Here is a 1,153,433-nt window from a genome sequence, read left to right on the forward strand (position 1 = left end):
ACGACGAGAGAGGGTGTTGCCGGAGACTATGGGACTTGACTATAGTTATTGCTATGGCCTGGGGAGGTCGGGCCTGGAACTGGATGTTAAATGCACTGTTTGCACTGTAATTGTTGTCGTACATGGGAGCCTTTCAGGGCTGGTCCATTCACCCCCGTTTAGTATTTCTTAGTTAAGTGGCCGCTAGGGCGACTTTACCCTACTGGGCTCTGTGTGTAACAGCCGGAACTAGATGTGGGGGGGCCTGAGTTCCCGGGATGGAGCTGGGCAACAGTTGGGGAGGGAGTTGGGGGGGAGGGGATGGGCAGGGGAAATGGGGGGTGTGGGGGCAGTTGGGGTGTATATAGTGTTGGGAGGTTTGAACGGGATCGCGAGCCCTGAGGGAAGATTTTGGATGAGACTTCTGGATAGCATGAACGAGCAGGGATGGTCGGGGGGGAGAGTGCAAGATATCAGTACATCATGGGGGAGCTAAAATTGTTGACATGGAACGTCAGGGGCCTCAATAGCTATCTTAAATGGAACAAAGTTATGTTGTACTTGAGGCGACAAAAGATAGACGTCGCATTACTGCAAGAGACGCATTTGACCCGAGACAAATTAGAGCTGGTGAAGAAAAAGTGGGGCGGAACGGTGGTAGGATCCGCGTACTCAGCTTATGCTAGAGGCGTGCTGATCTGGGTGGCGCCGCATGTCCCGTTTCAACTGCAGCAGGAACGTGTGGATACTGAGGGGCGTCTGGCTATGGTGAGAGGGGTAGTCGAGAACAGAGAGATGTGTGTAGTGAACACGTATGCCCCGAACCAGGGCACGGCAGAGTACTTCCGGACCATGAGTACCAACTTGAGTTGGTGTGTGGGGAGTGCGGTGTTCTGGGGAGGGGATTTTAACTGTGTGTTGGACCCGGGGATGGACAGATCCGACGATAAGGTGATTAGGCCCGCCCCGGCAGCCCGGGTGCTGCGGACGCTGCTGCGGGTCTTTGAGCTCGATGACGTGTGGAGGACCAAGCACCCCAATGAGAGACAGTACTCGCATTACTCGGCCCCGCAGCGGTTGCACACTAGGCTAGACTATATTTTTGCCACGTCGGACGTCTTGGGGGATGTGTCTAGTGCGGAATATAGAGCGAGGGTCCTCTCGGACCACTCACCTATGGTGGTGGGATGGCAATATGGCCGCCCCAGAGCGCGGATCCCGACGTGGCGCCTGCGCGCAGAGGCGCTTAAAGACCAGGCTTTTAGGGAAGACATGCGGGAGGAAATAGTTAGCTATTTCGATACCAACACTGGCAGCGTTGACTCGGCGGGAACTCTGTGGGAGGCCTTTAAGGTTGTGGTACGAGGGGTGGCGATTGCTAAATCGAAAGGTTTGCAGAATGGGGCCCTGGTCGATTTACAGAAGGCGGAGAGAGAGCTGGAAAAGGTGCTGAAGAGCGAGCATATAGATAACGAACTGGTGCTTAAACTGCAGCAGCAGTGTACAGAACATTGGGGGAGGCTCTGTAATCTAAATTACAAAAAGTATATTGAAAGGCAACATGCGGGAGGAGATAAAACGGGTCGTCTTTTGGCATGGTTATATAAAAGAGAAACCCCGAGGCCCCCGATTAGGACAATAACTAGAGAGGATGGGGAGCAGATAAATACCCAGGAGGGTGTCAATGAGGAATTCGTAAATTACTATAAAGCATTGTATGGGGATCCGGGTGGCGGCGACCGGGAGGAAATGTTGGAGACCCTGCAAGATATCGGGCTGCCCAGGATAAGCACGGAGGAAAGAGAGGAACTAGATGCCCCAATAACACTAGGGGAGTTGGAGGCGGTCGTCCGGCAGCTACCCACTAGCAAGACCCCAGGAACGGACGGCCTGCCCAGTGAATTTTATAAAACTTTTGGAGCGGAAGTACTCCCCCCGATGCTTGATATGCTTAATGAGGCGTTCGAGAAGGGGAGGTTGCCGGAATCGCTTAGGGAAGCGATTATTATACCGCTCCCTAAGCCTAATAAACCCGGGCATAGTTGTGGGTCGTACAGACCAATATCTATGCTGAATCAGGACAGCAAAATACTAACGGCTGTCCTGGCCAACAGACTGCGGAGGGTGATAGGCAAACTGGTACACCCGGACCAAACGGGATATGTCCCGGGGAGAAACATTGCCCAAAACCATAGACGACTCCACCGGGTGATTGAAATGGGATCTAACAGTGATGGGGAAATGGCGATAGTGTCGTTGGACGCTGTTAAAGCCTTCGACTCGGTTAATTGGAAGTGGCTGCTGGCGGCCCTGAGAGAATACGGACTGGGACCAGGATATATTAGATGGGCGGAGCTGCTGTACAGCGCTCCGCTGGCTAGAGTTCGGACGGGCATGATTATATCCGAGAGATGGCAGCTTAGTAGAGGCACTAGACAGGGGTGTCCTTGGTCCCCGATGTTGTATATCTTGGCCCTGGAGCCTCTGGCACTGTACTTGCGGCAGCAGTATGATATCGTGGGCATTGAGGTGGGGGGAGAAAACCATCTGATATCCCTGTATGCGGATGACTTGTTATTGTACTTGAGTCAGCCGGAGGAGAATTTACAATATATCCTGGACGTGATGGGGAGATATGCGAGGTTGTCGGGCATAGCGGTCAACCCCCAGAAATCGTACATTTTCCCGTTGGGCTGCTATAGGGGTGTTCCCACGGAGCGGCTGCCGGTGCTCCAGGTGCCCTGGTCAGTCAATACATTCCGTTACCTGGGAATAGATATCTACCACACGGTGGAGGAAGAATACAAGCGCAACACAGAGATGGCTGTTGAGAAGATACGCGCATGTATGAGCTTTTGGCAGAAGTTGCCCCTGGCGATGATGGGGCGTGGGGCGATGATCAAGATGGTAGTTCTGCCTAGGCTGCTACATTACTTTAGCAACATCCCATACATGATCCCTAAGGGTTTCTTCACTAAAATAAATGGGGTTTGCAGAGAGTTTCTGTGGCATGGTACTCGTAACAGAGTAGCGCTCTGGAAGTTACAGAACTTTCATGAAAAGGGGGGAGTCAAACTCCCAAACTTTGAGGCGTATTACATATCGAGCCAACTACAGTTTGTGTCTAAATGGCTGTCCGACGAAGAGACCCCAGAACTCAGACTATTCGGGCAAGATTGTGCCCCATTTTTCTTAAAGGAGGTCATTTGGTTGCCCGAGGCTGTCACGAGAAGGTACCCGGCGATGGTGAAGCTGGGGTGGAAGGTGTGGAGACGGGCATGTATAATGATGGGTGACCCACTTCCGTGTTCTCCGCAAATTCCACTGGTTGCCCTGGCGGGGGTGGATGGACAGCTGAGGGAGATTATTAGGACCTACTGGGAATCGGTGGGGTTGGTGACATTGGGTGATGTGTGGCAGGAGGGTGCTATTAAGGGGTTTGTGGAACTTAGCGAGGAGATTGGATTGCACGAAGGCCAATATGTTACATACCATAGATTGGGGAAGAAAATTCGGGAACTGTGGCCTGAGAATATCATGGCAGACGAATAGGAGGTTACGATGGCGGGGATATATGATACAACGGAAGGGGGACATGAAATTTCTAGGCTGTATGAGATGGTGATGTCGAAAGTTGGGAAGGAACTGACATGCCTACGATTGGAATGGGAGAGTGAGGTGGGGATCGAAATGGGAGATGGGATGTGGGAACGGGCTTTGGGGTACCACAGGAAAGTGTCTCGAAATGCCAGACTGCAGCAAATACAACTGTACGTCACGCACAGAGCGTACATGACCCCTCTGAGGATATCCAAATTTCGGAATGCAGGCAGACAGGCGTGCCCCAAATGCAACGACGAAAATGCGGACATGACGCATATGTTTTGGGCGTGCCCAGTGATTGAGGGGTTCTGGAGGGAGGCGGCGCGCAAGCTGAGAGAGAGAGGGGTCACGTTTGCCATAGACACCGCCTGGGCATGCCTTCTGGGTGGGTTTCCCAGACCTCGGCAGCAGAAACATGTAAGCAAACTGAAAGACTTAGCGTATGTGCTGGCCAAACGACGAATAGCCATGGGCTGGAAAAAATGTAGCAAGCCACGGGTTGAGGTGTGGTGGAATGACCTACAGAAATGGGCGGAGGCTGAGACAGCGGTGTGGCAAGAGGCGAGTTGTATGTCTTGGGAGGAGGAACTGGGCTCTTTGATGGCATGGAAGACATTGATATCCTGCATATTCGGGACAGGGGTTTCGGGAGATCCAGATGATGACGATGCTCGCTCATGTGCAACAGAAGCGGAACAAGACATGGAAATTGGCTCGCGAGGGGGGAGGGATCAGGGGAGTAGTGCGCACTAATGGTTAAATGTTTATTGGAATATTGTTTATTGCACTGCTGTTTGGTTTGTATCGTTGTTTGTGTTGAAAAATCAATAAAAATCTAATTAAAAAAAAAAAAATAAGGGGAGTGAGGGTTGCAGGGGTGTCCCCGCATGCTTTACATGATTGTGGCGCAAAAAACCACAGCATTTTTGCCACGATATTTTGTATTCACTGCCATTTTTGAAACGATTTTAAGACATGGAACCGTTTCACCTAGTGCCATTGTATGACTAGGAAGTGCCATAATCTACACTGATACTCCTCTCACATGTCAGATACTTGCATGAAATATTCAGTTACTCATACCTATTTGGCAGGGACAGACTGGGGCATAACATTGTCTTGGGCACCAATGAAAAAGTGGCCCGCCGTTGCAAATGGCAATTAATTCCTTTTGTGACAGACTGAGTAGTATCCAAGGGGAAGGTTTTTGATCAAATGTGATGCACATTGTGCATTTTAAAGAATATGTATTCAGTAACACTGGTCAAAACTACTAGCCGCACAGTGAAGTAACATCAAACTAGCCCACATGGTCCAAAAAGGTGTCCCACTTTGACCAAAAAACGGACTCACACTAGTATTTTGCCTTTTTGGTTCGGGCATTACTCTATTGTCCTGTAGGCCAGTCCGAGCCTGCTATTTGATCAGGTAGACTCCACTTATCCAAAACACACACACGTGTGTGTCTGATCAGCTGCATCATTGTCAGAGCGGTCTAGTTAAGTGGCAGGCTCTTCTGTGTGGTGGAGTGCATCATTTCTCTGCATTGGATCCAGAATGTGGAACTCTCTGAGGCTGCATTGTGCTCTCTGTAGAATGCAGCGGCCATGCTCCGGGTCATTGACAGGCACAGACTGCTAAAATGGCCATCATATTGATGCCGTGTGTCTGACACCAACAATGACCACCACACTTGGCAAGATTACTTAGGAGGAATCGCGCACAGTGATGCACTGAACTTCACAAAACAAAAAATAAAGCTGAGATTCAGAAATCTAAAAGCAAAGCCACGTTGAAATGGACCAATAAGCGCTGTGATTTGGTCAAACTGTTGATTGGTAGTTCAACATCCGTAGTGTAGACAGACATGCAATGGGTGTGTGCGAAAGGCTAGCCGGGAGAATAACTCGGGGGCAAAGGAGCAGCACGGGTTTCATACCCAGTCCCGGTCCTAAGCATAGAGGCTAGAGTTCGCCATGAAGCGTCATAACAAGAAACCAGTCCAATTTCTTTTTAAAACATCTCTCCAGCCACAACTTTTTGGGTTAAAACTGAATATTTCAAATGTAAAACGGTGCTTAAAGTTGTAAAGATTCCAATTCTGAAACTTTAAAGCAACATTTTGTTTAATCAGTGATCATTGCTAGACAGTTGCAGAGGTGAAATGTCCTGTATAGATAAACTGGAGGCTTTCCGTCCAATAAAATGGGTTTGTTCTTCATATTTCTTTTTTTTGGGGGGGGGGTGGATTCTCGCAAAGCTCACAGTCATTTCCAACCCATAGGTTGGTCATCAGTATGATTTCAGTTCAAAGATGGGGCATTGTACCCCCTTCTCATACTAAGTACACATTATGTGAAACTTGGATGGAATTGCAGTCGTTGTATAACAACTCCCTGGCTGGTTTCATAATTGACTTGTGGCAGAGGTGCTGTAAAGCAATTGGCGTACGTGGGCCCCAGCTGAGGAGTGCAGTGATCGCCTACTGCGCACCCCGATCCCTGACAATGATGCGTTCCCCGAATCACTGACAGAGTGGCAAACCTCAGCAATGATTTTTCATTGTGAGTTTTTTTTAGAACATTAGTTATATGTTTTTGTCTTTGATCCCTGACACAGTCAAGGGATCAACAGATGGCCATCCACAAATTCCATTGTCCTTTTATTCTGTGTCACCACAACAGGGATTAGGTTGTAACAATCTATGTCCCACCGGGTGGGACTTAGATTGTTTCAGGTCCACAATAGCGCTGAGTTATTGACGCTTATGATTTCCATATGTTTCCCTAACGGGTTATGTTGTGCATTTGAAGATAATTATGCATTGAAGACCATTTTGAGTTTTGATTTCACCATTTGTCTTTGTTTACATTGTTGAATTTTACTATATGCAAGTCTTCACAAATTTGTTTTGTTTCTTCTTGTTTTTTCTTAATACAAACAGCGTATATTCAGAGCCCCAGATGTATGTGAGTTTCTTTTTCTTTTCTGGATAATTCTCATGGGCTATTCACTTAGGGATTCAGTCCACTAGTACCATTGTGAATGGTTCCCCAATATAATTCATATGTGTTGTTTCATTCAGTGGCAACTATTGGTGTGAATGATGTATCCTGCCTCCTGCGGGATCTGCCCAGGGCCAGTAATCACAAGGAGCAGGAACCAGGCTGACCCAGGTAAGTGGAAATAGAAACATGCTTTATTCACTTCTTGGGTTCCATAGAATAGGTGGTAAGTAGGAGAGATGGTAATAGGCTTCCACCCTGGTTCCCTGCCCAACTCCAAGTCCCCAACTGTAACCTGTAGAACCTCCAGGTGCCCCAACACTCCATGCTCCACAGGAACATTCCACAAGCTTCATCACACACATACGCACTAACATAACATCCAAGATACCACAGTGAACTTTCAGAGTAGCAGTTCTACCTCCTTTTTGGTTTTGTATTTCTATGCCTGAGTCTGCTACTCGGCACCATGGGCATACCAAAGCCCTCAGTATATAGGGTTTAGAATTACACCCATCAGTGGAATGGTCTTTAAGGCCATGGCCCTCAGACCTTGCTTCTCTCTCCCAAGTGCAGGCCCGATAGCCTGGTATAAAAACAGTCCATTTTTTTCAGTGTCCTGCACTCGTTCTTTGGCTTTGGTTGTGTCCTTCTTGGCTGTTGCTCTAGTGATGAGAGAAAAATTGGGCGGAACCCTCTTTTTTGTGAAGGGGGCCTGACTCCTGAGGGTAGGTATACTAGAAAAAGAGGAAATGGAGTCAAAAGGCTACCCTGACCCAAGACGGGAAAGGAGGTCAAAACATTTGCAGCGAAGCTAGGTAATGGCTAGCTTATTAAGACAAACACCATTAAAGACGGCGAGAGTATCAAGAAAAAACAAGTTTATTTAACACTAACACGATAAACATATTTTCAGAAAACGAGACATTTTCAAAAAGGGTGCTATTGCATTCAGGATGTGCAACCGTGAGCACATAAATATCTGCTATTTCGTGGGTTAGTAGGCAGAGTGAAAACTTAGTACATGTATTGCTTGGAATCACAATACGATCGTTTTGTCGACACAAAGACTGGTGTTTCTGGTTCGGTGTATTCATTGGTGTTGTTGCAGTGGCTGTACCAGGTGGAGCCACGCTGCTTGCATGTACCGAACGGTCTTCAGGACTTATACGTTGTGGTTGGAGTCATGATGGTGAAGTGTGTCCATCTAAATATTGTGAGAGAGGACTGGGTTAGTCTGGGGGCGGTGTTGTCAAAGATTTGTATGATTTTCAAGAAAAAGAATGCTGCAAATAAAAGGACCTACCGTGGTCGGATAATTATACGTCTGGGTTGAGGTCCAAATTAATTGGCAGGCATCTGCGGTAACGTCAGATGTCAGGAGCTGTAAGTGAACGATTAAATGAAAAAAAGGGTGATTACCCTATTGGGCAACGAATGTTTGCAAATGCCTATAAAGTGATTCGGTGCCGTAGAGAGAACCGCCTGTGTTGAGTACAAGTGGTCATGCACAGTTTTAGTATAAAGGATTGGCGGTGCTTCCAGTGCTGGTTGGGTTGAAATACCTCACTGCTGATGTGGGGAGCCTAGTAACGGCGTGTGGAACATGGATGCAGGTCAAGTTGGTTTAGCGTACGTCTGAAAACCTGGGCTTAGAACCTAGGGGGTTGAGTTTCGGAGGGCATGGCGGAATGAACATGCGTGGATGCGTGGCTGAAGAGGTGACTCGAAAGTGGCGCGCACAGGTACCTGGTGATAGTCGACTGTGGAGCTGTGTTGCCTCCTGCGCTCGGTCCAGTTGTTCTGTGGGTAATGAGCTGTGCTCCTCCGGAAAACGATAGTGCACCTGCGCGATGGCGAGTCGTGTTTTAAAGGCTGCAATGCGCATGTCGCCGGGGTGTTGGGTGTACAGGCGCATGAGTCGGTGATTAGTGTACAGGCGCATGAGTCGGTGTGGACGTCAGTCCAGGGTGGGTATTGTACGAGGGTTGTCCAGGCACTGAAATGAGCATGTGGATTACAATTTAATGCTTTATAAAGATACTGCGCTGGTTAGCATCCGACAAGTAAAACATTTGCTATTGTCGTGAAGGAAACATTTGGATGTCGAAGCATTGGCAGAAAGTTTCGCAAAAGATTACGGCTAGCAGTTTGGATAGCACACCAGTACATATAGTGCAATTTGACTGTTTATACATATGGTTTTCAAAATGAACAAATTTAACAATTGTAGGAAAACCATCGATTATGGCATTTTGTATAGATGTCAAAAGATGTGACAGGATTGGCAGAAGGTTATTTTGCAAAGGATATCGGCTTGCAGTATGGATGGCACACCGGTACATTTCGTGCAATTTGACTATTTATACATATAGTTTTCAAAAATGAACAAAATTGACAATTGTGAGAATAACATCAATTGTGGCATATTTTCGAACTGAACAATAGAATGGACATATTCATACAGACATGAGCATTTTGTTACCAAGTACACTTTGGTGGACGGCTAAAAACCCAAAGAAGCTTCGTGGCTGATTTTTGGTGGTAAGGATCGCTTTATTTGTTGAAAAAGAGATTCCATTCTATTGAAATGTTTAAACCCTGTTTTACAGAGTCTAGACGGTAAATCCATTTCTGTTCTAGTTTGCGCAAGGCCAGGTCCCTGTCACCTCCGCGAAAGGGGTTCCCCACTGTTTGCAAAACTGTCCAGAAGATGTCATTATGGGTGTGATTTTTGGCTTTGAAATGTGCCACTAGGGGTTTGTCGTCTACTTGGTTGCGCACACAAGAACGATGTTCGCATATGCGTTGTCTAATCTCTCTTTTCGATTTGCCAACGTAGATGAGGTTGCAGGGGCATTTGATTATGTAAACAGACCATTTGGTTTTACAATTCGAGAAAGAATTTAGGGTCCATTGTTGGCCCTTCAGGTCAATTGTTTTGAGGTTGTCTGTCAGGGAACATACCGAACAATTTCCACATTTGAAGTGTCCTTTTGCTGGCGGAAGGTGCCAGAGAGTGGTTTGTTGGTTTCTTGGGGTCTCAACTTCCGAATACGTGTGAACAAGGTGATCTTTGAGATTGCTGCTTCGTTTGAATGCGAATCTTGGTTTCTCTGGATTGAAAGTGTCGGTTTGGAGTATATCCCAATGTTTAAGGATCACCTTTCTGATGGTGTTGCTTAGTGGCATAAAGGTGGTTACGCAAGTCATCTTGGTCGCCAGTTGGTCTCTTTTGGTTGGTGTAAGACATGATTCTCGGTTTGTGTTTTTTACACGCTTACGGGCTTGTCTGACGATATGTTTTGGATAGCCTCTTTCTTGTAATCGGGTAGCTAGTTCTTTACTCTTTGATATGTACTCGCTCATTGTGGAGCAATTTCTTCTTATGCGCAGGAATTGGCCATATGGAAGATTGATCTTGAGGCCTGAGGGGTGGAAACTGGAGTAGTCCAAAAGTGTGTTCTTTGATGTGGGTTTTCGGTACAAAGTTGTGCTTAAAGTCTTGTCTGGGTTTTTGTACATTTCTAGATCCAGAAATGGTATTTTGTTCTTGTCGTGATCCATGGTGAATTTTATACAGTGGTTGCATGAGTTAAGCCATTGTAGGAAAAGGAGGAGGTCGTCTTCCGTTCCTTGCCATATCATAAATACATCGTCTATGTATCGTAGCCAACATTTGATCGACTGTTTGAAAATGTTCTGTTCGTTGTAGATGGAGTCCTTCTCAAAAGCGTCCATAAAGAGATTGGCTACATCGGGGGCAAAGGTGGCCCCCATACTGGTTCCATGGCATTGTTGATAAAAAGTCTGTTTGTAGACGAAGTGATTCTCCATGAGGGCTATTCTTGTAACTTCAAGAAGAAATGCTGTGGGTGGTTCTACTTTTGGTCTTTTATCTAGGTATGTCTTGAGGACTTGCAAACACTCCATTTGTGGGATGCTTGTGTACAATGATTCCACGTCTAGAGTAACTAGTAGGTCTTCAGGTTCTACTCGTATGGTGTCCAACTTTCTAATCATCGCCGTGGTGTCCTGGATGTAGGAGGGCATCTTGCAGATAAATGGTCTTAGGAAGTAGTCGATGTAGATGGACAGAGGTTCTAGCACTGAGCCTATACCGGCTACGATGGGTCTGCCAGGAGGTGTTTGTTGGTTTTTGTGGATTTTCGGAAGCAAGTATATAGCTGGGATGACCGGGTGTTGGTTGACTAAGAATAGTTTCTCGTCGTCATCTATCCAGCCTTCATCATGTGCATGGTTCATGAGACTTGTTATTTCTGACAATATCCTGGACGTTGGATTGATGGTAAGCTGTTTGTAGAACGATGTGTTTGAAAGTTGTCTGGTGACTTCTGTATCGTATAGGGTGTTGCTCCACCGTACTATACCTCCGCCTTTGTCGGCTGGTTTGATTACAAAGGTCTTGTTATTTTCTAAAGCCTTGAGTGCTAATCTTTCAGGAGATGAAAGATTATTTTTGAAAAAAGTTTTCTGATCGAAATTTTTTTGTACTTCAGAGAGAATGCGATTCTCAAAAGATAGTATTTCAGGACATATCATTGATGATGAAGGGGTAAAGGTCGATGTGGGTCTTAGTCCTGTCGTTCCGCGACTTTCTTTTTCCGGGCTGTCCCTGAAGAAATACCGCAACCGGATGGTGCGAAAGAATTTTCGTAGTTCGACTTCCGTGTTGAAGATGTTGGCAGTGGTACTTGGGATGAAACTGAGACCTTTGCTTAGTACATCTATCTCGCTTGAAGATAGAATGTGTTCACTAAGGTTAAAGATAGGGATCACCATGTTTGCTGAGGTCGTGGGATCCACTGTCGTGTTCTCATGGGGTGCTGGCCTTGGTGTCGTGACCTGCCGCGTTGTCACCTCCCTTGAAAACTTGAGGCCTGTTGTGGATTTGTCGATCCGCTGGTACTAGAATCTGAGTCACTGCTGTTAGAACTGGTAGAAAAGGTTACAAATGTTTTCTTTTGTTGTCTCCGTGGGTTTTGTCTTGATGCGTTTGAGTTAAGCTGGTTGTAGAAGCCGGGGACCAAATAAGGATATGTCTTCTCTTCTTTATAGTTTTTGATGTCGTTTTGCAGTTTCCACAGCTTTTTGTCAATTGTGAATTTTTGAAATTTCTTAATTTCTTCTTCGATATTTTCCAGATGGCTTTTTATGTCTGGTATTATAGAGTCCTTTTTTATTTGGTCCTCAAGGGTTTTTAATTCCAGTTGTTGCGTCTTGGTCTCTTCTTCCGCAGTCTCTATTACTAAAATGACCCAATCTCGTGAACATTTGTTACCAACGCCACTGAATTTGGTCATGAATCTCGGGTTGTCTAAGAAGACACGGGGTATATTTTTTACTTGTAAACCTTCTGGTATAATGCCAGCTTTGAGATATTCTAGCATCAGTTGGCCGTGCGATTCTGTACGGATAAGTTTCTTCTTTTTTTGGAATAGGATGTCTAAGTCATCGAGTGCCGGATCTTTGGCTGGTGTGTCTGGGGTATTTTTAACCCCTAGTAACGACGGGGTGTCTAAAAGTTTTTTGTACAAATCATCGGAGAAACTTACTATATTTACGTTCTCCATTTAGTGTTAATCAAATTAATGATGCCCAACAACCAGGGGGTTGTCCTAAGGGATGAGAGAAAAATTGGGCGGAACCCTCTTTTTTGTGAAGGGGGCCTGACTCCTGAGGGTGGGTATACTAGAAAAAGAGGAAATGGAGTCAAAAGGCTACCCTGACCCAAGACGGGAAAGGAGGTCACAACATTTGCAGCGAAGCTAGGTAATGGCTAGCTTATTAAGACAAACACCATTAAAGACGGCGAGAGTATCAAGAAAAAACAAGTTTATTTAACACTAACACGATAAACATATTTTCAGAAAACGAGACATATTTTCAAAAAGGGTGCTATTGCATTCAGGATGTGCAACCGTGAGCACATAAATATCTGCTATTTCGTGGGTTAGTAGGCAGAGTGAAAACTTAGTACATGTATTGCTTGGAATCACAATACAATCGTTTTGTCGACACAAAGACTGGTGTTTCTGGTTCGGTGTATTCATTGGTGTTGTTGCAGTGGCTGTACCAGGTGGAGCCGCGCTGCTTGGATGTACCGAACGGTCTTCAGGACTTATACGTTGTGGTTGGAGTCATGATGGTGAAGTGTGTCCATCTAAATATTGTGAGAGAGGACTGGGTTAGTCTGGGGGCGGTGTTGTCAAAGATTTGTATGATTTTCAAGAAAAAGAATGCTGCAAATAAAAGGACCTACCGTGGTCGGATAATTATACGTCTGGGTTGAGGTCCAAATTAATTGGCAGGCATCTGCGGTAACGTCAGATGTCAGGAGCTGTAAGTGAACAATTAAATGAAAAAAAGGGTGATTACCCTATTGGGCAACGAATGTTCGCAAATGCCTATAAAGTGATTCGGTGCCGTAGAGAGAACCGCCTGTGTTGAGTACAAGTGGTCATGCACAGTTTTAGTATAAAGGATTGGCGGTGCTTCCAGTGCTGGTTGGGTTGAAATACCTCACTGCTGATGTGGGGAGCCTAGTAACGGCGTGTGGAACATGGATGCAGGTCAAGTTGGTTTAGCGTACGTCTGAAAACCTGGGCTTAGAACCTAGGGGGTTGAGTTTCGGAGGGCATGGCGGAATGAACATGCGTGGCTGAAGAGGTGACTCGAAAGTGGCGCGCACAGGTACCTGGTGATAGTCAACTGTGGAGCTGTGTTGCCTCCTGCGCTCGGTCCAGTTGTTCTGCGGGTAATGAGCTGTGCTCCTCCGGAAAACGATAGTGCGCCTGCGCGATGGCGAGTCGTGTTTTAAAGGCTGCAATGCGCATGTCGCCGGGGTGTTGGGTGTACAGGCGCATGAGTCGGTGATTAGTGTACAGGCGCATGAGTCGGTGTGGACGTCAGTCCAGGGTGGGTATTATACGAGGGTTGTCCAGGCACTGAAATGAGCATGTGGATTACAATTTAATGCTTTATAAAGATACTGCGCTGGTTAGCATCCGACAAGTAAAACATTTGCTATTGTCGTGAAGGAAACATTTGGATGTCGAAGGATTGGCAGAAAGTTTCGCAAAAGATTACGGCTAGCAGTTTGGATAGCACACCAGTACATATAGTGCAATTTGACTGTTTATACATATGGTTTTCAAAATGAACAAATTTAACAATTGTAGGAAAACCATCGATTATGGCATTTTGTATAGATGTCAAAAGATGTGACAGGATTGGCAGAAGGTTATTTTGCAAAGGATATCGGCTTGCAGTATGGATGGCACACCGGTACATTTCGTGCAATTTGACTATTTATACATATAGTCTTCAAAAATGAACAAAATTGACAATTGTGAGAATAACATCAATTGTGGCATATTTTCGAACTGAACAATAGAATGGACATATTCATACAGACATGAGCATTTTGTTACCAAGTACACTTTGGTGGACGGCTAAAAACCCAAAGAAGCTTCGTGGCTGATTTTTGGTGGTAAGGATCGCTTTTATTTGTTGAAAAAGAGATTCCATTCTATTGAAATGTTTAAACCCTGTTTTACAGAGTCTAGACGGTAAATCCATTTCTGTTCTAGTTTGCGCAAGGCCAGGTCCCTGTCACCTCCGCGAAAGGGGTTCCCCACTGTTTGCAAAACTGTCCAGAAGATGTCATTATGGGTGTGATTTTTGGCTTTGAAATGTGCCACTAGGGGTTTGTCGTCTACTTGGTTGCGCACACAAAAACGATGTTCGCATATGCGTTGTCTAATCTCTCCTTTCGATTTGCCAACGTAGATAAGGTTGCAGGGGCATTTGATTATGTAAACAGACCATTTGGTTTTACAATTCGAGAAAGAATTTAGGGTCCATTGTTGGCCCTTCAGGTCAATTGTTTTGAGGTTGTCTGTCAGGGAACATACCGAACAATTTCCACATTTGAAGTGTCCTTTTGCTGGCGGAAGGTGCCAGAGAGTGTAATTGTAAAACCAAATGGTCTGTTTACATAATCAAATGCCCCTGCAACCTCATCTACGTTGGCAAATCGAATCTCTTTTTCAACAAATAAAAGCGATCCTTACCACCAAAAATCAGCCACGAAGCTTCTTTGGGTTTTTAGCCGTCCACCAAAGTGTACTTGGTAACAAAATGCTCATGTCTGTATGAATATGTCCATTCTATTGTTCAGTTCGAAAATATGCCACAATTGATGTTATTCTCACAATTGTCAATTTTGTTCATTTTTGAAAACTATATGTATAAATAGTCAAATTGCACGAAATGTACCGGTGTGCCATCCATACTGCAAGCCGATATCCTTTGCAAAATAACCTTCTGCCAATCCTGTCACATCTTTTGACATCTATACAAAATGCCATAATCGATGGTTTTCCTACAATTGTTAAATTTGTTCATTTTGAAAACCATATGTATAAACAGTCAAATTGCACTATATGTACTGGTGTGCTATCCAAACTGCTAGCTGTAATCTTTTGCGAAACTTTCTGCCAATCCTTCGACATCCAAATGTTTCCTTCACGACAATAGCAAATGTTTTACTTGTCGGATGCTAACCAGCGCAGTATCTTTATAAAGCATTAAATTGTAATCCACATGCTCATTTCAGTGCCTGGACAACCCTCGTACAATACCCACCCTGGACTGACGTCCACACCGACTCATGCGCCTGTACACTAATCACTGACTCATGCGCCTGTACACCCAACACCCCGGCGACATGCGCATTGCAGCCTTTAAAACACGACTCGCCATCGCGCAGGCGCACTATCGTTTTCCGGAGGAGCACAGCTCATTACCCACAGAACAACTGGACCGAGCGCAGGAGGCAACACAGCTCCACAGTCGACTATCACCAGGTACCTGTGCGCGCCACTTTCGAGTCACCTCTTCAGCCACGCATGTTCATTCCGCCATGCCCTCCGAAACTCAACCCCCTAGGTTCTAAGCCCAGGTTTTCAGACGTACGCTAAACCAACTTGACCTGCATCCATGTTCCACACGCCGTTACTAAGCTCCCCACATCAGCAGTGAGGTATTTCAACCCAACCAGCACTGGAAGCACCGCTAATCCTTTATACTAAAACTGTGCATGACCACTTGTACTCAACACAGGCGGTTCTCTCTACGGCACCGAATCACTTTATAGGCATTTGCAAACATTCGTTGCCCAATAGGGTAATCACCCTTTTTTTCATTTAATTGTTCACTTACAGCTCCTGACATCTGACGTTACCGCAGATGCCTGCCAATTAATTTGGACCTCAACCCAGACGTATAATTATCCGACCACGGTAGGTCCTTTTATTTGCAGCATTCTTTTTCTTGAAAATCATACAAATCTTTGACAACACCGCCCCCAGACTAACCCAGTCCTCTCTCACAATATTTAGATGGACACACTTCACCATCATGACTCCAACCACAACGTATAAGTCCTGAAGACCGTTCGGTACATGCAAGCAGCGTGGCTCCACCTGGTATAGCCACTGCAACAACACCAATGAATACACCGAACCAGAAACACCAGTCTTTGTGTCGACAAAACGATCGTATTGTGATTCCAAGCAATACATGTACTAAGTTTTCACTCTGCCTACTAACCCACGAAATAGCAGATATTTATGTGCTCACGGTTGCACATCCTGAATGCAATAGCACCCTTTTTGAAAATATGTCTCGTTTTCTGAAAATATGTTTATCGTGTTAGTGTTAAATAAACTTGTTTTTTCTTGATACTCTCGCCGTCTTTAATGGTGTTTGTCTTAATAAGCTAGCCATTACCTAGCTTCGCTGCAAATGTTGTGACCTCCTTTCCCGTCTTGGGTCAGGGTAGCCTTTTGACTCTGTTGCTCTAGTGATACAGGATGAAGCCTTGATCCACCTGCACTCGACTACCAGGTATCACACTTTATGATAGGTCAAGCACCAGGCAAACACACAGCTGCTTAGGCCCTGTTCCCCTCCTGCTGCAAGCTCTCTTTGCTGCATCTCAAGGTGTTAGGCCTCTCCACCAAGAATGATCTTTCTCGGGAGCACGTCTCTCTCTCTTTTGTGTCTGCATCTCCTCTGCTTTCTCTCCTCCACTTATTTTCCCCTCCTCCTTTTGCTCTACTTCTCCCCTTCTCCTTCTCTTTTCTGATATCACTTCCACCTGTTCTTCCATCCTCTGACCTCTCTTCTTCCTCTTCCTGTCTCCCTGTTTTTCTCATCTTCTCCTCATCTCCCCCTCTCACCACCTCCTTGATGCTCCACCACATTCTGACTTTCTTCTTCTCCACCACTCACTCTCTTCTATCCACATCCTCACTTCATCCCCACTTTCTGTTGCGCCTCCCCTCCTGAAGTGTATTGGAGTGGAGACCACTATCTGTCCATGGATTGTGCTCGTTCACTCCTCCCTCCCTGACACTCGGGACACACCTCAAGGCTACCCCCAACAGTGGGCCCATGAACGCCTCACTCCCATTTTATGACACAAACGTTTTCCCCACTATACTCATACTTTACAGGCGGCACTGGGGTTTGCAGGGTAAGTAGGCCTCCCGCACACATGAGGCTAGTGATGTAGTGAGGGTATGTGGGGTCCCTTATATACCTTCTCTGTGGTCTCCATCACAGAGCGGGTGGCGGTCCCATCCCGAGGGCTTACCCCTAGTCTAATCCATTACTCTCATGCATACAACTTCATCACATAACTCTCCTATTCTGTGGCCGATCCACAAATGAGAAATGTGGGAGTGCTAAAGGTTACTCCCAAGAACCTTTTGTGGAGTTGTGTCTATTGATAATGATTTGTTATGTATATAGTGCTTTCTTCAAAGCGCTTTACATAGAACATTGTTACATCCCCCAAATAAAATTGGTGCTCATTTATCAATCTGGGAACAAACAATGAAAGGCTGAGTTGGCCTTGTCGGGATTTTAACCTGAAACCTGCAATTTACAAACAAATCACAGCAATGAGCACTGAACCCACTGAGCTACCTTAATAGCTATGTCCTATGGCCATTACGATGTATTCTGCCCCAGAACCAACCAATCAGTTAGGCTCTCCCTGACAGATGTTTGGAATAGTTTGGGCTAATGGATACTGGAACGAAAGGTAGGCCTTTTTTGGTCCATCATGGGAAGGTAGGTCTGTTCCTATAATTATCTTCTCTAGCAGGCCAGACATTGCTCTGGCTTCTACAGAAACCTGTTATCTTTCCACTTCCAGGTCTTTCCATGCCTTTGGGTTGGCTTCTGATCTCTGTGGGTACCGATTAGGGGAACAGCTCAGTTGGTTTGGAGCTATACCGATAGCACCAGATCGGCCTGAAAGGCCATGTGACAGCTTTGGGAGTCCAATATGGCCACTTAGGTCTAGTAGGATGAAGTAATGCTCACCTCCAGCTCCATGAAAAAACATCTCAAGCCATTTGTTTGGATGTCCCATTGTGTGATTCTACCATTTCTCTTGATTGAAGTGTTACCAATTTGGGTAGCAGTAGCAGATGTCCTGGGATGGTTCTTTTGGTTCTCTGTGAATATGCAGGGATTATTTCCCATCGTCCCCAGGTGTAACATTTCACTATGGGCCTCTTCATGCCCACTGATCAAGGTCATTGACCCTGCTCTTTAAAGCTACCACTTTTTTGTGGGGTTACTTCCTCGGAGCTGACCAATATTCAATGTGTCTGTGTGCACATGCCTGAGGAGCACATGAATGGCTATGGTTAATGCACATAGTGTGTCCGTTCAGCACAATGCCCTCCAAAAACAGTTGAAACAGCATTTACAAGAAGATGACAACTTCCTACAGGAATTTTGCAGTTATCAAGTAGCAAAACAACACTGTAAGCAAAAATAGTTAATCAGGAAATACAATAAATTCCTGTAGTTGAACAATTCTAAAAGACATGTGTGCACAGTAGAGTGAGAAGAGAAGAGGTATGTTATAATTTAAGTTCAAGATATTAAGGCAAACTTCCAAGTTTGGCAAGGAATCTTGGTCTGTCCATGCGTGAAAAGAAAAGCCTGCTTGGTTGCCATGAAAAGTTCCCGTAGGTTTATTTCAGCAGACTAAGGAGGTGTCTTTCAGCAGGGGAATTCCAGAGAAAGCTAAAACAAAAATGTAATTCAAGTGCAGATTGGAAATGCACATCACATTACTGGCTGAGAAGTAAATGCAGCATTTTCACTGACACCGCCACCCATCAAAAGGTGGTTCACTATGGTAATTCAAACTCACTTTTCAGCAGGAAAATGAACAGCAGATAATTCAAAGTGTATTTTATTAATCATTGAAAGAAACAGCAGTTTACTTTTAGCGAAAACGCAAAGTGGACCTGTTTGTCAAGGAATCAAGGCAGATGTTAGAAAATGCAATATGTGAGTTCATTTCAGCCAAGCACAAATGGTGGGGCTCTGTGCAAAATTCACCAAGAACTCCCCCACTGAAAGCCTGGCTGGCATCCCAACTGTTTACACGTGCATTAAAATGTGTCCTGCTAAGAGGTGTTGAAAACAGACTTTCCCTAGACCTACTGTGTCTGAGGGCAGTTCTGAGCAGGCAAAATGCTTGAAATGGCGCATGACCAATGTAGGGGGGAGGTGTGAACACAGTGACTATAATTAAGGCTGAATTCTGGACATTAAAATATAGGAAAATTAAAACTCTTCAGATAAAAAGACAGAATGGCAGTTGTTTGTATTGAGGGATCTCTGTGTAGCAAATGCATCCCCCCAATTACAATCTGCACCCTACTCCTCAAACAACAAAGAGACAAATAAAAACACTGGCCCAGAAAGACAAATGGTGCTGGAGAGAAGAGGCCTCCAATGTGCATATCCCAAAGATTTGCCCTTAATTTAAAAGGACTATTATAACTTCTGCCTTTTTTTAGCAGCCACAGGTCGCACTGATTACATGTACGTTTCATTTTTTAGATAGTTTCTCGGCATTATGGTGATATAAATTTCATCCACTTGTGACTCATAGAGCTGTAATGGCCATCTAAAATGGTTTTCTGCTGATCTGAAAATGTCTTAAATTGGAGAGTTGGCCAACTGGCGTAGGGTAAAATTAGGTATGTTGCGGAATAAATTGCATGTTCCTAATGATTATGCTTTTTGTAAAATGGAATTAAATTGCAACATGTGCAGACCCCACTGTTGTTTATTAAATTCCCCCCGGTTAGCTGAGTCAGTGTAGTGAAAATGGGAATCCCGCACCCTCCCTTGGGGCCAGCCCTTGGTGCTATAATCACTCCTAATCGCCTTCCCACACAAGTAAGTTTATACGAAGCACAATGAACTCAGTCTGGAAGAAACCCAATCACACAGAATATATGATGCTTGCATTTATTTCTACAATGTCTAATGAGAACTAAGCAGCAATTTACAATAATATGGGAATAAAAGTGCAAGCTGAATAATGCCAATTATCAGTCACAGATGAATATGCAATTATTTATCTTACGTTCCTAGAAAAATGTAGATGATCAGGTCAGATCACACCCGGGACCCTCGCCGCTACAGGTGCCCGGCGCTCCTCGAGAGAGGAGGGGAGGACTGGCCAAGGCCCCCACAGTCCTACACCAAAGCGGGGATGTGATGCTAGGAGTCTTGGCCCAGATAGTGCACAGCTGGTCGCCCAGGCGCTGTTCCTCTTCGTTCGCGCGTTTCACCAAACAGCCCAGGATGAGTCCCTCCCTTACTGGCCCAGGTATACTTCTCTTATTAGGGGCTACACGTCAATCACTATTATATACCAGCTCTTCGAGAAGCTTCTGGGCTCATCCTTCCGGGCAGTAAAAATGTTTTTGCCTGGAAAGTTACAAGACTGGAAACAGCCAATCTTGGCTCCCAGGCTTCGTGCACGTTGTTTTGGGAAAGGTCTGGCATTTCTGCATTATCAGTGCACCTGACTCGCAGAGCGAAGATGAGCAAAGCCGTGCAAAGCTGTGCCTGGCTTCCAAGGGCTGCGTAGAGCTTCTCGCAAAAGGCTAGATGTTTATGTCTTCATGAAGGGCCTTCGCAGTTAACCCCTTACAAGCATGTGGGCTCACCCAGTTCGAGAGGCCTGGCTGATTTCAGCATTTTCCTCCACGCTTCAAATAAGCTCTAATACACTTAAGATAGCTCAGTAGGTTAGTGCAAGTACAGGATACTGCAAGCGCCTAGAAGCTTATCACGACATTCCACCCCTTTCGAAGTGAGGCCTGAAAATGCTGACTCAGTTCCATGATTTAGAAGCATGTTCGGTGTGATGTAGGCCGATTAAGCGTTTTTCTAGCGCAGTCATTTTAGTATAAAGGAAAGAAATTCTGCGCAAGAGCCCAATGAAAATGATAAGAATGAATATTAGGGAAATCAGCAGCCACAGCAATGGATGCAGCATTATATTAAGCAGCTTAGTGGAGGAGGGAGACCATCCAGTGAATACATCCCACCAGTGGTGAGTAGTAACTGATTGGAGATGGTCAGCAGTTTTGATTAATTGGTTCCTGTCTATTATCAGCTTGCACTCTGCAGAGATAACTGAGGTAGCTAGCGTCTGGAAATCTTTCCAAGCAGTTTGGGCAAATTGTCTAATAGCTTGAAGCCGGGCAGTAATCACTGCATAGGGTAGAGTCCAGTTAAGCAAATGCGTGAGCTCGGCATGCAAAGTAGTGTGAGACCACTGGGTTAATGAATATAAGGTGTGAGTAACAATGTCTAAGATAGTCACAACCTGATCTACGCAAAATACTTGAGGATTCCCAAATAACCTGTAATTGTTAATAAGCAAGGAATGATTAGTAACTTTGCAAGCTTTATGCTGATCTATTTGGAAAATGTCAGTCCCATTAATGTGGTATTGCATCCAGGTGCACTCCCCTGCTACGGGATGCATGCATGGGTCAGGAATTCTCCCCGTTTGGGACACACCCATCCCTGATCCCAGGGCATGCAGGTGTGACTGTGGATGGTGTGGTTTTGGCTGTCTAACCATTCCCCTCGTATTTGCAGCACCCACCAAGAACTATTGATTTTCATAGGCAGTACTATAAAAGGACACCATATTTCTAAAGCATAACCGGTTCTACTAACTTGCATTAAAGCATGGCATGTGTTATTCATGCAATCAAAAGCAAGCGGTTTAATCCATATGTTTGCTGGTAACTGTAGCTCTGTGTGCCAGTGGGTTGACGATAGTCGCCCCCATTCGGAGCGGAAAGCCAACTCCTGCTGATTTAGCAAAGTTTGCCATAAAATGCATCGCATGTCTTTAGCAGTCTTGTTGACCTGTACTATGGCAGAAAAAATGTCTTCATAGCTAAAAGTCTGCCATCTCCAGTGGTTGCCAATACTTGTAGCAGTGTTGCGCAGGCTAGGGCTTATCAATGGGCCCCACTGGGCCAGGTGTTTTATTGCGGCGCTGGCATCAGAACCCAGAGTGGCTAACTTATTATGCACAGTTTCTATGTCAAAAGCATTTAAAGCTCCTGTCCCCACCCCTGCTGCCCCCACAATCAATGAATCTAACCCCCTAGCTACGCGCAATTTGGTAATGGGTCATAGAAATTGACTCCATTTGTAGCAGCTTGGTAGTACTAAGGAAACATTGCCTCGTGATGAATCTATGTCTAAGTGCACCTCTGTAATGATAGACGCGTGCATCACGTGTCTGCAGTTTAGGTGTTGTCTAACTACTGGAAAATCTAGCATGTTTACAGTTTCTACTTTGTGCGACTTGAAGAAAACCATTCTCCAAGTGGGATGCCTGCCATATACAATATCAGTTTTAGATACAAACACCATACTACCATCCGGCAGTGGCTGTTTCAACGTACAATTGTATGAAATGCATTTGGTCAAGTTATAGTCCAAAAAAACCTGCCGACTATGCCAAATGTAGTGAAAAGGGGAATCCCGCACCCTCCCTTGGGGCCAGCCCTTGGTGCTATAATCACTCCTAATCACCTTCCCACTCAAGTAAGTTTATACGAAGCACAATGAACTCAGTCTGGAAGAAACCCAATCACACAGAATATATGATGCTTGCATTTATTTCTACAATGTCTAATGAGAACTAAGCAGCAATTTACAATAATATGGGAATAAAAGTGCAAGCTGAATAATGCCAATTATCAGTCACAGATGAATATGCAATTATTTATTTTACGCTCCTTGAAAAATGTAGATGATCATGTCAGATCACACCCGGGACCCTCGCCGCTACAGGTGCCCGGCACTCCTCGAGACAGGAGGGGAGGACTGGCCAAGGCCCCCACAGTCCTACACCAAAGCGGGATGTGATGCTAGGAGTCTCGGCCCAGATAGTGCACAGCTGGTCGCCCAGGCGCTGTTCCTCTTCATGCGTGTGTTTCACCAAACAGCCCAGGATGAGTCCCTCCCTTACTGGCCCAGGTATAGTTCTCTTATTAGGGGCTACAAGTCAATCACTATGACGTACCAGCTCTTCGAGAAGCTTCTGGGCTCATCCTTCCAGGCAGTAAACATGTTTTCGCCTGGAAAGTTACAAGACTGGAAACAGCCAGTCTTGGCTCCCAGGCTTCGTGCACTTTGTTTTGGGAAAGGTCTGGCATTTCTGCATTATCAGTGCACCTGACTCGCAGAGCGAAGACGAGCAAAGCCGTGCAAAGCTGTGTCTGGCTCCCAAGGGCTGAGTAGAGCTTCTTGCAAAAGGCTAGATGTTTATTTCTTCGTGAAGGACCTTCACAGTTAACCCCTTACAAGCATGTGGGCTCACCCAGTTCGAGAGGCCTGGCTGATTTCAGCATTTTCCTTCACGCTTCGAATTAGCTCTAATATACTTAAGATAGCTCAGTAGGTTAGTGCAAGTGCAGGTTACTGCAAGCGCCTAGAAGCTTATCCTGACAGTCAGAAAGTATATAGTTCATGGGCATGGGAGTTCCTAGTAAAATTATGAAGTTTTGCTACATAACTAGTTTTTGCCAAAAATTTGACATGCAAACAAAGGGGATTGCAAGTCGGAATTGCCATGCGTCTGCTCCAGACTCCTACAGCAATCCTTACAGAGGGGCATGAGTTGTGAGGAGAGGGAAGGCTAACTGACCAATCCTATTTGAGAGATCTCTTGCAGGGAACTCCCCAAGATTGTAAACTTGATGGTGTCATCACTGCTATGTTAAATGGATGCACTAGGAGGAAGGGAGAGAACTGCTGAAATTTACCATCAGGAATTGCTGCTGAAAATTATCACCTGTCAGCTGCCAGGAAACATCAAAAGGAGACTTTGCAGAGATTGCATCTGGGTGGAGCGGTCTATTGCTAGGGAGGCCTAAAAAAGCTGACTGGCCTCTATTGTGAAGAGCTGGGGAGCATCCTTGAGAGTGAAGTGACCAGACCCCTGTCTTGTTCTTCCAGAGGGTCCTGACATGCAGCTGGCTTTCTTGAACTTTAAACAGAGGTTTTCTATGTATGTAGAATTGAACTCTTAGCTACCAAAAGGTGGGGGTGTGGGGATATGCTGGCCTTAAATCATTTCCCTTTATAGCAGGTGTGCGGGACGGGGGCGGAGAATGGACAAAACTGTGGATCCTTAGCCTATTTAACTAAAAAAAAAATATTAGTTTAATGAATTCCACTTCGCAGAATACCACAGGGTGATTTTTGTTAAAATTCGAACTTAACAAAGCTCATTCACGGTGTGCATCGAAAACTATAGACTGTAATTTAATTGGGTAATCTTTCTGTGCTCATTCCCCAACACAGGTCTCTCAGTGTCGGGGGGTCTGAAACCCCATATTCTCAAATAATCCCATTATTTACTGTCCAACCTCCCCAACACAGACCTTTCAGTGGGGGGTAAGGGAGGCGGGGTTCCGAAAACAACTAAATCACCCTATGTTTATTTTAAAGAAAATGGTGTGGGTGAAATCATAATTGCCATGTGCACTGCACATTTGTAAATCTAAACTGCTAGCCTTTTAAGCGTGCAGGGAAAATAGAAATTGCACAGCAGTGAATATGTACCTTTTTAGTTTATTGATCAATTTAATTATTTCTTGAAGTGAAATTTATGGAAAGTAAAGAATTGTGATTTGTGTTCTTTTCAACTCCCTTGTGTGATGCATTCATGTTGAGACGTGTATTGTGCTGTGCCACAGATAAAGTGGTGTTTGCCATTTTAGGTTGATTTTCTTAACATTTAATTCAAATAAATATAAATATATTTCCTGTACACCGGTCTGGTTCTTGGCTCATTGGTAACTGAGGACGAGGGATCCAAGAGGTATTAGATCAATCAGAGATAGGGCTGAATAAAATAACTAACATTGAACTGTTTTTTGTGTGATACCTAGATTGGGGAGGGAAGGAACTCCCTGTGTTGAGGGTGCCTCTCAATAAACCATTACACAGGTCATAGGACAAAACATTGTTAGCGAGAATTTAACAAGCCATCAAGCATCAGGTAGCCCGGCGTAGTGGCATTGGTCACCTTGTAGGTGACGTGTGCGGCTTTAAATCACATCCTAGTTGAGGCGCCAGTTTAATTAGTGCAAGGCAGCAGTGATGCGGTCAAAGAGTTCATAATTGCAGGATTTACCTGGGTTCAATAATCTCCTATAGAGTAGGACGCAGTATACACTCATTGCACTGAAGAGATGCAAGCCTCTCTGCAACACAACAATCACCATTCCCATCAGTCATCATAAAACTCAGAAGGTCATGCTCTGACAGGAGCAATCCAGATTCACAAGAACTGCAAAATGTTTCATTTGGCATGCATGACAATCGCAGTAAAGTTGCCAACCTTGTACATATTTACACGAAGGCCATTGTTTTCCTTTAAGGTGTGTTTGTGACTTAAGGAGTAAGTAAATAAAAAACGGTGATAATGACCGTGAGGACAATGCGCCATACATAGACATCAAATCTTTGTAGAAATAGTTTATTTATGTAAATGTACTATGACTAGGCATGCTCAAACGCTTAGGCCTCCAACAAGGGGTTCTTCGTGTAGGTGGAGTACATTTGCCAAACCCCTGCCCAGCCCACTGACCCAAAGCACCCGCATGGCCCCTTCAATCCCCCTTCCCTTCCTCTACTTACTTGAATTCTCTCTGGAGGATGAGCGCCTTGCATCCTCAGCCTACTTTGTTTTAGAAAATCATGTGGTTTGCATTCATAACCGACTCTTTGAATGGAAAGGTATTTTTCTATTGTTAGTCCAAGTGGCCCCACTTGCATAAAGTTCAGCTCAAGCAGTCCTGCTTTCACACAACCTTACTATTTCTTGCATGGCAGGGCCTGTCCATGCTGCAATTAGGAAAACATTTGTTGACTATTTTTAGCCCGAGGCCCTGCCACACTGGAAGCAGAACACGTGTGTTTTCCTATTTCTAGCACAACTGCACTGGTAGCATTTTCCAGGGCAGCAGAGCAGGTTTTAGGGCCATCCGAAGTCAGTTTGGCCCATCCCACAAGCCTTATCTTGGATGAACAGCAATCCTTTCTGGACGAAGTTCCCAAGAATGTTGAATTCGTTTGCTCATGGATAGTGATGATGAAAGTGACCACGGGCTTTATCGGTTGAATTGAAGAACTAATGTTCCAAAATCATACTCTAAATGTTAACTTTGCATTGCACATGCAAACCTTACATTGAGCAATAAAACCGTACAACTTTGCTACACACCTAAAAGGCTTTTTTTTTAATGATGCACTATGAACAGAAATGAGGGGATATGGGAGAGGTACTTAAACCGAACAGAAGTCGCTGGGATTAACAGTGGATTAGCTAATTTCAAGAAGAAATTATACATATAAATAAACAAGATTATATTCATAGTTCTATAATTGTAGTTCTCTTGCAACAAGAAACATTCTATTTTATAAAGAAAAAAATATTAGACAACATGTTCATGTTCTACGCAATAGGTACTTAGGCTAAACTGAAAAACGGTGAATTAATAGTGAATTAGCCCATTTCAGGAAGAAATTACACATATAAATAAACAAGATTAAATTCAAATAATTCACTTTGAACAACAAAAATTCCATTTTAGAAAAAAATACAGAAGTTACTACATTTTCCCTACAATGGGCCTGATTCCTGGAATTTTTTTCCACTGTTCAAAGTGACTTTGCACTGCTGAAAAGTGATTTCGCACTGCTGACACAAACCCCGATTCATGGAACTGTGCAAAGTGTATTTTTCAGGCAAAGTCAGTGCAAACTCATTTCTGCAGTACAAAAATAACGTTGCACTGACTTTGCACGGCACATATACACTTTGCACAGTTCCATGAATCAGGGTTTGTGTCGGCAGTGCAAAGTCACTTTGAACCGTGCAAAAAAAATCCATAAATCGGGCCCATGTCTTTTTTAATAAAAATAATTATCAAAAAACTAATTAGACATGACAAAAACAATTCACTAATTCCCAACTCAAGTCTTTTAAAATCGTTATTATTTCATGGCTCTTAATAGGAAAGACACACCAGTTTTCCACTGATATATTTTACGATTTTCTACGTCTTCATGGCAGTGCGTAATACTCCGAACATAGCTGGGGAATCAAAGCTTATTGCACACAATGACGCTGCAGTCACACGAAGGGCTTCATTAAAATGTGACATTGATGGAAAACCCTCCCACTGTAATGGATGGGTCATATATCCCAGACTGGCAGTTTGTTGGCACTTGCACAGATGTTGGAACAGTTCCTGTTTTTAAACCTCTTTGTAGTGCATTCTTTGTCCACAGTGGAAAAGACCAGCTCTAGTGCAACACAAACGGCCATGGTAAAGTGCTCCTCTCTGCGTGCAGGTCCTTGATCCGCTTCTTGGGTGTTCAGCAGACTTTGCAGTAACACACCTTGGACATCCAGGGGTTAGGCTGCAGGTCGTCTAGTGAAATATAAAGACAAAATAACTTGGTTAGTTCAAATCTGTTGTGTAGGCTTTCCTTCCCTTTACTTGGTATCACTAGATGGTAAACATAGTTCATGTGTTACAAATAGTGTGCTTTGCTAACTCGTCCCATTAACTCTTGCAGTTCCTCTTCTTGACACAGTCCTCCACCTCCCAGACAGAAATCCACCCCTAAAAACTGGGGGGTCCTCTGTGCTGTTTTCCATACTCTGGTAGTGGGATTACAGACTGCCTACCTCTGCTTGCCCACTTCTTTTTTTTTGTTTTTGTTAATGACAGGCAGGTTTCATGTTGGGGACTAGGCAGATCCCAGTTTCAGCTGTAAAAGTGGAGCGAGGACAGGAGTGGACTGGTCTATTGGGAACTCTGGGGATTTCCCGGTGGGCCTTTGCACCCTGGGCCTCTTTTGTGTGGCATTTCCAAATGTTCTCATAGGAAAAGGGTTGTGCTTGCTGAAAATGTGTAACATGGGGCCACTTTGCATATGATTTCCAGGGCCTCTTTTGGTTCCCAGTAATTATTTCCAAGGTCTCTTTTGGTTCTCGGTCCACCTCTGGGCGAGGAAGAGCACAGAGAAGCTGCCCCCCACAAAGGCCATGCTGTTGGGGGCCTGTAGAATTCTGATAGACATGGTTAAGGACTATCCCCCTTGCATCCCTGCTCAGTGTCCCACAGTTTCAGACACACCTTGTAGAGTGGTCCCAGGGGGGGCACTATTGTGGACCCAGTTATGATGCATACCAAGGGACTGTGATGAGGGATGCATTTTCCAACGGGTCATGCTGCAGTGGAGCTGCGCATGAGAAGAGTATGGGTGCAAGAGGTGTGCCGTTGTCGATCTGCTGCTATGGTGCATGCGCAATCACAAGGGACCGTGCTAGCAGGCGTGTAGGTGAAACCGTAGCCCCTAAGTCACAGCACTCCTCCTGCATGGAACGAGGGGACGCGCGGGTGTGAACATGTGAAATAAACAGCACCTTCATGTTGCAGGCCCTGCAGAGTTTGTATGGCTTCCCAAAAATATGCCTTTATGGATGATCACATTATAAAACCTGCAGTGTATCCCCATCATGTTCTGCAGCGTTCTCCAATAATGTGAATAGAAAGAGAAATTGGCGTTGGGCACCCCCCACTCAAGAAAATAAAGGTGTGTGCCACCCCGACCTAGGCTGTCTGATGCATGTACCTAGCTATGGAGGGGGATTATGGTTGGATTAGGCCTGGGGTTTGATCCTTGCAATGAAGCAATGCAAACATGCATAGGGAAAGGGGGCTCAACATCTTATCCTGCTCTAGTTCTCCCTTTCCTCCAAGATCCAGGCATAAGGGGCACCTTCGTATTTTGTTGGGGGGGGCTTATATAGCACAGGTGTTCACTACTAGGGCATCGTGGTGCTGAAAGAGTTGACTGGCATTTCGTTTTTCAAGCACATAGCTCAGCTGCAACATCCTTGATCTGCATCGCCCTATGGGTGTTACCAATTTCACTTTGGATGAGCTTACCGACTCTGAAGAGTAATTTGTATCTGCAAGGAGTTTATCAAGGATGGCAGGTGCATGAGTGAAACAACAATTATGGTTTTTACCAACTTCACGTCACTGAAGCCTTGGGTGATAACCAGATTCAGAGAGACGTTTTTATGGAAGGGCAAAAGGGGCACTTGCCCAGGGACCTCACCTTGGAGAGGGCCCCCACAAGACTAGCTGATCTGAAGAAGTAAGATTCCATTGTTCAACATTCTTAAATAGCACACGTCAGGATATTTTATGAGGTGCTGCTGAGACTCTAAACCCATTTCCTTTCTGTTTCGGCAAGTGCATTCTGCCTTGATCAATTCATCATGTTTTGCTTTCTGTGTTCACTGTGGTAAACATAGTTTGTGTGTTCCCTATGGCACAACTCTGTAGCATTCTTTCCTTCCTGTGGGAATTATGTTGATCATGTGCAATAGGCAATGGTGAAATGCATATTGATAAATCGAGTGCCACAATGGTTCAGAGGTTAGCTCAGTGTGTGAAGCACCCATTGCAGAGATATGTGTTCATATGCAAAATTAGAATATCACATTCCAGCAAGGCTGGCTGAGCCTTTCCTATGTCAAAAGTTTATAAACCTGCCTGAATATCTACTTGGTTTTGCAGAACAACATCTACTATTATCAGCAATGCACCTGTACCAGATAGGAGTCGCTATAAAAACTAACATATCACCCGTATGGTGAAGGTTTAGAAATTGGTTTGTTCAGATGGGGTGTTTAAAACCTACGCAATCGCCTCCAACGATGGCATAAACTATTAGTCCAAGATGTGAATAAGCATACAAATTCAAGACTATGGAACAACAGCGTTCATGTTTCTATCCTGGATTTGCCAGAAGACGATACAGTGATCCTGGTCAAATCATATATCTCATGTTACTGTTCTGTCTTCTGTGAGGTTTGCCTTCTTGCATGCTGCTGGTATCGTTTAGCCCATTACTTGATCTTTCTTCTTATGTGGGCCATTTGGGTGGAAGGGTTGGTAGACAGAAGAGAGCGGACCATATGTTGCACGACTCAGTCAAAGGTTTATGTGCACGTTTATAAATGAAAATGTCACAATCCATTGTTTTGGAAGTATTTAAAGCATTGAAATACAAAAGACAAACCCAGATTAAATTTGTTAAATCACATCGATTGGTATGCTGGTTCTTATATACTTCCCTTGATGATGGAGAGAATGAAGCAAGAATCATTCCCATTTTGCATAACACCCTTCTGAAATATTTTGTTTAAAAATGGTCATGTTTGGTAATGTGATTTGTGTACTTTCCAAGTACGTTTTGTTTATGAAATGATATTGTTTTAGTTCATGGTAAGGTCTGGAAAATAAAATGTTCAAATGCAGAAATTTCAGAGTTGGCACAAATACCAGCTTTACCCCTTAACCAATGTGTGATCCTGGGCATCTCATTTAATCTTGTATTGCCTAAGCTATCAATATTGCCAGTCCCTTGAACTGGGTTGCCCAGCCCTTTAAGATGAGTAGCAATACCCTTGAGATGGATGGGGATCCAGAATTTATTCAAACATCAATAATCAAGACGACTCAGGTAATTTTGCAAAAGGATGTCCTTTTAATATCAGGTATCTAAAACAGGGAGTACAACGGACATCATCATTCGCTCGATCCTCTTACTCAACTTATTTTTAGTACAAAACTGAGGTTTTATCATGCAAAATCGTCATCATTGACGTGCTGACCTTTGTCATTAACAACGTCATCCTACGTGGCAAACTAAAAAATGTGTTGGAGGGAGTGATAGGCTCTAAGTGAATATCTAAGTATAAGTTCCATATCAGTATAGAACCGTGAAGGAGAGTGATAGGGTACTTAACATCAGGTGGGGCAACTCAGCCTTCCACTTAAAATGGCCACTATGAACGTCACTAAATGCACAACACTCCATTGGCTACAAAAACTATAGGACCCTTAATTACATGGTCCTCTACAATTGGCTTCTAACCCTCGTCAGTACTTTTCCACCTACATCTAGCAGCATGCAGACTGAACATCCAGGTGCTGGTGGGCTTGTTTTCACACTAGCTTCCCACCAATGAACGTATCAATCCATCATCATCTCAATGGTCAATTAGTGCTTTGAAGTTTGGCCTTGAGTTTGTACTGTGCTCTGAGAAATTTAAGAAGTGCGGGCACATCCTGCCGTTGTGCGTTGGTGTGACCACCTCAATCGGCCAACTTCCTTCTTCCATGTGACTGGACACCATGAAATTGAGCCTTTTCATGTATTTAATATTACTTTCTAATACTCCTCTGACATCGTTTGTTTTGCTCAAGCCTTCTGAATAGGAGTCTCTGTTCTTTCACACGATTTGTATCCAATGTCAGCCAATTTCAGTTCTGATAAGACCTTGGGCCTCATTACATGATAGGCAGTAAGGGATTACCGGCACCGGTAAGGGCACCGGTGCCGGTAATCCCTTACTGCCCTACTACGAGGTCCCTTAGCGGGTCCCTTCCTTAATGCCAGGTCTGACCTGGGGTAAAGGACGGGACCTGTTAAGGGACTTCAGAGCTAATAACGGTACCGCCAATTGCGATACCGTTATTAGCTACTTCCCCATTCCCATTGAGCCCTATGGGGGCTCAAATGGGAATGGAGAATGGTTCCGGGAATGGGGACATACCGGGTCCTCCAAGGTTGAAATGACCCGTAAATCCTTATTCCGGGAACACGGACCCAGAATGCGGCAAGGGGGTAGCCATGGCACTAATAGCACCATGGCTACCGCCTACCGTGTAATGAGGCCCCTTGTCTTCTTGGCTCATCCAACTCCTTCTGCTGGGATTCACTTGTTATTCAATTAACTTTTTTTAACTGCAACACCCTGAAGTGAGGCCTTCTTGTTAACATTCAGCACTGCTTATAATGCATAGTGGAAACATCTTTTAATCGTCCATATGCATCTATATATATATATCAAAGACAAAGAAAAATAAAAGCTGATTACAGCTTTTTAGGCAGCACTCTCCACAATGGTAAAATCAACCAGATGCAAACGTAGGAACTCCATCAAACGTCCTTTATTTTGCAAAACATGGTGGACAGGTAGCTCAGGAGAGAACAAACAATATAGATATTGATGCTTGCCACAATTCATTTACTATAAAGCTTGAGGCTAGCTTTTAAGATTACTTTGCTGCTTGTGTTTCTGTTGCATCTGTACACGTTTAAACTAGCTTAATATCTTCATATGTTTCTGTGGCATAAGCTTCTTCACCTTGATCCCAAGATGTCACTTATCCTTGGTACTGTCTTGATGCCTTATAGAATATCTGCATTTTCTGGTCTCTGCATCTCTTCTGTGTGCGTCATCTCTTTATGTGTGACGTCTCCATTCATCTTTGCCCTTCATCTTCTCTGCTTCTTCAGGAATCTCATTTAAATGGCCATCATATTGTCTTGTATGCAGGTACGGTTTTCTCAATGGGTACCTTGCCTCCCAGATCTTCTTAGGTATAGGTACTCTCACTGGTGCTGCACAGAGTCCACGATCTGCTCTTTGTTTGTTCAACTGTTCCGTGTATGTCTCATACTCTGGTTTCCACTCTATAGGTAATAGAGGCGGGACAGTTAGAGTAGGGGTACTTGGCTCCTCTACACCCTAAACCTTTCAAAATTGTCAGCCCTTGCGAGTGATTTGATTCTCATGGTTTGATCTTCATAAAAGCCTTATTCATGGTTTCAGTGTGTTAATAGTGAGCATATTTATATTGCAGAGCACAGGCATTTGTTCCTTTGATATCTAATGGCAACACTATTTGAAAACCATATCCCACTTCCAGTCTCAGTCTGTCTGGATAAAGACACCTTCCTGGTAGCTTCTAATTTGCCTCCACTATCCATGCCATGGTATGTGTAGTGGTATCCTTCCTTCCAATTGGTGGTCTCTATCCATTCATGAGCACTTTTGCATTCTGTGAGGAGGCTAATGTGAGTTGTCTGTCCATTATGGGTTACATGTACCATTTAAATATGGTCCTGCATTAATACTACATCTACCTTCCTGGATGTCATTAATAAAAAGTATCCTGTATGTACTAGAACATTAACCCCTTTGTAGACTGCTAATGTTGGTCTTCAAATGCTACTTGTTTATCATTCTGATTAGAGCAAAAATGAAGAGGGCAAGGGGAGTTAAAGGGAGTAAACGTGCTTATTATTCTGCGAGACAGCATATCAACCTATAGGTTGTGAGCACGATGGGCGGGGGGCAAAACCTGTATTCTTGATCCCTTAATTCATTTGGTTTGGTGGAGGGGGGCCCCAAAGATGTCTGTGCCCAGAGCCCCAAAAGTGCTTAAAATGGCCCTTCCCTCACTGCGGCACCCACTTTGACTCCTGTGGTTCTAGATTCTGAAGTGCTTGCAGCAGGCTATCCTGTCCATGCTGAAGAATCACAGGAAGAAGGGGAAAGCATATCTCCCAGGATGCAGCTGAGAATCAGGAAGATGCAGTTTTATCAGGATAATATATAAACCAGGGGGAACAGATGCACCTAAATTTTGAGAGTATGTTTTATATGTATATCTTTTATGGGCAAAGCAAAGTAATACTTCAGTTATTAGTATTCATGTGTCTCTCATATTATTGGTATTCATACCTTGGTCAGATCACAACACCATTATCTTTACCACCAGCACCAAAATTCACAACCATCCTGCCCTAGCATTAATGACACCCTCTAGAAGTTCTAAGGACATGAACAAAGATAACATACTACCTCTCCTCAAACCGTTTTTAGACTCAAAGCATCTTGACAAAGACCCTTCACCTCTGATCTGCCAGGACAACAAAATCATGTCAGAAGTTATATATAAATGTGCTCCCTTAAAAAGAAAAAAAGTGCAAAGCTCAGCACACATCAACCCGTGGTTCACCTCTGAACTCAGAACAATGGAAGCCTCAAAAAAGGTCTGCAGAAAACCGCTGGCGCAAGTCACCAACTATAGCAAACAAAAACCTCTTTCAGGCAGCAGCTAACCTATACAAAAAAGAAATTATTCTAGCCAAAAGTGAGGTCTAAAATAAGCGAAAATCCAATGCTCAATCCAACACTAGAGAACTATTCACAATTCTTCGTTAATTAGAATCTCCAGCACCTACCCCAGATCATACCCCCAAAGATGAACAATGATGCTCCCATATTCAAAATTTGGATTTGCATATTTGTATTTATTTTGTTTATTTAGCGCTTTACTCCAAAACGCTGTACATTTTAACAACTGGACACATATAACATTAGAACAGTAAAAGCAATTTACATTTATGAATCAACCCAATAAAACAGTAAGTAGAGCAATTAAACTGAGATGGAAGAGGGAGAGTAGAGCAATTAAAGAGAGGGAAGAGGGAGGGGTGAGGAGGGGACGGAGGAGGGAAAACAGAAGGGGGGTATGAGGGCGAGAATGGGGTCGGTGGGGGGAAGGGGAGGGAGAGGATCATGGGGAAGAGACAAAGGAAGGAGGGGGAGCAAGAAGCGGGTAGGGTTTCATAGCCGGGGATGGAGAAGGAGAGATTTCAGGGAAGTGCGGAAGGAGCAGAAGGTAGGTATAAAGCGGATTGAGAGAGGTAAGGAGCGGAAATGGGAGGGGGCACAAAGGGGACAAAAATGCCCTAGCAGATAAAATAACCTCACTTCAAAGAAAAATAGAACATCTAAACTAAGCCTTTTGCAAACAGAATCAACTTCACCAACCTCAGCCTCATCTTCAGCAAGCAACACATTTTCATGTTCACCTCTTTCCATTACTGATACTATTAACATCATCAAGAGCTTAAGACCATCCCGATGCAAAGGTGACACTTGCCCAGCAACTTTGATAAAAGAATGTCCAGCAGAATTTGCACCCTTTATCACTAGCCTCATCAACAGCTCATTTGCCTCTAATACAGTACTGAGTGACTCAAAAACAGCGTGGGTTCTACCCCTATTCAAATAAACAACACTAGACCCTAATATTCGCACCAACTTCCGTCCTATCACTATTGTACTTTTTTACTAGAAATACTGGATCGTGCAGCCTACCTGCAGATTCAGAAACACTTGGAAGATAATACTCTTCTAGGTCTAAGACAATCAGGTTTCAGACCAGGTCACGGCACAGAGACTGCCCTGCAAGACCTGAAAACGCAGATGGATCAATACAAAGCAAAGGGAACTGTGCATCCTCCTTCTTTTAGATCTGTCTACTGCCTTCGATTTAGTCAATCATGACATTCTCTGCCAACACCTCATGGTGCCTCTCATTTCTCAACTGACTCCATCAAATGGATCAAGTCATTCCTCACCAATCGAACCATGAGGGTCTTCTCCGACAATTCGGCAGCCGCTCCAGTCCCTGTGACCTGTGGTGTACCACAAGGCTTCTGTGTGTCTCCTACTCTGTACAATTCCTTCACTAAGCTCCTGTTTGACAAACTAGACAATATTGGTATCATGTATACAAACTACGCAGATGATACGCAAATACACATACCCATGACCGGATGTTATGTACAAAAACATAAACAAGATCTACGTGGCCATACAAGCTTGGACGGCGCTTAATAAATTGTGTATTAATGATGGCAAGACTGAGCTCATCCTCAATGGCAATAAATCTAAACTCAGCAACCTCCCTGAAACTTACAAATCCTTCAACATCGACGGCAACATCATAACAGTCACCAATGAAATAAAAACTTTGGGGGTTTACATCGATTCCTCCCTCACCCCGAATAGACAGGTAAATGCTGTTGTATCTTCTGCAGCCTACACAGCCAAATTGATTAGAGCCAGTAGACCATTTCTCTCCACTGATAACTCTTTCACTCTTGCCAGAGCATTGCTATTATCTAGAATCAACTACTGCAATTCTGTATTTGCAGCAACAAGTTTAAGTAATATCAAAAAAATACAGGTTTTTCAAAATAACGCCATCAGAGCGACCCTAAACATTCCTAGACACTAACACATCTCTACCATCAGGAAGAAGATCCACTGGCTCCCAGTCCAGGATAAAATTATCTTCAAAATCCTAATGCTTACTCACACATGCATTGCGAATAAGGCACCCTCCTACCTCAGCACGCTCATCCGTAAAGTCCAATCTAACAGACCTACTCGCTCCCAGTACACCAATCTCCTCGCTATCCCCAAGTACAGAAGACTGAAAGCAGGAGGAGCCAGTTTCCCTACTATAGCCCCTAAATTGTGGAACGCCCTCCCCATTCACCTCAGAAATGACACCTCTTTTTGGTCTTTTAGAAAAAACCTAAAAACCCTACTTTTCAGATCAGACCCCTTTCAAGAAACTCTGATCCAACATTTGCAACTGTAATACTTGTGTACCTAAACTGTATTCTCTTGGGAATGCATTAAAATGTCATTATGCAACTATGACGCTAAGATCTAATTACCTGTATACATCTTCTTAAGTTTGTACCAGCGCCTAGCTGCCTTTGGGCTTTGAGCGCTTTATAAATGAATAAATAAATAAATAAATAAACAAATATAGTTTCAGTTATTTTATAAGTAGAATCGAACATTTTACATAAGGAAGCTACTCATCAAATCAACCATTTCTTTCTTTTCAGCTCTGGTGTTTTTGTGATAGCAGTATTTGTTATGGATGTTTACTAGTTATCTTTTATCAGGATTTTTTTGCTGTGCATGGACTTGAATATTTTAAGTAGGACTCTGCATTCTACTAATTATCCAAGTCAAGATTACTATTGGAACTCGTGTACACTACCCATGTTTTAACAACTGCATTTATTATATGTAAAGGATGCTCATTTTTATGCTATGTACTATGCACGTTATGGCATTCTTTTTGTAAACGTGTCATAAACATATTAAACTGGAAAGTGAGGCCTGGAACATATGCACTTACAGTTGGAGTTTACAAAAGCGGCTTCTCCTCCCAAAAGTAAGGTTCTTGGACAATTCAAAGACATTTCCACATCTAACTGCCCATTTCACATGGAAGGATATGGAACAAAACATATTTCCCTAAGAATCTTATGTTGGTGGAATTTGCAATTTGGTTGCAGAGAGCAGTTAAGTGATGACAAATGTGTAGGCGGGTCCCTGTCGCCAGGTTTTTGGCATTTACATGACAGAGTGCAAAAGTGCAGGCCTAAAGGTGACGTACACGTCATGCCAGGCAGCATTTACTTTTAATTATGAGTGCTGCTTGCCCTCGCAATTACAATTAAGCCCTTCACAAAATGCTTGTAGCATGGCAGGCAGTATGTACAAAGGATCCCTATAGGGTCTGTCTGCTACAATGGACCCCAATGGGGTCCATCTGCTTCATGCTGGTACATAAAGCTGACAGACCCCGTAGGGATCCCCAGCATTTGCACTGGCATGAAAATCCATGCCGGTGCAATTGCTGGAGCATTTGTATAGCAGAGAGGAAGGGAAGCGCAGGAAACGCAAGTTGCGTTCCTCCTCTCAAATGATTGAAAATGAGCCGTAACATGAATGAATGGCGTAAAAGCATTATGCACGGCATTTACACCATGCATTTACACTAAATGCTCATAGAAGATGAGCTTTCAAGGATCTCTTCAAACTATTTTGATGCATTAATTTTAATACCGAAAACCCTGGCATAGTTAAGTGTGATGGGCCACTGGTGAAGCTGTTTGGGCAGAGTAACTTCAGCCCAGACGAAGCCACTCCAGTAATCTCAGTAAATAAAAAGTTCAGTAATGCCTGGAAGATGACATGTTTGGCAAGCAGCACTCCGACAGGGAAGCAGGAGGAACCTTCTGGAACTTGTCCTCCCTCACTGCAGTCTGGTTCGTAGGACCCTTTAGGAAAGCGCATATCAGAAGATTGGCATTGTGCTTTTGTATTACATGTTTAGTGCCCCCAGCGCTCTTGCCTCTGTCTTTCCCTCCCCAGCATCCATTCCCTTGTTAACCTGTTCCCTCCCTGATTGAAGGCTGCACCGTTGCGCTTGAGCCAACCTTCCCTGTCGTGTCCCACACTCGCCATTCTGGCATCGTGCAGGTGAGGGAAGCCCATTTCAGACCCTCCTGGGCCTCGTAGTGTAATTGGCATTGTGCTTTGTGTTACACTTTTTTAGGCTCCAGCGCTGTTGCTTCTGCCTTTCCTCCCTTCCCCTCCCCAGCATCCATTCCCTTGTTAACCTGTTCCCTCCCACCCTCCTCCCCTGATTGGAGGCTGCACCATTGCACCTGAGCCTACCTTCCCTGCCGTGTCCCACACTCGCCATTCTGGCGTCGTGCAGGTGAGGGAAGCCCATTTCAGACCGGCCTGGGCCTCGTAGCGTAATTGGCATTGTGCTTTTGTATTACATATTTAGTGCTCCCAGCGCTGTTGCCTCTGCCTTTCCCTCCCCAGCATCCATTCCCTTGTTAACCTGTTCCCTCCCGCCAAGCATCCATTCCCTTGTTAACCTGTTTCCTCCCTGATTGGAGGCTGCACCGTTGCGCTTGAGCCTACCTGAGTGCGGGGGAATGGCTGAGTGCGGGGGGAATGGCTGAGTGCGGGGGGAATGGCTGAGTGCGGGGGGAATGGCTGAGTGCGGGGGGAATGGCTGAGTGCGGGGGGAATGGCTGAGTGCGGGGAACGTACATAATATGCATTGATATGCGGGAACATTCGAATGAACATATATCATACCACACCTCACGCCTACTCTCCTCTTTACACCATCACTCAAATAGAACACAGGGATACTATGACACCATTCGGTATAACTGTTCTCATATCAACATCTCCCGCTCACTCCCCATCACTCTAAGTAACCACCGCTGGTTTAACACCCCCAGCCAGGCGTTTCTCCTCAGGCCTAACGCAGCCACTCTCGAGCTGGATTAATCTGCCAGAGCGTACACATTCTCCTGACCTCTCAACCACCACACCTACCGCTAAGAAGCAGCTACCACAATAACCCCGCACCAGCTGCACACATACTCTGTGCGCACACGCACCTTTTGTCTCTCTTCACCCTCTCTACTGACTCGAACCTCGGTTCCCAAGGGCGTTCATCCTACCAGCGCCTTCAGACCATACCAATGGTATATAAGGCACTATATAAATGCAAAATACAATACAATACAATACAAGAAGCAGTAGGCCCATTCATGGTTAACCCCAAAGCACTCTTAGCACAAGAAATGTGGCAGATAAATGATGCCCGCATTATAAGCACCTCCTAAATCCAGACTATGAGGGCATAAGTGTTGGGAGTTTCACGAACGGAGAGGCATGATTTAGGCACACGCGAAATCTAACTGGCACGCAGAGCTCCAGTCCTGCCCATGGACTGCAGAGAAAAGCACTACTGTGTGAAGTGGGTGAAATGTTCGAGGGAGCGTGGGTGTATCGATGCATGTGACCCACATTATATTCCTTTAATAATTGTGCTGCTACAGGTCATGCTCTGTTCGCATCCCCTTCCCAGGGGCAACACTGCATGAGTCGGGGGGAGAGGGACGGGGGAGGGGACAGGACATAATACTTAATAAATCGTATCGTTACTGCGACAATAATATGTCACCTGGTACGAAACTGCGCCTTTCTACAGTAAAAAAATGCCGAACCACATTACTGCAACTAAGGGAAGCGGGGTTGCAGGGTTGTCCCCTGCTTCTCTTAGTCGTGGTAATGGGGGTCAGGGGTTGCGGGGGTGTCTCCTGCTTCCGTTAAATAGAGAGTGTGGAGCAAGAATGTTTTAAGAAGAAAAAAAGGGACCCTGTGATGTCAGCGCTGACCCACATAAGTGGGTGAGAACTGACGCTGCAGGGATCGAGGGAAGTTGGTGGCACACTTCTGTGTGTACCGCCGTTAAGGTTAGTGGCCCGGGGAGAGCGGGGTATGGGGATGCAGGCCACTGTGATCTGATCACAGCGAAGCGCCCTAATGGTCGTCAACATTTTCCTCAGTGGAATCATGGCCGGCGCAGTGATGACGTAGATTCATAGTTAATCGTGGTTATCTGATGATTTTGAAAACCCCACTGCTCCTCTGTGCATATAGAAAGGGCTTGCATTGCAGCATGGATGAACCACCTGGCAGTGCTTGTTATTTCTCTTCTAGGCAAAGCTGGAATGATGATAGGCTTTAAAAATCAAGCGCCCACTGCAATCTTTAAAAGCGCTTCGTTGATGCTGTCTTGTATGTTTAGTCCCTCCTTAGCAATGCTTTTGAAGGCCGGAGATTAGCCTGGACCCTCACAGGGTGGGTGTGCTGGAGCAGGCACAGATAAACAGCATTAGAAGATGGCCTCCCCTGAACTTGGTAATGTCTGCCAACAAGAGCACAAAATGGATATAATATTTTAAAGCATTTTCTCAATCAAACATGATCCGAGTTTTGATCAATTTGATTGGACTACCTGAAAATGTTATGCTGCAATGGTAAAATGCATTATCTTTCAAAGTCCCATAAAACTCTTCATCAGATGCTGGTGGCAATATTAGTAAAGAGGTGTGATGAGCTCGGGCTCTCCCTCAACACTGGGAAAAACAAATCCATGGTGGTCAGATCTAGGTTCGCCAAACAACAATGTATTCTGGCCAGTGTTGAGGGAAACGCACTCGAGCAAATGAAATGTTATGATTATTTGAGGGTCAGATTTAATGAAAATGTGTTTTGGTCCTCCCAGGTTAATAAAGCATGCACCAATGTGTCTAAATATAGTGGCGGGATACTGAGTTTTCATGTTCATGGTGGCAGAAGAGCCACATATCTTGCACCTGAATTGTACAGGAAGCAGGCCACAAGGTCTGCTTCCTATGGGGCAGACATCTGGGGCCATGTGAGCATGTCTAACCTGACCATTGCAGAGAACGTGTTTGTGACGAAATTGTATTTCTTGTCCTGAGGGACTTCAAAGGGCCTCATTAGTATGGAGGTTTTCTTGTCAATATCACCAATGAGATAACGATTACACCAGTGGTTTATTGCCTTAGCCTGTGCTCCATCCCGGGGTTAGCAATGTTTTGTGATGCTGTTGTTCATTTGCTTAACTTATCTGGAGGAAATAGCATCCCATGGGCCATTCATGTGAAGAAAACTCTACCTGTTTTAAATGAGCAAGAGCACTGGGGCCACCATGCACTCATTAATAAAGTTGTGCTAACCAGGGCCAAGAAATCCATAATTTTCCCCAAAAGCGAAAATATGATTGGTGCTTTTTACAAATTGAGGCAGGCAGACAAATACCTTGAGAGGAAGTTTGTATTTGGCTTCGCTGCATACTTAGATTACATTGAACAACCATATGCGTGAGCCTTATACTTTGACTTCCATCTAGGAACATTGAGGATAGCATCTTACACAAAATCTTGGAGCTGTGATAGAACAGACTTATGCCCTTTGTGTAATATGGAGACAGAGACTGCCTGACATTTTCTATTTCTTTGTACGCGTCTTAGGAGCTTGAGGGGTCTCCACATAAAGCTCAACCTAAGGGAGGCTGGCGTAACAACTGCTAGCGACGCATTGAGCTATCTGACTTCCACACAAGATCTGGATGTTGTTACATTAGTGGCCAAGTTCATCCATCAGGCATGGTGCAAAAGGCCTAAGAACTGAATAGCATTACAGCACATGACAGATTTATTACATCTACTGTCTTAATGAAATCGCAAACGTATTCAGGGCTGGGTTCACATAGTTTCCCTGCCGAAGAAATTGTTTTTTAAATTATGCTGCGGGGCTGCGAGTTATCTCTGCTTGTGTTGCCATCATTTTGTTTCAGTTTTTATAATGTCTCTCCCGTTTGTAAGGGGCTGCGAGTAATTCTAAATGGTGCTATAAAATATGTTGTGCCTGTTGTAGTAATATGATATTTTTATCTTGATTTTTAAATCAGTGAATGTTTAGTCTTTTATTGATTTCTTTGGCTTATAACATTTTACTAATTTTATTAATATGATATAATATCTGTCAGAATGGACAGAGTGTTCACACAAAGCGTTTGGACATCATGATTCCACAAACCCATGTGCATGGAGTCTTGAAAGTGTGACCCAGGAAGTATTCATTTATTGGATACTTGGAACGCGCCTTTACAACAAATGGTGTTTCAAGGTGCCACAAGACATAAAAAAGGGCTGAGGGGACAAGGGAGAAAGATAACAATAACGGTCCTACTAGGACATTCGGATCGTGCAAGTGCAGAAACGAGAAGTGCGAGGGAGGGGGTTAAGTGCTGATCTGCGCAAAATGCAAAGGGCATAAAGTGGAAATAGGAAGTGTAGGGTAAAGAGAAGAGAGAGCAAGTGAAGGGGAGGGTGCAGACGGGGAAGAGGGCAACAGGGGCTAGGAGGGTACTAGGGGGAGGTCAGGAGGACACTATGGGAAGGCCAGGAGGGCAAGTGCCAGGGATTGCATGGGGGGCCGGGGTGAGGGTCCACATGCCAAGTGCGAGGAGTGTGGTGGATTGAGCGGGGGGGGGCTGGTGCCCTGTATAACTCAGAGGGAAGCAGGCAGCCAGTCACTGAGGCAGAAAGGGGTGCTAGCAGCGGAGGGGGAGAGGGAAGGAAGAAGAGAAAAGGAGGGCCGTGAGGAGTTTCCAGAACTTGATCATGGTAATGCAGAGAAATCATGAATGCAATATTTTAAAACACATCATTTAAAAGTAGAATGTGTTCTTTCATGCTATCCTCACGGGCTTGCATATGATGTGACCGATACAAGACTGCTCTCAGTATTTAAAAAGTGCAATGTCCAATGTTATCTCAGTGTGCCTCATGCTCGATAATGGCCGCCAATCACTTTAAGTTAGTCAGCCAATGTTGCTGTTTTGGTGTTCTGAAAGCCTGTAGGAGTTTTAAACAACAGCCATCCACAGCTAGGCACAATGTTAGCCATAATGTGGCATACATCCTGCATCTATGTTCAGACCTGTGTTTATGTTGAGTATCTTCAAATCTTTGAGCTGCCATGGTTTTCCTGTTGTCGTATTCGAGAGACCACCTTTAATACTGTCACTGGCTCATCATCAGGTGGGTGCTCTTTCTGTGAGAAATGGTGACCCACTGGTTTTTCTTTCCTGTGGTTGAAGACGGTGTATTCATGTAGTTTCATTCTTTCATACAGTGTCTGGATGTCTAACCTACATACTTTCCTTGCTTGTGTTTCTTGCTTTGTATGAGGTACACAACATTGGACAATTTACTGATGTGTGTCACTTGTATCAGGACCGTTTGGTTGCGTGAGGTTGCAATGACAGACTTGGTGCAGATCTGTTAGCCTGTTTACATCCAGCATTGCACAGTCCTATTCTTTATTTGTTCTTGATCTGGTAAATATGCACTTCTGGGCTGGGCAATGCTAGGTTTTTTAATTGTTTGAATAGTATTAAGGGGCTTCTTGGCTCTTTGATCCTGCCGAATATTGACTGTAGGTCCTCAACAATTCTGTGCAGTTATGTTAGTCCTTGATGGTAAATCACAAGGGTATCCATTCAGTAGTTTTGCTGCCCCTGCATTGTAGCACATTTTCTTTTTTTTTTTAAATCTCTTTTTATTGATTTTTTCAACAAACATAACAATCCCCAAAGTCCCCCCCCCCGCCCTTCCTCGGTGCTGCCTTGGTTTTTCCGATGTTCCCTGTCACCTCGTAGAGTCTCTTTGGGGTCATTCCAGTTCCAGAAGCCTGAGGCATTGTGGGCGCCATCCAATTCTAAAATCGTCTCCTAGAAAGGTGAGAACCTCACCCCACTCGCTCGCAAAGTTCTGTATTGCATTGTTCATTGCATATGTAGCCCATTCCATTGCGACCAACTCCCACACTTTACGCAACCAGTCCTGGAATGTCGGTATGTTTGAACTCTTCCATCTCTGGGCAATAAGTGTCATTCCAGCTAAGATGAGCATTACCCGCGCTCTTTCCCTCCCCTTAGGTTCACCTATCATTTCTTTTGGCCGCAAGCCCAGTAAGGACCATTCCGGGGGCATGCTTCCCCATGACCCGAACGCCTGCTCAATCGCTTGACTGATGACTGTCCAGAATGGGACTATTTTTGGATACCTCCACCAAACATGTTCCGCTGTGCCCTCTTGCCCGCAGCCTCTCCAGCATATTCCCGTTGTCTCAGGGTAAACCCTGAGCAGGCGTGCTGGAGTGTAATGCCACTCAAACAGTATTTTATATCAGGTTTCCCGGAGTTGTGAGGCTCTCGCTACTTTAGGGATTTTTCTCCAAAGTTTCTCCCATTCCCTCTTCTCTATCGCCCTGCCCAAGATACGTTCCCATCTTTCCATATATGCACACTGTGGCCTCAAAGTAGCTTTGTCCAGAATCTTGTAAAGCTGGGAGATTAGGCCTTTCGAGCCATCATTGGTCATTAGGAATTTCTCGAACGGGGTTGGAGATCTAGTGGCCGCCTCCCTGTTTGCAGGGTGTAGAAGCCAGTGGCGTAGCTGGGAATATCTCAATCTTTCCCCCTCCCTTTTGCAATCTAAAAAGGTGCTGCTTTCACCCCCTATGAACATATCTCGCATTCTGCGGCAATCCCCTTCTTGCCATCTCCTGAATGCCCCTTCTCAAGCCCGGGGGTGAACTCTTTATTATTGAATATTGGTGTAAAGGGGGATGGATAGGTTGTAATTTCCTTATGCTTGACTAGCCTGTCCCAATTGTCCGCAACTAGTTTTGTGATGGAGCTCTCATACATATGCCTTGGGCGATGTTGTTTAGGTAACCACAGAACCTCCCCCAATTCATGCTTTGTTACCGCCCTATCCATTTTGACCCAATGTTTTCCTTCCCCCTCCCGAAGCCATTCCCTGATCACCCTTAACTGTGTCGCCTCATAGTATTGGCGTAAATTGGGTAGGGCTAATCCCCCTTCATTCCTCGGGGCCATGAGTTGCTGACTTCTCACCCTTGCTCTTTTCCCCTCCCATATAAATTTGTTTGTAATAGCTTGGAGCACCCTAAAGAAGCTGTCCGGAACAGCTTGGGGGATAGCCTGGAATAAGTAGAGTAACCTCGGCAAAGTAACCATTTTTATTGCCGCCATCCTCCCGAGCCAGGACACTCGCAGGTTCCTCCATTTGTTAAGATCCTTTTTAATTTTTTCCATGAGAGGGGGGTAGTTGGCCATGTACCACCCTGAAAGAGTCGGGGTAATTCTAACCCCCCCAAGTATGTAATCCCCCCGGACGCCATGCGAAAGGTGTTGTCTATTTTAGTTCTTCCCTCCCATCTTTCCCCAGGGACAGATCCATCAATTTGGACTTGTTCATATTTATGAGTAGCCCAGATGCGTTTCCAAATTCCTCTAGTAATAGCCTACCTTGTCTGCTAGATTCTAAAGGGTTAGTTAGGGCAAGCATCATGTCGTCCAAGAAGGCCGCCACCTTATGCTGTCTACCCCCAAATGGGATACCCTGTATTCCTTCCGACTCCTGGATAGCTTGTAGCAGGGTTTCTAGGTATAGCGCATAGAGCAAGAGCGATAGGGGAAACCCCTGTTTTGTACCCCTCTGAAGCTGGAATGATCTCGAGGTTGTGCCATTAACCACCACCCGTGCCCGCAGACCCTCGTATTTTGCCTTAACCATCTCTAGATAAGTACCCCCTAGGCCCATCCTTTCAATAGTTTTGAAGAGAAAGGACCACTCCACCCGGTCGAACGCTTTTTCAGCGTCTAGAGATAGAAGTGCTGCCGGGGTGTGGGTTTTTTCCGCCTTTTCCACTAAATGTGCCACCCTCCTTATATTATCTGCTGTCTGCCTTCCCTTTATAAATCCCGCTTGTTCTTGGTGTATCAGGTCTGGAAGGAGCCCCTCAAGCCTATTGGCTAATATTTTAGTGTAAATCTTAGCGTCCACATTAATGAGTGCTATTGGCCTATACAAGGATCTTTCGAGAGGATCCTTACCTGGTTTCAAGATGAGGGAGATTTTGGCCTCTTTCATGGAAGATGTTATTTGCTCACTGTCTTTAAAGGAGTTGAAAAGGTAAGTCAATTGGGGCACCAGCACCCCGGCAAAGGTCTTTTAAAAAGAAGCCAAGAGCCCATCAGGGCCGGGTGCTTTGCCTGCTGGCAAGTTCCTAATCACCCCCCTCACTTCCTCCTCTGATATCTCTTGATGTAGACCCATCCAGGCATCCCCATCAATAGTATTTAAGCTTACCTTTTCCAGGAGGTTCTCCTGGGCCTGGGCACTAAGGTTCTGGGAAGTGTAGAGTCTCATAAAATTTAGCCATGGTTTCTTGGATGTCTTCTGTTCGTGTAAGTCTGTCCCCTGAATCTGAGTTTAAGGCTGTGATTGTGTTCCTTGAGGTCGCCCCCCGAAGCAGGCATGCAATAGAATGTTTGCCTGACCAGGAGTAGCGCCCCTTCCGCTTTTTTTGTGCATAAGATCCCAAGTTGGCCTACCGCCCCTCTGTATTCCCTCTGGTTTTGCCTCTTGGGCTTCTCGGCTACCTTGTTTCTTGCCCCCTCTACCTCTACCTCCAGTTGGGTCTCCAGGCCCTGGAGCTGGTTATCCATTTGTGCTTTGGCTGCTATCAGTTCCCCCCTCATAGTGGCTTTAAATGCATCCCACCTCGTGTCTTCTCCCGTGTCCCCCCTTTTATTATTAGCAAATAACTCTCTCATCTTGCCCTCCATCTCCTCCCTTATAATGGGATCCCTCAGCAAGTGCTCCAGGTACTTCCAACCTCACATCCCCCTTTGCTTCCCTCCCAAATCTAGCTGCATTGATAATATTTTGTGATCTGCTATTCCCACGGGGCCAACCTCTATCTCCTTGACTTTTCCCACCGGGGCGGCTGAGACCCAGATATAATCAATTCTGGACTGTGTCCCGTGAAATTCGGAGAGAAAGGTGTAGCCCTCCCGCCCGACCTCCTGGTCCCTCCCGATCTGTCTTTGGCCTTATCCGAGGCTATGTTTAGATCACCCATTATGATTATCTGTCCCCTTGCCCACACTCCTATTTTCCCTAGAATGCCACAGAGGAAGGAATCTTGCCCTAAATTAGGCGAGTAGCTGACCCCTATTGTATATGTCTCCTCTGCGATTTTACCCCTAACCATTATGAATCTGCCCTCTTTGTCCCTAAGGGTGTCCTCCACCCAGAAGTCAACTGCGCTCCTCAGGGCCAACGCCACCCCCCTGCCTTTGTGAGGCCCGATGCCTGGAATATTTGGTGGAACCCCCTCAGCTTAAGTTAGCCCTGATCCTTACGGAGCAAATGTGTTTCCTGCAACCCCAGAAAGTCTGGTTTTCCCCGGTTCGTGAATTGCTCCAGCTTTTTTTCTTTTCAGCAGGGAGTTGAGGCCCCTGACGTTATGGGTTACCCATTTGAACCATTATACCTCTCCAGCTCCTGCTGAATGTGCCCCCCCAGCTCTTTACCTCGATCCGTTCTCGCCTGTCCAAATTTCCGGGAATGTTTGCTGCATCTGTCTCGCCCCTTGGACCGCACCTGAGGAAACCCCCTCCCCCCCGACCCCTGTCCCCCACCCTCCACCCTTCCCCTGATGGCCTTAACACCAGGTCTTCCCGTCTCCCCCTTCCTCTTCTCAGGCCTTCTTGCCCTTATCGATCCCATGATGTTTGCCGGTGCGCCTCCTCTCCTCCTCAGAACTATGAAACAGCTGTTTTGTCCACCACCCCTTATAATTAACCGTTTCCCGGGTCAGTTCTCCTTGACCTCGGCTCTCCCCTCCACCGTTGGCTCCACCTCCCCTCCTCTCCCAGAAAGCCTCCGTAATGCTGATTTCCTCCTTTTTCTCTCACCCACAACTTACCATTCCCACGGTCTGAGTCTCATCCCCCCTCCCCTCTCGGGTGATATGCCTAGGCCTGTCACCCCCCAATCTCGATCCGGCTCCTGATCCAATTCGATTTGCAGTAAGTCTGCTCCTTCCTGCATCGTAGTTATATGCTTCTGCTAGCCAACCCACTCAAACAAGAGGCCGAAAGGGAAAGTCCACTTATACTTGATTCCTTTTTCCTTGAGTTTTGAGGTCAACGGGCTCCATTGTCGCTGCTTCATAGGGTACTGCCAGCAAGGTCTTGATATAGTTCTATACGCTGACCATTAAATACAAGTGTCTCTTTTTGTCATGCTGCCCTGAGAACTGCTTCTTTCTGGGCGTATCTTGAGAATGAGGCCAGCACATCTCGCGGTCTGGCTTTCGGGTTCTTATTAAGGTATCCCACTCTGTGGACCCTGTCAAGCTCTATCTTGTCAGGGGAAGACTCCACCAGTAGCTCAGCGTAGATTCCCTGGACAGTCTCCTTCAGGTCCCGATCCGGTACCGACTCCGGCAAAAGCTTCAGTCTAATATTGATCCTTCGAAACCTGTTTTCCATGTCTTCCATTCTGATTTCCAGGTTACGCGTTGCCGTGTCCAGCCTCTCAATTGCTTCACTATTCTCCATCGATTCCCTGCCCACCTCTTGTAGGCCTTTTTCGATTATGTCCATCCTCTCCCCCAGCTGACCTACTTTCTGCTTGATTTCTGCCATTGCCTGGTTGATGTCTGATCTCATTAATTGGAATTGGTGCTGGAATGTTCTTCCCAATGAAGCATGAAGGGAGAGCATCTCTCCTCGCATGTCCTGGCGTGATATTTGTGTGGCCCCATCTGTGCTCTCTGGGAGGTGTTCCTGACTCCCCTGCGTGGCCCTGCTCTCGTCTGCCGTGTCTTTGTTCACCCACAAAAATACAAGGGGGCCTGATATGTCCGCCTGTGGCACACCACCTTTGCTTGCCTTGCTTTTGTTCTTGGTCGCCATAGTTATAGGATGTAGACCAATATGGATGATATCTGAGCTCTGTCTTGACCGTCTGATCAAATCCGGGGTCAACTCAGAAGCTTGTTGCCTACCCTAGTTCAATTTGCCGTATTGAGCTGAGCTCTGGATGTGGCCCGGGAGGGCAGCCGATGCTCCCGCTCACTCTGATCGTGTGCCCCCGTTCCGAGCCTGCTCTTATTAGGGAAGGGTGGTGCCGGTCTCCCCGCCGGGTCCAACAGCGGGAGCGAGGGCCGTTAGACACACAGGGGGCAGCGGGGCGTGGCCCGCATGAGATACTCCCACGGTCTATGGCTGTCGGAAAACTGCCCCCCGCTGCTCCCCCGCGCCTGCTCCCCGCTGGCCTCCACTCCTCACCTCAGGCCCTCTGCAGGCCGATGCCTCCACAGTTCCGGCCAGTCGAGAGCTCTCCGCCGCACCACACCTCTTTTTCTTATCGGAGGCCCATTCACCCCCAACGCAAACGGAGCCCAGACCACTGCTCTCCGTGGTTGCGGCGGCGGCTGCTGGAGGCCCCTCAATGCCGGGCCCCATTTGGTTATGTTCCTCTTATAGATCCGGACCCCTGACGCCGCGCCCGAGCCGGCTGCTGGGGGGCCCCCCGTTGAGGCAGCCCACCGATCCTCCCTTCTCTCCCAGCCGGCACCGTCTGGGCACGCACCACTGGGGTCTGATCCGAATGCGAGGCGGTGGAGGGAGCCCAGAACTCAGCTAGCCGCACAGCCGCTCTTGGGGGGCTGATCTTCTCCTTCAGTTGCTGGGGGGGACCAGAGCATAGTAGTGTTCCCACACTGCCTCAGCACACCTTCTTCGACTGGACAGACGGCGGGCAGCCCGTCCCGACTCCCCTCCCCCACGGGTCTCTGGTGTTAGCAGGGCCTTGTGTCTCATTTTCTTTTCTCCCCCTGGACGCCGGATCATCTACGAATGCCCACTAGAGTCACGGGCAGCAGCTCTTTGTTTTCATGTGCTCATCTGCCTGGGGGGTTGGTGGAACCGCCTAAACCAGGAGAAGAGCTCCGGAGCGCCGTCGACACCCGTCTATTCGGTGTCGGCGGCCATCTTGGAATCTGTAGATAATTTTGTTTAGTATTTCCAATGAACAACTTGACAGTAATTGCTAATGATGAGTGACCCTTTTTAAGTATAGCAACTTTGATTGTCCCTTGTCTTCCTATTGGAACATAGACATTGGTAGTCAATGTCCTGGGTGTTTATAATAGATATTTTTGTGTAACTTGGATGGTAAGTTTTCTTGTGCAGCTTTGTGTTGCTGTCGGTGGTTTTCTTGTATGCAGCTGTTTCTAGGTAGCCACTCCTTCCAGACCGGAACAAACAGTGGTATCCAGGAGGTTTATGTTACTCTGGCAATTTTCCATGGGGACCTTAAATAGGTGGTGGTATTCATTTCGTGATTTATGGAATTGTTTAAGAGAACTTGGAACTTATCTCCAAATCAAGGCATTGTCATGGATGAATTGCAGGCATGTAAGCAGTTTCTGGGATCTCTGCTGTAAGAACTCCTGCTCACAGTCTTCCTTGAACAGGTTTGAATACTGAGCTGCTATTGCTGTGTCCATATACAAACCTGTTGTTTTTTTGTAGGAAGTCCCTTCCATTACAGCAAAAATTGTTGTCTGCGAGTATGAAACAAATGAAATCTGTGATGCCCTGATTGGGGCATCTAGCTTGCTCATTGCATTTTGCAAGAATCAGTGGCATGTAGCAAATCCATATTTATGTGGAATGTTTGAATAAAGAAAGGGGACCCCCAATGTGGCCAGGAGTGCATTCAGTGGTACACATTCTACCTTTTGATACATCGTGAGCAAACATGTTGGGTTCTGAAAAAAGCTGTCTCGTAACATTAAAGGGTGTTTTATAATGATTTAATATATCTAGATACAGCATTGGTTAATGTATTACTCCATACATGATCGGGTGGTCCAGGCCTTCTGACTTGAGGATCTTTGGGGGATATAGATATAGAATTGGATTGTTTGTTACCAGATGTTGGAGGTGTTCATCAATATTGCTTGGCATAGTTGTGATGATTAGTTCCATGGTTATTTATACTCCATGGTGGAGTTATAATTCAGTTTCTGGTAATACTGGATGTTATTATTGTATGTTTGCCTCTGTTTTGTATTTCTGTGAATACATGACCACAATAGTGCCAGGCTTTTCTGCTGGTTTTGGTATGATTTCCTGGGTGGTTTGGGCTGTTCTTATTGCTCTTACATCTTGGGAGCTAAAGTTCTCTTTGGTGATCTGTTGCTTGTTGACTATGTCAGATCTTGCACCTTTTCAGAGACAATCGATGTAAGTTACAAGCTTTATACTATGGCCATAGCGAGGTTCTCAGTTGGAACGTTCCTCTGTGCCATCATTATCTTGGGCTGCACTTGTTCTGCCTATCCAAACATTCTTTGAGATGTACGAGACATATGTAGTCTTCAGTTTCGCTGCAAAGTGGAAAAACAATCAAAATGTCTAAAAATAGGAAAATACTCTGGAAAACATTTTGGAAAATGGGGGTACAAAAAAAATAGGAGGTTCTTTCTTATTGGACTTCGCTATGCTTTTCAGCCTGCCCTCTCACTGATCACATGAAACTGGATTTACTGTGCAAATGAGAAGTCATGTGCATCTATTGAACACTTTTCCTAGACTATTGTAACTCTCTGTATTTATCTCAACCTAAGAGCCTAATACAGCGGATTCAACGTCTGCTAAATATGACAGCTAGGGTTGCTACTGGCTCCCCTTATGGGGCACATACATCCCATGTGCTACGTTCCCTGCACTGGTTGCTGGTTGCCCAGCGCATTGTTTTTAAAGCTCTTTGCCTGGTACACTGTGCCCTTCATGCCCAAGGTGCTGAATATCTCTGTGATATGTTTTCCTGCTACCTTCCAACGGGGTTCCTGCGTTCTGCTACTGCTGGCTTCCTCGTTGTTCCCCTAGTTTGACGCTCCCGTAGTGGTAGGCGCACTTTCTCTGTTGCTGCGGCTCGGTTTTAGAATAGCCTACCGTTGTTTTTGAAAAACTCTGTGAATCACCTTATCTTTAGAAAGGCACTGAAAACGTATCTGTTTTAGGTTTTTGACTGTCGGTGATGTTATTCTCTCTCCTTTTTCTGCACCATGATGCCCTCAGGTGAACGAGCGCTTAACAAGTGTACCTAACATGACATAACATAACCTGATAAATTAGCTCATTAGGACACAAAACATGTCACAACAGTTTTAATGCACCATGATATTTTGTAACAAAAGAACCTGCCTACACGTCTTTCAACTCAGCAGGGTATTTTTCAAGGCTATTGGTTTAAGTGATTGCTGACGATTACATGGCATAGTGCATTTTAATTCTGATATATTGCCTCATATATGAGTGTACTGTAGAGTGCATCCGTTTTGTGATCCGATTATATATTCACTGTTGGGTATAATCATGGGATTGCATTAAAGATCTCTTAGTAATATCAATTCAAGTCACAATATAGACTTTGTACTGGCAGTCATGAAACCTCAATTACTTCATCATGTTATGTTATGTTATGTTATGTTATGTTATGTTATGTTATGTTATGTTATGTTATGTTATGTTACCTCCATTTGTAAAGCGCACCATAACCAGGAAGGCATCATGGTGCTAGAGGCAAGAAGGGCCAGAACGGAAGAACAGATAAGGAGGCTGAGAACAAAAATGTTTTCAGATGGTGTCGAAAAAGCAGATGATTATCAGTAGCGCGAAGAGAGCGTGGAAGCTTATTCCATAAAAATCACTGCAGCCACGGAAAAGGCGTGGCAACAGATCCTAGCTCGGTGAAACCTAGGAACCTGAATCAAGAAATCAGAGGTGCACCAAAGGGCTCTAACAGGAAATCAATGACAGACGTTCTGCAGAAACTCAGCCCCATGGCCATAAAGTGTTGGTGTACAATAAAGAGGGACTTGAACTGGATACGACGATTGACCGGGAGCCAGAATGGGCACATGTGGTCACAAATAGAAACATCTGTAACAATTCTGGCAGCAGTGTTCTGCAATATCGGAAAAAATGGTTAAGTAAGCATGGGGGTTGGGACAGGTAGAGAGAGTTGCAATAATCACATTTTCCAAAAACAGAGGCAGCCACCACAGGTGCAGAAAAGGAAGAATCTTTGGTCAGATTTTAAGCTTGAAGTTACCCCCTTGGCAGACGAAAAGGGTGGCTGAGAGCTTGACACCAAGGTCCTTAACAAAGGCAGTATGTTAAGGTAAAGGACTGAGAGGGTAGGGCCAGTGCTTGGCCGTACAGACCAAGATCAAAGGAGCAGCACCCATGATTGGAACCTCAGTCTTGTCGCCATTCAATCTAAGCCAATTCAGAGTCATCCAGTCACCAACAGCAATCAGGCAATTCCTAAAATTGATTGGCGGAGGCCTCGAGAGATGCAAATCAATAGGCACCACCTGCATAGATGTAACATTGTAGGGTAATCCTCACGTTGGGTTCTAAGGGGATAGGGCTGTGTAGAATGTTTCCCCACTATTTCGAAAGCACATTTCCTCGAGAGCTAAAGATGGCCTGCATCACAAAGCTGATGGCTTCTCAATTAACCACGATTTTCAAAGTTGTCCTCTAGGAATAGGAAATGGGTGACCTCGTTCCAGATCACATTGCTGGAGTATCCATCAGCATAGGATTCTAGAGTGGCTCCAGCTTCTTTTTTGTCTTTTAATTGTGAACACTTGAAGATTGTGTCATCTAGAGTTGTGGCTGCAAGCAGCTGAGAGAATGTCTTAAGATAAATAGGAGGGTAAAGGGCACTGTGATAGCCAAGGGAGTGAAAGGCAACTCAAGAACATCTTGAAGTTCTACACTTACTTTATTTGTATAACAGACAGGGATTAGGTTTGACTGTAGCCCCACCAGTGACAGTGGAATAAGCAGTATAGCCATCAACAAAGGTTGTATCTTTCTTTAGCACTATAGTTCTCAGTCCTTCCCCATCTGTCCTGGGACACATCTTCCATCTGGTGGTTCAAAACACTCATACAAGGTTCTAGGGTTTTATAGTGTCTCAAACACTCCTATGTTGGGTTGGAGAGACGGGGCTGGGGAGGTGGAGTGTGTGTGTGTGTGTGTGTGTGTGTGTGTCTAACATACGTGAGTAAGGACTTGTTTATTCAAGGCTCTGCCCAAGAGACGGGGCAGATTGTGGCAAAATGAAAATAAACACCAATTCTGCACAAGCCCACTACTCCCAATGATCAAAGCTAATGACTATTCAGAGCTGCAACCGATAGTATGAAGCAGTGCTTAAAGTGGGCCGGGCCCCGGCAGTCTCCAAAAAGTGGGACTGAGCCGGGGCCCTGCCGGGGCCCCGTCCTACTGCAACATTGGCGGGATGCATTATCCCGTCGCGGCCGCAGCCGCGATGGGAGATGCGCCTGCAATGAAGTTAGGCAAGCTGATAGAAGTGGCAGCCAGCCACAGCGACGCTGTGACTGGCTGCCACTTCCGTCAGTCATAGTAACTGCATCTGGTGACCCCTCGCGCGAGAGGTCACCAGAGGCAGTTACTGTCCCTTTGTTTCCCCAGGTCGCCGAGGCGTCTTTAACCCTCGGCGAACCTGGGGATTCCTCAACATATTTCGAGGTTTATAAAAGATGGCTTTGAAAGTACACATTTCAAGCCATCTTTTATAAAGCTTTGCCGCCGACAATTTTGTCCGTAGTCAAAGCTTTATAAAAGACAGCTTGAATTGTGTAGTTTCAAAGCCATCGTTTATAAACCCGAAATGTTTAAAAAAGATGGCCTGAAAACTAGGCAAATCGTAGGGTATACACACAAATATATATAAATGTTATATATTCGTGTGCGTACCTTACTATGGTTTGTGTACTTTGCAAGCCATCTTTTATAAACGTAGAAATATGTTACATATCTCTATGTTTAGAAAAGATGGCTTGCATAGTACACAAACCATAGTAAGGTACTCACACAAATATATAACATTTATATATATTTGTGTGTATACGCTACGATTTGCGTACTTTTTAGGCCACGCCCCTCACACAAGCCACGCCCCCAAATGAGGGCCCCCCCTCGATATCTTACCCCACTTAAAGCCCTGGTATGCAGCCAGGCTGAAGGTTGGTTTGAAGTCCCTATATTTATGTGGCCCAGTGAGAGAGGAAGGTGCAGGAGGAAGTCGTGGGGAGAGAAGTGCTGGTGCTGGAGGAGGTGTGGAAAGATCTAAAGGTACAGAAGTTGGAAGGGAGGAAGCAAGAAGTGAAGAAGCTGGAGGAAGTTTATAAGGATCTGAAGACCACAGAGCTTGAAGAGGAAAGACGTGAAGCAACAGGAGTGGTGGAAATCCCTGGGGTTTTAGAAGGGGAAGGAAGCTTAAAGGTGCAGATGGAGGAGGAGGAAGACAAGTTGAAAAAAGAAGGGAAGAGGCAAGAGGAGTAGGAGTTGGGATGAGGTAAGAGGGGGAGTGGGTGTTGGAGGTGCAGAAAGAATGAGAAGGCCAAAAGAGACCGAGGGATATAAGGAATTGAGGTGGAAGGAGAGGAAAAAGAGGTCAATCACGGAGGAGGAGGAACAATGATAAGGAGTGAAGAAGGGGGCCTTACAGTCTGGGGAGAAAAGTTGGAGGAAGAAAGGAGTGAGGAAAGAAAGCGGGTTGAGGATCCCTTGGAGGTGCATGGCCCGAGGCAGACAAAGACAATATCCAACTACTGGTTGTTTCAGGGTAGTGGGAGAACGTACACGTGCATTGCAGGATGGGAATGAGGCCAGCCCAAATATAACTTGAGGTGAAAAACCTTGAGGTAAAGACTGATCACCAGACACAAGTGGGCTGGGGTAATTCAGTGAGAAGGACACTAAGACAGGCTTGGAGCACATGATCAGAACCCAGGCCAGATTCTGAACATAACGCCTAGTGTAGCAAGTGACTAACCACTTATCTCATCTCGCTTCTAGGAAATGTTGTGGGCACTATTGCGTGGCCTAGAACCCTGGACACTGGAAGAGAGCATTGAGGCAGGACTTAGATTTTACCTGGGAAACCAAACAAAAACAACGTCAATATCTCTGTGCCCCATGGCTCATCCAATATTGTGCCTTCCGAACCTAATGGAATCATCTAGGGAGCACACAGCTTCCGCCACACAGTGGCATGGATGTGATAACCTCTTTATTTTGCATAATTACATATATCCATGCTAGGTCAGCATTGAGTAAAAGCGTGAACATGATAACTATAAGATGCAGGTATCCCGAATGCCCATTGTCATTCTGGGTCTCAAGGGAAAACTCTCCCAAATGTCAGTGCTTCTTTGGTTTTCATGGAAAATGGGGAAGAGTGGGAATGGAAGGGGTTGGGTGGAGATCATGATGACATTCCTCAGCACCAGCCTAATCTCATGAACTGGATCGGCAAGAGTGGCCCAGAACAGAATCTCCAAGTGTGCAAGGACAGTGCTGTGCGTCAATTGCATCATTCAGTTTCTGCCGCTCTCCTGCCTCCATGTTTCCTACGATGGTTGTTGCTGTGCACCATCCTTTGTCACACATGATCAGTGGATTTGGAGTATGTCAGATATGTCAAGGACATCTGACATGATACAGGTGTGCCACATCATGTGCTCTCACCTTATGTCTTTCAAGAGTACCACCTTGTTGGTACTTGACCCTGGAAGCACTCTAGAAGACCACAAAATGTATTTAATATGTTTATAGGCAGTTTCTACCAGGCTGCACACGATCTAATAGTAGCCTCCCAGTTCCAGGAGCGGAGGGATAATGAGGGACTAGAAACTATCCAGATGTGCCCAAGACTAGCACTGTCTGAAAGAGGTGTCTCGTCATATAAGCATGTATTTCCAGGATGCACCACATGATGAAGCATTGGGGTGGGAGGAGCCTGTGGAAGAACAGTAGCCACTGAAGAGCATTGACACCTGGCTTAGGCATCCGACCAGGCCAAAGATCTGCAACCTTTGGCTCTTCAGATGTTTCAGACTACAACTCCCATCAGCCCTATCCATGATATTCAAAGGTACGGGATAATGGGAGTAGTAGTGAAACACATCTGGAGAACCACAGCTTGCAGTCCCCTGCACTAGAACTTTTGTCTCTACAAATGTCATAGGACACTCTTGTGTTTAGGAACACTGGTGCTGTGCACAATGTGAGCTTTCCAGGCCAAACATTGTGGGGTCTGCATGGGAACAAACGCAACCACAGACAAGTGTTGCCCTTGTTGGGCCTCATCAACGAAGAGCAGCTCGAGTCCCGAGGTAATCATGTCAGGACACCCACTGGCTTTTAGGAAGCCTCACTAGAAACACCAAACCAGCAAGTGCTGGGTAATGCATGTGATGCCTGTTGTAAAGCATAACATACACATAAGAACCCTCACACTTAGCTCTTTGCACTAACCTGTAGCCTGTCACAGGCTTGCTTTCCAGACTCCCCAGCTGGCCAACAAGGCTCGTCTGGGCACAGGTGTGTTCTACTTTCGGAACATGTTCTACACTAAGTCCTCCGCCAGGTTAATTTGCTTTGCCTTTTAGGACTCATTTCAACGTATGTGAATGAGGGGTGGGGGGGTCATGCATTTTCCGTTGTATAACCAGCTTTACAGAACAGCTCTACAGTCACGTGTGCCGCAAGTTATACTCACCCTGCAAAGTGCTAGATTTCAGGCGCCAGATAGCATCAATGAAGGCGGATATTCTATAGATATCCCAGATTTATGTTTTTCATTGGAAAATATGATTTAACAAAACAGACCACCTTTCAGATTATGGCACCATCGGTTATTGTTGGAGAATCCCTGTATATGTTGGCTTGAGGTGTGGTGCCGGGAACTGCCAATCTGCCATTTTGCAAGACAGCAACCCATCTGAGAATCGTTCATGATCTGTACACTGTGAAGCCTGACGCTTGACGGACAAAATATTGCAGACCAAAGCGTGATGTGCAGTATGTGGGGCTTTCAGTTACGCAGCCTGCAGAGTATGAAAGACGCTGGATCAGGGTTGCAGCAGGAGAGGGAGGGAATGGCGACAGCAGGGTCACAAACTGCAGACGAGGGTGCGGAGAGCCCCCCATAAGGACTGGGAGCGGGGACTGGGAATAAAAGGCCGACCTTGCGGAAGCGGCCTTCACGGGTTGGTTTCTGCAACGTCAGTCTCTTGTTCACAGTATTTAGACTCCAATCCCTGAGAAGAGGGTGTATGCTTGATACTTCGGAGATCACGTGGCACGCTAAGGTGGTACCCATAAACAGAGTTGGCAGTTGACTCCTCCATAGTTGAGGGTGATAAGGGGCTGAGTCCAAACGTAATGGGACCCCGTCTACCAAGACAGGCTCTATCACAAGAGAATGTTGGGCAGGACAGAGTGGGCCATTTTCTTTCTTGGCCTATTGACGGTCTCCATGAGAAACAAGATGGATCCAACTTCTATCCTTGGTATAGTAGAGCCAAAGAGGATCTGTGTGTCGAGAATTCTTGATGGGTCCAAGCAAGATACTCTCAAAGTCAATATTGAATGAATCTGCTGCTTAAACAAAGGAGAGATGCTTGAAACTAATGTACCTGGTTCACTCTCTTTGAAGCTCTACAATAGTACTTTTCTAATGTGAAGAGGGACATTGAGAAAGCACGTGTGCATAACGCTCATCCCCCTCAACTCTACCCTTTGATGAGGATCGAGACCACAGAGTAATGAATGCCCACAAGGTATCACCCAACCACTTCTTGTTGGTCCTCACTAAAATAGAAAGAAGAAATGTGGCATGATTGGTAAAGGTGTGGGCGAATTTACTATGTTCTACTATTGGCTATTTGGTTTCTGTGGATGTGATTTAGCAATCACTTCCCCTACATACATATGTCCAAAATATAGGGTCAGCGCAACAGCATTTTGGCTCAGATGGTCAAAGGCCAGGGGCCAGATTATCAAAGCTTTGCACTTGTGCAAAAAATCTGAGCAAATCAATTTAGGGCCAATGTTGCTGCTTAGATAATGCAGAATGGAGCAAACAGGTTTCGGCCCAATCGATATTATCTAAACATGTTTTCATCAGGGCAGATTTATAGTAGGGCGTTTCATTTGCTCTGCTGTGTAAGATGAAAAGAAATGCAGTTAATGCCTTTTGTTGTATTTCAGCCAGATTGTTTAATAAAGTCAGATTCATTCTTGCACTAGTGCAAACATATTTAGTGAATATGAATCGTGACAAAACCTGTGTCGTCCATGTTGTATTACCAAGGCATTTGCTCACTTTTGAGCACAGGTGCAAATGTTGGATAATCTGGCCCCTACAAGTACACACATCACACAATCGATACATAACGCACACGTGTCCGACTAATGCAAAGCACTGCACGCCTAGTGATTGCTGGAGTGTTTGAACTCTGTCCAAACACACATCATGCTTCATTGAGTGCCATTTGTGCGTTTTCGGTGTTACCGACACAAAAAGGGAACCGTGCTACTAAATTGTGTGTTTGTCTTTAAGCAAAAAGGGCACCGGCTGAGGTAATGTCACTAACCTGTCTGTCTGTCAGAAGTGTCTTCATTTCTTATCTCAGAATTTCATCCGCCCAAGAGGTCATAAATAATGCATGCTCTGTGTTGTGTGTCCCTGAGCTGAGCAGAGCTGGGCGGCTGACAGCTGTGTCAGTACAAGCACCACACATCTGACACGACAAGCGACTAATAAGCTTCTTGGACTCTATAGCGAAAGACAACAATGCCATGGACGTGTATTGGTGGGGGGGGGGGTTGGCACGAAAATCAGAAACACAATGTAAGTGTTCCTTTCTCTTCGACTAAGTGTTGGCTATGAGCTTATTTCCGACCCATAACCTCCGGTCATTTTCCGGGGACTGGCCGGCCGCCATTATTCCTCACACTCGCCTGCCCATTTACGCCTGTCTGCGGATCAATACGAGCAATTCTCGGAGAAGTGCGATGTCTCCATGGCAACCCAGCCACAAATTCTCAGTGGAAGTCAGTGAGACCTGGAGAGAACCCTCCAGAGGTTTTTTTCCAGACTTAGGAGGCGAGATGTTTTTAAATGCGCAAATGCGCCAGCGGACACAGAAAATCCCGAGCAAATCTTTGTTTACATCTGAGTTAACGGCACAAGTGCACACATCTTATTTGAATCTCCAGCCACTACAATGATTGGCCATTTTGTCGTCTTATTAAAGTACTTGATTGCGCATAGTTTTCATCCTTTGAATTTTATGTATATGGCGTAGCATACTGCAATCACCACAGTTCATCTTAATTTAAAATACAACTAATAAATTAGCTTCATGAGGGGAGCAGGGGGCGACAGCATTAACTGAAGCGGCGTTAACATCAGTTGACTTCATGGCGCTTTGACGCAGAGCTGCCCATAAGGACAGAATACACCGCTTTGCGCCTCTTCTACACGGAAAATTCCATTCCACGCGCACGGCAGCGGTTCCTTCCCCGCGGAATTTGCGGCAGCCTGACGAGGATAGCGGGGAAATAGAATCCTGGAGCCACGGGTCCGATCGGGGTTCTTAAAGCGACTTCGGGGACCTGACATGGATTTCTGACTGTACCCTTTCACTGAAAATTAAATCTCAGCTGCGCTCCTGGGGGACGGGCCTGGCGACTCTCTGCAGCTGCCCCCTGTCAGCGCAGGCGGCACGCTTTGGAAACCTCTTAACTAAGCTGACAGGCCGCAGAGAGGCTCCTGCCAGAATATGATCCACGGATCAGCAGGCAGGGGCTGGGGGTGGGGGTGGGGCGTGGGCCCGGGAAGCAGATAAAGCAGCGGGGCGGCTGATGGCAACTTGGGAACATATGTTTAACTCTTTCGCCGGTGAGTGACAATCCAGGCAGCATCCCTCACACCTCGATTTATTTTATTATTTGTTAGCACCAAGCTGGATGCAAGGAGAAGCGGGGCGCTTAACAGAGCGGATGATGACAGGTGCAAACACACATGTCAACATTCCCAAAAGCAAAACCCGGGGAATGAAGTCCCTGATGCCCCGCCCTCTTCCCCAAGAGCCCACCCACAACTCGACCACTTTAAAAACAAACAAAAAACGGCGGTGACACGAACATGCAAACAAAAGAAAAAGGGAAGTTTTTTTGTGAACGGGTGTCACTCTCTTCACATCAGTGCAGGAGATGATGCTCACTGGGCCCCGCCCCCTTCAGATCCTTAGTTTCCGCCCACGCCTCAATGTCATTGGCCACAAACACGTGTTTATAGACTATAACATCGAGGTGTGGGTGGATTTCCTTGGATTAGGGGGAAACCCCTCCGGGGCTCCACGCTCTTCTGCGGAAACCCAGAGAACAGCGTAAAAACGCAGAGTCTCCGGGGTAAACCCAGTGACTAGGCAGGTATGGGTACACCGCGAACTGGGGGTGCTTTTTAGAGGTCCTGATGTTTGGGATCTGGGTGAGACCAAGTTTACAGGAACCCGTGTAAAAGGTGGGAACAACCGCCTGCCTTTTCGATCATATCAGCCCGATGGTGATGCAGTTGTATTGCATGCAGAGCCGGCCATAGCAGCGGCAGCTGCCCCTGTGCCGGATCACGGAGGTAATCACTTCAATAGGGTGCCGATGCGAGAGCATCAGCGTACAATTCTCATGAAAACCGCCCCGCTCCCACGCCAGAGGAAGGGGGCTTCTAACCTGTGTTTGAATAATTTGAAAAGTGTATGCGTCAACATTCTTGCGGAATCAGAACGTCTGGAGGAAACTCTGACCCAAAACCATATGGAGGTTAAAGAGCTTATTGAGAGAATAGACTGAATTTGTACCATCACAGAAATGAGGAAATCAAGGGTCTACGCCTCTCTTACACCCACAGACAAACCTAGATTCACGAGAACGACCTATTTGACAAAATTCCCCGACACATCAATAAGAGCAGATTTTCTGAGATTCTGCTTAAATTTGCTCCCAACTCTGGAAATTCAGAATATTAGAGGTGCTGGTATGACAACAAATCTGGCTTGTCAAAGATGCGATGAGAATGAGATCCAAACCCTGAGACACTGATGGTTGAGTGCCTTAGGACCATCGAGATGAGAATACAAAGGTCGGCGAGTTTTGTCCCCCACGATTGGTGGATTGAGACGGATTGTTTCTGGAATAGACTGGCATCAGGACATGAGGTCTTTCTTACTGCGGAAGTGGTAAAATTACTGCGAGACAGGAAGTTGATGAGATTGTTTGTATGATTAACTATCCTTAAAAGTTTGAATATTTGGTTTTATTCATTTTTATACTTGTTAACAATGTTAGTTTCCTGCCTCATTTTACTGTTAGTGGAATTTCTTTTTTTGTGTAAAAAGTCAAATTTGAACGTGAATTGTTTTGAATATATCACAATAAATAAAAATAAAAAAGCAGGGAGGCAATCACTTCAATAGGACGCTGATGCGAAAGAGTCAACACCCTATTGTTATGAAATGGGCCGAGCTTCCGTATGTTTATAGACTCACGTGTTTGTAGACTCGCGCGTTGTTGTTTGTAGACTATAAAATCAAGATGTGGGCGGATTTCATTGGATTGCGGGACACCCCGTGGACTCCACGCTTTTCCCCGGAGACCCGGAGAAGAGTATAAAAAGGCAGAGTCTTCGGGGTAAACCCAGAGACTAAGCAGGTATGGGTGCACTGCAAACTGGGGATGCTGTTTATAGATTCTAATGTTTGGGATCCGGGTGAGAACAAGTTTACAGAAACCTGTCTAAAAGGTTGGAACAACAGCCTGCCTTTTCGATCATATCAGCCCGATGGTGGTGCAGTTGTATTGCATGCTGAGGCGGCCATAGCAGCGGCAGAACCCGAAGAGTGAAACAAATTTTGCACCAAAATTCTTTTAACTCTCTGCCCCCGAGCCGGTTCGTGGAGGTAATCACTTCAATAGGGTGCCGATGGAAAAGCATCAGCGCACTATTCTCATGAAATCCGCCCGCTCCCATGCCGGAGGAAGGATGCTTCTAACCCGTGTTTGAATAATTTGAAAAGTGTATGTGTCAACATCCTTGGGAATAAGAATGTCTGGAGGAAACTCTGATCCAAAACCGTATGGAGGCCAAAGAGCTTATTAAGAGAAGAGACTGGATTCGTACCATCACAGAGATCAAGAAATCAAGGATCGATGCCTCTCTTACAATCAAAGACAAACCTAGATTCACAAGACCGACCTATTTCACAAAATTCCCCGACACATCAATAAGAGCAGATTTTGTGAGATTCCGCTTAAACTTGCTCCCAACTCTGGAAATTCAGAATAATACAGATGCTGGTATGTCGACAAATGCGACTTGTCAAAGATGCGATAAGAATGAGATCCAAACCCTGAGACACTTAATGGTTAATTGCCCTAGGACCATCGAGATGAGAATACAAAGGTTGGCGAGATTTGTCCTCCACAATTGGTGGATTGAGACGGATTGTTTCTGGAATAGACTGGTATCAGGACATGAGGTCTTTCTTACTGTGTAAGTGGTAAAATTACAGTGAGACTGGAAGTTGATGAGATCGTTTGTATGATTAACTATCCTTAAAAGTTTGAATATTTGGTTTTATTTGTTTTTTTACTTATTGTTAGTTTCCTGCCTCATTTTACTGTTCATGGAATTTCTTTTTTTGTGTGAAAAGCCAAATTTGAAAATGAATTGTTTTGACTATATAACAATAAATAAAAATAAAAAAGCAGGGAGGCAATCACTTCATTAGGACGCTGATGCAAAAGTGTCAACACCCTATTGTTATGAAATGGGCCGAGCTTCTGCATGTTTGTAGACTTGCGCGTTTGTAGACTCACGCGTTGTAGAACGTGTGTTTGTAGACTATATCATCGAGGTGTGGACGGATTTCGTTGGATTGCGGGAAACTCCGGGGACTCCACGCTCTTCCCCGGAGACCCAGAGAAGAGTATAAAAACACAGATTCTCAGGGGTAAACCCAGAGACTAAGCAGTTATGGGTGCACCGCAAACTGGGGATCCTGTTTATAGATCCTGATGTTTGGAATCTGGGTGAGACCAAGTTTAAAGGAACCCGTCTAAAAGGCGGTAAAAAAAACTTGCCTTTTTGATCATATCAGCCCGATGGTGGTGCAGTTGTATAGCATGCTGAGCCGCCATAGCAGCGGCAGCACACGGGCAGTGAAACAAATTTGGCACCAACACTTTTTTAACTCTCTGCCCCCGAGCCGGATCAGGGAGGTAATCACTTCAATAGGATGCCGATGCGAAAGCATCAACGTACAATTCTCATGAAAACCGCCATGCTTCCACGCCACAGGAAGGGTGCTTCTAACCTGTGTTTAAATAATTTGAAAAATGTATGTGTCAACATCCTTGCGGAATCAGAATGTCTGGAGGAAACTCTGTTCCAAAACCATATGGAGGCTAAAGAGCTTATTAAGAGAATGGACTGGATTCGTACAATCACAGAGATCAAGAATTCAAGGATCTATGCCTCTCTCACACCCACAGACAAACCTAGATTCACGAGACCGACCTATTTGACAAAATTCCCCCAACACATCAATAAGAGGAGATTTTGTGAGATTCCGCTTAAATTTGCTACCAACTCTGGAAATTCAGAATATTACAGATGCTGGTATGACAACAAATCCAACTTGTCAAAGATGCGATGAGAATGAGATCCAAACCCTGAGACACTTGATAGTTGATTGCCTAAGGACCATCGAGATGAGAATACAAAGGTTGGCGAGATGTGTCCCCCACAATTGCTGGATTGAAACGGATTGTTTCTGGAATAGACTGGAATCAAGACTTGAGGTCTTTCTTACTGTGGAAGTGGTAAAATTACTGTGAGACTGGAAGTTGATGAGATCGTTTGTATGATTATCCTTAAAAAAATGAATATTTGGTTTTATTCGTTTTTATACTTGTTAACTATGTTATTTTCCTGCCTCATTTTACTGTTCGTGGAATTTGTTTTTTTGTGTGAAAAGTCAAATTTGAACATGAATTGTTTTGACTATATAACAATAAATATAAAACCTGGGAGGCAATCACTTCAATAGGACGCTGATGCGAAAGTGTCAACACCCTATTGTTATGAAATGGGCCGAGCTTCTGCATGTTTGTAGGCTCGCATGTTTGTAGACTCACGTGTTGTAGAACGTGTGTTTGTAGACTATAACATCGAGGTGTGGGCGGATTTTGTTGGATTGTGGGAAACTCCGGGGACTCCACGCTCTTCCCCAGAGACCCGGAGAAGAGTATGAAAACACAGAGGCTCAGGGGTAAACCCAGAGACTAAGCAGGTATGGGTGCACCGCAAACTGGGGATGCTATTTATAGATCCTGATGTTTGGGATCTGGGTGAGACCAAGTTTAAAGAAACTTGTCTAAAAGGATGGAACAACAGCCTGCCTTTTCGATCATATCAGCCCGATGGTGGTGCAGTTGTATAGCATGCTGAGCCGCCATAGCAGTGGCAGCACCCGGGCAGTGAAACAAACTTGGCGGCAACATTTTTTTAACTCTCTGCCCCAAGCCGGATCAGGGAGGTAATCACTTCAATAGGGTGCCGATGCGAAAGAATCAGCGTACAATTCTCATGAAAACCGCCATGCTTCCACGCCACAGGAAGGGTGCTTCTAACCTGTGTTTAAATAATTTGAAAAGTGTATGTGTCAACATCCTTGCGGAATCAGAATGTCTGGAGGAAACTCTGAACCAAAACCGTATGGAGGCTAAAGAGCTTATTAAGAGAATGGACTGGATTCGTACAATCACAGAGATCTAGAATTCAAGGATCTATGCCTCTCTTACACCCACAGACAAACCTAAATTCACGAGACCGACCTATTTGACAAAATTCCCCCGACACATCAATAAGAGCGGATTTTGTGAGATTCTGCTTAAATTTGCTACCAACTCTGTAAATTCAGAATATTACAGATGCTGGTATGACAACAAATCCGACTTGTCAAAGATGCGATGAGAATGAGATTCAAACCCTGAGACACTTGATCGTTGATTGCCCTAGGACCATTGAGATGAGAATACAAAGCTTGGCGAGATTTGTCCCCCACAATTGGTGGACTGAGACGGATTGTTTCTGGAATAGACTGGCATCAGGACATGAGGTCTTTCTTACTGTGGAAGTGGTAAAATTACTGTGAGACTGGAAGTTGATGAGATCGTTTGTATGATTAACTATCCTTAAAAGTTAGAATATTTGGTTTTATTAGTTTTTATACTTGTAAACTATGTTAGTTTCCTGCCTCATTTTACTATTCGTGGATTTTCTTATTTTTGTGTGAAAAGTCAAATTTTAACGTGAATTATTTTGACTATATCACAATAGATAAAAATAAAAAAGCAGGGAGGCAATCACTTCAATAGGACGCTGATGAGAAAGTGTCAACACCCTATTGTTATGAAATGGGCCGAGCTTCCACGTGTTTGTAGACACGCGTGTTTGTAGACTCCTGCGTTGAAGAACGCATGTTTGCGGACTATAACATAGAGGTGTGGCCAGATTTTGTTGGATTGCGGGAAACCCGGGGACTCCACGCTCTTCCCCGGAGACCCAGAGAAGAGTGTAAAAATGCAGAGTCTCCAGGGTAAACCCAGAGACTAAGCAGGTATGGGTGCACCGCAAACTGGGGATGTTGTTTATAGATCCTGATGTTTGGGATCTGGGTGAGACCAAGTTTACAGAAACCAGTCTAAAAGGCGGGAACAACAGCCTGCCTTTTCGATCATATCATCCCGATGGTGGTGCAGTTGTATTGCATGCAGAGCCAGCCATAGCAGCGGCAGCACCCAGGCAGTGAAACAAATTTGGCACCAACATTTTTTTAACTCTCTGCCCCCGAGTCGGATCAGGGAGGTAATCACTTCAATAGGGTGCTGATGCAATTGCATCAGCGCACTAATCTCATGAAAACCGCCCCGCTCCCACGCTGGTGGAAGGGGGCTTCTAACCTGTGTTTGAATAATTTGAAAAGTGTATGCGTCAACATCCTTGCGGAATCAGAATGTCTGGAGGAAACTCTGATCCAAAACCATATGGAGGCTAGAGAGCTTATTAAGAGAATGGACTGGATTTGTACCATCACAGAGATCAAGAAATCAAGGATTATGTCTCTCTTACACCCACAGACAAACAGAGATTCACAAGACCGATCTATTTGACAAAATTCCCCGACACATCAATAAGAGCAGATTTTATGAGATTCTGCTTAAATTTGCTCCCAACTCTGGAAATTCAGAATATTAGAGATGCTGGTATGACAACAAATCCGACTTGTCAAAGATGCGATGAGAATGAGATCCAAACCCTGAGACACTTGATGGTTGATTGCCCTAGGACCATTGAGATGAGAATACAAAGCTTGGCGAGATTTGTCCCCCAAAATTGGTGGATTGAGACAGATTGTTTTTGGAATAGACTGGCATCAGGACATGAGGTCTTTCTTACTGTGGAAGTGGTAAAATTACTGCGAGACTGGAAGTTGATGAGATCGTTTGTATGATTAACTATTCTTAAAAGTTTGAATATTTGTTTTTATTCGTTTTTATACTTGTTAACTATGTTAGTTTCCTGCCTCATTTTACTGTTCGTGGAATTTCTTTTTTTGTGTGAACAGTCAAATTTGAACGTGAATTGTTTTGACTATATCACAATAAATTAAAATAAAAAAGCAGGGAGGCAATCACTTCAATAGGACGCTGATGAGAAAGTGTCAACACCCTATTGTTATGAAATGGGCCGAGCTTCCTTGTGTTTGTAGACTCGCGTGTTTGTAGACTCGTGCGTTGAAGAACGCGTGTTTGCGAACTATAACATCGAGGTGTGGGCAGATTTTGTTGGATTTCGGGAAACCCGGGGACTCCACGCTCTTCCGCAGAGACCCAGAGAAGAGTATAAAAATGCAGAGTCTCCAGGGTAAACCCAGAGACTAAGCAGGTGTGGGTGCACCGCAAACTGGGGATGTTGTTTATAGATCCTGATGTTTGGGATCTGGGTGAGACCAAGTTTCCAGAAGCCAGTATAAAAGGCGCGAACAACAGCCTGCCTTTTCGATCATATCAGCCCGATGGTGGAGCAGTTGTATTGCATGCAGAGCCGGCCATAGCAGCGGCAGCACCCGGGCAGTGAAACAAATTTGGCACCAACATTTTTTTAACTCTCTGCCCCCGAGTCGGATCAGGAAATTAATCACTTCAATAGGGTGCTGATGCGAAAGCATCAGCGCACTAATCTCATGAAAACCGCCCCGCTCCCACGCTGGAGGAAGGGTGCTTCTAACCTGTGTTTGAATAATTTGAAAAGTGTATGTGTCAACATCCTTGCGGAATCAGAATGTCTGGAGGAAACTCTGACCCAAAACTCTATGGAGGCTAAAGAGCTTATTAAGAGAATGGACTGGATTTGTACCATCACAGAGATGAAGAAATCAAGGATCTATGCCTCTCTTACACCCACAGACAAACAGAGATTCACAAGACCGATCTATTTGACAAAATTGCCCGACACATCAATAAGAGCAGATTTTATGAGATTCTGCTTAAATTTGCTCCCAATTCTGGAAATTCAGAATATTAGAGATGCTGGTATGACAACAAATCCGACTTGTCAAAGATGCGATGAGAATGAGATCCAAACCCTGAGACACTTGATGGTTGATTGCCCTAGGACCATTGAGATGAGAATACAAAGCTTGGCGAGATTTGTACCCCACAATTGGTGGATTGAGACGGATTGTTTCTGGAATAGACTGGCATCAGGACATGAGGTCTTTCTTACTGTGGAAGTGGTAAAATTACTGTGAGACTGGAAGTTGATGAGATCGTTTGTATGATTAACTATCCTTAAAAGTTTGAATATTTGGTTTTATTTGTTTTTTTACTTATTGTTAGTTTCCTGCCTCATTTTACTGTTCATGGAATTTCTTTTTTTGTGTGAAAAGCCAAATTTGAAAATGAATTGTTTTGACTATATAACAATAAATAAAAATAAAAAAGCAGGGAGGCAATCACTTCAATAGGACGCTGGAGCAGTGGCAGCACCCGGGCAGTGAAACAAATTTGGCACCAACATTTTTTTAACTCTCTGCCCCCGAGTCGGATCAGGGAGGTAATCACTTCAATAGGGTGCTGATGCGAAAGCATCAGCACACTAATCTCATGAAAACCGGCCCTCTCCCACACCGGAGGAAGGGTGCTTCTAACCCGTGTTTGAATAATTTAAAAAGTGTTTGTGTCAACATCCTTGGGAATAAGAATGTCTGGAGGAAACTCTGATCCAAAACCGTATGGAGGCCAAAGAGCTTATTAAGAGAATGGACTGGATTCGTACCATCACAGAGATCAAGAAATCAAGGATCGATGCCTCTCTTACAATCAAAGACAAACCTAGATTCACAAGACCGACCTATTTCACAAAATTCCCCGACACATCAATAAGAGCAGATTTTGTGAGATTCCGCTTAAACTTGCTCCCAACTCTGGAAATTCAGAATAATACAGATGCTGGTATGTCGACAAATGCGACTTGTCAAAGATGCGATGAGAATGAGATCCAAACCCTGAGACACTTAATGGTTAATTGCCCTAGGACCATCGAGATGAGAATACAAAGGTTGGCGAGATTTGTCCTCCACAATTGGTGGATTGAGACGGATTGTTTCTGGAATAGACTGGTATCAGGACATGAGGTCTTTCTTACTGTGGAAGTGGTAAAATTACTGTGAGACTGGAAGTTGATGAGATCGTTTGTATGATTAACTATCCTTAAAAGTTTGAATATTTGGTTTTATTTGTTTTTTTACTTATTGTTAGTTTCCTGCCTCATTTTACTGTTCATGGAATTTCTTTTTTTGTGTGAAAAGCCAAATTTGAAAATGAATTGTTTTGACTATATAACAATAAATAAAAATAAAAAAGCAGGGAGGCAATCACTTCAATAGGACGCTGATGCAAAAGTGTCAACACCCTATTGTTATGAAATGGGCCGAGCTTCTGCATGTTTGTAGACTCGCGCGTTTGTAGACTCACGCGTTGTAGAACGTGTGTTTGTAGACTATAACATCGAGGTGTGGACGGATTTCGTTGGATTGCGGGAAACTCCGGGGACTCCACGCTCTTCCCCGGAGACCCAGAGAAGAGTATAAAAACACAGATTCTCAGGGGTAAACCCAGAGACTAAGCAGTTATGGGTGCACCGCAAACTGGGGATCCTGTTTATAGATCCTGATGTTTGGAATCTGGGTGAGACCAAGTTTAAAGGAACCTGTCTAAAAGGCGGTAAAAAAAACTTGCCTTTTTGATCATATCTGCCCGATGGTGGTGCAGTTGTATAGCATGCTGAGCCGCCATAGCAGCGGCAGCACACGGGCAGTGAAACAAATTTGGCACCAACACTTTTTTAACTCTCTGCCCCCGAGCCGGATCAGGGAGGTAATCACTTCAATAGGATGCCGATGCGAAAGCATCAACGTACAATTCTCATGAAAACCGCCATGCTTCCATGCCACAGGAAGGGTGCTTCTAACCTGTGTTTAAATAATTTGAAAAATGTATGTGTCAACATCCTTGCGGAATCAGAATGTCTGGAGGAAACTCTGTTCCAAAACCATATGGAGGCTAAAGAGCTTATTAAGAGAATGGACTGGATTCGTACAATCACAGAGATCAAGAATTCAAGGATCTATGCCTCTCTCACACCCACAGACAAACCTAGATTCACGAGACCGACCTATTTGACAAAATTCCCCCAACACATCAATAAGAGGAGATTTTGTGAGATTCCGCTTAAATTTGCTACCAACTCTGGAAATTCAGAATATTACAGATGTTGGTATGACAACAAATCCGACTTGTCAAAGATGCGATGAGAATGAGATCCAAACCCTGAGACACTTGATAGTTGATTGCCTAAGGACCATCGAGATGAGAATACAAAGGTTGGCGAGATTTGTCCCCCACAATTGGTGGATTGAGACGGATTGTTTCTGGAATAGACTGGCATCAGGACATGATGTCTTTCTTACTGTGGAAGTGGCAAAATTACTGTGAGACTGGAAGTTGATGAGATCGTTTGTATGATTAACTATCCTTAAAAGTTTTAATATTTGGCTTTATTCGTTTTTGTACTTGTTAACTATGTTAGTTTCCTGCCTCATTTTACTGTTCGTGGAATTTCTTTTTTTTGTGTGAAAAGTCAAATTTGAACGTGAATTGTTTTGACTATATCACAATAAATAAAAATAAAAAAGCAGGGAGGCAATCACTTCAATAGGACGCTGATGCGAAAGTGTCACCACCCTATTGTTATGAAATGGGACGAGCTTCCGCATGTTTGTAGACGCACATGTTTGTAGACTCGCGCGTTGTAGAATTTGTGTTTGAAGACTATTACATCGAGATGTGTGCGGATTTCGTTGGATTGCGGGAAACCCCAGGGACCCCACGCTCTTCCCCGGAGACCCAGAAAAGAGAATAAAAACACAGAGACTCAGGGGTAAACCCAGAGACTAAGCAGGTATGGGTGCACCGCAAACTGGGGATGCTGTTTATAGATCCTGATGTTTGGGATCTGGGTGAGACCAAGTTTACAGAAAACTGTCTAAAAGGCAGGAACAAGAGCCTGCCTTTTTGATCATATCAGCCCGATGGTGGTGAAGTTGTATTGCATGCAGAGCCGGCCATAGCAGTGGCAGCACCCGGGCAGTGAAACAAATTTGGCACCAACATTTTTTTAACTCTCTGCCCCCGAGTCGGATCAGGGAGGTAATCACTTCAATAGGGTGCTGATGCGGAAGCATCAGCACACTAATCTCATGAAAACCGCCCCTCTCCCACACCGGAGGAAGGGTGCTTCTAACCTGTGTTTGAATAATTTGAAAAGTGTATGCGTCAACATCCTTGCGGAATCAGAATGTCTGGAGGAAACTCTGATCCAAAACTGTATGGAGGCTAAAGAGCCTATTAAGAGAATGGACTGGATTTGTACCATCACAGAGATCAAGAAATCAAGGATTATGTCTCTCTTACACCCACAGACAAACAGAGATTCACAAGACCGATCTATTTGACAAAATTCCCCGACACATCAATAAGAGCAGATTTGATGAGATTCTGCTTAAATTTGCTCCCAACTCTGGAAATTCAGAATATTAGAGATGCTGGTATGACAACAAATCCGACTTGTCAAAGATGCGATGAGAATGAGATCCAAACCCTGAGACACTTGATGGTTGATTGTCCTAGGACCATTGAGATGAGAATACAAAGCTTGGCGAGATTTGTCCCCCAAAATTGGTGGATTGAGACAGATTGTTTCTGGAATAGACTGGCATCAGGACATGAGGTCTTTCTTACTGTGGAAGTGGTAAAATTACTGCGAGACTGGAAGTTGATGAGATCGTTTGTATGATTAACTATTCTTAAAAGTTTGAATATTTGGTTTTATTCGTTTTTATACTTGTTAACTATGTTAGTTTCCTGCCTCATTTTACTGTTCGTGGAATTTCTTTTTTTGTGTGAATAGTCAAATTTGAACGTGAATTGTTTGACTATATCACAATAAATTAAAATAAAAAAGCAGGGAGGCAATCACTTCAATAGGACGCTGATGAGAAAGTGTCAACACCCTATTGTTATGAAATGGGCCGAGCTTCCTTGTGTTTGTAGACTCGCGTGTTTGTAGACTCGTGCGTTGAAGAACGCGTGTTTGCGAACTATAACATCGAGGTGTGGGCAGATTTCATTGGATTTCGGGAAACCCGGGGACTCCACGCTCTTCCCCAGAGACCCAGAGAAGAGTATAAAAATGCAGAGTCTCCAGGGTAAACCCAGAGACTAAGCAGGTGTGGGTGCACCGCAAACTACGGATGTTGTTTATAGATCCTGATGTTTGGGATCTGGGTGAGACCAAGTTAACAGAAGCCAGTATAAAAGGCGGGAACAACAGCCTGCCTTTTTGATCATATCAGCCCTATGGTGGAGCAGTTGTATTGCATGCAGAGCCGGCCATAGCAGCGGCAGCACCCGGGCAGTGAAACAAATTTGGCACCAACATTTTTTTAACTCTCTGCCCCCGAGTCGGATCAGGAAGGTAATCACTTCAATAGGGTGCTGATGCGAAAGCATCAGCGCACTAATCTCATGAAAACCGCCCCGCTCCCACGCTGGTGGAAGGGTGCTTCTAACCTGTGTTTGAATAATTTGAAAAGTGTATGCGTCAACATCCTTGCGGAATCAGAATGTCTGGAGGAAACTCTGATCCAAAACTCTATGGAGGCTAAAAAGCTTATTAAGAGAATGGACTGGATTTGTACCATCACAGAGATGAAGAAATCAAGGATCTATGCCTCTCTTACACCCACAGACAAACAGAGATTCACAAGACCGATCTATTTGACAAAATTGCCCGACACATCAATAAGAGCAGATTTTATGAGATTCTGCTTGAATTTGCTCCCAACTCTGGAAATTCAGAATATTAGAGATGCTGGTATGACAACAAATCCGACTTGTCAAAGATGCGATGAGAATGAGATCCAAACCCTGAGACACTTGATGGTTGATTGCCCTAGGACCATTGAGATGAGAATACAAAGCTTGGCGAGATTTGTCCCCCACAATTGGTGGATTGAGACGGATTGTTTCTGGAATAGACTGGCATCAGGACATGAGGTCTTTCTTACTGTGGAAGTGGCAAAATTACTGTGAGACTGGAAGTTGATGAGATCGTTTGTATGATTAACTATCCTTAAAAGTTTTAATATTTGGCTTTATTCGTTTTTGTACTTGTTAACTATGTTAGTTTCCTGCCTCATTTTACTGTTCGTGGAATTTCTTTTTTTTGTGTGAAAAGTCAAATTTGAACGTGAATTGTTTTGACTATATCACAATAAATAAAAATAAAAAAGCAGGTAGGCAATCACTTCAATAGGACGCTGATGCAAAAGTGTCACCACCCTATTGATAAGAAATGGGATGAGCTTCCGCATGTTTGTAGACGCACATGTTTGTAGACTCGCGCGTTGTAGAATTTGTGTTTGAAGACTATTACATCGAGATGTGGGCGGATTTCGTTGGATTGCGGGAAACCCCAGGGACCCCACGCTCTTCCCCGGAGACCCAGAAAAGAGAATAAAAACACAGAGTCTCAGGGGTAAACCCAGAGACTAAGCAGGTATGGGTGCACCGCAAACTGGGGATGCTGTTTATAGATCCTGATGTTTGGGATCTGGGTGAGACCAAGTTTACAGAAAACTGTCTAAAAGGCGGGAACAAGAGCCTGCCTTTTTGATCATATCAGCCCGATGGTGGTGAAGTTGTATTGCATGCAGAGCCGGCCATAGCAGTGGCAGCACCCGGGCAGTGAAACAAATTTGGCACCAACATTTTTTTAACTCTCTGCCCCCGAGTCGGATCAGGGAGGTAATCACTTCAATAGGGTGCTGATGCAAAAGCATCAGCACACTAATCTCATGAAAACCGCCCCTCTCCCACACCGGAGGAAGGGTGCTTCTAACCTGTGTTTGAATAATTTGAAAAGTGTATGCGTCAACATCCTTGCGGAATCAGAATGTCTGGAGGAAACTCTGATCCAAAACTGTATGGAGGCTAAAGAGCCTATTAAGAGAATGGACTGGATTTGTACCATCACAGAGATCAAGAAATCAAGGATCTATGCCTCTCTTACACCCACAGACAACACTAGATTCACAAGACCGATCTATTTGACAAAATTCCCCGACACATCAATAAGAGGACATTTTGTGAGATTCCGCTTAAATTTGCTCCCAACTCTGGAAATTCAGAATATTAGAAATGCTGGTATCACAACAAATCCGACTTGTCAAAGATGCAATGAGAATGAGATCCAAACCCTGAGACACTTGATGGTTGATTGTCCTAGGACCATTGAGATGAGAATACAAAGCTTGGCGAGATTTGTCCCCCAAAATTGGTGGATTGAGACAGATTGTTTCTGGAATAGACTGGCATCAGGACATGAGGTCTTTCTTACTGTGGAAGTGGTAAAATTACTGCGAGACTGGAAGTTGATGAGATCGTTTGTATGATTAACTATTCTTAAAAGTTTTAATATTTGGCTTTATTCGTTTTTGTACTTGTTAACTATGTTAGTTTCCTGCCTCATTTTACTGTTCGTGGAATTTCTTTTTTTGTGTGAATAGTCAAATTTGAACGTGAATTGTTTTGACTATATCACAATTAATAAAAAATAAAAAAGCAGGGAGGCAATTACTTAAATAGGACGCTGATGCGAAAGTGTCAACACCCTATTATTATGAAATGGGCCGAGCTTCCGCATGTTTGTAGACTCGCGTGTTTGTAGACTTGCACATTGTAGAACGTGTGTTTGAAGACTATAACATCGAGGTGTGGGCGGATTTTGTTGGATTGCGGGAAACCCCGGGGACTCCACTCTCTTCCCCGGAGACCCGGAGAAGAGTATAAAAACACAGAGTCTCAGGGGTAAACCCAGAGACTAAGCAGGTATGGGTGCACCGCAAACTGGGGATGCTTTTTATAGATCCTGATGTTTGGGATCTAGGTGAGACCAAGTTTACGGAACCTGTCTAAAAGGCGGGAACAACAGCCTGCCTTTTCGATCATATCAGCCCGATGGTGGTGAAGTTGTATTGCATGCAGAGGCAGTCATAGCAGGAGCAGCACCCAGGCAGTGAAACAAATTTGTCGCCAACATTTTTTTAACTCTCTGCCCCAGAGCTGGATAAGGAGGTAATCACTTCAATAGGGTGCCGATGCGAAAGCATCAGCGCATTATTCTCATGAAAACCGATCCGCTCCCACACCGGAGGAAGGGTGCTTCTAACCTGTGTCTAAATAATTTGAAAAGTATATGTGTCAACATCCTTGTGGAATCAGAATGTCTGGAGGAAACTCTGATCCAAAACCATATGGAGGCTAGAGAGCTTATTAAGAGAAAGGACTGGATTCGTACCATCACAGAGATCAAGAAATCAAGGATCTATGCCTCTCTTACACCCACAGACAAACCTAGATTCACGAGACCGACCTATTTGACAAAATTCCCCAACACATCAATAAAAGCAGATTTTCTGAGATTCCACTTAAATTTGCTCCCAACTCTGGAAATTCAGAATATTATAGATGCTGGTATGACAACAAATCTGACTTGTCAAAGATGCTATGAGAATGAGATCCAAACCCTGAGACACTTGATGTTTGATTGCCCTAGGAACATCGAGATGAGAATACAAAGGTTGGCGAGATTTGTCCCCCACAATTGGTGGATTGAGACGGATTGTTTCTGGAATAGACTGGCATCAGGGCATGAGGTCTTTCTTACTGTGGAAGTGGTAAAATTACTGTGATTTGGAAGTTGATGAGATCGTTTGTATGATCAACTATTCTTAAAAGTTTGAATATTTGATTTTATTTGTTTTTATACTTGTTAACTATGTTAGTTTCCTGCCCCATTTTACTGTTCGTGGAATTTCTTTTTTGTGTGAAAAGTCAAATTTGAACATCAATTGTTTTGACTATGTCACAATAAATAAAAATAGAAAAGCCGGGAGGCAATCACTACAATAGGACGCTGATGAGAAAGTGTCAACACCCTATTGTTATGAAATGGGCCGAACTTCTTGTGTTTGTAGACTTGTGTGTTTGTAGATTTGAGTATTTGTAGAACGTGTGTTTGCAGACTATAACATTGAGGTGTGGGCAGATTTCGTTGGATTGCGGGAAACCCTGGGGACTCCTACTCTTCCCCGGAGACCCGGAGAAGAGTATAAAAACGCAGAGTCTCTAGGGTAAACCCAGAGACTAAGCAGGTATGGGTGCACCGCAAACTGGGGATGCTGTTTATAGATCCTGATGTTTGGTATCGGGTGAGACCAGGTTTACAGAAACCTGTCTAAAAGGCGGGAACAGCAGCCTGCCTTTTCGATCATATCAGCCCGATGGTGGCACAGTTGTATTGCATGCAGAGCCGGCCATAGCAGTGGCAGCACCCGGGCAGTGAAACAAACTTGGCGGCAACATTTTTTTAACTCTCTGCCCCCGAGCCGGATCAGGGAGGTATTCACTTCAATAGGGTGCCGATGCCAAAGCATGCCAAAGCATGCCAAAGCATCAGCACACTATTCTCATGAAAACCGCCCGCTCTCACGCCGGAGGAAGGGCGCTTCTAAACTGTGTTTAAATAATTTGAAAAGTGTATGTGTCTACATCCTTGCGGAATCAGAATGTCTAGAGGAAACTCTGATCCAAAACCGTATGGTGGCTAAAGAGCTTATTAAGAGAATGGACTGGATTCGTACCATCTATGCCTCTCTTACACCCACAGACAAACCTAGATTCACGAGACCAACCCATTTGACAAAATTCCCTGACACATCAATAAGAGAAGATTTTCTGAGATTCCGCTTAAATTTGCTCCCAACTCGGGAAATTCAGAATATTAGAGATGCTGGTATGGCAACAAATCCGACTTGTCAAAGATGCGATGAGAATGAGATCCAAACCCTGAGACACTTGATGGTTGATTGCCCTAGGACCATTGAGATGAGAATACAAAGCTTGGCGAGATTTGTCCCCCACAATTGGTGGACTGAGACGGATTGTTTCTGGAATAGACTGGCTTCAGTACATGAAGTCTTTCTTACTGTAGATGTGGTAAAATTACTGTGAGACTGGAAGTTGATGAGATCGTTTGTATGATTAACTATCCTTAAAAGTTTGAATTTTTGGTTTCATTCGTTTTTATACTTGTTAAATATGTTAGTTTCCTGCCTCATTTTACTGTTCATGTAATTTCTTTTTTTGTGTGAAAAGTCAAATTTGAACGTGAATTATTTTGACTATATAACAATAAATAAAAATAAAAAAAGCAGGGAGGCAATCACTTCAATAGGATGCTGATGCGAAAGTTTCAACACCCTATTGTTATGAAATTGGCCGAGCTTCTGCATGTTTGTAGACTCGCGTGTTTGTAGACTCGCGCGTTCTAGAACGTGTGTTTGTAGACTATAACATCGAGGAGTGTGTGAATTGCGTTGGATTGTGGGAAACACCGGGGACTCCAGGCTCTTCCCCAGAGACCCGGAGAAGAGAATAAAAACGGAGAGTCTCCGGGGTAAACCCAGAGACTAAGCAGGTTTGGGTGCACCGCAAACTAGGGATGCTGTTTATAGATCCTGAAGTTTGGGATCTATTATTGATAATTTGAAAAGTGTATGTGTCGACATCCTTGTGGAATCAGAATGTCTGGAGGAAACTCTGATCCAAAACCATATGGAGGCTAGAGAGCTTATTAAGAGAATGGACTGGATTCGTACCATCACAGAGATCAAGAAATCAAGGATCTATGCCTCTCTTACACCCACAGACAAACCTAGATTCACGAGACCGACCTATTTGACAAAATTCCCCGACACATCAATAAGAGCAGATTTTCTGAGATTCCGCTTAAATTTGCTCCGAACTCTGGAAATTCAGAATATCAGAGATGCTGGTATGACAATAATTCTTACTTGCCAAAGTTGCGATGAGAATGAGATCCAAACCCTGAGACACTTGATGGTTGATTGCCCTAGGACCATCGAGATGAGAATACATAGGTTGCCGAGATTTGTCCCCCACAATTGGTGGATTGAGACGGATTGTTCCTGGAATAGAATGGCAATCACGACATGAGGTCTTTCTTTCTGTGGAAGTGGTAAAATTACTGCGAGACTCGAAGTTGATGAGATCGTTTGTATGATTAACTATTCTTAAAAGTTTGAATATTTGTTTTTATTTGTTTTTATACTTGTTAACTATGTTAGTTTTGTGCCTCATTTTACTGTTCGTGGAATTTCTTTTTTTGTGTGAAAAGTCAAATTTGAACGTGAATTGTTTTGACTATATCACAATAAATAAAAATAAATAAGCAGGGAGGCAATCACTTCAATAGGACGCTGATGCGAAAGCGTCAATACGCTATTGTTATGAAATGGGCCGAGCTTCCTCGATGGAAAACCTGGTTGCAGCGCAAGAGCAGTGTACATTTTATTTCAATAGGGTGCCTGCTCAGCCTTCTCCCACCACGGCAGCTTGGGGGAGACCTTGAAAGACTCCCTCGAGCTGGCACAGCAAGAGGCTAATGGCGTCCAGGGCAGTCATCTAGGAATGGAATGGGACTAAAGTGATTTGCTCAGAATCAAGCAAAATGGTCTTGGCCCGCAACCATAATTAAACCCCAGGGCCCTTATGAAGAGATTGCTGTGCAGGGATGGTGTACTTTTGGCACCTGTGTTAAAAAATGTCAGCAGTGTGAATTCTATTATTTATACAGGTCCGGCTGAAGATGTGTGGGGGCCCATTTCAACATGATGATTGGGTGCCCCCTGCTTAGAGCGAAAACAGTCTAAGGCACCCCTGGGGTTCATACATCACAATGGCAACAAAGATAAGGTTAATAGCCAGCAATACTCATGAGACAGCCAGCTAGCAGGGAGCTTTAACACTAAATGCCCACTGAAAAGCTCTAAACCTTTCTTTGTCAGCAAGTGGCTGATGTGGAGGAACCAGTGTTATAAAGGCAATGAGGTGATAACACTTCTCTATATCCTGACGGAAGTGACGGCTTGAAGGTTTCGAGGGAACACCGCTAGTAATGTGAACACTGCAAAGCGCTCATTTTAAGCCCCATGACAAAAATAGAGAAAGGAATATATTGCTGTGTTACAAGACTGCTGACTGGCAACATGGGGGCAGTTGCTGGCGGGTCCCCTGATGCTCAAGGCCCCTTTCATTTGAAATGGTTGAAAGACCCTGACACCGTCCCTATATATGTAATTGGTGCCCTGCCTTTACCGCACTGCCATTAGCAGCGTGGGTATTAACCATAATGAATTTGCAGTGCTGGCACTTATTGATTTTATTTTTATTTATTGTGAATTTGTTAGGTGCTTATACACCAAGTAAATTGTCTTTAAAAACACCCACAGGTCAACAGGGAGGGAACAAGGGATTGAAACAGTAATACACAGGAAGAGAAGACAGACCCACCAGGGCTTGTGAGCATTCAGAGCATGCAAGTGCAGATAGAGTAGAGGGGAAGAGGGAGAGGGGGTAATTTCTGGAGTGCCTGTGTTCTTGGGTGATCAGTGTATGTAAGTGCCCAGTGTAGGAAGTGGTAGGGAGCTTTCAGCTGCAATAAATAGGTATGTGCAGGTCTACAGTGGCGTAGGCCAGTGGGCACCAAGGCAAGTGCTGTGGGCGGGCACAGGCTGAAAGCGATTAGGTGTGGGAAGCCAGGGCCCCGAAGGACACATAAGGGCCCTGGTCACCAATCTCAGCAACTGTGGGATTAGCAGAGGAGGGAAGAAGGGAAGGAAGAGGAGAACAGGGCAGTCTTGAGGACCTTCCAGAATTTGAGGAGATATGGCACAAGACAAAGAGGGAGAGGGATACTGTTCCATAAGAGAGAGCCAGCTAAGGAAAGATCTCGGCCACAGGCTCTCATTTCAGCAAAATGCTTGACACACAGAGAGGTGATGTCAGAGGAACGTAGAGATCTAGGGTGGGGTATTTAATAAGAACAAGTTGCAGATAGCGTGGTCCTCGGCCCCAGACAACCTTATGGATGATGCAGAGGGATTTGAAATTGATCTTTGAAGCAACCGGGAGCCAGTGAAGAGTTTTTAGGGCAGGAGAGATGCGGTCTCTGGGCTTGAGGCCAAGGATGAGAATCGCTGCCCTATTCTGGATTTGCTTGTCGGGGTCGTAGGGAGGAAGAATATAGATTCAAGGGAATGCTATTGCAGTAGTCTAGCCTAGAGAGAGCCAAAGCTCCAGTGACATTGAGCTCCTGGGATAAAAGTGAGAATTACTTTGAGAAGGAAGAGTTGAAAGTGGGACTTATTGGCAATGTCCTGAATGTGAGGGAGGATGGAGAGAGAGGAGTCATAAATGACTGCAAGGTTGCTGGCTTCAGATGAAGCAGAAGAGGGTGAGACCATAGAGGATGGCCAGAACGAGGGCAAGAAAGAGGGAGCAGGGGTCCCAATAAGAGGGATATTAGTCTTGCTGGCATTGAGACAGAGATCGTTGGAAGTGCAGCAGGAACGGATGGCAGATAGGCAGTCTGGGATGATGGAAGAGGTAAGAGGGTTATCTGGAAGTTTGAAGAAGAGTTGTGTGTCATCTGCGTAGCACTGGAAGTTAGGGGAGAAGGTGGAGATGAGGAGTGCCAGTGGGGCGAGGTAAGGGTTAAAGAGCCAGAGGGAGAGGTTGGAGCCCTGGGGGACAACACAGGTGGAAAAAGAGGCTTGGGAGGAGAAGGTGCCCATTATAACATTGGATGGACGGTCACTTAGTAAGGAGGACCTTGCTTTTAATAGCTGCGGTTCCAGGCAAAGAAGGAAGCAGAAAAGTGAACAGCGGGGGAGGGGGATGCGTCTGACCAGAATTGCGAAGTCTCTGGATTGATCACAGATACTCTGGGTTTTTACACTCTTCTCTGGATTCCCAGGGTAGAGTGTTGAGTATCTCGTTTTTATTTTACAAATGGAGGCTGGTCTGCATGGGACACAGCAGCAGGGGCTAAAAGGGGGGACCATCAGTAGAACGAGGAGGATGGTGGAAGGCTAGGGCGATGAAGGGGGTGTCCTCTTTTAATGTAGGGAACCCAGCAAGGCAGGAACCCCAAAGGAAACATAGTGCAGTAAAGACCCGGGCATGGAACCATATAACTATCTTAGGATGTCTGTCCATTGGGAACTGAGCATGAGCACATCCATCATTATCCTGACACCAGGGTAAAATAATTGTGACTACAATATATACTCAAAGTCATCATTAGAAACAAACAATGTGCTATTTTAAAAGGAGCCAGTTTACAATGTTAGTAGTACAATTATAAATATATATTATTACACGGCCACGGTAGTGGCCCTGTAGTTATGGTTAAGTTGCTAAACCCATAGGAACAGCACTTTTTGGGCGGCTTATAACTTTGCCCCCCCTAAACAAATCCACACCAAACTTTGCAAAGAAAGTATATGGCTCACTCTGAATTGCTTTGCAAAGATTGTTGCAGTTTCGTCCAGGGGGGCAAAGTTATAGGGGGGTCCCAAAATTTCTTTTTTTTCCCATAGACTGAATGGGGAAAAAACGCCTACAGCCCAAACCGCTGGATGGATTTTCACCAAATTTTCAGCAGGAGCAGCAGCTTGGTCCCCTACGCGTGCTTTAGTAAATTTGGTGAAAATCCATTGAGTAGTTATTTTTAAAACAACCAAAAAAAAGTCACAAAAAATTAGTGATATCTATGTCCGGTCCGTGCACACACTTCCCTGTTCACTCCGCGGACCGGACACTGATTGGTTAATCGCCTTGTGCCATGTCTGCGGACATGCAACGTGTTTGCTGAATGGATGGTGAAGAGCGTGAAGTGCGTCAGATTTTTGGAAACGCCCACCATTTTGGATTCGTGGACAGCAGCCGGTGTCCACGGACATCGAAGTAAAAACATAGTAAAAAACACAACATTGCAGTTGTCAAACTTATCAAATAATCTCTGGGGAGGTGAGGGGTGATGAGGATGGGATGGGATATGGCTGCAAGAAGCAAAAAAACAGGTGTTTTTTGCCACAAAAGTCCGCTAACAGTTCGAATGTTCGCAAGCAGTCCTGAAAAGTTAGCGGACACCTCAGCATTACAGGGTTGGTGAAATGCAGTTCTTGGATGGCTTATAACTTTGGCACCTCTTAATGGAACTGTATGAGATTTTGCATGTATATTACTGACCTGATTCTGAGTGGGAATACAAAGTCTGGTGGGATTCTGTCATGAGAGGGCAAAATTAGAGGGGGTGTCCCAAAATAATGTAAAGGCTTATAAATGAGGTGTCATTTGACGAATCTACACTTAATTTTTGAAACCGATATTACTTTTAGATATGAATGTTTTTGCGAAGTTTGGTGGGATTTTGTGAAGAGGAGGCAAAATTAGAGGGGAGTGTCCCAAAATAATCTAAAGGCTTATAAATTAGGTGCCATTTCATGAATCTACACTTCATTTGGCAAACTGATAATAGATCTAGATATACATGTTTTTACAAAGTTTGGTGGGATTCTGCCAAGAGGTAGCAAAATTAGAGGGGGGGTCCCAAAATATTGTAAAGGCTTATAAATGTGGTGTCATTTGACAAATCTACACAAAGGTTTGCAAAAACATTATAGATCTAGATAATGGTGTTTTCATAAAGTCTGAATGGATTTTATCAACTGGGGGCTAGGTTATATGACAATTGTGATGACCCTTGCCCAAAACCCCCTCTGGCAAACCCATTGGCCAGGTGGAGTCAGGACTCAGGCCTCTAGTGCCTGGCATCCTCTTCAAAAGCCCTCATGGGGCCAGTCCTGGCGCCTATGGTGCCATGCTCATACACCATGAAAAACAATGTGCTTGGGAACTACTTTATTGTATTGTCAGCCAACATTGAGGCATCCACATAGCTTGGTTCATAAGAACCAAGCTATGCGGTCTAGTGTTTTGGCTGTGGTAGCCTAGGGACTACTTTACCTGGACTATTTTGTTGGGGCTATTTAAACCACAACCCGAGCAAGACAACACAATTTGCGTTACTTTGCAGCTTGCAATGTGACGCTCACTGTGTCCAGCTATTCCCTCGAACCTCAGAGAAGCAGAACCTGCAAAGAGAAAAAAGGAACATCATTAGCAGCAGCATCTTACCTGCAGTCTTCATCCTTAAACACTTGCAGCTACTGAGAACAGCTTCCTCGAATCTGCACGCCTCCCGGACAGAACGACCTGAAAGAGGAAGATAGAGGGAACATTAAAGAAAGCAGTCGAGACATTTACAAATTATGAAATGCTCAAAAGGCTTACCTGGCTGGTTGCCTCTCGGCTGGCACCAGTCCGGACATTCCACTCGCACTGAAGAACACCGCGCCCTACAAGGAAGGAAAACACAGGTTAGCAAAGGCAAGACTTTGCAGTGCTGTGCATAGCGCTTACATACCGCATCATAGCACTCTTAATGCACCATCATTTACAAGTGGGGCTCAACCAAGCCAGTTCGCCGTGCTGAAGCTCCGCATACCTAAGGGAGAAAAGAGACATTTTAAACAAAGAAAGGCATGCAGGATAGCAACAAAACTAAAGAACAGCAATAAGACAAACCTGAACAATACCAAACGGGGGTGAAGTGAAGTAACTGGACCGCACTCGCCCATGAAAGACAACGCGCCCCTACAAAGAAGGCAGGACGGAGAGCACGCCTAATTCTACCACAAGGGGAGGAGAGAGCACCAGAGGGACTGAAATCATACGGGGGTGGAGGGAGGATATTTACCCCAGTCGGTCAGTCTTGAACACAGTCTTCCTGTATTTCCAGGCAGAACCTTCCCCGCAGACCACATCAGGGCAAAGCTGAGAGGCATACCAGCGAGTAACCCGGCTGGGTGGCATCCTTGTGTATACCAGGTGAGCGTAACAGAACGCAAAGACTATCATAACAAATCCACCTAGGCGCCATGGAGACATCAGAAATGGACCAATTGGCCCAATTACTAGGAGAGCTTCGTGCTGAGGTTCATTCTGCCCAACAAGAGACTAATGCCCTCTGGAGAGACCTAATAGTGACCAAAGAACGCAATGAAGAGATTAGCAGGCAATACTTGCAATCACAGGCAGGACAGACGCCTCTACCTGGAAGCAATCCAATGATGAAAAACTCTGCCATACCACCCACTCCAGTACAGATCACGTTACCTGTAACAGTACCCCTGGCACCACCAGAAAGGTTCTCAGTCGACCCACGGAAGTATGCAGCATTCATCAATCAGTGCCGCCTTCATTTTCTTTGTAGGCCTGGAGCATTTCCAAACGACCAAGCTCTGGTAGCTTTTGTTTTATCATACCTGAGTGGTAGTGCAGCAGATTGGTTGGTGCCGTTGGTAACCCATGTCAATCCACTTTTACATGACATTGGGGGGTTCCAGAGAGAAATGGAAAAACTTTTTGCTCGCCATAACCAGGAACAAGCAGTAGATAATGAACTCTTGTCCCTCTTACAGGGGAATCAGGACTTGTTAACCTACATTGCTACCTTCAACAGACTGGTTGCCGAAGCTAGGTGGCCAGAAAACACAAGAACCACGTTATTCCATCGAGGCCTACGAGGAGTATTAAAGGACTTCTTAGCCCAGGTGGTTGATCCACCCAGAGACTATGAAGAATTCATAAATCTGGTCGTGCAGCTAGACCACCGGTTGCAGGACCGAAAGGCAGACCGGTCTAAGATGTACCCTTGGACGTGTATGTTCGACCAAGGGAAAACACACCCCGTGTACCTGAAAATGCTGTAGAGCCCATGCAGTTTGGAGGGATATGGCCTCCATTAACAAAACAAGAGCGTGACAAAAGAAGACAACAACAGCTTTGTTTGTATTGTGGGAAACCAGGAAATTTCCTGAAGGACTGTCCAGTAAAACACCCAAGAAGAACAGTCGGGCCACAGAGAAGGATGAAGCTAAGGAATCATAAAACTACCAAGCTCGACAAACATAGAGGTCAGTTTGTCGAGTGAGAAGAAAGAGTTGCTGACCGCGCACTTTGCAATACCAGTGATCTTAATTAACCACCAACAGTCGTCAAGAATGCATGCCGTTGAAGCATACATCGATAGAGGAGCAGTTGGAAATTATATTGATCAAGAACTGGCAGCAGAGATGGGGCTTCCTTTGTGTTCTAAGCCAACTATGGACAAGGTAACCACCGTGGATGGGACAGAAATCGCTTCCGGACCAGTAACCCAGTGCACAGCCAGGGTAACCTTGCTGTGCCAGGATGGACATCGGGAGTCTATTTCATTCAATCTCATCAAGGCACCTCAGTTCAGGCTAATACTAGGGATTGCAACCCTGGGAGCAACTAATACTTTGCCAAGTGAATACCATGATTTCCAAGATGTTTTCCGAAAGGACCAAGCCAATACATTGCTGCTGCACAGGCCCTATGACTGTCAGATCGACCTCGTTCCTGGTGCACAAATCCCTTGCGGCAGGATCTAAGCTCTCACAGAACCAGAAAACCTTCATATGAAATCCTATTTAGACCAGTACCTTGCAAACGGATTTATCTGTCCTTCGAAGTCCCCCACAGCCAGTCCTTTGTTCTTCGTACCGAAAAAGGAAGGAAACTTGAGAACCTGTTTTGACTACCGCGCATTGAACCAGATCACTGTGAAGAACCGCTACCCCTTGCCACTTATCCCTGAGATGCTAGACCAAGTTAAAGATGCCCAGATTTATACCAAATTGGACCTTCGAGGAGCGTACCACATGGTCCGAGTCAGAAAAGGAGATGAATGGAAAACCGCCTTCCGTACTATGTATGGCTTTTTTGAATATCAAGTCATGCCCTTCGGGTTATGCAACGCTCCTGCGGCATTCCAATATTTCATGAATGACGTCTTAAGGGAGTTAATAATTGATGTGTGCGCCTTAGTGTATATAGACGACATCTTAGTATACTCAGCCTCGGAACAAGATCATGTCAGGCACGTTTGTTCAGTCCTCACCAAGCTCCGTCAACATTGGTTGTTTGCAAAGCTTGAAAAATGCTTTTTTCATGTCACCGAAGTAGAATTTCTTGGTTTTATTCTTACTCCAGGAGGCATCAGAATGGACGTGCACAAGGTAGATGCCATTCTGAAATGGCCTTCATCGACGTCTCTGAAAGGGGTACAAAGCATGCTGGGCTTTGCAAACTTCTACCGCCGGTTCATCCCAGACTTCTCTCAGGTTGTGCACCCAATCACAGTACTATTAAGAAAAAACAATAAAAAGTTTGCTTGGACCGAAGAAGCAGAAGAAACCTTTCAGGAACTTAAACAAAGGTTTACCTCCACTCCAATCCTGCGACATCCTCGTCCAGACCTCCCTTATGTCGTTGAAACTGATGCGTCCAGTCTCGCAATGGTGGCTGTCCTTGCACAGAGAGACCCAGAAACAGGCCAGCTACATCCTGTGGCCTTCTGGTCGAAAAAGTTCTCACCTCCAGAGATTAATTATTCCATCACGGACAAGGAACTCCTGGCTTTCAAATCCACCTTTAAAGCCTGGAGGCACTACCTTCTGGGGGCCAGACACACCATTACAGTCATCACAGACCACAGAAACGTGCAATATCTCAAAACAGCCAAGGCCAAGTCCTCGCGCCAATTACGGGGGGCCCTTTTCTTCACCGAATATGATTATGTAATCACATTTCAACCAGGAGTCAGAAACGGAAAGGCGGATGCCTTATCTCGCATGGGCATAGATGAAATAGTATGTACAACTCTAGACCCAGTACCTATTATACCTGACGACAAACTCTTGGGTATCACGACAACCTTACCACAAGCAGAACTACGAAAAGAAATCCAACGGACAATGAATCCTGATGCCTACCTCGCATGGCAAACTCAAGGAGAACAATATACCATCAAGGACCATCCACCCTTTTTTTGGGATCGCCTATATGTACCCAAGAAGGAATTACAACAGCATATTATTTCAAATTATCACGATTCAATGATCGAAGGGCATTCTGGGATCGGCAAAACCCTAGCTAAGGTGAAAGAGAACTTTTGGTGGCCTACCTGGCGTAAGGACATCATTCAGTATATTCAGTCCTGCAGTGTATGCGCACAAAATAAATCACAGAAACAAAAACCATCTGGTCTGCTACAACCATTGGACATTCCTCCAGTTCCATGGCACACTCTTTCCCTTGACTTCATCACTGATCTACCTCCAAGCCAAGGGTTCAACACCATCCTTGTAGTTGTGGACTTATTCTCAAAGATGGCCCATTTTATTCCTTTCAAAGGCCTCCCAGACGCAAAAGTGTTCCTGGAGGGCGTGGTTAAGCTACGTGGCTTCCCTTCGGTTCTGGTCTCTGATCGAGGCAGCCAGTTTGTTTCAAACTTCTGGAAAAAATGTTGTGCAATGGTGCAGATGGACATTCGGCTATGTACCAGCAACCATCCCCAAACGGACGGTCAGACCGAGAGAACCAATCGAGCAATATTTACGGTGCATGCTGCACCACGAACAAAGGAATTGGAAAGACCTACTATGGATAGCTGAATATGCATATAACAATTCTTTGCATTCAAGCACAGGACAAACGTCCTTCTATACCCTTTATGGCAGACATCCACGTACCTCTGAACTAGACCTTCCAGCCAGCTTGGAAATGCCAGCGGTAAAGACTCTACACACAACCATTACTCAGGCTTTCAAAAGGGCAAAGGAACACCTTATTCATGCCAAAGAAAAACAAAAGAGATTCGCCGACCAACACCGGAAAAAGGCCCCTGATTATTAAGTAGGAGACAAAGTTTGGTTAGCCGCTAAATTCGTACCCATCAAGGGAATCCGGACCTTTCATCCCAGATTCTTAGCACCCTATACCATTAAGGCAATTATCAACCCAGCAGCCATGAAACTGGATTTACCCCTAAACTACACATCCACCCGGTATTCCATGTGTCCCTCCTGAAACCAATGCAACCCGGCACACGGATTGGGACACCACCAAAGCCCATACTTGTTGACGGAGAACTAGAATTCGAAGTAAAAGATATCTCGGACTCTAAATACTCTAGGACCAAGCTATATTATCTCGTCGATTGGAAAGGATTTGGACCATAAGATAGATCTTGGGAGCCCAGTGAGAATATCCACGTACCACATCTAATCAGGAAATTCCATCGGAACCTCCCAACCAAACCTGGGCAAGACAGAAGGAACACCATGGGAGGGGCCTTAGGGGGGAGTGCTGTCACGACCCTCGCCCAAAACCCCCTCTGGCAAACCCATTGGCCAGGTGGAGTCAGGACTCGGGCCTCTGGAGCCTGGCATCCTCTTCAAAAGCCCTTATGTAGGCAGTCCTGGCGCCTATGGTGCCAGGCTCATACACCATGAAAAACAATGTGCTTGGGAACTACTTTATTGTATTGTCAGCCAACATGGAGGCATCCACATAGCTTGGTTCCTAAGAACAGTTTCAACTTGGTTCCTAAAAACCAAGCTATGCAGTCTAGTGTTTTGGGTGTGGTAGCCTAGGGACTACTTTACCTGGACTATTTTATTGGGGCTATTTAAACCACACCCGAGCAAGACAACATGCTTCGCGTTACTTTGCAGCTTGCAACGTGACGCTCACTGTGTCCAGCTATTCCCCCGAACCTCGGAGAAGCAGAACCTGCAAGGAGACAAAAGGAACATCATTAGCAGCAGCATCTTACCTGCAGTCTTCATCTTTAGACACTCACAGCTACTGAGAACATCTTCCTCAAATCTGCACGCCTCCCGGACAGAACGACCTGAAAGAGGAAGATAGAGGCAACATTAAAGAAAGCAGTAGAGACATTTACAAATTACGAACTGCTCAAAAGGCTTACCTGGCTGGTCGCCTCTCGGCTGGCACCACTCCGGACATTTCACTCGCACTGAAGAACACCGCGAACTACAAGGAAGGAAAACACAGGTTAGCAAATGCAAGACTTTGCAGCGCTGCGCATATCGCTTACTTACCACATCATAGCGCTCTTAATGCGCCATCATTTACCAGCGGGGCTCAACCAAGCCAGTTCGCCGTGCTGAAGCTCCGCATACCTAGGGGAGAAAAAAGAGACATTTTAAACAAAGAAAGGCATGCAGGATAGCAACAAAACTAAAGAACAGCAATAAGACCTACCTGAACAATATCAAACGGGCCGGCGTCAGTGAAGTAACTGGACCGCACTCGCCCATGAAAGACAACGCGCCCTTGCAAAGAAGGCAGGATGGAGAGCACGCCTAATTCTACCACAAGGTGAGAAGAGGGCGCCAGAGGGACTGAAATCATACGGTGTGGTGGGAGGATACTTACCCCAGTCAGTCTGTCTTGAACACAGTCCTCCTGTATTTTCAGGCAGAACCTTCCCCGCAGACCACATCAGGGCAAAGCTGAGAAGCATACCAGCAAGTAACCCGGCTGGGTGGCATCCCTGTGGATACCAGGTGAGCGTAACAAGATTGTATGTGCATACATTTGACAATTTTGAAAAAATAAAACATGGGTGGATCTCCACAAACTTGCATAAGGAGCATTGGCAAGGACCTACAAGCATGGTTTGTAAATGTGCCATTGTTTTATTATTTGACAAGTGTCATAATGTAGCTACAAAAATAGCGGTATACCTTTAGTGACTGAGAGGTAGCCTGAGGCCATGGGCAGTGGCCAGATTGTCCGGGACATGGAAAAAGGTCATGATCCAGAAAATCTGGCTACTGGCCATGACCACAAGGTACACAACATAGGATTAATATGACCATATGCTGGCGCGCAGCATGATGCCGTGTCCGAGAACCCGTCCGCACTTCACAATAAGATGCATGCTTCACGGATAGTTCGGAACTGCATTTTCTACTGATCTAGGAACTTTCAACTTCAAAATTGCCCTTGCACAGCTCCAACACCTATTCCTACTTATCCATTAACAATCTAGTACACAGTACATCATATTAGCAAAACTGCTATTTATCTTAAAATGGAATCAGCTAATGCCATCCCTCCTCCCCAAGGGACACCACCACTGCTGTAATCAAGGAGCATGAGAAACACTGCCCCCTACCTTAGAAATAACACGCGCAACATTTTTCCCTGTCCACTTGCCCCTACATATTAGTGTTTGGTGCCTCTTTCGTCATTTCCCTCCCCACGTTTCGTTCTAAGCTCTCCTGCCAAAAAAAACAAATGCAACCAAAGACAATGAAAAAAATGTTCCTTTAGGAACCACCTTTCACAGTTAAAAAATAGAACTAAAAAAAAAACATTTAGACTCCATCTACTTTATATTTCTCAGTAAAGTACATAGACTCAATACGATTTTCCAACATTTCCATTTGCATTTTGTGTTATGCTAATGGCAATATTGTGGCATTTATCCTCCGTTCCAGGGATGGAACGGTGGATACTGGCCTGGCAAATTATCAACCCAAGCGAAGCGATGGTGGATAGAGAGGTCTCTGGACCATTATCCCCCATTCGAGCCCCTGTAATGTGGGATGAAGGCCATTAGCACCCTAGGTTCCCAGGGTGCTGTATTTTTCTTCCTACACCGGGACGCCCCTGTGTAGGAAGGAAAATCCTTTTCCAAGATGTCCAACATGGAAAGGGAAGGCGGGGTTCCATACAGGGCCCCTCTTCGCTTTTCATGGCAGCCTGCAGAAGGCAAAAAGAGATCTATCCCAATTTCAAATAAGTTTACCATAATGCCAATCCCAGGTGGACATGGCCACTTTAACCCCATTTTTTGTCCCTCGTGGTCATGGTCGGTAGCCAGATTGTCCGGATCATGACCTTATTCCATGACCCGGACAATCTGGCCACGGCCCATGGCCACAGGCTACACCTCAGTCACCAAAGGTATATCACTATTTTTTGTACCTACATTATGACACTTGTCAAATAATAAAACACTGGAACATTTGCAAAACCATGCTTGTAGATCCTTGCCAATGCTCCTTACGCAAGTTTGCAGGAAAGCCACCCATGTTTTATTTTTTCAAAAGTGTCAAATGATGCACATACAATCGTCATATAACCTAGCCCCCACTTGATAAAATCCATTCAAACTTTACGAAAACATTTATATCTAGATCTATCATGTTTTGCAAACCTTTGTATAGATTTGTCAAATGGCACCGAATTTATAAGCCTTTACAATATTTTGGGACCCCCCTCTAATTCTGCCCCCTCTTGACAAAATCCCAACCGAACTTCGCAAAAACATTTGTATCTAGATCTATTATCAGTTTGCCAAATTAAGTGTTGATTCGTCAAATGGTACCTCATTTATAAGCCTTTACATTGTTTTGGAACCATCCCTCAAATTTTGTCCCCTCTTGACAAAATCCCACCAAACTTCAGAAAAACATTTATATCTATTTGTATTATCAATTTGCCAAATTAAGTGTATATTCATCAAATGGCACCTCATTCATAAGCCTTTACATTATTTTGGGACCCCCCTCTAATTTTGCCCGCTCATGACCGAATCCCACCAAACTTTGCATTCCCGCTCAGAATCGGCTCAGAAATATCCATGCCAAATTTCATGCAGTTCCATTAAGTGGCGCCAAAGTTATAAGCCATCCAAGAACTGCATTTGAGCAACCCTGTAATGCTGAGGTGACCGCAAACTTTTCAGGACTGTTCGCGAACATCCAGGCTGTTCGCGGACTTTTGCAGTAAAAACAACCCATTTTTCTGCTTCTTGCAGCCACATTCCATCCCATCCTCATCACCTCTCATAACCCCAGAGATTATTTAATAAGTTTGACAAGTGCAATGTTGTGTTTTTTAATATGTTTTTACCGCGATGTCCACGGACACCGGCCAATGTCCCAAGATGGCGGGCATTTCCAAAAATCTGACGCACCTCACGCTTCACGCCAACCAATCAGTGAACAGGTTGGGTGTTCGCGGACATGATGCAAGTAAATTAGCCAATCGGTGTCCTGTCCACGGAGCAAATAGGGAAGTGTGTCCGCGGAGCAGACATAGATATCAAACATTTTTTTGCTTTACGTTTTGGTCATTTAAAAAATAAACTACTGAACAGATTTACACCAAATTAACAAAAGCATGCTTTCGGGACTAAGCCGCCACTCCTGCTGCAAATTTGGTGAAAATCCGTCCAGCGGTTTGGGCTGTAGGCGTGAGCAAAGTTTTTTCCCATTATGTCTGGGAAAAAAAAAATTTGGGATCCCCCTGTAACATTGCCCCCCTTGGACCAAACCTCCCCAAACTTTTCAATAAAATTCAGAGTGGGCAATATACTTTTTTTGCAATGTTTGGTGAGGATTCGCCCAGGGGGAGTGAAGTTATGAGCCACCCAAAATGTGCTCTCCCTATGGGATTAGCAACTTAACCATAACTACACGGCCACATATATATTCAGTAAAAAAACTTTGTTAAAGGGACGTTATGGTTAAGTTGCGCTACTAAAAACATATGAAATTCAATGACAAAACTTTGTTAAAGGGACGTTATGGTTCCAAGTAAAACCGAAAAACCCCTGAAATTCACCAGTTATGGTAAGCTAAGCAACCATAACTCTCGCCACCAACGTGCACTGCTAATACTAACACGCACAACATCAAAGATGACATCACAAATGTCATTGATGACATCACTGATGATATCACATGTCTGGCTCACTCTTTTTTCCTTTACTGACACATCTAGGCCACATGGTTTTCTTCAGTAACAGTCAGTAACTAAAAATTGTAAATGTAATATATTTGTAGACTTATCCTTCAAGTATGTTCTTACAGTAATTCTCTTAGGGTCCACTCATATCATATGAAACATATACATCATATAAACATAGACAGCAATCCTTTCTGTGCATGAAAATAATCAGTAGAGTTATCAGCACTTTCTGATAGTTCTGTTGTTTTTTTATTACTATACTATACTTTCCCTGTATATGTTCATATTTGTAGACATTGTACTCACACTACTTTCCTTAGGGTCCAGTCACATCATGTGATACATATACATAGGGTAAATAGCAGCTTTGCAACAGAGCAATCATTTATTAGCATAAAGATAATCAGTTAGGTTATGAATTGTTTCTGCTACTACTTCTGCTTTTTTGCTTACTTCACTTTCCCTGTATATACACATATTTGTATGCGTTATTGTGTCTTTGTGTTTTGTCTTTAATAATGCAATTATGTAATACGTGGGTTTTATTAGCTACTTATTACATATTTCACAGTACACAAAACTCTAATAAGAAAACATTTATCATTTCATTATTCAACATATCAACATTATGAATATTATATCTTCATATTCTATGCTGCACACAATGCCTAGGTTTCTGCATGAGTAGCTTAGTATACTCGATAGAAATTCATAATAGAATGCTATTTATATCAATGCATTGCTTAATGCACTAATTAGCTCATGATATTTATTCCAATGATCCTTGACACATTTTTTCTCACCATTATAATAAGAAGGCCTTATACAGACATTTCATGAAAAGTAAATTCATATGTGATATCATCAGTGATGTCATCAATGACATTTGTGATGTCATCTTTGATGTCCTGGGTGTTAGTCTTAGCAGTGCACGGTGGTGGCGCGAGTTATGGTTGCCTAGCTTACCATAACTGGCGAATTTGAGGGGTTTTTCTGTTTTACTTGGAACCATAACGTCCCTTTAACAAAGTTTTTTCATTGAATTTCATAGGTTTTTAATAGTGCAACTTAACCATAACGTCCCTTTAACAATGTTGTTTTACAGAATTTCATAGGTTTTTAGTACCGCAACTTAACAATAATAACTCTGACTTTATGTACAAGTAACATAGAACATACTGAACCCCCTCTACTGAATTTGATGTCCGCGAACTCTTTTAATGTCCGCGGACAGATGCGGACAACAGCACCCCTACCCAAAAAGTCTGGGGGGTATGTTTAATTGTTATATTATAACATATGAACATTTTACAAATTCACAAACTAGCACACATACGTATTGTATGTAGTTATAAATAAGAATTGTAACCCATATATATAACACACTAACCATTCATTTAAATACAATGGCCCTCATTACAACACCGGCAGTAACCAATGGCGCTATTAGCACCATGGTTGCTGCGGTATTGTAACTAGTCCGCCAATGGTAAATGGGGAAATACCGACCCATTCCAAGGTTGGTGGGGCGGTAATTCCCCATTTACCATTGGCCCTTCCCCATTCCCATTTTTGCCCCATAGGGCTCAATGGGACTGGGGAAGGCGGTAATTATGGTACCGCAAATTGCGGTACCGTAATTACCTCGGAAGTCCCTTTGCGGGTCCCTACTTTAACGGCTGGTCCAGACCAGCCGTTAAGGTCAGGAGCCGCAAAGGGACCTCTGTAATCAGGCGTTAAGGGTTTAATGGCGCCGACACCTTTTAGGGCACCGTTAAACCCTTAACGCCAGGGTCGTAATGACCCCCAATATGTTCTAAAATAGAATATACCAAAAGAAGAAAGATAGTCTTCCAACATGATTACCTCACAGAAACTCCACAACTAAGAGCAACAGCAGATCTACAAACCACTCAGAACACACCTTACCAGAAGGTAGTAAGTGTACTGCATTTTACTCATATATTTGTAAACTTTCTGTATTTGTTACAAAAAAAATGATATTATGTTTTTTTTTCTCACAGAAATGTCTAGTACTCTGGAGTGGCTAGAGGAGCATTTCCCACGTGAGGAAATGTCAGAAGATAGTGAACCTAATGGTAGACACTTTACTATATAAACCAATTAATAAATATTATTTTATATACATTTAACATATATATTTTCTTTGTACAGACCATACAAAAATTGAAAATACTAAAGAAAAAGCAGTATTGGATAAGACTCTTCAGCACATAGAAGAAAAAATGGACCTACTCTTGGCAAATACGAAATGGGGGTGTCCTGAGGACACTATACCTGCCCTTATTGTTCGTAGACAGGTTGAAACTGTTCTAAGAACACATCAAGTGTCCTTGGATGTTCGTAAATAAACAAAATGGGGTTGTCCTGAAGATGCTATGCCTGTCCGTATTGTTCGCAGGCAAGTTGAAACTGTTATAAGAACACAGGCTGTGTCCTGAAATGTTCATAAATAAACTAAATGGGGGTGTCCTGAGGACACTATACCTGTCCGTACTGTTCGTAGGCAGGTTGAAACTGTTCTAAGAACACATCAAGTGTCCTGGGATGTTTGTAAATAAACAAAATGGGGGTGTCCTGAGGATGCTATGCCTGTCCGTATTGTTCGCAGGCAAGTTGAAACTGTTCTAAGAACAAACGCCTGCAGTAACTGTTCTTTTCACTTGTGACGCACTTTTAATCAGTTCAGGATCTGAACAGTGTCCGTAGAACACCAACGCGCATGCGCAAAACAGTTTCAGTGCATTTGGTGTCCTGCGGACACCCGCTCCCTTCACAAACTTGTTTGCGAACCTATCATGTGACCGTAGCCCACAATGAGCTTATGTTCTGATTGAGAACACTGTTCATGCCCCTGAACAATTTAAAACTATATTTTCAAGTAATCTACAATATTTTTCAATAAGAACTCACCATAGAACAAGTCCCACATAGTAATCCTGAGTTTCTACATACGTTTTGTGACTTTTTGAACCCTTTTTCTGTTCGATCTGTCTGAGGACAGCCGCGCATGTCTGCAAACCGTGCACATGCACCCCTATAAAAGACCACGCCCTAGCCTAGAGCTCATTCTCATTGTGTTTCTGGCTATCCTACAGAACACAGCAAATTTTGCTGCCAATTTGCAGATTTTCATCTCCAAGCTGATGGCTTCCATGGCTCCACTCCTGCCACCTGGTGCTGCATCTGCCTCAGCACCACCCCCACCCCCTCCACCACCTCCCCAAGGGCCTGAAGAGGGGAACAGGAGTGAGGATTCACAGGAGGATGAAGAGGATGATGAGAATGAGGTAGTGGAAGTCCCTACTACCAGCACTCGGCGTGAGTCTTGGGTGTGGCGGTTATTTACCATTCGTGATAATGGTCCTAAGGCGTATGCGAACCAAGTCACCTGCAACGAGTGCAAAATGGTACTCAGTCGCGGGAGGCATGGTTCATACAGCTTTGGGACAACTACCATGAAGTGACACCTAAAGTCATTCCACACTGAGGCCATTCACAAGGTTGTACCTTGCGAGGAGCGTAGCAGGTTGACTTCCTCTACTTCATCCTCCGTTTCCGATCCTGTCACCACAAGGAACACTCCTGTGGGACAGCATATTCCTCAAGCTACCTCACAGGCCATACGCAATACTGATAACCCTTACCTTTCGAGGGTCACAGTTGTGTGTATGTACTGCGACGCAGTACTGTGCAGGGGGAGAGACTTCATAGTGCTTTTGAGGCTATCGTCTCAGAGCACGTGAAGATCTGCTCACTACCCAAGTAAAACCCACTCTACATCTTCCTCTCTCAGCTCGCCCGTTCTTATCCCTGTGGTTGGTGTCCCCCCCGCCCTCCTTTCCCCTCCTCTTCTAGTGTGTCTTGTATAAAAAAAAAAAAAATATATAAAACAACAAAAATAAAAAAGGCTCTTTTCAGAGGCGTCTTTCACAGTTAAAAAATAGAAGTGAAAATAAATGAAGCAGGGTCCTGTGTATTTTTTAGATGTCTGCGGACAGTCCGCGGACATCTAAAATTTTGGGGTGCTGCCCTATCATAACCATTGCAGTTTTATCTGGGAGGAAGTGGTGGCTCTGAAAAGAGCCTTTTGGTGGTGTTTGTTTGTGTTTGAAAAATGTGAAATGCTCAACACCTACTACAAAATGGATGCTGTAATTCCAAAAAAGGTTGCAATGCATTTTGTACATTTCTCAGAAAAATCTGATTGCCAGCATAAGTAAGATGGACTCCATCTCTGCGAAAAATGTATGTACTACGAAACATAACATTTTCATTGTGAAAAGAGGACATGCAAAAATCTCTTAGAAAGGCACAAACAGCCTTATTGACATTGCGCCTTGCTTTCTCCATTTATGGACCAAATGAAGAAGAATGAAGCCACATTTCTCTCTGCGCAATCCATGAAAGAATTACTTGAGAATTTGGAAACATGTCCATGACCTTCCCAAGTCCTTCTTTCATTGCAAATTGCAAAGAAATTCCAGACACATGTCCTAAACTGTTCCCTCCACAATACATTACAATTATGTCTGGATGTTGCTCTGTCTCCAAAGTAGCACAGAGAGGTAGCAAGTCCAACCACTTCATTCCACATACTCCATGCCAGTGCACTTCCACATGTGGGAATCCAAGATCTACAGCTACTCCACAGCTTTCTGCATGCACCTTCAACCAATGTATCCACGAGTCTCCCAAAACCCAAACAATCTCTTTTCTGAAACACACAGCCATAGCTATCTGTTCTTCTCTCAGCAAAAAGAGTATCTGAGAAACTCTCTCCTGGCACAACACACCCACTAAACTTTCCTGACTAACCCCTTTCTCTGCTCATTCTCATTTGCATGGCTCCCCAACCCAAAATCCCCAGATGTAAAACCCGATGTCCGCGGACTACCGCCATGTCCACGGACATATCGTAACATGGACAGTCCTTCTACCATTTCCATTTTACTTTCTGTGCCATCCTCATTGGATATACCTAAGAAGTCACATGAACATCCACCAATCACATCCAAGACCTCTACATCTAACTGCATCATCACAGATCAGCACTTCAAATGTACTGTTAATCTCTCTGAGTACAAGTGTCATATCATTGGAAAGCACCTTCTACCAGAAATACTGTACAAGTCTCCAAGATTTCTACTTGCAGCTACATGCATATCCATATGCATAAACACAAACTACAGGTATGCATATTTTCTGTATAGTACATTTACAATTCGTATAGATTCATATAAACAGGTTAACTGACTTTTAGCTTGTATAATCTATAAAAATGAATTCACTGTCATTCTTTCCATCTCCTAAAATCAACTCTCACTTCCAAACCTATTTGCTATTTAATTTCTTTATACACACATATTTTCAAAGCATGTTGAACTAACATATTTAAAGTTCAATATGAAGAGTTAACATACTCAAACAAAATTGCATGCACACAGTATGTTCAAATATCAAACAACAATACTTATACAAAAACATAAACATTTATTTACTTATATTTATATACTGCGCAAACAGCCCATGGCATTGAGGCGCTGTTACTTACAAGAGCTTAGTTACAGAAATAGTGGTATTCAGTGGTACATTATGAATTCCACAAGGCATACAAATGATATTTTGGTTGGTACAGTTAGTCATTACAATACAGTTATGCATTAAGAACATATGATCTGTATTTAACTGGTGCGACACATCTTATGTGAATAAGATAGGTTTCATGATTTTGAGGAAGGCGCTGAGGGTCAATGTCAATTAAAAAAATCAATGCCTGAATTAAAAACAGTGCTATATACAAACAAAATTACTAATTTGTTTCCTTTACAATTGCAGTGAAGGCCATTCTCCTGAAAAGAAGCAGCCAAATTTGAAGTACAAAGAACAACTAAGAAGAAACCTGCTCATTTCAGAAAAAAAGTAAGTTGAATACCACCATATTAGTTGTACTATTATTCAAACACACTGTACGGTTAATTCATGCTATTTCTGTGCCTAAGAATAGAGATTGTGCACCATTCTGTCTACAAATCCCCATTTCTTAAACAGATTTACAGGCAGAATGGCGCACAATTTCATATTTTTCGACACACAAACGACCCAACTCAGCCCCTAGAATTTTGATATTATAGAACAAACAATTGTTTCAATTGTATACCATTAGATTTACTATATCTACTTCTCCACACCACTAGCTTACTTTCTACTGTCATTTGAACCCCAGTTTAGTGGCACATAAATTCAAGAATACCCATCCCAACTAGATGTAGTTGCCCAATGCACAATCACACACAATTACATACATCTTTATCATCTTACTCAGACACTCATGCACACAGCACACATACATTAAGAACACCCCAACCCATACCTTCTTTATTTTTTTCAATAGACCCTAAAGAATGCCTACCAAAAATCACGTCAATAGAAAGCAACGGAGAAGCAGAGCAAATGAAAATAGAAGTGTCCAAAACAAGCATCCATCTCTAGCAGAATTTGTAAAAAAAAGTTAAAACAAAACAGCTAATACAGTCATTTAGCGAAACAAAACAAGCTTCAACTACAGAAACTTAGCCTCCTCTATCAAAATGTAAAACAAACTACAAAACAATTAACAAATAATCAGCTACCACTACAGATAAAACTGCTCCTATAAATTTTGATATAGTGCAGAGTCCTTCAAAATCTTATAAAAACAGGAGAGAAATCAGGCTCAACCCTTAAAACCTTTTGTAGGAAATTAATTTTCGAAGTGTTGATAGACAGTGCAATCCTTCTCAAAAGAAAGTTATTTATTTTAGTGTTAAACAAAATGAAACCACTAACAAAACTAATGACTAAATTACAAAAAAAGACTTCTCAATAAACAAAATGTCAACAGAAATAACTTCTTAAGTATCTGTGGAGTTGAATGGAGTCACACTACGAGCACAGAACCATACTTTAATGAAGAAGCATACAAACAAAAGCAAACAAATACAATTGCCATACATAGCAGTGGACGAGGTTATGAAAAAGTTAATAATACCATTATGGAACAAGAAATACTGCTTACAAAAATATCCCCAGAAAACTTAGAATTACCTCTCCATTCAACTGAATCAGAATGTCTAGTATACAAATGGCCATGCACGTCAATGTGTAACATTCCCAAAAAACGTGTCAAGTCTTTACGCCAATTCCTCAATCAATATGTGAAAGGCAAAAACAAAATCAAAATTAAACTACTGCAAAATATGGATACCTGTCCAGTGTGCAAGTACACAGGACTACAAGGACATTCATTGGCCTGCATTTCAGGACCTACTTGCAAAACCACCTTCCATTATATCAACATGATATCAACACATCATTCAACTATAAGACATCTAGTCTATAAACTGTACTATGCTAAAAGTCCTGATTTAGCACTAGCCAATTTAAATAACATTCTTCTACATGGTACAGCAAAAGACCTACTTGAAGAAATCGACTATATCCAGAAAAAAATACTTTGGAAGTGAAAGCCACTTACAGAATGAAATAGCTTTAAAGCAAATTAGCAACAATTCTATGCATGGCAACCTTCTACTACACACATACAAAAAAGAAATACTAAAATTTAAAAGTACATCTGCTGAAATACCAAACAATGTGTGTGTATGTTGCCATAGAACTTTTTATAAAAGTAACACAACAACTGTAGACCTAACATACAAAATAGAAGACAATGAAGATTCTAAATGGTTTGAATTAGCTCTCTACCTTATAGCAGAAAACAAATACGAAATAACTGACCCCTTAATACTTTGCAGTTACTGCACTACAAAACTTGACAACAACCAAACTCCTTCACGGGCTATCAAAAATAATTTGGAATTATTTCCACCACCAAAACCCCTACAATAACTCAATTTATATGAGAGCACCATAATTCAAACAGTGCACCCATCTCAAGCAATAATACGTCTTCAACCAAAAACAGCAAAATTACCTTCCTCTGAATTAGTGAAAGGTATTCGGAGAAAATTAGTGTATTTACCATTAGATCTAAAAGAAAATGTGCACACTCTAGGAGTGCAACGTCCAATGGAGCAATCTTTAATTATCTTACTAAATGGTGTCCCTACAAAATACAAAACAAATTGGCAACAACTGGTAGATTTACATAAAGTTAGACAAACCTTGCAATATCTAAAAGACAATAATGAATACTACAAAGAAATTAATATTTAAGAAAACTTGAAGGATACAACTGAAATAATTCAAGAGACACAAGAAGCTGGTCAATTTGAGCTCCTAGATCCTGCTACAATATGCAATACTTTAGACCATTATACAATTCACCCATTACACTCTAATGACACCGTAGAAGATGCACTAGAAACATAACAAATGCGTCAAACAAAAGGATCACCAATCAGCATATGGGAAAAAAGTATAGAAGCACGTGCTTTTCCTCTACTCTTTCCTACTGGCAAAGGAGGAAGGTACGATGATAGACCTATTCAAATAACAGCATCAGAATACCGCTCATTACGGATGTATTCTGAGGATCCCAGATTTAGACAAAATGTGGAATACATATTCCACCTACTCTTTGAAAGTGAACTAGCAACTTTATGTTACGGAGTTGCACACACATTAAAATCAGGATCCCACTTTCAAAATATGTCAGCTACACAATTATTACAAAAAGTGCTACAAAAAGATGAGGTTTTACAATCAAATATTACAAATCTATTAGCAAATATGCGTGGTACTAAAGAGTACTGTTTTCAACGTCATGGAGATATACGTTGTATGATAAGAAACCTTGGCCCACCCACTTGGTTTGTTAAATTAAGTTGTGTAGAATATGCATGGGAAGATTTACATGATTTCCTACACATATCAAACAAAAACAAAACAAACATAGATATACTAACACCTGGAGAACTTTGTTCTCTAGATCCTATTAATGTTTCAAGACATTTTCACCATCGCGTCATTGCTATGCTACACTTTATTTGTAATAAAACTGCTCCTACCCTCGGAGAAGTGCAACACTTCTTTTGGAGAAAAGAATACCAAGCCAGAGGAGCACCGCATATCCACATGCTTTTTTAGATTAAACATGCTCCTAAATTTGGTCAAGACGGTGATGCCACTGTTTTACAGTTTATTGAAAAATATGTCACTTGTGAAATTCCATCAGAAGGAACAAATAGTGATCTTCATGCACACATTTTACAATTCAAAGACACAAATGTGGCAAATATTGTCGTCGCAAATACAAAAACAAAAGGAAATACTACACCAAATGCAGCTTTGGTTTCTCTAGACCGGTTACAAAAACAGGTCAAATTAACAACTTCATGTCTTCAGTTAAACATAGTGTTAAAAGTAAATCACCTATAAATACATATTACATAAAAAGAACAGAAGAACAAAAATATATCAATGATGACAATGCAATCATTGCCCACTTATGGAATGCAAACATAGATGTGCAGTACATTGCAGACAATTCCACTGCAGTTGCAGGATATGTTACATCATACTTAACAAAAGCAGAAAAAACAGAGCTCAAAGACCTCTGGAATGACATTGGAATGACTGTCATCAGACAAAACACTGTCTCAGAAATTATACAGCTTGGGCATAAAAATGCTCTCCCATAGAGAATGTGGCTCCTATGAAGCAGCAGATCATTTAACTAGTACTGCTTTGTATGGAAAATCTGAAAATATAGTATGGCTAAGTCTTGGTACTGCTAAATCTAGGAAAAGAGTTCTAAAATCATACTAAGATATAGAAACAAAAGCCAAACATGATCCCAACAGCCAAGACATTTTAAAAAACAATTTACTAGACACATACTACACAAACAGAAGTAACACTTTGGAAACCATGTGTCTATACCACATAGCCCAAAACGTCACATACAAAAATAATATAAAACCCGATGAAATAAAAAGGTAAATACAGAGTGACAAATTTTGAAGGCAGCTTAGTAAAACTCACCAAACAAAATTTAATTAATCATATCAAATTGTCATTAAAGACTCCTCAACATAAAGAACTATATTACATGTCCCTGCTACAACTCTTTAAACCATGGAGAAAAGAAGAAATACTAGATAACTATGACTCATATGAAGATGCTTTCATAGCAAATGAAAGCACTATAACTGATGTAAACTTTACACAGTACAAAACAATGTTGCACAATGAACAGCAACACGAAGAAGAACTCCAGGCCCAACTAGATAAGGACACTCCTGACAGTAGTCAACCTTCTGTAACAGGAACCCAAGAACCACTGGGAGAGCCACTAATAACAAATGAGGCAGAATTAGCTATGACAGAACTAGAAAACACCATGTGTCAGTATGAAGATAAAGAAGACTTAACTATACTACCATTGAAACTAAACAATGAACAACATAGCATTTTTCAAGAAGCAACAAAAGAAATTGCCCATGATATACAACATGAAAACAAAGAATGCACCTGTCAAAATTACAAACCTATACTACTGTATGTCAGTGAAGTCGGTGAAGCTGGTTCTGGCAAAACACTCTTAATCAAAATCATCAGTAAGTTCCTTCAGCAATTGACAAACAACAAACTGTCAGCTGTTGTCAATGCCCCCACAGGTTTAGCTGTCTACAACATAGGCAGTGTCACTTTACACCAATTACTACTCCTGCCAGTAGAACACCAAAACAAATTAGACTATTACAAACTTTCTACAGAAGCTGCAATGAAACTACGCAGAGTATTAAAACAAATGAAAATGCTACTAATAGATGAAGTGAGCATGGTCTCCAACCTAATGTTGGCTTTGATTCACCTCAAATTACAAGAAGTACTTAAAACAAACTATGGAGAGCTCTTTGCAGGAAAACACATTATTGTTTTCGGAGACCTTCTCCAATTGACACCAGTGAAAGGTGAGCCTATTTTTAAAACGTTAGGACACAAACTCTCCTGTAAAACTGTTGGCGGCATAGGAAATGTCAACTTTTGGCAACATTTCCAATACAGAGAATTAACAGAAAACATGCGGCAATCTGCAGATCTCACTTATGCCAACATCTTAAAAAGTACTAGAGTTGGTATACTATCTTAAGAAGGACAAACAATATTGAAAACCCGGCACATTCATGCACTTTATGGCGATAATGCATGTGCTACAGATGTTATGGAACAATTAGCCCATAAAAATGTCAATTGTATGGCCTTAATGCCAACTCTTGCAAGCTGTTTCAAATTCAATGAAACAATGTTAAAAAACGAAATGCAACCAATATTGGAAATTAGCGCTACAGACAAACTAGACGTACATGGTATGACACTACCCATGTGTGAACAAGCCACAACAAGACTAAATAGTTTAGAAAATTCAGTCTCCAACACAGCTGGATTGGAAAAAATATTAAAATTATCCTTAAATTGCAGAGTAATGCTTAAACGTAACCTTGACGTGGACCAAGGACTAGTTAATGGACTGGATACAGTTGTTGGCTTTCAAACATACCCACGTGACAACAACATTCAGTTTGTCAATATTCTCTTTGACAAACTTTCAGAAGTAAAAAGGATAGGACGCTCAACAGCTCGATTCCTTCTCTTCAAAGACATGTATGTACTCAGAGAACAATTTTCTCTAACTCTTGCATATGCAGTCACCATTCATAAATCTCAAGGTCTTACCCTAGACAAAGCATTAATAGACATTGGTAACACAGTCTTTAAAGAAGGCATGAGCTACGTAGCACTATCACGCTTACGTATACTTGACGGTCTATTTCTAATCAACTATGATGCATGTAAAGTAAACGCTGATATTCCTTGCATTTTAAAATACAATAGACTTTGTTCACTAAACACCCCCATCTAAAAACATATCCTGTTCCACAAAAAGTTAAATGTTGTAAAAGAAAACTAAATCAAACAGAAATACAACAGGATATCACTGCAAATCTCCAAAGAGAGTAAAAGAAACTAATACTTCATCAAGTACCACAAGTAAAAAAGAACCAATTAGGGAAAGTAAACCAGGTACTTTGTCAAAGAAGGAAGACAAACTCAAAAAAATCACTCAGATACAGAATTACCTGGTCCATTTAAACTCTCAAATATAATTGGTGTAAGTTGCTACGCAAATGTAGCAATGAATATTCTATTTCAATTACCACCAATTGTTGACAACATATACTTACACAGTACAGACCAATTGTGTTTGCAAATGTTAGTATTTCATAGAAATGCAACAAACAATCCTAATAACACGTATAGTGTTTATGGAATAAGACAACAATTGGACTACTGTGCTGGAATGGTGAAATTCACTATAAACTCTCAGGAAGATCCACGAGAATTTCTAATGTACTTACTACAAGTACTGGAAAACAAAAACATACCTGTAAATGAAATCTTCCAGATTTCATACATGTGGAAACATACATGCACTCTCTGCAACAATGTGACACAAGAACAAATCCCCAATGAACGCTTCATATATATATCGATACCTAATTGTGAATCCATTCCATTTCAGCAACCTGTACAAAATGCAAACCATGGTAGATTATGTTCTACCTGCAAATCGGATAATCGCTCCATCTTACTAATACAAACACATCTTACTAATACAAACACATGGTAAATATGTAATACTAATGCTTTTACTTTACAATGCAGATGGTACCAAACACAACTGCAGGCTGACTGGATTCACACATGGTCAAGTATCACTTGGTAAAAAAACCTTCACAACAATAGGTATAATCTACCATGCAGGAGCCAAAACCAATTCAGGTCACTACACTGCATATATAAAAAAGAATTGTGGATGGTTTGAATGTAATGATAGTACCATTACTCTAAAACAGAGATTACCAGCAAATCTTACAAACGCTTATTTAATCTTCTTAAAACCAAAATGTATTAACTAAACTATACTTAAACCTTAACTAAACATCTATTAAAAAACTATAAACTGTTACAATATGCCAACAGGTATCTAACTGCCCCAAGATTCTACAACAACTAAACAGATAAATGAATACTACTAAAATAAATAAAAAAATAGATAGTTCGAATACGCCAACTGCCCCAAGATTTTAAAATAACCAAACAGATAAATCAATACCACTTCACTATAAAAAAAAAAACTATATACAGTTAGAATATGCCAAATGGTATCTAACTGCCCCAAGATTATACAACAATTAAACAGATACATGAATACCACTAAATTATATCAAAAAATAGACAGCTAGAATACACCAACTGGTATTTAACTGCCCCAAAATTTTACAATATCCAAACAGATAAATCAATACCACTTCATTATAACAAAACATAGACAGTTACAATATGTCAACAGGTATCTAACTGCTCAAAAAATCTGCAACAAGCCAATACTTAGAGCATTAGCCAGAAACAACAAGTGAACACTGAAAACAAACAAACAAATAGACTGTAGCATAACAAAAGAGTTTTTTTTTAATCCAACATGGATTTTCTTTTCTCCCACAGACCCATTGATTTTAGCAACAAACACAGAAACTGAGCAAATTGCACAGTACACTGGTTTGTAATCTACTAAATATGAGGTTCAAAAAAAGAAATGTTGATTATTCAATGTTATAAGTCATTACAAAATACCAATACTAACATGATACTTTCTTTTATCACAGAAATGAACAAGAAATACATGTACTCCAGTTACTAAACCAAACAGTAAGTATATTATAATAAGTACGACCATCGCAGCAAATCACACCCATATTGACTTATAACTTCGGTGCTTATAAATTTGGTCTTGTCCATGCACCCAAGACTATAGGCCCTGCCCAAAACCACCACAGCATATCACACCCATAGTGGCTTACAACTTTGTTGCTTATAAATTTGTTCTTGATTCCCAAAGTTATAAGTCACTATGGGTGAAATATGCTGCGGTGGTTGTGGCCAGGGCATAGAGTCTTGGGTGCATATGGCCATGCTCCCAAGGCTCTATGCCCTGGCCACAACCACCGCAGCATATCACACCCATAGAGTCAAAATGTTGACTATCCCATATGGGCACTTTTAATGTCCGCGGACATGATGAGTGTTGATTCAACTTGCCAGCGAACAGTACGGACAGCGTCCTCAGGACACTCCCATTTCGTTTATTTACGAACATTTCAGGACACCGCAAATGTTCTTAGGACAGTTTCAGCTTGATTGCGAACAATACGGACAGATGTACCGTCCTCAGAACACTCCCATTTTGTTTATTGACGAACATCCCAGGATACTTCATGTGTTCTTAGAACAGTTTCAACTTGCTTGCGAACATCCCAGGACACTACATTGTTGGAATTGAAATGATATTATGCCTCCTATCGCAGTATTTGAATGTGTATTGGCCTACGCCAAGTTGTCTAAAAATATCATGTAAATAGATGCCGCGGCAAGGTCTTGACCTTAACGAAGAGGTCTTGACCTTAACGAAGAAATTGTCTAAGTCGCCATCTTGGATTTAGCCGCCATTTTAGGTTCTCTTGTAATGTGGAAGTCACCCTGAACATCAAAATGGAGGCCGAATGACATTCTGAGTGAGATTCTGGCCGTTGTGACCTCCGCATACATGAATAAGTAATATGCCTGCAGGCCACTTGTCGGGGTCGCAAACTAAGACTTTGTACTATCCCTGACCTATGTGTAAATGAACAACTGCATCAGCAGAACTGATCAAAATGCATTCATTATGGGATTGACCTGGCAATGAACCGTAGGCCTGGTCCCAAGAATGGTTAACCCGCGAGGGGGTTGGCCAAGGCTGGATAAAGAATATAAAAGCCCAAGTATTCCAATGTACGGTCTCTCTACTAATGCATCGAACCTTCGTTGAAGTTCGTTACGTTACTCTGAGAGCCGAATAGCTATTCGTTTGTCAATTGACTTTCTGGTAACTGTTGTAGCTTTTAAATAAAGCACTTGTATATCCTTTGTAACCTGTGTTGGTGTGTTTCCTTTGGGCTTCCCAGCCTCATATCAATTTTTATGTTTTCACAGTTGGCGCCCGAATAGGGACCCTCAAGATTGATGCCGGATCATTGAAGGATGACGCAGACTATCGAACCGGGATCGGACGGTGTGATTCTGCGGGCCCGACCGAACGAGACGCGATACCTCGGCAGCGCTGCACAACCCGATCCTTGGACGATAGTCGTGTGGTCTGACACGGCATCTTGACGAGGGTCCATTTTTGAGGCGGGCAGATTTGTCGAAACCACCAAACACAAGGTAAAATTCGTTAGGTAAGTTCTTTGATAAACCGTACGGTCCTCCTTAGGTTTGTTCAGGTGCAGTCGTGACCCGGCTCTTAATTTAACCCTGACAATTTGAATTTGGTGTATTGTATCTGCAGACACAATTATTGACCAGGTAACACCAATTTTTTGTGAAATGCCTGGGAAATTGTCTAGCTGCTTTAGGGCTCTGTTCCACAGCGATCGACAATCTTTGGAATTTAGCCGCCCGGCACCACAGCCGGCATGTACTATGTACTGTAAGTATGGCATTGGTAGTATAGTATTTAATGATATTTGGCACAGACAGACCAGACATGCCTCCGGATTTCAGTGGCCAATCAACGGCAGTTTTGAGATCCCCCGTATTGAATACCTAGAATCAGTCTTGCTAAAAAAGAAGGCTAGACCTGCAGCCTTTGATGTTTTACAGAATTGGAAAAAAAGAAGCGTTACAGCAGCTTAAAAGTAGGGACAAACATGCACGCCGTCATAAAACAAACGCCGAAAAAGTGTTGTTGTATGATAAAGAAAAACATTCAGAATCAGTTAAAAATATGGATAGGGCTTTTTCACTTGGAATCCAGAAAATTTACCCCTTTAAAGATTTTCATGTTTCCGAAGAATTTATTGAGAAATTGTTAAACGAACGCAGGCCTGGTGCCTCTGCGCCACCTCCGTATGTTCCTATTTTGGGTGCTCTGCCCATTCCTGCTGTTGTTCCTGTTGTTATTCCTGTTCCCCCTGTACAACCTATCGTTCCTAGTCCTCTAGTTGTTGTTCCTCCACCTATCGCTCCGCCCCTTCCTTCTGCACCGATAGTTGCACCTTTCTTAAATTTACCTGCACCTCCGCTCTCGAGTGGCCCCGTATTGACTGAAGTTGATCCAGGTGCAGGTTCAAAGATCGTCACTCGTAATACTGTTTCTGCAGATAAGAAACAGGAATTGTTTGCATGGGCTAAACACTGTATGGAGAAAGGTGATCAAGTTAATGTTTTTTCCACATGATCTAATTTGAATAATTTTCCCGAGAAAAATGTTTTTATCGAAGGTTTGGGGACTCAGTTATGTGTGATGTGGGGTAGATTACAAAATTCGGATCTTCCACAAGGAGTGAGAGATCTGAATGCTTTGGCACTTTCGAGGGACAAAGAGGAGAAAGTATATGGGCATGTTGAAAAATTGTTTGAGTATAGGAAAGACTTTGAAAAGTCACGAGATGAGGATGACGAAGATGATAGTATGCATGTACAGAAACGGTTCCTTCCGTGTCGTAAATCGGCACCTGAGGAAGTACGAATTTGTACCAAAGATGCGATCCGATGGATCTCGGATTCATCGATTCCACCAGATGAAGTATATGACACATATAGTCAGTATACAGTAGAAATGCAAAGAAAGGTAATTCAGGTAATGGTACAGTACCTGCAAGAAGAATGTGTAAGAAGGAAGGTTAGTTGCCCCATAGAATTGTTGGGGATTTGTAAAAGGGCTTTCTCGCCCGACACTCTTTTGGCTGCCTTAGCGCTCGACCTGGCTCTGTTTCTTAGTAAGCGGCCGGAGGTACCTATATCTCAGTTGCCTATGAGAGAGGTTCCTCCGACCTTTGTCCCAAAAGTTGAGAACCCCGCCGACGCTGGGACTGGTGGCCCCACTGTGGATATCCCTGCACATTATGTATCACAATTCGTTCACGTCCCATTTTCACGACAGGAAGTGAACACTATTAGACAATCAGTTCCCGATATCAGGAAAAACCTGACGGGTTTTACAAAGAAATAGAGTCTGTCTTGCAGTCCTCTGTGTTCACCTTGAGTGATATTGACTTGCTATTTCCTGTACTCCTACCCGTAGATGTATGGAAACAGGTTCGGACAGTAGACGATGTGCCAGGGTTGGGAGATACGTGGGCTAATATGATTAGGATTGATGGGGAAAGATCAGCAGGTGAGAAACCACCACAGGTAATACTTACTTTGCCTGATAGAATTGTCGCGAAATTAAAAACTATAATTCCAGAGAAAAGAATCATTTGGGACAAGCTTACGGCCTGTGTTCAAGGAAAAACTGAAGGCGCCACCGAATTCTTTAACCGATTCGAGCAGGTATTTTCTGACTTCAGTGGACAGGATTTGGGTACAGAGTCTGGGAAAAGGTTGTTTGTGGACAAATTTGTACGTGGATTGTTGCCTGACATCCAGTCACAGATTATGTCCTCTGAGAGTACTTGGCAGGCAAAATCTCAATCTGAGGTTTTGCACATGGCTCAGGATTATGAGAACTGTGTTAATAATGAGAAGGACAAAATTGAAAAGAGGAAAGGAGATTTGAAAACCAAAGTATTATTACAACAAATTGTTAGAAACCCCAGAGGAGGCACGACACAGACCAGAGGTCAGTACGTCTTAAAAGGAAATGCTCCTTTGGGTCCTGTGAATATTAATCAATGTGCTTATTGCTGCCAGGAAGGTCATTGGCGAGCACAGTGCCCCGTCCTTCGACAAAGGTCAAACAGTGCGTTTGGGAATATGGGTAGACGACCTAGGGGCTGCCCTGGAGCAGGGGGCCCTGATAGAGGTCAGTTTTTACAAGATCCTCAGCAACCTTTTTCACGGGAAAATCAGACCTCGAGTGTGGACTTGAGGAACATATTTGATCACCCTTCTGCTGCCTACCTTTCTGAAGAGCTTCCTTCTGACGAGGCTCTATTTCATTAGGATTGCCCGAAGCAGGGTTTGGAACCTTCATCTATTCCCGTTAATCAGAAAGGCCCCTACGTTGAATTATTAGTAGGGAATAGGAAACACCAGTTTTTGATAGACACTGGAGCACAAAAGTGCTCCATTGATCATTCCCGGGTTCCAAACATTCCACTGTCAGGGCAAACAAATGTTTCCGTAGGGTTTTCTGGTATACCAATTGTCTGTCTGGTTTCTTCACCGGAGTCTGTTTCTTTGGGTCCCTTTACGGACCATTGCCCTTTTCTTCTCACTTCAAACTGTGGAGAGAATTTGCTGGGGTTGAATTTGTTAAAGAAATTGAACGCAGTAATTCATTGTTCTTCTGATGGAGTACGGCTGATGGTTTCACCACAGCAACTTCCTAATTCTCAGTTCCTGATTCGACCTTTACCTCCTGAGTTTAGCATTGTCCCAGAATGTTTATGGGCGATTGACGACAATGATGTCGGGGTATTAAAGATTGAGCCCTTTAAAATAGTTTTGAAACATGGAGTGAAACTACCACGCATTCCACAGTATAAAATATCAGTTGAGGGCGAGCGTGCTTTGAAATGCATTGTCTCTGATTTTGTGCATCGTGGGGTGATCGAGGAGATTACAGGTAGTCTGTGTAACAGTCCGATCTTGCCTGTATATAAGAAAGGCGACAATGCAATTCCATACCGGTTCATAATTGATCTTCGTGCTATTAACAGAGTTGTTGCCCCACAATTTCCAATTGTGCCTGACGTGACGACGATATTGACAATGATCCCTGCTACGGCTATGCACTTCAGCATTGTGGATTTAAAAAACGCTTTCTTTAGCATTCCTATACATAAGGAAAGTAGATATTTGTTTGCGTTCACCTTGGGGGGACGCTCATTTACATTTACCAGGGCACCTCAAGGGTATACTGAAAGTCCAAGCATTTATAGTAGAGCTTTGAAAGAGCAGCTCGACACCCTTGAATTGCCACCTACTTGTACGCTGCTTCAATATGTTGATGATTTGCTTTTGGCTGCAGACTCTGAGAGTGCTTGTAAAGAAGGCACTGTACTGTTGCTTGTTCATTTAGCTAAAAATGGTCATAAAGCTTCGCTCAAAAAATGTCAATATTGTTGTCAGGAGGTCGCCTACTTAGGCTACCTCCTGTCAAAGGAGGGGAGAAGATTGACACCTGAAAGAATAAAACACATTTCTGGCATGCCTGTTCCAAATACACAGAAGGAAGTCAGAGCCTTAATAGGTATGGCTTCTTACTGTAGGTTGTGGATCCCAAACTTTTCGCTAGTGATAAAACCGATGTTGGCTTTGACGAAGAAGGGCATTTCTCTGCCACTGCCATGGAAATGGGAACATCAACGATCATTTGAGCTTCTCAAAACCGCGTTCTGCTCTGCACCGGTTCTGGGTACTCCAAATTATGACAAGGCCTTTGTGTTGTTTGTGCATGAATGTGATGGATGTGCTTTGGCTGTGTTAACACAGGAACACGGAGGGAAGAATAGGCCGTGCGGCTACTACTCCGCCGCCCTTGATCCTGTCGCATGCGCTTTGCCATGATGTTTGCGAGCTGTCGCTGCTGCTGCCGTGTCTGTAAAACAGAGTGAGGGAATGGTCCTAGGCCATGATTTGATTTTGATGGAACCTCACTCTGTAGATATCCTATTGAATAAAACCCAAACGCAACACCTCACCTCTGCGCGGTTAACAAGGTATGAATTAATTCTGTTTGCCCCTCACATTAAAATTAAGAGGTGTTGTGTTCTTAAGCCGGCTGAACTCTTACCTTTCCCGCAAAACACTGTTTGCGGTGACAAAGAATTACATGACAGCCTGTATACCACTGAACAAGAAACGAAGGGCAGGATAGATTTTATAGATACTCCTTTGGACAATGCAGAAGGGGAGCTGTTTTGTGATGGCCCCTGCTTCAAACTTTCAGATGGTACATCTACAGCTGCTTATGCAGTTACTACAATGAGTAAAGTTGTTGAAACTAAGAGAATTTCGCATAACTCCGCGCAGGCCGCAGAGATTATAGCATTGACCCGAGCTTGTGAACTCTCCCAAGGGCGTATAGTAAATATATATACTGATAGCCAGTACGCCTTTGGGGTGGCTCACAACTTTGGAAGGCTCTGGTCGAAAAGAGGGTTCCTGACCTCTCATGGGACCAAGATCCAGCATGGCCCCTTGATAGTACAATTACTCTCGGCACTCTGACTCCCTAAACAGTTAGCGATCATGAAATGTGCAGCACATCGTAAGGTCATAGATGATGTGGGGAAAGGGAACGCTTTTGCGGACCTGATAGCTAGACAAACGGCCACAGACCTTAGCACGGACATGTATGCTTTGAGGGAAATAAGAGATGCTTATATAATGGATGAAGGTATTGGGTCTGTGCGAGATATTCAAACTGATGCCACAGTAGAAGAATCTAAAAGGTGGGCTGAAGGAATGGGGAAACTAGATGATGATGGGTGTTGGGTGGATACATCTGAAGGAAAATGGTTGCTCCCTGAATCATACGTACTGGCAATGGTTACGAATGCACATGTCCTACACATGTGTGTGCTCAGCAGATCATGAAAATGTTAGAACAAGTTTGGGTGAATAACAAGATTCCGGAGACTGCCAGATATCATGTCCGAAATTGTATGATCTGCTTACAGCACAATGTGGGCAAGGGGACAGTAACTCCAAGGGGAAGCTTTGGGCCCCCTTCTGTTCCCTTCGAGGTCATTCACTTTGATTTTATTGATATGGAACGGTGTAACAATTTGAAATATGTTCTTGTAATTATTTGTGCCTTCAGTAAATGGGTCGAGGCTTTCCCCGTTAAAGATGCTACCGCCATGACCACTGCAAAGATTATGGTAAAAGAATTCTTTCCTCGATTTGGGCTCCCAAGGGTAATTTGGTCGGATAATGGTCCTCATTTTGTTGCAGCAGTAATTTTGCAGATATGCACAGCCTTACATATTGAGAAACTATTTCACTCAGCTAGACATCCTCAAAGTTCTGGGTTGGTGGAAAGACACAATGGTATCTTAAAGAATAAGCTTGCGAAAACATGTGCCGATACCAAACTGAAGTGGCCAGATGCCTTACCTATTGTATTATTGGCTAGTTGGTCAAACTAAGACTGGGCTTTCTCCATTTGAGGTAGTGATGGGGAGACCTGCTAACATTTGGGGTCTCCCAAAACCTAAAGCCCTGAGAGAGGTGGAAAATGTATTGCTTGTAGACTACTGTAACCAGTTAACTAAAAACCTGTATTTCATTTATCACCAGGTGCACTCAGCTTTACCTGTATGGTTCACGGGCCCAGGACACGATATACAGCCTGGAAGTTGGGTCCTAGTGAAGGCCTACGAAAGGTCTTCCTGTCTCGCGCCTCGCTGGCGGGGACCCTACCAGGTGCTGTTGGTCACCCGGACAGCAGTGCGGGTGGCTGGAAAGAAGCACTGGATCCACTCGACGCATGTCAAGAAACTTCCTCACCCGACGCCACATGTTACAGAAGAAGCAGAACCCCTTGCTGATGCTACAGTCTCTGATCCTGGAGTAGCAAACAGCGCTGTGAGTGTGTCAGAGAATTTCTCTGAGCCCGAGGAGCTTGGGGAACAGTCCATTTCGTCTCCGCACTCTCTTGAAAAATCACTTCCGGAAAATACTGTTTCAAGCTCTGCGACTTCCGTCGCCTCCGACACGTCGCTTCCCTCAGGAAGTGACGACACTTTATTTTCGGACCAGACAATCTTGGGTACCACCAGGTACAACCTTCGACGAAGAAAATAGAACTACGGCACGGGTTTTTTCATGCATCTGGAAAAGGGAAGTGATTGGAAGTTTTCTTTTGTATAAGAAAGTTTCGGTTGAACAAAAGGGATTCTGCTGGCTAGGGTTGGGAAGGACTAAGAAATTGCGCGACCGTAGCATCGCCAGCAACGAACATTGGGGTTGTCGATTGAGGAACTACAATGCCTGCCACCTCCACTGCTGTTCCCCGCACTGGACTTGTGAATAAGGGGGTGACCAACTAGGACAATGAACAATGCGCCTGGGCCCCGAAAACGTACTGCTGTGTTTTGATAATGATAATTATTATTTTTGCAACTACTGCTGTAGGACTTTGGTACTTTGAAGAAATCTATCCTCTAAAACCTCTACTACCGACCGAGATCATACCAACTGCTTTGACTCCCTCTGTACACCTTCACACTCTGTCCCCTAGAGACTCCCAACATAGACAAAAGTATCATAATAACACTCTAACGATAGTAATGAATGCAACTCATGCCATTTTTAATAAGAGTAATTGTTGGATTTGTACTCATTTACCGCAACATGGGAACAAGGGACTGGGATGGTATATTCATCCTTTACCTTTAACGACTGCTTGCTATGCCTCTCTTAGAGCACTATTCTTTGGCCGCTGGAATGCTAGCATCTCAGGGACCTTTGATGGAACTAATCTGAATGATTTTGAGAAACGTGAATTAACTCCCCTGGGATGCTCGCTTTTCGCAAATAGAAGTAAACCCAATGTTGCTTCTATTAGGCCGTCTGATAAATTATCTCTTCCTTTTCAAACTCTAATTTCCTTTAAAATGGCTCCGATAGGCAATAAGGACGCCGTACCTCCTTCTTACTCTATAAATCATAGCCCTGACTCGGTCCCCTTTTGTGTACAAAGAAATGGCACTTGGCCAATGGGAGATTTTGAAGGATGTAAGAACATTGTAAATTTGACTGGAGAAAACAGACCTCTGTATGTAGGGGGGCCTGTTTATTTTGTTTGTGGTAGTTTAGCATTTCCCTGGTTGCCCAAGGATTGGCAGGGAACCTGTTATTTAGGAATACTGTTACCCGGGGTATTTAAAGCTAGTACATTGGAGGTTTCCAAGGCTCGCCCACGGCGGGACAAGAATGGAGATACCCCTAGGCAAGTATTGGGAGATATAGTGAAATCAGTTGTGCCCTTTTGGGGACAAATAACAAACTCTGAGAACATTAGGGGATTAGCAAGGGTACTAGAGAGAACGATCAACCGGACCACGGACATACTCTACAATATGACCTTAGAACAAAAAGCAATAAGATTGGTAGCACTCCAAAATCGGATGGCATTAGATGTCATTCTGGCAGAACGAGGTGGAGTATGCAAATTAGTGGGGTCCGCTTGCTGTGTTTTCGTACCAGATTTCTCGCCGACAATTTTTAAAGCAATACAGAACTTGCATACTCTTAGTTCTGAAGTACATATCCCTGTAGGAGATTGGAATCTTAGCACCTGGTTCTGGGATTCTTTACGATCGTGGGGTTGGAAGGTGCTTTCTGTTATTCTAGTTATTTTGGGGATCCTGCTATTCCTTTGTTGCTGTTTTCAATGTCTTCCGAGTATATGTGGAATGCTAGGGGGATGTTGTGCCCAAGCAGTGAGCACAATAGGGCGTAGAATATATGCCCCAGATACAGCATCTAAAGAGTTTGTGTTACAAGATGTTTTGATGAACGACCTAATGGCTATAGATATTACAGACAATGATTCGGGATGTATGGATGACAACGCATGGAGTTATTTGCAAAAGAATTAGAAATGATATTAGCACTTGGCATAGGCCAAAAGGAGGGTCTGTTGGAATTGAAATTATATTATGCCTCCTATCGCAGTATTTGAATGTGTATTGGCCTACGCCAAGTTGTCTAAAAATATCATGTAAATAGACTCCGCGGCAAGGTCTTGACCTTAACGAAGAAATTGTGTAAGTCGCCATCTTGGATTTAGCCACCATTTTAGGTTCTCTTGTAATGTGGCAGTCACCCTGAACATCAAAATGGAGGCCGAATGACATTCTGATTGAGATTCTGGCCGTTGTGACCTCCGCACACATGAATAAGTAATAAGCCTGCAGGCCACTTGTCAGGGTCGCGAACTAAGACTTTGTCCTATCCCTGACCTATGTGTAAATGAACAACTGTATCAGTGGAACTGATCAAAATGCATACATTATGGGATTGACCTGGCAAGGAACCCTAGGCCTGGTCCCAAGAATGGTTAACCCGCAAGGGGGTTGGCCAGGGCTGGATAAAGAATATAAAAGCCCAAGTATTCCAATGTACGGTCTCTCTACTAATGCATCGAACCTTCGTTGAAGTTTGTTACGTTACTCTGAGAGCCGAATAGCTATTCGTTTGCAAATTGACTTTTTGGTAACTGTTGTAGCTTTTAAATAAAGCACTTGTATATCCTTTGTAACCTGTGTTGGTGTGTTTCCTTTGGGCTTCCCAGCCTCATATCAATTTTTATGTTTTCACAACATGTGTTCTTAGAACAGTTTCAACTTGCTTGCAAATAGTACGAACAGTCATACCGTCCTCAGGACACGCCCATTTTGTTTATTGACGAACATCCACCGTCCTCATACAACCCCCATTTTGTTTATTGAAGAACATCCCAGGACACATGATGTATTCTTAGAACAGTTTCAACTTGCCTGCAAACGAAACAAACAGACATACCGTCTTAAGAACAACCCATTTTATTTATTTACGAACATCCTAGGACACATCATCTGTTATTAGAACAATTTCAACTTGCCAGCGAACAATACGGACCACGTCTTCTGGACACTCCCATTTCCTTTATTTACGAACATTTCAGGACACCGCGAGTGTTCTTAGAACAGTTTCAGCTTGCTTGCGAACAATACGGACAAATGTAGCGTCCTCAGAACACTCCCATTTTGTTTATTGACGAACATCCCAGGACACTTCATGTGTTCTTAGAACAGTTTCAACTTGATTGCGAACAGTACGAACAGTCATACCGTCCTCAGGACACTCCCATTTTGTTTATTGACGAACATCCACCGTCCTCAGGACACTCCCATTTTGTTTATTGACGAACATCCCAGGACACATGATGTATTCTTAGAACAGTTTCAACTTGCCTGCGAACGAAACGAACAGACATACCGTCCTCAGGACACCCCCATTTTCTTTATTTACCATCATCCTAGGACACATCATCTGTTATTAGAACAATTTCAACTTGCCAGCGAACCGAACAGACATACCGTCCTCAGAACACTCCCATTTTGTTTATTGACGAACATCCCAGGACACTCCATGTGTTCTTAGAACAGTTTCAACTTGATTGTGAACAGTACGAACAGTCATACCGTCCTCAGGACACTCCCATTTTGTTTATTGACGAACATCCACCGTCCTCAGGACACTCCCATTTTGTTTATTGACGAACATCCCAGGACACATGATGTATTCTTAGAACAGTTTCAACTTGCCTGCGAACGAAACGAACAGACATACCGTCCTCAGGACACCCCCATTTTCTTTATTTACCATCATCCTAGGACACATCATCTGTTATTAGAACAATTTCAACTTGCCAGCGAACCGAACAGACATACCGTCCTCAGAACACTCCCATTTTGTTTATTGACGAACATCCCAGAACACTTCATGTGTTCTTAGAGCAGTTTCAGCTTGCTTGCGAACAGTACAGACAGTCATACCGTCCTCAGGACACCCCCATTTTCTTTATTAACGAACATCCCGGGACACTTTGTGTGTTCTTAGAACAGTTTCAACTTGCTTGCGATCAGTACGGACAGACGTACCGTCCTCAAGACACACCCATTTTGTTTATTTTCAAACATATCGGTACACCGCGTGTGTTCTTAGAACAGTTTCAACTTGCCTATGAATCATACGTACGGACGTACTGTCCTCAGAATACCCCCATTTCATTTATTTAGAACATTTCAGGATATCTTTGTTGTCCGCGGACAAATCGAACACAACAAGGAGATCTACCACCTAAATAAATACAACATTTAACCCATCTCTTACTCCCCCACCCTCCCCAAACAGTCTTACACACCAACACACTCTACTAAATAGCATTTCTCCACCAAGTTTCACCGCGCTGTCCGCAGACATCTGCAAATTCAAGATGTCGGGTGTTCCCGAAAATCTGACGTGCTTCACGCTCTTTGCCGTCCAATCAGCGAACACGTTGCATGTCCGTGGACATGACGCAAGCCAGTTGGCCAAACAGGACACTGTCCACGCAGCGAACAGGGAAATGTGTCCGTGGACCAAACATAGATATCACTAATTTTTTTTAACCTATTTTTTGCTCATTTTATAAAGAACTACTGGATGGATTTTCACCAAATTTGCAAAAGCACGCTTTGGGACCAAGCCGCTGTAGGCATGAGCAAAGTTTTTTCCCCATTCAGTCTATGGGAAAAAAATAAGTTTGGGACCCCCCTTATAACTTATAACTTTGGCCCCCTGGACCAAACCTCACCAAACTTTGCAAAAAAATCAGAATGACCCGTATACTTTTTTTGAAAAGTTTGGTGAGGATTCGTCCAGGGAGAGCGAAGTTATAAGCCACCCAAAAAGGGCTCTTCCTATGGAAACAGCATCTTAACCATAACTACCGTGGCTGTGTAATATATATATTTTTTTTTATAACTGATTTTGCAACAAAAAAAACCTCCTTCCAAGGTATCTGTTTTCTTCTAGTCTTACTGCTGCCAGCAAATGAGCACCTGACTACACATATCTCACTAACATTGAGAGGAGAGAGATGGAGAGAGCACTTGGTTGGCGAATGATTTGCTGGGTGTACCTGGCACATGGCAATTATATTTTGGTGATTTATATAGCACTTTATACTAGATTCTTCTAGTATCTAAGCACTGTTGGAATATGCGTCACCCATACAGCCATCTAAGGTACTCAATTTATTGAACCTCGGGAGGTTGAAGGGCTAGTCGACCCAACCAAGTTATCAAACCTTGACACATAGCATCATCCAAGATGACCCAGTCAATGCATTATTGCACGGGTGATAAAACTGTACTGCACCAGCTCAGAGTTTCTGTAATACGAGTCCATGTTCGAAGGCGCTAAGGTTAGCCCAGTGTTTACTCACAGTAGCATAACTTTGCTAATAGATTGAATCTGCTTAGGGCTTTGTATCATGGGGGTTATATTTAAAAGCCCACCCTTAAGGTTTGGGGTGCACAGAAGAGGCATTGTACAGCCAATGGAAGTTGTGCCTTGTAAAAGATCCGCCACATCCCCCAGTGACATCACCACAGTGTAAATCCATTTAACAGCTGCATCACTTTGGGCTGCCTTCAAAAAAAGAATAAACCTATACAAGGGTCTGAGATGGTCAATTGCTTTATTTCATAGGAACTAAATTTGAACTACTGACGATTTTTTCTTTCTTTTAATACCCCTTTCATTGCCACTCCAATACTGGCCGCATGTCCTGAGGTCAGCTGTTCAGTATGTACATACAAAAAAAAATAACTGCTCCTACAACTATTATAAGGAAGCAGTCGTGCCAGCTTTCCTTTTGGACGAAGAAGCACATCATTTGTGTTCTCTGGGTGTTCAAGCAGAGGGATTGCTGGCCTCCACTTTCCAACACTGAACTTCCTCTTACTTCGCCCCCACCCTCTCACTTCTTGGCCTGCACAACGGATACGGCCTTCAAAAACTCTATCCACTCCTTTAATTTGCACTAAAGACCCACCTCCTCAACCAAGAAGAAGTACCCTCTACTTACTCCTGCTTTACTCCCCCTACTTACAAGCCTGTACCTAGGTCCATTCTTTATACTTTCCTGTATGCATTTAGTTCCCTCAGACTACTGTCTGTCAGGTATCTTGCCTGACCCCAGTTTCTGTTCCCTGTATTCTGGATAATCTACTGGTCAGTTCCTCACTTCCTTTTCCGGCTAATTAACTCATCCTGACTCAGGATTGCCTCGATGAGTGTAGTTTTCTTTTGTTACTGTTTCTTAGTGAATTCTCTCAAATCCTCAATAAATACAAACAGCACAGTCAGTTTTATTGTATTCTACTCGAGTTTTGAAAAGGCTCTCACCTGGACTCTCGATATCGTCAATGACGTGTCCATCCGGCAGGTCCTCCGTCTCCTGACGGTGTGCAGCCTTGAAGCTGCTGTCCTCCTTGATCTCAATGATCGGAGCTTTTAAGAAAAAAATGGGAAAGAAAAATAAATCTCAGATCTATTCACAAGCATGTCTTATATAATTGCATATAACCATATAGTTAAATCCAAAGTGTTATTGGCACTGTAGGTTCGGTGTCACCAAGGTGTTTTTATGCGATAAATAACTAGACAAACCTTTTAGGAATTGTAATGCAATATAATGCTGCATAATGTAAATTATAAAGATATATCATAAGTCAGATGGTTACCCTAAGCCATACAAGGTTCTAGGTCACTAGCCAAGTACTTTATGCCAGAACACAACTCAAAATTGGCTCGTAATATTCTTAAAATGTACTGGTTGAGGGTACACTATGCACATCTATTGGTCTTTGCCGATACTTTGTTAGCCAAATGGCAAATTTGCCGATTTTCGTTTTTACCTCTTTTTTAACACAGAAATCATTGGAGACCCCCACAACCCCCATTCACTCCCTGCCCACCCTGTATATATATATATATATATATATATATATATATATATATATATATATATATATATATATATATATATATATATATCTTACCTATACTTACCATCTGTGGTAGAAAAAAAGGAGATACAAATTGTGGTGAAAATACATTTGGGAAGGTTGCAATTTGTCATAAGTGAGGAAGACCCACTATCCTATATCATAGCTCTGTTTTAAGTGAAACTCTTTTTGAAAACGTTAAATACATGTCTTGAACTTAGGAAAATGTTGTAGTTCTCAGAGTTGACGATGGGCCTTGGATGGAAGCGGCATCTCTCATTAACTGCGTTTCCAATCAGCAAGTGTTCACAGAAATCACAACTTCAGGGTTACAATATACTTTTTCAGCTGTGATGATACGACTAAACGATTATAATATAACATACATGCCAACATGGCCCATTCCAATCTGTAGGTGCTTATACAGTCCTGCTTGTTTACTTTTAATTCTGGGACTTGTAGTTCACCTTTTCCCATTATAAAACCTGGACAACAAGTCGCAGAATGCAAAGAGAGAACTAGCACTGGATAAGTACCTACAGATTGGAATGGGTAATGTTGGCAAATATGCATTGCAATGTCACAACCAGAGCAGTATACGTACACATAAAAATAATAAAATATACCATGTATGTATATTATGTTAAATATTAAATTAAACACTAACGTTTAGGATTTGAATAACAATACTTTAGCTGAGCATTTACAAAAGAAATTCAACAAATTGAAACACACAATGGGATTTATCGCAGAAAGTCCTTGCCAGGATCTCCTGAGACCCTGTGCACCATTTATTAGGCGTTTTATTATTATTATTTACTCATGCCATAACATTTTACCAACCTTTGATTATATTGGTGCTTGGCAGGGAATCCCATATGAAAGTAGGCTTTGTCGCTTATGTGGCTAGGGGATCGATACCTGTTGACACCCATTACTGGAATACTGTGCTTTGAAGGAACACTATTGTGGGGGCTATCACAATGTAGTTGCCCACTCAGGTCGACTAGATTCAGATCAATTCGGGAGTACAATATAGTCTGCACAGTCAATGTTAATTAGCGTGGCAGCCGCATATGTATAGAAGGAGATCTTGTTGAAACTCAATGTGCAATGCTTTCAAGGGTATCATTATATTTTGGACTAACGATACTTTTTTTTATCTTTGTGATTCGATGTTATCATCATGATTATGTGTGAATGTTAACTTGTGTCTTGTTAACGTACCCAAAAACGTGCATTGATATATATATATATATATATATATATGCTAGTGGAATTAACGGTATGCAGCTGTATGTCATGTATATGTGTATTACATACAGGTTTATTAATCCATGAAATACATGTGTATCAAATACTGTTACAACTGTCAGTTGGGGATAGTGTGCCTTTATGAATATGCTGCAGTTTAGCATGTGCAGCTTTTCAAGAGTGCATTTGTTTACCTTGTTGCCATCTATTTGTCCAGTATCAGAACAATATGTTATTGTGTTGCCTGGAAAACGTAGAACCACCGAGGGTTCCAAGACAGTGGACCTCGTCACAGGTCCGGCGATAACCCTACCGCTGCTACCGGTGGGTTGCCGCCGTACCCGTAAAAAATGACTTATGCCTGACTTCCAAGTCCGGTGGCCGGGAAGTCAGACGCTGGTAATTTCATTAGTCCCCATTCTCATACAGTCCAATAGGATTGTATGGTAATGGGGACACGGGAGCACCAGCACCATTGCTAATGGTGCCGGTCCTCCCCTGACAACTATGCGGGCGGGTGCCATCCTGCCCGGCAGAGTTGTAGTGTGCCGGTCAGGAAACAATGGTGTCGGGAATTTTACAAGCACCGTTGTTTACAGACCAACACACTTATAATGAGGTCCAGTGTGTATATAAGGCTTTGTGATTGTTAAGGTCAGCAGTTGCAGGTCAGCAGTTGCAATCTGGACAGGATGCAAATAAATACTTATTCCTTCAAACTTGGTTGGACTCCTGTGGATCCTTCATGACTTCACTGTAATATTGCAATATTGAAATTGTGATTTTTTTTTAATCCTGTGTATTATTAAACGTCGTTTTATAGTGCAAAGGGTTAAATGGTAAAGCCAGATGCAGTCACATTTAAAAAAAAATAATAATAATTTGCTCCATCAAAGGTTATTGATAAGCATGCACATATGTACATAATGAGGAGATATGCCCAGAGGTGGCTCAGGCCCTTAACTTGGGCAGCGGGCCGTTACCTACAGGGTGGGCCCAGCCACCGAGGGGCATATCGCCATAAGCACCCGTGTAGGTGACTACACAGGTGCTAACTGGTGTCATCAACAGTGAAGATGGACTGCCTGGCTGAAGGCACTCTGTGGTGCCATGCAGTGAAATAAAAAGGTAAGTTTTTCTTTTTTTCAAAGTTAAAAAAAAGAAAAAAAACAAGTGATCTACATAGGTACTAATGGGAAGAGGGAGTGGGGAACAGGCAAGGGAAGCGACCGAAGCTTATGAAAGTGCCCTGAACGCAGGCTTTCCTTTGTGAATACACCCCACGTTCATAGCATTTTCATTGACATGAGTTGCCTCCCACGGTGGCAATTTGAATTATTTGGAATAACTATGTTTAGGGGGAGTATCCTCTTTTATTGTTTTTTTCAGCACCCGTTTTTGACTTGTGCAGTGCTGTACAGTGCATATTTTGATTTTATTATGCAAAAGTTCTTTGAAGGTGAACTCCTCACTTCCTCTACTTTGCATTTCCCGGCCTGTATCAACCCCGATTTGTGTGAGGGATGTGGGTCATGCATCATGAAAGGACTTGTCACAAGATTGGGGTGTAGCTTGAGGGGGCGGTGGGACAGCTGGATGTTTGCGTGCAATGTCACTCTGCCCGTGGTGGCAACAATCTTTGCACCCACTCTTGGCAACATGCACCTGGCCACCCTCTGTCCTCCGGGTCCAGGTACATGCTCACCCTGCCAACCTCCTGCACTGCCTCCGGGCCACCCCTCGCCCTGAGGGTCTCTATCTGCACCCCTACAGTCCCCCATCCCCTTTTTCTTCCTGCACTTATTAGACCTACCCTGTCTGCTGTGTTAAACCAAACACTTGCCAATTGCTGGCTGCATTGCCACTGTTTGTTGCCTTTATTATTTATTTATTAGTTTTGATTTATCTGTTTCTCCTTTGGTCTGCACTTTCCACTTTTCCCCCTTCCATGCACTTTTCCCCTCACCCTCTCCCATGCACTTGCACGTTCTCAATGTCAATGGGCCTAGTAAGATAGTTGTTTTGTTCTCCCCTGTTCACCTCCCTTGCCTTGTGGCGCTCTGAAACACTTGTGTACGAGCGCTATAGAAATACAATATCAATATCAAGTTCACTCAGTTTGTCAGTTTAATACTGAGCGGTTCTCAGTGATCTGACGCCTCTGTTCCTGCCTGAGAACTATGTTGCCCTTAACCTGAAAAGTCAGCTGCTTTGGTTGCAACAATAGAAACTATCGACAATAAGATAAAAATTATTTGTTCTTCCATGATCAAGTATGCAACATTCCTACAGTGTATATTCATTGAGCTACTCTCACATTCGAACAAGTGAAAATACTAAATGGGATTGCCAGTGATTGTCTATTGATTGCGCATGGTAGGAGGATGGGTTACAAATGTTCTGTGGGTTTCACTGTGAATAGGTTTCTGAAATTATATATTTCACATAAACCGTGCTTATTTCTTCCTTCTACTGGATGTTTAATAGGGATCCTTTAGCTATTACATTTTTCTTAAAAGTCCTGAAATATATATCCCTTAAGCAAGCCACTCGTAAGATCTGCTAGTATTGTTCTGACTGATGTGTCAGTGCCATCAGACAGAGGTTTAAACTTATGATATAAAGATCAACACTAGTAAAATCAAAACAAATTTCTACATGTCGTTGTTGACATGCTGTCCTCTCATACATATCACTATTAAAAATGCATATGTCTGCCATCTCTTTGTTTTGTGTACAACCACTGCAACACAGGCACAAAACGGAGCTGATGTGACAACATATATTAGCACATGGATATCGTTATTGACCTCCTCTCAGCCAATCAGATTGCTTACAGTGCAGTCAATAACTACTGGTAGTGACTGCATGCTGAACAGTCTGTCTTCAGAAGTAGACAGGGAAACAACAATGCAATTTTCCGGCAAGACTTTGTTTCAACAAGACAATTCCTCTTTCTGAGGACGGTTTTTTGTTACAACATGCTACTTAACATACGAAGGAGAAAGATAAAAGGGAAATAATTGAACTTTCTTATAGAGAAACTGTTTACTTTTTCTTGGAACCTAATGCATGTGCATGTTTAAACCTGTTTCAGTTCAATCAAGTTCCAATTAAAATGTTTAACTTATGAAGACAACTATCTTTTTCAAATACTACAAAGTGAAACCACATTTAATTTACCAACTTGGTTTGTGCATTTACTTTACTCACTCTTAAGACATCATCTTTACTTTCATCACTGAAACTCCAAAACGTGTTTTGTTACTACCACCATGTGTTAATAGCCTTATAGATCGCAGGAGAGGTCATTATAACTTGGGATAATTACCCTGCCCCCAACCTGTGGCCCTCGACTTCGCCTCGGGCCTTAACTTTGTGGCAGGCGATTCCCCTGCCATAAATACTCCTCCCGCAGTTTACACAGCTATAATATTCAATTACAAATGAAAAGCTGCTTATGAAAGACATACTGAAGACAGGAAAAACAATAAAGAAATTATCTAAAAAATGAGAAAAGATTAAAAACAAGCTTTAGCTGACTTAGCCAGAATCCACAATGTTTTCATTAAACCAGCAGATAAAAAGGGTGTCATAGTTATGATGGAAAACCGATAGGATGAAATGAAAATATTGAGACATCAAGCAGTTAAAAATGGATAATCTATCAATGAACATCTTGAAGAGGTAAAACAACAAGTAGAATTTACTTTACAGGAAAAATGAATATGCAAGAAAAAAGCTAATATTTAGTCAAAACAATACAGGTAATCCAATTTTTCAACTTTACTCCCAAATGCATAAAGTGTAAGGGGACAACAGGTAGACTGATTGTTCATGGTACAAACAGCAGTTTGAATGAAACTTTATAGGTGTCAAGTGTATCAATAAATTGCTGTTCCAACAATTGGGGTCCAGTGGCATTTAAAGTTGGACATTTAAAAGTTAACAGTTTATAGATGGGGGCCTTTGAATATACAGGGGTACTTAAGTAGCTGGGCTAGTCAGCAAGCAAACATTCAGATCTTTCCAGCAATATTAGAAAAAAGGAATTCAAGTCAGATCTCCTAATTTATGTGTATGAAAATAGCCTACAAACTATCACAAACCATCAGAAAGAAAGCCATGTTTAACTTATGACTGTAATCACCACCAGTCACTATGGAGTAACTTAACATGTAGGGCCTCATTACACGGTAGGCGGTAAGGGTTTACCGGTACCGGTATTTTACCGGTACCGGTAAATCCTTACCGCCTTACTACGAGGTCCCTTTGCGGGTTAGGGAATTTAACGCCCTATGGGGCAAAAATGGGAATGGGGAAGGGCAATGGTGGAAGGGGGAATTACCGCCCTGCCAACCTTGGAATGGGGCGGTAATTCCCCTTTCCACCAAGGCGGTGCCGGTATTTTACCGGCATGAACCATGGCGCTAATAGCGCCATGGTTCTCCGCCTACCGTGTAATGAGGCCCATAGTCCGCCACTGAAGGTATACCAGAACTGATCTCAAATTAATGCCTTTGAAGATCAGAGTATGGCCTTGCCGGATAAAGTTCACCAAAAAGGAAGTACAAAAAATAGTACAAAAGCAAAAGGAGAGCAGCAGTTAACATAGAATACCTTCTGGAGAAACAGTCAAGAACTCAAGAGCAAGGTTCTAACAGTGCATGTGTCACTACATGCATGAACTTATCCTAGATAATTTGGAAGATGCTCAAAGGAAATTGGCATGTACTGGAAGAAAAATTTGAGGATCAAATTTTTGCTTTCAAAGGAAGTGCACACATAATGTAAAGAATATTGAAAATTATATTCATAATCAAAAAGATTGAACAGACAGCCAAACTAAATTAGTAAAATGAATGTCCCAAAACCGCAGCAATATTTACTGTGTGGCCAATGTTCTAACTGACATCAAACTCAAACAAAAAAGGAAACTGATTTAGGAGAATCGAAATTCTGGTTGCAAAGACACTTTACAAATGGCAATACCAAAATGGTTATGTATTTTATTGACTGGCCATACAGTCTAAATTATGTTGCAGAGACCGAGAGATAGATTAGGAAGGGGTTTACAGAACAATATAGACCTGTAAATAATAAAATGTAAATAAACCAGTAGTATAACACTTGTGCATAAAGGATATACGATGGGCAGTATCAGCAAGATTAAAGTAATTGATAACAATGGGTAATGGCTGTTCAACTGGAGTTTAGCAAAAGTGAGTCATTAGAGACATATGTGAAATGAATGAGTACACAGAATGGATGTCCTGAAGTCAAAACTAAGAACCATGGAAATTGTCAGCCATATTCAGGTTTAATGATCATGGAACGTGTCAATTTTAGCTATTTACTATAGTGGGGTCACATTTGAAGACAGCTAAAGACAGTGGGGTTCATTGCGAGTTTGGGGGTAGCCATGGTGCTATTAGCGCCATGGCTGCCTCCAAACTCGTGTCCGGGTTCTTTGAATGGGGACTTACCCGGTCATTCCAACCTTGGAGGACCCAGTATGCCCCCAATCAAAATACCCATCCCCATTCCCATTCGAGCCCACATAGGGCTGAATGGGAATGGGGAGGGAGCTAATAATGGGCCCGTTAATAATGGACCCGTTATTAGCTCCTTGGTCCCCTTGCGGGACCCGCAAAGGACGTCGGGTCTGACCAGACGTTCTGAGCGGGTCCCGCCGGGGAACCACGTATTGCGGCGGTAAGGGGTTAACGGCACCGGCATCCTTACTGGTGCCATTAACCCCTTACCGCCGTGCTCGTAATGACCCCCAGTTTCTACGTATGCAATCTATTTCTGGGCCACACTTTCTAGTATGGACAAACACCTAGATAAGGCAGATGTTTTCTCCATGTGATAGTACATATATAGAAGTGGGAGGAACAATTTCCATCACGTGGCACACATCATAAATGAGACTTTTGCTCTTGAGCACTTGCCCTCACTTGCAGCCATTTAAGTGCTTCATGTAAAGTTAAATGAAAAGAATAAAACAGGAGGAATGACCAATTTGGGTGTTCTACCAGACTTCTAAATTATAGCATATAAATTCAAGTATGTTTGCATAAGATAACATATTTCCAGAAATTGAGGACTTGCATCTATTAGTGTATGGGTCTTTGCTAAGTAAAGATGGCAACAGACTGTAGAAAAATAAAGGAAGGGCCAGCTTACAATTTGAATTTGGTATATGAAGTTGTACGCCGTGCTTAGGTGGCTGCCCCTAGTTGACAGGATAAACACAAACAGCAGGCAATAACATGGGCACAAAAGTAGATAGGTAGCGGCATTCAAGTGGCCTCCACTGTACATATGGGCACAATTATTTACACAATGGTGCCAGAGAAGCACAGAACAATGTGACCATAATAAAAGTATAGTTTATTTATTTATTTTATTTATAACATTTGTTACAAGCCCAGACCCTTAGGTATCGCGGCGTGGTTACAGAGCAAAAAGTTCACATGTTACACACAATTATTAAAAAATTGCACAATGCAGGCATTCAAAACATGATTATATTCAGTTACACAATGATGGTTAGTACAGGTTGAATAAAGCATATTTACAACCACTCAATGCAGTTATTCTTTCTACTATTTAAAGAGCCATGTTTTGAGTGTTTTTTAAATCCAGAGAAGGAGCCTTCTTCTTTGAGGCTATTGGGGAGGGAGTTCCAATGTTTAGGGGCTAAATATTGGAAGCTGCTGCCCCCTGCTTTAGTATTCTTGTAGCGGGGTGTCTCTAGAGGTCAGAGAATGTTGGACCTTAGTGTTCTAGTAAATATTTGAATTTTTTTTTAAATAGCTTTGTTTATATACTTAGGCGCAGTGTCCTGTTGGCATTTGTAGGTGATGAACAGTGTTTTAAAAATAATTCTTTCTGCAACAGGTAGCCAGTGGGGATCTTTCATGATCTTAGATATATGGTCTGATTTCCTGATGCCTAGAGCTGCTCTTAGGGCTTTATTTTGTATAAATTGCAGTTTTTTCTAAATTGGATTTTGATGTACCTAATAATAGGACATTACAATAGTCAAGCCGCGAAAGAAGCAGCGATCTAGCCAGAGTAACGCAGTTAGCAGGGGTGAGGAACTGTCTGCTTAACAAAATTAGTTTAGATGTGTATACTGTGGTGGAGGAGAGGCTACTGATGTGTTTAGTCATGGACAGATTAGCATCCAAGTAAACTCCTAGGGTTTTTACTTGTTTCAAGACTGGTATGGTGGTGCCGTCAATGTTGATGGATGCATAGTCATGGTGGAGGGTACTAATGTTAGATTGGGAGCCCACAATCAGAATTTCAGTCTTCTCATCATTGAGACAAAGGCTATTTAGAGCCATCCAGTTTTGGATAATGGCATAGATTTTGTTGATGAGTAAGGTGTCATGGGTGTAGTTACCTGAGAGAGGGAAGAGGATCTGGGTGCCATCTGCAAAATTGGTGTATATGACACCCATATCATCTAAGCTGGGAATAGGAGCTTTGTAGAGTGTGGGTGAAAGTCAGGAGCCTTGTGGCACTCCAATGGGGATGGGGTCAGCTGCTTCCTTGCCTATAGTGACTCTAGAGGTTCGGTCAGCTAGGAAGGATTTAATCCACTTAGTTGCGTCCGTGGAGAAGTTAAAGTCATTAGCTAGTGTAGCACAGAGTTTATCATGATCCACTAAATTGAACGCAGCAGAGAGGTCTAATAGCAGAAGGATACAGAGTTTGCCTGAGTCTCTAATGGCATCCATTTGGATTTTGAGGTCCAGTAGAGCCGTTTCAGTGCTGTGGTTTGGCCTAAACCCAGATTGTCTTGAGCCAAGAAGTTGGTTGTTTTCTAGGTGGGCTTGTACTTGATTGTAGGCTATTTTATCAATGATTTTGAGTAGAAAGGGACTGTCGTTATTGGCTGGTAATTTGTCGGTACAGTCGGGTCTAGAGAAGGCTTTTTTAGCAACGCGGTGACCCAGGCTTCTTTGATGCTGGCTGGGACCAGGTTGGCTTTGAATGAGGCCTTCACAAAGTTAGTAATAATGGGTGGGAGTGTGTGGCCGCATGATTTAACTATTTTGAGCTGGGACGGAGTCTCCTTTGCAATTGGAAGCTTTAAGTTTGGAGATGGTATCACAGACTAGCTCTTGGGAGACTGGAGTGAAGGCGAATAGTGGGCTGGTATTAGTAATGGTGTTAACAGAGTGTTTGACATTGGTGGGTTTGCTTGCTAGCAATTCTTTTTTGGTAGTAATTTTGGTTTGTAACAATTTGATTTTGGTTGCTTGAGCATTTTGTATGGCGTTGCACCATTCTTTGCTTGGTATAATGGGGTTGGTAATGGGGATAGGGTTTTCCACTTCTCTCAAGATGGAAAATAGCTCTTTGGAGTAAGAGGCTGCGTTGTTGATTTGCGTATTGTAGGCATTCACTTTGGTTGAAATTATTGCCTTTTGTTAGACAAAAGGAAGGCATTTTTTGATTCTGGTGAGGGATTTTTCCTAAAGGCAGGTACCAAGGCATGTTTCTTTCTTCTAAGATCAACCAAGTCGTCATTAAACCAGAAGCATGACCGTTTATCGGTATGTTTCATTTTGGTGGTTAGGGGTGCTACTGCGTTAATAGTAGAGGTAAGACAGTTTTTGTAAGTGTCCGCTACGAAACATGGGTTATCGCTGGTGATTGACGGAGAGTCTAAGGCTTTGCTCAGTATAGGGCTAATGTTTTCTGGTGTTAGTTTACAAAGATTTCTAGCTTCATAAGTGTGAGTAGATTTTTGTTCAGTGGGGAGGGGTTACTCAGTAATAATAGTAAACTGGATGTTAAAATGATCTGTCCAGCTGAGTGGAGCTATAGAATCAATAACAATATTGGAGTTATGCGTAAGGATCCAATCTAGGGTTCTGCCCTTCATGTGAGTGGGGGTGTTAATATGTAGTGTGAAGCTCATGTCCTTGAGAGCTGAATGAAGGGTTTCTGCTTTGATATCACGGCTGTCATTGAATCCTAGATTTATGTCTCCAAGGATGATGCATTTGGTATTGGGTTTAATAAATGGGGCGAGCAAGAGAGGGATGTCTGTTTCAGGATGGCTATTTGAGTTCGGTGCTCTGTAGATGACAATGAGGTTAATAGTGGTTTTGTCATTGATGGCTAGTTTAGTTAAGAGTAATTCGTAGCCATCAACACTTTCAATGGGGCATGGTCTCAAATGGAGGTTAGTCTTAGCTATGATAGCAACTCTGCCTCCCAGGGATTGAGTCCTATCTGCTCTGAGAATGGTGTATTCGGCTGGGATAGCAAGTGACAGAAGAGGGCCTGAGGCTTGGTGCAACCAGGATTCGGTAATGACAAGGATATCTAGATGGGAATCTAGTATAAGATCATGAATTTCAGTTGCGTGTGCTCCTAGGGAGCGGGCATTGATGAGTGCCCCTTTGAGGTTGGCAATGGGTTTTTGTTTAGGGACAGTTGTTTCAATGATCATAGATCAATAAGTACTCAGTATGACTTGTGGCTATAGGTGAGCTAAACAATATGAGTGAACATGCACCCGCTTATTTTGGCCCTTACGTGATAGACACAGAGCATCATCAACAAACAGTAAAATGATTATGAAACAAACATAAAAATACAAGTGGATGTAACTTCATACAGAAGATTATGAGAAGGATAGTTTTCATAGCTATACACCAGGGTCTGCAACCTGTGGCTCTCTAGATGTCTTGGACTACGACTTTCATGATTCCTTATCATTGACTATGCTGGCTAGTGTTAAAGTGAGTGTAGTCCAAAACATCTGGAAGAATACATTTTAATGAGACTAAATAGTCGTTTTCATGTTTATTTCCAGCAGATGGAACTGTAATGCAGACAGGTAATATAGAAATGGAAAATAACTGTAAAGACTATCCAGCAACAGAAGGGGCCTGATCACGACTTTGGCTGTAACGCCGGCGGTATTACCGCTGGTGGTATTAGCCCTACCGCCGAACTCCCCGGCGCTAATAGCGCCGGATCACGAGTTCGGCGGTAATGTAATTCCCCATTTCCCATTGAGCCCATTCGGGAATGCCCCATTCCCCATTGGGCTCAATGGGGAAAATTTGCGCTCTTACCGCCGGCGGATTTCCCGCCGGTGGTAATAGCGTGAATTTTCAGCAGATTTCCCCACAGCTCAGAGCTAGGGTGAAATCTACCGAAGTCCTGATTTGGCAGACCCTTAAATCCGGCGGTATTAGCGCAACCGCCGGATTTAAGGGCTACCGCCAAAGTCGTGATGAGGCCCAAGGTCATGACAGAATAGACACTGTAAAAAATGGAATATTGATGCCTGTTTACATCCTTTTCACACCCGTCATATGTGTTGGCATCATAATTTATTCTGATATGTTAGAGGAGCATTCAGGATTTAAACAATGGATCTCTGCTTGAAAATGTTCCTCTACTGCATGTAAAATACATAACTATTTTCTGAGCTGAATAGTACTGAAGTAATTAAAATCCACATGTCGCTCCTTTTGTTTCTGTCACTCGGAAGTGATGATAGAAAAAAAAAGAGTTGTGTGGCCATAAACGTCAGTAATTAGAAGATAAAAATAACAAGAAGAATGTTCCTGATTAACTAATAGTAAAAACATGTTGATGGGTTGGTGGTGTAGAGAAAACCATTGTCCTACATTTGGTTGCATGCCATATGTAGAGATGTGCTAAAGAAAGTGGGGGCTACAGACAAGTGTAGGTGCACTGAGGCTAATGCAGTGGTGATTTGGCCCAAGGCTGCAACCCTGGGAACACTGTATTGCCTTCACGTCATGGCTTACAACCTATTGTAACAGGTAACCACTGAGGAAATCCATAGTTGAACGGTGCAGATGATATTCTGACTGATGATAATTTCCCACCAGTCAGAGTGGACACTGGGTGCAAGGTGGTGGTCTTCATTACCTGTCTTACTTTTCATGCTGGGCTTGCAGGTGATCGTCTCTCTTAACTATTTACAAGGCAGTAAATGACATGTCCTCAACAGATCTGCTGTCTTTCATGCCACACTTTCAATGCTGTTGATACCTTCATTTTGTGATAGCTGTAGAACACTCTCCTACCTTCATTTTGTGATAGCTGTAGAACACTCTCCTACCTTCATTTTGTGATAGCTGTAGAACACTCTCCTTAAATTTCGAAAGAAGGTGGAACCCCAAGCCATTCAAAACGTGCCCGTATAGAGATCGGACAAGATCCATGTCCAACGTGCACTAGTACATGAGGCCACAGCCACACATTCCATGACTCCCAAGTCCTATGTCTTTTTTGGAAAGTCCCCATCAAATCATTAATGAGTTTTGCAAAGTTTTTAAATCATGTGACAATGTGACCTATTGGGTCATTTGGAAAGGGTGTACAGTAGTGAAATGCTGGAATGTCTTTGACCAGGTTGTGCAATGATGGTTTAGAACAGTTTTCACAGCGTGTTGTTGTGTTAATGGACATAACATGGCTTGGCTCTAAGAGTCTGAAAAAGCGAGACAAGCACATCTTTGGTTAAGTAGAAAGTGTTAGGATTATCCATACTTCAAACACTGCCAGCACAAGTCCTGTTATCCTCCTTCGCCTGATAGAAAACATGCCAGAACTGGCCTCTATGATCTAAAAGGTCTCATAATTATATACAACAATTTCCTCTACAAAAGTGGCAGAAGCATCCTGGTTCAGGCCTGGATCAAAAAAAGTGACACATTCATAAGGGTGAAACGTGCAGCGCCCAAAAGGTATGCTCCCTTTCCTCCTTTGGTAATGTGGTCCAAGGGGAGGCTATACCTTCAGGTAGCAACCCAAACAACTTTAGTATAATGGCTCCAAAATAAAAGATGGATCAATCAAGATTATATAAAAATAGAGTTTTAATTAAGGTATATATATATATATATATCAACTAACTAGAAAACAAGGTGTTCAGCCAATCCAATTGGGCAACAATGCCAATGTGCAATGTTCTTTGAAGGAAAAGGTAGAGGTTCAAAAGGCACTATGGACCCAAACGTGGACCACAAGGACAGGGCCTCTTCACAGTCCTTTTACTCTTTTCTTTAGGGGCTTGACAGTGGCTTCTCATCGCTTTAGCTACTGTCAAGTTGAGGTCAAGACATTTCAAGTCGATACAATGCCACTGGTGGTCAGGGTCTTGTCTGTTCGATGGTGCAGGCTCATGAAGGGTCAAGTCAGCTTTTGAGATGGTGAGATTACATCTTGCAATGGTTCGGCAGTCTGCTGGCTCAAGTCAGCATTCGCGATCGGGAGTTTGATGGCTTTAAACAGGTTAAGTCAGTGCTGGAATCTGTTTCTCACATGAATGTCAAGCCTGAGGTTGGGCTGCTTAAGATGATTTGTGACAATGGGTCGAGTAAATGAAGTATGCATAGGGTGCCAAAAGCAGCACTGCAGTTCCTGTATTGGCCTGAATGCATTAAGTGTGGTTGATTCAGCTTAAAGCAATGTTGAGGCAGTGAAATAGAATTGTAGCTGCTTCAGGTAACTGGGAGTCCCAATCCAGTGGGTCCAGGACAAGGTGGGTCCTTCTGTTCTTCACTTCCACACCAAGGAGCTTGGCTTGCACATAAAGGGGGTAGTTCACCTCCAGTGCACAGGGTCATGGTTCCAGTGCAGCCAGCAGTTGAGGCCTTGATCCAACAGCAGTCACCGCCACCGTTGACTCTGGATGGTTAGGGGACAGATCTCCTCTGCCTTTTATGCCTTCCATTTTCACCTCGAATGGCAGATGACTTTGAAATGGACCATCCTCCCAACAGAGGTCCAAAAATGTATCCTTTGTGTCTTGATGGTCCAAAGATGAATCGAAGAAGGGATGGGACACCTCTTTCTTGGGAAGTCAAAATGTCACTGGGGAATGGACAAAGGCAAGTCTACCTTAAGGGAGTCAGTACCTATTGCTCTAACAAGTGACCCTTGCTTTCTTGCATTTCATGTACCCGAGGGTGTTACCCTTTCTCCCAGGATTTCAAAGGAGAGACGCATCATGCTTGTTGTCTCACAGGGTTGACACTTGTATGATATCAAATTGGTGTGGCTTTAATAATTGTGTGCAGTCACTACACCATAACCAGGCATGGCCTATTCATGAAGAATAGCATGTCACCAGGCTGATAAAGCAATAATAAATACAATTCAATCAGGGGTGCAGACATGTCATGCACCACTGAAGAGTATGTGCTGCTGTTGTCAGTGGGCTGGTGCAAAAAGGACACATGTATGCCCTATGCTTTTGGCATGGATCTTTTTGAAAGGGAGATAAAATTAGCAGACTCCCCTTTCATCATTTTGTTATTGAATACAAATAAAAACAAAGCCAGGGCTTTCACCCCTCCTCACATCTTTGGGTGTGGATTTTCCTATATAGGTTACCCTTAGGCGTGTAGATGTATGGGTGTATGCATTAATTGGATGTGTGAATATGTTGGTAAGTATTCAGATAAGTGTGCATTGATGATGGTTGTACTGTTTTGGGTGTGTATGCAGAAGGATCTGTGTAGGTAGTTGTATGTGGGAGTGGTTAGCATGCATATCTGTCACAGTGTTCAGTGCACAAGCATCCCTCCCCTAAACATTTGCGCCACCACCGGAATCTCTGACACAGCTACACAACCCACTGGACCCACTGGACCAGACACTCAAAGGCACAAGATGCATTTTGGGCTCTAAACTGGACTTCCTAATCTGTCACTTGTTGCCTACATCACCACAGACGCATCCCCTGCACTGTGAGGTACTCTCCTCTCTTACCAATTCTCCAAAATCTGTCAGGGCTTAATATGCAATATGCTTTGTTCAACATTTGGGAGAGAAATCAGTACATGGTCTTAGAATTATATTCCTTAGTCACACAACCGTGTCAAAGAGTTACAGCTACTCTAGTTGGAGGCTTATAAAATACATATTAAGAGTCTCCGGATAGCAGAATATGTCTACCTGTGATTTCTAATAACTGATGAATTTGTGATTTATGGGGTGATGATGAAGGTCAGAGGTGTGACACCATTTTAGCGTGCCAGCTGTGTATCCCTGAAGAATTTCCAAATATAGTTTCATTGAGAGAGCAGAATGAAACATGTAGGATGGGTTGTGAGTAGAGTATGTGTGATTGAAAGAAATGATGATGTTTTGTGGATGTGAGGAAGAGAATTGGCCAATGGGCAAGTGCTAATTAAGTGTATGAACCGTTTTTGTTGCAGACATGTTTATAACTAAAAGGTACTGTGTGACACGTTATCTGTAATAAAATTGAACACGAAAACAAAAATAAAATAATATTTAATAAGTAAATTGTTTACGATTGATACATTTTTTGTGATTTGAGATGGCGTCATCTGCGAGAGTTACGACTTAGGGCTTTTGAGTAATTGGGCCTCATTACGAGGTTGGAGGTAGCCATGGCGCTATTAGCGCCATGGCTGCCTCCAAAACTCTTTCGACTCCGGCCTGGTGAATGGAGCAATGACCGGTCCATTCCAAGGTCGGCGGGACCAGTAATTCCCCATTCACCAGAGCCATTCCCCATTCCCATTTGAGCCCACATAGGTACCGCTATTAGCTCTGGAGTCCCTTTGCGGGTCCCGTCCTCAACGCCTGGTAAACCCAGGCGTTAAGGGAGGACCCGCAAAGGGAACTCGTAGTAGGGCGGTAAGGGATTACTTGCACCGGTGCCCTTACCGGTGCTGGTAATACCTTACTGCCCACCTTGTAATGAGGCCCATTGTGTCTTGTGTGAGGGGTATCCCTTTTTGTCCTGTCCCTAAAGTCTCTTTATGAGTACTTGTTTTGCCTCACCATTGAATACAATGGGCAAGGCTGATGGAAGATGCTGTCCAAAATGTCTGAAGAGACAAAGATTGAAGATCCCTGACTTAAAGCAAAACACCTCCAAACACTGACGAGGTGTCTGTCTCCGCTATACTAACCAAAAGTGATCCTTTCTAAGCAATATTTTATTAAGGATTCATTTTTTTTAAATACATTTAGTGCTTCTTCATCTATTTTGCCTGCAACCATAAATTACATATATTAACATAATATAAAAAACAAGAATCTTGAAAGACAACTTAAGGTAATGTGCAAACCTAACAAATCGGGAACTGGACAACAATGTTTAGAGAGGCAATCACACTTGAGCCTCTAAATTTCACTTTTTACTATCGGATTTGTGTAAATGAATGTTTGTCATTTTTACCTTTAATCATTCATTCCTAAATCACTCTTGCCCTATCGAAATAAAACGAATCTTACCCTTAAATGTGGTGTTTGTCCCTTGTATCAGGTGATGTGCCACCTATCTAAGAAATTGGATAGAGAATAACCTTATCCTCCACAATTCTACATAAGTGTGTAACCAAACAGTGAAACATTGCCTTGTGAAAAAGAACTTGCAAAAAAAAAAAAACAATGGGCCTCATTACGACCCTGGCGCTGGCGGAATGAAAGGGGCCGGTATGGGACCGGCCCCCTTCATTCCGTCAGGGCTGATCATGTGGTTCCCTTTGAGGGACCCGGATTAGACGTCTGGTAAAACCAGACGTCTTTTCCGGGTCCCGCGAGGGGAAGAGGGAGTTAACAACAGGACACTTGTAATGTGCCCGTTGTTACCTCCCTCCCCATTCCCATTGAGCCCTATGGGGGCTCAAATGGGAATGGGGAATGGTTCCTGCAAGGAGGACTTACCGGGTCCTCCTATGTCGGAATCACCCGGTAAGTCCCCATTGCAGGAACCCGGTAATGGAGCCCGGTTTGGAGGCAGCCATGGTGCTAATAGCACCATGGCTACCTCCAAACTCGTAATGAAGCCCAATATATTAAAATTCTAATTAGAGAGACAAGAAGTAAATTATATTTTGTATTCTCCCTTCCTCTGTTTCCCCAAAACAAGAAAGTAAAAATAATTTCTTGAAACAACGCTTTTGAAAAACGAATTCCATTACATTATCTCTGATACTATGAGCTATCCCAATTCTATTATTGCGTGGACCAGTTTCAGCGACATCGAGTAGTCAGGTCGTCCTTCTTCAGGATTGGCTACAACCATAATTATAGGAGCATTTTGCATCCTAATAAAGGGTCTATGTTGCCAATACTGCTTTAAAGTGACATTTTTTGTTTATGAGCGTCGTTTGTTGTTTTTTCGTTTTTTCTATATTTCTTTATTTTGTGTCCAACTCTACAGGGAAACACAAAGAGAAAAAGAAAATCTCAAATATTACACAATTAACTATTATGTGGTTCAGAACTGTGTTTCAAAAATATACGCTAGAAATGGGGGCACAAAACTTACCCTACTCCCATGATCTCTCGCTCTGGACTATGCTTGCTAGGTCTGGTAGTGACTGTAGTCCAAAACATCTAGGGAGACAAATCTTGCCAACCACTGCATTAAGAGCTCTTTTGCATGCTGAAGTGTAGGCTGGCCTGGCGTTTTTGCAATATGTGGTACACATTTTGCACTGTTCACTCTCCTGGCCTGTTCAATTGAAGCTCCAGAAATGGAAAATCATGGTACACAGTCCCTTTATATGATTTTTATTTTTCGTTTCTGGAGTGCAAGGCTTGCATGTGGGTTAATTTGCATACCCACAATGCCTTTCATGTGTGGCTCTGACCTGGAGGTGAACTTCCAGTGATGGTTGCTGGGTGGCGCTGTAGCATGTGTCACTTGGCTCAAATGGCTTATTCTACTTTCGCTTTTCGTGTTAGAATGCATTTTCTATCTTTTTTCCGTCATATATTCTTTTATGAGTCATGGCAATTCGAAATAAAAACAGTATTGATTGCCCGACGACCTGTCGCTTCGCACAGTTCCCTTACACAGTGTCACAGGTGACTTGCAAAACCAAGTACAGCATGCACCGCTTTGCTCTAATTACGTGTAATAGCCGCATTAACGCCTCTGAACGACTGCATGTTTCACTAGAATACCTGCAGTAAAACATGGTAGCGTGTAGGTGCACCCATTTATTTTGTGTGCCGAGCCGCATGGTTTCACCGAGAGGTGGGGGCTTCGGGATGCCATGAGTGATTGCCCACACATTGAAGATGTTCAGTCCCAAGGCTCACTGGGGACGCCCCGAGAAGTTGCTTCCTAGTGGCAGTGACCTGTGATTGGCAGAAGACTTTGCTCTTTTCAGTCTGCCCGCTACTAGCCCATGGACGTGGCTCAAGGCTGACACAGGGATTGACTGGTTCACACTAATTTACTTCTCACAGATCCCATTTATCTCCCAGCAGATCCCTCGGCAGCAGCCCATAATGGGGTATCCTAAGATGTCCGCCCGCGTGAGCTTTTCAAGCAGTGGAGCCCGCTTGCTCTGAGTCCAGAATACAGCTCACGGATGGAGGAGTGGGTGCAATCAAAAACTATCAAGGGACACAGCTGGAACTTGCTAGCTTGCTTGACTGGCTGCTTGAGTGGCTAAGTATAAGCTAGGCTTGTTTTTCTGCTGGCAGCTGTTGGAGCGTCATCCACAAAATAGTAATACAACACACAAGTATTGTCTGCATCTGCAGTTAAAATGAGAGTAAACATTGGAAGTGCGTGCTAATTTAGGAGTTCTAACAAAACCGTGTGGTTGATGCAGCCTTTGAGAATGCAAGAAATTAAAATGGTCCTCTCTCAATAGTGGGTAAAGGTCAGTAAAATGATTCTTTGTGCATGACACAGTGGAGTGTGTTTCTCATTTAAGAGCCGCTCAAGTGCACCCAAATAAGACAAAGGGCCTCATTATATGTCTGGTGGTATCCCGCCAGTAAATCCAGTGTGATACCACCAGATGGTAATAACATTGCCGGTGCCCAATCTGCTAGAATTACCGGCAGAGTACAGGTGCCAGCAAGGTTAGGTAAATCCCCATTCCATCGAATCCCATAGCACTCATGGGGGATTGTCAGTATTACCAGCAGCGCTTGTGCCGGTGCCGGTAATACTGGCAGTTTTTTGCCAGTGGGGTTCCTGACTTGCCTTCAGCTCTTGGCTGGAGATAAATCATGCCACTTCACTGGCAATCCTGTAGTTTGACAGTCCGGAAAACGGGTGAGTAAACGGAATCACTGGCACGTTCATTCCGGACTGGCAAACTTGTAATGAGGGCCATTTATTTTCCCACTAATGACACCTTCTATTAATAAAAAGAACAAGAGACCAGGATGCTTCTGTAAAGTCCTTTGTATCCTATTCCTTATGCCTCTATGTGATGTAATAATAATAAATGTTAATAGCCAATTTAATGGAATTCAATTTATACATCTCTTGAGGATGAAAAGATGAGTTTTCCCCCTCAAGGAATCGAATCTGTCTGCTGGTTCCACACAAATCTCTGAGGTGAGTACTCAACTGTTTTTGTTCAAACATGTAGGCGGGGAAGCTAGAGTGTTCACAGTTAGAGGTGAGCCACAGCAGAGCCCTGGGCCTGGTCTGGATATAAGAATTAAACACAAGCCTGTAAAAGACCAATTTCTGACATCCTGCATTACCACCTGCTCACAGAAAACACAAATGACCTACCCAACACACATGCTGCCTCCCCCACCCACAACACAGACCATTAACTGGTATTCTGTGCCCCCTTCCAACCCAACACCAAACCCATACTTGCAGGGTAATTCATAGAATCCAGCGCACAAGTAGCGCACGCGGCTGGCGCACAGCGTGCGCCTGCGATAGTCTGCGCCAGGCACGTGCGCTAAAACTGATTTCCGCGCACAGCGTATTCATGGATTTCATGCTCCCAAACCAGCCGTGGCGCAGAGAATCGCAGCGAGCCTGCAGCAGCGCCAGTAACGCCCCCAAGAACGCCCTCGCGCAAGGAAAAGCCATCAAAATCGCTAAATCATCGCTAAGGGCTGCGCTAACCCTGGACCACTTCACAGGGCAGGCAAACAAGGAAAGCAAAGCGGGCAATCTTCAAATCAGGAGTACGCGGGAAGTACTACACGCGACTAGGCAGGGAACGTGAATTACAGGGGTACGCGGGAATTATCACACGCGAACAGCCAGGGAACGCGTATTACAGGGGTACGCGTGAAGTAGAACACGCGATAGGCCAGGGAACGTGTATTACAGGGGTACGCGTGAAGTAGAACACGCGATAGGCCAGGGAACGTGTATTACAGGGGTATGCAGGAATCATCACACGCGAACAGCCAGGGTGCGTGTATTACAGGGGTAGCGGGAAGTTCAACACGCGATTGGCCAGGGTACGTGTATTACAGGGGTACGCGTGAAGTAGAACACGCGATAGGCCAGGGAACGTGTGTTACAGGGGTACGCGGGAATTATCACACGCGAACAGCCAGGGTGCGTGTATTACAGGGGTAGCGGGAAGTTCAACAAGCGATTGGCCAGGGAACGTGTATTACAGGGGTACGCGTGAAGTAGAACACGCGATAGGCCAGGGAACGTGTATCACAGGGGTACGCGGGAATTATCACACGCGAACAGCCAGGGTGCGTGTATTACAGGGGTAGCGGGAAGTTCAACACGCGATTGGCCAGGGTACGTGTATCACAGGGGTGCGTGGGAATTATCACACGCGAATAGGCTGGGTGGGCCCTCACAGGTGTACCCTGTACACCCTCCACGGCCCCTGCAGGCAGCCCACAAAACAGGGGACTACCCTGCACACCTGATCATGTCCCCCTGCACCCCCATCCACCAGGGGCACCCTCCACCAGGCCCCCACCCATGTCTCCCACCACCCCCACCCCCCAGCAGTGCAGGGGCACCTGCCATCAGGCCCCCACCCATGTCTCCCACCACCCCCACCCCCCATCCACCAGGGGCACCCTCCACCAGGCCCCCACCCATGTCTCCCACCACCCCCACCCACCAGCACTGTGGGGCACGTGGCCAGCAGGCAGTCAGGCAGCAGCAGATGGCAGGTGGGAGCGTGCTCAGGGCTCTGGGGGACTGTAATTTGGCCTCCTGGCCAGGAGCGTGGTCTTTCGTGTTTGAACGCGTGGACAGCCTGATAGGGAGTGATTTTGCACGTGAAAACCCCACACTCAGCGAATCGCGCGAAAACCCGTCACCAGCATATGTGCGTCTATAGTTACCTGCACGTGCAGTGTCAAAGCGTGTGATTGGTGAAAATGGATCTACACGCAGGAGTGACAAAGCGTGTGATTGGTGAAAATGGATCTACACGCAGGAGTGACAAAGCGTGTGATTGGTGAAAAGTGAGCTACACGCAGGAGTGTCAAAGCATGTGATTGGTGAAAAAGGATCCACACGCAGAAGTGACAAAGCGTGTGATTGGTGAACATGGGCCAAGCACGTACACGCCGTAAGTGACGCTGTACGTGTGGGCCTGTATATAAGGTAGTGTTGAACACCATTTCCTTGTACGTGCTTTTCGTGGAGAGCGAGTGGGTGAATTCTGTACTTCTTGCCGTTTCACATGCGATTTACTTCACGGCGTTTCCAGTTCGTACTCCCTGTTACCTCTGACAGCTTTTTCTCTTTTTCCTCTTGTACTGGTTTACCTGGGCCTGTTCCCTCAAACAGTGTCCCCTTCTACTGTTGTCCTGTCTCCTCAGACAGCGTACACATCTTCTTTTGGCGGGGGTGTTGCCAACCAAACGCGCTCATTTTTCACGCTCTTTTACCTGGCAGACGGTGAGTCACGCACGTATCTAACTTCTGTGCTTGCCCCGTGTGTAGCCTACCCCTTCAGAGGTCATTCTAGGCTGCGTGTGACACGCATACGTTCATTGTGTTACTGGATGCCACAGCGTAGTGCAGGGTTTTCCATCAGCACACGTGGTCTAGGAGGGGTATTGTGCACGTTCCTTAACTTTTCTGGGGTGCCTGTGCGTTGCGTGACCCGTCATCTTTCCCCAGGGGTGTCATATAGCCTTGCCACTGCACTAGGGTACGAATACCATCTGGTACCCAACCCCTTTGACACCCAATTGCCCAGGACAATTGTGCACACCGACTCCCATACGCACAATAACATCAGTGCCATGGTTGGGAGGCGTGCAAGCCGTAAGGGTGGCAAAGGTGGCCGAGCCACACGTGGTGGCCGTGGAGGATCCACTAGGGGACGTGGTTGTGACTTGCAGGGTGCCCCTGTCCCCCCCAGTCTGGAGGACCAGTGAGGGACACCCATGCTCCCCCCCCCCCCAGTTGAGGGTCATGTGGCTGATACCAACCCTGATCAGCCCTTGTTGGACCAGCCCATTGTGGCAGCAGACCTGTCCGAGGGTGATCCCATCGCTGACATCCAGGTCAGCAGGTCCACTGCACGTGCACCGGTGCACATTGGTGTCATCAGGGCACGCGCATCTATGCCAGATAGGTCATCTGCTGGCCCCCGTAGCCAGGGTGTGGCTCCATCCACCCCACCTCTCATACACCCTGCCAAGACTGTGTCGGTCCTAGTTCATGCACCTCAGATCAGGCCTGACCCCATCCCACTACCCCCAATGCCTGCACCTACTCCCATGCTGAGTGTGCAATCCCACACACCCAGTACTGAGTCCACCACGGCTCCTGCCCCTAGTGTCCACAGCGGCGTAGGACACTCTGGATCCCCACCCCCTTCCAAGCGCAAGAGGAAGAGTGCACGTCCGGCACAGGCTGATTCCCCAGGCACGGCTGCACAGTCCGGCCCATCAAGGAAGCCAAGCTTCACAGACGCCGAACTGAATGCACTTGTTCAGTATGTGTCAGATCATGATAGGGAAATGGTCATCGTTGCAGGGTCCAAGACCACACATGCCAGACGCCAGGCACACTGGCAGACCATTGCTGACAGAATAAGTGCCCTTGGAGTAGTGAGGCGCACAGCTAGTGATTGCCAGAAGCGCTGGAATGACCTTAAGCGCAGGGCAAAGGATAAGCTGGCCTCAAGTCATGCCGCAACCTTGGTGACTGGAGGTGGGTCCCCAGCACAGGAAATAGAACTCACACCACACGAGTCCGTAGCTGGATCCTACGTCACCGAGGGACAACTCCAAGGTGTGGGAGATCTCCCTGATTACAAGGCATCATCCTGGGAGTGCACATGCATGTGTGTATTATCCATGTGCATGGTGTGTGTGTGAAGCATTCATGTTGGGTGCCTGTCAAGGGGGTGTGTGGCAGAGTAGATAGTGGCACCCATGTGCCTCATCCAGTATGTTCAGTGCAACACCATCTGCCCACAGCACTATCCCAACTGGCAACAGTGCACATATGGCCCTACACCATGGAAGTTGACCTTGAATTGTCATTTTGTCACTACATTGTTGCTCATACTCCCCTGTCTATTCATCTGATGTCTTACATACCATTCCTATACTTTCCCCCAGCCAATCAAGTTACATCTTCATATGCCTGACATGCAATGATACCACATGCTAATGCGTCCTCTGTATATAAATGCCAACCAACATGCTGTCATACTGTGGATGTTGCCTTGACATCCACCTCCTACCTGTGTGCTTTGGTGCCGTCTGGTTTCGAGCCCCATTCCCTCACACTCCATGCTGCTCTTCATGGTCTATCTTCCCTGACTTCTACAGTTCAGACCATCGTGCCCTACTCACGACACCTGCTTGCTAACAGTCAAATGAGGGCACCCTGCCCTCCAATGCGACCCACCCTATTGCTGACAAGTGCATCTGAGCCTACTCAAAGCCAACTCTCACTGACATCTGCTCATACATGCCTTTGCCTGTCCCATAGACCCTTCACATGGTCCCTGTCCTCTCTCCTTGCTCCTCTTCCACCATCAATGGTGGGACCCGTTGGGGTGTACTCCTGGCCTCCTTCCAATCCTCAGAGGCCACAATTGATGTGCATGGTAATGGGAGCATCTCAGTCCAAGGCCCTTAGGCCAACCTCATTCTCCTTGAGAAATGCTAGCCACATCTCATCAACTTCCTTTCCTCTCCTGCTGTCCCCCCTCCTCTCTCCTCATCAATCCTGCACTGCCTCCCTGCACCCTCCCATGATCCTTCTCCGCCTCCCACTCCAACTCCTACACATGCTGCACCTCTGATCTCTAGCACTCCCCGTAAGTCCTCCAAGGCTGTCAACCTCCTCCACAATTACACTCCTTTCACTGCGGCTGCATCAGGCATTCCTCCGATATCTGTCACTTACATGAGGTTATGCACCTTGACATCCTTGGTCTCATGGAAACATGTCTGACGGCCAGCTCTGTCTGCATCCTTCACACACTCCTACCTGATGTTCAGGAGACCCTCTCCTTGGCCCGCCACTACTGTGCAGGGGGGGTGTGCCCTTGGCTTCCCTGAGGGTATTCCTGCCACTGTCACTCCTACTTAGACCTACTCCACTCAGGAATGGCTTGTGTGACGTCTCTCTCTACCACACCTTGACATTCACAAACTGTGCGTACTGTGTCTGGGAAAACTGGTCAAATGTACTACTTCCTTTCTGAGTGTCCTCACCTCTCCTCCTCACTCATGTCCCCAGACACAGAAATCCTCTTCCTTGTTGCTGTACGCATCCACCTGCATGCTTGTTGACCCCCCCACGTGACCTTTCTGTGACCTCAGCAACTCCCTCTCACCCTCTAGACTCCCGTCTGTCCCTACTCATTCTGCAGGGCACACTCTTGATGCTCTGATCTCATCTGACTTTCCCCTCTCCGTCCATCTCTGCACTCCTCTCTCCTGGAGTGATCACATTCTCCTCTCCTCCCAGCTCACCCTCACCACACCACAGGCAAAGCCACCCTCACCACTGTCACACACCTTCTTGGTATTCCAACCCATGAAGTGTGTGTCAGTCGAGGCTCATGCTGCCAAAATCTCCCCCCCATCCAGCTCCCCCTTAGGCTCACTCCCATCCTGACAGGGCCCACTCCATGCTCCACTCTATGTCAGGTACACTGGATGTCTTTGCCACGGTCATGACCACCTGTCTGAAGCCCCATGCCAATGCAGAGTCCTGGCATGACTCGGATCTTGTGAACCCAGACCACAGGTGCCGGGTGGCAGAGAGGGAATGTCCTGCATCATGCTCATCCTCTGGCAAACTGGCCTGCCACATGCTCCAAAGGCAATAGCGCCTCACCCTTTTCACCAAGATGAGATCCCCAATCCAAGGGCACATATCTGCGGCATGTGACAACTCTGCAGGACACATAGAAATCTGCAAGGACCTTGCCGAGCCAGATGCAGTGTGTACCTCCCCTGTCCCCTCCGAGCCCACAGCACTGCATGATTGTCTCTGTACCCCTATAGGCCACCCCCCCAGCACTTGTCTGTGCCTAACACCATCTGCCCTTGACGTTAAGTCCTACTTACCTTGTACAGCACTTCCAGCCGCCACTTCCCCTTGCACTTCATTGTGCCACCCACCCCTGCACTTGCGTGACATGAATGACACCAGCACCAGTAGGATTGTTGACTGGCATCCCCTACTGCCCCACCACCCCTCAGTGCTCCGCTGTACCTTCATACATTTCTTGACCGGTGCTCCACGAATGCTATATGATTCCTTTACAGGTGATGGGGAGGTGGAATCTCATTGTTAACTGCATTTTGTTGATGTAGACAAGGCACTGTGCATCGTGGCCAATTTGGACTAGCAGATCCATGTACAACATGTCAACTTATTGATGTGATGATGCAATGTCAGGGCCAGAGTGGTAGAAATCCAAAAAAGTTGCCCTCCTCTCCCTCTTCACTTGGTGGCTATGTCACATGCCATGTGTGTGATGGCATGTGCCTTTGACATGGCAATCACCGGCCAATGTGTGATGGCAGTGCTAGGCAGCATGGTGAGCAGGCGTTGCTCTCCAATCTGTACATTGTATGCCCTGAGCCTCCCCTACAGACCCAGTGATGGTGAATGCATAGGAGGTCTCCCAGTCATGTGGGACATGTGTCGTAGAACTACTGCCTCTGTTGTTCATCAGCCCTTGTTGCATGCCATGGTGCTAATGCCTGTTTCCATTTTTCTCTTTCATGTCTTTGCAGGGGACGAAGCACTTGTTGATGCTGGGGATGTGGTGGTTGAGCCGTCCCAGGAGGGCAACCCGGGCCGACCTTCCACAAGTGAGGGACGTGGTGTGTTTGTGGGTGAAAACCCACAAGTGCTGCAGGTCGTGCTGTCGAGGGGTGTCTCTGGGGGTTCCTCCCCCGAGCAGTATTAAGGTGTAGACTCGGAGGATGACACCTATGTGCAGTCGCAGGTGAGTGTTCTTGGGAGAGAATCTCCTCTGTCCGACCCACCTGCAGCCGGGCCATTGCCCTCAATGGGGATGTCAGTGTCGGCAGCTCAGCCTCCGGTGGTTACGGATGCAGGGCCACACCACACAATCTCTGATCCTGTTCCTGGGGCTGCAGATCAGAGAGGGAATGCAGTCCTGCAGCCTGAGGCCTTGCCGGCACAGCAAGGCGCAGTCCGCCTTGCCCCAGGCAGGTGTGGTGCCCGTCAACGTGGTGGCCGTATGCCACCTGGCAATACCGCTTGGGAGCAATCCATCTACGGTATGGCCAACCAACAGGCAGCATCATCCGAGATGATTGCACAGGCCATGGATAGGGTGGCCACTTCCATTGTCCCCCCAGAAAGGCTGATGGAGCGACTGGAGCAGGCTACAGAGTCCATCTGCCAGGCACACAGGGAGGATATGTTGGCGTCCAACAAGGACAGGCGGGCGGCACTGGCGACTCTGCGGGAATCACTTTCCATGGAGTCCCAGCGCCACAGGGAAGGCCTGAGGGAAGAATTCCATCACCTCAGGTCGACCCTGTTAGAGCTTGAGGCTTCATCCCATAGAAGGACAGAGGAGCAGCTGGAGCGTCTGACACGGACGCTCTCGGCCGAGATGCAGGCAACTCGTGCGGAGGTCAGGTCATCCCGGGAGTTACTGCATGGGGACCTCCGCATGATTATAACCCAGAACCAGAACTACCAGACCCGCCTGCTTGCAGCCATGGAGGAGCAAACTCGTGCTTTGCGTGGGCTGCCTCCCATTGTCACACCATCTTCTGAGGCAGCTCCCCCACCTCCTGAGTCAGCTGCAGGGTCTGGCCAGAGCGATAGCGACTCATCTCCCACAACAGAGTAGCCGTGTGGGCCACGAGCCTATGGGGTGTTTTAGTTTCCCATGATCCACACAGGTGGATTGTGGCGTGCATCCTGTCCTCGGACCTCATAGGTGGCCCCCCCCCCCCGCCGGCCCTTTCATGGCCATTTTTTCTCAATTTTCTTTTTTCTTTTCCAAGAGTGTTGCCTTGTGTGGGTACCTGGGCATACACTGTATTGTGGCTGGGCACATGCAGGCTTGTCCTGAGTTTGGTTCAGATGCTTGGGTAGCAGACATCCACACCCCTCCTGCTTCCGTTTCCATGGGCTTGCAAAGGGTGTGCCCAAGTGACAGCAAATTACACGGTGACATTGGACTCCCATGAGCTGTTGGCCAGTCCATAGTCAATACTGTGTAGACATTCGTAGTGTACATTGTTGTTGCACCTAACTATGCATGATGGTTTGATATGTGCCTCTACTTACATATGTTGCTCATGTTTTGCAGGTATTTCACACAGTTCTTCACACGGGCATACTCTCTGGAGTCAGACTACATGTCGGTAGATGTGCACTGACACTTTTGCGTGGCGCCATCACTGTACATCTGGACGGTGAGGACATACCAGCAGAATCAGGTAATGAGACTACCATTGATTACATGCATTGTGTCTTGTTTGGGTGGGCTTCAGGGTGGGTTGGTGTGTAATTTGATTGAAATTACTCTTACACAGGTGTGTAGTAGTGGCTCCAGCACGGTTAGCTGTTCAAGTGCGGCTATGTTCCATTTGGGGCACTGCTATTTGTGACACCGGTGTCATGTTGTGATGGCTAGTTTGTTTGCTCTCACATACCATGACATGGTGTCCTCAGTGGCGGGACTGTGAAGGGAATGGGTGACATGGCAATGTTGTCATGTAGTGAATCGCCTGTGGCAATGCATATTTGATCGATGGAGTTGTGTCTTCTCGTTGTGATGCATTGCTGGTGTATGTGTAGGTAGGGGTGCACACATAGTGACACTTCCATATTAACAATCTCAGGCTGATGTGTATCTGACAGTTTATTGTCAAGTAATTTTGTGACATTGTCAGGTAGTGTCATCATTGATTGTCAGATGGTATGTGCCAGAGCAGTTTGCACTAGCCAGCACTGTGATTCCTAGGTGAAGAAGTTGGCCACCAGTTGCGTACGGGCTGCCACCCCCCGTGCCCTTTCCCCTCCCATGCGCAGCGGGCGTGCATGTGGTTGTGGATGTGGGGGCACCACCATGTCCACGGGCAGGCCCCGGCGTGTTGCAACGTTGTGCAGGATACATGCTGCCACTATGATCCTGCACACTATTCGGGGAGCATATAACAGCTGCCCGCCAGAACGGTCAAGGGAGCGAAAGCGTGACTTCAGCACTCCGAATGTGCGCTCCACTATGCCCCGTGTTGCAATGTGGGCTGTGTTGTACCTTACCTCGGGTGGCGTGGTGGGGTTCCGGATTGGGGTCATCATGTGGGGGCTGATAGGGTAGGCACTGTCCCCTGCGGAGGTGGTGATGGGTATCATTAGTGGTGTTGTGTCATGACCCAGTATCTGACATGCATGCATGTGCAGTGGCATTCATGCTCACCAAGCAGCCATGTATCTCCATGCTGGCCAGCCTCCAGGTCCCGGCATAGTGTAGACATTCTGTAGATGAAGCTGTCGTGGGTGGACCCGGGATAGTTGGCATATACTGATGTGATTATTCCCTTGGCATTGCATACAACTTGCACGTTGATGGAATGCCAGTGCTTGCGGTTTCTATAGATGTGCTCTGTTGCCCTGGGTGGACGTAGAGCCACATGTGTGCAGTCAATTGCACCAAGCACTTTGGGGAATTGAGCCACACCATAGAATTCCTGGATGCACGTCCGCCTTTCTGCATGAGTCCTGGGGAGATATATGTGCCTGCGGACTGATGGCCGTGCAGTGATGATGTTCAAGACCTGGTGTAGGCAGCGTGACTGCGTGGCCTGTGACACACCACCCACTATGGCACTTGTCCGCTGAAAGGATCCAGTGGCCAAGAAGTGCAGTACATTCAGGACCTTCTGCAGGGGGCTGAGTGCTTGGGAGCACAGGGTGGGTGATGTGAGGTCATCCTCCCACTCACTGACCAGGTCCAGTATGATGTGTGCTGGAAACCTGTACCTCCCATACACCTGGTCATCAGGCATCCCGAATAGGCTGGTTCTGGGTGTGAATATTCTGGCCCTGACTCTCCTCCTCCTCCTCCTTTGGTAGCCCACTGCCACTGCTGCTAGGAACGGTATGTTCATCCTGGCATCTGGCTTGTTTATTGATAAGTGCGCAAATTAATGCCTTGCGCGTGTTCTAGGCGAGCGTGTGACCCTCGCACCCCTGGAATCTAGTTCCCACTCCAATAGCGTGTGGAAATTCCCACGCAGCAGGCATACAGGTGCGCTGACGTACTTGCGTGTGTAAGTGCCCGCGCACCCCTGTAATACACGTACATAGGCCAATGGCGTGTACGCGCACTTTTGGCCAATTACACGCGATGACACTCTGACGTGCAGTATTTCCACGTGTGCTCCGTCATCACGTGCTGAGTGGGGAACGCCCGTGCGGATCACGTCAGACGCGCTTACGCGGTGAGGGACTCTGGTCCAATAGAATCGCGTATGCGTGCTGATGCACTTACGCGCTAAGGCCCTTTCCTCGGATTTCACGCTGACGTGCAGGAATTTCACGTGCCAAATCACTCCGTATCAAGCTGGCCACCTGAAAACACACGGAACACCACGCTCCTGCCCAGAAGGCCGAGTTACTGCCCCCCCAGTGCCCTGAGCAGCCTCCCACGTGCTATCTGCTGCTGCCTGCCTGCCTGCCTGCTGCCACCGTGCCCTGCCATTTGGTGCCTGCACATCAGCCATCTGCAGGGGTCCAGTTGCTGTGTCCACCCCTGCTGGAACTGAAGACTCCCGACTGGGATTACATCGCTCCACAGCCCAGCCCCAGGACCCAGTTGCCCACCCACACCTGCCTCTGGGGTTGCCATGTCGGGCACTTCGACATCTGGCACCAGTGGCAACCCCAGGCCAGAGGGGCAGAGGGGCACCAGCTTCACTGCCACCGAAGTTGGTGTCCTGGTGGAGCATGTCCTGGGGCAGTATGATGCCCTCTTTGGATCGTCCCGCGCCAGCAAGGAAGGACGGGAGAGGATCTGGGCCGACTGTGTGGTTGCCATCAACGCGGAGGGGGTGGCAACCCGCAACGTCCAGAAGATCAAGAAGCGCTGGGAGGACTTGAGGTCCAGGACCCTTGTGAAGGCCCGGCGCCTCGTGGAGGGGGGCCGGGGCCGCATGAGTTCCATCCAGAAGAGGGTCCTGGAACGCGTACGCCCAGCGCTCCACGCCCAGGTCCTTGAGAGGGAGGCCCGTCTGGAGTTGAGCGGTAAGTGTGCAAGCATTACTGTGTGAGACAGGGCATGTTGCGGTGTGCTGGTTCTATGATACTTGCCTGTATGTGTGCCATGGGCCATGTATGCATGTATGTGTGCAGGGACATCATGGTAATGCATGTGCGACCAGTGATGTGTGACCCACATGGTTGTTGCATGTGTTGAAATGTGGCATGGGGAGCCCTATGCAGATTTAGGACATGAGAGCATGCCAGTCTCTGTACCTGGACATGGATGGGGGTGAAGGATGGGTGCTGATGCCAGGTACATATATGGTAGCCATGTCTGTGTGCCTGACCTGCGTGTCTGTGACTTGTGCATGCCATGGATGCATGACACATGTGTGTGACAATGCACAGATTCTGTGACGCACCCAACTAACCCTTGTTTCGCCTGTGTTCGTTGTGTTTGGGGCCAGATGGATGTGACTGAGGTGAAGTGTGTGCATGTGATATGCATGAGCCATGATGCATGTGAGTCACATATCATTGAATGTTTCAAGAGTCAATTGGACATGCATGGAAATGTGCATGGCATGCACCATGCCTGTTACTGTGTGTGTTTTGCCTGGACTGACCCATGTGTTGTGGAGGGACATGATGGAAGTGTACTTTGACAGGGGTGCTCATCTGCTATTGCTTCCTGTCTAGGGGACCATTTTACAGTAGCCTGATGCTTGTGTCCTTTGTCTCCCTCTACGCAGCGGCTAGTGAAGAAGAGGGCGGAGACGGCGCTGTGGAGCAAGGCGGCGGGGATGCCCCCACAGCTGCAGCGGAAGGGGTGGGTGAGCCCCCACAGGGGCCTGCTACGGCGGGAGACGGTGAGGAGCCATCCAGGTTGGTGGTTTGCACAGAGGAGGAGGAGGCCGACACTGGTGCACATATGGGGCCTGGTGGGAGCATCCCTGCTGGTGCAAGTGGTGCAGTCCAGGGCCAGGGGCAGGAGGCAGCACAGGTCACCGTGGAGGTGCCTGTGCATGTCGCTGTCCCTGACCCTGTGAGTGCACCACCATGCACCAGCAGGGATGCCCCGTCCCAGGCCCGTCCGCAGGTAGTGGGGATGTCCATGTCAACTGACTCCCCTCCACCTGCGGCCGTGGGAACCCCTGGCCGCGTGGAGCAGGTCCTGATTGGGGTCGCGATGCGCACGGCTGTGATTCGTGATGACGTGCGTGCTTCCCGGGAGGAGCACGCACGTCATCACGAAGTGCACCGTGCCGACGTGGCCCAATTGGGATCGGCCATGTTCGGGGGGTTCCTGCATGTGTTGGCCAATCTGACGGCCCTCTCCTCCTCTGTGCAGGCTATCCAACGGTCGTTCTCCTTGCCGTCTTCCGGGCCAGATGCCACCATGGCCCCCTGTGGACCTGCCCCGACCAATGCAGCCAGCTCGGTGGGGATCCCATCCCTGCCACAGTTGGGAGTCGGAGGTCCAGCAGGGGTGGACGACACAGCAAGTGGACCCCAGCAGATGGAAGATGTGCCGGCATCATCGGGCAGGGCACGTGCACGACGGCGTCGGTGGTTACCATCAGCCTGGATGCCGTCGTGCTGGCAGAGGCAGTGGCGTCGGAGGCAGCAGCGGGCTCGACGTGGGAGGCATCATGGCTCAGGGCCATCAAGATCAGAGGGGCAGGCATCGGCCGGAGGGCAGGGCAACCCTGGCATGGCGGTGTGTTCCGTGTGGGAGGAGTTTGGCCAGCGGATAGGTGCGGAGCGGCAGCGGGCGGAAGAGGAGCGGCTCGCCATGGCCAGGGCGGAGATCTCCATGCATCGGGCATTGAGGCGGGCTGAGTGCCTCGAGGAGGCTCGCAGGGATTTTGGTGAGCACATGGGGTTGTCCCTGCGAGACCTCGGGGCCAGGACAGAGTCCCGCCTCCAGGACATTGACATGGAGTTCGAGGATGCCCTGGCCAGCATCACCAAGTGAGCCGCAGGACTAGCCCGCTGCCTTTGTATATAGTTTTTTAGTTAGTTAGTGCTAGGTTTCCTTTATTTATTTTTATTATTTTGGACCGCTCGGACTATGGCCACTTTTTTGTACATATTTATTTTATTAGTTAGTATTAGGTTTCATTTGTGCTGTTGGGCTCATGGACCCTGGAACATTCCTGTATATATTGTTATATTTTGGGAGATACATTTTTTAATTTTTTTATTGTTTACACCATGACGTAATGGTTTTTCTTTGATTTCCTACTACATGGTTTTGCTTTGGACAAATTATATTGATTTTTTAATCCTTTGTTTTTTGGTTTATCATTTTTGTTCTCGGACATGGACCTTTTATTTACTTTGCCACATAGTTGTATGTTTTATTGGTTTACTTGATTTGTGTTTTTAATACATTTTTATGTTATCTTACACTTGTGTTATTTTCTCTTTGGTTTCTTACATGTCATGATATGGGTTTTGACATTCACTTGCACCCATTGTGTATGTGTGTGTGACAGACATGTGTTCTTTTGCATACTTACCTTTGGGGTTGTGTCATGTGATTGCATTCACTATGTGGGTGCATGCAATCCTTGCCTGGGTGTTTGTGCTGGGTATGCTGGCCATTACTGCCATGATTGTGTATCGTCAGGACCTGGGGCCAGGGGGACATGGGTGGGGGCCTGCTGGCAGGTTCCCCACAGTGCTGGGGGTGGTGGGAGACATGGGTGGGGGCCTGGTGGAGGGTGTCCCTGCACTGCTGGGGGGTGGGGGTGGTGGGAGACATGAGTGTGGGCCTGGTGGAGGCTGCCCCTGCACTGCTGGGGGGTGGGGGTGGTGGGAGACATGAGTGGGGGCCTGGTGGAGGGTGCCCCTGCACTGCTGGGGGGTGGGGGTGGTGGGTGACATGAGTGGGGGCCTGGTGGAGGGTGCCCCTGGATGGTGGGGGGTGGGGGTGGTGGGAGACATGAGTGGGGGCCTGGTGGAGGGTGCCCCTGGTGGCGGGGGGGTGGGGGTGGTGGGAGACATGGGTTGGACATGGGTGGGGGCCTGCTGGCAGGTTCCCCACAGTGCTGGGGGTGGGGGTGGTGGGAGACATGGGTTGGACATGGGTGGGGGCCTGCTGGCAGGTTCCCCACAGTGCTGGGGGGTGGGGGTGGGGGGTGACATGAGTGGGGGCCTGGTGGAGGGTGCCCCTGGTGACTGGGGGGGTGGGGGTGGTGGGAGACATGAGTGTGGGCCTGGTGGAGGCTGCCCCTGCACTGCTGGGGGGTGGGGGTGGTGGGTGACATGAGTGGGGGCCTGGTGGAGGGTGCCCCTGGATGGTGGGGGGTGGGGGTGGTGGGAGACATGAGTGGGGGCCTGGTGGAGGGTGCCCCTGGATGGTGGGGGGTGGGGGTGGTGGGAGACATGAGTGGGGGCCTGGTGGAGGGTGCCCCTGGTGGCGGGGGGGTGGGGGTGGTGGGAGGCATGGGTGGGGGCCTGGTGGAGCCTGCCCCTGCACTGCTGGGGGGTGGGGGTGGTGGGAGACATGAGTGGGGGCCTGGTGGAGGGTGCCCCTGGATGGTGGGGGGTGGGGGTGGTGGGAGACATGGTTGGGGGCCTGGTGGAGGGTGCCCCTGGTGACTGGGGGGGTGGGGGTGGTGGGAGACATGAGTGGGGGCCTGGTGGAGGGTGCCCCTGGTGACTGGGGGGGGTGGGGGTGGTGGGAGACATGAGTGTGGGCCTGGTGGAGGCTGCCCCTGCACTGCTGGGGGGTGGGGGTGGTGGGAGACATGAGTGGGGGCCTGGTGGAGGGTGCCCCTGGTGGCGGGGGGTGGGGGTGGTGGGAGGCATGGGTGGGGGCCTGGTGGAGCCTGCCCCTGCACTGCTGGGGGGTGGGGGTGGTGGGAGACATGAGTGGGGGCCTGGTGGAGGGTGCCCCTGGTGACTGGGGGGGTGGGGGTGGTGGGAGACATGAGTGGGGGCCTGGTGGAGGGTGCCCCTGGTGACTGGGGGGGTGGGGGTGGTGGGTGACATGAGTGGGGGCCTGGTGGAGGGTGCCCCTGGATGGTGGGGGGTGGGGGTGGTGGGAGACATGAGTGGGGGCCTGGTGGAGGGTGCCCCTGGTGGCGGGGGGGTGGGGGTGGTGGGAGGCATGGGTGGGGGCCTGGTGGAGCCTGCCCCTGCACTGCTGGGGGGTGGGGGTGGTGGGAGACATGAGTGGGGGCCTGGTGGAGGGTGCCCCTGGATGGTGGGGGGTGGGGGTGGTGGGAGACATGGTTGGGGGCCTGGTGGAGGGTGCCCCTGGTGACTGGGGGGGTGGGGGTGGTGGGAGGCATGGGTGGGGGCCTGGTGGAGCCTGCCCCTGCACTGCTGGGGGGTGGGGGTGGTGGGAGACATGAGTGGGGGCCTGGTGGAGGGTGCCCCTGGATGGTGGGGGTGGTGGGAGACATGGTTGGGGGCCTGGTGGAGGGTGCCCCTGGTGACTGGGGGGGTGGGGGTGGTGGGAGACATGAGTGTGGGCCTGGTGGAGGGTGCCCCTGCACTGCTGGGGGGTGGGGGTGGTGGGAGACATGAGTGGGGGCCTGGTGGAGGGTGCCCCTGGTGGCGGGGGGGTGGGGGTGGTGGGAGACATGAGTGGGGGCCTGGTGGAGGGTACCCCTGGTGACTGGGGGGGTGGGGGTGGTGGGAGACATGAGCAGGTGTGCAGGGTAGTCCCCTGTTTTGTGGGCTGCCTGCAGGGGCCGTCGAGGGTGACAGGACCCACCCAGCCTAATCGCGTGTGTAACTTCGCACGCACCCCTGTAATACACGTACCAAGCCAAATCGCGTGTGATAATTCCCGCGCACCCCTGAAATACACGCGCCCAGCCTATTCGCGTGTGGGAATTCCCGCGCACCCCTGAAATACACGCGCACAGGCTATTCGCGTGTGGAACTTCCCGCGCACCCCTGAAATACACGCGCCCAGGCTATTCGCGTGTGGAACTTCCCGCGCACCCCTGAAATACACGCGCCCAGGCTATTCGCGTGTGGAACTTCCCGCGCACCCCTGAAATACACGCGCCCAGGCTATTCGCGTGTGGAACTTCCCGCGCACCCCTGAAATACACGCGCCCAGGCTATTCGCGTGTGGAACTTCCCGCGCACCCCTGAAATACACGCGCCCAGGCTATTCGCGTGTGGAACTTCCCGCGCACCCCTGAAATACACGCGCCCAGGCTATTCGCGTGTGGAACTTCCCGCGCACCCCTGAAATACACGCGGCCAGGCTATTCGCGTGTGGAACTTCCCGCGCACCCCTGAAATACACGTACCCTGCTGTAATCGCGTGTAGGACTTCCCGCGCACCCCTGGAATTCTCGTAGCCTAGCTTTTCGCGTGTGAAACTTCCCGCGCACCCCTGTAAATGACGTACCCTGGCTTTTCGCGTGTGGAACTTCACATGCACCCCTGGTATCGACGTGGCCAGGGCAATCGCGTGTGGGACTTCCCCGCACCCCGGGATACACTACCCAGGGCAATCGCGCGAGTGACTTCTCGCGCAACCCGTTGTACACACACGCGCGAATTTTTGAACAGTGGGTGTCCGTGTAAATGGCGTACACCTTTGCACATCATTAGTCCTTTGGGGTCACGGTATGGCCCATTGCTGTATGTGGGTGGTATTTGTTGCCGCAGGTTTTGGCGCACTTTCGTTGAGTGCGTCGGGACGCTACCGCCTGCTTACTTGTGGCGTACGTTTTTGGGCCTGTGCGCTGGTTTGATCGAGCGCTGTTTTGCCATGTTCGAATCCATGAATACGTGTTGCCGGAGAGCGTGTGGGCGTTCCGCGCACTTGCCTCCTGTACTTCCCCGTGCCGCCCACATTCTTCCCCATTCCGAGTGTTGTGCCCCATTTTATTCCCCATTCCGAGTGTCCCGCCCTGTGTTCCGCCTACTTTAGAGCTGTGCGCTGCGCTCGGAGTGATAGCGCAGTGGCCGTGGCGCACGCCGTTGGTTGACCTGTGCGCCGGCGTGCGCCGCGCACTTTTTCAGCGCACGTCCTATGCTTTTCTTACGCACGGACTTCCATGAATCGACGTGCGCTGGTTTCACTGCGCTTTTCGCTATTTTTCGGCGCAGCGCACGTATAGGCCCCTCTGCGCCGGTATTTTCGGCGCACATCAATTTTGGCTAAAATAAAAGATTAAGATTGCATAATTTGCCCAGGATCAACACTCTTTAGGAAGCGAGTCTGGAATGTGTGCCCAGACACCATAGTAGACTGATCTTGTAAGCTCCAGCTGATACAAATAAATGTTCATGTATGGCTTTAAAGAACCACACTCTCACACGGTTTTGCAGAGATGATAAATCACATTATAAACCAACCTGAGCAAAATATAAATCCTTATGTCGAGCAAAATTAATCTGAATGTGTCTTTCTCCCCATTCCAAATCGATGACTAAATGTACCAGAATGTGAAGTGGTGTTAACCTAAAATGTCTCCTTGGGGTTTGCAACTGTATTTTGAAAACAGACACACAGCAACTAAAAACAAAACTGTGTGATTAAGTCACAAGCTTGTACCCATAATTTGACACAGACATGCAGCTTATTATGCATACTTTGAAGAATGTGTGGGGTTCCACATAAAACAATTATTTTTGCTGATCAATCAAACATGAGAATGACAGTATATAATTGTGGTTTGTTATTTAACTCTGTCTTGAAAGATGTGGGGGAGGCATGCAGGTACACATCTGGCCATCCTGGTCCTATCACAGAATGCTCACACTTTAACTGCGTACCTCTGACAAAGATGTGTCCCCTACTCACCCCTGTGTCTCCATGCAAATAGGTTCCCATTTAAATGCACTACAAATAAAAATGACATGAGTTAAATTTGGGGGCTGGGGGGAGTGCCTGGTCAAAGTACTCTCTGGAATCCTCCAAAAACGGAAAATTAGAACTGATTGGCACCTGCCCCAGGACAAGCAGCTATATTTACTTTTCCTGGGACAAACTGGTGGGGATTTTTTCAGGATTTCTGGATTGTAAACATGAAACTAGAATTGAGACTGTTACTTGACCGAGACCTCACCGGCTCGCCCAACTCTATATGCAAGAAGCCTTGAACAAATGTACCTTCAAAGCCTAGTATATGAAAACGTAAATTGGTTGTTGAACCTGCTCAAAGTTCTAAGAAAGCAAGACATAGTTCCAGGGGATCTTATCACTGCTGCAAACCAATAAACATTTAAGTACCAGCCCGTAATACCTTGATATAAAGCCATGTCATAGTCAGTTTGCATTATCTCTCAGACAAAGCCAAAGAAAGGAAATTATTCCTTCAATGCCACTAAATTGAAGCACGCCACGAGGCAAAACCAAAAATATTAAATTATTATATTTGACAGAAACTGTATTGTGCAGGATCCAAAGCAAATTTAGTACTTACAAGGTTTAAGACCTGGCCGTAGCGTGACTTGATGAAAAAGTAGGATTAAAGCGCTGGTAGGAACCTTGACGTGATCACGTTATCTTCCTGCTGTCCAAAGCCTCACAAAGCGGTTGGGATCATCTTCTGATGAGCTCCAACTCACAGACATTTAAGCAGAACCCCAATCCAATTAGATACCAGCAAGCAGCCTACTGAGTAAATCCACCTTCTTTTTTAAATGAAAAAACGGCGTCGTTGTACATTACACAGTTCCATAATCTCAATTTAAACCCAAAGAACTCTCGTTTCCTATCACACCTTGCCAGGCCTAAGTGGTTTACTTCGGTGTGTCTGATGTTGGATCATTATCATTTAATATGGCATGTGTAATCCGTAATTCCAAAGATTTTTGCTGTTGTTATTTATTTATTTGAATATTTGGCATGGATTAAGACTCCCTCTAACAACACTCTTAATTTAGCGAGTAGCTGAAAAACTGAATGGCAAACTATCGGAGTGCATTATTTCAAGCATTTAGGATATTTTTTCAGCGAATGAAGTTGAATTAAAAAAATCCACTGTTTTCTTTTATACTTTTTTAATAAAGAACCTTGTGCCTGTAGTAATAGCACAATGTTAATAATCAAAATAAAATGAAGGAAGCGATCGAGTGACATGTTTTGGGCGGGCGCTCACAAATGAGACTAACTAAATAAGCATTAAAACAAAATGTACATTTGCTAAAACACACTGAGACACAATTGTGTCAGCAAGGGCTGCCAGAAATATATGCATTTGTGTGACTTGCACGCTCTGATAAAAATGAGAAATGCAGAAATAAGCAAAACATGCTTTACTCTATAAGAATGCACAGCTACATTTCATTAGCTGAACATGAATTGAACATCTTTTGTGTTCTTTCATGTCGATAACTGGGATGAGTCATACAGGCATCATCTAATTTTGCCTTAATAGTCAGGGGAGGGGTCATTATCACATGATATTGCCCGATTCCAAATTATAATTTTGTGAAAGGAAATTATCCCAAGCGAAAATAACTCCTTTACATGCGAAAAGGGCTACAAGACCTTTGTGGGAAAATAAAATGTTGCATGCAATGCTGTATGTTAGACTGCTGCAGATTGTGGAGTGCATTTAAAGGGTCCAAACAGAAGTCCCTTTCACGTGAATGGCAGGATTTTAAACACTGAAATAAAAAAAAACAGCCTGGCCTTTGTTTTTGTTTTTCAATTACAATTAAAACGAGCCATGAGAAAAGGGGCTTACCTGTCATTGCCTATGGATAAGCAGCATTTCAATTTACAAAAGGAGGAATCAAAGATCCATGTGACATGGAAAACAGGATTTGTAAACATTGAAAACAAAAACGGCCTGCACATGTGTGTGCAAATAAAAATGGTTTGAAAAAAAAGTTTAAAAAAATCACTGTTCACAGAAAATGTCAGGAAAACAAAACACGATGGTTGGGTTGACAAAGAGCAATGTGTAATACGTTTCACCCACAAAACTACAGTGACATTTGAAGAGCCACTTTGTCTTCATGAAAAAAATGCCAGCCCAACGCAAACCCTTTTGCTGGCTGGGGGCAAAACTTCACAAGGACATCTCCTACTTCCAGCCAGGAAGTCACATCTCCCATCTAATGATCAACCGCAATCGAAATGTCCTGCTAAAAGCGTTGAAATTTAGTGTTCTCCAGACCTGCTAGCTCTGAAAGCATGGACTTCAAGAAAGGTCACCCTTGGCTGGAACACAACTACTTAGTGTAAAAATGGGGGCACCCACTTCAACGAGCAAGCTTCAAACACAAAGGCAACTGATAAAAAGGTACAGGCTGACCCAGCGAAAACAAATGGCCGGAAGCAGGAGCAGGACCATTTGTCCCACATGAATAGTAACACTTTATTTAAAAGGACTATTATCATTTAGGCCACTATAAGGACGGATGGATTTCATCTATGTATCATTTTCATGTAATTTCCAGGTGATTTGGGGGATATAAAATGTATGTTCCTGTGACTCTGGGAATTGTAAGGGCCAGTTAAACTAGATTTCTGGCTGATCTGAACATGTTCCAAATGTGAGAGTTGGTGAGTGGGTGGAAATTGAAATTAGGGATATGCTTAATAACTTGCATATTCATAACGGTTGCGTTTTTTATGGAAACGTCAGAAAGGTGCCACATGGCCCTGCTACATGATACAGATTTGGTGGTTGGCTTATCTAATTCCCCATGATTAGCGGAAACAGGAAATATGTTTAGTCTGGCAGTTGCTAATAAAATGTGTGATACATAAGTTTTTGCCAAAAAGTTGATAGGAGAACAAAGGATGATGACAAATGGGAATTGCCATTTGTTGCTCCAGACCCCTAAACCAATCCTGACTTGGAGGCTGGGTTTGGGAGGAGAGAGAAGGGTAACTGCCCAATCCTAGTGGCAGGGATTAGTGAAGGGTAATTCCCCAAGACTGTCAAATTGGTGGTGTCATTGCTGCTATTTAAGGGGCACTCCACAGGGACAGGAGATGTAGAAACAGGAGAAAGACAGTAGGGCAAAGAGAAGAGACATGACACCAGGAAGGCTGCTGAAACCTATCATCTGACAGCTGTAAGGAGACACCAGAGGAGATTGCTGAGAGTGCATCTGGGTGGAGCTGCCTATCTAGGAAGGCCTCAAAGCTGACTGGGTCCTATGGTGGAGAGCGGGAGGCCATCTTCTTTGAGAGTGGAGTGACCAGACCCCTGCCCTATCCTTCCAGAGTGTCCTGAGATGCAGATGACTTTCCTGAATCTTAAATAGTGGCTGATAATGTAAGTAGATTTAAGTAGAATGGAGCCCTGGGAAACCAAAAATGTGGAGGGAGTCTGCTTGCCGTGAATTCTTTCCCTTTATAGTGGGTGGGGAGAGGGGGAACTGTGTAGATCCTTAGTCTATGTAACCAAACATATTAATGTAATTAATTCCCCATTTGGCAGACCTCTTTGGGTGAATTTTGTTAAAACTTGAAATTGACAAAGCTCACTTCCCAGTGTGAGCTAAAGACTATAGCCTATAACTTAATTGGAATCCTTGTTGTCCAGCTGACCCCGATTTCTTTATGGAAGACGGCTGCCTTTGTTCTCAAATCAGTCCAACCTTTTTATCCTGCTTCCCCAACACAGACACAGTAAGGGGGGGGTCAAAAATCCAAAATTCACCAAAGCATTCCAAATGTTTCTGTCTGACTTCCCAACATAGAGCAAAACAAGGGGGTTCTGAAAAACAAAGTGATAAATCATCCTGTGTTTATTTTAAACTAAAAGTGTGGGCGGAATTATAATTGCCATGTGTATTTTTGGCATAGGTATTTTTACCAATCTTGAAATCCTACTGCTACCCATTTAAGCCTGCAGGTAATTCAAAATCACACAACATTACATAAGTGCCTTTATTATTGATCAGTGTAATTATTTCGTGAAGTGAAATTTGCAGAATGTAAGAATTGTGATTGTGTTTTTTTTAACTCACTTTTGTGATTTATTTATGCTGCGAGACGTTGATTGTTTTGTGCCACATATATGGTATTTTGACATTTTCGTGCTAATTTCAATTACTGTTATTTTAAAAAAAGACCAATATATTTCCTGTACACCGTCCAGGTTCTTGGCTCATTGTTAGCTCAGGCGAGAGGGATCCAAGGGGCATGATATGTGTCCGAGAAAGGGTTACAAAAAAAGAATCTGTTAAATTGTTTGTTGCATAACCACTTGAGTGGGGAGGGAAGGAACTCCCTGTGTTGAGGGTGGCTTATCAATAAACTGTTACAAAGTGGGGGCTCGGGGCAGGATTTAGCTTCCTATTTCTGACCCATGACAAGTACATTGTGACAGTCTATTCATTTTGATGCAATTGCATTAAGGTGCAGGGAAAGTCATCTTTGTTTTGTTCAAGTGCCGCTGGGACTTGACTCCTGGGTTCCAGGGAGGTGTATAGATACAACTTTAAGAGTGTGTAAGAATTGATTTGAGTGAGAAAATCAAGCAGGAACAGGGCGATGTTGCCCCTGAATAAAGCAAGTTTTATTACAGCGCAAAATGCCAATTGTGAAAATGAGTACTGAACAAATTGGGAAAGCCAGGGAGCATCTACTAACTAAATTATTTCTCAAAGGAGAATGGGTTGAGGACTATGCAGGAAACTGGCAAACCAGAATTGTGCGGGAGGTTACCCCAGAAAGCAATTATATTTGGCTTGAAGCCAGAATATTGCACAAAGTACTTGAAGCATTTTATATGACCACAATTGCTTGTGATGAACAGACCAAAATGGCTCAGCTAACTGCTCAGTTACATTTTCATTTGCTGTTAGAAGATAAGATTATTGGCAATATAGTGAGGCTAGTAGGATGAATCAGAGACCTGTCACAGGCCCGGGATCTTGATCAACAACTGAAAGCAGAGTTAAAAACACTTCAGCAAGAGAGTGCAGAGCGTGAAACCCAGTTTTTTTGCACTGAAAAATTAGCAAAAAGAGTGCGTAGAAAATCTGACCGCAGTGCAACACAAGCTAAATGACCATTCTGCTCTTAATAGAGACTGGACATTATCACATTCCAATCAGAAATAAAACAATTGAAAACTGAAAATAATCAATTAAATATCAAAAGGGTTGATTCCCAAAATGACTGATCAGATACATCAACAGGTAAGTACGCTGAAACAACAGAGGATGCAGATGGCTCAGGAAAAAGACCTCTTGAATCAGTATAATAGCGTCCTATTGTAGCGGATAAATCAGTTGGAAATGGAGGTAGAAAAGGAACAGACAGGTTCTCAGGAACTGACCAGAATTAGAGAAGAAAGGAATGAGTTAGTAGAGAGAGTGAGGCAAATAGAAGCTGAACTATTATAGGCAGAAGAATGTAGGGATGAATAAGAGAAAGAGATGAGTCACCGGAAGGAAAAGCACCTTGAATATTCACAAAGCTTACAAAGCTCTCAGAGGGAGAATAATCACTTCAGCAGGAGGTACAGCAAACAAAGGATCAGTTGGTAGCTCAGAGCAGGGTGCATGAGATTAATCAGGCATTAGTGTCAGAATTAAAAAGGCAGCTCTCTAACTACCAACAGCAAACAAATAAAGATAAGTGTGAGAGCCTCATCAAGGAAATCAAAAATTATAAACAGCACCTCAGGAACCCTGACCAATGCCCACTGATCAAGGTGAGGCACCCTTCCCACCAGGGGCCTCATGGCAGTCATTTACAAACTCTTGTGCACAAATGGGAACCAACCTCATGCATTCCACCTATCAAGAACAGGTGACATGAGGCAGTTAGACCTACCCAGGCCTAGCCCAACTGATCAAGAAGGCCAGTCCCTGTCTGATACTGGTGAGTATTCATCTCTTCCACACAGAAGGGAAAGTGGCCGGACCATTGAGTCCTGGGAAGAAAGGAATAATACGGTAAGTACTTCAGACCATGAAAACTCTTATGAGGAGAGAGTCAGGGAGTTAGATTGGCTGAAGATGAGACTACAAAGAGACCACCTAGCCCACCTTCGCTGAAGGAGAAAAGCCAGACCCTCAGCCTCGGAAGGGCATTCTAAAAACCTCTGTATATTGAGGGGAAAGGATTGAATTCTCCAGAATCCCTGGTAGACGGGATGAGGAAACTGGGTTCTATCCTGAGCCTAAAAGGAACTCCAGGGAGAGTGACCCTAAGATTTCACTTTGGTCCAGGCAAGAAAAGTCCAGACCCCATGGGTCTGTGAGATATTCCCAGTCTCATAGAGACAGGGAATTCCTAGAATACAGGGAATGAAGTATCACTAGCAGCTTTGAGTCAGAAGGTGAATGGACTCAGGTGCAGAGGACGAAAAAGACAACGAAGCAGAGCAAGAGTTTTGTGAAAGACCAAATAAGACAAATCAAGGCCATAAAGAGTTCCTGACCCCATACCACAAGAATGCCAAGTATTCAGTATGAGCACCTGGAACTTTATGAGCAGATGATGGCATCATTCCAGATCAGGAATGATCTGAATTGTATAGCATTTGCTAAATGGACGTTCTCACCTGAGTACTCAGTTTCTTTGCAGGACTGGAGGACCAGGATCATCATAAATGGTCCACTTATAAAGCGGCCAAACTGGAATAAAATGTCCACCCATAGAAACCCACTGAGGCCCATAAGGCTGCATATAACTTGCGGTGTGGGAAGATCAGACGCTAGGGAGGTTGTGCAGGAGTTGAAGAGGACATTTGCTCAGACCTCCCGGCACGTGAACAGTAATAGCAGGGAGTTCATAACTACATATTTCCATGCTCTACCCAATTACATAATGACTCAGTTGGTGCGTGACTTCCACAAGCATAGGAACCTGGATTGGGTGATTGAACAGGCCACCAGGATTTATGAGGTCCAAAAGCCTGCTGAGAGTACAAATGCTGTCAAAATCCCGAAACCATTTAACATCCCTGCTGCTTTGAAGGTGGTGCAGGTAGAAACAACCCCTCCATTGGATATGGAGAGAGGGGGGCCTAAAAGTAACCCTCCTGCCAACAAGCAAAATGGAAAGCAGAAGGGACCCCACAATCCGGCCCAATCAAATGGTAGTCAGGTGGGGGCCCAGAACAATGATCCCTCTGACCCTGCCACCTATATAAGTCCTAGGTATAAGGGTACTAAACCAATTCTGGGGTATGCATACACTCCTTCAGCCCAAGGGGGGGACTAATCAGGTAAGTACTGCCCCAAAAAACTTCCCTCCAAACTTCCTTCAGGAAAGAAGTATCACTCCTCCTCCCAATCTGAACTTTTTTCCCAGATATTACCCAAACCAGAACTTTCGAAACAACCTTCCTCTCTCTCCCTGGTTCCAGGACAATAGATCCCTGAACCTGGGAGAAGGGAGAGTCAGGATGGAACAATATGGGGGGAATTACGAGTACTGAGCTACTCTAGCTGAAGGAACAGTCACCCCTTTCAGGAGCAGCAGAGGTCTGACTGAAGACCTCCCTACCACCCAGACAAGGTCTTGCAAATGGAGCGCCAGGTCCAGCAACTAGCCAATGATCTGGGGTGCATGCAGAGGCCTCAGTCCAACTCCCAACCTAATCTTGCTTCCCAGAATTCCCCAACACCAAGGTCTGATGCCACGGGGGGGAATTGACAGGAGGAAACGTTTGCCAAACTTCAGGTTCCAGCGGAGGGGGTCCGGGTGGAGGGGAAATGGCAAGCCCTTGAGGAAGCATCCATTCTCACCCAAACAGAACCCCTAAAAACTTCTCAGCCTGAAAGAGTCTCTTCTACCCCGAAAGGTTAGAACCCAAAGAGCAAAGGGTAAGTAGGAGAGGCCAAAGAAGAACCCACTTTATGGAGGAACTCAGCATTATCCCCTTTGAAAGAGAAAAATCTCTGGAGGATGCAGAACTTCTCTTTCAATAATGGGGGAATCCCTCCCAAAGAAAAATGGACCCCAAATGACCCTGAGTGGGACAGGGTAAGTATGGAGACCGGCCCCAAACCAGAAACTATTCAACCAAACATGTGAGCCACACAGAAGTGAACCAGAGGGGGTGTCCTTTCTCCAAACAGGTTCTGAGAACTGTTACTAGGTAACAGGGGACAGGCAAGGAGACCGGGAAAAGGAGGATTCCCCAAAGACACTCATGGCGAGTTGTAACATTTTTTTTCTTTTTTTTACTGAATCCCGAACTACGACACAGAAAATTGCCCAAGATCACACTGTGTCAGAGTTCAATATTAAGAAAATTACCACCGGCTGTCAAATAGCTCACACTTTCTTTGTACCTTGGAGGAGAAAGAAGGCTGATTGTATGAACCGGTTAAGGTGCAAGGTCAATGTGAATTATCAGCTCTGGTGGATACTGGATCCCAAGCCATCCTCCTGTCAAAAAGGGCCTTTGACCAACTAAACTCAGGACGGGGGAGGTCCACCAAATTCCACTGACACCACTTCTCGGACAACTCTAGTATTCGACAGGAATGATTTTTCCTTTGAAGGGACTGCAGATCTGGACATAGAAATTGGAAGGCACTGGCTGAAATATCCGGTGATTATTGTAACTCCAGAGGGGACACCTTGTTTACTGGGGAACGATCTCCTGAGGAGGTTATCTCTAATTGACTGTGTAAACAAGGTCCTATGGACTCCGACTAACCGTGCCATCAAATTAAAAATGAGTACCAATTATGTAAGCCTGAATGGTACCTGTCACATAATTGATCAACGCTCTAAGAATGTAGAATTCAATTAAAAAAATAACCAAGTCCCAGACATCACTGTCATCTCTGTTGAACAACCTGGTGATGGGAACCCTTCTCCATTCTTGAAAATCAACCTTCATCCCAGTTTTAAGTGTCAATACTCACTGGAAGGGAACACCCTAAAATTCTACAACAGTCCAAAATCAGAAGAAACCTTGAGTCCCATGAAACCATACAAGGAAGAATCTGCTTAAATTCTGACAGACATTTAGAAGAAGGGTGAGCAGTTGTGTTTCCCCATTCAGTTAAATAGGGAGGGGGGGCCAGTGCTCACCAGCATATGCCTGAATAATGGAAGGAGCTTCATCAGGGAAGAATTATTCAGGAAACTCCCAAAAGATCAGAACATTCCCCCATTTAAATTGATTGACAAATGGGAAGTAGGTCTGGAAACCCCAAATTCCAAACATCTCCTGCCTAGCAGGTGTATGCTAAAAATGTCAATTGGCAACAGAATCATAGACCATAATTGTTGTGTTTTGAGAGATGTCCCTTCCACCTTTTATCTGGGAAGTGACATTGTCAACTGATTCACATTCAATTTGGACCTTATTAATAATACAGCCTGGTCCCAACTGGGGAGTAACTCCATGGGCTTTGACGACATTGAAAAAGCATTCCGGTCACCTCAATTGCTGCCTTATGCGGTTTAAGTTCATGTGAGAGAAGAGGTTACCATCCCAGGACAGGTGCAGCAATTTACTCTTCCCCTCAAAATTAAGCGAGGACAGAACCTCAAACATTTCCCCACCCAACTAGACGATACCGCTGAAATTGCCAAGCCCACTGTCTTTCCAGGTTTCAAGCAGATGGTTGAGGAAAGGATCATTCTTGCTGATGCCAGTGAGACCGAGGAGAAAAGACTTGTCTCTTTAATAAATTCTAATCCTACGCTCGACACTGTATACAACACTTACTGATCCTCCTAACCCCCAGCGTTGAACCCTTGTACATCATTGGCAAATGTTTGTATTATCCATGCTTCAACCAGGTCTACCGTGCATATTTGCAATTCTGTAAATATCCCTGTAACTAGTCCTAAGTAGCTCCACCATGTAACCAATTATCTTGTAAGCCTTCTTTTTGTTGTTTCTATTGTGTAACCATCAAGACAGTAAGTATGCTTGTCACCAATGCCGTGATACCCCGGGTTTGGGTGTGTAATCAAATGCAATGAATAAATAAAATAAAAAGCTAAAGCAGAGTAAGAAGAAGGGTATGATTGTGGGGTTGGTTCCCACAAGCTTTTAAATCTATTATTTAGGCTGGCTGCGTAGCCATCAAAGGGTGGTAGAACCCCCACCCACTCCAATTCACAGAATAAGAAGTTGGTGTGATGCAATTCACGCTCAGCCAAATGGTCCAATAGTGTTCAAGTGCTGGTTGCTAATAATTGTCCTTAAAATGCATTAACAAAGTCCATTCAAAGTTGTGCTGATTGCTTTTAATCTTATGTTCAGCCAACACATGTTTCAATGCTAGGTCGTTCTCAAGGCTGTACGGTTATTGACATATTCCATGTATAATATCAAGAACATGTGTTGGTCATTCAAGAAGATCAAAATAAAGAAAAAATGTGAAAAAAAATATATATGAAAAGAAATATTTTTTGTACCATTAAATTAGTGAACAAAATAGGACTTTGAATCAGAATGAAAAGGAAAACAAAATGTAACATACCAATATGGGCCATCGATGGGGCATAGAAGAGAATTGCACAGATAAACATATATCAACATGAATAATATAATAAAGATACTTCCATATTGCACACAAAATAAAATCCAAATTGAGTAGGTGTTGTCTTGATGAAAAGTTGTTGCCAGTTATTGGTAAATGTACACATTTACTGATTGGGAGCAGTAGTGTGTTGTACCCTATAGCCCATGCCCAGTGATTTGGATTAATGAAAGCCATTGTAAAGTATTGAAATTGCAACATACCCCCAGAAGTGCCGTTCAGTGATTGCTTAATCACAGTGGAGGTGTTACGTAACATGAATTTCTTACCCAATATCGGTATTTCAGAACCTATTAAGGAAATGTTGAATAACGTTATGTGGTGAGTCTTGCTGAGAAGTGAATTAATTGCTGATCCCCTTAGTATTGAACTTACCCAAAATGCAGAAATGTTGCGAGAGTCATTGGTCAGGTTAACCTTGCTGGGTCATGTTGCTACATCCGTGTCCCAGATGAATATCCTAGTGAAATATGGAAAGAATTCATGTCTTGCCGCTATTGTCCATGTTATCCGTGAAGATCGCGATAATACAAAATTGCATCCGTTTGCCCATTATAAAGTAGAACCTAAGTATCTGTCTGCTGGCCTCCCTTGCCCACTTAGCAAATAGCAGAATGGAGTCACTGGGTTAGATCCCTGGCACTGCGCATCTGGTAGCAGGCCAGCACCCCTCATGGATTGTGTTTATGCTATTCTTACACGCCCCACGCTTCCATGCATGCATGTGATGTAACGCTGTCGTTTAGTCAAGAGGTATGTCGTAAAAGGGTGACATAGTCTCTCTGGTGTACATGGTAACCGTTGAACAGAGAGGACATGCATCCTTCCTTGTGAACACAATTATCCACTGTGTGGCTGAGATCGAGATTAATCTCATGTACAATAAAAGCGTCTGAGTGCCTTTCACCTGTGCACATTATAATGTGAATAAAAGATTTATAAAGCCCAGATGTTCAGGCCGTCGCATTGGCTAGTATAAGTGGAAACCATGCTCAATGTTCATTTACTGATAAAGTAAATTGTTCAACAGAATGTTATGAATGTTGCTGTGGCTAGATGGGAATGACCAGTGTGATCACTACCATTACCCCTCAGATGTCCATATTAATTGATATACTGTGGAAGTGTGCTTGCCGTGCAAAGTTACTAATTAACATAATGGGCTGAGAGGATCATGAATCTTTAGGATAGTAGAGGCCACTGGATGGCTGTTGGAATTGCCATTTAGATAAAGGATTTATGGAGCCCAGATGCTCGACCTTTTTCAGTCTTGCCGAAGACCATGCACATTGTTGCATGTAATGATGTAGTAATGTTGGCAATGTAACTGGAGCCGTGGTCTAGTGAAATGTAGATTGGTGTTCCAGAAAATGGGAGAAAGGGTGAATCGTGAGATTCCTGGTAATTACAAGTGTTGGGTGTGTAAGTGGGCATAAGGTTGGTCAGCCAAATTGATGACAGTGGCAGTGGTTTATGGCTGCCACACACTAAGTGTCCCTCTTCCTCATGTATACAGGACATTGTTGCCATTGCAGAATTATTTTACAAAAAAACATTCATCTCATGTTCAGAATTAAGTCCCAGTTTAACACATCTCAGAAGGCATATGCATTTTGCTTTCCATTTTTCTCAATTTAAGTGTGAGATCACCCCCTCTTTTGCCACACTGTGCCTGCATAAGATCAATGAATCTGAGTTCATTCCGGTTTACCATCTCATGGCATGCCCGCCAGTGCGCTGCCAATGGTAGCCAGGACAATAGACTATGTGTTAAACTGGGACTTCATTCTGAACATAAGATGAATGTGTTTTTGTAAAATAATTCTGTGATGGCAACAATGTCCTGGATTCTGTCAATTCTGTCTATGTAAGACTTTCCTGTGGAGGTCAGATATGGGCAAAACCAGAAGAGTCCCCTAGCACAAGGGTTGGCAGACTTGCATGATTGTGCATAAGAAAACTGTCTCAAGGATGAAAGTCTAATGACCATCAACAACATGGAGGTGTACTTACTTTCCCCACACAAGGTCTATGAAGAAGACACATTTCAGGGGATACCCACAGTTTATGTGGATAGGTGCTCAAACCATGTTGATAGCAACGGGGAAAAAGAACTGGTGGCTGGCATTTGGAATGCCTGGGTGAATTATACCCCGGAATCCTCTGCTAGTTATAAAATAGGACCCCAAATTAGTCAGGTTGCAGAGTTGATGGCTGTTTATCAAGCCATCCTCACTGCTGTGCACCACCAACTGAACGAACTGGTCACAATCACTGACTCTGATTATGTCAGGAATGGGCATGTGGAGCACCTGATTAACTGGAAGAATTGAGGCATACTTTGTGCCAATGACAAACACCTAAAGCATGCCAATCTGATCCAGTTAATTAACGATCTGGTGACTTCCAATGAGATGACCATCTATTGGAAGAAGACAAGAGGTCATAAGAAGATATAGGGGCCAGATAAGACTGGGAATGACCTGACTGTCAAGCTGGCTAAAACCAGAGCTCTGCAGGGGGATTTCATACAAACGGAATCCCTGCTGAGTAAAATTCAAATGGCAGCTGTCACCAGGTCACAAACTCAGACTAAAAGCAAACTCACAGCCCAGTGGAGTAAAGATACCCCAGATGCAGATTTGATCACTGAACAGAAAGAGGACCCGATCATTGGGAAATGTTATCAACACATTGAAGACCCCAGAAGATTTCCTCTAACAGAGTCGGATTATGCAAATAAAGAGGATTTCTGGGTGTTGATGAAGTTTTCCGAGACGTTCCGTTGTTGGTAAGGAGAGCCCTACCTGGCTGTGACCAGTGGGTGATACCTACCTCATTCCGAAGCCTGATGTTGAACCATTTTCAACGCATGATGGGGCACTGCCGTTCATATGGGGTTTCATACGACATTGGACATTTTGTGCAAGGTTGCCTACTGGCCGCACATGGGCCAGGACCTCAACACTTACCTAAAGGGGTGTCTTGTGTGTGCTCAATTCCAACCCAGATCACTCACACACACAGCTCCCCTACAAAAAAGGGGAATGACACTGCCTTGGTCAGATTTGCAAGTCGATTTTAGCGTGCCAGTGATTCGCTCCTCTATTGATAGTGATATTCTATTTGTATCATGCTTGTGCACAAATGTTTCAGAGCACGACGAAGCAAGGGATGGGAACAAGGGAGAACAAAACAGCGATCTTACTAGGCCCAGTGCATGGGAGAGGGAAAGGGGAAAGTGCATGGGGGGTGGAAAGTGCTGAGCAAAGGAATAAAAATAAATAAATAATAAAAAGCAACAAACAGTGGAAGTGCAGCCGGAAAGTGGCAAGTGCTAGGTTTAAGGCAACAGACAGGGTCTGTCTGATAAGTGCAGAGAAAAAGTGGGAGGGGGTGTAGGCTTACAGATACAGACCCAGTGCAAGGGATTGCCATGAGGGAGTGCAGGTGGGTGACAGGGTGAGCAGGTAACCTGTGCACAAAAGTCAGAGGGTAACCAGGTGCATGATGCTGAGAGAGAACAGATCCGCAGGGGAAAGGAGGAGTGAAGGCATAAGCAAAGAGGAAGCTCTTGAGGTGCTTCCGGAACTGGAGATGGGTCTCTTTAAGTTTCAGAGTGGCAGGGAGGCTGTTCCAGAGGGAGGCCACAGCCGAAGACAGATCTAACCCTCAACACGTTTCTTTGAAAAAAAACGGACCCTGAGTTAGAGGTGGAGGAGCAAAGAGCTCGAGAGGGAAGGCCTTTACGGAGGGACAGCTGAAGGTATTTTGGACCCAGGCCCCAGAATGCCTTGTGGACAATGCAAAGGATCTTCAATTTGAACCTTTACAATTGTAGCTAGTGGATAGATTTCAGGGCAGGAGAGATATGATCCCAGGGCTTGAGGCCAAGGACAAGTCTCACAGTCCTGTTCTGGATAAGTTGCAAAGGGCAGAGAGTAGAAGCACGTATATTTAGAAAGAGACTGGTGCAATAATCCAACCTAGAGAGAGCCAGTGAGCTTCTGGGGGAAGGGCAGGAAAGGCAGAATACCTCTGAAGAGGTGCAGTAGGAGGTTTGACTTTTTAGAGACATCAGAGATGTGGGAAGAGAAGGAAAGTGTGGAGTGAAAGATGACCCTGAGGTTCTTAGCCTCACATGTGGGGGTAGCAGGAGGGCCAATGGAGGCCAGCCAGAGAGTGACAGGAAAGGGGAGTGAAGGTGTGCCGATTAGGAGGATCTCTGTCTTGCTGGCATTCAGGCAGAGATCGTTGGTGGCACACCAATCCTGAATGGCAGATAGGCAATCAGAGATGGGAGATGGAGAAGAAGTGGCCGAGAGAAGCCTTAAAATTAGTTGAGTGCCATCAGCATAGCAATGAAATTTGGAGCAGAAAATGGCCATGCAGTGGGCGAGAGTTGCCAGGTATTGGTTGAAAAGCCAGGGTGAGAGGGTAGACCCCTGGGGTAGACCGCAGGTAGAAAAGGAGATAGATGAAAGGAAGAACCCAAGTTGGACCTGGGAGGGTTGATCAGAGAGGAAAGGTCAGCCAGGCCAAAGCCTGATCGGTGATACCCAGGTTATCATGGAGATGGTTGAGCAGGATGTTATGATTGACCGTTTTGGAAGCAGTAGAGAGATCAAGTGGGATGAGGACAGAGGGGATGTTAGAGCCAAGGTTGGAGAGCAGATCTTCACGATGTTCAGGAGAGCAGTTTCCGTGCTTCTGGCAGCTCTAAAGCCAGACTGGTGGTCATGGAGACAGCCAACAGAATTGGTGTGAAGGTTAAGCTGCATTATGGCCAGCTTTTCCAGGAGTTTGCCCAGAAAAGGAGTGATGGAGATTGGGCGATAGTTGGCCAGGCAAGAAGGGTGAGAGGTGGGTTTCTTGAAAAGAGGGTGCACATGATAGTGCTTCAGAGCAGAGGGTAAGTCTCCTGAGGTGAAGGAGAGGTGGCAGAAATCAGCCAGGGCAGGACCGAGGGTATCAATGTGGTCTTTGAAGGTTTTGGAAGTACTGGGAGGAATCTGTTTTGACAAGACTTTGATGGATCGGATCTTACCACGAGGCCGGTAGATAGTATCCACGGTAAGAGAGTGGCTCGGAGAGAGAGAAAGCCTGCAGACAAGGCATTCGGAAGGGGAGTATGTCTGCGTGGGAATGATAGAGGCAGGAATCCACTCAGGAAAAATCAGGCTTCTCCCCCTCCGGTCCGGGTGGATCTGGGTGTGGAGAGAATCATGTAGCCATCAGTGAGGAGAGTGTCAAAGCTTGTGACAGAGCTGGCCCTGAACCATGTCTCAGTAAGACAGAGGACATTGAGGTCAAGTTCTTCCAGGAGCCGGCAGAGGTCAGAGGAGTGTTTGACAGCAAAGCAAGAGTTAAGAATGGCAGGATGAAGAAGGTTGCTAGCCTTAAAATCTTTCCGGGGAGGGGTAAAAATCAGAGGTATGCCCTGCGGAGGTAAAGCAGAAGAGGAGGGAAGAGGGCAAGGTAGCAAAGGGGGGGAGGCAGCAGGAGATGAAAGGACATTGATGAGGCGAGGGAAGTGCCTATCAAAGAGGAGGAGATTGGCCTGAGGGCCTTGGACCATGACGGTGCCATTAAGGTAGACATTAATGATGACTTTAGAGGAGTTGAAAGGAGCATGAAAGCTTCCAAGTGGGTGTCACTATTAATGGGAGAGGAGGAGAGAGGACAGAGATCATATGAAGAGTCCATAGTAGAGTTCCCTAGAGGACACAAGTAAATGTTGACTGTGACATTCTTGTTCACAAAGTGGGTAGAATGTCTTCCAGGCCTGAATTGTAAGGCAGAGACAGCTGCTGCACTAATGATCAAACACATCGTCTCTCATTTCGGGCTTCCCGCAAAGGATTCAGTCGGACCGAGGAAGCCATTTTACTGGTGAGGTGATGGCAAAGATGTGGGAGATTCTAGGGGTAAAAAGAAAACGCCACATTGCCTAGCGCCTAGCCTCAAGTGGGGGATAGAGAGATACAAAAATACAATTGTGAGTATCTTAAAGAAGTTTATGGCAGTCTCTGGAACCAGTTGGGACATCCAATTGCCACTTGTCATGATGGCTATTAGGTCTACACCATCTTCTGCAACAAAGATGTCTCCATTTGAGCACATGACCGGATGAAACATGGTGTTACAACAGCATCTGCTCTATAGGACTCAGGAGCAGATATTGATAAATACGTCCACTACTCACAAGTACATTGAAAATGTAAGGAAGCACCTCCAGCATGCTTTTGCTTATGCTCAGCGCAACTTAGAAAAATCAGCTGAAGGAATGCAGACCTACTATGATCTAAAGACCACCAAGAAAGCGTATTAAGTAGGTGACAAGGTTTACCTGCACATTTTTTAAAGGTATCAGGCCAATGAGCAGAAATTCCTCCCTTGGAGTGGTACCTTTGAAATTGTAGATAAAATATCACCTGTTGCTTACAAGATCCGCATCCCAAAAGGAGAAAAGACAGAAGAAAAACGGGTCCACATCAATCAGTTGAAAAGCTGTCATCCCAGGTATGCTTTACGACTGATTGACGAGCCAAAGGAAAGTCGAACAGAGGAACCATATGAAGAATGAAAAGGAAGGATGAAAAATCAGGTAGATTTACTTGGTGTTATGGTACAAATGAAGAAAATAAATCAAATGCATTTTGTGAAATGGAAATGTCATGTTATAACTGTATGTTGTTATTGTAAATTCTATGGAAATCTTCCTGGGGAGAAATGTGTGTAAAAGGTACTGAAACTCTTTTTCTATCTTTTATTAGTGAACTAACCTCCTTAACTTCCAGCCTGAAGGTGAGAGTGGGGTCCAGTGATAACCCCAGGGGCCTGGAAAGGAAGGAAGGTGGTGCTGTGCCGCGCCCTCCAACCCAAAGATGCAAGGGGAGGCTGGTGTGCCAACTCCCAAATAAGGAAGAAAATGGGCTGCCATGCCATACCCCCCTACCCAGAGATGGAAGGGGAGACTGGCGTCCCCACTCCCTGATGAAGGAAATTGCGCCTACTGAAACCCCAGCCTGCCCTTCTCTTCCCCAACAAAGAGCCACGGAGGAATGGGGGCAGAGGGTGGGCATGTGGGGTGCATTTAAAGATCCCAAACAGAAGTCCCCTTTACATGAATGGCAGAATTGATTTTAACCACTGAAACAAAAAAAACAGCCTGGCCTTTGTTTTCCTTTTTCAAGTAAATTTAAAGAGCCATATGGAGAGGGGCCTACCTGTCATTACCAATGGATAAGCAACATTTTAATTTACAAAAGGAGTAATCAAAGATCCCTGTCATATGGAAAACAGGATTTTTAAACATTTAAAACAAAAGCGGCCTGCACATGTGTGTGCAAATAAAAACAGTTTGAAAAAAGTAAAAGTGAAAAAAACATCACTGCTCACAGAAGATGTGAGGAAAACAAAACATGATGGGTGGGTTGATAAAGAGCAGTTTATATATTGTGTTTCACCCACAAATCTCCAGTAACATTTGATGAGCCACTTTGTCTTCATGAAATAAAATGTCTGGCCAAGGCAGATCCTTTTTCTGGCCGTGGGCAAAACGTCACAAGGACATCTCCCACTTCCAGCCAGGATGTCACATCTCCCATTTTATGAGGAACCAGAATAAAAATGTCCTGCTAAAAGCATCGAAATTCAGTGTTCTGAAGACCTGCTGGCTCTAAAAGCATGGACTTCAAGAAAAGTTGGATGGAGCGCGACTAATATGTGCGAAGATGGGGGCACCCACTTCAAAGAGTAAGCTTCCAACACAAAGGAGACAAAACTGTGGGCACTTGCTGACCCATTGAAAACAAATGGCCGGAAGCAGAAGCAGGACCATTTGTCCCACATGAAGATTCACAATTTATTTAAAGGACTATTATCATTTAGGCCTTTTTCTCAGCCATCATAAGGTGGATAGATTTCATCTATGTACCATTTTTATGTAATTTCCAGGTGATTTTCGGGATATAAAATTCATCTTATTGTGACTCTGGGAACTGTAATGGCTAGTTAAACTAGGTTTCTAGGTTTCTGGCTGATCTGAACATGTTCCAAATGTGAGAATATAGAAGTGTGGCATTCGGGGTCTAGAGTATAAATGGGCCTATGACTTTGTGGAAGATGAGGTGGCTTTATAGTAGTATAAGCATGCAGGTGCGGCCAATAGCTTGGTCAGCTTTTCACTGTACAAAATGTAAAAATGACATGTCTTTGGAAGGGTATAAATCAGGGTGTGCACAGGCAAGGCTGCTTAAAATCAGAGATGGTCATCAACTAATGTATATATGGTAAATGAGAAGGATGAATAGGTTATCGGGTAAATGACATTTTTGAGGTGTATTATGCTTCACATTGTAGAGGCAGTGCTGATGAAGATCTTTGACGAGCTGTTGAATAGTTGTATTTTGAAAGAAATATACACTATGACATACATCATTGCAAATGAAGGGGACTAAATAAGAAATTATGCCCACTATTGAAGGCACTCTCAGGGTAAGGAGCCTGGTCTTGGTGACCTTAGCAATGCAAGCAAATACCAGCTTGCCATCTTTGTAATGAGTTCAAGAAATCATGGCTGGGTGCACTTTTTCCTTCCTTCTCCCAGTACGTCCTTAATAACTGTTTAGCCAAAACAAGCAGTGTCGTTATGAGGAGTGGATCCTATCAACTACTTTCACTTTTGAATTGAGAAACCAAAATGTTGGCAAAGCTCACAGAAAATAGGTGAAAAAGGTTCGTGCCTGACCTGCTTCATACGGGCGTGGCATGGCTCTTCATTGTAAGGAAATAGCACAAAATGTGTGTTGTGTGATGTGGGGAATAGATCCCCTAGATAACCTAACATACCTTGGCCAGGAGGCAGAAGCTCGCCACATTGAACTGCAAAGTGGTGCTCTGCCTTTAAGGGACCATAATGCTGTAAGCAATACCCTGGTGCCACAATAAGCCCTGTTGCTCATGACATTATCGGGTAGGTATACATGTAACTTGGGAAAATCCCAACAAGTCCCCAGAGAGATGAGAGTTAAAGAAAAGGGGCTGTTTTTGGGAGCATGAGTATTAGAACGATGCAGTGATTGTGTTGATCAAGAAATGTTTCCCTGAGCTCTCAGGAGTTCTTTTCCTAGACAGGAAGTGCAGGTGGGAGAGCAATTGAAATATTGCAGCTCACATTGCTTCACAAACTTGATCCTCTCCATTCATGCATGAGCGTTTGCATCAAAATGGCAGCAGGCCCACTTAAAGAATTAAGCTGTGGACCTGTGCATATGTGAAGCACGGCCAGAAATATGGTAAGTTGGGCATGACCTAAGTAAAAATAACCAATCATAATTCTGAAAAGAACAGCACATGGTTAGAGGAGGGAGGTCACCCATATGGGTTTATGCCCCTATATAAAGCCCGCAGGCTTGGAGAGTGGTGAGCAAATTTGCAGATGGGGCGAGATTGAACAGGAATGCATTACAGAAGAGAGCTGGGGGTGTATGATTGGATGGAGGAGACTAGAACAAGTTGGATAGGAGGGAGGATAAAGGACAGTTGAGCGAGAATGAGCGCAGCAGGTGGAATTGAGTGAAGAAGAGGGCAGGCTATCAGGAAAGTTGAATAGGAGGTTAGAGAAAGCCGGGACTTTGAGAAGGAGAAGAAATTGCAGAGTGAACAGAAGTACATCAGAGGGAAGTGTGGAAGAAAGTAGAGAAGACAAGAAGGAGGTAGAGAATACATCCAAGGAAGAGGAAGAAGCATTCTAAAGCAGAGGGATGTGAGTGGACAGGTGGAATTACAAGCATGTGTGTGGTTAGGCATCAAGGAAGTGGGAAGGAGAAAGGCGATAGAAGAGAGAGGGAATGAGAAGGAATGAATTGGCAAGAAAGTAGAGATTCCCTTAGGTCTGAGGCCTCCTTAGGTATGAGTCTTTATAGCTCATTGAAGCGGTAGATGAGGAAAGGTGGTAGAGGAACGACAACCAGAATCAGTAGACAGGGACATGGAAAAAGAGTAGGAGATCAGTGTGTAGGAAAGTCCTGGTTCCTCCCTCCACTGCAATAGCTCTGAGGATTGTTCCACAACTCCATGCCCCATGTTTTGCTATCAACGAGGCCTCCCAGTTAAAAAGGAGGATGTGAGGATGTGGAGATGTGAAGGACCACATCATACAAGTGATGAAAGCCAAGAAAGAAGTGAGGGAACACTCAAACGCCCAGATCTATGAGTGTGAAAGATGTGATGCAACCTCACTGGGAGGGCCTGCAGAGAGGCACTTTCGAACCCATAGATTTGTGTTCTGAGATGAAGAAAGACAACCTTTTAATGGGTAGCTTTTCTACCCTTTTTATTCGGCCCTATTATGTTAACCATCTCAATAAGTCATTAAAGCCTACATTCTGTGTCGATTTTTCTTTGATCCTACTCTGCCTTGTGGAAAAGGCAGTCAGAGTGGGATGAGTGGGACCAAACCAGGAAGTCCCACCAACCCTAAAACCCATGTATGAATATATGGGATTTATAAAGCATAATCCTAGCTGGGAAGGAATGGACCACTGTTAAAAAGTGCTGAGGGTTCTGCAGATAGACAAACTACCCAAGGGCGTAATTTCACCAAAATGCCAGTGGTAGCGAAAGTGACATCACATGAACCGTGACCTCTGATGACATCACAAGACGTCATGTCACTGGACCACACCCCCAAGTGACATCATGGGAAGTGATGGCACATGACCTTTCACCCCTTGACAAAACAGGAAGTGGCATCACATAGCATTGATCCTCAGTAAACTAAGAAAAATATGATTATATCACTGTAATATGATGTACATTTCATACAAGAATGGATCAGCATATGTAGCATTAATATCAGTGTGTATAGACCCCTATTACCAAATTACTTTGAATGTAAGCAGACATCCAACACAAAAACATAAACTATTTTACATCACTCTAGCTAAACTATAAACAGACAGAGCATTTCGAAGAGGCCTAAACCCCAAAGCACTGACATCTAGTGCCTGTTGAGTGTCGGGACACAGCCTGTAAACAGCAACTGGCCAGCACAAGTGCAACCAGAAAAACAATGGGCTGGAGGGTTGCCCAGAGCTGGGCCAGTGTATGAATGATTTCAAAACTTCCAGCCATCACCTTTCTCTTTTGCTTATTTGGTAAGTAACCCACAGTTTTATTATGTCAGATGGGAGACAAAGGGGAAGGATGTGTTGCAGGTCACAGTAATTGCAGTTTTTTTTATTTTTTATTTTAAAATGTAGACAGAGGGACAGCTCTATGACATCACCCCTAGAAAAGGCCCATTTTATTATTTTCTTTGGTCCATTATATCCTGCTTAATGTCACCCTTCTCCATCTTTTAAGCACTTGAACAAGAACAGAACCCATGTTGTACTGCATCCTCTTGTTTCAGAGCAAGTGTATTGCCCCTCAGATATCCTTCCAAATATATATTTATTTTGATTGAGGAAGCAACAGGTGATTTATTTCAAAAAATGAGGGCAACCTCATGTAAATTAATTATCTCACCTTGCGTCTATCTAGAGTGTGCCTGTGGTGCCAGTCTGGGAGAACTGGGTCAGGTCACACAGTGCCCAAGCGGGATTGGTGCCAGAAGCCACTAAGGCAGAACCCTCTCATCACAGGCCCAGTGGCTCACTGGATGTGCAAAGCAGACAATGAGAAACACTGACGAGATTTGTGTTCATGCTGTGCTGTCACCGAGTACTGCAGGCTGCTCTTACCCATTCCCATCTAGCTAGACCTAGCCCTCATACACTTCCTGTTGCTACAGTAATGGGTATGAGCTGCACAGAAAGGCCTGCCTCTGAACCCAACCATTCAGGCATGCTTCACTAATGGACTGCCAGTCTGTTAGTGATGGCAGTGTCATGGTGGTTTTTCCTGCATCCCTGTTATTTCTCCAGCTAATGCAATCTAGATTCCAGATGAAAAAAATCTGTGGCACATTTAGCTGCATTTACAACGCCCTTTTCAGGTGCAACACAGACTGCCGCCTTGTCCAGTGGCCGAGGGGTCACAAGGACAGGTCTAAGGGTAGTAGAGAGGGAGGCAGGGGTAGCACCCCCAAATGACGTCCCTGAAACTACCGTTAGAGCTATCCCAGGATGGTGCAATTTTGATATGTAAAGAGTGGATTTTGAGCTGAGCCTTTGTTTACACAGGTGTACGTGTGCAGCTCCCTAATGGTACCTATAGATGCATAGCAGCCAAGTGCAGCCTGTGGTGGTCAAAGTGGTGTTGTTTAACCAACGGAACCTCATGATACTGGTTGATTCAGCCCCATGTTTCCTCTTTTGTGGACCTCCCTTCACAACCATATTATTGTTTGCATCGAAACCAATCAAGTTGCCAAAACATCTTTTCCACTCATCCACACCCATTTACCTAGATTACTGGATAATCATTTTCCCATAGTGCTCTTTATAGCTGGTGTTATTTAAGTCTCTTGATCTGTTACTGTAATGCTGTGGAGGTTTCTACTGTGGTGGCATGCAGGATACCACTGAGATGCAAATTAAATGTAACAGTCATTGAACTGGGATCCCATAACCCAGGATGTCTGCAAAATCGTATTCAATACTAAGATAGAGAAGGTCAGTGGGGGGTGGTTACTGAAAGGTGGGGGGGATTTATTACTCCTACCCCTTTCTAGTACAAGGCCCGAAATTAGAACCAACTGACCCACTTCCACTTTTACCGATTCTGCCTTGGCCCGCAGAAATTACCCGTCCCAACAATCTACCTTCGATTACCTGCCGGAGGTGTGCTAGGTGGGACACTCCCTTCTGGTGCTATGCTAGGAGACCACCCCTTCTTCTTTGGCTGCAGTAATGGGGCTGCTACAGCATTTGTGCAAAACGAAATCTCAAGTCCTGATTCCCACTGGCGTGCTGCCTGCAATGCATGAACCCCATTGCTAAGCAGTACAATCAAATAATTCAACGAAATGCATTGCTTTCAGTCGGCACAGATCGAACGGCATTAAAAGAGGGTCCACATGTTTGCAACTAATTTACCCAACCCTATTGCATGTTGTGACTCTGAATTTGGCAGTGCTCATCCAGTAATCAAGTAACCAATCACGGGGGGGGGGGATAAACATTTCTTGTAGCAATTGTACAACATACTGTTCTTCTGGGTTGCATCCTACTTGGGATATAAGACACATACATGCAAACATTTACGATGCAGACAGGTGTAGAAACAGGTGTCTGCTCTTTAAAAAGCCAGCACAATACTTAAGCAATAATACCTCACTTCGAGGGCTGTTACCAGATGGTAATGGCCCCCGGCCCACCTGCTAATGGCACATGGAGAGTGGCATTATGGAGCGCTATAGCCCACAACAATAAGGCTTTTTGTTTGGCAGGTGACCACCACCCAAGTTAATGTTCAAGGGCTGAAGATAGGGCCTTTAATTATTAGAGCTTGCACAAGTGGGGGTGGGGGGTGGTTCCTGTGATGCACGTGTCCAGGTTTCCTTGCCCAGTGTATACACATCGCAATGGGGATTTTGGAATTCAGCCTTTTCTAGGCGGTTAGGGCCTCTATTCCACGTGTGTTTTCTGATTGGCTACAGAAGTGGAGACAGTGAGAAGAAGAAAGGAAAAATCCGGTGCAGCAGCTGATATGTTTGCTCAAAACCTGGGCAGAATCTATGACTCCAGTCCCGAGTTCTCAGTAAATTGGGTGCTTGCACCTGCCCTCTAGCCTGCCTACCTGGTCTTCACACCCACAGAAGGTGTGTTCTGCTGCATTACTGCTCCACCTGCCCCGCCAAGCCGACTGCCCCACTTACCTCTCCGCAAACACCTCACTCAAGCGCGGTGGCATGCTAAGGCCGGTCATGGAAATGAAAGAGAGCCTCTGCATGTCTCCCCAGATTGCAATTTCGTAGTGGCTTTGACAGATTTTTTTTTTTTTAAATTATAAAACAATGTGAAAACACTACCCGTAGCCCAATGTTTTAGACAAAATAATTGCTCTTTGCACCTCGGTAACCGAACACGGGGTTCTAAATGCAATAATATTTTATTTTATTTATTTACATTTGTAAAGCGCTTACACAGCCGGGGGCATCGAGGCGCTGTTACAAAAAATGTTTTCGTCTTATTTGCATATTTATAACAGTCTTAAATACCAAGAGTTTTCTAAGCACGGACCCCGGGATCCAACCTGTGTTGCTTTGTGTTGCCTTGCTTCTAAGGCGAGCACGTTGCCACTGAGCTATCCTCCCAGGACAATCCTCCATGTCATGTCATGATATGATATGGCATTTATAACGCACCTATACGCATGAGCTGTGCCGGAGTTAATGGCCTAGTGTCCTTATTAAAAGGATCTCAATGTGCTGGGGCCTTATAATTCTGGCCCTGGGCCATTACTGTGCAGTTGATCCCATGGAAGGGGTATTGTTTTGTTTTGTATAGTGCAGACCTAGATGTGATATGGCATAGCACTGTGCAAGAAAGCTATACAGTACTATGTACAGTGTTAGGAACACAGGTAAAAGGAAAGCATATGAAGGGCACGAAAAGTAGGGACGTGAGGGAGGTGACACAGAGTGTTACAGGCCAGGAGCTCAATATATATGGAAGGAAGGCCAACTGGCTCGTCTTGGTCATGTGCCGCCAATGTGCTCACCTAGAAGCTACATTTCTGTGAGTTTCCAACAATCTGAACTTCCAAAATGCATGGGTAAATCCCGGGTCTTTATCAGAAATTCCCACCCTTGCCACCTTTTGCCGGAGATATATTGCAAAAGATCAATTCTGACAGACAGACATACCCCATTTGCCATGTAATAGCGAAGTGAAAGATTGTAAGCCTCCATATGTCAGGCTAGAGATGTTTAGAACGAAAGTTAATTGCTGAAATGTTAAATGTCGCTTACATGTCCTAAAGGTGTATTGTAATGCATACCACACCCTCAAATGTGTAACTTGGTCATGACTAATTAATTCTCTCATGGATTCGCAACAACGTGATTACTGCTATTCCTATCTTATAGGGCGGCCATTTTAGGATTGCCAGCCATTGTTCGATATATGCTTCATTCGAGACAAAGCTTTCGCGAACTGGTTAAAATAAAGAAACACTGCAGTTATATTATGTGTTTGCGGGGCCGGCTTTGCCTCCGCTGTGGAAACCCCGCCAGGAAGAGCACAGCCTCTTGTGACCCAGCTGATAAAAGGTCAGAATGCAGTGCTGAATAATAAATGAGACCCGGTGACCTCGTGACCCAAATCTGGCAGGGTCAGTGCCAGGCCTTCCACCAGATGCCGAAGGCGCGTATACACAAGACAGCTCAACTAATGAGAGCCCGTGACGAGCGCGCTCAGAAACTGCGGGCTTAGGTGTTATGTACAGTAGTATATGCAGGCCTCCGGTTTATGTGCTTACCCTGCATAACGCAACCTTGTTTTGGAACCTTTCATTCATATTACTTTCAATACAAATTGCTCATTTAAAACGTTTCTTTTTAATCAACATTTCAACTAACTTTTACAATTCTTACATATTGCATTAGTTCATAAAATACTGTCATCGTTTGCGCCTAGCATGCTGTGTATAGCTTGCTTTTTTTTTCGGAATGCAGCGTCACATCTAGGCAGTGTGTTTGCTTTTCAGTGCTAGAACGCCATTCTTGTTGAGCTTCCCTTACTGAAATATGTTAATGTGAACAGCTGATGCACAAAGGCCAGTGCAGGCAGTCCACACGCAGAAGCTTCTTTGCAATTCAAGTCAGGGTGAAATATATGACAGAGCAGGGCGTGGATGTGTGCGCCCCTGCCACAAGCCCTATCTGCCTGCTGACCCTTCGCCTCCTCATGGGTGACCCCTTTTCTCCCGCAGCTGACCCATTTCCGCCTCTTACTCAGCTGAATGCAATGACAGACACCCTCTGCACGCGCACTGCGTGGCAGCCAACGTCACTCGTTAATGCGGCGTGTACCAGCGGGAATAGGGGAAGGGGCTCTATATAAGAGAACGAGGCATATTTGTCAGATTCGTTCTACAAAGTGGGGGTGGAGGGGTCGGGTTATGGGCTGGTTCGACGCGCATGTCAAATGGCACATTAGCGAGGCGCATCAATGTTATGTGTGAGGGAGGACGAACTACTCAAAAAATAGTCAGATGAACATCACAGGCTCAATTCCTTAAAAAAAGGCGGGGGGACTTTGACATACGAAATTGGAATCGACATCAAAGGAAGTGAACGAATGCTAAAGTTTGAAATATACAAATGCCATTCAACTTGTCTTTCCCCATTGAAGGCGGTGCACATGCGGGGCGAATACGCATTTGCCAAGAATACAGATGTTCCTATAACATTGCTGGCTACCAAGGGTCTGTAGCAACTCAAGTCCTGTATATAGCAGAACGTCAAAAGGAGACATTTTACAGCTTTGTGATCAGAGATTCCTGTCGACTTGTGGCTAAGTGCCAGGCCTCACAGCCTCAAATCCCTGCCCTGTTTACTTTTTACAAGTCGAGGCAGCCAATTATATATATTTATTTTAATTCCTTTAAAAAAACCACAGGTGGGGCGGCATGTGCTCCAAGCAGAAAAAGCGGTCGAACGCCGTCCACTCGAGTGTTCCCTCGACTTTAGCTCTGTTTCGTTATTAAGTTAAAAACGACGAAAAGTTTATTAACAAAAAAAAAAAAAGAGGGCCTCCGCTTATGTTTCCCGTTCTGAGAAACGCTAGTAGCTCCTCCACCTTACATATTTAGACATGAATTTTCAAGGGACTATGGGCCTCATTACGACTTTGGCGGTAGCCATGCCGCTATTGGGTCCGGGTTCCCTGAATGGGGAATTACTGGGCCATTCCGAGTTCGGAGGATCCGGTAATTCGTCCCTCCAGGAACCCGGGCCCAGACCTTCCCCATTCCCATTTGAGCCCGCATAGGGCTGAATGGGAATGGGAGAGGGAGCAAACAACGGGCCGATTACGAGCGGCCCGTTGCATGCACCCTCTTCCTCTCGCGGGACCCGGTAAGGACGCCTGGTTTGACCAGGCGTTCCTTACCGGGTCCCGTGAGGGGAGCTTGTAATGAGGCGGAACGGGTTTAACGGGTCCGCCTCCTTTAGCACAGCCCGTTAACCCGCTCCGCCTCAGTTGTAATGAGGCCCTATGTCTCGGCAGGATAGCTCAGGGAAGCAAGACGACACAGAGCAAAACAGGTTCGATCCCCGGGTCCGCGCTTAGAAACCCCTGGGTATTAAGCGCCTTATAATTAACAAATTACAATTTTTTTTTAAAAAGGGGACAACTGCTTACCTCGAAATATATTGAACCACACAAGTGTGGTGGGGGATACAGGCTCGTCGCGTCTAGGACAGGACTTCAGAGCTCTGAAGCAACTGTTGAAAGAGTGGAGGCCCTGGCAATTGGAAGGTCACAGCTCCGGTGTGTTAGACAAATGATTACACTGGTCCATGTTGAAAGATGACCGACACCGCGGGCCCTTTCTCATAAGCCAGCAGAGCAAACGTGCACACACAGCCTTGTACTATGAATTCCAGCCTTTTGTTTCAGCAGCCTATTGAATGTGGTGTGGGGGGAGCTGAGAGGGGTTGCACGTGTCCCTTACCAAGCACATCTCTGCTTTTTTGGCATATCTACTGTTGGTAAACAGCTGGAACGTGCCCTAATGGCTGTGTGTTAAATAGTGAACTATTTTTTTTTCTAACTTCTTTTTATTGCAAAGTTTGGAATATATAACAACATATAACAATATAAACCACTACATATGAAGCATCATACTGGGAGTCAGTATTAATTAAGTATTGGGAGGGCCCCCAATGGTGCGCCTCACCGTTCCTTTGAACTGGAACGAGTTTCCCTTAGTTTGTTCCTCTCCCCCTCCCTCCCTGCCAAAATTTAACCAATAACCTATTAACATAAAAAACCAACAACATTGAAGTGACGTCGACAGACACAGCATAACAATTTGATGTCTCTCTACTTCATACTATATGCATTCCATCTGAAAGAGGACTATCATTGAAGTGCTCCCAACAATCATGGAGGTGACACTTTGCAGCTGTTACAATCAAGACCACTCTTTTCAGAAGGATCTTAATCCATGGCCCCGACCAGTGCTGCTTGATTTCTTTTTCGGGTTTTAGGATGGGGGTGCGGGCCTGGCTAGCACAATGAACTATATTCCCATAGTGAGAATCGGATTAACTATTTCACCCTGTGGTGGGCTGGCCGACAGGCAACTCTGGAGATGTCCTGGTGGGCAGGGGTGTTGTTAGGTCTGGAAAAGATCAAGGGCTAAGCTAATGTCGGGACTGGCGGGAATCAGGGCTAGCTATAGCTTTTTGGATGTAGCCCCCGAGCTTCTATACAGGGCTACAACCAAAAGACCCAGGGCTATTTATTTTATTTATTTATTTACATTTTTAAAGTGCTCACACAGCTCACGGGCATCGAGGTGCTGTTACAGGAATTGTTTGTTTTTTTAGCTACATAATTGTTTTTCTTTTTTGTCATAGTTGCGTATTTATAACGCGCTTAAACACCAAGAGGTTTCTAAGCGCGGACCCGGTGATTGAAACTGTGTTGCTTCGTGTCGTCTTGCCTCCAAGGTGTGCATGTTGCCGCTGAGCTATCCTCCCGGGCTATAGCCTCCTCAGCCCCCCCTAGCAACGCCCCTGCTGGTGGGCCTCTTGGGCGAGTACGCTAGTTTTCTGCTTCTCTAACCCTCTATCCAATTCACCCTGCCCCCTTCCTTCCATATCTCTTCACCTCCACATCACATTATTGTGTTCAAACTACATTTTAATTCTTAAATAGAGAGAAATAGGCATTAATATTCACTATTTACATGCTTTTCCCCAAAATGTTCTTGTGGTAGTCCCCCAAATACTCCTTAGAGGGGTTGGGTTTGCCCACATGACGTAAAATGGGCCACTTTGAAAAACATTTCCAGTGCTACTTTTAGTTCCCGGACCAGCCCTGATGGATCCTCATTCTCATGAACCAAGACAACAGATTTGAACGATTCCCTCAATTTGTGGAGTTTATGATCCTCCTATTTAAGGAGGAATACATTTTTAAATATTTGAATTTGCCAATCCCTTGCTTTCTGCCATACCCCCAGATTGGTACCTTTAGTCCACTTTCTTCTGTGCGGTTTATCATCTTGTTTGCATTTTCATCCTCTAAGCCTTCCCTCTACCACATACCAGAAGACACCCCCGTCCACGCCATTTGCATAATCCATCCCTCCATCGCATGAGAGATGAGAGATGAAGTCCTGTGCTTCCAACCCAGTGGATAAGACCCCCCTGACCTCATACACATCTCATGTGTTTTATCCCTACATAATCTCACGCAGACCAAAGGATTTTTTCCTTAAATCACAGTCGCATAGATTGTCTCACACTTCCTTCATTTATGCATCACGTCAGTTAAATTCAGATCTGTTCCTCCCACCTTCCCGCACAGGTTCCTGGCAATGTGAGCTATTGAAATGCAACCTGTATGTAAAAGGCCAGTCATGGGAATGCAGGGGTGAAGGTTGTTTTACCTTGACTACATGTAATTCAGTGTGCAAGTGTTCTGCAGGTAAAGTATAGCAGAGCCCTCAACTGTTGACATTGCCCTCGAAGTTGACAGCCTATTTATAATACCCATTATTCTTCTGACACTGCAACCCATAGAATACAACTTAGTCCCACATAAAATTCAGTCCAGCTGTCACATAGTCACTGACATAGCAGTCATCTCTGCACCTGAACACAATACTTTGTATGATTTTTATGATGTTTTAAACCAGTCATCTCTTCTAGTAATTGAATTGTCACCTAATTCTAATTACTACCCACATGCAAAGTTATGCTAATTTATTCCCATGTTTGCACAGACTTCGGTCTTCCGAAGAGCCTCGGGTTACTTGCCTTGATAACAAATGATGTATTATGAATGCACATATAATAAAAATTATATAATGACAAACCATAAGGAATTTTCTTTTTATATTTTTTTGGGGGGGTCCCCCAAACGCCTGTTTCCCACCCCAACTGTTTCCCACCCTAACTGTTTCCCCACATGATTTACCCCTTTAGCCCACCCGCACATGCATTGTCATTATGTTTTTCGTTATATAATTTTCATTATATATTCATTCTGTATAACATCTTTGTTATAAAGAGTCTATACCCATACCTTTTGTCCTCTTTTATCCTACTCGTCTTCCTTCCCTGACTCTGGCCCTTGCTCCTCCCTTATATCAACATATGTTTTCCCGATCCTATCTACTAAACCCCAAATCCACCATTGTTTGCTGCCACTAAACCACCACAGCAGCATAATGTGTTTACTGTAGTCGCTTTTATTCATTATGATGATATTGCAGCCTCCCCCCCCCGAACCAATCCTCCGGAACTTTGCAAAAAAGTATATGCCCCGTCAAATTGATCCTGCAAAGTTTGGTGAGGTTTCTTCAAATGTGGGCAAAGTTATAGGGGAGTCCCAAAATGTGTGGGATTTTCCCATAAACACAATGAAAAAGACATTTTTATCACATCTACAGCCCAAAATGCTGGACAGATTTTCACAAAATTTGTGGCAGGAGTAGCGGCTTTGTCCTGAAAGCGGGTTTTTTGAAATTTGCTGTAATTCGTCCAGTCGTTTTTTTTTAAAATGACCAAAAAGTAGGTCAAACTAAATAAGTGATATCTGGGTATGGTCCGCGGACTGACTTCCCTGTTCAGACCATGTATGGGCCCCCGAGTGGTTGAGGGGCCAATGTGAGGTCCGCGGACATCGGACGCACCCTCTGATTGGTTAATAAAAAATGTGAGGTACATCATATTTTTGTGAAACGCCCGCCATGTTGGATTCATGGACATTGTCCTTTGTCCGCGAACATCGCGGTAAAAAAATATTAAAAAACACAACATTGCCCTTGTCAAACTAATGAAACAATCTCTGGCGAAATGAGGGGTGATGAGGATGGGACGGGACATGGCCTTAAAAAGCAAAACAACTGGTGTTTTTCTTCTCCGATGTCCGCGAACAGTCCGGGGCAGTCCTGTGATGTTCGCAAACATATTAGATGTTTGGGGGCATATATGCTTATTTGTGTGTTGGTGAGAAGCAGTTTTTGGATGGCTTGTAACTTTGGCACCAGTCAATGAAACTACACGACATTTAGGAATTTCATTCTAGACCTGATTCTGAATGGGTTCGAAAAGTGTGGTGCTGTTTTGTCAAGAGAGAACAAAATTAGACGGGCGTCCCAAAACATTGTAAAGGCTTACAAATGGGGTGCCATTTGATGAATCTGCACACAAGTTTGCCTAAAGATTTTAGATCTAGATATAAATGTTTTTGCAAATATTGATGGGATTTTGTCAAGAGGGGGCTAAATTAGAGGGGGGTCTCAGCATTTTAGTTGGCTTATAACTTTGTTGCTGTTTGACGACTCTGAATAAAAGTTTCCAGAAAGATTAGAGACCCAACCTTGAATGTTTGTGCAAAGTCTGAATGGATTTTGCCAAGTGGGGGCTAAGTTATATGACTATTATATGTACGTACATTTTGATACTTTTGAAACAATAAAACATGGGCGGTTTTCCAGCAAACTTGTGTCAGGTCCTGAAAGCATGGTGTTGTAAATGTGTCTGTGTTTTATTTTTTGACAAGTGTCAGAATATTCGTACAAAAAATAGTGATATACCTTTGGTGACTGATGTTATAGCCTGTGGCCATGGGCAGACTACGAGGGACGACCAATGGGGATAAAGTGGCCATGTCCAACAGGGACCGGCTATGTGGTAAAGTTTTTCGAAATTGGGACAGGTTTGAAAGGGAAAAAAATGTGCTTGTGGTAATATGATGATAGGGTTCTCTCTTCGCCTTCTGCAGGCTGCCATAGAAAGGGAAGTGGGGCTTTTTAGGTACCCCGGGTTACCGCTTTGTCAACCCGGGTGGTAATGGACTTCATCATCCCTCATTGCAGAGGCTGGAACGGCGGATAATGGTCCAAAGCCTTTGCTATCCGCCCTTGCTTTGCTTGGGCCGATAACTTAGGCTGGCGTGCTGTTATCCCCCATTCCAGAGTCTGGAACGGGGGATGAACGTCACATTATTTCCATTAGCATAACACAAAATGCTAATGGAAATGTTGCAAAATCCTATTGAGTCTGTATACTTTACTGAGAAATGTAAAATAGATGGAGTCTATAAAATAGATTTTTAGTTCTATTTTTTAACTGGGGAAGGTGGTTCCTAAAGGAACCTGTTTTTGTTGTGTTTTCATTTTTTTTTTTTTTTTTGCAGGGGAGGTTAGAACGTATGGTGGCCATGGAAATGAGGAAAGAGGCACCAAGCACTAATATGGAGGGGCAGGTGGACAGGGGAAGATGTTGCGCATGTGTTGCATCTAAGGTAGGGTGCAGTGTTTCTCATGCTCCTTGATTACAGCTTCAAAAGCACTTCAAAAGTGTTCCCCCCTGTAGAGTGGTGTGTTGCAGTATATACAGAGAACTGTTGTCTTCCGAATGATATTGGTCAACAGCCTCTTTTATTGCTTGCAAGGTAGCTGGTAGGATTTTGTGTCCCCCACAAGTAGGCTGTGTGGTTAGAGTATTGGTTGAGGAAGATGAGGTGGAGGAAGACACCCTACTACTTGCTAAGAAAGGAACAGCCTTTCTGAGAGCATTGCAGTGGTTGGATTGGGTGTGGCGGCGCATCGAAGTGGTCCAGTAGGAGTACTGTTCAGGGTACAATGTCCTTTCATCACCTGCAATTTCATCCTCTGACATTTTAACGTGCCTATTACAATGAATATGCTCAACAAATATTTAGGGTATGTGGGAAAGGAAAGATAAGGGTTTTGGGAGGTAGCAAATAGCTAAAAATAAGTTTGGGAATGAGGTTTGGGGGGTTAACCCCCCAAAAAACAAAAGAAAACTAAAACAAGCATTTTCGATAGAATGTACACGTTAAAATGCCAGGGGATGAAATTGCAAGCGATGAAATGACATAGAACCCTGTCCAGACAGTCGGCGACTGAGTACAACGTTGCACTCAGTGCATTTCACTTTGGCAGCTTTAGCACATTCCCAACAGTGGTAAAGAACTGCCAGACCATGATTCTCACTTGGTGCTAGAGTTAGACTCTTCCTCTAGCTCATCTTCTTGGTCCTCTTCTTTCTCTTTGGAAGTTCTGTGCTTTTTGTGTTGTCTAGGTCCTCCACCTGGTGGTTGTGGTGGAGGGATGACAATAGCTGATGCCATTTTTAAGATAAATAGAATTTTTGCTAATATTCCTCCAAGTATGTGATGTTTACTAGATTGTTAATGGATAATGAGTAAGCATAGGCGCAAGGGCAACATTTTGAGCTTGATATGCGATGTTATCAGTGATGTCACCAATGGCATTTGTGATGTCATCTTTGATGTCCTCGGTGTTAGTCTTAGCAGTGCATGGCAGTGGCGCGAATTATGGTTGCTTAGTTTACCATAACTGGCGAATTTCTGAGGATTTTCAGTTTGACTTGTAACCATAACGTCCCTTTAACAACGTTTTTTAAATTTTATATATATATATATATATATATACATATTGCCAAAGCCACAAAACAGTGCACAAGCACTTCACAAATACACCTACCACCTCATTCTCAATAAAAGGATCAGCTGCATCCAAAAACGTTGGCAGAGAGTACTTTGAGAAAGGATCCCCAAGCAGGGAAAAACAATAAAAGCAAACAATAACGCGTTTCGCCGCGGATACATTGCGTGATCACATACAAAAAACAGACACCTTTGCAGTAAAAATCTATCGGCCATCTTGACACGAGTGGCACATATGCACTAGTTTAAACTTATCAGACCATCGGAAGTTAAGGACAACACTCTGTTATCCGCTGCTTTAATGCACATAAAACGAACATCATGCATTTAATACCATCTGTCAATTCAGTAACAATATAATGAAGCATATATGCTCCGCCGGCAGCTGCAAAGTGAGCTTGCACACCCTGCACCATCATTGACTGATTTAAAAGAGCCAACGTCTTGCAGATAGGCCTTGCCCATTTCCTATAATCACCCATTTTATGGCCACTTCAGTGGACCGCTATTGTTCTTCTACAGGATACAGTTACAATTAAAGGGTCAATCTAAAAGACACAAATTATAAGCAGAGGTGTGTGAAATTCAAATAAGTCTGCCAAAAGTGGGGAAACAATTCATATATTGCCAGTTTGTGAAATTGCAAAAGCTAATTTGTGGGCTTAAATGTGGAAAACACAAGTTCAGAGTTTTTAAGTTAGTTTGCTGAGAAATTGTCCAGTAAACTTTCAATTGCATTTTTTTAAATGATAAAATAAGTGAAACATGAATATGAGGAGTTTGCATTTAGTTTGCAGCAAATATCTATAGCAAATGTTAATTTGCATATTTTCTTTCAACACATTTCATTGCATTTTGGTGGATCTTAAAACGTGTGAAACCTATTTTTATGATATATTGTTTTCCGGCGTTCTTGTGATGGAATATCTTTTGATATAGCTTGAAAAATCTACACATGCTCAACAAGGTTGTAGGAAAAGCGATTTTAAATTTTGCAAAAAGCCAAATCATCAGCTACCGTACCTTTTTTTTTTTAACGTAAAGTGTACTTTAACAGTGCGCAGGCAACACTTTATAGAGCAGCGTTGCAACATATTCAAGAAAAATCAAGAGAATTCCCTGACGGAGTATTCCTTAATAATGTACGCAATGCATTTTAAGTGGCAAAGGCATTGCTCAGAAGTGTTGCACATTGAAATCCGGCCCAATGTTAAATAGACAGTTTAGGAGCCCATGCCACATTTATCACAGCTCTGCAGACAAGTTATTGAGCTGTCTGAGAAAAACAGAGCCAAACAGGAAAGCTTTCAGCAGAAAGCAGTGGTTGAGGATCCTTGATTGATAGAGTTGGATGATGCAAAGCTGTCTGATGGCCTCTCTGAAAAATAAAGCGAGGGAACTCAAGGTCTTTCACGACGAACTCTGACCACAGACGAACAGCTACTTCATTAGGGCGCAGGTTGAGGTCGCACCTTAGTAGCCCGTGTCCTGCCACTGGCCCATGCACACTGTTACCTCTAGCAGCAGCCCGCTGTCTTGAATGTGTCCGCCATCTTCCTAGTGTTTTACAAGGTTAGCGGAAAGGACATCATACATGCCTACTACAATCCTTTTACTTGCCCATTTGCAATTGCTGAGTATTAGGGTTGGGTTCATGAAAAAGCAAATATAGGCGGCTGCTTAAACCATACAGCATAAGGATGTCCTCTTCGTTGGCAACAGATTGACCACGCAAGCTGGAAATGTGGCCCCTTTGCAACTGAGGGAGTGCCGGAAGAATGAGACGACAAAAATCCTTGCACCTACCCTGAACTCCAAAAAATTGACCATCAACTTTAAGTTAAGCATTATAAAATCTAATATGTTTCACCTAGTGTGGCTTGTTTTTCTATTACTACTGGCTTTCAATGCTGGGGGTCTTGTTCCCCTAAATTATATGTCCCTTCTCGTCATCAGTGCCATGATTCAGCGCCTAGAGTTACCACACTTGCGGGGGTCACAGGTGACCACCAGAATTACGATCTATTGTGTTATTGATCTATCACCTTTGGTGCCAGCCCCCACTTGCACCCATGGCCATGCTCATCCCTATGGCCATTCCCACCCATGTCCTGCCCCTCCCCACCCAAAACACCTCCTTTTGGGAACTCTTTGAGCACACTTTAATCAAGTCTTACCATCACACTTTGTGCTGAAAGTGCATGCCAGTGGCTTTTCAAAGCAGTCTGAGAATTAATGACCTAATTGGAGCTGTAAATAAGCTACCAGTGACCTAAAAATGTCGTATCCCGGTCTGTTTTCAGTCACTCGATTTATATGCAATTTATAAAACATAATTATTTATTTATAATGTGCTGGAAAAGAGCCTTTAGGGATGGAAGCGCAGACAAAAACATACAACAGATAACACAAAAGGGGATAATCATCGAGAGTGAGTTATTTGAAAGAAACAATTAATTCAAACCAAAAGATCTTAGATCTGCATAAAAGGACACAGATAACTATTAATTAAAACTAATTAAGCACAATTCTTAAATTAGAAGTAAATGATGCAGGTTATTGCATAGGCTCAGAAATGAAGGAAAGCTGCTCTGACCACATCATGTAACAATACAGTCAGTGTTGATACCAGTGCACCATTATTTAATATATATCCTTCGCAAAAATCAAAAATCCCATCCGCTTATGCAACCAGGACCAACTTCAGAGTTAAACCAAAACAAATCCTTGTTCCTGGGCACCTCTCTAGTATTCCACTGACTCCAGATTTTCAACATTGTTGATGATAATGTTCCCACAGTCCATAGCCAGATCACTTTGGGAGACATCCGATATTACAGGCATTCTCGATTTCATGATGGGAATATCCCTACCATGAGAAGCCATAACCATTCTTGGCGAAGGATTGGCCTGCTTTCTAGTCTTATGTGGGGGTACACAGACCCCCCTCGCCACTTCTACAAGAGTAGAGCCCACGTCATGGGACTTGCTATTGGACTAAGATGCTTTGATCTCATTTGCTGAGTTTTCCTCACTAGTACTCATAGACATATAGGTTTGACATGCTGTATCCATCCCATTGACCTCTGGCTCTCTCAAATCACATTGACAAGCTTTATCACTCTTGTGTGAGAAAATCTCGTTAAAGGAATCCACCCAGTGGCCAAAATCCTGCCAAGTTTCACATTGATCCAAATCATAGATGATCTTGTCTTTAATATGATGCCAGTTTACACTTCCACTAGGCTCCTTATTTTCAGGACGTAACTCCGTCATAGTCTCAACAATCACAACGTCCTTGCTTTTAGGCAGGGAATGTAACACCTCCCTCAAGGCCGATGGAATTTGGGCAGAGTTACCCTTTTTACTCAGATGAGAGAGTTCATCAAATAAACCAACAAGATCCTTCCTGAGTGTCCGTCACTGAATAGTTTTGGCTTGTGTATAAGTATTAGGCATTTGCAAAGCACCGCTATTATAGGCATAGTACTCACACCATTAAGCAGCTGCTAGCATTGATGGCAAATTAATGCTGCTATGGCAGTGCCTGGAAAATGAACTCATATTAAGATGAGGCATTGAAATATTTGTCCATTCTGTCAAAAAATGTTGTTGATTCCTCAGTGCTGGATATTCATATTGCTATACAGAAATCTTTAGAGAACAATTAATAGAGAAAGATTGAGCAAACTAAACTGTATGGATGAGATGACATCATGGTTGTTTGTATGAATGTGACAATGCATTCGTAGCGCTGATGCTTATAGAGGCAGTTTAAGGAGGCGAACGTCGCACACAACACCATATTAAGAGCATATGTTTAGTTGTGGACTATTTAGGTTACATTGATATGTCACTTGATTATGTCTGTTATAAGGTGCAAAATAAATATGAATGGATTGAGTAAAGTTTGAAGTCCATGTGGTGTCGATTCAAATTTACACAAAAGTCATAACGATGGATGTTTAGCAAAGAGACCATAATTACATTTTTGTTTTGGATGCATCTGTAAGGGAATTTTAGTATCTTTATGCTGGTGTTCACCCAATTTCCATTGGGTTTTCGCAGGTGTCTATTATTTTTGCTATTTAATTTTCCTGTAACAGCCATAAAAGAAGGTAAGTTAGTCAATATCCTAATCTATTTTTCGCTATAGCTTTAGGGCTGCATTTGAAAGTAGCTGATGGTAAAAACTACTCAAGAAGACCTTTCCACGTGGGATTGATCGCAGAGGGCTTTCCCAAGGCAGAGAGAGGTTAACTCAGAGGGACTTTGGGAGCAGGTGGACAGATTGAAAGGAAGATCCTATCTAGCGGTTTTGCCAGAGTTTGCTTGATGTGTCTACCTAACATGGGCCTTTGAAAGACAAACCAGCTGTGAGTACAATAATCCCAGAGCATTCGAACAATTACCAGAAGAATTAATCACATTCCAGATTACAATTCAATATATTTAGGGGGAACCCTGTTTACAAGCTATGTCACTGAAAGGGGACTATATTACAAGGAATATGTGCTTGATAACTATAATTTAAACCTTGGGTTGTATCACCATAATAAGGATTTTCTCCTGCAATTTGGGAATCTCTGGAGGCCTCAGTCATCTTCAATGGAAATGTGGATTGACGAGCCTTTGTGATGATTGTCTGCGTTAGTCGAATAAGTAATTAAAATATATTTCTTAATGGAAATATTAAACTATGGTTTTGAAGGGGTAGACATGATTCCTAGTAGACGTGATTCATAGTGAGGGAGTTAGGAGTTACTCTCCCTGCATACAAAAACGAAATTGAATTCTTGAACCCACGAATTTAACTAAAATGAAATTATGCAGCCAGTATAACACCACACATCTTTCCGAAGCTAGAAACCAATAGCGTGGCACACGTAACACCCAACATTTCAGATTTCCAATTATCGTAGTAGAAAAGAACAAAAGCTGCTCAAATATTTTTCTCTGATGCCAACACTTGTTGATGGTTTCAGAGAAGACAAAGGGCCTCATTACGACCCTGGCGGTAAGTGAAAAACGATGGCGGTAAATGATTACCGCCATTGTTTTCCGCCAGATCCGATCCTGACCCGTGACCGTTAACTACGATGCCATTAGCGGCATCGTAGTTAACGCTGCCGCTAACTGCTCCAAAGACGCGCGCACGCAACCTCCCACACCGTAATTACCGGCATGGCGGAAAGGCACGCAAATGCCGACCCAAGCGGACATGCACCTAACGCCATTACCCAGCCCGTTAAGTTCCTTACCACCATGGCGCTAATTACGCCATCGCGAACCAACCGTAAATGCCCATGTAAAGTGAATCCAGCTGCCACAGGTGCACAGGAACAGCACAGGTGGAGGCAATACAGACTCAGGAAGTACAAAAAGAGCACACCCCACCCCTTCCCACACCCAGGCACACTCCACAATGATACCAATAGGACTAGCAATGTTGGGGCTGGAGGACCTGATAGCAATGCAAGTGCTACTACAACAACAACAACAACAACAACAACAACAATAACAACAACAACAACAGGCAGCACAGAGGAGACGCAGGAGGAGAAGGAGGGCAAGGCAGGGCCAGCAAGCCCCACCAGCACAGCCAGTGCCACCACGCAGGCAGCCCCCAATCCCACGCATCAGAGCCAGTCCATTCAACCTCACTGCTGAGCAGATCCACACCCTGTACCGTTTGGACCGGGACACCATCACTGCCATAGTAGACATGACACACAACAACATCGTCAGCATGATAGAAACACCAACCGCCATCCCACCCCTACTGAAGGTAGTGTCTGTACTCCACTTCCTGGCCACAGGCACCTACCAGCACACAGTGGGGAACTTGCATGGCATTTCACAACAATTATTCTCACATACGCTTATCCAAGTGCTCGATGCCCTCCTCAAGCACACAGACGACCACATCTCATTACCATGGACTGCCCAGGAAATTGCAAACACCAAAGTGGGTTTCCATGCACTAGCCGGCATACCTGGTTGCATTGGTGCCATCGACTGCACCCATGTTGAATTGGTGGTTCCACGTGCCATGGAGGTACCGTACCGCAACCAGAAACAATTCCACTCAATCAACGTGCAAATGGTCTGTGACTCCAACAAGATCATCACACATTGTTGTGCCAGATTCCCTGGAGCAACCCATGATTCAATGGTCCTGAGGAACTCCACAATACCACGCTACATGGAGCAACATGCAGGCCCACGATCCTGGCTACTCGGTGAGTCTAATGTCATGACCATGGGAATGTGAAGTGGGTAGGTGAACGACGTACCAATGCATACTCCACCTGGCTGAAAGGGGGGGGGGGTGATGCATACTCCACCTGGCTGAAAGGGGAGGGGGATGATGCATACTCGGGAATGATGCATACTCCACCTGGTTGAAAGGGGGGGAGTGATGCATATTCCACCTGCCTGTGAGTAGCAGAGACAACTGAGCCAGATCATACCCTAAAGCAATCCAAACTACACCCAACACCAGTAAACCCACTACCTGATGTATGTAGCCCTTCCATGTGAATGAGGTTGTGTCCCAACCATGATACAACCATCTGCAAGTGCATTGTACCAATTCAGACCAATTGACTTCTACGAAATGCACCTACATGCACATCAACAAACACCATCAACCGAAAGGCCTGTCCCCCATAACTGCGCACGAAGGAGGCACATGACGGACAGAAACATCAACACACCATTACACAGACAGCAGGGTGCCCAAAATGTCCCTATCAACATCAGTATTGCTCACTGGGGTCATGATGAGGCCGACAGCAATGTTGCAATGATGTGAGCATTGACATCACAGGACACGTGCCAGGCCCCCAAAACAAACGGCATGAACGAACACAGTGGATGGGCACTCACAAGGCACTCGAGCCCTCTGCATACATTGGTTGATGGCATGCAAAACAGGCCATGAGAGCCATGAGCATATACGGGTCGCATAGTGTGAATCAAATAGTGCATTTAGAAGTGGTTCAAAGTAATATTTGGATGCAAGCCATGGTGGCACATCATGTTCTGAATTAGACGTCATGACTGACACATGCATTCTCGCCCACATACAGGTGATGCAGGCTATCCCCTGAAGAGGTGGCTCCTTACAGCAGTCCGGAACCCACAGAACCAGCACGAGGAGGACTTCAACCGTGCACATACACATACCCGTGTGGTCATTGAGCAGGCATTCGGCCTATTGAAGGCACGGTTTCGCTGCCTCAGCAGGTCTGGTGGTGCACTCCTGTACCGCCATGAGAAGGTGGCAAAGATGGTCATGGCATGTGTCATGCTACACAATATGTGCGTCAGACGAAATGTGCCCCTGCCCCCTGACGCAGAAATGCAATCACCTGATGATGAGGATGAGGAGGGTGCGGATGGGGCCCAACCTCATGGAGGAGGCGATGCACAGGAGGTGCGTGAAATGCGTCAAGATATCATCAACCAATGCTTCTAGCACACACGGCTGGTGTGTATCACATGGAGATGGCACTTCGGGCACTGTGTGTCTCTGGGACATGCACACTGTGGACTGTACACCAATAAAGCACACATATGCAATAAAAATGTCCATACATGTGATTTGGGAAAAAGGAAAATGTGTATTTCAATTGTAAATTGTCGTGCAACACCCCCTCCCCCTGAACACCCCAACACACCCCTTCCCCCCTCCCCCCTGAACACTCCAACACACCCCTCCCCCTCCCCCCTTCCCCTGAACACCCCAACACACCCCCTCCCCCCTGAACACCCCAGCACACACCCTGTGAGTGGCTAAAGATGCCTGTGACAGTGGGCACACGCTATCACATGCCCCCTCTCCCGGCCCCTGGGGCACCCCTGCCCGTGGAGTGCAGGTTCCGTCCTGATCATCGGACAGGGCTGCTCTGGACAGAACTTGCAGTGGAGGATGTCCCTGGCTGCTCACGGGCACACATGTCCTGAAGGGTGTGGGACAGCTCTGTGAGTACACGGCGCATGGCGGCAAGTTCCCCGCAAATGTCCCTTGAGGTGGACTCCATTGCAGCCCTCAGGGTCTCCCTACTGCGCTCTATTTCGGCCCTTAGGGTCTCCGTAGATTGTTCTATGGCTGCCCTAGCCCCCCCACATTCCGCAGCATGCTCATTGAGGAGTGTGGACAGTTGTTGCTGACGTAAAACAATCTCCTCAAGGGAAAGTTCACTCTGCTCGGCCATGCCCATTCCAGATGGTGTGGCGAAGGGGCTGCTCACCTCCTGCAGACTTTCTGCAGGGCATGGGGTGGGAGGCCAGTCCCCTTCTCCTGGATGCCCCTGTGTGGGCTCCTCCTGGGGGCTGCCCCGGTAAAGACAGGGGGAATGAAGCTGCTCAGTGGGGCGTCCTACATCAGGCTCATCGGTGTCAGTGTCTGAGCATGCTGCTATGACAGCAGTTTCCCCTATGCTGCTGCTCCCTGCAGAAACGGTGCCTTCAGTTGCCAAGATTGTGGGGACGTGTGGTGCTGCAGGTGCTGGCATGCTGCCTGCTGGGGTGCCTGTCGGGGGGCCGTCCTGTGTGCTGGCAGATGATTCTGCCTGCTGCAATGTCTTCCTCACTGCAGCTGAGGTGGATGGTCTATGCATGGTGGTCCTGGCTCTCTTGGCTGCTTTTGAGGCAGGGGTGTCCTCATCCTCGTGGTTGGATTCGGAGCCTGTGGTGGGGCAAATTAGGGATAGCGTTATTGATGGGTCTGCGGACATTGGAATGGCAATGATTCACCAGATTTTGGTTACTAGATGTAGCACATTTGAGGCAGGGGCATGCAGGTTGTCTCCTTTCTGTGTGGATGATGGATGGAGGTATGTGGGTGTCTGCAGTTAGGGTGTGCATGCTACATGTGTACAGGGTGGAGGTCGCATGTGGCTGTGGGCAGTGTCCAGCTGATGTGTTGCATTTACACTCTAGGGCAACATTGTGCTACACATTAATGGACGTCAGTGACTATTTTTTTTTTTAAAACATTTTATTGGCATTTGTAAAAGTGCGAAACAAACAACAAACAGTGACTTAACAACCAACTTAAAACAAATTAACTAATTAACTACTTAACTTCCACAGCCTTCATAGAGCAATGTATCGTCCGTGGTGGGGAGCGGAGGGGGGGCGTCGGTGTGCAGCAAGTCCGTGGTCGTGGGGGGCTGGGTATGGTGTTGGCCATTCTTGGAAACCAGTCACAGGCGGTATTCTGTTAGGAGCGAAAATTCAGGGGGGTTTGTGGTCGGAGGCAAATTGAATGTCACGCACCAGGGCCTTCCATGAGTCCAGAGCTTCATTGGAGTCGTCATCGTTCGAGCGGATACCATCCTGCCAGGCCCTAGTCTCCGCCTCCGTCCACTTTTCCAGGTCTTTGAGCCAACGTCCGTGTCTAGGGCCCCTTGGGGATTTCCATGCCATCGCTACGGACCTCTTCGCAAGGATGCAAGCAAGGTCCATTAGTTTGACCTGATGCTTGTGTTTGCTGGGTCTGGGATGGGCTCCCAGCAGGCATTCCTTTGGGTTCCACTCGTATCTTGTGAGCCCCGCCTCAGTGCATGTGCGTTCCACCATGGACCAGAAGTACGCAGTTTTGGTGCAGGTCCAAAACATATGGATCAAGTCCACCTTGTCGTTACCGCACCAGGGGCAGTGCGGAAGTGCACGATTGTTGAAGGTGGCAACTCTTAGCGGAGTCATGTATGTCCGGTATAGGACATTTAACTGGACTTGTTTAAATCTGGTATTCCTCGACCCCTCCTTGGGGTATAGAAGTATTCGCTCCCAATCGCCGTCGGTGAGCGGGACCCCCAGGTCGGATTCCCATTTTTGTCTCAGGGGCGCGCTTTTTGGGTTGGGTCTGTCGTTCAGCTTGGCGTATAAGCGGGAGACCGGTCTCCAGCCATCTGCTAGGTCGTACATCTCCTGAAGAAGGGGGTCCGGTGGGGGTTCCTCCGGCCAGACGGGCCATTGTGCCTTTGCCGTTCGCTTGAGGCGGTGGTACCACAAGAACTGGGCATTTGAAATGCCTTCATTGGCTTGTAGGGATTCGAGTTCTCTGAACATACCGTCTTCGAACAGATCCCCCCATGTGTAGATTCCAGCTCTCTCCCATTGTCTCGCTGTCGCTAAGTCTGCGTGGGTCTTGCACACGTCAGCCAGGATGGGGGCACTGGGATTGTAGGGGTGCTCCAGGTGTCGGAGAAAGCCGGTTCTAGCCCACACCTGCCGGCCCAAGGTGACAATCATGGGGACTCCTGAAGCTTGTTTCATCGGGTTTCAAAGCGTCTCCCTGGGGAACAGCCTGGAAGTCGGGTTACGGAGGAGCTTCGTTTCCGACGAAAGTTCATCAGAAAGCCATTTCGTTGTGTGACTGAGCTGTGCGGCCAGAAAGTACCTTTGTAGATCCGGTAGTTGTATCCCACCTTCTTTGTGCGGGAGCGTGAGTGTGGGGAGGGAGATCTTGTGTCTGGAGGACCCCCATATGAAGTCCTTGATGAGAGAGTCCAATTTTTTGAAGAAAGGCGGCCTGATGTAAAAGCATACGTTCGTGAAGTGGTACAAGAGGCGGGGGAGAATTATCATTTTGACTATTGCGGCTCTGCCCATTACCGCCAGTGGTAGCTTCGACCAAAAGTTCATGGATTTGCGAAGGGTCATAACAGCTTTTTCTGTGTTATGGTCATGTGTGAGAGCTGGGGTATGGCACACGTCAATTCCCAGGTATTTAAAGTGCTCTAGTTGCCATCGTATCCCGACGTCTGGGAGGTCTGACTCAGCCAGGCCCCTAAGTCTCGCCAGCGGAAACGCACAAGACTTCAGTTTGCTGAATGTTATTCCGGAGTATCGGGAGTAGTTGTCGAGGATATCGAGCGCGACGTGTGCGTTGAGCCGGGGGTTATTCAAGTACAGGAGGACATTGTCCGCATACATGGATATTATGGCATAGTCCCTGCCCAGCCCGATGCCCGCGTCAAAATGTTGTGCCCTGAAGTAGGCAGCCACTGGCTCCAGGCCCAGTATATATAACATTGGGGATAGTGGGCATCCTTGTCGGGTGCCGCGCTGTATCGGCCAGGCCTGAGACATCGTCGTTCCAGTCTTCACCCTCGCTGTCGGGGTGTTGTACAGTACCTCGATCCACCTCACGAAGCTCGCTCCAAAGCCGAATTCCTTTAGTACTTCAATCAACCACTCCCAAAAGATGGAATCAAAAGCCTTTATGGCGTCCAGAGAGAGTATAGCGAGGTCTTCATCTCGGTCGTGGGTCTCCGCCATGATATGTTGGAGCCTCCTCAGGTTCGCAGTGGTGTTGCGACCTGGCACAAAACCATTCTGTCTAAGAAACAACAGGGAAAGCTTGTATAGCTAAGGTGCTTGGTGCACCATATTCATCCTTAAACCATTAACAAAATAACGTCTGGTAACACAACAAAAGCGGTTTTATAGGAAGGTAGGTTTTCAAAATGCATCAAAAGATTGCAAAACAAATGAGTTAATTAGAGTGCTCACACTCAACATACATGAAAAAAGGGGGGGAAGGGGGAGGACCACCCGACTCGGCGTACCTAACCCTAAGGAAGAACACCCTGAACCTAGCGGGGGTGCCTATCCCTGGGTGGCGTGTGGTGTATCGCCTACTAAAAAGATATAGAGGAGAGTACTGTCCCTCAACCTTCTATACTGATGACAATGTCTGGAAACAGACACGGGTCGTCCAAGACAAAAAGGGGCATGTAAAACAGTGGTAGACTCCAGAGGGTTAGGCAGCGTGCAGCAAGACAGTGAATTGGGTCTTGAGGCTGCTTGATCTTGAGCGTGGATCCAACCTGTAAATCAGGTCAACTACTTATATTCCATCCAGAGTGTGCAACTTTAATGATACCCGTAGGTCACTGTGGTTGGGGTATGTAAGAGTACTGGTGGAGTGACCACTGGTGGAACAATAAAAAGGTCCAGCCGGAGTGCTGGGGGGCTAGAGAAGGCTCTTATAAAAATGTGTGGCTCACTCAGTGGTAAAGAGTGTGCTACAGTAGGTAGTAATTAGAGGATTGTGTCTCTTAAGTAAATGTATAAGAGATCAAGCGTGGGTCATGAGAGCCCTCATGACCGAAAGGGGTCGACCGGTTTCAATGGCGTAGGTGGTTCAGGCCATCTTCTTCAGGACCGTGATTTAGAATGCAAACAGGTTTGCCAAGTGTTCAGTAAGTTGCTGAACCGGAATGAAGATACTGATGTCTCCTGGAGGGAGACAAAAGAGGGAGGGGGGAGAGAAAAGTGGAGAGCATTCAATGAAAGGGGTAGGAAAGGGGCACCAGGGAGTTGGTGCCAAATGCTACGGAGTGGTGCTTTTATCATGCCTAGAGTGAAGCGTGTGGGAGCAAGGCCATTGAATGGTCAAAAATTACAGGAGTGGTAGGGTGCCTATGCACCAGTGGTTGAACTAGTCGCCAAAAGGTGGGGGAAAGGGCTAGGGGGTGCCAGACAAGGTCTCTAAAGGTAACTGTAAGGCTGCTGCCAGGGAGTGAGAGGCGCTGGTGTGCACTTATTGGGATACAAGTTGTGCACTACAGGGTGGAGATGGTGAGCCCCTAGCTTATAAGCAAATTGGGTGAAGGGGGGACAACCCGCGCCCAGCTAGGTGCAAGGGGGATTCCTGGGGGGTGGGGAGGCAGGCTGGACATACCTCAAAACCAGCATGTGAGCTGGAATCTAAATGGTAAATCTGGGTTAATCAAATCTCTGAGTTGCAGGTAAAATGCCTGTAGGGAATAAACAAACCATATCAGGTAAAGTCATCAATGCAAGATACATGGCAGGAATACCATGATCAAGGGTCCGTGGTGCCTAAGTGGTCTGTACCTGTGAAGGGGGCAGCTGCTCTCCTCCGTGCTGTCTGGGAGCTGTGTCGGGCTAATGCAGCTCGAGAAGACTGGTTTGTTTGGATAAGGCCAATTGCCTATGAAAACAACGAGCAACGCGCTCGCGCAGGCGTCTGCGTGCCGACGCTGGCTCCCTGTGAGCCTCGAGCGTCGGATGGAGATGAAAAGAGCTCGAGCGCCTCTAGAAACAAGGACTGAGCGCGCTCGAGCACGAAATGTCGGGTGGCAGTGGGATAAGCTCGAGTGCCTCTAGAAACAGAGGCTGAGCGCGCTCAAGCTCAGAAGGGGTTCCGATCCCTGGTGAAAGAGACTAGGTCTGGGGGAGAAAGAGTGCATGGAAGGGGGGAGGGGGGGGGAAGGGGAGGAGGGGAAGGGGGGGGGAAAGGGGAAAGGGAGGAAGAGAAGAGGAAGGTAAGTGAAATGCAAAAAAGTATATATAAATAAATAAAAAATGGGTTTTGTAGTGAAAATGTAAAGATGATTAAATTAAATTCTGATAGTAAATAATAAATTGAATGTGAAAGGAAATGTGAAGATAGATGAAAAATGAGTGTGAACTGGAGTGAACAGACTGACAAGTGGCAATGCGGAGGCAGCATTGAGAAGGGGGTAGTTGGTGGAGTACAAGGGAGATGGAAGGTCCCAATGAACCGTGGTGGAGAAAGGGCATCGGGAGGACCTCGTGCCCGTATTGTGAAGGAGACATGGGCCTCTCTTGGAAAAGTCCAGAGGGTAGCATAATGAACCTGAAACGCACGTGCTAAAAAGCCCGTCTGGTATGTTATCTTCAGGGCAGCACTGCTAGTTCATGCCACTGGATTTGTTCATTCAGACCATCCGAATAGCTGTTGAGTCTATAAATCCACATCTGTTCTTTTTTGAACAGCATGTTGTGGTAGTTGCCACCTCTGCGGGGCGGTGTGACTTTCTCTATGATGGTCCACTTGAACTGGTCTGCTGTGTGTCCTTTGTCCAAGAAATGGGACACCAAAGGTGCAGTAAGTTTGTGCGTTCTTATGCATGATTTGTGTTCGGTCATGCGGGTCCGAACTGGCCTATTTGTCATGCCGATGTATCTCAGGCTGCAGGGGCAAGTTATCATATAGATGACGCCCTTGGTGTTACAATTAGTAAATGTATTCTGTATCCATGGTGTTTTCCAACCAATCTCTATCTGTGTGGTTCTGGAGGTCTGGGCGCACATGGAGCAGTGGCCACAGGGTGCATGACCCTTGGGGGGTTGAGTGTTCCAAAGGGTCCCCTGGGTAGGCTCATCCCTAGAAGTATTCGATATGAGGGTTTTGACAACCTTGTCTCTTATATTACAACGTCTCTTGAGTGCAAAGCGTGGGACCGAGATGGTGGAGGCGCCTGTGTTAAGAATTGGCCAAAGTCTCTTAACTTCCCGTTTGATTTTACTGAGAAGGGGTGAGAAACTGAACACTGCTGTGAAGGTGTCCGACTCACTGGGTTTGGTATGTTGTTGTAAGGTGATGGAGCGTGGAATGTTCCTAGCTCGTTTACAGGTGTCCTTGATAATCCTCCTAGGATAACCTCGCTCAGTGAGTTGCGTCTGAAGTTGTTTGGATTGTCTGGTATAATCCGTAGTCTGTGAGCACAGTCTCCGATAGCGTAAGAACTGTCCGAAGGGGAGATTATCCCTGAGGGCCTTAGGGTGGTAGCTGGAGTAGCAAAGCAAGGCGTTTCTGTCTGTGGCTTTTCTGTAGACGCTCGAAGAGAGGCGCCCGCCTGTAGCTGAGATGGCCAGGTCGAGAAAGTGTGTGTTGGATCTGTGTCTCTCCATGGTGAACTTGAGATGAGGGTTAAGGGAGTTAAGCCAAATGTGGAAAGTCTCTACCTCCTGTTCTGAGCCTCTGAATATCACAAAAATATCATCGATATATCGCCGCCATACTGTTAGATGGGCGAGATATGGATTGGTCGCGGGATGGATGTGTTGGCGTTCGAATGAGTCGACGTATAGATTGGCGAGACTAGGGGCAAAGGTTGCCCCCATCGCGGTACCCGAGGTCTGTTGGTAAAAAGTGTCTTCAAAAAGAAAATAATTCTTGGTCAGTGCTATTTCTGCGAGAGATACGATGAAGCTAGGCGGGACTCCATGTAGATCCATACCTGAGTGTAACATATCGTTAAGCATCTGCAGTGTTTCTTGTTGTGGTATCCGGGTGTAGAGGGATTCTATGTCGATAGTGACTAGCCATTCTGTTTCTGGATCAAATGCGATGTTGTCTAGAAGGGTCAGCATACATGTCGAGTCTTTCACATAACTGGTCATTTTTGGAACCTGGTCTTTGATGAAGAAATCAACATATTGTGAAAGGGGTTCCAAAACAGAGCCTATGCCAGAGACAATAGGACGCCCTGGTGGCGGTGTGAGCCCCTTATGAATCTTGGGGAGAGCGTACATGGCAGGGATCCGAGGGTGCGGGGGGGTCAGAAATGCAGCTTCCCGGGCGCTGATATATCCCTCGGCTTCTGCCTCGTAGATGATAGGTGCTATCAGAGCCTGCAGAGATGGGGTGGGATCTCTGGGTAGAATGCTGTAGCTATTGGGATCGTTAAGTAGAGTGGTGACCATTGTGATGTATTTGGAAGTGTCCATAATGACTATGGCTCCCCCTTTGTCAGCTGGTTTAATCATGATGTCTGGATTCTTAGCTAGGTCTGTCAGGGCGAGTAGTTGAGGTTTTGTGCAGTTGTTATGGATGAATGGAATATTTGATTCAAAAACTGAGATCTTTTTGAGCAATGCCTGTTCGAAAGTAACTGATTCTGCGGTGTTTGCACTATGGGGTGGAAAAAACTGTGATGGAGGGCGTAGGCCCGTCACATCATTGTCTTCATAGGTGTGGTTGGCAAAGTACTGCTTTAATCGTATCTTACGCATCATTTGTGTGACTTCGACCCGGGTTTGGAACGGGTCGTAGCGTGCTGTAGGTATGAAAGATAGTCCCTTTTGTAAGATCTCTTGTTCAGGTCTGGTAAGGATGTGGGTTGATTGGTTCACGATAAGTGAGGGAGGAGTGGTGGTATGACTCCTAGTCCCCGACTGCGTGTGACCACTGTAGGCTGGGGGTGGTTCTGCCAGCGGGCACGGTTCTGGCCTCTCCCGCGTTGTCCTAAAAAAGGGACCGCAGGGGGGGTGCCTTGACTGGCGCTGTTGAAGTGTACTCTCTTGTTCTGCCATTTGTTGTTATTGGAGCTGTTGCTCGAGTTGCTACTCGAGCTGTTCCAGGATCTATTAGAATTGGATCTTTGGAGGTTTTGGAGCCTGAGTTGTGCAGCCTCTCGTCGTGTTTGTTTAGCTTCCTCAGTGAAATATTCCTCTGCTACATAGGGGTAGATTTTCACATGAGTGAAGGCTGCGAGGTCTTTCTTCAATTTGATAATCTTTCTATTCAAGTTGTTGTCTTTAAACTCCTTAAGTGAGGTTTCTAGGAGGATGAGTTTAGCCGAAAAGGTATCTGCAGCAATTTTTGTTTTAAGTGCCTCACTTTTGTCATTCAATTCTTTCAGTAATTGGTCTGTTACTGTTTTGGCAGTGTTGATGATGAGTATGAGCCAGTCTCTGGTACACTTGTTGGCTATGAAGGACCAGTCTTTCCTGAATTTAAGGTTATCTAAAAAAATGCGTGGTTCAATACGTATGATAAGGCCGTTGGGTGCAGCATGCGCCCTCAGATACTCAGTCATAAGAGCACCGTGTAATTCGGTGCGAATGATTTTCTTTCTAAGGATCTCAATATCATTCCATTCATCGTTATTAATAACGTTCTGTGGTGTTAGATCTAGTCCTAGTAGAGATGGATTGGCTAGAATGCCGTCAACTAATTCCTCTGCGAAAGCTAGAAAGTGTCCGTCGGCCATTTGTCAGAGTGAGGGAAGGGTGGGATAGAGAAAGATGGCGGGGGAGAACAACCACTAGATTACTGTGTACAAAATGGCAGGAGGGAGAACGATCCTTCCTCTTGCGTAAATAGATTAAATCTATCCCAGCAACTTGGACAGTTGCACGAAGTCTGTCTAAGAAACAACAGGGAAAGCTTGTATAGCTAAGGTGCTTGGTGCACCATATTCATCCTTAAACCATTAACAAAATAACGTCTGGTAACACAACAAAAGCGGTTTTATAGGAAGGTAGGTTTTCAAAATGCATCAAAAGATTGCAAAACAAATGAGTTAATTAGAGTGTTCACACTCAACATACATGAAAAAAGGGGGGGAAGGGGGAGGACCACCCGACTCGGCGTACCTAACCCTAAGGAAGAACACCCTGAACCTAGCGGGGGTGCCTATCCCTGGGTGGCGTGTGGTGTATCGCCTACTAAAAAGATATAGAGGAGAGTACTGTCCCTCAACCTTCTATACTGATGACAATGTCTGGAAAACAGACACGGGTCGTCCAAGACAAAAAGGGGCATGTAAAACAGTGGTAGACTCCAGAGGGTTAGGCAGCGTGCAGCAAGACAGTGAATTGGGTCTTGAGGCTGCTTGATCTTGAGCGTGGATCCAACCTGTAAATCAGGTCAACTACTTATATTCCATCCAGAGTGTGCAACTTTAATGATACCCGTAGGTCACTGTGGTTGGGGTATGTAAGAGTACTGGTGGAGTGACCACTGGTGGAACAATAAAAAGGTCCAGCCGGAGTGCTGGGGGGCTAGAGAAGGCTCTTATAAAAATGTGTGGCTCACTCAGTGGTAAAGAGTGTGCTACAGTAGGTAGTAATTAGAGGATTGTGTCTCTTAAGTAAATGTATAAGAGATCAAGCGTGGGTCATGAGAGCCCTCATGACCGAAAGGGGTCGACCGGTTTCAATGGCGTAGGTGGTTCAGGCCATCTTCTTCAGGACCGTGATTTAGAATGCAAACAGGTTTGCCAAGTGTTCAGTAAGTTGCTGAACCGGAATGAAGATACTGATGTCTCCTGGAGGGAGACAAAAGAGGGAGGGGGGAGAGAAAAGTGGAGAGCATTCAATGAAAGGGGTAGGAAAGGGGCACCAGGGAGTTGGTGCCAAATGCTACGGAGTGGTGCTTTGATCATGCCTAGAGTGAAGCGTGTGGGAGCAAGGCCATTGAATGGTCAAAAATTACAGGAGTGGTAGGGTGCCTATGCACCAGTGGTTGAACTAGTCGCCAAAAGGTGGGGGAAAGGGGTAGGGGGTGCCAGACAAGGTCTCTAAAAGTAACTGTAAGGCTGCTGCCAGGGAGTGAGAGGCGCTGGTGTGCACTTATTGGGATACAAGTTGTGCACTACAGGGTGGAGATGGTGAGCCCCTAGCTTATAAGCAAATTGGGTGAAGGGGGGACAACCCGCGCCCAGCTAGGTGCAAGGGGGGTTCCTGGGGGGTGGGGAGGCAGGCTGGACATACCTCAAAACCAGCATGTGAGCTGGAATCTAAATGGTAAATCTGGGTTAATCAAATCTCCGAGTTGCAGGTAAAATGCCTGTAGGGAATAAACAAACCATATCAGGTAAAGTCATCAATGCAAGATACATGGCAGGAATACCATGATCAAGGGTCCGTGGTGCCTAAGTGGTCTGTACCTGTGAAGGGGGCAGCTGCTCTCCTCCGTGCTGTCTGGGAGCTGTGTCGGGCTAATGCAGCTCGAGAAGACTGGTTTGTTTGGATAAGGCCAATTGCCTATGAAAACAACGAGCAACGCGCTCGCGCAGGCGTCTGCGTGCCGACGCTGGCTCCCTGTGAGCCTCGAGCGTCGGATGGAGATGAAAAGAGCTCGAGCGCCTCTAGAAACAAGGACTGAGCGCGCTCGAGCACGAAATGTCGGGTGGCAGTGGGATAAGCTCGAGTGCCTCTAGAAACAGAGGCTGAGCGCGCTCAAGCTCAGAAGGGGTTCCGATCCCTGGTGAAAGAGACTAGGTCTGGGGGAGAAAGAGTGCATGGAAGGGGGGAGGGGGGGAAGGGGAAGAGGGGAAGGGGGGGGGGAAGGGGAAAGGGAGGAAGAGAAGAGGAAGGTAAGTGAAATGCAAAAAAGTATATATAAATAAATAAAAAATGGGTTTTGTAGTGAAAATGTAAAGATGATTAAATTAAATTCTGATAGTAAATAATAAATTGAATGTGAAAGGAAATGTGAAGATAGATGAAAAATGAGTGTGAACTGGAGTGAACAGACTGACAAGTGGCAATGCGGAGGCAGCATTGAGAAGGGGGTAGTTGGTGGAGTACAAGGGAGGTGGAAGGTCCCAATGAACCGTGGTGGAGAAAGGGCATCGGGAGGACCTCGTGCCCGTATTGTGAAGGAGACATGGGCCTCTCTTGGAAAAGTCCAGAGGGTAGCATAATGAACCTGAAACGCACGTGCTAAAAAGCCCGTCTGGTATGTTATCTTCAGGGCAGCACTGCTAGTTCATGCCACTGGATTTGTTCATTCAGACCATCCGAATAGCTGTTGAGTCTATAAATCCACATCTGTTCTTTTTTGAACAGCATGTTGTGGTAGTTGCCACCTCTGCGGGGCGGTGTGACTTTCTCTATGATGGTCCACTTGAACTGGTCTGCTGTGTGTCCTTTGTCCAAGAAATGGGACACCAAAGGTGCAGTAAGTTTGTGCGTTCTTATGCATGATTTGTGTTCGGTCATGCGGGTCCGAACTGGCCTATTTGTCATGCCGATGTATCTCAGGCTGCAGGGGCAAGTTATCATATAGATGACGCCCTTGGTGTTACAATTAGTAAATGTATTCTGTATCCATGGTGTTTTCCAACCAATCTCTATCTGTGTGGTTCTGGAGGTCTGGGCGCACATGGAGCAGTGGCCACAGGGTGCATGACCCTTGGGGGGTTGAGTGTTCCAAAGGGTCCCCTGGGTAGGCTCATCCCTAGAAGTATTCGGTATGAGGGTTTTGACAACCTTGTCTCTTATATTACAACGTCTCTTGAGTGCAAAGCGTGGGACCGAGATGGTGGAGGCGCCTGTGTTAAGAATTGGCCAAAGTCTCTTAACTTCCCGTTTGATTTTACTGAGAAGGGGTGAGAAACTGAACACTGCTGTGAAGGTGTCCGACTCACTGGGTTTGGTATGTTGTTGTAAGGTGATGGAGCGTGGAATGTTCCTAGCTCGTTTACAGGTGTCCTTGATAATCCTCCTAGGATAACCTCGCTCAGTGAGTTGCGTCTGAAGTTGTTTGGATTGTCTGGTATAATCCGTAGTCTGTGAGCACAGTCTCCGATAGCGTAAGAACTGTCCGAAGGGGAGATTATCCCTGAGGGCCTTAGGGTGGTAGCTGGAGTAGCAAAGCAAGGCGTTTCTGTCTGTGGCTTTTCTGTAGACGCTCGAAGAGAGGCGCCCGCCTGTAGCTGAGATGGCCAGGTCGAGAAAGTGTGTGTTGGATCTGTGTCTCTCCATGGTGAACTTGAGATGAGGGTTAAGGGAGTTAAGCCAAATGTGGAAAGTCTCTACCTCCTGTTCTGAGCCTCTGAATATCACGAAAATATCATCGATATATCGCCGCCATACTGTTAGATGGGCGAGATATGGATTGGTCGCGGGATGGATGTGTTGGCGTTCGAATGAGTCGACGTATAGATTGGCGAGACTAGGGGCAAAGGTTGCCCCCATCGCGGTACCCGAGGTCTGTTGGTAAAAAGTGTCTTCAAAAAGAAAATAATTCTTGGTCAGTGCTATTTCTGCGAGAGATACGATGAAGCTAGGCGGGACTCCATGTAGATCCATACCTGAGTGTAACATATCGTTAAGCATCTGCAGTGTTTCTTGTTGTGGTATCCGGGTGTAGAGGGATTCTATGTCGATAGTGACTAGCCATTCTGTTTCTGGATCAAATGCGATGTTGTCTAGAAGGGTCAGCATACATGTCGAGTCTTTCACATAACTGGTCATTTTTGGAACCTGGTCTTTGATGAAGAAATCAACATATTGTGAAAGGGGTTCCAAAACAGAGCCTATGCCAGAGACAATAGGACGCCCTGGTGGCGGTGTGAGCCCCTTATGAATCTTGGGGAGAGCGTACATGGCAGGGATCCGAGGGTGCGGGGGGGTCAGAAATGCAGCTTCCCGGGCGCTGATATATCCCTCGGCTTCTGCCTCGTAGATGATAGGTGCTATCAGAGCCTGCAGAGATGGGGTGGGATCTCTGGGTAGAATGCTGTAGCTATTGGGATCGTTAAGTAGAGTGGTGACCATTGTGATGTATTTGGAAGTGTCCATAATGACTATGGCTCCCCCTTTGTCAGCTGGTTTAATCATGATGTCTGGATTCTTAGCTAGGTCTGTCAGGGCGAGTAGTTGAGGTTTTGTGCAGTTGTTATGGATGAATGGAATATTTGATTCAAAAACTGAGATCTTTTTGAGCAATGCCTGTTCGAAAGTAACTGATTCTGCGGTGTTTGCACTATGGGGTGGAAAAAACTGTGATGGAGGGCGTAGGCCCGTCACATCATTGTCTTCATAGGTGTGGTTGGCAAAGTACTGCTTTAATCGTATCTTACGCATCATTTGTGTGACTTCGACCCGGGTTTGGAACGGGTCGTAGCGTGCTGTAGGTATGAAAGATAGTCCCTTTTGTAAGATCTCTTGTTCAGGTCTGGTAAGGATGTGGGTTGATTGGTTCACGATAAGTGAGGGAGGAGTGGTGGTATGACTCCTAGTCCCCGACTGCGTGTGACCACTGTAGGCTGGGGGTGGTTCTGCCAGCGGGCACGGTTCTGGCCTCTCCCGCGTTGTCCTAAAAAAGGGACCGCAGGGGGGGTGCCTTGACTGGCGCTGTTGAAGTGTACTCTCTTGTTCTGCCATTTGTTGTTATTGGAGCTGTTGCTCGAGTTGCTACTCGAGCTGTTCCAGGATCTATTAGAATTGGATCTTTGGAGGTTTTGGAGCCTGAGTTGTGCAGCCTCTCGTCGTGTTTGTTTAGCTTCCTCAGTGAAATATTCCTCTGCTACATAGGGGTAGATTTTCACATGAGTGAAGGCTGCGAGGTCTTTCTTCAATTTGATAATCTTTCTATTCAAGTTGTTTTCTTTAAACTCCTTAAGTGAGGTTTCTAGGAGGATGAGTTTAGCCGAAAAGGTATCTGCAGCAATTTTTGTTTTAAGTGCCTCACTTTTGTCATTCAATTCTTTCAGTAATTGGTCTGTTACTGTTTTGGCAGTGTTGATGATGAGTATGAGCCAGTCTCTGGTACACTTGTTGGCTATGAAGGACCAGTCTTTCCTGAATTTAAGGTTATCTAAAAAAATGCGTGGTTCAATACGTATGATAAGGCCGTTGGGTGCAGCATGCGCCCTCAGATACTCAGTCATAAGAGCACCGTGTAATTCGGTGCGAATGATTTTCTTTCTAAGGATCTCAATATCATTCCATTCATCGTTATTAATAACGTTCTGTGGTGTTAGATCTAGTCCTAGTAGAGATGGATTGGCTAGAATGCCGTCAACTAATTCCTCTGCGAAAGCTAGAAAGTGTCCGTCGGCCATTTGTCAGAGTGAGGGAAGGGTGGGATAGAGAAAGATGGCGGGGGAGAACAACCACTAGATTACTGTGTACAAAATGGCAGGAGGGAGAACGATCCTTCCTCTTGCGTAAATAGATTAAATCTATCCCAGCAACTTGGACAGTTGCACGAAGTCTGTCTAAGAAACAACAGGGAAAACTTGTATAGCTAAGGTGCTTGGTGCACCATATTCATCCTTAAACCATTAACAAAATAACGTCTGGTAACACAACAAAAGCGGTTTTATAGGAAGGTAGGTTTTCAAAATGCATCAAAAGATTGCAAAACAAATGAGTTAATTAGAGTGCTCACACTCAACATACATGAAAAAAGGGGGGGAAGGGGGAGGACCACCCGACTCGGCGTACCTAACCCTAAGGAAGAACACCCTGAACCTAGCGGGGGTGCCTATCCCTGGGTGGCGTGTGGTGTATCGCCTACTAAAAAGATATAGAGGAGAGTACTGTCCCTCAACCTTCTATACTGATGACAATGTCTGGAAACAGACACGGGTCGTCCAAGACAAAAAGGGGCATTTGGCACCAACTCCCTGGTGCCCCTTTCCTACCCCTTTCATTGAATGCTCTCCACTTTTCTCTCCCCCCTCCCTCTTTTGTCTCCCTCCAGGAGACATCAGTATCTTCATTCCGGTTCAGCAACTTACTGAACACTTGGCAAACCTGTTTGCATTCTAAATCACGGTCCTGAAGAAGATGGCCTGAACCACCTACGCCATTGAAACCGGTCGACCCCTTTCGGTCATGAGGGCTCTCATGACCCACGCTTGATCTCTTATACATTTACTTAAGAGACACAATCCTCTAATTACTACCTACTGTAACACACTCTTTACCACTGAGTGAGCCACACATTTTTATAAGAGCCTTCTCTAGCCCCCCAGCACTCCGGCTGGACCTTTTTATTGTTCCACCAGTGGTCACTCCACCAGTACTCTTACATACCCCAACCACAGTGACCTACGGGTATCATTAAAGTTGCACACTCTGGATGGAATATAAGTAGTTGACCTGATTTACAGGTTGGATCCACGCTCAAGATCAAGCAGCCTCAAGACCCAATTCACTGTCTTGCTGCACGCTGCCTAACCCTCTGGAGTCTACCACTGTTTTACATGCCCCTTTTTGTCTTGGACGACCCGTGTCTGTTTCCAGACATTGTCATCAGTATAGAAGGTTGAGGGACAGTACTCTCCTCTATATCTTTTTAGTAGGCGATACACCACACGCCACCCAGGGATAGGCACCCCCGCTAGGTTCAGGGTGTTCTTCCTTAGGGTTAGGTACGCCGAGTCGGGTGGTCCTCCCCCTTCCCCCCCTTTTTTCATGTATGTTGAGTGTGAGCACTCTAATTAACTCATTTGTTTTGCAATCTTTTGATGCATTTTGAAAACCTACAAAACCATTCTGGTCTTCATGGATCAAGGTTCCAATCACCCTTGCCAGCCTCTTAGCTAAAATTGTAGTCAGAATTTTGCAGTCGTAGTTCAGCATGGCAATCGGGCGATATGACTCGCAGTTGTTGGCGGGTTTGTTAGGTTTAAGTATAGGGATAATAATTGTCTCTTTCATGGAGTCAGGTAAGGTCCCAGTTTCAAATGCCTCCATATAGACCCTGTGGAGTGTCGGGGCAAGGGTCGCGGCGTAGGCTTTGTAGAATTCGGGCGGGAGTCCATCGCTCCCGGGGGTTTTACAAGTGGTCAGCGACTGAATCGCATATGCCACGTCCTCAGCGGTGATCTCTGCATCCAATGACTCTCTCTGGGCCTCCGTCAGACTTGGGAGCTCAATCTCGGCCAGTGTGGTCCTGATGTCGTCCACTGGTATTTTGGCGTCATGGGCGTACAACCTGGAGTAGAAGGCCGCAAAACCTTGGTTGATATCTCGTTGCGTCCGATGAGTCGTCCCCCTTTCATCCGTTATTTCGGTTGGGAGGTGTCTTGGAAACTCGCGCCCACACAGCCAGGCAAGCATTCTACCAGGCTTATCCGCTTCTTTGTGAGTTCTGGCTATGTAGGTCGCGTAGTCGAATTTGGACAGTCTGTTCCATGCCAATAGGCACTCCTCCCGGATGTCCTTCAGCTCTGTTTCGGCATCGGGTGCATTATTGAGTTCGGATTCAAGGTGGGTGATCCTGTCTTCCAATTTCTCCAGTTTCAGTTTCAGTTGCTTGCGAATACCTCCGGCACCTGATATAACTTCGCCTCTTGTGACAACCTTCATGGCCTCCCAAAGTGTGCTCCAGCGCGACACTGAACCTGTATTAATGTCGAGATAATCTTCAAGTTTGGTACCCAGTTCTTCCCTGAATGCGTGGTCCGTGAGTGCTGCGGGTGGCATTCTCCATAGCGGGATTGGTGGCCTGGGTCCTCTAGGGGTCCATTGCATGATCAGCGGTGAGTGATCAGATATGATTCTACCTAGGTAAAGTGTGTCGTCCACCTGCTGAGCCAGCGCACGATCAATGAACAGATAGTCTATCCTCGTGTGGACCTTGTGGGGGGTCGAGTAATAGGAGTAGCTCCTCTCGATGCGATGTTGTTCCCTCCAAATATCCACCAGGTCGAGCTGTTCTATTGCCGTGTTCAGCGCGTTAGACGCGAGGTTGTTCGGGGAACGGGGGGGGTCCGACCTGTCCAGAGCGCCGTTCCTGACCGAATTGAAGTCGCCACCCCATATGAAAGCGCTCTCTCTCCTGGGAATGATTTTGGCAGTGAGCATTGCGAGGTGTGAGGGTATTCCTTGTTGCGGGAAATATGAGTTCACCAGGCACACCGGTATGGAATCGATGGTGCCCCATATTATTAGATATCTGCCCTCCTTATCGGCTTCGTGGCCCAACAGGTGGAAGGGGACAGTTGGGCTCACCCATGTGAACACTCCTCTGGCGAATTTGGAATAAGGCGCCCCTTTCCCAGTACCTCCCCACTTATCGGAGAGTTTGGCCGTTGCTTCGTCCGTGAGGTGGGTTTCTTGGAGCATTGCTATTGATATCTTTTTCCTACGCAGATAGGAGTGGATCCGATTCCTCCTCATGTACGTGCCCATGCCCCTCACATTCCACGTCATCACCTTGATTTGGGACGCCATGGAGTTATCGTTTCAGCCTCGTCTTCCACGCCTCCCCCGCCTCCGGGCGGTACATTATCGCCCTCAGGGTCTGGCGACGTCCCGTCCGCCGCCCCCAAGAGCCTCCGGTCCCATTTTTCTGCTTCATTAGTGGTCTGAGGGCTGTGGTATGAACAAAAACAAATAACAAAACTAAAACTGGTGCGCCCAGCAACGACAAAGTCTTGCGGGTGCTCAGGCGCTCTCGTACCGTCTGGACCCATCCGGGTATCGGGCACGAGGAAGGTCGGGCAGGCAACTGGCCTGACCTGTTCTGTTCGTGGGGGGTGGGGCCCTGTGCCCGGCGGGGGCCGAGCGAGGGCCGTTTCATCTTTGCAAACTGTTGAGTGATGTTACCTTCTTCTTAGGTCGAGTGCCCAACGTCCGAGTTGAGTATATGACATCTTCGCATCGGGCGAGGGGGTTCATCAATTCGCGGAAAGTTGAGAGTCATTGTCCGCTGCCAGATTGTTGTCCTCTAGCCACATGGTCGCCGCTGCCGGGGATTCCAAGAAGATCGCCCTGCCCTTGTGGATCACTTTTAGTCTGGAGGGGTAGAGCAACATATATTTTAGGTCTAGTTGTCTGAGCCGAGCCTTGATCGGCACGAATGAATTCCTCTCCCGTTGAACTTTCGGGGTGTAATCAGGGTAGATCGTGATCTTAGAGTCGTTGCGTTCGATAGGGCCCTCCTCTCTGGAGTGTCGGAGGATAATCTCCCTATCTCGGAAGTTCAGAACTTTAGCAATTATAGGGCGAGGGCGCGAGCCCGGCGGGGGTTTCTTCTGCAGCGATCTGTGCGCCCTTTCGATCGAGAATCCCTGCGTCAGCTTTCCTGCGCCCACCTCCTGTTGTATCAGGGATTCCACATAGGCCGTCGGATCCGGGCCCTCGCTTCCCTCCGGTACCCCCAGTATTCGGATGTTGGCGTGTCTGGCTCGGCCCTCGGCCTCTTCGGCCCTGGCTTCAAGTGTGAGTACCTTCCGTTCTAGGTCCGTCACCTTGGCCTTCAGCTCCGTTGTGTCTCCCGACGTCTCTTTAATGGTGGATTCGGCGGAGGTCACCCTTTCCGTCAAGTTGCGGGCGTCCTGGCGCACAAGCTGCAGCTCAGATTTGAACTCCCCAATTCTCATGTCTATGAACGCACGCAGTGATTCAATCGCCTCCAGTACTTGTGCTTGGTTTTCTGGGCAACCAGTTGGTTGCGCTCGGGGGGATTCAGGAGTGGAAGCGCTTGGCTGCAGGGGAGTCTTCGCTTTAGCGGACACGTAGGAGTCCATGGTGCTTGCCTTTGTCTTGTTCCTGGACGCCATTTTGGCGCCACTCGATCGTGTGGAGACAGGCGCCGGGGTTATTTGTCGGAAGCAGGGTGGTCCAGGCTCAAGTTTTCAAGAGGGTGTACAGCGGGATATTTGTCAGGTCGTTCACGCTCATGCCCGGCGCTCTCCCCACCGCCACCGTCGTCTGTTGTCGATGGCCGGTGGTGTGGGTCTGAGCCCCGGTTTGGTTTCCCCGGCCAGGGGGTCTGGTTAGTTCAGCTCAGCAGGGCCGGATAGAGGTAGAGGCTCCTCACCCCCGATGCAGTCGCAGCAGAGGTTGATAGGTCGGTTTGGCTGCAAGTTCTCCTGCGACATTAGTTTCGTAAGATGGCCGCCATCTTGGGTCCCGCCAAGGGGGGGGGGACCGTTATCGGAACGAATCCTTGGGCTCGGGGCCCGGATCCAAGGGAAGACCCCTGCAGCGTGTCCGGGATCGGTTCCACTCTTCTCGGAGCCGATTCTTTCTATCTCAGGTGCGATTTTAAGTAGGCAAAAGGATCTGGAAACGGCGCCTCGGCCGGAGCACGGCGACTCAGCTTCCACTCGCCATGAGCTCCAGGCCACGCCCCTCATGGACGTCAGTGACTATAGCATGTCTTGATTTGGGGCACCTACCTTCATCGCCTGATGTCCGCGCTCCTCTTTCCATCTCTCCTACACCTTCGATGCTTTCCATGCCTATTGTGCTGGCACATATTTCCTCCCACGGTTGGAGTTTTATTGGGGAGTCAGCTCCTCCCCCGGTAGCCTGGGCCAGGTTGCGATTGGCAGAGATGATGCTTCGGACGCGGAGCCTCAAGTCATCCCACCGCTTCCTGCACTGCTGTGGGTTGCGGGGTACGGTCCCCACTGCGCTGACACGCTGTGCCACCATGGCCCATATGGCTTTTTTTTTGTGCAATCGCCGCCCTGGTCATTTCGGTGGAGAACACCACCGCCGCATTGTCCTGGAGTGTCTCCACCAGCATGCTTAGTTCCTCATGGGAGAAGCGTTCCTGGCGCTGCCGATCGCATGCCTTCTAAACGACTTTGGGCATTTTTAGCTAGGTATTTGGGTGGGTGATGGGTTTGGATGGGTCTCAGGGTTATATGTGGTATGGTTGGGGAGGATGGCAATGGATTGGGTTTTTAAAGATGGCCGCCGTGCTCTTTCCCGTTCCGCCGCGATGACGCTACTTCTGCTTCCGCTTATTTCCAGGGACCGCTAATTGCGGTCACCGCTAAGATGGGTGGTGGTAGTGCACCTTGCGCAGCGTACGATGCCGGTATGGGCCGTTTTGGGGTCTTTTACGCCATCGCGTTCTTCACATTACCGCCATGGCGTAATGCTCGTGCGCGATGGGTCGGAATGAGCCGCATTTTACGGCATCCGGCCATGGCGTAAACGTTAATTACGCCTTGGCGGTAATGTTCGGTACTTACCGCCAGGGTCGTAATGAGGCCCAAAGTGAATTGTTTTTTTTCCCAACCCTTTTCTGAAAACTGCTTCACCATTTTGATTTTTAACTCACAAAACAGTTGATTGTAGTATAGGCCAAGTGCACTCTGTTTCTTTTTTAGCCCCTTTTTTGACTTCCCCAGAATTCCATTTTATAGCCCATAAAGGCCTTTTTAGTTGACAAACACAGAGACTCCATACATCAGTACACAGATGACACTGAAGTATATCTTGGAAAATCTGTCGAAAGTGATTTGGTAGCCTGAATGTACGCTCCTTTTTAAAAATGTCACACTAGTAAAACTGAAATTGTATTACTTTCTCAATCCAAGGATTCAACACCCTTTAATAAATAGTGTTGTGTTGCAAAGATTTTCAGAGTCTCTGCTGAATTCTCCCTATTGCTAAATCTAATCAGATTATATGCTAGACTGTCAGCTTTCTTTTATTCTTCATGTTAACATGATTGTGACTCTGAGATCTGTTATACCATTTTTATAATTTTAGACATTTAGTGCAATCACTTGTATTATCAAGTATTGATTTCGGGAACTCCCTTTTTATTTTATTATTTTTTTATTGCATTTATTGACAGCACCCACACCCGTAAGTATCACAGCGCTGATAAATTTAGGAGACAGAGACAACAAAGAAAAAACATATGGTAAATAAGCATGATAGTAACTGCTGCAGAGAGTCAAGTAGGGTCCAGGGGGACCTGGGGGAGTACCCCAATTTCAGGTTAATGGTATTTGTCAAACAGCCAAGTTTTGAGCAGTTTTCTGAAAATTAGGTAGGATGCCTGCTCTTTGATGGGGAGAGGTAGGGCATTTCACAGGGTGGGGGCAATGACCGTGAAGCAAGTGCCCCCTGCTCTTTTTCTCGAGAATCGAGGGATGATTAAAGACAAAGTGGATGAGGAATGTAGGCAGGGGAAATTGGCTCTTTTGGAGATGTGTTGGGTGAGGAAGGAAGGTGCAGTATTGTGGATGCATCTGTGGGTTAGGGAGAGAATCTTGACATCAATGCGTGATTGGCAACCAGTGAGCATCACATCTGGCATGAGAGATGTGGTCCGAGCGCTTGAGGCCCCAGACAGCCTGAGGGCATTGTTTTGGATCAGCTGATGTTTAACCAGATTTTTTGAGGAAATGCTTGCAAGGATGGTGTTGCAGTAGTCCAGTTTACTGCCTTTAATGGCTCTGGGGAGGGTGAGGCAGTTGTCAGTGGATAGGTGTTTTCTGCTGAGGTTGATGATTCTAGTCGTGTAGGCTGCTGAGGAGGCGAGGGCCTTGGCGTGTTTGTGCATGGATAATTCTGCATCTAAGTGAACACCCAGTGTTCTCACATGGCTTGAAACGCTGGTAGGGTTTCCGTCAATGCAGAAGGATGCAAAGGTGGGGTCAAGCCGTTTAAGATGGTACGGGAGCCTACTATGAGGAGCTCAGTTTTGTCATCATTCAGGCAGAGATGGTGTTCTGCCATCCAGGCCTGAATGATGCTGTGGACTTGATTGATGTTTGCGGAATCAGTGGCGTGGTTATCAGCTAGTGTAAGCAGAATTTGGGTGTCTTCTGCAAACTTTGTATAAAGGATCCCATCGTTGTCGAGGTGGTCAAACAGGGGTTTAGTGTACATGTTGGAGAAAGTGGGTGAAATGGAAGAGCCCTGAGGGACACCATAGGGTACAAGTAAGGGGTCGGCAGCTTCCAAGCCTGCGAAGACACATTAGTATCGATCACTGAGAAAGGCTTTGATCCAGCTGGTTGGTTCTCTAGAGAAGTTAAAATTGGTGGTGAGATGTTGGCAGAGAATGTTGTGGTCAACAAGATTGAAGGCTGCAGACAGGTCGAGGAGGAGGAGGATGGCTAGTTCGCCAGCTTCACGGATGCCATTGAGATGGATTTTAAGGTTGAGGAGGGCAATCTCTGTGCTGTGCCTAGGTCTGAAGCTGGATTGGCGGGAGCCCAGTAGGTTGCTGGATTCTATGTAAGCTTGGAGTTGGACGCATGCAGTGCGGTCTAAGATTTTGAATAGGTAAGGAACAGTAGTAATTGCGCGTTAGTTGGTGGGGAGGGCGGGATCAAGGATGGGTTTTTTGATGAGGGGGATGACCTAGGCTTCCTTAATAGAAGCAGGAACAGAGCTCATTTGAAAGGAGGCATTCATGAAATTAGAGATGATGGGTGCCAAGTGCTCAGCACACATTTTGATGATGTGGGTGGGGCAGAGGTCCCCCTTGCAGTTTGAGGGTTTAAGGTGTTGGATGATGTGGAGGAGATCCAAGGGGGAGACAGGGGAGAACTGGAATGGGGGAAGGGTGGGGAGTGGAAGTTCTTGAGGTATGGAGAGGGAGGTGTCTTTGGCAGTAGGCAATGATTTCTTGAGAATAGTTTTGTTTCTTAATTTGGTGGTTTTGTCAGATAGTACTGCTTGAAAAGTAGTGCATCAGGATTTTTTCTTCGGGAAAGTTGGCGATAGGGGGTGCTGGGGCTTCAAGGTTTTTGAAGATTTTAAAGAGATCTTTAGTGTTAGAGCTGGACTCGCTAATTCTAGAATTGTAGATCGATGATTTGGTGGAGATGACAGCAGCTTTGTACATTTTGGCTGCAGTGTGAAAGGCTCCTTTGTGGTCGATGGAGGGGCTTTTTCTCCAGATGTGTTCTAAGGCCCGTTTGTGTTTACGTAGGGAGATAAGTTCTACAGAGAACCAATTGTGTATGCAAGGTTTCTTTTGATGGTAGTTTTGAGAGGTGCGTGAATCAAGTGTGTGAAGTATCAGGGCGTTGCAGGCAGTGAGTATACAGTCAGGGTCATGGTGGGCAGGTAAAGTGGGGAGGAAAGATGAAATGGTAGGTTTGAGCAAAGCAACTCAGTGGTGAGTTTGCAAGTGTGTCTGGAGGTTATGGGGGTGCATGTGGGGTTGTTACAAGCACTGGGGTGCTCCAAAGGTAAGAAGAAGATGATCAGGGAATGGTCAGTCCAGGGAACAGAGACAATGGCTGTGACTGAGATGGGTAAGTCAAGATGTGTGACCCAGTCCAGGGTCCGGCGCTTGATGTGGGTGGGAGAAGTTATGGCTTGTGTAAAGTTCATCTCTCATAGAGAGGTAGCGAGGGCAGTGGCTTTGGTGTCGGTTGGATGGAGACCAAGGTTGAAGTCTCTGTGGTGTAGAAGTTTGGTTTTAGGTTTGATGAGTGGAGTGAGGAGGAGGGAGATGTCTGTGTCTGGGGAGGTATCATGGCCAGGTTGACGATAGAGGAGGATGAGGTTAATGGTAGTTTGGGGATGAGGTTCTAGTTTGGCGAGTAGGAGTTTGTAGCCTGACAGAGTCTCAAGGGGAGAAGATCTGAAGGAAATGGAGGCTTTGGCAATGATGGCGACTCCGCCAACAGGTTGGGTTGTTCTATCGGATCTCAGCAAGGTGTACCCAGGGGAGGATGGCTAGGGAGAGCAAGGGTCCTGCAGCTTCATGTAGCCATGTCTTAGTGATGGCGAGTATGTCAAGGTCATGTTCCAGTAGTAGGTTGAAGATATCTTGTGAGTGCAGGCAGAGGGAGCGTGCATTAATGAGAGCACATAAAAGGATGTTTGGTTGTGAAAGTTGGGGCTTGGTGTGTAGTGGTTTCTGTGGGATGGGTGAGGAATGAGGGGGTGAGTACTGTGTAAGATGTGATGGTGGGGGCTTGTGCGAGCACCTAGGCGTCCAATTCTATTTGGTCGATAGCATGTTGCGTCTGTGACAGTGGGAGTGCATGAGCATAGACGCTCAAGTCTAGGAAGGCCTAGGTAGGGTTAAGTTCTGTGGGTGGCAAGAGGACGTGAGTAGTAGAGCTTGGCAGATGTGGAGTTGGTGAGCAAGGAGCAGCGTGGAGCGGCGTAGTGGATTGTCATGCATGATCTTAAGCTGTTGGGGTCATATATTGGTGTCTTGTGGCATGTGGGAGATGGGAGCAGCAAAGGGCATAGAGGTGGGAGGAAGGTGGTAGGTGTGGGCATGGGGATGATGGTGAAGGTAGATAGGGCGATGGTGTGTAATCTGGGGGCAGCAAAGTTATGCAGGGGAGGTGTGTGCCTGGGAGGTGAGTGTGATTTCCTGCTGGCATAGGCTGGAATTGGTGGTTTCTCTGAAAAGAGTGGGGAGTGCATTCCTAGTGAGTGGAGCTTGTGCTGTGTTATGAGCTGAGTGAATGCTAGGAGCTAATGTGGCTATTTTATGAAAAGGTGGGGGTTGCTGACTGCTGAGCTCTGTGGCTCAATTTTGGAAAAGGGGGACTTGTGAAAGTGCTGCAGGCGAACAGTGCTTTTCAGCGTGGCCGGCCAGCATTGTGAGTGCAGTGGAGGGCTTTGATAGTAGGGGAGGGCATGGTGAGCCACCCGCTCCACTAGAGGAAACAGTGGGGTTAGCAGAGAGCTCCATTGTGGAGCACAAGGTGGAAGAGGAGGGGGCAGTTAGCCTAGCTGGGGCAGATCGATAGAGCAGCAAGAGTGCATGCTCACCGGCACGGCTTTCTGGGGGATGTAGTTCCCCAAGCATGACTGGCATGGTTCAAGTCACATTCATCACCAGAGTACTTGAAAATGCATCGGGACTGGCTGACTTGATATTTTGGCCACCGGGCACAGTAAGTCACTTGATGAAAGTGGTGATAAGCTCACAGCAGGTTTGAGGAGGAAGGGGGAGGGTGGTGGCCGAGGGATTGTAGGGTTGCAGGATATGCGCACATACAATTTAGATGTTGGTACATGCACATTACAAAAGCTGCATTTGGCGCTATTAACAGCTGTCCTAGCATGTTGCTTCGTGTGATCAGAGCTATTTGCAACACGTCTGTCAGCCGGTTCAGAGCTGATTTTTACTGGTGCTCCCAAATCTATTTTGTCACCATTCAAATCGGTCTTCCATGCTGCCGACCGACTATTGTCTGATGCCAGGAAATTTGACCACATTACTTCAATTTGAACTTCTTTGCACTGGCTTCCTTTAAATGCTCAAATTGTATTCAAATTGCTGTGTTTTACAAAGTGATGGATCTTAAAGATCTCTCCTACTGGGGAGACAAGTTGAAAGTCTCAGGTGGTCTGAGAGGTCTTCACAGACATGGCTTATTATGCCCTAAAGTCCCCAAATGTAGATGTGTTTTCGCACCTAAGTGATCTTTATTCAGGTGCTGCTGTTTTTCATTGGAACAGTTGACCTCTTAACCTACGCAAGACCTCAGATTATCTAAAATTTAGAAAACCTTTGAAAGTGCGGTTATAGAATGTGTTATTTTAAAATTATCTTCCCAGTTTTACTTGAGAGAACAACTTGGCTGTTACCACCCAATTACATGTGTTACTTTTACTCTGGTAGATTTTCGTATACTGTTTTACCCTTTGGTTCTAAATTTTCTTTTTTTTTTCTATTATATCTGTTTTGTTTAATTGATTGCACTGTATTTTATCTATATATGTTGCCCTGTTCAGTGCTCAGATGCCCCAGTGCCGTTTTTGTGCTATAAAATGTATTAATAAATATATATATATTTTTTTTTTTTACTTTATTTTGGTTTGGTTAAAATTAGATAACCTTTCAAAACAAACATTCACATAAACAGATCAATAAATGTACAACTATGTAATTTCTTTCTCATTATACATTGATTTGATTAATCAAAGACATCAAGGAGTGAAACAGATTTACGAAATTCTCCACAGGAAGAGATATACTTGCATGGATGTAAGTCAATATTACCTGCAATACCATTCAATTAATTAATTTGCAAAATCTCGAAAAAGCCATAAGATAGAGCAATCCACAATAGGTAACTGTTAGTTCTCATTATTATTGTGCATCATCATACAAGAAAGGTCAGCTGATTGCATTACCGATTCCAAGAACTGCATCGTGGCTATTCTTATTGAGATTTTAGTTGTTGCAAATAATTCACACCATAATTCATTATCAGAGCGAGCTATGTAATGCAAGTGTGTTAATTTCTGTAAGATTGTTTCTCTTTGTTTCTTTAATGAGCCACAAACAATCAATAGATGTTTAAGAGTCTCTTCTATTCCGACAATTTTGCAGAAGCGACAATACGCGACTTCTGATTTTATTATACCTCTCCTTAATAAAATCTGATTCGTTGGCCAGAGATTCATACGAAATCTTAAAATTTGGGTTCGAAGTTTAGATGAAGGACATTTCAGAAGATAGTCAGCTGTCTGTCGAAGTTTTTTATGACCAAATAGAGTTCTGTCGAAATCTTTTAATCCCAGGCATTTTTGTTGTGTGTGTTGCCAATCATATTGATGCAGTTTAAGTTTGGCTCTGTTCGGATTATTTAGCAATAAGTCTATTGAGATGTTTGCCATATTCAGATCATCAAAGACTGCGGTTCTCCATTTTTTCGGAAACAGATGTTCAGAGCGAAGTAAATAATCCGCCAGTGTCGCCAGCACATTTTTTGCCGACAGACCTAAAAGACATTTCCGAAGGAGACTGCACCTTTTCCATACTACTTGTATGTGTAGCGAAAGATTACCTAATTCAAACCGTAACAGGGCATTAGGAGTAGAATTAGGAATAAATATATGTATATATATTCAGGGGCGATTGCCTCTCAGGTAGAAACCTAAACACACCAAATCTCGAAGACAATTAAAGGGTATTTCTAAAATGTTTTAATATGGTTCCAGCAACGGACATCTCTCTTTCTTTCACTCATCTTCCCTGGTCTCCCACTACTTAAGCCCAGACATCCCTAAATCCCAAGGGGGTCACTAGAGATTGGTAATTTCTATTGTTTATGTTCTAGTGGTGCTGGCCTAAAGGCAAGTACCTTATCAATATTGCTTCCTCTGAGATTTTACAGGTGAAACCTAACTTGCCACCCCAAGAAGAAATCTTACCCAGTCTCTACCTCTCATGCTCTTGTACACCTCTCCCTGATGCTCTTCCAATTACTTCCCTTCCTCCTACTTTCTTGCCTCTTCTTCCTCCAACTTCCCTGCTTTCTTTCCCTCTCTCTTCCCCATTCTGTGTCCATCCGATATACTACCATCTACTACTATGCCCAGCTCCCTCTGCTACTTTCCACTCCTCTCTCTACAGCTGTCCACACCACTCTCCTCCCACTACACTTTAACTCCACTACTCACTAATCTCTCCCCATTACTGCCTACTTTCCTCTCTTCCCACTACTCTTCAATCTACATTACTACACTATTTTCTACTGTCCTCCCACTATTCTCTATTCTCCCCACTACTCTCCATCCTCCTCCCCCTACTCTTTACTCTCCTCCCACTACTCTCCACTCCCCTGCCACTTCTCTGCACTCTCCCACCACTATTCTCCAATATGCACTCCTTTCCACCCCTCCTTCCCTCACAGCAACCCTCCTTGCATTCTCAAATGTACTTTCCTCACTCACTCTTACTTGCTTTCTCTACTCCTGCCCTTACCCTGAGGCACTCTCTACACTTACCATCCGCACACTCTCACACCCAGCTACCACTTCCTCTCACCAACTAATAACTCCCCTTGTACACACTATCTTTGATCCCCCCCCTTCGCTTCACCACCCTTTCTTCACCTGGTATTTTGGTCCACCTTCCCCTCCTTTGATCGCACTTGAACAACCCACAGTCCTGTGTCCTTCTTGCCCTATTTGATCCTCATATTCCCACCTCAATTGGTTCTCTGCCTCAGCTGCTTTCCTGTTCTATTCGCAGTCTTGCTTTCCCTCATGGGTCTTGTTACAGATATGAGAAAACATAAAGCTGCCCTTATGCCTTGCCCGTTTTTCAACTCCGTGTACACCGGTGGGTGCCTTGTAATGGCGGCCCACTAAAGACAAAGCTATTTTCAGAGGTTGTATTCTTGGTTGACGGACAATCTGAATTTTCATGCTGTATTGCGGGACATTTCCACTAGATTTCTGTCAAATGTGGAAACTCTTCCAGGTGAGCTATGTGATTGGGACTCTGCCGTAAGGAATCCTACATTATATCTCAGTGGTCCTGCGAGATGAGAGAAAAGACTGGCCAATATTTTGTACTGCAGGTAAGGTGAAAGGAAAAGCCCTCCCTCGACCCACCTATGGGGCCTGACTAGCTCTGGCAAACACCGGATAGGCCCTCTAGCCCAGGTTGAGAGGGGTGTCCATGCTCCCATGACAGAGTCAGGTCCCTGACCCTATCACAAGCTTTAATTTCATACTATAGATGGTGTAAATCAACTTTTAAGAAAATCATTGTCAATGTGTGTCTATTTAGTAGGTTCCATTGTAGCTTCTATAGTCTTTTGGATTTGATAATCTATAGGTATGGATGTTTGTGAAAAATGGAATGAAAACATTAGCGAAACAATAGCAGGAAGATTGCATTTTTCTTTGGTTATAAAAGCTGCCTGTATTTAATGTCCTGATTTATCAAATTTATACAATTAAATATTCAGATTGAAAACACCCCTTTTCTTGTCACAGAATTTGGGGTGAGATTTTCGTGTTTAAAAAAAAATATTAAAAAAATATTAGAGATATTGCTCTATAAAACGAATCACTGGAAAAGTAAATATATTGTATTGATTGAAGCTAATGGAGGGTCTAAGGTGTCATCCAGGCAATGTGAGTCCATTTCATAGATGTATTGGGAGAATTTTGATGCTGAGCATGCATTTCTTTGGGAAGGTTTGTTGAAACACTTTGTTTCTTCCATTATGGATAGCTCAAATAATTACAGGAACAAGTGAAACGGATGGATGGATTTTAAACTTCTTCTGATCCTTCATGGCTGTCATTGGCATGAATAGAGTCATCAATTTTGTGATGACACGGGGGGTGGGCGGCACGCACTATATTCCGCCAGTGGTAACTGTGGCATCCCTGCCTAAGTATGAGTTTCTCTTTATGAGGACTCCTTTCTGAAGTGCCATTTGACTTCATTGGGAACTAGAGGTAACCACAGGCCCTGGAGGATAGCCCAGGAGCAACAGGTTTGTTTTGGAAGCAAGACAACACACAGCAACACAGGTTCAAACCCCGGTCCTGCGCATAGAGAGTGGTCTCCGGTATTAAGCACGTTATAAAAGATTAATTAATTACCGTTGTTGGCAATACCGCTATTGCAAATGGCACCATTGTTTGGACAGGTAATACTGCCATGCACATACACTTACTTTCACAGGTATGGGGTTCCCAAACCCATAACTAGTGGGACAAAAAGATCAAGAGGTAAATCTGTTAACACCTGTTTTTTTAGATCCCCTCAAACCTGTAACGGGGCCCTTAGCCTTTCACCAGTTATCGTAGCAAGTGGACTGTTATCTGAAAAAGCTGCGGATATTGTTGATAGGTGGGAAGTTGGGTGGTGCGGCATGAAGAGCACAGTTTTCCTATCCCACTGATTACTTGATGTAATTGTAAGCAAGGCTAAGTGGACCATGCGCCTTCAATCTTTCCAATCACTTAGGACTGGGCACCGGAGGAGACCATCCATCACGCCTGGCCCGAGACATACTGTGCATCAGCAATCTTGGGCCGACCTAAATGGTAGTAAAAGCTGCGGTGCTGGTCACAATAAGAACCTGTTGCCCACTGAATTACAGGCTTGTGATTAGATTGCTAACATGGCCCAGTTGATGTACAAGAAAGGCGTCCGCGACGGATATTTCCCAGGATGCCTCGAAGATTAATTTATAGCCTTGAAAGGGACACCAATCACAGAGTCAAAAAATGTGTCAAGAGATTTTTCTTGGGAGACAAAAAAAAGGGACGCTGCAGCAGTAACAGCTATTAAATTATTTCTGGCAGTTTTAGATAACAGAATTCAATGAACACGATCTTTTAATGGCTTCTCTTTTGCAGCAGGTTTTATGTTGCCCATCAATTGAAAATACGGGGTGTCAGGAACGCTATGATAAATTTGGTGTAGGACCAACGCGCTCGTAGGTCTTTATAGAGCCTTGATTAAATGTATGAGATCCTCTGCCATGTTGTTAAAAGGCCACGCGCTCTCCACGTGATGGTAGGATATTAAGGCTGCGCAATCAAAATATGATTGCGTGGATTAACTTTTTGATCCCTACCTTTAAGGAGGCCCATCCTGGAGCAATCGAAGATTGACTGTGCGGAGTAAATTAATGAATCGCTAAAACTGATTCAATCGTGCAGGCGTAATTCTCCGAAAAGTAGTCTCTAAAGACTTCCACGCCTGTGGATTTCAATATTAATAATAATTACCAACAACATACAATTTTGTCGAAAGACCTGCACAGGCTTTTCTATTAGATGAGTGAAGCGTGAGTAGTGTGACTTGCTAATATTCCTGCGTCTGACACTGCACGGTACCAAATATTTCCTCTCCTACAGCCTAAAATGAAGGACACACTATCAATATAGTGCGTGCCCCCCCCCGTGTCATCACCTAATGGATGACTCTGTTCATGCCGATGACAGGCAGCGAAAGGGTAAATGTCTGGCGGGGACAGCAAGGACTGTGGGACATTGAAAAATGGCTTCTCAATATGTAATAGGTGGATGCTCCTAAGAAAAGATTCGGCCAGACTGACTAGAGCAGTGGCCTTCAAACTGGGGGGATGGACCCCATGGGGGTTCCCGAAGGATGTCCAGCTGGGACCCAGACGCTTTAAAAAGTGATTAAGATGACTGTTTTTAATATTAAAAAAGCCTCAAGAAGAATGCTTTTAATAGAAAAAGTAAGCAGCAGTATATCTGAAATATTTTAAAGGGCATGCCCCCCCATTCCCCCAGACATCCTTTGGTCCCTCTGGCGGGGCAAGCCCTAGGTGGGGGGGGGCTAGAAACAATAGTTTTACTCAAGGCAGAGCTCAGTATGAAAAAGTTTGAAGACCGCTGGATTAAGTACTGGGGAAAGGGGAGAAGAGGCTCAAGTACGACTACCAATGTTCTGCAGGGTTCCTGATGCAATGGTCTATTACTTCCAAATGGGAGGATCACAAACAGCTACTTGCAAAACCAGAAAGGCGGTGCTTGTACAGACCACGCTGCACCTTCAACAATTTCCACACATGAGTGGACCGGACATGGTTAGAACAGGGGGCAGACCAGTTGTGCAACTAGCTACATTTATAAAATTGTCTAATTCAATTGAAATATGGAAGGCTTTCAGTGGACCAATTCAGGCCCAGCAAAGTAGGTCCTTGCCAGGTCTCAATTTCCAATGTAGACTGTCACTTCTTCCCACTTTCCAGAAGGAGCTGAGACCACTCCTGGTTCCCAGTAGTGCAGTCTTCTCCATAGCCTCCACTCTTGTTTAGCTGTCTCTGCAGCAAGGTAAGATGAAAGTCCTAAGTGGGCTGCCCAAGGGATTACCTATTCCTCTCCACGCAACCAGCTTAACAGAGTATGAGCTTCTGATGGTGTCGCAATCCCAGTCTCTTCCTGATCAGGCCTATAACTTTTTCAGGCTTCCTTGATTTTGCCTGCACTTGGATGAGCATTCTCAAAGACCCGGCGTTAGGAACGTTCAACCTTTGCAATTGGTATGGCCCTGTACACCTTGGGGGAGCCTGGTGACTGCGACAAAGGAGGCTTAATAGCTTTCTTAAGTAGTCATTAAGGGTTGCTGCTTCTCCAGTGGCACTCTTATCTTTGTAATGATGTGTAATGGCCTATACATCTCACTCATGATAATCTGCAGCCGTTCACCCCATACCGCCATTGCTTTATCTAGGACATTGCCATGAAATGAAGGCATAAGGAGTGGCTTATTGTATGCACTTATCCCCCAAGGAATAATTAGTCTTCACAAACAAAACAAAAAGTAGCACCAATTTAAATGTGGATTTGCAAAGACAGACCCCTCCAAAGGGTGGTCAATGATCACAGACATGTTTTAACTTGCTTTCAGCTATTTGTTGTGGGGCACCAAAAATGCCTAGATAGTAATGACGTTAAAGGGACCGGGGTTATTTTATGCAACCTCAGTGATAAAACCAAGGAAATCGCTCATTGCAATTAAGCAATAAGCCCCGAGCTGCAGGAGCATTACCCTGACTTGGTAATGCCCCTGTGGCGAGGGGCTTATTGCTATTATTACTAATAGCATTCTTTTTCTGTTCCAAAATGCTGCAGCATTTCGGAAATAAATTAAATTAAAAAAATCAAAAAAATGTCCACCAGGGAAGGGAAGACAGAGTCCATTTTCCCTTTCCATGGCATCCATCGGGAGCGGACGCGCTGGGGACAGAAGTGTTCCCAGCGTGTTCGCTCCTGAAAAAAGGAGACAGAAAGAAGGTAAGTGGGGTTGGGAGGGCAGGGAGGGGATTGTTTGCAGGGGAGGGGTGAGGAAGAAAGAAAACACTTACCTGAATCCCCGGCAGGGAGGCTGGCAGCCTTTGAGCCGTGTGGAGGCTCGGAGAGGGGATTGCCCCTATTCTAGCCTCCTCATTGGCTGAGGGGCTGCCACGCCCCTGCCGGGAACAAAGGAAAGGAATCCCAGTGAGGGATTCCCGGTTGGGTAAAGCCCCGGCGGGGGCAAACCAGATTGTTTGTTACATTCTGATTGACCCTCGGCGGATACTAATTTGATTTATGATACATATTTTCAGTTATATTCCATGCACCAAAAAGCAGCTTCCCCCAAAAGAAATATTTTATCTGTGTTGCACGGAAATTATTCTCCCCATTCCTTATAATATATTGACTGTGTGATCAGATATGTACCCCAGGTATGCTAAACTGCACTCACTAAAACTGCCTGTGATGCAAAACACGCATTTGGTATTTTTCTACTGCTCTTTTGTATTTGAAAAGCTTGATCTACACCCAATCAATTCTCTTTTGTTGCTAAAGTTTGCAGGCAAGTTTTCCCAGCTCTAGGAAAGCAGGTCCTCAAACAAGATTTTGAAACGGGCTATCACACATCTGGTGGGTCTTCGTCCGCTTATCATTTTGCCATGGGACTTCCCTTTCCAAATCATCCATTTTAACGTTTAGATCTGCTCCTCAGAGATCCCTGATGGAAGTTGAAAGAGGACTCTTCCCCTGCCTTGCAGAGGCGTTGTTCCATATTAGTTAGTACTGCTTTCTGGTCAGGTGACATGTTCTCATTGCTTTGCATTTGGATCACAAACAAATGTACATGCTTAGAAAATTTAGCATCAAGCAGCTTAAGCTGCGCCGCTGTTCTAATAACACTATAGCCAGCAGCAGCAGAGACGTTTTTATGGGAGGGCAAAAGGGGCACTTGCCCAGGGCCCCCACCTTGGAGGGGGCCCCCACAAGGCTGCCTAATCTAAAGTAAGATTCCATTGTTCACCAGATTTAAATAGCACACGCCAGGAGATTTTATGTCATGCTGCTGCAGCGCTAAACCTATTGCCTGTCTGTTTTGACCAGTACATTCTGCCTTGATCAACTAATCATGTAATGCTTTCTGTGTTCACCGTGGAATACATAGTTTGTTTGTTCCATACCGTACAACCTCTATAGCATTCTTTCCTTCCTTTCGGAATTATGTTGAGCATGTGCAATAGCCAAAGTTGAAATCCATATTTCTAAATTGAGTGCCACAATGGTTCAGAGGTTAGCTCAGTGTGTTAAGCAATCAGTGCAGAGATATGAGTTCATATGAAAGATTACAAAAGCACATTCCAGCAAGGCTGGCTGAACCTTTCCTATGTCTGAAGTTTATAAACATACCTGCAAATGAACTTGGTTTTGCAGCATAAGAGCTGCTAGTATCAGCAATGTTTGTGCAGCAGATAGGGGTTGCTATAAAAACTAACATGTCATTCTTATGGTGAAGGTCTAAAAATTGGTTTGTTAAGATTGGGAGTTCTAAAACCTATGCAATCCCCTCCAAAGATGAGCATAAACTATTACTCCAAGAGGTGAATAAGTATCCAAATTCAAGACTGTGGGCCAAAGTGTTCTTGCTTGTATTCTGGCTTTGCTTGCAGATGATACAGTGATCCTGGTCAAATCATATAATGTCTCTTGGACTACTTTGCTGTCTTCTGCGAGGTTTGCCTTCTTGCATGTTGGCAGTATCGTTTAGCTCATTACTTGATAGTTCTTCTTATGTAGGCCATTTGAGTGCAAGGGGTGGTAGATAGGAGAGAGCGGACCAGATGCTCTAGGCCTTGGGCAAGCATATTTTAAGGTTTGCTCATTTGACACAAAAAACGTTTTGCTTTTTGTATAAAAGTCAAAGTTTTTTTTTTTTGCATGTTTATGAATGACAATTTCACAAGCCATTGTTTTGGAAGTGTTTAAAACTTAAAAGTACAAAAGACATACCTAGATTAAATCTGTTAAATCACATGAATTGGTATGCTGGTACTTATATACTTCCTTTGATGATGGAGAGAATGAAGTTTGAATCATTCCCATTTTGGTAACACCCTTCTGTAATATTTTGGTTTAAAACATTTTCAGGTTTGGAAATGTTATTTGTGTACTTTGCAAGTCAGTTTTATAAAATGAGATTGTTTTAGCACATGGTAAGAGCTGGAAAAGAAAGTGTTCAAGTGCAGAAATTGCATAGTTGGTACAAATCCCAGCTTCACCCCTTAAGCAATGTGTGATCCTGGGCATCTCATTTATTATTTTATTGCATAACCTCTCAGAATTGCCAGTCCCTAAACCTTTCAAAATTGCCAGCCCTTCAGAGTGATTTCCTTCTCAGGGTATGATCTTCGTAAAAGCCTCACTCATGGTTTCACTGGCTATAGCGTTGCTTCCACTATAATAGTGAGCATTGATATACTGCACACCACAGGCACTTGTTCCCTTGATCTCTAATGGCAACACTATTTGAAAACCATGTCCCACCTCTAATCTCAGTCTGTCTGGATAGAGCCACCTTTCTGGTAACTTCTAATATACATTTGCTGTCTATGCTATGCTATGTGTAGCTTTCTCCTTCCCTACAATTGGTCTACTCTATCTATGCTTGAGCACTTTTGTATTCTCGAGGCAGCTAGTGTGAGTTATCTGCCTATTCTGGGTTACATGTACCTTTTACATACAGTCCTGCATTAATACTACAGGCTGCATAACTTCCCGGATGCTACTGATAAAAAGTATTCTGATTCTATACTAGAAGAAAAGTAACCTCTTCGTAAATTGCTAATGTTGGCCTTCAAATGCTACTTGTTTATCATTCTGCTTAGAGAAAGAATGAAGAGTGTTAGGGGACTTAAAGGGAGTAAATATGCTTATTTTGAATTCTGCGAGGCAGCATATCAACCTATAGTTTATGATCATGGCGAGGGGGTGGGTGCCACCAGATATTTTAGATCACTTGATTGCTTTGGTTTGGTGGAGGGGGGCCCCAAAGATGTCCATGCCCAGGGCCCAAAAATGCTTAAGATGGCCCTGAGCAGCAGCGGGCCAACCTGCATGTCACACTTCTGACTCCCTCGTTACTGCGCACTCTTTGCTCGGGCCCAGAGGTGGATTCGGACCCAAAAGAGGCCCTGGAAATCATTTTGAAAGTGGACCAATATTACACATTTTCAGCAAGCCTAACCCTTTTTCTAAGGGAACTCGTAAAAATCGGTAACCACACAAAAGGGGCACAGAGTGCAGAGGCCTACCAGGGAATTTCCAGAGTTCTCTATAGGCCAGTCCAGCCCTGCTCGGTCTGCACCACTTCATTTGGGCTTGCAGTGTTGTACAGGCTACTGTAGCCTGCTGCTGCAGGCCACAAGACTCTACTTTTCAGTAGGGGAATGGGGTCTGGGAACCTATTTAGGAGAAAAACATTGCGCAGAATTTCTTTTACTGTTTTTATTCGACACAAAATGGACCCCACTGCGTAAAACACTCACCTACCCTCTCACCCCTCTTTGTATACACCTAACCCAAATCCACCATCTAACTGTTTTGCAGTAAAAAATTGTACAACATGTGGTAAAATGTAATCCGGTCAAATGGTTGGGCGAACAAAGCGAGGAATGCTGGAACATTAGTGCTTGGTTCGTCAGACTCCAAAAATGTGGAAGCTTGACAATATTGGATACATCAATGTCAATGACTGCCCAGCCCTCAAAAGGGCCACTATCGTGCTGTTGACAGTAACAGAATTACAGATGATGCACTCAAACGAGGTATTATAGGATTTCACTGAAAAATGTCACTACACATGTAGAAACACCTTAAAAATTAATTCTAACATTTATATTTTACGAAATTGCATAAAAATGGTTCATGGAAATATCTGTCAGTAAAAAGGTTGCACAGGTATAACATACTGAAAACAAATGTAAAACAAGCATTGGCAATGCCAACAGTTTGGGCTTTCATGTAGACATTGGAATGGCACTTGCGAGGCAGACGTAGTGGTATTAATTACCCATTATTGGTAGCAGAAGCAAAATGGTGTGGCATCTAATAGCAGTGCCTGCCAAAAGCTTAAAACATATGCACAAGACAAAAATGTTGGCTCTGGCAATGCTTGTTTCAAACAGGACGTCGGTGGCTTTTTTTTAACAGGACTTCTGTAAAGGACATGCAGAGTGTTTATAACTTGAGTGGGTGAAGGCAGGCCTGTTAAGACATTTTTATTACACCAGTAGCAAGAACTCCAATTAAGTCATTAACTCTCAAAGACTGGAGGGGGCGCTGCTGAGCAGCCTACAAGATGGCTGCAGCCTGCTGAGCTCTGCTGCCAACCGTCCTTAACGGTGCCCATCGGCCAGTGAAAATTACATTTCCGAACGGCGGATACTGTGAGGCTCGCTTGGTCCGAGTCTGGTGGTTGTGGGCCCTGTAGAACCCGAGTAATGGAAAGTTTTTGTGAGGCCCGTCAGTCACGAGACACAATGTGGCATGGCCGAGAAGGGGAGCACAATGAGAAGCCCGTTGCTGGCTTACGCTAGCTCTGTTGTGGAGCGGTGTCGGCTGCCGCCGGCATCACTGCGGGCTGCAAGGGAGCACCTCAGAGACCATTGCGGTGAGCCAGCCTGATGCAGGTGAAGAGACTCGGCTGGCACACCCGTCTGCACTGAGACACGCAGTGGCCTGGAGTAGGCCCCAAAGCCTACCGGGTGGCTCAGCTGCAACCCCACCTCCTCAGGCACGCACCACCTGGTGGGCTATACCGGTGCATAGGGGGAGCAGGGGAACCCTTTGGAAGACTAAATGGTGGAATTACCACTGGAGGAGAAATTGACAAACTCCTGGCACCCCCCACAGTCCCCATATAATGTTCTGATGTGCATGTTTTTGATCTAAACACCTGAAGGTCCGTGGGTCCGGGAGGGCCTATACATGACAGGTGGGGCTGAGTGTTGACAACTAACCACATTGTGAGGCATGAAGAATACTGCTGGACACGCCCAGCAGTAGTAACTTGTGCTGGAGAATCACCTGAACTGTACCTCATAAACACTGTTCACCCCCACGGGGGTGATACTCCCATGGGCCCTGCACTTCGATGCCTGGGGAGCTACACCACGGAACCTAAAACTGTGCATGGGAACTTGAGCCTTGTAATAACTTGATCAGGCCTTGCACCCCAAACAGACCCTTGGCTGAGGGGGCCCAGACAGCATGCGGCCATCCCCACTTCCAGCCACACCCTGGATATTTGCTAGCTAGTGGGAATCCTGGTTCACATTCACTGCAACCATGACTAAGGGGAGTGGGGCTTGAAAAGGCAGAGCAATATGGATGCCTTCACAAAGCAGGTGAATAGAACCCATCCTGAAGTGGATAGAGAGCCTGAGGTGCTGCAGCCTCCGAATTGCCTGAGGCAGGTCATGGACAGCATGCAGACTGGGTTTGCTGTGGTCAGTGGCAAACTAGACAACATCACTTCTAACATTTCTAAACTTAATGCCAAGATGAAGCAAGAAAGTGTAAAAATGACGGAGGTCGAGGCTCATATTGGGACGGCGGAGAATGACATCCTGGAACTGAAGATCCAGGAGTCCTCAATATCCAAAGACTTCAAGCGAGGCTTGCAATGATATGATGATCTGGAATCGCATTCCAGACAAAATAACATCTGACTAGTTAGTTTATCTGAGGGATTTGCCAAGTGCCCCATGGTGCCAGCTGTGGAAGCCCTGCTCAGGGAACTCCTTGATGACCCTCCATTGTCGTCATCCATGGTAAAAAGAGCCATAGGTCACTAGCAATGAAACCTAAACCTGGAGCTCCACCTAGACCAGTGATTGTATGCCTGCTAAACTATAGGGACCGCAATCTTGTCCAGAGAAAAGGGGCTCCAACGTTATGAATCAGCCAATGTGCACATTTATCCAAACTTTTCCACTGCAGTCAAGATGGAGCACATATCCTTTTTTGGAGTAAAGAAACTGCTGAGGCACAGGTGCGTGCAGTTTGTGATGCTCTTCCCAGATTACGATTCCAGCAGTACGGGGAGGGGGGGGGGGCCCTCTTCACACTTCCAGAAGAGGCAGTGGTGTATATAGAGACAAACATGCCTCTCCCTCACAAAACTACTGGAGGTCTAGTGGAAACGCCCAGAATACCTGTGGCCAATTATGAAGTACCTGGTCCAGTCTCTGGACACAAAAAATGACATGATGTTGCCCTAAGCCCATGGTTTGTTTTTTGATGAGGGCCTGTAAGAGACTGGTTTTCTCCTTCTTTATGTTTACAGGAAGAGAACTGCAGTGTTCGACTAAGTGTTGTTATACTGATGCATAGAGGTGAGTGTTGGTAACGTGAGTTGGCAGAGTGCAGGAACAGCTCCCCCATGCAAAGTTTCTTCATAGTTGGCGAGGCTGAAGGAGTTGGAGAACAAATATTCTATTGCTCCAAACCCAATAGTTCTGGTGGATATACATTCCACGTTAGAGCAGTATCACAGGCACATACTGAGGGGAATTACATATTTCTTGAAGCCCAAGGCCCAAGGCTGCCAGGGGGTATGGTGAAGGGGATCATCCGAGATTGATATGCGCTGAAGGCGGTCCGACCCAAGTAAACAGTATTCTAGATGAAAAGTGGAGAGACAAATACAAAGAACAAGATATCAACAATGTCTTCAAATGTTTTTATGCAGCCCTGTATGGCACCAATTAAAGACTTTATGCAGGTGATGAAGGACCTCACAAGGGGTAAAGCATCTGGCCCAGACGGGCTGACATCTGATTTTTAGATGACGTATGTGCCGCTACTGGCCCCACATCTTTTGCAGGTCTGGGAAGAGTCCTTACAGAATTTCCTCCTCACAGAGTCTCTTTGGGAGACCACTATATTTATACTGTTCAAACCAGGGAAACCTGGTAACGAGTCTGGCTCGTACAGACCCTTGTCTCTAATTAACATGGATACTAAGATATTTACAAACATTATAGCAAATAGGCTCCTTCCCTTGATGCCTGATTTGGTCCAGTCTCACCAGTCAGGCTTCATCCCGGGCAGAACCACCATGCTGAAGAGCCACTGCCTATTTAATGTACTGTCACATCTCTCCCCTAAAAGTTCTGTTGCTGCTGTCCTGGTGGATGCACACAAGGTGTATTATATGGTTTCTTGGGAGTACTTATTTGTAGTTCTGGAGAAATGTGGAAGAAGGCTTCAAATGATTAGCTATATCAAACTCCTTTATACAAGCCTGATGACTAGGGTTCTCGTTAACATGCGCCTTTCTAAACCCCTCCAGTTGGGAAGGGACACCCGCTAGGACTTCCCCCTTTCCCTGATACTGTTCGCATTGGCGATTGAGCCAATGGCTCACATGGTGAGGGAACGGCATAGGAGGTGAGGAATTGAATTGTCTGGGCCTCCTGGCATCATTTCTCTTTAATGGAAACAGTCTAGGTATCCCTAACGGTGTCCGGACATTTCGTCGAAAGACATTTCGTCGAAAGACATTTGGTCGACGGAATTTGGACGAAAACCAAATGGTCGAATTTTTTCTTTATTTTAGATTTTAGATTTTAGTTTCGGGGAAAAAAAGTTTTTTTAGAAAAAAAGGGGATTGGGGAGGGACCCCCCAAAAAAAAAAGAAAAAAAGTGAAAATAAAAAAAAAGAAATTCGACCATTTGTCTTTCGACCAAATGGTTTTGACCAAATGTCCTGTCGACCATTTTCTTTTGACAAAATGTCTGGTAACCATCCCTAACATATGGACACTCCCGTCCCATGCACACCTGTATACACTGAAGCACACTTCAGTCAATATTTACTATATCTTATGTGTTTAAATAGCAAGAAATTGTGTTTGAAGTTTCAACTATTTTCCAAAGTATACACAATTTGATCATGATAGATTTGTGAACATCACATTGGTTTTACTCAATATTGATATGAGAGTTTTAAGAATTCTTCACGTTATTAGTGCAACACAAAATTCTTAACAATTATGGTTACAATGAAATTTTCCATGATAATAGAAACATTAGAAAGTTCTCAATAAAGTTTTCTAAATGAAAAAGGCTGAACGTGTTTCGATAATTCAATCTCTTCTTCAGGAGCAAAAAAGTTTTCAACACATTTTCTACAACAAATCCAAATCAATTTCGTCAGTAGTTACTGACGAAAACGTTCTGGATTTGTTGTAGAAAAAACTATTTGCAAACAAAATTTCTTGTTATTTAGACACATACGGTATATTGACTGAAGTGTTCTTCAGTGTAAACAGTGTATAGAGGTGTGCATGGGAAGGAAGTACCCGTAAGTTTTAAACACCTAGAGTGTTTCCATTAAAGAGAGTGACTTTCGATGCCAGAGTCACATATTTCTCCCGTGCACCCTTAACAGTATAACAATTCCTCTGAGTGATACTTACCTTCTTTCACAAAAATTAGGTGTGCTAAGCCTTATGACAATGCTCTATATCATTCCACTTTATACAGAGGAAGTGCTATTATACACCAGGGAGCCACATACTGATCTGGATCCAATAATGCGAGATATCGTGGAATTTGGAGAATACGCAGGCTTCACAGTTAATTATTCTAAGTCCGTAATGTCCCCACTCACTGATATTACAATAAGGCCACATGGGAGTCGCAATTGAAATGGGTGCAGACAAGATCAAATACCTCGGCATACAGATATTCAGGGAAACATAGTTGCTTCTTCTTGTGAACTACACCTCTGTGAATGCTAAAATATTTTTTTTTGCTTACATACCTTTGTCACTTGCGGGTAAAAAAATGTTGGTTAAAATGATTCTCTTTCCCCAAACTGTTGTATTTATTCACAAATGTACCCTAGGGGCCTGGAAAGATTTTTTTTTTGTTTTCCCCTAGGCTTCACAGATCCCTATCGTCATTCCTTTGCCACGCGGGAGTAGTACGGAAAATACTGACCCAGTTGACATAACTATATGAAAAAGACAGACTTTAAGGGCCCCACTTTGCCTATTATTGGGCCTCATTAATTACAAGTTTGGTGGTAGCCTTGCTGGTAAAACCGCCAAATTTGCGCTTTTGCGTCATTACGGCCCTGCCGGACCATGTAATTGCCCATTCGGGGGTGCCGGGAAAAAAATGCTCCCCATTCCCATTTGAATTCCATAGGGCTCAATGGGAATGGGGAGATCGGATGCAGCGGCACCATTCAGAATGGTGCCGGTGCATCCAACATGCTCTGCTTGCGGGTGCCGGTACGCCCGCCAGGTCAGACCTGCCGGGCAGGAAGGCACCCGCGGGCAGAACTCGTAGTTTGCCGGTCCTGTAACAACGGTACCGGCAAGCTTACTGGTACCGTTGTTACCAGAGCAGCAAACTTATAATGAGGCCCATTGTCTGGCAGCTCAGGCCCAGATTGCGTCTTTTTGTTATGGTGAAGACAACCAGCTTCATCTCAGACTGGAACAACTGGCGGCAGATAAAATCAACATGAAAACGCTACTACTTGACAATACATACACTGACGACTGCCCCGATGACCCAGTCCAATCGACTCTTAGAGCATGGCGATCCATATTTGTTAAAATGGGTGTGGGGAGCAAGGCCATTTTACAAGTGGCTACCACTATGGAGGTTCCCAAACCTACCCCCTACTTGGGACAATTCTCTCTGCACACACTGAGAAAAACTGGGCTCCCGAGCATTGGGGATTTATTCACAGATGGGAGGTTTATTACCTTGCAAACCTGGAATGCTGGTCATAAGTGTGCCACTATGGAAATCTTGCACTATCATAGGGTCGCTGCTTTTAAGTGCTGGGAATGCTTCCCACTGGAACTCCAGGACAGAAAACGACCTCATGTTATACATATCGAACTCCTATGGTAGCCGTAGAGGTCTCTCCTGATTGTATAAGGAAATACTGGGTACATTGGGGGTTATGACATCCAACACGAGGCAACCGTGGGCAGAGAACATGGGTCTGGAGAGCTCAGAGGAACAGTGGGGAAAGCTGAGCTCTCTGACAAAGAGTGTCGAATACAAGGTTCAAATGCCTACAATTCAACATATTGCATAGACTACACTATACAACTGGCACATTTCTGAAGATATATCCAGATAATGATGATAAATAATGTCCTAGGTGTGTGGAGGAGGAAGAGGCAGGTCACCTGCATATGTTGTGTTCTTGTGTTAAGCTGTAGGACTTTCGGTGATACATTTTTCATAAACTGAATAAAATAGTGTGTCACCCATTGGAGAGGACACTCATGAGAGCGATGTTTGGGATCTGGGAAGGGATACAGGAAAGGAGACTCAGCTCCTTCCTAAATATGGGATGCCTCATCATAAGCGGTGTGTACTACAGAAGTGGAAGGATCACAACCCCCCTGGGGCATGACTGGTTAAGAGAACTGGCATGGGCTGAGGACTGTGAAGAACTATTCATCAACACACTACCAGGGGCATCTAAGCCTAGGGACATTTGGGGTGAATGTATAATGTACCTGGCTCAGATGCTGTTGCCTGATGTCTCGTTAGTGGTGTAATTGTCAGACTGTATGATATGCCATTTATGTAAAGACTTCCTCCAAACGGATGCTGAAGCATGGAGACAGATAGCGAATTGCCACACTGTTGTATTATGAAGCGTTCTCCATTTTCTATTCTGAGGGTGTACTTAATTTCTTTGTCCTTGTCTACCAAAAAAAAAAATACACAAATACAAAACCCCCAGAAGACTGCTTTCAACAAACGCTGGCAGGCACTTTGAATGCAAAGCCTGATGGTAAGGCTTAATTAAAGGTAGCTCAAAGAGTTCCCACGAGGAGGTGTTTTGGGCGGGCAGAGGGCCGGAATAGGTGGCAATGGCCATAGGGATTATCATGGCCATGGGCAGGCAATGGATGGGCACATAACCAAACAACACCTACAGACTCTGCGTCACTTCTCATTTGTCATTCCTCCCTATCTGTACTCCAATGCAATAATCTCAGCATATAGCTAATAGCCCAAACTAAACATGGACATTCAAAAATGATGAGAACATATTTTACAATATTTAAATGCTAAAATCAAAGCCATGCACAAGATCACCTAGGAAAGCATTTATTTAGAAAATAAAATAATTTTCTTGAAAAATCTTATCGTGCCTAGTCAAATAAAAAGAGAATATGGAAGTGAAATTAGGTACTTAACATACAGAGTCAATTATAGGATAGATGCACTTATTAACGCTCAAGAAATCATCATGCAGGAAGAGAGGAATCATTTTGCCTTTGGTATAGCATTTGAAAAGAGGGTTTGTTAGAGGATGGAGGACCCAAAGGTGCGAGAGACAGGGGCGCGAGGAAGAGCAAAACAAAGGATGGTTGGTGAGAAACAGGTGAAAGAGGGAGAAACTGAGGAGCTTGCAAGGTGCTGCCCCTAGTGGTACGGGCAGGATAAAGGATGATGAGCAGTGCACAGGTAAGGGAACACAATCACCATTCCAACTGTATTCACAGTGTTTCAGAAGACATTCAATAACCCATATGTCTGCAACTGGATAGAAACCATTTGCCAAGTTGCTTTTGCTCCAGGACATCCTTCTTTCAAGTAAAAAAGCTGAGACAGCAGAGTCAGACGACTGCAGGGGCGGGATATCTCTAGTGTTGCCATGGCACCTTGAGCAGCGCATTCTAGTAAAGCTTCCATCTTATGACTGAGAGGTTTTCTAATGGATCTGGTTGTTCTGTATGGGTTTTGAGACAGTTCAGACGGATTGTGTGTGTGTGTGTATATCCATGGACTGCATTTAAAAATGTAAGGTTACACCCTATAGAAAATACAATCTATAAACGTTGGTAATGCCGATGCTATTCTTAAACACTAAACAGAATATATTATAAAACCAAAAATAATGTAAGCTCAACTTATCCTTTCTTTTATTTTTGTCAATGCCTTCATTTCTTAATAATCCTTTGTGTTTTGTTTGTATATAGCTGTTGAAATCTTGCTTGTACTTTGAAAGAGAACGTTATTTATAGTTTCATGTGAAATGTGGGATGACGATGACAGTAAGGCTGGGCTTCATTGTAAGTATGGCGGTGTATGTAATTATGGCATTAATGCAGCAGTAATTTGGTTACCTGCGCATTACTGCACCACCGTACATGGAGTTTTGCAGTATTGTGGCAGATGTACTGCCAGTTCACAGCTGGAGGTGAATCTGACACCTTTCCAGCAAACATCAGCACATGCCGGCAGAATTACTGCGGTGGAATTACAATCAGTAGTAATTCTAACAAAATCCCATGGACTCCAAAAATGGGATATTAAACCACCCTACTACTACTATTTGTAATCCTTGTGGTAGATCTGCAGGACCAAGTGGCGGTAACGGTAATCCAGTTTGGTGGCAATTCAGTGGCTTTACTGACAAACTCCTGATGCGGCCCAATATGTTGTTAAGAGCTGGTGATATTAATATGTGTGGGTGTGTTGTTTTGCAGAATGTAACCATTCAATACCTCACACTACCGTCACACTACTGGGCATGTTCCCGTTAGGCAGGTGTCTCAATCTAGCTGTTTGTACTGGCTGCTATTTGTATCAAATCTGGGCGTCTTGACCCAGGAATAAAGTACTCAAATATCTATTGGGTTTCCACTTACTGTTGTGCTGTAGCCCTACCTCAGATGCTCCCAGCCCCCTCCAACCCACCCATCTCCGAGCTAGACCCTACCATCACCATGGCTATCAACACATGCTGGAGCTCGACACACCAACAGCCAAGACCATCATCACCCCCTCCCTTTTCCCATACATCAGAACAACACACCCCAGAGTCAATCACACACACATTTCCACTCACTACACACCTCCCTACTCACAGTCATTTTGGAATACACCCTTTCCACCCTACATCCTTCACCCTAGTGCCCTCAATCTTGAACCCACCATACATTCCACAAAACCTTTTCTCCTCAAACCCTATCACTCAAAGCCTACACACACACTAACCCAATGCCACCATCAGGCACCACACACCCTCAACTCTCAGACCAGAGGAGCACTCTGGCAAAACAAGATTCACCCACTCCCTACCCCTTTCTTAACTACCTCTGCTGACCCCTTCTCATTCCCAATCCATCACTCCCGCCCTCCTTTCCAGAAAACTCACAGCCCCCACAACCTCTCAGTGCCCACCCTCCAACTCTCGGACCAGAGGATCCCTTTGGCATGCCCAGAAACACCTGAACCTAAACCTCTCTCAGCAACCTTTGCCCATTCCCTCTCCATATCCCACCTACCCATCCCACCTTCCCTGGTAGAAGGCCTTCTCGCACCCATAGCTTCTCACCACCCAGTGTCCAACTCTCAGACATTACCCCTCCGCCAGCACAACTCTTGCACCTACCTTCGGGAACAAACCCTCTACTTCTTCAGCCCTGCTTCTTTCCCTTTCCCCTACAGCTAGAACCCTAGGGACTGCCTTGCATCACACACCATCGATCTGTTATATGAGGACAGCCCACGTCAGCCCAATCGCCCCCTCTCCTCTTCTTCCCTCCAGCCCCTCACATACAATGCCGACCCGTCCCATGCCCTCGCCAACCCTACCTCTCAGAAATCATGGTGGTGCTGTGACAGCCGAAGCCCATTCCCACCCCTCCTCACACCTGCCCCCACCACCACCTCCATCGCTATATCCTCCTCCCCCTCCCCGTCCACACCTCCCTCGACAAACATGGCCCACCAACCTCCCATCCTCTCCAACACACCGACCACAACCAGAAGACCACCACCTGCCACTCCTTTCCCATCTCACAGCATGGCACATCTTACCTTGTCCAGAACCATCACCACAACCCGCTGCCCTGCAGACCCTCCCACTCTCGCACACACTTCCAGCATCTAAATGTACAAAACACAGAGGTAGAGACCACCCCTCACACTCAACTCTACATGCCTCGCCAGCCCTTCATTGCTCCACCCACCTCATCTTTTCCGAGCTCCTCTATTAAATCGTGTCTTTCACCCATTCATCCCACTTTCAACTTTTCCTCATTTCTTCTCCTTCAACACACATCATCTCCTCTCCGATCCCCCGGAAACCAATCCATAAGAAGCACCAAGCCTGACAATTCCGAATGGCCCAATTCCTCTCACCGCCCCCTTCAAACCTCTGAGCCATTCACTACTATCCCAACTGCCCATCCCATGCCACACCTCTCCTGTTGACCTGCGACCACCCATGCTCTCTTTCTGGCCCAAACCACCCACAGTGTTCCACACAACCCCCAACAGTTTACCTCCCCCTGACCAATTTTGTCAGTCCAGTCACACCGCCTGACCCAATCCACCCTTTCCCTGTCACCATCCCACTGGTTTCATTGACCAACCCAGCCTTACCGACCCCGGACCACTGGAAAAGCACCACCCTCAAAATCTCCCACAAATTCACTGGCCTCCTTTTCAATGCCTGCTCCGTGGCCAAAAACAGACACAGCATCTATGACCTCCTAACCCCAGACAATCCTGGTCTCATCTTCAACATGGACACTTGGTTCTCGGACGACTTCAAACCAATGGCACACAAAGCATTCCCAAATGACTAACCACTCATCACCAACAACAAGCCCTATAGAGGAGGTGGATTAGTCACTCTCCACAAACCACACATCTCTATCACCTTCAATGAAACATAACCCTGCACAGCTAACAGCGAATCTCTTCTAGTCCAACTCTCTCTCCTGCCCATTCTCTTAGACAGCTTCATACTCGTCTACAGGTCCCTCGGATATGACAGACATTTCGACAACAGCCTATGCGACTCAATAGCAGCCACATTAGTTAGTCATCCTGCACTCACCCTATTGTGGCATTTCAACATCTAGTTCGACGTTCCCAATAGCACCATGACTATATGCCTGGTCGACAGTCTAGAGACACTCAACCTTACTCAGTTTATCACAGGACCCACGCACACTGCAGGCCACACCCTCGATGCCATTTCCAGCTCCCTCAACCTCATTTTCACATGCACCCATAAACCCCTCATCTGGACCGACATCTCAGTCGTACCTTTCTCTCTCTTCACACCTTCCCCACCTTCCAAGGCTTCCTACATCCCTATGTCTCAGTTCAAGTGCCGGAACAAGGTCAAGGTACTATCTGGCCTTGCCAAAACCCTGATACATGCCCTCCCCTCACTCCAGATCACAGATAGACTGATACGCATAGATCTTTTTGATTCCTGGCTAAATGACTCACTCCTTCCTTTCACACCCTCCAAGTCCGCTCCCTCCTGCAAAAGACCTAACCCCAAATGGTTCACTCCCCAACTGAAGACTCTCAAAACCCATAACCTCTCCCTCGAGCGCAAATAGCGAGCATCCAGAAGCCTGCAAAGCAAATCAGTGTTTGCCTGCCATCACCGAAATTACAAATCAGAGATCCAAAAGGTCAAATAAACCTATTACAATAAAAGTATCCTGAGCTGCCGTAGCATCAGCAAAGAGCTCCACAGGATCATCACAGAATTCCTGAAACCTTCCTGCGCCACAGCCCGACCGCCTCCGCACAAACACTCTGCAACTCCCTCTCTAAATATTTCCAGAAAACAGCCATAGGCAGGACGGCCACCCTCTATGCCAAATTCTCCAACCTCTCCACCCGCCCAACAACCTTTCTTCAAGGATTAATTCTGCTGCCCTCCAATAACCATTTGTTTTCTGCTTTCAACCCTCGAGTGTATAGTTAATCAAACTACTATCTGACAGCTGACCCTCCGGCTCCCCTCTTGACCCTTGTCCCGCCACACTCCTCATAGAAATCTTCACATCCACTTGTGCAGGAGAGCTGGTGAGGTCCATCCTTAATGACTCTCTCCCATCTTTCAGCTTCACAGAATCTTTCAAAACAGCGCATGTTAAACCTCTTCTTTAAAAAGCATCTCTCAACCCTCTCCTACCTATCAACTACAGGCCCTTTTCCAACACCCGATTCTTGGTAAAGCTCATCGACCGCACTGCATACTCACAGCTCAACTGTTTAGTGGAAACCAACAATCTCCTAGACCCCTCGCAATCGGGTTTCCATCCATGGAACAGAAACCACACTGATCTCTATCTGGGATGACCTAAAAGTCACTGCAGACTCAGAAGGATATGCAGCACTTGTTCTTCTTGACCTCTCTGCAGTTTTGACATTGTTAACCACATGATCCTCCTTGACAGACTGCACTCCCTAGGAATACAAGATTCAGCGCTCAACTGGATCACTTCATTCCTCACTAACAGACAGATAATCACTCATCTTGATTCTTTTCTCTCCAACGCACACCCACTGGAGTACAGCATGGTGCCTGCCTCTCGCCCCTTCTCTTCAACCTTTACATGAACCCTCTGCCCGTGACCATCCGCTCACATAACCTCACCTGCTATAACTATGCTGATGACACACAAATCATCTTGAGAATTCCTAAAATGACCTCTGACCCTCATCTTGACCTAGCAGCACTGCTAGATGATGACCAACGATCTTATGCTGAACCTCGGGGAAAACTGAGATCATGTCTGTGGGAAAACAGCTCTATTCCCCAAACTGACTCCCTGCCACCATCCCTTGGCCCTCCTCCCCCTACCACCACCATTTGCTGCACAATGGACTCGGCCCTAACTCTGTCCCAGCACATCAACAATGCATCCAAATCCTGTCACCTCCACCTTAGGCGTCTGAAATGCATCTTCCCATAACTCACCTACTCCAATAGACTGACTGCAATTATGTCCATTGTCATGTCCGGAGTTGACTATGCAAACTCCTTCTACCTGGTTGCGCTGGTCTACCAACTGAACAAACACCAAAGAGTACACAACATAGTTTCCAGACTACGTCTAGCACTAGAATGAAATGATCATATCTCACTAGCTCTCCGCGCCCAACATTGACTCCCAATTGGACATAGGGCCACCTTCGGAATCCTATGTATTACTCACCGAGTGGTGCGCAAAGCAGGCCCAAAATACCTACAAGAAAAGATTACTCTTTACCTCCCAACCCGCATCCTAAGGTTAAGCACAACCCTCCTCTTAGTGGTCCCTGCCTCCAATTCGGCCAGGATTGGAGGGTCCGCCTACTCAACCCTGGCACCAGCTCTGTGAAACTCACTGCCTCCCCGCATCTGGCACAGCCAAGACTACATGGCTTTCTTGAAGGCACTTACAACAGGGCTCTTCCCCTAAAATCATGGATGGGACCATTCTGATCACTCGGCCCACCAACAAGGCCAAGAAATGGCTTGATAACCCCTTCAACAGGGACATGCAAGAACAACTGTGACATGGGAACTAGCTCCAATGATCAACTGAATGGAAAGCTATGCTCTGTTTGGCACCCTACATGCTTGGCAAATGCCTAGACGATTGCACGCCCCTCCACGGTTGATTGTGCTAGCCTTATCCAGCCTAGAATTAATAATCAGGACTCCTAACCATGGACATAGTAGCACTTATGCCCTACTCTACGACTGAGCCTGTTTGTCCTTTGTCCTTCACCAGATATACACTACACTCTCAGGCCAGGAGATATCCACCTCCAACTATCGGATCCATTGCCCTAGACTTGAAACCCAAATCCTAGTAGCACTTATGTACTTACGTCAAGATGGAGTTGGATCATTGCCCTTCTCTACCAGGTATACACTACGCTCTCAGCCCAAGAAATATCTATCTACAATTATCTGGATCAATTTGCCTAGACTCGTAACCCGAATTCTAACGGCACTTATGTACCTTCACCATGACTACGCTTGATCATTTCCTTCTCCAGGTATTCGCTATGTTATATGTACAGGAGATGTGTATCCTTCCTAATCTTACTTATCTGGAAATGTATTGAGCAGAACTACATACCAAGGGCCTTCTATCTTTGCAAATCTGACTTATTTGGGAATGTAGTGAGCTGAACAACATACTGAGGGCCCTCTAGCACCTATATTGAAACAATAGAACTTAGATATTTGCTAATCTAAAAAATATCTGAGAAAGCACATAGCAGACCTACATACCGAGGGCCTTCTGGCACCTATATTGAAACAATATGATTTGGGCCGATCTAGTTTTCATCGTCCCTCAGAAATGAAATTTTGTCAGAATAGGTGATGCTTAACCTAAAAGGCTGAGGGATTTGATCCTGGTATTCATTTCATGTGGGGCCTAGTATCACCTGTATCCAGATGTTTTATTGGGCTTGCTTTTGTCTCTTGTTATTCACTATGCTTGCTTGAGTGCTTTAGCGCACCAACTCTCGCAAGGGACTTGATGCAGTGTCATTTCACAATTTCAAATCATAATCTAGGATGGGAATAGCCGACCACCTGCTGTAAACAATTACCCGGGACCCAAAAATGTGGATCTAATAAGACTTATGCTCTAACCTTAGTTCCACATTCAAGAGAATACGCTCTAGAAATCAGGCAACGAAACACAGGGATGATCTTAGCCCAATAACCCTGAACCCCAAAGAGAGATATTGTCACCTTGACAGGCACTGGAAGGTCAGCACTAACAGTGTCTCCCTCCAATCTACACAGACACTGAAACACACCAATATGCTAACTCTCGCCTCTGCACCAACAAACAATCGAATGCAGCTATACCCCTTGATTAATTCAGCCTCGCTGCACACATACTCATACACCTCTGTGTACACCCAAACAGTCTTTAGAACATAGCTATACCCCACGAGAATCAGCCTAGCTGCACACATAATCCCATTCACAAGCTCCACCACTGCCAGAATACAGCCACCCAAGTCCAGTTAGCATGGCTGCGCACATCCTACTGATCTCAAACAACCACCTCACCATGCCTAGAACTAGAATGCAGCTACACTCCACGTAATCCACCCCTGCTGCACACATACTGAGTGCACCTAATCACTATTTACTACACTACTTTCTCCACTGACCTGGACTACGGTCCCCGAGGGCTTTCAACCTACTAATGGTAAAAAGGTGCTATACAAATGACCAATAACATAACATAATATTACTTACATGCTAGTGTGTTGATAAATAGGAGTATCAGACATAATGATAATGCACTCCACTACATTACTTAAATGAGAAGATTGAAAGTTTATTAAATCCAAGCTAATGGTATTACCAGATTCATTTAGTGCATATAAATATTATTTCTCAAGCCCAAAACATCAAAAACTGTGCAGATGACAATAATAATACAAATGATACCCAGGACATGGAATAAATATATATAATAAGCATATGAGAGAGTTCTTAATATCCTGTCAGCCAATCAGAATATTAATAATATCCACTAGCATTGACTTCCTTCTGTACATTCTGTTTTCAAACACAAAGAAAGACCCAAAATGCAATTTCCAGGCAAGATTTCTTTCAACAAGACACTTTTGCTCTGGGGGACCTTTATTTGCTGCAACTTCCTATTTAGCACCCCCAAGCGAAAGCTAAAACATGGTCAAATGCTTTCACGTCTTATAGAGAAACTGTTTACTTTTACATGACAACTAATGCATGATCATGTTAACCCCACTCCAGTTTAACCAAGTGCATAACTCCAATGCTTAACTTATGAAGGCAACCTTGTTTTTTTTAAATACTACAAAAAGACCTTTAATTTACAAAAACAATGTTTCTAATTATTTACTCACTATTATTGTGTTTACTTTACCACCAACACTCCAGAACATGTAGAGCTACTATGACTATGTGCTAATAGCCTTATATACCTTGGGAGGGGTTATTATCACTTTTATCTGGATAATTATCTTTCCTCAATGATAAAGACCGCCCCCCTCTGTCTATAAGGCGTTTTTAGGTTTTTCTCCATGGAAATGCCACAGACACACTACTAAGTTAAGTCCACACCAGTGTAATAATCACAGTAGTATAAAAATAAAATATCGTTCCTAGATACAGTAGATATTCAAGTCCTTATTCATGTACAAACTCCATTTACAATGTTACATAAGAGTTATGCTGTTCTTTTGAATTTTTAATAAGTAAGATGTATCCTACAGAGGTTGTTCATTCTTGTCAACTTTGAAACTCTGATTCCAGAAGCATCTCAAGACCTTCCTCTTTGCCTCTGCCTTTGCCCCCCTTACCCCCTGTTGATCTGTTTCTTCTCTTGGCATTGTGCACCTGGCCACCCTCTGTCATCCGGACCCAGGTACCTGCTAACCCTGCCACCCTCCTGCACTGCCTCCAGGCCACATCCTGCACTAGGGTTCTGTATCTGTACCCATACAGTCCCCTCCAACTTTTCTTCTGCACTTATCAGATATACCTTATCTGACCAACTTTCACCTGCCACTTGCTGGTTGCACTACCAGGGTTTTTATCGCCCTTTATTTATGTATGTATGTATGTATGTATGTATGTATGTATGTATGTATGTATGTATTTATTTATTTATTTATTTATTTAATTCAATATTTATTTCAGTTTTTCTCGCCTCGGCTCTGCACTTTCACCCTCCCGCCCCCTTCTATGCACTTTGCCCATTTTTCCCTTCTCCATGCACTTGCGCTTTCTTAGATGTCACTGGGCCTAGTAAGATCGCTGTTGTATTTTTTGTTCCCGCTTGTTCCCCTCCCTTTTTGCCTGGTCAAGCTCTGAAACACTTGTGTACGAGCGCAATATAAATAAAATATCATATCATATCATATCACTGTCTTTCTTGGAGTTTAAAGCAGTGTTTCAAAGGTTGGTGAGCTAGTTAAACATGTATGTGCGGGGAGTAGTAGTCATGTGGACAACATAGTACAGGGCGATCTCCAGAAAATTGTCACACAGCAGCAACATCTCATCACTTCTAGCTCATTTCTTTCATGGCTAAATGGATTTGCTCTCTTGAGAGGGAAAGGGATACGTTTTGATGACCATGAGAACACCTCCCCCTTCCCCCCAGGAATCATTTTTGCCATTAAATCTTTCATTGGATTCTCCAATTTTGGCATGAGTGTCTGGACTTATTTGGCCAGAACAATTGCATGCCAAGTTTGGTCATGGATGAGAACAAAGGCTAAATTCGTTTTTTTTAAATGTTGCTGTGTTGGGTTCAATGAAACCATAGCGAAACCCAGGGGACATATGCTAAATATAACAGTGATGCAATAGCAAAACCATTGTTCAGGTTAGAAGGCACTGTGCAAAGGAAAATGTGAAATCCTGTTCCTCTGTAACCTTTGGCCTTACTCATACAAGTTCAACAGGTGTGGCATAAAAAGTCTCTGAGCAAATCCAAACACGCATGTCAAATTCAGTGAACTTTTATGAAAGCTTTAATGTTGTAAAAAAAGTGCAATAAAGGGTATTTTTTACATTAGGTTCTCTATAAATCATATGAAAATGAGCTTTCTAGACACCTTTTCTGTAAAAAGAACTCTAAATTGTCCACTTGAATTTTCAACATTTTGTAAAACACATTGGGCCCGATTCATGGAATATTTGCCGGGTTCAAAGTGACTTTACACTGCCGGCACAAACCCTGATTCATGGAACCGTGAAAAGTGTATTTTTGCAGTGCAAAGTCCGGGCAAAGTCATTTTTCAGCAGTGTAAAGTCAAAGAAAGGTCTGTCATACTACAGATGGTGTCAATCTGGAAAAATGAATACCCTTCATTTGAATGAGAGACGTAACTTGATGGACGTGGGCCAACCGTTTTATGCACCGGATTATAGAAATATAAACTGCTATGCTTGACCGATGAGCGGCCATTTTAAATGTAGCAAGAATCGCCATTTTGCTTGTTAACCATTGCTCATTGCTTTGTGTCTAGAAACTGCTTTGCAGCTTGCAATTCTTACGGATTCTGCTTACTCTGCTCAACTGTTAACATTGTTGTCTGAATATGAAAGGACAACGTCGCGGGACTGAAGAGTTTGCTGAAACTCCTCATGAGTAGCCCAGAGAGGAATGCCCACGCTCCCTCTCTGTAGCCTTGGGAGGAAGCTGCAGGGCATTTAATCACTTCACAGCTGCCAGCCAGTCTCGTACGATGGTAGAATATGTTAGAATAATACAGTTAAAGGCTTGAATTATGCTTTTCTTGCGGCCCCCCTTCGCAAAACCCTTTAGAACGTGTCGGCTCCCAGGACACGAATAGTACCTCATAGATAGCAAAGCTTGGAATGTGGCTCTTCCCCCGTGTAGAGATTGCTTCCAAAAATAGAACCACTGTGTTCTAAAAGATGCCTCTGCACTTTCTAAATTGCACATTGTTACTAGAATAGACATCGAAAGCATTATAATCGTCATACTTAATACAGAGGGGTGTTGAACATGACTTTGCTGATTGTATGATATGCATTTTGTATATATGTAACTGATGTACGTAATTCGCTCTCTTGTGTCCCTCGAGGTCTAGGAAACTCACGTCGCGGGGCGTGAGATCAGAATTGGCCAATTGATACTATCTTTTGCTTGCAATAAACCCTAGCATTGGGAATTTGAAACCTCGTGTCTGGCGCATCTTTTCGTGTATGGTCATTGCCTTGTTTCCATAGCATGAGGGACCCCTAGGGGCCCCTTTCAATGGAACCTTAACTCACAACACACCATTAATTCACAACTATGAAACCCAAATCACCTGGATCACCCAAGCATATACCAAATTTGCAGAAACAATTGTTTTTTGTTGTTTTTTTTTAAAGCTGTGCATCGAGGCTAGGCACCCCTCTACTGAAAAGTCATCAGTGAATATTCACGTGTCTTTCACTCTAAATTCAGGTGCCCCACTAATATCTGCCGGTGCCCTGCGATCATGAATTATTCAGGAGCCTTCACCAGAATTTTAGTTTTTTTTTTTAAATATGCCCTGAGAGCAGAGGTCAGACCACTGACAGGGTAATGGATCATTTTTACACCTAAAACAAAACTCTCTCCCTCCCCCAGCCAGGCCTATCTATCAAATAGCATACATCATTGGTAAGTCCCTTTCATAATCTCAGGGGGAACACGCAGAAGAAGGACTACCTCATGTTACCAAGTTACATTTGGGCTGGAGCTCCTGAATAATTCAGCAACCCCAGGCACAAATATTCACCAGTGACCTGAGTTTGAGAGCCGGACCTGTGAATAGTCACTGATGCCTTTGCAGGACAGTCACCCAGGCCTATTCACAATAACCACTTCAAATATTAGGAAGCTGGCATTAGTCTTGTAGTTAAATTGCGTCGTTAAATGTATTTATTTATTTGTATTTATTTATTTATACGTTTATAGCAGCACATGTAGCACGAGGGCATATCGGCACTAGTTCCTGTGTCCAAGGGGAGTGTTGATCAGATGAAGAGGTGGGTTTTCCATTTTATTCTGAAGGTCAGGTAAGAAGGTTGTTCCATAGGTTGGCAGCGCAAACTGTGACGCTTGCTCATCCTGCTCTTTTGCGGTTGTATCTCGGGGTCTCCAGGCAACAAATGACCAGAACCTAGAAAAAAACGTGCTTTTCCATGGACAGACACATTTCATTTTCTTCATATGACCCATCATCCTAATGCTTTATTTACACGGATACTTTTCAACATGGCCAATTACAATATGACAACTTTTTGCAATAGCGCAGATTGGATCAGATTTAGAAACCGTTTTTCAATGGGATTGTACCAATGTAAAACACTTTTAAAAATCAAGGCCATTGTCTTTCACTTAACCATCGAATTTTAGCATATTGTGTGTACATGTGAAAACATCGACCTATTTAGCATCTCCCAGTAATGTAAGAGGTGCAGACAATGGTCGACCTTCATGGTGAATCATGACTCATGTTTTCTATAGGGCTATGTCGCTGTCAGCAAGGGATGTCCCAGTACTGTGACTGGCCAATACTTATAAATGAATTAATTGCTTAGAAGGGTCATTCAGTTTGTGTCAGCTTTCATGCTTGAATAACTCACTTTAAGTCTTACGGGTGATAGAGGTTTATTTGGTTCAAAGGTGTTTTACCATGTGCCATTCTGTGATAAATACATTCCAAAAAGTATGTCTCATTTATCATAACTTCATTGGTAATAGTAACCTCTACACATGTTTCTTCGCCGAGGTTTCAGTGGGTCATCAGGAGGTTTTAAACAATCACAATGTAAAGAATCTAAGAGAGGATAAGATAAATATACAAAAAGGAAGTGTGGAATAACATTTAAATGTGAACTTTAAAGATCACTTTTTCTGCCCCTTAATTTGTAGATACACTTATTAATTTCTCCAAATTGGAGTGACTCACCCTTATTGCTTATTTGATGAAGGCATAACTTTCGACTCAGCTGACTGTCTTGCAGACTCTCCTTATAGTAAACCAGTAACACGGTGTGATATCTTTTTGGCAATCATTTCCATATTTTTGGAGTTTATCTGTAAATGTTAGCAATCTCCACGTAAAGGTGTTTTTTTCTCCTATCCAGAACTGTCCCCACATCTTCTAAGACTAGATTTTTTTTAAATATAATTATATTGGTCCTGGAATATTCTTGGGAGGAAGCAGTATTATCAAATCTGAATGCCATTAAATGCTGGGCATTCTGGCTGTCCATAGACCAAGAGCATGTTTCTAAAATGCAATTTTGCTGCTGGTCACAGGGCATGGCATAGGACTATTTTGTTTAATTGAATAATTAAAGTTATCCAGCGATCTTGAAATCTTGAAGCACAGATAATGTAGCAATCATGCCCCAGCAGGGGGTGTCCATGGCCGGGAACAGGCCGCCAGCCTAAGCCTTGGCAGGCCCGAATGAAGCGAAGTACTCGGTGAGTGCTGCCGGCCCTTACCGGCTATGTACGACCTGCTGGGGTGTGATTGCTATTCAAACCTTGGGGTTTGCCCAGTGTGCAACTAGTTTACTTTTTTCCCTCTGGAGATTATTGTGTGACACCAATCTCCCATGAAAAAAAAGCAATACAAAAAAAACAAGATGGCCACCACCATTGATAAAGAGACTATTTCTATGGTGGCTGGGAGCAGGAGGAGCGCTGGAAACATAGCACAAAGCTCCTGTTCCGCAGGTAAGTGGGGAGGTGGGCAAGGGGCAAGGAAGGGGTTTGTTTTGTTTTGAGGGGTCGGGGAGGCAGCAGGAAGAGGCTCCCTGTTGCCTCCCCAAATACAAAAAAAAGATGGTGCCACCTATGAAAGGGCCTCGGGTGGCTGGAAACAGTGGGCAGAAACTGTGTATTGTCGCCTGCTCTTGCAGCCACCTGATTAGCTGAGCGCCCTTCCCCAGGTGCACATATAGTTTTGCTTGTGAACACATGGCTATGCACAGTCATCAGTATTTGACTCATTCTCCCACCTGAAGATAGAATCATGTGAATACAGCGTGATTGTGGGTAACTGCTAGATTACTCCCCTGATGTTATGTGCTATGGAATGGCTGCAGGGCTATGCTTTGGTGCACAGTTATCGCATCTTATGGTTGAATGTACTTCGAAAGCTTGATCGAAAGAGGAAGATAAGTAGAGCCCACTTAACGTGAATAACCGTACCAAAGTAGACTTTGTTTTCAGTCAACATATAGATTTATTGATCGCTATTGTCAACATCAAGCTCTCTCATTGAGCACAATCTAATACTGTGTATCATCAGCCCGCCTGATGTCAAATTGAGTTGAGCTGCAGGGTTTAATGAACACGCTGCAATGCTCCCAAATAGTAGCATACTTAGCGGGCATACGAAGAAGAGATCTGAAAACCCACAGGGCAATCACAATAGCATTTTCTTAAAAGCTAAATATTCAAGGTATATACATATTACTCATGCGCGTGAATATCAACCATGATTATTTTCTTAGTTTTAGGAAATTAACCAAGAAAAGGCTACGCTATTTTACCATATTATTCCCTGCATAAGAGCGTATTGTTTATAATAATCCATGTACATTTAAGCAGAGGAATTTCATTTATAATATATTGCAAATAAATACATAATAATTTTGTAGCACAAAGTTTGGGTGAACCAAAACTTAACATACTTCGAGGTGGTTGTCAGAAGCGACTGTTCCGAGAGGCATGTTGGTTCAGTGCGGCTTGACGGCCTGTAACGTAGTCAGCAACGTAGCTTTGGTCCTTTCCTCGAACTCTGCTAGGCTAAGCTGCATTGGTGCATTGGTTCATTGGAACATTGAAGTGGCATAAGTGGAAGCGAAAAAGGAATCTCGCCGCTGCGTACTGGAGATTGTGAGAGCGACCATGCTGTGAACGGCAGCAAGGTGTGAGTAATTCAGTAATCCAGTAATTTAAGCTTGTGCTCCTGCTTCTGTCGGGGGAGCGAATTAGGTGTCTCCCCCTTCGGTTTCCAGTTCTCGGAGCAGAGTGGCTCCTGGGCGGCAACCGAGCAGCACTTGAGCGGCACCTGATGCAGGGGGTCAAGCGTGGCGTGTGAGTGTGAGCTGTGAGCTCAGGGTGCTGAGCGGCCAATGGTGTAGTGGCGCAATGGCATGTGGCTTGTGGGCCATTGTCTTAGTTGTTTCTAGACCTTGGTGGGGCGGGGCGAAAACTCCTAGTGTGGGGAGCAAGTCCTAGGCACCCACAAGGATTCACATTGGAGACCCCCTGCCCACTGTTTCCTGCGATCAAGATCGCTTATTCCATGTTATCCCATGAAAACACTCTGCAACCAACTCCTGAAGCACCCTCTTCAGATCCTATTTTGGGGAGCTTGGTGCCGGAAGCAGAGGTGGTCTTGCCTTTCATAGGTAACCTTCTCACTGTGGTCAGTCCCGTGTGTGAAGATTCATCACCTTTGGACGGGTGTAAGGGACTGAATGGCGGAGGGAGAAGCACTGTCTCGGCCAAAGCTCCTCAGATAGACCCACCCCCACACACCTCGCCAATGGATTCGAGGGATCTTCAGCCCGAGGATACAGGGGAACTACAGAGGGGAGAGCCAGGCCAGCAAAGTGATGAGGAGGTTGTTGTGACTGCGGACCCCATTCCCTCCTCTGATATATTCACTTTTGGTTCTGCCCCACGCCCTAGGCACCAGTTGCCATACCAATACAAAGTAGATCAGAGGTGGAAACCCCACGGTATTACGTCCACACTTAACCAGCAAAATTTCAGCTATGGTTCGTTACCAATAAAAGACAAGGAAGTCACAAAAGAAAGTTCAACGAGGGCCCTAACAATATACACGGCCCCAATTGTTCATGGCTTCCCCTAGGGGGGCATCGGAGGGCATAACCTTGGCATTTAACCACCCCAGTAGGATTATATATTAAAAGGGGCATCAAGAGTGACAGGGTAACCCCTTTGACATGGACCATATAGCCTTAAGTCAGCAACAAGCCCCCTTTCCCAGCAAATACCAACAAAGGGTTCTACCACTTTCAGACGAAGACCTCTTGATGGACATGGCAGCCACACAGGTGGATGAAAAAGCAAAAACGGAGCCCGCTATTGATGCTAGAATGATATCGGTTTTTGCAATTACAACAGTCCCTTTTATGAAATTGATTGAATCCCAGATGGACCAGCTTTGAGATCAAACAACAGTCATTGCAATGCTACATTCAAAGTTAATCTACATCTAAGGCTTCATTATAGCATTACAAGCCAACTTGGACAAAAACTCGGACCACATCACACACATTTTTAAGAGCCTACTTGATCTTATCATTTTAGAAAATGAAAAAAGGGGAGCGGATAGGCTAAGTTGCTCTAACCTAACCATTGCAGGATCACAGGTAGTCTCCTCACAGAGACAGGACACAGCTCTAATTCCCTCATCAGACACTCTACTTGTCACTACAGAGCCTCCTGCAGTGGGTAACGTTCACCAAACAGAAGACAAATCAACATCCACGGAGGCATTTTTGGACAAGGGAAACAGTCTGGGTGTATCGGGTCCAACACCTAGTACAACAACAGTTCCAACGGAACCTCCTAAAGTCATACAACCTTTGGAGCCGTCAAGACCATTAGTGGTCACAGGGAGTGGAGCTCCAAATCCACCACTCAAAATATTTGCCATGTTTAATAAGCACCATGGGGGCGACCCTAAAAACTCGGAGAAGCACTGGTGGGGAACACAAAGGGTTCCGCCACTTACTCAAAGCTTAGAGCTCCTCTTCCGGGAAACTGTTCTAAAAGAGATAAACCCAGTTCGATCAACACCGAACAAAAAGGCACAACGTCTATCAGCAATTCTGGCTTACCTCGGAACATCTTGAGGCTGGAAAGGCCGGCGGTTTTTAGAAGACAAAGGTCTAACCGCAGCGTCTCCCTGGACTCTGCAAGGATAGAATCTAGTGTGGTGAGCAACGCCAACCTCGATCGTGACACAGTCCATGAGTGTACAGCAAATTCCTTAATGAATTTGGCCACCTATTCAGACTGAGACGATATGGAAGAGTCTGATAGAGAAAACGTTGGACACGAAGCATATAGTAGTCCAGGCAGAAACAAACTGCTGGACACAAGCTGCAAAGCAAGAAAACACGTTGTACCTACAAACTATAAGGAAGGGGCCACACTCAAGAAGGCCACGCAGGGTACCATTTTGGGCCTCCCATGAAAAGTGGCTAACATGGGACAGAACTGGAACTCAAGAGTCCACCAGAACATGTAGGACACGGTTTCGTCCTCAGAGTCTGAAGAGTGTTATACCCCTTCTAAACTTGATCCAGCTTTTTTGACCTTGTAACAAAGAAGGTGCCTCTCAAAACCGACAAAATTGGAAGAGGCAGAGGCTACTTGCCAAGACACGATGCACAGATTCAACTCAGATGGGGCATCAAGAAGATCCGTCTCATGGGCCGACAAAGGTCAAATAGAAAATGGTGATCCAATAAAGAGGAAGTAAATACCCTCTCCAAAACTGGAACGATCAAGCACAAGTTCAGATTATCGCTGAACAGAACACTAGCCCTTAAGGACAATCTTGTAATGAATAGGGCTAATGAAATGAGACTGTTGTCCAGTGTACCATCTTTTGCTCCAGTCACTTCTAAGGACATCGACTTAATCAAATTTCCCATCGAAGCCTGCTTCGACAGCGTCATTCTGCACATAGACTCTTGGAAAACCAAGAGCCTTCTTATGAAAGAGGGGCACAAGTTGCATACCCATGGCTTTGTCTTGAAGGAGCTGGCCACCAAAGCAAAAGTTTGGACTGCACCATACTTGAGGACGAGGGGGAAGAGAAAAATGTTACATCCCATGACCCCTTAGGAGGTCTTCGTCAACTAAGAAAGCAGAACGAAGAGGCCAAAGAAGACTTCACAATCGGTGTGCAGAGTGGAAAGAGATCAGTTCACTTGAAGAAATGTAACAATGCCTCTGTGGTCAGCTGCGAAGATTGGAGTTGGTTGACGAGATCGCTGGCTACAAAATCATAACGCCAGCAGTGCTCCCAGACCCTCAAAAAGAGTTGTTCCTAGTCAGCTGGAACACGAGGGGTTTTTCACATCTATTTGGCAATAGTGCGATCAACATGTCGAAGTACGAATTGTTTTGACTTCAGGAGACCTGGCTCAGAGAATTACTGCTCAGGGAAGGGTACGAAATCGTTATAAATCCAACTGAAGGGGGCCAAAGTAGGTCTGTTAACGGGGATTAAACAATCAAGTGGTTTGGTCTTAATTTTATCTCCAAACCTAAACCCATGGACTTAATTAACTACTATTAAAACAAATAGGGCCTCAAATCCCACAGACCACTAGAAGTTGTTGATATGTTATATATACTGGAGGTCCGGCCAGGGGTTGGTCCAGAACTTCAGAGATTCAATATTAGGGTCCATTGACGATGCAAGGGCGGAATGGGTCAACTTTGACGTCCTCTTGTGTGGGGACATGAATATGGAGTGCTTTAAGGTCGCAAAATACTAACACTACCCCTAAACGCGACTGAAAACGTGAAAAGAAGCATTGAATTTGAAAAACAACTTCCGAAGAGAAACATCCATATGGTAAACGGCAGTGTTGAGGGTGACAAGCCGGCAGTTACAACATGGCAACGGGGGGCCCAAGGCAGTACATTGGGTTACATCTTTGCTACTGAAGTTCTTTTTGGAAATCTTCTATCCTTAACAGTAAAAAATACGGAATTAAGCGACCACAATCTACTAGAGCTCAAAACCAACTACTGGGCACCAGAGGCCTGTTCAACAGTTTACCATCAGCCAGGCATTCACTACGAGGTCACTCCGGCAGGTAATCGTTTAAGAATAAGACCAAGAGACACGCTACCATTAATGAACTCCCTGATGGAGCTGAGTCTGGTGAACTCAAGTGACAGAGGGGGCATTCTTAATTATCCAGAAACACTTCTCGCCTTTAAGGAGAGAGGCCAGTACTCCAAAATACCCACATTTAAAGCCAGGCACACCTTTAAAAGCAACAGAAAAAAAAGCCATCAATAAACAAAGAAGGCTGGTAAAAAAAAAATCAGACACCAGAGAACCTGGCCAAACTAAAAAGACTAAATAGAAGAGGGCCCAAAAGGTGGGGCCCTCACGTCCCCTGCACACTATTTACTGATGCCACATAGGGCCTTCAAATATATAGATATAAATCTATCAATGTATAAATATATAACAGCAGTTTTGTTAGTTGAGCATATAACGATTTATTTGGCAAAGAAGAAAACAAAATAAAATTTGCCAAAAAGCACAATCTGTTATACAAAGTAATTCATGACGTATGACATATTAAAACAAATTGCGATGAAGCAATAAATGATGAAGAGATGATGCTGTCCAATTGTGGGGTGGCCGACGCGTTTCGAGGGTAACCTCTTCTTCATAAGGGCCCAATTGAACTGTTGACAACATTACAAAGAGACAAAAAGTAAAATCTTTTATTTTATTTCCATACCAGTCAAGGACTGACTGACAAGCTGTACATAACTCGAGATGCTAGCGAGATGGTGAAAAGCAGAATACTGGAGATCTAGTATGGTGAAAAGAGTGAACTCTCAGATAAAAGAGAAATACTCTATACTAATAACTAAACCCATAACAAAGGAGATGTATTGTGTGATGTATAAAATCTTTTATCACGCCATTTTCTAGATCCCACCATGTAGGTGGATCTCACACAATACATCTCCTTTGTTATGGGTTTAGTTATTAGTATAGAGTATTTCTCTTTTATCTGAGAGTTCACTCTTTTCACCATACTAGATCTCCAGTATTCTGCTTTTCACCATCTCGTTAGCATCTCGAGTTATGTACAGCTTGTCAGTCAGTCCTTGACTGTTATGGAAATAAAATAAAAGATTTTACTTTTTGTCTCTTTGTAATGTTGTCAACAGTTCAATTGGGCCCTTATGAAGAAGAGGTTACCCTCGAAACGCGTCGGCCACCCCACAATTGGACAGCATCATCTCTTCATCATTTATTGCTTCATCGCAATTTGTTTTAATATGTCATACGTCATGAATTACTTTGTATAACAGATTGTGCTTTTTGGCAAATTTTATTTTGTTTTCTTCTTTGCCAAATAAATCGTTATATGCTCAACTAACAAAACTGCTGTTATATATTTATACATTGATAGATTTATATCTATATATTTGAAGGCCCTATGTGGCATCAGTAAATAGTGTGCAGGGGACGTGAGGGCCCCACCTTTTGGGCCCTCTTCTATTTTCTCTTTTCTGATTTAGGCTTTGTGCCAAGGCCTTGTTTCCTCCCCCGCACCTTAAAATTCTTAAATCAGCTCTGCTGTACGTATAATGACGATTTGAATTTCTATATCAAATGTTACCAGGTGTGCACCACTGTCAGCATTTTTTGTTTCCTCCAAACTAAAAAGACTGACAATCTCTCTTAAAAACTGGTTGCGTCAACACAGGCACTCAGTCTATCAACTTGACAGTGAAAGAATGCTGTACTTATTATCTGAGAAGAACACTGCTGGAGTGTGCAAACTGATGAATGACCTAAATACCCATGAGGATTCAAGAATTGTCAACCCAGTCTCAGCTATGCAGTGGGAGGACCATTTCAGAAAATTGTACGAGATCAGTGCCCCGGGTCCTAATGAGCTCCACATCGCTTCAAGTGCTCCTTCGGAGTTTAAATTTGATAAACAGGACATTCTTGACCTCATAAATAAATCCAATGTGTCAAGGCAGCAGGGCCGGACGGCCTGACCAATGAAATTCTAAGAAAAGATCCAGACAAATGGGCAACTTTTATGGTACAATTGTTCAACACCATCGAGAAGGAAAAAAAGATCCTGTCATATTGGACTCGATCAATTGTCGTTCCGATCTTCAAGAGAGGCGATGGGTCTAATCCTAAAAACTATAAGCCTATCGCCCTTCTCAACGTGGTTGGCAAGATCTCTTTGGCAGTTATCCTGAGGCAGCTAAACGCGTGGAGTCTGGTCTCTAGTCACCAGGACAATTGGCAGGCAGGATTACGTAAGGGGATTGGCACAGCCCTTAACATTTTCATCATCAGTGTGCTGAAATGTATGGTAAAACGGAGAACCATCAAATCCATTTACATCACATCGATTGACCATGAACAGGCCTTTGACTCAGTTGACCGGAGGATTCTTTGGAACAAGCTGAAAGTTGGGGGTTTCATTCTGACTTGAGAGAAGCAATGGGTGATCTACACAATGACACCTCACTGAAAATCAGGCTGGACAGAAGGGGAACGCTGTCCAATGCAACTAAATCTGAGAACGGGCTGAAGCAGGGTTGTCGCCTTTCCCCTGTTGTCTTTAGCCTTTTAATATCAGATATGGAAGAGGCATTTGAGCTATTGAGATGCTTTCCGCCGAGGATTAAAGGGACTGAAGTCGGTCGTCTACTCTTTGCAGATGACCTTCTGCTGTTGGACCAAACCGAAATAGGCCTTCAGAGGCAGTTGGCGGCACTACAAACTTATGTTACAAAAATGCACTTAGGATCAACACAAAGAAATGTAAAGTCTTATTTCTGAGGACAGTTGCAGGACCAGAAAGCACAAAACATTCCACTGGAAGCTGAATGGTGACTTAATCCCTGTGTTTTCATCGATGGTGTACCTGGGGATAACCCTGAACAACAGTTGGAACGACATCTATGGTGTGGCCCAGTTGAGAAGTAAAGCAAAAAACTTGGCCTCTCAGGCATTGATGATCAAACACAAGTACTGCAAATTTTCATGGCTGCCTTTAATTGACTTTTATAAAAATGAAAGTTGCCCCCATTCTAACTTATGCAGGAGAGGCAAACCTTTTCATCAGTCCAAAGGTGTGGCTGTGTCTGGAGGGGACATTTTGGAAGAGAGGAATGCAGTTACCAAATTCACTCCCAATTGTATTCATAAGGAGAGAACTGGGTTTATCATTCTTGTATTCTTTGATGGTGTGGAAATCCCTGTGTCATTATCGGAAATGTCTTGATCTACCTGGGAATTGTGGTTTCACAACGCTTAAAGTGGCAATTGAGGGTAAAGTGGTACCTACTTTAAACATCTGGTGAGGAACGTGCCTTTCCATACTAAAAAACATTGCACAGTGTGAAGAATCACCACTGGTCAATCCGACTGGGGTCAAGACAAAGTTGTTGGACTTGGACTGGATCCTTATGAAGGACAAACTAATGTCCCACTAGACGGCAGTCCAGGGTTCGGAAGAACACTTTAAAAGAGGAACGGTCCCACCATACTTGGAACGGTTTTCATTGCAGGTGGAATGGCAGAACCTTTTGAGATTCGGCTTAAACTTATTCCCTACTAGGGAGATTGTTGAAAGGAGAAAGAAGTCCAGCGAGGACAGGAACCATATGTGCCGTATCTGCAGAAATGGTGTGGAAACCCTGGAGCACTTATTCATGTTCTGTGAACCACTAACAGATACGAGAGCTAGGTTCCTGGAAAAATTCTTTGAAGAATCAGCTACCGGACCACTCAAAGAATGCTGGTCAATCTTAAGGTGGGGGGGAGGCTGTCCTTGACGTTGGCGCTCCTGAACCTGGTGAAGGTGATCTTTGGCATTCTGGAGCAAACAGACATAAAATGACAAAAAAGACAGCCCCCGACTCATCGCACCATGGGGGCTTGTCCCGCTCTGAACTTCGGAATCCTTCAAATCTTTGAACAGTGAAATTGTGTACCATAATAGCAACTGAGAAAATATTTTTTTTTCGTTTTTTTCCTTTAATAATTTGTTCTTTGATGTTTTTTAGTTCATTTTCATGTGCTGTGTTTTGCATCTAAGGTTTTGTTTTAAATCAATTGATGCTAATAAAAAAAAAACTTTGTATTAAATAAAATACTCATGGAATAACATAGATACTCTTTTCTGCTAACTATATATTTTATACAAGATCCCAGCAGTAAGAGAAACAGAACATTCAAATTATTTTTTGCATGAGTATTAGCCATGTTAATAGCTTTGTAAATGTGGAGGCTAATATTTATTAGTAAAACTCACATAGTAAGCACAGGCATACAGTCTGTTTGCAAAATGAAATCTATTTGCTGTTCCAATATTTATTATTGAAGATTTGCTCTTGATCCAAAGGCATCACAATTGTTCTGTGTTTAAAGCCTCATTTGTGTTTTCATTTCTCTGATCTACACCAAATCTGTCAGCGCAGAAATCAAGCAGGCCTCATTTGCATACCCAGGAATCCCTGCTGTTTGGATTAGACACTGTTGCTTTCCTTCTATAAATCGTATTATATGTTCACACGTGATGGATGAAGGGTTCAGTAGAGAGAGTTGATGGACAGAGTTGCACAAAAGTGGTTTTGCTTGAGGGATATATTAACCTTGCAAGCTATGAGGAGCAGGACTGTCCGAAGGGTGATCCAGGGGGTCCTAACCCAAGAAACATTGGGCCTCATTACAATGTTGCCGGTCCGTAAACAAGGGTGCCGGTAAGCTCACCAGCACCCTTGTTTCCGGATCGGCAAACTACAAGTCTGCCTGCCGGAACCTCTGTGCCCGACAGGTCTCATCCTGCCGGGCGCAGCAGCCACGGTAGGCAGACTTGTAACAGGAGCACCAGCACAGCTGCTAACGGTGCCGGTGCTCCCCTGTCCCCTCACCCATAGAGTCTCATAGGACTCTAATGGAATGGGGATTAACAAATGTATCAGAGCCTAACTTCCCGGGCTGCTGGACTTGTAATAGCCTGTGGCACCCGGAAGTCGGGTACCGGTAAATTATTACGGATCTGGCGACAACCCGCTGGTAGCACCACCAGGGTTACCGCCAGACCCCACATGAGGCTCATTGTGTACTTGTGTACTTGTTGACATTATTGCTCTATGTTTAGCTTTAACATTTTTAAATTAAACATTATCGGAGGCATTTTGAAATGTTTCGTAAAACATAATGAAAATGTCACCTAATGTAGGTTCCTGAAGAAAACCTGAGGCCAATAGTCAACAGGATGTAGAGAGGCAGATGTACACATCATTTATAGTGCCCGCCCCCTCACCTCCATCACATTGGAAGAACAACAAGAAGACATTGTGCATGACACCAGGTATCATGCCAATACCGCATTGAAGATATGAGAGACATTATGCGCTCAGACAACCGTATTGAATGTACCCGCGAACTGACGTGGTAGAAGAATGCCTGCAGATACCATTGAGCATCAAAGAGCTATAAGTGAAATCTGACAAGTGTAAAGTGACATCATAAGGAGAAGGTACAAGAACACACTGAAACAATATGAGAACACTTAAAAAATGAAGACTTGACTGAAGTAACAAAGTGAACATTTTGCATATACAAAAAAATCATATATACTGAGAAAATAAGTGAGACGAGATGAAGTAGATATATATATGCAGCAACGTAAGATAGATAAGATATATAGAAGCTTGCTGCAGTAGAAAATATAACACGGGTAAAGCAGCCATGATGGGAAAATGGGCGTTGACTCTATATAAAAAGTAAGCAAGGAGCCGGAAGCAGGGAGACCACGGCTGCACAGCTGACAGGCACTGGAAAACAACTTTTGTGCAACGAACAACAAATATCTGCTTGGCTTTGGATCAAGGATGCCGCTGCAAGAGGCAACTGCAAGGCACAAAAGGCGTCAAAGAGGATAAGGTACATATACAGGACATATTTCTTTTAGATTAAGTAAAGGAGTGAACATGTGCAAGTGCCAAGTATTGAAAAATCAAAGATGCAGAATGCATATGCAAGAATGAGCAACCAAGTCTCCAGAGGTCAAGAGTAATAGCTCCCAATATAATTGAATGAAATACTAAATGAAAGGACAGGGTGGACAAAATTGTGGTCTCCTCACACGTGGTGCAAGACCAGAAAACAAGGCCTATTCATTAAACTCCAGGCAAAGGTAGCAATGTACCTTCCACTCCCTTTAAAGGTCGGAGGAAGAGAACAGTCAGCAAGCTCAACTACAAAGAAGAAGCCTTGGTTTAGGGCCTAACTGATGAGAGATAGTAAGCTAATTAGCCAAGTGGGCAGTTGTCTGACGTTGTTCCCCACACCTGGGTTTCATTTTGCTTACATGCTGCTAACGAGCCAAATGTACAAGGTTTGGAGAGAATGCCAACCAATTATGAGGGTCTATGTAATAATGGACTATACATTATTGAAGAAGCCAATCCACTGCTGTTATTTTGTTATCATCTGTAGTGTATGCAGTTAGAGGTAGTTTAAGGCGTGCCTACCAGATAAGGGCAACCAATTATGTTACTAACACCTAAAGGAAGTATGGGTATATAGATTCCCCTAACCAATCCCTCAATTCAATAGGTTTTTTCTGTTTAACATGTAGGATGATGTCATAGCTGATGTATATTGAGGTATAAAGCTTTTGTGTAACGGAAATGTATTTGCAAGTGTGTGAGCTGCAATTTGTTTGTTCAGCATGTTTCCCTATTTTATTAAGCTGATAATAAAGTAGTATTTTGCAAAGAGAAGGCACATACAGTTTTTTGATAGATCCAAATATTGAAAGAGGGTTAAAGTGGCCAGATTTAGAGGACCCAAAACAAAGAACACCAGAACCAACACCATATTCTGAACATCCACAAGCACTGTCACGCAGTGCATGTATATATCCCCACCTTATGCAGGCCGATTAAAGTAATTGTCCGGACGAAAATGAATGGGCAACACTAGCCCCACTTGGAAGACAGGAAGCGTAGGTGGGTATGATTGTAGATCAAAATGTACACAATTCCCATTATTAGAGAAAGGGGGAGGATGATGTATATTGTGGTCACAAATAGACAAAGATCATTTGAAATGTAAATTGCCTAGTTTGACTGCAGGTGCATAAAAATTGATTTATGAGTTAGAAAGAATGACAGCGTGAATGATGTTAGCACTGGGTGACATAAAAGGCTTACTAGCAGCTACTCTAGGGGAGAGAGTTGATAACATTTGCAGACGAGGAAGATATGCGAGTGTGGCAGCGCAAAACACGACACACAATGGAGCGCCATTTCACAATTTCAGAACAGACATATGGAGGGTCCTGAGAGTACAATATCCTGACACATCAGATATGGGTGCAGTTACGACAAGGAACATGGGTGAAGAGGAAGATCCTGTTGCTCTAATATAAGAGATTCAATAACGTTGGCATCGTGAGACGAGGGAACCATGGGATAAAACAGTAGCATTATTCCATCATATTTTATGTCAGGGATTGCCCGGTTAGTACAAAGGCAAGGGAAGGAACAGGTAGGGATGGAAGCAAAGCCATGGCCAGAAATACAGTTGATTGTTGTACATCATTGTCGATTATTACAAGAGAAGAATAAGAAACAAACTGAGATCAGAAAGCAGAAGGAAGCAAAGTTAGTTCAGAAAAAAATGTCAACATTTACCATAGAAGGACCAGTATTGACACGTGGTGAAGGTGTGGCAACATAAGAGTTACAGCCAGCACAGCCAAGCAATGTAGGGTACTCTATAGATTAAGGTGCTGTGCCTCTTGACTTTTGGCTGTGGATCCCTATCTGTTTTATTTGGAAGCCAGCATCCCCCTACACAATACTGTTGAACTTTTGCATCATGTTGCTCCTCATTCTTCCGTAACACTGCATATACTACATTTCTTTCTCCCCTCCGATTTCCACATTCATCCATTTGCCTCTCCCCTCTGTTATCTTACAAGCAAAAATTAATTCTCTCAACGTTTGCCTGCCTGTTCTCTTTCTTGATGCCTCCCTACTTCTGCTGTTTCTGTCCCCATGAAACCTTAATTTAGCTGCATTTTAACCTGCAAATGCATTGTTCTCAGTTGGATTTTGGTGCTTCTGCTGAAAGTCGAATTTTGGTGTGCCTGTAAACCTGTGCATTGACTTCTGTCTGCTGTACTTTAGCACACACACCCTGTCATGTACTCTGCAGTAAACTGACTCCTTACGCCACCATCCAGTGCTGAATTTTAGTGCCTTGCTTGCAAATTGATTTTTGTTGTGCTTTAAAATCGTTGCTTCCACCATTGTGTGCTGCATGTTAGTTCCTAGCTTGCAAATCGATTTTTGTGTGCTTTTGAAATCTTGTGTCATTTGAAGTACAGTTTCACCTAGTTGTGCTTTTGAGGGACTACCTGGCACCAGCCTAGGACTTTGCTTGTATCACCACCGGCCTCCCTCGACTGCCCGGCCACCTGGTGAGTTTGCTCATGCATTGTGCAGCCTTTCCATCTGTCACTCTTCCCTCCACCTCAATGGCACTCTCTATTTCCCCCATATATTCAAACTGTTACTCCATCACCTATCCCTCCTCTCTCATGAAGTCTGGAAGAAAAAAGCTTTAAAAAGATCTATTGGCCTCTAATACTGGTCTACCTATTGCTGGCACCTGCGTTAGGGCTACTTCCGGAGAGACTATCACTGAAATGCTCTTCTCTCTCCCCTCTCCTGACCTATGGAACTCCCATCTAATCTCTACCCTCTCTCCGTTTTCCTCTTAACCGATTAATGGTGGCACTAGATGGGAAGTACTCTTGACACACTTCTCATCCTCTAGGTGCATCATTAATGTCTATCACAATGACACTGTCATGGCCCGGGGTCCTCAACCCAATCTTTTTCTTCTTGACCAGTGTCTGCTGGCCCTCATCAACTTCCTACCATCTCCTGCTACTCCTCCTTCCTCTCTCTGTGCACCTTCTTCACCACCTCCAATGGGCATATCACCTCCCTGTATCCCTCCTCAGAAAACCTTCAAAGGTGGTGAACAGCTGCGCTTAACCACTCTGAACGCTCAATCTGCTATCAAACATTCTTCTGACATCTGCCTCCTTCTTGAAAACTTTGATCTTGACATACTCTCTCTCACTGAGATGTGGTTCAATGCCAGCTCAACCACTGATTTTGACTCCCTTCTCCCTGACACCTACAAGATATTCAAGCCATGGCCCAACCGACCTGGTAGTGGAGTAACTCTGATCTTCCCCGAGTGGGCCCCCACCTCTCTCATACCCATCCAGTCCTACTCCTACTTTGAAAGTCTTGTCTGCAATCTTGGTGTCTCTCTGACTCTCTCTCTCACCCTTGCCACTATCTTCAGGTCCCCTGGCCATGTGTCTGTCTTCCTTTCAAAATGGGCTGACTTCACCTCTTCTTTTCTGACCTCTACCTCTAAATACCTCCTCCTTGGAGACATCAACATCCACCTGGACTCCACTGTTCCTGCCTTTTCACTCTTCTGGGATCTCTGTACCTCTCTCTCCCTCACTACTCTCCCCTCCAGCCCTACTCACTCTGCCGGACAAACTCTTGATGCCTTCATCCCTGCTGATCTTCCATTCTCCAACCATCTCACTACCTTGATCTCCTGGTCTGACCACTTTCTCCTCTCTTCTCATCTAGGAACTCTTGGCCCCCTGATTGAGCCTCCACCAGCAATGCTAGCCTCCTTTTGGTTAATCTGACTGATGAAACGAGTGTCAGCTGCTGTGTTTGCCTCTACCTTCATCCCTCCTCCGTCCGCTCCTCTTGAATCTCCCACTGACTCTGTCCTTGCCTATCTTCATCTTGCTATCAACACTTATTACATTCTTGCCCCTGTCAAGAGGATCGTTCTGAAACATGCCACCAAGCGTTACAGCTCCCATGACTCTGATCTAGATGCTCTAAAACACAAGTGCAGAATTACTGAACAGAAGTGGCAGAGCTCAAGCTCATCCTCTGACAAACTGGCCTGTCGCCTACTCCAAAGGCAGTACTGTCTCTCTATCCGCTCCAAGAAGATGACCCACATCCAGGCCTGTATCCCTGGTGCCTCTAACAATATGTCTGAACTCTTCAAAATCTGCAAGGAACTAGCAAATCCATCTGCAGTCTCCATCTCGCCTCTTCCTTTTCAGGACCTCTGTATTGCAGTGGCCACCCATTTCACACCTAAAACTCAGGATAGTCTGATCTTTTTCTTTTCTTTCCCTTCCTCCATTCCTCCCCCTGACTCCCTGTCTCCTGTGGCCTCTCTTCCACCCCCACCCACTCTCTCCTACTTCTCACCTATCACAACAAATGAAATCTCTAGAGTAGTCCACTCTGTGAAGGTCTCATCCAAACAGCTGTCGCCTTGTTCCTCTAGAACCATTAAAGACATCTCCTCCCTCGATCCGGTTCTTGCTGACTTTTGCAACCACTCCATAGAATCTGTCTCTTTCCCATCTTCTCTAAAGCACTCCCTTGTGCACCCCCTCCTAAAAAAACCTTCAGTCAACCCTTGTGTCTGGCTATCTACCGCCCTATCTCTACTATACCCTTCCTTGGGAAACTGCTGGAGAAGTTGGCTTTCCCCCGACTGACCCATCACACTGAGCTTGTTGGTTGTTTGCATGACCATCAATCTGGATTCTCAGTATCCAGATGCATGGATACTGTTCTCGTGAACACCCGTGAAGAACTGCTTTCAGATCTTGACTCTAACTCTTCTGCTGTTCTCATTCTCCTTGAACTCTCTTATGCCTTTCACACGGTCAATCATTCCATCCTCATAAAGCGGCTCTAAGATACTCTTGGTATCTCAGACTAGGCACTGAAATGGTTGACCTGCTTCCTCAATGACCACCATTCTGAGGTGCTCCTGGGCTCCATCTCCTTCTTCATCATTCTCTTGCATGTGTTGTACCCCAGGGATCTATCCTCTCACCTTGACTTTTCAATATCTACCTTGTACCTCTTGCTCACCTGATCACTTCCTTCTAACCTCATTCCCAGTGTTATGCAGATGACAACTCCCCTCTTCCTTCTCCTCTTCCTCCTATATCATCCCAGACTGCCTATCTGCTATTCAATCTTGGTGCACCCCCAATGATCTCTGTCTTAATGCAAGTAAGACCGAGATCCTTCCTTTTGCAACACCTGCTCCCCGTTTCCCTCCTGCACTCTGGCCAGTTTTTATGCACTCACCTCCTTCTTCTGAGGCCAGAAACCTTGGGGTCTTATTTGACTCCTCTCTGTCCTTTAATCCTCACATCGTGGGACTTGCCACAAAGGCCTTCTTTCAACTTCACCTTCTTAGAGGCATTCTCCCTTTCCTTGCCTTCCCCCAGAAGCTCAATGTCTCTAGAGCTCTGGTCCTCTACAGGCTAAATTACTGTTATAGCCTCTTCCTCAACCTGCCTCTTTCTTCGCTTTGTCTTCTTCAACTAATCCAGAATAGGGCTGCAAGACTTATCCTTGGACTCAAACCCTGGGACCGTATCTCTCCAGCTCTAAAATATCTCCACTGGCTTCTGGTTGCTGCAAGGATCAAACTCAAGACCTTTCTCTTCGGCTCCTCCTTTCATCTCCCCCTCCTGTGCTACCCATCCCTTCTGTCGCTGAGATTGGGGGCCTGGTCCCTCAAGAGTCCATGATGGTCCTAGTCTTCCCCCAAATTGCCCCCCAGAACCTTCTATCTGCACTGCCCTCTGGGCCCACACCTGGCTGTCAGGTGTTTTGCCTTCGCCTGCACTTACCTGTTGGGCGGTAGACCTTCCTCTTCACCTGGGATATCTCTGCCCATGCACTTACCTGTTGCCTCCCCAACAGGCACCACTGACAATTCCTCCCCTAGGGGACCCTAACAGCACTTACCCCCAGGCCCCCGACCTTTTCTCCTTTTTCTTTTCACTACACTTGCATGCTCAAAATGTCACAAGGCCTAGTAGGACTGCTGTCCCTTCCTATTTATTAATTGTCATTTTTATTATGTGTTCCCTTTTTCCTTTCCCTTGTGTCTTGTGGCGCTTTCAAACACTGTCCTGCTGTATGAGCGCTTTTTAAATATCCAATAAATAAAATAAATAAAGGCGGGTACAATTTTGGGCCGCAAGGTAGAGGGTATGGACCTAGAGGAAGAGGAGGTGGATTTCAAAACCCTCAAGGGGGAGGAGGATTTAATGGAGGACAGCAGCAACAATTCTGGAATTGTGGGATGACAGGACATATGGCCCAAATGAGCAGAAGTAGAGAGGGCATGCAGCAGAACTGGCACGCTCCAAGAGGGAGGATGGGCTATTCTCCACAGTTGAATATAGAACTGCAAGTGTATTATGCCCAAGATCACACACAGAATCAGACACGTGCCCGGCACATACAGCAAACACAACAAGTTCACATTTGCCAGAAGAGCAACCACAGCAAGTGCCTATGTAAACACAACAAGTACAGACCCAGCAGGTACAGACACAACAATCAATGGTGCCACATTGGAATGTGGATATAGGAGCCCCAAAAGCATCCACATCCAAGATAGGGAGTGTGACCGTGGCAGGAGGAAATCCTTTCACTGGTAAAGGATGAATTTGTATCCAGAATAGGAAAGCCGACAGAGTGACCTGATGTGTTCAGTACTATCAGTGACACCAGACTACCCAAGAGGAACCGAGGGTCAGGGTAATGATAGGAGTCAAGACTTTTCTGTTTCTTGTAGCCACTGGAGCAACAAAGGCATATTTGAAACCATTTTCACTTTAGTACAAGAGGGATTATCAGTGCTATCAGAATCCCCATGTAACACGGCTGTATAACCAGTGAAGAAATCAACAGGGGGCTGTGAAGATCTATTCATGATCTCTGTCCCCTAAACAATATAGTCAAAGCAGTTTCCTCTGGTTCCGAATACAGCCACAATATTATGCAATATTCAAGCCACAGCAAAGTATTTTACAATAATAGACTTAAAGAATGCCTATTTCTCAATAACCCTTCATGAGGACTCACGATATTTTACTTCATTTTCATACAGAAGCCAGTGCTGAAAACACATGAGACTGCCTCAGGTGTACTGTGAGTCCCCATTGACCTATAATAGGGTCCTTTAGATGACCCCGGGGTAATGTACAACTAAAGAGTACAATAATTCAATATGTTGATGATATATTGGTGTCCAGTGAGAAAGAAGAAAAGTGCAGAAAAGACTCAGTTCAACTAATGACCATACTAGCAGAGAAAGGATATAAAGTAGACAAAGACAAATTACAATATCACTAGGAAGGATTCCTGTACATAGAACAGCTAATCTCTCAAAAAGGGAGAAAAGTGACACCTGAGAGAGCAGAAACAATCATGAAGACTCTTGAACCAGAGACAGTGAGGGAAATGCAACAATGTATCGGCCTATGTAACTAATGCAGGGAGTGGGTGTTTGATTATAGCACATATATTAGATCACATTTAAAAGGACTCAAGGAAGCACAGGTAGGTAAGAGTAAGATAACATGGACAGATGAGATGACTGAAGGATTTGAAGAACTAAAAATGGTGATCTGTGCAGCCCCTGTGTTAGGAATTCCAGACTATAACGAAGAGTTTTACTTATTCTCACACTCAAATGGAGAAGTAATGACAGCTGTTTACACACAGATGGCATTTGGACATGGACATAAGCATTTAGCACACTATAGTGGGATTTTAGACCCAGTAATGACAGGACATTATCCTTGCGAACCAGCGTTAGCTGCTGCTGCTTTCGCATTTGAAAAAGCTGCAAGTATTACCATGGGGTGCTCAATGACGCTATTTGTTGAGCATTCCTTATTTGCCATTTTAGAGAAGCCCAAATGTACATTGACTACACAAAGAGCATCAGGGAATGAGGTACTTAATTTGAACCCAGCTCTCAAAATTGTTAGATGTAGAGTAGGGAATCCAACAACTTTTATAGCCGAACCAGCGGGTAAGGAGGACCATGTACATGATTGTACGCCTACTGAGTTCTATGACAATATTTCCCCATGTTAGAGAAAATGCTCTGAGAAGAGGGAAAATTCAGTCAGTCAGTCTAAAAAATGTTATTCGGCCATCAGTACATCTTATCACAATATTATACTTAGTAAACATAATTCAACATGTCAAGCAAAAAGAGAAAAAGTGAACAACAAGAGTAAAAGAAAAACAATGTCAATGGACGCACTAATTGGGTAATTCCTTAATTTACAATTGTGGCCCAGGTTAAGATACCACAGGCTCCCTTGACCAGCCACATTAACCCCCACTGAGCCTCATGCCCAGAGGAGTAAAATGTGTGCCAGTTAGGGAACGGTAAATGGAGTAGTAATAGGTAGGCCAACAAATCCTGGGCGGGGATGCAGGCTAATTGAAATCCCACTCTTGGCTGTTTGTTCAACCAACTCGCCCACTTCTTCCCAAGACCATGTTTGCCACTCTCCAATCCCAAAATTCCAGTTTTACAGTGTGATAGGGTTTCTTGCCCTCGTTAGGCACTCTGCAACAGCAGTGCATGGCTTCCGTGAACACAAAAGTGCAACCTCTGATGGTGAGTAACCAGTGCAGGCATTTGTTTGAAAGGGCATCCTTTGGTGCGTTCTTGTTCACCACCAATTTGAGTACCCCATGGAGATATACTGTGGTATTTCTGGGTCCCCCTTGGTCACAGCACTTAAACATACTCCCTCTATGCCGTGGACTGTATGCTCTAATTTCCGCCATCTTGGTATGTTGGATACTCATAGTACTTTAGTTGTAGACCACCCATAATGTAGACATTGCCTTGAGTTGGGGGTGTTACTAAGCCCCCTAGTCTTAACGCTAGGTTCACTGGGGGCATTAACCGGATTAGGACTCATAGCGTTGTGGGCAGTGTTCTCTTCAGGAGTTGGTGGACTCAAACTATCTTGTTCAGTAGAGCATTCCATGGGTAGAATAAGTAGAGCGATGGGCAACTCCCCCAGCAAGCCCCCTCCTCCCCTGCCCTGGGCCTCTATCACAACTGGTAAAATGTTCCTGCTAGCTACCAACTCAACAAGCACTTGATTGCAGTTACACACCCGGGCTGTTCTAACATCCTTGGCAGGTAAGTCGATAATGGTATCTGTGCAATGATTGATTCCATGACTTGGGGGCCCCTAAATAGAGTCAAACGGAGAAAGAAACTAGCCCGCATGACTGACAGGTACTCACTCCAGGCGCTACAGAAGGAGCTAGAGGTGCTTTTTCCCTCAGATGCATCATATATCACTGTGTCTACTGGTACCAAAGAGCATGAAACAGAGGTGGCCGTGGGATGGACAGTATAGGAGCTAAGAAATAATAGAGAGCCAGGAACCGGGCCAGTGGGCTTGGGTGTAAACTTTGATGGTGGGATACAATCGGTGCAGATGGCCCGGGATGACATCATCCATCCCTGGTATTAGCGGCTTTGCCGACCCAGTCCCAAGGTTTTTCAAATCAGGTGGCGGATGCTGAATGGACACTGTAGATTCCAAATTGGAACCCGGGGTGTCACAGTGCTGGGAGATGCCAACTGGTATTGGGGCAAAGGAATCATACACACTGACATTCACATGGGCAAGGCTTTCCTGTTGACAATATCCATGCACACAGGTTTCACTCCAGTGGAGGACATGCTTCCATTAGTGGCTAAGTCTTCCCAGTTTATGACTGTGTGACCTACTCCATGGGCGGCAGGCGAGCCACCCAGGCTGCTGGATGTCATGCCTCATTAGCCGTTGTGTGGTGGAATTCATGCTCCTCCCAGCACTTCTTCACTATACCCCAGAAATGTGTGGATCTCTTCTATCAGAGAGTGAGCCTCCCCCACACTGCTACTGGGATTGTCAGGTGCCCTGGTTTCCCACAGGAACAAGGTCAATGGTGATGACACACTTCCTGCCATGGCTCATTGAGTGAGCCCCCGTCGCTGCTGTCTCCTCACAACTAGCATCTTATGCTGGAACTTTTCTTGAGTGCCGGTCTCAGGGGTAAGCTGCGAGCAAAAGAGGTGTGGGGGAAAATGGGAAGTGGGCGGGGACTACATGTGCAGGCCCCGAGGTTCCCCCGAAGTTGCCAATGTATGAAATTACTGGGCTGATATTCAACCTCCACAATATTCTGCAGGCGTCTCCAACACAGTCCCGGCTTACTTTCACCTTACTCTCACTTCAGGGCTTCAGAGAAGGTCAAGTTCCAAGCTCTGGGTTGGCTTATCTTAGATTTGGCTTTAGGTCCCCTTCTGCACTGAACATCTGTAGCACCAAACACCACTCCCTTGCCCTAATGCAGGCTTCCCCACACTACAGGGAGTCTGGAGCCAGGAAATGTCCAGGGGGCATGGCCAGAGCAAGTAGGGGAGCCAGATTGTATGACAAGACCCCAGAGCAGCACCAAACACTGTGCCCAGCCCCACCACAGGCTTCACTGCTGCAGAGACTCTGGAGCCAGGAAATGTCTGGGGGTGCATGGTCAGAGCAAGTACAAGAACCAGAGAGTATGACAAGCCCACAGAGTGGCACCAAACACTGTGCCCTTGCACCGCCACAGGCTTCACGGGTGCAGGGAATCTGGAGCCAATATATGTCTGGGGCATGGCCAAACCAAGTACGGGAACCAGAGAGTATGACAAGCCCCCAGAATAGGGTCAAACACTGCACCCTTGCCTGGGCTTCACCACTGCAGGGATTATGGAGCCAGGATATGTTTTGGGGCGTGGCCAGAGTAAGTACGGGAACCAGAGAGCATGACAAGCCCACAGAGCAGCACCAAACATTGCGCCTTTGTCCCGGCAAAATTCAATTCATTGACAGTTCTTCAAAAATTGACCAAACAACAGGAAAAAGGAATACGGGAACAGAAGTAGTAAAGCTAAATAAGAGCAGAGGTCGAAGTGGGCGGGAGCGGTCGGGAGCGGTGCTCCTATACTTTTTATTTTTAAGTTTCATCGTTCCTATACTTTTATTTTAAAAAGAAACCGTTCTGGAATGGTTTCATTTTAAAATAAAAGTATAGGATGAAGTTGAAGCTTGCAATTCAGTACCCTGCACAGAACATTCTCATAAAAAGCAAGGGTGTTTGTTTGGGGGTTTAGATTGTGTGTCAGAGCGGGTGTGGTGATGGGGTTTGTGGGGTGTGGGGGAAGGCCAGCAGGGAACATAGTTCCACTACTTCTTCTTGACCACTGAATAAGAGTGGTACATTTGAAGTAGTGGCAAGAGCTAGATTGCCTTCACACTGTTAGCACAGGCTGCAGAATTAGTGGCACTTATCTGCACTCCAGAGGTATGAGGATGGGGAAGTGACGGTGTACTCTGACTCCGCCTATGAACATCAACTGTACCCGCAGGCCTGTCACTCTGTCACCAGTGCAACATGCGTCTCTATTGGATAAACTCATTAAGGCAGTAGAGCACCCATTGGCTATTGCTGTGGTGAAGTGCACATCCCATACTAAGGTAGCACTGAGGCAGCTTCACTACCCCACACACATAACTAGAGAGAATGGAGAATCATAGTTATGGTTTTCCCTCCCCCTGCCAAGGGTAAGATGTGTGCTCCTGGAGGGGAGGCTTTCCTTGGTCACCTGCATTGAACACATTATTTCACTACAGCTCCCATAATTCTTGGAGACTGCATTAGCAATTTAATTGGACTCACCTGAAGTGAAAGGCAACACAGCCTCCCTGAAGAGTGTTGGGACACGAAAGCCCTAGGAGGAGGAGAACAGCAGTACAAATGCAGCATAAGGGATCCAACCCTGTGAATATTTGGAGGAGGAGAACAGCAGTACCAATGAAGCATAAGGGATCTAACCCTGTGAATATGTTTGCAACAATTGGGATCTAACCCTGTGAATATTTTTGGAACAATTGGGATCTAACCCAGTGAATTAGACACTTTGGGATTTAACCCATTTATTCTTTTTCCTTTTTCAGGTAGTATATTGGCCAGGAATTGGAGTGTGCATCTCACCCCTTTTTTTTTTTTTTTTTGTACAACTAGAGAGAATCTTTTGGCCATGATTGCAAAAGACTGGTTCTCACCAAATGTGGTAGAACATATGGCACAGTTTATTGCGAACTGCAGTGTATGCCAGAAGTTCACAGCAGGGCACACTTTGAGAACAGTGAGAGGGGCAATCCCCAGACCTAATGGTCCATTACAGCATCTGTATATAGATTATGTGGATATGTGCAGACATGCAAGGGTTAGAGATATATGTTAATGGTAGGAGTCCCTTTTCCAGATGGATTGAGGCAGGTCCATGTACGCACCCCAATGCCACATGTGCTGCCATGTTTTGTTTCTCATACGTGAGTTGTTTTCTAGATGGGGTGTGTGCGGAGTCCTGTCGTTTGATAATGGGCTGCATTTTGTAAACAAATTGTTCGAACAGTTAACTATTCTAGTAGGCATAAAGCACACATTCTCATCTGCCTATCACCCACAGGTGAGTGACATTTGTGAGAGATTAAATGGGCTTCTTGAAAAAAGAATAACTAAGATCAAGATAACTTTGAAGAAGGGATGGCTACATTGCCTACCCCCTGCATTATTTGCACTTAGGAATCAGCCTGGCTCAGATCACCACCTGACTCCTCATGAGTTGGTGACTGGATGCTGCATGAGAGTACATCTTGACCTTCCCTGTTACTTTGGTGGCCCGCGAGTCCTGCCTACCAGGTCAACTTGTTTTTACATGGCACAAAGGCTGGCATTTCCTTGCCTACATCGCTGGCGGTTGCCCTGGAGATGTTGTATCCCGGTCTCTGGGATACGGTTCCAGTACGTCGCTCATGTGATGAACCAGCTGACCTCTACACGTTTGCGCAGGCCCTGCCAAGCCCACAAAAACACTCCTCTCATTCTGAACATTGTTTCTAATTGAGCGTTACTCTACCAGACAGAATCCTGTTATCAATTCTTTTGACCCGGACTTCCTAGCGACCCATATTTTGTCTATTCCTCGGCTTGTTTCAGACCGGACTCCTTACCAGACTCGGACGGTCCACAGACTCCTTTTGCTCAATGTACTACTATGACACCTGCCTCCTCTGAGCTACGCTTTCGGTCGGCACCAGCTTTACAGTGTGTGTTCATCTCCAATCTCCACCTCCCCGGGGAAAACACTGAACACTGTTTCTGCCATTCCCAAGGGCTTCTGCCTACACACATATTCCTGCACCTGCCATCCTGGCTGGCGCTTGCTACAGTGCACTGAAGAGACCAGGTACGCTCAATCATAACTATTCTGTTTGTGTATTGAACTCCCATCGCATACCTGCCTTTTAGCTTGCCGGGCACCCCAAGACCACAGTGAAATTACAATCAACCCCTCTTCCATTCTCCAGTAACATTGTGTGAACTCTTCAGCATAGAGCCAATTACTCATAAAAAACCAAAACTACAGTAGTGACTTTTTGCTCACCAGAGCTTGTTTGGAACTTTACTTGTGCATTCCAGGACGCTACTGTGCTCTTTGCACCACCCCGACTCTAGCTGCGCTCTGCGTGCGGCCCGGGGAGTTTTCCTATACTAACTTACCTTTTTTAAAATTTTATCCTGTCGTTGTTTTCCTTCCTCATCTCCACAGTGTCTCTTCATTTAAGAAGGGTAAGGGTTTGCTCTCTTTTTGTGTAAATACCAATAACAGGTCCTCCCTTCTTCCTATTAGGGTTTGGTTATCCATTCCACACTGTTGATTAGATACAGACCAGGGTGTTTTCAGGTACACTCACCACCAATAGTAATATTGAACAAGAGAATCATTATTTACTGTACTAACTGGTTCCTTTTTCCTTTTCTGCCTTGGTGTGAGTATCCGCTCTTTTGGGTAATCAACCCCTCTGTCTGTTATCTCAATACAGCAGAGGGCTATATTGCATTAAAGAGATCCTCAAGTTGAGGAGTCCTGGTTTTGGGTACCTCCCCTTTGGGGAGAGTAGCACAGCTTGGACTGAATATATTCCGGAGCAGCTCCCTCTAATCTGCGGATTAGAGGTCCGAGCAAAACTCCCCAGCCTGTTCAGCTTGGCGGTGAGTAACATTCCCACTCAAATAGGAACTGATGCCCACAGTGTAGCAAAATCAGTAGGTGATGAGATGCAAGATTATTTAACAAATGTGACCGCCGCTAGTGTTTCTTTTATTTCTCAACAGATCAAAAATCTGAATGAAGGGTTGAAGAAGATTGAAGAAGACACCAAACAGTTGATCCCAGTGACTTGTTAAAACAGCCTAGTTTGTACCAGACAAGTGTTTGTAAGATGTTTTGTACACACTTAGAATGAACCCTGCTTTGAAGAAACACACCTAGTAGAGGGGATACCTCCCACCACAGTGAAGCTTGAAGGAAGAAGATCCTGGCTGCATCTGAATGAAATAAAGCTGTTGAAAGGAGATACCCTGACCACTCCTGTGCTTATTGACAGTGAAGTAAGAGAAGAAGCTCCACGGATGATGATGAGATCGGCTACCAAGAGCCAAACCAAAGACTTATCGAAATAAAGACACTTTCAATCTTAACAATTCCCAAGTCTAAGGAGAAAGGCCAATTAACTTTTGCAGCAGTTCCAGAACTATTCTTGGATACAAAGAAGAAGAGCACACTACACTTTATGTTGCCTATAACAATAACATTGCACACATTTGTGTATGCTATTTTCACTTACATACTGCAGCCTTACCTAGCTTTAGTAAAATGGCTCGTTGCTATTGTTACATTCTTTGGAAAGCCTTAAACAGTCCTAATATTTTCAGAATCATCAGTGCGAACATTTTGCAATTTTTTTTATAAAAAGTGTGGTCTTAAAAGTGACATAGATTACACGTTGAATTAAAAAGTTATGAGAGAATCACTGGCAGCAAGAATATCACTACGTTTCTCTGGAATACTTCTTGTGACCTCATTTTGTACAATGATTTGTCTTTTCTTTCTTATTAATATGGCATTTCCTCAAATAATGATTAATAATGCAAATGCAGTATCAGTCAATGAGACATCTATTTTTATCCTTAACAAAAGCACAATTCATATTTTCAGTGATCATCAGATGAAAGCTGCAACATGTGTTCTCCCATCACTTATGCCATGAACACAGCCAGAACATTTATTGCAAGAGAAATACCTGTGCATGATGTGAGATGCCTCAGCAATCTATCAGCGTGCACAACAAGAGGAAAATTTGAAGATGGGCAACCCTACGAAAGAGGTCCAGGAAGACATTTCCATATGAAGATGAATACATAAAAATACATCAAATGCAAAAAGATCAAGACTGGAAAAGAAGAATGCTCATGTACTCCATCAGTGGTATGACTGGCGACCAGATAAGTATTGTCGAACATAAGAGATTGGGGTGGGCAGATGCAAGGGAAACGCCAGGAATACCAAGATGCTGAAAGAGAGTTAAGCTATTAGCATATGGATGATTAGCAACCAGTACAGGATGGGAAGACGGAATGCTAGCCTGTAGCGCACATCTATTGATGACAGCACCAGCACAGATAGTGCAAATAATGAATGATGAATGTCTGAAATCATGGGCCAAGTATCTGAAGTTATTAACATGGGTCAAAATGTAGCAGGACCTTCATCCATACTACCAATGAAGCATGCCACAGTATGCTTCAGGAACAGGGCTCTGACTAAAGTTGGAGAAAACAAGGAATGCATGCAGATAATTGATGTACCAGGAATGCATGGAGGAACTGCTATGCTAATGGACCATTATTGGGGCTGCGGATCTAGACCTTATATGCAGATGCCTAAACAATTGTGGTGGAATATGCTCTATAGTGGTCACACATGTTCCTCAATTGGTGATTCCCCAAAGTGATCACCATATCAAATACTTTGCAAAGATGGATGCACACTAAAGAAAGAAAAGGTCTCTTGACCCCCTTCGGCTGAAGAGAGAGAGAACTAGTTCTCAGAAAAATCAAAAGAGGACAATGATGACATTGCGGCTGAGCATAAATTGTTCAATAAAAGGGCAGTGCTGTTTACAGCAATATTCATGCCAGGAATTCAGACTGAAGTGAATGCGAAGTGGTTACAAATAACCAGATGGGAACTGTTTCAAACAATAAACATGACAATCAAAGGATTTAATGTGATTCGAGAAGAATTGAGGCCTACCAGACTCATTACCCTCCAGAACAGGTATCTGTTGGACTTGATTACTGCATTAGAAGGTGGCATGTGTCCCAAGATCGGGCCTTCCTGTTGCACATATAGACCTGCCCATAATGGAAAAAAATGTAACTTTGACAGATGCAATAACTATGTTGGCAAACCTATATATAAAGATGGAGGAAGAAGTAGATGAGACTGAAGGATATGACTGATTCTCGTCCCTGTTTTCTTGAGTTGCAACCTGGCAGGCAAATGCTGGCAAGTTGCTTGGAGCCATACTAGTGCTAGTATTGCTTGGATTCTTGCAAAAATAATCATAGGACAGTGCAAGAAGACAGCGAAGAAAGCTGTGGTGATGAAGATACTGATTAATGTGAATGCTGAGACCAGTGAGCACAATATGACTGAACGTACCACCCATGAGCACCTGAAAGGAAGTTCCCTGGCACCCAGGAATGAACTTTTATTACCCTAAGGATCATAAGAACTATGTAGGATGTTTGGTATTCTGTCAACCGACTTAGGTGTGTTGCCACATGACTTGTGCGGATGAGCACAGAAAGAATGCAGATGACCTGAGGGGGGTTGACGAATATATTGATTCTGAAGAAACCAAAGTGTGGAGAAAAGGTGAAAAAGATTGACAAGGTGGGCGAGGACTCAACCAGAGGGGGGAATCTAGTGAGGCAGATGTACACTTCATCTCTAGTGCCCGCCCCCTCAGCTTCATCATATTGCAATAATAACAGGAAGACTGTCTGCATGACACAGGTATCATCCTAATACCACATCGAAGATATGTGAGACACTCTCTCTGACATGGTAGAAGGATGTATGCATACACCATTGGACATAGAAGAGCTATAAGTGAAATCAGACCAGAATGAAGATGTAATTGAAGATGTAACTGAAATAAGAAGAGAAACATGTATGCAAATACAAAGAAATCATATACACTAAGAAGATAAGTATGAAGTGAATAAGTAGATGTATGTATGTAGTAACCTAGAGTAGATGAGAAATATAGAAGCTTGCTGCAGCACAAAATATAACATGAGTAAAAGGGCCATAATGAAAAGATGAATGGCGACTCTGTATAAATAATAAGCAAGAAGAATTGAAGCGGGAGACCATAACTGTTAAGCTGACAGGTACTGTATGCATAACTCGAAACACACGTAGGCTAATTTGTTATTTGGAATCCATGAACTGAAGGCACAATAAACCACAACAGATAACTTTTAAAAATGGAACTGACTCTGAATCAATTGGCAAATAGCAAAAAGAAGTGGGCACCACTACAGGATATGATCCTTACTCAAATAATGATTCCTGTTAGAAAATTAATTTCTTATGAAATTCCTTGTCCATAAATTGTAAAAGGGAGCCGGCTGAGATGAATATGGAGACACCCAAATTCGAAATCAACTAAAAAAGCAAAAGACCAAGTGGAATACAAGGTCACACAGCCGCTCTCCAGAACACCCAATCTGGGTATATTGGTTATGCAAACTTTCAAAAGCTTAATATATTCCAAAATTCAATGTTCACATATTTGGAAAAAACGATAATAGCCACGAAAATCCATTGATTCTTCAAAAAAGATTTTTATCAACAAGTAGTTTTGTGAAAGAATAATAATCCGTCTCGTGATGTGAAGCGTTGCTAATATTTTCTTAGCGAGGAAGGAAAAGCCACTAGCATCTTATATCAGACTAGAACATTTGCCAATGCATTTCGGATCTACATATCCTTCATCAGGGCAAGTCTGTAATTGTACATGTGTCATTCCATAATATTCCAAAAGATAGTGTGTCAACAATATGCATTCATATTAGTAAGCTGTTCAGCCTATTCTGTAGCGCAGCCTTCAGAATAGGCTGAAATGTAATGAAAGTACCATAAGCTGTAGAAGCAGACAGGTAGAATCCGTGTAGTCAAATCTTTAAAAAAAAAAGGCTTACTGGGAGACCAGCGAGGAGTGGATCTGTTCCTCTCGCTAGCTGGCTTGAAACTGCGATGCACGCATCGGCGGGTTGCCAAGACAACGCTCCTTTAATATTCCACGTGACCGCGGCCCCGAGGGGCACGCGGCCAGGAATAACAAACTGTGTACATGTCTCCGGATGGGAATACAGAGTAAAAAACTAATTGTCAGCCTACCAAGAAGTGAATACGGAATAATGGTGACTAAAAATTCAGATAATGAAATTACTAGCAAACATGGAAACAGAAGAAATACTACAATATAAAGAATGACAGGAGTAAAGAAGAGTAAAGAAAAACGATAGCAAAAGGTTATGAAAGTGAGATGACAAATAATGGAGCGCCCAATACAAGACCGGGCTGCTTAAGATGTTGAACACAGTTAACACATGATTATTGTAACACATGGTTATGGAATTACAATCAGTTATGGAATTACAATCAACATACAATGTGCAGTGTCGTACAGTGACGGCACCAAAGAAAGTAACACTACTGGCACATGTGTTATTCATAGAGTTATTATATGCCTCCCCACTGCTATGGTGGCGTAAACAACGTCACCTTGGGTCCCAGACACATGTCCAGGACACGTAGCGGGGTGGTCTCAGATAGATCCCTTACGCGGAAATTCACAGTATATAGTAGCTAGAAACATGTCCTTAAAATCAAAGAGAATGCAAGATTATAGAAAACAGTGATAATTAATCTCCTCCTTCATTCCATTCGGAACTAAACACCCAAGTTTGTCAATCCAAAATGTCTCCCTTCGATTCAACCGCTGGTTCAGGTCTTCGTGAGGACTGTTTTTAGTAAGTACCTCCAAATCACAAATCTGATTTGAGTCAAATTATGGCCTTTTTTTTTTAAAGATTTGACTACACGGATTCTACCTGTCTGCTTCTACAGCTTATGGTACTTTCATTACATTTCAGCCTATTCTGAAGGCTGCGCTACAGCGCTGACATTTTCCTGGGCAGTTTTCTGCCGTTCACATGACATCAAGCCACCACCTATGCAAGCATTCTACCATTTGCTCAGGTAAATGCTATCCGCACTTCTTGTTACCGCCAATTTTACATGTAACAGCCTTCTTACTGCTGTTTTCTTTTTCTGTTTCATATTATTTGTATCTATCAATTTTGACCTTTTCCACCACAACAATGATTGGTATGTCATTTACTTTACTTATATGAATGCATAATGTTGACACACTACCTTTTGGAATATTATGGAATGACACATGTACAATTACAGACTTGCCCTGATGAAGGATATGTAAATCCGAAATGCATTGGCAAATGTTCTAGTCTGATATAAGATGCTAGTGGCTTTTTCTTCCTCGCTAAGAAAATATTAGCAACGCCTCTGAATCAATTGGCAACACAAATTGATGACTAAGTAGAGGTCACTACAACATTTTAGAGTAGGCACCATTTGAAAACCAAGCAACGAGTGTATGTTCATCCACAGTTGAGAGACTTTAAGGAAGCTTCCCTTTTGTTTGGATTCATTGCGCACCTGACCAAAACACACTACTACCAGTGCAGATTTTGTGGCTTTAAACTTCCCTTATTTCATTTGACTCTTGAATCCAGAGTTCACAGGTTCCTCACTGATTCTTGATTGCTGGGAAACTTGATTCATACATGAACTCTTTATGGTACACATATCCAAATCTGACAAGAATCTGGAAATATTTTCTTTACTGCTCCCTGTGTCCCTGTTCAGAGTGTCGGAAGGTTACAGGTCTCCCGTTTTAAGAGAGCTGCATTGACTTCCCCTACAATCCAGACTACTGTTCCATAATGCCTGCATTTCCTGCAACCACCTCTCACACACCTTCCTATCTAGCTGCAAAACTCTGTAGCTCAAGTGAATCGTGCACCTCCAGAAGTCCGGCCATTGCTCGGCTCAAGATAAAACTGTGACACAAGGAGAACACAGGAAAAAAGCCTTTTCTTGCCGTGCCCCTGTCTACTGGAACACCATCTCAGTGGCATTCCAGACTGTGCCAATGCTCTTGCAGTTCAGGAAGGAACTCAAGACCTTACTCTTCACATAATACGCAGGTGCTACCTAGACCCTTTGCGTCTCCACATTACATTCTCATACACGCAACATCCCATGCCACACATTGCAACTGCCTCATTACCTCATATGTTGCATTCAGTGACATGTAGAGTGCTCTGTTGCTTCCTAGCTAAACGTGGACTGTATAATACACATTCATGAGCGGGGATGGTAACCTACCGTATCATGTGGTGGCCCAGATGGAAGACTGTCCATTTTTCACTGCATTTTCAGACAGTGGAACTGGACCAATAATGGGAGGTACCACACCCCCTTTGCATTGAGTCATCAGCTGAGCAGCCACTCAGCCTTGCGACAGGATGGGCAGCCCTGGGGCTGGACAAACAGGCTTTGTGCTCCCTTACTCAGACTGAAAAGGGATTTCCACATGCCAAGCAGCACCTTCTGCATGCTTGAATAGACAAATCCTGCACAAGCGGATTTGCCCACATATCTCGGGAAGACGTCCTCATTCAGCCACGCACAAACATTAGCAACAGATGTCTTCTTCATCGGTGCAGAACTGGACCGATCAGATGAAGTCTGATGCTCAAAGAACACAAGGATTTCCCTGGTGGCGGATGTCGTGCATGAAACTGCAGAGAAAAAAGGGCTTGCACTTTTTAGCCAGCCACGTAGCAAAATCCATGTATTTGTGTGATCAACATCCCCTTCCTGCTTTCTGCTTCCACTGTATGCCACAAAAACCGATAGCAGAAGAAGCCAGTCCTGGTGGGAACACTTCTGGATTAAGTAGCACATGTTTTGATTGCATGGAAAGGGTCCTGGGCTTCTTTGGGTGCATGTGTGGACACTTTTGCGGGGAGAGAGGCAAAGGCAAATAGAGGAAAGAGATTATCTGGAGAATGTGCAAAATCATGGGATGTTTTGAGGTTACTGTGGATTAGCATGAGGCAAACTTCTATAGGTAATGTTGCACGTGTATGGGGAAACATTATGTTACAATAGTAAAGGGGCATGGAGCCATTGTCTGTGGCAGTGTGAAACGGACATGGAGGCATTTACTGGGGCAATGTGAATATGGTATCAGGAAATGTGAAAGGGACATGGGACAATCTTCTGGGGCATTGTGGTGCTGTATGGGACAAGATTATGTAGAAATGTGAAAGGGACATTTGTTAATGCAGCTAGTAGGTTTTTTGTTACATGCAGTGCTTAATGTGTGGGAATGTTTGCCTGGGCACAGCCCTGGTACTTATTTCTGAGCCCTGGCACTTATTGTCTTAGACTCACTTTTATTATGAAGAGATAGGCAGTGTATCCATTAGCCACAATGAGCAGGTGCAAGCTGTATTGTAAACCCCAAATATGTCTCACTGTAAATATGTCGACACTGTGGGGAGCACCTATGGGTGGTGGCAGCAGTGGTGGGGGGAACTGTCCACCCGCAGTGTCACAGGAGTGCTGGAATATATTTGGGCACTGGCACTTATTTTTTTTATAAATTAAGCACTGGTTAAATGTGCAAGTGAATTATTTTACTGCCCTCACACTTGCTGGGTCAATTCCTGGACACTGTGAGTCAGGTTTGTATTTGTATTTTGAGTTTTACGAAGCACACATCACCCGAGAGATGGCATAAAGAGAACATATTAATAGAACTTCCGGTGATACTGCTACATCTTGAACCTCTTAACTAAAAAGCAATAATTTAGACTCGAGGCGAATGACGAGTAATAGTGCTCTCCAGTGATATGCGGCTAAACACAAAATGATCTTCCTCTGATTCTGGGCTTTTGAATGTGAGCACAATCAGCAGGTTCTTAGAGCCAGCTCTTAAAGATCTTGTTGGATGGTGAGGCTGTTGCCGCTGTAGGAAATCAATTTGGATGGAACCGTGCATTGTATCATGCAGAAGGCAAAGGGCTTCATTACGAGGTCTCCGGTCTGGTAAAAATGCCTGGAAAATTGGCAGTAATACATGCACCAGCATATTTAACGGACCCGGAAAACCCGGGTTTGCCATTGAGGGCTTTGATCTACCGGCAGGCCTGACCTGCCGGTAGATCAGGCCACTACAGACAAAGAAATGCTGGAATCACTGGCAGCGGTATTACCGGTGCCGTTCATTACAGCAATCCCATCCTATGGAGTCCTGAGGGACTGCATGAAATGAGAACCTACTGCCGCCTTCACCGCCCTTAATATCCCAGTAATACCAGCATATCAGGTGGCGGAGACGGTAGGGATAGTTTCCCGGTATCCCACTGGAATTACCAGCGGGATACCGGGAAACTTATATATGATCATTTTCGTTAAAGGTTACATTTAGCCTTGGTCTCACATTCTGAATCCCCTGTTATCAAATCAATTGACTTTTGGACACACCAAGGTTATCACACCTTTCGGAAGATCCCAATCTTTGTATCTCATTCTCTCAGAAACCAGACGTAAAGGTTCAGAGTACTGATTTCTGGATTATAGCGACCGCCCTCTTGCAAAAGTAAGTCCTCTCTTTGGGGAAGACGAATTGGAGCGCAGCTGTCCATCTCTAGAAGTTCTGGGTACCACTTTCTCCTGGCCCAATCTGGAGCAATAAGGATCATGGATTTCCCAAACTTTCTCAACCTCCTGATGACATGAGGAATGACGGTACTGGTGGAAATGCATATAGAAATGGATATTCCCAGTCGACTATGAAAGCGTCCCCTAGAGCTCCTGAGGAAATTCACTGGAGCAGAAGAGGTCACACATCCTGTTGACACTGGATGCAAACAGATCCACCTGAGGGGTTATCCAAGGGCCGAGGATCTATAGAAGGACTCCCTAAGCCAACTCGCTTTTGTAGGAGACAGTGCTGTGCCTGCACAAAATGCCCGCTGCTATATTTTCTTCACCGGCTAAGTAAACTGCCAGCAGGGAGATTCCTTCTCATAGTGCCCAAAGCCAGAGCTGCATTGCTTCTCAACACAGAGGTAGTGACCATAAACCCTGTCTTTTGTTGAGGTAATACATGGGCTCTGTATTTTCCTTCATTATCAGGAAAGTTCCCCCAGTACAGAAGGCAGAATATCTGTCAGCGCTAGTCTGATTGCTCTCAGCTCTGAAATGTTGATGTGAAGTTTGGACTCCGACGGAGACCAGTGATCGCTGATTGAAAGGTCATTCATGTGAACGCCCCACCCTGTTAGGACGGCATCTGTCACAACTGTCATCTGCAGCCATGGCTGCCAAAAAGGTTCTCATTTCATCACGTTCTCCTGACAGGCCCACAACAGGAGATCCTGTGCAATCTTGTTCAGGACCTGAAGCAGGTCTGTCATTTTGCCAGAGAACTGTGACCAATGGGATCTGAGGGCTCACTGAGGGACCTCATTCTGAAACAGCCTTCTGGCACCAGGAAATGCAGGATGCCATGAGGCCGAGCAACCTTAGAAAATCGAAGTCTGGAAGATACTCGGCACTCTGAAACATTTGGATCATCTGTGAAAGATGTTGAGCCCTCAACTCAGGGGGCAAGGCTTTCCCCGAGCATGAATCCAGGACTGCTCCAATAAACTGAAGTTTCTGAGATGGTGTCAAGGGGGACTTCTTGAAAATCAGGGAGAAGCCCAGCCTGCGGAGGAAGTGGCAATTATGACTGAGATGATCATGAGCCTGTTCGAGAGAAGAAGCTCTGATCAGCCAATCATTTATATGGGGGTAGATGTGAATCCCTTCCCCCCTTAGTCTTGTTGCCACCACCTCCATGAGTTTGGTGAAAACCCTCGGGGCAGAGGTGAGCCCGAATGGTAGAACCTTAAACTGATAGACAGAATTGCGATCATCAGGTACTTTCTGTGTTTGGGATAAATTGTCACATGAAAGTTAGCATTCTGATGATCCAATGATGGCAACTAATCTGAAGTTGAAGGGCCTGAAGCATCTTTGAAAGAATAACCACCTTGAACTTGTCCTTCCTAAGGAATTTGTTCAAGCATATCAAGTCCAACATGAGTCGCAGTACTCCATCCTTCTTGGGGGGTTAGACAATAAGGAGAGTACCAATCTTGATTCCTCTCTGCTACAGGTACATACTCTATTGCACCTTTCTCCAACAGTGTGAGAATCTCCTGTAGGAAGAGTGATCCAGATCTTTCAAGGCTTGGCTTCCTGGAGGACAATCTGGGGGTTTTCTTAAGAAAGGGAGGCAGTAGTTGTGGGCTGTAGGAGTAGGGGCTCTGAATATTAACAGCTAGGTTCATCATTTCAGCATTCACATGTTAGCATGGGTGTGAACTGCACCTGGGTCCCAGGGTTTGAAACACATTACTGAACTCAAGAGTGTGAGTCTCAGGCAGAATTAAATAGATGCCAATGCACAGAGCACATGATTGAAATTGAACTTTGCTTCAGGATGATCTTTCAATTAACTGAGCTGCACTAAATATAACACTAACATAAATTAACATACTCATTTAACCCAACCCCAGTTAACATGTAACTGAATCCCTTAATAACATTTAGTAATAGTGCAAATTAGTTCATGATAAAATAAGCTGCATTCAGATTTCGTAAAATGCATTGTTGCTCTGGAAATGGGAATTTAAACGTGCATGCTAAATCTGCGTAGTGTGATAAACAAAAAAAATTGAAGATCCATTCTACTGAAAACAGGGCATTGAATTAGGGCTGGAAGCACAAGAAAGATGTATCTTTTGCTCTCTACCAATGAAATCACATGCCATTTCAGTGGAATGATTTGCTCAAGGGGAGGCATTTTCCTTGAGTGACAAAAGGGTTTGTCAAATAGGGTTTTCAGACAGACTAGCATTCATTCATCGGGCACTGGGAGACGAAGGAGCAGAGGGATGGCTAGGCAGATGGAATTCAGTGCTATCAAGCTGTCTGATGCTGAAGCTGTCCTTATCTGGGTTGACCCTGTGCAAGGCAGGCGGGAAGATTGGGGACGATTTCCATGCCAAAATGAATCAGAAATACCACCAACAAATCTAGGTATATATGAAGTTACTTAAGGGGCTGCTGTTGTGAATGAGACCAGGTTGTCAGTGTTAAGAAGTTCACTTCATTTTAGGTGCTGTCTATTTTTAATGTGCATGTAACCCTGTGTTTATATTTCTCAAAGTCGTATTGTGTTTCTTTAAAGTGTATTCTTTTGCCATATTTCACGAGGCCAAGGACTCTGCACAGATAAAGTGCTGAAAGCTATTACACTGTGAAATACAACGTGGGCATAAGTGTAATTCTGTGTAACTTGCATATTTCTATTTTACGATAATTACATTTATTCTGCATTCAGTTCATTTCATTTGACATGTTTAGGGAGAAAGATATGTGGTAAGAAATGTCTCAAAGTAAAGTAGCCATGTGAGCTGTTTATCTAGAGAGATTGCATGAATGTGCAGTATTTCAATTGCATGCTTTACAATTTTTGAAACTCAGCCAGAAATGATTTGGTTTGGAAAGGGTGTGGTATGGTATTGTACATAAGGTACCACAGGAGGCTATGAGCCATCTATCGAGAGAGTACAAAATCCTGTATTTGGTTTGTTAGTGACCCTGGTAAAAATAATTATTAGACACTATGCTGAAATTAGTCTCACCACTATAAAAATACACCAACAGTTTAACACAGTATATTACTAAGGATTATAAAATACCACTAAATACCACCACAATAAAAAATACCATAAAGCGCTTCTAATCCCAAAATATATCAACAGAGCCGCTGTCTGCAGTTCCCAAGCATCAGAGGTTATGCCCTGCCAACTCTTCAAATGCTGAGTCAGCCTGCCTCCCATCAGAGTCCTGTGAACCAAGGGCTCAAAGGGATTTTGAGGTTGTTGCTGCTGCAGAGTGTTAAGTGACTTCAATTCAGCACTCCAACTAAGTCAATGCCTAGTCTGGGATGCCCAAGTGAAGACCTTATTTATATATTTTTATGACAAGTTCATAGATCTGGATGATAAACCCTTGTATAACGCCCCTCTCTTTGAATCCCCCTGACCTCACTGAGCCAAGAAGTAGGTTTGTTTTGCAAATTAAAAGATTTATTTGACAAATTAAACAATATATATATCACACTTTTATGAATAAATTAATATTTGATAGCACACTTATGAATATGACAGTGATCAACAATGGATAATATTACACTAGCACACTTTTTTCAATCAGTGAGGAGTTATACAGAAAGGATAAGGTAGCTGAGAATGCTTTTATGGTTTCAAGGAAATGCAATGTTGGAAAAGAATGCAGCACAGAAATAAACTGATATGGTTTCAACAAGAGATAATATGATCACTTTTTCCCTTGTGGCAATTCACTCCCCCCCTATTTAATATGAAGAGATGGAAGGCGAGCACACCGTTTTCAGGAAGACAATCACAATACAACACAAATTCTAGTTCCCCCCTAGCAAGCTTGGAGCAACCGGTATGCTTTTAAAACATGCAGAAATACATTTAATGTGATTTACAATGAAGTGAAAATATGCTAAAATGATTTTAATTCCCTATAGTTGATTCAGGGTAGGTGACAGCCACTTTGAATTAGTTCAGGTCAACACTAGCAATGATTCATGAGGGATTATCAGGTTGAAAACGAATTTCAGCAATGGAAGCAAAAGACAGCTTTTTTTGACAGGTGAAGAAGTTTGAGTCAAATTGCAATTCGCAGCACTTTTTCGAAGTGCGTCGAGCGCGATTACGGAAAAACTATAAGGAGTAGAAAGTCGGTTTTGGGCTTTTTGGAAAGCTTAGATTCTTAGCTTTAAGATGGTGGTTCAAAAGATACGGACAATTTAGTGGAGGTAGATTCTCAGAAATAAAGTAAGATTCAAATAACAAATGACACTTTCACAGGTTTGAAATCACAGAATGGACACACGATTTCTATGCAGTTCTAAATAGGTGGAAATGGTTTGAATTAGATCATTTTAAACTAAGAGATTGGTTTTGCATAGCTCTGGCTGGATACTCACTCCTAAATTTTGAAGGAATGGGCCTCGTCACAGATCTGGTCAACAGGTTTAGCTGTGGTTCTCTCTGCTCTGCTGGTCTGGATATCTGGTTCTGGCAAAGGTTCTTGGCACTGCACAGCGGTCTGGTCTGGGTCTCTGGTTCTGGCAAAAGTTCTAGCCAGAAGCAAACAGCACAGCCCGGCTGTTGAATAGTTTGGTTATGTTGCTGGATTCTGAGGCCTCTGAAGGATTCAGCTTGTGGACTAGGCCTTTCTGCTATAAGTTCTGAAGTCTGGATTCTAAGTTCTGGTCTCTGGATCTGTCTGGATTTGAAGTCTGGAGACTCCCGTCAAAGTGCTTCGCGAGAATGTGCAAAGTGAATGTCCCTACCTGGGTCTCAGTGGCTCTTTTTATGTCTTTTGAAAGTGGGTGGGAAGGCTGACTTTCTATGCCCAACCCTCTGAGGATCCTGATAGGCTATAGGATTCTCTGTCGCTTGACTGGGGAACTGAATTGTGAGTCATCCGGCATCCTTTTTATGGCATACAGAAAGAACACTCCCCTTGTCACTTTGCACACAAATCTATTTTTGACTTAAATGCATATTTATCTATGTACAATTTTTCTAATATTATATGTCCAGTTAACATATTTTCGGTAGCGCCAAACCATCCGATCCCTGTCTTTGTAAGATGTTGTGTTCACTTCTGACAGAATTCTGCCCTTTTCATCAAGAACACAACCTCTAAACTTTTCCAAAATTTACACAAATGTGCGCAAGGAATATGGGCATCAGATGATGAAGTGTCAGATTTTTAACATACATACATTTGGAGTAATACCCTATTTTCTGCTACTACCCCCCAGGACATACCACAGAGTCCTAACACCTCTTAAAATGTGCACAGAAAAATCACAGGAATCATGATATTATTGATATAATTTTGACAATTATCTACTATGAATTATCCATCTTTCTAAAATTATGCTCTGGCCCAGAGGGGTGTGGTTTCCCAAAGCACATGGGGGAATTTTTGGTTTGTCCACTTCCTCCAAGCTCAGCTAGCTCCCAGAGGCAGTGCCCCTCCCATTTCCTTCCAAGAGGAAGCCATTTACGACCCCCTGATTTAGAAATTGCTTGGAGCAAAGGGAAGTTCATTGTTCTGTTTCCCTGCTCACAGGTACTCCTCCCCTGATTCAATCAGAGAGGTCTGATCTCCTTTTGGTGGGGGCAGCAGAATGCAGCCAGGCCTGTGAATGCAGTTGCTGGGCAAGTTTCAACTCCTGTCGGTGGTAGTTGCCGGGCATAATTCAATCCCTTTAAGCCAGGATTCAGCCAAATGTCACTTTTGTTCCCATTTTTCTTCATTCAAATCAAACTTACAATTTTGACACATGCAGCTAGAACGCTGATTCTAAGTTCAAAACTATGACATTTAAACAGTTGCAACCTATGTGACACTCCAAAGAAAATCCTTCATTTATTTTAAACATTTCAATTTTATTGGCTTTAAGTCCAATTTCACTAAAGCTGCTGACATCCACAGCTCAGCCAGTTTTGTTATGAACATTATTTTAGGCTCTTCATCTTTCCAGATTTGGTATGCACACAAGACTTCATTCTACCAGACGTCTGCTGGTGTCAGTAAGATTTTTGAATATCTTGCAATGTTTGAAATAGGCATTTTGAGCTTGCATTTCAGAGAAACAAATGTGATTTCAAAGTGCTTTTTGAGCTAACAGGCTCTGCTGTTTTTCCTTTGGCACCACGTTTCACTCATGGTGCTTCTGGCCCATCACGCTCGCACTGGTGGGTGGCAGGTCAGGCGACCATTTTGGTGTGCGCAAAACTGCGCGGTTTTCCTGGATTCTGGCGCAAATGTGGGCTTTTCGGCCATCGTGGATTTTCTAAGCCCATAGCGCCAAATGTTGTAATATAATAATTAAACCGTGGGTCAAGACACCTGACAAGAGGGCAAAGAAGCAGCGGCTGAGAGAGTTTTTCCTCCTTTCCCTCGTGAACCACAGGGAGCCCTTCTCTGAATGCTCTGTACAAACTTGCCTCTTCCTCTTGCAATTGAGGAATAGAAATGAAAAGGCCGCCCTCTCCAACTGTGGGAAGACACTTGTGTCGGTTGAGGATGATATATCTCTGCTCCCAGTGACTTAGCTGCTGCTTTGGACGCCTGTAATTTTTATATACTCTCATCAGCCTTCTCATCAGCCTTGGAGCCAAAAGGTTAGGTGCCATCAAAAGGCATGTCCAAGGGCCTTGCTTGAACATCAGGTGAAACACTTGACTTACCCAGCCAAGAGAATCTCCTGGCAACAGTATCTGCCGCCATTGCTCTACTTACAGAGTCTGCAGAGTGTATCCAGACTGGAGAGACTGGCATATGGCATCTCTGCCATCCTGTTCCAGGTTTAGAAACCCATCTCTCTCCTCTCCTTTGGGGATATGCTCCACGGCCAAGGCTATCATGTACCACAAGGGGTGTGAATATTTAGCTAGAACACAGGTCACATTAATGGCCTTCAGGGCCATAATGCCTGTGTAAAACGTCCTCTTCCCAAAGGCGTCAAACCTTTTATCATCCCTATCCAGAGAGGAAAGTTTGATAGGCTGAAGTTTTACAAGTTGAAGTGGCCACCTGAACCACATAGCATTCATAAGCTTTCAGGAGAAGGGTGTTTCAATGAACAACTTGAATCTATTGAGGAAGGCCTTCATTTCTTGGCCAAATCTGTGTTAACTGCTCGAATTTTGTATTGGATTTTAACCAGTTCTCCAACACCCTGGTACCCAAGGCTGTGTGAAAGGGTAACACAGGCTGCTCACTTAGGGGGCCTCTATCCAGAATGTCTGTAAAATCACCCTTCTCTAGGATTGCCACAGATTTTTCCCAACCTAGGTACTCTGTGACTTTGCGCGTCACAGATCTATATGAAGGGTCTGCATGCCTAGCAGACTCTGAAGTGGCAAAATCCGTTTCTGGGACAGCTTCCAAGCCACTAGCATGCTCCAGAGTGTCCACAAGATTCTGTATCTTGGACTCCTCTGAGATCAACTCATCAGACACATTGGGAGTACCAAACTCCAAACCAAAAGCCACATCTCTGTCTTCCTCCTCCTCTTCTTCCTCAGAAATGGACCCCACGGTTCAAAGAAAATCAGCCTTAGGTAAGGGCTTAAAAGTCTTCAACGAATCAATCGAAGGATTTGAGAACTTCGAGGTTGTCAAGGGCGTCAATGGCTTGAATGGCAACACTGGCTTAGAAAGACCAGGTACCCGCTCTGTTACATCAGTCGAGGATGAAAATTTTGGATTTGACTTGTGTAGGGACAAAGACTTCTTTGACGAATGTCGAGGAGACTTACTGCCGGGGTCTTTGACACATGAATAGTAGTCTCAGAAGACACCCTCTCGGTCTTACCAGATTCAGTGGGGTCTGAAGCCTTCTTGGGCTCTTTCAAAGGGTCAAGTAGAGCAGCATTCTGGAACACAACCAGCATCTGGAGAGGAAACTTGCTGGGAAAGTTAACCCGTTTTTCAGGTGAGAAGTCTGACTACCGTGAACAATTACGTTGTTTCTTCGTCTTTTTGTGTGAAGTGGATAAGGATGAATGGCTATACCTGGATCTCGACTGTTTCGAGTGTTTAGAGCACTTCTTCACAGGGGAAACTTCCCTGGTCTCGTCCGATGACCTCTTTTTGGAAGGGGTAGTTGAAGGAGATTTAGAAAGGTGCCTACCTGTGGTGAGTTTTCCCTTCCTTTCCTTCAAGGCCTTCACTGTCATCGACAGACAGGAACCACAGTTGTCGACTTTATGGTGCATACCTAAGCACCGAAGGCAAATCCGATGTGGCTCTGTAATGGACATTTTAGTGCTAAAATCAGAGCATAGTTTAAAGCCTGTCTTCGTGTGTAGACATCATTGAAAAACTTTGAAATACAATACGCAGTGAGAAAATTGATGAGGTGATGAACCATCTGAAGCGCGCTGAGCATGCGGAAAAATTGAACTACGGCAAAAGGCTCCACGCAAGCTACTTATACCAGCGTTGACGTCACGCCGAGAACAGGACAGAGGGCTTCAAGGGCTATGACTCACCCACGCACGGTGCCCGATACTAAGACAAAAGTTTCCAAAGCTGCCACCAGACTTATGAATATATCAAAGTTGAGGAATATGCAGAAGGACACAATCCATTCAATATCTTATTTATAAGGAAACTTAGCATTGATAAAAATTACACGTTTTGCCAATCATGATGTAGAGTCATTGAAGTACATTTGTATCCAATGTCCTGCTCTGCAAGTTATGAGGCAGCAAATGTTTCTTAACTTTGTTTATGATGAAAGTTGGCTCAATACTGTTGTATTCTGGTATAGGATTTGTAGTGGTCAGAACACAGCAATTTTAATTGTGGTACTGAATTTTTTAATTAAGCTGAAATAAATTGATGAATTTTAATAGATGTGGTAATTCTTCTTAATAGATGTGGAATTGTATCTGTTCCCCCTCATTCCTTCTTTTTAATTCTTCTAATGATGAAATGTTGCACTAATTGCCAGTTCAATAACATGTTTTTTTAAGTTGTCCCATATGCAATATGGCCTAGTCAGCACCTCAAAGAAAGCTCCGGTAGAAACAGTGATCCGTTACTTGCCTGGAAACAAAATGGCATTGTGTCTTGGTGGCTGCAAGGAAAGAGGCTAATTATTGCTTTTTCTATTTTACCCCATCTAGGTCCCTTAAGAACAGAGGGGCTCTGGTATTGAAGATCTCCATGAAGTAGTGAAGACTGCTCTTGAGGCCCCGAACCGACAGGAAGCCACACAGTGGTGTGCACCTATGAGTTGGGTGTACGAGTGTCAGGTTTCCTGCCATCCGGAGGTCTCTGAGGAGTCAAGGCATTGCCCGATGTATCATCACCTCAAAACACTGGGTTGCGAGAGCGAGTGCAGCGCTCAGAGAATCACGTTCCTGTATTGGACACAAGTCAGCAGATGCCGTTCTCCCAGTTAGCCAAGGAAAAACAAGGGCTACTGCCCTTGTACGCACTGGATTCCGCGGACAGCCTGCGCGGGGGTTGCCATGGCAACTGTGGCGTCCATTGCAGTCGCTGATCAACGTTCGACGCTTTGGAGGTGGATCCAGTGGTTACCATGGAAATGCTACACAAGCTTCGGGTTCCAGAGAATGGCGATTCTGATTTTGAATTCTGCAAGAACCTACGAAGTCCTAAGTGCTTTTGTCTCTTGTCTTTGCCCTTGACCCTTTCCTAGTTTCCCGTCTCCTGTTCTGTAATTAAGATTTGCCTTCCTCATCTCTATGACCACGGAACATATAGTACCTCATTGCTTATACCGCCATTGCTCTTGTTTTCTCCATGCATGGTAAACAGACCCAGACTGCTGCTTCGACTTTCAAAACTCTTCCTGATTTAGTACCCGTACATCAACGCATGGTGAACAGACCCAGACTGCTGCTTTGACTTTCAGAACTCTTCCTGATTTTGTCCTCGTACTCCCACGCACGGTAAACAGACCTGGATTGTTGCTTCGACTTACCAGGATTCTTCACGCACCTCACAACAAATCCCTCAAATTGCCCAGAATATCTGTTGCTCCTCTCCTGCACCTGGAACCACCCGATATACACCCAAGTGTGTTGCCCAAAAAACCCAGCGCAGGGACATAATGACTTCCACCCCTGGCGCTCAAACATCGTTAGGCATCCACGTTTGGTCGTGACAGGTGGTCCCTGGGACTAGAGACTGTTGACCACAACCGAGTTAGGCGTCCTCGTGCCGGCGGGATAGTCTTGTTTGCAGACAAGGCACACTGGGTGTGGTATCTGGATTGCACTACGAAAGTTCCATGCTTGGGTAAGAAACTCTCTGTCATCTCTTGTTTGGCTGGTCTACTTGGGGTTTCTTTTTTCGTACTTTCTTGTTATTTCTTAGGATATTCTCCGAGCTAATTAGGAACATTGGACTAGGAGGGGATTGTCTACCAGTAGGATCCTAAGTGTTGCATGGACAGGTTAGCCCACTTTACAGTATTATCCTTTTCTGATCTTCATCTTCCGTTCTGTTATTGATCATCCTTGTATTTGTTACAGTAATTCTGGTGCTGCTGGTCTCCTCATCACCTTACCATCATTTCCTGGGGTGCAGCGGGTTTCCATCTCTCTCAACTATTAGATCTCTCTGCATGGATAGTCCATACAGAGAGTTACATGTAGGGAGAATTATTTGCCTACACTACGAAAGACAAGATCTCTCATCTACACCATAAGAACATATCAGGTATCTGACATGGAGGCATAGGGATAGATTGCAATGATTTTCATTAGAACAGTTAACACGGGTGCTGGTTCAAGAGGTATGGGTGGCTACAAAAGGACCTGCATGGCATCCCACGGAGGAAAAAAATAACAAATAAACATACTGAAGGAAGTGCCTGACCTGGACCAGAGAGGGAGGGACTGGGTATGGCTATGATTAAGTGGAGCAGAACCTTGAATGCCAGTGAGCAGTGACTGTGCAATAACTTTTTCTAGGCTCTGTTTTCTGCAGTAATAATATGCCATTGCCATTTCATCGAATTAAAATGGTCGAAAAAAAAAGGTCGAATTTATTTATTTATTTATTTATTTATTTATATATTTTTTTTAGTTTGGTTGCTTAAAAAATATTTTTTAATAAAGAAAAAGGGGGGTTGGGGGGAACCCCCCTTTTAAAATAAAAAAAATAAAAATAAATAATTTCGACCTTTTTTTTTCGACCATTTTACATCGATCAAATGGTCATTCGACCATTTGGTTTTCGACCAAATGACTGGTAACCACTTACCAAGAGTCTGATAGAAGGGGGTAAGGGGCACCCATACTCTTATTCATTGTTCCTTCAAATTCTCCTGCTACAGAAGGAAATATAATGTGGCATAGTCATTGATGGTCAGGTAGGGGGCTAACTCCCTTGCTGCCATCCTCATGGTGCCACCTACAGCCAGGAGGAATGGTCAAAGGCAAGGTGTGCATTTTGGCTCTGTGTGGTCAAGGGAAGTGGTGTTTAAAGCATACTACGGCTAAGTGAAATGGTTGCACGAGTATTAAGAAGATAAGTAATTGAATGGTATTGAATTGGTGGCTCTGGGGTGAACATATGGTATAAACCTAACGCTGGTAGATATTGGCTGAGTTGATCAGGACTCAGACTACAGGGGTGTTAGGTCTGTAAAACATCTGGGGCTATTCCAATGCCAGGACTGTCGGCACTCGGGGCTAGCTAGTTTTTTGGATGTAGCCCCTGAGCTTCTATCTGGGGCTACAACCAATCCAGAACTACAGCCCCCTCAAGCCACCCCCCCCCCCCTTTGAAACGCCTCTGTCAGAATAGCTCTCTTGGCTGGTTAGGAGATTAATTTTCTTTACTTTAGGGGAAGATGCTCTTATAGAAAGCAGTCAACATTCAGTTATATATTAATACATGTGAGACAACAAAGTGAGTGGAAGTAGACATGAATCGTAATATAAAGCAATTTTTTTTTCTCCAAATAAGCCTGAGAAAGATCAGTAATGTTGGTCTTTCAATATTGTATACTGTATATTAGAGCCATAAACCCGACACATGCAGGACAGTGGTCGAAGGCATTGGAGGAGAGAGCATAGTGGCAGGTAATGCCACTTTGCAGGCTGGATCACTGCAGCAGGAGGTACCATAGAGGCAGACGCTCAATGCACACATGACAATGCCAAGTGTCCTTCAGTAGATGTTGCTTTGTTCCACGTAGGCAATGGATTATTGTTGCCTTGTTCTGCCCCAGAATGCAGTGCAAGGCTACTCCTTGCCGTGGGCGGAAATCGGCAGAAAAGCAAGTAAGATGCCTTGTAGAGAGGACTATTAGGGGGTGACAACACAGATGCGAGGCACTGAGAAGGCAGCGGGAGCCCGTTATTTCGGGGTTCCAGATCATAGACGCTTTCCCCTGGTTTGAAATTCTCCTTCACGCTGAGGGCCTGAGCCCATACTTCTAAATAATGGAGAAAGCTGCGGCTTTTTATCATCACAAGGCCACTGGCACTGGAGAGGTGCCTGCTGCTGCCTCAGGTGAGGCAACGGAGAGCAGGCAGGTGTGTAATGAGGCACTTAAAGTGGTGGTAATGTATTTTAATACATCCTGCCCATTTTCCCTGCGTCCTGTCTGATCTGAAGTTTTGCCCTTCTATTGACACAATATAAATCCCAGAATCTGTGATCCATTTCTTGCCATGCCATTCGTTGGTTGCAACTGGTGTATAAGAACCAGAGATGCTGGGAATAATTTGTCCTCTAGACACGTTCCTATTGTTAGATTATTTTAGTATTTGAATGCTGGTTGACTATAATGTAGTTGGTTTGTTTCATTTAATTAGTACACATCAGGGATGTCATTTCACCCCCCAGGGGTAGCCGAAGTGACATCACACGACCCTTGACTCCTGATGACATCACAGGAAGTGATGTCATTTGACCCCACCCCCAAAGTGATATCGCGGGAAGCGATGGAACACGACCTTTCACCCGTTGACAAAACAGGAAGTGGCATCACATAGCATTGTACACTACGAAAAACATGGTTATGATATCACTATAATGTGATGTACATTTCATACCTGAATGGATCGCCATATGTGTCGTTAAGATCAGTGTGTATAGGCCCATATTACCAAATTACTGTGATTGCAAGCAGACGTCCATGACCAAATGATAATGATGTGTTATTATATAGCACTTACGCTTAAGCGATTTACATAGAAGAAATATACACCCAATATCACCCAACCTGTGTTGGTACCCATTTATCGACCTCAGAAGGATGAAAGGCTGAGTTGAGGTGTTTGAGAACAGACTAAATCAGTGACTCACCCCCTGAAGTGTGCCTGAAATAAACCTTTAATGCGTCTAGCAATTATTGTATAGAATTCCAGAAAGACACATTTTTTGGCATTCCTATTCTTTCTTATTTAGGTTCAGTGCTGAAAGAGTTAGACTTGTGGCCCTCATGTTCTTATTTTTCTTCTTTTTTTAAGGGGCCTGAACAAGAAAGCCAGCCACTCCAGAATGAAAGAGCCAAATGGTGCTGGCCACAGCCCAGGTGCTTTCTTTTTCTAGAGGTCGCCAGGGAGACCTCAGAGGTCGCACTTGGGACCTCTGGTGACCCCCAAATGACGTCCCTGGTACACATATTCAACATTTTGTTTTACTTTGTTAGCATGTGGGTGGGGCATGTGAGTGGAGGCTTGTGCAATTGGGTGGAGTTGGGTGTTGCTATGGGCGGGGCATACATCTCAGGGTATTTGATTTTCAAATGTGGGCAGGCATGAGTGGAGCCTCTCTTGCTTCCACACATAAAGAAGAACAGCTATCAAAGAGTCGCCCAACATATCTTTGGAATACTCGTGACAGGCCAACACCCTTTTGCCAGTCTCCTTGCCCACCATGGCTTTGGCAACAATGTGGCTAGCAACATCTAAAGGCACAAAGTAACAGTATATGGTCAACGGAATGCCAAAATGAAGACATCTTTGGGCTCAATTTCAAAGTGCAAATGTTTTGTTTTACATTCATGTTTTTTGTACTCTCCTGGACAGCCACGTTGCTATTCTGCAACAAATCTTAAGAAGCCAAATACAAAAAGAGAACAAATATTAATACTAATTAAAAAAAAAAAAATGTCCCGCACTAAATCAACAAATCCCTATTGTGGAACTTTGACCAATGCGAAAATGTTTCTGAAATAATTCCTGTCACTGGATTTTAAATGGCGTCTGCGTCGTTCACGCATGTAGTGTGAGAATGAATGCTTTGGGGTGTCCATTTTGTCCCGGCCTCATGGCAGTAACGAATTCAGGTGTCTAAGCGGCTGAACAAAAGAGCTGTCTCACCGCGTACATAACACTGGCTTTCTTTTCCACTCGATGCATCTGTACACACAGATGCCAGCCCCTCGCCGCAGAGCTTTTATATAAAGCGAGGCTAAAGTGTCTCTCCATTTTCTGCATGGCACCTAATCTTGCAGGGCTCTCGGCTGAGGGGTTGTGCCTGACCTTTACTTTGTCTGAAAACAGCGGGAGGCTGGCAAGTAAGAACACCGTTTTAAGATGTAGAGCCATGTCTTGGATGGCTGTCCTGTGGACATCGCAGGAAGCAGATGAATAGGGGATTAAAAGAGAGCCCTTGGAACTGGAAAAAGAACAAAACACATCGGTGGCAGCGACTCTTAGCCACCTGCGTACAGGGCTACAGTTTGCTCCAAATATGGCATGAGCAGAAGTACTCGCTGTTGGCATCTGCTGCTCTTAAACGCTTCACACTCAATGGCAAACTCCTGAATAGGAACACACTTTCAAGTGTAAATGTGCATTTAATCTGTATTCTTCATTGCATCCGACCCCTGGAAAGCCTTCCTGAAAGGTGCATAAAGGTTTTAAAATCCGAGATATTTCAACAAATGCTAGTGTGCGGTCAACGTTAACATATAGGTTTATTTATATGTTTTAAAAAAAACAACATTTTTTGAAGAGTGTTTGGTAGTGAATACTATTCCGAGCTTCTGAAACGTGCCTCATGCATGTGCCCTCAGAGAATTGTATTTCGTGTGACTCATAACAGGGTATAGTTGTCATAGCTGTTAAATGTGTCCCTTAAATGTTAGACCCCTTTTTTGTTACAACTAAAACATACTTTTGGGGGATGGAAAAAAGTAATATTCAATAAAACATGTCCCACACTACCTCTCTGCAACAGAACAGTGTGTGTAATACGAGCTGCACCCATGCATGCATGCTTGGTTGTCAAATGTGTTATAACCTCCTGGAAATCGAATCGTTATTGAGCTCCTCTCAGCCAATCAGAATATTCAGACGGCAGTCAATAACTACTACTATTGGGATCATACTATCATTGCGCCTACAAACATGTGGAATACAAAAATGCAGAACCTTTTGCTCCGCATTACACTGCTAGTATATGTGGGGGGGGTTAAAGTAATATACAAGATAAGGGGAGTATGGGAGGAGCGAGGTCCCCACCCCCGCGTATCCTTGCAGTGAACGTAAAAAGAAATTGAAATTTGCATATTCAAATTTTTTTTCCCGCTGTGATCACATTGATCCCTAGTATTGATTTTGTTCTGAATAATCTATCTTCAAAAGCAGATAGAGAAACAACAATGTAATTTAAAAGGAAGATTACTTTCAGCCAGGCACTTCTACTCAGGGAGGACCTTTTATCCCTGCAACATCCTATTTAAAAAACACAGAGAAAACTAAAGCATGGGAAATCTTTTTACTTTCTTTTAGAGAAATTGTTTATTTTTTCACGACAGCTGATACCTGCTCATATTAAGCCTGTCCTAGTTTAATCAATTTGCAAAATGCTTAGCTTATGAAGACGACCGTGTTATTTAAATAAAAACCACATTAAATTTACAAACTCATTTTGTCTGTTTACTTTCATCACTCTTAAAGCATCCTTTTTTACATCCCCAAAACAACTTCAAAACTTGTATTTCTACTGCCACCAAGTGCTAATAGTGCTACAGACCTTGGGAGGGGTAATTATCTCTTGCGCCAATGACCCTTCCCTATTTCATGGACCTTGGCTTCACCTTGTCATGTCAATAAAATTAATTACTTTTGTGGTGATTTACTTCAAATTTCTTTTTTGATATTTTGTGTGGCCACTTTGTGCCTCCCTTCCCCGCTACTCTTACCCCAATACCCCCAACCCGTCTTTTACCCCTTAACACACAAATAAATAATTTGAAGTCATTGTCACAGAATAATTTCCAGCAAAGTTATTTGCTTCATTAAAACAACGGGAGACAGTGTACAGGACAGTGTACAGGGGTCATAAGAGGTAAAAAGGGGTGAGGGAGGAGGGAATTGCAGAGCCCTCAGAACGAGAATTGTTTGGCTCCTTAGTGTAGGCGGCAAAGTAGGCAGAATTTAAATCTGTAAAGTGCTGTAATCGGCATATCTGTAAAGTGCTGTAATCGGCATGACTCAGAATTCTCTCAGTAGCACCCTAAGTAAGGGCAGAACTAGGCCCTCTGTGTTCTTAGTTTCTGACCACAGTTAGTTTAGGGGCAAACGCCACAGAGTATAGAAATCCTCAACCTACGCTGAGGCCCACGGACATGTAGCGCATAACAAGAATTACAATAAATAAATAACGAAATAAATAAACCCTGTCCAGGTTTTCCATATAAACCTTTTCATATTGAAAGCAGGAGGCTGGACTGGCAGGGGAGGTAAAGAGGGAGGTATGCGATGGAAATGTATTTCTCATCATCTGCTGGACTACAAAGGTGGTATCTGACAAGCTTGTATCCACCTGTTCAGATACTGTTCCACCTGTTAAGATGTTGTTAAAGAGGTGAACTAATTAAAGTAGCATTGTGCAGAAAGTTTCATTTCACTGTAGAGCTATGCATAGGATGCTTTCTGATGATGTATAGTCAATCAGGGTAAACTGCTTTAAATAACTCTAACTAGTGTGCTTGTAATTGGTCATAGCCAATGCCAGGGTCATTTTCACTAGAGTTGCCTTCTGGGTTGAGTAAATAACACACTATAGTGTCCGACAATTATAAAGGTTGAATATAGTTCATACACAATTGCACATTAAAATACATGAAAGAGTAGAATGTAGGAGCAGGGAAGTGCATGTTAAGATGTGCTCCGTTTCATACATTGGAGTGAGTGCCCAAAAACTGGATTTTAATTTGAGTCTATATCTAGCGCTTCACAAGAGTTTTTCCAGCCATAGATGAAGAGTTTGATCATATGTGTCTCGGACGGGTTTAAATCCCGATGAAACTGGCATCCTACTAGAATAGGTTAGGGTAGATAGCAATGTGAGCTAACATATACATTTTACATCGCATTCTGTAGCTGAAAAGCCATTACCAGATATTGGTAAAGTTTATATGGTGAATGTCTTGCATAAGTGAATTAGGTTGCCTATGGTGATGGAAGAAATGGATGCGACGAAGGGACTACATTTACACCAGGCTCTGCAGGGCTTACTTGAGAAGGTCACTTAATAGAGGCAGCGAAAGCAGAGACTGTAGGGCTGTTGAAAAATGTTTCCTACGTCACTGACGCAGCAGCGTCGCATAGCCACATTTTGCACTCTTTGCAGTCTGACGGTTAAGATGGTTCAACAGGCTGTTCGAATTTTGAAATCAAGAGATAGCCTTCTACGATTGCTGTGAATTTATTAGGAAACACAAGGAAAGGACATTTTCTTCTTAACACTTTTAAATGTTCAAAAGCTAGTTTAGCAATGGCTGTGATTTGAGTTCACAAGGACTGGTCTTCACCTGCAGGGATGCCCAGATTTTGTTCTAGGGGATAAGTGGACAAGGGGATAGCAGGGTTATTACCAGCTAAGCGTGGAGGAAATACAGCCGGTTTAACCAGAATGAGGATTCTTGTTTTCTCCAGATTGAGGAGAAGATGGTTCTTTGCAGGCTTGTCGAAGGCAATCAGAGATTATAATCAAAGGTAGGGTCTTATTGGAATTTGTAGGATTAACCGGGTATCATTGACGTTGCTGTTTGTTGAAAGACGAAGGTGGGGATCAGGTATAGAGAACAAAACTGAAGGGTAACGATGAGATGCATTGAGGGACCATAAACAGGCAATTTTTGGAGATGGATTGTGAAAGTAAAATAAGCCATTTGAGTCCAGTCACACATGCCACAGCACCGCCAGGCACCATCACTGTAAATTCACCTCCAGTTCAGAGCCACATGAGCAATGCGTTGTGGGTAGGCAAATTATCCCAAATGCAGCTGGAGTGGAAAGACTTCATTTTTGCGCACTGTAACCACTGTAAAGTGGAGTCCCTGATCCGATGATCCAGCTTTTTAGAATTTTGTAATCTACCAGATGAAAAGCTGTTGAGAGATCAGGCAGGATCAATGCGCTGCACTGTCCTGATCGCCAACAATAGTCAGGTTTTTGCAAACTTATAACAGTACCTACTTGGTGATATGATCAAGTCTGAAATCTATTTGATCTATGGCGGTCAAGCAGTGTGTTATCTATTTAAATGGAAAAGAATAGTAATTGCATGCCCTTCAAGTAGGAATTAGATATGCTGAGAACTGATGGTTTGTAAGAAGAAATATGCTTATGTGTTTGGGAAAAGCACCAGTCACTTTGACTATATTTCATAAGGGTTTCACAATGATAAGCACAAGTATAACAAGACTATACCTGCAGAACATACAAGTCAACAACATAGATTAGACCACTATTGGCAACGACTTCCATGCAAGTGCAATGAATTTAAGCAAGTGTGACACAAAAAATGCAGTTTATCTGCAATACACAATACACTACTAAGTATTATAAAACATTGAATGAGAGTATAGATAACTGTCGTTGCCTTTTATAGCATGACTCAACCCATCTACTTATGAATTCTGTATGTATTAGCTAAGAGCGTCTATGTTCGTCCTGAATTCTCATAAGAAATCATTGCAGGCTCCGCCCACTCCCGCAGCAGACCCAATTCACGTGATTTACACTTTGAAGCCATGCAATCATCTCTTCTGTCCAATGTTTTGATAATGACGTCCTACCTGACATAAGATTTGGAATCTAAAACGACACTGTAGGTGGTATATCTCAATGCACTAAGCAATATGAACAAGAAGATCATTCATAGTTTTACTCATCAGAGGTTTCATGAATGCAGCCCCTTCAATATTGACAATGTTTTAAAAGTAAGTTTCCAAATATTCCTCAAACTATTGTCCAAAATCTGTCATTTAGACAAATTCTCTATAAAAGATTAAATGGGTTTAGTGGTGGACCAATTTTGGAGGATTCTACTTACATGTGGAAAATAACTAGACAGTAAAAATTGGGGGGGGGGGGGGTTTGCCTGGAAATGCACTTGGGTATGTAATCAGTGTGAGTTATTCAGTCCATTTTACTAAAAAGAAAAAGCTATTTTTCAGATATGATTATGAACAAAAAAACGACAAATACGTTTGGATTGACTTAAAGAAAGTTTCCAACATTTTTTCCAATTTAACTTTCTTTTTCTTTTAGAAATGATGATAATTATTACATGTTTAAAAAATGCAGAATGGCCTGACAGTTAGTTTGCACTTAGAAAAATTGGTATTTAAAAGATAAGTTAAAATTATTTAGCAAATCCGGCTTTGGGTTCTTCGTATAACTCAATACCAACGATTTCCAATTATTTTAGGAACAATATTTTAAATATTGCATGGTCATGATGAAATGCGAGTAGACAAAAAGGAGGGTGAGCAGGGCGATACAGAGTAGGAGAGAATAACACCAAGCCAGGAGGTGGTGACGTACAAATGGGGTGGGATGTAGGAGGATGAAAAGCAGAGGAGGCGTAACGAAGAGATGGAGACAGAATTCAAGAAGCAGGAAGAAGATACATGGAACATCAAAGGGGTAGGCGGTGGCAGGATATCTAAAAAGGAGAGAAGAACCAGTGGTGATAGCAATGCAAGTTGAGGAGAGGGGGAAGCAGAGTGAAGCCAAGAACTGAGGGGGCGAGAAGCATAGCATGGTGGGGTGTCTCAGAGGAAAGGAGACAAGCAGCACAGGAGGATGGGAAGGAGGAGCTTCCCGAAAAGAAAAGAGAAAGCAACCCAAGAGGAGGTTATCCACAAGTCAAGGGGCAAGAGGTTTGCAGTGTTGGTGAGCCGCAATTGCTTGGATAGATTATGGAATTGTCTGTGACTAGCAACCAGCCAGATTGAGCCTGAAAACCTCAGGACCACTGCGATAACAGGCCAGAACCAAATAAATCTGACACCCTGGCCATATCCTGGAGTTCCAGGGCACCAGGGCTGGTGGTCTCACACTCACATTCAGAGATGAGTGTCATCCTAATTATTTAAGGTGTCTTAGTTATCACAAATTGGGTCCTACAGAGTAATAAAGATCCAAAGCATTTTACAGTATGTCCATGAGTGTGAAAGCTATTCCTAAGAGATCTTGTGCACTGAAGGCATAATATTGATCTGGGTCTCTCAGCTGCTCTTTACAGTGACAACCAAATATTCAGTACAGGGAGTCATTGTTGTACTAAGAGATCATCAAGCGCGTGCGACTGTGAGCGCTTTGTTAAAGGCTATCTGGCTGATTCAGTTTACCGTGTAAAAGTGATGATGTTTTAGGGTAGTTCTTGTGCCAATTCAGAACTCAGGGCCTGCATGACTTCTGCAAGGTAGAAGCTTATACCACTCACTTTATCTGCAAGCAGGGTACTGTTGAAGATGAGGGAAATAGCAAAGGACAAGAGATAGCTAAATGCATACATCCAAACTGTAGCTAGCTCACCCTAGACATCTGTTCTTAGCCTATAGGACACATGCTTTAACTCCATAGAACTCACTCATTCCCCACATCCTCCCCAGGTTGATAAATTCAGTATCATTAAATTGGATATTAAAAGCACATATTACTATAGAGCTTTGAAGTGGGAGGAATCATGCATGATGCACGACATGAGTGAATATGATGCTATGTATGTGTGCGCCAGAACCAAGAAACATTGTTTACACTGGATGAATAGTTTCAATTAACCATTGAAATCTCTAGACTCACTGCAATCGTTGAAACCAGGAATAAGTCGTCCGTGGTTACGTTACTGCTTCACAGGTGGTTAACAAGGGGGGGTCTGTTCTGACGTGTAACGTTTTAGGGGCGGGACTACTTCCTGATTCTAGTAGGCCCAAGTAATTTCTATTGTGTCCAAGGAAATACAAAAACACTGTAAATGTGAAGATGTACATGAAGTAGTTCAGACAAAAATAGGTATCATATATACAGCTTATAAGTTTATTTTGCTGTTGGGTGCATTTAGTTAATCATGCATCAGTGTTATTAATAAAAGACTGTTTGTACCGAGAGCAAACAAATATGCAAAACAAATTTTTCATAAAGAGATACTTGGTGTGCCGGAGGTTAGAACACAGTCTTAGCCCTATCCTCACACCATTATAATGGCCAAATTAATTGGCAAAAAGCAATAAAACAAAAAGTAGGGTAACCACCACCATTAGTGACAAGTGATTATCGTGTGTTCAGATGCAAGACAACCCAAGACAAAAACATTAAATGGGAGAATTCTTGGTTGTCTGTAGCCAGGCTGGAGGGTGACCTAACACGTGGTCGACGTCTAGATTTAGATCAAAAAGGATTATAGGACCAAGAGGGATATGTGGATATTGGTCCTTAAGACGTTTCGGCTGGTAGCCTTCATCTTGGGCCTGGAATAGGTCTCCCTAGGATAGAGATATGGGGACACTATTAATGTCTGAATCAGGAGTTAAAAACTATTGTTTATTTAAAAACACAATCTGTTCCAAGAATATGGTACTGTTGAAGATGAGGGAAATAGCAAAGGACAAGAGATAGCTAAATGCATACATCCAAACTGTAGCTAGCTCACCCTAGACATCTGTTCTTAGCCTATAGGACACATGCTTTAACTCCATAGAACTCACTCATTCCCCACATCCTCCCCAGGTTGATAAATTCAGTATCATTAAATTGGATATTAAAAGCACATATTACTATAGAGCTTTGAAGTGGGAGGAATCATGCATGATGCACGACATGAGTGAATATGATGCTATGTATGTGTGCGCCAGAACCAAGAAACATTGTTTACACTGGATGAATAGTTTCAATTAACCATTGAAATCTCTAGACTCACTGCAATCGTTGAAACCAGGAATAAGTCGTCCGTGGTTACGTTACTGCTTCACAGGTGAGCGGTGCGGGGTGGTATTTCTGGTAGCAGAGCTGTGCAGTGTCACGTCTATCAACGTACTGTGGCTTTAGAGTGAGAAGCTACCACTGAACCCCTGTCTTCAGCTCACAAATCAAGGGGAGGAAGGATAGCTCAGGGGCAATGTGATTGTCTTGGAAGCAAGACAATGCAGCACAGCAAAGGTTCGAATCCTGATCCCGCATTTAGAAAAATAGCGTGTATGATTTAAACATGGATATAATTTTAAGGGGGGCACATGTGCGTTTGTCCCCCCACACCATTTGTGGCATACCATTTTGTTCCACTCATTTGGAATGGGCCGCTTTCGTTTAGATGTCAAATCCCCCCCAAACCCCAACATTTTCCGCAAAGTTACTCCACTGGGTTTAACAATGAAGCACACCTTGAGCAGAAATCAAGACAGATGGACGTTGTTTCCTCTTTATGAAGAACCGTCTACCTTGGAGAGAAGCTCAGTGCTGGATAAACCAGCCATTAATAATTGCCCTGATAAGAATCACCCCAGACAGTTCACCGCTTTGGTGTTCATTATGCACCATCATGTGTGCTAAATAGAAACTAATAGGGGTACGTTAACAGCTGCTTATGCTCTGTAGTCTCTTGGGTTTTAAGAATGAACCCACGCAGCTCATGTGGGGACCTGCTGCCAGTCATAAATAAAAGCAGCAGGGTAAACAGATTAACCTCCACCTGTGACAGTAAGACCAGCAACAAAGAGGCATTTCTGAAACAGTGTTTTATTGATTTCAATTAAAGAAAATTGGCCAATTTTAGACAGGAGCTAGGTTGGTGATTGTTAGCAGGGCCGGCCTTAGGGCAGGGTTGGCCGGGCGACCGCCCGGGGCGCCAGGCCCCAGAGGGCACCATTTGCCCCATGCCACGCCAGCTCAAGGGAGTCTTTCAAGGGCTCCCGAGAGAAGGCACGGCAGGTGCCCTTTTGCTATTAAATGTGCCCGCGGTGGTGGGACACATTTAATAACAATAGGGTGCTGATGCTCTGCATCAGCACCCTATTTACATGATTACTTCCTCGCTCCGAAGCGGGAGCGAGGCGGTTTGCATTGGAGTAGGGCACTCATGCATTAGTATGAGCGTCCTATTCCAATGATTAGCTCCCTGCGAGGTGCTGGAACAAGGAGGTTGAAAAGAAATGTGGCGCATCCTGCTCCCCCTGCCCCCTGGTGACCAGGGGTGCGTGGGGAACGGGGGGCGGGAGCCAATTCGTCTAGGGCACTGTTGCCACTAAGGCTGGCCTTGAGTGTTAGTAAGTGCTAAGGGTATCTATGTTCGCCCTGAATTCCCATAAGAAATCATCGTAGGCCGCGCCCACTCCCGCTGTTCATTGATATCACGAGGACGTAGAAACAAGCTACGCAACGTCTGGGGTAAGCGATCTGCGTTGCCTGATTGGCTGCCCGCATAAAGAGTGCAGAGAGGCACATTTTGAAGCAGAAGGAAACAAACACACATTGCACGCACACAGGATTTCCATATGTACTGCAGCCCGCTCTCCTTAACTCTAACCTGGTGCAATCCTACCCTTTATAATATTTGGAAACCCGAGTGGCGCCTGCACAATTTGATTTTGTGCAAAAATGCGCAGCAAATTTGATTCCTTCTGCATTACGGAGTTCTTTGGGAAAATAAACATTTGCGAAGATTGAAATAAAGAAGGCTGAAAAATACTCAGCGAGCTTTCTCCACTTACCGCTTGACCACTAATGCCCATCAGCCCCCAGCCTACTAAGGCAGCAGGTACTTCGGATGAAGTTATTAAGAATTATGGACTGGGCAGCTTCGGCCACATGCTAGATTTGGAAACTCTTACCTATTGCTAATTGATTAGTTCTCCATTATGGGAAAAATGTGAGTTTTAAATTGAGTCAGGCAAAAACGCATTTCCTTCAAGCGGGTTTGAACATAATGGCAACTGGGCAAAATAGCGTTCCTCAAGCATAGAGAGTCCGGTAAACCAGAAAGAGCGCTCAGTGCCAGTTATCTTTGCAAAGATGAAATATAAAGAACAGTTTTCCAAAAACCCAGGGTTGTGCAGAAATGCACTGCTCGACATCTCACTGCTCTATGAGGTCATAGCACTTGGTGCTATAAAAGTGGCAAAATAAATAATAAAAATAATACCATGTTTTTTATATAGCGCTTCCTGCCAGATTACACACTCTTGGGCACACTGTGATATATGCGGTTTTATTAGCACATTTAATAGTACCCAATTTATCAACCTCAGAGGGATGGAGGGCTGCACCAGCCCTCTCACGATTCAAACCTGAAAAGTGCAGGCAGTGGCGAGAGCTTAACTCCTGAGCTATTCAATTAAAGCAATGAGCGATCAGATGTCAAGACGGCAACTTTTGCTGGCTTCCTTTTGATAGGGAAAAGTATGAAAAATGACATTGCCAGAGGGAAATGGGCCTCATTACACGTACAGTAGTCCAATAAAATGGTGGTAAAGTGGCAGCATCGCATCACCTCCACTCTAGTACTGAATCAGCACACTGCCATACTAGGGATTCAGTGGTAAGGGGAAAGTTTTACTTCCAGCAAATGGCTGGTGGTAAAACTTCCACCTTACCATCAGAATTTGGCAAATATACACTGTCAATTTACCACTCACGGAAAATCCACCAAAAATTCCAATAGAGTCGAATGGACCCAACAAATGCATATTTACACCACCTTACCACCTCTCATGATCTCATGATAATGCCATGACCCAATAGGGGTAACAGTAAACGAGTTTGGCAGTAATTCCGCAGATGTACTGCCAGATTACGGCCAAACTCGTGGTGAGGCCCATGGGGTTGTAGCTGAGAATACAAGGCAGAATGTATTATGGCCCAAATGATCCATCTTCCCCAAAACCTTGTGCGATTTCTAGTCAACGGCGCTGGTTGGATTCTGTTGCGGTCAGATAGTTTGAATCGCACACCAGTTAGGTGTACATGTGCAACATTCTGCGATTTACAGCACAAACTTTGTGTTTGTGTCATATTTTAAGATGATTTCATTAACAAGTTGGAACACAGGAAACTTCTGAGAAAATGTCGTGAAGGTTAAAACATGTGTTTCAGTCTTTCATTCAGGTAGGATTCTCTGCATAGTCATTTCATAAAAGTGTGGCCTGTACACTGTATGCAGTCATCTATAACGCAGGGATGTGTCTTCCTGTACACCAGCCTAATAAGTTTGCACAGTTCCATTAATACAATGTAAATGGTGAAGTATACAATGTAAATGCGGAAGTAGTGTAATGCATGAAAATGATTTTGTATAGTTGTATGCTGTTCTATATGGGCTGGGTTCAAAATTTCCATTGGAAAATACAGCAATTGACAGTTTAAATAAATAGCTTAGCTGCCATCCTCAGAAAGTGCATATGCTCTATTCGAATTCGCCTATATATCGCCTACCTTCTACAGGAGTAGTCAGAACATGCTGCAACTCCTCTTCTTGTTCCATCTTTGGTGCTGTCTGTGTATCACCTTTCTCAATCTCTACGATGGCCAATGACGGAGCGTCGGTCGAGGTTTTTCTAAAGGTTTCCATATGCCTTCGAACCTCAGCAAACAGTACAGCTTGTGTAGCCTCAATAGCCTGTCGAGACGAAGGTAAGAGGTTATCATGGTGGTCTAGGGTCATGCTTGAAAACCTTGTAGAAATATTGTTCTGGAGCAGGGCTCTACAACATGTTGCTCGCCACATGATTTGGAGTAAGGCTACTGTGATGAATAAACTTCCAGGGCACCAGTGGTCCAGGAATGAATATCGGTTTCTAAACCATCAATCAACCCCACATCTCTAGTACACCAGAAGGGATCCGAACAGATTGTGATACAAGCAAATTATGAAACCTCCTTGTCCAATTTAGGTAATGTGGACGGAACGGCAGGCTTATTTGTGCAAGGTCGTGGATCGTTGGTTAGTTGCAATACAGCGAAAATCCAATTATTACCTACTGATAAAAGGGGCTGTCAAGTCAAGGTTGTATACAAATATCTACTTTATTATTACCACAACAGACAGTTCTAGGACACTACAAAATACAACTGACACTGTAAAGGAACACATAGTACAGATAGTTTCAAGATGGAAAGGGATGCACTCTGGATACTGTTAGCAGGGTAGTTGGTAAAGTAATAAAGTAATCAGTCTTACTGTTCAAGCTAATTAGGTTCCAGCACCAAGGGGGCAAAGGGTCATAACTGTCTCTAGGGGCCTTCGGAGAAGGTCCGGGGGGGTAAACCACAATGTACCCATTGCTGAAGAAGTTCTTGGTGCTCGACAGCGTTGAGGCGGTTCCAAGGTGCTCTGCTGCTCATGAGACAGAGTTTGTGATGGGAGACAGCTGCGGGTATCAGGCGTCAGGCAGTTCGGCAAGCGAGGCTGGACAGCTGGGTGCAGGCTGGCCGGCGCGGTGGCTCAGGGTCAAGAATCTGAAGTGGGAGAATGGAACATTCCCACCAATCCCCTCACGCCCCTGGCCTAGAGGATCGCGGCCCAGACACCCGCCACGAGAGGAGTTTGCCTATCTACCAGACGACCAAATACCCTGGTACAGGAACATACGGATGTGCCCACCAGCCTGCGCACCAGCCTGCCCTGCCCATGCCGACACCTGCGGCATGGATGAACTCGACTGAACCATTCAACAGTAAATAAACACATCGTTAGAGATGCCATGACGACCTAGCCAACAGTCAGCACACCCGTGCAAACATGCACACTGGACACTCCCACACCAATCCACACGAAGAACATATTCAGTGCTATGACGTAGGCAACGGACACACCCACTGACGCGCATCTTTATTATTTTTCACATAGGTTTTTCAAAATGCAGAAACGCAAGACGCACAACGAACTCATCTAAAATGCTTGCTGACGCTTCTCCTAACCCATGCATTGCAATGAGAAATATAACGAAGACATGATGCTGGGGATAAGGCAGTATGATACCATAACCTAAAGCGCCGTGCATCAAACATCCCCACCTATGCACTAGGCCCAAGTAGGCCGCAAGCAAGAGCCTCCATGAACATTGAACGAGCAAGAGTACAATTGATGACCCTGCAGAATGAGCCCGGCGAGAACAGACAGTCAAGGGCACAATGTTGCAAACTCGCATGCCACAAGCCGAAGCCAAGGTCACACCTGCAAACTAAGCCAGACACACAGTGGAAAATGCAATATTAAATGTGCAGAATTCTGCCTCAACCACGGTCTCTCCTCACGTGACAAAGCCGAACCTGACAGGGTGCCAGACCCAGGAGGAAGGAGGCGCCTGGATCCCACGTTTTGAGACACAGGCAGCAACAATGAAGCGACTCAATGGACATCTGCGGCAGTGGGAGTAGTCTGCCCTCCAGCATATGAACAAATCTTCGCATTGTCTGCACATACCCATAGTTATACATTGTTGCAAATGACAGGTGCACCGCGAGCTGGGAACAGCGATGGTCCCAGACTGGGGGGGGGGGGCTCGCGAGTGGACCAATCAGAACATGGGGCACTTATCACTGACGCCATTAACATTAGCCAATCCTCAGGGGTCTTCATGTAACAATTTTCATGTATCTAATTGAAGGGACAACCCAAGTATACCACCTGACTGACCCTCAACCACTAACAGCGCTCTCTATACGTATGCTATACTAACCCTACCACTCGAGGAACCAATCCAGAGTGACGATAGGTTTTTTGCTAACTTTCCCAGGTGACGCAAGTAGCGCGTCATACTGAGGTAAAAAAGGGCCTGCGAGCCCCACGAAGAGAGAGAGAGTCAGGACGGACGCGTACGATCCTTGACCCATCCCTGCCGTTGTTTAATAAACAGCAGAACCACCTTGCTTCTTGCGTGTGCCTCATACTCATTTTTGGGATACGTGGGAGGAGTTGGGGCCTCCCTGTCTGGGGGTCTGCGGACGGCCCAGCCGACCCCGGCAGAATTTCCCCCCGACAAGTTGGAGGCACTGCTGAGATCTGTTTAAGATCTGGTTTTATTTTATTTTTCCGAGTGCCCTCGTTGCGAGGAGGCCCGGCGGCGTGGCCCCCTCTGCCGCTGCCCCCTTTTGAGGACTACAGGACCATCGCGGAACTGCGAGAAGACCGGACAGCGCAATCCGGATATTGGCCTTCGGGAGCCGGTTGAGAAGTATCCCGTCCGCGGTTGGCGAGTGTCCAGACGTGGTCCAGACGAGGGGAGGTGGCGAGCCACTTGGAGGGGTGCACGCAGTCGAGCGGCCCCGCATCAAGAGAACTTGGTGAGTATGCCACGCCCAACAAGCAATGTGAAATTGTGAGGGAGGGGGGAGGAATAGAATACGGGAGGCGGGAGGTGTTACACAGGTGCGCGGCGAAGGTTTGATAAATTAGTGTTGACGGTGAAGTGAATGGTAGCTGGACAAGTGCGAGAGCAGTCCGCTACGTTACGGAAGAGGAGGGGGCGGAGCACGAAAAACATCACGTGCGGCCGCTCGTAGACACTGATTGGCCTAGGTCGCGACCACGTGTAAGGGTGTGTGTGTGCGGTTTCCTACGATTTGATGATTATTGATCAATGAGTAGATGAGGATCCCTATTGATCGAGCAGGAAACTCGATAGATAGATGACGTTTCCCTGTAGGCGGTAGCTAGCTGGTTGCCTAATACGGAAGATAATTGGCTGGTTAAGCCCTCCTGTCGAGGGGCGTATCACACGCGAGGCGACGCAGCATGCGCAGTCCGATTATATTGTTGATTACCTTGTTGCAGGCGTGACAAGAGGACAGCTGTGGGGTTAACGGGGGTAGATTGCAAGCGTATTTTGGCCTTTTAAAAACATGTAAAGAACTTACCAGTAGTTTTGGAAAAGATCGGTGACGTCACCAGTAGGGCTTTCATAGGATATCTCGAACACACGGCATTCTTCGGAGAGTGGTGGGGAAGAGAATAATGGTAAGGGAATGGAGATGGAGATAAACGGTAACGAGTAGATCGGGGCAAGGTGAAAAGGGGGACGTGGCTGCGCACGGAGAATGCCGGCCATGACAAGTGAAGAAAGAGGAGGAAGGGTAAAAGAAAGTGGGACGGCTGTATAAGAATGTCACACGGGGCACGCAGCCGCAGGGGGCTACGTGCGCCTCGGCCGCAGGGGGCAGTAAAGGTGTTCGTAAAGGAAGAAAAGAATATACAAATGCAAATGCTATATTTTACTATTTCTCCTTAGCGGACAATCGCAAGTCCCCAAAATTACGGGGCCAGGTAAAGATCTAAGATTGTATAGCGTACACTGTTAGCAAGATAACCGCTACCAAATAGGGGTAGGATAACGAGTGAAGTGCTACTATGTCACACGGGATAGGATCGGGAGGGTGGGGGAACACCCTCACTACCCCGCTACAGCATATATGTAAAACACTGTCACCCCATAGGGAGAAACTGATCAAATATAGCATAGAATGGACACAGGGGACGGACAACAAAATGACGACAACATGGCCGCCTAATGGCAGTTTCGATCCATATACCCAGCATTCACTATTAACCCATCTGCATAACACATACAAGGGGGAGAAGTTGACACACCAAGTGGAGGTGTTTAACCTATGGAGGATGTTCCAAGGGTCCCGACCAGGACCAAACGGAATGTTCATTATGGGGGAAACAACGGAAGAGAAGAAGATTAAGGAGGAAGGAGAGAATGGGGAAAAAGAGAGTGAAGGAACACGGAACACGGGGAACGGACAAGAGGGAGGAGAAAAGAGTAACAACTCAAACGAAAAGGAAATAAAAAAGGAACAGAGCGACGATATGCCCCTAGCGAAGGTAGTGAAAACGGAGGGAGGGGGGTTATATCCTTTAAGAGAACTAGGAGAAATAGTAAGAGAACAATTAAGGGCGGCTGAGGGGTACTCGAACCCGGCATACAGCCCGCCACCATATACAGCTACAGGTGGCCACACGGGAGGGGAGCGGACTAGTATGACGGTGTCAGCTCATAGGAAGATGCCCGCAGGGGAGGGGAGGACTGGCGAAGAGCAGATCGCGGAAATAGGACATGATGAGTGGGTAGCTGCGCAGGTACTATTAAAATTACGAGGTTCATTAAGAGGAGAAGAGAAGGAGGTAGTAAGGAAAATGGACGAGGATAATACCAGAAAGAGTGAAATGAAAGGGGAAGAGGGGAAAAGAAAGGAGGAAGAGATTTTGGAGGAACGATTAGCAGAATTAAGAGATGAGCAGAATGCACTGATCAAGCAGCTCGAGAGAGAGGAAAGAGAGAGAGCATGGGAAAGGAAAGAAAGTAAGAATGAGTTGGAAAAAATGAGGGAACGAACTGAGGAGCAAAAGAGAGAAGCCGAAAGGGTAAAGGCAGTAGCAGAAAGGGTATCAAGAGCAGCACTGCGTGACAAGAAAAGAGAGGAAGAAGAGAAAGAAAAAGAAATGGAAATATGGAAGAGGAGATTACTATCAGAAACGACAAGGAAATACGAAGAAGGGAGGATGATAGAGGGTATATTAGAGCGGGAAAGAGTGAGATGGGAAAGGAAGAGAGAAGAAGAAAGGATATTGGAAAAGATGAGTAGTGAAGTAATGGAGGAATTGAAAAAGAGAAGAGAGGAAATTGGTAGAAAAATAGCGGAGAAAAATGAAGGGGAAAGAGAAGATAGGAGAGGGGAGAGTGAAGTAAGGAGGTATGTACACAGAGACACAGAAGTAGCAACAACATCAGCACAAAGGGGAGCAATTGGTAAAGAAGAAACGGGAGGAACGTATCTAATAGACTTAAAAACAGTAACGATTAGGGGGAAAAAGACAGATTGGGGGTTGCCGTTCCTGGATTACTTTTGTAGTGAGGAAGAAGAAGGAATGGAGAAGGAAGGAAGAAATAGTGAAAGGGAAAGCCTAGATAAATTATACATCACCCGGACAAATAGAGAATCACCATGGGTCTGCAGGAGAAAGGAAGAACTGGAGGGAAGTGAGGGGGAAGAGCAAGGAACGGCAGGAAGGCAGACACGTGCAGCTACACCCTCATCATCCCGTCCAACATGCTCCACCACCCCACACTCATTACGAGCAACATGCCCACCTAAACTCGCACCCTTCCCCCACGAACTGACACCCTATGCAGGCAGGCTTAGAGACCTCCCTGGACGCAGGCAGGGAGAACGAATACACACGCCCACATTAAATAAAAGAAATGATAAAGGAAGGGGAAGAGATGGAGGAGAAACAGTTACGAGCAGGGGAAATATGGACGCAATTGACGATGTAGAAGACACAGAAGAAGAAGAGGGGTGCACGGACTCGATTTTGTGGAACCCAGGGGGTCAAACAGGACACAACTTAATGCCACTTCTGGAGAGGGGAGGGGTTAGACCACAATACGTCCCTTGGAAGCATGCAGACAAGGAAAATATAAAGTGCAGGCTCCCATCATTAAGTGGAGGTGCGGGAAAATGGATATATGAAATGGAAAAACACACCGCAGGACAGAAACTGGCAGTGGGGGATATAAAGGGCCTTCTAATATCAATATTGGGGGATGCAGCAGATGACATCTGGAAGAGAGCAGGCTTCCCCGGGGTCACAATAGCAAACACATCACACGATGGGGCACCATTCGCAAACTGCAGACATGCATTATGGCAAGCGATGAGGGTACAGTACCCAGACACATCAGACATAGGAGCAATTACCTCGCGCAAGATGCGTGAGAACGAAGATCCTGTTGATTATATCCAGGAAATTCAAGACAAGTGGCGTATGGAAACTAGAGAACAATGGGACAAAACACTAGCAATATTCTATCATATACTAATACAAGGGCTTCCAGAAGCAGTTCAGAAACAACTGAAGAAGGTAGTGGGGATAGAAGCAAAAGCATGGCCAGAAATACAACTGACGATAGTACATCATTGTAGGACATGGCAAGAAAAGATGAAACAAAAGGAAGAGGATAGAAAAGCGGAAGAGGCTAAATTGGTACAGAAAAAACGTACTAAATACACGATGGAAGGTGCACTAATAACTACACCTGCAACAATGATGCAAAACCCCACACAAGTAGTGGCTGCACAAGATCCCTCCCAAATACAATCATCACAGATTGTAGCACAACAGCTGCCACCACCCCAACCATACACGACTAACATGGGAGGAGGATACTCAACGCCAGGAGCTGGATATTATAATTACAACAGGGGAAGGGGAGGAATGATGAGGGGGAGGGGATACGGCTGTAACACACAACAGCAAGGGGGAGGATTCAGAAATGTCTACCCCACCGGGCAACCAGTATATCAGGACAATTCAGGGAGCTTTCCATGGCAGAACAGGGAACCACCGGTATGTTGGATTTGTGGATTACTAGGGCACATGTCACGCACATGTAGAATGAGACCAAGTACACCATCATGGGGAGAACAGGGACAACAAGGGCCTACAAGGGAACAGCAGGACACCCAACAACAGCAGGCACTGCAACCGGGAAATGTGCAGCAACAACTAGTAACACAACAACAGCCACAGACATATTCACTACCACTACAACAGGTAACGATAACACAACAACATCAAGTGCAGCAAGTACAGCAACCTGCCCAAATTCAGGACCATAAAATAACCTCTACCAATACACAACTACAGCAAACACAACTGGGAAGGGTGACGGTCCTGGGACACAACCCTTACACAGGAAGTGGTCAATCATTATACCCTCAATAGGACAGCCCACATACGGCCTTGGTGTGTCCCATCCTGTCGGTAACACCTAATAGTGCGGAGGAACCATGCATAGAGGTAACGATAGGTGACAAAAAATGATCATTCCTTGTTGACACCGGAGCGACCCGGTCTTGCATAAGGGAAGGTAAATTTAAGATGTCAGGTGAGGCCATGAACACCCAAGGATTCTCTGGGGCTAGGGGGTTGGTTCCCTTTACTGATAACATTCCCTTATCAATAGGGGATTATGACATGTCCGTCCCGCTTTTATATTCTAGGGCCTCACCAGTAAACATACTCGGGAGAGACATAATGAGCAGGTTGAATATGACGATCTCCTTTACGGAGGACGGCATAATTTGCTCCACTCCTGGAATAAACATGCTCACTGCATGGCAAATTATGCAAGCATACTGTGGACAGACAGTGATTAGGGCTGAGCCAGTAGATGGCGAACTGTTCCAGTACGGAACAGACATGGCATTCGCATGGATGCCAGGAATAGAAGGAAAGATATGGAGGAGGCCAATGGCCTATTTGTTTAGACCAGAAACACCAGCCAATGAACCAGAAGGAAAGGTGATTTCAGTGAGCATGGAGAGCATTATAGCAACTGCTGATTATATCGCATTACATACCCAAGACAGAGAAGGAAGAGCATGGAGGGCAGTGATAGCCCTATCAAAGGGATGCAGGCTCACCCAAGTGTCAGACGAGGAGCTCATTTCAGAAGAAAAGGAAGAAGGTGAAATGGTATTTATGATGAGTGTAAGAAATATGGCTAAGAGTGACATACAAACAAGTGGCGCAGAAAATTGCAATGGCACTTGAAACACCCCCATCCACCCCAGTTCCCTTCTTTGTGGAGGATATGGCAAAAGTCCCAACATCATTATGGACTACTAGTCCCTATGACGTGGGGTGCATAAAGAGTATAGGGGGAGTAAGAATAAAATTGAAAAAAGGTGCAATACTCCCTAGAGTGAAGAAATACCCACTATCAAAAGAGGGAGATGAGGGCATATATGAAACAATAACGGCCCTTATAAATAATGGCATATTGGTACCATCAGAATCACCATGTAACACAGCTGTATACCCAGTGCGCAAAGCTAAAGGAGGGTCTTGGCGTTTCATCCAGGACCTCAGGCCCTTGAACAACATAGTGGAAGCAGAAGACCCCATAGCAGCAAACCCGGCCACAATATTGTGTGGCATTCCAGCAGAGGCATCACGATTTACAGTGATTGATCTCAAAAATGCCTTTTTCTCAATACCCCTGCATCCAGACTCACAAGATCTAACAAGCTTCACGTACAGAAACACAAAATGGAAACACACCAGGTTGCCACAAGGGTACTGCCAGTCACCCTCAATTTTCAACAAAGTAATACAGATGGACTTGGGAAACATTGAATTGGAAAGCACAGTGTTGCAGTATGTTGATGACATAATAATTTGCAGCACAAGCGAAAACAAATGCAGAGAGGACTCATTGAAGATGCTGACAATATTGACTGAAAAGGGTTACAAGGTAGACAAAGAAAAGTTACTGTACTGTCAGGAACAGGTACTATACATTGGTCAGCTCATATCCCAATACGGAAGAAAGATTGCACCACAAAGAGCACAAGCCATATCAAAAACGCCGTTGCCCCAAACAGTGAGGGAACTGCAGCAGTTCCTGGGGCTGTGCAACTACTGTAGAGCATGGGTATTTGATTACAGCTCATACATAGGACCCCTACTTGAGGCATTAAGAGAAGCTAACAAAGGGGAGAAAAAATTGGGGTGGCCAATGGAAATGAAAGAGGCCTTTGATGAACTGAAAGATGCAATATCAACTGCTCCGGTACTGGCCACCCCGGATTATGAACGACAATTCTTTATATTTTCACATTGCGACTCAGCAGTAATGAAAGCAGTGTTGGCTCAAAAAACAAGCATGGGTTACAAACCAGTAGCATTTTACAGCGGTCACTTGGATCCTGTAATGTTAGGACATTTCCCTTGCGAACAAGGGCTCGCCGCAGCTGCCTTCGCGGTAGAGAAAGCATCATCAATAGCAATGGGGTGCCCAACCACACTATTTGTGGAACATGCACTATTTGCAATATTGAACAAACCACACTAACCACGCAGAGGGCGTCAGGTTATGAGATCATCTTATCTAGATCGGAATTATCAATTGTTAGATGCAGCACAGTTAATCCTGCAAGGTTTATAGCGGAAGTAATTGAGGAAGGAGACTATGCACATGATTGTACACAGACTACCGAAATGTACTAATGTACTAGAAAAGTTGAAGAGGACGCGCTAAATGGAGGAGAGCTCTTGTTCATTGATGGGTCATCAACAATAGACCAAAGTGATGGGATAAGGAGAACTGGGGCAGCAGTGGTAAAAATGACAGAGGAATTGGTGTGTGTGGCGGTGAAATGCATACAATTACCACAACATTACTCTGCTCAAGCAGCAGAATTGGTTGCACTGATCTTGGCATTGAAGGAAAGCTTTGACAAAAGAGTGACTATATATTCTGACAGTGCATATGTCACGTCTACTGTCCACTCAGGATTGTCCAAATGGAGGAGAAGAGGGTTTAGGAGGGCTGACGGCACCCCAGTGCAACATGCTCTTGTATTAGCTGAATTAATTGAAGTAATAAATGACCCCCAAGAATTAGCTTTGGTCAAATGTACCGCCCACACTAATGGAGAAGATCATATCTCAAAAGGAAATGCAGCAGCAGACGCACATGCGAAGTATGCTGCATATTTTGGTGAGATATGGAACCCCCCAGAGTCAGAGAGAGGGAGAGGGAGGGGGATAGCTAAAGAGATGTTGATAAGAGAAAGGTACACCCATCTCCCAGCCACACAGATAATGGAGTTACAAGCGGCTGCACCAATGGCAGAAAAAGAAATATAGGTAAAAAGAGGATGTACAATGTCGCCAACTGACGCACTATGGCGCCAGGGCAACACTGGAAAGATGGTAATGCCATTGGCAATATTGAACACTGCCCTGAGCCAACTCCACCACCCAGCCCACACAGGCAAGGAAGTTATTGCAGCACGAATTAGGGAAGATTGGTTCTGTCCCGAGTTAAATTCCCATGTGACAAATTTTATCAGCAATTGTCTCACATGTCAACAGTTTACGGCCGGTCACACGCTGAAAGTGATAAAAGGTACTATACCCCGGCCAGAGGGACCCTTCCTGCACATCCATATTGACTATGTTGATATGATCAACGTATGTCAAGGAAATAGGTATATGATTGTAGTAGTATGCCCATTCTCCAGGTGGATTGAGGCAGGACCCTGCTCACATCCAGATGCATTTAGAGCAGCTAAATTTCTAGTGAGGGAGGTTTTCCCCAGGTGGGGAGTGTGCGAGGTACTGCGGTCGGATAACGGCCCGCATTTCGCTAATGAAATGTTCCAGCACATCACATCCTTCCTGAACATCAAGCATAAATTTGCATGTGCATATCACCCGCAGGCCAACGGTATATGCGAACGCCTGAATGGCCTACTGAAGGAGGCAATTGCAAAGATACAACAAACAACAAAGAAGAGTTGGTTGTATTGCCTTCCGCTAGCTCTATTTGAGCTGAGGAATAGACCAGGCTCCGACCACCACCTCACTCCTCATGAGGTGGTGACCGGACGTCAAATGCGCCTTCCTCTAACGCCAAAATCAAGGGCATTCACAGACTATGAAAACACTGCAACTGTCCTTGGTGATGAAATGTACCAATATGTGACTTCTTTGAATACTAGTGTAGTGTTTGTGTCTCAACAGCTCGAGCGCACGCGGGGCGGGTCTAAGAGTTATCAACAAGAAGACGAGAACCAAGGATCGGAAAAGGAAAAACTGTGCCAAATTGCTAAAGGTGACCACGTGCTACTTCGCAATTTCAATAGAAAGTGGAACAGCCCACGCTTCACAGGACCCCACCTTGTAGAGGAGGTATCTACGAGAGCAGTAAAGTTGCAGGATAAGCGTGCTTGGAATCACCTACACGACGTAAAGATCTGCAAACTCCAGACCCGCCCTAGCTTCACCGACAGGGCCATTGGAAGAACAGCAACAGCGTCACCCACGGAGGAAGAGACTTCTACCACAGCTGACGACATAAGTGTCTCCATACTGGAGGCACCCCCAGATTCCCCAGAGACAACTACTGAAATAGAAACTGGTAATTCCCATACCGACCACCCCATGGTCACACGATCAAAGAGTAAAGAGACTTCCGCCAGTTGAACCCCAAACCCTCTGCCCATCGACCTCCTACCCACTACAGTAACCACCCAATTGAAGGACATTGTCTTGCACATATACACATGTAAACACTTGAATGTTCTCTTTTTTCTTTCTCGCACATGCAGGTATCGCGTATTATTGTATTGCTAAGAAAACAGATAACTAACAAAGTTCATTGCCCAGGAGTAGATGCTACCCTCAGACGATAACTACCCTGAAGCCCTATCACACCAATTTGTCTATCACATAAAAAGGCCAAAGTACCTAAAAAGAAGGAGGGTACGTGTCTACTACAAAGCATTTATCTTGGCCATAGAACAATCAATGCCCCATCTTCACCAACACTTGCCTGCCCTAAGAGACAGATCGCTTAGATTGGCGTGGGAACAGCTCTTCGCCTGGGCACTGAACGACTACTTGATAGGGAGAGCTTGAAAACAACAACTAACACTAATAACAAGCCTATTGAGAATTTTCAGGCGGGCAACTTTAACGTCGCAAGAATAAGCTGCCGGACTGCAGCAAGGTAAGAGCAAAATGCCGGTGAGACTAGCCTCTGTAATAAAGATGATAGGGATTTTGATGATCACCGGGTTTTTGGCTGCCTCTGTTTGGCAGAAAAGTTATGCTATCAATATTTTGGCTGTACCCAAACCTAATGTACCCCCACCCACGGCTGCAACAGGTGTTACGTCAGGTGGTACTAGCAAGATTCCACATAAGGGAAATAGAGTTAAACGCAGCACATACTCAGATAATAAAGGTATTGATAACTACATAACAGATTCAGCACACGTCTCGAACAACATGTGGTACCAACACATGACCCAAATAGGTAAGCAGACAACAGAAGACAGCTGCTACGTCTGCTCATTGATCCCATACGCCATGAGCTCTTCTCGAACATTTGTTGCCACGGAAATAGATGAAAAGACAGCACGATGTATAATATACCTGGCACTGTTCCAAACGAAAGGGAGATTTCAAGGGACGGTGGTGAAACTGGTGTGGAAAACGCGAGACACATATCCATACGAAAACAACTTCCTCAAGACTTATTTGAGTTACCACAAGAGCAGTTTGCATGCTGAAGCATTCAGATACATGACAAGTGGTCCTGAAAAGGGAGAAACAAAGAAAGTAACACTACAATACCTACCATGTGACTGGTACGCCACTGAAGTTCCTGGTAAACAAGGATGTTGGGAAAGACCACTGGTAACAATAACAGGAAAGGTGTACATGGACAACAAATGGGATATAGGAGTGATTGGCAGCAACATGGTAACAAGAGAAAATATTAAAACTATTGATGAACACAATAACAGATGTTGGACGATTTGGGGCAAGTACGTACCCATGCTGACATGGATGGAGAAGGATGAAGACCCAATAAGCATACTGGCGCTGTCTGCACCTAAGATATGCTACCAACATAGAGGAGAAGTGGACGTGGGATACAACACCAACTGTTCAAGCGTGATGGAGTTACCTGAGGGGGGAGCAGGAACAGCAGTATTAATGGACCATTACTGGGCCTGCGGAAACAAGGCATACCACACACTGCCCCCTCTGTGGAATGGTATATGCACAATGGTACACGTTAATGTACCATCACTAGTGGTGCCCCAGAAACATGTGAACATGGCAAATTTCCCTAAAATGGATGAAGGAAACAAGAGGAAGAAGAGATCTGTAAAACCTCAGAAGGGGTCAGAGAGCGAAAACAACAACAATGTCCTGAATAGAAAGAAGAGACAAGGAGAACCTCTGACAGGAAATTACCTATGGAGAAGGTCGGAAACAGCACTCACTTCAATCCCACCAGAACACAGACTATTCAGCAGAGCAGCAATGTTCTTCTCATCAATAATACACCCGGGACTACAAGCTTACGCAAACGCAAAATGGCTCCAGATAACTCGATGGGAGCTGATGATGACAATTAATTCTACAAGTAAATGGATTCAACGCAATAAAAGAGGAACTGCGAGCAGTGAGGATGGTAGCACTACAGAACAGATATGTATTAGATCTCCTTACAGCAATGGAAGGAGGAGTTTGCACAAAGATAGGACAATCATGCTGCACATTCATACCTGCTAACGATGCTGACAATGGTACACTGACAGAAGCAGTATCACACCTGGCCCAGATGCACTCCAAAATGATGGATGAAAGTAAAGGAGTGAAGAAGGATGACAGCTGGTTTTCAATGTTATGGTCCTGGATGCCATCTTGGCTGTCGGACGGATTGAAGATTATAGTTGGATGCATAATACTGGCTGGAGCTGCACTGATCATAATAGGATTTTGGAAGGCCCGGAAGGCACGCACTACAGACGAAATGATCGAAATGGTTGGTATGCACCCCTTGATGCCGGCAGATGATGGCCAGCACACGGACACAATAATAAAAGAAAGAGAAAAACTGCGCAAACAGATCATCACCAACCACCTGGACCCACCATCTGTGAAGCTCGAAAACCCAAGAAACCCAAGGAGCTACATAGGGAAATGGGTATACTGCACACCTGGAGGAACCTGTGTATATATGTATTGGTCATTTGAAGACCATGTAAACTACTATGGACACTTGGGAGGAGTAACGAAAATATAGAGAGTAAGAGGAGATAAAGAAAAAGATATGTTTGTGGTCGACAAGTCGACCAGAGGGGGGACTGAAGTGGGAGAATGGAACAAAAGACTCCCACCAATCCCCTCACGCCCCTGGCCTAGAGGATCGCGGCCCAGACACCCGCCACGAGAGGAGTTTGCCTATCTACCAGACGACCAAATACCCTGGTACAGGAACATACGGATGTGCCCACCAGCCTGCCCACCAGCCTGCCCTGCCCATGCCGACACCTGCGGCATGGATGAACTCGACTGAACCATTCAACAGTAAATAAACACATCGTTAGAGATGCCATGACGACCTAGCCAACGGTCAGCACACCCGTGCAAACATGCACACTGGACACTCCCACACCAATCCACACGAAGAACATATTCAGTGCTATGATGTAGGCGACGGACACACCCACTGACGCGCATCTTTATTATTTTTCACATAGGTTTTTCAAAATGCAGAAACGCAAGACGCACAACGAACTCATCTAAAATGCTTGCTGACGCTTCTCCTAACCCATGCATTGCAATGAGAAATATAACGAAGACATGATACTGGGGATAAGGCAATATGATACCATAACCTAAAGCGCTGTGCATCAAACATCCCCACCTATGCACTAGGCCCAGGTAGGCCGCAAGCAAGAGCCTCCATGAACATTGAACGAGCAAGAGTACAATTGATGACCCTGCAGAATGAGCCCGGCGAGAACAGACAGTCAAGGGCACAATGTTGCAAACTCGCATGCCACAAGCCGAAGCCAAGGTCACACCTGCAAACTAAGCCAGACACACAGTGGAAAATGCAATATTAAATGTGCAGAATTCTGCCTCAACCACGGTCTCTCCTCATGTGACCAAGCCGAACCTGACAGGGTGCCAGACCCAGGAGGAAGGAGGCGCCTGGATCCCACGTTTTGAGACACAGGCAGCAACAATGAAGCGACTCAATGGACATCTGCGGCGGTGGGAGTAGTCTGCCCTCCAGCATATGAACAAATCTTCGCATTGTCTGCACATACCCATAGTTATACATTGTTGCAAATGACAGGTGCACCGCGAGCTGGGAACAGCGATGGTCCCAGACTGGGGGGGCTCGCGAGTGGACCAATCAGAACATGGGGCACTTATCACTGACGCCATTAACATTAGCCAATCCTCAGGGGTCTTCATGTAACAATTTTCATGTATCTAATTGAAGGGACAACCCAAATATACCACCTGACTGACCCTCAACCAGTAACAGCGCTCTCTATATGTATGCTATACTAACCCTACCACTCGAGGAACCAATCCAGAGTGACGATAGGTTTTTTGCTAACTTTCCCAGGTGACGGAAGTAGCGTGTCATACTAAGGTAAAAAAGGGCCTGCGAGCCCCACGGAGAAAGAGAGAGTCAGAACGGACGCGTACGATCCTTGACCCATCCCTGCCGTTGTTTAATAAACAGCAGAACCACCTTGCTTCTTGCATGTGCCTCATACTCATTTTTGGGATACGCGGGAGGAGTTGGGGCCTCCCTGTCTGGGGGTCCGCGGACGGCCCAGCAGACCCCGGCAGAATTTCTCCCCGACAAATCGTCTCTGTGCTGGTTGGCGAATCTGGATTGCTGGTCGAGGCACCTCAGAGGCTCTGGTGACTGTGGCGTGACAACAATCAGTAGTGCACCCGGATGCGGTTTGAGGGCTCGACTGTCTCGAAAAAGTCCTTAAAAGATGGACACTGGTTGATGTTTGTGTGGCACTCCTCCTAGCTTCTTTGCAGGGTTTGTGCTGTCCTTTCAAGGCAGACCGTCAAAAGCTCAGTTGAGTGTTGGCAGGCAACAGCCTTGTCCTTAGTTCAGATACTCTCTGGCACTTCCCACCTAGGAAGCTTGCTGGCAGAACCTAGCACGGCACACTTTGTGCTGGCTGGTTACCGGTTCTGGAGCTTCTGAATGGGTCCTCTGAGTCTGGTATCTCCCTCTGTTTCTTGGGAGATAAATAGGGGAGGAATCTTGCTTCCCCCTTGGAGCTCCTGGCCTTGCTTCACTGGCGGATGATGTAAAGTACACTGAACCTTCAGCCCGGGTCCAAATGATTCCTTCTTACTTCTTTCGAAGTTGTCGGATGATCGGCTAATTGAGGGGTTCAGCGATCTCTTAAAGCCAAATGGGCCCCCGTGATTGGTGCAGACTAAGCCCACCTTAATGAAGCAATCCTCGGTCCCCACCAACAATATTCTGTTATGCATGAGGTCAGAAACCGAGTGCTCTGCAACAGGACAGGTAAGGGGTGACAACATATACCTAAGTTCCACCCATCTCACTTTCTGTTGTAGATCAAAATGTCTCTGTGGTTAACTAAGCCCTCCGTGACTCATAATTAAAGCACAGGTCTCTCTTGAAGTTTGTGATGGGAGCAGACTTCCTGTCTCCCCCCAAATCCCATCCTTCATCTCTCTTAAAGGGGTCAGCTCTGCAGGGACACCTGTGGTAACTGATGGACCCAGACAGGCCTTTCACTGCCTTTCATACAGAGAGGTGGGAAGTGGCTTCAAGCTGACACATTTCACATCAAAGGGGTGTTAGCCCCGCTTTCCTGTTGTCTTGTTCGGCAACCAAGCCCTTTCAGGCTTGACTCAATTATCTCTTGTTAGTATGCACTGCCACCAGCCGAATTGACACAACAGGAAGGCACATCCATGGAGCCTTTGATATTTTAATTAGGCTGCCCATGGCTGGAGGAAGGTGTGCCTTCCCCCTTCTTGAGGTTCTTTGATGTACCTGTGGCTGTCGCATTCCAGCTGAATATGACAGGGGAAGATGGTGCCTGCAGGCTGTATCATCTCAGAGTACACGTGACTATGCCATTTGTGCGGTCAGCAGATAAAATGTGTGCGGAATGGCCTCACACATTTTTCGGAGGTTGATTTCCCATCATTCATTTTCATTATCAAAAAATGAAAAAAGCCCAGGTGAGCGAACTCTCCCTGTGTGGATGGTCGAATTCCTCACAGCTACCATGTTCCCTCACCATTGACTATTCTGGCTATGGCTGGTTCGAGTTGAAGTCCAAAACATCCAGACAGTCAAAGGCTGCAGACCTGTGTTCGAGAATGGTGAATGATTGTTTATTGTGCTATCCAGACTTTTCTAAATTTATATTTATGCAATAATAAAAACAATGTCCCACTCTAATGTTGTGTTTATCACTCCACAAAGATTAAAAACACCATTTTAACATGTGTCTCCAGCTCAACATAAAATCCTTGTGAGAGCAAGCTACAGACGAAATATACTTACCCATGTAGGGTGGATAGGAAATAAACAATTTAATGCTACTGTCGTGGATAGACTGATGCCATATTTAATGTCAATGTGATGCTATGCTATGACAAACACATGATATCAAGGTGGTAAATGCTATCAACTGTTAGCCATGGACATGCACTCCCATAAGCATCCTCCCACTCACTAACCAGCCCATCATCCATATTAACACCCTACACTATACACACCTGCCATCCAAACGTACACCTACAAAACCAGCACCTCACTCACCAACCCAGCACAACCCAGTTCAACCGACCTGTGTCCAAACCTCCTCCCTCCCCCAGACCATCTGTTCTCACAGGCCAGAGTTCACAAGCAAGAAACCGAGCTAAAGTGGCAACACATAGGTCTCTCCTCTGGCAGGACACACCTCAACGCGCTACCCCAACCCCCTTAAGAACCGGCAGCTCCACTCGCCATGCATCAACACACCAGGCATGTTGCTGCTACGTCTTTTCCACACCAACTCAAACCCTTCCCTCGCTCTTACAGGACCTAGCGCCAAGGAACCACCCAAATAGCAGACTTCACGCTGTACAACACCCAATAACCTAACATTACATTGGACTATAAGATGTATATTTAGCCAGAACACCATTATAACTTTTGAGGAATCCATGAAAAGATCACGCGTGTGGAACACACACGTTTAATATTTTAATCTCACAGCAAATGTCATATCTTTATTATAAAATATCAGACTTTGTCAGCTGAAAATAATATAATGAACACATAGATTGCCAATAGCATTCATATTAGGGAATGTCAAAAGATCTGCCACAAGTAACGTGTGTATCAAATGTTGAAGCCAATTGTTTCAGTAGACATCATGCATGTGCTGGCACTGGGAGACGTGCACCCATGGAATGCAAGCAACAAACAACCCACTGGTTATGGATGTGGCTCTTGTCTCTGCTCCTTGAATGTCACCTACAATATCCCACCAGACACATCATTTCAGCTTATGAGAAAAATCACATTAAAACCATTGATTTTTGATAATTTGTAATGTTTCCATCTTTCCCGACAGAGGCAATTCACAAAAGTATCTAAAATTAATTAAGTACAATAAATTGTTTAATAGCTTGGATAATTGCCTTACTAAGATGAGATTTCAGCCCTTTTCCCCATCAATTGCTCCATTGAGAGTTCATATATGTGGTGTGTATAAAGCAATCACCCCAGCACACGCCTTCTGCTGCAATACCGGCCGATGCCCGTGGGCAGGATCCACCCGTCCTCCACCCTGCAGTGCCAGCTCTCTGTACTTCTGCCCAGAATCAGAGTTGCAACAGTGCATTAATGTTATACCAAACGATTGTATTCGTGGATGAAGCAATTGGCTCTATTTTAATCAATTGTTATTACCGAATCCTGATTGTTTCCATCCCCTTTATTAGATTCCAGTGGCATTTGCTAAACCCCAAGGGACTTTGGTGTTTTGAGTTAAGGGAGGGCGAGTGTCACTGCAGAATTAAAATCACTCCTTTGCAAAAATTAAGCAAACTGTACCCTCTGAATTATGTTCATCACCTACGAGTTATCAATTTGACCAACATCGTCTGACTTTCATTCTGATTTTTTTCTCTTCTGGTTCAGCACCCCCTCTGCAGACGCATGCCTTGTCTCCAGAACCACAATCAGATGCCACTAAGAGTAACCCTACCAAAGGGCACTCATGGGGTGATTACGTGGGCTTGAGGATTCAGGCCATGAATTTCAGAATGTGACTATCTCCAGAAAATGTGAAAAATTAAGTGCAAATTGAATGATCATATTGTGTTTCATCAAATGTCAAAAGGTGTATTTGCCGAACCAAGCTAAATATGACCGTAGCAAGAGTGTTCTCTCAAGAACACCTGAAAGGTAAATGTAACAGCAACATTTTGCATTTGACCTCCAATCATTGATTTCGTTGAAGATGCTTACTTCGAAATAATACAATGGGCGAATATAACGTCATATTTCAGTATTGCAACAGAAAAAGCATACATTAATTCCTACCTGCACTGGCTGGTCTCTCCAACAAGAAAAGAGTTTCCCCATGGCCTGACTCTCAGCATCATTCAAAAATAATGTGTTTTTATCTGAAATAGAGGACAACAAGATAATAGATATTAGACACATTTGAACCTGCTTCATTGCAAATTTTATGTGATGCTGGATTTTGTGTAGCACAAGGAACCACATCTTGCTTCTGAATCTGTTAGTGTGTGAGTTACTTAATAATGTGGGGTTAACCTACACAAAGGGCCAACAACTTCACTGCTACATATGAGAGTTCTCAATAGTATAGGTTTCTAGATATTTTGGGACTACAAGTCCCACAAACCGTAGCCAACATAGTCAATTGTGAGGGATAATGGGAGTCATAGTTCAAGAACCTGTGTAGAATCTCAGGCTGCAGACTCCTGCTATAAATACACCAATTAAGAAATTCGGGAAAGTTTAGTGCTGGAAAAGCAACAAACAAAATTAGGGACCAAGAATTGAAAACCGACTATGCTTTGTAATGTTTCTAAACTATCAGATCCAGTTCTTGAGCTCTAGACACATTCCTAGACTTCTGATAGCTTTATCTTTTACTGCTGTAGGGTATCGCTGAGATGGTATGTGTTATTTGTTTGCAGATAGTAGAGTGTATGATGAACTATTTCTGGACAGTTTTCACAGGATGCGTACATACATGAATCCTCTAAAGGCGAGCATGGCACCAAACAAGACATTATTCGCTGATCCATTTTTTGGCAAGGTGTGCAAATAATAGGAGTTGGTCTTGCACTATAGAAAACAATTGCACTCTATTATTGTTCTAACATGGACATCTTTTCGCTCCAAAAGGTTAAAGACAGAAATATTTATAATTGCACAACCGTGAATACAACTTCAGCAATCAGGGTTCCTTGTATCTTTAAGGACTTGGGATTGAGTGCTGGTTAAGAAGTTCTGAGCTCAGTTCGTAAATACATTCAGGAAGAGGGTTCCATAAGTTTAGAAGTAGAATCGTAGTAGGCCTATAGCTTGGGAGGAGAGAGTCCACAAAGGACAAAGGCAGCAGATCCTATACACCAAACCTGAACCAAATCTTTGCAGTCTAGGCATGTTTCCTTTGACCTCCGAGTTGGCATACATGTTTGCTTCAGTAGGGAGGCATCTCTCAGTTGCAGCATCTCAAAGCCTTTTTGAATTGCTAATTTGCTTCACATCTTCTACCTAGAGCGCCATCACTGTTTCTAAGGCTGATCCCTCTTCTTTTTCCAATGGGAGTGGGGCACTAGCCTTTCCGCGGTACTAGGTACATAATGTATGGATTACTGACACCGCTTGCCATGTTCTCATATTTAGCGAGACATTTATTGTCATAGAACGTTCTCTTATACAAAGTACCCTTCTTAAATTTCTGTCCATGTCAGCAAATTCCCCCTTCTAATTGTATTCTCTGTGATTCCACTTTCTTGCCACAGGTTTCTGACTCCTGCGTTAATTTCAAGGATTTGTCGTATTTCATTATACTTCTTGGTACATTCTCTTGAAATATTTATTTTCAATGGATGCTTAACTCCTCATGGGTTTTAGCTTCAAATCCACAGTAAGACTTGTGTAAGAACATGGAGGCTTGAATAAGACAAGTTTGTCTTTATTATAGATGAAAGGGCCTTCATCCCTGCTCTGTCGCCTGCTTTCAATCACCTCTTGTCGAACCTTCAGGGGCTCTGGCACCGGTTGGAGCGTGCCGCTAATAGCACAGCAGGTACAAGCAGGTTATGGATATTACACACATGCTTTCACCCCACTAACACCCAAAACAAGTGAACACTATTTAAAACTATAGCAAATCCTAATCACTATTACAATTTTGGAAAGCCTTAGGCTTAACTAGAACATAACATAGCCATAGAATGTGCATGGCATCTTCCTATCCTGCCTCTGCATAGATGACACTGCTTCGCTAGATGACCCGCTAACAGCAATCACTGGTTCTTCAGCTGGCTTGCCACCTTCCCAGCTGGAATTGCCTTCAAATGGTGAAGAATGTTAAACCCTGGAAGGTACATGCCACTCATCTTCCCAGAGCCTCCATATACCAGCTGGCTTCTCCTTGGGCTTGGCCATCTCCCTCTTACTTCTTACCACCCCCTTAAAGTTCTACAGACACACCCTGCAACCACAAAGCATTCGCGACTACCTCAACAAACAATGTTTTTGAGATCAGTGAATTTGGACTCACCATTGGTTGGTGTTCTTTCTTTTACTCAAATCCAATCCCCTGGGAACCCCCACAGTCTGACGAGTGGTTATCCCTTGGTCGTGATACCTTTTGTAATTTGTCTGGACTTGTGGACTTGCAGCAACCATTTCCCCACCCCCTGACCAGTTGCCTGAACCTTTCCTAACAAAGTGTTCATCCACCCTGGATTTAATGAAATCAGAATTTTGAGTCAAGATCCCTCCCTCGCATTAAGGGGAAAAGTGAAACTCCTGGACAAATCTGTCCCTGGGTGTCATGGGCACTACCAATTGTCGGTCCTGTAACAACATGTCATCTAGTATAGATAACTGGTGCCTGACTTCCTAATAGGGAGGCTCTCTCTACTCTTTCAGAGACCAGCCAATTCTTTGACTTGAGGGGGTCTGTTTTGAGTTTATGATGTCATTCTTCCATAGTGACATGTCTGTCCTTAAACCAAGTGTGGCACACTTGCCACAATGTCTTCCTCTTCTTCCTTAGACTCTTCACCTTTGAGTGGTAATCTTGACAGAAAATCTGCTAATCTGTTATACATTCCCGAAGAATGCTTTACTGTGAAGTCATATTCCTGTAGCCTAAAACCTAATGTATCAATGCTCAACATCACTGTTGACATTCCCTTGACAGTGAGTACTTACAGAAATGGTCTGTGGTCAGCCCTTATGCAAAATGGCTTTCCAAACACGTATTCCTGGATGTTTCCTCACCCCCACACATACTAGCATCTCTCTCTGTACTGCTGAGTGCCTGCACTCTTCCTTTGACACTGAGCTAGAGGCATGACACATGATCCTGTCTTTGCATTTGCTTTCCTGAGACAACACTTAACCTCCCCCCTTCAAAGTGGCATCCACTACGATGGTGGCTGTTTTCCTTACATCATACCTTCCTAAATGTGGGGCTTGGCTAACCCTTTCCTTTGCACTATTTACGGCTTCTTTCCGTTGATCATCCCGCAAAATGTCCACATTTTTCTTAAGTAAATTATTTATTCAATGGCACAACTGTCAGTGAACTGAAACATGTGTCCATCTTTTGAAACGCTTGCACCTATCTTTGTTTGTTGGACTGGGATCTTCTTTTATGGCTTTCACAGTGTTCACCTTGGGCCTGTACCCTCTCCCACTGATTATGTGACCCAAATATTCAACTTCTGATGTTCTGTATTTACACTTACTAATTTCAATTATCAAACCATTCTCTCTCTGCGGTTTGTCTCTCAGTCTGTCCAAAAGAATATGGCGGCAACAGTCATGTTTCAGTTATCCCTTCCCAAAGAATAGAATGTCATCTTGGTAAACTAATGTTCTTTAAACTCCTTTGAGCAAGGCTCGTTCATTGCCCTCTGGAACACAGCAGCTGCTTATGCTAGGCCAAACGGCATACTTTGAGATTGAAGAACATCAAAACAATATAAATACATTGGGAGGGAACCCCCCTGCAGGAAATAAAATGTTTAGTGAATACATGTGTCTACTGCAATACAGATTAATACATCAAGAAAGGTAGAATTTTTCAAAGATTGTATTAAAACGAAGAGGCTAATTAAAGACAACATACACAATTCACAGGACACAATAGAGAAGTTATACAGAGACATCTGAGGGCTGCCAGCCACTCACAATCAATTGTTGAAATAGAATCAGTTGTTTCTAGTCAAGCATGGTTATGTCATAGAAACATCCTTAAGATTTCTCATTTCATAGTGTACAGTGGAATAGGATGAAATTACTGCATCAAAAAAGTCTGAGTACCAAATGTCCGACTACCGTTTGTTCGCATATGTATATGTGGTGGGGGGTAAAGTTCATAGAAAATGTATAGGCGTAAGGCGGGGGTTCTGTGGGGGTCTTCCCCCCACAAACATATATGCAAACAAATGAAGAAAAAAAATCAGACTTTTGGTACTCTGACTTTTTTCCTTGGTCATTTCACACAGATCTGTGTACAGCAGTATCAATTTTTTAGTAAACATGTGTGACATAATCAACATAATGAAAACACTTTGAATTAAGTGTAATTTAAGGTGATTAAAATAAAAAGCAAACAGGGCGGAACCAAGAATGATATAAAGATAAAGTCTAGAAAAAACATTGACTCAAGCTACTTGAGTTTCGACTTGTTGGGTCTTGGATTGGGGAAACAGCCCAGCCATCCTCAGGATGTAATACATAGTAGGGGCTGCAACTTCTGATCCCAAATAGTAGGACATATTTTGCTAATTTAGCCTCTCTGTAAGGAGTCTATTAGTTTTTAAGAGTGTAACCTCCCAATGGTTCGAATACAAATTCCCATCAGTGGAATTTATTTTTCACGATGAGCAATCCAGAGTTTGGGGTCCCTGACCCAGTTCACAGGGCTTAGTTTAGCGACTGGAGTGGAAAACTGTAACTACCAGATCTTCATGTGTAGATTGCCTTGCGTGTAAACCCGCACCATTTGGGGTTCCTGCAAAATGGATAAACACACAGCGATCTACGCGTGAAGATCTGGTTGTTACAGCATTTTTAACTTTCAGGAGACCTTCTCACAGAGAGGCTCAGTTAGCAAAATATGTCTTGTGAATTGTGTATATTGTCTTTAATTAGCCTATTTGTTATAGTACAATGTTTGAACAACTATACTTCTTGATGTATTAATCTGTATTGCAGTAGAAACATTTAAATCAATTAAATCTGCACATACATGGATCTTGACTTTTTTTTCCACCACTACAATAGGACTCACCTGTTCAGAAGAGTCAGCTGGCTCAATTAGCCCCTTTTTCACCAATGTTACTAGTTCCTTTCCCCCTTCCTCTCTCTGCCCAAGCAGAGTTGTCCTGCCTTTGTCACTGACCAGCACTGATCCTGGCTATGTGACTATGTTATGTGCATAGCTTCTTAGGCAAGCGATTTCCCATTGAATATTTCCTTCTTGTGATGGTTGTATTCTCCTTGTGTGGGTCTGTGTGGGCACTGCTTGATATGTCAAGCCAAGAACTTCCATTCCTTTTTTTGCTATGTATTTCTTGGCTACCAAAACACTAACATTAAAATAAACAAGGGCTTGAAACATACCAAATATTTTGATGCATGATCCCTCTGTGTCATGCCCCGGACCTGGAAGGTATGGCATTGATGGGTTTCTGCACATCGCAGATTGTGATTGCCATTCAGAAGTGTCAGGCGCGGTCTAGCCTTCCACCAAAATGGCCGCCACCACACAGCGTTTCTATAACAATGCGTAGAAGCCTACGTCCTGTGCGTTGTATAGCTCCTTGGTTCCCGCTTGCGTTCTGGTTCCCCTAACCGCTCGCCTTTCCCCCAGCAGCGAGTTTTCGCCTACCTTTTCCGTGGCATTCTCAGTCGCCACTCCTGTTATTTCTCGGCCCCTCTCCGCTTTAGAGATCCGCTGCCCCTTTTTCGGCGTGTCTCTCTCTGCTGCTCACTCCTTATTTTCTGTTACCGGCTCTCGGATCTTTCGCTCCTCTTGCATTCTCAATCTCTTTCATGGCTCACTTCGGGTTTACCGTGATATTCCTCCTCTGACTGTGCTCCTGCATGCTCTGCAGCCATCCTGGCCTTCCAACTGTAGCAGCCTTCTACTCACTCATTCTTTCTTTCAACTTCCTCATTTTCACTTACCTCTCTCATACGTACGGTCAAATCCATCTGGGCTGTTAAAGAACATTGAGGGTTGCAGTGGCACACCTCCGCCTGCCTTTCGGAACATCAACCTTTTCAGAAGTGGAGTCTTCCTCTGGAGCTGTCAGAGTCTATCTGGGGTTTTTGGTGCCGAAGATGCTTTTCCCCTGAATCTGAGGCGAGCTTTCTGGGGTTCCCTTTTGGTAAGGAACTTGTTTCCTGCAAAGGTGGCCTCCAGCGGAGCCCGTCCTTATCTTCACGATAAGAGGGTAAAAGTCAAGAAGAAGACCAAAAAAGTGACTTCCCGAAGGAGAGAGACCTCAGAGACAAGGAACACTTCATCGGAAGAGACAGGTGAGGAGGGGTCATGGGAGAAATCCATAGACCTTGCCAGCCACGACAGTATACAACGCCCACAATCCACTATTGCTTCCCTGGAACAATATCAGGAACTGGTGGCCGCCATTCAAGGGTTAACCGTTCAGATGCAGAATATGCAGGCAGAGAACACTACTTTAAGACAGCAGGTGGCTGTGAGGAGAGAGGAGATCTACCCCCCATGCCATTGTCTTTTGGCAAGTATGACGGAGATCCCAAGTCTTGGAAGGAATTTATGGACGCCTGCTGGGTATATTTCACTTTCAGACCAAAGGCCTTCGAGACTGATAAGGCTTAGGTGGGATTCTTCATTTTCAATATGGTAGGAAACGTGTTGGCCTGGGCCACTACTTTGGCCCAGCATTACTGAATTTTGACCAGTTCTCACAGCAGTTCAAATCAAGATTTGTCCGACCTGAGGGGGTATTTGCATCATACAAAGCCCTGCTCGATGTCAGACAAAGGGGTTCTGATGTTCAGACTTATGTCTCTAAATTTCAGAAGTTGGCTACCTATTCTGGTTGGCCGGACTCGGCACAACAGACCATATTTAGAAGAGGACTTCATGAAGATCTCAAGGATGAGTTGGCACGAGTTTCCCGACCTGGTTCTTTTCAGGAACTTGTAACCCTGACTTTATAGATTTAATTCTGCCTAAATGAGAGACATATGGAGAAGAGATGGCAAAGAGGATACTCTCCCTTGCATGACCTCCCTCCTTCTTCAAAGGAAATAGCCAAGACAGAACAAACCTTCGAAGAACCAATGCAGATCGGGTCGCTAGGGGCCCCTCACTCCAGAAGAAAGAAGGAGGAGACGAGAGTTAGGCCTCTGTATGTATTGTGGGTCCTCTAAACACCTGCTTCGCAACTGTCCGGGGGAGGCCAACGAAAACCCTGTAACCACACCCAAGCAACAGGATTAGCTGACGATTCCAAACTGATGATTTTCCTTGTCCAGCTACAGTTGGCATCCAAGAAGATTGTGGAAGTCTTAGCTATGCTGGATAGTGGAGCTGCAGGAAATGTTGTCAACATCACCTGGGCAAGGGAACATGGAGTACCTGTACTGAACAAACACAGAGCCATCCAGGTGGAGGGTGTAGACGGCTCTCCTCTTACTTCTGGTCCCATTGTGTTGGAAACTGAACCAATACCGGTGCTGATGGGGAAGCACCAAGAGTTGGTTAGTTTCGATGTCATCAGGGCCGCGCACTTTCCCATAATTCTGGGGATACCCTGGCTTATGAGACCCAATCCCGTATTGACTGGCCTCTCAACACATTTATTTTTATTCTGGGTATTGTCAAGAAAATTGCTTCAGACAGTCTTCACAAGAAGAACAGGTGGGTCATGATGCCATGCTTCCATCAACTGTGGTATGAAGTGTTGCAGTAGCCTACCAATCCTTTGCTGGAGTATTTGAGGACAAGGTTCCTCGCCTGTTACCACCGCATAGACCCGAGGATTGCTCAATTTAGTTGCAAGAGGGAGCAGTAGTACCCTTTGAAGAATGTATCCTCTCTCTCTACCTGAAAGGAAGGCTCTCAAGGAATACTTTGAGGAAAACCTTGAAAATTGCCTAATTTGTGAATCCTGATCATCCGGGAGAGCCTCATTATTCTTCATCCCCAAGAGAGGCACCTCAGAACTGAGACCTTGCATTGACTATCGAGGTCTCAATAGGATTACCCTTTGTGATAGTTACCCTATGCCTCTGATCAGGGATATCTTAGAGGTAGTGCAAGGTTTGACCATCTTCACTAAATTACACCTCCGGGCAGCTTACCACCTTCTTAGGATTAAGGAGGGAGATGAATGGAAGACCACTTTTAGGACCGCCCTAGGTCTCTTCGAATACCGGGTGATGCCATTTGGCCTGGTTAATGCACCAGCAGTCTTCCAGAAATATATGGACAAGATATTTTCTGACCTTTTATTTTTGTCTGTGGTCGTCTATCTTGATGACATTCTTATTTTTTCTGATCCCACAGAATATACCTAGGTTGTGAACGAAGTATTGAGACGCCTCCAAGAGAACCAACTTTTTGTGAAGCCTGAAAAATGTCAATTCCATGCAGAATAGTTTTTTTATCTGGGGTTTATTCTGTCTAGTGAAGGTATCCGGATTGACCCAAGTAAGGTTGAAGCGATCTTACGATGGCCCGAACCAAAGAGTGTCAAGGAGGTCCAGAGGTTTCTGGGTCTGGAAAATTTCTATCTCCGATTTATTCCCCAGTTCTCCAAGATTGTTCTTCCGATCACCGCCTTACTAAAGAAAGGAGTCAAGTTTCATATGGATTCTTCAGCCATCCAAGCCTTCCAACATCTAAAGGAATTATTCACATCAGCTCCAATTCTGGTCCAAATGGATCAGTCGCATCCTTTTATATTGGAGACTGACACCTCAGATGGTGCTATAGGGGCTGCCCTTCTCCAAAACACGGAGGACGGTTGGGAACACCTAATCGCCTACTATTCCAGGTCACTGACACCCTGCGAAAGGAACTATTCGGTGTTGGAAAAGGAATTGTTGGCTATTAAAAAATCCTGTGAGGAATGGAGACATTTATTGCAAGGATCAATTGAGCCCTTCATTATCAGAACTGACCATAGAAACCTACGGGTGCTCCAACAAATGGAATGTGCTAACGCCTGCCATGCCAGGGGGCTTATTACTTCTCACAGTTTGATTTCCAGATCACCTACATCCCTGGCTCACAAAACATTTTGGCTGACGCTCTATCCCAAAGCCAGGAGGCTACCTAGGAAATCCACTGTGGAAGGGAGATGCTCTTGGCAAACAAGAGGTTTATTGCCATGGTTTCTGGGTTTTTTCAAGCAGTCCGAGATGGGATCCAGAATGAAGACAGGAGAAACCCCAGTTTGATTCAGAAGGATGGGTTATTGTACCATAAGAAGGCTCTTTTCATCCCCACCGGTGACTTGCGGACGCTGGCACTAACCTGGTGTCATGGGTCACCTCTGGCAGGTCATAAGGGCTTAAAGAACACGGTGGAATTGGTAAAGAGACTCTTCTGGTAGCCAACCCTGTCACAAGATGTACAACGATACGTTTCCTCCTGTCTGGTTTGTGCCATCAGTAAGTCTCTGTCAGGCAAACCTTTGGGACAGTTGCAACAGCCTCCGTTACCCTCACAGCCTTGGGAGCACGTGTCAACTGACTTTAATGTGGACCTTCCCCTGTCGGAAGGTCATCGAGCCATCATGGTTACAGTGGACTCCTTTAGTAAAATGGCTCATTTCACGGCTCTCCCAGGTCTTCCCACTGCTCCAGAAATGGCGACTGTTTTTCTCAGAGAAATAGTTCGACTCCACAGGCTACCCAGAACCGTGCTCTCGGATAGAGGGTCACAATTCACCTCCCGGTTCTGGACTACTTTGTGCAACCAACTGGGGATACAGAGGGCGCTTTCTTCTGGATTTCACCCCCAAAGCAATGGCCAGACAGGATGGTTAAATGCCACCCTAGAACAATACCTCTGATGTTTCTGTAACTGGGAGCAAGACAACTGGTCCTCTCTGTTACCATTGGCAGAATGTTCCTATAATAACACCTAGCACTCTGCCATCAGGATGAGTCCCTTCTTGTGTACTTATGGTGTCCACCCTTCACACATACCGTGGATGAAGAAGGGCTCTTCAGATTCCCCAACAGTAGACAGCCTCTTGGAAATAAATACATCTACCCAGAAGGAAGCTATGAAAGCTCTGGAAGAAAGTCGAAGGAAGAATAAGGAAGGAGCAGATCGTGGCAGAGAGGCCAATCCCGACTGGTCCCCCGGTACCCTGGTCTGGCTCTCAACCAAATTCCTCCCTCGCTGGTTGCGCTTAGGCAAGTTTCCTCCTAGATACTTTAGTCCCTACCCTATCTTGGAGCAGATCAACCCGTTGGCCTACAGATTACGACTTCCATAGAAGATGAAGAGAGTGCATCTAGTGTTCCATACCTCTATGCTGAAACCGTTTGTTCTGTAAGTGATTTCAACCCGGCCCTCCACCTAAGTCAATGCCTAGCGTGTGATGCACAGCTGGAACCCTTAATTATATAATTGTGTCTATAAGTTCTTTTATTTCTGAATGATGTACCCTTATATAACGCCCTTCTCTTTGAATCCCCCCCCCCCCCCGGTGGTCTCACTGAACCAGGAAGCAGGCTGCTTTGCAAAGTTAAAAGATTTATTTTATGAATTTGAACAATATATATATACAACACTATTTAATATGTATACAAGGATCACCAATGGGGTGATGTTACAATCAACAATCTCTTTAATCAGAAGGAGTATGGATAGGAAAATAATGCAGCATAGAATAAGACTTTGTGTGGGTTCAGTCAAATGCAATGTCACTCTTTCCCCTGCACACTACTCAATCCCCCAATATGCAATACAGAGATGGAAGGAGAGAAAACAGGTTTTAAGAATACACACTCAACAAATACAGATTCAATCCCAATTTCCCCCAGCAATCATAGAGAGAGAAACAGGAAGGATTGCAAACAGGGCAAATGCTTTTGAATGTGGCTTTGAATGAATGGGAAAAACACTGAAAAATTGATTTAATTTACTAAATTCGAGTCAGAACTAGTGGGAACCACTTTGTATAGTTTCAGATAAACACTAGCAACGATGATTGAATAACTAGAAGATGAAAAACTGAATTCTGAGGTCGGATGCAAAGGATAGCTGTTTTACACGTGATGAAATTGAGCCAAACGAAAAATTTGCAGCAAACTATTCCGCGCGCGAGAAACATGATTGCGGAATAACTAGAAGGAGTTGAAATGTGGCTTTGGATTTGTTGGAAAGCTGGGGATGTTAGCTTCAATTTGACACTTAAATTTCATTTCTAGCATGCATGGAAGTTATGAAGGTTTTAGTAGAGGTTGGTCTTTCTCAGAAAGAGTCAAGATTTTCAAATGAAAGATGTGCTTTTGAATGTACAACCAAGTTTTCTTTACACTAGGGAGTATATGAAGATACAAGATACCCAATGGTACAGCCACCAGATCAGTGACGTCTCTGTCTGACTTTTGCCCGCCGAGACACTTGTCTTTCTTCAGCAAAAATGTTAGCGCAAAGATGACATTATCACTACCATTATGAAAGGACTATACGGATGAGGGAAAGATTCAAGAAAGACAAAAGAGATTCTACAATGCAGTTCTGGATATGATAGAATGGTTTGGATAGGATTACTTATGGATAAGATACTGGCTATGGACAATTCTATGCTATATATACTCACAACTACTGTTTGGAATAGGCCCATCAGGATCTGGTCAAAGATTTCTGGACTGGAATTCTGCTAGCCCACGGACAGGATTCAAGGTGCTCGGATTCTGCCTCAGCACGGCACTCTGGACACTGCACTGCACTCTAGACTGGATCTGACGGGTTGCTTCTGGGTTGCAGCTATCAGGTTACCGCTCTGCTCTACTGGTTTGGATCTCGGGATTCTATCAAGAGTTCTTGGCGAGAAAGCAGTAACAGCACAGCCCGGCTGTTCTTTTTGCTGTGCCCCTTGGAAGTCTGGGGGTAAAATCAGGCTTCAAGATTGTAAAGGCCAAGCTGAGAAGGGTTCAGCTTTGGAATGGGCCTTCTGCTTTCGGAATTCTGGAGTCTTAGAGATGGGTTTCTCCTGCAGAGCGCTTCGCCAGTAATCAGTTGATGGGTGGATGTGTGTGTGTCTCTAGGTCCTAAAATGTCTCTATTTATGTGTTTCCCTAAGGGGAGGGTAGGCTGAATTATACTAGGCACACCCTCCAGGAATCCTATTGTTTAGGGTCTGTCATCTCTCCTGATTTGAGAAGGAACTCTGGTGCCATGATGATGCTGTATTTTACAATCCAGGGAGTACCTCCCCTTTGTTTCTGTACAGTAAATCTATTTTTCACATAAAGCATATTTACAATATAACCAACTTGCTAATAATACATATTTACATCACAGATTTAGTAGAGCAAGTATCCGTCCGAGTCCCATCTCAGTGAGAGCTTTAGTTCAGATTTGACAGTTTTTTGCGCTTTTTGTTGGGTACTCTGGGGATAGGTTGAGAAAACATGAGAGCCCCTAAAGGTTCAAAATTAATTTAACTCTGTGTGAACTCTGTGCTCAACCCTTCGATGTCACATTTTTAATTTCACAATAAACTGGGCACTGTCTGGAAGGCACAGTGAGAATTGTATAGTGAACTGGGTGGTGTATCCCTGGAAGACAAAGTGAAAATGGCACTAGTGAGCTAGATGCTATATCCCTCAACAGCATGCTGCCTAGAAAGCTTGGCACTATGTCCAATGTAATGCAATGCAAAACTGCATAGTGAGCTGCACACTAATGCAAGGCACATTCTGAGATGCAGAGCAAGTTGTTACTATGTCCCTGGGTTCAGAGTTGTAGACACAGTGTTAAGATTGTAGTCAGTGTGAAATAGGTGCTCTAAACCCGGATGCACAGTGATTGGCAGGCTGGGCACTGTAACCCTGAGACTTATTGCATTTAGGGCACTATACCCTGAAACTGTCAAGGAAAGCAAGAAGCATGCTGGATGCTACAATCCTAAGACTGCCAATGAGTGTAAGAAGTGTGTTGGGCACTGTAATCCTGAAACTGTCAAGGAAAACAAGAAGTGTTGTGGGTGCATTAACGCTGAAAATAAGGGGCAAGGGGCCAGAAACATGCAGGGTACTATATCATGGAAACTAATGGGGCAACTACTGGGGTGCTTGATCCTTGGGCTGAGAGGTGAGCCGGTGCTATTTGATTCCCTAGTTCACTGTTCTTTATGATCATAACACCAAGAGGAGGGAAATCCCTTGGTATTGGTAGGGGGCACTAAGGTCCCATAGGTAGTTCAGGTCAATCTTTCCTGACAATTCTCATTCATTCATTTTATCATTTGTATAGCACCGTTTATCATAATTATGGTCGCAACACACTTGTTGGTTGAATGCCCTCGAAGGGACTGGAGTCCAAATTGATGAGAATTGGGAAGTGCTATTGTGTGTGTGTGCATTTCAGCCACTAAAAGTATGTGAGGATGGCCAAGATCCTATTTGTCACCCATGTGTGAATGGTGTGTGGATGGGTGCAGCAGAGGTAAACTATGAACTAAGCAGTGTGGATTGTGTTTAAGTAGATAGAGAATTATGTGAGAAGCTACAGTTCGAATTTTTATCGTTAAAGGTAGCTTCAATCTTATGGCAGAGGTGTTGTGCAATAGTGTTTGTGTTATATGTGAGTACAGGGTGTGTGGAATGAGCCCACGCCTTACGCCAAATTACGAAGGTGCATTGTGCAAGGGGAGAAATGGGTTAGCTGCACAAACAACGTTTACATCCTGGGATCCGTATATGTACAAACGAACAGTGCTACGCATCACCTAGATTCAAAGGCAGAGCAGGGTCTAAAATGCTTGGCAAGACTAAATGAGAACAGAATAAAGAAAACACTTAAATTTAAAAGGGAAGCGAGGCTTAGAATTTGTGCACATACAATGAGTGATTTATTTTAGAACACACCTTGTGCGATATAAGGCTACCTTACACAATTGGGCTAAAACTGAGAATAAGGCTACACCACACAAATTCTAACAACACAGCTGTAGAAAGAGAACATTCTGTCACTTGTGATATATTTTCTGATGACTACTGGGCTTAAAGAGATTTCTTGAGACTACCCAGTGTTTGGCGCCACCTGCTGTAGATGCCCTGATACATGTTTCCTTTGGTCTTTGCAGACCTATTTTCTCCTAATGCTGTTGACAGAGGGTGACCTCCACTTTGTGCTGTAAAACTATGTTCTACTGGGATAAAGGCAGCACGGCTCTCAGTAAACGTAACATTGTTACTCATACTCAAGCCTGTTGACGTGTGAGTCTGTCCCCTTCAGCCATGTTTTTGATAAGCAGGTGACTATAATTTATGATCCCTGAGGCATCTGATAAGATGGCTGAAAGGGGTACATTTTGTATAGGGCAAGTTAAATTCAAAAGAACATAAACACCTGGAGCCAAACCAACATGACAATCTGGTAAAGTAGTCCAAGGCCTACCCAGAGTCTTAAAATAGACTACCGACGAGTCCAAGGCTTGGGTTTTGGGCTGGGGTAGAATGCAGGTGTGAGCACCTGGTAACGTGAAAACCAACACATCTGAAAGAATGTATCTTATAGGGCCAGTACTTCTGTGGTGGTCAGTATATAGCCCAACACAATAATCTAATCTGGTGGGACTGAGGGCTGTAACCACATTGGTGTTGTCTGAAAGATGCGTGAGTCTAATCACAGAGACACTCAAAAGCACTTGATCAGGCAACACTATAGACCTTTCTGAATAGAGAGGGCCTGAGTCACAGAACGTTTTCCTATGTCATTGCGCCATTATAAAACACTTCCATGAATCATAGTTGTACCCAATAACCAAAAAGCTTCTGAATGGTGATATGCAAGATGCAAGCAGGCTGTTCAAAGGAAACATATAAAGGGCAGTGGAAAGAAAGTGCAAAGGAAAGAAAGTGCAACAGATTTTAAATTTGACAGTTCAATATTCTAGCAGGTTTAACGCTATTGCACCAACATTTTTGTCAAGTGTACCTTCTTCATTTCAGTTGTTTTAGGGAAAATAATTTGCGATATAGACACCTCAAACCAAAATCTCGCACCAAATCTGATCATTATTAGCAACATTTTGTGGTTCGCTTTTGACACTTGACCCCTTTCAGAGATTATGCTCTAAATATTTAAGCCACAGCTCCATTGGATGGAGCGTGTGTATAGGATTCCCATTTCAATGTTCACAGGTCAGTCCGATGTAGACAATAGAGCAATCTGGTTGCACATTTGCAGGTAAGTCCTGCATCCACCACACATCAATTCACTGCTGCTTCTACACATCATTCTATTATGCAAAAACCCTCAAAGTCACATAAGTATCTTCTGCATAGTATATACATATTTCATTCAGCAATGTCTATCTTTTCATGAATGTCATATACTATGACTGATTACATACCATGTGTTATCTCACCAGAAGGGGGCGATGTATTGAAACTGTCCAGATTCTTCCATTTGCTTAGTATCGACTCCAGTTTCTGTTGACTGAATAGACATGATCATGATAAATGAAAAATATGATCAACTATTTAGGTTCTGAAATGCTGGTGAATAAATCTGTTATCTACTGAAGTTGCACAGTTTAAGGAAGTTAGTCTAACATTTTCTGCCATCAACCCAAACATGGAAAGAAACATTTCCTATTGACCCATAATATACACAGACAAATTGGGAATTTATTTAATAACATATGGATTTATTTTTCTTTTGTAAATTATATATGACTTAGTTTCATTTTCAACATTTGAAAGATAGTTTTCCTTCCTGTCTGTGAAGTGGTCGTTGCAAAAGTGGAAGGGGGAGAGAGGAAAAGTGCTTACTGCGTTCTACCTGTGCTTCCACAACACCCCATATCCAACAGTTTACAGAGTTCAGCCAAGAGCCCTAGAGCAAATCCAAGATCTCTTTGTAGGTTGCTTGGTGGATCTCAAGGCATAAACCCACTGGTGGTACTGGACTATGCATTACACAATTAGCACAGTGGAAAACGCTGAGAAATGATCAGGTTAAGGTCCAGACAAAGGTAGATATAAAACTGTAACTGTAAAGCTTAAAGGGTCAGTTACCACCAAATGTTTTTTTTTTATTGGGGGACCTTGGAGCAAGAGGGCTATAAAGTGGATTTAGCATCCAAAGCTAAATACATACTTCGCTGCATAATCAAGGTAAATTTTAATGTTCCATTAAAGTAAATCCCAGGTAAAACGTATTTTAACTTTTAATTTTCTTTTCATTGTACTACTTAGCAGCACCAGCATCACAGGGCAGGCCAGGTCATGAGTGTACCTGTCGAGACAGTGTTAAAGGCAAGATTAAACAGAGGCACACTGATAAATGTTTTTATTGGACGGGCATACATGTTTTCCCTGAATATGCAGAGCAACCAAGCATAGAGAAGGAGCCAGAACCAACAAAGAGGGTCTATGTGGGAGGCAAGGGCGAGGGGGCGGGGAGAGGGTTGGGAGGTCATGGTGTATTATCCCACGAGAACAGAATATTGGGTTAAAATAGAGCATTTTCATCACACAGTTTGCAATGGGTTTTGTAGAGAAATGCATGTAAAAAGCCAGTAAAAGCAAAAGGTCACCAGCATTGGACAGGAGCATTTTCCAATTTCTTTTCATGATCTTTCCCACAATATATGCCAGTATAAAAAACATGTTCATGCTGGCTTTGCCCATATATATCCATTGAGTCTGCACCAACATATGCCAGTATTACCATATAAGAACCTACTCCTTTTGGCTTTTCCGGTACAAAATAGCATGCCACAGTAAAGCAACATGTACAGACTGGATCCACCAATGTGGCCCAATTCCGAGTAGAAACACTAATCATGTGGCCTTCACCCTTGATGCCAATCAACAAATGCCATGCCACAGTGAAAATCTGTCCAGGCTTGACCCATCAATAAGGGCCAGTGCCCCTTAGGAATACTCGTTATGCTGCCTTCACCTTTGGTTCTCAGTAAACAATGCCATATCACAGTAATAAAATGTCCAGACAGGACCCACCAATGTGTTATGTCAGCACTCATTATGCTGCCTTTATGCTGCCTTTACCCAACGCATAGTGATATTTTGGGAGGTGCCCGTTTTTATGCTAATCTTGGTGAGTTGAATAGCCAGGTTTTCAGTCGTTTTCTGAAGCTGATCGCTGTTATTCTTATCTCCTTCAAGTTTAAGTTTCATAGATTGGATATTAGACGGCAGAATGCGGTTCCTCTGAATTTTCTTTTTTTGTAGTGTTTTGCTGCTTGATCTTAGGTTTCTTCCTGGTTCGTAGCTGGTTTGACTTGGAGGAATTCAGTTCCTTGTCCATGTAGAGATTTGTGTGAGCGATGTGGAGGGCTTTAAAGTTCATTAATTGTTTTCACTAGGAACCAGTGTAGGCTTCTCAGGACTGGTGTGCTGTGGTCGCTTGTGTTTAGTCTAAGGAGTATCCTTGCTGCAGTATTTTGGATGCTTTGGAGTTTTTTAGTGAGCAGTTTTGGCATTCCAAGGTAGAATCTGTTTGCGTAGTCAATTCTTCATAAAGCTAAGGGGATGATTGCAAGGGTTCTGTGCGGGAAGGATAGGTAGGGAAGGATCCCTCTAAATAGTTGCAGGAGGTAGGAAAATCTCTTTGCAGATACTTCTAGTTGGGCTCCCATGCCTGGTGGCCAGTTCAGTTGTGTTTCTGTTGCGTTATCCTCTTGGGGGGAGATCAGTATTTCTGTTTTGGTTCAGTTTAGTTTGACATCCAGGCATATATGTCTGTGAGAGATTTGTGGAGGGGGTCGTTTGGGTCTTGGGTTGAGGTTATCTTGAAAATGAGTTGTGTATCATCTGCTTAGTTGTAGGTGGTCAGTTCGTGGGTTCAAATGAGTTTCATTAGGCGGGCATGTATATGTTGAAGAGGAGTGGGGAGAGGATAGAACTTTGTGGTATGCCACAGGAAATGTTTTTGGTGTTAAAAGTAAATGGCAGTAGATAAGCCCTTTCAGTTCGGTTAGTGAGGAAAGATTTTAGCCATTTTAGAGTGGAGTCTTTTACACTGCATTCCTAAAGTCTCTGGATTAGTGTTGTGTGTCTGATTGTGTCAAAGGCGGCTGATATGTCCAGTAGCATGAGAGCCGAATAGGTGCTGTTGTCTGCATTTATTTTTAAGTCATCCCATATCAGTGCTGCTTTGTTCCTCTCAAGGGTTTGAAGCCAACTTGCAAGTGGTTAAATGTTCCTTTGGTTTCTACTTGGTTGAGTAGGATATATGTGGTTCTCCAGTAGTTTTGCTGGGTAGGGTAGATTCGACATATGCCTGTAGTTGGTGGGATGTTCCACACTTTCTGTTTTGTTTTTAGGAGGGGCTTGATGCATGCTGATTTAAAGGTTTTAGGTACTATTCCTGGTTTAGGGATAGGTTCACCAGTAGCCGGAAGTATGATGCAGGGGTTCTGTGGTTGAGGATTTCTTTGAAGGTGCCTGGTGGGCAAGAGTCATTGGGGGATCTGGCAAGGTTGGAGCCTTTTATTAGTGCAGTGGAAGCTTCTTCATCTATGGGTTTGAAGTGTTGCTGCAGTTGGTGGTGTGCTCGGCTTGAATCGGTCGAGTGTTGTCACATTTGATGATGTGCTTGTTGTTGGTGGTTCCTTATTTGTATTTATTTTTGCGTGCCTTGCGTCAATGGTCTGTCTGTTAAATTGTTTCTTTTTTGTTCTTAGGTGGTTAGTGATGTTTTCACATTCAAATATTTTTCTGCTGAGTCAGGAGTCATTCAGTTTAGCTGAGAGATGTTTGGCCTCCATCAATCCTGTTAGGGATTCCAGATCAAGGCTCTTCCAGTTTCTTTTGCTAGTAGCGTGCAGTATTGTGTTTCCAGGCAATATGCATATTGAGCATTTGACGGTGAATGGGATCACTCCATATCATCGGTACCAGTGGGACATTGGTTGAGAGTCTGTCTCTGCAGAAAAGCTCGGTGGGTGGGTCTGTTCACTATTTGCTTGAAGTTGAGTGTTTCCAGAAGGGCACTCAGGGAATTTGAAGTGGTTTTGTTTTCTCTTTCAAACCAGATGTTGAAATTCCCCAGGACAATTATGTTATCATAATAAGTGGAAAGGTTGGCAATGCAGTCAGTGAGATTTGTTGGAAAATTTGGGTTGTAGAATTGCGGTCTGTACATCAGGAAGAACAGTATTTTGGCTTGGTCATTGAACTTGATATTGATTAGGAGGGATTCACAGTATTCTATGTCAGTTGTGGGAGTGGTGTGACGCAGATGTGGTCTTTGTGCACCATGGCGATTCCACCTTCTCTTCGATTCATGGGCGAATATGGCTGGTATGGCTTGGTGAGTGATTGTTTTGCAATTGTCTGATAGCCATGTTTCTGTGAACAAGAGTGTGCCAGTGCCTCCCTTGCTCATGAGGTGTATATTCCTGTTTTGTGTTTTGCCATGGATCTTACGTTGAGTAGTCTGCAGAGTAGTGTGTGTGTGTGTGTGTTTTCCTTGCCTATTCAGGCAGATAGCTGAGGGGCAACGTGCTCACCTTGGAAGCAAGACAGCACAAAGCACCACAGGTTCGATCCCCGGGTCCGCGCTTAGAAACCTCTGGGTAGTAAGCGCATTGTAAATAACTTATCATATCATATCATATATTGTAGATTATCCTTCCTTGCATCTCGGTAGGGGTGGTGTTTGTTGGGTTTTATTTTACTGATGAGGATGAGGCAATTGTTTACTAATATTATGGATTAAGCCTCTCTCTTTTCGTGTAGGAGCTCAATTAAATTGATGGAAGGGTTTCTTTGTTCTGGTTCGTGGTGGTGGTTTCTTTGTTTGCATGTGTGGTCTTTTTTCCACTCTTTGGTTATTTAAGAGGTGTGGATGTTTAGGGATTCAAGTTTGGCTCTGATTATTGTTGCAGTCTTTTCAAAAATGATTTTCAATGTGCTGTGTTCTGTGCGTTGAGATGTGAGGTTTGGCATTCTGTTGGGGTCCAGGTTTGCTTGGGTCCTTGCTTGTGAGTTGTTTGTCTGTTGTTTGTTTTCTGTTGAGGTCGGGTTGTAGGTGGAGAGGTAGCCTGAGATTTACTCTGTTTATGTTCTTGTCTTGGTCTGTATCCTTATTCTGTTTAGTGGTGTTTGCAGTGGATTTTGGGGTGTTGTGAATTCTGGCGGATGGTTTTCTTCCTATTTCTGTTTTCCTTTCATGTTTCTTTGTCTTTCTTAGATCATGGCATGTGGTGGTCTATTGTTCTGGGGTTTGGGTTTGTGTTATGTTCCAGGGGCAGGTGCCCCTCTGGATGACTTCCTTAACTTGGAGTTAATGGTGGGACCATCTGCTGTAGTGTATAGTGGTGTCTGCTTTGTTGTGGCTGTAAGTTCTAGTCTTCATTTCAGAGACAGATTTGGGTTGCAATATATTTTAGTATATTACCGGGGTGGATGCCCTCCTGGGTTTGTTATTTCCTGGTCTCCAGTTAGATTGGAGTGTTTCAACGCTTTCCTGGTTTCCATTAAAATTGGTGTGCCCTGACGTACAGTTGCGTCTGTCTCGCCAGTGATTATTGTGTTGTGCCTTTGTTTTGGGTTTGGTTTTGTAATATGTATATATTTGTATGTGGTAGTTGTATCTCAGTCTTGATATCTCATGGGGCTCGGGGGCCTCCGGTATGTGGGGTTGTTGTGGCTGTATGGGGTTCACAGTGGCAAAAGCCTCACTGTGGTGGTTGTGTATCCTTCTTTGAGTTTCTTTTGTTATGGCTCCGGATCCCCTTGTGTTGATGAGTGACTTAGATTATTATTTTTTTGTTGAATGGTTTGCTCTTCCTTTGTGGGTTCATGTGTAGTTATATGCTTCACAGTGCTGAATCAAAACATCACACAGCATCATTAATTCTTCATTTACTCTCACATTTACACACACACAATAGCATTCATATGGCATTCATTCTTCATTCACTATCCCTTTCACCCACACTACGTATCCACAGAGCATCCATATGTTATCTCATTCCCACGTGCACCCAAACATGCACTCTCTCATTCATGCACCCACTTACAAATACAAACTGTTGCATACATGCACACACAAATGCATTTTGCTATTATTATTATTTATCCTATTAAAGGGATGGTCTAGTAAAAAATGTTATTTAAAAAATAGATAGGCAACATAAAAAAAAAATACTAGCATTCTCTTTTTTAAAACTTCCTATGTAAAATTTTGAGCTATTCAAGCTCAAAATTCGCAAAAGCAAGCACATGGGCGCATCCATTTTGTGAAATGGAGGCCCTCCTGTGCTGGCTTTTGCTTTTGCGGCACTAATGAAGGAAAAGCCAGCCAGCTGTAGTAAACAAAAGCTACCGCTGGGTGGCTTTCCCTTCATTAGTGCTGTAGGCGGAGGACAGGGACCGGAGACCAGAGCAGGAAAGCTGCAGCTGAATCTCGGTAAGTGCTATTTATTTATTTTTTTAAAATAAGCACTAGATGCGGAGGAGCCCGGAAAACTTAGAAATAAAACCGCAGCTTTAAAAACGTATTTATGTTTGCGGTCGCTTTTGAAGCGACCACAAACATAAATACAATGTTATTGTGTTGGAAAATGCTGCCGTTTTTCTTTCCAAGTTTCTCAGGCTGCTCCGGCTCGGTTTTGAAGTGACCGCAAACATAAATACAACGTTTTTAAAGCTGCGGTTTTATTTCTAAGTTTTCCGGGCTCCTCCAGCCCGGAAAACTTAGGAAAAAAAACGCAGCTAGTGCTTATTTAAAAAAAAAAATAAATAGCACTTACCGAGATTCAGCTGCAGCTTTCCTGCTCTGGTCTCCGGTCCCCGTCCTCCCCCTACAGCACTAATGAAGGGAAAGCCACCCAGCAGTAGCTTTTGTTTACTACAGCTGGCTGGCTGGCTTTTCCTTCATTAGTGCCGCAAAAGCCAGCACAGGAGGGCCTCCATTTCACAAAATGGATGCGCCCATGTGCTTGCTTTTGCAAATTTTGAGCTTGAATAGCTCAAAATTTTACATAGGAAGTTTTAAAAAAGAGAATGCTAGTATTTTTTTTTTATGTTGCCTATCTATTTTTTAAATAAACATTTTTACTAGACCATGCCTTTAAGCGCCTCTGGCTCCCATGCAGCATGCAACATGAACCAAGAAGCAGAGAGTCATTCCTGGCTCCTGCATATATGAAGTGGAGCTGGAACGCCCCCATCTCACCAAATCTTCGGCCCCTGGATATGCAGGGAGGTGCAAGAGTGCCCCTTGCATATTCAGCCATGGACTCCCCCACCCTACATGTCTCATTGTGCATGTGTGCTGGGGTACTATAGAAGTGTCAAAGGGAAACCACATTTCCCTTTGACAGTTTAAGCCATCCCAGGAGTGCTCACTAAGCGCCCCTCTGCCATTAAGGATGCGTCGCCAGTGAGAATAAAGAAGAAACGTTACCTTTCTTTGCACATATAACACATTTCAGTGCTCATATCACGCAAGGAGCCAGGTGTAGCTGATATTCTGTGAATTTTCCTCAGAAGCAGGTCAGGCAGAGAAGTGCTTGCTACGAATAATTCTTGAGTGAAGAAAAGCTTCTTGCAGAATGCAACACTGCTGTAGGCAGGGGTGGTGCCAGGTCTGGAAAAGATCCGGGGCTATGCTATTGTCGGGACTGTTGGGACTCTGGGCTTGCTAGACCTTTGGTTGTAGCCCCCGAGCTTCTATCCGGGGATACAACCAAAAGACCCGCGGCTATAGCCCCCTCAGCCGCCCCCCCCTAGCAACGCCTCTGTTCAAAAACATCAGCATCTTCTGATCAGTTCTTAATGGCCGTCTTAAAATGCACCATTTTTTCGAATAGTCACAGATAAATTAAAAGTGACTCAACAGGAGCCATAGATGAAGGACTGCTATTAACAAAAGACATCTCTAACTAGGTTTTTATTTTTTGGAGGTGTCACACCAGACTCACCACCGTAGTCACTGAACGTGCAATGCCAATTTGATGGATTTCCATCTGCGAGGGGAAGCCTCCCACTTTTTTCATATTTTAGAATCTCAAGCTAAACAGAGTCTTCATGAAAGATAGATCTTCCAAACTGTTTTAACTTCTTGACGCTGTCCATGCTTAAAAAGTGTTTTCAGGGCTTTTTGCGCAGGTCGACCTTCTGGCTGACAGAGAGTGCAACTGGATCACTGACATTAATATACTAGACATACATGTACATGTTTTACTGTGCACAAACTAATGATAAATCAGTAGCTTTAAAGTAAGATGGCTGCCTTTCATAAATAGATGCAGCAGGAAACATGATTACTTGGAACACTGGGTAGCAGCATGATAGTTTCTTTCCTTTAAAAGCTCATTGGAATTAGGCAAGTGAGTTAATGTAGTACAATTGTCAATTGGCACAACATATCACATCAGCACAAAAGTTGTTAGTCATAGAAATCATTGTATTAATCCAAACGATTGCTGTTCCCCAAACAATGCCTACGTAGAATAGTGTTTATTAAAAAAATAAGACACCATTGTTATTCTTAAAAAACGACCACTTCACGATTTGGAGGGCTGGTGCTCCCAAATATAAAGTAGGATATTGCTGAAAAATAAATTCCATTGTATAGGCAGAATTTACGGTAAAGCCAATAACATTGTTAACCTTTTGAAGTGCTAAAGTATTGTAGAGGAGCCTCTTTATACCTCTACAGGATACCCCACCCCCTTCTTCCCATATGTTGGAAACATGAGACTGTTCCTGTTTTGACACCAACCGATCAATAAATGTATGGACGCTGAAACGCGAGGTAGATTAAGTCACCATAGAAGCTGGCTATACGTAGTGAATAGCACGCAGGCAAAACTGCCATTACATAGAAGCTGGACATTGGTATCATGAATTTAGTAAGCCAGGACCCATGAAGCAGGAAGGGAAAACTGTGTTGCAGCAAGAATAAGTAGAATTGTGGAGCTGCAAGACGAGGTTGTCTGGCCTGGAGTCAATACTGAAGCAGCCATGGTCAGCTATCTATTCTGGAAATGAGCAAGCATGCAGAGAATGAATCATTCCATGTTAAGGTGCAAAGAAACAACACTAAGGGCCTCATTACGTCCTCTGCGGAATGCATTTAATGGCGCCGGTAAATGCATTCTGCACTATTACGAGGTTCCCTCGTGAGACCCAATGTGGACGTCTGGTTTTACCAGACATCCAGAGCGGGTCCTGTGAGGGGACCAGGGAGCTAATAACAGGCCGGTCGTAATCGGCCCGTTGTTAGCTCCCGCACCCATTCCCATTGAGCCCTATGGGGGCTCAAATGGGAATGGGGAAGGTCCGGGCCCGGGTTCCCTGAAGGAGGAATTACCGGGCCCTCCAAACTCGGAATGGCCCGGTAATTCCCCATTCAGGGAACCCGGACCCGATTTTCGAGGCAGCCATGCCCTTAATAAGGGCATGGCTACCTCCAAAGTCGGAATGAGGCCCCAAGAGTGGCAAGTTTAATTCACTTAGAGCATTTAAAAACCTGCAAAATGGACCAAATCATGGTCTCCTCTCACGTGAGTCAAGGATGAAAATAGAGTTTGAACTTGGAGTCCTAGACACGACAGTGGGTGTCCTAACTCCTGTGCATTCTCAAAGACAAGGATATCTTGCAAGGTCAAGTACAAAAATAGTCTTCATGGCAGAAGACATGGGCATTGAGTGATCCTGGGCTAATTGGGGGGGCAGGTAGTGTCATGCCCCTTCTCTTTGCATCTGGGTTCGGGCTTATGTACTACTGAATTAACCGAATGTTCCAGAGATGGTACAAGCATGCCAACCAATTATATTACTCCATATAACAAAGGATCTTTTAGTTTGAAGACCAATGCGATACTGTGTATATAATGTTTCTGAAGATGACATGTTTTAGAGGTAGGCATATGTTGTCCACCTGATAGTGGGCAGCCAATCACAATCCTAGCTCTTATAAGAAAATATACTTAGATGTTCCCATTAGCCAATCCCGAACCTTGTTGGTTTTTCATTATTACCATGTAGTATGACATTACCTCTGATGTATTTTTGGTATAAAATCTATGTTCTGTGTAAAGATCACTGAGAGACTGAGTGTCTGTCCGTTGATGTTCGTTGTAAACCCCCACTTGATCTCTTCCTTTTTTTCCAACTTTCAGTGTTATGCGGATGACACACAGCTCTCCTTCAAGCTACCCTCAGCTTCTTCTTCCTCCTCGCTCATTCCTGACCGTCTGTCCGCAATTCAGTCGTGGTGTCCAGCTAACAAGCTCTGCCTTAGCGCCACTAAGATAGAGATTGCTCTCACTGGGAACCCTGCTCCTGTTTTCCCATTCTCACTCTGGCCGTCCTCCCTTGGCCCTGCACACTCACCCACCAGTGAGGCAGAAAAGCTGGGGTCATCTTCGATTCCACTCTGTCCTTCTCCTCATACATCTCAGATATATCCAAAAAAATCCCACTACCAGCTGCACCTCCTCCGAGGTATCCTACCTTTTCTCACTTTCCCCCAGAGACTCATTGGGCCTCATTATGAGGTAGGTGGTAAGGGATTACCGCACTGGTAAGGACACCAGTGCTGGTAATCCCTTACCACCCTATTCCAAGGTCCCTTAGCGGGTCCCTTCCTTAACACCTGGTCTGACCAGGTTTTAAGGATGGGACCCGTTAAGGATCTTCAGAGCTAATAACGGTACCGCAAATTGTGGTACCGTTATTAGCTCCATCCCCATTGAGCCCTATGGGGGCTCGAATGGGAATGGGGAATAGTTCCCGGAATGGGGACTTACCGGGTCCTCCAAGGTTGGAATGACCCGGTAAGTCCCTATTTCGGAAACCCGGACCCAGAATACAGTAAGGAGGTAGCCATGGTACTACCTCCTACCTCATAATGAGGCCCATTGTCTCCAGAGCTCTGGTTCTCTCTACACTGGACTACTGTAACTGTCTCTTTCTCCATCTCCCTACTTCTACACTCAGACCTTTACAACTCGTCCACAACAAAACCGCAAGACTTATCCTTGGCCGCATCTCTCCAGCACTGAAATCCCTCCAATGGCTCCCTGTGGCTGCAAGGATCAAGAAAAAGACCCTCTGCATACTTCACAAGGTTTTCTGGGGCCGAGGCCTACACTACTTACAACACATTCTTCCCAAATGCACTCCCTCTAGAGCACTCTGCTCACCCTCCTCCAACTCTCTGTGAGTGAGCCGTTTTTCCAAACAGAGACTTGGGAGTAGATCCTTATCCTCTGCTGGGGCCACCCTCTGGAACAGTCTCCCTGCCTCTCCCCGTCTCAAGCCAGATCTCCTTAAATTCTGGAAACTCTTCAAGACCTTCCTCTTCTCCTTTGCCTTCTCTCTACCTCTATCGTGCTAATCTCTGCTGTCTACCTGCTACCACCTCCTTCTGATCAGCTAGCGGACTGATTGCCTGGCTCACCTCAGAACGTTACAGGTCCCAGGCACCCACACCAGTCCCTGCACTTGCCTCCGGGTCCCAGCATTACTTGCAACACTATGCAATTCCCTATGAGATAACCCTCTGCACTTACCCCGGCCCTCCTGGACCGCGCACAGTTCTGTCGCTCATCACTCACACTTCCTGCCTGGGACTTACATGATCTGAAGGCACCTCACCCAGTAAGTTCAATGTCTGTCTGTTCCTTTGTCTCCCCTTTCCCCAGCCTTGCATTGTGCACCTAAAACACTTGTGTTAGTGGCACATTATAAAGGCACAATAACCTGCTCATAACTCCTCCTATCCTATCTGCTGATCTCGCAATTGCATTATTGGCTTTGTTATGATTGTACCCGCCTCTCATCCCCGCCCGCCCTGCTCCCCCAACTACCTGGTAATGCACTTGAATTAGCAGAAATGTCTTCAGGCCTAACATGCTTATTATTACTGTATAGCATTGTGAAATTTCCAAAGCCCTATGAATGATTGTATCCCATGTTCCCCTCTCGTCTTGGGGCGCTTTGAAGCACTCGTTTGTGCATTTAAGTGCTTTATAAATAAACAATAAAATACAAATAAACAATACAAAAACCTGAAGAACTTATTTGATATCCAGGTGACCCGATAGGAATGAAGATGTGACAGTCACATTTTGGAGTGGGCTTCAAAAAATAGGAATGCTGCCCTAAGTGACTTGATGCTACTGGCGCACAGCGTTTCCTTAACAACACTTCCTCATATAACATATTTTTCAAAGTTTTGAACCAATTTGAACAGGAATAGCAAATGTGCACTTATATTGGGGCTATGAGTATGAATTTATCAGGGGTCTTCTCGGCCACCAATTATATTTAACGTCTACATGGCCATGCTAGCCCATATCGCCAAGACACAAAACACAAGCGTGTTCATCTGTGCAGATGACACCCATTTTCAACGGAAGTCTGGCAAAGCAAATGGTGATCGTCAATGTCAAACTGCTTGACCCAAGTTTAGGAATGGATGCAATCAATTGGCCATGCTTAAATGGCCAAAAAATGGAGATTCTGTTTTTTGTCTTCTGTTTGCATCTCCTTTACTCATTTTCCATTTACCTGGCACCCTCTTCTCGACTAACGTCTGCTGCCAGTCCACAGTGTTCACAACATAAATGATTTCTCCTTTGATTCTCAATTCAATATGGTAACTAAAAATGGCTTTTATCATCGCCTCTGTCGAAAAGGAATCAAACCTAGGAGCCAGCTAGTAAATAAAACTGCATAAGCCCTTGCAGTGATTGCCTCCTGACTAGGCTACTCTGATACTATTGACATTGGTATCCTGGAAAAAGTGACTTCAAGAACTGCAAAGAAAACTCAAGCTGCATGTGTCAAATCTGCCCTGAATAAACTATGTTACCCAAGCTCTGAAAGCCCTTCACCAGCTACATGCATTGTAATGAGCCCAATTCAAAAACATGTGCCTGGTTAATAAATGCCTTAAAGATCATACTCCTGGCTAACAATCCCAAATTATCCTTCCACACAACCACCCAGACACCTGTGCGCAGCAAACATATGCATGTTCTACATCTGACAGAACTGATGCAAAAGAGTTTGCAGAATGTCCAGGGTTCAGCCCTTTGGAATGTTCTACCAACACATCTACAAGCTGAAAAAAACCTCTTCAACTTCTAGAAGGGTGTGAAAACTATCCTTTTCCAATCAGCATATGGTGTCAGCAACTGCACTCAAACGCTGCCACGCCTCAACCTCATCATACTTTACATTCCTGCTTGCTCTCTCCACTCAGTTGTCTCCCAGTCCAATCAAACTAGTTTCTAGTTCTCAGCGGAATAATAAATGAGCAGTGAGTTCCTGTTTGTTCCTTACTCAAAGGCCTTTAACATATGGTCCCAATGAGGACACAGAGTTTCCCCTCTGCCTAAGGGGATGCAAGTACCTCTCTGTGAATATTGGCCCTTGATTATCCATTCCATATAATTTAATTGACTTTGTCAACTTCTCCATGTAACCCCTCAGCCCCATGTTTGGCTCTGTGAGGATGTAACAGGTGAATAAATAAATAAAACATTCCCTGGGAAAATAAATACATGCCGGCTGCTTCTCATTCATGGCCATTACTTTGTAAATGTCTCTCAATTCCTATTTCTTCAGATTTTGCAGAAGGCTCTCAATCCCTAGTGTCTCCAATTTATGAGAAGAATCGCAATCCCTACTTACTTGAATGTCTGAGCGAACTCCCAAACCCTATGTTCTCAGATTCTGAGAACACTCTCAATCCCCATTTTCTAAAATTTATGAGAACACCATCAATACCGATTTTCTCTGATTTTGGACAAGACTGTCAATCCCTATTGCCTGAGATTCACGAGAAGATACTCAATCCCTATTTTCTCAGCTTTATAAGACGACTCTCCATACCTATTTCCACAGATTTACGAGAATATTTCAATCCCTATTTTCTCAGATGTGTGATAATACTCACAATCCCCATTTTCTCTTATTTATGAGGTGGATCTGCATCTATATTTCCTCAGATTTATGAAAAGATTCCCCATCCCTATTTTCTCAGACTTGTGAGAATGCTCTCAATCCCATATTTCTATGATTTATGAGAAGACTCTCCATCCCTATTTTCTCAGATTTTTGAGAATACTCTCAATCCCATTTTTCCATGATTTATGAGAAGACTCTCCATTCCAATTTCCTCAGATTTGCGAGAATGCTCTCAATCCCATTTTTTTATGATTTATGAGAAGGCTCTCAATCCCTATTTTGTTGGATTTACCAGAAGATTCTACGGACACCCTTTATTTATGGACAAAGCTGGTGTAACGTCTGTTACACCCTGAAAAGACAGCTTTCTATGTCTAACATGATGTCATATTGTTGACCAATCTGGCATGAGTCTACTTGATGGGGCAATGGCCAAGAAGAGAACATGTTGAAAACCAAATAAATTAAGCCCCTATTGTGGAATGTTTAAGAATAGCTAATGAAGGATAAAATGTAATCACTCATAGTTTTTCCAGAACACCATTATTTTCTTCTTTGACCACTACCCCATAGTCTTTATTTAACGGCACAGAGAACACAGTTGAGTCCCACTATAAATTTGGTCCAATTTAAACATAGCTCCCCTACCTTTTCCTTCTTGTCCCTTCATGTGCATCTTATCTATCCCTCGAAATGCAAGATAACATAATATAACATAATGTAGAGTACAAATACAAGAAGACAGAGCAAGACAGTAAAGGCATCAAGCCTTTGCATATTGTATAAAAAAGAGGGCTACCTTTTCAAAACCCTTTTCTCCTCGAATTCATTATTCCTCCTCATTTTAAAATGTGTAGCAACATGGATGCTGCACGTGTACTTGGCTATCAAGCTTATCAGGGAACACTTGGCTTATTCAATTTTCCTTCCCTTATTTTTAATATTAGTTGCTGAAATGTGTGCATGAGATTAAAATGTGACAAATATAGTATCAAATATTCATGACAAGTTGACAATCAACACTAACTTTACAGTTATGTAACTCGTGTAAGGGAGCATCAAACATTCAGCAAATGTGTTTTGGAACACATTTATTTTCTTTCACAAGTATATTTGATATGCCTGCTGCTTATATGTCATGAGAAGTATTGACTTGTACGGTTGTTACAATTAAACCTTTAAAAGAGCCTTGCTCACAACCTTTTTTTTTTGTAACGTGTTGTGAATAAATGAAGACTTTTTGACGAGGTATTGGTATTAGCAAATACTGACACCATGGGCCTCATTACGGGTCCGGCAGCAACCGTGCCGGTAAAACCAGCAGGTATCCGCCAGACCTGTAATGTATTACCGGCGTCTGACTTCCCAGTGTCACCGGGCTATTTCAAGTCTGGTGGCCGGGAAGTCAGGCGCCGGTAATTGGGGACACAGGAGCACCGGCACTGTTAAAAATGGTGCTGATGCACCCGTGACAACTCTGTGAGTGGGTGCCGTCCCGCCCGGGAAGGTCTGACCCTGGTGGGCGGAACGGCACCCACTCACAGAGTTGTGCTGTGCCGGTCCAGAAACAATGGTGCTGGTAGGCTTACCAGCACCGTTGTTTCCGGACAGGCACAGTTGTAATGAGGCCCCATGTGCTCCTAGAATGTTTCATAATGTATTCACCTGTTGCCATGTAGGTGTAGGTGCTAGTCTTAGTAAGTGGAAGATAACTACGGATTAGTCTTTTAGCAGAGGATTTAATTTGCGCTGATTCCCAAGACACTATGTTGCTACTAGGCACTTCACTGACAATTTACCATGTGAGATTCAGAAGGCATGGAGGATAATTACACAAGCTGAGGGTCTGTGAGAGTAGTGTGTACATCTCAAGTGTAGATTGAAAAGCAGCAGGCAGCACAGCATGCGATTGAGTAATAGTCTTCACAAACTGTTCACACTTGATTGACCATGCGAATGAAAAACTGTTTCAGTAACAAAACTTTCTTTGCGTTCATTAAGCAACATTAGAACCCTGGGAGGTGCCCGCAGCCAACGAAAATGCTCAGAACTCGAGCTGTATTCACAAAGGAAAGCCCACGTTCCGAGCACTTTCATTAGTGTCGGGCGCTTCCCTCCCCACTCCCCGCTCCCCCTTCCCTACACGGGTGATAATGTTCATTTTTTTTTATTTTGTCAAATTAAAGTAAAACGTACCTTTATCTCGACGCCCTTCTCCGCACAGTGCCTTCAGCCAGGCAGTCCCTTCTTCAATGTTGATAACATCAGTCATCAACATAGACAATGGACTTCCTGGATGAAGGCACTGTGGGTGTCAGGTAGCGAAATAAAGGTATGTTTTTCTTTCTTTTTATAAAATAAAACAAACATTAGCACCCGTGTAGGGATCTACACAAGTACTAATGGCGATATGCCCCGGGTGGCTGGGCCCACACTGTAGGTAACGGCCTGCCACATAACACAAGTTAAGAGCCCTTGCGCTCAGGCTTTGAACTTCGGTAGTATATTTGATATGTCTGCTGCATATATGTCATGAGAAGTATTGACTTGTACGGTTGTCACAATTAAACCTTTAAAAGAGCCCCGCTCACAACAATTTGTTTAGTAACGTGTTGTGAATAAATGAAGGCTATTTGAAGAGGTATTGGTATTAGCAAATAATGACACCATGGTCCTCATTACGGGTCCGGCAGCAACCGTGCCGGTAAAACCAGCAGGTAGCTGTCGGACCCGTAATGAATTACCGGCGTCTGACCTCCCGGTGCCACTGGGCTATTTCAAGTCCTACAGGCCTACAGGGTGGGCCTGCCACTTGGGGGCATATTGCCTCAATAGGACAAAACAAGTGAAAGTGTTTTTTTAATCAACCCATGCAACTTCACGCTAACAAATCCATAAAAGGTATATTTTTAAATTAAGTTATGCTTAGCATATTTTCATGCATTAAATGGACTACAAACTAATCTCACCTGTTTGCTCTGTCAGCCATTTTGGAATTGGAGGGCATTTTGATTGCTCTGTTGACCAGCAAAATTCTGCTCAGCAAGTGAAAAAGTGTGTCTGGCCCACAGGCGGCGTTCCCATTATTTTGTGATACTTTCATCACTTCAGGCTGCCGTTGAACAGTGGTGAGGAACTTGTTGGACAAATCGACCACTTTTTGAGAAAAAAGGTTATTTGGGGCCTGTCCTTGGCCCATATCTAGAGCACTGGTCTTCAACCTTGGCAGCATGAGTGATATATGGTCTTCATTGGATACAAGTCCGAAGGAGGCCGGATACTGAAGTCTTAGCAGTTCTAAGTGTCGAATGCATAGATCATCCAATTCCTCATCCACTCCCCATGGTAGGAAGCATGAGAGCAGTAACTTTGATACATCAGTAATGACGTTAATGTCTATGTCACCCTCTGGGTGACTCCTCTGTTTTTTTGAACTTTTCATTTTTTTATGTCTTTTAATGCTGCTGGCTTCTTCTCCACCCGGAACCCCATTATTCTCCTTTAGCGAGGAATTTGTAGACCCCTGTTTTGCTTGTCCGTCACTTTGATAAAGAGAACCTGCGGTTTTGTTTCGTTTTAAAGTCAGTGTTCTTTTTTCCACCGAACTTTTGAAAGGTTTCAGTGTGTCGTAGCTGTGGTAGGAATTGGCTCCCTTCAGACCAATGTTTTGTGAGGAAAATAAGAGTTCTAGCAATTTTTCAATATCAAACAAAATCACATGGAAACCAACGTTGTTCCATTTCATCTCGACTGGCAAGAAGGTGAAGGGACTTCGGACGCTTTTAGGACCAGGAAACTGAAATAATAAAAGCAAATCGTCATTAGTTAGCAACAATCACGACGTGTTTGCATTTGATATATTTCTCTTTTAATTTAAGCATTTATATTACTGGAAGAAAGTGTAAAGTTTTAGAAATTGTTCAAATTGAGATCCTTGAAACAACATTATTTATACATAAACCGACCACACTGGCATCACCAATTTTGGTTACCAGATGATTACAAATTACTGAGCATACAATGCCATGGTCCTGAACTTTAATTTCACTGTTGGGTGCATTCTGGGATTTGTTTTCTTTGTCCACTTCAATTGACTAGAGTGAACTGTAGAGTAGTTACTCACGTAACAGGGGGTGACCTGGTAATGATTCAAGAAGACACTGTAAAATAGTCAGATACCCAAATCTATCCTGCTTTCCAATCCTCAATATGTGTTTTAAATTGTCATCATCAGTGAAAGATAGTACCATTTTGAAAAGTTATATAACTGCAAACTTGGCCAATAGTGCTTATTATGTACATCAACACATCTCCAAACCTATGTCAATTCATTTCTGAGACCTGTTTGGTGGGGGGTATGTTTGTTAGGTGGATCCATGCGTTGACAGTGGTATATAAAGGCTCAGAATTTCCAATTTATAGATTGATGAGAACAGTGCTTTTGTTTGGAGTCTTTCCCTGTTGAACGTTTTTTCTTGTATGCTCTGTGACAGTTTCTCGGCTTACCTCAGGATCTTGCTTGATGGGTTTTCCTTGCAGTATTTGTATTTTTTTGCCAACGTAAAAATGAGGCCCTAATGAGAGTTGGCATTGACGCCTGGCCTTTACGGATGGATTATGCCTTTTAATGAGGTTTATGAATTTGGGCATACGTCAAGAAAATCTTTATAACTGAATGAGTTCGATTTTCTACTTCTTACACTGATTTATTTCAAGAATCACCAATGCCATAGGCAAGTCTACTAGGTCCCAGAGATATAGTAGCATATGCTGCAGAAAGGCCAGGGAGATTCAATTCTATCTTGAGTCTTCGTGCTACAGCCATGGTTAGAGCCTGCTCTGGTATGATTAAGAGGCACATGTTTTGGGAGATAGTTCTAAAAACACAATCTTCTGCATGGCTTTGAGGGCATGTTGGGAAGTTTGATATTGCTACCTCATTTCATTATATCTGACATTGTTATATTAATGAAGGATTTGGACAAGGCTGTTTTGAGACTGTTCGGTGCTGCTTGTGTGATTGTCACTTTTCAATGTAAGGCATGTCAGCAGATGTTGCAGCATTGTTGGGTTGCACAAAGGACCTGGACTTTCTGGTAAGCCAGTTCACTGAAAATTAGAATATTTCCTAAGTTTCTTGTTTTTTTTAGTTAACGCAATAGGTGTGGCACTGCGCTTTTTCATTTGAACTGCTCTATAATGGATTTGCTTTGTGTTTTGTCAGCCTCGTTGTTCGATCACCATCACCTCTGGTTTTTTTTAGGTTGGTGAAATCTGTACTAAACCATTGTTAAAAATGTTTTCTGTGCTTTCAATATTTAATTTGTCTGTGGGAGTGACTATGTTGACTGTCTTACATATGTTAAAATTAGGTGCTTCTAGCAGCTCATCAGGGTTATGTTGTGGTATCAGTGTTTGTTTCCTCTGTGCTTTATCCTACCAATATGTTTCTTCTGATCATGAGGATCCAAATGCTAGAATTATTTTTTACCACATTTGTTACTGTTTTTGTAACTGCATTTCCTCTTAGTCCCCCACCCGCTCCCCAATGGCATATTGCCCGATCCCAACCACCATATACCCTTCAGAGGTAAAAGAAAAACAGTAATATAAATGTTTGTAAAATAAATGTGACCGGGTGGAGATCAGCAATAACCTGCTAAGGCAATGCTTGGGTTGTTTTTCGCATGGTTACTGTTTCAAAGATGTTCTGAAGCTATTGTGATGTCCGTTGCTGCCATCTGCAATAATGCTCAATTGACCAGTCCTCAAAGGTTTCATTTTTAAACTTGAAACCCATCAGGGGATTTCAGTTTAGAATTATCTGCACATTTTTGAGCTTTGCAATTTTCTTGACTTAGTCTTTTTTCTTTTTTAACTAAGGCACCAGAACACATGCACTGACTCTGGATAGATACTGTACTGGCACCACACGATAGAACAGGTTTGGTGTAGTAAATTCAAAAAATGAAGGCTGTGGACCAAAGATAGAGGTTAAATATGTTCTTTATTAAGTGAGTTATCAGGTGATATGCGACTGTAAACTTGATCTCCAGGTCTACCACCATTTTCGTTCTTTCTCAGTGATTGTATCAGATGTGTCTGCAAGCTTTGTCTTCAATTCAAGCATGCAGAATTCCTCTTCTTAGTCAATTTCATGGTCACTTCATAATATAATTTGACGGGCTGGGCCTTCAAGTTATATTTTGCAGTGATTCCCTGTGCGGTCAATTTCTCAATTGCGTTTGGAATTTTGCCTACAAGTTCTAGCATGCAGTGCATCTCTGTGCAACCAATTTTTCAGTAGTCTCTAGTAACTTCCTCTCCTGTGTCCAGCCAGCAACCTCTCTCTTTTCAGTCATTCGCTCAGTCTGCTTTACCATATTTTCCCTCAGAGGTCTTTCTCACTCTTTACACATTTAGATGTTCAGAAGCCTCCTTCCAACCTTGGTTTCACTTATTTCTTACGTTCCTTCTCCCAATCTGCTCATTCACGCCGACCTCATGTCAGGAACTTCTCTGATGGCTGTGTGGTTCCTGTGTCTGGCATTCTCCCCCGCCGCCTCTTGCTCTTCATTCACCTCTGCAGCATTCCCTTTGCCTGCTGTATTCCCACGTATCTCAGTAAATCCTTGCTTCTGCATACAAGGTCAGTGTCCGGCACTGTTGGCCTTGCTTACACATATCAGACCACATGGAACTCTTCACATGTCTTCCTAATTCTTCTGCATGGCCGCTCAGTCCGGACTGCCTTCTTCAGCTCCACCCAGCCTCTCACAGGCTTTTCCCCAGGGCTCCGACCGGTGTCATATGTCTATGGCCTTTGATGGTTTTGCATTGAACTTTCGGTCACACTGCGCCACAGAGAGTGAACTTCTATTACTGACCTGACTAGTGGAAATAGACATGCTCACAACATATCACCTCATGCTCTGAAACTGGAGTTATTTTAATTTCCTTATTAGGGATTTGAACAGCTAGCCTCAAGGATTGATGGGGATATGCACATTAATTTTGGCAACAACTCCTGATTTTGGCTGGTAAAATCTTTACTTCATGATAAGGTGGGATGGGGAGGGAGAGATATCCTCGTTTGCTTGAAGAGGACAAGTAGGATTTTCTTTTTTTGTTTTGTTTATTGGTTAAAAACAAACCTTATACACAAATTGATTAACCCCAAAAAAGCAATATCAATGGCATTACAATTGAGACCAAAATTACATAAAATTATATTTCGATAGATCATAAACTTAACAAATCGCAGCTCACAAAGATTAAAAACAGAATCTACAAAACATTTTAAGAATCATTGATTAAAGCACAGGCTTTCTTCCATACATAATGCACTGTTACCATGATAACAACTGATTCTGCTCCCAACAGAGTGCTCCAGAACTGGTCACCTTCTCTGTTAAAATCATTGACAATAAAACCGGCAAAGCCTTTTGCGTAAGAAGTAGATATTCCTGGGCATTGGGCCTCATTAGGAGTTTGGTGGTAGCCTTGCTGGTAAAACCGGCAGGCTACCGCCAAACGTCCGAAAATATCCAGCATTCGCAAATGGGCAATTACTGGGCTATTCTGGCCCCTCCAGACACCGTAATTGCCCTTTGACAGGTGCTGGAATCGGAGGATCCCCATTCCCTTTTGAGCCCCAAGGGGCTCAATGGGAATGGGGATGCCTGTAGCACCGACACGGTTCATTACCGTCCTGGTGCTACAGGCAAGCTGTGCTCGCGGGTGCCTTTCATTCCGCCAGGTCAGACATGGCGGAATAAAAGGCACCCGCGAGCACAACTCAGAGTTTGCCGGTCCGGATACAATGGTACCAGTAAGCTTACCAGTAGCATTGTATCCGGACCGACAAACTCATAATGAGGCCCATTGTGTTGAAATATGGCGGGCAGACTCTACGGCCTGATTACAGAGGTGACACATTCTTTTCTCCTTGTGCAATTTATTTCATCTACCTGTATGTTCAAAGAGTGGGTAGGATATTCATACGGAGATAAGTAATGATTCTTTGAATGGGGCCGAGTACAGTTTTCTCATATAGGTACAGGGAACATTTCTACCGAAACCCTGTGTGCTGTATTCAGCACAGAGTATCATAGATGAGAGTCGATCAACATTATTAGAATGATCGAAGGCGCAAACCGCCTTCTTTAAAACAAGGGCCCAGTTAGGAAGGGTTATAAATTAATTTAGGGAGAGATTCAGGTCAGATAGCTGACTATCTGTGTCCATATGGAGTTGTGATAGAAACTTGTTCTTGCAGGACCGTGTGTTTGCAGAGGCTAATTAATGTGAAAGACTGTTGGACGTGTCAGTTGCGTGAAGTATTGTGATGTACATGCTACTTTGCTGCGTAAGCCAATGAGATCTTAATAACTTTAGGCCCAGTTTGCATCGAAGAGCCTGCACTGGTACTGACTGTGGATCCCAAGAATAGATCTCAATATGTTGCCTTCCAGTCTATTCACCCAATGCATCAGATGCCCTGGGATAGCAGCCAGCCAATGGAATATTACTGGTACTATACTTTTCCAATAATGGGCCAGCTGCCCCTTAATACTATTACCACCCTTAAGGTGGATGAATTTTTTAAAAATAAACCATTTCTTCAGTATCTTAAAACGTGTATAATGGTTATAGAATTCCAATGCAGGTGAACTACATATAGGAAATCCCAAATATGTCTATTGGTCTACAACTTCTAAGCCAGTCCCATTCATTTACCAGGCGAACGTCAGAGTGTTAGAGTGTATACCAACTACCAAAATGTTTGTTTTGCAAACGTTAATGGTTAGTTTATTCCTGCATGCAGATATGGCCAGTGCATTAATAGATCGCTGCAGCCCCATTGGTGTACGGTCCAACAGTACTGTGTCTTCAGCATTTTTTATCCAGGGCACTGGGTGTATAGCGAATTTGGGGGGAACATTTCAGACCATTTGAATAGATGGTCCCATATCACTCACATATAAATTATATAGCATGGGTGCTAAAATGTACCCTTTCTTTACTCCGATGTTGACCAATATTTATGGGGTGGTATTTCTTCAGACCACCACAGAATCATCAGCATATAGTAAGATGATCAAATGTTATAATGAATAATCGATGCCCCATTGCCACATTTTATTGCAAAGCAAGGGGCGGGACACAGTATCAAAGGCACGACTAAAATCAATGAAACACAAATAAAGACTATTCTTTGATGACTGTTTGCAAGATGAGAGAACATATTCCAATGCACAGATGTTTCGCATAGTGTAACACCCCTTGTGAAAACCAGTTTGACAAGGTGGCAGTGACCCATATCTGTTGTCCATTATGTACGTGTTTTCAAGAGGATTTCTGCAAAGATCTTTTGGAACCATCAAGCATTGCCAAAAGGTGATAATGTGTCGGATCAATGCGATCACTCCTCTTATGTACACAGATCAGTATGGACTGCCTCCAACTATCTGGAATAGCCCCTTAAATTAAAATTTTATTAAACAGTTTTTCCAGGATCAATGCCCAGAATTCCGGGTTCTTCTTTAACACTGCATTTGACAATGTGTCGGGGCCTGCTGCTCGTGAATTATTCAGGGAGTTCATTATACAAATGATATCATCTTGTTGGAATCATACCAAAAAATCTTTAGTAAATAAGTCATTGGAAACCACAGCCTGGTCCTGATCAGAGGGATAAAAAAAGGTTCTTAATAGTTTTGTGCCATACACTCTCACTAATAGGGTTCAATTCAATACCTATGTTATTGGTGATAAAGCGTCTTGCCATTGCCCAGAACTTTTTCTCGTAATTATTTTTAAGCATCTCCCAAAAGGAAAGCCAATTCACAGACTCTAGAGAAGATCTATGGCTTTTTAGCAATTCTTATATTTAGTAGTGGCAAGTGTTTTAGATCTGTTCTTGTTCAGTCCATCAAGATGACTAGATATGTTATTGGACCTAATTAATTTCTGGAGGTTCTTCCTGGAACAGTGAATCAAAGGATCAAAGCAGTTTGTGTGCTGCCCCTGCGTTTTATGTGCTCTTGTGTGAGTGTGCCGCACTGTAGTCAGCTAGGCCATTCATTTCTGTATATTCCAGTTGTTGGTCCCAAGTCAGCTAATCAATGTACTGCCATTCATATTTATACAGGAGTTAATCTTATTGATGTTCCTCGGGCCCCACGCTGTACGATTGCCCTGGCAATTTATATTGACTTGAGACCGGAATTTGTTTATTCTGTGGGATCTATGTAGTAGAAACAACAGCCTCAGTGCAGCATGATCACTAATGGGAGTAAATGCAGCATCAAAGTTAGTACAGTGTTCCCTCATAGACTTGTTCACAAATACGAAGTCCAAGCAAGAGAAGCAGTTACCATTGGTCCATGTATACAGTATCTACCCTTTGACCCCCTTTCCACAGTTCAAACAGATCATATCAAATCTTATCATGGATAACAGCCAGGAAATGTCTTTACTGCCAACATTACCGAGGCCAACTTCCATTAAACCACAATTGGTCTCACCCATATCCTGTAATTTACAATTAATAAGACTTGGAGCTTTCAGATCATCCGCAATTATCGTTCTCCCACCAGGATATTTTTCACACCAGGTTCACAATTCTTTCTCCATAATGGTTAAGATTTCTTTAGCCTTAGCAGAGCCCAGGGGGGGGAAATCGATGTTAATAATCAACAGATGGAAGTCAGTCAAATCTATGGTAATAGTAGAGCCAATACATACAGAGAAATAATTTCCTTATGAAATGGGGAGACATCATGAAAGGCACCAATTATTAGCCCACCATATGGACGACCAAGGGACCCACGTTGCGCATGTCTAGAAACCATGGTAATTCCATCAATATATACATCATTGACAGCCCATATTTCTTGCAGTATGATTATGTCACTATTTGTAGTAATTGAAGTTCCGGTAGGGTGTTTCATGAATGGGCTATGACCCTGTATATTCCAACAAAGCATCTTCAGCGCCTTTAAAGAATAGAAATTTCAGTAAGAGTCAGCTGTTACTTGTTAAACATAGGGTTTACTCCTTCCTTCCTGGTTCGTCTGAATGGGCAGATCCTTGCAAGATCTTGTGTGTGAGGACAAATTGCTCATTTGCCCATTCAGCTATGCACATCCGATGCCCTTGCCTTCAAGATGTGGTCGTTAGTAACTGGCGGGGAACAGCAAACTGTTAATTTGAATCCCAGAGACTCAATACAAAGCACCCATACAAACCAAAGAGACAATTGCAGGGGGAAGTTAGGTGAATAAGCGCCCAATTGGATGCACCATCATGTTTGCGTAGTTCACCCCCGCAAATGTCTTCGCCCTTGATCGATATTAACCACACAGTTTTCCTCCATAGTTGCAGTATCCTTGATATGTTTAAACAGAGACTGTTACAGGTGGGTTTGGTTTCTTCTAATTTAACTATAGTCCCCAATTCAGACCACTGATGAAAATTAGTCACGAGTTGGGAGGACTTCATGATATTATTTGGTTGCATACAAGTATTTAAGCCATGATTTTGCATATGGGTAGCAGTTTGGTAAGTGAGAACAGGTGGGTTGGACAAAGGAGAGTGATAGAGCCCATCTTGCTCACCATGCCCTGCTACTTTCTTTTTTGGCAAGGGCGGTTAGCACCGGTCACCTGCCGGAATGAACCCACTTGACAAAGATGGAAATAGATCCCTTACCCTGCCTGACCTCCAGGGCAGCTGCTTTGTGCTTAGATGGATGACCCAGGGGCTTAAGGAGGTCAGCCCATTTAAGTGGTGGTTGGGCTTTATTTGTTGGAATCTTCTTTACACATTTCCTCGGCTGCTTGGGGGAGCCTGAGCAATGAGATCTCATTACAAAGTGCTTTGATAGCTTCTTCTTCCGAAGCAGCTGTAATGCATACAGGGTCATTCTGCCCTACATACAACCTCAAAGTATCTGGGATTTCATTATAGTCACCCTCAAATTCCCAGCCAATGTTGGCTGACAATATGCTAGAGGTGGATAAGGATAAACAGTCAATGCCTAGAACCAATTCTGAAGGGGATAGATGAACACAATGTGCAACATCATGTTCCGAACTTTTTGCCAGTATAACATCCACAACTTTTGCGAAAATGTATTTAAACTCCAGCTGTTCAGCTGCAAATTTCATATATAAGCTAGATGGGGCATTCATTTTGGAAGTTAGGGTAGAAGTAGTAGAGCATAACAAATCCCCTTGTTGTGTGGTAGCAGGTTCATCTTCATCGGAAGAATTGATCCCGGTATACGCCCCCTTATTGGTAACCAAGGCTTCAAGATCGGGAGAAGCTGATAAATTAGTTGCAATAAGATTTTCAACTTGGGAAGAAATTTGTCCAAGCAAATTTCTTTGAAGAGTGTGGCAGAGCTTAAGAAGCGAGCCATTATTGTCTATACTAAAAGAATGGCTCGAGTTGCATATATCAATAGCCGAGGCTGTCACAGGCAAGGGCCCCGTCACATGTGCTAAGTCATTAGTTGCAGGATCATAATGAGCCACTGACCAGAGACTTGTGATGTTTGACTGTTAATAAGTGACAGTTTTTTTTTACATCATGTCTTTCACCCCTTTTTTTGAAGGACTCCCCTGATAGTGTCATGGCTCCTTAACGGACTGCGGGAGCGGTTGCGAGGCTTAATGTGAGCGCTACGTAAACAGCACTTTTTTTTCATCACATTTTTCATAACTTGCCGGATGAGGCACAAAGGACCAGGTAGAAATTATGTGCTTACCTTCCAATCAGAAAGAAAAGGGAATCTGTCGCAAAATGAACACAAAGTGTCTGGGTGACAGAGGTGTGTAGCGTAAAATTCATCCGCCGGTCCTAGAAAGCATACTCGGCAAGGTCAGACAACCACAGACCTGCACACCCAAACACAAGAATACTCTGTGTGGAGTGGGGTAGATGAAGGATGGATTGCCTCCTCCCACGCTGGAATCAGTGGAAAGAGAGGACAGACTCCTTTTTTTCAGCAGAAAATTCCGGCAAAGTAGAAAACAAAAGCACAGAGTCACACCGCCACAGGAATACGCTGCACACAAGTAGGATTCGAATGGTACTTGCTTTTTGTCTGTTGCAACGTGGCATCAATGGGGACAAATAAAAAGCCTGTAACACTGAAGCCGTCCCACACAGTTGGTGAAAGAAAAGAAACCAATGAGGTAGGATGTGAAGTCAGGAGGTACACATGAGGAACACATGGTACACTTTATGACCCCCATGTTGTTAATTATGGCCCAATTTCACATCTGCCACTAAGAATCAGAGCGACCCGAAGAAATTGGAACTCAAAGAGGGATAGAACAAAGTACAAAAAGGTATGGTACCATTTTTTACATTGAGGCCATAAGTGAATCTGTGTCATAACATCTATTTGAAACAGACGATTTATTTTCACTTGCAACAATCAATATACTGCTAGGACCATTTTAAGTAAACATTTGCAAATTAGAGTCTGTATGGATCCGCTGTAATAGCGGCCCTTATGTTTTTTCATGGTGGGTGCAATTACTAATCTTGGCCTTGTGATGCGGAAAAGATAGAAGTTTGTTCGCTGTATAGTGAGGTGTAGTGCCCAGGAACTCAGAGTAGGCCTAGGTTTCTGTTCCTAACACATCATAATGAGGCAATATGCCCTGAGACGGTGGGCCGACCCTGTTGGTAAAGGCCCACCGCCCAATTTAAGGGCCCCAGAAACAGGGTCGCCCTGCCACCGAGGGGCAGGGCATATTGCCATTAGCACCTGTGTAGTTCCCAACACGGTTGCTAATGGTGTGGGGGAGGGAAGGGGGAGCTGGCTCCCAGGCGGCTCGGAACGTGGGCTTGCACCATACAATCAGGCCTGCATTCCGAACATCCTGAGTGGTCAGTGCCCCTTGCATGGTGGTAATGCAGCAAATCATTGGAATCCCTTGGAAGCGTTCTAGCACATTTGGGCATATTCCACTTTTTTTTTTGTTTGTTTGTTTTATTTATTTGTATAGTGCTCCGGAACTGTAGGCACTTAAGGATGCGGTTACAGGCATGAGGTATACATTTACATAGTACAACAATTTACATAAGTTACATGGTACAACAATTTACATATAATATAGGCATGGTTGCGGCCTTAGGGAGTTAAAGATGTTAGAAAGTGGGGGTAAATGCTATTCTTTGTTCAGTAACCAGCCAATAACATGTTTCCTAAACATCCGAAAGGACTCAATAGTTTTAATGTTACGTGGTAGGGTGTTCCAAAGTTGGGAGGCAAGCACTGTGAAACTAGCGCCTCCTGCTCTTTTTACGGCAAATCTAGGCACTGACAGGCATAAGGAGTTGGATGATCTGGTGGTTCTGGTGGCGGATTTTAAAGTAAATTTATTAGGGAGATACGGTGGGGCTAGGTGGTTTAAGGACTTGTAAGTGAGGCAAATTGTTTTGAGGTCAATTTTTTGCTGTATGGAAAGCCATTTACACGCTTTTCTGGTTGTGGAAATGTGCTCTCACCTTGGGATGTTGAGTGCTGTGCGTAGAGCATTATTTTGGAGAACCTGGAGTTTTTTGATTTTGGATTGCTTGGCTCCTAGGTATTGCAGTAGTCCAGTTTGGACTGAATGAGGGCTCTGGCAAGAGTGAGGCAGCTGTTGGAGGATAGGAAGGGTCTGCAAGCCCTAATTAGCTTACCCGTATAGGCAGTGGCTGAGGCGGTCGTGTTGATTTGTTTAGTGAGGTTGGTGTTGGCATCAAGGTGGAAGCCTAGGTTTTTCACACTTTTGACAATGGGGATGTATTGCCATCTATGATAATGTTATTGTTGCAAGGACTGAGTTTTGACAGGTTATTGGGAAAGCCGACCAGAAGAAGCTCCATCTTCACATCATTCAGGCAAAGGCCGTGGGTGGCCATTCATGCCTGAATGATGGAGGCTGATAGCCATAACATAATTGGAGCACAATTTGTTTGCCAGTATAAATGAACACTGCAGGTGCAAGAATCAATCAATCACAAATATTTTTTTGAAAGGAATGTAAGAATATACCATTGTCACAGGAGGATAGCTCAGAGGCAACGTGCTGACCTTGGAAGCAATACTGCACAGAGAAACACAGGTTTGATCTCCTGGTCCACACTTAGAAACCTCTGGGTATTAAGCGCATTATGAATAACCTATCATATCTTATATCATATTTATAACAAAAATGTAAATGTTGACCCGATAGCAGAGGTTATTTAGGTTTACATACTTATAAAAGATTCCTATTGCCGCTCATCAGGAACATTTTTGGCTTTCTCATCGGATTAATTGTTTTATTTCACTTTACCAGAGGACACCAACAACCTCCGATCCAAAAAGTGAAAGATAATGAATTTCATTGAGTTACTAGTTAATTACCCGTACCCACAGTCTCATGGGTTTTGTTCAATGTCCCACAACACAAATTTCCAGGAGAATAGCTCACGGGCAAACCACTTGCCCTGGAAGCAAGAAAACACAGAGCACATGGGTTCGAATCCCGGTCCCACGCTTAGAGACTGGCATGAATTGTGGTATAAGAGCCCAATTTGATTTTATATACGCACGTATGCTCTCCTCGTACTTTTCACCCTGTGTTTGCAGCCGATTCTCGGGGGATCCCTCATCTTCTCATTCCCAGCAGCTCCAGGATCATTCTTCAAGCTCCCCTTCCATGCTTTTTAAATTAGATCACATCAACTCTTTTTGAGTTATGCTTCGCCTAATTTAATATAAACCCTCTCTGTCCCAGTGAACTACAAATGACACAATCGCCATTACGCTACATTCAACAAATCAGCCAGAATGGGCCTGAACTTTGCTGGACCGTGTGCGAGGCACGGGCGTCTCATATTTTTCATGTACTTATCCAGTTTCTTCTCCATTACCTTTTCAACCTGTCAGGCTGTACTCCCCACTGAGGGCTGTCACTTGTTGTAGCGCTGGAATGGGCGACCTTATTGAATCACCTTGTACTAACAGCTGCCCATCTGGAAAAAACATGTATATAAAGATGAAAGACATCTGGAACAGGCTGGTGACAGCTGAGGAATGAATGCAAGGCTGACCAGGGCAAGAATTGCAGGAGCTTTTCTGGCTCTGGTGAACAAGGCTCAAACATGTGTATAGATATTCTAATGGTTGCCCCAGACCAGAACCTCACCTTGTTCAATTATCCCATGTAGATAACAATCCGGATACAATATTGCGATTTTAAATGAATTGCTATTATTTAAATGTTGTAATGCATTTGTGAAGGTGAACCTGATACAAATGGCTTTGGATGGATTGCTGGCGTCCTCCCTCAAGTGGCCATAGTCACACTAGGGTACCGCAGCTAAAACAAATAAGCCGTCTGAACCCACACTGTGTTCAGTGCTCTGCTGATCGCGAGCTAGGTCTGCGCTTTAAACAAAAAAACAATAATAGTTTGAAGGCTACATTTTTAGAGTGTTTAAGGAATACAGAGATTGACAAATATCACAGAAAGTGTATTTTTCACCATTAGTCACGCTGTACATTCCTGTCGTAAATGGCGAATTGTTCACAAAAGCAATTATAAGGGTTCCGGTCCTCTGACACATATCCTCATCACTTTAGATTTTGTATAAATGAAGTGACCCGTGTAAGAGACATTTTTGCTGTTTATTGTATGTGTTTGCGAGTGACAGGCCCTAACCTTAAAAGCAAGAATGGTTGGTTCACCGTAATTCCTTGTAGACCCAGTTTATACATATGCTTAGATAGTGGTATAAATCTATTACTCCACCTATAAGCACAGAATGTTCCCCTTTTAAATGAAGGTCTCATCTCTGAAGCGCTGACATGGAGGAGTGATGTCTGTCAAACATAATACATTATCTATAGGTACAAACAGTTTGGCCTCATTCCGAGTCTGACTCAAAATCGGTGGTATCTCAGCCGTGGCAGAATTAGCATTACCGCTGTGTGGATCTGCGGAATTCCCACCAAATTACAACCTGGCGGGGGCGCGCACACACCAATGGCTGTAACATTAATTCCGCCCAGCATAGTTACCGCCGAACAACCTGTGGAACAAAGAAATTCTGCCGAAAATTGACAGGAATGATTGTTACCGCCACAGCGGTCAGCAGAATTTCCACCAGCAGGAAATTCCACCAGCAGAAATTCATCATTGCTATATAAGGAAGCACCGCAGTGGCCATTTTGGAAATCAGAATCCATTGAATATCTCGAGATAGGAGTGCCATCCAGACACCCAACCAAGGACAAACATGTCATCAGAAAAGGGCAATGTAAGGTGCTCGGTATGAGACAGCGGAAGCCTAAATTCATAGAGCAGGAGCTCACGATGTTGGCAGACCAAGTGCTCGCCCACTCCGAGGATCTGTATGGGGCATCGCACAGGAAGACCAGCCAACAGCACATGAACAAAATATGAGCGGAAATACGGGACATGGTGGTGGCCGTAGGCCTCGTCCAAAATGAGGTAGAGGACATGGAAAAGAGGTGGAATTACCCAAAGGCCAGGGTCAGGAGCCTCATCTCCATCCAGCGCCGGAAGACAGCTGCCACTGGAGATGGGTCAGTGGAACCCTTGCGACTGACACCATGGGAGGACATGGTCAGTGGCATCCTGCACATGGTTGGGATCAAGGGCGAGGGAACGGCCGAGTCAGGAGCCAGCAGCCAAGCTGAATCTAGTGAGTACCACAGTGACATATGCTCCTACAAATGGACAACCCTGCAGGCATCCACGAACACCCACACTGCCATGCAAGCAAGCAACATGAACCCCAGCAAGCATGGACCATGTTTGTGAGGCAATAGGCCACAATGAAATGATTCAGTGAGTAAATGATCCCCCTAACGTGATACCCATGCACAGGAAACCCTACGACATGTCCATGCCTATGGATGCAAAACAGTGGATAATTGCGTCAGAGCCACTAGCCCCTCGATTGCCATGCCCCATGTAGATAAACATTGAGGAGTACATATTTGACAACATGGCCACCTGACTCACACACAACCAAATGCACCTCACCCCCCTGACTGCACCAGGTATCGACCTGCCACCAACAGTCCTGATGCACCACTGGACAGGACAGCCTGTAGCCTAAAACATCCCATGGATGCACGACCATTAGTGCCGGCCAAAACACACCTGTCCGGCCAGACACAAAGTAGGCCAGTTAGTGGCCGACACATGATGCCAGCCCTCCCAGTCCCCCAGGAGCCCGAATACACAGTGACAGTGAATGTTGATTATTTCCCATGCATCTCAGCACCAATGTGGTAATGCACATGTCAGTTTGCCTCATCAGGAATGCAAGACACCCAGGAAACCACTGAGGAGGCTGGCCTCTCCATGACACCTACACCAACCGCTGCCAACAAGCAGCCCCGCCAAGGTAATTGCACACAATCACAAACAATCGTTTAGTCAAAAGATAACATTTGAAATCTCAAAGTCCAAGTTAGAAGCAGTTTAAAACGAATGCACACGTGTAAAAACCTTTCAGAATTTCAATTTGCGGCAATCTTTTCCTTGCGCGATATTCACTATAATGGGTGAATCGAAATGACAGGTAGGGTTTCTGATGCTATATTAAAGACTACAAAAAGGAGAATGCCACACAGAAGGTCATTCACAGCCGCTCATAACAGTTCATGTGTGATACTCTAGTTTCCGTTTGGTTTGGGAATTACTTTTCTTAAACAATCAATAAGAAGTTAGGATTTAGGAACACAGATGAGAAAAGAGTCAGCACAAAGATAGTTCTAGTAATACTATGGTTCTGAATTAAACATGGGATGGGTTTGAGATTGGGATCATACAATGCAGATATATTAGGGCCACTTTTCTTCCTATTAATACTCACAAAATAAGTGATTAATTTGGACCGTTAGATCTGATTATGTATTGGATCTGTCAAGGAAGAACAGCACATCAGTCATGGTACTGGATCAGCTATGCCGGTCACTGGATTTGCATGGAATCTGCCCTCCTTGTTTGTGGATATTTCAATCAGCTGCATAGCGAGTTCCTCAGGTAAGCCTTGTGGTGGCAAGCCAGAGAATTTCAGGATACTAGTTCAAAAGGCCTTCTCACACCACAGTGCTTCACTGGGTTGGAAGAATAAGTTTGAGGATTAAGCCTTGCAGAAAGTCAATAGTTCTCTACTGCTTGCAAGAGTCTTGGCATCTGGAACTGGAAGGATGTTAAAGGTGGATTTAGAATGTTGGATCAGAGTGCTTCGCCGGAATCAGGAAAATGAGTGAATCATTGAGTCCATTTGTGTTGTCAGCTGTCTCTATCCTTTAAAATGACATCACATAATGGGTGTATGGGCCGGCTCAACTAAGCCTGCCCCTGTGAGCTGGAATTGGATCAAAACCTCATCTCCGCCTTGCAACTGAGTGATTGGATCAAGGTCGGATGATGTCACATTTTATGGTTTGCTTTACAGTTCTAAGAAACCTCCCTTTAGTTACTAGTACCAAAATTGGATTTCATGCTAAATACATATTTCTACATGGGTCACCTTTACACAAATCACACACAATGATTACATATGTTATGTAGCATCTGCTCATCAAAATCCCAGAGCTGTCTGATCTTGTTTCACCTTTCTACAGAATTTTGTCTTTTTCGTCATTAACACAATTTCCAAATTTCCCGCAAATTCCCACAAATGTGCGCGTTCGACCTGGGGATATGTGTGTACATTTTCACAATTCTAATATTAATACATTTCACATAAAACTACATATATTGCCATTCCTGTCCTGAAAATGTTACACGGTTCTGCCGCCTCTTAAAACGTGCTGCCAAAAATTAGACTAACAGATATGTCCTTGATATATTTTTCACCACTTTGAATCACAAGTTATGAGTCTTTAAAAATTGTTCTTTGTTCATGCTAAACAGCAAATGGTCCTGCCCATTTATCTCTCCCTGCAGTCCCAGAACAGCCCCTTCCCTATGAAGTCCCTTCCACGAGCAGTTTACAACTCCCTTCACACCTCTGTTTCCTGGGCTGAAGCTCTGCAATTTTTCCTTCTCTTTTTTGTAGACAAAGGTCTGGGCTAATCCACAATTAGCATCTCCCAGTGAGTTTCTGCTCAGAGGATCTTCCCTCCTCCTGGGAGAAACCTGCTTTTCCAGTTCTTGTAGCTCAGCCAGGCTAATTTATTCTTAATTAAAATCCAGCAAAACCAAATTTATTGCATCAAATCACATAAATACATTACTTTCTTAGCTTTCAATCTGTGGGATCAAAAACACAACTAAGATCTGTATTCCTTTTAGCATAATCCTTTTTATGTTTGCTGAGCCGGCAGACTTTTAGTTTAATACTTTGCAGTTTCATCAGGGGCTCCCCTGACAGCTGTCAAACACAGGTAGCCCAAGGTACTGCACACATATTTTGACAGGGGCAGTGAGTTTACAGACAATCCGTTTTTTCTGAAGAAATATTTTGCTCTTCACATTAGGACTTGTATGTTCGCGGTGCTTCATAAGATTACATACATTTTAGCGTCGAGCAAGATTTTGGATGTTGAAAAGCGTTGTGTTATAGGCATTTTGGAGTTTTTAGCACCAAAGCAAATGTCATTTGTAGGCACATTTTTGAGTTTCAATTGCCAAGTGCTGCTTCTCCCTCTGTACTCTGTTTGCTGGTCATGCAGCCCACTGGCACATTTTCTGCCGTGTGTTCTCTACCCCACCACATATGCACCATGGGTGGCAGGTTGTGCATCTATCTTTTTGTGTGTTACAGAGCGCTTTTTTTGTAGGTTTTTGGTGCACACAAGAGTTTTGCCGCCATTGTTGCAGTTCCTTGCGCCATAATTATCAGAGTGATGCCGCATAGCACAGCGGAGTGGGTCAATACATCCCACAACACACAGGTGGGGCAGAATGTGGACCACAGCCTGCAATCAGAGAAGGCCACTGCAGGCATGGCATATGACCAGTATGAGTGTGTCTCCCCTGCATCAAGCCAGCTACATTCGCCCGTCTGTTATTTTTCTCCTGAGTCTTCCCGCCTGCACATCCTCTGCCCACTGCACACATCACCATCACATTGTGCATCCCGCCATGCCATACGCTATGAAGGAGAGTCATCTGACGAGCAGGCCAGGAATGCTTGCTGTCGAGGGCAGCATGAGGAACATGTCAGAGGACATTCACCACGGGTAGTGCCTATCCCCACACTCCAGGCCATCTGGGACCCTCTGGACCAGATGGAACAAAGGCAGGCAGATATGCACGCCATCGCGCAGGAACACCTGAGGCATGCTGAGGCCATGCGTGTTTGCATCCAGGCAGTGGTGAGATGGTTGTAGAGGTCCATCAACTGTCTTTGCAGGAGCACAGTGGCTTGCAATGCAAGCCTGTGCCTCACAAGCCAAAGGGTGCGGGAGCTGGCTGAACAAATGTCCTCATCCCATGAGTCCATGGCCAGAGCCATACACCTCAGCATGGACCATCTATGGGGGAGCATGCAGGGGAGCTCATGGCCTGCTACCCCTACTGAGAGGTCATAAGTGAGCTCCCCGCTCACGCGTTCACAACAGCGTGCCTCACATGCTGTTAGGCCTGCAGACAAGGGAATCTGTGTGTATGAACGCAATAGAAATAAAATATCAATATCAATAAGGGGGTGAAGCAGAACAGCTAGTGGGAGTAGTTCTTGGGCTGGGGGAGGGGGGTGGGGATGGGTTTTGGGTCTGGGGGTGGGGGGTCGGAGTTGGTGTTGGGGTTCCCTTGCTGCCAGAAATAAACACACTTGAATCGTGATCAGTTTGAGGGTTTTCATTCAATGCAATTTAGACTTATGCATTCATTGCATGTATGTGCAGCATGTATCTGGAGTCAAAATAAATTGTGTGTCAGCTCCTGGTAGACCATCAGCCCTTACCTTACATCCCCATGTATGGCCTTAGGTGCCCTGTTCACTCCTCTAGCATTTTCCTCATCAGAGCTAGAGTGGTCATTGTCCTCATCTGCAGGCATTTCAACATTACTACTTATGCACATGTTGTGCAGCATGGCGCAGATCACTATGATTGTGCCAACCTTTTCAGGGCAGTACATCAGTGCACCAATTGGGTGATTGAAGCACCTGAACCTTGATTTTAGAAAGCCTCATGTCTGCTCAATGAATTATCTTGTTCTCCTCTGCGCCTCATTATAGCCTATGTCATGTGTTGTAGCAGGGTTTCCCACAGGAGTCATTAGCCATGGCAACTGCGGGTATCCAGCGTCACCTGCAAAACAGGAATGGACTGTGTGAGACATGGCAGTGTTTAGGTCGAGGAACAAGATAATGATACTAACGTTTATCCCCCTATGTGCATGACTCAGTAGTTGGGCACGGTGCTCCTTGAGTGCATCGTGGTTGATGGGCATTGGGATACATGGTTCAATTGCAGTTATTCATGTTGTGGTAGTCTGCAGTCCTGTGGTGCCTAGAACTGCTGTGACATTGGCAATGCACTGGCCAATTATGGTGTTGCAGTATGCCACATAGGTTACATGGCAATGGTTACATGGGCTGTACGCAGCCCTGATTGCATGGTGCTGCCTTGCATGGCTGGATGCCTTGTGTTGTCACATGGTTCAAGTGGATCAGTCAGAGTGCTTGGCCTGTTCTGTGTATTCATAGTGGTGCATCATGGGACGTGTAGCTCATTCACTTTACCACTGCTTATGTACCCAAGGTGTGTGTCAGTGCATTTGGCAGTCAGGTCTGAGTGCTACTTACCTACAAACCAGGTGTGCTGTTCTCTGTGCCTCTCCATGTATGCAGGTCAGCTGCTCTTGGCAGAATTAGTGAGTCATGGTTGGCACCAGGATATCGGGCACAGCAGTGACTGATGGTGAGGTCGGCATTGCAGCTCATCTGCAAATTCATTGAATGGTATTGTTTCCAGTTGCGGTATCCCTGTTCTTTTGCCTGGGGGAGAGGGGACAACCCCACATGGGTGCAATCCAGTGCTGCAGTGGTGTTGGGGAAATGGGGCAATATAGAAACTTGCATTGCAGCATGCACCTGTACGTGGGTGATGGGCATGGAGATGTACATGCATCATTAGGGCATCCAGGACTTGGTCCAGCACCTTGGAGAAGGTGGGCTGTGACATCCCATGCAGTGTTTGAACTGTGTGTTGGAATGCACCTGTGCAACAGAAATGTAGGACTGCCAAAAGCTTCAGCAGGGTGGGGGGGGGCTTCTGTTCTGATGGCAATGGCGCTCTGCAGTTCTGCATGTGTCAGGGTGAGCAGTTTGGTGATGGTCAGGAGGTCCAATCCGTATAAGGTGACTAATTGGTTGTCCGTGAGTGTCCATGTGGATGGGTGGACACGTGGTATGGGTCCCCGCCGCAGCATGCGTCTGCTGTGCCTTTGTTGCACCTGTCTCCTTCCCTGCTGTGCTCCAGCATGCTGCTGTAGCCCGATGTAGAGTAGAAGGTTGCGGAGTCCATAATCTACATCTGCATGTGGTTGTATGTTGCTTGGATGTGTGTTGGGGGTGGCTGTGGGCCGTTTATACTTCACTTGAGTGGATCTGGTGCACCTGGGCCTTGATTTGTGATGCCTGTGTGCAAATTACCTTCAACTTTTTTGTGGAGGTAACTGTGCTGTGTTTTTGGTGGAATTTTGTCCAATTTTGGGCAGTAATTCAGCTGTTTTTGAACTTGTAATGTGGTGGTAATGGATTTTGTTTTTTTGGTGGTAATTCCGTTGTTGGAATTAGGCCCAGCACTGATTCAGCCGATTGTTGGCAGAATTACCATTGGAGGTAATGTTGCTGGTGGAATTACTGCCACATTTTTGGGCAGCCATAATTTGGCATAGTGGTAAAGTTGGTGGTAACGGTGTTACTGCCAATTTTGCCACTTCCCACCATACTTGTTATGAGGCTCTTTGTTTAGTGTTAGGGTGGAAGGAGGTCCACAATGGACTCAAGGAGCGCTACTGAGATATCAAGGTATAATTTAATGTGTCATGCACAGCCGGTGAGGAGCGAAAGTGAAAGAACAATATAGGATGCACCTCCACAAATATAAAAATGACAAGATACATGATAAAAGTAGGGTAGATTCACAAGGCTCAACAAAAGGTGTTCTGGGTCATTATCCTGGAAAGCAAATTGATAAATATCAAAATAAATTAAAAGTCAGGATGGTTTATCTTTCTCTTGGAAAACGATGGCCTTGGGGGTTTCTGGGGTCCTGTCCTCTGGATCCCCATTCTATCAGAAATGTTTCTTTTGACACTCAGGGCCTTGGTGCCGGAGGCCACAGTCCAATATTCACTTTTAGAAGTGGGGTCTTGTTGAAGCGTCACAGTTACTCCTTGGAAAAGTGTTTTGCCAATTGATCCTCTGAGTCAGTGGATGCACCATTACAGTTGACAGTCTATTTCTTCCCTCTCTGTCTTGGGTGGATATTCAGTTCATCATTATCATAGCCAGGCACCAAAATCAATCTGCCATATCTTCATTTTCTCTTCTGAGTCTTTTGCAGCTAGGCTCAAACTTTGGGACACCTGTTGGTCTTTGGGTACCCAAGAAACCCTCAGGAGCAGCAGATGATTCCTCCTTACTGCTTGCAAAGTTTTGTTTAGTGGCATTGGTGGAATTGCTAATTCCAGCAAATTTGGTTTAAGGCTACTGGCCAAGCTGTTGTCTACTGGATTTCGTCTTTTTGTCTTTTTGTCTTTTTGCCTTTGGGAAATTATTTTTTAGTCTCATTGATTAGCTCTGGGCTGTGTCTACTACCTATCATCATCTTTGTATACGTGTTCAGGGTGCATAGCTTTGTGCCCACTAGCCCTTGGCCTCACGTCAACCAAGCGTTCTATATTCTCCTAATCGACTAGACGCTTAACCACTGAAGGCCACTGTGTCCAGTATTCACTCCTAAATCTACTCCTATCTGTATTTGCTCTGGGTTCCCATGGCCTCACTGATCCCCACTACTTTTCTCTGTCTTCATGTTTATACTATATTTCCTCCTTCACTCCTCCTCCTCCTCCTCCTCCTCCTCCTCCTCTTATTTACCACTTGTGTGCCTTCTATCCTTTTCCTGATCTCTCTTTTACCCTTTCCCTTCTGAATAATTGCTTCTTCCAATTGCTCTACTCCTTCCCCCCGCTCTTGACGTTCTTGTGCCTTCTCCTGATTCCTCTGTCTGCACTACTTTGCTCTCTTCAAAACAGGTCCAAACTCCTAGGCTACTTCCCTATTAGGTCCCTTTTTAACCCAGGGCCAGTGTAAATTGAACTTGTTAAGTAATTGATGGTGTGCACTGATGGGAACTATTGCTTGGACCTTATGATTGGTCATTCTCTAATGCCCTTCCTTCAGCCCGGCCTAATGATTTGTGACTGTTAATGGGAGTTGAGCAGTCCGTGGCTACAAGACCAGAGAGCATAAACTCCTAGTCTTCATAATGGATTCAGGTGGCCCTGCCATGGCAGCCACCTGATTGTGAAATGAATCCCAGCTGGCCCATGTGATTTTTTGATCCGTGGAATGCTGGTTCTCAAAGATTCCTAATGTAGCAGCCTGTGGTATTCGTGCATATAAAGAATGTATATATCTGCCAATGAGGAGGCTCATATCTCTGTTGTACTCTTGATCTTCCAACTCTCTTATAACATTCACTTTGTCTCTTAATTAAGATTCCATTTCCATTACAAAGGGTCTTAAATAATGATTTACATATTTAGATAACGGTTCAAATATAGAAGATAGTCTTGAAACTGTAACACGCCATGGTAGATTTATAAAACTTTTATGAATATTAGGTAGAGTATAAAATAATGGTTTTCTAGGCTACTCCTTCGCCAAGAAATATACTTCTTTTCTATGCAGATAAAATTACTAACAAAGAGGTTGTACAAAATAGATATAAATTGATCCTTAGGGTTTTAATGATTAATATTTTTTCAGAATGATTTGTATTTTTTTACACTAAGGTCATTTTTAGGAATGTATATATAAGAATAAAGTAGCAATTATGTTTGAAGAAATTATTGGAATACACCACATCCTTTCCTTGATTTAAGGATCACAAACCAAGCAGGGCATTTATCTATATTTTGAGATTGTATTCCATTTGGTTCAGACTCTGGTTAAAAATTCTCAATAAATAGCATCCTTTACCATAGCAACACATCAATAGTCTTCAGTGGCCTTCAGATATCCAGCCAGGAGATGTCCTCTTTTATTTCGCCAGTGTCGATACTTAGATTTATAATGTAAGATGACCACTTTTGACTGATCTATGAGCAGATAACTTAGATCAAACTTAGCTTCACAAAGACCCCTTAACATTCTTGCCTCTAAAGTGGCCACAACATGTTCGTTTTCAAACTGGCCATCGAGAAGCATTCTTTTAAAAATCTACATGTTAAATCAGTAAACCACAAGCACATGCCTGATATGAATTATCTCTGCTTACCAAGGAAAGCAGGTCAGTCTATCTCCATTTTGGAGAGTTACCTATCGAATTCCTCCAAACTTTATATAAATCTAATGAGTGTATCCTTATACTTTGTAGGAATCCCTATCGAATTTTGTTGAATCTAAAACACGTCCTGCCCTGAAGATGGATTTCCAATAATCCGAAATGCGTTGGCACTGATTACTCAATAGGAGTATCTTTAGAAAAACTTCTGAGCAAAGTGAATGTAAAGGCTCAGAAGCAGTGAAATACAAAGTTGACAACTGTCATGTATATGAATTACTTTATCATGTTATACTGAGATGAAGTGTACTTTACTTTTGTACTTTACCGCACACGGTTTGTTTTAGAGCATTCTTTTAGATCAATTGAAATGCTGTCCTTTGTTTTTGAATTACAAACTGACTTGTATGAACTAAATCTGTGAATTAAACTAGTTCTTTTACACAAATCTAAGGAATTGGTGTGGTGTAAATTAAATCTGATTATCAAATCTACTGGCGATATGATGTAATAACAATCGGGTCTTCCTTACACCTGTTTGTTCTCAGCCGGATTCATTCTTGGTTGAAGACTCACAGCTAGACAGGGCCGAATGTACCCGGTTGACTATTTGAACATTAGATCAAGCCAATCACACCATTCTGAAGACTGGTGAAAACTGAGCCTTGTCGAACAACTATTCCCGCGAGGGAGTCTTTAGTCTCTGCAAGGCAGAATTACTACTTGGAACTAGTTCCCCCGAGGAGTGCAGCACAGGGTTACCGGCCGGCAACGGTCGGTGCATGTTTTATTGACATGCATGTACCAGGTGTGGATGATGAGGATGAAGACGGAGGAGAAGCAGCACCACTGCCAGTATGTGATGCACAAGATGGCTGTGCTATACACCAATCACTGATTGACGAATACTGTCATGATTCCTGCCCCTCATGTCCCCTGCACTCCAAGATGTCAGGCTGGAGCCAGGCCACAATCACCTACATGGCCCTCAAGGGCCTCTCCATCCCTCCAAAGACCCACTTGGAGTCAGACTTGGCGCTTGTGGCACCAGACTCACTCACTCCCATAGGATAACATTGGGGATTGGACATGTAGTGCATTGATGGGGACAAGATGGATGCCCCCACATATTTCGGTTCCCAGAACTGCATGTGCAGTCTAGTCTTTTGGGTGTGGTTCAGCTCAGAGACACCTGGGATACCCAGAGACTATTTAAGCCATGCCCAGGCTGAGAAACATGCTTTGTGTTTTCCGCACCTGCGGCGTGACACTCACCGTGTTCGGATCGGTCTCCAGTAGGCCTGCATCTTTCTTCTGCGCTCAGCTCCTGCAAGAACAAGAACACTGTTAGGAACAGCCTTACCTTGCAGCACTTCTGCCCATCATTCATCGCTTCTTCTGTTCTGCGGGCATCTTCGGCGGTGTCATTCCCATCCCGGCACGCTGCTTCCTAATGAAAAGGGAAAAGAACAGAAAAAGGGCATTAGTAAGCATTCAGCAAATCTTCGCTTATTTTTAAAGACTGTACGAGCTTCAAACGCTTACCTGAATCCCAGCCACTCTGGGGGAACTCTGTCTCCGGAACTTCTCATTCATCTGCAAGAGGGAAAAGACACTCCAGGTTAGCGTGGAAACATCTAGAGGCGCCGCATACCGCGCTTACTCACCGCATTTCTTCTTCATAACCGGCATCCACGCTTAAAACGTCACGGCACCTAAAAGACACAGAAAAAGAACTCAGTTCAATACAAATACGAAAGGATCGCATCGCGCTCTCACTCACCTTCAGCGCTACTCATCTCAGCAGCACATCACCATCCTCGGACGCCGGCCATCATCTAAGGAAGGGAAGGAACGAAGTTAGAGAACTGTTCAAAAGACTCATTATACCTACCTTTTGGACTCTTGCCAGTGAAGTAACTAGGCAGCAACGAACCCGCATAAATCAACGCTCCCCTGCACTGAAAGCAGGACGGAGAGCACACTTTCCAAGAAAACAAGGTGAGCTGTGGATCAAAGGGAAGGGTTGGACCCCGGGGAAGAAGGGGTTCAAGCACACAGAGACAATAGGGAGTTAAACTCTACCAATCCTGTGTTTCAGGCCCAGTCTCCAGTCGAGTACACTCCAGGGAAGAGTTTGAGGTCGTAAGAGGTCAGAACAGGCTGAGTGACGTCCCCGTGGATACCAGGTGAGCGTTACAAAACACAAAGCCTCACATCAAAATCCACCTGGGCGTCATGGAAACGTCACAAACCAATCAGTTAGCCCACATGTTGGGGCAGCTACGTTCCGAAGTACAGGCAGCCAGGCAGGAGACCAACACCCTGAGGAGAGAGATGATAGTAGCCAAAGAGCGCACTGATGATTTAAGCCAGCAACGTCTCCAGTCACAAGCAGGGCATGCACCATTGACGGGAAGCATGCCCTCGATGCCAGCACCATCAGCCAATCCCATTCAGATAACACTTCCGGGGGCAGTTCCCTTGGCCCCGCCCGAATGATTTACGGGGGACCCCAAGAGGTTTGGAACGTTCATGAACCAGTGCCGCCTGCACTTCCTTTGTAGACCAGGGGCCTTTCCGAATGACCAATCACGGGTCGCTTTTGTGCTATCCTACCTGAGTGGTAGCGCTGCGGATTGGTCTGTACCCTTTGTGACCCAAGATGATCCTTTGCTGCATGACTTCAGGGGCTTTCAGCAGGAGATGGAAAAGCTGTTCGCCCGTCGTACTCATGTGCAGGCATTAGACAACGAACTTCTGTCCCTACGCCAAGGGAATCAAGACCTATTAACAGACATAGCCACGTTCAATAGACTCGTAGTTGAAGCAGAATGGCCAGTGGAGAAGAGAACCACATTATTTCATCAGGGGTTGCGGGGGGAGCTGAAGGATGTTCTCGCACAAGTAGTGAACCCCCCAAAAGACTGCTTAGAATTCATTGACCTTGTTGTTCAACTGGATCATAGGTTGCAGGACCGAAGAGCAGATTGAACCAGACCGGACCCTCGCCCTATGTATGTGCATTCAAAGGACAATATTGCCTGCACAACGGAAGGTTCAGGAGAACCAATGCAAATTGGGGGGGGGGTCAGATCCCCTTTGACTAAAGCAGAAAGGGATAAAAGGAGACAGCAGCAGTTATGTCTATACTGTGGAAGGTCAGGTCATTTCCTTAAAGAGTGCCCTGTGAAGGTAGGGGCCACGGACAAGGAAGATACCATCAAGGAATCGGAAATCTCCCCAGCCCGGCAAGTGTAGGGGTCTGCATGTTGAGCGAACAAAGTGAACCACAGACCTCCCATTTTTCACTATCCATGGTCTTGATCAATCACCAACAACCATCTCAGATGCACGCAGTAAGAGCGTACATTGACAGTGGAGCCGTTGGGAATTACATCGACCAGGATCTTGCGGCAAAGATGGGGCTTCCGTTACGCCCTAAATCAACCACCGACACTGTTACCACTGTTGACGGCATGGAAATAGCTTCTGGTCCAGTATCCCAATGCACTGCAGCTTTAACCCTTCTGTGCCAGGTTGGACACCAAGAATCTATCGTTTTTGACATCATTAAGGCACCACAGTTCCGGTTGATTTTGGGAATGCCATGGTTGGTAGCTCACAATCCTCGAATCGATGGGCGAGCAAAAGAATTGGCCTTTCCCGAGACTTGCGCCCACACATGTTATCGCCAAGAGAAACAACCAATAGACACCAGAACCTCCACGCTTGCGACTGTGGCAATCGGCACCCTACCAAGTGAATACCAGGACTTTCAAGATGTCTCTCAGAACGAACAGGCTAATACCCTGCCACTGCATAGACCATACGATTGCCAAATCGACCTGATACCCGGTGCACAAATCCCTTGTGGGCGAATTTACGCACTCACGGAACCAGAAAAGCAGCACCTGAAGGCCTATCTTGACCAATACCTGGCCAACGGGTTCAACCGTCCTTCGAAGTCTCCAGCAGCCAGTCCTCTATTCTTCGTACCGAAAAAGGAGTGGGACTTGAGAACATGCATCGACTATCGCGCACTGAACCAGATTACCGTAAAAAAACGCTACCCCCTGCCACTGATCCCTGAATTGCTTGATCAAGTCAAAGATGCCCAAATCCACACAAAACTAGACCTGAGGGGGGCATATCACCTTGTTCGCGTAAAACAGGGGGACGAATGGAAAACCGCTTTTTGCACCAAATACGGCTTGTACGAATATCAAGTAATGCGCTTTGGCCTTTGCAACGTGCCTGCAGCATTTCAGTACCTCATGAACGATGTCCTACGAGAATTGATTGATGTCTGTGCTCTAGTGTACATCGACGATATTCTAGTATATTCCGCATCAAAGCAGGACCTCGTTAAACACGTCTGATCCGTATTGGAGAAACTCCGTCAACACCAGCTCTACACCAAGCTCGAAAAATGCTCATTCACGTCTCCGAGGTGGAATTCCTGGGCTTTCTTCTCAGCCCGAATGGAATCCAAATGGATGTACACAAGGTGATGCTATCCTGAACTGGCCATCCCCAAATTCATTCAAGGGGGTTCAAAGTATGCTGGGTTTTGCAAACTTCTACCGCCGGTTCATCCCAGGATTTTCGCAAATCGTGCATCCCATCACGTCATTGCTAAGGAAAAGCAACAAAAAGTTCCAGTGGACAATAGAAGCCGAGGAAGCTTTCCAGGAACTCAAAGCAAGATTCACATCTACCCCAATCTTACGCCACCGTCGCCCTGATCTCCCATACCTCGTGGAAACGGACGCCTCAAGCATGGCTATGGGAGCCGTCCTCTCACAAAAGGACCCCGAAACGGGCCAGTTACACCCTGTTGCCTTCTGGTCGTGTAAATTCACACCCCCTGAACTCAATTACGCTATCACAGACAAAGAACTCCTGGCCATTAAGTCAGCCTTTAAGGCATGGCAGCACTACCTCTTGGGCGCCAGACAACCAATCACCGTAATAACTGACCACCGGAACCTCCAGTACCTAAAAATGGCAAAGGCCCAATCCTCACGACAACTACGTTGGGCTCTTTTTTTTGCTGAATGTGACTACGTGATTACATTTCGACCAGGGGTGAAAAACGGGAAGGCCGATGCCCTTTCCCGTATGGGGGTGGAAGAGCAAGGGTATCAGACCCCTGACCCAATAGAAATCATTCCGAGTGACAACCTCCTAGGAATCACAGCAACCATAACTCAGAAAGAATTACATGAAGAAATCCAAAACATGATGAGTCCGGAGCAATTACAAGCGTGGAGTGCACAAGGAGAATATTACATGATAAAAGATCTGTTGCCCTACTTCAAGAATCGTTTATTCTTACCAAACCAAGAACTACGAGAACAAGTCATGTCAGTTATCATGATTCCTTGATCGAGGGCAACCCTGGAATCGCTAAAACCCTAGCCAAGGTAAAACAAAATTATTCGTGGCATACGTGGCGTAAAGACATTATCCAATTTATCCTATCTTGTGGAGTGTGTGCTCAAAACAAGTCATCCAAGCAGAAACCAGCTGGGCTATTACAACCATTGGAAATCCCACCAGCACCCTGGCACACATTGTCCCTCGATTTTATTACTGACTTACCACCCAGTCAAGGGTTTAACACTATTCTTGTGGTCGTGGACCTATTTTCAAAAATGGCACATTTCGTTCCTCTTAAGAAGCTCCCAAATGCTTCCACTCTGGCAAAGGTATTTCTTGAAGGCATCGTAAAGGCTCAATGGGTGTCCTTCAATTTTAGTCTCAAACCGAGGTACTCAATTCGTATCTAACTTCTGGAGAAAATGCTGCTCTATGGCCCAGATCGACATCCGGCTATCCACCAGTCACCATCCCCAAACTGATGGTCAAACTGAGAGGACAAATCAGACGCTCGAGCAGTATCTGCGTTGCATGTTACACCAAGCTGAAGGAAGCTGGTTGGACCTATTATGGATAGCTAAATATGCTTACAATAATTCCCCACACACCAGCACTGGACAGACACCCTTTTATACCATGTATGGTAGGCACCCACGTACTTCTGAGTTGGACATTCCTACAACCCTGGAAATGCCAGCAGTCAAAACCTTGTACACAACCATTTCTCAAACCTTTAAAAGGGCAGCTGAACACCTACTTCAAGCTAAGAATCGCCAAAAGAAGTTTGCTGATCAACACCGAGCAAAGGCGCCCAACTACCAAGTGGGAGACAAAGTCTGGCTGGCGTCTAAACACGTGTCCATTAAAGGAACCCAAACTTTCCATCCAAGATACCTGGGTCCATTCACGTCACCTCCGTAATAAATACTGTGGCGGTCAGACTAGCTTGCCGTCAAACATGCAGATTCATCCTGTGTTCTACGTGTCTCTCCTTAAACCTGTTCAACCTGGGACCCGGGTAGCAACGCCACCGCAGCCAGTAGTAGTCGCCGGGGAGCCAGAATTCGAAGTCAAGGACATCCTGGATTCAAAGTACGTCAGATCCAAATTATACTACTTAGTAGACTGGAAGGGGTATGGTCCACAAGACGGGACATGGGAGCCTTGTGAGTACATCCATGCACCTCGTTTGCTTAGACGATTTCATCAAAACCATCCAAACAAACCAGGACCAAACAGAAGAGCTACCTTGAGCGGGGCCTTGGGGGCGGGGGGAGTGCTGTCATGATTCCTGCTCCTCATGTCCACAGCCCTCCAAGATATCAGGCTGGAGCCAGGCCACGATCACCTACATGGCCCTCAATGGCCTCTCCATCCCTCCAAAGACCCACTTGGAGTCAGACTTGGCGCTTGTGGCATCAGACTCACTCACACCCATAGGATAACATTGGGGATTGGACTTGTAGTGCATTGATGGGGACAAGATGGATGCCCCCACATATTTCGGTTCCCAGAACTGCATGTGCAGTCTAGACTTTTGGGTGTGGTTCAGCCCAGAGACACCTGGGATACCCAGAGACTATTTAAGCCACGCCCAGGCTGAGAAACATGCTTTGTGTTTTCTGCACCTGCAGTGTGACACTCACCGCATTCGGATCAGTCTCCAGTAAGCCGGCATCTTTCTTCTGCGCTCAGCTCCTGCAAGAACAAGAACACTGTTAGGAACAGCCTTACCTTGCAGCGCTTCTGCCCATCATTCATCGCTTCCTCTGTTCTGTGGGCATCTTCGGCGGTGTCATTCCCATCCCGGCATGCCGCTTCCTAAAGAAAAGGGAAAAGAACAGAAAAAAGGCATTAGTAAACATTCAGCAAATCTTCGCTTATTTTTAAAGACTGTACGAGCTTCAAGCGCTTACCTAAATCCTAGCCGCTCTGTGGGAACTCTGTCTCTGGAACTTCTCATCCATCTGCAAGAGGGAAAAGACACTCCAGGTTAGCGTGGAAACATCTACAGGCGCCGCATACCGCCCTTACTCACCGCATTTCTTCTTCATAACCGGCATCCATGCTGAAAACATCGCGGCACCTAAAAGACACAGAAAAAGAACTCAGTTCAATACAAATACAAAAGGGTCGCATCGCGCATCGCGCTATCACTCACCTTCAGCGCTACTCATCTCAGCAGCACAATGCCATCCACGGACGCCGGCCATCATCTAAGGAAGGGAAGGAACAAAGTTAGAGAACTGTTCAAAAGACTCATTATACTTACCTGTCGGACTCTTGCCAGTGAAGTAACTAGGCAGCAACAAGCCCGCATCAATCAACGCGCCCCTGCGCAGAAAGCAGGACGGAGAGCACACTTTCCAAGAAAACAAGGTGAGCTGTGGATCAAAGGGAAGGGTTGGACCCGGGGAAGAAGGGGTTCAAGCACACAGAGACAATAGGGAGTTAAACTCTACCAATCCTGTGTTTCAGGCCCAGTCTCCAGTCGAGTAGACTCCAGGGAAGGGTTTGAGGTCGTAAGAGGTCAGAACAGGCTGAGTGACGTCCCCGTGGATACCAGGTGAGCGTTACAGAACACAACGCCTGACATCAAAATCCACCTGGGCGTCATGGAAACGTCAGAAACCAACCAGTTAGCCCACATGTTGGGGCAGCTACGTTCCGAAGTACAGGCAGCCAGGCAGGAGACCAACACCCTGAGGAGAGAGCTGATAGTAGCCAAAGAACGCACTGATGATTTTAGCCAGCAAAGTCTCCAGTCACAAGCAGGGCATGCACCATTGCAGGGAAGCATGCCCTCGATGCCAGCACCATCAGCCAATCCCATTCAGATAACACTTCCTGGGGCAGTTCCCTTGGCCCCGCCCGAATGATTTACGGGGGACCCCAAGAGGTTTGCAACGTTCATGAACCAGTGCCGCCTGCACTTCCTTTGTAGACCAAGGGCCTTTCCGAATGACCAATCACGGGTCGCTTTTGTGCTATCCTACCTGAGTGGTAGCGCCGCGGACTGGTCTGTACCCTTTGTGGCCCAAGATGATCCTTTGCTGCATGACTTCAGGGGCTTTCAGCAGGAGATGGAAAAGCTGTTCGCCCGTCGTACTCGTGGGCACGCATTAGACAACGAACTTCTGTCCCTACGCCAAGGGAATCAAGACCTATTAACATACATAGCCACGTTCAATAGACCCGTAGTTGAAGCAGAATGGCCAGTGGAGAAGAGAGCCACTTTATTTCATCAGGGGTTGCGAGGGGAGCTGAAGGATGTTCTTGCACAAGTAGTGAACCCCCCAAAAGACTGCTCAGAATTCATTGACCTTGTTGTTCAACTGGATCATAGGTTGGAGGACCAAAGAGCAGATTGAACCAGACCGGACCCTCGCCCTATGTATGTGCATTCAAAGGACAATATTGCCTGCACAACGGAAGGTTCAGGAGAACCAATGCAAATTGGGGGGGGGGTCAGATCCCCCTTGACTGAAGCGGAAAGGGATAAAAGGAAACAGCAGCAGTTATGTCTATACTGTGGAAGGTCAGGTCATTTCCTTAAAGAGTGCCCTGTGAAGCCACTGAGGAGGACGGTAGGGGCCACGGACAAGGAAGATACCATCAAGGAATCGGAAAACTCCACAGCCCGGCAAGTGTAGGGGTCCGCATGTCGAGCGAAGAAAGTGAACTACAGACCTCCCATTTTGCACTATTCGTGGTCTTGATCAATCACCAACAACCATCTCGGATGCACGCAGTAAGAGCGTACATTGACAGTGGAGCCGTTGGGAATTACAACGACCAGGATCTTGTGGCAAAGATGGTGCTTCAGTTACGCCCTAAATCAACCACCGACACTGTTACCACTGTTGGCATGGCATGGAAATAACTTCTGGTCCAGTATCCCAATGCACTGCAGCTTTAACCCTTCTGTGCCAGGTTGGACACCAAGAATCTATCGTTTTTGACATCATTAAGGCACCACATTTCCTGTTGATTTTGGGAATGCCATGGTTGGTAGCTCACAATCCTCGAATCGATGGGGGAGCAAAAGAATTGGCCTTTCCCGAGACTTGCGCCCACACATGTTATCGCCAAGAGAAACAATCAATAGACACCAGAACCTCCACGCTTGCCACTGTGGCAATCGGCACCCTACCAAGTGAATACCAGGACTTTCAAGATGTCTTTCAGAACGAACAGGCTAATACCCTGCCACTGCATAGACCATACGATTGCCAAATCGACCTGATACCCGGCGTACAAATCCCTTGTGGGCGAATTTACGCACTCACGGAACCAGAAAAGCAGCACCTGAAGGCCTATCTTGACCAATACCTGGCCAACGGGTTCATCCGTCACTCTCGAAGTCTCCAGCTGCCAGTCCTCTATTCTTCGTACCAAAAAAGGAGGGGGACTTGAGAACGTGCATCGACTATCGCGCACTGAACCAGATTACCGTAAAAAAATGCTACCCCCTGCCACTGATCCCTGAATTGCTTGATCAAGTCAAAGATGCCCAAATCCACACAAAACTAGACCTTCGGGGGGCATATAACCTTGTTCACGTAAAACAGGGGGATGAATGGAAAACCGCTTTTTGCACCAAATACTGCTTCTAAGAATATCAAGTAATGCCCTTTGGCTTTTGCAACGCGCCTGCAGCATTTCAGTACTTCATGAACGATGTCCTACGGGAATTGATTGATGTCTGTGCTCTAGTGTACATCGACGATATTCTAGTATATTCTGCATCAAAGCAGGACCACGTTAAACACGTCCGATCCGTATTGGAGAAACTCCGTCAACACCAGCTCTACACCAAGCTCGAAAAATGCTCATTCCACGTCTCCGAGGTGGAATTCCTGGGCTTTATTCTCAGCCCGAATGGAATCCAAATGGATGTACACAAGGTAGATGCTATCCTGAACTGGCCATCCCCAAATTCATTCAAGGGGGTTCAAAGTATGCTGGGTTTTGCAAACTTCTACCGCCGGTTCATCCCAGGATTTTCGCAAATCGTGCATCCCATAACGTCATTGCTAAGGAAAAGCAACAAAAAGTTCCAGTGGACAACAGAAGCCTACAAAGCTTTCCAGGAACTCAAAGCAAGATTCACATCTGCCCCAATCTTACGCCACCCTCGCCCTGATCTCCCATACCTGGTGGAAACAGACGCCGCAAGCATGGCTATGGGAGCCGTCCTCTCACAAAAGGACCCCGAAACGGGCCAGTTACACCCTGTTGCCTTCCCATCGCATAAATTCACACCCCCTGAACTCAATTACGCTATCACAGACAAAGAACTCCTGGCCATTAAGTCAGCCTTTAAGGCATGGCGGCACTACCTCTTGGGTGCCAGACACACAATCACCGTAATAACTGACCACCGGAACCTCCAGTACCTAAAAATGGCAAAGGTCCAATCCTCACGACAACTACGTTGGGCTCTTTTTTTGCTGAATGTGACTACGTGATTACATTTCGACCAGGGGTGAAAAACGGGAAGGCCAATGTCCTTTCCCGCATGGGGGTGGAAGAGCAAGGGTATCAGACCCCTGACCCAATAGCAATCATTCCGAGTGACAAGCTCCTAGGAATCACAGCAACCATAACTCAGAAAGAATTACATGAAGAAATCCAAAACCTGATGAGTCTGGAGCAATTACAAGCGTGGAGTGCACAAGGAGAATATTACATGATAAAAGATCTGTTGCCCTACTTCAAGAATCGTTTATTCTTACCAAACCAAGAACTACGAGAACAAGTCATGTCCGGTTATCATGATTCCTTGATCGAGGGCAACCCCGGAATCGCTAAAATCCTAGCCAAGGTAAAACTAAATGATTGGTGGCCTACGTGGCGTAAAGACATTATCCAATTTATCCTATCTTGTGGAGTGTGTGCTCAAAAGAAGTCATCCAAGCAGAAACCGGCTCGGCTATTACAACCATTGGAAATCCCACTAGCACCCTGGCACACATTGTCCCTCGATTTTATTACTAACTTACCACCCAGTCAAGGGTTTAACACTATTCTTGTAGTTGTGGACCTATTTTCAAAAATGGCACATTTCATTCCTCTTAAGGAGCTCCCAAATGCTTCCACTCTGGCAAAGGTATTTCCTGAAGGCATCGTATGGCTCCATGGGTTTCCTTCAGTTTTAGTCTCAGACATAGGTTCTCAATTCGTATCTAACTTCTGGAGAAAATGCTGCTCTATGGCTCAGATCGACATCCGGCTATCCACCAGTCACCATCCCCAAACGGATGGTCAAACTGAGAGGACAAATCAGACGCTCGAGCAGTATCTGCGTTGCATGTTACACCAAGCTGAAGGAAGCTGGTTCGACCTATTATGGATAGCTGAATATGCTTATTATAATTCCCCACACACCAGCACTGGACAGACACCCTTTTATAGCATGTATGGCAGGCACCCACGTACTTCTGAGTTGGACATTCCTACAACCCTGGAAATGCTAGCAGTCAAAACCTTGTACACGACCATTTCTCAAACCTTTAAAAGGGCAGCTGAACACCTACTTCAAGCTAAGAATCACCAAAAGAAGTTTGCTGATCAACACCGAGCAAAGGCCCCCAACTACCAAGTGGGAGACAAAATCTGGCTGGCGTCTAAACATGTGTCCATTAAAGGAACCCAAACTTTCTTTCCAAGATACCTGGGTCCATTCACCGTCACCCCCGTAATAAATCCTGTGGCGGTCAGACTAGCTTGCCGTCAAACATGCAGATTCATCCTGTGTTCCACGTGTCTCTCCTTAAACCTGTTCAACCTGGGACCCGGGTAGCAACGCCACCGCAGCCTGTAGTAGTCGCCGGGGAGCCAGAATTTGAAGTCAAGGACATCCTGGATTCAAAGTACGTCAGATCCAAATTATACTACTTAGTAGACTGGAAGGGGTATGGTCCACAAGACAGGACATGGGAGCTTTGTGAGTACATCCATGCACCTCACTTGCTTTGACGATTTCATCAAAACCATCCAAACAAACCAGGACCAGACAGAAGAGCCACCTTGAGCGGGGCCTTGCGGGGGAGTGCTGTCATGATTCCTGCTCCTCATGTCCCCAGCCCTCCAAGATATCAGGCTGGAGCCAGGCCACGATCACCTACATGGCCCTCAAGGGCCTCTCCATCTCTCCAAAGACCCACTTGGAGTCAGACTTGGCGCTTGTGGCACCAGACTCACTCACTCCCATAGGATAACATTGGGTATTGGACTTGTAGTGCATTGATGGGGACAAGATGGATGCACCCACATATTTCGGTTCCCAGAACTGCATGTGCAGTCTAGTCTTTTGGGTGTGGTTCAGCCCAGAGACACCTGGGATACCCAGAGACTATTTAAGCTACGCCCAGGCTGAGAAACATGCTTTGTGTTTTCTGCACCTGCAGCGTGACACTCACCGTGTTCAGATCAGTCCCCAGTAAGCCTGCATCTTTCTTCTGCTCTCAGCTCCTGCAAGAACAAGAACACCGTTAGGAACAGCCTTACCTTGCAGCGCTTCTGCCCATCATTCATCGCTTCTTCTGTTCTGCGGACATCTTCGGTGGTGTCATTCCCATCCCGGCCTGCCGCTTCCTAAGGAAAAGGGAAAAGAACAGAAAAAAGGCATTAGTAAGCATTCAGCAAATCTTCGCTTATTTTTAAAGACTGTACGAGCTTCAAACGCTTACCTGAATCCCAGCCGCTCTGGGGGAACTCTGTCTCTGGAACTTCTCATCCATCTGCAAGAGGGAAAAGACACTCCAGGTTAGCGTGGAAACATCTACAGGCGCCGCATACCACCCTTACTCACCGCATTTCTTCTTCATAACCGGCATCCATGCTGAAAACGTCATGGCACCTAAAAGACACAGAAAAAGAAATCAGTTCAATACAAATACGAAAGGGTCGCATCGTGCATCGCGCTCTCACTCATCTTCAGCGCTACTCATCTCAGCAGCACAATGCCATCCACGGACGCCGGCCATCATCTAAGGAAGGGAAGGAACGAAGTTAGAGAACTGTTCAAAAGACTCATTATACTTACCTGTCGGACTCTTGGCAGTGAAGTAACTAGACAGCAATGAGCCCACATCAATCAACGCGCCCCTGCGCTGAAAGCAGGATGGAGAGCACACTTTCCAAGAAAACAAGGTGAGCTGTGGATCAAAAGGAAGGGTTGGACCCGGGGAAGAAGGGGTTCAAGCACACAGAGACAATAGGGAGTTAAACTCTACCAATCCTGTGTTTCAGGCCCAGTCTCCAGTCGAGTAGACTCCAGGGAAGGGTTTGAGTTCGTAAGAGGTCAGAACAGGCTGAGTGACGTCCCCGTAGATACCAGGTGAGCGTTACAAATACTTCTGAACCACAGGGACGTTGATGGATATGTGTTAGTGCTACACTGAGCACTGGGTCCATGTGGACATGAACACAGGGTATGTGGGGAGTTGGGCACTGAGCACTGTCATGAATAAAATGGATACACACAAAATGAACAATGTCCAGACATTAAATTATTTTTTACACAACGGGTGTATTAATGTAAACTACAGAAAAGTGCTACCCCCCCAAAAACACAAAAACTCCACATGCCCCCAATGAACTCCCCATTCCCCCAATGAACTCCCCATACCCCCCAATGAACTCCCCATACCCCCAATGAACTCCCCATACCCCTCAATGAACTCCCCATACCCCAATGAACTCCCCATACCCCCAATGAACACCCCCTCATACACCTATACACCACCAACACCATCTCCCCCAATCAAATTGTTGTCCCACACACTGCTTTCTTGGTGTCTCGGGGCAGCATTTCTGACTGCCCCGCACTCTGCCTTGTCAAACGCACAGGGCTCGAGGGTGCAGAGGAAGCGGGTGTGAAGGATGGGGGTGTGGTGGATGGGGTGGATGCCCTAGTGATTGGCCCAGCTGGCACGGGTTGTTGCTGCTGCATGTGCTGCAGTATTGAGGTCAGGACCTGCGTGACAGCCCCCAGACTGTCACGCATCATCACCGCAGAGGCATTTATGGCGGCAGAGTTCCCTGCGATGGCCTGCGCTATCTCTCGCCTTGTGTCCTCTCCCTCTGCCACATTTTGTCAAACAAGTTCCAGCATGGAGTCCTATCTTGCCTCCACCCTTGATAGCCATGCCTCAAGGTCGGTGGGAGCAGCAGAGTTCGAGGGTGGTGCGACAGGGCGTACATTTGCAGGGCTGGCCTTGGGGGTGGTGCTGAGGTCTGAATTGTGGAGTGCAGGATCCACAATGGTTCTGGAGGGTGTGGCCTGAGTGTGGGGTTGGGGGGTGGACAGGGGGCTTGGGGTGTGTGGACATGCCACATGGATTAGGCCTTCCTCGTCCACATACTCCTCCACTCCAATTTCAATGTCGCTCAGTGTGGCTGTGGCTGCTGCCTCACCAACGGAACTTATTTCTTCAGAATGGGTTTCACTGGCCTCCCCTTCCACTGGTGTTTCCAGCACTGTGGTTCCGGTCTCAGGAGTAGCTGTGGGGCACTCATGTGTGGGCATGGCCTGGGCACTCGCCCTGGCTTTTGGTGTGGGCTGCGAGGCTGCCCCAGAGGTGGTTTTGCCTATGGCAGTTGTTTTGGCCTGGGACGTGGATGCCCTTATGGCTGGTTCTCCAATGCCATCTTATCTATCGGTGCCTGGGGGGGTAGAAGAGATGCAGGGCATCAGTGATGGTGTTACATGCAAAATGCATTATATGGTGCTGTAGAGATTTTCATTTATCATGCATTCATATCTTACAGGTGTGTCACACAAGGTAGTTTGAAGGGGGGCATTTTGGCATTTGCTCTCTCACTCCAGGAATGCTGCATGGCAGGTGGCATGCCGTTGTATTGGGGTTTGTGTGATGTATGACATGGGAATCGTCCCTGTGTGTTGGCTGTCTGTTGGTAATGGGATTGGCACTCAGCATGCATTTCAGTGTGGCAGGGTTTGTGCCTCCATCTGGACATGGATATGTTGATGTGTGTGTGTGTTGGGACATGCATTGCATTGCCTAGGCTCTATTCCATATCACTTGTGCTACGTCATGGTTTCCCCTACTGGGGTCTGCAGGGTCACTCCCCTTCATCTCCAGATGTTGCGGCACCCGTCTCCGTCTCACCAAAGCCCATGATAGACTCCATCTGGATGAAAGTACTACAGGTCTCCTCCCAGCGCGTTAGTTTGGTCGGGGAGTGGGCACCCCCGCCTGTGGCCATGGCCTCCCTCCGATTGCTGGCCTGGATGTTGCGGACCCTAAGGCGGAGGTCATCCCACCTTTTCTTGCAGTCTTTGACTGTCCGTGGAGTGGTGCCGACTGCAGATACCTTGCGGGCTACCTCCCCCCATATCTCCTTCTTTCTCTGCTGCACATCCCTTTTGAGGTTGTGGGTGTTTATGTCATCAGCATGGGCAGCAAAGGGTGTCCACCAACATGTTAAGTTCCTCATCGGAAAAACGCTTCTTGCGCAGGCGGGGGTTGGATTTTCTGGTTGCCTTCGACATGTTGATTTGGAAGGCCCTGGTCTCTCCTGTGCAACACTAGTGGTTTGGGAGGATTGCAATGGATTGTGTTTTTAAAGGTGGGCACCGGCGCATTTCCCATTCTGACGTGATGGCGTTACTTCCGGGTGCGGTATTACGAGCCCGGTATTAGCATGATGTTATTACCAGGTCAGTATTAAGGGGTGCCTCCTAGGCGGAGGCGGTATCGGCGGTCCCGTGATGGCGCTATCGGGGGGTTGGAGGGCCTTTAGCGGCTTGTTCGCAACGTCATCATGTGACCGCACCCACGCTGAGCGTATGTCCTAATTTGCAGACACTGTCCAGGTACCCAAACATTTTTAAAGTACTTGTTTGGACAATCCAAAGTATTTTACAGTTACAGTAAAAATGCACCATTGCACATGTCCCAGACAATGACCATGGCGTTCTACATACTTTTTGGAACTTTTTTGAGCCTTTTTGGGATGTTCGATCTATCCGCGGACAGCGCAGCTGTTCACGGAGTGCGCACCTGCACCCCTATAAAAGACCACACCCCAGAGCTCATCCTCATTGTGCTTCTGGCTACCTGACAGAGCATTGTCTATTTAGGCTTTTGCTGCCCTTGCTGCTCTTGCTGCTTTCCATAATCAAACCTGATGGCATCTATGGTTGCTGCTGCTCCAGCTGGTGCTACTTGTACAACAGCACCACCACCACCCCGTCCACCACCACCTCCCCAAGGGCCTGCAGAGGGGACCAGGCGTGATTATGTATAGGAGGAGGATGAAGAGGATGAGGTAGTGGAAGTCCCTACTACCCGCACTCACCGTGAGTCTTGGGTGTGGTGGTTGTTTACCATTCATGGTGGAGGTCCAAAAGCATGTGCGAATAAGGTCACCTGCAACCAGTGCAAAATGGTGCTGAGTCGTGGGAGGCCTGATTCGTACAGCTTTGGTACGACATCCATGAAGCAACACCTAAGGTCATTCCACAATGAGGCTATTCGCAAAGTTGTACCTTGTGATAAATGTAGTAGGTTGAGTTCCTCTAGAACATCCTCTGCATCCGCTCCTGTCATCACAAGAGACACTCCTGTGGGACAGCGCACCCCCCCCCAGCTGCCTCCAGGCCATCCATGATGCTGTTGACCCTTACCTTTCGAATGTCACAATATTGTGCATGTACTGTGACGCAGTACTCTGCAGGGGGGAGAGTCTTTGGAGTAGTTTCGAGACTGCGGTCACGGAGCATGAGAATGTCTGCTACCTACCTAAATAAGCCCACCCTACATCTTCCTCTCTCCACCTGCCCTTTCTTATCCTCATGGTTGATGTCCCTTCCTTACCCTCCATTCCCCTCCTTTCCTTGTGTGTCATGTGAAAAAAACAAAAAAATATATAAAACAAGAAACCCCCCCCAAAAAAGGCTCTTTTCAGAGCCCCCTTTCACAGTTTAAAAATAGAAGTGACAAATAAATAGTGCCGGGCCCTGTGCATTTTTTAGAAGTAATGGACAGTCTGCGAACATTTAAAATTTTGGGGTGCTGCCCTATCAAAACCATTGCACTTTTCTCTGGGAGGAAGTAGTGGCTCTGAAAAGAGCCTTTTGGTGGTGTTTGTTTGTGTTTGAAAAACTTCAAATGGTGAACACCTACTGCAAAATGGATTGCTGTAATTCCAAAAAAGGTTGCAATGCATTTTGTACATTTCTCAGAAGAATCTGATTGCCAGCATAAGTAAGATGGACTCTATCTCTGCGAAAAATGGATGTGTTACGAAACATAATATTTTCATTGTGAAAAGAGGACATGCCAACATCTCTTAAAAAGGCACAAACTGCCTTATTGACATTGCACCTCGCTTTCTCCCTTTGTGGACCAAATGAAGAAGAACATAGCCACATTTGTCTCTGCTCAATACGAGAAAAAATTACTTGAGAATTTGGAAACATGTCCATGACCTTCCCAAGTCCTTCTTTCATTGCAAATTGCAAAGAAAATCCAGGATGTGCAGCTACTCCACAGCATTCTGCATGCACCTCCAACCAATGTATCCTTGAGTCTCCCAAAATACAGATAATCTGATTGCTGAAACACACAGCCATAGCTATCTGTTCTTCTCTCAGGAAAAAGACTTTCTGACAAACTCTCTCCTTACACAACACACCCAGTAAACTTTAGTGACCAATCCCTTGCTCTACTCATTCTCATTTGCATGCCTCTCCACCCTAAAATTCCTGTATGTAATATGCGATGTCCACAGACTACCGCCATGTCTGCGGACATATCAAAAATCTGAGCGTGGTGAATTTAAATTTAAATAGTGTGCCCCATTTCCCCTTTGAGGTTAGCTCTGAAAATATCCTTTTTTTGTTTTTTTTGTAGATGCTTGACAGACACCTGTTATTTTTTTTTCTTACTTTACTCCTAAAATCTTCACATAACCTTCTCTAAAGCAACCCTTTTCCAGAACAGCATGGCATTTCCCATAAAAGATAAAGAAATGCCATCTTCTTTAAAATAAACAGCATTACTGGAATCAACATTCTCATTATTACAGAAGAACAAACTAGCTCTAAGCATGAAAGCACACATGCCTCGGTTCATTGCACACCTAGCAATGTTTTGCTGAGGACAAAAAACATAACTATTCTCCCATATTGCCCTAGGTACTAATCCAGAAAAAATAACTTTGGCATTTGGAAGGATGTTCATTACTGCTTGAACCAAGTGTTCCAAAGCTGCCAACAAAGTAGGGGCACTGATATAGCCCAAATGGAAAGCACCACAGTGTAAAACTACCACATGGGGACTGTTCATCCTGCCCATATCTTCACAAACTTGTACAATTCCCTGTACATTGCAATCAGGCACAGTGCTCCACACCACCTCCACTCCTTTAACATCAAAATTGTTTGCCACTTGCCTGCATTGAGCATACTGCTGTAAACCATGCACAAACATATCTCCAAGCACCAACACCCTGACTTTCTCCACCTCTGCCATCTTCACTACACACAGCCTCTTTCAACACAAATCCACAACCTCAACACCTGATTGGCTAATCCCTACAGTCCCCTTTCCATGCTGGATTTGCTGGAAAACCCCGGATGTGGCACGCCCTGTCCGTGGAGAGCCGCGGTGTCCGCGGAGTGCGTAACTCTTAGACAGTCCTTCTACCCTTTCCACTTCACTCTCTGTGCCATTTCCTCATTGGATACAGCTAAGCAGTCATACAACCATCCCCCAATCACATCCAAGACCTCTACATCTAACTCCATCAGATTTCAGCACTTCAAATGTACTGTTGATCACTCTGAGTACAAGTCTCATATCATTGGAAAGCACCTACTACAAAAACTACTGTACAAGTCTCCAAGATTTCTACTTGCAGCTGCATGCATATCCACATGCATGAATATAAACCACACGTATGCTTATTTTATGCAGAGTACATGTACAACTCTTATAAATGCATTTAAACAGAGTAACTGCCACTTAAACTTTATAACCTATAAAATGAACTTACTATTATTTTTCCCCTTCTGCTATAATCAACTTTCACTCCCAAACCTGTCAACTATCTAAATTCTTTTTTTACACACACAACTATCTAAAACATTATAATATTAAATGTTGGGAGAAATAACAGTATAATTGTAGAAAACCACTTAGTAGTTTATTATAAAATTACACACAGTCAGGATAAGTTCATGTATCTTTATACACTCACACAGATAGACACTATCATTGAAAATCTCCCAGCTGAAATAACACCACTGCCTCTACATCACATCCTTCTGCTTTATTACCCACACCTTCACAAACGCAAACATTCTATGCTTTTCTATACAGTTTCTGCCATTTACCTTATACAAATTGCAAAACAAGTATATCATTATTTCTTCTATCTCCTGACATGCAATAACACAGCCTTAAGAAACCAAGTGAGTTTCATACACTTAGTATTTTACTCATTTGCAAAGCATGTTGAACTAACATATTGTAAGTAAAATATGAAGGCTGCACATAGTCAAAGGAAACTGCATGCACACACTATGTTCAGTTATCAAACAAGAATACTACTACCAAAACATCAAAATCAACGTCTAAATTAACATCAGTGCAATAAACACACAAAATTACTAACTTCTTTCTGTTACAATTGCAGTGAAGACCACTCTCCTGAAAAGCAACAGCATCTGAAGTACAAACAACAACTCAGAAGAAACCTGCTCATTCCAAACAGAAACAGTAAGTACAATACTACCATAATATTCTTACCGTTACTGAAACACACTGTGGGGTTGATTCATGGAATTTGTGCACCAAAAAACAGGGATTTGTGCACCATTCTGCCCACAAATCCCCATTTGTTAAACAGGGATTTGCAGGCAGATTGGCACACCAATCCCCGTTTTTCGGCACACAAGTTCCATAAATCTGACCCTAGAATGTTAGTATTGCAGAACAAAGAACTGTTTTAATTCTAAACCATTAGATTTAGTATTAGTGCTTCTCCTCGCCACTAGCTTACTTTCTACGGTCATCTGAACCCCAGTATAGTAACACACAAATATAAGAATAGCCTTCCCAACTAGTTGTAGCTGCCCATGCACAATCACACATCACCACATACATCCTTACCATCATACTCAGACACTCATGCACACAGCACACATACATTGCAGAACAGCCCAACCCATACCTTCTTTTTTTTCAACAGACCCCATAGAACACCTACCAAAAAGCAAGTCCGTAGAAAGCAACACAGAAGTAGAGCAAATTAAAATAAAAGTGTCCAAAATAAGCAGCCATCTCTAGCAGAATTTGTACAAAAAGTTCAAACAAAAGATCTAATAGACTCATTAAGTAAAACAAAACAAGCTTCCAGTACAAAAACTTTGCCTCCTCTTTCAAAATGTGAAACGAAACAGAAAGTGATTAACAAGAATTCTGCTACCACTACTGCTAACACTTCTCCTATAAATCTTGATGTAGTGGCAAGTAACCATACCAAAAAAAGTATTTTACAAAAAATGTTCTGCCACAGAGTCCTTCAGAATCTTATAAAAACAGGAGAAAAGCCATGCACAACCCTTAAAACCTACCGTAGAAACTTAATCTTAGAAGCTCTCATAGACAGTGCAATCCTTCTCAAAAGGAAGTTAATTATTTTAGTGTTAAACAGAGTGAAACCACTGACAAAATTAACTACTAAATTACAAAAAAGACTTCTCAATAAACGGAATGTCAACAAAAATAACTTCTTAAAAATCTGTGGAGGTGAATGGAGTAACACCACAAGCATAGAACCATATTTCAATGAAGAAGCATACAAACAAAAGCAACCAAACACAATTTCCATACGCTGCTCACAAAAATATCCCCAGAAAACTCAGTATCACCTCTCCATCAGACTGAACCAAAAGGTCCAGTGTACAAATGGCAGTGCACATCAATGTGTAACATTGACAAAACATCTTTCAAATCTTAACGCCAGTTCCTCAATCAATATGTAAAAGGCAAAGACAAATTCAAAATGAAACTTCTACAAAATATGGATACCTGTCCAGTACGCAAACACACAGGATGACAAGGACATTCATTAGCTTGCATTTCAGGACCTAATTGCAAAAGCACATTCCAAACACATCAAAATGATATCAACACATCATTCAACTATAATTCATAAACTGTACTATGCTAAAAGTCCAGCTTTGGCATTAAACAATTTAAATAATCTTCTACATGGTACAGCCAAAGACGTACTCGAAGAAATAGAGCATATCCAGAGAAAATGTTTTGGAAGTGAAAGCCACTTACAAAATGCAATAGCTTTACAACAGACTGGGAACAATTCTACAAATGCCAACCTTCTACTACACACATACAAAAAAGAAAAACAAACATTTAAAAGTACATCCACTGAATTACCAAATCATGTGTGTGTGTTGCCGCAGAACTTTTTATAAAAGTAGCACAAAAAATATATGTTATATCAATAACGGTAAACTCCCTCAATTTTTTGTTCTCGGGGGGCCAGTATCTCAAGACGGGAGGCGTATTACAAGAGTACTATAAGGGAGTGAGAACTGGCTACCCCTCTCTCAGTATTGTCACCTAACGCCTGGTCAACTACAGTATATTATTGAGCAGAATACATCACTTCTCAATTAATGCAATTATTGCACAACACCCAAGAGAACAGAGTGATAGAGAAACAAGGAACCATCTTATATCACAATTACAATACATTCACAAAATGTCATTTATATTAATTTATTCAAAATCGCAAAAAATCACCAATAGTTAAAACAGGTGGAAAAATACAAAGTTTCCAATCTCTGTTACACAGTCTTAACACTATATAAAACACTTCTATAAAAAACAGACAAGAACAAACACAGTCCATTTCATGTGGGGTCTCAAAAAATTAGTCGTGACCACTCTGTTAATTGGAGTGGTTTAGCAGATATTAGACTATCTATTTGGGTTAGTCTATTGTCATGTGTCGACATGTTTCGGCCATCTCTATATAAGAAGAGTTTCTAAAATGGTTGAATGACCAAAGCACTTTCATCAAATTTACGATGACATGGAATATATCCTCCATTCCCTTTCTGGATCTTTTGATTCAAAAGACTGAAAGTGGACATCTGTCAACCACTTTATTCCGTAAACCAACGGACAAAAACACCTTGCTTCAATTCCAAAGCTTCCATCCACTGGCATTACGCGAAAATCTTCCCATTGGTCAGTTCCTCCGAATTAGGAGAAACTGTTCAAATATAGCAGATTTTGAAAGAGAAGGAAAAGATCTGAAAGAGCGATTAAAAAGCAGAGGCTACCCAAAGAAATAAGTCAATACGGCTTATAAACGAGCAAAACACTCTAATAGGAATAGATGTCTTCACCCAGAACCTAAAACACAAGAAGACAAAATGACATGTGTTACGACGTTTAGCCCCATAAGTAACCAGCTGAGACGGACCATTAAAAAGAACTGGCACATTTTAAAGACATCAGATTTTGAACCAGCCAGTCCCCGCTTTGCTTTCAAGCAACAAAGAAATGTGAGAGACCTAGTGGTTCATTCATATCCGAGAAATGAAAAACCATCCACCCAGACCACACTATGGCAGTTGCTACCAGTGGTGGGACACTTTAAATGCGGAAATGTGTCGCCTGTGCCTCTACAAACAACTTAAAAGAAATAGTTCTCAATGGAAAAAACTGGGAGTTTCGCAGTTTTTCTAACTGCGGGTCCTCGTGGTTTATTTATGGTATCAAATGCCCATGTAATTTAATTTATATTGGGAAGACAAAAAGATGCATTAGACAACGCATCTCTGAACACAAGTCATGTTTGAAGAACAAAGTTCCCAATAAACCTTTAGTGGCTCATTATGAGGCTATGAAACACAAGCACACAGAGATGCTGTGGTTTGTTACAAACCATTCCAGCAAATGTAAGAGGAGGCAATAGAGACGAGGTATTAAGCCTGAATGAACAAAAATGTCACACTCTCCGCAAAAGGTGGTTTGTTAACATTGTTTGACAACAAGAAACCAGTCTCAGTTTTCGTGTGAGTCGCGCTACCCCTTTAAGAGGAATAGCTACAGACTCCACGTGATTAGTACAAGTGCGTATTTAAATAGAAATCACGCATCGGTGCAATCGGACTCTCGCGGAAGCCTCGCGATCGCACCAACGTGAGAAGAGATGAGCACTTCCTAATGAGGTAAGCGCTAGTCGGAGTTTTGACCTCTGCCTCTGAACGGTTTCTTATCAATTTGTTAAAAGCCCCGGAGGGTCCTGTGTTTTTTTGTATGCTCCCGCGACCGCGCTGTAATTGACGCAGCATGTGTGTTTGATGTCGGGAGACGGCTTCTTTCTAAACCTGTCAAAAAAACCTGGGAGGAGTTCGTACGTCTGTACTCGTGGGTGGGCTGTAATCAATGCAGCGCTCCACCATGCACACAGGCCGTACTTACCTGATTGTGCCTTCACTCGTGATGCGTAGTGTAAATGCATAAGGAAGGCCATATGCGATACTGAACGACGCTTGAATTTCGTGTTGTGTTGATCTCTTTTCAGGTCTGATATATCTGACGCTTGGTCAGAATATACGGGGACGCCACATTCATGCGGTTTCGCGCCCAAGAAAAGGTGCACATGCGCTGGCATACTTACAATCCACTCATGCTTTGAATAACGGATTAGGCAAGAGCACGTAAGTGCTGCACTTCATTTTTTGAATTTGAATAAAATGCGTTTACCAGCAAAGGTGACCGGTGGATATGTCCCATCCTTGCTCCTTAAAGACCTGATATCCAAAATAAGATATATGAATGAAATAGGATTATACAATGTCCTTAAGACCTATCTGTAGAGGTTGAACAAGGATGACCAAACTAAATAAATAAGTCTCACCTTGTGTAATTAGAATGAAGGAGTCAAGATTTAATTGATTAATACAAAGACCATAAACAGCATGTTCTAAATAGATGTTTGGGCTCTTTATTTTTGCAGAGCCTGTCCAAACCCTAAGCCGGCTTGGCTGAAGTGGTGTTTGCGAAAACACCTGGAAATAGCGATCCGTCTCCACTTAGGGGGACACAACCAAATAGCTCCAGCTCTAGTGCTGCCACGATGTAAGTAAAGGCCTATGTCACCTACAGTATTCTTTGCAAATGATTAGAGTTTGAGTAACCCAATAAATTATGAGTGCATCAATTGTATTATTTGCCTTGTTAAAAAGTAGTAACAAGAAACCAGAGATGTTGTTTTTTGAGAACAGACCATGTTTTATTTTCATTTTTAATATGTAATAAATGACACTTGTTTGTTTTTTTAGATTGTTCTTGTCTGGCAACGGGGATTTTGGAAAGAAGTTGATCTTCTGAAAAGAAATCTGTCTGTCCTGAAGAAGGCCATTATTTGATTGTCTGTAGGGACACTAGGGATAGTGTCTTATATAGAGATGGCCGAAACATGTCGACACATGACAATAGACTAACCCAAATAGATACTCTAATATCTGCTAAACCACTCCAATTAACAGAGTGGTCACAACTAATTTGTTGAACCCCACATGAAATGGACCGTGTTTGTTCTTGTCTGCTTTTTATATAAGTGTTTTATATAAGTGTTACGACTGTGTAACAGAGATTGGAAACTGTGTATTTTTCCACCTGTTTTAACTGTTGGTGATTTTTTGTGATTTTGAATAAATTAATATAAATGACATTTTGTGAATGTATTGTAATTGTGATATAAGATGGTTCCTTGTTTCTCTATCACTCTGTTCTCTTGGGTGTTGTGCAATAATTGCATTAATTGAGAAGTGATGTATTCTGCTCAATAATATACTGTAGTTGACCAGGCGTTAGGTGACAATACTGAGAGAACGGTAGCCATTTCTCACTCCCTTATAGTACTCGCACAAAAAATGTAGACATAACATACAAAATAGAAGACAATGAAGATTCCAAATCGTTTGAATTAGCTCTCTACCTTATAGCAGAAAACAAATACAAAATAAATGACACATTAATACTTTGCAGTTACTGCACTGCAAAACTTGAGGACAATCAAACTCCTTCACGTGCTATCACAAATAACTTAGAATTATTCCCACTACCAACACCCTTGCAACAACTCAATTTATATGAGATCATTATAATTCAAACAGTGCATACATTTCAAGCAATAATATGCCTTCAATCAAAAACAGCAAAATTACCTCCCTCAGAATTAGTGAAAGGCATTTGTGGCAAAGTAGTTTATTTACCATAAGTTCTCAAAGAAAATGTACACACTCTGGGAGTGCAACGTCCAATAGAGCAATCTTTAATTGTCTTAGTAAATGGTGTACCTACAAAAGATAAAGCAAATTGGCAACAACTCATAGACTTACATAAAATTAGACAAGCCTTGTGATGTCTAAAAGACAACAATGAATACTAAAAATAAATGAATATTGAAGAAAACCTAAGGGAAACGACTGAACTAATTCAAGAGTCACCAGAAACTGGTCAATTTGAACTTCAAGATCCTGCTACAGTATCCAATATTTTAGACCATTATACAATTCATCCATTACACTCTAAAGGCACCATAGATGATGTACTAGAAACATACCAAATGCGACAAACCAAAGGATCACCAATAAGCACATGGGAAAAAAGTATAGAAGCATGTGCTTTTCCTCTACTCTTTCCTACTGGGAAAGGAGGAAGGTACGATGATAGACCCGCTCAGATAACAGTATAAGAATACCACTCATTATGAATGTATTCGGAAGATCCCAGATTTAGACAGACTGTGGAATACATATTCCACCTACTCTTTGAAAGTGAACTAGCAACTCTATGCTACGGAAAGAAAAAAGATGAGGTTTTACAATCAAGCATTACAAATCTGTTAGCAAACATGAGTGGTACTAAAGAGTACTTGTTCTGACGTCACGGAGACGTACGTTGTATGATAAGAAACCTTGGTTTGTTACATTAAGTTGTGCAGAATATGCATGGGAAGATTTACATGATTTCCTATGCATATCAAACAAAAACAAAACAAACATAGATATACTAACACCTGGAGAACTTTGCTCTCTAGATCCTGTTAATGTTTCAAGATATTTCCATCATCGCTTCATTGCTATGCTACACTTTATTTGTAATAAAACTGTTCCTCCCCTTGCAGAGGTACAACACTTCTTTTGGAGAAAAGAAGACCAGGCCAGAGGAGCACCACATATCCACATGTTTGTATGGATTAAAGATGCTCCTAAATTTGGTCAAGACAGTGATGTCACTGTTTTACAGTTTATTGAAAAATATGTCACTTGTGAAATTCCATCAGAAGCAACAAATAGTGATCTTCATGCACAAATTTTACAATTTCAAAGACACAAATGTGGCAAATATTGTCGTCACAAATACAAAAACAAAGAGAAATACTACACCAAATGCCAGTTTGGTTTCCCTAGACCAGTTACAGCAACAGGTCAAGTAAACAACTTCATGTCTTCAGTTAGACATAGTAAACATAGATGTGCAGTACATTGCAGACAATTCCACTGCGGTTGCAAGATATGTTACAGCCTACTTAACCAAAGCAGAAAAAACAGAGCTTGAAGACCTCTGGGATGACCTATCATCGGACAAAACAGTGTCTCAGAAATTATACAGTTTAGGCATAAAAATGCTCTCTCATAGAGAATGTGCCTGCTATGAAGCTGCAGATCATTTAAGGAGTAGTAATCGGTGTAAGATCAAAACAAATTAGAATATTACAAACTTTCTACAGAAGCTGCAATGAAAATACGCAGAGTGTTAAAACAACTGAAAATGCTACTAATAGATGAAGTGAGCATGGTCTCCTACCTAATGTTGGCTTTGATTCACCTCAGATTACAAGAAGTACTCAAAACAAACTACGAAGAGCTCGTTGGAGGAAAACACATTATTGTTTTCGGAGATCTTCTTCAATTGACACCAGTTAGAGGTGAACCTATTTTTAAAACCTAAGGACACAAACTCTGCCGTAAAACTGTTGGCAGCATAGGAAATGTCAACCTTTGGCAACATTTCCAATACAGAGAATTAACCGAAAACATGCGCCAGTCTGCAGACCTCACATACACCAACATTTTAAAAAGTATCTGAGTTGGTGTACTACCTCAAGAAGCACAATCAATATGAAAAACCCAGCACATCCATGCACTGTATGGCCATAATTCATTTGCTACTGATGTCATGGAAAAAATAGCACACAAAAATGTCAATTGTATGTCCTTGATGCCAACTCTTGTAAGCTGTTCAAAATAAAATGAAACAATGTTGAAAAAAGAAATGCAACCAATAATTGAAATTTGCTCCACAGACAAACTGGACGTACATGGTGTGACACTACCCATGTGTCAAAAGCCACAACAAGACTAAATACCTTAGAAACACACAGTTGGTTTGGCCAAAATATTAAAATTATCTTTAAACTGTAGAGTAATGCTTTAACGTACCATTGACATGGAGCAAGGATTAGTTAATGGAGCAATTGGTACAGTTGTTGGCTTTCAAACATACCCACGTGACAACAACATTCTGTTTGTCAATATTCTCTTTGACAAACTACCAGAAGTAAAAAGGATAGGACGCTCAACAGCTCGATTCCTTCTTTTCAAAGACATGTATGTACGCAGAGAGCAATTTTCTCTAACTCTAGCATACGCAGTCACATCACAAGGTGTTACCCTAGATAAAGCATTGATAGATATTGGGAACACAGTCTTTATAGAAGGCATGAGCTACGTAGCACTATCACGCTTACATACACTTGACGGTCTATTTCTAATCAACTATGATGCAAGTAAAGTAAACGCTGATATTCCTTGCATTCTAGAATACAATAGACTACGTTCACTGTACACCCCCATCTAAAAACCTATCCTGTTACACAAAAGGAAAGCGTTGTAAAAGAAAACTACTTCAAACAGAAATGCAACAGGATCTCACTGCAAATCCTCCAAAGAGAGTAAAAGAAGCTAATACTTCATCAATCACTACAACCAAAGAATAATCTACTACTCAAAGTAACTCAGTTACTTCTTTAAAGAAGCAACGCACACTCCGAAGAAATGACTTGGACATAGACCTATCTGGTCCATTCAAATGCAAATGTTAGTCCTTCATAGAAATGCAAGAAATGCAAGCAATAATCCTGACAATACATAGTGTTCATGGAATAAGGCAGGAAATGGACTACTGTGCTGGAATGGTGAAATTCACTATAAACTCACAAGAAGATCCACAAGAATTTCTAATGTACTTACTACAAGTACTGGAAAACAAAAACATACCTATAAATGAAATCTTCCAGATTTCATACATGTGGAAATATACATGCACTCTCTGCAACAATGTGGCACAGCAACAAATCCCTAATGAACGCTTTGAGTATGTATCCATACCTAACTGTGAATCCATTCCATTTCAGCAACTCGTACAAAATGCAAACCATGGCAGATTATGTGCTACCTGCAATTCAGATAATCGATCCACCTTACAAATACAAACACATAGTAAATATGTAATACTAATGCTTTTATGTTACAATGCAGATAGTATCAAAAACAACTGCAAGCTGACTGGATTCGCACATGGAAACAGAGAAAGTTCCCAATTAAGGAACTTACGTCCCCTGCACACTTTCAAATATCTGGAAAACCAGACAAACAATTAGTTTGTATTATATGCAATATTTCTGGTAATATCTTAAAAAAGAAACGAAACCTTTTAGCATTTAAGGAGGTGAATTGTTAAAGAAATCAGCATTCAATCAAAGTAGGTCACAAGAACCAAAATTCATGTTTTATTCTTGATGTTGAGATTGTGGAAGGCCCAACGCGTTTCGAGTGGAAGTCCACTCTTCATCAGGGGCAAATCAAAAGATTCTAAGGAAAGATATATTCAAAAAATGTTCATTAAAGTAATGTTTTCCATAGGTATCAATTTTACAAAGCACACTGTTACAACCAACTTTAACATGTACACATAGGCTAATTGAATGAGCATTAAACCTGCTAGAAATCAGGAATACTTAGTTCGTTTACGCCAAAAAGAAAGGGACAAGATATTCAAACTGAACACAATGTTTCTGTTTACAATAAAGGGGAAGTAGTTCAATAACATCAGCTTATTAGTCGGCAGTATTCTACTTAAAATCAATTGGAATGGTCAAAAATGGATAAACAGATTGAATGAATTGAAATAAAGGCAAATTCTAACCTTGTGAGTATTTAAGGGTATCTTCATACGAAGAAAAGGTGGGTCTCATAAGCGGATCCTAAGTGGTCGATGGGCCAGTAATAGTAGGGTGAGGACGACCACCTCATATCTGCAAGAGATGAGAGGGTGGTAGAGACAGGTGAGAGGATGTGGGGAGCAAGAGGTTCCGGAAGACTATATGTACAAAATTCACTTACTACTGATAGCGGTCTGTTAAGGCAGTGGAGAATCATTGTAAACCATTCTATGCAGCTGATCTTAATCAGAAATCCAAACAAAGGTAGTTTTGAAAAGGCTTGGATAGCAGTCATTGGTTGGGAAGGATTTTCAACCGGTATCAAATGATGCTACAGAGCAAGAAAGAAAGAATACAAGAGATTCATAATCTAGCCGAAAATAGTCAAGGACCAAGTCGGGAAAGCAATCTAGACCGGAAATTCGGAATAATGCAGAAATGTCTATTATGCAATGCAATAACTCTTTATAAACTACCTACACTAACATGATATTTTCTTTTAACACAGAAATTGAAAAAGAATATCTGCTCCAGTTACCCAAGTCTTGAAAAAAATATATCCAATCACAAAAAATCAAACAGTAAGTATACCACCGCAGCATAGCACACCCATAGAATCAAACATTTTAACTGTGCTATATGGGCTACTGCATTTTTTATGTCCGTGGACAGCTGCGGTGCCCGCGGACATGACAAACACATCAGGGGCGCCTGCCACCTAAACAAATACAACATTTGACCCATCGCTTACTCCCCCACCCTCCCCAAGCACTCTTACACACCAACACACTCTGCAAAGTTTTATTTTTTCCCCTTTCGTCGCCGCGCTGTCCCCAGATGTCCACGGATCCAAGATGGCGAGTGCATCAAAACAATATGACGCACCTCAAGCTTCATTGCAGCCAATCAGTGAACACGTTGCATGTCCGCAGCCATGACACAAGTCGATTAGCCAATCGGTGTCCTGTCTGCGGAGCGAACAGGGAAATGCGTCTGCAGAGCGGACACAGATATCACTAATTTATTGAGACCTAATTTTTGGTCGCTTTAAAAAAAACAACTGGACGGATTTTCACCAAATGTACAAAAGCATGCTTACTGGACCAAGCCGCTGCTCCTGACGCACATTTGGTGCAAATCCATCCAGTAGTTTGAGCTGTAGGCGTGAGCAAAGTTTTTTCCCCATTCACTCTATGGGAACAAAAGGGAGCCCCCTTATAACTTTGCCCCCCCTGCACCAAAACTCACTAAACTTTGCAAAACAATTCAGAGTGGGCCATATACTTTTTTTTGCAAAGTTTGGTGAGAATAAGACCAGGGGGAGCGAAGTTATAAGCCACCCAAAAAGTGCTCCTCCAATGGGATTAGCAACTTAACCATAACTGCACGGCCACTACCATGGGTCGTGTAATATATATGTTGTGGGTGGAACGCGTAGCGTAAGTAGGAGAATTCTATGGTTATCTCTTGTAATTCGTAAATCCATGCTGGCTTATACATGTATATTTGTATGCAATTGTTGAGTTTTCCCAATAAAGAAATGTTTAGCACGTAAATATCGGACCGAGTGCTCTTTTGAATTAGTACTGGCTTCAGTTGTTTGTTGAGCAATATTAGACAACAGCAGAGTTGATACAAAATGTCTGTAAGATTGAACGGTTTTCCCGCAAACCGATAGAAAGGGCACCCACTGACAGTAGGCTTGAGCACCACACTGTGGGGTAATGGTGGCAATATATATATATTTTATTTATTTATCATTTTTCAAAAATAAAACAATGAAAGAACATAACTAAATGAGAGTGACTCGTCTAGTGAGTGCCATGTGCAATGAACACAATGACATCTTAACAGTCCTTGTGCTGTGATGAATGCGGCCACAGTCATTTCCTCAAATATAATACAAGAAAAGAAGAGAACAAAGAGAAAACTGCAATTTTGCTCGTTAAAATAATCCCTCAAGGGCCTATCTCTCTCTTTGAGATAAGAAAACAGGGAAGGCTCTGTAAAGGGAAGGCCTAAACACTAGGCGTGGTTTGTCGCAGTAGAAGATTATGAATCGGGACCTTGAGTGAACGTACTTATGAAATCGGTTGCCGGCAAGGAAAGTTATTTTTTCTAATGCCAGTATTTACCAGTTCCAAATGCCAGGTGAGGCAGTTGGTATTCTTACTTACAAGTGTGTTCCAACCTTGATATCGAAAACATTCGCAAATGGACTGGCCGCACGCAACAGCAATCACAAGTGCATGAGCGAATAGGGGAATCCAGGTCGTGCACACAAAGGGTTAAACCATGAACGCTGTCCCGCTGCCACCCTAGGAGTAATGTGGCAAGATGTCATTATTTGCCGTTCTGATCTATCATGGCAGATTCGTCGCAAACCTTGTTAAAAACCGAAGAACCTGTCACAGAGCAACGTTTTCACTTAATAACTGAATAAAATGAAGGAACCCCCTGAGTTAACATGGAAAAACCATATCGCAAATAAATTAAATCCATGTGAAATTTCAAATCAACATATATGGATTATTTTTGTCCGTAAATAGCGGCATTGAGATTTTCAAAATCAGCCATGCTGCTTCTATAGGGCCTTGCATGTCGGCACTGCCTAAAGCAGTCACTCCTTAGAACGTTAAAAAACAACACATGAATCCAGTACAAATGTGCGCCATCTTGGAACAGCATCTGGCAGAGAGCCCGTGGCGCAGCTGCTCGCAATAACCTCGGAGGCATCAGCAAGGAGAGCTTTCAAATCAATTTACTTGAGTATAAAGGGACAATGGCAGGGACCAGCACACATGTTGTGGCAACAATTGTGAAGGACATTCCTATTGTCTTTAAATGTCAGTGTCCCCTTCAGAGAAGAAGCATCCACTTATGCAGCAGTCACCTCCCCAAATCAAGCCGTGCTGAGCAAGGCGTAATAAACATGATGGCATGGCTTGAGAGACTGTTACACGGACTCTAAAATGCATTAGAAAAAAGGGGAACCTCGCTTTAAAAAAATGACAATGTTTTCTGCCATTGTGAGAATAAAGTAACCCAACATGAGTATATTATGGCCAGATAGTAACAAAATAATGAATTTTGTTCCACTGGTGCTCCGACACAGGAACAAATTGGTAAAGCAAATACTAATAATAATAATGCTAATAATTATTGTAAAAAACAATGAACATTTGCAATACTACTAATAATATGAATAATAGTAATAATGAATTTTATTATTATTAAAATTGTCATCTTACTATGTCAGATCTTGCGACAGTCGCTATTCTGCACATTAAGTCACTTGTACAGCCTGCCTCAAACGTGTAACACTGTATCATTAAATCAGACCTCATATGTACATTTCAAGAAACACATCCCGGCCTTAAAAAATATATTTTTAGGAGATATTCGTATTTTTTGTAACTGCAACATTTTTGGGAACACTGAGCTTACACACACGCACTGCAGCCATGATAACAAAACAGCCTGCATTGTGGGCAGGGGGTGCAGCCATTTCTGCTCCCCACTAAACTGACCAACCCAATCTAATCCTTTCTTATTCTCTGATGTGTACAGCCCAGGGTTTGTATAGTAACCACATCTCACAATTAGCCTGATTTTGTTAGTTAGCCATATCTCGTATTTAGCCTGATTGCATTAGTTAGCCATATCTCGCATTTAGCCTTATTGTTTTAGTTAGCCATATCTCACCTTTGGCCTGATTGCTTTGGTAAACCATATGTTTGAAGTATTACTGCATCTATTGTTTCAACCCATGTTAGGCCATTCTCCCTCTATCTAGGTTTCCCAAATCTAGGTGTTACTGCATTTACCGTTGTGCATTTACTGTTGTGCCCCATTTTAGGCCTTTCCCCCGCTAACCAGGTGCCCCAAATCTAGGTGTTGCCACATTTACTGTTGTGCATTTACTGCTGTGCCGCATTTTTAGCCCATTCTCCCTCTGTCCAGGTGTCCCATATCTAAGTGTTACTGCATTTACTGTTGAACCCCATTCTATGTCCAGGTTACCCAGATCTGAAGCTTACCGGATTGTTGTTGCACATCCATTCGAGGCCTTCTATCCAGGTGTCCCAAATCTAGGTGTTATTAGATTCAAGATAGACACACTGCAGTCAGCCATATCTGGCATCTAGACCAACTGTGTTTGTGAGCTATACCTGGCATTGCTGCGTCCTCAGTCTGAGCTTCTTTCACCCTTACCAGGCATCCCAAATCTAGGTGCTACCACATTCTCTGTTGCATCCGCAGTCAGGGTCTCTGTCCCGTCTGGGGGTATCCCAAAGTGAGGTACCAACGCTTTTATGGTTTTGACTGCAATCCTGAGATTCTGATTTGGTTAAAACCAAAACACGTCTGATCTCCAAAAGCAGGCAACTCGCCTGCTTTATGGATAAAACTACTGTGGTTGAGGGCAGAATTTGTTTCAAAGAGAGACAACAAAGGACTGCTGTGGATTTTGCCACTTGCAGACACAACAAGGCAGTGAAAGAGGACAGAAAGGGATAGAGATGGATTTCTAGATATCCCTTCCTCCTACCCAAATCTGTCCCTGTGTAACGCTGGTGTAATAAGAAAATAAACTATTCACTTCTAGTTGTTGTTAATAACATTCAGCCTTGTTGAAGTCATGTTCCTCAACCACTCTCTTCCACTATGTGTCTTTATTGGAAGAGACAAATAGCCAGGTTTACACTCAGTAGTGTAGTGGTTGGGTGTGTCCACATCCACTGGGTTATAAAAACTTTAATGACTCCGGGATTGTGTAACAACCACACACATCGAAGTTTAAAAAAGAGAGAAGAAACAAATATAAACACAACGTATAAAAACTCACAAATTGTGTTTTTAAACCAACATAAAGACGATCCTCACTTCAATATGTGTTTCCCTAGATTTCTTCTTACTGCATATGATGAAGTGAGGTAAAAAATTGCTCATATATAGAGAATTGCATTCGTATCTATAGACTGAAGCAATTACTACAGTCTATAGATACGAATGCAATTCTCTATATATGAACTCTATCCCTTTCTGTCCTCTTTCACAGCCTTGTTGTGTCTGCAAGTGGCAAAATCCACAGCAGTCCTTTGTTGTCTCTCTTTAAAACAAATTCTGCCCTCAACCACAGTAGTTTCATCCATAAAGCAGGCGAGTTGCCTGCTTTTGGAGATCAGACGTGTTTTGGTTTTAACCAAATCAGAATCACAGTCGGCATTTGCCCTACATTTTGTGGTATCATGTTCATAGAGTAAGGGCACTTCCCTGTTAACTCACTCTTTCGGCCCCCCCATTTTCTGGAAATTTGACTGCAATCCACCAGGCAAGCTAAGTACTGCTGATGTGATGTGAACCAGTTTGGGCACCCCACAACCCCAGGTAGCTATGGCACAGGTTCCTTTTGAGTAATCACCTCCACCAACCACGGGTTTCGCATAACCTAACTTTCCCACCTAGGACAGTGCCCCAAATTTAGGTTCTCTCTGCACCATCTGCAATGCCCCCATCCCAACACCCAACACTGCTGCACAGGAACCACCAGGTCTTCTCCAACTAAAAGGCTAGATAGCTGCACAACACTCCCTCTCTCCCTTCATCAACCAAAGGACCCCAAAGATAAACAACCCAAAAAATAAAAGAATAAAACCCACATCGGCGACAGAAAGGAAATACCTGCAAACGACTGAACCGCAAGGTTTTACCACCCCTTGATCAACATCCACAACCAAAAGCACCCCAAGATAAACACCAAATGCCAAACCAGAAACTCAAAGGAAATAGCATTAAACAACTGAATCGTGAGATCTAAAACTCCTGGTTCAACAACCACAACCTCACCTCTCACCACCATTGTACCCAGAATCAAGGGACAGCTTACCCAAATGATAATGACACCTAAGGCATGCACCCAAAAAGCACCATCCCCATGCACTCTAAATCCCCTTCCTACCCAAATCTACAAGCTATCAGACCATAAAACCACCTTCCTCAATCACACCCCCTTGTTCATAACCACAGGACACCAAAAACCACAAAGAAGCCAAAGGAACACTGAAACCCAAACAAAACTGTGGAAAGTATTCCCGACAGGCAAGGGTCCCTGCGACCGAAACACAATAACGCAAACTCATTAAACTAGTAGGCTCCCAAGGACCTCAATAGCACGATGCAAGAGAAAACTAGGAGAAAGAATAAATAAAATGGAACTACACATGGCACCACACCAATAAGCATATACACAACAACAGAACACACAACCATAAGCATAACAGAACATAAAACAAACTCCAAGAGAAGGGACAAATCTTTATATCTAACACCATACCTCGCGATGGACCACCAACCAGAACAATTCACAACCACCAACAATGCTAGACTCTCCAGCTAGATGCCAGGATCGCACAGGAAAAGACCAGAAACATCCAGAAGGAACAAAATTGGAAACAACACCCTCACTCCATATATCACCAAAACTCTAGGGCACCTACAGCAACTGCAAGAAGATACAGAAGAGGATCCGGAAGAAGTCAGGAACCCAATACAAAACATAGCAGATCTATTCAATGACAAAACAGCCCCTACTGAGCACACCGCACATCCTGAGAGCAACAAGGAAACTCACCGGCAAGACCACCATAAGACGAAAGCAAGAACACAACAAAGCGCTGTTTAAAAAATACACTGAAATCTAATCAACGCAAGATCAATGTCCAATCATGCTACAGAGATCCATGATCTATTCTACGATGGTGGAATAGACATCTTATTGATCACAGAAACCTGGTTAGATGACATCTACAAAGTCACACTACACAGCTGTCTACCCGACAATGTCAAATTCACACAGATAAACAGAAAAGGAAAGGGAGGAGGAGGACTTGCAATAGCTTACAAAGAACACATTTAAATAAAAAACAGACATCCCGTTGAACATCAGAAACTGTGAATCCCTCGTCCTTCACCTTACAGCTGACTGAAAAACCAACCTCACATTCATTCTCATCTATAAACCACCAACCTATGATGCACCCTTCGTAGACACATTCATAGAAGCCATCACAAACGTAGTCAACAAACACGATCACCTGACAATCATCTGTGACTTCAACATATGATTTGAAGAAGAGAACACAAACTCAAAAATCATGAATCAAGGAACTCGAGACAATGAAACTATGCCAGATGGTTAAAGGACCAATTCACACAGCAGGACACACACTTACCGCAATCTTTGCCAACATAAATCTGATCTCTACTGTGCCCCCAATACAAATGCTATGGAGGGAGCACCTCAACATACCATTTGTGATCCAATTACAAGCTAAAGCACCCAAATATCCCCAAAAGCTCCCTGCGATCTGGAAAAGAATCTGGAATACCAACAAAAGTAGTAACTTAAAGAACAACTGGAATTCTCAAAACCACCAGCTGCAAGCCTGGACAGAACTGACCTAGATAAAAAAAGTAGACCTATCTCCGAAACAATAGACAGCATCTCCCTGGAAAAACCCTTCATCCCTTCACAAAAGAAAGCAATGGCAAGATAGTTCACACCCCACTTCAGAAAAATGAAGAAAGAAAAACCAGAAAATTTAACTGGAATAGAGGAAAAAACGATGACCAGGCAAAACGAATAACCTATCAATAACAAATCAGAGCATACAAAAAGGAAATTCTCAAAGTCAAAAAGAAATACTATGACAACCGAATCACAATAGTCACCAACACCCAAAAAGAATTGTTCAATACTAAATGAGATGAGAAATCCATCTGTATGCAACAACACCCCGGTACCTTCACAAAACTATGCAACAACCTTGCAGACCGTTTCAAAAATATAATTACTGGCATACATCGGATCATACAAAACAGACCAATCAACCAGACTGTGCATCTTACTCCACCGACCCTGGAAGCACAGATCAACCTGCAAAGCTTCACACAAATATCAGTAGAGAGATTCATCAAGTTTGTGAAACTTAGCAATAAAGCAGGCTCCCTAATGGACCCATTCCTGCCGGACATCTATGAATCAATCCTTACACAAGGCACACCATTGGAATGGCACATAAACCTCTTAAATCAATTGCTCTCAACAGGAGAGTATGGTGGACTTTCAAATCAGTGTATATCAAACCACTCCTCAAGTATACTGCGGACGATGTGGAAGACCTCTCTAACTACAGACCAATATCAAATATCCCCTATCCAGCAAAACTGCTAGAAACCTTTGTCTACAAACAAACACTGGAACACATAAAAATACACCAATTCTTGGACCAGGTAGAAGTTGATTTCAGACCTATATCAGAGGGACAGAGACGGCACTTCTCTCTGTCTCGGATGACCTGAAGACCAATGCAGAATCCAACACGAACTCGGCACTGATACTACTTGACCTCCCCGCAGCGTTCAACACAGTCAGCCATAATATCCTCATCAAGAGACTGGAAGAAAAAGGGATCACCGACATGGCGGTGGTCTGGATTAAATTGTTCCAATCTGAAAGAACAGAAACAGCATGGATAATCCATTCAAATCCGCTTTGCGGTAGACCACCTGTGGGATACCACAAGATCCTCCCTAATGCCACTCCTCTTCAACATCTACTTGACTCCACTAACCTGCCTCATCAAAAGGCACAGACCCACCTGCTACAACTATGCAGATTGCACCTAAATCATCTACAGAATCGAAGATGTACAAGAAGAGAACACAATGCTAGTAGACTGTCTGAAAGAACTCTAGGAATGGCTGAATACAAACAGCCTCAAATTCAACCCGGGAAAGAAAGAAATCATGATTATATCCAAAATCCAGGAAATTAACCAATACATTTCATGGACCACAGAACTAGGAACAGCACTCACACCATTAAAAATAGTCAAACACCTTGGAATCCTAATGGAAAACGAGCTAAGTCTAGAATCGCAAGCAAACGCAATAATCAAGAAAAGCTTCTTCCACCTGCACACAATCAAAAATATCATACCATTCCTTTCTTTTATGCACAAAACTCTAGTCATCATCTCCCTCATGTCCAGGATAGACTACGCCAACAGCCTATACCTTGGAATGCCAGATTATTTACTGAAGAATCTGCAACACTTACAGAACGCAGCAGCCAGACTTCTCCTCAAGCTCTCACAAAGGGACCACAACACTCCTGTGCTAAAGATGCTACATTGGCTGCCAGTCAAAAAACTAATAACATTCAAAAGAATTTGTATAATGCACAGAGCAATCCATGGCCAAGGAGCAGAATTCCCCCAAAAGAAAATCACTTTTACCAGCCAACCAGAACACTCATATCCAAGAATGATATCCACCTGGAACTGAAACCATACACAAGGAAAAAACCTGGTGGATCAGAATTCTCTTGCCTAGCTGCAAAAATGTGGAACTTCCTTTGGAGAGAAATTCAAAACATGAAGGACAATCTAAAATTCAGAAATCTCCTAAAAACCTGTCTCTTCAACTCAGAACTGAATGAAAACAAATAAGCAACACCCACACAACTCGGAATGAACACACATATCGCAAGACACAGCACTAGACCATACCATGGCAAATGCAGGGAGGTGGAGAGACCTCCGAGTGCGATGGAGACCCGGGTGCAGCCATTCCCACGGAGAGCTCAAATGGGGGCTAATGAGAGGGATGGGAGTGTCCTAGGTTGAACCACAGGCAGAGGGCATACAAGTTGAAGAGGAAAAAGTGGTGAGCAAAGAGATAAACTACAGGCTTCAGTTGCTCAAGGGCACAGGGAAGAGGTCCCCCCAACATGGGGCCCGAGTGAGGCGATGGTGGCTGCACTCGGGATATGCAATGGGCCAAAACATGGTAGACATCCATTAGTCTGAACAAGGGGGGTTGGAGAAGTTATCACCACTAAATAGCCCTGCAGACCACCCACAACCCATCACAGAATGTAAACAGGAGACCCCCCCTTGCCTAGCACACCTCAATACACAACACTCGCAGGAACACGTCCACAGGTAGCCAAATCAGAGGAGGTACAATGGAGCACCACAACTAACCAACAAACTAAACAAACGCATGCCTCTGCTTACACCTCTCAAACTCTAAACAAAACAAAACTATACCTATATTGCACAACAAACTGCACACACTGCGCTACACTGCAACAACGAAACAAACCACACATAGCCTTACAGAACATCACATGACAACTACCGACTGAGAAATCACACCAATACTCAGGTAACGGTGTAAACCGAAATGAAGATGCCAACAGCACTTCACAGCTCTCTTGAGCATTTACTTACCCTACCCCCTTGCTTTTTAGATCCGCCAAAGTTCCACGCGACCCCTCCGGTAGTGATAGTGCACGGTATAAACATCTTTTAACATAATATAATGATTGATTAGTTACATAGCATTTTCGCACATATTTACATACAGTTATGTATGAGCTCAGATTGTTTAAGAGGATATTTGAAACTAAAACTATTCTCAATATATAGGCTTTTTTCGTAAACAGTTAAAAACCTATCAGTTCACAAGACCCAACTGAAGTAACAGTCCACGTTCCCAATTTCCTGAGATAGAGGCTTGAAGCACAAAAGCCTATAGCAACTTCCTGTGATGAGCAAACTGCACTTCGCATCCTGCCTGCAACAGTCTATGTATGCAAGTCCCATCATCCACTAAGGGTATCTTTGTGCAGAACGAGGGCTCATCTGAAAGCATGAGTAGCTTGCAGCTCAACCCTCCTTGTGTATTTTATGTCATGTGTGGTGAAGTCTGGGGAGCACCACGTTGGTGACTAAGGGGGAAATATGCTGCCCTGAACTAATGGAAGTTGATATCAGGGGTGGTGTGGAGAGGATTGCCTTGTCGCCGACCTTATTTCCCACCGTATTGCAGGTGACAATCGCAGTGTCTCGTTTTAGACCAATCTTCAGGGCCTGGACCACGCCAATGCTACCTTTACAGGAGGGCAGGCCAGCCCTAGGAGCTTTAACTGTTCCGTAACCCTTGGTGAGACCTTGCAGTGCAATACTTGTGCAAAACCCTCAACTGAGAGATCCTGGAGCGCTCCCTGAGCAGACCCAAAACTTCAGCACAGAAAAAGAGAGCTTTACCTTTAAGGGAAATTATTTCTTTTAACTCGACGAGAGTAGGATGTTTTTGAAACCAGAAACAGCTTTACTCAGCACATCAAATGAGCCCGCATACAATGTGGCAAATCGATTGCTTCCTCAGGGAAAACAAAGACAGAAAACATTGCGACTTGCAAGAGATTCTCGTGCCGGGGATACAGTGTTTCTTTTTCCACACACGCTCAACCTGAGCAGAGAAACAAAGTGCTCAGAAAGCTTATTGAATGTGTTACTATCCTTTACTTGCATGCTGGCAACTCTGAAGACCTTTGCATAGCAAGCAAAGCAAGAGAGAGGGGAAAGAGGGAAGATTAGAATATAAAATGGTGGACAGACCATTTACAGGCGATGTGGAAGACCTCTCTAACTACAGACCGATGTCAAACATCCCCAATCCGGCAAAATTGCTAGAAACCTTTGTCTACAAACAAACACTGGAACACATAGAAATGCACCAATTCTTGGACCAGGTAGAAGTTGACTTCATACCTATGAGCGGGACAGAGACGGCACTTCTCTCTGTCTGGGATGACCTGAAGACCAATGCAGATTCCAACACAAACTCGGCACTGATACTACTTGACCTCTTCGCAGCGTTGAACACAGTCAGCCATAATATCCTCATCAAGAGACTCGAATTAAAAGTGATCACCGACATGGCGGTGCTCTGGATTAAATTGTTCAATCTGAAAGTACAGAACAGTATGGATAATCCATTCAAATCCGCTTTGCGGGAGACCACCTTTGGGATACCACAAGGATCCTCCCTAATGCCACTCCTCTTCAACATCTACTTGACTCCACTAATCTGCCTCATCAAAAGGCACAGCCTCACCTGCTACAACTATGTAGATTACACCCAAATCATCAACAAAATCGAAGATGTACAAGAAGAGAACACAATGCTAGTAGATTGTCTGAAATAACTCTAGGAATGGCTGAATACAAACAGCCTCAACCTCAGCCGGGAAAGAAAGAAATCATGATTATATCCAAAATCCAGGAAATCAACCAATACATTTCATGGCCCACAGAACTAGGAACACCACCCACATCATTAAAAATAGTCAAACACCTTGGAATCCTAATGGAAAACGAGCTAAATCTAGAATCTTCAGCAAACGGAATAATCTAGAAAAGCTTCTTCCACCTATCAAAAATATCATACCATTCCTTTCTTTTATGCACAAAACAATAGCCATCATCTTCCTCATGTCCAAGATAGACTACGCCAACAGCCTATACCTTAGAATGCCAGATTATTTACTGAAGAAACTGCAACACTTACAGAACGCAGCAGCCAGACTTCTCCTCAAGCTCTCACAAAGGGACCACAACACTCCTGTGCTAAAGATGCTACATTGGCTGCCAGTCAAAAAACGAATCACATTTAAAACAATGTATATAATGCACGGAGCAATCCACGGCCAAGGAGCAGAATTCCCCCAAAAGAAAATCACATTTACCAGCAAACCAGAACACTCATATCCAACAATGATATCCACCTGGAACTGAAACCATACACAAGGAAAAAAACCTGGTGGATCAGCATTCTCTTGCCTAGCTGCAAAAATGTGGAACTCCCTTTGGAGAGAAATACAAAACATGAAGGACCATCTAAAATTCAGAAATCTCCTAAAAACCTGGCTCTTCAACTCAGAACCGAATGAAAACCAATGAGCAACACCCACACAATTCGGAATGAACACACATATCGCAAGACAGAGCACTAGACCATACCATGACCAATGCAGGGAGGTGAACAGACCTTCGAGTGCGATGGAGACCCGGGTGTACCCATTCCCACGGAGAGCCTAAATGGGGCCTAATGAGAGGGATGGGAGTGTCCTAGGTTGAACCACAGGCAGAGGGCATAATAGTTGAAGAGGAAAAAGTGGTGAGCAAACAGATAAACTACAGGCTTCAGTTGCTCAAGGGCACAGGGAAGAGGTCCCCCCATCATGGGGCCCCAGTGAGGGGATGGTGGCTGCACTCAGGATATGCAAAGGCCAAAGCATTGTAGACATCCATTAGTCTGAACAACCATTAAATAGCCCTGCAGATCATCCACAACCCATCACAGAATGTAGGCAGGACACCCCCCCCCCCCGCCTAGCACACCTCGATACGCAACACTTGCAGGTACATGTCACATGTAGCCAAAGCAGAGGAGGTACGATGGAGCGCCACCACTAATGAACAAACTAAACATACTCATCCCTCTGTTTACACCTCTCAAACTCTAAACAAGACACAACTATACTTATATTGCACAACAAACCGCACACACTTCACTACACTGCAACAACGAAACAAACCACACATAGCCTTGCACAACATCACATGACAACTACCGACCGAGAAATCACACCTACACTCAGGTAACGGTGTAACCCAAACTGAAGATGCCAACAGCACTTCACAGCTCTGTAGAGCTTTTACTTACCCTACCCCCTGCCGCCTTGCTTTTCGGATCCACCAAAGCGTCACGTGACCCCTCCGGTGGTGATAGTGCACGGTATAAACATCTTTTAACATAACATAATGATTTGTTAGTTACATAGCATTTTCGCACATATTTCCATACAGTAATGTATGAATTCTGATTGTAGAAGGGGATATTTGAAGCTAAAACTATTCTCAATAAATAGGCCATTTTCGTAAACAGTTAAAAACCTATCAGTTCACAAGCACCAACTGAAGTACCAGTCCACGTTCCCAATTTCCTGAGATAGAGGCTTGAAGCACAAAAGCCTGTAGCAACTTCCTGTGATGAGCAAACTGCACTTCACATCCTGCATCCAACAGTCTATGTATGCAAGTCCCATCAACCACTAAGGGTATCTTTGTGCAGAACGAGGGCTCAGCTGAAAGCATGAGTACCTTGCAGCCCGGCCCTCCTTGTGTATCTTATGTCATGTGTGGTGAAGTCTGGGGAGCACCACGTTGGTGACTAAGGGGGACATCTGCTGCCCTGAACTAATGGAAGTTGGGATCAGGGGTGGTGTGGAGAGGATTGCCTTGTCGCCGACCTTATTTCCCACCATATTGCAGGTGACAATCGCAGTGTCTCGTTTTAGGCCAATCTTCAGGGCCTGGACCGCGCCAATGCCACCTTTGCAGTAGGGCAGGCCAGCCCTAGGAGCTTTAACTGTTCCGTAACCCTTGGTGAGACCTTGCAGTGTAATACCTGTGCAACACCCTCAACTGAGAGAGCCTGGAGTGCTTCCTGAGCAGACCCAAAACTTCAGCACAAGAAAAGAGAGCTTTACTTTTTAGGGAAATTATTTCTTTTAACTCAACAAGAGTAGAATGTTTTTGAAACCAGAAAAAGCTTTACTCAGCACATCAAATGAGCCTGCATACAATGTGGCAAATCGATTGCTTCCTCAGGGAAAACAAAGACAGAAAACATTGCGACTGCAAGAGATTCTCGTGCTGGGGATACAGTGTTTCTTTTTTCCCCACACGCTCAACCTGAGTAGAGAAACAAAGTGCTCAGAAAGCTTATTGAATGTGTTACTATCCTTTACTTGCATGCTGGCTACTCTGAAGACCTTTGCATAGCAGACAAATCAAGAGAGAGGTGAAAGAGGGAAGATTAGAATTTAAAATGGTGGACAGACCATTTACAGGCGATGTGGAAGACCTCTTTAACTACAGACCGATATCAAACATCCCCTATCCGGCAAAATTGCTAGAAACCTTTGCCTACAAACAAAGACTGGAACACATAGAAATCGCCAATTCTTCGACCAGGTAGAAGTTGACTTCAGACCTGTGAGAGGGACAGAGATGGCACTTCTCTCTGTCTGGGATGACCGGAAGACCAATGCAGATTCCAACACAAACTCGGCACTGATACTACTTGACCTCTCCGCAGCGTTCAACACAGTCAGCCATAATAACCTCATCAAGAGAATGGAAGAAAAAGGGACCCCTACATGGCGGTGCTCTGGATTAAATTGTTCCAATCTGAAAGAACAGAAACAGTATGGAAAAACCATTGAAATCCGCTTTGCGGGAGACCACCTGTGGGATACCACAAGGATCCTCCCTAATGCCACACCTCTTCAACATCTACTTGACTCCACTAATCTGCCTCATCGAAAGGCACAGCCTCACCTGCTACAACTATGCAGATTACACCCAAATCATCTACAAAATCAAAGATGTACAAGAAGAGAAGACAATGCTGGTAGACTGTCTGAAAGAACTCTATAAATGGCTGAATACAAACAGCCTCAAACTCTACCCGGGAAAGACAGAAATCATGATTATATCCAAAATCCAGGAAATCAACCAATACATTTCATGGCCCACAGAACTAGGAACAGCACCCACAGCATTAAAAATAGTCAAACACCTAATGGAAAACGAGCTAAGTCTAGAATCGCAAGCAAACGCAATAATCAAGAAAAGCTTCTTCCACCTACACACAATCAAAAATATCATACCATTCCTTTCTTTTATGCACAAAACTCTAGTCATCATCTCCCTCATGTCCAGGATAGACTACGCCAACAGCCTATACCTTGGAATGCCAGATTATTTACTGAAGAATCTGCAACACTTACAGAACGCAGCAGCCAGACTTCTCCTCAAGCTCTCACAAAGGGACCACAACACTCCTGTGCTAAAGATGCTACATTGGCTGCCAGTCAAAAAACGAATCACATTCAAAACAATGTATATAATGCACAGAGAAATCCATGGCCAAGGAGCAGAATTCCCCCAAAAGAAAATCACATTTACCAGCCAACCAGAACACTCATATCCAAGAATGATATCCACCTGGAACTGAAACCATACACAAGGAAAAAACCTGGTGGATCAGCATTCTCTTGCCTAGCTGCAAAAATGTGGAACTCCCTTTGAAGAGAAATACAAAACATGAAGGACCATCTAAAATTCAGAAATCTGCTAACAACCTGGCTCTTCAAATCAGAACCGAATGAAAACAAATGAGCAACACCCACACAACTCGGAAGAAACACACATATCGCAAGGGAGCACTAGACCATACCATGACAAATGCAGGGAGGTGGAGAGACCTCCGAGTGCGATGGAGACCCAGGTGTACCCATTCCCACGGAGAGCCCCAATGGGGGCTAATGAGAGGGACGGGAGTGTCCTAGATTGAACCACAGACAGAGGGCATACAAGTTGAAGAGGAGAAAGTGGTGAGCAAACCGATAAACTACAGGTTTCAGTTGCTCAAGGGCACAGGGAAGAGGTCCCCCCATCATGGGGCCCCATTGAGGCGATGTTGTCTGCACTCGGGATATGCAATGGGCCAAAGCATTGTAAACATCCATTTGTCTGAACACGGGGGGGTGGAGAAGTTATCACCACTAAATAGCCCTGCAGACCACCCACAACCCATCACAGAATGTAGGCGGGACATCCCCCTGCCTAGCACCCCGCAATAGGCAACACTCGCAGGTACACGTCCACAGGTAGCCAAAGCAGAGGAGGTACGATGGAGCGCCACCACTAACCAACAAACTAAACAAACTCATCCCTCTGCTTATGCCTCTCGAACTATAAACAAAACAGAAATATACCTATATTGCACAACAAACCGCACACACTTCACTACAATGCAACAACGAAACAAACCACACATAGCCTTGCACAACATCACATGACAACTAACGATCGAGAAATCACACTGACACTCAGGTAACGGTGTAAACCGAACTGAAGATGCCAACAGCACTTCAGAGCTCTCTTGACCTTTTCCAGCCCAATCCTACTAACTTACCCTACCCCCTTGCTTTTCAGATCCGCCAAAGCACCACGCGACCCCTCCAGTGATGACAGTGCACGGTATAAACATCTTTTAACATAACATAATGATTTGTTAGTTACATAGCATTTTCGCACATATATACATACACTTATGTATGACCTCAGATTGTAGAAGAGGATATTTGAAGCTAAAACTATTCTCAATATATAGGCCATTTTATAAACAGTTAAAAACCTATCAGTTCAAAAGCCCCAACTGAAGTACCAGTCCACGTTCCCAATTTCCTGAGATAGAGGCTTGAAATCACAAAAGCCTGTAGCAACTTCCTGTGATGAGCAAACTGCAGTTCGCATCCTGCATCCAACAGTCTATGTATGCAAGTCCCATCAACCACTAAGGGTATCTTTGTGCAGAACGAGGGCTCAGCTGAAAGCATGAGTACCTTGCAGCCCGGCCCTCCTTGTGTATCTTATGTCATGTGTGGTGAGGTCTGGGGAGCACCACGTTGGTGACTAAGGGGGACATCTGCTGCCCTGAACTAATGGAAGTTGGTATCAGGGGTGGTGTGGAGAGAATTGCCTTGTCGCCGACCTTATTTCCCACAATATTGCAGGTGACAATCGCAGTGTCTCGTCTTAGGCCAATCTTCAGGGCCTGGACCGTGCCACCGCCACCTTTGCAGTAGGGCAGGCCAGCCCTAGGAGCTTTAACTGTTCCGTAACCCTTGGTCAGACCTTGCAGTGCAATACTTGTGCAAAACCCTCAACTGAGAGATCCTGGAGCGCTCCCTGAGCAGACCCAAAACTTCAGCACAGAAAAAGAGAGCTTTACCTTTAAGGGAAATTATTTCTTTTAACTAGACGAGAGTAGGATGTTTTTGAAACCAGAAACAGCTTTACTCAGCACATCAAATGAGCCTGCATACAATGTGGCAAATCGATTGCTTCCTCAGGGAAAACAAAGACAGAAAACATTGTGACTTGCAAGAGATTCTCGTGCTGGGGATACAGTGTTTCTTTTTCCCCACACACTCAATCTGAGTGGAGAAACAAAGTGCGCAGAGAGCTTATTGACTGTGTTACTATCCTTTACTTGCATGCTGGCAACTCTGAAGACCTTTGCATAGCAGACAAAGCAAGAGAGAGGACAAAGAGGGAAGATTAGAATATAAAATGGTGGACAGACCATTTACAGGCTTGGTGCAGGCTCTTTATCCAAAATCAGTCTCACTTGAACTCAGGGACCACAACCAATCACAGCCCCGACGCCGTTACAAGACGCAGGTGTAGACCATCACAGAACGACCCACCCCCGGGGAGTAAGGAATACAGTGTAAAATGTGGCACAGAGGCTGAAGAGACTAAAGAGTGGCGCAGTGGCAGCAATGGAGGGGGTAGGAGGTGGTGAGAGCATATATAGCCAGGACGAGTTGGTAGTTTCGGAGGGTGAGAGTATAGAGGTGGTGGGAGTTAAGACGTTGTATGAGGTGGTGGTAGCATAGACAGAAGATAGGAGCAGGTGGTGAGAGATAAGGGAGGCACAGAGGGCATTTAATATCTGAAGGAAGACTCTTACACATAGAGGTGGATAGCATCAGGATTCACGAGTAGACATCAAGAGCTGGTGGCAGAATCAGGGTACAGGAAGAGGTGGTAAAACCCTGGAGAAATGACAAGGTGATAACTTCGGAAGTCAGAAATGACACTGCACAGTTCTTCAGGCTGAGATGTGATACAGAGGAGGAGAAAACACAATATAGTGCAGGTGGTGGTATGGGAGAGATTAGATTGGTAACACCACAGGAGAAGGGGATACCCTGGAAGATGCTACACACTGAAGAAGAGGTGTTTTGAGGGTAATAACATCAGGCGGAGAGACCACAGCCGAACAGTCAGCTATATCCCAAGAGGCGGAAGGAAAGATAAGACCATAAGGAGATGATGCAAAGCGAGGGAACCAACTCTTAGCTACTCAGAACAGGCAGGCTCTGGTGAGCAGGCAGGACCAGATGGTAGGTGGAAGAATGGGCTAGGGACAGGGAGCTCATTATGAACTTAGAGAAGTAGGGAGCAATATAGGAGGCCAAGTCAGTCCGCACTCCAGGGACCCCTCTCTAGCTCCCCACATCTACAGACCCTTATCTAGCTCAGACTGAGAATCAGTGTTCAATTCACCCTAAAACCTTCAATGTCAGAAAGGGCTGAGGGAACATTAAACTGCATAAATGTGACTTGCTTCAGCAGCCGGGAAGGCCTAGGATCCCACCAAACTGTTGTTTGAGAAGCATCCTGACGATTGTTTGATTCGGAAAATCTAATTTTCCTTTGAGTTGGCCCATCCTTTAGTAAATCCTGCCCTAGAAAGTAGTGAGCTGCACCAACCCCTGGATGCACTGCTATACTCCTTTCGTTCGCCTTCTAAGACTACTGCCTACTGAAAGACCATCCTACCGACAGTGCTTCGACGCCATGACAAATGGCAGGAGGCGCTATACAAATACAAGATAACATAACATATAATATTTGCATATTTCTCAGCCCCATTTTAACCATGTGACATATGTTACAAAGCAGTTAATACAGTGCCAAATCACTACCCTCGTGTTATCAGACCACTGAGGCTTAACTGGGAGTTATGCCTAAGTGCTTGGCACACTCTTTGCACTTGGATATGCCTTGATCCCCTATAACCATGTGCTTGGAGCAGTGGAATCAACCGCACCAAACCTTGTAGTGCAAGATGCACATTGCATGTAATATGCCCAAAAGGTCATTTCACTTGCAATGCTAATTTTCATCACACGCGTTCCCAGAAAATGCAAAACTCAAAAACAATAGCGGGGTCAGGGGGAGGATGGGAGCAAGGTGGAAAACAGGATGCATAACGGAGCGCCCATAAAGGGGATATCAGAGAAACAAAGAGGGAAACAGTAGTGGAAAAGCAGTGGCAAAACTGCAGGTCGGGAAAAGGTGGCATAGTTGCCAGCATGACCCATTGCAAGCTGTAGGCGCTTATCCAGTCATGTTTTGTTTTTCCTTTGCATTCTGGGACTTGTAGTTCTGCATTTCCCAATATAAAATTCAAACCACAGCTCCAAGAATGCAAAACCAAAACCAGGACTGAATAAGCACCTACAGTTTGGAATGGATCATGTTGTCAACTATGGGGGAGTTTTGTCTCTCACGTACATGGAATGTGTGCATCCTGGTTACAGTACTGAACATGCCAATGCAGAGTACGCAGTGTTCTGAACGAAAAGACGCCCGTCTTCCTTGTGGATTCCTTGTAACTGTCGCGTGGCAGAGAAGGCACGGGGTAGGGCGTCGGTCTGTAACCTGCGCCTCTCCAGATGTTTTGGACTACGACTCACCGTTGACTATGCTGGCTAGGGCTTATGGTCGTTTTAGTCCAAAACATCTGGAGAGCCACTAAACGTTGCAGACCTCTGTCACACGGGAATGTTGCCGCAGAAGGTGGATCTATCGTAGGATATCCCTTTGTGAAAAAGGAATGTGCCTTTGACACTCCATGCGTGCCCGCATTTAGGTTCACTCGGTGATTTGTGGTCCTGAATTTAAAATGGGCGACATTAATGACTACATGTCCCTTACATTAACGTAAAACCCAGCACTGGACTCGCATCTGCAGATTGGAACGGTGCACGTTGCCATGTATGCCTTGCAGGAGTCCCAAAAAAGCATGCATTTAGATATGTACATATTCAGGAAGCTTGGAGCTTCTTGTTCGCTCATGCCTTTAATCGTGTATATTGACCATAAACACCATTTCCAATAGTCAAAACTAATACTAGTTGAACATTTATAAATGATGATGAAAACGCCAACTGTGCCTTTCCTGCGCCCGAAAGGCCAGGTTTCCTCGGGGTGGCTGTCAATCGTGAAAGCTGGCCTGGTGGACAGCAGCTTGGTGATTGGCACTGCAAATTGGAGCCACGCGAGAAAGGCTGCAATACGCAGCTGAGGCCCAGGAAGGTCGTGGGGCGCTGGGTTTACAATAGAGAAAATATTACATAGCTAATGGCGGAGGTAATCATTGGCCACCGCTCCTCTCCTCCAGCAGCAGGGCATCCATTTTCGCCTAAGTGTTGGAGTACCTTTTCGCTTTCTTGCACCACGGCGGGGGCAAAACAACCCACTGCGCGAAGGCCGCTGGCAGGCAATAAATTACTATATTGGACACTTTTTTGTTTTCTTTTGGGATTGACTTTGCTGTGTTTTCCCGCTATCCTTACCAATTAAACTGGGGTCTGATTTAGCGAGCTGGCCGGACGCTGCATCTTGGGTGGCGAGTGGCGCAGGGTCAAAAGGAAAAGGCTGCTTTGGCCCTGACCACTCGCTGCTTCAAGTAATCTCGCGCGAACAGATGGACACACTTTTGGAAGCTTTGTAAATGCTCAGAAAAGAAAAAAAAAGGGCGGGGTGTGTGGGTAACAAACTTGTCTAATGAAACGTAAACCACTGTGACTATAAAAGATAAAATCGCAGAGCACAATGCACGTTCAAAGCTGTTTGTGTTGCTGTGCCTTTCTTATAACAATTCCCCTTCTGCACACACTGGACATTGAAAGTCAACAGGCATGTGCAACAGGATTCACAATAGCAGCACTGGGCAGGAACATCCAGCGTTGAGTGTTGCATGCAAAGTCATTCAAATAAGAAAGCAAAATAAAACTCCTAAAGGTACTGTAGGACTCGAATAGTTGCCAACAACATCCAATCCAAACTGTAGGTGCTTATCCAGTCCTGTTTTTCTCATTGCATTCTGCTTTTCCCATTATAAAATTCAAACTAAAAGTCCCACAGTGCAAAGAAAAACCAGGGCTAGAAAAGCACCTGCAGATTCGAATGGATCATGTTGACAACGATGGACTCATGTTTATATTCCATTATCAATTAATTGTGGGAGCGGGCCGAGCCTACAATGATTACTTATGGGAATCCCGGACTAACATACGTGCCCTTAGCGCTTAAGGGTAATAGGGTTGTAGGAGGAATAGGACATCAGATAAAACCCTTTTCACAAGGATTTCCTCAGTGTAAAGCTAGGAAGCTGTTATGGCCAGTAAAGGTAGAGTTTGAAGCGCACACCACAAACTTCATGTCTCATAGACAGTGCTGGAAATTGGCCAGAATTTGACGAATCTGGGACCCAGCTGAAAATGTCTCTGCTCATCTGGGATACAGGAAAATCTCTTGTCTGAGCTGTCGGTGAACATGTTTGGACTGTTTTAAACAGTGCCAAAGCCGGGAAACAAGGCCACATCGTATCTTGTCAGATGCCTGTGAAATCGCTCATTAGGATTGTACACTCAAGGAAATACTTAAGTACAGCTCAACACTAACCTGCCTCTAACACTAAAACAGGGGTACCCGTTTAGTTGACGTTCTACCGCGATACTGATGGGACATCTGACCATAAAGACAGCTCCATTTTTCACCCACAGCTACAAAGAGTTGGTCTTCAATAAGAGACCAGGTAATTATCAATCTTTCTATTTTTAAACTGCACGAACATAGAGAGGTGTAAGCCTTTCACTTACAGCTATTATTTGAACATCCTTACCAGGTTATAGCTTCGACTCTTGGATAATTGTACCGTCTAGAGCGTGCACCCAACCTTAAAGACAGCTACATTTGGCACGGCCACAGAGAGGTGGTCTTCAATAAGAGACCAGGTAATTATCCGTCCTTCTATCGAAATTGCACAAATATGGAGAGGTGCAAGCAGCTTAATTACAGATATTTTTTTACCATTCTTATTAGGTTTCATTTCGAACTAAAGGACAATCATACCATTTAGATGAATAGAACGGACCATACTTTCCCCTCAGATAGATCCGTCCAATTCAATCAGGTGATTTAAGGGACAATCCTCCACAATGAGTGTCCTTCATTGATGTTGTTGAAACATGACAAATGTATAACTGATGCATAATTGTGTACTCATTCCTTAGATATCAAATAGAAAGTGAAGAAATATTGATCACAAGAGATACTTGCTCCTGAGGAAGAGCTTAGCCTGAAACGCGTTGAGCTCTGAATTTTTTAAAATTATAGTTTGTGTTTTTGTTTATTTGTTGTGGATAAAATAAATATATAAATGCAATATTGAACACTGACTGCCTTGAGAGTTGAAATGTATTGATAATCACCCTGTGATAGAAACACCTGGAATATGGACTACTATAGATTTAGAACTTAACTACTAAATATTTGACTGTTACCAGTACACAAGGTGTACAGGGGATGGGAGTGTCCATTATCTAAGGACACTAGGTCTGTTTGTATTCCAGAGGGCTGTCAGTCTCTCAATCAGGCCCACTAATAAAGGCCTGATACGTCTTCATGGTGGAGATTGATGTGGAAGCTTCTTTCAACATGCACTTACCTGTGTAGCTCTAAAACTTCTTCTATGATGTATGGTGGTGGGTTTTTCAAACGGGTTATTTTCCCAAACAAGAGACTTCTTCCCATGAGCAGTTTCATCCATTGACACTCCTAACCCTCTTTACTGCACCCAAAGTCTTCTTAAAGTCTAATGAAATATTGCATCCAGGTCTAAGGAGAATAAGGCATTGGACTGCTTTTTGATGCCAGTAGGGAGGTAGCAGTATTGGTTGATAGTCTATCTGTATAGCGCCAATACCAAATGTGTTTCAAAGCACTTCCAGGCAAGGGAGGGAGCTTGATTGATAGTTTATCTGTATAGCGCCTATACCAAATCTGTTTCAAAGCACTTCCAGGCAAGGGAGGGAGCAAGCGAAAATACAACATTCTTACAAGGCCTTGAGACATTAAGAATGAGAAATTAACTATTGTACTAGGCCTGACGACATTTCAGATAGTTCTGGGGGGGGGGGGGTATGTTCAGATCAACCAGGTCCTAGAAGATCCAAGTATAATGCAGTAAATAGGATGGTGCTCTGATCCCGTATAGGTAGATTCCATCAGACAAAGTCACCTATTTTTTTTGGCCAAATTTCACCACCAATGTATGTGGGGGGGGGTGGGCTAGAGAAATAATAAAGGTCGACGGTGAGGTTGAGTGGTTGCGGGGGCTCTCCCTCTGCATACATTTGCAGCAAAATGTCATAAAATAAAAAATGGACGAAATCGTCTGCAATAAAAAAACTCGATGGAATCACATAGATCGCTCTGACCCTACTAAGCGCTGATGGCAAGGAGGAGCAGCAACACTAAGAACAGCAGTAAGAACTGTTGCAATGTAAATGTAGGTACAAAAGATGTGTTCACTGCAGCAATAGCAGTACCTTTCAAAGTGGAAGCAGCTGTTCCTGTATGAGATGTAGACAGATGTTGGAAGGTCCATCTACAAGTGACACTGCAGCAACAGAAGTGGTCGCAGTTTGAATAGTTCACACTGTGCGGAGACCAGAGGTACTGATGGATAATGCACTGAGTGCCATGAAAATGCAAAGTGAATGCACGGAGAGCCATGTGCTCCTGCTACCAACTTACAAGAGTAGCTGGAACCTGTAACTAGACAAATAAAGCTATGCACTTTTCTACCATGGTGTCTGGAGCCGTCTGTCCTGATGTCCTTTTCTGGAGAAGTTCCCTTTATAACAACCAGCAGACCCACAAAGCCCCTTCAATGGAAGATTCATCCAGGGAAAAACGATTCAGTTTGTGGCAAATGGGGGTGTTAGTGAGGAAGGGCGGGTATCATGAGTGAACTAGTGTTACTGGGAGGAAATCTGTTATTGAAGTTATTTCCTCATTTCTCTTTCTATCACAAGTCTTCCTTTTCAATATTGTGACTGTTTTAACTCTTTAGTTTACTGTGGATAAGCTCCCTGGTTACTCCAAATTCTTTCATGTGTCCTAGTGATCCTGTCTGTCTTTTACCTTTTAATCGTTCACCTTGGAGCCTCAAATACATCTTCTTTTCGCCAAACCATGTCATCCACCCCATTTTCTCAGTTTTTCTGACCATTCTAAATGCATTCAGCTATCTTGCATTGCTCCTCACTATGTCCTCTACTTTTCTTGAGTACTTTGATGTTTTGTTTCCCTACACTGCTCAACCTCTTCAAAATCACTTGCTTTGGTGCAAGAGACAGTGGCATGGAGGACACTTGACTCCCTACGCTTCACTCTGAAGGCGAGTAACATACTTCGCATATCTTGTCTTCAAGTGCATTTTTTTGGGATTGGAAAGTAAGAACACACGGGTGATCCATTACTGAGTTGGGCGGTGGCTGACGGACATGGATTTGTCCGTTGTCACCAGACTTACGGGCATCTGAGGTGACACAGCTCTCGACACAAGATGGCGGATTGCATTAGAAGTTCCCGTGTGTAAAAGGTGAGTTGCTGCTGAGGAAAAGGTGTTTGGACCACTGACCGGGGAGGTGTGGGGACATGAAGACAGCAGTTGAGGGAGCAACCAGGTAGTGGGGCGTGGTCTGTAGGGAGGGTAGCCATGGCACTGCTGCACAGGTGGGTAAGGGTGCTGGTGATGAACATACTTGCTGGAACTGTGTGCAACAGTCTTCCCTCCACACTGGGCATGAAGACAGAGGCTGTACACTGGACGTAGCTGACCAATCAGAACCTGGCGCATTTCAGGGAACACTCTCTGCGGAGCAATCCATATGAGAGCAGCTTGCTGATGGATCCCACCAGTTATAAGGGGAGTGCAGGCAGGCACTGGGCTGGACTGGACCTTGGAGTCTGATAAGGTGGGGAGAGGGAGGCCTGGCACTGTGGGTTCTGGCAGAAAGGGAATTACTGGCAGAACATTTATAACTCAGGCACAGCCAGCCACAGTCATCAAGAAACAAAGGCGTCTCTGTGGGACTCAACCCACTAACAGAGGGGTATTTGGCGTAAATGGACCAGCTGAAGCCCCGAACGCTGGCACCCTTTGTGAGGTATATGTGACAGAGCTAAGAATCCCTGGATAGGCTGGAGGACAGAAAAGGAAGATGGAGTTCCTGACCACAAGAAAGGTGTTGCGACTGGCAGACGCTTCCTGCCCCTAAATGATGCATTGTGCAACCATCAGAGGCTTGAGAGGATGATAGGATCAGAAGACAAAGAAACCCACTGAATTACTGCCAGTTCCTCCCATTTTTATGAAGCGGAATTTGGCTTGACATTGTATGCCCAATGTGTCTTCGTATCATGAGATCTGAAGGTGGGTTCTCCAGGGAGCACACTACGTCATTGAGTGGAGAGGGCATAAGCCCTTTTTAGCCATGAAGTAAATCTAGTAAGAACTCTGTGGATGTGGACAGCCTCAATGGGGAAGAGTGTTCTTGGCTCTGTCTACCCTCTTCCTGGATGTCATCTGTCCAGTCCTTTCTACACCAGCCTTAGGGACCAGAGTATTAGTCCACAATCTGGTGATTGTGTGGCAAAGGTCTGAGTCGGTTAAAACTCTTGCGCTCGGGACCAGTGCTGGTCATTTGGGGCACTCTCAGCGGATCCGAGATCCGGCACCAGATATGGAGCAGGATCTCGGAATCCGGCTAGAGTCAGCCACCCAAGACCATGAACCGTGCTGGAATAGTTAAAAATAAAAAGAAAAGCACACGCGACGACAGCATTGCCTTTTACAATGGCTTTGGCACTGGTGTGTAATGCACAATGCTCGTTACATGTACAACTGATTCCTTTCATTTGTACATGTAGCGAGCATTGTGAATTACACACCAGTGCCAAAGCCTGCGGTAAAAGCCAATGCTGCCGTTGGAGGTGTTTGTTTTGGGTTTTTTACATATTCCAGCATTGCTGGATGTCCACTATGAGCCCCGCCCCCTTTAGACCGCACCCCCAAACTCCTCCCCCACCCCAGCCCGTGTGTTGTGGGATCCCCCAGCACATATTTTCCATTTCCACCACTGCCCCCCACCAACCCTCATATAAACCCCACAGCCAAAGGAAATTGATTGTTAAAGCACCATGAATGGGGGGGGTTACAAGCAGCAGGGGGACTGACAGTCCCTGCTTGCTCCAGAGGAGACACCCATGCAAGCTGGATGCACTGCAAGCCTTTAAGGAATCGAGCACATTGATTCAACAGTAGATAAATGAGGGATGGATGTTGGGCTGCTCAGACAAGACCTGTGGAAAATATCATTGCTTTTACGTGAGGAAGAATGTGGAATATGACAATGCTATTCTGAGGAGTAGGGGCAAATATGTGAATGACCTTTCCATTAGGCAAAGCACCTTAAAGACAGATGAGAAGAAGCAGAAGACCATTCCAGTTGCTCCTCTTCCCGGAATGTACATAGTGTGAATCAGTGAAAGCTAGCCTCAAAGACATGTTCAAGAAAATAGTGGATCGCAACAAGATTATCACCTTTTTTTCTACATGCAAAGAGCACGCGTGGTGCCTGCCGGCCTCTTCCAGACCCACTCTGTCAGGTATTCTGCATTGTCACAAAACCCTTTTCATTTCTGGGTCCAGGATGCAATCTTTCAAGCAGCCAGGAAGAATGAGGCCATGGAAGTGGCTGGCATCAAAGTCAGAATTTAGCTGGACTATACAAGAATGAGGCAAAAGGAACAGCAATCCGCCAATATGTGCTCATATTTCCTGTAAACATCAGAGGCAGGTGTCTGAAACCTTAGGCTTACCAGATGTTTTGGAGTACAACTCCCAGGAACCCTCACTATTGACTAAGCCTGTTGGGGATGATGGATTTGTACTCTAACCACGTCTGGAGATCCAAAGGTTGCAGACTTCTGATCAAAGGGGTGGTGGATAATAGCTTTTCTGTGAACTGCAGAAGGCCTGGGAATGGACAAATCTATGGAAGATTGGAGGGAACTGTAAGTGGTTTCAACCCAGCACTCCACCTAAGTCAATGCCTGGCGTGAGATGCCCAGGTGGAACCCTTAATTATATATTTTTATGTCTAAAGTTCTTTTATTTCTGAATGATGTACCCTTATATCACGCCCCTCTCTTTGAATCCCCCCGGTCTCACTGAACCAAGAAGTAGGTTGTTTTGGAAAGTGAAAAGATTTATTTTATGAATTGAACAATATATATATATATCACACCTTTATGAATTTGAACAATATCTAGATATCACACTATTCATATTTATACAATGATCAGCGTTGGGGGATATTACAATCAACAATCTCTTTAATCAATAGGAGTATGGATGAAAAGAATAATGTAGCATAGAATAAAACTTTGTGTGGGTTCAATGAAATGCAATGATAGGAAATTATGCAGCACACAAATAATACTGTTATGAATTCAATCAAAGGCAATCTAATCTCTCTTTTCCCCTGATACTACTCAGTCCCCCCTAATATGCAATATAGAGATGGAAGGGGAGAAAACAGGTTTCAGGAATACACTATACAAATGCAATTTCAATCCCAATTCCCCCCAGCAAGCTTAGAGAAAAACAGGAATGATTTTAAACAGGTCAAATGCTTTTGAATGTGGCTTTGAATGAATGGGAAAAATGCTAAAAATTGATTTTAATTCTCTAAATTGGATTCAGAACTAGTGGGAGCCGCTCTGGATGGCTTCAGGTAAACACTAGCAATGATGGCTGGATAACTAGCAGATAGGAAACTGAATTCAGAGGTTGAATGCAAGAAATAGCTATTTTATATGTGATGTAATTGAGCCAAATGCAGAATCGCGGAAAACATTTCTGCACGCGTTAAGTAGTTGGAATGTGATTCTAGGTTTGTTTGAGAGCTGAGGATGTTAGCTTCAATTTGCCACTTAAATTTTGTTCCTAGCATGTACGGTTCAGAAGATATGAAGGTTTTAGTAAAGGTCGATTTTTCTCAAAAAGAGTCAAGATTTCAAATGAAAGATGCGCTTTTGAAGATTAGAACCAAGGATTGGCTTTACACTAAGGGGCTATGAAGATGCGAGATACCAACGGTACAGCCACCAGTCCAGAGGCACCTCGGTCTGATCTTTGCCCGCTGCGACACTTGCCTTTCTTCAGCAACTATATTAGCGCAAAGATGATTTATCACTACAATTATCACAGGACTATATGGATGAGAGAAGGATTCAGGATAGACAAAAGAGATTCTACAATGCAGTTCTGGATATGATAGAATGGGTTGGATTGGATTACTTAAGGATAAGAGATTGGCTATGGACAGTTTTATGCTAGATACTCACAATTATGGTTTTGGAATAGGCCCATCAGGATCTAGTCAAAGGGTTTTGGACTGGAATCTGCTAGCCACCGGACAGGATTCAGGCGCTTGGTTCTGCTCTCAGCAAGGCACTCTGGTCTCTGCACGGCCTCTTGGACCGGATCTGACGGGTTGGTTCTGGGTTACAGCTCTGCTCTACTGATTTGGATCTCTGGGTTCTAGCAAGGGTTCATGGCAAGAAAAAGAAAAACAGCACAGCCCGGCTGTTGAATTTGTTGTGCCCCTTGGAAGGTTGGGGTTAAAATCAGGTTGCAAGATTTAAAGGCCAGCTGAGAAGGGTTCAGCTTTGGGTTTTGGGCCTTCTGCTTTCAGAGTTCTGGAGTCTGGATCTGGGTTCTTCCTGCAGAGCGCTTTGCCAGTAAATCAGTAAATCAGTAGATCAGTTGATGGGTGAATGTGTGTGTGTGTGTCTAGGTCCTCAACAGTCCCTATTTATGTATTTATGTATTTCCCAAGGGGGTGGATAGGCTGATTATACTAAGCCCACCCTCTAGGAAACTGATTGGTCAAAGTATTCCCTCTCTCCTGATTTGAGAAGGAAACCAGAGTGTCATGATGTGTCATGATGATGCTGTGTTTATGGTCCAGGGAAAAACCTCCCCTTTGTTTCTACACAGAAAATATATTTTTCATAAAAAGCATATTTACAATATCACCAACTTGAAAATAATACATATTCACATTCCCAATTTAATAAAGCACTTATCTGTCCAAGTCCCATCGTCTTAAGAGTTTCGGTTCACAATTGACAGTTTTTCACGCTTTTGGTTGGTTACCCAGTGTCAGATTCCACATACATGCGCATAACACCTGGGCACAATCCTGTAAATTTTCATATTCCTAGCATTATCACAATTGCTACATTATCAACATTTTTAGTGGTTCAGTCTCTGTCTCTGAACATCACACAGATTCCAGAGTAGTTTCTACTCGTGAGCCCCATTTTCATTTTAACAACCAGTGGTTGTTTGGCAGTGGTCTCCTGTGTTACCACTGACATAGGCAAAAATGGATTGGCGGCCTATTTTTCAGGTTTTCCTGTGCATTTTCACAGTGATTTTTAGCGCATAGATCTTTTTGGCGGCCATCCTGTTGTTTTTGATGAACACAGCACACAGTGATGTTGCAGGGCATAGACTAGTGGGTTAGAACATCCCACAGAACAGAGCTCCAAATCAGACCAAAAGCAAAAAAAATGTTGAAGCCCACTACAGACCTAATACGAGACAAACGATTAGACAACAGCACATTGAATGGTGCTGCAGGTACTGTGTCACATGGGCATGCGAGAGATCATCCTTAAGAGCAAAAGCAATGCCAACAGACACAGTGGTCACCAGATGTGTCTCTTACCATGGCCTAACACTAGACACTTAGTGGGTTGTCATGATGATTAAACAACATGGAAGGATGCTGCTCAGAGTGACACCAAGGTGTTATTTACTATTTAACTCAAGAACTGGATTAACCAACATGGCCTGCTCTATCACTACCAATCTGGATTTCAACCCAGATGCAACACAAAGACGGCCACAATCCAGGTAATAGATGATGCTCTCCAAATCATGGATAAAGTCCCTCCTTAACCTCTCTTCCATGTTGGACAGTGTTGACCACTTCACACTTACAAGACTACTTGCAGATGGAATGGGGTTCAAATCACAGGCACAGTCTTCAAATGTTTTGCCTCGTACCTCTTGGACAGATACCAAGCAGTCCAGAGGGGAAATCTCAGATCTGGTAGTGAACCAGTCACCCGAGGAGCACCACAATGACGAATATTCCCCTGTGTGATCTTCAGTCTCTGCATGGAAATAATCGGGTTACTTCATAATGACTCTAAAAACTCTAAAACAAATACTCCAATGACAGTTATATCTCAAAGTGAATTATACTTGAGACATTTCATGCCTCAGGAAATGACTTACTGCCATCCCAGCTTGGATGACAAGCACCTACCTGAAACCCGAATCCCACCAAAATGAAATTAATCCTACTAGACCATCCAGCTAAAACGGAGGTCACCAAAGGATGACATGCCCCTTGATGGATGATTCAACCCCCAGTTGGCCAAAAGTGCCAATTACCTGTGTTCATTATTGAACATTTTGCCAACATTTCAACAAAAAGCTCCAATTGTCTGGTTTGAACTAGCACTCCTCCGAAAGATGAATATATTTCTGCAACCTGAATATTTCAGAACCATGGTCCAGGCCCTGGTAATGTTGACTACATCTTCTCCATCGTAAGCGAATACATTGGGTAGCCATCCCAGCAAGGATACTCTTCAAAACTGCATGTATCACATATAAAGCAACTACCGTCCACACAGCCACTACACAGCCAAACACATCACATGCTGAGTTGGTATGTACTGCTCTAGCAATCAGACCTTTGCTTAGCTTGAGACTAAACTCGCACACATAGGGGAAAAGGGGAAACAGGCCTTCTCTTGTTAGACCCCAGCCTACTGGAACACTGCCATCCATATTGCAATCATGACTCCTAAAACACTCCTGCAGTTTAGAATGGCACTTGAGACCCTGCTATTCAGCCAATTCCTAAGGCTCATTTAGGAACAGCTACTTTTAGGTAAATATCACCCATATAGTAGGGGATAGACAACCCACTATAACATGTAACACCCTCTTTCCACTGACCTCTGCTAACCCTTAATTACTTGTACAGTGTTCCATTGCCTCCTGGCTAGATCTATGCACTATACAACAAAACACAAATACAAAATACACTTTCCTTAGGTACACCTGCAAGAATGGCTTCATTTATTAAGATTGCTGCAACAGACGTTTCTTGTTTACAGGAACTGTGGAAGTTGGCTGGAGGTTTGTTGGGAAGTTGTAAGCTACTACTTACCTGTCAGGCCAGGGCCAGGGAATAATAGACTTTATTGATGAGTTTATTAACAAAGTTGATGATATTGAATTATTTTTTTGTGCCCCTGATCCTTAACCAGCACCACCAGGAAATGATGATTCTAAAATACACGCATCTTATTGGCCCTGAAAGCAAATGTCTGTGCCTATCGCAGTATACCATAGCTCATTATGTAAATGGAAAGATTGATATGGATAGCAGTCATGATGAGGAAGTTGCTTCCTCTGCAGGTCTCTGGGATGGAATGGGATAAAAAGTGGTGGAATATCATGATTGCGTGGTAGGTGTTGGTAGAATACTGAAAATGTGCAAGTGCACTCCCCCAAGAGCTGGATTGTTATAAGATATGTGAACACCGAGATTGAGAAATGCTGCAGACTTTTTAAATAATATTTGGTGACTCCAATGATGTAATGAACCTGGATCTATTCCAGACCAAAGGTACTACTTGGCTGCACACCTCAAGCATTGGGTCTTCCTGATTGATAGAACACAATTGGCCGCATTCTGAGTTTGGCGGAGCGGAACAAAGGTGGTGGTAATTTCATTACTGACACTTTTTTGGATGCTAACTTAATAACTGCTGTTTTTACCTCTCTGCCAAATTCTGAGTGTGGTGTTGAAGTGCAGGATTTACCTCCAGCTTCATGCTGGAGGTAGATCCTCCACTTCAATGCCAGAAATTGACAGAATTACCACCCACAGTAATTCTATCAAAATCCTCATGGAATCCTATTGACCGCAAAAATGGGGACTAACACCTCCTTACCACCACTTGTAATACCATGGTAAACCCATGGGAGAAAGAGGAGGTAACGGTAACTGATTTATTGGTGGCAATTCAACCGAACTACCAAGGAATTACCACCAAACTCATAATGAGGCCTAATATATTGTGACTGGTTGGGTTCTCCTTCCATTTCAGGTGCATTCCACGATGTCCAGAGTGGGGTATTTTATTGCCACTAAAAAAGTGCATATGGTTAAATAGATGAGAATTTTCCTCACAGGGATCTCATATCGCTCACCTCTGATGTTACTGGTCCAAGGTAATGAAAACAGCATGCACGGCATGAGGCGAATTAATGGAAACCACACAGAGATCCGGGAAGTGATGGAAACTCTAGAATAGGAAACAGGCAACTACATGGAACTTTATAAACATTCTATGTCTGTCAATGGGTTGCTTAAACAGTAATAATGGGCAATGTTATATCTGGGAACAACACTTACATAATTGGAGGTACATGGCCTCAAAAATAAAAATGATTATGCAAATATGAATATTTTGAAAACTACAGGGCTGAACTATAATCTAGCCTAAGATACTGACAGTCAGGCACATTGAAAAACAATAGGTATAACCTATGAAGCAAAGGACAGTGCATGGTTGGAGAACAGGGATGAAGAAGCCCGCCATTGTAGGGCCATCATGATGCCAGATTGTAACATACTCTTGAATGAAGCCGAAATTGCTGAGGCCTTTGTGATTAGGATAAGAGGATATATCACAAGCAGCAGAGAGAACAGAGTGGGCAACCATGATGATTTTATGGATGGTCAGGTTCCGCAAGTGACAGAAGCTCAGAGGCAAGAGCATGGTGCAATTCCAGTGCCAGGGAGGTCATGATAGCCTAACTGTGCCACCTGAAGGGCTATCAAGCTTGAATTAAGAGAAAGAGAAAGGCTTTCTGCCACTTTTGCATCGACCCATACACCAATAAGTCCACTGATGTTTTCAGTTTGTATAAGGAATTGAATTAACATTCTGCATGGTATACTACTCCTATGGCCTCTCAATCCCTGGCAGATAGTCTGTCCACCTTCTTCAACAATATGCTTGAGCAGATCCAGTCCACATTTGCTGTCCAGGTTAGAGACATGTTCTTTGCACTGCTTCCTGTGGTCACTGGGCTTGCCTCCTGTTTGCCTCCTTCAACCCAGTCTTGCAAACTGACAACCTTTGTCAGTAAAATTAAAGCATCTTCTAAGCAAGTGGATCATTGCCCAGAAGGAACTATCAAAGAAGCAATCGTCACCTTGGCGCCCAAGTTGGCTGTCTTGTGTAACAGCTCCTTCAACGCTGGGAACCTCTGTCAAGAATTACAGTCGACCTGTTTCCTGACTCTTCTCAAAAAGCCTTCTAATGACCCAACAATACTGGCCAACTATGGCCCCATTGCCATTACACCTTACGTTGGCATGGTCCTGGAGGAAATGGCAATCTCCCAACGCTATCTCTTTATTTGGGCTAATGAACTACTGCATGATCCACAATCTCTATTCAGTCCTCCGTGAGGAACAGAGTCTCCCCTCCATTGTATGCATGAAGAGCCCTTCCTTTTCCCTTGATAATAACTACCCAGCTAACCTTCTCCCCCTTGACCTACCCTCTGCCTTTGCCTCTGCCAGCCACGCTACTCTCTTTGAACACCTGGAACACTGCTTTGCTATTAAGGACTCTGCTCTCAGTTGCCTGTCTTTCTTCCCTCATGATAGCATGTTCCAGAACAGGTTAGGCACACACTACATCCAATTGTGGGGCTCGCTCAAGGCTCTATCCTGTCCTCTTGGCTCTTAAATGCCTACCTGTCTCTGCTCACTGACCTGATCTCTCCTTCTCCTGCTCCTTTCAGTCCTATGTTGGTGACATTCAAATCGCCTTCAGAGTGGCGGGGGTTCTCATCCTCACTTCTTAGCCAGAGTATGGCATGCGTCTTTCTCATCCAGGTTTGGATGGCCAACAACAAACTCTGCCTCAAATCCTCAAAGGATAAAATCAACTTCCTGGGTTCTTTTGATGCTCCCACCTACATTTTTCGTGGGCCACATCCTTGGGCCGCCTCCTTTCCTGTTTCCTTCTAGTACGAATGTGGATGTTAACTTTGATAGTATTCTCCAGTTCACCCCACATTTTGCCTCTCCTCAATTTCCCCATACAATGTAGAGGTGGTTAGGGACTTAATTCCAACGAGGCTGGACTACTGCAATCGTCTATATTGTGGCATCTACAAGTCCACACTTTATATGCATCAGGTCATCCAGTACACAGTGGTAGGCTTTCACTTGGCTTCAGTACCAATGACCACTTCACCCATGCCTGAACTCTCCTTTGGCTCCCTGTTGATGGTAGAATCTCCTTCACAGCACTGTGCATCATTAACTGGACCTAATGGGTTCGGCGACCTGGCAGCGGCCAGAGCAAGGCAAGATGTGCAAATACTGCTGCACATTAACTTAAGATCCACTTTTCCCAACTCACTCACTATCGAACACCCTAAGAAAAATAAAATGGAGGGTGAGACATCTGGAAGGGCATGGAAACGGGGGAAACACATGAGTCTATGTTCTAAAGGATGTGTTAAGAGATGGGACCTTACTGCAATTCTGAGAATTACAGGACACATTATTGATACAGGCACCAGATTTTTCATTTACGTACACTTGCAAAACACTGTACAGATGTAATTGCGGGTGGGGATTAACATGCAGGGATGATCATATCTGCAGTCAAATTCGGTAGAGGAGGTGATTTCTAAGAAACCAACCTCAACTTGCTCAAACTATTTGGTGCTTCAGGGCCCAAGTGTTCGATAGATTATGGATTAGGGAGAACTAACATAAGCCCTCTGCCTGTGGAAAACTGGAAGGGGCATTAATAGGACCCATGAATACAGGGATTGCTAGTAAGGTTAAGCTTATTCAGCTCAAAATTCGAGACAAAATGGTTTATTCCAGAGAATTCTTTGGCAGGGTTGGCAGTGCTCGCGGATCACACTTCCTTCGCTAAGAGTGATAGGCTTCTCCTTTCTCCTTTCTTCTCCTATGGCAATGCCCCTACGTACAAACGTATGGGTAGCATATCCACAACGTGATTTACAGTGTTTGCTCAGCCATTGGTGAAGCATCCCAGGTTATTTCTATGTGTAATCTTTGGTGTGCTGATCTTCTCCTGATAGTAGAGTTTGCTTGTGTGCACTGCTTTGGTGTTTGCCGAAAGGGACATTGCTGCTTGGTAGGAGGTGGGCCAAATCTCAAGGGTATCAATCTGGACTAATACATAAAGACTAGGTAGATGTATCTGTCTGGGAAAAGGGTTTAAATATGTAAGGGCTGTTCCCCTAAAAATTGTGAAATTAGAACTTTACGGGATGATTCATGGTGAACCTTGGCCAAACCGGATATTCATGAGAGCAGCAACTCAAGGAAAGCACAGCCAACATAATCGACTTGTTCCAATAAGAGGTAAGGTAACTGGTGAAATGGAAATGCTATTTGACATGGTTTGTGCAGAGCGTTATTCATGGCGTTTGCAATATATGACATTTAATTAACGGAAATTGTGGAATGTTCTTATTGTACAGCTATGTATGTACAAGAAAAACGCAACAAAGTATGTCATTCAAAAATTGTTTTGCATTCTTCTCTATTTTGTGCATCTCAAGCTCCTTTTAATACTTGCTTTTATGTTTTTTCATTGTTCTTTATTATAAAAGCACTGTATTTCAAAATAGTTCTCATACTGTTTGAGTTATTCCCTCTTTATTTTTTATTTAGTCCCTTGGTTTGTATTCTTTCATTCATCCATTCTTTTTTGTTGTGCCTGATTTGTCATTTAACTTTGTCTATATGTTTCTTTGAATTAGTTACTTGTTTATTGATTTTGGTTTACAAATGGTCTTGTTAATTTCCTTTTCATTTACTAATTACATCTTTGCAGTTTTCATGTTATTCAGTTTTTATTTTCGTGCCTCTTCTACCTATTTCCTGCTAATGCATTCTTTTACAGGTCATGTCTGGCTATCCCTTTTCTAAATGCATTGTCACAAGCATTAGAGCAGGAGCGCGTGGATATTCCTTTTCTAAGCCTCTGAATATCTACTATAAGTAATTAACTACGATCTGTAAATGAAAAGTGCAAACACCAAAAACACTACCCATAAACAGGAAGATAATTACCAAGGGTCTGCCTAAGGTGCCAGATTGCTTCTTCAATAAGCAAAAGTAGTCTGATTGCAAAGAGAAGGTGTGCCGTCACGTCGCTTCACCAAGGGCGGTAGATGATTTAGTGACAGCCCTGCATGCAGAAGCAATCAAACACAAAGAGTGTCTGCAGCCAGCCATGGTGTGCACTACAAGTGTTCGACTATGTTCCTAGCATCATCTCTTGGGCTTCAACCGACATCTTGTTGCCAACCTAATAAAGTGAGATGGAGCAACTTGGTTGAGAACACACATATGTAACTGTGGTGGAAGAAAAGATGGCTGTCATCTGAGATGTTTGCTGACTTGAGCTCCAAATCACTTTAACCTCCTCTTCACAAGCTAGAATGTGCACAAACAAAACGAGATGATTTCACTGCAGATGGTAATTTTCTGAAGTAAACATTTGTTGTGAAAGCTGTTAAAGTGTGGTGAACTGCAGTTAGCTTTGGTTAAAGCAATTTAGCAGCACAAAGACAGGATTGAAGGACAGAAGCATTGTATTTAAATTATACTTTGATGTATAACATGCTCCACTGCCATTTGCATGGCCCTGCATTGCTGTGGCATATCCAAGAGAGGGGGTAGGTTAGGCTACTGGGCCAAGAGAGAGAATGCAAGTTCGCTCTGGAGTTGCGTTGATGCATTAAGAATGAATGTGCGATGAGCTCTGTGCGCTAATCTGTTTCTAGGTGTTCTGTGTCGAGTTGCACGAGACATTTGTGTCCCAAGGGGATCTGTGTGTGCCTGTGGTCATTGGATACATTGGCCAGGATTGTGATATGTACATTGGTGTGGAGTTGTAGCATTCTGTTGTTTGACGTCTAAGTTATTCAAATACTGTGTGCAAGGAGCTTAGTTGGTATGCATATTGTGTGTTGGTGCATGACATGTGTGCGTTTTAGTTTGGGGAGCAGTGAGTGGAGAACTCAATGAGTCCTTGGAGCTTCCATCCAGTGCAGTGGTGCTAACATCCTTGTAGTGGTGTACCTGGGATACGGTAAGGAGAAGTCATTATTTACCCTGAAATGGAATGTTGTTCCTAGCAGTGGCTAATGTGCCGCCCTTTGTCCCAAACCATGATGAAGAAAGACGGGGAGACAAACATGAGCAAGCAACAGTGGGTAGCAAGTCAACATTGGTGTGAAATTGCTCCTGGGGGAAATCACCAAAGGAACACTTAGCAGCAGAAATGCAGAATGGCATCTGGAATTAAAGTCACAGTGGGTCAACATTAAAGTGGGACACCCAGGCGCAGAATTTGAGTGGGAGACTGTGGTATGATTGAGCTATGAAATGTATGTCACTCACTTATTGAGGTTGACAAACGTATCTTTATTAATGAATTCATCTTTTATAATGTGCTTAATACCGAGACCAGGGACCAGTCTCTAAGTGTTGTTTTGCTTCCAAAAAAACCTGTTGCTCCTGAGCTGTCATCCCGGCCCTATCAATGGGGTTTATCAAGAAAAGGGTTGGTCAATTACTTATAGGAACTACAGCATTTTCTCGAACTAATAAGGATAGGTCTAAGCAGACAGTGGGCCTCATTACAAGCTTGTCGGTCTGGTAACAACGGTGCCAGTATGCTACTGGCACCGTTGTTACCAGACTGGCAAATTAAGAGTTCTGCTAGTGGGTGCCTTTCCGGCAACCAGGTCTGACCTGGTGGGTGGACCGGCACCCACGAGCAGACCTCGATGGATGCACCGGCACCATTCATGAATGGTGCCGGTGCATCCAGCCTCCCCATTCCCATTGAGTACAGTGGGAATGGGGAGTAATAATTACTGGCACCCGGCAATGGTGTGTACCGGGTCCACCGGGGCTGTAATGCTCCAGTAAGTCCCTATTGCCAGGTGCCGGTAAATTCATGACTCTAGCGATAGACGTGCCGATATTTACCAGCATGGCTACCGCCAGGGTCATGATGACCCGCAGTGTCTCAATATAAAGTGGAGTCTCTTCAAGGTATCCAAAGCCTTCATGGTTTTGTTTTAAAATGATAACATCCTCAACCTAGTCTTACAAGTCCCTGGGCCTCATTCCGAGATTAGAGGCAGCCATGGCGCTAATAGCGCCATGGCTGCCTCAATAACGGTACGGAGTCCGCCCTCATTCAATGGGGACTTACCGGTCTAGTTGGACCTTTGCGGGACCGGTAAGTCCCCATTGAAAATACCATTCCCCATTCCCATCGGAGCCCCCATAGGGCTCAATGGGAATGGGGAAGGTGCAAATAACGGTACGGCAATTTGCGGTACCGTTGTTTGCTCCCAGGACCCGCAAAGGGACCTCGGAATAGGGCGCAAAGGGATTACCGGCACCGGTGTCCTTACCGGTGCTGGTAATCCCTTTGTGCCAGCTTCGGAATGAGGCCCCCTGTCTTTCTTTGAGACATGTTATTCTACAAAGTAATATTCCAAATTCAGTGGCCAACAAAACGTCCCAAATCCTACTCTTAGCATGTGCTTACCCTAGGGGCTATGCTAGGCTATAACACAAATGTCCCAAGTATGACCAAAAAAGATTTCACTAAAACTAATCTTGAAATCCATCCCTGTGCTATTCAAAACAAAATCAAACAATGGTTCCTGGGAAGGCTCTTTAGAAGTTATTCATAGACTGAACTCTCCTTCAGTTTCTCACCTGAGGCTTTTTCCAGATGTTGGGTTTGTCTCAGCATTCACATCAGGTCTCTGCAAGACATTGATTTTCTCAAGGGTCTTTCCTATACCTAGACCTTGGGGTTTCCTGAAACGCATCTCCATACCACATTAGTGTCCTTTTCTGGGAGCTGATATTGCCACTCTCCTGCCTCAAGCCGGTTGTCATTTCCTTTCTACTTTAGAGGTCACGTGTGCACAGCCTTTTCCCCCAAGGTTTTGACGGCTTCTCTCCAATCCTCCTGGCCAGATTTAGTCTAAAAGGTCTCCAGATATGAACAGCATTGAGGTTGGCTTGTCTGATCTGCTTCCAGGTTAGCACTGCCGGCCTTCAGGCCGTAGTCTCTCTTGTGTTCCGCGTTCCAAGAATCTCCCCCTGTACCAACAGAGCATGAGTTGGCAGGTCTGTAAGGAATCTCTCTCCTTTTGAGCTTTCTCAGCCCTTTTTATAGTATCTAGGCTGGGGCTTGGCTTCTAATGTCCTAATTCTTCTCATTACTCTATTATTAGTGAAGGTTCAATATTGGGCTATTGCTTAGTCTCGATTTGACCAACAAGGTTTCAAAGGCATCGGTGGTGCCATATTGGATTTCATTAAAGTCGGGTAAGAGGTTCCATGGCATTCTGCAGTCTCCCTGTCATGCCGAGGACCATTCCATCGTCTGAGCGCTGTAGCATTAAGTGCATGACTCTTCCTTCCTGCGCGATCTCTTTCAGATATAACTTGAACATTCTTTCGCCATGGCTCACAACACTGTGGGCTTGTGTAGGGAGCTCCTCTCGCAGTTATATCTTTGTTGCTTTGATCCCTTTACAGCGGGACCCTTGGCCAGGCTTCCTGAGATGTGTAGTCCGTCCAGCCGTCTCGCCACAATATTTTCTTTCTGACTCTATTAACCCCTCTCTGTGTGACAGAGATCTGGCGGGATCCCTCCTACTCCACGATCAGGGAGGCACATCAGGTAGCAGCTAGGCTAGCCCAGATCGTGATGGCTCACTTCCCCTACATGACAACATGGGAAGGTCAGTCAACGTACCACAGGCATCTGGGAGAAAAAATCACAGCAATGGGAAATTGCAGTAGGCACCTAGACTAACATCACAGTGGGTCAAAATTACTGTAGGACCAATGGGCGTAATTATTCAGTGGGAGATATGGTACCAAGATGAGTGCCACTTTCCTATGGCTATACCACAGCATTTGGAGTTGCCCCTAGCATCTCCCTTGTATGAGAATTCACTTTCTCAAATAAAGTGGGTGCAATAGGTGATGTATGATTCTGCATGCTCTAGATCAATGAGGGAATTGTTCAACATTAGTTTTAAGAACTTGCTGTTGTTGTGCTGCATTGGGAAAGCCATTCAAACCTCTAGGAGAAAGTCCCAAAATGCATCATATATGGAGATACAGTTTGGCTCTCTTGGTATGCACAAGGTCATGCCTTTATAGTGATGCCTACTGGGATTAATTTTGAGTGATGTCCACTGTGGGAGGTGTAACAGTCTTTACAGCTGAATATATGTATGCATCAAGACAGGATGAATATTATTAGAAGTCAAAAGTTGCAATATCTATGGAGAACCTTTCCTACATGTAACCTCATAAATAGGGGTTTGTAATTAAAGCCCCAGGTCCTTGTACTGAATATTTGGCAGAGGGAAACATATTGGGTACTACTTTGTAAAATGTGTGAATATATATATAAGGAAATCCTATAAGTATTTTTGACATGAATTGAATATTCTTTTTTTTTCTTTTATTTACATGTTGGTTTAATTTATAACTTTTGCAAAGTAACAAATAGCACCTTCCTGGAGACCCCTGTCTCAATTTTCAGTTAAAACAGTTTCGTTGGTATCCCCCCAGTCAGCCGTCCACTTCCAGGAAAGAAAGGGGTTCCCCTATGAATTTTACCGCAGCCAGAGACATACCGTTCTTCTCTCCTCTCAGCAACACGGCCCACCACTCATCGGCTGTTATTTCTGTAAGAGGTTCCAGGAAGCGTTCAAAATGTTGTGTCGTAAGCGTGGGTATGGCCTTACATTCAGTGAACAGGTGGAAGAGTTTTCCACCTGACCCAAGTTTTTACAGAGTCTGCAGTCAACTCGAGTTGGATTCGCTCTGGCTGTAGCTGACAGAACTTCGTTGGTTTTGTGTAAGTTCATTCAAAGTCTCATGAGGTCGGCATTGAAGAGAGGGTCCGGGAATGTCTTTATGTATTCAGGGGCGCTACCCCGACTCCTGGGTTTAGTTGATGGGTTATGGAATAGTTTGTACTGGTTTATTTCGTCGGCTGTTGTTATCCAGTCATTTCTCCACAGCTTCTTCTTAACCATCCCAGGGGAGCAACAGAGATCTTCCAGCTATACACCCAGCTCGATCAGTTTAGCTTTACATTTTGCTCCCCATGAGGAAAGAGCATTCCTGTCATCCTTCAGTAGTGCTGTTTTTATGATGGACAAGATTGAGGCCACGTTTGAGTTCATGCATTTGCCAAAGAAGTTCAGATTTTTCCATTCAACTGCAGCTCTTAAGGAACATAGTTCGAACTTGCATCTGATGACTTGTACAGGAACTGGTCTTGGGAAGTCCAGTACCTTTTTCCAAAAGCTCCCTTCTAGGAGAACCCAATGGTTTTTCAGGAACCAAAGCAAAGTTCGCTCCATAGGTTTGAACCTGGACCACATAGGCTTTATACATCTCCAGAAAGGGTCGGAGAGAGTAACGACAATATCTTTGTTTTATTATCCTTGCCTGATTTGCTAGAGCTGTAGCCTTCCCCTTTAGTGTATCCCAGGTGTGTGTTTCTACAGTCCCTAAATATGTGTATCCCTAAATATTTGAAAGATTTCACTGATTCAATCTCTTCTTCCTCCAGGGACCATCGGAACCGTAGTTTCTTTGCAGGGTTGCCCTTCTTTGTTGGGAAGATCTTAGTTTTTCGCAATGTTAATTGTGAGGTCGTTTTCTGTTGCGTAGATACTTATCACCTTTATCTGTCTCTGTAAACCTATTTCAGTTTGGTCTAAAATGACCAAGTCATCTGCACATAATAGGTAAGACACCTTTACCCTGTCTATTGTTGGAGGGAAACATCTAACCCTTTTAATTGATTTGTCCAAGCCGGAGATATAGAGATTGAAAAGGGCTGGAGCCAGGGGACAGCCCTGTTATACTCCTCTCCACGTTGGGACAGCCTCACTTAGCCAACCCTTGATTTAGATACATTTTGATGGTGGTGTTTGAATGGAGGTTCCTTAATTGGACATGTGATCTTCTGGGCATCCCAAAGTGTCTAGTTTGGAACATAGGCACTCTCTGTAAATGCTGTCACATGCTTTTTCAAATCTACAAAGGCTAAGCAAAGCTTGGCTTGTTCAGAAGGGAATTGCCATAACATTTCTGGACTGCCCATGTGGGCGGGACAAAGACCGATATGCAAATTGATATTTCCCATCTGTGAAAGGTACAGTGAGCTAAAGTGTGGCTGCAGACTTTCAAGGGGGTACCTTCCAAAAGAACAGGTCAATGGGCCGTGTTCGTTCTCGCAGAGCGGCGCCTACGGACTACTTTTCCATTGTTTAAGGGACTTAGGTTTAGTCACCCTAAGTTTCCTAGGGTCTTCCAGATGTGGACCCCTTGCTCACTGTGCTCAGAGAGGCACAACTCCACCTCACTGATGAGGCCCAACAAGGCTGAAACACGTATATGGGGTTGCTGTTGGTACACTTGTTCAGAAGGTAATTGCAATACCATTTCGGTTCTGGACTGCCCATGTGGGTGGGACAAAGACTGATATGCAAATGGATATTTCCTATCTGTGACAGGTACAGTGAGCTAAAGTGTGGCTGCAGACTCCCGAGTGGGTAACTTCGCAAAGATCAGGTCAATGGGCCGTGTTCGTTCTCGCAGAGGGGCGCCGATGGACTAGTTTTTCAAAGCTTAACTGTAGACCTGAAGGTTTTGTCCTTCCGTGTCAATAATATGCACATCGGTGTAGTAGTTCCCATGCCTTTGACAAAGCCAGACTGGAAGATGTCGAAATGGCTGGCATTGTCCGTCCCCTTATTTGGTCTCTTTAGGGGGAGGGCTGCATAGATTTTGTCAAGCACATCCAACAGAGCGATAGGCCGGTAGTTGCTCGGGTCCAGTCTGTTGCCACTCCTGAAGATTGGCACTATGTTGGCTGACGTCCATGAGCTTAGGATTTATTGCATCTCCAGCACGTTCTTCAGTATCATCTCTATCATTATGGCCCATTCAACCAGATTTTCTTTCAGTGTTGCATTTGAAAGTCCATCATGCCCCAGTGGTCATGAAGGGTTGGCACGCCGAATTAAATTCAATCTCCATCTGCTTTGGGTGATCTGTTGGTCATATGACCCCATAGCATTCTTTTTGTACTGTTGTTTAAAGTCAGAAGCATTATGATCCTTGTTTAAATTAAGTAATATTATTATTCACATTTGAGTAATTAATACATTTTGTGTTACATATTTTGTACAATATGTAGTTACAGTGTGGCTCATTTGTTTGATAAATGTGCTGTTTATATGAATTGATAAGTTTGTGTTTTGTATCCCGCGGGACTGGTCTGCAAAAGGTCAATAACCTTGGTTTCTCTTTGTCAAGTGTGGCTGTACTAACAACATGAGTGGGACACCAAGGAGCAGAATCGCAATGCAGTTCAGTTGCCTGAACTGCCAACTGTTACTTCTCGAGACATGCAATCACTTGTTCTCACTGGACATTAATGGGAAAATGTAAACTTTTCAGGGTTTAAAGAGTTGAAGTGGGAGTAGCCTTACTTGTATTGTATTGTATTGTATTGTATTGGATATTTATACTGCGCTCTTTCCCCATTTGTATGATCTCAATGCGCTTTGTTTCGGTTGGAACACCCTCAGTGACCATAGTCAGTGTGCTGGAGAGTTCTAAGAGGTTTAGATTACAAGATGCATATGTGCATTTTTGCAAGTCTAGCACTTGGGTGCCTGGCGGGGCTCAACTAAGCAGCCCAGAAAGGGACAAGGCACGTGGGTGGGCCCTGTTGGAAGTTGCAATAGAGCGCTATTGTTGAGAGAGTCGATGTGTGGCCAGCTATCCCAAATTTATTTTGCAGGTAGTCGCTGTATGCTAGTGTCAGAGGTGTTGAGGCACGTCAGGATCACTAGGCGAAATTCTGTGCTAGAACTGAGATTCCTGGAGGGTCAGTAGGGAACAATTTTATCTCTGAGGAAATCTGGTCCTGTGTTGTGGACTGTGCAGGACGATGCACATGACTTTAAAGGTAGTGCGTCGACCATTTGGGAGCCAACGGAGCATTCTTAGGGTAGAGATGATGTGTTCTCTGGTCGGTATGTTAAGGAGCCACGGCGTTTTGTATCCATTGGAGTTTCCTTGGAAGAGATGCTGGGGATCCTCGGTAGAGGCAGTTTGCATAGTCTAGGCGGGACAGGATGATGGAGTTGATGGCCAAAAAATGGTGGGGATAAGTGAGGTAAGGGAAAATACTCCTGAGAATCCATAGATGGAAGAAACAGGTTTTGGATACGGTGGTGTTGTGTTGGGTTAGGGATACGTCTGAGTCCAATGTGCATCCAAGGATTTTTACCACTTTAGAGATTGCCGGTGCCTGTCCTAGTGGGTAGGGTCAGAGGATTGGTTGGGGGAGGAGGGCTGTTTTCCCGCAAACAAGGATATCAGTTTACCAAAGGTTGAGGATGAGGTGGTTGATCACTATCCAGTGGTCAATGTCCGAGAGGCATGGTGGGGAATGGACACAGCTCAATGCCAGTCTTTAAGACAGTGCTTGCTTGTATGCCAATTTGTTAAATGTGGTTATAATTTAGTGAAATGAGTGATTATTCAGGCTCACCAAGTGTTCATAGAAACCCTGCAATTAAAGGGTTGACAAGTATGACATATATTACATACAAATCTTTCACAAACTAGGTGCTCTGGCTGGGCCAGTTCAGCACACCATTTCAACCCACTGGTCACCAGGATCTTCAAAGTAACCAAGGACAATGGTGAATATGTTTGAAGAAATTAGAGGAATGGCAAACAGAAAAAATAGAATTAGTGGAACACTGATCCAGACTGTTCCCGCTCACTTCGATCACTGAGATTAAGGGCATGAATTACAGAAGCATTTTATAATGGCTGAATCCCATTGGAAAACGCTGTGTAAATCAGGCCTTGAGAAATGTTTTCCCCTATCAAAACTAATCAAGTCATGAGTAATATTATTATATAATTATTATTATTTTTATTGATACATTAAGAGGAACATCAATCCATATATTCAAACCCCTAATTGGTCTCACTATTTTATCCTACGATAATTGTATACATCGTACAAGTCCACGTCTGACCACCCAGCCTCCTCTTCCTCACTTACCTAGTCTTGGCTAGATTCACCCTAGTATGTATCGGAATGGAATCCAGATCTCCATCATTGTGTTTCACATTTATAGCAAGCCCCTTTGATTTTGAGGGTCGGAACAGAACATGTGCATGTTTAGATAAATGCGTTCAAAGATATTGCCAAAATGTGGGTGTGGTTTAAAACTAAAATATTCCTCAAAAGCATTGTTCCACAACACTGAACATGGGAGTGGTGGTAAGAGTCAGATTATATAGGGCTGATTTAAACAAATACAGGGAAAATGGGAATTATCAAATGGACAACTTAAGTAAAGTTTTACAGACTTCAGTTAGAGGGATTTAGTAAGGAATGAAGGGTTGTAGGGTTGCTGTGTTGACAGACGATCAGAAAACATTGTTTCCTTGTGATCATCTGAACTAGCTTAGTATTTTGGTTGCAGATTGCTGGAATCTGAATGGTACTTGGCTACTTTGAAGATCTTGTGTGTGTGTAAAGTTGTAATAGGAGCCTTAGTTACAAGTCACTTAGAATATTGCAATGCCCCGGCCGCAACACCTTGTTACATGTTGCAATAGGCTTCTGCCTACCTTCTCCCTTGAAGCGACCACAGTTCAACTACTTTTTTTGTTACACTTCTACCGCTGTTTAATCTTTAATATCTCTAATAGAATGACCTATGAACATGGACTAACAGTCCTACTTTTACTAAAAGCCTTTTTTGAGAAATGGAGAGAAAGTGATATAATGAAAGCTTACTGAGGGCTGTTCAGAAGAGGAAGAATTACCGTGGGCTATACCAATATCATGGCAGCTTATCCCAAATGCCAACACAAACCCACTCCACAGGTTACACGCATTTGGAGTCTCCTTGGAATGAGAGCTTGTAATGAGAAGAGCTAAGCACCTGGTCAAGTGGCACAGCGAGTAGAGCGCTCGCTTTGACATTGTGCAGAGCCTGCTAACGCAGGTTCTAATCCCAGCGGGGCCAAACTCAGCCTTTCATCCTATGGAGGTCAATAAATGAGCACCACACACAGTGGGTAATAGTGCTATATAAATGCCAAATTATTTTTTTTTATTTTTAAGAAGACCTATTCAATTGGAACCAATAGCAGTAATATTGATTATATGATAGTGGAATTACACTCTGGAAAACAAAAATAGATTTTGTTGTGGTGCATAGCAGTGACAGCGATCCATCTCCCATCTCCCCTTACGCTAACCATAAACAGAGATACCTCTGAGGCGCAATATGTAGTAAAATAGAGTAAATAGAAACATTATCTTTATTTATTTATTTTATTTATTGTGTATTTATAATGCACCTATACAGCAATGGTGTTTCAAGGCACCTTAGAAGGACACTCCAAGGTCTAGGTCAAATGTGATATAATCCAAAGGGGGTACCATAACCCACATATACAATGAAATCTTGCCACTACTGGAAATATTTCTATAGGCGAATCAGGTATCTGATGGCAATGTTCTATTAACCATTGGTGCAGTTATAACCAAGACATCTCCCTTAGTAACCAAATCGAGTACATGGGTCACTAGGAGAGATATCAAAAGCTACGCGTGGTATGGCCAGGGATGTACACTGGAGAAATCAAACCTATTAAAGACTACTAAAAATAAAACAACCCTTAACGCTAATGAAGTCCAATCATCTAGGAGATATTTTAAGTATATAATTTCCATCAGGAAAAAAATACCTAATGAAAAGTGGGTGGTCATTACCCATGCAATTAGTAAGGAGTCCATTAAATTCTGCAAACTCACAGCAACAAGAACAGCAAACCAACTAAACTACAAATGTGTAGTATCCCAATACACATGTGGCTTGAACATTTCAAAAATCTGCATAATGAGGTACGAGTATTTGAAGATCTCAACTGGGCGAGTGAGGGTCCCAAATATATGGCCCAAGGTATGCCATTATTATTTACATCAGAAGTATACAAAGCACTCCAGGTGCAGAAGAGCAATGAAGCGCCCAGCCCGACAGACTAACTGTCGACCTCCTCAAAGCAGTACCATTAATCTGGGGTCCAGTTTTACATTGCATATTTAATATAATCAACCAAACACTCAAAAATGCTGCGATAATCTCAGTTTTAAAGAAAGAGATTGAAACAATCCACAGAATTATAGACCTATCTCACCTTTAGATTGTACTTAGAAAGAGTTTCCCATGGTATTATTAGACAACCTGAATGAACGGATTGATGAGACTAGGCCAATTAGTCACCTGCAAGATGGGTTTCCTTCTGCTACTGTTGATCAGGCACTTAGATTAAGTCACCTGGTCTAGGAGTATGTTACCCTATGGCAGAGATATTTGTTTTCTACCTTTAATGACTGCCAAAAGGCCTTTGATAAAATCTCCTAATGTCAGCTATGACAAAGAATGCTTTCACTGGGGATTCCTCGTCCCTTCCTCAATGCACTTATAGCATTCTACATGGATAATAAGGCAGTAGTGAGATAGGGCCTAGATGGTAGACTGGGCTCTTCAAGGTGGAAAACGGCGTACAGCAGGGCTGCATCCTGGCACCCACCCCTTTAAACCTCTATATAAATACGTTGAGTCCCTTCATGCTGTACCAACGAATGGTGCATCGCTGGGATCAAATAAGATACCACTACTAATGTTTGAGCTGAATGCTGCTTTGGTATCAATGAACAACTGAACTTGCTTGCTGCCTTCTGTAAGAGCTATGGCTTTACTATGAACCACTCCAAATTGAAGTACATGTTATTCCAACCCTGTATGAAACCACAATTAAGATTAAATATATTAATCAATGGATCTCCCATTGAACAAGTGAGCTCTGCGATTACCCAGGGTTAAGGTTTGTGGACAATGGTAGTAGGTCACAGCAAGTTGAGAAATCCAGCTAAACCCTGATTAGCTGTAGCAGGCCATGGCCTGGTTTGCCAGGGAATATGACAATGGAGCTGTAAATTCAACATTGGAAGTATACAGACAACAAACCCATCCAGCTGCATTTTACAGGTCCAAATTATGGGGACTTTATAGTACCAAAAAATTGATGCCCACTTAAAATGCTTTTTTAAAGAACATCTTAAGCCTACCGAGAAATACTTCCACTATCTCATTACATGAGGAGTTGGGCCTTAACTACATTGAACTGGAACCTGCTCGTAAACCATTATTATATTGGATCCATATTTGGAACACCCCACTGCTTGAAAAATATAGAGATGCTCTTGAGGATGTCATCCATCAAGAAGCAGGGTAACAATTTACCATGGATAAAACATGTGAGATTGCCTGCACTCAACCTTGGCTACAGTAAATGCTGGACATCAGCAGATCTAACAGGTGCTTCTAGCAGAGGAGCTGTAGTGATGGAATCCAAGTACAAAGAAGTAAAACATTTACTCGATACAGCTTACGGTCATCTCTAATCTAATGATCAATTACTGGGATTGTAAAACAACATTAGGATTCGAAAACTATCTTGATATCTTCAAACTGAACATAGCAGGCACTTCGGGTTATAAATACAATTGTTGTATATTACCCATAGGCACTCACATTTTCTTATGTGATCCGACCCAAATAGACTATTGTCCACATTTTTAAGATCAAAGAGAAACGGAAATGCCTTTATTTGGCATGTTTGGCTTGAAGCCAGGATCAGTGGCGATTTATGTCTTCTCGATTGAAAATATTTGACCTTTTCCTTTTTTAACAACCTTTTTTTGGTCTTTTTTTCTCCAAAATGTGGAGGGAGACCCTCCGCACCTCCTAATATACCCCGACTTTTAACTATTTCCTCACCCCACCCCTTATATATATATTGAATTTAATTTGACTGAATTTCCCCCAAAAAAATTCAGGCAAATTGAAAAGGTCAAATAACGTTCGATCAGGTATGCTAATAACTCAGTGGCCACTTGACCCCCATAGCCTCGGGCTATTCAATCATAACTTGCACCACCAGAATGCACTGCTCATTCTGACATGCACAGAAATATACACTGTAAAATATAACTTTGTTAAGCAGAGACTAGAACTAAATTAAATATTTAACAAAAGGGCATTTTATTGAACAAAGTAGGAATATTATGAAACATTTTCAATCAAAAAAACCTTTGAAATTCAGTTAAAAAAGGTTAAGGGAACGTTATGGCAAACTGATTTGTGCAGAAAGAGGGCTTTTCATAAAGCTGTTTGGTGGTAACATTCTGAGACACTTTCACTTTTAGTGCAAGTGCAAGAAATGTTTAGTTGAAGGGACATAAGCTTGTGCTTTAAAAAAAAACATGCAAATTCAATACAACAGTGTTAAATTGACATTATGGTTCCAGCACAAAACCTAAACATGAAAAGGTGCCAGGTGCTGAAAGCTATGCAAACATTTCTTGCAGTCCACCATACACTACTCATGCCAAGATACATAATGCATGGCATCACAGATGGCGTCATTAATGACGTCACTGATGACCCCACATATGATATTACCATAAATGTTCCACTAAGGATTGTTTTCAGGGTATGGCAAGCACCATATGCAGGGTGACAGGTCCGCCTCCCATGAACTTGGGCACGCTTTCCAAAATGTACATATCCTAACATGTTCTAAGCCTGACCACTCCACTGGGCTTCTCCGACTGGGTAGCTTCCTTCCAGCGCCATGATGCCTTTGGGCGAACGCGCGCTTTACAAATGTTAATAACATAACATAACATAACTAACATAAACTGCCTAATGACGTTTCGTGGAGAATAAAGTGAGCTACTAGCAGATTCTCATAGCTAAATACACCATGGATCCTTGGATCCTGGGAGTAGAGCATGCATCATAGTGTGTCCTCAGGCAGTAGAATTACATACCTAATCCTGGCAGAGCAATGAGTAGGGTTAAAATTGGAAACAATGTGTAACTATAGATCAAGCAGTAGGCATGTGTTTGGATATAGAGGGTATATTTAAAGAATCGATGCATACCACTCGAGTCTGAGGAACAGTTCTGTAACATCTGATAATGAGGAACAACATATGATGACCAGCTCATAAACCTAGGATTAGTGTCAATCATCACATGTAGAAGGCATACATAGGACATAATTGATCTGTGTACCGATTATAGGTACGGTGGATGTGCGCCGTGAGTACAAGCCACATATTAAGGACCCTAACCGACCTCTATTCCTCAAGGTGTAAGGCTTGCATATACAGCACTTTCAGTATATTTTTGCCATGTTCTCCTGCATATCAAGCTTGCTATCACTAAATGTGAAAAGCTTCATAGGCCATAGTCATTTGTGGGTCGAATTTCTTGTGTATACTCTTTGTGTCGTATTCATTGTGCATTCGTAAGTCGTTTATACGTCAAGTAACTTGTGTTTCAAAGCGTCCACAGGGCAGCAGCGAGGGAACCTGGGAGTGAAAGGCAATTATAATAGCAATGAAGAAGGAAAGAGATGGTACTACTACACCTTGTGAGCATTCAGAACGTGCAAGTGCAGTTCATGATGTTGGTTGCGAAGTCATCTGCAATGTCATGTGTGTCAGTATGAGAAGTGTATGTTGGGGGCGCAAGTTATGGTTGAGTTTTGTAGCACTGCTGGTGAATTTCCAAGGTTTTTAGATTTTGCTCTCCAACTGATTTGGCCAAGTCTGAACACTAATGCCAAGTTGAAATGTCATCAACGTGTTCCTGGGATGCAGGTAAGATAGCTCAGCAGGTTGAGCGCTTGCTGCTGTGATCTGAGCGTAATCTGCAGGTCGCAGGTTTGAATCCCGGCAAGGCCAACTCAGCCTTTCATCCTTCCAAAGTCAATAAATGAGTACCAATTTCGGGTTTGGGTGATATTATATGTAAATATGTGCTCTGTAAAGCGCTTTCGATTAAGTTGCTATATAAATAACACATCATTAAAATCATTGAGGATGTTTTCATTGTGATTGACATAGTGGCTGACAAATCTTGATTTTGACACCAATATATCAAAATTGGCCCTTTCAGTTATTGACACACACATAGAGACCTTATTGTGCCAAAAGCTTTTTCATAAATTGGATCAACTATAATCAAGACATTTCTTTTTCCAGCAAACACAAATATTCTGATATTTAAATACACCTACAATGTCCACAAATGGAGTAAACAGAATGAAAATGATACTTGAAAAACTAAAATATACCACAAAACACGCAAGATGGTCAGCAGCAACCAGGGCCAACAGGGCCGGTGTATATTTGCCTTAGGGGAGGAGGCATCTTGTTTTTTTTTAAATACCACAAAATGAAAATAATTCTGCAAAATGAACAGTATTCTGTGAAACGCACAAGATGTTCAACTGGGCTCAAAAGGCGGTAGGGCCGTCGTACATGCACAAGAGGTTTGGCGGGTCAAAATGTAATGGCAAGCACAGTGCAAGAAGACATATGTCATAAAGAACACAAGATGACCTGCCACACTCAATGCACATTTGCCAACTTAAGTCACATACAAGTCATACAATTCTCTCTAGACAAAAATATGTGTGGGGAAAATGTGTTCTTCAAAAGAAAAAATTAAGGTGGGTATCTAAAAATGCAGTCTACAAACAATGGGAATGGCAACATAAAGGGTACATCTATTATTAAACACTAAATCCAAAGTAAAAAAAAAAAAAACATTTCGTATCAGTTTTCGGACCCAGGCAATCAAATTGCATATCAAATTTTGTGAACTGTAATAGACTAGAATAGTACAAAAATGTGCAAACTACCCATCCGGTGTAGCAATGCAATTTTCTCCTAACCTCTCATTCCTGCTCATCTTGACGTGGCATTGCAGCAAATAAACCACTACATTTGTTGTTCTCATTTTGACAATTCTGAACTTGAAATCGAACAAAAGTTACAGAGAAACGCGTTTTTTTTTTCGTTTTCCTATGTATAGTGCAATGTAACCTTAACTATAATGAGGCATCAGCATAATAAATAAATAAATAAATAATAATATGAATTAGAATAAATAATAAATATATAGATAGAAATAAATAGGTATATACAGATTTGGGTATTGATATATAGATACAAACATATATGTGTGTGTGTATGTAGTTATACATAGAGAGAGAGAGAGAGAGTAAGAGGGGGAGAGAGAGAGAGAGAGAGAGAGAGAGAGAGAGAGAGAGCAACTGCTGAAGCTGTCTCCAGTGATTCTGGTCTAGACACCACCCAAAAAAATCTATGTATTAAAGGAAGCATATACTGGGATATACCCACTCAATATAGCCACATGTTTAAAATCTATTAATATTAATATAAGATATATACATCTGAATTACAGTGACATCCCTGCCTTGGTCCACGTTATGTCATTCGTCCTCTTTGGTTTAAATATATGCACTGTGTTTAACAATATATCACACGCAGGAGACCATTTTATTTCATCGTATCCAACTCATTCCAAACGTTGTATCGCAGAAAAGGCATAAAAGTTACTTAATGAGCGTGTCAGTAAAAAGTAAATCACCCTCCGAGCTCTAATTGGGTGCCGGCAATTTAGCGCCGCTTTCATTTGAAAACTCGCCGTAAGAAGCTTTTAAAAATAATATTGAAGCTGCTCCCTATAAACGCCTGATTGTCGTGTATAAATCCGCGGTGAAAGAAAAGAGCAGGTTGCTATGAACAAGAACCGAATATTGATTTTTTTTCTGCGGTGCAGTAAAGCATCTCGGTTCTATTTGGCTTCTGTCAGAGCCACTCTTTAACAGCTGGAGTCAAATTGCACTATTTACAGCAAGGGCTCTTGTCAAGTGGACCATACGCAGTCCAACAATACACTATTCAAATGGCACTTTGCCACACAAATAGCTGAATTGATGAATACCCCGCGCCAACGACTCAGGCCCAGATACAAGTTTCATTTTATCAAGAGGTTTTCACATTCACGCCTTAAGTAAGCTTTCTTTGGAGAACTATTCCAGGGCGTTGCGACGCGGAAAGTAATTAAAATCTGCTTAAATACATCAAGGGAACTTGACAACATTAATATGGATCTTGTGTCAACTGCATTTGTCACACACGGCAGAATGGTGCCCTTCTGTCCCCGGCACGCCTACCGGCACGTGCACTACAATAGCCACATTAAAATGGCCGCCGCACCATGAAATCAATGCGTTCTTCTTTTGTGGCGCGCATTTCTACAATGGCAAAGGTCTGGATACAAAAACACTTTGAAGTTAAGCAGAGCAAGCAGAGTTTTTTTTTTCTTTTCTGCCACACACATTTGAATGTTTGGCACACACTTCTGCATTGTCAATTTGCGTGCATTTATTTATTTATTTATTTACAAAACACACGCTGTGTGGATTTTTTCTTGATGGAGATTGCACAGTGCAAACCAGTCAGCATAATGTCATACACCCATTTTTTAAAATATTTTTTGTGTGAAAATAGGGTATTTTACTGTAACTTAAATTCTTTTGGGGTCCGTGTATATTCAGATGAGAACACACATATAAAAATGCTCTGACTGAAAAATGTCAACATTTATTTAAAAAATATTAATACAAAATTAAAACAAGTGTAATTTTGCGTTGTGTTTTTAATTGGTAAGAAACAAAGTAATATTCGCGCAGACTACTTTAAATCATATTATTGAAGGAACATTGATAGCTACAAAAGTTAAGAATTAGATGGGCATGTTTTAGGTGTTTCTTGTGGGCCTCTTTGAGGAGGTTTTGGTCATCTGGCCCTCAGTTGTTGGTCTATGACAAAGAGATGTTGCTCCCAGTCCTGCAGTCACCGAGCAGAAGGCCCCTTAATTAAAACACTCATCCCAATTGATCCAGAGTGGTGTGTCTGCCAAGAGTCCCAGCAGCTCGGGGCCATGACTTCGTGTCATTTAACTAAATTGTCCTCTAACACCAGAGAGGGGCTCTCCCTCTGTTTCCAGTAACTCTCGCGTGTCCCATCCAAAATGCCGAACATTATAAAGTCCTTCGTTATTGGCACCTGACTGAAGTTTTAAATAGTCTCCAACTCACAGAAAAATTGTTTTATCATAGAGGATGAAAGGCTGAGCACAGTCGCGACATTGAATTTAAAGAATCATTTTTAGGAAGTTGTGGACTGGTCAATTGGCCTACCTTTCTGTTGAGAGAGGAGCGTGGGAGGTGCCCCTGAAACCGTGCAAATGGCAACAGTTCTCAGTATAAATTCTAGTTATCTAACATAATATGACATAACATATCATGGGTTGTTTGTCAGTTTGTCAATTATCTAGGAAGACATAAAGGTTGTTGTTTTAAATTCTGCATTCACTAGCTCAACCATCCTTTTGATGCCAGTTGGCCTATCACAATACTTAACTGGTATTATGTGGTATGACCACTAAACCAGTATGTGCCTTTAAATCAAATGTTGCATGAGTCCAAAATGATCGTTAGCCGTTGTGATGTAAATAAATAAAGACACTACTAGCCACTCGGAAAAATGGAGGCCTCACGCCACAGCCCATCTTAAAGGAAAGACAATTATGCATTTAAGGGGAGAAATTGAATAAAATGTGCAGCCAAATCTAAACAGTCCATTTAGAAATTATATTTGTCAACTTTTAGTAAGAGCTATCATGCACATTTTCTGAACGACCAGCGGTTCGAATTTCATAAAATGCCCTTCCAAAAAAAAAAAAAAAAAACACAGGGCATCTGGGGCAGTCTACTAAATGATACACATTTTTAGTGAAGAAATTATTTAGTACTTTAGGTTTGTAAGCAATATGTCATGTGACTACTACCTTAAGGGATTTGCCTATTGGAGTATACCTCACTCCCCAGGGGCTCACCACAGTGTCAGGATGTCTAGTTGGGCTTCTTTCCAGCGATAGGACGAACGCCAAATGGACAGATTATGGATAGTTTGAGCAGGGAGCGACTGTACGTAAATGATCTACAAGCGCACCCCCCATCTGCCATCGAAGATGCTCGGCAGGTTAAGGTTCCAATCAAACTTTTTATCTAACAGCCGTAAAGAGCTTCAGCCGTAAGTGGGAGGTCAATGGAAGGTCACCGCCAGTCGTAAGGGTAGCCATTCAAGAGCCGCCAATCAAGCACAGACAGTTCGGGTGGAGAATGCAGGCACATCATTATTATTAGGGTATTTATTGAGCGTGGACCTAGCTTCGGGAAGCAACAGAGCGCTTTACAATCATACAAATGAATTACAAAGGCACGTCAGTAGGGGTGGGGACAAGTACGCAGAGTCCGGTCTGATTTTGTGATGCGTCCTCATTGTCGAGTAGTATCCACGCGTATAAGCAGCATCCGTAGTACACAGTAACCTGTTTAGGTAACGTGAAACTGACCACATAGCAGCGTAAATACAATCGGTGTGGCCTGGCCCAAAATATGGGCTGAGAGGGGCACCTGCTCTGCGCCATTTGTGTCTCATTACTGCTTTTAGCCACCTTCTTTGATAGTTTTGAACATGGTACTCATCATGCACTTGAGAATACAACCCATTAAATGGATGCATGTATCTACATCTCAGTTTGCGGACTACCTAAACATAACCAGCTGTTTGGACAAGGTCAAAATAGTCGTAATAAATCCAGGGAATTCAGAATTAAGACTTCCGGTGACATAAAAGCTTCAGCACAAACTTAGGTATAAAAGCAGATGCGCAAATAGAATTATCGCGGGGTGACAATCCAAAATGGGGATATAGTCTATTGATGTGTTCCAGGTGACACCTGACAGACAACGAAAGTGTCGCTAGAGTTTTCAAGAATTTCACTCGGAGTACAGCCCGTACCTGGAAGCTGTCTCGGGAGGATAGCTCAGCGGCAACGTAGTTTTGGAAGCAAGACGACACAGAGCAACACAGGTTGGATCCCCGGTCCGGTGCTTAGAAACCTCTGGTTATTACGCGTGTTATAAATAACCTATCATATCATATAATTTGATATTGAGTATGGCCTCCTTGCATCCAATTTCCACTCTCTGCACGTTCCCCGTGGACCAACATGGCAGGCCTGACGGACTGTATTTAACATACCCAAAATGACGAGGCTTTCTGCAACCTCACCCCACATCAACCCAAAAGTGAAAGGAAAAATAACCCGCCGAGGAAATGCCATGATTGTGATGTAAGAGCAGTTGTTTGTGAACTGCATAACTCTCGGCCATTACTTAACAGCAGGAGGACGCCATATTGAGAAAAGGATATGATCGGTGTTAGCGTTTTATGGAAGCCACACACAGCAAATGAATTACTTCAACGCTCCAGGTTAATGTGCAGCAACCGTGGCAGAAATGCATTGGCCATTATGAGCCTTGAGTTGGAATTCCTCTCTGGTCTAATGCCAGCTATAATGCATACAGGCCTCCGAATGCTTCACCGTATCTCCAGACATTGGGGTGCCATGAGCAACATGTGATTTCTATCTTGTGTAGGTGTCACGCTGGCGTTGTCGCTTTTTCCAGGGGATCCCTGCACATGCTGCAGTTACTACTAGGACGGGGAATTGACTTAAAGGGAACATTTTCAAAACATGTGCTGTGTGTAGGAAGGGAATTCATATTGGAGAAAATCCCAAGTGAGTGGTTGATGAATAATATTGATAGAAAGAGTATTTTTTTATTTTTTATTTTTTTAGAATAAATGTTCTATTCTTACTGTCAGGTTCATGAGAGATTGTTTGATTTTGGCCTGAGTAGCCAAACGCAGCTATCCAGTCTCTTGTTTACATCCCATTTTGCGTGTGGAAAGTGAGCATCTGGGGATGACCCCAAGGACATAGGGTCAAGTCTTGCTGTTTCTTTAATCAAGGCATAATGCATACCCCTGTAAATGATTTCTGGACTTGTGGGTGAGTCTACAATCTTGCACATTACCTAATCTTTTCCACCTTTTTCCTGATAGGTCACACACTCCCACTAGTAATTGGATCCCAGCGTTGGGTGTGGCCTGAGGAAGACCCCTAACCTTTTTACAAAATTTCCTTTCAAATATGCCCTTGTTTTTATGGCTACTATTATTGCCCCAACAAACATATGACCCATTCAATTGCAAACGAAAAGGGACGGTAGGCCCTAGAGCAAGGATCTGCAACCTGTGTGTCTCCCTTGATTATTTGGACTTCTACTCCCATGATCCCACACCATTTACTGGACTGGGTGGGGCCGATGGAAGCTGTAGTCCAAAAGATCTGGAGGGCCAAATGTGGCAGAGCCCTGCCATGGAGTCAAAGAAGTGAGGACACCGCCACATGTGGTTGCAAGGGTGGGTTAGGTAGAAGAGTGCATGCATTGTCAGGACACTCTCTCCCACACCACGCTTTTTCAAGTTTCCTTGCCATGATCTGCAATGCAGGCAGTGTGGCTTCCCCTTCAACACAGTAATTACAGAGGCTGTGCCAGTCGATTCAATCCCTTTGAAATAATCTGTGCACTTTTAATCAAACTGATGCTATAAAAAAGAGAGCGGCGCAGTGAATGTTGTAGGCATTGGAAGCAGCATTTGAGGAAAACTAATTTTAAATGGGTCAACATTACATGGATTTATTAATAATTTGTAAGTCCTTTGATTAATGCAGATGTGATCTAATTACATGTTTCAAGCAATACAAACACGTGGAAGTCTAAATCCACGTTCGTGGCTTGACTCCCTTGGCAAAATCATCCTGTTGTTTGAGGTGTCTCAAAAGGTTTTCTTCCTGATCGTATTGAACCATTTATAGCATGACTTCTGCTATTTGCAAGGCCACTTGGCAATTCCTTTCTAGTTGTTATTGGGTCACTTATAACATGGATTCTGCTGTTTGCAGGGCTCTTTGGCACTTTTCTCCTTGTAGTTATTTGGTCACTTATAGCATGGCTTCTACCGTTTGCAAGGCCTCTTGGCACATTTCTCCTTGTTGTTATTGGGCTATTTTTAGCATGGCTTCCGCCATTTGCAAGGCCTCGTGGCACTTTCCTTGTTGTTGTTATTGGGTAATTTATAACATGGATTCTGCTGTTTGCAGGGCTTCTTGGCACTTTTCTCCTTGTTGTTATTTGGTCACTTATAGCATGGCTTCTACCGTTTGCAAGGCCTCTTGGCACATTTCTCCTTGTTATTTGGTCACTTATAGCATGGCTTTTACCATTTGTAAGGCCTCTTGGCACTATTTTCCTTGTTGTTATTGGGCTATTTTTAGCATGACTTCTGCTATTTGCACGGCTGCTTGGCAATTCCTTCTTGTTGTTATTGGGTCACTTATAACATGGATTATGCTGTTTGCAGGGCTTCTTGGCACTTTTCTCCTTGTTATTTGGTCACGTATAGCATGGCTTCTACCGCTTGCAAGGCCTATTGGTCCTTTTCTCCTTGTTGTTATTGAGCTATTTTTAGCATGGCTTTTACCATTTGCAAGGCCTCTTGGCACTATTATCCTTGTTATTATTGGACGATGTATAGCATATCTTCTACCATTTGCAGGGCCTTTTGCCACTTGTCTCCTTGTTGTTATTTGGCTACTGTAGCATGGCTTCTACCATTTGCAGGGCCTCTTGCCACTTTTCTCCTTGTTGTTATTTGGCCACTATAGCATGGCTTCTACCATTTGCAGGGCCCCTTTCCACGTGTCACCTTGTTGTTATTTGGACACTATCGCATGTCTTCTACCATTTGCAGGGCGTCCTGCCACTTGTCTCCTTGTTGTTCTATAGCATGGCCTCTACCATTTGCAGGGCCTCTTGCCACTTGTCTCCTTGCTGTTATTTGGTCACTATAGAATGGCTTCTACCATTTGCAGGGCCTCTTGCCACTTGTCTCCTTGTTGTTATTTGGCCACTATAGCATGTCTTCTATCATTTGCAGGGCCTCTTGCCACTTGTCTCCTTGTTGTTATTTAGTCACTCATAGTATGGCTTCTAAAATTTGCAGGGCCTCTTGCCACTTTTCTCCTTGTTGTTATTTGGCACTATAGCGTGGCTTCTACCATTTGCAGGGCCCCTTTCCACGTGTCACCTGGCCTCTACCATTTGCAGGGTCTTGCCACTTGTCTCCTTGTTGTTATTTGGCCACTATAGGATGGCTTCTACCATTTGCAGGACCTCTTGCCACCTGTCACCTTTTTGTTATGTGGCCCCTATAGCATGGCTTCTACCATTTGCAGTGCCTCTTGCCACTTGTCTCCTTGTTGTTATTTAGACACATATAGCATGGCTTCTAACATTTGCAGGGCCTCTTGCTACTTTTTTCCTTGGTGTTATTTAGTCACTTATAGCATGGCTTCTACCATTTGCAGGGCCTCTTGCCACTTGTCTCCTTGTTGTTATTTAGTCACTCATAGCATGGCTTCTAACATTTACAGGGCCTCTTGGTACTGTTCTCCTTGTTGTTTTTGGGCCACTTATAACATGGCGCCTAACATTGCTTCTAGTATTTTCAAGGCCTCTTGGCACTTTTGATCCTTTGGGCATTCAGAGAGTAATGGGGTAGTTGGAGGAGAGCATGACTCCTGTTGCTGAAATGTTGGTTTGCAGTAGACCAGAGAAAACATGCACTGTTGTGGGTAAGTAGCTGCATGTTTAGTAAAATGTTTGGTGAAGTGTGCATTGCCTCATACCAGATAGTTCGGCCTCATTAAGAGTTTGGTGGTACCTCAGTGGTAATACCACTGTGATACCACCAAACGGTATTACCATTACCACCACTTGGTCCGGTAGTATTACCACTGGCAGCATTACCACCAGTTTACAAGTGGTGCTTTGCCGGTGTTAGTTCCTGTGGATGGAGGCCATAGGACTCCATGCGGATTTTGACGGTATTACCACAGGCAGTATTACTACTGGTGGTAATACCACAAAAATGGGTGCATTTTGGCAGTAAGGTGGCAGAATATCTGGTCAACTTAGTAAAGGGTACGTGGCCTGGGTGTGTGCGTGTACCTTTGAAAGAGGTTCTGAGTGTAGGCATAAATTCTGTGTCTGGTGGCCGGTTATGGGAAAGGTCTAGGCCGTTGTGATGCCTGGATCGGTTCAGTATACCTCTCAAAGGTATCTCTTCGGTTACAGTGCAACCACTGTGTGTCTGTGGCTTTGCTTTCTCATTGACGGGTTTTGGGTAAGGAGAGCTCTACTACTGGAGGATCCTGGTGACTGCTGTGGGCTCCAAATGGCCTTGATGATGGATCATGGACTGGGACCCCTTGGGGTAAATAAGGAATATGTTGTGGGGCTGCTGGGACGTAGCTTGGAGGTGAGGAGGTACGTAGATTTCAATGCAACAGGCCACAAGGGTCATCCAGAATTCACTTTTAAGTAAGTGGTCAGTTATGGTGCTTTGCTTTGAAAGCAAAACAAAGAGTTGCCACACCCTGGCGGGCAGTCAAACAAGCAGCAACAGTAGGCTAATTCTAGAGAGACGAGCAAGCAGCATAAGTAAGAAGTGAAATGCTTCGATATTCTGGTCAAATAGAAAGCTTGTCCATTAAATACATTCTGCCTGAATGGTGCTCTTAAGCCCCAACAAGAGACTTTCAAAAGAACTCAGGATGTGTGCTGCTTGTTAACAAAATGTGTGGCTGTGGAGCACTAGCATGCCACAGATGCGAGACTTTCACATGTACTCTTGAAGACACTTTCTCTTCAACATGTTAACAACTCTAGACCACAGCATTTACTTTTTAAATCCTTTTTTCACACCTTACCTTTGATCTTTGTGATGGTATTCTGCACAGCAATGCCTGCTCCCACCCAAGAATGATTCCCTTGTAAACCTTTCATTCACCGCTAAGCAAGCCCCACCCACCTGGTGCCGTCCTGCTTGCCGCTCTTCTTCACCACTTAGCAAGCCCAGCGCACCTTGTGCCGTCCTGCTTGCCGCTCTTTTTCACCACTTAGCAAGCCCCGCCCACCTGGTGCCTTCCTGCTTGCCGCTCTTTTTCACCACTTAGCAAGCCCCGCCCACCTGGTGCCTTCCTGCTTGCCGCTCTTTTTCCTACTTAAGGAGCCCTCCAGCCTCTTTTCTCTTGCAGATGGGGAGCCGATGCAAGTGGATCTAGGTCACCTGTCCTAAGCCCCGCCCACCTGGTGCCTTCCTGCCTGCTGCTCTTTTTCACCACTTAGCAAGCCCCGCCCACCTGGTGCCTTCCTGCTTGCCGCTCTTTTTCACCACTTAGCAAGCCCCGCCCACCTGGTGCCTTCCTGCTTGCCGCTCTTTTTCCTACTTAAGGAGCCCTCCAGCCTCTTTTCTCTTGCAGATGGGGAGCCGATGCAAGTGGATCTAGGTCACCTGGCCTAAGCCCCGCCCACCTGGTGCCTTCCTGCCTGCTGCTCTTTTTCACCACTTAGCAAGCCCCGCCCACCTGGTGCCTTCCTGCTTGCCGCTCTTTTTCACCACTTAGCGAGCCCCGCCCACCTGGTGCCTTCCTGCTTGCCGCTCTTTTGCCTTCTTAAGGAGCTCTCCTGCCTCTTTTCCTTTGCAGATGGGGAGCAGGTGCAAGTGGATCTAAGTCACCTGGCCTAAGCACCACTCACCTTCTTAGCCCTTCCTTTGCATCTTGTACTCATGGTGTCCCTGAATCATGCTGTCCCCATCTTCATCTTGTATCCTGCCTTGCAACATTATGTGTTACTACTGACTTCTGCAATTGTATTCGCTCTGCACTCTTGCTTCACCACTCTTTTTGACTGCTTACTCTCTGTTCTCTCCTCCTTTCCCTTCTCCCCTTTCCTATCTCCTCCCCTTACTTTCTTCTATGCACTTACTCTATCGGAATTGTCCCTGGACCTAATATGATAGCAACCTCGTCTGTTTCCTCCACACTCCCATTATTGTTTTTTACCTCCCCACCACCCCTCTAGCACTATCTGAAATGTCGTCAGGCCTAGTATGACAGTCGCTTGTTTTGTTCCTCGCCTCCCTTTCTGCACACCTCTCCCTCACCTTTTGTTTTCTCCGGCTCTAACAGAAATGTCATCAGGCCTAGTACGGTAGCCGCCTGTCTGTTTCCATTTCCTTCCCACTCTCCCCCTCCCTTCCTTATCTATGTCTTAGCTCTTGCACTATCTGAAATGTCACTAGGCCGAGTACGATAGTTAATTTCACATTCTTACTGTTCATGGCCTGTAAGAATGTCATTGTATTTTCCCTTGTTCCCCCTTGAAGTGCTTTGAAACACATTGTGTATAGGCGCTATATAAATAAACTATCATATCATATTATATACTGCAGTACATTTCAATAGGAATTTACTATTCACAGAATTGTTTGTAAAAATGTTGTAAGAGGGAATTCTGATTGTTTGCTATAATTCAAACACTTTTGTCAGATCTTTGCAAGTTTAAGTTTCGTTTAAACTGCCGGAATATAGACCCACAAGATAAGTATGCCACAATGGGTCCGATTTACAAAGCACTTTTCTATAGGATTTTCCCATTGGAAAATGCTTCTGTAAATCCGACTCAATGTGTTTAGAAACAGCCAACATTAACTAACTACACAAGGCAACACGTGGCATTATTAAGTATATATATAAATCGGCCGTTAGAAGGAAACTAATGAACCACACCAACATCATGGCTACAGCCAAATTCAAATGCATGATCCTCTGGTATTACTCTAGGCAGAAAAAGGTACTCAAGCATCATTACTTAAACCTTGCATTCAGTGAACCGCCAATGCTGGCAAAATATAATACAATAAATAATTTAATTCTTTAAACTTCAAATATGGCACTAGGATGGAATGTTTTCTAGACCTCTAAATTCTTTCAGAACTATAATATGGACATCCTCCTTTGTTCAATATATTTAAAACACTCATGAGACCCCGTAAGCAACAATGCAATCATTGGAGCAAGTACAAAATAGCAAACACAATTATGCTCTTCAATTTGTTCCTAAGAAGCCTGTGGATGCAGATCCTTACGAAGTTAGTCTCCCGTTGGTCAGGGCCGGGAGGATAGCTCAGGGGGGATGTGTTTGTCTTGGAAGCAAGATCACGCAGATCAACACAGGTTCAAATTCCAGTGCCGTGATTAGAGAATGGTCTCCGGTAAACTGGCAAGCTATTATGCAAGTCTATGCAAAAAGGACGAGCATACTCGTCCTTGGCACTTAAGAGGTTGAGCATGTTATGTTATAAAAATGAATCAATTGTATTTCATATGACTATAGTTTTCTCTTAGTTTGTCTCTGTTTTTCATCCGTGCACCATCTCAAATCCACATGGGGAATGTGTGTACCACTTCTAAGAAATCCCCTCTCCTTTTCATAATTTGGAAAAGGTTCTCTAAAGGCTTGGCAAAACTCAAACTTCCGAGGGAGGAACAGAATTAATGATTACATCTGTGCAGCAGAAACTCTAACCCGCAAATCAACCAGGGCCCTGGCCTTAGCCCGGTCTTACTCCTTGTACCCTAGGGCTACATTGTCACTATTTGTGTACATATTTTGTTCTGCTCTGAAACCTACCTTTTGTGTGAACTTTTCAGTGTGAGGGAGACTGTATGACATTGTGCCAAGTTTGTGTGAGCTGGTGGTCTTGTAGATTGATGGTTTCTTTGGTGTCTCATGGGAAACAGAGGGCAAAGGTTCCGGCTTATGAAAATGAGAATCCACAGAGGATGTCAAAATTGCTTTTGCCAGCTCCCCACTTTCATGCCGATCGAGAGTACCTAGAAAGAGAAGACATTAGGTAGTGTGTATTAGCAACTTTTTACATATGAGTAATATCTATGTAAATGCAGGGATAGCTAACAATGTTGTATAAATGCAATAAACCTTAAATACCTCTGCCTAACTATTTATTAGACAATAATCCCATCAGTGGTGGGCAGTACTGCGTGGTAAGGGGCTACGGAGTGAGTTAGTAGTTTCTTATGGGTGATGGGCTGTTACCACCTTCAATTAAAGGCAATATTGGTATTAGCAGCAGCAACACACCGAGGTTTGCTAATTGCAACGATTTCATTTTATCAAAAAAATGATTGTATTGCATAAAAGAACAAAAATTCTAAAAAATGACAATTGCCAGTGAAAATAGAAAACGAGCTAAAAGAAAGCCCTTGTTCTATTTTGATAGGTGCGGGTCCAAAAAGATGCCTTGGACAGTAAAAAAGGTAGATGGAGGTGTGTGTGGAACGGGCGCAATATGGAGGCTGAGCGCGGGGCAGGGAAGGGCGGCAGAGGACAGTGAAGGGGTGTGAGTCTGCCATTGAGCTTGTTTCAGTGTGGGAGAATAGACTGCAGGATTTGATCAGCAGATGGTCTGTGTGATTAGCTCTCATACTGAAGATGTCGAGGTGAAGAATATGAGCATAAATTAAATAGTGAAGAACTATGATCATGATTTGGAACAGGGTTACCCGAACATCAAAGTATTCTCCAAGCCAACGTGCAATCTTCTAAGTTAGTGTGCAGCTAGAGCTAACAGTAAAACAGATAGCATAATTCACATTTGTTGAAAAAGCACTTGCATTGTGACCCAAATTATATTACTTTGGCATAAATAAAAGTATTATACCAAATTATTAAAACATTGGGAAGAAGAAAAAACTAAGAAGAGATATTAGGAAAGCAAGGATTCTGGGTGATATCGCAAATCCAATCATAAGGAGACTAAAGCAGGTGTATAGGAACTGAATGAGGGGCTATAGGCATGTATTGTTCCAAAGAGATGCAGAACACATGTTGTCTGCACTCGCTAGTAGAGATTTCTTGCATTTCTGGAAACTAATAAGAGGGAGCCATGTTTAAACTTCTTTGCAGTTACAGCCCATACCGGCCTGCCATTTGGAGACCTTCTTTAGAAATCTGTATGCTGCTCAGCCCCTGGCGGCTACCAATTCTGTGGAGGGCAGATCTACACTTAATATGATACAATCTTGGGAGATGCCGGAGATAGATTCAGAGGGTATGTTGGTAGCCAATAAAAGGGTGAAGTCCTCTAACGCCCCTTGTTCGATCCCCCTCAAATTTAACTTAAAAATCTGCTCCTGAACTACGGTGAGTGGTTCTTTTCCTGCTATTTCAGAAAACCCTCGTTACTCATCAGTTTCCCCAGACATGTAAAGAGGCGATAGTTGTTGTGATCTTCATGACAGCAGATAGGTCAGAACCTAAATTACCACCCAATCTCCCTTGTTGATGCCTCCTACAAGATCTCGTCATGCTTTTTAATGTGGCCCTTGAATGTTGGGCTGAGGACTCTCTGGCAGATTTGATCTAAACCAGTCATTTTTCTGCAAGGGCACATGCACTTCCTTGAATTGCTTATTGATAAAGCGTTTGTCATATCAGGATGTACAGACCAAACGTAGCTTGTACCTAGCCTTCTTGGACATCTCAAATGCTTTTCATTGTGTAGATTGCTCTAGGCTGTGGGAGATGATGAGGGAGTGAGGCTGTCCGGTTCCTTTGGTTAATATTTTGGAACACCCACATTCAGACATTAGACTTAAAATTAGGCTGAATCAAGGGGGATCGTTCTCGGGCTGGATCCATGTTGAGCAGGGCCTATGACAGGGATGAGGGTTAGCCCCATTTCTTTTCAACCTTCAACCTTGATATCCTCGACATGTAGCTGTAGCTGGTATTGTGGTTATCCCCCCGCCCCCTGACTGGGCTCCTTGAAGTTGCATTACCTTTCATATGAAGACGATCTCGTCCTTATGGATTGTATCGCAATGGGCCTTCAAAGGCCGTTAAATACTGTGGCTGATTACTTTGGGGACTTGAGCCTGGACATAATATGCCCAAGTCAAAGATCCTCATCATAGATCGACTTAGGATTCTATCAGGTAGACCTAATTTTGCCTGGTACATAGATATCTTGATGTTCTGCTAAAAGCAAAAAGGTCATTGGGACTGACAAATCAGGCTCTTAAGCTTGAAGCAATTGCAGCAGTTACCCAATCATGGGTATTGGATAGGAAATATGGGCGCTTTTCCCTTCTACCTGTTGTGAAAAGGTACATCCAAATTTTGGTTCCAAAGCTGATCTATGGGGTGGAGGTACGAGAAGAGGGTCTGTCCTGGTCTAGGCTTGAGTCCTTCATTTGGCAGCGAGTGCTGGCACGTCCCATGGGCACTCCAATTGCAGCCGAATGACACATTTTGCAACTTGTTCCGCTGGAGATATTTGTTACTTAGCACAGAATTTTATTAGTGAGAAGTATCTTGTGCCCGCCAGCTTATTCCCTATTTAGGCAGCTGAATGTTCTTTTTAAACAAGGTGATTGCGCTCCCTTGAATGATTGGATGAAAAGTGTGTTATCTATCCTGAAGGAAAATGGTACATTGTTGGAGGATATAGAGTATAGATCATGCAGGATTAAGAAGAAATTATATGGAAATGCTTGGATCGCAAAAAGACAATGCCTTGGAGCTTATCAAATCTGCAAGCACGTCTCCTTGGATATCAAGCCACATAATCACATACAGAAATTTATGGGAAGGCATCTGTCTAAACAATCAGGGAGTTTTGTTTACGTATAAAATAAAATTTGCTGTTAACTAGCGATGTGCTAGGTGAAAGGAACAGACTGCGGAAGGTACAACAGGCGTGTCGTCTGTGTATGAAATTTAAAGAAACGACGAATAATTATTGAATGCCCAGCACTTGGTAAACAGCAGAATGAAATGTTTGATCGATATTTTAAAGCCCAACCACTGTTTACATGTGGAATTTTCTTTTACAGCCCACTGATTAATTGGATTTAACTCTGATGAATTTTGTAAAAAAAATTGTAATTTTTACAATGAGCTTATGTTAATGTAACACAATGGTTGGAATCTGTATATGTGATTTTATTAACGTCTTTTATAGTGTTTTATATATGTATAAATTGCTTGTGTTTTTGCTTTATTGCTGTATGTGTGTAAAGTTTCACTTGTTGAAGCTAGGCCAGACAATAAAGAATTGAATACAAACATATCAGATTGCACAACGTTGGGCAATACTTTGCAGTTGTGTAGCATTTGAAAGGAATGCATTGGAGTACATGTTGGGTGCCTCTTTAGGAACATGAAGGAGTTACCTTTGGATACTCCAGTCTACCTCATTCCTCTTGAGACAGTGAGGCCACCATGGCAAACACACACATTCCAGAATATATTACAACGTCTTGGTTTAATGTTAACTGTTTATTGATCAGTGTGGAAAAGCATGCTTTTAAAAAGAGTTCAGCTGCCCGCCTATAAAAAGATGAAGTATACTAAAATGGGGGTGCCAGCATTAAAGATACAAACAATTATACACATTAGGTATTTTCCTAATACAGAGCAAGTCCATCACTTTACAAATGAAGCCTTAACATCACACTGTGCCACACTGTACCACTACTTCCCAAGAAGACTCACTTTAACACTGGCATGGAAGTGAGCTGAGTAATATTTAAAGCAAGTGGTGTGAAATAAGGGTGTAGTTTGAATTAGGGTCTATTTTGTAGAGTGATAGTTTGAAGAAGGGAAATACTGATTTTGTTCTGACAATTAATACTTTAATGTTGGCATTCCCATCATTTATGCTCCATATTTTATAGGTATTAACCTTGACTATTTTAAGCACATGTTTTCCCACATCTATTTCACATTATTAGTGTGTCAAGCTATTGTGGTGAATTCTATTATGAGCATGTCACATCAATTTTATTCCTGCTAATGTGTTGTTGTTGCACAAGTCCTCCTCATGTATTGAAATGTGCTGGGGTCTTGTAAAGTGCACCTCTGCTATTTTAGCACCTTATTTTGTGTAGCCCTGTAAGAAATGGGGACAGTGATTGTAGTGTTAGTGGGATGGGGAGCAGACGTAAATCTTGTGCCGTTGATGCATGTAGGTTAGATGTATTCGAGTTCTGGGTGCAGGTTATGATTAAGTGGTTTGTGGCAGTGGCATCTGGGTGTATGTTTTATCTGGGGGTTGGGGGGATCAAGATTAATCAGTTCGATGTCAGTGCTGCAAGCCTGGGTTAGGTGTGGAGATGTGAGTGATGGAACTATAGATGTGACCATTTACATTGTTTCTTTAATGTCCTATTTTGTTGGCAGATTGCTGTCATGTGCAAGGGTTGCCTGTCTAAGAAGTGTAAGGTGGTAAGAGTGCTAGAAGTAACGAGGGGAGGCTGGGAGAGGGAATTTGGATTTGTAAGGACTCCAACACAGGAGTTTGAAGTCTACACTGAACCTTTGCAATTCAAATCTGTTATTCCTCCGATTTCTCAATTTTGTCAAGCTGTTGTCCATCGCAATGAAGAGTTCTTACCCAGCCACTTAAGTTCAATGGGGGACGATGGTGTATAATGACAAAATGGCTGCATCCATTACCTGTAGTTCCTTTCCTGAGGGGTTGTCTGAAGACCTATGTGGTGAGAGTAATAGGGAAAGGTCTTGTATGTTTGTACTGGATTGTGAGTTTGTTATTCAGGTAATTCTCTGCCCACCAGGCAAACTTTGTGAAGCCTAAGCTGACTTAAGAATGTTATAGCAGGTTATTAAAATGTTGGCCTGGGACAATCGTAGTTAATTTATAAGAGACATATAGCGAAAATCCATGCCATTCTAGTTTGGGGAGATGGAGCTCAGTTTGATTACTTTAATCCACTAGAAAAGTATGCAAGTTAAAATGACCAGTCAAATACATGTAAGGACCCTGAATTAGATAGACATGAATCATCCAATGGAATTGGAGGGATGGTTCTTGTATTTTCAGAAACTCATAACTGTATGTTCCTATGTGGTGCAAACAAACCAACATGCTCTGTGCTCTAAAACCGAAAGTGAAGCTTTTCTAAATTCAAGCCTATGGATTCTACTGCTACCCAACATTGTTTGTATTTTACCCATGTAATAGACGTTAATGGCACCATATATACATATGAGAATGTGATATTAATGTGAAGGAGGTAGCTTGAATATTAAGGGCTATCTGATGTTAATTTCTCTGTGAAACCTTTTTATGGTAGCAACATTTGTATTGGAGAAAATTAAGTGTTTTTAAGTAGTTTGCTATTCAATTAATACACATTTAAACTATAATATGGAGATCCATACCTACTTTCAGGCCCATGCCTGTCTCGATGCCTATTCATGCTCCATGTCTGGCTATGCTTCTGGGCCCATCCCCACTTTGAAACCCATCCTTTGAATAGTTCCATTCATACTGCAAGGCCAATCTGCAACTCAGTTTTTATCTCTGTGTGGCCCAATATTTTGTATGCCCCCAGCTTGGCACACTGGCATCTTATCCTATTGCTGCTCCTCACTAGTGTCAGAACCATGACAATTGCTGGTACATTAACAATTTTGCTATGCAATTCATTACCACAATATTGCAATTTTTGATCATCACAACAGAGATGCTTTAAACATATTGACATTTGGTCTTGGTTCTATAAAACAATAACACATCCCCTAAATGTGCAGGGATCTACAGTCTTGTGCTTTATGTGGCACAGAACTCCCTTATCATGTACATGTGGGGGATCATTACTATGTATGCCAGAGAAATGAGGGTAGGATGTTTGCCCCAACCCCTGCAAAACAACAAATGGAGTATTTTCAATTTGGAGCCACCAGTACAAAAAAAATGTGGGTGCAAAGTGAGTTTAGTGATATAGTTGCTGATACTAGCAAAACAAAAGAGGTGATGGCTGGAAGGTTTAGAATGAATCTTAACCTGTGGCATCGCTCTGGGCAACCCTCCAGACCATCGTTCTTCATCTGCAAAGCCATTACAAAAGGGGAAAGACCATATGCAAATCAGGCTTGGTCCCACCCCCAAAGGGGTAGTCCAGCCCAAACTGCTAGATCACATCCCTTCTGCACGAGACCACAAGCATCCCCAAACATGTTTCGCCCTTGTTGGGCGTCATCAGTGAGAAGTAGCTTGGGTTTCTAGGCCCAGCAGGCACGGGACCCACGTCTGGGCATACCCATCCCACTCAGGGTGACAATAGCAAAACAAAAGAGGTGATGGCTGGAAGGTTTAGAATGAATCTTAACCTCTGGCATCGCTCTGGGCAACCCTCCAGACCATTGTTCTTCGCCTGCCAAGCCATTACAAAAGGGGAAGACCATATGCAAATCAGGCTTGGTCCCACCCCCAAAGGGGTAGTCCAGCCCGAACTGCTAGGTCACATTCCTTCTGCACGAGACCACCAGAATCCCCAGACATCTTTCAGCCTTGTTGGGCGTTATCAGTGAAGAGTATCTTGGGCTCTAGGCCCGGAAGGCACGGGACCACCTCTGGCATCGCTAACGATGCTAAAAAAACGGGCTAAAATCAGTGGTGTGGAAGGTTGCCCAGAGCAACGCCAGTGGTACAGATTCATTCAAAACCTTCCACCCATTACTTTTGTGGTCACAGTTTGTCTCACTATGTGAGAGAGGGTATGCCCAGACGTGGGTCCCTTGCTCGCTGCGCCATAGTGGACCAAGCTGCACCTCACTGAGGAGGAGCAAAAAGGCCGAAACATGTCTGGGATTGCTTGTGTTTCCGTGCAGAGGGTACCTTGCCTAGCAGTTCAGGCTAGGCTGCTACCATTGGTGGCAGTACCAGACTGATTTGCATATGTCTGGACCCCTTTTGCAATGGCGCAGACGGGCTAAAAAACGGTGGTGTGGAAGGTTGCCCAGAGCTACGCCAGTGGTACAGATTCATTCAAAACCTTCCACCCATCACTTTTGTGGTCACAGTTTGTCTCACTATGTGGGAGAGGGTATGCCCAGACGTGGGTCCCTTGCTCGCTGCACCATAGGGAACCAAGCTGCACCTCACTGAGGAGGCCCAAAAAGGCCAAAACATGTCTGGGGTTGCTTGTGTTTTCGTGCAGAGGGGACCTGGCCTAGCAGTTCGGGCTGGGCTGCTACCATTGGTGGCAGTACCAGACTGATTTGCATATGGCTGGACCCCTTTTGCAATGGCGCAGACGGGCTAAAAAGCGGTGGTGTGGAAGGTTGCCCAGAGCAATGCCAGTGGTACAGATTCATTCAAAACCTTCCACCCATCACTTTTGTGGTCATAGTTGCTGATACAATAGTGAAGATGATCATGTTTTGTGACAGCTTGTTCAAACTAAAGACAAACACTATGATGGGTATGTTTTGAGATTTTTTTTAAGTTGATATTTTTATGACAATTGGGGCCCTTTGGATGTTGCTGTCTGCACATGCTAAATGGACTGAGGGATGCCTCGGTGTTGCCCCGGATGGGCATGTCTTCACAATAAAGTTGCACATAAAAACTAAACTGAAAGGACTTTGTAAAGAACAACAGCTGGTGAATTTGTATTATGTATGCTATGCTACTGAATTTTGTGACTATATTGTTGAACGCACCTGTAAGCGGCACATCTAACTGCCTATCCCAATAGTATGATTGCCAGGCATTAGATGAGGATAAAATGTAACATTAGTTATGCCCTGATCACCCAAGGAGCGTGGATTGGAATCCTGTGCAAATACAGATTCTGTCATTTGTGTGGTAATAATGATCTCAAAACAATTGAGCACTAGTTAACTGATTGTGACAGTCTTCGCACACTACCAGACAGCTTTTTAAATTCATATCGGAGTGGTGCGGCTGGTGACAGCAATCTTTTAATTTGGTCAGATTTTATGAAAGGGTGTGAGTATAACTTAATATTCTATCATGTAAAATTCTATTGGAAATGGGTTGCTATTTTATCCAGTTAATTCTTCTGTTGTGTTAACTTTTTTAGGACACTATTATGAATGATACTAAACCGATGTAATGTGTATTATTATATCCTCTTTTAATTGCTATTTGAACTTATGTGTGTTTTTATTTGAAGGTGTATTCTTGCAAGTTTGCGAATTAGCCCTATTTATGAATCTGATTAGACAGCCTTCTCAAGATGAAGAGTAACCTGTATGAGGAACTGATATGATATCCTGAGTGCTCACATGTTTTGCAATGATGTATTCTTCTAGCTGTGTTTAAGATTTTTGAATTGTGATTTTATTTGTCTTGGGTGTAATTGTATTGTATGTAACTGTACGTTGTATATGCAAAGCCACTCTGCTGTATGTATATGAACACAAATAAACAAATAAACAAATTAATTAAAATGATTAAAGCAAAAACCAAGAGGAGTGTCAATGTATGTCAACTACTGCCCTTAAAGTAAACATGTATTGCAGGGGAGGTTTGTTTTTTTGTTTGTTTATTTGTTTATTGCATTTATAATGCGCACCAGACCCGGGAGTAGCAGGGCGCAGCAAGGATATGCGAAGCTTACAAAAGTTACATAATGTACAGGCCATATATGAATAGACACAATATACATGCAGATAATACAAAATAGAATATACAAGTCAGATTAGTCAAATTACACAGAGAGGCAAAGTTATTTACATCTTAGTATGTAGTGATGTACAAATTTACAATCAATCAGCAGGTCGTACTGAAGTGTCTAAGCTTCCAGGGAGACTAATTCTCAGTCAAATTAAGGTGGGTGAGGAGGTTCTATCTGAAGAAAGAATAGGGTAGGTCAGATATTAACTGATTAGGCAGGGAATTCCAAAGTTTAGCGGCCTTCACAGGGAAGCTATTGCCACCAATCTTAGAGATTTGATTGTGGGTACTACCAATTAGTGTTGATAGTTCTAGAGGGTCTACTGGAAGTTCTTCTCGATATTCTGTCAATTAGGTAGCTCGGTGCAACATTGTGTAGTGCTTTATGCGTCAGGGAGGCAATTTTTAGCTGTATTTTGTTAAGGGTGGATAACCATTTGTGATGTCGTCTGATTGCAGAGATGTGCACTCATTTGTTGATGCCTAGTGCAGCTCTGATGGCATTGTTCTGTAGTATTTGGAGTTTTTGGATAATGGTTTTAATGGCGCTGCTGTATAGGGCATTACAGTAGTCTAGTCTTAAAAGAATTAATGCTCTGGCCAGTATAAGGCAACTGTCATTAGAAAGGAAGGGCATACCTACTCTAATCAGCTTACATGTGTAGGCTATGGTAGAAGCCAGAGAATGTATTTGTTTGTTGAAGGACATCGTTGCGTCAAGGTAGAAACCAAGTGTTTTTACCTCTTTGGAGACAATGGTGTTGTTGCCGTCGATGATGAAGGAGGCATATTCATGACCTAGTTTGGAAATGGAGGGGGAGCCGAGGATTATCAACTCTGTCTTGTCATCATTCAGGCATAGGCCGTGAGTGGCCATCCATGCCTGAATGGTGAGATAGATTCTATTCACCAATGCCAAGTCTTTGCCATGATTCCCAAGAAAGAGGCAGGAGAATCTGAGTGTCATCTGCGTAATTAGTGTAGGTGACACCCAGAAGGTCCAGACCGTCGAACAGTGGCTTGGTGAATATGTTGTAATGAGTGGGGGACACACAGGAGCCCTGAGGGACCCCACACATGATAGGGGTGGGATCCGCAGCTACAGAGGGTGAAAATACTCTACTGGTTCTGTCACTCAAAAATTATTCTATCCATTTAACAGTGCCAATGGAGAAATGGGCTGCTGTGTCAAGGTGCCTACAGAGGACCTTATGATCGACCAAGTCGAAGGCAGCTGAGAGATCAAGTAACAGCAATAATGCGTTTTTTCCCTTGATCCCTCATCTCGTCGATCTGAGTCTTCAGATCTATCAGTGCCATTTCCGTCCCGTGTAGTGGTCGGAATCCTAATTGTCGGACCCCTAGGTGTTTGTGCAGTTCGAGATGTTTTTGGATCTGCAAATATGCAATTTTATCCAGAATTTTGAGTAAAAATGGCACCGTTGTGATAGGGCGATAGTTAGTAGTGATAAGTGGGTCCAAGGTTTGCTTCTTGAGAAGTGGGAGCACCCATGATTGTTTGAGATTAGAAGGGACGGTGCCGGAGGCAGAGGAGGCATTAATCAGTTTGGAGATGAAAGGGGCGAGGTCTCTCGCAACCTCTTTTATGATGTGCGCTGGGCAGATATCTCCTTTACAGTTGGACAGTTTGAGAGAAAGGATAGTTTTTTCTACTTCCAGGATCGTTGTTTTGGTGAAACGGAATGTGATGTTTGGATCAAGGATATTAGCATTTGGTGGAGGGTCGTGATGAGATGGATAAGAAAAGTTCAATGAGTCTTTCTTATTTTTTATTTTGTTTTGGAGAGTGTTAATTTTATTGGTTAGTGCTTGTTGTATCTCTGAGCACCAGTTCTTATCTTTAATGCAGATATCGGGTGGAGAGATAGGGGACTCTAGTTCTTGTAGGATTATGAATAATTCTTTCATGCTAGAGTTGGAATTGGCTAGACGTTCATTATAGGAATTTCTTTTTGCCTGGCAGATTTCTTTTTTATAATGTGATGCAGTGGACGCTAGCTTCTTTTTGGTCTCATGGGATGGGCAGAGGCGCCAGTCAGTTTCACATTTTCTTTTTAGTAGTCACAGGTCCTTTAGTTGTGGAGTGAACCACTTGTTAAGGTGTGATTTCGCTTTACTAGCTCTCAGTTTGAGAGGGGCGACTTTGTCCAAAGTGGAGAACATGATCGTTTTGTATTCTTGCACCAAGGTGCTTGGGTCCAGGTTGTCTGGCAGAGAGTTTATAGTAGGTAGAATATTAGGGATCACATTATCCACTGTTATATTCTTTTTTAGTCTGGTTAGACAGGGTGGCACTACTTGGGGGGCTATGAGTGTCTGTCTGGTGGTGTAAAGTGTTAAGGACACGAGGAAATGGTCGGACCAGGATAGGGGAGAAATAGAGGTGATAGTGGCTATGCAATTGTGGTCGGCTACCCAGTCCAGGGTTCTACCCTTGATATGGGTGAGAGCGTTCACCTTTTGTGTTAGTCCTAATGCATTGATGGAGTTAGCTATTTGCAGGGCTTGTTTGTCCGAAGGGTCATTGAGGCCTAGTTAAAATCACCAAGCAACAATGCTTGGGATGTGGGTTTGAGATTACTAGCAATTAAGTTGTGCAGGTCCTCTTCAAAGGTGCCAATGGGCCCAGATCTAGTAAGAGGGTCGTAAATTTTGGGAAGTCTGCTACGTAATTTAAGATTTCTAATGTCCATAGTACAAGCAATCATAGTAAGTTGTCCTGTGGACTGGTGGTTAGAATAGGCAAGACTACTAGATTTGGGTGCCATGCTGGAAGAGGTAGGAGGGAGTAATTTCTTCTCTTCTAGGATGGTAGCCTTAGGGTAGGCTACTAGACTGATGGCTAGTTGAAGAGTGATAAATGGCATAAGGATATATGGGATACGGTGGCCTGGCATATTAATAGTGAGACGTGGGTCTCAGTAGACAGGTTTGGCTTTTAGCTATATGGGCCTGAGGCCTGAGTATGCGCAATACACAGAGTGTTCTAGGAGAGATCGTAGGCAAAAATCAACTTTAGCTGAGTAGGACTATAACACAATATGCAAGTACACAACATACTCTAGGGCAGAACACATTAGGCAGATTTGACTTTAGCTGAGTGGGCCTGTAACACAATATAGAAGTATACAAAATACTCTATGGCAGAACACAGTAGGCAGAATCGACTTTAGCTGAATGGGTCTATAACACAATATGCAAGTACACAAAATACTCTATGGCAGAACACAGTAGGCAGAATCGACTTTAGCTGAATGGGCCTATAACACAATATGCAAGTACACAAAATACTCTATGGCAGAACACAGTAGGCAGAATCGACTTTAGCTGAATAGGCCTATAACACAGTATACAAGTACACAGAGTGCTCTAGGGCAAAGCGCAATAGGCAGGTTTGACTGTAGCTAGGTGGGTCTGTAACACAAAATGCAGGTACACGAAATACTCTAGGACAAATCACAGTAGGCAGGGTTGACTTTGGTTGAGTGGGCATGAAGCAAAGTATACCATGTGTGCAGAGTGCTTGCAGACCAACCAAATACTGGCAGGGCAGCATCAGCATTAGCTCCAGGATATGAGTTGGGGCAATTCAATGGCGGCTTGGGTGGGCTAACTATGGTCAGCAGTAGTTGTAGGTATATTTCAGCGCAGGTAAAAGCGGATTAATCAAGCGGCACATTGGTGCAAGTGAGCAGTAGAATGCAGGCACAGATAAGGTGGCAAGGAGGTACATAAGTGACAGGATCGGTGATTGAAGTGGGGAGAATATCCAAGTGTATGAGGCAGCAAAGTGGTCAAAATGGCACATTACACGAAGTGAGAAAGACAACAGTTCAGTAGCGTATCAACAAGTGGGCAGAATGGCATGTTAAACATGTTGAATAGGAGAGTAACACAGTATTAGCAAGCGTTCCTTTCGTGTGCAGTGGGGAGGTTGTCTACCCACAGATGGTAGTAACGATACCCAGGATGGTGCATTAGGCATAATAATCATACATGGTGCAGCGCCTAGTGTCAGGATTATAAGGCGAGAGACAGCGTGCCTGCGCCTGCTGTGTTAAGATATGACTTTGTCGCAGAGGACCGCTGTGATTTTGGATCGGGCACCGACAAGATAAAGCAGGAGCACAATGTGAGCAGTAACTGAAGACTCACGTGCAGACGATAGAGTCGATTGACTTCAATTAAATGATAACATATGCTGACAGGGTTGCTGGTGCTTGGATGCATAAGGTGGCAAAGTTAAACAGCAAGTAGGCATAACGGCGGCTTGCCTGGAAGAGGAGTGTTACCTTGGCAATGGTCTGGTGCGAGAGCCAGGAGGGCTGGCAGACGGCAGCCACGGCAAAACAGGCTCAAAACAGGAGCTGGCCTTGTCTCCTGTGGGCCTTGGAGGGAGTGGGCCAGCTTGGCCTGCCGGTGGCCAATGGGGAGGAAGATAGGCACGGTAGCCAATCGGCTGGCAGCAAGTGGCCTGGTTAGGCAAAGGGGGCTGCAGGCATCAGGTTGATCACCTTTGACTTGAAAAATATCTCCTTAAGGTCTCAGAGGAGTTATTTTAGAGTCAAACAGCACAATTGTTTTAAACCACAGGAATCTGAGACCTTTGGCTCTCCAGATGTTTTGGACGACCACTATCATGATCCCTTGCCATTGAATGTGCTGGCTAGGGCTGATGTTAATGTTTAATGTTAAAGGGCACTTGTACCGTGCACTATCACCCTCAGAATGGTCCCCTGACGCTCTGGCAGATCTGAAAGGAGAGTGTGGAGGGGTTTAGTAGGGTATAGCAGGAATAGGTAGAGTGAAAGTTGTGATGTCCTGTTGACAGCTTCAGTTTGGGTTGCACTGTTTGCTGAGCTTTGGTGTGATTTTCGAGTCAGTACAATTCCCATATGCTGCTGTGCAGGGCAATGTGTTGTTTGTTTTGTTGTTGCAGTGTGGTGAAGTTCGTGCGGACTGCTGTGCAGAGATGTGGCTGTGTGTGTTTGTGTTAGAGAGTGTTGGTGGAAATTGAGGTTGTAGTGTTTGGTTATTGGGGATGTTTCTTACTTTGTTGCTTATCATCTCTGTCCGTCCTGTGTGTTGGATATTATGTGGCAGTTTAATCGACAGGCACTGCCTATGGTGGTGCCTTTCCTCTGTAGCTTCCTTGTGGTTTGTGGGCATGAGAGGTTGTGACAGCCTGCCCCACCCCCTGGCTACAGATGATTAAGTTAGTGGATTTGGGTGCCTCCATGGGTTTCTTCTGTGGGATCCCTCCCTACCAGTGGTTGGTGCCCTGAGGCCTCTTGGGTTGCCAGTATTGGTTGATGCTCCCCCGTCTGTGCCTGGGAGGTTCTATGTTCATTTATCCCCAGATTGATTTTTACAGAGTTTTTTTGCTGACATTTTTACACCAAAAAAACTCATTGAATTTCTTTGTTTCATTTGAGGGGGATTGCCCCCCAAACCTCCCCTTCCTTTTATGTATTTTCTATCCTCCCAACACCCCTAACCCTCATATGCCCTTACCCCCCCATATTTTTGTGATTCATTTTTTCAGCTGAAATTCAAAAATCTCAGCAAAAGAAAACAGGCGATGAATGAATGCTGTACCGTCTGGAAGTCCTGTTTCGAGGGTATTGATTGGAGTGGGCTTTTGTAGGGAGAAGTTCTTTCTTCGGCTTTCTCCATGCCTTGTTTTTTCAATGTAAGTCTGTTGGTGTGAGCTCTGTTTTCAGCTGAGTCTTTGTTTGTCCTAGTCGTTCCCTTCTGATTCTGATGTGAAGAGCCAAGTTTTCAGTAGTTTTCTGAATTTCAGGTGATCCTTTGTATTGTGTATGTGTTTAGGGAAGCAATTCCACGTTTTAGCTGCTGGGCGGAAAATTGACAACCCTCCAATTGTTCTTTTATTGTATGGTTTTGATTTTAGGCGAATGTCGTTGCTTGATACGAGTGGTCTTTCTGGAAGGTAGATGCTTATTTTCTTTTGTAGGAATTCTGCTCCTTGCCTGTGGATTGCTCTGTGTGTTATCCACATTGTTTTGAACCTTATTTGTTATTTGATGGGTAGCCAATTTAGCATTTATAGATCTGGGTTGATGCGTTTCCTTCATGGTAGTCTGAGCAGGAGTCTGGCCGCTGTGTTTTGGATGCATTGTAGTTTTTGTAGTAGGTGTTTCGGCATTCCAAGGTATAGGCTGTTGGTGTAGTCTATTCTGGACTGGATGAGGGAGATTATAGTGAGTGGTTTATGGGTGAAGGAAAGGAATAGTAGGATCCCTTTTACTGTGTGCAGGTGGAAGAAACATTTCTTGATTATTGCATTAGTTTGTTGTCCATCAGGACTCCAAGCTTTATTACGGTTGTCAACGGTATCTCTGCTGTTCCTAGTTCTGTCAGCCATGGGATGTAGTGGTTGTTTTCCCCGTTTTGGGCTATAAACATTAATCCTGTTTTGCCTGTGTTGAGTTTGAGACCGTTTGTGTTCATCCGACTGTAGAGTTCTCGTAGACAGTCTTCCAGTGTTGTGTTTTCTTCATGTGTGTCCTGTATTTTGTAGATGATTAGTATGTCATCGGCGTAGTTGTAGCATGTGAAGCTGTGTCTTGATTTGTGTAGTCAGATAGATGCCGAAGAGCAACAGAGATAAGAATGATCCTTGTGGTACTCCAGAGGTGGTTTCCCTTAGAGTGGACATGAAAGGTTTCATCCAGATGGTTTCTTTTCTCTCTGCTATGAATGATTTGATCCAGAGTAGTGCTAGGCTGGTAATTCCTTTTTCTTCCAGTCTCTTGATGAGGATGTCATGGTTGACTGTGTTGAATGCTGAAGAGAGGTGCAGAAGTTATCAGAGCTGAGGTTGTGTCAGAGTCTGCATTTGTCTTTAGATCATCCCAGATTGAGAGGAGTGTGCTTCCATTGCTCTCGTAGGTTAGAAGCCGACTTGTGCCTGGTCCAACAGTTGGTGTTTTTCTATGTGTTATTGTGTTATTCCATAGATGTAGGTTTCAAGTAGTTTTGCTGGATAGGGGGTGTTTCAGATGGGTCTGTAGTTGGAGAGGTCCTCCACGTTGCCTGCTGTGTCCTTGAGGAGTGGTTTGATGTATGCCGATTTCAAAGATCACCTTAGTTTCCCTGTTTAGAATAATAAATTGAAGAGGTTTCTTTAGTATTCCAGAGGTGTGCCTTGTGTGAGGATTGATTTGTATATGTGCGTAGGGTAGGGGTCCATGGGGAAGCCTGCTTTGTTGCTATTTCTTAACAGCTTGATGAATGTCTCTGCTGATATTTGGGGGAAGCTTTGGAGTTTGTTCTGACAATCCTCAGTTGGGAGGGGGGGTTGTGTGTTTTGGTTGACCGGTCTGCTTTGTATGATTTGGTGGATGGCACTGATTTTTTTTAAGTGGTCAAAAAGGTTGTTGCATTGTTTCAGTGAGGGTACCAGTATGTTGTTGCAGCCAAGGGGGTTACTCATTTTGTTTATGATATTGAACAGTTCTTTTTGGGTGTTTGCAGCTTTGGTGATTTGGTTGTCATAGGACCTCATTACGAGTAGGGCGGTTAGGGAAACGGGCACCGTTAAGGAGACTGGTGGCGGTAATCCCTTACCGCCCTACTACAAGTTCCCTTAGCAGGTCCCTCCTTCAACGCCTGGTTTTACCAGATGTTATGGACGGGATCCGCTAAGGGACTTCAGAGCTAATAACGGTACCGCAAATTGCGGTACTGTTATTAGCTACTTCCCCATTCCCATTGAGCCCTATGGGGGTTCAATGGGAATGGGGAATGTTTTTTTCAGCGGGGACTTACCAGTCCCGCAAAGGTCGGACTACACCGGTAAGTCCCCATTGAACGAGACCGGTGCTGGTACCGTTATTGGAGACAGTCATGGCACAAATAGCGCTATGACAACCTCCAATCTCGGAATGAGGCCCATAGTATTTCTTTTTGGCCTTATAGATTTCCTTTTTGTATGAACAGATATGTTATTGAAATTGTGAGTTTTTTGCCTTGTCATATTTTTTCCTCCATTCTAGTTCCAGCTTCTTGCATTTCCTTTTCATGGCGATGAGGAGGGAAGTAAACCATTTTGCCGTTGCTCTCTTGCACGATGGGGTAAAATATTTTTCCTTGAAAATATTGTAGATTGTTCTGGTGACCATTTATGAAGTAGTTCTGTTTTTTTGTCGAGGTCAGCTTCGTTCGGGTTTGTGGTTTTGTCATTGCAAGTTGTTATACTAAGTTGCTAGCTTTGCTGGTCCTCCAGTTTCTTTTCATGATAGTTGGCAGTTTGTTGGGTTGTTTGGCTGTTTTCATTGGTAGCATGATCACGAATGGAATGATGAGGTGATCACTCGAGATAATTTGTATTGGTGGTGCCGTGGAGATGAGGTTTTTGTAGGCGTAGAATGTGTCGAGGGTGTGTCCCGCTGTGTGTGTTGATCCTTTGACTAACTGATGTGGTTCCATTGTCATTGTTTGATGAGAGTTGTACTCCAAAACATCTAGGCAGATAAAGGTTGCAGATACCTGCAATATGACGACCATATGTAGTGGACCTTAATAACATATACATGATTCCAGATGAATGGTGCATAGGCGTGTAATGTAGTCAAAACAAGCATTGAAAATAACACAGGTGGAAGACATTATCATCAATAAGCAAGTATTATTTTAACTTACTAAGTATTTTTTAAAAAAGGTTACAATTCATCTGGTCTGTAAACCAATATGTGTTGTTGAATTTAACCATTAATGCAATTGGTCCTGAAATATAAGTGTTTTACAATGGCGCAATCCCATTAAAAAACGCTTTGTAAATCAGGTGTTTAGTGTTTTTTTTTTGTCTCAAGAGCTCACGATTTTCGCAATATTTAATTCAAACATATGTTGCTAGATTCTGGGAAATACACGTTCACGTGATCAAACCGTGCCATTCTGTCGCCCTGCCGTATGCACACGTGCATCATACATTGCAAGTTACACGTTGTTCTCATGAACAGCGCTGCCACTGACCCCGTGACCCTTCCCCCTGCCCCCTCCAGATAAAACCATGTCACCATTTCTGCGTTTTGCACTAGCAACTAGGAAGTGTCTTGGGAATTCTGGCCATGGCGTCTCAGCCTCAGGCGCTGTGTGGATCCAGCCGGCAAGTGGCTGCGTCAAGACACTAAACTCGCTCGCACTGAACACGAAATGAAGCGCGGTGGCTCTGTTTGTGTGTGTGTTGTTCTGATGGGTGCCCAGTGCTCATAAAGATGCTTAATGAATGTACATGTGTCTACTTTCAGATTAGGGGCGTTCATCGCCAACTGAGCTTTGTGTCAAAGGGGCCTTGGCGCAAGAAATAACCAATTAAAGAAACAGCGAGCACTATGACCTTGGCCTTTACCCCTGAGCGTCTCCCCCTGCCCCCACAGGATTTATCAGCTAGGTCACACTCGCCCCTCTATCTCTAATTCTGACCAATGACCCGCAGAACGTAACGGAGGGGGGAATGGGGGGGGGGGGCAAGGAAGACAGCCCACTGATGGGAGGGTGTAAATCACGCAGATGCATTTGGAAAAATGGTTTGTAATGAAAATGCCTGCTTTTTTTCTGGACTTCTTGGATTCAATGTGAAATAAAATGGGGGTTTTATTATATATCACTGACTCCTCCTATGCACACATACTGGTGACAATTTCACAAACGTGTCCACGATATAAACCCAGACCTCAAATATCTCTGTTTTTATTGGCAGTTCAAATTGTTTGATTTGGCGAAGACTCTAGATATTGTTGCTGAAGAAACCTAATAAAAAAAATAGCTGCCCCAAAATAGAAGTCTTTATATGTAGCTCTAACACGCAAACGGGCAATATAGTATTATATTCCCATGACAAACCCCTGTCGTATGCAAGAGAAATCCTACATTTCAGTCCGCCACTGTTCATGTTATTGTCGCCAAGGTCAGGCTCTGTTAGACCACTCCGGTGGTGACGGGCACAGTATAAATATTATTTAACCTAACATAACACACCCATCTGTTTTGCAATGGCTTCCTGAACTTCATCATTCCAATTTCCAAATTCTTAGTAACATCGTTATTATTTTTTTGCACACACCCCGCCCCCTCCTCGCCCCCCAATGAAAATGGCGCTTTATGTCGCACTTCAAGCCAAACTCTCTAGTCTCAAAGCAAGGGACCAGGTACTGAGCGCATGCTGCTCAGCATTTGGTTTCTAAGACGCACATTTTGCCCCTCAGCTATCTTCCCAACCCTGACTGTGCATGAGCTCTAGTCCACATTAAGAGTATCCCCTCTCCCGCCTCACAAATGAATGGATGGTGGATGGGAGAGAGGCAGGATAAGATGCTGAAACAGGCTGAGGAGGGACTCTGACAGCTGAAAAGTGCTCTATTGCAATCTGTCAAAAATAAGTAGGAATCCCAATGCTGTGGAAAATGTACAAGGGATTTGAAACTCTGGGTTTCGAGTGGGCCGGGGGGGGGGGGTGAGGGGGCAGAGTCGGGGCTTAGCACCAGCAGGGTCCAAAAACTGCACTTCCGCCAGGGCTCTGCCATAGTTCCCCAACCTGATTTACCATGTGAAAAGTAAAAGTCAATGAAAATATCCAAATTGACGATATTGCACTTCTCCAGTAGATGTCAACATCACCCAAGTTTAGAATCACAATATCCGTTTCAGATATTGGGGGTTAACTTATTTGTTTTGCAATACTCTGAAGGAGAAATAGATTAAACATTGATTAATTTATGTAATATATTATATGGAAGTCTTGTCTTTACAATGATTCCTTGATGGCGACAGCTTTATGTCTATATACTGGATCAATTGCCCAATAAAACCTATGAATTAGTTTAGGCAATACCAGAAAAACTCATATGAAAACCGAATAAATATAAGAATACATCTCTTGTTTAGGCACACCAGTGTTCCAAAATAATGTTTGTATAAATATATATGTTTTACTAAAATTATTACAGACATATAATTACACCTACAAAGAATACAAGTCATTAAATTAAAACAATACATGTTGCACACACAGGCAATAACATATCCCAAATGGATGACAAAGTACAAGAGGGAAAAGGAAAAACATATTTAAACAATGCTCATCAAAATGTTACCTAGAACGAACACAAAACATAGCCTCTCTAAACAACATTTTAAGTAAATCTATTGCAATAAAGAAATCAATACACTCAAGTGTAAATAGGAAAATGTATGTGGGTCCATCCCATGCCATCAGCCAGCAGCAATTTGGTGAGAGCAGCACAGGTTAGAACTCATAGATCGTGTTCTACGTCCTTGTCTGATGATGTTATTTAGGTTAATCAGGTAGAAACATAGGGCCACACAATTTGAAAGTAGTTACCAAGGCCCTAGAATCTAACGTTATCGGCCCTGATTTACAAAGCTTTTTTCAATGGGATTGAGCCATTGTAAACAGCTTTTGGGAATCAGACAAGTGTGGAAAGTTCCTCTTGTCTAAAGTGGAAAAAAGACTGCAGCAAATAATCAATAACTATTTTCGAATTCTCTGACTCAAACAAGTGTGGTGCCAACATGGATCAAACATCACTGTTACCAATAATATCTGAAACAATCTTCTAGCATGCTAGAGAATCCTGCCATGTGTGTTAGCCAAGAATGGCATACAATGTTTCAAAGGATTTCCACACCTCTTTCCCATATGACATCCTCCCCAACACCAAGGAAGAGGCATGAACCACTTGCCTGTGGCAAAGCACTCTCTTGAACCTTCACCTGTCCAACGACAGCCAAATACTACACCTGCTCTTTTTTGGGCAGATGCAGTTAGATGTCACCTGACCCTAAATTAGTACCCAGAGCAGTCTACATGTATATAGGTCCAGTCTTATCTAGTGAAAAAATATATTTAAGAATCCCATTTAGGGTCTTGTTTGGGGTCTGTATCTGGAAAGGAGAAACGCATTTGGATAAGGCATTGCCAAAGTTGTGTGCCACGTTTGACTATTTGGAGCTGTTTCATGGACTATTTTGCGTGGAAAATGGGGACTTTGCGTGTCAATTTTTCAGCAAAATCCCCTTTGTCGATTCATTGAATCGGCTTAGCAGGATCTTTCCATGCACTGCGCGAAGTCGATCGCATTGTGTGGGACTGCTCGCAGAGCGTGGGGATGGGCCGTGTGAGGCTATTGCATGCCCACAACTCCACAAAACAAAGTGCATTCAATTATCTGACTATGCAACCTCATATTGGGGAAATGACCATGCCAAGCTCTCGATCTTACCACTACACAAAGGCAGGAGTACAGACAGTTGCGCATAGGAATCACTGCACAAAGGTATGATCGGATGTTCGATTAGGGGTTTCGATCGCACTTAGGGGTGCACGCAAGCAATGTAGCGGCGTGCAGGCAGGATTTACGGGGGTTCACACTCAGTTTGACCTGATAATTACTGAGCTATGGAAAATTGTACACATATTGTCAGGGTGCTGTTAACAGTTATGGGGGACCCCACGCAATATAGCCGGGGTGCTGGCTTGGTTGTGGGGGAACCCACACAGGAGTACCGGGGTGCATGAGGAACGCACACAGGTAACTAGCTATTAGTGGCTAGTTCTGCTTTGCAGGGGTGTGTTGTCAGGGCGTTCCAGCCGTGACTTGTGCATAGGGTTACTTTGCAGAGCGAGCACAAATACTCACGAACTTTGCGGGTTCTATGCACACTTTTCCATAATTCTGGCTCAAAGTATATTCATGGGGCAAAATGTAAAATCTGTGTTTATTTCGTGCATGTCATTTTTACCACATTTCCCCTCACTCTAACTGTTGCTCTTTAAGGTTGGCTGAATGTGACAATGAATGCACACGATAAAGGACACACAATTATACCGCATTGTACCTTCCTTTTATTGAAAGGGAACTGTGGTAAAGGCTGCATTAATTCCTTGCCAACATTTATGGCCAAATTTCGCTGACCTCATAAAGTTGAGTTTGTGGATGTTTTTCTCAGGTTCCAGCTGCACACACAGGCTGCCTGAGGGTGCCAAGAGCAATAAAAAGGTGGTGGGATAGAGAGCGGGCACAGCATAATGAATGAGGGATACTCGTGGCTCGTAGGGGCAAGAGTGGTATGTAGCAAATATCAATAACATTTAGTTTGCTGTCAGCAAGAGTCAGTTATTCATAGTTACAAGGAGGCGGCCCCTTTAAATCTTGCTTCTGAGGCCTCTGTGAGATGACAAGAGCGTGATTTGTGACCACTTGTGCAAAACTGTAGAGTCTTGTTCGTGTCTCTGCTTCAGGCAGAGGTGCCCGAAGCCTCCACACCTCCGGGTCATGACATGTATCATGACATGTATCGGTCTAGCCACCCTAGCATTCGAGTGTGGAAGCAGCTTGACTGATCTGACCTGTAGCTCTGGACCTTGGGTTGTGGGATGGGCCTGTGCTGGTGAGTTAGCCGCTTGTGGTACATTTGGCCACATGACCAATAGCCTTTATAGGTCAATAGTAGACTCTTAGAGTGACTATGTTACAGGGAGAGCCTGCCTCCGTGGCAAACTCATTGGGCCTCATTACCCGGACGGCGGTAAGGGTTAACGGTCACCGTTAATGGTACCGGTTACCGTTAACCCTGACCGCCTTAATACGAGGTCCCTTTGCGGGTTGGAGACTTTAACGCCTGCTTTTTGCAGGCGTTGAAAACCAACCCGCAAAGGGACCAGGGAGCTAATTACGGTACCGCAATTTGCGGTGCCGTAATTAGCACCTTCCCCATTCCCATTATGCCCTATGGGGCAAAAATTAGAATGGGGAAGGGCAATGGGGGAAGGGGGAATTACTGCCTCACCAACCTTAGAATAGGGCGGTAATTCCCCTTTCCTCCAAGGCAGTGCCGGTATTTTACCGGCATGGACCAAGGTGCTAATAGCACCTTGGTCCACCGCCGTCTGTGTAATGAGGCCCATTGACATGATACTACTTGTTCTAGGACCGAAACAATAAAAAAAGAGAGTGCTATGCTAGTGGTCGCCTGTACAGTATAAGTCATACAGCAACTTTAATAGCTGTGCAAAATAATCTGTTGTCCCGCCCATCAACACGTGTCATGCCCATTGAGTGATTTTCCAAGACTGCATGTTTTATGTGAACTTTTCCAGTTTTTACTCTTCAGTTTTTACACCTCCATGATGCCTGGGGCACTGAATATGGCAGTTGCAATAATGCGTTTGTTACTCCTTCATTGCATAGGATGATGAGACAAACTATTTTATTGCACAGCAATGAACGTAACCGGATGCATACACTTGATTAAACAAATGTTTGCCCCATTCCTCAGTAGCCAGTCCTATCTTTTGCAGGGTATAAAAATGATCTAGTTCCAGCTCTGTCCCTTTTCCGCAAGAAAATAAATCTTATCCCTCTTGAAATGGTTTTACACCATTTCTAGGAGCACGAACTTGTGTATATACATTGACCCACAGCAAGGCTCTTTCAAAGGATGCGTCTTTGTTTAACGAATACCATTAAGATGCCCCTTTGTGGAGTGACAGTCTATTAAACCTTCAGACAATGATTTCTCTTTTCCATGCGAATCAGCAAACCACTGGGTTGATTACCTGGGCTCCCACACTTTACTGTCACATATTTCACGTGTCCTTTGCCTGACTGCACATTTGTGAGCTTTGCAATTAATTATCTTCCATTATTAGCGATCATCAATTACCTCAGAAAGTTGCTAAGATGGCGTCTCTGCTGAAGGAGGCAGAATGCAGAGATGGCATCTGAAATTGGGAGGTCGGTACATTTGTATAGAGGATAATGATCAATGTAGATCCTTTTGTTTTATGTGGGGCTAATCACTGGCATGCCAGTCTATAACATGCAGCAGTGTGTGTGCTTTGCATACTGCTTAAACTATGTCACAGCTCCTAGGGTACTAAAACTTCCAATACTCTTATACTTTGATGTTAAATGCATTGGTCCCCGGTGTTTCTTCGCCTTGGGAGGATAGCTTAGGGGCAACGTGCTTGCCTTAGAAGCAAGACGACACGCAGCAACACAGGTTTGAACCCTGGATCCGAGCTTAGAAACCTCTGGGTATTAAGCGTGTTTAAATAACCTATCATATCATAACATTATAAACCTTTCCAACATTAATGTAAGTAAGGCTGACTTTGCCAATTCCATATTTCTCGTCCTTAAGAACATTCGGATTCCAAAATCAATGGAACACGAAAGCCTTCAGTCTAAGGATAATGGCAAAGTTAAAACATCAGGTGTTTGCAAGCACTGTTTTACCCACTGCCTGGAAGAATTACTGCATGTTGTATTTCATATGAATTATGAGAATTATTAGAAATATTCAGAATTTACCTTCAATTCCAAAAGAGGTGTGGGTAAATATTGTATAAAATCCCTTTAATTTCTTAAAATAGTTTTCCTGTACTTATGGGAAGACAAGCACTTCACTCCAATATGGTGAAATACGTTTTTTAATATGACAAAAAGTGGTCACCGGTGATGCCAGATCTCTAATCCCCTTTTCCATGCAATGCCATGTAATGCACCACCAGTGCATGTGATCCATTTATATTTCGAAAATGAGGGTAGAACTAGACAAAGAAATAGTTAGAAAACGAGCATTGGCAAAGCCAACATTTTTTGGCTTTTGTGTAGGCATGGGCTAGGCATTTACCAGGCACTGCCATAATGGTACCACCTGGCCAGAAGATGCCAATAGTTGAAAATGCTGTGGTTACCTGGGGTAATGATAGCAGTGCCTGGCATGCCTTTCTAATGACTACCCACAAGCCAAAAACTAAAGTTGTTGTTAATGCTTGTTCTTAATCGTACTTTACTGCAATACATGGATATAAATCAAGTGGCTGATGGCGCACCAGGTTAAGACGGTTTTATTACACCAGTTTCACATGTACAGCCATTAAGGCACTAATTCTCAGAAGACTACTTAGAAGTAATTCTATCAGGCCAAGTTTGATTTTCCTGCACTATAGATGCAGCTCAAAGAGATCCCAGGAGGATGTGGTACGGATGGAGAAGGGCAGGTAGAGGGTGGGAATGACCATGGCATGGGAAGTCAATAACCAAACAACACCCATAATCTGTGTGTTCCTTGTAACATGTCATCTCCCTCCTCAATGAACTTCAACTAACATGTTTTGGCTTATGGGCGATACTTAATCATAACCTAATGGGCAAAACCAAAAAGGATCTGGATTTTCAGAATGCTACATGCATTGTTTCTCAAAAGATGTATGTTAACGCTTAAGTGATGGATTTTCTTTTCAATGAGGCAGGTTCTTAGAATAAGCGCATGTGGTAATGAAAATTACTGCATTCCACAACTCGATTGAGAGACACAGTGGGGGGGTCATCACGAGTTTGGAAGTAGCCATGGCACTATTAGCGCAATGGCTGCCTGCAAACCCGGGTCCGGTCTCATTGAATGGGGACTTCCCGGGACATTCCGACCTGTGTGGACCCAGTAAATCCCCATTCAGTGAACCATTCCCCATTTGAGCCCCTATAGGGCTCAACGGGAATGGGGATGGCGCTAATAACGGGCCCGCAATTAGCTCCAAGGTCCCTTAACGGGTCCCACAAAGAACAGCTGTCAGACCAGCCGTTCCTGCTGGGACCCGCTAAGGGACCTCGGAATAGGGCGGTAAGGGTTTACCGGCACCAGCATCCTTATCGGTGCCCGTAAACCCTTACCGCCCAACTCGGAATGACCCAGTGACTTTGCTGCCGTCAAATCTTCTTGGTCCCTTTCGGTAATGCCATACCAAAATCCAATACACATGTTGGCAGGCAATATCTGACCAACAAACATAACCTGGTGACCCCCAACATATTTGCTTTCCAGAATGGTTGAAATTGCTTTTCCAATCTCCAAAATTCAAATGTTTCAATAGCAACTCAAATATCTGTGACAAGCTCAAATCTGAACTAGAATTCAGTCTATTTTTGCTAATGTTTGGGGAATATTGCCCTCGTGCAGGGCATTGCCTCTAGCCCCTTGCCTTTCGGAAATCCTTGATGCAAGCGTTGCAACATGTTTGTGTGGCATGCTCAGAATATAAAAACAAATATACTGTAATTAATGTCTCTTTTACAAAATGCTCATAATATTCTTAAGTGGCTTTTTCTATGGGGTTTCATGATTTCCTTACTGCTGTTGCAAGTGGCTCCCATAGCAGAGTGTGGCTTCACACACTGACGTGCTGAGGTTCTTTCCTGAGAAGCCTTGGAAGCCCAGGCACCTTGGTTGGAGCCCTATGCTGCGTGTCTGGTTAGGGCTGTACTGGTTAGGAGAAGATCTTGGTGAGTCCTGGAGGGTCTTCATGTGAGTCCTTCTGCTTAGCAGCATCCTGTAACCACTTGCTTCACTATGGATTGGACTTGATTGACTCCTGAGGAATTGCAAGCACAATCGGATCATCAAGCAGAGCTCAAGGGTTGTCCCCCTGCTCGCTCCCAACTGAAGATGGTAGCCAGGGACTACTTCTCTGGTGTGCTACTGCTGTGGGGTGGAGGATTTTGGGGCCAGAATTGTATTAATCTAAAATATGTTATTACTATTATATGGAATATGTAGCATTCAATCCTTACCTATTATTCGATCTATAGCAGCCAGACCCTGACCGCCGGTTTGATCCGCTTGATTTTTGTTGTGACATTTGTTATTGCCTGGCCTTGTTGGCTTTGTTGGGCTGGGGTTGGAATGGGCCATGTTATGGTTTTGTCTTCTATGCTCATATGAAATAGACCAACCCCCCATTATTTCAATACCCCAAAGGTCTACATTTGCCCTTGACCATTGCCCATTCTCCCAGGTCTGGGGGCTTGACCATCTTGAAATGCCCCAGATGGTGAGATTAAGATTGTAAGTGGGGTTTGGTGGCTAAAGATGATCACATTTCCTAGCAACTAGTTGTTTCTGCTCTTCATCACATAACTCTATAACTGGCTGGTAGAATAGTTTTCTTGCATCAACTTAGTAAAATCATTTCTCAAGCCTATATACTCTTCACCAAGATGGTCCTGTTTTGGACCTTGCTCTAACTAAACAATATCACTATTTAGCTGATTATTTATATCTAGCTTACACCAAGGAATATATTAGAGAGTTGTCCCCACTTAAGGCTCATTGCCCAGATGCTGTCCTCTGTGATCATTTTAAATCAAATATTGATGTTTGGGCTCCTTTGTTGGCCAATGTCTTTTGGGTGGTATTGATAACTAGAGTAATCCCTCCAACTTGGTTACTCTCTTCAATTGCCTTCAGCTTTTAACAAGGTGAACATGTCACCTCTATGGATCACTTCGTTGTCTCAAGGCATTGATGAAGATATTCTCAGTTTATTGATCCAACTTCATACTGGAACTGAGACATTTATCACATATGTGAACTTGGGAGATATAATATGAACATTCTATATAGTTTGGTTTGTTCAGCAAGGCTGTATTATCTCACTTACCCTTTTCAATTTATATCTAGACGTGCTTGATAAAACACTAGTGGCAATAACAGTTGATGTTCGTAAGGATGCTCAGAGATTTATACCATGGCTGGCCTATGTGGACGATGTTGTGTTTTATAGAATGCACTTGGCTTTCTTACAATCACTGCTGTAGGGAGATGGGAATTTGATGAACCACCTGAAAATGACAGTGAACATCCAAAAGTAAAAAATCATACTGTATCAGAGAACAAATTGCTCCTGGGTAAATTGTCAGCCCACATAGAAAATAAAGGATTTGGCATGAAACAAGCTTGTAGAGGTATTTTGGGTTTGCAAAAAATAAATGGGGGTGGTTGTTCTCTACTTCCAGCTATCAGGGCCCATGAAGAAAAGCACTGCAGTTATGCTCACTATGCCAGTGAAGTATGGGCCCTGAATTCAATTTCAGTATTGGATTTGTTCGAGCGTCTCTTCTTAAGGTCCATCCTGGGTGTGAGTATCATAAAATGCAGAACGGCTGTATTGGAAATACAGATAAACCCCCATTCCCTCAGAAGTTATATCTCACCCCAGATCTTTAAAAGCTAAGCATATGGCTAATGTGAGGGCCATTTTAAATCATGAGATTTTAGTGGATATGTTATTAATGGAAAAAGCGAGGTTTTCTAAGTGTCTCTCTGTTGTAAAACATATACTCTGATCATTAGGTTTTTAATAATTATTTACTGGTCATAGTTCAATTGTCTCTAACACTAAGGACTGTCTCACAATGTCTTATGCTGGGTAAATAAAATTGTGCATATCATGCCAATTCAAGACAAGTCACTGTTAGACGTTTGTGTCCACTTTGATATTTAAAGGTTGAGTTATTCACATACTTAGCATTGGTGTCACAACCATTACCTAGTAGGCATATCACCACATTTCATTATGTCAATTACCTTTCGATTCAGTTAAGGCAAAATAATTGTTACTTAAATAGTGCTACTTGGTAGTTTAATTGAAGCTCTGCATTTTATGATTTTATTGAATAAATTCCTTGCACCGGCTTGTCCCCTGTTATGATCAAAACATTTTTCTCAGTGTAGAGTAGCTCTCTTCTACCTAATTCAGCCAAAGGAGTTTGTTGTTTGTTGGTCTTTAGAGCATTATCTGGATTCTACCACGATGATCAGAAGGAAGCATTTTATTTATAACACGTATACCATGTATTTTGATAGTATGTTTTCATTTTTTATTATTCTATGACCAATTATCTTTGCTGACTATATATCAATGTATCTGGATTTGAATAATTACTATCTGTATTTTGCCTGTGATATTTGTTTTATTGAATTGCTTAACAAATGTATTTGAATAAAGAACGTTTGAATGATGGACTTACTGTTTAAAAAATAATAAGCTGAGTTTGTCAGGAAAGAATTGTATGCAAATAACAATAACGGTTAATGTTAACAATAGAAAACTAAGAAGAAAATTAAGTTTACCAGTTTCAATGTCCCAGATATACACTGAGTCATCTTCACACCCTACAATTAACAAGTCTTCAATAGGATGGTACTTAATTGTTCTCACAGGGAAGAGGTGCTTTCTTGCATGCATGAGGCACTTCCGGTCCGGGAGATGTAGGAGAGCCACAGAATGGTCGCTATATATACTGCAAATGCTTAACTATATAGGGAAAAGAAAGCAGCAACAGGTTAGTGATTCAATCAGTATTTACAATAAAATGTAATCTCAGTCACACAACTACATTTGCATAGTAAATGAATCCTTGTTTCAATCCTAAACACATGTTTTTACTGTAATTAGCTTGCTGTTGTCGCATTATGTTGGTATAGTAATAGCCCCGCCTCCGCTCTGACCCCTCCTAGCAGATGGAAACCAGTGAGATGTGTCTGAGCTTCACACTACTGCTATGGGTCACATTGATAGGTTGTTGTGTCTTTTCAGTTCGAGTTGTACTAGCCTGGTCTAACCAATGACAGCCCCCTCTATGATTTGAGGCTGATTTGGGATTGGTCAATAAGGATACTGGAGTTGTCAAGTTGGAAGTATAGTAGAATGTCAAACAGTGAATACACAGGGATTGCAAAAACATAGAATGTCAAACTGGTAGCAGATTGGGATTGCCAACCATGATTATGCTGAAATTCTGCAGGTAAGGTAGTTACTGGAACTGGGCAAAATAGGAGCATACTGCAATCTCAAATTAGGAGTTACTAGGGATTGTAAAATCAAGAGAATTCTTAAATCATGCCGACTGGCTCTTTATTTGAATTGTACAAAAAGATAAATTGGCATTGTGCAATGTTAAACTAGTTGTTCACTAGAATTGATTATAATGTGTTTATTAAAACTGGGACCCAATTGTGTTTTAAGATACGTGTAATTTTTATGTTTTATCATATCATCATGTCATGATGTCATATGATATGCCACGATAGGTCGTGCAATGATATATATCGGGTCTTGTGTTGTATAATATCATAATATGACATGTCAAGGCATTATACGTATAATGTCATGACCTATCATGGCATATCATGACATAAGATAACATGACATGAAATATCAAGACATGGCCTAGCATAACATATGCCATAGCATGATGTAACATAGCATGAGATGCAATATAATTTGAAATCCTGTTCCTCAATTAAATACAAACTTAATTTCGATCAGAAATGACTTAACACGGCACATTTACAGGTGGTGTAAGCATTCTCATAAATGGTGCCTGCACAATAGCACAAAGATTAGAACAAGTTGTAAGTTTGTTTATGAATATGTAAATGAAGTAGGACACGGACCAGGGACAAAACAAATAAAAAACACCTGACTTCACAGGGAAACATTAATTGTGGGGGGAAGAGCTGCAAACTTAAGAGGAGTATTTTGCAAATATACATTTATTTATTATGCAGCACTGAAGGGAGTGGTGCAGTCAGGTAAGAGAATGAGGGGCAGGCACCAGCATTGGCCAATAGGTGAAGTTTAAACCAAGTTTTCAAGAAATCCACAGTATGGATGGCTTTGATTATGATGGGCATTGGGTACCAAATGAGTAGGGAAAGTGGGGAGAAAGAGCAAATGTGGCAAAAAGGGGGTCAGGGACAGTGAAGGTGGGTGCAGAGGAAGAGTGGAAGGAATGAGATGGTGAGTAGACAGCAATGCAGTCAGCTGAGTACTGAGGAGAAAGAGCATTCATAGTTTTGTAGATTGTAGATGGAACTTAAAAAGGGAGAAGCTGTGTATGGAGACCCTTTCAGCATGGTGTCTGTAAATAGAAATGGGAGAGGATTTTGGTCGTTTTTAGAGCAGTGGTCTGCATCTTGTTGCTCTCCAGCTGTGTTAGACCATGACTTCCATTTTTCCTCACCATTAACTATCCTGTCTTGGGATGATGGGAGTGTTAGTTCAAAACATCTAGAGAGCTGAAGGTTGCAGACACCTACTGTAGAGAGGGCAGGCCAGAAAGCCACTGCCTTTGTCTACAGGGAGGAAGGAGAAAAGAAGACGGTCAAGGAATAGGCATTATCAGTACTTGAGTTTGCTGACACGATAGTGGAAATCAGAGATTTCACAGAGTGGTAAGAAATTGATACATTTTCTAAAGGTTGAGAAAGATAATATAAGGAGCAGAGATGGTGGTAGTGATGCATTTCTTGGTTAACGCAAGGATCGGAATGAGGCCCATTGTATTCAGTTATATAAATACATTTTTTGCAGCCTAATTGTAAACTGTAATTATAATGGTTATGAATGCCATATAAGGAGGCAAACAGGGAATGCAACTGCTATAAACAGACAAGTGACTAGTATGGAAACATGTTTTCCCCCGGGAAAATTCCTGGATTTCCTCACTGAACATGCTACAGAAAGAGCTTCTTTCACAATTAGTTAGTAGTTTTGTTCTACTTCCTTCAAGGCCCTAAAAGCAAAAGCTAAAATACTGTCAGCCTGATTGCCTGCTTGCATCAGCACAGCACTGAATCCAGTGCCACTGGAATCAGTCATGACGTAGCTGTCCTTATCTATGTCAAATGATGAGCGAATGGGTGCATTGACAATGGCCTGTTTTATAACATTGAACTCAGATTCACGTTCACTGTTCCAGTTAAAAGTTTGCCCTTTTTTGGATATTTTTTTTATGTTTCTGCATTTGTCAGAACAATTCCTCACAAACCTTCAATAGTATGGAACAAGTCCTAAAAATGCAATACCTCCTGTTTGTTCCTGGGTGGTATGGATTGAACAATGGATGAAAAAAGGCCCTCTGTAGTGAGATACCTTTATCAGTTAAGCAGTGTCACAAGTAGGCAATATGTGAGGTCATAAAAAAACATTTAGACTTCTGCAGGGTGAGTCCTGCATTACCCAGTCTAAGAAGAACAGTGTTTAATTGGTCATCATGATCTTTGGTAGATGCTCCCATGACCAGACTATCATCCTGATAATAAAATACACCAGGGATATCTCCAACAACTTCTTTCATCATTCCTTCAAATAATGTTGCTGCAGATATAAGCCCAAATGGCATTCTCTTAAAGTAAAAATGACCATCTTGAGTAATACAAGTGGTAAGGTTCTGTGTCTGGGTGCAACTTGATTTGGTTGTACGCTGATGCTAGGTCAAGGGTAGAAAACACTTTGGCACCTGCAGTAAGGCTAACTAATTCCCCTATGTTTGGAAGGGAAAACTATCAATCACAACACATTTATTCAATGACCTAAGGTCAATAAATAGGCAAGCACTGCCTTTGGGATTCGGGACCACTACCACGGGGGAACACCACTCTGAGGCCTCCACGGGTTCTATGATGTCCTGCTTTATTAGTCTACATATTTCTTTGGTGGTCACCTTTCTCAATGCAATGGGAACACATCTTACATTGGCAGCTACTGGTGTGGATCCCTTTTTTAATTTAATCTTGTGAAATCAGCCTTTCAAACACTCAACGTCTTATCTAAATACAATGGTAATAACATTCTCCGCTGTGGAAGATATGCTGGAAACACAGCCTGGTACCTTTGGATTCATTGTTAAGCCTATATCCCGTTGCTGATACCACCCCAACAAACACCCATCTTGGTCAGAAACATAAACCTTATTGTGTGAAGGTTTCAGACAAATCCTAGAACATTTTTACTGCCAGGTTTCCCTGTTAATGATTGTATGGTCTGAGCCTGAAACAATGAGCATTTTAACAGGGGTATCATTGATCAAAACTAGTGAGTGAGGCTTACCATCAGTTATGCTTGGAACATCGAGACTGCACACTGACCAACTAATGCCAGAGGATTCTTCCTCAGAGATATGTTCTTCTGATACTTCATTCTCAGTGTTGTTGCTGATTTCTTTAACCACTTTCTTTACAGTATTGTGACAACATTTATTGAAATGACCCTGCCTCTCACACTTGTTGCACTGAGCATTAATAGCTGGACATGGGGATTACTCTCCAAGTGGAAGGAACTGCCACCTCTGAAAAACATTTTTACAGTGGAAGGAAGAGTGAGTTTGGAAGAAGAGGTTTTTTTATCATCGCCTTTTATTACCCCTTTCTTTTTCTTATTGCGTTTCTTTAAATCTTGTATGGATGTGGCACAAATGGTATCCTTTCCTTCTTTAGTTTCCAACTGTTCACTTCCAGTGACAATCTGCTTATCAGCCTTGGAACTGACAGGCAAAGCCAGTGCAGGCTAAGGGCACAGTGTTGTGCGCTGCAGGTGCCTGAGACGCTGCCTGACCATCTTTGGCCTACACATCCGCCACGCTAGCACAACTTCCAGCAACCATTTGCTTATCCTTGGACCGAAGCCCACAGAGGTGAAGCCTGTTCAGGCTAAGGTTGATGTGTTGTGTGCCGCAGGTGCGCGAGAGCTGCCCGACCATCATCGGCCTATGCTTCTGCCATGCAGGCACAACTTCCAATGATGATCCGCTTATCATCCTTGGACCGAAGCCCACACATCCATGCAGGCTAAGTGCACAGAGTTGTGTGCAGCAGGTGGGCAGAATGCTGCATGGCCGAGATTGGCCTACACTTCTGCCACGCAGGTGCAACTTCCAGCAATGATCGGCTTATCATCCTTGGACTGAAGCACACACAGGTGAAGGATTCACAGGCTAAGGGCACGGTGTTGTGCGCACAGGTGCATGAGACGTTGCCCGACCATCATCAGCCTATGCTTCCGAAATGCAGGCAAAGATGTCCGGCAATGATCCGCTTATCATCCTTGAACCGAAACCCACACAGGTGTTGTGCAGAGCAGGTGTTAGGCGCTGTGACATGGCACCTCAAAGACTTCGCAGCCATGAACTCTGAGCTCAGTTCCGACTCCCATCTTGGTCTGAAACTTCTTGCAACCCCCCTTTCTCAGCGACCTTTGTGGTGACCTGCACCTGATTCACCTGTGCCTGTTTGCTGCTAGGCTGCTTGGTAAGTTCTTTTCGTGCACTGTGCAGTTCTCTGTCCCCTCTCTCTCAAGAGTATTTCTCTGCCCCTCCCCCTATGGTGCTCTCCATCTCTCCTATCTATTCTAATTGATACTCTACCTATCCTCCCTCTCTCTCGAAGCCTGGAAGGAAAAAGATTAAGAAGGGTCTGTGGTCTCTAACCCAGGCTTGCCCATTGCCGATAACTATGTCAAGGCTTCCTCCAGGCAGACTATTACTGACATTCTCTTTATTGTTCCCTCTCCAGACCTATGGACTCCCCATTTGCTCTCAGTCCTCTCTCCCTTATCTTCTTCGACCATGAATGTTGGAACCAGATGGGAAGTGCTCTTGGCACACTTCCCATCATCCAGGTCCATCATTAATGTCTACCAGAATGGCACTATTATGGCCCAGGGCTCATAGCCCAACCTCCTCCTTCTCAATAGGTGTTTTCCATCTCTCATTAACTTCCTTACTTCTCCTGCCACTCCTCCATCTGCCACCCCTCTGGCCTCTTCACTTCCATTGATGTGTGCACCTCATCCTTGTACCCTACCTTGGAAGACCTTCAAAGGTGGCAACCAGCTTCACTTAGCTACCCTCAACTCTCACTCTGATGTCAAACACTCCTCTGACATCTGTAACCTTCTTGAAGACTTTGACCTTGACGTTCTTGCTCTCACTGAGATGTGGTTTAATGATAGCTCTGTCACTGCTTTTGACACTCCCCTTCCTGAGGGCTATAGGATCCTCTCCAAGACCAGATCTAGCCGGGCTGGCGGTGGAGTGGCCCTTGTCTTCCCTGAATGGGTTCCTGCTTCTATCATACTACTCAATCTTACTCAATCCTACTTGGAATGCCTTGTCTGCAAGCTTTGCATCTTTCCTACTGTATCACTCACTCTTGTAACCCTCTACAGGTCCCTCTGGCCAGTCTCCCTCTTCCTTTTCATAGTAGGCCGACCTTGCCTCTTCTCTCCTGACCGCTACCTCCAAGCTTCTCCTCCTCAGACACTTTAATATTCATCTTGACTCCTGATGCAGCAACTTTTCTCTTTCGCAACCTCTCTGACTGTAATTACACATGTTCTTTATCTCAATATACTTATACGTTGATCAGGCAAGGAATTAGGAACAGGACTCACCAATGGTTCTGTTCCTCCTTGACTTGAGTGATGAGGAACCACAAGGGGAAAGGCGAATGCAAGAATCCCCCCAAATTCCTTCTCCTCCTCCCTAAAGGCAGTAAAAGCCCGGAAGGGGAGAAGGATCTCAGGGAAACCCTTTGGGGAATAAAACCCTGTTTCTTCTTCAGGTAACCGTCTACTTCGAATGGATTCAATGCAGCGGTTTAGTCTTGGGACTTCTAGTCGAACACAGATGTATAATTAAAGAGGTAAGGAGACAAGGTACGTGATTTGGGTAGAGGTACAGTAGAAAGAAATATAAAGGAAATATATTTAATTACCCGGTTAAACACAGAGGTAAGTTCCGGCATAGAGCGCTGGTGAGATAAGGTCTGGGAAGAATTCCCTGTCGGAGGAATAGTGTGTTAGAACAGTGGAAAGGGATAATTGTATGTGTTTTCTATCTATTGCAATTGTACCTGGAAAAAGGAATATGACTGACGGAGTATTCTGAAATCAGTCTCGAAGATCGAGAGAAGAATCTTGCAATATCTGTTAAGCCGACATGGCGCTGTTGCACCGGATTCTTAACACAGGGAAAACTAGTACCGGCACTCAGCAGAATCTTTCGAGGAATGGACAACAAGTGAAGGAGAGAGCTGGTAGTTTGGGTAGCGGTCGAATTAACCTGAGAATTGAAAACAAAAAGTCACTGTGTTTGTGAAAGAAGTGAAAAGAAACATAGACAGTAAGACACAGCTTTAATTCGTACTCACGGAGCATTGAAAGAGGAGAGCAGCAACGCGTACACACGTTGTGGCGAGTCTCTGATCGGCAGTGAGCTGCTGAGGGGGCGGAGCCTGCCAATACTCCAAAGGCCAGGAAACTAGACTGTTACATTCGGATAACAACACCTTCTTGGAAGGAAAAATTGAAGACACCTGTCTTCAGGACCATCTATGCCAGAAGTACCAACGCCTCCTGATGGGCGTGAAACTGACTCTCTTTCCCTCACCATTCTTCCCTCTGGAAGACCCACTGTGCCGGACACACCTTAGATGTGTTCATCTCAGCAGACATCTCTTTCTCTAACCCCCTCACTCCACCTCTCTCTTGGTCTGACCATGCTCTCCTCTCCTCTCATCCGGAGCTCTTTGGCTCCCCACCTAAGCTTCTGCCCACACTGCCAGTCTCCTCGGTCATTCGACCGATGAAGCCAGTGTCAGTAGCTGCTTTTGCCACCTCTTTCATTCCCACTCCTCTGTGCTATTAACTCTCACACTAACTCAGCCCTTGCTGGCCTCCACCTCTCCATCTCCAACACCCATTACACCCTTGCCCTGCCATGAGGGACTGCCTAAAGCCTGCATCAAAAGGCAGTAGTTGGTATGATTCCAACCTAGCCTGACTGAAATGCAAGTGCAGAGTTGCAGGATGGAAGTGGTTGGCTTCTAGCACATCAACTGACAAACTGGCCTGTCATCTGCTCCAAAGGCAATAACGACTCTCCATCCGCTCCAAGAAGCAGGCTCATATCCAAGCCTGCATCTCTGGGGCCACCAACAACAGGTCTGACCTTTCCAAAATCTGTAAGGAACTTGCCAATCCTACTGCAGTCTCAACGTCTCATCCTTCTCAGGCCCCTGAATGGCTTTGGCCTTCCACTACACAACCAAAACTCAGGACATTCTGTCCTCACTCTCCTCTACCCTCTCCCTCCTCCGTCTGCTCACAGGCCTCCCTTGGCCTCCTCTCTCCTTCCCTACTACTCACCTGCTTCTCACCCATGTCACCAGACAAGGTCACCAAGAAAGCCTGTTCTATGAAAGTCTCATCCAAACAGGTGGTTTCCCTCTCCTGTAGAACTTTCAAGGACAACATTGCCTGCCTCCCTCGCTCCCTCCTTGGCTGTGTTCTGCAATCACTCCTTTGCCACTGGCTTCTTCCCACTACCCCTCAACCACTACGCTGTGCAGCCCCTCCTATAAAAGCCATCTCTGACCTTTCCTATCAGGCTAACTACCACCCTTTCTCCACTACCCCCTTCTTTGGCAAACTCTTGGAGAAGTTGGCCATCTCCCAATTAATCCATCACACTGAATCCATTGGCTTCCTCCACCACACCAGTCTGGCTTTAGAGCAGCCAGAGGCACAGAAACTGCTCCTGAACACCTGTATGGTGTGGTATGGTAATGTTTATTTGTATAGTGTCAATACAGAAGACAAATGTTTCAAAGCACTCAAGGAAGGGAGGAGCAGGGGGGAGAAAAATAACAGCCATTCAGAGCCCTTGAATTTCGGAACCATACAAGTCTACCCAACAGACAAAGTAAGTGCATAAATACATTTAACAGGGTAGATACCAGCAAAGAGGTCTGATGATGATTCTACAGTTTTTCCAAGAGCATAGGGCACACCCATGCAGGAGGGGAGACAGGGGAGAAATGATAGGCGATCTTCAGGTATGGTATGATCAGATCGTGCAATGCACAGCAGGTAAAGGAGTGGGAAGGGTAGATAAGTTTAGGGAGTGACAAGCGTGACTGGTTAGTAAGAGTGCTGGTAAATGCTGGGAGAAGTTGTTCTCATGGGTCATTGACCAATTACAGTAGCAGTGGGGCACGTGCAGGTCCTGAAGCAAGTGCTGGATGACTGGCGAGGGAGCCAGGGACCTTTGAGACTCTGAGGTATGCCCAGCGGCCAGTCGGCATGCTATGTGGAAGGGGAGGTGGAGCGGAGAGAGGGGTTAGCAGGGCAGAGGGAGAGAGAAGGAATAGGAGAAGAGAAATGTCTTGAGGAGTTTCAGTAACTTAAGGGGATCAGGTTCAAGACGGAGGGCGGCAGGGAGGCTGTTCCATAGGGGGGCCCCTACTGAGGATAAAGATCTTCCTCCAAATCTCTGCATAGAGAATGGCTCACTTGCAGAAGGTTGGAGGTAGATGAGCGGAGGTTTCCGGAGGGACAGTATTTGGGAAGGCACTGATGTGGATAGGTGGATCCCAGGCCCCAGAAAGCCTTGTGGACAATGCAGAGGGTCTTAAACTTGATCCTTACAGCCACTGAGAACCAGTGGAGGGATTTCAGTGCTGGAGAGATGCGGACCTAGGGCTTGAGGCCAATGATAAGTCTCACAGTTCTGTTCTGTATGAGTAGCAGAAGTCTCCGAGAAGAGGAGCCTCTGGGGGAAGGTGAGAAAAGGAAGAGTACCTCTGAGGAGGTGCAGCTGGCAGTTGGACTTTTTAGAGATGTCCGAGATGTGAGTGGAGAAAGAGAGGGTGGCGTCAAAGATGACCCCATGTTTTTTTGCCTCGGAGGTGGGTGCGGGCTTAGAGCTGAGGGAGGCCGGCCAGAGTGAGAGTGGGAAAGCGGGAGCAGGTGTCCCTATGCGAATGATCTCTGTTTTGCTGGCATTGAGGCAGAGGTCGTTTTCAGCACACCATGACTGAATTGTGGACAGGCAGTCAGATGAGAGCTATGTAGAGGAGGTGGCTGAGGGTAGCCTGAAGGAGAGTTGTGTGTCATCTGCATAACACTGGAATTTGCAGGGTAAGCTGGCAATCACACGTGCAGGGCAGCCATGTAGACATTAAAGAACCAAGGGGATAGGTTAGAACCCTGGGGGATGCCACAGGTTTAAAGAGTGATAGTAGCGAGAAAGGGCCCAAGTTCTACCTGGGATGGGCGGTCGGAGAGGAAGGTGGCTAATCACGCCAGAGCCTGACCTGTGATTCCAAGGGTGTCACAGAGATGTGCCACCAGGATGTTGTGGCTTACTGTGTCAAAGGCAGAGGAGAGGTCAAGAAGAATGAGGACAGAGGGAGTGTTAGTGTCAAGATTTGAGAGCAGGTTTTCACGGGTGTTCATGAGAGCAGTTTCCATGCCTCTGGATGCTCTAAAGCCAGACTGATGGTCGTGGAGGCAACCAATAGATTCAGAGTGGAGGGTGAGCTGAGAGCTAGCCAGCCTCTCCAGGAGATTGCCCTGGAAAGGGGTGATTGAGATGTGGAAGTAGTTTGTCAGAATGGAGGGGTCGGCCGAGTGATTCCTAAGGAGATGGTGCACAAGGGAGTGCTTGAGAGAAGGTGGGAAAACTCCAGTTGAGAAGGAGAGATTGCAGAGATCAGCCAGGGCTGGAGCGAGAGAGTCAATGTTGTCCTTAATGGTTTTGGAGGGGTAGAGGTCCACCTGTTTGGATGAGGCCTTCATAGTCCAGACTTGTCTGGTAACCTCATCAGGTGTGATGTGACAGATAGAAGAGACTAGAAGTGATGGAGGGGCCAAGGGAGGCTTCAGAGGTGGTGGTATATGATGTGGTGTGAGAGAGGAAAGAATGTTGTGGGTTTTTGTGGTGATATGAGACGCCACAGCCGAGCAGAAGTCCTGGGTGGGTTTGACAGTAGAGGAGGTTGCAGTACGACAGGGCAGTTCCGTGCAGACTTTGAAAAATGTGACCTTGTTGTTTGAAGCCACAGAGATGTGGGCTTGAATAAAGAATTTTTTCTTGGTGCGGATGCAGGGTCGATATTGCCTTTGAAGGAGGCGGCAGGCCAGTTTGTCAGAGGGTCAGCCAGATGCATTCCTTTTCCGCTCAGTGATGACTTGCTCTAAAACCTTGACTCCAACGCTCTCTCTGTTCTTATCCTCCTTAATCTATCCTCTGCCTTTGACATGGTTAACCATGCCACCATCATAAGTCTGCTTCAAGATACCTTGGGCATTACGGACCGGGCACTGGACTGGTTGACCTCTTTCCTTTCTGATCGGCCTTCCCAGGTTCAACTGGGCCCTTTTCTCTCCTAGACCTCTCTTACTTGCAGCATCCCTCAGGGCTCTATCCTCTCGCTGTGGCTTTTCAACATCTGCCTTGCCCTTCACGGTGGCTGCAAGGATCACATACTCGACCCTCGGCATCATCCCACTTCTAAGGCCCCCTGTCTGTGCCCAGAAATCGTTTCACCCATGCCTGCAGTGAAGGGCTGTCTGTGTGCAACATCAAGCATCGAAGCAGGAGGGTCCTTACAAGACCATGAAGCCCCAGAAGCAACGGGTGACTCGCCACAACTACCAACGATTGGCTAAGCCCTATTGGGCATGCTTTTCAACCCACCCGTGCAACTTTGTCATCAGAAATATTGAGTGCCCATCATTTTTTGGCTTTTCTATTCTTGTGACGGAGGGTGTTTTTCCATATCTGCGTGAGACCCCCATGCCATTGGTGATCTAGCTGGGCCACTGTCTTCCTCAGCAATCTTCACCACTTAAAAAAGGCAGTAATTTTTAACACTACATGAGCTTCTGTGATGCAGCTGTGATTGGCTGTCTTGGGATCTTTGTAGGGCAATCCCAGGAGCTTGCAGCTGAAAACTGGCCCCCACCCAAAGCCCACTTCTAAGGCCCCCTGTCTGTGCCTGGAGGGCTTGGAGGGTCCCTCTCCCCCACAGCACCTCACACTCCACCACCTATCAGCCTCATGGAACAGCTGCCCAGCAAGCACCCTGCTACCCCAAAAACCTGTGCCTCTGGATCTTTGCACTCCCACCAAGAATACCTGTGAGTCACGTCCTGGGCATTATTATGCCTTTTCACTAACTCGCACAGCTCTTGAACCTAGGTGTGCCATGCCATTCTGCCTTTCTATGCGTACTACATACCTTTGCCCTAAATGCCTTTATGTGCTTTTAGGTAATTTGAATCCTGGTGTGGTGTTTTTTAACAACTCTTCACCCCCATGTTGCATTGCAGTTTCGTGCCTTTAGGAAATTCAAATCCTGGTATATTTTTAACAACTCTACACCCCCCATTGTTGGTACTCAAGTGTTTCTATTGCATCTGTTTTCTCGATTCTGGCTACTATGCCACCTGGTGAGTTTATATTTGTGCTGTGCACTCTCTCTATCTTCTATCTTATCTCTCTGCCACCCCTATGGCACTCATTCAACAAAATCTGTGTATCCCTGTTGATAGTCTCAAGTGAATCAACTAAACAATTTACTGTCACAGCTCCATTTTTTTTAGGGGTCTATGAATCATCATTCTGATAAAACCCACCCACTTCTTTGTGAAGAAAAAGGAAAATATCTAAATTTTTGATCAATTCAAATAGTGTTTCACTTATCCAAGGTGCAATAAAGACACATATAAACAATTCACTGGAAAACACAGTCCAAATGTGATGATACAGTCAGAATAATGGTAAAGTTCACAAATAATAATGATGAAACCATCTGAAAATATCTAAATCATAAATACTGGTGTTACAAACATATAAGACACACAATATTTTAAAAACATTAGATGAGACAAATAGACATGGCAAGTAAACATTATACATCTAGTCCAACTGACTATGCATTCTAGTAGTGTTGGTGCTGTACAGTCTTGTACTATCAGTGCTGTGCTTGAACTGGCTAAGAGCCGACTATTTCTGCGGTTCCTGGACCAAACACGAGGGTGCCTTGGGTACACCTTTGAGTTCTCAATCTCCTAGTGCTCCGACATATTGGATCATCCTTCAGGGTCTACAAATGCAAGATATCTCTGCCTTGCCAATGTGGAAGTTCCTAACTAATAGAGACTAGGAAATACGGGACCCTTGATCCACTGCTGGTCTCTTTAATCATCATGTTTCGGTGGTCACTAAAACTGTTTTCAGCCGCCTTCTTCAGGGCATCAAATTAGGGACCCTGCCAGGGTTCTGATCTCGAGTTGCGGATCCGGTCATTAGTATGAGTCAGATCAGTTGGGCTTGATGATCATGTGGTGATTGGATTAGAGGTAAGTCCTGTGTAGTTGCCTTATAGTTAGATATTCCTCCAGATTGAAGCTGTGGAAGGTATTCCTGTATGCTGGAAAGCCCCAGTCGGTGGAAAGGTGCTTTCACAAAATGGAACAACCGGCTGTAGGCCGATTAGGTGCCCACGTTGTAGCCTGGATGGATAACTTGTCCTGCCCATGTTCCGCTTGGTTTGTTGTCCCGTGGTTGTCTCTGTAAGCGGTACCTCTTGGTCAGTCCAGCAAACCAAATTGTAATCTGGAATCAGGCAGCTATGACACGAAAATCTGCAAAAGAAATGTGCTGTCTCAGCTCCTCCCCTATGGAACTCACCATCTCCCCTATCTATTCAAACTGCTCTACTAGCACCTATCCTCACTCTCTCATGAAGTCTGGAAGGAAAACGTTTAAAAAAAGACACCCTGACCACTAACCCAGGTCTATCCATTGCAGACACCTACATCAGCACAACTTCCATACAGATTGTTACTGATATCCTCTTTTCTGTCCCCTCTATAGATCTTTGGACTTCTCATCTGATCTCTACTCTCCTCACACACCTTCACCCATTAATGCTGTCACTAGGTGGGAAGTTTTCTTGGCAGGATTATCATCATCCAGGTATATCATGAATGTATATTGCAATGGCACTATCGTGGCTGAGGGTCCTCAACTCAATCTCCTCCTCTTTGACCGGTGCTTGCCATCCCTCATCAACTTCCTTCCCACACCTGCTACCGCTTCTTCCTCTCTCTCTCTGTCTCTCCTCCTCTGACTGGTCTACCACACCCCTGTACCCCTGTACCCCTCACCAGAAAACCTTCAAATGCACTGACCTGCTGCATCTAGCCACAATTAATTTTCGCTCTGCTCTGAAACACTCTGCTGACATCTGCCTCATCCATAAAGACCATGACCTTGATATCCTCGCTCTTACTGAGATGTGGTTCAATGCCAGCTCAGTCACTGTTGTCGACCCCCTTCTCCCTGAAGATCATCTCCACACCCCACCCTAACCATACTGGTGATGGGTTGCCCTGATGTTCTTTGAGTGGGTCCCTTCTTCCCTCATACCCATCCAGCCCTACTCCTCCTTCGAGAGCTTGGTCTGCAAGCTGGTCATCTCTCCTATTTACTCCCTGACCATTTAAACTACCTACAGGCCCCCTGGCTCTATCACTCTGTTCCTCTCAGAATTGGCTGATTTATCCTCCTCTCTCCTCACATCCACCTCTAAACTCTGTCTCCTGGGTGACTTCAACATCCACCTTGACTCCTCATTCACGGCATCCACTCTCTTCTGTGACCTCTGTACCTCACTCTCCCTCTCCATTCTACCTCTGGTCCTACCTAATCGGCTGGACACACTCTTGATGTCTTGATCCACACTGATCTTTTGCTCTCCACCCCACTCACCACCCCACTCTCTTGGTCCTACCACTCCCTTCTCTCCTCTAACCTAGGTCCTCTCTGCCGACCGACCACATGTCCCCCAGCTCTGCCAACCTCATTCACAGACATCCCACTGATGAAACAAGTGTCAGCTGCTGCCTTCGCATCCACCTTCATCCCCCTTCTCCCCACACCGCAGACTCTACCTCTGTCTCCGGTCTCAGCAACCTCCATCCTGCTATCACTTACACTCTCGAAATTCCTGTCCCAGTCATGAGGATCTGCCTGAAATGTGCCACCAAGCAGAACACCTGGTATGACTCTGAACTTGCAGCCCTGAAACGCAAGTGCAGACCTGCGAAATGGAAGTGGCAGACCTCAGGCTCACCCTCCAACAAACTGGCCTGTCGCCTTCTCCAAAGACAATACTGACTTTCCATTAATTCCAGGAAAAGGGCCCACATCAAGGCTCACATCTCTGGTGCATCCAACAACACGGCTGAACTCTTTACAATATGCAAGGAACTGGCCAACCCTTCCGCAGTCTCCACCTCGCCTCTTCTCTCTCAGGCCCTCAGCAATGCATTGGCCACTCACTTCGAGGCAAAAACTCAGGACATCCTGAGCAGTTTCTCCTTCCCCACCCTCCTCCCATCCCCCTATCACCTATGGCCTCCCATCCTCCCCCAGTCTTTTTATCCTCTTTCTCTATCACATCCGATGCGGTCACCAGAGTTGTCTGCTCTATAAAGGTCTCCTCCAAACAGGTCTCCCCCCGTTTGTCCAGAACTATTAAGGAAACTATCGGCTCCCTTGCTGCTACACTTGCTGATTTCTGCAATCACTATCTTACTACTGGGTCTTCCCCTCTTCCCTCAATCACTCTCTTGTGAGCCCCCTCCTGCAAAAATTTTACACTGACCCTTCATGTCCGGCTAACTACTGCCCCATCCCTATCACCCCCTTCCTTGGGAAACTCTTGGAGAAGGTGGTTTTCTCCCAACTGACCCAACATACTGAGCTTGTTGGTTGCCTATACAACCATCAATTTGGATTCCGAGCATCCAGAGGCACAAAAACTACGGTCCTGAACACCCATGAAGAACTGCTCAAATCTCTTGACTCTACAACTCTCCAGCTGTTCTCATTCTACTTGATCTCTCCTCTGCATTTGATACTGTCAACCACTCCATCCTCATAAAATGGCTCCTCCATACCCTAGGTATCTCAGAGTGGGCACTGAACTGGCTGACCTCCTTCCTTACTGACCGTCCCTCTCAGGTTATGCTGGCTCTTTCTCCTCTCCCACAGATATCACCACCTGTGGCGTTCCCCTGGGCTCCAACATTTCTCGCTGGCTCTTTAACATCTATCTTGCTCCGCTTGCACACGTAATTTCCATGTTCTCCACTTATTTCCAGTGTTATGCAGATGACACTCAACTCTTCTTCAAACTTCTCTCTGACCTTCTCCTTACTTCTGCCATCATTACCAACTGCCTACATGCCATCCAGTCCTGGTGTGCCTCCAATGATCTCTGCCTCAACACCAGCAAAACTAAGATCCTTCTCATTGGGACTCCTGTTCCCTCTTTCTTCCCTTCACTGGGCTCTCTCCCTTCTCCTTCATCTGAAGCCAGAAACCTCAGAGTCCTCTTCAACACCTCTTTCCTTCATCCCTCACATCCAGGACCTTGTCAAGAAGGCCCACTTTCAACTCCACCTCCTCAAAGGAATACTTCCTTTCCTCACTGTCCACCAAAAGCTCAATGTCTCTAGAACTCTGATACTCTCTAGGCTGGACTACTGGAACAGCCTCTTCCCTAATATCCCCTCTCCCTTTAGCTTATCCAAAATAGGGCTGCAAGATTTATCGTTGGCCTCAAGATCAGGGACCGCATCTCTCCAGCCCTAAAATCTCTCCACTGGCTCCTAGTTGCTGCAATGCAAGGATCAAATTCAAATCTCTCTGCATAATCCACAAAGCTGTCTGGGGCCGAGGGACACACTATCTACTACTTGCTCCCACCAAATACTCTCCCTCCAGATCTTCACGCTCCTCCAGCGTCAACTCTCTGCGTATCAGGCATGTCTCTAAAGAGCGAGCTGGTGGCCAATCTCTTTCCTCGGCTGGCTCCTTCATCTGGAATAGCCTCTGTCTTCCTCTCCATCTTGAGCTGTATCTCCTCAAATTCTCGAAGCTCCTGAAGACTTTCCTGTTCACCTCCTCCTTCCCCCTCTCCTTCCCTTCCTAAACCTCATGGTCGGTTAGATTGGTGACCAGGGCTTTCATGTATCCGTCTGGGTTCTGGCACTCCCCCATTACCTTCAGCCTCCACCCACTCTCAGCATTTACCTTTGGACCGCAAACTGGCCTGTGCTGTCACAAGTCTGCACTTATTATTACCAGTTGACCACTCTCACCAAGTGATCTCTGCCATGCACTTATCAGCTGCTTGCAACTTAACCCCTAGCACGTTCTCAATGGAGCTTCTAGCTCTTACCCCCATCCCTCGTCCCTTCGCTCTCTCTGCACTTGCACGTTCTGAATGCTCACAGGGCCTAATAGGACTGGCTCTTTCTTTCTCTTCATGGTTATTATATTTGCCTTTCGCTCCATTGTTCCCTCGCCCCTGCCCTTTGGGCACTTTAAAACACAATTTGCTTGATTTAGAAGCATCTTACATATGCATGATGAATGTAATAAATAAATAAAATTTGCAATGCTTTCTGGGACCTGGGACCTCGTAACAGATCTTTGGTCGTCTAGCTCCAACTCTCTGCAGAGCCTCCCTTTAGAATGGCCTCATGCCTCTCTGACTTGAGCCGGATCGCCTTAAGTTCCAGAAGCTTCTCAAGACTTTCCTTTTCTACCACCGCCCCTGCTAATGTCCCCCTGCCACTGCAACTGGTTACCTGGTCCCTTATGAGTTTTAAAGGGGCCAGACCCTTCTCAATCAGTCTTTCCTAACACCCCTATAATCCTTTCCCTAATTAGCCACTCATTCTGGTCCACCCCGTTCTTGCATTATTGGCCCCTACCCCTTGTTCCCCAGCACTTCCCTCCTGGGCTCCCCTTAGCACTTGCCCAGCCCCCTCCCTCGTGCACTTCTTCTCTTCCCCTTTCCCTTATCCCATCCCTCCTGCCGTGATCTTTCCCCTCCGCTTGCACTTCTTTTCACAGCACTTGAACAATCCAAATGTCACAAGGCCAAGTAGGATTTTTATTGATGTTTTTCTCCTCTGCCCCCAACCCTCTCTTTTTGTGTTGTGGCACCTGGAAACCCTTTTTGTTGTATAGGCGCAATACAAATACTCAATAAATAAAATAACTAAAACACAACACATGTTCTACACGTTTGGCAATGTCTAAAAAGTCTTCCTGAGAGGGATCACCTTTTTCCCATATTTCCTCTCTTATTTTGATTTCTTTGACCTTTAACATAAATTGGTCATGAAGACGTTCATTATAAGTGGAACCAAAATGACATGTATTGGCCAATTCTCTAAGGACAGTGATGAAGGCCTCAATGGATTCATCGTTGGAAAGTTCCCTAGTGCTGAAATGTTTATGTTTGTTTAAGTTTAATGCTTATAACACGCCATAGCCCCCAGGCATCAGGGCGCACATGAACCATAAACAACAAAATCCACTAACTATACTAACAGACATATAAGGGGGGAAGAGTAGTGAATTTACTGGCCAAAGGTCTTAACCATAAGTCGAACAGAACTTCTAATGAAATGATATCGTTGGAAAATTATATTGACTTTTTGTTCATAATGTTTGTCCATCTTGTTAAGTATAGATTCATATGCATTAGACAAATCAACACCCTGCCGAGAAGCCTGAACATGGGTGTGGGGATCAGGAAGGCTTTTTAATATCCTTATACCTTCATTTATTATTTATTTGAATTTGTAAAGCACACAACAGCCCATGGGCATCCAGGCGCTGTTGCAAGAAGATGGGCCTCATTCCGAGGTTGGAGGTAGCCATGGCGCTATTAGCCCCATGGCTACCCCCTTACCGCATACCGGGTCCGGGTTCCCTGAATGGGGAATTACCAGGCCATTCCAACCTAGGAGGACCCAGAATTTCCCCATTCAGGGAACCCATCTCCATTCGGATTCGAGCCCCCATAGGGCTCAATGGGAATGGGGACCATGCTAACAACGGGCCCGTTAGTAACGGGCCCGTTGTTAGCATGCTGGTCCTTTAGCGGCTCCCACTAAGAGCACCTTGAAAAACCAGCTGCCCTTGGCGGGATCCGCTAAAGGACCTAGTAATGCGGCGGTAAGGGGTTAACGGCACCGGCACCATTACCGGCACTGTTAACCCCTTACCGCCAACCTCGAAATGAGGCCCGATGTCTTAGTTACAGGCAATAGGCTTGGCAATAGGCTTAGCTCATAGCCCAAGCACTGCATTAGTAAAGCTCTGCGCCTCACAATGTTGATTTTTGGGCCATGTATTGCTGTGATGTAGTCTATAAAATCATCTTTCCAGATTTCCCAGGGAATGGGAGGGTCGCCTGGTGTTGGAAGAAAATGAGGAGGAAGATTGGATATTATGATACCACAAAGAAATTATTATAATGTGGTAAAGGGGGAAAGCATGAGGATGTATCTTCCAGTAACTATTACCACAAGACAGAGGCCAGAAAACCTGGTGAAATGCGGTATGCAGCAAAACCCTATGACAAATATACATATTTCGGTAAAATTAAAGTATGTCTTTAAGTGACACGTGTGGTAAATACACTTGCACATAAACGGAAGTAGTAAGTTTGATTCAAAATAGCAGAGTGTTTGAAATCACTGGGAAAATCAAGCACCAGTCACTTATGTGAGGATTGTAATATGTGGTACCTGCAGCAGAAATTTTAAAATCACCAGTCAAGTCAAGCACTTATGGAAGGATTGCAATATTTAGGACATGCAGTAGCAACCCGTAATAAAAAGTTGGGTTCTTTTCTTAAGACAGGCAGCTCAAACAACAGTTATTTAAAAGTCAGAGATTATAACGTCGAGTTGCAACTACAGTGGTATGCACTGAGGGGACGTCGCACCACTGTGAATAGTGTGGAGCAGTGAAGAGTGGTGTCACGAGCAAACAGATGCAGGGTCCTGCCGCCTGGAAGTGGCGTTTATCCGTGTGCGGAGGGAGTACAACCAGCATTCCAAAGTATGGGACTCTAACTCTGCCTACCAGAAGGAAAAGGAGGCTGGACCTCCATTCGGAACACAACGCTGGATGGCAAGGCTGCTGGTTGTCAAGGTGGAACACCTTGGAGGTGGTACATCTGGCAAAAGTAGAAAACCGTTCGAGACGTTGCCTGTTGGGAGCGTAAGGCGGTGAATGCTCCCTGGTAAGAAGTTAGGTGGCCAAGGTGTAAAGGGTGTCCTTTTCTTAGGAACCGGATGCAACGGATCAACCAAAATGCTGGAAACAAATGATGTCTCGGGGCACCACACAGCTCGAAATAAAGAAGAGGAAGGCGGTCCAGAAGAACAGAAGTAGCCTTATGAGAAGCAGGCGCCCAAGAGCAGGAAGAGCAGCGGCACAAAAAGGAAGAATGCCAGTAGGGCCACCAGGGGTTCAGCTGGTCGCCATTGTGAAGTGAAGAACTCCCAGGACATAATCTTCTTAAATGAAGGCCCTCCTGTCAGTGCATGTGGCTGACAGAAAGGTTTGAGTCCATATGTATACCTTCCTGTGGAACCCTGTGGAGGTTCCATGTCTCCAGGGAGACCTCATAACAAGTTAATTATGATTTGGCAAGAGAATGGCAACAACATATCCAATTCTAAAAGAAAATATGCATCAATAACCTGTTTATATATGCAGTTGCAACAAGAACATACACGTGTTTGTTTATGGAAACTGCACCTCCTGTTTATCTCCTTACATGGCATTGGTAACCAAAACATGTTTACGAATATAGTTTACCATTAGCCTGCAACAAATATATTTATATAACTGAACACAATATGCTTATAAGAAGATAAATGAATATTTTCATGATATGTGATATAAGTGTTTCCTAAAAAAGTAGGATATAACAGTATTATTTTACTTTGCCCCCCCCCAAAAAAGCAAATTCAGTATAAATCTATGTATTGTTTTAAAAATGTGTTATTGATGTCTTATTGATGTAATGATCCCAGGGAAATGCCACCACACCACCCCAGCAAAACCCACTTCCCTGTTACTTCGATTTACCTTCCAGTATTTAATGTATACTTCAGATGAGGGATGCCTCCATGTCCCCTTAACATTATCCCAGCTTTCTCTGGTCCTCCTCAACCGCTCTCCCCATACTGACCCCAGCCAGGAGTCCTTTCTTTTTTCTGCTCCATTTTACATTTTTCTTGACTAATTTTAGTTGGCATTTTTTGCTTTCTTTTTTTTACCTTTGTTATTCCCAGTAAAAGTAATTTTTACCTCTTACTTTTAAGTATTCATGTGTTTGCATAGTAAATCCTACTGAATTCTGTGGCTTCATGGTTGAAGCTTCATGGCTTCCGGTGAAGCACTACATACTCTGATATTGGGGTGGGGATTACTAGTGACAGGTCCCTGGGGATTTTGGTGCAGTGAAAAGTGGCAAAGAGGTTTTATTTAGAGGAGTTATAATTCGACAATTAAGCACTTGGTCTAGTGGAACTTATCAAGGGATCCGTTTGCTGGGGGTGTGGTTGCACTGATCCCATGTGACCATCATCTGGCAAAGGCCGAACACGCAAGAAAGGTGACCAAGGGATCTGCTCCATTCCACCCCTCGGATCCATTATCCACTAGCCCCACAGAATAGCTGGCCCCCTAAGTCACGACCCTGGTGTTTCTCAAAGCCAGACGAGTGATTTTATCAACATATATTGTAATCTATTCCAATCCAATTTTTGTGCCTCGAGTATGTGATTGTGTGTCTGTCTGTGTGGATTATGTGTGTGGGGGGGGAGATTTGGTCACACATATATTCTGAGCATATATCTGTTTGCGCATGTGTGTGTGTGTGTGGGTGTGTGCATGTGTGTGTATGAGAGAGTGTTTGAATGTGCATGCGTAATTAACAGTTATATGTATGTTAGCACACGCTGGATCTTGTATGGAGGTCCAAAATATACATGAATTTCAGAAATGTTATAAAGTTACAATCTCAAGTTTGGATGGATAAGAAAGAACTAGATGCTTTTGTCTATGAAACCCCCAATTAAAATTGACCATTTTTACACATGATATTTTTAAACATGACAGCACCCTTCGATGTTCACCAGACTCTGCAAACGCGTGTTGCTGGCCACATTTGGTGTGCTTAAGTGAAACAGGCCAAAGGTTGCAGAGGGAAATGTTTACACATTTTCCTATGTAAAGTGCCATGCACCTTAACTATTCAGTCTCTAACACACACACGCATACACTATGTGATAAACCTGAGGGTATCCTCACACCTTCTCCACTTGGATCCTCATCCCAATTGGCCAGGGAAAGGCCATTGCTTTTGAATCCTGAGCCTGGGGGTGAAGAAGTGAGGGAGAATCACCTGGGTGAGGGTCCTTGGAGATTGGGGAGAGAATTTCCACAGACGAGACATGGTATCCCCCTTTCCTTATGAAGATAAACGCAACCCTCCCCTGGCCTTTATGGGCTATTGTAACACATCTCCCCACATTTTCCATCATTCAACCCACTAGTGTACTGGGCCAAAGAAGGGGCAACTAAGAGTAGTGAACACCAGTCAGTCATTTCACCACTCTAGTACTGAGACGAGGAAGAGGCCTGCAGAGACTGTAAAGGTCAGGCATGTCCCAACTGCTTTACTAATTGCCAACAGTCAATTCCAATTTGTGACTCACACCTGAAACCTGTTACGCGGTTGCAGGTGTAAAAGAAGGGAGGAAACCAACAGGATAGAGACCAGCAAGGAATCCTGAATGTAAGTAGGCAACTGTGGTGGGTCCTGCAGGAGAGGCAGGATGCCAGCAGATAACCCTTGGGAACTCTAGAGTCCAGGACCAAGCAGGCAGAGAGACAGACACAAGAGGGGGTGCCTTGATGGTCAGAGTTGCACAGCAGCACCTGCAGACACAGAAGAGAGAGAAGCTAAAACACCTGCCAGCGTCCGCGGAGAGAAAGCAGAGATGCTGGGGGCTGGAGACACACAGCAGGAGCAGCAGAGAGAAGCCAAATGCCCGACAGCATCCATATAGTGAAAGCAAAGCTGCCAGCAGGCTTCTGAGAGAAAGTGCAGTGCGAGCAGTGCTCGCAGTTGTCGAAAGACCTGCAGGTGGAGCTGAGATGAGAAGCAAAACGGTCCACAGGAGACACCAATGTCCGGTGAGAGAAGAGGGATAATCACTCAAGTTTCGGGCGCTCCTGTGGGCTGTGAGGAAACCAAAGTGAATGCTGAGTGAATGGAAAAGCATATGCACAATGAAACCAACCTGAAGCCACGGGTTGAGAGGATATTAAGGACAATATAATGTGCAAGCCACAACGCAAAAGCTAACAGATATTGAATACTTAGTCAAATGAGAGATTTTAGCAGAGCCATGATCTGATGACAAGACTATGTGAACTTCAGATATTGCCTATTGTGAATACAAAGAAAGGGCCATATAAAACACAGCACTCTGCAAGTATAGAAAGGTGAACGTGAAAGCAAAGTGGTGGGTAAACAAAGCCACCGTGAAGTGAATTATATGCATAAATACAGTGTGGCAATGGCAAAGACTGGCCAAAGAGAGGTGACACATTCTAGCAAAGCCAAAAGGCAAATAAGGAGATGCCAAGAAGATGTGAACCTGCACGCAGGTACAGATACGGAAGAACCTAGGGTTCCTGGTTGCGCAACCTGTAGTGGGTGGACCGTGTGGTCTGACAACTGTGCCTAGACCAGGGAACCCTAATTGTGAAAGCTAAAAAAGTTTCTGAAACAAAGAAAGAGAACGTTTTTAAGAAACCTGAAGAAGGATAAAGTTGATCTGGAAATGTTGTGAATAAGAATCAGCAGACTGTCTTGAACTTGAGGATGGGTACCCCTGGTGTTTTGTAGAACTGTCTTGGACTTGGGGAAGGTGACCCCAAGGTTATGTGGAACTGTCTTGGACTTAGGGAAGGGAACCCTAAGGTTTTGTGGAACTGTTTTTAACTTGGGGAAGGGAACCACAGGATTGTGTGCAACTTTTCTTGAAACCGAAGAAGGGAGCTGAAAAGTAGGCACAGGAGCTGCAAGAAGCTCAAAACTTTGTTTGGAACAATCTTTTATTGCTGACATCCCTGTACAGTGTTTAGTTGTAGTTGTGAGGGCAACCATAGGCTTTGGACACAGATGGACCTTTAACTTGAACTCTTTGACTCAGACTTTCCTTAGCTTCTTTTGGTACGGAAATCCCACCTTAGCTTAGGGCAAGTTAGACCTTCATCCATCCTGACACTTAAGTTAAATAAAACACTCTTGGTTGAACTCTGAATTTGTTGTCTGTATCTTGCTTCATGATGCCTTCACAACACACACGCACCTTCTTTCAAATTGTATGATATCACTAATCACAGTGATCTGGAGATCAGATGCAAGTAAAGCATAACATGAGGTCTGTGTCAGCGATGTTATCATTATTATGAAAATGTTATCATTGTTACAACAATCTATAAAAGCAACTTTTTCCAGATTATCCCCCAGCACTTACTGTATAGTTTCCTGCTGGCAATAGCAGCTCCACTACTGGGCCAGCTTCTAGCTCAAATGTGTGCAGCATCTCTCCAGTGAACACATCCCACCAGATTACACGAGAATCCTGGCCTCCTGACACCAGCCAGCTTTTATCAAATTTGTCAGAATTGATGTGTGGGTAAAGCAGACAAGTAACCCTCTGGCTGTGCCCTTCAATTATCTTATGAGGCAGTGACCCTGAAACAAAACAGAAAATGACACAGAATCAACTCACAACCCATAAAATAAATATGATGCTTACTGATATATCTGGAGCTTTTAAGAATGGAATTATTTAGTCGGAATAGCTTTCATAATTTGACTATTCTAGGTACAGTGGTTTGCTGTAACATTTGATGCGTCTGTTATGTGCGATAAGCATGGTATCAAGATATGGCAGAGACAACAGATTTAAAATTCAATGTCAAAATCTTTATTAAGGATCAGGATGGTGTAACGCCTAACTTGCCCTATAACTATGATGGGAATTTCCCTACCTAAAGAAAACTAAAGTAAGTCTGTGTCTGTAAATCCAACCCAAATGTATGTCTGTGCCAAAAGCTATGCTTGCCCTCATATCTAGAAATAAACATGGTGTGGGATTCTTCTTAGCCAATAAAATAGTGTCAAAAGTAAAGCCTCAGCTCTTACCAGCTTCAGTTCTTTTACAGGTTTCATACAGTTCCAATAGCAACATGTCTTACCAATGTTCTGCCAAGTCTTAGGGGTTCCCTTTCCCAAGTTTAATCTGGCACAGCTCACACAAAAGGTAGATTTTGAGGTTCCCTTCCCCAAAACAGTGTTTCTCAGTTATTTCAGTCCTCAGGATTCCCTCCCCCAAGATTGTACTGTAGCACTCAGACTGTGTGCATTTGTTTAATGTTCCTTGTAGAAAAACAACAGGTCCACTTGACCCACTTTCTAGCTTGCTTTAGCATTCAATTCACACTCCTCTATGGTTCATTCACAAGGTCTTTTGCTTGTTACCATTTAGGGCTCCCAGGTCTAGGCGCACTTGTCACACCACACGGTCCACCCATCATAGGTCACGCAACCAGGAGCCCTTTGTTTCTCCTTGACTCGATATGCAATGTCTGTGATCTTCACAGTGGGGAACTCCCTGGTCTAGGCGCAGTTGTCAGACGACATAGTCCACCCATTACAGCTTGCGCAACCCTAAGTTCCCCTTTGGCCTTGTTTAGCCCCTTCGCAGCCTCTTCTGCTTCAGGCTTCTAGCTTATCACTCACATGTTCTCTTTAGTTGCTATAACACTCTTGTGTATCAGTCTTTTGCTTTTCCATAACATTATAAGCCTTTTTTCACATTAGTTAGTCAACTTATTCAAGTGGTTGTCCAATTTTCAATATGCTGTTCTGTTCACAGTGCTACCTACACACAGTCTGACATTCCATATGTCAGTTTATTTTCAAATGTTCAATTTGTTATCTCAAATGCCTTTGCTTCATTCAAACAGGACATTCCATTCATTTTGGTATTCAATTTTGCGTAGTTTCATTCAAACAGTACTTTTCATTCAGCTTGATATTCAATATAGCTCACATGTACTTAGTTCCGTTAACCGCTACTTGCCTGCAGTTCTCAGGGAGCGCTCCGGTGGGTCCATGTCCTCTGACCCTAACCAGCTGTTCACGACTTCACAGCAGCGGTCCCTCTTGCTCCCGCTCACCTTCTCTGTAGCCGGGAAGCAGACCAATGTCACTCTGCTTCTTCGACGGGCACTTCTCTGCATACACCAGTATTTCTGTAACAACTGCGGATTGCAGCCATTCTGCTTTTCAGTAGTACGGCAGCTCCCTCTGCCCTTCTTTAATTTCACAGCCTCAAGTCCTGTGCCCACCATGCAACTCACTCGCTCCAGGACCTGCAGGTCTTTGCCAGTCTCCAGAGTTCCTGGTCTTGTTTCTCCAAGGCTCTCTCTATCTCTATGGATTTGGGCGCCACCTTTTATACACCCGAGCCCTGTTAAGGGGGCTTGGATGTGTGTTGTTGGATGGTATTGCCTGACCATAATTAACCCAATTACTGGGACATGCCTCGCCTTCAGTAGTGGATGCCTGCATACCCCTCTTCTTCGTCCAGTACTAGAGTGGTGTTTAATTTAGGAAATGTGCATTACTCCTAGTCCCATCTTCTTCATCTCCGTACTTGGTAGGGGTGAAAGGGGAAGTATGGGTTGGGATTGGATATAGCTCATAAAGGCTGAGGGAAGGTGAAATAGGTCCGTGTTAGGAAAGGGGGATACCATGTCTCGCTCTCAGGCCCTCTCTCCCCGATCCCCAAGGACCCTCCACCCAGGTGTGCCTCCCTCACTTTTCCACCCCAGTGTCAGGGTCCAAAAGTGATGGCCCTTTCCCTGGCCACCTGAGTAGAAGATCCCTGTGGAGTTGTTGTGTACTTTCAGGTTTCTCATAGTTAGTGCACAACAAAGCAAAACTAAAAGTGAGGCAAATTGTCTGTAAAGGTGTGTGGCAGGCTTTATGACTGGTTGGCAACCCTATCCAACCTTGGACTCGTGGCTTGTTAGCAGATGTGAGTGAAAACAAAACCTTCATTTATCAGTGACTACTTTCACACCAGCTCTCCTCTCATAGATCTCCTTGCTATCACTGAAACCCGGATTTTTTGCATCCGACACTGCCACCCTGATGAGCCTACACAACTCCAACCTTTCCTTCATTCACTCTCCTTGTCTGACTGGCAGAGGTGACGCGTAGGATACCACTCTCTAACCACCTCAATGCCTCACAAATCTCCTATGCCACATCCTCTCCTACCTCTTTTGAATTCAACATCTCTACTATGGCTCTGCCTCAATCAGTTCACATCATCTCTTATCACCCACCTGGTTCCCATGGAGCATTCTTAGATGAACTTGGGCAACTACTTTATTCTCTTTCCACTAAACATCACCTCATTCTCCTAGGTGCCTTTAAACTTCACTCTCAAACACTTATTGAAATATGAACTGCAGTCTTTTCTTTTTTACCACACTCTCCACTCAATTCATAACCTACCAACCCACACCTGGGGTAACTATTTGAATCTCATATTCATCTCCACCTCTCTCTGAGCCACTAATACTACTGTCCCACCATCTCTGTCTGATCCCTCAGTTGTCTACACTACCATCTCTTGTCCACCCTCTGGCCTCGCCTCACCATTTACATCAACTATTACTAGAAGGAAATGTACAGTTCTTACTCTACTCCTTCACATATGATGCCTCTTCTACTAACACTGCCTTCTCCAGCTTCCAATCCCTACTATAGTACTCCTCCACTCATTTCCCACGGCTAAATTTCACCCCTAAGTCTCAGCGTCCTCAACCATGGATCACCCAATTCATATGCTTTCTGTGCACAGACATGTTTGGATGTGCAAATTGAGGTTCAACAACTTGCATGAGGGTATGCAACTAGACCACTGGGCCTGATCTCTCTCAAGTCCTCTCTTGATAGACTGAAAAAGGAATTATACCTTACCCTCATTGACTCTCACTCCAACTATTCTCACTGGCCACAGGGCACCCTAAAGTCACTCTTCAGACCTCTTAAACCTATGACTATCAACTGCACTATCATAGAAAATGACCCAGCTGAATATTCTACTGTACAACCTCCAAAATCAGAGACTCTCTCCTGATCTTCCTCACATTCACTCCTCCTATATTCTATACTCTTCCTACACTACCATCATCCTTTGCCCCTATCTCCCACTTTCTACAATGGACATGGTCATCTCTTTCCTAAGAAAAAAAAGGAACTCACCCAAACCTACCAGCTAGTTTTTGCCCTGTGTCTCTCTCTTTCTGCACTACTCTAAAGTACTTGAAAGTGTTGCGTTCAACCGTCTTACCCATTTCTCAGACATCCACAACCTGTGAGATCCCCTGCAAGTAAATTGCTCTCAGGAATGTCTCCAACTTCATCAACTTAGCTAAGGACTCCAATCTGTACTCTATCCTAATTCTCCTTAGGATAGAGGATATACCTTGACAGGATATTCCACTTCCTTTGACACTCCCGATCACTCTGAGCTCCTTATACTCTCTTCTTATGATTTTGCAATCAAGCCCTTGCCTGAATTGAGTCCTACCTGGCATCTCACCACTCTCTGTCTCTTGGAACAAAGACACCGCTCAACTCACTCCTCTAGATGCTGGTGTTCCACAAGGATCTGTCTTGGGTCCTCTCCTGTTTACACTCTACACCACTGAGTGGGGGGCACTTAGCTCCTACTTTGGGTTCTCGTACCGACTCTTCATGGATGACACCCATATCATCTTCTCTTTTCTTGAAATCTCCTCGGATCTCTCATTCAACATTTACAACTGTCTCTCTGCCATTACATATTGAATGGCTTTACACTCTCTAATGTTAAAAACTGACAAAGCAGAGATGGTCATATTCCCTGATAAAATACTCTCTCTCATCTCTTCCTCTGCCTATCCAGTTCCCAACTGACAACCCTCCTGCTCCTCTTCACCTAGAAACCTCTCTGTCATCTATCAATCTTCTCACACCATCTCTACTTTCATCTCCAAAACTGCCAAGGCAGCTTGCCTCAACCTCCTAAATATTAGTAAATATAGGCACCTCCTTCCTTTCAACGCTGCCAAGCATCTCTTAACCACTCTTGACTTCTCTAAACTTGACTACTGTGCCAGCCGCCTCTTTGGTCTCCCCAACTATGCTTTATGTACTCTCAACAAGATCATTAACTTTGCAACCAGGACTCTCTTTGAACTACCTTACTTCACACATGCTTCTCTTACACTTACCAGGCAGATAACTGACAGTGAAAAATGAGGCCAGATTTACATTTCTTCTCCTGGTTCACAAATCTATTCACAATAAGGCACCAATTTATCTATTCTCCTCTATCCATCTCTCAAAGCCTTCTCGTAATCTTCGCTCCGCCTCCTTCACCACCGTTGTTTCATGACACCTTCCATATGCTTACTCTTGCTTCGGCTCTTTCTCTAGTCCTTCTCTGCTTGCATGGAATTCTCTTTCCCCAGACATCCAAGAAACAGCTGACACTGAGTTGTTCAAACCAAACTGAAAGCCTACCTCCCCACCTTTGAGTTACATTCTTACCCTCTTAACCTACCTCTCAGGTAGATTATTTTAGGCATTCAAGCTAAAATGTTACCCTTGCACTAATCTGCATCTGTCCTTCACTCTCTCTGCCTCCACTCTAGCACTTCATCCATCATGGTCACATCCTCAGCACAGCTGGCCGTACCACCTACCTGCACTTAAGAATGTCTGATGTTGATTGTCCTTAATCTATATATGTTCACCTAGGTATTGACAGTTCCATTTAATCCCCTCCACAACCTATTCAGAATGTCACTTAAACTCACCCCATTGTTAGAAGCTTACTGCTTCCCATCAAATCTGATCTCATATATTGCATGTTCCTTTGTGATAAAAACACCATTGTCCCTCCCTCTGAAAATGTATTTTGCAAAACTATTCTGTTGTAGAGTCCTCAAAAATCTAATTAATAATCTGGAGTCATGTTCCTCGGTTGTGGTATACCAGAGAAAATTAATCTTAGAAGCAATAATTGACAGCACATTCAAACTAAAACAAAAATATAGAACACAGATTAGTTTGGGAGCCATGAAAAGGTGCACATGCTCTTGTGCAAATGCAAGAGTGGGATCAGAGTTGTGTGTGCGTATAGAGCTATCATAGAGACAGGACAAAGATCAGTCACCTCACAAAATGTACAAGTGCTCAAGCATTGTGACAAGAGAACAATTGGAAGCAGCAAGGAAGGTACCCACTATAGTATGGATAGAGGGTACAACAAAGGTGCATATATCTGAACATAGACTTAGATAAGAAGAGGTTCAAGGTTTTCAAGTGGTGTTACCATGGACGAACCAAGAAACAAACAGTGTTCTAGTTTACAATATATCAATGGTCACTATTAACAAATATTGAACACTATATATAAAAGTCTAAATGTGTCTGTGCTTTTGTGGAGGGGTTTATGGCGTGGCGAATCATTGTTCCTTGTACAATTCCACACTGTGTCACCAATCTGCACCAAATATTGCATCGTTTCCTGTTGGGAACCTCTGGACATTACCGGCTACATGACATTTGGACACCCCACCCCTTTCCTAGGATTTCAACAAAAGTTACATTTTTTGAGGGTTTGTGGTATGCCGACAAAGCCGTAAACCATGTTCACCGGGAAGGGAAACAAAAAATGTATGAGAGGCCAATGGACATGAGAGGTGAAGGTGAAGGCAGGTAGAATTTCAGAAGTTTCCACATTTTTGATGCATTAGGTGAAATTACTTTGCAGAGAATTTTTGCCAGATGGTGCTTGCCGACGAAGGTTTAACCATGTTCACCGGGAAGGAAAACAAAAGATGTTGTTTCTAAATAAGCTTTACAAAACTGTAAACCATGTTCACCGGAAAGGGAAACAAAAACGTTTGCTGCAGCAGGTGAAATTACTGTTCCAGATAATTTTTAAATGAGGGTGACTGCCGACAAGGCTGTAAATCGAGGTTAACTGGGAATGGAAACATAATATTTAGTTTCTCAACCGGTCCCGACACGAGGATCAAAACTCAAGGTCCCACCACATTTCAAGCCCCTAGGATGCATGGTTTTCAAGATATTTGCTGTGCAATGTACCACGACGAACTACACAGCACAAGGGTGAGGCTGAACAGCGACTTACATGATCATTCTTTTTGAATAATTGATGACAGTGTTATCATGTCTGTCTACAGAACCGGTTCAGAGAATGGGTACTTCTGCTAGCAGATAATAAAACCATGAGTGAGGCTTTTTTGATGAGTGTATTTTGAGAACGAAATCACTCTTTTTAATTTTTAAATATTACAGTCTAGCAATTTTGTCAGGCTAAACACTCTTAGATTAAATGAGTTGCCAAGAACACATACTTTGGTTAAGTGGGAACCAGGATTTGAAACCAGTCTGTAATTTTGGCAATTGACCAGATAGTTTCCCAGTTCTTGTCATACAGCAAGGTGCATTTATGTGTGAATGTTTGCCATTCATGAACTAAAATAATACACATTGTTGGAGACCAGACTTTGAAAGTAGAGAAATCACATGATAAATCAACATGGAAACATTTTTAAAAATAAATCCTTATAGAAACATGTTTTACAACAGGAGAATCATTGTACCTCTATTTTTTCCATCGTAAATGGAAGCGTACAAGCAATTGCAAAACAAAAAGCAAACCGTTGTTTGTGTTAAAAAAAACGATCTGAAAATAAGTATTCCAGAGGCCTGCGACATTTGGCTCCAGTCTAGGGCCCCTTCCACTGAAATGGCCGACATAAAAGGAAAGAGCAACAAAAGGGCTAAACAAAGCCACCAGAATGTGAGAAGGCAAGCATTTTCACTGAAGACAGTGCAGTGCAATGCAGTGGGATATGGTGACCTCGCCAGGGTCACAGTATTGTCAGGTGACAAAGGCGGAATATGGGGCTCAACACTTTGGTTCCACAGTCTAGAAACTGCAACCTATTCCACTTGGCCAACAAATGCACTGATTCCTCCTGGGCATTAGGTGTCAAGGGATTTACAATGGTCACTCCTCGACCTGGGGTTTCTTAGGATGCACAATAGGTACCCCCTGGAGTTCGAGTTTTCTCAGGATTCACAACAGGAACCTCCTGGACTTTGGCTTTCTCAGGATGTACAACAGGTCCCTCCTGAACCTAGGGTGTTCCAGGATACACAAGTATCTCCTGCACCTCAGGGTTTTAGGAGGCACAACAGTTTTCTCCTGGATCTTGCTTTCTCAGGATTCAGAACAGTGCCTTCCCGGAACTTGGGTTTCTCTGGATCAACAGGTCTTTCCTGGAACTTCGATTTCTCGGGATTCAATTGGTATTTGTCGATCCTGTTCAGAGTTCTTTTCAAGAATCTGATATTTTGATGCCCAGTTGCCATGGGCCTGGGTCTTCTAGGCCCCTTTCCCAGAGGTTGCTGGTTGAAAGCTTTTGGCTCTGGCTTTTCAATTCCCCAAAGAACTTGAGTGGGGCTGCTGTGTCATATGCCTTCTTCTGCCAGGACTTCCAGGGTTTAGGAGCTGGCCACATCCCCTTACAGTCGCTCAATGCTTGTCCTTACAGTCATCCTCACTGCAGCATCTCCTTGTATCAAGGGAGACTCAGCATGTACGACTGACTGCCTCCTCAGGGTACATGACTCTGAATGCATTTTTACCCAGGAAGCAGTGGAGTACTTTCGAAGGCTGACTCTGGTTTGTTATTCCCAATGCATTCTTGTATTCCCTCCTAGGACAGGTTACTGCTCTCAAGAGTTTTAATTTCGCTTTTTGTCAATAAATTTAACATTTTTCGGCTCAGAGCCATAAACGAACTACATTACCAAACATTATAAATCATCACATTAAGGAAAATACAAAAACAAGACTCAGGCATAAAAACATAGAAATACAGTTCATCAAGTTATTTTTCCAAATAAAGGTTTCCCATAATAATTATTGGCGGAGAGAAGAAAAATAAATAAATAAATAAAAACAATCATGGAAATTAAAAGAATGGAGCCCAAAACATAAGCACCCTTTACCGGAGCAAGCTTCCCTTTTTGTATGATTATTAGCCATGCTTGGGATTGTTTTATTGCGTAATGCCTTTTGCAGGGTTTAATTGGGAACCAGATGGTTTAATAAGTTTGTGCAGTGTGCAGTACGGTCTTGGAATTCCTCTCTTCACGTTTAGTGGATATTCGGCGTTCTTTGGTGTCCTGCGTTTGGTGCAGTACCTGTCACTGCAGGGGGGCTTTACTGCAAGGTCTGAAGGCAATCCTCCACCAGCTTTTGTTCTGGTAAGTCAATCCAGTGGTGTTTGCAAATTGCATAGCTCCAAGAACCGACTTCTGCTGACTTTCACATGCTCGGTATTCTGATCCGAGGAACGGTCTGGCGCTTCCCTGTGCATTCCAGTAGATGTAGCTCCTGAGTGGAAGATAGCACAGGTCTACTCACGTGGTGTGGGGACAGTGAACCCACTGAGTCCCTCCTCAACCACCATTTTGGAGGTACATTGGGTTGGTGCCTGACCACCCCAGTTGCTTGTGGCTCACTACGCACACATGTTAAGCTACAGATCATGACATGGGCCCTTGGTATGTGGTCCCACCTGCTTTTTAAAGGTACAAATGCATGATAGTTTTAATATGAAACCATGTTACAAAACATCACGGCAAAACACATTGTCAAGACAGCATCCACTCTACCATGTATGGAAATTAACAAAGACTTATGAGCTACTGATGGTTCAGTATATATTATAGTAATGATGAAATCAGTGATGAACCTAGAGGATAGGAGAATGTCCTCACTACTTTCAAGACAATCTATTGATGATGACAAAAGAATGCTCTTACCATCAATCACTATTAAGGAAGGACACAAATATATACTCTCAACACATATAGGGTCAATAACCATCGGCCCAGATGTACGGTGACTTTCCACCCCACATAAAAGCACGGGAGGGATGTGATTACACATTGAAACCCCATTCCATCTGGGTGAGTAGAAAAAGCAGCCAAAAGGCCTTTGGCTCGCTTTGCTCCCCTCCCTCCTGAAGGTCTGGAGATGTGAACTTTGCACCTGCATGCCCTGTGGCCATAGGTCCCCACCTAATCTACCAGATTAAGCCCACTGTGGTCTTAATCTGTGTGTGTATTGGGCAGGTTGAATTTGCCAAATGGAGCAACTGACACACAAGTCTAGAATGGATTTATTTTCTTAGGGCATGCCCTCATAGAAAGAAGGCCTCGCTCACACACTCTCCATTTACTGGCAGCATTGTGTCGAGGATCCTGCCAGCAAGACCTTCCCGGTCAGTTGACGCCTTCTCTCAAATTGCCCAGGCTTCTATAACCATTGGTATATACTGCCGACGTTTGTGGTATCATGCACAAAAATCAGCAAAGACATAATTTACCCAATATGTGCAAACTTTATCCAATCAATGGAAGTTTATGGTACAATATTCAGCAGGGTGCAAGTTAATGTTCATCCTAAATATGACTTATTAGGTAAAAACTAGATAGTTCAGGTGATTGGAGTAGCGCAAACCACTTGGAAAGTGTACTCGTATCTTTACGGATCATGCAACATTTATCATTTACTGAAGCTCTGCATAAAACACAACTTCTAGAGCATATTTTCTGAGTGCAAGAATAAAGAAATACATTAGGGTGAGAAGGTCTGTAATTCATCTTCTTTTGATCTATGTATGTAGCTAGGACTTTGAACTTAGTGCCATCTTTAAAGGACACTAATTTGATTTGTCCATGCCCTTATGCATAGTGGATGCGGTCTATATGTTTGAGCTGGATCACTCTCTTTGCATATGGGGTTAACAGTGATTTGCACATGGTCAAACCATTGGTGGAATGGCACAGACAAAATAACAAAATACAAATGTATGCATGTTACCAGTAGTTGGAGTTGTGCTTCACACATTGAGTCTGTCTGCCATTTATATCACAGATACGCTACAAGATAACTATGGAATGCTGTCCTAAATAATTACCAGTAGGAGACACGGCTCCAACACTTTCATCCACACACCTTTGGTTCCCTCAAAGAATTCCAATCATTCAAATGCTTTTCGTTTTGTAAAACGTGGTTGCTTCGCCAAATTACCTTTCAAGAAAGAATGTTCGTTTAGGAGTCTTGTACGCACAGCATGCAGAGCAGGCGTTATAATGATTCGTCCGTCTTGGCAACCACACACCAACTTATCGAGGTTAGGTATGTACACAGAAGCTGTGACTTCTGCACTTGCAGATCCAGCTTCTTGGGTGCAGAGGCCATCAATTACACTGCCAGACAGCCAGTCATGGCTATCAAAGCTGTCCTGAAGAGTCAGTGTGGTTGCTAACGGTATCTCTAAGAAACAAAATAACAATATTGAAAAGAACTGCGTTAGAAAATGTCATGACCTTGTATTGTTAATCACGCATCTAAGATTTTCAAACAATAAACAAACAATAAAATGCTTCACCTAGTAAGTCACACATATTGATGCATGAAAGCGGTGTACTGAGAGCTTTCAATGATTGCTAGTACAATATAAAAGAGTGTTATGTTCACTCCACAACTGTCGTCACTCATTTTGGGGATACTGTCCTGGTGGAGAGATGGGTTTGCATGAGTCGATGCAAGTGATGTCATGCTGAGTGCAGCTTGGATCCCAGGACTACCACCACAATTCCACGCATTGGGAGGCAATGGGTTCTCACTGTGCAGCCATCGGTAGCCCGGCCCCTTCAAGAGATTCATGGAGCAGCATTCTGGGGGAGTCGGCAATGCCTGTACCCTCAGCTCCCTAACGCATGTGCAGAAACTACTCCTAAACATAACCAAAGAAATAAATATGGGCTAGGCCACAAGATAACAGTCAGCCAGTCCCTACGATGGAGCCGTAAAGAGAAAGGATTTGGGAACTCCACTATGTGTTCTCAACGATGTGATCGAGCAGACAGTAGGGACCCTCCCATGCCGAGAGAACTACAACTCCCAAGTTCAATATACCAAACCAGCAGATTTGACTTCCCTTAGCCCAGGGAAGGGCTGAAAGGCAAGGTCAGGGTTTATCAGGAAAGATGACCACCACTGGCGGGGAGGGGAGGGGGGGTTCGGTGGAGTCAAACCAATGCTTGCACCCAAATTAGGGCCCTACGTAATCCCAGAGGTACAGCACATCATTGTATAATCATCCCATCTACCACACTTGACTCCAATTATACAAGGGGGAGCCCGAAAGGCTGGGTCAAGGTGGAGACAGGAGGCTGTAAGTCAGGGCCAGAAGGTGGGCTAGTTATGCGGCCCAATGGGCTGGGAGAAGGAGAACCCAGGAGTCTGGGGAAAGAAAGACCAATAATGTAGCAGAGACAGTGGAGCACTGGAAATCCTTAGTGGCTATAAAATAAGCGCCTAATGGTTTGGAGAAGGTGGGAGAGTTAAAAGTAAATTGGGAAATCGTAATTGTTATAAGAAGATTGCTCAAAAGGGTGGCAAAGGTGGCCAAAGGGGTGGAAAAGAGAGTTGGAGCATCTTAAGTGTTGTGAGACAGGGGCCCAAACGAGTGAAGAAAGGGGAAAGGAGAACAGAGAGCTGATGCAAGACAACAGTGATAAGAGATGGAGTGGAAATTAACAGAAGATACAGGAAAGTGAAGCAGAATGGCTAGAGGAAGTGCTGAAAGAGGTGTAGGGGTGGGGAAAGGTCAGGAATGTGAAAGGGGAGTTGACAGAAACAAGGGAACGAGAATTGTTGTGTAACCTCAAGGAGGTGATGGAGGCGGTAGTAGAAGGAACTGAAGAATTCAAGTGGAGGACCATTAAATGACATGGAGAGGAGGTGGTAGAGTGAGTGGTGGAGCGGAATGTTGTTAAAGAGAAAATGGCAAACTCTAAGACCACCAGGGGCCCACTTAAGAATCCAGACAATCAAGTGCCAAACTTTGTGGGAGTTAGAATTAAGGTGAGACACCATGGAAGGGCAAGAGAGTGGGTCAGATGGTTGGAATAGCAAAACCTAGAGAGTGAGGGACGTAGTGAGAATCCTGTACTCGCTGTAATCCAGCTTCCTGCTTCCATGTTTTTTGGAATGCATTACTTCCCCAAGAGACACCTACCTTTATGAAGTTATTCCTGAACACTTTCCACTGTAGAGAATAACCATCCCGGCAATTTTCATTTTAGGTGAGTAACTCCTTGTCTATTTTGAAACCTGCAGACATTTATTTTAAAAAATAACCTTCCTAATCCTATTCTCTAGTCTGGCCTTTTTGTCGATCGATGTCCGCTACGTGACACTTGCAAATAAAGGTTCTGAACTTGTGGGCTGGATATTATGCACAGTCCGCTGCAATGAGTGCATTAATCCAGGGAGCTATTTTCCTTAGCAAAGTCCTGCAGACTAGCAGCCAACTAGTCTGGTGACCTGTCATGTATGGCTTTGCAGATGATGCTGCACAAAGAGTCTTGAAATCTCGGGGTTTAGGAAAGAGAACCAGCATATCTCTCTGAGAATGGGGCTTTTGTGGTTGAATTTGTATTGGCTGGAGATCAGGCAGAAGCAGTAAAACACACAGAGGCTCTTGTGATAGTGTAAGTTAGCATTAGAATGCAAGGGAGCATTGCTTTGCTCTTCATTTTGTGAAACTGAATGTGTGGCTTGACTCTAGCATTTTAGGTTATTGTGGGGGAAGGGAGAAGAGAGGCATAGACTCATTGAAGGAGATACTCAGGGCGATTTAAATGTCCTGCAACTCGGCAATGGAGGAGAGAGTGGAGATGGAAACCGTCAGGTTCCATGGCAGAGAATCAGACACAACAAATAAGGACATAACATTGGGTTCGAGTTTTCCACCATTGATGTAGGGATATTCTGTGTTGGGAAGAATGCCTTTCTCGTATTCCCTCAAACTATGGAATATATAATGATAATCACATATCCTGAGATATGTTGCTTGCTTGCTTCTCTGTCTGCCAAATTCTGAGGTCTAGACTAGACATGTAAGCACTCTGGAACATCTATATGACATAACCACTTTATTTTTTTTTAATTTCTTTTATTTATTTATTGCATCAATTAGTTACCAAAGGAAACTTTAAATGCATTATGGAGATAAAAAGAAAAAAAATTGGAAAAAAAAGACCACTTTATTAACAATGAGATGATTCAAAATATGGAAATCTTTCACCTTTCGGCGATCCATCAAATGTACACACTGGGACATCTGGTATATGCCAGAAACTGAGTCTTCCAGAGGTTCCACCAGAATAGAGAATTTTATAAAAAGGTTCCTTTCTTTCATTCATGTATCCCATTACACAGGAAAACCTCTGAAAATAAAAGAGATCACCTGTGAAATATACAGAAACACAATATAACAAATTAAACAACACAGGATACTTGGGCAATTATTGCCATTGGTTGGAATTGGGTATAAAGCAATTCCAACTAAGTGAGAACAGTGTGGCATTCCCCTGTAACAAAGGGCGCACTCAATATTACTAATGCATATCCTAGGAAATATGAGATGTGCTGTCATTTGCCATTTTTGCAGTGATGTGCTTAATATTTGACTAAAATATATTCTTTGTAATGTCATATGTGACGGCTGTGCCAGGAGCTATCTTTCACACATTTACATTTAGAGGACACACGACATTCCACAATAAACAAATAAACTAACACAGGATATCCTGCAAAGTCTATATTACATAAACACAATAGCAAGGACCAATGCCATTACATTTCAGGGCAGTCGCAGTTGACTTGCTGGTGGCATCACCAGAAAGCAGTTTGCAAGACAACTGAACATTAGGGCTCCCACCCTTTCTAAATATAATCTACACATCTGAGAGCTGGGAGGGTTGCAACATTGGGAAGTGCGTTGAACGGCCAGCGTCGTATCACAGCCTGGTGCAAGTCTATTTTCACTGTGGTCCAATACTCCACCTGCAGTTGCCTGAGCCAAGCGTGGCTGCCTGCAGTGAGATCCAGTTGTCTCACAAGGAGGCAATTAGATGGGGGTAGTGTCAGTGCCATTCCAAATCACGGGCATCAACCTTCTTGATCTTTAATTGGATCATATGGCATGTGAACTCCAGTGAAATGGTGACACCTGTACTTTTTAGGACAGGCACAGTGTGAGAAGAGACCTACAGAGGGGCGTTGTTTCTGCTTTGCAGAGAAGCCAAGGAGTCCTTTTTGTTGTGCAGCAACCTGCAGGCTTCTTGCAGGAATGGAGGATGCCACCAGAAAGCCTCACAGCTAGGTCCCTACTGTAGCTTGTCTTCACCTTCTGTTAAGGGAAAACTCAGGGCATAGCTGCTTAAATAACTGTGTGGGAAGATGCCAGAATCTGACGTGTGTGTTCCTCTTGTCCACTGATGCGTGCCATCCTCCTGCACCAGCATTAGCTAAGTGCTGCTGGTGTCCGAGAGGAGCAGCTGCGCAAAGCCTTGGTGACACAGATGCGGCCAATCCTGGAGGTTTCCAGGGTAGCGACAGACTGACGCAGGGATCAATGGCACCCTGGATCTGAGACATAAAGAGCGCTAAACATTGTTCCTGCTCTAGCAATGGCACGCCTTGATGATTGGCAAACTGTGCCTGAAAAAGTAAAATCTCTAGGACAAGCGCATCCCTTTATGCTGCAGCATGCCCATAAGGCGATATATTGGGAGGGCTGACTTCACACCTTCTTCTCGGTTGCTCATGCTACCAGCAGCGACCTGCACTTAATCGTGTCAACCATTGAAACCAAACTCTTCAGGAAGGCGCTAGAGGGAAATGGCCGTGTCAACCTCTGGCACCTTAGAACCGAGATTGCACAAATGAAGCAAGTTGAGTAACATCCAAATACAGGCCAGGTTAGGCAGCTTCACAAAGCCAGGGGGTAAGAAACATTAAGACAATCCAGGTCCCCCCGCCCTTTGGCGGATGAGTCAACAGCGACAAGCAGTGAAAATGCACAATTTGACCCTCCTCTAGCAATGCTTCAGAGTAATGTAGCTGGCATGTGGCAGAAGATAGGTATGGCCTCCTTCCCAAATGAGACATCCAATAAACAAAGGGAAAAATGTCTGCTGGAGGTTCTCAAAGCTTTAGTGGCTCATAAGGATTCACAGTCAAAGCTTCGAAAACAAAAGGCTCGAATGCCTTTTTCTCGACAGTCAAACGCTCGGAAAAAAAGGTTCATTTTTTTTTTATTTTTATGAGGGGTTCACCCCAGCCCTGCGTTTTCTTTTAATAAAAAACTTTTTTTACATTCGAAACTAAAAAAAATATATAAATAAATAAATAAATAAATAAAACATTTCGAACCTTTTTTTCGATCCTTTTACTTTCGAACAAAAGGTCATTCTACCCTTTGTTTTCGAGCATTTGACCGGACACCGCTCAGAAGAGATGTGGCGGCCAATTTACAGATCTGCAGACGGACATTATCAAACTAAAATGTTACTTCATAATCATCCCTGGTGATGAATCGGAAGTATCTGCAGCCTGGGTCTTGAGACCATAGCCCAACTGGCAATATGGAGAAGTACCAGGAGTGCTTCCTACAGGATCTACTAGATAACCCCCCTGCACGCCTATGCATTTCCTCATCGAAAAGGCCACTTCTTCAACAGCCCACACACAGACACAGGGACCTATATCCACACTACCATAACTTACATCCTGAACTACTACGATAGTGACACAAAGAGAGAAGAATAGGTGGAAAGAAGTATTGAAAAGAAGGTTGAAGGAGCACATTGGAGAGGTTGAGAGAACAGTGACGTGGAGGGAAGAGGAGAGTTGGCAATAGGGACATCAGTAACGAGGAGGTGGGACAGAGAAATAAAGTGGAGGCTGGAGGAGATATCATTGAGGGGGTGGAGAAAGAGAGTGAGTGCAAAGTGGGGGAGGTATTAAGAAATATGTTTATGAGAGCGACAAAGAGAAGACTAGGGGAGTCAATGAGAATGAGGCTTGGAAGAGGCAGAGAATGAAGGTTGAAGGAGGTATGCAGGAGAAGGCAGAGAGAACACCGAAGATTAGGAACTAAGAAGTGCAGAGTAAACTGTAGTAAGGAAGAGGTTAACCCAATTATAGGAAAGGATGAGCCTGGGAAAGGAGGAGATACAAACCTGTCAAGGAACACCGAGGAGGTGCATAAAGAGAAATCAAGGCAGAGCATAGGAGTTGCCAGAGAAGTATCCTTAGGCACAAGGCTGTTGCATCCCATTGAGGAGGATAGATGGAATTGAGCAGTTTGAGTTAAAGCCAGAACACCAACACAGGGAGGGGGCAGGGAAGTAGAGCGTGAGCCAGTAAACCAACTCAATTTGCCAGCCTCTTGGTGGATGTTTGCTCTGGGGTTTTACTGGGTCCTGTTCAACTCCAGCACCACTTTCCTGCTGGTCTAGGGTGTGGGTCTACTTTGAGTCGAGATTCAGGAGCCAGTGGGTCTTCCCAGAGATGAGGATGAGAAGAAGAGAACCAGAGACCACTGACTTAGGAGAGAAGAAAGGAGTGTGTGGACAGCCAAACACCAGGATATAAGCGAGTCGAAACTGATCACCTACCCTGGGAGGGGCCCAGGATTGGGATGTGCAAGCTAAGTACTAAAAGCTGTTCAACCCAAGGCAAAGGCTTGGAATGTTGTTTTGACTTTACATATTTTAGACCAAACTTGTAAAACTCCTAATAACTCTGTTTAAGTGTCTTTGCGACAAAAGTCGGCTTCGTGACAGTAGTTAAATATTCATAGAGGAATAAACATGTTTAATTTCAATAGCTGCAATATCAAAAGTCCAAGCAATGACCCATAAAAAAATGCCTTTTAAGATTCTTATAAGTAGCTTATAAACAGGGCTGGAATTGCCTCTAGGGAATCGATTTCCCTGCAGACCTCTGCACCCTAGGTCTCTGTTGTCTGGTATTTCCAAATGTTCCCATAGGAAAAGGGTTGGACTTGCAGAAAATATCTAATATGGGGCCAACTTGAACATTATTTCCAGAGTCTCTTCTGGTTCCCAGTCCACCCCTGCTTATAAGAACTTATGAGAAACTAGTCAGTTTTTCGAACAATCATAAGAAATGTAAATGAACTTATCGGACATGGAAGTACTTATTGAATTCTTATAAAATCGTATACATTTGAAGCAGGATTTATGTGAGATCTTTAAGGATTCCGAAAAGACCCTTAGAAGAAAGTCTATTGGAAATCGTTGCATGGGCGGCACTTTGAACACACATTGAAGTGTGAGCTTTGTGTAACCGTGATTGCAGGATGCCGTTTGCATTTTTGTGACAGATAGTCTTCTGGGATTGCCCTCAGATTTAAAACAGATAACAGCTGCCTCCACTACATTTCTAACCAAGAGCCTGGGGTTGAGGAGGGGCAGAGGGGGGTGACTGCCCGCTCTGGCTCCCCCACTGGTGCCCAGTGCACCCGCTGGCGCCCTATTAGCCGCCTCCCAGCAACACAAGCTGCCTCCGCTACGGTTCTAGCCCCCTCCCTTTGTTATAAGGAAGCTTGACGTTACTCATCCGTGAGCTGGACTGAACGATGTCATGTGTACTGCTGCAACCGGCTAACCTCCGGGTCCAGGAAGCACTGGGTCTGCTTCCAGGCACTAGGTACTAAACCATAGCTCCCAACTCACCCGCTTTTGGCGGGTGTCATCCGCCAAAGCATCTACACACCCGCCCACCCGCCAGCTCATCTGTTTCACCCGCCTTGGCAAAGGTGGGAGCTACGATTCATATTTTTGCCGGGACCCGATTTCAAGATCCTGAAATCGGGTCCCGGCGCGACTCTTCCTGCGCGAATGGAGGCATCAAAAGCAAGTGTCATGCTTTTCACGCCCCCATTTCCTCCCCCTTCCCCTCCCTGGCGCTCTCCTCCAATGAGAGGATTGTGCCTGGGAGCATTCCTCCCCACCCCCTCCCGTAAAAGGTCAGCGACATAGAAGTAGGACTGCCTTTTCATGTTTTTACGGCAGTCCTACTTTTACGTTTATGGCCTTTCTGGGTTTTCACCCGCCTTGGTATCAAAAAAGGTTGAGAGGTATGACTAAACAGGTCAATAATCAAAATGTTTGTAGGCATCCGGGAAAGCATATAGTCTTCCAGAAGGAAGAACAAATATTACATTTTAAAAAATGGTGATGCGAGTCCCGTGCAGTAAACTATAACATGGAAAGGAGTTTTCCCAGTACATTTCTGTGGTTTAGAAAAGAACGAGAAGGGTTTACTTTGATAGAATATTGATCTGTGTGCCCCCTGCTTAAACGCGTGTGCTTGTTCCTGAAAGTTATTCTACAAAATAGTACTTATTTATTTAATTATTCCCATGTTTGTTCAGCGCTGGCCCTAGCTACAGGGGTTCGGAGCGCCTTAAAACGTTAATAAAAGGTTTAAAAGGTGAAATACAAGTTAATATTTTCAGGGATAGACAAGTGGGAGTAGGTAGCAGCATTGAACCACTTAAGAGTAAAATTGCCCTCACGTTTACCTCGTTTCCATTCATGTCCGTGGTGCAGAGCAGATGAGGAGAAATTGTTTCTTTCAGCGTCCCTCCGTCAGCAGGATGTACGCTTTTTGAAAGTCCGCTAAATAAAGGAAACGGGGAAAAAAAACACGCTTTAGAAATTCATCGTTTGAAAAGACTCCTGGAGAAATAGGTTCTGGGCTCGAAAAGTTGTTAGGTCACTGGCTCATTACAAGTGACTTGTTAAATGGAATCAGAGGCGCAGCTGCCGAGGTTCAGCCTGGTCAATGCTGGCCTCCCTCTCCTGCTGCGCCACACAAAGATGCCGGCCTGGTGCACGCGGCCTAAATCTCCCTGCGCCACAGTCATTTTGTTCTGGGTTTTGATCATGTGTGACATGCAGTGATTTCCGATAATGAGCCCCAGCCACACTTCGGCCTGTACCTGGACTGCTGTTGTTCTGCCCCCACCCCCATCTGGGCCCACCTGTTAAGCAGCTGGTATATGCAACTGTGGCAGTCCTCGGTCCAGACGATGAGTCGGTTGGCCGCCAGGAACTCTCCGCCGGAAAAGCGCTGACCGTTTTGACAGACTTCGGTGCACAGCAAGGAAAAATCGCAGTAATCGTAGACCTTAAGGAAAGAAAAGCACACCGTGACGCAACATTCTGAGCTACGCAGCTAGCAGTCGGAAAGAGGGTGAAATGCGAACAAATACACTTTAGAATGTAAGAAAAGATCCTTCAAATATTCTCTGGAAACATTTTCACGGTATTAGCATTGAAATCAGACATATATTGTCTTACATATGCTCATTGTGTGCTTTCGAAAAATACTGACGTGGGAACATGCTGTTATCCGTGTGAAAAATAAGATTGTTTAATGTCTTAAAGAAAGACATCTTGTGTGGATGATACATTTAAGCGGCTAGCACACATTTTTAGTTCATATCTTTCAGGTCTACCCCGGTTCCTTCCTCAGGTGCTTTGAGAAACAATAAAATATATATGTATGTGTTAGCTTCATAAGGGTATCATGCATGCACATTTGTGGACATGCCACAGTACCCAAAGACCGGCAATGCTGATGTCAGTGTTACCATGTGTTACACCAAGAGCAGCGTATATACGGTGAGGTCTGAGTTTTGGTTTTGTAAACCATAACTGGTACATTTCTTTTTTTAAGCTTTTTCATTGTGAGCTTAACATCCCTCCAACAGCAGGTTTTCTTCTGGGATTTTTTTAGCATATTTTATCGTATTACCCTATCAGGGAACTGCAACTTACTTTAGTGTGTTTAGTGTATGGTTGGGTCGTTTCGGGATACAAGAGTGCAGTCACTCTTACTGGAATGTCTCTACAACATTGCCCGCGATCACACCGCTGTACCTGCAAAGCATGCGATCATGCCCGGCGGCCACTCCTTGCAGCCACATGTACAGCGGCCATGCTTTTCTTTTATAGTGGGTATGATCAGAGGGCAAGCCATGGGTGACATGATCCTACTTGCAGCGCCCATCAGTAATTGTGCCTAGGACATCGAGAGAGGGGCGCCTGCTACCTTTTTTGTATTTGTGCCTTGGACATGCCCTGCACTCAATAACCCTATGTGCTGGGCTTGTTGGGCATAAACTGCAGCCATGATCCAGTAGTGAGAATCTACCTGTGTTGTGTGAGAAACCAGAAGGTGTCCCAACCGCAGGTCCCCGCAAATCTCTCTCTCAGGTGACGAGGGCACGGCCATCACCTTTGGATCTGGACCCTGGGGGTGGACCAGCGAGGGACGATCACCTGGTTGAGGGATCTTTCTGGGAGTGGGATACTGGATGGCGAGATGCGGTATTCCTCTCTTCCCTGTAATACCTTTTCCCCATCCTATCAGGTAGGATACATGGAAACTCTACCAGCCACCCCCTTTTCCTGCACATTTTCACATGGACAGTCCGCTCTTGGGAAAAACAAAGTTGCACCCAAACCGTGTACCTGACATGTCCCACTACTATGGTCAGGGAAGGTCAGACAGTTACTGACAAGCATTCCCACCTGACTTCCATTAAACGTACACACATGGATAAAAGGCAGAGCACAAAAGCACACTGAGTGAGGCAAAGAACACAAAGGTACAGCAGTTTTGAGTTGACAGCTGAACGATGGGAGAAAGACAGCAAAACAAGAAGGGATCGTAAGAATGGAAATTCCCTTGACCTTTTCGGCAAGATGTGTAAAACCAGGAGACCAGGCGACAAGGCTGAAGAATAATACATTGTGTGTCGGAGATGCTGAATGGTCCTCCTGCGTAACTGATTAAGGTGTGGAGGAGCAGCAGCAGCCGCTTGGCTATCATCCTTGGCTCCAAGAACAAAGAAATACCAAAGAGATTAACACAGCTTGTCAGTTTGGGAGACTGATGCAAGACCAGTCTGTGTTGAAGTCAAGGTTGCAAGTGGCAAAATTGTATAACGATCGCTGGAACAAACATAGTTAAACTCATGTGATGAAAGACGCGAGTAAAGTTAAACGGCTGATGAATGTTTGAACTTGAGAATAAATTATACAATACTGTTGACAGAGTGGTCAGGTACCATGCATGTGCTCAATCGAAAAGTTCTGTAAGGTATTCCACCAAGAGAAAGGAAAATAGAAGATTGATGTGAAATATAATTGTGCGAAGTGAATCGGAGTGGTCCTGCAACGGTTTTAGAAAAACACATTGCACATTCTAAAGTCATCGATTCTTGAGTCTGTGCGCAAAAGAAGGGGGATCCATGGTCCGAGCCCGAATGATGGAGGCCAAATTGTGAACATTGTGGAAAAGGGATCTGAGCCTAAAGGAGGGGAGTCCATGGTGCGAGCCTGAACGAGCAAAGCCAAAATGTGAACATTGTGGAAAAGGTATCTGAGCCCGAAGGATTGAGATCTGTGGTCCAAGCCCGAACAAGGGAGACCAAATTGTGAACATTGTGTAAACTTGTGAATGTGAAAACCTGAGAAGAATGAAAAGAAATGCTTGTTTTGTTACATCAGGCCCTCTGCAATAAGAAAATGTCATTGAGAGAGAGAGAGAGACACTGGCAGAAGGCCCTGATGCAGATGTTTTGAACTGTTACCTCATGGCCAAGAAGCCAGAGAGTATGGCGAAGCTCAATTGTGCCGCCTTGCCCCGTGCTGAAAAGGTGGGGAAGGGGAGCCAACTGCTCTATCATCCCGACATATTATTTCTTTAACACATTTCTGTTGCATACATCATTGTCCTACACCATTTGTATTTAGAAGTAAGGATTGGCAATAGGTTTATTAGCATAGGACCTTTTATTTATTTTTTAAATCAATTTTTATTGGGTTTTTAGTCATATAACAATCAACATAATTTAAATACTCTGTAACGATCCCTTTAAACAATTCCCCCCTTCTCCCCCATGCCATGCATTTCCAGTCGTAAGTGCACTCTCGAGTTTGGACACTTCAGTAGTACTCTCATCGTGAGTCAGGGTTCTGTCACAAGGTGCACCCGAACATTAGGGTCCCATATTCCCAGTTCTATCAGCCTCATGGATTATCCATCTCCCTGCTTCGTCCTCTCAGCACAAGGTCTCCCCCTTCGGCCCTCCTTCCTTTACTCGGTCCTGCTGGCCCGGTCGTCCATATTTCTCAAAAAAGGGGAGCCAGACCATATCAATTTTTTTTTTTATTGTTACAGTTGTCGAAACAACTTTTCAATAAATCATTTAACATTATAAATCGTAAAATAGAAATAAACATCAGATAATTGAGCATAAGTAATAAGGAAAAGCAAATAAAAGCAATAACAAAGCAATCTTAAACTTTGATACAATTAAAGCAGACAAGTGCTTAAAAAATGCAAAAGCAGAGCTACACAAATATTAGTTGAAAATTATATTTGAAATATATGAGTAAAAAGAATAAAGAAGGAAAGGAGGAAAGATTGGAGAAGGATAGAAAAGATCATACGTTCTAAGATAAGAGAATACAAGAGAGTAACAAAAAGTATTAATTATAAAAGGTAACAGGCAAAAGACCGAAATATTAGATGCTCTTTCTCATTCATTTCATTATGATAATGAAACTAGGTCAAGTAGGCGAATATATTTAACAATAGCTATTTGCAGATGTATTAGCCTTTTATGAGACAATCTCTTCCAGAGATCATCTGAGGTTAGACTTGTTACATATGACAGGTAAGTTTTAAATAGCATAATACGCTGATCAATTAGGACGGGACACTCGGTTAACAGATGGGAGAGTGTTTCAATGCACTCTTGATTGCAACAAAATCGACAGAAGTTCTCACTAGACTGTAATTGCAGTCATCAGTGTTTCAGATTTCTAGTAAGACACAAATTCAAGGAAAAGTGTAAGAAAGTGCTTCGCAAGTTTGAGTGAGGAAATTTGAGAAGGTACATTTCCGTGGTTTTAAGTTTCTTGCCTGCAAGGGATTATTTATGCATACTTCATATTTTTAGCATAAATCTAACATATTAATCCAATCTAAGCGCCATAGGTTACTTTTGGCTTTGTTTGGATTAGTTTTCAATAAGAGTTCTAATATATTTGTTGCAATCACCACAGATCGTACAAGATTTTGCCACAATCAGGGATATGCATGCTCATATTCCAACATGTACCATGCAAGTTAAGATGATATCGAAGGCGAGGCTGGTAACATGATTAACTTTCTATACAGAGCCAGGAATTTCCAGTTAGCCATCACATATAGAGATGGTAGGCCCAATTCATGTCTAATAAGATGCATGGGCTGACTTCTTGGCAAATTCAGGACTTTTTTCCAATATATCCCTTCGATTTTGGTCCAGAATATCTGGGCCTTTGGATGTTTCGTTTCGCACCCATAAAGGATTATTGCAGTCACCTTCTGCATATAGAAGGTGATAGCAGGTTTACAAGAGAACTCTCCATATTTCCCTTGGATCAATAACGCATGTGAGGTGCAAGAACGAATCTTTGCATTCACATCATTAATATAGGAGTCATCATACGGATCATTGTTAATCTCTATACCAATATATTTGTAGTCATTCACGATCAAGGTCATTGGCGTACATTAGCCAAGAGACATCGGATAGTCCCAAGCGCGGGGGGTCCGATGGGAGTATCAAGAAGTTATGATGTAGGTCGTGAATAAAAAAATGTAATAATATCGCCTCCAAGACATAACCTTGTTTCAGGCCTCGATAAGTCCGTATTGGTTCTGAGAGCAGACCCTCCAAGTTTAGTCTCACCTAGATTGAAGTGTTAGAATGCAACTGCATTATAAGAGATAGAAGAGAAGGAGGGCAGCCTGACGTGATACGCTTATTCCAGAGAAGTTCTCTACTTACCGACTCAAACACAGACTTAAAGTCAACGAAGGCAAGGTGGAGGCCATGTTCCAGTACGCATGCACGTTGCTGGATAGCAGTTAAGGCTGTTAAATTGGTTGAGGTTCCAATCCCTGGAATTAACCCAGTTTGATGAGGATCATTTCGGTTCATTTGTATTGTCCATAGATTGAGATCGCGAAGGATCAATCTGGAAAATAATTTCCCTGGAACATCAAGAAGTGTAATTGGACGATAGCTTTGAGGTGCTTGTCGGTCCTCTTTTTTGAAAATAGGCACTATAATAGATTTGCACTAGGAATATGGTATTTTACTGGCATTAATGACCTCCATAAATATCAAGTTCAGCATCATGGTCCAGGCCCAAGGATTAGATTTAATGGTTATATTTGACAGACCCTCAGGGCCCGGTGCTCTAGAAGATTTAAGCTCCGATATATAGTATTGAATATCATCGGTATCAAAAGTGAGGGTCAACATGATTGGAGGGATAGGAATGTCCATATATACTTGGGTTTTTATATTTTGTTTAGCGCATGGAAACGTTTAATGGTCTGTCCATTTCTGCTCACTCACAGGATTAGATTGAAGTGCCAGCTGAGAAGTCATGGAAGAGTTGGTAAGTAACTGCCATATAAATCTCACATTTTTCGAGGCAAGTGTCTTTAGCATGACCTCACTATCATTATTGTACATAAGAGCCTTTCTCCCTAGCCAACAGTTTTTATACTCCATTTTTAGGTGCCTGACCAAAATCAAATGATCTCGTAGCTTCAGCTTACGTTGTTCTTGTATTTGTTTACGAAGGGTAGTTTTGTGTTTTTTCAATTCCAGATCAAAGGAATGTAGGTGTTTAAAAACGTTTTTTTTAGCTCCTTTGTCAGGTTCAACAAAAAGTTGGAACGCTGCAACATTCGGCGCATCAGAGAGTGCCATAGGTGAGTATTTTATGACATTACATTCCAGGCAATAGTACAGGCCATAGAGATGGTCCTCTGAGAGCCATAATCTATTGCACCCACCATTTATAAGCACAGAATATTTTAGGTATTGGGTCGATGTAATCATGGTGTCCTACATCCAGCTAAATATAAATTGGTCACGGTCACTAAAACATTGACTATGAACATGAAAATGTTTGGCAAGAGAGAATGTATTAGAGTCAACATAGATGTAATCAATAGTAGATTTCTGATCTAGACGATGCCAAGTAGGTCTATGTGGGATGTCACCCTCAATTGAGCCATTTATCCTTTGTAATTGGAAGTTTGCCATGAGCATCAACCATTTAGATATTGTAGTTGCCTCTTTGGAGGTCGTCTTTTGAAAGCAATGAATGTTTAAATCTCCAACAAGGATGATGGTCGATGTAATGGTTACATCTAGCGCTATTAGACTGAGGAGGTGCTCAATAGGAATTAGGAAATCATTGTCAGGTATCACAGAACGATTCTAGTAAGCATTTATTAGGGGAATTGTATGTGACTTAGAGATACATTTTACGAGCTGGGTGTAATCATTGGGAACAGCCCATTTAGAGATTGTAAGCCCAGATGACTTTTTCACACCTATGAGCATCCCTGCCATTGGTTGTCCTTTAGGATTTTGCAATGCTGGAATGGTAAGTCAAAATTATCCCACACTGGTATCGTTTTTAACTAAGTCTCTTGCATGGCAATGATGTAATGATGTAGATCTCTTTTACTGTAGTTAATAAGATGGCAATGACCTTGTGCATTCCAACTAATTAACTTCATTTGAGTAAATGAGTGTGATGTTAGTGGTTAACAATTAGAGGTTGGTCATGCCGAGGTGAAACGCGTAGTGTCCTGGATGGGCTCAAGAGCACGTGAGGTGTATTTTCGCTCATGTAAATTCATTTTTATTTTTTGAATCAGGGTTTTTTTCTGATTTGTTTCATATGATAGTGTAAAACCCAAGTCAAAACGTTTGCGTCTAGCTTGCCATATAAGATTTAGGATAACCTCAGATTTGATCCATAATCTGGAGCAAGTAAGATTTGTGTCATCAGGAAATTCAACCTGGTCAATATCAGTGGTGGTGAGATCTTCCAAGGGTTGAATATCTGAGAAAATATTTAGGATCAACGCACGGTTTAGGTCATCATAAGGGCCAGGTCTACATTGGATTAACAGGGTGTGGTAGCTCGGACCGAAATGCGAATCCAACATCTTTGAAACAGCTGGAGTTTCAGACTTCTGTTTACAGGCTTTGCCAAGAGTGTATCAGTTTGAAAAACCTGGGTCGAATTTTGCATTAGATTATTTTGAAGACTCATGTTTTGAGTGACTAAAGCTTTTTCCACTTGTAAGAGTCTTTCATAAAGGCAAGAAAGGTCAGACTTGCGAGGGTCAGGCATTAAAGGTGGTGATGAATTTGTTAAGTGCAAGCTAGATTGTGTCTTCTGAAGACTCAACGAAGATTTGGGTGGAGAGTCATTAGTATTTGACTCAGAACAGGGTCTAAGCTGTGGATGAGTCTGGAAAACCATAGGTGGAGCAGCTTGAGGGTTTTGCAACACTGACTCTTTCGGAGTTAGTAACTTGTGATTTTTCCAGATATGCAATCCGTTGCTGCATCGCAAATAAGTTAGATCCCAAGTTCTCATTTAACAGGACTCAGATTGTAAGTGTTGGGCTGGGCAGGCTGTAATATCTATAGGACTGCTTGGTCATTTGGGGTGAGCGTCAATTTCTTTAATAAGGTCGTCCAGCGGTTCATGTGCAATCACAGTACCTAGTCGTTGTGTTGCGGTTACCGTTTGAGTTGTAACTTTCTTAGAATTCGCATACTTTTTTATTATTGCAGCTGTAATGGTATTTAAACCTTCTGTTGGTTTAGTAAAGTTTCTAAGAAAGGATTTAGTAGCTGCCTGTTCAAGTACTTTAGTAGATTTTATATTTTTGGTCTTTTTTACTTGCGTTGGTAATGTGGAGGAGACGTTTTTTTTTTTGTAATTGGGCTACAAAAATTCATTATATCTCTGCCCAGATTCACTTTTACAAGTTTAGAATGCTTAGGTACTCTTGCGTTGTCAGCAGCTCCCTGTCTTAAGTCGTTAGGCAGTCAGGTCAATTACCACAGACTCCGTGCCAATCGAGGATGCGGTCAGCGATGGCAAGGTCGTAAGTTGTAAAGGGGCATTTAGCTATGTCTCTGGGGGGATTAGTTTGTCCATAGGTGACCGCATCATCGGTTGTGCAGGGACATTATGTTGTGATTCTAAGGGCGCTTGTTGATCAACAAGCTGTCATATCAGTAAGGCCAAATGACTCTGGAAATACGTGGTTATTTCAGAAATACAAGATTGAACCATAGCTTTCTGCTCACAGATATCGAGCCGAAGGAGGGTCAGAAGCTGAGCAGGTCTTTAGATGGTTAAGTGGTAGGGTTTTCAAAGCATCCATCGTCAAAGTTTGTTGCTTAAGTAGAGTTTCAATAAGTTGATTTTGTGACGTTAGTCTTGAATCGATAGTCTCATACAATTTTAGAAGAGAGGACATAGCTATATTCAAAGTTGAAAGCGCATTTTGGAAAATATATGAAGGTGAAACATTCAATACAGCAGGAACAGTGAGAGGAGAAGGGGTCGAATTTTGACAACTTCGGTCTACCAAAGTAGCGGGAGAAGAGGAGCGGGACAAAGGAACAGAGGAATTATGTGAAGCAATAGAGAACATCACTGGAGACTGGGATAGATTAAAATGTGGAATATCTTGGTTTTTAAAACTTCTTTTCAGGTGATTACTTTGGGTAGAAGCCTGAAAAGAATTACCAGCCTGCATTGAAATATTGGCAAAATGTACTTCTTCTGCATGAACATCGAAGCAATTCGCTTTCATCGGGGATCCATGTTTATATCACTTTTTCGTGAATTAGACAACATATCAATATTACAAACAGGCAAGAGCTCGGGCAAAAGGGGACAAGGCAAGAGACTGTTGACTAATTGAGGAAGGTCATTTGCTGCTAACATACTTAGGTTACCAGGACAACGATGGGCTCCCAAATCAGAAGTCAGCACAGTAGCCATGGTTATATCGCTAACAAAAGGATTCAGGGTTGGTGGTAAAGCCCGGACATAAAGTTTGTAATTCACAGACTGGGATGCAGTAGTACCTGTTTTAGTATTCAACAAAGGATAGAATCCGCGAATATCAGCCATGGGAGGTTGCTTTAGTCCCACTCATCCAGTTATAGTGGATATTTTATGGGAAGACAAAGAATTGGTGCCTCTGGCGGGCGTGCTCTTTAAATGTTGAATCAATTTTAGCATGCAGCGGTTAGGTGGCATATCTGTCTTAAGGGTGTAGGGCACTGACATCATACGGGCGAGCTCCGTACAGCAAGTTATTCAATTAACAATCTCAGGATTCAAAAAGTGAAAGTACTGAGGTCAATTTCCGGGAGCCTATCAAGAGCACGTCAGGCTCTAGCAGTCACAATAGCTCTGAGCCAAATTGCTCGCCTGCAAAAGCGCGGATTTTCATGGGATATTAATTTATGTATAAAGAGAAAGGAGCTTAGGCAAATTAAATATTTGGTTGTGTGCTTGCTGTGACGCTGCGAGCAGCCGAACAAGCAAACAGCACACTTGCATTCACTTGAAATGCGCATGCAAGTGCGCATACACCCTAGTTTTTGTAGGGAATCTGGGAGCCAGGGTGTGTGATTTAGGCACGCAAGGGATCTAGAAACAAAAAGGAAAAGATGAACCTGCGTGAGTAACATGTATTCAGTGGGCGGGTTACTGCAGTAACATTACATGGAAAACCCTGTTGATCCAGCTCAGCCCAGCTCTTAAAGTAATAAATCCAGCCCACCACAGCTCAGCCAGAAGGTCCAACCCTTATACACACAGCTGCAAAATAGAGCAAGATAATTACGTTGGGTTCAGAAGTCCTTAGTGCTTTTTGGGAAGTTCCTTAGCAGTGTTTCGCTTTTGAAAGAATGAAGGCACTTCCTCTTGTCCTTATAGCTATGTTCTTTATCATGTGCAGGGCAGCAGGGACAACGTACGTAGCCTGTTGCCAAACCAAACAGCACACTTGCATTCACTTGAAATGCGAGCGCAAATGCGCAGATACCCTAGTTTTTGTAAGGATTCTGGGAGCCAGGGGGCGTGACTTAGGCACGTAAGGGATCTTAAGCAGTCAGGAAACAATACTTGTCGCCTGGTTCTCTTGTGGACAGAAGAATCCCCAAGCCAGCAAGGGGATCTGTCCAGCACTACAGGTCCTCTCTGTATGCCAGCTGTTCACAAATGGAATCTGCTCATATGGGGTTTCCTGTTACACTTCCCATGTCTCCTGACCAAATGCCCGGTGCATACACATCTCAATATTAACCATAGATTCTGCCAAGATATTGGTAAGATACTCAATGTCATAAATGGCGTGGATCTTAACCACCCACTCACTCTCTACAGGCATGCATGTGGTCTTCCATAATTGGGACATGCAGCACCTTGTGGCCACAAGCATGGTGTGAAGCATGTGATCTTGTTCCCCCCCACCATCCTCACCTAGGCTTACCCCAAAGAGGACAAGCCATGGAGAGAGGACCTGCCGAATCCCATCAAGCCTTTTAATCCAAGAGATAACCTCCTCCCAGTATTCCCTCATCCTGGGGTAGCCCCACCACATATGTATATAGTCACCCCTCTCCTGGTGGAATTTCCAGCAGTGCAGATCATAACCGTCTCTCATTCTTGCTATTATCACCGGAGAGTAGTGCCACCTGTGTAAGAGTTTGAGGGGCGGATGTCTGTACTGAAAAGACCGGGTAGACTGGTGCGCCCTCCTACACATTCGGAGCCATAACTCATCACCAATATCCTCCCCCAAGTCTTGCTCCCACCTGGTTCTCGAGGATAGGGGTTCTCTCTGGACTGCCAAGAGTATTAGTTTGTAGAGCTGCCCTATCTGCCCTTTAGACCCCTTTTGCAGCATTAGGAATTTCTCAAACTCTGTTAGTCCCTTCTGAGATTCAATCCCCACCTCTCCTCAGACAAGGCTCCTTTCAGTTGTAAAAATCAGAAGGGGGACAGCCCATTCAGACTCAGGGCTGCCTCTAATTTACCAAGGGACACAAAGGCATCATCCATCCACAGATGACCTGCCCTTCTGAGCCCCACCTCATACCATAACTGAAATGCTAATGGCTCCTCTATCCCGTCTCACAGTGGGGGTGCCCAGATACAACTCAAGGGTGATGGCCATGTTGTTAGCCATCTATTGTACCCTCCCTCCTTCCAGAGCAACCACAGAGCCTCCAGGACCCGGTGGCACAGGACTGTATTCAGAATTCACGATCTAGGGACCCATAACCACTCACTCAACGAAACTGGAGCCAGCACCTCGTTGTCCATCACCACCCACTGTTTCCCCGGGTCTGTGAAAAAGTGGTCCACTAATACTCACATCTGGATAGCTTTGTAGTAGGATGCCAAGTCAGGGCACCCCACTCCCTCAGGCTATTCTGTGTTTCTTCCATGCCCAGAGGAACCTCAGCAGGACCCGCTTTACCTCAAGCAGAAATGACCTGGGGACAACCACTGGAAGCATCAGGAATAGGAATACGAATTTGGGGAGAACCACCGTCTTGATCAGGTTCAGCTGCGGCATCCAAGAGAGTCCCAAGCCCCCCCACCTTCCCTGGTCTCGCTTTACCGCTGCCCACAGGGGGAGGAGGTTTGCGGAAAATATATCCCCCAGGTCACGTGTCAACTGAATCCCCAGATATCGAAACATCCCCGTCTGTAACTTGAATGGAAGCCCAGCTACATAGTTCCTTTCCACCTACGATAGGTTCCCAATGGTAAATGCCACTGACTTGCCCAGGTTCACCATAAAGCCAGATACCCTCCGGTATTCTTCCAGACTTTGCAGGACGGGTTGGAGAGGTAGAGTAAAGTGTTGTCTGCAAAAAGACTCAGTTTGCAACAAATCCTGCCCACCTCTACCGCTCTAATTTCCCTGTTGCCCCTGATCGAGACTGCCCACTGTTCCATTACCAATGCGTAAAGCAGAGGGGAGAGGGGGCACCCCTGGCGTGTACCCCGCTGCAGGGGAAAGAACACTGATTTCGTCCCATTAACCACCACTTTAGCCACTGGCCGCCATCCACCCCATCCATCTGGGGCCCATTCCCAGAGAGGCCAGGACTTCCACCATTAAGGCCCAGCTCACCCGGTCAAATGCCTTCTCGGCATCAAGGGAGAGCAGGAGCACCCCCTCTTCCCGCGTCATACGGGAGCTCATAACATGCAGAGTTTTGAGCATGCTATCTGCACCATGCCTGTTCAACACAAAGCCCACCTGGTCAGGGTGAATTAAGTGAGGTGGACATGATTCTAAGTGCGTCGCCATGATTCTGTCGAAGATCTTAGCGTCCACATTGCAGAGAGCTATAGGCCTGTAAGAGATATATTCAGCCAGGTCCTTCCCTTCTTGCAGTACAACAGCTATCAAAGCCTGTAAGAAGGTCAGGGATATTGTATCCTCTCCCACAATCGAGTTGTACAATTTGGCCAGGGGTTTTTCCAGCAGTAAACAGTACTGCTTATAAAAGTCAGCCGTAAAGCCATCCACTCCTGGTGCCTTCCCAACCCTTAACCCCTTAATAGCTTCTACGACGTCCTCACCAGTTACTTCCCCTTCCAAGGCTTCTCTTTCGGATCCTGTGAATTTGGGGAGGAAGCACCTATCCAAGTAGGACCTAATATCCTCTATCGATTTACACAGTAGCCTGGTATACAAGTCCTTATAGTAACTTGCAAAGGAGTCCGCTATGGTTTTTCTTCCCCTGGTAAGCCGACCTTCCCCATCCTGAAGACCAGCAACCTTCCTCTCCACTCTGCAGCCTCAAACCCTACCTTGGAGGAGGGTCCCCACCTTGTCCCCCTTCTCGTAGTATCTCCGACAAGTGTACCTCAACTTCTTGACCACCTCCCCAAGTAGGACCATATGCAATTTCTGTCTTTTATCCCTCATTTCACTGAGTAGGGACCCTTTGTCAGTACCTCCTCAGGTCAGAGAGAGGCGCATTGCCTACAGCTTCATATGGATTCTGTTCTGAATCAGGGCCTTTTCCCATTTCTTACGGGACCCCTCTGCTATAAATAAACCCCGAAACGTGGCCGTGGCTGCTTCCCACACCATTGCCATGGTCGTCTCTCCGGTGTCGTTAATCTAAAAATATGTCCGCATCTCCTTACCCATGAATTCTCGAAACACTTGGTCCCTCAGCAATGTATCATTGCATCTCCACCTGTAGGCCCGTTGAGGCTCCAGTAGCCACCATGCCACCATCACCCGCTTGTGGTCCGACCGCCTAAGTTTCCACCCTCTGGACACTTACCTCATTCTCCTGTTCCCTCAGGACCAGTAATAGGTCAATCTTTGTTTATGACTGGTGGGGGGGGGGGGGTGAGAAGAAGGTATAACCCCTGGTGTCAGCCATGCCCTGCTCCACACGTCCACCCAAAAGTGGTCCTGCAGGAGTTCCCTGAATGCAAGACTAACTCTCGTGGGGTCTCTTGATCTCTGACACTTCGCCAACCACCAGTCCAGCTGGGGGCCCAGTATCAGGTTAAAATCCCCCCCCACAGGATCAGTACCCCTTCTGCCCACTCATCCATTACTCTGAACACCTGTTGCAGGAACCCCAGCTCTCCAACATTAGGGGTGCAGGGGGTGGCCAGCTTGCTGGGGATGATTGATGTACCAGCATGGGCTCCTCCCCTACCCAGAATACCCTGTGTAGGAACTCTCTCTCCCTAAACACTCCAGGGTAGCAGTCTGCCACGGGGGAAGGACACTCAGTCTTTTTGGTAGACGACTTACTTGTCTCCTCCATACTTCCATGATCGCCCACCTGTCTCCAGACCATGCGCCCCACCCGCAGGGCCGCACCCATATTTCGGTGCCTAAAGAAATGTGAATACACCAAATAAAAACAGCAACCGCAACTCGAGTGGTCGGTTCCTCTTTCACCAATAAAGCTATTAGACATTTAGAAACATAGTCATAGGAGGGTCCTTTACATTTCAAAGGCACCGTAGCATGAGCATCTCACGTCCTTGAAGGTCAAACCTTGCCTCCTCAGGGGGGATCGTCTGCCGAGGGAGGGGTGTTCAGCTTCTGAAATTTCGAACCTCTCTTCCCCCTAAAAGTCCCACGCATAGCCTCAAGGCCTCTAGGGCCACGAGCAGAGGTTGACGCCTGCCCACATGCTTCCCACGGATGACCTCCTCGAATGCCAAGCAGTTCCTCTGTAATTATTTGGATCTCCTCCTCAGCTGCCAGGTGATGCCTCTCCCCTTCCCACTCAAACGCCAATTAGAATGGGTACCCCCACCTGTACCCTACACCCTTTTCCTGCAACCATTTGGTGAGGGCTCCACACTTCCTGCGTCGCAGTAGCATCCTGAAAGATTGACACTGTAAAGTCTCCACAGTATATTTCTCTAATACTCTTCGCTCGGTCAAGGACCCTCATTTTGTCACCATAGTAGTGCATTCGAGCCAATACTGTCTGAGGACCTCTTGCATCTCCGCCCGCTTAGTCGACTCTGTCTATCATAAGTTTATCACCATCCTCCGTACCAAGAGCCAACCTGAAGATGTCCTGCACCTTGCCCTCCAAACCCTCAGGGGTCTCCCCATCCGCCTCGACCAGTCTGAAAATCCTGAGGTTATTTTGCCTCTCACAGTTTTCGATGTCATCTACCTTGAGGCGCAACTAATCCTCCCGGCATTCCATCTCCATGAAGCGGGCTTCCATCTGCGTCTCGAGGAGCCCTGTGGATGTTTGGTTTGCCTCTACCCCATCCATTCTGTCCTCCAACGTGTTCACCTTGGCAGACAGGTCGGCAATCTTTGCCCCCATGTCGGTTCTCATCCCCGATCTCCTCCAAAATTGTCTGTATTTGATGGACAACAGCTCCGGAGGCAGTGGGTGCGAACTTCCCACTTCCATTGTGGTGTTTATGGTGCAGAAGTGAAACTGGGTGAGGGTCTCTTTCTAGCTCATATAGCGAATAACAACTGCCTCGCCGTGTGCCACAGGAGTCCAACAGATGCTGCCACCAATATCCCCTCTGTACCCTTCAGATCAGGGACCACGCTCCAAGAGCATAAGGTCCCACAGCAAGTCCAGGTGGGTTGAGGTAGACAGGGCCAGAGAAGGTGTTACAAAGGAGAGCGGACATCCTCAAGATGAACCCAGCAGGTGGACAGTACGCAATCCAGATCCTGAGTGACTAGCAACTAGGCCCGGGGGTCCACCCCTCAAACTGGCCAGCGTCCAGTGCTAGAGGTTTGGATCAGGGTCCTTAAAATGTCCTGGTTTTAGAGGGTGGGGGGTCCTTCTATATGCACCTGTGCAGCTGCCTGATCGTCCTCGCAGAACCTTTGCCTATCGTGTCTCCAGGGGGGGCTGCTGGGAGGCCTCAGAGGGTTCTGAACTTCCCCCTCACCTCAAGGTCTCCTATGCAGTGTCTGCTTCTGCCACTCGCACCCCATCAAGCCAATCCTGAGTTGAGTGTAGGGGCACAGCAGGGGCTTGTGGGTGCCTTCCATGTGGGGCTTGCACTCATGACTGTAGATGCCCTTCCACACTGCAAACGTGGTATGGACTGTATCCACAATAATCCCCCAAGTGCCCTCTGCTTTATTTGACAGTTGTTACTTGATGTTAAGTCAGATTGCATTCCTCTGGGGCTCTACTGTATCCCCGGTGTGCAGCGCTGTCTGTGCAGTTCACAGGGGTCTTGGGCAACCCCTCCCCTTCTCACCTGGTGCCTGCATGCTACCTGGGCAGTCACCGCAGGAGGCCCTCCTCCCTATTTTATGTTCCCGGTGAGGCGCGCTCCCACATCAGCCTCACCAGGATATCACCTAGGTTGGGGTGGGGGCCCCTCCTAGAGCTTCCAAGTGGCAGCAGGTCAGCGTGAGCTGGGCTATCCGTATGTGGCCGGGGAGTGGGCTGCTCTCCTGCGGCGGCTCCCGCTATATTGGTCCACAGCTGTCAACTGGCTCAAGAGTCTGTCCCCTTCACTCTGGTGCTGTCGCGAGGCTCAGCAGGCCTCGGGGAGCACCACCGAAGTCCGGCCCGCAACACGAGTTCTCCGGGCCTCACAGCACAGGGTTCCCTGTCTCGTAAAATCACGGCATATTCACAAGCCCTAAGCAGGGTTCCATGAGCGTCGGTGAGATAGTTAAACACTTTTTTACTGCATTATATCCAGGGCAGGGGACGGAACTTCAGTGTCAGGCAGCCGTCTCTGTGAGCTATGCCAGAAAACCAGTGCACATATGCCCTTACCTGCCCCTCAAAACCCCTTACCAATCATGAAAGTCCCTTTTTCCCGAATTGAAATGGATATCATTGGGACGTTGGAAACCTCTAGGATTGTGTAACAAATATGTCCTTATAATCATTGATTACACTACCCAATACCCAGAGGCATTCCCTATGCTGAAACAATACAACCCAACAGATCTTAAAACATATTTTACCATTCTTTTCTAGGGTTAGTTTCCCCCAAGGAAATTCTAACAAATCAGGGTTGTAATTTTATGAGCAAACTGATGATTGAAGTCAAGGAATTACTACCTACCTCCAGTTTAAGAGCCTCTGTTTACCACCCTAAATGGACGGGTTGGTCGAGAGATTCAATAAAACCCTCAAGATGATTTTGAGAAAATTGGTAGATCATGATTGAAAGAACTGGGACATCATCATCCCCTGGTCCCTATTTGCAGTGAGAAAGACCACTGAGGCAACCACCAGCTTCTCTCTTTTTGAACTGCTTTCTAGTAGAGAACCAAGAGATGTCTTGGACATGCTCCGCGAGACCTGGGAAGAAAGCAAAGAGGCACCTATTCCTCTTTCACAAACAACTACCCGATTACAAGAGCATATGAACCTTGTTCGAAATGTAGTCTACACTCACATGGAAAAAGCTCAAGCCAACAGAAGTCCACCTATGACAAAAAGGTAAATTTAAGAATATTTTCAATCTCTTAAATGAGTGGAAAGAAAATCCTTCCACTGCCTCCACCTCGATATTGTCTTTTTTTAATATTGGAGGAGATAGACAACTCTGAGCCTATTGATCAAGAACTATCTAGACAGAACCAAGAATGCTTAAAAACCTTGTCATGACATTCCCTGATGTATTCTGCGAAAAACCAGGGAGAGTATATGGTACTTATCATTATATCAGGACTCCAAAGGGGAAAGTGGTCCATTTAAAACCCTACAGACTCCCAGAAGCCCAAAACCAAATAGTAGTAGAGGAAGTAAATAAATTGCTGAATGCAAACATTATTGAACCCATGGTCATCCCCTATTGTATTGATAACCAAACCAGATAATTCCTGGCCGTTTTTCATAGACTTCAGGTAGGTTAACGCCATCCCTGCCTTCGATGCCTATCCCATGCTGCGCATCAATGAGCTAATAGATAAACTCGGAAGTACTGTCTTTCTATCAACCCTAGACTTAACCAAGGGATATTCGCAGGTCCCTGTATATGGACCTGATAAAGAAAAGACAGATTTCTCAATGCCACTGGGATCATTGCAGTTTAAAGTCCTCCCTTTTGGCTTGCATGGGGCCCCAGTCACTTTCCAATGGCTTGTGGACAGGCTATTACAGCTTTACTCCAATTTCTGTTGGGCTTATATTGACAACATAGTCATTTCCAGTAAGACTTGGGAAGACCACCTCTTCCATCTTTATACCATTATGAGAACCCTCATCGAAGCCGGCTTAACTGCCAATCCATCCAAATGTAAGATGGCCCAATATGCCTTGAATTACCTTGACCTCTTTGTAGGGAATGGCAATGTCCAGCCCCAACGAGAAAAAGTGAAAGCTGTCCTAGATACCCTCACGCCTAAGACTAAGAGATGGTTTGGTTATTACTGCAGGTTCATCCCTAATTTCTCACTTAAAACAGCTAGGTTAACTGACAAATTAAAGAACGGTGAACCCTAGAAGATTTATTGGACTGATGAGGATGATATATGCTATAACAACTTAAAACAAACCTTGCGCCAGACCCCAAAAAAGTAAGGTGGTAGATTTTTCAAAGGAGTTTGTGTTACAAACGGATGCATCTTTCACAGGGCTAGGAGCAGTCTTATCGCACATTTATGGTAGATTAGAACACCCTATCCTATTCACTAGTCAAAAACTCTAACCTCTTGAAAAGAAGTATTCCATATTGGAGTTAGTGGCCCTTGCAATCAAATGGGCAATAACCCATCTAAAATACTATCGACAAGGCAAAGACCAAGGGAATGTCCATTTCCTTTCTCGGTTTCCCTGTGAAGCAGATGCAGCTACATCTTATAGGGAAAGGGTGTGTGAGAAACTAGAAGGTGTCACACACACTAGTCCCAGCGGATCTCTCTCTCAGGTGGCCAGGGCATAGCTATGACCTTTGGATCCAGACTCTGGGGGTGGACAAGTGTGGGAGGATCACCTGGTTGAGGGGGTCTTCGAGGAGTGGGAGTGGGACACCGGATGGTGACACACAGTATCCCCCTCTTCCCTGTAACACATTTTTCCCATCCTACTAGGTAGGATACATGGAACCTCTACAAAAACCCTTTTCCTACACAAACAATTTCACACAGACAGCCCACTCTGGGGGAAAACAGTCTCAAACCCGAGCCGTGTACCTGACATGTGCCATTACTATGGTCAGGCAATTACTGCCAAGCATTCATACCTGACGCCCATTAAACGTCCCCACACGGATACAAGGCAGAGCATTAAAGCACACTCTGAGCAAGCCAACGCACACAAAGGTACAGCAGCTTCGAGTTGGCAGCTGAATGAGGAGAGAAAGATGTAAAAACAAGAAAGGATTGTAAGAAGGGAAGTTCCCGTTATCTTTTCAGCAAGACGTTGTTACTTTCAAGAAACTTTAAAGGCAGAAAGCGTAAGACCAGGAAACCAGAATCCGGCATTGTGTGTCGGAGATGCCAAAGGCCCACCCGTGTAACTGACCAAGGTAAAGAGGAGCAGCAGCAGCTGCCGTGGTATCATCCTTGGCTCCAAGAACAAAGAAACACCAAAGAGATCAACACAGCAGGTGTCGGGGAGACTGATGAAAGAACTGTTTGTGTTGAGGTCAAGGTTACAAACAGCAACATTGTATAACGAATGCTGAAATAAACATTGTTAAACACATGTGATGAAAGATGCGAGTAAAGTGAAACTGCTGATGAATGTTTGAACTTGAGGATAAAAAACACAATACCGTTGACAGAGTGGTCCGGCACTGTGAATGTGCTCAATCAAAAGTCTCTGTAAGGTATCCCACCAAGAGAAAGGAAAACAGAAGATTGATGTGAAATATAATTGTATGAAGTGAATCGGAGTAGTCCTGTGACGGTTTAAGCAAAACCCAACGCACATTTGAAAGTCTTTGATTCTTGGGTCTGAGCTACAAGGAGGGGGAATTCATGGTTCAAGCCAGACTGAGGGAGGCAAAATTGTGAACATTGTGGAAAAGGGATCTTAGCCCAAAGGAGGGGGATCCGTGGTCAAAGCACGAATGGCTCAGGCCAAATTTTGAACATTGTAAAAACTTGTGAATGTGAAAACCTGAGAAGAGGAAAGGAACTTTTGTGTTGTTACATCTGGCCCTCTGCAATAAGAAACTGTCATTGAGAGAGATAGACTTTGGCGAAAGGACCTTTCGCATATGTTTTAAACTGTTACCTCATGGCCAAGAAGCCAGAGTGTGTGCAAAGCTCAAGTATGATGCCTTGCGCCGTGCTGAAAACGTAGGGATGGGGAGCTAACTGCTCTATCATCCTGACATATTATTTACTGGACACTTTTCTGTTGGATACATTATTGTCCAACAGCATTTTTATTTAGAAGTAAGGATTGGCAATAGGCCTATTAGTATTGGCCCTTTTATTTTGACAGAGACACATCTAGGACTACGTTATTTATTATATGATGGTTGTAGCTTGCTCCCATCTTTAGATTTAGGTTTAGATAGGCATTTTACCAACCCATTGAAGTTCAATAAATGCCCTTGAACTGTGATCACTTGTGTCTGTCGTCACTGTTGATACCATGCCTTCCTTGCATTTGTCCCTTGGACATATTCTCTGCCCATGCCCAGTAGACAGAGGGGCATGGCCTTTACTTGCGCTACCCTTCAGCAAACATTATCTACAGAACTTTGAAAGGTATTTATTTTTGATACAGTCTCTATAACCTTGTCCACCATGATGGAAACCAAGGAACATTATCAAAACACTGTGAGTAGCCATGAATGACACACAGACACAGAGAAGTCATATTTGTTGGTATAAACTTTTATAAAATATTACGGGTTGGGAAAATGCCTCACTGTCCCTACTTCTAAGTGGTATTTCCCTACCTCAAACAAAAATAAGTGTCTGTCCAATGTCAATATGTCCAAAGCAAAACTGTCCTGTGTGCAAAATCCTATCCTTTCCCTCACATTCTAGAGTAACTCTAATGTGTAAAGGGATAATGTTTTTATTCTTTAAAGGTTCACAAAGGAAGTATAAAGGTACTCCAACACAAAAATTCCCAATGGATAATGTTCACAGCTTCAGAGGATGGCCCCCTTCACCAGGTTGCTGTTCTGGTTTTCTCACAACTCCATACAGCACACAACTTCCTTGGAGGTTGCTTAGTAAATAACACTCTGTTTTCCCACACAGTTTTATATATCAGTTCCACCTATAGATAAAACCTGGTATATTTCCCCTTCAAACTCTCTTTACTCTCTGTTTTGGGATTTACCGTACATACACATGTCCCAGGACACCTTTGAATGGCTTGTTTTCTACAGTTTGAAAATTTGAGCTTTGGAGCAGTAAATTCTCCTGCCACAGCTTTTAATGCATTTCACCTTACACAAACTTGTCGACTTGTGTTTGCCTGATATACTCTCCTGCCAGGGCTTTTAACCTGCTTCACGCTATGCACTCTTGCAGACTTGTGTTAGCCTGATCTACTTTCTGCCAGGGCTTTTAACATGTTGTACTTTACACACACTTGCAGACCTATGCTTGCCTGGTGTACTCTCCTGCAAGGACATTTAACTTGCACTTGCAGACCTGTGCTTGCCTGGTATACTCTCCTGTTAGGGTGTTTAATGTGTTGCACTTTACACACACAAGCAGACTTATGCTTTCATACTATACTCTCCTGCCAGAGCTTTAATCATGCTGCACTTTACCCACACTTGCAGACCTATGCTTGCCTGGTATACTCTCCTGCCAGGACTTTTAACGTGTTGCAATTTTACACTCACTGACAGACTTATGCATTTGCAAATATTCATGAGGTGAGGGTTTTCCTTCCTCTCCCCTCAACATCTCTCGGGCTTTGCTCCCCTTGGTCATGGGTACAAGACTCGGAAATGTAACAGGTCTGCAAATGTTCACAAGGTGAAGGGTTTTCTCCTACCCCCTCTTGGCCTCTCTCTGACTTTTCTCCCCTTGGTCAAGAGTCTCAGACTCGTAGCTGTTATAGCTTTGCAAAAGTTGACGAAGTGAGGGGTTTTCTCCTCTCTCCTCTTAGCCTCTTTCAGGCTTTGATTCCCAAAAATGATTCTTTATCATTCAATTCTCAATTATCATTCTTCGATATCATTCCCAAAGCACCCCAGTGTCCCTCTCTTTCTCTCCAGGACTCACCGCTTTTTGAATCACTCCCTAGGCCCTTTGCGGTAAACCTGTGCTGGCGTCTCAGTACTCCACCTCCAGTTTACGGGTCCATCGTTGTCTCTAACCAGCCTCCAATCCTTCGCGGCTCCAGCCTGGTGTTCAAGCCTCTCTGTGTTCCTGCGGCGGAGGTGCTGTTCTCCAATTCCTGTCACTGCTGACCAGACTTGCCTTCTGTCTCTAATGCAGTCCCAGTCGGAAATGCCGGTTATTGCAGCCTTCCTCCTTCTGCCTTGAGCCGGCTGGTTCTACACAGTTTTCCACAGCAGCTCACCAGTCCCTTGCTCATCCTCAAGCAAATGTGGATTTCACAAGTAGCTTCTCTCCTGCTCATTCAGGTTCTGCCTTTTTAAATGCACCTTTGAAGCGCTTGTAACTACTAGAGCTCATTCTGCATTGCGCTGCACTGAGGATCTGCATTACTCCTTTCAGCCTCCTCATCTCAGTATTTTTATGAGTAGGGAAATGTTGTACTTTCCTAGCATAATACTGGAAGAGGTCCTTAGCAGGTTTTGTGAATATTGGAAGGGAACTTTTACAGTAAGCCATAAAGGCTTGGATACAGGGGGGGAAGCCCTGCAAGGGAAAGGGGGCTTTGTGCCTTCACCTGATGATGCCATGTTATTCCCCCGAGGGTCACCTCTGCCCTTGTGGTCCTCCCTCATATATCCACCCCCAGGGTCAGGATCAGATAGCGGTTGCTGTGCCCTGGACACATGGGGGACCCCCACCCCAGGGAAAGAAGTGAGGACATTGCCAGATTCATCACAACACACAGAGTGGGTGAAGTATTTTGTTTGGACGTAGAACAAAGTGATCTTGTGCTCGGGTACAGAATGTGCATTCTCCTGGAAGGAAAAATGCTATGTTTGTAGGCATCGTTAAAAGAAAAATGTAACTTAAATGTGCTTTACAATGTGTTGTGTGTGAGATCTGTTATCCAGGTGGCCAGGACAAAGCCATTGCTATTGGATCCAGTTCCTGGGGGTGGACCAGTGGGGGAGGATCATCTGGATGGGGAGGTCACCAGGGAGTGGAAGTTGGACACCGACGGGCGAGACACGATACCCTTCTGTGTAACACCTTTTCCCCATCATACCGTGTAGGGTATTTAGAAGCTCTACCCCTCCCACCCATTTCCGACACAAACACTTTCTTACACCGTGACAGAAAACAGACTAACACCAGAGCTGTTTACCTGACATGTCCCAACAAAAGGGTCAGGCAGAGTCAGGCAATTGACAATAACCATACACACCTGATGGCCCTTTATCTTCCCCTCAGGGATAAAAGGTGGAGCACGAGAGCACACTATAAGCAAGGCCAACCGTACAAGGCAGCAGCTATTCCAGACTGCCAGTTCAAACAGAGAAGAAAGACGTTGAGACCCGAAAGGACGACAAGGAGGGAAGTGCCCTTGCCATTTTCAACCCAGACCCACAAAACCTCAGTGAAAGGAATCATAAGACCGGGGTTTACAGCTAACGTATGATTTAGCAGATGTTAACTGTGCATGGTTACCTCCCGTATTGATAAGGCAGGCGGGGAGGCACACTTGCTACTGTGGTACCGTCCTTGACTCCGGAAGCACGACAAGCCAACGGGCTCAGCACAGCCGGTGGGTGAGTCGGAGAAAGCTGATAGCAAACCGAACTGTGTTGAGCCCAAGGTTGCAATCAGCAACATCATATGAATGCAAGGAACTTGTGAACAAAGAACTTGTGTGCGTTTGAAATTTTGGGGACAGCCCAGAGAAGGGCCAGCTGCAAAATGCTCATGTGCCACAGGAGTGCTCATTCGAAGGACTCGGGTTGGCCCCCTTTTTTCTGTGTTCAAACTACAAGTATCAGATGGCCATATGAGAGTGCTGCATGAGGTGTCGGAGTGGTCCTTCAAGGGTTACATCAAATCCTCTGTACAATCGAAAGTCTCTGGCCCCTTGTGAATAGAAAGCCAGGGAAGGGAACCCCCGCTTTCTGATGAGATGAAGCAAATTATGAACTATGTTAGAAACTCATGAACTGTGTTAAAGATGGCTATGTGAACCCGACGGAGGGAAGCCAAGGGAAAAGTTAAGAGAAGTTAAATCCTGCATCGTGATAAAGAAAAGTGAACTGTGAAATTGGCAAATGTGAACCCAGTTGAGGGATGCCTGCAATTTGGGGTGAAGTCTGATACACCCGAGAATATTGTGTTGATATTAAGAGTGAAAGGCCGTAGTGAACCCAATAGAGGGATGCCTGCATTGTAAGAAGGATCAGAGTCCGGCGGAGGGAGATCCAAGGGGCAAAGAGCAATTGCCCAATGTGCAAGAGCACCAAAGGAACTTTTGTTTGTTTGTTGTTTTGGTTAAACAGGCCTTCTAAGGCAAGAGACTTTGTAGAAAAAAGACTTGGCCCGTGAAGGTCCTCGTATCGCTGAATGGAACTGTGAACCTCATGCTGGTGAGGCAAAGGAGGGTGCTGTGCTCAGGGGACCCGCCTTGTCCCATGCTTAAAATGTGGGGAAGGGAGACCCCAGCCAATACCATCCTGACTTATAATTTTGTGAACACTTCTTTCTTTTCTGTTGAACGTTACCCCACACTATTTTGTAATTTAGCGGTAAGGACTGGCAATAGGTTTTTCATAGTATAGGACCTTTTATTTGACAAGACACCACTAGGACTGCCTTATTATTATTTGATGTTGTAGCTTTCTCGCTTCTTAGATTTAGGTTTAGATTAGGTGTTGTTTCTCACCCATTTCTACAGTTTAATAAACCTCCTTGAACTGTGATCACTTGTGTCTGTCTTTACTGTTGCCACCATGAGTTCCTTACCCATGTTTTATATAAAGTTACAATGCAGAGTTATTTACAAAGTTAGAATTTGTATTTGCAACATATCTGTTGTGGAACAACCTATTGTTAGATTACTGTTACAGGTAAAAATGCAAATTGAACATATTTCTGTTATATGGACAGAAGATCTATCATGTTGAATTTTAAACTGTGACATGAACATGAACCAACTGTCTGTGTTTGTGGAGATGTTAGATATTTGGTAAAGTAAGAATGCCCATACTAATTGCACCTCACTTTAATCAATGCATGAAAGATTAATTGGCTCATCTTCGTTTACTGAAGCCAATGGCGGAAGAGCCTGAGGCCAGACAGTGCCCCTAATTGTTCTGGGGCATTGAAAGACAAACAAAAAGTGAGTACCATGATACCTGATTAGAAATCCCCACAGCAATTAAAGAAATCCAAAGTAGAATGCTAAAGTATTTTTAAGGGCCCCTGTTTGAAAGCTATTTCACTAAAAAAGAGGTATTTAGTGCATGGTGTATGTGTTTTGCTAATTATAATTAAAATTGAAACAGTAAGTAGCATAACCTTAATAGAGGATTTCTCCTGCAATTTGGGATCTCTGGAGACCTTAGACATCTCAAATTTAAATGTGGAATTGCACATCCTTTGATTGGTGTCTGCCAAAGTGAATAAAGTAATTAAAATGAATTCCTTAATAAACACATTGAACAGAAATGGTTTTGTGAGGGAGAACGGGATCATAATCACTATCAGGATTTGAAGGTGTTTTTCGAACAGGCATACATTTGAAATATATATAACAAATAATACTTTATGAAAGTGAGAAATTAATTAAAACAATCATATAAACATGCATCTTCGCAAGTCATCTGTCACAAGTTAAAATTACATACATAGATTTTGATATACCTCTATGAAGGCCCACTTCTACTTTCCAAGAAAAACCATAGGGGGTGGGGGGAATCCCTACCTCTCCTCCCCTTTCATACTTGTACAAATGTACTAGGTGTGTATAGTGGGTGCCAACCCCTCCCCCTCAACTGAGTATAGATATCATGATAGGCAAATCAGATGGTTCTGTTATTGCACAAATCAGGATCATAGTGCCTTTATTTAAGGTAAAAAGTGCACATGACACTGTGCATATTTGGGTTAGACTGACCCAGGAATTGAAGGGTGCTTTAAATATCACACACATATCATAAGTGTATAAAGATATATTATGAATAAGGGATACAAAGTGAGAGATACTTAAATAAATAAGTTAGCTCGCTGAAGAATTAATACAGTATCAGACAAAGATGTATTTCAAAATGGAAGACTCAAGTACAAAATGTTGCCCAGTTCTAGGACAGGTGTGAGAGACTATGACTCATGCCACAAATTTTTCGGATAAACACCAGAGGCTGATACATTCGAGACCAATTTGATAGACCATCTGTATTATTTGGCACCATATAATAGAGTTTAGTTATTTTTCCACGGTATAAAGCACTAACTAACTTGGCAGGATCTTGAAAATCAGATAAAAAGTAGACATTGATGTGATGAGGTGGTTTTGGAAGAAGTTGAGGACCTTCATAAATGTATCCAGCAAAGTCTAAAATAAGCTTATCAGTTTTGTGTGGCAGAGAAAAGTGTGGATGCCAGCTGTGCTAATGCGGGCTTGGTGTGCACTAGATAAGCCAGCCAAATGTATTAAAGTGATGTTTTTTCTATGACTAAGAGGACCTATCAGAAGCATACTCTTACCAAGGGAATTTGTATACGAATGTAGCATCATCCAAATAGCTTATATAAGCAGATTGAAGGCAAAATATTTTAGAGTTTTTTCCACAGTGTGTCTTGTAACTACAACTAATATAGACTGCTGAAAAAACTCCTGGGTGCCTGATTTTCTTCTGTCTCTGTCTCTGATGAGTGTTCATAGATGCCAGGTGCTTGATGGGATGAGAAGAGGACCCCCAGTTCAGGTGCATGTAACCTGTATCCCCTTTTCCTTCCTCCACTGTTATACTTTACCTATTCTCCAGCAAACAGAGGTCTGGATACCCATGATGGAAGTATAATAAGCTGATCTCTGGACAAGCCTCAATGCAGTTAGACCACTAAGGTTGTGACCGCCTAAGCATAAAACAACTCTTACCATTATACAACCTAAAATATCTGCTCTCTGGCACATTTTAATTGGCCCTGCAAAGATTTATGAACTAATAGCCAACATACACTGAACACGGCAAACTACTGGAAATCAGTAAAGGTAGAACATGACAGGGGTGATGTGCTGAAAGCCACAATTTATTAAAAAGATCTCCAAGTCATTCCTACAGTGTACAATTACCAAACAACATTGCTATGACTCTGCGATCTCTTTGAAAAGACATATAATTGAACACCAATACATTGGGTGATAGTGAATTGAATACGACAATATTAACAACTGTAATTACATCATTTAGATGTGCCAATGATCTGACATGAATAAATATATAAAGAATGTGTTAGTATTATTATTATCATTATCATTACTATATCTAAAATTCGCTCATACAAGGACATAATATTTAATTGATGTTTTGTTCTTATATAAATGAATCCACTTTAATTAAGCACCAGAACAATGTCATTTCTTGTACAATTTATATATAATTATATATATTATGTATATATATATATATATATATATATATATATATATATATATATATATATATATATATATATATATATATATAACGCGTATGTATGTTTCTGTACTCAGCTAATGCATTTTATCAGTGTTATGTTGCCCTCTGCTGTCCAAATGGTAAACTGCACCTCGGTGAGCCCTTCCACTTCAACAACAGCTATCATTTTAACAAACAGAATGAGCACAGTTCTATGAAGTCACCTTCACCTTCCACTATCACAAACATTCATAATAATTTCAAGTTACTTCTTTTTAACCTCACTTCCCTTCAAACAGGGGATGGCGTTTGCAGTGTCAATGAAGAGGTATTTGCCGGCTCAACATTTCAGTCTCGAGCAAAATGCTGTTGGATGAATGCCTCCTCACAAGCTAAAACTGAAAGTAGGTACAGTAATTATGCAGCTACGCAAACCTATGCCATCACAAGGAGTTTGCCATGGACACTCTGCAAAGGGACATGGTTGACAATCACATGTCTACTAAGACACATCATAAGGCCTCTGTAACTGATGGATTAAACTTAGATGATGTTTTTATACTGCGCATACCTCTCATTCCTTCTTATACAAGTATACTTTTCAAATTAAAAGAAGACATTTTCCTATATGTTTAGCCTTATCAATGGCCATTAATAAGTCACAGGGGTAGACGTTTGACAGAATCTGGCTATACATTCTGAAACCTGTATTCAGTCATGTTGCTCTCTGAAGAGTTCAATCATTCAGCTTATTAAGAGTTCTATCTGAGAATAATAACAATATTGTTAATTGTGTTTACAATGAAATATATGAGTGAATGAATATATAAAAGTGTGATCATATTTAATTAATAACCTTAAGATATGCTAGAATGTTGTATTTTATACCAGGAACAGCTAGTATTGTACAAAAAGGGTAACAATGTTCACATACCTTCCAGGAGTCCGAACACACGACTAAAAGAAGCCTTTCTGTGTAAATACAAAAACGTATTGCTTGACAGTTCATTAGCCCCAGAGATTTAGACTCTGTTTCATAAATCATCAGCTTTTCCTAAGAAAAAAAATAAAAGACATATAAAATAAAGCATAACCACTGTGTTAATATATACTTGTTCTTTACACATTGAGGAAATTAAAATACTTCACAAATTAAAACACAAAAGGTCCACAACTGAGACAAACAAGGAAAGAATAATAAATGGACTCTCATTTACTTTGATAATGCTCTGGTTACATTGCACCACTGTACTACAAGAAAACATGAATGATTTAACAATTAGCTTCATAAAAATCTCAAATGTCCCGAAAGATTTTTCTAGAAATGGGGCCTCATTACAACCTGGGCAGTAAGGGATTACTGGTACCGGTAAGGGTACCGGTACCGGTAATCCCTTACCGCCCAATTACGAGGTCCCTTTGCGGGTCCCTACCATAATGGCTGGTTTCACCAGCCGTTCAGGAAGAGACCCGCAAAGGGACCTTAGAGGTAATTATGGTACTGCAATTTGCGGTACTGTAATTACGGCCTTCCCCATTTCCATTGAGCCCTATGGGGCAAAAATGGGAATGGGGAAGGGCCAATGGTGAATGGGGAATTACCGCCCCGCCAACCTTAGAATGGGGCGGTAATTTCGCCATTCACCATGGCGGATTCCAGCGTCAACCATGGCGCTAATAGCGCCATGGTTAACGCCTGGGTCGTAATGACCCCCAACGAGTTGTATTTCATTGGATAAAATAATAATGCTCTTTCAGTTAAGATAGCTGTCTTGTATTAAATTACCTATGTGTTGCAATGTGCACAAAATCGTCTGTAAATAGATGGACATCATATTCTAAGGACACAGGGTCCACTTAGAGCCAGCTTCAGAACGCCAAGAAAAATATGAACTTGAATACCCAATTTTCTCAAACTTATTCATCATGTGGCCTTTTTTATTATCATGTGTGTATGATTCACATTATCAACATCAATACAATTGCCATTGCAACATAAGTATTACACTCTCTAAGCTCTTTGGTTATGTTTTAAAGTGTGAATTAAGGGTGGGTAAGATTCAAAGTGCTTGTTTTGACTCATTTAAATAATGGTTAAACTCATTGTGAATCAGTCAAACCCCTAAATAGCTTACTCAGAAGGACATTCCTGATTCGTCTTGCTTGCATTTTTAATCATGCAAAACTGAAAAACGGCCTACTATTGGAATAAGTCACATGAAGGTAACACAATGATGCAAAGAATAAACTCAAATAACATGAAGGGAAAGCCGGGAAAAGTTGCCAGATGGCAGAGCCAACAGGCCTCCCTATAGCAAAACATCTACTGCTAGTTAGCCAGCATCTCTTGGAGTTTGGCTGAACCTACTAGCTTAGTTCCAGTAAATACTTCTAATACGTAGTATTCTGCTGCCCACTTACTTTAATGGCCACCTAGAAGAAATGTGTATTGATCCAGTAAACGTTCTAATTTTTGGGATTTAATTGCTTAATCGGAGCACAGCACGAGTAGTACCAGTAATACATTCTTGTTACTTTTAGAAGTTACTTTACTTAGACATTGGGCCTCATTATGACTTTGGAAGTAGCCATGGCGCTATTAGCACCACGGCTGCCTCCAAAATCGTGACCGGGTCCGGTCTTGTGGAGTGGGGACTTACCGGGACATTCCACCCTAGGCAGACCCGGTAAGTCCCCATTCCAAATGCCATTTCCCATTCCCATTTGAGCCCCATAGGGCAAAGCCCCATAGGGCTCAATGGGAAGGAGGAAGGTGCTAATAATGGGCCCGCTAATTGTGGGCCCGTTATTAGCTCCAAGGTCCCTTAACAGGTCCCGTAAAGACCGTGTGGTCAGACCATACGTCCTTTACGGTTCCCGCTAAAGGATTTCGGAATTGGGCAGTAAGGGATTACCGGCACCAGTCTCCTTAACGGTGCCCGGTATTCCTTACCGCCCACCTCGTAATGATGCCCATTGACTTTTTCCTCTCTTAACATATTCAGTGGTCTTATTCTTGTATCGTATCTTCATCACCCATCAGCCAGTGCGCTGCCTAAGCTTGAAGTTTGGCTGAGCTACCATAGAGTGAGCACATAATACATCCTGAAGTATTTATTAACATTGCCCAGTAAATCCTGGAGTCTAGATTTAATTGTCTCTTATAAATAGGGAGGAAATACATCAAACTCTCTCTCCCTCTACAAGCAATTGACATTCCCCAAGCCCATTAGTTTTGTAAGACAAGGTGCTATATACTGGCCTCAAGGTCATATAATTCATGCTTTATAAAGCAAAACAGGGAATAAGTAGATGCAATACATCATTTTCTAGGCATAATGTAGTTGGACTGAGCCCAAGGTGGTTCAGCATATTCCCATTTCTTCTAATTAAATGCCCATTTGGAGTTACAAAAAGTCAAAATGATGTGTAATACCCAAATTAATCAGACAATGCAGGTGATGCAAACCCCTCTATAAACTACTGATGAAATCTAAAATGAAAACTAAAACTACATGAACATATGGCAGGTGTTTGCATAAACATGCAGGCATTGCTTCAATTGTGATTTTGATCAATTATTCACTAAGTGGAGTATAGCCGTTCTGCTCATAACCCAATTCTTACCATTCATCTCCATTTTGCAATGAGCATTTACAATAAAAAACACAATTGAACAAAATGAGGGTTACAAGTGTATCATAATCCAGAATTAATCAGATCCTTGAGCTGAGGTGCCAGGCAATCATGAGGCAAGGAACAGAGATTTAATTCAGCAGGAAGCCTCTGTATTCCACGCACACTTCTGCACTTCCTCTGGCTGCACATAATTGCTCCTGCAAGAAATTACCCACCTGAACCTCCCCAAAGGGCCCTCCTGATTGCCACCATATCAACCCACCCCCTTGCCTGACACTCTGCTCTCCCATCTCACAGTGTCCCTTACTGGTTTAGTTACCATATGTGGAAATGGAAAATTGATTCTGTGAGTTACCTTTGCCATTTGAGTGGCAGCCATTTTTGTATTAAATTGTATTTTGCCATTTGAAATGTGTCATGCTCTCCTGGATCACTATTTCTTTTGATAAAAATAAATAAACTTCCTAGACGTTACACCAGGGTACTGAAAAAAATCATAGTACCCTCTCTTGATGGCTTTCACAGACAGTAATGATGCATCTGGCCTCATCAAAGATCTAACTTGTAACATTTCGAGGTCACCAATTCCTATTGTTTTGGGTTAACTTTCATTAATTTCGAGAGGGTTTTATGAGACAAAATAATGTCCAAGAAAATTATCTTAAGAAAATGGAAGAGTTCAGATAAGCCACTGCATGAGGAATGGATGCATGTTATGGTTATATTGTCAGCAAAGGAAAAGTTGACTATCATACAGAAAAAATCTCCTGGTGATTATAATGCAATATGGGGCCCATTACATGATTATATATGTGGAAGTTAATTTAATAATATTATGTGTTTCTTTTGTTTGGATCACCATTTTCCATTTATCCCTCCCCTTCATTCCTTTCCTCTTTGCTTTATTTTTATCCCGATTGTGTATTACTCCTGTTTTTGCTATAATGTGCTGTACTTAATTAGTTTATTTATGTTTATATGTTTATCTTTTTCATCTATAGTTCATGGTCTTATATGAGACTTTGAAATTGAACAAATTATAAAATAAATAAATAAATAAATTAGCATTACAATCAATCTAACTGGGTCTTTACCTTGGTCAGCTTGCAGTGATTTCCCCCAAAGTTGTTGTGTTGCTAAAAATTTAGAAGATCCTAAATCAGTCAACAGCTTTAAGTGTATTTCATTGCTAATTCATAATTTGAAAAGATATTTTCAAAAATGTAGGCCAAGAGTGGTGATTCCACATCAGTATGACTTTATGGAAGGTCTGTCTACCACAGAACAATCAGATTTATCTCACTCACTGCAAGGTATTGCTGGAGAGACATGCTCCACTCATGCCTGATTGTTTCTGGAAGCTGAGAATGCATCTGATGCAGTGGAGTGGGAGTTTCTCTGGTTCGTTAAGCGGTGGATGCATTTCCCTGACACTGTGATCAAAATCATTGAGGAATTATATAAAATATCACAGGAATGGGCTGTCCTAAATGAGCAGCAGTCCACTTCTTTTGGCATAAAACGTTGGACTCATTATGGATGCCCTCTTCCACTTCCTATCTTCACTTTATGTTCGATTCCTGTCACAAACCATCAGGCCTCACACCAGCATATTGCCCTATGAAGTCTCAGGGGATTAGAAATTGCAGTGTCCTTGTATGCCAATGATATTGTTGTATCTATTTACCCACAACAACAATGCACATGGAAAAATTTAATTTGTGGATGTAATTCAATGCGTCATCCAAATTGAGTAATATTAATCAATCATGAGAACATATAATTCAATAAAAATCCAAAGTGCGTGACAACTACAGCCGACACGTGTTCCAACACAAATGCATGTCTTTTTAAAAGCTGTTAGAGATACAAAATCCAGGACCAATTTGAAACAAAGTGAAAGATCTATTTGAAATGATAAAAATCACCCAAAACATGAGTCCAAGAAAGAGCACACATCCCCACTATATGAAACATTCAGATTGAATCAATAAAGTCACCACAATATATAAGGTGGAACATATTAAGTAGTAGTATCCAAAGGTTTTACAGATGATGTCAACAAAGTTTGAGGAGGGAAAGAAGAACAGAGGAACATAAGATTAGATACTCATCATATTTCAAATCCATTTAAGTGTTTTGCTGTTAAGTGAAATCAAGAAAAGCGCCTGCAATACATCCATTCTGCCCCGCAAATGAAAGCTGTAATTTGCCGGTGTCCCGGTATGTTATGTACTGTGATAGTAATCTATTGGCTCTTCCTTTATTTCCATTGAATGAACAGTGCATTTCTCTGCCATTTTGTTTCTTTGTACTGGTTGGGTTTATTAACAATGCTATTTCTTCATGAATACCGATTGTTCTATACATCAGTGATATTGATTTCTCTCAAATTAACTGGGACCATTTTAGAAATGGTTGGTGCATTCTTCTCAATTACACTTGTGATTCTATCATCTCCCATAGATTGTTTCTGAACATAACATGAGCTGGAGCTTATCTTTTTCTCTGTACTATCATTGCATATTCCCCATTTCCTGCATTGGACTGTGCTGTATATTATGCACATTAGCTGCATGGGTGCTTCATCCCCACCCTTGGTAAGAAACTGAACTAATGCAGTTTATTTATGTGATATCCAATAGATTACTGAATGCGAAAATGATAGGTTGATACACACCTTGATTATTCATAAAATAGTAGTAATTAGGTATGAGAGAATAGTCAATTCAATATACTTTTAGAAAAACGAGAAGGTTCCCAGTCTCACTGCGCCAAGAAGTTGAAATGTATTGTTTGTGCAAAAAGTAGCCTGACACGTGTTTCAAGCGGTGTACAGCTTTTCATCAGAGGCTTAGGTTACAGCAATTAGTGCTCCAAGTTTAAAGTAGGACAATGCCAGATATAATTCTCAATTCGCCTCGCAATTGCGGAAAGCGTGGTCAGCGTACGTTTCAGTCTGCTCACATTGGGCTTTTTAATTCAATGGTGATTCTTCACACTCCAAAGGTTTCTACAAAGTAAAGGGAAAGGTCGTAGCAGTTCCTTATATAACATTCAATATGTATGATAATGTGTAAGAGGCAAGCAACTGCATAAAGAAATCACCTGTGTGTTAGGATGTTCAACTATGGTTCACATACATCTGTTTCTTACGTTCTGATTGCAATGCAGCTGTTCTAGCTCATTACTGGGTCTGTTTAATACAAAAATGAATAAATCAAGGGTTTTCTCACTGTTGTGACCATCTATCAAGAGGAAATCATGAAGGCTGATAAGGAAAGTATACTTTTATGGGGTACCATCTGTGGGGAAAAGTGCTTATGCAGACGTACAGTGCTGTGAGCGGGGGGCACCTCTGTCAATTTCCGCATTGGTGTATGAAAAATACATTGACTATGTTATAATAATTGAATTCTGCATGATTTTCAAATTGTAAATGTATAATGCTATGTCACACCGGTGGGTAGATAAGTCTGTGTTCATGTTAGTGCAGTATTGCAGTTCAAGTTTGAACTCTTTGAGGTATTCACTCACTCAGAATGCTCTTAGTTGAAGAGTTGTCATGCTGAGAAGCGGCCTCAGTGCTCTGTAATGACAATGGATATGTCATCTTTAGTACACAGTTGTTTGAGTCAGCAACTGCATAGATTAAAGGTTTCAGGCGAATGGCTGTTCTGTGTAACAGTATCTGTTTTTAGGTGCCTCAGTTCATGCCTGCAGGTCCTCTGATTCTGCTAAGGACCTCTATGAGATACATTGTATTTAAGTGAAAAAGCCATGATTTCCATTTTTATAGTCACCACAATGAACACGCAGAGCATGTATCACTGATAAAACGGTTGCTCTTTTGTGCACATATGGTGCAACATGCATTTCTGCCGAAATACGGCATGTGTAACATATTGTACTTTTTCCATACAATATTAGCTTGTGTAACAGAATTCAATCACTAAATGATTTTAAGTGGTGATTCTGGTTACAGTCCTACACTTAAGGTTTCATAATTTTTAAACATCAGACAGAATATTGTTTTCCTATATCGATTTATATACATCGACTGTTTCAAGTAATTTACTCCTCGTATACATTCTGTTTGGTGAAGTGACTTACTCTATGTTTATATCAATCTCAATTAAATAATAAGTCATATATTTATCTACAAGGAAAACACAAAAAGTTCAAGGGGATGTGAATTTCAAATTGAAATGCTATTGTAATTTGTGTGTTGAAAAAATATTTTACACAGATACAAAAGAAATATAACAAGAAAGAGAAGAGTGATTAAGTTCCAATTATCTCGAGTGTGTCGTATGCTAGATGGTGGAATGTCTCTTGGTGGATAACACTCTGTCTACATTGAATCAATCCATTTACTATATCTAGTCTCTATGTCTCATTAGATTGTTGCAGCTGGTTAGAGAATCGATATTAGTTACCTAATGTATGTTAGAGAAACACTGCTAGTGAGTATTCTTCATTGAGGCCGGTGGGGGACATGGCATCAAGTTTGTGAAACCAAAACATTTCACGTCTCATTAGCGCTAAGTTCATATTGCCTCCTCCAGGTGTACTTTTGACAGTTTCCAATACCACATATTTCAGCTGTGTGATGGAGTGTCGCATTTCCGTGAATCGTCTGGCAACCGGAGAGGTCTGATTAATTGTCCAAATGTTAGACTTGTGTTCATTAAGTCTTTCTTTGATTTTGTGAGTGGTTTGACCAACATAGAATTTGCCACACTGGCATAATAGGCCATAGATTATGAATTTTGAATTACTGGTTGCAAATTGTTTGATATTGATTTTCTGTTCTGTGCAGGGATGTCTGATGTGTTCTCCTTTTTGTACATTATTGCAGTGGCTGCAGTGTAGACATGGGAAGGTCCCTGATTTGTGTTTGCCTAAAAAGGTCTTTTTACTGTGATCCAATCTCTCCGCTTTCAGCAGTTCATTTTAGCCAATAGATCACTATCAAGGTACGTAACATACTGGGACACTGCCAAATTATACCCATTATTCACGGGACAGAATGATTGTATTCCAGGTGTTTTTCTTGGTTTCATCTAACAGTGAATAACGTAAGTGGATTCAAATTATGATGGATGAGTATCCAATAGTATGTTCCTCTGTTCTTCTCTCCCTCCTCAAACTTTGTTCACATAATCTGTATAACCTTTTGATACAACTACTTAATATGTACTGTCTTATAAATCGTTGTGAATTTATTGATTTCATTTAAATGTTTGATATCATGGGGATGTCTATGCTCCTTTTTGGACTCACGTTTCGAGTGATTCTTATTTCTTGCAATTGGTCTTTGACTTTGTTTCAAATTGGTCCTTGATTTTGTATCTCTAACAGCCTTGAAAAAGACCTGCATTTGAGTCAAAACAAGTGTCGGCGGTAGTTGTCACACACTTTGTATTTTTATTGAATGATATGTTCTTATGATTGATTATTATTACACAATTTGGATGACACATTAAATTACATCCACAAATGAAATGTTTCCATGCGCGTTGTTATCTTGGGTAACCAGTTCCTTCACACATATTGTTTGGGCCGGTTGGGCTCTGGTCAACATCACTGTGACAGATGCAGCAGGCAGTACACCTCGACTAAACAGGGTTTTAGGACCAAGCTCAGGTGTTTTTTCTAGTTTATTGCCTTCACTCGTATTGGTGTATAAAATTTGAGCCATATTCTCGGTATTTGAAAGTTTTATCAGTGCACAGAAGAACTTGGCTGAGTGTTGGGTTACTAGTTAAATATTGAAAACAGTCCAGCTATGAATGTACCTTATACAAGGGACCTTGAGTCTCTTGCGTAATATATCTGGTATTGAGCTGCGCAACAGAATTGCTGGTATGGGAAAAACAAATATATACACTATTTTCCAAATATTCTAAAACAAGTGATTTTATTTGGTTCTTCTTAATATCTTTGTTCATATTAACTTGGTTGAAATGGCAACCCTGCCAAACAATTGTATTTGTTTCGTGCCTTCCCATTCTGAATTTCAATAGTGGTGCCATGTTGCAGAACTTCGACACACTACACTTCAAGATGTTCACTAAACACCTTGCAAACTTAACAAAGTTTTTTAAAGTTGTGAAGTTCTGCAGTTCCTGAGTGAGTCTAGCACCACAAGGAGGGTGACCCAAGAGGCCAATTGCTGCTCCCAAGCTAGTGGATGTTGAACTAGAGTGAAATGAGGAGGGTTTCCTTGTTACCTTATCCTAGTCCTCGACACACACAAGGGACTGTCAAATTGTTTCATCATAGACCAGCCTCAGTTTTACAGCCCCTTTGCATCCCCTGGTCTATCAGGGCAGACCGGACTAAGAGTCTGGGACTCAGACATGAGCAATTGTTTTTTTCCAACAGACTACTGGGAGAACTCCCCTTCTCAATTTTAGAGACCCTAAAGATCCCCTAAGCTGACCAAAATCTCTCAAACTTAAAAGAAAATTGTCCCTTTAGAGCAAGGCCATTCCTATGTAATCAGAGAAGCAGCACACTGTTGTCTGTTTGTTCAGCTCAAAGGAGCTATGTTTTGAGATTGTCAAAAACCACAACCAGCATAGTAGTTTCATACATACAATGTTATTTACCTGCTAATTTCCTAATGCAAAAAAACTGACACAAAAAACAGTGCTGGAACAACAATCCTCCTCAGTAACAAAAATGTACACTGGGAAAACAAAGTTTAATGCTCCCTGCTAACACAAGGACCAGATGATCGGAAGGAGGAAATAGACAGGAAAAGATCAGGGTACCTTCAGATTAGAGAGGTGAGAGGAAAGAAGATCGGGGGGTTAAATTTTGAAGCTGAAGAAGGGACTTGGATATTAGAAAGTGATGTTGGAAATTCAAGGCTGTAACTGTAGCTACTGGAGTCCATGCAATGAGAAGTTAAGTGGAAGTGTCAAGAAGTGTACTCAGGACTTGACAAGAGGAAAAGGCTTGGTGTTATACAGCCATAGGCACAGGACCCTGGAATGCAGGGGTGGACTGGCCTATAGGGAACTCTCGGGATTTCCTAGTAAGGCTCTGCACCCTGAGCCTCTTTTTGTGGTAACCTTTTTTATTTCTAAATTCTCTATAGGAAATGGCTTGAGCTTGCTGAAAATGTGTAATAAGGAGCCACTTTTAAAATGATTTCCATGGCCTCTTTTAGTTCCCAGTCCACCCCCGCTAGAAAGCCAACATCCAGTTGTCCTATAAGGATTGGCCCCAGCCTGAGGTCAAAGACATTGAAATCCCAGAAGGAGAGGCTTTGATTTGAGGACAATTTGCTGTTTACCATTTTAGTTTCTGTAAAACATTTTTCTTTTGAAATAAAATACCAGAAAGTGTTTTTTAGAGTCCAGCCATGTATGCATACCACAAAGCCTATTTGACAAAGTTTATATATTCATATAGCTACATAAAATATCTGAATAATAATGTATAATACAATATTGCATAACATCATAGTTCTGCTGAAAAACATTATTGTATTGAGTTTCAGTAAACATTGGTGGATACCTTGCATACATTCTCAACCAATTTTATATATATATATATATATATATATATATATATATATATATATATATATATATATATATATATATATATATATATATATATGCTTGCCTTTATCCCCATATTTCTAATATTTGCTAATATTTGCCATTAAACCAATCAAATAATAATTCTCAAATCTATCAGATTCATGAGGATATTTTGGTTATCCCATTTTATATGTATTATATTATTGATATATTGTATTTGTAGGGAGGCTCTATCTTCTGCAATAAGGGTGTTTTAATTCATAATTTCGAAACTACCTGACCATTTAATTGTTCTCATAAGATTAATAAATAGGTCAACTGATTCATTCATTCATTCATTCATTCATTCATTCATTCATTCATTCATTCATTCATTCATTCTTTCCTTAACTATAAGTCAAGTAAGAATTACAAATGAGTATGTTCTTATAAGTGATTGATATCTCAATTTGGTTCTAGTTTCTAAAAAGATGTAAACTCATCAACAATTAATTATACAAGATTAATCGAAACTACTGGATGAAAACTGTAAAAGGTAAACACTAGGTAAATCATGTATCTTTTTAAACTTGGCTATATCTATCTTCTTAAAAAATGAGATTGAAATTATACTCAATCCCTGTGAAATTATCTTTGCTCTAATATTGTTTTGCAGTCTATGGGCCTTTTATTCTGTCAATGTTTATGTTGGTTGTGATTTTTTCATAATGTTGTTGCCTTGATAAAGGACAAGGGTCTCTGAAACACACACCAACAGGCATAGAAGAGAAGTAACACAGTTCATAGAGATGTTTCAATTGTCAATGTTTACTTTCCAAATTGTATTCTATTTTTGATGTTGATATTTGTGGCCAAAGGAGAATAATCATATTTATCATTAATGTTTCAGTGAGTGACTTTGAGAAAACACAACATAGACGAGAAACCTATGTGTGTGGTGCATACAAAATGAGTAATTGATTTGTTGAAGAAATACAACTATAATTACTCCTTTTTGTCTTTCATAGAAAATGATACTCTTTATTTATTTATTTCAAATTTGTTGAGCGCACATCAGCCCAGAGACATCGTGGCGCTTGTTACAGACATCTTAGTTGCAAAGGAGACCGTAGTTACAATCAACACATAAATTACAGAGGAAATATATACAATAGCAAGGCAGTATATTTACATGGCTTCCAGAAATTTGCTAGTTATTTAGCAAGGAACGCGGTTTTCAGTTTCCTGCGAAAGATGGGAAGTGAGTTTTCCGTTCGGATGTCTGAGGGGAGAGCGTTCCATGTCTGTGCTGCAATGTAGGGAAAACCAAGACCTCCGGCTTTGGCTTTTTTGATGCGTGGGGTGCAGAGTAGGTTAGCGTATTGCGTCCTGGTGGGGCGTGTGGAGGAAGGTTTGAGGATGGTATCAGAAAGATAGGACGGGGCGGAGAAGGAGAGACATTTGTGAGTGAGGGTGAGGATTTTGAGGGTGATCCGTTCTTTGACTGAGAGCCATTGGGCTGAGAGCCTGGCCTGGGTGATATGCTCTCTTCTTGGGATACTAAGAGCGGCCCGGAGAGCGTTGTTCTGTGTGATTTGTAGTCTATTTATGTTTTTGGCTGATGTGCCTGCTAGGAGAGCATTGCAGTAGTCCAGTTTGGCTCCTATGGTTGCCCTCGCTATGGAGAGGCGGTTAGGTTTAGAGAGGTAGGGCTTGATGGCGTTTATAAGTTTGGTGGTGTGCGCGGATGCGGAAGTGATAGCGCTGACTTGTCTGGTCATGGATAGTGAGGAGTCGAGGTATACTCCCAGTGTCTTGACGGCTGTGGACACGGGAATGATGGAGTTGTCAATTGAGAAGTTAGTGTACAGTTTGTCCAGTTTGTCTAAGGTGTGCTGTTGGCCTAGTATCAAGATTTCGGTCTTGTCACCATTGAGGCAGAGGCCATTAATTGCCATCCATGCCTTGATGATGGAGTAGATGGTGTGGAGTGCCTTTGCGTCTTCGTTGTATGAGCCTGAGAGGGGTAGAAGTACTTGAGTGTCGTCCGCGTAGTTCGTGTAGGTGATGCCGTATGAGTCAAGTTTGTCAAAGAGGGGCTTGGTGAACAAGTTATAGAGTGTGGATGCAGTGCAGGAACCTTGAGGGACCCCGCAATGGATTGTTGTGGGTGTGGCGTTAGCGATGTCCGAGAAGACTTTCATGGCCCTACCTTCGAGGAAGGAAGTGATCCAGGCAGCTGCTTTTTTAGAGAAGTTGGCTGAGTGCGTGAGGTGGGAGGTGAGAATCTTGTGATCAACCAGATCAAACGCGGCTGAGAGATCTAGAAGAAGCAGAAGAGCCGGCTTGCCTTTGTCCATGATTTGGGTGATCTGACTCTTCAGGTCTACCAGGGCTGTTTCTGTGCCATGTCCTTTCCGGAAACCCGATTGTCTCGTCCCGAGGATGGAGTGGGTTTCCAGAAAGTGTTGGATTTGGCAGTGTGCGGCTTTGTCCAGTAATTTCAGCAAGAATGGCACAGTGGTTATAGGTCTATAGTTGTTGGGTTGTGAGGGGTCAAGAGTCGGTTTTTTTAGGAGAGGCCGGACCCAAGCCTCTTTGAGGTTGGCTGGGATGATGCCTGTTTTGAAGGACGCATTGATAAATGCCGTGAGGAGCGGCGCAAGGCAGTCTGCGCAGTCTTTGACTAGTTTAGGTGGGCAGATGTCGCCTTTGCATGGGGAGGGTTTGAGGTTTATTAGAAGGTTGATAACTTCTGTTTCAATGACATCTCTGAAGGAGAAGTCAGGTATGGTGGGCTTGGAGGAGGTGGGTGGTGTGTTGGTCAGTTTGGTTCCTGTCTGGTGAGGAAGTGTTTTGCAGTGGTCTTTAATTTTCCTTTGGAGAAGGTCAATTTTGTGAAGCATGGCAGCTTGAATGCTGGAACACCACGCTTCATCTTTGATTATTTCATCTGGAGTATTAGGGGGGGAGATGAGCTCATTAAAGATTGCGAAAATCTCTTTGGAGTGTGACTTGGCATTGGCGATGCGAGTGTTGAAGGTATTGGCTTTGGCATTGGAGATAGCTCTCTTGTATTGGTGGGAGATTAAATTGAATATGTTTTTGGTATTGGTGCAGGGGTCAGATTGCCAGTTTTTTAGAGCTGCTCTTTTGTGGGATCGCATTGAGTGCAATTCTTCGGTAAACCAGGAGTTGGAGTGTAAGGATTTCTTATCTTTTTTCCATTCAAGTGGCGCTATTTCATTGATGGCTTTGGTGAGGACATCTTTGTATATGTCGGCTAGGATATTGGGATCGCTAGCGAATGGGGGGGCTAGCACTGGGGTATTGAGGTATGGGCGTAGGTTCTCCTCTGTGAGTTTTTTTTTGCTTCTGACTTGTGCAGCGCTGGCAGGGGTCAGAGTCTTAAGGTTCTTGGTGATAGGAATAGAGAACTCTATGCAGTTGTGGTCAGTCCAAGGCAGTGAGGAGTTGGAGGTGATAGTGGAGAGGCAGTTATGGTCTGCGATCCAGTCAAGTATGCGGCCTTTGATGTGAGTAGGACTTTCTACTTTTTGGATGAAGCCCAGGTCATTGAGTTCCTTGGTGAGAGTGGCTGCAGATTTGTCCTTGGGATCATTAAATCCGAGGTTGAGGTCCCCTAGTAAAATGGTTTTGGTGGAGCTTTTGATATTGTTGCTAAGGATGTGCAAGATGTTGTCCTGGGAGTCTGGGGAATTGCCTGGGGGGCGTTATAGTAGGTGGATGTTGATGGTGCTGTTGGGAGACAATGTGAGTTTGGCCGATAAGAGGTCAGAGTTGTTAGTCGAGGGGTGACTGATAGGTCGGAGCTGTAGGTTCTCTTTGTAGATGAGGGCTACTCCGCCTCCTATTCGATCTGGCCTATCTTGTCTGAGTATGGAGAAGCCCGGTGGTAGCGCAAGTGTAACGGCAGGGCCTGATGCTTCGTGTAACCATGTTTCGGTAATGGCTAGCAGGTCAATGTTATTACTGGTTATAATGTCATGGATATCAGAGGCATGAGCTGGGAGTGATCGGACATTGAGGAGGGCACATTTGATGTGAGGTGTGTGATGTTTGCTTGTGGAGGTGTGAGTGATGGTCGTGTCTGGTATGTTCTGTGGGGCAGTATTGCAGGGTGTGGCTAGGTTAGTGGGTGGTGGACTGTGGGTGTGTGGGTATTCTGTGCGGGGGCAGCGTGTGGAGGTGGTGCGAGAGCTCAGTCTATAGTTTCTGATTTCCGTGGGAAGGGCTAGTGTGCTAAGTTCTGGGGTCTGTGTGCGCGCTCTAAGTCTTTCTAGTCTGTGCAGAGTTGCTACACAGGGTGCACGATCTGTCATGGTAGGTGTGATATCCTTAATAGCGAAATGCTTGAGGCATAAGAGTGAGCTGGGTGGTGTGTGGAAGAGGGGATGGATGGGAGGATAGAGTTTGAGAGTGGCGAGTGTGGAGAGGAGAGTGAGCAGCGTGGTGGCGGCAGCTGTGAGCTTGCAAGACGCTAAGGGCATGATTGTGTACTTAGTAGTGCTGTGAGTGGGGGGCCTCAATACAGCTTCAAAAATGGTCTGTAGGCGACCATAGGGCACAACACAACTTTAAAAGTGGTCTGTAGGCGACCATAGGGCACAACACAGCTTCAAAAAAGTGGTCTGTAGGCGACCAAGGGCACAACACAACTTTTAAAAGTGGTCTGTAGGTGACCATAGGGCACAACACAGCTTCAAAAAGTGGTCTGTAGGCGACCAAGGGCACAACACAACTTTAAAAGTGGTCTGTAGGTGACCATAGGGCACAACACCGCTTCAAAAAGTGGTCTGTAGGCGACCAAGGGCACAACACAACTTTAAAAGTGGTCTGTAGGCGACCATAGGGCACAACACAACTTAAAAAGTGGTCTGTAGGCGACCATAGGGCACAACACAACTTTAAAAGTGGTCTGTAGGCGACCATAAGGCACAACACAACTTTAAAAGTGGTCTGTAGGCGACCATAAGGCACACCACAACTTTAAAAGTGGTCTGTAGGTGACCATAAGGCACAACACAGCTCCAAAAGGCAGGCGGCAGCAGGCTACTATGAGTGAAAGTTGCTAATGTGGCTGCTAATCATGGCAGTTTCGAGCGATCAAGATGTAGTTAGGTAAGCAGACAGTTGAGGGCGATTAGCAAAACAGATTTGGGGTAGTCTAACAATGAAGAGTTTTATGCATACTAAAAGTCATTTCCTTGAGTGCCACAGGCGAGTGTGGTAGTAGGCAGTCGTAGGTGTGTGAGACTGGGCATTACATCAAGGTGATAATGCAATATGAGCATAGAGTTACCTGGTGAGTGACAGACCGGGGGTCTGGCAGATGGCAGATACAGGCACAAACAGGCATAGAAACAGGAGACGGCCTTGTTGCAATGGGCCTTGGGAGAAATGGGCCGGCTTCGCCTGCCGGCGCCCAATGGGAGGATAAGTGGGTAAAGGCAGCCAATCAGGATGGCTTGCTGGGCCTCAGTGGGCATTGGAGGCAGACATCAGGAAGCAGACAGCCATTTTGGAGCTGTAAAGTACCTCGTGTACTTTAATGGCGATTTTCGTATGAGTGCAGCAATAACTATAATCAGGCAGCACATTGGCCTGCCCTTGCTTGGGAAGTGAAGCGCTTTGCCTGATAATGCGGATGCAATATTTGAGGAATAAAAAATCGGTCGAGGCGCTATAGACTCAGCGCTTACCTAAATATGTTCTTCTGGATAGTGCAATAAACTCCAATATACACAGACATCTAAAGGACAACTTGGTGTAATGGCCTTGGCATATGATTTTGAGATATACCTTGTAACAAATAATTATTTGAAACATTCAATTTGTAAAACTGAACAATATCTAAACATATTGGCATTTAGGTTAACCGATTTCAATTTTACTTTCTTGTTTGACAGTTTGCCTCTGGTGACCATGGGCCGAGTAACTTAGGGGGTGGGGTACCTCCCTAAACCAGTGGATGATGGACCTGGGAGCAGTATGAGGAGCATCCCCTTGTGGCACTCCCTGGTCCTCACACTTTGGCAGGGATGTATTTCCCAGAGAAGAGACCTCCCGAACCTTCCTTAACTGGGACTCAGAGTGGGTACCCACCAGACCTCCTCCTCAAAATGGAGACTCTTGAAATCCCTTCTGCACCCCACAATACCTTTGGTTATTAAACCAATCCATGGAAACTACATTTCCCTTAATTCCCCTCTACACCAGAAACAAATCCTGAACTGGATCCAGGAAGCAAATTGATGGATCTGGGTGGGTCAGACTTTGCAGAAGTCCCAGTCACACCACAACGGCCAGGGAGGATGCAGGAAAACATGCCCCAAGTTACACAGCCAAAATCATGTGAGCAAAAATCTAACCTGGGATGGACTATATTCCCCTCAGTGACCTTCTCTTCCAACCGGACCACTCAGAATGGATATGGGAAATTAAGTTATCCCGTCAATCACAGGAAGATCTTGGGAAAGACAATGGGGAACATGTAGACACCTCTAGAGCCCTCCCTAACACATTCCCCTCTCCAGCCTCTCCATGCATACATAGTTTCAAATGGCAAAAGGCTCTTATAGAGTTAAGCTGGCCCCCTAAGCCTCTCTGTGACTATCAGGAGTGAGAGACCCTAGCCAAATGTTACCCCCACACCCCTCAAGGCTTACAGCTTTAGACCCTCACACCTAGTTCCACTTAGGACAAGGGGAATGTTATTATATAAGCCAGGAAACACGATCCATTATGGTGTGTGATGGAAGCAAAAGGCTCTTATCTTGGAGAAGGTTGGAGAAGAGAGACTGCTAGAGTGAAGAGACACTGGAAAGGCTTTGGAGAGGACTGGAGACTAGACAGTGCTGAAGAGCAGAGATGGAGAGGTGGTAGATAGAGGAGCTGGTGACATCTACAAGAGGGAACATGATGGAATAAAGGGGGTGAGAGAGGAGAGAGTAATATCAGAAGTGAGGGAAGGAGGTATTAAAACTGGATGGAGTGGGGGAGGTGACAGTAGCAGAGCGAAGGAGGGAGGAAGTAAAACCCAGAGTTGATTGCAAGATATTGGTAGTAAAATGTGATGGAAGTAGATAAAGAAAAGGTGGTTGTGGAAGTCACAAGAGCAAACTGGAAGGAAGTGGTAAGGTTAGGATCCAATGTAGAGGCAGCTAGAGCAGGCCAAAGTGGTACTAACAAGATGATAAAGGACCAAGTGGAGGAGGTGGGTGATTGCGTTTAGAGCGAGGAAGGGACTTCTTAAAATGGGTATAGTTGGAGTGAGGAGGAGAAGAGTTAGGAAAGGGTGATATGTTGATGAGAGGTGATGGAAAAATAAATTATGTCCAGTAATTGATTCAGCTGGCAGAGTGCAAACATAAGTTAGCTAGAAACAGGAAATGCCAGTTGGCCAAGTCAGGTACTAGGCAGGTCCAGAAGGTTGGAAGGAGTTCCAGTGGAAGTGAAAGAGCACAGTGACAGTTTGCAGATATGGTGGAAGGACAGGTGTTACATAGTGAACTGCTGCAAAATGGACATCAGCAGAAATGGTTCCATACATGGAAGAAAAACATATAGCTGTATTTACTTAGTCACAGTTTCCAGTTACTCTTGCAAGTTGGTAGCACACCCACTGGCCATCCACAGACATCTCAGCTCAGGTCTCAACTAACACTTCTCAGAACACTAATTTGTTATAATTCATCTAGCATTCATTGAGCTGACAAGCTCCCACACTCATCAGCATTCTAACAACAATGAGGAATGGCCTGCAGGGGATCTGCAAAGGATTGTATAATACATTGCCACGAAGACAAGATACAACACACCTCCTTCCCTTCATATATAGGAAACACAGCAACAGGCTCACATAGGAAGTCTAGAAGTGAACGATCTGCATACCGCTCTCCATGATGACCGCCACAGAGTTGCTGAGGGCAGCCGAGATTGTCCTCCCAGGGAGCAGGAGCTATTGTTGCTTTTGATTAAAGGAGCCTAGAAGCCCACACCTAGGCCCAACTGAGCAAAATACTGGGTGTGGGGTCCTATCAGGCCTCAAGAGTTGTGAAGAAAGGATGTAATCTCCTTTCCCCTTTAAAATGCTGAAACTGGACTGCACTCAGAGAGCTGAAATAACAGAGGCCTGACCACTCCCCTGATGTTGGAGCACAGGAAAGAGACTGAAAGTAAAGCTATTGGAGGAAGTTCATCCTGCAATTGTTTTGTTTTCCTTGTGGGGAGAAGCACCTTTCATATTTAAGCTGGCCACCCCTATATACTTAATAAACAAATTGAACATGAAAAGTCTGGCATTGACATGCTTCTTAGTACAAAATGACCTGCCTGTGACAGCTCTTTTAACCACAAAACATATTTTAAAGTATTGAACTTTTATAAGGTGCCTATGCATCAGGATATGTTTCCAGGTGCCACAAGTTAAAGGGGAGGTGGGAACATAGGAGGATAAACAACAATAAAATGGTCCTAATGGGCCTTGTGGCATTCGGACCATGCAAGTGCAGCAAACAGGGAGTGTAGGAGGGTCGGGGAGTGGATGAGGGTGAAGGCAGGGGGATGGGGTGGGGTGAGGAGGAGGTAGCAGTCCCCTTGGACTGGGTAAGGGCTGGGGGGTAAGTGCAGGGGGTGCCCGGAGGGCAAGTACACAGGGGAAGGGAGAAGGGTAAATAGTGCAAAGATGGGGGGGTAGACCAGACTCAGTAGTCCAGTCAGGGGAGGGTGCCCAAAGGCAAGTGCTAGAAGGGGGTACTGAGGCAGACTGGTTGAGGGAGGGTCTGGTCCCTGTTTGACTCAGGAGGGACTAGACAGCCAGTCACATCAGCAAGGAGGGATTAGCAAGGAAGCTGGAAAAGGGAGGAAGCAGGAGAAAAGGAAGGTCTTGAGAAGCTTTCGAAACTTAAGGAGATCCGGCTCAAGTCTGAGAGGGGCAGGGAGGCCATTCCAGAGTGAGGAACCAGACGAAGAAAGAGATCCACCCCCCACTCTCTGCTTGGAGAAGAGTCTGACCTGCAGAGAATTAGAGCTAGAGGACTGAAGGACTCTAGCATGGAGATATTTAGGGAGAGAAAGTTGAATGTAGCACGTTCCCAGGTCCCAGAAATCCTTGTGGATGATGCAGAGGGTCTTAAATTTGATCCTTGCAGCCACCGGGAGCGAGTGGATATATTCTAGGGCTGGAGAGATGCAGTCCCTGTGCTTGAGGCCAAGGGTAAGTCTTGCAGTCCTGTTCTGGATTAGATGAAGAGGGCAAAGGGAGGAGAGAGGTATATTGAGGAAGAGGCTCTTGCAGTAGACCAGCCTGGAGAGAACCAGACCTCTAGAAACATTGGGTTTCTGGGGGAAGGTGAGGAAAGGGAGGATACCTCTGAGGAGGTGAAGCTGCAAGTGAGCTTTCTTGGCAAGGTCAGCGATATGAGTGGTGAAGGAGAGAGAGGAGTCGAAGATGACACACTGGTTCCTGCCACACCAAAGGGTGCAGGGAGAGGACCAGAGAGGGCGGCCAGAGAGTAGGGAGGGAGGAAAGGGGGAGTCCCAATGAGAAGGATCTCAGTCTTATTGTTGTTAAGACAGGGATCATTGGCAGCACACCATGCCTGGATAGCAATCAGGCAGTTGGGAATGAGAGGGGAAGGAGAGGAGGTAGAGGTGGGAAGCTTAAAGGAGAGCTGAGTGTCATCCAAATAACACGGGAAGTGAGGAGGGGGGTGATTTGAAAGAAAGAGGTCAACCAAGCCAGTCCGCAGGTCAGTGATGCCCACGGTATTACGAAGTCGATTTAAGAGTGTGGCATGATTGAAGGCAGAGGACAGATAACGAAGGATGAGAACAGAAGGAGAGTTGGAGTCGAGGTTAGAGAGGAGGTCTTCACAAGTGTTCAGGAGAGCAGTTTCTATGCCTCTGCTGCTATGAAGTCAGACTGATGGTCGTGGAGACAACAAACAGATTCAGTGTGGTGGATTAGTTGGGAGATGACCAACATCTCCAAGAGTTTGCCCAAGAAGAGGGTAATGGAAATAGGGCAGAAGTTAGCCAGAAATGAAGGGTTCGCAGATGGCTTTTTTAGGAGGAGGTGCACAAGGGAGTGCTTAAGAGGAGATGGGAAGGCACCAGTGATGAAAGATTGACTGCAGAACTCAGCCAAAAAGGGAGCAAGCGCAGCAGTATTGACCTTGATAGTTCTAGAGGAGCAGGGAAGCACCTGTTTGGAGGAGGCTTCCATAGAGAAAGACAGTCTTGGTAACCACATCCAGTCCTATGGGTAAGAAGGAGGAGAGTAGGACGGATCGAGGGAGGGGGGCTAAGGGAAGCCTGAGTGCAGGAGAAGGAGGGAGGGGGGTACAAAAGAGTGAGGACAGGATGTTCTGTGTTTTGGTTGTGAAGCTTCACAAATGTACGTTTAGATAGCTATGCTCACTGAACAAAACCTGCTGTAAACTACTTTCTATCTCATTTTAAACTTCACAAAGCATTGAAGTCGGGAACATTTTCAGAATTCCACCGGTGTAATTAAAAATGTGCACACTCACAGTGAACTCTCAGATTACATACTTCATATGGAAAAAAATAATGTTTGGGACTGTTAATGACTAAGGAGTTTACCTTACTTTCAGTTTTATAATTGGGCCAAACTAATAAAACGATTAACATTTCTCTTTCTCTCTTTCATTATTATGAAGCAATTGCAATAAAACTCTTACATCATGTTGGGCAATTTTTTTAAAAACAATTTTGAGTAAGCAACCTGCAATAATAACCTTGGAATTAGAGCGACATAGTTCAAGATTCAAGATGCCCAGGCACCGTAGCATAAAAGGTTGCTGTGCAATAAAGTTCTATTGGGATCCTTTACTGATGGCTTGCTTGCCTTTTGGGCTTCTTCCATAATTACAAAGTGTGACACTTTCTTCCTTCGATTGGTCATGTTTGCTGAATTTAGCAGTTCCAAACTAATTTTAGTTTAAAAAGTAGTATATTTATTTTATAGCACCTCCATATAAAATATTATATGGCAAGGTAGAAAAGAGCCCTTCTTCAGAATTACTAGAAATTATTTTTTAGTAGACAATGTAAAGGAGCAGCTGTATACATTATCCCTAACTCCTACCCCTCACCGCCGTCATATTGGAACAGTAGGAGCAGAGCTCTGTATGGGACCCCATGTGTTGTTCCTATAACGCATCGAGTGTACAAGAGACAATGTGCACTCAGACAGCCGTACCGAATGTACCCTTTTCACTACAAGTGTGGAAGGATACCATTTGGAAGGATGTCAGCATGCACCATTGGACACCATGGAGTGCTGAGTAAAACCTGATGGGGGCTGAGTGATGTCATAAAGCAAATATACAAAGCCATACTGAAACGAGATGAAAATACTTAAGAGAGACGATGTAACTGGAGTAACAAGAGAAACATGTACGAAATGACAAAGTAATCCTGAATACAAAAGAAGACAAAGTAACTTGATGGTCAATAAGTGTAAATATGCATTAATGCAAGGATGAAAAGACATATAGAAGCTTGCTATAGAGGAATATATAACGTGGCTAGGACGGCCATAATTGGAAAATGGATGCCGCCTCCTGTTAAGATTCAATTAAGCTACCTCAGAAATAGATCAGAGTTGAAGAGTCAGGAGACTCTGGAAGAACAGCTTCATTTGCAAAACAAAGAGTCGATGTTGGCTTGGGATGAAGAAAACTATTTTTAAGGAATAGCTGCAAAGCACAAAGGGAGGTAGACGGATACGCTATGGACGAGATATACCTCTCTTAGATTAAAGAAGAAGAAAACATCTGCAAGAGCCAATTATTGGACAATTAACAGTGTATAAAGTCAGTACAAGGTAGAGTGATCAAGTCGCTAGAGGTCAAGAAGAGCAATGACACTCAGTTCAATTAAATCAAGTAGCAGTAAATAAGAGGTTGAAATGGACACATGTGTGGTCTCTTCACATGTGACACAGAAGTCGAAAATAAGGGCTATTCATTAAGACTTGGAGGAAGATAATGATGTGCTTACACTCCCTTGAATTTACCAGAACAGATATCAGACTAAAAGGTCAACTACAGATGGGAAACTTTGTCTCATAGTTAGACTGATGAGAGATGATGGACTAATTGCGAAAGTGGGAAGTAATCGGACGTGATTCAAGCACCGGGGTTGCGTTTCACGTACGTGCTGCTAGCCAAGCCGAAAGTCCAACATTGGGTGAGGATGCCAACCAATCAGTGGGTTTGTGGGGCAACTTGCTATACAATGTTGCATAGACCAGTCTGCTGCCATTTTGTGTGTTATAATCAGTATTATACATATTTAGAGGTAGTTCGAGGCTTGCCTCACAGATAAGAGGCAGACAATGGTTTACTAACACCTATGTATTCTATAACTAGATATGTTCCCCTAACCAATTCCTCTCGCTAATAGGTTTCACAGTTTTGCAGGATAACACCATAGATGACGCATTTTGGGGAATAATACCGCTGTCTAATGAAGTTTGTGTGTGAGTGTGCAAGCATCGGTTGTATGTCTGCCAGTTGACCCTGCTTTATTAAATTGAGAATAAAGTAGTTCTTTGCCATATTCTTTGAGTCTATCCAGTAATTTTGTCTGAGATCTTTATTGGTAATTCCATCTAGCACAAGAGACGCTTCAAGGTGCTAGAGCACATATTGGTACTGCTGCCATTGGTTCAGGTCTAATTGACCTAGGCCCAATCCAGATCTTCGGACTTTTAGCTGATCCCACCATTAGCCAGAAGACCGCCGAACTTCCTGTAGAGAACCACACACAACAAAACATGTGTAAAAATATATGGTTGGTAGGTCCCCATACTGACGAAATTCATGCCTGGTCTCCGCAGTTGCCCAATGGATGGAAGGGGAACTGGTAGGTTAAGGGACAGTCGATGCTGAGGGTCTCGAGCTGAGAAACGGACATAAATAGAACATTGAAAGTGGCAAAAACACAGAGAAGGTTGGAAATAATACATATATATATATATATAGATATATATATAAATATAAATAAATATATCTCAGGAACAGGATTTTGGGGGACTATAAAGAAGATAAGTGGATACCTTTACCTTGATTCCCGGTTCCAAGGGGACGGAAGGGTACGCACTAAAAAGACTCCAAATATAGGTGTTAATGATTCCTGAGGCAAGGCCAACGAGAAGAGTGCTTATCAAGCTCCAAGTTGGAGTAAAAATGAGAGGAGATACATTTACTAAAGATAGTAAAGGAAGGCGTATGCAGAACATTTTTAAAAAGGGAACATATGTGGGGTTATAAATATGTCAGTATAAAGTTGTTGTTGTGTTTAAACTCGTAGATATAAAATGATAGTAAAAAATCAAGGTGATTATTAAGATTCTTCAATCTAGATATTGACATCAATCAGGAGGTTCAAAATCAAAGGAAAACAATAAATAAATGAATAAGAGATTTTAATATATCAACGATAAAACAATGAGATATTAAAAATGTATAGAAAGTGTAAACAAAAGGAACAAAAAGAACATCATTGTGTAGAGTTTTAAAAAGCAGATCCAATATTTTGATTTTTGGATAATTAAGCGGCAAATGATGCTGCCTGCTCAAATTGATCAGTGTGGTATATTTGATAACATAAAGAAAAGCATACAAATTTGGGTAAGTATAGACAGTCAAAGTCTTCTACATGTATGCAGGACATTGCCTAGATATACTGCTAAGATAAGGAAATATCATTCGGAATGGCTCTGAGGCACGACTAATAAGACACTCATGCTATGGCCTCAAGAGGGTTTGTATCAAAAGCAGTATTGCGTCAAATGACAAAGTATTTGCATGGTACATGTAAGGGAAAGAAGTTACAGAAAAGATTGGCTGTTTTAGAGCTATGGAAGATGTACCAGATGAGAAAGAAGATCCAGCGGAGGAGTGGATGATTAATCAGCATAAAGGGGAGGATAAAACACCTTTGGCTCCCCTTTCCTGTCCTGTAAACAAGAGCGCAGACACAGAGGAGAACAGATTTTTTCCTTTAAAGGAATTGAAAGCAGCAGCGGGGTATGTTAATCCGACATACAAGTCCACTGCTTATAACAGCAAGGGCAATGTGGAAGAGAGTAAAAACAGAGAACGCAAATATATCCCGACACATGATGAAAGTAAACAGCGTGATGAGAGAAAGGACAGACAAGATAGACAGATGGAGTTAGAGGCAGACACAAGGAATCAGAAAGAAAGGACAAAGCTAACGGAATAACAATAGTACATAACAAATGGATAAGAGGACAGATATTACTCAAGCTGGATGATAAGGGCATTGAAGGGGTTTGAGGAAGAGACGAGAGAGATGAGCGGGAAAAGAAAGAAAAGGAAGAAGAGAGAGCATATAAAGAAGAGAAAGAAAGAAAGTGCAAGCAAGGGGAAGAACGGAGAAGGTACGAGGCAAGGAAAGAAAAGGTCAGACTAGCAGGGAAGAGACAAGAGAAGGTAGAAGCCCAAAAAAGCAAAGAACGTGGGTTTCAAAGAACACGAGCAGGAGATGAATTAAGCAAGATATTCAAAAAGAAAGACAAAATTAGCAGAAGTATAGGACTAAAAGATGGTGAGATAGATTATCTGTGGCATAGAAGCATAGTGCTGATCGAAGCACAAGAACAACTTGAGGAAGAGAGAGAGTTACAACAGTCCCGCGGGGAGCTGCAGGGAATAACAAGACCAACATGGGCTGATGAGCGAGATACAGAACACAGAACACATAGGGAAATTAATTGGAGATTTATATAGGCAAACGAGGGATAAAGAAGGGCATAAAACCCAAGCAAATGTGGAAGGATCTATTTGAGGGAAATTGGAGGTAGGTCAGATGACATCATAATAGTTGAGTATAGAACACTGTCTTTAAGCAGACTAGATATTGATGATGCAGAAAAAGATAATAGTCATACAAGGCAACCATTACTGATTTTAAAAGAGAAAGTATTAAATAAATGACAGGACAATGCATGTTGGTAAAGGAGTGCTTTAGCATGCTGTCTATTGTCCAGTTAGTTGATATACCAAGGCGAACACCACTAGAAGAGAAGGATTTATGGAAGAAAGAAGGGTGTTTTTGATCCCCCACTGAAGCAATGTGGAGACAGGGTAGCACTGGAAAGCCATGTATGCCTCCAGCATTATTCAGGGTAGTGCTGGTGGAGCTTCACTACCCCAAGCATGTGACTCAAGAGAGTTTAGCTGCTACAATAGCAGTAGAGTGGTTTTTTGCCAAATCTGTTAGAGAGTGTGGTGCAATTTATTGTAAATGGCATTGTGTGCCAGAAATGTACTGCAGGGCACACTTTGTGAACAGTGAGAGGAGCAATTCCTATACCCAATGGCCCATTTCAGACCTAGGTATCGACTGTATATATGCTGCAGACATGCAACGGTTACAGATATATACTGGTCATGGTATGTCCTTTTTCTAGATGGATCGAGGCAGGTTCATGCACACACTTTGATGCCACGTGCACAAGTTCCTTGTGTGTGAAGTGCTCCCAAGATGGGCTGTGTGTGAGGTTTTGCGGTCTGACAATCGACCACATTTTGTAAATGAGCTGTTCAACCAAATTGTTCTTCTATTAGGCATTAAGCATATGTTTTCTTCTGTGTATCAAACACATGCGAATGGCACCTGCAAGAGATTAAATGGATTATTGAATGAAAGGTTTGCAAAAATAAAAATAACTTTGAATTAGTGATGGCTATATTGCTACTACTTGCCTTACATGCCCTAAGAAACCAGCCTGACTTAGACCACCATCTAACTCCTCATGAGTTGGTGACTGGATGATGCATGAGAACCCCTCTCGCTCCTCCAACTAGGTTAAAAACTGATGCCCATAGTGTAGTGAAGGCACAAGGTGACAAGATGCATGATAACCTGACAACAATGACTGCACATAGTTTTTTCATGTCTCAACAGGTGATGAATCAAAGGGAGAGGTCAAAGAGAAACGACAAAGATGATCAATCCATTGAAGCAGAGGTTTGTTAAAACAACCAATTCTATAACCAGGGGACCAAATGCTTGTACAAAAGTTTGTATGTACTTGGAGTACTCTCCGCTTTGAAGTTCCGTATGAGGTGGAAGAAGTTACACCCACAGCAGCAAAGTAAAACGGACGAAAAGCCTGGCTTCATTTGCATGACATCAAGCCTTATAAAAGTGAAACCCTGACCCCTCCTGCACTACTGACTGTGAAGCAAGAGAAGAAGTTCTGAATATGCAGACTCGTTCTATGGCCAAGAGTAAAGGCAAGGAAAATGAAGAACACAGCAGCACTTTAGACTTAAGGCAATATTTTTTAACATTTGACAAGGAGTAAACAGACTTGCAGTTATCCTCAAACTTTTTTAGATAGGTTAAAGGAACAATGTATTGAATTACCTGAGCTGAAAGAAGGAACGTGCACTTCATTTTTATGTTACCTATTGCAATAAAAGTACACACATTCTTGTATGCTGTTTTTCCTACATATTACAGTCTTATCCAGCTCTAATAGGAAGATATGTCAATGTCATAACATTTCTTGGAAATCCTAAGAACAATCATATTATTTTTAGAATAATTATAGCAATGATCTTGCAGCTCTTGATATAAAAGTGTGATTCATAGAGACTTACAGGGTTACATATTAAAAGTCTGAGCAAAAATGAGGAGTTTTCAGAATATAAGAGGCTCATTGCCATCAAGAAATTCAATGAGGTTCCATGGAATAATAATTGTGGCGTAATTCTGATTATGATCTTTGTTTTCCTCCCGATTATTATGACACTTATAAATCTTATAAGAAACAATACAGATATGGTGGGTGACAGAGAAACATTTATTATTGCCCTTGGTGAAATCATGAACAGCATTTTTTATAATCTTACTAGGCATTTATTTCAATTTAAAAGGGATGTTGGGGAAGATCATGAATATATAAACACATATCTTGATCATTCAGGCAAATTGAAAGAATAACATATAGTATCAGCACATGGATAAGGTGGGAAAAGAACATCAGATGAAAGCTGCTGTGTGTGTTCTCATAACTTCTGTATTGGGAACCTCTAAAATATTCATAGCAACAGAAGTAGTAGTTAAAAAGGCACATTGCCTGACACCTTGTGGTAGGTAAGAATTTTTGCAGTCCAACTGGTGTGGGACTACACAAGACTTATCTCATGATGTTAGGTAATCCACCTTTTACTATAGGCCTGTACTACACAAGTTGGTAATGTGACGGAGCAGCCAGGCTTATCATAAGAGTGGTAAAGTGAGCTGTAGAGCTGTACAATGAAATCAGTAAATACAGGTATCAAAGTAAACACTTATACACTTAAAGTTATAGTATAAATATTAATTTATATATACACAAAGATATTTAAAGCATTCTTTAAAAATCAGCAACTAATAGAAACATTAATCCAACGTTAGGATTCAATTAAAAAAGTGAACAGTAAAGCAGGTAAGTAATTCTTTCATATGTTATATATTTTCCAGCACGAAGGGTGATGTCATTTGAGGCCCGAAGTAACACTTATTTTGTATCAACTTTGCAATATTGAGTTATAAGGGAGGGACAGTTTAGGGTTAGATCAGAACATACTGGTATGGTATAAAAACAGTTAGATGTTCCCAGAGGGATATAGTCAGTCTTTTATCCCAGCAATAACAGTGTTCAACAATTAAAACCTGCAATGGGACCCAAAGGGGTATTTAGGGAGCCAGGACAGTGTAAGTCAATGAGCCAGTTCAAAGTTCTGATGCTCTCTTCTTAGAAAATGTCTTTTAATAGTCAGTAGTTCAAATAGAAAATCACAACTCAAGAGGAGTCACCTTAAAGAAGCATAAACTGAAAGAACAGTGTAAGTGAGTTGAGGTCAACTCAGAATATGCTGGAATAGTACTCCCCAAGGCAGGAATCACCCCAAATGTACCCCAAACCCCACAGTACCTGTGAACAGAAGAATTTGTTCCAGCTGAATGCCTTCTGGTTGCAGTGCAGCAGACCCTTGTTCCTGGTCCTTGGTTGTGGTGATGAAAGTTCAGAATGTCTGGTGGGCTCCTGTGGCAGCAATCAAGAGAGGGACTCGCAAGCATTGCATTATCCTTGAATCAGCAGCTCTTTGATATTTTGGTGCCTTTTTCTCAGCACCAAAGAAGAATGAACAGCTCCAGTTAGATGTTACTTGATCCCTCGGTCCAGGACTCTGGTGAAGTGACCCTGAATGAAGATTTCCTGCTTCTGTAGGATCCTCTGGATGCCTCCAAAGTTTTGGCAGGATTCGCACATCAGAAGACAATGCACTCGAAGATGGTCAGGGATCCCCAGGTATTGGAATTCTGCAACCTTTGAAAGTCACATCAAGTCAGGGTTCCTTCCAAAATAGAGTTTGTTTTGAGGCTAGTTGGTCCCATTAGCCTAAGGGAGGAAGTTATCCCGTACAGGTCTTCCCAGTGGAAATGAAAACGTGGTCAGCACAGCTGCAAGGCTTCACTGGGCACTTTGCGGTCCAGGACGGTGCTGCTGGCATCTCTTTACATATTCTTTTTTCAGAAGTTGTCCTCCATTGGTCAACTATGCCTCTATTCCCAAATCCTCACCTTTTAAGCAAGTTCCCATTCATTGACAGCCCTAGGCTGTCAATCATACAGCACAGCGGCTGTTTTCTAGGACAGCAATCCGGCCAATAGGAACTGGTTTCACTCAAGCACACGTATAGACAAAGGATAAGGAAGTTTCAGGACCCTCCCTCACTTTCTGCCTTTCCGGACACGCTGGAGCCTGGGCGGGCTTCAGGGCTGAAGCCCGCCAAAGGCAGAACACACAAAGTATTAAAACCTGATTCAAACAACAGATTAAATTTCCAGAAGAAACAAACTGACAAGAAATGATTTCAAAAGAAGACAGTGGCCATTTCGGGAAAATGGTCACTCTTGGGTGCTGTACTGCAGCTGAGGAGTCAGCCTGCAGATACATGGCACAATGCAGTAAAAAGGAAACCAATGCCACCAGACATTCAATGAGTTAGTGTAACAGAATGTTATATGAGGAGTGTGTTAAAGGAGTTACTATGTAACCCCCCCAGCACTCCACATAGGGTGGTGCCTGCTGGACCCACAAAGGAAAAGGTAAGTAAGGCAGGGGTCATCTTACTATTCTTGGGAATAGTAGTTCACCCAAGAAAATGTAGTTAAACACTAAGAGAAGTCCAAGGGACTTCTCAGTGGCACTGAACAAAAGGTACTGTGTGTCATAATGCAAAAAGCAGATGCTTATGGAGTTTTGCATACTCCATAAATCAGTAAGACACACAAAAATCCTAGTCAGAAAAAAAAAAATGAGAGTTAGAAAAAAGTACCACTCACTCTGGAGTTACAATTAAAAAGTCCTAAGTACAGCAAAAGAGCTGAGGGTCTCTAAGATCAAAGGGAATTGCCACAGAAATAAAAATTCTCCCTAAAACCTTGCACTTGGCCTAACCAGAGGACTGTTCCATCATGTGGGTGAATAAAGGGACATCTCAAAATGAAGACAAATATGTACAAGACATAAAGTCAAGAGAAAATCCATAAACAACGCATCAAATAATAAAATACAAACAGCCTGGAATACATGGAGCAGGAATCAATATTGAATAAAATAAGATGTTACAATGCAAGATTAAGAATGGGAAGGAAATACGAGAATGCTAAGAAAGAGGTCAAATACAAATTAAAGGAACACTGCCTACTCCTGAAGGATGGGCTGATGCAATGGTTGAGTGCAAAGCAATGGCATTAACCGGACAATGTGAAGTAGTTGTGGCAACTGCAGAAAAGGAATATAAAAACCAATGGTCTAAGATTGCAAGATTGCTGACATGGGTCGACAATGAGGGGGGACCATTGCAGATACTAACTGTGAAGAATGCGTCTTTATGCTTCAGAAATAATGACACAGTCAAAGTTGGAGAAAACCGCAAATGTGTGCGAGTTTTTGATGTACCAGGCATGAAAGAAGGAACAGCAGTGCTGAAGGACCATTACTGTGCCTGTGTATCAAGAGCATATATAAAGTTGCCACCAAAATGGGGAGGAGTTTGTTCACTGGTACTGATAAGCATACTAGCCTTAGTAGTACCACACAGTGACCTGCAGATTACAGACTTCCCAAAAATGGACACGCACCTGAGTAAGAAAAGATTGTTTAATTGAAGCAGAGGAGAGATAATTACTTCTCAGATAAATCAATAGAAGCCTATTATTACCATCGATATGAGCATACGTTGTTCAGCAAAACTGCAGTGTTATTCACAGCTATATTCCTGCCAGGAATTCAGACTGCAGTAAATGCTAAGTGGTTACAGATAACCAGATGGGAGCTGCTGAAAACGATCAATACGACGATAATATTATTTAATGCAATCAGCGAAGTGTAGAGGGCAATCAGGCTCACGGCCCTCCAGAACAGGTATGTCCTGGACTTAATTACAGCAATGGAAGGAGGCGTGTTCAACAAGATCCGGCCTTCTTGCTGCACATTTATACCTTCCCATGATGTAGAGAATGGGACTTTGACAGAAGCAATAACAATGTTGTCAAACTTGAACACAGAAATGGTGGATGAAGTAGCCAGGACCGAGGGGGACAGCTGGTTTTCATCTCTGTTTTCATGGATTCCAACTTGGTTGGCAAATGACTTCAAATTACTTGGAGCAGTACTAGGTTTGGTATTGTTAGGATTTTGTCTTATAAGGATCCTCTTTGGTCAATTCCAGAAGACAGCCAAGAAAGCTATTGGGATGAAGATCATTATTGATATGGACATTGGAACTGTCACCAGTTGCAGATGCAAAATGAGGAAAGTACCTGTGAGAATGTAAAGAAAAGTACCCTTGCACCTCCAGGAATGAAATTCAACTACCCTAAGGATCATAACAAATATGTAGGACAATGGATATTCTGTCCACCATCAGGAGATTGCTGCCACATGACATGGAGGGTTGACAAACATAAAAAGAATGTCGGTCACCTGAGGGGGGTGACAAAAATCTGGGTCCCAAAGAAACAACAGTATGACGAGATAATAAAGGAGAATGAACAGAAGAATGTGGTTGAGGAATCAATCAGAGGGGGGAATGTAGAGGAGCAGTTGGATGCATTATCGCTAACTCCCACCCCCTCACCGCCATTATATTGGAAAAGAAGTAGAAGAGCTCTGTATGGGACCCCATGTGTTGTTCCTATAATGCATTGAGAGCGTGAGAGATGATATGCACTCAGACAGCTGTAATGAATGTACCCTTGCAATGAAAGTGTGAAAGGATGCCATGTGGAAGGAGGTCACCACACACCATTGGACATCATGGAGCACTGGGTGAAACCTGATGAGGGCAGAGTAATGTCATGAAGCAAATATACAAAGCCATAGTGAAATAATTTGAAAATGCTTCAGAGAGACACTTTCACTGGAGAAAAAGAGAAACATGTGCAAAAAGATAAAGTAATCATGAATACAAAAGAAGACAAAGTAACTTGCTGATCAATAAGTGTAAATACATATTAATGCAAGGTAGAAAATGCATATAGAAGCTTTCTATAGAGGAATATATAATGTGGCTAGGACGGCCATAATTGGAAAATGGATGCCGCCTTGTGCCTTGATTCAATTCAGCTACATCAGAAACAGATCAGGGTTGAAGAGTCAGGAGAAGCTTGAATAACAGCTTTTTGTGGAAACCAAAGAGGAGTCTATGTTGGCTTGGGATCAAGGATGGCATTTTTAAGAATAGCTGCAAAGCATACAAGGGAGGCTGATGGATAAGCATTGGACGAGACATATTTCTCTTAGATTAACAAATAAGACAACATCTGCAAGAGCCAAGTAGTGGACAATTAAAAGTGCATGGGGTCTATACAAGGTAGAGTGAGCAAGTCTCTAGGGACAAGAAGAGTTTAATTAAATCAAGTAGCAGTCAATAAGAAGTTGATATGGACAAATTCATGGTCTAATCACAGTGACTCAGAAGTCGAAGGCAAGGGCTATTCATTAAGTCTTGGATGAAGATAGTGATGTGCTTACACTTCCTTGAATGTCCCAGAACAGAGATCAGGCTACAGACTGGAAATTTTGGCTCATGGTCAAACTGATGAGAGGTGATGGACTAATTGGCAAAGTGGGGAGTAATCTGACATGATTCAAGCACCTGGGTTTCATTATACTTACGTGCTGCTAGCAGAGCCGACAGTCCAAGTATGGGTGAGAATGCCAACCAATCAGTACATCAATGGGGCAACCTGCACTACCATGTTGCATAGATCAATCTGCTGCCATTTTGTTCAATATAATCAGTATTATACATATTTAGAGGTAGTTCAAGGCATGCCTCACAGATAAGAGACAGCCAATGGTGTACTAACCCTATTTGTTCTATAAGTAGATATGTACCCCTAACCAATCCCTCCTGCTAATAGGTATTACAGTTTGCCATGTAGGATGATGTCGTAGATGACGCATATTGGGGTATAAAAGCGCTGTGTAATCAAGTTCATGTGTGAGTGTGCATCAGTTTGATGTCTGCCAGTTGACCCTGCTTATTAAATTGAGAATAAAGTAGTACTATGCCATATTCTTTGAGTCTGTCAGGTTATTTAGTCTGAGATCTTCATAGGTGATTCCATCTAGCACAAGAGACGCTTCCAGGTGCTAGAGCACAACAAGCTTAGGGCCGGGATATTATTGGCATTTATTAAGGGAGGTTTATGGATTGTGCCCCGAAGTACATGACAGATAGGCTGTACAAGTGTTTAGACAAGTTAGACAAGATTTAGATAATTGTGTGTTCATGAGGCAGAGGAAGATCCTATGACATCTTTATTTAGCTCTATGATTGTTGCCATACTTGATGTTGCCTATAGATGGAAAGACTCTTCAACCCCCATGTGCCAGACCAGATATTTTTAACATTTCCGGAACTCTTGCAGTGAACCGTGGATTTAGGTCATTCAAACCAACCAAAAAACAATGTTTGTGTTGTGCTGTCTAGTAGACTTTTATGGCTAAGTGAAAATGGATTTGTATTTTGGATATGTTCTGAATATTTGGACTTTTGACTGAAGGTCACACAGTCACATCCAAGATAAGGGCTTAACTTGCAGAAGCTTAACATCAACTTAGCACAAAAGGATTGTTTGAACATCTTCACCAAATTGTATTTTCATAACTAACTTCAAATAGTGTTTGATAATTCTTGGTAATAAAGCGGCATTATTAAACAAGAAGTTTAATTGAGAAACCTCAATGAATGAAAGTAATACAACGTTTGTGTAAACTGAAATACTAATAGAGCTTGTCTGTGTTGATATCCATTGTTTCTTGTCTCTTTTTAGAAGGGGCAGACAATTAGCAAGCAACTGAAAGTTTAAATGAGGGTGAATTACTGCTGATGGGCAAGTCATATTAAAAGAAATCTACATATGCTTTCTCAATTGCAACTGTTGATTAGGTGTTGAAAATTAGAACTGCATTTGCCAATAGCAAAACAATCTCATATCTGGTTATTTTTTTTAGCAGTAGTAAATAGATATACAAGACAGTCGAGCCAAATCCATGTACCCAGCACATGTATGCAACTACTTTATGAATCAGATAATTGAAACAGTGTTTGCAGGATAATGAATGACCACAGTGAGTTCAACATTTTCTAGCCATCTAAAGTCTCCTACCAAAACTAAAATAAATCACAACTATGCTGAATGGTTGGATTTAAACATCCAATATGAATATCAAATCCAGTAAATATTGGTCTCTTTGACAAAATTAATAACACCTGTCCATGATTATGACTCAGAAAACCTACAGAGCGTTATAAAATAGTAGAAGCGCTAACACATTTTAGGCAGATTTTTAATTATGCTTAAATGCAAAACTGTTAAAATTGTAGATGCATTGCATTGTTTTGCAAACTGACCTGTATACTGTTCACTGAAGAAGAAAGGTTCCAAACATTAAGATCGCCTGCTACAGATACCGCAACCAGTGAGTCCTCTGTAAAATGTAATGCATAAATGTGCATTATAATCCATTAATTAAACATCACAATAATACAAAGGGCAAAATATTATTAGTAGCAATAGTGGATATATTATTTATAAAGATAATTTTTGAAAAATGTATATGTTATTTGGTTGACAAGCAACCTTTGACAATATGATCACAAACATTTCATATATAAACCAATGAATTCAAAACAATTATTTCATGTAATTATAATTGCATGAAACATAACATAACACATTCATTACACATTTCCCTAAAATTCCTTCTAATGCTCATGTCGATTTAATAGTTAAAACCAGCCTCATATCCTAAAATATTTAAAAACATTACAACATCTAAAATACTATTCCTTCTTCTTCAGTTACAGATTAATGATTAATCTTATCACAGTTCTACAGTCATCAGAAAACCTACTAGTGCTATCAAATCAGAGGTTACTGGACCTCCTTCTCCAAAATAATCTAGATCCATAAAGTTGCAAGAACAAAATAAATGTCCAAAATATTTCTGTCGGGAAAGTTCCAAAGACGGACATGCCACCACTAAATGTTTAATTGTGTCCACTTCTTTCTCAGCAGCACAATATCTACATTTGTTCTCATATTGTCATGACCGCTGGGCGCTGGCGGCTGTGGGAGAGGTGGAAGCGGGGCCGCCATTGATTTGTGCCGCCACGTTTTCCCCCTGACAGTATTAACGGTCTAGTCTTTTTCAAAATGGCCGCTGCCTACGCGTATTTACTTCCACACGCTAGGCAGCTCGGCGCGTTGCAACTTCGGATTTCCCTCTGTTGCTCTCGCTCTCCTATTGTTTTCTCCTTGGCGGTGCTCCGCCCAAGCTGTTTTGGGGCTCCCTGGCCCTTGCGCTCTTTCCCTTGCGCTCTTTCTCCTTCCAGCCTTCCCAGTGTTTCTCTTCCCAGTTGGTTTCACCGATTTCGCTCCCTTTCCCTGGCTGTCTCTTTCTCGGCTCCTTTCTAATATTCAGCTCGTCCCTCTTGTGCTCTCTCACTCACCTTGCATATTCGTTGGATTGTGCTTTCCCGAGTATTCCTGTTATCGGTTTCCTGCCTGCTCAAGTACTCCGGAGGGGTTTTTATGCCATTCTGGCTTTTCCCCTCACTCCGTTGTTAGTCCGTCGTGGAGGGGGGTCACCGTGCCTCCTGTGTTCGGAGCCGCGGTGGCTTCCTTTCGAGGCCGACCTTACCTTCTACAGAAGAAGAGACTTCCCGCTCTCCACGCCAGAAGAAAGAAGTTAAATTCAAGCTCAGGTGAGGAGGAAAGGGAACGGGAGTCCGAATTGTGTCCAACTGATGAGGAAGACTTTACCGAACAATCTGATAAATTGGTTAGTCCGCCAGCCCATTGTGATAGTTTGCAACGCCAAGTATTGAGATGGCAACCCCACAACAACTCCAGGAACTCGTCGCAGCAGTACAAGGTTTGAGTCAGGAGGTTCAGACTATAAAGGCAGACAATGCCGCCCTTCAACTAAGGGTTGCTGCTCGAGAACAGCTTACTGCCGATCTTCCCCCCCTACCCTTGGTATCAGGCAAATTTGATGGCACCGAGAGGAAAGTAAAGGAATTCCTTGATGCTTGTGATATTCACTTTGCTTTCCGAAGAGGCACCTTTTCCACAGACCATACCAAGGTAGGGTTCATGATAACCCATATGACGGGTAATGCCTTAGCATGGGCCACTCCTTTGGTATCTCGATCTGACCCAGTGTTACAAGATTATTCGGCTTTCAAAGACCTTCTCAAACAGACTTTCCTCCATATGGAAACAGCTTTTGTAGCCAGCGAAGACCTCCTTGACGTGCGTCAAGGAAATTCAGACCTGCTTTCCTATCTGTCCGCTTTCAAAAGAATAGCAGCGGAGGCTGGTTGGCAAGAAGAAGCACAGTATACCATATTCCGGAGGGGTTTGCGGGAGGACTTAAAGGACGAACTAGCCAGAATTCCCCGCCCAGACTCTTTCCCCGATCTCATCAAGGCGATAATCAGGATCGATTATGGCATGACCGAAAGAAAGAACAAGAAGAAGAAGACTCGTCCTCCCGGACCTTCCCTTGAAGCCCACACGTCGACCTCCTCATCTGTTACTCGTCCACCTTCCAGAGATGAACCAATGTGGATTGGTACCACCCAAGCTCCTTTGACAGCGTAAGAAAAGAAGAGAAGGCGAGAAGGCAATCTGTGTCTCTATTGTGGTTCGGCAAGACACCTTTTGAGGGACTGTCCTGACGTACCCCCGAGGAGGCCGGGAAACGAGCGCCCTCGGTAGTCGGTGGGACAGACTATCGAGGGGCGTCAGTTGGTTCCTATGCTACACTTTCTGTGACCTCTGCCAAAACCTCCGAAGACCATCGATTGATGGTAGTTGCCGTCCAGCTCCAGTTCAGAGGACAACAGATAGAGACACAAGCCTTGCTTGACTGTGGAGCTGCCGGTAATTTTCTAGACACTGTGTGGGCTGACAAGGTGGGCCTTCTCCGAGTACCAAAGAAGGAAGACCAGAAGGTAGAAGGGGTGGATGGTACTCCTTTATGCTCCGGGCCCATAACCCACACCACCGAGGAAGTTCAGGTATCTATCCAACAACATTCCGAGTCCCTGAAGTTCGATATCATTAGGGCCGCCCATTTCCCTGTGATATTGGGAATTGGTTGGCTCCGCAAACACAACCCAACAATAAATTGGACAGACAACCTGCTGAGCTTTCACTCTTCTTTTTGTAAAGAAAGGTGTCTGCCGGAACCGATGTTTGAGAAGGTAAAGACTATATGTGCTACTGAGAGTAACTCCATCCACAATATACCCAGGATATTCGAGGAATTTGCTGATATTTTTAAGGAACAACAACCTTCGGTACTCCCCCCTCATCGGCCGGAAGATTGTAATATAGACCTCATACCTCAGGCCTTGGTTCCTTTTGGAAGAATGTACCCCTATCCTTGGCTGAAAAGGCAGTTCTCCGGCGCTACCTGGATGACAATCTTGCTAACGGATTGATCCGACCATCAAGATCCCCAGCAGCTGCTTCTTTATTTTTTATACCTAAGAGAGACACAAAGGAGTTGAGATCTTGTATTGATTACAGGGGTCTAAATCAAGTCACGATCAAGGACAGATATCCGATGCCTATAATCTCGGAGATACTTGAAGCCGTTCAGGGATCGGTATTGTTTACTAAGCTCGATCTTCGGAACGCATACCACTTGCTTCGGGTGAAATCCGGTGATGAATGGAAGACTGCTTTCCGCACTCCCTACGGGCTTTTCGAGTACCGAGTGATGCCATTTGGACAGGTAAATGCTCCCTCTATTTTCCAGAGGTTTATGGATCGCATATTTTCCGATCTATTGGGTATCAACACAGTAGTATACCTTGATGACATCTTGATATTTTCCCGGAAGAAGGAGGAGCATTCTTCCCAGGTATTGGAGGTGTTACACCGACTCCGAACACATCATCTATTGGTCAAACCAGAGAAATGTGCTTTCGCTAAATCATCCATACCCTATTTGGGGTTTATTCTCTCTGAAGAAGGGATAACCATGGATCCCGAGAAAGTTGAAGCCATTCTCTCATGGCCATCTCCTTCCTCTGTAAAGGACATCCAGAGGTTTTTAGGTCTGGCAAACTTTTATCGGAAATTTATCCCGGGGTTTTCAAGACTTATCTTGCCCATCACTTCTCTACTTAAGAAATCCTCCAAACCTTTTCTTTGGAATAAAGTAGCTGAAGACAGCTTTACCAGTCTCAAAGGAAGATTCTGCACGGCTCCTATTCTTCGGCAACCAGACCAATTGAAACCTTTCATTATGGAGACCGACGCTTCTGCTGCTGCAGTAGGTACCGTTCTTCTCCAAATCAACCACGGCATGGAACATCCTATAGCCTATTTTTCCAAAACCTTGACAACCAGTCAACAAAACTACTCTGTCATCGAGAAAGAGCTACTGGCTATGAAATTGGCTTGTCTGGAATGGAGACACTTACTTCAAGGAAGTAAGTACCCATTTCAGATACGTACTGATCACAAAAATTTGCAGATTTTGAGGCAACAGGAATGCTACAACACCCGACAAGCCAGATGGGCACACTTCTTTGCTCAGTTTCATTTCACCATCACGTATATTCCAGGCTCTCAAAACCAAGTCGCTGACGCGTTGTCTCGAAGAAACGAAGTACACCAGTCATATCAGAAAGAACTCATGTTTCCCCGTACTAAGATCGTCCTGGTTGTATCGTCTTTTCTGGAAGAGGTTAGGGGGGCTTATACTCCTTTAGAAGGTCCCGCTCCCACTCTAAGAAATTTACCTGTCGAGGAAAAGGATGGACTGTATTTCAACCAAGGAAGACTAATCCTACCCACACATGACCTTCAAGTACGAGCTCTTAAGTGGTGTCACGACTCAAAGGTTGCGGGTCATCGTGGCCTGCCCGGTACTCTTGAACTGCTCCAAAGAACCTTCTTTTGGCCCAAGATGCGGGCAGACACTCAGGCTTATATTCAAACATGTTTAACTTGTTTATGTAACAAGTATTCAACCCAGAAATCGTTGGGGCTACTTCAATCCAGCCCGATCCCTCCAGGTCCTTGGATTAACATTTCTACGGACTTCATCGTCGACTTACCTAAATCCCAAGGGTGTACGTGCATCATGGTAACAGTCGATTCCTATTCCAAATTGGCGCATTTCTCCCCACTGTCTGGCATACCTTCTGCTTCACTCACTGCTGAAGTCTTTCTTAAAGACATATTCAGATTGCATGGACTCCCTCAAAAGATTGTATCCGATCGTGGCAGCCAGTACACATCTAAGTTTTGGTCAGCTTTATGCAAACTGTTGGGTATTGAGAGGGCTCTTTCTTCTGGATTCCATCCTCAGACTAATGGCCAAACTGAGAGGCTAAACTGAACCCTTGAACAATATCTGAGGTGTTTCGTAAACCAGTCTCAAGACAATTGGGTTTCTCTTCTCCCAACTGCCGAGTTCTCATACAACAATGCGATTCATGCTTCTTTAGGTATGAGTCCTTTTTATTGTACATATGGATACCATCCCAGATCTATTATACCCACTTTCTGGAAGGAAACTCCTATCCCGTCGATTGAATCCAGTTTGGCACAGCTGAGAGAAGCTCACTTATCGGCCAAACAGAGTCTTAAAGAGGCAAGCATTCAATACAAAGACCAAGCAGATCGCCACCGGAGACAGGTACCGATGTGGGAGAGAGGTACAAAGGTTATGCTGTCTACCAAGTTTCTACCCCGATGGGTCAGACCTTCCAAGTTGTCCCCCCGGTATATTGGACCTTTTGACATCCTGACCAAGATCAACCCAGTGGCTTACCGCCTCAAGTTACCTAAGTCACTCAGCCGTGTTCATCCGACTTTTCATTCTTCACAGCTCCGCTCTTATGTGGCTGATGAGAGAAGGCAGAGAGTTCCCAGACTTCACGTTCCGCCCGACCCTAACTCTGAAGTATACGAAGTCTCCCACATCAGGGATTCCCGTTACCATAAGGGACGCCTGGAATATCTTATACATTGGAGGGGCTTCCCTTCGTCCGAGGATTCCTGGGAACCCCGATCTTATGTTAACGCACCCCGTTTGCTACACCAGTTCCACAACCTACATCCGGGCAAGCCCGGGGGGTATCGCCCTAGAGGGGGGCATACTGTCACGACCGCTGTGCGCTGGCGGCTGTGGGAGAGGTGGAAGCGGGGCCGCCATTGATTTGTGCCGCCACGTTTTCCCCCTGACAGTATTAACGGTCTAGTCTTTTTCAACATGGCCGCTGCCTACGCGTATTTACTTCCACACGCTAGGCAGCTCAGCGCGTTGCAACTTCGGATTTCCCTCTGTTGCTCTCGCTCTCCTATTGTTTTCTCCTTGGCGGTGCTCCACCCATGCTGTTTTGGGGCTCCCTGGCCCTTGCGCTCTTTCCCTTGCGCCCTTTCTCCTTCCAGCCTTCCCAGTGTTTCTCTTCCCGGTTGGTTTCACCGATTTCGCTCCCTTTCCCTGGCTGTCTCTTTCTCGGCTCCTTTCTAATATTCAGCTCGTCCCTCTTGTGCTCTCTCACTCACCTTGCATATTCGTTGGATTGTGCTTTCCCGAGTATTCCTGTTATCGGTTTCCTGCCTGCTCAAGTACTCCGGAGGGGTTTTTATGCCATTCTGGCTTTTCCCCTCACTCCGTTGTTAGTCCGTCGCGGAGGGGGGTCACCGTGCCTCCTGTGTTCGGAACCGCGGTGGCTTCCTTTCGAGGCCGACCTTACCTTCTACAGAAGAAGAGACTTCCCGCTCTCCACGCCAGAAGAAATAAGTTAAATTCAAGCTCAGGTGAGGAGGAAAGGGAACGGGAGTCCAAATTGTGTCCAACTGATGAGGAAGACTTTACCGAACAATCTGATAAATGAGTTAGTCCGCCAGCCCATTGTGATACATATAAACCAATTTTCTTATATCTCAAGAGAACTTCAATTGTCAGATTAAGATTCCAACGACACCTCAAACATTAATTTCTCACCAGACGACTTGGATAAATAAAAAGGATGATAAAATTCCTTGCTTCTTATGTGCAGTCACCAAATGTGTCAAGAAGGGTAGCCATGCATTTTTTCAATGGTGCTTATCCAGTCCCATGATCTTAACCATCTCTTCATAAAGTCCGGTCTTGTTTGCAACTTTTCCCGATTGGACCTGATCTCTTGTAAATACTCTCACATATTTTAACACGTGTAAAATGTGCATTTGAGGAACCCCTTCATTAAAAACATTCATAGACCTCAATACATCCCCATAGAGAGTATCATCTTCTGCAGTTAAAATGCTCTGATATAAATTCAAGAGGTTCCAAATCCCCGTAGATCTAAGAGATTGGATAACCAATTCATACCTAATTACGTCAATTGGAAGATAATTAGGGACATTAAACAACTTCTTCCAGTTTAATGCCTCAAGGCCCGGCAGCAAATTCAAAATTGAAAATTCATAAAGTTCTATGCCATAAAGTAATTTCTGAATGATTTTGTCTTGGGAAAATATTAAGGCTGGATTATTGAGAATTTACCATATTTCCCATCTGCCTTTTTTATTTGATTTACCAAACCAGTGGTTTACTGCAGTAGCCACCCCCTTGTGGAGGCCTTTGTAGGCTATACAATAATGAAGAGACCTAGATAGATAATAGAATCAATCTGCAAGCTTGTGACCATCACTCCATCAAGAAACAGGTCTATAGCCCTTTTCCTAGTAAATCTAATCACCTTTGTCTTACTTAGGTTAATGGCAAGACTATGTTTCTGAGCATGTGTCCCAAATGCATCAATGCGTATTTGAAGCACACGCATGGTCGCTTGAATAGTAAAAAGTTTTCAGCGTAAGAGAGCCACGTAAAACGATGTTTGTTCAACTTGAGGGAGGCAAATGCACACTTCCCCAGTAACTCTCCCTCCTCCGACATATATACATTAAAAAGACAGGAAGCTAATATGCATCCCTGTCTAACTCCTGAGAATGATGGAATTTATCTTTTTACTTCCCCGTTATAATTCGATCTGACCATCATATTTGAATTCTCATGCAGGGCTATCAAGCTTTACAACCTACCCGGGATATTCCAGCTGGCCAGCTTCCACCATAGAAGATTTCTATAGACCATGTCGAAAGCTGCCATTCGATCTATACTTGCCACATATGTGGCCTTAATTTTCCGGCAAAGGGCAAGGTTTTGGACGTATCTCAGAAGGACACCGTTCAAATGAGTGCTGTAATGTTTCCCAAAACCATTTCCGGCATATTCTATCTGAGTTGACCAGGCCTCCAAATGTTTCAAAAGCAAGGTGGCAACAACCTTGCTATCAGCGTCTTGTACCGAAATAGGCCTACAGTTTCGAGGATCATTCCATTCCCCCCTCTTAAAAATTGGAATCAGATGAGTATTCTGCCAACTAGCTAGGAAGTGCCAATCTTGTATTATTTGGCAAAAGTATATTTTTAGCATTGTCTTCCAGGTGGCAGGATCATCTTTGAATACCACATTTGCAAGCCTGTTCAGACCCGGCACGCTGGACTTACTAAATCCTTGTATAATATTGAACACTTCCTCATATTCAATCACCAAGTGAAAATATTCTCCTCCAATATCCCTCATTACGAATATTTGCTGACCCGGATCCAAATTCTGCCCAAATGGTGCCTCAAAATACCTTACTCACTGTTGTTCCCCTAACGGCTTGAGTTGCAAGACTGCCTGTTTCGCCCCAAGTCATTAATAAGGCACCAAAATTCAGTAGTATTAGGTTTGCACGAAGATTCCTAAATTAATTCGGAATCATTTTGGAGAAGCTGAGCCTTATGTAATCTATCCCAATTCCAATAAGATTGTTTGACTGACTTGACCTCCTATAGTACGGTTCTCAGGTCATCTCAGTACTTCTATTTAATGACCTTAATTTTAGCTCTCAAGGAGATTCTTCAGCCCACACCCTGATATCACACTGATGACTGTGTTTGGTGAGCCCAGATTTATATTTCGATTCAGCTTTTGTTAATAAGTCCCAGAGGAAAGAGTCAAAATGGTTTGTATTGAATGTATTCATTTTTCAGACACATGATGATGTTGAAGGCAACACTCCTGCTGCCCTATTATTAATGAGCGAGGCTGTATGGAGATTCCATGTAATTCGATTGGAGGAGAAGTCAATGCAAGAAAACTTCGATTAGTACCTTGACTGGCAATAATTGCAGGAAGAACATAACCTGTCTTCCTGTAAAGGGGGGTGTCAAAATCTGTTGTAATCATATCAGGATCACTCCAATGACAGGGAATCACTTTGAAATATGCACACATATAAAACAAACCATCATAAACAAACATATAGTCCAAGATGGACTGTCTGTTGCCCTGAGCTCAGGTGAACTGACTCGGAAGATCATCCTCCATTAAGCCATTCAATCAATGCAGACCGTGGGACTCCAAACATTCTAGCCATCTCATACCATGCTTCTTTTTACTGTTGAGGGTGTCTTCCCTATATGCTCACACATAGTGCCATCAGAGAAACAGAATGAATTCATATTCCCAACCAAAAGTACTAAACCATCAACCCACATGGAGGGCCAGTTCGCAATATATTCTGCCATCTCATTAAGAATGCTATCAAGTTTACACTGTAGACTATGCCAATAGATATTTGCTGATAAGAACCTATTTTTAACTCCTCTGATCTTTATAATTGTTTGCACGACAAGCATACTTTTTTTCCCAATTATTTGGTGCTCAACCAAAACCCCAGACCCTTCTTTTATTCATGTTACCAAACCACCAGAGGGCCTTTCTTTGGGGCCCTTTTCTGGTGCACAAAACAGTGTTACATACCCACCTACAACCGGTGCTTCCGTCAACAAAGTATCTTGTATAAAGATAATAGCATACAGTCGTAAAATCTTCCCCAAGATCGGATTTGTAAATAAATGGGTGTGACCACAACTATTCCAAGATAAGAGTGATCATTTAGATATTTCTTCACCACTGCTTTGCTTGTAAATGATCACTAATGGCCCCCGACTCCCAGGCCCTGTCATTTCTCTCGCTCGATTTTCTTAATCCTTCTGACCCTTGATCTTGACTATTTCGGAAACCTTTAATCTCTGACCTGAATGTAAGCCTCAAATCATTCATTGTATCTGACCTCCCTCTCTTATCCTGCCCCAATTGGGGATCGATCTGACAAAGATCGAAACCCAGCTGGCGCAAAGATGTAGTTTTGCTCAATGTAAGATCAAAAACGATCTTGGAGAAAAAAAATAAGCACTGTTGCCCCATCTGTTCTGTTAGTGTAAAAAAAGTGAACTTCTTCAAAATCTCTCATAGATATAGCCGCCAGAGAAGGGATTTCCAAAAATAACCTCAGAATACCAGATCTGTTCAGAACCATACATCTACTTTCAATTGCAACACATTCCATTTTCAGCTTTCAGCCCATCTGCTTACCATTTATATGATTAATTTGTCTTTTCTTATAACTTCTTGCCATTTATACTGAGGGGCCAATAGCGCAATATCACACTCCTCATATACCCCCCTCGCCTCCGGGCCTTTGGCACCATGCAAGAAGCGGCATTTCCATTTCTCCTCACTGCATCCTTTGGCAGTTTTCTAGCGGACAAAGAATGATTGGATGCCTTGCTAAAAGTGTTGGACAGGCTTAGAGACTCCATTTGCATATATCTTTCTTGAGATGCAGCCTCTTGAACCCAATTAGGTCTCTCTGTCCCCTTATCCATATTTACAGATTGAATATCTTCACCTAGTACAGAGTTATTTAGGTGAGATCCCCAGTTCACTGTTCTTTTCACACCAACAAGGGCCCTTTCTGACTCAGTCTCACAACCAAAACCTTTCTCACCAACCACCCTTATAGGAGCTAGAGAATCTATGTCACACTGCATTTGTTTTTTCCCAAAGGGGAAGAGTTTAGGCCGATGAGTCCTTTTGAACAATACTTATATTAGTTGTGGGTGAAGACTGAACTGCTGACCTTAGAATCCCTCTGTAGACTCTTATTACCTTGCCCCCCACCTTCAATAAGTATAGATCCCTCCAGCCTCTCAATTGGCTTTGAAACATGGACATTTAATACAGGGATGGACAAAGGTTTGAAAAAGGATTTTGCACTTGAATTAGGGATCTTTGTTTGTTTGGCATTTTTAGTTTTTTTGTGCTGTTTACCTTTACTTTTTCAGAAAATTTGGAAGGAGGGCGAAATGGTTCATGGCACAACCCTTCCACTTCCGCTATAAAAACATCATCTATTCTAGAGCAGCCTGGATAACCTGTGGTGAAGACTTGATCTGAATTGGATATCCCATTCTCTACTATAATCGTGGCCACCCTTATATGTTCTTTTATTGCTAAATCAACATTTGTTTTCTGTATACTTTAACCAGTGCATTTCAATTTTTCCAAAATGAAGTCCAAAAGAGAGGAGTGTGATTGTGAATCACGCTGTGAGTTTTTATATAGTGCCAGTATTGTGCTCAGCACCTGGTTCAATTACAATAAAATTGAGTCAGTGGCCTCTCCCACTGTTTGATCAATGTCCCTGATCATTGAGGAGAAGCGTTTATGTTGTGCAGAGGCCGGAGTCGAAGAATAGGAGGTTATGTCTGTGTCTGCGGCTTCTGAAAAGATTGGAGGGGGTATTCGAAAAAAAGTGTTCCATCCCATACTTCTCTTCCTCTACCTCCAATGCTGCCAAAAGTTCCTAGTCTGTCACAAGATGTGTTTGCTGGGGGTGGGAGGCGATAACTGTACTTACGTCCACCCTACTAACTGATCTGCTTGGTTGTTGATGATCATTCACTTTGATGTTTTGAGTTGTAGAAAAATAGAATGTGACAGATTTAGAGACCATGTTCTTTCCTTGTGAGACGGTCAAATCACTCCCCCCCTGACTAAGCCATTGGCAGAGTAATAGACAGGACGGGGTCCTGAAAGGTAGAGACTGACACCGTAACCAGAGGAACAGGTAAAGGAAGTTCCATGGCAAGAGACATTGCCGTTGAGGCGTCAAGCTGTGTAGAGACCGTCATCGCTCCTAATTTAGCCCCACTTCTCAAATCATATATTGTTTTTTAGAATTGGTGACTTGCTCCAACCTGTTTTCCTGCTTTGGATTCAATGTTTATAAGGATACAACTAATGATAGTTTGCCGAAAATGGATATCCGACCAAGTTAATAGTTGACAATCACAGGTAAAATGAATCCCTAATAAAACTTTATTGCAAAGCTAAAACAAGCCACTTTCTGACCCTTTATAGTTCACCTACCTCTTCGTGATAGCAGAAGGGCATTCCAAGAGAAGTGATTAGGCCATCGAGCATGGAGAACTGCAAGACTGCAGCCACTTGACTTGGCCCATGACTTTGTGCGCCCTTCGCGTTAGATGCAGCTTTTGTAGAAGGAGTAGAGGTTAGCTAAGCACCTACCACGCCGAGGTGAACAATGCTACCAGGCTAGATAGGCAGATACCATATCCAGCGCTCCGTTCCTCAGTCAGGCTTCTAACTCCAAATGTAGATTTTGCAGACCAAAGCACACTGTGAAACCAAACTGCAGCCACTTGGCTTGTCACACGACTTTGCGCGCACTTCACGCTAGATGCAGCTTTTGTAGAAGCAGTAGGGGTTAACATAGCACCTACCGCACTAAGCTTGACAATGCTCCCAAGCTAGATTGGTAGATACCAGATACAACGCTCCATTCCTCAGTCAGGCTGCTAACTCCCAATGCAGATTTTTCTGACCAAAGCACACAGTGAAACAAAACTGTAGCACTTGACTTGGCCCATCCCATTTGTGCATGGAAGGAGGTCCCTAAATGAAAGAAATATATTGATAATTCAATTTTGATGTATTGTATTATTGTCATAGTTTCAAAGGGTTTTACAAGCATTCTTTTGTGTTTTATGTTAACCCTGTGGTAACTAATACTTCTAGTATTGGATTGCATTTTGGGCATGCAGCAATTCAGGCATATACGTTAAATGACAATGAATTGTCTGCTAGCTCTGCTACAAGATAGCTTAAAGAGGAGAATAATTGAGAATCTGTCAGGTTTGGCACTTAGACAACACACCTGAAACGGCCTCTCGGACATACTAGTACCTTTCCACGCACATCCGGCAAGCACAGCACTGGGGTTAGACATTCATACCTGCTATCACACGTTAGGTCTCTCCACGGGATACCTAAGTCTCCGCTTCAAGCACTTCCTCAGTCTCGGAACCCTTACAGCTGGAGGTTGCCATGGCGATTGTGGCATCCTTGGGACACACGTTGCACGTTCTCTGCAAGGGGCAGGCACCAGAAAACTCACGTGACTAAATGTACTTGGCCTTCTGGTTCCCACAACTCGCTGCTTCTGATTTTCGAAGAATCGCTGCTTTTTGTATCTTTCAAATTCCTTGTATTTACCTTGTTACCAGACCCTTGCATTACTCTTCTTGACTCTTCTTTGCCATATCCTTGTGTTCCTCGACCAACTCTGATACGTGTAACGAACCTCAGACTGTTTACTTTTTCTGAACCTTACTACTGATTCTGCCTCTGTCATTGCTCGCTCCCTCACGACCCGGACCACCAACCCACCATTCTTTTGGATTCCCTTTGGAACATTGTTATACCACGTGCAACACTGACTCGAACAGGATAGGAGGATTGCCTTTGGTTACAAGGAACACGTAATAAACACGCAGTGGTACTCTGGCGTATCTCTACCAAACTCTGCGCCCAGACTAGAGACTTCCATACTGGCGCACACTGTTAGGCGTCCTCACGCCATTGTGACAGGTGGAAACAAGCACTATAGACTCTTATTCGTTGTAGGCGTCCATGTGCCATCGTGGTTGGTTTCTGTTTGGTGGAGTACACTGGGTGCATCTCTGGAACCGCATGCCAATTAGTTGGAACATTTGCCTTGTACCACACAGTAAGTCTTATATCCTTGTACTTGACAATAGTATACCACTCTATTCTCTCCTCCTACAGTTATTTGCTCGGTTTTTATAGGTTTTCATTCAAAGCCAATACATAGACCATTCTCCTTGTTATACTCAGAAGACAATACAACAATACACTGCTCAGGTTAGATTAACTAATATTTGTTTCCACACTGCCGAGTTCCCGTACAAGATCAAGCAATTGATTCCCTGTTCTTGTTTGTTACAGTTCCTGAGTTTCGTGTGGTGTTCCATGTTCCCATTAATAGACTCCTCTACATTTATATTTCATTTAGAGGGGTACATTGGTAGGAAGAACTCTATGGCTATACTTCGAGACCAACTACCCGAATTCTGACAGAATCTTAGAAGGTTTTCCAAATGTTCATGATGGACTATACGTCTGATTAGTCGCACATTTTTAGCACCAGTAAGTAGGCATGAACTTTTATATAAATCAATATGAAACCTTTATTGTATTTATGCATATAAACAAACCGATATGTTCATATAAACCATAGTGCCAATATGCAAAGGATGCCTAGACTTTTGAAAGGCTAATGTGGGTTGGACTGGACGTCCAAGTGTATTAGTCTAAAGAAAATCACTTTGCATTATGTAAACCAGCATTTTACAAACAAGTGTGGATTAAGACAGAACTCACAGATGAAAGGGATTGTAATCATGGTTTCATCATAAAAATATAAAATGCAATATATTGTTTCATTACTATTATTTAAAATGCACTGGGCAAGCAGACTCTATATTTATATATTGTGAATCTTGTTACCCATGCGTTTTTCCTGTTGATATGACCAGGTGACCTAATCTTTATAATTCTAAAATTATATCTGCTGTTATTAAAATGAAAGCACATGTCATAAATATGACAAATATTATACCTCATAATGCATTGGCAGCCATGTTGCAAACAATAGTGGCAGACCAGTTCATGGATTTAAATTAGACACTATTAAAAACTGCTAAGAATGTTGACTTGGACATGTCAACCTATAGCATTATACATTTGGTGAGGGGTGTGGTTGTCTGGGTAGTCGACCTTATGGTTGAAATGCATTATCATCCACGGTGCATTAGGACAATGCAACAGTTTGTATAGACTGAAAAGCTTGTCTCTACAAGTAGGACAGAATACCATCTGGTGTTGCCGGAATAGATCAAGCTTTATTCCTTTTGAATACTAAAATGATAAGGAAATTGTGTTTCTGAATGGGAGAGTTGCTAATCAAACCCCATTTTCATAACGTCCCATGTCAAAACTCTGGGGCACACATGTTCCTTTTCTGATACAGCTTCTCGGCACACTCAGCACCAGCTCTGCAGTAGGACAGATCAGGTTCAGAGGTCACATGTGTATTCCAGGCACTTGCAGGAAGAAAAAGTTCCTGCAGGCAGAGGTATATTTAAACTGTCAGAACCTTCCATATACATTATACGAATTCTGAAATCTAGTCAGTCTGCTGGCATGCAAATCTGTAAATATAAGCCATATTTGGGTTGGTGTGGTGGTTGCTGGAATCACACAATTATAAAGCTACAGTGAATTGTTATCACACTAGTGTGACAGGACCAGTTCTTAGCGTGTCTGGTATGTTTCCACTTCAGCCATTTGGAACAATGGACAGGATGCTACCTCTTTGAATTTCCTACAGAAGGGTAAAACCTTCCCTCAGGGTGCCAGAACACTACCCAGGAGTCCTCCTGGGAACTGGTTACTCAAAGGCAGGATTGACATAACAAATTATCTTTCACACCAGGTCGCTTACCACTGAAGTGTCTTCAAACTCAGCAGGTATGGCAAGGGGGCAGAATTGGAGTATCAACAAAGGAGAGAGGTGGCCTGAGAGAAGGCTTTGCAGAGTTTGGTTTCAGTTAGGGCTCCCTTCCTTTTCCTATCCTCCTCATTTCCTGCATGGAAGGCACTCTGGGTGTGAAGTCACGCGGCAAAGGCCACTTGTTGCAACTACCTGGATGGGACACTTTACAGCAGGGCTGCTTTGAACCATTCCCTGTGACATGTTTGCCTTGATAAGGGATGGGGCAAGCCCTTATTCCTTGATTTATCTTTGGACCATGAAGAAAAGAAGGATTACCTTTAGACCTCTGTTGGGAATGCAGTCCATCCCAAAGTCCTGCACCATTGAAGTGAAGACAGAAGGCACCCAATTCAGAGATGAGCTTTGTCCCATAATCATCCGGAGGGAACAGTGAAGGTGAACTGCAGCTAAACCAAGGCCTCTCTGGTGGATGACCAGGAACCAGGACCCCGTTTGCTGTAGCTAAAGGATCCCCCCTAGGTGCTAGCCATGCTCCCTGGCATGGGAGTTCAGAGCAGCATGACTCCCCTTGTTCAGGAGCCCCTGACTGGGACGTCCAGCAACCCAGAAGTGCAGAAGCAGCCAAAGTCCTTTGTTTTCACCTCAAGACATTATCAAGCTGGTTTGGTGCTCTATGCACTGAGCCACCATAGGACATGCAGTGCTGATTTTGGCCTTCTATGCCACTTGAAACCACTTGCTGCACCTCAAACCATCCAAATGCCAGATTCACCCATTGAAGTGGACCAACTTGTCTCAACCCAATTGCAGGCTCGACATTGTAGGAGCAACTGACTCCAGTGCCAGCCTGTCTAGTAAGAGCCATCAACTTGCCCATCTTGAGCACAAAGTCGACCCAACAGAAGCATTTTCTCACCACCAGCTGAACCGCTACCCTCAACTATTGGAAGACATTGACTCAAATGCCGACTCAACCCATTGGGAGCCTGCACCATTGAACCGACTTGACGCTGACCACCAATTAGATTGCATCAACTCAAACTTCTCAACCACCGGCTCGACCACAGCTAAAGTGCCCTGGAGCCTGGCTTCACACTATCGAGTCCCGAAAGACACAAATGTACTGTGAAAAAGCCATCACTCCCCCTGGCCCATTTTTGAAACCATAGTGGCTTTTACGTCCTTTTTTCTGTACCTTGTTTTTCCTAGACATATCCTTGAACAATGACACTTTTGTTAAATAATTGCCTGAACACCTCTGCTCATCCACCAAGAGTGCCCTTTCATAAAAGTCTGCATTCTCTGGGGTTCTGGTACAGAGGTGGGATTCCTGGTGTTTTCTGATTAGTTGTTTTCATTTTGAGTTTGATTCATGGTCTACATTTTCATAGAATCTTGATGGGACCTTCTTTTATTTTGGAGTCTTTGTACTATTGCCATTTGGTTGGCTACTGCTATAAGCCCATACCCCCCTAACGATATAGCCTGCCTTCAGCCTGCGCTACCAGACAAAATGAAGGAGGTTACCTTTTGGACTGTGCCCATTTCGCCTTTGTGATTGAGATCACTGCTGGTTTATTAGTAATGCAGGGCTGAGTAGGCAGTTTAACCACTGCTTATCCCTGTGTTCCTGCAGAGCAGTAGTCATTTCTTCACACCAAGTCTGCAGCGAAGCCCACATACCAGGGCATAGCAGCCTGGGCATTGAAGACTATGTATAGATGCATTACCATCTAAGACGTGCCACGACCTGGGATTACTTTGAAATCGATTAAGACATTATGGATGTGATCAGTGTGCTCAAGGGCTGCACAGTTAGGGGCTTTGTGTTAACTTTGTGTAGCTTTCAAAACCTGATGAATTGCAGGTGTTCTTTGATAGTACACTGGCATCTTAATGCCAACTAAATTGAAGTTTGCTAAAGGGACGTTATGGTTACAAGTAAAACTGAAACCCCCCAGAAGTGTGCCAGTTATGGTAAGCTAAGCAACCATAACTCACGCTACCACCATGCACTGCTAAGACTAACACATCAAAGATGACATCACAAATGTCATTGATGACATCCACTCTTTCAAGACACACATAGATAAGAAACCTCATACTGCTTCGTATCAGGTCTCCTACCCCACCTGGATGGGGCAATTCACTCCTCCCGTTATCCTCCCTTGTGCCCCTGAGAAGTGTGCTACACATAGCTGCGTCCCACATCAAGGGTCTATGCAGATATGACCACATCACCCCGGCCCTCATAGACCTTCGCTGGCTCCCACTGCAGGCACAAATCACCTTCAAATTTTACTGCATCATCTATAGGGCAGTCACCCTCAAGTCACCCAGCTACCTCACGGAGAAACTCAGCATCTCTGGTGGACACACGCACCACCTGAAGCCAGGACACATGCAGACTTGAAATTCGACACTGCAAAAAGGAAAGGACCAGAAAACCAGCCTTCTCTGCCTAAGACCCAAGACTATGGAACCTCCTCCCCGTCTGCATCAGACTCCATGTTCCTACAATTTAGAAAAGAACTCAAGACCCACCTCTTCAAGGAGTTTCTTCTACTCAACACCTAGGCCATCACATCACCCCTTGCGCCACCTGACTCACTAGATGCCGCCCACCCTTTTCATCCCTGCTACCCAGTACAGCTGCGCCCCTCCTCTGTGCCCTATGTATCCTACCCCCCAGTATATCTGTTCTGTTACCTCTGAAAAGTGCTCTGTTATGCATCTGTAATGTACACCTCTGTAAAACGCTCCATTATGTATCTGTATTGGTGTATACCTCAATGCCATAATAATAATAATAATAATGATAATAATAATAATAATAATAATAATAATAATAATAATAATAATAATAATAAAGGAAGCGTCAGAAAATGCCATCCTGAGTTACAAGTGCCATGCTCCCAGACCTTCAGTCCCTAAGGCTGCTTTGGTAGGTCTGTCCAGTGCATCCTCAATGGATCCGGGGCAGTAAAGGGCCAGCGAAGAGCAGCAGGCAAGGAGCCTCTGGCAGTGCAGGTAAGTATAACGGAAATCAGAGTAGCCTCTAAGTAAAGTGTACTTAGAGCAGGCCAGCGCTCGCCCCACCACCATCAGTTGTGGAGTCCCACAAGGGTCTTGCACTCACCGGCCCTCTACAACCTATTCACTAAACCCCTCTTTGACTTACTGGACTCCCTCGGCATAGTTTACACAAACTATGCGGACGACACGCACGCTCTCCTCCCCTCTCCGGAGATTATGACCAAGACTCAGAAGCCCTCCTCAAAATCTATTCCATTATCCAAACCTGGATGGCTATCAATTTACTCTGTTTAAACAGAGATAAAACCGAAATCATCATCCTAGCCCCCAGCGACACACTAACCAAACTCAGCCCCGACTACTCTCACATGACCATTGACAGTATTAGCATACCTGTCTCCTCTGCTGTTAAGACCTTAGGAGTCTACCTAGACGCCACACTCTCCATGACTAGACAAGTCAGTGCCATCGCCTGTGCATCTGCTCTGACCACCAACCCTACCTCACCACACCCAACTGAATCTCCATAGCCAGAGCTACTATAGGAGCCAGATTGGACTACTGCAACACCCTTCTAGCAGGCACATCAACTAAAAACTTAAACAGACTCCAAATAGTGCAAAATAATGCCCTCCGCGCTGCCCTACTCATCCCCAAAACTGACCATATCTCACAGGCCAGAAGACTCGCACACTGGCTCCCAGTCAAGGAAAGAATCAATTTTAAAATACTCACTCTCACACACAAATGCATCAATCACACAGCACCCCCTACTTATCAGAAACCATAACCATGAATCCCTCCATCCATCCTAAAAGAAGCCATAATGCTAATCAACTCTGAGTACAAACTGTTAGAAAAGCTAAAGCCGGCGGCATTGGCTTCCCCCACATAGCACCTGAGCTGTGGAATGCTCTCCCTCACTCACTCAGAGCAGAAATCTTGCTGTACTCCTTTCGCAAATCTCTCAAAACTACACTATTCAATTAACCACTACCTTCCTTCACCTACACCTGCTCTCATATGTTCTGCTACGAAATGTGTCTAGAATACCAGCCTCTGTATACATTATCCTGTAATGAAAATTGCCTTGTAACCATCTTCCTTCCACTGTAACCAGCTTAATGTTATCTGCAACAGCTCCACGATGCCCCTGGGCTGATGTGCACTTTAAATACATTTGAATTAATAAATAATAGACAGTGGGCCTCATTACGAGGTCGGTGGTAACCTGCCGGTGGACAAACGGGTTGCCACCAACCTCGTAACACTGATTCTGGCACCTCGCTTCCCGGTACATTACAAGTCAGGACTCCAAGGGAATGGGGACTAGAAGCACTGGCACCGTTGCTGATGGTGCTGGTGCTTCCATGGCAACTCTGCCTGCCGGAGCCGCTGCACTCGACAGGGTCAATCCTGTCAGGTTCAGTGGCCCTTGCAGGCAGACTCGTAGTGTGCCAGACCGGGAACAAGGGTGCCGGTAAGCTTACCAGTACCCTTGTTTTCGGATTGCACACTTGTAATGAGGCCCAGTCTCATTTGGGAAGTTAACTATTGGGTGGGTCAGGGATAGATTTATTGCATTTTGCCGAGGTATTATGGTGACCCATTGTGTAGAGATTTGTGAAGAAGACAGAACATTTTGAAAACAACCCCTGCTGGAGTAGCTCCATGCCCTCAATGCTCATGTGATGACTCCTTTTCAACCCCCGGGAGAGACGGCCACCATAATTCTGTGCTCTATAGAGCTAATCTTGTATCTTGACGTGAAAACCACTGCCAATGCTATTACAGTACTAAGGGGCTCATTACGAGAATGGTGGTGCAGTAAAAATGGTGGTAATACGGCAGTAATTCTGTTACTGCTGCATTACTGCCACATTACTGCACCGCCGTACTACAAGTATGGTGGGTAGTGGAGGATTTACATCCAGCAAAAAGAGGTGAATCAGCTTCTTTACTGACAAAAATTGCCAACATCGGCAGAATTACCGCTTGACGAAATACCCATGGATTCCTTTGGCCTCCTTCAAATGGCGACTAACATTGCCTACCATCACTTGTAATCTGATCTGGCGGAAAATCCACAGTACCAAGTGTTGGTAACGGTAATTCCGTTTGGAGGTAGTTTGGCAGAATTACCACCAAACTACTGCCAGACTTATTGAATGCGGGTGAGTACCACTATCACAGCTATGGTAATGTGTCGCAGCAACTGATGGAGGTCCAGGTGACATTTTTGGCTATACTTTTAAACTGTGTTATGAATGTTAACTTGCCATCAAATGTGAGTCCTTGTTTTGGGAATTTCGAAAATGCTCTCAAGACTGCTCTGTTAGAGAAAATAAGACACAAAAGAGTTTATTGGTCGGAGACAGAAAAGGACTTACCTTGATCTGGTGGATGTTACTTGCTAAGAATGATCAGCAAAAGAGCAAGGACCTCCCGCCCAACCTGCCTCATGTACATATATGGCTCTCATTAATGTGCAGGTCCATGTTTATTTATGTATTTATTGGTTATTTGTAATGCACCTACACAGCAAAAAGGTGTTTCAAGGCGCATGAAGACAAGGGAGGGGGAGGTACAAAGAAGAAAGACAAAGCAATAACATTCCTACTATGTCTTGAGGCATTTGGCTTGTACAAGTGCGGTAACAAGAAAGAAAGGGAGAAGGGGAGGAGGAAGTGAAAGTAGGGGAGGAAAGGAAAGACAGACAAACAGTAACATTCCTGCTAGGTCTTGCAACAATTCGGATTGTGCAAGTGCAGTGACAAGAATGAGGGGGAAAAGGGAGGAGGCGAAGAGTAGGTTTGGGAAGAAAGGGAAGTCAGACACAAAGTGACGTTGCTACTACGTGTAGCAACAATTCGGATTGTGCAAGTGAAGTGACAAGAATGAAGGGGAAAAGGGGAGGAGGGGATGTCTAGGTAGGGGAGGAAAGGGAAGACAAACAGTGACGTGGAAAGGGAAGACAAACAGTGACATTTCTACAAGGTCTTGTGACAATTTGGATTGTGCAAGTGCAGTAACAGAAATGAGGGGAGAGGTGGAGGAGGGGAGTATAGGTTGGGGATGAAGAGGGAAAGGAAGACAAACAGTAACGTTCCTACTACGTCTTGAGGCATGTGGATTATGCAAGTGCAGTAACAAGAAAGAAGGGGAGAAGGGGAGGGGGGAAGTGTAGTAGGGGAAGAAAGGGAAGACAGACAAACAGTAACGTTCCTACTAGGTCCTGAATCAATGCGGATCATGCAAGTGCAGTGAAAAGAATGAAGGGGAAAGAGGGGGAGTGTAGGTAGGGGACGAAGGGGTAGACAAACAGTAACATTCCTACGAGGTCTTGCGACAATTCGGATCGTGCAAGTGCAGTAACAGAAATGAGGGGAGAGGTGGAGGAGGAGAGTGGAGGTTGGGGATGAAGAGGGGAAGGAAGACAAACCGTAACTGTTCCGACTATGTGTCACAGCAAATTCTGAGAGAGCAAGTGCAGAAACGGAAATGAGGGGAGAGGGGGAGGAAGGGACGTGCATTGGCAGGGAAGATGGAATGATCAGGAGGGAGGGAGAAAAAGGGTACATTAAGTCTAAGTGAACAGGATTGTACACAGCACAAGGCTGGAAATGAGATGAGAATGGAGTGCGTGCACAATTTGGGAAAGCCTCCCCTATGGTACAGAGGGTTACATCAAGTGTGCAGGCATAAGCAGGTAAAAAGCACCATTGGAATGCCTCGCCTCATGGTGGGGCTGCAACAATTATGCAGGTACAAGTAAGGTAAAAGCAACATTGGAATGCATCGACTCATGATGCAGGGGTCTACATAAAGTATGCAGGTATAAGCAGGTAACGAGCCACATTGGCATGTCTCACCTCAAGGGGCTACAATAATTGGCAGTTGCAAATAGGTTCAACAGCGCAGGGCTGAGAGTGCCCATCCAGGGTAAAGGTAAGAAAGGTACAAAATGCAGCAGGTACCGGAAGGTAAGCAGCAGTATCATTCAGAGTACAACGATGGAACCATCTCGTGGGCTGTGGTGCTAACAGCAAGTATGTAGAAAAATAAATGAACCAGACCTATAGTTAACTTGTGCTTTCTCTTTTCAATGTAATAACGAAAAATTGATGTTTATTACACATAAAACGAATTCCACTTTAGAGTATCCTTGAACTGGTTTATTTTAGCCCCATAATTGATTTACTTGAATTAAAGTCATTCAATAACGTTTAGAGTTCATTTCTTTTCATATTTGTCTTCCAAGAGACAGGTTTTTCGCTTCATTGAATTGAACTCATTCAATTATACCTGTATTGTATTTACAAATTAGGACTTCTTTCGCCTGAACCCGACACGTGTTTCCCCACAGAAGGTGTAGCGGTTCTTCAGGGGTATCGGCTAATAAGTATACATTTTATCCAAAAGAAATAGTCTTCCTCTTATTCATATGTAATCTTAGGTATACATATTCAGACACATTAACTTCCTGGTGAGAGAAACAAGTAGAGAAAATAAAATAAATACATGACGATATTACGTAATTAATTGCTTGTATTGGGATCTGCATATCAGATTTAAATGGAGACAGTTATGATGCGACACCGGGGAACATATACTTCAACTTACTTAATGTTCTCCATTTTCTTGTAGCCGAGTAGTTATGCCTCAACTTATTTGTATCCCATTTAGCGAGTTGGCATCCCTAGGGAGAGGATTAATGGACCGGTGGTCAGCGAGGCGCGTTATTTGCGTCTAACACATATGTTGTATTGTGTAGTTTAGTGCGACCGAACGCATTGTAAAAGCGGCTTACCTTAAATTATGTTAAATCCGCGTTCGCTCGTCTGGTACGATTGCCGTTGTCAATGTAAATACCATTGGTTTGTTCACCTGGAAGCAAAAGAAAGCTTCATGTAAGCGCATCGTAACGCACGTACGCGTAACGGGCGCCATATTTGGTTGGGTTCACTCCTGTTATCGTTCTAGCGATTTGCGTAATCAAGTGGATAGTCATATATGTGCAAAATGGTATTTTTACTGTACAGTGTTCCAAAATAAATTAGTTGATAATAATCTATATAAAGATGCTTGTATTGATTTAGGATGTAGAAACTTAATTGCGAATGTGGTTCACTAATACCCATCCCCCATATTGGGAAGGGAAAAAATGTTAGGCATTTTGTAAAAGTGATTCAGTAAAAAATGTGTTTATGGTACAATTCAAAGAATAGGGAGAAGTATTTATTACGAGTAGGAGTGTTATAGTCGGATTTAGTTGTATCCATTCTATTAATATTCTCAAATTTAAATATCTGTCTCCACATTCTGTCATGCAGGTCCCATAGTATACAAACCAGTGTGATGCAAATTTGAGGCTAAAGAATTCAAAATTCCACGATTCATTGATTCATAAGGAAACTGACCAAAGTATATAGGTTTATGGATATAGAAGAGATACTATGTATGAAGTCCAGACATTCGACTTTGGGGTATACTTCTATATTCACTTGCACATTCTTTAAAACCTATAAAGGTAAGAAGAGACGCATGTGTGCAGAAGACATGAAGACGGCGTTATGTATTTGCAGTATTCATATTATTAGTAAATGCAACCATAAACCCAATCAATGTATAACCATTTTACGTCCAGTTTTTTTGCTTGTTATATAAAATGGTGGAGTTCTTGGTCCACATTCAAGCCAGAACAAATAGTGTCCATAGACCATATCCAAAACGCTTCTCTCCTGCGTATTAAGCTTTCCAGATTACCTCCTCTTTTTGGTGGTGACATTGTTTCTATACCATGACATTTGATTTTCGTTAAGTCGGAATACGAATGGTGTTCATGGAAATGTAATGACTGGCACCTTTTTTTCTTTTTCAATCTAACAGCAAGTATGCAGAAACAAGGTGGTAAGAGCAGCATTGAAAACGTTGCATAAGTCAGACAACCTAAAACAGTAATGTGGTCTGTCGGTTTGTAGAGATGTGCAGGTACAGGAAAGTGGGTGGTGGGAGCAAGGTGAGTGAGCAGGCAGCCAGCCTTATTAGTAAAGAACATTTTATGCGTGCAGAGACGTGAGCCAAGGGGGCAGCATGTGAGACCATGAGGACCGATAAACTCAGACAAGGGTGATGCTTACCCGCAATGTAGATCTGATGCTAGAAGGTTACAGCGACTCAATGTAGCGCTCCTTCCCTGGTAGATAGGATCTTAGAGCAAAGACCGAAATCCAAGTGAAAGAAGAATGGGACCGGCACAGGGTCAGGCAGCCATCCGGCACTTCAACCACAGCCGGACAAGCCAGACAGGACAAAGCTTTGATGTGGGCCTTAGTGGGGGGCTGGGGCCGGTGTTGTAATGTGTATCTGAGAGTGGGTGATATCACTTCATGGTGGAATGTAGTGATGTCAGTGTGTGTGTGGAGTGTTGGGGATGTTATTTTCTGAATACTGGTTCTATGTTTTACAGTTGAGAGCTAAGCTGGCATGAAGGGACGTGCTGATGTTATCTTCCTGGCATGTACTTAACAAATAAACCTACAAATAACTTACCTGCTGATCCGGGTGTTACTTCAGGTACCAAGTTATTAGACTGGCGACGAGGATGGGATCCTGTCGTGGAGGGGGCAGCAGTTGAAGTCCACCAACATCGCCCTCCGATTGCTCACGTCCCATGTGATGCCAGTTGGGTGCTTCTAGTATTCTGAGCCAAGTACGGTGTATCAGCTAGCTGGGTGATGCTGAGTACGGGTGTCCACTTGTTTGGGAGCTCTGCTTAACTGCACATAGCTCGTTGTGAGGGTAATGGGGGGGTACCGGTACAGAGTACCCCTTGTGGAGTTCCTGCGGTCTTCAGGAGTTTGTTCATTGTGCCTTCCCCTTCTGGGAGGAGGAGAGGGGCTGGTCGGCACACGGTTCAGTGTGCGGTGAAGGTGCAGGTGCCCTTTGTGCCGGGTGCCCCAGCAGCATGCTGCGCTCCAGCATCTTGTTCCCCAGCAGGCTGGGTGGTGTTGGGGTTCCTGGAGCCGTGCGGCGAGAGGCAGAGAAGGAGTGTCCCTGCCACTCTGCGTTGAGCCTAAGCGAAGGGGTGGAAGGCGCAATTGCGTTCCCCTCAGGCAGTGTGGAGCGGGGCCAAGTGCATTGTTGTTGGTGCATGTCTTAGGGCTCCACCGTGGAGTGGCTCAGCCGGGCAGAGTTTGCCTTGCCTCGGATCTCCCTGGTGCCGGGTGCAGTGCGAGACGGAGAGTGCCCCGGCGTGAGAGTGAGGCGGACACGAAAGAATTTGCTGACAGGAATGGGAAGCGAGCTGAGATGCGTCCCCTGCTGCATCCGCAGTGAAATGATGACGTTGAAGTGTCATTGCAGTGCGCGCATGAGAATTTCTGAATGTGCCAAGCATACAGAGTTTGAAAGAGACATGTGCGTCAGAGTTCAGAACTGGACTTGTACCAGTACGTGCAACTGCTCAAGGGGCTCGGATGGGAGGACAGCCAGTGATTATAGGACTGGCATGATTTGTATCCCAGTTATAGTGACTAATGGAAGTCACCATGAGTGTGCAACGAGGAACGTTTTGAAGACAGTTTATTCTTCTAGAGTGGATGGCGTTCATTCCTCTCTGGGAACTTGTGGGAGTTCCGGTTCGCATTTTGGAAACCTAAGAGTGTCGTGTTTGCATTCCTGAGTGTTGTTCATAAGGACAAGGACAACAGATGTCGTTCAAGGACAGTAAGAGTATGCTGTTAGGCCCACTGTGTGTTGGCCCATTTGTTAGTGTGGCCTGTATGTGTTTTGCACCGGTGCATGTGTGTAAAGGGTCAATATGAATGGCGTGTAGTGTCGTGTTCTGTGTTTGAATTATTTTTGCGCATCCAGGTTTTTGAATGGCGTTATGGGTCAGTGTGGATGTGTGTGTTTTCCTTGTGGCCCAGATGTGATTTTAGTGAAATTATATTTGAATGTAATATGTTACAATATGCTTTTAGTAACAATTTTCTTGCAGGTGGACTTAAATCAGGCTGGACTCGTGGGTTGCAGGCAATGTTCCCTCTAAACTATGCGCATGTACGATTGCCCAACTTCCTTCTGGGTGCCGCTCAGAAGAATTTCAGCAGTGCACACAGACAATTCTCACCTATTCAAAAAGATGAATAATGCACAAGGCACAGCAGGTATCTAATATTTGCTTTCTCTAAAATTGAAGCTAAATTATATGAACTTGTATCGATATTCTGGTCTAGCTTATTTACATTGCCCTAGTATGCAAACTTGACCTTAAAAGCCCCTAAACCCTAAACGTAGAATACATCCACAATAGGTTAAAAATGAATATGAATAAGTTACTGCATGAACAAAGATATCATTAAGAGATGTCTGCACACATTAACCAAATTATCTCCCCTCCCTACCCATGACTCCTATACTTGACTCTACCATACTTATACCTTAATACCTGAACTTCCGCCCCAGGCCTCATTCAGATATATTACCAGATGACCTTGACTCTGCCTACCTTGGCTTTACAAAAGGTTACCGTACTTGTACCTACATCCACTTGTTTTATGTTTCTAATATGAATGACGTTTAAGCACATGAATTTCTGTTACTCATGGCGCCTTAGCAAAAGCATCACCCAGACTATGTAGCCCAACTGTCAGCTCAAATATCAGATACTGAGTGCAAGTAAGCAGACTACTTGAATGTGTAACCTCATCCCATGATTTCTATTCTTTGTACATATGTCACACAAGCACTTTGAATAAGTGTCCCCCCTTGTAAGTTAATGCATTCTAAAACTCCAATATTAATTTGCCCTCTAAGGATTTTTTGTAGGCAAATGCCATGTTGACTTTATAAGCGGAGAGCTTGCAATATCATTTACCTGGCCTTCAAGGGATAATGGGTATGAACTATGCCTGCCATTATTTGTATATAGTATTAGGGTACAGATATACAGATTACTAGAACGCTTTTCACACAATCTGCCACCTTTCCAAGTTTTCAAAGTACCATGGGGCATAGACCTTAAATTATATGCTAACTCGCTGCTATGCAAAAACAGTTTCACTGAGCATTTTTACAATCCTACCCAACAATTTAAAGGTTGGATATATTGCCAACAAACTTGTGCACACGTCATAGTAATTGTGCACTTACAAATGCATGGCTTTCTCAAAATGCAGTAATATGATGGTGAGGTTTTAAATATGTTTTGCATTACAAAGTATTGTTGGTACGCAAATATCCTAGTTAGTGTTTTACTGCTACAATCCCTCACTTTTTACAGAGCCCCGCAACTGGTAATTGGAGGCTGGCACAGGAGCCAGGGTGGGGTTCAGACAAAAGGGCACAGGAGATCACTCCTTTGGGCTGAAATACAAATCAGCAACGTTCGAAAACCAAATCTGACATTTTGGCAGGGAGGTACAGTGAAGGAAATGTGTTTGTTTTCTGAAGGATAGGATACTCTAGGAACAGTCTAGGAAACTGTCCATTCGGTTTTTTTTTCTCTACTGAGCTGCTGAGGGCTTTTCAATATGATGATGTGTTTGCGTTTATTGCCTCTAGCATCCCCATGTATCTTGTCCAACTGACAACAGCGAATTTCATAAGAGGGGTCCCTAGTTAAAGAAGAAAGCACTCAATCTGTTGTACCTATGAACATTGCTGCTATTGACCTAAAAGGCAAATACATGTGATTTTCTTCAACAGTGCTCCAGACAAAACCTCAGTAGTGGTCTAGTGGAATTGTGTCTCGGCTGTGGTGAGAAAGAGTGGGCAAAACTGTAAGCTGTATTATGTATCCTGTCATATCATTGCCTAAGTCAGGGGTACAAGAAGGGCTCTGATAGGTTGTTACTCCCTACTCCAAATCAAATGATTTTTCAGGGAGTAAGAAAGTAATTAGCTTTGCCAGTAAAGATATTTCATGTTTATTAAAATATGCCCTTGCATCTTAAAATTCTTCTTGAGATTGGGCAGTAGTATTTGAGTTTCTACCAACGCCACTGCTCTGCAGGTCACTGATTAAACAAATAAATATCAGTGGAACTTGGTGGGTAGAAGCAGGGAGCAGGTTCCTGTTTGTTCATGGTTTCCCGTTTTTTTTGGTCACATTTTCCTATTTTTATGGAATAACAAGGGATCGTGTATATGCCTCTTAGCTGTAAGGCTGGTTTTGAGCAAATGTCACAGCTCCCAGGACCACGTAATGTGGATAGCAAGCAGAGGCACAGGAATTCTGATCATCATCATTCTGTGGTGCAGTTATTCAAATGCAATTATCATCCTTGCACACATTTTGAGGCATGTTCTCCTGGTCCTTGAATTACTTGATTAAAGTGGCACATGCATTCTTATTTGCATGTTTTATGACATTCCTTCTTAGTTGCCATTATTTCATTTGCAAAATGTTATCCTGTCTGAATTTTTTGACAGCCACATCAGTGATAAGTGACATTTGCTTTTTTGTAATAAACATGAGTATTTTTTTCAAATAGTTTTACACACTTTCTGCCCTGTCTCTAAGCAGTGTCAACAAATGTGTAGCCACAACTAAAACTATTGTTTATCCCAACCATACAAAGCTTTTCTGTTCATACACATTTTTTTCTCTGCACATGAGTAATTGTGGTAAGGAACTATGGCATATCTTTAAGTCTTGGAATGGTTGATGAGATCTCCTTATAACTACATACATTATTATTATTTTTATTTTAGTCCATATGTTTGGAAAAGTGTTTCGATATGCACCTATTACACTGACTCGTAAAGAATTGCAGTGGTTGGGAAGGAGAAATTCCGTTCCAAACTCTTTGGAGATGGTAGCTCCCCAACTGCGCATGTTCACAAAGTAGCTTATCTCGTAATTTAGTTGCGCACATGGAAAATAAGTTGTGAACGAAAGCTAAGTATTTCCGCACTTAGGAAAAAATTATTAGAGGGATTGGAACGTTGTTTGCGGGTTTATGGACATTATGGGAATTTCAAATATACAATGACTATAAATTGCTCAATAATATTTTTATTTTCAGCTTCTGGGGGCTTAATGGTCATTTGACCTGGACTCGCTTTTTTGGGTGATGTAATTTCCTTTAGTTGTTCTGAGTTTTATCAACATTGCACCCAAATGTTTGCCAACGTTGCCAACGTTGTGGCTGATGAGTGAAGAGTTTTTGGGAAATTATTTCAAGGCGGACATGTGAGCCCGGTTGCTAGATGTGTTGTGAGTTGGAGTGTTCCATTAAATGATGTATAGCGGAATGGGTATCCTGATGGTAGCCTAGATTAGTCTAAGAGTCCCATGTGGGGTTGTAAGTGCATGGCGTTGTAAGTGCATTGTGGCATGGACATGGTGTCCTTAGTGTGCAGTTGTGCACTGCTTTTGGTGTGCTGCTTCGGTGCAGTTTGGCTAGGACTAGGGGTACTGAGTGTAGTGTTGGTGTGCTGTGGTGGTGCAGTTTGGCATGGACTAGGGGTCCTGTGTTGTTTATGGTGTGCTGCGGTTATGCAGTTGGCTTGAACTAGGGTTCTTAGGTGTGTGTGTTTGGGGTGCTGCAGTGATGCAGTTGGCTGGACTAAGGGCCCTAGGTGCGTGTATGGTGTGATTGGGGTCTTGTAGTGGGGTCCCGTGTTGTGGTGGCTAAAGGAGTGTGTTTTGATGCAGTTTAGTTGGACTGTACTTTCTCAGGTGTTCTTGTTGTGTTAGATGTGCTCTTTATGGGTGCTCTCATGGACTGATGTTAGAGCTGATGTGGTTGTTGTTGCTCTTGGTGAGCTGGGATAGTGCCTGGGGGTGGCAGCCCTGGTGCCCTAGGTTGCAGACTAGGGGGAAAGGTTGTTTGTGCGCGGATGGTTTGGCATGTTAGGTAGTGTACCTTTGGGGAATGCTGGGGCATGGCAGCTCCTAGGTTTCAAGGGGCAGCTTGAAACAGGTGGTAGTGCTTCAATTTATTATTTTTGTTTCTTGAATGTATTTCCAGTTCAGGTCTTAAGGGAGGAGTTAGCCCTTATTATACTTCGGTGGGTTCCTCATTGTTTATGTTTTGTGGGGAAGGAGTGGAGTTGGAGTTGGATGTGTCCTTGACACGTTTAGTTTTTGTTGTCCAATTGTTGTAGGCACAGTTAGGGTGCATATTCTTGGGGTGCCATGTAAGTTATGCTTGTACCATGGTTTTAGTGCTTATGGAGGTGCCTTTCCGTTAGGTTGTATAATGTATGGTTTTGGGGGGGTGAGCTCCAGGTGGCAATTTTTGACAGTTTTTCTTGTCGCCAGTGGAGTCTGGTTAGTTGGTTCATTTACGTGCTGGCCACAGGTGTGTGTTGGGTGATAGTTTTAGTTGAATTCCTTCTTGTTCAACAAATGTAAGGAGGGAGAGGTGTTGTAATGTTTATCTGAGAGTGGGTGAAATCACTCATGGTGGAGTGTAGTGATCTCAGTGTGTGCGTGGAGTGTTGGGGATGTTATGTTCTGAATACTGGTTCTATGTTTTACAGTTGAGAGCTAAACTGGCATGAAGGGACATGCCAATGTTATCTTCCTGGCATTTAATTAACAAATAAACCTACAAATAACTTACCTGCTGGTCCGGGTGTTGCTTCAGGTAACAAGTTATTACAGCCGGCTTTGCCGGCCAGCTCTCCCGGATTGGAGAATAAGGTGAAATCTGCCTCAGGCAGGAAGGTAGAAGCAGAATAGCAGAAGCTGCATGTTGGTAGAAATGGGGGCAGCCATTATTAAGATGGCACGGAGGCATGTAACATCATGCTTCAACCCAGCAGGGCCTAGTTTGCAGACATCCGCTGAAGTGGATGAAGTGGAGGACATGTAGGCAGTGGGCAACAGGCATGGTGATGGTGGTGGGTTGCCCTCGGAGCCCAGAGCCTGAGACCTCCCTCGATCCTCTCCAGGCCAGCATGTTATCAAATCCTCTTGGGATGTTTATTAAGCATCCAGGGGGAGGAATTCCCGGCATTAAGTGCCAGAGAGCCTGACCAAATGACTCAAAAACGCCAAGAATGTTACAGAGGGTTCCGAGCACCAAATGCTGAGAAAACTCCTGCCCCTTGGTTCCTAAGGCTTTTAGCAGTAAGGGGAGCCTAATTAGACCTCACCCCAATAAATAAAAAACGAGAATGGTTTGTCCTCAGCATCTCCTCAGCGTAGTGGCCATGCTACATGGCCATGCTGAGGGGCACTGTGGAGGCAAGTATGAGCTTGAGATGGTGTGTGTTGTTCTGTCGCACACAGGAAGCCAGAAGACCAGTTAAGCAGACCAGTCTCCCCCAGATGGTCAAGAAGGTCGAGGGAGGTGTGGTTTCCAGCTACGGGTGAAGGATAGGGAGGAGAGGAGTACCTCAGTGTGCCTGGGAGCCTTCAACTTGGCCCAGCAGGACAGGAAGGCAGATTCCAAGTAAATACCCAGTGACAGTGCCTGGAATTTGCTTGAAATCCATGTTCCTCATTGGCACAGGCAATCCGAAACATTCAACCCCAGGAGCTGAGGAGCACCAGCACCTTTAAGGAAGGTGGCAGCCAATTAGGAACCATCAAAAAAGTGGGTTTAGTAATCTGGTGAAAGTCTGTGTTAACGCCTGATAGCCTGTGCCCATCCACCACCTCCATATCCCAGCATCAGGGCAAGTTATCGTCCAAGCATGGACCTGAAGTAAACTTGGAATGTGAGTAGTTCCTGTCTGATGTGCATGAGGACAATATTATCCCACCCCTTCATGAGTAGAAATGAAATTGTAAGTCAATGAAGAAGCTATTTTGTTCCATGTAGGTAGAAAACCTGCCTTAACTTGGGTTTCCAACATTCTGGTAATTGTTCTATGCGATAATGTGTTTCATAAAAAAATACCTTTTTCAGCTATTACTTCTCAATTTCTTTTTTCTGAATAATTTCCATTTTGCATTTAATGTGCTGCTTCATCAAGAATACCTAATGGATTGAATTTCGTGTTTTCCTTCTTAAATTGATCGACATCTTTTTTGTGTTTTTGTTACTTACCGGAGGGTAAGGCCTGTGTGCCCCCCCCCGAGCTTTCCTTCTTTCTTTTGAAATGCATTTATTTTTCAGTGAACAATAGTGTTTTTGGTATTTGAGTATTTTTTAAAGTTGTTTTTCCAAGCAAAACCACACAAAGAAGGTTCTTCAACTCCATAATGACCAGACATATACTGCCGACTGTCTCCCGCCCTCCCAAATATCAGGCACTCACGGGGCTGGTGCAGAATTTTATACCACGCAGGCAAAGCCCGTTATTGGCCCACCGTTAGAACAGTGCCAGATTTGATGCTGATAGTGTCCAAATCTTGCCCCTGGTGCCACTCTGAGGGTGGAGCCCAATACCACTATATAGTATTGCCTTATTGTAGATCCACTCCTGGACAAACTCTTATGGGCATTTTAACTATGATGCGTCATTGTCATCTGTCGATTGCCTGGTCCGATCGCCTGTAAAATACATTTGGTCATTCCTGTCTCCTTCAATATCAAGTCAAAGAAAGAGAACGTGTCTGTCAGTTTCTTAAAGATACAATCTTCAGGTGCAGCTCCGTGTGCAAACTGTGTAAGAGACTGTCCGAGATGGTGAGTCTCATTACATAGCCCCCGGTCCAGAAAAAATGCGGCCAAAATTGCTGGTAATTCAGGCGCCAGCATTTCTTTTCCAGATCGGGGAAATACAAGCTTGGCGGTAAGGGCAGTGATGTACCGGCAGGCCTGACCTGCCGTTAGATCAGGCCCCTACTTGCAAATAAATGCCGGAATCACTGGCACCAGAACTACGGGTGCCGGTAATTCCATCAATCTCATCTCATGGAGTCGTATGCAATGGAACTTACTAGTGTCTCTACCGCCCATAATATCCCGGCATTACCAGGCTATCGGGCAGTGGAAACAGTAAGGCAGTTTTGCCGGTATCCCGCCAGAATTACCGTCGAGATACCGGCAAAACTGTAATGAGCCCCACTCTGTTTGCTTGCTTGGCCACAGCACACTTGGACATGAGGGAGAAAAACCAAAGCACTGAATCCCATCACACCAATGAGGAGATGAGGCAGAAGGATAGAGAGGACAGTAAAACTCCTTGAGAACATGCCACTCTCCACTCACCTGGGGCGCAGCCATTGTCACACACTGCAAATTGCCACCCATCCCAGACATATATTGTAACTATATGCCACTAGAATCGATTATTTTGAATAGTTTCGGGTCAAATAATATGGTGCTGGCAACTCCATGAGGTGTGCCGCGCGCCTACCAATTTCTGTAAAATATATATATATATATATTTTTTTTTTTTTTTAAAGTGGAAAATGAATCTGAAAAGGGAATTACCGAGCTTTCGCCAGAAATGGCCTGGTCCATACTCATCAGGCATACTTCAACCTCTGATATTATAAGCACGTAAGGGTACAGCAATGCATTAAAACGGATTCCCAGTGGGGACTAAAAGAAAGCGCTTTGCGGCACCCTGGATTCCCAACTGGCTGCACTGTAGCTCAGCCGTCTTCAGATAGCAGAACAAAGGGTTTCCATGCTTGCAAACTGAATTCCTAAATGGGCTTCCTCCAGGCAAAAAGAAGCATTGAATCTTAATAAAGCAGAGCGGCAAAAGGCACATTTATGGCTGAAGGCATGAAATGCTTTCGCTGTCATATGTCTGCAGCCTCTAGGATGCAGCTGTAAATATGACCTTAATCATTTATTTATTTATTCAAATTTATTTAAAGCGCACGTCAGCCCGGGGGCATCGTGGCACTGTTACATGAAGACAAAGTCTGGTTACAATGGAAGGAAGATGGTTACAAAGCAATTTTCATTACAAGGCACATTTCGTAGCAGACGTATGAGAGCAAGTGTAGGTGAAGGGGGGAGGATGTTAGTTGAATAATGTCATTTTGAGGGATTTGCGAAAGGAGTACAGCAATGGTTCTGCTCTGAGTGAGTTGGGGAGGGCATTCCAGAGCTTAGGTGCTATGTGTGGGAAGCCAATGCCGCCGGCTTTGGCTCTTCTTACAGTGGGTCGTCAGAGTTGGTTGGCGCGGTGGCTTCTTCTAGGACGGATGGAGGAGTTCTTTGTTATAGTTTCAGATAATTATGGGGGTGCTGTGTAATTGATGCACTTGTGTGTGAGAGTGAGAATTTTAAAGTTGATTCATTCCTTGACTGGGAGCCAATGGACGCGTCTTCTTGCCTGTGAAATATGGTCAGTTTTGGGGATGTGTAGTGCAGAACGGAGGGCATTTTTTTGCACTATTTGGAGCCTGCTTAGGTTTTTAGTCGATGTGCCTTCCAGGAAGGCATTGCAGTAGTCCAATCTGGCTCCTATAGTAGCTCTGGCTATGGAGAGGCAGTTGGGCGTGGTAAGGTAGGGTTTTATGGCATAAATGCGTTTGGTGGTCAGAGCAGATGCGGAGGCGATGGCGCTGGTTTATCTGGTCATGGAGAGTGTGGCATCTAAATTGACTCCTAAGGTCTTGATAGCAGAGGAGACAGGTATGCTAATACTGTCAATAATCATGTGAGAGTAATCGGGGCTGAGTTTAGTTAGTGTTTCGCTGGGGGCTAGGATGATGATTTCGGTTTTGTCTCCATTTAAGCAGAGACCATTGATAGCCATCCAAGTTTGAATAGTGGAGTAGATTTTGAGGAGAGATTCTGAGTCTTGGTTGTAGTCTCCGGAGAGGGGGAGGAGAACATGCGTGTCATCGGTGTAGTATGGGTAGGCTATGTTGAGGGAGTCCAGTAAATCAAAGAGGGGTTTGCTGAATAGGTTGTAAAGGGTTGGTGCAGTGCAAGACCCTTGTGGGACTCCACAACTTATAGTGGTGGGGGGGCGCTGGCCTGGTCTGAGTACAATATCATGGCCCTACCTTCAAGGAAGGATGTGATCCAAGTGGTTTCCTTGTGAGAGAAGTGTGCAGCATTGAAGAGGTGAGATGTGAGAATGCTGTGGTCGACCAGGTCAAATGCTGGAGAGAGGTCGAGCATTAGGAGGAGAGTAGATTTGCCTGTGTCCATTATCTTGGTAATTTGATTCTTTAGATGTAGAAGGGCAGTTTCAGTCCCGTGGCCTTTGCGGAAACCTGATTGTCTTTTGCCTATGATGGTGTTGGTTTCCAGGTACTGTTGGATTTGGTTGTGTGCAGCTTTGTCTAGGATTTTGAAGAGGAAGGGGACGGTGGTGATGGGGCGATAGTTATTAGGGGAGGAAGGATCGAGAGAGGGTTTTTTCAGGAGTGGGCGAACGCAAGCTTCTTTTAGGCATTGTTGTACAGTTCCAGATGCAAATGTGGCATTGATGAAAGCTGTGATGATGGGGTGAGGGGTTCTGAGCACTCTTTGATTAATGAGGGTGAGCAGATATCCCCTTTGCAGGTGGAAGGTTTGATTTTTTTGAGAAGGTCCTTGACTTCCGTCTCTGAGACTTCTCTGAAAGCAAAAAGGGGTGTTGGTGAGAGAGAGTTGTTAGTGGGAGGTGTGGGTGGGCAGGTGGGGGTGTTGAGAGCTTTGCGTTGGGAGGCTATTTTGTTTTGGAGTGTGTTGACTTTTTTTAGGAGGGCAGACTGAATGCCTGTGCACCATGCTTCATCCTTGATGATTTCGTCTGGGTTGGAGGCAGGTGGGATGAGTTCTTTGAATATGGAGAATATTTCTCTTGATTTGGAGCTGGCATTAGTAATTCTCTGGTTATAGGATTCAGATTTATGGTGGAATATAGCTTTTTTGTAGGTCAACGAGATCTGTTTGAAATTGTTAAGAGAAGATTGGTTAGGCGCTGACTGCCATCTGGATAGAGCTTTGCGCTTCTTGGCACGAAGGTCAGATAGTTCTTCGGTGAACCAAGAGTTGCAGTGCCTTGATTTTTTCCCTTTCTTATCTTCTAGAGGGGCAATGTGTTTGATGGCTTGAGTGAGTGCACTGGAGTAGATGTTGGCAAGAGAGGTAGGGCAATGGGTAAATGGAGGCTTGAGTTCAGGGATATCGAGGAGAGGAACGAGGTTGGAAGCAGTGAGTTTTTTGGAGCTTCTTACTTTTGCGGGGAGGGCATGAGTTAAGGTTTTATGGGTGGGCGTGGTAGGAATGGGGAATTGAATGAGGTGATGGTCCGTCCATGGGAGAGCTGAGATGGAGGTGATAGCAGATGAGCAGTTGTGATCAGCTAGCCAGTCAATGTATCTGCCTTTGTTATGAGTGGGTGCAGTAATTTTGTGTTCGAACCCCATGCGTGATAGTTCTTTGGCTAAATTTGAGGCTGCTTTGTCCTTCGGGTCAGATAAGCCAAGGCTAATATTCCCTAGAAGGATGCTTTTGGTGGTGCTTTTGAGGTTGTTGCCTATGTTTTGGAGGAGTTGCTTTTGGTAGTCAGGGGGTGATCCTGGTGGTCTGTAGGTGATCAAGAAGTTTATGGTGCAGTTAGGGGAGAGGGCTAGTTTAGCAGTGAGGAGATCAGCGTTGTTGTCCCATTGTTGATTGCACATTCTCATGGCGAGGGTGTCTTTAAAGATGAGGGCGACACTGCCACCACCTTTAGAGTTCTTACGGTCCTGTCTGAGGATGGTATAGTTTTGTGGGAGGGCGAGGTGGATGGATGAACTGGAAGCTTCATGGAGCCAGGTTTCGGATATGGTAAGTAGGTCAAGATTGTGGGTGGTGATAAGGTCATTGATTTCATAATTAGGAGAAAATGATCCAGTTCAATTATGACATTAGCACATGCCAGAGACGGTTTATACCGATGATATTTTTAGGAAATATTTCTGAAACTTTTAATTCTCTTAAGGGGAGTCTGAGGTTAGTATACAGCCCACATTTGGAATGTGTGCATACTGAATACATTGGAACATAGCAATAATCTTTTGATTTGCAATTTGTTTTGCAAAATGCTTGGACGTGTGATGTTTATCTCTTCACCATGTTTCCTCTAGAAATCCATGTTTCTTAATTAAAGGAGACGTGACCGCCTCCACCATGCGAGGGAGTGGAGGTGCGGGGGAATCGATTCCTTTAAACCGCAATGGTAAGTCACCCTCAGGCCTTTCATCATTACTACTGGTACATGGACACTGCCAGGATTGTAGGATGTTTTCTCCAGCTCCTCAAGTGAATGGTTCCGGTTTCCTTAGGAGGCACTTGGTATCATTTACCTCTGCTATGCATAGAATAGTGTGGCACATTCCCTTATGCATGAGCTCTCCCTTTTGCCACCCATGTCTTACAAAGCCTACCTGGGCAAGATCCCTCAAGTCTCCTCCCATTGAATGAACCCCCAATCCCTCTGCTAACCAGTAACTCTCTATGACAATCTCTACTCCATCCTTTATCCCAGTTGAAGAATTTCACACATCACAGATCTTTCTCTGTAGAGGACCAATCACAGTCCCTCAGGTGGAAATATAGTTTTAGTGTAGGATCCGCACTAGTCCACTCAATAGTCTACATCATCCCTTATGGTATCTGGACATTGCATCGAATGCCATTGCATCTAATGCCATTCCATCTACATTTTTCCATCTAAACAATTTCCATCTAATGCATATTTTTGTGGGGTAAAGGGTTAATTTTTGTTCAGGTGCATTTTAAAGTTTAAGTAAACGGCTAAATGCTTTAGATGGACATTTTTTAGATGGAAAAATTTAGATGGAATGGCATTAGTTCCAATGGCATTCAATGCAACGACCATAAACCTCCCTTAGTACAAGGTCCTCCTAAAGACTGACATCCTCTACAACAGTGTATAGGATAGGATAATGCAACCTTTGGCTGTGCAGATGTTTTGTACTTCAACTCCCATCAGCCTTGCCAATATAGACAATGCTGAGGGACCTGGGGAGTCGTAGACCAAAATATCTGGAAAGCGGCAGGTTGTACACTCCTGGTGTAGGATCTCCCCTCGATCATCCTCAGTGGAGATGCTCCTCCAGGTCTTTCCCGAGAGGCTGGTTTCACACTCTGTTTTAAATAGCATCGTCCAGGCTCACAATCTACCCACACCATCAAAATGTAATATCTACCCAATAGTTTCTTGCAGCTGTTGGAACCCACACATCAAATCTCAGTGCAGTGTCTCTCACACACCACACAGGGTAAGATCGGCAGCAATCATTCTTTGGCAAACTAGCCAACATAACACACTCAACTCCCCTCACTCTGTACCCCCCAACTCTAGTCAAGGCCTTCCCTATGCCAGAGCGATGACCAATCATGCCTCTGTACCCTAATTTCAACATCCCCCTCACTCCACTCTACAGCACCACACCCAATGCAGGATCACCCTAACCCAGCTCAACCTCATCCAGTGCAGGTACCCTTTTAGCCGTACAACCCCACAGCTTCCACCCCAATCTAGCGCAGCATTGCCCCAGAACATTGCCCCAGAACACAACATTTCACAGAATGCAATTCTCGGGATCAAATTACAGAAAGGGTGCTACAAATGCTGCTTGCAGTAAATGTGAATTACTCCCAGCTTCAATGCAATTCCCATTCAGAAGGGGAAAATCCCATCAGTTAGTAAAACCTACTCCACCAGGTGGCCACCAGCAGTGAATGCTGCTCCGTGCAAATGCATTCAGCAGGTAACCAATAGCCAGCTGTAAAGTACCAATGCCAGCAAACCCCATTATGCACTGAAAAATGCAGGCAGACATTAGCTGTATATACCGCCCACAATGTGACCAGCGCATAAAAAAGATACCAGCCATATATAACTGATGCTATATAAAAAATGGGTCAGGTGATGATGGAGCAGTGGTGTGTCCCATGCCAGCACCTGAACTGTAAATATATCACCAGCTGTATTTGTAGTGAAAGTGGTAATTACTCCTGGTGGTATATATCCCTGGTGCAATTTGTGTAGCTTTTGGAAATACAAAATGCAAGTGTTGCACAGGTAGGTGTATTTCTTTAAAACTGTCAGTATTTTCCACCGGCATCAATGACATACTACTGGTGGTAATGTGTAATTACAGTAATGTCAGCTGTAATCTTGACTGAGTGGTAACACACACTGGTAGCTTCTTTTCTGTAATACGGCTTTTCTGTAATACGATTTACAACGCATTTTCAATTGGATTTTCCCATTGAAAACACTTCTGCGCATCAGCCCTACGTCTTTTGTCATTTAAATCCATCTGCCTCCTGACAGTATCGGTGGAGGGCTGACCAGCTTCCTTCCGATTAGCAGGCCAGGAAAGTTGTAAAAATCCAAGGACGAGTATGCTCGTCCTTTTTGCATAGACTTGCATAATAGCCTGGCACTTAAGGGGTTAAAAAGAAAAGTCATGAAATGCCCCTTTATCTCCCTCACAAAAACCTGTCATTAGAGGCAGAAGGCCAAGCTACATTCTCCTTATGTACCAAGAACGCAACAGTATACAATATGCATTGGCTGGCAATATGTTTGAGCTCCCACCAGTCACTAAACAGGCACAGCATGAACAAGTTTTTTTTTTTTTTGCATATGTCTATTTTTCGTTTTTAGTTCACGCAAGCAGTGAACATCGCTTGTTTGGAAAAGAGGAAGAAAAAACAAACTAAGCAACAGATTAAAGAACAGTAAAAACAATGTACATTAAAGAGAAATAACCATAAATGGAACCAACTTTCTAACTAAAAGTGATTACATTCAAGTAAAAGTCGTTACTCTCAAACCAAACAGATTTCTGTTGGGGTGCCTTCCAGCTCCATTAGAACTCTACACATCTTAGCAACATTAAAGAAGTTCCACATATTAATCAGAGATAACAGCTGCCCTTTTATTGAGGCATCCTTTGCTAAATTCATATCTATATTCATAGTGCAAATATAATTTTGAACCATCTTGCCAGCCAAGCGCGAAGGCCCTTTATTGCTCGTCTTGAGGCAGACCAGCATTACATGAGTGAGCCTCTCTCAGGTTCATGCCTGCAGATTCTGCCAATGTGCTCAGATCGAGGAATCTTGCTCCAGGACCAATGATCTCTCTGGCAATCAGCTGGTTGAACCTAAAGAGCAAGCAGAACCTACAGATTCTAGGATCTGGCGTGTCCTTCAAATGACGTCTCTTGCCTTAGGCACTCAATTAACTTCCCACTGATTCTCTGTATGTAATAGTAGTGACCAGGTAATAAGATCCTTCCTTTGTGTCTTGCGATTTTAATATTTCCTTCTGATGGTTATTGAAGTGCCCAAAAGCCTGTCTGTCTTTAAACATATTGGCTCTTTGATCACCAAGGCAGCACAAGTCTTACAGCTCAGAAAGTCACATTCCGAGTGAGAAAAGAAGAATAATGGCCCCCAAAATCCTTACAGTGGGTCCTCATTACAAGGTTGGCGCTGTGGGAAAAAAGTGGTGGTAATTACTGGCACTTTTCCTGCACCACCAAACTACAGGTTTGCCGGTGCAATGGCCTGATTTATCTCCAGCCAAGAGCTGGAGGTAACCCAGCCCCCCGGCAAAACAAATATTAGCACCAAACAGAAGAAAAAGGGCCACATTTCTTACCTAAATCATAGTCAAAGTGGGTAGTGAAAGGACACCATTTTTAATTAAAGGCTTGATGCTTTTGTGGTTCATAAGGCTCATTATCGGTTACCAGATATTTTGATTATCAACCATGAACCCCAAATAATACGTATTCCATTACAGATTTTAATAAATGTGTTCAAATCGACAAGATCATTTCTCCAATCGTTTTAGCTTAGTTTTAGTTCATGACACAATTCTGGTCTAAGAATCAGAGCGATCTCTGAAGACCCTTGTAGTGTGATCCTGTGTCACTGTGGGCCTCATTATGAGGTGCCGCCGGTGCCGTAAGACTGGTTGTCCCTCCTGACATCCCGGTGCTACCGGGATATCATGAGCGGTGGTGGAATGGTAAATCCTCATTCTCGTGTAAGACTCCACGGGAATGGGGACACTGAAGCACCAGCACTGTTGCTAACGGGTGCTGTGGATACGTTGCTACAGGCACCCTTATTTCTAGACTGCCAAACTAGTAATGAGGCCCACAACTTCAGAAATTATGGCCAAAGGTTTTGCTTCTTTCTATGGGTTTTTAATTAATATTTCCTGTGTTCCTTTTGTATGTAATGTTTGTGTTTTGTTGGTATAACACCTTCAAAATGACTTGTACTGCATATAAAATAGTTTAATCTATCTATCAAAGTGACGGTCCCAAGACGTAGCAGGAATAGCCTAACTGTGCCCAGAGCCACAGGGAGATCAGCAGCATACAGTTTAAATAGGACTGGTGCGCGCACACAACACTGCTTTAACCATTACTTCACAGTAATTGTTTTTAACCTGCCCTCTGCGTCTAAAATAGCCTAAACCCAAATATATTTCTTATCAAATCTGAATCTGATTCAAGATTTGATCAGGATATTTCTGTCATGAAAAGCTTTGAAAATGTTTACATACATCAGATTAAATGGTTCTGCACCCTTTTTCACAGCCCTTCTATCCCACAAAGACAGAGCAGAGCCACCGGATTAGGTAAAGCCCACAGCTCACTCCAAAAATCCAACCATGCAATGAGAGTAAACAATTTTCCTCTGTCATAGTAAGATGACCAGGTAAAACCTATGACATCAAAATGTGCAATCATTCTATGACTTATTTATGTGCTGAAGGAACCTTTTTTGTGAATAGGGACACCTATGCCACCATGTCAGATGTTTGGAATTTCTCCAGCCCAGCTGATTTCTCTTTTGCTAAATGCAGTAGGATTCTATCCCATCGTTCAATGCAAGCGGTCAAGGCAGTGTTTGGGAGTCATCCTTGCCCTATTGCCCTCGATTACTTTAATGAACATATCAACTTGCATAAAGAGGGTCCATCTTCAAAGAGAGCAGTAGGACTTTTTTTCATACAGTGGGGTGATCTGCCACTAATCCATAAATACATAACATGATCTGTCCACACAGGTTCACACATATTTTGCAGTTTAATTATAGATTCAAACAAAAGATGAGAAATTGGGTAAGAATCCGTCGTTCAGGCACCCAGGCCACTAAGCCGCTCTTCCGGGCACACAACATGAGCAACAACGCAGAGGAGAGCAGCACACAGAATATACAAATGTGTTCAAATTCTACATAGAGCAACATGTTTCACTCACCAGTGCTTCACCAGGCCCAGAAGAATTGCAAAACTATTCAAAAATGACAACATGAGTAGATATGTAGGTGATACAGGCAGGGACACAAAACAAATCCTAAAAAATAGTTTAAAAGCATGACAAGAGAACAAATATTTGAAGTTCCAATTACTGGGGTCCTAACATGATTGGAAATGTAATGTGTAATTACAGTTATGCCAGCGGTAATCTTGACTGAGTGGTAACACACACTGGTGGCTTCTTTTCTGTAATACAGCTTTATGGGTGCGCGGGGAGTTTCACACGCGATTGGGCCTTTGCGAGCGGGGTACGTGCATTTCGGGGGTGCGCGGGAAGTTTCACACGCGACTGGCCCTGTGCGAGCAGGGTACGTGTATTTCGGAGGTACGCAGGAAGTTTCACACGCGATTGGCCCTGTGTGAGCGGGGTACGTGTATTAATGGGGTGCGCAGGGTGTTCCACACGCGACTGCCCCTGTGCGAGCGGGGTACGTGTATTACTGGGGTGCGCAGGAAGTTTCACATGCGATTGGCCCTGTGCGAGCAGGGTACGTGTATTTCTGGGGTACGCGGGAAGTTTCACACACGATTGGCCCTGTGCGAGCGGGGTATGTGTATTTCGGGGGTATGCGGGAAGTTTCACACACGATTGTCCCTGTGTGAGTGGGGTACATGTATTACTGGGGTGCGCTGGGAGTTCCACATGTGATTGTCCCTGTGCGAGCGGGGTACGTGATTACTGGGGTGCGCGGGAAGTTTCACACGCGATTCGCCCTGTGCGAGCGGGGTATGTGTATTACTGGGGTGTGCGGGGAGTCCCACACGTGAATTGGCAGCGTGGGTCCTCCCAGGTGTGCCCTCTACCCCCTCCACGGCCCTTGCAGGCAACCCACACCACAGGGGACTACCCTGCACCCCTGGTCATGTCCCGCAGGCAGCCCATCCACCATGGGCATGCCCCCCAGCCAGCCCACATGTCACCTTCCACTAGTCATCACCAACTCATGTCCCCCAGCACCCCCACCCACCCAGCATTGACGGGCACCTGCCAGAAGGCCCCAACTTATGTCCCCCAGCACCCCCAGCAGTGAGGGGAACCTGCCAGCAGGCCCCGACTCATGTCCCCCAGCACCCCCACCCACCCAGCAGTGAGCCTCAGGCCATGACTCATGTCCCCCATCACCCCCACCCCCCAGCAGTGAGGGGCACCTGCCAGCAGGCCCCGACTCATGTCCCCCAGCACCCCCACCCACTCAGCAGTGAGGGGCACCTGCCAGCAGGCCCCGACTCATGTCCCCCAGCACCCCCACCCCCCAGCATTGACAGGCACTTGCCAGTAGGCCCCGACTCATGTCCCCCAGCACCCCCACCCCCCCAGCAGTGAGGGGCACCTGCCAGCAGGCCCTGACTCAAGTCCCCCAGCACCCCAACCACCCAGCAGTGAGCCTCAGGCCGTGACTCATGTCCCCCAGCACCCCCACCCCCTGGCAGTGAGGGGCACCTGCCAGCAGGCCCCCGACTCATGTCCCCCAGCACCCCCACCCACCCAGCAGTGAGGGGCACCTGCCAGCAGGCCCCGACTCATGGCCCCCAGCACCCCCACCCCCCAGCATTGATTCGCACCTGCCAGCAGGCCCCGACTCATGTCCCAACAAACAACATGTCCTAAGAAAACATACCCATTTCCCTAAAGCCAACCCTAATCCCACTTGCCCCCCAATCCAAGCATGCAACCATCCACAGAACCCACTCCCAAATTACCCATGCCATGATAGTCTAAATGAACCACCATGCCAATGCAGGAATGCACAACGTAGCCACACAGTGGCAACACGTGACTGAGGAAATGTTCAATGAGACATGCAGAAAAACAACACCAATTCAGAAGTTATAAAAATTGTATTAAAAACAGAATGAACTGACTTTGAGGAATAGTAAAATGAAAATCAATGTACTATGACCGATTTAGAAAAAAAACATTGTAAATCCAATGAAGTAAAAAAAAAGAAAAATCATGTACAATAAAAAAGTGGTCCATTGCCAATGTTCATAATAAAAATATAATCCAAATAAAAAATAACCATTGATCCATGGGAATATAGAAAAAGAAAGTAGGTACAAGTCTGCAACTATATACAATGTAAGTCCAAATTGTCCATGATCCACAAACAAAAGGAAACCTACAAAAAAGTCCTATGACGAAAAAACTATATACACACGAAGTGGAGCAATGTCCATTAACTCCAAATTAAAAGAAAAACAAAGGAAACCTAACACTATATAACTATATACAATGGCGGCGGGCAAGTCCTGCGGCTCACTTCGTGATGTCCCGGGACAGGGCATTATCGAACTCCATGTTGATGTCCCTGAGGCGGTACTCTGCCCTGGCCCCGAGGTCTCACAGCGATGCACTCATGGCCTGTTCCAACTCCCTGTGAGTTGCCTCGAGGCACTCTGCCCGCCTCAAGCCCGACGCATGGATAACTCCACCCTGACCATGGTGAGCCACGCCTCTTCCGCCCGCTGCCGCTCCGCAACTATACGCTGGCCCAACCGCAGCCACACGGAAGACACACCCATTCCAGGGTCCTCCTGCCCTCTGGCCGATGCCTGCCCCTCTGATGTTGATGGCCCCGAGCCATCATTGCTCCCACCTAGAGCCTGCTGCTGTTGCTGCTGTCCATGTGCCCTGTCCGATGCCTGCACATCCTCCATCTGCTGGTCTCCAGTTGTTGGGGTGTCCACCCCTGCTGGACCGCCGACTCCCGACTGTGGCAGGGATGGGATCTCCACCAAGCTGGCTGTGTTGGTCAGGCCAGGTCCACAGGGGGCCCTGGTGGAATCTGGGCTGGAAGACGGCAGGGAGAACAACTGGCACATATTCTCCACAGAGGAGGAGAGGTCCGCCAGAGTGCACGACACATGTAGGAACCCACTGACCAGGGCCCCTCCCAACAGTGCCACGTCGCGACGCTGCTCTTCGTGATGGCGTGCGTGCTCCACCCAGGAAGCACGCACGTCATCACGAATGTCACATGTGCACAACGCAACACCAACCAGGACGGAGCCCATAAGATCGTGGGACCCCTCGTCCGCAGGTAGTGGAGAAGCAGATGACGTGGCACTCCCCCCTACCTGCGGACGGGCCTGGAACGGGGCATCCCTGCTGGTGCATGGTGGTGCAGTCACAGGGTCAAGGACAGCGACATGCACAGGCCCCTCTGCGGTGACCTGTGCTTCCTCCTGACCCTGGCCCTGGACTGCACCACTTGCACCAGTAGTATTACCCCCACCAGGCCCCATGTGCGGCTCAGTAGCGGGCTCCTCCTCCTCTGTGGAGACCACCAACCTGTGTGTCTCCACACCATCTTCCGCCATTGCAAGCCCCTGGGGGGGCTCACCTGGCCCTTACGCTACAGCCGTAGTGGCAGACGCGGCACCAGCCCCCTCGCTCCCGGATGATGGCAATTCCTGGGACGGTGGCTGGGCCTTGCGTCGCCGCCCGGTGGAGGCATCCCCGCTGCTTGGTTCCACAGCGCCGTCTCCGCCCTCTTCTTCACTTGACGCGGCGTAGAGGGAGACATAGAACACAAGCATCAGGGTACAGTACAATATTCCCCTAGACAGGAAGCAATAACACATGAGTGGCACTGTCAAATGTCACTTCCATCCTGTCCCTCCACAACACATGGGTGAATGCACGCAACACACATGCAGAAACAGTCCCGGCGCCTGCAATCAACATCAGCATCCATGTACAAGGGCCTCTGTTAACCAAAATGTTGCCTTCAAACTCACATGCATCATGGCTCACACTGATCCCATGCACACACATCACCGGAGGGTCATGCATCATGGCTTGTACATCACAGATACAGTGGATAGACACAGTAGATACAACGGTGACAGCACTGCATGAGTGAATCTACACATCATCACGGACATGTGTCATGCATCCATGGCGTTTCAAAGTCACACACACACTTCTCAGACACACACACATGTGCACCATACATGTACATGACAGCAGTACCCATCCCTCACACCCCCTCCATGTCCAACAACAGAGACTGGCGTGCTTTCATGTGTGCATTCCGCATACAGCTCCCCATGTTGCATTGGAACACATTCACCATCCATGTGGTTCACACATTACTGGTCTCACATGCATGACCATGATGTCCCTGCACACACACATCCATACATGGCCTATGTCACACATACAGGCAAGTATCGGACTACCAGCACACTGCAACATGCCCTGTCTCACACAGCAATGCTTGGCCACTTACCGCTCAACTGGGTCTGCCGCCGAAGGATCTGGGCGTGGAGCGCTGGGCCTACATGTTCCAGGACCCTCATCTGGATGTTGCTCATGCTGCCCCCGACCCCCTCCGCGAGGCGCCGGGCCTTGTAGAGGGTCCTGGACCTCAAGTTCTCCCAGCGCTTCTTGACATGCTTGATGTCGCGGGTTGCCACCCTCTCCATGTTGATGGCTGCGTCCTCCCAGATCCTCGACCGTCCTTCTTTGTTGGCGCGTGATGTCCCAGGATATACTCCACCAGGACACCAACTTCCTTCTCGCTGAAGCTGGTGGCCCTCTGCCTCTATGACTGGGGGTCGCCAGTGGTCTCAGATGGTGTTTGCCCCGACATTTCGACCCCCCGAGGGCAGGCGTGGGTGGGCAACCTATCCTGGGGCTGGGCTGTGGAGTGATGGTATCCCAGTCGGGAGTCTTCTGTTCCAGTAGGGGTGGACACAGCAAGTGGACCCCTGCAGATGGCTGACGTGCAGGCACCAAATAGCAGGGCACGTGGGCAGCAGGCAGGCAAGCAGCAGCAGATGGCTGGTGGGAGCGTGCTCGGGGTGCTTGGGGGCAGGATAATGGCCTTTTGGGCAGGAGCATGGTCTTCCGTGTCTTTTCACGTGGCCAGCTTGATACGGAGTGATTTGGCATGTGAAAAAATTGCACGTCAGCATGTAATTCGAGGAAAGGCCCTTAGCGCATAAGCGCATCTGTGACGTAGCGCGCACGGGCGTTTCCCTCGTGATGTGGGCATAGTGGTTCAGCGCGCGGGTGAAAAAAATGCACGTCTGCGTGTGAATGCGTGTAATCCGAGGAAAGGGGCTATGCGCAACGCGCGCAGATGTTTCCCTCAGCACGGGTTAAAGGTGAGCGGGGCCAGCAGTTCGCTGTATGTGCCTTTCGTGGAGACCGATGTGTGTTGCTACTGCATGTTGTTTCGCGTGCCATCACAACTTCACAGCGGATCAAGGACGCATCTCTTCTTTTGGCGGGGGTATTGGCTACACGTGTTTTTCATTATCACGCTAGTCAGACAGTGCGTCACGCACGCTATTTTTCCCACTGCGGGTGCCCCTGTGTATCGCACCCGTTTTCGAGGTCATAGTAGCCTGTGTGTTCCACGCGTATGCGTTTCTCGTGTTATTGGGTGCCACCGCGTACTGCGGGAGGTTGATTCCACGCATGTAGGCTGTAGGGTTGCATGCACGGTTTTACTGCAGTTTTGGGGTGCCTGAGCGTTGCGTGACCTGTCACTACATCACCGGGGTCACATACAGCCTTGCAGGTGCAGGGGGGCTGTTAACATCTTGCATCCCACCCCCTTCACCCCAATTGCCCAGGACAATTGTGGTGTACACCTCCCATTGGCACTCCTCCATCTGTGCCATGGTTGGGAGGCCACCAAAGGTGAGGGGTGCCTCTGCTGTGTGTCCTCCTCGTGGCTGGGGTGACCAGGGAGTAGGGGGACTCCACGGTGTCCAGGGTGGCCGCAGAGGGGGAAGAGGCAGGGGTGCGCCACTTGAGCACGATGTTGTGCCATGTTTCGGTGCAGTCATGCCACCACCCCCTGTAGTTCCGGGAGATGCAGCTTCTGCATCTGGCACTGGCGACCATGTGACCCAGCAGTCTGTTTCATTGATGGCCCAAGGGTAGTGGTAGCTGCAGGTGCAGCTGTGGACACCACCACCCAGGCTCAGGGTCTGCCAGCGCAGGCTGCATTGGCACTTGAAGAGCCCTTGGAAGATTTCCAACAGGCCAGGAGGGAAACCGTAGTTGCACGCAGGGCTGCCCTGACCAAGACACGTGTCCCTGGGGCAGTAATGTCATCTGCTGCCCCGAACAGCCTGGTGTTGGTACGTGCAGGGGCAGATGCAGCCAACAACACCCCGGTTGTGAGTCTGCCAACCAGGACATTCGCGGTCAATGACCCTGCCACAGCAGATGTTGCTGCGCAGGGTCCATTAGAGGGCACCCAGCTGCCACTGATGCAAGTCAGGCTTTTGGTCATCCCTCCACCTGCCACTCCCTTGGCTCAATCCACCCGTGCTACTGGCCATAGTGATCAGGGTGGCATTTGCCAGCCAGGGTCTGCGCCACATTCCAAGATGAGGAAGGTTGCACCTGCAGCACAGGCTGGGACCCCACACACAGCCACGACCTCCTGCATGTCGAGGAAGAAGCCTGCAACCAGGAACTGGACTAACTCATGGACTACGTGCGGGACCACAGCCGTGACATGCTAGTGGGTCCTAATTGTCAGACTACGGCTGTCCACCGTGATACCCACTGGAAGCAAGCTGCAGAACATGTGAGTGCATTCGGCCATGAGGTGCGCACGGCGCAAGAGTGCAGAAAGCGTTGGAATGACCTCAAACGCAGCACTCAGGCTAAGCGTGCCTCAAATTACAACTTGACTCTGGTGACTGGCAGTGGGTCTCACCTAAGGAGGAAAACCTCACTCCGCATGAGTCACTCGTTGCGGAGTTCATACCATCTGAATCGGTCGAAGGAGTGGGAGAGATGCCAGACTTTGATACCCAGTCCAGTGAGCATTGCTGCGTGTTTGTTGTGGACATGTGTGTTTTACTTGTATGATGTGTTATGCATGACTGCCACTACATGTCACGTGTACATGGTTATGATGTGCAAGTAATGCAATGCTTCCCTGATGCATGTCTGCTCTGCTGGATGGTGGACATGTGGAGTGGACGGGGACTGTCGCATCACCACTATTGCACCCTACTCACATGCTGGTCACCAGGATGCCCCTCAAGTCCATGTTCCAGCTCACTGGCCCTTCTGCCTGTAGCGTGGGGTGACCTTCCTCTCAGCCCAGGGACTATGTCATAGCATGACTGACGTGCATGTGTCCTCTGCCTGCATGCGGGTACACCATGTAGGCATGTTCCTTTGCCCCTCCACCCCCCCTCTGCACCCCAATTCCACCTTAGCACTGGTATGCTTCAATTTTGCCATTGTGTACTTCCCTGTTCATGCGTCCTGTGGACATGCTCACTTCCAGCAGCTAATCTGCCAGACATATGCTGTGTGGTACATCCTTTGTACTTGATGCAGGGTATCACACTTGGACTGTGCAGAGGTCAGATGCCCCGCAGGAACATGAGTGCCCATTCATGCTCCATGTGTATTCCACTCATGCCCCTATGTGTCCTTGACTGGATGATCATTGTAGTACGAGTTCAGGGGGATCTACATTGCATGGCATTTCATCAGCCTTCCCATGTCCACTGTGGCTCAGTCCTGCGTCACACAAATGTTTAGGGTGTGACAGTCTGTGTGGGTGACAGGCCTCAGCCTGTTTAATGGCCAATGACTCTGTCCAACTGTTGTAGTGTCTTCTTCACACGTGGGTGTACTCCAGAGGTTTCATCATGTGCCCTGTTTACTGTTCCCTCATCATTTCCTGTGTTGTCACTTGACCCACATGATGCAGTTGATGCTAGTCAACACTGTCTTTCAATACACAGGTCTAGGGTCAGCCTTTTGATACCATGCTAGGCATCCCTGCATTTGCACTTGGCGGGAGGGGTGGTTTGCTAGTAGCCATGCTACCCATTGAATGCACATTGCACGTGATGCCTGAAGTTGACCTTGCACTGCCTTCACATTTTCTGACACATATCATGAAGTACTTGTACATGTAGATAGTAAGTAATGTACAAATTTGCTGCACTGCATCGACCCACTTCTGTGCAAACTGAAACCATTCTACATGCCTAATCACAGAAGCAATGTCAAGTTGACCCAGCATGCATGGCAGGTTCTATTTTGTGTGTGACATGTCTGCTTGATGTGTTTGGTGTCTGTGTGATGTCAGTGTGTGTGTGTTGTGTGCTTCTAACATGTGTAGTGAGTTTTTTTCTCTCTACTTTTCAGATGATGACGCAATGGAGCCAGAGGATGGTGTTGTCATGCCAGGCACAGGGTTGTTATCACTACAGCAACCCGGCACAAGTGGGGGTAGTGGGGTGATAGACCACAAAAACCCACAAGTGCTACAGTCCATCTTTTCTCTGGCTGGCAATGAGTCCAGCCGGATGAACACTCTGATGTCCATGTCGAGTTGGATGTGCATCAGGTCCATATGTCAGGGGTGAGTGATTCTGATGTGGGCACTCCTCTGCACTGAGGGGTCAGACAGTGTTGGAACCTCCGCCTGTGGTGGATAGGGACACAGGGTCACCCTGCACACCAGTCACTGATGTGCCTGGGACATAACGTCTACGGGGGCATATAGTCGTGCAGCCGCGGGCGGTGCCAACACCACGAGGACACCCGGTCCTTGGGTCCCGAAGGGGTCAAGCCCAGCAACACGCGCAACCGCAGTATACTGAGTGGGAGCAAGACATGACTGCCAATTCTGAACGGCAGGGGGCAGAAATGGAGAACATCGCTGAGAGCATGGAGCGTGTGGCCCAATCAGTGCTCCCCACTGCTAGGCAGGTGCTTCTCCAGCAGCAGGCGGCACGGTCCACGTCCCGCTTGCTCAGGCTGGGCATGGCGGCCTCAGACAGGGCACGCCAGGCTGAAATGTTGTCTCTACATAAAGCAATTGCTGCTCACGCAGAGGCACACATGGAGGCCCTGAGACTGGAGTATGCGTCCCTCAGATCCACTCTGGGTGTGCTTCTGATGTCCCAGAGGGAGCGGGCAGAGGAGAGGTTTGCGCAGCTTGAGCGTACCATCTCGGCTGAGCTACATGCTTGCCGGGAGGTGCAGCAGTTGTCCAGCCAGGCCTTGCAGGAGGAACTCCGTGTTACACGTGTTACCTTGCAAGAGGTAGCACATGTATCACAGGAGGTTCTGCATGCAGACCTATGTGTCATCGCCACACAGAACCAGGCTCACCCATCCGGCAGACTTGCAGCCGACGAGGGGCAAGCTGTGGCTAGGCGTGGTCATGCTCCTGTGTTACGTCCTCCTTTTCAGGAAGAGCCAGACTCGGACGACAATTTATCTTCCACATAGGTCGGGCTGTTCAGGCGTTGAGCCCATGGAGGTTTATTTTTTCCTCAACATCATCGCATGTGTGTGTTGAGCAGCACGCTGTACCCCCCCCCCCCCCGGGTCGTAAGTGGTCATTTTTGATTTTTCTTTTAGTTTAGTTAGTTTAGTTTCAATTTGATGGTTAGTTTAATTAGGTAATGTAGGTTTTTCATAGTTAGTGTAATTAGTTAATATAGTTTAAAATTGCTTGTCTATTGTGCTTTCATGTGACGGTGTGGTGCTTTGTGGCTTTTGAAAGCATCCATTGTCTGTTCCAGCTGGGCCCTTCAAGCTTATCTTGTGTATGTGTTTGCAGCTTGGGGTCCTGACTCACATATGCCACTCCTGCTTCCCTTAACCATGGGCTTGCAAGGATGGTTCGGTGTAACAGCCTATTACAAAAGGGCTTTGGACTGTCATATCTGTGGCATGTCTGCTGCTGTCCAACTTGTGTTAACACCCCTAGTGGGGATGATAGGGGTCTTATTGACAACTGTTCTTCTTTCGCTAGATGGGGTTTTCATGATTCATGTGTACATTAATTGCTATGCATTGTGTAGTATGTTTCTTATCTTTACTGTACATGTGCTTGTTGCAATTCGTGCCGTAGATAGTGTGTACCACATTTTGCCTGTGAAAGACGCACTGATGGTGTGATTTCTGATGTACGTCTGTGACATGGTCCAGTCATGAAATGCCTGAAGAGACACACACAGATGGTTTTAAAGCATTAATCATGTGTTTCATGCCCTTTCTGCAGGGGGATGAGTCTCCAGACCACCTTTGCCAGCAGACATGGCCAATTGGACATCTGGAAGCTGGACACGTTTGGTGGTGCCGACATGCGCATATGTGCACAAGCAGAGGCACAGGGATTGCGCTCATACATCCGAAAACAGCTGATGTGTTTCAAAGGACTCAAGGAAAGGTGAGCAGCATAGGGGGGCCACAACACAGCAAACTTTCCACCAGGCCAGTTGCACATGCATGCTTAGTAGCAGCACTGATGGTGAGCTTGGACAAATATTGGTGTTGAAGCGCACAATACAGCTGAGATGTGTTGGTGGACTAATGGCTAGTTGTTGGGAAAGTTGTCTGGGGCACCTGCAGGGGCAGTGGCACATACCCTCCGGTCCACCATGGTCCATTGAGGCACTTGTATTATCCATGTAGCGTTGTGAGACATGAAAAGAAGCAGCTCACAGGGACAGATAGCAAGGGACAGACTCTTGTGCAGTGCATTTCATTTCCATGTAGAATTTGACACATGCTCTACCTACTTTATTTCGGTCATGGTGGAACACGACTTGTTCTGAAGTCATACCTTGCTATATGCATCTGGCTGCTTACCCAGGGAACATTGCATGTTGTGTAAATCGTGACACATTGGTCTTCCATTTGCCACGCACGCACCGGCGCCTGACTTACTGCATTGACTGTGTGAATCATCACAGGGGTAATGTTACATATGGGTACGAAGCATCCACACTAGATTGTTTGTTTGTAGAGTAGTTTGTTAGTTTGGAGCATATATAGTGGTGTGTTCTTGTGTTATGGGCACGCACAGATTAGTAACTGTGGCTCTCTTTGCAGCATTGAACTGCTCCTGTTACCGGACCTGAGAGTGCACAGGCAGGAGGCCAGCACTCACCCCAGAGATAGGTTTCTCTTTGTCTTCCAATTGAGTAAGTTGTTACTATGTGTTACTATGTGCATGATGATCAAGTTTGGTGTACTTGTGTATGTGTTAAAGTGAGTAGTACAGTTTTGTGCATTTCTTACTTTCCAGTGTCAATCATACTCCCCTCTCCTGCCCCGCATTCCGGTTATCCAGTATAGTAATGCCTGTTCCGACTGCATATCCCTGACCCTCCTTCCCCACCAGGGTCTCAGAGGCCTGTGTGAGTTTGACCTTGCAGGCACCCAGACCACAGTGGGGGTGGTTGGTTCGTGCCACTCCTGCGCCTGTACATGGGAGCTGTGACAGTACACATCAGTTCGTGGTGCATCATTCTGTGTTATGTACCACACATGGTACACTTCCTGTTGTGACATTGTTTCGCTGTCCTACCTTAGTTGTTACGTCATTGTGGTAGTACTTGAGCTTTGTGACGCGCTGCTACTTCAAGTCATCTAGTGGAGGCTCTTCTGGTTTGTTTTGCTGCCTGCAGGCTTTTTGCTTGGCTTCTGTGCTGGCCTGCTTTGAGTTCTCTTTGATGTGGTCTTTTTGCAAGTCAAGGTGTCCTCTGAGGGTTATGGACGCTTTTTGCACACAAGGTGGGAGATGGTGACAAAGGGGAAGGGTGATCCTGTGGCCAGGTGAAAATCAAGAATGAAGGCTACATAACCCAGGTGCAGTTGTTCAGTGGGTCATGGTGATTTGTGAGGGAGGGAGAGTGTATTGTTGTTGACAGTTGCCTTGCCCTACAGTGTGATGCGCACCCTGACATTGTAATTGCGTTATCCTATGTACATGATATATTCATCTGATCAATGCTTGTTCATGTGTTGTGTTTACCTTTCAGGTCTGAGGGAAGAGTTGTGGCTTGACATGCTGGGGTGTACACATGGTGAATGTTCACATGTGATGTGTAGAGGAAACTGATGGTCACTTGATTGCACATGCATATATTGAGTGCATGTCCCTACTGACCCACACACTCGCACTATGATCCACTACATGTACAACCACCGTTCCATGTCCACATGTACACTCTGTTTGCCTTCTTGTGCCCACTGTGTCCGTGCAGCGCATAATCAATGACCAATTGTGGATCCTGTACATGCGTAATTTGCTTTTTGATATAGTTTGTCGCTTAGATGTGATGCTCAGGGTGTGCATCACACACAATGGCTGTTCACTATGCTGTGCGTTGAGCAGTGTGTTGCAGGCGGTGGGCACGGCACACAGAAGCTGCAGTGTTGATTTTGCAATGCACAATCTGCATGTAGACAGGCATTTATTGTTATGTTACAACTACAACTGTTGGAATGCATTTGGGTATGACTTCTTTTGGGTGGGAGGTTGTTGGTCAGTCATTTCATCTGATTCCATGTCAGGCATCATTGTCTGATGCCACTTTACATTTTTCACATGTCAATGTGTACCTTATTGGTGCTGTGTTGGTGTATAGCTATTGCTTGCCATGTCATGTTGTGGTTTGGGAGGGTTTGGGTGACATACCACTGATAGTCATGGCCTGTTTTGCAGGTCTGTGTGATTCACACCTTGCATGTGTGCCTTTTGGTCACACAGGATTGCTTATGTTTAAGTAGCTAGGGATGCACACAATGTGGCACTTCCATGGCAACATTCTCAGGGTGATAAGGCTGTGACAGTTGACTGTCTCTTTGTCATCATCGATTGTCACCTGGTATGTGCCAGGCCTGTGTGCACTCGCAGGGGTGGGAGTTTAGGTAAAAAATGTGGCCACAAGCTGGGTCCGGGCTTCCTCGCCATGTGCCCTGTCCCCTCCCATGGGCAGCGCCTGTGCCTGTGGTTGGGGATGTGGGGGCACCACCATGTCCAACGGTATGCCCTGCCGTGTTGCAACATTGTGCAGGACACATGCTGCCACAATGATCCTGAACACTACTGGGGGTGCATAGAGTAGCTGCCCGCCGGAGTGGTCAAGGGAGCGGAAGCGTGACTTGAGCACTCCGAATGTGCGCTCCACTATGGCCCTGGTTGCAATATGGGCTGTGTTGTATCTTACCTGGGGTGGTGTGGTGGGGTCCCGGATTGGCAACACCATGCTCAGAGGGTAGGCACTGTCCCCTGGAGAGGTGATGATGGTTGTGATTATTGGGGTTTGTGTATTTATGTGTGTGTCTGTGACATGCATGCATGTGCACAGGCATTTGTACTCAGCTAGGAGCCATGTGTCACCAGCTGCCCAGCTTCCAGGGCGGACATTCTGTATATGAAACTGTCATGGGTGAGCCAGGGTAGTTTGCATTGGCAGAGGTGATGATTCCCTTTGCATCGCATACCACCTGCACGTTGATGGAATGCCAGTACTTGCGGTTTCAGTAGATGTGCTCAGTGGCCCTAGGTGGATATAGGGCCACATGGGTGCAATCTATGGCACCGAGCACTTTGGGGAAGTGTACCACCCTGTTAAAGTCCTGGACAACGGTCTGCCTTTCTGCGGGTGTTCTGGGCATGTATATGTGCCTGCAGACTGAGAGGCGCACTGTCATGATTGCCAAGACCTGGTGTAGGTAGTGTGACTGCGTGGCCTGTGAGACCTCCCCCCACTATGGCAGTAGTCCGCTGAAATGACCCAGTGGCCAAAAAATGCAGGACATTGAGCACCTTCTCCAAGGGGCTCAATGCTTGGGAGCAGAGGGTGGGGGATGTAAGGTCATCTTCCCACTCCCTGACCAGGTCTAGGATGATACGAGGTGTAAACCTATACCTGCTGTAGACCTGGTTGTCAGGCATCCCAAAAGGCTTGTCCGGGGTGAAAAAATGCGTGCCCTGGCTATTCTCCTCCTCCTGTGGTGTCCCACGATCAGTGCTGCGACAAATGGGGCATTCATCGTAGCTGTATATACGTACGTATACGGACGCGTTGATGCCTATGCGCGTCTTTTGCCGTGCCGTGCACAGGTTTCCCGTATTCGAATCCATGAATACGGGTTGTTTGCGTGCATGTGGGCGTTCCGTGTAGTTCCCTGCAGTACTTCCCCAGTTATGCCTTCTTTTTCACGCTTAGTTCCCCATTCCGCATGTTACGCCCACTGTTCCGCCCACTTTTGTTGTGTGCGCCGTGCTATGTGTGCTTTCGCTGTGCATGTAGCGTGTGCCATTTGATGACGTGCGCGCCCGCGTGCGCCACGCACGGATTTGACGCACAATCAGTGGAAAACACGCACATTGCCTTCCTTGAATCGCACGCGTGCACGTGCACTTGCTTTCTCACGCTTGCGCCCCCTTGCGCCTGCTTGCACTGGGATTTTCGGCGCACGTTCCATGAATCGCCTCTAAATATTTCGCATTTCCCATATTAATGTTCATCCAATGCATTCAGCCATAGGATATATTACAATCTGGCGTGAACATGTTATCATGTTTTTCGTTAGATCAGAGCTTGATTGAATGGCTCACTCTGATTTTTCTCTTTTCCTCTGTGATTGGCCTCCTCTACATCCATCGCCATAACTATCGTCTCACATTGTCTCACATCATTTTTTCTTTTTAATGATATATCATTTTTCATTTTTTTTATTTTTAAACTTACATTTTTTATATTAAAATAAGTGTATGTTAGTGTGCCCCATATATCAATGTCCACCAATCATTTCTTGTGAATTCTCACTCATTCGTTTACACTCAACCTCCATATCATATATTACTGCCACTCTTGTTTATCAGCAGAGTTATCTGTCTGGATTCTCCCAAAAAATGTAGTCTTTTCTTTATCTTCTTTATATTTGTATACAGCAGGTTTATCCCTCCACATTTTTATTTTTATTTGTTCAATATATGTTGTTATCTATCTAGGAAAGTGTACAGCTGCTCATCAACATTTTTGCCATTTGGTATTTTTGTATTCAAATACACAATGTATCTGGCTTCTACTTGGCGTAACCTTTTCTCTCTGTTGCCACCCTGTGAGTGGTCCAAGATATTGTCCATCACAAAAAATATCTGAATGTACTTAGGTCACTCTGATGTACATCGTGGAAATGTTTGGCAAATGGATAGCTCAGATCTTTATGTTTTATTGCCCGAACATGTTGTAAAATTCATAGCTTGCCCATTAATTTTGTGCTGCCAATATACCATTTATCGTATCCACATTGTATCACATGGATGGCAAAGGTGCTCTCATGTGTTAGATGTCTTTTGATCGGTATTGTTTCCTATGTTCTTGGATGTATACATTGTTTTATATTTATACAGTAATGACACACTTTACATTTTGGACATGCCAAAAAGCCTTTATTGGGTCCCAGCATCCACGTTTGTGCAATTTTATCAAGTTTCCTTTGAAAGAAGGATGGTAGCAACTGTGATTTTATGAACAGAGGCTTTCGGAAGGTCATTTGGTCTCTATCTTCCATCAGAGGTCGTATATCTGGATCTGTTCGCAAGATTTTCCAATAAGAGTCCAAGATGTTTCTTATTCCTGCTAATTGTGTGTTATACATGGCAATGAATTTTAAATGGCTCAGTTCCTCTTTTGTGGCTTATTTCTTTCTGAGAAGGCCCTCTCTTTCCCTTATTCTGACCATGTCATATCCCTTCTCCACAATTTCTCTCAAATATCCTCGTTCTTGGAAATGTGCTTGCTGTTATCTTAGCGTGTTTCATAAATTCTACATCTGTGGAGCAGTTTCTATGATTTCTAATCATTTTGTCATATGGAATGCTTCCAATCAAGGTTTTCGGGTGGCAACTTTCAGAATGCACCTAAGAATTTCTACCTGTCACTTTTCTCTGTATTGTACTTTGGAGCTGATTATCTTCTATGTATACCTCGATATCCAGATATACAATTTCTTGTTTATGTTGGTGCTCTGTGAACTGTAGGTTATATTGATTGCAATTGATCGTGCACACAAAGTCTAGCCACTCCTTTGTGGTTCCTTTCCACACAATGAACAGATTGTCCATACACATGGATCTGCAAGATTATCCTCTGTGTGTGTTCATCAAAGGCTTGCTCATGTAGCATCTCTGTCTCCCACACCCCCATCATTAGATTAGCATATGATGGGCAAATATGCTGCCCATCACTGTTCCACATGTTTGGACATAGAAGATGTTGTCAAAAGTTATGTTCCGGACAGTAACTTAGCATCTCGATGAGTATTTTCAAGTGTTCCCTATAACCGTCTGATCTCATGTTGAGGAAGTATTTGACAGCTTTTATCTCAAATGTATGTTCAATGCTCGTTTATAGTGAAGTCACACCAAGATTAGTTAGTAAGTTTGAGTCCTCCCACAGAATGTCTGCTATTTTCGGTACAAAATCGGTCATGTCCTGAATATAGGCTAGGATTGTCTCAACAAAGGGGAAGCAGTAATGACCAAGGGAAATCAATGTTTTCTCTATGAGAGATCTTATAGATGCCACAATTGGCCTGAACAGAGGTTTTGCAGTCTTTTATGGACTTTTGGGACAACATAGATTGTAGGCATAATGGGGTACTTAACTTTCAAATATTATTTTTCTTCAAATTCACAGAGGCCCTTCTCATGCCATTCCTCTACTTTCTGGGTCATATCTTATTTTGTACTACCCAGTTGGATTTCCTGCCATTATGGAATATTGTGATCTATTGCTGTCACGACCCTCAGCCTTGATCCCCACTGGCAAGACCATTGGCCAGGTGGAATCAGGGCTCAGATCCCTAATAAGGCCTGGCATCCACTTCTCAGGCCCTCTTGGGGTCAATCCTGGCGCCTTTGGTGCCAGGCTCATCAGTAAGGAAAGACATCTGCTTGAGGAACTACTTTATTTAGGCTTTCAGCCAACATGGAGGCATCCACATAGCTTGATTCCTAGAACCAGGCTATGCGGTCTAGTGTTTTGGGTGTGGTGGCCTATGGGGTACTTTACCTGGACTACTTTACAGTGGCTATTTAAACCACACCCGAACAAGACAACACGCTTCGCGTTACTTTGCTTCTAGCAACGTGACGCTTTCCGTGTCCAGATTTCTCACGAGCCTGGTTAATTACGGACCTGCAGAAAAACCAAGAACATCGTTAGCAGCAGAATCTTACCTGCATTCATCATCCTTCACTGCTTGCAGCTACTGGGCAGCTCTGTTGGTGGAGTTCACCACCCGGATCGAAGCACCTGAGAAAAGGAGAAAGACATCATTAAAGGAGGTAGTGGAGACATTACAACCACAAAGCGCTTAAAGACTTACCTGGTTGGTTGCTTTTCGGCCGGCATAGCTCTGGAACTCCATCTGCGCTGGGAACTCACCGCAACCTACAAAAAGAGAAAAGCACAGGTCAGTGAGGACAAGACATCGCTGCGCTACGCAAAGCGCCTCCTTACCGCATCATAGCGCTATAGCGCGCCATCATTTCCCATTGAGACCCAGCATGCCCAGTTCTCCAAGCGGACACTCCGCGCTCCTAGGGAGATAAAAAAAAGAGACATTTAGAACAGAGAAAAGGCATGCAAGAATTACGACGCCATCAATTGCAATAAAACCTACCTGAAAGACACTACAAGGGCAGCAGTCAGTGAAGTAACTGGACTGCCCGCGCCCACAAAAGACAATGCGCCCCTGCCCAAAGAGCAGGACGGAGAGCCCACCGATTCCGACAACCAGGTGAGAAGAGAACCTGGAGGGGCTGGAAACACAAAGGAGGTGGGGGAAAACTTACCTTGGTCGCCCAGTCCTAATATAGTCTTCATTTCCAGGCGGAATTCCATCGACACCGAGACCACACCAGGGAATCATTGGGAAGGGCACCAATGACCAACTGGCTGGGTGGCGTCCCTGTCGATACCAGGTGAGTGTAACGGAACGCGAAGCCTCACATGAATAATCCACCTGGGCGCAATGGAAACATCATAAATCAACCAACTGGCCCAATTGTTGGGAGACCTTCGTGCTGAGGTTCATTCAGCCCGACAAGAGACTAATGCACTCCGGAGAGACCTAATAGTGACCAAAGAGCGCACCGACAAAATCAGCAGACAATTCTTGCAATTGCAGGCAGGGCAGACTCCTCTGCCTGGAGGAAATCCACCGATGCAAAATCCTATCTCAACATCTTATACCCCCACACCAGTACAGATCATGCTGCCTGGAACAGTTCCCCTGGCACCACCAGAAAGGTTTTCGGGCGACCCACGGAAGTATGCAGCATTCATAAATCAATGTTGCCTTCACTTCCTTTGTCGCCCTGGGGCATTTCCAAATGACCAAGCTCGGGTAGCTTTCATCCTATCATACTTGAGTGGAAGTGCAGCGGATTGGTCGGTGCCGTTGGTGACTCATAATGATCTGTTGTTACAGGACTATGGGGGGTTCCAGAGAGAAATGGAAAACCTGTTTGCTCGCCATACCCAGGAACAAGCAGAGGATAACAAACGTTTATCCCTCCAGCAGGGGAACCAAGATTTGTTAACATACATTGTGACATTCAATAGACTGGTTGCTGAAGCCAGATGGCCAGAAAACAAAAGAACCACATTATTCCATCGAGACTTACGAGGCTAATTAAAGGACGTCTTGGCCCAGGTAGTTGATCCCCCCAGAGACTGTACCAAATTCATAAATCTGGTCATGCAGCTAGACCATCGGTTGCAGGACCGAAAAGCAGACCGGTCCAAAGCAGAATCTCGAGTAGTTTATGTTCGGCCTAAAGACAATGTGCCACAGGGGCCAGACTACGTTGTAGAACCCATGCAGATCGGACGGATAAGACCTCCATTAACAAAACAAGAGCGGGATAACAGAAGACAACAGCAACTTTGTTTGTATTGTGGAAAACCAGGACATTTTCTGAAAGAATGCCTAATAAAACCCCCAAGGAGGACAGTCGAGGCCACAGAAAAGGATGAAGTTAAGGAATTGGAAAACTACCAAGCTCGGCAACCGTAGAGGTCAGTTTGTCGAGTGATGAGAAAGAGCCACTGACCTCACACTTTGCGATACCCGCGATCTTAATAAATCACCAACAATCGTCAAAGATGCATGCCGTAGAAGCGTACATCGACAGCGGAGCAGTTGGGAACTATATAGATCAAGAGTTGGCAGCAGAAATGGGGATCTCTTTGTGTTCTAAGTCTACCAGGGACAAGGTGACTACCATGGATGGGACAGAAATCGCCTCCGGACCAGTAACCCAGTGCACAGCAGTAGTAACCTTGCTGTGCCAGGATGGACATTGGGGTGTATTTTGTTCGATCTTATAAAGGCACCTCAGTTCCGGTTGATACTAGGGATGCCATGGTTGATTGCTCACAACCCTTTGATAGACTGGCGGGCACAGAAATTAACATTCTCCAGCAACTGCTCCCTAACTTGCTACTCTCTGACCCGGAACCTGACTCCTGTGTCTCCAAGACTTCCAATACTAGAGCCTCTACTCTGGGAGTAACTAATACTTTGCAAGATGAATATCGTGACTTTCAGGACGTATTCCAATAAAGACCAGGCTAACACATTGCCGCTGCATAGGCCTTATGATTGTCAAATTGACTTTATTCCTGGGGCACAAATCCCTTTCAACAAGGCTGAAACATGTCTGGGGATGCTTGTGGTCTCGTGCAGAAGGGATGTGACCTAGCAGTTCGGGCTGGACTGCCCCTTTTGGGGTAGGACCAAGCCTGATTTGCATATGGTTTTTCCCGTTCTGTAATGGTTTGGCAGGCTGAAAAACGATGGTCTGGAGGGTTGCCCAGAGCTTTGCCTGTGGTTATGATTAATTCAAAACCTTCCAGCCATCACCTTTCTGTTTTGCTAAAGTCACCCCGAGTGGGACGGGTATGCCCTGACGTGGATCCCGAGTCTGCCGTGCCTAGGGACCCAAGCTACTCCTCACTGATGACACCCAACAAGGCTGAAACATGTCTGGGGATGCTTGTGGTCTCGTGCAGAAGGGATGTGACCTAGCAGTTTGGGCTGGACTGCCCCTTTTGGGGTAGGACCAAGCCTGATTTGCATATGGTTTTTCCCCTTCTGTAATGGCTTGGCAGGCTGAAAAACGATGGTCTGGAGGGTTGCCCAGAGCTTTGCCCGTGGTTACGATTAATTCAAAACCTTCGAGCCATCACCTTTCTGTTTTGCTAAAGTCACCCCAAGTGGGACGGGTATGCCCAGACGTGGGTCCTGAGTCTGCCAGGCCTAGAGACCCAAGCTACTCCTCACTGATGACTCCCAACAAGGCTGAAACATGTCTGGGGATGCTTGTGGTCTCGTGCAGAAGGGATGTGACCTAGCAGTTTGGGCTGGACTGCTCCTTTTGGGGTAGGACCAAGCCTGATTTGCATATGGTTTTTCCCCTTCTGTAATGGCTTGGCAGGCTGAAAAACAATGGTCTGCAGGGTTGCCCAGAGCTTTGCCCGTGGTTATGATTAATTCAAAACCTTCCAGCCATCACCTTTCTGTTTTGCTAAAGTCACCCCGAGTGGGATGGCTATGCCCAGACGTGGGTCCCGAGTCTGACGGGCCTAGAGACCCAAGCTACTCCTCACTGATGACGCCCAACGAGGCTGAACCATGTCTGGGGATGCTTGTGGTCTCGTGCAGAAGGGATGTGACCTAGCAGTTCTGGCTGGACTGCCCCTTTTGGGGTAGGAACAAGCTTGATTTGCATATGGTTTTTACCCTTCTGTAATGGCTTTGCAGGCTGAAAAAATGATGGTCTGGAGGGTTGCCCAGAGCTTTACCCGTGGTTATGATTAATTCAAAACCTTCCAGCAATGCAATCACCTTTCTGTTTTGCACAAATCCCTTGCGGCAGGATCTACGCTCTAACCGAACCAGAAAACCTTCACCTGAAATCCTATTTGGACCAGTACCTTGAAAACGGATTTATACACACATCCAAGTCCCCAGCAGCCAGTCCTTTGTTCTTCGTACCGAAAAAGGAAGGGGACTTGAGGACCTGTATTGATTACTGCGCAATAAACCAGATAACCGTGAAGAACCGCTACCCCTTGCCTCTTATCCCGGAAATGCTAGACCAAGTCAAAGATGCCCAGATCTATACCAAATTAGACCTTCTGGGAGCATACCACCTGGTCCGGGTCAGAAGCGGAGATGAGTGGAAAACCGTTTTCCGTACCAAATATGGCGTGTTTGTATATCAAGTCATGCCTTTTGGCTTATGTAACGCTCCCGCAGCGTTTCAATATTTCATGAATGATGTTTTGAGAGAACTGATTGACATTTGCGCCTTAGTGTACATTGGTCTACTCAGCCTCAAAACAAGATCATATCAGACATGTTTGTTCAGTCCTCACCAAGCTCCGCCAACATCCTTTGTATGCAAAGCTGGAGAAATGTTTTTTTCACGTCACTGAAGTAGAATTCCTTGGTTTCATCCTTTCGCCGAAAGGCATCAGAATGGACATACATAAGGTTGATGCTATTCTAAAATGGCCATCACCAACAACTCTGAAGGGGATATAGAGCATGCTAGGCTTTGCAAACGTTTACCACGGTTTATTCCAGACTTCTCTCAGGTTGTGCACCCGATCACAGTACTGCTACGAAAAAGCAATAAAAAGTTTGCTTGGACTGAGGAAGCAGAAAGAGCCTTTCAGGAACTGAAACAAAGGTTCACCTCTGCTCCAATCCTGCGGCACCCACGTCCAGTCCTCCCTTATGTCGTAGAAACTGATGCTTCCAGTATGGCAATGTGAGCGGTCCTTTCACAGAGGGACCCAGAAACTGGCCAGCTGCATCCTGTGGCCTTCTGGTCAAAAGAATTCTCACCCCCGGAAATTAATTACGCTATCACGGACAAAGAACTCCTAGCTATCAAGTCCACTTTCAAGGCATGCCGACACTATCTTCTGGGAGCTAGACACACCATTACAGTGATCACCGACCACCGGAACCTGCAATATCTCAAAACAGCCAAAGCCCAGTCTTCACGCTAGTTATGGTGGGCCCTCTTCTTTGCTGAATATGACTACGTGATCACCTTTCGACCAGGGGTCAAGAATGGGAAAGCTGACTCCTTATCTCGAATGGGCATTGATGAAACGGTGTATACAACTCCATACCCGGTACCCATCATACCTGAAGACAAACTCTTGGGTATCACAATAGCGTTATCACAAGCCAAATTACGAAACAAAATTTGACAGCCAATGAACCCGGATGCTTTCCTCGCATGGCAAACTCAAGGAGAACAATATTGCATCAAGGATCAGTTACCTTATTTTAGGGACCGGCTATATGTAACCGAGAAGGAGTTACAACAGCATATCATTGACTCTCTGATCGAAGGACACCCTGGAATTGCTAAAACTTTAGCCAAGGTAAAAAATAACTTTTGGTGGCCTACCTGGCGTAAGGACATTGTCCAGTATGTTCAGTCCTGCGGCGTCTTTGCACAAAATGAATCACAGAAACAGAAACCATCGAGTCTCCTACAACCACTGGACATCCCTCCCGCTTCATGGCACACTCTTTCCCTCGACTTTATCACTGATCTGCCACTGAGTCAAGGCTTTAACATCATTCTTGTAATCGTGGATTTGTTCTCAAAGATGGCACATTTTATTCCTCTCATGGGCCTCCCAGACGCATCCAACCTAGCAGAAGTATTTTTGGAAAACATTGTCAAGCTGCATGGCTTTCCATCAGTTCTGGTCTCAGATCGAGGCAGCCAATTTGTATCCAATTGTTGGAGAAAATGTTGCGCAATGGCACAGATTGACGTCCGGCTATCCACCAGTCACCACCCCCAGACAGACGGCCAAACCGAGAGGACCAACCAGACCCTCAAGCAGCATTTACTGTGCATGCTGCACCATGAATTGAGAGATTGGAAGGACTTACTGTGGATAGCCAAGTACGCATATAACAACTCTGTACATTCTAGCACGGGCCAAACACCTTTTTACACCTTGTATGGCAGACATCCACGTGCATCAGAACTTGACCTTCCTGCCTGCTTGGAAATGCCTGCAGTAAAGACTCTTCATACAACCATCACTAAGGCGTTCAGAAAGGTGAAGGAACATCTTATTTATGCAACAAAAAAGAAAAAAGAACTTCGTCGGCCAGCATCGGAAAAAGGCCCCAGACTATCAAGTAGGAGACCAGGTTTGGTTAGCCGCCAAATACGTACCCATCAAAGGGACCTGGACCTTCCATCCTCGATATTTGGGACCCTATACCATCAAGGCAATTATCAACCCAGCAGCCATCAAATTGGACTTACCACCTAATCTACAAATACATCCGGTATTCCATGTGTCCCTCTTAAAACCAATGCAACCCGCTACACGAATCAAGACACCACCTCAACCTATACTAATAGATGGATAACCAGAATTCTAAGTCAAGGGCATCCTGGACTCTAAGTACTCTAGAGCCAAGTTGTACTATCTCGTCGACTGGAAGGGGTTTGGGCCTCAAGATAGATCCTGGGAACCCAGTGAGAACATCCATGCACCACGTCATCAGAACTTCCCAACTAAACCTGGACCAGGCAGGAGACACACCTTAGGAGGGGCCTTGGGGGGGGGGAGTGCTGTCACGACCCTCAGCCCTGATCCCTACTGGCAAGCCCATTGGCCAGGTGGAATCAAGGCTTGGATCACTAATAAGGCCTTGCATCCACTTCTCAGGCCCTCTTGGGGTCTGTCCTGGCGCCTTTGGTGCCAGGCTCACCAGTAAGAAAAGACATCTGCTTGAGGAACTACTTTATTTAGGCTTTCAGCCAACATGGAAGCTTCCACATAGCTTGATTCCTAGAACCAGGATATGCGGTCTAGTGTTTTGGGTGTGGTGGCCTAGGGACTAATTTACCTGGACTACTTTACAGTGGCTATTTAAACCACACCCAAACAAGACAACACGCTTCATGTTACTTTGCTTCTAGCAACGTGACGCTCACCGTGTCCAGCTTTCTCACGAGCCTGGTGAATTCTGGACCTGCAGAAAAACCAAGAACATTGTTAGCAGCAGACTCTTACCTGCATTCATCATCCTTCACTGCTTGCAGCTCCTGGGCAGCTCTGTTGGTGGAGTTCACCGCCCGGATCGAAGGACCTGAGAAAAGGAGAAAGACATCATTAAAGGAGGTAGTGGAGAAAACTACAAAGCGCCTAAAGACTTACCTGGTTGGTTGCTTTTCGGCCAGCATAGCTCTGGAAATCCATCTGCGTTGGGAACCCACCGCAACCTACGAAAAGAGAAAAGCACAGGTCAGTGAGGGCAAGACATTGCTGCGCTACGCAAAGCGCCTCCTTACCGCATCATAGTGCTATAGCGAGCCATCATCTCCTGGTGAGAACCAGCATATCCAGTTCTCCAAGCGGACACTCCGCGCTCCCAGGGAGATAAAAAAAGAGACATTTAGAACAGAGAAAAGGCATGCAAGAATTACGACGCCATCAATCGCAATAAAACCTACCTGAAAGACATTACAAGGGCAGCAGTCAGTGAAGTAACTGGACCACCCACGCCCACAAAAGACAACGCGCCCCTGCCCAGAGAGCAGGACGGAGAGCCCACCGATTCCGACAACCAGGTGAGAAGAGAACCCGGAGGGGCTGGAAACACAAGGGAGGTGGGGGAAAACTTACCTTGGTCGCCCAGTCCTAATATAGTCTTCATTTCCAGGTGGAATTCCATCGACACCGAGACCATACCAGGGAATCATTGGGAAGGGCACCAACGACCAACTGGCTGGGTGGCGACCCCGTGGATACCAGCTGAGTGTAACAATTGCTCAATTGTTGCCTCGCTTCCTTGATACAGTCCTCTTGATATATAATAACTATATTGCCTGCTTTGTCTGATGGTTTGATCGCTATTGTAGCATCATTCTTCAGAATGAAAAGGGACTGATGCTGCCATTGTTCCTTCTTTTCTTTTCAAGTGATTTTCTTCAGTCCACTTTTTGCCAATCTCTTTAGGTCATATGTCACCAAGTCATTGGAAATGTCTAAATAAGCACTATTTTTATCATAGGATTAAAATGAGATTGTGGTTATAAACCATTATTTCTGAATAGACTAGTGCTTATCCCTTAGGGGCTGAGGTCAGAAGCATCCCACATATCGTCTGTCATAAATTGTACTTCTTCTTCACTTTCCAATAATTCCAGCGCTTATAGATCTTTCAATGTCGGAATATCCTGATTTGATACAATTGTAGGTTTTTCTAGTTCTTTCCGTCACTTTCCTACCTTGATTATACAGGGCAAAGTGCTTCATTAATTTCAGTTTCCGATGGAATTTATTCAGGTCTACTTAGGTCTGGGCATAGTGTTATGCTCACCTGATATCCCTGGGGGCGTCTGGAAGGCTCTGAGACCTGGAACCCTGGATGCGTAGTTGCCCAGTGGTGAATAATGAATCTGCAATTACAGAAGGGAAGATTTGTGATAACTGTCTCTAATGGGTGAATCTCCCACCTCCCTCTGACCGATTCCCTTTGCACTGTTTTTTTTTCTCACCTTAGTTATTTGTAGGGTGAGCTATCCGTCCTGCTTTTCTTGTGCAGGGGCACTTCACGTTTGTTGGCGAGCTGCCTGAGTTGCTTCACTTGTGCAGTACGCCTTCCTTAGGCCCAGGCCTGCGGTGAGCCCGAATCTGCTGGTAGGCAGGTAGGTTTGTTAATTGTAAGTCTTTGTTCTGTTTATGCTGGGAATTTGTTAATGTTTTTATCTCCTTCTTTTCACGTGCGAAGGTCTTGATGCTGGCGTGCCGGATGCAGAGGCACGTTTTCTAGGTAAGAGAAAGCGCGAAGTGCAGCGCCTTTATTGTCTTTTAAATCCAACCTGTGTTTTCTTCTTCTTCTCCTCACAGGCCGATGTGGTGCTGCGAGTGGATGAGAGCGCGATGAAAAACAGGACTCCAGAATCCGTTAAGGTAAGTAGAGCGATGTGCGGTTGTTTAATATTGAAAGCGAACCTGAATATGTCTCTTTTCCATTGCAGATGTTACTGTGGTGCTCCGGATGGAAGCGTGGCATAGCGCGATGGAATTCATGTAAGACTGATGGAATTCGATGTTTTGGAAGCGCGCGTTCTAATATTGTTTTTCCCTTTCTCATTATTGCAGGTCACAATGTTCGAACAGCAGCTGTGGTAGCGGTTCTCCGGAAGTCCTTAAGCTAGTACTCACAGGTGAGTGATGTTTCTTCTTCTCTCGGTTTCCACAGATTGCAGCCCAGTTGAGATGCTGAGTGCTGGATGGTGTTTTCTCAGGTAATACAGAATAATCTTGTTCTTGTTCTTGCACTATTACAGGAAGATGCTGAAGACCAGGAGCTGAACACAGTGAGCGTCACACTGCTGGTTGCAGAATAACACGAAGCGTGTTCTGCAGTCAGGGTGTGGTTTATATAGCCCAGGTAAAGTAGTACCAGGGAAAGTAGTTCCAGGCCTGCCACACCCAAAACACTAGACCGCATGGCTTGGTTCTTTGAATTAGACTGTGTGGATGCTTCCATGTTACATTTAAAGGCCCATGTACATAAATGTGACCTAGTTTGAACAGCTCTTGCTTCCTACATATGAGCCTGGTGCCAAAGGCGCAAGGACTGGTTCCAGGATCCCTGTTGCAGTGTTTTAAGGCCCTCAGGATGCTGGTGGGAGCCTGCTTGTGGCACAGCTTGTGCCCCCTCACAGTGGTCATGACACATAGTCCATATTTGCTCTTGGGCAGAAGTGTAAACCCCTTGATAACTGTTGCATCTCTACTTTGGTTAGGGGCCTCTTAGACAAGTTGATAATATGCACTGTTTTATCTATTAATCTGGCTATGTTGTCCTCTATCATTTCCCCATGCAACATTGCTTTATTTGGAGAAGTGACCCCACAGAGCACACACATATAGTACCTGCTCTTCATGATCTTACAGTGAGAGAGAATGCACATATGTGGTACCTTTCCTTGTTGCAAAGAAGGCTCTTGCTAGGTTAAGATGGCAGAATTATGGGCAGTTATAGATAAGTTAAAATTCCCAACATTTGATGTTTATGCCAGAATCTCTCTCGGCACCCATACACTAAAATGTCCCTGCATCTAACCACCATGAAAGTTTACAAAATTATGTGAGTTACATGGATGCTCATTGTACCTAGCATTATTTTGTCCGTATGTTGTGCCTATATTACTAAATGTTATGGAAACCACCTACCATGCTACACCATAGAGGTGAGATCACAGAGATAGATTTGGTGAGTATGTAGACATTTATTTTTCCTGTTACTGCATTGGCATTCAGAATCCTTAATGTGATAGTTCTGGCTTTAGTCGTCCATTTTGGCTTTCATTAAAACAGGGGGAAATCTCAAATATTACATGTCAATACTCAGTTCAATATCTTGGAGTCAGACTTCAGACATGTCCAACAACCATGTGAGAGATCCATTAGGAGTGCTTATAAAAGACACAATAATATTCCTTCATCAATTGATCAACTTTCTGCCACCACTTGTCCACGGTTGAAATTGGCTGTGCTTTCCTCCCTGTAAGAGCGTCATTTGGAAATGTCACTCTTTCCCACTGGAGATGCTTGACTTTGTGAAAAATTAATCAAAAGTAAATCCCTAAAAAAAAATGCGACTTTGGGTGGGCATTAACTGACAGCTATTCAGTGACCCTAATCAATATGGCAGTCATCCAAATGCTGTGCAGAGAGCAGAAACATTTTTTGAATGTGAACAGATAGCAGACACATGTTAAATGACAATGTGAGTACCAAAGAAATTTCCAACATATTTTTTGAAAGAATGCAGATATTTAAAAATAAGGAACTGCTAGTTTTTTATAATAAGAAAAAAGAATCCAACACCACCATGTAAGAATAGTTACACATGTACAGTCTCACGATATTAATGAATGGATTTATTTTAGCATATGCTGCACACAATAGTGGGAGAATTTCCCAATGCAAGATGGCCACCACAGTGCCACATTTGTTTTCCTTCCTTTCCTTCTGTTTTTTGGCAGAGTAGCATGCAATGCAACAAAGAACACTTATGTGCTGTGATGTGCACATTGTGTGTCTTGGAATTATAAATGTCAAATACAGGTATAATATAATGAGTGAATGCTGTAATCTCATATTTATTTTCTTGAAATAGGTTTTGTTAAAGACATTGTGAGCAAAGGTTTAATTTTCGGAAGAAATGTGTGAGTCATTTGGAACCCTGATCGTCTCTGTATATCCACCTCTCTATGACAATCAGGCCATCCCAGAAACCATCACTGGTCGCACTGGTCACCAATGGGCCAAGGAAGGAACCTATATTGTTCTTGAATTAATAATGTAAGATTTTGGGTTGGAATTTGTATAGGTACAAAATACGAACTATAGTTGATTGTCTGAGAATATGTGTCCGACATTCGAAATATCAAATCCATTTACATGTACTAACACTGCAGCTTATTATTGTAATTTCGTTCAACAAATAATTATCAAAATTACAAAGCAAATATCTTAAAAACTATACAAAGATAAAAATATTCATGTGTGGCTATCTCTTTAAAAATAATTAATCTTTAATTCTTAATATTAAATAGTTGGTAATTCCATTTTGTTAAACTGTCTGAAGGAATGTTTTGTAGAATATCTGCAAATGCTTAGTTCTCAGGAGGGCAACACAACACTTAGACGTTAAACCACTTGAAAATGTTTCTCATAATAATGCAGTACAATACCTTGAATTCTTAATGTTTCTCATAATAATGCAGTACAATACCTTGAATTCTTAATGTTTCTCATAATAATGCAGTACAATACCTTGAATTCTTGTTGAGTGAACGATGCACATGCATCCAATCCATTCTGAATACTGGCACTTCAAAGTATGAAGGACCTCTAAAGACTTTGCATCAATAATCAGGACATCTTGGTATTGTCCACCGCAGATCAGCCAACCTTCTCCGGTCATACGAAAGGAACAGTGGTAATACTATCACAGAGGTGAAAAGCAGACAAAGGTTAGAAGCTGTGTTCTGAAGGGTTGGTACCAGTCTATTATGTTCCAAGGATCATCTTGGGTGCTTGGTGTACGGATTAATGCGTGATACATTATTGCACTTTCTTAGAAACAAATGTTCTGCATAAAATCCACAAATGAACACAACTCTAACATTATGCATGATGAACGTTTTCCAAAACCATGGGAGGGACTCTTTGAATAAGCAGAAAACTGGCTATTGATTTTTCATTAGCCTATTAATGTAGGGAATATAGCAGTAAGCCACTTTCATAAATGCAACACTGGAATTGTCTATTAAATAGAAACATTGGAAACTTGAAGAAACATCCTCCTGTCACCAAAATATTTTCTTACTGACAATTTACATTACTTGCCCCACACGTGTGATTGTCTCCAGTGGGTTCAGGGTGTATGTGTGTGTGGGGGGTGTTGTGTGTATGTGTCGGGGGTATATGTTCATAAAGGGTGGGGGTCTGCAATATTTTGCCCTTGTGAGAAACCAGAGGTGTCTCACCATCTAGTCCCTGGGGGGTTCTTGCTCTGGGGGCCAGGGCATGGCCATCGCCTTTGTATCCAAACCCTGGGGGTGGACCAGTGCGGGAGGATCACCTGGGTGAGGGGTCCTCAGGGAGTGGAGATGAGGCATCTAATGGTGAGACACGGAATCCCCCCCTTTTTAATAACCCACTCTCATCCTATTTTTTAGTTTATTCCAAAATCCCAGTCCCTCTCCCCTTTTCCTACACAAATACTGAGCTGAGGAAGAGGAGGTCTAAGAGAAAAAAGAGTAACACTCATACATTGCACTTGACACGTCCCGTTAATATGGTCAGGCAAAGTCAGGCAATTCACCACAATTGCATACACCTGACTCATATTAACTATCCCTATACGAATAAGAGGTGCAGCACTGGGACCCCCTCTGAGCAAGGTGGGACACAGAATGAAGCAGTACTTCCAAGGCCGTGGCAAACCAGGTGGAGCAGGACGGCAGACTGAGAAATGGAAGCAAAAAAGGGGAGATACGCCTTCAACCTCCCTGTGAGTGGTTGTTAACTCCTTGGAATCCTGAAGGTTGCAAATGGATGGCCTGTTGAAAGGAAAAAGAAAGCTTGCATAGTGTTTCCACGTTATCAGCCACCCTGCCGAGTGAATGACAGAGTTGTGGAGGTGAGACACCAGCTGTCAACTGCAAACTCTGACTACAGGAACAAAGCTGGGATCGAACACAAGGAGTTCACACAGCCGGTGAGTGAAATGAATGCCCTGAAAGACGGGTCTGTATCAAACAAAGATTGTAGTGGCAACAAAGTGGCAAGTGAAAGTTTTGGGTAAGACAGCAACCATGAGGAAAGCAATTAAAGACTCTATTTGTAGTGAAAGATGCAGCGCGATACCAAGTAGCAAAGTGGCCATACCATAAGAAGTAAAATCAAAGGGCTTTGAGATATCGCGCAGACAAGAAATACATTAAGAAGGTGGGAAACAAGGCGTGTGCCCGACTGAGGGGAGACTGAGAGTGAAAAACTGCAAGTACCAGAAGGCAATGCAAAAAAGTGTAATTTGGTGAAGATTTTGTTGAACAACTGCAAGTACTAGAAGGCATTGCATGAAAGTGTCATTTGCTGAAGATTTTGTTGAACTTTTTTTCTGTATGTATGTGAACTTAGAAGGAATCAAGGAACTTTTTTGTTACAAGGGAAAAGCAAATGAGAAGAGAAGGTTGAAGTGGTCATGCAAAGGTCCTTGAAAAATCCTTGTACAGTCGAAAGTCTTCAACAGAAGTAAAAGTAAAAGAGAGGCTTGAGCACGACAGAGGGGAGCCTAGTGAATGTGGTCAAAGTGGTCATGCAGAGGTCTTAGAAAACCCCATGAACTGTTATATAAAGGTCTGAGCCCAGCAGAGGGAGTACTGGGTGAAATGGAACTTTTGGAGAAAACCCTGAGCTGTGATTGTGAACTGTGTTAATTTTGTTGAAATGCCAAAGAGAGAAACTTGATTGTGGTGGGCCAAGCAGGCCCAGGTCCACACAATTTTTGGACTGCATCTGTGTGTCTGGAGCCGCAGTGTGTCACCCAAGCCAAGTGTGCCACCTTACCAAATGCTGCTAAACGTGGGGAAAGACGGTTGCTCAGCCACATTGACCTTTGTTTTTCACACTGATTGTCTTTTGACCGAATACATATCCCTTCACCCATTTGTTATCTTAGAGTGAGGGCAGGCATTCGTTTTTTTTAGCATAGGCCATTACTTTTTTGACAGGACTGACCAGGACTGTGTTTTCTTCAGTTCATGGTTGAGAGTACTCCCATTTTATTGTTAGGGTAAGCTAGGAGTTCTCCCAAACTCCCATTCAAAATATATAAATAACATTTTTGAAACTTGCAATCTTGTGTCAGTGTCTTCATGTGGCACCATACCCCCTCTTAAACCCTCCCAGTGTTTTGGACTGCAACTCTATCAGCCTAGTCAGCATAATAAACTGTGAACTGTCTTGGTACTTATAGCCTGAAACATCTGGAGAGTCGCAGTTGCAGACCCCTAATATAGGGGGATATTACAAAATAAATCTTACTTTGGATGATAATGAGGAAGATGTAGGAGGAGTGGTGATAGATTGTTTAAGGAAATCAGCCGCATTAGGAATAAGTACTATTTCTGTACCTAGTCACGACACGACAAAGCCTCTCTGCATCAAAGAGAGTTAAAGTTACATTTTTGGAGGTCTAAGAAAACTTGCGTATGTGTTATTTCCTAATAACAAAGTATCATTATATATTCTATTCATTTCAAATAATTTCTCGTGTACAGTCCTGTACAAGCTGAATCTTCTGGTGGCACCCCTGAGAGCAAAGGCTATCATTTTTGTCCACTGGTTAAATTCTTCTGTGTAATTGGGTCTTGAGAAAGAGGGGCCTTTTTAGATATTTTCTTCAGGAATTTACCATGGAGGTGTCCTGAAGGAGTTGTTAATGAGTGTGTGGTCTCAAGGAAGGTGCGCTCCCGTTTTATATTGATAGATTCAGGTATTTGTAAATGGTGTTTTAGAACTTTGACACTGTCAAGAGGTCTAGAGGGTGAATATAAGTTTCTTTCTTTGCCTTTTCAGAACACCAAAACACCAACTCTTGGAGCTTGATACCAACTAGACCAGAACAATGTTCAGTGGCCGAATGTGTTCAAAATTGACTCGTTTTGTTAGGCAATACCAATTAAATTTGGGGGAAAGAGTCTGGTCTATGTAGCCTACCTCAAATGAAATCGATCCTCAAAGAATACACACTTTCATCAATTGAGGTGAACAGAAGAAGTGCAATCTGCAAGGACCTTTTCCATTGTGCAGTGTGCTACAGTGTTTGTGAAAGTGCTGATTTTGCCTTGCACCTTATTGGCAGGTATGCCAAAGTATGATGCAGGAATCATTATAGTCTTTACTTGTGCACAAACCACCTCGGTTGATTGATTTCCCATAGCATTTATCCTCTTGTTTTGGGGAGTTTGGAGCACAGATGGCATGGTGGGTTGAGCAGTCCCTTAAAGATAGGGGACAGCTCCCCATAATCTGTCAGCTGTGTCAGGTGAGTGGGGGAACACATGCCCCTGAAGAGGGAATATGCCTCTGACAGTGTGGTGCCATGGAAACATTGGAAAACAGCGCTCTCTAAAATCATTTCATTAGGTCGTTGTTAGTTTGGTTAACTCATTTTCATCTACGTTAGTCAAGCCCCCCTTTTTTCTGCTATGTGTAGATCCCCCCACACGTGGTGGGATGTGGGATCCCTGCCACCCCCTCACGCCTAAAATATATGTGTATTACAGCATCACAAAAAATACGTCAATTCTGTGGCAATTGGGTGGGCACTGAAGGACACTTTCAACGAGAAAAGGGACACCCGCTTACATCCATGTGATGCAAAGAAATGCACACAGTTTAGCATAGAACAAATAATCGACTTTTTGCTCTCCTCCACAGTTTAGTCATGGTTAAAAACATGACAAAAGAACAAACATTGTAAAGCTTATCTAATTCACTCACTTCCATGCTTCCTGAGTCTGATTGGTAGTTTTCGTCAATATAGTAAACATTGCAAGAATAGAACTTTAAAATGACAGAGTGCATAACAAGCTTTAAGCTTTAAGGTTTGGATGGGAGAGCCATGGAAGGCCAGCACCCACACAGCACTTAAGAAAATTATGGTGGCATCATACAAAGTTGGCAATAGATCAATTTACTTCTCTAATGAAATCAATGTTCCCCGTGACCAGGATGAGGGCACCTGGCAAGGGTTTTCTGCTTCCCTCCCTAATAACCACTTGAAATGATCATAACCATTGCCTAAATGTGGTCTCTGAGAACACTCAGCGCTTTCACATTTCTTTGAGGGGGATAGATTATTTTCGACCAATAACAGGCTCAGGAAGGTGGCACTGCAAGAAACATGGCTGACTAAAGAGATAGTGCTCGATGGCAGAAAACTGCAGTGAAAGGATGCTTGGGACGTCCCAAGGGTGGACTTGGATCTAGTAAAATCAGAAAAAATTATCTGACTATCCTGCATGTTCCATCTGACTTCATCGTGGCTGACAGCATATATTTTGGAATCCTTTGTTATGGTCTTTGTAGTCCACACTTAACAGTACATTTTTAAGACCCTGCGAGATCCTAATCATCCTATAGTGGCAATAGTTCTAAATGTAATTGAGCATTACCAAGACAGTCACTTTATTTTAGTAATGGGCGATTGTAATGCCAAAATACCCCCATATCTCAACCCACGAAGAGATAGCTGATGCCACTCTCCTTCAACCTACTCATAATGCACGTGGAACGGGATGGGACAAATTATTTGGTGCTTTTGGTCTTGGCATGTTGAATGGACGTGGTCCTGATGACTCATCTGAAAAGTATACTAAAATATCACCAACCAGTGCCTCAACTTTCGATTATATTTTGTTGCATGAATCCTTCTTTGAAGTCGAAGAGGATTTGACTCTTATCGCATGGAAATAGAGTGATCATTTGCCCCTCGTCACCACTTTCGGAATGACTGAATCTTCATTACTAATGTACAGTACTGGATATGTGGAAATCAGCTCGGGAAACACAAGAATCAACTGGAGCGCTACCCATCTGAAGAAGGCCAATGATAATGTGTTCCATATTAATAGGAAGTATTGGAACGCTTTTAGGTGGCGGTTATGGTGAAGATAGCAGATCTGACTGGAAGGGAAACTGCAGACAACGCGCAATGACTGATATTTCATCCGTTATTTCGATTGATCTGTTAACTATCTCTACCCATGTCACTGAGCTGTATGTTGAAGCCATTAAAAGTATCATGGACCTAATTATTCTGAAGCGGTCACCTACGTAAACTATGTCTTATGATACAATTAGTTTATCTTATAACCACCAATACGATTATAAGATAACGGGTGCCAAGAGGAGTCTGAGACGTGACTTACGCTTTCTTGCAAACAGTATTAATGGCCAATCTGAACTAATTACAGTGGTCAAATATGGGAAGAACGTCTACACCAGGTGGCTATGGAACCATCGCAAAGCAAACAAATATAAACCTGGGCAAGCTCTTATTCTAGCCGCAACAAATAAAGAAACCCAGTCATTCTGGAAAATAGTAAGATCTGCACATACTTCTAGACTCTTAGTTGATGACGCTTCCAAGTATGAATGGGAGAAATACATAATTGATACCATCGGTCAACATGTATCACCTATAAATTACACTGATCTTAATAATGCAAAGTGGAATTTTACATTGAGGGTTGTCAATTTGAGAACTATTATAAGGGAGGCCATTCTGAGTATGGAGGTAGCCATGCTGCTTTTAGCGGCATGGCTACCCCCATACCAGATACCGGATACCGGGTCCGGGTTCCCTGAATGGGGAACTACCGGGCCATTCCGACCTTGGAGGGCCCGGTATTTCCCCATTCAGGGAACCCAGACCCTGTGCATGGCCATTCCCATTCAAGCCCCCATAGGGCTCAATGGGAATGGGGAGCATGCTAACAACGGGCCCGTTATTAACGGGCCCGTTGTTAGCATGCTGGACTGCTCGTGGGACACGCTAAGGACGCCTGGTTTTACCAGGCGTCCTTAGCAGGTCCCGCGAGCGGACCTCGTAATGAGGCGGTAGGGGGTTAACGGGGCTGGCAGCTCTACCGCCCCATTAACCCCCTACCGCCAGGGTTGTTATGACCCCCAAGGTCTCTAAATAATGCTTGTGCACATGGCCCTGATGGGATTGGTAATGCACTCATTAAGATCAATCCAACATGGTGGGTATGTTTTGCTTAATGCCATCAGTCACAGTGGATTACTTCCCCCTACTTGGCGTGAAATCATAATTGTTCTGATACATAAAAAAGGGCCGCGCAATTATCCCAAAAACTGTTGTTTGCAGTTGTGTGAATCCTAGAGAGCTGTCTGTATTGAGCTGAAACATGCATTAGGATTTAATCTAATAGTTAGGGCCTTTTGGTGACATCAGCTCAATAGTTCAGCTCCTCCGCGTGCAACATATAGTTTGACTTCATTCTTCTCCCTGTGAATGCAATTTATATGCTGCAAAAAATGAAACTATGTCAACAAAGCTAAACTCTGTCTAATACCCCTCCCTCTCCCCCCACACCCTCTCTCACCAGACCTTAGACAGGATGGCAAGGTGCAGTTAAACCTAAAGAGAGAACATCTTCTTCTGAGATTTCCCTGAGTCCATGGATCAGGCTGGAGCACCCTGAAGCCTGATGGCCAATCTGTAGAAGACAATGACATAGAAGTCTGCAGGGACCTCACTCTGACAGCACAAAGGTGCAACACTGTGGGGCACATAGAAACCCACTCCTTATGTACAGCAGAAAATCCATCAGAAGAATTCAGCTGAGGCTGCGGCATCCTGCACCATTCACCCACAGGACAAAGAAGGTTCCAAACAATGTTTCTTCTCAGAGGAATAGCATAAGCTGGAAGACAGGAGGAAACCAAAGGTCTCTGGAGGGCAGCAAATAATCAAGAGCATCAGAAAGCGCCAACCTTAGAAATCCAAGGGAATCCACGTACAGATGCCAAGTCTGCTCCAGGTAGTCAGCCCGAGTTAAAGACAGTAAAAGCCAAAGAGAGATATCCAGAAAGCATGTCGGGAGTACTGGAAAATTAGAGTCAAGTACCTAGAGTCACTGAACGAGGAAGAAGCAGAAAGGAGAAACGTCACCAGAAGAGTAAGCACATGCAAGGACATTTGCTGTTTTACTTCCTCATTCCTCGAGGCGGCCCTGTTGGACTGGCTGATGAGAGTGCTTCACATGCTGACGTTGGGAGCTCGGGGAGGATTGGGCATTGCCCGCGGTGGCAGTGGTGCAGATTCCTGACCAGAAGTTTGTCCAGCCTTACCGATGGAATGAGTTGTAGATAGGGCGGGACCCGCGACCCAGGACCTTGTCTGAATGGGTAAACTGATGATGTCAGTCAGGTATCTTTGATCGTGTTATTTTTTTTGTCTCATTTTAGGTCATGCGCATTACACATTGAGTGAGAGATGGTTGTACAGCTATCTTTAACAAGGCAAATAATGACTATACCACTTCATTTTAATGTAATGCTAAATTTAAGGAGAGCATTTGCACTCAAATTGTTTAATATTTTTGAAAACTTTACTTTTCCCTCCATTCAAGTTGGAGATTGACAATAGATGTGCTATACGTCTCTGTTTCTTTTTTAACAAAGGTGTGACCACTTTTAAGCATTTAGAGGATACCTTTTGCATCTGCTGTCACATGGATTAAATGACGAGAGAAACACAGACAAAATCTTGAAGTGCTTTATTTGGGAAAGTGTACAGTAAGGTTAAAGAGTGAAAGATAATAAAAGAGGATAGGCAAAAGGTACAGCACTAATGTCAGGATACGTGCAGTGGTCACTCCAGGGGACCAAAACCAGCTTCTCTCTACCCTCCCAATGTTCTGGGGTTCCCTTCCAGGTGGACTTGCCTTTTCCCAGGCTTTTCGGCTATATTTCTATTAAGATATCTCCAACCACTCGCCCCGTCCTTCCTCTACAAAAGTCACTCCTTCTGAAGCCACCTCTGCGCTATACACTACCAGTCATCAGCCACTGGACTCACTTCTGCATCCCTCCTTCACTGTGCTCATCCTTCTTCTCACCTTTGGGCACTGTTATCATCCTCCTTAGCTTCTTCAATCCTCTGAACACTACTTTACCCGTCCCCTCCTCTATCGCCCCTCTGGAAATTACCAGCTCAATACTTATCTTCATCATCCCTCAGGGCACGTTTATCGGTGTCCTCAGCTTCCTTAGCATTTTAGGCACTTTAGTCACTATCAAAACCTTTCAACCTTTTGGGCAATATTATCACTGTCCTCACTTTCAGGAACTGGTTGGGCACTGTTTTACTATCCCTACTCTACATCCTGTCACTAGTGTCACACCCTTTGGCCATCATTCTTCCAGTCCTTACTTGAAGCCCCACTTCTCTTGACTTCTCATTTTGATCCCCTGGGTCTCTCCTCCAGCTCCCAGGCCCCAATGAGACCCAGCCTTCTGGACCTCTCCTCTAGCCTCCTGGCTTCTGCTCCTACCCTATGTCCTCCTGCTCTCTCTGCCAGCATTCTCCAAAACAGCTCCTGTCTCCACTCTCCAGTCTCTAGCTCCTACTCCAAACTCCCACACTGGCAGTCTAGGGCTGCATGTTCTTATAGTACTGTGTTCTTGCTTTGCAGCCCCTCCCTAGCAAAAGGATCTTCAGGTGAACTAGCTAGGATAGACTAGCTTTTGAGATGTACCCTCTGGGATTGCTCACAACAATTAAATGGGATTTAGGGTTGGCTCATCCCTTTCCTTGACAATCTTTTCTCTCTGCCTGCCACATCCTGGACCTAACTTTCTGCCACTCACTAGTGAAAGACATCTCAGCTGTGTCTCCTCAGGAAGCTGGTGTAGGAAGGCAGCTGGTGTAGAAATTGGCTAGTGGGTCAACCCTGAGTATGGCTTCCAGTTCTGATTTGGGTTAAGCATACTTGTCTCTCCTCTTGGGCTGTTTTCGCTCTGGTTGCCATGGCCTGACCCTGACATTAGTGTAGACTCCCTTAGAGGTTGTTCTTTACTTTATAGGAGAGGAGGCCTTGTGCAACTGATGGGTGTCTGACCGTTGAGGCTTCTGCCCTAATTCAGGTGCTCTCTAGATTCAGGTGGGATTGCTTTACTCACTTGAGGGGGGCTGCGTTCATGTAAGGGCTGACAATTCCACAGTGCCAGTTGTGCTTGATTCCTTTGAAGCCAGCCACCCGAGGCCCTTCTCCTCATATATGTGCCTTCCCTGAGTGGTGCCATATTGATTGTGGGGAGGCACCAGGCAGCCTCTCCATGTTGCCCTTCCATGGTCCCATCCTCCCTCTTCCCCCATAAACATAAAATACCTGTCCCTTCCCCCCACTTAGCTGCCAGACCGGAGCTTTTTGCTCTGTCCAAGTGCTCCTCCCACCCACAGTCACCATAGAGATAGAAAAGGGACTAAGCATCTTTTCCTATGGCAGCGGACATCTTTTTTACAACCATAGAGCGTAATACTCGCAGAGCCCTGCTCCCAAAATAAATTAAACTGTTCTAACCCTGGGTGAACCTGGGGTGCAAATGGCTATCACCCACTTGTGGGCGGGTTGACATGACTCGTAATGGCCCACAGCCCTCACCGAGGCCCGAGAGGAGGCTCAGGCTAGCAGGCCGTTACCAGCCATGTCCATCCCCCGAGGGGGTGATTGCCATAGAGTTCACAGATTCACAGCAAGCAGAAGCACTGCCTTTAGGTGTTGGGGAGAGCCTGATTACCCTGATCCCATGTGGTCTGTTCTCCCTAAGTAAGGGCTATTTGATAATTGGGGAAAATGTACTTCTCTTAAAGGGGCCCGTCTATATTTGGTGACATGTTACAATCCCCAGCTCTGAAATGGGCACTAAGCAGGGGTGACTAGGGGATCCTCCTTATACCACCCACGGGTCCATCATCACCAAGCTTGGAAGGCACACTGATCCCTTTATCACCCCAGTAGCTGTCCCCATCACGAGAACTATGTCACATTGCCATGAACATTTCTTTTGTTTCTATGATATAACTTTTTCATGGAACTATATAACGTACTGTGACATCACATGGCATCTTAACCCACCATCTCGTTTTAATAATATGATCCCGCTCAAACCACTAGAAGCTTAAGTGCTATCCACATCACTCATTAAGTGCAGGAAATCCTGATTAAGCTCCAACTCTTGGCATTTTGAAAAGGTTGGTTCTGTATCAATTCAAATTTCGAACGTAAAACCTAACAGTGAAAAAGAAAGTTATTTATGTGAATGCACTTGAAATAAATGTAAACTTTGTTTTTTCTTCTTGTCCGATGCAAGAACCTTAAATTATAATCCGGAAACAAGGAGATAATAAATACTCTCCTTAGCAGAGCGCCACGGCAGAAGTGGCTAGTACAGGTAAGTGGACACTACTATTTTTACTGAGGGAACTCTGATCCCATAGCCATAGGCCAACCGAGAGATGAGGAGACCGTGCCCCATTTAGGCATGAGCCTATGACGCCGAGCACCTCATCATGGTTGCATGCTGGGCTGCAATTACTCAACAACCTGTCAGTATTTTCTTTGAGCTGTATTCGTTATCTGCATCTCAAACCCAAAACTCCCACCTGGCTTACACTTGACTGTTCAAATTTTTACCTCCATTCAAGAAAACAATAACGGAGCAGAAATAACAAAGTCTCGCATTCCAAGTATGCGTAAAGAAGATGTTAATGTCTAACAGCCGATGCTTTTATAATCGGTTATTTATAACGCACTTAATACACAGAGGTTTCTAAGTACGGACCCAGGGATCGAACCAGTGTTGCTCTGATTCGTCTTGTTTCCAAAGCAAGCACGTTGCCCCTGGGCAATCCACCCGAGACATTTGTATCATTACATATAACAAGCTGCATGCCTGTGACAAAGTATGCCTAAAAGCAGGTGACTATATCACAGCCCCTTTTGTAGTTTGCCTTTAAAGTAGTAGCAGAAATTAAGCAGAACTCAAGTTGTCCCATTTCAGGTGCACGCTAATCAATTCATCTTTACATTCTGGTACTTGCAGTCGTATATTTATAAAAACGAAAAGGATGTAATACGTACATTGCTGTAATTCGAAATTATGTGAGCTAAAAGTCAATACTTGTAGACCAAGAAGATGGTGGCTTTGGGCATTGCCAGGAGGGCTGCTGGTGGACTTGTCAGAGCTGTAGACGCCAGCCCAGGCCGGGTGGCCGGGATGGGCAGCAGAGGTGGAACAGCTCAGACGTATCGAGTTCGAAATGTGTCATCTTTGCCCAGTCCAGGTCTTGGACTTGGTCCACCGGCAGCACTGCTAGGTCGTGGCTGGCATTGTTGGCGGCTGCATCGACGGCGGCTGTTGCTCTTGCTGAGCTCTCGCTTGATTAGGGAGGGTGCGCAGGGAGTTACCAGTGTCCGCTGGGAAGCTTCTCTTGCTGCTTGCAGAGTTTGGCTGCTGTTTCCTGGGCTCCTCCTGGCGGACGGGTGCTGGCTGCTCAGACCAGCAGCATTGGTCTGTTGTTATTAGTTGTGGCTGGCTCGGCTCCTCAGGGTGGCTGGTTGCTAGTCGCTGGAGGCATATGCGCGGACCGGGGAAAGGTGGGTGGCTAATGGGGTCTCCCCCTTTTGGTGCTGAAGCTGTCCCTTGAGCATGGGCGTAGGAACCATCGGGGGACAAGGGGGACATATTCCCTCCACATTTCTGAGTGGGGGGATACATTAGGATGTGACCCCCCACATATCAGAGCTGTGTATTTCAGGTAGATTGCCAGCATGGGTAAGTGATGGCGGTTTTCATTTTTAAGTACATCCTAGAGCCACAGCTTAAGTCACCATGTCGTTCCCAGCCTTTAAAAAACAGGCTGTCCATCTGCTGCCCTGACAGTTGCATCCTACTGTCTGTGTTGAGGGTAAAGGAGTGGGTGTTAGACAAGGGCCTTCTTTGCAGTAACTGAAAGATTGTAGGTTGGCTGAAAACCATTAAGTTTAGACTGTGGTGTTCACATAAGATGGCTCAGCTGGTTGAGAGCTCGCTGCTGCAATCAGAATGTGATTTGCAGGTCTGAATCCCGGCAAGGGCAACTCAGCCTATAATTCTTCCGAGGTTGACAATAAGTGTGTACCATCTAAGGTTGGGTGATAATTATATGTAAATATGTTCTCTGTACAGCGCTTCCGCGAAAGTGCTATATAAGTAAATCATATAACAATATACATTGTTCTTTCACAATTTAAATTGATTTTCTGGATGTCCAAAAAACGTTTATACATTTTTTAACTTAGCCCAAACAGAAAACAGTACCTCTTGTAACTGTCCATTTTTCTGCTAGCATGAAATATTTCATGTATGCAGTCTGTCTATTAATGGGATTAGCCCATTTCTTTCAATAGAAACGACACTTTGCCATATTGTATGTTCACTTCTATATTGTTTCCATTTTACTTTGTTACATACAGTTCTGTGTGCAGAATGAATAATAATGTATTATCTGATGAAGAAAAGATACATCTCAGCTTTCTTCTGTGTCTTTTTAAGGAAAAATAAGTGTTGAAATGTCTGACCTCAAAAGACTTTGGGCCAGATTTTCATAAAATGGCACAAGTAAAAAGTGCAGAGGAGGTTCCTTGTTCCATTAAGCCAATTTTAGAAACTTAGATGGCTTGGATATTTCATGAGGACTGTGCAGAGGCTCAAAATGCTTTGGACAGCCCGCTTACATACATAAGTCACAGGTGCATTCCTGACTCTAATGTATAAATCGGTCCTTTAGTACCCAGGTAGAGGAGTGTATTTCACAGTCATAGGTGCATTAATTTATTTTGTTTTCTTTATTTTATTTGTTAAAGTGCGGACCTAGCCTGAGAGCAGCAGAGAGCTCTACAGCATGTTTTTTGTGCATCGGTATGTGCGTCCATTCGGATTTGTCCTTGGCCAGGTGTTGTTGAAAAAGCCACATTTTTAGAGATTTCCACAAATTCAAGAATTATGCAGGCATTCCGAATCACTTCTGGGATTGGGTTCCACAGGCTGATTGTGTGACAAGAGAATAATGGTTTGTGGGTCAACTCTTTGAGGATGAATTATGATTCAAGCCGGTTGGTCGATTTGCTGCACGAGAAGCGTGTGCCACCAAATACGTGGCGCTAAGCTGCTACGTATGTGTAACGCTCACCTGATATCCACGGGGACGCCACTCAGCCTGTCCGGACCTCCGACCACTTCAAACCTTTCCCTGAACTTTGCTCAACCAAGTACTGGGCCTGAAACACAGGATTACCAGAGGTCAATTCTCTATTGGTCTTGCTTGTCTGACCCCCCCTTCTTCCGTGGGTCCCAACCTTCCCCCGGTTCGCTCCTCACCTTGTTGTTTGATGTGGGGCGCTCTCCGTCCTGTCTTCGGTGCAGGGGTGCGTTGGGTGATGCAGGTTGGAGGGTGCCTAGTTGCTTCACTGGCACGAGCTCGGCGGACGGGGCTTACTGCGACTTCAGCCCGGCCGGTAAATGGAATGAGCCTTACGAAAGTTCTGATGGCTCTAGTTCTTTTAATACTGTGTCTTTCTTTCCTTAGGTGGTGAAGGTCTTGAGGATGGCGACACGCTGCTGAGGTGAGTAGGAGTGCGGAGCGCAATGCTTATTGGCTTCCTTCGCACTAACCAATGTTCGCCTTTTCCGTGTCCTTTTAGGTGTCGCAGTAAGCGAGCTGAGGAGATGAGCGGCGGTGAGTAAGCGCGATGTGCAGCACCTCTTAAATGTTTTTGCGCAAACCTGATGTATCTTTTCCACTTTTTCAGATCGGCGGGATGCTCCGGAACAGAAGTTTTCCGATCTACGGGAGTTCAGGCAAGGATCAAACTCTCTTTGCAATTTCGAGAGAATTAAGTATTGCTGAATGCTTACTAATGTCTTTTCTTCTATTCTTCTCCCCTTTTCATAGGGCGTGGCATGCCGAGATGGAGATGACTCTGCCATAGGAATCCACAAGACTGGAAAGAGCTAGACAGAAGTTGGATGCTCTTCAAGGTGAGTATTGGTAATGATGTTCTTGTTCTTGTAGGTGCGCTGGCGCTGAAGAATGAAGTGGGCCTCTTTAGGGGATCCGAGCACGGTGAGTGTCACGCTGCAGGTGCAGAGAAACGCAAAGCATGTTTCTCAGGCCGGGCGTGGTTTAAATAGTCTGTAGGTATCCCAGGTATCACTGGGCTGAGCCACACCCGAAAGGCTAGACTGCTCATCCAGTTCAAGGAACTGAATTACATGGGGGAATCCATTAGCCCATAATACATTGCAAGTCCAATGCTAAGTGGATCTCAGGACTGTGTGTGAGATTGGTGCCAAAGGCACCAAGTCTGAGTCCAAGTAAGTCTCTGGGGAGATGGAGAGGCCCTTAGGGGCCAACTAGGTGATTGTGACTTGGCTCCAGCCTGATATGCCGGGGGACTGGGGGCAGGAATCGTGACAGCACGCTGGTGTGCTACTCGTGACTGCTTTGTAGATGATACATGCAGTCTGCAACAGTATCCTAGCCTGGCGGGGAAGCCAATGTAGTTTGTGCAGGATTTAGTCAAATTTCCATGCACCCATAATAAGATGTGTTGCAGCATGGCACACTTATTTTAGAGGAGCCAAGTGAGCAACTCGGAGCCCTGTTATAAGGTAATTTCCCCCATCCATGTGCAAAACCACAAGGTTGCCTGCACTATGCTCCGGATGTCCTGAAGTGAGATGAAGGGTTGAATTTTGCAAAGGGTGGAGATTTGGAGCCAGGTCGTTTGGGCCTTATTGGCTATGGATTGTATTGTATTATATTTGTCATTTGTATAGCACAACATTTACCATTATTATAGTGTAAATGTGCTGTTAGTGGGAACACCCTTGGAGGACCGAAGTCCAGAGTGTTGGTGGTCTTGGTGCATAAGTATGGTGCATGTGTGCATTTGGCCGAAAAGGCTTAGCAGGGCCACTCAGGCTCTGAAAGAAAAGCAATGCTTGCCGTCGGGCATGTGGATGGGTGCTGGGAAGAATAGGGGTGTTGTCAGTGCTAGTGACTCGCTATGTTTCCAGCATGCCCAAATGTATCATAGGACTGCACCGCATTCTGCTGTCAAGTGGTGTTGAGGCGTAGTCGGGTGTAGGTAGGTGGAAAATGTATGTGAACAGCACAACCAGAGTTTTGTAATAGTCCCTGCTCTATACTGATGTGTGTGGTTAGATGTACCTGTGGACAGTGGAGTGGTGTATTATACATACCATTGCCACCAATTGGAGGCGGTTTGATATTAGGCCACCTGCTGTGGTATTTGTCTACTTCTGTTGGTTCTCGCGGCAGTGACAGAAATGGTTTGCCATAACAACAGTCTATGTTCCAACTAATCCACACATTCTTCTATGTGGGTTAGTGGTATATTAGCACAATCCAGCCCCTTATCTCCCCTATATAACAGTCCAGCTTTCAGGAAGAAAAATGGTCCCCCCTTTTTCCTACCCTCTTTTTCGGTAAAGATCTGAAGGAAAGGTTCAGCAGTCTGCTGTCAATCAGAGAGGCTAAGGATTTTGCTGAATCTGAGAGTTGCGGATCAACTCCTTGTAGGTGCAAATCATTGAGCTATTGTTGGACAACTTGTTGTTTAGAGGTAGGACCACAAGGGATGAATTGAGTCTTGGGTGGGTTAATATTAAAGTAGGTAGTCAGCATCCAGAACTGAATCAATTGGTAATTGCTGAGACAATTGATGCCCTGTGGTCTTTAGATTCTCATGTACAACTGAGATCATCCACATAAAGGTGGATGGCTATATTGGGTTGTTTGAGGAGTGTGCCCCAAGGATCCATGTAAAGGTTCAAAAGGATCAGTGGGAGGATGGAGCCTTGGGGCACTGTGCAGGAGAGTAGGTGTAGGTTAGAAGACAATATTTAAATCTGGATGGCCGAGTGTCTGCTCAAGATGTTGGAGGTAAACTAATTCAGGGCTGTGACAAAGAATCTCATCCTATTGACAAGAAGGGAGAGGAGGCATAACACACCCTTATCCATTATTTGGAGGGCATCATCTTCCACCTGGATGGTGGCTGTCTCGATGCTACTCATGGGGGGTGGGGGAGGCCCTGACTGATAGTCATTTAGATGTGTCATTTTTTTATTCCGGCGGGTAGTTGTGTAGCGACTACTTTTTCCAAAAATGTTGCCAGTAAACTGCAGGCTTGTAATGGGCCGCTAGTTGGTCAGGTCATCTGAGTCTAGGGTCTTTTTTTTCAAAAGAGATTGAATGAAACCAGTGTTCAGGGTGTCCAGGACACATTGATGATGCAGAGGAGTGTGTTGGGTCCATCTATTGTTTAATGATGTAGGCAGGGATGATATAATCAAGTAGATTTGAGGGTCACAATAGTTTTTCAGATGTCTGGGCGAGAGAGAGCAGACACATTGTTCCAAAGGGGCAGTGTGTGTGCTTGGATGCAGGGGCCTAATGATGTGTGAGGTTGGGTCAATGATCTGTCAGATTATGTCTATTTGTTCGAAAACAATAGTTAATTCTGTCTCATTATTCCTGAGTTGGAGATCAATGGTTGGAGAGCACTCCAGGGTTAAGATTTTTCTGCCACCATTTCTCTAGGGTTCTGATTGAGCATTTGTAGGAGGTGATCACTGGGGTGTATCAAAGGGTGGATGGTTCAGACTTAGCACAGCTGGTTTTTAGGGGGGCATGTGTGTCCATTAGTTTCATAGCAAAGTTTGTGACTATTTCTAGGAGGACCAAGGTATTCCTTGTGGTGGGGAAGTCTGCAAATGTTTCTTCTAGCTCATTGTCCAGTAAGGTTTTGAATGAGAGTGAGTGGGGGTTTAGTTAGATCTTTGTGGGCTGTTGTCCAGCCAGCTTTCGATACAGGGATGGCGCTGTGATCAGTGCAGTTGAGTGGCATAGGGTCTGAGCAGGTGACAAGGGCATATGATGTAAATACTAAGTCCAGGGTGTTGCCTTTGTTGTGTATGGGGATGAGGCCAATTTGCTGAAGACCTGGACTGGGAGAGAGACAACAGTGAGCTGCCTGCGCGGCAAAACAGCAGAACGTACAAGCAGTGCCAAACAGCACAGAACTAGGGACAGTAGGCCAGCCTTCCTGACAATGCAAAGCAGGCTCCTCAATAGTCCAGTGACTTCCATGCCCCATTCGCATTGGATAATAAGAGTGCCCTTACTTGCCAGCAGGACATGGATCAGTCCCTCCCTTGCAAACCGGCATGACCAAAGTCCATAAAGCCACTGATAATAACTGGGAAATTAACTTTCTTTTCAGGGAACCAGAATTTCATAATCACGACAGACATATAGACAAAAAAGGGGTGGTGTGTAAGAACCCTTATATATGTTTGTTCATCTCTAGCAACTCCCTTGGCGAAGGGAAAGCTAGCGGTTGGCTGGGGAACTAGGTGAGGAAGAGCCAATGGAAAGGGGAGGTGGTGAGTAAAAAGGGGCTACAGGAAACTGAAAATGTGTGTCATATGGGTGAGGTCAAGGGTGGAGAAGGAGGACCAAGGGACCAATTGGAGGAAGGACAGTCTAGAAGAATGCAGGAGAATTGCTGATGGACTGGACATGGTGAGGCATTGGTTGGTGAGGGAAGGTTTGGGTATGCGTCCAAGATGTATGAGTCATGGGGAAAGTGGAGGTGATTGGGGAAATGAAGGGAGAGTGTATGAGATAAAAGGAGTAGGTGTGAAGTAGTAGGGTGGAAAGGGTGTATTAGTAGTAGTGTAAAGGAGCAGTTTGACACATTTTCCTTAACTCCCACCCCCTCACCACCGTCATACTGGAAACGCAGAAGAAGGGCCCTTTGTGAGATTCCATTTGTTATGCCTTCTCCTCTTTGATTGTATGAGAGATGATATGCACTCAGACAGCCGTACCGAATGTACCCTCGGACTGAAAGTGTGGAAGAAAGCCGTATGGCAGGATGTGAGCATGCACCATTGGACATCATGGAATGCTGAGTGAAATCTGACGTGGGCAGAGTGATGTCAAAGAATATATACAAAGTCATGCTGATACGATATGAAAATGCAGAAGAGTGATGATGTAACTGTGATGATGTAACTGAAGTGACAAGAGAAACATTTGAAAAGATAAAGTAATCAAGAATGCAAAAGAAGATACAGTAACAAGTTGACCAATAAGTGTAAATATGCAGTAACCCAAGGTAGAAAAGATACCTAGAAGCTAGCTATAGAGGAATAGATAGCGTGGCAAGGATGGCCATTATTGGAAAATGGACGCTGGCTCGTGCAAAGATTCATCTGAACTACCTCAGAAAGAGACCAGGGTTAGAGAGTCAGGAGACGCTGGGAGAACAGCTTTGTGTGCAAAACAAAGAGGAGTCAATGTTGGCTTGGGAGCAAGGAGGCTATTTTTAAGGAGTGGCTGCAAAGCACACAGGGAGGCAGACGGATGAGTCATGGACATGAGACATATTTCTCTAAGAAGAAGAAAACTTTTTCAAGAGCCAGGTATTGGACAATTGAAAGTGTATAAAGTCTATGCAAGGTAGTGTGAGCAAGTCTCTAGAAGCCAAGAGGAGCAATGACAACCAGGATAATTAAATTAAATAGAAGTAAATAAGAGGCTGAAATGGACAAATATGTGGTCTCTTCACGTATAACCCAGAAGTTGAAAACAAGGGCTATTCATTAAGCCTCAAATGAAGATAGTTATGTGCTGTCACTCCTTTGAATGTCTGAGAACAGAGAACAGGCTAGAAGGTCAACTACAGAGGGGAAACTTTGGCTGATGGCGGGACTGATGAGAGATGATAGACTAATTGGAAAAGTAGGGAGCAATCTGACGTGATTCAAGCACCTGAGTTTTGGTTACTTTACGTACTGCTAGTCGAGTCGAAAGTCCATGGTTGGGTAGGAATGCCAACCAATCAGTGGGTCTATGAGGCAACTTGCTATACAATGTTGCATAGACCATTCCACTGCCATTTTGTTTGCTATAATCAGTATTATATGTATGTAGAGATAGTTCAAGGTTTGTTTTACAGATAAGAGACAGCCAATGAAGTACTAACCCGTACAGCTTCTACAAGTAGATATGTTCCCCTAATCCAATCCAAGGCCGGTTTTAAACCAGATTACACCCCAGGCAGGAAGCATAGTTGGCGCCTGTGCCACCAACAAAAAATGACAACAACATAAATTGGCTGCAGATCAGCACAGACCCTCTCACTATAGTATTTTGGGGGCGTAATTCAGGGTGGGCTATGGTTAGAAATCATAAACTAATTACACCTGCATAATCTTCCATGCAGAATATTCCTACCATACGATGCACTATTTACTAACATACATATGTTAATCATTCTCTTAAACACTGGTTATAAAAAGAGGCATGTTAGTATGACTTCAATTCTACAGTTCACTATACAAATATGGCTTCTGCACCAACTACACGTAAGGAAAGTAAGATGTAGAGATGTAAAAGGTGTGGGTAAATCGTATTGCTTGGCAATACTCTGATATAAGCATCCTCGCAGGTGTATGGTGGGGGCAATGCCCACATTCCCTTACAATGCACAGTCATCTACAAAAGGAATGCCACTGAGTTCTCGGTTGACACTGAGAGCCTACTTAGCGGACTTCTGGAAAGAGGTTCTATACCAGCGACTATGCCAGCATTTTCAAACACGACAAAGGAGGATTTCTGGGCTATAAATGAAGTTGTATTAATGCATACATACACAACAGCTTCCAAATACTGCATCACTAACTTGTCGCCCAAAGATTGGTTTCAGTCTGATATGCCTCACGCTGCATTTAATGGTCGTCTTCCTATCCTGCTGTCCAGTCAGACCCTTGCTTCCATTTCCAAACTCCCTGCCACTACTTTATGTCCAAATGAATAGCTGCCATGTCAGCCACTTAGAGCCATTCCTGGCTTTTCTCGTTGAATGATTGGATTTGTAGTTTCATGTTTCCCCTGCTAAGTATGGGCCTACAAATTCCAGCATGCAAAGTCAAAAGCAAGTGACCACTTGACAGCTATGCAAGTGTTCATCAAAAACTCATGCTCCCGGCACTTTTTGCGACTGCTCTTCACACTCTGCTATTCAGAGCCATGTGCTTTTAAATGCTCCTGTAGCAGATGTGTTACCACGTATGGGTTTTTAGGTAAACTAAAGCATGTCTGTGCCCTATATTTTTAAGAAGACTGTCCCTTATTTCTCAGAATACCTCATGGTGCCCACAGTAGTGAGACTTTCACCAAATGGTTATTTTCTTAAGTCCTATCAGTTTAAATTCTGGTTCTTAGGGTTTTCAATACCCGTTATACATGCATGATAGGACATATTCTATAAGGCACAGAGATCTCAGTTAAGTGCCACGAGACGAGTGACTAGGCATTGTTAACCTGATGGGAGCCAGTTCTGCTCCCCAGACACACGTGTAGTCTGGTGCTCCATCCCGAGTTGCCCCACTGCATTTTACTCCTATGCCACAGGCATCCCTGGGTGTCTGAAGGTTCAGCATAGGCACCTGAGTTTCAAAGTGTGTGTAGCACACGTTTGTCTGAGTGTAAGTGTGTGTGTGTGTGTGTGTGTGTGTGTGGGGGGGCAATGCCGGTCTTTGCATCAGGCCATGTATCTTTGAAATGTCAGAATTAAGTTGCAGGATTAAAAGCACTTCTTTTAATCCTGCAAGTTCATTTGGCCTCCCATTCACACCTCGTTTACACTCCCATTCACACCTGTTGGTGGCGGCGCCCCCCTGGAGGCTGGCACATGAGGCATCCGCCTGCATTGCCTGATGCAAAGACCGGCCCTGATCCAATCCCTCCCACTAGTAGGTTTTATAGTTTGCCACGTAGGATGGTGTCATAAATGACGCATATTGGGGTATAAATCCCCTGTGTAATCAAGTTTGTGTGTGAGTGTGCAAGCATCATTCCAATTTCTGCCAGATGACCCTGGTTTATTAAATTGAGAATATAGTAGCACTTTGCCATATTCCTTCAGTCTGTCAGGTTATTTGGTCTGAGACCTTTATTGGTAATTCCATCTGGTGTCCGGTCAAAGGATTGAAAAAAAAAGATCGAATGCCATTTTTTTTTAAACCAAAAGGACAGGGAAAAAATGTTTAGAATGCTTTTATATGTATTTATTATATATTTTTTAGTTTAGTGTGCAAAAAAAGTTTTTTTACAAAGGAAAACAGGGGGTTTGGGGGGAAATCCTCCCATAAAATAAAAAAAAAGCATTCAAAACTTTTTTTGGGCACTTTTGGTGTCGAAAAAACGGCATTCAATCCTTTGTTTTAGATACTTTCACCTATAACCATTCCATCTAGCACAAGAGACGCTATAAGGTGCTAGTGCACCATAGTAATGTGAAGAGGAGTGTAGTACTCTGGAGAGGGGTGTAGTATTTTGAAGAGGGGTGTAATAGTGTGCAGAGGGGTTCAGTGGTGGTGTGGGGAGTGGAGCAGTAGTGGTGTGGAGAAGGGTGCAACCGTGGTGTGGAGTGGGGTACAGCAGTGGTGAGGAGAGCAAGATTGGAGGGTGGAGGTAGGTAGAAATGAGAGGGACATTGGAAGGAATAAAGTGTGAGGAGGAGATGGTGGGTGTAATAGTGGGGAGGAGAGTAGGAGGAAGAAAGAGAGAGTGATAGAGAGAAAGGGTGTGAAACACCAGGGCATGGAAGGAAAGGACCAAGTGGCACCTGAGTGTCTGAATGCACAAATTGGGACGTTATACCACTTTGGAGAACTTGGATTGGAGACCATCTAAATTGTTATTAGAAGGAGTTAGAGAGCAAAGTAATTTGCCTTTATTCCAACCCTGTCAAATTATCAGCATTAGATATCAGGGGATACCAATTTTAGTGACAGACATGGAGTTGACGGATACCTCGGTTAGGGAGGGAATGGCATGCTCTAGTTGTGAAAGAGAGATAGCCAAAAAGAGAGACGGCCTTTAGTTAGGCCCTTTACTAATCTACAAATAAAAACCCTTCAATGGTCTTCAAGTCTTGGACCTGGTCCACCGGCAGCACTGCTTGGTCGTGGCTGGCATTGTTGGCGGCTGCATCGACGGCGGCTGTTGCTCTTGCTGAGCTCTCGCTTGATTAGGGAGGGTGTGCAGGGAGTTACCAGTGTCCGCTGGGAAGCTTCTCTTGCTGCTTGCAGAGTTTGGCTGCTGTTTCCTGGGCTCCTCCTGGCGGACGGGTGCTGGCTGCTCAGACCATCAGCATTGGTCTGTTGTTATTAGTTGTGGCTGGCTCGGCTCCTCAGGGTGGCTGGTTGCTAGTCGCTGGAGGCATATGCGCGGACCGGGGAAAGGTGGGTGGCTAATGGGGTCTCCCCCTTTTGGTGCTGAAGCTGTCCCTTGAGCATGGGCGTAGGAACCATCGGGGGACGAGGGGGACATATTCCCTCCACATTTCTGAGTGGGGGGATACATTAGGATGTGACCCCCCACATATCAGTGCTGTGTATTTCAGGTAGATTGCCAGCATGGGTAAGTGATGGCGGTTTTCATTTTTAAGTACATCCTAGAGCCACAGCTTAAGTCACCATGTCGTTCCCAGCCTTTAAAAAACAGGCTGTCCATCTGCTGCCCTGACAGTTGCATCCTACTGTCTGTGTTGAGGGTAAAGGAGTGGGTGTTAGACAAGGGCCTTCTTTGCAGTAACTGAAAGATTGTAGGTTGGCTGAAAACCATTAAGTTTAGACTGTGGTGTTCACATAAGATGGCTCAGCTGGTTGAGAGCTCGCTGCTGCAATCAGAATGTGATTTGCAGGTCTGAATCCCGGCAAGGGCAACTCAGCCTATAATTCTTCCGAGGTTGACAATAAGTGTGTACCATCTAAGGTTGGGTGATAATTATATGTAAATATGTTCTCTGTACAGCGCTTCCGCGAAAGTGCTATATAAGTAAATCATATAACAATATACATTGTTCTTTCACAATTTAAATTGATTTTCTGGATGTCCAAAAAACGTTTATACATTTTTTAACTTAGCCCAAACAGAAAACAGTACCTCTTGTAACTGTCCATTTTTCTGCTAGCATGAAATATTTCATGTATGCAGTCTGTCTATTAATGGGATTAGCCCATTTCTTTCAATAGAAACGACACTTTGCCATATTGTATGTTCACTTCTATATTGTTTCCATTTTACTTTGTTACATACAGTTCTGTGTGCAGAATGAATAATAATGTATTATCTGATGAAGAAAAGATACATCTCAGCTTTCTTCTGTGTCTTTTTAAGGAAAAATAAGTGTTGAAATGTCTGACCTCAAAAGACTTTGGGCCAGATTTTCATAAAATGGCACAAGTAAAAAGTGCAGAGGAGGTTCCTTGTTCCATTAAGCCAATTTTAGAAACTTAGATGGCTTGGATATTTCATGAGGACTGTGCAGAGGCTCAAAATGCTTTGGACAGCCCGCTTACATACATAAGTCACAGGTGCATTCCTGACTCTAATGTATAAATCGGTCCTTTAGTACCCAGGTAGAGGAGTGTATTTCACAGTCATAGGTGCATTAATTTATTTTGTTTTCTTTATTTTATTTGTTAAAGTGCGGACCTAGCCTGAGAGCAGCAGAGAGCTCTACAGCATGTTTTTTGCGCATCGGTATGTGCGTCCATTCGGATTTGTCCTTGGCCAGGTGTTGTTGAAAAAGCCACATTTTTAGAGATTTCCACAAATTCAAGAATTATGCAGGCATTCCGAATCACTTCTGGGATTGGGTTCCACAGGCTGATTGTGTGACAAGAGAATAATGGTTTGTGGGTCAACTCTTTGAGGATGAATTATGATTCAAGCCGGTTGGTCGATTTGCTGCACGAGAAGCGTGTGCCACCAAATACGTGGCGCTAAGCTGCTACGTATGTGTAACGCTCACCTGATATCCACGGGGACGCCACTCAGCCTGTCCGGACCTCCGACCACTTCAAACCTTTCCCTGAACTTTGCTCAACCAAGTACTGGGCCTGAAACACAGGATTACCAGAGGTCAATTCTCTATTGGTCTTGCTTGTCTGACCCCCCCTTCTTCCGTGGGTCCCAACCTTCCCCCGGTTCGCTCCTCACCTTGTTGTTTGATGTGGGGCGCTCTCCGTCCTGTCTTCGGTGCAGGGGTGCGTTGGGTGATGCAGGTTGGAGGGTGCCTAGTTGCTTCACTGGCACGAGCTCGGCGGACGGGGCTTACTGCGACTTCAGCCCGGCCGGTAAATGGAATGAGCCTTACGAAAGTTCTGATGGCTCTAGTTCTTTTAATACTGTGTCTTTCTTTCCTTAGGTGGTGAAGGTCTTGAGGATGGCGACACGCTGCTGAGGTGAGTAGGAGTGCGGAGCGCAATGCTTATTGGCTTCCTTCGCACTAACCAATGTTCGCCTTTTCCGTGTCCTTTTAGGTGTCGCAGTAAGCGAGCTGAGGAGATGAGCGGCGGTGAGTAAGCGCGATGTGCAGCACCTCTTAAATGTTTTTGCGCAAACCTGATGTATCTTTTCCACTTTTTCAGATCGGCGGGATGCTCCGGAACAGAAGTTTTCCGATCTACGGGAGTTCAGGCAAGGATCAAACTCTCTTTGCAATTTCGAGAGAATTAAGTATTGCTGAATGCTTACTAATGTCTTTTCTTCTATTCTTCTCCCCTTTTCATAGGGCGTGGCATGCCGAGATGGAGATGACTCTGCCATAGGAATCCACAAGACTGGAAAGAGCTAGACAGAAGTTGGATGCTCTTCAAGGTGAGTATTGGTAATGATGTTCTTGTTCTTGTAGGTGCGCTGGCGCTGAAGAATGAAGTGGGCCTCTTTAGGGGATCCGAGCACGGTGAGTGTCACGCTGCAGGTGCAGAGAAACGCAAAGCATGTTTCTCAGGCCGGGCGTGGTTTAAATAGTCTGTAGGTATCCCAGGTATCACTGGGCTGAGCCACACCCGAAAGGCTAGACTGCTCATCCAGTTCAAGGAACTGAATTACATGGGGGAATCCATTAGCCCATAATACATTGCAAGTCCAATGCTAAGTGGATCTCAGGACTGTGTGTGAGATTGGTGCCAAAGGCACCAAGTCTGAGTCCAAGTAAGTCTCTGGGGAGATGGAGAGGCCCTTAGGGGCCAACTAGGTGATTGTGACTTGGCTCCAGCCTGATATGCCGGGGGACTGGGGGCAGGAATCGTGACAGCACGCTGGTGTGCTACTCGTGACTGCTTTGTAGATGATACATGCAGTCTGCAACAGTATCCTAGCCTGGCGGGGAAGCCAATGTAGTTTGTGCAGGATTTAGTCAAATTTCCATGCACCCATAATAAGATGTGTTGCAGCATGGCACACTTATTTTAGAGGAGCCAAGTGAGCAACTCGGAGCCCTGTTATAAGGTAATTTCCCCCATCCATGTGCAAAACCACAAGGTTGCCTGCACTATGCTCCGGATGTCCTGAAGTGAGATGAAGGGTTGAATTTTGCAAAGGGTGGAGATTTGGAGCCAGGTCGTTTGGGCCTTATTGGCTATGGATTGTATTGTATTATATTTGTCATTTGTATAGCACAACATTTACCATTATTATAGTGTAAATGTGCTGTTAGTGGGAACACCCTTGGAGGACCGAAGTCCAGAGTGTTGGTGGTCTTGGTGCATAAGTATGGTGCATGTGTGCATTTGGCCGAAAAGGCTTAGCAGGGCCACTCAGGCTCTGAAAGAAAAGCAATGCTTGCCGTCGGGCATGTGGATGGGTGCTGGGAAGAATAGGGGTGTTGTCAGTGCTAGTGACTCGCTATGTTTCCAGCATGCCCAAATGTATCATAGGACTGCACCGCATTCTGCTGTCAAGTGGTGTTGAGGCGTAGTCGGGTGTAGGTAGGTGGAAAATGTATGTGAACAGCACAACCAGAGTTTTGTAATAGTCCCTGCTCTATACTGATGTGTGTGGTTAGATGTACCTGTGGACAGTGGAGTGGTGTATTATACATACCATTGCCACCAATTGGAGGCGCTTTGATATTAGGCCACCTGCTGTGGTATTTGTCTACTTCTGTTGGTTCTCGCGGCAGTGACAGAAATGGTTTGCCATAACAACAGTCTATGTTCCAACTAATCCACACATTCTTCTATGTGGGTTAGTGGTATATTAGCACAATCCAGCCCCTTATCTCCCCTATATAACAGTCCAGCTTTCAGGAAGAAAAATGGTCCCCCCTTTTTCCTACCCTCTTTTTCGGTAAAGATCTGAAGGAAAGGTTCAGCAGTCTGCTGTCAATCAGAGAGGCTAAGGATTTTGCTGAATCTGAGAGTTGCGGATCAACTCCTTGTAGGTGCAAATCATTGAGCTATTGTTGGACAACTTGTTGTTTAGAGGTAGGACCACAAGGGATGAATTGAGTCTTGGGTGGGTTAATATTAAAGTAGGTAGTCAGCATCCAGAACTGAATCAATTGGTAATTGCTGAGACAATTGATGCCCTGTGGTCTTTAGATTCTCATGTACAACTGAGATCATCCACATAAAGGTGGATGGCTATATTGGGTTGTTTGAGGAGTGTGCCCCAAGGATCCATGTAAAGGTTCAAAAGGATCAGTGGGAGGATGGAGCCTTGGGGCACTGTGCAGGAGAGTAGGTGTAGGTTAGAAGACAATATTTAAATCTGGATGGCCGAGTGTCTGCTCAAGATGTTGGAGGTAAACTAATTCAGGGCTGTGACAAAGAATCTCATCCTATTGACAAGAAGGGAGAGGAGGCATAACACACCCTTATCCATTATTTGGAGGGCATCATCTTCCACCTGGATGGTGGCTGTCTCGATGCTACTCATGGGGGGTGGGGGAGGCCCTGACTGATAGTCATTTAGATGTGTCATTTTTTTATTCCGGCGGGTAGTTGTGTAGCGACTACTTTTTCCAAAAATGTTGCCAGTAAACTGCAGGCTTGTAATGGGCCGCTAGTTGGTCAGGTCATCTGAGTCTAGGGTCTTTTTTTTCAAAAGAGATTGAATGAAACCAGTGTTCAGGGTGTCCAGGACACATTGATGATGCAGAGGAGTGTGTTGGGTCCATCTATTGTTTAATGATGTAGGCAGGGATGATATAATCAAGTAGATTTGAGGGTCACAATAGTTTTTCAGATGTCTGGGCGAGAGAGCACAGACACATTGTTCCAAAGGGGCAGTGTGTGTGCTTGGATGCAGGGGCCTAATGATGTGTGAGGTTGGGTCAATTTTCTGTCAGATTATGTCTATTTGTTCGAAAACAATAGTTAATTCTGTCTCATTATTCCTGAGTTGGAGATCAATGGTTGGAGAGCACTCCAGGGTTAAGATTTTTCTGCCACCATTTCTCTAGGGTTCTGATTGAGCATTTGTAGGAGGTGATCACTGGGGTGTATCAAAGGGTGGATGGTTCAGACTTAGCACAGCTGGTTTTTAGGGGGGCATGTGTGTCCATTAGTTTCATAGCAAAGTTTGTGACTATTTCTAGGAGGACCAAGGTATTCCTTGTGGTGGGGAAGTCTGCAAATGTTTCTTCTAGCTCATTGTCCAGTAAGGTTTTGAATGAGAGTGAGTGGGGGTTTAGTTAGATCTTTGTGGGCTGTTGTCCAGCCAGCTTTCGATACAGGGATGGCGCTGTGATCAGTGCAGTTGAGTGGCATAGGGTCTGAGCAGGTGACAAGGGCATATGATGTAAATACTAAGTCCAGGGTGTTGCCTTTGTTGTGTATGGGGATGAGGCCAATTTGCTGAAGACCTGGACTGGGAGAGAGACAACAGTGAGCTGCCTGCGCGGCAAAACAGCAGAACGTACAAGCAGTGCCAAACAGCACAGAACTAGGGACAGTAGGCCAGCCTTCCTGACAATGCAAAGCAGGCTCCTCAATAGTCCAGTGACTTCCATGCCCCATTCGCATTGGATAATAAGAGTGCCCTTACTTGCCAGCAGGACATGGATCAGTCCCTCCCTTGCAAACCGGCATGACCAAAGTCCATAAAGCCACTGATAATAACTGGGAAATTAACTTTCTTTTCAGGGAACCAGAATTTCATAATCACGACAGACATATAGACAAAAAAGGGGTGGTGTGTAAGAACCCTTATATATGTTTGTTCATCTCTAGCAACTCCCTTGGCGAAGGGAAAGCTAGCGGTTGGCTGGGGAACTAGGTGAGGAAGAGCCAATGGAAAGGGGAGGTGGTGAGTAAAAAGGGGCTACAGGAAACTGAAAATGTGTGTCATATGGGTGAGGTCAAGGGTGGAGAAGGAGGACCAAGGGACCAATTGGAGGAAGGACAGTCTAGAAGAATGCAGGAGAATTGCTGATGGACTGGACATGGTGAGGCATTGGTTGGTGAGAGAAGGTTTGGGTATGCGTCCAAGATGTATGAGTCATGGGGAAAGTGGAGGTGATTGGGGAAATGAAGGGAGAGTGTATGAGATAAAAGGAGTAGGTGTGAAGTAGTAGGGTGGAAAGGGTGTATTAGTAGTAGTGTAAAGGAGCAGTTTGACACATTTTCCTTAACTCCCACCCCCTCACCACCGTCATACTGGAAACGCAGAAGAAGGGCCCTTTGTGAGATTCCATTTGTTATGCCTTCTCCTCTTTGATTGTATGAGAGATGATATGCACTCAGACAGCCGTACCGAATGTACCCTCGGACTGAAAGTGTGGAAGAAAGCCGTATGGCAGGATGTGAGCATGCACCATTGGACATCATGGAATGCTGAGTGAAATCTGACGTGGGCAGAGTGATGTCAAAGAATATATACAAAGTCATGCTGATACGATATGAAAATGCAGAAGAGTGATGATGTAACTGTGATGATGTAACTGAAGTGACAAGAGAAACATTTGAAAAGATAAAGTAATCAAGAATGCAAAAGAAGATACAGTAACAAGTTGACCAATAAGTGTAAATATGCAGTAACCCAAGGTAGAAAAGATACCTAGAAGCTAGCTATAGAGGAATAGATAGCGTGGCAAGGATGGCCATTATTGGAAAATGGACGCTGGCTCGTGCAAAGATTCATCTGAACTACCTCAGAAAGAGACCAGGGTTAGAGAGTCAGGAGACGCTGGGAGAACAGCTTTGTGTGCAAAACAAAGAGGAGTCAATGTTGGCTTGGGAGCAAGGAGGCTATTTTTAAGGAGTGGCTGCAAAGCACACAGGGAGGCAGACGGATGAGTCATGGACATGAGACATATTTCTCTAAGAAGAAGAAAACTTTTTCAAGAGCCAGGTATTGGACAATTGAAAGTGTATAAAGTCTATGCAAGGTAGTGTGAGCAAGTCTCTAGAAGCCAAGAGGAGCAATGACAACCAGGATAATTAAATTAAATAGAAGTAAATAAGAGGCTGAAATGGACAAATATGTGGTCTCTTCACGTATAACCCAGAAGTTGAAAACAAGGGCTATTCATTAAGCCTCAAATGAAGATAGTTATGTGCTGTCACTCCTTTGAATGTCTGAGAACAGAGAACAGGCTAGAAGGTCAACTACAGAGGGGAAACTTTGGCTGATGGCGGGACTGATGAGAGATGATAGACTAATTGGAAAAGTAGGGAGCAATCTGACGTGATTCAAGCACCTGAGTTTTGGTTACTTTACGTACTGCTAGTCGAGTCGAAAGTCCATGGTTGGGTAGGAATGCCAACCAATCAGTGGGTCTATGAGGCAACTTGCTATACAATGTTGCATAGACCATTCCACTGCCATTTTGTTTGCTATAATCAGTATTATATGTATGTAGAGATAGTTCAAGGTTTGTTTTACAGATAAGAGACAGCCAATGAAGTACTAACCCGTACAGCTTCTACAAGTAGATATGTTCCCCTAATCCAATCCAAGGCCGGTTTTAAACCAGATTACACCCCAGGCAGGAAGCATAGTTGGCGCCTGTGCCACCAACAAAAAATGACAACAACATAAATTGGCTGCAGATCAGCACAGACCCTCTCACTATAGTATTTTGGGGGCGTAATTCAGGGTGGGCTATGGTTAGAAATCATAAACTAATTACACCTGCATAATCTTCCATGCAGAATATTCCTACCATACGATGCACTATTTACTAACATACATATGTTAATCATTCTCTTAAACACTGGTTATAAAAAGAGGCATGTTAGTATGACTTCAATTCTACAGTTCACTATACAAATATGGCTTCTGCACCAACTACACGTAAGGAAAGTAAGATGTAGAGATGTAAAAGGTGTGGGTAAATCGTATTGCTTGGCAATACTCTGATATAAGCATCCTCGCAGGTGTATGGTGGGGGCAATGCCCACATTCCCTTACAATGCACAGTCATCTACAAAAGGAATGCCACTGAGTTCTCGGTTGACACTGCGAGCCTACTTAGCGGACTTCTGGAAAGAGGTTCTATACCAGCGACTATGCCAGCATTTTCAAACACGACAAAGGAGGATTTCTGGGCTATAAATGAAGTTGTATTAATGCATACATACACAACAGCTTCCAAATACTGCATCACTAACTTGTCGCCCAAAGATTGGTTTCAGTCTGATATGCCTCACGCTGCATTTAATGGTCGTCTTCCTATCCTGCTGTCCAGTCAGACCCTTGCTTCCATTTCCAAACTCCCTGCCACTACTTTATGTCCAAATGAATAGCTGCCATGTCAGCCACTTAGAGCCATTCCTGGCTTTTCTCATTGAATGATTGGATTTGTAGTTTCATGTTTCCCCTGCTAAGTATGGGCCTACAAATTCCAGCATGCAAAGTCAAAAGCAAGTGACCACTTGACAGCTATGCAAGTGTTCATCAAAAACTCATGCTCCCGGCACTTTTTGCGACTGCTCTTCACACTCTGCTATTCAGAGCCATGTGCTTTTAAATGCTCCTGTAGCAGATGTGTTACCACGTATGGGTTTTTAGGTAAACTAAAGCATGTCTGTGCCCTATATTTTTAAGAAGACTGTCCCTTATTTCTCAGAATACCTCATGGTGCCCACAGTAGTGAGACTTTCACCAAATGGTTATTTTCTTAAGTCCTATCAGTTTAAATTCTGGTTCTTAGGGTTTTCAATACCCGTTATACATGCATGATAGGACATATTCTATAAGGCACAGAGATCTCAGTTAAGTGCCACGAGACGAGTGACTAGGCATTGTTAACCTGATGGGAGCCAGTTCTGCTCCCCAGACACACGTGTAGTCTGGTGCTCCATCCCGAGTTGCCCCACTGCATTTTACTCCTATGCCACAGGCATCCCTGGGTGTCTGAAGGTTCAGCATAGGCACCTGAGTTTCAAAGTGTGTGTAGCACACGTTTGTCTGAGTGTAAGTGTGTGTGTGTGTGTGTGTGTGTGTGTGTGGGGGCAATGCCGGTCTTTGCATCAGGCCATGTATCTTTGAAATGTCAGAATTAAGTTGCAGGATTAAAAGCACTTCTTTTAATCCTGCAAGTTCATTTGGCCTCCCATTCACACCTCGTTTACACTCCCATTCACACCTGTTGGTGGCGGCGCCCCCCTGGAGGCTGGCACATGAGGCATCCGCCTGCATTGCCTGATGCAAAGACCGGCCCTGATCCAATCCCTCCCACTAGTAGGTTTTATAGTTTGCCACGTAGGATGGTGTCATAAATGACGCATATTGGGGTATAAATCCCCTGTGTAATCAAGTTTGTGTGTGAGTGTGCAAGCATCATTCCAATTTCTGCCAGATGACCCTGGTTTATTAAATTGAGAATATAGTAGCACTTTGCCATATTCCTTCAGTCTGTCAGGTTATTTGGTCTGAGACCTTTATTGGTAATTCCATCTGGTGTCCGGTCAAAGGATTGAAAAAAAAAGATCGAATGCCATTTTTTTTTAAACCAAAAGGACAGGGAAAAAATGTTTAGAATGCTTTTATATGTATTTATTATATATTTTTTAGTTTAGTGTGCAAAAAAAGTTTTTTTACAAAGGAAAACAGGGGGTTTGGGGGGAAATCCTCCCATAAAATAAAAAAAAAGCATTCAAAACTTTTTTTGGGCACTTTTGGTGTCGAAAAAACGGCATTCAATCCTTTGTTTTAGATACTTTCACCTATAACCATTCCATCTAGCACAAGAGACGCTATAAGGTGCTAGTGCACCATAGTAATGTGAAGAGGAGTGTAGTACTCTGGAGAGGGGTGTAGTATTTTGAAGAGGGGTGTAATAGTGTGCAGAGGGGTTCAGTAGTGGTGTGGGGAGTGGAGCAGTAGTGGTGTGGAGAAGGGTGCAACCGTGGTGTGGAGTGGGGTACAGCAGTGGTGAGGAGAGCAAGATTGGAGGGTGGAGGTAGGTAGAAATGAGAGGGACATTGGAAGGAATAAAGTGTGAGGAGGAGATGGTGGGTGGAATAGTGGGGAGGAGAGTAGGAGGAAGAAAGAGAGAGTGATAGAGAGAAAGGGTGTGAAACACCAGGGCATGGAAGGAAAGGACCAAGTGGCACCTGAGTGTCTGAATGCACAAATTGGGACGTTATACCACTTTGGAGAACTTGGATTGGAGACCATCTAAATTGTTATTAGAAGGAGTTAGAGAGCAAAGTAATTTGCCTTTATTCCAACCCTGTCAAATTATCAGCATTAGATATCAGGGGATACCAATTTTAGTGACAGACATGGAGTTGACGGATACCTCGGTTAGGGAGGGAATGGCATGCTCTAGTTGTGAAAGAGAGATAGCCAAAAAGAGAGACGGCCTTTAGTTAGGCCCTTTACTAATCTACAAATAAAAACCCTTCAATGGTCTTCAAGTCTTGGACCTGGTCCACCGGCAGCACTGCTTGGTCGTGGCTGGCATTGTTGGCGGCTGCATCGACGGCGGCTGTTGCTCTTGCTGAGCTCTCGCTTGATTAGGGAGGGTGTGCAGGGAGTTACCAGTGTCCGCTGGGAAGCTTCTCTTGCTGCTTGCAGAGTTTGGCTGCTGTTTCCTGGGCTCCTCCTGGCGGACGGGTGCTGGCTGCTCAGACCATCAGCATTGGTCTGTTGTTATTAGTTGTGGCTGGCTCGGCTCCTCAGGGTGGCTGGTTGCTAGTCGCTGGAGGCATATGCGCGGACCGGGGAAAGGTGGGTGGCTAATGGGGTCTCCCCCTTTTGGTGCTGAAGCTGTCCCTTGAGCATGGGCGTAGGAACCATCGGGGGACGAGGGGGACATATTCCCTCCACATTTCTGAGTGGGGGGATACATTAGGATGTGACCCCCCACATATCAGAGCTGTGTATTTCAGGTAGATTGCCAGCATGGGTAAGTGATGGCGGTTTTCATTTTTAAGTACATCCTAGAGCCACAGCTTAAGTCACCATGTCGTTCCCAGCCTTTAAAAAACAGGCTGTCCATCTGCTGCCCTGACAGTTGCATCCTACTGTCTGTGTTGAGGGTAAAGGAGTGGGTGTTAGACAAGGGCCTTCTTTGCAGTAACTGAAAGATTGTAGGTTGGCTGAAAACCATTAAGTTTAGACTGTGGTGTTCACATAAGATGGCTCAGCTGGTTGAGAGCTCGCTGCTGCAATCAGAATGTGATTTGCAGGTCTGAATCCCGGCAAGGGCAACTCAGCCTATAATTCTTCCGAGGTTGACAATAAGTGTGTACCATCTAAGGTTGGGTGATAATTATATGTAAATATGTTCTCTGTACAGCGCTTCCGCGAAAGTGCTATATAAGTAAATCATATAACAATATACATTGTTCTTTCACAATTTAAATTGATTTTCTGGATGTCCAAAAAACGTTTATACATTTTTTAACTTAGCCCAAACAGAAAACAGTACCTCTTGTAACTGTCCATTTTTCTGCTAGCATGAAATATTTCATGTATGCAGTCTGTCTATTAATGGGATTAGCCCATTTCTTTCAATAGAAACGACACTTTGCCATATTGTATGTTCACTTCTATATTGTTTCCATTTTACTTTGTTACATACAGTTCTGTGTGCAGAATGAATAATAATGTATTATCTGATGAAGAAAAGATACATCTCAGCTTTCTTCTGTGTCTTTTTAAGGAAAAATAAGTGTTGAAATGTCTGACCTCAAAAGACTTTGGGCCAGATTTTCATAAAATGGCACAAGTAAAAAGTGCAGAGGAGGTTCCTTGTTCCATTAAGCCAATTTTAGAAACTTAGATGGCTTGGATATTTCATGAGGACTGTGCAGAGGCTCAAAATGCTTTGGACAGCCCGCTTACATGCATAAGTCACAGGTGCATTCCTGACTCTAATGTATAAATCGGTCCTTTAGTACCCAGGTAGAGGAGTGTATTTCACAGTCATAGGTGCATTAATTTATTTTGTTTTCTTTATTTTATTTGTTAAAGTGCGGACCTAGCCTGAGAGCAGCAGAGAGCTCTACAGCATGTTTTTTGTGCATCGGTATGTGCGTCCATTCGGATTTGTCCTTGGCCAGGTGTTGTTGAAAAAGCCACATTTTTAGAGATTTCCACAAATTCAAGAATTATGCAGGCATTCCGAATCACTTCTGGGATTGGGTTCCACAGGCTGATTGTGTGACAAGAGAATAATGGTTTGTGGGTCAACTCTTTGAGGATGAATTATGATTCAAGCCGGTTGGTCGATTTGCTGCACGAGAAGCGTGTGCCACCAAATACGTGGCGCTAAGCTGCTACGTATGTGTAACGCTCACCTGATATCCACGGGGACGCCACTCAGCCTGTCCGGACCTCCGACCACTTCAAACCTTTCCCTGAACTTTGCTCAACCAAGTACTGGGCCTGAAACACAGGATTACCAGAGGTCAATTCTCTATTGGTCTTGCTTGTCTGACCCCCCCTTCTTCCGTGGGTCCCAACCTTCCCCCGGTTCGCTCCTCACCTTGTTGTTTGATGTGGGGCGCTCTCCGTCCTGTCTTCGGTGCAGGGGTGCGTTGGGTGATGCAGGTTGGAGGGTGCCTAGTTGCTTCACTGGCACGAGCTCGGCGGACGGGGCTTACTGCGACTTCAGCCCGGCCGGTAAATGGAATGAGCCTTACGAAAGTTCTGATGGCTCTAGTTCTTTTAATACTGTGTCTTTCTTTCCTTAGGTGGTGAAGGTCTTGAGGATGGCGACACGCTGCTGAGGTGAGTAGGAGTGCGGAGCGCAATGCTTATTGGCTTCCTTCGCACTAACCAATGTTCGCCTTTTCCGTGTCCTTTTAGGTGTCGCAGTAAGCGAGCTGAGGAGATGAGCGGCGGTGAGTAAGCGCGATGTGCAGCACCTCTTAAATGTTTTTGCGCAAACCTGATGTATCTTTTCCACTTTTTCAGATCGGCGGGATGCTCCGGAACAGAAGTTTTCCGATCTACGGGAGTTGAGGCAAGGATCAAACTCTCTTTGCAATTTCGAGAGAATTAAGTATTGCTGAATGCTTACTAATGTCTTTTCTTCTATTCTTCTCCCCTTTTCATAGGGCGTGGCATGCCGAGATGGAGATGACTCTGCCATAGGAATCCACAAGACTGGAAAGAGCTAGACAGAAGTTGGATGCTCTTCAAGGTGAGTATTGGTAATGATGTTCTTGTTCTTGTAGGTGCGCTGGCGCTGAAGAATGAAGTGGGCCTCTTTAGGGGATCCGAGCACGGTGAGTGTCACGCTGCAGGTGCAGAGAAATGCAAAGCATGTTTCTCAGGCCGGGCGTGGTTTAAATAGTCTGTAGGTATCCCAGGTATCACTGGGCTGAGCCACACCCGAAAGGCTAGACTGCTCATCCAGTTCAAGGAACTGAATTACATGGGGGAATCCATTAGCCCATAATACATTGCAAGTCCAATGCTAAGTGGATCTCAGGACTGTGTGTAAGATTGGTTCCAAAGGCACCAAGTCTGAGTCCAAGTAAGTCTCTGGGGAGATGGAGAGGCCCTTAGGGGCCAACTAGGTGATTGTGACTTGGCTCCAGCCTGATATGCCGGGGGACTGGGGGCAGGAATCGTGACAGCACGCTGGTGTGCTACTCGTGACTGCTTTGTAGCTGATACATGCAGTCTGCAACAGTATCCTAGCCTGGCGGGGAAGCCAATGTAGTTTGTGCAGGATTTAGTCAAATTTCCATGCACCCATAATAAGATGTGTTGCAGCATGGCACACTTATTTTAGAGGAGCCAAGTTAGCAACTCGGAGCCCTGTTATAAGGTAATTTCCCCCATCCATGTGCAAAACCACAAGGTTGCCTGCACTATGTTCCGGATGTCCTGAAGTGAGATGAAGGGTTGAATTTTGCAAAGGGTGGAGATTTGGAGCCAGGTCGTTTGGGCCTTATTGGCTATGGATTGTATTGTATTATATTTGTCATTTGTATAGCACAACATTTACCATTATTATAGTGTAAATGTGCTGTTAGTGGGAACACCCTTGGAGGACCGAAGTCCAGAGTGTTGGTGGTCTTGGTGCATAAGTATGGTGCATGTATGCATTTGGCCGAAAAGGCTTAGCAGGGCCACTCAGGCTCTGAAAGAAAAGCAATGCTTGCCGTCGGGCATGTGGATGGGTGCTGGGAAGAATAGGGGTGTTGTCAGTGCTAGTGACTCGCTATGTTTCCAGCATGCCCAAATGTATCATAGGACTGCACCGCATTCTGCTGTCAAGTGGTGTTGAGGCGTAGTCGGGTGTAGGTAGGTGGAAAATGTATGTGAACAGCACAACCAGAGTTTTGTAATAGTCCCTGCTCTATACTGATGTGTGTGGTTAGATGTACCTGTGGACAGTGGAGTGGTGTATTATACATACCATTGCCACCAATTGGAGGCGCTTTGATATTAGGCCACCTGCTGTGGTATTTGGCTACTTCTGTTGGTTCTCGCGGCAGTGACAGAAATGGTTTGCCATAACAACATTCTATGTTCCAACTAATCCACACATTCTTCTATGTGGGTTAGTGGTATATTAGCACAATCCAGCCCCTTATCTCCCCTATATAACAGTCCAGCTTTCAGGAAGATAAATGGTCCCCCCTTTTTCCTACCCTCTTTTTCGGTAAAGATCTGAAGGAAAGGTTCAGCAGTCTGCTGTCAATCAGAGAGGCTAAGGAGTTTGCTGAATCTGAGAGTTGCGGATCAACTCCTTGTAGGTGCAAATCATTGAGCTATTGTTGGACAACTTGTTGTTTAGAGGTAGGACAACAAGGGATGAATTGAGTCTTGGGTGGGTTAATATTAAAGTAGGTAGTCAGCATCCAGAACTGAATCAATTGGTAATTGCTGAGACAATTGATGCCCTGTGGTCTTTAGATTCTCATGTACAACTGAGATCATCCACATAAAGGTGGATGGCTATATTGGGTTGTTTGAGGAGTGTGCCCCAAGGATCCATGTAAAGGTTCAAAAGGATCAGTGGGAGGATGGAGCCTTGGGGCACTGTGCAGGAGAGTAGGTGTAGGTTAGAAGACAATATTTAAATCTGGATGGCCGAGTGTCTGCTCAAGATGTTGGAGGTAAACTAATTCAGGGCTGTGACAAAGAATCTCATCCTGTTGACAAGAAGGGAGAGGAGGCATAACACACCCTTATCCATTATTTGGAGGGCATCATCTTCCACCTGGATGGTGGCTGTCTCGATGCTACTCATGGGGGGTGGGGGAGGCCCTGACTGATAGTCATTTAGATGTGTCATTTTTTTATTCCGGCGGGTAGTTGTGTAGCGACTACTTTTTCCAAAAATGTTGCCAGTAAACTGCAGGCTTGTAATGGGCCGCTAGTTGGTCAGGTCATCTGAGTCTAGGGTCTTTTTTTTCAAAAGAGATTGAATGAAACCAGTGTTCAGGGTGTCCAGGACACATTGATGATGCAGAGGAGTGTGTTGGGTCCATCTATTGTTTAATGATGTAGGCAGGGATGATATAATCAAGTAGATTTGAGGGTCACAATAGTTTTTCAGATGTCTGGGCGAGAGAGAGCAGACACATTGTTCCAAAGGGGCAGTGTGTGTGCTTGGATGCAGGGGCCTAATGATGTGTGAGGTTGGGTCAATGATCTGTCAGATTATGTCTATTTGTTCGAAAACAATAGTTAATTCTGTCTCATTATTCCTGAGTTGGAGATCAATGGTTGGAGAGCACTCCAGGGTTAAGATTTTTCTGCCACCATTTCTCTAGGGTTCTGATTGAGCATTTGTAGGAGGTGATCACTGGGGTGTATCAAAGGGTGGATGGTTCAGACTTAGCACAGCTGGTTTTTAGGGGGGCATGTGTGTCCATTAGTTTCATAGCAAAGTTTGTGACTATTTCTAGGAGGACCAAGGTATTCCTTGTGGTGGGGAAGTCTGCAAATGTTTCTTCTAGCTCATTGTCCAGTAAGGTTTTGAATGAGAGTGAGTGGGGGTTTAGTTAGATCTTTGTGGGCTGTTGTCCAGCCAGCTTTCGATACAGGGATGGCGCTGTGATCAGTGCAGTTGAGTGGCATAGGGTCTGAGCAGGTGACAAGGGCATATGATGTAAATACTAAGTCCAGGGTGTTGCCTTTGTTGTGTATGGGGATGAGGCCAATTTGCTGAAGACCTGGACTGGGAGAGAGACAACAGTGAGCTGCCTGCGCGGCAAAACAGCAGAACGTACAAGCAGTGCCAAACAGCACAGAACTAGGGACAGTAGGCCAGCCTTCCTGACAATGCAAAGCAGGCTCCTCAATAGTCCAGTGACTTCCATGCCCCATTCGCATTGGATAATAAGAGTGCCCTTACTTGCCAGCAGGACATGGATCAGTCCCTCCCTTGCAAACCGGCATGACCAAAGTCCATAAAGCCACTGATAATAACTGGGAAATTAACTTTCTTTTCAGGGAACCAGAATTTCATAATCACGACAGACATATAGACAAAAAAGGGGTGGTGTGTAAGAACCCTTATATATGTTTGTTCATCTCTAGCAACTCCCTTGGCGAAGGGAAAGCTAGCGGTTGGCTGGGGAACTAGGTGAGGAAGAGCCAATGGAAAGGGGAGGTGGTGAGTAAAAAGGGGCTACAGGAAACTGAAAATGTGTGTCATATGGGTGAGGTCAAGGGTGGAGAAGGAGGACCAACGGACCAATTGGAGGAAGGACAGTCTAGAAGAATGCAGGAGAATTGCTGATGGACTGGACATGGTGAGGCATTGGTTGGTGAGAGAAGGTTTGGGTATGCGTCCAAGATGTATGAGTCATGGGGAAAGTGGAGGTGATTGGGGAAATGAAGGGAGAGTGTATGAGATAAAAGGAGTAGGTGTGAAGTAGTAGGGTGGAAAGGGTGTATTAGTAGTAGTGTAAAGGAGCAGTTTGACACATTTTCCTTAACTCCCACCCCCTCACCACCGTCATACTGGAAACGCAGAAGAAGGGCCCTTTGTGAGATTCCATTTGTTATGCCTTCTCCTCTTTGATTGTATGAGAGATGATATGCACTCAGACAGCCGTACCGAATGTACCCTCGGACTGAAAGTGTGGAAGAAAGCCGTATGGCAGGATGTGAGCATGCACCATTGGACATCATGGAATGCTGAGTGAAATCTGACGTGGGCAGAGTGATGTCAAAGAATATATACAAAGTCATGCTGATATGATATGAAAATGCAGAAGAGTGATGATGTAACTGTGATGATGTAACTGAAGTGACAAGAGAAACATTTGAAAAGATAAAGTAATCAAGAATGCAAAAGAAGATACAGTAACAAGTTGACCAATAAGTGTAAATATGCAGTAACCCAAGGTAGAAAAGATACCTAGAAGCTAGCTATAGAGGAATAGATAGCGTGGCAAGGATGGCCATTATTGGAAAATGGACGCTGGCTCGTGCAAAGATTCATCTGAACTACCTCAGAAAGAGACCAGGGTTAGAGAGTCAGGAGACGCTGGGAGAACAGCTTTGTGTGCAAAACAAAGAGGAGTCAATGTTTGCTTGGGAGCAAGGAGGCTATTTTTAAGGAGTGGCTGCAAAGCACACAGGGAGGCAGACGGATGAGTCATGGACATGAGACATATTTCTCTAAGAAGAAGAAAACTTTTGCAAGAGCCAGGTATTGGACAATTGAAAGTGTATAAAGTCTATGCAAGGTAGTGTGAGCAAGTCTCTAGAAGACAAGAGGAGCAATGACAACCAGGATAATTAAATTAAATAGAAGTAAATAAGAGGCTGAAATGGACAAATATGTGGTCTCTTCACGTATAACCCAGAAGTTGAAAACAAGGGCTATTCATTAAGCCTCAAATGAAGATAGTTATGTGCTGTCACTCCTTTGAATGTCTGAGAACAGAGAACAGGCTAGAAGGTCAACTACAGAGGGGAAACTTTGGCTGATGGCGGGACTGATGAGAGATGATAGACTAATTGGAAAAGTAGGGAGCAATCTGACGTGATTCAAGCACCTGAGTTTTGGTTACTTCACGTACTGCTAGTCGAGTCGAAAGTCCATGGTTGGGTAGGAATGCCAACCAATCAGTGGGTCTATGAGGCAACTTGCTATACAATGTTGCATAGACCATTCCACTGCCATTTTGTTTGCTATAATCAGTATTATATGTATGTAGAGATAGTTCAAGGTTTGTTTTACAGATAAGAGACAGCCAATGAAGTACTAACCCGTACAGCTTCTACAAGTAGATATGTTCCCCTAATCCAATCCAAGGCCGGTTTTAAACCAGATTACACCCCAGGCAGGAAGCATAGTTGGCGCCTGTGCCACCAACAAAAAATGACAACAACATAAATTGGCTGCAGATCAGCACAGACCCTCTCACTATAGTATTTTGGGGGCGTAATTCAGGGTGGGCTATGGTTAGAAATCATAAACTAATTACACCTGCATAATCTTCCATGCAGAATATTCCTACCATACGATGCACTATTTACTAACATACATATGTTAATCATTCTCTTAAACACTGGTTATAAAAAGAGGCATGTTAGTATGACTTCAATTCTACAGTTCACTATACAAATATGGCTTCTGCACCAACTACACGTAAGGAAAGTAAGATGTAGAGATGTAAAAGGTGTGGGTAAATCGTATTGCTTGGCAATACTCTGATATAAGCATCCTCGCAGGTGTATGGTGGGGGCAATGCCCACATTCCCTTACAATGCACAGTCATCTACAAAAGGAATGCCACTGAGTTCTCGGTTGACACTGCGAGCCTACTTAGCGGACTTCTGGAAAGAGGTTCTATACCAGCGACTATGCCAGCATTTTCAAACACGACAAAGGAGGATTTCTGGGCTATAAATGAAGTTGTTTTAATGCATACATACACAACAGCTTCCAAATACTGCATCACTAACTTGTCGCCCAAAGATTGGTTTCAGTCTGATATGCCTCACGCTGCATTTAATGGTCGTCTTCCTATCCTGCTGTCCAGTCAGACCCTTGCTTCCATTTCCAAACTCCCTGCCACTACTTTATGTCCAAATGAATAGCTGCCATGTCAGCCACTTAGAGCCATTCCTGGCTTTTCTCGTTGAATGATTGGATTTGTAGTTTCATGTTTCCCCTGCTAAGTATGGGCCTACAAATTCCAGCATGCAAAGTCAAAAGCAAGTGACCACTTGACAGCTATGCAAGTGTTCATCAAAAACTCATGCTCCCGGCACTTTTTGCGACTGCTCTTCACACTCTGCTATTCAGAGCCATGTGCTTTTAAATGCTCCTGTAGCAGATGTGTTACCACGTATGGGTTTTTAGGTAAACTAAAGCATGTCTGTGCCCTATATTTTTAAGAAGACTGTCCCTTATTTCTCAGAATACCTCATGGTGCCCACAGTAGTGAGACTTTCACCAAATGGTTATTTTCTTAAGTCCTATCAGTTTAAATTCTGGTTCTTAGGGTTTTCAATACCCGTTATACATGCATGATAGGACATATTCTATAAGGCACAGAGATCTCAGTTAAGTGCCACGAGACGAGTGACTAGGCATTGTTAACCTGATGGGAGCCAGTTCTGCTCCCCAGACACACGTGTAGTCTGGTGCTCCATCCCGAGTTGCCCCACTGCATTTTACTCCTATGCCACAGGCATCCCTGGGTGTCTGAAGGTTCAGCATAGGCACCTGAGTTTCAAAGTGTGTGTAGCACACGTTTGTCTGAGTGTAAGTGTGTGTGTGTGTGTGTGTGTGTGTGTGTGTGTGGGGGCAATGCCGGTCTTTGCATCAGGCCATGTATCTTTGAAATGTCAGAATTAAGTTGCAGGATTAAAAGCACTTCTTTTAATCCTGCAAGTTCATTTGGCCTCCCATTCACACCTCGTTTACACTCCCATTCACACCTGTTGGTGGCGGCGCCCCCCTGGAGGCTGGCACATGAGGCATCCGCCTGCATTGCCTGATGCAAAGACCGGCCCTGATCCAATCCCTCCCACTAGTAGGTTTTATAGTTTGCCACGTAGGATGGTGTCATAAATGACGCATATTGGGGTATAAATCCCCTGTGTAATCAAGTTTGTGTGTGAGTGTGCAAGCATCATTCCAATTTCTGCCAGATGACCCTGGTTTATTAAATTGAGAATATAGTAGCACTTTGCCATATTCCTTCAGTCTGTCAGGTTATTTGGTCTGAGACCTTTATTGGTAATTCCATCTGGTGTCCGGTCAAAGGATTGAAAAAAAAAGATCGAATGCCATTTTTTTTTAAACCAAAAGGACAGGGAAAAAATGTTTAGAATGCTTTTATATGTATTTATTATATATTTTTTAGTTTAGTGTGCAAAAAAAGTTTTTTTACAAAGGAAAACAGGGGGTTTGGGGGGAAATCCTCCCATAAAATAAAAAAAAAGCATTCAAAACTTTTTTTGGGCACTTTTGGTGTCGAAAAAACGGCATTCAATCCTTTGTTTTAGATACTTTCACCTATAACCATTCCATCTAGCACAAGAGACGCTATAAGGTGCTAGTGCACCATAGTAATGTGAAGAGGAGTGTAGTACTCTGGAGAGGGGTGTAGTATTTTGAAGAGGGGTGTAATAGTGTGCAGAGGGGTTCAGTGGTGGTGTGGGGAGTGGAGCAGTAGTGGTGTGGAGAAGGGTGCAACCGTGGTGTGGAGTGGGGTACAGCAGTGGTGAGGAGAGCAAGATTGGAGGGTGGAGGTAGGTAGAAATGAGAGGGACATTGGAAGGAATAAAGTGTGAGGAGGAGATGGTGGGTGGAATAGTGGGGAGGAGAGTAGGAGGAAGAAAGAGAGAGTGATAGAGAGAAAGGGTGTGAAACACCAGGGCATGGAAGGAAAGGACCAAGTGGCACCTGAGTGTCTGAATGCACCAATTGGGACGTTATACCACTTTGGAGAACTTGGATTGGAGACCATCTAAATTGTTATTAGAAGGAGTTAGAGAGCAAAGTAATTTGCCTTTATTCCATCCCTGTCAAATTATCAGCATTAGATATCAGGGGATACCAATTTTAGTGACAGACATGGAGTTGACGGATACCTCGGTTAGGGAGGGAATGGCATGCTCTAGTTGTGAAAGAGAGATAGCCAAAAAGAGAGACGGCCTTTAGTTAGGCCCTTTACTAATCTACAAATATAAACCCTTGAATGGTCTTCAAGAGTTGGTGTGTTCTTGGGGCATTCTGTAACAGCTATCATATGAACAGTACCCACCCATAATTGCCTTTGGCAGAAAGCCTGGAGCATGGTATTTGTCCACGCCTCTTGCCACCCAAGCCACCGAGAGTGACCATTGGACAAGGCCACCAGCACAATCCTCTTGGCCCTACTCCCCTCCCGGCAATTGCCATGGCCACATGTCATCCAAAGCCACCTGGAGTAGCCACTGGACATGGCGAGTGGCATTGGCCATTGGCCATTTCATCTTCCCTGCACCAAACATTTCTATATTGGCCACTGGGATGGATTTCTGTTATGCCCCTGCCACCACTAAGTCATAGCCAGTGCCCACTTAACCACCCCCCCCAACAGAAGCTACCTGAAGTGTCCACGGCTTGTAGTCATGGACATTGGTCACTGTACCTGGGTCTTTGGCCATGCTTTAGGGCTCCATCAACCACCCAAAATGCATTTAAATATCAGATGTTGCAGTTGGTGAGCAACTTTTAAATTAGAGTGCAACTTTGTTTGCAAAACTGGCATAATTTTGCATTTGCAACATGCATGTTTATCGGCGCTTGAGGAATGCAATACTGCGACATACAGCTTTTTTATGGCTTGAGTGGATTGTTTCAGTAGTATTGTCCAGAGGCTACACCTTGTCCCCGCCCCAGAATTTCTGCTATGCCCCTGCCCTTGAGGGACTGTAGGACTGCAGACTGGAGGCCGGTGCCTTGAGTCTGATATGATCAGGCTGTACCTGTCTGCATGAGAGACTGTGGACTATTGTTTTATTTCAAGCCCCTGTCCTTATTTCAATGCCTGAATTCCCTGATTGTACCATTTTAATGTTCGCTTCCCCAAAGTAAATGTTTTGGTTGCGGGATGGCTGATTTGAGTCTCTTAGCAACTCATCATGTTGTTTGACTTTCAATTTGACCGTTTTTTTGGATCATCACATCATGTTTTCTTGCTGGTTTCTTGGTTTCTTTTTCCTGCTGTTAAAGGCCACCTTTAAAATTATTGTACCAATTCATTATTATTTGTAAATATATAAAAGAAAAGAAAATACAAATACAAGCATACAGATTTTGGCATAGTTTATTTAAAAAATCTTAATGCTCAAGGAGTGTCACCAAATTAGAAATGTGGGTACTAATGGAGCAATATTAGTAGGATTACTCAAATTCAGCATTTCCTCCTCGGCAGTAACTTTCTGTTGCAGAATACTACTAAGGCAGAAGAGGAGGCATGTTCTACTGTCAATCAAGTGATAATAGTAGGTTAAGAAGCCATTTTGGGTCTCATTCCGAGTCGGGTGGTCAGGTAAAAAAGTGCCGGTATTCATGGATACTGAAACTTTATGAGGCCCCCCAACTACGGGTTTGCCGGTGGGGCACCTGGGTTACCTCCAGCTAAAAGCTGGAGGCACGCCAGGCAACCTACCAGCAAAAAAAGCCTGTGTTACTATGGTACTCCATGAATGGGGATTTACACCGTCATTCTGACACTCGGACCGAGTACCGTAAACAGTAACAACATTTGCCAGAATCATGGCGTCTCTACCAGAATCATGGCGGCTATGTCGCCAGGATACCAGCAATCTTGGAATGAGACCATTTGTGTTTGCTAAAGTCCACTCCTGTTTCGTTGAGCATGCTGGATTTTAATAAGTTCACGATATAGTTAAGTATATAATGGTTGGGGATTGGGCAGTACTGCCACGCGAGCATGCAATATAAGTACGTGTGAAAAAAGACTTTAAAGTGTTAAAAGATGGTGACGCGACAGCAGAAATTAGGAAAGAGAAATTAGACAATAGAATGACAAAACTCAGAGAAAAAAACAATTGGGATGAGTGGGAGCGGAAATGGTTGTCATGTATGGTTGTGTGCTTCTTAAATGTGATAAGGTATTGGTCAGAATGAGTGTGGGACTCCAGCGTTTTATTGTGATGGCAATATCTAGAACCAACGAAGCATGGTACTGCTAGATGTAGTTAGATAGTGAGTGGTTGCATGAGGTAATAGCGCAGAGCATTTCATGCATCCTCTTTCGCCACTAGCGTAAGTATATTGGCACAAGAGCAAACACGAGTGCTCTTTTGCCAGAGCAATTAAAGGAGAACTGCATTCGTACAGACACTTAACCCTTTGCGCATGCGCAAACACCGTACCTCGCAAGGGTTTGAGGAACTAGTCACATATTAAACACTGATGAACGGTTAGTGAAAAACACACTTTTGCAAACTAGTAAAACATTGCACACTATACTTACGCAGATTGATGTGTGCCTATAAGGAAGCCTCGCACTCTCAATGCACTGTCCAGTGGCGACGTTCCATACAATCAACTCCCTGTCAAAAGACAACCATATATTAGCACATATGACTCCCCGCAGCCTACAGTCAATTGGTTGCAAGAGCCTCGTGACGCCACGTTTAGTCTTTTCTCTTGGAGGTGTGCCCAGGAGCGGGCTTTTTGTCACAGATTACTGGGCGTCACTGTACCATGGCATGACACGCGGTATCTGTTACTTTCTCTTTATGTAATTGCACCCTACTGGCTAGCTGCAAACCATACTTTAAATCCCAGCCTGGTTCTGCAACAAATTGTAGGTGTTCTGCCATTAATGTGTCACCACAGCCATCATTCCTTGCAACTGCGCCCTTCTGAAAATGGCTCATTTCACTCAATTTAAACATCTAAACACATGGTGCGTTGCGCTTCCTTTTAGTTAGCCTCCGTAATGTGTTAAGATGAAACAGCGCCATCAAGAGGTTGTTTGTGGAATTCCTGACAGAGTACCCTTTGCTACAAGCTAATGCTTGTAATGTTGCGCACGTATTTAAAAAGGCATGAGGCAAGTGTTGTTTTTTTTTACATTGAAGGTTTTCTTTGCAAAACGCATATAAGTGCAAGAGCAAGGAGTCTGAAACATGGTGCATGTCATTTATAACGCGCCTGTACACAAGTGTTTCTAGGCGCAACAAGACACGGGAGGGAAGACAGAGTGAGGACAAGACAAACGATCTTACTAGGCCTTGTGTCATTCAGACCATGCAAGTGCTACGACATAAAGTGCAGTGGGAAGAGAGTAGGAAGTGTGCCAGGGAGAGGGAGCGGGGAAGTGCAATCAGGGCAGCATCGCTCTGAGTAAGTGCAGCCAGGGCAGCGCAGCTCTGGGTAAGTGCAAGGAGGCATGGAACTGTGGGTAACATTTACAGCCCCCAAGTGCATGGTGGGGGAGTGATCATGGAGGAACCCGGTACCCAGTGGACTCGCAGGGTAGCCAAGCAACCAAATGGCACAAGAGACAGGTAGCTCTGCAGGGGAGAGAGAGAGAACGCAGAAGAGAAAAGGAAGGACTTGAGCTGCTTCTGGAACTTCAGGTGGTCCGGCTCAAGTTTGAGTGGGGCAGGGAGGCCAGGATATTTCAATCAAGTCATAGGTCAGGCACAACAGAAGCACTTTAACTTATTATTATTTTATTTTTTATTGAAAACAACCAGAACAAGACTAGTTGTAAACCCGCATCCTTTACAATATTGCCTTTAAATTGGATTGATAAACTTGAATCGGTAACCTGTCCGTGCTGATTTATGTGTGCGTAATTCAATTTCTTTCATGTAGCGCTAATGGGTCATGCTTCTAAAAGCTTGAATTGAATAATTCGTTCTAGATCAAAACACCTTTTTTAAAAAGAAGATTTTAATAAATGATTTAGAAAGACCGCTCTGAGAACACTCAGAGCGGTCTTTCTAAATCGAAATTGTCAGGCTCCTGCTGCAGACGAATGCGCTCAGAGGTGGCCAGGGGAAGACAGGTTACAGGTAAGTGTTTGTTTGCGTGCCTGTGTGTATGAAAGGGGACACTGTGTGTGGTGAGGAGAGGACTGGGAGAAGGAGTGTGTGTGTGTGTTTCTCAGTGTTTTGGTATGTAAGGGGGTGCTGGGGAAAAGGTGTGTGTGAGTATGAGGTGGGATTGGGGGGGGAGGTTGAAGGGGTTTGGGGGTGAAAGGCCCGATTTCAAAGGGCGCAGGGAGAGGTATTCAAGAGTTTTGAATGTTAAAGGCTGTCTAAAGTCGGACAAAACAAATCTTTTTTTGTGGACAGCCTTGAATGTTTCAGATAAAGACATAGCACCAAATAATTTAGAGACTAAGAAGGAATATCAAGTCTACATACCCAACATAGAATACCACCACAAGTGTGTGTTCATGTTTTACCCACTGTGAATTATATTCTTTCCATATGTGATATTTTGAAGTTTTTATTTTCACTTCAGGAAGTGTTTTCAAAACATTTTTATGCTGAGAGCCCCCACCCTCTTGAATACAAATAATGTTGACCAGATTTGCCAAATGAAAGATATGGGGCCTCATTACCCGGTAGGCGGTGAGCCATGCCGCTATTAGCGCCATGGCTCATGCCGGTAAAATACCGGCACCGCCTTGGCGGAAAGGGGATTTACCGCCCCATTCCAAGGTTGGAGGGGCGGTAAATCCCCCTTCCGCCATTGCCCTTCCCCATTCCCATTTCTGCCCCATAGGGCTCTATGGGAATGGGGAAGGCGCTAATTACGGCACCGCAATTTTGCGGTGCCGTAATTAGCTCCGAGGTCCCTTAGCGGGTTGGATTTTAACGCCTCCAAAAAGCAGGAGTTAAATCCCCCAACCCGCAAAGGGACCTCGTAGTAAGGCGGTAGAGATTTACCGGTACAGGTATTTTACCGGTACCGGTAAATCCCTACCGCCATCCGTGTAATGAGGCCCATGATTTTGTTTTCTATTAACATTGTTCCTGTACCCCTTTTAAAAGAGTCCCACACCCCCCAACGTACTGCCTCACTAAGTCTGAAGGCCACTGATTAAGGGAGTCCTCTATTTTGTCAATGGCTTTCAATTCCAGAAAGAGGAAGTTGTTATGTTATGTTACGTTATGTTAATAGCACTTTTAGAGCGCACGGTCGCCCAAGGGCATCATGACTTTCCTCTTTGCTTCTGCCTTTGCTCCCCCTCTCCCTTTCTGATCTGCTCAATCCTGGCACTGTGCACCTGGCCACCCTCTGTCCCCTGAGCCCAGGTACCTGCTCACCTTGTCACCCTTTCTGCACTGCCTCCTGCCCACCCCTTGCACTGGGGACTATATCTGTACCCATACAGTCCCCAAATCCCCCTTTTTCTTCTTTCATGCACTTATCAGACTTACCCAGTTCTGCTGGCGTAAGCACAGCACTTGCCACGTGCTGGCGGCACTAACCCCTATTTATTTCTCCATTATCTATTATATTTGTTTTTATTATTTATCAGTCTCCCATCTGCTCCGCACTTTCCACTCTCCCCCTTCCATGCACTTTTTCCCCTTTCCCTTTCACATGCACTTGCACGTTATTAATGTCACTGGGCCTAGTAACATTGTTGTTCTGTTATCTCCCCTGTTTCCCCTCCCTTGCCTTGTCGCGCTCTGAAATACTCGTGTACAAATAAAATATCAAATATCAAAATATCAAATGGCGCTGGAGAAAGGAGGAGGCAGTATCCTGAAGCCGGGGTTTAGCCAAACAAAAGGGTTTTCACAGATTTTCTAAAGGCCAAGTTATTAGAATAAGTTCTCATAGCCAACAGGAGATTGTTCCACAGCTGTGCCGCAGCAAATGAAAAACCCGACCTCTGATGCGAGTGCACCAGAAGGATGCAACTACAAGCAGATGAGCGAAAGCCGATCTTAGAGGCCATGTGGGACAGTAACGACCGAACTTGTCGCAAAGGTATTCTGCCCCTTGGTCATGTAGGGCGTGATGCACCAAGCAAAAGGCCTTAAATGCAATACGATGTTTGACAAGCAACCAATGGAGCGAACGCAGCACCCCGAAAATAAGAGCTCTATAGGGGAGCCAGTTGCCACCCGGGCAGCCATGTTCTGGAGACGCTGAAGCCGCTGGACTAGGCCCTTGGGTTGGGCCAAATGTAAAGAGTTACAGTAGTCCAGCCGACTGAGCGTTAAGGCTGCTACTACTGGAGGCCGAAGGTGAGAAGGAATAAACGGCAAAACCTTCTTAAACATTTTAAGGTGAAAGTGACCCGACTGGCAAACTGCTGTCACCTGTGAGTCCATCGAGAGAGACGAGGATATCACAACACTTAAGTTCTTCACCTTCTCGGTAGGGGCCGGTAGAGGACCAAGAGAAGAGGGCCAAAAAGAGGACACCGAAAGTGAAGGATCAGGGGGAGAGCCGACCACCAGAACGTCTGTCTTGTCTCCATTCAACTTCAGCCATTTGTGGTTCATCCAAACCCCCCACGGCAGTCAGGCACTGAGACAAGCACAGCAACATCTCAGCCTGATCCTGATCTAACCGGATAAGGATCTAAGTGTCGTTGGCATATGAATAGCACCTGATGCCGAAGGAGGAGATGAGACACACCGGAGGCCAGATGCAAATGTTGAAGAGAATAGGAGACAAGGCAGATCCTTGAGAGACACCACAGCAATGAGAAAACCAGCCAGAGGGAATGGCAGGGAGAGAACGATTTTGAGTTCTATTGGCTAGGAACGAGGCAAACCATGTCAGCACCCAGCCTGAGATACCCACTTCGCCCAGGCGGGTGAGCAGGATAGGGTGGTTTACAGTATGGAATGCCACTGAAAGATCTAATAGAATCAGGGCTCCTACCCCACCAGCATCAACCAGCCTTGCCATGTCGTCTTGGACAGAGACCAGGACGCTCTTGGTCCCCCGTCCCGGCCTGAACCCAGATTGAGCAGGATCAAAAGAGATTCCCTAAAGGCAGAGAGTAAAGGAGAGACCAAAGACTCAAGAAGTTTCATAAAGAATGGAAGAAGTGAAATAGAACGATAATTAGAGGGTACCAGAGGATCAACAGAAGGCTTCTTAAAGAGAGGAATGACAGTGGCAGCCTTGAGCTCTGAAGGAATAATCCCAGACTGACAACAATTATTAATTGCCTCAGTGATTTCGCATAGCAGCCCCAGACATATATCCTTCATAACCACAAGGGGAATGATGTCGGAAGGAGCCCCTGACTTAATGTGTTGCAAAGCGGTAATGACTGCATCTTCGGTAAAGATAGGAAAGGATGGCCAGACATCCGAGGCTGACTGCCTTATAAAAGCAGACCTGTCACAAACAGGGGTAGGTACAGATGTTGAAGATGTTGCCTCTGCGGTGTTTGGGCAGTTTGTCTCAATTTTCATAGTAAAGTATTGCGCCAATGTGTCACAGAGTTCTTGTGTTGGGCAAACACATGGCGCAAGTTTAGCATCCGAAGAGATCTCACCACTGAAAAGAGGGTCTTAGTCTGACCAAGCATGGACTTCATTTTTTGGGCGTAGAAAGCCCTCTTAGCTGCCCAAATAAGTGGCACAGGCTTTAGTTGTGTCTGAAACATATGTCTACGGGTGAAGTGGGAAGAAGGAGCAGGGCTTGTGAAGAATTGCCATCTGGCCAGTGTCTGAAAGCCCAGGCTTTTTTGATTTGTATTAAATTATTATGCATATTCCTCCCAGGCAAGGCCCACCCCTGTCCACTGGCAGTATTAGCCTTGTGGGAATGTTGCTTTGTAAGGGTAGGAAACACCCTTTTCCCCAGGATACCCACTCCACAGGATGCTGGCCTGGAAACAGAAGCCAAGAAACCAAGAAACCAATCTACTTTTGTGTGTCCCTTTGTGTGTGATATGAGGCCCATGGGCATGTAGTGCTCTATAAAAATTAAAAATAAATAAAGAAGAACACTCATTCACAGAGTGCTAGACCTCACACCATCGGGGTGCATTTCTAAAGGCCTTTGAACCTATTGAGAGTTGAGGGGGCAGAGCTAGGGTGAGCCAGAGAGGGATCTGCACCATTTTAGGAGTGTTCTGCCATCTTGATTCTCTCTACCTCTCTTTCTCTTTCCTGTCCCCTCCACTTCTTCTGGAGCAAAGCACTTTGGGTGTGACATCAGAAAGGCAAAGGGCATGGATTGGACTCCCTCAGGAAGGCTAGCTTTAGTCCAATCACCTGGGGAGTTTTTCCAATAAAAGGAGAGGTCTCCCACCACTTATTTGAATAATCTGGAATCATCTTGAACCATCCTGAAGATTTTGTTCAGTACCCTGCTGGACCCTGTTGGACCCTGCTGAGTGCAGTCCCCTCGAAAGTCCCTGAGTTGTGAGGCAGAGACAGGTGCTCCAAGGCAGAGACCAGATCCGTCCACTAACCATCCCCAGGGACCATTGAGGGTGATCTGCTGATGGAACAGGAAAGCACATTGAGGCTCTCTGCCTAATTTTTAGGGTCCATGCCCCCGCGGGCACTTAGAGCTGTATAACACAGGTGAGCACCAGATGTGCTGCATTATACATGGAGGGCGAAAGCTTTCGCACTATGACAAAGCTATGTAGTCAGGTGCCACTGAGCCCAAGAGATGGGTGAGATATGGATACTGACTCTGGCTCCTGTTCTCCCTCTTTTTTTTATAGAACAATATCACCGACGAAATAACAGCAAAGACATTGTCCATAGAACCACTGCAGAGAGACAAGTCATACAAACAGGCGAGTTTTGCAGAAACTATTGGCTGCAGAGTTGCTCTCAGACTTTGATAGTACTGATTATAACCACGAGGCCCCCTTCCTGCAGGATCGTGGGGGAACTTCCAAGTGCCCTGCTCATATTCGAAGTTAGCAGTGGTTAGACTGAGACGATGGGGCCCTGTAAAGCACATTCAATAAGTTGACCTAAAAAAGAGGCCATGTAGTCCTGCCAGTGGAAATCTGCAGAGAGGGACTAAGAGGGGATAGAAGAGTGACTGTTGCTTTTCTTCACCTGGTCATTCATAGATGGCCCCATCCAAAATGATAGAAACATCACAAGAGAAATAAGAACTTTGCCAGCAACCCGAACCTGCCACCAGAGTCATCACTGGAAGTAGGCCAGGGTTTTTTCAAATTGATTTTCACGTGCAAGCAATATGAGTAGATTCATTCAAAACAAGAATTGACAAGTGGGCACATTTTTGGTAATATGAGTATTTCTTTTAACTGTAGATAAGCAATCAACACATCAAGGTGTAGAACATGGGGCATATTGAAGCACTCATTGTCCTGTAGAAGGCTGCAGCCATCCGAGAGCCATATTGAATAGGCTTGCACAGTACGGCCGAAACACTTGTAGATGACTGAATTGTTGTTGAATGAGATCTACACCATTAGATCAACAGGGTGCATAAGAAGTAGCATAAATACTTTTCTGTATGAAGCCTGCATTATTACAAAAGGCTAGTTGTGAATATGTACAGTTGTGTTAGAGTGTGAACATGGATGAACAGCGATATGCCTGAACAAATAGGTTGAATGTGGTTGGGAGTCATCAATATACATGTGTGGTTGTGAAATTAAATGTATGGATTATAGTTTTGATATTACCCAGTGTTATTAATGCATTGTGAAGAACAATAAATTTCTATTTTTTTTATGATAGATGGTTACAAGTTAATGTAATTTCTTTTTGTCCACCATTTTTGGTCTTGATCAATTGTGTTCCAGTGCAAACAAGGACACACCCATAGCAAAAGCTAAATCACCAGACTAATTAAACCTTATAATCTTCATGAATGAGTTTATTTTTTAATGAGATGAAACATCTGAAGAAGCCCACACTTTGATTGTGTAAAGAATTTATATGCGAGCCCAAAACCAATTTTCCATTTAGAATAAGGTGAATCTCTTTATGTATACATGCCCAATAATCTTGGTTCAATAGATTAAGGCTGGTGCATTGCCTGGAAAAGATCTCAGGGGAGACTTTAGGGTGCATTAGAAAGACTTCTACCTATTTCCAATGAAACTTAGCCACCTCCTGCTAAGGAGAATGCCAATTTCAAATTGTGAGAACAATATTCTTAATTTGTGAATCTGACTGTTCTGTTTTGTTTAAAAGAATGAATAAAGAAATTAAAGATGGTTCCCAACTTTGAATGTTGGTGGAGTCACCCACAGTATTCCACATAAATAAAGGCAGCTTGCCTACAGAAAAGAAACACAACTTGCCTGCTAATTTCTTGCTAATTCACAATGCACACACATATGCATTTGTATAACACATTTGCATATCCTGTAAATCCTTTCCAATATGCACATACAAATTGGTATTGTAGATAAACATCAAAATAACGAAAACCATTTTTAGCGAAAAATACTGGGTTCACCTATGACTTCCTTATTTGCATTCTAGGGCTCATTTGACTCTAAGATGTTTAACACCATTGGTTTCTAGTGTGGACATAGATACAAATATGTCTGATAGGGTTAACTTGGCTAGTTTGTCTACAGACTTGGGTTTAGGATATAAGCATTCAAGTTTTTCTTATGGTTCCAATAGCATTGGAGCCACATTCACAGCAGAACAGACCCACAACTCCTAACTCAGTTGAAAGGTGTTCTTTCACCCTTTCAACTGAGTGAGGAGTCACAGGTCTGTGCTGCTATGCTACTTGTGTCTACTTGGGTGAGACCCTTCATTCCGAATGTGGCTGGTTTGTAAGCTGTTTTGGTCTGCAATTGAGTTGCGGTCATAATGGAGAGAGTTCACTTACTACTTTCTACTTTTTAGATTGATGAAATAACAATACTATTGGAAGCATAAGAACAACTTTATTTGAGCTATGGTGGCAATAACCAACTCTGAAAGTTTCTGTTGGAATGAAACAGTTGAATTCACCACTGTAAATGTGTAATCTTCCCCCCCTTAGGTATGTCCATAGTATTGATGACTACCAAAGGAGAGAAACATGCTTGTGTTGGATATAGAAGACTTTGTACAGTGATGATTTAATTGTTTTATATATATTTCTTGTATTTTTGTGTGAATTACATGAATTGTGTATTATATTTGGATTGTGTGTTGTAGCTAGATATGCAAGAAAACAGGGGGATACTGGGAGTCCTTCAGCCGGACATTCGTCCCGGTTACAAGGGCCTTACCCATATTCTTTAGCTCACTATGTTTCACAGAGGAGAACTATCCAAAGCATGTCAATCTTTGTCTACTCAGAACCAGGCCGAAACATGTGTCTGGGATTGATCGCAGTACTCTTGTTCAGAAGAGAATTACCGGGCATTTCAATGCTGGACTGCCCTTGGGCAGTACAAAGACTGATATGTAATGGACATTTCTTTTCTGTGAAAGGGATGTTGAGCTAAAGAATCTGGTTGAGACTGAAACCCAGGATAAAGGCCGGTAGAGAGAAACTCCCAGAATCCCCCTTACTTATGCATATTAAGTAGCTTTGGGTTTTCATCCTAAGTAACTAGGGTATTCTAGACGTGAAACCCTTGCTCACAGTTCTTAGAGAGGCACAGCTCCACCTCACTGATGAGGCCCAACCAGGCTGAAACACGTGTCTGGGGTTCCTGGCGTTACTCTTGCTCAGAAGAGACTTGCCTGGCATTTCGGTGCTGGACTGTCCTTGGGCAGGACAAAGACTGATATGTAGTGGAAATTTCTCTTTTGTGAAAGGGATGATGAGCTAAAGAATCTGGTTGTGACTCAAACCCGGGATATAGGCTGGTAGAGATAAACTCCCAGAACTCCCCATACTTATGTAGCTAGACATGCTACACATATTGCAACTATTGGTAATATATTTCTGTAATATAAACTGAATGTGTTGATGATTTAACACATTATTGTAATAAGGTTTCATGTTTACTTGTGGATAATAGCTGAAAAGTGTTGGAAAATCTGACGGAACAATACAATAGGTCTTTTTGTGATTTGATGCATTGAAAGGTCCTCTAACCTATTGTATTTTGCTGGCAGCCTCCTTTTTCAGATACATTTAAAGAGAAATTTAGATGTATGGGAGGATAGCCTTGTGGCAACGCGCAAGTCTTTGAAGCAAGAACATGCCGAGCAAACACAGGTTTGAGTCCTGGACCCGCGCTTGGAGAAAAAAACAAATAAAATTAAAAAAACAAGCGTGTTATAAATAACCTGCCCTTCCACAATGAAACTAGCGTCTACATACCTGCGGGTTATGTGAGCTGCAAATAAATACAAAAATAAATAAATAAATACATTTACATGACTTCTCCCGATTTGTAGTTCATGCCTTTTGTGATTTGGTGAGTGAATACATTTTCAAAAATATGACAATGTATTCAAGGAAGTTGCCGAATATTACACAATCCTAATTTCAATGAGCGTAAGGCTCTTAATAAGACTATTATCATTAAGAATGTGGTGTGGTAGTTATCAATAAAACCAACTACATTAAAGAAGACATGATACATTTAAAAACACCAGTTTGGTATGAAAAATCAGAAATCCCAGCATTAAATGATTTAAAGAACATGCTAAAGGGTCATCTTCAACATTGGCATGATTAAGGTGCTATCACAGATGAAGAAAAACACTTTGCATGGATGGATCACCCAATTAAACCGACATTATACTTTTTGACCAGTGGTACTTGCATTACCGTTTTACACAAGAGATTCAAATTATCTGGCTTACGATGGGAAGACAATCATATTCTAGTGACAATGGATGTAGTAGCATTGTATATGTCTATCAAACATGAATTAGCCAATAAAGCTGCAACGTATTTTTAGGACAAAAGATCATATTCTAGTGACAGTGCATGTAGTAGCAATGTATATGTCTATCAAACATGAATTAGCCAATAAAGCTGCAATGTATTTTTATAACTTGTGTGATGAATCTGGCGATAATATCACTCCTTTCCTGGGGAAAGTCTCTCCCCATGTGGCCATGGATAGGCAGAAGCTGCCTGATCCTGACCCTGGGGTTGGCTATCTGAGGGAGGACCACATGGGGGAGATGACCCTTGTGGGTCTGGTGAGGTGTCATCAGATGAGAGATGATATTACCCCTTTCCCCTAGAACCTGATGACCCATCAATACCACAGACCTTTATGGCATACAATAATGTTGCATTAGAATGCCTCATGATGACTAATAGAAAAACTCTGAGACATCTCCTTTAAACTCAGAACATGACCTCCCTCGAACACCAATATCTTTATGGCTTATTGTTGTGTAGACCCAGTTCAACCACCTTACACCAATAGTAGAACTCTTTCTAACATCTTTTGTAAAGACATTGAGATGGGGAAGTGCCTGGGATCAATAGAGAGCACAGATATGGAGTTCTTTGCGGATTCCAGGGGATGGCGCCATATTTAAAAGCAGGAAGCGTCAAGATGGAAAGAGATTCACGTCACCCGACGCAGGTCAGACAGCGGAGAGAAGCCAAGCTGGCAGCCTTTTAGTTGAGCCTGGAGATGCCAGACGACAGAAGATAAATCTCCCAAGCTCAGGCTGGGAACGCAAAGACTGGAGAGTGGGGCGAAGACACAGCATGGAGAGAAGGGAAGACATATGCCAACCAGAGGATGCATCCACAAAGTATCCAGAGACACTGAACTGGGATGCGAGGCAGTGGAGAAGCTTTGCACCAGCAAGCGAAGCTGGAGCGTTAGGCAAACACCTTTCTGTTTCAGGGCAGAGCTGCTCCCACCGCAACGAGAATCCAGAGAAGCAGAACCACAGCACAGAGGGAAAGGAAGCCAGAGGATGGCCAGGAGACGCATGTCCCAGGCCACAATAGATGGCAAACTGGGATGCAAGGAAATGGGGAAGCTTCAAGCCGGCAAGGGAAGGAAAGCCGGAGCATCAGACAAACACCCTTACGTTGCAAGACAGAGTCTGGCCACACAGCGACGTGAAGCTGAATATGAAAAGGTGAGAGAGAGAGAGAGAGAGAGACAGAGACAGAGAGACAGAGAGAGAGAAAGCAGGAAAGCCTGGGAAGCCTTGACAACACCAGTGAGCACCCGGAAGTCGGAAACCCAAAGGAAGGGAGCCATACCTCTTGGGTTGCAAAGGTGAGCAAAGTATGAAAATCATGGAGCAGAGGAGAACCCTGTGAGTGTGTGGGATGCAGGGGAAGGAAGCCCTAGCCTCTGGATTGGTTAATTGCATATCCTGGGGAAAAAAACTGTGACTTTAAGCTGGGAAGAAACTGAGAAACTTAGGGGAAGGGAAGCTCCGTCCTGAGGATTGTGGAGCTTTGTGTAACTTTGATCATTTGTTTGTCGGTACACGTTTTTTTGGAACTTTGCATTGGACCATTGGAAAAGCTACAGATGGCAAGCTGAAAGACTTTAATCTTTTGCACATTTCTTTGAGTTTAACTTGTAAGGGTCAGGATACGAGTTTGGACACACGATGGAAAACTCTTTATTTTTGGACATTCTGACACTGGCATGCTTCAGTTTCATTGAGGCAGGGAAAACCCTCATAGTGATAGGACGAGATAGGTCTTTCTCCAACCCTTCTTTTACCTTAATAAACATTTATAGCAATCATCACAATGCCTCGGTGTCTGAGTTTTACTCCTGATTCTTTACTCTTCTTGTATTGACCTGTGCCATTTCTGAGGCCTATATATTCAGAATCACAATGCAATTCTGAATCCGGAGAAATCCTTCAGGTTTTGGTAGTTTCAAGCATCATAGGGTTATCAAAATGAATGCATTTATTAATACTTCATACATATTAACATATGTGCCTGGTGTCGCTTTGCTGAATTCAAATCTAACCTTGGTTTTTGAAGTGAGGAAAGGGCTCAGATCAAAGAGCTGATATTGTATTTTATTCTTTTATTATTTATAATGCATTTAGTTTTCTAAGGCCACTCATTACATGTTTTCAATAACTTGAGTTTTGTGGGCTGATGCTATCAAAAGAAACAACGGCTGAACAGATATCTTGTGAACAAAGGCATCATTTAATAGGGTGCTTTTCTTGAAGCAGACAAATAATGGGTGATGCCTTATTGTTCTGCTAGGTCAGGGTTCAGAGATTTATGTGTATATCTGTTGTTCTGAAGTGACCATTCACTGTCTAACAGACTCCTTAAATCTCTCCTGGCTTCCCCAGTAAGTCTCAGTCCAATCATTTGATCCAAACCCCATTATGTAGCAATGCTTCTGCAAAGCCGTGTAAGTCTATGCTGTTGAGGTTATGGCTCTTTGGAACGTGCATATACGATGGATGAGATTACACCAGTATAATTCTGAGTCCAAACAACCGGACACACCCAAGAAGATGGTAAATTACAGTTTTGTTAACAATTATCTAAAACAGGGAGGTAACAATGAACATCAATGGATGTACACTCAGTCTTTCAAGGATTTCTGAAAAAAATACAAATCTTATACTCAATAATGTGTCAGAGTGATGTCATTATAAGTGGCAATAGTGAAAAACCTATCAAGGGTTGGGATTGGTTAAGCAAAACATCCAGATATACACTTACATAGAAGCTAGGATTGTTACTGACTGTGCGATATCTGGTGGACAACTTATGTCTACCTTTTAAAACATGCCATTTCAGAAACACTAGATGCACAGTTTCTTATTGGTCTTACAAGCTATAAGGTCCTTCATTATATGGAGTAATACAATTGGTTTGCATGCTTGTGCCAGGTCTGGAACATTTGGTTCCTTTAGCAGCACGTAAGCCCAGACATAGGTGCAGGGAGATAGGACGTGAAGCTACCTCACCACCCAATTAGTCTAGCATCTCTCATCACCATGCCTTCTGCCATGAAATTGTCTTTGTACTTGGCCTTACAGACCATTCTTGTCTTTGGGAATGCACAGGAGTGACGGCACTCGCTATCATGTCTGGAACTCCAAGTTCATATTCTAATTCTATCCTTAGCCCACAAGACAGGAGATCATGATCTGGTCCATTTTGCAGTTTTTAAATGCTCTAAATGAATTAAAACTTGGCATCCTTTGTGTTCTTTCTTGCAACTTAACGTGAGAAGATTCATCCCCCACAATACTCGTTCTTCTTCAGAGTATATAGCTGACCTTGATTTCTAGGATCTTGACTTCAGTACAGCCTCGCCATGCACATAGTTCCATAAGGGTATTATTCTGCTGTGACACAGTTTTTCCATTCCCGCTTCATGGATTCTGGCTTATTTATTTCATGATACCATTGTTCATTTTCTATACAATGGTAGCTTCACCTGCATTCTAGTCACTACTCGTAGCTAGTCTCTATGATGACTTGATCTACCTTACGTTTCAGCATCTGTACATTCATTGAGCTTCTGTTTTCTGCAGCACTTTGTTAACGTGTAATCTTCTTTTCTACGTTGCTAGTACACTTGATTCTTTACTTCGTCATTTTTCCTTTAGGATCCATGAATTGTCATCAGTCTGTTTCTCAGGATGTTGTGCACACTTTCTTATGATGTCATCAGTCCATTTGCTCAGCTCAATCTCATTTCCTTCAGGGAGTTCCTACTGCAGGTTGTCGTCACCTCGGGGATACATTCAATAGGGTTGCCCCAATGGGTATCTCCTTCCAAATACTTGCTGTGGTATTGGGAGGATAGATGGTGTCAACCAAGGCACGGTCTTGGGTCTCCAATATAGGAGAGGCAGGGGGGTGGGATCTCCTGCAGATGTATACAGCTGCTCCTCTACACTATCACGAACAGTGAAATAAACTGTAAGGTTTAAACACCAAGATTGTTTTATTTCATCAGGATAACGTGTATTTCCTTAAAAAGTATAACATATTTGTAGAAGTCTTATATTGTCCAGGTAATAAAAATCGTGTTATTTCTTTTTTCTCAGGTCAACAGTACAGGTCAGCATAATGTGCGATGGAATGCAGAAAAAGGAATTATTGCAAATGCGACCACCGTCCTACCGACAATGTTGAAACAGAAATTAAGTACATTTATAATTTCACTATGAAAACCTCCAACATTTAGTATTTATTGAAATATTTGCAGTTTTCTTCAATGACCTCTCAACACTATGATGAGTCCACAAGCCATGTGTGGAAAATATCAATGGTACAAAAAAATCCCCATAATGTATCTATCCAATATGGATTGCCTTCTTTCCATATGCTGAGAAGAAGAAGAAGAAGAAGAAGAAGAAGAAGAAGAAGAAGAAGAAGAAGAAGAAGAAGAAGAAGAAGAAGAAGAAGAAGAAGAAGAAGAAGAAGAAGAAGAAGAAGAAGAAGAAGAAGAAGAAGAAGAAGAAGAAGAAGAAGAAAAAGAAGAAGAAGAAAAAGAAGTTGTTGTTCTCATTTAACTGGCACTGGACACATTAGGCCTCATTACGACCCGGGCGGTAAGTACCGGTCATTACCGGCATGGTGCAATTACCGTGTCCGTGCTGGCAATAGACCGTTAGAAGCGGCCCATTACGAGTTTGCAGGCACGAGCTTTGCACCATGCCGGTAATGATCTCACCGCCATGCCGTCAAACCACGAAAAAATAACCTTACCGGCATCGATGAAGTGGAAATAGCTCCTCCGGCATCCAAGCCTTCGGCATTAGCAGTAACCGCTATTAGCGGTTACCGCTAATAGCGGTGACCGCTAATAAGCAGAACTGGAAGTAGCGTCATGGCACAGGAACAGGAAAGAGCACAGCGGCTATCTTTAAAAACACAATCCATTGCCATCCACCACAACCAGAACCCCCGGAACTCTAACGCACCTCCACCACTACCTTTTGCATTTAACCATGCCAAAAGCTGTGAAGAAAATGGGAGATCGCCAGCGCAAGAAGCGCTTTTCCAGAGAGGAGCTGACAATGCTAGCTGAGACACTGCAGGAGCATGCAGATAAGGTCTTTGCAAACAAGATGTCCCGTCCAGCACTGCAGCGGAAAAAGCAGATTTGGGCAGAGGTCAGCCAGAAAGTCAGCGCCGTTGGCACCACACCCCGCACACCAAAAGAATGCCGTAAGCGCTGGGATTACCTGCTTTTACCCATACGCAGCATACTCTCTGCAAACCGCAACATGGGGATGGCGACAGGTGGAGGTGCAGAGTCCCCCATCAAATTACAACCGTGGGAGGAGATATGTGTCACCACCATAGGGGCAGAGTCAATTCACGGAGTCGGGGACATGGAGCGAGGAGCACCATCATCGGCCGATGTAGGTAGGTGTCCCAAATGATACAATGCTAATACCACCACGAAGATGTCCACCTGAACTGACAGTGCAATGATGTAGAGCAGGGTCCACCAGACACATGAGTACAAGACTGCCTACAGGCAGTGCAGAGCATCACCTTGTCCACATGCTGAATGCACCCCATATGTGTAAGGCCACACGCCTCTATGCATCACCCACCCAAAAGGCCAGCAACCCGTATGTCACTCACCCAATGTCAATCATCTGCCATTCCACATGGATGCAGCCACCCCAATGCATGCCCGATGCATTTAGACCCATCATTAACCCTCTCCCTCTTTTGGTCCCCCACAGGCATGCAATCAGACAGTGGTGATGAGGACAGCAGGGAGGAAGATGGAACACCACGTAAGAAGGCCAGGGCCAAGGAGGGACAACACTGCCCCTCCACTTCAAGGGGCATAGGCCAACCGGCACCACATCGGAAGGCCAAGACAACACCACAGGCCACAGCAGCAATGTGCACTACGGCCCCCACTGAAGCGCCCACAACAGCCACCAGCACCCAAGTGGCGGTGGCAGAAGGGACTGCAACGGCTGCAAGCAGCACAGTGGGCGAGGCAGCTGCCACAGCAGCAGTCTCTGATGGTGAGGAAGAGGATCAGCTGCATGTTTCAACTCCCACCACAGGCCCCCTGCATTCCCCACAACTGTCTCCATGCAGCATGCATGACACAAGCATGCATGGGCAGTCTCCGGATCATTCATGGCCTGCAAGTCCCAGCACCACACCAACTGTGCCCGAGGAACATAGTATTTTTGAAACCCCTCAAAGATTCACTGCAGCCCCAACCACCCAAGAGGGGACCATAGCTGAATGTGGGGGTGTAAGGGATGACATCCGGGAATGTGCTGTGTCTTTGAAATCAGCCATTGAGTCATCTTCTAAGGACATTTGTGCCGAATTGGCAGCGGTGCGGCACGTCCTCAGTGAGATGGTGCACATCATCAACTGCTAGTTCAACCAGGACCAGCCGTGTGGAGGTCTGGCAGGAACCTGCAGAGATTGGACAGGGGGTCACCTGGTGCTGGAAGAGGGGGAGGCCAGTAGGCACAGCCATGCGACCACTGGTGCAGCCTTCTGCACACCATGGGGGGGGAGTTGAGGGGGGGAGAGGGTATGTGGGGGAGTTGAGGGGGGAGAGGGTGTGTGGGGGAGTTGAGGGGGAAGGGGAAGAGGGTGTGTGGGGTGGAGGGCTTGTTCACTTTGTCATAAATCTTCAATACACATTTTGGTAACTCATAATTCACATGTGTGGACATTACTTATTGCGTACGTGTGCTTTATTGCTGAACAGTCTACAGTGTCCATGTCCCTGACACACCCAGTGCCCCAAGTACCACCTCCATGTCACACTCCCCGTTCATGAGTGCTAGAAACATTGGTTGATCAGAGTCCGACGCATGTCACGTTCCTCCTGTGCATCGCTGCCTCCCTGAGGTGCTGCCCCATCCCCACCCTCCTCATCCTCATCGTCAGGTGGTTGCAGTTCAGCATCAAGGGCAGGGGCACATTCCGTCTGATGCACATATTGTGTAGCATGACACATGCCATGACGATCTTTGCCACCTTCGCATGGCGGTACAGGAGTGCCCCACCAGACCTGCTGAGGCAGGGAAACCGTGCCTTCAATAGGCCAAATGTCTGCTCAATCACCACACGGGTACGTGTATGTGCACGATTATAGTCCTCCTCGTGTCTGTTCTGTGGGTTCCGGACTGGGGTAAGGAGCCACCTCTTCAAGGGATAGCCTGCATCACCTGCATGTGCAACAATGTATGTGTAAGTCATCACATCATATGGGACCTCATTAAGTGACACCGTAGCATGCATTTATTTGTTCATTTCAACCCCATTTCCATGCATGAATAGAGACACACGATGTGACTGCTATGTGTGTATTCTTCTTATGGACTGTGTGCGTGCCATCAACTGGTGGGCACAAGGGGGTCCATTTCCTTGTGAGTGCTCATGCAATGTGTTAGTCCACGGCGGTTGTTTCTGTGATCTGGCAGATGTCCAGTAATTTGTATGTATAATGGTTGTGTTGAGCTATCCCTTGATAGTGCGCCGAAAAATAATGGAATGGCAAGTAGTGATGATTAATAAATTCCTTTTATTTTTGTGATGTTAGAGTCTAAAGGCTCTAACATCACAAAAATAAAAAGGAATTTATTAATCATCACTAGGCTCTAACATCACAAAAATAAAAGGAATTTATTAATCATCACTACTTGCCATTCCATTATTTTTCGGCGCACTATCAAGGGATAGCTCAACACAACCATTATATATTGTCACAAAAGGAGTGGAGGGACTCTAAGTCTCCGTAGTAGCTAAACCTGGTGCGACGCAAGATCTTTAACATCACCTCAACTTTCATGGACAAACCCTTTTAATTTAACGGGGCGCGTAGGTACTGCAGCAGGTGTCATCACAAACAGTCCCTCACCAAGAATGCAGTAATTTGTATGCTTTCATCCTGGCACCGTTGATGTCAGCCTCATGATGATCTCACTACGCACAACAAATGGTGTCATGCAATTCAGTTGGGCCTCTGTGTCAGTGTGGTGGTGTATTGATATATTTGAGCCTCATGTGTCTCCTTTGTATGCAGTAATGGGGGACAGTCCTTTCAGTTGATGGTGTTTTAGTGCTGTGTATTGGCTATAGTCATTGCTTGTAACTGCATTGTGTTGAGGGGGATGCGATCTGATTTGGTACATTGCACATGCAGATGGCTGTGGAATGGTTGTGACACTGCTTCATTTACATGGTAGGGCTGCTTATATCTCGTATTATGTGGTCAGGTGTCAGGTCCAGTCTGGGCTGCTTTGGGGTATGAGCATGGTCCATTCCCTCTGACACTCGCAGCCAGGTGAAGTATGCATCTCCCCCCATCTCAGCCAGGTGAAGTATGCATCCCCCCCATCTCAGCCAGGTGAAGTATGCATCTATACCCCAATCACCTTCCCACATCACATTTCCATGGGTCTAACATGCGACTCACCGAGAAGCCAAGATCTCTGCCCTGCATGTCGCTCCATGTAGCGTGGTATCGTGGAGTTCCGCAGGACCATTGAATCATGGATTGATCCGGGGAATCGGACACAACAATGTGTGATGATCCTGTTTGAGTCACATACCATTTGCACGTTAATTTAGTGGTATAGCTTACCGTTGCGGTATGCTACCTCCATGGCATGTGGGACCACCAATTCCACATGGGTGCAGTCGATGGCGCCAATGCAACTAGGGATGCCGGCCAGTGAGTGGAAACCTACTTTGGTGTTTGAGATCTCCTGGGCAGACCGTGGTAAGGAAATGTGGTCGTCTGTGTGCTTGAGGAGGGCATCAAGCACTTGGTTCAGCGTATGTGAGAATAATGGTTGTGAAATACCATGCATGTGCCCCACTGTGTGCTGGTAGGTGCATGTTGCCAGGAAGTGGAGCACAGACACTACCTTTAGTAGGGGTGGGATGGTGGTGCGTGTTTTAATCAGGCTGACAATGTCGTCATGTATCATGTCCACAATGATGGTGATGGTGTCCTGGTCCAGACGGTACAGGGTGTGGATCTGCTCAGGGGTTAGGTTGAATGGACTGGCTCTGATGCGTGGGATTGGGGGCTGCCTGCGTGGTGCCACTGGCTGCACTGGTGGGGCATGTTGGCCCTGCCTTGCCCTCCTTCTCCTCCTGTGTCTCCTCTGTGATGCCTGTTGTTGTTGTTGTTGTTGTAGTAGCACTTCCACTGCAATCAAGTCCTCCAGTCCCTGCATTGCTAGTAGTATTGGAATAATTGTGGAGTGTGACAGGGTGTGGTAAGGGGTGGGGTGTGCTCCTTTTCTGCTGGTCCAGTCTCTATGGCCTCCACCTGTGCTGATCGTGTACACCTGTGGCAGATGGGAACACTGCACATGGGCGTTTACGGGTGGTCCGCGATGCCGGTATTTGCACCATGGCGGTAAGGTACTTTACGGCCTTCACTAGGGCGTTAATTGCATGTCCGCGTGACTCGTAATGTTCCCCTGTTTGCGCCATGGCGCTATTTCCAGCATGAGGGGTCGCGTGCCTGAGCTCCTGTTGCTATTTGTGGCACCGTAAAGTACGGTGCTGCTAATAGCGGGTTGTCGTTTCCTAATCATGCGGAGCGGTAAGCGATGCCGGTAATACTTTACCGGCATCGTTATTCACTTACCGCCCGGGTCGTAATGAGGCCCATTGTGCATCAGTTAGCTCTCAGTTGCTGCAGCCCTGAATAAATTATGCATTCTCTGCAAGATGTGGTGAATTAATTCCACAGATTATTGAATGAGAATGTTCTTTAGCTGTGACGAAAACCCCACATTTACTAGTAATAGATTCAGCAAATATTTTCTTTGACTGTGTACACAGTGGCAGACTGTGCTGAATGTGTCTGGGAGCTTCCATCCTTGATTGTTCAGTTAATAGGTATGTATGAACACTATGAACAGAGAAATGCACCATTTAATCAATTTCGTCTAAGCGATATGTCCAGTTTTGATTTCATGAGGTGAAGGGCCGTATCTCGCCTTTAACCACTGAACGAAATTAACCTTGTAAACTTTACCACTCAAATCATTGCCACCCAATCCCTGTCATCTTCACTCAGAACACTCTGACCATTTTCAAATGCAATTATACCCCCAATTCCCCATGCCTTCCTCCCCATACCCAAATCACTCATCCAGACCCTACATAGCTACCCCCTTAAGTGCTAATGGCGAGTATGTTTGTCCTGAATTCCAATAAGGATTTACTGTAAGCTCCGCCCACTTTGTCAATTAAGTGGTTAATATGCACTCGCGCACACCGACCCCCAAAACTATGTCCTCAACTAATGCCATACCCTTAATCGACTTTCACATCCAGATCCCTCACCTATGTTAGGCCTGAAATGATGGCACTGCTTCCCATAATCATTGTACTACTTATTTATCCTCACTCCCAACAAACCCACTGCATTTCACATAATTCACCTTTTCGGCCTCCCACACTCAATGAGACCCACATACTGCATCTCCCAACTAATAGCCACTTCTAAATCCAGGAACACTCCACTGCGCATGTCAGTCACTCATTCATACTTGCCATCAGCTCACCCTCCCTTCGCACACAACCTGACAATCACAAGAGACACTTCACAACTCCCCAACCTCACTACACCAGTCAACTACCTAGCAGAAATGATCAGGCTAGCAGTCATTTAGACCACACCATGATTACTTTTCACAAAACAGAATGACTTGTCTCAGAGATCCTAAATTGGTCTCTGCTCGATGTGAACACCTTTACTGGCAGTAAAAATAGACATGCCTGAGTTTCCTATATATGTTCCTTTCGTAATTTAATGTATATCAATATATTTGTATTGCAAATGATATCACAAGTGAGGTGTACGTTGCTCCACAATGGTGTTTTTACGTAAGTAACCCTTTGAGTTCCCTTAGGACATATATACACACAACCCCAAAAAATGTCCAGATTGCCTATGGGTATATATATATATATATATATATATATATATATATATATATATATATACATATATATATACACACACACACACACAGTAAACGACTGATTATCTGGCAACAATTGGAACGTAATGGTGCCAGATTATCAAATGTGCCAGATAACCCCATTTTAGTAATCTGGGTGGCAGCTGGCTGCAAAACAGCAAAAGACCAGATATCAAAACGTCCTTAACTTTTTCTTGGTTTTCCAGCAATATGTCATCAGTACACTAAGTTATCTGGCCATAAAATTGTGTAATCCAGCGGTTTCTTAACTGTAACTGTTCTGTTGCTGGCAATGGAATATGCTGGTTAATAGAGAGCTTTCTGGGTAGTAAAGTACTGCTTGCTTGTGAATTCTAATGTCCATTGACAAACATTACATTCCCACCAGTTTGAGAAAATCCCATTGAAAAATGCTTTGCAAATCAGGCCCTTTGGGTTGTCATGCATCCACCAACCCACCAACCCATTAGTTTTCTCATAAGGCTAGGCGCTGTAAGACCACTACACTGGTAATGAGTGCACTATAAGTATCGGATGACATAATTCACTGAATCAGGAAGCCAGCAGTATGCATTGATGAGCGTGCAGGATGACAACACATTGAGGCAACCATATAATACCACATCCTTAATAGCCACTCGCTCTCACCTCAAAACCCTGTTTACCTGCTGGAGCAGGTGCTCCCATTAAAACATGGTATACATTGCAACGACGCATTTCAGCAAAAGTACGCCACATTGCGCTTTTTACCAAACTAGGTGCACGTGCAAACAAATTCAGAACTCCTTTTCTTGGGCGCAGAACCCCTTTGTGGATTCGTCGTCAAAGAAACCTGGCAACCTGCCCAGGTTATTAAAAAAATAATCCACATGAAAGTGCCCGTATTTAATTCCAAGTTTTTTTTGTCCCTGGCATGTTCAATTTTCGCATCTCGGCGAATTAAGCACATACTGCCTTCAAGGTTTAATAGTGAGCGGCCGGAAGTTGTTTTCTTTCCAGTGTTCTTTGGAAATGCTTCATTTTCAAACTGCGCATGAACCTATTTGCTGATATCTGGCTTAACTCTATGTCACGCCATAGTCACGGTGGACGTATCATGCACACATCACGTTGCACGCACAGGGCCGTGTTGTGCAGGCAGGAGGTGCCTGGGGTCACACAGCACAGGTGTGCGCACATGGCAAGGCAGTCGCGTATCTGCCGCCGTGAACTGCAGCACCATGGTGCGTGCTTCAACCTTGAAATGATCCTCGTTCCAGCAAGAACTCATTACAGCGCGAACCAATCAGGTTCCCCGTAAGAAGACGTAGAATAGCGAACGGCCCACCTACCCGTTCTCGGCACCGCTGGCCACATACGGCTGCTTTTCAAAGTCCCTCGCCTTCGAAAGAAGTGTTACTGGTGCGGTGTGGCCACAGAGAAATATTCTCGATGAAATCTAACAAAAAAAAGAAAAACTTGCATTGGTCCTAAAAGATTGGTGGAAAACACAAAACATAAACGATCACATGACGTGTCTCAAATCAATTGAAATAGCACCTCAGGTGATTCTACATTCATATGCTACATAAAAGACAAGGGTTACTCTTAAATGCTTGGCCTGATAGGTAGGTACCACAAAAGTCATAATTTATGGGACTTGCCTGCAGTGATTTAATTTCCTGAAATGTATGTGTTTTATATTTTAATCCCCACAAACACATTGTTGAACAGTAATATTGTTTTCACTCATTGATATTGTCTTTGCATTTTTCTCAGATTGGTGCGTTTGGATCTTTTTTTCGAATGTATTTCTTGTTAGGACATGATTTTGTCACTTTCCCTTGTTCTACTAAGCGCTGCTAGACACACGCATTGTAGCTAGGCAGCTTAACTAATATGAACTTTTCAGTTCCCACAATGCACTGTGCCTTGTCTGTACTCATCCCACTCCTGCCCGTCCATACCACAAGCTGATCATCTGACTCCGTTTACCTACCATGCCTCAGCGTCCGACTGCAGAGTCCTACGTAAATGTGCCCAATACTCAACCAGATTGCACCCCAGGCAGGAAGCATAGTTGGCGCCTGTGCCCCAACAAAAAATGACAACATAAATTGGGTGCAGATCAGCACAGACCAGAGCACTATAGGAGGCGTGATTCAGGGTGGGCTATGGTTAGAAATTATAAACTAATTACACCGGCATAATCTTGCCTGCAGAATATTCCCACCATACAATGCATTATTTACTAACATACATATGTCAATAATTTTCTTGAACACTGGTTATAGAAAGAGGCATGTTAGTATGACTTCAATTCTACAGTTCACTATACAAATATGGCTTCTGCACCAACTACACGTAAGGAAAGTAAGATGGAGAGAGGTAAAAGGTATGGGTAAATCGTATTGCTTGGCAATACTCTGATACAAGCATCCTCGCAGGTGTATGGTGGGGGCAATGCCCACATTCCCTTACAATGCACAGTCATTTACAAAAGGAATGCCACAATGTTCTCGGTTGAGGGGGTGCACACTGCGAGCCTACTTAGCAGACTTCTGAAAAGAGGTTCTATACCAGCGTCTATGCCAGCATTTTCAAACACGACAAAGGAGGATTTCTGTGTTATAAATGAAGTTGTTTTAATGCATACATATACACATGCTTCCAATCACTGCATCACTAACTAGTCGCCCACACATTGGTTTCAGTCCGATATGCCTCGTGCTGCATTTAATGGTCGTCTTCCTATCTTGCTGTCCAGTCAGACCCTTGCTTCCATTTCCAAACTCCCTGCCACTACTTGATGTCCAAATGCATAGCTGCCATGTCAGCCACTTAGAGCCATTCCTGGCTTTTCTCGTTGCATGATTGGATTTGTAGTTTCATGTTTCCCCTGCTAAGTATGGGCCTACAAATTCCAGCATGCAAAGTCAAAAGCAAGGGACCACTTGACAGCTATGCAAGTGTTCATCAAAAACTCATGCTACGGCACATTTCACGACTGCTCTTCACACTCTGCTATTCAGAGCTGTGTGCTTTTAAATGCTCCTGTAGCAGATGTGTTACCACGTATGAGTTTTTAGGTAAAGTAAAGCATGTCTGTGCCCTATATTTTTAAGAAGACTGTCCCTTATTTCTGAGAATAACCCATGGTGCCCACAGTAGTGAGACTTTCACCAAATGGTTATTTTCTTAAGTCCTAACAGTTTAAATTCTGGTTCCTAGGGTTTTCAATACCTGTTATACATGCATGATAGGACATATTCTAGAAGGTACAGAGAACTCAGTTAAGTGCCACAAGACGAGTCACTAGGCATGTTCAACCTGACAGGGAGCCAGCTCTGCTCCCCAGACACACGTGTTCTCTGGTGCTCCATCCCAAGTCGCCCCACTGTGTTTTACTCCTATGGCACAGGCATCCCTGGGTGTCTGAAGATTCAGCATAGGCACCAGAGTTTCAAAGTGCGTGTAGCGCACGTTTGTCTGAGTGTAAGTGTGTCTGTGTGTGTGTCTGTGTGTGTGGGCAATGCCGGTCTTTGCATCAGGCCATGTATCTTTGAAATGTCAGAATTAAATTGCAGGATTAAAAGCACTTCTTTTAATCCTGAAAGTTCCTTTTGCCTCTCATTCACACCTCGTTCACACTCCCATTCACAACTGTTGGCGGCGGCGCATCCCTGGAGGCCGGCACATGAGGCAGCCGCCTGCATTGCCTGATGCAAAGACTGGCCCTGCCTGCATCATGTGTGTGTTTACCCCTATGCCAGCTCATACCAATCTGCCCTGACCACTCCTCATATCTCTGGTCTCAACCACAGATATCTGTGTTCTAACACTCACTGACCTGTGCCCTCCCCATATCTCCATCCCTCCCACCAAGTGTCTTAGTGAACCTCTTCTGCTTAACTGCTATCCAGTACCAAGCTACTAGCTGCCTGAACTCTGAAATATGCCTTGGACTCTCTGCCTGACCCAAATAAAAGAAGAGCACCTTTTATGTTTACAGTGGCGGCTGGTGCCATTTTTGATCAGAGGAACATAACTATTTTCCACAAATATGCGAGAGCGACTGAGTGCAGCAAAGGAGCCCTAACCAACCAAAGGGATGAAGTGGCGAGGGGTTTGTGGGATTCTCCCCATGAGAAATTGTTTTGAATAATGGGTTAAAATTGTGCACTTTACAGCAAACTTTCTATGAAATAAATGGGCATAAAGCAAGACAGTTTCAATCTGTTTTTTACTGTAGCTCATGAAAAAATCCAATAAATGCAAGTCACCAACATTGCACAGGAGCAATTCCCAACACATTTTCATGATGCATTTCCCCACAATATATTATGAGATAAAAAAAACATTTTAAAGCTAGCTGTGCCCATACATGTCCATGCTGACTGCACCAATATATGCAACTATTCACATATAAGAACATACTCATGTTTGATTTGTGCATAATTCCAGTGACGATACTGCAAGAAAATATGCCCAAGCGGCTCTGCCAATATATGCTAGTTGCCACACATAAGAATATACCCCTGTTGGCTTTGCTATTAAAAATGTCATGCCACAAAAAGAACAATTGCCCATAATGTAGGCAGCCTAGACATGTAATAACACTTCTCATGTTTGCTTTATAAGAGATGGGCAGTTGAAAAGGTCATATTACCGTAGGAAATGGCTAGACTGGCAGCAACAAAACTCACCATGCTTTCTTTATCATAGATGGGCAGTAAAACATGTCATAAAACAGTGAGAAATTGCTACATTGGCTGCACCAAATTGCCATTCTTGCCACATAATAACACTTATCATGCTTGCTTTATCACATATGACCAGTAAAACCTGTCATGCCAAATAATAAATGGCTACACTGGCTGCATTGAAATGTCAGTTTCGCCATGTAGTAGCATTTATCATGCTTGTTTCACCCACTGGCTGTACCAAAATGGCAATCTTGCCATATAATAACACTTATCATGTCTGCTGTATGCTGCATTACAAGCTAGCTAGACTGACTGCACTAAAATGCCATTCTAACCTTGTAATACCACTTACTATGCTTGTTCTATCACAGATGCACAGTACAACATGTCCTGCCACAGTACAAACTAGCTAGACTGACTGCATCAAAATGTCATTCTAGCCATGTGATAACACTTATCATGCTTCTTTATCATAGATGCCAATATAAAATGATATTGCTACCCGTTCTCCTGCCCCCTCTCCCAAAGCATCATCCCGGGCTATCACAAACCAAACACGAGCACATGCATATTCACTCACTCACTCATTCACGCACACGTTCACACAACATTAACTTGCTCATTCACACTGCATTCATTAACTCCATTCACATTCGTACCCAACCAGTCATACACCATACACTCCCCCATTCACACACATACAAGCATAACATACACATTCATACATACAAAATGCATATTTACCTTCAGCCCTTGGCCTTGTGTGGATGCTATCCTGTGGATGACAGGGACCAGAAAGTACAGAGCTCTTCCTACTTCTTGCTTATGTGCAGAGGAGCTGGAGCACTCCATTTGCAATACACCATTCAATCTGTATACACGCACCATTCAATCTGAATACGTGCACCCCCTATGCACATGCAGGCAGGCAGTACTCCTGCCTGCATCCTCAATGTCCATGCAGAGCTGGGGAGGCAAAATTCTCCCAGCCTTGCTTGGTCCATTGGATATGTGCACTTGGAAACAGATTTCCCTTTGACAGTTTATACCATGACTGCTCCATAACAGGTCAAAGTACTGGCAGATCAGTGCCCCCGCGCCTATTGTAGATGAGCTACCTCTGTATGTTTGTCTTTGAATAATAAGACGTTAATTTTGAATGATAATACATTTGTAGCAAAACATTTTTAGTGATGGTATATGAACTATTGCCCTAGTTAAGGGTTAGTTGCGGTTGCGCAATCTGTCCTGACCAGTAAAGACACCAAGACCTTCAACATGGGAGTACAGGCTTTTACCATCTGAATCGACAAAATCCATTAAAGTGATTAGAGTACTGGAATAACATCACAGGTGATAACCTTGTGTAAAAGAAGTGCTCCTATAGTGAAAAAATGCTCCAATTACTTACCAGTAATCTTCATTACACCGAGCCCTACTCTCCCTCCTTACAGTCCATACGTTTGAAGGCAGTTTGTCATCTTCCAGTCTAATTCCAAAATCTCCGAAGGGCACCCCTCCCAACCACCATCCCCACACCTCAGCTTATAAAAAGGGTGAGCAACTCCCATAACACCGTCTTCTCATGCCAAGGAGTCTGGTCAATCACAAACCCCAGGGAGGAAGGGAAGGGAGTAGGGGCTGTGACAAGGAAGAGGAGGACTCGTGTAATAAAAACTACTGGTAATTAATCAGCGCATTACCCCCATGACCACTGTTCCTCGTCCCAGTTCATACTTATGAAGTCTACCAAAGATACCCAGAATAACCCAAGGAAGAAGAATGACCCTGAGAGCCATAGTGAGCCCCCTCATTACAGTGAAGAAGAACCAGAACATCATGGGAGAACCCTGTATGACTGAAGGACTATGGAAGCAGAATCCATGATCATCTAAAACTGGCAGGAGACTCAAGAAAGATGGATGGACGTGTTCTGCGAAGACCAAGCGCCCTCCCTAGGGAGCCCATTATGGAAGCCCCCTCTCTACTGTCTAATATTGGGAAGGCCTCTGAGTTTAGCTCGCCAGGCAGATCCAGAGATGGACAGCCTCCAAAGGAGTAAGCCAGGATGATGATCACTATGAGTGCTTGACTCATGGACAAGGAGGAGGCCATAAGACCTTAATGGGAACTTCTGAAAACAGAAAAATTAGAAAATTGACAGGGGAGAGAGAACTTCCATGCAGAAGAAGAGGTAATCTGGAAGGACAGAATCTCCCAGCCTCTGGGAGACTGGTCAGCTAGGAGGACCAGAATATGACCTTCAGGAAAGAAGGTGGCTCACCCCACTACAGAAGAAGGGGCTCATCAGAGAGAGACTCAAAGCCCACACTCAGTAAGGAAGATCACAGAGGAGTGCACCCCACTCTCCTTAACATCAGGGGGAATTGGGGTCAACTAGAAGATGGTTCCCAAGGAGAAGTGTGAAGTCCAACAGGGAGAGAACTGCAAGGCAGTTGAGCAGGTTTTAAAAGCACCAAGCACCACAGGAGGTACCCAGAAGGTGAGAGGGATTTGATCCTGTAACAAGAAATGCATAAATTATGCAGACTCCAGGAGACAGAGTCAAGCCCATGATAGTCCCTCCCCCATGGGACCCTCGAAGTCCGGAGAGCAGAGAGAAGAAAAAACACAAGACTTGAAAACCCCCAAATGGGAAAGTAGCCTGCCCCGTACACAACAGGAGACAAGAATCTGCCAGTGATGGGAGGGGAATGCAAAAGTAAAGACCCTGGCTTGAGGGGGAGAGAAAGGGGGCAGAGGTGTGACAAAATGACTACTGCTCTGCAGGAGTTAATGGATGAGTAGTGGTTTAGCCACCTACTCAGCCGCACACTACTACTAAACCAGAAGTGATCCCAATTATAAAGTTTAAACAGTCACAGCCCAAAAGATATATCTCCTCCACCTTCTGTGGTAGCAGAGACGAAGGACAGGCTATATCCTCAGAAGGAGAGTGAGCTGATAGCAGTAGCAACCCAAACAACTTTAGTACAATGGTCCAAAATAAAAGAATGTCCAATCAAGGTTCTATAAAGATATTGGTGGTCATTACAACCCTGGCAGTAGCTGTGTGGTAAATACTGGCACGGCTGCCGCAGAGTCATGAAATTTCCAGCGCCCGTGAAAGGGCAATTTCTGGGGCATTACAGCCCTGGCAGACGCAGTAATTGCCCATTCCCGGCCATCAGAAAATATTACTCCCTATTCCTATTTGAGTCCCAAAGGACTCAATGGGAATGGGGAGGATGGAGGGGAGGATGGATGCACTGGCACCATTCATGAATGGTTCCGGTGCATCCGTCAAGGTCTGCGAGCGGGTGCCGTTCTGCATGCCAGTTCAGACCTGGCCGGCTGAAAGGCACCCGCTCGCAGACCTCGTAGTTTGCCTGCCTGGTAACAACGGTGCTGGTAGCTTACCGGCACCATTGTTACCGGACCGGCAGACTTGTAATACGGCCCATAGAATTTAAATTAAACAATAAAGGTTTAATTCAATAATTAGAAAACTCTAGAAAAACTCACCTAAGTGTAAACACCGAAAATACAGACGTTTGTGAAAGGGCACACTGGGTAGATGAACAGGGGGGTTCAGCCAATCAGATTGGCCAACAATGGCCATGTTTAATGTTCTTGGCAAAAAAGGGTAAAAAAGGGGGGGTGCTTAAAAGTCACTATGATCCCACAAATTCCATTAGGGCGAGGTGTCCTCTTCACAGTACCTATTGTTTTGTCTTTGGTGCTTGACAGGATTGAACAAGGCTTTTTGGCTTCATACTGGGAGTCTGGGTGCTTTCAGTGCCATGTCAGGGTTGGGGATGGTGGTGCTCGGTCGAATGACACAGAGCTGTAAAGTTGTGGCAATGGCTTTTGGGTGGAAGATACTGGGAATAGCAGGCAATGTCAGGTCAGCAGCGCTGGAAGACTCTCTGGCCTTGGCTGCTGAGAAGCAGAGATTGGCCGTTAGTGGTCTATAGACTCTGCTGGCTCTACAATACATTGGGACACTGCAGCAGACTCAGATCGGGGCTCTGAGAAGCTGGTGACCAGGATGCGGTGTCGAGTTGGGATGCTAGAAGACTCAGCAGATCTCAGATGCAGAGACACCAGAGCGTTTAACATTGAGCTAACTTGGGGATAACTCCAGTGGTTCCTTTGCAGCAGCATGGCCTGCATTGAAGGTGCTCAGACAAGCATTAAGGCAGTTCAGAGTTGCAGGGAGTCACTTCCTTGGTTCGGTGGCATCTGGAAGTCCCAATCCAGGCGCTCCAAGACAAGGAGATGTAGAGAAGGATCCAAAAGCCTCTACCGGAAGTCCCATCCCCAACTTGCCTATCTGTTGGGAACCAGAAATAGTGACAAAAGCGACACCTGTAATGATGCCTATAACAGAAGCAGCCTTAAAAGCAAAGTATCCATTAAGAAAACCATTCTTTATGTATCCAGGAAAAGCTGACAGACTCTTGGGAAGGATCCCTGAAGAGGATGTGAAGACGGATGAAAGAAGAGACTAGTGATGTCACATGAAGCAAAGTGACACGCCTAAGAAGAGATGATAAGAAAGAAGGTGGATAGACCATATAGAATCTGATGATGAAGTTAAGAATCAAGTAGATTTTCATATGTGAAATGAAGATTGCACGTGTAAAGCACGGAAGAAAATGAAAACCACGTTATAATTGTAGAGGCGCAGTAAGGCAAGTAGATTAAATATTCTTGAAGGCTGGCTATATGTAGTAAATAGTGCAGGCGGTGCTGCCAAGGTATATATATATGCATAGGAATCTGGAAGTTCCACACTTTATTTTATGAAAAATCCTGTGAATGGAAGGACTTGAAGTGTGGTCAATCGAATAAGCATGGCTGGAGAATCAAGAAGGTTTGTCTGGCCCAGTGTCAAGGTTGGGAGCAGCCAAGAAACTGGTTATCTATCGTGGAAAGATTCAATGAACGAGAAGGCAAGAGCTGAGCTCCTGTTAAGGTGCGGCAGAAGGACAATGAGTGCCAAGTTGTGTTCATGAAATGGTATTAAATACAACAAAGGAGCTCAAAACCTGGTCTCCATTCACATGGTCAGATGAAAATAGACTTTGGGCAAGCTACACAGAGACCAGAGGATAAAGCCATGCTCACACTCCCTTTTATCCCCAGGAGCATTGATACTTGCAAGGCTAAGTTCAAAAGACTATTCTCATGGTGGACAGCTTGAGTGATGATAGACGATGGGCTAATTGGGCGGGGAAGCATGGTCAAGTCTGACCCACCAGCACCTGGGCTACCTGACAGTAGAGACCCAATCAGAACACCAACCCCCATAAAAAGTATACCTAGATGTTTCCCGTTACCCAATCACAGTCCACATACATTTTCTTAGTGTGCCACATAGTATGACATAAATGATGATGAGTTTTTAGTATGTAAGTGTGTTTTTTGTGAAATACTTTGAGATCTTACTTCATGACATCCGATGATGTCCATTGTACTCCCTGTTTTAGATGATTGTTATTCAAACAGCTAACATCTTTGCCAACTTCCTGAGTCGGTTTTATTATTGATGTTTGAGTAATTTCTGCGTACCCATCCACCCTGTAAAGTGTTACCTTGTCTTAAAGGACCTACGGGTTCAGAGAGTTTTTCTGTTCTGCAGCCCGCTCCATGGAGCTTGACTGGCACCTACATGGGATACTTCATGTCCAGTGAACAGATTCCTGGTTCCAGTGCAGCCAGCAGCGAGGCCTTGTTTCTGCCTTGGGTGCCTTTTGTTTTCACCTCTATGGCAAAATACAAGTAGCAATATTTCCAAAGGTTGTCCAGTGGCCCCTTCTTTAAGAGCCACAAGATGAACCAAAGAAGTAGGGGTGGTCATCTCCCTTTAAAGGCAAAATGCCACAGGGGACTGGTCCAGATGAATCCCTCTGTTAGGGGTCAATCCCTTTTGTTCAGCAATTTGTGGGGAAGAGAGCCCTAACAGAAACCAAGATGGTGGGCCCTTCTCTAGGACACTTCTCTCTTGTGATTACTCTAACTCTGACCCTACCTATGCCTGCTGACATCAAAGGTACACTCATAGTCAGGACCCTGGTGTAAGAGTGACTGTTATGTCAGTGCTGGCCTTAAGGCAATGGTTCCCAGCAGATCAGCTGGGTGATGTTCCTGTGTGTTGCAGGAGAAATAAAAGGACAATATCCTTGTGATTGCTCCTCATATCTGTGGTGATGACAGTCAGACCAGACACTAATCCACATCAGTCCCTTCACAGCGTTGCCCTTCTCTGAGAGATGACACTAGCTTAATACCAAATTGCTGTGGCTTTATAATTGTGTAACTCTAGTCGCCATCATTCCAATGCTTATTTTTACAGATTTGCATTCCAAAGACTGACTAGATTACACAATTATCATTTAGATCAGAGATGCAGGTAGTTTAAAATCCACCACTGCCTGCAGGAAATGTGCATCCAGCTGCTGTCAGAAATGCACATGTCATTTGAACCTGCTCTCAGCCACTACAGAGCTGGTGTTATAAATGTGAGGAGACTTATTACTGCAAAGTCACATGTGAGCAATATCATTTTGGAATGGAGCATTTATGAAAGGGGTGCACGATAAGCAGACCCCCACTTTCAGAAACAGAATTACCTGCATCATTGTGGTATTAAAAAATCAAAAAAGCTTGGGCTATTCTGCCCTCACCAGACAACATTCTAACACACCTCTGAGTCAACATCCAAAGGCAGAGCTGGAGGGAGCAGAGCTTCCAAGGGAGTAGGCCAGGTCAATCATCAGGGTAACTGTCCTTGAGCCGTCCTTGAGCCAGGTAGATAGAGAAAAGTGTGAGATCCTAATACGAATATGGGGAGCAATGGATTAATTTGTGAGACCAAATTAAGGCCTGAAAAAGGGAGGATTCCGCTCCTAAGGGGATAAGCCCAGTCCTCAAGGTAACCTGCAGAGGGGGGAGCCTAAGGCAGTTCCAACTTAATGAAAGTCAATCAGAACTTTCTTGTTTGGAGAGTTCCTTTCTAAGAGGGTATTTGCTGACCTATGCCATAAAGAAATATTTCAAAGTGAGTGTATAAATAATCATCCAAATGTAATTACATAAATCCCCTGGAATTATTACCCTGATCAGTCCCTGGAGTGAGAGGGACTTGCATGGTGGCCACTAGTGGCCATTCATTCCAAATAGAATATCTTGATATTTTGTGGGACATACAACAGTCTTTCCCCATTATATTTTATGCCTAGTAAGATTTGACTGCATGCAGCAAACAGAGAATTTCATGTGCTCATAGCGCAGGAGCTGATACAATATTATTGGTAGAATAAGAATAGAATGCTGTACTTTGGCTGTGTAAATTATATCCTGGTTTTATTGTATTTAAAGCTAAGGAAACTTACTTGAAATAAATGCATGCATGCTCTTTCTGTCCATGCACTGTGTTAAACTGGGAATATTTTCCAGCGCCAACAGTGCAGCACGTGATAAGTGAAAGTTAAATAGCACCCAAAGAGTTTTCACAGACATAGTGAACAAAGGGACGTGGTTCAGAAGGCACCCTGCACTATAGCCCAATGAAGAATTGCTTCATATTGTGTGACTTGTTAAAACAATAGATAATTAAAAAGAATTTGGGAAGTTGTGGTAGCTTAGTTGAATGACTCAATTCACCTAGAAAAGGACACTCATGTAAATTTCATTCACCCCTCCCCATGATAATGCACACTGTGGCCTTGTTTGCAAAGTGAAGTGGCAAGGGTAATTATCATTGCATCCGAAAATCCCAAAACCATTCCACTAGGTTGGGCGAGTGACTCAATATGCCATGCTTTCCAAATTGACACTATTGCTTTTCAGACCCAAACCAAACCTTCGGAATTCTGATGTAACTCACACATATACTAGAGATTAACAGGACCATAGTTATATGGGAAATGTAATGGATGCAATTGTTCTCTAATTTCAGCACTTGGTAATATTGACAAATGCAACGTTCTTTTAATAATTTGTTGTTTGTGATACAGAAATATTTTGAAGTTAAGGGAGTTTTAATTCCTTTTGCTATTCAAATTTAAAAATATAGAGATTTGATGTAAAGGGATGCATGTGTTAAGGTAATTGTGTGAGATACGCATGCAGGTTATTTTTCTTTTTGAAGAATATCTGCCTGTGATTGTATAACATTGTGGTGACTTCCACAGCATAGAGCTTGGGGACCACCTTTACATTTACTTTATGTTAATAAAACAAACTATTATTCCAGGATGGCCACCGGGGTGCTCACACCGTGAGGAGAGGGCTCCCACCTGGCATCGCTAAAACAATAAAGATTTGGCATTTCACACCCTAATGGGGAGAGGGTAAATCAGCGCAGCAGCCAAGGAACACTTTCGGACCCCCGAAACCACAGGATGGAGATTGATCCTTTGGATTGTGAGGAATAGCCAAGAAATCCCAGCAAGGCCTTGCCCAATCGCCATTTTTGAAATAAGTCCCGTGAAGGACCGATGAGGATGGGTTTGACCCTCTCTCTCTGGTGTAATAGTGGACCACTCTGGACTACTTTGGGCGGCTGGCTGTGTTGCAGTGCATTGAGGGTATCTATCATTGGAACAGTTGGAGTTGATGGAAATGTGCTGAAAGAGAATCCAAGCGGAGGTGGGCATGGCAGGTATGGCATTGTGGTGATCGGGGGACTGGAACATCGCACCCAACAATTGTTTCATCGGAGGTGGAGCCCATAAGCAAAGAAAGAGGTGGTTAAGGTGTGGCTGTAGTGAAAGTGGAGATACGTTGGTGAGCTTTGGAAAACTAGGAGGGGGCGGTGGACTTGATCCTGTAGAACCCTTCAGGAGCGGCAAAATACAGGATTAAGGAGAAAAACCTCTTTAGACGGTCGTGACTGTAGCAGGGAAAAGAAGGCAATCCATAAGCCTCCTGCAAGATGTAAAGGAACAAGCCGAAAAAAAAACTAAAAAAGGGGCCCCTACCCTTAAAGGGGCAAATCATTTGCAATATTGGGCACTGCAAAAGCTTTGGGGCAAGGAAGGGTAGATGGTGATGGCTGAAGAACAGAACACCCAGCTCCAGGAAGTTGCTGCAGGTTCCCCATATTGGACAACAGGACAAGCAATTACTAAGGATGTCTTCCAACAATGTTTTATAGACTTTAGTGATCAAATGGCAGAGACCATAAAGTCACAGCTGGGTTTGATTAGTACAGAACTGGCTCAATCCCTTCAGAAGGTGAAAGGGGAAATTGCAGAGCTAGGGGAAAGAATGGATTCTACCGAAAACGCCATTCAAGAGCTGGTGGAAGGCACTCGCAAGATAGATGCTTTAACAGAACAACTTGCAACAGCGACGCACAATCTGGAGATTCAGACTGAAGGTCTTGAAAATTGCTCAAGGAGATCTAACATTAGAGAAAAAGGGCTTCCTGAGGGAGTTGAGGATCATGACCTAAAGGATACCATGCAATAGGTTTTTGCTGACCTGCTCATGCTGGAGGCGGGTGTAAGGTTATTTAGCGTGTTACAACACAGAGTACAGCACAGAGTACAGCACTACTGCATAGGATCAATGTGTAGCATGTTTTTTTTATGCAGTACCACTGCATGGGTTTGGTGCATTGCTATGATGCAATTGTTTCAAGCTATGTGTTGCCAGTGTAACATGGACATATAAGTGAGGGCAGGTTATTCAGTCAAAAACGATTTTTACATATAAAATGCAAATCATTTTTTTTCACAAATCATTTTTTTTCACAGTTAAAAGCACACATTTGTACATTCAAAATGCGCACCATTTTTCAGCTGAAATGCCTATGTTGCAAGAGACACATTTGAAAATTAATAAACTAACCACATTAACGACTAACCTGATCATAACCCACTAATAATAATGTGTTCTCCACTGCAATATGAGGCAGACTCTGAAAGTCATTATTTAAACGCACATTCAGTTTTTTTTTTTCTTTTTGCTCTGCTGCTCTGTCCACAGTAACTGCAGGAAGCAAAGACCTCGAATAAGCAGGAAATCAGTTTGTTACAGTTGCAACTGTAAAAGTAAGCCATTGTGTAGTGAAGGAGGAGATGACAAGATAGAATCTTATTGGACAAGAATTCGGTAACCAAGATTTCCTGTAGAATCTTGAAAAGGAGAGAAGGCAGTCGACATTTGACAGAGCTGGGAGAAGCACTGGGTTGATAGCTGGGGTTGCCTGATTCCTAAAGCAGATTCAACTTGGTTGCAGAGACTGGGATTTCCAGTCAACAAGTCCCAGTTTGAGTGACAGGAAATGCTTGTCCTTGCTGGGTGAACCCCTCCATAAGGCGACCAGCCAAAGAAGTTACATGCTGAACAAGCCTGGCAATTATCTCGCTGAAGTGTGGGGGCTGAGTATGTGCAAAAATATTCAGTCAGTGTAGGAAAGGAGATTCCTGTGCTTTACCCACGTGTTTAATGTTACAAATTGAATTCTTGTTCCCCGCCACTCTCTTCTCATTGTAACACAAATATTGCTGTTACTGTGCTATTTCTTTTATTTCTGTAAAAGAGTGAGATCGTGTTTAAATGCAACTTTTATAATACACAAAAATATCTGAAAGCAGACGGGTGGTGGGTTTTATTTTCTCTTTCCTTTGTGCATTTACCAATAGAGTGCTGATGATGTGGGGAGATGTTTAGACAGTACAATTGTCATTTTTAAGGTAGCTAAAAATAAGATTTGGCTGCAGCTGTGTGCACAATGTCATTCAGTATGAGCAATTATAACTAACTGTGTGTGTTATAGTCTGCTGGAGGTCTATGAGTCGGCAGAAAGGGAGGCCCTGGACATAGCTTACCAAACGTAAATAAGTTGGTGATAGATACCGCATGATAGCTCGCTGCCGTAGATAAGACAGCGAGAAATTGCCCATGGTGGCACACTAAAAATGAAAATGTGGTGTCCCTGAAATGCAAGCCTGAGGTCTCTCTAGTGATTACACGAAAAATCTAAACAAAAATAAGGGGTTCTGGATATTGGGACCACAAATAAAACAAAGGAATTATGCTCACCAAAAATACCACCAACCACGCATACCAACCACGCATACCAACCACGCATGTCTGTGTACTGAAATAATGCACATCCACTGTATTATTATTATTCATAACCCAATCTGAATACAAGGAGTGATTGTTGCTAAATTATTTTTTGGTGGTAAGAAAATACCGCCAGGCCCCAAATCTACACAAAATACCCAACACGGGGGAGTATACATCGGGTGGGTCCTGGAAGAGTGAAATCAGGTGCCAGACTCTGTGATGTATCAGATTTCCAATGTTATGGGCAAAAGGAGGCAATGTTACAGGCGGCTAGAAGGGCAAGTTCCATAAAAGTGAATGGTGTTGAAATTCAGCTACATAAAGACATAGCACAATGTACTCTGGTGAAGCAGGGATCAATGGGTCCAGTGGTCAAAGCTCTATCACAGGCTCAAATAAGATATAGATGGACATTTCCATTTGGATTGTTGTTGGGAGGGCAACATCGCATCACCTCCTGCGGAGGAGAAATTAGGGTTTTGAAACTTGAGGACAACGGGGGTGAGCAACAAGATCTGCGGCCGTCAAGAGAGACAGAGAGACAGTAAAGATCAAACATTGAGAATGGAGAAAGGTTTGAGGACTAAGGCTTCGAGTGAACCTGTGGAAATCAATAACTTAACCTGTTTTCAAAGATAAATAGGTACAAGGTGCCGAGGCTCCAAACTTCAAAACCTATTATCAAGCGGCTCAGTTAATACAGGAGTGGTTTGGGGGAAATCATGGCTACGGATGGATAGAGCAGTGGTTGGGAGGCCCCTAGAAGAAGAACTGTGGTGTCTGAAAGTTGATAGACCCCCTAACATCTATAAGAGCAAAATAACGGCATTGATAGGTGACATATGGGACGTGGTGGTACGGTGGGGTGCATAACTACGTTCCCTCTCTGTTTACACCCCTATTTCGTAATCCACAGTTTGCACCAGGGACTGAGCAGAGAGCCTTTGAGTGATGGGTAGAGGCTGGGTGCCAGAATATGGGTGATATGGTAGAGAGTCAAGAGTTTAAGACATTTCAACAATGCAAACAGGCATTTGAGTTGCCTGAAAAGTAACGGTTCAGATATTCACAATTGAGGCTTTGCCTCCAGGCAAAGGGAACCAAACAGGTGGCAATAAGGGACCACACCCATTTGAAAAGTATCAAGTTACAAATTCAGGTGATCACCATATGGTTGGAGCACTATATAGGCTCTTTATGGATTCTCAAAACATCCGATCGCATTGGGGCTATATGAAACAATGGTAAAAAGTCTTAAATAGCCCTATATCGGATGAGCAATGGCAGGAAGTGTGGCAAGAGATTCAAAAACTCATGAAAGCACTTCAGTTCCGAGCAATGTGGGTTAAGGTTATGGCACAATAGCACCTGACACCTGAGAAGCTACATACATTTTACCCAAAAGTGTCTGGAAAATGTTGGAGGGACATAGGGGAACATATGGTGGGATTGTCCAATTTTAAAACCATTTTGGAATAGTATCAATATGGCAATGAAAGTAATATTTGGGCCTCTAACATGCAGAGATTTTGGGGAGACAATGCTGGGTTTGGGAGATGTTTTGGACATTTTATCATTGACACCCTAGAGTAAGGCATATATGATTTCTAGTCTGTCAGCATTATCCCTTGTTGCCCAGAGATGGAAGCAATCGTTGGTACCCACAGAACATGAATGGTTGTCAAAGATTTGGCACTATGTTACTTTAGAATGGGTGACTTGTGTGGTTCATGGAGAATAGAGGAAGTTTAAGGACGATTGGGACTTGGTACTCGACTTCCTCCACAAAGACTATTGAGTGAATTAGGGTCCACAAAGAATAAGTTTGTTAGACTTATTTTAGATGAAACCTGGTATACCAGTGATCTCATCAATGACATTTGTGATTCCATCTTTGATGTCCGGGGTGTTAGTCTTAGCAGTGCATGGTGGTGGCGCGAGTTATGGTTGCTTTGGGAGCGGGGGGTGGGGGGAACAAGAGGGTGACACGGGGCATGAGCGGGGGTGGGGGGAACACGAGGGAGACACGGGGCATGAGCGGGGGGTGGGGGCAACAGGGGACACACGGGGCATGAGCGCGGGTGAGGGGGTACACGATGGAGACACGGGGCATGAGCGGGGGGTGGGGGCAACAGGAGACACATGGGGCATGAGCGGGGGTGAGGGGGTACACGAGGGAGACACGGGCATCAGTGGGGGGTGGGGGGAACACGAGGGAGACACTGGGCATGAGCAGTGGGTGGGGAGAAAAGTGCACATGGGGCAATAGTGGGGGTGGGGGGAACAGGACGCACACGGGGCATGAGCGGGGGTGGGGGGAACAGGGCGCACACACGGGGCATGAGCGGGGGTGGGGGAACAGGGCGCACACACGGGGCTTGAGCGGGGGTGGGGGAACAGGGCGCACACACGGGGCATGAGCGGGGGGTGGGGGAACAGGGCGCACACACAGGGCATGAGCGGGGGGTGGGGGGAAAGGAGAGAGACACGGGGCATGAGCGGGTAGGGGGAACACGAGGGGGACACGGGCATGAGCGGGAGGGGGGTAACATGAGGGAAACACGAGGCATGAGTGGGGGTGGGGGCAACACGAGGGAGACACGGAGCATGAGCGGGGGGTGGGGGCAACAGGAGACTCGGGGCATGAGCGTGGTGTGGGGGGAACACGAGGGAGACACGGGGCATGAGCGGGGTGGGGGGTAACACGAGGGAGACACGGGGCATGAGCGGGGGGTGGGGGAGTAACACGGGGCATGAGCGGGGGGGTGCGGGGAACACGAGGGAAACACGCGGCATGAGCGGGGGGTGGGGATACAGGAGGGAAACACGGGGCATGAGCGGGGGGTGGGGGTACAGGAGGGAGACATGGGACATGACCGGAGGGTGGGGGGGCAACAGGAGACACGGGGCATGAGCGGGGGGTGGGGGGTACATGAGGGAACACGGGGCATGAGCGGGGGGTGAGGGGAACAGGGGAGACACAGGGCATGAGCGGGGGTGGGGGGAACAGGAGAGAGACACGGGGGTGGGGGGAACAGGGGAGACACGGGGCATGAGCGGGGGTGGGGGGAACAGGGGAGACACGGGGCATGAGAGGGGGGTGGGGGGTAACACAAGGGAGACACTGGGCATGTGCGGGGGGTGGGTGTAACACAAGGGAGACAGGGGGCATGAGCGGGGGTTGGGGGGGTAACACAAGGGAGACACGGGGCATGAGCGGGGGGTGGGGGGTAACACAAGGGAGACACGGGGCATGAGCAGGGGGTGGGGGGTAACACGAGGGAGACACAGGGCATGAGCGGGGGGTGGAGGGAAGGGGAGAGAGACACGGGGCATGAGCGGGGGGTGGGGGTAAAGGTAGAGACACACGGGGCATGAGCGGGGGGTGGGGGGAAGGAGAGAGAGACACGGGGCATGAGCCGGGGTGGGGGGAAGGGGAGAGAGACACGGGGCATGAGCGGGGGGTGGGGGTGAGGGGGAAGTGGATAGACACATGGGACATGAGCGGGGGTGGGGGGAAAGGGAGACAAACGGGGCATGAGCGGGGGGTGGGGGAGAGACACACGGGGCATGAGCGGGGGGTGGGGGGAGAGACACACAGGGCATGAACGGGGGGTGGGGGGGAGAGACACACGGGGCATGAGCGGGGGAAAGGAGGGAGACACAGGGCATGAGCAGGGGGTGGGGGGAAGGGGAGAGACACAGGGCATGAGCGGGGGGTGGGGGGTAACACAAGGGAGACACGGGGCATGAGCTGGGGGTGGGGGGTAACAGGGGAGACAGGGCATGGGTGGGGGGTAACACAAGGGAGACATGGGGCATGAGCGGGGGGTGGGGGGAAGGGGAGAGACGCAAGGGTTATGAGCGGGGTGTGGGGGGAAGGGGAGAGAGACACGGGGCATGAGCGGGGGGTGGGGGGGAAGGGGAGAGACACACGGGGCATGAGCGGGGGGTGGGGGGAAGGGGAGAGACACACGGGGCATGAGCGGGGGTGGGGGGAAGGTGTGAGAGACACAGGGCATGAGCAGGTGGTGGGGGGAAGGGGAGAAAGACAGGGCATTAGCGGGGGTGGGGGGGCGCGGATAGACACACGGGGCATGAGCAGGGGGTGTGGGAAAAGGAGGGAGACACGGAGCATGAGCGGGGGGTGGGGGGAAGGGGAGAGACACACAGGGCATGAGCGGGGGTTGGGGGGAAGGGGAGAGAGACACGGGGCATTAGCGGGGGTGGGGGAAAGGGGGGAGACACACAGGGCATCAGTGGGGGCTGGGGGGAAGGTGACAGAGACACAGGGCATGAGCAGGGGGTGGGGGAACAGAAGGGAGACACGGGGCATGAGCGGTGGGGTGGGAGGAAAGAAGGGGGACACGGGTCATGAGCACGGGGTGAGGGGGAAGGGGAAAGACACGTGAGGCATGAGCGGGGGGTGGGGGAAGGGGAGAGAGACACGGGGCATGAGCAGGGGGTGGGGGGAAGGGGAGAAACATGGGGCATTAGCGGGGGTGGGGGGGAGGGGAGAGACACATGGGGCATGAGCGGTGGGGTGGGGGGAAAGGAGGGAGACACGGGGCATGAGCGGAGTGTGGGGGGGAAGGGGAGAGACACACGGGGCATATGAGCGGGGGGTGGGTGGAACAGTAGGGAGACACGGGGCATGAGCAGGGGTTGGGGGGGAGGGGAGAGACACACGGGGCGTGAGTGGGGGGTGGGGGGAAGGGGAGAGAGACACGGGGCATGAGTGGGGGGTGGGGGGAAGGGTAGAGATTCACAGGGCATGAGCGGGGGGTGGGGGGAATGGGAGAGACACACAGGGCATAAGTGGGGGGTGGGGGGGAAGGGGAGAGAGACACGGCATGAGCAGGGGGCGGGGGGAAGGGGGAGACACAGGGCATGAGCGGGGGGTGGGGGGAAGGGGAGACAAATGGGGCATGAGCGGGGGGTGGGGGAGAGACACACGGGGCATGAGCGGGGGTGGGGGGAGAGACACACAGGGCATGAGCGGGGGGTGGGGGGGAGAGACACACGGGGCATGAGCAGGGGAAAGGAGGGAGACACAGGGCAGGAGGTGGGGGAAGGGGAGAGACACAGGGCATGAGCGGGGGGTGGGGGGTAACACAAGGGAGACACGGGGCATGAGCTGGGGGTGGAGGGTAACAGGGGAAACAGGGCATGGGTGGGGGGTAACACAAGGGAGACATGGGGCATGAGCGGGGGGTGGGGGGAAGGGGAGAGACACAAGGGTTATGAGCGGAGTGTGGGGGGAAGGGGAGAGAGACACGGGGCATGAGCGGGGGGGTGGGGGGGAAGGGGAGAGACACACGGGGCATGAGCGGGGGGTGGGGGGAAGGGGAGAGAGACACGGGGCATGAGCGGGGGTGGGGGGAAGGTGCGAGAGACACAGGGCATGAGCAGGTGGTGGGGGGAAGGGGAGAAAGACGGGGCATTAGCGGGGGGTGGGGGGGCGGGGAGAGACACACGGGGCATGAGCAGGGGATGTGTGAAAACGCGGGAGACACGGAGCATGATCGGGGGGTGGGGGGAAGGGGAGAGACACACGGGGCATGAGCGGGGGTTGGGGGGAAGGGGAGAGAGACACGGGGCATTAGCGGGGGGTGGGGGAAAGGGGGGAGACACACAGGGCATCAGTGGGGGCTGGGGGAAGGTGAGAGAGACACAGGGCATGAGCGGGGGGTGGGGGAACAGAAGGGAGACACGGGGCATGAGCGGTGGGGTGGGAGGAAAGAAGGGGGACACAGGTCATGAGCACGGGGTGAGGGGGAAGGGGAGAGACACGTGAGGCATGAGCGGGGGGTGGGGGAAGGGGAGAGAGACACGGGGCATGAGCAGGGGGTGGGGGGAAGGGGAGAAACATGGGGCATTAGCGGGGGTGGGGGGGAGGGGAGAGACACATGGGGCATGAGCGGTGGGGTGGGGGGAAAGGAGGGAGACACGGGGCATGAGCGGGGTGTGGGGGGGAAGGGGAGAGACACACGGGGCATATGAGCGGGGGGTGGGTGGAACAGTAGGGAGACACGGGGCATGAGCAGGGGTTGGGGGAAGGGGAGAGACACACGGGGGCATGAGCGGGGGTGGGGGGAAGGGGAGAGAGACACAGGGCATGAGTGGGGGGTGGGGGGAAGGGTAGAGAGTCACAGGGCATGAGCGGGGGGTGGGGGGAATGGGAGAGACACAGAGGGCATGAGTGGGGGGTGGGGGGGAAGGGGAGAGAGACACGGCATGAGCAGGGGGCGGGGGAAGGGGGAGACACAGGGCATGAGCGGGGGGTGGGGGGTAACAGGGGAGACAGGGTATGGTTAGGGGGTAACCACAAGTGAGACACGGGGCATGTGCGGGGGTGGGGGGAATGGGAGAGAGACACAGGGCATGAGTGGGGGGTGGGGGGAAGGGGAGAGAGACACAGCATGAGCGGGGGGCGGGGGGAAGAGGAGAGACACGGGGCATGAGTGGGGGGTGGGGGGTAACAGGGGAGACAGGGCATGGTTGGGGGTAACACAAGGGAGACACGGGGCATGAGCAGGGGGGTGGGGGGTAACACGAGGGAGACACGGGGCATGAGCAGGGGGTGGGTGTGTAACACGAGGGAGACACGGGGCATGAGCAGGGGGTGGGGGGCTAACACAAGGGAGACACGGGGCATGAGCTGGGGGTGGGGGTAACACAAGGGAGACACGGGGCATGAGCAGGTGGTGGGGGGTAACAGGTGAGACAGGTCATGAGCGGGGATGGGGGGAAGGGGAGAAACACGAGGCATTAGCGGGGGGTGGGTGCGAGGGGAGAGACACACAGGGCAAGAGCAGGGGGTGGGGGGAAAGGAGGGAGACACGGGGCATGAGCAGGGGGTGGGGGGGAGGGGAGAGACACACAGGGCATGAGCGGGGGTGGGGGGAAGGGGAGAGAGACACGGGGCATGAGCGGGGGGTCGGGGGAAGGTGAGAGACACACAGGGCATGAGAAGGGGTGGGGGGAAGGTGAGAGAGACACGGGGCATGAGCGGGGGTGGGGGGAACAGTAGGGAGACACGGGGCATGATCGGGGGTTGGGGGGAAGGGAAGAGACACACGGCGCATGAGCGGGGGGGTGGAGGGGAAGGGGAGAGAGTCACGGGGCATGAGCGGGGGGGTTTGGGGAAGGGGAGAGAGACACGGGGCATGAGCGGGGGGTAAGAGGGGAAGGGGAGAGAGACACAGGGCATGAGCGGGGGGTGGGAGGAAGGGGAGAGAGACACAGGGCATGAGCGGGGCGTGGGGGTAAGGGGAGAGAGACACGGGGCATGAGCGAGGGGGTGGGGGGAAGGGGAGAGACACGGGGCATGAGTGGGGGGTGGGGGGTAACAGGGGAGACAGGGCATGGTTGGGGGTAACACAAGGGAGACACGGGGCATGAGCAGGGGGGTGGGGGGGTAACACGAGGGAGACACGGGGCATGAGCAGGGGGTGGGTGTGTAACACGAGGGAGACACGGGGCATGAGCAGGGGGTGGGGGGCTAACACAAGGGAGACACGGGGCATGAGCTGGGGGTGGGGGTAACACAAGGGAGACACGGGGCATGAGCAGGTGGTGGGGGGTAACAGGTGAGACAGGTCATGAGCGGGGATGGGGGGAAGGGGAGAAACACGAGGCATTAGCGGGGGGTGGGTGCGAGGGGAGAGACACACAGGGCAAGAGCAGGGGGTGGGGGGAAAGGAGGGAGACACGGGGCATGAGCAGGGGGTGGGGGGGAGGGGAGAGACACACAGGGCATGAGCGGGGGTGGGGGGAAGGGGAGAGAGACACGGGGCATGAGCGGGGGGTCGGGGGAAGGTGAGAGACACACAGGGCATGAGAAGGGGTGGGGGGAAGGTGAGAGAGACACGGGGCATGAGCGGGGGTGGGGGGAACAGTAGGGAGACACGGGGCATGATCGGGGGTTGGGGGGAAGTGAAGAGACACACGGCGCATGAGCGGGGGGCTGGAGGGGAAGGGGAGAGAGTCACGGGGCATGAGCAGGGGGGTTTGGGGAAGGGGAGAGAGACACGGGGCATGAGCGGGGGGTAAGAGGGGAAGGGGAGAGAGACACAGGGCATGAGCGGGGGGTGGGAGGAAGGGGAGAGAGACACAGGGCATGAGCGGGGCGTGGGGGTAAGGGGAGAGAGACACGGGGCATGAGCGAGGGAGTGGGGGGAAGGGGAGAGAGACACGGGGCATGAGCCAGGGTGAGGGGGATGGGGAGTGAGACACGGGCATGAGCAGGGGGTGGGAGGAAGGGGAGAGAGACACAGGGCATGAGCGGGGCGTGGGGGTAAGGGGAGAGAGACACGGGGCATGAGCGGAGGGAAAGGAGGGAGACACGGGACATGAGCGGGGGGTGGGGGTAACACAAGGGAGACACGGGGCATGAGCAGGGGTGGGGGGTAACAGGGAAGACAGGGCATGGGTGGGGGGTAACACAAGGCAGACACGGGGCATGAGCGGGTGGTGAGGGGTAACACGAGGGAGGCACGGGGCATGAGTGGGGGGTGGGGGGGTAACAAGGGAGACACGGGGCATGAGCGGGGGTCGGGGGGTAACACAAGGGAGACACGGGGCATGAGCTGGGGGTGGGGGGTAACACAAGGGAGACACAGGGCATGAGCGGGGGTGGGGGTAACCTAGGGAGACAGGTCATGAGCAGGGGGTGGGGGGAACAGGGCAGACACAGGGCATGAGCGGCTGGTGGGGTGAACAGTAGGGAGACACGATCATGAGCGGGGGTGGGGGGAAGGGGAGAGACACACGGGGCATGTGTGGGGGTGTGGGGGGAACAGTAGGGAGACACGGGGCATGAGCGGCTGGTGGGGTGAACAGTAGGGAAGACACGAGACATGAGCGGGGGTGGGGGGAAGGGGAGAGACACACGGGGCATGTGTGGGGGTGTGGGGGGAACAGTAGGGAGACACGGGGCATGTGCAGGGGGTGGAGGGGAAGGGGAGAGATACATGGGGCATGAGCGGGGGGTGGGGGGTAAGGGGAGAGAGACACAGGGCATGAGCGGGGGGTGGGGGGAAGCGGAGAGAGACACGGGGCATGAGCAGGGTGTGGGGGGAAGGGGAGAAACATGGGGCATTAGCGGGGCTGGGGGGGAGGGGAGAGACACACGGGGCATGAGCGGTGGGGTGGGGGGAAAGGAGGGAGACACGGGGTATGAGGGGTGGCTGGGGGGAAGGGGAGAGACACACAGGGAATATGAGCGGGGTGGGGGGAAGGGGAGAGAGACACAGGGCATGAGCGGGGGTGGGGGGAAGGGGAGAAACACGGGGCATTAGCGGGGGGTGGGTGGGAGGGGAGAGACACACAGGGCAAGAGCAGGGGGTGGGGGGAAAGGAGGGAGACACGGGGCATGAGCAGGGGGTGGGGGAAGGGGAGAGACACACGGGGCATGAGCGGGGGTGGGGGGAAGGGGAGAGAGACACGGGGCATGAGCGGGGGGTCGGGGGAAGGTGAGAGACACACGGGGCATGAGAAGGGGGTGGGGGCGAAGGTGAGAGAGACATGGGGCATGAGCGGGGGGTGGGGGAACAGTAGGGAGACACGGGGCATGAGCGGGGGTGGGGGGAAGGGGAGAGAGACACGGGGCATGAGCGGGGGGTCGGGGGAAGGTGAGAGACACACGGGGCATGAGAAGGGGGTGGGGGCGAAGGTGAGAGAGACATGGGGCATGAGCGGGGGGTGGGGGAACAGTAGGGAGACACGGGGCATGAGCGGGGGGTGGGGGGAAGGGGAAAGACACACGGGGCATGAGCGGGGGGTAACAGGGGAGACAGGGCATGGTTGGGGGTAACACAAGGGAGACACGGGGCATGAGTGGAGGGTGGGGGGTAACAGGGGAGACAGGGCATGGTTGGGGGTAACACAAGGGAGACACGGGGCATGAGCGGGGGTTGGGGGGGTAACACGAGGGAGACACGGGGCATGAGCAGGGGGTGGGTGTGTAACACGAGGGAGACACGGGGCATGAGCAGGGGGTGGGGGGCTAACACAAGGGAGACACGGGGCATGAGCTGGGGGTGGGGGTAACACAAGGGAGACACGGGGCATGAGCAGGTGGTGGGGGGTAACAGGTGAGACAGGTCATGAGCGGGGGTGGGGGAAGGGGAGAAACACGGGGCATTAGCGGGGGGTGGGTGCGAGGGGAGAGACCCACAGGGCAAGAGCAGGGGGTGGGGGGAAAGGAGGGAGACACGGGGCATGAGCAGGGGGTGGGGGGAAGGGGAGAGACACACGGGGCATGAGCGGGGGTGGGGGGAAGGGGAGAGAGACACGGGGCATGAGCGGGGGGTCGGGGGAAGGTGAGAGACACACAGGGCATGAGAAGGGGGTGGGGGGAAGGTGAGAGAGACACGGGGCATGAGCGGGGGTGGGGGGAACAGTAGGGAGACACGGGGCATGATCGGGGGGTGGGGGGAAGGGAAGAGACACACGGAGCATGAGCGGAGGGGTGGAGGGGAAGGGGAGAGAGTCACGGGGCATGAGCGGGGGGGTTTGGGGAAGGGGAGAGAGACACGGGGCATGAGCGGGGGGTAAGGGGGAAGGGGAGAGAGACACAGGGCATGAGCGGGGGTGGGAGGAAGGGGAGAGAGACACAGGGCATGAGCGGGGCGTGGGGGTAAGGGGAGAGAGACACAGGGCATGAGTGGGGGGGTGGGGGGAAGGGGAGAGAGACACGGGGCATGAGCCAGGGTGAGGGGGATGGGGAGTGAGACACGGGCATGAGCGGGGGTGGGGGTGAAGGGGAGACACACGGGGCGTGAGCGGGGGGTGGGGGAAGGGGAGAGACACACGGGGCATGATCGGGGGGAAAGGAGAGACACACGGGGCATGTGTGGGGGTGTGGGGGGAACAGTAGGGAGACACGGGGCATGTGCGGGGGGTGGAGGGGAAGGGGAGAGATACATGGGGCATGAGCGGGGGGTGGGGGGTAAGGGGAGAGAGACACAGGGCATGAGCAGGGGGTGGGGGGAAGGGGAGAGAGACACGGGGCATGAGCGGGGTGTGGGGGGAAGGGGAGAAACATGGGGCATTAGCGGGGCTGGGGGGGAGGGGAGAGACACACGGGGCATGAGCAGTGGGGTGGGGGGAAAGGAGGGAGACACGGGGTATGAGGGGTGGCTGGGGGGAAGGGGAGAGACACACAGGGCATATGAGCGGGGGTGGGGGGAAGGGGAGAGAGACACAGGGCATGAGCGGGGGTGGGGGGAAGGGGAGAAACACGGGGCATTAGCGGGGGGTGGGTGGGAGGGGAGAGACACACAGGGCAAGAGCAGGGGGTGGGGGAAAGGAGGGAGACACGGGGCATGAGCAGGGGGTGGGGGAAGGGGAGAGACACACGGGGCATGAGCGGGGGTGGGGGGAAGGGGAGAGAGACACGGGGCATGAGGGGGGGGTCGGGGGAAGGTGAGAGACACACGGGGCATGAGAAGGGGGTGGGGGCGAAGGTGAGAGAGACACGGGGCATGAGCAGGGGGTGGGGGAACAGTAGGGAGACACGGGGCATGAGCGGGGGGTGGGGGGAAGGGGAAAGACACACGGGGTATGAGCGGGGGGTAACAGGGGAGACAGGGCATGGTTGGGGGTAACACAAGGGAGACACGGGGCATGAGTGGGGGGTGGTGGGTAACAGGGGAGACAGGGCATGGTTGGAGGTAACACAAGGGACACACGGGGCATGAGCGGGGGGTGGGGGGGTAACACGAGGGAGACACAGGGCATGAGCAGGGGGTGGGTGTGTAACACGAGGGAGACACGGGGCATGAGCAGGGGGTGGGGGGCTAACACAAGGGAGACACAGGGCATGAGCTGGGGGTGGGGGTAACACAAAGGAGACACGGGGCATGAGCAGGTGGTGGGGGGTAACAGGTGAGACAGGTCATGAGCGGGGGTTGGGGGAAGGGGAGAAACACGGGGCATTAGCGAGGGGTGGGTGCGAGGGGAGAGACCCACAGGGCAAGAGCAGGGGGTGGGGGAAAGGAGGGAGACACGGGGCATGAGCAGGGGGTGGGGGGAAGGGGAGAGACACACGGGGCATGAGCGGGGGTGGGGGGAAGGGGAGAGAGACACGGGGCATGAGCGGGGGGTCGGGGGAAGGTGAGAGACACACAGGGCATGAGAAGGGGGTGGGGGGAAGGTGAGAGAGACACGGGGCATGAGCGGGGGTGGGGGGAACAGTAGGGAGACACGGGGCATGATCGGGGGTGGGGGGAAGGGAAGAGACATACGGAGCATGAGCGGGGGGGTGGAGGGGAAGGGGAGAGAGTCACGGGGCATGAGCGGGGGGGTTTGGGGAAGGGGAGAGAGACACGGGGCATGAGCGGGGGGTAAGGGGGAAGGGGAGAGAGACACAGGGCATGAGCGGGGGGTGGGAGGAAGGGGAGAGAGACACAGGGCATGAGCGGGGCGTAGGGGTAAGGGGAAAGAGACACAGGGCCTGAGCGGGGGGTGGGGGGAAGGGGAGAGAGACACGGGGCATGAGCCAGGGTGAGGGGGATGGGGAGTGAGACACGGGCATGAGCGGGGGTGGGGGTGAAGGGGAGACACACGGGGCATGAGCGGGGGGTGGGGGAAAGGGAGAGACACACGGGGCACGAGCGGGGGGAAAGGAGGGAGACATGGGGCATGAGCGGGGGGTGGGGGTAACACAAGGGAGACACAGGGCATGAGCGGGGGTGGGGGGTAACAGGGGAGACAGGGCATGGGTGGGGGTAACACAAGGGAGACACGGGGCATGAGCGGGGGGTGAGGGGTAACACGAGGGAGGCACGGGGCATGAGTGGGGGGTGGGGGGGTAACAAGGGAGACACGGGGCATGAGCGGGGGTCGGGGGGTAACACAAGGGAGACACGGGGCATGAGCTGGGGGTGGGGGTAACACAAGGGAGACACAGGGCATGAGCAGGGGTGGGGGTAACCTAGGGAGACAGGTCATGAGCAGGGGGTGGGGGGAACAGGGGAGACACAGGGCATGAGCGGCTGGTGGGGTGAACAGTAGGGAGACACGAGACATGAGCGGGGGTGGGGGGAAGGGGAGAGACACACGGGGCATGTGTGGGGGTGTGGGGGGAACAGTAGGGAGACACGGGGCATGTGCGGGGGGTGGGGGGTAAGGGGAGAGAGACACAGGGCATGAGCGGGGGGAAGGGGAGAGAGACACGGGGCATGAGCGGGGTGTGGGGGGAAGGGGAGAAACATGGGGCATTAGCGGGGCTGGGGGGGAGGGGAGAGACACATGGGGCATGAGCGGTGGGGTGGGGGGAAAGGAGGGAGACGCAGGGTCTGAGGGGTGGCTGGGGGGGAAGGGGAGAGACACACAGGGCATATGAGCGGGGGTGGGGGGAAGGGGAGAGAGACACAGGGCATGAGCGGGGGTGGGGGGAAGGGGAGAAACACGGGGCATTAGCGGGGGGTGGGTGGGAGGGGAGAGACACACAGGGCAAGAGCAGGGGGTGGGGGGAAAGGAGGGAGACACGGGGCATGAGCAGGGGGTGGGGGGAAGGGGAGAGAGACACGGGGCATGAGCGGGGGTCGGGGGAAGGTGAGAGACACACGGGGCATGAGAAGGGGGAGGGGGCGAAGGTGAGAGAGACACGGGGCATGAGCGGGGGGTGGGGTAACAGTAGGGAGACACGGGGCATGAGCGGGGGGTGGGGGGAAGGGGAAAGACACACGGGGCATGAGCGGGGGGTGGGGGGAAGGGAAGAGACACACGGAGCATGAGCGGGGGGGTGGAGGGGAAGGGGAGAGAGACACGGGGCATGACCGGGGGGGTTTGGGGAAGGGGAGAGAGACAAGGGGCATGAGCGGGGGGTACGGGGGAAGGGGAGAGAGACACGGGGCATGAGCGGGGGGTGGGAGAAAGGGGAGAGAGACACAGGGCATGAGTGGGGCTTGGGGGTAAGGGGAGAGAGACAAGGGGCATGAGCGGGGGAAGGGGAGAGAGACACGGGGCATGAGCCGGGGTGGGGGGGATGGGGAGTGAGACACGGGCATGAGCGTGTGGTGGGGGTGGGGGGGAAGGGGAGAGACACACGGGGCATGAGCGGGGGTGGGGGTGAAGGGGAGATACACGGGGCATGAGCGGGGGGTGGGGGAAGGGGAGAGACACACACGGCATGAGCGGGGGGTGGGGGGAGAGACACACGGGGCATGAGCGGGGTGAAAGGAGGGAGACACAGGGCATGAGCAGGGGGTGGGGGGGAAGGGGAGAGACACAGGGCATTAGCGGGGGGTGGGGGGTAACACAAGGGAGACACGGGGCATGAGCGGGGGGTGGGGGGGTAACACGAGGGAGACACGGGGCATGAGCAGGGGGTGGGTGTGTAACACGAGGGAGACACGGGGCATGAGCAGGGGGTGGGGGGCTAACACAAGGGAGACACGGGGCATGAGCTGGGGGTGGGGGTAACACAAGGGAGACATGGGGCATGAGCAGGTGGTGGTGGGTAACAGGTGAGACAGGTCATGAGCGGGGGTGGGGGGAAGGGGAGAAACACGGGGCATTAGCGGGGGGTGGGTGCGAGGGGAGAGACACACAGGGCAAGAGCCGGGGGTGGGGGGAAAGGAGGGAGACACGGGGCATGAGCAGGGGGTGGGGGGAAGGGGAGAGACACACGGGGCATGAGCGGGGGTCGGGGAAGGGGAGAGAGACACGGGCATGAGCGGGGGGTCGGGGGAAGGTGAGAGACTCACGGGGCATGAGAAGGAGGTGGGGGGAAGGTGAGAGAGACACGGGGCATGGGCGGGGGTGGGGGGAACAGTAGGGAGACACGGGGCATGATCGGGGGGTGGGGGGAAGGGAAGAGACACACGGAGCATGAGCGGGGGGGTGGAGGGGAAGGGGAGAGAGTCACGGGCATGAGCGGGGGGGTTTGGGGAAGGGGAGAGAGACACGGGGCATGAGCGGGGGGTAAGGGGGAAGGGGAGAGAGACACAGGGCATGAGCGGGGGGTGGGAGGAAGGGGAGAGAGACACAGGGCATTAGCGGGGCGTGGGGGTGAAGGGGAGACACACGGGGCATGAGCGGGGGGTGGGGGAAGGGGAGAGACACACGGGGCATGAGCGGGGGGAAAGGAGAGACACACGGGGCATGTGTGGGGGTGTGGGGGGAACAGTAGGGAGACACGGGGCATGTGCGGGGGGTGGAGGGGAAGGGGAGAGATACATGGGGCATGAGCGGGGGGTGGGGGGTAAGGGGAGAGAGACACAGGGCATGAGCGGGGGGTGGGGGGAAGGGGAGAGAGACACGGGGCATGAGCGGGGTGTGGGGGGAAGGGGAGAAACATGGGGCATTAGCGGGGCTGGGGGGGAGGGGAGAGACACACGGGGCATGAGCGGTGGTGTGGGGGGAAAGGAGGGAGACACGGGGTATGAGGGGTGGCTGGGGGGAAGGGGAGAGACACACAGGGCATATGAGCGGGGGTGGGGGGAAGGGGAGAGAGACACAGGGCATGAGCGGGGGTGGGGGGAAGGGGAGAAACACGGGGCATTAGCGGGGGGTGGGTGGGAGGGGAGAGACACACAGGGCAAGAGCAGGGGGTGGGGGGAAAGGAGGGAGACACGGGGCATGAGCAGGGGGTGGGGGAAGGGGAGAGACACACGGGGCATGAGCGGGGGTGGGGGGAAGGGGAGAGAGACACGGGGCATGAGCGGGGGGTCGGGGGAAGGTGAGAGACACACGGGGCATGAGAAGGGGGTGGGGGCGAAGGTGAGAGAGACACGGGGCATGAGCGGGGGGTGGGGGAACAGTAGGGAGACACGGGGCATGAGCGGGGGGTGGGGGGAAGGGGAAAGACACACGGGGCATGAGCGGGGGGTAACAGGGGAGACAGGGCATGGTTGGGGGTAACACAAGGGAGACACGGGGCATGAGTGGGGGGTGGGGGGTAACAGGGGAGACAGGGCATGGTTGGGGGTAACACAAGGGAGACATGGGGCATGAGCGGGGGGTGGGGGGGTAACACGAGGGAGATACGGGGCATGAGCAGGGGGTGGGTGTGTAACACGAGGGAGACACGGGGCATGAGCAGGGGGTGGGGGGCTAACACAAGGGAGACACGGGGCATGAGCTGGGGGTGGGGGTAACACAAGGGAGACACGGGGCATGAGCAGGTGGTGGGGGGTAACAGGTGAGACAGGTCATGAGCGGGGGTGGGGGGAAGGGGAGAAACACGGGGCATTAGCGGGGGGTGGGTGCGAGGGGAGAGACCCACAGGGCAAGAGCAGGGGGTGGGGGGAAAGGAGGGAGACACGGGGCATGAGCAGGGTTTGGGGGGAAGGGGAGAGACACACGGGGCATGAGCGGGGGTGGGGGGAAGGGGAGAGAGACACGGGGCATGAGCGGGGGGTCGGGGGAAGGTGAGAGACACACAGGGCATGAGAAGGGGGTGGGGGGAAGGTGAGAGAGACACGGGGCATGAGCGGGGGTGGGGGGAACAGTAGGGAGACACGGGGCATGATCGGGGGTGGGGGGAAGGGAAGAGACACACGGAGCATGAGCGGGGGGTGGAGGGGAAGGGGAGAGAGTCACAGGGCATGAGCGGGGGGGTTTGGGGAAGGGGAGAGAGACACGGGGCATGAGCGGGGGGTAAGGGGGAAGGGGAGAGAGACACAGGGCATGAGCGGGGGGTGGGAGGAAGGGGAGAGAGACACAGGGCATGAGCGGGGCGTGGGGGTAAGGGGAGAGAGACACAGATCATGAGCGGGGGGGTGGGTGGAAGGGGAGAGAGACACGGGGCATGAGCCAGGGTGAGGGGGATGGGGAGTGAGACACGGGCATGAGCGGGGGTGGGGGTGAAGGGGAGACACACGGGGCATGAGCGGGGGGTGGGGGAAGGGGAGAGACACACGGGGCATGAGCGGGGGGAAAGGAGGGAGACATGGGGCATGAGCGGGGGGTGGGGGTAACACAAGGGAGACACGGGGCATGAGCGGGGGTGGGGGGTAACAGGGGAGACAGGGCATGGGTGGGGGGTAACACAAGGGAGACACGGGGCATGAGCGGGGGGTGAGGGGTAACACGAGGGAGGCACGGGGCATGAGTGGGGGGTGGAGGGGTAACAAGGGAGACACGGGGCATGAGCGGGGGTCGGGGGGTAACACAAGGGAGACACGGGGCATGAGCTGGGGGTGGGGGGTAACACAAGGGAGACACAGGGCATGAGCGGGGGTGGGGGTAACCTAGGGAGACAGGTCATGAGCAGGGGGTGGGGGGAACAGGGGAGACACAGGGCATGAGCGGCTGGTGGGGTGAACAGTAGGGAGACACGAGATATGAGCGGGGGTGGGGGGAAGGTGAGAGAGACACGGGGCATGTGTGGGGGTGTGGGGGGAACAGTAGGGAGACACGGGGCATGTGCGGGGGGTGGAGGGGAAGGGGAGAGATACATGGGGCATGAGCGGGGGTGGGGGGTAAGGGGAGAGAGACACAGGGCATGAGCGGGGGGAAGGGGAGAGAGACACGGGGCATGAGCGGGGTGTGGGGGGAAGGGGAGAAACATGGGGCATTAGCGGGGCCGGGGGGGAGGGGAGAGACACACGGGGCATGAGCGGTGGGGTGAGGGGAAAGGAGGGAGACACGGGGTCTGAGGGGTGGCTGGGGGGGAAGGGGAGAGACACACAGGGCATATGAGCGGGGGTGGGGGGAAGGGGAGAGAGACACAGGGCATGAGCGGGGGTGGGGGGAAGGGGAGAAACACGGGGCATTAGCAGGGGGTGGGTGGGAGGGGAGAGACACACAGGGCAAGAGCAGGTGGTGTGGGGAAAGGAGGGAGACACAGGGCATTAGCGGGGGTTGGGGGGGTAACACAAGGGAGACACAGGGCATGAGCGGGGGTTGGGGGGGTAACACGAGGGAGACACGGGGCATGAGCAGGGGGTGGGTGTGTAACACGAGGGAGACACGGGGCATGAGCATGGGGTGGGGGGCTAACACAAGGGAGACACGGGGCATGAGCTGGGGGTGGGGGTAACACAAGGGAGACATGGGGCATGAGCAGGTGGTGGGGGGTAACAGGTGAGACAGGTCATGAGCGGGGGTGGGGGGAAGGGGAGAAACACGGGGCATTAGCGGGGGGTGGGTGCGAGGGGAGAGACACACAGGGCAAGAGCAGGGGGTGGGGGGAAAGGAGGGAGACACGGGGCATGAGCAGGGGGTGGGGGGAAGGGGAGAGACACACGGGGCATGAGCGGGGGTGGGGGAAGGGGAGAGAGACACGGGCATGAGCGGGGGGTCGGGGGAAGGTGAGAGACACACGGGGCATGAGAAGTGGTTGGGGGGAAGGTGAGAGAGACACGGGGCATGAGCGGGGGGTGGGGGGAACAGTAGGGAGACACGGGGCATGATCGGGGGGTGGGGGGAAGGGAAGAGACACACGGAGCATGAGCGGGGGGGTGGAGGGGAAGGGGAGAGAGTCACGGGGCATGAGCGGGGGGGTTTGGGGAAGGGGAGAGAGACACGGGGCATGAGCGGGGGGTAGGGGGGAAGGGGAGAGAGACACAGGGCATGAGCGGGGGGTGGGAGGAAGGGGAGAGAGACACAGGGCATGAGCGGGGCGTGGGGGTAAGGGGAGAGAGACACGGGGCATGAGCGGGGGGGTGGGGGGAAGGTGAGAGACACACAGGGCATGAGAAGGGGGTGGGGGGAAGGGGAGAGACACACGGGGCATGTGTGGGGGTGTGGGGGGAACAGTAGGGAGACACGGGGCATGTGCGGGGGGTGGAGGGGAAGGGGAGAGATACATGGGGCATGAGCGGGGGTGGGGGGTAAGGGGAGAGAGACACAGGGCATGAGCGGGGGGAAGGGGAGAGAGACACGGGGCATGAGCGGGGTGTGGGGGGAAGGGGAGAAACATGGGGCATTAGCGGGGCCGGGGGGGAGGGGAGAGACACACGGGGCATGAGCGGTGGGGTGAGGGGAAAGGAGGGAGACACGGGGTCTGAGGGGTGGCTGGGGGGGAAGGGGAGAGACACACAGGGCATATGAGCGGGGGTGGGGGGAAGGGGAGAGAGACACAGGGCATGAGCGGGGGTGGGGGGAAGGGGAGAAACACGGGGCATTAGCAGGGGCTGGGTGGGAGGGGAGAGACACACAGGGCAAGACCAGGTGGTGTGGGGAAAGGAGGGAGACACGGGCATGAGCAGGGGGTGGGGGGAAGGGGAGAGACACACGGGGCATGAGCGGGGGTGGGGGGAAGGGGAGAGAGACACGGGGCATGAGCGGGGGGTCGGGGGAAGGTGAGAGACACACGGGGCATGAGAAGGGGGTGGGGCGAAGGTGAGAGAGACACGGGGCATGAGCGGGGGGTGGGAGAACAGTAGGGAGACACGGGGCATGAGCGGGGGGTGGGGGGAAGGGGAAAGACACACGGGGCATGAGCGGGGGGTGGGGGGAAGGGAAGAGACACACGGAGCATGAGCGGGGGGGTGGAGGGGAAGGGGAGAGAGTCACGGGGCATGATCGGGGGGGTTTGGGGAAGGGGAGAGAGACAAGGGGCATGAGCGGGGGGGTACGGGGGAAGGGGAGAGAGACACGGGGCATGAGCGGGGGGTGGGAGAAAGGGGAGAGAGACACAGGGCATGAGCGGGGCTTGGGGGTAAGGGGAGAGAGACAAGGGGCATGAGCGGGGGAAGGGGAGAGAGACACGGGGCATGAGCCGGGGTGGGGGGGATGGGGAGTGAGACACGGGCATGAGCGTGGGGTGGGGGTGGGGGGAAGGGGAGAGACACACGGGGCATGAGCGGGGGTGGGGGCGAAGGGGAGATACACGGGGCATGAGCGGGGGGTGGGGGATGGGGAGAGACACACACGGCATGAGCGGGGGGTGGCGGGAGAGACACACGGGGCATGAGCGGGGTGAAAGGAGGGAGACACGGGGCATGAGCAGGGGGTGGGGGGGAAGGGGAGAGACACAGGGCATTAGCGGGGGGTGGGGGTAACACAAGGGAGACACAGGGCATGAGCGGGGGTTGGGGGGGTAACACGAGGGAGACACGGGGCATGAGCAGGGGGTGGGTGTGTAACACGAGGGAGACACGGGGCATGAGCATGGGGTGGGGGGCTAACACAAGGGAGACACGGGGCATGAGCTGGGGGTGGGGGTAACACAAGGGAGACATGGGGCATGAGCAGGTGGTGGGGGGTAACAGGTGAGACAGGTCATGAGCGGGGGTGGGGGGAAGGGGAGAAACACGGGGCATTAGCGGGGGGTGGGTGCGAGGGGAGAGACACACAGGGCAAGAGCAGGGGGTGGGGGGAAAGGAGGGAGACACGGGGCATGAGCAGGGGGTGGGGGGAAGGGGAGAGACACACGGGGCATGAGCGGGGGTGGGGGAAGGGGAGAGAGACACGGGCATGAGCGGGGGGTCGGGGGAAGGTGAGAGACACACGGGGCATGAGAAGTGGTTGGGGGGAAGGTGAGAGAGACACGGGGCATGAGCGGGGGGTGGGGGGAACAGTAGGGAGACACGGGGCATGATCGGGGGTGGGGGGAAGGGAAGAGACACACGGAGCATGAGCGGGGGGGTGGAGGGGAAGGGGAGAGAGTCACGGGGCATGAGCGGGGGGGTTTGGGGAAGGGGAGAGAGACACGGGGCATGAGCGGGGGGTAGGGGGGAAGGGGAGAGAGACACAGGGCATGAGCGGGGGGTGGGAGGAAGGGGAGAGAGACACAGGGCATGAGCGGGGCGTGGGGGTAAGGGGAGAGAGACACGGGGCATGAGCGGGGGGGTGGGGGGAAGGGGAGAGAGACACGGGGCATGAGCCAGGGTGAGGGGGATGGGGAGTGAGACACGGGCATGAGCGGGGGGTGGGGGTGGGGGGGAAGGGGAGAGACACACGGGGCATGAGCGGGGGTGGGGGTGAAGGGGAGACACACGGGGCATGAGCAGGGGGTGGGGGAAGGGGAGAGACACACGGGGCATGAGCGGGGGGAAAGGAGGGAGACACGGGGCATGAGCGGGGGGTGGGGGTAACACAAGGGAGACACGGGGCATGAGCGGGGGTGGGGGGTAACAGGGGAGACAGGGCATGGGTGGGGGGTAACACAAGGGAGACACGGGGCATGAGCGGGGGGTGAGGGGTAACACGAGGGAGGTACGGGGCATGAGTGGGGGGTGGGGGGGTAACAAGGGAGACACGGGGCATGAGCAGGGGTCGGGGGGTAACACAAGGGAGTCACGGGGCATGAGCTGGGGGTGGGGGGTAACACAAGGGAGACACAGGGCATGAGCGGGGGGTGGGGGTAACCTAGGGAGACAGGTCATGAGCAGGGGGTGGGGGGAACAGGGGAGACACAGGGCATGAGCGGCTGGTGGGGTGAACAGTAGGGAGACACGAGACATGAGCGGGGGTGGGGGGGAAGGGGAGAGACACACGGGGCATGTGTGGGGGTGTGGGGGGAACAGTAGGGAGACACGGGGCATGTGCGGGGGGTGGAGGGGAAGGGGAGAGATACACGGGGCATGAGCGGGGGGTGGGGGGTAAGGGGAGAGAGACACAGGGCATGAGCAGGGGGTGGGGGGAACGGGAGAAACACGGGGCATGAGCGGGGGGTGGGGGGAAGGGGAGAGAGACACGGGGCATGAGCGGGGGGTGGGGGGAAGGGGAGAAACATGGGGCATTAGCGGGGCTGGGGGGGAGGGGAGAGACATACGGGGCATGAGCGGTGGGGTGGGGGAAAGGAGGGAGACACGGGGCATTAGCGGGGGGTAGGTGCGAGGGGAGAGACACACAGGGCAAGAGCAGGGGGTGGGGGCAAAGGAGGGAGACCCGGGGCATGAGCAGGGGGTGGGGGGAAGGGGAGAGACACACGGGGCATGAGCGGGGGTGGGGGAAGGGGAGAGAGACACGGGGCATGAGCGGGGGGTCGGGGGAAGGTGAGAGACACACGGGGCATGAGAAGGGGGTGGGGGGGAAGGTGAGAGAGACACGGGGCATGAGCGGGGGGTGGGGGGAACAGTAGGGAGACACGGAGCATGAGCGGGGGTGGAGGGGATGGGGAGAGAGTCACGGGGCATGAGCGGAGGGGTTTGGGGAAGGGGAGAGAGACACAGGGCATGAGCGGCGGGTAGGGGGGAAGGGGAGAGAGACACAGGGCATGAGCGGGGGGTGGGAGGAAGGGGAGAGAGACACAGGGCATGAGCGGGGCGTGGGGGTAAGGGGAGAGAGACACGGGGCAAGAGCGGGGGGTGGGGGGAAGGGGAGAGAGACACGGGGCATGAGCCAGGGTGAGGGGGATGGGGAGTGAGACACGGGCATGAGCGGGGGGTGGGGGTGGGGGGGAAGGGGAGAGACACACGGGGCATGAGCGGGGGTGGGGGTGAAGGGAAGACACACGGGGCATGAGCGGGGGGTGGGGGAAGGGGAGAGACACACGGGCAATGAGCGGGGGGAAAGGAGGGAGACGCGGGGCATGAGCGGGTGGTGGGGGTAACACAAGGGAGACACGGGGCATGAGCGGGGGTGGGGGATAACAGGGGAGACAGGGCATGGGTGGGGGGTAACACAAGGGAGACACGGGGCATGAGCGGGGGATGAGGGGTAAACCGAGGGAGGCACGGGGTATGAGTGGGGGGTGGGGGGGGGTAACAAGGGAGACACGGGGCATGAGCGGGGGTCGGGGGGTAACACAAGGGAGACACGGGGCATGAGCTGGGGGTGGGGGGTAACACAAGGGAGACACAGGGCATGAGCGAGCGGGGGGTGGGGGTAACATAGGGAGACAGGTCATGAGCAGGGGGTGGGGGGAACAGGGGAGACACAGGGCATGAGCGGCTGGTGGGGTGAACAGTAGGGAGACACGAGACATGAGCGGGGGTGGGGGGAAGGGGAGAGACACACGGGGCATGTGTGGGGGTGTGGGGGAACAGTAGGGAGACACGGGGCATGTGCGGGGGTGGAGGGGAAGGGGAGAGATACACGGGGCATGAGCGGGGGTGGGGGGTAAGGGGAGAGAGACACAGGGCATGAGCGGGGGGTGGGGGGAAGGGGAGAAACACGGGGCATGAGCAGGGGGTGGGGGGAAGGGGAGAGAGACACGGGGCATGAGCGGGGGGTGGGGGGAAGGGGAGAAACATGGGGCATTAGCGGGGCTGGGGGGGAGGGGAGAGACACACGGGGCATGAGCGGTGGGGTGGGGGGAAAGGAGGGAGACACGGGGTATGAGGGGTGGCTGGGGGGGAAGGGGAGAGACACACAGGGAATATGAGCGGGGGTGGGGGGAAGGGGAGAGAGACACAGGGCATGAGCGGGGGTGGGGGGAAGGGGAGAAACACGGGGCATTAGCGGGGGGTGGGTGGGAGGGGAGAGACACACAGGGCAAGAGCAGGGGCTGGGGGAAAGGAGGGAGACACGGGGCATGAGCAGGGGGTGGGGGGAAGGGGAGAGACACACGGGGCATGAGCGGGGGTGGGGGGAAGGGGAGAGAGACACGGGGCATGAGCGGGGTGTCGGGGGAAGGTGAGAGACACAAGGGACATGAGAAGGGGGTGGGGGGAAGGTGAGAGAGATACGGGGCATGAGCGGGGGGTGGGGGAACAGTAGGGAGACACGGGGCATGAGCGGGGGTGGGGGGAAGGGGAAAGACACACGGGGCATGAGCGGGGGGTGGGGGGAAGTGAAGAGACACACAGAGCATGAGCGGGGGGGGTGGAGGGGAAGGGGAGAGAGTCACAGGGCATGAGCGGGGGGTTTGGGGAAGGGGAGAGAGACACGGGGCGTTAGCGGGGGGTACGGGGGAAGGGGAGAGAGACACGGGGCATGAGCGGGGGGTGGGAGAAAGGGGAGAGAGACACAGGGCATGAGCGGGGCGTGGGGGTAAGGGGAGAGAGACACGGGGCATGAGCAGGGGGGTGGGGGGAAGGGGAGAGAGACAAGGGGCAAGAGCCAGGGTGAGGGGGATGGGGAGTGAGACACGGGCATGAGCGGGGGGTGGGGGTGGGGGGGAAGGGGAGAGGCACACGAGGCATGAGCGGGGTAGGGGTGAAGGGGAGACACACTGGGCATGAGTGGGGGGTGGGGGGATAACAAGGGAGACACGGGGCATGAGCAGGGGTCGGGGGGTAACACAAGGGAGTCACGGGGCATGAGCTGGGGGTGGGGGGTAACACAAGGGAGACACAGGGCATGAGCGGGGCGTGGGGGTAACCTAGGGAGACAGGTCATGAGCAGGGGGTGGGGGGAACAGGGGAGACACAGGGCATGAGCGGCTGGTGGGGTGAACAGTAGGGAGACACGAGACATGAGCGGGGGTGGGGGGAAGGGGAGAGACACACGGGGCATGTGTGGGGGTGTGGGGGGAACAGTAGGGAGACACGGGGCATGTGCGGGGGGTGGAGGGGAAGGGGAGAGATACACGGGGCATGAGCGGGGGGTGGGGGGTAAGGGGAGAGAGACACAGGGCATGAGCGGGGGGTTGGGGGGAAGGGGAGAAACACGGGGCATGAGCGGGGGGTGGGGGGAAGGGGAGAGAGACACGGGGCTTGAGCAGGGGGTGGGGGGAAGGGGAGAAACATGGGGAATTCGCGGGGCTGGGGGGGAGGGGAGAGACACACGCGGCATGAGCGGTGGGGTGGGGGGAAAGGAGGGAGACACAGGGCATTAGCGGGGGGTGGGTGCGAGGGGATAGACACACAGGGCAAGAGCAGGGGGTGGGGGCAAAGGAGGGAGACCCGGGGCATGAGCAGGGGGTGGGGGGAAGGGGAGAGACACACGGGGCATGAGCGGGGGTGGGGGAAGGGGAGAGAGACACGGGGCATGAGCGGGGGGTCGGGGGAAGGTGAGAGACACACGGTGCATGAGAAGGGGGTGGGGGGGAAGGTGAGAGAGACACGGGGCATGAGCGGGGGGTGGGGGGAACAATAGGGAGACACGGGGCATGATCGGGGGGTGGGGGGAAGGGAAGAGACACACGGAGCATGAGCGGGGGGTGGAGGGGAAGGGGAGAGAGTCACGGGGCATGAGCGGGGGGGTTTGGGGAAGGGGAGAGAGACACGGGGCATGAGCGGGGGGTAGGGGGGAAGGGGAGAGAGACACAGGGCATGAGCGGGGGGTGGGAGGAAGGGGAGAGAGACACAGGGCATGAGCGGGGCGTGGGGGTAAGGGGAGAGAGACACGGGGCATGAGCGGGGGGGTGGGGGGAAGGGGAGAGAGACACGGGGCATGAGCCAGGGTGAGGGGGATGGGGAGTGAGACACGGGCATGAGCGGGGGGTGGGGGTGGGGGGGAAGGGGAGAGACACACGGGGCATGAGCGGGGGTGGGGGTGAAGGGAAGACACACGGGGCATGAGCGGGGGGTGGGGGAAGGGGAGAGGCACACGGGGCATGAGCGGGGGGAAAGGAGGGAGACGCGGGGCATGAGCGGGGGGTGGGGGTAACACAAGGGAGACACGGGGCATGAGCGGGGGTGGGAGGTAACAGGGGAGACAGGGCATGGGTGGGGGGTAACACAAGGGAGACACGGGGCATGAGCGGGGGGTGAGGGGTAACACGAGGGAGGCACGGGGCATGAGTGGGGGGTGGGGGGGTAACAAGGGAGACACGGGGCATGAGTGGGGGTCGGGGGGGTAACACAAGGGAGACACGGGGCATGAGCTGGGGGTGGAGGGTAACAGGGGAGACACAGGGCATGAGCGGCTGGTGGGGTGAACAGTAGGGAGACACGAGACATGAGTGGGGGTGGGGGGAAGGGGAGAGACACACGGGCATGTGTGGGGGTGTGGGGGTAACATAGGGAGACAGGTCATGAGCAGGGGGTGGGGGGAACAGGGGAGACACAGGGCATGAGCGGCTGGTGGGGTGAACAGTAGGGAGACACGAGACATGAGTGGGGGTGGGGGGAAGGGGAGAGACACACGGAGCATGTGTGGGGGTGTGGGGGGAACAGTAGGGAGACACGGGGCATGTGCGGGGGTGGAGGGGAAGGGGAGAGATACACGGGGCATGAGCGGGGGTGGGGGGTAAGGGGAGAGAGACACAGGGCATGAGCGGGGGGTGGGGGGAAGGGGAGAAACACGGGGCATGAGCAGGGGGTGGGGGGAAGGGGAGAGAGACACGGGGCATGAGCGGGGGGTGGGGGGAAGGGGAGAAACATGGGGCATTAGCGGGGCTGGGGGGAGGGGAGAGACACACAGGGCATGAGCGGTGGGGTGGGGGGAAAGGAGGGAGACACGGGGTATGAGGGGTGGCTGGGGGGGAAGGGGAGAGACACACAGGGAATATGAGCGGGGGTGGGGGGAAGGGGAGAGAGACACAGGGCATGAGCGGGGGTGGGGGGAAGGGGAGAAACACGGGGCATTAGCGGGGGGTGGGTGGGAGGGGAGAGACACACAGGGCAAGAGCAGGGGCTGGGGGGAAAGGAGGGAGACACGGGGCATGAGCAGGGGGTGGGGGGAAGGGGAGAGACACACGGGGCATGAGCGGGGGTGGGGGGAAGGGGAGAGAGACACGGGGCATGAGCGGGGTGTCGGGGGAAGGTGAGAGACACAAGGGACATGAGAAGGGGGTGGGGGGAAGGTGAGAGAGACACGGGGCATGAGCGGGGGGTGGGGGAACAGTAGGGAGACACGGGGCATGAGCGGGGGTGGGGGGAAGGGGAAAGACACACGGGGCATGAGCGGGGGGTGGGGGGAAGGGAAGAGACACACAGAGCATGAGCGGGGGGGTGGAGGGGAAGAGGAGAGAGTCACGGGGCATGAGCGGGGAGTTTGGGGAAGGGGAGAGAGACACGGGGCGTTAGCGGGGGGTACGGGGGAAGGGGAGAGAGACACGGGGCATGAGCGGGGGGTGGGAGAAAGGGGAGAGAGACACAGGGCATTAGCGGGGCGTGGGGGTAAGGGGAGAGAGACACGGGGCATGAGCGGGGGGTGGGGGGAAGGGGAGAGAGACACGGGGCATGAGCCGGGGTGGGGGGGATGGGGAGTGAGACACGGGCATGAGCGGGGGGGTGGGGGTGGGGGGGAAGGGGAGAGACACACGGGGCATGAGCGGGGGTGGGGGTGAAGGGGAGAGACACGTGGCATGAGCGGGGGGTGGGGGAAGGGGAGAGACACACAGGGCATGAGCGGGGGGTGGGGGGTAACAGGGGAGACACAGGGCATGAGCGGCTGGTGGGGTGAACAGTAGGGAGACACGAGACATGAGTGGGGGTGGGGGGAAGGGGAGAGACACACGGGGCATGTGTGGGGGTGTGGGGGGAACAGTAGGGAGACACGGGGCATGTGCGGGGGTGGAGGGGAAGGGGAGAGATACACGGGGCATGAGCGGGGGTGGGGGGTAAGGGGAGAGAGACACAGGGCATGAGCGGGGGGTGGGGGGAAGGGGAGAAACACGGGGCATGAGCAGGGGGTGGGGGGAAGGGGAGAGAGACACGGGGCATGAGCGGGGGGTGGGGGGAAGGGGAGAAACATGGGGCATTAGCGGGGCTGGGGGGAGGGGAGAGACACACGGGGCATGAGCGGTGGGGTGGGGGGAAAGGAGGGAGACACGGGGTATGAGGGGTGGCTGGGGGGGAAGGGGAGAGACACACAGGGCATGAGCGGGGGTGGGGGGAAGGGGAGAGAGACACAGGGCATGAGCGGGGGTGGGGGGAAGGGGAGAAACACGGGGCATTAGCGGGGGGTGGGTGGGAGGGGAGAGACACACAGGGCAAGAGCAGGGGCTGGGGGGAAAGGAGGGAGACACGGGGCATGAGCAGGGGGTGGGGGGAAGGGGAGAGACACACGGGGCTTGAGCGGGGGTGGGGGGAAGGGGAGAGAGACACGGGGCATGAGCGGGGTGTCGGGGGAAGGTGAGAGACACAAGGGACATGAGAAGGGGGTGGGGGGAAGGTGAGAGAGACACGGGGCATGAGCGGGGGGTGGGGGAACAGTAGGGAGACACAGGGCATGAGCGGGGGTGGGGGGAAGGGGAAAGACACACGGGGCATGAGCGGGGGGTGGGGGGAAGGGAAGAGACACACAGAGCATGAGCGGGGGGGTGGAGGGGAAGAGGAGAGAGTCACGGGGCATGAGCGGGGGGTTTGGGGAAGGGGAGAGAGACACGGGGCGTTAGCGGGGGGTACGGGGGAAGGGGAGAGAGACACGGGGCATGAGCGGGGGGTGGGAGAAAGGGGAGAGAGACACAGGGCATGAGCGGGGCGTGGGGGTAAGGGGAGAGAGACACGGGGCATGAGCAGGGGGTGGGGGGAAGGGGAGAGAGACACGGGGCATGAGCCGGGGTGGGGGGATGGGGAGTGAGACACGGGCATGAGCGGGGGGGGTGGGGGTGGGGGGGAAGGGGAGAGACACACGGGGCATGAGCGGGGGTGGGGGTGAAGGGGAGATACACGTGGCATGAGTGGGGGGTGGGGGAAGGGGAGAGACACACAGGGCATGAGCGGGGGGTGGGGGGTAACAGGGGAGACAGGGCATGGGTGGGGGGTAACACAAGGGAGACACGGGGCATGAGCGGGGGGTGAGGGGTAACACGAGGGAGGCACGGGGCATGAGTGGGGGGTGGGGGGGTAACAAGGGAGACACGGGGCATGAGTGGGGGTCGGGGGGTAACACAAGGGAGACACGGGGCATGAGCTGGGGGTGGGGGGTAACACAAGGGAGACACAGGGCATGAGCGGGGGTGGGGGTAACCTAGGGAGACAGGTCATGAGCAGGGGGTGGGGGGAACAGGGGAGACACAGGGCATGAGCGGCTGGTGGGGTGAACAGTAGGGAGACACGAGACATGAGCGGGGGTGGGGGGAAGGGGAGAGACACACGGGGCATGTGTGGGGGTGTGGGGGGTACAGTAGGGAGACACGGGGCATGTGCGGGGGTGGAGGGGAAGGGGAGAGATACATGGGGCATGAGCGGGGGGTGGGGGGGAAGGGGAGAGAGACACGGGGCATGAGCGGGGGGTGAGGGGGAAGGGGAGAGACACACGGGGCATGAGCGTGTGCCTCACCGCCTTTTTGTGGCCGACGCAGCCCACATCAATTCTGTGCAGGCAGCAGATCCCCGCTCAGATAAACAAAGATGGCGGGCGTCTCTGAAAATAGACGCACTGCATGCTTCACGGCAGCCAATAGAAAAGCACGTCAGATGTCCGCAGACATCACGCAAGCTGCTTGCCCCATCACCGTCCTGCCTGCAGAGCGAACAGGGAAGTGAGTCCGCGAAGCGAACACAGATATCACTAATTTTTTCTGACCTACTTTTTGGTCATTTAAAAAAAACTACTGGACGGATTTTCACCAAATTTGCAAAAGCACGCTTTCGGGACCAAGCCGCTGCTCCTGGTCCAAATTTGGTGAAAATCCGTCCAGCGGTTTGGGCTGTAGGCACGAGCAAAAAATGTTTCCCATTCAGTCTATAGGAAAAAAAAAAGTTTTGGGACCCCCCCAATAATTTTGCCCCCCCTGGACGAATCCTCACCAAACTTTGCAAAAAATTCAGAGTGGGCCATATACTTTTTTTGCAAAGTTTGGTGAGGATTCGTCCAGGGGTAGCGAAGTTATAAACCGCCCAAAAAGTGCTCTTCCTATGGAAACACCAACTTAACCATAACTACATGGCCACTACCGTGGCCATGTAATATATATATATATATATATATATATATATATATATATATATATATATATATATATATATATATATATATATATATATTCCTAAATTAGCTTGTTTGTTGTCCTGAGAATTGTGCGGTGGGATTGTATTTCGGGGGCATTATATTGGGGTGGCTTGTTAGTGAAACAAACCAATACATTGCAGTTGAAATGTGCAACATTTTAATTACTATGTAGTCCACAGTTGATGCGTCCTTGGGATACATGAATGCAGGATTCTCTGAGGTGACACTGGGAGTTCATGCATTTAGTTAATATAAATCGCCTTCTAACATAAAAACTAGAAACTATCATCTGAGGAAGGACATTTCCCATACCTTTTGCTGGTCTCTCACTATCTACAACCTAAGCCATCCACCCCTCAGAGTGGCGCCATCACCCATTGTTATATTACATTTCCACTTCCTATTATAGTATACATTGATTGCTAAAAGAAAATGGTTCCACAAACTACAGAGCTTCTTGGAATTAGGGGAATTATAAATGTTAAATATTCATAGCTCCGTATCTACTACCCACAAAAGGCTCAACAGCATGAAATTAAGATTCTTGGAACAACACAGGCCGCGCGCGCACCGTTGACTTGGAGTAGCTCCATTAAAACACACTGGGTGCAATGCCCACGTTTCCTGAAAGAAGATGATATCATATGCGCTTATCATAGAAGTTAGGGGCTAAGTCAGCAAAGTTCCAAGAGAAACCCAGTGTACTGTCATTCACATTAAGTTGCCGATTTCGGGATGCATTTTCACACTATGGTAACCACCACTCTCGGGCTTGCTCTCTCGCAGCATTCACGTCGCTATGGCGATGTTGGAAGGCTTTCATGCCCATTCAAAGATGCTAACCACTCGTCAGTGCCATCATGTCACGACACGCAGAATGCAGCATCTGTTCCCTACGCTCACCCAAATGCCGGTTCTTGACTCATGGAACTGGCTAAGTGTATTTTTGCAGTGCAAAGTCTGCCCAAAGTCCTTTTGTACTGCAAAAAGGACAATGCGCTGACTTTGCCCCGACTTTGCACTGTACAAATCCACTTTGCACAGTTCCATGAGGCAGGGTTTGTGTCGGCAGTGCAAAGCCACTTTTCAGCAGTGCAAATTCACTTTAAACCGGGCAAATATTCCATGAATCCAGGCCTTGTTTTTACGTTTTTGCGGGTTGCTCTGTACACAAACAGGCACTCCAGCGAAATAACACAGAAATGCGGGAGGAGACCTATTCGCTATTCCTACACGTGAAGGGGATGGAGATTTCCCGAGGAAGACCACACATGAAGGAAGCCCAAGGAACAGGTCTGCTGGCAACTCGTACCTTGGGGCTAATGCCCGCCTCCGGCTTCTTCATTGGTAGTGGTATTAGCAGGGGTTCCTCGTTGAACACTGAACACTTAGGCCCTGATTCACAGAACGTTTTCCTATGGGATTGCGCCATTATAAAACACTTCCATGAATCAGGCCCTGGGCCTTTCTCCTTGGTGGTGATTTTCCACACCCCTCTAAGTAAGGCCCCAAGATCTCCAGTTTGACCCTTTTGAATAGCTTCAGATTAGATCATCTGTTCGAATCGTCTCTACTTGGCTGATTCTCAGGTAATAGCATGAACTAGTGAAAGCATCATCAGCTGGTTGTCTTGGTCCATGTCAATTCTCTACTGAGATGCATTCTCCTGTATATCTCATGCTAGTACAAGCAAAGCATGTGCAGGTACATCTCTGGAACGCTTGGATTGCTATGCCTCCTCCACCCCAGAATAAAGTCAGATGTGGCAGTGGAAGAACAACATGAATATTTTATCATTCCCTGCTCATGGCAGCCCTCCAAAGGAAAGAATCAGCAGCCTAATAAGAGCGGTGTGAGCTGTACGCCGGGCTGCCATGACGTAGCGAGCCTTGCAGAAGAATGGGCTTTTAAAACCAGAGGGGGACGAGGGGGGGAGCAGTCAGACTTTGAAATGTGAACATGGCGTATGGTTAGTATTTTGAAAAATATCCAATGAATTTTAATTGGGCTATGGAGCATACTGACACCATAGAAAACCCCATTTTAGCATAACGCAAAATCCCATCACTGTTTGCAGTATGTGCTGCTGACTGCTCTTGTGTAATTAGAGATTAACCAGGTGTGGGGACTTTTCTTGCCCTGCTTGTCACTGAAAAAAACTCGGGTCCGGGATACTGCACTATTGGAAAAAATCCCATGGAGTCCAATAGGGTCCACAAAAGGGGAGCCATGCTGACCCAAATAGGGGTCTATGTGAATACTGCAAGAAAAGACATTTCGAATCCCAAAATGTTGAAAAAACTTTTTTTCTTTGCTCACCTTAGATCAAAATGATACAGGGGGCGACCTCCCACGTCTCCCCCATTGTCCCCTCAAATGATATATTACCCAAACCCACCCTCCACATATTATTGTGCCGTAATGCGCAGTAACATTTTTGGCATTTTGGGATTCAGGATATTGGTCCTCAAAATTATGGGGTGATGTCCTCCTGCATCCCAGGTCACGCTTCCCATGCCACACTTTGACCACCATGGAAACAGAAATGGGCTGTTTCCTAAGAACTCCCTTTCCATTTACCTTGGCAGACATATTGAGTGAGTGTTTGTTTAATTTAGGAAAATACGATTTCTTGCAGAAAAGTTTTTACCTCCAACGCACATAAAAAGAGCACAGCTATGCCAGGATGCTTATAGCAATAATCAATACTGCGCCATAAAACAGCGGCTGACGTCGCCACGGCCCTTGCTTGACTCTGCCAATTAGCTCTGGCTCACAGGCCATTGGGGCCCTTATGGTGTTGGCTAACAGGCCATTATCGAATTGAATTTGGATACCAGAAAACACAAAAAACTATCATAACAGCACCATTTTTAGATGAAAAATGGCATTCAGAATTAAAACATTATGCTTGCTAAAAAAAAACATGGTTGTCAGGACGCTAGTAGAATACAAATATTTTTCAGCAATAGATAATTGGTTTGAGTCCACTTGTGGAGAATGTCCTGCAATGGCGCACCGTTTACCACTACTGTGAATGTGCCATTGTCAGTGGCTTCACCCTACTGAGCTGCAGCAAGCACAGCAGACTGTAGCTCAGTAGAAAGTGGCTAGACAGGAGGTGGTGGCTTGAGCCATAACATATTCTCTGGCCTCCTCATGGCCAAGGTACAGAATAAGTACTACCCGGCCAGAGTGTGTCATTTATTTCCACTTGTGCAGAAAACCCAGGCACAGAGGGATTATGGAATAATATTCCTCTGTGCCCAGCGGTAAAGTGGAGCGTTTGGTCGGTTGGCCTCGGGATAGTGCCATTTCCACCCATGGATCCATTGGGGAGCCAGACGTGAGGCACAGCAGTGGAGCAATTGGGGCTCAGCATGCATTGTACGTAGTCCTGTTTCCTAGAGACAAAACGGGCATGACATTTAAGACCACAGAAATGCAGCTGTTCCAGTAGAGGAATTTGACCCAGGCATAGAACAACTGGGGGCTACAGACTCCATTTCTTTCTTTACAAGCTTAAAAGCCAACCACTTAGGTCTAGGCTAAAAATACAACACTGTGGGCCAGTATCAATTTGAATCACTGGGAACCCTTACTGGTTAAGAGCTATTTGCTTGAATGAATAGCTGTAGGAATGAAGACTGTATCTACACGAGTTTGGCCAATTCCCTAACTTCATCCATAGGACTAACAGGAAATGCTGGTTCATTGGTGCATTCTGAATGTATTATTTGGGCGGATCTGCTGCTGTGGACCGAGTTCATGGAACCGGCAAAGAGCAGTTTTGGGCAAAGTAGATGTTATGATTCGGGACCTCTAGTCTGGAAAAGTGAACATTTACCAACCTAACCTTAGGAGGGCTACAAGGAGACCCAGGAAAATCATCCCAGAAATGCTGTAGGTGCTTTGCTGAGAAGTTAACAGTATCTAGTTGGAAGTTGGCACAAGCACAACTGGTGCTACCTCATCCAGGGGTGATGTGTTTCTGTATGATATCCCTCTAATGAGCCTGTTCAGAAGGTCTGAGTGCTCAGATCCTTATTTTTTTTATTGGTAATTGTTCCTTGCCGTAAAGTGGACTGACTCAGTGTCGGATAGTGTGGGCTGAGTGTTAACAGAACACTCTGAACTGAAGGCAGCGATGGTGGGTTTTCTTTAACGCATTTAGAAATATTCTGTGTCCTCTTAAGCCAACATATTCATCTATTCTATTTGCTGCTACACTCCAAAGGTGGCTGCATGTTTCGTGTGGCATTTCACAAGCAATTTGTGTGAGAGATCAGTGGTGATTTACAGGCTAATTTTATTGACTATAACAAGTGGAGATTTTCTAATTCAATAGTGCGAGAGTCAGCTCTAAGGACATAATAGGCCAGCGCGGTTGTGCCAAGTACAGGCATCATAGTTAAACACATGTGTATATGTGCGTTATAAATGATGTACCATATCATATCAGTGCCAGCCCACTGCATCAGCAAGTGGTTTGCAGCTTCTTGGCTTGACAGGCATTCTGGTCGTCGAGGTTACTAGTCTGTGATGCATGGCACTGGAGTTCGAGGAGGTATTTTTGTGCAACGTTAGCTTGGCACAAGCTCTCAATATTGCAAGTGTGCTGTCATGAAGTAGACTATACGACATACAGACCCATCCAATGAGGTTCCCTATTTATTAAAGGCACGGGGAGTGGCGGAATTCCTATCAGAAAAGGAATAATAAAATAAGACAGGCAGTCTAAGAACAGCAACAGCGTTTGGATTTTCCAAATAATACCATGCATGCCCTGTTATAGATGGACCACTGATACTGAGTCCAAAGGCCCAAGACCTGCTCCATAAATCAGATATCCTTGATGATTACTTGAGGGGAATATCCAACAAAGGCACTCACAGTTTAGGGAAAATAAAGTTTCCCTGGGCACTTCTTCAGTCATAATGGGGCCTGGGTCTTTGAGACCGTGGTTGAAGCACACCATCTGTACTTTTGCCACGTTGCCTCCTGGATTGGTAGGTGATGTCTCTGATTGTTGGGGCTCTGCTGTCCTCTGGGTCTGGAAAGAGCAGGTGTGTAGGGCCCCCTTCTGCCCCTGCCTGGGACAATTTATGTAATAGGATTAGCATGCTTCTTCCTCTTGAGAAAGGGGTTCTCCTTGGTTTTATTATCCCAACCCGTGATAGCCGGAAAGGCATATCCCCTTAACTGAGTTGATCTGGATAGGATTTCCCCTTCCCACACATCGGTACTAACTCTAGAGTCTCAGGGTTATGGTGATTGCCTGCTCACTATCACACTGCTGTAATCCCCACCATGCCTTTTTGGTGTTGCTGATAAAGGGGGCATATCACTCCTGACTTGATCAGCATTCTAATATACACAATCAAGTTTAAGCTACCTCTCCCTCTTGTGTGAATGTGAAAGCTGGCTGTGGTGGAAGAAGCAGATATGAATAATTCTGCATGATACCCCAGCATAAAGGCACTGAGAAGTTGGACGACAGCAGCAGTCACACCTCGAGGGACATCTGTAAGGAAGGCATGATATCAAATATAGGCCGACACAAGTGATCACAGTTCAAGGGTGTTTAGTAAACTGTATAGGTAGATTGGAAAAACACCTAAACTAAACCTAAATCTAAGATGGGAACAAGCCACGACCATCAAGTAATAATGCGGCAGTCCTAGTGGCGCTGTGTCAAATAAAAGCGCTTATAGTAAGAAAATCCTATTGCCAATCCTTACGCTAAATACAAAAGAGTGTGGGATGGGGTTCACAAGAAAGAAAGAAGTGTTCATAAATCATAAGTCAGGATGTGTTAGCTGGGGATCTCCCTTCCTGACTTTTTGAGCACGGAACAAGGTGGGAGTCCTGACCACAGCACACTCTCGAGCTTTCCCAGGACGAGACAACAGTTCCGGATCACATATCAGGACCTTCGGGGGTTAAGTCTCTTTTCTACAAAATGTCTCTTGTCCCCCTAGGCCCTGATGGGTTTAAAAATAACAAACAAAAGAAGTTCTATTCCAAATGTACTCTGGGTGATGGTTTCACCTCTGGGTCCCCCTCTTCCGGGCACAGACCCCTCAAACAGTTCTTGTCAATATCAGGATCTTCAGAGGTTGTCTCTCCTGCTTCCGAGGATCTGATAGGCTCAAATAAGAAAAAGTTCTTTCAGATTGTATTTGAGGTGATGATTCTTCACCCTTGGGTCCCCCTCTTCAGAGCGTAGACCCCTCTCCAATATCAGCCTCCCTCCCGTCGGGTTCAACTATTGCGTTTCACAAATCAATTTCTCTTTTAGCACTCAAAAATCTTAATGTCTTTTTAAACAGTTCACCAGGGATAGCCCTCTATTGGGTTCAATTTTGTGAACACACTGTTTCTTGGAACTTTAGACTTCATCCTTCTTTAGTGGCATCCCTCTGATGGGTTCGCTCTTGCCATTTCACAATTCCCTATACTTTCTTCTGATGCAGGATTTACTTCCCTTTTCTTTTCAATGGTTTGTCCTTCAAAGACGTACAACTGTATGGAGATTTTGCTAGACCCCTGTATGACCACTTTGACCTAGGGCCTTCTGGTATCAGTAGTTCCATTCAACACAGGATCAACCAGAGTCTCTCGAGTAAGCACCCACATGGTGCCGAACCCCTCTGCAGCTGGTCTTACCCTTTGAACTTTCCTCAATGTGCCAATTTGTGACTTTCATTCAACAAAGTTCGGTTTCTTTATCGGTTACCCTTAGATTCACAGGCTGTGATGAACGGCTTGGCTTTTCACTCCATCTGGAGTCAAGGTCAGTACCACGGTAGCAGGTGTCTCCCTCTGTCCGCTTATCAGCATAGGCACACTCCGTGTACCATTGACATCTGCTGCAGCACACTCTGGCTATTGTTTGCAGTCTTATGTTTCCTTCTGCAGAGGTTTTGAGGATCTGGGTTGGAAAGGACAAGGTCGCTTGTCTCCTTGTCACCCCTTCAATACTCGCCGCCTTTCTCTTCCTCTTGAACTGCCGTGCTTGGATAGCTCTCTCATCGTGCGGTCTGTCTTGCTCGTACTGTGCTCTTATGCTCCACCTTTTTTCCCTGTGGAGAAGAGAAAGGGCCGTCAAGTGTGTGTGATTCTGGTCAATCGCCTCCCTCAGCCTGATTCTTGTGTTGGGACATGTCAGGTAAACACCTCTAGCGTTAGTCTGTGGTCTTATGCGGTGTGCGAAAGTGTTTGTGTGGAAAAAGGAGGGTGGCAGTGTTTCTGAATGTCCAACGTGGTAAGATGGAGAAAAGGTGTTGGAAAAAGGGGGATACTGTGTCCCACTTCCACTCCCCAAGGACCCCCAATCAAGGTGATTCTCCCTCACTAGTCCACCCCCAGGAACTGGACCCATTAGCGGTGGACGTGTCCGGGCCACTTGGATGACAGAAACTCGCGGACTAGCTAGGGAGACACCTTCAGGTTTCTTAAATATCACGGACAACAAAGTCAGCGACCGGAAATAAACACAAAGTCAAAGAAAAGAAAAAAGAGATTAAGACATCAGGCGTCAGTGAATGGGTAAGACATATGAAGGTGAGCTGTACAAGAAAACAAAGAAAAAGAAATGTAAAGAAGAAATTATTAAATCCCATGCATGATCTAAACGGCCAAAACCAAAAAATAAAAGGTGCTACAGCCTGAACATACGTGGACGTTAATAATATTTTGAGATCATTCGAAAGCTGATAAATATGGAAAAAAGAAAAATCTATTTTCCCTATGTTCACAACTAAATAAAATATCCCAAAGAAAAAAAAAACAGAGGGGTAGACGAGCGATAAGAGATTGCTTCCATGAAATAAAAGAGTATGGCCCTCATTACAACACCGGCGCTAAACCATGGCGCTATTAGCACCATAGTTGCTGCCGGTATTGTAACGAGTCCGCCAATGGTAAATGGTAAATGGGGAAATGCCGCCCCATTCCAAGGTTGGCGGGGCGGTAATTCCCCATTTACCATTGGCCCTTCCCCATTCCCATTTTTGCCCCATAGAGCTCAATGGGACTGGGGAAGGCGGTAATTACAGTACCGCAAATTGCGGTACCGTAATTACCTCGAAAGTCCCTTTGCGGGTCCCTACTTTAACGGCTGGTCCAAGCCAGCCGTTAAGGTCTGGAGCCGCAAAGGGACCTCGTAATCAGGCGTTAAGGGTTTAACAGCGCCGACACCTTTTACGGTGCCGTTAACCCCTTAATGCCAGGGTCCTAATGAGGGCCTATGTCCTGATGAATGCCTAAATATACAATAAATAAGAAGGATGGGCGAGTCTTCAGCTAGAGCCGAAACACCCTTTGTCGCCAGATCTTTTATTTCTAGAAACATCATGAAAAACAAAAAAAGCGGAAACTAAGAATATTAGTGATTATCCGCTGGGTAATGTTTAAACACATCAACCATTGTTAGAGGTAGACAGAATGCAATATGTCCTTTATTTTGCCTTAGCCTATATGACAAGTACGGTAATTACACATGTATAAGAACGAATTGCCTCTGCAAAACTAACTGCTGTGGGAGTGTTGTCATACCCATAGGACAATTTTTTTTAAACGTGTTAAATATAGTTTGATCGCATACGAAAGCACTTTAAGAACTAACCTCACTGTTGCACATACACACTTTACAGCGTAGGCGTGACCTACAAATATCTTTTGGCAGCCTGCCAAACGATAATCATTTTTCATGAATGTTTAATGTATGTAAAAATTGTGTAATTTGTCCTTTTTTGTATACTGTGTAATTTATGGTTGTGACTGTGGTATTCTGTATATATCTTGGTTTGATGTATCTATTGTGCTTGTACTAGAGATTAAATTAATTAAAGTAGAATTATCGTGCAGAATTATTCATATCTGCTTCTTTCTCCACAGGCAGCTTTAACGTTCACACAAGAGAGAGGGATAGCATGTTTTGAGTAAAATGCCCTCGGTAACAAAAAAATCAGCGCCCACTCATTATGTGAGATATTGATAAGCATTCTTACATGGATAAAGCTTGGGTACATAGCTCGCCTTTCTTTGACCATGTGTCTTTCTAACCTGGCTATTGATTCTCTGCCCGATCATCTGCAAGAGACATTTCTTTTGGGTCTCTTTTGCCAACCTAGGGAGGACTTTGACTGCTCTGTGGGATCCCCGATTTACTCCCTCCGGGAGTCACACAATAGGATGGGTGTCTCCCCTCGGCCCCTTGAATTCCCGAGTCTCCCTTATCTGGTGTGGCAACAGTGACATTTTCACAGTACATTGTGAAACTGGATTATTTATTTATTTATTTATTTATTTATTTATTTATTTATTTATTTTTAAAGTGCTTAGACAAGGCCCATAGACATAATAGCGCCAAGCCAAGACAGACGCCAATTAAGGTAGAACAAAAGAGAAGAAACAAGGTCAGACTAGCAGGCAGAGACAAATGCCTACGTCAGGGGAATCAGTAACTTTCATTCAAAGAGTGTAGTTTTCAGTTCCCATTTGAATTTAGCAAAGCTGATGCAAGCTCTTAGAGACGGTGGCAAGGCATTCCAGCATCTGGGGGCAGAATAAAAGAAGGACCCCTGAGTAACTACGGTCAGAGAGAAAGGAGTTACTCCAATCCGATGCTTCCGGAGAAAAGGAGGTCGGAGTTTACAATCTGGACAAGAGTACTGAATGGTCCACCAAGTCAAACGCGGACGACAAATCCAGGAGCATCAGGAGTTCAGTGCTCACTTTTCCAAAATAGTGGAAAATGTTTGCATTGAGCTCCAACAATGTAGATTCAGCGCTATGAACACTCCTGAATCCCGATTGATTCTGACCAAGGATGTTATAAGTGTTTAGAAAGTCTTGGACCTGAGTATAACCAACCCTATCTTCAATTTCTTTTAAAAAAAAGGTGTGGTAGTGATAGGGCAGTATTTCTCTGGTAGAACAGGGCCCAATGCGTGTTTCTTTATTAAAGGGGGAAATCCATGCCTGTTTGATTCACACATTTTGTGATAAGTGGAACCAGCTGAGGGACACAAGATTTAAGAACCGGAGCAGTACAAATATCCCCTTTACAGTAGGATGGTTTGAGTTTGACTAAGACCTTTGCAGTTCTGTTTCCGTGCTGGTCTAAATTTGAACAAGGATGGAAGAGCATGTTCCAAACTATTAACCAAACTAACCATCATCTTTTAATAGGCTTCTGCAAGATCATCAACATTGTTTAAGGTAGCCCGGTTGTCCAGGGTAGTTACACAAAGGAGTGCAAGAGAAATGGGCGATAATTTACGAATATTTCTATATTTGGTTGACAACTTTTAAAACGTGTCCTTCCATGTTGTTAGATGGTTGGGAAGGAACCTAAGCCATCATGGTTGTAGCATACTTTCTTCCCATCAGGTTGTAACCGGGCCATATGCGAGAATGCCGGTAGGAAGGGAGTCACGTTTCAAGACTTCCAGTTTATTCGCCTTCGCAGTTGTTGGTTAGTGGCATCTTTCTTTTTCTTTCAAGGATCGGTCCAGTGATTGAAACCAAACAGATTTCTGAAGCCTGGATGTTTTTTCTGCATATTATTCTTTACCCATTTGGAGGTCTTGCCACTGGTTCAATCTGCATACCTTGGTGCTTGTTTCAAAGGTTGGGCTGTATTCTCAGAAAAGTGTCATCCATTTCCATTTGCCGATAGGGACTGGAGAGCAGGCAAGCCCCTGCCCCATTCCTGAGAGCTTGCTTCTTCCAAAGACCCATATTGATCACACAGATTTAGAGAGTTTGATCACTGTTACTCATAATTTGTCTAATAAAGTGACTGAGAAGTTGGAAAGGAAAAGCTGTGAGTTCTTCTGTAGGTTCCTGAATAATTACACAGCTGATGGGTTGTTTATTTAAAGAAGCGGAGAGCGCATTTGACTAGTTAATCCTCCTTCCGGTCTCATCCTTCTTGATCTTTCCTGTTTCTTTGACATGGTCAATCATGCCACACTTATAAACCGGCTCTGTGATACCTTTGGCATCGTTGACCTGGCGCTGGATTGGCTGACCTCCTTCTTCTCTGACCGACCATCCCAGGTTAAAAAGGGCCCTTTTCTCTCATCCATCACACTCTCCACCTGTGGCGTCCCTCAGGGCTCTATCCTCAACATCTACCTTGCCTCTCTGACCCATTTGATCTCTGCCTTCTCTCCTTACTTATAGTGTTACGCGGATGCCACACAGCTTTCCTTGGAGCTTCTCTCCAATGCCTTCTCTTCTTCCTCTCTCATTCCTGACTGTCTGACTGCTATTCAGGTATGGTGTGCTGCTAATGATATCTGCCTTAATGCCATTAAGACAGATATATTTGTCATTGGGACCCCAGCTCCCTCTTTCCATCCTACTCTCTGGCCACCCTCCATGGGCCACCTCTCCTCACCCTTTTGTGAGGCAAAAAACCTTGGTGTCATCTTCGACTCCTCTCTCTCTTTCTCTCCTCACATCACATCCTTGGACTCAAGCCCAGGGACTGCCTCTCTCCAGCCCTAACATCTCTCCACTGGCTCCTGGTTGCTGCGAGGATCAAGTTCAAGACTCTCTGCATTATCCAGAAAGCTTTCTGGGGCCTGGGACCCGGCTACATCTCTTCCTAAATACCTCCCAGCTTGAGCCCTTCAGTCTTCTATCTCCAACTCACTGGTGATCAGATGTTTTTCCAAGCAGAGAGTGGGGGTAGATCTCTCTGTCTTCCCCAGGAGCTTCCCTCTGGAATGGCCTCCCTGACCCTCTCTGAATTGAGCTCTGGAAGCTTTTCAAGACTCTCCCTTTCTCCTCCTCCCCTGCTAATGTCCCCCCTGCCGCATTGTGACTGGCTGCCTGGTTCCTTCAGACTCATACAGGACACCAGGCCCTCGTTGCCCAGTCTACACCAGCACTTAGCATGTGGACCTCATTCCCCGGCACCTCTGTCTCCTCTGCCGCCCAACCTGCACTTGCTTTTCTGTGCTCCCTCCCCCCTGCACCGGCCTGGCTCGGCCTGAACCCTATTGAGGCCATCTAGTCCTTTCCTCACCATAAGCATGTGTACCTCATTCCCATGCACTCTCTGAATTCCCCTGGCACTTGTCCAGCTAGCCTCCCCTTAGCACTCACCTAGCCAGGGGGCCCTCTTCCGCCCCTTCTTCCCCCTCAGCACTTGTGCACTCTCAACTCCGACCTGCACGTCCCCCCCCATCATTAGCACATTCTGTTCTGACTGGCACTTCCCCCTTCTCCCCACTCCCCTGCACTTCTTGTTACTGCACTTGCATGATCTGAATGACACAAGGCCTAGTAGGACAGTTTTTGTTTTTCTTCATCTGCCCACCCCTCTTCTGGCTTGCTATTCCTTGAAACACCTTTTGCTGTATAGGCACGCTATACATACCCAATAAGTAAATAAATAAATAAATAAATAAATAAATGTAAAATCAAGAGTGTTGAAATGATCATACGTCATTGTTTAATCACTCTTAATAGTGAATTACGAAGGGTGAGGAGTATTCCTTTAGGGAGCTATCCCCCAAGAGTGCACTTTTCGTTTAACCATTAGCTACTAAATTTGAATCAACCTCTCCATGGTTGTGTAGACTTCAAATGTGTAACTGGCTTGGATGATGGGTTATAGGACTAGAGGGGCCCACCAACAGAATTAACCATCTCACTTATGTTCTGTATGTCTAAGAATAGTTGTAATATTTTGACATAGTTGATATCTGTAAAATGTCCAGTTGCTCCCGAATCACCCATAGTAGACATTGTGGTTTATTATACCCTGTAAGAAATGTTTATTTGCCACCTATTTACTACCATGCTTTTATTCTTGGATCCTTGGCTAGTGAATTACAAGGCTTTGTACAACACTGGGTAAACTACATTTTCACACCGACTGTACAGGATACACCAGACCTCAACTCTATACATTGTAAAATGACTAGGCCACATATTAACAAACCACCACACGGGTGCTCATACGTATGCCCTCAGGAACCTTTATACTCTTTTCAGCGGAACAGAAGGAAACATGCAGCAGAGAAAAATCAGTGGTATATACTGATTGAACATATGCAAAGAACAGGGGAAAAGACACCTTACATTGGAAGAAAAACGAATATTGTTTGCAAAGCAACACAATCTCAAATCTCCATCTAGTAACTTGACCATGTAAGGAATCTAACCTCCAATTCCTTTTACCCCCTTTCCGCAGATAAGGTAAACACGATGTCCAGTCATATTTTCGAATGCAATATTTTCGAAAGTCAAAATGTCGAAAATATTTATTCGAAAATAATAATATCGAATTACAAAAAATTTGAATTCTTTTTGATTTTTTTTTTAATTAATGGTAATATAAGGAAAGTGTTACAAATATCAATATGTTATTATAGAGTAGAATTGGTATATAGTTATTTATAGCTCTAGAAACTTTTTTAAAAAAATATGATATTTTTTTATGTACTATAAACATTTGATTAAAAGGTAGTGCAATAAATATTTAATTAAACATTTTTTTTTTTTAAATAATTAAAGGTATATCCATGGGGGGTGGGAGGGATGGGGAGGAGGGGTGGTGGGGTAGGGGTTTGGGATGGGGGTTAGGGGGGAAACCCCCATAAAAAACGTTAGTATTTGTGACATTTTACATTGTTATTTAGGCATTGGTTTTTCGATTTTTTTGCTATTTGAGGTTTTTTTTCGACATTTTGACTATAAACCGGTAAACACAAATCCATAGATTCAACTGCGCATGTTATCAGGAACATTTTTAAATCAGAGCATGCTATATGCAAAAATGTAGCTTTCTTAATTCTTCAGTACATTTATATTTACATTTATAATGCCATACTTTTCAACTCCCTTGATAACCCCCACCCAAGAACAGTGATTTCTCTTCCCTTAAGCGGAACTAGCCACTCATTAGCAAACTTGGCAGAAGACATGCATTCTTTATACTCAACCCTGGAAGTATAACTGACACATTTTAGCACTCCGGAAAACTCCCCCCTTTCTCAACAAGTTACCATGTGTGCACGGACAAACAGACGTGTCCTTCAGGACCTCAAGAACAAATGGGTTCTTGCCCTTTTTGTTTTAAGTTTGGCACTTTACTAATTGCACTATGCGAGGTGCCCAAATTAGTTATTTCTCTTTTTTAATCACCTATACTCACCAACATTTTAGTGTTTGAAGAATCTGCCTGCACTAACGGACACTTTTTTTACGACTGCTCTCTCTCTCCCACAATCTGTCACCTCCAGGATTGGATTACAGCAAGTCCTCGGCCTAGCTCCCATCTCCTGCCAATGCAGCCCTCTTCTCTTTCTCCCCAGCCTGCTGCCTCACAGCTCAGCCAGCTGGCCATCAACCAATCTGGCCGCCTTGATGTTTGCTTTTCTCCTCTTTCTTCTCTTTCTGTTAGTGCTCTTTGTATGTCAAAACCCTTTCTCTCTCTGCCCTCAACTTTTAAGCTCTCCTCCCATCTACTTACATTGTAGAATGGATCCTTTATTGTTTTTCCACCCTTTCTCAGATGCCATTGTGATGTCATGAATGATGCCTCTGGTCAATCACCACCCCCCTTTTAGCCAGCACCCCCAGTAACTTTCCAGCCTTTTCTGGTCTTTCCTACAATGACCTTTGCACAGCAATTGTGTCCAACATGCGACTGAAATATGAAACAAGATTTCTTTTCTATTTCCTGGCTAACAGCAGCCTGAACAATTAAATGGTTCTTTCCAGCACTTGCTCTGTTGTCCCACTGTGCTTTGAATCCAGCATCCACCAAATGCACTGCTGTTCAGATTTACATTTTTTGCATTTAAACTAACATTGCAGTGTGAATGTATGTGCACCTGCAGCTTGCAACATGGTCTATGGCCAAAGCAAACCCACTCTGGCTCCAGTCTAATTGCTAATGTCAGTAATACTACAATTAGTATTGTAACTAGTGAAAGTAGTTAGTCCTGTTAAGGTTAACACCATGCACTATGCTACACATCACTGTTGTATACATCTGCTGGGTTTCTCTGCTAATTGGAGAAGTGCAAACTGGGCTCTGTCGATATAGAAGGTCTCTTTTGGAGTTGGACTCACTTGTATAACACCATCATGGTACACTGTCTTTCTGTAGAGGCACAACTTTTCAGTGTATGAGAGCACTCCCACACAAAATCTCCAGGCTTGTTGCAATAACGGCACAACTTATTGCATTTCTGCTTTTCCTTCTCATCAGCACTCAAAGAACACTTTGTGCCCCCTTTCTGTATGGGTTCATGTGTTGTACTATTATGGGCCTCTTTTTCTTTCTCTCAACTTGCAACACAGTGAATGCCAAGGTGCTGTCGATCAACTTTTCTTTCCATTAATCTGTGTTCTAGACAGAAATGCTACAGCAATCAATTCCATACGGCAAGTATGTTGTGGATCGACTTGAAACACTCATACTTTCATTCCTCTCCAGACCCTAATTTAAAATCATGGTGCTTTTTTGCTCAGGCCATTCCATCTCTATAACAAATTGGTGAAAATGGCTGCCACAACATGCCCTCTGTTCTGCTGTTTTTACATCAACCATTTTATGTCTAAAGCTAACATATTTCTGACTGTCCAACAATCTCGAAATTTAGTCTTGAACTCGATGTTTTCATGCTCAATGGGGCGGTCCATCTGGGGCAACGGAATGCCCCATGGGGCCACATGACAGCCCAATGAGGGTTTACAAAAGCTGTCCAGGCTTGTATAGATTGAAAGACCATCAGGCAGTCAGGACATGTAAATGGCTTACTTGAATCCACTGTAAACCTCTCAGGAGCTACTATGGTTGCATTTGCGGCTTTGGTGATAACTACAGTAGGTTTTGCTGCATCCAGGGCCTGACGTGGTTGAGAACGGGGTACTGTAGTTGATAATGCTGGCTATAAGGGTGTGGTCTGAGCGGGCAGAAGTATGTAAGGCTGCAGTTTTCTCTTTGCTGTGGCTCAGTTTATCTACTTGTAGTGTAGCATCGTCATGGTTTCAGCCAAAGATGTGGGGAGAACATATGCTGCTCTGGTGGTTGGGTTTCAAGGTCTGTGCATCCATCAGAATCGGCTGGCCCTAAAAAAGAGCTTAATGAACCTCCTCCCCAACTTAGTTGGCCTGGGTTCCCTGTTGGTAAAACCAGAGCAGACACACATACACAAACACAGCAGTCGAAGGTAGGATGATTGTGGATGGGTTGAGGATGACCAGAAAGAGGGTGAAAGAGGGCTAATGGATGCTACTTAAGAAGTGGGGGATTCCTTGAGAAACACAAAATAACACAACTCTGCTCTTTTACAAATGAAGTGTCACCCTACACCCTGATGATTAGGTTACTTTGAAATTACACAAACATTCATGGCCCAGCTGTTGCTCTTGTCACAGGCAATTAAACATAGCAAGCTCTGTCCCTTTCAGAACCCTATCACAGTAACTTGTTTCAGTTTGTTGGCTCCTGAGCCTCTCCTTCGCTTTTCTCTGGTAAAGCATGTCTCTCGTTAGGACATTATTCACAAAAGTGTGCCCAACATTTTCCACAGTAAATACCAATTTCAATCAATTTCAACTACAATGAATGTTAATCAAATCCTTGGAACTAAATAGGGTCAACCAACATGTCTATTTCATTGGTTTACTTATTTTAAAATGTTTTGTTTGTTTTGTTTGTTTTTTTTCAATGATTATTTAGTGCAAGCATTCGTGATAAGGAATCACTGCACCTCTGACCGTGCCCGCTCCACCATGAATCATCTCCGATGTCTCGCAGCTGGCCGATGATCAACCACGCTGCTACCTGCTCCTGCTCCACATCGCAGGCACGGAGCAGTGGTGCGGTGAGATGGAAAAAGAGGCAATGCCAAGAGGACCGTGGCTCTAGAACTTTGTGAGAATTAATCCAGCGAAAGAAATCTGGATACCCCCATCATGTCCAGGGTGGATCAGTTGTAGCAAACCTCACAAATCTGATCGGCGAGTCGCTCTCCATTTGCTGTTGGGCCGCAGATGGGAGACATGACCCTGCAGTACTGAATGGTGGACAGGCCACTCTACCAACATACTTAGTCAGGAGCAAATTTACATGGATACATTTTTTATCAATTTTCACACTCGGGTGTGAACATCGGATCGGCAACAACGTAGCGAAAGGGTAGGTGCTGGTGTGAAGGAGGTCAGCATGAACTAAAAGTGTTTATCACTAGTAATGTGGGAAGCGGGAGTTGTTATTTCATTGTTTGTAATGCTCTAAGTAGTTCAGTGACTTGATGTACCCCGTGTTGAGTGGAACATGCAGGTCACTGGCTCAAAGCCTGGATACATTTCTCAATCATTCATGTCTCGGAGTTCATGAAGACTAGCACTATTGTGTTTTGAATTAATAAACCATGTTACATGTAATGCTTTGAAAGTGTAAGAGTCAGATAGCATATATTATATAAAAGACAATACCTGAATGATGTTAATAGAAAATATGGCACACAATATATGTATTGATGGAGAGCCATGAAGCAGAAAGGGCCATTGTTTGAAGAGAGTGGGAAACTGGGAAGCATTAGTGGAAAGCACATGGGCCCATGGTGAGTGGCGCTGACCTTGGCTTTGCGCACTGCCGGGAAAGGATATTGATGAGCACTGAGTTAGAAGTCTGTTGACCTATTTTCGCATATGAAAAGCAGCGAAGGGGCGGCCATCATCAATGTTTCTAGGGGTCAGCGGGTTCCTCTGCCATGGTATCCGAGCTGCAATTTGTTCAAGTAAAGAACTGCATATGTCAAGGTGAAGGGCGTCCTCCAGGCCCGGCTGAAGATTTGTGGGTGCCGATTTCAAGATGATGGTTGGGGGCCCCCATTGCATAAAGCGGAAAACAGCCTGAGGGACATGTGGGTTGCATCCATTATAACTGAGACAAAGAAATACGGTTGAGGGTTAATCGCCATCGATTATCATGAGGTTGGGAGTCAGCAGAGAGCTGAAACACTTCATGCCACTGAAAGCTATACATTGTTCTTTGTTAGCAAGTGGCTGATGTGGAGGAACCGGTGTTGAAAGTCAATGATATGATAACAAACATTTCTGCATACCCCAAGGGAAGTGACAGCCAGAAGGGCTCCAGCATACACAGCTTGTCAGGCGAACACTGCAAATTGCACATTTAAAGCCCCAGAACGAAAGCAATATAGAAAGGAATATATATTGCTGTCTTATAACATGGGGGTATTTACTGGTATACCCCTGAAGCTCGAGGCCCCTTTCAAATGAAAAGGCTGAAAGGCCTTTATGCCGTCCCTGGTGTCCTCTCTACATGTCAGACAACATCAATACTGCAAGCTAGTGAAAAATAGAATTTAAATGGGCACAGTGTGTCCTGCAAATCTGCTATGGAGGATTTTCCCTGCGTGAAATAAAGTGTGCTCTATCACACTAGGTGTTCTGAACTATAAAATATTATGGAAAGGACAATGTTGATCATCATTGCTTTAGCATTTCAAAATGAGGATTTAAATCTAAACAGGAAAACACATCATGCTCGATTCACAGGATCTCTTCTGCAATTTCCAGTCACGCTCACCACTAGGAATTAACTGCACAACTAGCCAAAGGGCTAGTGAAACAACCCACAAAAAAACCCACAAACCACAGACCCCTCTCTAATCATACTACAAAACCAATACCTGCAAAGAACAAACAACTCAGACAGTGGACTCCACCCCTACGGACACATGCCCAGTGCACATAACAAAGCACACCCAGAAAGCTCTCACGTCCAGACGCCAGTTCCTCCTGGTTCTGCACGCATCAACAGATGAGCACAAATTCTATCATTCAGATTTTCAGGATTTCAGAAAGTGCAGAAGGTGCTGATGCCAACAAGTGGTTAGAGCAGTGGCTAGTTCAAGCACTCCAGCTCAACGTTATGCCCTGTCTCGAGATCCAAAGGGCAGATAGGATGGCCAGTGCAACGAACAGCAAGGATATAAAACCAAGGCCCCTGATCGCTTGCGTACTCTGGATTACCCAAGTGGCCCAGATCCTTGAGCTGGTACGAAAGAGAACAGTCAAGCTGGCGAATGCGGGGCATCCTGTATTCATATACCAGGATTTCTCAAAGTGCACAGCGGATCTGAGGAAGAGGTTTTGTGAAATGCGCCCGGCATTCCATTGTAGGGCAGTGAGGTACAGCTCACGAACCCTCATCAGAATGGTGATCATGGCCCAATCTGGGGTCTCTACATTTTTCAAAGACCTTAAAGATCTTTGGCATTACCTGGAGGAAACATCAGATAGTCCTATAGATACTACTGGTCCTCTTGACACCGGCTCTGCTATGGATGCCAACTTGACTCCACTGGGCTCTCGTGGGCTGGGGGCTGTCAGAGATGTTGAGGCTCGGCTTGTCCGCTACAGGTGTCAGAATGGAGTGGGGTCCAGGCCGTGGGCTGGACGGAGTGTCAGTTCGAGTGGGCTGTCTCCAGACTGAAAAACTAGGGACAAATCCAGATCACCCTTGAAAAGCAATAAGGAGCTCAATGAGGTGGCTTCCACGGGCCGAAGGATTCTTGTTGTCAGTGCTGGTACTCAGCGAGAGGGAGCAATGACTGGGGGCAAGACCATCTTACAGTTATGCAGTTTAGCTATGTTGGAGGTTCCAAGGAGCTCCAGTGGTTATTGAAGGCGGCTAGTATGGGTTTCTCACACCCCTTCAGTCCCTCCAAATGATGCTGGTATGGATTTAGCACCAGAGTAATGGGATAGCTTTTGGTATGTTCTCTCGGCAGTCGTGGGTGGGACTGGGGAGAGGAGCTGGAACATCCAGGATGAATTGGTAAAGATCATAAGTTCAATTTGATATTCTTCTTTTGTTTTCCCCTATTATGTCCTTGTGTGTCTGTGTCTGAATTGTCATGTAGGGTAGTTGAAGAGGTGGGTGTGCTATGGTGCACTTGGTTAGCAGGGGCTGCAGGTTGCCTGCTTTGGGTGAGCAGGGGGTATATGTGGGGGTTTCCCAAAGACACTGGGACTAATTGTTTATGGTTTACGTTTACTGAAATGGTGACATGAGTTATTTCATGGAACGTTCAAAGCCTATGTATGCCTATTACAGACTCCTATTACAAATACAGATTCGCAATGCATGCAAATAAAAAATCCTGCATTCAGGCACGGTTCTCCGGCGCAGCCAATAACCCAGCTGAACCTTTCAAAATTTGCAGGGAGCTAGCCAACCCCTCCGCAGTCTCCTCCTCCCCTTCTCCTTCCCAGGCCCTATGCAATGCACTAGCCTCACACGTTGCCACCAAAACTCAGGACATTCTGACCACTCTTTCTACACTCCCTCTCAATCCATCCCACACCCCCCACACCACATTCCCCCTCCCTTCTCCTTCATCCTTCTCTTTGTTCTCTCCTGTCACACCTGAAGAAGTTACCAGAGTTGCCTGCTCCATGAACGTCTCTTCCAAAAAGTTTTCCCCTTGCTCATCCAGTACCATCAAGGATAACATTGCTCTCTTGCTTCTGCTCTCACTGATTTCTGCAATCACTCTTTTGTCACTGGATCTCTCCACTCCCCCTTAAGCACTCTCTTGTGCATCCACTCCTGAAAAAAAACATCCTCTGACCCTGCCTGCCCTGCCAGCTATTGCCCTATCCCCATCACCCTTTTCCTGGGGAAGCTGCTTGAGAAGCTGGCCTTGCCCCAACTCAATTCTCACACTGAACTTGTTGGTGGCCTCGAAGACCATCAATCTGGATTCCGAACATCCAGAGGCATGGAAACTGCTCTTCTGAGCACCCATGAAGAACTGCTTGCATCTCTGGACTCCAACTCCCCAGCTCTCCTTATCCTTCTCGATCTCTCCTCTGCATTTGACACAGTTAACCATTCCATCCTCATTCAAGTTATCCTGGGACCCTTCTCCTCTCCTAATTGCTTCTCCAACTGTGGTGTCCCCCAGAGCTCTATACTCTCCCCCTGTCCCTTTAACATCTACCTTGCTCTCCTGCACACCTCATCTCCTCTTTCTCCACCAACTTCCAGTGTTATGCAGATGACACACAGCTCTTTTTCAGACTCCCTGCTGACCCACTTGCACCCTTCATCTTCCCTGACTGCCTATCTGCCATCCAGACCGTGTGCCCTCCAATGATCTCTGCCTCAATGCCTGTAAAACTGAGATCCTTCCCATTGGGACCCCGGCTCCCACCTGCTTCCCCTCACTCTGGCCTTCCTCCTTGGGCTCTCCCCCTGCGTCTTCAACTGAAGCCAGAAACCTTGGAGTGATCTTTGACTCCTCTGCCTCCTTCCTCCCTCACACTGAGGACATTGGCAATAAGTTAAACTATCAGCTCTTCCTTCTCAAAGGAATTCTACCTTTTCGTACTTTCCCTGCGAGGCTCAATGTGGCTCAAGCCCTGGTTCTCTCGAAACTTGAGTACTGTAACAGCCTCCTCCTGAAGCTTTCTTCTTCCACTGTACAACTCCTCCAACTAATCCAGAATAGGCAGCAAGACCTATCGTTGGCCTTAAACCCAGGGACTGCATCTCTCTTGCACTAAAAATCATTACTAGCTCCTGATTGCTGCACAGATTAAATTAAAATCCCTCTGCATCATCCACAAGACTGTCTGGGCTCAGGGACCACACTATCTTCAACTTTATCTCACTAACTACGCTCCCTCTAGACCACTTCGCTCCTCTGGTACCAACTCTTTGTGTTCAAAGCATGTTGCTAAACAGAGGGCAGGGGGTCGCTCACTTTTCTCTGCAGGCTTCCTCCTTTAAAAGAGCCTCCCACTGCGCCTTGAGCAGGATCTGCTCAAATTCTGGAAGCTCCTTAAGACTTTCCTCTTTTCCTCCTTCTCACCTCTGCTAATCCCACAGTTGCTGCATCAGTGTCCTTGGCCCTTATGCATCCTCAGGCCTTGACCGCCCACACCAATTCGTCCCAGCTACTGTTTATCCACAGCACTTTGCATCTGCACACCCTCTGCTCTGGAGGATCGCACTTACACCTCCTGCGGCCCAGGCTGTGTAGCACTCAACATTCCTAGCACTTTGTCTATGGCTCACCCATGAGCTCAGACTCTCCAGCACTTACCCCTTCTTCCCGGTTCCTTTTCGGCACTTGCACATTCTGAATACTCACAATGCATAGTAGGTTCGTCCCTTTCCCTTTTACCCCCTCTGATATTAAATATTGTGTTGTAAAGTTATTTCCCACCTTCGCTCCCTCCCTGCCCTGTGGGCGCTTTGAAACAGTATTTTCTTATTGTATAAGTGCCTAACAAACAATAAATAAATAAATAAATACTAAGAGACAGCGTGTACTCGCCCACTTGAGGAGGTTGGAAGCTTTGATTGTGCTCATACAGGAGACTCATCTTTTGTTATCTGATACAGGACAGCTTAAAAAACTGGGGGTGGGACAGGTGTGTGTAGCACCAGTGGAGGGCCGCAAAGGAGGAATGGCAAAAAAAAGCTCTATCAGTGTATATTGGGAGTATCAGAGTGGATGCATTTGGCAGGTGATTCTTGGTGGAATGTGTGATGAATTAAGTTCCTGTCGTTATAGTGAATGTGTCTGGTCCCAATTTGGAGGACCCCAAATTCTGGCGTTATGTGCGTGAGATATCCAGAGAGGAAAAAGCCCAAATGTGATCATGGGGGCAGAAGGACCTCAAACTGCCTGTTGATCCTATAATGTTTCGGAATTCACAATGTCCTTTTACACACTCCAGGATGCACAAAACATTTAATCAATGTATACACCACAATTGACTAGAGGACGGTAAGCTGTAAACTGTATGCTGGGGGTAAATGCACAAATTTAATACCAATTTTCGGGCGCAATTAGTGTGGCGCTTTTGACCTGTGCTAATTGCGCTGAAAATGCCTAATTGGGTCGGACCCAATGGGAAATGAGGAATACCCATTAACGCCCAACCCTTGATTGAGCACTAATAGTGCCAGACCGGGTGACAGTAACGCTATTAGCACGGGCAGTATCCTGGTGGTAATACCACTGGAATACTGCCACACATGATGAGGCACTGTTTTTCTCCTTGATTTGTTTTGTTGAACATTTGACAATGGTGTGTGGGTCATGTTCCTTGGATGATGTTTCCATAGCATAGCACGCTGCATTGGCAATGATATTCATTGGTGGGGCAGAATGCTCTGTTATGTGGGGAGCGCTTAAAGGAGCAGATGGACAAGGTCATAAAACACACTACCCAGGGAACCCAAAGTAAAGGGGATCAAGGTGTGTACCCTGTGCCCCAAAAAATTGCCTCCATCTTCGGGTGGGTAGAAAGAGGGCCTCCCCGCCACCAAGGGTAGAATGGTGTGGTCCTTGAGTGATGAGGCAAAAGGGCTGCAAGAAATGGTATCAAGTCCCAAAAAAGGGCAGAGGGCCCAGGGTCTGGTGGTGGATATGAAAGAGAGGGGCCCAGAGTGCCTAGAAGCAGAGGTTGGGTAGTTGGAGGGAGAAGGTGTATTCTGTCTGGGGCCATTGTGGATTCCCCTTAAACCACTTTATTCGTGTTGCTGTGCTGCTTAAGTATTAGAGGGGCACATCTACATCCTTAGCATTCCTTGAGAAAAATGAAGGGTGTGGATATCCACATAATTTTCAGTTAACCGGCTAACGATTATATGTTAGCTAATATTGTGTTCCTAAACACTGCTCATACACACCTTGTCTGTGATGCTACTCATTCCTCAGATGCATTTCGGAAACAATTTGGAGATGCTGTAAAGTTGTAATAATCACTTGTGTATGTTAATAGATTTTTACACTGTGCCAAATCATCACCGTACCACCAAAGTCCCCGCCAGGGGTATCCAGACAGCAGTTTGCTGGAGAAAAGAAAATGATGAAGGAGAAGATAATAGGATGGGAAAAACGAACAGGGGAAAGGAGCGGGGGGGGGGGGGCAAAATGCTTAGTGCCGAAGGCTGGTGCATGTTAGTCCTGTTAACGTGGAGCATAGTTCTGTAAAAGAGAAAAGCAGGATGTGTCCATAAGTGTTGTGATAATTGGGCTGTGCTTCTAGTACAGAATTGGGGAATTGTAAGTTAGTGCACAATGTAGAGTGGGGCGTATCAGAGTAATGAGTGCAAGTTCAAACAAAACTAGGAGTTTGGTGCCTTGTTTCTGTGGGCATCTATATATACAATGAACACCAGAACAAACTCCAGAATGTTAATCCTGAGACTGTCATGTATGTGCTACGTGTTGCATTGTCAAGAATAGGCTGCATATAAAGGTGAATGTTGTTGGTATCATATGTAAGGGAATGGAGTGGTCAAAACAATAAAGAAAAATAGAAAAAGCCTGGCAAAAAAATAGAGAAATATGCAAACTAGAGTCAGATTTTCCTAGGCGTCTGAACTCAGAGTGAAACGGGTATGCCCAGACATGGGTACCGAGCCTGCTGGGCTAGAGACCCAAGCCACTGATGACACCCAATGAGGCTGAAACATCTGGGGATGCTTGTGGTCTCGTGCAGAAGGGATGTGACCAAACAGTTCAAGCTGAGGTGAGACAAAGCCTGATTTGCACATGGTCTTTCCCCTTCTGTAATGGCTAGGTAGGCTGAAGAACAATGGTCTGGAGGGATGCCCAGAGTAATGCCAGAGGCTAGGAGTAATTCCAAACCTTCCATTCATCACCTCTTTTGTTTTGCAAAGATGCCATCAAGGTGCCTGGGGAAAATAAGGGGGCGCTGCTCCCGGGTGAATATGAGTAATTCTGCTTAAATTGCCCTATTCGCACAAGTACGATGGGGAAGTGTCATTCAAACCATCGGCAGGGCCTGCTGATTAACAAAAGAATCTGCAAAATCCTTGGTGGGATCACTTCTCAATTGAAAGGGTCTAACTAGCCATGCACCTTTCTCACCAATCCAGGGTGAACGTAGAGTACCTAGTCACTAGGCAGCTCGGACCCATGAGGGGGACACACAACTTTAACTGATCATCGCAATTTATAGCTGACGATTCAAATTTACCAACCAGCTGTGCAACATCAATCACACTGTTCAACTGACCACCACAATTCTCAACACCACTTGACCTCTACAGCACCCAGCTATCTGTCCGAGCGCATTCAGAGGTATGTGCCTGCACGAGCTCTCAGGTCCCTTGACCAGGCTAAACTCAGCCAACCCAGATTTCGCCTAGCCAAATTTGGCAAGACGACTTTTGATGTCCTTGCTCCAGCCACCTGGAACTCCATTCCCATGGATCTTAAAATGACCACGACACTTTCTGATTTCAAAAGGAAATTGAAAACTTTTTTCTTCAGGGCTCCCTAGATCTACTCCTTGATCTGTTCTCTGATACTGCATCACTGTTTGTCTTTTGTGTTTGTTGATGTGGCCTTCATGTGCACCTTGAGGCCTGCGGGCGATCTGGTGCATTACTAAGAATTAAAATAAATAAATATGCTGGCCACACATTGCCTGTATAGAGGTGTTACCTCTGAATTTGCACCCTTTTCTCTTAAACTGCAGTGCCTCCTCTCCCTCTACAAAAAACACTCTTGACCCTCTCCCTTAAGATAACAATCCCCAATTAGACACAATCACTGATCCTACTAGACGAGCTTCCACAGCATCCCTCTTAGCATATGTTGTTCTTGCCTTACATGGTGTGTTTTCTGTAACTGCGTCCTAATTCATGTCCCGTTGCCAAGTCCTGCTCGTGATGTTAATACGAACACACATGCGCAGATACCCCTGCAGTTGGATGCACTGATTGGTTGTTTTCTATTCTGCACAAGGTGGGTCCATTATACCGGACTACCGAACAACGGAACACCTCTCTCCACGATTGGCTAACCAGCCCTCCGCCCACAATTACTGGAATTCTTCAGGCGCTCTATTCCTACTCAGGACCAACCACCAACTGCAGCCTTGATAAAGACTACGGTCGAAACGTGTGTTGGCTTTTGTTTCACCTTTCAACTAGCATTCCCTGCTAGACCTATGACCTATGTGTATTACCACATTAAGCCCTTGCTGAAGACAATGAATCAGGAGTCCCTTCTCCATTATCTCAAATATTCTAAATAACTCAAGCAATCCAAGGCTACAACCCTGGTTAACAACCTACCGCCAGCGCCATCACAAGCAATGTTTGTCATACCAGCCAGCAACTAACCCACTGGGAACGTTGGAGTTTTGGTTCCCTGACAAACCATGTGCCAGGACGCAGGCACTATTGTACCCACCGACTAAATCTTGCCGGTTGCACAGGGGACCACCTTCCTTCCAACTCCAACCAATTGAACCTAGGTCCATTAAAAATTAACATGTGTATGCAGGCGCTGGGCTCACTGTCCAGTTTACAAGACTGGCTGCATTGCAATTGGTTCTTAATTTGGAAGTTTGTCTTACAATGCCCTGCACGCCCACATCCCTACCAACATCTCTCAGTCAGTATGGTCACTGCCCACCACTTGCCTCCAGAGTTTGCAAATCATTCCACTGGACGTCACTGCACTTAATCACTCACCCCGTCTTGACTATCTAATAAACAACACAATTCTGGTTTTAGCACCACAAACCTTAAAGTCGGATGTGATATTCCAAAGACAGATTTGTCCCTCAAGACTTCCCGTTACGATTGTTTGTTGGTCCTCTGTAAACATGATGGCAGTGATGCTATGAGACGGTGCCCTATTCCCCCATAAGGCCATAGCTTGCAGTGAGGTCTTCATAATAAACACGACCTGAAACACAAAATGGATACGTTAGCGGCCATTCAGAGGAACTAAATCTTTGCAGATTTGCTTGCAAACCGGAAGTAAATTAACATAACATTTAATTTCATTACAACATTGGAGACAAATGCGGTCTCAAACTACAATGAACAAATCTTACAGAAATCATGTGCTCCCTCTCTGGCCACTGTCAGTCCTGCTGTTAAAAAGAAGATAGACCAGACCCGAGCAATGTCACGACAAACACTCTCATCAAGCAGACACCAGAACAGACGGAGGAAGTAGCGGGATGCCTGAGCAAAAGATGACAAGCGACAAATTAACTGCTTTTATGGACTGCAAATTTAATCAGCATGCCAGCTACGCATTGATCCTCCCACCAACAGACTTCATCAACAGAGAAAATGGATTTTTGAAGCAGAGAGTTGTTTGAGGCGACAGAGACGCACTAATATTGAATCAGAGGTGCCAGGATGCAGGAAATGCATAGTCTGAAAATATGTATAAAACAGCTTGCTTTAATGTTGAAATATAGCATTCTTATAAGAAGAGTTGCCTCGTACTGTTAGTTCATAGCTGGGAACATGTAATGCACACATTAGCACCCAAGAGATAGTACTAGACCAATCAGAGATGAGAGAAACCAGCCTGTATTCAAACATACCAGTCTGCGTTCTCTCGCCTCTGCTGGACTGAGGACTCGCTCCACCGTGGCTCCCTTTCCATTACACTTCCCAATTGCCCCTTCCCCTAAATTAAACGCTGTTGTTATTGTGGTGCTAACTCTGCTTTAAGGGACGTCGATTCGCACAGGAGGTATTGTCCGGGCCAGAGCGCCGCCCTGGGTAATGACACCTCGTTAGAAGGCTAATAGGTTTGCATATCTATTTTTTTGCATTTGTTTCCCTAATAGACATTTTCAGACTCTTAACGAATATATTTAAAAAATGCAGCATTGAGGGGGTGCAGACCAAGATGGCTGCAGAGAAGACATGCTCCGCTCCCTCCCACTCTAATGCGCTGAATATTGTGATGTCTGCATACACCCGTTTCACGTGAGCGAGGGGGAGCCCTCCTCACGTGACAAGTGACATAGGGAGGAAATAAAGTGAGGGATGCCCCGGAAGGCGATTCCCAAATAGTACAGGTAAAATGGCTGGCTGTGTCTTCATTTAGCCCTGTCACAAACGGAGTGAATGGGAGGGCATGAGGGCAATCCCGACCCCCGCACAGCAACCGGAGGTCGAAACATGATACATATCACACTGGCGACAAGTAGTTAACGCTCCCAAGTGTGTGTTCGCCAACCGACAGGCTGCCCAAGAGAGAGCAAAACCTCACAAAACGACAGCAAAAGGCGCCAGAACATCACCCGCTCAGATGGCAACACGGAGGTGAGAGCACAGAGGGGGAGGGATGCACATTTCATGGCAAAACAAAACAATATATTTATACAGATAAAGTAATGCAGCAAAAACACCCTTGGCAAGCCCTCAGAACAGACCCACAAGGGCAGGTGCCAGCAGTAGCAGAGGCCATAGAGACAGCTCAGTGGGACTAGAAGGCCTAGGCCCAGAAACAACACAGGTAACACTTATGAGGCCTTTCAACCCATACGCCTCAGGAGCCGCCATAAGGTACGAAATATGGCTCCAACAGTTTGAGCTCAACACACAAACCAGGGAAATAACGGGGGAAAAGACAATGCACCTTACTAAACATCTGCGCCCTGGCACTGAGGCTGTTCAGCACCCTGTCAAATAGAGAAATGACAGACAACTATGATGCTGCAAAACTAGCACTTAACAATACATTTAAACCAGAATTGAACCCTGATTAGGAACAGTTCCAGTTCTGCATGTCCAGGCAGAGGGCAAAAGAGAACATCGATGACTTCCACGCTCGACTCAGAGAACTAGCACTAAGCTGCGAATTCCCAGATGAAGAGTTTGCCATCCACCTGCCGATCATCAATGTGATGTCGTCAGACAAACTGTGCAGGGCAGTGCTGTCACAGAAAAACATCCCTTTAGACCACATCCTGGCTGTAGGAAGACTACGAGAACACACAAACGACCAAGTAGCCATCATGCAAGCCACCATACAATGACAGCCTCTTGACAACAACCAAAATGATGAAGAGATTGCTGCTGTCAGAGGGAGACCAGAAGGGAGAAGACACGCCAATGCTGAGCCTGGGCGAGCAGCAAAGCGCCGGGAATACTGCAAGTGATGCAGAAGGCCCTGGCACAGAGGGGACCCCTGCCCAGCCTTAGGGGTTACCTGCAGGAAGTGCAAGAGGCTAAAACACTTTGCAGCAGTTTGCCTCAATCCGCCCCGTTGAAAGCGATTGGAGAACCAGAAACTTCAAACGACAGAAGGAAAGTAAAAGACAAAGCGAGAGCCATAGTCGCTGCACGATGGTCACCCAGCAAGAGCCACACGAGAACTCCTCAGAGGAAGAGGCATCCACAGAAAGACACAGCAGGAGGCATAAAAAGAACAGTGAACTGGTCCACATGATTTCCGCCACCAAGCCTGGGAAGAGCAATCGGAAAAAGAAGCATTGAAACGGCCCTCATGCACCATCCTAGCAGACAGGACACCCACCAAAGTTGTCTTAGACACCGGACCTATGGTGAACGTCATGCCCCTGCTAGTATTCAATAAGATTGAACCAAGGCCATGACTGAAAAACAAGCAGGTACATCTATTTGCGTATGGATGCAAAAAGCCGCTACCTGTGACAGGATTCTTCCGCTCCAACCGAACATACAACAAAACAACATCATGGGCGAGGATATATGTAGTAGACGCAGGTCTGGAGACGCTGGTAAGCTGCCACACAGCAGAAAGACTGAAGCTAGTACACTTTGCGTTCAACATTAACACACCTAACATCGACAACCTCATAACAAAGCATAGCAAAGTATTTCTAGCCATAGGATACCTCAGAGGAAGAACAGTTAAGCTACATATTGAGCCCACGATTGAGCCCAAAGCTGTGAGACACTGCAAAGTTCCCTTCCTCACGCGGGAAGTAGTTGAGAAGGAACTAGAAAAACTGGAGCAACAAGGGATCATTGAAAAAACACCAGGGCCGACACTGTGGGTATCGGTAATGGTTTTAGCACAAAAGCCACATCAACCCAATGCCGTAAGGATCTGTATCGACATGCGTTTGCCCAACGTAGGCCGAGAATGACATGTGACGTGGACAATAGATGAACTGATTGTAGATCTCACTGGAGTGGGGATCTTCAGTAAATTAGATCTACGATCGGGCTATCATCAGATATTCCTGGCCTTCGAGTCATGCAACGTAACAACTTTCTGTTCACACCTAGGGCCCAGGAGATACAAGAGACTCTAGACACGTTATCTTCAGCTGCAGAAGTCTTCCAAAACGAAATGTGAAGAGTATTGAATGGCTTAGCGGGTACCACCAACATCAGTGATGATATCATAGTCTACGGACCAAATACTGAAGAACACCATGAACGGCTGGCAGCAGTCCCACAAGGCCTAGAGGAGTAGGGCCTCACCTTGCATGCAAAAAAGTGTGAGTTTGGCAAGAGGGAACTGAACTTTTTTGGATATGTGTTCAATGCAGAAGGGGTTTCACCTGACCCTGCGAAGAACTGTGGGTTGGTGCAGGCCCAGTGGGACTCAGGACAGTACTTATCCAGATCGGCCGAGAAGGCACGGTGTACCCGGTTGCATTTGCCTGCCGGACACTCACTAAAACAGGACTGAACTATGCTCACATTGAGAACGAGGCTCTGGCAATACTGTGGGAGTGCTGCCATTTCAATATCTCCCTCCTGGGGCAATCGGCGAAGGTACTCACAAACCATAAACCCCTGGTACCAATCTTCAAAGGATCTGCTATGCATCCTCCAGCACGCATGGATAAGTGGATGTTGCAGCTGCAACCTTTCAACATCGAATTGCTGTACAGGCCCGGGGGAGACAACCCGGAGGATTACCTATCCTGCTGCCCACGACCAGCCGACTCTCAGGAGAAAGAACATGCCATTGAGACGGAGGAACATGTATGCCAGGTGGTAGCATATGGACAGCCAAAGGCATTGACCCTACAGGAGATAGCAGAAGCGACAGAGACGGATGTTTGCCTCCAACATGCAAAGCACACTATTCAGTCAGGAGACTGGAAAAATGTTCGATCAGCAGTGGCCTATTGCACAGCTACAGCACAGGAGAAGTTACAAGCCCTGTTTGGAATCAGACACAAACTCACTGTATCCGAAGAAGGAGTGACACGGAAAGGACATTGAATTGTTCTGCCAGAGACACTAGTAGAAAGAGCTTTATGGATGGCGTATGAGGGGCACCAAGGCAACGTAAAAACACAGGCGTACCTGAAGTGTAGAGTATGGATGCCGAGGATACAAAGCTGAGTGACATAACTAATACAGAGCTGCACAGTAGGTCAGTCCTTGCGGAGACATGCAGAACCTGAACCCATCACAAGTGCACCCATAAGCATCACGAGATGGGAGGCGGTTAGTGTGAACTTCTGCACTATTGTCGGGAAAGGATACCTGCTCGTCCTGATCGACAAGCTCAGCAGATACCCAGAAGTCGAGCACATCAAATCCACTGATGCACTTTCCGTGATGACGGCCCTAGAAAAAGTATTCACCATACACGGCATACCGCGAAAGATGAAGAGCGACAATGGGCCCCCTTTTACCAGCCACAAGCTACTGCACTTACTATCCAACCTTAACATCAAGCACTGGAAGATCACCCCGTGCTGGTCACAAGCGAATGGAGATGCTGAAAGATTCATGTGGTCCTTGAACAGGATTATCAAGATCGCGAAGGAACAACAACAACCGTGGTTACCAGCGGTGTACTGGTTCCTCCAGTCTCACCGGCAGACCCCACACACATCCACCAGAATGAGCCCAAGCGCGTTGATGTTTGGAGTGCCCATCCAGGCAGAACTACCATTGCACCCAAACTGGCTGGCCGCAGAACCCAACACATCACTCATCGAAGAGAAGAGGGAAGAACGAAATGACAAAGAGAGTTCAGCCCGTTGAGCACAGCACAGAGGACTACAAGATGGGGACACAGTGCTGGTGAGGAGCAGAACACCCACAAACAAGATTACATTATCCTATGAGTCCTGCCCCTGGACTGTGTTGAAGTCCAACCACACTATGGTGACAGCTGCCAGGGGGCATGAAGTTGTAACAAGATACATATCCCACTTCCACAAGGTACCCTCAACACACTCGAAAGAGCAGGTCGCACTTGGGGTAGGTGGCACCCAGAACAAGCAATGCCACAGTCCCAAAAAGGAAGCGCCAACGCTGCTACCACCAAGTGACGACCATGAAGAGAGCCAGAATTACACCGACATTCAATGAAGTGCGAGTACGACATATAGACTCTGGGAAAAGTCTCAACCATCGACAAGGCTGAGAGGGTACGTCCTGAATAAAATATATAGTAGAGGAACACAGAGATACAACAGCCCATCCAACAAGGGACAACACACAGAGATACTAAAAGTAGGAAAAGATATTTGTGTTCAAAAGACCTAAGTTCAGGAGGAATGTGATGTCTGCATACACCTGTGTCACATGAGCGAGGGGGAGCCTGCCTCATGTGACAAGGGACATAGAGAGGAAATAAAGAGAGGGATGCCCCAGAAAGGGATTCCCGAATAGTACAGTAGAATGGCTGGCTGTGTCTTCATTTAGCTCCGTCACAAACAGAGTGACTGGGAGTGCATGTTAACTGTATATATTTGTGTACATATGTAAGCACTAAGATTTAATTAACTTTGCCTTTTGTATGACTTAAGCCTGTATTTTGGATTACCTGCATAATTCGATGTGTCATTTACTGCCTGTACAATATGCAACACTTGTAAGCTTCACATATCCTTCAGCGCCCTGCTACTTTCGGGTCTGGTGCGCCTTATAAATGTAATAAACAAACCAACAAACAAGCATGAGGGCGATCCTGACACCTGGACAGCAACTGGATGTCGGAACACGATACATATCACAAATATCTGTGCCCGACCGAGAGTAAAAGTAGGCTGCAGCAGCAAGGAGTGTTCGAAAAGGTTAGGGTCAACAGGGAACAGAAAAACGAAATCGGGGCAACGGCGGTGTAGAGCCCGGAGAGCAGTGGCTAACTGACGGAGTGACTGGACCTGTCACTGTGTTGGCCTGGAACTCCTGTCAGGAAATGGCTGTGGCAGTCCCTGGGTGGCGTAGAAGGCACACAGTGGAGGTACCAGGGGTGAAGCCAAAGCATTAGTGGCAGACGGGGAACCCAGAAGTGACATCTGCAGTGGATGGCCACCTTTGGGGTCCCTGAGGTGAAGTTGGCCCCCGGTGAAGGTGTGTGAGGGAAAATTAAAGCAGAGCCGGTAAAACTCTTTCGCAAGTCGCGGGATGAGAGGAGGTGTTGGAGGACCGGCTCAGTGAAGGGTGCGGAGGGACGGCCGGGTGGTACGGCCAAGTGGACCAGGAGCAAAGGAGCCACAGAATGGAGGGCTGGGGCCCAAGATATTGCTGGGTCTGGACCATGGAGGACCGAATGCAGTGGCAGTAGCCCTGTTGCCAGTGCTGGAGATGTGAGGTGAAAGGGAGGCACCAAGTACACAGTATCTGCAGAACAAATATATTTCTGTGGAGAGGTCCGGGGGGTGGAATGGGCTCCTAGTGAAGATGCCCCTGAGAAAGAGGAACATGGGTTGCAGACGCCCCTTCCAGTTTTGGTAGTGAGGTGCTGCTGTGGATATAACTGTTGGATTAATGCAGTGATCGGTACTGCCTGGCAACTTGTGCAGAGGAGGGGGATAGTGGCAGACACAGCAGTCCAGTTTCGAGCGCCTAAGTTGTGAGTGCTGAATTGATTGGGCAGATTGGCCTTGTGGGCTGAACCTGGAGAGGCTTATGGTGAGATGCTGCTGGGGGCCCGGTGACTGGGTAAGGTTGTGACTTGCATTTATTTGTGCAGAGAGATATGTGTTGGGGCCAGGTCTCTGGCTGAATCCCAGACCTCACTGGTGCAGAGCAGGCTGTGGAGATGCAAGTGGGTTGTGGGAGCCCAGGGCACCCTGCAGCAGAACCACTAAGTGGGGAAACAGTCCCTACAGCAATACAGGAGGGACGCAGGCATGGTAAGAACGCAGGGGATCATGGAACCCATGACGCAGACCTGAGATGCTGGTTCCCAACCTCTTCCACAAAGGACGATATTAAGGACAATCTCCAGGAGTTAAAGGCATAGAGGGGAGACATTCAAGCCTCGATCACTGACTGACGTGCCACGGTTGAAGTGCTACTAGACAACGTTGAGGGGATTGAAAACACTCACCTAAATGCAGACCTTTTTTAGATGAAATACAAAGCCAGGATGACGGATCTGGAATCAAGGGAGGAGGTGGTCCAGCTCAAACTGGATGAGTTAGAGAAAAGGGAATGGAGAAAATCTGAGAAATTTGGAGCTGAAGGAACAAAAGGGTAAGACACCCCCAGTGATGTGCAGAGAAAAGTAAAGGCCCCTGTAAACTACCTGTTCCTGTACATTGGAGGGAAAGAGGTGGAATTGGAAAGAACACATGGGGGCATGATGAGTGGAAATAGCCCAGGATCAGTGGTGGTGAAGTTCTTATGCTATGGGGACAAAGCGGAAGTGCTAGACAGAGCGAAGCGGCAATGGAGCATCCAGTTTGATGCCCTGTGCGTTGACTGATCAAGCGCACTGGGCCGCGGGTGTGGTGAAGAAAGACAGAGCAGGGATTTTTCTGCTTAAAAGGCTGGAAATTGGGGACCTGAGAATATGGAGGGGCCGGGAGGAGGGCATTGGTGGTCTCAGGCCTTCTTGGTGGGGTGATGGTCTCATTCGTCACTGTACACTGCACAAACCAGGGTCAAATGGAATTTTTAAGGAAGGTGCTCGCTCTCAAGTGTTGCAGGAGAGCTGAGGAACCCTGGTTCTGGGCGGGGATTTCAATAGCCAGTAGGGAAGGGCAGTGAAATGTGGGTGAAGCAGGGAGATGATGGATGAGTGGCGCCGGCTTCACCGGGAGGAAAGAGGGTTTACATTTTATACACACGTGTGTACGAGCGCGATATAAAAGAAATATAATTTCATTTAATTTCATTTTCCTCCCCATGCTTCATCAACGCGTGTTGACTATATTTGTGTATATAAGGCATTGTTATATAGGGTGTTCTTCTTTGTCCTGATAGGCTGGCCAGATCATGATATGGTCAGCATGGACATTTCTATGGTGGGTTTGATGTCTCGGAAACGCTTTTGAGATGCAATGACTCACTATGAAGGGACTCTGTGTTCCTGGAGGAAATGAGGGGGGCAATCATGCCATACTTTGAGATTAATGATACTGGGGAGCTCGATGAATGTTATGGTGTGGGAGGCGGTGAAAGCAATTTGGAAGGGTGTTGTGATAAGGTAAGGGCTGAATAAGAAGATGGAAAGGGCTGTCTTGGAGAATAAACTTCCAGCTGAGATCAAAATGTTGGAAAAAAGGATACAGGTTAGTGATCGGAAGGAGAGCGAGTTATTGGGGGGCATAAGAGGGAAAAGAGGGGAGCTGAAAGCGATGGTGGTAGGTAAAGTAATTTACAAATTGCAATTCCTACACCAAAAGTAACATGAAGGTGAAGATAAGCCACAAGCCCTCTTGGCGGCGCGGCTTCGCAAACAGAGTGCCGATAGGTGGATTGAGGAGATCCGAGATGAAATGGCGCATTGTCACACGGTGTCGGAGGAGATTGCAGACAATTTTGCAGCATTTTAGGAAGGGCTGTATAGTAAGGAAGGGATAGGGAATGGGGAAGAGATGGGGCATTACTTGGAAATTTAATTCCTGTGGATAAGTAACCAGAAAGAGTTTGGGTTTGACGCACTGATTGTGGAGGAAGAGATTAAGGGAGCAATCCAAAGAATGCAAAGGGGAAGGCACCCGGGGAGGATGGTTTTACAGTGGGCTTTTATAAGACTTTTGTGAGTTTTCTGATCCCCCATTGTTACAGATTGTTCAATCTTATACTGTCCACGGTTAGGGTGCCTAAGTCCCTTTGCCAGGCCTTGATAACAATGATACCAAAGCAAGGATAGGACCCAGTCCAATGTAAATCACATAGACTCATATTGCTTCTCAATGTGGATGCAAAAATATTTGCGAGAGTATTGGCGTCTTGGTTTGAGGGGCTAATGATGAGGTTATTTCATTCAGATCAAGTGGGATTTATAACAGCAGACAGGGAACAGGAGCAGTGTGGAAAACTTTGCACCTTATGAATGAAGCAAATGATAAGGGGGGCAACCCTACTTTTCCAGCCATGGACACAGAGAAGGCCTTCGATCGAGGTGCATGGGACTTCGTCTCTGCTGTTATCAAGAAATTTGGTTTTAGGCAGGTGAATATTAATGGTACAAGAGTGGTGTAAATGGACCCAAGGGGAAGAGTACCCATGAATGGGAGACTTTCGAGGTGGATAGCCCTAGGGAGGTGGACAAGACAGGGATGTCCCCTTCACTCCTGTTGTTCGCTCTGTCCCTGGAGCCTCTGGTGGAAAAATTGAGGGTTGCTCCTCACGTGGAAGGCATAAGGGTGGGAGAGCAGGTATTGTAAGTTAGGTTTGTATGAGAACGATATGTTATTGCATCTGAGGAACCCACTTTCCCCAATATTGGCTGCACAGGGAATAATAGAAGAATTCTGGTCTTACTCCGGTGTAGGATAATACACAGAAGTCAATCCTGTTTTCCTTCAATGTAGATGAAGATAGGTGTTGCGTGGGTTGGTCATGGAAACGAAGTTGGAGGAGTTAAGCTATGTGGGGGTAACACTTAGTAGAGATGTGAGGGAGTTCAGTAGGGCTAATTACCCTCTGATTTTAGAGAGACTTTATGGGAATACCCTGGTGTGGGGTAAACTTACTATATCCTGGATGGGTAGGCTCCAGGCCCTTAAGAGGAATTTTCTCCTTAGGATTCTTTATTTATTTCAGATGCTCCCTGTGCTGGAAGGATGGTTTGGTAGATTTCATTCAGTAGTTCTGCGTCAATGTCATAATTGCCTGTGATAGGTGTGAGGATTTGGGTGTCGTCAGCATTGTTAGTATGGGTGATGCCCAAATTGTCCAGATGGTCAAACAATAGTTTTCTTAAAGATGCTGTACAGTGTGGGGGAAACGCACAATCCTCGTGGAACTCCTCAAGAGACTGGGGCCGGCTCTGCTGCTGCAGTTGGGGTGAATACTCTCATGGTTCTGTTGGTGAGGAAGGATTGTATCCATTGTATGGCTTTAGTGTAGAAGTTTGCAGCCGAGGCGAGGTGTTTGAATAGTATTTTGTGATTGACCAGGTCGAAGGCAGCTTAGTACCATAATTTATTTTATTAGAAAAGGTGCCAATAGGATATGAATGCCTAGACAAAATTTCAATGGTAGACTGCACATCATAATGTACTAATGTAGTAACACGATGCGAGCTTAATCTATTATTCAATTTATCAATATTGTCTGCAGTCCAAATTACTCTGTTCCCTGCATATTGGTTTTGTATTTCCCCTTTGTGTTAGCTTGGTTATAAGGCATCAATTGTTTGATCTTTAAATTTAGCTCCAGGGTGTAACTATGGGAAGCAGACACAGGGGCTCATGGCGGGTTTGCTGGTAAACAGCCAGTGATTCTGGTGGTTTATCTGCAAACCTGCCTTGCTGTTACCGGCGCATGATATCCCAGTATCACCAGGATAATATGGTTGCTGGCAACGGCAATATGTTCCCATTCCAGGACTCCTTGTAATGGGTTTGCCGCAATCACCGGCACTGGTATTACCGATTGCAGCAATTATTTGCTGGTAGGGGTCTGAACTCCGGGAAGGTCAGGCCTGCCTGTAGTTCAATGCCTCTACCAGAAAACTCAGAGTGTGTCAGTCCGGTAGAAATGTCAGAGCTGGTATTACCGGCATTCTTCCGGCATTTTCACCAGACTAGCACACTCGTAATGAGGCCCATAGTATTACAAACAGGATCACCCAGCTTAAGTAGCCAACGCATGGCGCATTCACTGCAGGCAGCCGGCGCGAGGTGAGGAAGCCCATCCGGGCACGCCGCCCATTTTTCGGGCGCCAACTGGGCCCCCAGGCCCTCCGAGCGTCCCTCTCCCACCCGCACCCTCTTCCTGATTCCCGCCTCCCAACCCGCCCATCCCCGCTCTGATTGGGCCGTGAGCCCAGGTTGAAAGGGTCTAGCGACCCTCCTCGCACCGGCCCCTGCATTCACTGCAGGCAGCCGGCGCGAGGTGAGGAAGCCCATCCGGGCACGCCGCCCATTTTTCGGGCGCCAACTGGGCCCCCAGGCCCTCCGAGCGTCCCTCTCCCACCCGCACCCTCTTCCTGATTCCCGCCTCCCAACCCGCCCATCCCCGCTCTGATTGGGCCGTGAGCCCAGGTTGAAAGGGTCTAGCGACCCTCCTCGCACCGGCCCCTGCATTCACTGCAGGCAGCCGGCGCGAGGTGAGGAAGCCCATCCGGGCACGCCGCCCATTTTTCGGGCGCCAACTGGGCCCCCAGGCCCTCCGAGCGTCCCTCTCCCACCCGCACCCTCTTCCTGATTCCCGCCTCCCAACCCGCCCATCCCCGCTCTGATTGGGCCATGAGCCCAGGTTGAAAGGGTCTAGCGACCCTCCTCGCACCGGCCCCTGCATTCACTGCAGGCAGCCGGCGCGAGGTGAGGAAGCCCATCCGGGCACGCCGCCCATTTTTCGGGCGCCAACTGGGCCCCCAGGCCCTCCGAGCGTCCCTCTCCCACCCGCACCCTCTTCCTGATTCCCGCCTCCCAACCCGCCCATCCCCGCTCTGATTGGGCCGTGAGCCCAGGTTGAAAGGGTCTAGCGACCCTCCTCGCACCGGCCCCTGCATTCACTGCAGGCAGCCGGCGCGAGGTGAGGAAGCCCATCCGGGCACGCCGCCCATTTTTCGGGCGCCAACTGGGCCCCCAGGCCCTCCGAGCGTCCCTCTCCCACCCGCACCCTCTTCCTGATTCCCGCCTCCCAACCCGCCCATCCCCGCTCTGATTGGGCCGTGAGCCCAGGTTGAAAGGGTCTAGCGACCCTCCTCGCACCGGCCCCTGCATTCACTGCAGGCAGCCGGCGCGAGGTGAGGAAGCCCATCCGGGCACGCCGCCCATTTTTCGGGCGCCAACTGGGCCCCCAGGCCCTCCGAGCGTCCCTCTCCCACCCGCACCCTCTTCCTGATTCCCGCCTCCCAACCCGCCCATCCCCGCTCTGATTGGGCCGTGAGCCCAGGTTGAAAGGGTCTAGCGACCCTCCTCGCACCGGCCCCTGCATTCACTGCAGGCAGCCGGCGCGAGGTGAGGAAGCCCATCCGGGCACGCCGCCCATTTTTCGGGCGCCAACTGGGCCCCCAGGCCCTCCGAGCGTCCCTCTCCCACCCGCACCCTCTTCCTGATTCCCGCCTCCCAACCCGCCCATCCCCGCTCTGATTGGGCCGTGAGCCCAGGTTGAAAGGGTCTAGCGACCCTCCTCGCACCGGCCCCTGCATTCACTGCAGGCAGCCGGCGCGAGGTGAGGAAGCCCATCCGGGCACGCCGCCCATTTTTCGGGCGCCAACTGGGCCCCCAGGCCCTCCGAGCGTCCCTCTCCCACCCGCACCCTCTTCCTGATTCCCGCCTCCCAACCCGCCCATCCCCGCTCTGATTGGGCCGTGAGCCCAGGTTGAAAGGGTCTAGCGACCCTCCTCGCACCGGCCCCTGCATTCACTGCAGGCAGACGGCGCGAGGTGAGGAAGCCCATCCGGGCACGCCGCCCATTTTTCGGGCGCCAACTGGGCCCCCAGGCCCTCCGAGCGTCCCTCTCCCACCCGCACCCTCTTCCTGATTCCCGCCTCCCAACCCGCCCAACCCCGCTCTGATTGGGCAGTGAGCCCTTCATCACTTGTCCTCCCAGGGCAGCCATCTGCCCGGCAGCCAAGGGCCCCGAGGCCAAGGGCGGCTCCAACAGAGGCGGCTCCAGAAAGTGTCTGCAGGTGTCCGCAGGGGACGCCAAGGAAGCCAGCACCCAACTGACACCAACAAAAACCGTGAGTGTGGCATGGGTGGGGAGTAGAGCAATCACTCTACTCCAGAAAGTTCCTGCCACTCTAACTTACCTATCAATCGCCTAGACTGCTACAGACCTGCACCATGCATTATTAGAGAGATGTGACCACAAGCCCAAACCTATTAATGGCGGGACATCAAACACTGCCTGCAGTATAATGCTAACCATACCACGAGTGAACCACAAAGACGAGCCCGCGCCAAATCTAGACAGAAACATGATTGTTAGCATGGATTCTCAAGTTTCCAGTTTTCGATAGAATTGTGAATGTTAGCATTGTCCACACCTGGATATAATTGTGAATGTTAGCATGTCCACACTTAGACAGAATTGTGAATGTTGGCATGTCCACTCTTGGATGGAGTTGTGAAAGTTAGCATGTCCTCATCTGAATAGAATTGTGAAAGTTAGCATGTCCACACTTGGATAGAATTGTGAATGTTAGCATGCCCACTCTCAGATGGAATTGTGAACACTGGCATGTCCACACCTAGATAGAATTGTGATTGTTAGCACGTCCACATTGGGATAGAATTGTGAATGTTAGCATGCCCACTCTCAGATGGAATTGCGAATACTGGCATGTCCACACCTAGATAGAATTGTAAATGTTAGCATGTCCACACTTAGACAGAATTGTAAATGTTAGCATGCCCACTCTCAAATGGAATTGTGAATGTTAGCATGTCCACACTTGGATAGAATTGTGAATGTTAGCATATCCACACTTAGATGTAGTTGTTAATATCCGCCTGCGTCGCATCTAGATGGAATTATAAATGTTAACATGTGAAAGATGCATTAAGAAAGCGTGCCCTTTAGCCTCTCCATACATTTAGAAATGTGCCCAATAGCCTGTCTGGTAAACTGAATTTAGAAGTTACCCAAGATCCTCTGTGACAGTTGCATTTAGAAGTGTGCCCAATAGACACTCTGGAAAGTTGCATCTAGAAGTGTGCCCAATAACCTCGCTATGAATTTAGTAGGGTTCCCAATAGACACTCTAAAAGTTGCATTTAGAAGTATGTCCATTATCCCCTCAGTGAAATGTAGAAGTGTACCCATAGCCTCCCTGAGAGTTGCATTTAGAAATGTGCCCAATAGTCTCTCTAGTAAATTGAATTTAGAAGTGTTCCCAACACCCTCTCTGGAAAAGCCTCTCTGAAAAACTGACTTAATAGTGCGCCCAGTAGCCTCTCCGTAGAAAATGGAATTTAGAAATGCGCCCAATAGCATCGCTGTGAAGGTTGCATTTTAGAAGTGTAACCAATACCCTCTGTGAAAGTTGATTATAGAAGTGCATCCAATAGACGCTCTGTAAAGTTGAATTTAGAAGTATTCCCAATTGCATCTATGAAAGTTGACTATAGAAATGTATCCTTTAGACACTCTTGAAAGTTGCATTTAGAAGTGTGCCCAATAGTCTCTCTGTTAAATTGAATTTAGAAGTGTTCCCAACACCCTCTCTGGAAAAGCCTCTCTGAAATTGACTTAATAGTGCGCCCAGAATCCACTACGTAGAAAATTGAATTTAGAATTGCGCCCAATAGCGTCGCTATGAAGGTTGCATTTAGAAGTGCAACCAATACCCTCTGTGAAAGTTGATTATAGAAGTGTATCCAATAGACGCTCTGTAAAGTTGAATTTAGAAGTGTCCCCAATAGCATCTGTGAAAGTTGACTATAGAACTGTATCCTATAGACACTCTGGAAAGTCTCATTTATAAGTGTGCCCAATAGCCTCTAGTAAACTGAATCTAGAAGTGTGCCCAATTAGCCTCTCTGTGGAAAACTGTATTTAGAAATACACCCAGTACCCTCTCTGGGAAAGTTGCAATTAGAAGTGTGCTCAGTGAAAGAGCATATAACCGACCATACCACACCACCATGCTTACTCTCTCCTTACATCACCACTCAACTAGAACACAGAGATACTATGACACCATTCGGTATAACTGTTCTCATACCAACATTCCGCCGCTTACTCCACATCATTCTATGTAATCACTGCTGGTTCCACACCCCCAGCCAGGCGTTTTCCTCAGGCCTAACGCAGCCACATCCGTTCCGGATAAATCCTGCCAGAACGAACACATTCTCCTGATTTCTCAACCACCACACCTACCGCTAAGAAGCAGCTATTACACGAGTACCGCACGAGCTGCACACATACCCGGTGCTCACACGCACCTTTTGACTCTCCCTACTCTCTCTACTGATCTGAACTTCGGTTTCCCAAGGGCGTTCAACCTACAAGCGCCTTCAGACCATACCAATGGTATATAAGGCGCTATATAAGTGCAAAATAACAATAACAATAACAATGTAATCTATTCTGCTGCAGACCGATCTGTTAGTCCAGTTAGGTTTACTTTGCACACTCATTCTTTCTTCCACAAGAGACCGAGAACATGCATGTAATTGAGGCACTTCTTGCCCCACAAGATTAGTTGGATTTTATATTATTCCCGTGAGGGTACCTTTCCTTGAGTAATTATACTATGCTGTCTTTGCGCTGGGGATTCTCAGTAAACATTTATGCCACCGCAAATTATCATCTTTTCGTTAGGATTAGACCAATTCCATTCAAGTAAGACCATAGTGAGGTGAGACATCATTTCAGATGTCTGACCACCTCCTGGAGGATCGTATACATCAACCACAAATATGCAGGAGACGTTAGTACTATCACTGATATGCAATGTAGCACATAACGCGTTAGAGATTAAATTTCCTACCACATATTCCTCATCCTGATATGATTCTTAGCACCAATGGGGAGCCCTCCACGGGGTCTACCCATCTTGCCCCTATTAGCTACTCTATTAACTTTTCTATAGCCATCCATTAATAGGTTGGAAGTGAGCCAGGTTTCTTGTAGTACGAAGACATCACAGCTTATCAAAGTACTTAAACCTGTGGCCCTGTGTAAAAGTTGAGAATGTCCTCTAGCATTCCCGTTTATCAGATTGAATTTGGCATTCTAGCACAAGTTTTAATTCATTTGTCTGAGTTCTGTAATGCCAAGGGTCACCAATGCCAGCCATCTTCCTCGGACTTTTAAATGTGGGGGAGATGGATGGCCTCTCCATCATTTATTATACGTCTGCTAAGTGAGTTAGATGTGATTTTAAAATGTATCATCTGTCTTTCCTCTATCTTAGACATATATATAGCTGCACTTTATAGTAAAAAGCCTAACTTTAAAAAGTGTAGTGCAAATGAGATCACACATTCGGAAGTCAATTTCTTGGGAAAATGTAGACATCATCAATTTATGTCGTTTAATCGGATTGGGAAATTCTGCCTGTTCCACCCAGCACTATAGATCTGTTCAAAAATATGCTTTCGGACGTGGAAAAATCTTCAGTGAATGATACGTTGCTTGGTTCTGCTGGTTATTATTCGTGCTACATTGCTGCTTATCCCCATGTCTATCCTCTGACGTTGCTTCCCATGGCTCCGCCTGTTCTCGGTTTAAGGGGACCATCGGGCAAATTGAATCAACCTCCACACCTTCCTCTATATTGTGGGAGGTGTCAGTTCTCCTCAATGTGGAAAGGGTAATAATTGGTAATTTACAAGTTGCTGCTGCCAAATCTTCTGTTTGATCTTTATTGGTCATCAGCACCCAGTTGTCTGTCCCTTTATTTCAGATTTTGTTCTTTTTAGTCGTTCTTGTCATTACTTTCTTCTGCTCTGCTTTGTTTCCGTTCAGCTCAAACGTGCTTTCTGTGAGTATGCATGCCGTCCGAGGGCTAGTTTGTTATGCCAATGAACCAGCATTTTTATTTTTGACAGAATATGGTTCTCTGTTTTTTACATGGTCGACCAGATTTGGATATTTTTGTTTCCCTTTGGTCTTTTATTTTTTTTACTCTGTGGTTCCCTTTTGCAACTACAAGGTTGATCTCTTGCTCACAATCGTTTTCTATGGGTCTAGTAGATAAGTGTGTATGCATTTACTGCTCATCGTTTCCCAATGGTGCCTCTGTCCTATTAGGTGGTTACTTGAGACTGGCTGTGATTTCACTTTCTTCCAAAGGAACAGCCTGTGATGCGTTCCTTCAGAGGCCTTCCATAATGCTCCCTATAAGCATAGAGGAGTGCACTGCATGAGTAAGTATGTCAGCATCAATAGATTTTAATAGTGCTTGAGTGCACTTTTGTTCATTGTAAATTTCTGTACGCAATGATTAAATTGTATAACGTTCTTTCATCGATGGGTGCAATTTTTATGTTTTTCTTAACGAGTACATTTTACCGAAAAAACTAATCGAAATATATAGGGGGGTTGGAAAAGTATATGTAAGGGGTGGGGGAGTCGGGAATATGTAAAACACATAGGGGATGGAGTGTTTGGTGGGGAACCCCCCAAAAATAAAAAATACATCAGTTTTGATGAGTTTTTTCAGTAAAACATCCTTGGAAAAATAAAACATCAAAATTGCACCCGTCGATTAAATTACATATAATTGACCAAATGCCTTCAACAACAGTAATAGTTCACCAGGTCCATCTTTATTCTTCTCAGTAACAACATCACTTTTGATTGAATAATCAATTTAGAGACTGCTACTAATGTCTATTAGTTTCTCTAAATCAGGCGTTTCCACAAGGTTGCAGCCAATTATATTTGAAAACGGTGCCCTTTCTTCCTCCAATGACCTCCATCTCTACCACCAAGTTCACTTCCCGTTGTAAACTGTAACAGAAGTTTAACCGTAAATTGTGATCAATGGGAGCTAGAGTCGCAAGGCATTTCCTTGAGGAGGGGAGAGTCCAAGTGGCTATCCATGATCTCTAAGTGAGTTGTATGTTTGGATGCCGAAACGGGAGCTACTGGGAAAAAAGCAGTGATTTTCCTATGAGCAGTTGCTGCTTCAGGGGTCTCCTTCAGGTGGACCAAGGTTGTAGAGTCTGAATCGATGTTATTTGTCAGGACAGGAAAGCTATTATATTTATTGCTCAGGTTCTTTCCAATGATGATTGGTTGCAGGTCTGTCTGGGTTTCTTCAATTATATGATCTACCTCCTTTAGACATTATGGTAATATTAATTATCGAAGAAATATGGGTAAAATCTGTAGTGAGCACAAGGATAGTATGGAATAGATCTTACCAAATTCGGTGTTTTCCATCTCGACTGCACTATGCTTTGATACTCGCGCGTGTGATATGCCCACCGCTTCGGTTTTTAAACAGTGCAGTACGCGGAGTTAGAAATGCTGCAAGGAGTATCCAAAGTCCAGCAAATTATTCCACAAACAGGGCTTGCAGGCTCTGTCTTCTGCAGACTGCACTCTGCTTGCACTCTTGTGTGTGCTACGCATGCCGCTTCAGCTTTTAAACCATGCAGGGGCTGGAGTTAGAAATGCTGCAAGGAGTATCCAAAGTTCAACAAAGTAATCCACAAGCAGACCTTGCAGGCTCTGCCTTGTACTGACTGCACTCTGCTTGCACTCTTGTGTGTGCTACGCACGCCGCTTCAGCTTTTAAACCATGCAGGGGCTGGAGTTAGAAATGCTGCAAGGAGTATCCAAAGTACAACAAAGTAATCCACAAACAGACCTTGCAGGCTTTGCCTTCTACTGACTGCACTCTGCTTGCACTCTTGTGTGTGCTACGCACATTGCTTCAGCTTTTAAACCATGCAGGGGGTGGAGTTAGAAATGCTCTAAGGAGTATACAAAGTTCTACCAAAGTAATCCACAAACAGAGCTTCCAGGTTCTGTCTTCTACCGACTGCACTCTACTTGCACTCTCGCCGTTGTATTCAAGGTGTTTGGCTAAAAAGCTTTAAATAACCCCAGTCACTAACCAGCATTACATTACAAGGGGAACCTCTGGTCTGCCAACTCTAGACTTAATAGACCTGCCTGCCTCATTCGGGGGAATGAAAGCTTACAGGGAAAACCATTTGAGCCCTGGGGCCCTCCGCCGGAAAGCCTGGAGCCACATATCTGAACCATGTGTAGCATCTGACCATTCTAAAGAGCTCTTAAGACTGCTGCATTCGAGGAAGCTTTCAATTACCCTCCTCTTGTTGCTAGGATTATCCATTCTCTGTCTGGGAGCACCGGGGCACATTCTTCGACACAAGGTAAATCACTACCTAAAACTAAGCACACTTCAATTCCAAGTGGTCAAATTTGTCTCTACACCTAAGTTCTACCAGCAGTGCTCCTTATTCATAAGCTCCAGTAATTATTTTGGAATTTGTGCTGAGTCGTGTCTGCGATGTGACAATTCAGAGTTTTAGAAAATCAAACAACACATAAAAAAGGCAAATATATGTACATATAACAACATATGCCTTGTGCCAGCAAACTCTGCTGTGTGCAGACTTTAAGATACACCTGGACAGGCAGCACAGGGGCAGTATTTCAAAAATGTCAAGCAGAAGCACTTCAGGAGTACTGTTATGACCATGGAAAATTAGCGGCATTGATGTCGGTGTTGATTTGTATGTAAAGACTTTTTCATCAAAATGGTCAAACTTCAAGATCCATCTCCTTAAAAGTTTGGTCGCTTCAACGCCACTTTGAGGACTTGGCTCTGTGCTGCTAGTGATATTTCCTAAGGATTTTGTCTTTTTGAGAAATATATGAAGACCTGTTTGTAAGGAACGCTGTTTTGATGTAGAGGTATAATTTCATATCACACGGAAGTAACCCTGATAGATTCATAGACTGGCAATGAATTGTGGTTGTTAATATCAAACGCTCATACATATCAGGAAGCTGTTAAAAACATGGCTCTTTAACAGAAGAAACCGTCTGAGCACCAAATACACACAATGCAAAACAAGTACATTTCATGGAAATGGAACTCCGAAATCAATGGCGAACCAAACATGGATCAATGGGCTAAACTCATCGCAAAATCTCAGACTTACACTGCTTTCCACTGTGCTCTGAAAAAGACATTGGGCTAAGCCTAGCAGAAAAGTAATTATAATGTGGTTGGCAAGTGCCATCTTAACCACTTTTGGGGCACTGGGCACGGACATCTTTGAGGGCCCCCCCTTCACCAAACTAAAGGAATTAAGTGATCAAGAATATCTGGTTGCACACCCTCGTCCTGATCACAACCTATAGGTTAATATGCCGCCTCGCAGCATTCAAAATAAGCATTTTTACTCCCTTTAGGTCCCCTTACCTTCTTCATCCTTGCTCTAGTCAGAATAATAAACAAGTAGCATTTGAAGGCCAACATTACATAGAGGTTACTTCTGTTCTAGTATAGATACAGGATACTTTTTATCAATAGCATCCAGGAAGGTATGCAGCTCGTAGTATTAATGCAGGACTGTATGTGAAAAGCGCATGTAACCCAGAATAGACAGAGTGCTATATAACATACCGTAATAGAGAACTCACATTAGCTGCCTCGCAGAATGCAAAAGTGCTGAAGCACGGATAGAGGAGACCAATTGGAAGGAAGGCAAAATCTACGCATAACATGGCATGGATAGTGGATGCAGATTAGAAGTTACCAGAAAGGTGTCTGTATCCAGGCAGACGGAGATAAGAAGTGGGATATGGTTTTCAAATAGTCTTGCCATTAGAGATCAAAGGAACTAGTGCTGTGTTGCGCAATGTATCAATGCTCACTATTATAGTGGAAGGAACGCTATAGCCTGTGAACCTATGAGTGAGGCTTTTATGAAGATCATACCGTGCCAAGGAAATCACTCTGAAGGGCTGACCATTTTTAAAGGTTTAGGGACTGGCAATTTTGAGGGGTTAGGCAATACAAGATTAAAATGAGATGCCCAGGATCCCACCTTGGTTAGTGAGTGAATATGTGCCAACTGGGCATTTGAACACTTTCTTTTCCAGTTCTTATCATGAACTTAAACAATCTCATTTTATAAAACTGACTTGGAACGTACAAAAATCACATTACCAAACATGACCATTTGTAAAAACAAAATGTTATAGAAGGGTGTTACGCAAAATAGGAATGATTCTAGCTTCACTCTCTCCATCATAAAGGGAAGTATATAAACACCGGCATACCAATCGATGTGATTTAACATATTTAATCTGGGTTTTTCTTTTGTATTTTAAAGCTTTAAATACTTCCAAAACAATGGCTTGTGACATTGTAATTTATAAACGTGCATAAAAAACTTTGACTTTTCGAAAAAAGCAAACTTTTTTGTGTCAAACGAGCAGACATTAAAATATACTTGCCCGAGACCTGCAACATCTGGTCTGCTCTCTTCTGTCTAAGGCCTACATAAGAAGAAAGATCAAGTAATGGGCTAAACAATGCCACTGCATGCAAGAAGGCAAACCTCACATAAAACAGCACACTAATGTAAAAGATATTAGATGATTTCACCAGGATCACTGTATCGTCTTCTGACAAAGCCAGGATACAAGCATGAACGCTTTTGTTCCACAGTCTTGAATTCGGATACTTATTCACCTCTTGGACTAACAGTTTATGCTCATTGTTGGAGGTGATTGCGTAGGTTTTACAACACCCCATCTGAACAAACCAATTTCTAGACCTTCACCATACAGATGATATGTTAGTTTATATAGCAACCCCTATCTGGTGCAGGTACATTGCTGATAATAGCACCTGTTGCTCTATAAATCCAAGTACATATGCAGGTAGGTTTATAAACTTCAAACATAGGAAAGGCTCAGCCAGCTTTTCTGGAATGTGCTATTCTAATCTTGCATATGAACACATATCTCTGCAATGAGTTCTTGACATACTGAACTAACTTTGAAATGATTGTGGCATTCAATTTCTCAATATGCATTTTAACTTTAGCTATTGCACATGATAAACATAAGTCCCACAGGAAGGAAATAATGCCACAGAGCTGTGCGGGTAGGAACACACAAACTATGTGTACCACAGTGAACACAGAAGGCATTACATGATGAATTGATCAAGGCAGAATTTACTTGTCAAAACAGACATTCAGTGGGCTTAGAACCTCAGCAGCATGCCATAGAATATCCTGGCATGTGCAATTTGTCTGGTGAACTATGGAATCTTACTTCTTTAGATCAGGCCCCCTTGTGGGGCCCCCTTTCAAGGTGGGGGCCCTGGGCAAGTGCCCCTTTTTCTCTCCCATAAAAACGTCTCTGTGGTTGGCCAATATATAAATCTGGACATGTTCAGGGATGGCCGACGTACAGTCGGCATGTGCTATGGGTAGACTGATGGGTTCATTTTAATTTGGTGGATGGTAGGCAATGTATTGAAACTAGACTTGACACAGCGGCAGCCAATGTATTGAATCTGAAACTAGTACGAGGGTGGCTACGGTTCTAAGCTTGGATGCATCTCAAGGATGACAATGCCTGGAAGATGATGTACTTTGGAGCAGCCAAAGTTTAAAACTTAGAAGAACGTGATGCAATTGCCACGAACGACTAACAACCCTAAAATACTCTGCTTACTCACTTTAAACACAGGACTATATACAACATACCTCTAACGCAACAAAACACTAGACCATCACAAATCACAACAAACTACACACATCACCTAACAAGAAACTAAGCCATCCACAAACTGCACACATGCCCACACCAATCACAAGATAACTAACACCAAATACCACAAACCAGCACACAGTGACCATTTTTTCCAAACTGAAGCTACCAACAGAACATCAAAGCGATTGCTCTTTTTGCTCTCTGTCGCTCTAACATTACCCCCAGCCATCTTTCCGTTTCAGATCGGCGAGAGCGCCAAGAGACCACACAAGAGGAAGCAGTGCGCGGTACAAGACCAGTTAACGTAACATAAATAATGTGATTTTTTCAAACGAAACAACATATATTTATATTCGTTTGTGCACTTTGCAATATACCGTTGTAGCTTTTGGAGATCTATGTGGACTGGCAATACGGAGCGGGAGGAGAAGATGCAGAAATCAACTGATTAGAAAAACCACTCAAGCTGCATCTGCCATGAGTCAATCCAGCTGAGGTGCTGCTAACTTCCCAGAAGTCGATGGTGCTCACTTGCCGATGCTCAGCGGAAAGGTGCTGCATGCCAACTTTCTGCGGCTTCAGAGCCCTTGTCTAACTTGTACAGCAACTTGACATTGCACATGTTACATGAATAAACAGGACATAGGGACATTTTTACGAGTTTTGTGGTAATTTGGCGATACATCCACCGAATTACCACTAAACTCGATTACCATTACCACCACGTGGTCCCATGGAGTTCCCACAGGATTAAAAGTGGTGGTAGGAAGGTGTAATTCCCCATTTGTGGACTCCATAGGACTCCATGGAGTTTTGGGGGGAATTTGCCGATGGCAGAATTCCTACATGGTATATCCCCCAATTTCTGGAGGTAAAGGGGAGGATTTACCTCCAGCTACAAGCTGGAGGTGAATCGGACACTTTTCCTCCAAAAATAGGTGGAAACACTGCATGGTAATACCAACGGTGATACATCCACCAAAAACTATAATTTAGCAGTGTGGGAAAAAGAGTGGTAATTCCGTTAACGGAATTACTGACACTTTTTTCCTGCACCTCTAAACCTGTAATGAGGCCCATAGTATGGCATATAAACCTAACGGATGGGCCTATAGTATTGCATGACATAACACAATTGGGCCTTATTACGAGTTAAGCGGTAAAAATTTATCATTACCGGCATGCCGGTAATGGATGCACCGACTTGCCGGTAAAATCCCCCACCCACCCGATAGCAGCATCAAGGAATCTGTTGAAATCTCCCCCGGCATCGTTGGCACCCTAAATAACGGTACCGCTAACAACGGTACTGTCAATACTGGTACCGTCACTACCGGCACTGGAAGTAACATCATTGTGCCGTAGCAAGAAACACACCGGCGGCCATCCTAAAAAACACAATCCATTGAAATCATCTGCAGACAGGACCTGAGCTGCCAACTTCCTAACCCCTAGTGGTGCACAATGGCGAAAGTAACCAAGAAAGGCGCAGCACATATGCAAAATCCACGTTTCAGCGACAATGAGCTAAATATGCTCGCTGATACATTAGTGGAGAAGGTGGGTGTGGTCTTCAGTGCAGACCTGCGCCGTCCTGCACAGCTACTGAAGAAAAGAATATGGGAAGAGACTGCCAGAAAGGTGAGTGCGGGTGGAACCACTGCACGGTTAGTAAAGGACTGCAGGAAGCGATTGGATGACCTGTGCCTGCGAGTCCGAAACATCCTATCGGCCAACCGCAGCCAGGGGCTGGCAACAGGCAGCAGTCCAAACTCGCCCATAAAGCTGTCGAGGTGGGAAGAGACTTGCAGCACAACCATCGACATGAGGCCATTTAAGGTGTTGGTGGAGCGGAGTATGGAGTCCCATCATTGGCTGATGAAGATGAGTTACCCTCTGCGCACCACAGAAGTCCCCACAAACACCTGACATCCAAAATAAAATGTAGGCCAAGAAATGTGAACCTGATGAGAGCAAATACATGGCCCATCATACACACATATACACATCCCAATCGAGAAGCTGGACCCACCACTGTCAAATCAAAATGCATGCTGCATGCGGCTCCTATACCCAATACACAAACAATAATCACATTTCACACAGCACGCAAGCCACAACACACCTGTTGGCCTCACATCAGACACCATGGAAAACATGACTGCACCTGAGAGATGCCAATACTACCGCCCCCCACAATTTTGCAAGCACCCTGTCCACCATGCCAGCAAGCATGCAACGAACCACAAGGCCCAAACTGCACAAACACCAATGTATGCATGATGCAAGTACTCCCATCACTGATGCCCTGCCTCTCTGTCCCCCACAGGCATCGATGCAGACAGCGATGAGGACCATGCAGCTCCACAGCCCAGGACACCTGCCAAGAGGTCCAGGGGTCAGGACGATGGCACCAAACCATCCACGTCCAGGGCCACAGGGATGAGCCAAGAGGCTCACAAGGCAAACGCCAGTGCCCAACCGTCTGCACAGCCCTCAATATTGGTCCAACAAACACCTGCCCCTGCCCCCCTGGAGACACACATTACACAGGATGAGGCCACATCTGTGGCAAGCGACCATGATGGCATGCAGTCGGCAGCCACAAGTTCAGTTGGGGAGGTTGCTGCATCTGCACAACATAGTGCCGATGAGGACCAGGGGCAAAAGGTGGTCACCCATGAAGGAGGCATCATGTTGGGGGATGGTGGACATACGCCCAGCTGGCAGGACACACCACAGGGCACCTCTCAGCATGATCCTGAAGGCCAGGGCAGCCAGGGGGATTTGTCTCCACCCGAGCACAACCCTGTCCTGCGCACGTCCACGCCAGCCATGGAAACGTTCACTTCACCCGCAATACGGGACCTCGAGGGACTTTTGTTAAGGATAGAGGGCTGTCAAGAAGCCATGCTCTTGTAAAGCAATATGTTGCCGATGGGGAGGCAACATGCCGGACGATGAGGGGAAATACTGAGGCCATCATCAAGGCTGTTAATGAAAATTCTGAGCGGGTCCATGAGGGCTTTGCAACTGTGGCCCAGATACAGGAGAGAATGGCCAACACCATGTTTAGGAAACCGAGCCACATCCATCCACTTCCTCCACTACCATGCCTGCCAGCTCAACTTAGACAAGCCCTGTGCGCAGGTCCCTGCGCAACATGCGGTGCACAGACATGCAACCCCCTCCATCGGGAAGTGGGCTGCAGTAGCAGGGGTACACTGCATGTGTTGCCTGGATGTGCATCTAGACACATGTTGTGCTCTTGTGTGTGGGTGTTGGGGGATGGGGGCAGGGGGTGAGGGGAGTGTGTGGATTTTGGGAGTGGGGGGAGTTGGGAGGGGCTGCGTGGGGGTGTGTGGGGCTGTTGGGGGTGGGGGAAGGTGGGATGGGATGTGTGGGGGTGTGTGGGGCTGTCGGGGGTTAAGTTGAATGGACTGGCCCTTATGCGAGGGATTGGTGGCTGCCTGCGGGGAACCACTGCCTGCACTGGTGGGATTTGCTGGGGCGGTCTCACCCTCCTTCTCCTCATGCATCTCCTCTGTAATCCATGGTGTACTGCCTGCTCAATGAGTAGCAGTGCAGGCATGTCCTCCAGCTCCAGTATCGCAACTGCAAGTGGAATTATTTAATTATTTTGGTCTTGGAAGGGGTGTGGTGTGTGGGTGTGCTCCTTTTGTGCAGAGCCAGGCTCCATTGCCTTCACCTATGTTGATTGTGTGCACCTGTGGCAGTTGGGAAAGCAGCAGTTTACTATTAACGGGTGATCCGCGATGCCGGTATTGCCGGCATCATGGTGGCCCTTCTTACCGGCATCTGGATGCCGGTATGTGCATTTCCATGCAACTCATAATGTCCTCTTCCTAGCGGCATGCCAGTGTTACTGGCACGGCGGCCAAGTGCCCGTGCACATGCATGTATGGTGGTGCACGGCCACAATGGGTCCCCATTGCCGGTAGCACAGGTATTGCATTACCAGCATCGTTATTACCGGAGCACCAACCTTGTAATGAGGCCCAATGTATCATTATGTGGCTCTATAACATAACCACCATTATTTCCAAAAACTGAAGGGGGGGCTTAAGTAAAGAAACATGTAAATAAAACAAAAACGTGGGCAAAAGTACCCTAAAATCAAAAAAGGGGCATTAGGTAACAAAATCAAAATTTAGAAGGAAGAATTCAAATAAAACACCAAGATGGAAAGAAGTGGACGTCCATCAGGAGTGTTTTCTTGGGGGGTTTAGGGGGGGTAATATCCACAAGGCAAGCAAAGCCTATAGTAAAAAAAATAGGAGTCACAAATGAGGGTTCTTGCTCTTTTTCCAATTTATGACTGCAAGCCAGCGGGACTGAATTTCAACCTTTCAAAAGACAAATTAATGTCCTCCAAAGCAGACCAGACTCTCATGCATGTGTAATTGTCCAGCAGCTGTATATATGGGGTATTGGGAAGTACGTAGACAGGTAAACCCTTCACAAACACTGTCAGAATCTAAGCAGGATTACATTAAATTAGAATATCACGTTTATTTTCACCAACCCTTAAACCCAGAAAAGGCATTTTTCAAGCAGCAAGGGAAAGTGCATTTTACTTTGGCCAGCCACACATTTGCAAATACATATTTCCTTTAAAGGGTTTCTAGAGGCTCTCCCAATGCCCCTTCCTGCGGATCCTTGTAGAAAACGTTGTCCTATATGAATCAAGCCTATCATTGCTTTAATAATAGTAATATCAGGTTTTTTTATAGCACTTTATGCTGAATTCCACCTCTGTAATTAATGATGTCTTATTATCTAACTTAATGGTCCTCAATTTATCAATGACTAAGCTGGGATTCTGTGACGGATCAACCTCCGAGGAACCAGTGGTGCAAGGCTGAATATCGGTTTCGAAACCATCAGTCAGCCCTACACCTTTAGTACACCAGAAGGGATACAAACAGATTGGCATCACAACCAAATTATAAACATCCTTGTCCACTTTTGGTAACTTTGTCAAAATGGCAGGCTTATCTCTGAAAGGTCGTGGATTGTTGGCTAGTTGCAACACAGCAAAAATGCAATTATTACACAAAGATAAAAGGGACTGTCAAGACAAGGTTGTATACAAATATCTACTTTATTATCATCACAACAGGTAGTTCTAGCTACACTACGAAATACAACCCTCCCTTTAAAGTAATGCAGAGGACAGACAGTTTCAAAGAAGGAAAAGGGATGCACTCTGGATACTGACAGGAGGGTAGTCAGTATGGTAAATAATCACAACAGTTCAAGGATACTTGGCTTCAGCACAAAGGGAACAATGTGTCTAAAATGTCTCTAGGGCCCTTCATTGAAGGACCATGTTGATAGAACCAAAATGTACCTTGTGCTGTAAGTGTTCTTGGTGCTCGACCGGGTCCAGTCAGTTTCAGGGCACTTAGCAGCTTCTGTGACAGATTTCAAGATGGGAGACAGTTGCAGGTATCAAGCTGCAAACAGCTTGGTGAGCGAAGCTGGACAGATGGCTGCAGGCTTCCTTACAAGGCGGCTTTGGGTCAGGAATCATGGTCTCAGTGCAGGTCTGCAGTTCTGAAGCACTGGCTGAGGCATCTTGGAAGTCTATTAGTGACTACGGCGTAACAACGGTCAGTGTTGCAGTCAGTGGCACTTCGAGGGACTCGACTGGCTCTAAAATGTCCTTTAAGGCGGATGTCAGTAGATGCTCGTTAGTGCACTTCTCCCAGCTTCTTCACGGGGCTTGTGTCATCCTTTAAGGCGGACGGCCCAACGCTGAGGAGTGTGTTGCGTAGACTGGATGCCATGTCCCCACTAGGCCTCAATGAGGACTTCTACCTGGGTCCATTCATTTGAAAAAGCACATACACTCTACTTATCTATACTTCTATATGTCTTCTCTAAGATCCTTCAATATCTTGGACTACCTTTATCAGTTCTCCTTAGACATAGTACTGCCATGAGATTGGGCACCCCATGTGGGGCAGTCAAATTTCTGTACTAAATGTTAAACACAGTCGGCCTTTTATTCCACATGCCTTGGTCTGTAAATCTAAAGATGTGTATGTGAGACTAATACCTTCTATCTTAATCACTTGTTTTTATATGGACATGACTAACTTAGTTAGCTCTTTTTAGGCATAGTATTGTCACGAGAATGGGAACCCCTTGTGGGACAGTTAATTGCTCATACTGTTTGTCAAATATGGGTCTACTAGCTACTCGCATGTTATTGTGTGTACATCTAAAGATGGGAATTTGAGATCAATACCTTCAACATGCTTCAGAAATGATTATTACGCTGTACCTTCTACTGTAAAGAAGTCCTAGTGAAAGTGTACCCCACTTGGGGTTGCAATGAGCAAAGGGTACACATGGTAATCGAAATCGCGTATAAAGGAGTTGGCTCAAATACCATATCCCTCTTAGCTCTGGTATGATTAGATCTCACTAATTGTCATTATAATGGGGCTAGCTGCTAGACCAGTTTACATAATACTCTCCACCCCATTGGCCTGGCAGGCTGTGCAAACATATTTGAACATATTTTATCAGCGTGCTACTTATAGGGGTTATGATGACCCCATGTCCCGGAGACTCTCCTCAGTCCTCTTTTGTGACTTTCCTAATCACTCCTTTTGGCAGCACATCTGACCGTCCATTTCGCCTTCTGGTGAAATTTATGTGAATGCTTGTGCATCTACTTTATCAATTAAGTATGTTATGCATCGTGCCCTCTCGTACAATACTTACCAGGAAGCTAGAAGGACTTTCTAATGTCACGCACGCAGGCGCATCATTGATATTACTGACATCTAGTAACTTACATCCGTTTAACCTTTATGTCTCTCTCTTGAACACATAATGAGTGTTTAGACCAATGCAAGTATATATTGGGTCTCTCTACCTTTTTGGTGAATAAGCATTTTAACGCGGGAAGTTTTGTACTACACTTCAGTCCATTGTTTACACATGACGTCACCTGCACATGTGCGGTATGACGTCACTGTCCAAATTCGTATAAAAAATGATGTTAACTTTAAAATGTGGTTAGTCACCCTTTCGAGAATGGCAGATTGCTCTACGCTTTTGACGATAAGGAAGCTTCCTCTGTGATACCCCTACTTTCTTTGAGTGTCACCCACTAGCATGTTCCATTGCTAGATGGCAATTTCACCATTTTGATCTCTTAGGTCAATAAACTTCTCCCCGCTTTGTGACAATTCTCCTTTAGATTCTTAATAATACTGCAGCCCTTTTCATCACGTGATTACCACAACTGAAGGCTCTCGCTGTCCCTCTCGAATACTTACCACCATAAAGGGTGCCTGCTCTTACTCGCTATTGGTCAAATCACCTCTGACAACCATCCCCAGAGTAATACTCACGTTCTGGTTTACTACACAGGTTACTGTTTTCAGTAGTGGTGCTGCAAGTTATCTTCTCTCTCAGAAAGACTTACCCGAATCGCAGTGAACAGAGAATTCCAACATGGAGTGACCGACTGCCACTCTTGTTTATCTACCATAGGATCACAAGGTTAGAAACTTTACATGACATACACTCTTTCTTGGAGTAGAATTCTCTGCATAGAAATTGAGAATATGGGGCTATAATTACACCTTCTATGCTACCATATATATATATATATGTGAACAATGTTATATAGGTTTTGGTTTCTGATTATGGTGTTGATGGCGCTTGGTGTTAATTTATGATTTCAGTAATAGATGTAGAACTACTGGCTAGACAACCTCGAGTACTCTGATCAAAGGTGTAATCAATAAGATCCAACGGTGTAGTCAACTTAAACTCGATTTCTTAGAACTAGTTTGTATCTATGAATCCTAATGGAATATTGTATATATTTTTTTCTTAGAAATTCAAATGCCCCTGATGAAGAGTGCGAATCAGTGGAAACACGTTGGGCCCCCCCTGATTTCATCATCATGAATAAAATGAAGATTTTTCTTGTGACTTAATCTGATTGCACTAGAATTATTTTTGATAAATCGCTCTACAACCACTATATGAATCTCACAGTACTTTTTTGAATCTAATGAACATTAATTGTTGGTCTGGTTTTCCAGATAATAGATAGTGTGCAGGGGACGTGAGTTCACTAATTGGGAACGTGTTCCTTTTCCCCGAGTGTGGTGCAGGCAGCAGCCTTGCCCTTTGTTGAAGGGTCAAAGACCTGCTGGCACTTCCTACCTAGGAAGTTTGGTGCAGAGCCTAGCAGGGAACGCTGTGTGCTGGAGCTGCTGGAGGTTTCTCTGAGGTCTTTCTCTCTCTCTGTTGGCTGGGAGATGTTCAGGGGCGGGATCTTGCTTCAATCTTTGGAGGTCCTGGCCTTACTTCACTGGTGTAAGATGTAAGGCAGACTGTAACTTAAACCAAGTTCCAATGATGAGTTTTTCTTGCTACTCCTTTCAAAGTCTTCAGATTATTTGCCAAAGAGGGGTTCTGCCCTCCTTTAAACCCAAATGGACCACAGGGATTGGTGTAGGCTAAGCCTACCGTAATTAACCAATTCTGGGTATCCACCAGCAATTTCCTGTATGCGTGAGGTCATAACTAGAGTGCTTTGCACCAGAAAAGGTAAAAGGGTGAAAACATGTGATACTAAGTCCCACCCATCTTCCTGTCTGTTGTGGATCAAAGGGTGTCTCTGGTTAATGGAGCTCTCTGTGGTTCCTGAGTAAAGCATCAGGTCTCCCTTGAAGCTGCGCCGAGAGCAGACTCTCTGGTTCCTGAAAATCAAATTCTCATACCTTACTACTACTGTAAACACGCAGTCCCAGACATGACAGTTCACTGTCAATAGATACTGAGGGTGGGAGCTGGATTCAGGTTGACACAGTTGCATATGAAAGGTTGTTGGGGTTTCCTCTCTCCTTTGCTAACCTCTGCAGCTAGGTCGCACTTGGGCCTGTTTGAAGTACATTCCATTAGTATGTCAATTATGTTAATTGCTGCCACCAGATTCAGGCCTCAACAAAAGGCAGGGTGGATCCATGGAGCCTTTGTTACTTAATCAAGCTGGCCATGGCAGGGGGGAGGTTTGGTCCTCCCCCTTTTTGAGATGCATTATGTACTCCTCCTGTCATATCCCAACTAAATATGACAAGGGGGGCTGCACCTGCAGGCTGTGTCCACCCAGAGTACATGGGTCAATGCATATGCTGTGCGGTGAGCAAAGGAAAATGTGTGCAGATTAGGCGCACGCATTTTCCGGGAGGTTGATCTATCATCATTCAATTTCATTTAAAAATTTCGAAAAAAGCCCAGGCGAGCAAACACCCACCATGCGTATGGTCGAATTCCTTCCTCATACTTGTGAAGTGGGGGTTGGCACTATGTTAGAGTAGAGCGCTTTGCCAGTGAGCTGTTGCAGGTCGATAACAGACTGTGGGCCTGATTTACAAAGCCTTTTAAAATGGGGTTTTCCAATTCAAAATTGCTTTTGTAAATCAGGCCTGGCACTGTCTATTGCCTCACTTGGAAAAGAGGGGAAGTTTGACGGATTTCAACACTCATTATTAAATGGTATTTTTCTAGACAACACACTCGAAGTAGGGAACCATGCCACATTTTCACTAGGAATATCGTGTGTAGATTAAACATCAAATCATCAGACGAGGTGCTTGTGCGATGTCGAATATTCTGTCCAAAACCTATCTCTCAAATGCACCGCTTTTCCTAAGATGCTGTTAAACAAAAGCTGGGATATTTTATCAACACATGGAATCTGTTCAATTTTTTTTTCAAGAGGTGAAATCTGTCTTCTCAAAGTCAAAACCTGCTCAAGGCATAATGAGTTTGCATGCAGCGTCGTCACGTGACCCACTCTGCGGAGCTGCCCATTCAGGCATAACCCTTTCACAGAATTAACCCATCACCGAACTTGAAGTGAGAGGTTCAGCTCGGAATTGATTTTAGTTTCCATTTAAAACTGCACTAAAAGCTAGGGCAGGCCTAATGCCATTGGGTGGCCCTTTGAACAAGCGAAGGGCGAGTCAGGATGAATATGTAAATCTCGCACTTTTTCCCACAGGGGTTTAAAAGTGGTCTGACAGCTTCCATAAACTCTCGAGGGCGGGAGTGTAAACACCGACTGCATTGCAGAGACTGTTCACTTCCCCAGCATGGGCTGGCATTCGACCATGAATGAAAGGTGGGGTGGGCTGGGGCTGGGCCTGCGGCAACCTCTGTTAACCTTGGAACAGGAACACAACCAGGAGCAAAGGATAAATGGAGCAGGAGTGATTAAGAAAAGGCTCGCTGTAGTTTCGGGTTTTTAAAATGATCTTAGAAGAGCGTCAATAAGTACAATGTGAAAGGATTCTTTGTGAAGTCGAGAGGTACAGCGAGCACGTGGCTTTGGGCACAGTTTGATGTATACCCTCAAAGATCCGGTCCTCGGTAATCCTTGTGTTGGAAATAGAGCCAATTGGAGATCGCGGATAGACTGCTGAGAAGTAGATGGCATATATTTCCGAAACAACTCCTGTGATAATTTAATATTGTATTATTTTCTAAGATATAGCATTGGCAGCAAACTGTGTGAGGTGTGCGTGCGCGCACATGCACACACAAGGTTTGGTAAAATGTCACATTTTCTAGTGGTCCTTTTTAGGCTTAGGTAGTTCCACCTCCTTGGCCTTGTCGTAGTATACATTAAATTTATGCAAAATATAACATTAATTCAGGAACATTAACAACGCCTTGTAAACCCCTCCTAACACCTAGACTCTTTAAAAACTTCCCAAACTTTGCCGTTTAGGCCACAAGAGTACAGGCCTGGCCTTAGAGGCAACGTGCTCGCCTAGGAAACGAGACGACACAAAGCAACACAGGTTCGATTCCCGGGTCCGCGATTAGAAAACTCTGGGTATTAAGCGTGTTATAAATACGCAACTAAGACATATTCCTGTAACAGTGCCTCGATGCCCCCGGGCTGAGCGAGAGCTTTAAAAATACAAATAAATAAATGAATGTTCTATTAAGTTATTCTGACAATCTTCCAACTTACCCAGTTGACATTCTTTCTGCTAGACTTAACACTCCTCTATGCCACCAAACCTACCCGAAGGCAAGGCTGGCCCTTTACAGTAAATCCAAAAAATGTTATAGGTAGAAGGTTTTGAATTAATCTTAAACACTGACAGTGCTCTGAGGACCAGCCATATAGAAATCCTCTGGGACTACCACCAAAGGTAGCGGTCTAGGCTGACCTGCAACGCCAGGCCCTATCTGCATGGAAAGACAAGCCAACCCAGACATGTTAGACCACACCGGCGATGCCCGATTAGCAGGAAACACGTCTGGGGTTGCTTGTGGTCTCATGCAGAAGAGATGTGTCCTAGAGTTTAGGGCTGGAATTTCCATATACGAAGCACCAATTTGCATATGGTCGTTTCCCCTTCTGTAATGGCATGGCAGCCTGGAAAACTTTAGTGTGAAGGGTGGCTCAGAGCTGTGCCACAGTTAATTGATTTAATTCATTTGTGACACGCTGAGCGTGGGGACAAGACAGACAACAACACAGCCAAACAAATAAAGGAAACATTTCAGTCAACCAAGCCGGAGATTCCAGGGAGGAGCGAATACGTGAGATGGCTAAGTCTATTCATTCAAAAGCTTCCAGCCATCACTATTGTGTTTTTCTATGACCCTTTGCTATCACAACTATAAACGTACATTTTTTTCTCTATGAATAAAATTGCCAAGTTTTCACCTAAAAAAAAACGTTGAAAATATCCAGTGTTCTGCTCATTTGGCGATGTCCTCATGAAAGAAAATTAAAAGCCCAACATGAGTTGGTACATGCCATTTACAAGTTCCTCCCCTGCTCGTGACGTCTCCTCTAGTAATCTGACCTTCCAGCAGGATACGTCAACCAATACCACCCTCCTGAACGCAGGCCACGTGCTCGAATGGTGATGCCAAGAAAATGCAGCTCAGGGCCTGACACTCATAATTCAGCATGCTACTGCGTGTCCGGAGCCAGGGCAGTTTGGCACTGCGCGGGTGATTTCTGTGTGCGAGAAGGGGCCCCTGCCCCCAGTGTCCTAATGAGATGATATATATACCTCCCCTGCCCAGGGGTCCCTCTGAGGTATAAAAAAGAGCATTTAATTAGATGGACATGCAAAAAGAGGTAATATTCTGCACAAAAAGCAGATATATGGTTTGGCATGCATAATCATCCTTTCAATAGTGCGAGGCGGGAGAACTGATGCACATGGTGATGACATGAAAGATCGCAAATAAGATGGATCAAATATAAAAGCTTTTTACAAAATGTGTGTAGAATCAGCAGAAACTGCCGGCTGTGCGTGTCGGCTTTCTGAGTGTGCTTTGATTGGGTGCACTGGCTTCTTGTGTCTGGAGGGGTAGGGCCCATTGTCTGGGTTTGTTGCAGATGTTTGTTGAGGGGCGAATATGTGGTTTGTGAATTTTGTGTGTAGTGGGGCTGGCCCTTTCGGGCGTGTGTGGTACTTGGGAGGTTTGTGGAGGGGAGTAGTGGTGGTTAATACAGTGGCAAAACATCAGAGTGAAGTATGCTTCCAACGCAGGGGCAAAATTCAGAGGGCAGAGGTGCCCTTTTCAATCTGGCGGCTATACTCAGAAATGACTGCTGGGTTAAAGCATGGTGGTTGCAGTTGGTTGGAGTTATCTGGGTCGGGACTCCCTACCTACCGCGCACCTTTCTTTAGGAACACTTGATGAGTCAACCTGCAGCCTCACTCCTTGTTCGTCTGGGGACCAACTCCAGATCCTCAATTGACTGAATGGTTCGATGGGATGACAAAACTGCGGATAATGATGGGCGCTGGGGGGCTTCAATGGCCCAGGGATGTAGCGATTATGCTTAGGTATAGATTTATGGTAAGATTAGAGCAGTCGTATTTGTGCTTAAAACTTATTGCTTCATTATTGCATTTGTAATTCCACAAGGCAAATATGAAAAATCATAGTGGCAGATACCACCGCCACCACATCAGGCACCAGATCAGGCTAATCAGCCCCACTGGCACCAGCCCTATTCACAGCTAATCATAACACTCAACTGGCCCTGAAAAAGACTTAGGTCGAAACGCGCGTCGGCTGTTTGCACTCACCAATGTTTAAACAACTGTTGGTATCTGCCACTATGATTTTTCATATTTGCCTTGTGGAATTGCAAATGCAATAATAAAGCAATAAGTTTTAAGCACAAATACGACTGCTCTAATCTGACCATGAATCTATACCTAAGCATAATCGCTACATCCCTGGGCCATTGAAGCCCCCCAGCGCCCATCATTATCCGCAGTTTTGTCATCCCATCGAACCATTAAATCATGGTGGCTATGCTAAAAAGTGCACCTACATTCAATACACTGACTACACTCCGAAATTCATCTAATTTCAATACATTGGCTACACGCAAAATTCAGCTAAATGCAATACAGTAGCTACATTCAGAAATTCAGCTACATTCAATACAGTGTCTACACTCATAATTCAGCTATATTCAATACAGTGGTGACACTGAGAAATTCAGCGAGATGCAATACACGGCTACGAGAGAATCAGTTAATTCGATACAGTGGCTATGCTTAGAAATTTACGTAAATACAATATAGAGGTTACACTCAGAAATTCAGCTAATCCAATACTGTGGCTACACTCAGGAATTCAGCTAAATTCAACACACTGGCTACACTCAAAATTCAGCTAATTCAATACTTTGGCTAGCTTTATAGCACAAGCTTTGAGACAATGGCTAGAATTGCATGATAAAAGTAAAGTAATAGTGTAGTGGCAGTATTTCAGAAGCCCAGCACTCGCTGTATTCCCAACTCCTACCATCCTACCTAGTAGTTGCAGTAGACAGCTGTGTAGGGTGCCCAATGGTGAACAGGCAAACAGCCAGGGAGTGGGGAGATGCCTATCAAGTTGCCTATTGCCTTTCGGCCCTTAATCAGCTGCCCGGGCAAGGCTACCCTGGGGGAATCTTTGGAGTAAGGCGCTTACTGGCCCGTGGCTCATACCACGGGCACATCCGGAGTGGTGTGGGCGGGGAGGGAGAGAGGACGAGTCAGGAGAGGAGGCTCAGGGCTAGGTGCTGGGCACCTGAAGGCACTAAGCTAAAATGATGTCCAAGTGTAGTAGCTCAACGGAGTCATCACCAATTCAGCGTACCCTCTTGCAGGTTGAAGCGGCAGGAGCAAATGGACCCATGGGAGTCCGATACTCAGAGAAGAGGTGTGCACTCCTTGGCTGTTCTGGCCACGAGGCTCATGCCACGGGCCAATCCGGAGCGGCTTGGGACAAGACGGGGAGAGGATGATTGGGAAGAGGAGGGTCAGGGCCAGATGTTCGGCTCTTGAAAGCACCAAGCTAAAAGCTAGCACAACAGAGTCGCCAGCAATTCAGCATTCACTCTTGTGGGGTGCAGCTCCAGTGGCAGGTGGTGTGAGCAAATCGGCCAACAGAGGTCAGAGAGGAGATGGCTGCTCCTCTGCTGCTGCGGCCACGTGGCTCATGCCACGGGCCAATCCAGAGCAGTGTGCGCGGGGAGGGAGAGAGGATGAGTGGGGAGAGAAGGGTCAAGGCTAGGTGCTGGGCACTTGAAAGCACCAAGCTAAAATGGTGCCCAAGCGCGGTAGCAACAATAGTCACCAGCAATTCAGTTTACCCTCTTGTGGGGTGCAGCTCCTGCAGCAGATGCTGTGAACAAATGGACCCACCGGAGTCTGATGATCAGAGATGTGGTGTCTGCACCTCAGCTCTTCTGGCTGCGTCGCTCAAGCCACAGGCCAATCGGGAGTGGTGTGGGTGGGGAGGGGGAGAGAACGAGTGAGGAGAGTGAGGGCTAGGTGCTAGGCACCTGAAAACACTGAGCCAAAATGGTGCCCAAGTATGTTAGCACAACAGAGTCACCAGCAATTCAGATTACCCTCTTTCGGGGTGCTGCTCCAGCGGCCAAATGTTCAAGAAGTCAAGGAGGTGTCTTGCAAAAAAAAAAAGGCAGAGAAGGGGGCTTAAAAGTCACTACGATCCTAAAAGTGGACAAGGGATATGGGGCCCCTTCAAAGTACCTTATTTCTTCTTCTTGTGTGCCCGATAGCATTGAGCCGGACCTCTAAGTGTTTTCCTGCATTTGAGCAGGTTTTGAGATGGGGCAAGTCGTGTGGACACAACTCTGAGACAACATTGAAATGGTGCTCGGTTTTGATAAAGTCTGCGGTAGAGACGGTGCAATTTGATGGGTCGCAATAAGTGTGACTCAGTGGTCGAGCCAGGTCAGAACATTGCTTTCACTGTGTCGAGTCGGCATGTGGCATGATAGCTTCCGGTGGTGCGACTCAGAAGTCAATTTAGGTAGAGTCGGGTTGAGAGTAGGCTCTGTTGGATCAATGTGGCAATCCAGATACATTTACAACAGTGGGCCAGCACTCGGGTCGAGGCGGCAATTAGCTTCACTGGTGAAAGAAAGTAATGAAGTGGCTTGAAGAGATGCAGGTAAGCAGCTTGATGTTTGTGGTGTGCCAAAAGCAGCACTGGATGTACTGTGTCGTTCCAATGGTGTCAAGTATGGTCAAATTGTCTCAAAAACAGATTGAGGCAGTGAGAGAGGATTCTAGTTGCTCATGGACTTTCAGGTTACGGAGAGTCCCAATACAGAGGTTCCAGGACAAGGTGAGTCCTTCTGATGAACTCACACTCCAGAGAGCTTAGATGGCACCTACAGGGGTTCCTCCAGTGCAGGCACGGTGGGGCCTTGGCCGAACAGCAGTCACCCCCACTGTTCCCAGGGGATGGTTACAGGACAGAGCATTACTCTGCCTTGGATGACTTCTATCTTCAACTCCCTGACAAAGGACTTTGGAATGTATCGGACTCCCAATAAAGGTCCAAAAGTTTGGGCCTCATTACTCGGATGGCGGTAGGGGATTAACGATACTGGTAAGGGAATACCAGTATCGTTAAATACCCTTGCCAATTACGACCCGGATAACCGCTATTAGCGGCGCCGCTAAGAACGGTGCCACTAATAGTGGCTAGTCCGCGTGCGCATGACCCCTCATCCCGTAAATAGCAGCATGGCGCTAATAGCACACCATCACAAGGCATTCGGACATGCTAATAGCGGCATGGAATAGCCCCAAAAAGCCCACACCAGCATGGCGGAAATACCGGCATCGCGAACCACAGGTTAAGAGACATGAGCAGTGTTCCCAACTTCCACAGGTGGACACAATCAGCACAGGTGGAGGCAATGGAGACTGTGGCAGCACAAAAGGAGCACACCACACCCCTTCCAACACCCCTTCCCACACCAAGATGGTTCCCATACTAGCAGTATTACATGGGCTGGAGGACATGATTGCATTGCAGCACCAACAACAACGGGCAGCACAGAGGAGACGCAGGAGGAGGAGGGCGAGACAGGCCCAGCAAGCCCCACCAGTGCACCTATTAATACCACAGAGGCAGCCACCAATCCCCAGGATTCGAGCCAGTCAATTCAACCTAACCCCTGGGCAGATACACACTCTGTACCGTCTGGACCGGGATACCATCACCAGCATCGTGGACATGATACACAACGACATTGTGAGCCTCATAGACATATGTACTTCCATCCCCCCTCTACTGAAGGTGGTAACTGTGCTCCACTTCCTGGCCACAGGCACCTACCAGCATACAGTAGGGCAGATGCATGGCATCTCACAACCAGTATTCTCACGCACGCTGACCCAGGTGCTCGATGCCCTCCTGTAGCACACAAGTGAACACATATCCCTGCTACGGACTGCCCAGGCGATCTCCAGCAGCAAAGTTGGCTTCTATTCACTGGCAGGCATCCCAAGTTGCATCGGGGCCATCGACTGTACCCATGTGGAATTGGTGGTCCCACATCACAATGAAGCAGTCTACCGAAACAGAAAGCAATTTCACTCCATCAATGTCCAAATGGTATGTGACTCAAACAAGATAATCATACATTGTTGTGCCCGATATCCCGGATCAACCCATGATTCAATGGTCCTGTGGAACTCAACGATACCACGCTACATGGAGCGACATGCCGGACAACTTTCGTGGCTACTTGGTGAGTAGCAGGGCAAGCACATGGCAGTGTGATGTGGGGTGTGATTGGGGGGGAAGAGATGCATACTCCAACTGGGTGTGATTGGGGGGGATGCATACTCCAACTGGGTGTGATTGGGGGGGGGGGAAGAGATGCATACTCCAACTGGGTGTGATTGGGGGGGGGGGGTAGATGCATACTCCAACTGGGTGTGATTGGGGGGGAGATGCATACTCCAACTGGGTGTGATTGGGGGGCGGGGAAGAGATGCATACTCCAACTGGGTGTGATTGGGGGGCGGGGAAGAGATGCATACTCCAACTGGGTGTGGACTGTCGTCCCTAGAACAAATGGACATACAGATGTACGCCAAAGTCCACCAAGGAAGGCCACAATGGCCCGGAAACAAAACCACATGCAATTTTGAAGCTGCACAACATTGAAATCAATCCAATATGCCAAATATGACACATCTATCCACATGCACATTGCACATCATACCATACCCCATATGACACAAATCAGCAACATGGTGCCAATATGCCAAATGAAAATGTGCGCTCAACAACATCACTACAGCTATGCGCCCTTGAGTGCATGCAAAGGGATCACCTGTAGCCATTGTACGGAACCACACCCGTACACCACTACTGAAGTGACCCTTCACAGCATGATGACATCGATCTCAGAATGGCAGTACACTAGCAGTGGGGTACCAGAATTGCCTGGGCCCAGGAACACCTAAGACCTGTCCTCACCCAGGACATGGCAATAACAGCCGGAGGCATGCATGGTGCATGTCCACTTGCAGGGACTAGCTCACCTTCTCACATTGCAGTTGCACAGATCGTCTCCATGCATGCTGGGATTCGTGGATGCCAATCACAATGCAAAGTTGATTTGTGTGATATGTACAGGTTGCACTTGATGTGAACAGTAACTAGTCCCCATTGTTTCCCCCGTGCAGGTGATGCTGGCTATCCCCTGAGGAGCTGGCTCCTTACCCCTGTACGGAACCCACAGAACAGGCATGAAGAGGAATACAACCGTGCACATACCCGTACCCGCGTGGGAATTGAGCAGACATTTGGACTTCTGAAGACACGGTTCCGGTGCCTCAGCAGGTTGGGTGGGCACTCCTGTACGGCCATGAGAAGGTGGCCAAGATCACCATGGCATGTGTCATGCTGCACAATATGTGTATCAGACGGAATGTGCCAATGCCCCATGACATTGAAATGCAACCACCTGATGAGGATGATGAAGGGGATGAGGAGGGAGGAGATGGGGCTGCAGGTCATGCAGGAGGCGATGCCCAGGAGGGACGCGATGTCCGTCAGCATCTGATCAACCAATTATTCTGATTCACATGGTCGTACTCTGTTGAATGGATGTGGGTATTTGTCCACTGGGTTCTGTGGTGAAGCGCACACTGGTCCCTGTCCCCCAATAAAGCTCACATACTCAATGATGATGTCCAAGCCTGTGTTTTAACTTGGCACCAATGTGTTTAATACATTAGGAGATGAAGAGGTGCATGGACCCAACAACGCAAACACCCTTTCCCCCCTCCCCCATGACACTCCCACAACACCCTTTCCCCCTCCCCCGACACTCCCAAAGCACCCTTTCCTCCCTCCCCCCACGACACTCCCAAAACACCCTTTCCCCCCTCCCCCCACAACATTCCCAAAACACCCTTTCCCCCATCCCCCCACGACAACCCCATGTACGGTTGGCACAACGTTGCTGTCTTGCTGTACATGTGCCAGCAACATCGGGCTGGCCCTACTTCCCATCCCCACCACCACCATTAGGTGGTTGGGAGGGTGTGCGACTCATGGAGCGCAAAGAGTGGCGCAGGGGGCTTGTCTGACTTGAGCTGGCAGAGGAGGAGGTGCCTGGTTGTTCTTGTGGTGGTGGGGGGTACTGTCTGTCCATAGCGTCCGCTATGCAGGTGAGGACCTGCCTCAGTTGTGCCATCTCCTCACAGAGCCTGTTGGTGCAGGCTTCCATGCCCTGTCTCGTCTCCCTTGCATTCTCCCTGAACTCCTCCCTCAGGCGGGCTGCCTCATCAACATGCTGGCCAACCAGAGCTGTTATCTCCTCCTGCCGCTGTCTGATGGTGGCCATGTCATGGCCACTGTGTCCTGCTCGTGGGGTGTGTGCCGCGCCTTGATCTATGGGTAGGGCATCAGGTGAGGACAACTGTGGGCTCCAGCACCCTGCCACGATTTCATCGCCAGACTGGGCATGGCTGCTGGTTTGTGATGTTGACCGTGGGCTTGCTTCTCTGGATTGGTGGGGGCTGGGGGTGTGCTCCACATCGGACAGCGGTGCGGTGGCTGCTGCCTCGCCAATTGAACTGTTGGCAGCAGACAGTGGCCCCTCCGTGGGTGGTTCCTGCATTGGGGGTGTTCACTGGAGTGGGTGCAGCAATTGTATCAGCCGTAGCTTCACGTCTTGTTGACGTGGGTGGCTTGCTGTGTTTGCCCCTTTGCAGGTGCGCACTCCTCCCTGTGCCCCTTGATGTGCTTGCGGTGTTCCCTGGGTCCTTTGCCCTGGCTTGTTTCTTGGCAGGGGGAGCCTGTGTCGCAGTGTCCTGCTCATCGCTGTCAGTCTGTGAGCCTGTAGGGGACAAAGAGGGGGATGGCATTGGTGATGGGTCAACGTGCTTCATGCAGATGTTGTTCATCATGCTGTTCTATGCATTGGGACTTCATTAGTGGGCATTCAGGTCAATGGACTGTCGGGTGGGTAATTCATGTATGGGTCTGGGTGGCAAGTGTCTGTGGTGATGCATGCATGTGTGTGTGTTGGGGTGTGACACTCATATGGGCAGGGTTGTGTGCATGTATGTTTGTGGCCGCATCCATGAGCTGATTTAGGGCTCACATTTGGGGGGCACCTCACCTTTCACAGTGCATTGTTTTATGTGGGCACTCACCTCCATCTGATGTTATGGGCGCACCACGCTCCATGTTGCCGGCTCCCTCTATGGATTCAACACCTATGGTGCTCGCGCAGGTCTCCTCCCACTCCCTCAGTTTGATTGGTGAATCTCCACCACCTCCTGTGGCCATGGCCAGGTTCTGATTGGCGCACAGTATGCTGCGGACACGGAGGCGGAGTTCGTCCCACCGCTTCCTGCAATGTTTCACAGTGCGGGTGGTGGTGCCCACCGCACTGACTTTCTGGGCCACCTCTGCCCAGATGGCCTTTTTTTTTCTTAGGGTCTCACGCCGCATGTCATTCGCAAAGACCACATCCGCATTGGCGGCAAGCATGTCCGTGAGCATGATGAGCTGCTCATTGGTAAATTTCTCCTTCAGCTGCTGATCCGCTCCTTTTTTGTTTGCCTTGGGCATTGTCAGGGCTTCCTGGATGGTTTGGTATGGCACTGGTGTGGATGCAGGTCCTGGGGGCAGAGGATGGCAATGGATTGTGTTTTTAAAGATGGCCACCGTGCTCTTTCCCGTTCCTGTGCGATGACGCTATTTCCGGTTCCGCAATTTTACGGTGACCGCTAATAGCAGTCACCGCTAATTCCGTGTTGCTGGAGGTCGGAAGTGCTATCAGCGCTTTCATCGGTGCCGCTAAGGGTCTTTTCAGAGTCTTTAGCGGCATGGCGGTAGGGTAATTACTGGCATGACGCTATGCTCGTGTCCGTGGCAGACACGTTAATAATAGCGCAATGCTGGTAAGGGCTGTATGTTACCGCCATCCGTGTAATGAGGCCCCTTGTTCTTCTGTCTGTCAAGGAATGGAACGAAGAATGGGGGAGTGCCCCTCTCTTTTTATATGCAAAATTCCACAGGAGATTTATCCCAAGCAAGCATTTTCTAAGGAGGCTAACCACATCCTTACAACATCACACACAGAGTGCCTTGCTTGCAGGAAATGGAGGGGATAGGAAAAGGAAAAGGGCGTTAACAGAACGCAAGATGGTGGAGCCCTTCTCCATGCCTAACTTCTCTGGCTACTCTAATTCCACCCCAATCCCATTCCTGTTGGCTTAATATGCATGATAAACCCTCAATGCATGGTCCCAGTGGGAATCAATCCTGCAATAACTAAACCACTCAAGGATGCTGTAAACCCTGCAGCATTCCACACTTGTGTTTACTTGACACTTTCTGTGACATGATTCCTACAGATGTGCATACTGCTGCAGGTGCAAAAGAGTATGTGTTCAAGAGGGAAAGTTTGCAGAATGTCTGCACTACTCTGTGCTGTTGAATTTCAATAAGGAAGCATTTTATGAATACAAGGGTCCTGTTTACCATGCCTTTGGGGTGTCTTCTGGAGAGAAGATGAGTTACTAGCTTCAGAACTGTCCCAACCCTTTGGCCCTGAGCGAGAAGGGACATATTTGGTATCTAAAGAAAACAAGTGAAAATATTAGATGGCCTAATGAAAGTAGGATTGTAAGGTGTTTTTTAGAGGAAAAATAAATGTAGGATTGGTCATTTGCTGTGTATTTTCATATCTGACCCCCTGTAGACTCTGTACAGATCTATATTGATTTACATATTCACAATTTGAAGCATAGCTAAGTGATATTAATTGTCAAGAATCACACCGCTTTTTGTCCCAGAGCCAATGCCAGGACTAGAATCCATGGCAGGCCTTTTATATACAACCAAACATGAGCAGTGACATTACATTACAGTTTAGTGCATCAGAATATTTAAAAAATGTGAATTTCACATGGTATATATCAAGACCTTTCTCTGTTAGGCTGCCTCATGAGTTTGTCATGCATTGTGCAGTCTCACCATCCCTCTTTCCATCTCTCTGCTCTCCCCCTCCATGGTGCTCTCCAACGTCCCCATCTACTCTAACTACTACTCTATCACCTATCCTAGCTCTCTTTGGAATTCTAGAGGGAAAAAATTCAAGAAAGATCTCCTGGGCTTTAATCCAGGCCTGCCCATCGCTGACACCTACATTTACGTCTCTTCCAGGCAGACTGTCACTGACATACTCTTTGTTGGTCCTTCTCATGACCTTTGGATTCCCCATATGGTCTCAGTCCCTCCCCTTTCTCTTCTTCGCCCAATAATGGTGAAACCTGATGGAAGTACTCTTGGCACGATTCCCATCCTCTAGGGGCATTATTAATGTCTACCAGAATGGCACTGAAATAGCCCAGGGCTCTCAGCCCAACCGCCTCCTTCTTGATAGGCGTCTTCCATCTCTCATCAACTGCTGCCCTTCTCCTACCACCCCTCCTCCTGCCACCCCTTCTGGCCCCTTTGCTACCACTGACAGGTGTACCACATTCCTGTACACTTCCTTGGAAGACCTCCAAAGGTGGCAACCAGCTCCACTTAGCTACCCTCAACTCTCGCTCTGCCGTTAAACACTCGTCTGACATCTGCTGCCCCCTTGAAGACTTTGACTTTGACCTTGACGTCCTTGATCTTACCGAGATATGGTTCACTGCCAGTTCTGTAAAATTATTTTGACACATTCCTCCCTGAGGGCTACGAGATCCTCTCTAAGCCTAGGACTAACCAGCTTGGGGACGGAGGGGCCCTGATCTTCTCTGAATGCGTCCCTGCTACTATCATACCCACTCAGACCTACTCTTCCTTTGAATGCTTGACTCTTGCCACCATCTACAGGAACCTTTGTCTGGTCTCCCTCTTCCTTTCAGAATGGTCTGACCTCACCTCTTCTCTCCTGGCCTCGACCTCTTCCTCAGTGACTTAGAAATTCACCTTGACTGTCCTGATACAGCCTCTGGACCCTTCTGCAGCCTCTGTGACTCTCTCTCTCCCCCTCACCGTTCTTCCCGCGATCTGAGACATTCAGCCATCACACCTTGGATGCTCTCATCTCAGCAGACATTCCCATCTCCAAACTTCTCACTACACGCATATCCAGTCTCCAGCTCCCTCATTCAACCAATGAAGCAAGTTTGTGTTGTAGCTTTTGCTGCCACTTTCATTCCCCCTCCCACTCTGGTCACTGACTCTCACACTGACCAAGCCCTTGCTAACCTTCACCTCGCCATCTCCAACACTCTGGACATCCTTGCCCCTGTCAGGAGGATCTGCGTGAAGCCTGCCTCCAAATGCAACACCTGGCATGATTCTGACCCAGCCACTCTGAAACGCAAGTGAAGAGTTGCTGAGTGGAAGTGGCAGGCCTGAAGCACATCCTCTGACAGACTGGCCTGCCGCCTTCTCCAAAGGAAATATAGACTCTCCATACGCTCAAAGAAGAAAGTCTATATCCAAGCCAGCATCTCTGGGGCCACTAACAACATGGCTGAACTGTTCAAAATCTTCAAGGAACTCGCCAATCCATCAGCAGTCTCCACCTCTCCTCTGCCATCCCAAACCCTCCGCAATGCACTGGCTTCTCACTTCATAACGAAAACTCCAGACACCCTGTCCTCATTCTCCTTTTCACCCACTCTCAGGCCTCCCTTGACCGCCCTTCCCCTTCCATCCTACTCTCCTCTTTCTCGCCCGTACCACCGGATGGGATCTCTAGACAAGTCCTCTCTATGAACGTCTCCTCCAAACAAGTGCTGCCCTGCACCTCCAGAACTATCAAGGACAACATTTCATCCTTGCTCCAGCCCAGGCTGATTACTACAATCACTCCTTTGCCCCTTGCTCCTTCCAGCTTCCCCTCAAGCACCACCTTGTACAACCTCTCCTCAAAAAGCCTTCTGCCGACCCGTCCTGCCTGGCTAACTACTTCCCTATATCTATTACCCCGTTCTTGGGCAAACTCTTGGAGAAGCTGGTCATCTCCCAGCTGATCCACCACACTGAATTTGTTGGCTGTCTCCACGACCACCAGTCTGGCTTCGCAGCAGCTAGACACACAGAAACTGCACTCCTGAACACCTGTGTGTATCTCAAATCTCGATTCTAACTCTCCTTCCATTCTCATCCTTCTTGACCTTTTCCCTGCTTTTTATATGGTCAATAATGCCACCCTTATAAATTGTCTCTGTGATACCCTTGGCACCACAGACCTGGCACTGGACTGGTTGACCTCCTTCCTCTCTGACCAACCTTCCCAGGTTTAACTGGGACGTTTTCTGTCCCCCATCACACTCTAAACCTGTGGCATCCCTCAGGACTCTATCCTCTCACTACGACTTTTCAACATCTACCTTGCCCCTCTAGCCAATTTGACCTCCACCTTCTCTCCTCACTTCCAGTGTTATGCAGACGACACACAGCTCTCCTTCAAGCTTCCCTCCACTTCCTTCTCTTCTTCCTCTCGCATTCCTGACTGTATGACTGCTATTCAGGCATGTAGTTCTGCTAGTGATCTCTGCCTTAATCCCAGTAAGAACTGAAATCCTTCTCATTGGGACCCCTGCTCCCTCCTTCCCTACTACTCAATGGCCACCCTCCATAGGCCCCCTCGCCTCACCCTCTTGTGAGGCAAAAAACCCTTGGTCTCATCTCTGAATCTTCTCTCCTCACATCATGGACCTTGCCAAGAAGGCCCTCTTTCAGCTACACCTCCTCATAGGCATTCTCCCCTGTATGCAGTGATTATAGCAAAGCTAAAAAAAGAATATTTGGTGGTGGGACCAAGGGGTTATAATGTGTGGGGGATGGTTTGGGTGGGGCTAAAGGCATGAGTAAACAGAGGGTTTGTGGGGACCCCACTCCCCCAATTCAAGATTCTTTTTTCTGGTATTATTTCATTCACTATTTTTTATTTGTTGTACTCACATGTTACCATTCTCCCTTTCCTTTCCTCACCTTCCCCCAGAAACTCATTGTCTTCAGAGCTCTGGCCCTCTCTAGGCTGGACTACTACAACAGCCTCTTCCTCATTCTGGCTAAATCCTCCCTTTGCCCACTTCAACTAATCCAGAATAGGACTGCAAGACTTATCATTGGCCTCAAGCCCAGGAACGACATCTCTCGAGCCCTAAACTCTAACACCCGGAACAAGTTCAAGAGACTCTGCATTATCATTTATAATACAACATCTACAATTCTGGACTAATCGATAAAATATTTCATACAGAAAATCACATAAGTACACAAGTATTCCTAAAAAAAATTCTATAAAATCCACTCTCAGCCCTTAATTAATATTGTTCTCTATTTACTTTGTGCATTTTTGCATATTAGATTCTTAGTTTCCAATTCCTCCATTATATTTTGAAGCAATGGATTCAATGCTAGGATTAAAGAAACATTTACTCCCAACATACGACGATTCCAAAACAAATGGCTAGACATATCAAGATCTCTATTAAATCTATCTTTAAGATAGAGTGCTCGTTTGGGCTCAAAATGAGTACAAAAAAGAACAAGGTGCTTTAAAGTTTCTAACATGTTAATTTCTTCACAGAAGTGACATGTTAGACTAATACGATTTTGATTAAGCACCTCTTCCTTATGTCCCCAGTGCTGAATCCTTTCTAAAGTCGGCATCTGGTTAAATCTAAAGCGCATATATGTTAATCTCGCCTTATCACAGGGGAATCTTTGTAAGTAGGGAGGAATACATTCCCTTGCATGAACAAAGTTAGCATACTCCTTATATGAGGAATAGGACTCTATACTGTTTACTGTATCCACCCAATCTGCCTTAAATAGAGATCTCTTGACTAATCCGGGTCGCTCTATCAGATCTTCTAGGCAAAAACCTAGACTATCTAATAAACAATTCATTTTATCACCAAACTTTCTGATGGATTTTACTGACCCGGATTTAACAACCCTATTCAACAGCTCATAGAGGGTGTTTACGACTGGATCATTTATCTTTCTATAGAAGGATAGCTGCCTCCATAAGTATCTTGCTTTGAGTGAAATAAGACAAAACTCATGTCGAATAATGGCATTGGGGACTACCATAGATAGGCCCAGTACTTCTTTCCACATTTTCCCCTGAACCACATTCAGCCATGTGCTCATATTATAGGTGCAGATATCCAAACCATACAAAAGGATCGGCTCACATTTTGCAAGATAGAAACGTCGTATCGGTAGGAGCGAAAATTTACATACCCTGATCTTCAAAAATTTCATTTGACCCTTTAGTTTTGACATTTTCTCTTCCAGGCTCATTTTCCACATCTTCAAAGTGGATTTGTTAGTAAAGTTATAACCTAAATATGTTATTGCCTGGACCTGTTCCACCTTATCCAAAAGGCTTTCTGAGGCCTGGGACACCGCTACCTCCAAATCTCTCTCCCTAAATACCTCTTTGCTAGAGCCCTTTGGTCTTCTAGCTTCACCTCTCTGCATATCATATGTTTTTACAAGAAGAGAGTGGGGGTAGATCTCTCTCCCCACCAAACCTGCACTTGCCTTACCGGGTTCCCTCCCATGTACTAGCCCGGCTGGGCCTACACCCCTGCTGTGCCCGATCCAGCCTCATCCTCACACTTGGCATGTGGACCCTCTTTCTCTGCACTCCCTGCTTCTCCTGGCATTGTCCGCCAGGACTGCCATGTAGCACTTGCTTAGCCCAGTGGCTCTCTCCCCCTCTCAGTCCCCACCCTCCATCACTTGCATGCTCTCCACTCTTCCCTTCCCATCTTAGCATTGAGGCATTCCGCTCTGGCCGGCAACCCCCTCTCCTCCTCCCCACTCCTGCACTTCTTGTTACTGCACTTACACGATCCAAATGACGATCCTCCTACCCCCCCCCCCCGTTTGTCTTGTGGCACCTTGAAACACCTTTTGCTGTATAGGTGCATGATAAATACCCAATATACTAAAGAACTTCTCATCAAGCAGTGATCATTCCACTCAGCCCTGCTTCCCTGCCCTGCATAGATTAGATCCCCCTCCCCGCAGCTCCCCCTAGCATAGTGTAGAAAAGCAGACTTTAGGAAGGTTTTTTGGTGGAAAGAGAAAGTTAGCAAAATGTGGAATCTGCACAAAAGTGGACAAGCTCAACGCTTATGCAGAACCACATATTCAAAAAAAGAAGCCATGAGAGAACAACCACATACGGTTTGCAAAAATGTGCTAGCTGCAGTAATGATTTAAAAGTTTCCAGAGCGGGGACAGCATTGTGGAAGTACAGGGACACTTTTGTCAGTGAGCAAAAGAGATATGGTTACACTGGGTGGATAGATCATAACCGGGATTTTAGATATGAGATGGCACAGGTTCTAGATATGACAAGGGATCAGAAGGACTTGGAGGGTTGGGTGTCTTACATGGGAGGAAAGTACAGGGCCAGCCAGGCATGGGGAAGGACACATGCAAAGCGTGGTTTGGTCAGTATGAGCCTAACCAGAAAGCAAACTGGCGGCCCTTTCGTCAAGACCCCTCGGCTCTGAGCAGTGCTCTGAGCGTGCCACAGTTGCTATGAGCACCAGCCTCCACCAAACTCTCGAACTGACCAGGATTTTAAATCCAAGATGGCGCTGGTTCCAGATATGACATGGGACCATAAGGACATGTAGGGTTGGATGTCCTACAAGGGGTGAAAGGGCAGAGCCAGCCAGGTGACGGGAGAAGTGGGGAAGGACACAGGCAAAGCAAAGTTTGGTAAGTATGGCCTATACAGAAAGCTAGCTGGTGGCTCTTTTGGCAAGACCCCTCAGCTCCAAGTGAAAAGCAGCAGGCACACAAGAACAATGGTCAAGGTCAGGGGGCAAGAGCAACAGATGGTGCAAGAACTTTTGACCACACTTGCAGGTTGTTTAACAATGATGCAGTTGCCGATTTACCCATGAATGTTTAAAGTTTGGTGGAGGACACCCAGCTGCCAAATGTTACAGGTCCGAAGGTTGGAGCCAGGGTTAGAGGGCAACACAGAGGTGCTTGATGGATCCAAGTGGGAAAAGGGCCCCTCCCCGGTTGACAGTTAAGTGCTGCATGAATTTTTAAATGATTAACCAAAAAAACAAGGAGCGCAATTCACTATACAAAGGTTTTAGGGATGGTTTCCAGATACCTTATGAGTGGCCGCTGACGGTACAGGTTGCAAAGAATTTACCACCCCCACTCAAAGAGCCAGAAGTTGTCAGTGAGAAAATAAAGAAGGCATTGGAGCTGGGCAGGATGGCAGGCCACTTTGTGCCTTCCCTGCCCAATTTCATTTTGTCCCCATTTGGCATTGGGCCCAAGAAGGAGCAGAGGAAGTTCAGGATGATACATCACTTATCATACACAAAATGGGACTCTGTCAATGACTGGCTCGACCCTAGCACTGCTCAGTGCACTATGCCTCCTTTGACTGAACCATGGACCTAGTGGCTGGCACAGACAGAGGGGAACTACTGGCTAAACTAGACATAATTTGTATTCTGGCTACCGCCGGTGCACCCCGACAGTTTCCACCTGCTTGGAGTCCAGTAGAAGGGCATGTTTTACATTGACAAATGTATGCCCATGTGCTGCTCGGTGTCTTGCACACTATTTGAGGCTTTCAGTACTTTTTTGGAGTGGGCTGCACGCAGGCAGAAGCAGCGAGGAAGCATCATCCACTTCCTGGATGATTTCCTTTTCGTAGGAAGGAAAGGGTCAGGAGATTGCACGCTCATGCTGTCTTCCTTTCAGATCCTGATGGCAAGGATGGGCATCTGGTAGGCACTGGAAAAAGGGCAGGGCCCCACGGAGGTGACAACATTTTTGGGTATCAAAATTGACACAACAAAGGGCATTTGTAGGTTACCCTCTGATAAAGTGCAGGGACTGATTTCCAAAATAGAGAACAACCTATCTAAAGACAGGACAACCTTGCAAAATATCCAGCAGCTGCTTGGCAAGTTCAATTTTGCCTGCAGGGTTATCCTCGCAGGCAGGGTGTTTGCATGAAGGTTGGCAAGGGCAATACCAGGGGCTGGTTACGCAGAAACACCATGTCCGACTCAGTTCTGCCCTAAAAGAGGACCTGCAAATGTGGTGGTCATTCCTGCTAGGGTTTAACGGGTTGCAGTTTTGGAGTACCCTGTGGCAAACAAGTGGGGAGCTACAAATGTACTCAGATGCATCAGCAAAGGAAGGTTTCGGGCTCATCCTGGGGCAGCAATGGTGTGCGCAGAAATGACTGACCCAATAGCACAAGAAGGGTAGGGCCAAGAATATCATGGCACTAGAGCTTTTCCCTATTATGGTGGCACTCATTTTATGGCCAAAGGACTTGTGTAACAGAAGGGTGCGCTTCTGGTTGGATATTAAGGCAGTGGTACAATCCATAAACGTACAATTAACATCTTGCCCAGCTGTACTGAGCCTTTTGAGGAAGTTGGAAGAGATCTGCTTATATCTGAGCATAGAGTTCAGGGGCCGTCATGTACAGGGAGTTTTTAACATTGCAGCTGATGCTTTTTCTTGTTTTCAGCGGAACAAGTTCTGAAAGGCCCATCCGGCAGCCAGGGAGAAGGGGACCCAGTGGTTGCAGCTGGTGTCATGAACCGGATGCTCTTGGACCTTGGGGAGCGATTGTTCCCACCAGTAGTTAGGCTCAGATACCAGCAGGGCTACGGTAAGTTTCTGAGTGTATCACGTACATTGAGCTATTCAGAAGGAACCCTGGAAGAACAGGTGAATGCATTTGTAGTGTGGACCCACAGGTAGGGGAGGACCAGGAGCTGGGAAGCAGGGCACCTGTCAGCAATAGCCTTTTACAGCAAGTTGCTGGGTAAAGTGGACCCTACAAAATGTTTTGTAGTACGGGTGGCATTCAAAGGATGGGGCCGGATAGCAGGGCCCAGGAAGGGTGCGTGCACACCAATTTATTTTGAGTTATTTCAGAAACTACTCAAGGCCCTGTCTGAAGTATGTCTCAATGATTATGAGGTTTCATTATTTAAGCTTGCTTTTGCTCTGGCATATTTGGGGGCTTTCCAGGTCAGCGAACTGGTCGTGGCCAGCAAAGATGATCAGTCAGGGAAAGCCCTCTTAGCAGGTGATGTGGGCTTTATCACCAACGGTACTGGAGAAGGGATGAGGATCAGGTTAATCTAAGACAGACCAGGAGGGGAAAGGAAAGTGGGTCAACTTGGTCATGGTCCCTGGCAAGGACAGCTGCCCTGTCGAGTTAATGAAGCTTTACCTGGCAACCAGACCACCCCGGCGGGGACCAGGGGTGCTAGCACATGGCAGTGGAGCCCCCCTGACCATCTATCAGTTTAAAAAAAAATGTTATCAGCCACCCTGAGGAAGTGGGAATACACAGCAAGGGCTGGTCCTTCCAGAAATTTAGGATGGGGGGCGCTACCACGGCCTTCTTGGAAGGGATGCCTGTACCTGCAATTAAGTGGATAGGTAAATGGGATTCAGACCACTATCAACTATATGTGAGGCCAGAGGGCAGCCCCACCCATCCTGGGAAAGAGGAACAAAGAGAGGTCCAGACAAATGTTTAAATAATGGTGGAGGTTGCACCGACGACCTGCGCTTCAGCACAGGAGGAATTGATAAACTCTTCATTGTCCGTGGTGGTGTTTAATAATTTGTGACATATTTCCTTGTATTGGCAGGTGACGATGTGTGGTTTATGGGGCATTTGTTTGTGGTTTGGGCTCAGAAAAGAGCACAACAGTTGAATAGATTTCCCAACATGGGATTTAAAAAGACACAAGTGGTTTGGCTAAGCACACCGGGCATGAGATGGCATTTATTGTTGCTTGCGGTGCACAGACAGCTACGATGGAGGCCAGCACCCCGAATGATGGTCTTGCACTTGAGCGGGAAGGACCTCACTACATTAGTAAGGGGACGTTTGCTGGCACAGATGCAGGCAGCACTGAGGATGTTGGCACAAGAGCTGCAAGAGTTTGGTCTGAAATTGAGCCCCGGCAGCAGTGGTATGGAGCCTTCTCCAATGCTGTGATGGAAAAATCTAAAAGGAGATTAAAAAGGAACATGGAAAAATTTCCAAAATGCGAGGGCATGGGATTTATTAGGCAAAGGGTACTGGGTCAGTTCCCGGACCATCTTGACCATGATGGTGTGCATCCATCCGACAAAGGGCTGGACGTTTTCCTCAGACAAATAATTTTGTCAATAAAAAAGGCTGGGTGCAAGTAGGTTGCTTGTGAGTATGACTTACTTTTTGGGGGTGACTGGGGGCAGCGACCCCCAAAGCATGGCAGAGTTAGGAGGCAGCTCTAGCTGAGGCGGAGTTTGGCGCTGCAGTTTCGGCCACGCGCGGCTCCCAATGGCTGCGCTCGAGACAGTTTTGGGGTTCAACAGGCACTGACTCCCTTACGGACAGTTGAGACCCCTCGTCATCTGAATGCAGTGGTCTCGGGATTATTCGCTCCAAGCAAGGACAGGGGAGCTACTGCCTAGCAGTTGTTAACCAGAGGTGGATGTCCGCTACTTTGCAAACAAAGTAGACATGGGTTACCTTAGGAAAATATAATATTGTTAATATCCCAGGAAATCAAAAGGGCTACCTTAAAAGGTGCTGTAGGATATTGTGCCAAAGGAGGCGGGGACCACCCCCCATTTGTTTGCTGACTCCAATAAATATGATCTTTTGTTTCCAAAAAAGTATATATTGTCTCTGTGGTTGTTATTGGGAAATGATTGCCACTGGGTCTGGGCTATGGAGGGCCAAAGTAGGGGATGGCCACGCTATGCACACTGCTATCTGTTACCTTCTACAATGACTTAACCCCACAAGGCCCCTACAGACACTGTCCTCTGTCTCACAGCACCATCATCTCTTCACATGCTGGCCACATGGTGAGCTGCACGCCTACATTGTCTCTCACGCACCTGGGGTAAGACAAGAATTCCTGGCTGTGCACCAAGCAGCCGATGCTGCCTGTCCTGACGGTATTAATGTCTTTATAGACCTCCTGGTTATGCCACACTGGGAATTTACGGGCCGATTCATGGAACAAACGTGCGCTGAAAATCCCAACTCAAGCAGGCGCAAGGTGGCGCAAGCGTGAGAAAGCAAGCGCACACGCGCGCGTGCGATTCAAGGAAGGTGCTGTGCTTGTTTCCCACTGGTTGTGTGCCAAATCCGTGCATGGCGCACGTAGGCACACACGTCATCAAACGGCATGCGCTACGCGCATAGCAAAAGCGCACTTAGCGCGACGCACACAACAAAAGTGGGCGGAACAGTGGGCGTAACATGCGGAATGGGGAATAACGCGTGAAAAAGAAGGCGTAACTGGGGAAGTATTGCAGGGAACTACACGGAACGCCCACACACACGCGCGAACAACCCGTATTCATGGATCTGAATACAGGAAACCCGCGCACGGCAAAAGACACGCACAGGCGTCAACGCGTCCGCCATACGAAGGCAGGCGGAAGCGTCCCCGCGCACAGTATAAAAGTGCGCGCAAACAACAAACACGTATATACAGCTACGATGAATGCCCCATTTGTCGCAGCAATGATCATGGGACACCGCAGGAGGAGGAGAATAGACAGGGCACGCATTTTTTCACCACGGACAAGCCTTTTTGGGATGCCTGACGACCAGGTCTATGGCAGGTATAGGTTTCCACCCCGTATCATCCTACACCTGGTCAGGGAGTGGGAAGATGACCTTACATCCCCAGCCCTCTGCTCCCAAGCATTGAGCCCCTTGGAGAAGGTGCTCAATGACCTGCATTTTTTGGCCACTGGGTCTTTTCAGCGGACTACTGCCATAGTGGGGGGTCTCACAGGCCACGCAGTCACGCTGCCTACACCAGGTCTTGGCAATCATGACAGCGCGCCCCTCAGTGCGCAGGCTCATATACATGCCCAGAACACGCGCAGAAAGGCAGGCCGCTGTCCTGGACTTTTACAGGGTGGCACACTTCCCCAAAGTGCTTGGTGCCATAGATTGCACCCATGTGGCCCTACGTCCACCTAGGGCCACTGAGCACATCTACCGAAACCGCAAGCACTGGCATTCCATCAACGTACAGGTGGTATGCGATGCAAAGGGAATCATCACCTCTGTCTATGCAAACTGCCCTGGCTCCACCCATGGCAGTTTCATATACAGAATGTCCGCCCTGAGCCGGGCCCTGGAAGCTGGGCAGCATGGCGACACATGGCTCCTAGGTGAGTACAAATGCCCGTGCACATGCATGCATGTCACACACACACACAAATACACAAACCCCAATAATCACAACCATTGTCACCTCTCCAGGGGAAAGTGCCTACCCTCTGAGCAACCACATGATGACGCCAATCCGGAACACCACCACACCACCCCAGGTAAGATACAACGCCGCCCATATTGCAACCAGGGCCATAGTGGAGTGCACATTCGGAGTGCTCAAGTCACGCTTCCGTTGCCTTGACAGCTCTGGTGGGCAGCTACTCTATGCACCCCCAGTACTGTGCAGGATCATTGTGGCAGCATGTGTCCTTCACAATGTTGCAACACGGCAGGGCGTACCGGTGGGCATGGTGGTGCCCCCACATCCCCAACCACAGGCACAGGCGCTGCACATGGGAGGGGATAGGGCACGTGGCGAGGCAGCCCAGACCCAGCTTGTGGCCACATTTTTCACCTAAACTCCCAACCCTGCGGAGTGCACACAGGCCTGGCACATACCAGGTGACAATCGATGATGACAAAGAGACAGTCAACTGTCACAACCGTACCACCCTGAGATTGTTGTCATGGAATTGCCACATTGTGTGCATCCCTAGCTACTTAAACACAAGCAATTCTGTGTGACCAAAAGGCACACATGAAAGGTGTGAATCACACAGACCTGCAAAACAGGCCATGACTATCACTAGTATGTCACTCAAACCCTCCCAAACCACAACATGATATGGCAAGCAATAGCCATACACCAACACAGTACCAATAAGGTACACATTGCCATGTGAAAAATGTAATTTGGGTTCAGACAATGATGCCTGACATGGAATCAGATGAAATGACTGACCAACAACCTCCCACCCAATATAAGTCATACCCAAATGCATTCCAAAAGTTGTAGTTGTAACATAACAATGAATGCCTGTGTACATGCACACCCTGAGCATCCCATCTAAGTGACAAACTACATCAAAAAGCAAATTAGGCATGTACAGGATCCACAATTGTTCATAGAACATGTGCTGAAGGGACGCAGTGGGCACCAGAAGGCAAACAGAGTGTACACGTGGACATGGAAGGGTGGTTGTACATGTAGTGGATAATAGTGCGAGTGTGTGGGGCAGTAGGGACATGCACTCAACATATGCATGTGCAATCAAGTGACCACCAGTGTCCTCTATACATCACATGTGAACATTCACCATGTGTACACCCCAGCATGTCAAACCACAACTATCCCCTCACACCTGAAAGGTAAACACAACACATGAACAGGCATTGATCAGCAGAATACATCATGTAAATAGGATACCACAATTACAATGTCAGGGTGCCCATCACACTGCAGGGCAAGGCAACTATCAACAACAACCCCCCCCCTCACAAATCACCACGACCCACTGAACAACTGCACATGGGTTATTCAGCCTCATCCTTTAATTTTATCTGGCCATAGGATCACCTTTGTCACCATCTCCCACCTTGTGTGTAAAAAGTTGCCAGCACCCTCAGAGTACACCTTGATTTGCAAAAGCACCAAATCCACGAGAACTCAAAGCAGGCCAACACAGAAGCCAAGCAAATAGCCTGCAGGCAGGAAAACAAACCAGAACAGCCTCCAGTAGATGACTTGAAGTAGCAGTACGCCAAAAAGGCCAAGTACTACCACAATGAAGTTAACAACCAAGGTAGCACAGTAAAACAATGTCACAACAGGATGTGTACCATGTGTGGTACATAACATAGAATGATGCACCACGAACGGATGTGTACTGTCACAGCTCCCGTGTACAGGCGCAGGAGTGGCACGAACCAACCACCCCCACCGTGGTCTGGGTGCCTGCAAGGTCAAACTTACACAGGCCTCTGAGACCCTGGTGGGGAAGGAGGGTCAGGGATATGCAGTCGGGACAGGGATTGGCATACTGGATAACCGGAATGAAGGGCAGGAGAGGGGAGTAGGATTGACACGGGAAAGTAGGGAATGCACAAACATGTAGTACTCACATTAACACATACACAATTAGACCAAACTTGTTCATCATGCACATAGCAGCAAATTACCCAAATGGAAGTCAAAGAGGAACTTATCTCTGGGGTGAGTGCTGGCCTCCTGCCTGCGCACTCTCAGGGCCGGTAACAGGAGCAGTTCAATGCTGCAAAGAGTGCCACAGTTAATAATCTGTGCATGCCCAAAACACACAAACACACCACCAAATATGCCCCAAAGTAACAAACTACTCTACAAACAGACAATCTTGTGTGGATGCTTCGTACCCATACGTAACATTACCCCTGTGATGGCTCATACACAGTTAATGCAGTAAGTCAGGTGCCGCTGGGTGCGTGGCAAATGGAACACCAATGTGTCACGATTCACACAACATGCAATGTTCCCTGGGTAAGCAGACAGACGCATATAGCAAAGTATGTCTTCAGAACAAGTCGTGTACCACCATGACCAAAATAAAGTAGGCAGTGCATGTTGCAAATTCCACTCGGAAATGAAATGGTCTGCACCCGAGTATGTCCCTTGCTGTCTGTCCCTGTGAGCTGCTTCTTTCCATGTCTCGGAACGCTACATGGCTAATACAAGTGCCTCAATGGCACATGGTGGACCGGAGGGTATGTGCCACTGCCCCTGCAGGTGCCCCAGACAACTTTCGCTATAAACTAGCCATCAGTCCACTAACACATCTGAGCTGTATTGTGCACTTCAACACCAATATTTGTCCAAGATCACCGTCAGTGCTGCTACTAAGCATGCATGTGCAACTGGCCTGGTGGAAGGTTTGCTGTGTTGTGACCCCCCTGTGCTGCTCACCTTGCCTGGCGTCCCTTGAAACACGTCAGCAGTTTTCGGATGTATGATCGCAATCCCTGTGCCTCTGCTTGCGCACACATGCACATGTCGACACCACCAAACGTGTCCAGATTCCAGACGTCCAATGGCCCCTGTCTCCTGGCAAAGGTGGTCTGGAGGCTCATCCCCCTGCAGAAAGGCCATGAAACACATGATTAATGTTTTCGATTCATCTGTGTGTGTCTCTTCAGGCATTTCTTGACAGGACCATGTCAGAGACGTACATCAGAAATCACACCATCAGTCCGTCTTTCACAGCCAAAGTGTGGAACACACTATCTACGGCATGAATTGCAACAAGCACATGTACAGTAAAGATAAGAAACATACTACACAATGCATAGCTATGAATATACAAATGAATCATGAAACACCCCATCTAGCAAAAGAAGAACAGTGGTCAATTACACCCCAATCATCCCCACTAGGGGTGTCAACACAAGTTCCACAGCAGCAGACATGCCACATATATGACAGTCCAAAGCCCTTGTGTAATAGGCAGTTACACCGGACCATCCTTGCGAGCCCATGGATAAGGGAAGCAGGTGTGGCATATGTGAGTCAAGGACCCCAAGCAGCAAACACATACACAAGACAAGCTTGAAGGGCCCAGCTGGAACAGACAGTGGATGCTTTCAAAAGCCACAAAGCACCACACCGTCACATGAAAGCACAATAGACAAGCAATTTTAAACTATATTAACTAATTACACTAACTATGAAAAACCTACATTACCTATTTAAACTAACTATCAAACAGAAACTTAACTAACTAAACTAAAAGAAAAATCAAAAATGGCCACATACGACACGGGGGGAGGAACCCAGGAGGGGTAGGTACAGGGTGCTGCTCAACACCCACATGCGATGATGATGAGGAAAAAAAAACCTCCATGGGCTCAACGCCTGCACAGCCCGACCTATGTGGGAGATAGATTGTCGTCCGAGTCTGGCTCTTCCTGGAAAGGAGGACGTGGCACAGGAGCATGACCAGGCCTAGCCGCAGCTTGCCCCTCGTCGGTAGCAAGTCTGCCGGACGAGTGAGCCTGGTTCTGTGTGGCGATGACACGTAGGTCTGCATGCAGAACCTCCCGTGATACACGTGCTTCCTCTTGCAAGGTAGCACGTGTAACACAGAGTTCCTCCTGCAAGGCCTGGCTGGACAACCGCTGCACCTCCCGGCAAGCATGTAGCTCAGTCGAGATGGTATGCTCAAGCTGTGCAAACCTCTCCTCTGCCCGCTCCCTCTGGGACATCAGAAGGACACCCAGAGTGGATCTGAGGGAAGCATACTCCTCTCTCAGGGCCTCCATGTGTGCCTCTGCGTGAGCAGCAATTGCTTCATGCAGAGACAACATTTCAGCCTGCGTGCCCTGTCTGAGGCCGCCATGCCCAGCCTGAGTGAGCGGGCCGTGGATCGTGCCGCCTGCTGCTGGAGTGGCACCTGCCTAGCAGGGGGGAGCACAGATTGGGCCACACGCTCCATTCTCTCAGCGATGTTCTCCATTGCTGCCCCCTGGCGTTCAGAATTGGCAGTCATGTCTTGCTCCCACTCAGTATACAGTGGTTGCGCGCGGCGACCGCGTTGCTGGGCTTGACCCCTGGGGGACCCAAGGACTGGGTGTCCTCGTTGTGTTGGCACTGCCTGCGGCTGCACGACTACATGCCCCGTCGAAGTGATGTCCCAGGCACATCAGTGACTGGAGTGGAGGGTGACCCTGCGTCCTGATCCACCACGGGCGGAGGTTCCAAGACTGCCTGACCCCTCAGTGCAGGTGTCGCGGACAGAGGAGTGTCCACATCAGAATCACTCACCCCTGACATATGGACTTGATGCTCATCCAACTCGGCATGGTCGTCAGAGTGTTCATCAGGGCTGGACTCATAGGCAGCCAGAGACAAGATGGACTGTAGCACTCGGGGGTTTTCGTTGCCTACCACCCCACAACCCCCACTTGTGCTGGGTTGATGTAGTGATAACAACCCTGTGCCTGGCATGACAACACCATCCTCCGGCTCCATTGCGTCATCACCTGAAAAATAGAGATGAAAAAGGTCACTACACATGTTAGAAGCACACAACACAAACACACACCGACACCAAACACATCAGGCAGACATGTGACACACAAAATAGAACCTGGCATGCATGCTGGGTAAACTTGAAATTGCTTCTGTGATTAGACCTGTGGAAAGGTGGCAGTTTGCACTGAAGTGGGTCTATGCAGTGCAGCAAATATGTATGTTACTCACTATCTACATGTTCAAGGACTTCATGGTGTGTGTCAGAAAATATGAAGGCAGTGCAAGGTCAACTTCAGGCATCACGTGCAATGTGCATTCAATGGGTAGCGTGTCTAAAAGCAAACCACCCCTCCCCCCAAGTGCAAAAGCAGGGATGCCTAGCATGGTATCAAAAGGCTGACCATAGACCTGTGTATTGACAGACAGTCTTAACCAACATCAACAGCATCATGTGAGTCAAGTGACCACACAGCAAATGATGATGGGACAGTAAGCAGGACACATGATGAAACCTCTGGAGTACACCCACATGTGAAGAAGACATTACACCAGTTGGACAGAGTCATTGGCCATTAAACAGGCTGAGGCCTGTAACCCCTCAGATTGTCAGACCCTAAACATGTGTGCAACGCAGTACTGAGCCACAGTTGACATGGGAAGGCAGATGCAATGCCATGCAATGTAGGTCATCCAGGACTTGTATTACAGTGATCATCCAGTCATGGACACATAGTGGCATGCGTGAAATGCACATGGAGCATGAATGGGCACTCATGTCCCTGCGGGGCATCTGACCTCTGCACAGTCCAAGCGAGACACCCTGCATCAAGTACTAAAGATGTACCACACAGCATATGTCTGGCAGATTGGCCGCTGGATGTTAGCATGTACACAGGAGGCATGAACAGGGAAGTCCCCAACGGCAATATTGTTGCAGACCAGTGCTAACGTGGAATTGGGGGGTGCAGAGCGGGGGGTTGAGGGGCAAGGGAGCATGCCTACATTGAGTACCCACTTGCAGGCAGAGGACACATGCACATCAGTCATGCTATGCATAGTCCCTGGGCTGAGAGCAAGGACACCCCACACTACATGCAGAAGTGCCAGAGGGGCATACTGTTAACCAGCATTTGAGTAGGGTGCAATAGTGGTGATGCGGACAGTCCCCGTCTGCTCCACATGTCCACCATCCAGCAGAGTAGACATGCATCAGGGAAACATTGCATTACTTTCACATCAGAACCATGTACACATGACATGTAGTGGCAGTCATGCACAACACATCACACAAGTAAAACACACACGTCTTCAACAAACACGCATCAACACTCACTGGACTGGGCATCAAAGTCCGGTATCTCTCCCACTCCTTCGACCGATTCAGATGGTATGAACTCCGCAACGAGTGACTCATGCAGAGTGAGGTCTTCCACCTCTGGTGCAGGCCCACTGCCAGTCACCAGAGTCAAGTTGTAATTTGAGGCATGCTTAGCCTTAGCGCTGCGTTTGAGGTCATTCCAACGCTTTTTGCACTCTTGCGCCGTACACACCTCATGGCCGAATGCACTCACATGTTCCGCAACTTGCTTCCAGTGGGTATCACGGTGGGCAGCCGTAGTCTGACAATTAGCACCCACTAGCATGTCACGGCTGTGGTCCCGCACGTAGTCCACGAGGAAGTCCAGTTCCTGTTTGCAGAAAGGCTTCTTCCTCGACGTGCCGGAGGTCGTGACTGTGTGTGGGGTCCCAGCCTGTGCTGCAGGTGCAACCTTCCTCCTCTTGGATTGTGGCGCAGACCCTGGCTGGCTAATGCTGCCCTGATCAGTATGGCCAGTGGGTTCGGTGGATTGAGCCAAGGGAGTGGCAGGTGGAGGGACGACCAAAGGCCTGACTTGTGTCAGTGGCAGCTAGGTGCCCTCTAATGGACCATGTGCAGCAACATCCGCTGTGGCAGGGTCATCGACCGCAACTGTCCTGGTTGGCAGACTCACAACCAGGGTGTTGTTGGGTGCATCTCCCCCTGCACTTGCCAACACCCGGCTGTTCGGGGCAGCAGATGACATAACTGCCCCAGGGACACGTGTCTTGGTCAGGGCAGCCCTGCGTGCCCCTAGGGTTTCCCTCCTGGCCTGTTGGAAATCTTCCAAGGGCTCTTCAAGTGCCAACGCAGCCTGCGCTGGCAGACCCTGAGCCTGGGTGGTGGTGTCCACAGCTTCACCTGCAGCTACCACTACCCTTGGGCCCGTGGCAGTCGATGAAACAGACTGCTGGGTCACACGGGTGCTAGTGCCAGATGCAGAAGCTGCATCTCCCGGGACCACAGGTGGTGGTGGCATGACTGCACCGACACATGGCACAACATCGTGCTCAAGTGGCGCACCCCTGCCTCTTCCTCCTCTGCGGCCACCCTGGACACCCTGGAGTCCCCCTACTACCTGGTCAACCCAGCCATGTCCCAGACCACGCCCACCATGAGGAGGATACCCAGCTGAGGCGCCCCTCACCTTTGGTGGCCTCCCAACCATGGCACATATATAGTAGTGCCGGCACAGATGGAGTAGTGCCAATGGGAGGTGTACACCACAAATGACCTGGGCAATTGGGGTGAAGGGGGTGAGATGCAAGATGTTAACAGCCCCCCTGCACCTGCAAGGCTGTATGTGACCCCGGTGATGTAGTGACGGGTCACGCAACGCTCAGGCACCCCAAAACTGCAGTAAAACCGTGCATGCAACCCTGCAGCCTACGTGCGTGGAATCAACCTCCCATACGCGGTGGCACCCAGTAACACGAAAAACGCGTACGCGTGGGACACGCAGGCTACTATGACCTCGAAAACGGGTGCGATACACAGGGGCACCCGCAGTGGGAAAAATGGCGTGCGTGACTCACCGTCTGACTAGCGCGATGCAGAAAAACACGTGCAACCAATACCCCCGCCAAAAGGAGAGATACGTCCCTGATAGCTGTGAAGTTGTGATGGCGGGCGAAACAACATGAAGCAGCAACACACGTCGGTCTCCATGAAAGGCACGTACAGCAAACTGTTGGCCCCACTCACCTTTAACCCGTGCTGAGGGAAACGCCTGTGCACGTCACGTCACTTACGCATGTAGGCCCTTTCCTCGGATTACAGGCATTCACACGTGGACGTGCAGTTTTTTCATGCGCACTGAAACAATATGCCCACGTCACGAGGGAAACGCCCGCGCGAGTCACGTCACAGAAGCGCTTCCGCACTAAGGGCCTTTGGTCCAATGAAACCGCGTACGTATGCTGACGTGCTTACGCGTGAAAGGCCTTTCCTCAAATTACACGCTGACGTGCAAGATTTTCAAGTGCCAAATCACTCCGTATCAAGCTGGCCACGCTACAACACACGGAAGACCACGCTCCTGCCCAGAAGGCCGAATTACTGCCCCCCAGAGCCCCGAGCAGGCTCCCACCTGCCATCTGCTGCTGCCTGACTGCCTGCTGCCCACGTGCCCTGCTATTTACTGCATGCACATCAGCCAGGGGTGCAGTTGCTATGACCACCCCTGCTGGAACCGAAGACTCCCGACTGGGATACCATCGCTCCACAGCCCAGCCCCAGGACCCAGTTGCCCACCCACTCCTGCCTCTGGGATTGCCATGTCGGGCACAACACCATCTAGCACCACTGGCAACCCTCAGCCAGAGAGGCAGAGGGCCACCAGCTTCAGTGCCAGGGAAGTTGGTGTCCTGGTGGAGCAAGTCCTGGGGCAGTATTATGCCCTCTTTGGAAGTTAGCGTGCCGACAATGAAGGACAGACCAGGATTTGGATGGACATTGTGACTGCCATCAACGCGGAGGGGGTGGCAGTCCACGACTTACACCATGTCAAGAAGCGCTGGGAGGACTTCAGGTCCAGGACCCTCAACAAGGCCCGCCACCTCTTGAAGGCAGCGGATGCCAAGGGGTACCGGGTCGACATGTCCGACCACCAGATGAGGGTCCTGGAACACATATGCCCAGCGCTCCACGTCCAGGTCCTTGAGAGGCAGACCCGTCTGGAGTCGAGCGGTAAGTGTACATGCATACTGATTGGACGTTGTGCGTGTGGTGATGTGCCAGTAGTGTGCAGGTTGCACATGTGTTTTCGTAGGGCCATGTAGGGATGTGTATGTACAGGGGCGTGAGGCTGCCACATGTGAGTCCTCTTAGGTGTGAGACACGTCGATGGTGTATGTGTTGTTGAGCATGCTGTGCAAATGCAGGTGTGGAAGCACACATGTTTGAATTTCTGTGTATGTACGTTGGCATGGTTGTGGTGTCACACATGGATGGTGGTTCCTCTGCATGTATCTGCACTGTGTACATGTGCATGTGTGTGTATTTTAAAAGTGTGCAACTGTGATGCAACATGGATGCACGTTACACTGATATGTAGAAGGCTGAATGCCAGATGTGACATGTATGGCGATCGCATCACTGCAACAGTTGGAGGAGATGTGGACATGCATGTAAGTGTGGTGGCGTGTGTGCATGTCTAGTGCACTCCCTGTGTTTCATGGGATGTCAGGCTCACCTTCGGCTGTTCATGCTGTTGTATGCGTATGGATGTTGCTGTCTGGTGCAATTTTGCTGTGGAAATGCTCATGTGTGTGAGTTGAAATTACATGTGTGTCGTGCAGTGTGATGCCATGTCTGAAGTTTGACACTGCCACTCATGTGCAACTGTCATGTGTGTATCAGTCCATTGTACAGTGCCCTGATGTCTGTGTTTTATCTCTCCTTGTCTGCAGCGTCAACTGATGAAGAGGGCGGAGAGGGTGCTGTGGAGCACAGCGGCAGGGATCGCACCACCAGCCGGAGACGCAAGGCCCGGCTCCCCTCCCAGATTGTCATCTCGTCGGGGAGTGAGGAGTCTGGTGCCGCATCCCAGGCCGCAGCTGCCGAGGGTAGGTCCAAGAGGCAGAGGTTGGAGGTGGACTCCTCGGCAGCAGAAGGGGCGGCTGAGACCCCACAGGGTCCAATGGAGGAAGATGGTACGGAGTCATCCAGGTTGGTGGGGGGTTTGGTGGAGGAGGAGGCTGCAGAAGGGACACACACGGGGTCTGGAGGTGGGGATTGCACTGGTGCTAGTGGTGCAGTGCAGGGGCAGGGACAGGAGGCAGCACAGGCAGCCGCGGAGGTGCCTGTGTGTAATCCTGTCCCTGATCCTGTCACTGCATCATCTGGCACCAGCAGGGATGCCTACGTCCAGACCCGTTTTCAGGGAGGGAATGAACGCACAACAACTGGCCTTCCTCTCCCTGCGGACATGGCTATCAGGGACCATGTTGAGCCTGTCCTGAGTGGGATAGCGTTGCGTCAACGGGGCATGCAAGGTGACCTGCAGTCTTTTCGTGGAGAGACTGCACGTCGTCTCGCATGCCTCTTTGACCACGTTGACCTACTGGGACGGGTCACCGGTGCTGGATTCCTCCGTGTGCTGGACCTTCTTGCGACCCCCTCCTCACCTGAACCCCCTACGCACCAGTCGTCCTCCATGCCATCTTCCCACCCATGTGTCACCTGGGAACCCTGTGGAGCTGCCCCAGACCCAGCGGCCAGGCTGGTGGAGGACACATCCCTGCCACAGTCAGGAGTCGGACGTCCAGCAGGGGTGGCCACCACGACAACTGCACCCCTGCCGGAGGAGGACATGCAGGCAGCAAGAGCCAGGGCGCAGGCACAGGCACAGCAGCAGCCACATGGTGGGAGCAATGATGGCTCGGGGCCTTCAACATCGGAGAGGCAGGCATCGGCCATTGGGCAGGAGGACCCCGGATTTCAAGTGTCTTCCGTGTAGCAGCGGTTGCGCCGCGCCATAGATGTGGAGCGGCAGCGGGCGAAAGAGGCACGGCTCACAATGGTCAGGGTGTAGAACTCCATGCGGAGGACCCTGAGGCGGGCCGAGTGCCTCGAGGCAATTAGCAGGGAGTTGGAGGTGAACATGTCGTCGTCCCTGCGAACCCTCGGGGCCATGGAAGCGGACCGCCTCCACGACATTGAGCGGGAGTTCGATGATGCCCTGGCCCGGGACATCAAAAAGTGAGCCGTCGGACTAGCCCGCTGCCATTGTAAATAGTTAGATAGTGTTAGGTTTCCTTTCTGTTTTTGTTTATTTTGGGCCGCTTGGACAATGCACCACATTTTTGTATATAGTTCATTATTAGGTAGAGTTTTTTGTAGGTTTCAATTCATTTGTTGGGCTCATGGACCCTGGATTGGTGATTTGTATATAGTTGAACAGTGGATGTTTCTCGTTTTTATTTTAATTTCACCATGGCACAATGGATTTCATATATTTTTTTTCCCTTGGATTTGCTTTGTTGGACTGCGACTTTCGACAAATTTTCATTTGGATTTCATTGGATTCTGATTTCATATTTTTAATTTTTTTCCGGACATGCTGCATTTTATTTATTATTCCCATTATTGATTTTTTCATTTTCATTACATTCGTGTTGTGTTCAATACATTTTTGTTTCATACTTCGATGTGTGGTATTCTCTCATTGGTTTCATGCATGTCATGATATGGGTTTTCACATTCACTTGCACCCATTGTGTGTGTGTGACGGACATGTGTTCATGTACATAATTGCCATTTGGGGTGTATCATGTAATGGCCATTTCTCTGTGGGTGGATGCAATAATTGTTTGGGTCTTTGGGCTGGGGTGGAGAGGGGTGTGGTGTGGGTGGCCATGAGGCCCATGATTGAGGATCGTCATGACGTGGGTGCTGGGGGACATGAGTGGGGGCCTGCTGGCAGGTGCCCCTGACTGCTGGGGTGTGGGGGTGCTGGGGAACATGAGTGGGACATGAGTGGGGGCCTGCTGGCAGGTGCCCCTGACTGCTGGGGGTGCTGGGGGACATGAGTGGGACATGAGTGGGGGCCTGCTGGCAGGTGCCCCTGACTGGTGGGGGGGTGCTGGGGGACATGAGTGGGACATGAGTGGGGCCCTGCTGGCAGTTGCCCCTGACTGCTGGGGGGTGGGGGTGCTGGGGGACATGAGTGGCAAATGAGTGGGGGCCTGCTGGCAGGTGCCCCTGACTGCTGGGGGGTGGGCGTGCTGGGGGACATGAGTGGGAGCCTGCTGGCAGGTGCCCCTGACTGCTGGGGGTGCTGGGGGACATGTGTGGGGGCCTGCTGGCAGGTGCCCCTGACTGCTGGGGGGTGGGGGTGCTGGGGGACATGAGTGGGACATGAGTGGGGGCCTGCTGGCAGGTGCCCCTGACTGCTGGGGGGTGGGGGTGCTGGGGGACATGAGTGGGGGCCTGCTGGCAGGTGCCCCTGACTGCTGGGGGTTGGGGGTGCTGGGGGAAAAGTGTGGGGGCCTGCTGACATGTGCCCCTGACTGCTGGGGGGTGGGGGTGCTGGGGGACATGAGTGGGGGCCTGCTGGCTGGTGCCCCTGACTGCTGGGGGATGGGGGTGCTGGGGGACATGAGTGGGGGCCTGCTGGCAGGTGCCCCTGACTGCTGGGGGGTGGGGGTGCTGGGGGACATAGTGGCACATGAGTGGGGGCCTGCTGGCAGGGGCCCCTGACTGCTGGGGGGTGGGGGTGCTGGGGGACATGAGTGGGACATGAGTGGGGGCCGGCTGGCAGGTGCCCCTGACTGCTGGGGGGTGGGGTGCTGGGGGACATGAGTGGGGGCCTGCTGGCAGGTGCCCCTGACTGCTGGGGGGTGGGGGTGCTGGGGGACATGAGTGGGGGCCTGCTGGCAGGTGCCCCTGACTGCTGGGGGGTGGGGGTGCTGGGGGACATGTGTGGGGGCCTGCTGGCAGGTGCCCCTGACTGCTGGGGGTGGGGGTGCTGGGGGACATGAGTGGGGGCCTGCTGGCAGGTGCCCCTGACTGCTGGAGGGTGGGGGTGCTGGGGGACATGTGTGGGGGCCTGCTGGCAGGTGCCCCTGACTGCTGGGGGGTGGGGGTGCTGGGGGACATGAGTGGGGGCCTGCTGGCAGGTGCCCCTGACTGCTGGGGGGTGGGGGTGCTGGGGGACATGAGTGGGACATGAGTGGGGGCCTGCTGGCAGGTGCCCCTGACTGCTGGGGGATGGGGGTGCTGGGGGACATGAGTGGGGGCCTGCTGGCAGGTGCCCCTGACTGCTGGGGGTTGGGGGTGCTGGGGGACAAGTGTGGGGGCCTGCTGACATGTGCCCCTGACTGCTGGGGGGTGGGGGTGCTGGGGGACATGAGTGGGGGCCTGCTGGCTCGTGCCCCTGACTGCTGGGGGATGGGGGTGCTGGGGGACATGAGTGGGGGCCTGCTGGCAGGTGCCCCTGACTGCTGGGGGGTGGGGGTGCTGGGGGACATAGTGGCACATGAGTGGGGGCCTGCTGGCAGGTGCCCCTGACTGCTGGGGGGTGGGGGTGCTGGGGGACATGAGTGGGACATGAGTGGGGGCCGGCTGGCAGGTGCCCCTGACTGCTGGGGGGTGGGGTGCTGGGGGACATGAGTGGGGGCCTGCTGGCAGGTGCCCCTGACTGCTGGGGGGTGGGGGTGCTGGGGGACATGAGTGGGGGCCTGCTGGCAGGTGCCCCTGACTGCTGGGGGGTGGGGGTGCTGGGGGACATGTGTGGGGGCCTGCTGGCAGGTGCCCCTGACTGCTGGGGGTGGGGGTGCTGGGGGACATGAGTGGGGGCCTGCTGGCAGGTGCCCCTGACTGCTGGAGGGTGGGGGTGCTGGGGGACATGTGTGGGGGCCTGCTGGCAGGTGCCCCTGACTGCTGGGGGGTGGGGGTGCTGGGGGACATGAGTGGGGGCCTGCTGGCAGGTGCCCCTGACTGCTGGGGGGTGGGGGTGCTGGGGGACATGAGTGGGACATGATTGGGGGCCTGCGCCCCTGACTGCTGGGTAGTGGGGGTGCTGGGGGACATGTGTGCGGGCCTGCTGGCAGGTGCCCCTGACTGCTGGGGGGTGGGGGTGCTGGGGGACATGAATGGGACATGTGTGCGGGCCTGCTGGCAGGTGCCCCTGACTGCTGGGGGGTGGGGGTGCTGGGGGACATGAATGGGACATGAGTGGGGGCCTGCTGGCAGGTGCCCCTGACTGCTGGGTGCTGGGGGTTCTGGGGGACATGAGTTGGTGATCACTAGTGCAAGGTGACATGTGGCTTGGCTGGGGGGCAAGCCCATGGTGGATGGGCTGCCTGCAGGACATGACCAGGGGTGCAGGGTAGTCCCCTGTGATGTGGGCTGCCTTCAGGGGCCGTGGAAGGTGTAGAGGGAACACCTGGGAGGAACCACACTGCCAATTCACGTGCAGGACTCCGCGCGCACCCCCAAAATTCACGTACCCCGCTCTGACAGCAAAATCGCATGTGAAACTTCCTGCGAAGCCCAGTTATTCACGTACCCCACTCGCATAGGGCATTTATCGTGTGAAACTTCCTGCGCACCCCAGGAATACACGTACCCCACTCGCACAGGGGATTTTGCGTGTGAAACTTCCCGCGCACCCCCAAAATACACGTTCCCCTCTCCAATCGCGTGTGAAAATTCCCGCAAAGCCCAGTTATTCACGTACCCCACTCGCACAGGGCATTTATCGCGTGAAACTTCCTGCGCACCCCAGGAATATACGTACCCCACTCGCACAGGGGATTTCGTGTGTGAAACTTCCAGCGCACCCCCAAAATACACGTTCCCCTCTCCAATCGCGTGTGAAACTTCCCGCGCACCCCAGGAATTGTACCCCAGTCGCACAGGGCCTATCGCGTGTGAGACTTCCCGCGCACCCCAGGAATACACGTACCCCACTCGCACAGGGGATTTAGTGTGTGAAACTTCCCGCACACCCCCGAAATACACGTTCCCATCTCCAATCGCGTGTGAAACTTCCCGCGCACCCCAGGAATACACGTACCCCACTCGCACAGGGCCTATCATGTGTGAAACTTCCTGTGCACCCCAGGAATACACGTACCCCACTTGCACAGGGGATTTCGCGTGTGAAACTTCCTGCGAACCCCTGTTACACATGTACCCTGCTCCAATCGCATGTGACACTCCCCGTGCAGCGGGGTACGTGTATTCGGAGGGGTGCGCGGGGAGTTTTACAGGCATTTTCGTGGTTGGGGGCCTGTGCGCCATGTACGGGATTTGTGCCATGTGCATGGCGCACGGGGAGGGGTTGGGGGCGTAACTGGCGCTGCTGCAGGGTCGCTGCGCCACTCTGCGCCACGGCTGGTTTTGGAAGCTAAAATCCATGAATACACTGTGCGCGGAAATGGATTTTAGCGAATGCGGCTGGCGCAGTAATTCGCACTCGCACACTGTGCGCCAGCCGCGTGTGCCACTTGTGCGCTGAATTCTATGAATTACCCCTTTAGTATCCTCAGACCTCTATAAAAGCCCTAATTGTGCTCTGGCCCTTTTCCTGTTCTTGCGAGACCATAAGGCATGGAACAGCCCTACCAGGTGTCATATAAACCTTTACTAGTACATTGATTATGTTATTGCCCTCCTCTCAGCCAATCAGAATGTTTGGAATGCAGTCTGTAATCTCTGGTATAAACGATATTCCATACATTCTGACTTAAACAGCAACCTGACAAATAGCATGAACACAATTATATTTAGCTGTGTAAAGTCAGCAAGGAGCATGTGCCATTGATTTCTCCAAACTGACAAACAGTAATGAAACGCAAGATGCGTTAAATTCGTTCTTACTAGTTCCAGGTTTGTCAAAAAACCATTGCAAGTTACTTGTGTACGCGCATTTGATTCCACAGAAGAAAAACGTTTTCCCGTTAATCGAACAATTCCATGTGCTAACAGCCTTGTAAACCATGGGAGCGCTTAATATTTCCTGGGATAATACTGATGCCCTCGCCTATACCTTGCGGCGCCACTGTGGCAATAATTTGGGAGTGGGTCATTAACCCGAGATTATGATCCCTCCCTAATCTAAGGATTAAATAAACTGCACAGCAGGGGCAGGGCTTTTTTAACTGAAAACAACAACCTGGTTCGCACCTTGTTTGTATTTCTAAAAGAAAAGACCCCAGGACCAGTTATTTCATCCCACACAAAAAATCACCACAATCAGAGCAAGCGCAGTCAAGGCCGCACCATCTCCCAGCTGCTGATTACATCAAAGGTTTGCGGCACAAATTCAATTTTATGATGTTAATCTCGGCCTGCCACTCAGAAATTTTCTCTGAGGGATATGATTTTTCCCTGGATTTCATTTTAAGAATGATTTTCTTCTCCTACAATCAATAAAGATATGTTTTCATCGAAAGGCTCCATCTTGGCAGAATTCAATTGGCCCCTTCATTCCCTTTTGGTGACATAATATTAATTAAAATAGTGTATGTTGCACCGAGAGAAGAAAGCGAGGAAGGGAAGCAACATTTTCCAGACAGGCTCTAACACAGCATTTTGGAATGTAGAAAAATAGCTTCCACGTTTTTGATCAGCGAGATAAACAATACACCTGTGTACATTTCTCTTAACAGTCGGTTTGTTTACAGGCGGCCATATTGCGATCCTAAGAATGATTTCTGCTGGCATGAACTGTCATGGATCGTTGGGAATTGTATTATGGTGTTGTGCTTTATACTGGGGGCAGCTACAGTAAGATAATACATACATTACGACCAGTGTGGACTGTTTGCAACCTGCCAGCAGCAACACGACGGGGAACGGAAGGGAGCACTGTGTTGCTTTGTTGTGCACATGATAGATGAAGTGTAGTCACCTGCTTGTGATCATTTGTCTCAACTGGGAGTAAGCTGGCTAAGGGTGGAGATGGGGAAGGATATACATGGACAAGGGTGCTGATGTGTGTAAATATATAAATCACAGCACAACCAGGTGTTGCTAATCCAGCATACAGGCGAATAAAGGCTTTGCACAGTAACCATTGCTCACTTTTCGATAGCAGACTGACCAGGATTCCCCTCAGAAGGTATGGCAAGACAAAGTGACATGAATTTACCTTTAGCTGTTCTAAACAAAGCCCATGATCACGAATGATTAAAATGGGCGAATGCAGGAGATATTGAGAATAATTTAAATAAGTTCTGTTAAGATTTTTCGAGAATGCAAAATGTTGTCAGGGTTCTATCCTGATCGAGCTCAAATTGAACCTTTTGGGGTGACTGTATTTCCTTCATCCTTCTGGAAAGTTCCACGGGTGACCTAGCAACTGCTTGGATTGAAGAAAGAGAGCCAAGTGAAACACACTCCAGGGGTAGTCTGCTCTCAGTACGATGTGCATACGTCAGCAAAAGAGCCTACTTAATCAACTGTGGTATTCCACATACCTCTGATCATCATAGCAAAAGCCTTCTACCAGAACACCAGAACTGAAGAAGACAACAGCAAACAAAACGTTCTCTTCAAGGCACCCAAACTGTGCATCAAATACTGCTCCACGTCAGGTGCTCCAGGCAAGTGGGCCTGCGAGAGATGCAGTGGCTGGGAACAAGGGGCCACTTCCGGTGTGAAGCAATGGAAGCGAGCGTGTGAGCTTTGCAGCATGCTAATTTGAATCACAAGAGGCTTGCCGCCATCCCGAAGGACTTCTCTGCCGCTTCCTGTTGCTCTTCCATTACACGGTGGGGGCTGCTCCTGGGCAGCCACTGCTACAGCACTGACAGCCCCCGGCCCTGTCGCTAGTCCTCTTTCCCTGCATCCTGGGGCTCCGTAGTTCCGACGGGCGCTCCCGGCATGCGTTGCCACGGTATCACACTAGCTAATTCACAGCCACTTTTGCCTTTGCTCCCAGGAGTCCCCTCACACCGGGTGGTAGCTTCTGCTTCTGGCATACAGAGATCGTACTCTTCTACCGCGTCTATGCCCGCTTCCATTCAATCTATTCCCAAAACGGTGGAATCATTTTCCCATCAACATCTGACACGCTCTCACAATCCTGCCATTCAGAAAAGAAATAACCTTGTATTCAAGCAGCGCATTCTTCACCTACTGTATGATTCACCCGCCAAATCCGTCAAGCCGAGTTTCCACCCTGAGGACCACCCTACACATCCAACGCCCCTGTTCAACCCCTATATCCGCTCTCAGCCCAGTTACATGTTCTCCACTACCGGTGAATGTTAACTATACCCATGACCAGAGGCGGTGCTAGGGGGTGGCTATGGGGGCTATAGCCCCTGCTCTTTTGGTTGTAGCCCCGGATAGAATCTCAGGAGCTACAGCCAAATGGCTATAGCTAACCCCCAGTCCTGACAGTTCCAACATTAGCGTAGCCCCAGATATTGTCCAGACCTAGCAACACCCCTGCCCATGACCACTAAATGGTGTGCTGGTAATAAATGCTATAATGCAGGGACCGTTCCCTCCTGAGCCATCTACTAAATGCTTGTAACGCATATCAATATGCAGTGCTCCATTGCTTCTTAAAGATAGATTCGCAGTCAACAAGTACTTAAAATAATATAAATAAATTATCTAAATGCCCGACCCACCACTGGCAGTGGTGATAGGTGCATTGTTTTAGCTACCCGCTTTGCACCAGTCAGGGAAGGGACTCAGCAACCCTGTCTTTCATTCCATGCCTATCCACCTGGACCACCTGGTCAGGCAATCCCTAAATTTTCTCTTTGATGCCCAAGTGCCCTCCAGAGCAAATCTCCTTGGCCAAGGAGAGGAGATGCACGTGTTGTTGTTGATGCAGAACCAGCCTCGGTTGGGAGACGGGGTCATTCAAGGATGGAAAACATCCTCCCAATTGACTTTGCAGCCCAAGCTGGTACCTCACATTTGAGCCTATTGCAGCTGGCAGTCAGTGGACATGTCTCCTTTCCTTTGGCCCTGCGTATGCCTAAAGCGCGGCAGGGCCATCCTGTAAGATGTTATAGGCAATTCCCACGTTTGGCTTCTCTGCTACATGGATGGGAAACTCGAGGGCACACACGTTTTTCCCTCTCATCTTCAAGTCTCACTAACATTTTCAGCACCTTTCTGCACCATCAGAAACTACACAACCACTTGATTCAGGAACATGGAGGTTGATTACCGAAAATACAATCCTTTGACAATTCTGGACAGCTAATCTCTCTCTGCTCTGCCGTTTCAACATGACTCCAAGCGCATCTGATCCATAATGCACCGGCCATGCACCCCTTTATATACTGTTCTGGGGGATATAGCACGCCACTCAGTAAAAGGCCACTAATTTGTTATCTTTAATGACATTGACTGCAGTCCCATTATTGGTAGAATACTCTAGGTGTTGACAAAGAGAAAAATACTTATCAGAACATGGACACCGCTATTGAACTCCTCTTAGCCAATCAGAATGTTTAGAGTGCAGTCAATAACTACTGGTATTGACTGCATACTGCCCATGCAGTCTTCAGAAGCAGACACGGCAAGAATTCATTTCAACAAGACAATTCCTCTCTGGGAGGACCTTTTATTTGCTACAACATGCTTTTTTAACACCCGAAAGAGAAAGAGAAAAACATGGAAAATGCTTTCACTTTAATATCGAGAAAGCATTTATTTTTTACATGACACTTAATGCTTGCTTTTTTTAAACCTGTTCCAGATCAACCAAGTTGAAATTCAAATGCTTAACTTATGACGACAACCATGTTATTTAAATACTGCAAAATAAAACCACATTAATTTACTAACTCAGTTTGTATATTACTTTATTTACTCTTAAATCACCATGTTTAACTTCACCACAACACCAAAACATGTATTGCTACTATCAACATGTGCCAATAGTCTTAAGGACCTCAGGAGAGGTCATTATTGTGGCAATAAGCCCCGAGATGGCAGGCCAATACCACCCCAGGTAATGCCCCCGGCGCCCATAGTTACAGGCCCGAGCCTAGCAAGGGCCTTAACAAAGGCCCCTGGGGCATTACCACAGGCGGTATTGGCTCGCCATCGAGAGGCTTATTGCCATTAGTATTCCAGGGTCTGCAGGTTCGGGAAACTGGTTTTCCCGATTATGCAGTCCCGGAACACTAATGGCTTACGAAACCTTTTCAAGCGGCATGTCTTTGCCGTTTGAAAAGGTTTAGTTCCAGGACGCGCTGGTTCTAGGAACCCTAGACCATGCGTACTGCTTCATTAGTACGGAGCAACAGGGCGAAGATGCTCTCTAATAATGAATGGGACAAAAATAAAAATAAAAAAAGTTCACCTTGGAAAAGGAAGAAGGGGCTATGTGCGGTCCCTTCTCCCTTTCCAAGGTTGCCTTGAAAAAAGAGCGTACCCGGCACGAGAACGACATTCGTGCGTCCACGGGATTACACTGTGGTATGGCTCGGGAACGAGTCAATCCATGTGTTTTCCGTGGACCCAGCGTGCCGGGTACTAATGCTTGGTACACTGACCCTTCCCCAACTGATGGCCGAGGTGAACATTATAACACAATAACGATCCCTTCCTTGGTCTTCAGGGCTATAGTTATACATCCCAATATGTCCCCATTCCATTTGGGATGGGATTGTCCAGTTCTGGTTTTGTCTTTCCATTCTGGGACTTGCAGTCGCATATTTTTATAAATCGGTGAATACAAGTCCTAGAAGGCAAATAAAGAAAATAAGGCTAGAAAGGCACCTGCGTGCACTAGGTAATATTAGTGCACACATTATTCTTTTCTGTAGGCCAGCATCAGCTCACCCAAAGGAGGCAACGCTTAATCTGTCCCCATGTACCCTTGGCACTTTGACATCCAGCTCTACATAGACCACTTATGAGACGGGCAATTATTTATAGAGCTACCACTTCTAAACTACTGATCATGTCTTGGGTTTGGCAATTCCTAGCCACTATCACAGACTGATTAGTATTGTGTTCTTTCCTAAGTAGTTTTCATCCTGGAAACACCCTGCAAACGTTCTTTTTCTGGTTTCTGTCCCCATCTGGCCTATATTCATAGCTAGGTTCTCGTATTTGCCATCTTTGTCTTGCCAGCTCCCTAGTACGTGGAAGTATGCCCTGGGGCTTAGGGCGCTTCCCTTTGGTGTGTCGGTTCAATGTGCGATTTATCTGTACTGTCATTTTGTAATTGTACATATATATATATTTTACCATCACCCTATGCGATATTATCTATCCCCTAGGTCGCTAACGCGGCTCCCCAGACTCTGGAAAATTCAAGCAGATTGTTCTGATTACAATCGATGCTCATTATTACAAGTTACACCTCAGGCTTATTGTGGCACTACATGTTACTTCTCAGATATGAGAAAGCATTACATCCGCCTTTCTAACTAACCTTTACGTTATCACTTGGAACCACTATTGTGAGGAAACAAGAGTATTGACGACTTCAAAATGTTTCTTTTCATCAAATCCCAAGGTAAATCCATTTAATATTTCACCTAATGGGCTATTGCTACATGTACCTCAAGAGTTGTGAATTATATATGGACCATGTTGTTTAATAAACCTATGTTTGCTATCCTACAGATTCTCAAATTTATGCTCCTGAAGAAGGGAACTATCACGAAACACATTGAACTATAAAGAACTGCACATTAAAAGATGCTATTGCTTATTTGATGTCATCATTAAAACTTTATTTAAATAGCATATTGGTTTGAATTAATTAATCTCTAAATGTAATAACATCATTCCTTGAATTAAGCCACACATGGAATATTTTAAGATCAGTACAACCTTACATAAGAATTCCTTTCATACGTTGTTGACTGTTATCAATACAATGGTGGTCAGGTTACAGAATTTCCTTAAGTTTAGGATAACTTAATTCTTACATTTATCGAAAAACCACCATGCCAGAGCTGCACTACCCTCCCACCCCCAGCACCCCGAGCCATAGAAACAGCATCACTCATAATTAAGAAGCCTAGAGTTATTCTCAAAAATGGAGTGCACTAAACAGTTATGTGTTTGATACCATGTATCAGGACCCCCAGGTTCTGGAGGGACTAGTACCTCTCCCACATTGCTGCTTTGTGCACATGCTACTAATACATTGGTACATGCAGAAGAAAACATCTAAAATGCTGTAAGTGTTCAATGTTATGTTTATGTGAGAATGTGCGACTGTTTCAATGTGTGCATATGTTCCCGTGTTCATGAGGCATTCTCCTGGGGGCACATATCAAAGATAAGAACTTACTAGGGTAATCTCCAGTAGCTTGATGATATTGTGGGGACTGTGTCAAAGAAATGTGGCAAAGTTCTGGGGCAGTGTACAATGGAAGGTGGACATATTCTGGGGCAATATGAAGTGACCTGGAACTGTGTACTGAGACAGAATAATAATGATAAGGACTTGGAACAATATCCTAGAAGAATGAAATACGTTTCTCGGAGCAATATGAAGTGGAGCAAACCCATCTTGTGGGAGCAATATGGAAGAGATATAGATCCATTTTGTGGAGGCAATATGAAATAGCACTGAATCCAAGGGCAATAACACATAAACGGTTTCTGGGATAATTTCAAACACAATTTTCGAATTTTCAAAACCTTTCTAGTGTCAGTGAGAAGTGGCAAGTGGGGTAAACTTTTAGGGGGCAATGTAAAAAAGTCATTAAGCAGTTTTATTTGGGCGACATGAAATACGCATGGGGAAACTATATGGAAACAAAATGAGGGGGGAGTGGTCATTTTCTGTGGGAAATGAGGAAAAGGGCACAATGCAATTGTCTGTGTGAAGTGGAACACAACAATTTGAAAGGGGTATGGATCAGTTGGCTAGGGACAGTGTAATGTATTATTTTCTGGGGTAATGGAAAAGAGGCATGGCTAATATTCTGAAGTAACATGAAGGAGATATGTGGCAACCAAGTTTAGTTTAGTTTAGTTTATTATTTATATAGCGCCGCCTGGCCCTAGGGCATCCAGGCGCTTGCGATGAATACAACAAGAATAATACAACAGAAATGTACAAACCGATTACATATTTACAAATTTACAGTCTTGGTGCATGCTAGTAAGGTAGGGCTAGGCAGTTTACGTTTCTTTGGATAGAAGCCAAATTTTGGTGTTGTGTCTAAATCTGTGAAAGGAAGGTTCTGATCTCAGCTCGAGTGGAAGTGAATTCCAAAGTTTGGAGGCAAGCACGGGGAAGCTGGAGCCACCTGCTTTTTGGAGCTTAAATCTTGGGATATTTAAGCAATGTGTTTGAGCTGATCTGGTAGGACGCGCTGGGGTGTGGTGATTGAGATTGTCGGATAGGTATCTGGGTGCTTGGTTAGCTAGGCATTTGTGTGTGAGTGAGATGGTTTTATATTCAATTCTTTGTGGTATGGATAGCCAATGGCAGGTGCGTCTGGCGTCCGAAATGTGTTCATGTTTGGGTATGTTCAGGGCTGCTCGCAAGGCGTTGTTTTGTATGACTTGTAGTTTGTTGATGTTTTTCTGACTGGTTCCCAAGTATAACGCATTGCAGTAGTCAACTTTGGAAAGGACTAGCGCTCTGGCTACGGTGATGCAGTTGGATGGTGAGAGGTAAGGTCTGCTGGCATTGATGAGTTTACAGGTGTAAGCAGTGGCTGATGATATGGAATTGATCTGTCTTGTCAGTGTGAGGGAGGAGTCGAGGTAGATTCCTAGGGTTTTGACGCTGTTAGAGACGATGATATTATTGCCGTCTATAGTGAATGCTTGATAGAGTTTGTCGAGTTTATTAAGTCTGGGTTGGGAACCTAGGAGAAGAAGTTCGGTCTTGTCGTCATTGAGGCATAGGCCATGCTTGGCCATCCATTCTTGGATAATGGAATAAATGTTGTTGAGAGCAGTGAGGTCGGTGGAGTAGTCGCCTGTTAAAGGGATCAGTATTTGGGTGTCATCTGCGTAGTTGGTGTAGATGACACCCAAGCGGTCCAATATGTCAAAGAGGGGTTTCGTGAACACATTATATAGAGTGGGGGAGACGCAGGAGCCCTGGGGGACACCGCAAGTGACTGGGGCTGGGATGGCAGAGGCTGTGGGTGCGTAGACTCTCATGGATCTGTTGTTAAGGAAGGAATGGATCCATGCGTTGGCGTTATCTGAAAATTTGGCTGCTGAGGATAGATGTTTGCAGAGGATGTCGTGGTTGACCAGGTCGAAGGCGGCCGATAAGTCAAGAAGGAGAAGGATGGCTAGTTTACCATTGTCTTTAATGTTGTCCACCTGTATCTTAAGGTCAATCAGGGCGGTCTCAGTGCCGTGTTTGGGGCGGAATCCTGATTGTCTGAGTCCTAGTAAGTTATTTTTCTCAAGGTGGTTCTGTATCTGAAGATAGGCAGCTCTGTCGAGGATTTTTAGTAGGAAGGGTACGGTCGTAATGGGTCTGTAGTTGGTGGGGACATTAGGGTCAAGGGTGGGCTTCTTAAGTAAAGGAAGAACCCAGGAGTCCTTGAGGTTGTTGGGCACTATGTTGGAGGTGAAAGATGAGTTGATGAGGGAAGTGATGAAGGGAGCAAGTTGTTTGGCTGCATCTTTAATGACTGGGGCTGGGCAGGTATCGCCTTGGCATTTGGACGGTTTAAGAGAGTAGATTATTTCTTCAACCTCTTTGATGGTTCTGGTGGAAAACTCAAAGAGGTTATTGTCATCATTTTCGGGGGTGGTGTGGGTGTGTGTAGAGGGGGTGATGTTATCAGTGAGGGTGAGGCTTTCTTTCTTTGTCAGGATTTTGGCTTGTAGTGTGGCAATTTTGCCTAGGAGTGCTTCCTGGATGCTCGTGCACCAGTGGATGTCTTTGTTACAAGTGTCTGGAGTGGGGGAGGGTGATTCGAGTTCTCTCAGGATATTGAATAGCTCTTTGGTATTAGATTTGGCGTTGCTGATTCTTTCAATGTACATGTTTTTTTTAGACTGGATGATGGCTGATTTATAGATGTTCGATGCCAGTGCGTAAGATGTCTTATTAATAGTGGATGGTGACTGTTTCCATGCTAATTCAGCTTGTCTTTTGGATTTGCGGAGTGTTTTTAGTTTGGGGGTGAACCAAGAATTGAGATGTGCTCGTGGTTTGGCTTTCCGAAGCTTGAGTGGTGCTATGGTGTTTATGGCCTTAAGGATAGTTGTGTTGTATAACTCTACTAGTTCAGTAGGGTTGGTCATGGTGGGTGAGAAGTCGATGATGGGTTAGAGTAACGGGAGGAGTTTCTCTAGTGTGATATTTTTGTTGTTTCTTGTGAGTGTGGGTGGGGCATTGGAGGAAGGCCCTGGTGTTTGAGTGCCTTTGTTGATGGTGAAGGTAATAAGGTGGTGATCAGTCCAAGCGCATGGAGTGTTGGAAAGGATGGTAGTGTTGCAGTTGAGGTCAGCTATCCAGTCAAGGATGCGGCCTTTGTTGTGTGTGGGTTGTGTGATATGGTGGGTGAGTCCTAATTCTGAAATTGTGTTGGTGACAGTGTGAGCTTTGTCATCTTTCTCATCATTGAGACCTAGATTAAAGTCTCCTAGGATGAGTAGTCGAGAGTTAGGTTTGATATTGTCAGAGAGTAAAAGGGCTATGTCGTCATTAAAGGATAGTATAGGGCCTGGCGGTCTGTAAATGAGGTGGATGGTGATAGTGCTTGTGTGCGTTGTGTATAGTTTGAGGGTGAGTAGTTCCGCTGATGGCAGTGATTGGTTTTGTATGTGTCTTATGTTGATGGAGCTTTTTGCAATAATGGCTACTCCACCACCTTAGCTGTTTGTCTGTCTGCACGGTAGATGGTATAGTCATTGGGTATAGCAAGTGATAGAGAGGGGCCAGACGCTGGGTGGAGCCAGTGCAGGCAATGTTTGGTGGGATGGAGAAAACTGGGGGAATATCAAAGTGGGACATGGCAATTTTCTGTGGGCAATGTGAAAGAAGAATGCGGTACATTTTGGGGCAATATGAAGTGGTATTGGGGAATGTTCTGTGGCAAGATCCATGGGCAATATGATTTGACCTGGAGCAAATTTCTGAAGACAATTTTCATACGTAAATTGTCTGGATTGATATGAAAGGAGAATGTGACAATTTCTTTGGCAAACATGAACAAGGGATTCATCAATTTCTGTGATCAATGGAAAAGGGGCATGGTGCATTTTTCTGGGGTAGTGTGAAGTGTATGGGGCATTCGACTGGGTAAATGTTTGGGATGGCACCCGCTGGAAACTGTCAGGCATTATGTAATGTAATTTGTCACTTGTATAGCACCTTTCCCCATTAGTATGGCCTCACGGCGCTGTAGGTGAACGCCCTTGGGGGACTGAAGTCCAAGGTATGGGACATTTGTCAGAGGATTTTACAATGTGTGTGTGCATTTGAACCCATAGAAAGGTGTTTAAGGGTGGCCAAGTCCCTGTTAACAACCCATATCGACCTGGCATGTGGACGGGTGCTGTGAGGTAGTCTGGAGGGTATGCAAGTGCAGGAGACTCATTATGTGTCCAGCTAGCCCACATTTTTGTTGTGGAGGATAGTTGCATTCTTATGGCAGAGGTGGTGTGCGATGCATATTAAATTAGTGTATGATAGCAGATGCATGCGGGTGGGTGGCCTTGACTTCGGCTCTACCATAAACATGGAGTATGATACGTACCCGTGTGCTCCCGCTGGTTTCTTGGTTTTGTAGACGTGGCACGGATTCTGTCCTGTGGTCTGCTGGAGTTTATTCTCTCCATCACTCTGTACATTTCATGGTGGGTTCATTGCTGCCCAGCTTACCTTAAGTATGGCATAGGTTTGTTAGGAAGCAGGGGGATAGCTAGGTCTTGAAGCCCCTCCAGAAGGCAAGGTGAATCTCAATATGTTGTACGCTAATGGGAATAGTGTTCCAGATTGAAGGAGCTTGGATGGAGAAGGTGGATCCCCCTATTCTTGTCAATTTGAAGGGAGCGATCACAAGGAGGAGTGCAGTGCCTGATCGCAGATTTCTGTTAGATTGGTAATGGATGAGTTTCTGTTGAAAGTATTCTGAGCCTGTCTATTACAGGGCACAGTGAGTGATGGACATGGCTTTAAAGTGGCCCAACACCCGACAAGGAGCTAGTGGAGGACACAGAGGCCACGTGTAATGTGCTCTCTGGGGGCAAGGGCCAGGAGGAGCCCAGCTGCAGTGTTTTGGACCCATTGGAACTTTCTATGCAGAGGCACCAAGGTAAAGCTAATGGCTGTTGTCTAGGTGGGAGAGGATGGTGGCCATGATTACAGTGACTCTGTGAGGGTAGGGGTGGTAAGGTAAGATGTGGTGGAGAATGCAGAGGGCTAATGTGGTGTGAGAGTGTCAGTTCAGCATCCATGGTGCATCCCAGGTTCTTTACTCTGGTGGATGAGGTGAGGGGAGGGCCTAGGGAGGATGGCCAAGGGGTGGGATGGGGGAAGAGGGCCATCTTCACACTGATCATGAATTCAGTTTTACAGGGGTTTAGGAGGTGGTTAGTCGTCATCCAGTAGTCAATGTCTGTGAGGCAAGCAACACGTTTGGGATGGTGCATGGAAGAGGTCTTAGGGATCTTGAAGATGATCTTGTGTCATCTGTGTAGTTGTAGCATATTATGTTATGTAAGCAAATAAGGGCAGGAAGGGGGCTCATGTAGAGGTTGAAGAGGAGGGGAGATAGGAAGGTGTCCTGTGGGACCGCGTGTGTGTGCAGGGCAAAGGGGCGAGGTGAAGGGTGGAAGAAGGGTGATTTGTGATCTGTTAGTGAAGAATGAGGAAATCCCCCTTAGTGCTACATCCCTTTAGCCAAGTGAGTGGATTCTGTTGGTGAGGATCACGTCAAAGGGCGCAGAGAGGTAGAGGAGGATAAGTGCAGCACAGCTTTTTGAGTCTGCTGTGCTTTTGACATAGTCCCAGGTGGAGACTAGGGACGATTCAGTTCCGCAGCAGGAGCTGAACCCAGAATGAGCGGGGTCAAAGAGGAGGTTGGATTCAGTGGGTTCTATGTTCATTCATCCCCAGTTTTTTTGCAATAGTTTTTGCCGAATATTTTTGCCCAAAATTATTAATCACATTTTTAGTTGCCCCCCAATTGCCCCCTCCTATTATTTATTCCCTATTCCTCACCCCACTCTACCACTATATGCCAATGCCCCACACCCCACATGTTTTTTACCTGTTTTGCAGGCAAAACATTTCTATCAAAAATTCAACAACAAAACAACTGCTGCTGAATTAACATGATAGCATTCAGTAAAGCGGCAAAGCTGTAAGCAGGCCATTTGGTTATAATGTGTGTTACAATAAGGATTTACGGCATAATATGCCGGATATTAATTATCCTGAACCTGTAATATTGACTCCCCATGACAATACTACTTGTATAGGCAATTAAATTGGGAAATCAAATGATGTTACAAGGAATACAAATATACCTGAAGATACTATGGTTGTAGCTATTAACCTTAGTAAACAAAGTTCTTGCGGAGGTTCATTCTATCAAGAGTTATGTCCTAAATATTGTGGGTCAACCCTCTAAAGTTGTGTGCACCTCAGTAAGTACCCAGACAGAGCCCGATCAACTAGAGGGTATGGCTAGTTTAGCACTCCCCCTAATATATCAAATGGAGGGGGGGGGGTGCTATAGAGTACAGTATTAGCCCCGATTGGGAAAAAGTGCCCAGTCAAGGTCTTCAGGAAGTGGAGCACTAATTGATAGAGTTAGTAATGTCATTCATCAACACCAGGTGAGAAATATGCCTATGTACATGTCCTGCCATGGAAAGCCATGGGAGTACTGGGGTATGGGATGTATTCAAACTCCTCAGGTTGGTTACAAAGGGGGCCTAGTTGATTCACCATTTACTGCCAAATGTATGGATACCCTCCTTTTTGACTAACGTTCTTCTCTTGGAAAAAGGGAAAAAGAGAATCAAAGGAAACCCTAACGAATAAGGTTAGCCATTGGACTAGAGTACAGTGGGTGCCTTTCAATCATGAGGAAGGATATTTTGTATTGTGCTTGTATTACTGACGAGCATAACAGGGCTGTAGATCCAATTAAACTAAGGTTTAAGAATGGTGTGGAATTGAGATCATTGTCCCCTATAGGTGTCAACATCCTAGCAAAACACTTTCAGGCCCCAAGTAATAGAGAGATGTTACTGAAAGCCTCTGAGATAAGCTCTGTCTTAGAGGATGTTGAATGATGCTCTGGGAGCTCCACTCTATCTCTAAGTAACAGGGATATGCAATTAGAGTGTGGAGCGACCCCTTGCTTGGATGTAAATCATATGACCACCTAAAATATTGCTTGGTTAAGGAAGAACTTGAATGACAATGGGCCTCATCATGGCCTTGGCGGAATCCCGGCACTAAATGCACCGGCATTCCGCCAATGGAAATTGCATTAACTCAACTTGGTCCGGGGCGTTTAGTATCGGATCCCGAGTTGCGGCGTTGCCGAAATTCCCAATTTTTTAAGAGATCATAGTACTCTATGAGGTTTTTTAGTGCTATTACCACCGACGATAATGGCGCAAGTGGTAATTGCACCGAAAATGGACAGAAAGCCGGAGATTTGTAAATCTCCAACTTTCGACCCAAACTCAGGATTGGGCAAAGCGGTAATGCAGAGGCAATAGAGTTACCGCCACATTTTTGCCACTCTGCCCAACCCCTGATGAGGCCCAATGAGTGGTGCAACTTTATTAGATTGCATAACATTGTCAGCCTGATTCATGGAATTATTTGCGTGAAAAACGCAGATTTGAGCGACTTTCTGCCCGAAAATCCATGTTTGAAGTATGGGGGTTTTCGGGCAAATAATTCCATGAATCAGGCAGTTAATGTTTCTAGGAGAACTGGGCTTTGACACCCTGTGTACTGCAGGGTTATGCATCCTTTGAACATTTTGCACATAAGGAAAGGGTAGGTTGACCGAGTGGTGGCGGCCTGGTGACCTGGAGAGATCCTGTACTTTTTGAATATTTTAAGGAGATAGGGTGTGGTTCCCAGACTTTCAACAACTTGAAATCAAGCTTGGTACAGGCGAATCCTATTGTTGTTTAATTCTTATAATAGAGAGTTGCTGGTGGTTGGAATGCCCACTGTTTCACTTATAGTTACCCAAATCAAAGCATGAGAGCGGAATCATAGTACCGAAGCAGTAATAATTGTTTCAGGCGACCTATACTTGCAGTTTTTAATATGGCTTTAGACCATACTTTAGACCATACTTTAGCAATTTCTTTGCAACTGATCCAGCATTGATAAGGTAAAGTAAGTTATTTATGCCATCCCTCTTGTTGCAGATGACATTGGTGTCATGTCACCCTACGTTAAGTATGTTTTTAGAAGGTATCCAACCCTGTTGAATTGGCGTTAGGTTGGAAGCAATCTTGAAGAAGGTGGGAAGTGATTTATGATCCTCCGAAAGTTGTTGCCCTGCATGGAATATCCTTTACAAGTGAGTCAAAAGGGATCCATGTGCACAAGTAAATAATGCTTTTAAACACGTATGGCTCGATACGCATGTAATTGTGGATAATCATTACATATGCACTACAGTAACTTGGATGAGGGTCCAATAAATGGTGACATCCCCATTCAAATGATTCTTGGTAATACCATTAGCAGATCAACCTTAACCTTTTTATTTCTTTAATTGTGTTGCACCTTTGTTGTTATCATTGAGTGGGAACAAAGTAGGCGTGCCTCAGTAAGGGGTCACATTTAACTGAAGGAGGAGGTCATTGGATGTCTACATTCAGAGAAATGCAATGGGCACATAGTAGGTGCTGTTAGATTGAGCTTTTGGAATAGAGGGTCAGTTGTTCTTCTCTATCCCTATTAGACAGGCAGCACATCAGGCTCCATAAGGTAAGAGGATGATTCAACCATTGGGTTAGCAGAGTTCTTCCTTGAGGGAGAGAAGTTGTACAACTAGCGAGCATTTATTGCTTGTTTGGAATTACTCTACCCCATGTGTTACCCATGTAGTTAGATTTGTCATGTCATGTACCGCGGACAAACAACTGATAAGAGCAGAAAACACACTCTTAGGAAATAGTAGAGTCATCTCGACATTTTCTTTTAGCTTTGGAGATGGCTATGGAGACAGCTCAGGGAGAACACTTCTACAGTTTTACGAGGCCCAGGCTAGACAAGCAGCTATTTATGGAACAGAACTTTGGGGAAGCTCAAATTTTTGCAAACTCAGAACAGCGGGGAATGGATTTCTGAGGAAGAACCTAGGGCTCCCTACTGGGACATCCACAGTCTTTATCCACGATGAAACAGGCCTAACTAACATAGGAAATGAGGTAGCCCTTATGCCTGTTCTGTATTGGATTAGACTGTGGGCTAGTGAGGAGCTTCTTAAGTTCAGAGTTACTGTTATTGACCTTTTGGACCAACCTGGGGGTCCATCCCTAAAGTGGTTTTGTTATGCTAAAATTTGGCTGCGGGTTCTAGGATATGTCGAGTTAGGGCATTCTCCAGCCCTCATTCTTCCTAATGATAAACAGAGAGTATATAAGAGCTACTGACAGAAAGTTGAAGCAGAGATCCAGAGTAGCACTCAGTCATCCTCTGCCCTCAGAATATGTTGGGAAGATGAACGCTGTAGGGATTATGAAGTCTATCTTGACAGTATGCGACTGAGGTTATTGCGTTTCTTATATGTAAAATGCAGGTTTAGAATTTTACCTGTGGCTGTATTACATAATGTATGGAATTCGAATGAAACACATAAATGCCCATACTGTCTGGATAGGGTTGAATCTGTTGAGAATGTTTTACTTGCCTGTCCACTATATTATATCATGCATAAGGAGTTACTTGAAACCAAGATTTTAAGAGTTTGAAATCAGGGCAGTTAGAAAAGCTGTGTCTCTCTATAGAAGAACTGATAACGGTCCAAATGTTTTTGCCATAGCTATTAAAGCATGGCTAAAAAGATGTGCACATCTAGTTGACCGTGCATGAAAATGTATGTTTTATTAATATATACTTGAACTTACTGCTAATATTCTGCTCTGTCAAATGCTGGATTTTGTGATATGAATTGTTCCAATCAGTTGGTTTTACATGGATGTCAAGTGTGTTTTTGTCTTCCTAGAGCTTGTAATCTGTGTTTTAATTATTATAATGGCATTGTGTTTATGTTGATTTTATTGAGTATTGTGTCATGCTGGTGACAACTGCTGTAAATAGTCAGACATAATCATGTCGGCTGCATGGAATGCGTCACAGAAGTGTGGAGTGCAAGTGTTATTTGGTTGAGAACTCCTCTGCTGTTGACACCCACTGGAATCTGTCAGCTGTTATAATCGGGTCTGCAGGCGTGTGGAGTGCAAGTGAGGTTTGCTGTGGTTCACTGTGAGTTCCCCTTATCTGTGGCAAGGTGAACAACACCTGAGGGACGCTGTCAGCCTGTCCTGACCTGGAAGACCTCTTAGTTTTGATATTCTACACCACATTTCCCATGCTTTCTGGTGTGTATACTTAAATACATTTGAATATGGCTTCTCCTCCCCCTTCAAGTATAATCTGAGGACTAACGCCATTAGTGCTCAGGATTCCAACTGTCAGACCCCTGTCATCATATGACGTAGTAAGAATATGGACTTTGCAACCCTGGCAAACCAAAACAACATTCATGAATCTAACTCACAAGTTCCCGCCTCAAAGTATTGTACGTCGACAGGGAGATTGGGGCTTATTATGAATTTGCCACCTCGATCGACTCTTGGAAATGACCCAGAGTCACTTCTAAAGTCATCTAGTGAAATTCACACTTTGAACAAAGCTGACTCTCATATACAAAGAAGTGGTACCTCAGTCTTCTTTCATGATGAGCATGTGTCCAACTCCTTCGAGTTAGATGAATCCTTTGTCAGGATGTGCTACAACATAAGTAATAAAATCAACTTGACGGCAAAAGAAAGTGGCTCTCCTTTCATCTGCCAACAGAATTCCTCAGGTGCATGAGCTATTCAACCCTTTGAACATTAATTTGAACATGGGCAATTTACTTAATAAATCTTTTATGGTTAACATGGATATGAATTTTCAAACATATTCTCCTTTGGATACACTTGGTCCTTCATCTATTTCAGCCTTCCACATGATTCTACAGTCTATTTTGAGGCTGTATGATAATATTAAGGAATATATTCAACACAACTCCATCATGCTTTCCACTATTGTTAATCACCATTTCTCCTTGGCTGTAAATGTCTTAGTAGTGCCGACTATGAAAGATCTTGACACAGTGAACCAAGTGGAAAGGGATGATATGGATCAATCCTTCAGCCCAGTTAATGATCAGTAATTGCCTATCAGATCTAAAGAAAGGTTGAGCCTATAAGCCATCTGAACATAGGAGTGAATTTTACGAGGAGGGAGTTTTGAATCACTCTGGGGTGGCCCCAGGATTCTTAAGCGATTTCCCTGAGGAGGAAGCATCAGACTACTCTGGGGTAGCTATCATTAATAATTCTCCACTCAAACCAAATCATCTCGCAAAGAAATGCAAGCTGAAGCAAAGTGAAATGAGAAAAAAAAGAATTTATATGAACCCAACTCAAACAAAAATCGCTCCTCTAGGTAGTTTCTATGCAGTTTATCCTTCAACCATCTTGTGGGATGTCTCAACCCACTAGTCCAAGCCCTGCAACATTACTGGGCATTGCTTGCAGCTGAAACATCATAATGGCCGCCGGAAAGCATGCTGCTCGCTGAAAATCACCAGAAAGTGCACAGTAAAAATCTGAAAAATAGGCCGCCATCCACTTTTGTCTATGTCAGTGGTAACATAGGAGACCACTGCCAAAACCCACCATCGGGCTACCCACAAAGTAGCTTGAAACCACTTGAAAAAGCAATGCTGATTGTTAAAAAGAAACAAAGAGCTGTTTGGAAATCCGTTTTCTTGATTGTCAAAAATGTGCCAAAATCATGGCTCACAAACCACCTAATAGATCCAACCTCCTTGTTGGGTGTGCCACATTATTCTACTGCAATAATCCACATAAATACAATGTCAGCAAGAATCATGTGTTATCAGAACAAAATCCTCTTTTAAAGATACTTGATGGAGTGAAAGCTGTCAAAAATGGGTGTAGTACCGTTACTCACCTCTGTCAGAAGCCAGCGATTTAAAACCTATTATGTGTAAAGTGAACATTGAACTCAAACTATGCCAAAGAAGAGAGTTCCATTAAAATGCCATATAAGAGTGCCACACATTGATTTTCATGTTGAAAAAGGACTGGAAGTAAAGATGGGTTTGCTTATTTTAAATTTATAAATGTATTTCTTTCCCAAGGAACTATGTTACAATTGACCAGAAGGTAACCTGATTCAGTTAAAACATCCAAGAGGCCTTCTTCCCCTGAGAATCTCACACCTTGTTCATTCCCACCAAAAGGAGAGCATTTCGCATTGGCGTGTTAATCAGAAGGGGAGGAGATTTCCCCTGCTGCCGAGACTAAGAAACAATGATTCCTTGGGCTGAATAGGAATGCTAATTCAGGTGTGACTGACAACAAACTGCTCTGGCAGGAATGCAGGCCATGTGACCCTCTGACTCAGCCCACCTCTGGGGGCGGGCCAGACTGAAATTGTTGATTGAAGTTGGTGTAAATGTACGTTTTAGAAAAATGCTTATAGTGAAGTCTACTGAACTGACAAAAATATGAAACTTAGAGATTGTTAAAATGAAAAATGTGCTCACAGTTTAAGACTAAGTTGGAATCTGTGCGATGTTCTGAAACTGAACCCTGGAAATTATTCTTATTGTAGCCATGGTGTTTATGTTAGGGAAATGAAAAATTACTGGAATGTGCCCAGAGGGGACGTGCATGCATGTATAAAAATTGGTGCAGAACTAACATTGAGAAACCCACTAAAAGCGCAAAAAAGTTGTCGTTTATTAACCATAGCTCGCAGGAAGTTGGGAGTGGAACGGAAATGTACCTTAGGCAATCTATCATGTAATTATGTATTATGAACAACTTGTGCATCTTGGAAATATGTTTTGTGGGGAAAATAGATTTCCTAAGAAAAAGCAAAGGGGAGGGATTTCATTTGGGCCATAAACACGGCATCACTCTGACACCTGATGACACACTGCTCCTGTCTCAAATCAGGAGAGGGGAAATTCTCTGAGCTATCAGATCCTTAGAGGGTTGGGCATAGTAGAATCAGCCTCCCCACCACTTTGGAAATGGATAAATAGGGACTGCTGAGGACAGGCAGGGACACACTTTTTCCACTCCTCAACTGATTTCTTGGTGAAGCTCCCTGCAGGAAGATCAAGGCTCCAGACATCGATCCAGAGACCAGACCCTAGAACCAAACTCTAGAACTTTGAAGCAGAGAGGCCTAACCCAAGAAGCTGAACCCTTTTTCAGCAGGCCTCAGAATCTTTTGCAACCTGATTCAAACCCCTAAAATTCCAAGGGGGACACCACACAATCCAACAGCCTGGCTGAGCTGTTTTGCTGTTCTAGCTAAGAACCCTGTGCTAGAACCAAGATCCAGACCCACAGAGCAGGGCTGTAACCCAGAACCCGTCAGATCCAATCCAAGAGGCCGCGCCGACCAGAGTGCCTTGCTGAGAGCAGAGTCCAGGTGCCCTGAGTCCTGTCTGGTGGCGAGAGAATCCCAGCCAAACCCTGGACCAGATCTTTGACAGGCCCACTCCATTCCAAAGCCATAGGAGTGAGTATTTAGTCTAGAACTGTCTATAGTCATCTCTTAGTTTAAAGTAATCCTATTGAATCCATTTCAACATGTCCAGAACTGCATTATAGAATATTGTGCCCATCCGGAATTCTTCTCATTATATAGTCTGTGATAACTGTAGCGATAATCATCTATGCGCTGATATTTTGAAGAAAGTCAAGTGTCTTGGCGCACAACAACCAGAGTGGAAGGCGCCCTGTTCTGGTGGTTGTTCCGTTGGGTATCTTGTACTTTCATAGCCCCTTAGTATTAGTCCATATTGGTTCCAAATCTTTAAAGCACAATCTGTCATTTTCAAATCTTGACTCTGTTTTGAAAAATCGGCCTTCACAACAACCTCTGTAACCTTTGAACTGCACGTCCTAGAAGGGAAATTTTGAAGCTACCATCCTCGGCTTTCAAATGAACCCAAAACGACATTCCAATTCCTGACAGTTTTGATGTAATCGCGCTTCCCGCACGTGGAAAAGTTGCCGCGATTTCGCATTTGGCTCAATTTCACCCCATGTAAAATAGCTATTTCTTGCTTTCAACTTCTGAATTTCATTTTCCATCTGCTAATCATTCTACAATCATTGCTAGTGTTGACATGAACCAATCCCAAGCAACTCTCACTAGTTCTGAATCCATTTAGTGAATTAAAATCATTTTTGCATTTTCCCATTCAATTCAAACCACATTAAAAGCAATTGACCTGTTTTAAACTCAAACCTGTTCTCTCTAAGCTTGCTGGGGGAACTGGGATTGAAATGTATTATTGATTGTATTCCTGAAACCTGTGTGCCCTCTTCATATTGCATACTGGGGGGAGTGAGTAATAACAGGGGTAAAGAGTGATATCATTTACTTTGATTGAAGTCATATCAAGTTTTCTTTCTGTGTTGCATTCTTTCCTATCATTGCATTTCTTTGAACCATACAAAGTATTCTCCGATATATTATTTTTCCTATTCCTACTCCTAACTGATTAAAGAGATTGTTGATATTGTAATATTACCCATTGCTGATCATTGTTCATATTCATAAGTGTGATATTCAGATATTATTCGTATTTATAAAAGTGCAATCTATATATATTATTCAACTCTTCAAATAAATATTTTAATTTACAAAACAAACCTATTTCTTGGCACAGTGAGACAGGGGGAATTCAAAGAGAGGGGCGTTATATAAGGGTACATCATCCAGAATTAAAAGAACTTTGACATAAAAATATATAAATAAGGGTTTCCATTGTGCATCCCATACTAGGCGTTGACTTAGTTGGAGTGCTGGATTGAAATCACTTACAGTCTCACGCAATTTCAATGTCAGTTAATAACTTGGAACCCTTTAAAGCTCTAAAGAAAGCAAAACAAAAGTCAAAAAGTAAATTCCAAAAAAAAAAACTAAATTCTTGCTCTCTCGATAATATATCTAAAATCCAAGAAGAGCTTACACCAGAACTACTTGACTCAACTTCCCAACAGAATTAAACTCATGAGTCACTGATCTCGTCCCCCAGTATTCTCCTTTCTGCTATACACTCTTTGGAGGCAGATAAAGCCACGATTTCAAAGCCAGTCAATATCAAAGACCTCCAGTTAACTTTGTTAGATAATCTTAGGACATCTTTGCAGAGGAGTGATTTAAATATGTCAAGGGCTTCGACATGTCTGGTAACCGGCTTCAAGAAAATTAAGCAGGTTAATGATCATCTGTTTTTAAACAGGTCTATAAAAGGTCTAGAATTCTCCACAGAATCCTTAACCCCCTTGCTACGTTTGGTTCATACAGGAGACATTGATGGGGTGGATATACAGGATGAAATTATGAAAGACTAACCATTCACTTCTTTTCCCAATTGTGGTAGGTCTTGTCTTGGAGTAAATGGACGATATTAGAGCAATGGACCCAGACCTGTATTACCTCTCTAAATCAGAACAACTTATTAAATTTAACACGTCGAATGCTGAGGGTGAAATTAATTTTAAAATAACCTTTCCATTCTTAGCCATCAAACAGGACTTTAACATTAGGGGCAAATGGTCATTTTGGAGTTCAATGGTGGAGGGTAAACAAGAACAAAGAGTTAAGGGAAAATTGGTCATGGTTATCGTCTATGCTTTTCAGAGACAGCCAAAAATCTTTGGCTACACAGCATCTTTAGCGGGAATCATCTGAAAATGATCTCATGGAAGAGCTGTGGATTCCATAACTTCATAACATTTGGGAATTCATCCTCCTCTGTAGCTCTGGGTGACTTTGGAATTATCCTATTACAAGAAAAAATGTTTTTAGATCCCTTGTTCATTGAAGGTTGTACAGTTTTACTAAAAAGGCTAGGAAAGGTTTGAGAGGGCATCCCACCCGCAGCCTTTTAATTGCCATTGATCTCAAACTGGGGTGATCTCATTCAATCATTTTTCATTCTAATAAGGATCTTCTTGCTATAACATTACAAATATGGAAGGATAGAATTATAAATGAATTCCTCGGTATCAACATCTACTGGAATCCAAGTCGGTCTAGTTTTGTATCCGTAACAGTGGATTTATGTGGGATTCTAGAGGAGTGGTAGGGCAATGGTCACCAGGACAATATTATCGTAGCAGAGGATTTTAGCTCATCATGTTTTGTTAATTGTGTCACTGGGGTTAATTCTGGGGGCTTAATCAATAGAAGAGGGACACAATGGGTTGATGTTTTGACTTTGTGGGGTATGGAGCTCCTTCTACTGAACCTTTGCCAAGTAAAGGGAAATATTATAAGTTAGCAAAGAGGCAAGTCTTCCTCTTGGATTTACCATGTTTTTATTTCCAAGCCACTTCATATTAAGTGTTTGGCAATTTGTATATATTTTAACAAATTTAGTGATCACAGTTATTACTGTTATAATGGATTACAAATGTTCAGGACTTTTGTGAGAACCTTCTTCGTCAGCCATAGTTCCATGTAGAAAAGTTCTCAGCATGAGATGGAATTTTTTATTTTTAAAACAATTTACGTCTTCTACGGAGGAACTTTTTGCAACACTCACTGTTGTCTCAGGGGAGTCCGCGTTTAATGTTTCTCGAAAGTTACTCGGGAAGCTGCTTGTTCGGCATTCAAACCTAGGGTCCATGCTTACAAAACCATGTTAGTTGTGGCTAAGAGGGGGAAACAAACATCAGTTAGAAGTCTCAAATGTTTTTAACTATTGACCCTTTTGGGTATAATTTTGCTAAGAACCAAATATGTCCGTCCTACAGAAATCATTGTAACGGGCTGAAGTATTTACTCAACATTCAAGATGGTCAAATGATTGTTCATTGTATAACTGGGAAAAAGATCTCCTCCTTTTAGGAGAATTCCAATGGCATCCTAAATCCAACAGAAACTATACAATCTAATTCTATTGAGGAAGTTCAGTGGGGCCAAAGTTTTATGGGAACTCATGCCCCGAAAGAAAGCCGAGGTTGAGTGATTCTGTTTTTAGACAAATTCTTAGGACATGGGAAGGTGGTTTCTCCAGAGAAGACATTCTAACCGTAATCTCTAGTATCAAGGCCTCAAAAGCGTTCGGACCATCTTGCACCAATTATGATAACATTTAAACTTTGGTTTGATCTTCTATTTTGGGAAACATATTTGGGGATGTTATTGGGAGTGACTTTATCCATCCAATTTGGAATCTTTCATATATCATCCCCTTATATAAAAAAGGGTAAGGAAGTATTAAGTCCAACTATCAGCCCATAGTGATACTAGATGTTTTTGCCAAAGACTTTGAACCTCACTGAATGGTTGCTTCAACTCAAGGTAATGCACCAAATACTGTATACATAGCCAGCATTGACATGTCGGATGCATTTGATAGAGTAAAAAGGGAGAGGCTTTGGTGTAATTTGAAAAATGGTGGGTTTCTGGAAAGTCTTTTGAAGTTAGTTATGCTCCTCTATAAAAATACTGTGAACCAGGTTAGATTAAACAAGGAAGGGTCCTTGTCAGGTGCAATAGCAACACATATAGGTTTAAGGCAGGGATGTATCCGGGTTCCAAAATTGTTTGATTTATATATTGCAGACATAAATAAATTGTGGGGTGAGGTCAATTGTATATCTTCAAAATTAGGGTTCATACCCTTCCACTGGGTTGCATTTGCTGGTACTTGCTTTTTTTTTTTTTTACCTTACCCCGATTGGCCTGGAAAGAATATTAAATGAATTTGCACTTAATGCAGAACTCAACAACTTGTGGGTAAATGGGAGTAAATCAAAGATAGTAATTGTTTTAAGAAACAGGCACAAAAATGGCTCACTGGTCAGTGGGGGATATTAAATTGGAGACTTACCTGGGATTTAAGATTTTTAACCGCCTTTTCCCGCAGGTTGATGATAGAAACCTTGCAAGCCAAGATCAGACATCAGCAGGCACAATTAAAACATATTTTTGTTAGAATCTGTCAGTTTTCCCTACTTCCGTTGTTAAACTTTTATTCCAGCAAAATAGTCCCGTTTTTATCCTATGTTCTCGACATTAATCTCTTTGAATGGGCCCTTTCCTTAATTCTCTTGAGGGTACAGTTTGGAAGCAAGTTTTAGGGTTTGCCTCATCTATGCCGAACTGTGGCCCCAGCTAGCAATTGAACCTGATATCCTTACAATCACTGGTTCAATGGAAGAAGATAATACTGTCAGCAAACATTCTTAGCTCGTCAGCAAACTCTTAATTCTGTGATTTGAACAAATTACTTATTGATAAAACGGTTCCATCATTAACGACCTGCACACAGACACTGGGCAAGATATTGCTGGATAGTGGGTGTGTCACTTGGCAACTGACTTATAACCCTGTAGGGACTGAAAGCAATCTCTACCAGCAGCATTTGGGGCTTTCCATAGAATCACTACAATCATACTCACTTTACAGAGAATGTGCACTTTTCTTTAGAAAGTGGGCAGCCCTTTCAAGTTACATAAAGTGTGTTCCTTGTATGGTGGCTAGAAGTATTTACATGAGGCTCAAGTTGAATCAATCTCAAATTAGAGAATGACTCTGACCTAGGAAGGGACTATTTAAAGAAGAAAGAGTGTGTAGATTGTGTTGATTACCTGGAGGGTTGGGAACTTTTAAACATCCTTAATTTAAGATAGGCTACTAGACTCAGCCTTTGTGCATGCTGGGGAATGCCTATGGTCAAGGGTGAAAATGGCTCATTGTTACTGGCACTAACCAGATTTGTAAAGATCCTATACGAAATACTGGAATCAGGGAATTATTAATTGACTTGCTGATGATGTAATGGGCACACAGAAAAGCATGTAGGTCTGATAAACTATGTTCCTATCACTAGGTATTTTCATGTACGTTTTAATTGCCATAAGTGATTTATGAATTTCGAGTATGTGTTTATGAATCCTAAGGATCTAGAATATATTTTCTTTCCTTTATATTGTGCTACATTTTCTTGAATGTACTGACTGAAAAAGTATTGGTGCACCTTGTATATGGCTTGTGTAAGGTTTTATCGTAAAACCATATCACAAAAAATACAATTAAAACAATAAGTACATGGTTGTGTGGCATAGAGCTCTTACTGGGGGGCAATTCGGGTGATATGAAGCATGGGGAAATGTTCGGGGGTCAGTATTATGGGGCATAAATCCTAACGTGAAAGTTGACATGATGCCAACAATTATTCAACATTCTAATGTCATTAATGAAAAGTGTAGGAAATGTCAAAGTGTTATGCTAACAATTCAGGTGGAAATGTGAAATAGCAAGGGTATTTTTCAGGGATCATGAAATTGTGTTTTACAGTGGCAATACTGGTATATATTTTAAGGAAAGGAGTGATAAAGATGTGTTGTAAAATACTCCTGCGTACACTTGGTGACCTGGTATCATTTGCATGTATTCATGTGTTACCCTGTGAACCGCCTGTATTTGATATGGCTTTTTACTACATTTTCTTTGACAAAAATGGCACTGTTAAATACACCATTTCAGCCAATTATTTTAAACATATTCTCATGAAGATACGACACTTAAACCCTCCTTGGGTGGTTCTAGCTTGCTCGCTATGCCCGCTCGCACACAATAATTCAGGGAAATCATGAATGCTCATTACTGTGAACCCCTGCAAGTGGGAAAGGTGAAGTGATGGCACTAAGGAGGCCAAGAAACAGGTTTTACAAAAAACATAATTGACCCGATTCATGGAATATTTGCTTGGTCAAAGTGAATTTTCACTGCTAAAAAGTGACTTTGCACTGCCGACACAAACCCTGGTTCATGGAATCATGCAACGTGTATTTTTGCCGTGCCAAGTCATTGCAAAGTTATTTTTGCAGCACAAAATGACTTTGCCCAGACTTTGCACGTCAAAAATACACTTTGCACAGTTCCATGAATCAGTGTTTGTGGAGAGGAAAGAAAATATCCTCTCTTAATTGTGTGTGTATTGCTTTTATGAAAGGCACATGCCATTCGTCCTGTGCAATGTGGGTGGTTACGCAAAGCCAATTTTATGAAATGTGTATATTTCTCCTTGATATGCTAATTTCTGGTAACATCACATCCCATTGCGTTTGTCAATGAGTCCCCCCACTTACATTTTTAGGACTAGGCAGAACAAGATAGAATAAGCATAAGACGCGGGCGCCTACATGGTTAGGGGTCAATTCCACACGTGCTGCCTGTGTGAGAAGAAAACAGGCGCATGTGTCTTTTTGTTGGATGGCTGGTTGTTTTTAACCATATAATCCCTTTAAACTAAGGGTGTCCCTAACAGACAGAATATTTGTGGAATAACTCTTTAAATTAAAATACTAAGGTTGTAAGCAGGCACTAAAAAGCTGTGAACATTAACTTATAATTGCAGTGAATCCCTGATGCACTTGTGAACTAGCAGGCCGAAAAGCCACACTTTCACAGGGCTTTAGAGGTGGTAAGTTTTGGCCTCTCTTTGGTAACCTTCTGTTCACTTGCAACAAAACCTGATTGGCAAGAACCCCGTGTTTTGAGTCTCACTGCTTCATGGACAGAACTGTTGAAGGTACAAACACACTCCCATCAGACACCAAACACGGGGGATAGCGAGACAAAAAGAAGCCTCCTTCATACCTCTTGAAAAATCACTGGGGGCATTGTTAAGCAGAACGATTATCAAAATACTGCACAGCCTTGATATAAATACGTTGTTTCAATCCGTTTGGTGGACTGGGCGCTGGCACGTGCTGTGTGCCCTTTGAGCAGCCCCCCTGTGGGATTCGCTCGGAGCTCGCCAGAGCGGCTGTTGCGTGTAAACGTTGCACACGTGATCTGTTTGCAGTAAACCTCGCAGTGCCGTGCAACTGCAGAGCACGAGAGCAGCCGACGTACGCGAGTAACTGCATCGGACCTTTTAAGGCCTTAAAGAGACATCAGGGTTCAGAAGATGTCCAAAATTGGGATGGAGAGGGCGAGCTGCATTGTTTTGAGAATACAATGGGCAGAGTTAATCCAAAGGTCGGGTTTTCTTGCCCAGACGTTTTCCTCCAAGAGCACAGTTTTTCTTCTTTTGTTTTTTAAGAGAACTCTATGGCAACAATTTAAGATTTGGTGGTAGGTCAAGCGCTGTGCGCGATGAACATACAGTCAGGGGTGTTGCTAGGTCTGGAAAAGACCCGGGCTATGCTAATGTCGGAACTGTTGGGACTGGGGGCTAGCTAGCCTTTTGGTTGTAGCTCCTGAGATTCTATCCAGGTCTACAACCGAAAGACCAGGGGCTATAGCCCCCCTCGCCCCTCCACCCCCAGCAACGCATCTGCATACAGTGTTGTTCTCAATTGTGCAAGGGCCCCCTGAGTTTTTGGTGCAGACTATTACTGGTCACAGTTTTTAACTTTATTTGACTCAGGTATCTCACCCAATCAGAACCAGTTAGACAGCTCAAAGGTTTACCTATTGTTAATCAATAAAAATACCTGAAAAGTAAAAATAAAATTTAAAAGTGTGCTTTCTTTTTGTGTGAAACGGACCGTCGGCACGCAAGGATTCTCCCATCGAATAGCGCTTTTTGTAAATCAGCCCCAACATTTTTTTTATAAAATGTTGTTATTTATTCAAGCAATATGGTTTACTTAAACCTGCTTATTTCAAAATACAAAATGATCTCGTTGCAGTTTTGCGTACCCAAAACATTGGCTAAAACGTTCCCCTATAACATCTTCTAAAAAATCGTCCATACCATGGGCCTCATTACGACCATGTCGGAGGACCATGGTGCTATTAGCATGGTCCATGGCGCTAAGCTGCCAACTCCGCCATTGTGGTTGGCGGATTTACCGCCCCATCCCGTCCTTGGCGGGGCGGTAAATCCCCAATCCCCATTTTACCCTTCCCCATTCCCATTCTGGCCCCATAGGGCATAATGGGAGTGGGGAAGGCGTTAATTACGCCACCGTAAGTTACGGTGGCGTAATTAACTCCAATGCCCCTTACCGCCATGGATTTTACCGCCTGCAAAAAGCAGCCGTTAAAATCGCCATGGCGGTAAGGGACCTCGTAGTATGGCGGAAGGGGTTGGCGCCGTTAGCGCCGGCGTAAACCCCCTTCCGCCAGGGTCGTAATGAGGCCCCATGGGTTTCTTCTATAGCCAATTAATCTCTCAAATATTTACGATAAATGAAATGTTTTTAAAAACATTCATCACAAATCTATTGGGCGTGCACTTGACACATGCTTTTTCAATATCTCTCTGGAAATTGAAGCTGCTGTCAATTAGGGGTGAAATTTGGGGGTCGCCAGGTACCGCACTTGCAACCCTTGAGGTCTCCCTTGCTACCACTAAAAAAAATTATTAACAGAACGTTTCTTTTTTCTTTTTTAAGTTGGTGTGTTTCTGAACATTTGGAAGGTGCGTTTCATGAACGGAGCGTTTTAAAATTGCTTGCAAGTCTAACTTGTGCCCTGCAGCACTGCGAGCCGAGCTCTTGCTGCTTCCCCTGCTTCCTGGAGGAGGCAGGGCCTATCGCGCACACGTGAGTGGTCACGTGATTCCAGCCCAGCATAAATTGCCGGTATAGCCACCCTTGCGGCGTTAAGCCCTGGAGGCAGTAAGGGCTGGAGAGAAACGCTGTTAAGCTGTTTGGCTGTGACCTGTGCCTGTTCAGTGAGTATTACAGATTTGAAGTTTCTTCATATTAACGTTGGCCCTGATTTCCCATACGTCACTGAGGTAAGGGGGGAGAGTCGGACTCTGGCAGCTCCTTAAGCTGTCAGGCGTTCCTTATCCGGTGACTGGGAGCTGACTAAATATTTACCGAAAGATAAACTTGAGTGATACAGGGGAAAGCATGACGGGAAAAAGTAAACTTTTAACATTGAAAACTGGAATGCCTCTCAGTGTCATGGTAACACGAGCATCAGTCACGCTACAACCATCCCCAGCAAAACCTTCTCCAACAATTGCGATGAAGAGGAAAATTAGCGGATGCCCAATTTTAATACCAGACAAACGTATGGTTCTAGGTGACATCCGTGAGTTCTGTACTTTACACACATATGGTCTACCCTCCAAAAGCCCTAATCTTAGTAATGGTCAGGTTCCTGACCTGTGTGACGACACAAATCTAATTCCAATAACGAATATTACAATATCTGATACACAAATCATGTCTGAAATTACAGAGATGACGGCGAATGCAGCTAAACAAAATGATGTGACAAAACTATCCGAAATCGCTGAAGTGATAGATCTGCAGAAACAGATAAGTGACCCAGAAAGTATGGAAAATGAAGTATTGGAATTAGACAAGGTGGAGGCCGACGCACAAAGTAATGAGATTTCTACTATAAACATATCAGAATCTCAAAATAAAAGTAAAATAACCACGCCGGTAAATGAAATAACTATGGCGGAAGCTGAAATTAGTCTTTACCAGTCACCAAGCCTGTTTGAACATTTGAGTAGTGAATCAATGCAACAATCTAGATCTTTTGCACGAATAACTCAGCGAAAGCCTGTTGCTCCTTGCAGCCCTTCTATTACTTCTACACCTCGAAAAGTTGCTGAAAAAAGGGTTGCCTTACTAGATATCACTTTGCAGGCTATGAATACAACAATAATGACTATGTCCAAACTATTTAACACACTAGAAACAAAAATAGGAAATCAAGAAAAAAAAATTGACGCAATCAGAAGATGGATGAAAAATTGGGAGGTAAAACAGAAGGCAGAAAAGACGTTCTTGACCATGGATACATCTACTGAAATACAAACCATCGATAAAATACCAAAAGATGTAGACACACTAATAAACCTAACTCCTACTCTGGCCATTAAACCTCTCCCCTTCTTCAAAGATATCATTCGTCCAGTCACATCAGAAGATCAAAAAGAAGATGTATATGGACCAAGTAATGAATCGCCAGCTCAAACAAGTGTAACACCCAAAATAGGACTAACATATAACATATTTGGAAGACAAACAAATGAAAACTTGGGCAATAATAATAACCCAAGTTCAGAAAAATCAAATTTCAAGACTAAGATACAAAACAGAACCAAAAATCAGAAAAAAAACAAATATTAAAAATTTCATTCAACGGTTCAAAAGCTTTAAACTTGCAACCAGAACGGACAGTCGGGCATTACTACGACATAATCATCTAACAAAATTAAGACAAGAAGCCTCTATAAAAAAGCAGACAACAATAAGGATTATGCACCCCTAAATGACATAATTTCTCTGCTTGAAAAACCAGACAAAAAGAAATCATCTTTAGTGAGTATGGAACAGACAACACAAGAAGAAACACCGAAAACTGATATAAGTCTATTTTCTGCACAACCATTACTGAAAGAAAATCCCAAAAAAATAGATAACAAAACTCTCTACTCAGATGATATTTTAAAAGATATAAGAGCAGAGATAAAAAGATCTCTTGATGATTATATGAAAGTTAAGGAGGGATTTTCTAATCTAAAAGAGATTACGACGACAGAAATTGAAATCCCTAATTCTGGACACGAAAAAACCTTGATATCTGCAGAGAAAAATCTGGAGTATAGTACAGAAACACCATTAATTCATGAAGCACAAAAAATTGCTGTTAAGATTTCAGAAACTAACTCCAGTAAGCTAACACCTGATAGCAAAGCTCAATCCTTAGCAGATAGTAGTATGGAAAAAAATTTCCATACCATAATTCATAAAGCAATGGACGAATACTTTCAATTGAACTATCGGGGACTGAACAAAGAAGAGGAACTAAAAGATAACCAAAAAAACAAAATTGAAACACAAGGAGGAAAAGTGGAAAAAGTCACAGACTTGATCAAAACAAATAATAAAGGGAGACTTGCAGAATCAAAAACAAAATCACCAAGAGATTCTAAACACAAGCTTAACCCTAATATACATCATAGATTTATCCTCAAATGCCGGGCAGAACCATTCCCGCAATATGATATGTGCCGAACAAGCATAATGGCCATTTTTAGTGACCTACCGAGTCTGAGTGATATTACGTCTGGTGACATAGCACAAGTTGAATTCTTAAACGATGACAACTTGGCGGTGGTCAGATTGTGGATCGCTTCAAATGTGGTTTGAAATGTGATCTGGCAATCTCGACTTGAACTGTTTGCACTGGGATTTTTACTTGCTATTGACCCGACTAATTATGATGATGAAATTGAGTGGGATATAAACACAACTAGAAACAGAACCAAAGAGCTGAATGTGTACAAATTGGATAAGCGACATCAACCACAAAGCCAAATGAATGAAATATATCAAACATCTACATCTGTATCTCAACTACAAAGAAACTCATCATAACTATTGAAGGAGGGTGACGTAAGACACCTTTCCATAGTTAGTTGGAACACATGTGGTCATGTACACTTACTTAATGACTGCTCAAGCCTTTTACCACACACAATAGTAATGTTACAGGAAACCTGGTTGCTCACAACACCATTATGGAATGGCTATGAGATAATTTTATCTCCTGCAATTAAAACAAACGGTAGACCAGCTTCGGGCATGTTAGTGGCACTAAAAAATGGAAGAGGTTTCACATTGGAACCCTGGAGTACGCCTAACCCATATCTACAATTGGTTAAAATTATCTACAAACATGGCACAATAGCAGCACTTAACATATATAGAAATCCGATGGGAATCACAGACTCAAAATTCTTCAAAGACATAGAAGATTTACTAAACATCATTCTAATGACGAAAGAAATAACAAATACTCTGATTGCGGGTGATCTAAATCTTCACTGCCTATCCACCGAAACTCATAAGAGAAATGCAGTGTGTCTTAGATGGGAAAGCTTGATGAAAACCCGAAATTTCATCATGCTAAATGGATCTCAAAAAAATGATATACCACCCAAAAACACGTGGACAAGAGGTACGTCTAAGTCAATAATTGACTATATGTATGTTGATACTAAAACTTTCAGTCAAATAACTAATTTTGAGGTGCTGCACCAAAAACACAGCGACCATGAAATGTTGTCTGCTACTTGGAAGAATACACAACTAAATGAAATGATTAAAAATAAAGGATATATTCCAGTGTTAACGATTAACAACTCAAGAACTCGTTTTAGGTGGAACCCAAGTAATTTAGAAAAACTAAATTACGATATTACACCAGGAACCAAGAAAAATGAAGCTATAAAAGATTCTTATATTTCGTGTTTACAAGTGTACAAAGTAACCCCAAGTAGGGGTAATCAAAATTCTTATGCTTCCAAATTTAAGTTTGATGAAAAAATTCAACAGCATAAAAATAACTTGAGAAAGGAAATAAAATTGGCAAAGACCTTATCAACGGAAGCTAGAGGTGGAATCATTAAAACCTTAAAAAACAAATATAAGAACTGGTTATGGAAACACATAAAGCATGGCTCTACCAAAACCAAGGAGAAGAAATGTTAACTGCATTGGAATCTAAAAATATTTCAGAAATGTGGACATTGTTAAATAACGCAAACCAATTTACCCAACTGTCAGTACAAATAAATGGTGTATTAGAATCGGATTGGGTTAGACACTATCAAGAGCTATACGCTGGAACAGAGTTAATAAACCCAGAAAGTTTAAAAAATCAAGACAACTTTCAAGATTTACTTATTTCAGAAGAAGACATTTTAAGCTTTATAAAAAAATCTAGTAGATCACGAGCACCGGGCCCTGATGGGTTGAGTAACTATATGCTCAAAGAACATCCTGAGCAGTGGACAAAAATTCTCTTCAACATTTTCTCCTTGATTATAACCACAGGTATAGTCCCGGCATCATGGCGGAAGTCAATAATAGTACCCATCTTCAAAAAGGGCAATCGGACATGTCCTTCCAACTACAGACCGATTGCGCTTTTGGACGTACCAGGGAAAATCTTTGCTAGGTTTATCTTGAGAGACTTCAACAAATGGGCAACAAACAACGACAAAAGAGACCCATGCCAGACAGGCTTTATAGCAGGCCTTGGCACCTCAATCAACCTACTAACCCTAACTTCAATAATTCAACATCATAAACAAACAAGACAACCCCTGTACATGACATTTGTAGATTTCCGTGCTGCCTATGATTCAATTTCACGAGAAATGTTGCTTCAAAAGCTAATTCAAGAAAATTGCCCGTTGTACATAATTACTTTAATAAAAGCTTTATATTCGGACACAAGTATCCAAATAAGGATAAACCAAGAGGGTCTTTTGTCCCCTCCTATTCAAACATATAGAGGACTCCGGCAGGGATGTATTCTTGCTTCTGCTTTATTTAGCTTTTTATAGCAGATTTACGAAGAATATTTACTGCTGAATTTGCGGATGCACCTAAAATAGCCAACAAATGCATTCCGGCCTTGTTATATGCCGATGATTTGATACTTTTGTCAAAAACACCTGTGGGAATACAGAAACTGCTGGACGCATTATCTACATATGTAACAGAAAATGTATTAGTGGTTAATCTGGAGAAATCCAAGGTCATGGTATATAAGCCATCACTGCAAAAAAATAGGAACTACATATGGACAATACAGAAACAAAAATTGGAAAAAGTTCAACAATATACGTACCTGGGGATGATAATCACAGGAGCTACTCATGAAGCACAAATATCAAAATGGTCCAATAAACTTGACATGCTGATTTCGCAGGCCAAAATAATTCAAGCAAAATATGGGAAGTTTTCCATCTCACCAATCCTAACATATTTCAAACAAAAGGTAACACCGATACTATTGTATGGAGCTGAAACTCTACCAATCTTACATGAAAGCTTATGGACTAAATTCGAATCAAAATTCTGGAAGAGTGTTTTAAATTTACCAAATTGCACTCCGATAGCATTAATCAGAAATGAATTGGGACTGATTTCTATTTACGCTCGCTATTTGTGGTACCTAATATCTTGAAGCAGGAAGTGCATTCTAGCAATCAACTCAAATATGCTTATAGGAGTTTTGGCACAGCACATACTCTGCTCAGATGACACCTTTGCGCAAGGTTGGCGCAAGGAGGTCATAAATGCAATGGCTTATGCCAATGTTACACTGAAGCTATTAATTGAAAACCCGAATGCAGTCAAAACCAAACTATTCCAGTGGGACTGGGGTAGAAACAGAAACACGTGCTTAAGATATAATGATTTCGATGGAACGGTGTTCATACACAAGAAATACACACTGGCTGAACCATATTTACTAAAAAGCCCATCTGTGCAACATAGAAAAGAGTTTGAGATTAAGATTCAATCTGTGGCTAACACAAGAGGTTCTAGCAAAAAGGAAAAAAATCTTAACAACAGAAAAAGGTTGCAGGTTCTGCAAAATTACATCACAAACGGAAACCTTACGCCACCTACTGGTTGATTGCAGTGAACTTTGTAACCAAAGGGTTAAATTCTTAAAACCAGCGGTAAAAGATCATATAAACCTGTCACATAACACTCTATGGAAAATGATAGTTGGTGGACTTTCTATTCGGTTAAGAATGGGAGCCTTAAATTTTTTAAATAGCTTCGAAGAGCTGAGAACACAAGATAAAAATAAGGAATAAAACAACGAATCCAGACAAAAATCAAATAGCTTCTGATGCTGAAAAAGATAATGAAGTGAACTTTTATGCAAATGTTTTATGTAAAGTAAATGCTACACAAATGCGATTAATTGAACACACTTGACCTTATTGTTGTGAACTGGCTCCCCTTTTGATGTCTAAACTCATTTTTAAATGATCTTTTATTGTCATAATCATGTTTTTCATTTTTGTATTGATAAATAAATTGTAAAGTTGATTAATCTCAACTAAAAACAATAAAATAAAAAATAAATAAATAAATAAATAAGTTGAAGCTCCTGAGCTGTGTCTAGTACCATGTGGCTCTTTGTTTCTGGAGTGGCTGTTTTTTTGTTGTTGAGGCCTCTTAATAAAACAGGGGGTTCCACAAGTGTAGCACTTTGCGCACTGACCCTTAAGAAAGAATAGAAATAACAAATAATTTGCTTTTCTAGAATTCTATACAATAATTGCTAGACTCATTAAAGGGGTGAAAGGTCGTGTTTCATCGCTTCCCGTGATGTCACTTTGGGGTGAGGTGAAATGACATCACTTTCTGTGATGTCATCAGAGGTCAAGGGACGTGTGATATCACTTCCACTATCCCTGGCATTTTTGTGAAATGACGTCCCTGCTGTCAATCAATTGTAAAACATGTTGTCCCGTCTCAAGCAATTGCCGTTTGGCATTTCACATTCACCTGCCCCCAAACCACGCCTTATTAATATGCATATTTATGGAATGTAAACATTCCTCACTACACCTTGCATCAGATCCAGTCCTGTGTAATATGCAGGGCATTTCAGGGGCTCCACAGAATGTGCCGGGCAGACAATGATCCTGCTTTACAGCTTTATTAAATCTGGGCCCATGGGAAATGTGACTGAGGCTGGTCACAAAACGTTGATTTTTAGCACATCCATAAATTGTTCCTTGTGATCAGGTAGCCAAGTGCATTCTGAGCAAAGTATTTAGAGCAATGCTGTTGAAGTGCTTCAAAAATCCACGTCAGTGCTTAATATCAGACAGTGGACTGTAAAAGTGATATTGTATATATAATACATGTGAAAACACCTATGTTAATTCCACGGAAACCGCACAAACACATTGATTGTTCCACTGCTGTGAAAAAATATTTAAAAATCTTCAAGGAACTCATACTAACTTCCCGCGACAAAACATGACTTGTGACCAGTTTGAATAGGACTGATTAGGTCCAGGGAAACCAGGGGCAAAGCATGTTCCTGTTTTGTAGATCACCAAACATTCACTGGCTTGTCTCTGTGGCTAATAATTGGCCACGTCGTTCTCACTCCCATTTTGAATATGCATATATCTGCATTTCTGCCTTTCTGTTTCGATCTGTCAGATTTCTGCACCAGCTCAACTTTTGCACAATCACTGCAATTAGTGTGTGTTTTTTTTTGCTTACAAATCTCAAACTTTCAGTGACGTTTGGAGGGGAATAATTATTGTGCCCAAAACAACCAAGGGGTTTGTGTGCGGATTCTCTGTCCAAGGACATTTTTTTGAACAATGGTTTAAAATGGTGCATTATACTGCACACTTTCTGTGAAAATTTCAATAAAATTCCAAACAACCGGTTTTGTAGGATAACTCATGAAAAAAATATTATAGATGCAAATCACCAACAGTGATCAGGAGCGCTTCCCCAAAACATTTCTATCACGCATTTGCCCACAATATATGCCAGTATAAAAAACATGTTCCCGATGGCTGTGCCAAGACATTTCCATTCTGGCTGCAACTATATATGCCAGTAACCCCATATATGAACATACTCATGTTTGTGGATGCCACCAGCAATGATATTATAAGGAAGCCGCATGTAAGAACAAACTCTGGTTGGCTTTGCCATTAAAAATGCCATGGCGCGATAAGAAAACATGTCCAAAATTGACTGCTCCATATAATAACACATATCATGTTTGCTTTACCATAAATGCCCAGTAAAAAATGTAATGCTACAGTAAGATGGTATAGCTAGACTGGCTGCACCAAAATGCCAGTCTACCCATATAAAAATGCTTACCATGCTTGTTTTGTCATAGATGCATATCATAACATAACATATAATAATGCTTATCATGGTCGTTATATCATAGATGCCCAGTAAAAAAGGTAATGTAACAGTAAGAAATGGGTATAGTGGCTGTACCAAAGTACCAGTATAGCCACATAATAACATGTGTCATGCTTGCTCCAACATAGATAGATGCACAGTAAAAAATGCCATGCCACAGTAAGAAATGACTAGACTGTCTTTACCACCAAAATGTCAGTCTACCCACATAATATCACTGATCCTGCCTGCTTTATTATAAACACCCAGTAAAAATATCATGCCACAATAAGAAATGGCTACATTGGCTGCACCAAAATGCCTGTCTAGCCACGTAATAACACTTATTGTGATTGCTTTACCATAGCTGCACAGTAAACAATGACATACCACAGTGAGAAATGGCTACAGTGGCTGCACCAAATGTCACTATACCCACGTAATAACACTTATTATGCTTGTTTTATCATAGATAGATAACCAATAAAAAGCGTCACGCCACAATAAGAAATGGCTAAACTGGCGGTAATAAAATAGCCAGTCTAACCACTTAATAGCTTGTATCATGCATGCTTTATCATGGGGAGATAACCATTAAAAATGTCATGCCACAGTAAGACATTGACAGACTGGATGCACCAAAATGCCAGACTAGCCATGTAATAGCACTTATAATGCTTACTTTATCATAGATAAATGTCCAGTAAAAAATGTCATGCTACCGTAAGAAATGGTTAGACTGGCTACACAAACATTCCAAGCTAGCAACGTAGCAGCACTTAACATTGTTTCTTTATCAGCGATACCCAGTAAAAATAGTTTCCTCCCCTCTCCTCTACACCCCTAAATCAGCTTCACAGTCCAGCACAAACACAACAGAAGCACACGCTCATTAGCCCACTAATTGGTTCACTCATTGCTGATTTACACAGCATTCAAACACTGTTCACTCTCTACTTCACACGCTCACCCATACACTCGCTCATTCACACATGCCTACACACACACACACACACACACACACACAGACATGATAAATACAATATTGTACACCTACATTCAGCCCTGGTCTGGATGTTGCACCTGCTGAGCCAGCAACACTACCTCTAGTAGCAAGGGGCCTCCAGCTCCTGCACACACAAACAGGAACTAGGAAGTGCTCTGTCACTTTATGTTACCAGCACATGCGTGCAGGAGCCAGAACACTATTTTTAAAGGCACCCTGTTTTGCCTTTATGAGTGAGGATGTGCAGGAGTGCCCCCTTCGCACATTCAGGTGTGCAGTTCCCCATCTTGCATCCACAATAGGCCATTCAAGGCTGTGGAAGCAAAACACGCCCAGCCATGCATGGTCCATTGGACATTTGCGCAGGGGAACATAAACTGGGAAAGGAAAACCATGTTTCACTTTGACAGTTTAACCCGTGGCTCACAGACAATGGAAGAGGGTTTTGCAGGTTGGTACAACCTTTGCTAGTATGGACAAGCTGCCTGTGCAAATTTTATTTTCATTTTGAACCACTCACATTCTGTGCAAGGCCAATATGTATCGAAACTTCATTTGGAGGGTGGAGGGTGTGAGACATTTGTGTGTGTATATCCTTACTGTGTGAATTAGGCGCTGTATATTTGGTGGTGATGTGGTTGGCTGGGGTCATTTCCATGTTAATGAAACAGATAACGACTTAGGTTAATAATTTTCAGACCAGCAGCAGGCTCTCTCTTTACTGGAAAAGTCTGCAGGAAACCGCATTCTAGGATGCCGGGGACAGCGGGAGTAATTATGTTGTGTATACACGAGTGGGGGCATCTACAGACTGTTGCAAGTTTTTGCAATGTACACAATAATATTTGGGTTCTATTAATCCAGCTGTTATCCATTTGTCATGACACCAACCAAACCTATTGTTTGGCTATGACTGCTGGCAGTCTGCCGATTTGAACGCAATATTATGTTCCAAGAAGGCTGTACCTAACACATAGTTCTTTTTTATTCATGTCAATAACACTGAAAATGGAAGCCCACCAAAAGAAGCCCGAAAGCTAGATGGTGATATTGGGTGTATGTATAGCGCAGTGGTGGTATGGAATTTAGTAGTAGTACTAAAGGGCATCCTGCCTCAGTGGATAGCTGATGGGTTAAGTGCTTGCCTCGCACATGCGCTCAGCCTGCGCAAATCATGCGACAGGGCCAAATCAGTCTTTCATCCTTTCCGAAGTTGAGAAATTGACTGCTGATAAAATGAGGTAATGATAACAGCTGTTATTACATCGCTTAGTGGTGGGCAAAATCAGGCATAAAGCACTAAATTAAAACAAATGTTTATATGTACTATGATTTATCCAATACCAAACATAGATATGTTTTATTAGCACATTGGCATCGAGCCAAATGCATCACTACTCCTGAAGGAATGAAGGGACCTGCAACATGTGGCTCTCCAGGTGTTTTGGACTACAACTCCCATGATTCCTCACCATCGAGCATGCTGGTTGAGGATCATGGGGTTTGAAGTTCAACCCATTTGTACAGTCAAAGGTTGCAGAGCCTTAATGTAATAATGTCTCTCTAATAATCACTGGAATCAGAATGCAATGATGCTGATGTAATTTAATATCCATACAATAAGCAGTATTGCAGAATCAGGAATGGGTAGTCTGTTAGATGCATGCCTAAGAATGTGCTAAAGATTTAAACCAACAGGATAGTCCTGGAAAAACAACTGTTAGTACCTTTCATTGAACCAAAAGAAATGTTACATAACATGACACTGATTTTTTTTAAACCACATTGTGTTCTTGTTTGGGTGGTTCAATGCAGCATGTGGGGATAGGGTGTTTGCTTTAAATTGACTTGCTATATGTGCAGACAAAGGTAAACTCTTAAAATACATGTTTTAATGTTGGCTATTTGGTGGCACTGTATGCATTGCCTATAGGCCTATATTATTTTCATTTCAGGCGAGGATGGAAGAGATGGCACTTGAGGAAGGACACAGACTGTGGGTGTTGTTTGGTGATTTGCCCATCCATTGATAATCCAGGGCAATGCTAATCCCTATGGCCTTTCCGACCCCCTAGCTGCCCCACTACACCCAAAACCCACACCCCAGGATGTCTGAGATTAGCCCTTCGCTTTCTGAGCAGTCTTCTGAAAGGTAATGGCTTAAATGCCGCTATACACCGGCTAAACCAGTTCCGGATATAATAAATCTGTCTTAACGAAGTGAGCCTTCAGCCAATTGATGTATGAACCATATGTCGTCACATCTGTTTCTTGCACCGAATGTCAGTTTTAAAAAACACTGGCAAACCAACAGTTTTGGCTCTTGCATAGGCATTAGATAAGCATTTTCCAGGCACTGCAATAATTTTTTTTAATGTTTATATGTTTTGGTTTATTTTAAGCCTTTACAAAATTACAAACAAAAGAAGTTTATCATATCAATTACATACAACATTCATAATCATAAAAGAATTAAAGAAATCACTTAATTACTTATAACGTAACAGTTCAACATCTACATTTAACATTCATTAAAAAAAAGGATCATACCTAACCTTTCAAATCCCAAATATCCGTTAAAACACTGCTTTACCGACAGAAAAATGTGTCCCTCATATTTCCATCAAACAGAGTATTTACCCCAGCACCCCCCCCCCCACCTTCTGGCATTAACAATTATTTCAATTCAGATCACAGATAAGATATTTTTCAAGAAGGCAATTACACGAATATTTAAAACCCTTAGGTTCCCATGCCACATTTGATGCCATAATTGTTCTCTATTTTTTTATTTTTTTATTTTCTTGAATTGTAATCAAAAAGAAATGTTTAATTTTTACATGGGTTTTCGAAATTTAAAGATTCACGTAGCAAAAACGTATTTTTCTGAGTCCTGAGTCCTTACTTCTCCGTCACCTTTCTAGTTTCAATGGAATCAACGTCCCCCTCTTCGACTACAGGATCGAGGTAAGACTTTTCTGCAACTTTGAGTGGCCCACTGTGCCTGGATGGTTTATCGTTAAAAATCTGATTCTATTAACTTCACCATTGTCAGAGTCCAACGTGTTGTCTCTCCTGAGATTAGCCTGTTCCACACAACATCTTCATCCAGCGTTATCATCCCTTGCAGACGAGGTTGAAGATATGTGTCTCTACTTTGTTGAGTCATGAGGCACTGGAGCACTAAGTGTTTCAAAGTTTCCACTTGATCTATTTTCTTGCATAGGCGACAGCTATTGTCCATTGCCGGGGAACGAATGGCTAGAATTTCATGTGTCATCAGTAGGTTGAGTCTAGCCTTCAGGAACCTGCCTCGCATACCTTTATTTGGAAATTTCAGGCAGTAGTTTTGAAGTTTCTTAACTTTGTTAAATGTCAGGGGAAGATGGGCCAATAGTTTGTTAGTGCTGGCTGTGTCAATCGTTGTTCTCTATTAACAGGGGAAATTGAATTAACAAATTGTTCAAAATACAAAATTCTTTGAATAGGAAGATCAGGACAAATAAGTGAAATATGTATAACTGTTTCGTCCATACCTTCAATCTTACAGAATCTACACCATTTCAGTGTTTAAGAAGACCTATTCTGAACATCAAATATTTGATTAGTATTCAGGACATTCATCCTAAAGCGCATATAATCATTACGTATTTTTCTGCTTGGATACTTCATCAGATAACCTTCCATTACTCATAAAATGTCCAAAAAGAATTTACCTGACAGTACGTTTTTGAATGTATTATAGTAGTCTTATTGGATTGCCAATCATTCCCTTTCTGTATGTTTTTTATTTTAGCTGGATTACTCAGTAATGTTTGCACAGACATCCCCAATTGTTGCAGTAGGTCCTCAACCTCAATTTATTTTCAATTTGCTCATAAAAATACCTGATGTTTCAGCACCTGCAGTAATATATAGGCTCTCCTCTCTGTTAATTATGCACTTCCTCCATAATAGTCCCCTTTCCAAATAACCATAGATTTCAACGCTTTAAAGCCAAATTCATATCTGATCATTTCTATTGGCACACATTTAGGGATAAAGTACAGAATACCTCTCCACAGCATACTCTCCACCACTTTTAGATAGTCCATGAATTCAAATGCAAAGAATTCTAAGCCATACAATAACCTTGGCCAAGCTTTCTTTGTATAGAATTCTCTCAGTGGCATCATAGAAAACTCGCCATATTTTTTTTCGATGATGCGCATTTGTCGCGATGCTGTTTCCGCCTTTAACTTCAATTTATTTTTGATCATGGTTATTGACCCTGTACCAGAAAAATAATATCCTAGATATTTTTAGGCACTCTGACATTTAATGTGTTTACCTTTACAGTGCCATGTGTATGAGGTTTGACACCTATTTGCTTTTCCCAAGCGTGGGATAATAGTTTCTGTAGGATTTATTTTTAGGTGTAGATCACTCACAAATTTCACAAATTTGTTAATCAAGCGATGACGACCTACCTTAGTGCTATCAATTAACAAGAAATCATCTGCATAGGCAATCCATCCAATGCAGAGCTCCCCCAACCTGGGTGTAGCTAAAACCTTGTTCTTCAGTGTTCCATCCACTCCACTTACATAAAAATTAAATATGGTCAGTGCTAGCATGCATCCTTGTCTTAGCCCATTTGTAACAGTAATCCCAGTGGACAACAGACTCTCTGAATTTAAACAAACTTTTAATCTTATATCTGAGTAAAGAGCCATAACTATATCCAACAGATGTTTCGGCATACCCAGATCTCTCAACCTCATCCATAAATTTGGTTTGTCAACCATATTGAATGCCATGCTAAGGTCCATAGATGCAACAAAGATTGGGATTGCCCCCTTTTGCAGTGCTTTCATCTGCAGACTACGTAGAATCAGTCCCCCACATTAAGCACCTATATTTTTCTTGAAGCCAATTTGTTTAGGATCCACTATATGGTTTGCAATAATCCATTTTTGAATATCAGCTTATCAGCTATATCAGCTAAGACCATAGATGCAAACATTGTGGAGACTGGATCAGCGATAGCAATGGGTCGATAGCTGATTGGATTTAACAGGATTTAACCGAGGACCTATTTTGAAGACTGGAAAAACTATAGACATTCTCCATGATTCGGGTATCATCTTAGTTTTCAGAACATCCTTATAAAGAAAATGTAGTATTCTGGCTCAATATGGACTGTTACTTTTCAGAATTTTGTCAGATAAATGATTGAGTTCTTTGATTTCTTGATCAACATGGACACATTGTCAATAGAATTGTCCAGTGACCATTCTATTGCTTCTTTGTTTGCCTTCTCTGCGACCTTAGCATTACATCCATATATGCTAAAGAAAAATGATCCAGACGTATCTCTTCCGAGATTGGATTTAAAGACAAATCTTTCTGAGAATATTCCAAATTGTTCATTAAGTTCCAATAATGTGATACATTTTGTCCCTTTAAAGTGTTCATCATTACTTCACCATCCAGTTGTGACCTTCTGCCTCTGCGACAGATCAACCAATTCTTGTAATGTTGTTTAACTTTTTTGATCTCATATAATGTACAAGAATCGAGTCTACCCCTTTTCAAAAGTGACTGTATATCTTTCCTCATTACGGCTTTCTGAGCAAGTACCGCAGTATCATTATTAGGTCTGTGATTTTTCTTAAAGGTCCCATTTGAAGCCGTAATGCCTTCAATTTTTTGAACTATTTTAATTATGTATGGAACAAAATTGGTAACTGAGTATGTCTGCATATGCTGTTCTAATGGCAGTATGTCATACTCGTTGGTCATTGCCGAAATGAACCTAACTGTTTTATTCTGTGTCCACTTTATTCTATTACCTCCAAGATTTATCGATACATCCTCAGTATAGTAGCTAACAGTTTCCCTAGGGGGATTTTGGAGAAAGTCAATTGATAGCATACTATGGTCACTAGTAGCATTATTTTTCACTTCAAAGTTGGAAGCGTGTTTACTCAATTCACCTGACAAAATATATATAATCGATTATAGAGCTGTTTCCTCTTGCCTTCCAGGTAGCATTGTTATTTTCCACCAATTCTAAACACCAAATTTCAGCAAATTGAAGCCACAAGGTCCCTCTAAGTTTGGTGTTTCCACCCTTCGATGTGCTAGTTGTCACATTAATTTTAAGAGCATCGCCCACAATCCGATTAACATTACAGTCCGCATTTAAATCACCCACTATGATAATTTGACCCCCTTCATTGTCATACAGCCAGTGGTCAATCTTCACCCCCATATTATCTAGTTCTTTCTCAAGTTGTTGATCAGAATGTTCTAGTGGGTTCCAATAAACATTGGTGATAAGTAGAGCAAAGCAGCCAACCAGAACCTTTACACTAAAGGTCACTCTTAAAAAACAGTTCAAAGTACACCACACCTCCCTTTTTTTCGACTTGGGTTTCTTGGTTGAAGGCCAAGAGTTAACCTCCCTTGGGATGTCCCTTGTCACCACCTGTGGCACATATTTCTTCCATTTAAAAACCATTCCATAACATCTTGCCTCTGGCCCATGTCTCTTGAAATAAAATAAAATCATAGGATGAGAGTTCATCCATCAGTTTGTCATTGTTCACCAAATGAAAAAAACCTTGTGAATTCCAACTTAAAAAGCGCAACTTTTCAGGAGTGCTAGAGAGGTTTTCCCAATTGTTTTAAAGTGTAAATTGAGTCCCTTAGCGAGAGTGCTAGCAATCTCTACTATTGTTAGTCTGTGTCCCATACGATGTTAGCACATGAGGACACTTCTTTTGATGACTGAGCCGCCCACTCAACTTTCCTCTTATCACTTTCTGTATCTTCACCCAAATATGTTGGGGTTTTGTAAGTAACGAGGTTGAAGCCCCTGCACTGCAGTGCTTCCACCTTCTTCATCAACAATGACCTCACCAACTGAGATGATATAACTAAACAAACTGAATCATATCTCTGTTTGTGGATAAAGTCATCCAATAAAATGTCAGCTGACGATATCCAACTCAGTTCAGGAATGACCGAGAACAGGGATAGAATGGACGGCCTATTCAATGATATTCCGCCACCATCATTAAACAGTGACCTCAAGATTAAATTAGGCTGCTCGGGTAAAGCTGGTTTTCTTAAATCATGTTCCATGTTCACATTTTCTATATATTTCTGTTATGAGTTCTCTTTGACACATAAGACCGATTTTCTTAAATCGTATTCCATATTCACATTGTCTGAGTACCTCTGAGAACTCTCTTTGTCATCTATGTAAGTGTGTGAATCTTGATTTTTATCACTAGCTATTACCTGCACATTCTCTTTAGTAGATTTCTTCTCAGCCAATAACTTTTCTACAATTCAAATCACTTTATCTTTGTTTAATTGTGAGTTATCATGACCATTACTCCTTGTTTCCCTGTCATTTCTAACCTCCAAATGCTCTTGACAAGTGGCATCTATAGACTGTTCAGGCTTGGAAACAGCAAAGGAATTGGAGTGGGATTCCAGTCCTTATGACCCAAACCTGAATTAACTGAATGAGTCATAACTCTTCCTTTCAATATTAAGGGGTCTAAAGTTGTAGTTATTAGTTGCACTTGTTTAACTGCCCCTTCCTCTATTAGATTCTTATCATTCGTAGTTATTGGAGTCACCGACCTAGGAATAGCTGCCGGATTTTTTAAAATCTCAAAGACGTCATTCAAACCATATTCAAGAGTTTAAAGTTGCATTTCTATATTACATGGTACTTTTTTCTTTTTCATTACATCGGACAATGTCCCCCTGCCCCATAGTACTCGCTTTGAGTGGCTTGATCATTTTTATGTATTATATTTGGGGAACTGGGAGCCTTATCACCTGTTTTGGCTCTTTCCATGGTGGGAGCAATTAGCATCATCATATCTTGTCTAGCCTCCTCAATTGTGTTTTTGAAGTCCTTTCTCTGAGTAATTTCCTTGATGACTTATTCATATTTTTTGCAACATCCAATTTCTTTTGTTTACACATTTTTTTGTTTTGTTTTTTTGTTAATTATATTTTGACGTGGGCCGTCTCATGTGGTAAAACTTCTGGTTGAACACCAGTTGCATTTTCCTCAGAGGCCTCCCCCAACTGCATCCTTTCCTGGGTTATGTCCCCCGACAAACCCTGACTAGGTGTTGAGTCAGGAATCATTATTACTTCCCCTACACCAGATGCCAGACTTATTGATTTTGTGTTTGCTTCCTCAGCTTTTTTTTATCAATATGGGTAGTTTGTTTAGTATTGGACATCAAAACCTGAAGTACATCCCCCATTTTGGAGGGTAACTGGCCAATATCAATTACAGTTTTATTCATCAGCTCAGTCTGTTTCCCTAATTCCTGCAGAATTAGTCTGTTAAATATACCCAGCATTGTAGTTGATTCCGACCCTTTCTCATTACCATTCCCCTCATCCGCAACAAATGTCAGTATTTGTGGAGAGGCCTAGTAGATTAAAGTCATTAGTTAAGAAGATGTTTGGCATATCAGAGCAAGAACCAGAAGGACTAAAGTCACCTACTGGTATAGCTCCATTTGACAATGATCTATATTTCGATTTTTCTTTAAGTGGTTTAATATGAGGGTCATCAATGAACAGTGATTGCAAGCCAGCCACACTGTCCATAGTACCTATTGCATTGCAGTTGCTAGATTTCAGCTCATTTGAACACGCCTGTGCGCATTGTAAGAGTTCTTCCTCCTCATCACCTGGTAAAGGCAAAGGCAGGGCGGCTGCACGCGCCAAACTTGCTCTACGCGTGTTAACTGCTGCTGCAAAAAAAAAAATCGGCCCCGGAGTCCTTCCTGGGTAGAGGCATTTTGTTTTTCTTCATTTCGAATATAGCACAACTGCTAAAGTAGTCAATAGTTTTTTGATTTACAGACCCCCAGTTATTGTATAATAAGGTTCAGTAGTGATTACAAACACGTCGCTTTGCTCCACAAAACCACCACGTTACTATAACAGAAGGGGGGTGCCGGGGGGAAACGCAGAGCGTTTCCCCCAGGGGAGTTTTTGGTGCTGCACACGGCCAGCGAGTGGCCGTGGGGGGCAGAGCGCCTCCCGGGGGTATTTAAGGGCTCAGGGAAGGTTCGGGAGGCAGGCGACGGTTAGGACTTGATGATTGTCCCGCCCTCCCACCCCTTCATTTTGGTTTTAGGCTGGTGTCTGGTTATGGAATATGGGGGGGCCCATTGTTCATGGGATTATGCGGGGGGTTTTAGATGACATGGCGAGGTTTTTATGGGTTTTGGGGTCTATTAGGGTTGTAGGGGTTGGTAGTTTTGTGTGACAGGTCAGGGCATTGTGAAAGTTTGTGTGTAATATATGTTGCTGATGTGGCAGGTCAGGCTGGCTGCAGGTCATAGGAAGGGGGAGTTTGGTGTAGAGGGGAGTTTGAAGGGTGTTGAAGTGGGTCGGGCGCCGGGGGCATGGACCCTTTTGATGTGGGGGGAGGGAAGCACAATGGGGGAATGACACGGGAAAGGATGGGGTGGCGCTGTTTGCACAAGCAGGTCACCCCGGGGGAACAGGTATTGAGCCTGGAAGGGCATGGCCCCTGGGAGAAAGCGGGACGCCTGGAAAAGGGGCAAGGAGACGGTAGGGTCCAAGGGATAATTAGGGAGGAAATTGGTTATTTAATTATTTAATTGTTGGGGGAAAATGAAAAGGAAAATGTTTAATTTATTTAATTGGTTGTTAAAATATTTATTTAGTTTGTTAGGCCATGGAGCCAGTTAAGCGTTTTGATTGTAAGCTTTGGCCTGTCACATTAAAGAGACCTTTTCCACTTTTAAATCAGTCTGGGTTTTTGTGCAGTAAGCCAAAAAGCCACTCTTGCTTTCAGTTTCAGTAAAGTCGGAAGTCAAAACGAGATGAAGCTCCAATGCTTGAAAAATACTGTTCCCAAATCACTGCGAGCACAGCTTTGTTCAGAACGATATCCGCATTAGCATACATGAGGACCATAAGAACAACTCATTTATTACAGTATCTGTAGTGCCCGTACTCACAACAGACCGAGCCCTCATTCATTCAGAAATAGTGTTCAAAAGTCGACTGCAAGCACTTCACTTTGTGCCACATGACAACCGCATTAACACTTATGTGAAACGTAAGAACGACACACTCACTTACATGAATAACAATGCCAGAAGTCTAAATCAGTCCCCGCCACTCCCCCCCAACACCTGAAAAGCCACTTGTTGCCACTTGGTGCGCAGGGCGGTGACCTATTGTAGGGCTGCTGGGGGGGTGGGGAGGGCAGAGCCCACTCAGTAGCGTAAACGCTGCAGAAAACAAGGAAAGTAAGTGAGTAAAGCACCGCTGTCCACAAGCAAAGTCCGCAAGCCAAGACTATGTGTCTTCAAGTAAGACAAGGAATATAATATTTACTGCAGAAATAGTACAGGCAAATACACGTCACGTTTCGGCAAGGCACGAGCTTCAACTTGAGGACGGCGGTTCACAAAGATAGAGAGCAGTCTTTCCAGCCAAACAGCCACTTGTTCCCACTTGGTGCGCACGCAGGTGCGCAGAGCGGTGACCTATTGTAGGGCTGCTGGGTAGGGGGGGCAGAGCCCACTCAGTAGCGTGAACGTGCAGAAATAGTTCAGGAAAATACACGTCGCGTTTCGGCAAGGTGCGAACTTCAACTTGAGGACGGCGGTTCACAAAGATAGAGAGCAGTCTTTCCAGCCAAACAGCCACTTGTTGCCACTTAGGACTTGACACTTGCACTGCAATAATACTCTCAGGGACCAGCACTATCTTCCAGCTAGTGCCATTTTAGGCCAGGTAGATGAATGACTGACTGTTATGGCTGTGCATGGAAAATGGGGATCTCGTGACCACACAAAGCCAAAACTGCCAGCTTTGCCAATGCTTGTTTTAATTGGGCATCAAGCCTTCTAAAGAGCTGACTACATTTATTCTTAAAGACACCCTCTTAAGTGCCAGGCTATTATTGAAGTCTATGTAAAAAGGAAGAGTATAATTGTCCTTGGCACTGAGCATTGCTTTAGGACCACTCACAGTGGGGCCACTCACAGTGGCGTGACTTTCTCATTCACAAGCTGCCGTGAAATGAGTAACCAGATTACAACTCAAAGCAGGTGCATCAATAAGCACACATGTACACATCCACACATACATTCGCCATCAGAGGTGGCCATTTTGGATATTTGGTGAAAGAACCATAAAAAGAAACACACAAACCAAGGCACGTCAGCACTCTGATGACAGCAAGCCGGGGAAGTAGTGAGGCCTGATTTACACAAATGTTTTCAATGGACTTGCCCATGTTAAAACATTTTTGTAAATTAGACCCTTGGGGCCTGATTCATGGAGATGTGCACCGAAATCCCACAAGGGCTGCACGCTGAGAAGGACACTGCGTGAGCCTGCCTGCAGAATAAAAAATGTGTGCCTATTTATTCATGCAATTGTTTGCGGAAAATTAACCCTATTTGCAAGTTCCAGCCGAAACGCTCCCGACACGCAAAGCAAAAACAGCCAGAACAGCTACCATTGTGCGCTCCCTGGGTGTGAATGCACGCACCCTTCAAACAGTGTGTGGGGTCCACTGTAAGCAGACTTGCATCTCGGGGACCCTGCGCGGGGTCCCCCGCAACTGTATCCGGCACCCTGAGAACATGCGTATAAAAAATTGTAACTCTGTAATTACTTGGGAAATTGCATGTGATCCCCCATAAACTGTTCCTGCACCCCGCTAAACTGCGTATGCACACCTCCATGTTAGATCGGAACCCTGGTTGAGTACACACACCCCGGAAATCCGACATGAAACCCAACCTCTGCGCTGTGAATACTACGTGCAAGTGTACTTACGCCTGTCTTTGGGTGGCGGATAGTATGAAGGACTTGCATGGCCATTTCCTGGCCGAGAGGTTGTGCAACCAATTCCATGCATATGTCTTGTGCTGCGCAATTGGGAGCGTGTGAGGGACTGCCTGCAGGTTGTCCCTGGGAATGCCCATTTTTGAGCAAGTTCTTCCCCATTTTTGGTGTTTCACCCCCTTCCCAGCATGTGCAAGCCATGCCCACGCCGTGCATGGAGTCTCGTGCAAGAACCTGGGAGACTCGCTGAGACATGCCAAAAGAGCGTGAACTCCACGCAAGTCCAGGAAAAGTACTTGGCATTTGATTCCGTGAATCCCCAAACAGGAATTTGCATGCAGAATGAAGCGCAAGTATCCTATTTTCCATGCAAATAATTCCATGAATCAGGCCCTAGGTCTTTAGAGTTGCAGGGGGCAAATGCTCTGCCCACTTCCTCATCAGGGAAAATTAACCATTCACACTTTGATTTTATTAGGTTTCGGCTACGTGTTTAACGAAAGCTGTGCTCTAATTAGAACATTGTCAGAAACTCTTATATTTGATGAGGTTCACACACGCAGACAATTAATACTGCAGAGATGAAACCGTCTCTGGCTTTGCCCGAAGACAAACTCTTTCAGAAATCCTGCAAAGGAAAAGAAGAGCGGCAGAGTTCTTGATTTTCTGGAAACGTAACCTCTTCATTTTGGCCCAGTGGTGGATTAGCCGCTAGTTCCAACAGCTGTGATGCACATAGTGGTAGGTTGAGGCGACTGACTCAACTAACCGCTGCAAAGCAAACTTCCTGTACTTCCGCATATCATATTTTTCAATAAGGTACATAGATCCTTACAAAGCAGAAACACACTAGGAATGCTTCAAAGGGTGTCTGCCCTCAGCAGGGGAAGGAGATCTGGCCGGGCCTTACAGAATAAAGGGTGGAGGTGCATGCCTGCATTAAGATGCCATAATGCCCCGGGGCTGATGCGTGCTCTATAAATGTTAATAAATGAATAAATAAAATTATATGTTTGCACTTGCCACCCCAGTATCATGGCAGGCCAATGATTGTGATCGTAAAGTCTGATAATGGAGGGAACACCTGGGTATTTGATGGCACAATCCACTCACAGGTTTTCTACCTGGAATTTTGATGGCAAGGTCCAGCAGCTATGAGAACGCTTGGGCCTTCACAAACCAACGACTGGAATCTGAGAGCAATGTCTCAGGTGCGAGCGGCAGAGAAAAGGATGGTGGTATCTTGCAAGAGGTGAAAGTCTCGTGAATGCCTATCCAATCTCTATAGAAAGTCATAGCTGTTGGTTTTTCCAGTGCTTGTTTTGAAGACATCACAAAGGCATCCTTGGGTAGATGGATTGCAAATACAGTCAGGCTCGGACTGGCCTATAGGGCAAAGTCCAAAGTGCAGACCCAACATACAAAAGTGTGCCAATTTATTTGAGAAAGGTGGGCCAGTCTGATGAGTTACCTCATTGTGCAGGTAGTAGTTCCAACCGGTTACACCAAACAAACATTCTTTAAAATATACAATTTGCAACACCGTTTGCCCAAATACTCCCCTTTAGCTACTACTCAGTCTGTCACAAAAGAATCAAATGGCCTTTTGCAACTGTGGACACTTTCTTTTTTTAATCAAACAATTTTATTGAAGTTTTCCAAACAACAACAATACACATTACAATTAATAACGTATAAGAAAGGGTCCCGGCCCCTAGGGCCATTAAGCACTGGTTGAGGGTTCACACACTCTAGATTGTTCGTGTCCGGCCCGTCCGGGTGGCTCTGCTCGGTCTGCGGAAGGTGTGATAGGCGTGATGTAGCATTGTGCCCTCAGAGGGCATCCTCCCATTTTTGCCATATTTTGAGTGCTTTTTGTGGGCATTCCCTCGCAGCATACACTCTGTGTTCCGTTGCTGCACAAATGTCTACATCTGTGACCCATTGTGACCCATTGTTCGTAGTTGGATGTTGTCTCTGACCCCCACAGCTGTGCAATGTTCCTTCTGAGCACTGCCGTGGCAGTCGACCAAAGTAGTTTCTCATAACGTGACAGGTCACATTTGTTGGAGACACCCAGCAGTAGCTGTTTTGCTCCTCTTTGTACTGTTTTACCCAAGACTCGAGACAGTTTATCGCAGCATTTCTGCCAAAGCAGTTGTATGTTATCGCATTCCCATAGGGTATGAAAGAAGGTCCCTTCTTCTATTTTGCAGCGCAGGCATTGTGGGTCCGGTGCACCAATCTAAGCCTGGATGAAATGGTTACCTCCCGGGGGTACATCAGTACTTCCGTCCAGTCCTCTGGCTGTAAGGGTCCCACATCTCATTCCCATTTGGCCTTTAGGCTGGACAACTCCGGTGTGGCAAAGGACGTAATTGTGTTATACATGATTGTGGTGACTTTTTGTGTAATTTGTTCCTGGACTATATTGTGCTCTATCGGATTATAGTCTGGCATAGCCCTCATGCTTTGTGCGCTGACTTGCAGTGCGTGTTTCAGTTGGGTATAATGATATCTCCTTGTGAATGGGAGGGAGGAGTCAGATTGTATTGTCTCAAACGGGATCACTCTGCCTTCCTGCACTACTTCACCAATGTTTGTGATCCCATGCTGGAGCCAAGCGGGCCATTTGGGGAGCTTCTTTACTCCTGGGAGAAGTTTATGGTTCCATAATGATGGTATTGGTGTCAGTACCGAGTCCCACCCTATGTACTAATGTTTCTCTGCCCATATACGGGTGTGTGGAGACTTTTTGATTGGTGCCCGAGACAATGTTATGCCCCAGTGCAACTCTGAATGCAGCATATTATCTGGGTTCTGGAGGCAATGTGCAAGGCCAAAGATCCGACTGACACATAAACAAGGAATTCAAATCAAAACCTCCTCAGCACCTTTTTTACCAGCCGTGCCCAACATTCCCGGGGAAAGAAAGTAAGCTTTGCAAGTTGCAGCACATTTTCAGAAGGAGTTTAAAAGAAGCCATAGGGATCTGCACATCTTTGCCTCTCCTGATACGTTGGACTACGACTCGCATGATCAATCACCATTGGCTCTGCAGGTTAGGGCCACGGTTGGACTGGCCTATTATAGGGAGATAGGCCCATGGCCAAATCAAAAACGCAAAATGCTGGTGTGGGCCAGTTTGTTTGGTCAAAGTGGGCCACTTTTTTGGGCCAATGTGGGCCAGTTTGATGAGTTACTTCACTATGTGGCTAGTAGTTTTGACCAGTGTTACTAAGTAAATATTCTTTCAAATGAACAATTTGCAACATGTTTTATCAAAAAACTCCCCCACGGGTACTATTCAAACTGTCAGAAAAGGAATGAATCGCCATTTGCAACTGTGGACCACTTTTTCATTGGTGCCCAAGACTATTTTATGGCCCAGTCCGACCCTGGTTAGGGCTAATGGGAGTTGTAGTCATGAACACCAAGCAAGCCAAAAGATGCAAACCCTGCCGTCATTTTACAAGACAGGTCTCATCAACAGTCACGCAACCTGCTGAGCTTCTTTTTTTATGCAGCTTTCTGCCTGCCAGGCATCCACCTTTACAAAAAGAATTCAGCATCAGATGTGGGACCTGACACTACTCAAAATCACTATATTATCATTGTACATGACTAAAATGTTAAAAAATGTTCAGCAACATTGACATTGTGAAAATATCATTATGGCGATACAGACGTAAACATCAAACTGCCAAAGTCTCTAGAGAGGCAAAGTGAGATTCCTATACCTGCTGCTAAAGGACGCATTCGATATGATGTTTGGAGACCCCTTGCCTAAAGTTCAGGAAAACAGACTGAGCCAACCGTGGGGTGCTTAAAAATAATGGAAAGAAAAGCATGCAGCCAGGAGGTTAATAGTTGCAGATTATCACAGGGCAGGTTGCCATCTTGTAGCTGAAACACAAAGGGCCTGATTTTCAAGGAGCTTTGACATGGAATCCCACCATTGAAAGAAGTTTTTGTAAATCAGGCCTGAAATATTCACTGAAAGGCTTGTAATTGCTCTTTGTCAGCAGGGTGCTAATGCAGACGAAACGGGAGTAAAAGGCAACAAGGTGATAACAATGTCAATGGACTTTTAAAGTCTCAAATTAAGGTGACAGCAGCCAGCAAAAGCGTGCACGGCAAAGCACACAATTAAAGTCACGAAGTAAAAAAAGAAAATCTAGCGGTGTAGGAAGACTGCCAACAATGGGAGCAGCATTACGGTTTTCCCCTCAGGCTCGAATACATTTCAAAAGAAATAGTTGAAATGTCCTGACGCCGTCCCTCCGTTGCCTTGCTTGTAACTAGAGGATAACAAGAAAGGAGAAACTGTACTTGGGCAAAGGTCTGCGCAAATTATATGAAAGAGCCACTTATGAATTTAGAAAAAAATGCAACCCCGCTTTCATAAACTTTTCATCTCGTGAAAGGCGCAGGTCAGATAATTTAACAACTTTCTGCGCACTGTCACAAAGTCCAGGTTCAAGCCGTGTGCCTGCCTCGCAATTTTGCTCTGGAGCAGCCCAGACTATGTGGCAGGAGGTGGTTTTAGGTAAAAGTGGTCACCCTTGCCAAAAGCAAAGAACTCATTTCTAAGAAGAATTTTAATGAAAAACGCCCATGTCACAAAATAAAAAAAGACAAATGCCGAGCTGAGGCGACAGAGGCCTGGGGTGGAAGGATAACATGGCAGGAATGCTGGAAAAATGTCAAACTGAATTAAAGCACCTCACGGCAACTGCAATGGAAAGTCCTTCTAATTTTCACCGTTGTGTTACTCGACTGGATCCCCCAAAGAGTTTCACTTGAAAACGCTGCATTCCCTCATGCGAATAAAACACGCACACAAACCAGTCTAACATACACGGGTGTGCAAATTAACATAACAAGTTAAGGAGTGAACTACTTAACATTAGATCAAATAATACAAAGTAAAAGCCGAGAAACGGGTTAAAATATGCCTACCGGTGCCAGCAGGCTAGTTCTGAGTTCTGTCCTCGGAGCCCACAGCTTGTGACGGTCGCATCTTACTGTACCTGGCCAACTGGCCACGCCCCCTCTGCCTGAAGAGGGCGTGGCCGGCAGGTGACGCAGGGATTCCTCTTACTCCGCCCCGCCCCCCGCACCTTCTCTCTCTCCACCTGAGCTCTTCCACTTTAAAGGTTCTGTTGCTGAAACAGGCTGGCGCCAGTGGTTCGGGTTTCAGGGCAATGCTGGATCGGGCAGCAGCAGACTGGCCGCCACTCCTGGGCACAGAGTCACCGGGAGCTAGCCGAAACAGCGCGGCTGTTTGTTTATTTTAAGCATGCCTTGCAGTCCGCGTGGAGAAGTGCTGCCCGCGGCTTATTTACACTCAGTAGGGAGGACCAAGGACCCCGATGTGAAGATTGCAGGCTATGCCAGGTCAAGGATGACCGCTTTATCGAGCCCCGCCTTTAATTTGAGTCCGGGTACTTAGGTGTCATTGTGCCTCCTAGATCATAAACTAGATGACTTTGGGTCTGACTTACACAACGCTTTTCAATGGGATCGTGCCATTGTGAAACGCCTTTGTAAATCAGGCCCTGTTTTCCAGAATCCAAAGGCACACCCAGGTATCGGCACGTCCCAAATGAAAGGTTTCATTCCACCTTGGGTGCAGTGCCATTTGTGTCCTCTTCTAGAAAATGTGACGCAAGTCCTGCTTGTAGGTGTGAATGAGCTCTCTCCGGTGGTGGTGGTAAACTTAGCTTTGTGTTGCCTTGTACCAGAACCACACCAGCGCTACACTTGTCACCTCACAACTTGAGATAGGAGGCAGAGGCGTAGACAACGTAGGGCCTGAGTGGGCAAGGCCCACCAAAAATCTCTAAATGCCCACCTAGAAGTAGAAGAGCTGTGCGGCCATTTACAGATGTTAATGTCACTGCGGTGGGCCCAACTACATAAGCTTCAGCCCATTGTGGCTACACCTCTGATAGGAGGATGTGTAAAATGTGGTTGTAACACTATGTTTTTGCCACATTCTTCCAGTCCACTGTTTATTCCACCTCCAGCACCCAGGCTTGCTCTGGCCCACGCACATACCTGATGCCCCCAAATCTATTTCTTGATAAAAACTCTTTACTACTGCTTTTATTCTTCGCTCCCTCCATCCTTTTCTTGGCCACCATGGAAAGTCAAAATTGATTCTTTTCACAACTGCATCTTTCCCCCCCCCCCTTTTTTTAATGAACAGGTTCCTGCTCCTTTTCCATATTCTATTCAAACATGTGGTCAGTTTTGATTAGCTTCAGCAATGGCTTAAAGAGTTAGTTTCAAAGAGCCAGCAATCAAAGCATCCTTGCTTTGTAATTTGAGGACCAAGGTTCTACCTCTTGTCCACTCACTGTTCACAGGTGATCCTCCCCAGCACTGCAAGATGCATGAGTTTGTGAGGATGGAAAGATGGAATGTTGCCCCCGCCTGCACCTGACACCATAAGCACCCCAGCTTCCCCTTTTGTGCAAAGGGAAAGAAATGTTTGTGGAGCGGAGTGGTGGGTGTTGTGTTGGATCAGCACCTGGAATGGGGTCCTAGATCCTGGCCCTGTTTGTGGAGCCTCTTCCCCCTGGTCCCAGAATTCTGGTGCTCTCGGGGTCGGGTTGAGTGCGGTTGATGGAGCAGGCAGCCAGGAAGCAGTGTGGTGCATGGCTCAGTGCTGTGTTCCAGTGGCAGACAGGCATGCAGCTTTATTGTAAGTGATTGTGGTGGTTGGGGGAGGGGCTTTTGATATCAGTATGTGTTTGGTTGCATTGCAGGGGAGGCAGCTGTGGGATCGGGCCACAGGTGTCTTGAACCATCGGCATATATACACAAATAAAATAAAACAATAATAATAAAGCAAATAAAAAACATATATGGGAAGTTTGTTAAGTGGGGGCTTGCACAGCAGTGAGAGGGGGACGGTAGTATGGTCATGTCGAGGGGCTTCATGGACACTCAGGCCTTGTGGGAGGTGCTGAGCTTTATCAAGCAGAGTGTCTAAAGCCCAGGTGGATGGGATGGCGCAGGAGGTCACTGGTGAGAGAGAGCATAATGGGGTAGATCCCAGCACAGCTGAGAGCAGTTGTGGCGTGTAGTTCATCAGCAGTGAGAGGTGAATGTACGGGAAGAGGGACCATGAGGAGCAGTGTTGACATGCCCAGGAGGGCAGCAGGGGGCAAAGAGGTGGCAGGAAACAAGGGCAAGGAAGTTGTTGTGGCTCATAGTGGTGGCGTTGGTGTGGGCACAGGGGTAAAGCCGGGCAGGGGTGTTGGGCTGTAGCGAGGATAGGATGGGACGGAGTGTGATGGGGTGATGGTGAGGAGGGGCAGGGTAAGAAATGCCTGCAGAAGAGTGCAAGGGGGAGGAGGCAGATGCTCTCTCTGGTAGATGGCGAGGAAGGGGGCAGGTATGGGATGGCCTCCCTGGTCAGCAGTGATGAGCACGGAGGGCGCAGTATGGCCCCCGGTTCAGTGGGAGATGAGGAGGGAGAGGACTTCAGGAGGGTCCCTCCGGTTAGCAGTAGTGGTAAGCCTAGAGGGTGCAGTACAGCTCCTAGCACAGCAGAGCACAGGGTGGAAGGTGGGATTCATCACCCGAAATGAGGAGAGCAGGAATGGGGTTGGTGCAGCTCCTCCATGAAGACGACACAGGAGCATCGGGGTAGATGCCCCGTGCTGGCATGAGGAGGACCTGCCTGGCCCGAGCGGGCTTGCAGATCATGACTGGTATTTAGCCGTTGAGGATGAGTTGGGGGATTGGATGTTGTGGGGAGTGATGGGTCTGGGGGAGTGGGTTGAGGAGAAGAGGGGATGAAGGCATGGCAGGTATGTGTGTGAGGACAGGGCTGGCAGTAATGGGGACATGGAGGGAGTGCGGGGAAGGTGGGCACGGGAAGGGGCTAGGGGCAGGCTAGGCTAAAAGGGCAGAGAGGAGCTGCTGATGTTTTTTGTTGATGCAGTAGGAGTCCTTTTGCGGAAGAAAAGTAGGAGTGGTGGTGTGGAGGTCAGGATGGGGCGTCGGGGTGGCGAGGACAGAGCGCCAAGACGGGAGCAGGGTAGGGAATGGTCTGCAGCGTGGCTAAGGTTGGGGGCCAAGTAGGGGTCACAAACAGTGTGGATTGGGGGTAAGCAGGAAGTGTGGATGAAGGATGGGAGTGTGAAGTGGTCGATTGGGGAAGAGTTGATACCAAGGGGCTCGAGCTGAACAATGGATGTAAGTAGAGCATTGAAAGTGGCAAATAAAGGGTAAGGATTGTATTGTAAGTGTAAATAAATATAGTAACAGGATTTGGGTTAAGAAAGAGAGAGAGATACCTCTGTTCCTGGTTCCAAAGGTACAGAAGGACATCCATTGAACTCCAAGTGGGGTATTTGTAGGGATTCGTGAGGCAAGGCTGAGATGAAGAATACATGTCAAACACCAAAATGGGGTAAACTTGAGACGAGATACATTTACTAGAGACAGTAAAGGAAGGCGATCACAGAAAATTAAAGTGCACATTTGTTCAGGGCTATAAACATGGCAGCATGAAAATGTTATTGTGTTTAACTTAGAGGCATATAACGATAGTAATAATCTGTTATAGCAGAAATGACCTACTGCTCCTGGCACCTCCAGGTACCTACTTCCCTCTTGGATGGCTAGGGGCTCAGAAGCCAGTTCCTCTTTGCGTTAACAAACAGTAGCTTAGTACTTAAATCGGTACTAAGGCTTTGTCTCTGCTACTCCTTAATGCTCGCTCTCTTACGGCGCATGCTGCAGTAGTATCCTTTTTATTGGCTGACCGCCATCCGGCATTCTAATTTCTTACAGAGACCTGGCTTCAGGATTGTTCGGCCCGGTCTTATCCCAGACTATTCCTGAGGGCTATAACATTATTAACCTCGATAGGCCTGGTCCTCACCATGGTAGTGGTAGCTATTTTCAAAACTGATTTCCAGTGCTCTCAATTATGTTGTTCGCACAGATTAAAAATCGAATCTCTACTACTACGCTGTGCCATTTCCCCCTCCTTTGTCACTTTTTGGTTATCTGCCACCCTCCTGGTGCATATGTTGGCCTATTGGAGCCGTTGGCTGACCTTATAGCTAGCCTGCAGGCACAATATGCTAATTTAGTTATTCTTGGTGATTTAAATTTAAAATGTAACCTTTCCAGTAATACGGCTCTGAATCTTTTTTACGACAGCCTGTTAGATCTAGACTTGCCTGAGCTGGCCGTAGGACCATCCACAAGTTAGGTTATACCCTTGATATTCCCCCCTCCCTTCTATGTCCTTATTGGCTAAGTTGCTTTTTTCAACTTTGCCAATGAGGTGGCCCCTCTCTGCCATGTTCAACCCCGCAGACGCCCGTCTGAACCCTGGTTTACTGATCAATTAAGGTCGGCGCGCCTGTGGGTAAGACAATTAGAGCACAAATGGCGTCATGGCTATGATCCCGCTAACAAACGTCTGTATATGATTGGCCTTTCTGCTTGTTCTGCATCAATTCTCGCAGCGAAGAAACTTCATTTTGCTGAGAGGATTGAAACTGCACGTAACCAGCCTAAGACTCTTTTTCTGTAATTAAATCATTGTCATCCTCCTCTAAAGGTACCCCAGCTATAAGACCGACTCAGGAGCGATGTGACTCCATATCCACTTTCTTCATTACTAAAGTTGAAACCATTCTTACAAATATTACAGATAGTCTTTCCTCTACCTCCTATACCTCCTTGTCTAACGACTTGGCTATCTCCGAAGATGTTGATCTTCTTAGTTCTATGTGGTCCCCTTTTCCCACATTTTCGGAGGATATGGATTCTAACACGTTGCAAAGGATTAAATCCTGTAATCCGTCTGATCCGTTGCCACTTGGCGTGATGAAACAGTTATCCTCCAGCCTTCTGAGCGAGATTACCACTGCTGTTAACATCTCCTGCCAGTCGGGAGTCATCCCACCCAACCTTAAGACCGCTCTTGTTGTTCCTCTTCTGAAGAAGCCATCCTTGGACCCTACTCTTCCATCTAATTTCCATCTTATCTCCCTTCTTCCTTGTCTCATAAAACTCCTTGAATCACTGGTCTCCCCTCTACTGTCTTCCTTTGTGGAGTCTTCTGGGATTCTTGACCCATCCCAGTCTTGCTTTCATTCTGAAATGGTTACAGACAGTGTCCTGGTGTCCGTGCAGGAGGATATTGTCAGGCTGGTGTATCAGGGCGGTGTCGGCGCCCTGATTCTTTTAGATCTATCGGCGGTGTTCGACACAGAGGATCATGCGGCCCTACTCTCCCACCTGGGACAGATTGGTGTATTGGGTCAGGTACTGACCTGGTTCAGCTCCTACCTGTCTGACAGATCTCAAACTCTTTCTTTGCCTCCTTTGTTTTCCAAATCTTCACATTTTAGCTGTGGTGTCCCCCAGGGTTCTGCTTTGTCCCCGATTCTCTTTAACATCTATATCTTTTTGCTGGTTCGCCTCATCTGCTCCTTCGGCATCAGGTGCTACTCCTACGCAGATGATACCCAGTTATTGATTTGTCTAGACCTGGATCAGGCTGAGGTGTCTGCTTGTCTGTATAAGTGCCTGGCTGCCGTTAGGGCATGGATGAGTCTTAACTGGCTGATACTGAATGGGGATAAAACTGAGGTGCTGGTGGTGCCCCCCCCCGATCCCTCATTCTGGATTTCCCCTTTCCGGCCTTCCTCGCTGGGTTCTCTTCCGGTTCCTTCTACGAAGGTTAAAAACCTTGGAGTGATTATGTCAGCTGGTCTCTCCCTGTCGGCCCAAGTGTCATTGATATGCCAGCAGTGTCGCTTTCAGCTTAAAATCCTGAGGAAAGCACTCCATTTGATTTCAGCCATACTGTGTCCACCTATGGTATCTGCTATGATTCTGAGTAGGCTGGAATACTGTAACTCCCTGTACCTTGTGCAACCCAAGGGATTGATTGGCAGGTTACAGCGCCTCCAGAATCTGACAGCTAGGGCGGAAACGGGTACCCCTTATGGATCCCACATATCCCCTGTATTGCGATCCCTTCACTGGCTTCCTGTGGCACAGCGTATCCAGTTCAAGGCACTCGGAATTGTGCCCTGGGCTCTGCAGGGCCTATGTGCTAAGTACCTATGTGTTAAATTCAAGCCTTCTGCTCCTAACCGCTCATTGCGGTCAGCTTCTGCCGGCATGCAGTGCGTGCCCTCCTTCTGCCGCTCCCAGTTAGGGGGTCGTGCCATTTCTATCACAGCTGCACAGTTATGGAACAGTCTTCCACCTGCTATGAAAGGTGTGTCCAATCATTTTGCCTTCCGAAAAGCTTTGAAGACCTATCTCTTTTAACTACCAGCTATGGGTCTGTTGTGCTCGTGTTACGGTGGCTTTTTTACCTCTTCAGCGCCAAGATGCCCTCCGGTGACAGTGCACTATATAAGTTACTGTTACATAACAACATAACATAAAAGTCGAGAAATAATAATAAATAAAAGAAGATTCTTAGAGTGTTACTAACAGAACAGCAGGACAGCAAGAATCGATAGGACTATAAAACGAAGGAATAAACAGAACATAATTGTTTTTAAAATTATTTAAAAAACTGTTTTGGTAATGGGTGGCGGCGATTCATGGTGCTTGCCCGAATTGAGCGTTGTGGTGTATTTGATTAAAGTAATAAAAGAATAAAAATCTGGTAAGTAATGACAGTGAAAAATGACTTGTCATCAGGAAGAAATGCCCCTGCTACACCTGTTTAAGACATTACCGAGAGACACCCTCAAGATTAGGAAGTACCATTCTGGATGGGTAAAAGGCACAGCTGACAAAATGTATATGCCTTAGCCTTAAGAAGGTAATTATTGAGAAGTGTATTAGAAGACATGACAACATACTTGCATATACGGGGAAGAAGTTGCAGAAAAGGTTAACCATTTTAGAGCTATGGACAATGTATCAGAGTGAGAAGGAAAAGATGCCTGAAATGGAGTGGATGCTTAATCAGCATAAAGGGGAGGATGCAACCCCATTGGGACCTCTTTCACCTTCTGAAAGCAAGAGAACAGACACTGAGAAACAGGGATTTTATCCTTTAAAGGAGCTACAAGCAGCAGCAGGGTATGTTAATCTGACATATGAGCCCCCGTTTATAACACTGAGGACCACATGGAAGAAAGCAAGATCAAAGAACATGAATATATGTCAACACGCAATGAATATAAAGAGCATGTTGAAAGAAGGGACAGACAGATAGAGATAGAGGAAGATGCTAAGAGACAAAAAGAAGGGAAGGACAAAGCCAAGGAAGTAACAATAGTGCAGAACGAATGGATTGGAGGACAGATATTACTCAAGTTAGATGGAAAGGGCATTGATGGCGTTAGAGAAAGAGAAGAAAAAGAGGAATGGGACGAGAAGGAAAAAGAAAAAGAGAGAGCTTAAAAAGAGGAGAAGGAAAAAGAGAGGAAGTGAAATGACGAATGAAGAAGTTATGAGGAACAAAACAAAGAAATTAAAAGAGAAGAAACGTGATGAAATAGAAATTGAAAGAACGTAGGTTGGAAAGGTGTGAGGAAGAAGATAAAAGGGATGTGAGAAGAAGGGAAGATGAAGTGAGAAGAAGTAGCAGACAAAGGGATGATGAAATAGATCACTAGGTTAATAGATGCAAGGTGCCAATTAAAGCATGAGAACGATGGGAAGAAGAGAGGGGGTCACAACAGCCCCACGGTGAGCTGCAAGGAATACTGAGAATACACACGTGGGCAGATGAGCATGAGGCAGAAGACATAGGGAAAAGAATTGGGGCCCCACACGGCTGCCTTATCTGAAGAAGTAAGATTCCATTGTTCACCAGTTTTAAACAGCACAGGTCAGGATATCTTATGGGGTGCTGCTTAGGCTCTAAACCCATTGCTTTTCTGTTTTGACAAGTACATTCTGCCTTGATCAATTCATCATCCATTGCTTTCTGTGTTCAATGTGGTATACATAGTTTGTGTGTTCCCTACAGCACAACTCTGTAGCATTCTTTCCTTCCTGTGGGAATTATGTTAATCATGTGCAATAGGCAACGTTGAAATGCATATTGATAATTTGCGTGCCACAATGGTTCAGAAATTAGCTCAGTGTGTGAAGCACCAATTGCAGAGATATGTGTTCATATGCAAACTTAGAATATCACATTCCAGCAAGGCTGGCTGAGCCTTTCCTATGTCTGAAGTTTATATACCTGTCTGCATATGTACCTGGTTTTACAGAACAACATCTGCTATAATCAGCAATGTACCTCTACCAGACAGGGGTTGCTTTAAAAATGAATATATTACCCCTATGGTGAAGGTCTAGAAATTGGTTTATTCAGAAGGGGTGTTGTAAAATCTTGGCAATTGCCTCCAACAATGGCTGAAACTGTTAGTCCAAGAGGTGAAGAAGAATCCAAATTCAAGACTTTGGAACAAAACCGTTCATACTTGTATCCTGAATTTGCCAGCAGACGATAAAGAGATCCTGGTCAAATCATCTAATATATCTTACATTACTAATTTTGTGGTTGCGTCTGCATTTGTCCACAGGGCACACCAGTTGCCAGTCTTCATCCTGGTCAGTCCCGCACACCTCCCTGCTTACCCCCTCCACCTAGCAGACTCTCAAACGTAGGTGGGTTTTGTCTCCTGCTCTAAAAATTGCACTGTCTCAAGTAGTGACAATTGTTTTGTGAAACCTAGGCCTTTCTCCCTCTACTCAGGATTCTCAAACTTAGGTATGTTCTCTCCTGTCTTTTAAAATTTGCATTGTGATAGTTCCTTAATTCTGAGTTGCGTCATCCTGTCCAACTGTCAACTGTTCAACTGTCTTGCCTCTCGCTGTCACATCTCCTTGCACCCTGCCCTGTGTCCTTCCCTAGTTTTCTCCCATTCCCTCTTTCTCCTCTCCCCTTCTACTCCATGGTGCTCTCTGTCTCTCCTATTTTTCTAACTGCTTCTCTATTGACTATCCTGCCCTCCTCACTAAATCTGGTAGGAAGAAGTTTAAAAAGGACATCCTGGTCTCCAACCCAGGCCTCCCTATCACTGACACCTATACCAGTGCCTCCTCCAGGCAAACTTTCACCAACATCCTCTTTGTCATTCTCGCACCTGACCTATGGACCCTACATATGGTCTCCGTGCTCTCTCCTTTCTCTTCTTCTCCCATTAATAGTGGCACCCAGTGGGATGCCCGCCTGGCCTCCTTCCACTCCTCTAAGGTCATCATTAATATTTATGTGAATGGCACCGTCCTGGTCCAAGGCCCTCGGGATACCCTTCACCTCTTCGACAGACGCTTCCCATGCCTCATCAATTTCCTTTCTTCTCCTGCTGTCCCCTCTCCCCCATAAACAGCCTCCTCACCTCCCCCTGCTGCACCTTCCTCGGATACCTGGCCCGCTCCTTCCCTCTCTGCCCCCCTTGAGCTCCCTCCACACCTCCGCAGGGCGTACCTCTGATTTAAACTCCTCCCTGGAAGTCCTTCAAGGCTGGCAAACTTCTCCATATTGCCACTCTTAACTCTCGTTCAGCTGTCAAACACTCCCCTGACATCTGCAGCCTTCTGGAGGAACTAGACCTCAATGTCCTCGGTCTCATCAAGCCATGGTTCATGGCCAGCTCTTTCATGAGCTTTAACACTCTCCCTGACTGCTACAAGATCCTCTCTGCACCCAGGCACAACCGCTCCGGAGGGCGTGCAGCCCTGATCTTCCCTGAGTGGATTCCTGCCTCTGTCATTCCTATGCAGGCCTACTCCTCTTTTGAATGCCTCATCTGCAGGCTCTCTCTCTCCCCTAGCCATTCCCTTACTGTGGCTACTATATATCGTCCACCTGGTCCGATCTCCTCCTTCCTCGATGAGAGGGCAGACCTCTCCTCTTCACTCCTGGTCTTGACCACTCACCTCCTCCTTCTTGGAGACTTCAACATCCACCTGGATGCCTCCTGTCCTCCCTCTGGACTCTTTTGCAACCTCTGTGAATCTCTCTCACTCTCTGTTGTCCCCTCCGGCCCGAATCACCCCACAGGGCACACTCTAGATGTACTGATCTCCTCAGACCTTCCCCTTTCTGCCCTGCTCACCACTCCTCTAAGCCTGAGTCTCTGTGGCATCCAACAACTTGTCTGAACTCTTCAAAATCTGCATGGAACTGCCAATCCTGCCACAGTCTCTACCTCTCCTGTCCCTTCCCAGGCCCTCTGCACGGCACTGGCTTCTCACTTCATCTCTAAAACTCAGGACATTCTGTCCTCACTCTCCTCCTCTCTCCTCCCTCGCTCTACTCCCTGCTCTTCTTCTGGCCATTCTCCAGCCACATCTCTTCCCTCCTTCTCTGCCTTTCCCCTGTTCTCGGCAGACGAGGTTTCTAGACAAATCTGATCTATGAAAGTCTCAGCAAAACAGATTTACCCCTGTTCCTCCAAAACCATAAAGGACCACATTGACTCCCTGGCTCCTGCCCTGGCCAACTTTTGCAACCACTCCTTCACCATTGGAGTCTTCCCATCCGCCCTGAAGCACTCCCGTGTGCACCCTCTTCTTAAGAAACCCTCTACCGACCCCTCCTGCCTGGCTAATTATCGCCCAATCTCCATCACTCCCTTCCTGGGCAAACTACTAGAAAAACTGGCCATCTCCCAGCTCCATCTCCACACTGAATCTGTTGGTTGTCTTCATGACCATCAGTCTGGCTTCAGAGCTACCAGAAGCACAGAAACTGCTCTCCTGACCATCTGTGAAGACCTGCTCCCCAACCTCGATTCTAACACCCCCTGTGTCATCATCTTGCTTGATCTCTCCTCTGCCTTTGACATGGTCAAACACGCAATCCTGCTCAAATGTCTCCATGATAACCTGGTTATCACAGGTCAGGCCCTGGCATGGCTGACTTCTTCCCTCTCTGACCGACCCTCCCAGGTCCAACTTGGGTCCTTCCTCTCCGCTATCTTTATTTCTACCTGTGGTGTCCCCCAGAGGTCTAACCTCTTTTGCTGGCTGTTCAACCTATACCTGGCACTTCTTGCCCACTACATTGCCGCTCTCTGCAACAACTTTCAGTGCTATGCGGATGACACTCAGCTCATTTTCAGGCTACTTTTGACTACTTCTTCTTCATCTCTCATCTCTGACTGTCTGTCTGCTATCCAGGAGTGGTGTACCACCAATGACCTCTGCCTTAATGCCAGCAAGACTGAGATTCTCCTCATCGGCACACCCACTCACTCCTTTCCTGTCGTTCTTGGCCCCCCTCCTGCTCCTACCTGCAAGGCTAAAAACCTTGGGGTCATCTTCGACTCTACACTCTCCTTCCCTCCTCACATCTCAGACATCTCTAAGAAGTCACACTATGAGCTGCACCTCCTCAGAGGTATTCTACCTTTCCTCTCCTTCCCCCAGAAGCTCACTGTCTCCAGAGCTCTGGTTCTCTCTAGGCTGGACTACTGCACAGCCTCTTTCTAAGTCTGCCTGCCTCTACTCTCCGCCCTCTGCAACTCATCCACAACAGGACTGCGAGACTTGTCCTTGGCCTCAAGCCCAGGGATCGTATCTCTCCAGGACTGAAATCTTTGCACTGGCTCCCAGTGGCTGTGAGGATCAAGTTGAAAACCCTCTGCATTGTCCGCAAGGCCTTCTGGGGCCTGGGGCCTCAACACTTTCAACTCTCTCTTCTTAAATATCTTCCCCCTCAAGCTCTTCGCTCATCCGCCTCCAACTTCCTTAGGGTCAGTCGCTTCTCCAAGCAATGAGTTGGTGGTAGATCTCTTTCTTCAACTGGGGACTCCCTCTGGAACAGCCTCCCTGCCTCCCTGAAACTTGAGGAGAACCATCTCTGGTTCCGGAAGCACCTCAAAAGCTTTCTCTTTGTTTCTGCCTTTTCTCCTCCTTTCCCCTGCTGACCTCCTGGCTGTAACTGAATCTGCACTGGTTACCTGGCCACCCTCTGATCTCGGGCCCAGGTCCCTGCCCCACCAGTCACACACTCCAGCACTGCCTGCCTGGCAACCCCCGCACTTGGGGACTGTTTCTTTATCCCTACAGCCCCACCGCCAGCACTTGACACCTGATGTCTGCACTTACCTTTGCACTTGCCACCGGTTGGCTGTTAGTTTTACTTATTGTTATTATTCTATGCCCATGTACTGCACTGTCCCTTCCCCCGCACTTTCCTCCTACCCCCTTCCCATGCACTTTCGCAATCTGATTGACACCTTGCCTAGTAGGATTGTTGTTTGTCCTCCTTTTGTTCCCCCTCACTTGCCTCGTTGCTCCTTGAAACACTTGTGTATAGGCGTGTTATAAATGCCATATCATATCATATCAATTTGTGCTGTCTTCTGTAAGGTTTGCCTTCTTGTATGGTGCTGGTATCGTTTAGCCCATTAAGGGTTGGTAGACAGAAGAGAGCAGTCCAGATTTTACAGGCCTAAGTGAAGCATATTTTTAGGTCTGTGTGTTTGACACAAAACACTGTTTGCTTTTTGTTAAAATTCAAAGGTTTTTATGCAAGTTTTTTTTTAAATGAAAATGTCACAAGCCATTGTTTTGGAAGTATTTAAAGATTTAAAATACAAAAGACAAACCCAGATTAAATGTGTTAAATCACATCGATTGGTATGCTGTTACTTATATACTTCCCTTGATGATGGAGAGAATGAAGTTAGAACCATTCCCATTTTGCATAACACCCTTCTATAATATTGTTTAAAAATTGTCATGTTTGGTAATGTGATTTGTGTACTTTCCAAGTCTGTTTTTATAAAATGAGATTGTTTTAGTTCATGGTAAGAACTGGAAAAGAAAGTGTTCAAATGCAGAAATTGGCACAAATCCCAGCTTCACCCCTTCACCCCTTAACCAATGTGTGATCCTGGGCATCTCATTTAATCGTGTATTGCCTAACCTCTCAATAGTGCCAGTCCCTAAACCTTTCAAAATTGTCAGCCCGTCAGGGTGATTTCGTTCTCATGGTATGATCTTCATAAAAGACGTATTCATGGTTTCACTGGCTATAGGGTTGCTTCCACTTTAATAGTGAGCATGTTTATATCGCACACCACAGGCATTTGTTACTTTGATATCTAATGGTAACACTATTTGAAAACCATATCCCACTTCTAATCTCAGTTTGTCTGGATAAAGACACCTTCCTGGTAGCTTCTAATCTGCATTCACTATTCATGCTATGCAATGTGTAGCTTTCTCCTTCCTTCCAATTGATCTCCTCTATCCATGCATGAGCACTTTTGCATTCTGTGAGGCAGCTAATGTGAGTTCTATGTCTATTATGGGTTACATGTACCTTTTACATATGGTCCTGCATTAATACCTCAGGCTGCATACCTTCATGGATGTTATTGATAAAAATTATCCTGTATGTACTAGAACAGTAACCTTGTCGTAGAATGCTAATGTTGTTCTTCAAATGCTATTTGTTATCATTCTGATTAGAGCAAGAATGAAGAGGGTAAGGGGACTTAAAGGGAGTAAACTTGCTTATTATTCTGCCAGACAGCATGTTATTAGCGCAACAGGTGGGAGGCGGGTTGGCGCAACCAGTATTCTTGATCCCTTAATTCCTTTGGTTTGGTGGAGGGGCGCCCCAAAGATGTCCGTGCCCAGAGCCCCAAAATTGCTTAAGATGGCCCTGACCATTATTCTATCATATTTAATGTCAGGGACTGCAGGAGCCAGTGCAATGGCAAATGAAGAAACAGGAAGGGATGGAAGCAAAGCCATGGCCAGAAACACAGTTGACTATTGTACAACATTGTTCATTGGTACAAGAAAAGAACAAGAGAAAAACGGAGAGCAGAAAGCAGGAGGAAGCAAAGTTGGTCCAGAAACAATTGTCAAATGGAGGACAGCCATAGCAATGCTGGAATTGTGGGAGGATAGGACATAGAGCCAGAACATCTAGAAGCAGAGGGGGCATGCAGCAGAATTAGCAAGCTTCAAGAGAGGGGATGGGCTATTCTCCACAGTACAATACAGAGCCACAAGAGTATTATGCCCAAGACCAAACACAGAATCAGACACGTTCCCCGCAAATACAGCAAGCTCAACAAGTTCAATTGCAAGTACAGTTGCCACAGGGCAACCACATATCTTATGGACCAACAGTCCATATCACATGGGCCTATTGAGGGGAGCAGGAGCAGTTAAAATTAAGCTCAAACTAGGAGCAAAACAGTACCTCATGTCCAGAGAAGCAGATAAATGAATGTTGTAAACCATTTCAGCTTTAGTACAGCAGGGAATATTAGTACCATCAGAAAACATGTAATACAGCTGCGTCCCCAGTGAAGAAATCAACAGCTGGATCATGGAGATTTATTCAGAATCTGTGTCTCCTAAACAATATAGTTGAAGCCGAGTTTCCTTTGGTTCTGAATCCAGCTATGATACAATGCAATATTCCAGCTACAGCTATGTATTTTACAGTAATAGATTTAAAGAACACCTTTTTCTCAATTCCCCTTCATGAGAACTCACAGGATTTGACCTTGTTTTCATATATAAATCAGCACTACAAACACACAAGATTGCCTGAAGGGTACTGTGAGTCCCCCTCAATCTTTAATGGCATCCTCCAAATTGTCCTGGGTAACGTACAACTCAAGAGCACAATAATTTAGTACATAGATGATACATTGTTGTGCAGTGAGACAGAAGAAAAGTGCAGGAAAGACTAAGTTCAACTAATGACCATATTAGCAGAGAAATGATATAAAGTAGACAGAGAGAAATTGCAATATTGCCAGGTCCGGTACATAGGGCAGCTAATCTCTCAAGAAGGGATAAAAGTGAAACCTGAGAGAGCAGAAGCAATCATGAAAACTCCAACTCCTGACAATGAGAAAAATGCAACAATTTCTTGGCCTATGTAACAATTTCAGCAGGGGTGCTTAGGCATCGGACGGCCTGATCCGGCGTCTCCCTCCTTAAGGTTGAATCAAGCTACCTGAGAGCGTTATATTCCACAATTTCTACAGCAACTTAACATGATGCTGCTTTTTAACGCCTCGTGCATCTCTGGATCTCTACCCTCGACATAAAACAACCTTGGTCAACTAATTGCCACTCTTCAGCCACGCTCTCTTTCCACCTCATGGGCGGCAATATGGCGACCTCTACACACCTTCGATAAATCTATCCTGACTCCTCCCGCCTCATACGTCGGATTTTGGTCCCAACTCTCTCCGACAGACGGTGGCCTTCCACCAGGCGTTTACTTCAGTTTTTCAATTTCGAGCTTGCTAGTAGCTGTTCTTCTTTGCCTACTTCTTTGATCCATGACCAGCGATTAGATCCTCCCTCCATCGACTTGCTTTGGATTGGTGCTCTGCCCAACGGCTGCCAGGTCTTCCAGCGGGCCCTGCCGTGGCTCTGCCTGTGGTCTTGACTTTGCGCTCTGCTCTTGTTGCTCGCTGTGTCTGGGGGCGTTGTGCGTGGCGTCCCTTCGGGTGGCGCTTCAGTGTGGAGTCTCCCTCCAGCGACCTGCTTCTGTGAGGTGCTCCACACAGCAGTTGCTGGGTCCTCCCACAGCCCCTACTGCAGCGCTGCCTGTGTTCTCATCGGCCCTTTTCCGGGTTTCAGCTCATCCTGACGACCGCCCTGCCCACCCTCACCTCCCTACTGCTCAGCCGCATCCTCCTCCAGGCCAGCCTCACTGTCCGCTCTCTGCTCCTGGAAGTTTCACAGGTACCGCTGCACGCCAGCTCCATGCCCCCCTGTGTCTCCTTACGGCCCTGAACTCTGCCTGCCTGCTGCGGCTTGCTTTTTCTGCCTCGCTCTGCATTACAGTGCTGCATCCTTCTCCTGACCAGCTCCGTTGTCCGCTCCCCTTTCCTGGTAGTTTTGCGGATCCCACCACGTTCAACGCACTCTAGCTCCATGGCTCTCTGTGTCACCTTACGGTCCTGAACTCTACTCACCTGCTGTTGCTTGCTTCCTCCACCTCGCCCAGTTTTGCAGTGCCGCAGGCCACCACTGGTTCTCCCTGTGATCCCTGCGGCGATTCCGACCGAATCTCCTCACCTGGCGCCCTCACTACTTCTCACTTCTCAGTGACTTTCATCTACAGTCCAGCCTTGACCGCTCTGTGAGCATGTGGTGACTCCTGCTGTTATCTGTCCCCACGCCTCTTCCACCCACCACTATTTATTCTCTGTTACCGTGAGCCCCCGGGTCCTGCCACCAACAACAAACTCCAGTCTTTGGCTCCTCCTGGCTCTCTATGCTTCTGGCCCACTGTGTATTCACCATCGTGCCTGCTGCTACAGCTTGACTGCTCCACCATGGCTCCTCCTCAGTGGCATTGGATCATCCTACCATTATGGACCTTGCCTGCCTGCCCCTATTTGCCTCCTTTCATCTCCTCGCCAGTAACGTGAACTGTCCCATTCATCTCCTTGCCAGCAATATGAACTGTGCTATTCTGGACTTTGCCTGCCTGCCGCTACCTGCCTCCTTTCCATCTCCTCGCCAACAACATGAACTGTCCCAAACACACTATACTTTTCACCTCTGCTTTCCTGCCTCCTCATCTGCCTGCCAGCGCTTCTACAACTATCTCCCTCCCTAGCTTTTCTTGTCCCACAACGTAGCCTACATCTCATGCACTACTCACCCCCTCCTCCTCAGCCCCAGTACGTCCAACATCACTTTGCTCCCTACCCATCTCCTTCCCAATTCCACCCACCACTGAGATCTCCACTGTACCTCCCGCCTCCTAACCTGATTCTCAAACTGCCTTCCACCTACCTTAACCACTACTCTGCCCCCCACCCCCTGCCCGTTCTTGATTACGACTGATCGGCTAATCATTCAGGCCTCCACCTTCTTACCTCTACCACCGCCCACCTAACCCTATAAGTACTAAACACAAAGACACACACACTCAACATAGTAAACTCACTGACATACACTATATATGTTCTGTCCCAGACCCCCCTCCACCCTCTCCTCTAACAGCGCTCCTCACCCACCCGCACCCTCATTTCACTTTAATTCCCTGATCCACCCCACTGCTACTACTCTCTCAGTCACTTACGCTCTCTGTTATGCACTGCACCTTTAGTACCTCCCATCACTCCCATCCCTCTTCACTACCCACCCCTCTCTCCCCTGCTCTGCCCTCTCTCAACACTCTTTGCCTTGTCATCATGACCATCTCCCCTCTCAACTTTCCTCCACCACACGACCCCCACCCAACTCAGTCCCCTTACACCTCAATTAGATGTCACAACCTTATCAATCCACAAATCAATCACAACTCCATTGACATCGCCCTCTGGAACACTAGGTCCATCTGCAACAAAACCACTGCTGTCCTTGACTTATTATTTTGCCTTAATCTCCATTTTCTCTGTATCACCGAAACTTGGACCCCCCTATAATTCTTCTGTTCCTGCTTCTCTCACTTCTTCCTCATCCTCTTTCGCCCATGTCCCTCGTACCTCAGGTAGAGGAGGTGGCATAGGCCTTTTCTTTCACCCTAACTTTATCTCTTCTCCCTGTCCCTCTTCTATTCCTGTCCTCCCCTCTTTTGAATTCATGTACAAAATCTTTAATTCCCCTCAAGCCATCTCTTTCCTCATAATCTACTGCCCTCCTGGTTCCCTTGGATCATTCTATGATGTCATTGATTTTCTCCTCCCTTTCAGCCGATGATGCGTCTTCCACCTTAACCTCTTCCCTTACTTCTACTCTCAACCTCCTCTACCCTCTCTCCTCATTTCGTCCTTCTCGCAAACCCACCCAACCATGGCTCTGTCCTCGCCTTTCCTTCATGCGTCGCTTACTTAGATGCCTTGAACAACGCTGGCTCAAACACTCCTCTCCTTCTAACCAATCCACTTACTTTTCCTATCACACTCTCTATGACAACTGTCTTAACTGTGCTAAACATACTTACTTCTCTGATTTTCTCCACTCTCAATCCTCTCACCCCCGCTGAATATTTCAAACTCTCACACGTCTCCTCTCTCCTCTTACTCCTGATCATTCCATTTCCTCTCCTCTCTCTGGCACTGACCTTGCCAATTTCTTTTCTAACAAAGTCCTTAACCTTTGTCAAAACATCCTCTGCTCCCCTCCTTTCTCTCCCCCATCACATCCTCTATCTCCCCCTCTCTGTACTATGTCCTCCTTCACTCCTGCTGCTCAGTCTGAAGTCCCCCTCCTCTTATCTAAAATTCATCCTACCTCCTAACCCTCTGACCCCATTCCTACTTCTCTTATTTCAAAAATCTACCCCACCTCATACCCTACCTCACCTCTTTCTTCAACATTTGTCTAGCTACATCTACCTTCCTGTCTGCCTTCAAGCACGCCACTATCATCCCTATTCTGAAAAACCATCTACTATTTCCCATCTGGCCTCTAACTATCGCCCCATCTCCCTTCTGCCCTTTCTCTCTAAACTTCTTGAACTCATTGGGCCTCATTACGAGGTAGGAGGTAGCCATGGTGCTGTTAGCACCATGGCTACACACTTACCGCATTCCGGGTCCGGGTTCTCGAAATAGGGACTTACCGGGTCATTCCAACTGGTAAGTCCCCATTCCGAGAACCATTCCCCATTCCCATTCGAGCCCCCAGAGGGCTCAATGGGAATGGGGATGGAGCTAAAAACGGGCCCGCTAACAGCGGGCCCGTTATTAGCTCCCTGGTCCCTTAGTGGCTCCCGCTGAGGGACCTCGGAATACGGAGATAAGGGGTTACCGGCACCAGCACTGGCATCCTTATGGGTGCTGGTAACCCCTTACCTCCAACCTCGTAATGAGGCCCATTGTCTATTATCAACTCTCCTCCTTCATCTCTAATCTCTCTCTTCTCCCTCCCACTCAATCTGGTTTCTGCCCTCACCACTCCACTGAAACTGCCCTCACTTCAGTTCTTAATTTTCTCCTCTCTATCCGCTACTCTAAGCACTCCTCCATACTCATCCTTTTCGACCTCTCTGCTGCCTTCGATATTGTTGATCACCCTCTACTCCTTAACTCTCTCTCATCCCTTGTCTTCAAAAACTCTGTCCTCAACTGGCTCTCCTCCTATCTTTCCAACCGTACCTTTGCAGTTTCCTGGGGTGGTAACACCACTCCTATCTACCCTCTCAATCATGGCGTTCCCCAAGGCTCCATCCTTGGCCCTTTTCTCTTCGCACTCTACACTTCCTTCCTAGCTCCTGTCATCTCCTCCTTTGGTGGTACACACCATTTATATGCTGATGACACCCAACTTTTCCTCTCCTTCTCTTTTTTCACCTCTGACATCCATTTTAAGCTCTCTTCCTGCCTTTCCGCGATTAATTCCTGGATGTCCTCTCCTTTTTTAACCCTATATACGGACAAAACAGAAGTCCTATTCTTCCCCGCTAACACACATCCTCCCCCCACCTTCTATTCTCTTCTCCTCTTCCCCACTCCCCATCTCTCCCCATGCCGGCAGTCTTAGCCTTCACATTGAGTCTAATCTCTTCTTCTCCCATCATATCTCTCTCACCTCCAGATCTTGCTGTTTCCACCTTTATAACATCTGTAAAATTTGTCCTTTCCTAACTTTCCATGCTTCTAAACTCCTAGTCACCTCTCTTGTCTTTTCTAGACTCTTCTACTGCTCTATCCTCTTTTTTGGACTCCCCTCTACTCCCATAACCCCCCTTAAATCTATCTACCACTCTGCTATCTGCTCCCTCTTTCTTCTTTCACCCTATGATTCAATCTCCTCTTCTCTCTCCTCCTTAGGTTGGCTCCCCTTTCACTCCAAGCTCAAAGTTAATTTCCTCTGTCTCATCTTCAAATCCCTTTATGGCCTTGCTCCACCCTACCTTTCCTCCCTCCTTTGTCTCTACACCCCTCTCATCCCCTCCGCTCTGCCAAACCTTTCCTACTAACTCCTCCTTCATCACCCTGTGCCCCATCCAGCTTCCGTTCTTTCCAACTACTTGCCTCTTTCCACTGGAACCGTCTCCATCTCGCTATCCGCTCCATCTCCCCCTACCTTTCTTTCCACACCTCTCTAAAATCCTATCTCCTCCATTCTCCACCCTGACATCTTCAGCTACATCTCTCATTTCTATCCTACTACCCATCCTTGCTCCTTCTTGTTGCTTCTCTCACTACAGTCCTACACCAATCATGTTACACCACTGCATTCAAGTAATCTGTTGTAAATTGTTGCATGTATTGGTTTCTGTTTCTTGTTTCACATGTTGTTTTTCAATGCTTATTGTATTCTATATTGTCCTCTTGTAAAGCGCTTTGGCGTAAAGCGATATATAAACATGTAATGAATACAAAACACAAACTATTGCAGGGCATTGGTTTTTGATTACAGTACATACACCCAACCACTTTTAAAAGGACTTAAGGAAGCACAGGTATGCTAGAGTAAGATAACATAGATGAGATGACTGAAGGATTAGAAGAATAAAAAAGGGTGATTTGTACAGCCCTTAGGGATTCCAGACTATAACGAAGAGTTGTATCCATTCTCACACTCATATGGAGAAGTAATGACAGAAGTCCTCACACAGAAAACGACGCTGGGACATGGTCATAAACCATTAGCTTATTATAGTGGGATTTTAGACACAGTAATGAAAGGACATTATCCTTGTGAAGAAGCATTAGCTGCTGCTGCTTTCCGGATTGAAAAGGCCACAAGTATTACCATGGGGTGTTAAATGATGTTATTTGTTGAGCAGTCCGTATTTGCTATTTTAGAGAAGCCCAAAAGTACATTGACTACACAAAGAGCATCACGGTGTGAGGACATTATTTTGAAAAAAAATGGCTAGATGTAGAGTAGTGAATCCGACAACATTCTTTGCAGAAACAGTGGGGAAAGAGGACTATGTAAATGACTGCACAATGTATACTGAATGCTATGATGATATTCCCCATATTAGAGAAAATGCTGTTGCAGGGGGGAAACTCTATTAATTGTTGGTTCTTCGATAATTGACCAAACAATGGCAGAAAGGCATATGGGAACAGCAGTAGTGAAGCTAAACCGGAGTGGTAAATTTGAAGTAGTGGCAAGTGCAAGACTACCTTCACATAGGCTGCAGAATTAGTGGCACTTATCGCGCGCACTCCATAGGTATGAGGATGAGCAAGAGATGTGTACTCAGACTCAGCCTATTTGACGTCAAGCCTACATGCAGGATTGTCATGCTGGAAAAGGAGGAGCTTCCTCCGCGCAGATGGCACACCACTGCAACATTCAGCTTTGTTGGATAAACTCATTAAGGCACTAAATCCCCTATTGGCTATCGCCATGCTGAAGTGTGCAGCCCATACAAAGAGGGTAGACATAATTTCTTGTGGTAATGAAGCCGTTGAAGTAGAAGCGCAAAGGGCATCATATTTCCCACATGTTTCTTATTTTGAATTAGAAAGCATTAAGCAAATGTCAGGGCATTATATGATTGGGCAGGAAGGTTTTAATATGCAATCTATTGTACAATAATTGAGTTAAAATGGTGGTGTTCTTTATCCCCCACTTAGGCTTTATGGAGACAAGATAGCACTGGAAAGCTAGTTAAGCCTCTAGCATTATTGAAGGTGGCGCTGGAGCAGCTTCACTACCCCACGCACACAACTAGAGAGAATTTTGCTGCCATGATTGCAGAAGACCAGTTCTCACCAAATGTATTAGAACACGTGGCACAGTTTATTGTGAACTGCATTGTATGGTGGAAGTTCAAAGCATGGTACACTTTGAAAACAGTGAGAGGAGCAATCCAAAGACCCAATTGTCCTTCTCAGCATCTACAAATAGATTATGTGGATATGTTACTGTTAGGAAACATTTCATAATCGTATGTCATTTTCCTTCCATGTGTACACCCCAAACGTTTTGCTGCTGTTTAAACACCATTGACTGACTTTTCCAGAGAAGCACAGCCTTCAGCGGCACTCCTCTGGGCTTTCGCTCACTTTTATGGGGAAACTGACGTGCCCTTAAGACAGTCAGTACTGGGAGACCTTGTTTCCCTTAGTCCTTTTCCCGTGTTGCAACCTTTGTGCAACATGTAACAATTGTGCAATGTATCTTACCATACAGCACACTTGGGTCTATAGTCATTTTTCAAGGCCCTAGATACTCTCGCTGGACTTTTCATGAATTGTGCAGATGTGTCATGGAAAGGACTGTCGAGACAAAAAGAAACAGACGCAAAACGGTGTCCTTTTGGGACACATCAAGCTCTGGGTCTTCAGGAGATGACCAAACAGCAGCAAGAGGGAGACAAGCTACCAGTGGACAGCCTCAACCACCACCACCGATGATGCCTTTTTTAGAACAAAGGGGGCCCCAGGGAGGCTACTGGGGCCCACCACAATTTCAACCAATGCCTTACTGCAATTTCCCCTGTGGAGAGCACCGAACTGCAACAGGAGACGCAGGATATTCAAGAAGAAATACCTTTCTTCAACCTGTCAGGGATCATCCTCACCAAAGATGAAGACTCCCTGTTGGCCAAAGGGCTCTTCTTTTTGCAAACCAATCACACCGATTGGTTCAGACTAGACCTAGAACTAGACAACTTCTACAGAACCATTCGCAGAAAAGTATATTTCAGTGACAAAACCAATCCAATTCAGCAGGAGGGTTCAGGACTCTGGATTAAATCAGATTTCAATCCGTGGGATAATAAAATGCCTCCCTCTATCCTGGCATTTGAGAAATGCATTAAAGAAGCAATGAGAAAAGAATAAGACAGCTCTACTCTAAAAAGACAGAACCTTACCCTGGGAGAACGCAAAGCACTCAAGACACTAGCGGACAACAAATCCCTTGTCATTAAATCTGCTGACAAGGGTGGAGGGATTGTTGTCCAGAGCAAGGACCAATATAAAAAAATGGTTATGACACTTCTTAATAATGAAGGTAACTACAAAAACTAAGGAAAGACCCTACAGGGGACATCAAGAGAAAAAAACAGGAGTTAACACAGTTTGCAGCCGGGAACAATTGGATCTCAGACAAAGAAGAAGTTTATCTCAATACCTCCGAAGGCAGAACACCGCCTTTTTACACCCTCCTGAAACTGCTTAAGAACCATACATCTCCTCCCGGTAGACCCATTGTCTCGGGATGCGGTTCGGTCCTTGAACCAATCTGCAAGTTTATTGACCATTTTCTTAAACCTCTAAATCAAAAAACTCCCACTTACCTAAGAGACACTATGGCAACCATTTTGAAGTTTGAAAATAAGCCATTCAGTACTACAGAAGATCAACTTGTTACCATGGACATCAACAGTCTATACACAAGTATCCCCCAGGACGCAGCGCTTTATAGTAGAACTATTGGAACTGGCTCTCACCCATAACTTCTTTGAATTTGAAGAAGTCTTTTACCTGCAAATCTGTGGTACTGCTATGGGTGCAGCGTTTGCCACAAGCATGGCCATTATATTCATGGCAGAATATGAACACAATTTTGTATTAAACACCGTCAATCCCTTCCTCGACAGCATGATATTATGGCATTGTTAGATAGATGACATTATTTTCATCTTGAAGGGAGAGAACAACACTTTTACTGGCTTCCTCAATTGGATCAACAGCCGCACAGAAGAAATCAAGTTCACCATGAACAATAGCAACGAGGAAATAAACATTTTGGACCTTGCGATCAGACCGAAAAACAATAAGTTGGAATGCATGATATTCAAAAAAGAAACAGACCGGAATACTATCCTACACTATCAAAGTCATCACCCCAAAAACCTTTGGGACAATTTACCGTAAGGGCAGTTTCTGAGAATCCACAGGAACTGCACTGATATTGGGGAATTCAAAACACATGCCTCCAAACTACACAATAAACTGACAGCAAGAGGCTATCCCAAAATACTACTAAGGAACACAGAAAAACGGGCCAGATTCATGCCTAGAGAATCACTACTGGCCCCCATAAACCACGACACCACAGAAGAAGAGATCATCACCTGCGTGACAACCTTTGAACCCAACATCACCAAACTTAAAGGTTTGATAAAAAAAGTTCTGCCTACTAGTTCAACTCAATCTACCTAATGAACCGACACCCAGAATGTCCTTGAAGAGATCCAAAAACCTCAAGGATATCTTGACACACGCAAGACTGAGCAAAAGTAGTACCAGTTCTTAATTATGGAACCTAAGAGAAATAAGGGGTCATCACCTATGTGGGAGCTGCACAGCGTGTAAATTCACACGCAAAATGACTTCATTTTCCATAGGGGGCAAAGAGTGCCAATTACGTCATTTTTCGAATTGCAAATCATTTAATTTGATTTATATCATCAAATGCCCCTGCGGCCTTCGGTATGTGGGCCAAACCTTGAGACCCATTCATAAACGTATCAGTAAACACAGATCAAGTATCCGATGAAAAAATCTCACTGCACCCGTTGTACCACATTTTATGGAATATCAGCATGGTCCTGACAACCTCTCATGGTGGGTAGTGGACAAAGTACCTAACATCAATAACTCTGTCAACTCCCTTAATTTCAAAGAATCCTGATGGATGTTCAAACTCAAATCCATACACACGGGCCTTAATGAGGCACATGCATGTTGGCACTCATACATGAAACAAGCATGTCCCCCAGGGAAGATAACCCTCTGCAAGCCATCTTTTGGGACCTGCACCCTCACGTCTTCCCCCATCCCCCGTCTATGTGACTAACATCACATAAGCTCCCTTGCCAGCCTGCACTGCTACAAGTCAGGTTCTGGGCCACCTCACACTCATCTACTGGGCCACACTCAGTATCAGCCTACATAGGGGGTTGTTGATGACTTCCAGACACCCCCTTGCCATCCAGGCATTTTTGGCCAGGAGTCATCTGGTATCACAAGGCCTTTTCTGCGGTGCACTCTCATAGCCCACATTGGAAAGGCCTACACTTCTGCATGACTAATCTACCTCAACCTGGTCCCATTCTATATTGTACGTTCCTACTAGCCACCCCCTTTCTGCTGTTTATTCATTTAAAGAGGCAGAGGCTCCACCTCTCCCCTTCCGCCAGTATGTCTTCCTAAGCATTCCTGGTTCCCATACCAACGGCACATACACTACGTGCTGCACATGCGTATGGACGAGCCACTGCTGCTCCTACACATGCGCAGTCTAGTGCGTCTTGGTCCTCGGCCGGCGGCGGATTCCTGTGAATGTGTGGAGATATGACATTGTACTCTCCAACACATGCGCAGACCTATGTAATAGGCACAGCTCCATTGAGCGTTCTCTCTCTTGGAAGACCGAAGACTTCCAGCTCCTCGTCCAAGAACGCCCGCACTGTGTGCAACCCCCTGGTTTCTGGCACCAACAAGCCTAATGGGGTACGCTCCATACCCTAGTTTAGGCTTACCTCCCTGACTGCTGCCACTTTAGCCACTATCCCCACAGAGCCGTGGCACTAATACCTATGGTGGTTTGTGCTTTAAATTTCAGCACAACAACATTTCCTCTTTGATAAGATGGACTGATAGAGATGTAAACCGTGACTTCATTTCATGGCCCAGCTTTAACGAGACCAACACACTGCATGCTGTCTTTCAGGTACCTAACGTCTGATACAGCTCACCCACCGTCTTATTTAATGATATACATGCACACTCCACATGTGCACACCTCTGCCCCTTGAATTTATTTCTCATTTGGGCATTCTCTATTTTCTTTTAGTTCTCAGTGCTCCACCTCCAGCATACTAAGAGGAGCACCTGTTACTGCACACCCAGAGTGGATAGTACCCCATACTACCACCAATATATAGCCAGAAGGCGCCTACACTGTGTGTCACGACTGTTAAGGTCAGTGAAGGTCTGCAATCGAGTTTTCTTGTCATGTCTTTTAAACTAATTTATTCTGTGCAACTATCCTCACAACACTCAGGTTGCTAACTGCACTTGATAGGATATCCTCAGAGTATTCCCCATTTTTAACTCTCCTTCCCCTCTGCTTTTTGGAGGGGAACCACGCCTTGGCTCCAGAAGGAGGCTGTTAAAACCTCAAAAGCGGAAACGTCTACAAATTCCGGCACCAATGTTGCCCCCTCATTGAACTTTGGACAATGATTCATTTTCGTGACGTCTACCCATTACAAGGTCACCCTTTAGCCTGCCTCTGGTAGACCACCCCAAGGTCTCTTCTTCTCTATATTAGCCATATATGTGATGCCTTCTCTAGGAAGTTGTAAATGAACAAAATGTATGTAAGTGCACAAAAGCTCTCAACACAGTAGCATTAGGTGCTTTAAGGTGTTTTATACGTGTATGTACTTCTTTATTACCTTGCACTAACTAGCTTTTTTGCATGAAACAATACTAACTGTGGACTATTCTCTGTATTTTTACAGTCCACACTATTGTTCTAGGATTACAATATTTGCACTAATTTGACTTTTTGCATGAAGTAATGCCTTGTGTGAATTTCTGTCTTTATGTATGATGTTAACTGATTATTTATATAATTTGTTTCTTGCTCTACAAAGTAATTGTGATACTTGTACAGAGGGAACTAATTTGTTCACCCTAAGTGGATTACTAATTGACTTTTACGCTTTATCAATCCACAACTAAAAATTAAACGTAAGTTCAGCACAGTAGTAAGCTGGTCTACATTACCCAATTTGAGTGTTGGGTTGTATTCTGCACAGTAACATATTATAAGGTAAAAATTAAGAAATACCTATTAATGTTGATGAGTATTAGTGACTAAGTTTGCACTAAATTATGTTGCAATTATCAAACTATCACAGGCAGTACGCCCCCCCCCTCCTTGTTCATATAGACAGGACTGGTGGCAGCTATCTTTTCGCATTATTGTGAACCCTTTCCTGCCATTTTAACCGCGTTAACTGCGTTTGGCACAAATAGGTGGCCTGGCTCAAAAATGGCCATGCCACGAGGGTCTTTGTCCTGTCCTTTGGCCATCTTGCCCCTTCACCTTCCCCAGGTCGAGTCGACCCAGGTCAGTCCTTATCGGTCATGAATTTTCCCGCGAAACCCAATGCTTTTGCGGGCTTCTGCATGCCTTGTGTGTGTGCCTCCAGGATGTGGGCTGGAACGTCTTTGTCCAATACAAATCCTGGATGCCAGAGAGTCTGCAGTGCCATGAATGACTGGGACCACCGTGGTCTGTGATTGGTCCACGTATGGAATGTGTGTTTTTGAGCAGATCTCCCATTGGGTCCTCTTCAGTTTGGCGTGAAGAGAACTTTGGATAAGAGGAGGCCAAAACACCCATTCCATGTCGATCTCCTGAGTCCTCACTGAACAAAGGATAGATAGGATCCAAGTATCCTGCAACACAAACACGAGTCGAGAAACCGCTGGTGACATGCTGGAAGGTTTGGCACACTGAACCCGCTGTCGTCCCGTGGGACCCCTCTGCATCTGGTTGTCCTAGAAGGTCTGCGAAGACGCTTTGACCCATTGGAATAGTGGGACCAACTATGCTCGGCACCTTCACCAAACCCTGTAAGTAAGCTTTCTCAGAAGTGTCCCTGGGCCAACCAGTGGGCTGACAAGCTTACCCAATTGCTTTGGCTTTGCTCTGTCACCGCCACCGTTATGAGGAGGCCCTCTAAACTTGGTATACTGCTAACTCTGTGTCTCCGGCACCCTCTCACCCAATTTTCTACACTTGGCATTCCCAGGTCTGAAATGAGACAAGTGTGCCAGGACCGGAGTGAATGCGGTTGCCCTGCCGTGGCAACGTCTTTTGCAAGTATGCTGCATTTGTGACCCTCTTGCCCCTGAAGCCTGCTGCAGTGAAACTGGGTCGATTCATCCACCATGAATGGAGAAATCTCCACTGTCCCGTTTGGGAATCATCGCTGTATCTCAGGAACTGAAAGCCGAAGAGACGTCCTTTTTGTTGTGTTCGAACCTGCAACCCGAGTGGACTGAACGGGTGTAGTTTGGGTCCGAGTGTGCCTGGGACCGGTGGGTACTTCCAACACTAACCAGTGACCCCTGGTGCCAAGGGCCCCTTTTACGCATGAGTGGCCCCTAGGGGCCCCTCTCCTTTCCACTGCTAGTGTGAACTAGCAACTCCATCCCGCTCTCTGGAACTGCCTCTGCCTTCAAGTGGAGGTCCTCCCTGAATAGTGGAAACTTGTTCTGCATCGCCTCATCCAACTTCCCGAGCTGCTAGAGACCCCCGAAGAGACCCTATTTTGCCCATTGGAACAACCGGTGCGCTTGCATTGCATGTACTATTGAGCACAAGGCTCTTCTCTTCTTAGGGCTTGAACTGCCTCTTAGTTAGGTGTGTTGTCGATGTCGAAGGGGCCTAAAGACTATCTGCACTGCCTGTTTCCTTCCCATCTAAGTTGTCAACATATTTCATGCTTTTAACCCTTTAGAACCCAATGGTCTTGGTTATACATTGCATTGATAGTGTTGTGTTGGTTTACTTAGTGTTACTGTGATTCTTTTGCTATGGTCTATGTTACAAAGACCTTGTAATAAATGTGTCTATATTTTTGATATAACACCTATCTGGAGTAATTTGTAAGTGTCCCTGCTTTGTGCGCTCTTTGAGGTCCTTCAGTCACCCTCACCCCTCCTGAGATTTAGGGGGTCATTACAAGTGAGGCGGTAAGGAGTTAACAGCGCCGGTAAAGGTGCCGGAGCCGTCAACCCCTTACTGCCTCATTACAAGTCTGCTCACGGGAACCCGCTAAGGGTGCCTGGTTTTACCAGGCGCCCTTAGCGGGTCCCACAAGCAGACCAGCGTGCTAACGGGTCCGTTGTTAGCACCCTCCCCATTCCCATTGAGCCCTATGGGGACTTAAATGGGAATGGGGATGTACCGGGTCTGGGATCCTTAAATGAGGAATTACTGGGCCCTCCAAGTTCGGAATGGCCCGGTAATTCCTCATTCAAGGAACACAGACCCAGTACCGGTTAAGGGGGTAGCCATTCCACTAATAGTGGCATGGTTACCCCCTACCTCGTAATGACCCCATTAGTCTTGACCGCCTGCCATAGCTACCCTGATTGGTCTGGCTTGTCCAGAGGTTAACCTCTTCCAAGAATCTAGGGTGGCCTTCTGAACCTCTGCCCCTCCAGGTCAGAATCCAGAAATCTTAACAATTTGGTGGCAGCTGTGGGATAGGAATGAACGCATCCAGTGTTGGGCACTAGTGAAGGCATTTCGAGTTATTCCTACGAGGACACATAGTGAATTATTGTAGTATAACTGAAAAAGGCCATAGTCCTATCTAACAATATGGAAACAAGTACATTATTAACTTTAAATGCTTCTAAGTCTGAAACATTGATAAAGATGTGTGCTGAGAGATGTATCTCTGTTTAAGGCACAAAAATGGAAATGATCCAAAGAATCATGGACTGGCAAGAAGCTCAGCTTAGTGCCATAGTTTCTGATGACAGTGCAAAAGGAGGTGGGGCTGCACTCACTGGCAGAATTGGAAGTTCTGCCGCTGCACTGATTCACAGGAACCATGAGGTTTTGGAGGATCTAATGTCTAATGTTTCCTGTGCCAGTGCTGAAGGTGAAGACATACTTGAATTCAAGAAGAAAGAACTGCTGTTAAAACAGAAAGAGCTGGAATTTAACATGGCCAAACTGAAAATAGAGCAGACAGAAAAAGAGAAAGACAGGGATCACCAGTTGGAACTGGCCAAGCTTCAGGTTGCCAATGGATCCAAAGGGCCTGGACATGGGTCTGGGTCCTCCTCTCATCCAAGGTTTCCTAAGGATCTGCTCATTGTGTATGAGGAAAAGAATGACATTATGGACAGGCTGAATATATTTGAGTATGCATGTGAAGTTCAACAAGTTGCCAATGCTGATACAATTGCTCGGTTACTTAGCAGACTGCCACATTCTGGCTGCAGTGCCATTATGGACATGTCAAAAGCTAAGAGAACATATTTTGCAATGTTGAAGCAAACTCTCATCTTAAGGTTTGGAAAGACTCCTGCCCAATACTTAAAAAGATTCAGAGAGTTCAAAAAGGAAGAAGGTGGTACTTGGGTATTGTATGTAACCGAATCCTTAAAAAACTTGACTGGCTGGGTTGAAAGTTATAGGGTCTCTACTTTTGAAGGTATGATAGGTCATGCTGGAACATATTTTGCATCTCCTTCCCCTGAGCTTAAGCAGCATTTGGAAGATCCTAAGAAACTTTCCATAGCAGCAGATTTGTGGGTGTCACATAGAGTGTCCCATAAGGACAAGACTCACCCTGGTAAGCAAGATGAGCGGAACAAGTACAAAGATAAGGAGGACGGAGAAACTGATAAAACTTCCTCCCAGAAGGGCCACAAAAGTAAAAATAAGGGTAAAACGCAAGAGAACTCACAGGGTAGAGGAGGACAGCCTCCAAAACAGAACCCTGGTTATAGTAAGCCTCCAGTGGATCTTGTTTTGCTTGTGAAGTAACTGACCATGTGAATGGGGATCCCAGATGTAGGGTCAAAACCTTGGGGTTCCACTCTGATAATCTGACCTTCTCCTCCTATGAGGAAGAAGAGATTACAGGGACATCCTTCTCCCCAGACTCCTTCCATAGTGGGATAGAAGCTGAGGTATTTTTAGTTTCTTTGGGTTCCTGGGAGCCTAAACTCTAGGAGATGTATGCTAGGATTCCAGATTATACCAAGCTTTACTTTAATGACAGTGTGCTGATCAAGGGAGCTGATACTCCAGCTCTTCGGGATAGTGGGTGTAGTCGAACTGTTGTGGATTCTACCTTGGTAGACCCAGAGGAAGTTGCCAGAGCTTGTCTGTTACCCACTAAGTTGGCTGATGGCCCACCTTGCATGTTTCCAGTAATACCTGTAAATCTTACTATACATGGTACAGCAGTCAGGGCTCCAGTGAGCATACAGAGGATTGTCCCAGGAAAGCTCTTGCTGGGAAATGATCTCAGAGCTTTAGGGCTTGTGGGAGATGCAGCTGAAAGACCCTGCACAGTGTCTCAAACAAGGGCAGCACTGGCCAAGGCCACTGCAGTACCCCAGCCAAATGGGAAACCCAAGGCTAAAGGAGTAAGAAAAAACAAAAGAGGGAAAGAGAATATTCCCCCTAACTCACCTACCACTGAGGAGGAGGTAGTTGGTCAATCACTGGGACCTGACGAGGAAGTGGTGATACCTGAAGTATTTGACCCAAATGACCATCCTGAACTAAAAGATTTGTTAGTAGAAGGTGGTCCTGACAGGGAAGAATTTAGTAAGGGCCAACATGAGGTCCCATCTCTGATAGGCCTTAGGAGACAGGCATGCTCCCAGTTTGAGGGTGAACCTCTTGGGAAGCACATGACTTATTGGGAAGGTGGGCTCCTGTAAGACCCTTCCTCCTGCAGCTGGTGCATGAAGTGCCCCTTGCTGGTCATCTTGGAATCAAGAGAACCAAGCAAAGGTTGTCTATGCACTTCTACTGGCCCAAGATGGGGTTGCAAGTAGAAAGTAATTGCAGGAGTTGTGCCTCCTGCCAGTTATCTGGTAAGAGTGGCTCAACAATCCAAGCTCCATTCATTGGTACCACTCCCAGTTGTGAGGGTACCATTTGAGAGGGTAGGGATCGACATAGTTGGTCCCTTTGACTCCCAAACATCCTCAGGCAATAGGTTTACCCTGGTGCTGGTCGACCATGCCGCCAGGTATCCTGAGGCCATCTCATTGAAAACTGTGACAGCCAAGTCAGTTGTAAAAGCTTTGTTTGGCATATTTACTGGGGTTGGCTTCCCTAAAGAAATTGCACCTTATAGGGACAGCAACTTTATGTCAAAGTATATGCAGGCCATGTGGAAGGAATGTGGTGTCACCTATAGGTTTTCATCCACATACCACCCACAGACTAATGATCTGGTTGAAAGGTTTAACAGGACCTTGAAAAGCATGATTGGGGCTCTAGAAGAACCTCAAAGAAGAAAATGTGGTCTTCTGTTGCCATGCTTACTGTTTGCCTACAGAGAAGTACCACACGAGGGTGTTGGCTTGAGCCCCTTTGAACTTCTGTTTGGTCACCCTGTAAGGGGACCCCTACCCAAAGTCAAGGAGGGATGGGAGATGCTCACTCCCCCCATTACTATCAACATAGTACACTATGTGCTGGGGTTCAGAAAAAGGATGGTACTCCTGATGGGTGTGGCTAGTGAAAAGGTGAAGGCAGGGCAAGCTCTGGTGAAACATTGGTATGACCAGAAGGCTTCCCTCATCAGTTTCACACCTGGTCAGCAAGTCCTGATCATGAATCCTATACGGCCTAGAGCTTTACAGGACGAATGGTCAGGCCCTTACACAGTGGTGGAGTCACTGGGTGAGGTCAACTATTTAGTGGACCTTGGAAGGACTGGTCAGGCTCCAACAGTGTTCCATGTAAATAGGCTGAAGGCTTTCATCCCAAGAGTTGAAATCGCTGCACTGCTTTTGGCTTCAGATGTTGAGGAAGAGGAGTCAGAGCCTCTCCCTGACCTGTTCCAAAGCAGTCCTTCAGCCAGCTCCATTGAGAGTGTCCAAGTGGCCCCTCACCTGACTTCTGATCAACAGGCTGAGATGAAAAGTTTGCTTAGGCAGTTTCCCCCCTTGTTTTCACAGTCCCCTAGTTTGACACCTTAGTGCAAACATAACATTGACACAGGAGACAGTGTACCTACCAAAAGTAGGGGACACAGAATGTCAGACAACGTAAGGTCTTACATTAAGACAGAGGTCAACAAAATGTTGGATCTTGGGTGATTGAACCCCCCAGTAGTCCTTGAGCCAGCCCAGTGGTTTTGATTCCAAAGGCAGGTACTTCAGAATTGAAGTTCTGTGTGGTTTCCAGGGCTCTGATTGCTGTCACCAAGACGGGTGCACACCCCTTGCCTAGAACAGATGAGCTGGTGGATACTTTGGGGTCCTCCAAGTACCTCAGCATTTTTGACCTCACTCCAGGCTATTGGCAAATAGCCCTTGCAGAGCATGCCAATAAGACAGCTTTCTGAACACCAGAGGGTCTTTACCAGTTCAGAGTAATGCCTACGTTTACACCATGGTGGATGGCGGATTTACCGCCCCATTCCAAGGTGAGTGGGGCGGTAAATCCCCATTTCCCATTTTACCCTTCCCCATTCCCATTTTTGCCCCATAGGGCATAATGGGAGTGGGGAAGGCACTAATTACGCCACCGTAAATTACGGTGTACTCCGCTCCAGGATTCCGAACAGTCAACATCTCGGCGGACCTCGTCCAGTCCCATGGAGAAAACCGCTACCTGGAAAAGAAAAACAGAGAAAACATCTTTAGTAAGCGTTTGTTCTGCACATTCAGAAAACTCTCTTACCTGAATAGGGCAGAAGGTCTGGCCCAACCCGGAGTGTCAGTAAGCGGTTCCCTCCTCACTACTTACTGCTCTTCATCTTTTTGGCACGCGCATTCCGGAACAACATCGCAACCTGCAAGAAGGACAAAATAAACAGGTTAGCACAAGAAAAGCACATAGTGCCATGCTTCGCGCTTTCTTACCATCTCGTGCACAAAACTGTGCGACATCACGAGGACAACATCTACACCTCAAAATCAAAGGAAAGAGAGAAAGAGACAATTTCCAAACAAGGAACACACAGTCAAGACAGACTTACATGAAGAATGGAGTCACAGCAGGTCTGGACCCTGGAGAGTCGCTCCAGTGAAGTAACTAGGCAGCAACAAGCCTAACCCCAACGCACCCCTGCTCTGAGTAGCAGGACGGAGAGCGCGCCTCATCAAAAAGCAAGGTGAGAAAGACGCCGGGGGGGGGTTTGTGGGTCCGCAAGGCAGGATGACCCGAGCCACAAGAGACAATCAAGCTGAAGTGTAAACCCCTGTGTTTCAGACCTGGTCTTAAGCCGCACGAGAGTCCGAGGAAGTGGTCCAAGGGTGAAGCAGTCCGGACTAGGTGGCGCCCCCGTGGATACGAGGTGAGCGTTACAGACAGCCTCTACCCAGTAAAGTACAAGCAGTACAAGACTGGCCTACCCCCACTACACAGACCCAAGTGAGAACCTTTTTGGGACTCACTGCGTACTACAGAAGTTTCATGGCAGACTATGGTACCATAGCTGACCTCTGACTGCTCTCACCACTCCAAAGAAACCCAAGAAGGTAACTTGGTTTGAAGAGTGTGGCAAGGCCTTCGATGGCTTAAAAGACTCCTTGTGCCAGGCACCTGTTCTCAGGGCCCCTGATTACCAAAGACCTTTTATTGTCTAGACAGATGCCTCTGAAACTAGGATAGGAGCTGTGATATCACAAGTAGATGAGAAGGGTAAGGAACACCATATTGGCTTCATTAATCGCCAGTTTAAGGACAGAGAGCTCAGATGGTCCACAGTACAGAAAGAGTGTTTCTCTGTTGTGTGGGCCCTAAGGAAGCTGAGGCCCTCCCTCTATGGGATCCACTTCACTGTGCAAACTGACCATGAGCCCTTAAAGTGGCTAATGAACATGAAGGGAGAGAATCCAAAGTTGCTTAGGTAGTCCATAATTTTTCAAGACTTTGACTTCACTATTGAGCATAGGCCAGGTGTCCAACATTGCAATGCTGATGGGTTGTCCAGAATGTTTAACCGATCTGAACAAGAAACTCATCCAGGGTTGGATTAGTTCCCCCTGTCCTTAGTCTGGGAGGTGCGAGTGTTAGGAAAGATTTAATAATTGTATGTCATTTTCCCTCGATGTGTACCCCTCTAAACATGTTGCTGCTGTTTAGACATGATTGACTGTCTTTGCCAGAGAAGCACAGCTTTCAGCTGCACTCCTCTGGGCTTTCGCTCACTTTTATGGGGAAACTGACATGCCCTTAAGACAGTCAGTACTGGGAGACTTTGGAGGTCATTTCAAGTTTGGAGGTAGCCATGGTGCTATTAGCACCATGGCTGCATCCAAACCCATGTCTGGGTAGGCGGAATGGGGACTTACCGGGACATTTTCCGACCTATGCGGACCCGGTTAGTCCCCATTCCAAATACCATTCCCCATTCCCATTCGAGCCCCCATAGGGCTCAATGGGAATGGGTAAGGCGCTAATAACGGGCCTGCAAATTGAGGGCCCGTTATTAGCTCCAAGGTCCCTTAACGGGTCCGGCTAAGAACGGCTGGTCAGACCAGCCGTTCCTGGAGGGACCCGCTAAGGGACCTTAGAATAGGGCGGTAGGGGGTTACCGGCACCGGCATCCTTACCGGTGCCAGTAACCCCTTACCGCCCAACTCGGAATGACCCCCTTTGTTTCCCTTAGTCCTTTTCCCATTTTGCAACTTTTGTGCAACATGTAACAAGTGTTCAATGTATTTTACCATACAGCACACTTAGGCCTATAGTCATTTCCCCAAGGCCCTAGATACTCTCGCTGGACTTTTCATGAACTGTGCAGATGTGTCATGGACAGGACTGGTGGCAGCTATCTTTTCGCATTATTTTTAACCCTTTCCTGCCATGTTACCTACGTTAACTGCATTTTGTACGAATAGGTGGCCTGGCTCCAAAATGGCCATGCCACAAGGTTCTTAGTCCTGTCCTTTGGCCAGGTTGCCCCTTCACCTTCCCCAGGTCGTCGACCTGGGTTAGTCCTTATATGGTCATGTACTTTCCCGCGAAACCCAAAGCTTTTGCGGGCTTCTTCATGCCTTGTGTGTGTGCCTCCAAGATGTGGGCTGGAACATTTGCGTCCAATGCACTTCCTGGGTGCCAGAGAGTCTGGAGTGCCATGAATGACTGGGACCACCATGGTCCATGATTGGTCCAGGTATGGAGTGTGTGTTTGTGAGCAGATCTCCCATTGGTTCCTCTTCATTTTGCCACAAAGGGAACTTTGGATAAGAGGAGGCCAATAACGCCAATACCATGTCGATCTCCTGAGTTCTCACTGAACAAAGGATAGGATCCAAGTATCCTGCAACACGAAGCCAAGTCGAGGAACCACCGGTGACCCGCTAGAAGGTTTGGCACCCTGAGCCTGCACTCGTCCTGTGGGACCCCTCTGCATCTGGTCGTCCTAAAAGGTCTGCGAAGATGCTTTCCTCCATTGGAATAGTGGGACCAACTATTCTCGGCACCTTCATCAAACCCTGCAATAAGCTTTCTCGGAAGTGTCCCTGGGCCAACCAGTGGGCTGACCAGCTTACGCAGTTGCTTTGCTCTGTCACCGCCGCTGTTTTGCGGAGGCCCTTGAAACTTGGTATACTGCTATCTCTGTGTCTCCGGCACCGTCACACCGAATTTCGTACACTTGACATTCCCAAGTCTGAAGTGAGACGAGTGCGCCAGGACCAGAGTGAACACGGTTACTGTGTTGACCTGCCGCGGCAACATCTTTTGAAAGTATGCTGCATTTGTGACCCTCTTGCATGAAGCCTGCTGCACTGAAACTGGGTCAATTCATCCACCTGGAGCGGAGAAATCACCACTGTCCCATTTGTGAATCATCACTGTATCTCAGGAACTGAAAGCTTAAGAGACGTCCTTTTTGGTGTGTTTGAACCTGCAACCCGAGTGGACTGAATGTGCGAAGTTTGGGTCTGAGTGCGCCTGGGACCAGTGAGTACTCCCAACACTAACCGGTGGCCCCTGGCACCAAGGGCCCCTTTTACGCATGAGTGGCCTCTGGGGGCCCCTCTCCTTTCCGCTGCTAGTGCAAACTAGCGACTCCATTCCGCTCTCTGGAACTGCCTCTGTCTTCAAGTGGAGGTCCTCCCTGAATCGTAGGAACTTGTTCTGCATCGCCTCATCCACCTTCGCGAGCTGCTAGAGACCCTTCAATTGACCCTATTTTGCCTATTGGAACAACCGTGTGCGCTTGCATTGCATGTACTATTGAGCACAAGGCTCCTCTCCTCTTAGCACTTGGACTGCCTCTTAGTTAGGTGTGTTGTTGATGTCGAAGGGGCCTAAAGACTATCTGCACTGCCTGTTTCCTTCCCATCTAGGTTGTCAACATATTTTGTGCTTTTAACCCTTTAGACCCAATGGTCTTATATATACATTGCATTGATAGTGTTGTGTTGGTTTACTTAGTGTTACTCTGATTCTTTTGCTATGGTCTATGTTACAAAGGCCTTGTAAGAAATGTGTCTATATTTTTGATATAACACCTGTCTGGAGTAATGTGTAATTGTCCCTGCTTTGTGTGCTCATTGAGGTCCTTCAGTCACCCTCACCCCTTCTGAGACTTAGTGTTGACCGCCTGCCATAGCTACCCTGATTGGTCTGGCTTGTCCAGAGGTTACCCTGTTCCAAGAACCTAGGCTGGGCTTTTGAATCTCTGCCCCTCCAGGTCAGAGTTCAGAATTCCATCTTAACAGTTACAAACATGCAATGGTTATGGGTATATACTAGAGTTGTAGGTCTCTCTTCCAGATAAATTGAGGCAGAACCATGTAGGTACCCCGATACCACATATGCTGGCACTTTTCTTGTACATGGGGTGTGTGTGAAGTCCTGTGCTCTGATAATGAGCCACATTTTGTAAATGAGCTATTTGAACAGGTCACTCTTTTATTAGGCAAAAAGAACACATTTTTGTCTGCCTATCACCCACAGGGAAATGGTGTATGCAAGAGGTTAAATGGACTCAAGATGACTTTGAAGAAAGGATGGCTTCATTGCTTACCCCTTGCATTATTTGCACTTAGAAATCAGCCTGATTCAGATCACCACTTGACTCCTCATGAGTTGGAGACTGGTCGCCATATGAGAGTGCCTCTTGCTCCTGCCACTGGATTAGAAACTGATGCCCCCAGTGTAACAAAAACATTACGTAATAAGATGTATAATTATTAAACAAATATGACCACTAGTGTTTCTTTTATATCTCAACAGATCAAAAATCGGAGGGGAGGGTTGAAAAAGATTGATGAAGACAGCCACACAGTTTATCCTAGTAACCTGCTAAAACAGCCTAGTTTCTATGCAGGGAACCAAGTGCTTTTAAGAGGTTTTGTACACACTTGAAACAGCCCAGCTGTGAACGACCATGCCTACTAGAGGGGCTCACTCCCACAGCAGTAACACTTGTAGGAAGAAGAGCCTGGTTGCATCTGAAGGCCATAAAGCCATATAAAGGAGAGACCCCTCTCCCTCCGGCACCCATTGACGGTGAAGCAAGAGAAGAAGCTCTACGGATGATGACGAGAATTGCTACCAAGAGACAAAATAAAGACTTACTGAAAGTAAGACATTTTGAACATTTAAAAATTCCCAAATCCAAGGGGAAAGAACAAAGAACATTTTGCAGCAGTTCCAGAATTATTTTAGATAGGCCCATGAGACAATGGGCCTCATTACGACTCAGGCGGTAAGGGTTTTACGGCGGCGTAAACAGCGCCGACCCTTACCGCCTGAGTACGAGGTCCCTTAGCGCCATGGAGGTTTTAACACCTGCTTTTAGCAGGTGTTAAAATCCATGGCGCTAAGGGACCATGGAGTTAATTACGCCACCGTAATTTACGGTGGCGTAATTAACGCCTTCCCCACTCCCATTATGCCCTATGGGGCAAAATGGGAATGGGGAAGAGAAAATGGGAAAATGGGGATTTACCGCCCCGCCAAGGTTGGAATGGGGCGGTAAATCCGCCAACCACCATGGCGTAAACATAGTTTACGCCATGGTGGTAAAGTCACGGCCCAGGCGGTAACTTACCGCCTGGGTCGTAATGAGGCCCAATGTGTTTGTGAATCAAATATAAAAAGAAGAGCACATGACACGTTATGTTAACGATAACAATAGCAATAACGTTGCAAACATTTCTGCATGCTGCTTTTACCTACATTCTTCACTCTTACCCAGCTGTAGTGAGACAAAAAGTTGATGTTTTTACATTCTTTGAAAATCCTAAAAACTGTTTTATTATTTTCAAGACCATCATTGCAATCATTTTACAATTCCTATTTTTAAAAAGTGTGGTTTTTAAAAGTGATAAGAAATTACATGTTGAATAAAAAAATGGGAATTCTTCAAGTTATAAGGGACATATTAGCAGCAAGAAGATCGAGAAGTCTCTTTCGAATACTTTTGGTAATTCCATTTGTACAAGGATTTGCATTTTCTTCCTTATTATTATTCTATTTCATCATATAATGATTAAACATGCAGATAAGGTGTTGGGCAATGGGACATCTATATCATAAGGATATACATGCATAGCTTGATAATTTAGCCCATTTAAAGAATAACATGTGGTATCAGCATGAGGTGGGGAGGAGAATGCCAGATGAAATCTGCTACATGTGTTTTCTCATCCCTTTTTCCATGAGCACAGCCAGAACATGTATTGCAAGAGAAATACCTATAAATGATACAAGGTGTCTCAGTCATCTAGCAACGTGCACAGTGAGAGGACAATTTGAAAGAAGATGGGCAACCCTAAGATGAAGGTCGAGGAGTACATTCCCATATGCAGAAAATAAATACAAATGCAGCAAGTGGAAAAAGACCCAGAATGGAAAATCAGAATGCTTCTGTATATACTCAGTGGTATGACTGGAGACCAGATAAGAATTATTGAGCAAAAGAGGATGGGCTGTGCAGACAAATGAGAATCTCCGGGATTGCTTAGATGCTGGAGAGACAACAACTATTAGTATTTGGACAGGTAGCAACCAGCAATTGATGGGAAGATGGAATGCTAGCCTGTAGAGGACATCTATTGATGACAGCACCAGTACAGATAGTGCAAGTCTTGAATGATGAATGTCTGAAATCATGGGCCAAGTATACAAAATTATTAACATGGGTCAAAGATGAAGCAGGACCTGTATCCATATTACCTATGAAGAATACCTATGAAGAATACCACATTATGCTTCAGGAACAAAGCTATGACTAAAGTTGGAGAAAAGAAGTATTCAAAGAAAATAATTGATGTACCAGGAATGAATGGAGGAACTCCCACGTTGATGGACCATTTTAGGCCTGTGGATCCAGACTTAATATGCAGCAGCCTAAAAATTGGGGACAAATATGTTTTATAGTGATCATACGTATTCCTACAGAGGTGATTCCTCAAAGTTATCTTCATATTGAAGACTTTCGGAAGATGGAAATAGAACTATTTCTCAGAAAAATCAATAAATGCCTATGATGTTATCCCAGCTGAGCATAAACTGTTCAGTAAAACAGCAGCAGTATTTACAGCAATATTCATGCCAGGAATTCAGACTGCAGTGAATGCCAAGTGGTAACAAATAACCAGGTGGGAGCTGTTGCAAACAATAAACACGACAATCAAATAATTTAATGCAATTTGAGAAGAATTAACTCATGACCCGCCAGAACAACTATGTGCTGGACTTGATAACAGCACTGGAAGGTGGCATGCGCACCAATATCGGGGCTTCCTGTTGCACAAACAGACCTGCCCACAATGGAGAAAATGGAACCCTGACAGAGGCAATAAATATGCTGTCGACCCTACATAAGAAGATAGAGGAAGAAGTAGACACACTGAAGAAGATGATTGGTTCTCGTCCCTGTTTTCATGGGTTCCAAACTGGTTGGCAAATGCCTTCAAATTGCTAAGAGCAATACAGTGTTTGTTTTGATAGGATTTTGCCTCATAAGAATAATTATAGGACAGTGCAAGAAGACAGCAAAGACAGCTTTTGGGATGAAGACAATGATCATTGTGAATGCTGCAATTGGTGAGCACATACAGATTGAAAGCACCACCTGTGAGCACCTGACAGGAAGTCCCCTGGCACCCCCAGGAACAAAGTTTTACTACCCTAAGGATCATAAGAACTATGTAGGACACTTGTTATTCTGTCAACCTACTGGGGAGCGTTGCCATATGACTTGGAGTGTGGATAAGCACATAAAGAATGCAGGTGACCTGAGTGGGGGTGACAAAGATATGGATTTTGAAGAAAACAATGTGTGGAGAAATGGTGAAGATTGAGGAGGTGGACAAAAAATCGAACAGAGGGGGAAATGTAGAGAGGCAGATGCATATGTCATCTCTAGTGCCCACCCCATCACCACTGTCATAGTGGAAACCTAATAGAAAAGCACTGTCTGTGGCACAAGGTACCATCCCAATACTGCATCAAAGATACGAGAGACGTTATGCACTTAGACAACCGTATTGAATGTATTCTTGCACTGGTGAGGTGGAAGGATGTGCAACCCACAAGCGGAGTGCCGCCATCATGAAAGAAGTCAGCTTCAACTAGGAGCCACCAAGATTATATAAGAATAATCCTAATGAGGAAGAAATAAAGTACTACCAGGAGGGCAACCTCAGAATTTATGAAAATCCCACTGTAACTTAAGCAAACAATTGCAAAACTAGTAGCAACATACAAGCAGCTCTAAGAAGCAACCTTAGAAAATGTTCTTAATGCAAAATTATTGGAAGACAAGCAGTGAATTTATTTCATAGAGCCTTAAATGCACAGCCATTGATTATCAACTGCTTAGACTAGAATATATGTATATATATTTGAAAATTGTATACTTACTTGTATTTAGCAAAACTGGAACATTGGCTTACTGAATATATGTACAATGTGTAAAACATTGTGCAGAATGTACCAATTGTTGCAAACACACATCAGGCCTCATCACAAGTTGGGTGGTATGCCAGCGGCATTATTAGTGCCGGATCAAGGGTTGGGCGTTAACGGTAAATCCCCATTCCCCAGTGCATCCACTAGACCCAATGGGGCATTTTCCATGCAAATACTGCATGCTAACGCAGCCGGCGGGAATTGTGTCAAAATCAGGGCGCTAAATGTGATGTTCACCTCCAAGAAAAAGCTGGAGGTAAAATAGCCCATTTAGTGCCCAACTCGTGATCGGGCCAGCCCTTAAATGCAGTGGTAATAGCATTACTGCCTTATTTAAGGGCTACCGCCCACCTCGTAATGAGGCCCTCTATACTGTATCACACAGACTCTAAATGTAACTGTGCCTTGACAAAGCCCGGACAACTGCGAAACAATTGCACATGCCTCCAAATGGAGTATGTTGGTACTATCTATATAATTAAAATGGTTTTGGTTTAAAACCAATAAAATGACTAATTTTAAACTTCACGTGTAATAATTTGTGCTTTAATAAAAGGGTCAGGTGCAAGAAACCCAACATAGCCACAACTTTCCTATGATGTCTGCATACACCACTGAACATGGAAGAGCGATAAGTGAAATCAAACCAGAGTAAAGTGACATCATGAAGTGAAGACACTTGAACGCACTGAAATGAAATACAAATACTTAAAGAATGAAGCTATAACTGAAGTACCAAGAGAAACATGTATACAAATACGAAGAAATATACACTAAGAAGATAAGTAAGAAGAGAATCAATAAATGTATACATGCAGAAACACAAGGTAGATGTGACATAAAGAAGCTTGATGCAGGAGAAAATATAACGCAGGTAAAATGGCGTTGATGAAAAATGGATGTCGACTGTGTATAAATAGTGAGCAAGAAACCTGAAGGAGAGAGTACTTCTACAGAGCTGATAGGCGCTGAAAAACAGCTTTGTGTGAAGAACAAAGAATATCTGTTTAGTTTGGGATAAAGGATTCCATATCAAGAAGCAACTGCAGGGCACAAGGGGAGTCAAAAAGGATAAACTACATATGCATGACATATTTCTCTTAAGATGAAGTATATGAGAAAACATTTGCAAGTTCCAAGTATTAAACAATTAAAGATGAAGAAAGTATATACAAGACAGAGCAACCAAGTCTCCAGAGTACAAGAGGGGTAATAGCACCCGGTCTAATTGAATTAAATAGCAATATATAAAAGGTCCAAAGGGACAAAATTGTGGTCTCCTCACAATTGATGAAGGACTCAAAAACGAGGCCTATTCATTAAGCTCCAACTGTAGATAGCAATGTACCTGCACTCCCTTAAAAGTCGCAAGGACGAGAACAGTAGCCTTGGCTTGGGGATTAACTGATGAGAGATGGTATGCTAATTGACCAAGTGGGCAGCCGTCTGAAGTTGTTCCCTGCACCTGGGTTTCGTTTTGCTTACATGCTACTAATGAGCCGAATGCCCAAGGTTGGGAGAGGATGCCAACCAATCATGAGGGCCTATGTAGCAGTGTAGCATACATTGTAGCAGAAGCAAATCCGTTGCTGTTATCCTGCTAATCTGTTAATCTGTATTATACATAGTAAGAGGTAGTTCAAGGCATGTCTACCTGATAGGGAGCAGCCAATTATGTTACTAACACCTAAATAAAGGATAAGTACATACGTTCCCTTAACCAATCCCTCCTTTCAATAGGTTTTTACTATATGCCACATAGGATGACATCATAGCAGATGTACATCTAGGTATAAAGCCTTTGTATGATCAAAATGTACATGAGAATGAGTGAGCTGCAATTTGTTTGTCCACCAGGTTTCCCTACTTTATTTGAGCTGATAATAAAGTAGTATTTTGCCATATTCTTTGAGTCTGTCCAGTTATTTGGGTCTGAGATCGTTTATTGGTAATTCTATCTGGCACTTGGAACCCTCCAGGTATGACTGCACAGGACTGTGGAGTTGTTTAAACACATGGATGCTATTAGGAAGGAGTTTGTTCTTTTTGGAGGCTTCACCTGGGTGAGCTAGGATGAGGAGTTCAGGGCAAGAATGGGGGAGGAACAGATGGCCATGTGGGGGGAGAGTGACATGGACCGGTGGTTGCAGTGGATGGCACCCATGCACTCAGCGGCTACGCTTCACATGCAGAGTGGTTTACCTGGGCCTTACTGGCCCTTTCTTGCTCACGCCATCCTGGACAGGGTGTAGGGTGGAGTCACAGGACATCCGTCAGCAGACTGCTGGGCCTTTAATAAGGAAGGGTGCTCTAGGGCAGTCTGTAGGTTCAAACATGAGTGCAGTAGGTGTGCAGGCCGGCACCCTGTCATGCAATATTTGGTGACAGGAGAGAGATGGAGGGGCAGAGGTGAAGCGAGGGGTTGAGGGGAATGGCTTATACTCCAGACGTGCTGGAGGAATGACTGTGTTCTTACCTAGACAGGGAGTGGGCTAAGATTTTGGGTGGGGATTTTTGGGAGGGTTTTAGGTTGGGGTACCAGGGTCCCTTGGTTTGGCGGTGGGCAGAAAACTTGAATTCGGCCCATGAGAGACTGGATGTGGTAAGGGCAACTCTGCAGAAGGAAGTGCCGAAGGAAGGGTGGTTGGACCTTTTGTGGATTTGCCGGGTGATCTGGTGGTGTACCCTTTGAGGGTGGTACCCAAGAAGGTGGCCGGTGAGTTTAGGTTGGTACACCATCTATCATGGCCAGAGGGCATGTCCGTGAATGATTTCATTACCCCTGAGGATTGCGAGGTGTCCTATGAAAGTGTGGATCAAGCGGTGGGGCTCGTGAGAGGAAAGGGGCGTGGTGCGTTTATGTCCAAGTGTGACATTAAGCTGGCTTTTCGGATTCTGCCCGTGCATCCAGAGGAATTTTGGTCCTTGGGGATGCAGTTCGAAAATCAGATTCACGTAGACAAAGCATTGCCTATGGGCTGTGCAGTATCGATTGTATTATATGAGCATTTTAGCTCCTTTTTGCAGTGAGTCTTCACTTACAAATCAGGGTTTGATGGGGTGCAGGACTATCTGGATGATATCTTGTTCATCAGTGGGGGGTGAAGGGAAAACGCAGTGCCAGCAGGTGCTGGAGGATTTTCAGACATTCATGCTTGAGTTGGGAGTACCTTTGGTGGAGGATAAAACGGAGGGGCTGGCAGAGGTTCTGACTTTTTTAGGTATTGAATTATATTCAATGGCTATGACCTCAAGCTTGCCAGACGACAAAGTGAACAATCTGGTACAGTTGCTCGAGAGGGCAGTAGCAATGCGTAAGATGGCCCGAGTAGACACGGGTGGGGGCACTGGTGCACTTTTTGTAGGAATATGGCCCATTTTATGGCTGGGGACAAGCATCTGCATCACAGGGTGAGGGTGTTTGGGGTGATCAGGTAGGAATGCAGGGTGTGGTTGAGATTTCTAGAGGACTTTATTGGCGTGTCAATGTGGCTGCTGGAGGAGTCGGCCAGTGGGGAGGTGTGGGTTTTATTTGATGCGTCTGGTGCCAGAGGGTTTGACATGCACTTGAGGGGTAGATGGTGCACAGAGAGGTGACCAGAGCATTGGAGTAAGTGGGGAGGAACATAGCTTTCTGGAATTCTTTCTGTTGCTGGTGGCCTTAGACTTCTGGAGCAAAGAGTTGCACAATAGCAAGGTGAATTTCAACGTGGACAATGAGGCTGTGGTTAATATTGTGAACTGACAATCTGCCAGGGATCAGAGGGTCTCTAGGCTTTTGAGGGAGTTTGTTTTGAGGTGCCTGAAATGGAATGTGGTGTTTAGAGTGACGCACATGGCAGGAAAGGATAACAGCATTGCTGATGCATTATCTCATTTTCAGTGGCAGAGATTCAGTCGGTTGGCACCGGTAATGCAGGTGGAAGAGGCAACTAGGGGATTGAGAGCACTGTAGTTAGTGGAGGGTTCACTAGTTCCAAGATCATGGGCAACATACTGGAGAGCATGGTTGTAGTTTTGAGAGCGGGAACATGGAGTTGGAGAGGGAGAAGTGATGCAGAGGAGAGGAGGGAGGATGTGTGATGAACTTCATATTGGGCTTCGTGGAAAAAGGGTGGTCCAGGCTGACAATAGCAGGGAAGATGACGGGTGTCGCTTTTTATGGTTAGTGTTTTTGGGCATTCCAGCCCAGTGGGGGGGACATTGCAAGCTTGCTGCTGGAAGACTGGGCAAGGGAGAAGGGGAAGGTAAGGGATACGAGGAGGCCATGTCAGTGAAGCTGTTGGGTAGGTTGTGCAATGCTCTTGGGGGGATATGTTGGTCTCCATTGGAGAGGTGCATGTTTGTGGCATGTTTTATGTGGTTGTTTTTTGCGGCCTTCCGGGTGTCAGAGTTGGTTCTACAGGCAGGATTGGAAGGTGCCTGATGTGAATAGGGATGTCTGTCTTTCGGAAGAAAGCATGGCTATCAAAATAGCTAAATCAAAGACGGATCATTTGTGGAGAGAGCGGTGGGTGTATTTGGACAGGGGAAGTACAGAGTTGTGCCCATTGAGAGCGGGATTGGTATGGCGGAAGAGATGTTTGGGTAGGGAGCATTTGGTTTTACAGCATGAGAGCAGGGATGGGGTGATCTCTGCACAGGTTTTGGGGTGATAGTAGGGCTCTGGTAGCGTTAGGTGAAAAGGCAGAGGACTCATTCTTTTAAGATAGGGGCAGCATCAGAGGGGACTAGGATAAGTTTGTCCCAGGATAGGGTGAAGAGTTTATGGTGCTGGAAAACTGGCAAAGTATAAGGCATACTTCAGAGATCTGTGTGAGGGGAGCTCTTAGGTGATGGGGCAGGGTGGGGCGGGGGGTTTTCAGCGTTGAAGTTCATTGTCTTTTCTATTTCAGATGCAGCTCAAAGGAGCGGTGAGTGCCTCAGATATGGATATGCGGCCACTCCATGGGGAAATAGGCGGGGAAAGCAGCGGCAAAGAGAAATTTTGGTAACCAGTTGGGGTGTAGCTATGAGGTGTCTTTTTTGGGATGGTCTGTGGTCGGGGCGCTCAGGTGGTACCAGTTGCTGCCAATGCTGGTTGATATATGGGAACTCCATGGGGCGCTGGTAGGTACTACCGTTGCATGCCGGGGAGAATTATTTGATGAAGGAGCCAGGTGTGGCGCTGATAAAGAAAAGGAAGAGGGATCTGAGTTGGTTGAGAGTGATTTGGCTCCTGGTTTCTTTGTTCTGGACAGAGTTGATGCCAAGGAGGGTATGGAGGGAGCTGTCACGTGGGTGGTGGAAAAGATGAGGAAGAAAATTAAAAGGGAAATGTTGAAGATTTGCAGGTCTTTGGCGGGGGGGTGTGTGCAGACACAATAAATGCTGTTAATCGATCAGCCACTGTGCATGTATTCCCTAACCTCAGTTTGCCTGGAGATAGTCATATAGTTTCTGTATGTTTTGGGGAGTGACATTTCGATATTCTCTCATCCAAAATGGCTGCTTTATACACAATAGCATACTAATGATGACAGGAGAACTTCGTGAATAATCAAAGTAGTGAAAGGGCTTGCTTTTCAATAGATACAAACTATATATTGGTGTGGAAAATGCAAACAAATCTCTCTGCCTTAATGGTGACATTGTAGGGGAGGGTGTTTGTGGGGATTGGGTGGCCCGAGCTTTGAAATCCTTGCATTCTTGGACTTGCTGCCATGGTTATATAATGCCTTACATTAATTGTAGAGAATCAGATATATTTTGTATATATGTGGCTGCAGTTTCAAGTTAATGGGAGGCCATTTCTACTGAAGCCAGGTACTGTCATATGGCTTCTTCTTCTGGAAGGAGATGGGAATTTTCAATTATCAATAGAAGAATGTTTTGGTGATATTTGACAAAACACTTTTTAAAAATAAAAGTTCATGGTTCCGATACATTACAACATTTGTGACCTAGGACAAAGGCAGAGCGGTAGGAATTCAGGCTCACATGTTAGTCATGCCCTCATTCCAATAAAGTAATTCTGCAAGCACCCCTTTCTCATGGCCAATTGTTCTGTGGCAAATGTCTATGCAAAGTACCCATTACAAAACCTTTTGATGCCATCTATTGAGCTCATCCTTATCACTTTGTGACTACACATCAATAATCCTTGAAGTGAGCAAAGCCCATTTTCATTGGATTCCTGACCAAAAGTGTTCCACGCCCTCTCGGAATGCTGCACCAAAACAAATCCTTTGGGTTCTTCTCATAATTATTACAAATGTCCATGGTCCTGAGCACATCATTGTCCTTATAAGCGATGCCATCATTCCACAATGTTCTCCTTGAAAAAGGCTGTGTCTATTATCCGTTCAAAGAAAACTATTGTCATGCGCCGGAGTGCAGTCTTTCTGCTGCACTGGTCCCTCTGGGGCCAATGGCACTTGTCATCACAACACAAGGGGGCTGCATAAAACATCCACTTGCCAATTCCTAGATGGTGCTCTTGTGACCCAGTGATGCCACAATCACATTGAGATTCACCCACTGCAAGATGGCACCTGGGCTGGGAGATTCAGCTTGCGATAGGCAGCTGTATTTAGCCAGTGAGGAACCATAATTGGTGTGTCTCAACTGCTTACGGAGGCTCCCCTGTGTTCTCTTGTCTCTCAGCCCTCTCAAGTGGTTCCAATAATGCCTTACATCCCCACTAAGTTCTTGCCTCCTTGTTCCCTGTTCCAGTTAGCAGTTACCCTTCCTTCCAACTTTGGTGTTCTTTCCCCCTCTTCTCCATTTTTCGTATCATCCCCCTTCCTGCATCAGTCTGTACCTGACTTACCTGGTACCGCCTTACCTCATCCTGGGGTCAATCATCTACCACCTGGAGCAGAATCCATTGTGGCCTAGATGTCAGATTCTGTCAGATTGGAGACCGCAGTCATAGATATTGTTATCTTGAAACCTAATCAGGTTCTCCTCTAAGACGCTGAACCCGTAGGCCCTTTTAATGAGGTAACGCTTCATATGATGGGTGGGGATGCAGAATTTACTCTTACACCAATAATAAGACCGACTCAGGAAGTTGGCAAAACAGAACTGTTTTTTTGTCAATTGTCTAAAACAGGGAGTACAACGGAGATCAACGGGTGTCTTAAAGCATATCTCTCAACATTTTACATGAAAAAATACACTTCTTTTTAGCAAAAACCTGTCATCATTGATGTCATACTATGTGGTAAACTAAGAAAACCTATCTGGAATTGTGGTTGGTTTACAGGGAACATCTAGGTATACTTTCTATGGGGGATAGAATTATGGTTGGGTCTCTAAGGTCAGGTGGACACCTATGCCCACCCCTAGTGCAAGTCATCTTCATTGTCATCAAATAGTCAACGTTTTATTGGCTCACAAACTATAGGGCTCTTTGCTACATGGCCCTGCATAATCGGTTGGCATGCTTGTACCTTTCTGGAATATTCCACTCGCTAGCAGCACGCAAGCTGGTACCCCAGGTGCTTGTGGATGAACTTGACCATGCCTCCACACCCAATTAGCCCATCATTCATCATTACTCCTGCTGTCTGCCATTCAAATTGTCTTTGATCACAGCCTTGCAAAGTATCACTGCACCTGAGATTAGAAGGGAGTGTGAGCAAGTTCTTATCTTCAGTCTCGATGTAACTTGCCAAAGGTCTATTTCCATCTACCCCATGTGACAGGAGGCCATCCTTTTACTCCTTCTTCGATTTTAGTACTATTAAATGAATAAAACTTGACACTCATAGTGTTTTTCCATTGCACCTAAACAGGATCTCACCTCACTTCTCATGTTCATTGTATCTTCTCAAATAGATAACCGGTATCTTGACTGCCTCAACCCTTGACACTGGGCCAGACAAGCCTTCTCGATTCTTCCTCCATCTTCAGCTGCTTTTCTCTGCTGCACCACAATTTCAGCCCTTTTACTAATGAGGTCCTGATTTGCTACAATGTGACGTGGAACATCCAGATTCTATACACATATAGATATTGGCTGCACCTGCTGCAGTCTATTCACTGCGTATAGCCATCCTTATTGGTTACTTAGTCTACTTGCGTTAAAGCATCTGTACAGTTATAAAGCGACTTATATTTTCTTCAGTGTCCTTCGCACATGCAATCTTTATTCCACACATGAATTGTTACTCAGCTCTTTATTTCATCGCCAGATTCTATAAGGTCTATTCGCCTTCTCTCTTGCCATCTCTTCTTGACGCGTCATCTTAGCTTCATGTGACTTCACCAATTTCCTCTTTCATTCATCTTTACACTTCTTCCGGGACTTCTCCTAAGAGGCCGTCAGGACTCGTAGGATACATTAAGAACGGTTTTCTCAATGGATACCTTGGGCCTCATTACGAGTAGGACGGTAAGGGATACCGGGCACGCTAAGGAGACCGGTGCCAGTAATTCCTTAACGCCCTACTACGAGTTCCCTTAGCGGGTCCCTCCTTTAACGCCTGGTCTGACCAAGCGTTATGGACGGGACCCGTTAAGGGAATTCAGAGCCAATAACGGTACCGCAATTTGTGGTACCGTTATTAGCACCTTCCCCATTCCCATTGAGCCATATAGGGGCTCAAATGGGAATGGGGAATGGCTTTTTCAATGGGGACTTACCGGTCCCGGAAAGGTCGGACTACACCGGTAAGTCCCCATTGAACGAGCCCGGTGCCGAACACGTTATTGGTGGCAGTCATGGCACAAATAGCGCCATGACTACCAACAATCTCGTAATGAGGCCCCTTGTCTCAAAGGCTTTTCGTGTTATAGGCATCATTACTGGTGTTTTGCTTGTCACAATTTCCAGTTCCCAATATAGAGGCAAGAAAGGGGTGGATTTTCCGGTAGAGGAATTTGGCTGCTCCTCTACAGGGCTATCTTCCTTACGAAATAAAGATTCACCCTGTAGAAGTAGACAGGTGACCCTATTGTTCGTATGAAAGAGCAAAGAAACCAACATGGAACACCAGGCTGGAAAGAAAGGGACAAGATTAGCACTAAATAGGTACAATCACAATAGACAACCTATAATGCAGAGAATGTGATTAACCTGGGTTAACTGTGCTCTAACCCTGGAGTGTGGATACCAGGTGGTTAATACTAGATTCTAAGAAGGCACTTCTCTAAGAGGAAATAGCACATGGATCACTACTCTAGGTAAGGTAAGTATCAACAGAGTAAGTAATGGATCATTCTGTACTTCTCATCTATTGTTAATGAACAACCCCTCTAGGTTGTAGAAGCGAACAGGGGATGGCTGCAGTGAACGTAGGCAGAGTTGTGAGTAGGAGTTCAGCAGGAATGGAGGGGAGATAAAGGTGTGTGTTAGTTAAGTAGTGACACTATCCTGAACAAAACGAGGATGCACGAGGAAAGGGAAGAGAGGATGTTTGCAGGTTGAATTAGCAGAGCATCCCAAACCAAATACAAAGCTCCAGCAGTGTTCGAGGAATACCAACGCCAAAGCCAATTCAGGGATGATCCAAAAGCAGTCTGTGGAATGTAGCCGTCATCAAATACCGAAGAGGAACACAAGATGAGGTATCCGATGGACAAATCCTAGACGGGTCAGAAAGTCAGGCCGAGGGACATAAAACAAGGAATCCAAGTTAGAGAAGGAAATGTAGTTTAGCAATCATGGAGAATACTGCAATAGGAAGCACCGAGGATGCCGCACCACCTCTATTTGTTGGGCTTGTTGCATTGCGTTACCATGCGGACACACAACATGCTGGTGGAACGCTGCGAGGGACGCACAGAAGGCTGCGCATGGCCCATGCATTGCCTCAGTCTCCATGGCAACCTCCATTAATGCCGAGGGCGGTGTCCTGGGGGCTACCTCGTATGTGAGGGCAAGGGCAGTGATCTGCCATTCCTGACACTAGACTTTTGTCCATCTGGTGTAGTCCTTCAACTATCTAGCACCCACACTGCTCCTGGCCTTCGAGAGGTTTTTATTCCCCATGTGAGGTTTCCTTTGGCTGCAGCTTTTGGATGGCTCTCTAGTATTAACGTTCTGGAGCCAATGGGCCTCATTACGAGTCTGGCGGTAGATGTGCCAGTAAAACCAGTAGGCTGCCGCCGGACTCGTGGGGATTTACCGGCTCCGGACTTGCCGGAATTACCACAGCATTACAGCCCCGGTGATCTGGTAATTCCAGAGCCGGCATTCTGTAAATCCGCATTCCCGTGGAGTCCGATACACGGGAATGGGGAAGTGGAAAAACCGGCACCATGTTGTAATGGTGCTGGTGTTTCTGTGTACGTCTTCGGGTGGGTGGCTTGGCCGTCAGACCTGGCAGGCGTAACGCCACCCGCCCGCAAAACTCGTAGTTTGCTGATCCGAAAACAACGGTGGCAGCATGTTTACCGCCATATGAGAAAAAGTTGGATGAACACATCCAGCTAAGTCCGGCGCTCTCCGTTGGAGCTCTTCTGGAGCTCACTGTTCAGATTGTGTTTGTTTTAATGTTTAATAAGCTTAGAGTTCATCGCTCATGGATATCTAAAATCGTATTAAGTGCCACTTTAGAAAAATTTCAAGAGTATAATCCTGAATCTGAGGAGCATCAACAGCTGGGTGTTTTGCTAAATAAGAAGCAGACTTGTTTCATTTTGTGTACGGTTGTTTTGATGCCAATGCATTTCAGAGCGTATCTCCTTCTTCAGGGCGTTAACCATAGCACTTATTGTAAATTCTTACATAATTATAATACAAGAATAAATGAAAATGTTACAATCCACATCATGTGAAAATTCCAAATCAAAACAAGATTATAATTCCAATCAATAGTTTGAGAGTAAATAACCAATATTAACATAGTTCACCATAGTTGAGTACACAAATCAACAAATGCATAAAATGAATAATTGAAAAACATACATACCCAGTAAAGGTAATTCGTTAAAGATGGAAGATTAGATGGTGAGGGGGAGAAAACAACAACAACATAAAGCCCTTGTTAGGTAAAAGTAGGTACACGTTTGCGCACATTCATTTCTAATCCAAAATAAATCCCATACATGACTATCATGTTTTCAAAATTACCTCAATCATTTTCCTATGGTGTCTAGCACCCTTCTTTAAAGAACAACTTCTTACGTACAGCACTCCAGCCGTCTGTATTCTAAATTTAAAGAAAGTAATACTAACAATGATGTATACTGTAATCATTGTTCTATATGTATACAAATGTTATACCTAATTCTTCTTAAATGTGGGGCACAGACTCACCCGTAGTGTTGTTTAAAAGTCTGGATGAGCTTCTGTCTAACGCTTCAATCACGTTCTGCCTGTGTTGCATATACGCTGGTCCACGGGGAGCCGCATTCTAAGCAAAAAAGGTGAAAAATGGCTTCACCTGACCACTATTCAGTACTACGTCGTCACGCGTCCCGTGTTTCCATGGAAACCAGGAAGCCGGACGATAAATATACAGAAAAAGTGCCGGCGCATACTGCACTGCTGTCAGGTATTTCAAATAACGATTGCTGCATGCAGGTTTCAATGGAGACTTGTAGTGACTCGGTGATGCTATTAAACAAAAGTCAATGTAACTGCCCCATTGAACGTACGCTCGCACCTGGCTGATGGCCTGCGTGGCGACGCCTTGGGTCCCGTGTCCCCATGGAGGCGGGGAGACGGGATGTTGGGGGTAATTACATTCAATTATACCGCTGCATATATGCTTATGTTTCCCATACGATTACTTATTAACTGATGTCATTACTTAAGCCTCAGACGTACTAAGTTATATTCTAACTTCAGCCTACATGTTCATTAAGAGTATGTTACACTAAGCATAAACTGAATATTAATTCGTACATACAAAATCATGTAAACAGGTGAAGTTAAATGATGACTGATATTCTGCACTATCCGTAATGCTTGCGCCCAAAAATGTTATGTACGTTACTCTGTACGTGTAGTTTACAATAATGATGATATCTTGTGCATGTTCTATCAGGCTTGTATATTGCATTGTGTGTAGCAACCATCTGTCTGGATCTAGTTGTCAGACCTAAAATGCCTAGGTCTCATCCTTGCACCGCTTTTCTTTTTATGTATCCACAACTGTCATTTAGCCACAATAGATATGTCCATGTTGGTGTTCCCCTCCCCATCCTTTTACATAAACACTAGCATGTTTATAAGAAACATGCCCAGTTTATCTCTTCATTCATTCCTCTCGGGGTGAGACACCCCAGCGTTTCAATCCAATAACATTCCCTTCTGTCTAATTTGTTTTGTATGTTTTCATGAGGATCATTACTCCAGACAACCTCCAGCACCATGAATCGAATCTGTGTCAAGTTATGTCTCTCTTTGATCCAGTGTCTTGCGACCGCAGAGTTTAGATTCGTGTTCCAATAACACGAGCGATGCTCATTCCATCGGAGTTTCGGTTTTCTTTGAGACTGTCCCACATAAAACTGTCCACAGGGACACATAATACCGTAAATAATGTTAGTGGTGTCACAAGTTGCAAATGATTTCAGCATGATTTTTCTTCCTGTATGTGGATGGTTGATAGTTGATCCTTTTTGCATATAGCTACAGTTACTACATTGTAGACACGGAAACGTTCCAACACGTTTCGTCTCAGGTCGTTTCTTGCGTTGTCTTGTCTGTACCAAACTGTCACGAAAGTTCCTGCTTCGTTGGTAAGCAAATATAGGTGGTTCTTTGAAAAGATCCTCGGTCTTCTGATCGCAAGATAATACCTGCCAATGTTTTTTGATAATTGATTTGATGCAGCCACTTTGTGTTGAAAACCGTGTGACGAATACCAATGATGGTACTGTTTTCGCTTTCCTTGCTGCTGTAAGTAATTCATTCCTGTTTTTTTACTCTACCTTGTGTTTGGCTTTTCTAATTTCCTCCTCCTTGTATCCACGTTTCAAGAACTTTTTGCCCATTTCGTGAAGTTGTTTATCATAGTCTCTCGGATCACTGATAATGCGCTTCACTCTAAGCATCTAACTGTACGGTAAATTCCTGATCAAGCTAGGTTCTTGGAAACTCAGTCTATGGAGCAGATTATTGCGATCCGTTGTCTTTGTGTATATATTAGTTTTGTATTCATGTTCCATGGACTCCACATTCACGTCAAGGAAATTAATGCTTTTTTTAGAGAACTCATAGGTGAACTGAATTTTTTCACTAATTGTGTTGAGGTATGCGAAAAATTCCAATAGATCTGTCTCAGTACCTGTCCAAATTCCAAATATGTCGTCTATGAAACAAACCCAAATAGCCAAATGTGCCTTTCATCTTTGCTGACTTAATATATGGTCTGACTCAAATTTGTGCATAAATGTGAAGGCGTATGCGGGAGCCATCGTGGCTCCCATAGCAGTTCCTGTTATTTGCATGTAGAATTGGTTCCTATATTTAAAGTAGGAATTTGTTGAAATAAATCGTAATAGAATAATGATGAATTCCTTGTTAGCTTCGATCTCCCATGTGTTTGAAAGTAACCATTCTATTGCTTCAATTCCTAGGTCATGAGGAATAGACGTATATAAATTCTTTACGTCGACAATAAACAGAATATGTGACGATGAATGTGGTACTGTTGCTAGTAATTGCAGGAAATGGGTTGTGTCCTTAATGTACGTTGTAGTCTTCTGGATGAGGGGTTGTAAAAAGTAATCAATGTATTTTCCGATTTGCTGCAATACACTGTTCACCCCAGCCACTATGGGTCTTCCGGGAGGATTAGTGAGATCTTTGTGAATTTTAGGCAACAAATATAGGTTAGGGATGCGTGGATTCCTATTCATCAAAAATCCGTGTGTATGATGATTTATCCATCCATTCTCTTCTGCTTCATCCAATAAGATTTCCAGATTTTGTTTGATTCTTATTGTTGGATCATTGCCTAGTTCTTTGTATGTGATGGTATCTGCGAGTTGTCGTTTACATTCTTTGTCATAATCCTCCGTGTCCATTATGACTAATGCTCCCCCTTTATCAGCAGGTCTGATTGTTATTGATGTGTCACTGTAGAGATCCTTCAGTAGTTTGAATTCATGAGGTTTTAAGTTTTTATGTTTCGTGCTCTTGAAATTGATCTTCTTTAAGTCTTTCAAGACTTGTTTCTCAAAAACCTCCACTGCAGGTATGTTGATCTGTGGTATAAATTTGCTTTTTTGTTTGAATTCCTTGTAAGGAGACCCTTCTTGTGGGCCTTGTGGTATTTCTGTTTCACTAAAAAAGGCTTTAAGTTTCATTTTCCTCACCAATCTGTATAGTTCTACCTTGGTTTCAAATAATGAAGTTCTGAACGCAGGAACAAAACTCAATCCCTTCTGTAGTGTATCTGTCTCTGTTGTAGTTAGAACTCTAGATGATAAATTGATCACTAGTTTCTCCTTTGTTGGAGGCGTGTCTGTGGACCTCCTCGATCTTTTTCTTTTGCTCCTGCGGGTTCTTTTCCTCTTCCTAAAAAAAACACCACTGACTGATGGTCCTCGTCTAGTGTCTGATGGTTCTGAGCTTATTGCTGGTGGACTTGCTTCTGTTGGCCGAGTGTCGCTGGCTTCTGAAGCTGAGCTAGTTGGGGTATTTGAGTTGGTCTGTCGTGGTTTCCTGCCTGTGGGAGCGTATTTCTCCATCCAGGTGTATACTTCATCATTCACATAATCGTAAGTGTCTCGTTTGAATTTCCTAATTTTTTTGTTTTCTAGCTCTGTTCTATATTCTGTCAATTTAAGATTATTGTCCACCAATATTTCCTCTATTTCTTCTTTCTTCAGTTTGCATGAATTCGATAACTCTTTTTCTATCTCTTTGATCTCTATATTGATGGTATGAAGGTTAACCGTGAGTTCCTGAATGCATGTTTACCGCCACCATTGTTTCCAGACCGGCAAACCTGTAATGAGACCCCTTGTGGTTTCTAACAGAGGTAGACCACGCTTCACCAACGCACGGTGAGAAATATGGAACAGATACTTCCCGTTGGTGCCAAATATGGAACCAGGCCATGCTTGGAGATGGCCCCAATACAAAGATATTCACTGCGTGGTGCAGCTGCACAATACTAAACAAGTGTCACATCTACCAAAATGCCACCCTGATGATGTTTTAAAGTGTGATGGATATTTTGTCAGTGAAGAACTTGTCTGTGAATTCTTCACCTGTCCAAATTCAGTGTTTATTATGCAATATCAACTACTCCTTCTTCATGCCAAGATTATAGGTGCACACCTCAAACACATACCTTTCCTGAGACAACAACTGCACAAAAAGACCCTCTTCAGGTTTCCAATCATTTGATTTTGATTTTGAATCATTTATATGGCGCACTGGATGAAATTAATCATAATTGGGCGCAGATGACATCTTTAGATTTAGGAACGTCCTCTATCAATGCATTAATAGAAAGTCAGAAGTGAACTTCATAGGTTCTAACAGAACAGGTAAGTCTTTATAGCCCTTCGAAATTCCATCATATTAGTAATTGTTCGGATATCTCTGGGCAATTTATTCCAAGCTCTTGGGCCGTAGACTCCGAATCTGCGATCCCCTTTACTCACGCATCTTGTCCGTAGTATTAAAAGCAGATTATTATCTGCTGAGCGCAGCTGTCGGGTGGGAGCGTATTTCCTAATTTTATCCATTAGATAGTCTGGTCCTGTGCCATTAACACATTTAAAAACCTGGCACAGAACCTTGAACTCAATTCTCTGTGTTATAGGTAGCCAGTGTAAGACTCTCCTTAAATCAGAGATTGGGGCTGATTTTTTTACCCTGTGTACCAACCTGACTGCTGCATTTTCAGCGATTTGTAGTCTGCGTTACTGGTAAGCTGAAATTCCTGACAATAATGCATTGCCATAGTCAAGTTTAGAGTTGACCAAAGTGCCAATAACCACCGCTCTATCCTCCTCCGCAATGAAAGGCAAAATATGCTTCAATAGGCGTAGTGAGTAAAATGCTGCCTGCACCTTTGCGCTGACCTGGGCTCCACTTCCCATGTTGTCCTCCCAGATACACCCCAAGTTCTTAATCTTCTTGGAGAACTCCAACCGTGTCCCCAGAAGGCAAGGCGGTGTAATTGCTCTCGCTGCAGAAGATGTTTTGATTCAAACAGAGCTACTTCCGTCTTACTAGCATTCAACATTAGTTGATTGGCACACATCCAGGATTGGATTTCCTGCAAGCACTTTTCTACTTTTTCGTAGGTCTCCTCTAACTTATGTATCCTCATAAATACCTGGGTATCATCTGCATATGAGTGGAAATATAAACCATGTTTCCTAAAGATGTTCATAAGTAATTTAACATATAGATTAAAAAGCAGCGGGGAAAGGGAAGATCCCTGTGGAATACCACAATTTAATGGAACTGAGTCTGACATGAAATCTCCAAGTCAAACTCTTTGTTCTCTCTTAGAAAGAAATGATTTCAACCATCTGAGAGCTGCTTCCCCCACCCCACCAACTTCACTCAGAGGGTTGAGTAGTATCCCATGATTCACTGTATCAAATGCAGCCGATAAATCTGGCATGACCAGCAGGGACAAGCCCCCCTGGTCCGTTGTTTCCAGCATATCATCCCATACTGTCAACAATGCCGTCTCTGTGCCTACCCCTGGTCGAAAACCAGATTGCAGCGGGTCGAGTAGTTTCTCCTGGTCTACATGTTCCTACAGCTGGGTTGTCACGATTTTTTCCAAGATTTTCGCTGGCCATGGCAGTCCGACTACTGGTCTATAATTCTGAACATTTTTGGGGTCTAGATTGTTCTTTTTTAACAATGGCGTAACCACCGATTTCTTCAGAATCGTTGGTACTACCCCTGATGTAAGAGATTTGGTGACAAATTTTGTCATAAACGGGGTGATATCTAAAGCTATTCGCTTAGCCACTGATGCTGGAATGGCAAAGAACTCATCATTAGTTGCTTTTAATGTAGAGAACAAAGAGCAAACCCTTTCTTCTGACACTTCAGAGAACATAACATTCCCCCAATGCACTTGGAAGTTTGTAACTGCAGCAACCCCAAGAACTGCATAGAAAAAAGATACAGGTAATTGTAGCACATTCTTCAAGAGTATGCTACAACTTTGTTTTTTATTCAAACTGTTATGTCTTTTGATATTTTCGCTCTGTTTCAATATAATGTAATTTGTAAATGTTTTCTTGGGGTACAGATATATGTTTTTCAAATGAACAATGCCTCTAGAGTTAGTGTTTCTCGCATCCTAAATATGCAACATTACATTCTTGTTTGCTTGTACATATAAGGTTTGAGGTTGAAATTTCAAATCAGAGGACATACAACATCACAGAACACTTTAACATTCTGAACTGTTGGGTAACAATGTACTGACAATTTGAACATTGGTAATGTGAAATGAAACAAGAATTTAACTATGTGTACTAAAATGTGAGCAAAAACACATACCCTCTGATTACACTTCATTTTAAAAACAAATCTATTAACCCAAAGAATAAAGGTGCACATTTCGTTATAGAGAAACAAAGAGAATATATAAAAAGGTAAACTATATATTTACTACAACTAACCAAAAACGTTTAGCATATGCTTTTGAAGAATATGCTTGAATTAGGCAGATATGATCTGTAAGTTGTCAAGAGAAATTCGTCACTAAACATAATTGTATATTTATCTTAGTTTGAATAATGGCTTAATCTGCACCATTATTTTTAACTCACAAACTTCCACTTTTTGAAATTTTATGTTATGTTACGAAACAAGCTTTCATGCCCACATTATTAGTAAAAATGCATTTTCCCTGTAGTGAAACATTAATTAAAGACAGAAAGAAATTGACGTATTGCAAGTAATGTGCACATATCATTCCACATTTTACAAGACTTAAGGGGGAGATTTTTCAAGTGGAAATGGGATATGTGCTTGCACAGCAAAATACAGTGAAGTGTGATTTATGTTGCAGTACTAACTCAACAAAAGAGCCGGGGAACTCCAAGGACACGTTTCCCCTAGCGGAACTTGGCAGAGTAACAACAACATAAATTTAAACACTCAGAAAAAAGACAAACAACTATTCTAGAGAAAGCCTATAACTACAAGAGCAATTTCTTCACACAAATTTGTATTTCATAAAAAACATACATTTAGAGAAAATAGGTAAACAACAGTATAGGGAAATATATAGGTTCTTTAATACACAAAAAATCAATACACAGCTTTAGAAAAAGTTAAAGTACAAAGAATCAACTTATTTAAAAAAAAAAACTGATGTGGATATATCTAAAAAACTAAAAATGTGGGCATAAAAAGCTTATGATAAAGGACTGTGCTGGAATGTTATCTGTGAGGGTGAAAAAGCCTGAGCTTTTTCCAATTTCCAATAATAAAACAATGGGCCTCATTCCGAGACTGGAGGTAGTCATGGCGCTATTTGCGCCATGACTGCCTCCAATAACGGTACTGGCACTGGTCTCGTTCAATGGGGACTTACCGGTGTAGTCCGACCTTTGCGGGACCGGTAAGTCCCCATAGGGCTCAATGGGAATGGGGAAGTAGCTAATAACATTACTGCAATTTGCGGTACCGTTATTAGCTCTGAAGTCCCTTAGCGGGTCCCGTCCATAACGCCTGGTAAAACCAGACGTTGAAGGAGGGACCCGCTATGGGAACTCGTAGTAGGGTGGTAAAGGATTACTGGCACCGGTCTCCTTAACAGTGCCCGGTATCCCTTACCGCCCTACTCGTAATGAGGCCCAATGTGGGTAATTCTGTTTCTGAAATTAGATCTTCTAATCAAAATCCACTTTCATAATGCTCCATGTCAAAAAGCATATTTTGCACATGCACCTTGCAACGACTGTCTCCTGACATCTCTGCTGCTGCCCTACAGAGACAGCAGGGAAGGTCCAAAGGTCACATGTGTATTCCTGCACACATCTGCTTGAACCGAAAGTTCCAACATGGATAGGTGACTTTTTAACCATGTGCACCTCTGGTCCAAAACATTACATTTGTGTTCCGTGGCTGCCTGGTGGAACATTAATATCTAAATATAAGCCATGTCAATTTATCAAATGGTGACTACTGAGATTACATAATTATGCAGCTACAAGCACTGGACGACATATTGTTGTCAGCTTGTGAGCAGAGACTCATTTGTGACAGGGCCTGGTGTGTATTAGCAATCTTGCCTGGGTGTGCCAACAACCATTTTGGGTCCAGCCGGAAAAGCATCTCTTTGATTCCTCTGAGGAGGTTTGGCACCTTCTTCTCGGGAACAGGCACCGTCCACGGGAGGTCCCCTGGGAACTGGTGCTTCAAAGATAATCCAGTAATCACAATGACTATATCACACCAGGGTGCTGATTACTGTAGAGCTTTTGATGTAGGCAAACAGAGGAAGGGATTGGAGTTAGAGTAGCCCAGAAGAAGGGTTAAATCCACAGATGGATCTCACCTTGTTGGATTTTTCTACGGCTCTTAAACCTCCGGTCCCATCCCTCCTCACTTTCCGCAGACAAGGCACTCTGGGTATTTAATCAACAGGCAAAGAACACTTGTTGCAGAGCCTGAATTGGACCCTTAAAAACAGGCTTGCTCTGGACTCATCCACTGTAGCATTTTGCCTATATAACGGGGGAGGACCTGACAGAGAGATGACGGTCAGGAGCTCCCTATACATCCCATGGGCACATTTTGGTGGAAACGCCTGTGAGGACAAGGTCTACTGCAACTGAGGCACTCGTACCCAAGTCCTTGCCACTGGATTTGGCTGAACCCCAGGTAGTAAAGTCTACAAATCTCTTCTTCAACATTGACATCTGCTGCTGAATATTTTGTGTGAGCACCCCTGTCTTCAAATTTAGAGTGTCCCCTTATAGTGAAAGTCTGCGTCTCTGTGTTATCTCTTACATGGGTAGGCCCCTACTGTTTTTAAAAGTTGTGTGCATTTGTGTTATTTTAGTTAAAGATCCTACTTTATAGAACGTTGGTTGGATAATCTTTTATTTTGTTGCCACTGTATTATTAATTTTTGGATTGCTTCTGTCCCAGCTCACAGCCCTCCTGAAGAGTATAGCATGCCCTCGGCCCACATTACCAAAAGAGGTGAATGACATATGCTTGTTGGGCTCTGCCTATCTCATCTTTATGATTAGGATAACTGCTAGTTTAGTTTAGTAGTCAGGTGTGGCTCAGTAAATGCTTTAGCCACTACTCATTCCTGGACACCTGCAGAGCATTATTCATTTTGTCACAAGGACACAATACAATTAGTACAGCAACAGCAAGTTAATACACAGCCATTTGACATGCAATAAACAAAGTTTCCAAAAAATGTAATACGCATACAAACATAGCACCACAACATGTAAAAACTGTGGTCCACTATGTCTCAAAAAGCTTTCACCAACTGGTATTCACCAATCAGAAATATTGTACAAATGATCAATTTTAGTTTGGGCTACAATGGCACAAAATTAATGGTCAAGCTTTCTCTGGGAATGGTTTATTCTTACATGCACATCTACAAAATACACAGTGGTTCATCTGGAATATATGATTGGTATTAGTCCAGTAACTGAGATAGTATTTATAAAGTCAATGCTGTGTAATTTTGATTTTCCCGCACGCTCAAAAGGCTAGCAGTTTGGTTTACAGATGTGTACAAATGCTTGTGGCAATTATTACTTCACCCACAATTTTGCTTTAAATAAACACAGGATGATTTAGCCACTGGTTTTTCAGACCCCCCCCAACTTTGGTCTGTGTTGGGGAAGTCAGACGTAAAAATTGGAATGATGGGGGTGCGTTGTTGAGCAGCAAAAGAAGATGGAGGCCTGAGCGCGAGCTCCAGCCCTGGTGAAATCCTGGTTTAAAAAATATCCTGCTGAGTGCTGAGGCTTGACCGTTGAACTACATGTGAGGGCAGCATAGATAGCGAGACACCCGTGGACCGAATCTAAGCCTGTTCTGCGGCTTCATCGTCCTGATCTGACTGATTGCGAAATCGACGAGTCTTCTGCAGACTACAACTAGCATTCGCTGCTGCGCTGTTGAGGCAGCGCAGCAACTTGAATCCAAGACTGTGATGGCATGTGTGGTGTGAGGAGCACCTGCCCACATTATCACTGCTGGATGCTTTGCTTTTACCGCGGGGACCGGCAGTGAACTGAGAAACTTGGAAGGGTCTTCCTGCTCCTGCTGTTGGTGGAATATTGTGAGCAGCGGTCCACTGGTCCGGTGATCGGGGACCCGATCTTGACACCAGAGCTCCCCCACCCCATGGGAAAGGGAATCAGTGGGAGCGCCGGATTGGGAACGAGGGTCGGGTGGGCTGCTGGACATGTTCTGCACATCAGTCGCATCAACCCGCTGAGTTGGCCACCAGTTGGGGCCAGTGAACAGGCATACCTGCTCCCCCACAGATGTGCAACAGCAGACGGCACCTGTACTGCGGCTAGCTGTGGAAGCCAGGGGAGAACAACGGATGTTAGCAGGAGACACAACATTCCGCTGCAGCAACACATGAGAAGGTATTTATCCTGGTTAGGGGACCCAGGCATCAGGCGGTCTTGTGTGCACAAAAGGCTGCCGCCGGGACATCTTGACCTGTGGGTCCATGCACTCAGCCCATTGGGCCCTCACACAGAGTGCTCTGTTTGGGATACGATCCTGGTGCGTAGGGCCAACGTAGGAGCACAAGCCCATAGCAGGAAAATAGAGGTGACGCCCGACCGGGACCCCAGGTATAACTGCTGTGGAGGAGTGGAGGACAAGATGATGAAGGGTGCGGGGAGGAAGAAGGGACCCATGGATTTGTTTACCAACATGCCAGTGAAACCCTCAGGCCTAAATGATTCGGCACAGGAGGAAGACCCAAGTGTCCACTGAAATGACGCCTGGGACGACAAATTGATGACAGCAATGCAGGCGGGCTTCCTCTCCGTTAATAGCAAACTGGATGACATGGTGGCGACCATCAGTTCCTTGAAAGCTAAACTGGAGAAGGAGAGTGGCCGCATCATGGGGACAGAATTTAGGGTCTGGAAGATGGAGGACAAAGTTGGTGAGCACGACCCTGCCATAGCTATCCTATAGTCAGAAATGAAGAAGGTCTGTGGAGAGTGTGACGATTTGGAATCTTGTTCGCGATGCAACAATGCACGCATAGTCAGGGTTTCCATGGCAGCCAGCAAAGGGCCAATGGAACCGTGTGTGGAACATTTGCTTACAACATTTCTTGAGATAGAGAAGTTCTCCTTGTACTTTCTGGTGGAGCGGGCTCACCCTACACTTGCTCCAGCTCCGAAAACCAGGGGCCCTTCAGCGCAATATCATAGCAAAACTGCTCAATTAGAGAGACAGAGATCATATCCTAAGACTATGGGCCTCATCACGAGTTCGGCCGTATCCCAGCATTATTACTGCCAGGATAGCACCTGGGCTAATAGCGTTACTGCGAACCAGTCTGGCGCTATTAGTGCCGGATGAAGGGTTGGGCGGTAATGCATATTCCCCATTCCCCATTGGGCCCATTGGGGCATTTTCAGCACAATTAACGAAAATGGGCGTTAAGTTGGCACATTTATCCCCAGTTTAGAGCTGTGGTAAATGCTGCAAGCCTCGTGATTGGGCGGACCCTTAAATGCAGCAGTAATACTGTTACCACCTCATTTTAGAACTACCACTTAATTCGTGATGAGGCCCAATCTAGGAAACAGGGCACTCTTCATTTTGAAACTGCCACAATCCATATATATCCTGATTTTGCAGCTGGAATCCAAATACAGAGGAGATCCTTTGATCCACACAAGAGACTACTAAGACTGCGCCAAATCGCTTATGCTCTCATGTTCTCAGCAAAATTGCGGGTACACCATGGGGGCCGGGCACACTTCTTTGAAAACACCTCTGACACAGTTGTGTATGTGGAGGCTTCAATCCCAATGCCACCACGGGAAAACAAAAATAATCACAGCCCGGATCCCAAGCAGGAGGTGGCAAAGTTTGAGGACGGTGAGTGAAAATATGTTCTAATGCCCAAATACAACAGATACAAACTAGAGTATCAGCATGCAGAACAGTTATTGGAAGAATGACTGGGGCATGGTGGCACCGCCATCACCAGAGAACCATGATTGTTCACGACGCACCCGGGGGAGTTATCACAGTTGATGAGGGACTACATCATCAAGTTGGGGGAGATGGTGAGGGTGAGGTGTTGGGGGAGGTTAGGTTAGATTGGGGTAAGGGGAGTAGGAAGGGGGCATGTTTGGGGCCATGTACCGGAGTTGTTAAGTTTTGAAAACAAGTAGACATGTCACTTGACAGTTACTAGGGTTCTACGTTATTTCGTCGACCACTTTTTCATCGTGGGACTTTTCATCGCCGACCCTTTCATCGCCAACATTTTTATTTTTTATTTATTTATGGGGGGGCTGCGCCTCCCAAACCCCCCTTGCTTAAATAATCATAACCCAACCCGCACAAACACCCCCCCCAAAAAAAAAAAATTAAAAAAATGTTGGCGATGAAAGGGTCGGCGATGAAAAGTCCCACGATGAAAAAGTGGTCGACGAAATGCGTGTATACCGTTACTAGAGAGAACACTGATACGAACACTGATGGTATGTCATGTATGTTGTATAACATGGATGTAAAAGATGGTTGAGAAGATTACCTTTTTAACATGGAATGTTAGGAGACTTAATAACCCTGTTAAGGCACTGAAAGTTCTTGCATATTTAAACCGGCCTGGCCCCAAGATAGTGATGATACAGGAAATCCATGCACAAAGGTCACTCGGCAAGGTGTATTCACACCGGGCTGGGGAGATCAACAGGCATACACTGATTCTTCATCCCAGACCATGGGGGTGATCACCATGGTACATCGTACTCTGAGTTTCCAGGAGCATAAACACTGCATTGACCCTCAGGGCCGATACATTTTACTATGGTGAAAGATAGCAGCATTGAATGTTTTGTTGGCCAATACATACTGCCCCAATAATGATGATCCAGAATGTTATGGGTGTGTGTCAGAAATCCTGATGGGTGGGGCCACCAACCCGATTTTCTGGTGGGGGGGTTAATACAATACAGGATTGTGCACTGGATTGCTGGAGAGATTCTCGCCGGGGTTTGTCGAGGGCAGGATGCATGGTACACTGGATGATGACACAAATGGAGTTGGTGGATATGTGGAGGGATCATAACCCTGGTGTGCATGAGTTCACTTTCGTCAGATCATGATGCCCAGTTGAGTATCGATTATTGGTTTCTTTGGGCCTCATTATGAGTTTGGAGGCAGCCATGCCCTTAATAGGGGCATGGCTGTCTCCAAACGCGGGTCCGGGTCAGTGGTCCCTGAATGGGGAAATACCGGGCCATTCTGACTTTGGAGGGCCTGGTATTTCCCCATTCAGGGAACCCAGACCATCCCCATTCCCATTCGAGCTCCCATAGGGCTCAATGGGAATGGGGAGCATGCTAACAACAAGCCCGTTAATGACGGGCCCGTTGTTAGCATGCTTGTCCCCTTGCGGGACCCGCAAAGGATGTCTGGTAAAACCAGACGTCCAGAGCGGGTCCCGTGAGGGGACCTCGTAATAGGGCGGTACGGGGCTAACGGCTCCGACACCTTCATCGGCACCATTAATCCCTTACTGCCCTCCTCATAATGAGGCCCTTTCTGTACGGTGGATACCATGTGTTGTGGGCTGTGTAATATATCTAAGAACTCTATCGGATCACTACCCAATATCGTTGACAATAAAATGGGACGGGTCTGGCATCCCTCATCCGCTATGGAGGAAGCCCACATCATGTCTCCTTGACACGGACTTGGTGACATGACTGCAGGATGGGATCGAACATTTTTTTTAGAGGAATGAGGGTTCAGTGTCTTGTTACTCCACTGTGTAGGAGACCTTTAAGGTATGGGTAAGGGAGGAATTAATCTCCACATCCTCTGGGACTCTGAAAGGGATCAGAAAGGACTTACAGGAAGTTGAGAAAGACTTACGACAACTGGAAAATGACTATGGAGTCTCACATGATAGGGAGGTTTTGGGGCTCATTAAAGGGAATCTATGAAGTTGAGGGACCTGGCAGACAGGGAAGTTTGTTTTATGACCCAGCCCATTCAGGCACAACGATAAAGTGAGACAGACATGCTGAGTCACGTTTTAGCTGGGATGCTCTGGGGTGAGAAGGGTACACAATGCATTACTGGGATCAGAACACAGTCAGGTAACATGGTAACCACACATGAGGAGATTAACATGGAATTTCAGTAGTATTATCAGGCTTTATATGCCAACATAAATGCGTGTACAGATGAAGAATTAAGCCAGTACTTGGAGACCATCCCTCTCCCAGGCCGCTCAGGTGGCTCTGGATCAGCCAGTCACACTAGAGGAAATCACAGAAGCGATTATGGCTCTGGCGTCAGGGAAAGCTCCTGGCCCAGACAGTATTGCATAGAATTATATAAAGAAATGCGACAATTGCTAGCTCCTAAATGCCGCCCACACTGTCTGAGTCCATCATCACAAATCTATTAAAACCGAATAGAGCAGCTTCTGAGATAGTCTCATATAGGCCGCTGTCCCCATCAATACCGACGCCAAGGTCTTTTCTTAAATCCTATCCACCCGACTGCTCCCATACATGTCAATAATAGTGCATCCTGATCAATCAGGATTCATTCCGGAGCAGTTGACGGCATTTAATTTACGTAGACTTTTTTGCGATATTTCCCAGATAGACCCGAATGCCATGGCAGTAGCAGCCTCTCTGGATGCGGAGGAGACCTTTGATTCTGTCTCCTGGAGGTTCCTGTTTGCTGTCCTGTGGCAGATGTGACTTGGCACCACCTTTATTGAATTTGTCTGTATGCTGAGCCAACTGCCAAAGTGTGCACCAATGGTATTCTGTCATCCACCTTTTAAGCTAGGGGATAACGCGATCAGATCATTGCAATATTTCAGGATGCGGGCGGTAACCCGCCGAACATGGCCTTCGTTCCCTCAGGAACATGAGTCGTGTGAACCAGTTGAAATGAAATTGCGTGGCATGGACCCTAGAAGGCCTGTCTCTAGACTATATAGAGCGTGCCAATCCAACCAGAAGACAGTTAGCAGGGTGAAAGGGAAATGGGAGAAAGACCTGAATGTTGTGATACAGGATGATCAGTGGACGCAGTGGTGTCGCTTAACGAAAGAGGTCTCTCTTAATGTAAGATTTTGGCTAATACAGTTTAAGATACTGAACTGTCTACATTACACCCCTCTCCGTGTCTCAGAGTGTAATTGGTGAATGCATTAAGTGTGGCAGACCTAATGCAAACTCCTTCCATATGTACTGGGATTGCTCCATGATTGTTCAGTTCTGGCAGTAGGTTGTGAATATTTTCCACAAAATTATTCAAGTATCCCCAATGCTCTCACCCCTTAAATACCTTTTGGGAGATATCGGAAAGGTGAATATGAAAATACGTAGGCTCTTCAATTTGATTGGCAGTATAGCAAAAACATTTATTTTGAAATATTGGAAATCAAATGTAGCTCCTGGTGTATGTGAATGGCTTTAGGAACTGACCTACGCTAATGAGAGTGAGGAGGGCTATATTGCAATGGTCATATCCAGTTGTAGACCAAAAGAAATTTGGGGACCTTCCCAAACTTATCTCTTGTGAACCCAGGGGGAGGGAGAGGACAATAAATAGATCTTCAAGCACAAAAGATGGTGGGATACCATGTAATAACCAAAGTATCGGCATTCAAAGTCTGGCATCTTCTGTTACACCACAGTGTTCTTGATCAACCAACCTTCTGTATTTTCTACGTACAAGACTGGTCAAGTATGTAACATGTCTGCTGCCATGCTAAATAATGGTTTAAAAAACTAATTGGAATGATTTGGGAATTTTGGTTTTCAGGCCTCCCTCCACTTAAAGGCCTGCATTGGGGAAGCAGGACAGAAGACATTGTGATGATTTGGGATTTTTGGATTTTAAACCAACCTCCACTTAAAAGGCCTGTGTTGGGGAAGCAGGACAAAAACATTGGGATGATTTGGTGAATTTTTGAATTCATACCCTCCCTCCACTTAAAGGCCAGTGTTGGGGAACCTTGACAGAAACATTTGGAAGATTTTCGGAATTTGGGATTTTAGAGCCCCTCCACTTAAAGGCCTGTGTTGGGGAAGCTGAACCGAAAGATTGGGATGATTTCTAGGAAATTTGGATTTCAGACCCCCCACTACTTAGAGTCATGTGCAGGGGAAGCTGGACAGTTAAATAGGCTAAGGAGCTTCACAATTGTGCCTCCCCCAACTATAAAGGGAAATTATTTCAGGCAAGCAGACTCCCCCACATTTTGATTTCTAATGGCTCAATTCTATTTACATTTTGAAACTCTGTTTTAAGTTCAGGAAATACACTTACATTTCAGGGCTCTCTTGGAGGACAGGGTAGGAGTCTGCTCGCTTCACTTCCAGGGAAAGTCCCCAGCTCTTCACCATAGGGCTCGGTCAGGTTCAGGCCTCTCCAGAAACAGACAGCTCCACCCAGATGCAATTTCAGCAATCTCCTTTGATGTTTCCTTGAGGCTGTCAGGTGGTAATTTTTAGCAGCTCCCCTCTCATAGTGCATCCACTTTATATACCAGTGATAGCACAAACAAGTTTTTAACACAGCGCCATACTGTGCAAGAATTGCCGCAACCAGGATTGGACAGTTATCCTTCTCTCTACCTTCAAGTCCAGCCTCTCTCTAATGATAAATCTAGAGCAGAAATATGACAAACTCCCATTTGAAATCCCCTTTTGTTTTTATGTCAACTTTTGGCAAAAATATAGTTATATGGCAAAACTTTGTGATTTACTTGTAACTACTATAATGTATATATTTTCTGATTTCGCTAATCCTGGGGAATTAAATAAAATTACAGCCAGGACTGCACTAAGTTGCACGGGCGTTTGGCAATTTTCTACCATTTTTACAAAAACCGTAATAGTTAAGACCTTGCAATTTACACTCCACATGCCTAATGTTGCCCTCCCCTAATTCATCAACTCTTAAATACAGAATATTTTCAGAGCAGTAGGAAAACATTTTAGCTTGTCATTACATTTCCGTAAATCGCAGGTAGACACATTTTATTTCAATAAATCATCTTGAAATTTTCTAAAAAATGAAACATACATGTATACAGTGCAACTTGTGGTTGCTGAGAAATGCAACAATTGTGATAGTCCATTTAATCTAATGGGGAACCTTCATATGTCTGCAAATATGAGCTCCCACTCCTCCAGGCCATTTGCCATTCCTGTGCAGCATGTGACCAGAGCTTCCTGGACTGTGTTTTTATTAGCCTCTTTGTTGTTTGAAGTTGGCAGGCTGCCGTTCAGAAATTCTTGTGAGGCCACAGCTACACAGAGATAGCCCACTTCAAATAATGAGCTATTGATGTCACAAGCCCCAGCTGACATCTGGCATCCTGTCATGTTACCCATAGTGGACCACCATTTCATTTCGATATGAATACCTCCTATTTTCTTGTATTTTTTTCGGAGGTTCAGCTTCCCTTGATTGTAGCCCCACCCACATTCCAGTCAAACACTGGCTAGGACATTTGGCCTGCACAGAACTAAGCCTAAAGAGACAGCAGCTCTGGGGAAACTTTGTTTTCCACACCCTTCAGGCAGGCCACATGTTATTGCAGTTGTAAACAGTTGGAATGCATGAACGAGGCTTGCAGTGGGTGAAGACATTTGCAAATTCTGCCCAGAGACCCACTAATTGCTCGTGGCTGAAAGGAAGACGCATATTAACTATGTTTGGAGAAAACAAAATGAATGAGCTGAAATTCCTACAACACAACCGCACATACAAAAAGGAAATACAAAAAGCGAAGCGGAAACACTAGGACAACCGAATCTTTGAAGCACCAAACACCCAAAACAAACTCTTCAAAATCATAAATGAAATTAGAAATCCTCTAGGATGCAACAACAAACCAACTCCGTCTAAGAAACTATGCAATGACCTTGCAGACCACTTCAAAAACAAAATCACAGCATCCAACAAACCATACAACGATCCCCACCTACACTCAGGAGGAACACCCGAACAAACTACAAAGCTTTCCAGAAATATCAGTGGACACTTTCATCAAACTGGTAAATCAAAGCAATAACTCAGGGTCTCCCGAGGACCCCTGTCCCCCAGAAATATACAAATCGATTCTTAAACAAGGAGCGCCCCTGGAATATCACAGGAACGTCTTCAACCTTTCAATCGTAACTGGGAAAGTGCCACAAGCCTTCAAATCAGCATACATCAGGCCACTACTCAAAGATACAGCGGGAACCATAGAGGACCTTTCCAACTATAGACCCATCTCCAACATCCCGTACACAGCCAAGCTGCTCGAAACGTACATAAACAAAATGACGCAAGAATCCATAGAAGAGCACGGATTGCTAGACCAGGCACAAATTGGCTTCAGACCAATGAGAGACATAGAATCAACTCTCCTCTCAATATGAGACAACCTAAAAATGAATGCAGGCTTGAACAACAGTACTTTGACAAGGGGGGGTTCTGGGAGTCTCTCTGCCAGACATTAGTCCTGGTTACGAGAGACTTGCCCAGAGTCTTTAGCTCATTATCTTTCACAGAGAAGAAATATCCCAAACATATCAGTCTTTGTCCTGCCCTGGGGCAGTCCAGCACCAAAATGCTAGGCAATTCTCCTCTGAACAAGAGTACCAACAGCATCCCCAGACACGTGTTTCGGTCTGGTTGGACCTCATCAGTAGGGAGGAGCTGTGCCTCTCGAAGAATAGTGAGCAAGGGGTCCACGTCTGGATTCCCCTAGTAATTTAGGGTGAGACCCAAAGTTACTTGAATATTCAAATGGACAAGGGGGGGGGGTCCTGGGAGACTCTCTGCCAGACATTAGTCCTGGTTACGAGAGACTTGCCCAGAGTCTTTAGCTCATTATCTTTCACAGAGAAGAAATATCCCAAACATATCAGTCTTTGTCCTGCCTTGGGGCAGTCCAGCACCGAAATGCTAGGCAATTCTCCTCTGAACAAGAGTACCAACAGCATCCCCAGACACGTGTTTCGGTCTGGTTGGACCTCATCAGTAGGGAGGAGCTGTGCCTCTCTAAGAATAGTGAGCAAGGGGTCCACGTCTGGATTCCCCTAGTAACTTAGGGTGAAACCCAAAGTTACTTGAATATGCAACTTGACAAGGGGGGGGTCCTGGGAGTCTCTCTGCCAGACATTAGTCCTGGTTACGAGAGACTTGCCCAGAGTCTTTAGCTCATTATCTTTCACAGAGAAGAAATATCCCAAACATATAAGTCTTTGTCCTGCCCTGGGGCAGTCCAGCACCGAAATGCTAGGCAATTCTCCTCTGAACAAGAGTACCAACAGCATCCCCAGACACGTGTTTCGGTCTGGTTGGACCTCATCAGTAGGGAGGAGCTGTGCCTCTCTAAGAATAGTGAGCAAGGGGTCCACGTCTGGATTCCCCTAGTAACTTAGGGTGAGACCCAAAGTTTCTTGAATATGCAAATTGACAAGGGGGGGTCCTGGGAGTCTCTCTGCCAGACATTAGTCCTGGTTACGAGAGACTTGCCCAGAGTCTTTAGCTCATTATCTTTCATAGAGAAGAAATATCCCAAACATATCAGTCTTTGTCCTGCCCTGGGGCAGTCCAGCACCGAAATGCTATGCAATTTTCCTCTGAACAAGAGTACCAACAGGACAAAGACTGATATGTTTAGGATATTTCTTCTCTGTGAAAGATAGTGAGCTAAAGACTCTGGGTAAGTATCTCGTAACCAGGACTAATGTCTGGCAGAGGGACTCCCAGGACCCCCCTTGTTAATTTGAACAACAGCACTGCCTTGATACTTGTAGACCTTTCTGCAACATTCGATACAGTTAATCACGAAACCCTCATAAAGAGATTATAAGGACTCGGGATAACAGACACTGCCCTAATATGGATCAAATCTTTCCTACCAAACAGAACAGAAACCGTATGGATGAAACCCTTCAAATCCAGCCCGAGAGATTCCACCTGATGAGTACCACAAGTATCATTTTTCTACCGCTACTATTCAACATCTACCTATATGTACTAATCAGAATCATCAAAAGTCACAGCCTCACCTGCTACAACTACTCTGACGATACACAAATAATATTCAAAATACAAGACAACCTAGAAATTAACTAAACGCTAGAAAACTACCTCCACAATGTATTTAACTGGATGAACTCCAACTGCCTCAAAATCAACCCAGTAAAAACAGAAATAATGATCGTAAAAAAAAAATGGAGGAGAAGACCACTTTATCCGTTGGCCAAGGGAACTCGGGACAACCCCAGCACCTTCGCCGATTGTAAACAAACATTGGGGTCCTGATGGACACTAATCTCACCCTAGATCCTCAAGTAAATGCCCTACTCATGAAATGCTTATTCACCCTGTGAGCGGCAAAGAGGATCCTACCGTTCCTATCATTCACCAACAAAACAACCACCATCATCACTTTTGTCATGTCTAGAGAAGACTACGTCAACAGCCTATACTTAGGTATGCCTGAACAACTCCTAAAAAAACTACAATGCATACAAAATGTGTCAGCCAGACTGCTTCTGAAACTACCCCGAAGAGAACACAACACACCAGCGCTAAAACACTACATTGGCTACCAACAAAACAACAAATACAATTCAAACCAATGTGCATCACGCACAGAGCAGTACACAATCAAGGCCCTGAGTTCCTGAGAGACAAACTGCATCTACATCAACTAACAAGAACGCTCAGATCAAGCAATGACATCTGCCTGGAACCGAAAACCCTACAACAAAGAAAACTCGGAGGATCCTCTTTCTCTCATTAAGAACCGAAAACCTGGAACGACCTTCCAAAGTACATACGTAACACAAGAAACCACCTACTATTCAGGAAACTACTCAAAACTTGGCTCTCCATGTCATAACTAGAAGACCGCCCACAGGGACACAAACAAAACTTAAACATCGATAAACAAAGAGACAGACCCTGATCCACACCAAGCAATCGATGGTGAAAAGATTCTAAGGAAAATATTCCATGACATACCAAACGACTAACGGAGAGACAGCTGTAATAGGACCCAAAAGACTGAACACATAGCAAGGCAAAGACAGAAACACCAGGAAGACTTAACAAGAGAACCCTGGCCCTGAACCATAGCCATTCCCAACAGACCTAGTCACGGCAGATAGCAAGGGAATAGGGAACTCCGTACCATTAGCTCCAAACCAGATGGTGAGAAACAGAAATAAGCATTCACATTAAACAATGCTCATCAAGATACAGTGGGAAGCACAATGCGCCATGACACACAAACTACAACCAAACAATAACTCTTAAGGAAGTCACCCCACATAAAACTGAAGCAATAACTGAAAGATAATCATGATAGGAGGAAACTACTAATGACTGAATACACAGGCTGACCAAGACGGAAGCACTGGGACGCCATATCAATAGCACACTGACCCTGAACCATTCCAAGCTCCAACAGACCACTCTCACATTAGATAACAAGAGAATAGATAGTACCAACCTCAGTTCCACACCCGAAGGAAAGGTTCAGACATACCTATCTCTCCATACAATACTCGCTAGGATACAGCTGGATCCACACTGCACCATCACACACCATAGCGAGACCGCCTATAAGGAATCACCAACGACACCACCCACAGGGATACAGCTCAAATGGAACCAAAAGAATCAGAATCAGGATACAGACCCCACTAACCAAACCTTCAAATCTCTGCATACTCAACCCTCATAAAACTCACACAATTTTTTATCCCCCAGCAATCCGCATGCACTTTGTCACACTGCAACAACAACACATAAACAGCACCTACAGCACAAAAGTTCTCGCCTGATTTGATACTTGCACCAAAGCCCAGAACTCGGTGCATACCGAGCTGAAGCTGCCAACAGCACACCACCTCTCCCACTTTCTTACTCCCCTCCACCCGACTAACCCTACCCACCATCCTTCCTGTTTACAGATCCGCCAGAACGCCTGGGGACCAATTCCGTTGGTGATGGTGCGCTATTATAAGTACCTTTAACATAAAATAAGATATTGCATTTTCTAACATCAGCCTTTATTCATTGACATACTGTGTGTTTTACTGATTAGGGTTCACCTTGCTTTTGCATCAATTAATTTCTTCTTTCTTTTCACACTTCATTGTTTGTTTTAAAGATGACAGCTCAAAGTACTGGCTGTTTCTTTAAGTCATTAATAAAATAAGCATTTAATTATCTGCTGTTTGTTTTTAGGCTGAAAAGTGGGTCTGAATTGTCTCATTGAACCACATTTTGATGGATGGCATTTTCAGTGAAAATGCTGCATTTATTTATCAGCCAGCAATGTGATGTGCTTTTCCAATCCTCACTTGCATTACATTTTTGTTTTAGCTTTCTCTGGGTTTCAACCGCAGAAAAACATCCACATAGACTGCCTAAATTGGCCCATTTTCAGAATGCAGGTTTCTGAATGCTGGCAGGTCATTTTCCCAGTGGGCCCTTAAGTTCTGTTGGTTGGGGCCTTTGATTAAACCCAACAAGTACTATTAATAATGAGGCATGTTGCGTATGGGTAAACCCTGCACTTGGGACGTGCAGTTTACATCTACCACTGCAACAGGGAGACATTGGAGATGTGCAGTTTGTTTTCTTTTAGGCATATCGACAATGAAGAAAAAATGAATGTGTTGGAAGTGGCTCGCCTAGTTGCAGGTTATTGAGTCATTGCAAACAATGCATCACATGTCATGCAATAATACTAATGTCAATGTGAATTACTAACGGTACCCCTTACCTTGTTCAATTCTTCACTTTGAATTTTTAGGATTTTGAAATGCAAGAATATTCATTATAGCTTTCAAAGCTTACATCCAATTTGTCCTTTTACTTAAGGGCTCACCGTGTCTCATTAGAAATAGTTTTTTAAAATGTCTAATGGTTATTGGGTGTGCCCTTTAAAAAATAAATAAACACTAGAAGAAATATTGCAATGATGTGCTTTGCCTACAAATGCAAATACAACAAAAATACTCTTCTTATTTGCTTCTGTAAGTGAAGGGCGCCTTGTGTGGAATCACACTCTTTCCACTTGTGAATTATGTGATGAACTCTTTATCCTGGCCTGTCTCAGAGTCCTGCTTCCCCTTTACAAACCTAAATTATAGGTGTTAGTGAAGGTACGGAGTTAGGGGACCCACAAATTCAATCTATTTCAATGGGCTAGCTTTCTCTTCCCCTGTATGCACGAGTCATGACACCCCAAGGCCCAGTCTGACCATGAATATCATTTAAGGCTCACCTTCTACCCCGGAATTCCTCTTGAAATCCCCTTGGCCTCAGAGGTAGTGCCAGTGAAGCAGGCTTTGTGGATTTAAAACCTCATAAGTTTCATGCAAAAATCCTCTGGAATGCCCAACTCTGGATGTTCATTTTTTCATTAATCCAGATTCCCTGTACTTTCTTTCGTGGATGTCCTGCATACATTCATGCAAATGTTCTATGCATTACTTTCAACAATATTACATACACAGACACCAAAGTATAACCTAAGGGTTGCTGTGCTGACCAATAAACAGCCCAGGATGATATTAGTGTAAATGCTTTTTTAGTAAGTTTGTGTCAGGTGTTCTTACTTTGCTTTAAAGGGGCAAATACATTTTCTCGACGGCATACAGTTGACTGTTTATATATTTTGGCACTAAGTTAATAAGCTGAAATAATTTTAATCTTTTTTAGGCACAGTTATTCTGTGAAATAATATGTAATGGTAGGAGGAGCCAAACCATTTCCGGCTTTCCATATTATAAATATGGTGTATAAACATGATGACGTCATAATGCCTAGTATGCGCAGGAGACCTATCACCAGCGTATGTAGAAGATGGTGTTGGGTAGGTTTTGCGAACGCTATCTCCTAACGATACAATGAATACTGTATGAGTCGGACATTATTATCTGTTGACAAGAACAATCAGAAAGTCATTGATTTTTGATCTATGATTGAATTAGCTGTGCTTCTTTCTTTCCGAAAAAAAAACACTCATATATTTGAGTAATGGAGTTTGAATTGTTCTCTGAATAAAATAACATAGAGGAGTTATTTTTCCAAAGTAATAGACGCATTTGGTCTACACTTGAATAATTATGAGCAAAGGATATTTTCAAAATGCCATTGCATTTAATACAATCTCATCTATTACCTAACTCTTTATTATGAATTCTTGATTCACAGTATCAATAGTTGATAGGAGGTGTAACAAATATTCACACCAAACATGAAACAAAGTATAAACATGTCCATAATGATGCTATTCAAATATAATACTATGGTTTGGTGAGTTTTATCATCAGATTTGTTCTTCATGAAATACCCAATGTTTCTGTATTTAATTTATATTTGGTGTTAGTTTTGTATAATTTAGTTTTTGCTCTTTGGCAAATCCTCTCTAGCTTCAAAATTGTACATGATCACATATTTACTGCCCATATCGGGTCGCTGATGAATTGCCTTTGGGTCCTGAGGAAGGTGCTGAAATCTGACATCCCACAAAGTTAAAATGGAAACTACATGAAAGGCAGTGCTTCATTGTAAGGAAACCCAGAAATGCTCTGAAATCCGTTTTTCCTTGGTTGCTCAAATTGCAAGATAATGGTTCAAAGCATCAGAAAATATCCAACCTCCTTGCTGTGTGTTACCCATCATTGTATTTAAAGAATCCACATAAGCACACAATGTCAGGAGAATGAGATTTCATCACAAGACTATCCACATTAAAATAATGTGCTTGCCTGGGAAAATCTGTCAGATATGGGCGCAGTACCGCTGGCCGCCTGTATGAAAGCTGTCATTTAATTACACTGGAAGCTTAAACTGCTACAGTAAAATCAAATGGTTGAAATGAAGTGACTTGCTATCAAAAGCAATATAGGTTGCCACTATTTAATTTCTATATTTAAAAAAGACTGGAATTAGAGAATTGTTTGCCTGTTTTAACAATGGTAACTTTAATTTCAACAAAGAAACAATGTAACAATTCACTTTAAAGTAACTGATTCAGCAAAACTTCAAAGAAGCTTCCCCCACTGGGAAACACACCACCCTTCTGCTTCCCACCAAAAGGACAGGAGCTCACATTCGGGTGTTCATTGAAAGGGGGATAGACACTGGCTGCTGCTCCTGAGAGTGAGACAAAGGGCTTCCTGGATTGAAAGGGTATGCAAATTCAAGTGTCAACAGAAACTCCTGCCAGAGGAAAGAGGCTAGGATTGCTCTTAACCCACCAAAACCTTGGCGGCGGGACAGACAGTCATGGTTATTCTTAAAGCACAAGAAAGTACATTTTTGAAAAGGACTGTGCAAAATTGTAAACATGTGTAAAATGACAGTATTGTTAATATGAAAATTCTAGTTATGTTTTAAAACTACTCAGAACTCTGTGCGATGTTCAGTGACATGACTACAGAATTTGTGGTTTTGTAGCAATTGTGGTGATGCCAGAAACATAAAACTTCACACGATTATGCCCAGATGTCATGCGCACATATGTGTAAACATGTGGACAAATCTGACATTGGGTACCGGACCAAGAGTATGAAAAATTGCCAAATCTGAACCCAAGCTCTCACCGAGACGGGGCTGGGATGAATACTTGCTCCACCAAATCTGTGATACCAATATGCTATTGCTAGCAAGTTTGTAAAATTGTAAATATGTCTTGTAGATTTCATGTGCAGAAACAAAGGGGAGGTACTCCCTGGATTACAAAATACAGCGTCATCATCACACCATGTTTTCTTCTCAAATCAGGGGAGAGGAAAGACCCTGACCAATAGAATACCAGGGGGTGTGCCTAGTAGAAGTCGGCATACCCACCCTTTTAGAAAATACATAAATAAAGATAGCTTAGGACCTAGAGACAGACACCCATTCACCCACCATTTGATTGCTGGCGAAGCACTTTGCAAGAGAAATCCATATTCCAGACTCCAGAACTTTGAAAGCAGAAAAGGCCTATTTACAAAGCTGAACCCTTCTCCGCTTGGCCTTTTAAAATCCTGAAACCAGATTTTACCCCAGACCTCCAAGGGGAACAAAAAAAGAACAGCGTGGCTGAGCTGTGCTGATCTCTTGCTAAGAATTCTTGCCAGAATCCAGAGATCCGACCCAGTAGAGCTGAGCTGTGACCAGATAGCAGCGAACCAGAACCAACCCGTCAGATCCAGTCCAATTTCACTGTGCAGTGTTCAGAGTGCCGTGCTGAGTGCAGAACCAGAACACCTTGAGCCAAGTTCGGTGTGCTAGCAGAAATCCAGTCCAGAAAGTATCCCTGACCAGATCTCTGATGGGTCCATTCCAAACAGTGGTAGTGAGTATCCATAGCATAGGATTGTCTCTAGCATATGTATTTCCAAAAGTAATTCCTATCCAAAGCCACTCTCTTATATCTAGAACTGCATTGCAGAAAATCTTTGGTCTTACCTGAATCTTTCTCTCATATATATAGTCCTTTGGTAATAGTAGTGTTAAAATCATCATCTTTGTGCTAATATATTTGCTGAAGAAAGACAAGTGTCTCGGCGGGCAAAAACCAGCCAGAGGCATTGCTGGACTGGTGGCTGTGCTGTCGTGTAGTTTGTGGCTTCTTTTGTGGCTTCATAGTCTCCTTAGTATAGGAAACCTTGTTTGTAATTATAAAAAGCGCATCCCTGTTTTAGAATTTTGACTCTTTCTAAAAAAAACAACCTCTACAAAAACCTTCATAACTTCCTCACCGTGCATGCTAGAAACAAAGTGTCAAATTGAAGCTAACATCCTCAGCTTTCCAAGAAACCCAAAACCGCATTCCAACTCCTTGTAGTTTTTCCACAATTGTGCTTACCACGCATGGAAAAGTTTGCCGCAAATTTTTCATTTGGCTCAAATCTATCACGTGCAAAACAGCTGTACATTGCATCCGACCTCACGATTGGTAGTTACTCAATAATCATTGCTAGTGTTTATCTGAAACTATACAAAGCGGCTCCCACTAGTATTAAATCCATTTTAGTGAATTATATCCAATTTCAGTGTTTTCACCATTCATTTAAAGCCACATTCAAAACCATGTTGATAAGATGCAATCATTCCTGTTTGTCTCTGTGTTTGCTGGTGGGAAATTGGGATTGATACTGTATTTGTTGAGTGTGTATTCCTGAAACCTGTTTTCTCTCCTTCCATCTCTTTATACTGCATATTGGGGGGATTGAGTAGTGTGCAGGGGGAAAGAGTGATCACTTGCATTTTGAATGAACCCACACAAAAGTATTATTTCTATGCTGCATTATTCTTCCTATCAATACTCTCTATGATTAAAGAGATTTATTGTGACATCACCCCATTGGTGATCATTGTATAAACCATTAAATAGTGATATATATATATATATATATATATATATATATATATATATATATATATATATATATATTACATGGCCATGGTAGTGGCCATGTAGTTATGGTTAAGTTGCTGTTTCCATAGGAAGAGCATTGCACTTTTTGGGCGGCTTATAACTTCGCTCTCCCTGGACGGATCCTCACCAAACTTTGCAAAAAAAGTAGCTGGGTCACTCTGAATGTTTTTGCAAAGTTTGGTGAGGATTCGTCCAGGGGGGGGAAAGTTATATGGGGGGTCCCAAAACTTTTTTTTTTCCCATAGACTGAATGGGAAAAAAATTTTGCTCACGCCTACAGCCCAAACCGCTGGACGGATTTCCACCAAATTTGGACCAGGAGCAGCGGCTTGGTCCCGAAAGCGTGCTTTTGCAAATTTGGTGAAAATCCGTCCAGTAGTTTTTTTCAAAATGACCAAAAAGTAGGTAAAAAAAAATTAGTGATATCTGTGTTCGGTTCGTGGACACACTTCCCTGTTCGCTCCGCGGACAGTGTCTTGATTGGCCAATCGTCTTGCGTGATGTTCACGGACATGCAACGGGTTCGCTGATTGGACGGCGTGGAGCGTGAAGCGCGTCAGATTTTTCGGTATCGCCCGCCATCTTCGATTCGCGGACGTCCCCGGACAGCGCGGTGAAACTTTGTTCAAAATGTGTATTTTGTAGAGTGTGTTGGTGTGTAGGAGTGTTTGGGGAGGGTGGGAGTGTATGAGATAGGATGAAAGTTGTGTTTTTTATGTGTTAGACGTTCTTTTTGTGTTCGATTTGTTTGCGGCCATCACGGGTGTTCTGAAATGTTCTAAATAAACTGACTAGGGGGTGTTCTAAGGAGTCAATATGTGTCCGTTTTGTTCGCAAGCAAAGTGAAACTGTTCTAAGAACACTTGCGGTGTCCGGGGAGTGTTCGTAGGGGGTGTCCTGAGGACACTGTCCCTATTGTTCTCTGTCAAGTTCAATGTTTTCTAAGAACACGCGCGGTGTCCTGAAATGTTCGCAAATAAACAAAATGGGGGTGTTCTGAAGACGTTTTTGAGAACACTCGCGGTGTCCGGGGAGTGTTCGTAGGGGGTGTCCTGAGGACGCTGTCCGTATTGTTCTCTGTCAAGTTGAATGTGTCCTAAGAACACTCGCGGTGTACTGAAATGTTCGCAAATAAACAAGATGGTGGTGTTCTGAAGACGCTTCTAAGAACACTCCCGGTGTCCGGGGAGTGTTCGTAGGGGTATCCTGAGGACGCTGTCCGTATTGTTCTCTGTCAAGTTGAATGTGTCCTAAGAACAGTCGCGGTGTCCTGAAATGTTCGCAAATAAACAAGATGGTGGTGTTCTGAAGACGCTTCTAAGAACACTCCCGGTGTCCGGGGAGTGTTCGTAGGGGGTGTCATGAGGACGCTGTCCGTATTGTTCTTTGTCAAGTTGAATGTGTCCTAAGAACACTCGCGGTGTCCTGAAATGTTCGCAAATAAACAAGATGGTGGTGTTCTGAAGACGCTTCTAAGAACACTCCCGGTGTACTGGAATGTTCGTAGGGGGTGTCCTTAGGACGCTATCCGTATTGTTCGTTGTTAAGTTGAAAGTGTTCTAAGAACTATTGCGTTGTTCTGAAATGTTCGTAGGGGGTGTCCTGAAAGCGGTGTCCGTATTGTTCGCTGGCAAGTTCAAAGTGTTCTAAGAACACTCACATTGTTTGCGGACATTAAAAGTTTCCCATAGATCATAGTTGAAATGTTTGACTCTATGGATGTGATATGCTGCGGTGGTTGTTGCCAGGGCATAGAGTCTTGGGTGCATGGCCATTTGGCCATGCACCCAAGACTCTATGCCCTGGCAACAACCACCGCAGCATATCACATTCATATTTGCTTATAACTTTGGGTGAAAAACAAATGTATAAGGAACAAAGGTATTAGATACTATGGATGTGATATGCTGCTATGGTTGTCCTTATTATTGTACACTTACTGTTTGGTCTAGTAATGGGAGTCCATGTTTTTCTTCTTTATTTCTGTGATAAAAGAAAATAGGATGTTAGTATTAGTATTTTGTAATGACTTATTACATTGTATAAGCAATATACTTTTATTTTTTTTCGACCCTCATATTTAGTAGAGTACAAATCAGAGTACTGTGCAATTTGCTCAGTTTCTATATTTGTTGCTAAAATCATTGGGTCTGTGGGAGAAAAAAAAATCCATGTTGGATTAAAAAAAAAACCTTTTTCTGTTATGCTACAGTTTATTTGTTTGTTTGTTTTCAGTGTTCACTTGTTGTTTCTGGCTAATGCTTTATACTTTGCTTTGTTGTATTTTTTTGGAGCAGTAACAGATTCTTCATTTGTTTTGATATTATAAAATTTTGGAGCAGTTAGATACCAATTGGCGTATTCTAACTGTCTATTTTTTTAAAATATTTTAGTGGTTTTGATTTATCTATTTGGATATTGTTAAATTTTGGGACAGTTAGATACCAATTGGCGTATTCTAACTGTATTTTTTGGCCTAATTTAGTGGTATTCATTTATCTGATTAGTTGTTGTAGAATCTTTGAGTTGTTAGATAGCTTTTGGAGTATTCTAACAGATTATATTGTTTTAACACAAATTTATTTAAAGGTTTAAATACAGTTTATTTATCAAATTTTGGTTTTAAGAACATCAAATAAGTGTTTGTAAGATTTGCTGGTAATCTGTGCTTTAGAGTAATGGTACTATCATTACATTCAAACCATCCACATTTCTTTTTTATATATATTCAGTGTAGTGCCCTGAATTGGTTGTGGCTCCTGCGTGATAGATTATACCTATTGTTGTGAAGGTTTTCTTACCAAGTGATATTTGACCATGTGTGAATCCAGTCAGCTTGCAGTTGTTTTTGGTACCATCTGCATTGTAACGTAGAAGCATTAGTATTACGTATTTACTATGTGTTTGTATTACTAACGTGGAGCGATTATCTGAATTGCAGGTAGAGCATAATGTACCATGGTTTGCATTTTGTACAAGTTGCTGAAATGGAATGGATTCACAATTTGGTATTGATATATATATGAAGCGTTCATTGGGGATTTCTTCTTGTGTCACATTGTTGCAGAGAGTGCATATATGTTTCCACATGTATGAAATCTGAAAGATTTCATTTATAGGTATGTTTTTGTTTTCCAGTACTTGTAGTAAGTACATTAGAAATTCTTGTGGATCTTCCCGTGAGTTTATAGTGAATTTCACCATTCCAGCACAGTAGTCCAATTGTCGTCTTATTCCAAAAACACTATATGTGTTGTCAGGATTGTTTGCTGCATTTCTGTGAAGTACTAACATTTGCAAACACAATGGGTCTGTACTGTGTAAGTAAATGTTGTCAACAATTGGTGGTAATTGAAATAGAATATTCATTGCTACATTTGCATAGCAACTTACACCAACTATATTTGAGAATTTAAATGGTCCAGGTAGTTCTGTATCTAACTGCTTTTTTTGGAGTTTGTCTTCCTTCTTTAAAGAAGTACCTGGTTTACTTTCTCTAATTGATTCTTTTTTGTTTGTGGTACTTGATGAAGTATTAGTTTCTTTTACTCTCTTTGGAGGATTTGCAGTGATGTCCTGTTGCATTTCTGTTTGATTTAGTTTTCTTTTACAACGTTTTAGTTTTTGTGGAACAGAATATGTGTTTAGATGGGGAGTGTATAGTGAGCGAAGTCTATTATATTCTAAAATGCAAGGAATATCAGCGTTTACTTTACTTGCATCAAAGTTGATTAGAAATAGACCGTCAAGTGTACGTAAGCGTGATAGTGCTACGTAGCTCATGCCTTCTTTAAAGACTGTGTTACCAATATCTATCATTGCTTTGTCTAGGGTAAGACCTTGTGATTTATGAATCGTGACTGCGTATGCAAGAGTTAGAGAAAATTGTTCTCTGCGTACATAAATATCTTTGAAGAGAAGGAATCTAGCTGTTGAGCGTCCTATCCGTTTTACTTCTGAAAGTTTGTCAAAGAGTATATTGACAAACTGAATTTTGTTGTCACGTGGGTATGTTTGAAAGCCAACAACTGTACCCAGTGCTCCATTAACTAGTCCTTGGTCCACGTCAAGGTTACGTTTAAGCATTACTCTGCAATTTAAGGATAATTTTAACATCTTTTATAAGCCTGCTGTGTTTGAGATTGATTTTTCTAAATTATTTAGTCTTGTTGTGGCTTGGTCACACATCGGTAGTGTCATACCATGTACATCTAGTTTGTCTGTGGCGCTAATTTCCATTATTGGTTGCATTTCTTTACTTAACATTAGTTCATTGAATTTGAGACAGCTTGCAAGAGTTGGCATTAAGGCCATACAATTGACATTTTTGTGGGCTAATTGTTCCATAACATCTGTAGCACATGCATTATCGCCATAAAGTGCATTAATGTGCCGGGTTTTCAATGTTGCTTCTGCTTCTTTAGAAAGTATACCAACTCTCAAACTTTTTAAAATGTTGGCATAAGTGAGATCTGCAGATTGGTGCATGTTTTCTGTTAATTCTCTGTATTGGAAATGTTGCCAAAGGTTGACATTTCCAATGCTGCCAACAGTTTTACGGCAGAGTTTGTGCCCTAATGTTTTAAAAATAGGTTCACCTTTTACTGGTGTTAATTGAAGCAGATCTCCAAAAACAATAATGTGTTTTCCTGCAAAGAGCTCTTCATAGTCTGTTTTGAGTACTTCTTGTAATCTGAGGTGAATCAAAGCTAACATCAGGTTGGAGACCATGCTCACTTCATCTATTAGTAGCATTTTCATTTGTTTCAATACTCTGCGTAATTCCATTGCAGCTTCTGCAGAAAGTTTGTAATAGTCTAATTTGTTCTGGTGTTCTACTGGTAATAGTAGTAATCTGTGTAATGTAACACCACCTATGTTGTAGGCAGCTAAACCTGTGGGGGCAGTGACAACAGCTGACAGTTTGTTGTTTGTCAATTGTTGAAGGAACTTACTAATGATTTTGATTAGGAATGTTTTGCCAGAACCAGCTTCACCACTGACGTACAGTAGTATAGGTTTATAATTATGGCAGGAACATTCGTTATTTTCATGTTTTACACCATGTGCAATTTGTTTTGTTACTTGTTGAAAAATGCTACTTTGCTCATTGTTTAGTTTTGATTGTAGTATAGTTAAGTCTTCCTTATCTTCATACTGACACATGGTGTTTTCTACTTCTATCATAGCTAATTCTGCCTCATTTGTTATTAGTGGTTCTCCCAGTGGTTCTTGGCTTCCTGTTACAGAAGGTTGACTACTGTCAGGAGTATCCTTATCTAGTTGGGCTTGGAGTTCGTCTTCATGTTGCTGTTTTAGTACTGTGTAAAGTTTACATCAGTTATAGTGCTTTCATTTGCTTTGAAAGCATCCTCATATGAGTCATAGTTATCTAGTAATTGTTCTTCTTTTCTCCATGGTTTGAAGAGTTGTATCAGGGACATGTAATATACTTCTTTATGTTGAGGAGTCTTCAATGACAATTTGATATGATTAATTAAATTTGGTTTAGTGAGTTTAACTAAGCTGCCTTCACAGTCTGTCACTCTATATTTACCATTTTTTTCATCAGGTTTCATATTATTTTTGTATGTGTAGTTTTGGGCTATTTGGTATAGACACATGTTTTCCAAAGTATTACTTCTGTTTGGGTAGTATGTGTCCAGTAAATTGTTTTTTAAAATTTCTTGGCTGTTGGGATCATGTTTGGCTATTGTTTCTATATCTTCATATGATTTTAGAACTCTTTTTCTAGATTTAGCTGGACCAAGACTTAGCCATACTATATTTTCAGATTTACCATACAATGAAGTACCAGTTAAACGATCAGCTGCTTCATAAGATCCACATTCTCTTTGGGTGAGCATTTTTATGCCCAAGCTGTATAATTTCTGAGATACTGTTTTATCTGATGACAGGTCATTCCAGAGGTCTTGGAGCTCTGTCTTTTCTGCTTTAGTTAAGTATGCTGTGACATATCGTGCAACTGCAGTAGAATTGTCTGCAATGTACTGCACATCTATGTTTGCATTCCATAAGTGGGCAATGATTGCATTATAATCATTGATATATTTTTCTTCTTCTTTTCTTTTTATGTAATATGTATTTTAGGTGACTTACCTTTAACACTATGTCTAACTGAAGACATGAGGTTGTTCACTTGACCTCTATTTGTAACTGGTCTAGGGAAACCAAATCGGCATTTGGTGTAGTATTTGCCTTTGTTTTTGTATTTGCGACAACAATATTTTCCACATTTGTGTCTTTGAAATTGTAAAATTTGTGCACGAAGATCACTATTTGTGGCTTCTGATGGAAATTATTTTTCAATAAACTGTAAAACAGTGGCATCACTGTCTTGACCAAATTTAGGAGCATCTTTAATCCATAAAAGCATGTGGATATGTGGTGCTCCTCTGGCTTGGTATTCTTTTCTCCAAAAGAAGTGTTGCACTTCTCCAAGGGGAGGAACAGTTTTATTACAAATAAAATGTAGCATAGCAATGAAGCGATGGTGAAAATATCTTGAAACATTAACAGGATCCAAAGAACAAAGTTCTCCAGGTGTTAGAAAATCTATGTTTGTTTTGTTTTTATTTGATATGCGTAGGAAATCATGTAAATCTTCCCATGCATATTCTGCACAACTTAATGTAACAAACCAAGTGGGTGGGCCAAGGTTTATGATCATACAACGTACATCTCCATGACGTCAAAACCAGTACTCTTTAGTACCACGCATATTTGCTAATAGATTTGTAATATTTGATTGTAAAACCTCATCCTTTTGTTGCACTTTCTCTAATAATTGTGTAGCTGTCATATTTTGAAAGTATGATCCTGGTTTTAATATGTGTGCAACTCTGTAACATAAAGTTGCTAGTTCACTTTCAAAGAGTAGGTGGAATATGTATTCCACATTTTGTCTAAATCTGGGATCTTCAGAATACATTCGTAATGAGCGGTATTCTGAAGCTGATATTTGAATAGGTCTATCATCATACCTTCCTCCTTTGCCAGTAGGAAAGAGTAGAGGAAAAGCACTTGCTTCTATACTTTTTTCCCATATACTGATTGGCGATCCTTTTGTTTGACGCATTTGGTAAGTTTCTAGTACATCTTGTACAGTGACATTACAGTGCGAAGGATGAATTGTATAATGGTCTAAAGTATTTGATATTGTAGCAGGATCTAGTAGCTCAAATTGACCAGCTTCTTGTGTTTCTTGAATTATTTCAGTTGTATCTTTCAAGTTTTCTTCAATATTAATTTCTTTGTAATATTCATTATTCTCTTTAAAATATTGGAAGGCTTGTCTAACTTTATATAACTCTACCAGCTGTTGCCATTTTTTTTGTCTTTTGTAGGTACTCCATTTACTAATATAATTAAAGATTGCTGCATTGGACGTTGCACTCCTAGAGTATGCACATTTTCTTTTAGATTTAATGGTAAATAAACTACTTTTCCACGAATGCCATTTACCAATTCAGAGGGAGGTAATTTTGCTGTTTTTGGTTGAAGGCGTAGTATTGCTTGAAATGGGTGTACTGTTTGAATTATGATGCTCTCATATAAATTAAGTTGTTGTAGAGGTTTTGGTACTGGGTATAATTCCAAATTATTTGTGATAGAACGTGAAGGAGTTTGGTTGTTGTCAAGTTTTGTAGTGCAATAACTGCAAAGTATTAAGGGCTCAGTTATTTCATATTTGTTTTCTGCTAGAAGGTAGAGAGCTAATTCAAACCATTTAGAATCTTCATTGTCTTCTATTTTGTATGATAGGTCCACAGTTTTTGTGTTACTTTTATAAAAAATTCTACGGCAACATACACATACATGGTTTGGTACTTCAGCTGATGTACTTTTAAATTTTAGTATTTCTTTTTTGTATGTGTTTAGCAAAAGGTTGCCATGTGTAGAATACTTGCTTAATTGGTTTAAAGCTATTTCATTCTGTAAATGGCTTTCACTTCCAAAATATTTTTTCTGGATATAGTGAATTTCTTCAAGTAGGTCTTTTGCTGTACCATGTAGAAGGATGTTATTTAACTTTGCTAGTGCTAAAGCAGGACTTTTAGCATAGTACAGTTTATAGACTAGATTTCCTATAGTTGAATGATGTGTTGATATCCTTTTGATATCATGGAAAGTGGTTTTACAAGTAGGTCCTGTAATGTGGGCCAATGAATGTCCTTGTAGTCCTGTGTACTTGCACACTGGACAGGTATCTATATTTTGCAGTAATTTAATTTTGATTTTGTCTTTGTTTTTTACATATTTCTTGAGGAATTGGTGTAAAGATTTGAAACATTGTTTGGGAATGTAACACATTGACGTGCATGGCCATTTGTACACTAGACTTTCTGATTCAGTTGAATGGAGGGGTAATTCTAAGTTTTCAGGGCATATTTTTGTAAGGAGTACTTCTTGTTCCATTATGGTATTATTCACTTTTTCATAACCTCGACCACTGCTATTTATGGCAATTGTATTTGTTTGCTTTTGTTTGTACGCTTCTTCATTAAAATATGGTTCTGTGCTCGTAGTGTGATTCCATTCACCTCCGCAGATACTTAAGAAGCTCTTTCTGTTGACATTTCGCTTATTGAGAAGTCTTTTTTGTAATTTAGTTATTAGTTTTGTTAGTGGTTTCATTTTGTTTAACAGTGAAATAAATACATTTCTTTTGAGAAGAATTGCACTGTCCATCAATGCTTCTAAGATTAATTTCCTACAATAGGTTTTAAGCTTTGAACCTGATTTCTCTCCTGTTTTTATAAGATTTTGAAGGACTTTGTGACAGTGTATTTTGGCTAAAATACTTTTCTTGGTATGCTTACTTTGCACTATATTAAAATTTGAAGAAGTAGTTTTATCTGTACTGATAGCTGATTTTCTGTCATTTGTTTTTTGGTTTGTTTTACATTTTGATAGAGGAAGCGAAGTTGTTGTACTTGAAACTTCTTGTGTTTCACTAAATGATTGTATTAGCTGTTTTGTTTCAACTTTTTTTTACAAATTCTGCTAGAGATGGATGCTTATGTTGGACACCTTTATTTTCATTTGCTCTACTTTTGAGTTGCTTTCTACGGAGTTTTCTTTTGGTAGGCATTCTTTAGGGTCTGGTGAAAAAAATAAAGAAGATATGGGGTGGGGTGTTCTGGAATGTATGTGTGCTGTGTGCATGAGTGTTTGAGTAATATGATAAAGATGTATGTAATGGTGTGTGATTGTGCATTGGGAACTAAAACTAGTAGGGATAGGTATTCTTGAATTTATGTGTTACTATGGGGTTCAGATGACAAAAAAAAGTAAGCTAGTGGTGTGGAAAAGTACAAATAGTAAATCTAATGTATACAATTAAAACAGTTGTTTGTTCTATAATATGAAAATTGTAGTGGTTCAGTTGGCTAATTTGTGTGTCCAAAAATAGAAATGTGTGGGCCATTCTGGCTGTAAATCGCAGTTTAAGACATGGACATTTTTGGACAAAATGGTGCAAAATCACTATTTTAAGAAACCAAAATAGCTTGTATTAATGTTATAGTATATTTGATTAATAATACAAATATTATGGTGATATTTTACTTGCTTTTTTTTTTAATTAACAGGTAACTTCTTAGTTGTTCTTTCTTCTTCGAATTTGGCTGCTTCTTTTCAGGAAACTGGTCTTCACTGCAATTGTAAAAGCTTCAAATTAGTAACTTTGTTTGTATATAGCACTGTTTTTAATTTAGATATTGGTTTTTTTAATTGAAATCCTTAGTGCCTTCTGTAAAACCATTAAACTAATTTATTTACATAAGATACATTGCATCAGTTCAGTACATATGATATGTTCTTAATGAACAAATTGTATTGAATGACTAACTGTAGCAAAAAAAAATATCTTTACTATGTCTTGTGAAATTTATAATATATTTGTGAATACCACTATTACTGTAAGTAAACTGTTCTAGGTAATAGCGCCTCAATGTCATGTCTAATTTAAAGTAATTAAGTAAATAAATAAATAAAAACAAAAAATATGAAATTGTATAAGTATTTTTATAAAGGTTTAAACATAGATTGTGTTTGCATGCAATTTTGTTTGAATATATGTAGTCTATATATTTCATTTAAAAAATGTCAGTTTAACATGATTTGAGTGTGTGTGTATAAAGAAAGTAAAAAGTATAAAGGTTTATAAGTGATAGTTAGGAAATTGAAAAAGTACAGTAAATTCATTTTACAGATTTTACAAGGTAAAAGTCTGTTTGAAAATGTGTTCATCTACCATAGCTCTGAACTCACACGCTTTTGGCGGGTGTCACCCGCCTTGTAAAGGGCAGACTCACCCACCAAGCCTCCTGCACGCCCATTCATTCCAATGGGCGTCTCACCCGCCAAAAACAAAATCGGGTGATTTCACCCGCCTGTAAAACAAAAATGGTTGAGAGCTATGTCATCTACTATACAGAAAATATGCATACCTGAAGTTTGTGTTCATGCATATGGATATGCATGGAGCTGCAAGTAGAAATATTGAAGACTTGTACAGTATTTCTGGTGGATGCTGCTTGCCAATGATATGACACTTGTGCTCAGAGAGATTCAGAGTACATTTGCAGTGCTGATCTATGATGATGCAGTTAGATGTAGAGGTCTTGAATGTGATTGGTGCATGGTAATGTGATTTTTGAGGTACATCCAATGAGGGAATGGCAGAGAGAGTGTAGTGGAAATGGTAGAAGGGCTGTTCATGTTACGATATGTCCGCGGACATGGCGGTATTTCGCGGACATCGGGAGTTACATCCGGGGATTTTTGGGTTCAGAAGTCATGCAAATGAGAATAAGCACTGAAAGGGATTGGTCAGGAAAGTTTGGTGGGTGTGTTGTGCCAGGAGAGATTTTCTCAGATACTCTTTTTGCTGAGAGAACAAAAGATAGCTATGGCTGGGTGTTTCAGAAAACAGATTGTTTGGATTTTAGGAGATTCGTGGATACATTGGTTGAAGGTGCATGCAGAAATCTGTGGAGTAGCTGTAGATCTTGGATTCCAACATGTGGAAGTACACTGGAATGGAGTACGTGGAATGAAGTGGTTGGACTTGCTACCTCTCTTTGCTACTTTGGAGACAGAGCAACATCCAGACATAATTGTAATTCATTGTGGAGGGAACAGTTTAGGACATGTGACTGGAATTTTTTTGCAATTTGCTATGAAAGAAGGACTGAGGAAGGTTATGGACATGTTTCCTAATTCTCAAGTGATATTTTCACGGATTGCGCAGAGACAAATGTGGCTTCGTTCTTCTTCATTTGGTCCACAAATGGAAAAAGCAAGGCGCAATATTAATAAGGCTGTTTGTGGCTTTCTAAGAGATTTTGGCATGTCTTCTTTTCACAATGAAAATATTATGTTTCGTAGTACATACATTTTTCGCAGAGATGGAGTCCATCTTACTTATGCTGGCAATCAGATTTTTCTGAGAAATGTACAAAATGCATTGCAACCTTTTTTGGAATTACAACAACGATTTTGAAGTAGATGTTAAGCATTTACAATTTTTGACTTACAAACACCACCCAAAGGCTCTTTTCAGAGCCACCACTTCTTTCCAGAGAAAATTACAATGTTTGTGATGGAGTAGCAACACAATTTTTTTAATGTTCGCGAACTGTCCGCGGACTTCTAAAAAATACAAAGAGCCCTGCTTCATTTATTTTCACTTCTATTTTTTAACTGGGAAAGGCAGCTCTGAAAAGAGCCTTATTTTTTTTTTTATTTTTGTAATTTTGTATTTTTTTTGGTTTTTCAGACACGACACACTAGCTTGAGAAAGACGCTGTCCCACAGAGGTGGTCCTTGTGGTGACAGGATCAGAAAAAGAGGATGAAGTAGAGGAAATCAACCTGCTACGTTCTTCGCAAGGTACAACCCTGCGAATAGCCCCAGAGTGAAATGACCTCAGGTGTCGCTTCATAGTAGGGGTCCCAAAGCTGTAGTTACCGTGCTTCCCGCGACTGAGTATCATTTTGCACTCATTGCAGGTAACATGGTTCGCACGAGCGTTAGGACCATTCCCATGAATGGTAAATAACCACCACACCCAAGACTCATGCCTAGTGCGGGTAGTAGGGATTTCCTCTACCTCATTCTCATCATCCTCTTCTTCCTCCTCCGCATCCTCAGTCCTGTTCCCCTCTTCAGACCCTTGGGGAGGTGGTGGTGGTGGAGGGGGTGGTGGTGGTGCTGAAGCAGGTGCAGCACCAAGTGGCAGTTCAGCAGCCAAGGATGCCATCTCAATGATGGTGTAGTCTGCAGGTGGCAGCAAAAATCACTGTGTTCTGAAGAATAGCCAGAAACACAATGGGAATAAGCTCTTGGGCGTGGTCTTTTATAGGGGTGCCTGTGCGCGGTCCGCGGACATGCGCACTGTGTGCGGACAGATCGTACACAAAAAAATGATCGGAAAGTTTCAAAAGGTATATAGAAACTCAAGATTGCTATGTGGGACTTGTGGCATGGTGAGATTTTATTGAAAAATATTATGGATTAACTGAAAATGTACTTTTAAATTGTTCGGGGACACGAACAGTGTCCACATTTCAGGACACACGATGAGCGTGGGCGCGGTCATATGATCTGTTTGCAAACTAGTCTGCGAAGGAAGCGCAGGACACCAAGTGCACAGAGATTGGTTAGCGCATCCGCATTGATGTCCTACGGACACTGTTCGGGTTCTGAAGTAATTAAAAGTGCGTCACACGTGAATCGAACATTTCAGGACACCGCATGTGTTCTTAGAACAGTTTAAACTTGGTAGCGAACAGTAAGGACAGATATAGTGTTCTTCAGGACACGTGTAATTTAGTTTATGTACGAACATTTCAGGACACCAATTGTGTTCTTAGAACAGTTTCAATTGGGTAGCGAACACTACGCACAGGTATAGTGTTCTTCAGGACACCTCCTTTTTCGTTTATGTACGAACATTTCAGGACACCAATAGCGTTCTTAAACAGTTTGAACTTGCTAGCGAACAGTACCGGACAGGTGTAGTGTTCTTTAGGACACTTTAATTTTTGTTTGTTTACGAAAAATTCAGGACACCACGTGTGTTCTTAGTACAGTTTCATGTTGCTAGCGAACACTACGAACAGTTGTACTGTTGTTCAGGACACATCATTTTCGTTTATTTACGAACATTTCAGGACAGCAATTGTGTTCTTAAGGCAGTTTTAAGTTCATAGCGAACATTACTGACAGATATAGTGTTCTTTAGAACACTTTAATTTTTGTTTCATTACGAACATTTTAGGACACCACATGTGTTCTTAGAACAGTTTCAACTTGCTAGCGAACAGTACGAACAGGTGTGGTGTTCTTCAGGACACCTCCATTTTCGTTTATGTACGAACATTTCAGAACACTCACACTGTCCGCGGACACTTTTATTGTTTTTTTTAAAAAAAACTGAAACTATTCACAATACAATATAAAAATTAAACTTTATTTAACAGATATTAATAATTTATGACAGAGAAGGTGAGGCAGAAACAGAAACAAAAACAGGAGAATTTGGGGTTTCAACATGATTGGTATTAGGTGAAGAAGAGATGGAAATCTCATCAAAACGTTTTGGATTATGGAGAGGGTTTGGGGATAATTGACTGGGATATGGTGAGGAGGGACAAGTACATGTGGGGCAATGGTATGACGTTTTTGTTTTAAAATGATCTTCAACAAAAGTTTTCAAATTATTAAAATTGGTCAACAGTAAATCAATTTTTTCTTTTATGTTGTCAAGCGTGTTTTCCATAAAAGCTTCTTCAGTGGTAGTTTCTGTTTTGTTATGCTCTGTACAAAAAAAATATATATATGTTAAATGTATACAAAAGAATAATATTTAAATGGTTTATATTATAAAGTGTTTACCATTAGTTTCACTATCTTGTGACATTTCTACATGTGGGAAATTGTCCTCTAGCCATTCCAGAGTACTAGACATTTCTGTTAGAAAAAAAAAAAAGATAATATATTTTTTAATCTAATACAGAAAGTTTATAAATATATGAGTAAAATGAAGTACACTTACTATTTCTGGTAAGATAAGTCCTATGTATTCAGTGGGTCTGGTCTTGTTCTCAGTTCTGTTGTGTCTATGAGGTAATTATGTTGGAAGCCATTTATGTTCTTGTGGTATATTCCATTTCAGAACATATTGTATTTAAATGAATGGTTAGTGTGTTACATATATGGGTTACATTTCTTATGTATTACTATATATAATGTGTTTGTGTGCTGCTTTTTGAATTTGTTAAATGTTCCTATATTATGATATAACAATCAAACATACCCCACCACGACTTTGAGAAGTACATACACATGTGATGTCATCAGTGATGTCATCAATGACATTTGTGATGTCATCTTTGATGTCCTGGGTGTTAGTCTTAGCAGTGCATGGTGGTGGCGCGAGTTATGGTTGCTTAGCTTACCATAACTTGCGAATTTCAAGGGTTTTTCGGTTTTACTTGGAACCATAACGTCCCTTTAACAAAGTTTTTTCACTGAATTTCATAGGTTTTTAGTAGTGCAACTTAACCATAACGTCCCTTTAACAAAGTTTTTTTCACATATATATATATATATATATATATATATATATATATATATATATATATATATATATATATATATATTGTGAAAATTCCTAAAATAAATCTTTTTAACTTTGCAAAACAGCCTGATTCTTGGTTCAGTGTGATAAGGGTACATCATTCAGAAATAAAAGAACTTATAGAGATAAATAAATAATTAAGGGTTCCAGCTGTGCATCACATGCTAGGCATTGACTTAGGTGGAGTACCGGGTTGAAAGCACTTACAAGATTGGGGCTCGTCACGGGATTTCTGAATTAGACATACCACTTGTGACAGTTTAATACAGTGTGCTAACTAACGGGGTACATAAATTCTGTCCGGCTACCACATTGTGTTACACTGTGAAAAACACCCCTCAATAGGAACGCTCTAAGAAATTGGTCTGTTTTGCAAAAAATAAAATAAACTCCTGTAAGTCAGAAAGGAAATCAATATTTCCAGAATGGCGACCTTGGTAGAGATCAATATGGCTAAAGAACATCCCCTGCATAAATTATTTGTAAGGGGTGAATGGACAGAGCAGGATCAGAATGTGCGGTTGCAGGCAATCACAGAACAGACCACTGCAACAGGATTAGACATGGCAAGATCACGGTCCATTGCATGTGGAACTGAGTGAACTATATATGGCCCCTAAGGTAAAGGAAGAGCAAAGCAAGATTGCCAAAATAGCGGCATGTCTGTACCTCCATATCGGAGCGATACATGACAAATATGCTGAGGGCCAAGATCTGGCAAACAAGCAACTGCAAGCATTAGAAAAGGCCCAAACTGATCTGGACTCTGTAGAGCAAAGGCTAGAGAGGAGTCATGAATCAGAAAACGAATGTAGGCAGTACCTAACCAAAATAAAAGAAGACATGGGTATCCTGCAGCAGGAGAAGGAAGACCAGGATACCAAAATGCTGGCCTTGCAGAAGGAGTACCAAGAAAGTTTGGGCTCTCTACTGCAGAGCCAGACAAAGCTGGAACAGCAAATAAATTTCAACAGGGCATGCGCGGAGCAGGTAGTCACCCTGACAAACTGCCTAGGCCAAGAAAAAGAAGAGAATAATAAACAAATTCTCAAAGACCTGGACACCAGGCAGAATTTGATGAAGAGCGGCAGAAAGCTGGTGCACTCCAAAAATAGAGGGACAACCTGGCTGCACAGAGGCAGTCTCTTGTTCAGGAAAGGGACACCTTAGGCCAGGAGGTCAGTTACTTAAAAGAGAAGATAGAAGAAAATCACCTGGCCCTTTAGGGGCTGGGTGACCTCCAAAAAGACCATGGAAAATTGTTAGAGCCTAGACCTTCCTTGCTCTAGCAAGGAAGGACTAGGCTGGTATGGGCAGGACGCAGGAGGTAACCCTCCTGCAGCAAAAACTGCCCCAGTACTCTAAAACGACACAGGAAGCACAGAGAGACAATGAGGCTCTCTGTGAGAAAAATGAATGGCTCCACAGACAGGTAGCTATGCAAGAGCAATTGATAGAAACCAGCAAGGCCTTGAAAGAGGAACAGAAATCTCTGGTTCTTGCATGACAACAGGGAGCAGGGGCTCAGAGAGATGAGGTTCGCTGGGAAAGGGAAACACCTGAGCATAACCTCGGGAACCCGAGTACCAGAGGACTTCATCTCTTCCAATCCCTGGACTCTGCCATCCCCATGTCCGCTGGCACACATGGGCCAAGGGCAACAGGGATGGCAGACTTCAATCCAATGAGGAATATGGGGCTCATGGATCAGCGCCTCCCAGGAATGGATGAGCGGGCATCTGGGTATGGGTTCCCAAGTACTGTAAAATTTAGTGGGAACTCCATGAGAGTAGGCCCACTAAGGGCATCCTGAAAACCTCTTCCCAGCTAGGACAGTGGGGGGGAGGGGTACTCATCAAATCCTGGTAGTAAGAAGGAATCAGAAGACTCTTATGAGCACCCCAGGACACAGGAAACTAGGCTCCCACATTCTGCCAGCCATTCCCAGGCTCGCAGAATCCGGGAGAGCCTAGAAGACCAGACAGGCACCTCTGGTAGCAGTGCCTCTGAGTTAGAGGAGGAGTGGACCAGGGTCACCCAAACCAAAAAGGCCAACAAGGCAAAACGGGCCTTGCTCAAGGATCCCCTAAAGCAAATCAAAGCGATAAGGAGCGTCATCACACCCTATCATAAGAACACAAAGTATTCAGTTTGGGAGCACCTAGAGCTCTTTGAACAGATGATGGAAACTTTCCATTTGAAGGACAGCAAAAGCTGTATTCAATATGTGAAATGGACCTTCTCTCCAGAATACTCAAGCTTCTTTTCAGGGCTGGAGGACCAAAATCATTCTAGATGGTCCACCTGTAGGGCAGCCATCCTGAAACATTTTTCTGTGCACAGAAATCCTCAGGAGGCTCGCTAGGCAGCCACAACTTGCAATGTGAGGAAGATCAGGCCCCACAAGAATTTGTTCAGGAATTAAAGCGTGCCTTTGCACTAACGACCAGAAAGGTGCGCACTGACAGCAAAGAGTTTGTGAATACTTTCTTCTACGCTCTCCCCAAGTACATCATGACCCAGCTAGTGAGAGATTTTCACAAGAAAAGATCACTAGACTGGGTCATTGAACAGGCCACACGAATTTATGAGGTGCAAAAGCCCATAGAAAACAAAAATAATCCAAAAATCCCCAAACCAACCAACACTCCTGCTGCTGCTAAGGTGGCAGAGGTGAAGGTTGCCCCCATTTTAGATTTAGAGATGGAGGGGCCTAAAATCACAGTCACATTCAGGGAGCCAGGGAGGAAATCCCACAAATGGGACTTCTAACTCCCCTGACTACATCAGCCCCCGCTACAAGGGGAATAGACCCATCCTGGGTTATGTGTGGACTCCTCCAGGCTAGGGGGGGGGGTCCAACCAAACAGCAGCTAACACAGGGAACTTCCCTCCTCACTTCCCCCAGGAGGGCAGTAAATCCCCAAATCCTGGACAAAACTTCTTCCCCAGGTAACCGCAAAACTTTCAACCCCAAAACAATCCATCCTTCTTTCCCCACTTTCCTGAGCCCAGACAACCCAATCCGGGAGAGGGGAGGCCAAGGGTGGAGGGGTACCCACATTTTCCAAACGGTGGGTATTTTCAGAGAAGGGATAGCTACCCTTCCTGTGATCGGCCCAGGGGTAAGAAATGAGAGCCCCGTATCAGCCTGGGTGGGTGTCACAACTAGAGCGCCAGGTCCAGAACATGGCACAGGATCTGGGTCGCATGCTGAGTGCTCAACAGAACCCTCAGATGAGCATGCCGGTGCAGAATGCCTCAAACTGCGGACCTGGTGTCCAGAGCAAAGATGGGGGAAGAACCCCGACTACCCACCGGTTACCAGGAAGGAGGCACAAGGGGAAGGGGGGTGTAAAGCCTTGGAGGGAGCTTCCTTCCCCACTTGTCAAAAGCCCCTGGAAACCCAGGAACCAGAACCAAAAAATCTCCTGCCCCTGAAAGTTTACCACCTAAGGAGCAGAGGGGGGTAGGAGAAATAAAGAGCCCAAACAGACCCATTTTGAGAAGGAGGTACAAACCATCCAATTTGAAGGAGAGGGCTCCTCAGAGGATTCTCTTTCAGAGATCTCTTTCAGAGATGGGGGAACTCCTCCCAAAGGAAAATGGGTCCCAAAGGATTCAAATCCAGACTGGTTAGATGTGGGACTGAGCTAGCGCCACCCATCATCCAACCCCAGAATCAACAGCATAAAAATCCGCTGGTTCAAACCCATCCTGGTGACTGCCTCCAAAAAGGGGGTGCAGCCCAGAATCAGAACCAGGGGAACCCAAACCTTCTCCCATATCTAGCTGTCACCTTTTCTTTTCAGATTCCCAAGACTCCACACAGGATTCTGCCCAAATCACCTCTCTATCCATATCCAAAACCTAGAAACTAACCAACCAGTTGTCCAGAAATGTACATTATCTGTGCCCCCTTGAGGAGAAGGAGGGAAGATTTTATGCCCCGGGTGATATACAGGGGCAGTGTACAATTTTGGCACTGGTGGACACTGGATCCCAAGCTACCCTTCTGTCAAAAAGGGCCTTTGATGAACTGAATTCAGGAAGGGGGGAGAAATATCAAATTCCTCTCACCCCTCTTCCTGGACAACTTGAGAACTTCGAAAGGAAGGAAATTCCCGTCGAGAGGACTGCGGATTTGGACATTAAAATTGGGTGACAGAAGGTGAAGCACCCGGTCATAGTTGTAACTCCAGAGGACACCCCTTGTTTACTAGGAAATTACATCCTGAGTAGGTTGTCAACCCTAATTGATTGCGTAAACAAGGTCCTCTGGACCCAGACTAGCTGACCCATAAAATTAAAACAGAGTGTCAACCATGTTAGTTTACACGGTACCTGCCACATGGTTGAACACAAACCCGACCAAATATAATTTCACTTCCAGAATAACCAAATCCCAGACATGACAGTAATAGCAGTAGGACAACAAACTGGTGATGGGGGGGGTCCTCTCTATTTCTGAAAATCAATCTTCCTTCCAGTCTAAGGTGGCATTCCACACTGAAATTCTTTACACATTCACAATCAAAAATTCCCACTCCTATAGTCCAGAAAGATAAAAAATCAGTTCAAACCCTGGCTGACATTCAGTAAATTGGAGAGCAGTGGTTCATCCCTATTCAGTTAAATGAAGGGAAGGACTCTGTTCTCGCCCGAGTGTGTGAACAACGGTAAGAGCCTCATCAGCGAAGCCATGTTCCGCCAATTCCCAAAAGATCCAGCCATTCCCACATTTAAACTGATAGACAAATGGGAAATGAATCTGGAAACACCCAATTCCAAACATCTCCTGCCAAGCAGGTGTATGCTCAAAATCTCCATAGGCAACAAGAGCATAGTCCATAATTGTTGGGTCGTGCGAGACGTCACTGCCGCCTTTTACTTAGGCGGTGACATTCTCAATCGCTTTGCCATTAGTTTGGACCTAATAAACTTCAAAGCTTGGTCCTGATTAGCGGATAATCCCATGGGCTTTGATGACCCAGAGAAAGCATTTAGGTCAGCTCAAGTGCTGCCTTATGCAGTTGAAATTCAGATTGGAGAGGAAGTCACCATCCCAGAAAGGACCTGACAATTCTCTGTGGAAGTGAAAGTTAAAAGAGGACAGAAATTGAAAAACCCTGACGCCTTTATTCATCTGAATGATTATTTCTAACAGCAAGGGTTGGGGGTAAACCCAACACCACTAGTCAATATAGAACATGACACTATTCCAATAGAGGTGGATAGCAGCGACTTAAAGAGTATCACTCTAGCCGCAGGCACCATTATTGGAATGGTGGTTGATGACCAGCATTTTTCCATAGATAAAGGTAATGAACTGTTAGGACCAATCCCTAAGGACTGTTTTGACAGTGATAGTGATGACAACACAACACCAGACAGGATCTTTACCCGGCATGGGGGGAATTTCCTGGTGTACACTTCCTGCCCCTCTGGTAAGGAGGATGTGACCTGTGACTTCAGGAGGGATGAGTTGATTTTCCAGGTCCCCGAGGACTGCCTTCCCCACCTGAAGCCACCCGACCAAATCAGCACTTTGACCAGAGACTTCTCCACCCAGCTGGAGGAGGCCGCTGAGATAGCAAAACCAGAAGTCTTTCCAGGCTTCAGGCAGATGGCTGAAGAGAGAGTCAACCTAGCTGATGCCTGTGAGACTCTGGAGCAGAAGCAAAAATTGAAACAAGTTTTCTTAGATTTTCAAGATCTCTTTGCGGTGGACTCATATGACTATGGTTCTACCGACATCCACACAACAACAATTCCCACGGACCCTGGCATGACTCCAGTGTTTGTGAAGCAATATCGCTTGCCTCTCGCATCAATGGAGTCCCTTACTGAAATAATTAATAACATTGAGTCCCATGGGATAATCCGTCCAGTCCACAGCACCTTCAATAATCCGGTGCTTGGGATTTTGAAGCCAAACGGCCAGTGGAGACTGTGTGCCGACCTTAGGGAGCTCAACAAATGGGTCCATACGTCCCAATGGTCTCTAACCTACATTGACCAAGGGCTGGCCCAGATCCAGGGGTCAAAGGTATTCACTGCAATAGACCTAACCAATGGGTACTGGACTGTACCTGACAGTATGGAGAACCAATACAAGCTGGCTTTCACTTTCGGGGGGCAGCAGTACACATGGACCCAGACTCCCTTCAGATACATCAACTCCGACAATGAATTTAACATTTTTCTACATAAGGCCATGCCCGACCTGGGTGAAAGGGTTAACCTGGCTTATGTAGATGATGTTCTAGTCAAAAGCTCAACTGTGGAGGAACACATAGCGGAGATCCGTTAGGTTCTGATACAGTTGAGGGCTGCCGGAGCAAAACTTTCCTTTCAAAAGGCACAGTGGTGCAGAACCCGTGCCAATTTCTTGGGGCATGAGATTACTCTTCAGGGTCTCTGTCCCCAGGAAAAGAAAGTGGAAGCACTCCAGAAATTAAAAGATCCCACAACACTGAGGGAACTAAGGAGCCTCCTTGAACTGACTAATTACAGCAGAAAATTCATTGAGGACTACGCAGAGATCACAAGACTCCTGGCCCATCTTTTGAGGGGGGGGTCAAGTGGGAGTGGGGTCCGGAACAAGCCAAAGCAGTAAGACAACTCAAAAGAAGCTTCTTAAAAGCGCCTTGCCTAGCTTATCCTGTCAAAAACAAGGAGTTCTTCTTGGAGACAGGGTTCTCAAATACATGCTTGACTGCAGTATTATATCAAAAGCATGACAAGGTCAATAAAGTAATCTCCTATGCGAGTAAAACTTTATCCTCTGTGGAGGAAAAATTCAACGATTGTGAGAAGGCACTCCTGGCAATGGTGTGGACATTGAAGAATTACCTCCCGTTTATCCAGGGGGAACACATCATAGTGGAGACTCCAAACCAGCCTCTGCAATATATCCAAAGTGACAGAATCCGGGCCGGAAATGTGAGTAATTCCCGAATCACTTCCTGGATTCTGTCAATGCAAGGTTTTCGTGCGGAGGTCAGATATGGCAAAAACAAGAAGAGTCTCATCGCGCAAGGTCTGGCTGACTTGCATGATTGTGCCAGAGAAAATGTCTCGAGGACGAAAGTCTTAAAATCAAGGACAACATGGAGGCATACCTTAATTCCCCAAAAAAAGTCTTTGAACAAGACAAGTATGAGGCAATGCCCACTGTCTATGTGGATGGATGCTCTTACCATGTTGACAACAACGAGGAAAAAGAACTTGTGGCCAGCGTAGGGAATGCATAGGTGAATGACGCCCCAGAACCTTCCGCTGGGTACAAGATTGGTCCCCGAAGTAGTCAAGTAGCAGAGTTGATGGCTGTGCATCAAGCCATCCTCACTGCTGTTCAACACCAACTCCACGAACTGGTCATAATCACTGATTCGGATTATGTACGGAAAGGGTTTGTGGAGCACCTGGTTAACTGGAAAACCAGAGGCATGTTATGGTCTAATAATAAACCATTTAAACATCGGAAATGAATCCAAAATATTGATGATCTGGTCACCTCTAATGGGATGACCATCTACTGGAAAAAGATCAAGGGTCATTCTAAAGTAGAGGAATCAGGCAAAACTGGAAATTACCTAGCTGATCAGCTGGCCAAAACTGGATCCATCCAAGGGGATCTACTTGAGATCGAGTCCTTATTGGGGGAAATCCAGGTCACTGCTATCACTAGGTCCCAGACAAATGCTCACAATGAACTCTCAACTGCACAGTGGAGTAAGGAGACCCCAGATGCTGAATTGATTACGGCTCAAAAAGGGGATATGATAATTGGTAAGTTTTATCAGCACATTGAGGAACCTGAGAACTTTCCCCTGACGGATACAGATTACATAGGGAAAGAGGACCTCCGAGTGTTGATGAAATATCCAAAAATGTTCCGAATCCAAGACGGTTTGTTGGTAAGAAGTTCCCTAGCTGACCATGATCAGTGGGTGGTCCCTACCTCATTCTGAAGCCTGATGTTAAGTCACGCCCATGATGCAGCCACAGCCGGTCATAGGGGGTTTCATACAACACTTAAAATCTTAAGAGCGGTTGCATACTGGCCACACATGGGGCAGGACATCAACCAATACTTGAAGGGGTGTCTTGTGTGTGCACAATTTCAGCCAACATCCCTCACACACTGTGTGCCTCTCCAAAAGAGGGAGATGACACTGCCATGATCAGATTTGCAAGTCGATTTTATCAGGCCCGTGATTCGCTCCTCTAGGGGGAACAAGTACATGTTGACCGTGACATGCTTGTTTACTAAATGGGTGGAATATCTCCTGGCCCCAAATTGCAAGGCAGAAACAGCAGCTGCCCTGATGATCAACCACATCTTCTCGCATTTTAGACTACCCCAAAGTATCGAGTCAGACCAAGGTAGCCACTTCACTAGCGAAGTAATGACAAAGATGTGGGAGGTACTTGGGGTCAAAAGGAAATTACACATTGCCTACCGACAAGCCTCTAGTGGTGTAGTAGAGCGATACAACAAGACAATTGTGAGCATATTAAAGAAGTTTGTGGCAGATTCTGGGCCAAGTAGGGATATTTGATTACCTCTTGTCCTGATGGCCATCAGATCTACCCCTTCATCTGCAACTAAAATGTCACCGTTTGAGCTGAATGGATGAAGGATGGTGCTTCCCTAGCATCTGCTCTACAGAACCCAAGAGCAGACATTGATCAATGCCTCCACAACTAATGAGTATGTTGAAAATCTGAGAAAACACCTTCAATATGCTTTTGCCTATGCTCAGCAAAATCTAGAAAGATCTACGGACAGCATGAAGACCCACTATGACTTAAAGATTACTAGAAAAGAATACCATGTAGGTCACCGAATCTACTTATACAATTTCCAAAGGAACCAGGCCAAACAGCGCAAATGTTTGCCTAGTTGGAGGGGTCCTTTTGAAATTGTAGACAAAATCTCACCAGTCGCCTACAAAATCCACATCCCCAAAGTCAGAAGAGGAAGAGGGGGAAGATAAGTGGGTCCATATCAACCAACTGAAGTGTTGCCATCCTAGGCACACTCTGCAGCAACTAGAGGATTCTTCTGAGACCTCAGAGGGGGTCACTCCAGCTCCCTAGAATTCCAACTATAAAAATATTCCATCTATATAATAAATACATTTCCAATAGAGAAAAAATGGCCTGATTTGTCAAAATGTATGTGTCCACCCCTCTACATAAATAGTGGTGGGGAAAGGCCTACTAATATGCTTTTGCTTTGTCATCCTAGGATTGGAAACCATGGAGACTAAAACCAAGGAGGAACACCCAGGGACCGGAAGGAAAGATCAAAGGGGCCCAGGGTATCGCTCCATTCTTTCATCAGGAATTGGCAAGGAGAACCGGTCGATCCACCACTGATGGGAGAAGCTGATGAATTTTGCCATTTGGACCATAAAGAAAAGAAACTGCTCATCCCAATCTCGTGACTTCTCTTGACGGACGGTCAAAGCCAAATCACAAGGGGGGCTTGTGGGATGCATTGACCCACCAGGATCTTCCCTGGGACATCACTGTGTGGTGGTGGCACCAGAACCAGCAAAATGGCCGCAAAATGCCCTATGCGTGCTAAACCTCAGAGAATTGCGCAGTGAAATCAGAAAGTTGTCTGCCAATCTACTTTGCCTGTGTCAGTAGTGGAACAGGAGATCAAACTACTGAAATCTGTTATTGGGCTGCCCACAAAGTGAAAATGGAAACTACATGAAAGGCAGTGCTTCATGCAAGGAAACCCAGAATTGCTCTGAAATACGTTTTTCCTTGGTTGCTGAAATTGCAAGATAATGGTTTGAAGCATCAGAAAATATCCAACCTCCTTGCTGGGTGTTACCCGTCACTGTATTTAAACAATCCACATAAGCACACAATGTCAGGAGAAGCAGATTTCATCACAAGAATATCCACATTAAAAAATGTGCTTGCCTGGGAAAATATGTCAGATATGGGCGCAGGACCACTGGCCGCCTGTATGAAAAATGTAATTTAATTACACTGGAAGCTTAAACTGGTACAGTAAAATCAAATGGTTGAAATGAAGTGACTTGCTATCAAAAGCAATATAGGTTGCCACTATTTAATTTCTATGTTTAAAAAGACTGGAATTAGAGATTTGTTTGCCTGTTTTAAAAATTGTAACTTTAATTTCAACAAAGAACAATGTAACAATTTACTTTAAAGTAACCTGATTCAGCAAAACTTCAAAGAAGCTTCCCTCACTGAGAAACACACCACCCTTCTGCTTCCCACCATAAGGACAGGAGCTCACATTCAGGTGTTGATTGAAAGGGGAGGGGCACTGGCTGCTGCTGGAGGCGGGACAGACAGTTATGTGTATTCTTAAAGCACAAGAAAGTATATTTTTGAGAAGGACTGACAGAGGACTGTGAAAAATTGTAAACATTTGTAAAATGACAGTATTGTTAATATGAAAATTCTGGTCACGTTTTAAAACTACTCAGAACTCTGTGCGATGTTCTGTGACATGACTACAGAATTTGTGGTTTTGTAGCAATTGTGGTGATGCCAGAAACATGAAACGTCACATGATTATGCCCAGATGTCATGCGCACATATGTGTAAAAATGTGCACAAATCTGACATTGGGTACCGGTCCAAGAGTGCGAAATATTGCCAAATCTGAACCCAAGCTCTCACCGAGACGGGGCTGGGATGAATACTAGCTCCACCAAATCTGCGATACCAACATGCCATAGCTAGCAAGTTTGTAAAATTGTAAATATGTCTTGTATGAAAAATAGATTTCATGTGCAGAAACAAAGGGGAGTGTCGGGGAGTTTCTCATGGGGTCGGCTGGGCCGTCCGCGGACCTCCGGGCTGGGAGGCCTCAACTTCTCCCGTGTTTCCCAAAAATGAGTATGAGACACACACAAGAAGCAAGGTGATTCTGCTGTTTATTGAACAACGGCAGGGATGGGTCTAGGATCGTACGCGTCCGACCAGACTCTCGAAATTCGTGGGGCTCACAGGCCCCTTTTTGCCTCAGTATGACGCGCTACTTGCGTCACCTGGGAAAGTTAGCAAAAAACCTATCACCACTCTGGATTGGTTCCTCGAGTGGTAGGGTTAGTATAGCATACGTATAGAGAAGATTGTTAGTGGTTAAGGGTCAGTCAGGTGGTATACTTGGGTTGTCCCTTCTATTAGATACTTGAAAATTGTTACATGAAGACCCCTAATGATTGGCTAATGTTAGTGGCATCAGTGATGAGTGCCCCATGTTCTGATTGGTCCACTCGCGAGCCCCCCAGCCTCGGACCATCGTTGTTCCCAGCTCGCGGGGTACCTGCATTTGCAACAATATGTAACTATGTGTTTGTGCAGACAATGCATGGATTTGCTCATAGGCCTGAGAGCAGACCATTCCCATCGCTGTAGGTGTCCATTGGGTCATTTCATTGTTGCAGCCTGTGTCCCAGACGTGAGACCGAGGCGACTTCTCCCTCGTGGGTCTGGCTCCTTGTCAGGTTTGGCTTGGTCACGTGAGGAGAGACCGTGGCTGAGGCAAAATTCTGCACATTTAAGGTTGTATTTGCCTCTGCGTGCCTGGTTCTGCTTACAGGTGTGACCTTGGCGTCGGCTGGTAGCATACGAGTTGCAACATCGCTCCCTTGGCTGCCAGCTCTCGCTGGGCACGTTCTGCAGGTCAGCAATTGTACTCTTGCTCGCTCAGTGTTCATGGCGGCTTTTGCTTGCGGCCTACTTGGGCCTGGTTCATAGGTGGGGATGTGTAATGCACGGCACTTATGTTGCGGTGTCACATGGCTTCATAGGCAGTGTCATCTCTTCGTTGTATTTTCATCATGATGCAAGGGTCGGGAGAAGCGTCAGCAAGCATGTAAACGAGTGCTTTGTGCGTCTTGCGTTTCTGCATTTTGGAGAACCTATGTGAAAAAATAATAAAGATGCGCGTCAGTGGGTGTGTCCGTCACCTACGTTATAGCACTGAGTATATTCTTCGTGTGGATTGGTGTGGGAGTGTCCAGTGTGCATGGTTGCACGTGTGTTCTGACAATTGGCTAGGTCGTCATGGTATCTCTAACGATGTAGATCCTTATTGTAGAAGGCTTAGTCGAGTTCATCCATGCCGCAGGTGTCAGCTTGAGTAGGGCCGGCTGGCGGGCAGGCTGGTGGGCACATCCGTATGTTCTTGTACCAGGGTATTTGGTCGTCTGGTAGATAGACAAATTCATCTTGTGGCGGGTGTCTGGGCCGCAATCCTCTGGGCCAGGGGCGCGAGGAGATTGGGGGGATTCTTTTCTCCCATTCTCCCACTTCAGTCCCCCCTCTGGTTGATTTGTCGACCACAAACCCATCCTTTTCTCTGTCTCCTCTTACTCTCCATATTTTAGTCACTCCTCCCAGGTGTCCGTAGTGGTTGACATGGTCCTCAAATGACCAATACATATATACACAACTTCCTCCCGGTTTGCAGTATACCCATCTTCCGATGTAGCTTCTCGGGTTTCTTGGGTTTTCTAGCTTTACGGATGGTGGGTCTAGGTGGTTGGTAATGATCTGTCTGCAGAGTTTTTCTCTTTCCTTTATTATGGTGTCTGTGTGCTGGTCATCATCTGTTGGCATCAAGGGGTGCATACCGACCATTTCGATCATCTCGTCTATAGTGCGTGTCTTCCTGGCCTTCCAAAACCTTATTATAATCAATGCTGCTCCAGCCAGTATTATGCATCCAAATATAATCTTTAGCCCGTCCGACAGCCATGATGGCATCCATGACCATAGCAATGAAAAACAGCTGTCATCCTTCTTCACTCCTTTACTTTCTTCCATCATTTTGGAGTGCATCTGGGCCAGCTGTGATACTGCTTCGGTGAGTGTACCATTGTCGGCATCGTTAGCAGGAATAAATGTGCAGCATGATTGTCCTATCTTTGCGCAAACTCCTCCTTCCATCGCTGTGAGGAGATCCAATACATATCTGTTCTGTAGTGCTACCATTCTCACCACTCGTAGTTCCTTTTTTATTGGTTGAATCTGTTTACTGTTGAATTAATGGTCATCATTAGTTCCCATCGTGTTATCTGGAGCCATTTAGCGTTTGCATAAGCTTGTAGTCCAGGGTGTATTATTGATGAAAAGAACATATCAGCTCTGCTAAATAACCTGTGTTCTGGTGGGATAGAAGTGAGTGCTGTTTCCGACCTTCCCCACAGGTAGTTCCCCATCAGAGGTTCTCCTTGTCTCTTTTTCCTGTTCAAGATATTATTGTTGTTGTTGTCGTTGTCCTTCTCCCTATGTGATTGTACCGATCTCTTCTTCCTCTTGTTCCCTTCATCCATTTTGGGGAAGTTGGCCATGTTCACATGTTTTTGGGGCACCACTAGTGATGGTACATTGATGTGTACCATTGTGCATATACCATTCCACAACGGGGGCAGGGTGTGATATGCCTTATTTCCGCAGGCCCAGTAGTGATCCATTATCACTGCCGTTCCTGCACCCCCCTCTGGTAACTCTAACACGCTTGCACAGTTGATGTTGTATCCCACCTCCACATTTCCTCTGTGTTGGTAGCATAACTTGGGCGCGGTCAGCGGTAGTATGCTTATTGGGTCTTTGTCTTTCTCCATCCATGTCAGCAGGGGTACGTACTTGCCCCATGTCGTCCAACATCTGTCATTGTGTTCCTTTATGGTGGTAGTATTTTCTCTTGTCACCATGTTGCTACCAACCACTCCTATGTCCCATTCATTGTTCATGTACACCTTCCCTGTTATTGTTACCAGTGGCCTTTCCCAACAGCCTTGTGTACCACGGACTTTGGTGGCGTACCAATCACAGGGTAGGTATTGTAGTGTTACTTTCTTCGTTTCTCCCTTTTCAGGGCCACTTGTCATGTACCTGAACGCTTCGGCATGCAAACTGCTCTTGTGGTAACTCAAATATGACTTGAGGAAATTGTTTTCGTACGGGTATGTGTCTCTTGTTTTCCACTCCATTCTCATCACCGTTCCTTGAAACCGCCCTCTCGTTTGAAATAGTGCCAGATATATTATACATCAAGCGGGTTCTTTCTTCTATTTCTGTGGCTATGAATGTCCGAGAAGCTCTCATGGCGTATGGGATCAATGAGCAAACATAACAGCTGTCTTCTGTTGTCTGCTTACCTATTTGGGTATGTGCTGGTACCACATGTTGTTCGAGACGTGTGCTGAATCTGTTATGTAATTATCAATACCCTTATTATCTGAGTATGTGCTGAGTTTAACTCTACTTCCTTTATGTGGAGGGTTGCTAGTACCACCTGACTTCACACCTGTTGCAGCCGTGGGAGGGGGTACGTTAGGATTTGGTGCAGCCATAATATTGATAGCATAACTTTTCTGCGATACAGAGGCAGCCAATAGACCAGTGATGGCCAATACTCCTATCATTTTATTACAAAAGCTAGTCTCACCGGCATTTGCTCTTACCTTGCTGCAGTCCGGCAGCTTATTCTTGCTACGTTAAAGTTGCCCGCCCGAAAATTCTCAATACGCTTGTTATTATGGCTAGTTGTTGTTATCAAGCTCTCCCTATCAAGTAGTCGTTCAGTGCCCAGGTGAAAAGCTGTTCCCACGCCAACCTTAATGATCTATCTCTTAGAGCAGGTAAGTGCTGGTGAAGATGGGGAAATTATTGTTCTATGGCCAAAACAAATGCTGTGTAATAGACGCGTGCCCTCCTTCTTTTTAGGTACTTTGGCCTTCTTATATGATATACAAATTGGTGTGATAGGGCTTCGGGGTAGTTATCATCAGTGGGTAGCATCTACTCCTGGGCAATGCACGCTGTTAGTTACTTATTTTCTCGACAATACAATTACACACGGTACCTGCATGTGCGAGAGAAGAAAAAGAGAAAACATACAAGTGTTTACATGTGTGTGCACAAAACAATGTCCTTCAATTGGGGGTGACCTCAGCGGGCAGGGGGTTTGGGGCTCAATTGGCGGAAGTCTGTTTACTTTTCGATCTTGTGACCATGGGATGGTCTGTGGGCAAGTGTCCAGCGTCTATTTCAGTACTTGTCTCTGGGGACGCTGGGGGGTGATCGGGTGTAGTGACACTAATGTCGTCAGCTGTGGTCGACGTCTCCTTCTCTGTAGGTGATGCTGTTGTTGTTCTTCCAATGGCCCTGTCGGTAACGCTAGGGCGGGTCTGGAGTTTGTAGATCTTCACATCGTGTAGGTGATCCCAAGCACGCTTATCCTGCAATTTCACCGCTCTGGTAGCTACCTCCTCTACCAAATGAGGACCAGTAAAGCGTGGGCTGTTCCACTTTCTATTGAAGTTGCGGAGTAGCACGTGGTCACCTTTAGCAATTTTGCTGAGTCCTTCCTTTTCCAATTATTTGTCGGTGTCTTCTTGTTGACAACTCTTAGACCCGCCCCGCGTGCGCTCGAGCTGTTGAGATACAAACGCTACACTAGTAATCAAAGAAGACACATATTGGTACATTTCATCACCAAGAACAGTTGCAGTGTTTTCATAATCTGTGAACGCTCTTGATGTAGGCGTTAGAGGAAGGCGCATTTGACGCCCTGTTACCACCTCGTGAGGGGTGAGGTGGTGGTCAGACCCTGGCCTATTCCTTAGCTCAAATAGAGCTAGCGGAAGACAATACAGCCAGCTCTTTTTTGTTGTTTGCTGTATCTTTGCTATTTCTTCATTCAATAAGCCATTCAGGCGTTCACATAGACCGTTGGCCTGCGGGTGATATGCACATGCACATTTATGCTTAATGCCCAGCAAGGACGTGATGTTCTGAAACATTTCATTAGCGAAGTGTGGGCCGTTATCTGACCGCAGCACTTCACACACACCCCACCTGGGGAAAACTTCCCTCACTAGAAATTTAGCTGCTCTGAATGCATCTGCATGTAAGCAGGGTCCTGCTTCAATCCATCTGGAGAATGGGCATACCACTACAATCATATACCTATTTCCTTGACATACATTGATCATATCAACGTAATCAATATGAATGTGCAGGAAGGGTCCTTCTGGCCGGGGTATAGTACCTTTTATCACTTGCAGCGTGTGACCGGCCGTAAACTGTTGGCATGTAAGGCAATTGCTGATAAAATTTGTTACATGAGAATTTAACTCGGTGCAGAACCAGTCTTCCCTAATTCGTGCTGCGATGACTTCTTTTCCTGTATGAGCTGGGTGATGGAGCTGGGCTAGGGCGGTGTTCAATAGTGCCAACGGCATGACCACCTTTCCAGTGTTACCCTGACGCATTGGTGCGGCCGCCTGTAATTCCATTATCTGTGTGGCTGGGAGATGGGTATACCCTTCTTTCATCAACATCTGTTTAGCTATCCCCCTCCCTCACCCTCTCTCTGACTCTGGGGGGTTCCATATTTCATCAAAATACGCCATATGTTTGGCATGTGCGTCTGCTGTTTCATTCCCTTTTGAGATATGGTCTTCTCCATTTGTGTGTGCCGGACATTTAACCAAAGCTATTTCTTGGGGATCATTGATTACTTCAATTTATTCAGCTAACAAGAGAGCATGTTGTACTGGTGTACCATCAGCTCTTCTAAACCCCCTTCTCTGCCATTTTATCAACCCTGAGTGGACAGTTGAAGTGACATATGCGCTATCAGAATATATAGTAACTCTTTTGTCAACGCTTTCATTCAACGCCAAAATAAGTGCAACCAATTCTGCTGCTTGAGCCGAATAATGCTGTGGTAACTGTACACATTTCACCGGGACACACACCAAATCTTCTGTCATTTTTACAACTGCTGCCCCAGTTCTCCTTATCCCATCACTCTGGTCTATTGTTGATGACCCATCAATGAACAAGAGCTCTCCACCATTGAGCGCATTCTCCTCAACTTTTCTAGTACATGAGTACATTTCGATAGTCTGCATACAGTTGTGAGCATAATCACCTTCCTCAATAACTTCCACTATAAACCTTGCAGGGTTAACTGTACTGCATCTAACAATAGATAGTTCTGGTCTAGACAAGATGATCTCATAACCTGACGCCCTCTGCGTTGTTAGTGTGGACTTAGGCTTATTCAATATTGCAAATAGTGTATGCTCCACGAATAGTGTGGTTGGGCACCCCATTGTGATAGATGATGATTTCTCTACCGCGAATGCAGCTGCGGCAAGACTCTGTTCGCAAGGTAAATGGACTAACATAACATGGTCCAAGTGAGCGCTGTAGAACGCTATTGGCTTGTTTCCCACGCTTGTTTTCTGAGCCAATACTGCTTTCATTGCCGCTGAGTCGCAATGTGAAAAGATGAAGAACTGCCGTTCATAATCTGGGGTGGCCAGTACCGGAGCAGTTGATATTGCGTTCTTCAACTCGTCAAATGCTTCCTTCATTTCCCTTGTCCACCCCAATTTTTTGTCCCCTTTGTTTGCTTCTCTCAATGCTTCAAGTAGGGGTCCTATGTATGAGCTGTAATCAAAAACCCATGCTCTACAGTAGTTGCACAATCCCAGGAACTGCTGCAGTTCCCTCACTGTTTGTGGCAGTGGCGTGTTTGATATAGCCTGTGCTCTTTGTGGTGCAATCTTTCTTCCGTGTTGGGATATTAGTTGACCAATATATAATACTTGTTCCTGACAGTACTGTAACTTTTCCTTGTCTAGTTTGTAACCTTTTTCAGCCAATACTGTCAGCATTTTCAATGAGTCCTCCCTGCACCTTTTCTCGTTTGGGCTGCAGATTATTATGTCGTCAACATATTGCAGCACCGTACTTTCCAATTCAACGTTTCCCAAGTCCATCTGTATTATTCTGTTAAAAATTGAGGGTGACTCACAGTACCCTTGTGGTAACCTGGTGTGTTTCCATTTTGTGTTTCTGTACGTGAAGCTTGTCAAGTCTTGTGAATCTGGATGCAGGGGTATTGAGAAAAAGGCATTTTTTAGGTCAATCACGAGGTCTGTGAATCGTGAGGCCTCTGCTGGAATCCCACATAAGATTGTGGCCGGGTTTGCTGCTATCGGGTATTCTGCTTCAACAATGTTGTTCACGGGTCTGAGGTCCTGGATAAAACGCCAAGAGCCTCCTTTAGCTTTGCGCACTGGGTACAAGGCCGTGTTACATTGTGATTCTGATGGTACCAGTATGCCATTATTTATTAGGGCCGTTATTGTTTCATATATGCCCTCATCTGCCTCTTTTGATAGTGGGTATTGCTTCACTCTAGGGAGTATTGCACCCTTTTTCAGCTTTATTCTTACTCCCCCTATACTCTTTATGCAGCTCACATCATAGGGACTGGTGGTCCACAATGATGTTGGAACTTTTGCCATATCTTCCTCGTAAAAGGGAACTGGGGTAGATGCGGGTGCTTCAAGTGCCAGGCAATTTTCTGTGCCACTTGCTTATATGTCACACTTAGCCATATATCTACACTCAACATAAATACCATTTCACCCTCTTCCTTCTCTTCTGAAAAGAGCTCCTCATCGGATACCTGGGTGAGCCTGCATCCCTCAGCCAGCGCTATCACTGCCCTCCATACTCTCCCTTCCTGGTCTTGGGCATGTACTGCGATATAATCAGCAGTCGCTATAATACTCTCGATGCTCACTGAAATCACCTTCCCTTCTGGTTCATTGGCTGGTGTCTCAGGTCTGAACAAGTATGCTGCTGGCCTCCTCCAGATCTTTCCTTCTATTCCTGGCATCCAGGCGAATGCCATGTCTGTTCCGTACTGGAACAGTTCGCCATCTACTGGCTCAGCCCGAGTTACTGTCTGTCCACAGTATGCTTGCAGAATTTGCTGTGCAGTGAGCATGTTTATTCCTGGAGTGGAACAAATTATGCCATCCTCCGTGAAGGAGATTGTCATATTTAGCCTGCTCATTATGTCCCTCCCAAGTATGTTCACTGGTGACTCCCTTGAATACAGGAGCGGGACGGACATGTCATAATCCCCTATTGATAAGGAGATGTTATCAGTAAAGGGAACCAACCCCCTAGCCCCAGAGAATCCTTGGGTGTTCATGGCCTCACCTGACATCTTAAATTTACCTTCCCTTATGCAAGACCGGGTTGCCTGAGTATCAACAAGGAATGATAATTTTTTGTCACCTATCGTTACCTCAATGCGTGGTTTCTCCGCACTGTTAGGTGTTACCGACAGGATGGGACACACCAAGGACGTCTGTGGGCTGTCCTATTGTGGGTATAATGATTGACCACTTCCTGTGTAAGGGTTGTGTCCCAGGACAGTTAGCCTTCCCAGTTGTGTTTGTTGTAGCTGTGTATCGGTGGAGGTTACCTTATGGTCCTGTATTTGAGTGGGCTGCTGCAGTGTCTGCACTTGGTGTTGTCGTGTTATCGCTACCTGTTGTTGCGGTAGTTAATATGTTTGTGGCTGTTGTTGTGTTACCAACTGTTGCTGCGTGCTGCCTTGTGGCAGCCCCTGCTGTTGTTGGTAACCCTGCTGTTCCCTTGTAGGCCCTTGTTGTCCCTGTTCTCCCCACGCTGGTGTGGACGGTCTCATTCTACATGTGCGTGATATGTGTCCTAACATTCCACAAATCCAACATACAGGAGGTTCCCTGGTCTGCCATGGGAAACTTCCTGAATTATCCTGGTATACTGGTTGCCCAGTGGGGTAGAAGCTTCTGAATCCTCCCCCTTGCTGTTGTGCAGGATAGCCATATCCCCTGCCCCTCATCATTCCTCCCCTTCCCCTGTTGTTATTATAATATCCAGTTCCTGATGTCATGTATCCTCCTCCCATGTTAGCCGTGTATGGTGGGGGTGGTGGCAGCTGTTGTGTTATAATTTGTGGTGATTGTATTTGGGAGGAATCTTGTGCGGCCACTACTTGCGTGGGGTTTGGTGTCATTGTTGTAGGTGTGGTTATTAGTGCACCTTCCATCGTGTACTTAGTCAGTTTCTTCTGCACTAATTTAGCCTCTTCCGCTTTTCTATCTTCTTCCTTTTGTTTCATCTTTTCTTGCCACATTCTACAATGGTGTACTATTGTCAGTTGTATTTCCGGCCAAGCCTTTGCTTCCATCCCCACTACTTTCTTCAATTGTTTCTGTACTGCCTCTGGGAGCCCTTGTATTAGTATATGATAAAATATTGCTGGTGTCTTGTCCCATTGCTCTCTAGTTTCCATACGCCACTTCTCCTGAATCTCCTGGATATAATCAACAGGATCTTCGTTCTCACGCATCTTGCGTGATGTAATTGCTCCTATGTCTGAGGTGTCTGGGTATTGTACCCTTAGTGCTTGGTATAATGCATGCCTGCAGTTCGTAAATGGCGCCCCGTCATGTGATGTGTTCGTTATTGTGACCCCGGGGAATCCCGCTCTCTTCCAGATGTCATCTGCTGCATCCCCTAATATTGATATTAGTAGGCCCTTCACGTCTCCTACTGCCAGTTTCTGTCCTGCAGTGTGTTTTTCCATCTTGTATATCCATTTCCCCGCTCCTCCACTTAGTTATGGGAGCCTACACTTTATATTTTCCTTGTCTGCATGCTTCCAAGGGACGTATTCTGGTCTAACCCCGCCTCTCTCCAAAAGTGGCATTAGGTTGTGTCCTATCTGACCCCCCGGGTGTCGCGGTGTTGAGTCCGTATACCCCTCCTCTTCTTCTGTGTCGTCCACGTCATCTGTTATATCCATATTTCTCCCGCTCATATCTGCTTCCCCTTCATCCCTTCCCCTTCGTTTATTATTTCCTTTATTTGATCTGGGCGTGTGTGTTCGTTCTTCCTGCCTGCGTCCGGGGAGATCTCTAAGCTTGCCGGCGTAGGGTGTGTGTTCGGGAGCGGGTGTGGGTGGGCATGTTGGACGGGATGATGAGGGTGTAGCTGCGCGTGTTTGTCTTCACGCCATTCCTTGCTCTCCTTCCTCACTTCCCCCCAGTTCTTCCTTCCTTCTGCAAGCCCATGGTGATTCCCTGTTGGTTCGGGTGATGTACAATTCATCTAAGCTTTCCCTTTCCTCGTTTCTTCCTTCTCCCCCATTCCTTCTTCTTCCTCGCTACAAAAATCATCCAGGAGCGATAAACCCCAATCTGTCTTTTTCCCCCGAATCGTCACTGTTTTTAAATCTATTAAATCCGTTCCTCCAACTTCTTCTTTTCCAATTGCTCCCCTTTGTGCTGATGTTGTTGCTACTTCTGTGTCCCTGCGTACATATTTCCTTATCCCACTCTCCCCTCTCCTATCTTCTCTTTCCCCTTCTCTTTTCTCTATTATTTCTCCTCCTATTTCCTCTCTTTTCTTTTTTAATTCCTCCATTACTTCACTAATCATCTTTTCTAATATCCTTTCTTCCTCTCTCCTCCTTTCCCATCTCTCTCTTTCCCTTTCTAATATGCTTTCCATTACCCTCCCTTCCTCGTATTTCTTTGTGGTTTCTGATAGTATTTTTCGCTTCCATATTTCCATTTCCTTTTCTTTCTCTTCTTCCTCCCTTTTCCTGTCGCGCTGCGCTGCTCGAGATACCCATTCTGCTATCGCCTTCATTCTTTCAGCTTCCCTCTTCCGTTCTTCAGTAAGTTTCCTCATTTTTTCTAGCTCATTCTTACTTTCTTTCTTTTTTCTCCTTCGCTCTCTTTCCTCCCTCTCAAGCTGTTTGATCAGGGCGTTTTGCTCATTCCTTAACTCTGCCAATCGTTCCTCCAAAATCTCCTCCTCCTCTCGTAACAGCTCCCCTTCCTTCCTTTTCCCCCTTCCCCTTTTATCTTGCTCTTACTCTCATCGTCCTCGTTCATCTTTCTTACTACCTCCTTCTCTTCTCCCGTTAATGCCCCTCGCAATTTTAATAACACCTGCGCAGCTACTCACTCGTCGTGTCCTATGGCTTCAATTTGTTCTTCACTAGTCTTCCCTTCCCTTGCGGGCAAAGTTGGCCCTACCGCACTTGTCACCTCCCCCCCTGTGTAGCCATCTGTTGCTGTATATGGTGGTGGGCTGTATACTGGGTTCAAATACCCCTCAGCCGCCCTTAGTTGTTGCCTTACCACTTCTCGTAGTTCCGTTATAGGATATAAGCCCCCTTCCTCCTTTTTCACTACTTTCGCTAAGGGCATGTTGTCGGTCCGCTCCTTTTTTATTTCTGTTTCATTTACGTTGCTATGCTTTTCTCCTTCCTCTTGTCCTCTTCCCGTGCACTGTGTGCTTTCACTCTCTTTCTCCCCATTCTCTTCTTCCTCCTTAACCTTCTTCTCCTCCTTTGTTTCCCCCACAGTGAACATTCCGGTCGGTCCTGGTCGGGACCCCTGGAACATCCTCCATAAGTTAAACACCTCCACATGGTGCGTCAACTTCTTCCCCTTGTATGTGTTATGTAGATGTGTCAGTAGTGAGTGCTGGACATATGGGTCAAAACTGCCGTTAGGCGGCCAGGGTGTCGTCATTTTGTTGTCCGTCCCCTGTGTCCATTCTATGCTGTATTTAATCAGTTTCTCCCTATGGGGTGACAGTGTTTTACATATATGCTGTAGCGGGGTAGTGAGGATGTTCCCCCACCCTCCCGATCCTATCCCGTATGACATGGTAGCACTGTGTTGTTAGCTCCCCTCAATATAGTAGTCGTTACCTGGCTATAAATAAACTCAATCAAATTTGACAATTACAGATGTTTTACCTGGCCCCGTAGTTTGGGGACTTGCGATCGTCCGCTAAAAAGAAAACAGTCAAATATATCGCTTGCAAGTATGTAGTCCTTTCTCTTTCTTTGTTTCTCTCACTTAATACCGTTACGGCCCCCTACGGCCAAGGCGCACGTAGCCCCCTGCGGCTGCGTGCCCTGTGTGACGTCCTTATACAACCGTCCCACTTTTCTTCACCCCTCCTCCACCTTCCTCACTCGTCGCGGCCGGCGTTCTCCGTGCACGGTCACGTCCCCCTCTCCACCTTGCCCCGATCTAATCGTTGCCTTTGACCTCCGTCCCCTTCCCCTTAGCAATATTCGCTTCCCCACCACTCTTCAACATTGCTGTGTGGTCGAGATATCCTATGAAAGCCCTACGGGTGACGTCACCGACCTCTTCCAAAACTACCGGTAAGATCTTTTCACACTTCAAAATGCTCGAAAATCAGTTTTGCTATTTATCCCTGTTAACCCCACAGCTGTCCTCTTGTCACACCTGGAACAAGGTAACCAAATAATATAATCAGACTGCGCATGCTGCGTCGCCTCGCGTGTGATACGCCCCTCAACAGGAATGCTTAACCAGCCAATTATCTTCCGTATTAGGCAACCAATTAGCTACCGCCTACAGGAAAACGTCATCTATCTATCGAGTTTCTCTGCTCGATCAATAGGGATCCTCATCTACTCATTGAAGAATAATCGCCAATTTGTAGGAAACCGCACACACACACACACACACAAACACACACCCTTACAGGTGTTCGCGACCAAGGCCAATCAGTGTCTACGAGTGGTCGCACGTGATGTTTTCGTGCCCCGCCCACTCTTCTTCGTAGCGTAGCGGACTGCTCTCGCACTTGTCCAGCTACCAATCACTTCACCGCCAACACTAATTTATCAATTCTTTGCCGCACACCTTGGTAACACCTCCCACCTCCCTTATTCCATTCCTCCCCCCTCCCTCACAATTTCACATTGCTTGTTGGGTGTGACATACTCACTAAGTTCTCTCGATGCAGGGGCGCTCCACTGCGTGCACCCCTCCAAGCGGCTCGCCACCTCCCCTCGTCTGGACCACGTCTGGACACTCGCCAACCGCGGGCGGGATACTTCTCAACCGGCTCCCGAGGGCCAATATCCAGATTGCGCTGTCCGGTCTACTCGCAGTTCCGTGATGGTCCTGTAGTCCTCAAAAAGGGGGCAGCGGCAGAGGGGGCCGCGCTGCCGGGCCTCCTCGCAACGAGAGTACTCGGAAAAAATGAAAGGTAGATCGTAACCAGATCTCAGCAGTGCCTCCAACTTGTCGGGGAGTTTCTCCCGGGGTCGGCTGGGCCGTCCGCGGACCTCCGGGCTGGGAGGCCCCAACTCCTCCCGTGTTTCCCAAAAATGAGTATGAGACACACACAAGAAGCAAGGTGATTCTGCTGTTTATTGAACAACGGCAGGGATGGGTCTAGAATCGTACGCGTCCGACCAGACTCTCGAAATTCGTGGGGCTCGCAGGCCCCCTTTTGCCTCAGTATGACGCGCTACTTGCGTCACCTGGGAAAGTTAGCAAAAAACCTATCGCCACTCTGGATTGGTTCCTCGAGTGGTAGGGTTAGTATAGCATACGTATAGAGAAGATTGTTAGTGGTTAAGGGTCAGTCAGGTGGTATACTTGGGCTGTCCCTTCTATTAGATACTTGAAAATTGTTACACGAAGACCCCTAATGATTGGCTAATGTTAGTGGCGTCAGTGATGAGTGCCCCATGTTCTGATTGGTCCACTCGCGAGCCCCCCAGCCTGGGACCATCGTTGTTCCCAGCTCGCGGTGTACCTGTCATTTGCAACAATATGTAACTATGTGTTCGTGCAGACAATGCGAGGATTTCCTCATAGGCCTGAGAGCAGACCATTCCCATCGGTGTAGGTGTCCATTGGGTCATTTCATTTTTGCAGCCTGTGTCCCAGACGTGAGACCGAGGCGACTTCTCCCTCGTGGGTCTGGCTCCTTGTCAGGTTTGGCTTGGTTACGTGAGTAGAGACCATGGCTGAGGCAGAATTCTGCACATTTAAGGTTGTATTTGCCTCTGCGTGCCTGGTTCTGCTTACAGGTGTGACCTTGGCGTCGGCTGGTAGCATACGAGTTGCAACATCGCTCCCTTGGCTGCCAGCTCTCGCTGGGCTCGTTCTGCAGGGTCACCAATTGTACTCTTGCTCGCTCAGTGTTCATGGCGGCTTTTGCTTGCGGCCTACTTGGGCCTGGTTCATAGGTGGGGATGTGTAATGCACAGCACTTATGTTGCAGTGTCACATGGCTTCATAGGCAGTGTCATGTCTTCGTTGTATTTTCATCATGATGCAAGGGTCGGGAGAAGCGTCAGCAAGCATGTAAACGAGTGCTTTGTGCGTCTTGCGTTTCTGCATTTTGGAGAACCTATGTGAAAAATAAAGATGCGCGTCAGGGGGTGTGTCCGTCACCTAAGTGTGCATGGTTGCACGCGTGTTCTGACAGTTGGCTAGGTCGTCATGGTATCTCTAATGATGTAGGTCCTTATTGTGGAAGGCTTAGTCGAGTTCATCCATGCCGCAGGTGTCGGCTTGAGTAGGGCAGGCTGGCGGGCAGGCTGGTGGGCACATCCGTATGTTCTTATACCAGGGTATTTGGTTGTCTGGTAGATAGACAAATTCATCTCGTGGCGGGTGTCTGGGCCGCGATCCCCAGGGCCAGGGGCACGAGGAGATTGGGGGGGAGTCTTTTCTCCCATTCTCCCACTTCAGGAGGTACTCCCTGGATTACAAAATACAGGGTTCATCAGGACACCATGCTTTCTTTTCAAATCAGGGGAGAGGAAAGACCCTAATCAATAGAATACCATGGGACGTGCCTAGTAGAAGTCAGCATACCCACCCTTTTAGAAAATACATAAAGAGATATATCTTAGGACCTAGAGACAGACACACATTCACCCACCATTTGATTTCTGGTGAAGCACTTTGCAAGAGAAATCCATATTCCAGACTTTAGAACTTTGAAATCAGAAAGGCCCATTTACAAAGCTGAACCCTTCTCCACTTGGCCTTTTAAAATCCTGAAACCAGATTTTACCCCAGACCTCCAAGGGGAACAAAAAAAAGAACAGCCTGGCTTAGCTGTGCTGCTCTCTTGCTAAGAATTCTTGCCAGAATCCAGATATCCGACCCAGTACAGCTGAGCTGTGACCAGATAGCAGTGAACCAGAACCAACCCATCAGATCCAGTCCATTTCGCCGTGCAGTGTCCAGAGTGCCGTGCTGAGTGCAGAACCAGAGCGCCTTGAGTCCAGTCTGGTGAGCTAGCAGAATTCCAGTCCAGAAAGTATCCCTGACCAGATCTCAGATGGGTCCATTCCAAACAGTGGTAGTGAGTATCCATAGCATAGGATTGTCTCTAGCATATGTATTATCCATAAATCATCAATACAATAGATGGGTACCCCCTACATCGCTGGCAAGAGGGGAAACAACCAGAAACAAGGCACAGAAATCAAGCCAGCGGATATAAACAAGTCCACTATAAACAACACAATCCCACCAGTATTCGGGGCGGTCCCTCAATCAACCCCTCAGATCACTACACGTAATACATAGACAAGTTTTTTTTAAAAATGTATTTATTTTTCTTTATTTAATTAGAAACATTAAAATGATTATTAAATAGATCAGAGCTCATATAAGAGTAAGTATAAATATAGGACATACAGTTATACAACATAAATAAAGTGCAAAATGTGAAGAAAAATGCTAATATCACAATAGAGCTGCTGGGAACTTGCTGCCCAATAACAAGCTGGGTAATAATCACCATCGTCCAAAATAAGTCCAAGTCAATGTCGAAGGATAAAATCGACTCGAGAGAAGGGAATCCCTCGGGTGGAAAAAATCCTAGTCAACCGAATATAGTCAGGATGGTTTCGAAATGAATTCGAAGATGGATTAAATCCTGATAGTGGCAGCAAAAAAAGTCGTTAGTTCCGAATCTAGCAGTTTGAACATTGCAATAGACAAGAAACTGAAAGGTCTTCACAAAAATGATATTCATAAACCCATACTCTAAAAAGTCTAACATGGGATGCTATACGTCGACATTGACTTGGACTTATTTGTGCGATTTGCTGCTGTGCCTTACTAGTGATAAATCTGACACTCCACCCTTTAGAACTTAATTTCACAATCTAACACTCTACCAATTTTCCAGTTCCCTGGAATTCCGGCTGAGCTCACTGGGATGCACAGTTCTCTTTTTATTTAAGAAAAGGTGGCCCAATGTTAAACATATTGCACTGCATTATATGAGAGGTAGTTTCATACCTGGTCCCCACCTTTTCCCCTCTAGGTTTCTATTTCTCTTTGGGCATGTGACAAGACCATCTATTCAGGCCAATGTTTTTCCTGCCTTCTTCCTCCTTGACTTCAAAGGAACCATTTGGCTAATAGACAGTTAATGTGAAAATGTGACCTTAAGAGTCATTTCTGCTAGATGGCTTATCTGTATCACTGCAGTTCAGATCGCTCTTGCAACATTTCTTTATATTTTTAACTAAAGCTCCAGGACAATTTCCTTGATAAACCCAGCCCAAAGGTCTGGGAAGGGGAAGGGGGGTTCACCGTTCCAGACACAACCAGTTCAGTTACATGTTCAATTCTGAGAAATACCATTTAAATTTAAGGATCAGATTTATACATGACATGTTGTATTGCATCCAGGCTTCCTGGCAAGAAATAAACTATTTTTTTACACAATGCTTAAACAGAAATAAGTCCACTCTTGGTATTATTTACACAGATAGGCCATAGTTACATAAGGATTGCGTGTTCAAATTTACACCAAACGAAAAAGGCCTTTCTCTTTAAAGGCTGTCATTTTATATGATGGAAATTAAGTCTCTTTATTCCTGATAAACACAATCTGTCACTTGACTTTATTTCTTAAATGTCAGGCACCATTCCTCCTTTTTATCTTCCAAATGTGCAGTGTTTCAAAGGTGGCTTTTCTTCCACGTGCACTGCTGCAGTTTTACATAATTTCTTTCCAATTCACTAGGTCTTATATCAAAATCACTGTTTGTACTGGCTTTTTTTTTCAATGGAACTCCAAATTAGCCAGCTTCACCCTCACAATAGGGGCTTAGCATTACCTCTCCATCTCTGTCACTCTAGGGCTGTCTTTTTACCACACAAGAGGCAGTAACATCAAAATAACTACAGGTACCACAGTGCACCTGGGCCCAACAGACAAGACCAGGACTGAATCTGCAGGAATGGGCAAGTTACCCAATTGAAAATGAACTAAGCTTCCCATTCGGAAGCTTTACAAAAAAGTAAAGTGTGCAACGAGTGGAAATAATGACCTTAAGGCAGCAGTATTGAAACTGTGCGGTGTGGCCTCATGTCCAGGGGTTCATGCACCCATAGACTGGAAAATAAAAATTATCACTTTTTTTAGTACCCGGTTGACAGGTGCTTACTTCACAACAGCCACCACTTCCATTTCAATGACCTGCCAACTTTGTGGCAGCTCCAGCAGAAAGGCCATGGGCATAGTATGTATCCCAAGCCCCAGCAGAGTCCTTCTTCCTGGTGTTTATACATTTTCACCTTGATGCCGTATGTGCTCCCCCTGGGACCATTCTGCTTTCTAATTGCTCTGCCTCTTCTTAACACATGCACATCGTCTCCAGCTTGACCCTGGCCTGATCCACCAAGTTTATTACTGTTACCTCATGCAGTAACAGTAACTCGACACACACAATTTAGGGTTGTTGTTCATCTGCCCATATAAGACTCCATTTGGGATGAACAGAATTACTGCATGCACTAATTCTGCCTGGTCTGTTACCAGTGGTTTGGCTGGAGGTATTGCCTTTTGCCCACAAGTCAAAGCAATTCATGTTTTATTATTTCTCTGGGTTGTCAAAGCCTAGTCATGAAGAGCAGTAAAAAGTGCTATTTTCTGAAATACTGCCTGTTTTACCTCACATGCATGATCTGCTCCCTTTGTAGGCCCTTAACGAAGGACAGAGAGGAGCAATTACATGTTCTTCTATCACCTATATTTCAACTTCATAGTTTGGATCATTTCTCTGAAAGACACACATCTGGCAAAGGTTTTACTGCTATGCAAAGTTGAAAAGTCAATTTTGGGGAATCATTACACAAATGCATAGACATTTCCAATGCATCTGTGTCATAGCACGTAGCATTCAGTGACTGGTTTGATAGCTGACGTTATGGCTCGGTGGGTTGTGCACAAACTGCAAAGTGTGTAACTGCTGTTCAGTAGTTTCTCCCAACTCATCCGACTGAAGCTTTTGAATGGGTCATGGTCCCTGAGCTACTCTGTCAGACTGACACAAACTGCAGTGTCTGGATTCAGCAGCCCACATCGGGTTCCTGATATTCCAAAAATTGCTAATTAGCTGTGGCTGTTTTAAAAGTATATGTAATTCTGTTCTCTGTGGGTGAAAGGGTCATACCTTGCACACTTGTGACCTACTGATTCATTCCATTTAGCCTCTTTAAGTTCTAGTAATATTGGGAATTATTTCTTAGCACACTGCATGTTAGTTGCATTCTCGTTTTTTAGAACATAAATGGATCATGGAGAAATACAGCAGCTGTCAACAATAGCCAGTAAAAATTACCATGCGGGATCCACCAGGGGGCGCAGAGATGTGCTGAAGCATCTCAGCTCGTCTCCTCCGAAGGGCACCGTTTGAGGGTCTTGAGCCCCCCCCAACACCCCTGGAGTGAAGAGCAAAGCATACCCCCACCTTGCCAACGTTGGTGGGCACATCACCCTGAAATTTGGACTTCCGCGGTGGAGCCGCTGAGAAGCCGCGACCCGTTGAAGTTTGGAGGGAGAGCGACCCCTCCCCCCTTCGGCGCCGCGGCTCCACAAGAAACTACGCGGAGCCCGGGCTAGAGAGCGGCCTGTGACTAGGCCGAGCGACGCTGGCTGGCGCCTTCTCCCGTCTCCCCGGAGGGAGGTAGTGGTGGCAGGGCGCACCCTGGTTGTAGCTGGACCCGCGCACCCTGGGGCAGACGCAAGCCCCCTGCAACGCCCGGGGAGGGCCTGGAGCGGCGCCGCTGGGTCCCCCTGTGCCTGGAGAGCCGCCGCGAGGCCCGTGGAGAACGGGATCGGGCAGAATAAGAGAGCCCCGCCGAGGGCTTACTGTGCCAAGAGAGGCACGAAAATGGAGAACTTGGACCTGGCCCCGAGGCGCGGGGACGGACGGCGGGGCCCTTCCCCTGGCACGCTCAGATTGGTTACGGCATCAACCCCACGGGGTGGCACCAGCGGGCCCACGAGGTGAGGAGACCAAGAACGGCACCCTGAGAACCCCCAAGATCGTGGAAGGAAGCGGAGCAACACTGGGGGTGGTCCACTGCCCCTCCCATTGAACCTGGAGGGGTATTGGGGGAGTCTCCTTGCATCTCCCGCCTGGCTGAGGTGGAGAGCCCATTTGCAGGACAAGGAAAGACGCAGAAGTGCGGGTACGAGGTGGTATACCAGTGGCGGTGCATTCTGCACCTATGAGAGGAAGCCGGCGGTGAGGCCCCCTGAACACACGTTTTTTGGAGGCAGTCCCCTCGAGTCAGAGATGTCCGGAGGGGGCCTATGAGCTGGAAGGAGGCACTACAGAGATTTCGCCGTCCGTCCCCGGGCCCCAAAATACGTCCTGAAATGGCGGCACAGACACACCAGGAAGCGGCGGACACCAGCACTGTCACCAGGGGCATGGCGGCCCTCCTGGAGGAAATCAGAGGCTTCAGGGCAGATATAGCGCTACGACTGGACACCCTGGACAAGAAAATCGACAAAATAGACGATAGAGTTCTTGCACTCGAGAATAACACTGCTTCCAACGATATCTTCGAGACCCAATTCGACATGCGCCTTGCGGAGCTTTAAAGGAGGGAAGAGAAATGCTCCTTGAAGCTGGATGACTTAGAGAACAGAGAACGTCGGTGTAACTTGCGCTTTCTAGGTTTCCCGGAGCACGAAGGTGAAACGCAAGCGGACATCAATAAAGCTGTTAGCGCAGTGGTCGGTCTGCTGTTCGGATGGGCCAACACGAATGTGCCCACCATCGACAGGGCCCACAGAGCGGGCGCATCCTCCAGAGGCCCCAGGTCCATTCTTGTTCGCTTTCACTATTTTGCAGAGAAAAGCAAGATTCTCGAACTGGCTCGCAAGACAGGCCCAGTGGAGTGGGAAGGGGCCCAAATTTCAATCTATCAGGATCTGTCAGCTTTTACTTTGGCAAGGCGCCGATTATGCTCTCTGCTGACAAAAATGCTCCAGTCCAAGGGGGTCCGGTACAGGTGGGGATACCCCTTCTCACTCTCTTTCGAGCTTGAAGGCTATAAGTATGCCCTGGTGACGGAGGACGACATCTAGAGAGTGTCAGGCGAACTATTGGCCGGTCTGAATATGGAGCTGGGTGACCAGGAGGGTGAGCGAGCTCCGATAGGCCCAAAAGGGACCAGGGCCCCAAGGGAAAGACGCAAGGTTCGTGGCCAAAGGAAATTCAGGAGACTGGCCCCGGCATCCCTGGGGCACCCGGACACATGAAACGGACCGTGGTGTTTAATGAAAAAGCCTGCAATCGACTTCGTGAGTGGAAGGGGGAAACAATTGTTTATACCCAAGGACGACCTTGGGGGTGGGGGGGGCTCGAGTTGTTGTTAATCAAGAGTTATTGAGCCCGGAGGGGGAGACAATGGTGGCCTGGTTGGCGATAGAATGACACCAACGACCTGCCAGGCGATCAGGGGGGAGGGGGGAGGTGGGGGGAATGTAAGGGGGTTGGGTTGTTGGGGTTACAGTTATGGAATGCCAAGTTTTGGGGTCTACTACGCACCCCCAGGGCTTTCACTAGCCTCTAATGGGGTAGGCATGCACTGCAGGAGTAGGAATTGTTGTTGTTTGTCGAGGGGAGCTACGAGCTTTTGTCAGTGTATTAATGGATGATCTGCTCCAATACTTGACAGTGGGATCGCTAAATGTGCGGGGGCTCAACTCGCCTACAAAGAGGTCGTTGTTGGTGCGGGAATTTGCAAGGCTCCGGCTTCACTTCTTATTTGTACAGGAAACTCACTGGGTTCGGGACAACAAACCAAAGCTCAGGGCTAAAACTATTGATCAGGTATTCACAGCATCTTCTCAGGCAAAAAAGCGAGGAGTGGCCTTGGTGGTATCCCCCGGGGCCCATTTTGTGCTTAAAGCTTTGAAATCAGATCCAGATGGACGATATCTCATGGTTAAGGGGGAGGTGCGGGGTCGGCTGTTTACACTGGTGTGCATTTATGCCCCGAATGAAGCACAAGATGCCTTCTGGGTTGGAATGAAAGAAATAATAATATCATTCTCGGAAGGTACCCTATTGGTTGGGGGAGATTTTAATATGGTTCTATGCCCCGAGAGGGATAGGAAATCTGCTAGACCCTGCCCAAACATGCGCCTTCACGAAAGACTTGCTGTGACCTTTCGCAAAGTGAACAGGGATCTGGGCCTGAGTGACACATGCACCTGCAAGCAGGGTCGGAATCCCGACTATACCTTTTACTCAAGGCCTCACGCAGCTTTCTCTCGTATTGACTACATTTTGGTTGAGACTTCGCTTCTGAGGGAGGTCACTGACTCGGGAGTGGAGATTGTCCCCTGGACTGACCATGACATGGTGAAAATTAGACTGGGCCCCCCCCTGCCCCAGCAGTAGGTTCCCGGTGGAGGTGTAATGACCTTCTTCTGCAGGATAAAGAGGTCGCCAATCCCTTCTGGTGGCCATTGAGGACTATTTTTCCCTCAATGATAACGGTGAGGTTGGGGTCATGGGAGTATGGGAGACATTTAATGCTACTATTAGAGGCACCCTCATTGGGATAGGGTCGGGGAAAAAGAGGGAACGAGCCCGGGAGGAGAAATCACTAAGGGAAAAGATAGAGGCAATACAACCAGGGGGGAAATTAAAAACACAGATGTTCCCTGGGAAATGGGAGGAATTGCAGAGGTTACAAACCAAATTAGCAGACCTCCTTGTGGGACAGACAGAGAAGAAACTCTCTTTCTTAAAACAGAAGTATATGGAAAAGGGGGAAAAGGCGGATAGGATACTGGCCTGGAGGCTTTGTGAGTTCAGAAACAGCAGAAGGGTTAATTCCATCCACACCCCGGAGGGGGACTCGACTGTGCGGGTTAGTAAAATCGCGGATCAATTTAGGCAATATTATGAAAGGCTGTACAGCTCGGAATGCGTGGGTGATGTAAACGAGGTTGACAGCTTTCTCGACTCCCTCCCGATACCGGGCCTCCACCCCGACAAAGCTGAGTTACTGGAGCTACCCATAACCCCACAAGAAATAATAGATACCATATCCTCGCTGAAAAGCGGAAAAGCCCCAGGGGACGATGACTACACAGTCAAGTTTTATAAAACATATCGGTCCACGCTTGCCCCATTCATGGCCAAGATGTTCAACGCCGCATTGAATCAGGGCTCTCTCCCACCCACGATGATGTCGGCTTTGATTGTAGTGCTCCCTAAGGAGGGAAAAGATCCCGCCCATTGCCAATCATATCGCCCCATTTCCCTTCTCAACACTGATGTTAAAATCCTGGCTAAACTCCTAGCAAATAGATTAGCGAAACACCTTCCTTCCCTAGTACATGGCGATCAGGTGGGTTTTGCTTCGGGGCGCCAGGGATCAGACAACATTAGGAAAACCCTCGATCTCTTGCATGAAGCTTCAAAACAGGAGGTGGAAGGATACCTTCTTTCGTTAGACTCAGAAAAGGCCTTCGACCGTGTCGAGTGGCCTTACATGGGCAGAGTTCTCCGCAAGATGATGTTGGGAGACAACTTCTGTGGGTGGATCGCAGCACTTTACAACGGCCCCTCAGCGAGAGTATTGGTCAATGGAGGCACCTCTGAGCCGTTCTCCCTTTCCAGGGGCACCGGACAGGGATGTCCCCTCTCTCCCCTTTTATATGCTTTGGCGATGGAACCCCTGGCTATAGCAGTCAGGACAGACCAAGAGATCACGGGGATAAGGTGTGGCGACTGCGACTTGAAACTATCCTTATTCGCAGATGATATCCTGGGCTACCCAACCAACCTCTGGGTCTCCCTACCACATTTATTTGATCTCATACACTACTTCGGCTCCTTCTCGGGGCTGAAGATAAACACGTCCAAGTCAAGCGTAATGCCAATGGGTCCAGGGGAACACGAGATCGAGGGCAGCACTGAAATACTGGGGGTAAGAATAGAGCGGGAATCCACCAGATACCTGGGCACCATCATCCCCAGAGACCTCTCCCAACTATACCAATGCAATTTCCCGGGGATCTTGGCTCAGGTTAGTAGCGACCTTAAACGATGGGCTCCCCTTACACTCTCTTTGCTGGGGCGCATGGTTATGGTGAAGATGAATATCTTGCCCCACCTCCTTTATCTCTTCGCGGCGCTCCCTGTGGTGATACCCGAGGCCTTTTTTGAGGTACTCCAATCCCGGGTCCTCCAATTTATCTGGAATGGCAAAAGGACGAGAGCCAAGACCTCTACCTTGACCCTTCCAAAGTCAGATGGTGGATTCGGTCTCCCGGACTTCAGGCTTTACTATAAAGCAGCCCAGCTCCGAGTAATGTTGTAACATATGAGGGATGACATGGGAACATATTGGACATATATGGAGGACATTCATACCCACCCGAGAAAAGTTAGAGACCTTTTGTGGGCCCTCCCTAGGGTTCTCCCCCCACATCTCAGAACTCATCCCACTTTGGCAGCCCTCTGGGCGGTTTGGAAGCCCAACACTGCTAACAAACAACTATCCTCTTGGCCATCCCCCCTGACTTCGCTCTGGGGCCCCCCTATTGATCTGGGCTCCAAGGGATTCCGAGACACCCAATCTTGGTCAGACATTGGCTTGGAGAGAATCTCTCAATTGTATCGTGAGGAGGGTTTTATAGAATATGACAAACTGACCGAAGCATTGGCGGACAATCCTCCCTCAGTCTTCGAATACCTACGCTTGAAGGGGATCTTGACCCACCCTCGCTGGGCCGATAGTCTCAAACGCCCCATCAGCCCTTTCGAGACTATCCTGGCCAAAAGCACAACTCGGAGGGGTTCCTTATATTTATTCTATAGCGTCTTGATAACAGCGGACTTGGAGGGTAGACAACCTTTCAAAAAGATCTGGGAAACTAGGCTGGGCATGCCTCTGGATGATCATACGTGGAGGGCAATTTTTAAATGCATTTTTACGGGTTCTCTGTATACGGCTGCTATGGAACATAACTTCAAAATGCTCCATTCATGGCACCGCCCCCCGGCCACCCTGTCCAAAATGTTTAGGGACGTCTCCCCCTTTTGCCCCAGAGGGTGTCAACAACGGGCACATGGTTTCATATGTGGTGGGAATGCCCAGTCATTCAGGTTTATTGGTCGGAACTACTCAGCTGGATTAAGGAAATTGAGGGGTTCTGCCCGACCTTACTGCCATTGGAAATCCTCCTGGGCACCCCTGCACCGGAGACAGAACTGAATGCGTTCCCTAAGGTCATTGGGGCCATGTTGAGAGCGGGGAGGCTAGCGCTCGCCCAAAAGTGGAAAAGTGCATTGGCCCCGTCCAAAGAGGAATGGCTCTGCAAACTCAGGTCGATTTTCATATATGAAAAGCTTACCGCAATAACGAGCGACACCATGACAGACTTTGTGCAAGAATGGACTGCAGTTCTTCTTCACGAGGATTGTATTTCTATGCGTCTGTAGACTGTATCATGGGTTGCCTCCACAAGATGCGTATCTCCATTCTTCCTTGAGACTGTGATTATTTCCCTCCGGGCAATTCACAAGATGAACCCACTGTGTCAAGTGATTTGTCTAATTGGTACTTGGCAAACAACCGTTCTCCCCAGAGCTATTATTGTTCGTGAACTCTCAAAACTTGGTATGTTGACATTGGGTTAGGGTGGAGGGAGGAGGGTGGTGGGAAGGGAGTTAATATTGGTAAAACTGACATCCTGTTTCTTTTATTCTTCTGTGCCTTACTGGCGGAAACTGCAGTCCTCCGTGTATACTGGGGGAGGGAGTTGAGTTCTCCAAGTCTGCAGACTTCCAGCATGGCTCTGGCATACTTTAGAGTTCTATCCAACAAGTTGGTAGCAGAGTTGATGGTTGGCTGTGCCAGCCCGGCACAAGGTTGTCTCCTGCGCCGTGGAACCTGAGAGGCTGCCGAACCCTTGCAAATTTCGAGAAGATGGGGAATGCGTACCTGTGAAAAGGCTGTCAGGAGCCAGCTTAGAAAATGTCCTGCCCAAAGCCAGCGAGGAATCCAGGCAGACCAGGATGGGGAAGTGGGCACTTTCTGGAGGGCACGGCTGCCGAGCAGCGCCAGCAGACCACAGAGTGTAAGTATTGACAAAAATCGAACGGCAACTGTGAATGTGAGGGAGGGTACTGAATATTGTGCAGTATTGTTTAGTATCGTCAAAGTATTGTCTAGCATTGTGAAAGTTAGTAGGGACAAGAGTGGGGGTAGATGTTCTTTTTCTATGTTTTGGGCACATTCGGGTTTAGAGGTAAACAGTTCTGGTGAATAACCTAGACTATTGACTCAAGGGCACGGATGGCTGATGTTATGTAAATAGCGGATTTCCTGTGGGTTGGGCGTTTTAGCTTGGGTCACAGATGACAGTATCCCTGTAAGGTTGGGTAAGGGAGCTGGCCTAGATTGCAGAAGGTGAGCCAACTGGTTAAGTCTCCTGGAGTGAGATGTTTTGCACGCTAGGCGACAAAGCGCCTACAGTTCATTCACAAGAGAATATTGGGATACCATGACTGGAGGCTGAAGACAGCTCTGGGGTTGTGTATTTTGGGAGTAACGGGCTATACAATTGTTCATGCGATATTTGATTCTTCCCTTGGTTAGGAAATTGGTGATATTATACGTAGGTTTGTACATAGGACATGGAGAGCAGGAGAAGGTGACAAGCTACCATTGGACAATTGGGATTGGTACACAATGTGAACCAGTGGCGGTGCATGGAAGGGGTATGCGCACGATTGTGAGTGTGCCCGGGGAGGCAGTGACTGTGAGAAAACGGCGGTGCGCAGAGCATGCCTGAAAAGTTGCAGAGCCAGAGAGGTTTATAGTGAGTTCAAAAGCATTGTTATTACATTGTACTTCTTCCCTAAACAGCAGTCAGGTAAAAGCAAGAACATGTATCAGGGGAAGTGTGGGAGTGACACGCCCCTACAGCACCTGTGTAAGACACTCCCACCTTACAGGGAGAAGGTTTGTAAATGTAGCATATAATGGTACAAAAGCAGAGAGGGAAAGTTAACTAAAGCATGCCCAACTTGCAGAATTTTCTCAAAAGACGTGCAGCAATTGCTACTGAAATACATACAGGGGGCCTATAAGGGGAAGAAGTTAGCAAGCCACATGGCCATATTCGAGTTGTGGTGCATGTTTCAGGAGGGAAAGGGGGATGTTGTGAGGCATCAGTGGATGCTGAATCAGCAGGAGGTACCAGGGTCTACAGCCCCACCTTCCACTCTTCCACACGACCCTCCAAGTGTAGCCTCTGATGACACAGATGATGAGCAAGGGATGCACCCAATACCAGAATTAAGAGCAGCAGAGGGGTTTTGAAATCCGACATACAAGCCACCTCCATATATTCAGGAGGATGGGTAGAGAGGCGCAGGGCAGCCGATCACTGAGAAGGGAACGATCAGTGAGGTGGGGAAGGGAGCAAAGGAGGGGCTCTGGAGCATAGCAAAAAATGAGTGGATAGGAGCACAGATACTTTCGAAGCTGGAAGGGAAGACAGATGGGAGACAGAGGGAGTAGCAAATGCAATGCAAGGTCTGAAGGGCAGCAGCGAAGCATCGGACTGGGCAGAGATAATGAGGAAGCAGACAGAAGGGAGAAGGAACGAGAGGAGAAACTAGAGAGAGAGGACAGAGAGAAGAGAAGAGAGGTTAGAGAGAGAGCAGACAGGGATAAGGATAAGGAGCATGTACTCAGAGAGAGAAGAAAGATAGAGAAAGATCATAAAGAAAGAAAGCGTAAGGAGCATCAGCGACAGGACAAAAAGACATGAGAACTAGAAGAGTTCGAGAAGTGGAGGGAGATAGCAGAGCATGAAAAACACAAGTTGATTGAGGGGGAACAGCAGAAGTTACAGGTGGACAGGTTGGGAAGGGAAGGCGTGTGTAAGGAGGAGGACGAGTGAGCAGCAAGGTTGGTAAGCACACAATGGACAGGGTAAACAGCAAACTTTAGGAGGGCAGATGAGCAGAGATATATTGCACGAGCTCACAGGACAGGAGCATGATGGAAAGGGACAGAACAGGTGTAGGGGTTTGGGGGGAAGGCAGCAGATATGACTTGAGGGATATCGACCTCAGCCTGAAACCTAACACGGACATGACAACTAAGAGACTACACTTCGCAGACGACATTTGCAGCAACATGGGCTCAGGGTCTGACAATGAAGGCTTTAAGAGTCGGGACGAGCGGGGGGAGCCATGTCAGCTCCAGTCCACAGGGATGTGGGCAGACAAGTGAGTGACATGGGAGCACACGACATACACAGAGGGAGCTGGAAGAAGCAGCATGGATGAGCAGGCACCGTTGGCGACTGACTTGCACACCCGCAATGACTTCACTACATATGTGGACAGGCTTAGAGATCTCCCAGGATGAAGGAAGGGGGAAACAGCCATAGTTTGTTCAAGGGGAAGGGTAATGGGGGAACATGATGGCAGTGTCCATATACCTATACCAGAACCAATAGATGTGTACGCTGGCATCAAAAGTGAGGACAGGCAGGTTAGACTGACTAGAAAAGAGCATGGGGAGGCAGGATTTACACAGATATCTTTACTAGAAAGGGGAGGCATGCAGCTTCAGTATATACCATGGAAACACGCTGAGAAGAAGAACGTGAGGTGTAGGCTGCCATCGTTGAGCATGGGTGCTGGGAAGTGGATTTACGAAATGGAGAGAATGACAGTGGGAAATAGGTTTGCAGTGGGAGACGTAAAGGCCCTACTAGTGGCAATCCTTGGGGATGCCGGCGATGACGTATGGAAGAGGGCGGCGTACCCTGGGGTGAGAACCGAAAACACAGCGCACAATGGTTCGCCTTATGCAAACTACAGAGCAGCAGTATGGAGAGCATTAAGGACACAATGCCCAGACACATCAGACATTGGGGCAATTATGTCCCGGAAAATAAGGGAAGACGAAGACCCCTTACAGTACATTCGGGAGATTCAAAAGCTTTGGCATCTTGAAACTCAAGAACCGTGGGATAAACAGTAGCATTATTCTATCACATACTATGCCAGGGGCTGCCAGAGCCCATTGAGAAACACTTAAGGACGCTGCTAGTAATGGAAGCAAAAAGGTGGAAATAAATACAGCTCATGATAGTTCACTATTGTAGGCTATGGCAGCAGAAGCTCAAGAAAACGGCGGAAGACAGAAAGATAGACGAAGCAAATCCAGTAGAGAATAAAATATAAAAGTTTGCAATGGAAGGGGCGGTATTAACCTGCTCAACCACACAGGGGGACACAGCAGCAGCCACAGCCGCAACAGTTCACACCGCCGATGGGGAGGGTTCATGGGGTGGAGAACACACAGCAAGGGTTTTGAGGAAGAGGGGGACAACCTAGAGGATGCAAGTTCGGACCACAAATACATCACAACCAAGGGGGCTTTCCAGGAGGGTTTCGGGTGTATAGGCAACAGGTACAGCAGGCCCCATGGCATTTCTTGGGGGGCTTTCAGGGGCAAGGAAGGGAGCCACCACAATGTTGGACATGTGGGCAGATAGGAAACATCTCGAGAGAGTGTAGGAGCGGGGAATGCAGCAGAATTGGGGAGCACAGTTGCATCACCCATATCAAAGGGATTAGGTTGACTACTGCACACCAGACCAGCAGTAGCAAGGGCAGATACAGGGCATACACCAACAGGTGCTGCAAGTGCCTGCCCAAGCAGCACAGATCCAAGCCCTGATACCACAGTATTTACAAGCACCACAGATTCAAGTGAACACAAAGCAGTTGTCACAGGTACAGACTAATGACAAAGTGGCACAAGTGGACTCCATGGCAACAGTTCTGTTCAGTCAGCTGTGAGGAGTGACCATGGTGGGGAACAACCCCTTTACTGTGAATGAGATGTCCTCATAACCTCAATAGGACAGCCCACAGATGGACGTGATGTGTTCCATCCTGCCGATCGATCACACCTAACCCTGATGAGGAACCACACATAGGAGTGGCGATAGGTGACAATACTTTTTCCTTTCTAGGAGACACAGGTATGACCAGGCACTTCATTCAGGAAAGAGCATTTAAGTTGTCAGGCAATGCCATGAACACTCAAGGATTCTCTGGGGCTCGGGAAGTGGTTCCTTTCACAGACAGTATCTCACTTTCTATAGGAGAACATGATCTATCTCTGCCTTTACTTTACTCTTGACAAACACCAGTAAATATACTGGACGAGACATTATGAGCAGACTAAACCGGGAATACACATGCTTAATGTAAGAGAGATCGTACAAGCATAGTGTGGACGCAGGGTACAGAGGGGAGTGCCCGTGGATGAGGCGATGTTTCAGTACAGGATTGACATTGCTATTGAATGGCTCCCAGGGATTGCAGGGAAGCTGTGGCATGTTCCAAACAAGTATCTGTTCAGTCCCGAGATACCATTGGACGAAGAGGAGGGAATCATAGTGCCAATAGAAATTGAGAGGACTGGGTAGCAGTAAATAGGATGGATGACACAGGGCGAGCATGAGGAGCAGTGATTGTTTTGTCAGAAGGTTACAAGTTGGCCACAGTGACCGATGAAGAGCTATTCAGGGAAGAGAGGTTAGAGACAGAGATGGTGTTAACAATGAGTGTAACCGACTGGTTGAGGATACATTACAGGGAAGTACCATAGAGGATGGCAATGGCACTGGAAGCACGATCCCCGTTGTGTGAGGAGGATCTGGCCAAGGTGCCCAGCACCCTATGGACAACAAGTCCCTATGATGTGGGGCTCTTATAGAGCAGAGGGCAGTGAAGATAAAGCTGAACCCAGGAGCAATTTTACCAATAGTGAAACAGTACCCACTCACAAAAGAGGCAGATGAGGGTATTTATGAGACGAATGCAGCACTGATAGAGAGAGGCATTCTTGTCCCATCAGAGTCCCCATGTCATACGGTGCTGTACCCAGTGAGAAAGGCGAAAGGATGGTTGTGGCATTTTATCCAGGACTTAAGGTCTCTTAACCACATTGTAGAAGCAGAGTATCCTCTGGTTTTACCATCCAGTGACAATCCTACGCAGCATTCCGACGGAAGCTGCCTGCTTCACGGTCATTCACCTGAAGAATGCAGTCTTCTCAGTATCATTACACCCTAACTCACAAGATTTGACTTCCTTTATCTATAGAAACTGGTGGAAATGTACAAGACTTCCTCAAGGGAACTGTGAGTCACCATCTATCTTTAACCAAATGATACAGATGGACTTGTGCAATATACATATGGAGAGCACAGTGGTACAGTATGCAGATGACATTTTGATCAGCAGCAATACAGAAGATCAGTCTAGACAGGACTTAGTGCACATGTTTACTGTGCTAGCTGACAAGGGATACAAGGTGTGCAAGGCCAAGCTACAGTACTGACAGAAGGAAGTGTTGCACATCAGACAACAATCTCACAAAATGGCTGACAGTTTACACCAGAAAGGGTGGAGACAATACGCAAGACAGCTAAGCCCACGACAGTGAGAGAAATACAACAGTTCCTAGGGTTGTCCAACTATTGCAGAGCATGGGTTTTCAACTACAGCACATACACAAGGCCTCTATTGGGCACTCTAAAAGAAGCACACAAGGGGCACAAGACACTGACATTGACCACAGGGATGACTCATGCATTTGACATGCTGAAGGAGGAAATATGCACAGCCCCATTGTTAGGGATCCAAGACTACAAAAAGGAATGTTTCCTATTCTCGAACACTGATGGTGCAATGATGAAAGCAGTACTAACACAGAAGACAAGCTTGGGACACACACCCATAGCCTACAACAGTGGAAAGCTTGACCCAGTAATGAGAGGACATTATCAATGCAAACAAGCTTTAGCTGCTGCCGCATTCACAGTGGAGCAATCGGCAGCACTCACCATGGGGTGCCCTACTACTCTTTACGTGGAGCATTCCCTCTTTGCAATACTGTAGAAGCCAAAAAGCACACTGATGACACAAAGAGCATCATGGTATTAAGTGAAACTATCCAACGCTTAACTGAAGATAGTGAGGTGCAATGTTAACTACCCAGCAATTTTCCTGGCACACGTCTTACAAGAGGGAGACTATGCAAATGACGGCACAGAAAATAAACAGGCATTCAGTGACACTCGTGAAGTACACAAGGATGCACTTGACGGGGGAGATGTGCTGTACATTGACGGGTCATCAACAATCGACCAGACAGATGGGATCATGCATACATGAACTGCAGTGGTGAGGTTGAGAGAAGATGGAACAAGTGAGGTAGTGGCCAGTGCGTGATTACCATCTCATTATTCAACACAAGCAGCAGAACTAGTGGCCCTAATACTATCATTGGAGCACAGCAAGGGAAAGGAAGTGAGCGTATACTCTGACTCCGCCTATGTGACATGAACAGTGCACTCAGGGTTGGCACGATGGACGAGGAGAGGCTTCAGTAGGCTAGATGGGACACCAGTACAGCACACACTTCTAGTGGGCAAACTAATTGACGCCATTGAATACCCCGCGCAGGTCGCAAGAGTGAAGGGCCAAGCACACTACTTGAGGGGAAGAATCTATCTCAAGAGTGAATGAAGCAACAGACTTCGAAGCGATATGCACAGCATATTTTGGAGAGCTATTAGAAATGGAGACAGCATCGAATGCTCGAGACCATGCCAGGATCATGGTACTGAAGGAAGTGTACAATGCATTGACAGAAACACAAATTATGGAGCTGACCAGAGCTGGACCCAGGGAAGAGAAGGAATTGTGGACTAAAATGGGATGCACAGTATCTCTAACAAATGCCCTATGGTGACAGAATAACACAAGGAAAGTGGTCATGCCAATAGGGTTCCATGTCATTTCATCACAGGATTTTTTCGTGAGATTTTTACTGCACATTTTTTTATGACAAAGCCCACTGAATTTTTTTAAATTATTTTGCAGGGTAGTCCCCCTAAGCCCCCTCTTCCCATTAATTTTTTATCTATTCACAAACACCCACACCGCATATATATATAATTTTCTAAAACCCCCCCTAAAAAATGTGATGGGTTTTTTGTAAAATAATTTGCGGAAAAAAAACCCTGTGAAAAAAAATCCCACGATGATAGGAGGTTGTACCGCCAATAGCATTACTGAGTACTGCACTGACACAATTGCTCCACCTAACACACACGAGAAAAGAGGTCAGTGCTGCCTGCATTGGAGAAACATGGCTCTGTCCTAATTTGGCAGAACACTTGGCTGAATTTGTAAGTAATTGTTTGACATGCAAGCAGTATACGGCAGGGCATACACTGAGAGTTGTGAGAGGAGCCATACCTTGGCCAGTTGTCCCATTCCAGAATTTACATGTCAAATATGTTGACATGATCCAAGTGTGTCAAGGATACCACTACATGGTACTGATTGTGTGCTTGTTCTCCAGGTGGATTGAGGCTGGTCCCTCTTCACATCCTGATGCCCTCAGAGCAGATACATTTTTGCCCAGAGAGGTGTTCCCAAGGAGGGGCGTGCGTGAGGTCCTGCGGTATGACAATGGCCCTCACTTCGCCAACAAGATGTTCAAGCACATCAGAAAAAACAAAACTGTGTATCACTACACAGTGGCCCTATATGCACTCCTCAGGGGACAGCAGTCCCAATACCTGTAAACGTAGTTATCAATGTGGTTACCTCAATACAGTGAGGACAACTGATCAATGAAATATTTTTTTTTAAAGTTCATGCACCAAGGCTATTTAAATCATCAAATATCAATAAGCATTCATTTGTGTAATTTACAAAGAAAATCACATTTATTCTTGTGCCAACATCACAATCAGACCAAAAAGGGTCTGCGTTGGAACCGTTCTTGTACAATAACAAATTAACGTCAAAGAGAATTATATACATCACAAGTCATCGTCCTTGTTTAAATTCAGGTGCAATAACAATTAGAAATAAGAGTAGTCAGCTTAGTTCGCAGATCTACATAATGAGTTTTTGAGTTCCAGTGTTTACAATATTCACACTTGGATTTAAACCTTCAAACATGTGTCATACAGTTTTTGTCACACAAAAATAGCTCCTTATCGATGTCTCTACAACCAACGCATTTTGGATTGAAAATCCATCTTCAGGGTGAGAGCTATATGTTCATATAAGGTACATTTCTTGCGTAGGACCCTCCATGTTCCTTCGGAAAGGACCCAGTCTTGAGAATGGAATCATGAAGAACGGGGCAGTGGTGATATGTGGTCCAGAGGGCGATCATTAGCCATGGAGACTCTGAGCCAAGTTGACCACACAATCACCACGTTGCTTGGCATACAACACAAATACGCCTGTGCGTTCCACCCGAAAGCAAATTGGGTGTGTAAACGTCTAAACGATAAAGAGGGAATGCACGTTTCCACAGCTCAAGTCTCGAGTTACAATCCAGCGACAATCGGCAAAGCCCATACCCTCTCTATCGTTTAAAGTTGTGCCTCTGCACTTGTAATGAATTGGAGCTGACTTAAGGACATTTTCGCTTACGAGCAGTCAAGAACGACGTTCAACCTTCTCACCACTTGGAAGCAATTTCCTTTGCTGATTTTCAGCTGTATAAACATCCTCATTTTCGGTCACGGAGCACCAGCCGGGATGTCGCTCAGAATCGGGAACTTTATTGTTGATACGAACCTCATAGTGACAGCATAATACCCTGCTTTTTGGTATCTGCATCAGGTTAAATAACGTAGAAGCTCCGGTTTGGAGGATACGTTTTCCCCTTGTTATCAAGGGAGTGTCCGTTTGCACTGCAACCATCGACCCATTTTTGGTCTAACATAGCAGGTTATTTTTAGGATCAAGTTATCGTAGTTTCTCATACTAGAGCCTTGCATATACTAGAGTCTTGCCTTGAATAAGACCCAGGAAGGGTCAAAACACGTGTTGGCAAAGTTGGCAAAGTTCGGACACATTTGTTGCAAAACTGTGATTAAAACATAGACTGTAGAAATTGTAATTGGTATATTTGCACTCATTGGGCCTCATTACGACCTTGGCGCTAATGGATTAACGGCGCCGTAAAAGGCTGTGGTGCCGTTAACCCATTAGCGCCTTACTACGAGGTCGCTTTGCGGGACCCGACCTGAACAGCTGGTCTAGACCAGCCGTCAAAGTAGGGACCCGCAAAGGGACCTTGGTGCTAAGTACAGTAGCCCAATTTGCGGTACCGTACTTAGCGCCTTCCCCACTCCCATTGAGCCCTATGGGGCAAAAATGGGAATGGGGAAGGGCCAATGTTCAATGGGGAATTACCGTCCCGCCAACCTTGGAATGGGGTGGTAATTCCCCCTTGAACATTGGCGGACTCAATACGATACCGGCACCAACCATGGTGCTAATGGCGCCATGGTTTAGCGCCAGTATCGTAATGAGGGCCATTATCTAACTTGATGTGACAACGCTTTGCCTTGGAACAATCAGTCTTGTTTCCACAAAGAAATGTTGGCTGCACTGCTGACCTCATGCTTTGTTTGCATTGCGCAATAAGCCTTGCTCCGACCACCATTTAACGCCCCATGAGGTGGTGACAGGACGGCGCATGCAACTCCCACTGGCTCCTCCCACAAGACTGTGAGAGTAGTGCTGATGTGTTAGGACAAGAGACAAGATATGTATGAATACATTACTTGCTTGATTGCTAGTGTCTCTTTTATCTCTCACCAGATACAACATCACCGGGGGGCCCAGAAGACAGCAGAGCGAACAACGGTGATAATGCACCAAGAGACTCAGAACTCAAGCAACAAGTGAATGTGGGGGACCTAGTGTTGTTGCGCAACTTCATCCGCCGGTGGAACGCACTGAGGTTTACCGGTCCGCACTCAGTGGAAAAGGCGGCAGACTGTGCTGTCTGTCTCAAGGGGAAGGCGGTCTGGAACCACCTCTCTGACATCAAGCCCTACAAAGCAGAGGCCTCACCTTGCAATGAGTTTAACAGGGCCAGCGATCACCATCAACTTACACTGCCGAGTGGAGGACACCCAATGGTTCCTAGCTCACAGGCAGCAGAGTTAGGGACTGGACTCCTAATAGACTTAGAATGAAGGTACACTGTATGTTTGTTATTTTATTCTATACAAATATTCGACGAGCAACCGATGTAACTGTTGATGATTGTTCATGTTCCCACTGCCCATCACCCTGATACGTTCTCAAAGCAGTTTGACCACACGGTGAGAAGATGAGAAGACCTAGTAGATTCCGAGCACGCTCCCCCAGAGTGTATTATCTTCCCTTTGTAGAATTGATGGCTCAAATATACCCACAACTCGAACACAGCGATCCTCCTATTCTCACCACACTGAGAGTAGCAGCAGTAGGGGCAGTGTGGGAAGAAGTGTTTGTTTTCGCTATTAACAATTATTTAGTACGCAGGGCTTCAAGAGTTACTTAAAATACTAAAACAATAACGCATTTCTTTGGTTATTTCAAGTGGACAACTATATCTTCAGACTGCATAAGGATCAGCAGCACAGGAAAAGATGAGTGAAATAATAAAGAATGTGATTATCCTGTTGTGTCTCCCTATTCCCAGTGGAGGTGTTGTGTTTATATTTTGGAGAATTTCCTTTGTTGCTACTGATACCGCTGTATACTCTACTAACATTCCCCTAGCTCAAGCAGGTGCAAAAACCATGTCAGGTGGACAGGAGAGAACTGCAGACATGGTAAGGAGAGGTAAGTGCAGTGTTGAAACAGACATGAAAGGGTTAAACATGTATCTCACTGACACTGCTCAAGTGTCTAACAACATGTGGTACAAGCACATGACCAAAGTAGGTAAGGAAACCACTGGGGAGAGCTGTTATTTCTGCCTCCAGAACGTTCATAGCAACTGAAATACCAGCAGCAAGAGCTCAATGCCTGATGTCTCTGTCAATGGTAACAACTAGAAGGAGATTTCAAGGGAAAACAGCAATATTGAGATAGATGTCCCAAGCAACATTCCCATATAAAGACAATTACATAGAGACACTAGACATGATGAACAATTATTGTCAATTAGACAACGGAATACAGAGGGGCCGATTCACGGAACAAACATGCGCCGAAAATCCCAGCGCAAGCTGGCGCAAGCGTGAGAAAGCAAGTGCATGCGTGCGATTCAAGGAAGGCGCTGCGCGTGTTTTCCACTGGTTGTGTGCCAAATCCATGCGTGGTGCACATGGGCGCACACGTCATTGCAACAACCCGAACGCCATGCATGACGCGCACAGGGACAGCGCACAATGTCCACGCACACACCAAAAAGGGGGCGGGACACGGGGTGTAACGTACGGAATGGGGAACAACGCGTGAAAAAGAAGGCGTAACTGGGGAAGTTCTGCAGGCAAATACACAGAACGCCCACACGCACGCAAACAACTCGTGTTCATGGATTTGAATACGGGAAACAAGCGCACGCTAAAAGACGCGCACAGGCGTCAACATGTCCGCCACAGGAAGGCAGGTGTAAGCGTCCCCGCGCACATTATAAAAGCGCGCACAAACAACAAACACGTACATACCGCTACAATGAATGCCCCATTTGTCGCAGCACTGATCGTGGGACACCGCAGGAGGAGGAGAATAGCCAGGGCCTACATTTTTTCCCCCCATACTAGCCTTTTTGGGATGCCTGATGACCAGGTCTACGGCAGGTATAGGTTTCCACCTCGTATCATCCTAGACCTGGTCATGGAGTGGGAAGATGACCTTACATCCCCCACCCTCTGCTCCCAAGCATTGAGCCCCTTGGAGAAGGTGCTCAATGTCCTGCATTTTTTGGCCACTGGGTCATTTCAGCGGACTACTGCCATAGTGGGGGGGGGGGCTCACAGGCCACGCAGTCACGCTGCCTACACCAGGTGTTGGCAATCATGACTGCGCGCCCCTCAGTCGCGCAGGCACATATACATGCCCAGAACACCGCAGAAAAGCAGGCCGCTGTTCAGGACTTTTCTTGGTGCCATAGATTGCACCCATGTGGCCCTACGTCCACCTTGGGCCACTGAGCACATCTACCAAAACTGCAAGCACTGGCATTCCATCAATGTGCAGGTGGTATGCGATGCCAAGGGAATCATCACCTCTGTCTATGCAAACTACCCTGGCTCCACCCATGACAGTTTCATATACAGAATGTCCGCCCTGAGCCAGACCCTGGAAGCTGGGCATCATGGCGACACATGGCTCCTAGGTGAGTACAAATGCCCGTGCACATGCATGCATGTCACACACAGACAAATACACAAACCCCAATAATCACAACCATTATCATTTCTCCAGGGGACAGTGCCTACCCTCTGAGCAACCACATGATGACGCCAATCCGGAACCCCACCACACCACCCCAGGTAAGATACAACGCTGCCCATATTGCAACCAGGGCCATAGTGGAGCGCACATTTGGAGTGCCAAGTCATGCTTCCACTCCCTGGACCGCTCTGGCGGGCAGCTACTCTATGCATCCCCAGTAGTGTGCAGGATCATTGTGGCAGCATGTGTCCTGCACAATGTTGCAACACAGCAGGGCGTAACCGGTGGAAATGCTGGTGCCTCCACATCCCCAACCACAGGCACAGGTGCTGCCCATGGGAGGGGATAGGGCAGGTGGTGAGGCAGCCCGGACCCAGCTTGTGGCCACATTTTTCACCTAAACTCCCATCCTGCGGAGTGCACACAGGCCTGAAACATTCCAGATGACAATCGATGATGACAAAGAGACAGTCAACTGTCACAACCTTACAACCCTTAGAATGTCGCCATGGAAGTGCCACATTGTGTGCATTCCTAGCTACTCAAACCTAACCAATCCTGTGTGACCAAAGGTACACATGCAAGGTGTGTATCACACAGACCTGCAAAACAGGCCATGACAATCACTGGTATGTCACACAAAGCCACCAAAACCACAACATGACATGGCAAGCAATAGCAAAACACCAACACAGTAACAATAATGTACACATTGACATGTGAAAAATGCAAAGTGGCGTCAGACAATGATGCCTGGCATGGAATCAGATGAAATGACTGACCAACAACCTCCCACACAAAGCAAGTCATACCCAAATGCATAACAACAGTTGTAGCTTGAACATAACAATGAATGCATGTACACATGCACATTTTGCACGGCAAAATCAACACTGCATAATACGTGTGCTGTGACCTTCTCCTGCAACACACTGCTCAGAACACAGCATAGTGACCAGCCATTGTGTGTGACGCACAGCCTGCGCATCACATGAAAACAAGAAACTAAATAAAAAAACAAATCACGCATGTACAGGATCCCCAAATGGTCATAGATCATGTGCTGCAGGGACACAGTGGGCCCCAGAAGGCAAACTTAGTGCACATGTGGACATGGAAGGGTGGTTGTACATGTTGTTGATCAAAGTGCGAGTGTGTGTGTCAGTAGGGACATGCACTCAATACATGCATGTGCATTCAAGTGACCGTCAGTGTCCTGATCACATGTGAACATTGCCCATGTGTACACCCCAGCATGTCAAACCACAACTATACCCTCACACATGAAAGGTAAACACAACACATGAACAGCCATTGATCATCAGAATCCATCGTGTACATAGGATACCACAATTACAATGTCAGGCTGCCCATCACACTGTGGGGCAAGGCAACTGTCCAAAAACAAAACACCCCCCTCCCTCACATGTCACCAAGACCCACTGAACAACTGTGCATGGGGTATGTAGCTTTCATCCTTGAAGTTCACCTGGCCACAGGATCACCCTTCCCCTTTGTCTACATCTTCCACCTTGCATGTAAAAAGTGTACAGCACCCTTAGAGGCCACCTTGACTTGCAAAAACACCAAATCAAAGAGAACTCAAAGCAGGCAAACACAGAAGCCAAGCAAAAAGCCTGCAGGCAGCAAAACAAACCAGAAGAGCCTCCAGTAGATGACTTGAAGTAGCAGTACGTCACAAAGGCCAAGTACTAGCACAATGATGGAACAACCAAGGTACCACAGAAAAACAATGTCACAACAGGATGTGTATCATGTGTGGTACATAATATAGAATGATGCACCACAAACTGATGTGTACTGTCACAGCTCCTGTGTACAGGCGCAGGAGTGGCACGAACCAACCACCCCCACCGTGGTCTGGGTGCCTGCAAGGTCAAACTCACACAGGCCTCTGAGACCCTGGTGGGGAAGGAGGGTCAGGGATATGCAGTCGGGACAGGCATTGGTATTCTGGATAACCGGAATGAGGGGCAGGAGAGGGGAGAAGGATTGACAAGGGAAAGTAGGGAATGTACAAAAACATAAGAATCACATTAACACATACACAATGAGACCAAACGTACTCAAATTGAAGTCAAAGAGAAACTTATCTCTGGGGTGAGTGCTGGCCTCCTGCCTGCGCACTCTCAGGTCCGGTAACATGAGCAGTTCAATGCTGCAAAGAGAGCCAGAGTCACTAATCTGTGTGTGCCCATAGCACAAACACACACCACCATGCATGCCCCAAAGTACCAAAATACTGTACAAACAAACTATCTGGTGTGGTGCTTCGTACCCATACGTAAGATTCCCCCCGTGATGGTTCATACACAGTCAATGCAGTAAGCCATGCACCAGTGGGTGTGTGGCAAATGGAAGACCAATGTGTCAAGATTCACACAACATCCAATGTTCATTTAGCAAGGTACGACTTCAGTACAAGTTGTGTTCCAGCATAACCTAAATAAAATAGGTAGTGCATGTGGCAATTTCAGCCTGAAAATGAAATGCACTGCACACGAGTCTGTCCCTCGCTGTCTGTCCCTGTGAGCTGCTTCTTTCCCTGTCTTGGAACACTACATGGCTAATACAACTGCCTCAATGGACCATGGTGGACTGGAGGATATGTGCCACTGCCCCTGCATGTGCCCCTGACAACTTTCCCATCAACTAGCCATTAGTCCACCTACGCATCTTAGCTGTACTGTGCGCTTCAACACCAATATCTGTCCACGCTCACCATCAGTGATGCTACTAAGCATGCATGTGCAACTGGTCTGGTGGACCGTTGGCTGCAGTGTGGCCCCCTTGTGCTGCTCACCTTGCCTGGAGTTCCTTGAAACACGTCAGATTCTGTAGGATGTATGAGCGCAACACCTGTGGCTCTGCCTGCGCACACATGCGCATGTCTGCACCACCGAACGTGGCCAGGTTCCAGACATCCAATGTATTACAATGCGTCCAATATGAGACAGAACAATTATGCAGTTCACTAACCTGGGCAGCGGGCGGACTCCGTACCAGCAACAAGGCAGATAGTGAAGGCTTCCCGGGAAACCCTGCTCCCTCCCAGCCGTTAGCTTCAGCTGAGGAGGAACCACAGTCCCCAGGGAAAACCCTCCGGGGAAGAAAAACCCTGTGTTGTAATGACAGGATACTGTAGACCTTCAGGATGAATCAGCCAGCTTCCCTTCAAAAGATCCGGTGCAGACGAAGCTGGTCCTGGACGGAAGAAAGGAGAGGTAAGTTTTCTCCACTTTCGATCGTCTGTTGTTGATACGAATAGCTATGTTAACTTACTCCGGGTATGGAGTTGAGAGATTCGAGAAGTCTGTGTAAAGTCTTCGGGAAGGGGGTGAGTCCTACGAGGAAAGAGAGAGAGTTTCCGGAAACCCGAAGCGGATGTTAGTATTTGAGCTAAGAATGGGGAGAGGATTGAAGGGAACTATAAACCCTCAAGACTCACTCTTTAGGTTGGAAGCGGACCTTAGGGGAGAGGAGGTGAGCAGATGGAGTCCGGAAAATGGCCTAATGGAGGAAAGGGCAGAGAGCACAGTTAGTTAGATACAGAAAACTATAGATAGGAGGACGGAACATGAAACAGATTCCCTAGGAACGAACTTACGAAGCGCCGATCTGGAGAGTAGCGACGCATTTGCTTAACTTCCTGGTCGGGTTATATGGAGTCACATGATCGTCGCGGCGTGAAGGAAAACAACGTGCAACCTCTGCAGCGGGAGCTTCACAATCAGATTCAGAGGCGTCCGCCATCTTGGGTGAGTAGGAATGCATTGTGTTGTACACCCGATGCTGTCGCCAAAGCGACCACCGGTGCAAAGGTGTAACAGTATGCCCCCTCCTACGAGGCGCACAACCCGGCTTCCCAGGGTGCCGCCTGAAAAACCGTCGAACCAACGAGGGAGCATGAACCCCCGATGCCAATTCCCAAGTCCGTTCGGCAGGAGAATAGCCCTTCCAGTCCACAAGAAATTGCAACCGGCCTCTGTGATATCTGGAATCGCAAATTTCTGCCACTTCATACTCTGGTCCCGTATCAGTCATCATCGGAGGAGGACGAACTGCAGGGGTGCGTTGAAATCTATCCTTCACGGATAGTTTGATCTGGGAGACGTGAAAGACCGGATGAAGACGGGCCCAGGAAGGAGGCAGCGCAAGTCGGACTGCCACCGGACCGACAAAAGATTTCACTTTAAACGGTCCAAAATATCTGGGCGACAGCTTGGACGGCACCAGATGTCTCGGGAGGAATCGGGCTGATAACCAGACCGCATCCCCGACTTGAAGGGATGGCAGATCTAGTCGACGGCGATTAGCTGCCCTCTTGGCTCGATCTTGGGCGGCCTGCAGAGCTATTCGAGCGAGCTGTTGACCCTTCTGAATACCATCGACTAGACTGTCTATTCCAGGACAATTGGCAGAGGACTTAGAGATGGACGGTTCAAAGGATGGATGAAATCCATAGGAACAGTAAAAAGGACTGGTCTTTAGTGCCGAATGACTGGCATTATTGTATGCATATTCAGCCAAGGGTAGGAGATCTCCCCAATCATCCTGTGCCGCAGAAACAAAACAGCGCAGATATGTCTCTAGTGTTTGGTTTAGGCGCTCAGTCTGCCCATTTGTTTGGGGATGATATCCTGAGCTAAGGGCTCTATTGATTCCCAATGATTGACAAATACCCTTCCAAAATTGCGAGATATATTGGGGACCCCGATCAGACACAATAGTGTTAGGAAGACCGTGTCTAGAGAATATTTCTGAAATAAATATCTTTGACATAAGAGCAGCCCCAGGGAGTTTTTGCAGAGGAATGAAATGGGCCATCTTCGTGAAATAGTCAATAGTCACCATAACGGTGGTGTAACCCGAGGACAACGGAAGGTCGACAATGAAGTCAGTGGAAATGACTTGCCAGGGCTTGTCCGGAATTGGCATACAGGTGAGTAAACCAAAAGGTGGATACCTGGGAGTCTTAGATTGTAGACAAACCGTGCATGCTGATACATAATCTTGGACATCCTTGGTTATCCCTGGCCACCAAAAATGACGAGTAGTCAGCTCAAGGGTGTTTTGATATCCTCGATGCCCGGCTGCCTTGGAGTCATGACACATGAACAGGACTTCTTTCTGAAGTGTCGGGGTCGGAATAAATACCTGATCCTTAAAAAAGTAGTATCCCTTCTCCTGAGTCAGCGAATGAGTCTCTTGTAAGTTCCTGCAGATTGGATCTAGACGTGCCGTTTCCTGTCTGACAATATGTAGAAAATCAGTCACTGTTGCCAGAAATGTAGCTTTAGGAAAGAAAGGCTCAGAATGGAACTTTTTGATAGGAGGATCCTTTCTTGAAAGCGCATCTGCTCGGAGGTTTTGATTCCCGGGAAGGAAAGTAAATTCTATCCGAAACGGTAGAAAAAAATGAGCCCAGCGAGCTTGTCGACTGTTAGTGGTATGGGCTTGTTGCAATACTTTGAGGTTGTGATGGTCGGTTCGAACCTCGACCGGGTAGGCCGAGCCCAGCAATAGATGTCTCCACTCCTCAAAGGCTCGCTTGATTGCCAGCAATTCTTTATCAAGGACTGAATAATTTATTTCCGAGGAGGAGAAGGTCTTGGAGAGATAAGCAACTGGTCCTTCTACTCCTGACTCGTCCTTTTGCAAAAGAATTGCTCCTAGAGCATGGTGAGACGCATCAGTCTCGACAATGAATGGTCGAGACTGGTCTGGGGTGAGCAAAACGGAAGCAGACGTGAAAAGATTCTTTAGTTCCGAAAAGGCTTTCTGCGCAGGGTCATCCCAAACGAAAGTCTTCCCCTTCTTCAGAAGACTGGTAATGGGAAGCACGGTCTCGGAGAATCCTGGGATGAATTTTCTATAAAAATTAGCGAACCCCAAAAATCGTTGGATCTCTTTGACGTTCGAAGGGGAAGGCCAATCTAATATAGCCGAGATCTTCCGAGGGTCCATAGAAATCCCCTGGGCAGACAGCACGAACCCAAGATACGTCACTTGGTTCCTGTGGAACTCGCATTTTGCCAGTTTGCAATACAGCTGGTTGGCCTTAAGTCGGTCTAATACCAAATTGACATGTCGGATGTGTTCCTCTATTTTCTGTGAAAAGACTAGAATATCATCCAAATAGACGATTACATAGTGAAGGAGTACATCGGCGAATAGATGGTCCATGAAGCGCTGAAAAACAGCGGGAGCATTAGCCAACCCAAACGGCATCACCCTATATTCGTAGTGACCGAATGGGGTCCGAAAGGCAGTCTTCCACTCGTCGCCAGGGGCGATGCGAATCAAGTGATATGCCCCTCGTAAATCCAACTTGGTATAGAGCGAAGCCCCTTGAACGGCTTCCAGAATGTCTGGGATAAGCGGCATTGGATACTTATCCGGGATGGTGACCTTATTGAGCCCTCGGTAGTCTATGCATGGCCGTAGTTCCTCTGTATCCCTTTTGGGAATGAAGAATAACGAAGCACCGGCGGGTGATTTGGACTCAGTTATAAGACCGTTTTGAAGATTAGTCTGAAGGTAGTCTTTGAGAGCCTTTTTCTCCGGTTGGGATAAGATGTACATTCGGCCAAAAGGTATCGGTTGATCAGGGAACAAATCTAAATGACAGTCATCCCGACGGTGAGGAGGTAATGTAGGGTATTCTGGCTGAGAAAATATGGACTGAAATTGTTGATGACACCTCGGGATCTGACTGACCATCCCAATCGAGGAGCCTTCGGTTGGTACTACCATCATGGAAGGTGCTTGAATGCCAACAGATGATTGAGTAAGACAATGGGAAACACAATATTCGGAACCTAGAAACAAAGTTCCTGCCTTCCAGTTTATAAAAGGATTATGGGTTCGCAGCCACGGTAAGCCCAAAATAATGGGAAAATGAGCAGTTTTTATCAGGTCAAAAACTAACGTCTCCTGGTGGGTTGAAATTAGGCATGTAAGAGGAGTAGTCTGTTCTCGAATGGGTCCAGAACTAAGGGGACAACCATCCACCCCCTGAATGGGTGTTATACACGTCTTGGTGGATCTAATGATTCCATGCTTCGCAGCCCATTGGTCATCAATAAAGTTGCCAGCTGCTCCGCAATCGATCAATGCCGGAACCCCACGTAGCTCTAAGTCTGGTAATTTCAAGATCAGGGGAAGTACTAACATAGTGTGTTCCGTAATGTCCTCTTTAAGAGAAGTACCAAGTCTCTTTGGGGAACTCCTTTCAGGACCTCCTGCCGTGGTTCCCCTTACGACAGGGTCTTGGCGTTTCCCCGCATCGGATTCCTTGTCCGACGAGGAGGGACGACGGGACAATCCTTCAGCATGTGAGATGAAGCCCCACAGTACATACATAGGCCCTGACTCATCCGTCTTTCTCTTTCGCCCTCTGACAAAGGGCCTCTGGCCACTCCTATTTGCATGGGTTCGTCGGGTTTCTGGGATCGAGAAACCGGGGAAGGAGAACTAGAGAATAGTTGAGAGGGTTTCCCTCTCTTCTTCTCATGGAAGCGTTCATGGAGACGGTAATCAATCTGCATGGTGAGCGCAATCATCTCGGCTAAATTGGCGGGACGAGGAACCTTCGAGACTTCATCTTTCAGTTCCTCGGAAAGACCTCTGCGAAACAGCGTGAGGAGACCGTCATCCGGCCACCCTGTTTCAGCTGATAGCTGTTTAAATTGAGTCACGTAACTCATAAGATCTTTATTTCCCTGTTTTAAATCTAGCAGTTTCTCCTGAGTAGAGACTGAAATTTCCTGCCTACTAAACATAGACCGCAAACTGTTAGTAAAGGCTGGGTATGAGTCTAGAATGGCATTTTCTGAGGTGACTAAGGGTGTCGCCCAGGCCAATGCAGGGCCTGCCAAGTGGGATATCAGATAACCTACTTTGTCCTTATCAGAAGGGAAAAAACGTGCTTTGAAGGTAAACTGAACCAGGCAACTATCCAGGAACTCCTTGAGTTTGTGCGGGTTTCCGTCATACTTATCGGTATGCAAGGCATAAGGAGGAGTTTCTGAAAACGCTCGAGCGACCTGTTGTCTTAACTGAGCATTGTCTTGTTTTAGAGATTGCATCTCCAGAGACATAGACTGCATAGCAGCCATCAATTGTTGCATTTGTTGCTCCATCGGAGTCCACCGTCTGCACAAGAGCCTGTGATAGGATATTTCCTATATTTTGGCGTCGCTAACTATTACAATGCGTCCAATATGAGACAGAACAATTATGCAGTTCACTAACCTGGGCAGCGGGCGGACTCCGTACCAGCAACAAGGCAGATAGTGAAGGCTTCCCGGGAAACCCTGCTCCCTCCCAGCCGTTAGCTTCAGCTGAGGAGGAACCACAGTCCCCAGGGAAAACCCTCCGGGGAAGAAAAACCCTGTGTTGTAATGACAGGATACTGTAGACCTTCAGGATGAATCAGCCAGCTTCCCTTCAAAAGATCCGGTGCAGACGAAGCTGGTCCTGGACGGAAGAAAGGAGAGGTAAGTTTTCTCCACTTTCGATCGTCTGTTGTTGATACGAATAGCTATGTTAACTTACTCCGGGTATGGAGTTGAGAGATTCGAGAAGTCTGTGTAAAGTCTTCGGGAAGGGGGTGAGTCCTACGAGGAAAGAGAGAGAGTTTCCGGAAACCCGAAGCGGATGTTAGTATTTGAGCTAAGAATGGGGAGAGGATTGAAGGGAACTATAAACCCTCAAGACTCACTCTTTAGGTTGGAAGCGGACCTTAGGGGAGAGGAGGTGAGCAGATGGAGTCCGGAAAATGGCCTAATGGAGGAAAGGGCAGAGAGCACAGTTAGTTAGATACAGAAAACTATAGATAGGAGGACGGAACATGAAACAGATTCCCTAGGAACGAACTTACGAAGCGCCGATCTGGAGAGTAGCGACGCATTTGCTTAACTTCCTGGTCGGGTTATATGGAGTCACATGATCGTCGCGGCGTGAAGGAAAACAACGTGCAACCTCTGCAGCGGGAGCTTCACAATCAGATTCAGAGGCGTCCGCCATCTTGGGTGAGTAGGAATGCATTGTGTTGTACACCCGATGCTGTCGCCAAAGCGACCACCGGTGCAAAGGTGTAACACAATGGGCCATGTCTGCTGGGAAAGGTGGTCTGGAGGCTCAACCCCCTGCAGAAAGGGCAGAAAACACATGATTAATGCATGAAATGTCCCTGTGTGTGTCTCCCCAGGCATGTCATGACTGGACCATGTCAGAGACGTACATCAGAAATCACTCCAACAATGCGACTTTCACAGGCAAAGTGTGTTAGCCACTGTCTATAGCATGAATTGCATCAAGCACATGCACAGCAAAGATAAGAAACATACTACACAATGTATAGCAATTAATGCACACATGAATCATGAAACCACCCATCTAGCAAAGGAAGAACTGTGGTCAATATCACCCCTATCATCCCCACTAGGGGTGTCAACACAAGTAGTACAGCAGCAGACATGCCACAGATATGACAGTCCAAAGCCCTTGTGTAATAGGCTATAACACTGAACCATCCTTGCAAGCCTATGGATAAGGGAAGCAGGAGTGGCATATGTGAGTCAGGACCCCAAGCTGTAAACACATACACGAGACAAGTTTGAAGGGACCAGCTGGAACCGACAGTGGATGCTTTCAAAAGCCACAAAGCACCACACCGTCACATGAAAGCACAATAGACAAGCAATTTTAAACTATATTAACTAATTAGACTAACTATGAAAAACCTACATTACCTAATTAAACTAACTATCAAATTGAAAGTTAACTAACTAAACTAAAAGAAAAATCAAAAATGGCCACATACGAACCGGTGGGGGGGAGGCACCCAGGAGGGGGGAGGTACAGGGTGCTGCTCAACACCCACATGCGATGATGTTGAGGAAAAAAAAAATCTCCATGGGCTCAACGCCTGCACAGCCCGACCTATGTGGGAGATACCTCGTCGTCCGAGTCTGGCTCTTCCTGGAAAGGAGGACGTGGCACAGGAGCCTGACCACGCCTAGCTGCAGCTTGCCCCTCGTTGGCAGCAAGTCTGCCGGGGAGGTGAGCCTGGTTCTGTGTGGCGAAGACAAGTAGGTCTGCATGCAGAACCTCCCGTGATACGCGTGCTTCCTCTTGCAGGGTAACACGTGCAACACAGAGTTCTTCCTGCAAGGCCTGGCTGGACAACTGATGCACCTCCCGGCAAGCATGTAGCTCACCCAAGATGGTACGCTCAAGCTGCTCAAACCTCTCCTCTGAACGCGCCCTATGGGACATTAAGAGGACACCCAGAGTGGATCTGAGGGACTCATACTCAGCCCTCAGGGCCTCCATGTGTGCCTCTGCATGAGCAGCAATTGCTTCACGCAGAGACAACATTTCAGCCTGGCGTGCCCTGTCTGAGGCCGCCATGCCCAGCCTGAGCGAGCGAGCCGTGCCGCACGCTGCTGGAGAAGCACCGACCTAGCAGGGGGGAGCATGGATTGGGCCACATGCTCCATGCTCACAGCGATGTTCTCCATTGCTGGCCCCTGGCGTTCAGAATTGGCAGTCATGTCTTGCTCCCACTCAGTATACCGCGGTTGCGCGCGGCCACCACGTTGCTGGGCTTGACACCTGCGGGACCCAAGGACCGGGTGTCCTCGTTGTGTTGGCACCACCCGCAGCTGCACGACTACATGCCCCCGTCGACGTCATGGCCCAGGCACATCAGTGACTGGTGTGGAGGGTGACCCTTCATCCCGATCCACCACAGACAGAGGTTCCAACACTGTCTGACCCCTCAGTGCAGGTGTCGCGGACAGAGGAGTGCCCACATCAGAATCACTCACCCCTGACATATGGACCTGATGCACTTCCAACTAGACATGGACGTCAGAGTGGTCATCAGGGCTGGACTCATTGCCAGCCAAAGACAAGATGGACTGTAGCACGTGTGGGTTTTCGTGGCCTACCACCCCACGACCCCCACTTGTGCCGGGTTGCTGTAGTGATAACAACCCTGTGCCTGGCATCACAACACCATCCTCTGGCTCCATTGCATCATCATCTGAAAAGTAGAGAGAAAAAAGGTCACTACACATGTTAGAAGCACACAACACACACACACATAGACATCACACAGACACCAAACACATTAAGCAGACATGTCACACACAAAAGAGAACCTGCCATGCATGCTGGGTCAACTTGACATTGCTTCTGTGATTAGGCATGTAGAAGGGTGTTATATTGCTCAGAAGTGGGTCGATGCAGTGCAGCAAATTTGTACTTTACTCACTATCTACATGTACAAGTACTTCATGATGTGTATCAGAAAATGTGAAGGCAGTGCAAGATCAACTTCAGGCATCACGTGCAATGTGCATGCAATGGGTAGCATGGCTACAAGCAAACCACCCCTCCCCCAAGTGAAAATGCAGGGATGCCTTGCATGGTATCAAAAGGATGACCATAGACCTGTGTATTGACAGACAGTGTTGACTAGCATCAATTACATCATGCGAGTCAAGTTACAACACAGCAAATGATGATGGGACAGTAAGCAGGACACCTGATGAAACCTCCAGAATACACCCACGTGTGAAGAAGACACTACACCAGTTGGACAGAGTCATTGGGCATGAAACAGGCTGAGGCCTGTGACCCACACAGACTGTCACACCCTAAACATGTGTGCGACACAGGACTGAGCCACAGTGGCCATGGGAAGGCTGATTAAATGCCATATAATGTAAGTCACCCTGGAAACGTACTACAATGATCATCCAGTCAAGGACACATAGGGGCATGCATGGAATGCACATGGAGCATGAATGGCCACTCGTGTCCCTGCGGAGCATCTGACATCTGCACAGTCCAAGTGAGACACCCTGCATCAAGTACAAAGGATGTACCACACAGCATATGTCTGGCAGGTTGGCTGGTGGAAGTTAGCATGTAGACAGGACGAATGAACAGGCAAGTACTTAACGGCAAAATTGATGCAGACCAGTGCAAAGGTGAAATTGCGGTGCAGAGGGGGGGTGGAGGGGCAAGGGAGCATGCCTACGTGGAGTACCCACTTGCAGGCAGAGGACACATGCACATCAGTCATGCTATGACATAGTCCCAGGGCTGAGAGGAAGGTCACCCCAGGCTACATGCAGAAGGGCCAGTGAGCTGGAACATGGACCGGAGGGCATCCTGGTGACCAGCATGTGAGTAGGGTGCAATAGTGGTGATGCGGACAGTCCCCGTCTGTTCCACATGTCCACCATCCTGCAGAGCAGCCATGCATCAGTGAAGCATTGCATTACTTGCACATCAGGACCATGTACACATGACATGTAGTGGCAGTCATACACAACACATCACACAAGTAAAACACACATGTCCTCAACAAACACGCAACAACACTCACTGGACTGCAGGTGCAACCTTCCTCCTCTTGGATTGTGGCTCAGACCCTGGCTGGCAAATGCCGCCCTGATCAGTATGGCCAGTGGCACCGGTGGATTGAGCCGAGGGAGTGGCAGGTGGAGGGACAACCAAAGGCCTGACTTGACTTGCAGCTGGGTGCCCTCCTGTGCAAAAACATCCGCTGTGGCAGGGTCATTGACTGCGACTGTCCTGGTTGATAGACTCACAACAGGGGTGCTGTTGGCTGCATCTGCCCCTGCACTTTCCAACACCCGGTTAGTCGGGGCATCAGATGACATTACTGCCCCAGGGACACGTGTCTCGGTCAGGACAGCCCTGCGTGCACCTACGGTTTGCCTCCTGCCCTGTTGGAAATCTTCCAAGGACTCCTCAAGTGCCAACGCAGCCTGCGCTGGCAGACCCTGAGCCTGGGTGGTGGTGTCCACAGCTGCACGTGCAGCTTCCACTACCCTTGGGCCCGTGGCAGTCGATGAAACGGACTGCCGGGTCACATGGGCGCCAGTGCCAGATGCAGAAGCTGCATCTCCCGGAACCACAGGGGATGGTGGCATGACTGCACTGACACATGGCACAACATCGTGCACAAGTAGTGCACCACTGCCTCTTCCCCCTCTGCGGCCACCCTGGACACCCTGGAGTCCCCCTACTCCCTGGTTACCCCAGCCACATCCCTGACCACACCCGCCATGAGGAGTACACCCAGCTGAGGCGCCCCTCACCTTTGGTGGCCTCCCAACCATGGCACAGATGGAATAGTGCCGGCACAGATGGAGGAGTGCCAATGGGAGGTGTACACCACAATTGTCTTGGGCAATTGGGGTGAAGGGGGTGGGATGCAAGATGTTAACAGCACCCCTGCACCTGCAAGGCTGTATGTGACCCCGGTGATGATGTGACGGGTCACGCAATGTTTAGGCACCTCAAAACTGCAGTAAAACCGTGCACGCAACCCCTGCAGCCTACATGCATGGAACTAACCTCCCGCAGTACGCAGTGGCACCCAGGAACACATAAAACGCATACGCGTGGGACACGCAGGCTACTATGACCTCGGCAATGGGTACGTGATACACAGGGGCACCCACAGTGGGAAAAATAGCGTGCGCGACTCACCGTCAGACTAGCACGATGATGAAAAACACGTGTAGCCAATACCCCCGCCAAAACAAGAGATACGTCCTTGATCTGCTGTGAAGTTGTGATGGCGTGCGAAACAACACGAAGTAGCAACTCACACGTCGGTCTCCACGAAAGGCACGTACAGCAAACTGCTGGCCCTGCTCACCTTTAACCCGTGCTGAGGGAAATGCCCGCGTGCGTCACGTCACTTACACACTTAGGCCCTTTCCTCGAATTACATGCATTCCCACACGGACGTGTGGTTTTTTCTCCTCCAGATCCACTATGCACCCGTGTTGAGGGAAACGCCAGTGCGCAATATGTCACAGACGCACTTACGCGCTAAGGACCTTTCCTCAAATTCCACGCTGATGTGCACTTTTTTCACTTGCCAAATCACTCCGTATCAAGCTGGCCACGCAAAAACACACGGAAGACCACGCTCCTGCCCAAAAGGCCATTTTCCTGCCCCCAAGAGCCCCGAGCACGCTCCCACCTGCCATCTTCTGCTGCCTGCCTGCTGCCCATGTGCCCTGCTATTTGTTGCCTGCATGTCAGCCACCTGCAGGGGTCCAGTTGCTGTGTCCACCGCTGCTGGAACAGAAGACTCCTGACTGGGATACCATTGCTCCACAGCCCAGCCCCAGGACCCAGTGGCCCACCCACGCCTGCCTCGGGGGTCGCTATGTTGGGGCAAACACCGTCCGAGACCACTGGTGACCCCCACCCAGAGAGGCAGAGGGCCACCAGCTTCAGTGAGAAGGAAGTTGGTGTCTTGGTGGAGCATGTCCTGGGGCATTATGATGCCCTCTTCACACCATCTTGCGCTGACAAGGAAGGATGGGAGAGGATCTGGGAGGACGTCGTGGTTGCCATCAACGCGGAGGGGGTGGCAACCCGCGACATCAACCACGTCTGGAAGCGCTGGGAGTACTTCAGGTCCAGGACCCTCAACAAGGCCTGGTGCCTCGTGAAGGCAGAGGATGTAGAGGGGTGCCGGGTCCACCTGAGCAACATCCAGATGAGGGTCCTGGAATGCATAAGCCCAGCGCTCCACGCCCAGATCCTTCGGAGGAAGACCTGTCCGGAGTCGAGCGGTAAGTGGCCATGCATTGCTGTGTGAAACAGGGCATGTTGCAGTGTGCTTGTAGTCAGCTACTTGCCTGTATGTGTAACATAGGCCATGTACGGATGTGTGTGCGCTGGGACATCATGGTAATGCATGTGAGACCAGTAATGCGTGAACCACATGGATGGTGCATGTGTTCCAATGAGACATGGGGAGATGCATGCGGAATGCACACATGAATGCATGCCAGTTCCTGTTCATGGACATAGATGGGGGTGAGGGATGGGTGTTGCTCTCATGTGCATGTATGGTGTGCATGTCTGTGTGTCTGAGAAGTGTGTGTGTGTGTGACTTTGAAACGCCATGGATGCATGACACATGTCCGTGATGATGTGCAGATTCACCCATGCAGTGCGGTCACCATTGTATCCACTCTGTCTGTGGTGTATGAGGCATGATGCATGACCCTCCGGTGATGTGTGTGCATGGGATCAGTATGAGCCATGATGCATGTGAGTTTTAAGGCAACATTTTTGTTAACAGAGGCCCTTGTACATGGATGCTGATGTTGATTGCATGCGCAGTGCCTGTTTCTGCATGTGTGTTGCGTGCATTGACCCATGTGTTGTGGAGGGAAAGGATGGAAGTGACGTTTGACAGTGCCACTCATGTGTTATTGCTTCCTGTCTAGGGGACTATTGTACAGTACCCTGATGCTTGTGTTCTATGTCACCCTCTACGCAGCTTCGAGTGAAGAAGAGAGCAGAGATGGCACTGTGGAGCTAAGCGGCAGGGATGCCTCCACCGGGCGGCGACACAAGGCCCAGCCACCCTCCCAGGAATTGCTCTCATCCGGGAGAGAGGGGACTGGTGCCGCGTCTGGCACTACAGCTGTAGCGGAAGGGCCGGGTGAGCCCCCACAGGGGCTTGCAATCATGGAAGACGTTGCAGAGACATCCAGGTTGGTGGTGTCCACAGAGGAGGAGGAGGCCGCTACATGGGGCCTAGTAGGGGTAGTATCACTGGTGCGAGTGGTGCAGTCCAGGGCCAGGGTCAGGAGGCAGCACAAGTCACCACGGAGGGGCCTGTGCATGTCGCTGTCCCTGACCCTGTGACTGCACCACCATTCACCAGCAGGGATGCCCCGTCCCAGGCCCGTCCGCAGGTAGGGGGGAGGCCCACATCATCTGCCTCTCCACTACCTGCGGACAAGGAGTCCCATGACCGTATGGGCTCGTCCTGATTGGTGTCGCGTTGCACACGTGTGTCATTTGCGATGACATGCGTGCTTCCTGGGGGGAGCACGCACACCATCACAAAGAGCTGCGTGGCAACGTGGCACAGTTGGGAGGGGCCATGATCGGTAGGTTCCTACATGTGTCGCGAACTCTGGCGGACCTCTCCTCCTCTGTGGAGACTATGCCCCAGTCATTCTCCCTGCTGTCTTCTGGCCCAGATTCCACCAGGGCCCCCTGTGGACCTGGCCTGACCAATACAGCCAGCGTGGTGGAGATCCCATCCCGGCCTCAGTCGGGAGTCGGCGGTCCAGCAGGGGTTGACACCTCAACAACTGGAGACCAGCAGATGGAGGATGTGCAGGCATTATCAGACAGGGCACATGGACAGCAGCAGCAGCAGGCTCTAGGTGGGAGCAATGATGGCTCGGGGCCATCAACATCAAAGGGGCAGGCATCGGCCAGAGGGCAGGAGGACCCTGGAATGGGAGTGTCTTGCATGTGGCTGCGGTTGGGCCAGCGGAGAGATGCGGAGTGGCGGCGGGCAGAAGAGGCGCGGCTCACCATGGTCAGGGCGGAGTTCTCCATGTGTCGGGCTTTGAGGCGGGCTGAGTGCCTCGAGGCAACTCGCAGGGAGTTGGAACATGCCATGGATGCACCCCTGCGAGACCTTGAGGCCAAGGCAGAGGCCCGCCTCCAGGAGATAGACATGGAGTTCAATGATGCCCTGGCCCACAACATCACAGAGTGAGCCGCATGACTTGCCCGCCGCAATTGTATATAGTTAGTGATAGGTTTCCTTTCTTTTTTTTTTCTTTTGGGTCGCTTGGACAATCCCCCTCGTTTTTGTATATAGTTATAAATTAGGTAGGGTTTTTTATATAGGTTTCATTTCATTTGTTGGGCTCATGGACCCTTGTTGCAATATTTGTACATAGTTGGACAGTGGATTTTTTTAAAAACATCATTTACCCTCGCCATGGATCAATGGATTTTTGATTTTTGATTTCCTTTGGATTTACTTTGTTGGACAAGGATTTTTGACAAACTTTATTTTGGATTAATTTGGATTGTGTCATCATTATTATTATTTTTTTTGGACATGCCTTTTTTTCTTGTTTCTGATTATTTACATGCTTTGAAACTGTTGATATTTTTGTGCACATATTTTTCTTACTGCCATGTATGGTATTTGCTCTTTGGTTTACCGCATGTCACAATGTGGGTTTACACAATCACTCATGTGACGGACATGTGTTGATGTGCATATTTGACTTTTGGTTAGTGACAAGTAATAGGCCTTTCAGTGTGGGGTGGATGTCTGAAGACTGGGATGGCGTGCAGTGGGATTTTGTTGGACATGAGGCCCATGAATGTGCTTCTTTATGACATGTTGGGTGGGGACCTGAGTCGGGGCCTGCTGGCAGGTGCCCGTCAATGCTGGGTGGGTGGGGGTGCTGGGGACATGAGTCGGGGCCTGCTGGCAGGTGCCCAGCAATGCTGGGTGGATGGGGGCGCTGGGGGAATTGAGTCAGGGCCTGACCCTCAATGCTGGGTGGGTGGGGTGCTGGGGGACATTAGTCGGGGCCTGCTGGCAGGTGCCCAGCAATGTTGGTGGGGTGGGGGTGCAGGCGGACATGTGTCAGTGCTCACTTGTGCGTGGTGACATGTGGGCTGGCTGGGAGGCTTTGACAGGGTGGATGGGCTGCCCGTGGGGCATGGACAGGGGTGCAGTGTGTTCCCCTGTGTTGTGGTCTGCCTGCAGGCCCTGGGGAGGGGGGAGAGGGCACACCTGGGAGGACACACACTGGCAATTCATTGGGGCACCCCCCGAAATACATGTACCACGCTCACACAGGGCCAATCACGTGTAGAACTTTCCGTGCACCCCCGAAATACAGGTACCCTACTTGCACAAGGCCAATCGTGTGTAGAACTTCCTGCGCACCCGATATACATGTACCCCGCTCGCACAGGGCCAATCACGTGTGAATCTTCCCACGCACCCCGAAATACATGTACCCCGCTCGCACAATGCCAATCGCGTGTAGAACTTCCTGCGCACCCCCGAAATACACGTACCCCGCTTGCACAGGGCCAATCATGTGTGAAACTTCCCACGCACTCCCAAAATACACGTACCCTGCTCGCACAAGGCCAATCGCATGTGAAACTTCCCACATACCCCCGAAATACCCGTACCCCACTCGCACAAGGCCAATCGCGTGTAGAACTTCCTGGGCACCCCCGAAATACCCGTACCCCGCTCGCACAAGGCCAATTGTGTGTAGAACTTCCCACGCACCCCCGGTATACACATACCCCGCTCGCACAGGGGAAATCACGTGTGAAACTTCCCGCGCACCCCCGAAATACACGTACCCCACTCGCACAGGGCCAATCGCATGTGAAACTTCCCGCCCACTCCTGAAATACACGTATCCCGCTTGCACAAGGCCAATTGCGTATAAAACTTCCTGCGCACCCCTGTAATACACGTACCCCGCTCTCACAAGGCCAATCGCATGTAGAACTTCCCGCGCACCCCCGTAATACACGTACCCTGCTCGCACAGGGCCAATCATGTGTGAAACTTCCCACGCACCACTGAAATACACGTACCCCGCTTGCACAAGGCCAATCGCGTGTATAACTTCCCAGGCACCCCCGAAATACACGTACCCCGCTCGCACAGAGCCAATCGCGTGTGAAACTTCACGCGCATCGCCGAAATACACATACCCCGCTCGCACAGGCCCTATCGCCTGTGATTCTCCCTGTGCACACCTGAAATGCACGCAGCCCGCTCGCACTGGGCCTATTGCGTGTGATTCTCCACGTGCAATGGGGTACGTGTATTCAGAGGGGTGCGCAGGGAGATTTACAGACATTTTCATGGTTGGGGGGCTGTATGCTGGTCCACTGGCCTATGCGCCATGTACGAAATTTGTGCACTGTTCATGGTGCACGGGGAGGGGTTGGGGGCATAACTGGCACTGCTGCAGGGTCGCTGCGCCACTCTGCCCATGGCTGGTTATGGATGTTAAAATCCATGAATACGCTGTGCGCCGAAATGGATTTTGGTGCACGCGGCTGGCGCAGACTGCCGCATGCGCACACTGTGCTCCACTTGTGCGCTGAATTCTATGAATTACCCCCAATGTATCAATGATGGGCCTGAGAAGGGAGAGACAAAGACTATGGGGGTCATTACGAGTTTGGAGGCAGCCATGGTGCTATTAGCACCATGGCTGCCTCCAAAGTCATGTCCGGGTTCTTTGAATGGGGACTTAATGGGTCATTCCAACCTTGGAGGACCCGGTAAGTCCCCATTCAAAAAACCCTTCCCCATTCTCATTCGAGGCCCCATAGGGCTCAATGGGAATGGGAGGGAGCTAATAACGGGCCCGCAAATCATGGGCCCGTTATTAGCTCCCTGGTCCCTTAGCAGCTCCTGCTAAGGACAGCTGGTTTTACCAGCCGGCCTTAGTGGGACCCGCTAAGGGACCTTGGAATGTGGTGGTAAGGGATTAATGGCACAGGCATCCTTACCGGCGCCGTTAACCCCTTACCGCCAGCCTTTTAATGAGGCCCTATAACACTGAAAGAATTGCCCTGTCCAAGAACAAGAGTAAAGGAGACAGGAGGAGGACGTGAATGCTGGGAAAGACCACAGATACTTGCGTATGGCCAAGTGTACACTGAGGACAGACGGAAGGATGGAGGGGTGGAAAGTAAAGAACTGACACTAGTACTATCACCAGTGAACAAGGTACATGAAGAAGATGTGCCTGAAGGAGTGCGATATGAGCGCAAAGCTACTGACATGGCTGGAGAAAGAAGCTGGACCAATGCCGATAATACCCTGAAGAGACCAGCACTCTGTTACCAGACTAATGGTGAAGTGGAAGTTGGTTAAAATGTCAGATGCAGAAGCATAGAGAAGCATGCAGCAATGAATCCAAGCACAGCAGTACTGATGGATCACTACTGGGCATGCGGATCAGAGACAACAAGAAGCTGCCACCCAAGTGGGGAGGAGTTTGCTCATTGGTACACATCAATACGTCATCTTTGGTTGTGCCACAAAAAGATGTGAAGCTCGATTAGTTCGCAAAGATGGAAACTAACAAAAGGAAGAAGAGGTCTGTGGAAGAGGGACAAACAGTCAAGAAAGAAATGCCAGCTGAATTGAGCAGAGTTAAGAGATTAGGTAGTTACTTCTCCAAAGTGTCAGAGACAGCACTAGACAAAGTTCTGGCAGAAAACAGATTGTTCAGTAAGACGCAAAAGTTCTTCGCAGCAATCATGAAACCAAGGGAAATGGTCACACGGAAAAACCAACAATATTAATGTATATCTAATAGACTCTTAGTAGGTGAAGGAGACAGTAAGCTCGGTCAGTAATAATCGTTATATATTCATGTTTTATTGATATAATACACACAATTGCATACAAATAGACACATAATTAATCATAAAATGTATACAAATATCTGATAGTTCTAAAAGCTTCTATTTTAGTGTAGCATTCGTAAGCAATATATAATCTATATGTAAGGGAGATTTTCCTACGTGAGTAACCCTCAAAAGTGGGTACTAAATTAACATAGTCATAGCTGGCCAACTGCCCATGTTGTACCTATTTTTCATAAGGGTTTTGGCTATATTTCTCTCTGATTATTAAGTTTCATGCTACCTCAATGCATAAATAATAATGAGAAAAGTGTTGGTTATCATAAAGTGCTAATTCAGTGCAAAAATGCTGACAAAAAAATCTTGAATGCATAGGTATGTTGCTAGTCTCAAAATATATTGTTTATCATAGTTTCGACGAGTTCTTATATCTAGTTCAATCAAACACTGATTATCATCTTCCTCACGACAAAAACACCACAAACCAGTTTTTAAAAATCTATATACAAGGACATGTTTAGAGTTGACATCATATCCAGGCTTGTTCTTGTTTGAGTAACCAATAGACTTCCATCTTAAATCAACATTTCGAACTAAATGTTCTAAATTCAACCAACGTGCGTGTGGTGGTCAATCGCTTCATTCTGCCAGCCCAACAAACAACAGATAAATGGCAATTTATCTCCATTCATGTGTCATAGTAGCATCATTGTTCTTAGCAGGTGGCCCATCTGTAGTATCTGCCAATAGGGCTCAATTGGAAAAGATTTATTTTCAATTTTGCTATATTCCAATAGCAAAAATCAGTCCAACCCTTTGATGGTCGGCAACGGCAGTAGGAAGGTGCCAGATGATTCCTGGTGTTCCAAATCATTTGTCCGCAATCATACCATCTGTACAGGCATACACAAATGTGAAGTGGCTTCAGATAAACTGTTGGGAGATGATGGTGACAATCATCTCCACAGTGAATGGGTTCAACCCACAAAAGAAGAGCTCTGAGCAGGGAGATTGGTGGCGCTCCAGAATAGATACGTTCTGGATCTGCTCACAGCAATGGAAGGAGGAGTTTGTGCAAACATTGAGAGTTCCTGTTGCACGTTCACCCTGCCAATGACGAAGACAACAGTACCCTTTCAGATGTAGTATCTAAGCTATCTCAGATGCATGCCAAAATGAAGAAAGAAGCGAAGGGGACAGGGAAGGACCATAGTTGGATAGTTACATATGGTCATGGATGCCATCATGGCTGTCAGGTGGACTATAGGTGATAATTGGAGCACTGATACTGGCAGGAGTGTCAATGTATGGGGTGAAGATTTGCCTCATGAAATGCCAGAGAACGGAAGAGGAAGCTATTGGAATGCAGGTCCTGATGGATGTGAACATCAGAAGAGCAAAAGATGGGATTTTGGCAGAAAGAAACAAACTGAGAGAGAGAATAGCGACATGTGAATTGTTCCCGCTTGGAGCGAAGAAGTTGGACAACCCATTTGATGCAAAGTATTATGATGGGAAGTGGGTATGGTGCAATCCGGGAGGAGTATGCATTTATATGGAATGGACTTTTGATGATCATGTGAATTACTATGCACACCTCAGAGGAATTATGAAGATATAGCAACCAGGAGCTAAAAGATTGACGTATAAGGATGTGGTTGACAGGTCAACCAGAGGGGGGACTAAAAAGGGAGTCAGGATCCTGGGACCACTCCCCTGTCCCATCAAGTTCATGACAAGACGGAAGGCCAGAAAAGCCCACAACCACCCATTCGATTTTGAAGGAATCCCAAATGCACCAATGATTGACAAATATACAAAGATGTACCCTCTCAGTCAGCCATACAGACCAGGTACAGAACAAATCTATCCATGTGTGGGAGAAGTGCCTGAGGGCATAGTCAGAGACACTTATATGGACACCCCTGGACTAGGCACCAAGAAGCCATGTGACTGACATCATTAGAGATACCACAATTTAGCAGCGTTAGACATGAATCACATGTTCAATCCACACTGTACCACACAAAGAAACACTTGAGTACATGAAGAACATGATTGCACAGTTCTATGGTTAGAGGACAGATACATATACATACTGTCATTGCTTTTATTATTTTGTCATTAGCCAAATGCAGTAATGCAGAACCGCAAGGCACAAGACATCCTGAGCAAGCTTGCTGATGCTTAAAGCCAATAGCCTTGTGGACATACAGGAGTTTATATGGGACCTGAACAAACCACATAAAGCTAACTCATAGAGAATGTAGTATAACATGACCAATGTAGAAACCGCATTATGAGGGTTAGGAAAATTACAGCAGGCCTCAAATCACTGAGCAGGAGAGGAGCTGAGCCAATTCAGGCTGGACGGAGAGCAAGACACTAAGAGACAGGGTGCACAGCCAAGGTCAAGAGATATGAAGACATTCCAGATGACAAAGGGACCAGCTGCAGAATAACAGAATAAATCCTCATAATTAGGAATTGCAGAGCTCGATTTTGTGGTCTCTAAACACGTGGCATAGCCTAATGAAAAAATGGACAGTCTTCCATGGTGGGAAGGAGAAGCCAGTCCCAGCAGCCAGACACAGAATGCTACAAGTGTTGCTACTGTTAGGAGAATGTTCTCATAAGGCAAAGGTGGTGTACACAAATTACAATACAGACACATAATCGTTCACATTACCTTAAAGATGTACACCACAAGCTGAGAATTAGTTTGCGTCCCAGGCCTGGGGGGATCAGTTTAGTTTTCCAGGAGTGGATGGCAACGGACAAGAGCCAATGGTAAGCCCACCACTCTACAACAATGTAATAGATAGTGAATTGGGCATGGGACAGGCCAGCCACCTCATATGATGACCGGGTAATGACATAACTTTGTAGTAAAACTGGCCTGCAAGCCAGGAGATCTCAAGAAGTACTGGAATCCATCTGTGTTCTTGTATCAATCCCTGTTGGTTTTATTTGTAATAAACCACAGTTTGAACTTGCTGTTGACTGAGTCCTCCGTGTATACTGGGGGAAAGAGTTGGGCTCTCCAAGTCAGCAGACTTCCAACACTATTATTTAAAAAAACATATAAAAAATGCAAAGCTGCTCAAAACAATTCCACTTATGGGCACATCATACTAAGGCAAACAGAAAGTGCAATTCCATAATACTTTCTCGACCAGGGTTTCTGTTCCGCAGACGGCATACATATTTATGCTTGTATAATGACTGTAATGCACCGTAATTGCAGAGTGCTGTGCAAATAGGAATATTATCATCCTCTAGGTAAAGTGCATGAGAATAAGCATAATTAGTATAAAGTTCAACTATGATGTTGAGAAGTCCAAGCAATATTAGACCTTACATAAAGTTCTATGTGCTATAAATGCCAATTTGCATGGAATTAATGTAGCATTGCACAAGTTGTTAAAATCTATCAAAGTGATTCCATACACAATTATCTTACATAGCATTAATAAAGCATTATAAACATTCAAAGTGTGAAATATTGTGCAAATCTGCAAAAAAGGAACGGGATTCCAGAATGAAACAAATGTAAAAAAACAAATGATATACACAGACTCTTGAATTCTAATACAGATGGATGCAATATTTAGTCAATCACAGGTCTCCCCAAAATCACCCATCATAATCACTAAATCTATATTTGACACCTTAGTTGGTGAAAATACCAAAAAGCAACAAAAAAAAGAAAAAGGATTTTTTTTATTTCATTCAATACCATTCATATCACATTCATACTACCCGTGACATAATAAAACATGGTGAGCTAATTTGGTACAATGAACACATCATTTAAGAATTCAAAATGTTCTTCATATTCTTTTTTAACAATTTCTTTTTGTAGAATTACATATATATATATGGATGGATGTCATATCACTGTATACATCCAACAAACATGAATTTGGAAAGCATGGATGTGAATATTTCTTAAACAAATATCCCTTAACTATTTACTACACACAGAAATGATCCTGGCCAAGATTGATTTGTGCGTTAAGAATGATCTTTGTCTTTTAAACAAACATTTCTCCTGACAGTCACAAGGGACAGCAATCAGCACCATCTTTGCTCCCCCATATATAAATCAGATGATGGGGTATTGGGAGGAATGTTTTGTATGGTCGCAGAAGAATGACGTTTTCACTGAGAATAACGAAATGCGGTTGTGATATATTGATGACTTGTTTATCATATGGAAGGGGATTGAAAAAGAATGGGTACGTTTTGTAAACATGTTGAACATTAATGAGCACAGTCTTAGGTACACTGGGACACGTATTTGGAGCTCCATTATGTTTCTTGATTTGACATCAAACATGAAGGTGGACGTCTGGTTAGCAAACTGTTTGGAAAGCCCACAGGGTGTAATACACGTTACATGCAACTAGCAGCTATTCAACATGTTTGGTATAAAGCATCCCCTACGGGGAATGTATTGGACTCCGTAGAAACAACTCTTATGTTGAGGCATTTGATAAAGAAAGTAAAATCACTGTTTTGAGCTTTCAGCAACAGGCATACATTAAGACGGTGATAGAAAGATCATATATCAAAGCTTGTGACAGTAATAGAGAGATGCTTCTGTTGGATGACCAAAGTGTTTCACTTGTGGAATTGGAAGGAGACTATCAGACTGATACTCACCGTTGGTACTCATGTGCAGTTGATCAAAGATGTATTACAGAAGCATTGAAAGCTTCTTAAAAGTGATAAGGATCTCAATCATGCACTTGGTGATCACCTTGATGTCAGCTTTCACAGATCCACTTCTTTTAAAGACAATTTGGTTTCGAACTTCAAGGAATGGGGAGAGGGAATGACATCTAGCTGTTGGCTCACTGATACTACAAAAGGTTTTTCTAAGTGTACAGATACAAAGTTTGTAAAGTTGCAAATAACTGCACCACCTATTGCCATCCAATATTGGGGCATTCGGTGTAAATCTCCACTAAAATCACATGTAACAATGACTGTGTAGTGTATGTCTCGGTCTGTTCATGTAACAAATGGTATATACGGAGCGCTAAATGCAAATATAAGGTATGTGTGTTACAACATCTGAAACCCATAAAAAACCTCGACACTGCATACCCCATGGCCAAAAATGCCCATGACAAACATTAAGGCAAACTTGATGGTTTGGAGTTTTTTGGCCTCCAAAAAATATAACTAGGACCTAGAGGTAGAAATAGGGAATGATTATTACGTCAACAGGAAACTAGGTATATCCATGATTTCTAAAAACAGAATCCGTTGGGTCATAGTAGATGAGGAATTGTATACTTTTCCGGGCACATAAATAGCTTAGTAGAGCTTTTCTCCCCCAGTACATTTGGTATCTAAGATCTTGTCCTGTATGTCTGTTTTGGCTGCAATGTAAATTAGCTTTGTTCCTTTCTTCTCCTTCCCATGTCCTTCCCTCTGTGACATGTTATTGATATATATTCTTATTTTCATTTGTATCTCACTCTGTAGTTTTCTTTGTTCCTATCCTTTTACTTCACGTGGGCTTATTTTTGAATTTTCTAATAAATGCCTGATATGAGGTTTTCATAGTCCTCATTGTGAGGAAGACAATATTGGCTTACAGGCATAGGTGATGTGGGGATGGTGTAGGACTAAAGACACCATCAACAGAACTGGATTGCTCACCCTACAAGGCAATACATTAAAACATTTTTTTAGCATTTTCTGTAAGTACTTTATAGTACATTTTTGGATGCACTGGGTCTAGTTGGTAGTGAATTGCTCGCTATGGGTTCTCATTGGGAGACTTTCATGATATTGCACATCATATTTGCACAATAATTTTGGATCTTGAATTTTTTAATATTTTATGAATTCAATGTGGCACAAAAGTGCATGGTATTGTCTTTTAAAAGATGTTGGGCCTCATAAGCATGGCGGTCCGGGAAGTACCGGACCGGTAAGCATGCTGGTACCGTAGTTCCGGGACTGCCATACTACGAGCTATGCTCGTGGGCACCTGTCAGCCCGCCAGGTCTGGCTTGTTAGGCAGAGCAGCATCCGCAAGTCTAGCATGTTGATGCACCGGCACCGTCTTTGATGGTTCCAGTGCACCCGACGTCCCCATTCCCATTGAGCCCTATGGGGCTCAAAAGGAATGGGGACTGACAGGCACCGGCACCCGGCAATGCAGGAATTACTGGGTCTGGCAATGTCAGAATTACCTAGTAATTCCTCGTTGCCGGGTGCTGGAAAAAATGCAACTCCGGCAGCAGCTGTGCCTGTTTTACAGGCACGGCTACCACCAGGGTTATGATGAGGCCCGTTATCTTTTTGTAATATGCTTATTTAATATCATGCATAGAATAGTATTTATGTAGCACTAAGCACTTTATATCCTGGAACAGCAATTTTGCACAGTACGTTTATGAGGTTCATTCATATGCACTTTATCAGCAATTTTGCACATTACATTTATGAGGTTCATTCATGTGCAGTTTATCCGAAGTATGATACCTCTGACATTTGCACAGCACTTTGCCCTTTATTTACGATGCTATTGCAACTAATTTTAATATGCATCTTGCATGTATAATTGAGACCTGGGCCATTACATTATCCTCATTTTGTATTTTATTTAGTCAAAGTGGGATGGGTTTATCCGTGGAGTTGTGCCAAACAGGTTTATGATATGAATGGAAATATTCAATGCCTAATAGCCTTCAGAGGTTTGGATTGCATCATGTGTTTATGTACCCTCTCATGACTACTGAATGTACTGTCGTTTCCTGGATAGGGTATTTGACCCTTTAATGATTTCTAAGTATGAGTCCTTTGCTAATTGGAATCTGCACAGTAGGAACTGTGAAAAACCTGAAGGTGTTTCACAACCTTTTCCCCAGGGACCCCAAACTCAGGTGGCCAGGGAAGGCCCATCACTTTTGGATCCTGACCCTGGTTGTGGACAAGCGAGGGAGGATCACCTGGGTACGAGGTCCTCAGGGAGTGTGGGAGAGGCACCCGATGGTGACACATGGTATCCCCCTTTTCCTAATCACTATCAAACCCCTACCCTACCTATTTTCTGGGACACTACAATTCCCATGAACCTTACCCTCTCTATGCTGACAAGGCTACTGAGCCAAAGACGTTGAGGAATGAGGCTATGAAGATTACCCCTCGACTTTGCAATGGCCCTGTCCCATTAATGAGGCAATGTAGGGTCAGGCATTCAGCTTTAATCGCACACACCTGCCATGCATTCGCTATCCGTGTGAGGATAAAATGTGGAGCACACAGGTACACTTTGAGCGGGGTTGGGTACGAGGAAGAACAGCTCTTCCTGAGCTGCTGAAAACCAGACGACAGAGATCGGTTCGCCAAGGGGCTGTTCAAATGCTGAGAGGAGTGAAAGAAAGCCAGGCAAACTAACCGTATTTCCAAGAAGCCATAAGGATTCACGAAGTGAGGCCACAAATATGGAGAGAGCCTTCCTTTGAAGTATTCCAAGGTTTCCTGTTCCCCTCCCAGGTCAACAACAGGGTTGGGGATGAGCAGATGAGTCATTGGTAAACACCTTGATAGCCACATTCAAGGCAAATAACAAAAGAACCGAGACAAACACAACCACACAACCAGTGAGTTACTGAATGAAACAAAAGTTTGGTTTGTGTTTCAAGCAAGTGAATCTCTATCAAGCTAAGGTTAAGTGTATGATAATAAACGTGTGAAGAAGGATTTGATTGTTAAAAGCAATGCAAGTTATTACAAAGTAACAGAGTGGTCCTGCGGAGGTGAATCACATTTTCGAAAGTCTCTGTGAAATGTGTTTGAACTGTACCACGAGGCTAAAGAAAGCTGTGAAATATTTTGAAAGTGTGTTGATAATAAAAAAAATGGATGGCATGAGCCCAGCTGCATGAAGCCTATGAAAGTTTTTGATAAGGAACTACAAATACAAGTAAGCTTTAGTATGTTGAGAAATCACCTGTGAATTTTGAATCATATTGAACGGGACATAGAAGTGGTCATGCATAGGAGTATCTAAAAACTCTGCAATTTTGAAAGTCTTCAATGCTAATGAGATAAGAAGAAACATGGGGAAGGGAACCCTACAAAGCGAATATTGTGAACCTGAGTCATAAAGTGAAAATAAAATAAGGCGTGAGCCTGACTGCGGGAATCCTAAGTGAAAAAGTGTTACAAAGAATGTTAATGACAAAACGTGAGCCCAAAAGTGGCAAACCTGAGTGAATTACAAAGTGAACTATAAAGAGCAAAGCCAGGCTCGAGCCCTAATGAGGGAAGCCTTAGTAAATTGTAAAAGTGTCAAGAAAGACCCGGACTTGGGTAAGGGAAACCTGAGGGATCTATTTGAGAAAGGGTTGAACTATATATTTGATTTAAGGCAAAGAAGCCTAAAGAAACTGTTTTGAACTGAGAAACGCTTGATGCCCAATTTAAGAAAGTGTTGAACTCTATCTTTATATATTTGTTTATTTATATTGCGGCAAAAAGCCAGCAGGCATCAGGGCCATACATTTAGACAAGGAGGACAAAAAGGTTCGACAGGGCAGTTGACAGATTCATTGCCTCTCATAGGAATCTGCTGAGATCATCCAAAGATAACTGTGTGTAAGGCTTTCCTAAAGATTAGCTAATTACTTTGAAATCATTTATTCAAGCTAAAGAAGCCTTAAGAAACAGTTTTGAACTGAGAAACACCTGATGCCGAAGAATGAACTGTTAAATCATACCAGCAAGCCAAAGTGTGCCACATTGAGAAAACTGTGCCGTCCACCTATCCTTTTCTTAACATTTGAGACCATAAGGCAATGAACGTGGGGAAGGGAGTTTTCACCTGCTTATAAAAGCCATTCTGACTTTGCTTTTGAAACACTGTTTTCTTTTGAAACATATCCCCTTTTCACATGTGTTATTTAAGAGTGAGAGCAAGGTTAGGTTTATAACACAGGTAAGTTATTTGACAAAACTTTCTTGGAATTATTTTCTTCTGTTAAATGGTGGCGCCTACTCCCATTATAGAGTTAGGGCCAGTTAGGAATTCTCCCAACCCTTTGACATTACAATATGAACATTTTCAAAACGTACATCTTTTTGTGTCTGTGTCTACTGTTGATACCATGCCTTCCTCACAGAATGTAGAATTTATTCTATGTTTCTTCCAGACTACATTAGTGGAGCCATTCGGTTGGAATCCACGTATCAGCACATCTCCCTAAAATATGGCCACCACGACTGTACAACTCAAAATGTATGTTGTTAGTAATGTATCATTAACACAAAAACAAACTTCCAACTCAATGAAAGTTCTGTCTCCTTTAAAATTTGCAGTGTAACACCAGGTACTTTTATGTGCTCAAGCAACGAGAAAGTTGCAAAACACGCTATGCCACCATGTCCTTCTGTCAGGGCGGGAATTTTTTATAATAAAGAAACGTTTTACTTACAGCTGATGGGCCTCATTACGAGTTTGGAGGTAGCCATGCCCTTAACAAGGGCATGGCTACCTCCAAACTCGGGTCCGGGTTCCTGAATGGGGAAATACCGGGCCATTCCGACCTAGTAGTGCCCAGTATTTCCCCATTCAGGGAACCCGGACCCGGACCATCCCCATTCCCATTTGAGCCCCCATAGGGCTCAATGGGAATGGGGAGCATGCTAACAATGGGCCCGTTAAAGACAGGCCCATTGTTAGCATGCTAGGCTGCTCGCAGGACCCGCTAAGGATGTCTGGTAAAACCAGTCATCCAGAGCGGGTCCCACGAGGGGAACTCGTAATGAGGCGGTAGGGGGTTAATGGCGCCAGCAGCTTCACCAGCACCATTGACCCCCTACCGTCTCACTCGTAATGAGGCCCGATATCTGGAGATGTATTTCTTTCCCACTGAGGCTGGGTTGGAGTGTTGTTCACCATACCCGTGGATTCTCACTGGTTTTATCATATGTATATTGATATATTACATGGCCTGCAGTAGCAGCCGTGTAGTTACGGTTAAGAAGCTCAACCCATAGGAAGATCCCTTTTTGGGCAGCTTATAACTTTGGCGCTGTTTGACGAATCCTCACCAAACTGTGAAAAAAAATTATATGAACTCCTCTGAATGATTATGCAAAGTTTGGTGCCATTTATGAGCGGGGGCAAAGTTTTAAGGGGGTCCCAAGACTTTTGAAATCCTCATAGAAATAATGGAAACAAAAATGTGCTCACACCTACAGCTCCAAACGCTGCACGGATTTGCACCAAACTTGACCGAGGAGCGCCAGCTCCGTCCCGATAGTGTGCCTTTGCAAATTTCATTTAAATCTGTCCAGTAGATTTTTTTTAAATTGCCAAAAAATAGTGATATCTGGGTCCAGTCCATTAACTCATTTCCTGATTCGGAGTCCGTAGACACCTCTGGACCAATCAGAGACCAGCAACACATTTACGGATATCAAACATGCATGCTGATTCGGCAATTAAAAACGTTAGGTGCGTCAACATTTTTTAAATAAACATTGCGATGAAAACATATTAAAACACAACATTACACTTGTCAAACTAATTAAACAATCTCTACGGAGGTGAAGGGTGCTGAGGTCATCAGTGATGTCATTGATGATGTCATTTGTGATATCATCTTTGATGTCCTGGGTGTTCGTGTTAACAGTGCATGGCGGTGGTGCGAGTTATGGTTGCATAGATTAACATAACTGGCACATTTTTTGTTTTTTTTATTTTAGTTGTTACCATAACGTCCCTTTACTACAGTGTTTCCCTGAATTCGATAGGTTTATATTAGTGCAACTTATCCATAACGACCCTTTAACACATTATGTTCACTGATATATTACATGGCCACGGAAGTGGCCATGTAGTTATGGTTAAATTGGTGTTTCCATAGGAAGAACACTTTTTGGGCGGCTTATAACTTCGCTCTCCCTGGAGGAAATCTTACCAAACTTTGCAAAAAAAGTATTTGGGTCACTCTGAATTTTATTGCAAAGATTGGTGAGGATTCGTCCAGGAGGGGCAAAGTTATAGGGGGGTCCCAAAACTTTTTTTTTCCCATAGACTGAATGGGAACAAATTTTTGCTCGCGTCTACAGCCCAAACCGCTGGATGGATTTTCACCAAATTTGGACCAGGAGCAGCGGCTTGGTCCTGAAAGCGTGCTTTTGCAAATTTGGTGAAAATCCGTCTAGTAGTTTTTTGTTTAAATGACCAAAAAGTAGCTAAAAAAAAATTAGTGATCTCTGTTTTCGGTCTGCGGACACACTTCCCTGTTCGCTCCGCGGACAGTGTCCTGATTGGCCAATCGGCTTGCGTGATGTCTGCGGACATGCGACGTGTCGCTGATTGGACGGCGTGGAGCGTGAAGCGCGTCAGATTTTCGGTAGCGCCCGCCATCTTGAATTCACGGACGTCCGCGGACAGTGCGGTGAAACTTTGTTAACATTTTTTATTTAGTAGAGTGTGTTGGTGTGTAGGAGTGTTTGGTGAGGGTGGGAGTGTATGAGATAGGATGAAAGTTGTGTTTTCTTATGTGTTAGACGTTCTTTTTGTGTTCGATTTGTCTGCGGACATCACAGGTGTTCTGAAATGTTCTAAATAAACTGAATGGGGGTGTTCTGAGGAGTCAATATGTGTCCGTTTTGTTCGCAAGCAAGCTGAAACTGTTCTAAGAACACTCGCGGTGTCCTGAAATGTTCGCAAATACACAAAATGGGGGTGTCCTGAGGACGCTGTCCGTATTGTTCGTTGTCAAGTTGAATGTGTTCTAAGAACACTCGCAGTGTCCTGAAATGTTCGCAAATACACAAAATAGGGGTGTTCTGAAGACGTTCTCAAACACTCGCTGTGTCCTGAAATGTTCGCAAATATGAATGGGGGGTTGTGGCTGGCAAGTTGAATGTGTTCTAAGAACACTCGCGATGTCCTGAAATGTTCGCAAATAAACAAAATGGGGGTGTCCTGAGGACGCTGTACGTATTGTTCTCTGTCAAGTTGAATGTGTTCTAAGAACACTCACGGTGTCCTGAAATGTTCGCAAATAAACAAGATGGTGGTGTTCTGAAGACGCTTCTAAGAACACTCGTGGTGTCCTGAAATGTTTGCAAATAAACAAAATGGGCGTGTCCTGAGGACGCTGTCTGTATTGTTCTCTGTCAAGTTGAATGTGTTCTAAGAACACTCGCGGTGTCCTGAAATGTTCGCAAATAAACAAGATGGTGGTGTTCTGAAGACGCTTCTAAGAACACTCGCGGTGTCCTGAAATGTTCGCAAATAAACAAAATGGGGGTGCTCTGAAGACGTTTCTAAGAACACTCGCGGTGTCCGGGGAATGTTCGTAGGAGGTGTCCTGAGGACGCTGTCCGTATTGTTCTCTGTCAAGTTGAATGTGTTCTAAGAACACTCGCGGTGTCCTGAAATGTTCGCAAATACACAAAATGGGGGTGTTCTGAAGACGTTGTCGAACACTCGCTGTGTCCTGAAATGCTAGCAAATATGAATGGGGGGTTGTGGCTGGCAAGTTGAATGTGTTCTAAGAACACTTGCGGTGTCCTGAAATGTTCGCAAATAAAGAAAATGGGGGTGTTCTGAAGACGTTTCTAAGAACACTTGCGGTGTCCTGAAATGTTTGCAAATACACAAAATGGGAGTGTTCTGAAAAAGTTGTCGAACAGTCGCTTAGGCCTGAAATGTTCGCAAATATGAATGGGGGGTTGTGGCTGGCAAGTTGAATGTGTTCTAAGAACACTTGCGGTGTCCTGAAATGTTCGCAAATAAACAAAATGGGGGTGTCCTGAGGACGCTGTCCGTATTGTTCTCTGTCAAGTTGAATGTGTTCTAAGAACTCTCGCATTGTTCTGAAATATTCGTAGGGGGTGTCCTGAAGATGCTGGTCGTATTGTTCGATGGCAAGTTGAATGTGTTCTTAGAACACTTGCGATGTCCTGAAATGTTCGCAAATAAACGAAATGGGGGTGTTCTGAGGACACTGTCCGTATTGTTCGTTGTCAATTTGAAAGTGTTCTAAGAACTATCGCGTTGTTCTGAAATGTTCGTAGGGGGTGTCCTGAAAACGCTGTTGTCCGTATTGTTCGCTGGCAAGTTGAAAGTGTTCTAAGAACACTCATAATGTCCGCGGATATTAAAAGTTTCCATAGACCATAGTTGAAATGTTTGACTCTATGATTCTGATTTGCTGTGGTGGTTGTGGCCAGGGCATAGAGTCTTGGGTGCATGGCCATTTGGCAAGACTCTATGCCCTGGCCACAACCACCACAGCATATCACATTCATATTTGCTTATAACTTTGGGTGAAAAACAAATGTATAAGGAACAAAGGTATTAGATACTATGGATATGATATGCTGCGATGGTTCTCCTTATTATTGTATACTTACTGTTTGGTCTAGTAACCGGAGTACATGTATTTCTTGTTAATTTCTGTGATGAAAGAAAATAGCATGTTAGTGTTAGTATTTTGTAATGACTTATTACATTGTATAGTCAACATACTTTTTTTTTGGACCCTCATATTTAGTAGATTACAAATCAGAGTACTGTGCAATTTGCTCAGTTTCTGTATTTGTTGCAAAAATCATTGGGTCTGTGGGAGAAAAAAAAATCCATGTTGGATTAAAAAAAAACCTTTTTCTGTTATGCTACAGTTTATTTGTTTGATTGTTTTCAGTGTTCACTTGTTGTTTCTGGCTAATGCTTTATACTTTGGCTTGTTGCATTTTTTTGGAGCAGTAACATATTATTTATTTGTTTGGATATTATAAAATTTTGGAGCAGTTAGATACCAATTGGCGTATTCTAACTGTCTATTTTTTTGATATATTTTAGTGGTATTGATTTATCTGTTTGTATATTGTTAAATTTTGGGACAGTTAGATACCAATTGGCGTATTCTAACTGTATTTTTTGGTCTAATTTAGTGGTATTCATTTATCTGATTAGTTGTTGTAGAATCTTTGAGCAGTTAGATAGCTTTTGGAGTATTCTAACAGTTTATATTTTTTTAACACAAGTTTACTTAGGGTTTAAATACAGTTTAGTTATCAAATTTTGGTTTTAAGAACATCAAATAAGCGTTTGTAAGATTTGCTGTTAATCTCTGCTTTAGAGTAATGATACTATCATTACATTCAAACCATCCACATTTCATTTATTTTTTATATATGCAGTGTAGTGCCCTGAATTGGTTGTGGCTCCTGCGTGGTAGATTATACCTATTGTTGTGAAGGTTTTCTTACCAAGTGATATTTGACCATGTGTGAATCCAGTCAGCTGGCGGTTGTTTTTGGTACCATCTGCATTGTAACGTAGAAGCATTAGTATTATGTATTTACTATGTGTTTGTATTACTAACGTGGAGCGATTATCTGAATTGCAGGTAGAGCATAATCTACCATGGTTTGCATTTTGTACAAGTCGCTGAAATGGAATGGATTCACAATTTGGTATTGATATATATATGAAGCGTTCATTGGGGATTTCTTCTTATTTTTCACATTGTTGTAGAGAGTGCATGTATGTTTCCACATGTATGAAATTTGTAAGATTTCATTTATAGGTATGTTTTGTTTTCCAGTACTTGTAGTAAGTACATTAGAAATTCTCGTGGATCTTCCTGTGAGTTTATAGTGAAATTCACCATTCCAGCACAGTAGTCCAATTGTTGTCTTATTCCATAAACACTATACATGTTGTCAGGATTATTTGCTGCATTTCTGTGAAGTACTAACATTTGCAAACACAATGGGTCTGTACTGTGTAAGTAAATGTTGTCAACAATTGGTGGTAATTGAAATAGAATATTCATTGCTACATTTGCGTAGCAACTTACGCCAACTATATTTGAGAATTTAAATGGTCCAGGTAGTTCCGTATCTAAATGCTTTTGTTGGAGTTTGTCTTCCTTCTTTAAAGAAGTACCTGGTTTACTTTCCCTAATTGATTCTTTTTTGCTTGTGGTACTTGATGAAGTATTAGTTTCTTTTACTCTCTTTGGAGGATTTGCAATGACATCCTGTTGCATTTCTGTTTGATTTATTTTTCTTTTATAACGTTTTACTTTTTGTGGAACAGAGCATGTGTTTAGGTGGGGGGTGTAGAGTGAGCGAAATCTATTGTATTTTAACATGCAAGGAGTATTAGCGTTTATTTTACTTGCATTAAAGTTGATTAGAAATAGACCGTCAAGTGTACGTAAGCGTGACAGTGCTATGTAGGACATGCCTTCTTTAAAGACTGTGTTACCAATATCTATCATTGCTTTGTCTAGGGTAAAACCTTGTGATTTATGAATCGTGACTGCGTATGCAAGAGTTAGAGAAAATTGTTCTCTGCGCACATACATATCTTTGAAGAGAAGGAATCTAGCTGTTGAGCGTCCTATCCTTTTTACTTCTGAAAGTTTGTCAAAGAGTATATTGACAAACTGAATTTTGTTGTCGCATGGGTATGTTTGAAAGCCAACAACTGTACCCAGTGCTCCATTAACTAGTCCTTGGCCCACGTCAAGGTTACGTTTAAGCATTACTCTGCAATTTAAGGATAATTTTAATATCTTTTCTAAGCCTGCTGTGTTTGAGATTGATTTTTCTAAACTATTTAGTCTTGTTGTGGCTTGGTCACACATGGGTAGTGTCATACCATGTACATCTAGTTTGTCTGTGGCGCTAATTTTCATGATTGGTTGCATTTCTTTACTTAGCATGATTTCATTGAATTTGAAACAGCTTGCTAGAGTTGGCATTAAGGCCATACAATTGACATTTTTGTGGGCTAATTGTGCCATAACATCTGTAGCACATGCATTATCGCCATAAAGTGCATTAATGTGCCGGGATTTCAATATTGTTTCTGCTTCTTTAGAAAGTATACCAACTCTGATACTTTTAAAAATGTTGGCATAAGTGAAATCTGCAGATTGCCGCATGTTTTCTGTTAATTCTCTGTATTGGAAATGTTGCCAAAGGTTGACATTTCCAATGCTGCCAACAGTTTTACGGCAGAGTTTGTGTCCTAATGTTTTAAAAATAGGCTCACCTTTTACTGGTGTTAATTGAAGCAGATCTCCAAAAACAATAATGTGTTTTCCTGCAAAGAGCTCTTCATAGTCTGTTTTGAGTACTTCTTGTAATCTGATGTGAATCAAAGCTAACATCAGGTTGGAGACCATGCTTACTTCATCTATTAGTAGCATTTTCATTTGTTTCAATACTCTGCGTAGTTCCATTGCAGCTTCTGCAGAAAGTTTGTAATAGTCTAATTTGTTCTGTTGTTCTACTGGTAATAGTAGTAATCGGTGTAATGTAACACCACCTATGTTGTAGGCAGCTAAACCTGTGGGGGCAGTGACAACAGCTGACAGTTTGTTGTTTGTCAATTGTTGAAGGAACTTACTGATTTTGATTAGGAATGTTTCGCCAGAACCAGCTTCACCACTGACGTACAGTAGAATAGGTTTATAATTATGGCAGGAACATTCTTTATTTTCATGTTTTACACCATGTGCAATGTGTTTTGTTACTTCTTGAAAAATGCTACGTTGCTCATTGTTTAGTTTTGATTGTAGTATAGTTAAGTCTTCTTTATCTTCATACTGACACATGGTGTTTTCTACTTCTATCATAGCTAATTCTGCCTCATTTATCATTAGGGGTTCTCCCAGTGGTTCTTGGCTTCCTGTTACAGAAGGTTGACTACTATCAGGAGTGTCCTTATCTAGTTGGGCTTGGAGTTCTTCTTCGTGTTGCTGTTCATTGTGCAACATTGTTTTGTACTGTGTAAAGTTTACATCAGTTATAGTGCTTTCATTTGCTTTGAAAGCATCCTCATATGAGTCATAGTTATCTAGTATTTGTTCTTCTTTTCTCCATGGTTTGAAGAGTTGTAGCAGGGACATGTAATATACTTCTTTATGTTGAGGAGTCTTTAATGACAATTTGATATGATTAATTAAATTTGGTTTAGTGAGTTTAACTAAGCTGCCTTCACAAGTGTCACTCAATATTTACCTTTTTTTTTCATCAGGTTTCATATTATTTTTGTATGTGTAGTTTTGGGCTATGTGGTATAGACACATGTTTTCCAAAGTATTACTTCTGTTTGGGTAGTATGTGTCCAATAAATTGTTTTTTAAAATGATTGGCTGTTGGGATCACGATTGGCTATTGTTTCTATAGCTTCATATGATTTTAGAACTCTTTTTCTAGATTTAGCTGGACCAAGATTTAGCCATACTATATTTTCAGATTTACCATACAATGCAGCACCAGTTAAACGATCAGCTGCTTCATATGATCCACATTCTCTATGGGTGAGCATTTTTATGCCCAAGCTGTATAATTTCTGAGACACTGTTTTATCTGATGACAGGTCATTCCAGAGGTCTTGGAGGTCTGTCTTTTCTGCTTTAGTTAAGTATGCTGTGACATATCGTGCAACTGCAGTAGAATTGTCTGCAATGTACTGCACATCTATGTTTGCATTCCATAAGTGGGCAATGATTGCATTATAATCATTGATATATTTTTCTTCTTCTTTTCTTTTTATGTAATATGTATTTTTAGGTGACTTACCTTTAACACTATGTCTAACTGAAGACATGAGGTTGTTCACTTGACCTGTATTTGTAACTGGTCTAGGGAAACCAAATCGGCATTTGGTGTAGTATTTCCCTTTGTTTTTTTATTTGCGACGACAATATTTTCCACATTTGTGTCTTTGAAATTGTAAAACATGTGCATGAAGATCACTATTTGTGGCTTCTGATGGAATTTCACAAGTGACATATTTTTCAATAAACTGTAAAACAGTGGCATCACTGTCTTGACCAAATTTAGGAGCATCTTTAATCCATAAAAGCATGTGGATATGTGGTGCTCCTCTGGCTTGGTATTCTTTTCTCCAAAAGAAGTGTTGCACTTCTCCAAGGGGAGGAACAGTTTTATTACAAATAAAATGTAGCATAGCAATGAAGCGATGGTGAGAACATCTTGAAACATTAACAGGAACCAAAGAACAAAGTTGTCCAGGTGTTAGTATATCTATGTTTGTTTTGTTTTTATTTGATGTGCCTAGGAAATCATGTAAATCTTCCCATGCATATTCTGCACAACTTAATGTAACAAGCCAAGTGGGTGGGCCAAGGTTTCTGATCATACAACGTACATCTCCATGATGTCGAAACCAGTACTCTTTAGTACCACGCATATTTGCTAATAGATTTGTAATATTTGATTGTAAAACCTCATCCTTTTGTTGCACTTTTTTTTTAATAATTGTGTAGCTGTCATATTTTGAAAGTGTGATCTTGATTTTAATATGTGTGCAACTCCGTAACATAATGTTGCTAGTTCACTTTCAAAGAGTAGGTGGAATATGTATTCCACATTTTGTCTAAACCTGGGATCTTCAGAATACATCCGTAATGAGCGGCATTCTGAAGCTGATATTTGAATAGGTCTATCATCATACCTTCCTCCTTTGCCAGTAGGAAAGAGTAGAGGAAAATCACGTGCTTCTATACTTTTTTCCCATATGCTGATTGGCGATCCTTTTGTTTGACGAATTTGGTACATTTCCAGTAAATCTTCTATGGTGTCATTAGAGTGCAAAGGATGAATAGTATAATGGTCTAAAGTATTTGATATTGTAGCAGGATCTAGTAGCTCAAATCGATCAGCTTCTTGTGTTACTTGAATTATTTCAGTTGTATCTTTCAAGTTTTCTTCAAAATGAATTTCTTTGTAATGTTCATTATTCTTTTTAAGATATTGGAAGGCTTGTCTAACTCTATGTAAATCTACCAGCTGTTGCCATATATTTTTGACTTTTGTAGGTACTCCATTTACTAAGATAATTAAAGATTGCTGCATTGGACGTTGCACTCCTAGAGTATGCACATTTTCTTTTAGATCTAATGGTAAACAAACTACTTTTCCACGAATACCTTTTACCAATTCAGAGAGAGGTAATTTTGCTGTTTTTGGTTGAAGGCATATTATTGCTTGAAATGGGTGCACTGTTTGAATTATGATGCTCTCATATAAATTAAGTTGTTGTAGGGAGTTTGGTTGTTGTCAAGTTTTGTAGTGCAATAACTGCAAAGTATTAAGGGGTCAGTTATTTTGTATTTGTTTTCTGCTACAAGGTAGAGAGCTAATTCAAAACATTTAGAATCTTCATTGTCTTCTATTTTGTATGATAGTTCTACAGTTTTTGTGTTACTTTTATAAAAAGTTCTACGGCAACATACACATACATGGTTTGGTACTTCAGCTGATGTACTTTTAAATTTTAGTATTTCTTTTTTGTATGTGTTTAGCAAAAGGATGCCATGTATAGAATTGTTGCTTAATTGGTTTAAAGCTATTTCATTCTGTAAATGGCTTTCACTTCCAAAATATTTTTTCTGGATATAGTGAATTTCTTCAAGTAGGTCTTTTGCTGTACCATGTAGAAGGATGTTATTTAAATTTGCTAGTGCTAAAGCAGGACTTTTAGCATAGTACAGTTTATAGACTAGATTTCTTATAGTTGAATGATGTGTTGATATCCTTTTGATATCATGGAAAGTGGTTTTACAAGTAGGTCCTGTAATGCAGGCCAATGAATGTCCTTGTAGTCCTGTGTACTTGCGCACTGGACAGGTATACATATTTTTCAGTAATTTAATTTTGATTTTGTCTTTGCTTTTTACATATTTATTGAGGAATTGGCGTAAAGATTTGAAACATTGTTTGGGAATGTTACACATTGACGTGCATGGCCATTTGTACACTAGACGTTATGATTCAGTTGAATGGAGGGGTAATTCTAAGTTTTCAGGGCATATTTTTGTAAGGAGTACTTCTTGTTCCATTATGGTATTATTCACTTTTTCATAACCTCGACCACTGCTATGTATGGCAATTGTATTTGTTTGCTTTTGTTTGTACGCTTCTTCATTAAAATATGGTTCTGTGCTCGTAGTGTGATTCCATTCACCTCCGCAGATACTTAAGAAGTTCTTTCTGTTGACATTTTGCTTATTGAGAAGTCTTTTTTGTAATTTAGTTATTAGTTTTGTTAGTGGTTTCATTTTGTTTAACAGTAAAATAAATAACTTTCTTTTGAGAAGAATTGCACTGTCCATCAACGCTTCTAAGATTAATGTCCTACGATAGGTTTTAAGCATTGAACCATATTTCTCTACTGTTTTTAAGATTTTGAAGGACTTTGTGACGGTACATTTTGGCTAAAATACTTTTCTTGGTATGCTTACTTTGCACTATATTAAAATTTAAATAAGTAGTTTTATCTGTAGTGATAGCTGATTTTCTGTTAATTGTTTTTTGGTTTGTTTTACATTTTGATAGAGGAGGCAAAGTTTTTGTACTTGAAACTTCTTGTGTTTCACTAAATGACTGTATTAGCTGTTTTGTTTCAACATTTTTTTACAAATTCTGCTAGAGATGGATGCTTATGTTGGACACTTTTATTTTCATTTGCTCTACTTCTGCGTTGCTTTCTACGGACTTGACTTTGGTAGGCATTGTTTAGGGTCTGTTGAAAAAATAATAAAGAATGTATGGGTTGGGGTGTTCTGCAATGTATGTGTGCTGTGTGCATGAGTGTTTGAGTAAGATGATAAAGATGTATGTAATGGTGTGTGATTGTGCATTGGGAACTACAACTAGTAGGGATAGGTATTCTTGAATTGATGTGTTACTAAACTGGGGTTCAGATGACAAAACTAAGTAAGCTAGTGGTGTGGAAAAGTACAAATAGTAAATCTAATGTATACAATTAAAACAGTTGTTTGTTCTATAATATGAAAATTGTAGCGGTTCAGTTGGGTAATTTGTGTGTCCAGAAATAGGAATTTGTGGGCCATTCTGGCTGTAAATCGCTGTTTGAGACATGGAGATTTTTGGACAAAATGGTACACAATCCCTATTTTAGGCACAGAAATAGCTTGCATTAACTTAAAAGTATGTTTGAGTAATAATACAAATATTATGGTGATAGTCTACTTACTTTTTTTCTTAAATTAACAGGTAACTTCTTAGTTCTTCTTTGTTCTTTGAATTCGGCTGCTTCTTTTCAGGAGACTGGTCTTCACTGCAATTGTAAAAGATTCAAATTAGTAATTTTGTTTGTATATAGCGCTGTTTTTAATTTAGATATTGATTTTTTTAATTGAAATCCTCAGCACCTTCTTCAAAACCATTAAACTAATTTATTTACATAAGATACATTGCATCAGTTCAGTACATATGATATGTTCTTAATGAACAAATTGTATTGAATAACTAACTGTAGCAAAAAAAATATCTTTACTATGTCTTGTGAAATTTATAATATACCAGTGAATACCACTATTTCTGTAACTAAGCTGTTCTAGGTAATAGCGCCTCAATGACATGTCTAAATTAAAGTAATTAAGTACATAAATAAATAAAAACAAAAAATTATGAAATTGTATAAGTGTTTTTTTTGAAGATTTAAACATAGATTGTGCTTGCATGCAATTTTGTTTGAATATATGTAGTCTATATATTTCATTTAAAAAATGTTAGTTTAACATGCTTTGAGTGTGTGTGTATAAAGAAAGTAAATAGTATAAAAGTTTATAAGTGATAGTTAATTTTAGGAAATTGAAAAAAATACAGTAAATTCATTTTACAGATTACACAAGCTAAAAGTCTGTTTGAAAATGTGTTCATCTACTGTACTGAAAATATGCATACCTGAAGTTTGTGTTCATGCATATGGATATGCATTGAGCTGCAAGTAGAAATCTTGGAAACTTGCACAGTATTTCTGGTAGATGGTGCTTGCCAATGATATGACACTTGTACTCAGAGAGATTCACAGTAAATTTGTTGCTGTGCTGATCTATGATTATGCAGTTAGATGTAGAGGTCTTAAATGTGATTGGTGCATGGTCATGTGACTTCTTAGCTACATCCAATGAGGGAATGGCAGAGAGAGTGAAGTGGAAATGGTAGAAGGGCTGTTCATGTTACGATATGTCCGCGGACATGGCGGTAGTTAGTGGACATCGGGAGTTACATCCGGGGATTTTTGGGTTCAGAATTCATGCAAATGAGAATTAGTACTGAAAGGGATTGGTCAGGAAAGTTTAGTGGGTGTGTTCTGCCAGAAGAGAGTTTCTCATATACTGTTTTTGCTGAGAGAACAACAGATAGCTATGTCTGTGTGTTTTAGGAAAAAGATTGTATGGATTTTGGGAGATTCATGGATATATTGGTTGAAGGTGCATGCAGAAAGCTGTGGAGTAGCTGTAGATCTTGGATTCTCACATGTGGAAGTACACTGGCATGGAGTACGTGGAATGAAGTGGTTGGACTTGCTACCTCTCTGTGCTACTTTGGAGACAGAGCAACATCCAGACATAATTGTAATTCATTGTGGAGGGAACAGTTTAGGACATGTGACTGGAATGTTTTTGCAATTTGCTATGAAAGAAGGACTTGGGAAGGTTATGGACATGTTTCCTAATTCTCAAGTGATATTTTCACGGATTGCGCAGAGACAAATGTGGCTTCGCTCTTCTTCATTTGGTCCACAAATGGAGAAAAGCAAGGTGCAATGTTAATAAAGCTGTTTGTGCCTTTCTAAAAGATTTTGGCATGTCTTCTTGTCACAATGAAAATATTCTGTTTCGTAGTACAAATATTTTTCGCAGAGATGGAGTCCATCTTACTTATGGTGGCAATCAGATTTTTCTGAGAAATGTACAAAATGCATTGCGACCTTTTTTGAAATTACAACATCCATTTTGAAGTAGGTGTTAATTATTTATAATTTTTGACTTACAAACACCTCCCAAAGGCTCTTTTCAGAGCCACCACTTCCTCCGAGAGAAAATTGCAATGTTTGTGATAGGGTAGCAACCCAATTTTTTAAATGTTCGCAAACTGTCCGCGGACTTCTAAAAAATACAAAGGGCCCTGCTTCATTTATTTTCACTTCTATTTTTTGGGTAGTGAGAAGATCTTCTCGTGCTCTGAGACGATAGTCTCAAAAGCACTATGAAGTCGCTCCCCCCTGCAGAGCACTTTGTCACAGTACATACATACAACTGTGACCCTCGAAAGGTAAGGGTCATCAGCATTCTGTATGGCCTGTGAGGCAGCTTGAGGAAGACGCTGTCCCACAATGGTGGTCCTTGTGGTGACAGGATCAGAAACAGAGGATGAAGTAGAGGAAATCAACCTGCTACGTTCTTCGCAAGGTACAACCCTGCGAATAGCCCCAGAGTGAAATGACCTCAGGTGTCGCTTCATAGTAGTGGTCCCAAAGCTGTACTTACTGTGCTTCCCGTGACTGAGTATCATTTTGCACTCATTGCAGGTAACACGGTTCGCACGAGCCTTAAGACCATTCCCATGAATGGTAAATAACCACCACACCCAAGACTCACGCCTAGTGCGGGTAGTAGGGATTTCCTCTACCTCATTCTCATCATCCTCTTCTTCCTCCTCTGCATCCTCACTCCTGTTCCCCTCTTCAGGCCCTTGCGGAGGTGGTGGTGGTGGAGGGGGGGGAGGTGGTGGTGGTGGAGGGGATGGGGTGGTGCTGAAGCAGGTGCAGCACCAGGTGGCAGTAGTTCAGCCATTGATGCCATCTCGATGATGGTGTAATCGGCAGGTGGCAGCAAAAATCGCTGTGTTCTGAAGAATAGCCAGAAACACAATGAGAATAAGCTCTAGGGCGTGGTCTTTTATAGGGGTGCTTGTGCGTGGTCCGCGGACATGCGTGCTATCCGCGGACAGATCAAACACAAAAAAAAGTTCAAAAAGTTTCAAAATGTATGTAGAAACTCAGGATTACTATGTGGGACTTGTGCCATGGTGAGATTTTATTGAAAAATATTATGGATTAATTGAAAATGTACTTTTAAATTGTTCGGGGACACGAAAAGTGTCCGCATTCAGAACACGTGATCAGCGTGGGCGCGGTCATATGATTCGTTCGTGAACAAGTCTGCGAAGGAAGCGCATGTCCGCAGGACACCAAATGCACGGAGAATGGATAGCGCATGCGCATTGATGTTCTACAGACACTGTTTCGGTCCTGAAGTAATTAAAAATGCGTCACACGTGAAATGAACATTTCAGGACACTGCGTGTGTTCTTAGAACAGTTTAAACTTGCTAGCGAACAGTAAGGACAGATATAGTGTTCTTCAGGACACGTCCAATTTCGTTTATGTACGAACATTTCAGGACACCAATTGTGTTCTTAGAACAGTTTCAACTTGCTAGCGAACAGTACGGACAGGTATAGTGTTCTTTGAGACACCTCCATTGAGACATCCGCCCTGGTGGCATTTGGGCCGGAGGACGGCATGGAGTACAACTGGTGCATAGCCTCCACAGAGGAGGGGAGGGTTGCCAGAGTGCCCGACACATGTACGAGACCCCCGACCATGACCGCTCCCAACTGGGCCACGTTGGCACGGTGCTCATCATGATGACGTGCGTTCTCCCCCCGGGAAGTACGCACCTCATCACCAATGACAGCCATGTGCAACGCGACACCAATCAGGACCTTCTCCATACGGCCAGGGGTCCCCTCGTCTGCAGGTGGAGGGGAGTCAGATGACATGGACATCCCCCCTACCTGCGGACGGGCCTGGGATGGGTCATCCCTGCTGGTGCATGGTGGTGCAGTCACAGTGTCAGGGACAGTGACATGCACAGGCACCTCCACGGTGACCTGTGCTGCCTCCTGCTCCTGCCCCTGGACTGCACCACTTGCACCAGCAGGGATGCCCCCACCAGGCACCATGTGCGGCTCAGTAGCGGCCTCCTCCTCCTCTGTGGAAACCACCAACCTGGATGGCTCCACACCGTCTTCCGCCGTTGCAAGCCCCTGTGGGGGCTCACCCATCCCTTCCGCTGCAGCCGTGGGGGCATCCCCGGCGCTTAGCTCCACAGCGCCGTCTCCGCCCTCTTCTTCACTTTGCGCTGTGTAGAGGGAGACATAGAACACAAGCATCAGGGTACTGTACAATGGTCCCCTAGACAGGAAGTAACAGCAGATGAGTGGCACTGTCAAAGATCACTTCCATCATGTCCCTCCACAACACATGGGTCAGTGCAGGCAAAACACATGCAGCAACAGGCATGGCGCATGCTATGGACATAAGCAAACATGTCCAAGGGACTCTTGAAGCATACAATGTTGTTTTTGGACTCACATGCATCATGGGTCATGCCTATCACATGCACATACTTCAACGTACTTTCATCCATCTGGACTCGTACACCCCAGACACAGTGGATGCAAGGATAACTAGGCTGCATCAGTGAATCTGAACATTGTCACAGACATGTGTCATGCATCCATGGCATCCACAAGTCACAGACACCCAGGTCAGAAACACAGACAAGGACAGCATACATGTACATGGCATCAGCACCCATCCCTCACCCACACCCATGTCCAGGAACAGAGACTGGCATGCTCTCTTGTGTCCATTCCACATAGGTCTCCCCATGTTGCATTTAAACACATACACCAACCGTGTGCTTCACACATTACTGGTCTCACATGCATGACCATGATGTCCCTGCACACACACACGCGTACATGGCCTATGTCACACATACAGGCAAGTATCAGACAACCAGCACGCTGCAACATGCCCTGTCTCACACAGCAATGCTTGGCCACTTACCGCTCGACTCCAGACGGGTCTGCCTCTCAAGGATCTGGGCATGGAGCGCTGGGCGTACGCGTTCCAGGACCCTCAGCTGGATGGTACTCATGCTGCCCTGGCCCCCCTCCACGAGGCGCCAGGCCTTTATGAGGGTCCTGGACCTGAAGTCCTCCCAGCGCTTCTTGACTTGCTTGATTTTGCGGGTTGCCACCCCCTCCGGGTTGATGGCAACCACAAAGTCGTCCCAGATCCTGTCCCGTCCTTCCTTGTCAGCGCGTGGTGATCCGAAGAGGGCATCATAATGCCCCAGGACAAGCTCCACCAGGACACCAACTTCCTTCTGACTGAAGCTGGTGGCCCTCTGCGGCTCTGGCTGGGGGTCGCCAGCGGTCTCGGTTGGTGTTTGCCCCGACATGGCGACCCCCGAGGCAGGCATAAGTGGGCAACTGGGTTCTGGGGCTGGGCTGTGGAGCGATGATATCCCAGTCGGGAGTGTTCTGTTCCAGCAGGGGTGGACACAGCAACTGGATCCCTGCAGATGTCTGATGTGCAGGCACCAAATGGCAGGGCACGGTGGCAGCAGGCAGGCAGGCAGCAGCAAATGGCTCGTGGGAGGCTGCTCAGGGCTCTGGGGTGCAGTAATTCGGCCTTTTGGGCAGGAGCGTGGTCTTCCATGTGCTTACGCGTGACCAGCTTGATACGGAGTGATTTGGCACGTGAAAATTCTGCATGTCAGCGTGTGAATCGAGGAAAGGCCCTTAGCGCGTAAGCGCGTCAGCACGCATACGCGATTCCATTGGACCAAAGGCCCTTAGCGCATATGCGTGTCTGTGACGTATCGCGCACGGGCGTTGCTTTTCGTGGGGTGCGGTGCGTGTGTCTTGCAGGCGTTGGGGTTCACACGCTATTACTTCACAGCGGGTGGGTGTTGGTTATGCGTTCTTCTACACGCAAGGCAGACGGTGAGTGGTACCCTGCTCCCCCAGGCCAATCGCATGTGGAACTCCTCGCGCACCTCTGAAATACACGCGCCCAGGCCAATCGCGTGTGGAACTTCACGCGCACCCCTGAAATACACGCTCACGCTCCCCCAGGACAGATCGCGTGTAAAACTTCTCGCGCACCCCTGAAATACATGCGCCCAGGCCAATCGCGTGTGGAACTTCTCGCGCACCTCTGAAATACACGCGCCCAGGCCAATCGCGTGTGGAACTTCTCGCGCACCTCTGAAATACACGCGCCCAGGCCAATCGCATGTGGAACTTCCCGCGCACCCCTGAAATACACGCACATGCTCCCCCAGGCCAGATCGCGTGTAAAACTTCTCGCGCACCCCTGAAATACACGCGCCTAGGCCAATCGCGTGTGGAACTTCTCGCGCACCTCTGAAATACACGCGCCCAGGCCAATCGCGTGTGGAACTTCTCGCGCACCTCTGAAATACACGCGTCCAGGCCAATCACGTGTGGAACTTCACACGCACCCCTGAAATACACGCACACGCTCCCACAGGCCCGATCACGTGTAAAACTTCTCACGCGTGTAGGACTTTGGCGCACATTTTTTTCCTGCGCAGGGACGCTACCGCCTGCTTTCGTGTGGCGGACATGTATGGGCCTGTGCGCGTCTTTGGCCGTGCGCTGTTTTTCCCTATTCGATTCCATGAATACGTATTGTAGGCGAGCGTGTGGGCGTTCTGCGCACTTGCCTCCTGTGTGTCATCAATGACATTTGTGATGTCATCTTTGATGTCCTGGGTGTTAGGCTTAGCAGTGCACGGTGGTGGCGCGAGTTATGGTTGCTTAGCTTACCATAACTGGTGAATTTCAAGGGTTTTTCGGTTTTACTTGGAACCATAACGTCACTTTAACAACGTTTTTTCACTGAATTTGAAAGGTTTTTAGCAGCGCAACTTAACCATAACGTCCCTTTAACAAAGTTTTTTCACTGAATTTCATAGGTTTTTAGCAGCGCAACTTAACCATAACGTCCCTTTAACAAAGTTTTTCCACTGAATATATATATATATAGCAAAGATGACATGCCATGTCTTTCTCAAGATCATTGACCATATAACATCATCCTATATAGTGTCTTATTTAACCCATCATTGGTTCATTTATAATCTAAAAAGCACAATAAACATGATTTCAGTGGGATATTCATTTTAGTGTGAAATATTCGACTCTAACAGCTCTCCCAGATTCAAAAGACCTTGTTACTTTTCTTTGGCCGGTATGGGGCCAGTAACAGAGAGCCTCAGGACAGTAAACATATAGACCCTGTACATTAAATATTTAAACTCATACATGGTGTGAAATAATGTAGGAATTCCTACCCATTACTAAAAATAAGAGAACATACCTCTGTTTGATGTTAGATACATTTAAGAGCTCTTGTTAAAGGCCATATATGGATTCAAAATAGCATGTGTACACTTTTTAAATCAAGGTCATTGTACTTTTGCTGAGCCAAACTGTGCTACCGAATCCCTGACCTAAGGGACGAGGGGCTGGTAGAAGCCGGTCAGACTCAAGCGATGCACCGCACCAATGCGAACCAGTTGGTGAACACCTGTAGTTAGAAGGGCCCCTTCATCCCAGTGGTACCAAAGATGGGATGTGCGTGTTCCCTAGGCCCCATCCCTCGCCCTGCAATGCTGCTTCAAACATGCAGATTCAGATGCTTCCTGCCTGCCCAGTGCTTGTGCATGCACTAGTTGTTATTCCCGGATCCACACTAGCTTTCCACTCTCAGGGCCACAGTTGTGGTTGTATCAGTCAGAAGCAAAGCAGAGAGGAAGAGGTGACATTTGTCACTGTGTGCAGCCATCACTCTCCCACACCTCAGGTACCCTTTTTCTTCAAGATGCGTACACTACAAATTTTACCATTCAAAAATTGAGCATTGCCAAAATTCAGAAACACTTCATGCTTCATTAGTCTTCCTGGTAGCCGGCTGTGTCCATTATGTCTGTGACAGGGAAAGCTCTCTCAAGCTTTCACCAGCCTTTATTGATGACGACGTTGAGTGCTGAATAAGTTTGCATCCCAAATAACTCACTACATATGTGGTGTAGTTCAATCTGGCTCCCCCAGCACTTGTGGTCTGTAACTGTAACCCTACAGTGCCTTCTCTCTGCACTAATGAGCAACCCGTTAGCTGCACTTTCTGATTTACCTGCACTGAACCACCTACTGGCTGCACTTTTTGATTACCTGCACCCCCCCAACCCATGGCACTTCTCCCCTTCCACTTCCCTGCACTTGTGCTATCTGAATGACACACGCCTAGTAAGATCGTTGTTTTGCCCCCCCTTTGTTCCCCCCCGCTTGCCTTGTCGCACCTAGAAACACTTGTGTACAGGCGCATTATAAATGCTATATCATATCATATCATATCATATCAATTTCTAAAGCATAATTTTCCTTATGTGTCTTGATTTGGAGCATTTTGAAGTACAGGAAAGACCACTGTTAGGCATTATATCAAACTTTCGTACCCGGCACTGCGTTCCACGGGATTACACTGAAAGGTGATTGGCTCATTCCCGAGCCATACCTCAGTGTAATCCCTTGGACGCACATAAGTGCCTGTATTTGTTCCCGGTGGCGGTGGAGGGGCGTGCAGCCCCTTAGCAAATGAAGAGGCTCAAAACTGGGCCATCCCCGCTCTGAGCCTCCCCAAAGCTGGAGGCTGCCTTCATCCCCCGCTGGGGACTCAGGTAAGTTTATTTCTTTCCTCCAGCCCCGCCTCTGCAAACTATCCCCTCCCCACCCTCCAAACCCCACTTACCTTATTTTTTCTTCTTTTCTCAGGAGAGCGCGTCCGCTCCCGATGGCCGCTATGGAAAGGGAAAACGTGGTGCGTTTGACCTTTCCCAGCAGCCATTTTGTTGGACTTCTTTTTTTTCCTGTTTCGAAACGCGGCAGCGTTTTGGAACAGAAATAAATGCTAATAGTACCCTGGTCTAACGGGCCAGGGTGTTAATGGCTATAAGCCCATCGACTACGGGCCAATACCACCCATGGTAATGCCCCTGGGGCCTCATTAAGGCCCTCGCTACGCTTGGGCCTGTAAATATGGGCCCCGGGGGCATTACCTGGGGCGGTATTGGCCCGCTGTCTCGGGGCTTATTGCCACAATAACACTAGACTGGTCTGGACGGATCTCAGAAGCAAGCAGAACCAGGGATTAAATTGATAAGGAAGACGCCATCTTCCTCCCACCCCAAGACACCAAGGGAATATATATAGGCTGATACTGGGAAACGTTATGTGAACAATCACTTCTTGGTGATGGACCACATTAGCACTCTCAGAGGTCTTTCATTTTGTGGTCACCTAATGCATCTGCTTACACTGTAGCCTCCTCAAAAGCTAGTAATGAGGAAAGAGAGTGGGGCAATTGCGTACCTGCTCTGGGGAGTTGTCGGGGTGAGCCCGCAGACATTAACCCGGCTCCAAAGCGTCAGGGGAGGTGACCAAACTAGAAGATTGAAAGCGACACAGTGAAAACCAAGGCATAAGGCCTAAGAGGCTTCGAGCACCTTAGGGTAATCCATGCAGATAACTGTGCACGAGTGAAAGCATGTACTGCCCCAAATGCTGCAGAAAGACAATTGACAGAGTGCATTATGCACATAGGCGTGTTGTACTCCTTATGAACTCGAAATAAAAGGCATTCTTTCAATAGAAGTGTGGAAACTAAACCCCTAATATATATATATATATATATATATATATATATATATATTACACAGCCACGGTAGTGGCTGTGTAGTTATGGTTAAGTTGCTGTTTCCATAGGAAGAGCACTTTTTCGGTGGCTTATAACTTCGCTCCCCCTGGACAAATCCAAACCAAACTTTGCAAATAAAGTATATGGCCCACTCTGAATTTTTTTGCAAGGCTTGGTGAGGATTCGTCCGGGGGGGCAAAGTTATAGGGGGGGGTCCCAAAACTTTTTTTTTCTCCCATAGACTGAATGGGGAAAAAACTTTGCTCACGCCTACAGCCCAAACCGCTGGACGGATTTTCACCAAATTTGGACCAGGAGTAGCGGCTTGGTCCCAAAAGCGTGCTTTTGCAGATTTCATCCAGTAGTTTTTTTTAAAATTACCAAAAAGCAGGTAATAAAAAAATTATTGATATCTGTGT

The 1,153,433-nt window shown here is 45.3% G+C and overlaps 1 protein-coding gene across 2 annotated transcripts; it reads right to left on the reverse strand.

The window, feature by feature from the left end:
• Positions 1-25,510: 25,510 nt before the first annotated feature.
• Positions 25,511-959,285, reverse strand: WDR72 (WD repeat domain 72). Of its 2 annotated transcripts, none has more exons than XM_069624855.1 (20): positions 959,219-959,285; positions 832,940-833,104; positions 762,264-762,370; positions 739,614-739,692; positions 693,531-693,702; positions 622,239-622,315; positions 587,985-588,104; positions 559,945-560,090; positions 559,483-559,579; positions 554,170-554,311; positions 551,103-551,348; positions 540,363-540,583; positions 516,422-516,605; positions 487,597-487,799; positions 369,901-370,727; positions 353,380-353,465; positions 338,099-338,181; positions 318,582-318,765; positions 121,097-121,201; positions 25,511-27,484 (listed from the first exon to the last, which is right to left on the reverse strand). In XM_069624855.1, the coding sequence occupies exons 2-20, from the start codon at positions 833,090-833,092 to the stop codon at positions 27,429-27,431; spliced, it is 3,288 nt and encodes a 1,095-aa protein (XP_069480956.1). In that variant the 5' UTR covers positions 833,093-833,104; positions 959,219-959,285; the 3' UTR covers positions 25,511-27,428. The 2 variants fall into 2 exon arrangements, with proteins under 2 accessions (XP_069480956.1, XP_069480955.1); XM_069624854.1 differs by lacking the exon at positions 959,219-959,285 and adding an exon at positions 833,256-833,384.
• Between the last annotated feature and the right edge of the window lie 194,148 nt (positions 959,286-1,153,433).

This window comes from Ambystoma mexicanum, chromosome 11 (genome assembly GCF_040938575.1).
Source record: "Ambystoma mexicanum isolate Mex_15411 chromosome 11, UKY_AmexF1_1, whole genome shotgun sequence".
Taxonomy (NCBI): domain Eukaryota; kingdom Metazoa; phylum Chordata; class Amphibia; order Caudata; family Ambystomatidae; genus Ambystoma; species Ambystoma mexicanum.

What these genes read in the sequence shown, in the direction of transcription:
- WDR72 (XM_069624854.1), bottom strand. An exon ending in GCCAGCGGTGCCGAGAACGG is followed by an intron (nt 739,693 to 762,263) that starts GTAGGTGGGCCG and finishes GTCTTTTGACAG; the next exon opens with GGAGTTGATTGTATGGAACG. An exon ending in GGAGAGACCAGCCAGTGCAG is followed by an intron (nt 318,766 to 338,098) that starts GTAGGAATTAAT and finishes TCGTCTCGACAG; the next exon opens with GCTATTGAGGCTACACAAGC.